At 46.2% G+C, this 1,132,951-nt stretch overlaps 35 protein-coding genes and 8 long non-coding RNA genes across 97 annotated transcripts; 21 read left to right on the plus strand and 22 right to left on the minus strand.

Moving 5' to 3' along the window:
• Nucleotides 1-1,879: 1,879 nt before the first annotated feature.
• Nucleotides 1,880-24,215, plus strand: SEMA7A (semaphorin 7A (JohnMiltonHagen blood group)). 2 transcript variants are annotated; one of them, XM_031616308.2, is made up of 14 exons: nt 1,880-2,109; nt 14,037-14,170; nt 15,060-15,110; nt 15,304-15,399; nt 15,675-15,759; nt 16,274-16,384; nt 17,333-17,472; nt 17,810-17,988; nt 18,193-18,301; nt 18,999-19,197; nt 20,196-20,311; nt 20,892-21,043; nt 21,615-21,682; nt 22,400-24,215. In XM_031616308.2, exons 1-14 carry the CDS (start codon nt 1,998-2,000, stop codon nt 22,753-22,755), a joined length of 1,908 nt encoding a protein of 635 aa, XP_031472168.2. In that variant the 5' UTR covers nt 1,880-1,997; the 3' UTR covers nt 22,756-24,215. The 2 variants fall into 2 exon arrangements, with proteins under 2 accessions (XP_031472168.2, XP_031472167.2); XM_031616307.2 differs by having other exon boundaries at nt 1,881-2,109; nt 22,397-24,215.
• Nucleotides 24,216-24,360: 145 nt separating this feature from the next.
• On the plus strand, nt 24,361-31,354 carry CYP11A1 (cytochrome P450 family 11 subfamily A member 1). Its single transcript, XM_031616309.2, has 9 exons — nt 24,361-27,859; nt 28,093-28,248; nt 28,624-28,823; nt 29,116-29,319; nt 29,930-30,090; nt 30,166-30,332; nt 30,483-30,561; nt 30,708-30,899; nt 31,232-31,354. Exons 1-9 carry the CDS (start codon nt 27,615-27,617, stop codon nt 31,352-31,354), a joined length of 1,527 nt encoding a protein of 508 aa, XP_031472169.2. The 5' UTR covers nt 24,361-27,614.
• CCDC33 (coiled-coil domain containing 33) lies at nt 30,893-53,981 on the minus strand. 2 transcript variants are annotated; one of them, XM_090148652.1, is made up of 12 exons: nt 52,586-53,981; nt 51,872-52,296; nt 51,188-51,346; nt 34,993-35,063; nt 34,881-34,905; nt 32,984-33,179; nt 32,790-32,878; nt 32,525-32,656; nt 32,309-32,372; nt 31,995-32,200; nt 31,797-31,913; nt 30,893-31,116 (listed from the first exon to the last, which is right to left on the minus strand). In XM_090148652.1, exons 1-12 carry the CDS (start codon nt 52,884-52,886, stop codon nt 31,042-31,044), a joined length of 1,860 nt encoding a protein of 619 aa, XP_090004778.1. In that variant the 5' UTR covers nt 52,887-53,981; the 3' UTR covers nt 30,893-31,041. The 2 variants fall into 2 exon arrangements, with proteins under 2 accessions (XP_090004778.1, XP_090004777.1); XM_090148651.1 differs by lacking the exons at nt 30,893-31,116; nt 51,188-51,346; nt 51,872-52,296; nt 52,586-53,981 and adding an exon at nt 31,519-31,648 and having other exon boundaries at nt 31,995-32,197; nt 34,993-35,223.
• Nucleotides 53,982-55,053: 1,072 nt separating this feature from the next.
• Nucleotides 55,054-65,542, plus strand: STRA6 (signaling receptor and transporter of retinol STRA6). 2 transcript variants are annotated; one of them, XM_031616314.2, is made up of 19 exons: nt 55,054-55,116; nt 55,202-55,380; nt 57,966-58,100; nt 58,993-59,071; nt 59,180-59,265; nt 59,375-59,514; nt 59,624-59,790; nt 59,934-60,059; nt 60,493-60,560; nt 60,679-60,755; nt 61,030-61,091; nt 61,319-61,499; nt 62,201-62,276; nt 62,360-62,493; nt 63,268-63,385; nt 63,783-63,884; nt 64,219-64,382; nt 64,592-64,729; nt 64,800-65,542. In XM_031616314.2, exons 3-19 carry the CDS (start codon nt 57,982-57,984, stop codon nt 64,976-64,978), a joined length of 2,016 nt encoding a protein of 671 aa, XP_031472174.2. In that variant the 5' UTR covers nt 55,054-55,116; nt 55,202-55,380; nt 57,966-57,981; the 3' UTR covers nt 64,979-65,542. The 2 variants fall into 2 exon arrangements, with proteins under 2 accessions (XP_031472174.2, XP_090004779.1); XM_090148653.1 differs by having other exon boundaries at nt 57,969-58,100.
• Nucleotides 65,543-66,707: 1,165 nt separating this feature from the next.
• On the minus strand, nt 66,708-70,632 carry ISLR (immunoglobulin superfamily containing leucine rich repeat). Of its 3 annotated transcripts, none has more exons than XM_090148655.1 (2): nt 70,505-70,632; nt 66,708-68,784 (listed from the first exon to the last, which is right to left on the minus strand). In XM_090148655.1, exon 2 carries the CDS (start codon nt 68,774-68,776, stop codon nt 67,508-67,510), a length of 1,269 nt encoding a protein of 422 aa, XP_090004781.1. In that variant the 5' UTR covers nt 68,777-68,784; nt 70,505-70,632; the 3' UTR covers nt 66,708-67,507. The 3 variants fall into 3 exon arrangements, with proteins under 3 accessions (XP_090004781.1, XP_090004780.1, XP_090004782.1); XM_090148654.1 differs by lacking the exon at nt 70,505-70,632 and adding an exon at nt 70,011-70,100; XM_090148656.1 differs by lacking the exon at nt 70,505-70,632 and adding an exon at nt 69,873-69,983.
• A 1,903-nt stretch (nt 70,633-72,535) lies between these two features.
• Nucleotides 72,536-75,992, minus strand: LOC149916236 (immunoglobulin superfamily containing leucine-rich repeat protein 2-like). Its single transcript, XM_090148657.1, has 3 exons — nt 75,848-75,992; nt 75,455-75,652; nt 72,536-75,018 (listed from the first exon to the last, which is right to left on the minus strand). Exon 3 carries the CDS (start codon nt 75,011-75,013, stop codon nt 72,914-72,916), a length of 2,100 nt encoding a protein of 699 aa, XP_090004783.1. The 5' UTR covers nt 75,014-75,018; nt 75,455-75,652; nt 75,848-75,992; the 3' UTR covers nt 72,536-72,913.
• Nucleotides 75,993-80,102: 4,110 nt separating this feature from the next.
• Nucleotides 80,103-84,160, minus strand: LOC116244555 (PML nuclear body scaffold). Of its 3 annotated transcripts, XM_090148660.1 has the most exons (8): nt 84,042-84,160; nt 83,442-83,551; nt 82,393-82,948; nt 81,736-82,316; nt 81,482-81,534; nt 81,276-81,356; nt 80,989-81,199; nt 80,103-80,897 (listed from the first exon to the last, which is right to left on the minus strand). In XM_090148660.1, the coding sequence occupies exons 2-8, from the start codon at nt 83,485-83,487 to the stop codon at nt 80,818-80,820; spliced, it is 1,608 nt and encodes a 535-aa protein (XP_090004786.1). In that variant the 5' UTR covers nt 83,488-83,551; nt 84,042-84,160; the 3' UTR covers nt 80,103-80,817. The 3 variants fall into 3 exon arrangements, with proteins under 3 accessions (XP_090004786.1, XP_031472176.2, XP_090004785.1); XM_031616316.2 differs by lacking the exon at nt 84,042-84,160 and having other exon boundaries at nt 83,442-83,793; XM_090148659.1 differs by lacking the exons at nt 81,276-81,356; nt 84,042-84,160 and having other exon boundaries at nt 83,442-83,794.
• On the plus strand, nt 83,788-87,205 carry STOML1 (stomatin like 1). Of its 3 annotated transcripts, XM_031616318.2 has the most exons (8): nt 83,788-83,960; nt 84,150-84,424; nt 84,562-84,668; nt 84,773-84,922; nt 85,271-85,474; nt 85,609-85,801; nt 86,250-86,435; nt 86,535-87,205. In XM_031616318.2, the coding sequence occupies exons 2-8, from the start codon at nt 84,277-84,279 to the stop codon at nt 86,735-86,737; spliced, it is 1,191 nt and encodes a 396-aa protein (XP_031472178.1). In that variant the 5' UTR covers nt 83,788-83,960; nt 84,150-84,276; the 3' UTR covers nt 86,738-87,205. The 3 variants fall into 3 exon arrangements, with proteins under 3 accessions (XP_031472178.1, XP_031472180.1, XP_031472179.1); XM_031616320.2 differs by lacking the exon at nt 83,788-83,960 and having other exon boundaries at nt 84,062-84,424; nt 85,319-85,474; XM_031616319.2 differs by lacking the exon at nt 83,788-83,960 and having other exon boundaries at nt 84,064-84,424; nt 86,253-86,435.
• A 140-nt stretch (nt 87,206-87,345) lies between these two features.
• On the plus strand, nt 87,346-94,426 carry LOC116244554 (protein PML-like). 3 transcript variants are annotated; one of them, XM_090148658.1, is made up of 9 exons: nt 87,346-87,753; nt 88,139-88,617; nt 89,259-89,839; nt 91,588-91,628; nt 92,008-92,251; nt 92,359-92,427; nt 92,505-92,563; nt 92,835-92,964; nt 93,463-94,426. In XM_090148658.1, the coding sequence occupies exons 1-9, from the start codon at nt 87,583-87,585 to the stop codon at nt 94,224-94,226; spliced, it is 2,538 nt and encodes an 845-aa protein (XP_090004784.1). In that variant the 5' UTR covers nt 87,346-87,582; the 3' UTR covers nt 94,227-94,426. The 3 variants fall into 3 exon arrangements, 2 of the variants coding, with proteins under 2 accessions (XP_090004784.1, XP_031472175.2); XM_031616315.2 differs by lacking the exon at nt 92,359-92,427; XR_016470251.1 differs by lacking the exons at nt 92,359-92,427; nt 92,505-92,563; nt 92,835-92,964; nt 93,463-94,426 and having other exon boundaries at nt 90,270-91,628; nt 92,008-92,113.
• Nucleotides 94,427-95,158: 732 nt separating this feature from the next.
• Nucleotides 95,159-99,281, plus strand: LOC116244557 (zona pellucida sperm-binding protein 3-like). 2 transcript variants are annotated; one of them, XM_031616322.2, is made up of 8 exons: nt 95,159-95,588; nt 96,465-96,583; nt 96,657-96,760; nt 96,905-97,058; nt 97,167-97,287; nt 97,917-98,008; nt 98,089-98,318; nt 98,385-99,281. In XM_031616322.2, the coding sequence occupies exons 1-8, from the start codon at nt 95,196-95,198 to the stop codon at nt 98,489-98,491; spliced, it is 1,320 nt and encodes a 439-aa protein (XP_031472182.2). In that variant the 5' UTR covers nt 95,159-95,195; the 3' UTR covers nt 98,492-99,281. The 2 variants fall into 2 exon arrangements, with proteins under 2 accessions (XP_031472182.2, XP_031472181.2); XM_031616321.2 differs by having other exon boundaries at nt 95,160-95,588; nt 96,905-97,082; nt 98,385-99,278.
• A 999-nt stretch (nt 99,282-100,280) lies between these two features.
• Nucleotides 100,281-102,877, plus strand: LOC116225563 (zona pellucida sperm-binding protein 3). The gene is made up of 9 exons (XM_031588017.2): nt 100,281-100,873; nt 101,069-101,187; nt 101,264-101,367; nt 101,532-101,709; nt 101,785-101,905; nt 101,999-102,090; nt 102,350-102,480; nt 102,552-102,641; nt 102,715-102,877. Exons 1-9 carry the CDS (start codon nt 100,499-100,501, stop codon nt 102,843-102,845), a joined length of 1,341 nt encoding a protein of 446 aa, XP_031443877.2. The 5' UTR covers nt 100,281-100,498; the 3' UTR covers nt 102,846-102,877.
• A 1,090-nt stretch (nt 102,878-103,967) lies between these two features.
• On the plus strand, nt 103,968-105,676 carry COMMD4 (COMM domain containing 4). The gene is made up of 8 exons (XM_031616327.2): nt 103,968-104,061; nt 104,157-104,228; nt 104,324-104,389; nt 104,532-104,571; nt 104,673-104,792; nt 105,018-105,098; nt 105,273-105,449; nt 105,558-105,676. Exons 1-8 carry the CDS (start codon nt 104,059-104,061, stop codon nt 105,596-105,598), a joined length of 600 nt encoding a protein of 199 aa, XP_031472187.1. The 5' UTR covers nt 103,968-104,058; the 3' UTR covers nt 105,599-105,676.
• A 150-nt stretch (nt 105,677-105,826) lies between these two features.
• Nucleotides 105,827-110,083, plus strand: NEIL1 (nei like DNA glycosylase 1). The gene is made up of 9 exons (XM_031616324.2): nt 105,827-106,466; nt 106,564-106,683; nt 106,829-106,892; nt 107,830-107,929; nt 108,037-108,161; nt 108,649-108,676; nt 109,159-109,220; nt 109,379-109,589; nt 109,721-110,083. The coding sequence occupies exons 1-9, from the start codon at nt 106,048-106,050 to the stop codon at nt 109,738-109,740; spliced, it is 1,149 nt and encodes a 382-aa protein (XP_031472184.2). The 5' UTR covers nt 105,827-106,047; the 3' UTR covers nt 109,741-110,083.
• A 226-nt stretch (nt 110,084-110,309) lies between these two features.
• MAN2C1 (mannosidase alpha class 2C member 1) lies at nt 110,310-123,223 on the minus strand. 3 transcript variants are annotated; one of them, XM_090148662.1, is made up of 26 exons: nt 123,083-123,223; nt 122,726-122,851; nt 121,174-121,297; nt 120,417-120,487; nt 120,010-120,187; nt 119,358-119,547; nt 118,772-118,878; nt 118,385-118,495; nt 118,113-118,205; nt 117,641-117,757; nt 117,054-117,149; nt 116,630-116,775; nt 116,037-116,160; nt 115,380-115,501; nt 114,819-114,904; nt 114,153-114,323; nt 113,628-113,710; nt 113,378-113,472; nt 113,150-113,254; nt 112,778-112,934; nt 112,323-112,466; nt 112,131-112,240; nt 111,503-111,582; nt 111,221-111,366; nt 110,873-110,999; nt 110,310-110,796 (listed from the first exon to the last, which is right to left on the minus strand). In XM_090148662.1, exons 1-26 carry the CDS (start codon nt 123,193-123,195, stop codon nt 110,735-110,737), a joined length of 3,084 nt encoding a protein of 1,027 aa, XP_090004788.1. In that variant the 5' UTR covers nt 123,196-123,223; the 3' UTR covers nt 110,310-110,734. The 3 variants fall into 3 exon arrangements, with proteins under 3 accessions (XP_090004788.1, XP_031472183.2, XP_090004789.1); XM_031616323.2 differs by having other exon boundaries at nt 110,311-110,796; nt 110,873-110,976; nt 123,083-123,222; XM_090148663.1 differs by lacking the exons at nt 120,417-120,487; nt 121,174-121,297; nt 122,726-122,851; nt 123,083-123,223 and adding an exon at nt 119,814-119,905 and having other exon boundaries at nt 110,311-110,796; nt 110,873-110,976; nt 120,010-120,110.
• Nucleotides 123,224-125,110: 1,887 nt separating this feature from the next.
• SIN3A (SIN3 transcription regulator family member A) lies at nt 125,111-150,615 on the minus strand. 3 transcript variants are annotated; one of them, XM_090148661.1, is made up of 21 exons: nt 150,564-150,615; nt 146,068-146,288; nt 144,476-144,652; nt 143,301-143,407; nt 142,455-142,737; nt 140,838-141,089; nt 140,337-140,489; nt 139,845-140,003; nt 138,983-139,072; nt 137,956-138,074; nt 136,751-136,961; nt 135,184-135,300; nt 134,247-134,485; nt 133,152-133,335; nt 132,151-132,724; nt 131,492-131,661; nt 129,950-130,123; nt 129,041-129,133; nt 128,612-128,706; nt 127,865-128,072; nt 125,111-126,018 (listed from the first exon to the last, which is right to left on the minus strand). In XM_090148661.1, exons 2-21 carry the CDS (start codon nt 146,254-146,256, stop codon nt 125,788-125,790), a joined length of 3,825 nt encoding a protein of 1,274 aa, XP_090004787.1. In that variant the 5' UTR covers nt 146,257-146,288; nt 150,564-150,615; the 3' UTR covers nt 125,111-125,787. The 3 variants fall into 3 exon arrangements, with proteins under 3 accessions (XP_090004787.1, XP_031472188.1, XP_031472189.1); XM_031616328.2 differs by lacking the exon at nt 150,564-150,615 and adding an exon at nt 149,664-149,831; XM_031616329.2 differs by lacking the exon at nt 150,564-150,615 and adding an exon at nt 147,348-148,048.
• Nucleotides 150,616-150,697: 82 nt separating this feature from the next.
• On the minus strand, nt 150,698-156,295 carry PTPN9 (protein tyrosine phosphatase non-receptor type 9). Of its 4 annotated transcripts, XM_031616334.2 has the most exons (13): nt 155,866-156,292; nt 154,968-155,111; nt 154,791-154,880; nt 154,594-154,718; nt 154,009-154,114; nt 153,415-153,525; nt 152,884-153,212; nt 152,658-152,751; nt 152,436-152,505; nt 152,062-152,140; nt 151,627-151,777; nt 151,338-151,545; nt 150,701-151,260 (listed from the first exon to the last, which is right to left on the minus strand). In XM_031616334.2, the coding sequence occupies exons 1-13, from the start codon at nt 155,896-155,898 to the stop codon at nt 151,052-151,054; spliced, it is 1,749 nt and encodes a 582-aa protein (XP_031472194.1). In that variant the 5' UTR covers nt 155,899-156,292; the 3' UTR covers nt 150,701-151,051. The 4 variants fall into 4 exon arrangements, with proteins under 4 accessions (XP_031472191.1, XP_031472192.1, XP_031472193.1 ...); XM_031616332.2 differs by having other exon boundaries at nt 150,699-151,260; nt 154,791-155,111; nt 155,866-156,294; XM_031616333.2 differs by having other exon boundaries at nt 150,700-151,260; nt 154,594-154,880; nt 155,866-156,293.
• A 1,319-nt stretch (nt 156,296-157,614) lies between these two features.
• SNUPN (snurportin 1) lies at nt 157,615-166,338 on the minus strand. 4 transcript variants are annotated; one of them, XR_016470256.1, is made up of 10 exons: nt 166,162-166,338; nt 165,920-166,082; nt 165,032-165,136; nt 164,674-164,770; nt 163,971-164,068; nt 163,572-163,649; nt 161,781-161,861; nt 159,979-160,501; nt 158,595-158,791; nt 158,397-158,512 (listed from the first exon to the last, which is right to left on the minus strand). XR_016470256.1 is itself a non-coding variant. In XM_090148664.1 (8 exons), the coding sequence occupies exons 1-8, from the start codon at nt 166,314-166,316 to the stop codon at nt 158,183-158,185; spliced, it is 1,107 nt and encodes a 368-aa protein (XP_090004790.1). In that variant the 5' UTR covers nt 166,317-166,338; the 3' UTR covers nt 157,615-158,182. The 4 variants fall into 4 exon arrangements, 2 of the variants coding, with proteins under 2 accessions (XP_090004790.1, XP_090004791.1); XR_016470255.1 differs by lacking the exons at nt 158,595-158,791; nt 159,979-160,501 and adding an exon at nt 157,627-157,749 and having other exon boundaries at nt 158,122-158,512; XM_090148664.1 differs by lacking the exons at nt 158,595-158,791; nt 159,979-160,501 and having other exon boundaries at nt 157,615-158,512.
• A 246-nt stretch (nt 166,339-166,584) lies between these two features.
• SNX33 (sorting nexin 33) lies at nt 166,585-170,292 on the plus strand. Its single transcript, XM_031616337.2, has 2 exons — nt 166,585-168,267; nt 169,559-170,292. The coding sequence occupies exons 1-2, from the start codon at nt 166,857-166,859 to the stop codon at nt 169,810-169,812; spliced, it is 1,665 nt and encodes a 554-aa protein (XP_031472197.1). The 5' UTR covers nt 166,585-166,856; the 3' UTR covers nt 169,813-170,292.
• Nucleotides 170,293-173,307: 3,015 nt separating this feature from the next.
• CSPG4 (chondroitin sulfate proteoglycan 4) lies at nt 173,308-191,593 on the minus strand. The gene is made up of 10 exons (XM_031616338.2): nt 191,441-191,593; nt 184,132-184,295; nt 179,885-183,460; nt 179,243-179,722; nt 178,385-178,561; nt 176,813-177,011; nt 176,576-176,710; nt 176,342-176,496; nt 176,040-176,223; nt 173,308-175,601 (listed from the first exon to the last, which is right to left on the minus strand). The coding sequence occupies exons 1-10, from the start codon at nt 191,529-191,531 to the stop codon at nt 173,731-173,733; spliced, it is 7,032 nt and encodes a 2,343-aa protein (XP_031472198.2). The 5' UTR covers nt 191,532-191,593; the 3' UTR covers nt 173,308-173,730.
• Nucleotides 191,594-192,133: 540 nt separating this feature from the next.
• On the minus strand, nt 192,134-195,545 carry LOC149916237 (uncharacterized). The gene is made up of 3 exons (XR_016470258.1): nt 194,038-195,545; nt 192,674-192,790; nt 192,134-192,565 (listed from the first exon to the last, which is right to left on the minus strand). It is a non-coding gene; the product is annotated as an uncharacterized LOC149916237 (long non-coding RNA).
• Nucleotides 195,546-225,810: 30,265 nt separating this feature from the next.
• On the plus strand, nt 225,811-302,559 carry LINGO1 (leucine rich repeat and Ig domain containing 1). Of its 3 annotated transcripts, none has more exons than XM_090148667.1 (3): nt 225,811-225,951; nt 238,964-239,005; nt 300,573-302,559. In XM_090148667.1, the coding sequence occupies exon 3, from the start codon at nt 300,585-300,587 to the stop codon at nt 302,424-302,426; it is 1,842 nt and encodes a 613-aa protein (XP_090004793.1). In that variant the 5' UTR covers nt 225,811-225,951; nt 238,964-239,005; nt 300,573-300,584; the 3' UTR covers nt 302,427-302,559. The 3 variants fall into 3 exon arrangements, with proteins under 3 accessions (XP_090004793.1, XP_090004792.1, XP_031472200.1); XM_090148666.1 differs by lacking the exon at nt 225,811-225,951 and adding an exon at nt 263,399-263,540 and having other exon boundaries at nt 238,990-239,005; XM_031616340.2 differs by lacking the exons at nt 225,811-225,951; nt 238,964-239,005 and adding an exon at nt 291,583-291,958.
• Nucleotides 302,560-302,674: 115 nt separating this feature from the next.
• Nucleotides 302,675-471,542, minus strand: HMG20A (high mobility group 20A). Of its 7 annotated transcripts, XR_016470259.1 has the most exons (19): nt 471,172-471,274; nt 470,492-470,599; nt 448,804-448,896; nt 446,783-446,930; nt 445,231-445,446; nt 442,034-442,166; nt 441,673-441,704; nt 435,144-435,219; nt 434,060-434,275; nt 433,285-433,428; nt 397,628-397,776; nt 380,922-381,081; nt 368,936-369,127; nt 359,877-360,020; nt 357,864-358,006; nt 356,969-357,075; nt 326,579-326,700; nt 303,505-306,776; nt 302,675-302,757 (listed from the first exon to the last, which is right to left on the minus strand). XR_016470259.1 is itself a non-coding variant. In XM_031616345.2 (11 exons), exons 3-10 carry the CDS (start codon nt 448,890-448,892, stop codon nt 433,292-433,294), a joined length of 1,047 nt encoding a protein of 348 aa, XP_031472205.1. In that variant the 5' UTR covers nt 448,893-448,896; nt 470,492-470,599; nt 471,453-471,542; the 3' UTR covers nt 425,348-430,389; nt 433,285-433,291. The 7 variants fall into 7 exon arrangements, 6 of the variants coding, with proteins under 6 accessions (XP_031472206.1, XP_031472205.1, XP_090004795.1 ...); XM_031616345.2 differs by lacking the exons at nt 302,675-302,757; nt 303,505-306,776; nt 326,579-326,700; ... (5 more) ...; nt 397,628-397,776; nt 471,172-471,274 and adding exons at nt 425,348-430,389; nt 471,453-471,542; XM_090148669.1 differs by lacking the exons at nt 302,675-302,757; nt 303,505-306,776; nt 326,579-326,700; ... (5 more) ...; nt 397,628-397,776; nt 471,172-471,274 and adding exons at nt 425,348-430,389; nt 471,344-471,407.
• On the plus strand, nt 432,166-443,007 carry LOC116244572 (uncharacterized). 3 transcript variants are annotated; one of them, XR_016470261.1, is made up of 4 exons: nt 432,170-432,254; nt 440,327-440,365; nt 441,182-441,274; nt 442,161-443,007. It is a non-coding gene; the product is annotated as an uncharacterized LOC116244572 (long non-coding RNA). The 3 variants fall into 3 exon arrangements; XR_016470262.1 differs by lacking the exon at nt 440,327-440,365 and adding an exon at nt 434,865-434,999 and having other exon boundaries at nt 432,182-432,254; XR_004170219.2 differs by lacking the exon at nt 440,327-440,365 and having other exon boundaries at nt 432,166-432,254.
• A 142-nt stretch (nt 471,543-471,684) lies between the features above and the next one.
• Nucleotides 471,685-566,671, plus strand: PEAK1 (pseudopodium enriched atypical kinase 1). 8 transcript variants are annotated; one of them, XM_090148673.1, is made up of 8 exons: nt 471,685-471,805; nt 483,419-483,573; nt 487,962-488,373; nt 532,627-535,885; nt 543,706-543,822; nt 545,662-545,858; nt 552,746-553,494; nt 561,483-566,671. In XM_090148673.1, the coding sequence occupies exons 4-8, from the start codon at nt 532,737-532,739 to the stop codon at nt 562,632-562,634; spliced, it is 5,364 nt and encodes a 1,787-aa protein (XP_090004799.1). In that variant the 5' UTR covers nt 471,685-471,805; nt 483,419-483,573; nt 487,962-488,373; nt 532,627-532,736; the 3' UTR covers nt 562,635-566,671. The 8 variants fall into 8 exon arrangements, with proteins under 8 accessions (XP_090004799.1, XP_090004798.1, XP_090004796.1 ...); XM_090148672.1 differs by lacking the exon at nt 487,962-488,373 and adding an exon at nt 492,142-492,391; XM_090148671.1 differs by lacking the exon at nt 487,962-488,373 and adding an exon at nt 474,067-474,141 and having other exon boundaries at nt 471,732-471,805.
• A 15-nt stretch (nt 566,672-566,686) lies between these two features.
• On the plus strand, nt 566,687-585,453 carry LOC149916238 (uncharacterized). The gene is made up of 5 exons (XR_016470264.1): nt 566,687-570,878; nt 570,985-571,082; nt 576,973-577,098; nt 580,308-580,415; nt 584,433-585,453. It is a non-coding gene; the product is annotated as an uncharacterized LOC149916238 (long non-coding RNA).
• Nucleotides 572,195-585,537, minus strand: LOC149916239 (uncharacterized). Its single transcript, XR_016470265.1, has 3 exons — nt 585,448-585,537; nt 577,176-577,385; nt 572,195-573,107 (listed from the first exon to the last, which is right to left on the minus strand). It is a non-coding gene; the product is annotated as an uncharacterized LOC149916239 (long non-coding RNA).
• Nucleotides 585,538-586,335: 798 nt separating this feature from the next.
• Nucleotides 586,336-610,250, plus strand: TSPAN3 (tetraspanin 3). The gene is made up of 7 exons (XM_031616349.2): nt 586,336-586,529; nt 598,020-598,211; nt 599,227-599,301; nt 603,546-603,647; nt 603,879-604,031; nt 604,258-604,341; nt 609,288-610,250. The coding sequence occupies exons 1-7, from the start codon at nt 586,467-586,469 to the stop codon at nt 609,378-609,380; spliced, it is 762 nt and encodes a 253-aa protein (XP_031472209.2). The 5' UTR covers nt 586,336-586,466; the 3' UTR covers nt 609,381-610,250.
• A 10,622-nt stretch (nt 610,251-620,872) lies between these two features.
• On the minus strand, nt 620,873-667,372 carry PSTPIP1 (proline-serine-threonine phosphatase interacting protein 1). Of its 2 annotated transcripts, none has more exons than XM_031616348.2 (15): nt 667,044-667,372; nt 654,648-654,748; nt 651,003-651,077; nt 641,036-641,070; nt 639,848-639,954; nt 637,948-638,010; nt 636,821-636,919; nt 634,956-635,001; nt 634,134-634,213; nt 631,410-631,508; nt 630,692-630,788; nt 627,905-627,986; nt 626,209-626,279; nt 624,206-624,303; nt 620,873-622,595 (listed from the first exon to the last, which is right to left on the minus strand). In XM_031616348.2, the coding sequence occupies exons 1-15, from the start codon at nt 667,074-667,076 to the stop codon at nt 622,461-622,463; spliced, it is 1,221 nt and encodes a 406-aa protein (XP_031472208.1). In that variant the 5' UTR covers nt 667,077-667,372; the 3' UTR covers nt 620,873-622,460. The 2 variants fall into 2 exon arrangements, with proteins under 2 accessions (XP_031472208.1, XP_090004803.1); XM_090148677.1 differs by lacking the exon at nt 620,873-622,595 and adding an exon at nt 624,888-625,040 and having other exon boundaries at nt 624,286-624,303.
• A 5,195-nt stretch (nt 667,373-672,567) lies between these two features.
• On the minus strand, nt 672,568-687,443 carry RCN2 (reticulocalbin 2). 2 transcript variants are annotated; one of them, XM_031616357.2, is made up of 7 exons: nt 686,873-687,443; nt 686,695-686,800; nt 684,054-684,250; nt 680,340-680,441; nt 679,183-679,279; nt 677,137-677,279; nt 672,568-673,388 (listed from the first exon to the last, which is right to left on the minus strand). In XM_031616357.2, exons 1-7 carry the CDS (start codon nt 686,984-686,986, stop codon nt 673,236-673,238), a joined length of 912 nt encoding a protein of 303 aa, XP_031472217.1. In that variant the 5' UTR covers nt 686,987-687,443; the 3' UTR covers nt 672,568-673,235. The 2 variants fall into 2 exon arrangements, with proteins under 2 accessions (XP_031472217.1, XP_031472216.1); XM_031616356.2 differs by having other exon boundaries at nt 680,340-680,453.
• Nucleotides 679,858-680,732, plus strand: LOC116244578 (uncharacterized). Its single transcript, XR_004170220.2, has 2 exons — nt 679,858-679,946; nt 680,671-680,732. It is a non-coding gene; the product is annotated as an uncharacterized LOC116244578 (long non-coding RNA).
• A 200-nt stretch (nt 687,444-687,643) lies between the features above and the next one.
• On the plus strand, nt 687,644-831,760 carry SCAPER (S-phase cyclin A associated protein in the ER). 4 transcript variants are annotated; one of them, XM_090148678.1, is made up of 32 exons: nt 687,644-687,740; nt 689,163-689,238; nt 692,552-692,669; nt 699,414-699,484; nt 702,239-702,430; nt 711,631-711,731; nt 712,770-712,886; nt 715,021-715,178; nt 721,623-721,888; nt 722,327-722,551; nt 724,147-724,317; nt 724,797-724,872; nt 725,297-725,414; nt 725,743-725,854; nt 726,873-727,013; nt 728,165-728,320; nt 729,188-729,330; nt 732,722-732,803; nt 733,222-733,374; nt 735,083-735,190; nt 749,031-749,167; nt 754,663-754,728; nt 763,596-763,722; nt 779,462-779,577; nt 787,324-787,447; nt 793,960-794,189; nt 800,233-800,388; nt 809,350-809,587; nt 812,223-812,372; nt 827,010-827,201; nt 829,665-829,716; nt 831,422-831,760. In XM_090148678.1, exons 2-32 carry the CDS (start codon nt 689,176-689,178, stop codon nt 831,514-831,516), a joined length of 4,254 nt encoding a protein of 1,417 aa, XP_090004804.1. In that variant the 5' UTR covers nt 687,644-687,740; nt 689,163-689,175; the 3' UTR covers nt 831,517-831,760. The 4 variants fall into 4 exon arrangements, with proteins under 4 accessions (XP_090004804.1, XP_031472210.2, XP_031472211.2 ...); XM_031616350.2 differs by lacking the exon at nt 687,644-687,740 and adding an exon at nt 687,813-687,915; XM_031616351.2 differs by lacking the exon at nt 687,644-687,740 and adding an exon at nt 688,104-688,304.
• A 47-nt stretch (nt 831,761-831,807) lies between these two features.
• Nucleotides 831,808-835,651, minus strand: ISL2 (ISL LIM homeobox 2). Its single transcript, XM_031616353.2, has 6 exons — nt 835,506-835,651; nt 834,539-834,728; nt 834,183-834,433; nt 833,768-834,051; nt 833,512-833,682; nt 831,808-833,430 (listed from the first exon to the last, which is right to left on the minus strand). The coding sequence occupies exons 1-6, from the start codon at nt 835,561-835,563 to the stop codon at nt 833,314-833,316; spliced, it is 1,071 nt and encodes a 356-aa protein (XP_031472213.1). The 5' UTR covers nt 835,564-835,651; the 3' UTR covers nt 831,808-833,313.
• A 6,349-nt stretch (nt 835,652-842,000) lies between these two features.
• On the plus strand, nt 842,001-871,903 carry ETFA (electron transfer flavoprotein subunit alpha). The gene is made up of 12 exons (XM_031616359.2): nt 842,001-842,126; nt 847,901-848,059; nt 849,923-850,004; nt 850,097-850,179; nt 851,755-851,854; nt 852,896-853,006; nt 854,817-854,918; nt 855,895-855,963; nt 856,685-856,767; nt 867,179-867,244; nt 870,789-870,869; nt 871,694-871,903. Exons 1-12 carry the CDS (start codon nt 842,022-842,024, stop codon nt 871,730-871,732), a joined length of 1,080 nt encoding a protein of 359 aa, XP_031472219.2. The 5' UTR covers nt 842,001-842,021; the 3' UTR covers nt 871,733-871,903.
• Nucleotides 871,904-872,038: 135 nt separating this feature from the next.
• On the minus strand, nt 872,039-951,489 carry TMEM266 (transmembrane protein 266). Of its 3 annotated transcripts, none has more exons than XM_090148679.1 (12): nt 951,353-951,489; nt 928,680-928,780; nt 927,634-927,738; nt 924,440-924,628; nt 911,804-911,958; nt 907,238-907,311; nt 897,679-897,735; nt 896,391-896,529; nt 895,044-895,159; nt 886,212-886,398; nt 875,695-875,745; nt 872,039-873,149 (listed from the first exon to the last, which is right to left on the minus strand). In XM_090148679.1, exons 3-12 carry the CDS (start codon nt 927,645-927,647, stop codon nt 872,563-872,565), a joined length of 1,569 nt encoding a protein of 522 aa, XP_090004805.1. In that variant the 5' UTR covers nt 927,648-927,738; nt 928,680-928,780; nt 951,353-951,489; the 3' UTR covers nt 872,039-872,562. The 3 variants fall into 3 exon arrangements, with proteins under 3 accessions (XP_090004805.1, XP_090004806.1, XP_090004807.1); XM_090148680.1 differs by lacking the exon at nt 951,353-951,489 and adding an exon at nt 950,567-950,725; XM_090148681.1 differs by lacking the exons at nt 911,804-911,958; nt 924,440-924,628; nt 927,634-927,738; nt 928,680-928,780; nt 951,353-951,489 and adding an exon at nt 910,953-911,768.
• On the plus strand, nt 950,840-972,920 carry NRG4 (neuregulin 4). Of its 4 annotated transcripts, none has more exons than XR_004170221.2 (8): nt 950,840-950,990; nt 951,168-951,284; nt 954,257-954,319; nt 957,896-957,989; nt 967,694-967,843; nt 971,326-971,405; nt 971,485-971,562; nt 972,486-972,920. XR_004170221.2 is itself a non-coding variant. In XM_031616362.2 (7 exons), the coding sequence occupies exons 3-7, from the start codon at nt 954,310-954,312 to the stop codon at nt 972,572-972,574; spliced, it is 423 nt and encodes a 140-aa protein (XP_031472222.2). In that variant the 5' UTR covers nt 950,842-950,990; nt 951,168-951,284; nt 954,257-954,309; the 3' UTR covers nt 972,575-972,920. The 4 variants fall into 4 exon arrangements, 2 of the variants coding, with proteins under 2 accessions (XP_031472222.2, XP_031472223.2); XR_016470266.1 differs by lacking the exon at nt 972,486-972,920 and adding an exon at nt 971,918-972,479; XM_031616362.2 differs by lacking the exon at nt 971,485-971,562 and having other exon boundaries at nt 950,842-950,990.
• A 3,736-nt stretch (nt 972,921-976,656) lies between these two features.
• On the minus strand, nt 976,657-983,350 carry FBXO22 (F-box protein 22). Its single transcript, XM_031616360.2, has 7 exons — nt 983,157-983,350; nt 982,935-983,067; nt 982,714-982,801; nt 982,352-982,447; nt 981,586-981,750; nt 980,457-980,622; nt 976,657-979,256 (listed from the first exon to the last, which is right to left on the minus strand). The coding sequence occupies exons 1-7, from the start codon at nt 983,258-983,260 to the stop codon at nt 978,827-978,829; spliced, it is 1,182 nt and encodes a 393-aa protein (XP_031472220.2). The 5' UTR covers nt 983,261-983,350; the 3' UTR covers nt 976,657-978,826.
• A 62-nt stretch (nt 983,351-983,412) lies between these two features.
• On the minus strand, nt 983,413-1,020,161 carry UBE2Q2 (ubiquitin conjugating enzyme E2 Q2). 2 transcript variants are annotated; one of them, XM_090148686.1, is made up of 13 exons: nt 1,020,140-1,020,161; nt 1,007,139-1,007,243; nt 1,004,728-1,004,832; nt 1,003,207-1,003,263; nt 1,002,288-1,002,428; nt 995,439-995,523; nt 990,973-991,033; nt 988,592-988,682; nt 988,196-988,254; nt 986,897-986,945; nt 986,601-986,696; nt 985,905-985,971; nt 983,413-984,578 (listed from the first exon to the last, which is right to left on the minus strand). In XM_090148686.1, the coding sequence occupies exons 3-13, from the start codon at nt 1,004,755-1,004,757 to the stop codon at nt 984,547-984,549; spliced, it is 768 nt and encodes a 255-aa protein (XP_090004812.1). In that variant the 5' UTR covers nt 1,004,758-1,004,832; nt 1,007,139-1,007,243; nt 1,020,140-1,020,161; the 3' UTR covers nt 983,413-984,546. The 2 variants fall into 2 exon arrangements, with proteins under 2 accessions (XP_090004812.1, XP_031472221.1); XM_031616361.2 differs by lacking the exon at nt 1,020,140-1,020,161 and adding an exon at nt 1,019,566-1,020,004.
• Nucleotides 1,020,162-1,023,830: 3,669 nt separating this feature from the next.
• Nucleotides 1,023,831-1,045,275, minus strand: LOC149916240 (uncharacterized). Of its 2 annotated transcripts, XR_016470269.1 has the most exons (4): nt 1,044,908-1,045,275; nt 1,044,314-1,044,364; nt 1,024,882-1,025,103; nt 1,023,831-1,023,917 (listed from the first exon to the last, which is right to left on the minus strand). It is a non-coding gene; the product is annotated as an uncharacterized LOC149916240 (long non-coding RNA). The 2 variants fall into 2 exon arrangements; XR_016470268.1 differs by lacking the exon at nt 1,044,908-1,045,275 and having other exon boundaries at nt 1,044,314-1,044,782.
• Nucleotides 1,045,276-1,055,123: 9,848 nt separating this feature from the next.
• LOC149916241 (uncharacterized) lies at nt 1,055,124-1,089,044 on the minus strand. The gene is made up of 5 exons (XR_016470267.1): nt 1,087,873-1,089,044; nt 1,087,484-1,087,594; nt 1,059,606-1,059,753; nt 1,057,041-1,057,208; nt 1,055,124-1,055,542 (listed from the first exon to the last, which is right to left on the minus strand). It is a non-coding gene; the product is annotated as an uncharacterized LOC149916241 (long non-coding RNA).
• A 47-nt stretch (nt 1,089,045-1,089,091) lies between these two features.
• Nucleotides 1,089,092-1,104,148, plus strand: CHRNB4 (cholinergic receptor nicotinic beta 4 subunit). Its single transcript, XM_031616364.2, has 6 exons — nt 1,089,092-1,090,531; nt 1,094,824-1,094,969; nt 1,096,260-1,096,304; nt 1,096,430-1,096,539; nt 1,099,430-1,100,402; nt 1,102,308-1,104,148. Exons 1-6 carry the CDS (start codon nt 1,090,477-1,090,479, stop codon nt 1,102,446-1,102,448), a joined length of 1,470 nt encoding a protein of 489 aa, XP_031472224.1. The 5' UTR covers nt 1,089,092-1,090,476; the 3' UTR covers nt 1,102,449-1,104,148.
• On the minus strand, nt 1,093,558-1,096,349 carry LOC149916242 (uncharacterized). Its single transcript, XR_016470270.1, has 3 exons — nt 1,095,506-1,096,349; nt 1,094,612-1,094,693; nt 1,093,558-1,094,216 (listed from the first exon to the last, which is right to left on the minus strand). It is a non-coding gene; the product is annotated as an uncharacterized LOC149916242 (long non-coding RNA).
• A 4,239-nt stretch (nt 1,104,149-1,108,387) lies between the features above and the next one.
• CHRNA3 (cholinergic receptor nicotinic alpha 3 subunit) lies at nt 1,108,388-1,115,680 on the plus strand. 4 transcript variants are annotated; one of them, XM_031616366.2, is made up of 6 exons: nt 1,108,388-1,108,754; nt 1,110,004-1,110,143; nt 1,110,214-1,110,258; nt 1,111,198-1,111,307; nt 1,112,709-1,113,720; nt 1,114,336-1,115,680. In XM_031616366.2, exons 1-6 carry the CDS (start codon nt 1,108,700-1,108,702, stop codon nt 1,114,462-1,114,464), a joined length of 1,491 nt encoding a protein of 496 aa, XP_031472226.1. In that variant the 5' UTR covers nt 1,108,388-1,108,699; the 3' UTR covers nt 1,114,465-1,115,680. The 4 variants fall into 4 exon arrangements, with proteins under 4 accessions (XP_031472226.1, XP_090004810.1, XP_090004811.1 ...); XM_090148685.1 differs by lacking the exon at nt 1,108,388-1,108,754 and having other exon boundaries at nt 1,110,059-1,110,143; nt 1,112,714-1,113,720; nt 1,114,336-1,114,477; XM_090148684.1 differs by lacking the exon at nt 1,108,388-1,108,754 and having other exon boundaries at nt 1,110,052-1,110,258; nt 1,112,714-1,113,720; nt 1,114,336-1,114,477.
• Nucleotides 1,115,680-1,128,147, minus strand: CHRNA5 (cholinergic receptor nicotinic alpha 5 subunit). Its single transcript, XM_031616367.2, has 6 exons — nt 1,127,977-1,128,147; nt 1,122,551-1,122,702; nt 1,122,079-1,122,123; nt 1,120,792-1,120,901; nt 1,119,002-1,119,833; nt 1,115,680-1,117,092 (listed from the first exon to the last, which is right to left on the minus strand). The coding sequence occupies exons 1-6, from the start codon at nt 1,128,092-1,128,094 to the stop codon at nt 1,116,931-1,116,933; spliced, it is 1,419 nt and encodes a 472-aa protein (XP_031472227.2). The 5' UTR covers nt 1,128,095-1,128,147; the 3' UTR covers nt 1,115,680-1,116,930.
• Nucleotides 1,128,148-1,132,951: the final 4,804 nt, after the last annotated feature.

The raw sequence follows: 1,132,951 nt of genomic DNA on the forward strand, positions 1-1,132,951 counted from the left end.
GGATTTACCAGCCTTTTCCCATCTCCAGACAGGAAACTCTGGTGGAAGAGGTACAGTACAGGGGTGCTTGGGAAAGTAATGCTCTGCAAGCAGTCTGCTGAGTCTCCAGCATAGCATGGGTGCTGTAGCATCAGTCTGAATCCAGGACTCACAGCATGATCATGTTCACAGGGCAGCCTAGCCAGCAGGCTGGGAAATGGAGTGGGACCCTGAACTGAATGCTTCCAGGCTCCTGAGGGAGTTTAAAGCTGAATGTTACATACAAAAGCATTGTCTTTAGCTGTAGATGGAAAAAAAGATAAGCTAACAGCGCAGAGTAAGCTGTGTTAGGAGCAGGGAAGATGAGAAAAACAAAAGGAATTACAGTTTTAATAAGGCAGAAGCTCTCCTGGTTGATCTCTGATCAGAACCACTTTGTTAAGAGTGGGAACTCAACACCAGTTTCCTAGCCCACCAAGTGTGTGGGATTGTAAAAGACAAAGCAGATAATAACGTATGCAACTTTAATAGGGTGGCCTAAATTTGGGGCGGGTGCACGATGCTGCATCTCTGCTTATTAAGGAGTTAACATGGATAGCTTGGCTTTGGTTGTTGGCTGATGAATGATGCCCTGATGTTTCTTTTTCACTCCTGGCTGTGTGAAAGGGCTTTAATGGACTACACGTTCTTCTCTGACCTATGCTGCCCGAAGGCAAATGATTACAGGGTTACTGAGGTCACTGGGGAAGGTAGAGAAATTATCACCTCTGTGGGGAAGCAGTGGCTGCATTGAGGTGAGCAGTGATGCAGAAAGAGCAGGAATCCCCATGTCCGAAACAGAGAAAGCAGGGATGATCTGTATGTCACCCAGTCATTACCCAAGCACGTATTTGGTAAAAGAGAGAGATGAAACCCCGTGCCTGGGGTTGGTGGGGAATTCCTGCAGCTCCTTTACATTCACAAGCAGTCCACTCATTAATTATTTATTTTTTTTTTTGCTTCCTTCAGAATGCCCCCTCGCAGTGCTGCTGTTCATCTCCTCGGGGCTTCAATGCTAACTTTGAAGAGTGCAGCTGCCTCTCTCGTCCTTGTGAGCTCCCGATGGGGCTCTCCTATTCTGCTCACGTCCGACCTCGCTTTTCCTTGCGTGTGATTCCCTGCTCTTCTCATTAACAAACCTCTCAGCACTTCACAAAGGCTCCAACCCTTCCTGGCTTCCCCTGATGGAGAGCAGGGCTGTGTTGAAGCAAAGTGACTTTGTGAGCATCGTGCCACAGCCCTGCAGGTGGGTTTTGCTTAGCATCCCTGCCTTCCGTGGGATGTGTGTGTGTGTGTGTGTGTGTGTCTCAGGGAAGGGAAATGGGTGCACCATAGTTCTGAGTGGATGTTATAAGCTAGCTCTGCATCCTTACCCATGTGATTAAAAATGATAGTCGGACTGGTCTGGTGAGTAAGACTAAACAATCTTGAGCTGTCAGGAATCTGTGTCAGGAAGGGCACCAGACTTGCAGTGACAAGGTTTGTGTATGATAAAAAGTGGCTGTTTGCTGCAGCCTTGCTGCATCTTCCCAATGGCAGAGCTCTGCAGTGCGCTGCTCTCGCTGTGGTTGGCAGAGTGCAGCTTCCTGGGCTCCGTGCAGCCTGAGAGCAAGACGTGCTGCTGAGAAGTCTTTGCCCTCCTTGGTCTGCTCGTGTTTTTGTACAAGCAGGTTCATTTTCATTTATATCAGGCAAAGCCTTCCTCCTTCAATAGGTTCACTGTGAGTCTTGGGCCAGCTGCGGCTTTTTGTATGAAGATGAACGGAGCTATCAGATGCCTACCTTTCATTTGGAGAAGTTGGAATGGAGGAAAAAGAAGGGGGGGAAAAAAAAAAAAAGAAATCGGAGCTCTGAATTAGTGGGTGTGTCAGTCGAGGAAGAAGACCCCGCCTTCACTTCTCATTGGCTCTGTGTATAAGGCAAGCAATGCGGCTGCCAGCCGCACAGGCTGAGGATCTGGGCTCTCTGCAGCACTGGCAATGGGCAGCAGGTCCCTGCTCGCCCTCCTGGTGGCCCTGGGTGCCTGCCAGCTGTGTGTGCAGGCAGCAGGGCGCTCCAAGGTGAACCCAAGGATCGTCGTCAGTCCCCGAGGTGAGTACGGGCTGCTCCCTGCCTTACCCCTCTTTTATTTCTTCCCTCTCTTCAGGGAGACTTTGTGGCTCTCATTAAATCGAGCCCAAGCTCTGTGATCTCCCAAGAAGCTTCTGGTGACCTTGACAGCTCCTATTGAATTTTTAGAGCCTTCTTCCTTCCAAATTCTTTCTCTTTTTTTTTTTTTTTGCATTCTGAAAGCGTTTCCACCGATCTGGCTGTATTAACCCATAAAGCTGCCTCCTGAAACAGGCACAGTGTGCTGGAACTCACGGGGAGAAATGCAGAAGTGCGTTTGCATAAAGCAGTTAATTTGCTAATGAACCCGATGTACTTAGCTGCACATGGGTTCTCCGCCTCAATATTTATACGGCGTAACTGTTCTCTGAGGGAAATAGATGCTGCAGCAATGGCACAGGGTTTAGCAGATAGAATCTGAGCAGAAACTGAACAAAGGGCTGTTCTGGAGGAGGAGGCTGGCGTGGAGAGCGCAGCCTGACATTCGTGGGTTGGAAAGAGTGGAGTAACGCTTACTGGTTCTATCATGTGCCTTCCCAAGCTTTTTGAGGCATCCCCTCCAGGGCTGCTTTAACAAAAAAAACCCCAGTGGTTAAAGTGTTTGTGTAACCCCGGGGCTCCACCGAGCTGCAGATCCTGCGCTGCTCTGCAGTACAACAGCTCCTCTGTGCCGACAACTTCAGAGGACGTGAATTTCCCTGCTTTATTTCCACACCATCTGTTGTTCTTTGGGCCCGTCGCTGCTTGGAGATGAAGGACAGCAGCAGAGGGAAGGGTGATGGCTGTGTGACCGGCGTAGCATGCTGCCAAGCCAAGGGCTGCCAGGGAGAATGGCTGAGAGTTGCTATTATAAAATTAACGATGCGTTTCTAACTTTATCCCCTGGCAAATGAAACAGCTCAGATATTGGTGCAACAGTGGGAAGGAAGGTGTGGGATGGGGTCATGCTTTTCAGGGTAGAAACTTCCCCTTTCCTATTTAAAGGAAGGGAGAAAGTTGTGCTGCTGGTGCGTGGTGCGATGGCAGCGCATGTCCTGGAATAGACCTGCACTGAGCAGGAGGAGCAGGCTTGAGTTGTTGCATTTCCACCCGTTCCTATGTGCTCAGTGCACACATGCAGTACAGTCATTTGGCCTTTCAGTGCATCTGTGTCAGATGGTGGCTTTTCTTAACATTAAACAGCGAGGATCTGTCACTGAGAAGCACCAAAGCCAATTAGTGCTAGGATGCATCGCTGAGAGGGGGATCAGCTTGTGCTTATCTCTTTCCTGATTTGATTTTTTTTTTTTTGAGAAAAAGCCATAATTGCAGCGAGGGAGTCATGCAGGCAGGCTCATCACGAGGCTGTCCTATGTCCTACTGCACAGGCTGCATTGCCCAGCGTGACCCCTGCCCTTTGAGAAGTGATTCTGCTTGGGCTAAGGCTGAGATCTGAGCAAAAGGGTGAATGGGGGGGTGTAACAGCCAGCACTCAGCCCTCTTCAACTTTCCTGGTGTTCCAGTGGCTGGATGTGGCTCTGGGCAGCCTGATCTGGTAGTTGGTGACCCTGCACATAGCAGGGGGGTTGAAACTAGATGATCATTGTGATCCTTTTCAACCCAGGCTTTTCTATGATTTCAAAACAGCAAAAGGCAAACACAGCTTCTGCAGTGTGAGTAACCTGCGGGTCAGCACACTGAGCAGTGCCTTGTGGTGGTGGGGATGATGTGCTTGCAGGGTTTTGTTTCCAGCTCTGGATGGAGAGGAATGGAGCAATGGTCAGGCTCATGGTGCAGCATACAGCCTCAGCCATGGGCTGTGCAGGAGCTGCTGGCTCTTCACCTCATTAAATTTCTTCCACGCTGCAGCCCATTGCTAGCACTTGGTGTGACAGCTTCAAAGACACCTAGAGATCTTACAGCACTGCAGGAGAATGGAGAAATTCCCTCCAGGAGGGAAGGGTAAGTGTGCAGCATCCCTCCTCAGGCTGCAGCCCTGGAGGAGAGGAGGGAGATAGTGGCAGCAGCTTCTCTCACTGCCACCCTTTCATCTCAGCCCCTGCATTGCTGCCCTTGTCGACACCCCCACCCAATGTGGAGTGAGCCCTGACCACGCTGCGGGTGGCAAAACTGCTTTGCTGTTTCCCCCTATGGCTCTCGGTTGTCCGATTGCTTTAGTGAGAGATAGGTGAGGTGACATTGTGCGCTATCAGCAGAAAAAAGGCTGCTGGCTTCAGTGGCACAATCCAGAGCTCTGATGTGGAGACAAAGAAACAGCCTCGGTGTCGGGAGCTGCCTGGCTTTAAGTGATTTTGCAGTCCTAGGGGCTTGGACTTGCAGCACTGGGCTGTGGCTGGAACAAAGTGTTCTGCAGGTCTGCTTTTTTCCTCTCTCTGAGCACAATGTGTATAAACCCAGTCCTGAGGCCTCAAACAGGGCAACTGCCCTGCTTTTATTGTGCATCCCGGATTCCATAATGCAGTGCAGGACGGGCTGAGGATGGGCACGTTGTTCCCAAACCGCAGCATGTAGCACCAGAGGGATCCCAGGAACTCCCCTCGCACAGCTGGCTGCCTCTTGTGTGATGCTGGGTAAGCAGTTATTTGGAAGCACATTTGACTCTGCAGGCTTTCTTCCCCTTAGAGAAAGGGCAGAGCAAAGGGCTGAGCTCAGCTCTTGACCTCTGGTCACGTCCAGAGTGCTGAAGATCCTTTTCAGTGATGAGGACCTTGCACCTTCTCCTTCCTGCATCAGATGAGCTGGGTTCTCTCTTGGTTATTACAATCCCTGCTGTCCTAAGAAGGACTGTGGCAAAGGATGGGGACTATGGCAAAGGATGAATTCCCAATTTGTTGTAGCTTGTAGGGGGAAGCCTGGGCTGGTGTGGAGACAAGCATATCAACCTTGTACATTGTGTTCTCCTTTATCTCTCCTTTGATTTGTTCTTTTTCTTTTCCTACCCAAACACTGGCCAGCTGGGCTCTGCCTTGTAAAGGTGCCTGCCTTTCCCACACTGAGCTTTGTTTGTCAGCACGGCGCCCACATTGCTGGCATGATCCCTCTGCAGAGAGACAGACTGCTGTGACCTGGGGCTGGGCAGAGCTGTTGGGGTGACAGTCCCTGTGTGGAGCAGGAGGGTGGCATCCCACGTTGTCTGTCTCATGACCGGAAAGTCACTGAGCATTGGGAGACAGCGTGGAGCCTGAGGGCAGGCTTGGATAGCTCTTATCACCATGGCTTTTATGTTGCAGGGGTAGTTTTTAATCGCTGTCACTCATAAGACTCTCTTGTCCCAGTTTATCCATGTGTGTTTGGATCCGAAATGAACTCAAGGCCCTTTTCTGGCTCACCTTGGGTTAGGACAGAGCCTGACAGTTTAATTATTCCCCTGTGATTGACGGGTGGGGCTAACAGGGGATGAGAGCTGGAGGGACCACTTGTGAGTCAGCGTGCATCTCACAGGAGATGAGTGCATTTTGCAGGGAAAGAGAAAGATTATACACTTGACCCTTGGATGCCCTAAATGCGTAAACTGGCTCTGGGGGGCGGGGGTGGAAGAGCAGAAGTGGTGATGCCAGAAAAATTCCCTTTGGGAACCCGTGGGCTTTGATGAGTTCAGCAGCCTCTTCGTGGCCCTGAGAAATGGTGTGGTGCTGGGGAAGCACAGTGAGAAGTGCTGGTGTCTCTCCACAAGTGACAGTGGCACTGATTTCGTGGATGCCACAGTCCCAAGGGTGTGAATGAAGCATCTCGTAGGGCAGTTCTGCATGCAGCCCTCAGAGCATCAGCATTTCCATGGGAAAGCTGCTTGCTTTCCCAGCAGTGCTGTTTCCTTCTGTTTCCTTCCACTTTCGCAGGGTAGGTGCTGCTGGTATCGTAAGATGTTGGTTGAAAATATTTCTTGCTTTGCACAGATTGAAAAAGAAGAAACAAACCGAGCAAGTGAATCACAGCCACCTCCTGTTACAAGAGCGTGACACACAAATAACAGGCATGGGTTGAACTAATAGAAGTTGTGGCTGCTTCAGTGCGGTGCTCGAAGCTGGGAAAGGAGCAGGGACAGAGTGGTGACAGCTTTGTGTCAGTTCTCAGGCAGATTCAGGGCTAGAATTAAGGAAAATTGGGCTGAGAGGACTTTTTGTCGGTGATGTAGTCCTGCACAGTTTCTTATGGCAGGATGAATTCAATCTAAACCTGCATACGTGATGCTTTTTAGAGCAGCTTGTATCCAGAAAAAGGCCTCGGAAGGAGGAAACAGCTCATTGTGTGGCCAGCTCTCTCCTCTGGAGCTGCATCCTATGGTATGCAGCTATTCTTGGTTGCCCTAGAAATAGGACTTTATCCTGTTCAGTGCCTCACATTTTGCTTTTTGCTCTCAGCTCCACCCAGTGTAGTAGGCTGTGTCTGTGTCCGGTGTGTGATGGGACAGAAGTGCTGGTGTACTGCTGAGCATCCCCTGCCATTGCTGAGTTTCAGATCAGCTTAAATCTGCAGCAGGAGGCTTCACAGAGCTCTTATCGTATTTAATATCACTGTTAGCAGAGCTCTGGATCTCTACTGCTACAGATACCTGGTCCCAAATCTGAGCCCTATCATCTTGCAGCTTCCTGTAGCTCTGACTCCACTTAGTCTGTGTATAATTTTTACTTATCTTGTTGACAGCGTGTGTACTGGGAGGGTGAGTGAAGCAGGTGCTTAGGGAGCTGGGGGAGTTTCCTGGTTGAATGCATAAATAGTTCCAAACAGAAGTAACCTTGGCTATGGGCTGTGGATGGAAATGAGAAAAGTGGATATGGGATGCTTTGATGATGGAGGTGAGCAGAATGGGGCTGCTCTGTCAGTCTGCATGGCTGAGAACCAGCTGACGTTCATTGCAGGGATGGGAATCTACAGCAGCAGGTCTGGGGGGCACCAAGGCAGGGCTGGGTCCCTTTGCTGTGTGCTCTTTCTCATCTGCTTTGTGCAAGGAGCTGAGGCTTCATCCTTGCTCCAGAGCCATACATGTGCCATCTCCTCACCTAGGGCAGGAGCTTGGGGTGGCAGAACAAAGCTCTGCAGCCCAAAGGGGATTCTCCATTGCTGCGAACTGCAGTGCTGTTACCATCAGCAGGGAGATGGCTGCCAATTAACGTAAGTGGCTGTTTGCTGGTGCGTGCACACAAAGGTGCTTGTGATGATCTTTATCCTGGAAGGCTTTTTGTGATAACCAACCTCTGGAAGCTGATTTCCCTACAGGGAGGGGCAGCCGGGCTCTCCACATAGAGCTCTCCTGCTAAAAGCATCCTTTTGTTCTGGTTATTCCGGTGACCATATAATGAAATTCCATAATCACAGAGCAAAGTTCCCCAGCTTCCAGCAGGAACACGGCACAGTTTGGGACTGTTATTATAGAGAACAGCTTTGGGGAGGTAACAAAACCTGGCTCTAAATTTAGCACCCGCAATCCGTGGGGTGCAGCCAATTCAGGGCTGTGGGGAGGAAAGCATCCTTGCTTGATGTCAGTCCTTGCCTCTTGTAGCTACCTCCTGGGGAACTGGGGATATCAGATTGGCTCGGAGGTACAGGCTGCAGAATTTGGGGAGGGGGGACTTGCAGAAGGGGCTGGGGCATAGTGATAATTCAATGGCACGCCTCCTTCCCGCTGCCTCAGCATAAAGCTCTGCAGTGCCTGTCATACGCTCATTTTGTGCTTAATTAAGACAAACCTGCCTTGCTTGGCTCAAGGTTTCCGAGGGCTGCGTGTTGCTGACAGGATCCTGACGGAGGCTGGGAGCTTTGAATGCAAGGCTCATTCCTTTTGGCTGCAGGTTAGGGGTCTCTTTCCTTTTGTTGCTTGCGGTGTGGGCGGTTGGCCCGCTGCCTGCTCCGGTTTGGCAACCCCCAGGGATGGAAAGGCGGCTGTGTGGTGTACAGAAAGGCTTTGGAGCAGGTGTGTCCTTGCCAGGCAGCTGCGTTACCAAATGAAAAGCATTTTCTCTTGCTGCCCTTGCTCACCTCCGTGCTGAACAGTGCTGCCGAGGCGCTTACCAGAAAGAGTGGGAATTTGATGTCTTTAGTGCATCAGCCCATCACACTGGGTTGGTTACACTGTGCTCGAGCCTTTCCCCTGGTTAGCACAGCCCTTCGGGGCAGTTACATGGGCTGAGAGCTTCTGCAGGAACAAAGCACTTTGTTTCCTCTATGTTCTCTCTCCTCCGAGTGATGCATTTCACTCTTGATGGCATCAGTACCTCGAGGGCAGGCACCCGAGCATCCCATGATTGCAGGGTCCTGGGGAGGCTGCCAAAGAAAAGGTGAGCAGCGGGGTGTGGTGGCAGCTGGGAATACTCATAGAATCACGTCGTCACATAATAGCTTAGGTTGGATGGCACCTTCAAGATCATTTGGTTCCAACTCCCCTCCCATGGGCTGGTTGCCCCCACAGCTCAGGCTGCCCAGAGCCCATCCGTGGCTTCGGGCACTGCCAGGGATGGGGCACCCACAGCTCTGGGCAGCAGTGCCAGTGCCTCACTGCCTTCTGAAGAAAGAATTTCTTCTTTGCATCTGCCCTCTTTTAGTTTAAAGCCATCTCCCCTTGTCCTGTTGCTGTCTGCTCCTGTAACAAGTCGGTTTCCTCCTGCAGAGGGGAGGGAGGTGTGAAGGTATAAGAACGGGGCTTGCTGCTGTTTGAGGGGTCTGTCGGAAGTGGTTGGGGAAGGCTGTGAGCAGAGCTGAGTGCTGCTCATCTCCAAACTGCCTTGGGGGAGAGGCAGGATGAGAAATACCAAAGAGATGAAATCCACCACTAACTCACACTTAAAATAAGAAAGAGGAGTGAAACACACGACGGGTAGATTTGAGTAACTGTGGGCTTCCCAGCTGCACATCTCCCTCCACGTTTTCGCACCTCTCTTGTGGGTGCAGCAGCTTCCTGCAATCACACCCAGACCCCTTTGCACGTCCCCTTGTTACTTTCCAACACGTTGCACGGTGCCCCTGCTGCTGGGCTCAGGGCTTTGCTTTGCAAAGTGTGATGACCACAGATGGAACACTAAGAAGCAGAGCAGCACGGTCTGAACCCTTGCTGCTTTCTGGAACCAAACCACAACCTGTTTCCTACAGGATGAAAGGCATGGAAAGATGCTGTCAAGGCTTTTACACCCTCATGATGATGAGAAAGCACTTTGCTTCCACTGGGAAACCATTTTTATTACGCTCTCCTTTCCAGGCAGACCAGGCACGTGCCTGTTTTTGAGCTGGCTACGACAATGTGTTGTGGGTGTAGCCCTGTTGGCCCATACCTGGCCAGTGCCTTTCTCCATTGCAGAAAGGCATGAGGTATGCAGGAGATGACCAGCGCCCTCAATGCAATTGGTCTGACCTGTTTTTCTGGCCCCTGCCCTTTCCACAGCACTCCTAGGCTCCAGCTGTCAATACTATAAATGGTTTTGTCATTGTGCTGGGAGGAGGAGGGGCAGGAGAAGTGGGAGTGGGGCTGCAACTGCACTGCGTGATCCCTGAGAGAGCATGGAGGGATTTAAAGAACAGGAAACACATGTGGCTATGTCTGGTCCTGCTTCAGCAGAAGGCATTTTTAGCCCATCAGCTGCCTGGTTTCTGCTGCTGCTTGCCTGTAGCTGTGGAATATTTTGGGGGCTGTGAATGTAGGCATCCTGAAAATGTATCTGGGGAGGGGGAGGCAGCAGCACTGATCCCTTTTGCTGTGCCTTGGAGGGAAGTGAGCTCTGAGGGTCTACGCCTTTCTGTTTTGCTTTCTTTGGGAGATGACTGATGTTGGAGCACAGGTTGAGTTGAAGTGCTGCAGGGCTGAACTGTGCACGGAGCAGCATTCCCAAGGACCCTTCAGCTTTGCCCAGAGCTGAAAAGTGGCTGCACGTAGCTCAGCAGGCTCAAAGAGTGCAGCTACATCCCTCAGCAGCACCAGCTTTTGGGGAGCAGGAGATGGCAGGTGTGAAGGAGGTGCTTCCCCACATTACATTGTTTCTCAGAACCGCCCCCCCCCCCCAAATGAAAGCATATCATTTTCTGCAAAACTGGAAACCTCGAGCCTCGTAGTTCTCTAATTACACCATGGCAGGTCAGAACAAAACCTCATGTGTGGATCCTGGGTCATTTTGAGAAAAGTCAGTTCTATAAACTCAGGGGTTTTGGTAAAAAAAAAAAAAAAAAAGTCCCAGAAAGCTGTCAGGCTGATCCTAAAGGGAGAGCTGCCTATCCAGCCCCTCTGTTTGTGACAACAGAAGCTGGTGTCTTTGTGTCACATCATGTGCAAAATCACAGGGGAAGGAAAACCTTATCACTTAGTGGCTACCACTGCTGTCCGTAGGCATACGAACTCCTTCCAGACATCTCAACTTGGGAATTTTTAGAGCCCCTAAAAATACAGCTTGGCTTCTTGCAGCAGCACCAGGGAGGCAGAGTGGGGATCCAGGCTGGGTTTGGTCTCTGGAACAGAGGAGGTATGGAATTTGGACGGAATCACATTCCTTGCCTTTAAAGGAAAGCTATCAGTGCACCTGTGCAGCTCGTCATGCATCCTGTGTGCAGCTTTGGGACTGATGTCAGTGAGGGGAGCTGGCTGCGATACTTCCCAAAGCAAGGTGTGAGCAGTGCCTGAGCTGTTCCCCGGGGTTGCTCAGCTCTGACTCACAGTCATGCTGTGAAACAGGTATAAGAGCTGGGGCTCCCCGTGCTGCCAGCTGTGAGTCATGCATGGCTTTTCCTTCTGTGTCAGAACCAAACCCGGTCTGTCCGATAGAGACGGTGACGTGTCGTGAGCTCACAGTGTGTTCAGTCGGCTGCAGAAGGAACAGAGGACACCTGACAGGCAGGGGAAGTGAGGTATGGTTGGAAAAGGAAGGAACTGGAGTAGGATCCAGTAAGTGTGTGTGATTCCAGCTGGAATGAGCATTGTCAGACCTACAGGCATGGTGCTTTCCCACCTGGCTGCGTCAGTGCCGTTCCCAAAGGGCAGAAGATCCCTACTGCTTTCTCTTTCCATTTGGTTCAAGCTTTGTTTCGGTTCTTTATTCGAAAATGCCGTCATCAGAGCAGATTTGAACAGTCCCTTCCATTTAAGGACAACTCCAGAGCTCAAGAAGTGTCTGGTCAATGCTCTTGGATGTGGTCTGATTTTTAGGTGGTCCTGCGTGGTCCTTTCCAGCTCAGGATGTTCTGTGATTCTAACACAGCCCTCTGAGCACCGATGAGTCCTAGACCCATAAAGCCTTGCATGCTACCCATGCTCAGAGCCGTGCAAGCCAGCACCCCAGGATTTGTGTTCTGGGTACTGGTGAGTCTGATGGCCTTTCTGCATCACACAGCAGTGTGGTGGGGTGCAGCATAGCTGAGTCAGCCCCCGAGCTGGGAATAAAGCAGCCGTGATGCAATTGCTTATAATGAGCCCACGCACCCACGCTGCTTTCCTAGCTGGAATGCTGCAAGCATCTGCTTGGAGATGAGGGCTGCAGGCTTGCTTCTTCCCATGCCCACAACCACAGCTTGAGCTCTTGGCTCTTGCATCCATAGGTCCTTTGGTTCTTCCTCAAAGCACAGCATGCCCACACTGTGCAGAGGGAGCTCAGCCTGCTTCACCCTGGTCAGCTTGAAGCAGAATTTATTTAGGATGGGTCTCATCTGGAGTATCTCCCTGGTCCTTTCCCTCCTCCTCCTCCATTACCTCACCCTTCATGCATCCCTATGAGATGCACTCCTGCTCCCTCATTTTTTATTACTATTATTCTTCAATCTGCCTTGGCATTCCTCCTCTTGCCGGCAAAGCACAAAGCTGCTCTTTCTCCTATTCATTCCTCCGGCCTCGGGTTAGCATTTCAATTGACAATCCTGCCATTGATTTGTGTGCTGATGGTTGGCTTTACATTAAATGCCAGCCAGAGAGATTTAACAGATTTAGCAGAGCTCTGGAAACTTGCCGGGTGGTTTTTCAAGCTCTGGGTTCATTTTGCATCATCCCCTTCTTTGGGGACGTGCTGTGGGCACCACACTTTGCCCTTAGCCTTTGGATGCCCTCAGTCTCATCATCCTTGCTCTCAGAGCCATTTATACCCCAAACCATGTATGGGACAGCAGGGCTGCTCCCCCCCCATCCCTCACCATGAACCTACTGGTTGCAAAGGAGATCAAACCCCAACAGTGTGAGCCAGAGCTGAGGCTGAATGCACCCCAGCACCTGCTCATGGAAACTCCCTTCCAAAGCTCCCTTTTCCAGCCCAAACCAGTGCTCAAGCATCTGGACCGTGGCTCAGAGAGCTGTTTATTCCCAGCTCGGTGATTCACTGCAGCCCCTGGGAAGCAGGAGGATAAATAATGTGTTGGCGCCGACCAAATTATTGTTTTGAGCTCTTTTGTTTCCGGCTGGTTGAAGAGAAGCAAGTCCTTGCTCGGAAGCAGGTTAGGACAGTGCTTGGGGCTGACCAGAGCTTGTGAAAGAGAAACTGTTGTGGGGAAAAAGAAGAAAAAAAAAAAAAGGCCCTCAAAGCAAAACCAAAAGTATCTTGATTGTGGATGGAGGCGTATGTGTGCAGAGGGCAAAGCGGGGGAGAAGACTGGGGAACAGCAAGCGATCTTGTGGCTTAGCAGCAGTAGAGAAGTGCAAAGTATGCTGAAGTACAACCAGAGCAGCCTCCAGCCTGCTGGGGATGCATGGAGCTGGATGTAGAAGCCTTAATGCTTGTGGGGTCCCGAGTGCTGAAGCCCCTCTGCCACCCCCGTGTGTGTCAGAGAGGTGGGCTGGAGGGCGGTGTAGGCTTCTTTGCTGTGTGCCTGCTGCTGATCTCTGCAGGGCTGCCTTCCAGCCTGTTCTACAGCTGGGAGCTGATCCCGTTCCTCACCCCATGGAGGTGTGTGAGCGGCGCATGGGATCAGAGTGAAAAGCCTCAAATATTTGCCTCTGCAAAATCTTGGCAGGAGCCCCTGCACTGTGTTCTCTGGGCAGAGAAAGCACTGGGCTGCCTGAAGATTGTCCTCTGCCTGTCCTGCCAAGTGGCCTTATAAATAGAGAGGGACACGTGCCACTGATTTATTGCCTGTCTGCGCAGGCTGCCAGCTCCTAAGGCAGACACAGTCTTTGCATGCCAGGAGCAGCAGCTCTTGGTAGGAGAGGCCCTCCTCTTTGGAAAAGAGGAGAGAGAGAGCTGGAAAGGGAGTATCCCATCACAATGTGCGGAGGTCAGTCTTCGTCTGATGTCCTTCCCTGAGTTCACCTTCCTTTTGCATGACTACTGCAGAGTACAAGGGGTGGATTCTAGCAGTTTTGGACTCTGGCACAGCTGCTCCACGCTGCCAGGTGTGGCTGCAGCATCCTGGGATGGAGCTGGGTTGCTGAGAGGGAGCAGAGAGCACTGGGGAGGGTGTGCACACAGCTCTGCTCTCTGCCCTGCGCTGCTGCAGCCTCCCACAGCTGAGCTGGCAGCGCAGAGGGAAGAAGGGGGTGAACTGGAAAGGCGTGAAGGTGAAAGAGGAAGGAAAGAAAGGAAGGACAAGCAGTCCTTCCTCTCAGCTGGGCTCAGGAAGCTTCCCATTTGCTGTAACCTGTTGTGACACCAGGGCCCAGGTCTTGCAGCTCGCTTTTTGGTTACCCTGGGGACATGCAGCCCTGAGCATTGCAGCTTTATGTGCTTCTCCCTCTGACATCTAGGCTTTGGCCTGGGGGCTGCCTTTCCCAGGCTGCTGGCTTCTGGTGGTGGCTCTGAACCCCATCTGTCCCACCTCCTGTCCTTGGGGCCAGGAAAAAGCACAGCTCTGAGCCTGGGAGCTGCCTTTCCTCCCTGCCTGGCACCATCCCATACAACCCTGTGTCCTTCAGTTTCTCATCGCTCATGCCAAGGATGCAGAGGGGAGTCGATCAGCCTGGCTGCAGCTGCTCTGCAGTGGGCTGTGCTTTCCTTAATGAATGTCTTTGCTGTTCCTAGGTGAGAGGGAGTATACATTTCCCAGGAATGAGAAGTACCCGGTGTTCTATCATGAAACAAACAGCTCAAGCATCTACGTCGGGGGAGAGGGAATACTTTACTACTATAACTTTGCAACCTCTGAGACCTACCCGGTAAGGATGCTCTGCTCACCAGTTTGAGTCCACAGCCACATTAGGAAGCATTCAGTGTCTGTCTCACAGCCCAGGTGTTAGATACCTTACTCAGTAACTTTGCCACCAACAAAATCAGGACTGAGAGTCCATTCTATGCCCTGCTGCATCCACCCACAACTTCTGAATGGTCGGTACCTGCAGCAAAGGGAAGAGTTTTACACTAACTACAGGTGGGTTCTTCCCAAGCTGCGATCTTGTTGAGGTCTCTATTGCTCCAGGGCTAGGATTGCTCAGGTGGGGGACGTGTTCTGTAGCATGGAAAGGGCTACTTAGAGTCAGGTTACTGCGGAGGAGCTGTGTTCCCATTCCCTTCCATCATCACTGACCAAGCTGACTTTTTTCAAAAACAGCAAGCTCTGAATCAGGTGAGCACCAAGTTAAAACAACAGGAAAACCCTGGGGTGGTTAGCTTTCACATGACCCACCCTTGTTCTCAAACAAGCCAGTCCCTATGTTTATTCCCAGAAACATCCCTTGTTCTCAAGGAACAGCAGGGTTCGTGTGTCCCAGTCCTTGGACATCCACTGCTGAATGCTTACTCCTTGCAACAGCAGACCCTCTCCCAAAATCCTTTGGAGAACAACCCAGGCTGTGCTCGCTGCTTCAGCCCTGCATCCCCACTTCTGCACATCACCCCCAAGGGCTGAGAGACCCAGTCCTGCCACCTTAGTGTCTCCCAAGGGCTTTCAGGTGGGGAAGAGGGCTGAGCTGCTGTGTTTATGACCTTCCAACTGACATGCTCTCTTGCTAAGAGAGCAACTAAGTAAGTGGCACATGAAACTGGGCCCTTCTTAGCTGTCTTTGAGAGGGCAGTGATTAAAGCCTCTCTCTTTCTCTTTTACACCAGGTAGAGTTCCCTGTGGAAAATGGAGCACAGTGTTTGAAGCCTGGGAGCCCGGTAGGTCCTACTTCTGGAGGAACAGAATATGTGGGTTGGAGGACTTGGGCTGGAGGACTGCTCCTCTGATTTTAACACCTATGGAAAAGCTGGGAAGCCACATAGCAGAGTGCTGATAGTGCTGTAGACTTGGAACTACAGGGCTGTGGTCTGCCACTCACAGCTGCTCATGATCCTCTTCTTTCTCTTGCAGGAGGACAATAAAAACTTCATCACCTTAATAGCAAAGCATGGAAATGAGATGTTAGTGTGTGGGACTGGCGCTTGCAATCCCACCTGCTGGCACTTGGTAAGCTGGAATTCCTCTGCTCTGCTTTTCCTGGTGTCTTTTCCAGTGGACAGCCAGGCACTGTGGGGGATGCAGCATAGATTGGGAGTGGGCCTAAAGCCAAAACAGAGCTCAGGGGTACTTGATGCCCCCATAACAGCTTAAATCACAGATTGAGGGGTGTGAAGGGAGCCTCTGTGCTCACTTGCCCAGGAGTGATGTGGGCACCTGCATCCCCTGACCTCCTTGCCCTGAACTGATTGCATTTCTCAGGGGCCATTTCTCTCCTTTCCCAGACAGAGAAGGAGAAGGACTCTCCTCACGATGGCAGAGGTCTTGCTCCTTTCACTCCTGATACAAATTCCCTCGTCATCGTTGACTGTAAGTCTGGCTGCTCGCATGTATTGGGTTGCAGTGCCATGCAGGAAGGCTGGGTTCACTTCTGGCTGTGCTTTTCTGCTCTGGCTGGTGATCTTGGTTTTGTCTCATGTTGATGCTTGTCCTTCTAGGGCAGAGTATGGCAAGAGGTTGGTTGTTCTTGTCATAGAGAGAGGGTTGAATCTCTGTGCAGGGAAGGGTAGAGTGCTGGGAATGGTGTCATTATGCAGGATCTGCACTGCTGTGGACCTGGTAGAGGGGGAGATGAGGTTACCTTCCAGAGTCAGAACAGAAATTATCCCTGCTACTCTGTAAGAAAAAGGCTTGAGAGTGTTCCCTGGGAGTCATGCGCATCTCAGGCAGGGAGGTCTGGGTTTTTTGACCTGTATCCACCATCTGTGAGTCCCCTTCACCTGACTATATGTCCAGATACTTCTTGGTTCTTGCTTTTATGCTCACAAATCCTTTTGCCCCCTCTTGAAACACCTCATTACAAATGAGCCTTCCTTTCCCACAGATCCTAACATCTACTCTACCATCAAGAAAAGCCAACAGAATGGCAAGATCCCCCGCTTCCGACGAGTGAAAGGGGATGGAGAACTCTACACAAGTGACACAGTGATGCAAAGTGAGTACAGGAGCATGGGACCTGTTGCTTTGCCCCAGCAAGCAGCTTCATCAGGGATTTGTCCCCCGTGATGTGGCAGGGAAGGACTCAGCAGCTCTCTGCAGCTCTCTTGCTGCCGGCTGGGGGGAATTTCACCTCCTTGCTTCTGCACCAAGACAACTGGCATGAGTTCCTCTTGCTCAGGGTGAGGAAGGAGGGGATGGGGAAATGGAGAGAAATGGACAGCAAGTCCCATGTCAGATGCTTGTTGTGTAAAGGTGCCCATCAGCTGCCGAGTAGCAGTGGAAACAGGAAGAACAACTTCCATTCTGGGCAGTGACTCTTTCCAAATCCCCAGCCGGGTCACAACCGTGCAGCAGGAAGCTGTTGGGCTGCTAATGGAGGAAAGAACCCTTCTCAATTTCTGCAACCTTACTGCACTGTCTTCTCTTAAGCCTTTTTGGTCAAAGACAAAAGTCCAAATGACACCAAGGCCAAATAGGATGTGTGTACGCTGTACGCAGACCCAGAGCAGTGGGGTTGATCCCATGATGACACAGAACTCCCTGTCATGGGGCCACCATCTAACGATGCCCGAAGGGACCTTACTGCTGCTGGGGATGCCTTTTGTGACAGCAGTGTATTAATAGGAAAAACATTATTGGGTTTTCCACACTGAACATAAACAGTGAGGCAGCTTGCTCCACGGAGGGAGCTTTTCTGTACAAAGCCAAGGCTTTGCTGGGCTCTGGGGATTTGCCCCGCAAGGAAACAAGTGCATGGAGGAGAGAGAGGAAAGGGAACACATGGGAACATGGTGCATGAAGAATAATCTTTAGGGTGCTGTGACTGGTCAGGTACAGAGAAAAGGCTTGGACCTGTCCTTTGCCCAGATCCACCGGGGGGCTTGTGTTTCTGAAGGGTGCTTATTCAGGCCAAAGTTTTCTGACTGCTTGCTTCCCTTTCCAGACCCTCAGTTTGTCAAAGCCACCACATTAAGGCATGAAGATCCTTACCAGGACAAGATTTACTATTTCTTCCGTGAAGACAATCCAGATAAGAGTCCTGAGGCACCCAGAAACATTTCCCGAGTGGCCCAGCTGTGTAAGGTACCATGGGAACAGTGTATGGTGGGGAGGCAGCAGTGTCACAGAGGTGACAAATGGCCATACCAGCTCATCTGGTATTGTCAGCACACGAGTTGGCCCCTCTGGCTCCCTCTAGCCATGTCTTTTGGCCTTCCTGTCCTTGGGCTCCCATCTTGCTTGTAGGGACAGACAACACTGTCCTGTCTTGCTGGGATGTTAGAGATAAACAAGCATTGCAGTGACTAGCAGCAAATATCTCTCCGGAGCATCCCCCAGTTATCCTGCTAAGATCCTATACAGAGGGGACTTTGTGGTGTTCTCTACCAAGCCCTGACTCCCTGCTTTCTCTCCCCTCCAGGAAGACAAAGGTGGAACCAGTTCACTCTCTGCTTCCAAGTGGACCACCTTCCTGAAGGCCAGCTTGATTTGTGTTGACCCAGCCACCAAGGGCAACTTCAACTGGCTGCAGGATGTCTTCTTTGTCCCTGCAAGTGACTGGAGGGACTCCAAAGTCTATGGACTCTTCACAAACACCTGGTAAGGGTCTTTGCAAAATGGGGGGTGCCTGTCCCGTGGGCCTTGTCCTTTCCTTCAGCCCTTTGTTCTCTCTGGCAGGAACATGGGTGGAAAACAGCCAGAATGGACATGGGCAGCAAAGGTGCGACACGCAGCTGTGCCCCAGCCATGCCCCAGGCAAAGGCCACTGTATCCCTGACCCTCTCTTTGTCTTGTTTCCCACAGGGGAAGCTCTGCTGTTTGTGTCTATTCTTTTGGGGACATTGACAACGTGTTTCGGACATCCAAACTCAAAGGCTATAACGGTCCCAACCCAGAGATCAAGCCTGGGCAGGTGAGTAAATGATAAAAGACACCCACATTAAGCAGAGGGACCTCCTAAGGTCCCTGCTCTGCTGCTGTCAGAGGAGCTGGGGCAGGTGGGGGTCCCAACCAGCCAGCTGAGAGCTGGGTGCTGTTCTCAGGCAGGCTGCGGCCACTGTGGGAAGGATCTGAGCTTTGTTACTGGAAATATGAGGAGGCTGGTCAAGGTCCAACACTTTCATGGAAATTAAAGGGGAGTGAGGCTCTTATGTACTTGGCAAACAGGTCCGAGCTCTTATTTGAAGTTGGAGGACAAAGCCTCGCATTGTGTTTGCTAACACAGAATTTTTGTCTGCACCAGTCTGTGGCCTGACCCTACAGTTCATGGTGCTCAACTGACCTGGCAGCAAACAAATGTGTAGGGAGAGGCTTTTCTGGGCGGGTGGGGGATGGCAGGGTCTGAATTTGCTGAACTGAAACTTTTGCAGTAGGAAAAAAGCTGTTGGGCTGCCAGGTGTTTAGATAAGGTGTTTGCTGTGTGTTTTCCAACCTGCTCTATGATCCTGTGTACCTGCAGAGCAGCCTGCAGGCTCTTTGCCATGGCAGGAGGCCCTGGGCATTCTCCTGTAGGCTCAGCTGTGCCATGTCATTGCTTTTCTGCCCTCAAGTGTCACCCCCAGGGATCTGCCTTCCCCTGACACAGTGCCTTTTGTTCCCTCTCTGTGCAGTGTGTTCCCTTTGGACAGCACACCCCAAGTGAGACCTTCAAGATAGCTGACAGCCACCCAGAGGTAGAGAATCGAGTGGAGCCCCTCGCTCCCACCAGGAGCCCCTTATTTCACAACAAGCACCGTTACCAGAAGATTGGGGTGCATGAGGTCTCTGCAAGTGATGGACACCAATACACCGTGCTTTATCTGGCAACAGGTACCAGGAACTGTAGCCCAGTTCTCTCTTTTTCCTGCCTTGCTGCCCAGGTTCACACCCTAGAGCTGTGCTCGTCCTTTTTTTTTTTTATTTGCATTTGCATTTGCATTTGCATTGTATTGGAGCTTCTTTACTGGCATGAAAAAAATGCAGACAAGTCTTGGTGGCCTGGGTTGGAGCCCATGGATGCTCTTATTGTTCTTATCTTGCTAAAAGCTTTCGCTAAATGCAGCTAATGCCTTCCAAATTCTGCAAGGCAGCTTGCTTCATGCTTCATGCAGGGCTTAGCAGGGCTTCCCACCTGTGCTGTGGTGGGCATGGAGACACCTGGAGTGAGGTGAGGGGTGATCCTGTTCCCTGCCTGACCCCTCTTGGGTGGTCCTGCCTCAAGTCCCCTGGCTGCACTGAGTAAGGGCTACTTGGGAAAGGGAAACTGAGACAATTACATGAGAGTAACTGGTGAGATTCCTGATGCACATTCCATCAGGATGAGAATTGCCACATCTCTGCCAAATTGCTTGTTTTCTTGAATTACCAATTTCTGAAGTCATTTAATGGAGGAGGGAGTCGGTTTGCTTAAAAAGCCAGAAAGGTGAAAGTCCACGTCTCAGCCCCAGGCAGTGGGGATAAGGCACAACAGAACAATGTCCAGTTTGAGAGCTGTTGGTTTTTCTTACAGCTGAACAAAGGGGGGTTTGGCCAGGCCTTCAGGGGAAATCGGTTCCTCATAGCTCTTGGCTGGGAGGGTGACAAAGCTCTGCTCTGGGTAGCACTATTGTTTAAAGGATGATTTCCTAAGAAAATAATTCTGAGAAAGCTTCCAGTCTCCCCTGGGTGGCTGGTTTCAGGGACACAGTCATAGCTGGCTCTGCAGAGTGGGTATTGTGTGCTACAACAAAGGCTGAGCTCACAGAGCTGCTTCTCTGCCTGGTTTCCCCACTCCTGGCTCTAGTCCCTTTGCTTTGCCTTAATCAGTGCTCTCCTGTCTTGTTTTCCAGACAAGGGATCCATCCACAAGGTAGTAGAGCTGCCAGGGGGAGTGCATAACATCATGGAGCTCCAGCTCTTCTCAAAGAAGGACCCAATCCAGTCCATGATCCTGGACCATGAGAGGGTAGGTCCATAGAAAAGAAACCAGTGGTTGGGGCTGTAGTTGTAAAAGCAAGCAGGAGGCAGGGACAGACAGTTTAATACCAACTCCTAGACATGGAAGTAGCCTCTGGGTGGGTTTGTGGGGAGGGTCCTCGCAGCTGGGCTGATGCACCCAGTGCTGGATAACTGTGCAGAGCAGTGGGAAAAGGGATCTCTCCTGGAGACGAGGGAAGAATGAGGCTGTTTGCTGCCTGGGTCAAATCCCAGCACAGAGTTCTGCTTCCCCTGCAGATTCCCTCTCCTTTTTTGGCCTTGCTGGCAGATGAGCTGTCAGACAATGCTGGTGCTCCATCCCGAAGGTGAAAACATTGCTGGCACCAATGGAGCAAATTTATTTATACCTAGGGCTGGTGGGGGAAGATAGAGAGCAAGCGACGTCTGACTGCATTGCCTGGAGAGCTACCAGCCCTGCTGGTGGAATCCAACCCAGCATCACAGTGACTAAAGCTGTAGGAACATTTGTACAGAGAAGCGCGAGACGTTCGCGGGGCAGCACTGGGACGGGTGCTGGGAGGATCAGCCCCTCTGCTTCCTTCCCGCAGGCGATGCTGTACGTGGGCTCGAGCAGGAAAGTGGTGGAGATACCCATGGATATGTGTGGGGTGTACCGCAACAACTGCGAGAGCTGCCTGCTGGCAAGGGACCCCTACTGTGGGTGGGCTGACGGGCGCTGTCAGTCCATTTATCACAACCGGTACGTGGCACGGGCAGCTCACTGCTATCTCCATCAGGTTTGGCTGGATGTGTCAACTTGGGAAATGCCCACATCTTCAGTGTTCCCTTTCCTGGCCGCTTGGTTTTGAGACCATCTTCCCATCAGAGGCAGATCTCGCTGTGTCCAGGCAGTGCTCAGTGCTGTTCTGCTGCCCTGCACCTCTGCAGGGCTGTTTCTCCTGCAGCACCTCTGCTGTGGTGGAGGGAGAAATCAGTGGGTTTCATACATCCTGAGCACCCAGATCCCTTCTCCCTTAGATGTGTGCATAGCTTTATCACAAATACTGATCCGTTATGCTTGCCCTCAATGAAAATTAAGGTCTACTCATTGTGGTGCTGTTTAAAGTGGTTGTTTGTGATGAGCTGCTGCGTCTCGCATTTGTCACCTACCAACCCCTTAAGTGTCTGGGGGGTGTTTTTCCCCACCCTGCTGGTAGTGGGTGTTTAAACTTTCTGATCCACCACAATCCCTATGGGCAATTCCTTTCGTAGCTCCAAAGTGCTGCTTCCATGTTGGTACTGCCTTGCTAATGCTTGTTTCCATCTGCCAGGGAGGTGCGTCAGAGCCTGAGCCTGGAGCCGTGGCAAGGAAAGTGCCAGCAGGGTGAAGTTAAGGAAGGTATGTGAAGGGTTTGAGCCGTGTGAAGCAGGGTGACTGATTCTCGAGTGTTAGCACAGGCTGGGAGAGCTGTTGCTACTCAGTTTTGGTGAACTCATTATGACTGTGCCGTGGCTGAGACACCACACGTATCGGTTCAGAGTCAACTGCTACGCAGTGTGTTTGCTAAGTAAATATAAGGCATGAGCTGAATGTTTGTCAGGCCTCTTGGTATGCAATACTATGATCGATTCTCACGGCACACTGCTGTTTCTCATAGCCACAGATGTCCCTTAGATAGGAATGATCTTAGTGACCCGGCCCAGCCTGTGTTGTGCAAAGCCAACAGACATTAGGAAATATTGCCTTCTACCCCCAGACACGCAGTCTGGCTGCTGTGCAAACCTACTCAACTCACAGATAGGCCTTCATGCCAGGGAGCTGTCAGCACATCTGGAAACCTCTCCAGTGCTGTAAACAGTCTTGCTTGGCCTCGTTTCCCCTCTGTGCTAACCCTAGTACAGTGGTAGTATGAGGTCTTCTGAGCTGGCTGAGGGGGTTCAAACTGTTTGCTGGGAGAAGAGTCCTATGGACATCACCAGGTGTGGTTCTTGCCTTGCCATTATCATGAAGTGGCCATGCAATGTGTCCCCATCAACCCACCTGTGGGTTTGCAGGGCAGTGTGTGCTACCTGGGGACTCCTATCTCATCCCACCCTTCCCAACCTCTTCCAGCAGACAGCTACCAGAACATCACCGTCGTCCCCGTCGTCCCTTTCTCTCGCTACTACCTCAACTGTCCCGTCGAGTCCCACTATGCCACCTACAACTGGTACCACAACGACACCCTCATCAAGACCTGCAATAACACCCACCCGCAGCCGGACTGCTTCTACTTCATCCAGAACGTGAGCCACACTCACTACGGCCACTACATCTGCGTCTCGGAGGAGGATGGCTTCAGGCAGGCTCTGGTGAAGGAGCACCTGGTGAACCAGCTCAGATTCATGTCGCAGAAGGGTCAGGCCACCATGACTTTTGCATCCTGGCTGCAGCTGCTGCTCATGGTGGTGTTGGTGGAGCTCTTCCACTGAGCACGACACGGCCGCCTTTCCAGCTGCTTCCACTCTTCCTGCACTTAACGTGAGGCCAGACCCTTGCTCTCAGTCACTCCTTGGGCACTAACCTTTGACTGTCCCCAGCAGGGTCCCGGCTCTGTGGACAGCAACTCTTCCATCTTCGGAGTCGGTGTGAGGAAGAGGCAGCTACAGGGCCAGATGGAGCAGGGTTTGGGGCCAGGAATGTCCTGTCTCAAGGGGGACATTCACTGTACCCCCAGGACTTCAGCCTGCCCCCAGGCACATGCTGGTAGCTCCATACTGGTGGTCCTGAGCACGCACCAGGTGCAGACTTTGTTCAGGGGACTATGCAGATGTGCATGCACTGATCCTCAGGGCACGACGGCTCCTCTCTTTGGGAACGTGCATGTGATGAAGAGGAGGAGCCAGCCCTTGGCCTTTCGAACTGGTTGGCCTGCGCTTCTCTCCAGGGTGTTAGTGGCTAACAGCAAGCCAAAGTGGTGAGCAGCTGGGATCTCCCAGTGTCACTCGTGGGGTCCCGTTCTGCTCTGGAAGGGTTTTGTTGGTTGTTCAGAGGGCTGTGATGTGGGAGAGCGACCGGGAGCTAACACTGACAAACTGCAGGGAAGGGCAGGCACAAAGTTAGCGTTTTGCATGGATAAGACGTGGAGGATGACTTAGCTATAGATTTGGGGTGTGGGGGAGGACAGACCAAAGGGCCCTAAAATTTCTTAGAGACTGGAAGGAGAGGTGGAAGCCCCAGGAGGCCCTGGGGAGACGTTAAACGCACAAATCCGTGCAGGCAGCTAGGGGCATCGCTCTGCGGACAGCCCTGCTCCCAGTGCCCCTTTCCCCTTGGGGAGGGACTGGGCTTCCTCAGGGAAAGAGGAGCCAGGCTGTGGGTCTCAGGGCTTGGCGGCCGCTTCCACCCCTGGGTGCTGCATGATGAGACAGGGGAGGGCCAGCACCCCCCGCCCTGGGCTCTGAGGCCTCCAAGCAAGATTAAACTGTGAAATACGGGATATTGTCCCTGTGTCCATGCACAGAAGGCAATCCCACACCTTGTCCGAGCCCTCCCCTGCCCTATGGACTGCTGGAACCCCCCCAGCCTGGTGGGCAGAGTGCTGGGCAGGCTGTGCCGCCGGCTGAGTCCCCGGGTCTTTGGGCAAAGCTCGGGGGGGTGTAGGCAGAGCAGAGCTTCCTACAGCACTACGTTCCCACACAACCCCCAGAGCCTAGCATAGAGCTTCTTACATCTCTTCTCAAAGCACTTTAACTTTGTCAACTAACAAATAACCTATTTATTATCAACGAGCAATTGCTGTACTTGTCTAATTTTCTAGCGTGATAGAAAGTGGGCTCAGAGTAGAGAAAGGAGGGAAATAAAACAGCTACCAAAAAAAAACACAAAAAAAACCCTTTCTAAGCTGTGACCAAAGTGAGAACGTGATCATTGAAATAAAGAGTGGATGAGAGCATGTGGGCACCATGCTTCTTACTGGGCAGCAGGGCTGCTGGGGTCCCCATCAAGGCCACACAATGTCCCCATCCCCAGCTCTGTTTAACCTTCCACGTTTCCCATTGATCCTTTATGCTCTGTTCCGGCCTTTCCCATCCCCATCACTCAAAAACGTCACCGTCTCAGACCTTTGTGTTCCAACTTTAACAGCTTTGTATGTCTTGAGCAGTCATGCTTGTATGGGGAAACCAGAGCAGGATGTGGGCTGTGGGTTCTAGGCTCCCCACGTGGGCTGTGCTGGTAAAAATAAAGCTGCCAGGTGCCCGTGGGTGCTGCTGTGGCTGGAATCTGCCTGCCTTGACGTCAGGAGTGGCTTTTCCCAATGGGAATGTCACAGGACCCTTTTGCTGGAACTTCATAAGGTTTGGAATCGTGGCTTCGTCGTAGAGCTTTGTTTTAGGGCTTTTACACCCCTGGGCTCCTTCCTGCAGGTAGGGGTGGGAAATAGTTGGGAATTATCATTGCTCGGGTGGCAGCTCGCTATGGAAGCCCTATTTCTTCATTTTCTCTCACTCTGGGGCTTGGCAGCAGACGTCCCGGCAGCACCATATGTGACGGCAGCACCCTGATGCAGGGAAGGAGAAGCGAGCCTGAGCTAAAAGGAGAAGTGTGAAGGCAGAAAGGAGGCGGGGATGGCCAAGAGAAACGGGGATGCGGAGCTGCAGTGCCGCCCTTGAAATTTCACGAGCCCTTCCCTGTGCTCATGGAGCAAAGGGACAAAAGAGGGGGGAAAAAACCAACACTAAATTTCCTAAAAATGGAAAAAAGCGTTGAGTTTTTTCCTTCCTAGCTGCGCTTCCCCCCCCCAACCACTCTGTGTTCTACGAACAGAAAGCTTGCCAAGAAAGCACGTGGGGAGAGCGGCCCTGGGGGCTGCACAGGGAAAATGTGGTGATGGAAAGAGCAAAACCCAGCGCTCAGCACCTCACCCTGATTACAGCACATTGTTCCCCTGGGTTATTTCGGGGTGGTTTATTTGAATGTGGGTGTGCTTACAGGAGGGCTGGGTGCTGCCTGTCGCTGCTGTTTTCCTGCTGTGCTCTCAAAGGCCGGACGGATGTGAAGAGCAGCGCTGCCTGTGTGGGACAAAAGCTTTGTGGGGTTTTGTTGCAGCTTTTGTAGGGCTGCAGGGTTGCAGGATGGAGCTGGCGCCTGCTGTGGGGACCGTCTGTGCTGTGACCTTGGGTGCAGCCTTGTGGCTGCTCTGCAGGCAGGGTTCGCTGCAGACAATAAACCCAGGAAATCCTGCAAAGGTGAGAAACCCTGCAAAACTGGGCTCTGACTGCACGCCCTGTGTGTGTGAAGTGCACAGAACCTGAGGGATGGTCTGTATGTCTTTGGGTCTCAGGTATGCCACCTGCACCCACAGCATCCCTTTGGGTACCACCTGCACCTACATCATCCTTTTAGGTACCAGGGATGCCACCTGCACCCACAGCATCCCTTTGGGTACCATCCTCACCAACAGCATTCCACTGGGTACCAGGGAAACCACCTGTACCCAGAGCATCCCTTTGGGTTCAGGGTTGCCACCTACACCCTCAGCATCCCTTTGGGTACTACCTGCATCCACAGCATCCCTTTGGGCACCATTCTCACCATGAGCATCCCATTGGGTACCAGGGATACCACCTGCACCTACATCATCCCTTTGGGTACCACCTGCAATTATAGCATCCTTTGGTGTACCAGGGATGCCACCTGCTCCCACAGCATCCCTTTGGGGTACCGTCTTCACCAACAGCATCTGTTTGTGTACCACCTGTACCTACAACATCCTATGGGGAACCAGGGATGTCACCCACACCCTTAGCATCCCCTTGGGTACCACCTGCACCCACAGCATCCCTTTGGGCACCACCTGTACCTACAGCATCCCTTTGGTAACCAGATGGTCTCTGTATCCACAGCATCCCATTTGGTACCAGGGATGCCACCTGCACCCACAGCATCTCTTTGGGTACCAGTTGCTCTCTGTATGCACAACATCCTTTTGAGTACCAGGGATGCCACCTGCAGCCCCAGCATCCCTTTGGATACCACCTGCACCCACCTGCATTCTTTTGGGTACCATCTTCACCAACAGCATCCCTCTGGGTACCAGAGAAACCACTTGTGCCTACAAGAAGCAAAAAGTCCATCAGAAGATGCTGTTCCCATTGACTTCAGGTCAGAGTATGAGTTGCAGTTTTGGTGTAGGGCAGCAGTTTGACCTCTCCTGTGATAAATCACTGCACTCCCAGCACCGGGTGCTCCAGATCCCTGGAAGACAATGGGGATTTTCCACACATCTGGCTTCTGTGGGCTGTGTGGAGGCGAGGCTTTCAACCCCTAGATTGGGTATTTCCCAGCATCTCCCATTGTGTAGAGTGTGATTTTGGGGGGGAAAGTGTGATGGGGTGGTCCTTAGTCATCCTGCTCATAGGGGTGCAGAGTGAAGAAAGCCCTGTGGGTGGAAACTGACAGTGTAATGCCCACGTCGGGATGGAAGCATCCTCCAGAAGTGTCATGGGGAAGAGCCCCTTTGGCATGGGAGTCCCACTCGTCACCATCAATACCACGGGAAAACACGGTCACAGCCCTGCCTCCCCTTAGGGGAAACCCCATTTCCAGCCCCCTCTTTTTCACAAAGACCCCAAACCTCTGCATTTCCCGCACCCAAGTGCAAAACGCAACAGGAACCGATGTTCCAGCCCCCCCAAAGGGCCATTTTTTGGAGGGTCCGTTTGGAGGACCCGACGACACGTGTCTGGGAGGGGACAGGTGGCTGTGTTGGTGGCAGTGGATGGGACAGGCGCGCCCCCCGGTGCCCAGCGCTGGGCTCAGCGGTTTTGCTCCTGAAGTGGAAGGAATAGGGGCTGAATAAAACTAAAATGCTAAAAAAAAATCCGCCGAGTCCCCACTCCGGGAGCTCAGCAAATCCCCGTTGGATGACTGCTCCCAGCCCTCCGTCAACCCAGGAACCTCTCAGGGTCACCTCTGCAGGCTGTGACCTCTGAAGCTGAGCTGTGGGGGGCGAACCAGCAGCACTGCAAGCACTTTTATCATTTATTTTGCAGGGAAAGCAAAACATTTTGAAGGCAGGGAAGCTTTTTTTTTTTTATGTCAGAATGGCTTTTATTGGGGTTGCACGGCCAGCCAACAGCCCAGCATCAACGCGGGGCAGGAGCGAGCTCCCCTAAGCGCTGTCCCCCAAAGCAAGGCCACCCCCTGCCCCGCATCCCAACCCTTTTTGGGGCATTTCGCCAGCACTCAGCCCCGTGACGTGCTGGAGGCGGGCAAGAGCTCCTTGCCTTGAGCCCAGGATTCAGGGATAAGAGCGAGGTCACCCCGGCCGTGTGCTCGCCCCGCTCCCATGCTCTCCAGGGCTGCACCCATAGCGGGCAGCTTTCAGGCATGCCGCTGTGCTGGAGGGATCCCAGCCCTCACGGGGGTCCGATGCCCATTGCCCGGACCTCCAGGAGCTCAGCCCTTCGACCAGGTGCCGGGTGAATGGCGAGCGGGTTGGCTTAACCTGTACCACTTCTGGAAGGAGGGCGGCTTCCACAACGTGCACAACATCATGGCCAGCAAGTTCCAGCGTTTCGGGCCCATCTACAGGTGAGGGTGCTGGGGGAAAAGGGAGCTAAGGGGATGCTGAGCTGCCTTGGTGCCATGGGGATGGGTAGGAGTTGGGTCCCCTCTGAGCTCACCGCGGGGTTGTGACGGGGAGCAAAGTGGGGATTCGGGGAGGAGATTTCCCAAAGTTTGGCATTTTGGGAAAGGTGGGATGTGCGTATTTGCACTGCTTTCGGCTGAAATCCTGTTATCTTTCGAACTCCTAATGGTGGTAGGGAGAAGTTGGGTGTCTACGAGAGCGTGAATATCATCAGCCCCCGCGACGCAGCCACGCTCTTCAAGTCAGAGGGGATGCTGCCCGAGCGCTTCAGCGTGCCCCCATGGGTGGCATACCGTGACTACCGCAACAAGCCCTACGGCGTGCTCCTCAAGTGAGTGGAACCCAAAAATGAGAGCACCACCACCACCCACGTCATCACCCCCACAAGAGGAACCCCAACAACGAGAATCACCACCCACATCGCCCCTCGTGGGAAGCCCAAAAGCAAGACCCTAGGGCTCCACCACTCCAGTGTGAACCCCAAAGATGAGACCCTAGGGCTCCTTCTCCACCCACATCATCCCCAGTGGGAACCTCAAAGATGAGATCTCAGGATTCCAATGGGAACCCCAAAAACAAGACCCCATGGCCCCAAACCCCGTGCTCTGGGGGTGGTGGGAAGCCGCAGGGTGATGTGGGGATGTGAGGATGTAGGATTGGGATGGCACCCTCAGGGACACTTCTGACCCTTGCCTGTGTTCTGCAGGACAGGGGAGGCCTGGCGCTCGGACCGCCTGACCCTGAACAAGGAGGTTCTGTCACCTCAGGTGGTGGACAGCTTCGTGCCCCTGCTGAACCAGGTGAGCGAGGACTTTGTGCAGCGGGCATGGGCGCAGGTCCAGAAGAGCAGCCGGGAGCGTTGGACAGCTGACTTCAGCCACGAGCTCTTCCGCTTTGCCTTGGAGTGTGAGTCTGCCCCTCAGAAACCCCCAAAATGCATCTGGGATGGGTGGTGTGCTGCCTTTCCCCTGGCTGCATCCCTAGGGATGCTTCTCCCCCAAAGATTTGAGGTCTTCAGGGTGTACTCTCCCCAAACAAGTAGGGAACAACTCGATGTCTAATGATAGCACAGCATTTTATGGCCAACCCTACTCAACAATGATGCCAAAATCCTCCAGGAAGCCTAGAGTTGGCCGTAGAGGAGGGCCTGCAGTGGGGACCCCATAGTCTGGGTCCCCTGATGGATGCCATGTTGCAGCTGTGTGCCACGTGCTGTACGGGGAGCGCCTGGGGCTGCTGCAGGACTTTGTGGACCCGGAGGCACAGCAGTTCATCGATGCTGTCACCCTCATGTTCCACACCACCTCACCCATGCTCTATGTGCCACCTGCCCTGCTCCGCCACCTCAACGCCAAGACATGGCGTGACCACGTGCATGCTTGGGATGCCATCTTCACACAGGGTGAGTACTCTTCCTCCATGCTCCTCATGGGCTGTCCAGTGGGAACGGGAGTCCTAAGAGCTCATCTTCATCTCACCAGCACAGAAAACTTCTCCCACATTCAGCTGCCCATCTCGGGGTCAGCGAGGCCGCTGTAGGTCCACTAAAGCTAGGAAGCTTGTAGGGGGGAGTGGTGGGGAACCATGCAGGAGCATGAACCATAGTGAGCATCACACCAAGAGGAGCAGCAGGGTCAGGGAGGTGGAGGCACCTGGGACAACAACCAGCCTCCAGGGGGACAGAGGTGGGGGACAGCTGGTTTTGGAGACACCTGCTTTGCTCACCCAGCTCAGTCTAAAGAATGAGCAACTCTACCGGAAAAGCCACCAATATGTGGCAGCAATGTGCTAAAGTTGCCATTCAATTGTCACCCTCATGGTGGCACTAAGACTTGGCAGATCAGATTAATGATGCGACTTGGTCTTAAAGATCTTTTCCAATCTGTACGAAAAACCCTTTCCAAGACAGATGATTCTATGATTCTGTGACTCCACGGAACCACCCCAGCCACAAAGCCCCACAGTTGTGGGTAGCATGCAGGCACTCAGCCCATGCTCCTGTATTTCCTCAGCTGACAAATGCATCCAAAATGTTTACCGGGACATCCGGCTGCAACGCAAGAGCACCAAGGAGCACACAGGCATCCTCTTCAGCCTCCTTATGCAGGACAAGCTGCCCCTGGATGACATCAAGGCCAGCGTCACCGAGATGATGGCGGGCGGCGTGGACACGGTCAGCACTGGGCAGGGTTTTGGCGGTGGGAATGGGACAGTGCATGATGCTGAGTCCAGCTCTGCCCTGCTGCAGACTTCCATGACTCTGCAATGGGCCATGCTGGAGCTGGCACGGTCCCCAGGCATCCAGGAGCGGCTGCGGGCAGAGGTGCTGGCAGCCAAGCAGGAGGCACAGGGGGACAGGGTGAAGATGCTGAAGAGCATCCGACTGCTCAAAGCCACCATCAAGGAGACGCTCAGGTATCCAGGAGGCAGCGGGGAATAGGAGAGCACCCAGCTCCTTCTTCTCCCCGATTTTCTGTGTCAGCACGGGAAGCCGGTGGGATGGACATCCCATATGACAGATGGGTGCAGATGTCCTACAGCCAGGTGACCCCATCCAACCCACAGGCTGCACCCGGTGGCGGTGACGCTGCAGAGGTACACCACACAGGAGGTCATCCTGCAGGACTACCGCATCCCTCCCAAGGTGAACCCTGGGCTATGGGGTGAGATGGGAAACCGGGTCCTTCCTCATCCTCTTCTGCTTTGTTCTGGGCCAGATGTGGGGCACTAATGGGTGGCAGTGGGGGAGGATGTGGGCGCAAACCCCTAGGGTTGATCCTTCTCCCCCAGACGCTGGTGCAGGTTGGTCTCTACGCCATGGGACGAGATCCTGAGGTCTTCCCCAAGCCGGAGCAGTTCAACCCTGAGCGCTGGCTGGTGATGGGCTCCAAGCACTTCAAAGGGCTGAGCTTTGGATTTGGACCACGGCAGTGTCTGGGTCGCCGCATCGCTGAGCTGGAGATGCAGCTTTTCCTCATGCATGTGAGCACTGGGTTTTGGGGTGGGGTGGGTCGTGGAATCATCTGGGTTAGAAAAGACTTTCCATCTGGGTTGGAGAAGACTTCCAGGATCACCAAGATTCCCCAGGATCACAAACCCAATCTCTAACTTGACTTACCTGTCACTAAATCACGTCCCTAATTGCCACAACCATCTTCCTTAGTGCCGTGCCATGTCTCTTAAGTTCCACATTTGTGTCCTAAATGCCATATCCATGTGTGTTATTGCCACATCCATGCCCTTCGTTCTGGAAGGGACTTGGGGAGGATCCATCCCCACCGTCCCCCACTTGCTCTTCCTTCCTCCCAACCCAGATCCTGGAGAACTTCAAGATCGAAACCAAGCGGGCGGTGGAAGTTGGGACCAAGTTCGACCTCATCCTCGTCCCTGACAAACCCATCTACCTGACACTCCGACCCCTCCATCGCCAGGAGTGACATGGGGTGTCCCCAGTTGGTCCCAGCTTGGGTACACCTCCATCATCTCAGTGCATTCAGCCTTGGCTCCAGCCCTGCTTACGCCACGGGGGAGATGGCTGTCCCCTTCCCGTTTTGCTTTGCCACTGATTTGCTCTGTATTTTCTGCACCAAAAGCAGCGGATCCTTGTTGTGAGCATGAATTTCTGGGTGTCTCTGGGTGTCTCTGGCATCCTGCCCTGGTGAGACCCCCTAGGGCAGCGGGTCCAGGATCCGGGGTCTTCTGGGGGGTAAAGTGGGATCTGGGGGCCATTTCTGATGGGAGATATGAACACTTCTCAGAGGTCTACAGACCCACTCTGGGGTTCTCTTTCCCCATGTCTTCTGGGAAATTTGAGGCAACCCCCCCCAAAATGTGAGCCAGCCCCACTGCAGGGTATTCCCATCCCTCCAGAATGCTCACCAAGGTGGTGGCATGCAGAAGGCGTGAGGCTGAGCCCCCAAAGCCATGGTCCTGCTCCAGCAACCTAGTGCCCAGCTCCTGCTTTTCCCGTGCCCATCTTCTCGCTGCCTCCTCCAGCTGTGAGAAACCAATATTAGGATGCTCTGGGGGGGGGTATCCCTGAGCCTCCCCAGATCTGAGGGTGCTGGTGATGCCCACCTGCCTCTCCATTGCTCGCCCACGGGCTTGTGCCTCCTCTAGCTTGGCCAGCAGGGACAGCTTCTCTGTGTCATCAAAGGTGCCCTGTGGGGGCCGTGGGGTACTGGGGGGTGGTGGGGGGCGTGGAGGCCTTGCCAGCTCCTCCCGCAGCCAGCGGTTCTCAGCCAGCAGCAGGGCGTGCAGCTCCCCAGCTGGGGCTTCACCTGCTGGATGGAAATTTGGAGTTACAGGGGATGTGGTGTCCTCCATGGGACAGGGGGGCACAGGCTCTGGTCCCCATGGGGTGAAAGCACCAGAAGGGACAGATGCCCCACCTGCTGGCTTCTCAGCACTCCTGGATAACTTCTCCTGCAGCATCCGCTCCATCACCCTGATCACCTGCAGGAGGGAACAGGCACACCCTCGTGTCTCCAAGGGGTGGGAACAGCTTGTGGTGGTGGCACTCACAGAAAGGTGGGAAGGGACTGTGGGTCCCATTGGCTCCCAATGCTCAGTGCACCCACCTGCGTCCCCAGCCCACCACGACTCACCTTCTCCTGCTGCCTCACTATCTCCTCCAGGCCCTTTGTCCTGGCCACCTCCTCCTGGCACCGCCGCAGGGCAGCTTGCTGCTGTCTGTGGGCTCGCTGGAGCAGCATCAGCTCCTTCTCCTGATCGTTCTTCTGTAGGAAGGAAAGGGAAAACCCCCAGGGACAGCAAAGCAGGGGGCTAGATAACCTCATGGGGGATTCCCAGAGGATCTGCTGTATGGCCCCAGGCTTCCACCTCATTCCCTCCCAATCCCCATCCCAGTACCCGGATCAGCTCATTCTGCAGCCGCTGCACGCGGTTCCTCAATTGCCGCATCTCTGCTGTGCTGGTCACCAGTTCTCCCTTCAAGGTGGCTGCAGGAGCCCATGCCACATCCTCAGCACGTGGAGGACAGCACAGTCCCCTCCACTGTGCCAAGGAGAGGATTCTCCCACCGTCTGCCCTTCCCCACCACGCACCCAACCGGTCCAGGATCTCTTCCCGGGTCATGACATCCACGTCCCCATCAGCGAGCAGAGCACGGCCCGGCTCCTGACGCCCAGCCAGGCTGTGCCGTAGGTGTCCATTCTCCACCTCCAGGCTGGTGACACGCTGGTGCAGGGACACAAGGTCACCCGCCATGCGTCTCAGCGCCAGGCGGTACCTGCTCACCTCCTGTTGGCACGGAGCACACAGTTGACAGCCTGCCACCAGTGCAGGCTATGAAACATACAGATTTGCCCTCTTGCAACCTCTCTTCCCCATTCACCCATCCTTCTGTGCTCCAACCACTCATCCATCCTTTTTGTCTGTTCTCTGGCCATCCATCCTCTTCTCCATCCACCTGGTCCACTCATCCATCCTTCTCTTCTCCAACTGTCTACCTTTTCCTCCATCCATCTACCCATCCATCTATCCATCCATCCATCCATCCATCCATCCATCCATCCATCCATCTGTTGTTCCATCTTTCTCTTTTCTATCCATCCATCCATTCATCCATCTATCCTCCTGTCTGTTCACCCATCCTTGCCTTTTCCACTCATCCATCCTCCTCTTCTCCATCTGTCCTCCATCTCTTCTTCATCCAACTACTCCTCCATCAACCTACTCCCTTCCCTTCCCTTCCCTTCCCTTCCCTTCCCTTCCCTTCCCTTCCCTTCCCTTCCCTTCCCTTCCCTTCCCTTCCCTTCCCTTCCCTTCCCTTCCCTTCCCTTCCCTTCCCTTCCCTTCCCTTCCCTTCCCTTCCCTTCCCTTCCCTTCCCTTCCCTTCCCTTCCCTTCCCTTCCCTTCCCTTCCCTTCCCTTCCCTTCCCTTCCCTTCCCTTCCCTTCCCTTCCCTTCCCTTCCCTTCCCCATCCACCCACTCACTCTTTCCTTCCCTATCCATCCTTCTCCATCCATTCACCCTTTCCCTCTCCTTCTATCCACCCTTCTCTCCCCACCCTTCACTTCCCCTTCTATTCATCCTGCACCCCCAAGCCTCCTCCCCACCCACCACCTCTCCCTACACCCCTCAATCCCAGCAAGTCCTGCAGCCTCTGCCTCATCTCTCTTTTTCTTGTCACCCTATGAGGGAAAATCAACTCTTCTGCTCTTAAGGGCTGCAGAAATGCTATAGCTGGGCTTAATCTCAAGCTTCCCATTCCCTCTCTGTCAGTCTCTGGGCAGGGGGACATTCCATCATCCATGAGGGAATAACTATCACCGGAGTATATTTTAATGGACAGACAGTGCAACATTTCCCCAAAGAAAGAAAGGTACTGGAGGGACAGATCCAGAGCAGGGATTTTCCCTTTCTGTTCCCCCTGCCTGGCCTCTCCCCGTGGCCACATAGGAGGACGAGGATGAGGATGATGCAGCGGTGGCTGCGGGAGCAAGGGCAGCACATGGCCCTATTTGGGGGGGGGGGGAACCCACCCAAGGTTGGGTTTGTTTGGGCGGACAAACAGCCAGGCACAGCTCTGGAAGGACAGCATGAAGCTGCTGCATTTGCATGAGCATCCCAACCCTCACCCTGCTGAAATAAACCCCCTGAAACAAAGGGATAGCTCTCGGGTAGGGGTGGACACCAAGTTCATTTTTAGGGGGGGAGAACCTCTTTGTCCCATGACACTAGTGGGTACCAAAAGAATAATCAGCAGAGGGACAGCATGTTAGGAGGCAGCTGAGCCTCCTGAATCCCTGCCAAAGCTCAGCCTTGAGGATGTCCTTCCACAGCAGCCGGGGGGGGGTCTGGCAGCACAGAGTGGCCTTGGGGTGCCGACACAGCAGGGCTCCGCTCCTTGCATGGAAGAGGGACACCAGCAGCTCTGTGCTCAGACCTATCCCCCCCTTGGGAAGCAGGATCCTGGGGGTGTCACCACAGCATGCTCACCTGCTCCTGGGGGACATTCTGGGACCTGTGAGCAGAGAGCAGGGGGACTCTCAGAGCTGATTCCCAGCTGGGATGCAGGGGACCCCGCGTAGCATCACTGAGTGCCCCATACCTCTGCTGTATTCCAGGCAGGATGCTGGACACGGCATCAGCTGGTGGCAGGGCCACGGCGTCACGGCGGACCTGCAAGGGGACATCAGTGCCAGCAGTCCGTGTCGGCCCCACATGCAGCAAATGGGGAAGTGCCCAACACCTCACCCGGGGGCTGTCCCCAACTTGGGGACCTGCGGCTGCCACCGGAGCGGAGCCCGGAATTGTGTGCGGTGTTGGTGGCATCCCTGCTGTCACCACAACACAACGCTGCGCCGCTCTTAGCAACCCGGCTGGGCTCCCTCCTGCGGCAGCCCTGCCCCAGTTCAGGGCAAAAACGCTGCAGTTTGTCCCCAAAACCCAGCAGGCAGGGCTCGATGGCTGCAACACCCCCCAGAGCCACCCAGCCCCAGCCCCCCTCTGCCTTATCTCCTGCTCCCAGCACGCAGGCAATCTGGTGGCAGGTCCCAGGCAGCCCTTTGGTGCTGGCACCTCATTTCCATGCCTTGGATCTCCGTGCACTCCATTAACTTCTGAGGGCTGCGGCCCGCTCAGATCCGCAGGCAGCGATGTTGGGGTGGGCTGAAGTGGAGCTGAGATGCTGCTCACATCTCCAGCTGAAATTTGTGGGGTTTTCAAGCAGGGGACAGGTCCATCCTCTGCTCCCCATATCTCCATATGGCAGGGGACATCCAGCAAGGGACATGTGTGTCCCATCTCCACATCCCCCCGGTGCTGGCAAACAAAGGGGCCGCTGTGAGTCGATGGAGACCCTCAGTGCCTCATCCTGGGGTATGAATTTTTCATCACAGAGCCGTAGGAAGCATGCAATTATCCTCTCCATCAATAATGCACGGGGACTGGAGACCCTTCCCCAACCTCTGAGCATCTCCTTCCGCCACCACTCACATCCCCATTTGTTCACCCCAAAGCCCTCCACCTATCCCAGCAGCAGCCAGCAACGGGGATGGGGCATGGGAGGAACAGGGCTGTCCACTCCCATGTCCCACACTGGAACCTCAGGGGAGGGCAGAGTTAAGGGTATTTGCTCTCCTTTTCCCCTGTACATGCTTCCTACCATGCATGCATACATCTCTCCTTCCTGCAGGGGTCTGGGATGAAAGGCTGCGCAGCCACATCTGAAAGCACGCAGGCTTTGAAACTCCTGCTGATTTTTATTTTATTTTTTTTTTCCTCCTTCTTTCCCCCATCATTTACAATCCTCTGAAGCTTTCCCTGCCTGCCATGCCGTCCCACACGCCTTTCATCCACCCCGAAGAGACATAACCCCCCCCTCCCACACACACACACACACCTCCTTCTTCTCCCCCTGTTGGCTTAGGCCAAGTTTTGTGTTCTTTTCCCTCTTTTTGTTTTTTACATATTTACTTAACAAGTCGCTCAGAGATGCTTTGATGCCCCCAGTTTGCTGGCATCGATTCCTCCCTCGGCACTCACTCTCATCCCTATGCTCCCTGTGGGCTGAGGATGCCTCAACTCGTTACACTTATGAGCCCAGAGCTCACAAAGCTGCAGATCCTCCCCCCTCCCCCCAATAAACACATCCCTGGACAAGCACTAATCCCAACTCCGCTGTTGTTCTGACGAGGGGATAAGCACAGATTTGCTTATCGGAGCGAAATTGCTGCGGCGACTTAGGCAGATTAGAGGGAAAATTCCTCTGTTTCACTTCTTTTTGGGAACCAAAGCTCCTGAAACCACCAGGAGGGAATTTCTCCCAGCACTTGGAGCCTGCCTCAGTTTCCCCACTTGGAGGAGCAGCACAGCGTGCAGCTTTAGGTGTGGATGAGGTGGTGAATCTGATTGAACCCAGGTTGAACCCGGGATCTGGGAGGGTGGGGGGGGTTGGGGATGGGGTCCTGGGGGGGGAGGAGGGGGGGAGGTTAGCCCAAGCATCACTATTCAATTTGGGAGTTAATTGGATCGGATCGAAGGCGTTCATCTGAGCTGAGCCCCATTTAGTGGGGATGTCAGCACTGCACTGCTGCCTGCTCCGGGCTGATAAGGCTGCAGGAAGCAATGATCCCACAGCGGGGTCCCCAACCCTCCCAGCCCCCGAATCATTATTGAAATGTACAACCAGGAGGTGCACGCAGAGCAGCGATGGATGGAGCCGCCCCGCGGCACCGCTTTGGGGGGGTGCTGCGGAGCACAGGGGGCAGCCCGGGGTCCCATCTATCTTCCTGTTTGCTGACGTATCGACCCCATGTGCTGACACAGCTCTGCGGGGAGCACCGATCCATCAACGCCCGCAGCTCGGAGCTGTGCTCTGGTGTTTCGTCTTCTCACCCCGGTCGGAGTCGGTTCCGGCGGGCGGTGGGATGAGTGGAGCGGGGCGGGCACTAGGTGGCACTCGGGATGCGGGGCCGAGAGGGCCAGGGCAGCTCCGGCAGCTCCTGCAGCATCCTCACTCCTTGTTACACCTTCATTCCTTGCAGCACCTTCGTCCCTTGCAGCATCCTCACTCCTTGTTACATCCTCACCCTCCCTGCAGCACCTTCACACTCTTTGCAGCATCCTCACCCCTTGCAGCACCTTCACTCCCCTTGCACCATCCTCACCCCTTATTACATCCTCACTCCTAGTTGCATCCTCACCCCCTGCAGCACCCTCATTCCTTGCAGCATCCTTGTTCCTTGCTCCCCCTCGTCCTTTGCTGCATTCTCACCTCTTGTAGCATCCTCACCCCTTGCAGCATCTTCTCCCTTGTTGCATCCTCACCCTTCTGCAGCACTCTCATCCCTTGCAGCACCTTCATCCCTTGCAGCATCCTCACCCCTTGTTACATCTTCACCCCTTGCAGCATCCTCACTCCTTGGTCCATCCTCACACCCCTGCAGCACCTTCACCCCCCTTGCACCATCCTCACCCCTTGCAACACCTGCACCCCCCTGCATCCTCACTCCTTGTTGCATCCTCACCCCTTGCTGCATCCTCACCCCCTGCAGCACCCTCATTCCTTGCAGCACCCTCATTCCTTGCAGCACCCTCGTCCTTTGCTGCATTCTCACCTCTTGTAGCATCCTCACCCCTTGCAGCATCTTCACCCTTGTTGCATCCTCCCCCCTTGCTGCACACTCTCCCCTTGAAGCACCCTCATTCCCCTTCAGCATCCTCACCCCTTATTGTATCCTCACTCTTTACTGCATCCTCACCCCTTGCAGCATCCTCAGCCTTGTTGTATCCTCACATACCTACAGCATCTTCACACCCCTGCAGCACCCTCACCCCTTGCAGCATCCCCACTTCTTTTTGCATCCTCACTCCTTGCAGCACCCTCACCCTTTGTAACACTCTCATCCCTTGCAGCACCTTCATCCCCTGCAGCATCCTCACTCCTTATTGCATCCTCACCCCTTACTGCACCCTCACCCCCTGCACCCCCCTCATCCCTTGCAGCATCCTTACCCATTACACTATCCTCACCCCTTGCTGCACCCTCATTCCCCTGCAGCATCTTCACCCCTTTCTGCATCCCCATCTCTTGATGCATCCTCACTCCTTGCTGAATCCTCACCCCCCTGCAGCACCCCCATCCCTTGCAGCATCCTCACTCCTTGTTGCATTCTCACCCCTTGCAGCACCTTCACCCCCCTGCAGCAGCCTCATGCCTTGCAGCACCCTCACCCCTTGCAACGTCCTCATCCTTTGAAGCACCCTGATCCTCTGCAGCATCTTTATCCCTTTCAGCATCCTCCCTCCTCAGAGCAGCCCCACTCTGCAGCCTCATCACCGCTTGCAGCATCTCCCCCCTCTCAGCACCCCACTGCAGCACCCCCACTCCTTGCAGCATCTTCACCTCTCACTGCACCACCACACCTTCACCTCTCACAGCACCATCACCCTTGCAGCCCCCTCACCCCCTGCAGCATCCCTTCACCTTGCAGCCCCAGCCCCGCACTGTGAACACCAAGCATGCATCTCCAGCACCACGCTCCCTGCCAGGGCCCTGCATCGCCTTGCTTTGCTTTCCCCATGCCCCACCATAATTAAGGCATTCAAGGTGAGCCCCCCCCCCGGCATGTACAAGCAGAAGACTTTAGGTTTGATCTCAGGGCTCAGCAGCGAGGAAGTGACAGCGCTGTGATCAACGCGGCCGCGCCGTCGGGGCTGTCATGTCGCTGCCACTGCACGCATGGCCCATTAGTAGGGTGTCAGCCCCCATCGGCGGGGCTGTCAGCAGATGGCTGTGAGCCCCCAGCACCTTACAGCATCCGATCTGCCCCCCTCCCTCCGTGCAGGGTGGGTGGGTGGAAGCCCCCCGCCCACTGCTCTCCTTTATGGCAGCACCCCGTTAGGTTGGGCACGGGAGGGGAGCCATAAAGCTCAGCGGGTTGGGTGGAAAAATAAATAGCTTTTCTTTCTTTTGATTTTATGATATGTATATATATATTTTTTTCTTTATTGCTCATTCTCTTTCTGCCTTTTCAGCCTGAATTGCAGCCCCCACACCCACTGCAACACCCATCCCTTGCAGCCCCCCCATTCAAAGGAGCACCCCCATCTCTTGCAACAATCCCACCCCTTGAAGCCCTCCCACCCACTGCAACAGCTCCACCCCTTGCAGCCCCTCGTTCTAAGCAGCACCCCCGTCCTTTGCAATACCCCCTACCCTTGCAATCCCCCCAACCATTGCAACACCCCCACCCTTTGCAGCCCCTTAATCCGCTGCAACACCCCCACCCCTTGCAGCTCACCACCCACAACAATAGTCCCATCCTTTGCAGCCCTCCCACCCATTGCCACCCCCATTCCCTTGCAGCCCCCTATTCTATGCAGCACCCCCATCCCTTGCCACACCTCCACACCTCACAGCACCCAAATCCCTTGCATCACCCCAAACCTGTGCAGCATCCCCACTCCTTACAATACCCCCACCCCTGCAGCACCCTCACCCTTTGCAGCACCTCCATCCACTGCACCACCCCCAATCATTGCAGCACTCTTTGCAGCCCCCCAACCCATTGCAACATCCCCACCCCTTGCAGCCCCCCCAACCCGTTGCAGCCCTCATTCCCTTGCAGCCCTCCATTCTATGCAGCATCCCCACCCCCTGCAACACCTCCACACCTTGCAGCACCCCAATCCCTTGTAGCACTCCCACCCTTGCAGCCCCCCACCCATTGCAACACCCCCACCCCTCTCAGTACACAATGATGAGGATCCTTCTGAACCTTCAAGACCCAGAATTCCAGCAGGAAGACCCCAATTTACCCTGACCATCCACCCCAACCCCAGCACCTTTGCAGGCCCTGCTGCCCCCCTGCCTTTCCCCTGCTATTGAAGGAACAGAGCGGAGCTGTAAGGACCTGTTATGGCAAAGGCAGCTGGCTGCGGTATGGGGAAATATTAGCGCCACAAGGGCTGGGTTTGAATTCCCCCCGTAGCTCCATTTATCAATACAAAGGGCTGGGAGGAGGAGAGCAGCTGCTTTTTTTTTCTGCACAGCTGAAAAGTAGGAGATGGAGGTGCCTGGGGTCTAAAACCTAATGCAGCGATAATAGGGGAGAATTCGCTAAATGGATTCGGGATGGAGCGAGGGGATGGAAAGTGGTGCGGGTACACATTGCCACAGGGGTGATGGTATGGAGCTGGGTGAGCTGTGCTTTTGGGGGGAGCCCAGGGCAGCAGTGCCAGACACTGCCGGCGGCCTTAATGTGATTTCTCTGCCCTCATTTCCCTTGCCCTGCTCCCGCCAGGCTGGCTGTTATGGACTCGCCGCTAATCTGGTTATGGGGGAAGTCGCCACTAATGGAGGGAGCGAGGAGCTGTGTGCCTGGCTTTGGGCATAGCGCCGTGCTGCACGGAGTGATGAAGCCCACGAGGTGATGCTGAGCACCCTGGGGACCGTGCTCAACCGATTTGCCCTCCCACCTCCCCTCTGCTCTCCTGGAGGTGAGCAATCATCCTCCGCATGGATGCCGAACGCTCCGTGCTCCCCAAAGCTCAAACAGCATCAAAAGCCCCACAAGGGCCAGAATCATGCAAAATGCAACAGTTTAGGGTCCGCCTGCAATTACTGGGGCTGGCGTCCAGCTGCTGCCCAGCCCTCGCTCGCTGCAGAGCGCGTGCTCTTAATTCAATTAGCGCTGCCCCGAACGCTCCCTTGGGGCTGGTGGGCGGCAGGCGACCAATTCCCCTTAACGAAGACATTGCCTGTTTCTGCACGGCTTTCCCCCATCCCATCACGGACAGGCGTCAATCAAAGCATCCCCACGGCACAAGGCCACATTGGCCGTGCAGCAGCACGACCCCAAAACCCAGAAACCCATTTACATGCAAGGGCTGACGGCCACGCTGGCGCTGCGACAATCGGTACGCCAGGCACCGATCCGCTCCCGCTCCTAAATGGCAGCAATTACATAAATTAAGGCTGGTTAAGCAGCCTGTTGAGTTGGCATTGCCTGGAAAATAACAGCGTTGGATTTTCCTTTTCCTTCGTTCCTCCTTATTTTTGGAGGATTTTGCTTTCTGTTTTTGGTGATGTTTAGACCGCCGTGGGTCAAACACACCACAGCCATGCCGTGTCCAGGGAAGCACAGCGATCACTGATGGAGCCACAATTAACCAGCAAGGGTGACTAATAAATAGGGAGCGATGAATAAAAAGAGGTGTTCAATAACCAGGGCGATTAATCACAAGAGGTGATTAATTAACCCCCCGGGGAGGAGGGCATCTCCATGTGCGCTTTGGGACCGGCGGCTCACATCCTGCACACGTGTGCCCTGCGTGGCCAAACTCCCGTTCACCATGCGAGGTGGCACAGCTGGGGAGGGGAAGGGAGAAGGAAGGGGAACTGTGTGCCTCCATTTGTGCAAAGCCAGCTTAATTTTCCACCACGAGACTTTTTCCCCTTCATTCAACTAACACGCCACGTTCCGGCCCAGCCTTTGATTTCTTTGTCTCAGATCTTTTGTTCCCATTTGTGCTCTGTTAGGGAGCAGGGGGGAGTGGGGACACCCCAGCCAAGCTATCCCCCCATAGGGCTGAGCATCCCACGTAGGGCTGCACATATGCCCAGGGTTTATTTATCTGCACTCCATATAAAAAGCCCAGCCGATCCGGAGCAGCCCACCAGCTCACAGCCGTACTGCACTCCTTTTTGTTCCCTCGCCCAGCTCTTCCTAAGGAGAGGGTGGGGGGGGAAAGGGAGAGAGAATGGGCTCCCAGATCAAAACAATAATCAGCTAAATGAATTCCGCAGCATTTTCCCGCATGACTGCGAGTGATAATTTAGTGCAGCAGCCAGCTGGAAGCAAAAGGATTAATTCTGCACTTAGTGACACCCCTGTGAATAATTCATCAGACGCAGACCCCTTTTTTGCTGACCCCCCCGGGCTGCAGCTCCAAACCCCCCCGGCCGGCAGCAGGGCTCCCTGGGGAGGGGGCAATGAAATCACCAGAAATTAACTTTATGGATATTAGGGTTGGTTGGTTTGGTTGTTGGTTTATTTTTGCAAAGGGGCTCGGGGTCAGTTGCAGCCATCAGATCGATCGCTCGGGGCTGAAGGTGAGTGGGGTTCTCCCCATTCCCCCATTGCTGACACACCTTCCCCTGGGGGGGGGCACAAATGATGAAAGATGGGGAAAATTCTCACCGCCTCAAAGCAACCCACTCTGAATATGGGAAGTTTGGGGGGTTTGCCATGGAGTGGGGCCATCACTGCCCACTGGGTTGCTGTGCCAAGGGGTTCCCCAGCCTGTCCCCATGTTGGTGATACCCAAGACTTGGGGTGTGTGTGGGGTACTTGGGGCAGCACGGGCTCCCTGCAGGGTGTCAGATCTGATGCTTTGATGCGGGCAGACGGCTTGGCACAGAGCCTTGCAGCCTGGAAGGAGGAGGAGGAGGAGGAGGAGGAGGAAGGGGCAGCCTTCTTTCTCCGTGGTGCAGCCCTAAATGTTGGCACGAGTGGAGATGGAGTTAGCCAAGAAGAATGGGCCCAAGCTCAGGCAGCTCACCCGTAGCCAGCTGGGCAAGGAGGGGTTAACCAGATGGGCACACATCCCCCTGCTCTCCCCGACTCCCCTCCCCCCCCCCCCCCAAATAAGCGAGGTGTTGGCTGCTGGAGGTGAGCACATTGTGTGCAGACGCTGATGGGAAGGGACAGGCGTGGTGACACACTGCATGGGGCCACCGAGTGCCATCAGCCCGTGCTGGCACCCGCTCTCTTCCCAGTTCCACATCCCACACACCCTGCATGAGAGCGGGCTGGGGTGAGAAACCAACAATTATTGCAATGAATGAAATGCACCGGCGGGTTTGATGGGAAATCGCAGCCTTGCGGGTGTCTGGGCGTTTGGCCGGCCTCCCCTAAGTCATATTTTATTTATGGCTTCTCCGAACACGTTGGCGCAGCGTTTTGCTCCTCAGATGCAGAAAAATACACGGGATGGGGAGAGCCATGCCCTCCTTGGGTGCACCCAAATTGGTCACTCGAAGCATCCTGTTGCCCTGGCAACAGGGGATTGGGAAGCACGGAGTGAGTTTGTTGGGTCTCAGCTCCGTCTTTGGGATCTCCCTGCCTTTATCCCCTCCTTGCAGCAGGAGTGACATGGGCGCATCCGGTGGGTGCCCCATGGCATGACCCTGTGTGTGCTCCCATGCCTCCCTGCCGTTCTCTCAGCTCTGCCCCCGTGACTCACTCTACAAGTTGACAAGCGCAAAGCGATGCTTTTTATCAGAAAAAAAAAAAAAAAAAGGAAGGAGCTGATGGAAGGCAAAACCGCCCTCTCTTTATGCTGCCATCAAGGCCTTCCCTTCCCCCAACCTGACAAGAGGCACCAGCCTTAACTCCTGCTTGGCCAACCCGGGGTGCATCCCCAAAAGCTGCTTTCTGATGGGAGAACCATTGGTTGGAACATTTTGGGGAGCTCCTTCCCATCAAGCAAGGGGGGATAAGGGGATTTGGGATGCTCAGCCCCCACACGCTGGGCTCTTTGGGATGGGTGAGGGCTGAGCCTGTGCCGTGTACTGAACACCTGATCCCAGTGTGCACAGCCCCTTTTATCCAAAGGGCCATTGCGGGCTCCAGAGGCTAATTATCCGCAGTATTGATGATGAAGGGATGGGGAGGGGGCTGCCGGGAAGAGAGGAGATTGAATGTTAACGACCGCTGTCATTAAAGCCAGCACGTAACAAGGCTGAGCAATAATTACTGCAGCCATAGGGGCTGCATATCCTGATAATGCTTGGTTTGTGCTGCTTTCGCCCTTGTGGCACGTCTTCCACATCAGGGCTGGGTTGGGGTGAATCCCTCTACTTTGGGGCACCTGTCTGCAGGAGCATCCATTGCTCACAGCCTGACTTGGATGGGGACCATGAAGGCTGTGACGTGGTGTTATCAAAAGTGTCACAAATACCCCATTGGTGGGACATGGCAGCGGAAAAGTGGCTGGTGGTGGAGAGACCTCCCTCTGTTCTTGTTAATGGGTTTGGTGGCTTCTCACTGCCTCATTGGAGCATGAATGGGTTTGGTGACCCCTCACTGCTCCATTACAGTGGGAATGGGTTTGGTGACCCCTCACTGCCCCATTGGGGTATGGATAGGTTTGGTGGCCCCTCACTGCCCCAGTGCAGTAGGGATAAGTTCAGTGACCCCTCTCTGCCCCATTGGTGCATGGATGGAGTTGGTGGCCCCTCGCTGCCCCATTGCTGCAAGGAGCATGTTCTCCATGCTTCTCCTACTGTCCCCTTTTGGGGCAGCTGTGGTCAGCAAAGCCCACCTGTGGGATGTGGAGCTGAGCTGGGCAGCCTGGGCAGGTGGGAATTTGCATGGGGCTGCAGGAAAATCAGCTCTCCAGTAATGAGCTCTGTGGGGGATTGCTCCACCAGCAACGTGCTTGGGGTCCGAATGAAGCCAGGCCTGGGAGGAGAAGGAGGAGGAGGAGGGTGAGAACTGCCTGCTCCGGGCCCCCTTCATTATAGACTTGCCTAAGGATGAGAGCATTCAAGAGCTGTGAAGTGGAGGGGAAAAAAACCTTCCCAATGGAAGGGGCAGGGCAGCAGCGGGCTGTGAGTGGGGCTGTCTGTTTCTGGGTAGCTCAGCAGCATTCAGCAGCGACCTTGAGTTTCTTCTCTCCCTGCTGAAGTGCAGAAAGGAAGAAGCACGGGGGTTTTTCACCCTGTATCCCACTCTGATGGCAGCAGGCTTTGTGCCGCTAATTGCACTGCACCTGCCAAGGTCAGCCCTGCAGCACGGCAGCCAGCAGTGGTATATCAGCGTGCATGGAGGTCAGGGTGGGAGCAGAGCATCCCAAACCCATGCAAACAGGGTTGTCCTCATCCCACTCCCATCTTATTGGGGTGATGCACCGGGTGGAACCTAGCTCCCACCAGCTCCTTCCTATGCAGATAAACCCACCTCTGCGCAGAGGCACGCTGCCCTCCTTCATAGCAAGCACCCTGACAAACAATCAGCAATTCCCTTCTGCCTTGCCTCCCTCACTATGGTTACTAAAAGGCCCCTCATGTGTCCTGCATCCCGAATCCTCCCCCCCCCCCACCCCTTCCATCACTCCCCCGTTACCATGGCGATGCTGTGATGGAGCGGCACCAGGATGGAGAGGGAGAGACGTACCAACCTGCACCAACCCTCGCACTGGCGTTTAGGATATTGATGTTTAAATCTCCTGAGATTATCTGGGGGTAATTGGTTTATGGAAATAGAGACAACTCCTGCCTGGGACTTACCAGGGTTGATGGGGGGGGGGTGCAAGAAATGGGGATGGGGTGACGAAGGGGCTGCATGGCTCAGTGTTTCTGTACAACACACAGCAAGCAACAGTTTGTTTGCACAGCAGAGCTCTGTAAAGCTGCTCCTGGCTCTTTGCTTGATCCCAAGCAGACAATCCCAGGTTCCAGCCCCACATCCCGCAGCATCTCTGCACTCACTGGGTGTTGCTGTGGGGAAGATGCCTGGGGAAGAAAAAATAAGCAATTTCCCCCAGCAAAATTTCAGCCCTTGCATTGTGCCCCAGCGCCGGGGCTCTGCCTGCCCAACCCAAAGCACGGCCGCCTAATAGCATCCCCTGGCACATGCATAATGCAGTTCTCCTTGCCCGGGTGTCTTGTTTTATTTATCAAAACACTCTTTTATTTATTATGATATCATCCCAAAAACCAAGCAGCCGAATGCTTTGACATCACTTTTGGCTTTCGATATTATGCACGCTCACTTCCCAATGCCCCACGTGTGGATTTATGTCCTGGCAAGGAGCTCCCAGAGAGGTTCTCCGCTGGAAAAACACACTGTGGCCACATAGAATGTCTTACTCCACTAGACAGGGGGTAAAGTGATGATAGGTGGGTGATGGTAGCAATGGCACCCACATCCTGCAGCCCAAGCACGGTCCCCCAGACCCTAACAGTGCGGGTAAGTCACCCCATTTTGCCCCCACATTGTGTTAACATGGACTTGGCAGATATTGGGATTCCAGCCCAGCCCTTGGAGAAGGGGAGAAGCAAGCACCCCCCCACCTCTCCCCACCCAATTAATTCACACCAGCTGATGCGACGAGGCACGGAGAGGCCGCAAGCTGCTCCTCATTGCAGGGGGACCGTCCCTCTGCCGCTCACACCCCGAGCATGTGAGAGACATCCCCCCTCCCCATCCCCATATCCCCGGTGCTTATAATGCACTGTAACATTTCCCTCCGCCCCGCGGGCTGCTCAGAGCCTCTGCGTGCAGATCCCAGCCGACACGTGGCTTCAGCTCCCCGGTCCCTAACGAGGGGCTGCCTTGTCCTACACCCCCCACATGTCACCACCCCGCTGTGAGCACCGTGCTGGCTTCAGCAGGGTGGAACCAAAGGACTCCCCATGGCAAACAACCCCCTATCTGCTCTTTTCGCTGCACAAAGACACGCAGGGCGGATGGCAGCACCCAAAAGAGATGCTCAGAGAGCACGGAGAGGGACTGACATCTGATTTTTGGACTATTTTCTCATGTTTTCCTATTTTTCCCCAATCTGGATAACACACCATCTATCCCAGCACACATCCCTGCTGCCAACGCCTGTACGTACGTCTCCTGGAAAATCTATTGTATCGTACCTCTAGCAACGGTTGCGGGGTGATAATTAGCAGTGGATTTTAATAGAAAATTCACAAATGGTACAGCTAAGGAAAGCTCAGCACAGCGACAAAACCATTTAAAAATAGCAGGTGTGAGCCATGCTGGGCTCTGCAAACAGCACGCTGCCAGCCCATAGCCCCAGTCTTTCCAGTGCCACAATGAGCCACCCTACAACACCCAGCTGGAAGGGTTCAGCTGTTGGGATGCTCCTTGGTCCTCTGGAGCAAGATTGTGGCTGGTGGAGTTTGCAGCCTGGAGCTTTGGAGCTGGAGCATCACTGAACCCATGAACCCATAGCCCAGAGTGGCTTGGGGAAGGGATGGAGGGGTTGGTGCATACATGGGATGCTGCAAAGTGGGGAGGTGTGCCAATGGTGTGATGCAGAATGGGGTCCTGCATTCAGTGTGACTGGGGCTCCCCTGCAGCATCAGCAGTGATTTATGAGAAGCTATTGGATGGCACAGCTTTATCCGCCCCTGGAGACCCCATAAAACAACAGTGGGAAGATGGACTGGGGCCGGTGTGAGCTCTCCTCCCCGATGGCTCCCCAGGCTCCTTTCAGCACGCTGCGAGGCATAAAGCGTTGGGCTTTAACTGAGTGCTGTGGTTATGGCAATGGAGTTGCAGCATGGTGTAACTGGGGCCAGGCACCGCGTGGGGTTGTGGGGGTCCCAACCCCTCAAAAGGTGATGTTCTGCTGCCTATGTCACCCATCCCCTGCTCCCTGCAGCACGGAGGGACAGGAGGAGCAGATGTGGGGGGGGGGATCATGCAACCTTGACCCCGGTGCCACCCATCCCCAGCCCTTCCCGTTTCCTGCACCGCAGCAGGCAGCTAATCACATTTGGGGCTGCAAAATCTCATTTAGGCTCTATTAATGCCGAGTTGCATGGCACAGGCCCCGGCCTGTCTCTGATGAGTGGAGTGAGGAAGGCAATGCAGCTCCGGAATGAGCTTGGGGAAGCGGCCAAACCCAATTAATCCTAGGGGGGGAGATGGAACAACATCCTCCTCCCACATGCAGAGGGCATCCCTGGCCCCACAGACCCCAGCAGCATCGCTTCCTTCATTATCCACTGCCATTCTGCATCCACAATGTCGCCTTGAGGGGACCCTGAGGGTGCTCATTAGAGATCACAGGGCGGTTTGGTGCCCCCCCTCCCATCACAACCCTTTTCCAGGACAATCCCTGCCCCGGGCGGGGGGGGGATCCCTATGGGCCAACTCTTTGCTGAAGCCATTTGGTTCCATTCCTGCAGCACAACTCCCAATTCACCTGGCACATAATGAGCGTGCTGGCAGCCCAGCCTCCCTCCCGTTCCATTAGGGGAGCTTTACGCTCTCTATATTTGTCAGCGCCACGCGCCTGATTTCCTTCCCCCTTCCTCTTAAAGCAGAGCAATTTTTTTCTCTTTAGCCCCATTTGCTTTTCTCAGAAAGGCAGACGCTTTGACACTTAAAGGGACACGATGACTGAAATTGCAGGAATTAGTGCTGGCAGACACCGCTCGCTCCGCACGTCGATGCGAGGCACTTCCCAAAGGGTTCCTGCTTGGAGATGAGCGAATCACATACCCTTTTTCCCCACTGAGCCCCTGCCTTGAGCTCTTTGCTCCATTTGAGCTGAGAAAACACATATTGCTGCTCTGCTCGTACCAGATTCCTGACCTCATCTCAATCTCTATAAATGCAAACAGGGTATTGGGACCAAGAAATTCCACCCAGCTGCTCCAGCATCCCAATGTATGATTTCCATACCATCTAGGAAACAAAATCTCCCCCCTTCCATGCTTCAAAGGCTCCCCAGGGTGGGAGACCCAGAGCCTTGTGATGCGCAGAACTCAGGGAGACTGCTTATTACTGGGGAAAAATCAATTGTCAGAGGGCAAAGACAGTGCAGGGAGGGTGGCTTGGTGTCGGCATCGTGGTCATCTCAACCTTAAGCTCCTTTCTGGTGCCTCTCAAAGGAGCAGGACGCAGGAGATGGGATGCTCAACAAGGGATGCTGAGCATGGGATGCTGCGTGTGGGATATGGAATGCTGGGTGTGGGATGCTGGACACGTGATGCTAGGTGTGGGACGCAGAGCCTCCAGAGGATGCCTGTGAAGTCCCCGATGAACCCATCATCCTGACAGCCTTTCAAAGGCCGACAAATTGCTCGCCGGAGCGGCGTCATTCATCGCCCTGCTGGCAAAGTTTGTTTTTTCAGCCTCATTGGCTTTCCAGTGAATGGAGCAGCTCGCGGCCCTTCTCTTCAGCCCGGAGGTGGTATGACCCTGGCTGTCACCACGATGAGTGACACGAGGTGGCCAGGGCACAGATGGGAGACACGCGCCATCCATCACCCACTAACAGAGAGCTCAGCCCCGGTGAGGGGAAGACAGAAGCTTTTATCAGGGAGGAAAAAGCTTTCATCCATCGCTCAGCAAGATGGGGCATGTGGCGTGAACATCCACATCCCAGGAACCCAGGTGGGCAAAAATGACCCAACTGCAACCCCTAAAGCAGCTCCCAGTGGCCATATGCATGGGGAGGGAGGGCTGTGATCCCCGTGCCCTGAGAGCAACAGATTGCTGTGGCAGGATGGGTGCCCGGCTGCCAGCTGGCCTGGCAACACACCTTCATGGGCTGGCAACCAGCTCTGTCTGCCAAGGAGAGCTCCAAAAGCTGGCATCTCCCCACGGCTGGGTGAGAGGAGGCATCCCTTGGGGTGATGCTGTGGGATTTGTGCTCGCCCAGCCCGACCGCTCACCCATGGCATTGAGCACATGCCACATGGGTGGCTGGAAATGGCCAGGCTGGGAGCGTGCAGTGAGCTGCAAGGTGCCATGCCCAAACCCTGGGACAATTAGGGACCGTCTGGCTCTGCAATGTGCTCGAGGTGCCTGAGCAGGCAGCAGAGCCTCTCACTTCGTGCCGAGGAATACATTAGCCACAGGTTGAGGGGAGATGAGAAAATTGTTATCGCCGTGCCTTGGCCTTTTGGGAGGAGCTCAGTACCCATACATCAGCTTCTCTGCGTGATGAGGACACCAACAATGCACTCTCCTTTCCACACCCCCCACCCCCCCCGGCTCCCTTCTGCCCAAAACACTCAGCCCTGCCATAAGGATGATCTCAAGGGGAAACCGAGGCACCATGCAAGGCCACTGTCCCTCCTCACCCCACAACAAGCAAAGGGCTCCAGCATCACCTCATCCCCTCCCAGCAGCCAGCTCTCCCCCGCCTCTCAGCTTCTAATTTTTAAATAAAACCCATCTCTGCAAATGCCTGCATGCTGACATCAGCAGCAGGTGATTGATCGTTGCCGAGTGCTGCATTCCCCCCGGGGGCCCCGCAGTGAGGGGGGATTGCATTGGTGTTTCCTCGAGCCCCCATCCTGCTCCCATCCCTATCGATTGCCATCGCCTTTTCTGTCTAGACATGTGCTGAGCAAACTCAATCAAGCCTCACTAATCACGGGTTTTGCCCAGTAAATATTCCACTAATTGGGACGGGAAGGCAAGGTGTTGGGATTTTGGGACAGCAATGGGGACAGCCTTTGGGGCTGCCATTGGGACAGCCATGAGACAGCCTTTGGGCTGCCATTTGGGATAGCCATGGGACAGGGATGGGACTGCCTTTGGGACCACCATGGAAAAAAACAGCCTTTGGGACAGCCTTGGGATGCAAGCGGAGTGCTGGGAGGACCCCAGAGCACAAGACTTGGCCCCATTTGCATCTCAGCTTCCACGAGAGATGTTTTCACAGGTGTGAACTGCTCCCAGCAGAGATGTGCTCCCAGTGGGATGCCCCTTGGGCAGGGCCCATCCGCTTCCCTTTGTTTGCACAGCTTTTAGTGGCACGCCGTACAAGTGCAGCCTGCTGCTTTGCTAATGCTGACAGTTTCCAGAAGTCTCCATCTGAGCTGGGAGATGAAGTGTTCAAGATTTACAAGCCCACATGACAGTGGTCAGTGTTTTATGAGCCACTCGCTGACACCATGCCTGGCTCCTCCAACCACAGAGCTGCGTTTTGGGGCTAAAATCCCAAAATTTGGTGCCCTGTTCTCCCATTTCCATGGCCCCAGCATCCCAACCCAAGGTCTCCTCCATGGCATCTCCTCCATGCCCTGCACTAACCTGTACTGTCCACGGGCTTGGATCCAGGCTGGATTCTGGTGAGGAGAGGTGGAAGCTCAGTGGCCCCGAAGAAGACGAGGAGGAAGAGGAAGGCTGCTCACCCATGGAGTCACCCTGCAGATCCAGGGAGGAGCTGAGCACAGGGTCAGTCTGTGGCACCTACGGGTGAGGAGAGGGCTTGTAGGGGCACCCCCACACAGACAGAGTCACTCTAGAACCCATTCTTTCAGATTTAATCATCCTCCTCTACCCCCATAGCCCTCAAAGACCAAACCTTATAGTAATAATAACAATAATAATAACTATTATGCAATAAATTCCTCCTATTACCAAGCTCTGCCCAGAGCTCCAGCTGCAGCTGATGGGAACCAGGTGATCCCAGCCTGCCAGGGCAGGGCAGGACAGGGAGGGGTGGGGATGGAGGGTTTCTGCTTCCATGGGGTGGTGCTTCAGGGGCTGCCTGGGGGAGTGAGGAGATTTGGGGTGGGCTAAGGGGATCGTCGCCCTGCTGCAGATCCTATGCTTGGGAGGTAAATAGGGTGAAGTGAGCTGAGCTGGGGAATCACAGAACGGCTTGGATTGGAAGGAACCTCAGAGATCATCAAGTTCCAACCCACTGCTGTGGGCTGAGTTCCCACCCCCATAGGACCCGCCCCAACCCCAGTATTCCCCCTTGCTCCCTACCTCAGCGAGCAGTGAGTGGTAGGCTGACTCAGGTGAGTGCAAGGAGGCACTGGGAGGTGGCCCAGTTGGGGATGCATGCAACGGGGCTGTGCTTGCTGTTCGGTGTCCCCTCTCCTGGGCATGGGGTGATGGTGTTGGAGACACCAGGGCAGGTGGCCGGTGCTCATGCAGGGCAGCAATGAAGGCCAGGTGGCCGCAGTGCATGGCTGGCTGCTCACTGCCTGCCCGCAGCAGGGCCAGCACTGCACTGTAGCGGTACCAGTCCTCATCTTGCCCTGCCAGGAGCTTCACCCGTGGCTGGTCAGGACGGGGATAGATGGCAAAGAAGGCTTCACCCACCCTCTTCCTCCTCAGTAGGGTCCCAGGGCAGTGCAAGGCTTCGATGTGGAGCCGCACGTCGTGGTTCTTGTCGTTCTTGCAGTAACCTGATGGGAGTGCTGGGTCAAGCCTTGGTGTCCCTTCCATGTCACCAATGCAGTAACCTGGTCAGGTGCTTTGGAGACCAACTCAGGCTCAACAGTTTGCTGCAGGAGCAAAGCTACGGGCATGCTAAGGGGTAGGTTTCCAAGCCTGGGGTCCGGCTTTGCCACGAGCCCATCCCTGGGGCAGAGGATACTGTGGGACCCCCCTTTGCCACGAGCCCATCCCTGAAGCAGGGGACACTGTAGGGTCTCCTGCTATATAAGCCCATCCCTATGGCATCCAGCATCTCACCTCTGGGCAGGGTGAAAGTGAACTTCTTCCTCTGGAAGGCGCAGATCTCCCCCAGGTGACCCTGCAGCACGGTGTCGGTGGTGCCGGTATTGGTGGGCACGCTGTCCCCATCCCCAGTGCGCAGTCGGACACTGTCCCCACTGTCCCTCAGCAGTGGGTTCTCCACGGAGAGCCGCAGGGCGTAGTGACCGCGCCGGTTGAACTGGGCGCTCAGCACCTCAAACTCAAAATCCAACACCTTGTCCTCAGCTCGGAGCCGCCAGCGCTGCAGGCTGGCAGGAATGCGGGACTCCCCAGCCATGGAGATGGGGATCCTGATGGCAGGGAGCTCCCAGAGCCCTGCAGCGAGCCCTGGGCTTGTGTCAGAGCAGAATAGGCTCTGCTGGCACTCCCACCTCTTTACAGCAGAAAAACGCCTGGGGGTGCCCCTGGGTATGTGTAGGCTTCACATCTCTTGGCAGGCAGCTTTCAAAGGCAATGCGGTGAAAGAAGAATCCTTGCCCTTGGTGCTGTGGGGAGATGCTGAGGGCTTTCCTTTCCCTCTCTGTGCAAGGACGGAGGCTCTGAGCTCTGGTTTGTTTGTAAGGCAACCAAGTAACTGCCAAGCGGTGGCTGCCTTCCAGCAAACAGCCCAGGATATCCAGGGTGATGCTGCCTGTACAGCAGAGCTGGGTGTGCTGGTATGGAGCGCTCCTCCAGCCCTTTGCCCTGCAAACCCTAGGACAGGTGAATGGGAACGCACCAGATCCTGTGAGACAATCCTGCTCCTCCTGATTCCTGGGCCCCACAGCAATGAGACCTGGGTGCCAAACGTGTGGCTGCCTCTTGGCTCATCCCCAGAGTAAGTTTTCAAGTGGGGTTGTGCATGGAAGTGACTGCCCATTGGGTTGTATGATCCAAGGGAAGAGAATGGGGTGAGAACAAGGGATGAGAGGTGCCCAGACTTGCATCTGGACTGCAGTTTAAGGCTGGAAGCTCTCTGCAGTGGGATGGGAGCGTCTGGGGGAGATGCTTTCCTTCTAAGCTGCTCACCTTCTGCTCAGCATCACAAGGGCTGCTCTTCCCATACAGAAGTGCTCAGCCCACTGGGGGTATTTTGGGATCAAGTTCACACAGTAGTGGGAAGGGAGGTGGAACAGCCCCTCTGAGCCCCCAGCCCTGTCACATCACATTCCCCGATCCCTGTTGAAAATAGTGTGTTCCCACAGCCTTCGGGATGCTTCCAGTGAAACATGAGCCGGGGCCATGCTAGCAGATGGCCCTTCTCCTAGACAGCCTGTCCATCCATACAAAAAACTGCATTCCAGCTCTTCAAGCTTGAAACAACACGGTTATCCTTCTGGGGAGCGGGCAGGGGATTCAGCAGTATGTGGGACTCTGGGGCTGGAGGTTTTGCTTATTTGATGGGAAAGCAGGCACCTGTGGGGTGCCAACCCCAAATCGCTGCCTCCATAAACCCCTTTGGAGGTGCCTTTTTATATTATTTACTTCTTTCCTCTTCATTTAGGGGAAAAAAAATAAATGTTGGGGTTTGGGTTTGTCATGCTGAACACAACCCCACTGCATGCGTTGCAGTGCGCATCTTGGGGAAGGGGGGGGAATGGGGCAGGATTTGGGGGTCTCAGGAGCTGGGTTGGGTTTAATGCAGCAACAAGGCATGGAAATGAGACATCTCTGCCTGTTGCCCTAATCAGCCTGCCTAATTTCCTCCCTGCCTTGTGCAAACACATTACCGAGGCACCTCTAATGATGGCAGCACCATCAAAGAGCAATTTTCCCGTAATTTCACCCAAGGCACAGTTTACTCAGGCAGCATTTCCCAGCTGCACCAGAGGCGCACGTGCAGCTTCCATCATCCCACAGCAGCATGGGGGGGGGGGGGGGGGGACAGTGAGCAGGTGCATGGGGCATGGCAAGCCCCCATGGTACTCCTCATAGCAACCCTGAGGGTGTTTACGGGGGGGACTCTCGGCTCTTTGAGCCTGGCCACGAGGCTTTGGCTAAAAATTAAGCAGAATCCTGCACGCTGATTAATTTTCCCTTTGCTCCCTTGTCACATGCCGGGGTTATTGGGGTGCTGTGAGTTGCTGTGGTGTGAGCTTGGTGGCTCCTGGGGAAGGTGGGGAGCGCAGGTTGGATGAGGAGGAAAGAAAGGGATGACCCAAACCCCACTCTTCTCCAAAGTGGGGTGTTCAGGAACCCCTCATTGTTGTTCTGGAATGCAACAAACATTCCGATGGGAGCTCTGGGACTGTCACCTCATGCCGGTGTCACCTGGGGCCATCCATCCCAATCCTTACCCCAATCCCAGACTGCCTCATCCTACCCGTTTCCAGCCCCAACACAAAGCAGGATTGCACAGCGTCCAGCCCTTGGGCAGCCCCCAGGAGGACGCCTGCAGAAAACAGGGATGTCTGCAGCATCTTGGGTGGGCTGGCACGGCGCGGGGGCCCATTGTGCTCTCGTTGCCCCCCCCCCCCAGTCGCCAGCACAGGGGCAGGGGGGACGAAGGAGGCTGGGGGATGAAGGAGGTTGGTTCTGCTGCCTCCCCTCCCCGGGTAATCAAAGGGGAGAGCGCGGCACGGGGTTGGTTGCTTTTCATTTCCTAAACCCCAGGGTGGCCCCGAGCCAAGGCCTCCTCGCCATGGAGGGGATAAAGTTCCCGACGCTGCCGCCGCCTCGCCGGTGCGCTGAACTTTGTCTGCGGGATCGTATGGCTGCCGCCGCGCCGTGCTGATGCTCTGAGCCCTGCACAGCCGTGCCCGTCCTCCAGCCGAGCCACAGGTTGGGAGCAGGTAACTTTGGGGGCTCCTCTTTTGTTGTTTTGGCAAAGTTTGGGTGCTTGAGGTGGGAGGTGAATCTGTTCGAGCTGAGCACTTGTTGTTTGCGTAAGGAGCCCAAACCCTTTTGGTGGCCTTAAAGCCAAGATTTCTCACCCATCAGCAGGGCTTTGGGGGCTTTGCCCTGATTCCCCCCTCCCCCAAAGGTGTTGCTGCAGAGTGCTTTGCTGAAAACCCACAGCTTTTCCTCTCCGCTGCTCCTTGCAGGAGCTGTGCGCAGCAGGTGCTGCTGTGCCTGCAGGGTTTCAAAGCAAAGAAGGGCAGGAGCTTAAAAATAACCCCCAAAAGGACAAACTACTTCTGCGCTAAACTGCCTTTGCTTCTAAAATTTGGGTCGTTGGTGAGCATGCTGGTGATCTCCAAGGTGGGTCAGCCCATGGATAAAAGGGGTGCACGGAGCTGGGGAGTCCCATTGGGGTGGCGGGGGTCAGCAGAGGGGGATTTGGGACCTGTTGGATTTTGGGACCTGTTACATGCGGCTGGCTTTGTGCCGAGTGCTGGGATGGAAAACCATCTCTGCAGACCCCCATCTGTGCCTCACTGCTGGCACAGCACCCTGCCCTCTCCCTGCCCCATGGGGGCTTTCCGGGGAGGATGAGGATGTGGGTCAGGACATCCCCAGTGACCTCAAAGAGGACTGACTCAACCCCATACTTCTCGGACATGGGAGCTGAGTGGGGGCTTCCCACAGGCTCCAGTCTTCATCCATCAAATCCCTCCATGTCCACAAGTTGGGAAACTCATAGAAAACGAACGGTGAGGGAAAGCTGCCCTATTCCAGAAAGAGGATTAAAGTCTTCAAGCAGCTCTGGCAGCTGCTAAATCCCCCCGTAGGACCCAGCATCTTCCTCAGATGTCCCCGTTGGGTGTCCTTGGGGGCCATCTCCCCACGGGGACACGCAGCTCCTCCAGTCGCTCTCACTCAGCAATTGAATTAGAGGAGATCTCGCTTAAACAACTCCCCCCCGGCCCAAGCGCTCCCTGAACAATTGTGAAATGAGATCTTTATCATTTTTATTAAAAGCCGTACACAAGGCATCACCATTATCCCCGATAGGAGGAGGGAAGGGGGTTGGGGGGGGGGGGAAATTCCCTTACGGCTTCACCCCCCCCCCCCACGTTTAATTCATAGCGGTGGGATGCAAAAGCTCCCTGGAGAGTGATGGATGGTGGGAAATGAAGAATATGAAGGAGCTTTATTGAAGCCATCAATCCCTGCGATGCTGCGGCGATCAAAGGCCCAGCCTGTTTGGGCAGGGGTTAGGTGGAGGAGCAAAGGGATCAGGTTTCGGGTAGAGGAGAGCTGGTGGGGTGGGATTTTAGCGTGCTTGGCTTTGCCCATCCCATGGTAGCAGCGCCTCTGAGGCTGCTTCCTCTTGGCACCCTTTTGTCACCGAAAGTGGCTGAGCTGCTGTCACCCCGCTGGTGGGAGGATGAGCTTGGAGGTGGCTCCGTGGGGCAGTGAGAGGGGCACAGGCAGTGCCATTTGGGCCATCTGGGGTGAGATTTTTCAACTGAAGGCTGCAGTGCCTTCACTCTGTAGGAAGGAACCCTCCAGGAGAGGAAAGAGTCTCCTGGGTCTTGTGAGATGTTTGTGCGCTTTATGGGCTCCTTCTACCTCTTTTAGGAGTGCTACATTCCTGGGTGATGAGGTCAGAGCCCTTCCCCATGCAGGCAAAACCAAGGGATGGCAGGGGAGTCGATGCTCTGGGGTGGGCTCTGGGGACCCGAGACCCCGTGGGGAGTGGGACCCTCACCCAGAGTGGAGGAGAAGCACTAAGGGAATATCAACCCACACCTTTGGAGCCACTGAGCAGTGTGTCAGCAGTCCCCATGGAGCAGCTCTCAGCTCATGATCAGTTTAATGACATCTCTGAGCCCTGGGCTGACACATGGGGACAGTGTTGGATACTTCAGTAGGGGTGAAGCCCCTGGGGAAGGGAAGGCTTCCTTCAGATCTGCTGATGCTTTGCAGATGGGGTGTCCTTCATCTCTTTGGGTGCTTTCTCACCCCACTATGGGCTCATTGTCCCTGGGGCACAGGGAAGACTGTATTCATGACGGCCATGAGCTGAGTCACAGAGCTGCAGGACAACGAGAGAAGGGTGTGGGGCTGTTGGGCCAAAGTCATCAGTGCTGTGCAAAAGGGAAAACAGCAGGAGCAAGATCTTGTTGTGTCTGGCACCATTACAAGCCACCCCTTGCTGCTGCGGGATGAGCTCGCTTTGGCCACGGGCAGGTGCTGAGGTTCCAAGCACCTGGTGGCAAAGGGACACAGGGGACACAAGCCACTCACCCATTTCTTTCCTGCTTCACCCACACCCCCTGAACGTGACCCTTGCGCTGGTTCTGCAGCCCTTCACGTAGCCGCTGTGAAGCAACCCAAACAAAGGCTGTGGCTCTATCAGCATCCCAGCAGCGAAGGTGGGGATGGGTGGGAGTGCCCTGACACAATAAAGCCTCTGAGCTGCTTGCTTCCAGCCCTGTATTCTCAAGGGGATTTCCCTCAAGCCCACCTCTCTGCCTCTCCCTTGGGTCAGTAGGAAGAAGGCACTCATGGCAGCCAACATCTCTGGGGCCGCGCACGGCTCGCTGCTGGATGACAGCTTTGGGGATGACCTGGTGTCCGACTGGTACATCTATGAGACAGCAGAGCCAGCTGCACCGCAGGATGAGTAAGTGCTGTGTGTCCCTGGGCGGGTGCCACCTCCTCCTCTTGTCCTCACAGATGGACACAGCTCATTGCATGAAGGGTTCCATCAACCCGGAGATCTGCTCTGTAACAAAGCATTCTCCAAGCAGTTTACCTAAGATTTCCCACCCGGCCTAGGTGCACCCATCAGCATCTCTTGTCCCTCTGTTGGTGGTATCTAATCCCAAGCAGGAGAGCTTGATGGGGACAAGCCTGGCCATTGCCACGGGGTCCTTAATCTTCTGCATTGTGCAACCTCTGAAATCTCCTTGCCCAGCCCTCGTGTGCTCACAACCCTGATAGAAAACTTCAGGGTGTTGGCTCTTTCCTTCTCGGTGTCCCCTGGTGCTGCAGGCATGCAGGCAGCATAGCAGTGTCCCCTGATGATGCCGCATCCCATGCAGACCCCAAAAGCTCAGGATCTGGAGCTGGTGAAACCCAAATGTTTTGGAGCTGGAGCTGCCCTCGGAGCTGCAATATTTGGGGACAGCAGGAACTGTCTGGTCTATCCAAGGACAGCTGTTAGCAGAGGGAGAAAGCAGAAACCACAGAGCTCTAGTGGCAGCAGCCTGTCCTTAAAGCCTTCCTTGGCGGGTGGGGTAACTTGGGACATTTGCTGCCTGAACAAATCCTAAAGGGCAGCACGGGGTCCGGGAGAGCATGGGTGCCTGCAAGGCCACTCCCTGCTCTTATCTCTTGAGCTCAACCATAAAATGCATCTCTCAGGGTGACCTCAGCCCCGCTATCAGGGCCGTGTGGCCACGTTGCTTGAAGGTTCTGCACTGCTGCTGCCATCTGCGCACGCATGGAACATCACCTCGCTATCTTCCTTTCAGGACATGGTATAACCCCAGTTATTTTTCTCCTTTCTCCAGCCTGTTTCCCAGCACCGTCCCAGACTGTGACCCTACCGTTTCCCCCAAGCTGTACCACACCTGTATGGCACCCATCTCCGTAAGTACCCGTGCTGGGATGGTGACCCACCTGCCTTGTTCAGGTCATGCACAACCTGCTCCTAAATTGTTCTGTGTGGATGTCAGCGTGGTTTCCCTCTCCTGGCAGCTGGCCGTGCTGCTGGGCTTGTCCTTGCTGGTGAAACGCAGGCGTCTCCACCGGGATTGCTGGAATGGCATCCCTGGGCTGCTCAGGTACTGTGTCCCAGCATCCCCGTCACCCTGCCCAGCTGGCATGGAACAAGCCAGCTGCAGGCTGCCATATGCCAAGCGATGGGATGCCAGGCTCGTTTCCACCTCACAGCCCAGCTAACTTCCTGGAGGAGGAGGGCAACAGAGGGCTGATGGCCGCGGTGTTTGGCATCCTCTTCTCCTCGCTGTGTGTGCTGGTGCTGGATGCTGACCCTCTTCCACTCATCAGCCACTCCTCCCAGCACAGCCGGGGTAAGGCAGGCTCCATCCCAGCCTCATGGAGCCGTGCATCCCTCTGGCAACCCGTTCAATCCGGTCCCTACTGAGAGCTCCTGTCCCCTCTGCTCCCCTTCCCATGCAGAGTACTGGAAGATCCTGGCTTTGCTCTACTACCCTGCCTTCTACTACCCCTTGGCTGCCTGTGCCACAGTGGGGCACAGGGCCAGCTACCTGCTGGGCTGCCTGCTCTCCTGGTGCCACTGTGTGGTCCATGTCTGGCAGAAGGTGGACTGTCCCCAGTCACCAAAGGTACACATGATAATGTCCCACCATCAGGGCGGGCTGGTGTGGCCTTGTCACCTCCCTGAAGAGGTGCCATTGAGATGTCAGTGCTCAGGTTGAGACTCTAGGCTTGGTGGGGTCCGAACTGTGACAGCTCTGCTTGTCTCCAGATATATAGGTATTACTCCACACTCTCTTATGTCCCCATCATCCTCTGCCTCATGGTCTTAAGTCTGTGGTACCCAGCCCTGCTGATCAGGAGCTTCACAGGAAAGGAGGAGACCTCAAACAAGGAGGTAATGAAGGTCAATGAGGTGGTGGGAACACAGGAAAATTCCACATGGTTTTGGGGCTGCTAGAATTGGGGTGTTCCAGTGTTCCCAGTGTGGTGCCCAGCAGCCTGCTGGCCCTCTGAAGGCACAATTGCATGCATGGGCTGTAGCTCTGTTTATCTTGGTGGATTTGAAGAGGGGAAAATCCATCTTTGGAGTAAACTCCTTAGTACAAGAGGCTTACGGCATCAATGGGTCCCATTCAGGCCGGACTGGGGTCGCCTTGTGTTCCCGGCAGTCAGCAGTAATCCTCAGCCCTTTTGGAAATGCTGGGCTTTGTTGGGTGAAGGAGAGGAGAAAACCTTCAAAAACAGCACTTGGCCCCAGCATGGACCGAAGTGACCCCAGTGTGGGCTGGCTGGGGGGGAGCGGGTGACTTACTGCTGCTTTGCTGAAGGTTACAGGGAGAGGCTATTACAAGAAGTACCTCAAGGCTGTGCTGTCCAGGCGGCTGCAGAAGGGGAGGTAAGGGCAGCCTGGGGATGGAGACAGCATCAATGGGGCAGAAATAGCCCCGTAGCCCCGGTTTTAACAGTTAAATAAAATACAAGCCACTCTTGTCACCATCTCCTTCCTCCTGCAGCACCCCAAAGCTGGAGGAGAGCTTCCTGTCCCGGCTCCGTGCCTATCTGTGCTCCTACATCTACGCTCCAGAGGAAGGTAGGGAGCGCTCCTTGTGCAGCAGAAGCTCAGCAAACAGTCTGCCTTCCCCAGGGATAGCAAATGCCTTCCTTGGCACCAGCCCCAAAGCATCTGTGCCACGGCAGCTGCCTCCTGGCACGTGCACAAACTGTTGCAGTTTGGGTTGGAGGAACTGGGGGCTGGGACCCTCATGGAGCATAGGATGGAGTAGGGCTGCTGCTGTGGGAGCATGAGGATTTAGGGGTTTGCAGGAAGGAAAACCTCAGTTCACACTGGTTTCTCCCATTTGCAGGTTTCCAGCTCCCGCTGAAGCTCGTTCTGTCTATGACCACGTCAGTCATCGCTGTCTACCAGGTGACAGAGGTGGCCCAGTGGCATGCAGAGGCCACGTCCTCAACAGGGCAAGGGAACCACTGCCATGTGCCATTGGGGCAGTTTGGCTTTGGGGATGGTATTAGCGTGCCTCGAGGTATTACCATCCCTTGGCTCAGCCTTGGTCCCCAGCACTTTGCTCACTGGGCTCAGCCAGCCTTAAGTCTTTAAGCCAACGCAGTGGCTCATGTGGCATTGCTCCCTTGCAGGTGGCCCTGCTGCTGCTGGTGGCCTTTGTCCCCACCATCCAAATCGTGCGAGCAGGCATGACGAAGGACGTGGTGGTGCTGCTGGTGCAGTTCGGGCTGGTGCCCTCGGAGAACCCAGGCATGCCGGGGGACATGGAGAAGGAACTCAGCACCGTCAAGCACTACCTGTGGTCGCTGGAAGGTGGGTGGGGAGCATCCCCAAGTTCTGCAAGTCTCAAATCCAGATCCATCCTCCTGGAAAGAGGAGACACACAGCTCGTGCCTGAGCTTGGTGCCATGCCAGGGCTCCCCGAGCAGCTGCTGCCTGCCCAAGCACCGTGCTGCAGATGCCACTCCTTGGACAGGTTTGGAGATGTGCTGGAATCGAGCAGATGGCTCCTCAGCCCCTGCTGCTGAGTGGGCACCTGATAATTGAAAGCCCTGCGTGGGGCTGGCAGGGTGCCCCCTCCCTCCATGGGGCATTTTGGTGACTTTTCCAGAGTTGCCAAGCCTCTCTCATCCTCTTAACCTTTGTTTTCCTGCCATTTCCATCTTTCCAAGCAGAGCCCCTTCTCCTTTCTTGCTTCCCACTGCACAGCATCCCACCAGGCTCTTTATGACTTGCTTGTTGCTCCAGCAGGGAGCTAACCTGCTGATCATACCTCTTCTAATTTGCTTGGGGAATGTTATCCTCCTGCCTTCCTAAGGGATAAAAAAGTTTCCCCTCATATTGCAAAAGGGATGGGGAGGGAAACTGAGGCAAGGTGCACTGCCTGGGGATCCATCCACGCAGCACCAGCACCTATTGCTGTGTGATGCTCTCAGGGAAATGCCTGCAGCCCTTTAGGGACAAAGCCCTGCTCCCTTAGGGACAAAGCCCAGCTCCTTATCTTCTCCCTGCAGTGTGCTACGTGTGCTCGCTGGTGTTGTGCTGTCTGCTGACCCTTGCCATGCTGCTGAGGACACTCGTGATGCACAGGTAGGGCTCCGTGCCCCCTCCATCACCCATGCCATGTCCCTATCCTTGTCCCCCAGTCCAGCATTGGCTTCTCTCCCCTGCAGGAGCAACCTGAAGGTTCTGTACCAAGGGGCTGTGCTGGATGTCTTCTACAAAGCCCACATCCTCCGCCCATCCCGACAAGCCGTTGTCTGCTGGATGAGCTTTGCCAGTTTCCAGACAGCTTTTGCCTGCCTGGGTACGTGTTTCTGGGGGGCTATGAGGTGGGAGGAGGTGGTGAACCCCATTTCCGAGAGGGAACTTCATATTCAAGCAGCTAGAATCCCCTTTTTTGGCCCCATTTTGCAAAGCTCTGGGGCTTTTGTTCATCTATTCCTTCAACGCAATCTGTCCTTCTGCGGGGAGGACCAAATGGTGGGAGAAAAGAGGGGTCTGGAGGAGGGGGAGTGAGAGCCGCCTTGGCTCCAGCCCAGACATTTTGATCCGCGAAGCAGTCACGGCATCTCATGCAAAGGCCTGTCTGTCTCCTTCAGTCCCAGCCGTCGCCTCCCAAAGTCTGTGCCAAGGGGTGTAAGATGGGACAGAAATCCCGCCCAGGCTCAGCGCGGTGCGATGCCTTAAAGCCCTATTTCCCAGCTGCAAAGCAGAGCACTCGAGGTGGAGCGCGGCATCCGATGGCGCGGGGAGCCGCAGCCGCCGCCGCTCTCGGTGTGATTTATGATTAGAAATCACAGCTCGGGCTGATTTTATGATGAGGCATCACAGCCGCAGCCCCCGGAGATGGCTCCTCTCCGTGGGGATAAAGCAGGGCGCGATAAGAGAGGCTGAACTTGTAATTAGATCCCGCACAGAGCATTGTGCGCGGAGCGGGGGAGGCAGGGACGGCTCGTGCTTATTATGGGATTAAAGTGAAAGGCGTGCTCAGAAACAAGCGCAGGGGTGGGAAGGAGAACAAGGACCATTTCTCCTCCCTTCCCTGTGACAGCTACTTTCCCCCTTGCCTCCCTCCCAGGTCTCCTCATCCAGCAAGTGATTTTCTTCATCTGTTTTGCTGCTTTCACCTTTCTTGTCGTCATCCCGCTGCAGTCTGGCACAAGCTCATACCTCTTCAAAATTGTGCAGAACATGTGGTGAGCACTTGGGACAACCCAGCTGGGTGCCACAGCCAAGGCCATAATGATTTATAGGGTGTCTGACCAAGGGGAGGCTGCACCGTGTGCAGTGGGGATGGTCTCCCCTCCCACCTTCCAGCTTTTGGGAGGATGACCTCAAGAGGTGATGGCCTCAAGTTGCACTAGGGGAGGTTCAGGTTGGATATTGGGAAATATTTCTCAGAAAGAGTGCCAATGGATTGGCACAGGCTGCCCGGGGAGGTGGTGGGGTCACCATCCTGGGAGGTGCTCAGGAAAATGGTAGATGTCACATTGAGTGACGAGGTCTAGAACGGTCACAGGCATGGTGGACTGGATGACTTTATGGGTCCTTCCAATCTTAATGATTCTATGAATCATCTTCTCTTCCGGCCAGGCCCTTCTGGCTGACCCTGGTGGTGGCTGTCATCGTGCAGAACGTGGCTGCTCACTACCAGTTCCTGGAGCAGCATCCCCTGCGGAAAGAGCTGACCAACAGGTATGGCCATGTGAGCTCTATGGGGCAGAGCTGCCCCGCAGTGTGGGCTTTTGGGGTGCCATGTGTCCTCTACCCCAAAGCCCCAGACTCATGATCCTTTTAAGAAGAAATGGAGACCCTACTTGTGCTGGAGGCAAATCTTTAAGTCCTGACCACACACCAGAAGGGCGTTCACATCTTTCTGTGGGATGGAGCCATCTCAGTCAGGGATGGTGTCGGTCAGGGAGGGAGGGAAGGGTGGGAGGTTTATTTTGGCAGCTTCCTCGGGTAGGGAAGGGCTGTGTTCCCTGTCCTAGGCTGTTTGTGTTCCTTATTCCTCCTTTCTCATCCACAGACGAGCTCTCTACATCGTCACCTATCTGCTGTTTCCCATCAATGTGCTGGTAGGGGTCCTGGCAGGGGTCTGGAGGATGGTTATCTCTGCCCTCTACAACACCATCCACTTCTGCCAGTTGGACATCAGCCTGCTGAACCACGGTGTGGAGACATTTGACCCAGGTAGGGCAAGGGGCAGCCCTGGCATGGGGACCTCCATCAGCTCTAATGGGGACCCCCAGCAGTACAGGGCCACTTAAGTTCCCAGGGCTTGCATTTAGGGCTCCTCCATCACCTGCTGGGTCCAAGGGTGGGTTCAGGTCCTTGTGCTCATCAATCAGCAGTGGATCACACTGACCCCACTGTGTTTTTTCCTATGGGCTGTCCCCCAGGCTACCACGCATACTGCCACTACTTGAAGACAGAGGTCAGCCAGTCACACCCACTGATGAGAGCCTTCTGCCTGCTGCTCCTCCAGCCCACGAAACCACAGGGGCCACCTGAGCCCCGGATGGGGGACTTGGAAGAAGGTGAGTTCCTACAGTCAGGCCAGGGTCTTCCAGTACACAGAACACGCTTCCCACTGCCATCTCCTTCCAGGCCTCCAGCTGATGCACACCAAGAAGGCACCATCAGGAGGAGACCGGTTGAAACGGAGCCGGGCACGCTGGTGGTTGGCCTACACCCTCCTCAACAACCCCTCACTGATGGCCTGCAGAAAAACTGCCCTCTGCGATCCCACCGCCAACGGAGCCCAGCTCAGCCCTCCCAGGCCCTGACCTCCACCCCCTGCCTTTTCCCTCCTGTCCCATCCTGCCTCCCGTTGACTTTCCTCCCATGACGGAAGGGGGAGGGCACTCCTGTCCCTCTCCAGCAGTGACAGCACTGGTTTGTAGCTCTGGGGCCATGCGGGATGCAGAGGTGATGACACAATCCAGGCACGCCAGTCTAAGCCCAAGCTGGGAGCAGAGCCAAGCTAGACCCTTCAGCCATCCCAAAAGTCCTCTTAGGGTCACTTCTGAGATAAGTCCACTGAGGTCCCCTCTGCCATCACCATCCCCATCATCCTCATGGATTTTTCCCATTTCATGTGCTCTATTTTGTGCTGGGAGGTTGCAGAACGGTTCCTTTGGGGCTCCCATAGCTCTCATCCTCCAGTTTACCCTACTGGGGCTGTTTCCTCCCATGCTGCCATCCCCGTTGTTCTCAAAGTTAGCTGTTCTCCAGGACCAGCCAGCCCCAAGCCCATAGAACAGCATCATGCCTCCTTGGGCCATGCCGAGCTGGGGAAGAACAATAAATCGTATACCTCATTGCTACACTTGGAGTGTGCTTGCTCTCTTTGGTGAGGGTGTGGCACACCTGGGGACACCCAGAGTGGGGACATCAGGATGGTCACAGCGGTGTTCTGGTGGATCTGCTTGACCTTATGGAGACACACGATAAAATCTCTGCTCTAAGCCCCAGAAAGACTTTGGTTTGGTCATACTCAGTGGTTGGGTAACAACAGGGTGTTGGAGTCCACCCTTGAACTGATGATGCTGGGAACTGCTGATGCCTCACCTGTGGGGTCTCAGAGCTGCACCATACAGTTGCCAGGGCTCAGGGAAAGGCAGTGGAAAGCCCTGTAACGTTCTGCAGCTCCGGGCCATGGGTGGAGCTGCTGCTCTGCATCTGTTTACACAGCCTGCGGCTTCCTGGAGATGTCTTGGCTGGGACCAAGTTGAGAGATGACAGGAGATGGCTTCACTCTTTGTTTTCTTTCCCCTCCTTTGGCATAATCAGGGTGCCCTGAGGGTGAACTAAGCCTTTTGCTGCGACTTCTTGCCCCTGCAAGCTCGCTGCTTTGCACGCAGCCCTGGTACGGCTGCAGGCGGGCGTCTGGCTCTGTCCCCACATGTCCCCAGGGCCACCATCCTCTTCCCACCCTCTGTGACACGCCTGAGCCTGCACAAGGTGGGTCAGGAGCTCCTCTGGTTAACAGAAACTTAAAACACAAATGTGGAGAATGGAAATCTGCCTTTGCAAACACATGGATGCACTGCCATGGGCACGGAAGGCAACTGAGCAGGGTGGTGGCCCTCCTCCCAGACCCCACACCGTGTGTAGGACTGAGCTGCCAGCCCCATCCCTGAATGCATGGAAGGGAGAGCATCAACAGGGTGATATGCCTATGGGGAGAGCTGCCTCCAGAATGCAGAAAGAGCCCGAAGGAAGCATTGCATCCCATGAAATGAAAGCGAAACTCTGCACAGGACGTTGTCCTCCCTGCGCTTGTACTGGGGCCGCGGTGTTTTTCCTGCCTGTAATGGGAACAGTATGTGTCTGCTCACTAGCTGTGCAGCTAGGGGGGGTGCTCCCTGCCTCTATGAAAGAAACCAAATAGGGCTGGAAAGCTTACTCAGAGGCCCCGGGCTCCAACAGCTGCTTTACAGCTGTTTGCTTCTCTGCCTTCTCCTCCCTGCTCCGGTCTGTGAGCGAGCTGTGGGGGGCACAGAGGCAGCAGGCTGGTTTACAAAAGGTATTTATTGTGCTTGGTACACAGCTGGTGGCACAGCTTTGGTTACAAGGCTACAGGAGTCTGCATGGCTCCTGCAGGCACACGCTAGCAGAAAACATGAGGGATGCTCGGCGGTCCCACCATGAGCCCACAGCACCAGGGACACAGCGTGGATGTCCTGCAGAGAGATGTAAGGCACTTTGGGATAATTGGTTTCATGTGGTCTCTTTGGTCTCTGTTCCCCCTGCTGAAGCTGTGGGGTTGAGCAGTGCAGCTCGGTGGGACCGGCCCGGCCGAGGGGTTTGGACTGTGGGCTCCGGTGGTGAATGGAGGGGAAAACATCTGCATCACAGATGTGTGAGGCAGTGAGGGTGGCCTGGTCCTGGGACACAGGGAGGGCACGACACCATGGGTAGTCCCTCACCCAACCAGTCCTATGCAGGAAAGGCTTAGCCTGTTCCCCATGGCCTGATCCATGCCTGGTACCGGGTGCTCTGCACCTCTCCTGCCATATCAATCACACAAAGAAGCACTGTGCTGCCTCCATTCCCTAAAGGACCCCACCGTAAGGCTGTCTGGCCCTGCAGCAACAGCACAGTGTGGATCTACGCTACATCACCCAAGCCTTGATGGAGCTCTCAGCTCCAGCCCTGCCCCTGTGTACGCAGGGGTTGGACCAGCCCTGGGCTCAGCTCTCGACCACTTTGGCGCCCGCCTGCAGTTCCAAAAGCTCAGCAAACACGTGGCACTATGTGAAGGTAAATGATACAGAAAGTGGGGGAGCCCTGGCACCAGTCTCTGCTCCCCTTCACCAGCCCAGCGCGATGCCCAAGGCCAGCAGCAGGGTTACCAGCCCAACTCGGGGCACAGCTTCTCCAGCCATGCCCTTCACCTCCCTTGGCACGTGGTAGACAATGACCAGCTTCTCCCCAGCACCAACAGGATCCATCTCATCACCCTTGTAGCAGCTCCGTCCCCCCAGAGGGCTGGCGTGGGGGTCATCCTGTAGCAGGTCTTCAGCTGGATTCTCCGATCCGGCCAAGGCCACGTTGACTGACACTTCTCTTGTGCCCACATCGTTGATGGCAATGCAGGTGTAGGTGCCTTCATCCTCCTTGCTGAACTTGGGGATGGCCATGGTGCCATTCTTGAAGACCAAGAAGCGCTCCTGGCTCTGTTTGATGCGCCCAGATGGGGAGAGGCTCCCATCCCGAGCCACATTGGGCCCATCGATCTCAACACCGTGCCCAGGGGTCTGGATCCTCCAACGGATCTGGGGCAGGGGGCTGCCCGCCACGCTGCAGTGCAGGCTGAGTGTCAGCCCATCAGGCAGCACCGTGTTGTCCAGTTTAGACAGGTAGGTGAGCTGCACTGATGGAGCCACGCACTGATGAGCCGGGATGTCGGTCACCGCCCGGCCCCGCATCCGCCCCGGCGCCGCACACAGCGTGGAACCACCCTTGGTGAGGGACACCGAAGTGCTCTCAGCCCAACGTTTGAGCCAGAAGAGCTTACAGGAGCAATTGAAGGGGTTGTTGAAGAGCTGCAGCTGGGACAGTGAGGGCAACGGATGGAAGGTGCCATCAGCCAGCGTGGTGAGCTGGTTGTCATTGAGCCACAGCGAGCGCAGCTCCGCCAGCGCCTGGAAAGCATCTCGGGGCAGCCCGGCCAGCCGGTTGTTGTTCAGCTTGAGGATCTGCAGCCCGCTCAGGTTGCGCAGGTCCTGCCATGGGAAGGTGACCATCTTGTTGTGGCTCAGGTCCAAGTTCTTCAGCTGTGACAGCATGGCGAAGGTGCCCGGCTCGGCACCACCGATCTGGTTGTAGCCCAGCCACAGCGACTGCACCTCGGGCACCTCGGCGAAGGCGCTGCGCCGCAGCCAGCCAATGCGGTTGGCTGACAGTGTCAGGATGGTGACGTTAGGGGACAGCCCCCGCGGCACCTCGGGCAGCTCCTTGTAGGCACATTCGGCCAGCAGGCGCCCGTTCTTCTTGGTGGAGCAGGAGCAGGGCCCGGGGCAGGCCAGCCCGCGGCACAGCAGCACGGCGATGCCCAGGCAGCACAGCAGCGGCCCCATCCTTCCTCCTGAGGACAGACAGGGGACGTGAGGGTGGCCGTGAGAGTAGCCAGCAGGGGATCTGTGTGTGCTTGCCAAGCTCTAACAGGAATCAGCCCTGCAATTTTCTGCAGTAATGGGGAATATTTGAAATATTCCCCACTCTGAGCAAGGCACAGCTATGCCAATAGCTTCTGGCTACCTCCATGATCTTAAACTATTTCCTTCCCACTCCAGCTCCTTGACAAAATGTCCCCCTACCCCTGTTCTAAGCATCCTGCATCCCTCCTGTTTGGGGATAAAAGCTGTGAGCTCCGCGTTCCGCGCTCTGCATTCAGACCTCACTGCACCTCTCCTAACGCGGATCACCACCACCCTCTCTCCCATCCTCAGCCCTTCTCCCCTCAAAACACCAACTCTGGGCCCCTCAGCCCTCCAACCAGCCGCCGGGGGGGGGGGGGGCTCTGGGAGTCTTTACGTGCCGAGGGCAGAGCTAACTCCTTGCTGGCCTGGCGCGGCGGCGGCAGAGCAGCGCGCAGGCTGTGCTGCGCGGGTCCCACCGCGGAAGCAGTTAACTCAGCGAGGAGCTGGCAGCCAAACCCCTTTGTCTCGGCTTCGTGCTGCTGCGGGGCAGGAGGGGAGAGGGTGATGGGCACCGAAACGCCGCGCAACTATTTTATTATTTTTTTAGCGGGGGAGGGGGGTGAGCCATGCTCCTGCAAAAGGGTGCGCGCAGAGGGCCCCAGCCTGCAGGGAGAAGCCATCACCGGGGCTGCGATCGGGGCCCGGTGGCACTAGGAGGTCCCCTTTGGGGTGCTCCGTGGGGTGCGTGCACGGATCGGCCCCGCGCAGGATGGGTGCGCGCACGGATTCGGCCCCGCGCAGGACGGCCGCGCACCGCGGGTCCCCTCGTGCCCCATCCCGCTCCCCCCATCCCCGCGCTCCGGTTCCCGGCAGCGCTTCCCGGTGAGGGGGGGAGGCCGTTCCCCCTCCCCTCCGGCCGGGCCGCGGCAGCCGGGGGCGGTGCGGCGGGCGCATACCAGAGCAGTGAATAACACCCCCCCCTCCGCCTCCCGGACAGCCCCGGACACCCCTCCTCGGCGCCCCGTCACCGCACCGCTCGTTTCCCGGGGACGGAGCGCCCGTTTCTCCCCACCGCGGCTCCGGGCTGGCGGCTGCGGATCCCTCGGCCCGCACCCGGCTTCTCCTCCCCCCTCCCGCTCCCCCGGGCCCTTTTGTTTTCCATGGCACCGACCCGCTCCAGCTCCTCGCCTCGCCGAGGATCGCAGGGAAAAAAAACACACAGGCGGCCCCTCCTCCCCCCGCGGCCCCACCGCTCCCGGCCCCAAAGATCTGGGGGGGGTGGGGGAGGGCAGCGCAAAGGGCTCCCAAACCCGTCCCTCCGTCCCGGGGGGGGTTGTCCCGCAGCACCGTGCCCAGTTCGGTGTGGATACGCAGGAGGACACAGCATCGGGGCGCAGAGCATCCCTTGCTCTGTGCCCTAAGAGTCCCCAACCGAACAAAGTGGGGCCACCAAACCCCGCAGGACCCTCCGCCCCCCCTCCCCAGCTCCGTCCTGTGCGGAGCTCCAGCTCTCTGCTGCCTGCGCAGACACAACCGAGGCCGTGAGCGGGGTTAAAAATAGTGCGGGGCGATGGGATTAGCGGGATCGGAGCGGGTCACTGGGGGGCTCGCAGCGGGACCTTCCCCTCCACCCTTGTCCCCGCATGATATCTGGGTCAAACTCACAGAGCTGCGGGCGCCCAGCCGAGGTTCGGAGCTGCCGTTCAGCCTTTCCCTCGGGTTTTTGGTCTGGTTGTGACACCACCGTGGGATGAGCATGTGGTCACCGTCACCCACGGGCACGTCCCGCTCCAGCCGGGGCTTGCGGCATGGCTAAGGGTTAATGCCTTCGGAAGGGACAAACCACCACGCTGAGCCCCGTTAACCCTTTCGGGGCGGCACCGGCCTGAAGAAACGTCCATGGGATGCGGGGGGGGGGGATGCGGAGCTCTGTCCTTATGCCTGCGGGTACCTGGTGCTAATGAGCACCCTCCCGAAAAGGAGCAAATCTGGGAGCAATCCAGCACCGGGAGGCAGCTCGTTGCAGCGAGATTCCCAGTAGATGCGTTAGGCGGGGAAATCTATTACCCCCTAATTAAAGGGAGGCAGGAATGATTGTTCTTTTTCTATTCCTCGTATATTCCTAGGCATGAAACTCAATTAAAGTGCATCCGCAGATGGGGATTTGTCTGCGCGGGGTGGGGTGAGGGGGCTCCTTGCTTTACACATGTTTTTAAAAACTGCGGCAAACACCTGGGCTGCCATAGCAGAGCCTCGAACTGAGAGGATTTGGGGGATTCGGGGGGAAAAACCCCTCCGCCTGCCCCCTCGGTGCTTTGTCTGCCTTCTTCCCGTGCCGTAGGAGAAAGATGAAGAGCCAGCAGAGCCGGACTTAAAATAGGATGCTGCGCTCCGGAGCTGGAGAAATGCGTGGCTGAGGGAGGATGGGGGGATGGATGGACGGTGGATGGGTGGGATCGGGGTGCCTGGCTCCCAGTCTGTGGGCACTGGGGGCTGTGGGCTGCTCTTCCTCCCTCCCTCGTGCGTCTCCCCGGTCCCCTTCATATGGGCGAGGTCGGCTGCAAGCGCAGCTCCAGATAAGAAAGGCAATCAAAGGCAGCCTTAAATCTTCACCATGTAATCGTGGGCTTAAATCAGCCGTGGGGCGAGAGCAGAGAGCTCCACGTTCATAAATCCAGTCCGATGGCACCGGGCACCTTCACGGGGTTGGGAGTGGGGACATTTGGGGACTCGGGGTGACAACGTAGTGCCGGGATGCGTCCGTGTAGGGGCACACTTGTAGGGCCCCGTGAAAATACTGTTTGCTTTTTTATATAGTGTATATCTATATAGGGAGTGCCTACAGAGTGTATAATGTATATTTGGTTTGCTGTATTTTCGTACGTGTGATACGTTTAGGTTTATTCATGTGGTGTGTACGGACTGAGTGTACAAATGTGTGTCTACAGCTTGATCGTGTATATATAGGGTGTGTGTATGTCTGTATGCTTTAGATACGTGCCTATAGATAAATATACCCTGTGCTCCTACACGCACTAGGCACAGAAATAGGCACGCGTAGGCAGCTTTGCGTCCCTCCCGGAGCTGCAGGACACAGCCCCACGCCATCTCCCACCTCCACACTGTGCCGAGCCGAGCCGGAGGGGCACCGGGGGGACTTCGGAGGGAGGTGGGAGGGTGGGGGGGCCGGCTGCAATCCCCCACCCCTCTAAACAAGCACGGAGGCGGGTGCACTTTCAATTCCTTTTATTGAATCTTTCACAGACAGAAGGGCGCAGAAAGGCGCCCGCGGCTCTCTCCAGCCCCGGGGCTCCCTGGGGGGGTAGGGAGGTTGGGGCGGGGGGGGGGTTGTTCCCTCTCCTCCCGATGGGGCTGGGGGTGGGCACGGACACCGGACCCCGCCCGCCCGCCAGCAGCACGGGCTCGCCTACGGCACAGACACTTGCTACAACGCTACTCTACCCAACACACATCGACGGGCACCGGGGGGACCGGGGGGGTTCGGGGGGGGGGTCGGGCCGCCCCCGCAGCCCCGGGAGCGGGCGGGGGGCGCGGAGCTGTCCAGCGCCGCCGGGTGCTGAACGGTGCCGCACCGAGGAGGGCTGAGCGCAAGCTCGGCACCCGGGGAACGGTTTTGGGGGGGATATCGGGTATTTGCTTTTCGCCGATTGGCTTTTTTTTTTTTTTTTTTTTTTTTTTAATTATTATTTTGTTCGTCTTTTCGGTTTTTTTTTCGTTCTTTTCCTTCAAGCGGACCGAAAATAAGGGGTGAGCGGTGGAACCGGGAGGGAGGGGGATGCGGAATCGTTGCGCCGCAGCGGCAGCGGAGACCAATTTGAATCTGAACGGAAACGAAATTGGGACATCAGCGTCCCGCTCGCCCCCCGCCCCCTCGGACCCGAACCCCTTCCCCGAGGGCCTGCCGCCTGGAGGAGGAAGAAGAGGAGAAAGAAGGATGCATGGGAGGGATTTTTTCCATCTCTCCTTGCTCCTTCCCCGGAGGAGAAGCGGCAGCTTCCCCGAGGGGCTGGGGGGGCTGGGGGTAGTGGGGAACCGGGGGAGTGGTTGGGGGGTTCAGCGAGGACGCTGCCGGTAGTTCCCGTTGATCTCCTGGGAGATGGTGACAGCCTCGGCACCCAGCGGCAGCTTGTCACTGTACTCGGAGCGCACCTCAAACTCCTCACCGTTGGCTTTAGACTGCGACTCCGCCATGGAGCTGGCTGCTACGCTCTCCTCCCGCTCCAGCTCCGTGGTCTCCTCGGCTTCTCTCCTCCTCCTCCGCCTGCCTCCTTCGTCATCATCTTCCTCATCATCGTCCTCTTCCTCTGCTTCCCCTTCCCCCACCTCGCTGGGGTTGTAATTCTTCTCGGATTCCAGGTAGGAGGCGCGGGGGTCGAAGTCGGCAGCCATGTGCTTCTCCATCTGGTCTGGGTTCTGGGCTTTCATGATCAGCTTGTAGGTTTTGCCCTGGTATTTGGAGAGGAGGTGGCACCACGTGGCACCCATCAGGGGGAGGGTGGCCAGGAGCAGCAGGAAGATGCTCACGACCACAATGATGATGAGAGAGGGGATCTCCTTTTTGGTGGTGAAGACCACTTGGACCTGGCAGTCCTCCCCTAGGTAAGTGAGGCACACCGAGTAGTTGGTGCCAGGCTTCAAGCCCTGGAACCAGTATGAGTTCACTCCTTCCTCGATCTTGGACCACTGCACCAAGGCGTGGCCACGGCTGCTCTCCTGGCACAGGTAGAGCATCCTCAGGTGCACCTTGTCGGGCTGCACGTAGGTGGGCGTCAGCTGCACCCGGGCATCGCGCTCCGACACATCCAAGGCGATTACACCCAAGTCGAAGGTGTGCTGCTTGAAGTCACCACTCTGGTTGAAGGCATGGTTGGAAATGTATCTGCTGGTTGGCATGGAGCCACACTTCTTCTCAAAGGGAGGAAGCTGGAAGGGGATTTTCCCGTCTCCCGTGGGCTCCATCCCAGCCGCTGAGGATGGGTGGCTCTGCCGGGTAGGGCTGAGGGGTTTGCTCCTCTCATCGGGTGTGAGCACGCTGTTCTTCGCTCCCTTGGCTCCAGGCTTCTTGTCACCTGGCTGTGCTTTGCCTCCCGTTGGGTCCCTGCCAGGCTGCAACGGGTACTTCTGGGATCCAGCCACTGCCACATTGACTGAGGTCTGGTTGCTCCCCATTTCATTGGTGGCCAGGCAGGTGTAGGTGCCCTCCTCCCGCTTGCTCAAGTGAGGAATCACCAGCGTGCCATTCTTGAAGACCAAGAAGCGCTCAGGGTCCTGTTTGGGGGGGTCCTTCCCTGCGCTCTCACTTGGGCTGCCACTGAGCTCCAGGGTCTGGCTGGAGGTGCGGATCTTCCAGCTGACTTCGGGTGGTGGAGTGCCTGTCACGGCACAGTGCAGCGTCAAGGTGAAGCCATCAAAGAGCTCCGTGGTGTCCAGGTTGGGGTAGTAGGTAAGCTGCACAGAGGGTGAGGTGCACTGTGCATCTGGGATCTTCCCCACCGGCACCCCACGGAGCTGCTCTGGGAGGCTGCAGGTGATGGATTCCTTCTCCGGGATGGAGATAAGCGTGCTGTCCATCCACTTCTTGAGCCATTGGAGCTTGCAGGAGCACTCAAAGGGGTTGTTGTAGATTTGCAGATGGGACAGGGAGCTGAGCGAGTCGAAGATGCCTTCGGCGAGCGTGGTGAATTTGTTGTTGTTGATGCGCAGAGACCGCAGGTCCTTCAGGGTGTGGAAAGCTCCTTGGGGCACCACAGCCATGTGGTTGTTGTTCATCTTGAGCAGCTGGAGGGCGCTGAGGTTGTAGAGGTCCTGCCAGGGGAAGTCTACGATCTGGTTGTGGCTGATGTCAAGGTTCTTCAGCTGCACCAGGATGGCGAAGGCGCCGGGCTCGATGGCGCGGATCTCATTGTGCGCCAACCAGAGGGATGTCACCTGGGTCACCTCCACGAAGGAGCGCCGCTGCAGAGCCGTGATCTTGTTGGCCGACAGGCTGAGGGTGGTCACGTTGGAGGGCAGCCCAGTGGGCACCACCTGGAGATCCTTGTAGGCGCAGTCGGCGAACTGGTGAGCGTACTTATCCACGCAAGCGCAGGGCTCAGGGCACGCCCGGGCCGAGCCCAGCAGGGCTGCCAGCCACAACCACAGCACCGGGGCCATGTCCCCTGCCAAGGGACACAAGGGCTGGGTGGGTGCCCGCCCCGTTCCCTGCCGCCCGGAGGGAGGCGGCGGGGACGCGCCCCATTGTCTGTGCCCGGCCCCCCGCAGCATCCCCGCCCGCCCCCTCGCTCCTTCTCCTCCCGGCTTTCTTTCTTATTGCTTTTCCTCCCCCAGATCTCGTTTTCTTCCCTCTTTTTATTTCTTTCTTTTTCCTATTTCTGCTTTTTCTGTTCTCTCTTTTTTTTTTTTTTTCATTTCCTCCTTCCACCCTTCTCTCTCCTCTTCACTTTTCTCCCTTTCTTCTCCCTCTACTTTTCCCCTTCGCTATTTCTCCTTTCCCCCCGTCTCTCCCAATTTCCCCCCCCATTTCTCCCCATTCCCCCCATTTCTCCCCGTTCCCCCCTCAGCCCTACCGCACCGGGAGCTGACCCCGCACCTTACCCGCTCCTAAGTGCCGCTGAGCAACACGCAGCTCTTCTCCCCTCCGCTGCCGCTCCTCCGCATCCTCCTCCCCAGCCCCGTTCCCCGCAGCCCGGAGGCGCCCAGAGGCGGCTGTGAGGGGCTCGGCGTGCCGGGGGTACCCCGCACCTCGCCGGGTTCGGAGCTGCGCACCGGAGCGGGGCCGGGCGGGCACTGGGGCTGCGGAGCCGAGAGAGGAGGGAGGAATTAGCATTTCTGCCAGCCTCCCCCTCCGCACGGCCGCCCCCTTCCCATCCCACCACCCACCCACCGCCGCCTCGCCAAGCCCCGCAGCCGTTCGCAGACCCCGAAAATAAAGCTAAGAAACGCCAAGAAGCCCCCTCCCCGCCGAGAAGGGATAAAACCCGCACGCACGCGGCAACAGCTGGGATGCGGTCTCTCCGCCCCACCCTCCTCCTCCCGCTCCCGTCGGGGCAAAGTACGGAGCCGGGACGCATTCGCCCTTTGGGAGCTGCGTGTGTGCTCGGGCTCCGGTGCTGGGGGAGCGGGGAGGATGTGTCCACACCGGCCGTCCCCGAGGGGTGGTTCCCTTCTGCGTAGAGCTGGCTGAGTGAGGGGAGCCTTAAACTTGAAGGTGGGCAGGTTCCCCCCGACGTGGGGGTCTCTTCTCCCGGCTCTGCCCTTCCATGAGAAACACGATGAATAATTGATTTTGTTAGTGGGATCGATTCCTGCCTGTCTCCATCTCTCCCTGTATTCCTCCATCCCTCCCTCCATCCCACCCTGTATCCCTGCCTTTATCCTTCCATCTCTCCCTGTATCCTCCCTCCATCCACTCCTCTGCCACAGGTCCCCTGGCCCCTATGGCTCATCCTGCCCCTCCTGCTGTCCCACAGCTCCACAAGTCTGGGCTGTCCCTCTGTGGGGGTCTCACAAGCAAAGGAACATCCTCATCCCCTCACCCTCCATGCTGCGGGCGCAGCTCCACATCCCTGCCCTGATGCCATGGGGATGGTTGTGCTCCCTTCTGGGGGGCAGAGAGGGAATGAACCTCACCCTTGTAGGGTCTCCAAGCCCCCCAGTCTGTCCCATCATGGCACAGGTCGGAACCAGCCCCACCAACATCCCCATGCTGCTCTGGTGGAAGAGCCACAGCACATACCATGATGCTCCCACCTCAGGATGGACTCCTTTTATTTCCCAGCAACCAACCTCACAATGTGCTTTCAGAAGCAGCAATGCAGCCTGTGCAGAAAGGACAGTGGCCTGTCACTCCTCCTGCTTCCGGGGAGCAGATGGCCTCGGTGTGGCAGCAGCCAACCTTGCATGTGGGGACAGCAGCAGAGCTAAACAGCTGGCCAGGAAAGGGCTGAGCTAAACATGCAGCAGAGAGCACATCTCCAGCATCCTGGGCTGCAGTGGGGCTGAGACGTGACTCACTGCTTTCCCATCTCGCTGGCTGGTAGCCCAAGCATGCCCTCACTCCCAGTGTGACACTCACAAAGACACCAGCAAGCTGCAGCTCAGGGAATTACGGCATCGCAGGCTCAGAGTTGAGTTTTATAGGCATTTTTTCCCATTCTGCTCACTCTGAACGCCCACAGACTGTCAGCGGGGATCTGGGCTGTGGAGGTCAAGACACAGGGATGCAAGGCTAGCAAGATGCTCTCAGGTGCATTAAAGTAGGTTAAAATGCCATAGGGATGTGGCCAGCACCAAGAGGATTCTTGCTTTCTGGTTCAGCTGCTGCACTTTGCTAGCAGTTCCCTAGATGCCTTCATTCATCATGCACGAGGAAGAAACCCAAGTGTCCCAGATCTGGCATCGAGACACGTTTAGGGAGCACTGGAGGCTGCACACTATGCTCAAAATGGGTCACAGGATGAGCTGAGCATGGCGGGATGGATGATGCAATTGTGCCTCAGTTTCCCATGGGGGAGGGCGCCTGGAATAAAAGCAGGGCTTGGAGCTCTCCTCCAAGAGAGGATGGAGGAGGATGGAGATGTGGATGCACGGATGCACGGATGCACGGATGGATGGATGGATAGATGGATGGATGGATGGATGGATGGATGGATGTGTGATGGATGGATTGATGGATGTGTGGATGGAAGTGTGGATGGATGGATGGATGGATGGATGGATGGATGGATGGATGGATGGATGGATGGATGGATGGAAGGATGGATGTGTGGATGTGTGGATGGATGGATGGATGGATGGATGGATGGATGGATGGATGGATGTGTGATGGATGGATTGATGGATGTGTGGATGGAAGTGTGGATGGATGGATGGATGGATGGATGGATGGATGGATGGAAGGATGGATGTGTGGATGTGTGGATGGATGGATGGATGGATGGATGGATGGATGGATGGATGGATGGAAGGATGGATGGGTGGATGGATGAATGGATGGATGGATGGATGTGTGGATGGATGGATGTGTGGATGGATGGATGGATGGATGGATGTGTGGATGGATGGATGGATGGATGGATGGATGTGTGGATGGATGTGTGGATGGATGGATGTGTGGATGGATGGATGGATGGATGGATGGATGGATGGATGGATGTGTGGATGGATGGATGGATGGATGGATGGATGGATGAATGGATGGATGGATGGATGGATGGATGTGTGGATGGATGGATGGATGGATGGATGGATGGATGAATGGATGGATGGATGGATGGATGGATGGGTGGATGGATGGATGTGTGGATGGATGGATGTGTGGATGGATGAATGGATGGATGGATGGATGGATGGATGGATGGATGGATGTGTGGATGTGTGGATGGATGTGTGGATGGATGGATGGATGGATGGATGGATGGATGGATGGATGGATGGATGTGTGGACAGAAGAATAGATGGTTGGGTAGGAGGGTGGGTGGGTGCGTAGATGCATGGGTGGGTACGTATTTGGATGGAAGGATGGATGGATATGTGGATGGATGAATAGATGCATGGATGGGTACATGGGTGAATGGATGGACAGATGGCTAGATGGATGGATGGATGCATGTATGAGTACAGAGATGGATGGAAAGATGTACAGATACTTGGATGGGTGGATGAATAGATGCATGGATGAGTACACGGATGAATAGATGGACAGATGTGCACAATGATGGATGGAAGGATGGACAGACACTTGGATGGACGGATGGATGAATAGATGCATGGATGGGTACATGGATGTCTGGACAGATGGCTCCAGAGATTTCAGCCTGCTCACACCACCTCAGCCCCAGACACCCTGACTTTGCAAGCCCCTAAACATGTGAATAGCTGTGCCGAGGGCCAGATCCTCAGCTGGTGTTGATCAATGCAGTGGCTCCTATGGCGTAGGTGAGAGCAGCCTCCCAGCTGGAGGAATCACTGATTGAATGAGGGCTTGCTGGTTTACAACCTATAATGTCCACCTGCTGCCTGGAAGCATCAAGGGGAGGAATCCTCCTCCCCATGGCATTGGTTATTTAAGGAGAAGAGCAAGCCTCCAGTGTGAGTTCTCCTGGATTCTTTGGCTTTTAGCCACGTTTTATCTCCCTTCAGGTCAGGTGAGGGCATCAATTCTCTGTGCTGGGAGCATGGCTGGAGGTGATATGGTTTCTCTGTTGAATTTGCATCACCTTTCTCCAAACATTTAACAGAATCCTGACTACCCTATCCTTGCTCTTGGTGCCCCCTGGGATCTAAACGTGTTTTGCTGTGAAGGGATAAACATTTAATAAAACCACCTAACCCAGTTAACCTTTCTCAAGCTCGCTGGAGCAAATACTCCCCTGCCTTGGACCTCCCCCCACCCAGGCCATCCAAGCTGAGTGATCTTGCAGGCTATAATCAAATGCAGAGGAACTGGCCCTTTGGCTCTAATTAGTTTTGCATGAGTGTTGGGGGAAGAAATCCATTTTCATAAACAGAAAGGATTTATGCTGCTCCTTCTTGCCTTTTTTTTTTTTTTTTTTTTTAAACCAAGTCCCAAAGCACTTTGCTGAGGGCTAGCAGGGAGTCATTTTATGAATGGTTTAGATTGAGCAATGCATTATTAATAACAGCCAATCAGGCAAGCAGCGTATTATATATCATTTCAGGAGATTCGCTTAATTCAGGGAAGTTATTTATTGCTAGCACAAAAGAAAACTCCTTTCTTCTTCATACCTCAGCCTGAAGGTTGGGTGGATGTGCTTGGGAGTGGGAGCTGATGGCAGCTCGGGGGTCCCCTCACACCGGGGTACCCCAGGCCCTTCAGTGCCTAATGCCAGCAGAGCCCTGTGCCTGCTGGGTGAGTTTTACAGCAGCTCGGGGCTAAAGATGGCAAATCTGGCTCCTGCGGCTCATTGCCCCATCTATTGTTTTACAAGGCTTTGATGAGGTCAAGTGACAGCAGACAGATGGGCCCGGCTCTCCTCCGGCTGTGCCCCTTGTTGCAGGGTAAGGCTGAGCACAACCCTATACGAGACACTGGAGAATCTCCAGGGCGAGCGAGACGCGGATTCCCCCGCTGCTGAGGGAGGGTTGCATGGGGCTCAAGGCCCACCAGTGGGGTTGCACACGCGTGTGCCACGAAGAGCGTGTGCTGAGCGGCTGTGCGAAGGGGACATCTGGTGGCGGCTGTCCGGCACTGCGGGGAAAAGCAAAGGCAAAAGAAGGGGGATTCGATCCGGAAACGCCTTTATTGAATACAAAGAAACTTTTGCATGAGGAGTTGATACAAAAAATGCTGTCGGATGCTCAGCCAACCAGCAGTGATGCTGCTGGTGGGGCCATCCCAGCAGCGATCCCATCTCACAGCCTCTGCCCTCTGCCTGGCTGTTGGGCTGGAGCACTGGAGCGTGCAGATAAGAATTTCATAAGAAAACTGGGGGTTTTTTTTGTGTTTTCTTTTTTTTTTTCTTTTTCTTTTCTTTTTTTTTTTTCAGCTGGGAATAATCTTCCCAGGGAGCTCCGTGATAATCTCTATCAGAATGGGGTGGTGGAGGGACTCGAACATCGATGTCTTACAGAAGGAAGTGCTACAAGAGACAGTTTGAACAGCTCTCCCTGCAGCAGTGTGAGCTTTGTGTTATCTGAGCACAGCCTGAAGCTTAAACAAGAAGAGAAGTTTAAAAAGTGAGTAGCCTCCATATCCACCTCCATATCTCAAAGGAAGTCCTGCTCCTGCTGAAGCACTGCTGGAAGGTGATACTGGGGACAGTTTCAGGCTCCTACATCCTTGAATGTGTGAATGTCTCAGAGAAGAGCCCAAACCTGAACTGTCCCCTATGCCCAGAGCTGTCCCTCTGCCCCCTGGGGATGTTGCCATGTGGGCTCTTCAGGCAAACCTAGGGGGGGGTTGTTGCCTTCCAGAGCAGAGAAGACTGGGTTGCAGCTCAGCAAGTGAAGTCTGATGTCCCGCTCATCACCGTGTCCTCCTCGCTGTCCTCCGAGCTGATGATGATGCTGCCATCCTCTGCAGAGGGAAAGGAATGGGGATGAAGCTCCAGAGGGCAAAGCCTGGGCTCCTGATCGCTCTCATTATAGGGGAGCCCGTAATGACCCACCTGCATCCCGAGTGCGGCTCCTGCTGGCCTTGGAGTTGGGGATGCGGCCGTTGTGTCTCTGAGTGGAGGTGCTGGGCCCCCCTCTGCCATCCCACTGGCTCGAGCTAGGCTCACCACCATCCCGCTCCAGCTTCAGCAGCTTGGGTGAGATCTGGCTGCTCCTCTCCATGTGAGGCTGGCACCGCTTGGACCGCATGGTGGCTTGGGACACCTGCATAGGGGACATCAGGCAACTGGGTGGCCCCTCCGGGTCCCAAAAGCTCCCACCCCAATGGGGCGCTCCTTACCGTGCCCACCCCCATCTCAGCAAGGCTGATGGTGAAGGTGGGCACAACATCCTGGCTGCTGTGCTGTGGAGGCTCGTCATGCTGCACAGAGAGCACAGAGCAATGGTTATGGGAAAGCTGGGAGTTACTCTGTGGGATGGGGAAGACTTGCAGATAGGGGAAGTGAGGAGCCATCCCCGTACTGGGACAGGGCACAGATGTCTCACCAGGTTGTTCTCCAGAGCCATCTCCGTTTCGGGGACTGGCTGGGGGGCATCACCTGCAAGAGAGAGGGCAAGGCTTGGGAAGGGGGACCAGAATGAAACATTTTGTGATAGCCAAGGGGCTTTGGAGCCTTTGGGGAGGCACAGAGATCAAGCAACACAGCTGTCCCATCACAGGGACAGTGATGTGGAGAGTGACTGGGGAGGCAGGGAGATGAGCACCGGGTGCTTGCTGGCCACGTGTGCCCACATCTCACCTTGCGGCCCCTCGATGCGCTCAGCCAGCGCCTGCAGCCTGGCACGGCACTCGGCAAAGTCCTCGTGCAGCACCAGCTCCCCATCCGCCGCCGGGCGCTGCCTCCGCAGCTCCTCCAGCGCATCCTTGACGAAGGGCTGCATGTCCATCACCTCCTGCTCCGTGGCATAGAGGCCCATCTTCTCCACCAGCCTCTCGCCCGCCTCCATCCTCCGCAGCACGGCCTCCACGCGCCGCAGCTCGCTCTCCAGCTCCTTCCGGCCCCTCTTCTGCCTCTCCTCCACCGTGGCCAGCAGCTGCTCCTCCTCCTGCCGGATCAGCCTCACCAGCTGCTCCACGCGCTGCCTCACCAGCTCCTGCACCCCGAGCCCCTCCGCCTCCAGCCGCGCCGCCTCGTCCTGCAGCACCGCACGCGACGCCTCGAAGCCGGCCCGCCGCCGCGCCAGCTCCTGCCCCAGCGCTGCCAGCTCGTCCTGCCTCCGCTGGATCTCGGCGCGGATGTCACAGTAGAAAGGTGAGTGCTGGGCGTCCAGCAGCGCGCAGGAGCAGCACAGCGGCTTCTCGCACTTCCTGCAGAAGATGCTGGCGGGGAAGAGGAGCGCATGGTTGGCACCGTGTCCCCATCCCCAGGGGCAAGACACAGTGCTGCGTTGCTCACCTGGTGACGTGGCCCTGCTCCGTGTGCCCGGGGCTGGAGCAGAAGAGGCTGCACGATTTCTTGGTGCCCTCCAGGAAGCGATGCGCCGACTCGGCTCTCAGCTCCTCCACCTTCCTGGCTTCGTGGCTCCTCTTCTTAAAGAACCACTGGTGGTCCTCAAAGCAGCCCGGGCACAGGAACTCCTCGCACTCTGAGCACCACACGGCCGCTGCCTCCCGCCGGCACCGGCAGCAGCTCAGCCCCCCGCTGCTGATCCGCCGGTAGACGCGCAGGCGGGCCTGCAGGCTGCTGAACAGCACGTTGTCCACGTCGGGGATGCCATCAGGCTGAGGGATGGGCGCCTGGCACACGGGGCACTGCCCTACAGGTTTGTTCTCTCTCAGGCAGCCCAGGCACAGCGTGTGCAGGCAGGTGAGCAGCTTCAGGTTGGGCGATTCCTGCCGGCAGCCCTCGCACAGCACGAACTGGAAGTCGCCCTCCCCCAATAGCCCAGAGGGAGCGGGGCACTGCGAGGGTCCGGGTACGGCCCCAGGCTCCTTGGGGGCAGCAGGGCCATCTGGGTAGGAAGAGGAAGCAGGAGAAGTAGGGAGAAATGAGCTCTGTGCGTTTGGAGTGTTGGATTCAGGGTTATATGGGGAGATTTCAAACGTGCCAATTGATTTTTTCCTTTCACTTTTGCTCCTTCCGGATCTTGCCGTGGGGGACGCAAGAATGGACAAATCGTGTCCCCACCACGTGGTTCCAGCCTCTGGAGTGCTCCTGCCAGCCCTGTCCCCAAAGCCCCCCACAGCCCTCCCCAGCCCATCAGCGAGCCCCACACAAAGCAGGGTGCCTCCCCTTGCCACCTCCCTCCACATTTTCTGTATCCCCCTCAAAGAACAGCTTTGCATCTCAATTGTGCCCCCGTTGCTCCCAACCCACACGTGCAACCCACCCACAGAGCCTACTGGGGGGCTCCCATTCTGCCTATCCCCCACCCCCCCAGCCCGCCTCCCCGCGCAGTAATAAGCGGGGAGCAGGCACACGGGGGCGAGGGGGTCCCTATTTACCTTCTTGGGGTCCGGGGGTTCGGGGGGCTTCGGGGCTGCCGGGCATTTCGGGGCGCTGGGCCGGAGACTCCGCTTTCGTTTCTGCAGTCCGGCGTGGGGAGGAGGAGGAGCTGGGGGAGGGAGGAAGGCGGGGATGATGGGAGAAGGCGGGACGGGACGAGGTCGGGACGGGACAGGGTCCCGCGGGGGTCTCATGTACCACTCGTCCCGTTCCTGCCATCCCACCGCACTGGGAGGGAGAATGCGGCGTGGGGGATGCTGCCAGGGGGGATGCAGGCACCCATAGGGTGATGCTACGGGGGGAATGCCGGTACCCACAGGGTGATGCTGTGGGGGGGATGCAGACACCCACAGGGTACCACCCCCTTTTGTCGGCTGCCGAGATGGAGGAGCGCTTGTTTTGTCGGCGCGAGAAGGCCGCGTGGAGAGGGATTTGCTGGGAAAAATATCTATTTCCCTATTTCCTATGGGGTAGAGGGGACCCCGTAGGGCTGCAGGACCCTCCGGACCCCCCCCGAGGTATGAGTACAGCAGAGGACACGATGCTCCCCGAGGTCGCCGGAGCATTTCCCGAGCATTGCACCCGCCGGAAAAACTCACCCCGCCGTGAGCCCTGCGTCCCTCTGCCGTCACAGCCACATGAGGGGCGGACCAGGAAGCTCCGGCAGCTCCCTCCTTCCCCTCCGCAGCATCCTCATCCTCATCTAGGAACCGCCGGGAGGATGGAAACCCCCAGCCCCAGACCGGACTGAGGCTCCAGCAAGGAAAACCAAGACAGCATTGCGGCAGAGCTGTTGGTTTTTACCCTCTCGGCGTTGCACATTGCAGCAGGGAGATGTTCAGCAGGTCGGGATACCAGGCACTGCCCTTAGGGGATTTTGACCGCTTCCAGCAGTCTAGCATTGGGCTGTATGGTGCACAGAAGGGCTTCTTCTCCTTCGGATCCAAGGCAGACCCGCTGGGATCGGCCAGGAATGCTGCAGGTGAGACCCGATTGCAGAGGGGAGATGCTGCTTTCTTTTCCTCTGAGGCTTTCAGCAGGGTGTTGTTCTGGCTGGGTGCTCTCACTCATCCTGGGTGGGGTTTGCTGGTGGGTGCACATTCCCTGCCCGCCTTTCAGACTCCTCCCAGGGTTGGCTGTCCTGGATCTGCCATGGGATTATCACCTCCTTGGTCTTCCTACTGATGCTCCTCACCTTCCCCATCTCAGGCTGGTTTGCCTTGAAGGTAAGGGAGGAGAGCAGGTGAGGAGCAGGGTGGCAGCCCATGCTCTGTGGCTAGGCAGTGCCTGACGTTTTACTCCTGTCCCTGTCTCTGTGTCCAACCCCCAGATAGTGCCTTCCTATGAACGAATGGTCATCTTCCGCCTGGGCCGCCTCCGTGCACCACAGGGCCCTGGCGTGGTGCTGCTGCTGCCCTTCATTGACCACTGGCAGCGTGTGGATCTGAGAACACGGGCCTTCAATGTGCCCCCCTGCAAGGTGAGCCACCACTGAGGCATCCCAAATACCCAGAGCAGCATTCTGCCTATCCTCATGGAGAGGCAAGGAGCGTCACAGGGCTAGGAGCCATGAGCCCTGGGGCTGGGAGGCACCTGATGACCTTCCGTACCTTGGTCAATGGATGTTCCCAAGTGGAGACATCTCCAAAACATCAGCCCGTATCCAAATGTCTCTCAGCAATGGCTGGAAGTTATCATACTGAGTAGCCCAAACGCCATCATTGGGGTTGGCTTTGCTTCTTTATTAAGGAGATGGGAGAGGGAACCTTGGCTCCCACAAGGTTTGGGCATGGGGTGCAGCAGGGCAGACCCTGACCCCCTCTCCCAGCTGATCTCCCGGGATGGTGCCGTGCTCTCCATGGGTGCTGATGTGCAGTTCCGTGTGTGGGACCCCGCGCTGTCCGTGCTGGTGGTGAAGGACCTCGTGGCAGCCACTCGCATGACAGCACAGAGCGCCATGGCCAAGGCCTTGGGCAAGAAGAGCCTGCGGGAGATCCAGGGGGAGAAGCTACGCATTGGAGAGCAGCTGCTGGTGAGAATGGCCCTGGGTGTTCACTGGGTGTGGGGGTACACCTCATATCTAAACCAGCAGCACGCTGAGCTGTGGGATCTGTTTTCTCCATGGTCTTCTGGCCTCCCACCACCTCTCTTCCCTTCTTCCCTCAGCTGGATATCAATGACATGACCAAGTCCTGGGGACTGGAGGTGGACCGCGTGGAGCTGACGATGGAGGCGGTGCTGCAGCCCCCCCGGGATGCCCTGCTGGGACCTCTGGGTGCCATAGCCCCGGTGCTGGAGGGCTCTCCCCCACAGCTGGCTTCCCACCTCCTTGACAGCACACCCAGCGCCCCAGAGGCAGGTAGGAGCCATAACCTTTGAGCCCAGAGTCTGTAAGAAAGAGGAGCCAAAGTCCTGCAGATACCACTGCCCTGTGAGCACAGCACAGATAGGCTGGGGGCAGCTCAGGTTTGGTGCTGAGAGCTTGGCACGGCTCTCAGAAGGGGTGGGAAGTGACAGCGAGATTTTTTCCTCAGGTGCTTTGAGTCATGGGGATGGGAGGAAGACACACGTGTCAGCTCAGGCCCCTGCTTATTCCTAAGAAGGAAAAAATGCACTCTGTGGTTGCAGTGTGACTATTCTGGATGTGTCATCCCTTCAGCAATTTTGGCTAAGACTGGGGCAAGCAAGGGAACGAAAGCTATGGGGGTCTGGTGGAGGCTGGAGGAGGGAGTGCCATGTGGTGGGGGTCATTGTGGACCAGCAGAGCTCATCCTGAAGGCGTCCCCTGTTCCATCCCTTTGTCCCAGCAGACAGCGTGGTGATGGTGAGCGAGGTGGACCCCCCCAGGAGGAGGCCCAGCGTGACCGAGCTGCTCTCAGCTGTGGAGCCCATCCTCTCCGAGGCTTTGGTGAGCCAGGTGGGAGCATCCTACCAGGTGGACATCATCCTGCCCGGAGGCGCCCGCAGCACCTTCTTCATAGACCTGTCCTCAGGTGGGGTCTTACGGTGGGGTGCATGCCCTATGGGATCTCCTTGTGGTCGGTGTCCCAGCTCACCAAGCTGCTCCCTTTCGCCCCATCCGTGTCCCACAGGCAGCGGGCGGGCTGGCTGCGGTGTGCCCCAGGGCAGCCCTGATGTGGTGCTGGAGGTGGCAGAGGAGGACCTGCAGGAACTGATGCTGGGCGAGCTGAGGCCCCTGGCTGCCTACATGAGCGGGCGGCTGCGGGTGCAGGGTGACTTGCAGCTGGCCCTCCGCCTGGAGGAGCTCTTCAAGGCCGTGAAGCTGCACAGATAGAGCAAGCGTGTCCCTGTGTGTGTGTGTGTCTGTAGGTGGGGGACAGCAGAAGGACATGGTGAGGATGCTGCCTGCCTTCCCTGTGGGATGACAGGAGGCAGGTGAAGGCCTGAGCGGGGAAACTGATGCAATGGAGGTGTTGCTCCTTGGCTGAGCCCCTCCAGCTGCCCTTGTGTTGTCTTTTCTCACCCCTTGCCTACAATGCATCCAGTGGGCACCCCAGCTTTGGGCCGTGTGGTCCTTGCAAGCTGCTGCCTTTTGGGGAGAGAGCAGAGGTGGCATCTGGGGAAGGAGCAGCCGGGAGTTGCCCCTCCCAACACAAGAAGTGACGGCGTTTATTTGTGTTTCTGCATTGTGTGATGTGAGCTCTGTCTGCACTGTGTGCGTGGGGGCTGCGTCCAGCCGTGTATCCGTAGCTCTTTATTTTGTAAGCTTCCTTTCTATCCCAATAAACATATTCTAAGGGTAGCAACAGGATGATGGCTTCTGTAGTTGGTGGCCCTGCATGTAGGTTGGTGGCCCTGCATGTGGCAGGGGGGTTGGAGATTCATGATCCTTGAGGTCCCTTCCAACCCTGGCCATTCTGTGATTCTGTGATCCTGTGGGCTCTCCCCCATGCCCCGCTGCACTGAGCCGTGCCTCAGTTTCCCCATTCCTACCGATAGCCTGTGTGGGGATGCTCAGCACCCAGAGGTGAAAGCATCTCTGCTCTGGGTAACCCCAACAGGTCCATGGTAGGGGTACCCCCTTTGTTGATGTCCCCCCTCAGTCACACTGCTTTTAGGGCTGTCATGGTCTCCACTTGACGGTGGCCCCATAGCCACCAGTGGGGAGTGGATGGAAGGATGGAGAGGAGCAGCCCCTCCCATGAAAATGGCTTCCGGGCAACAGTCGACATAGGGCCCGCCCGAAGGAGGAGTCTGCAGCACCGGGAAACCGAAACTGGGCGACGGGAGAGGCGGGGGGAAGCCCCGGGGCCGTACCACGCCATGGACGGCCTCGAACCCGCGGTCCCGGTGAGCCCCGGCCGGCAGCGGGGGGTGGGGGACGGTGGGGCGGGAGGAGGCGGGGGGCAGCAGCGGGCTGTGCCCCGACGGGGCGATGGGCACGGGGCTGTGCTGGGATCTTTTAAAGGGCTTTCATCCTTTCGTGCGTATGGAGTGGGTGCGGTGGGAGTGTGGGGCTGCAGAGTGGGGCGGCGGCAGGGAGGGGGACGGGGTGGCAGGGCGGGTGGGTGCACCGCATCCCATCCCCACCCCGCCAACGCTGCCAACGCGTCCCCTTGTGCTATGGGGAGGGGAAGTGCTGAGCGAGAACCAGCGCCCCGCAGGTAGGAAGTGGCCGCTCACCTGTGCCAGGATGAGGGTTCTAAAGCTCTGTCCCCTCCCTCGCCTCCCCAAGCCACTGGAGGACAACTTCCAGTTCGTGCTGTGCGAGGGCTGCCAGCAGGAATCTCCCGACCTGAAGCTGCTCACCTGCCTGCACACGCTGTGCCTGGGCTGCCTGAGAGAGAACAAACCTGTAGGGCAGTGCCCCGTGTGCCAGGCGCCCATCCCTCAGCCTGATGGCATCCCCGACGTGGACAACGTGCTGTTCAGCAGCCTGCAGGCCCGCCTGAGCATCTACCGGCGTGTGGTCAGCGGGGCCGAGCTGCTGTGCGACAACTGTGGGAGCAGCAGTGAGTACTGGTGCCCGGAGTGCAAGGAATTCCTGTGCACAAAGTGCTTCGAGACCCACCAGCGCTACGTCAAGCGGGAGAACCACGAGGCCAAGAGGGTGCAGGACATCAGGGTGGGATCGCCGCAGGAGTTCCTCGAGGGCACCAGGAGGACCAGCAGCTTGTCCTGTCCCATCCCGACCCACCAGAAGCAGACTCTAAGGTAGGGAACTTCTTGTCATTCATCTTTGGGCTGAGCGAGGTGGCTCCGTCCTTCTGCTGAGGGCCACCACCAGATGGAAAAGTTGGATGGGAGTTGGTTGCAGTTACCAGTGGGGAGCAGGGAGAAAGCACTGGGGCTGCTGATGGGGCCAGAGGAGGGCATGGGATGAAGATGAGGAGGCTGCTGGAAGCCAGGAAGGCAGCGGGTGGGATGTCTAAGGTTGCCCAGAGGTGCTGTGGGTGCTCCACCCATGGAGATGCCCGAAGCCATGGATGGGGCCCTGGGCAGCCTGAGCTTGTGGGGGGCAGCCAGCTCATGGTGGAGAACTGGAATTGGTTGGGCTTTAAGGTCTCCTCCAACCCAACCATTCTATGATTCTAAGAACAGATGATGATAGAATTAGAGGTTCATAGAATGGCATAGGATGGAGGGGGTCCTAAAGCCCTCCAGCTCCAACCCCGGCCATGGCATCAGACTGCCCACAGCCCCATCCATGGCCTCAGGCACCTCCAGGGATGGGACACCCACACCTCTCTGAGCACCCTGTTCCAGCGCCTCACCGCCCTTTTGAGTAAATAATTCCTTCTGTTCATACATTGCTTCCTTCATCTCGGGCGCTCCGCCTCCTCTCACCTTGACAGCATCTACTGCAAGCAGTGCTGCAGAGCGGTGTGCTGCATCTGCGCTCTGCTGGACGCCGCTCACAGCGGGCAGCACTGCGACGTCAGCACGGAGGCACGGCTGCGGTGGGACGAGCTGGCAGAGCTGGGGCAGGAGCTGGCGCGGCGGCGGGCCGGCTTCGAGGCGTCGCGTGCGGTGCTGCAGGACGAGGCGGCGCGGCTGGAGGCGGAGGGGCTCGGGGTGCGGGAGCTGGTGAGGCAGCGCGTGGAGCAGCTGGTGAGGCTGATCCGGCAGGAGGAGGAGCAGCTGCTGGCCACGGTGGAGGAGAGGCAGAAGAGGGGCCGGAAGGAGCTGGAGAGCGAGCTGCGGCGCGTGGAGGCCGTGCTGCGGAGGATGGAGGCGGGCGAGAGGCTGGTGGAGAAGATGGGCCTCTATGCCACGGAGCAGGAGGTGATGGACATGCAGCCCTTCGTCAAGGATGCGCTGGAGGAGCTGCGGAGGCAGCGCCCGGCGGCGGATGGGGAGCTGGTGCTGCACGAGGACTTTGCCGAGTGCCGTGCCAGGCTGCAGGCGCTGGCTGAGCGCATCGAGGGGCCGCAAGGTGAGATGTGGGCACACTGCTCCACAGAGCTGGGTGGAGGCCGAAAGCCAGGCTGGGTTTCGTACGTTGGGATTCACATCTCCTCCCACTTGGAGGATGGTGATTGCTGCCCTCGCTCCGAGGTTGGGGTGTCACTGTTGCTTTCATTGATGCCAAAGCGATGGTGGTCTCGCTGCGTGCAGCCAGCCCCCACGTGCGATGTAAGGGGAGGGATGATGGTAAGTCATCTGTGCCCGGGGTTGGGGGAGGTGAGTGACATGTGAATGTGGGTGTGCAGAGCGTGCAGGTGGGCAGGAGGGCTGGGGTTGTCCTCTCCAAGATGTGTGGCATGCACACAGGTCACCTCTGTCCCCGGGCCCTGGTGTGCTGCCATCTGCTAAGCGCTCCATCCATGCTGTCCTTGCTAAACTCCCTCTCCTGCTCCCTTCAGCCCCACTCCCCACAGCAGGTCCTGCTGTCCCCCGGCAGGACACGCCATCCGAGGACAGCAGCACCCCGACCCTCGACCTGCAGACTCAGCTCCATAGCCCAGGAGGAGATGCACCCCCCACACCACCCATCCCTGCTGCACAGCGGGATGAAGGAGCAGAGGAGGGCTCAGCATCTCCTCTCAGTGCTGCTGGGGACACCACATCTCACCCCAAGAGCCTCCAGGCCTCCCTGGCTGCCCTGCAGAAAGATTTTGATTGCTGGTCCAGGGCATGCCTGCAGCACACGGATGAGCTGCTGGGGGTCACCACTTGCCTGCTGCAGGCTCAGCACAGACAGAACAAACACCTGGTGTCCCTGTCCCGTGGGGTGCACTCCATGGCCCGCTCCCTCAGTGCCATTGCCTCCTCTATGGGGACAATGCTCCAACCAAGGCCTCAGGACCCCAGATCTGTGCCCACCCCACAGGAGCCCTCGCTGCCCTCCAACCTGCTGGATTTGTTCTGCTCCAGCACCTCGCACCGGAATGAAACAGATCGGGGTCCTGCTGCATCTCCTCCTGCTGCCAAGACCCCTGCCAGGCCCCCATCACCTAAGGCCCCCAGCCCAGTGCTGGAGGAAGAGCATCCCAGCAGGGGCAAACGAGACTGGAAGCACACTGCTGGCCTCAGGAAGCGGAGGAAGAAGTGAGGAGAAACAGTATGCAATGATACTCCAGGAGGATGCAAGAGAGCAGTGAGGATTGGGCTCCATCAGCAAACCAGGATGCTTAAAAAACCCATGGAAAGCAGGGACCAAACTCCCCACCTCACTTGCTGTGCCAATAAAATCCTCCTGGGCTGAACATTTGTCTTTTGCTGGTGTTGCAGCCCAAAAGGGCTCCCCTGAGAGCTTCCCAAATTGCGTCCCACTTCCCTCCATGAAGGGTTTGAACATGTCCACGGCCACAGCCTGAGCATTGCTGGAGAGCACAGGAGTGCTGGGAATATGGGGCTTGTGGGATGGCACGTCCCCAGCTACTGAATCACAGCAATTTCATTGCATGATGCTACTAATGGCCTTTTCAGCTTTCCAGCACACGTGGGCAGCTGGATGAACAACCACTTTACCAGCCCAGCCTCACGGCTTGAGTTTGGCCTCTGCAACGTCTCCCAGTGGGGCTCAGGGCTACCCATGGCTCCAGCATGCCCGTGGCAGCAGAGGAGACACGGCCCCACAGCCACCTGCACATTCTGTAGAGGGTTTCTCAACACCCATCACTCTCAGACACCTCCAGCACTGCTCACCCTCCTCATCCTGCTGTGTTTTTGTTCTTTCAGAAGCTGCCCCTGCTCCAGCCACCACAAAAAACTCCCACCAGGTGAGATTTGCTTTTTACTCACACCACAAGCCATCCCAAATCCCAGGGCTCCCCACGACATCTCCAAGCACCCCTGTATCTCCTATTCACTGCCTCCACTTCTGCCCCTTACCTCAAGTCCTCTGTTTGTCCCTGTGGTGTCCCATCACAGCCCCAGACTGGTGCACTGGGTGGCTGGACCTGGGTTTGCTCACCAAAGCAAGAACCGTGCATCATTTGCCTGCCTCGGTGTCATTATCTTGAGGTTGTTCCCTTGGGTTCAAACAAGTGCCTTGAGGATCCTCAGCCTTTCCCTTGGATTTGTGTGGTTGTACTCTGGTGGCAAAGGACATCCCTGGCCACACAGGGATGCTCACTGAGCTCTGCTTTGCCCTCTTAGGTCCCATTGACCTCCACCCCTGCCAAGAGGAAGAAAGATGAAAGCACCACCACGCTGCAATTTCCTGCAAAAGTGATAAAGGTTGAGAAAGATGACGATGAGTGGACCACATCAGTGGTGCCACAGGAACCAAACTGCTTGCCCCAACCCCAGACCAGCTTTTCTGCACCCACCATGGCTGCCAGCAGGGAAGGCTGCCTGCTGAACATTGTGCCAGACAGCAGTGATGAGATGCATGACTCCGGTAAGCAATGCTCCTGCAGACATCAGGTGAATTCTGGGGGGCAATTAGCAGCATCCCCAGGGAGTTCCCAAGAGGATAGTCACATCTCAGTGCATCTTCTTGTTCAGATGGTTGCTCCCCATCCACCTCTCTGGCTAGCCAGGGCACCTCAGCTCACTTGATGATGCTGACAGGAGGTCAGTTGGCCCTTTGTGCTCACTGCAGGTGAGACAGTCTGGTGTCCAAAGGTGACATGTCTTTCCTCTCTGGGCAGATAGCGACCTTCTCAACTTGGGCAGCGATGAAGAGGACAGCATGGATGAGGAGTTGCTGGTGAGTTAAGATCCTGGCAAAGAACTTCTGAAATCCTTCCTGAGAGCCGAAATACCTTTGTCAAAACCCTTCAACTCTGTGATAGCCCCATCTTTCCTGTCATCTTAGAGCAGAAAGCTACTTGGTGATGTTCCAAGCAGGTCACTCCAAGTCCTGCAGCAGTTAGTTTGAATAGATCCCTTCGGTCACCTTCAGGACACACAAACACCCTGAGCTGCTACCCTGGTTCTTCCTGAGATGTTTATTAAAAGCTAGTCATTTGCTCCTCCAGGACCCCAGTCTGCTAGACGATATGCTCGAGGATGGCACTGGCAGAGACAACCCACACCTTCCCATCTGCCTCCAGAACACACTGGATGTGGGACAAGGAACCGTGATCTTCTTTGACGTTAAGATTTGGAGTAAGATTCTAAGTGGGAATGTCTTCTGTAATGAGTATGCCATGTTGAAGCTGGCTTAGATCCCCACGTATGGCAATATCACTTTTGATTTATTTGGGGTGGGCAGAAGTTGGGAAGTTTGGTGAGGTATTGGCACAGGCTGTCCTCGGAGGTGGTGGAGTCACAGTGGAAGTGTTCAAAAAAATGATAGATGTGGCACTGTGGGACATGGTCTAGAGTGGTTACAGGTACGGGACTGGATGATTTTATTTGTCTTTCCAACTTTAATGATTCTATGATTCTATGAAGTTCCGACATTTCTGCCATAGCCTTGATGTAAGATGTAAGAGGGAGGATAACCTCTTGAGCCCCTAAGAGATGTTGCTTTCATGTTTTGGGACAGATAGGGGGCTGTTAAAGGCTGAGTGACTCAATGTTGTATTTCTGTGCTGAATAAGAGGTTAATTCCTCCTGTTCTTCCTCTCTCCTCCTCTTTTGCTTTTCCCTCATCCTCTCCAGAAAATGAAGTCGTTCAGATGGTGGCGGTTGATAAAGAGAAAACACTCTCAGTCTTCATTCAGCCCATGATGTGTTTGCCCAACTTGGTGGCCAAAACTAATGGCTATGAGATGGGCCTGAGGGATCTACTTAGCTACCTCAGCACCATCCACAGGCCCATCCTGGCTGCCTTTAATCTCTGGTCACTGCCCCTTCCCACCCTCCTGAAAACCCTGACGGCCATTGGCAAGAAAGAGGAGTTCTTCTCCGTGGTCTATGGCTTCCTGGATGTTCTACCCCTAATAAAGGAGAAGGTCCCCGAGAAGGAAAGCTGCAAGCTGAAGAACTTGGCCAGCAACTTGCTTTGGCGGGACCTCAGCAACTGCAGCACCCTGGAGAGCGCCAGCGCCACGAGGGACCTGTGCCATGTCCTGGAGATCGACCTGGAGAACAAATCCAGACAGCTCCTCAGCCCTGCCAACCTGGAGTCCTTCATGTCCCTGCAACCCTTGCTGGACGAGAGGCTGCTCAGCCGGCCCTCGGCCCAGACGTTGGCTTCCCATGGCATCGGCCTCCCCGAGCTGCATGCCTGCTTCATGTGTGACCCCGCCAGGGGTCTCCCCAAGATGTGTGCCTTGGTCAATGCCCACAGGCATCCCTCTGAGAAGAAGGTCCGTCACCTCAGCAAGATCAAGGCCTACTTCCAGCAGCCACTGGCAGGTAGCAGCCTGGCCTCAGTACATGATGGGTTGCTGGAGGCCACAAAGACTAAGCAAGACAGATGAACGGTAGTCCTTACCAAACCCATTCCGTTGCCCTGCATGGGATGCAACCCGGGTTTGCAGTACAAATGCCCTAAGTGAGCACACAGGATGGTGCTTTCCAAACACAATGCCAGCCAGGGCATTGCTTGATGGGGCAATAAGCTTAATTGCCCTTTCTGTGTATGCATGAAGATGAAATAAATTGTTTCTCTACTTTGTCACCTGCTGCAAATACTTTGCTTTACTCTCCATTCCCATGTTTAGCGTGGAGAAGAGGAGGCTCAGGTAGACCTCTGCTCAATACAACTCCCTGACAGGAGGTCGTGGTGAAATGAGAGTCAGTCTCTGCCCCAAGTAACAGTGATAGGATGAGAGGTGATGCACCTCAAGTTGTGCTAGGGGAAATTCAGGTTGGGTATCAGGAAATATTTCTTCTTTCAAAGAGTGATAATGCATTGACACAGGCTGCCCAGGGAGGTGGGGCAGTCACCGTCCCTGGAGGTGCTCAACAGCAGTTGGAGTTGTCACACTGAGTGATGTGGCCGAGGGCAGTCACAGCCTCCCCAGAGCCTTCTCCAAGCTAAAAGCAGACAAGATAACTATCTACACCTGACCTGTAAAAGATATCCCAAGTTAGTAAAGGGATAAGACATTTCCAGACCTGAATCTGCCCTTAAATGCTGGGGGTATACCTTGAAATGCTGCATCAGAGAAAAGGGGAAACTTGTGCCCATCTTTCAAACAGATCTGGCAGGCGTGGTCTGGAGGTGGGACACATCCCCTGGGAGATCTTGCAGGGATGTTTATTACCAGAAAAGATGTTAAAAAGAAACTGCAGTTAGCTGCACAGCACATTTGACAGCAGCTCCTCGTTAGCTAATTAACACCATCCCCACAGGACTGGGTGCTGCCAATTGCCTTTGATGGGAGTGAGGGCTACAAAAGGCCCTGGGCAGCCCCTGCCCCTTATGCTGGGCTCTGGCAGGCAAGATGAGGTTCACAAGCTGCCTGGGCTTTCCTCTTTTCTGCTGCGTCCTGGAGATGGGGGCTGCTTACAGCTCCTGGGGCTTTCTCCGAGGAGAGACAGAGCTGTGGGGGGCTCAGTCCCTGGGGCAGCCCCATGCCTTCTCCCAGCCCTCCCCATGGGCAAGGGTGGATGTGTCCCAGCTCCAGGCTGCATCCCCACTGCACCCCGTGTCTGTGTGGTGCCAGGAGGCTCAGGTGGTGGTCACGGTGCACAGGGACCTCTTTGGCACCGGGCGCCTGGTCCGGGCTGCAGACCTGACCCTGGGTACGGCTGCCTGCCCGGCCACAGCCCAGAATGCTGCTGAGAACGTGGTGACCTTCACAGCTGGGCTGCATGAGTGTGGCAGCACCCTTAGGGTAAGGTTGGGGGCTATGGGTGGGGGCTGGCTCCTTGTTTGCACCTTGGGATGCTATGCATTGAGAGATGCTGAGCCTCTGGGTGTTTAACTGGGGAGTTCTGGCTGGTTTCTTCCCTTTTGTTTAGAAGGGTTGGAAGCAAACCTAAAGAGGAAGCAGCTGCCAGCCCTCTAAGTGCTCATTACTTCACATAGCCAAAGGCAGGCTTGGTGCTACTAAAGCTTCTTAAGGCTGATGGTATTGCTCTCTGATGCAACACTTAATGGAGCATAGTGGTTGGGCTCTGTGCTTGGGGAAACAATTACAAGGTCTGTGTTTTAGCTGGGAGTCTCAGTTCCTCTCTGAAGGCTGCAGAGCCCCAGCAGCTGATAGTGAGTTTAGGGAAGTCTGGGCGCTGCCTGCTGTTTGCTAGAGCATGTGTGTGGTAACTGTTGAGTCACAGCCTGAACCACTGATTGAGCACCTGTGGAAAGAACCTGGTCAGCACTGGGAGCACAGGTGAAGGCAATTCTTCTGTGTGATCAGAAGGGGTGGAGCCTGGCTGCACCTCTCTTAGACCTCATCTAAAAGCTGACTGCCACTGGAGGAGGATCTCTGACTGGAGATCCCTCCCTTGTGGAGTTTTCCCTGCAAGCCTAGATATTCAGGGACAGGTGAGCACTTTCCTTTTTTTGTTGTAACACCTTTCCATTGCGTTAGTCTCTTTGTTATTGCACCTCCTGTATTACCATTCCACCACACTGATCTTTTGCTGCAGAATAGCATGAAGTTGCTTTGAAAAAAGCTCCATCTCCTGGAGAGGCTGTGGGGCTCCACATGCGTGGCTGGAGGAGAAGGGTTCTTGGCGATTACATAATGCAATCTGCCTCTCCCCAGGTCACCCCTGAGGCTCTCATCTACAGCACAAGCTTGAATTACAGCCCAGTCCATGCTGGCAACCCTGTCATCATCCGCACCAGCCCAGCTGTGGTTCCAATTGAGTGCCACTACCCAAGGTGAGTTGATGTGGATGGGCACCAAGCCCTCCTGCAGCAGCAGAGCCTTCTGATCACGAGCATCACTCCCCAGGAGGAACAACGTGAGCAGCTACGCCATCCAGCCCACGTGGGCACCCTTCCACTCCACCCTCTCCTCTGAGCAGAGGCTGCTCTTCTCCTTGCACCTTATGAATGGTAGGTTTGGAGCAGGGGTCTCCCCTGAGTGAGTGGGATGGGTGAGCTCCCCAGGTGTTGGTGCAGGGCTGGCAGCCCCAGGGCCTTGTGTCCCCCCTTGTGTGTGAGCAGCGAGGCACTAGAACCATCTTACTTTTATTCCAGATGACTGGAGCACTGAGAGGGCCTCTACTGTGTTCCAACTGGGGGAGGTCCTCCACATGCAGGCGAGTGTCAGTGTGGGGAACCACACACCTCTGAGGCTCTTTGTGGACAGCTGCGTGGCCACCCCCAGCCCTGACAGGGGCTCCTCTCCCCAGTATGCATTCATTGACTTCAGTGGGTAAGAGCTGCCTGTGCCCTGGTCTTGGGCCACCTCTCAGAGCCTTGGCTCTCAGTCACCTGGCTGATTTTTGTTTGTACCTAGGTGCATGGTGGACGGGCGGCTGGATGATGCCACCTCAACTTTTATATCCCCAAGGCCCCGGTTAGATGTGCTTCAGTTTGCAGTAGATGTGTTCAAATTTGCAGGAGACTCCAGCAGCCTGGTAAGTCCAAGATAGTGAAGTCCCTTGTTTAGATGTTGTCCAAACTCGTGCCTTGGTGTGGGTCAGTGCAGCTTCATTGGGGTTGTGCTGGGGAAGTATTCATAGTCATTTGAGTTGGAAGGGACCTTAAAGTCCATCAGTGCAGCCCCTGCAATGCACAGAGACACCCAGAGCACATCAGATGCTCAGAGCCCTCCAGCCTGACTTTGGTGTCTGCAGGGATGGGGCACTACTGCCTCTCTGGGCAGTCTCTGCCAGTGCCTCACTGCCCTTAATGTAAGAAAACTTCCTTACATCCACTACAAATCTCCTCTAGTTTTAATCCATTTCCCCCTTGTTCTACCCTTCAACAGACTCTGCTAAAGAGTCTGTCCCCTTCTTCCCTCATAGCAGCATGTGGATGGGGTGTTACTGCTGCTGATCGTAGCCCTGTGAGCCCAGGTTCTTCCTTTGGGTAATGCTTCTGGTCAAGACAAGCCCCCCTAGGTTAGACTTTGCACTCAATGTTCTGAAAGAAGCAGTGGTGTTTGGGGTGCCCTAGAGAGACAGTGGTCCCTCACAGGGCTTGGGGAAGCCACGTGTGTGCCTTAAGACGAACGACCACCTCACCCTGCTGCTTGGTCTCTCAGCTTTACATCACCTGCCACCTGAAGGTCTCCCCAGCCAGCCAACCTCCGGACCCTCAGAACAAGGCTTGCTCCTTCCACAAGCCCAGTGGGCTGTGAGTAGCTGGGATGTGCTTCTGGGCTGCTTAATGGGGTCCCTGCTATAGGGCAGGCTGGTGACCAGGCTCTCTTCCAGCTGGGCGCCTGTGGAAGGCACACGGGCTGTGTGCTCGTGCTGTGAGACACAGAGCTGTGGCACAGCACGGCGCTCCCTGCAGCCCTTCAGCTCATCCCATCAGCACAGAAGAGGGCGATCCCGCAGAGAGCTGCCCCTGGGTCCCACACTGGGAGAAGCAGATGTGATGCTTGGCCCTCTGCTCATCCACGGCCAGCAGCAGCACCCAGCAGGCAGGGTGCCCTCGGCAGGTGGGTAATGAAGATGGGATGTGGGCCCATCTTTGCTTCTGACCACCTTTGGCTTCTCCTCTGCAGGTGCTGGAAGCCATGTGGGGCTAGGGCTGGCTGCTGGTTTGGCCATCCTGCTCCTTGCTGCTCTGGGAGCCCTGGTTGCCCGCCGGACACACAGCAATCCTGTCTGAATTGTGTTCTCAACTTTTAGCTTCTAATATTCAATAAAAAGTAAACCTGACCCACAATGGGAGACTTCCTGGGGCCTGAAGGGGGGTTCTGGCTCATGCTGTCCATCCTGTGAGTAAGGGCTGGTGGGATGGGGGGTCCCTGCAAAGGGGGGCTGGAGAGGTGCAGGGAAGGTTTGGTTCTTCCTGGGCTGCAGGGAGGCAGGAATTCCAGTCCCTGCCCCAAGGACTGTTTATGCATTTCATCCAAGGCTCGTTACATATAGATATGTGTAAACAGTCCTTGAGGCAGGGACTGGAATTTCAGCCTCTGCTTTCCCCCCTCTCCCTCCCCACTGCCACCACAGAAATAGGCTTTTCCTCTCAGCACTGTGGAGCTGGGGTTGTTCTGTTCAGTGCAGCAGCTGGCAAGGCAGGGTGCTCCTGCTCTGAACCTGAGAGCAGATGTTCTCTGCCAGGTGCAAACAGAACCCCTGAATTCTATGATGGGAAAGAGGAAGGGTTTCCATGTTTCTTCTGCCAGCCTTGTTCTTAATAGACTTTCTCTACCGTTAGCAAAGCTCTGGCTTGCACCCATGGGTGGCCATTCCCACTAACAGCCCTCATACCCACCTGAGCAGAGTCCCTGGCTTCTTCCCAACATGCAGCTTTGTGTTACAAACAGAAAAGGAGCTGTGCTTTTAAGTCTCTTTTGTATAACATGGGGAAACTTTGTTTGCTTTGGGGCTTGCCCTGGGACTTTTCATCTCTGCCTCCTCCAGCTCTGTGCTTGCCCTCTTTCCTGGCCATGCTGGTTTGTGGCCAAGCCATCTTCTGCTTGGAATAAGGTCAGGACAGAATTTCCCTTTTTCTAAGACAAGCATCTCCCCAGCTCTGTGTCTTGATGGGCTTCTCCCTTCTCATTGAAGAGGGGCCCCCGAGCTGCCCCCTCCTCACCAGCCCCCTCCTGCCCTCGCCCTGTGCTCCCCAGCCGTTGTTTACTGATTCAGCAGCGCCTGCCCCTGTTATCTGCTGTCGATGCGAGTGCCTTTGCCAAATGTCCTCCCAAAGACAGAGGCTCCCTGCTGGAATGCCTGGCATTTCTACGCAAGCACCAATCTCAAGGTATCCTAAACACCAAGGAGAAGTCCTGACCTGCTTTGTGGGGAGGAGAGTCAGCAGAAGGGCAGAAGTTGTGCAATACAGTATGCCTGCATATGCATATGCATCGTGCTTTTGGGGGTGTTGGATCAAATTCAGTGGGGTTTCTGGCTCGCAACTGACCCTAAGCTACCCTAAGCTCCATCTGTTTCCCAGGGGCCAGCTGAGCTCCACTTCAGCTCCCTGACTCAGTCTGCTAAGGGCACCACAAAGATGGGGAAGGATTTGGGGTGCAGAGCAGAACACCCTTTGTGTCACCGTGCACAACAGCATGGTGGAGAAAAGACACGCAGATGCAAAGAAGGGGCTGAGAACATGTGGGGCTGAGTTTCCAGCAGCCATCCGTTTGCTGAGGGATGGCCCTGGGTATTGTGCTGGGCAGGGCTGGCTAATGTGGGCTGCAGGCCCAGCCCTGCAAGAGTGCTGCAGTAGGGTGTGATGGGGCTGGCTGAGCATGGCTGCACTCATGCTGTTGGTGAGAAGTGGGATGCGTAAAGTCCCTACTTGGATTGCTATGGAGGGGCCACAGGGCAGCAGCATCTGGAATGGCTCTGGGCAGGGCTGGGGGTGGTGGAAAGCCCCCACCTCTGACCCCCCCTAGTGCATCACCTCCCCAGGAGCCTTGAAAAGTCCCTTATCGCCAGGCAAAAACCTAAACAAGCCGCTCCGTCCCCGTCTCCCCGTCTCCGGCTTCTGCTGAGTTTTCTAAACAATTCCCCCAAAGAGGCTGACGAGGATGTTTTCTCTCGCCTTGGACAGCCTGGGATGGGGGACACAGCACCCCGGAAATGACTTTGCCTCCCCATCCCCACGTGCAGACAGCACAGGGGGACAAGGGATATAAAGCGCAGCGGAGCTGCCTTAGCTCCCATGCTGGGTGAGCTGGCAGTAGGCAGGATGCAAGGCGGCTGCATGCTGCTGGGGCTCCTGTGCTGCTTGGTGGCCGGGGTGGGCTCCTACACACCCTGGGACCTCTCCTGGACAGCACGAGGGGATCCCTCTGCCTGGACCTGGGGGGCTGAGGCTCACTCACGGGCCGTGGCCGGCTCGCACCCGGTGGACGTGCAGTGCCAAGAGGCACAGCTGGTGGTGACGGTGCACAGGGACCTCTTCGGCACCGGGCGTCTCATCAATGCTGCCGACCTGACTCTTGGCCCAGCTGCCTGCAAGCACTCCTCGCTCAACGCCGCACAAAACACCGTCACCTTCGCCGCTGGCCTCCACGAGTGCGGCAGCGTCGTGCAGGTGAGATCTCATATCCCAGGTGGGTGGTTTCCTCCTAGAAAGGAGCTGCTTTGTGCTTACAGCTGGAGACCCTCTGTGTTTTACCCTTTTTTTTTTTTTTTTTTTTTTGCATTTTCCAATGGAAAGAGACAGCTCTGGGTGGGAGGGGAAGGTCTCGCTGCCTCGTTGCCAACTTTGTGCATTTTCCCTGCCCAGGTGACACCAGATGCCCTCATCTACCGCACGCTCATCAACTATGACCCAAGCCCTGCTAGCAACCCTGTCATCATCCGCACCAACCCTGCTGTCATCCCCATCGAGTGCCACTACCCCAGGTAAGGGCTCTGCAACCTCAGTGTCCCCCCACGCCTCCCCAGTGCCCAGCTGAGTACTGACACTGTTGCTTGCCAGGAGGGAGAACGTGAGCAGCAATGCCATCCGGCCCACCTGGTCCCCCTTCAACTCTGCACTGTCAGCTGAGGAGAGGCTGGTGTTCTCCCTGCGCCTCATGAGCGGTATGTGGGACGGCACCCTGTACACCAGCAGGCTTGTGCCACGTGGCACAGCTCCCAGTTACCCAACTGGGGCACCCAGCTGTCCCAAAGCCGTCACCCACATTGCTCCCTGGCCATCACTTCTACTGTCCCCTCTCTCACCCCCCTGTGTTACTGCCCTGCAGATGACTGGAGCACAGAGAGACCCTTCACTGGCTTCCAGCTGGGTGACATCCTCAACATCCAGGCCGAGGTCAGCACTGAGAGCCACGTGCCCCTGCGGCTCTTTGTGGACAGCTGTGTGGCTGCCCTGAGCCCCGACGGTGACTCCTCGCCCCACTACGCCATCATTGACTTCAACGGGTGAGTCTGGGGGGGGTCACCACACTCGGGGGCTCAGCAGGATGCTGACCCACTCCCCATCTGCCTCTTGTCCAGGTGCTTAGTGGATGGGAGGGTGGATGACACCAGCTCTGCCTTCATCACACCCCGGCCACGGGAGGATGTGCTGCGGTTCAGGATCGATGTCTTCAGGTTTGCGGGGGACACCAGGAACCTGGTAAGGCTGTATGCTGTGTCCATTCACAACACCTACCCTGAGTCAGGCTGTCCCCAGGGAGAGGTCCCAAGCCCTTCCCCTGCCTTCCCACAGATCTACATCACCTGCCACCTGAAGGTGACCCCAGCAGACCAAGGCCCAGACCCTCAGAACAAGGCTTGCTCTTTCAATAAGGCCAGAAACACGTGAGTAGCTGCGGCACAAATCAGGATGTTTTATGAACTCCAACTCAGGGGCCAGCACCCAAGCCTCAGACACAGGACACAGACCCTCTTTGTGGGTCTGGAGGGTGGTGGATGGGGAGCCACATGATGCTGGCACACCACCTCACGCTCCTCCAGCGTGTGTTTGCCAATGTTCTTGGTGTCCTTTGGGCAGAGAGGGGAAAGGGAGGGTTGCCAGGGGTCCCTACTCACCGGTAACAGTCCTGCCCTCCTGCTCCAGCTGGGTGCCAGTGGAAGGTAGCCGGGATGTCTGCAGCTGCTGTGAGACGGGCAACTGTGAGCCGTCTGTGCTTCCCCGGAGGCTCAGCCCCATGGACAGATGGCACGGCCGCCGCTTCCGCCGTGATGACGGTAAGGTCCCCCAGTAGGGCTGAGGAGACCCGGGGTGGGGGGAGCACAGCTCATGGTTCCATCCTTCCTAGGGAAAGAGGTTGCAGCTGATGTGGTCATTGGCCCCGTGCTGCTCTCGGTGGACCTGGGAGCCATGGGACAGCAGCAGGAGGATGGCGATGGTGAGTCCCTGTGGTTGTGCCTTTGTGGTGCGGCTGCAGTGCCCTGCTCTGATGGCCGGGTTTGGGTTTGCAGGTGCAGAGGTGACGGTGTCCAGCGTGGAGATGGGGCTGCTGTGCGTGGCCATGGCTGTAGCGCTGGCTGCCGTTGGGGTGGCTGTGGGTATTGCATGCAAGGGCTGCACCCGAATCTCAGCTGCAGCATGAGTGCAGAGTGAGTCATGAATAAAGCCTGGAAAAGAGAAACTGTGTCGTGTTGTCCCTTTGCGCCGTTGTGGCTCTGGGGTAGCAGAGTCCCCTGCTTGTAGATCGCCTCCACCACTTGGGTTCAGGGTTGGGGTTTGCATTGCAATGGGACTAAGAGCACTGCCAGCAGTGGGATGCCCCAGCAGTACTTCAGCTCCCCCCGGTGAGTTCAGTCCGCGTGGCTGGGTGGCCCTAGAGGTATCCCCAGCATCTGGTCACTACGTGTTAGGGGGGACGACAACTGCACAGAGCATCCGTCTCCATGCCCTGTTCGGGCACAGGGGGTCGCAAACCAGCCTGGTGGGCGCAGGGATCTGCTATACACGATGGAGTCAGGCTGCCCAGAGAGGTTGTGGATGCCCCATCCCTGGAGGTGTTCGAGGCCAGATTAGATGGGGCCCTGGGCAGCCTGGTCTAGCATTAGGTGGGGAGGCTGGTGGCCCTGCATGTGGCAGGGGGGTTGGAGATTCATGATCCTTGAGGTCCCTTCCAACCCTGGCCATTCTGTGATTCTGAGTCCCGGCTGGGACAAGTCCCAAACCCCCGTGTCCCCAGACTGCCGCGAGCGGCGGGAGTTCGAGAGCTCCGCTGCCGCCCACGCCTCTTCAGCTCCGCACGGCCTCGTTCCCCCCTCAAGCCGAGCCGCTGCCCTCGCTATTCACACACTGTGCATCTATGTCAGTTCCCACTGACACAACGATCGAATGAGGGCCCTGGCGCGCAGCTGCTGGAGCAGAGAGCGGCACCGAGCTGAGTGCCGGAGCTGCGGTTGGGAGAAGCTGAACGAGCCGAGCATCCATCGGCTGCAGCTGAAAATAAAGACGGGTAAGCGCAGAGGGGCGTAAGCACGAAATAAAGACAGAGGAACCAAATACAGCTCCGGGAGTTGAAACCGCGGTGTGCCGAAGCCTCGGGGCGGCTCCTGCCGGCGGGCGCGGGAACAATGCGGACCTGGGTGAGGACTGCAGACTAAAGGCCAAACGTGGCGCGGCTTTGTGGGTGGGCGTGGCTTTGTGGGTGGGCGTGGCTTTGTGGGTGGGCGTGGCTTTCTGCGCTGGGCGTGGCTTTTGCTGTGGGCGTGGCTTTACGGCGGGCGGGGCCGGGAGCCCTGCTGGGTCCCGGTATCGGTTCCGGGTCGCGGTGGCGGAACCTGCGGGAATCGAGCGGTAGCGCCATGGTGGGAGCGGGCCCGGCGGCGGAGCGGGGGAGTCCGGGGGGCTCTGGGGGCTGCGCGGGGCTTCGCCGGGCTCTGAGCGCTTCTTTCCTCCGCAGCGGTTCCGGTTCTGCGGGGACCTGGACTGCCCCGACTGGGTGCTGGCCGAGATCAGCGTGTTGGCCCGAATCGTTAAGTGATTTCCCCACCAAATCCCGTCCGTCCCGGCTCCGGGCCCCGCTTTCGGCAGAGCCGGGCGCGGTGCTGAGCCTGCTTCTCCCTGCAGTCCTCGGTGAAGCTGAAGCTAATCTGCGCCCAGGTGCTGCGGGAGCTTCTGGGAGAGGCCATCGATGTGAGTATTCCTGCTGGGAACCGTGCAAGCTCTTAAACCCCTGCTTTGGTTATAGTATTGCAATACTATACAGCGCTGTAGTACTGATGGAAAGAGGTATGTTACTGTATAATTAATTAGTACATGTGCTTCTGTCCTGCAGTATGAGAAAATCCTGAAGCTGACGTCGGACGCCAAGCTTGGTGAGCCCCATTCCCCTCCTGTGCTGGGAGCCCTGCAGGAGGCAGCCACCCCTCAGGGGTTGGTCTGTCTGTTGCTGAGCTGAGCCCCCTCCTCCCCGCAGAGTCGGGTGATGTGAAGGCTGCAATTGCTGTGCTCGACTTCATCCTCTCCAATGCAGCCAAGCACAATGTGGATGGTGAATCCTTGTCCAGCGAGCTGCAGCAGCTGGGACTGCCCAAAGGTGGGGCGTGGGATGGGGGCACATATCTGCAGCAGGTGCTACCTTGTTATGCCCAGTCCTACAGTGAGCAGTGCACAATGCTGGCTGTCCTCTAATGTCCACTCTGTCAGACCCCTGGCTTTCCAAGCCCTGCCCTGTTCCCTCCCTGCTGGGGTTTGGCTGCCCCAGGGTCGGGGCTGGCAGCAGCAGGCACTCACTGTTTCTCCCATCTTTCTTCTCGGGCAGAACATGCCACAGGATTGTGCCGCTCCTACGAGGAGAAGCAGAGCTCTCTGCAGGACAGCCTCAGGGCTGGCAGCCTCCGATGTGAGTGTCCCACTCATACCATGCGACCCTTGGGTGCAAGGCTGGGAGGGGGGGCGGGGGCTGAGTCTCTTCCTTGGTGATGTCCCATCTGGGGGTGACACACTGGCTCTGTGCTGCCCTGGCTGAGCTGAGCCACGGGACCAGGCCAGGCACTGACACAGCCCTGCACTGCAGTGAGCCGCCTGGATGGCGTGTCGTGGCGGGTGGATTATACACTGAGCTCCAGCGAGCTGCAGGATGTGGGCGAACCTCTGGTGCAGCTGCTGCTGCGTGTGCGGCACCGGGAGCACGGGGAGCCTGAGGCCGTGCCCATGGCCGTGTCGGCGGAGAAATTCCGGGTGCTGCTGGCAGGTGAGGATGGGGTGGGGTTGGGGCTGAGGGAGCGAGCCCCGTCCTGTCTCTCAGGGCTCTGCAGGCCCTCAGAACAACGCTCCATGCCGCAGCTTCTCCACCCCGCAGAGCTGAAGCAGGCCCAGGCGCTGATGAAGACCCTTCTGTGAGGACGCGGCCCGGCGGTGGTGTCACGTATATAATACGTATGTTATGTCCCCGTAATAAAGTGCGGGAGCGAAGCCCGAGCTCTGTCAGCCTCTTCTTGCCCGCGGAGCCTTCGGGCCGTGCAAGCCCAGCGCAGCCGTTGCCATGGCGACGTGAAGGCGGCCATTCCCGGCATGCCCCGGGGCGGAGGCGGGGCCAATGGGAATAGGGGCGGGGCGTATCTCCAAGCAATGGGATAACCAATGGCTGGTTGGCGGGGGGCAGTCCCAAGCGACCAATGGGAGGCGAGGGGGTGTGTCCCACGCGATAGAACAAACCAATGGGAAGCGGGTGAGGCGTCGCCAGGCAACGGCGCAGCCAATGGGAGGTGAGCGGGGCGTGTCGCCAGGCAACGGGGCCGGCCGCGGCGCGGAGCGGTGTCGGTGTGTCGGCGGTGCGGAGGTCCGTCGCCATGCCGGAATGCCCGGAGCTGCACCTGGCCGGCCGTTACATCAACGAGGCGTGCGGCGGGTTGGTGTTCGAGGGCGGCGTGCAGCGCTCGGCCGTGGGCCGCGGCCCGGAGGTGCCGTTCAGCAGCGAGGCCTACAAGGTGACGGCCGCCTCCCGCGGCAAGGAGCTGCGGATGACGCTGGAGCCGCTGGGCCCCGGCCCTTCGCAGGCCTTGGTGTTCCGCTTCGGCATGTCGGGCTCGTTCCGGCTGTGCGAGGCCTCCAGCCCGCCCCGCCACGCGCACCTGTGTTTTTTCACCCGTGAGAGCCCCCCCCGCGCCCTCTGCTTCGTGGATCCCCGGCGCTTCGGCACCTGGCGGCTGGGAGAGGAATGGCAGCCCGACCGCGGGCCCTGCGTCCTGCTGGAGTACGCGGCCTTCAGGTGGGTGTCCGGCATCCTGTCGCGGTGATGGAGACGGGAAGGAGGCTGGGCAGCGCGGTGGGACGCGGCCCCGTGCGTGCCTCGTGCTGTGCTACAGGGAGAACGTGCTGACCAACCTGGAGGATAAGGCTTTCGACAAGCCCATCTGCGAGGCGCTGTTAAACCAGAAGTATTTCAATGGGATCGGCAATTACCTCCGTGCTGAGATCCTGTACAGGTGAGCTGCCACGTCCCTGAGGGTGCAGCGCTGCTTGCTGCTGTCCCTGCAGCCCCACCATCTCACTGAGTTCAGCCTCTTCCAAAGCAAAATGTGAGCACCTCAGGCTGCGTCGGGCTTGGTTGTAACAGATGGACTCTCTCAGGGCGAAGATCCCTCCTTTTGAAAAGGCTCGGACTGTGCTGGAAGCCCTGAAGCATCGGGAGCAGGTGAGGAGGAAAAAGTGGAGGATGTGTGGTGCTTTCCAGGCTGCTGTGCTTGGGCCTGGGGGCCCCTGCCCTTCAGTGCCATTATGGATTTGGATTTGAGCTCAGTAGTGGAGTCCCAGGGTTTGGGCTGGTTTCAGTTCACATTTAGTACCTCACTGTGATGGGGCTGCAAACTGCCACAAGGTCCTTGCAGGGTTCACACAGCTCCTTGCCTCTGTTCCCGCTGCTGTCAGGAGGTGTTTACTGCTCTGGACAGGTTTTGAAGTGTAATTGATTGAACCCTTCCTGCTGCTATCATCCAGCAGCCACAGTCAGGTTTCCCAACATAACAGCAGGCATTTTCCCTTTGTAACTTGCTGACTGGGGTCTCTCTCATCAAGCTTGTTGTTGTTCTTGCCACAAACACCCGTGTCAGAGCATGCCTGCTCCTCCAGTGGAGCAGCAAGTGAGCACAGCTGTTCCATAACAGCACACACGTGGCGTGCAATTGCACGTGGCCGTGCCAACAAGCTGTGACAGCTCCTCAGGCATGTGCCTTCAGGTCAAGAGGGTAAAGAGGAAGTGGCAAGGAAAGCAAATATCATGCAAGCTTGAAATCTCTGGGGAAGGCTGCAGCTGAACCTGTGGCTGGCTTGCTGTCCATGTACTCTAATCTTGCAGCCCCAGGGGAAAGTGGGTGGTTGTTTTCAGGAAGTTTAAAAAACAACAAAACACAACCTGAGGCTTCTTTTTAGCAAACTGCTCGTGCTCCTGTGTGCTGCCCTGTTTTCATGTCCCCGTAGCAGTGCTAGTAGTGCACAATTCACAGCCTACAGTGTGGCCTGTGGGTTGGCATGCCCCCCTGGCAAGAGGCTGAGGGGGGATACAGGATTTGGCTGGTTTGGGGATGAAGAGATCCCAATGGGGTAGCTGGCAAGCGACTTCTCTGTCCCTGCAGAATTCTTCCCTGACATTGAGTAAGAAGCTGAAGCTGAAACGAGATAACCCAGATCTCCTGGAGCTGTGCCACACGGTGCCCATGGAGGTTGTGGCATCGGGTGAGGCTACAAAGCAGGGAGCTGAGGAACAAAGACCTGGCAGCCCTGGGCCCAGGCTCTGGAAATGGAGCTTTCTCTCCATTTCCTTTCCCTCTCTTCCTTCCTAGATAAAAATCTCTTTGACCCTTCTGACTCGGATAACTATGCTGCCTTCAAGAACTGGCTGCAGTGTTACTTAGTGCCTGGCATGAGCTCCCTGCGGGACCGCAACAACAGGACCATATGGTTCCAGGTAGGAGTCTGGGGTCTCTGCTTGGGGCTGGGTACCCCTATCGCTCCTCCAAGGGGATAATCTTTCACTTGTGCATTGCTTCCTCGAGCTGTATCACTGGGCATCTCCCTTTCCCAGAGCCTGCTGTGACCATCAGACATGTAGGTGGTAGTGACAGGGACACAGCTGCTGAGGGACAGAGGGCAGCCTGAGCAGAGGGGCTGGGTGTTACCAAATGGTTTGGCAGCACTCTTCCTCCTTCCTGGGTGAGGTGCAGTGATGGAGCCTTGTAGAAGGAGCAGGGAGTCTCAGAGACAGACAGTGCACCAGGTTCCTCTGGGTTTGTGGGGGCATGTGTCTGTTTGCCTATTCCTGTCTTGGCTGTGGGGTGCAGAAGGGTCTCACTGCTCCTGCTGGAAGCTGCTACAGGGTGCTTTTATGGGATGCTTGCTGGCGATCCCTGTAGAATGATGTTATCCCAGTCACTGCTCTGTCACCTTCCTTGCAGGGAGAGCCTGGCCCCATGGCTCCCAAAGGTGAGTGTCCTCCCTCCTCTCCACAAGACCCGCTCTTGTTCCAGGAGGGCTGGAGCATGGGGAGGAACCAGTCTGCTCACAGCCAGAGGAGCACGGTCCTACTTTGAAGGCGGGTGCTGCAGGTCCCTGGTTTGCTGACAGTCCTTTGGCAGCTGGGTGGCACTAGGGGATGAAGCTTACTGTGCCCATGGCTTCCTAGCAGTACACCAGCCTGCTTGTGCACAGCTTCTGCACCTGCAGGGTGGTTTTCCAGGGCAGCTACATCCCCTTCCTTGCCTGCCAGGCTCGGAGCAGGAGGGCACACTCTAGGACTGGGTGTGAACAGAAGCCTGGTATCTCACTGTGGTTTGAGAAAGGAACAAATCTGTTGGGAGGGGAGGGGAACCACCTTGAATCCTTCCAACACCTGAGTTCCCAGTCACTACTCGGGATGGTGTCCCTTGTCCCCCTCACCTCCCTAACCTGAGCATGTCATCTCACAGGTCAGAAGTCCCACAAGAAGCATGCTCACCTGAAGGCAGACCCTGAAGCTCCAACCCCCACGGTACAAAGTTTTCTGGTTGGTGAGACTGCTGCTGGGGCTAGAGGCTGGTTCCTTTGCCCTCTCAGGTTGCTCTCACAGTCACCAAGTGATGCATGAATCTTCATGTTCCCCTCTCATGTGCATGCTTCTGTTGCTAAGCCCTGGCTCTGTCAATCCAGGTCACAACACGTGCCTCAAAACGGCGTTCTGGGGGTGCAGAGAAGCCCCCAAAGCCAGCCGTAAAGGAGGAGGAAGAGAAGGCAGTGCCTGAAGGGTCAACGAAGGGACGTGCCCGTGGGAGGAAGAAAGTGGCTGCTGCTCCAGCCTTATCTGAGCCAGATGTTCCAGTCAGAGCAAAAAGAAACCGGACTTCAGCACGCAGGGGCAAAGGTGAGGCTGGTGGTCCCTGTGACTTTTGGACCGAGGGGGTGGCAAAGGGCAAAAGAGTGATCAGGGTTCTGCAGGGCAGAGCCAGACACCACCTCACCTTCTGCTTTCTTGTTTCCCTCCCCACCTTCCAGGTGCAGGCGCTGTAGTGTGAGTACTGCACACTGCTTTCTGCACACCTCAGCCTCTGGAAACGTGTGACACTGCCTCTGCTGTGAAGACACACTGGCCTGGGCTGCCTGGTGTTGCTTTCAGGCATGCCTGCTTGTAGCATTTGCTCCTTGCAGCACTACTGCTTTTGCAGCCTCAGGGATGGGGGCAGGCGGGTGTTCCTCCCCCTTTCTGTTCTTAAATATTTTTTTACAACCTTGCTTGTCCCTTCGGAGTGGTTTTAGAATCAGTTCCTCAGAGGGACTACTGTGCATCGTGTCAGATTCTGATCCCTTCCTATACCTTAAATCATATTCCTTCTTCCTTTTTTTAATTACTCCCTGAATCACTAAGAAAGCTGTTTTTAGATGATTAATAAAAGTATTTTGTGTAAAAATTGGTGTACCTGCCTTCTTGTACTAAGGCTAATGCCACCATGCCCAGCCTTTTTCCCAGATGGGCTGGAGAAACCCCACCTCCAAAAGTAAAGGTAAGCACTGCCTCCTTAGTTTCAGGGGTAAGGAATATCCCACCGAGGGGGAAGGATACAGAGCAGCAGCAGCTACAACAGAATGTTCTCATGTAATTTTGTCTTATTTGTGCCCCCTTCTGCCAGGGCAGTGCAGGAGACAGGAGAAGGAAGAGAAGAGAGGGGCTGACTGCACTGCTCTCTGATGGCTGGTTGAGGGTGTAGGGTAGACTTTGCTCTTCCCTGGAGCTGCTCAATATTGCACGTTTCTTGGGAAATATTCTCACTGGACTCTGGTCAGCAAAAATGCTTGGTCCTTCTTCCTCTCTGCCTCAGCAAGAGGGCACTGATGGCCAGACTCAGTTCCAAGAGATGACACTGCACTTCCACCAGGTTACCTGGATGTGCCATGGGGGAGCCTTGGGCTGTGATTTGAGCTCCCAGTGTTGGTCCACTTTATTGTAGCACCAGCATCACTGCCTCAAAACCAAGAGGATGGAGAGCACTTGGAATGGTGTGAAGGAAAGCTTCATACCCTGCTGCTCCAGTGGCAGGTGGCCCTTGGCTGTTGGCCGCTCCAGGAGGTCACATCTGGGGGAAGAAAACAGCTGGTGAAGCTGAAGTGACTGACCTGAGCTCCTGCCTGTGCCCTGCTGTGCACACTTACAGCACTGCCTCTTTAACGGGGAGGGAGGTCTGGAGCCAAGTGACAACTGTGCTGCCATGTGCCTCGTATAGCCGGACCACCACAGCTTCAGGTCTGTCCTCAGCCTTTGCAGACACAACATAGAAACCTGAGTTCACACAGAGGAGATGGGAACATCCTAACCTACATCCATATACCTCAGCCAGACCAAAATGATCTCAACTGAGCTGCTCTGACATGCAGAATAGAAGACTGTAGTCGCTCAGCCAATCCTGCCTGTCACCCAGTGCCGGAGAGAAACAGACCACGCTGAACAAGCAGCTTCAAAACTGCCCCCTCCACCTCCCTGCTTCTTCCTGGGGGACTTGCCTGCTTGACAGTCTCCAAAACAACTGCAGGTGAGCTCAGGGAAAAGGCACTCCAGGCTGGAGATGGCGCAGAGCTGGCTGGGACTGCATGGAGGGGAAAATTCAAGTTGTAGGCACACTGGATCACACCAGCATCCTGGAAGGAGCCTGCAAAATGAGAAACTCCAGTCAGTCTCTATGCACTGACAGTCAGAGATGGAGGCACCCTGTGCCTACTTGAAGCTCACTGGAGCATCCTCTACTCTGGGTGTCCTCACAGTGTCCAACTCTGCTTGTTACTCACCCTGGTGAGGCATCACAGCGTAGGTGAACTGGTGGTGGGCAATATCTGCAGAGGCATCAGGGGACTTTGGTGCTCTTAGCCTAAGGAAAGAGGTGGGTAAGATGGGACTCTCCATAGGATCTTCTGTCACCCAACCAGAGCACTGGCAGGACAACTGCCTCCTCCAGCTACTTTGGGTTTGGGTCCTGAGGTGGATTCTGGGACTCTAAACACAGTATCCCAGAAGCTAAAATCAATCTCTGAATTGTGGTGAAACTTTTAGCTGGTAAGAGTCAAAATATCCATTTTCTCTTAGCTTCGTATGCATATGTAACAGTGACATTTCCTTCCCTAAGTCTCCCTTCCTGGGGTGTGTTTGGCCAGCAACAGAAAAATTACTTGGTGCAAATGTGGCTCTGTGCTCAATGGCATTATCTATGAGTGTATGCCATCAGAATTACATTATCTTAGTCAATTTAAATTACATCAGCTAACAAGTTTTAGAAGACAGCCACCCACTTAGGCTAATAACAGACTATTTCCTTATTAACTATGATCATTCAGGACCAGACACTGCCCTGACTTGAAACAGACACCTGAGAAAGCACAATGACTGCTGCAGCTCCACCCTCACCACAACCTCACTCACAATGAGAGGCTGAGGATGTTCCTGTGTGCTGATGCCCCGTATTTACAATCATTCAGCACTGCAACCCCGAAGCCGTGCTCAGAGAGATCCATCCACTTGTGAGCCCACACCTGCAGGAGATACCAAGGGACATATTCATCACACAAAGCCTCTAAGGAAAGCAGTCCATCATGGGACCAGACCTTCTCTCACCTCAAATCGGGCCCAGTCCCATGATGTGTTCCAGTGTGTTGGCCTCTGCAGGTGCCCAAATTGGATTTCGTAGGTTGCATTTGTGCTACGGACTTGCACGGGGAACTCCACCTTCAGAAACTTGTGAGATTCCTTCCAGTCAACCTAAATGCAATAGCAGAAAGGCATCATCATGGGCCGACAGGCAGAAATTGCACACATCCTCCCCTGACGTGCAGCAGCCAGCTACCAGCCAGGCTGGATCAGGTACAATACAACAACCACCAAAGACTGCAAGCAGCAGAACTGACTGATTTCTTCCATCTTGTCACTCAAGAGACCTCCTTCTGGGACTACCTTCACCTTTTGTGGAGGACAACAGGCAGTGGGGGCCCCCAGAGCAGGAGACAAGATGGGGAATAAAACTCAGAGCTGAGCTCCAGCTCACCAGGGAACACAGCAGCCACTAGCCTCACCTGGGTCTTGAAGCAGATGTATGGGCACATGGCATCCAGGATGATCTCCTGGGTTAGGGTGCTGCTTTCCCCGACCCGCAGAGAGAAGCTGGTGCTTCCCCGCAGGCCCCCTGCCAGGGTGATTTCCAGAGGCTTCAGCAGCGTTGTCACTGGCTTCCTAGAGACAGGGGTAAAGGCAGAGCTAGTCCCAGCCCAGCAGATCCAGGTTCCCAAGTCCCAGTCCAGCCTCACACAGCAGATATTCGCTTCTACAGAGTGAATGACCCAAGAAGGGAGAGGTGCTGAGATTTGGTTACAGCTAAAACTGACAGGGAGGTGAGAACTTTTCCAAGCAAAGTCAAAACTTAAGTGCTGCAGGCAGTGCTCCTCTACCTGGTCTCCAAGTGATAATCCATCACGTCCCAGGCATCCCAGTACAGGGGAACATCATCAAAGAGTGCAAACTGGTTGGCACGGCAGCCATCGGCAACTGATTCTCTAGAACAAGGCAGAACAGAGAAAAGCAGCTTAAGAAGAGGCAGTGGTGAAGGGCTCACAGTGAGGAGAAGGCCTGAGAGAGGTTTTAGGTGCCCAGATGCAGGAAGCAGGGGAGAGACTCACCTCTCAGAGTTCACCAGTCGAAGAGAGGTCAGGCGCCCCATGGCATCCAAGCAGACTGCAATCAGCCCATTCTTCATGGTAATGGAGCCATCCTCCTGGGAGAAAAGGACAAGCAGATTTCACAGACTCATGCCTTCAGGAGTTGAGGGGGTGTGAAGTTCACAGCTGTAGAACTGGATCCCCTACGTTTCTCCCCAGTCGGCCTTTGAAGCACGTACTTCAATCTGAGGACAAACACAGTTATGCTTACCTGCTTGATCACTGTCACAGGCTGAGGGGGCAGCAGTGATTCCCTCACTACAGCATAGCCCATGCTGGGAGCTGTCACCAGAGCTGGAAGGGAAAGAGGTTTTGTTTCAGCATCTTCCCCACACCCATCCTTAAGTTACACTGTGTTGCCCTGGTGCTCTCATATTCACACCCTCCTCTTTATTTGTCATTCGGGAACAATGTGAAGTGGGATCAGCCCCAAGAAGCATTTTGACAAATCATAGAATGGCTTGGGTTGGAAGGGACCTCAAGGATCATGAAGCTCCAACCCCCCTGATGGCAGGGCCATCAACCTCCACATTTAATACCAGGCCAGGCTGCCCAGGGCCCCATCCAACCTGGCCTTGAACACCTCCAGGGATGGACGGAGCATCCACAGCCTCTCTGGGCAGCTGCAAATCAGTAAACCCTCTCCAGGACAGGGAGAGGCAGAGTAATTCTTTGCTGGCTGTTTCTGCCACTGTAAGAAAACATGATACATGCGCTACTTCTGAGTTAGACATACCTAAAGCCTCTGTTCCATCTGGCTCAGTCCTGGAGATCACCTCTGTCCGCTCCCAGGGCAAAGTGTTCAGCACAAGAGTGCTCTCAGCACCCCCAGACTTGAGCTGCAGCAGTTCTCCACATAAGGACTGCACGGCCTCCTCCTGCAGGCGAGTGCCAGCCCTGCGGATCTCTGAGCAAAAAGCAGCCCAAATTGGACCCAGACAGGCAGTTTCTCACATCTGAAAACTTCTGGAGCTCTTGTGAAAAGTACATACACTCTAACTGCTTCCAAGCTACAATTACTAATTATTTTTAATATTAATTACCATTATCTATTAAGCAAAGTTTATGATTGTTCTTATTAACTTTCCAACAAGATTACAGTAAGCCATGTCATTTCAATTGGAAAATTACTGAGCTATAATAAAATAAGCAATTGCAATTGCCTGTGGGCAGACAGGAGCAATCCTCAGCTCCCACCTTTGCTAGTGCACAGAAGTCAGTAACATGTTTTGCTCATTCCTGGTTGAATTTGCCCAATTACTGACACATGTCTGACACACTGTGCTGTATAGGTCCTGTCCCACACTGCCAGGCAGTCTGAAATTGAAACCTCTGCAATAGGCAGGCCTCAAGGTGCTCCAATAGGTAAGTAAGTGCCCTCCTAGCCCAACTCCCTGCTCACCTGCATAGTACTTCAGGGCATCCCTGACCACGAGCTGGATACAGCTGCCTGGTAATACGTCATGAAACTGGTTGAGCAGCAATAACCTAGAACAGAAAAGAAACCAAACCAGGAAGCAGGGGAGAGCATTAGATTTGTTCTATCTTACCAAGCCCTGTTTGCAAGATAGACAGACTTAGTAACTGTTCCCCATTAGGAAACAACAGGGAGATTTTTTTGCATAGCACACTTTAAATCCCCTTACGTTAGGACATGCCAACTGTCATCTTTGTAAACCACACCATGGAGATTAAGAGCTGACTCTTTTAATCTCTTGGGACTACCAGATATATTACTGTACGAGTTCAGACCAGTCAAAACTGGCCAAAGATAAGTGTAGGCTGGAGAAGAAATTTCCAGGCAGCACAGCAGTAAAGGTTTGGAGCTTCCAAAGGATTTGAAGCGAACGTTTGAAGATTCCAACACAAGAAGCAAGGCACTGAAACTCTTTCCCATTAAGTTCTCATCAGCTTATGGAAGAATTATTGTTTGCACAGCAGTCATGCTCATGTACTTCCTTACCTCCAGAGCTGCTGCAGCTGGCTAGCAGGATACTGAAACGTGCCACTCTGTGCCACAGCCAAGGTGCTAAGCACTTCCACATCATGGAGTATTCGCTCACACTCCCGATTCCCCTTCTTAATCTAGTGCCAATCAGGAAGAGAAGGAAGATTCTTAGAAAAGCTGTAGCCAGGAATGAATCTCTAACACCAGCAGCAAAAGCACAGATTCAGTGCAGGAAGGTTGGTTACTTGCAGTGTCATGAGCTGCCATTACTAGCTTTCTTTTTTGGCCACAGATCAACCTGGCTTTCAGCTTTATAACCCCCACCACAGGCCACTGCTTAACCCCTAGGCCAGACTCCACTCACTTCTCTTCTAATTCTTCATCCCTCCTCTGCAATGATCAGGGCCCCACTAAAGTACAGGACATGGCAGTTATTGACCAGAGGGGGTCTGCTGTGTATTGGCTCCCTTCTCACCCTGGAAGCAAGTCTGACTAAAGACTAACAGCAGATCTGCCTTTTGGAGTGCTGGCTGCAAGGTGGCTCCCAGAGCTGAGGCACAAAGGGCACTACCCAAGCCCTGGAGCCACCTGAGCAGTAGCAAAGAGAGCTGAAAACAGCCACTTTCCCTGAGGGTGAGGGATCCCATTGCCCCATCCCACACATGCAGTCACCTGGGCCTGGGTGGTGTATGTGCCATTGTGCAGTTCGAGGAAGAGTTCTCCCACCCAGGTGCACAGCTGTGATGACTCCTTCTCCAGGACAGAAAAAAAATGGTCAGGAGTGGAGAACTGAATCCTGTGGGAGAGAGGTACAAATAGCAATGAGCCAGGAGAGAAGTGCATGACACAGCTAATGGGGTATTTCCACCAGAAAGGTGTCAGTTCCAGAAATGAGGCTTCAAAAACCCTAACAGAGAACTAAGAGGGATGTGCAGGGGGACTCTTGGCTGGCCAGAGGTGCAGACCACTTACACTTGAAGAAAGGAGACCACTAACTGGAGAATGGAAACAGCCAGCTCTGAAATCCTCCCATACTACAAACTGCAGGCAACAGACAGAGTGGCATGGTGCAAGCTAGCTGAGGAGCAGCAGTTATTTGATGCCTTGAATTGCTGCCAAATCATTTTTCCCCACGTCAAGCCCAACAGCCCTTTGTCTAATCTGTATGTTATGTACCCAGCTGCTTCAGTAGAAGCAGTGGGAGCCCATAAAGGCTGTGACAAGTGCTCTATGTCTGTGCAAGGAGGCAGGAAAGGATCTTTCACCTTGGCAGCCCATCTGTATCACTCATCCTCTTCATCCTGTCCAGCATGTTTTGCGTGGGGCCACCTCCTCCATCTCCAAAGCCAAAAAGGACAGCACTGTGGTTCACACGTCCTTTGTCCCTGTTGTTCTTCACTGTTTTCAGCATCTAGAAAGAATTTTGGACAGCTGCAGTCTGTTGGTACCCAGCCCCAGCTCTCCTTGCTCCACACAAGAAAGTCAGCCTTGCCCCTCTTCCCCAGCCCAAACCACAAGAATCAGGCGTGGACACATCACAGAGGAAGGCAACTAACTACCAAGTTAACTAAAGGCCTTCATTTGGTAATCCCACTCCCTCCTCCGACAGTGTTCCCTGTTAGAAACCTCAAATCTGGCCCCATGAGGCTGGCATTGCACTTCACATGCAAGTTTGGCAAGCTCACTTACCTCCTCCACTCGCCCATGCATTCCATAGGAGTCACCAGGGGGGAAATGAGTCAGGACTCGGGATCCATCAATGCCTTCCCAAAAAAAGGTGTGATGCTGCAGGCAAGCCAGAGAAAAGTATAGTGTCTCAAAGAGTCACAAAGTGTCCAAATGTTGGAACACAGACCATGATTCCCAGGAGTTCCCAAAAAACTCATGCCAGCACAGGCAAGTGATCAACTCAGCACTTGCTCAGTGTTTCAAAGCTCCCAAACCCAGACCAAAGTGCATGTGGAGAGTGCAGTTCAACCACATCAGCACAGAACTTGTGCACTAGAAGCCCATGTACCCTTGTAAGCCTTGTCAGGCACAAAACCCAGCACCCAAGTATCCAGGGAAGTGCAGAGGGGACAAGCACGTCAAAAACCTGGAGGATCCACACTAAGCCTTCCCTTTCTCTCCATATCACAACTTAGAGTTTTTGGAAGAAAAGTCTCTATCAGCTGAACTAAGAACTGGCTTGAGCTGTGGAACAAATGGGTCCAGCCGTGCAGATAGACTCCAGCAACCCTATGTCCACCCCTGGGAAGAAGGGAAGCACAACTCACTGGGAAGGTGTTGACCAGGTTCCAGCTGAGCTTCTGTGTGAGGAACCGTTTGATCCCACAGCCACACATCAACTGGGGCAGCTGGGCTGAGTATCCAAACGTGTCTGGCAGCCAGAACTAGGAATAGAGGAAGAGAAACACAAGAGTCAAACTGACTTGAGTTTGTCACGTCAGAGTATCCTGGCTCTAAAGCCTTAATGCAGAGGGAAGACAAGACGTGCTAAATAAGGAGCAACTCCAGACACCTGCCAGAGACCAGCAGATAATAAAATCAAGGCCAAGTCCTGTGCTAACTGGCAGGATATATGGGTGATTGGATATTCAGTCATCACAGCTTTAGTTCCAAAAATCAGGCCTACGTGAGGCCCCTGAAAATTATATCTGGAAGGCAAATCGGAGAGAAACCTTGAAGGATAGCAAGAGGTGGAAGTTGACCATGTGCAAGGAAAGCATGCTGCAAAAGAGCAAGTACCTCTGAGCAGATCTGGCCAAACTGCTGCTGGAAGAACCGCTGGCCCTGAAGGAACTGCCTCACCATGGACTCCCCACTGGGCAGGTTTCCATCCTGGGAGCAGAGCACAAGGAGTCAACATCCTCTCTTGCAACACGTGTATCAAGCCAGGCATAGGAGAAGCTTCCAGCCCACTCCCACTGTCACCCAGCCCACTAAGGATCTGAACACAGCTTGGCACTGCAGAGGAGAGACAAAAAGGTGCTGTGAGCCAGGCTCACCGTGCTTCTCACCATTTCCACCCAGGTGCCTCCAACAGGAATGAACTGCCCCTTTGCCACGTAGTCCTGAATCTGGGCATAGAGTCCAGGGTACCAGCTCCGCACCCATTCGAATTGCTGTGCCTGCCAGAACACAGAAGTCAGCCCCAGCTCCCACCACGTTGCTCCACACCAATGTTCCTGCTCTCTGTAACCACACAGGACCATGGTCACCCCCATCTTGTCTGGAGTCACACTGGAGAAGCAGCATGCCACAAGCAGAAGAGCTCCTCAGTGAGCTTGGCATCAATTCTTTGTGCTGCTTGGAGCAAAACATCCCACTTCCAATCCTCAGGGCTGCCTAGGGCTGCAGTGACCCCTGGGGGTTGGAGTGACCAATTCAGGAAAGAAATGGCTCACCTGGGAGCAGGCAAATGTGAGCTCTGGGTTGTGCTCCATCAGACGGATAACCGTGACCCAGCTGCGAGCACATTTCCGGATAGTCTCCTCATATGGCCACAGCCAGGCTGTAGAGACAGACACATGGCCCTAGCATGGTTATTACTTGGCACAAGCACCATCCCTGGCTGCCTGGATAAGGCAGACTCCTTTGGGAATGGGACCATGCTGTCTTTCAAAGATCAACCAGGGAAAATGCAACAGCAAAATGCTATCCTTTGACTGATGTGCCTGACGGCACCAAGGTCTGGGGCCTCTGCTGCCTCTCTGTTTAAACTGAAGTCCTCTCCGGGGACTGGAAATTGAGGGGTGATGTCCAAAAGGCAGAAAAAAGTGGTCTGTAATCCATCTCCCATCAGCAGCCCCACCAGTGCTCCAGACCACACCGCTAGTCAGACACACATCCCTCTGCCTCACTGCCCTATCAGACCAGCTGTGTTAGCACAGAAATCCCTTCTCCTTCCCCTCAGGGCTTGGTGCCTGCAGCCCAAGGGCAGCCAGCACTGCCATCCTTGCCAGTAGAGAGGGAAAGCTGTACTGCTCTTACCGGAGTCAATGTGGCAGTGCCCCATGGCGTGGATGGTGTGCTGGCTCTCGCCGTTCCTCTGACTGAAGATCGCTGCAGCCAGCTCACGGGCAGCAGGGAAGGTGGATGGGTCCTTAACATCACACACGTTGACAATCTGGTTGGCAGCATACAGGGCCTGGAAGCTCCTCTGGTTTTCCTCCCCGAGGAGCTAAGGGTGGGAAGGAGGACAGCTTGACTTTGAGCTCTCTGGCTCTCTGCACCAGTATGGACACATTTGTCTCAGGGAGAACCCGCTACCTCCTTCCAACACCTCACTCTGCCAGTGGTTTCAGGCAGACACCACGTCCCTGCTTCACAGATAAAACCTTGCCTTTGCATGTGTTTCCCTACAGCCAAGTTACACATACACTCAACACCAGAGGGCTCTGGCCTAACAGACTCTGTTTTAGACCAGGAGGTAGATGCAGCAGCCACCTGTGTTGTCTCCTCATTTGGTTTTCTCATACTGCAGACAATGTCAGTCATGCCAAAGCACTGGGAGCAAATACATATTCCTCTGGGGCTTCCTGGTGAGAGGAAACAGGTCTTGGGACATGGAAGAAGGGGATAAAATGTAGAAGTTGTAGGAGGTAGAAATGCTGAGAAAAAGAAAGAGAGTGAGCACGCAGACCTGGGCCATGTCCAGAAGTATTTCCAGATCCACCAGCAGCTCATAGACATCCCTGTTGAAGATAACCAACTCAGCCTTGCTCAAGGTGAACTTCCTGTCAGGGTCCGGGGGGGCTATCATGGAGCCCTTGCCAGCCCCAAAGAGCCCATTGCAGGCCAGCTCCACATACAGCGTCAGACTGCAGAGACCAGAAGGAAAACATCAGGAAGCAGATTACAAGTGACCCCTGGGGTCAGATAGCTCAGCTGGCAAAGCCCACTCCTACCCCACAGCAGGACTAGTCCAACTGAACTTCTGACAGATACACTGAGTACCCTGATGCAGGCTTGAGTATGGCACCCCAGCTTTGGTTATTTCACCACCAAGTTCCCCTAGCAGCACAGAGTTTGGCCAAGCTGACCGCTCACCTGTGGGGCTCTGTCTCCTTCAGGCTGCTTGTCAGTATGTAGCTGGTCTTCTCGCCTTCCTTAGTTAAACCCTAAAGGGAAAGGCAGCACATTTAACCCACATTTACATAAGCCTATGTCAGCAGGCTTTAGAGAGCTGCTGGACAGACAGAACACCACAAAGCCCTGCTGGATGGAGGGCTGTGGTCCCACTGTGTCATAGCACTGTGCTTCCCAAAGGAGTACTAGACTACAAGCAGGCCTGACTGTCAAGACTGAACTTTGGTTACAGCCCACAGACCCTCTGTCTATCACAAAGCAAAGTAAGCAAACCACAAGTGTCAGCCTCTCTCCTGCCCCACACGCCAGCCTCTCTGTGTGGAGCCAGGAGTTGGACTCGATGATCCCCAAGGGTCCCTTCCAATTTTGGATATTCTGTGATTTCATAAGTGCCCCTCTCTACACTGAAGTTTTTCACATATTTAAAGACTTCTCAAGCTGCCTTGGTTTATTCCTTAAGGCTGAACCACAGCTATAAATACACTTCATGTTTTCTTTCATGACCACATTGTCTAGACCGCCAGTTATTCTTGGTTCTCTCCCTTTGGTCCATGTGTTATTTCTTCCCAACAACACAAGCAGACATTACTCCGAGGAACGTATAACTAACAGAAAGGGATTTCTACTGCTCCATTAAAGAGGATTGAGGGAGGCAACTGCTCTGAAGATAGCAGAAGACTTGGCATAGCTGGCACACACCTGGCCCGCCCCTCCTTACCTGGACTGGCTGGGCATCTCGCCACACCATGCCTTCACCATCACTCTCCCAGACAAAGTGCACCTCCTGTCCTGCCCATGCTGGGGGGATGCTCAGCTCCACCCTAAACCAGCAGGTCTCCCACCTGGAAGAGAATGCACAGCACCTCACCCACTGCTGAGACCTTCCTAAAGAGAAGCCTCGTGTCTTCTAAACCTCTGTGGGCAAAAAGCAGCAGGGACACCACACAAGTGCAATGTGCTCAGTGCAACAAAGCTATCTGTCTGCACAGACATGCTTTAAGCAGCTCCCTGTGTGGCTGTCAGTGACCCAGCATCAAGTGATCAAGCATCCTTGATATCGAGTTCAAGGAGGACACAACACCTACACAGGACAATCCTGTCCCATTTAAATGCATTGGGCCTCCCCTTCCAGCAGGCTGTGGACCTGTCTGCTCTTTAACCACACTAAACCTCTGGCTCATGGCAGTGCTGCAGGTTAAAGATGCGATAGCCAGCCAAAAACCCAGCAGAGTGGGGTGAAGAGGTAATCCTCTAAGCAATCCATAACGTAATGAAATCAGAGAGGACATGCTTTGATATGAAACGATGGTGATACAGATCTGGGAGGAGTGGCTGACACACCAGAAGGCCATGCTGTCATTTAGCAAGACCTGGACAGACTGCTGAGTTGGGCAGAGAGGAATGTGATGAGCCTCAACAAGAGCAAGAGTATGGTCCTGTGAGTAGGAACAGCTGCACACACCTATATAAGTTAGGGACTGAATTGATAGAAAGGAGCCCTGAGGAAAAGGACTTAGGGGTTCTGGTGGACAACAGGCTGATCATGAGCAAGCAGTGTGTCCTTGTGGCCAAGAACGCTGATGATATCCTGGAGTGTATCATGAAGAGAGCAGCCAGCAGGTTGAGGGAGGTGATCCTGCCCTCTGCTCTGCCCTGGTGAGACCTCATAGCCAGTCAGGACTACCCAGTTCAAAAAAACACAGGGATCTTCTTTGTGGGCCACAAAGATGACCAGGGCTTAGAGTACTGCCTGTACAAGGAAAGGCTGAGAGACCTGGGACTGTTCAGTCTAGAGAAGAGAAGGCTGAGTGATGATCTCGTAACTGTTTATAAATATCTAATGTGTGGGAGTCAAGTGGACAGAGCCAGGTTCTTTTCAGTGGTGTGCAGCAATCAAACAGGGGTCAACGGGCAAAAACTGGAACATGAGAAGTTCCATACAAACAAGAGGAAGAACTTCTTTGTGGTAAGGGTGACAGAGCACTGGAACAGGCTGCCCGGAGAGGTGGTGGAGTCTCCTATGGGGATATTCAAGATCCATTTGGATGCCGACCTGCAGTAGGGAACCTGCTTTAACAGGGTTTGGACTCAGTCTGCAGAAGCCCCTTCCTGGACGCACAGCCCTCACAACGACTCTCAGCCCCGACGGCAGCAGGCGGGCTGCACAAGCTGCTAGGCGGGCACCTTCCACCAAAGCACACAGCAGGGAGGGGCGCACGGTGTCACGGCCGAGCCCGCCAGCTCTGCGGGTGCTGACAGCCCGTACTCACGTGGGCCCAAAGGTGTCCCCCACTCTGGCCGGCCTGAATTCCTGCACGACGGCCTCGCTGTAGGGGATCCGCCGTGGGGTCTGGAAGCAGGACAGCGAGGTGGGCGGGCAGCTGTCCCCATAGAGCCTGCGGGCAGACGTCATGGGGACGCGGTGAGCTCAGGCAATGGGACGTGGCAAGCGGGGCCTTCCAGCCCACCACCCCCAGCTCCTGATAACACTGAAGGAACTACAGCTGCCCACCCGAGGCCGGGCCTCTACGCACTGAACCGCCTCAGCGCTTCCCCCGTGGGGACACACCGAGGTGAGGCCTCTACCGAGCCGGCACACCCGGAGCAGCGGCCCTCCCGCGGCCCACCTGCCCCGCAGGTTGCAGTCGGTGAAGTAGGTGGCGGACACGAACTTCTCGACGCGCTCCAGCGCCGTACGCCGGTGCTTCAGCATGGCGGCGCCCACCTCGCTACTGCGCATGCGTTTCCGTGCCGCCCGCTGGATGCGTCGCGCATGCGCAGAGCGCGGCACAGCGCTGAGCGGGCCGGGCCGGGCCGGGGTGAGGCCTACAGGCCGGGCCGGAGCCTAAAGCGAGGCCTGCAGGCCGCACTGAAGCCTGACGCGAGGCCTGCAGGCCGCGCTGGAGCCTGAAGTGTGGCCTGCAGGCCGGGCCTGGCTACTCCACGCAGCCACTGCCCTTCAGAGCCCTGTTGGGAGAGCCCTGCTTGGTTGCTGCATGGCGACTTTGCTAGCAGCTCAGTGGGGCTTTCTTTCTTCGTGGTGATCCACTGCTTGCTGCCCCGGTGTCTTAATGGGGAGCCTGGCCCCCCTGCGTCATGCACTGCCCAGCCTTGGGAGCTCACAGTGTGAGGTGGGAAGAAGGATCCGTACACAGCAGTTAGCCCTGATATTTTAATGGAAATACTGCACTACAGTCAAGTTTACAACATTGGTATAGAAATCACATGGATAGTGGGCCGAGGATCACGTTACAGAATACAAAAAGCGAGTTGAAATAAAAAGAGAAGCCTTGTTGCTATGGTACAGCCAGGCAGGGCGGGAGGGCCCTGTGACACGCAGGCGTTGCCCCAAGCCAGGCCTCCGCCGCCCACATGTTCACTGCTGGATCACCTTCAGCATACAGAGGAAAAAGGGGTAGGGAAGAAACCTTACCAATGGAACGATAGGGAACTTATTGCTGGCAAACTCTGGCTATTCCCTGCTGGGCGCTTCCCTCTATTTTCCTTTCTCCATAGGAGGCTCCCGGTCACCGCCACAGCCAGACCTGCCTCCTGCACACGGGCTGCCAATGAGTTGGGACTCTGTCTGTGCCCCTTAGTTCTGCACACCCGGCTCTCTGCTACAGGAAGGAGACAAGCTGCCAGCCCAGAGATCCCTGCCAGATTGTGGTCACAGCAGCAGCAAAGCCACGCTCCCAAACCAGGAAGGAGGGAAGCAGATTGGGGGGCTCATACTGGCAGCACTGGTTTGTGCAAGGAAAGCTGCCTCCTTTGAGGAGGAGAGACAGTGCAGTTGTGTCTGTCGTGGCTTACGAAGTCTATATGTCGACTTCATTTTAAAATCAGAATCTTCCCTGTGTTTAAATATCTGCCAGCGCTAAACTTCTATACTTAAAAAAATATATATCCCATATGTGGATTTCACTAGTGAAATGCACCAAGACCCACCCCGGCCCCTGCCCTTCTCTTGCACGCGCACACCAACACACACACAGAGCAGCTCTATCCAATACTGGTTTGGTACTTAAGATGTTTTCTCCAATACTGAGAGGGAAAAATACACAAGCACAATCAACCTCAGCTAAGTAGCTCAGCAACACCTCCCAAAAGCGAAGGTCCTTGGAGCTGGAAGACTAGGTGGATAAAAACTACCCACCGGAACAAAAACATTAAAAAAATTAAAAACTATATAATATATATTTATATATCTCAACAGACCGCTTATACCTCAGTTGTGTGAAGCACAAAACACGCACGCTGCCTCTGCTTTTTCCTCTCAGATTGTGAAGCCAATCGTAACAAGGTGGGACGCACTCCCTCTCTTCATCCCCCAATGCTGCATGCTGCACGGTGCATCTCAGACCAGGGACAGGGCTGTGGATGAGCGAGTGTCTTCCTCCAGTAAGAACAAAGACATCATTTTTATTTACAAAAAAAGGAGAAAAAAGTTTCCACACAAAAGCACTACAATGATAACTCCCTTTGGTAAAAAGTGTAATAAATGTCCTCATAGGTCTGTCTGTCAGTACTAATTCTCAAGCCACCTGGTACTATGGTACACAAGAAGCTAGTACAGTTATGCTAGCACATCAAGCATACTTCCTTTAATTAAAAAAAAAAAAAAAAAACAACCAAAAAAAAAAAAAACAAAAAAATTGACAATTTGTACATTTATTTACAAAAAAGGAGGGGAACATGTTAAAATTGTGTTGTTCTCTGTTGTGTGTGTGTACGTACATGTGTGTGAAAAGCTGGTGCATGGCACTAGGAGAGACTAGTAAACAAGCAGGTACAAAAAAACAGTTCCACTGGCACTAGAAAGGACAGACCAATCTGCACTGGTTGAGTCCAGCATGGGAGGGAGGGGAAGGAAGGGAGGAACCGAGGGTCTGAGGGCCCGCAGGGGAGCCCAGCACCTCTGGGCTGCGGGACACATCCAAGCAAGGAATCTGAAGACCACCGAGGTGGTCAGGTGGTGGAGAGCCTCCTCCATTTCTCCTCCCTCGCTGCTCAGGCCACCGGGGAATAAAGCCTCAACACTGCTGGTGCGTATGAGCTCGTTGCGTCTCTCCAGGACCGCTCAAGTTCAGGAGGGTCCTTCCCTGTGGGGTGCATGCTGAAGTCCAAGGGCCGGCGGGCAGGGCTCCCAGCAGGTGCTGGAACACCGATGTTCCTACAGAGAATCCCGCTGGTGACAGCTTGTACCAGCCACACACTAGTCAAGTGGCCATGTTACGGAGATACACAGTGAGGGGAGAAAGGCATCTTCCTCATTTCCTTGATGCGCACGCACACACACACATCTCCCGGGATCTTTCCTGGCCCAGGGCATTTATGGTGTCTTGAATATTGTGCCGTATTTGACGCGGTACTTGTTAATGCTCACAAAGTGCAGGGTCTCTGTGTCACAGGTGGTGGTGCAGGGCACCAAGCCCTCCAACCCTTCGCCCATTAGCCACTTGCTTGTCTCGGCTGCCATCTCGCGGGTGACGTGTTCCTTGGTCCATTTGTCCACCCAGGCCTGGAACCTCTGGTGCAGCCGCTTGCTCACTCTTTCATGGGACTACAGAAACAAAAAGGTGTTACAGAGAGGTGGCTCCAGCCCCAAGCTACCATGTAACGCGTGGCAAAGAGGCCAGGCTGCGAGGCAATATGGCCAAAAGATTTGCAGCACAGGTGCTGGCCCTTGCTAGCGACAGAGGGAAAGTCCTGGGAAAGGCCCACAGGCCTCCTTCCAAGAAGCCTACCTCTAAGAGAATTACAGGACAAAAAGAACTCAGAAATACCAAGAGATTGTGCCAAAAACAGGCCATTCTGTCACGGTGCTCTTTTTCTCTTTCTTTTTTTTTTAATTTAAAATGTATTTTCTTGTATCCCACCATGTAGTCCAACAGGTTTGTGGTTAAATGTAGCTTCTGTAGTTCCTTCAGCATACTGAGAAGTTATACTGTGCGCTATAGTGTAAGAGGTTCAGTAATTTGGCTAGGTTAAGATGCTCTGTGATAAGCACCAGCACATGGTATCCTGCTTATAAGGTAACTTTTTCAACCTTGAGCCAATTGAATCGGGTAGATGGAATTCAATCAATCAAAATCTTCAGTATCGACATTTCAAAGACCCAATACTGAAACAGAACACTCTTATCTGATGTGAATATGAGTTTAACAAAATTACAGCTAATTAAATAAAACCATTACTTGTATTTCATCAGCAAGAAACAGATGAGAGCAGTCGTTTTAGAAGTTTAAATAAACGTCCAACAGAGCTGTGAAGGGATGATTTCCTAGGCAGGAAGCAGAGGACACTTCTCCCACTCCCTCATCTCCCAGCCAATTTTCTCAGCGGTCAGTAGTTCACTCAGGAAGACAATAATTGAATAAACAGAAACCCAGTCTCTGCAGCTACAGGAGACACTGCTGCTGACAGAGCCCCCCAGGTACCTCTGCTTCTGGTTGCCTAAGCCAGCAGCTTTCACCAAAGTCTGACACTTTTCACTTTCTTTTGACATTCTAAGCAATGGCACTCTGGTTAACATTTTGTTTTAAGTAGACTGTAATAATATTAAGGTGAAGTACTTGAAACTTCAAACCTAAATAGCCATACTAACTGGAGTTTGCTCTTAAAGTTCCCCAGGCTTTCTCGGCTAGGCAGAAATATTCCCATGGGACACGAAAACAGTGTCAGAACATTCTGTACACCTGACCAGTTTTCTCCACCCAAATTACTCCTTGAGACCAGGATTTCAGATCCCCAGGAAAACACCCACAGTGATATGTGGAGCTGTGAGTTCTCCTGCACTTGTCCTTGACACAAAAGCAGTGGTTGTGGAGCAGCCATTGTATGTGCGTGTGTGGGGCTCGGCCATGCAGGAGCAACCAGAGGACTCCCGCTCTCAGTGACTGGGGACAGGAAGGGTTGAGGGATGGTACCCAGAAGGATTGCCTGGGACAGAGAACGTTTGATGCTCTGCACTCTGCTTTCTCACTGGGGAAGCCCTGGAAGAACAGGCCCCCTCAAAAGGCATTACAATTGCATGCAGAGGACAGGTCTTCCCTAAAACAAGGGGATCACCATGCAGAGAAAATGCCTCCTGGAAAAAAATTGAGGAGCTAACGGTCAAAACCACTGTCCTACCACAATAACACACTCTGGAGAGAAGGGGAGAGGCGAGAGGATGAGCAGAGTAGAAGGCAGGAAGAAAAGATTACACCTTAGGAACATTCAGTAGATTTTTGGTGTCTGGGGAAGACAGAATAGCACACCATCCTCCTGGCAACACAAAGACTGCTAAATGTTACCCTGGGACCCCCCCCAGGGACATTCCATCTGACTCTTCCCCACCTGACTTCGGGAGCAAGAGGTCCCAGGAAAGCCCAGCTGCCCACCCCAGACCTTCCACTCACTCCTACCTGCTGAGCTCGCAGCAGAGCGGTCCTCCTGTACATGTAATCCTCCGATTTGATCACGTACACCATCTTATAGGAGTTCAGTTTGAATTTACACTCCAGCTTGTCCAAGCTCTCCACGTTCTCCATGGACTTCTTACTGTTTCCCTCCTTCCCTTCCTTCTCCTGCTGCTCCCGACCACGCTGACATTTACGGATCCGCCTCAGATTCCTGCAAACCAGAGAATCCCTCTTGGAATTAGTGCCCACCCTCTAGGACTGCTAGGCTGGAGGTAGCTGGTGGATCTGTGCTGGCCCCTCAAGAACCTGACCAACAGCTTGTATTAAATTCATTCAGGTTCAGGCCCCTACAACAAGTCATCCCATGGGATTTATCTATTTCTGAAACCATGGTTATTTGCAATCAGTTCCCTGGTGTGGCACCCAATTGTTTTAGGCAGAGGGTTACTGTAAACCAAGGCAGGAGTGCCAGAAAGCACTCTGGCAAGTCCCCAGCCCTCACCCTCTCTGCCACCTGCAGATCATGCCATCTCTCAGTCACTGGAGAGCAGGAGCCCAGGGTGGACCCACAGGCTTTCTGGACAACCAGCAGCACGGTACCTCTATGCCGCACTGCCAGGGTAATGGCTTCTGTAGTGGCATTAAAACACAGGTGAGACCAAAGGTTCAGAGCTGCAGGAGAGTGCAACCCTCTGCCCTCCAAGGGACAGACCCATCGGGGAGTGTTCACGGCACAGCCTGGTCACTCACCTGGGGAGGAAGACAGGTTTCTGGGCCAAGTGCTCCCGGAGCTCAGGGGAGGTAGAGTCAGAGTTGACGTACCGCTCCACATAGTCTGACCAGCGCTGGAAGTGAGCACACAACAACATCAGACACTGCTTTCCCTCAGAACCACGTGGGGTGGTAAGGAGGATAAGCTGCAAGTCACACAGGAGAGCACCAGAACATCTCTGAAGGCTCCCTGTATTTTGTTCCTATAAAGGCAGGTACAATGCTTCTCTTTGTGGTTTTTTGGCTTCTCTAATATAAAATAAACCAAGAAGGATTTACCTACTCACATCACTGAAAGCTTTACAATGCTTTGTTGACATCTCTATCTTGTGCAAACAACTGACTGGACATCTTCATCCAGTGCACCCTCGACCATCACAGTCTGCTCTCTGGCCAAGAGGCTCTTACCTCTGCTTCTACAGGGTCATCAGAGTTCTCCTCCTCTGTGTCCAGCAGTTCAATGGTTAACTGAACTTGGCCTCTGCTCTGGATGAACATCAGCTGTAAAGCAAAAGGCAGAAGGGATTCAGTGAGATTTCAAACAGAAGAAATATACCCCTCTGCTTCTCTCTGAGGCAAAGGGACAGTAAAGCAGCTTGCATAGTCTTAAGGCAAAAAACTGCTCCCTGCATTACTGCCAGCAAAGGAAAAGCACTGGCAGCATTGCACACTCTTTGAGGAACAGGAAAACGTTCAAGTTTTTGGAAAAATCTTTTTGTGTTGATTTTGGAAAGGCACAGGTCTCTCGTGAGCCCCCAGTGTAAGTTTGAGGGTAAAAGAAGAGAGATTATCCACAGAGACTTTTCTCTAGAGTACTGTGCTAGCTCAGAAAGGGCCTGACCACTTCCTGCATCTTAGCAAAGAAAGCACGGATTTGATTAGCACTGCACACCACCTTTATTCAGCCACGCGTACAGTCAGCAATGATTTAATGCCCAGTTGGTATTAGCAAATCTTTCCACGGCCCACAAAGGTTGAGACACAAGAGAAATGGGAAAGATTGAGCTAACAAATTCAAATGGGAGACAGCAAATCAGTCAGTGTTGAAGCATCAACATCCCTGTGTGCTGTTCCACTTTGCCTATTGGGACTGATGTAGCTTCTGCCACAGACCAGCTGATGATGTGCTGGAAATACCACCAAAGCAATGCTGAAGTTTGGGGGCACAGCACCAAAACTTTCAACTTTCCAGGCTTTCTGTAGCTGTGGAGACCTCAGGGCTCTTGGGTGCCTAACCAGTGCTCCATTTTCAAAGGACTGGCACCTGCTTTACAAAGCAAGCCCTTCTCTGCTCGCTGCTTTCCCACCAAGCTCTACCTTGAAGCAGTTCTCCTCCGACATGAGCTGCTCAGCTTTGCGCTGGTAGGTGGCCTCCAGAAGGTTCCGAGAGGACTGTGAAGCCAGGAGGCCTCCTGTGGCCCCGTTGTTGTTTTCTGACAGGTAGAGGTCTGTGACCTGCACGCAGATCTCATCGCTCACTATGTGCTGGAGCTGCCAAAAGGAAGAGCAAGGGGAGAATGTTGATGAGGGAGCTGTTAAACCCAGGCTGGAAAAAAAAGACCAAACCCTTTTGTGCTCGGTGTAGCCTCTTGCAAAAGGTATTTCTCTTCGCCTGAGGCATCTGGGAGAGCTTGCTGTAACATGCAAACCAGGGTGACCTACCAAAACCCTGAGTGCAAGAACCAGCTGGGAAAGTGAGAAAGGCTCCAAAATACCCTTTGTAATTGGAACCTGGCAGATTCTTGCTTGAAAGAAAAAGCAGCACACAAGGTTACACGTACATCTCTATTTGCCTGCATTGTAGGTTTTAGAAATAAAAGCTACAGTGGATAAGGATGGACTCGCTGGCTGGAGGCTGCTACGTGCCCATCAGCATACAATAGCAAGAAACAAAGATGTAACCAAGTGCTTAAGCCTTAAGGGAAAAAAAAAAAGGATAAAAAGGTTATAAAAGCATGAGTTTAAGGCTACATGTTTAGTAAATTCTTCCAGCAGCAATGTAAAAGAAAAAACAGCACTACCTTCTAAATTAAAAGCTCTCCCGCCCAAAAAAAAAAGCAGGTGGCAAAAAGAGGAAAAAAACTATGTGCAGGAAAGCCTGTGAACAGCAGCAGCAGGGTGGGAAGGGCTGTGCTGTTCTCAGCACGGGGCTGCTACTGTCTCTGAGGACAGTGGGGAGAGATATGATACCTCACTTTGTACAAGTTGAAAATCGGAAATCGCTCAACTGTCTTTTCAATTCAGTTAAGCTCTGGACTGAAACCAAGAGCTTCTGAAAAGCTGCTCCAACAAGGAATGGCCTTTCAAGCAATCCCACTCCCTGGCTCTCACATCTGGTTTTGTTCTTTACGCTACAAAAAGGCACACGAAGAATTTTTTCCTTGGTCACACATTCTTTCTATGTGCCCAATAAGAGGACTAGAACGTAACAACCAGCCTGAGCTTCTCAAGCAGGCAGATAAAAGAGACAAAGCTTTTTAGAAAAGGCACGCACTGCTCTCATAGCACTGAAGAGAATGAAAGAAATTATTTAAATGCTATTTAATTCCTTTTCAAAGTTAAAGCAAGATTAGCTCCACAAATGCTTGAGTGGAAAACTTATATCCCTATAGCTTCAGGAAAACAAAGGGAGAACCCCACACATAAAGGATATTCGTGATAATTTAAATACACTAGAAGTTACTTTTCATCACCTCTCCTTCAAGCAGCCTCAAAGCTGGGTTAAAAAACGCCTGTAATTCAGCTGCTTATCCCCAGAATGTCACATATAGGTAACCGACACGCCAGCACACACTCAGGGACACGAGCAACTTTCCCTCCTCTAGCCTGGCACCCAGCCCCAGCCCAGCCAGCACCCACCTGCCGCACGATGCTCTGGATCAGCTTGTCCATGGTGAAGGCAATGTAGGCGTGAATGGTGAACATCTCACGCAGGGAGTCCTCGTACTGCGACGAGTCCATGTTCCCATCCAGGAGGTTACGCACCATGTCCAGGAATGCTGGGTAGTAATCCTCCACATCGATGTCCACTGCAACACAAGAGCAAGAGGGGTGAGCATGGAACACCAGGAAGGCCCTTTCCACTCCACCTGGGACAGGATGGAGCAGGAGCTCCAGTCTTCAGCCAGCTCTGCTACTGGAATTTGTCATATGTTCATCTTTTAAAGACCTTTAAGCCATGGGTACTCTCACAGTCTCTCTGCCTTTCTAGCCTCCTCCATGAGGTCTCTGGTTCTGAAAGGCTTTTAGAATGTTTGTCATTAGGGGACTCAAGGATGCTTTTGATAAGCAAGCGTGCAATTAAAGTTCTCATGAAACAACCGCTGCATGGTACTGTTCTGCTGCGACTCCCTCCTGCCCCACATCTTCCCATCTCAACTCCCTGCTGCCCAGTGACAGTAAAAAGACAGTAAAAGCACATCATAGTGTCACACTGCAGAACATTTGAGACAGCGTGCCAGCACTATCAGCATACATGCTGCTAACAGAAGCACCTGTGGGCCCCCAGGATCACTCACTTGGCTCCTTCAGCCTCAGCTGGATGGCAGGACTGTCGCTCTTGTCTCGCTTGATGCCCAGTACTTCCCTCTCCCACTCCCTCTCCCGTGTCTCCTCTTCGATCTGCCTCTCAGCCTGGGTGCAGATCCGCAGCAGCCGCAAGCACAGGATCTGATGCAGCCTCATGAAGATGTACCAGTTGCTGTTCACATAGAAGAGGTTGTAGACCTCATCCATGCCCCGCAGCTTCTGGGCCGTCGTGTTGTTGAACATCAGCTTGGTTTTGGGAGGACTGCCCCCCACACCGTTGTGCTTTTTCGCAGCTCCGGTAGCTTCATCCACGTCCATTTCCTCTTCTTCCTCCTCTTCCACGTCTGAGAGTTCACCTCGCTGAGCAAACAGCAGGTCTGGAATGAAGTGGTACATGATCTGCTTGATTTTGTACTTGTCCTCTTTCTGGATTCCCGTCTGCCGCTTCACGTGGTGGATGATGAGGGAAGCAGCATCCTCCAGGATCTGCTTGTCTTCATAGGCTAACGAGAGGTGCGGGCCTGTGGGAACCCCAGCGTTGTCTTCTGAAGCCTGTTCTTGCCTCTACAAGCGAGAAACAGGACACAAATTAGTCCCCCAAGCACCTCCCTCTGCCCACAAGCCCTCAGAAAGCTCTCCCAATGATACAGACTTCCTCTCTCATTACACCCCCTCGCAACAGAGGAAGCATCAGGCCTCCCTCCCACTGCTGCCAGAAGGCTCTCTGCAACAGATGCCAAAAGTTCACAAACATTCCTCCTGTTTACAAACCTTCTCCACCCTGTTTCTGTTCTAGAAACAGAGCCCACCTGCTACCAGCAGGATGACAAGCCTCCTCAGCCACAAGCAGATATCCCAATACAGAGAGCACAGCCCTTCCATGGTGAGAATCCCACTTCCCAACCACACCAGCATCAAGAGGAAAGGAACTGAAACTGCATATGCAGACCATATAAGCTTGAGGGAAGGAAACTGCTGGTGACCATCTTACTTCATCATAGATGCTTTCAATCTCATTGAGGAGACTCTTTGACCTCAGGACCTTGGTATCGTTCTGCTTGAAGTTGATGCCCTGGTGGTCCAAGGACTTCAGGTAATACTTCTCATTCTGCTCTCGCCAGACTTTATTAAATCCTCTCTGGGCTTCTCGCCACTCCTCCTCTTTCATCTTTAACCTAGGATCAAGAAATCAAGGGTGAGATAAGAGACATAAAGGTCTCACTCTGAGCTTGTAAGGAAAGCCTGAGACCTGGGAATGTGCACCAATGAAAGCAGTCCCACTGAAAGGAGTTTTACAGTAGCAGTACTCTGCACACCCTTTGCTGAACAAAGCTCTCTGCACATCTTTGGACACCTGAGCTTCCTGGGAACAGGGTCCAGAACCTCAGCTCAGTATCTCAAGCAAAGCACCTGGTGCAGCACAGCCAGAGCAGCTCACAGAACAGTGTCGTGCAGCAGGGTGGGCACACTGTGACCTTGCAGGTATTGGTGGCAAAGTGGCTTCCCTTCCCAGAGACAAGCTTTGGGGGGAATAGTACCTCCTTGTAAGTGGTGCTTCAGTTATGCTTTTAGAGAACACTTGCTTGTTTACACACCAGGAGGATAAGGACAACACATTACTGTATTAAAAGTGTACACAGCCTCCTCTTTACACATCTCCAAAGAACTGCAGCCCCCACTCCTTTTTTTGTGATTGGTTGCAGGGAGCTGACAACAGAAAACTAATGGGGATCCAGGCGTGGTGCCTGAGCAGTCAGAGCCCACGGCCATGCACAGCCACGGGATTTGGAAAGGGATTGGATTCAGCCCTGAACAATCCACCCGAAACAGACAGCTTCCTCATCTTATATATGCTGCCGTGCATAGGCTAGAGAAGAAACAAGGTTCAAAGGAGAAAATAAAAGCTCTGCATCCCCCCAGCTGAGCGTTTGTGTTTCAAAAGGTGATTGTTATAAAACACAGCAACCGATCAGAACGGAATGCCTTTCTCAAATTGCAGGTTAAACCCTCCAGGGGCAGAAATCAGCTACTTCTACATAAACGTGGAGTAAGACAGAGCCCCCAGGGCACGGTGTCAGTGCGATACCTTTTCAGGACAATGGGAACAGCAACAGATGGGTTCTTCCTGAGCCCATCAATGATGTCAGCTGCTTTGTCTGCATATATCCTCTGCAGGGCCTTGCGGTGGATCACCTCTGAGGTGCCTCCCAGGGTGTTGTCCAGCCGGAACTTGGCCTGCTCCTCAGCAGACAAACGTGAGAGTTTCTTCTGGATGGCCTCAAGGACGCGGATCGTTGCCAGGTTGGTCTCCAAGACAACGTCCAGCTGAAGCGAACGGTGTGTTAGCCAGAGTTGAATAGATAAAACATGATACTTCACAGAGACTAACACTGAAGCGACACGAAACAAGAAGCCGGGCGTGTTTAACAAGGTGGATTCCAGAACTGGTTTCCACGTTTGGCTGCGCTGAAATAATCCAATTATATTTTATCTGCAGCCTAGGTAATGGTGCATCAGAATTTAATGTCTACCAGAACGATGCTGTTAAGAAATTACATTTTCCATATGGGAGCAGAAAACAATTGACAGTTCCTCTACAAAAGGACATGACAGATCTGAGCACATTCGGGTAATTGCCAAGCTAACTCTCATTTTAAGTCAAGAAGTCAATCATTTAACATCCTGAACGTATCGTTTCTCGGATTATTACAGGGAAATACATGTTCTTACAAGCTATGTGGGCAGAAAGGGCAAAAAAGATGCACTGATTATATGCTGTCCATTGAACAATTCCATCTGGAGTGATGTGAGAGAAGAGCTCAGTGCACAGAGCTTGAGCAGGGGTGGTAGCTTGGAAAGAGAAGTGGTTAACCAGATGCTGTCTCTTGCTTTCAGATAATGCAAGCTCTACGCAGAGAACGTGTGATGGACAATAAAAACAGACTGTATGAAGCAGCATTAAGGATAGAATTATATCACGAGCTATTCACAGAACCCCAAGGCTTCCAAAGGAAACAACTTACCTCAAAACGCTCATCCTCACACCTGTAGATGTGCTCTTCATATTGTGTCTTCTTGGAGCTCACAAAAGTAGAGTCTTCAGACCAGGAAGGGAAGGAGACCCAGGTATCATTCAAAACCTTGCAGTACGACAGAGAAAGACAAGCATGACAGTCAGACTTGGAAGGGGAGTGTTACAGAGGTGCTTGGCTGCTGATGGAGGAGCAGCAAAAATTGCTTCTCCCTTCCAGTGCAGAGGATGCCCAGCACCCAAACATCCAGAGATGAAACAACTCAGTGGTCTGGAAAACTCATCCATTGCAAACATAAGAAAACACTTGCAAGGGAAGAGAAAAAGAGAGGTGAAAGGAGCTTTTCCATTCCACTGGAAGAACTGGCTCACTGTGGTTCACTCATCACATGTCTGATTCACACTGATGGCACCGGGTGGTCATCATGCTAACCATGAGCATTAGACACAACATGGTTTCTACCTCCAAATAAAGAATATCAATCCATACCCCAGCAAAACTTTTCCTGACAAAGATGCTGAGAACCTGCAGTTTTTCGCTACCTCCAAAGCAGGAACGGACCATCCAAAGAAACCTCAAAGAGGCCAAAGGCAACAGAACAACAGATTTTGGTAGGCAATCTTGAAAAATCAAGCCTAATTTTCCTCAACCAACACATTAGATTCTTGCAGAAATGAAAGCTGCATCACACAAGGTACTCCTGAGAGACGTGTCAGGACTTAGATTAGAAACTTACAATTCTTTCCTGCCTGAGTTGTTTTCGCTATCGTGCCATCATTTCAATTAACTGCGTATCACTGCTCACTGCTTGACTTGATCACCTGCATTCATCCTCATTTCTCAAGGAAAGGAGGCAAAACTGTGATGCTCCAAAATCTTCTGCTTGTTTGTTCTCCCTGCTGACGGCAGTCACCCAAGGAAGGGGGATTCTAACACCAACGAAGGAGCAGAATCAGCCAGCAGCATTCCTCTCCAACCAAAAGGTGGTTCCATGAAAGGACCCAAGGAGTGCATCCGGTCCTGCCACGCTGCTGACAGCTTTGTCCCTAGGCCAACAATGCTCCCGATGGGGAGCCAACCTCCTGATGCAGTACACCATGTCTCCACAGCTCACCTCAGCCTTGCAGGTGGAAAGAAAGAAGCGTGAGAGGAATATGAAGGAGAAACTCTGTACAGAAGACATGATTTTCTTTTCTTTTGACTAGAGACAACTCTGAAAGCAGACTAAGCAGGAGTTTGGTGAAAAAGGCAGCAATCACCTTGAATTACATACTCCCTTGTAGAAGTATTTAAACGTCACAGCTATTGAGGTTCTTTTTTTCCAGATGCTCCCCAATGCTTTGCACAACTCTTTCAGAATCACCACTGGAGAAAAGCAGAGGGCAGCCACCAAAGCCCCGTGGGCACTGCATCTCCCAGCCAGCTGCTGGCACAGCCTCACCCTGGGAAATAGATCCTGGATCCAGTCCACATGTTTGCAAGAGAGATGAGCATTCTCACGTGCTGTACTGTGAACAGCCCTCCTCTGCCACATGGCTGCTGCCTGGGAGCTGCTTACCTCTTTACACAGTGGCGTCCGCCCCGTGCACTTGGGCTGCTGGTAGCTCTTGGGCAAGGCACGGTAGCTGGAGCCCAGTCTTTTACAGGAGGCATAGTCTATCTCCATGGCAATCCCTTCAGTTGCCCGTTCCTTGGGATACGTCTCCATGTGAACAGACTCCTTATAGCCCAGAAAGTTTTTAAACCAAGTGAATAGTTCGGGGAATTTCCTAGAAATAAAAGGAATGAAGTGAAAAATTAGCTAAATAGAAAGCAGGGTGCCGTGCTGAACTGTGATACTGAGGCTAGAACTGCTTGCAAGAGACAGAAGTTGCCCAAGAAGACTCTCTGATTTGCCAATTTGGTGAGAGGACCTCTCTGCTCAACCCCACTTCCACCAAGTGGGAACCAAGTACCCGTCTGCTGGTCAGGTGGTGAACAGCTGCAGTGATATGAGAAATCAGACCTGTTACTGGAATCGCTGCTCATCTATTGCTTTTCCATTACATGATTGAAGGTAACGTCTGACTTCGGAGTAAGAGAACTGCATGACACCTTTCCTAGTGCAGATATTCACCCTTCCAGTCGGGAGCACAGGTGGTAAATGGAAGAATGCAGATTTTTTTGGTTGAATATTTCACCTTTTCTAGCCAAAACCAGCTTCCTGCTGATGCCTAATTCCAGTGGAGCTGCAGAAAGCATAAGCTCCTTGGGGCACTTTCCTTGCACACAGCAACCAGCATAATGGGGTCCCGAACCCAATTTACATTGCTGCTGCCTTCTGCATAGGAACTAGGAGCTCAAATCACAGAAACAGAGTTGCCCCAAGCTGATGAGAGGATAATTATTACAATGATTTTAGGTGATTAATACAGACTCATTCTATACAGTACTTGAAGTTATAATTTCTATTTAAATGACAGTACTGATTATCGGGTTTGACTTCAGGGCAGAACTCAGTTGCTTTTTGCTTTTTTTGGTAATTTTAATGGGTTTGTATAAGCACTCCTTTTTTTAGGGGACATTTCCTGTGTAATTGGACAGTCGAGCTTTTCTTGAGTGAAATAATCTATAATTCCAGAGCCACAATAGCATGCTGTGGACTAATTCTGTAATACAAACCACGCAGCCACCAAGGTTGGCATTTCTTTTCCTGCTGTGCATCACAAACAGATGCATTGGATTTAGCTTCTCCCCTCACACAAAGAAGCAGACTCCACTTACCCCAGGAACGGGGAAACTAGCTGCACCAGCTCTGCACGGGAGATCACCTCCTGGTTGAAAATAACCAGGCAGCGAAGGAAGTTTTCATATGCTTCTGTGCTTCGCAGAGCTTTGCGAACCTTGGGGAAGAAGAAGGAAAAGGGTTAAGGTGAGAGCAGCTCGTCCATCAGCACCCAGGAGGCCTGTGTTCAACACTGTGCTTCCCCCCACCTATGCAGGACTTTGTTGGAGAGGCTCCAAGGAGCCAGAAAAGAGAAGGAAGCCATCTCCTTGCTGGTATGGCTGCCACTCAAGTGCATTACCTTGCAGAAGAGAGTTGTATGTGAATGAAACTCCCAGCAGCTGGATCACAGACAAGCCCAGTTGTGTCTGCAGCACCACAGACCCACCTGGGTGGGGACCAGGGCTAAGAGACCTGTGTCACAGTGAGCACCCCTCCAGCCCCCACTACGTTACAGCTCAAGTCATCACAGACACAGCAAGCTCTGTAGCCCTCAGCACAAGAAAACAGCAATTCATTCCAGCACCATTACTTTTCCCATGAGAACAGTTAGCATCTACACATGAAACAGATCTATCATTATTAAGAAACTCGTCATTACAGTTACAGTTCTGCAGCAGGGATTTCTACGTTTACTCATGGGAACACCTACGCATCCTCTGAGCGATAGAGTGGTTCCCAGTCACCACCAGCTGGCTCAGTGAGCTGCAAAACATACGTCATCAGGGAGCAAGCATGGCTCTGATGCCAAGCCTTTCTGCCACAGAACATCAGCAGCAGGTGAGAACTAGAGAATAACCCCTCCAGGGAAAAAAGACACAGATGTCCCTGTAAAGAACACCACCAATCTTTTAAAAAACGCAGCAGATCTGACACAGAGGTCAGACAATACAGCTGAGGTCAAGCAGACCAATGTTAGCAGCACATATATCAGAAACTTCACTGTGACAAAAAAATCAGGATGTATGCAGGCTACAAACATCAGTCAGTGACACCAGACTGTGCTCTCTCAGTCTCACCACTCACCTTCTCAAAGAACAGAGATTCTGTCCCCACGCCGTGCTTGCTGGCTTCTGCCAAGGACTGGTCTTTTAAACCAAGGAGCTTTGGTTTCTTCTGTTAAAAAATAATACAAAAAAGGGCTGTTCAACAGAGAAAGTCACTGTATTTTGACCACGTATTACTCAAGGGCTTCAGCCTCCAGACCACACTACTTGCTCTCAGACAGAAGAGTGGCTTTTCCAGAAGGAAACTTGTTTAAAATGTGGCCACCATGTTAATCTATTCATCTTTAATTAGCTGCACAGAACGCCAAGTATTTTTAACACAAGGTCGTATCCTTTCCTCTAACAAGCTGACTGAAACAATCACTGCTTGAAGTATCTCAATTCCTAACTAATGTGCAGAATTACCAAAATATTTTTTAAACCACCATTCATTCAGCTGATTCTTAGACCTCCCTAAAAAGCAGCGAACTTCTACCTCCTGTACTCCACATCAGAAAGGCTTAAAGCTGCCTCCAAACATGTATTAATTCACTGCATTTCGAGGAGAAAAGCTGGAAGGGGAAGGAAGTCATTGGATTTAAACAACACAGCTAGATGTGCCAACACTTTTCTTCCCCCCACAGGACACACCACACAAAGCAGGCACGCTTGTTCTAATGCAGAGGCTCTAAACCACCAGACCATTCTTCTGACAAGGCTAAGCCTTGCTCTCTCAAAACGTGAGTAAGCTGAAGAGGGCAAATTCAGCTACAGGAATCATCATTCATCACTGCATGACAACATTTATCACGTGACAAATGAATAAGCATGATTCTGCTCTAAGTTTTGCTTTAGTTTCCTGGGAAACACACAGCTGCTGAGCTAGCAGCACGTGTCATTACCTTCACTGGAGGGGTTGTCCCTGCTCCTGAGTGCCGCCGGATCTGACAGCCATTCTGGTTGGGTCTTTGCTGCTTGTTGTTGAGCTGTGGCTTCTTCACTGTGCCTCCATGGTCATTTCTCACCGACTCCACTTTCTCTGCAGTTGTCTTGCTTAACAGCTTAGTTACAAACAAAGCCACGAGATCATCAAAGCTGAACTTCCTCATCAGCCAAACCCTAGTATGCCTGCTCCTCCCAGCTCGAGGTGACCAATCTACCTTACTGCGGTTATGGAAGTCTTAGAACAACCCTTCCAAGCAAAGGAATTGTAGTGAAAAGACAAGTTATTGACAGAAAAGACTCTATCATCCTGACCCACCTCCTAAACTTGGTAAAAGACCACTCCAAAAACGCAAGACAACAAGAAAAGCCTGTTGTTCTGAGCCCTGGCTCCCTACAGAAGCTCTTTTCCACTACATACTCCAGCTCCAGCCTGCCTCAAGTAGACTCACCACCGAGCTGTTGGCATCTGGCAGAAACTGCCCAAACTCTGAGAGCAGATCCTCCTGGTTCTTGAAGAGGCGAGCCACCTGTGCATACACCTCCTGCTCCGTCAGTGCTGGTGTGTAGTTGCCCCCTGCCTCCTTGGCATTGCGCTGCTCTTTCTGTCATACAAAGAGAAGGGTCCGATGAAAGGACGTCTGAACTTTTTCAGAGACAAAGGAAAAAAGCCCTCAGTAATACAAAGAATGAAGCAGCAAAGGTCTCAGCATCTAAAGCAAAGGACTGTGCTAAATGCCCAGCTGGCTGTGGGCTAGGGGGACATTGATCAAAGAAGTGATTTCTTCACTTTTAACAGAATTGGAGCTCTGCTTAGCTTGCTGGCCAATGCTAAGCAAAGAATTATTTACATTGGAAAAGATCTATACAAAGAAGTCCAGCAGAAGACCAGAATGCCCATCTCAGGCAGCAAAGAAAGTGCAACGACTCCACCTGGCACTGCCAAAGCTCACCTGATACGTATGGAGGATCTCCAGGAAGGCTTTGTAGATGTCTGGCTGTCCCTGGAAGCGGTTCTTGATCTTGTTGACATAGTTGATGGCGTGATTAAACTCGACGGGCTGATTGTTCTGCAGAGATGGTGTGGTTCCCAGAGAGATTGTCACAGGTGTGTGAGGCTGCACTGGTGGTGAGCGTGGGGACGCATATGGTGGAATTGGGGGGGTCTGCTGGCTGGCAGGTGTGTGCGCCTGCAGCTGTGATGGCTAAGGGGAGAAAGAAGGAGCCACGTCAGGCAAGGGCAGATCCTTTATGCTTTGAACAAAGGCACTCGTATCCCACTTACGTGCCATATCCTGAGGACATGAGATGGTGTATGAGTGCACATGGTGCCAACAGGGATATCTGTGAGCTGAAGCATCACAGGCACAGCAGCTGGACACTTCCCACTACTACACCCAGTCAAGCAATCTCTACCCATATCCCTGGATGACTTCTGACGTGCTTCCTTAAAAGACTGGTTTGTTTGTGTTTGCTTGTTTTTTTCATTAATTGCTACTAAATAATTACTCCCTCCCCAAGCCTAGGGAATTTTAGCACTATCTTCCACAAACTCAATACCTCCTAGTAGTTGTCTAAGCAAAAACTGTTGTCAAGAGCCAAATTTGTGTCGTCCCATTTCCCAATCGGTGTTTTAAAGATTAACAGAAGCACAAACAAAGGCAGACTGAGCAGAAGAGAGCCACTATCCAAAGCAAACAAATAAATAGAAATTGGGTGTGCCAGCCAGGAAGACACAACACCAGCCCCTTCAACTTATTCTGAGCAGCTGTTTCTCCTTGCCACTTGCTTTTGACTGAGATCTGACAAGAGTTACATTCCATCATCAAAATACAGAAGCAAAGCATTTAGGCTCTCTGCAACACTGCAAGTTACTCTGTCTCTAGTTAAGAATGCTGGGAGTAAGGAAACACCAAGAGAAGATGCAGATTTTTCAATATGGAGACCAAGAGTACATAGTTAAGAGATTAATCCTTGAAATTTTGGGGATTCTTTCCCTTCTTTGCACATTTGGAGGTTCAAATACACTGGATTTTATCTCGACTGAGCTCTTAAAAGCCTCTTATATTACCCTATTCTGTTTTCAATCACGTAAAATACATATGGTGGACGCAGCATCTGGATTACATCTAAAGCAGAGACAAAAATCCCTTTGTTATTGAGATCAGTTTCAGGCACACAAACTGATACTTAAGACAACACTGTGGTCATTTTGTTTGAACCCTTGCACTTCAGTTTTGTCAACAATGCCTGCACCCGTCCAGCTGATGGCTGAACCAGACTACCCTTTCTGTTTGTTTTTGTTTTGCAGCAGCTGGCCAGTCTGAAAATAAGATTTTGAGCAATACAGTGTCTACCACATCACTACGCCAAGCATTTAGAAACACACACAAACTTTCACACTGAGGGTAACGTCTCCATCACGGCCTCAGCTTTACGAGGAATTTCTTGGGATTTGGGTTATTCTGAGGCAGCAAATCCCATTTAATTCCCCACCTCCACACCAGCGTCAGCTGGAGGCAGCCAGTCCCCCACGCAGGAGCCAACAAACACCACTCACTCGCTCTCACCTTGCTGATTTTGGCAGGTGGTGGCTGCGGCGCTGGCTGTGCTGGTGTTGGGGTCGATTGCGCTGAAGGTTGTGACTGATGCTGGGGCTGTGGCTGTGGCTGAGGCTGCAGGCCATGAGTGGGGATCTGGTGAACCTGCCCCGGGGTCGTCACGTTCACCATATCATTTGTCTGCACCTCGATCTTGTAGCCAGGAGGCAAGAAGGTGTTGAAACCCATAATCAAGTCTGGGTGGCCCTTGAAGAGCTGTGATACGCGGCTGATCACTCCCGGAGTGTCAATGCTGAGCAAGGAATAAAATCAGAACGTCACCATCTTCAAACTCCCTCCTTGTGGCAACCCAAGCTCTGCATGCGACAATTCTTCTTCAGCATTTCTATTTTACCATCTATACCCTATGCTAAACCTATGAAACATAGGAAAACTCATTCCTATTAATAAGTTACCAACGTTACCAAAGTTAGCAATGACATATGAATTATTTTATTTGTTCAGACTGCTTTATATCGATGAGATCTAGCCACAGGTCTGACCAGGCAGGCGGGCAGGACCACCAGACAGCCAGGTCAAACAGCTAACAAGGCTGAGCTTGGGAAGTGCAGCTCTAGGCAGAAATTCTTTTATTATCAATGAAGAAATGGATATAAGTGAAGAAATCCTGAAACTCTCGGAACAGATTCTCAGACTCTCAGAATAGAAAGCACACAACTGCTTTCACACTACCATGGAGGTATGCTGCTCTGGAATGGAAGGGCAGAGTTGAACTCATGTTCTGCGCTGCCATGCCCACAAACATACATACAGCGATAGCAGCCTGGGTGGAAGCAGCAGAATGAAGCTTCTTACCTCTGAGATTTGAATTCCTTCATAATATCCAAGAAGTCATTGTAGACCTGTGGCTGACTGCCGAACTGCAGCTTCACCTGGTCAAGGTATGACAACGCATCCTCCACCTGGAGACAAAACAGACAGCTTGCGTTGGCACAGAAGGTTTTATGTCACCCCCATTGCTTGGCAAAACACGTATTTGAAAGCACAGCTGGTAGCCCTGAGCCTAGAAGGGGAATTAAGGATTGTGATCTTGGTTGGAGTCATACCAGCACCACTTAAATAAGAAAAGCTCAGAAAACTACACCAAAAAGAAGAAAAATAAATAATGATAAACAAAACAAAAGCAATTCAAATCAACAGAATTAGTCAGAAGGCACATTCTCCAAATTTCCCATGTCACCACCAGTGATGTGACTGCTAGGATAAACAGAACTAGACTGAGCATTTTTCCTGCATTCATATGTGGAAATTATTATGGAGGTCTAAGAATAAGCAGAAAGTGGAAATGACATATTCAGAGGAATAGATGCCTGCCAGGTACACGCTTTCTGAAAGCCAGACATTTCAGTTCGACACATAAGGATTTTGAAAATGGCAACTGTGGGCGGCAAATTGTTTTACGCCTCAAACAGCAAGAAGTTTATGAACCATTCGTGTACCAACAACCAATTTTCAGATATACTGAAAGCACAGCCCAGCCTGACACGTGTGCTCTGTGCAGTTTGTAATCAGATGCACCTGGGCCCTCTCCCTTATTGGGAATTAAAAGACAGCAAGGGAGGAAAGGTGAGCAGGGACAGTCCCAACCTTGCATCTTGGAGGGACAGCCAGCAGTTTTGCTGGGAGAACCACGTGTTACAAAACCATTTTCAGAGGGGAATGGAAATGAAGCAGAAGGGCATCTCGCCCAGCAAAGCACTGGTTTCCAGCTCAACAGGAAGAGACCTGCCCTGCACGTGGGACAAGGTATCAATTCATATGTATGCCTTGTTCCTAGAGCCAAATCTAACGCAACTACTCACAAGGGCTACTTTTGGTGGAGTTTTCTCTCTTTTAAGGATTTCACACCACGTAAGCCAAGAATAGAGCCTTCTGCACTCCCACCTCACTCCTGCACTCCCGCCCTCTGAGGCCATGCATTCAGAGAAGCCCCAAACCTTTGGGCTGTCCCACCCACATCCCTCCGTTACCTTGAGCCTCTGGAACTGCTGCTGGCCCTGCACAGGCACAGCCGGGGGGGCTGGGTGTGCGTGGCTCTGCACCACCTGGCTGCCATGTGGCTGCACCGGGGCGGCGTGGTGGTGGCCGCTGTGCACCGCTGCCAGGGCCGGCCCGTGGCTGCCTGAGCTCTGTGGCACAGCTGACACCTGGAGAGACAGAAAGGACCATGAGTGTTTGTCTCATCACCAGTGCTAACAGAAGGAAGAAATGCACAGGGAGCGTGATTCAGACCGAATCAAGGTTCTCTCTTCTCTCTAAAAAGGTTGGAAGGGATTCTAAAGCCTCCCCAGCACCATCCCCTGTTGCAGGCTGGCTGCCCCCAGCTCAGGCTGCCCAAAGCCCAACCATGGCCTTGAGCACCTCCGTGGATGAGGCACCCACAGCTCTGGGCAGCAGTGCCAAAGCCTCACTATCCTCATGGTAAAGAATTTCCTCCTAAAATCTGATCTAAATCTCCTCTCTTTTAGTTTAAAACCAGCAGCGGAAGCCTCTCAGAACAAAAAGAGGCACCTAATGACCCTGCGGTGACATCTTCTCTAACAGTTCAATTGCTTGAAAGCCTCCAATCTAAATGCCAGCCTGTTAAGCTTAAGATCACCCAAGATATCTGAAGTCTGTGGCAGGGACACTCTTAGAACAAACATTCTCCTTGCTAATGAAACTCGGAGCTAATCTCTGCATGCACTTGTCTCTAGGATTCAGAGACTGTGATCTGAATCATTCAAGAGAGTGCTGTTCAAAAGAAGCCAAGTAACATCACACTGTGTGGTCAGGGCCATCTCAACAACAAAGCTGGCAACCTTAATGTGCTTCACAGAATCACAGAATGGCCAGGGTTGGAAGGGACCTCAAGGATCATGAAGCTCCAACCCCTTTGCCACACGGAGGGCCACCAAACTCCCCATTTAATGCTAGACCAGGCTGCTCAGGGCCCCATCCATCTTGGCCCTGAACACCTCCAGAGACGGGGCATCCACAGCTTCTCTGGGCAGCTGTTCCAGCACCTCACCACTCTCTCTGTAAAGAACTTCCCCCTGACATCCACCTAAATCTTCCCTCCTCCAACTTCAAACCATTTCCCCTTGTCCTGCAGTTATCTACCCTTTCAAAGACTTGATTCCCCTCCTGTTTGTAGGCTCCCTTTAGGTACTGAAAGGCTGCAATGAGGTCACCCCGCAGCCTTCTTTTCTCCAGGCTGAACAAGCCCAGCTCCCTCAGCCTGTCTTCGTAGGGGGGTGCTCCAGTCCTCTCATCATCTTACTGGCCCTCCTCTGGACCCTCTCAAACAGTTCCCTCTCCTTCTTGTACTGGGGGCCCCAGACCTGGATGCAGTACTCCAGATGGGGCCTCATGCGGGCAGAGTAGAGAGGGACAATCACCTCCCTGTCCCTGCAGGCCACCCTTCAAGTGAGATCTATGAGAAGTTCATTGTCCCATCCTAATTTTCTTCCCCCTAGGCAACTGAAACAAAGCCTTGTCCCAAACCCAGACTTCTGCTGTGCAAAACAACACGTTGAAGGGGTTGAATTGCAATTTCCCCCTCAAGATGTGGCAGACCCACCTGGTAGCTGGGAGTTACCGAGTATTGGATCCCTGTAGCAGACTGCATGGTCTCTGAGACTGCCTCATACACCGGCGGTGCCGGGGCGAGCACACGGTGCTGGTGCTGGAAAGCGTCGGTGCTGCTGGTGATACGTCTCTGCTGCGACGTGTACACGGGTGACTCCTGCTCATCCAATCGCCGCTTCATTCTGAACTCATGCTCGGGAAGCACTAAAAAACCTGGTAAAAACAATTAGAGAGGGACATTGATTAATCGCACCCTGCCAGCTTCGGAACACCAGGTTTGCCAGGAGCAGGTAAGACAAGTTTCGTGTCGATTCCTTTATGTCGCTATCTTGAGATAGGGAAATAGAATTAAGATTCAGCATTCTGCATGAAACACGTATACTGCAAACACACAGCTTTCTTGTTAGAAACAAAGCCCTGCTTTCCAGTTAAGGATTTCTCCTGTCACTGAAAGCAAAGCCCATCCTGAACCCCCTTGGGCAGCCCAGGATGGATGGGACTCAGGCACCACAGATGCCTTAGAGCACAGGAGTGCAGAAGCAAAATGCTCTGCCCCATGCTGCCTTTGTACAGCAAGCCCTCTGCAAATCAAACTTTCAGCCAGATGGAGATGCTGACTCTGCCTGGGTAACACACAAAGCTCCCCCAGAGTAAGCGTACAGGGCAGCCTAAACCCTCCTCTAACATAACAGACCAAAGTACTGGGGAAATATACAAAGATACTGCCAAAAATACACCTGGCAGCCAGCTCCTCACCCAGCTCCTTTCACGTGGAAGGAAGGAAGAGCTCTTCATGTCTGCTTAAAGCTGTTCTGCAAGTTGCACCTCCCAGAATACCAGCCCCAAAGCTTCAGAACGTACCCCAAGCATGCTCCAGGAATTTCCTTAGCTCGTTGTACCTGCACCAGGTACTTTCTGCTCAGCTACAGACAAACCAACAGCCCCCGGGGCTCACAGGGAGCTGCTCTCATAGCCTTTAGCTCTGAACAAACTTCCAGATGTATGCTAATGGAGCCTGGACCAAGCAGAGCAGGCTGGCAGTGAATCTGGGCGCTTTGCATGACAATGCCAGGCCGCGGGCACCCAGTCTGGGCAAAGTCTTGGTAGCATCCATTTCTAGAAGGCTCCATCAACCTGGAACTGAAGCCCTGGGCTCTGCCGACAGCCAAGCATTGCATCTGCCCCAGCTCCTGCATCTCATGGGGGAACACGTGCTGGTCAAAGCTCCCAGAGCACATTCCTCCCATCCCTGAGGTCCCAACTGATCTTTACCTGGTGCGTCCCAAGGATTTGCTCCTTTAGGAGGGCAGACTGCAGCGTAGCAAGCTGTACCTCTGTAGAACAGTATTATGAGGGTAACTAAGACCACAAAACCACTCAGAACTTCTGCAGCACACAGCTGACATCACAGGCAGTGCTATGGTTACCATATGGTTCTCTAGGCAGCGGAACACAGCCCTCTGATGGGCACCCACCTCTGTGTTGACTTTGAGTCAAACATTTAGAAAGTCTCAATTCAAATTGCATCATCTGTGATCTTAATTGAGGAGGGAAAAATAAAGACTGAAAAATACAGTATGGTCTGCATGAGACTGAAAGCAAGTCCACAAACTTTAGGTACTGTCCTTCATTAAAAGCATTCAACTGAGGCCCCTGCTCAGCAATGGCTTTACAGACCAAGCTCCACTCTACACAGACCACATGAGGACCTGCATCCCCTCCCTCCCAGCACCACTCCTATCCAAGCTACCTTTTAACTTCAGTCAGAGCATTCCTTTACAGCAATATACCCCTCCACAGGAGGACAAAAGCTGCACTCTGCTTTTTCACTTTCCTTTTCCTGGGCTGTAAGTTATCCCTTTGCAGGAGGGCAATGAATCGTGCAGGTCTGTTGTCTGACACCTGTTGGAGCCACAACACTTCTGGACACAAATGATGCTTTCAAGAACAAGTTGTGAAACCTCACAAGAGAGATTTCAGTCCTTGCAGATGTGAGGCACTCCTGAAAAGGAACAGGGAAACAGCATAGCTGCAGATCAAGCATTTAAAATGTTCAGGGGCTGCTTAAAAGCCCTTAGGAGGCTGCAGCATGCCACAGGCCCTGTGAATCTCTATGAACCTCTAAAAGGGAGAACTCATGCCATTAAGAGCCAGAGATGAGAAAAAATCCTATGCAGCAGGCACACTTTTGCACATCACCTGCTGTCTGAGCATGCTGAAGGACACCCAAACGCATAGATTCTCATACTGACAGCTCTGTTGCTGTCACTTTGAATTTTAAGCATAAACACCTGGATTGAACCGTACTGAAAGACAGGAGAGTTTGCTCTCGAGTTGGAAAGGACCCAAAGCTTGGAAGCAGCACACGTATGGCTCAGGATCACAGAGGTGTGACATCCTGGCTGCTTGCTCATGGCATTCCCTGCCATGTGGGTTCTCCCCGAGCCTTGGCATCCTCACCTATGCTCTCCCTCCCCACATGCAGGCAGGATGAGCGCAGTACCTGCAGCCACTCATTATCTTCACTGTGACAGCAGAGCCAGGGGAGCTGGGAGAAAGCGGCACAGCATTGAGAGTGCACCCATAGCCCTGCAGTGTGGAACAGCAGCCAAGGGACTGTGAATCTGCTTTGGCTTTACCAGCCACGAGGGCTTCCGAGCACAGAGAATGGATCATACATCCTGGGAAGGCGAGTGACTCGCTCCTGTCATGGTTACGCCTTTCCAACAAGCTCACAGCAGAGTCTGCTGGCCACGAGCACAGCGTGAGCCATTTCTTACAGCACCTGTTCACAGCAGTGCTCTTGTGCATACTGAAACACAAAGGGATCACATTCTTATTTATGTATCGCTTCGCTGGGCGTGCTGAAGGTTTCTACGTAGCCTCCCATCCACTATTGATCACTCAGGAGATACAGAACCACACAGAAGTTGGGGTCGGAAGGGACCTGTGCGAGTAGAAGGGGAAATCTGGGTGCCCTCCGGCCCCTCCCCTTGCTGCAGCCCCAGCTTTACTCACGGTGCCCCTCAGCCGGCGGGGTTGGGGGGGGGAGGGAAAGATGCGGGCTGGGAGATTGCAGCCTCCTCTGCACTGTGGGGCTGTTTCCTAACGCCGTGCTTTTATGGGACGGGGATGATCCTACAGGTGCTTTGAATCAGCGTGCGGGCAGCGCGGCGCGGCAACCCTCCGCGTGCTCGCCGGGAACCGTCTGAAGAAACGCGAAAGCAGGAAACGGGAGCTGGAAAGGCACGGGTGGTGGGCAGGGCCCGGAGCTGCGAGGATTGCGCTGAGCGGGGCGGGGCGAGGCGGGGCTGAGGCGGCCCCGCGCAGGGGGCGGAGCGGGGGGCGGGAGGCTCCGTCCCGCAGCGCGCCCAGCGCCGCTCGCCCCGCCCGCCGCTCCCGCCATGCCGGGCTCCCCCCGCGCGCACACACACACACACACGCACACACACGCACAGAGACACGCACGCACACCGGCACCGAGGGCTCGCCACGGCAGCGGGCCCGGCCCCGCCCCGCCGGATGGCCGCCCACCCCCCCACACCACCTCCCAGCCCCGCGTCCCCCCAACGCCGCCGATCCCCTTACCTCGAAGCGGCGGTGCCCGGCGGAGGCACGCTCCCTCCCGGCTGTGGGCTCGGGGTGGGCGCGGCCCCGCGCTCGGCCCGCGGGGAAAGCGAGGGGCGCGGATGGGGTAACCGCCGCTCGGCCGCCGCGGCGGAACGCTGCCCGCTTCTCTGTTCCCCGGGAAATCCCGCCCCTCCCCGCCGCAGGGAGGGGGGAGCCCCGCGCGGCGATTGGTCGAGCGCCGAGTCGCTCAGCGCGGAGCCCAACCGCCGCGCTCGGCCCGCCCACTTCGCCCGCCCCCATTGGCCGCGGCCGCCAGGAAGGGGATGTGGAGAGGAAGGGGAGGGGGGAGCGAGCGCCCGAGAAAAATGTCCGTACAGCCAGCGCGCCCCGCCCCCTCCCGCCCCCGCAGCCTCCCCATTGGGCGGCGCGCTGCGGACGCAGCCAATCGGCGCGCCGGACGGCGCCGCCGTCACGTCGGGGGAGTAAGCCACGCCCCCTCTCCGGGGAGCCCTTTTGTGGAATGTTTACATCGGGGCAGCGCGAGGCGGCCCGGGGCCCGACGGCGCCCATTCGGGCGCCGTCTGGCCCCGGGTCGCCTCACGCTGCCGCCTTTTGTCCCCCGACCCCTCCACTTCCGGGAACCAGCACGTGGGGGGGGGGAACACAGCGCGCAGCCAATGGCCGCGGGGGGCGTGGCCGCGCGGCGGCGGAGCGGGCGCTCCCCACCCCCCCCTCCCCTCACACACACACATCCGCGCCGCCTCGTCCCCTCCCCCCTCCCCCCCCCATCGCGCGCGCGCTCGCGGCGACCGTTGGGCGGGCGGGAAAACGGCGGGCGCGCGCCCCCTTTTCTCCCCCTCAGCGCTTCCCGCGCCTCCCTCTGAGGGGCCCGCCGGGCCGGCAACGGCTGTGACATACCCAGAGCGCGCAGCGAGGCGTCCTGAATGGAAAAGGGAACTCCCCCCGGGGCCCATTGGCCCTACGCGGCCGTTCGTCACCAGCGGACCGCCCTCGGGGGGCTGTGTGGGGCGGGGCGACGAAAAACCAGCCTGGAGATGAGATCGCTCCTCGTCTGCTCGCTTAATGTTAAATACCACAAGAAAACAAAAAAACCAAAAAAAAAACCAACCCCACAACGAAAAGCTCCTCCCCCACGCTCCAGGATTATAAAAAAATAAGAATATACACATTCGAAGAGCTTAATACAGTATAAAGTTCCCGATGCAGCCGTGCTGGGAACGCACGCCCTCAAGGCTCTGCGTACAGGTCTAGATGGTCCCACCGAGAGAAGAAAAAAAAAAAAAATTACAAAATAAAACCACCCCGACACCCTTTTCCCCGAGCCTCCTCCAGCCCCGGGCTCGCTTGCTTGAAGTAAGGCACAGTTCCCAGCTGGCAGGGCTGTGTCAGTGCCCAGCAGAGCCCTTCTGGGCGGCAGGCAGCAGGCCGCGGCGCTGGGCGTGCTCCAGCACTGCGCTGTAACAGAAGAAATACTGCTCCGGGGTCTGGATGCTGAAGGCACGCTGCGTCCTCATGCGCTGCACCGTCTGCTGGATGTCCAGCGTGCCCACGTCCTGCAGCTGCGACAGGCAGATGTCCAGAGCGCACAGGGTACCTGTGGACGAGCGCGAGCATCGCTCAGCCGACACGCTGCCAATGCAACATCACCCCTCTCCGTGCTGCACTCCTTACCCGTCCTGCCGATGCCGGCGCTGCAATGCACCACGAGCGGAGGGCCCCCCGGGTGCCCCTTGAAACGCGGTCCCAACGCACTGACAGCCACGCGCTGCTGCTGCTTCACGGCACCCAGGAAGTCAATGAGCGTGGCTGCCGATGAGGGCACGCCGTAATCCGGCCAGCTCAGGTACTGGAAGTGGGAGAGCAATCGCCGCTCCTTGCCCTGGGGATGAGCAGGGAGGGGGTCAGTGGGATGGGATAGCCCCACGGCACCCGCTGGGCACACACACCTTAGCGCACACACCTCGGCACTGTGGATCTCTAGGATGGTTTTCTTGTAATGGCTGAGGTTTTCCACGCCCAGGTTGGTGATGGTCAGCGCCCCGAAGCGCATCTGGAAATCCTTCTCCAGGGGCCAGTACTGGCCGCACTTCCTTCTGCCCCCCTCCTCCAGCCTGCGGATGGGATGTGGTGACACGGGGACAGTGCCCTCCCTGCCAGCATCACGTGGTGCCCTGCGTCCCCCAAGTGCCCGCAGCATCCCTCTGCAGTGCTCTGTACTGGGGCAGCTCAGGGACACCAGGTATGCGGGCAGCAGAACACAGCTGGCTCTCCCCTGCACTGCACAGAGGTATTTTCAGGGCGTCCCCTTCCTTTGGGATGCAAAGCACTGCTTTCCAGCCATGACAGCAGTTGATCCAATAGCAAAACCACTTGTTTTGCCACCCAGGGCACTCACCGAGTCGTCATCACGATCACCAGGACATTCTGCTCCCACACCATGCGCCAGAAGTCACCATAGGTGTTCTCCAGGGGCCCTGCAGGGACAGCCTGCTGTCACTTGGTGAGGCTGGGCAGGACAGGCAATCAATCCCTGAGCATCCTTGGACACAGGAACCACACAGAGGGTGGTGACACACTGAAACAGGTTGCCCAAGGAGGCTGTGGATGCCCCATCCCTGGAGGCATTCAAGGCCAGGCTGGATGTGGCTCTGGGCAGCCTGGTCTAGAGGTTGGTGACCCTGCACATAGCAGGGGGGTTGAAACTAGATGATTACTGTGGTCCTTTTCAACCCAGGCCATTCTGTGGTTCTATGAACATGCGACCCTTACCCTGTGTCCCGATGTACGCATTCCTCTGCTTGTAGCCATCCATGAAGCTGGCATTGATGTAGTCGGTCAGCTGGGGATAATGACATGGCATGAGTGCACCACGGGGATGGCTTCAGCATGACCCCCTGGGCTAAGCTCCAAGCAAGCAAAATGAGCAAGAACCCAGGTGCTGGGTGTCAAGGATGGGCTGGTGGAACAGTGCAGGATGTGAGGGGGGCTCACCTCTGGGCGGCTGTAGGGCTTGGCCAGCTTCACACGGGTCTGGTCCAGGCAGGGCACGTCTCCATAACGGTTCTTCTCCTGGTTGTAGGGCGCCCTGGGGCAGGGACAGGGCAGGGTAGCGGGGCATCCCAAGGCAATGCCCAGGGCTCTGCTGCCATCGCCTGGCCGCAGCCCGGGAGCGGCATGCACCAGGTCCCCACTTCTCCTCCCGCCCCACTCAACTCACAAGGAGCAGACGAAGGTCCCAGCTGGGCTCCGGCGCCGGATGTCCTCATACTCCTCATAGATGCCGCGCTTCTGCTTGCGGCTGACGTGCTCCAGCAGCTCCTGCGGGGTGAGGGCCTTGGGGCCGGGCACATGGAGCGAGCCGTTGTCGCGGGGGGTCACCAACGGCACCAGGATAAGCTCATCCAGGGGGTCGGGGTGCCCGTTCTGCTGCGGTAAGAAGCGGCAGTTCCAGCTGAGTGGGTCCAGCTTGAGGCACCCGCCGAGGGTCTCGGGCAGGCACTCGCGGGGCAGGTGCTCCTTCAGCTCCGACATCTTCACCATCTGCACCTGCAGAGGATAGGCACGGGCACTCAGCTCAGCAGGCAGGAGGGCCCTCCTCAGCTCCCAGGCTGCACGCAGCTCTGGCAAGCAGCAGGAATCTTTGGGCACACCGTTTCAAGCAGCAACCAAGTTTATCTTCTCCCACGTGGCTCATTTTCTTTCCCTTTAAAGCTCCCAGCCCCCAGGAGCCTGCAGCCCCCACACTCACCCTCTCACGCAGCTTCTCCTTCAGCAGCAGGCTGATGATGGAGTAGGGCACACGGAACCACATGGGTGCTCCCACGATGAACACCTTCTTCAGCCTCGCTGGGAAAGCGCCCTGCAGACAGTGAGGGCTCAGGACGGCTCAGCTCCATGCTGCAGGACTAACCCACACCCAGTGTGTCCTCACGGCAGTGACAATTGCAGAGACCCGGGGCTCCCAGCACAGCCCACACTCCAATCCGCACCGATTTCCATGTGGCCAGCAGAGGGCTGGACTCGGTGAGCCAGTGGTGAGGGCGGGAGCGGGGCTTTGAGCCCCAGCTGCTATTTACTGGGAGCTCTTTTTCCGGAGAAGGGAGGAGGCACGAAATGCCAGCACCATTAAAAAATAATTTGCATCTGTTTTCATGAAAGCACTGCCAGCAGCTGTGTGAGGAATCCAGCGCGTGGGGACAGCTGATCCCCTCCCGGTGCCTGCGCCTCCCCGAGGGGCTGAGGCTGTGGATGGCATCCAACCTCCTGCATCCCCCCATCCCACCCCATCTCATCCCATCCAGCTCCATCCCATCCTATCCCATCCCCTCCCTGCTGCCGCTACCTTCAGCAGGTTGAGGATCTTCTTGCTGAGGTCCAGCTCAAAGTTGGTGTACTGCGAGCCCGCCATGTCGTAGATGAACACCAGCCCGTTCCTCTGCGTCTCGAAACTGTGCAGGGGGAAAGAGCAACACCGCTCCAAGATCATACATGCACCCTGCACCCCTCGGTGACCCCAGGAGAGTCCCCTCTGTGCTCCTAGCGGATGGAGCCCCCAAAGCTGCCTCTCCCTCACACCCACCCTGAGCCCATCCCAGCTGCGCTGCCCATGATGGCTCAGCGCACAAAGCCCAGCCCCAGAAACGGGGTGACTGGGCTCTGTGTTCCAGCAGGGATCCCAGGGCCGGGGCTTTCCAAGGGCCGGAGATCCCCAGCTCAGTGACACCAGGCACACGTGGAAGCCTCAGTGATGCCACTGATTTTTGCCATGCCTGGAAGGCTTCTAAGCAGGCTGTCATCAATCCTTGGCATGCAAACACAGAGCAAGCGACTGCTTATAGGCTACTTGAACAGAGCTAACAGAGCTCGGTCTGCAAGCAGTGACAAAGCAGCAATACAAGGCAGTGCTGGAAAACAGGGCTCAGCTCACCTCTCCACGGCCCTGTCCAGCAGGTAGAAGAGCGCCTGGAGCACCACGTGCTGCACGCTGCGGCTGGGGTGGTGCAGCTTGGCCGTGAACAGGGCGATGGAGGCCCCCGAGGGGTCCCGAACGCTCTGGGGAGAAAGCGAGGTCACGGCGTGCCTGCAGGCAGCACCGCGCTGTGCCGCACCGCACCGTGCACCTACCAGGATGGTGAACTTGCCGCTGAGCAGCTCCGAGCGCAGCGGCTCCTCGTGCGGCTTCAGCTTCACGATGCCCTCCTTGAGCCGCGTCTCCTGCGGCAGGGACACAGCGTGACCCCCAGCGTGACACTCAGGGACACACGGGGATGTGTGACCCCACGAGCCGCACCCCATACGTACCCGGTAGGAGTGGAAGAGCTCAATGGCCCGCAGGACGTCGAACTTGCGGGCCATGAGGAACTTGACAGCCACATTCCAGGAGAGCGGGGACACATTGTACTGGCCCGTCCACTTGTTGATCTCTTCCAGGAACTGCTTGGTGGCCTGCAGGACAGAAGGGCATTCCTATTAGCATCCCCCAGACTCCCCAAAGGCAATTTGATGGGTGGGAGAGATCTGGGTGGTGTAACAAGAGTAATGAGCAAGGCTGGCACTTGGGCTGATGTTCCGAAGTGACGTCAGATGGGCCAGTACCAGATGCACCCCAAAATGCGATTTACCAAGGAAGAATCCCTACCCTCCTGAGATAAACCTCTCCTCCTGAGCAGGAGGAGAGATATTGCGAAAAAAAAGCAAAGTACTGCGTCACAGCCGTGTCCCAGATCCCCAAGCACTGGGACAGCCCCCCTTCCCACCCGCACATCCCAGGGTGATGCTCGGCCACCAGCCCCGCTCCCGAGCCCAGCAACATCCTCCCGTGGTGACGCACGGCCGGGGAGGAAGCCGGGACGTCACGGGAGGCACGGGGCGTGGGAAGAACGTGCACACAGCCCCACACAGCCCCACGGGCACGGGGGGGGCGGCTCCGTAAATAACGGCGGCGGGGCAGAGCCTGGGGGAGACCTGGGGTGGGGATGGAGATGATGAGCAGAGGGACGCGTAACGGCAAGGAATGGGGATGGGCGGGGGGCACGAAGACGGGGGGCATGCAGATGGAAAAGATAAGGGGCAGACGGGGGAGCCAAGGGGCTGCGCTGCGCGTCCGGAGGCTGCGTAGATGCAGAGGGAGAAAAGCCGCCCGCAGCCCGGGTGCCCGCAGCAGGGGCCGGCGGTGCTGCCCGGCTCGGCCGGCACCTACCTGCTCCTCCTCGGCGCTCAGCTCCGCGGCCATGCTGCGGCCGGGCCGGGCGGGCCGTGCTAGGCGGCGGAGCCCATCCCCGGAGCGGCGGCGCTGCGGGCACCCGCCCCTCCCTGGCGGCCGCTCGGCGGCGGCGGCGGCGGCTCCGCCCCGGGGTGTCCGCGGCCGTGAGCGGGGAGGGAAGAGAGGATGGGGAAGGGAGTGGGGAGATGGGATATAGATGGAGCAAAGAATGGAAACGGAATAAGAAAGGAAAGGAGAAAATGAGATTTAAAAAAAAAAATGAAAACGAAATACAAATAAAAATCTGAAAATGAAAATAAAATAAAAACGTTAAAAAAAAAAAAAAATGTGTAAGGATCGCAAAGCGCCGGGAAGTTCCGCTCGCCCCGGGAAGCGCCGCGCCGCTCGGCTGGGGGTTGGGCCGCCGCCGCTCCCCGCCCCGCTCCGCTCCGCCCGGCGCTGCCCCGCGGGGGCGGTGGCAGGAAGCGCCCGCAGCCCCCTCCCCTGCGCCCGGCCCGCCGATGGAGGGAGGGGCGGGCAGGAAGCGCGGCGGGGCGGGGGCTGCAGGCAGCGGTCTCCGCCACCCTGGAAGCGACGACCCGGCCCCGCTCGGGATGGGTGGCACCGAGCCGGGGTGGAGGGGGGCCGTCCCAGGGACGGGGGTCCGCGCGCCTCAGCCGGAGCCGGGCCGGGGACATTTTGTTCGGCCGAGGAGCAGCGCGTTGGCAGCGCGCCCGCAGCCGGAGGGTTTGCACCTAAGTCGCAGAAAATGGAAGAAAGGGCAGAGAGAAGCGGCTCGGCTCCTGCCCCACCGCGGTCGCAGCGGCGCGGGGCTGACCCCCACCCCACGGGCCCTCTCCAAACGCACGCTCTCCTTCGCCCATCCTTTTCTCCGGCCCAAGGGCTGCTTTGAGAAGGGGAACTGCGGCATCCGCGTGCTCTCGGCCATTGAGCGGAGCCCGCAGCCCCTCGCAGCTGCGTTTCTCTCCTGCCCGTCACGTCAGCAGATGGCCGAAGGGCAGCGCGGGGCTGCAAGCCGAGCTGCGGCTCGTCCCGAGGGATGCGCGGCAGCAGCAGAACCAGGCTGGGGACGGGCCGAGAAACAGCCGCGGGGCCGGGCTGCCGCCTCGTCCCCCCGCCTAGCGGAGCCGGGCCGGCCCTGTCTCCCATAGCGCTCCCACCGCAGCGCTGACAGCTCCCGCTGTCCGCAGGTACAGCCCGCAGCGGCTGCGGGATCAGACGGTGGAAGCAGCCCCTGTACGTAGCATAGAATGGTTCGTTTAAGGGAGAAAAAAAACACCAAACTAACAAGTGTGCGAGGGCAGAACACCCATGCTGCCGCTATCTGCACGCACCAGTACTGCTCTGCCTTCCTCCTCCTGGGCACAGCCCTGCTCCGGAGGCACTGGGAGGAGATCCCCAGGGGCACGTTTTTGCCTGGTAATTCATCTCCATGTCTCCAGGGGCTCCGCTTCAGCTTTTTAACCTCCCCGTCAAAAACAGTGCTGGGGCAGTGGGCATAATGGTTTCTTCTTTGCTGAAATTGCCACAGGGGGACAGAGTGGCCCTGCCCGTAAAGCGAGTTCACACAGGGGAGCAAGCAGGTAGGGCTGGAGCTCCTCCATGCGCTGTGGAGAACCAAACCGTTCAGTCAGTGCCACAAACCAGGCTGTTAATCCCTTGTTGGGAGACACAGCATGCATTCTCCCTGAGGTAGCAGGAAGGCAAGGCGCTCAAGGATTTGTATTTCAGAGAAGCCTTTTATTTGGCACTATCAATGGCAACGTTTCGAGAGTGCGATCGTTCCTTCCTCCCCCTGCAGAGAGCAGCCCGGCACACAGGCTGGGGGCTCACGCGGAGCTGGGCTGGAGGCAGGGCTGGCTGCAAGGCAAGGAAATCACATTTCTCAGTAACACGTGGGCATGGAAAGCCCTGCCTGGGGAGCTACCGAAGCCTGCTGCAAACTTTCCTTATTAGAAGCAGACTGACTGCAAAAAACTTCCATTAAGGTCTCAGCCAGGAAGGGCTGAAGCACCCCGAGCACCACTCCCTGCAGGAGTGCGGCCAGGACAGGCAGCAGGGGCTGAGCTGGGAGCCCACAGCTCGAGGCTGATGATTTCACACTGCAGAACCACCTCTGCAGCAAACCAGAGAGCCCTGCTAAGGACCCTGACAAAAAAAAAATCCAGCAGCACGTGGAGCAGCACACTCCATTCTCATGCCCTTTAAACAAAAACATCCTATAATTATTACCTTTGCCCACCTCTTGGGAAGTGTGAATGACAGTGAGAAGCAGAGGACCTTTAGCATCCTCCTAATTCTCCATCTGACTCCCTGCTTCCTCCTGGCCCTGTGCAGCATTAGCTGGCTGAGGGGTGGACAAGTGTTCCAGCTCATAATGTCCATTCCTAGCATCTGCCTCGGTGCTCGGCTGAGCCTTGCCCGCTGCCAGCTTTTTACTCCTCTTACTCTCGATGATCTGCTGGAGCTGGCGCCCAGCATAGGCTGGTTTGGCAGTGAGCGGCGTGGTGGGCACAGCGAGCCCCAGGATGTCAGGCACCATGTATGGGCGCAGCCAGCCCACCAGCGGGGTGCTGCCAGGGGTGTAGTGGGTCTGCTTGTGGTAGAAGAGAAGTCCGTCGACCTGCAGGAAGGAGAGACAGCAGATGAGAAGCTGTTGCAGGTGAATGAGGGAGCGCTGGGTAGCATCACTGCTTCTCAGACACCTCTGCCAGCTGGATCTTCAAGCAGAAGGGAAAGAAGAAACCTGCAGAGCTCTTGTCCTGAATGATCAGCACGAGTCCAGCGACCGCTGGATGGCTTTAAGTCACCCAAGGCAAACAGATTTAGACTGATGTCAGCACGGACCAGCGCTCCTCCTCTGGTTGCTATGATCCCATTCTGCAGAAAAGCCATCCAGCTTCTGAACAAAGCAGCACACAAAAAGACCATTTTACTGGATTAGGGTTATTTTAAATAATACATTTGGAGAGTAATTAGTCAGAGCGTGTGACGCCAAGGAGCTCTGCTTCCTAACACTGCTACAGCTCTTTCAGCTTGCTTATGCAAAAGCAATTCTTAATGTTTCCCAAGAGAGAACTTCTCCAGCAATCAATGACAGTTAAGGGCACTCAGAACTTTGAAGGTTCGGACCCTGATTCTTTGTGCTGCTGTTTCCACACTGGGCAGCACTGCAGCTGGCTGACGTTTTCCACGTTTCCCCACCACGCTCAAGTATTCCAAACCCCCCCCCCGGCCTCTTTTTTCCTGTGCTTCCCTGGGGAGCACTCTGCAAGGTCAGATCCTGCTGCAGATCGACCGGCATTGGAGGCGGTGCTCATTTAGTTCGGCCTCGCGGGCTCTTAAAGGCTATTTACCCATGAATAAGAGTGGCTGAGTGGGCAGAACAGATGAGAAGAGCCCACTTTGGGCTGTTAGACGTGGCCCCAAATGCTCCCGCCCCCCCCCCCGCAACTGCAGCCCCCCAGCAGAGCAGCACCTACATCATATCGAGCCAAGGCATGGCTGAGAACACAGCAGGCATGTACCCATCTCTGCTGCTGGGCATTAGCATCCTGCAGGGCCATGCTGCCTACTGCACTACTGAAGTCCGTGATTTTTGGTCACTGTGAAGAGCTTTCAAAATAATTCCAGAGAAGGGGGATTCCTGTCCTAGGGGAACAGGAAACCAGCCCAATAAACAGCATGAGCTTGTGAAACTGGCTGGATATCTGAAGTGCAAAGCCTTTCCCTCTCCTCATGTCCCAGGAAGACTTGAGGAGAGGAGCCAGGCTCTGTGGCACCACGCCACTGCACTCTCCTGGACCTGCACATCCCAGCAAAAGCACAGCCCCTTCTGAGCAATGGGGATTCTGCAGCTCCCACAGGTATCTTCTAGTGACATCAGCCTGGAAAGACTCCTGCCTTCCACAATGCTCCAAAGAGCTTCCCCAAGCTGACAAAATCAAAGAATTCTGCCTAGCAGAGGGGTAAGTCATGTAATTCCTTCCCCTGATTTCTTCTAAGTTACCGCAGTTCCCATATTCCTGTCATCATCTCAGTTGTTGGCCATGTCCCTATCCCAAGTCATTGCTCTGACACCAGCCTCACCAGGACAAGGGCATCTCCATATGACTGAACCTTTTGATCAACTGGCTTGGCAGGATTTCATGCTTCATGGCCATGCTTTGTCCTATTTCAGCTGCTCCACACCACAGAGCCTCTGACTTTGGCTCTCCCTTGCCTTTCTAGAAACTTGCACGCTGTTTTTCTCAGATCCATTGGCAGCTCAGGAGCTCTTAAATAAGACCCCGTCCAAAAAAACTCTTAAAATTCAGTGCTTGTCGACTGAGCAAACTTGCTTAGCGTGGTCCATCCCAGGATGCTGGGACCAGGCATAACGAGATATCTATTACACTGCACGAGCTGTATTTTGCCTCCTGTGAAGTTTGGTTCTGGCTGCCCCGTTGCTGGAAGCTATTCACGGAGATTTCTCGGGCTCCCTCTTGTGGCACATGGTGAGCTTCATTCCTGGAAACACAGCAGCGTGGTTTCTGTGGGGCTGCCTTTGTGCCAAACTACACCGCGTTTCTGTTCTTGCTGGGGTAGTGCCCGGACACATTGACCAGGGAACCTGGGGACAAACACAGCAGGAGCACAAGGAGCATCTGCCCAGCTCCTGCAGTCCCTCTGCATTCCACAGGGGCCTCTCTCCATAAGTTGGGATGCTCTTCACCTTTTGTCACAGAGTAAAGGCCTCAAGAAGTCATAAAGCTTTCCTCAGGAGAGGCAGAGGCAGGCAGGAGCATTTGTCATTGAGCAAGTCAAAAAGGCATCCCAGGTCTCCTTCAGCTAATACTCCCCTACCTGTGCTAAAAGCAGTGTCTGGCACGGTCAGCCAGCCACAGGCACTTGGACTTCCTCTGGTGACTGCCCTGGCTTTAAGGAGGGGAAGGAGAAAAAAAAAAAGTCAGCCCTCACAGCCAAATAAGTCTCCTCTAAGTTTAAGCTTGCACTTGCACTAATCACTAACAGGGGCCAGGAGAGCACAAGAGGCACACTAAAACAGTGTGGCTTTTGGCTTCCCCATTCTCTTCTGTTTCAGTGCCAGGTAAGCCAGGGTAGCCACCAAAAGCTGCTGAGCCATTTGCATCAGGGCTTCTGACTCACTGCTTGCAGCCACACACAGCAACTGCCTGGCACACTGCTGCCTGTCCTGCCCTTCTTCCTCTTACAGGTCAGAGAGGCTGAGCAGCACTGCTCCTACAGCTGTAAGAGCAAATGCATAGTCCTGCTCAGCTGCTCTTGATGGGGGAATGTTCACCTCTGCCAGCAGGACCCAGATGCAGGAGGCTGCTGGTTCTGGACCAGAAGCAAAAAAACAGAGCTTGCACCATTCCTCCCTTCCCCCCCTTCTTCCAGGAGATCCAGGACAGACCCATCTGAACCCATCCCAGCCACTTCTGCTGCAGCCATTTGCCCTAGCACGTCTCAGCTGCCCATCACTGCTACCTGAACCCTGCAGAGACTGCTATGAGTTTAAACACACTGCTCTGTTTCCTCCTCAGGAGAGGTAGGACAGCTGGATGCCACGCATAGACAGATGGTAGCATCTAGACTAGGGAGACACAGAGCCTGTGGCAGATGTCAGAGAAAGACACCAGCCTGCCTACCTCACAGACCTCCCAAGAAACCCCACCACATCACTGAGCACACTACAGCAGCATGTAATACCAGCTTTGACTCTGAAAAGATCAGTTGTCCATCGTACTTCCACACAAATGTGAGTTTTGCTGCTTCTAGCAGCAATCTAGGCATCTGCATTAGCCATCCCCTCAAGCAGAGAGGACAATTCAAGCACAAGTAACACTGAGGCTTAACTCTCACTGACCAGCTCGACTGCACGTTCTCACCTCGAAGGGGAAGTTTGTTGTCAGCACCTCACACAGGCTCTCCGAGGTGCAGGGGAAGTTCTGCAGGCCCACAAACTTGTACTGAGGGAGCAAAAGAGAAAAAATTACATGGCTTAAAAGTTGAACAATTCATTGAACTGGAGGTGGTTAAGGAGAAAGCCTTCCCTTGGTACAAAATCTAACATGAGCAACAGGATGAATAACAGGCAGACAAAGTAACCAGACAGGAGGTCTCAGGCAGAGAGCAGATCCTTAAATTGTTGGCCTTCCTACTGCAGGTAACCAGGGGTCTGAAGGCATGGATGGGCTTAATGGAGGAACTGGTCAACCCTGATGTCTGCTGGGACAGGCAGACCTCTGCTATGAGTCTAACAGCAACTCCCAAGCAAATCATGGATGGGGAAATCAAAGTGACAGGACCAAGTCATTCCCTGGTGCCAGTCATATCGCACTGAAGTGACAGGAAATACTTGCACGAAAACTTACAGAAGTCAGCTCGACCTTCAGAGAGGACAGGGATAGGAATGGTCTGCTGCTTTACAGATCTCTTTCCAGTAATAAAAGTGACCTTCTTGTGAAAACCTGAGGCTTGTTACAACCATGTCCAGACAGCACAAAAAACAGAGTGCCCAGAACAATCTATTTCAGGTATTCTGCATTAAGGCCACCCTAGTTCCAAATGTCCACCTCTGGCATCTTGTTAGAGATACAGATGGCAGGGACTCTGCACATAGCTCCCATGTGCTCCCGATACCTTTTCCTCAAGCATCTCAGGCTGCAGGAAGGACTTTTCAGGGGAGCTGACCCTGAGATGCTCTTTTAACCGAAATAGAAAGTGATGACCTCTGAGCAGGATGCAAAGCAGACAGATGTCTGCTCCAGGCTGCTGGCTCAGCCAAGCAAACCTTTCCACCTAGGAAATGAAAGCTGAAACGACTCCCCAGCCCCAGCCCCCCCTTCACTAGGTAGCTGTCTTCTGGATATTCTCGTTGGAGTCAGAACAGGATGTACTCCAAACACAGATATCTCCGCTGCTGGCACAGGAGCCTTCATCCCCATTAATGATGAATCTGTTCCATCCTCTGGAGCTGCTCTGCTTGCTGTGCCTGAGCACACGCGGGTGGCCATAGAGCAATCACATCCCGCCTTGCAAGTTGCACTCCATAAGCCAGGCTGACAAATCCCCTTATATGTCCCCAAAAAATCACTTTCTAAGCTGCCGCGGGTGCCAGGCCTGACCTCCACAGAAGACTTCAAAGACTTCAATACTATTATCCTTGCTCAGCAGGGACTTCAGGGGGCAATGCAGCATCCACCCCTACAACTTCAGGGACTGGCTTGAGCAGGAGACAAGGCTAAAACTTCATGGTCTTTTACCCCTGCTTTGTGAGCCCATAAGACTACCAACAAATAATTCCCATTGTAATCAGACTGCCAATCAACACTGGCCCCATAGAAACCACATTGGTTTTCCATTCCAAGTGAAAGCTAAAAACAGTGTGGAAGTTAGCTGATACCCTGCAGCGTGATCTCCCTCAGCACTTTGGCTGGAAAGAAAAAACCCACATTCATTTACAATATTCAGTGGTTCTATTTACATCCTGAACATGTCAGCCCATTTCATCAGAAGTATGCTTTGAAGCCTGATCTGTTAGGGGGGGGAAAAAAAAAAAACAACAAAAAAAAAAAAAAAGAGAAAAGCTTCCGCCTGTGAACAAAAGTGCTGAAGCCTGCTGAACAGGAGAGCTTACCCCCCCACCCTCCTCCTTCTCCCAGTACAAAAGAACTCACTGGATTAATCCTGCTTTTCTCTCCCAGCCCTTCCTCTTCTTGGATCTTCGAGGAGAGCCAGAAGAATCTGAAGTCAGTCTGAGAAAGGAGACAGAGGCTGAATTATTACCCACCATACATCACCCATCAGCACTTGTAGGGCTGCAGCTCAGACCTGTGCCTCCATTTCTCCACACTCACAAAGGAGACTTACAAGCTGCAGAACCAACTGACATGCCAGCCTTTGCTACTTCTCCAAATAACCCCCCCAGATTTCCAGTCTCTAGACTGTAAGCGACAGAGACACTGCTGCAGAGATGAAATATCCAAGCTGCTGCACATCGGGCTGCGACCAGCTCCAGCTGCAAAGCAGCTCCCAGAACAGGAAGCACAGGAGAAGGCAGATGGGAGATTCAGTACCTGGCAGTCGTAAACAGGGTGCCCCCTCCAGCACATCACATCGAGGATGTAGTATGTCTGCTCTGCTTCATTGTAGATGCAGTCCAAGATACAGTACACTGCACACAGAAGCACAAGAAGGTCCAGATGCACTCCTCATGCTGCCCAACCCACTGGGCAAGTGCCAGATCAAATCTCTCCTGCATTAAGCTTTAGCACAGATGTAAGGCCAAGAGGTGCAAAGAGAATCCCTGCTGCTAATAGTGGTTGTGACCACAAAAAGCTTTTAGCTCAAAGAATCCAATAAGGCTCCAAGGATACACCCAGAGCCACATCAAGTAAAGGCATATTTCAGGAAATGCATTCATCCACCAGTAACACCTCCTCAAAGGAAGCAAAGCAACTAGGTATTAACAAAGATCACGCTGTAAGCAGCTCTGCTACAGAGAGAAGATGCTGATGTTTAAGAGCACCAATTACTCAGACAGATAGCTAGAGGAAATGTTATCTAGCATAAAGGTATCTGAGATTGTCTATGTCTGCTTATCCTCAGAAATACACAAACATCCTGAAGCTTACTAACCCTTGCCACCATAAAAGGGCACAACGCTGGGGCCCAGAGGAGCACCACTATGCCTGTGGGTGCATGTGCTTACAGGGAAAAGCCAGTGGTTCTCTTCTACCTATCTATCTACCTATCTCAAAAGCCTCTTCAGAACATTACCTTTCTCACTCGTTGTATTGTGCCGGTTCCCCCCTGGCAGCAGGGATGGAAACCTGTTGACACAGAAGCCACTCTTGGTGTAAGCTGCTGTAGAACCCTGCAAGAAAACAGGAGACAAAGAAACCTCATGAAAAGGCTGTCACAGCAGCGATGACACACAGGGTGCTGGAGTGCAGGCTGCCCCCCAGAGCCTGCCACAGCCCATCTATGGGAGAAATTGGGCTGTTCAGCACAGCTCCCAGCACCCAAACACCTGCGGCTCACAGGGCAGCCTTGTGTTGGTGGGCACAGTAAGAACACAGATCCCAGGCACAGCTCCCTTACTGGGTTCTAAGACATTTCTGCTGTTGTCTCTTACCCTGGAGGCCACTACCAGTGCTCTCTTCCCAACAGGACACACCACCACGATCCATTCCTGTTCCAGATCCACAGGGACATCGACCAGCCACTCAGAGAGCATCAGCTAGGCAGAAATCCAGAAAAAGCAGTCAGTGACAACTCTCCTACAGCTATAAAAAACTGCAGCTCAAGTTGGACCGTTTTGACTCATCTTCTACAGCCACACAATCTGCACTGCTCACCACCCCAGATCACAACACCCCTCTGCCTTTCGCTGAGCTGTGTACCAGACTCTTCCCCTAAATTTCTTCTTCTGCTCCCCAGCTGCTGACTAAGCTTTGGTGTACAGCACAGTGCTCACATTCCTCATCAGGGCACCCCAGCACCTTGGTCCCCACATCAACTCTTGACTTCATTTAAGTGCATGGCAAAGGTCTGGGATTCCCGAATATCTGGAGAGATGAGAACAGAGCAGTGGACATATTCGGACCCCTCCGTGCATGGCTATAGCACCTTAGTGACCTCCTGGAACCAACAAAGCTGAGAAAACCCAACTACTGACGTTTCCTGCTGTCACACATATGGGGAGAAATGGAAACTGTGAACCAACAGCTGCACAGCGGGACACAAGGTCACAGAACTGCTGGAGTTGGAAGGGACCTCTGGAGGCCATCCAGTCCAATCCCTCAGCAATAAACAGGGACACCTACAGCCCGCTCAGGGTACTCACAGCCTTCCTTATACTTCCCTTTAGACCCTGCAGGCCGCTCTCAGCTCTCCCCACAGCCTCCTCCTCCCGGCCCAGCACTCAGCTGCCCTGGCAGCGCTGCGTTCCACCCCTCGGAGCCTTTTTATGGATGCACACCCGGTACTGAGGGCTCCCACCCCCGACCCGGCGCTCCCTCACCTGGTTGGCGTATCGCTTGGGCAGCCTCCTGCCGGCGTCCACCTCCATCTCCTCCTCCTCCTCGTCGTCGCCGCCATCCTTCCCCCCGTCCTCGTCGCTCTCCACGCCGGCCCAGTCGCCCTCCGCCAGCCTGCGGGCATGGTTCACGTAGTCCAGCCGCCTCCTGCGGGAAGAAGCGCAGAGTCCCGCTCACCGCCGAGCCCGGCGACAAACCGACCCCCCGCAGCCCCCCGCCCGCTCACTCTCTCTGCAGACACAGGAGCCGCCGCCGCCTCTCGTCCTGCCCCAGCCGGTCCCCGCGGCCTTTGTACGCGCCGAGCCGCGGGTGCGGCGCCGCGGTGCTGTTGGGAGCCGCCAAGGCCACGCCGCCCGCCAGCGCCGCGCACAGCTCCTCCATGGCAACGCCCGCCGCGCGCCGCGCGCACTTCCGGCCGGCCGGCGGCGAGCGGCGCAGCGCCCCCTGCCGGCACGGAGGAGCTCCCCGCGGGCCGGGGCGGCGCGACACCGGGGGGGACCGGGGGCGGGCGGCGGCGGGAGCCCCGGGGCGGCGGCCGGCAGGGGGCGGCGTGCGGGCGGGCGGCGCGCCGTGCGTCACGGCGGGCGGCGCGGCACCGGCACCGGCGGCGAGCGGCGAGCGGCCGGCCGTCCCGCCGCAGGTCTGCGGGGAGCGGGGGGGAGGCAGGAGGAGGAGGAGGAGGAGGGGGGAGCGGGCGGCAAACTTCCAGAGAGACGTAAATACGTCCATCGGCGGCCCCGCCGGTTAGCCGACGGGAGCCCGGAGCGGCGCGGCGGCATGGGGCCGGCACGGCGCTCGCCCGGGCCCCGCGGTCCCGCTCCGGGGACGCCGCCCGCCTGCGGGGCGCGGGCTCCGCTGCAGTGAGCCGGGCGCGGGGCCGCGACGCAGCGCTGCCGCTCCGCACGGCGGGGAGGCCGTGCCATGGCGCTGCGGGGCAGGGCGCTGTACAACTTCCAGAGCGAAAACAAGGAGGAGATCAGCATCCAGGAGAACGAGGAGCTCGTGGTGTTCAGCGAGCGCTCGCTGGACGGCTGGCTGCAGGGCCGGAACAGCCGCGGCGAGACCGGCCTCTTCCCGGCCTCCTACGTGGAGATCGTGCGCCCTCGCGCCGGCTCCGGGCACGCCGAGAGCTCCGGCAGCCCCGCCGGCTCGCCCGGCCACCTGCACGGCTTCTGCGCGGCGCCCGCCGGCCTCTCGTCCCAAGGCAGCTTCGAGGATGACGACGACGACGATTGGGATGACTGGGACGACTCGTGCACGGTGGTGGAGGAGCCCCGCGGCGCTGCCGGCACCAACGGGCATCCAGCGGCGGGAGCGGAGCCCTACGGAGCGCCCCGTGCCAAGCCGGCGCTGGAGAGGCAGGACAGCGTGGGCTCCTCCAAGAGGGGCAGCGTGGTGGGCAGGAACCTCAACCGCTTCTCCTGCTTCGTGCGCTCGGGCGTGGAGGCCTTCATCCTTGGCGACGTGCCCCTCATGTCCAAGATCGCCGAGGCTTACGGCATCGAGATGGGCGCCAAGGGCCCGCAGTGGCGAGCCAACCCGCACCCCTTCATCTGCTCCGTGGAGGATCCCACCAAGCAGACCAAATTTAAGGGCATCAAGAGCTACATCTCCTACAAGCTGACCCCCAGCAACTTCAACTCGCCCGTGTACCGGCGCTACAAGCACTTTGACTGGCTCTACAACCGCCTGCTGCACAAGTTCACCATCATCTCGGTGCCCCACCTGCCCGAGAAGCAGGCCACCGGGCGCTTCGAGGAGGACTTCATCGAGAAGCGCAAGCGGCGCCTCATCCTGTGGATGGAGCACATGACGAGCCACCCCGTCCTGTCGCAGTACGAGGGCTTCCAGCACTTCCTCCGCTGCCGCGATGAGAAGCAGTGGAAGCTGGGCAAGAGGCGGGCGGAGAAGGACGAGATGGTGGGCGCCAGCTTCCTGCTCACCATCCAGATCCCCACCGAGCACCAGGACCTGCAGGACGTGGAGGACCGCGTGGACGCCTTCAAGGCCTTCAGCAAGAAGATGGACGACAGCGTCCTGCAGCTGACCAACGTGGCCTCCGAGCTGGTGCGCAAACACGTGGGGGGGTTCCGCAAGGAGTTCCAGAAGCTGGGCAATGCCTTCCAAGCCATCAGCTACTCCTTCCAGATGGACCCCCCTTACAGCTTAGATGCTCTCAACAATGCCATCTCCCACACGGGCAAGACGTACGAGGCTGTTGGGGAGATGTTTGCAGAGCAGCCCAAGAATGACCTCTTCCTCATGCTGGACACTCTCTCTTTGTATCAGGGGCTCCTCTCCAACTTCCCAGACATCATCCACCTTCAGAAAGGTAAGGGGACTCCCCTGGAGGGCTGCTTTTCTCTTGGGGATGAGGCCAGACCAGCTCTATGGGTCCTTCATGGCCCTATGTGTGGAGTGGGATGGGGGCGCAGCTCTCTGCTGTGCAGTGATGGGGATGGGGGATGGTGATGGACGTGGGGATGGAGATATGGATGGGGTAGGGCTTGCTTGAGGGTGAGGATGGGGGTGAGGATGGGGTAGGGATGGAGACCATTGCGTGTGGCTGTGTTCCCTGATCACCCCTGCCCTGGAGGTGCTGCTGGGGCTGCCCGGTTTAGGATCAGCTTTTGGACATGCTCAGCACAACCAGGGCCAAATTCTTTGCGAGTACATCCTTGCATATTAGAGAAGAGGTCAGCGGGCTCAGCAGCCTGCTGCCAGGACCAGAGCATCCCATCTGTCCCAGCGTGTTCCGTGACAAGGGAAGGGCCTCTGCTGGGCGCTTTCTCAGGGCTGGTCAGCCTTGTGCTTCTGTCCGGGTGTGACGCACACCCAGGGCTGGGTGTGGGAGCGGGGCCGAAGTCCACACACCCCTCCCAGGCCACACCAGGGAGGGGATGTCCGTGTTGGCTGGCGGCTTTGGGTCTCTGCATTGCCCCACAAGGAGCACGAGGAGAAAGAGCAGCCCTGGCTACTTCCTTGCACTCTCTCCTGACTTTGTTTACCACTACGGGCTGGATCCCGTCCGGAAGCGAGGCCGCGTGGGCAGAGCGGAAGGCAGGATTTGGCCTCCAACCTTTGCTTCCTCAGGGCTCCTCCTCCTCCTCCTCCTCCTCCTCCTCCCGGACCTCGGGTCAGCACTGCCGGCAGGGGCAGGGAGAGGGAATGAATTCCCAGCGACCGCTGGAGGCCGGATCCTGTTTGCAGGCAAACAACCTCTGTGCTGAGGACAGGGAGGAATGCAGGGCCAGAGCCAGGCGGGATTCTTTCGAAACTGAGCTATAAAAATCAGTTGAAGGAGGGGAAAAACTGCTGTCAGAGCATCAGCTGCAACTCAGGCGTTCTCCGGGATGCTGCAGTCAGCAGTGTCCTGTCCCACTCCGTCTCCCACGATGGCTGTTCCATCCCGCTATCAGCCCTGCTGTGTTATGTAGCAAAGTTTCTCCAGTTCCCAGGCAGGAACAGCGGGCTGAGATGTGGGCTGTGCACACTGCCTGCCAGCTGCTGAGCCCACTGAAAGCTTCAGCTCCATCCCCAAAGCCTGGAGCTGTGGTGCTACGGGGTGACGCGCTGCTCCGTAGGGCGCCGGTGTGGCTCTCACCTCTCCCCTGCCTCACCAGGAGCCTTTGCAAAGGTGAAGGAGAGCCAGCGGATGAGCGACGAGGGCCGGATGGACCAGGAGGAGGCGGATGGGATTCGCAAGCGCTGCCGCGTGGTGGGCTTCGCCCTGCAAGCTGAGATGAACCACTTCCACGAGCGGCGCGTGGCCGACTTCAAGAGGATGATGCAGTCCTACCTGAAGCAGCAGATCATCTTCTACCAGCGTGTCAGCCAGCAGCTGGAGAAGACGCTGCGCATGTATGACAACCTCTAACACACCTGCCTGCCGCCCGTCCCGCATCGCACCGCTTCCAGCCACGGCCTCACAGAGCATCTCTGCTTGGGAGGGCTGAGAACGGGTGGGAACTCATGACGCTAGTGACCAAATACCTTTGGGCTTTCCTCCAGCCTGGCTGCAGGACTGTGGTGAGGACACGTGTGCTCCCACAGGACAGATGGACATGTGTGCCCGTGGCACCACCCTGTGGTTTTTAGCTTTCCAAAAACCCGTCCTCGTGGAGCACTGCGGCTCACTGGGAGGAGAAATCCAAGCGGTCGACATTTTGCACAATGAAAGTTTTTCTGATGGGAAAGAAAACACAAAAAGATCTTTATTTGGAAGAGGTTTTTTTTTTTTTTTTTTTCCTCCCCCCAATATTTTCCATTTTTCGCAAATGTTTCTGCAGCGTTTTTACCAGTTTTTAAATAGACGCAGGCCAACGGAAATCTCTTTTCTCAAGCACTGCTGTTGACTGGAAAAAGGGATATAAAAAACAAAAACAAAAAACCAAGCCAGCCCACAGCGTTTTCAATAAAAAACGTCAGTAGAAACCTCCCCCCCCTCACCCCCCGCTCTGTCCCTGGGATGTTGCTGGGAAGCAGAGCTGCTCCAGGAAGGGCTCTGCGGAGGGGGCACGGCGCTGGGCATTCCTCCCAAGCATCCCCGGCGGCGAGCACGCAGGGCTGGCACGAGGGCTGTGTTTGTGAAGGGAAATGGTTGGGATAAATCACAGCAAGGGAAGTCGGGCCGGCCTGGCCAGGCTCCAGGGTTAAAATTAGCCCCAGCGTGCGGGCCGGCGTTGGGATAACCGCGGTGCTGGGAAGGCTGCGCGCTGCGCTCGGCCGTCCCTGACCCCCTCATCCCTCCCCACAGGGACAGCATAACAGCCTCAAGGAGGGATGTGCTTCCTCCTGCATCCCATTCTCATCCCACCCCATCTCCAGGCTGTCCTATCCCCATCCTATCCTATGTCACCCCATCCTCATCCCACCCCATCCGCAGCCTACCCTGGTCCCGTACTTCCCTGTCCCCGTCCTTCCTTGGCTGCATCCTTCTCTGTCCTCATCCTGCCCCACCCTGTCCCCAGCCCAACCTGGTCCTTCCCCACACTGTCCCATCCTACCTTGGCTCCACCCTGCCCCAACCCCATCCCACACCATTCCCATCTCACCCTGCCCACATCCCAGCGTGATCCCATCCTTCTCCGTTCCTGTCCCATCTCATCCCTATTCTACCTTGTCCCCATCCTATCTTGGCTTCATCCCATTCCATTCCTATCAAAATTCATCCCAATCCTACTCTGTTCCTATACTTTCCCATCCACTTCCTATCTTGACTCCCTCCTCCCTCCTCCCCATCCCACCCCATCCCACCCTACCCTATCCCTCTTCTACCTCATGCCCACCATACCGTTGCTCCATCCCACTCCACATACACCCCACCCCATCCCCACCCCTGCCCTCATCCCATGCCATTTCTTTTTGGGATCTCTATCCCAAGCCATTCACCACTGGGGTCCCCATCCCAAGCCATTCACCCCATTGAGATCCAGATGCTGGGGAGTCTGTTGTGGGCTTTGTGGGTTCACAGTGGGGCTGGGTGGGTGCAGAGACAGACCCTGCCATCACCATCACTGGGTTTGTGGATGGGAGATCACAAACTTGACCTTGGGAAGACCCCAAAGAAGCCTTCAAAATAGGGAGGAGAACCCAACAGAGAACGCCCACGGCTCCGGGTCCCTATTCCTGTCTCTCTCTGGCCTGAAGGCTGTTGGAGGAGAACACTGCAGCACTTGCCAAGCCCAAGCAGGACGCACTGGCAGTGCGGGCGGTGAGATGGTGATGTCCCCGTGCCACTGGCAGCACTGCCAGGGCCAAGGAACCCGCCGGGCCGGTTGGCAGGGATGGGTTTGGCAGCACCACACGGTGCCGGGAGCACCCATGTGCAGGGAGCAGCAGCAGGCAGATGCGTGTGGGGCACAGCGTGCCAGCTGGGGCTCAGCAGCACCTCGTCATCCTTGCGTGCCTCACATATTTTGGGAGCATGGCAGGGCATTGAGCCTGCTGGACGTGGTGGAGGTGTGTGGCTGTTTCTGGGTGTGTTGTTGCACAGAGCTCAGGCCCCATTGCTGCCTGCTGGCTGTGAGCTGGGGATGGGGCCGGAGCTGCCTTGCATGTCACTGCGTGCCATACAGCTGTTGGAATGCTTTGTGCAGCCAGCCCTGCCTGGGGAGTGAGGCTTGCGGCGTGCCCGTGTGTGGGGAGAGCTGCTGGAGCCTTCTGAGGAACCTGAGCCCAGCTGGGCGTTGCAGGAAACCTGCTGGCCCGCGTGTTTGTTTGCGTGCAGCAGTGCCTGGAAACCAGCCCTGCACCCAGGCTGCAGCAGAGCCTGCACCCTCTCGGTGCTCCCACATGGGGCAAGAGGAGGGCAGGTCCCTGTCCTGGAATGGGGCTCGTGGCTCCCACCCTCACATCCCCGCATCCACTTGTCCTGCTGCATGCCCTGAGTGCTGCTCGGGACTTTCCACCAGCACGACTTGGCCTCACAGAAGCACACCCAGCTCCTCCAGCTTGCTGCCTGTCCTCTCCTGACCCTGGTGAGCAGATATTGTGCAGGGGATGCAACCACAAGCCTCCAAAATAACTCGCCTTGCTTTCCCTGCTCCTGAATGTAGGCCGAGTTCCTCCCATTGAATCCCTTGGGGTGAGGCAAGTGCCTGCCCTGCAGCACCCACTCCTGTTGCAGAGCTGATCCACAGCCGTGCACAACACGGAGCCACGATGACATGCAGGAGGGAGGGAGAGCTGGCACGCCTCCGCTCTGCACAGAGGGCTGCCCTGGATTTGGGGAGCAGCACCACCCTGCAAGCTGCTGAGCTGCTATCCATCCATCCCTGCACAGGGCTTGGTGGGGGCAGGACCCCCCCGGCACCCAATGGGCTGCTCCAACAGCGGGGCAGGGCAGGCAAACTTGCTCATAAACACAGCCAGGAAAGCTGCAAACAGCACAGCTCACAGCTCCGGGGTGCTGTTTTGGGAGGGTTTGACCCCAGATGTGAGGAGTGCTGAGGGAGCATCTCAGCCCGGCTGCAGCACGCAGAGAGCAGGAGAGCCCTGTGGGAAGGAGCTGCAGCCACTCAGTGTGTTGTTGTTGGGTCCCATCCTGAGCGCAGCGCTCAGTTTTTCCTCGGCTCATTCCTATTTAAGGGCTTAGGGGAAAACTTGAGCAAGAGGCCGGGGCTCGGCACGCCGCCTCCAAACACTGCGCTGCAGCTCACGGCTTGGCAGGGCTCAGGCAAACCGGCTGCACCTCGGGAAAGGCACTTTATTCCATGCACTCCTACCAGACTGGAGCATACAGTGGGAAACCAAGCCGTGCCCGCTCCCCCCTCCAGCTTTGTGCCTCTGGGGGCACCTGGCCTGGTGTGCAGCCCCGGCTGCTCTGGGTGTTTGGAGGCAGCACGATGTGTTTTGCTCATTTCTCTTCTCCGGGTGGGCGGGGGCTCCTTGGATCCCCTTGGCGTTGGCCATGGGGTTTTTCCAAGCCTCTGCTCCATCACTGCAGCCCGCCTAGCCCTGGGGGATTTGGGCAGCTCCATCCTGAGCCTGACGTCGTGCAAAGCTGCTCGTCCTCATCCCTCTCACCCACCTGCACCCCCAGCACCTTGGCCAACCTCAGGTGTCCCCAGTGCGTACCCGATGGCAGCGCTCCCTGATGGCGTTTTGCTTTGCCCACCCCCCCCACCCACTTGCCCCTCTGCCCAAAGCACTATGGAGATGGGGGGGGTCCTGGGTGGCCGTGCTGGCAGCCCCCCACCCCCAGGTCCTGCAGCACCTGCGGGATGCCGGCTCCCCTGAAGGAGGAGGTGACGCTCTGGGGGGCTCCCACCACTCGTGCCCCCGCCCTGCACCCTCACACCCAGTACTGGTTGTTTTTCAGGGCAGGGTTGGATGTCCGGCAGTACTGCAGCAGCTCGGGGTCAGTTGGCACACCGGGACCCTGCGGTGGCGGAGCTGTGCCTTTGCCATCCAGGGCATTGACAGTCGTTAGAGGGATGCCCTGGTTGGGGTCCGTCTTGCGGAAGGTCTCCTGCTCTGGTACAGCCCCGTTCTTGGCCTTGGAGGCAGGTGAGCCCTGCACGTGGTGCTTGCCCGTTTTGTTGCGCTTGTGCAAGTAGAAGAGCAGGGGCAGGATGAGGGCCAGCAGGAGGATGATGAGGCAGATGGGGATGATGATGCTGAACATGTTAGCCTCGATGAAGCCTAGGAAGGTGCCGCCTTCTCCGGGGCTGGGGCTGGTGGGTGGGGGCACAGATCCTGGCTCACTGGCATTGGGGCTGCTCCGTGCCGTGCCCTGCAGCTGTGGCACCAGGGACGATGGTGCTGGTGGGGCAAGGAGCAGGGTGACACTGTAGGACTTAGAGGCATTGTAGGGCTCAGTGATGTACCCCAGAGACACCAGTGCTGGTGGCACGCCAGCAGCCACCAGTTCAAAGGTGAAGCTGTCACTATGTGGATGCTGCTGGTTTGTGTCCTCGTCGTCCAGCACCTCCAGCCCCACCAGCCCTTGCTCCAGCTCCCTCTGGCTGAAGGACTCAATGGGGACAGCGGGCTGTCCTGGTGCACGGGGTCTCCTGATGAGGCGGCTGCTGCGGGGTGGCTGGCGGAGCCTGAAGACTGGGATGCTGTGGGTGCGGTTGGCCAGCTCACTGGCATCCAGCGTGCTGGTATCCAGCAGGGCTGTGGTGCCCCTGGGCCACACGCTGCCCGGCCGCGCTGTCACCAAGGCACGGACGGTGACATTCACCACCCCGGTGCTGTTCATTGTTTGTGACCTGGTGAGGAACTGGAAGCTGTCCTCAGACGAGGTGAGCTTGGTGAAGGTGAAGGTCACTTCTCCACGCTCCAGCTGCGCCTGTGAGAAGCCCAGTGCTGGCTTTCTGTTGACCTGCACTTGGCCAAACCTCGGCTCTGCGGTGATGGTGTAAAGGGCATCGCCCTCCCCGAGCTGCGGAGCCACGTGCCGTGGGGACAGCATGGCCCTATTCAGCTCCTGCGGCACCTCCAGCGGCTCTGCACTGCCCATGGGCAGCACCACAACCTCCAGAGAGACGTGGGCAGGTGGGTGCTGGCCGTCAGACAGGCTCAGCACCAGGGACTCCTGAGCCCCACGGGCTGCAGTGACCAACAGCACGTGGCCTGCATTGATGTCCGCCTGTGTGAAGCGTTTGATGGGTACTTGTGGGCTGCGCACGTGGGCCAGGTATCCGGCCTGGGGGCTGTGCAGCAGGATGTACACCAGCTTCTCTGGGGAGCCCTGCGGCTCTGCCACATCCAGGTGCTGCCTGGACAAGGTGATGGTGGAGTTGGGCAGCACCCGCAGTGCTCCTTGTCGCTTCACAACCTGCAGGGGCTTCTGGCTGCTGCTGCTCACCGTTATGTTGAAAGCTTCGGAGATGAGCAGCCCTTCCTGGGGGGGACGGATGGAGCGTTGTGCCCGAGGCCGGAGCCAAGCCTTGAACTGGAATCTGTCCTCGGTGCCACCATTCTCACGGTGTGCATACACCAGGCGTCCAGCAGCCAGGTCTGACTGCAGGAAGAAGGGCTGTGAGCGCTCCAGCAGCCTATCAGCCACCCAGAGCTGTCCGTGCACCGGCAGCTCCGTCACCAGGAAGATGACATCGTGTGCGTCCTGCTCACGGGCCGGGAGCTGGCTCAGGAGGTTGGATGCATCCAGCAGTGAGGTGCCAATCTCTGCCCGTTGAGCCTCTATGAGATGGAGACCTGGGGAAAAAGGGAAAGCCAAAGCTCAGTCAGAGCAGAAGAGTTGCAAAGCGATGGGGAAGGCGAATGGGATTTGTTAGCTTGGCAAGACGATGAGGGGAACTGCAGAATCACAGAATCATTAAGGTTGAAAAGATCATTGAAAAGAACAGTAAGGTTGTAAGATCATCCGGTCCAACTATCAGCCCATGCCTGTGACCGCTCTGTACCACATCACTCAAAGGAGTTATATGCAGCCAAAGGATGGATGCAATTTGCTAGATATTGGTTGGTGCACTATCTGTGTCCGTGCATGTTGTACAATAGTGCTTTTTTTTCCAACAAACAAGCTCTACTGAAGTTTGCACAACTTCATCCCCGTTCAGGGGGACTGTGCAAACTTCAGGAGAACTCATTTGTCCTTTGCTTGTCCCTTCCTCGTCTCCCATCCTTTTTCACCTGCATTTCTCCATAGCTTAGTTGAGCGTTGGGGACACTTCGCCTCGAATGATATCAGCACCAGTAGGATGAAGGAGTCAGAGATGGTGGTGGGAGCAACCACACGGAAGCGGATGGCATCCTGGGTGAGCCAGAAAGGCTTCTGTGGCATCTCGTGCTGGTAGAAAATCATCCCTGCATCCACCTAGAAGGAAGAAAATCACACTGAATTCAGCTTAGTGTCAAAATAAACTTGGGGGAGGGGGCTGTCAGGGCAGGACCCCGAGCTGTGGGGGTGTTGGAGAGCTGGGCCTGGGCTCAACCTGGGCCTGGGTGAAGTTCCTGACTTCACCCCCATGGGCGGTGCGCAGCTGCCCCAGGCGCGGTGCCTGCTCGATGCTGTAGTACAGGGCAGCAGGGCCAGCAGGGCTGCTGCTCAGTGCCTGCAGGTTCTCGCTGGTGATGGGCTGCAGGGCACCTGGAAAACACATCAGGATGAGCATCAGCCTTTCTCCTCTGGGCTTCCTGAGTGCCGCTGCCCCGAGCCCCACACCCACCTGGGCAGAGGGTGAGGCTCTGCTTCTTGGCCAGGCTGATGTGCTCCTCTCTGTGCGCCCTGACGAGGAAGAAGTGCCCGGGAGACAGGTTCTCACCATCCCACAGGTCAAAGGCGAAGCCTCCATCCAGGGGCCCTGCGGAGAGCACGGAGCTGGGGCACAGGGCAGACCCCACCCTGTTCCAGGATCAGGGCATGGTGCCCACCCCAGTGGCACGGAGCACGGGGACAGCTGTACCTTGGTGCACAAAGAGGACAACGCCGCTGTCAATCTGCGCTTGCGTGAAGCTCCGCAGTGCCGTTTCGGGCGCAGAGCGCAGCACCACCTTGCCATTGGCTGGAGCCTGGATGGAGAAGGTGACCTCGGCCGCCGGGCTGTCCTCATCCTCAGCACGCAGAGTTTGGGGGCCGATGGTGGCAGCGGTGCCTTCCCGCAGCTGGGGGACAGGAAAGGCTGTGACCCTCTGGACACACCAGCAGCGCCGCGTGCCTTGCACAGGGAGGCACATCTCAGCTGTACAAGAGCTCCTTGTGCACTGCTGGGTGATGCGCGCATCCCCTGGCCTCTGCCCAAGCCCTCATCACCCCGCGCCTGTTCCCCAGCACGTTCATGGGGCACAGTGCCCAGGACTGTCTCCACCCCACATCTGCAGCATCACCCCACTGCAACGGGCTTTCGGTGCCCGGGGCTCAGCCCAAAGCATGCAGGGGGTAGAGGCAAGCAGGAGGCATCAATGCACCCCGTTGCTAATCCTCTGCCATACTCCAGCCTCGCAGACTGCGGGATTATTCCTGTCCCAGCATCGGGTTAGCACAGTGCTTTCCAGCTGGCCTCTCCCCACACATTTCTTGAGTGGGTGTGGGTGCCTGCGGTGAAATCAGATCCATCAGATCCCCCATGGGAGCAAGGAGCGAGGCCGGGAAGTGCAGCTTCAGCGATGCAGAACGGGACAATGCAGCTGGACTGAGCAGGGCTGACCCATATAGCTGTGCCCCACATCCTCCCCGGGTTATTACAGCTGGGATCCCTGCACTGCCCACACGGACTCTGCACCCGGCGCTGTGTGCGTGCAGCAGGGAAGCTGTGTGCAATTTCCATGCCGGGCCCATGACCTTTACCCGCTGAAGTCATCTCCCAAGAGCACAAACACATGCCCGGCCCCTCCTTGCGCTCAGCTGGGATGTGCTCCCTGCTCCAAACCCTCCGAGAATGGAGCTGTGCTGCTGAAATTGTTCTGGGGCCTTTTCCTGCCTTTTGGCAGCTCTGCAGTGTGGTAGTGGCTGGAGGGAAAGGGGGTCCCTAAGTGCCAGGCTGGCTGGAAACCAGCGAGGAGGAGGCAAAGTGGCGATTTTATGGGGGATTTTGGCACAGCTGGGGCAGATCAGGGCTTAACGCACAACAAAGGCGATTTGCTGGAGGGGCTGTGCAAGCAGTGTGTGCACAGCCAGAGATGTGTGTCCGGGGGGGGGCTGCCTATGGATGGAGACCTCCAGGTTTGGGTGGGCATTCCATCCCCCTCCCTCTGGGCAGCTCTGCAGCTCGGAGCCTCCTTCCCAAAGCCCCTTGGCTGTGCATGCGGCTGGGGTGGGTGAGGTAGGCCAGGGGTTAGGAGACATGGGGCATGGGGAGAGGAGCGCCGTGCTATTCCCAAGTATTCCCTAAACTGTACGGCAGGCAGCGGCTGGAGCGGGCGATGCTCCCACCTCGTGGACAGCTCCAGCATCGCTAGGGGAGGAGGAGGAGATGGAGGAAGAGGAGGAGGCAGAGGAGGAGCAGCGAAGGAGCCGCCCCCCGCACCGTGCCCATTACCTGGAGCCCGGCGTTGGTGCGCAGCCGGGGCCCCCTGGTGCTGCGGGGCAGGATGGCGATGAAGACGGTCCCGGGTTGGCTCTGCCTCTCGGAGGTCGAGGCGTTGGCCACGAGCGTGAAGCTGTCGGCCTGGGCATGGGGAATGTCCTGCCGGTACTGGATCTGCTGGCTCTGCACCTGCAGGAGGGGGCCGGGTGAAGGAACCGCGTTGGGTGTTAGGATGACTGGTTGGGTATTAGGGGAAATTTCTTCTCCAAAGCAGTGGTGAGGTATTGAAACGGGCTGCCCTGGAGGTGGTGGAGTTACTGTCCCTGGGGGTGTTCAAGAGCTGTGGAGATGTGGCACTGAGGGACATGGTCAGTGAGCATGGTGGGGGTGGGTTGAAGTTGGTGTTCTTAATCATCGTTTCCAACCGTAATGATTCTATGATTCTATGGGAGGATGCAGGAGCTGGGTGTCCATCAGTAGATCTGGGGCATCCCTACTCCAGGGCCATCCAAACCCATCTCAGGTCTTGGGCTGGACCCCTACCATGCCAGACATGGACCTGGCCACTCCAAGCCCCTCCTATGGGCAGATCTGTATGAGAAGAGAAGAAAAGGAAGAGGAAGATGAAGAGGAAAGAAATAGAAAGAGGAAGAGAGAGAGAGAAACAGAAGAGAAGAGGAAGACAAAGAAAAGAGGAAGAGGAAGAGAAAGAGGAGAAAAAGAGGAAGATATGAAGAAGAGGAAGTGAAAGAGGAAGAGAAAGAGAAGGAGAAGAGGAAGAGAAAGGGAAGAGGAAGAGCCCAACCTCCCTCCCCAGCCTCCTGATGGCACCAGGGCAGGAGTTCAGCCCACCCCCTGGGCAATCCATACCTCGCTCCAGGTGAAGCTGTGCAACCCCCCATCCTGGGGCCGCTGGCTGTTCAGGATGGTGCCAAAGCGGGGAGGCTGGAGCACCCTGAACTCCATGTCAAGGGCCGCGAAGTAGGCACTGGGGATATTGAGGACAGCTGTGGAAATGGTGGCAGAGCTTCCTCCTGGCACTGTGATGTTGTGGATGTCCAGGGGGATGGTGGCAGGGAGCACAACCAGGCTGACAGCCACCCCCACCAGTGGGTCTGCTCCCCCAGCCGTCACATCCACGACAAACCGGTCCTGCTCCTCCTCTGGCTTGGAGTGCAGGTAGAGCACTTGGCCGCTGTTGATGTCCTCCTGGGTGAAGGACTGGATGGGGTCCAGGCTGGGTGGCTCATCTGAGTCCTGGCCGTGTTGAACCATCACCAGGAAGCCAGATACCGGGGGGCTGCTCACCAGGTAGACGATATCCTGGGGTGGGATCTCCTCATGGGTCACCTGAGAGCATGGAAACACACAGTGTTAGCAGGGGCCTGAATCCCATCTCTTCCCCTGGGCAAAGCCAGAGATGGACACAAGTCCTTTCTCCATACAGGTGGGTGTTACGTGGGGTCCCTGGTTTGGTGGCCAGGGAGGAATGACTAGAGAAATGATACTAACCAGCAAGTGCTCCTCCTTGATCTCAGCAGCTTCTCCCTGGAAGACATGTATCTCCTTGTTATTGACAATGTGCAGGGGGCTGGGGTGGGTGTCCAAGAAGATGGTGATGGCCAGTGTGTCCTCTACTGCCACCTCGTTTGCTTCTACAGTAAACTGGAACTCATCCCGGGCATTTCTGCTGCCGTTGTGGAGGTAGGAGATCTCTCCTGCCAGCAGGTCTCTCTGTGAGAAGGCCATGACCGGCTGCTCCCCTCGCAGCACAGTCCCCCACCTCGGCGGGGCCGTTACCAGGAACCGTATCTCTTCATCTGACCTGATGTCCATGTTGGTCTCCAAGCTGAGTACAGAGGAATCGATGCTCCCTCGGCTCCCCTGGGGGATGGCTAGGCCAGTGTTGTTGACTACTCTGATGTAGGGCTCTGATGCTTGTACCTCCAGGAGGGCAGTGGTTTGGTGGAGGCCATCAGAGACCTGCAGCTGGATCCAGCCCCGGTCCGCTCCGGAATGGACAAAGAGAATCTTTTTCTTCCTCAGGTCATCCTGGGTGAACCGGTAGAGCTGGTGGCTTCTGTCATCGACGGACACGATGCTGCCAAACAAAATGTCCCTCCTTGCCAGCACCAGCTGCGTGTCGGAGAAGCCAGAGTCCTTGTCAGTGAAGGCAATGTCGTCCGTCGTCAGCAGGTGCTGCCCATTGCGCACCACGTTGAAGACCTTGTTCACCACCTGGACAGGAGTGTGGTCATTGATAGGCTGGATCGAGACCCTGAAAACACCTCTCACCTCCTCTGCCTCAGGCTCAGAGCTGCCCTCGCCCTGCCTGATGGCCACAAAAGGGATATCATCTTCCAGGGTCTCAGAGTCATCATGCTGGTAGAGCAGCCGACGGTGGAGGATGTCATCGTTGGTGAACTCCGTGATTTCCTCGCCAGAGGGCCAGCCAAGGGATGTAGCCCAAGCCAGCCTGCCATGTGCCGGCCCCTCAATCACTTCGTAGATGTAGTCCATGCTGTTCAGGCTCTGCACGAAGAGGTGGTCCTTGGAGATGACAGCCTGCCCGCCCTCAGGCACGGTCAGGAGGACATTGGTCAGGTCGGGTGCGTTGGGGTCCCCACCGATGCCAATGGTGTAGGTGTACACAGGGGAGTGCTCCTTGCCGGCATGGACACGGAACTGGAAACTGTCCTCAGCCTGCTGAGCGTTCCTGATGGTTGCGCTGTAGCTCAAGTGATTTCTTTGTAGATCATCCTGAGTAAACCTAAAGCCTTCAGTCAGCCTGTTGCCGAGGAGCTCCAGGTTCCCCTTCTTGGGAGCCTGGATGATCTCATAGTGGAAGGGGACGGGGGCAGAGTTTAGGTCTTCCAGCATTGCCTCCAGCTCCCTACTGGTGATGTTTTTGTGCCGCTTGTTCTTCATCTGGAGGGGGACCAAGGTCTTCATCTTAATGGTGGCTCTTTTAATACTTATGGTAAAGGTATTGTTTGGCAAGACCTTCTGTCCCACCTGGACACTGAATCTTAGCTTCTCTGTGACATCTTCCTGCCGGTGCTCTGGATCTGTGCTGAAATACTGGATACGCCCTTGCTCCAGGTCTTGCTGGTGGAAGGACTCAACTTTTTTCCATTCCCCTCCTATGCTCCCTTGTTTCTGGATCTCACCGTACCTGAGGGGCTCTATGAGGCTGTACAGGATGGCAACTCGCTGCTTCACAGCATTTGTCTCCACGGACAGGTTGGCCGTGGTGATGCGCGCAGCTCCTCCTTGGGAGATGGTGAGCCCGGTGTTGTTGTGCAAGCGGATGTTGGGCTCTATTGCGAGGATCCTCAGGGTGGCGATGGGGCTCGGCACTGTGCCATCATTCACCTGGAAAGTGAGCTGTAAGTCTGTTCCGCTCTGGTGCACGTAGACCACGTTGCCTGCTTCCAGGTCCCTGCAGGAGAACTCCTCGATGGGCACCCCAGGGTGGAAGTCGTATTCCACATAGCCCTCGTCCTGCTGCCTGCCGTGCAGCTGGAACTCAAGGTCGTCGCAGGATGTGTCGTCATCCAGAGCCTGCAGGATGTCCATGGTCAGGTGCTTCCGTGTGTGCTTCAGGATTGTTATATGGTTCCCGTGGGGAAAGATCACCTGCGGGGCATCGTTGATAGGGTTGACCATGATGGGGAGCAGGTAGGTCTGCCCCTGCCGCAGGCACTCAGGGATCCCTTGCTGGGCAGTCACTGTCACCTCCAGCATCAGCTGGTCCATGGGGCCCTCAGAGCCGTCATGGATGTACCTGACTTTGCGGTTCACGATATCCAACAAGGTGAACTTCTTTCTGCTCCGGGAGCCGGGGATGTCCAGCTCCAGCTCACCATGCCTTGGGTCACTGGTGATGCTGAAGAGGATTTGGGACTGCCGGATGCCTGCAAGGCCCAAGTCCACCGTGGGCTGTGCGTGTTTCCATTCCACAAAGGCCATGCCCCCTTCGGAGACGATGAGGGGGCTGACATGCAGCAGCCGGCTGACATTGGCGAAGGCAGGTGGGAAGCTGCCATCTGGCTGGCACGGTTCTGCCAGGCCCAGAGTTCCGTGCCAGGCATCAGGCGGGGGTGAAGTGGGTGCCTCATCCTGCTCATAAGCTTCCTCATAGTCCCAGTAGTGCTCCTGCCTTCCACAGCCAACTGTGACATCCCTTGTCACTACGGCGTCCTGCAGGCTCCTCCGCTGCTGGTTTATGCGCAGGTCCTCCATGCAGCCAACAAATGAGGTGTTGGTCGAGGTCCACACTGATGTGAAAGCAAGGTGGTGCGCCCTAAGCCTTTGCAAGGCTTTGTCATTCAAGCCTCCAATGAAGAGGTTTCCCTGGAGGTCCAGGCGGCTGTTGATGCCCCGGTTGGATGTGGATGAGGCATAGTAGTCAATCAGGATCTCCAGCTTGTGGGTGTCGGTGTAGACCTTGACGTAATGCTGCTGCTCGTCGCTGATGAAGATGTTGTTGTGCAGGACAATGACACCATTGCCCTTCTCAACAAACCCTCTCAGGCGCCCGTTGGAGATCTCCAGGTAGAAGAAGTCGTTCTCCAGCCCTGCGTGGTAGATGAGGGGTGCCTGGGTGATGCTCGTCGTGATCACAAACTCGATGGTCCCCTCCTCTCTCGCCTCCCATGTGGGGAAGGCAATGTAGGACTGCGGCCCCAGGAATCCAATGGGCTCCTCGGGCTCTGCAGAGAACTGCGCGCTGCAGCCTTCCTGCACCTGGTGGAAGACCTTGGAGCTGCTGTCAGAGGACAGCGGGGAGAGGACATCCAGACCATTGAATGTCACAGTGTGGAGGCAGCCCCTGAAGGGCGGGCTGACCCCAGCGAGGTATGGCAGGTTGAGGCTGCCTGTCCCGCCTGCATAGAGGCCGTGCTGGATGTCCAGCTCCCGCATGGGCCCCGCGATGTCCACGGAGCTGTTGAAGAGGCCATCGATGGTCAGTGTCATCCTGCCATCCTCCAGCAGCAGCTCCACATCATGCAGAGCCAGGTTGTCCAGCTGCAGCTCTGCCGGGGACTGCAGCGTCACCTCTTCTGAGCCCAGCCGCAGCCTGGCCTGTGGGGAAGGAGACAAACAGGGGTCAGGACTCAGCTCAAGCACGGTGTGAGGACACATCACTGAGGGTTAAAGTGTCCCAGTCCCTCCATTCACCTCTGCATACCTCTGCAGTGTCAGAGGCATTCACCCAATTCATGGGTCCATTCCCCATCCCTTTTCTCCCCATGCAGGAGCTCTGCCACGTGCCGACTCCACTTTCCAGCCCCATCTAACCCTTCCACACTGCTTGGGCTGCTTCCAGCCCCCATCAGCCTGGCAGTGGAAATAACAGGTTTATATGCATTCTATATATAATATAGAAATAGCGGGGGTGGGGGTGGGAGGGTACATCCCCACAAGCAGCATCCTGGAGCCTCTCTAATAGAGGGTTGGCCAGGGGGCCCCCGAGACACATGGTCAGCTGCTTGCTCACTCCCTGCCTGGCCTCAGATGTGGTTCGTGGACGCTCCCTGCTCATTTCCTCTGGTGGATGCCAGCACCGTAACCACAAGAGGAAATTGTTCTTCTGTCCTCGTCCCTTCCCACGCCCCGGCTGCACTTGGTCTGCGGTGGGCTGGGAGCGGCCGCTAGTGGAACCTTCCATTTCTCCAGCGCCCTCTGCTCATCCATTCCCCTTCCTACCCTCCCGCACCTCCCCACGCAGCGGGTGCGCGGCCCACGGTGCTGACCTGCAGGGTGCCGGCTCGCAGCTGCAGCAGGAGGTGGTCGGGCTGCCCGGCGGCCAGGAAGAGCAGCCCGCTGCCCTGCCCGGTGTACAGCTGGAGCCGCAGCCGCACCGTCCGTGAGGCGTCCGCCAGCGGCATCTCCACGAAGCTGTCCCCGAAGAACGAGACTGGGAAGGGGAAGGAGAAGGTCAGGCGGGGGAAGGATCCCTGGAGGGACCCTCCCAGCCCTGTGTATGAACGGGAGACCCCTTCCAGCAGCCCTCCCGTCGCTGGGCTGCGCCTTTTTGGGAGCTGCATCCTCTGCCGGCGGCCACACGATGGGGCCCGAAGGCTGCAGCCTCCAGCCTCCGTTCTCATCCCTCTGTCTTCTGTGACCCTGCCACCCCCGCGTCCTCATGGAGTGGTGGCCGTGTCCTGCCCAGGTTCCCCGGTGCCAACCCTCTATGTATTTCGCACCGCGGTGCTAAATTTCCCCTGCTGGATTGCTCAGCACGCTTGTGCCATCCATATGTGGTCGCAGGAGCTGCTGCTGGAAGTGGCTCGGGGCCTGTAGCTGTGAGAATGGTGGGCTCAGCACAATGGCATGCAGCAGTGTGATGTGTCACGGGGGTGTGCAGAAGGCGAGGGGACCACGGTGCAGCTGCACTGCACAGCAGCTAGGTGTGCCTGTGGGCTGAGGGCACGTGTGTGTGCTGTGCCTGCACGCAGAGCATACATTGGTGCATCCCAATGGCTCAGCTCTGGGCCTGCAGCAGGACACGCTAGCCCTAAAAGCTATTTAGACTCTATAGCTGCTCCCTGAGGGGCAGCCCCAGCCTGCGCTCTTTGGAGACATGCGCACCTCCCTGCCCAGACGCCTCCAAACACCACTTCCAACCATTGGCCCCGGTTTGGTTCAGGGTCTGGGAGAGCAGCATTGCCCAGCCGTGCTGTGCAGGGGAGAGGTGGCAGCAGGGGAACACCCAGCACTACTAACAGCGAGCCTCAGGCTCGGGGCTGCCAGCACGTCTTACTCAAGCCTGCTCATTTCCTGGTCCCTGTGCATGCCGTTGGCATGAGCCGCTTTGGCTCCTTCTTCCTCTGGCCCAAGCCAGTGAATCACAGGAGCCCCAGCAGGGCCGTTATGGGCTGTCCTCCTCTGACCCACCGCTGCAGAACCAGCATCACGTTGCATGCAGTGCTTTGCAAAAAGGCTTTTCCCTCTCCCTTTTCACCCCCATCCCTGTGCAGGCACACATGTGGGCATTATGTCTGGGCTCCGGGGACATGGTGCTGCTTCCCGATGTGCTCCCACCTAGCATTTGCTGCATTTCAGTTTTGCAGCTTCCCCCATCCCAACCAATGTGGTTTCCAGCTGGGCACCCAGCTCTGCTGTGCAGCAAGCTGGGAGGCTTACAGCAAAAGGCTGAGGCCTACAAATGAACCACCTCATCCCCAGCGGGGGACCCCACTGGAGCAACCCCTGTTCCCAGCTTGCTCTGTCCTGTAGCAAAAGCGCGTGGAGGCGAGCAGGGCCCCGTCACACTTTCCAAGCAGCCAGCCAGCAGATTATAGGCTGCACTGTCTTTTTCTTTCTTTCGTTCTTTCCTTTTTTTTTTTTTTTTTTTTTTGCATTGAAAATAACAAGGAGGAAAGCCAAAAGCCGTGCTCTGAGCAAACCCCGGGCGCGCGCTGCTCTCGTGGGGCTGGGTGAACAAGCAAAGGCTCTGTGCTCACTGGGCACCCGCCCCAACTGCCGGCCACGCGCTGGCTATGGGATGCTTGGCCAGGTTCCCTGCCCTGTCCCTTTCCCTGGGGCTTTTTGCTGGTGCTCGGGGCAGAGTTTGCAGGGAGCTGCGTCATTCCCGGGGGGCGTGGGGATCCTGTGTCCCAATGGTCCCCTCCGTGGGAAGGATGTTGGGCATGGAAAAAAGGGAGTGCAACTGCCCTTGGCTGCTCAACAAGGCTTCATTGAGGCCGGCCATGTGTGTGCAAGGAGGGGATGGAATGTGTTAAAGCGGCCCTTTTGCTGCACCCCAGCACCTGAAAGGGGCTCTGTGTGCAGCCCTTCCTGCCGGCCCCGCTGGGTTTTAGGGTGGGACACCAGGTGGGGAGTGAGGGCTCCTTGTTGCCCCAAACAAGCAGCCCTGTGTGCACGGTGTCCGGCCCGGTGCATTCCTCCTCTGCAGCGTCAGCCTTGGGGCTGGATGACTTTATAAGGTAGTGTGCTCCCATCCCTCCTGCTCTGCCATGGGTGGCCCCGCTGAGTCGGGTGGCACATGGGGCTGTGGGATGGGGCCGTGGGCAGCCGGCAGGAGGAAGCGGTCCCTGCCCACCCCACAGCCCTCAGGGAGTGAGGAGAAAGGCTCCTTTATGCTGTGCATTCCCTCCGATTTACGGCGCGGTTTTATTTATGGCTGGGGAAGGAAACCAGCAGCCTGCGAGGCAGGCGAAGGCAAACACAGCTCCGCTGGGAGCGTGGGGTGTGGGGCCCCTCCAGGCTCCAATCCTGGTGCCATGGAAATGAGTGGCACGGGGCCAGCCTCGAGCATCTGACCCCAACGGGGATATCTGCAGTGCTGGAGCTTTGGGGTGCCATCCCCATCACTGTGATGGCAGCTGCCTGCTGCAGGATGGCTGCTGCCATGAAGGAGGACTTCTCCTCTTTCTCCCCTCTCCTGGCTCTGTCTTTGGGTTGTGAGCACTGCTCCCTCACCTCACAATAGGGTCACGTGTGCTGCTCCCCACTCTGATGCTTTTCAGGCACAACAGGGATTGCTGGAAAGCACTGATGCAGGGAGGGCTGCGGAGCCAACGCTGATAACGCTGCCGCTCTGGGGGGGCTGCACCACCCCCGATGTTGGCTATGAGATTATCCCTTGGAAGGGCTCTGAGCTCTCCCCTGCACGTCCCGCTCGCCCCCAGCATCCGCCTCTACCTCCGCCCGCCTTCGTTCCTTCCCAGCTGCGTCCCCGCGCTCCTGCCCTGGCTCCCACACAAAAATGCCGTTCTGCAGCCCACAGACTGCAGGGTCAGGCAGAGCCATGGCCCCGCTCCTGCACAGCTGGAGGGGGGCTGCCTGCATCCAACCCCGCAGTGCTTTGCAGTGATACGGGGCCAGAAGCTTGGCCTCTGCTTCCCCAGTGCTGTTCTGCCGTGATCCGTGCAGCCCGAGGGCTGCTGGTGTGGCCAGGATGAACGATGCTGGCATCTGGGCACAGCTGGATGGGACCCCCAAAGGGTCAGGGTGTGCAGCCTCAGCAGTTCATGCATCTGGCAACACACATCCCGTGGGCTTGTGTCACGCCTGCAGGCATGCATCCATGTATCTGCGTGTCCATGTGTCCGTGTGTCCTTGCGTCTGTTTATCTGTTGGTTCCTGTGTCCGTGTGCCTGTTTGTGTGTGTCAGTGTGTCCCTGTATTCCTATGTCCCTGTGGCCATGTGGCCCTATATCTATCTGTCTGTCCATGTGTCTTTGTGTCTGTGCGTCCCTGTGTCTGTATATCCCTGTGTCTTTGTGTCTGTGTGCCCTTGTGTCCATGCATCTGTGCATCCCTTTGTCCTCTTGTCCCTATGTCCTTGTTTCCATGTGTCTGTGTGTCCACATATCCAGGTGTCCCTGTGTCTGTGTGTCCATCTGTCTACGTGTCTGCGTGTCCATGTGCCCAGGTGTCCATATGTCTGTGCGTGCCCATGTCTGTGTGTCCATACATCCATGTCTATGTCCATGTGACCATGTCTTCCTGTGTCCATGTGCTCTTGTGCCCCTATGTCCATGTGTCTGTGTGTCCCTATATCTGTGTGTCCCTATATCCATGTGTCCCTATGTCCATATGTCCATGTGTCCCTGTGTCCTTTGTCCTTGTGTCCCTATCTCCACATGCCCACATGACCATGGATCCTTATGTCCACCTGTCCCTATGTCCATGGGTCCTTATGTCCACGTGTCCATATGCCCATATGTCCCTATACTCACGTGTCCCTAAATCCACGTGTCCCTATGCTCATGTGTCCATTTCTTCCTGTGCTTTCACGTCCCTATGTCCCTATGTGTGTGACCCTGTGTCCCTATATCCCTATGTCCACGTGTCCCTATGTCCCTGTGTCCTTATGTCCATGTGTCCCTATGTCCTTGTATCCCTATGTTCATGTATTCATGTCTTCCTGTGTCCATGTGTCCCTTAGCCCCTGTGTCCATCTGTCCCAACGTTCGCGTGTCCCTGTGTCCATGTATCCCTGTGTCCTTATGTCCATGTGTCCCTATGTCCTTGTGTCCCTATGTCCACGTGTCCCTATATTCATGTATTCATGTCTTCCTGTGTTTGCATGTCCCTGTGTCCCTATGTCTGTGTGTCCATGTGTCCCTATATCCATGTGTCCATATGTCCGTGTGTCTGTGTACCCATGCACAGGACGGGGCCGCTCTCCCCCCGAGGGGTGCAGGCTGGGGGCGGCTCAGGGCACATAATGCCATGTGCTGACGGATCTGAGGGATGCATGGAGTTCAGGGCTGGCTGGAAGCGGAAGGAGGAGGGGGGGGAAGAAAGCAGGAGCGTTTGGGGGAAGCGTCGGTAAATGGGGCTTTGTGATGGCCCTGCAGCGTGACTCAGGCTCGCGGCAGCCCCTCTGCCAGCAGAAGTTGGCCTGGAAATATTGTATCAGCCCCAGAGGACGTGGTTTCCAAACCATCCCAAGGCGGATTTTGTTCTCTCCCCCCTTTTCTCCCCCCACGGCTGCCAGCTCTCCCGGCCCCACCCTGCCCGTGGCACTGCAGCCAGCTCTGTGCTCCCGCTGCCCGCCCGTGGACGTGGGATCCATCGTGCCCCCATCCCTCACAGCCACTCGTGGGGCGTCCCGTGCCCCCCGCCCGGCCGTGTTACCGGAGCGATGCAAACAAACAGCACTGAGCTGGAGGGCTGCCCGGCAGCCGCGTCCCAGTCTGGCGTGGGACGGAGCGCCTTTGAAGCGCCAGAAAGATGGGATGCATCAGCCAGAGGCGGGCTGCGAGAGCTGCACGGCAACAGCGAGCATGGGGGGAGATGCTGGAAGCCCTCCTCGCTCCGTTCCCATGCAGCCAGGGGCCCCCTCCCCTCCCGGCCTGGGGTTTCTCAGCCCCACGCCTTTCCCATCTATGAGAAAGCAGCCGAGGAGTTGTGTTTATAGAGAAAATAACGGCGCGCCTGCCTCTATTTATAGCTGGGTGCCTTGTGGGGCAGCTGGGCTCCCCCCCCTGGGAGGCATCACAGCCACCTCGGCCCCATGGCCCAGAGGAAGCGACCCCGCTCCCAGAGGTCCCTGCATGGGAGGAAAGCAGGCGGATGGGGATATCACCCCATAGGGCACTCCTGGCCGAAGGGAGGGGATGCAGCAAAATGGGTGGAAGTGCCCCAAACAGCCAGCGGTGCCCATGCGGTTTCCCCTGGCTGCCCACAGGAGGTGTGCATGGCAGTGTGAGTAAGAGAGGAAAACAACCCTCAGAAAAATAAGGTTTGGGCAAAAAGCAGCCCGGGATGCTCCCGTCCTGCACTGACTCACGGCCCATAAAGGCTCCTTTAATAGCTGTGAGTCACAACATGGGGCGTGCTGATGGATGAAGGTTGCCTTCATCCCCCTTGGCTCGCAGCACGTGATGGCACTGCTGCCATGCCACCGGGCGGTTCCGCCGTGCCATTCTGTGCTGCCATCCATTTTTAGCAGCACTCTCTTTCCCTGGCATGCTTTCTGTCTGTCTGCCTGTCTGTCCGTCTGCCAGGAGCGACCGTTGGGCACGCCATGAGCTGGGCCAAGAGTGGGACACATGGCTTTGTCACAGGGCTGTGGGTAGAGCTCAAAGAGCAGAGGCACAGCCCAATATCCACCTGCCCAAAAGCAGAGGGGCAGTGAGCGCCCTATCTGAGGCCATTTTCCCCATCTGCTGCGTGCCAACAGAAAGCTTTGTTCCTTTGACAGCCTCCTCAGGTGAAGCACCCATGGCCATGCCCATGGCTGTGCCCAAAGCTGTGCTCACAGCTGTAATCGTGGCTGTGCCCATGGTCATGCCCAGGCTGTGCCCGTGGCCATGCCCATGGCTGCACCCATGGCTGCACCTATGGCTGTGCCCTTAGCCATGTCAATGGCAGTGCCCGTGGCTGTGCCCATAGCTGTGCCCATCCCTATGCCTGGCTGTGCCCATCACCGTGCCCATAGCTGTGCCCAGCTGTACCCATGGCCGTGCCCACAGCCCAGTTTAGGCACACATCCCCACCCAGCACCCAGAGAGCTGCATTCCCGCGCTGCCCGCACCCTAATGTTTGCTCCTCGGGGCTGAGCTTAACCCCAAGTTGTGATTCTCGAGGAATGTGCTTATTATATATCTGCCTGCAGCCCTCTGTTGCTAAATATAAGAGGAGAATTTTCCTCCTCATTCCCACGACACCGGTTTGCATTCCCCCCGTCAGACTTTTTCCTGCTCTTTCCCATCAGCTGGAAACTTTTCCAGCTGCTCCAAGCGCTGACCTCAGAACATGTGGGGCCTTCGGTACAGGAGGTTCAGAACAAGGAGAGCTTGGGTCTCCGAGCAGCGCTGGGGTGCCACTGGTGGGCACAGGATGGGATGTCCCCGTAGTCACGGCAGGGTGACAACGCTGATGGGAACACGGGGCACTTTGCCCTTTGCAATACATGCCTGCTGCACACACGCTGCCCGTTTTGGGCTGGGCACAGTGGGAAATCAGTGCAAAACCTCTTTCCCTCCCAGTCCCGAGGTCTGTGCTGTCCTCCTATCCCACCGCTGCGCCCTGCCCTTGGTTAGCACTCTGGGGGCATTCTGCAGGCTGTGCTGTGCCCATGGAAGCCTCCTCCCGGCCCAAACCTGGCAGCAGCCATTCATAGACTCTGGGATGCAGTGGGGCAACATTTGCACCTTTGGAGGTGCTGGACAGCACAGCACTGATCCCACACATGAGGTGGGAGTGCTGTCTGGGACCCAAAGGTCAGTGCTGGAGGGAAGAAGAGCACTCTGTTCATCGACAAAGGAAAATTTTCCACTTCGCTTGCCAGGCGCTGTGATATTTTGGTGCATGGAGGAAAGAAGGAACAAGCCCGGAGGGAGAGGAGCATGCCCTGGGATGCCACCTGCTCAGCCCTGCACAGCATCCCATGTGTGCCCATCCCACCCGCTGCCCTGTAAAGCCTCCAGCAGGACGCAGGACAGCCGCAAGCACCCTGCCCAAAGCAGGCAGCTCCTTGGGCACCCAAGTGTGCTCATGCCACCCGCACTGGGTGCCCTCCCATGCTAGCCCTGTTGCTTCCAGAGCACAGAGTTCCACAGCGGGTGTTGGGATGGGGCTTACCTGCAGCTGAGGGTCCCGCATGGAAGGCAGGGGGCCGGTGGACCACCAGCAGCAGCAGCAGCAGTGCGTGGGGACCACCTCGGGGTGCCATGGTGCTCCTGGCCGGAGCTCTCCGCCCGCGCCCGCTCCCAGCCGACGGCGGCTCCACTACTATATTTAATAAAGTGCAGCGAGGGAGGGACCGGCGGCTCTCCCGCCTGTCAGAAAGGAGGAATTCGCTCGGATTACAAATTTCCCCTCTTAAAGGGCTAGAGGCCTCCCGCTCCGTGGCCCACCCTGCTCTCAAAGCGCCCTTGTTCCTACCGGGGCGGTGTGAGGGTAGAACAGAAGTGCCCGCCCTGGGGCTGTGGGGCCGAGCGGGCACCTTTGGGTGCTGCCGCCCATGGAAGGGGCTGCCAAGAGCCTGCAGCAGGACAGGGAGTGCCAGGCAGTGCTCGGACACTGAGCACAATGGCTCTGAGCAAAGGCTTTGCTCCCCCATTCTGGAGCCTTGGGGTGCCAAGCCAGTGGTTCTCCTTTGGGTTACAGTGTCCCCATTGAGGCCACGTACAACGCTTGCCCCACTCGCTGGACTCCTCTCTCAATCCTCCTAACTCCAGGCTTCCTGCTGAGACCCCACTAAGCTCACACCTCCCCACTCCCTCCCATTGGTGTCTCAGGTCCCACTCCCCTGGGATGCATCCTGCTGATGGATGATGCTCAGCTCGCTCCCCACTGCATTACTTCCAACCTCATTAGGGCCCGCGGTGCCACTTTGCCAGCATCTGCAACACCTTGCAGCTCCAAGTCATCCGCAGCCGTAATTAATGTGTTGTTTACTCTTGCTTTCAGATCATTAATAAAGACATTAAATAAACCCAGGATGTGCCATTCTCTCACTGACTTTTTATGAATAATCGTCAGGGGCTCGCTAAGTTCATTAGCTAATTCTATTTAGTCTGTGGGTTACATATTATCCAGACTTGCTGATTTGTACAGATTCAATTTTGCCAAGTATTCCCCTTCCTGCTCTTCATCTCCAGGGCTGCAAGGAGCTGTGCCTCGCTTCACGTTCACTCTGTCCTTCTTGTGATCATCCTTTGGGACGGATGGAGAAGAGGACGCGATCCGGGTCATCTCCATTACCTGCTCAGGGAGCTAGAATGGAGTTGGAATGGACACTACAAGGCCACCCCTTGCAACGAACAGGGACACCCACAGCTCCACCAGGCAGACAGAGCCCCCCAGCCTGACCTCGGTATCCGCAGGGTCTGCCTGGAGCGCGCAGCCCTTGGCTGGGCTGTCCCATCCGGTGCTGGCAGCAGCGAGCGCATTCACCGCTGCTGCTGGGGTTTGGCCGCTCGGCAGCTCCTGCACGGGGAGAGAAACGAGCAAACCCTGCTGAGACACGGAGAGGCTGCAGTGCCGTGCCCACCCAGCCGGGACCCGCGGTGCCGGGAGATGGCACCAGCGCTCCGCGGCTGCGGGGACATCGCCCGGCGGGGACGTGGGCATCAAATAGGGACAAGGGCTGAGATGATATGGGGTTGGTCCCTGCGGCTCGGCCCGGGGAGGACAGGAGGCAAACGGTGCAGGGAGAGAGGTTGCAGGGATTTCAGGAGTCGAGGAGGACCTTCCTGGAGCTGCGTTGGTTCATCCCGATGAGGACCCCCAGCGGGAGCGCAGCGCCGGGGTTTGCGGCTCTGGGGGCTGTAATTCTGCCAGGATTGATGGGGCGGAGTAGCGAGGATGTCTCAGGCTGAAATCCGCGGCTTTTAACCAAAAGCTAATATTCTCTTTCCAGCTGTTAATTCCGGGAGCCGGGGTATAAATTAAAGCTCCAGACACGCCGTAATGTTCACGAGAGCGGGACAAACGGCGTTTTCTTTTCCCTGTGGCACCCCCACCTGTGGCACTCCCACCTGCAGCAGTGCTGCATCCCAGGGAGAGGAGCACAGCGAGCCCTCAGCTCTGCCCAGCACAGCCAAAAGCGGCCGTGAGGGGTTTCATGGGGCAAAGAAAGCTCTGGCTGGGGTTTGCAAACTCCCCGTTGGGGTTTGCACCAACAGGCTCCATGAGCTGGGTGCTGGGTGTGCATGGGGCGTGCTGGAGGGAGGGGGCTGCCAGCTGAAGCTGGGCAGTACTCAGCCAGGGGGGGAACGCTGTTCCCAGACAGTGCTGCCAGCAAAATGAGAGCAAAATGCAAATGAAAGCTGATAAAAATGTACTTGGCAGCGTCCCCTTTAAGCACCATAGATTTTTATCTCACTCTGGTTTTATTTGCTGGGAAGGGAGATGTGGAGGCAGAAACATTCAATTAGCCCAGTCCACCAGCCCCCAGATGTGTGGTGTGGGCCAGAACTTGGCTCATGGGATGGGTGCTGGGATGTCCCCTTGCCCGCCCAGTGACATGCCATCATTTGAGGGCTGTGCTGATTGCCATGGTAACAAGATCCATGGTTCTGTCAGTATCTGTGCCACCATCCCACCTCATCCACATTGGGCAAGATCCTCCCTGCTCTGTGGGACAAGTGGGGCTGGTGGGACCATGGACTTCTCCTCCCCAAAACCAGTGCCAGCAGTGCCAACAGTACAGCATCATCAAACCCATTTCTTACCCAGCCAATCACCAGTGCAAACCAGTAACACTGGGAGGAGAGAGCACACCAGAGCTTGGTTGAGGATAGGGAATGGTTTTCAGAGCAGCCCTGTGGGTTTTCATTGGAATCTGTTCCTTCGTCAAAGCAAAAGTGCACACGGGGAAGGTCAGACTTGATAAATCTCCCCATTTTCAAAGCAGATGTTCAGAAACGATCAGGAATGTCCCATTCCACTGATTTGTAACCGTGCAAAATGAGGGAGCGCTGGTGCAAAAGGCGTTTTTGGCTGGGAAATGTGAGTTTGCAATGCAACATTTAAGGACCGAGATGACAGAGGACCCAGCACTCCCTGGTGAGCCATCCCCCAGCCCGGCCCTTCCCTTCCTGTGGCCCTGCTCCAGTTTCTCCAGGTGTTCTGCAGCTGGTGCTGGGGGATCTGCAAGCCCCACGCTACATGGGGAGGTCTGAGCACTCCTTCCTGGGAGAGCACACAGCCTCCATGGTCTTTGCTGGGAGAACCCCACAGCATCGGGATGCCTCCGGGCACAGTGACGCACAATCAGATTTCAGAACCCTTGGTGAAGCAGGCTTCATTCCACAGCCAGATGGGAATGGGATCCTAAATTGAATTTGTGTGTTCACTCGGAATGAGCTCCAGTTGGATCATTGGAGCTTTAGAGCTGATGGATGCGAGATGGTAACTGCACCGCCCCACACCAAGGAGCCACGCACAAGTGGGGGTGCCAAAGCTGCTCCCATGGAGAGCCGGGGAGGGCACGTGGGCTGCCTGCACTCCCCATTCAAGCCGGTTTTCAGACGAAGCGAGGTCTGCAGCTCCCCATAAAGGGGCTCTGGAGCTGCTCTGGGGGCACCTCGGTGGGCCGGGTGCCAGCAGATGGCACTCCAGAACGCACAGACACGCAGCGATGCGCAGATGCCGCCCGAAATGGCTTCCCCTGAGCTCTCCAGCAGCTCGGGGCCGGGGCTGGCTGCATCCCCCAGCACCTCCCGACCCAAACACAGCCCCTGCTTTGTGCTGGGCCGTACGTCCTCACGCCCTGAGGCTTTTCCCAAGTTGGAAACACGAGTAACGCTCCTAAATAGCTCAGAATGGCTGAAAACTCCCCAAAACGGAGAGCACCGCCGTGTTGTAACCAGCAGCTAGGGCAAAGGGAAGGAACTGACCCCATGGAGAGCTCTGGAGGCTCCAGCGGAGGAGTGGGGGCAGATGCAGGCGGCTGCAATGAAAGCAGGTCAGGCACTGCCACGGTGCAGGGCTGCATGCAGTGCTTCAAAGTCGCTTACTGTGAGAGGGAGAACAGCCTTCCCACGTGCGCAAAGGACATTTCCAGAGCTCTGATCCTTTGATTAGAACAGATCCTAGGAGAAGGCGTGCTGCTGCTTGAAGGCAGGGGGAAAAAAAAGAGCAGAACTGCTCCAAACTGATGGAAACTGAGCTGCTAATCATCGGAGAATAATGATCAATTTATTGGATGTGATACATCTAATGATGAAATACCAACTGTCTTCCCTAATTCCTGTGACTAATAGAGAAGGACACAGTGAAAAAGCTGGCATGGAAAGAAATACCAAAGCAGGGCAGCGAGCTCTTACATGGGAGCAATGGGATGAAGAGCAAAGCCTGGAACAGAGGGGAGGGGGCCAGAGTGGGGAGTACAAACCTGTGCTCTGCACCTGGCAATGCACCACACATGGGCACAGCTGTGGGCAGGGAGCAGGGCTGCAGCAAAGTGCCACCCCCCAGCACCAAGGTGTTGGGTTGGTAAGGACAGACAGCTGCAGGACAGCCCCCAGCTGCTGCTGCAGGGCTGGGGCCACCAGCTCTGGAGCACGTCACAGCTCTGTATATATATCTATTTCCAGGTTTGGGAAGTATGCATAAATAAACCCAGCTAGGCTTGACAGCTCTTCCCAGACAATAAACACCTGCAAATTGCTTGCTGTGACGCACTGCTGGAGCCTGGAGAGATGCTGAGGGTCAGATAGTGACCTCCCTGCCCTGGCGCAGGGCTGAGCACTGGGGACATCCCCATCCCCACCACAGCTCCATTCACCCACTGCCACCACCAGCTCCAGTTACTCACCGCCATCAGCACACGGCTGGCTGGCCTTTATAGCACTGTTTGTATAAGGGATGGTATCAGCATGCCAACAGCAATTATTCCTGGGTAAAGAGGAGCACTAATGCTGCCCGCTGCTCACAGGTTGCTGGAGAAGCACTGCTTGGGGATGCAACAGGGTAGGAACAGGCAGCAGAAAAAGATACAAGAGCAACCCCCCCTACACTTACCCCAAGGGATAACTCCTAGGGTTGTTCCTATAAACATATAAATAGGGTCCATCTGGCCTTAATTATTCAAATCAGCTGGCAGGATAATCAATACAAGCAGCTAAAGGCAGCCAGGACTATTTCTAGTGTTGCTGCAGAGCTGGGTGTGAGCTCTGCTTTTTTTTTTTTCTTTTTCTATTTTTTTTTTTTAAACAACAAATATACTTCTAATTGTGCACAGCTTCAAGGCAGCACTAATAAAGTGAGATACAAAAAGCAGGAGAGCAAATCAAGGGCTCAGCAGTGGGGGTGGCATTGGGCAGAGGGGCTACAACATATTGGGGTCATGAATGGGATGGTCATGGGGCCACCTGGTGATGAGAGGTGCCCTGAGAAGCCCTACTTGGGTCGTGTCTCAGTGCTGGGAGCTGAGATGGGGCTCCTTCTGTTTTCTGTTTCTCCTCCTCCCCTCCAGCTCTCATTTTGTCTCGTGTTATGGCAGAGGAATGTTTGACTTTACAGCCACGGTTTATATTGCCAGGAAGTAACTTAACTGCACTCACTGAGCATTGGAGCTGCATTTCTTTTTGATGATTTCCAAGATTGATGAAGTTCTCTCAGGGAGAATGGGAAAAACAACCAGCAAAGCACGATTCAGTGCTGGGCTTGGAGAAGGACCCCATGTGGTTGGCTGCAATTTGGGGTCGGCTGCAATTTGGGGGTTGGTTGTGAGCTGAGGGCTCTCAGAGTGGGATCTGGAGCAAGGCTGCAGCTGGCCCTGGGCACTCACAGGCAGCAGCAAGCAGTTATTTGCGATTAATTAATTGCTGCTCCTATTAATTTGCTCCTGAATATGATGGTTGGGGGATGAGGTCACAGCTGGCAGGGATGTTGCAGCAGGATGCGGGGTTCTGCAGTGTGAATGAGCAGCATTCAGTTTTGTGAGGGTGCAGAAGGAAGGAACCATCCCATGCCCACCCCACAGTGCCACAGCTGGGGAGAGGAGGTCTGCACTCCTACTTTCCCCATACTGGACCCTTTGAGAAATGGCAGCGTTTCCACTGGCCGTGTGTTGGATGTCCCCTCCCATAGCAGCCAGCTGCCCTGGCACCATCCCCTCAACTCTGCCTTGGGACACAGCAGGATGGAGAGGGGATGCTGGGGGTTCCACTGGATGCCCCCCATTAATGGACAGCCCCGTGCCCCCACCGCACAGCCTCAGGGCTTTCCTCTCCCTAAGCGAACGCCGTGCCAAGTTAGCATCAGTGTGTCTGTCAGGAAAAATTAATTTTTTAATTAAAACCAATTTTTTTTTTCTTTGGTGGTGCTTTAATGTCTGGGTCTGGAGTAATTATTAGTAGCTCCGGGGAGACTGCGCTTTAGAAAAACTGTCAGTGCTGCTGTGAAGGAATTTCTCTGATCTGCAGCACCCGTGTGCCCCAAATGTGAGCTCTGGGGGTGGGGTTCTGCCCCATGCAGGATATAGGGCAGCTCTACAGGCTGGGTGCTGCAGGCAAACCCACCTCTGTGCTCAATTAGCAGCCTGCACCTCGGAGAGTGGGAGGTGATATAAATATTTTCCATGTAGTAATAGGATGGGTTTTCTTTTCCCCCTGTCTCACAGTGCTGTCATTACAGCACTGATGTGACATCCAGGTGTCAGGAGCAGCTGGGTGGCAGGAAGAGCAGAGCCAGAGCTGGCAAGCAGCAGGGGCACAGAGCATCATCCCCTTCCCTGTGCTCAACCACTGTGGGGAGGGTTATTAAGAGCTGGGCTCCTTAAAGATGCAATTAATTATTCACCTGTGCTCCAAATCAGTTGAAGCAGCTCCTAAGCTGCAGTGTAAATAAACCCTTCCCCACTTGTCTCTCCTCCCCTCACGCACCCCAGTCCCAACGTTCATAAAACCCAGCATTTCAGCCAAGCCAAACCAGCAGTTATAGTAAATTACTGCAGCTCCAACAGCTTCCCGGGATCTCTGCTGAATTACACCAGCCAGGATTTAACTCATCCTCATGGTGCTGGGAACCAGTGTTGTTTGCTCGCTTGCCATATTTTTAAGGCTATTTTTTGCCTTGTTGCTAAATCCCTCTTGTTCCACCCTGCCTCCCCCTCAGATCCATCTCCTTCACCTGTGCTGTGTGCAATAGATCCTGGCCTAAGCTATGCTGTGACCTGGGGGCTCGTACCAGTTTCTGCAGCACGGTACTTGGCCAGGGATGAATGGTACCCAGCCAAGGTACCCCACTGGGGATGCATGGCACCCAACTGGAAATGAGTGGTGCTCAACGGAGATGAGTGGTGCCCAACAGGGAATGTGCAGGATCCAACTGGAGATGGGTGGTGCCTAACTGGGGATGAGTGGTACACAACAGGAGATGTGTGGTGCCCAAATGGGGATGTGCATTGTCCAACTGAGGATGAGTGGTGCCCAACTGGAGATGTGCAGTACCCAACTGGAAATGAGTGGTGCTCAACTGGAGATGAGTAGTGCCCAATTGGGGAAGTGGGGCTTCCAGTGGGGCATGAATAGTGCCCAAGGGGGTGAGTGGTGCCCAACCAGGGCTGTGTGGTACCCAACTGGACATGAGTGATGCCCAACTGGGGACGTGTGGTTACCCAAAGGGGATGAGTGGTGTCCAATCAGGGAGATCTGCTTCCCAATTGGGGATGTGTGGTACCCAATAGGGGATGAGTGGTGCCCATCTGGGGATGTGTGGTTCCCAAACGGGGATGTGTGGTACCCAACTGGGGATGGGCGGTACCCAACAAGGGATGAGTGATGCCCAACTGGGGATGTGTGATATCCAGCTGGGAATGCACAGTACCTGACTGGGGATGCACAATACCTGGCCAGGGATGTGTGGTACCCAGCTGGGAATGTGTGGTACCTAGCCAGAGATGCTTGGATGCTGCCTGCCAGGTACCTGCAACCCCACATCCCTCCCTCCCAGGAGGCTGCCTGATTGCCTGGCTCCCTCATTAGGATGAGATCTCCTGGAAAATGGGTAAACAGAAGCATGTGAATGAAGCACTGATTGCAATCAGCGGGGGCTGAGAGTGCTGGAGGGCCCACGGCTGCTTCCAGAGAGCTTCCCATGGCAGTGCTGGAGGGGCCGGATCCGCTTCCTGGGGCCTGGGTTTGCTGCAAGGAGCTCTAAGAGCGATGGGGAACTCATCCCAGTGCTGCTCTGGGCAGGCTGCCCAGGGCTGGGCCACCCCGTCTGTATCCTCACTTCATACAGCTGGAGCACAGCACTCACTCCTTCCCTTTGCTTTCTTCTGGAGCCCAACCAGCCCGGAACCCCTCGGGGTACTCTTCTCCAGCACTTCATTTCAGGAACCACTTAAATTCAGGCTGTGAATAATTCACCGGGTGCCCGCAGTGGGTGCACCGCCAACCCCTAGACCTCAATAATTCACGTTTCCACCAGGGGTTGATGTGCTTCCCTTGGCCGCGCGGGCCGGAATCACTTCTGCTCCCCAGGAAAAGGGATTTAAGGCCAAATGCGCCTCTTTAAAGCAGTAACCCTTCTTTCAACCTTTAAAGCAAGGTGGAGGTTTGAAGGCAGCCTACGTGGCTGTGGGAAAGGTAATACCAAAGGGATCTCTCTGCCTGGAACACAGCGAGCTGAATTCAGTGGCTGTGGCAGTGCAATATTGCACGGTGCTCTGGAAAAGCCAGAGAGGGCCTGAAGCAAAATGGGTTTGAGTCAATGGAAGTTAACTTCGTTGGGCATGGGGCCAGGCCCCTCTTTAAAGGCTGTTTGCTGGAAGGGTGGTGGATTGCCTGCAAAAAATACATTTTTGGTCACTTTTCATCCCAGTGCCATCAGGCAACCCACCCACATGAGCCACGTGTGGGCAAGCACGTGCAGGGGGAGGTTGGAGGAGCCCCTAGGGGTGCTACAGGGGCTCTGCAGGGCCACCCCAGCCCTCTGTCCTATCCAGAATTTGGATATTTGACAAGGACACAGAGGAAATTCCCCGCTCCTCCCCACAGCCTGCCCAGCACAGGGCCTCTTCCCAGCCGTCCTGCACAAGGTCTCTCTGCAGCATGCAGAAATATCTACCACGCTCCTATTGCCTGCTGTAAAATATTCTGCCTGCATCCCAGCTCTCAAGCAGCCCCCAAGGAGGGCTCGTCAGCAACTCGCTGTGGAGCTGCCAGGGGGAGGAGGCAGCTCGTTAGTGCTGGCACATCACCCACTGGGGGCATGGTGCGGGGTCTGGCCCCATAGCACAGGACATATCCCCCCCTGGCCCTGCAGACCCCTGGGTGGGTGATTGAGGGGGGGATGCGGGTCTCTGCCCCTCCCTGCACATCATCTTCTCTGCCATCGTTGCTATTCACAGTGAGCCTCCTGCCCTACTTGCATCCAGTTCATTTCCCTGTTCTGAAATAAAATCTGACTCCAGGCCTTATTTGGTAAATAGCACTGGGAGATGCGGGGCTCGCTCTGTTTGCTCCTGACAAGGCTTTCAGGATCGGGGAGGCGAGATGGCAGGAGAGACAGATGAATAGGATGCAAAAGCAGAGCATGAAAATAAACACGAGCTCAAGGGAGGGTGGGAGAGGAGGATGGGTGCCACAATCCCAGAGCAGGGCAGCAGCACCCAAACACACCCCAGCTCCAGGTGCACGGGCTGTAACCTGTGTCTGTCTCCAGCTGTCAGCGCTGTAAATATCTCGGATGCTCTTAATGCTTTCTAACGGTGGAGGTGCTTGAAACGCAGCCCGCCCGGAGCCAAACCGACCTATTGGAGGGCTCGTAAATATCCCCTCTGTATTTCTTCTCTGTCAGACGGCGGCAATAAAAAGGGAGTGAGAGGCACAGCCTCAGCATCTGGACCTCAGCCTCCTCCTGCACGGTGCTGGGATGGCTGAGAAGAGGTGATGCCCAACCGGGACCCCACGGTGCTCCAAGGCACAGCATCTCCCCTACGCTCCCGCACAGCCCCGTGCTGCATCTCCCATCCTTTTCCCATTGCCTCCCTTCAGATCCGCCTCTCGAAGCGCAGCAGCCCTCACAAAAGAGTCGGTGTCCTCGTTCTCCTATTTTTGGCAGCTTCTCATCCAGCTCCACCAAGTCCAAGCAAAGAGCGGAGATGAAAGCGCTGCTTGTCACTGCTGTGCCTTTGGGGTCGGGGATAGCTATTTCAGTTCCTGATGCTGTGCAGGGGGTTGGGGTGATGCTCAGGGCACCCCATCCATCCTATCCTTGCCTTACAGGGCTGGGAAGGCTCTGCAGCCCGGCCCTGGGTTTTTGATGGCTAACAAGCTCCTGCAGCCAGAGAAAAAAAGACAGAGGGGGAAAGTGGGGAAAGCATAAAGAAACAGTTCTCTTCTAACGTTTCTCTTTTCTTTTTCAGTATGAGCCCTTCCGGGAGGAGGTCTTTAAAATTAATAATGTTCTTTCTTTCTCTCTCTCTATTCCCAAGACTCCCGGGTTAAATTAATGAAACGTCAAACACTATTAAGTTCTGATCATGTGTTTGTGATAACGAAGGACCGGCTCCCAGCCAGTGTACAACTCTGAGCTGTCCCCCCCTTCCCCGCTCACTTTTGCTCTGATTAAAACTCCCTTTATTAGATTTGCTCTTTCATCTGCTCCCTCTGATTCCTCTCACAGTGCAGGGCCGGGGGAAGCCGTTTGGTGCAGAGGAGCACTTCGGGCTTCTGAGCAAACTCTTCAGCTCATCTAATGCTGCGTGCTGTGCTGGGAGCAGAGCCCACAGCCCTGACACCCCCCAGGGCTGCACAGCACTGCTCCATGCTCAATCATAGACTCATAGAGTCATAGAATGGCCTGGGTTGAAAAGGACACAATGATCATCCTGTGTGCAGGGCGGCCAACCAGCAGACCAGGCTGCCCAGAGCCACATCCAGCCTGGCCTTGAATGCCTCCATGCACTGGGTGCTGTGGACACCCTGGGGCTGTCCCAGGGCAGTGCCATGCCTGTGACCGGTTCAGCTGCACTGAAAGGCTGCCCATTGCCCACCCATGTCCCCGTGGTGGCACAGCAGGGCTGGCAGCTGTCCTACAGAGTGACCCCAGGCTCACACCCGCCCGTCCATCAGCGTGGCAGCAGTAATTTGCAGCTCCATTAGCACCGGGAGCCGGTGCAGCGGCCTCGCAGTGAGCCCGTTTGATAAGAGGCAAGTTCCACCGAGTAATGAGCAATAATTGGATTTCAGGGTTAACCAGCTTGCAGCAAAAATAGAAAAGAAGGGAGAGCCATTGGATATTTCTGTTCTGGCTCATCAGACACTGGAGGTTTATCTCTGCTGAGAATAGCACAGCAGAGGTAAAGTTATTAGTGGCCATCGGAGCATGGTGATACCATCTCCCGCCTGTGCTTGTGGGCTGAGGCCATACAAAGGCCTTGTGGCCATGGTGGGACATGGCAGGGTGGCAGTGGCACGGGGCATAGGGAGCACGGAGGCTCTGTGTGTCACTGAGAGCACCCAGAGAGATGGATTTGTATGGCAGCAGTGCAGAGCACTCAGCGTGGCTGGGGATGGAGAGCCTGGCTTATGAGAGGAGACTGAGAGCACTCGGCTTGTTGAGCCCAGCAAAGGCAGAGAAAGCAGTGATATGATTGCTCCCCATAAATATACCAAGCAAGAAAACACCAGGTACAGAAAAGAACCATTTAAGCTAAAAGACTGTGCTGGCACAAGAACAAATAGGCTTAAACTGGCTGTTGTAGGCTAGAAATCAGGAGAGAGAATTTTAACCATGAGAGCTGCGGCGCTGTAGAGGAAGAGGAGGAAAAATACCTCAATGCTTTGGAAAAGGCACGGGATGGGGTGTGGAGAGGAGGAACAGACAGAGAAAGGGAGGGCGGTGTGTCTGTCCCAGTGCTTCGGGGTGCATTGATGCAGGGGTAAGCAGCCCCAGGAGGGCTCTGGAGACCCCTGGGTGACACAGGCTGCCCAAGGTGCTCCACAGTACCCCATGCTTACCACCTCAGTGTGATTCCTCTGCCTCCCCCAGTTCTGACAGGCTGCTCCCTGCGTCCCCTCGGCGTGCCTTGGGGTTGAGCAAACACGTGTGCAAAATTACCGTGAGCTCCTTCTGTATTCTGGGGCTGCCTAAAGGGCTGGTGAAGAATCTGCTGATTAGGGCTCTAATCAGCTTCGAGAGCAGGTAATTTCTCAGCTAGAGATCATCTCCAAACAGGAAATCAGATTCAGGAGATAGCTGCTTTATGCATCATGGTGGACCGGAGCGAAGCTTGTTGTGATAACAAGTGGAGCAGGAATAAGAACGTCATTGCTAATGCTATGCATTAATTGCCTTACGATCCTCCTTGCAGGTGCTTTTCCTCACTTATCCCGGTGCCAATGGGGCGGGAATCGTTGCAAACCCAGTCCTGAGCGCTGTGATGCAAAGCACCGAATGCAGCGACTGCTGGACGGAACCCCAAAGGTCACAGCAGCACGGGACTGGCTGGTGCGAAAGGGGCACGGCACAGCCCCCGCGTGTCCCACAACGATGGGTCTCACGGACGAGTGCGCGAAAAAGCAGACGTGGTCTTGCAGAGCCGTAGCCAGGGGTGCGGCTGAGCCCCGACGCCTCGGCGCGCCCACGGATGCGAAGGGAGCAGAGCTCCCATCGTTGCGTTGAGGGATCGGGGCTCCACCGCAGCATCCTCCCGGCACCCGGTGCTCCACAGGCCGGCTCTCTCCCTTTAAAGCCACCCCGACCGCCCCGCCATTTGTCACCGGGGCCGGGCGCGGGAGGCGCGGGGGGGGGGAGGGTTGGGGGCGGGCGGGGGGCGCGGCGGCGGCGGCTGCGGGAGGTGCCCGGCGCGGCGGCGGCGGCTGAGCGGAGCCTGAGCCGCTCTGTGCGGGGCCGGCCGCAGCCGGAGCCGCAGCCCCGGGGCGGGAGCTCGCCCCCGCCGCTGCCGCGGTGCCCGGGGAGCGCGGAGCCGGGCGGAGCCGGAGCGGCGGAGGATGCGCCGGGCCCCGCCGAGCCCAGCCCAGCTGCAGCGCGGCGCCGCTCACCCGACCGCCCAGCGGAGGTAAAACGGAGGTGGGAGATGGGGGTCCGGGCGCGGAGGGAAGCGCCGTGTCCCCGGGGAGCTGCCGGGTATCAGCGGGCGGCGGGGGCTCCGCGCTGCCGACAGCGGTCCTTGCTTTGGGGACCCTCTCCCTTGGATCCCTTGGAGGTGGGGAGGGTGCCCGGAGCATCGCGCCCGGAGCTCCGGGACCGGCGGCTCGGGGACGGTGCCCCCAATGGCTCTTGATCCGCTGCTATTCGGTGTTGCAGCAGCAGGTGACCGCCGTGCTGGGCACGCGTCCCTTTCCCAATGAGGGCGATTCTGAAGCTGCCCCCTCCCCTCGTGCTGCCCGCCTGGCACGGCAGCCCACCACCGCAACAGCGACCCGAGGGCCCCAGGGATCGGCTTTCATCCGCTGCGCTTCTGGCGGAGGAGAGAGAGGGGTTTAATTACCCTCCCGTGTCAGCTCGAGAGAAATCTGCCGGGACACAGCTCTTGGCAGGTGCGAGATAACAGGAGGGTTTTGTGCACGGGAGGCTGAGCCGAGAGCAGCTCGGTGGTTTAATTGGCAGCTTCATAGCAGGGTATGGAAGGTGGTGCGGGCTCCAGTGGCAATCCTATTGGCACAACTGGCAAAGGAAGGATGGTTGCTGAAGGCTGGGGGTTCTCTCAGCGCGTTCCTTCGGTGCTTTGGGGCTGGGTGCAGAGCAGCGCTCTGGGCTGGTGGCACAACATCACATCGGTGCTGGCCTCTGAGGGCTGGTGCTCTTCCAGCACTGCTCTGCTTCTGAAGCAGGCAGCTCCCCGGGGAGCCCTCGCCCTGCCTGTCAGGAGACGATGCGCTGCAAGGGGCACTGGGGAGCTGAGAGTGAGCAAAGCACTTCCAGAACCTGGGCTGTACACAGCATTCTGCGAGATGGAAGGTTGGATGAACTCAGGGTCCATTGAACATCTTCTGTCCTCCTCCTGCCCAAATCCCTGAGGTGCTGAACCAGCTCTTGACATCAGCATCTGAAGGGCTGCAGTCCCGCAGCCATGGGGAAAGCCTCTCCCCTCACCCCACCACGGCTGCAGTATGGGGATGTATGGATCAGCTCCTCCCTGCTCCTCATGCCCCGGGGCCCAGCTGGGAGGCAGGAGCTTTGCAAAACCCCCAGCTGTAAGGGTTCCCCAGCACAACCATGTCACCACCACGAGGACACCTCTCTGAGCCCTGAAGCAGTGCTGGGCTGGGCTGGGACACACCAGCAGGAGGTGGAAGGACATCATATTTGATCTTATCCTTCATCCAGATGTGCTGAGCTATTCTCTATCCTCATTCCTGAGCTTTCCCAGAGGTGCATGGGGCAGATGCTGTGCATGCTGCAATGCCCCCAAGCCCCCACTTGCTCGGAGGTGTGAAGGAGCTGGTGAAACTGGATGAAACCGTGGTGTTTGGTTGTTGTAGTGATGCTCATTGCTTTAGGGGCTGGGAGGTGCAAGTGGTTGTGCAGTGGAGTGATGGAGCCAAGCAGCCGTGGGGCAGGCTGGACCCAGCACGAGCTAAAGCCACACTCACTGCAACAGCAACAAGCTTTTGATGCCACCTGTGACGGGAGCATATTTAGATTTGATATATATCCCCTGCTCTGGCTTTGGGCTTTGGATCAAGGAATAAGAGCTTTTGACGCATGCACACACAATAATGGAGGAAAAAAAAAAAATTAAACCCACAATCCTCAAAATGTCTGCAAATCCAAGAGCTTATCCTCACCCCGGGTAGGCAAAATTAACCAAGTGTAGGATCAGTAAATCAGAGATCAGCCACTTTCATCATTGAACATAAGAAGGCTGTGAGCTCAGCTGGCACGGAGCACTGAGACCTTGCAGGGCTGCGAGGATCCAGCACTGCAACCTGCTCCAGCACCTGCAGGTAGGGCCATGCTGCCACTTATAGGGCTTTTTGGGGGGAGTCAGCGGAGTGGGAGCTTGGGCAGGCAATGAGGCTAGCTGCAGCACACAAGCCAGACGGCCTGCGATGCAGTGTGGTTTATCAGAACAAGGCAGCTTCCACCGTAGCTGAGCATATGCAGGGCACACGTCGGCAGCAGGGAGGGGATGGGCTGGCATCTGTCCTTCAGATCCGTCCTTCTGCTACACTGAGAGTGTGCCCAGCCTGGGCAGGTGGCTTCTCATCACCTGCTTGTGGCTCGGGGCAGTGCCAGCTCCTGGAGCACCCGCGCTGCCGGAGCCTGGGGTCAGGCCAGTCCATCTGGGGATTCATGGCGTTATCTCTTAAATGCCTTTAAGCGAAATGGGATAGCCGGGCTGATTGGATTGCACTCTGTAATTAATTAGCTGGGTGCACCATGAGGGAAGCAGCTTCTGTGGGATGAGCAGTGGACCTACCAGGAGATGCAGAGCTCTGGGCTCCTTTGCTAACAAAGCCAGGCAGGAGTGAGGTGCCACTGCCAGCACCTGGCTCATCTCCAGGCGAGTCATCCTGGGTTCCACAGAGCTGTGGGGTGGGCTGGGAACCCTTCCCATGGGGACCAGGGCCTGCCAGGTGTTGTGGTGCTCGCTGTGCTTCGCTCGGTTCCGTTGCCCGCTTGTAGCAGCAATCCGTATCCTTAAACGGAAAGCATCCCTCTTAGGTTAATTGTTTTTCTTCCCTTTGTGTTTACTGTGGGGATTAATAAGGAGCCACAGCGTAAGGAAAAGCTGAAACGGCTGCTTGTTTATTGTTTAATTTAGGGAAAACGCTGCTGATGGCTGGGTTCAGCCTGCCTGGAACTGAGGGACCGGACTCACAGTGCCCACATCCCACAGGCAGCATCCCTGGGGCTGTCCAGGAGATGAGGCATGCCTGTGCCAGTGCCTGCAGGTGTATGAGAACCTGGGGAAGGGCTGCTTGGGTGCACCCTCCTGCAGTGCAGGGACTCCGTTCTGCTTGTGGGGGATCTGTCTCCAGCCCTGGGACGGTGACAACCAGGGCACCTGCTGGGGCTGCAGCTTCTCCTTTGTCTGCTAGGTGCTCCCGAGGTTGGAGCAGAGCTGGTTCCACCAGTGGGAGCTGGAAGCTCTTTTCTGCCCTGAGCTCCCTGTGCAGGGATTGGGTTTGTTGAATTGCTGCTGTCAGGGTGTGGCTCAGCATCCCTGATGGCACTGAGGGGCTTGGAGAGGACAGGGCTGTTTGCACGCTATCCAAACAGCCCAGGGCACTGCTGAGGTGCCAGAGGAGAGCCCTGTGCAGTGAGGGCTGATACCGCTTGGAAAACAAAGCACAGCATGTGCCAGCTCAGCCTAGCCCACAAAGGAAAACCACGTCATTTGTAAAAGAAAAGCTTTTAAAAATAGATCTCTTCCTTAGCAGAGAACGCCACTCGGGAAGAGTCAATGGGTTCTGTTTTAAGAGTTGGGAAACAAAGCGCCTGGGGAGCTCGGCAAGGGAATCTCTTGGTGTAGAGCTCCCAGTGCCAGCTGGGGCTCTGTGTGCATCCATGCCCGTGGTGCACACAGCCTGGTGTTTGCCTCTCCTGCTTGTATCCATGGGGAAACTTGGCTTTTAGGGATGCTGGCTGTGATGGGGCTGGCCCAGCACGTGGGCTGAGCTGCTTTCTATGAGCACCCAAGCTCTCCTGAGCAGAGCAGTGGGCAGCCCCACTGGCAGCTGCTGCACTGCTGGTGCTGGGGCCGTGCTTTAAGTCTCGTGCGTCCCTTTTTTTTGGGGGGGTGGAGGGGAAGCAGAGCATCCTTGGTGGGCAGTGCTGTGCATCGTGCCCTGCTTCTCCTGTCCTCCCCCAGCAGGAAGGGAGGCAGCGGTGCACCCAGCGGAGCCTGCCTAATTTCCCTTAATTCACTAAGGAGCCCTCTTGTTTGCCTCGGCTCTGATTAACGAGGCGCGTCTCACTTTGACAGCGTGTCACAAGCAATAAATTCAGGCTGAGCTGCCGGGCGGCGGGGACGCCCTCGTGTTCCCATCTCCCTGCTGCTGGCTCTGCCTCGGTTTGCACCCCAGCCCCGCAGCAAGAAGGGACGGCAAGGTCGGGTGTCTAAGAGGCTTCCTGGGGGCTGCCTTAGCCTCCAGAGCCTTGGTGGCTTCTTGTGCTGTTTGCCCAAGTTGGAAATGTAAAATATTCCACCGAGGAACGGATGGAGAGATGTTTAGTGGCTGTGGTCCCTGCTGTGTGTTTGCAGGGTTGGGCCTTTGTGCAATGGTTGTGGTGCAGGTGGGGGTAGCAGGAGAGGGCTGTGCTGATTCCACCATGCTAGGGACAAGGGACAAGGGACAAGGACGTGCCCTCTCTGCTTGCCCTGTCCTCACAGGCCCCGTGAGACACAGCAGGCTGGCGCTGTCACCTCCGCTCATGTGTGCTTGTCACCTCATGCTCGGTGACACCAGCCTGCTCTCTCCCAAAGCCATTAAGGGACTGCACAAGCTTTCTAATCAGTGATGGGAAGCACCACCTATTAGCACTGCTCCTCTTTGTGTTCTTGATGGATTTTTTTGAAAGCCTTGCTTGCAGTGGCTCTCCGCTGTTGGCTTTTGTTTTGTCCTCAATAGCTTGTCTAATAAATGCCATTATCTCAGGCACAAATCTCCTTCATGTCTCAATTCCGAGCCCGCAGCGATGGCGGAGTGGTGGCACTTTGAAAAGGGGCACTGTCAGGGCTGCCATCGGCTCCCACACCTGTCCTGGAGCAGATAAGGACGGAGCACACGTGGGCACACAGCATGGGATTGGTGTGGGAGCAGTGATGGCAGCAGTCCTCGCAGCCCCTGCCGCCCCGCTCATTAGAGACAGCGCACTAACGATTCGAAATCCTCTCCAATTCCAACGGCTTAGAGGGGTGAGGAGTGAAAGGTTGCAGGGTGAAGCCGTGAGAAGTGTTTCCTGCAGCTTGGAGGAGCTCTTTGCAGCCAGCATAGCAGTTGGGTGCCTGCATGGCTGCACGGGGCTGGCACCTGCGCTGCCCCAGCTCCTGTCCTCGCTTTTAGCATCAGCACTTCAACCTCCCAGCACTTAACGCAGCACAGCATTTTGTTTAGTGGAATTTTCTCTCTCGTTTTCTTTTTTTTTTTTTTCCCCCAACTCAGATCTTGCATTTTAAAGCACACACGCCATGCTCGCAGCATCCAGACGTGCTCTCTCGGCTTTCCCCCAAACGTAATTGCTTCCAAACTGCAGATAGTTGGCAAAAGCAATTTTCTCTACATTAGGGAAGGCTCCGGCACATCCCATCCCTCTGCAGTTGCTCTCCCAGCCCTGCCTTCTGTCTGCAGCTGTGTGGTGCTCGGGGCCTCTGTAGTCCTTCCCTTGCCTTGCCTTCCTCTGTGCTGAAACTGGGGTTGATGTGTTGCCCCTTGTTCTCCCTGGATGTCTTTTGTCACCTCCTGACAGAGGACAGCCTTTGGCTGTGCAGTGGTTGTGCTCTGCCCCAGCTGGACTTGGAGGACCTCGTGCCAAGGACCAGACCTTGGATATGGTTGTATAACCAGGATAAGTCGTGTGTAAATGCACCTAAACCAGCTCTGTGCATGCTGCAGCCTCCCTGCTCTGTGCTGAGAACCCTTGGCTGCTGGTCTGCTTGGAGAAGAAGATGGGCACCTCCCAAGGGTGATCTGTTCATTTCCAAGGGACTGGGCTTGGTGCAGAGGGGCAAACACTGGAGCGTGTTTCCACAGTTGCCCATTGCTAGCAGGCTTGGTACATATTATAACCAGAACCATAGAACAATTTGAGTTGGAAGAGGCCCTTGAAGTCCATCAGCGCAACCCCTGCAATGCACAGGGACACCCACAGCACATGAGAGCCCTCATATCTGACCTGTCTGCAGGGATGGGGCACTACCGCTTCTCTGGGCAAGCTGTGCCACTGCCTCACTGCCCTTAGAGTACAAAACTTCTGCCTTACATCCAATCTAAACCTCCCCTCCACTACTCCCCTTGGGGCCTCAGACCCAGAGGGGCTGTTTGGTGCTGGTGGTTTCAGCTGCCCCCAAAGTCTGGTGCACTGTGCCTCGTGTTAGTGGGTCTTCTTGCAGCTGTATCCTTCCAGCTGTGTAGCTACGTGCTGTCTTAATAGTGTCAAGCTCACAATGAGCTCGGGCAATTTGCTTTATAAAGCAATGCAGTAAATGTGTCAACACTCAGCACATGTTTTTAATATAATATTTCAGATTGTTTTGAAAGAAGCCAAGATCCTTCTTTCCCTCTTCATTAGGAACGCTTTATGTGAAAGAGATGAACAATAGAGAGCGTGTGCCAGGGAGGAAGCTTTCCCAAGTATTTGTTGCTGCTGAGAAATCAGCTGCTGCTTACAATAAAAAACTTCAATGCATAGCTGCGGGGGTAATTAAGCAGTGCACGAGCTGCCAAGGGAGGCTGCTGGATCACTAGACAAGAGGTGATGGCCTTAAGTTGCACCAGGGGAGGTTCAGGTTGGGCGTTGGGAAAAACTTTCTCTGAAAGAGAGGTTGGACATCGGAATGGGCTGCACAGGGTGGTGGTTGTGTCACTGTCCCTGGGGGTGCTCGAGAAATGTAGATACGTGGCACTGAGGGGCACGTGGGCAGTATTGCTGGGAGGTGGACGGTTGGAGGAGATGATGTTAGAGGTCTTCTCCAACCTTAATGATCACCATTGCTGGAGGTGGTAAGGCCATGCTTGACCACATCCATTGGGCATGATGAAAGTCCTGCATCGAGGGGAGGGAGATGAGAAGAGCCCCCAGCAGCTCCTGTCTCTCTGTGGGGTAGCAGGAAGATGATGTGATGGCTCTGCCAGGAGCTGTCTTGGGCTGGGTTTGCAAATCGTGCTCTGTTTAAGCCCAGAAATGAAGGCTGTGGTTTTTAACTCACTTCCCAGCAGGATCACGGGTGGGTTCTTCTGCTGCTCTTCTGGCCTCCAGCTGGGAGATTTGATCTGGTTCCATGAGAAGGGTAAGACCTTTCGTGTGGCTGGCTGCACTGCTCCATTCTGACTGGTGCTAGTCAGAAATAATCCAGCTGAACTGCTCTCCTCAGGGAAACTGGGTTCCTGTCTCTTCTTCCGGAGTTCCTTTCATCTTGAGATGGAGGAAACTTTAAGGGAAGCTGAAACTTTGCCTTACAGCTGGAGGCTGTGGCTGAGGGTGGATGGGGCTGTGATGAGCAGCAGCTCTTCAACCAGCACAGCCCCTTAGCTGGGGGCTCCTGTGATGCCCACTGTGCCAAGGAGCTGTGCTGGAACCTGGCTGCCCAAGGATGTGTTGGGATGGAGGTGACCCGGAGCAGAAGGTCAGCATCCTCTTGTGTGCTCAGGACAGAAGGATTTGGCTTTTCTTCACTTCCTGCTAATCCTGCTGCTGAAATATTCCTCCTGCAGATCTGTTGGCTTTTTTTTTTTTTTTTTTTTTTTACAGCTCCTAAATGGAGAGTTTAAGCTCATTCTTTTCTTTTCTGTGAAAGAGGCAGTAAATCCTTTATCCTGGCTGGCTATTTCTGTGTGTGCATTTCCTCATTGTGCTGCAGCTTGTCGGCTGTGTCAAAGCCCAGAAGCCTTGGCCTCTGTTGGATTCCAGGTTGGATTTCTCAGTATTTAACAACACAGCCTCACTCGGACCAACATTTCTTTTCTCTCTTTTTGGTGTCTTTTTGCAAAAATACATGTTTTAAACAAGCACTGACAAAAGGGAGCAAGCAGAGAGGTAATGGCTTGTCAGCTCTGTCCTCAGCATGGCCTGGCTGTGGATTTTGGCATGCAGGGGGATTAGCAGGTTTAGGAGGGTGGCTGCTGTGTGCTGTGCCAGCAGTGGTGGCAGAGCTTGGGCATCTCCCAGCATTGCTGTGGAGCCGTGCTGGTGCCCTTTGAAGGTGATCTGGGCTTACCACTGCGGCCATGCACCCGGCTGCTGTGGCTGCTCGTGGGAGAACAAGAAGATAAACAATAGAAACTGTGATTAATTAGTGTAGCTAATTAGCGGGGTTCTCGGCCAGGCTAGAGCTTGAGGGTAAAGCATGAAGATGAGAGGAGAAGACTGTGTGCAGCTCAGGTAGTGCACCAGTAGTTCTCAAGGTGTTAATTACTGCACCCAAATTCGAGTCAGCAGAGTTGTCTCGGAAGCGATGCTCTTCTTTGCTCTTCATTTGCAAATCTGTGCAAGGACCACGCTCAGCAAATACATTTGCAGCAAGCGCGTGGCGGGCCTGGAGATTTGGAAGAATCCTTGGCAAATATTTGCCTGCCTCCACGGTGAGCCTCGCGGATGTTTCTCCTGACCTGGATGCCGAATGTGATTGGCAGCTTTGGGTAGGATGTCAGACCTTGGGATGGGGCCAGGAGTGGCTGCTGCTGGACGCTGAGGCTAACAGCATTTCCTTCCATCCCTTTCTCCCTCCTGCCCTTTTGCTGTGCAGCACGTGGCTAACTTCAGATGTGATACACTTGACTGCATCCCTTGTAGGAGCACATCATTCCCATTAAAAGGTGGCTGCAGCTAAATACCATTTGCTCAGTGAGGTCTAAAGCGGTGCCCTTTGGAGTGATTGGGAGGCACGGCCACTTTCCTGAGGACAGGAAACTATTTTTCAGGGCGCCTTCTCTTTATTATTAATTTGCTAAGCACCGACTGATCAACACTGAGATGCAGAAAAAAAAAAAAAGGATGTGAGCTCTGCCACGGAGATCTCACAGTGAAATAAATGTATTAAATCACGCCCAGGCTGGAGATGATAGCACTGCATGCAAAGGTGAAGCTAGTCAGAAGAGGGGTGAAGATGCTTTCTTCTCCATCAGGCAAGGGTCTTGCTGCTTGTTCAGGCAAACAGGAGGCATTGTTCCAAGGACATCTCATCACTTACAGGTGCTTGTGGAGGAGAGCTCCCTGGCCATATGGGTCCACTGAGCTTTGTCCATTCCCTCCCATGAACGGGCACTTGGCTTCATTGGCATATAAATGACATTCTGGAGCCCATCCTTTCCAGCAATGCATGCCTGCCTCTAACTTGGGATGATTTTCCTTGCCCCTTTCATTTCCCTGAAACACTTATGTGAGTTGGGTTTCTGCAAACTGTGCAGAGAGGGAAATGCTTCCTGAGCGTTCTATTGCTATGATCATGGTTAATGAAGCTTCTGCCAGATCTGTCCCAAACTGTGCTCGTGTTGCTATGCTCTCAGAGTCCTGATATCCTCCAGCAATTACAGTGCTGTGACTCAGACCGTGCGTTTTGTGCCACAGCTTGGGGGGACCGCAGGCTGTCTCCTCCCAGCCCCAGGTGCCCAACTAAAAAGGTAAGAGACCTTCTTTAAAAAAAAAAAAAGAAATTAAAACATTCCCCGCTGGTGAGGATTGTCTGTGGTCTCTTTGCTGCGCTCAGAAGCGACCATCTGGACTTTTAAATACACGTCAACCCGGGGTCATGAAGATGGCTAAAGTAAACTTAATTTTAATTGATCGATTCAGGTGGAAAATCTAATTTATTTGGGTAAACATAAGGTCTTAATTTCGGGGGGGGGGAGTATATTTCGTTTTGTCTGTCCTGTCAGCTGCATGTGAGAGCTCCCAGGCATGAGATGGTCGCTCATCACTGAGGCTGGGTCCATGCCAGGCTCCAGGAGGAGGTTGCCCAGCAGGGAGGTCTGCTCCAGACCTCGTGATTCAACAGGAGGGTCCTCTGCTACCCTCCTCCCTCTGGTTCCTAGAGGAGCTTCTTGAGCCCCATCGCTGAAGAAACCTGCCCTTGACCCCAACGTCTGGATCAGACAGAGATGTCTGGCTTTAATGGACCCCCTTCCTTCTTCCCTGCCTTGATGTGACTGAAATGCAAACCTGATAATGAGGGGAGATGGCCTCAAGTTGTGCCAGGAGAGGGTCAGGTTGGATGTTAGGAGAAATTGCTTCTCAGAAAGAGTGGTCAGGAACTGAAATGGGCTGCCCAGTGACTCCACCACCCCTGGAGGTGCTCGAGAACCCAAAGACATGGTTCATGGGCATAGGTGGATGGGTTGGGGTTGGACTTGGTGACTTTAGAGGTCTTCTCCAACCCTAATGATTCTATGCTTCTGTGATCGTGGTGGGCCTGAAACACAGGCCAAATGTTTGAATAGCAAATCACTTTCTTGGTACAAAAGTGTCTTGCAAAGAGTCTGAAGATATCTTTAGCATCAAGGGCTAGCAGAAGTCATCTTGAGGAGGTTAATCTGCAGGCTGGCATTCCCTGTAACTTATCCCTGTGTTGTGTGCATCAGTGAAACTGAATACAGATGGCCATCAGAACCTGGCTTTAGGGTGAGGCTCTCTCCAAGGGAGCCAGGCCCAATTTATGTATAAAATTCCTCCTTTAAAACTTGCAAGATTTAAAAAAAATGCAATTGCTATACCCAGGGTGATCCTCTTGAACAATTTCCCTTAATGTGGTTTTGATTCTAACTGCAAAAAACGGTAACAGAGACTCAGTGGGATGCCTTTTAGTTGGTGCATCTAAACAATGCACTGAGTTGCAAAAAACGACTACCAGGAAAAGTCGAATAAAAACAGAAAATGAAAATAAAAATAATGGAAATTAACTGATCAATGAACCAAACCACCTCAGCATTTGTATCTTTATCTGTATTGTGGGTAACCCGTGTTGTTTTTCTCACCCACACCAATGTCTTTCATGTACCCAAGCTGATTCTACAACCAGCCCTGAGTCTGAGCCCTCACATTCCAACAGCAAGGGGTTTGATGTTCCCAGCCTGGAAGTTTAATGAGGGGCTTAGGATAATAATAACCAATGGTAACTTAACCATGGGCCAGCTTTTTAAGTCTGCAGTTCCACAGGAAACTATGTGACATAGCCTATGCCAAACACTGATATTAAATTGCCCGGGGGTTCTATTTTGAATGCTGTTTCCCAAGTATGTCCTAGAAAAACAGATTGGACTCAAGTTTATGCATGCAAACTATTGAAGGATGAAAATTCAGACGAGTACTTGGATGGATTAAGAGAAATGCTTGTAAGCAAGCAAAGCTTACACTTGTTTCAGTCTTTGTTTAAGGCTTGGGTTCTAAAATTTCTGGAAATATTCGTAATATGGTGATGGGCTGGAAAGGAAGAAGTATAGAGGAAATATTAGCTGCTCAATGTCTTCATAGCACATCTGAGAAAGGAAAGGAAGGCAGACAAGCTACAAATTCAGCAATTAGAAAACGCATACGTCCCCATCAGCAAGAGTGGGAGTAGGATATCTGGCTGCCGAGGGCGACCAAGTTCAAACCCTATTCAGCCTATGCATGCTGACCATCAATGCCAAATTTCTAAGCATCCAGGTGCCTGGAAATTCAGATGCCACATTTTTTCTTCAGGTACTCATCGAGTGGACGAGCACGTGTAGCACACAGCACGTGTAGCACAGGCTGGCCTGAGGGACAGTGACGCTGCCCCTACGGTAGTCAAACCCGCGATGGTCACAGGCTGAGGAGGGGACTCGAGGCTGTGCTTTCCCATCCTGACACCCCCTGTGCCTTCTCCTCCACAGCACCCTGCACCCAGGAGCCATGAGCCACCCCCAGCAGCCGCAGAGCCGCCGGAGCAGCCCCCTGTGCCCACCCCCCCGGTGCTGATAGCCCCTCTGCTGCAGCCCACGTGGCCCTCCAGAGGTAAGGACTGCAGCCTTGCTGCTGCGGAATTGGTGTTCATGGCTGAGGGGTAGAAATTGGGTTTAGAAATCAAAATCTTGGTGCTTTGGGCTTGGAGATTTTTAAGCTTCTTTGCTTGCAAGCTTCCCCTCGCAAGCAGCGTTGGGCATGTGTGTTAATGCGTGAGCATTGCAACTTTTCCATCTGTTGAATGCCTTGTGTGGAGCAGCTGGGGTGGGCAGGAAGATGTGGGTGCCCTGAGCACTGTGCAGGGAGGGCACAGATCTCTGCTGCAGGAGCCCTCTGGCCTGACCTGTCCCACCTCAGCCCCCCAAACCCAATCCCAACCCATGTTTTCAGAGTGATGCTCTGCAAGCGGGTCAACTATTAACCAAGGGGAAGCAGGAGCTGGTTAGCACTGATGTCCTCAGCCATAAATATTTTGCCCTCTCCAATCCTCCCCGTAGCTTCAGCGTTCCTGCTTTCCTAAGAGTTATTTGACTCTTTGTGTTGTGCTTCTTAGACAAATGGCTTTTAAATAAAACCCTCTGCTAGCTCGTTAGGCCTCCTGTCCAGGTCACTTCCTGTGCGGGTGATTTATAGGGCTGCTTTTAACATTTTATTAACTTTAAATCGCTTGGGCCAGTCAATCGGAGTCCATCCCATTAGCCGCAGCGAGCAGCAGCCCATTTGAATCAGGCTCCCACAGCTTCCCCTGCTCTGAGAGCCTCTGCAGGGTGAGTGAAGGGGAAGAGCAGGAGGATCCTGATAGGGAGGAACAGATCTGGGAGGGATAAATGAATCGCAGAAAGGTTAAGGTGATAACGGAGCTTTAGATTATATCTGGGGAGCCGGCTTATCTCCTGCTGCTCCTACGTGATTTTTGGCTGTGGCGTGCTGGGCTGTGCAGGAATGGGAGAGGAGAAGCAGAGCTTGGTGAGGAGGAGGTGGCTGTGGGCTGCTCCATGCAGGGCATCTCTGCTGGAACACCCCTGATGATAGCACATGCTCGTGTTCCTGCAGCAGTGCTTGCCTCCTTTCCTGGTGCATGCATGAGCCCATTTAGCCCCTGGCTTTCCTCTAGCTTTCCCCCAGCCTGGCTCCTGGTATCCCACCTGGTCCAGCCTGCTTTGTCCCACCCAAACCTGCCTTGCAGCTCCTGGGAGAGGAGCCGGCTCCAGTGCAGCCCCCAGCTGTGGGGTGAGCAGGGCTGAGCGCAGCCCCAGCACAGGGCAGGCTGCTGGGGGCCGAGCGAGCTTTGCCTGGGAATCCAGGCCTCCCATCAGTGATGTGAGGCTGCAGCAGCAGCTTTGATTATCTCTGGTTTTGTTCCCGCTCTCCCCCCGTGCCCTGTCTTTGTTCCAGCTGTGCTTGGAGATGTTATTCAGTGGAGTTTTCCAGCTCTCGGTAACAGGGGGAAAAAAACGAACTCCTGCACAAGCCGAGCTAATGAGCTCTCTCTGGAAATAAAAGCATCCTGAGGACAGCTTAGCCATACAGAACAGCCTGTGCTCTGCAGCTGCTCTGGCCACCGCCTCCGAGCCACGTCCCAGTGCTGGGCATCCTGTGGGGCTGTGACCTCCCATCCTCTGCAGCCCTCACTCATTTCAGGCAGCAGGAAAACTGAGCCAAGGTTTGTTCCCCCCTGCTGTGGCTGTGCAGGGCCAGGATGCTGGTTTGGGAGCATCCTTGCTGGATGTGCCTGCTCTCCCAAACACTGATGCTCACAGGACAGGGCGATGGGGGAACACACATCCCATGGACAGAAATGGAAAGGGCTCTGGGTGGTGCCCTGGCTCCCATCTCACAGGTATCCTCCCTGCGTGCACACCAGGTGCATGACAGGAGGGAATTTATCTCATGGCAGAGCGGGCACTTGAGAGCTATTGCTTGTGATGGGCCCGTGATTTGCTGACACCTGTGTCTCCTTTGTTGTGCTTCTGCTTGTATCAGCCCCAGGTCCAAGTGCAAAGGGGAGGGGATGCGTTTCACCTGAGCTGTGATTTTGAGGAAGGGGCTGAAGCCTGACCCTCTGCGTGAGCTCCAGGCTCTCTGCATGGTGCACAGGGTTATTTCCCTCTCATCCTTGCAGCTCATCCCAGCTCTCAAGGTCACATCAGTGACCGAAGCGATGCTGCCTGCCTTTGCTGCACTGCTCTGCTGCGCCCAGCAATGGTTTGCAGGCTCCCCCCCCCCCTTCCTCTTCTCATGCTCTACTTTTCCAGGCCTTCCCACTGCCACCGCTCGGGCAAACTGATTGAATTCAGGGAGAGCAGCTCTTTGCTGAAGGCTTAAATGTGATGGTGTTTAACTCCTGGGTGGGAGCAGGGGCAGGAGGATCTCTGCCTTTCCAGGTGAGCACGCAAATCGCTCCCTCTGCCTCCAGCTGCTGCAGTGCCCGGCACACGCCGTGCAGCTGGCAGAGAGGCTGCACCCTGTCCCCACAGGCAGTGCTTGCCACGTGCTCCAAGGGACCCGCAAGCATCTGGGCAACGATGCATGAAATTCTCTGCAGGAACCCAGGGGCTGGATGGCAGGTGCGGCACTGCTGGGAGATGCCTCGAAACCAGCATGTAGCCAAAGGCAAACGGAGGCAGAGCAAACAATAGCTTGCACGGGGAGGCTTTACTAAGGAGAAATAAACGTGAGGCAGCTTGCTGGTGCGGTGTTAGCTTTGGAAAGCTAAGCTCCAGGAAGCTATGAAGCAATGAGATCAGGACTGGTATTGGTCATCAGATTGGCACCAGGACTGGCCCTCTCCGCTTGCACTGACTTTGACTTGAACAGCCTCATTAGTGAGGAAAGCGTCCCTGAGATAAGTTACTGCTGCTGTAACAAGTGCAATTATCTCCTTCTGCTGCTATTCTGGCTGTGGGCATTGAAGTTTGTTGCTATTATACCATTTCATTGCAGAGCTCTTGTGCACAGGAGAGCGCTTCCAGGAGAAAGTCAAATTACAGCAAGCCTGTTTTTGGGAAAGAAGCACTCATTATCAGCTTGATCCCACTTGGTCATCTCATCGTATCAGGATGGCTATGCCTGGGCAGACTCTGCCTGTGCCCTGCTCACTGCCTGAGCTCCGTGCCAGCCATTGGCACCTTGCTCTCCCAAGCCCAGCATTACTCAGTGACACATCTCTGGGAACATGCAGTGGTGGCAGCGTCTCACTGGAGTAGAAAAATGAGGTCTAAGACTGTAGGAAGTATTGGCTTGACGTTTATTCCATCTTCTCATTCAACCTATCAAAGCCCTGAGGTTGAGGCTCTGACACTGCTACCCAGAGCTGTGGGTGCCCCATCCCTGGAGGTGCCCAAGGCCATGAATGGGCCCTGGGCAGCCTGAGCTGGTGGGGGCACCCAGCCTAGGGCAGTGGGGTTGGAACTGGATGGGCTTTAAGGTTCCCTCCAACCAACACCCCATTCTGTGGTTCTCCATGAGAGCTGTGAAAAGCTCGCAGAGCGTGAGCAGGGGAAGCTTGCAGCTGAGTGTCGCAATAAGCGATGAGTGAGTGGTTAGGATAAGTCATCTGTCATAAAATCAACCGGGAAAGATTGCTGCTTTTTAATAAACAAATGGTGAGCAGCGTGCCTTGGTTTGAGGCAGGCTTACTTTCACAGTGATTCATGGATTTTTCCGCAAGGAAAATCACCTTTGCGGGGCTGGCTGGTGCGCGGGCGCCTGCTTGGCTTCATGAGTAATTCCCCCCACAGAAAGCACCAGGGTGTGTGAAAATGATGAACTCCTCCCTGGGCGCCACGTGGGGCTTGGGGAGGAAGGGTGTGCTTGGCTGCAGCGCTGGTAATGTGACCACATCCTGCTGGAGAGCCCCATGGAGTGGGAGCAATGCCCAGAGGAGGTGAATCTGCACAAAGCAGAGTTGAGGTCTTTGAGTGAGGCCATCCTGGAGCTGGAGGTGGCTCATTCGTTTGGAGATGGAACTTACTTTGATTTCTTGCTGAGGTTGTATTTATTTATTTATTTGTTGAGTGTTCTCTACACTGGAATAGTGTAGAGATGCTAATTTGACCCAGACTCCAAGTTTCCATGCATGGGAAAGGAAAGGTGGCATAATGGTGGGTGCGTGTGCAGGTGGAGCAGCAAAGTCCCCTTTTTGGCTTGTACATCTGGACCTGGGGTGGGCTTGGGGGACAGGTAAACACCAAATATCCCTTCTCATGAAGGACTGTGAGTCAGAGCAGCCAAAGGTTCCTACTCTCCAGTTTCCCCAAGAAAGCAGTGTGTAGGACACTGGTTCTGCTTCATAGACTGAGTCCCAAGGAAAGGCCTCCAAAAGCTACCCTGTGGCATTTGGGATCCCATTTCAGCTGTTTCCTTAGGTGCAGGAGGCTTTTACACCTGCAAGAAATGGCACTTTGGATGCAGTGGGCATGCAGGCCTGGCTGTTTGCATCTAGGCTGCTTTGGGCACCCTCACAGAATTCAGCTCTATTGTTCAGTGGACTCAGAAATGTCTTTCTAGGAGAGCAGGCACATAGTGCTGGCTCCTGCTGGGGCAAGCAGCTGAATGCACAGCCTGACCCACTGTATAGGGTGAAGGCCTGGGAGAACCACCCAACAGTGCCATCAGCCAAGGGGCTGGGCTGATGGGAGTCCCCAAGGCACTTTGCTGTTGGCTCTCAGGTCTGGTGCCCTGTGTGAGGAGTGATATGAGGTAGAACTTTTGATATTGAGGTGGTGGATTCACTGTCCCTGGAGGTTTTCAAGAAGCGTGTAGATTGGCACTGAGAGGTGTGCTGGTGATGGGTTGGGGTTGGACTTGGTGATCTTAGAGGTCTTTCCCAGCCTTAATGACTCGATGGCCTTTCTAAATGGTGATGGTGCAGAGTAACCAGGAGCCTTCAGGAGCTGCGTGCCCTCTGATCTCTGTGTGATCCTCTGATCTAAAGAGACATACGAGTGGCAGAGTTGAGAAGTCAGCCTGGAGGTCATTCCAGCTCCAGGCAGCATCCAGCAGGCTGCCATGCTCCCTGCTGCAGTAACATCCAGAGGCATCACAGCTCTGCCCAGTCCCCATCCCAGCGGCTGCTCCTTGAAACCAGCAGGGCTGCCCTTGGCTGGATGTGTTCCTGGATCAGCACACCGCCTCCCTCCCCAACCCTCCCCACCGCAGTGCCCATCACGTATTCATTGCAAGGTCCCTGTACTTCTCTAAGCCCAATATACTTTGAATTACTGCTCATCTATTCCTCTTGACATCCTCATGCTCATAACTAGGGAGCCTGCATTACCCGTTTGCACATCTGTCAAACTGCGTGTTCCTTGGCCATTTCCAGAGATACATAAAATTGCCCGTGTTTATGACATTATTGACAACCCACCCAGTCTCCTTCCCCCTCCCCAGGCCCGAATGGCTGCCTCGCTTTATGAGGATTGATATTTAGGCAGTAAATATTTTAGAGCCTCATCTGATGAGTGTGTCTGTGCGGGTGAATACATTTCTGTCTGAGGACAGATGTTGGAGCTATCTTCATTGGGGATGGGAGGCTCTCTCTCTCCACCCCTTTGCAGCACCTCTGTCTTTCCTTGGCAGCTCCCAGTCCCGTTCCTGGGGAGCAAAAGGAGGGGGAAGAGGCACACCAAGCAGTGGTGGGAGCAACTGGGGTGGCTCGGATAGCAGAGCTCTGCCTTTTGGGTAGCTCTTCACTTTGTGGTCCTGATTTCTGCAGCTGGGTTGCGCTTTTATGGGCAAGGCATTCATCTTTCTTCAACCCATGATGTGCTGGGGGAGTAGGTCCAGCCCTTAGGAAAGCAGGGGAAAAGAAGCACAAGGCTTGCTGTGGTTTCCAAGCTATGTATTTTGACTCTGCTATTCTGGAAAGGCAACTTATCTCCAAAAGTTTGAAACCACACATGGGTATAAACTTCTTTAAAGGGGAAACAATTTGAGAGTGGCGTGGTCTCAATGAGCTAAACAATTTTCTCTTGCTGAGCAAAGCAAAGGAGCCTGATTTCAGCTCCTCCACAATTTTTCTTTTCCTTCCATCAGCAAAAGAAAGCGCTTCAGGGTGCCCTGGCTGCATCCATCGGGGTGCATCCTGTGCAGGATGAAGGCTTGTGAGGGTGATGGGGAGAGGAGGAAGCACTGAGCTGCTGCCTGGGGTTGGTACCTGATGTCCATCAGCCTCCAGGCAGCCCTGCTGCAGGAGCTGAGCGCCGAGGTGAGGAGTTCAGCGGCGATGAGGGATGCCAACCTGGCCCTGGCCGGTCTGCTCTTTTGTGGCAATAGAGTATCTATTTATTTATGATTTCCGTGGGTGGTGTTTTGGATGATCTATTGAGCCGGAGTGAGATATTTTGAGGCACGGCGAGATATTTTAAAAACATCTCATCACTCTGGAAATATCCATGGTGCGATAGCTGCGTATTAGTCATTCCGAAAGGGAGTGATTTCAATGAAAGAAAAAACATTTCATCTTGTCAGAGCATTTTCACTCACTGTCTGCCAGGCAGCTGCTGTCAGTCTTCAGCTTCTGTTGCTGGTTTTACTCTTCTCCGGCTCTGCCCTTTCATTTTTTAACAAGAAATAAAAAAAAAAAAAAAAAAACCCCATAATGGATATCGGTGGATATGAACTCGTCAATTGTCAGCAAGAAAGAGCCTTTCAAAAGATGCTGTAAAACCTCTCTGGATTATTTCCAGTGAGATTAGTCCTCCTGCTGACTGAGCCCATTTGGAAGAGGAGACTCTTCCAGGTGTGTAAGGCGCCCACATAGATGGCACGAGGGATTTTCACTTTGGGGGAACCTGCCATCAATTGCCTAATACTCAGCACTACCATTAGGGAGAACGTTCATCACACTCTGCTGGTCTGTGCTCTGCTTTCCATAGGTCTGTAGATGGAGTCTCCCTCTGCCCTGCTTTCTGCTTTCCATATGTCTGTAGATGGGTTCTCCCTCTGGCAGCCAACACGTGCTGGGAAGAGGGATTTGTCTGGGATGCTCTGATCCCATTTGATCATTCCCCAGCATCAAGCTAGGGGTAATTACAATGTAGTTACACTGTAAGTGCCATGCACTGCTGCCTTGTGCTGTGTAATTGCCATTGCCTTATGTAACTGGAAGACAACTGCTTAAATAACTAGAAATTATCCCTTTGTGGTTAAATGTTCCGTTGGAATCGGAGTGGAAAATCATTGTGTTTACACCTAGAGTCTTCTCATTTCAGTTGCACGGTGGTTCTGTGAGGTGACCACACTGTAAAAGTGCAGCTTCCTCTTCAGCTATTGGAGAGGTGGAAGGTGAAGAAAATGCCTTTTCCCTTGAAAGTACTGCGTGGCGTGGATGTGGAACGCTCCATCCCTGTGGTGCACGCCATAGAATGGCTCAGGTTGGAAAGGACCTTAAAGACCATCCAGTTCCACCCTTCCCGTGGGCTGGGTGTCCCCCAACTCAGGCCCATCCATGGTCTTGGGCACCTCCAGGGATGGGGCACCCACAGCTCTCTGGGCTGTGTCCCCTCTCCAATTCTCAGAACTGCTTTGAATACGGATGCTTATACTGAAGCCTGTTTCTCAGCTGATTCCGAGCCAGGTTGCCTTAGCTACTGGGTGCTGGCAGATATGGGTGAGAAAACATTGAATGGCCTTTCGAGGTGTTTTGGAAAAACCAGCAAAAGTTGATTCAGTGTCTCCCTGCAGTGCCACCTATCCTTCACTCACCTTGCTTGGGCTGGAGCCACGTGTCTGCTGACCTGCTCTGCCCAGTGTGACATCCATCCCAGTGGCTGAGAAGGGCTGGTCCCCATCAAGCCAAGGTTGGTTGTTGGCCAAGGAGGTGGCTGCACCATCTGGACAAGGCATGCGCTGCATCACGCTGCTGGTGGCGAATGCAGCCCCCTCTGTGCCCCCTGCCAGCCTGAGTCAGCACTGTGCTGCTGCTGTCATCGTGCTCTTTCCCTTTTTTAAAGGAAAAAAAAAAGAAAAAAAAATCAGTATTTAAAGTATTTAAGCAGATGGGGAGCCACACAAAATACAGTCGGTGTGCGGATCGTGTTTCATGACTAACAAAATATGCCAGGTAGGCCGTTCCACTTGAGATATTTTCAGGAATATAATCACTTTCACACATCTTCATAAATTTGCCAAAGTGTTAGTTTTCCCCCATATGGATCTAGGAGGATACATACAGCATGTCATGACTGTTGCACAGCATCTTGACTGCCATGTCTTTGTGTTTCCCCCCCTGGGCTGTAACTGCAGTAATTTTGTCTCCCCATTCCCCACATGCTCATTGTAATTAACACAGCAGAGGGGTTGTGTCCTCACTCCTCCGAGCTCCCCACAGTGGTTGGGTTGGGCTGGGAGATCCCAATGGGCAGCCAGAGGTAGGGGGTGTTACAAGGCTGGATATTAGGAAGAATTTATTCTCAGAAAGAGTGGCTGGGCATTGGAATGGGCTGCCCAGGGTGGTGGTGGAGTCACCAACCCTGGAGGCATGCAATAAACATGTCAATGTGGTATTTAGGGACGTGGTCAGTGGGTGATATTGGTGGTAGGTGGATGGTTGGACTAGATGATCTTAGAGGTCTTTTCCAACCTTAATGATTTGTAAGAAGCCCCAAGGGCTGTGTCTTCCCCTGGGGTTGAATTGGATGCTCCAGCACAGCACTAAGGGATAAACAAATGCAAAATATTGTGAATTCATTCACTCTCAGCGTTGGATTGTGTTCTTTCCTTTTTTTTTTTTTTCTTTTGGTATCATGGAAAATTAAATATAAGGACCTGCTTTCTGCATGTTATTGATCTTTCACTCAAAATCTGGGCCCTTTTCCAGGAAAAATGAGCCCTTTTGTGAACAAAGAGACAGGCAACTTCCCAACAAAAGTCAGCTTTCAAATTCAATGTTCTGTGTGTTTGAAATCTCACGTTTCTGATAGGAAAATATGAGTTTCACTCAAATCTGCAGAGAAGTGACGCTGGAGGAGGGGGGAGCCTGCCCTGAGCGAATTGACGAGCGCTTTAATAGCGGATTGCTGAAGGGATTTAAAAGCAAACACAAAGACAGCCTTGTTGCTGGTTCCTAGCAGCTTGTTGTGAGCCTGCAGCGTGAGTCCCTGCTGGCAGTGGCCCTGCTGTCCTTTTCCCCTCGCCGTACAGCTCGCAATGGGGCTCCCCCAGGGCTTTGGTGCTTTGCATTCCCTTCCTTTTAGCATCTCACTGGTTCAGATGCTCCTTACGCTCCCTTCCTTCTCATACCTTGCCAGTTTGGATGCTGAGCTGGTGCAAACCAGCCATTCCTTTCCTCAGTGCACACCTGAGCCTGCTGTGCCACCCCACTGCTCCACACTGTTAGCTGGGCTGAGTCTGACTGGTGCTGTTTCATAGGTTAAGTTACTAAATACCTGCAGCTCGTTTATTTGTTCACACAGCACTTGGGAATTGCTTGGGAGGAGATGCATTACACTGGGCTGCGCTGCTGCACGGATGCTCTGCTTTGGGGCAGGGCTCCCAAGCTAGGCGTGATAAACACGTGTTCACAGCACACCCCCAAAATATTATTTTTTTGATAGCAGAAGGGTGAGGGAATGAGCATGGCCCCTGCAGCACTGTGTCCCCACGGCTGGCTCCAGATTTCCCCAGCTCGCTGACTGCTGCAATGGGTTGCACCAAGCTTGCCCAGTGCTCCCAGCATTGGAGTTTTGCTGGGTTGGGGCCGGGGGCTGGAGATGGATGGCATCGAGCAGCACGCACGCACGGAGCAGACAGCTTGGGCATGTTCCAAAACACTTCCCACGCCCCCGGGCTGAATTGTAAGAAGCCGGGGCATCTGCACGTACAAAATGCTCTGGGAAAAAAAAAAAAAAAAAAGGGAAAGGAAAAAAAAAAAAAAATCCTGAAGGCGGCACAGCACCCACAAACCAGTGTCTGTGTGCACAGGGGCGTTGGTTTCAAAGGCTGAGCAGCTCCGGGGCTCTCTGCAGAGGGGCAGAGCGCAGGGGAGCAGCACGGTGCTGGCCATCGGCTTGCTGCAGGCCCATCCTCTCGTGGCGTGTGGAAATGGGAAGAGGAGCCTGAGCTGCCCAGGACCTGTCTGGGTGAGTGTCTCTTCCTGATGTTCCTTTGGGGCGGTGCAGCTTGGAGCAGGGTGTTGTGGGGCTGCATTATTCCCTGCAGGGTGCAATGGGTTGTGAGGGCTAGTGATGTGATGGGGAGTTGGACCATGTCCTGGTGGTCAGTCCTTGCTGGGGGGTGTATGGTCACAGAGGGAAGCATCCAGGGCCCCTTCAGATCCTGGAGGAGCAGCTTGATGCTGCTTCCCCTGCCTGTGCCTGCTGTCAGTGGTGGGTGTGAATGCAGAGAGCTGAGCTGTGCTTGGAGCATCAGCGTGCTCTGCTGTCCTGCTGCCTGTGAGGAGGATGGGGTGCTGAGTGCTGGCGTGGTGGGTGCCCCAGCTCTGCCAGCCTTCATGGTCAACGCCAAGATGCTGGGGGTGCTCCCCTTGGTGCAAGGGGCACCATGCCTGCCATGCCCTGGGGCTCTCCTTTATCCTGTTCAGCAGTCAGTATGGCATTTTTAGGGAGAAAGGGAGACTGCTTGGAAAGTCTGCCCCAGGGTGAAGAACTTTGCCAGTCCTTTGGCACCAGCACCAGCAGTGCTGTCCAGGACATCCTCATCCTTCTTGGCCATGGATACGTTCCCTCGGCAGGGAAGGGGCATCCTGCACTGCTGCTGCTCAGGAGGAGGAGGAGGAGTGTGCAGTGAGGAAGGCAGAGCGGGATGGGGCGGCCCTTCGTGCCCCCGGGGGCTTGGCTCGTTCCCACTAATTAGCAGTGTAACCAGCCATCCAGCAGCCGGGCTCCTGGCAGATAATTACCTTGCTCCGTGCGAGGAAGGGAAGAGAGAGACTGGCTGTCCGCAGGGACTTGAGAACCCTCCCCATTCTTCAACTCATTTAGGAAAGGCAACTAAAAAATATATAGATAGATAGATATTTTAACAAAGCTATTTCTGCCAGTCAGGCAGGCCAATTTGTTACCCAAGTGACACACTTGATTTTACCTCGAGGAATGGAAGGTTTTTCCCATCTTATTCTTGGTTTTCACTTCCCAATGTTTGGGGTGCAGGGTTCCAGGGCTGTGCTGGAGCTCCATGCCCCCTCTCCCTGTGCCCTGGTCTTTCAGGTGGGCCAGGAGGTCAGAGCCCCCTGCGCAGCCCATGTCCCTTTGGAAATCTCTTGCTGGGGTCTTATGAAGTGTTGTCTTGTGAGCCCTGCTGAGGTAGCTGCATGCCTGGGTGCTGTGCAGCCCATCAGCCCCCAGCACCACGCTCTGAGGGTAGGGATGCTCTCTGTGCCAGCCTCCCTGTTCTCCTCGTGGCCGTGGGATGCTCTGAGCACCTCACCATTGCTTTTTACAATGTGCTCCCTAAATATGGCTGCACTGAGGCCAGGCTGGCTCATGTCCCCTAACTCCCTCTGTGCGTGCAGTGCCTGGGTCGCATTCTGGGGGCCTTGCTTCATGCACCAAGAGGATTCTTCTGCAATGACAACGGCGTCTGTTATTCCATCTGTGTCCGTCGCTCCATCTGCTCTGGGCTGGCTGGGTGATGGAGGGGTTTCTCTGTGCACCACCAGCAGCTCTCTGCTCCACGGTGATCCCTCCTTGCCAGTAGGTGCTTTGTCTCCCAGCAGCCGGTCTGCAGAGAGGGAGCAGGGACAAATTGGCACCCGCCACACTCCTGGCTGTTCTTGTCCTCGCCTGTCAGCCCCACCTCCCTTCTCTTCCTCTTTAGAGATTCAGGTCATGCCTGGAATTAGGGCTTCCTGGACTGCAGAGGAATAGTGGTTAAACTGCTTACCATCGATTAGGCAAAGTAGTTTGGGGTTGTTTTGTCCCCCCCCTCATCCCCTTGCCCACAGGGTACTGTGAACTCCCTCTTTAACTCTCCTGAAATGCAGGTCCTGGTGTGCTCTCCTGCACGCCGGAGGTGTGGGGTGAGGGGGTCTGCCCTTGGTTGGCACCCACAGATTGCCAGCTGCTCCTGCTGCTGAGACCTTGCAGGAAGGCATTGTGCTCAGCCGGCTACGTTCATCACGCTGCTCCAGCTGGGATCAGGCGCAGATAAGGCGATCAATAAATCCTCCTCTCAGCTGCAATGTGCTGAGAATATTTTGGGGAAGGGCACAGAAGGCACCAGCCTCTGGCTTGAGTGCAGGACAGGGCTAAGGGAGGGCAGCCAGCCAGCCAGCTCAGCTTGCTGCTGCTCTGTGGCACAGCTCCGTGCGTGCCAGAGGGGAGAAGAAAGCTGTGCTGCTGTGCCCATCCCAGGCTGTGCTGCAGAAAGTAGGTCAGGCTGCTGTGCAGTGCCAAGCAGGGCCCTCAGTGTGGCCACCCACCCTGGGAGCAGATGGGAAGCACCGGTGCCACAGGGCTTGGGGACAGCAGGACAGCATCCCCTTGTACTGATGCAAGGCTCCGTATGCTTGATGTCAGCAGTTTTTGGAGCCTTGGGGCTCCCCTGGGTGGGGAAGGAGGGGAAGGTTGAGATGAGTAGTCTGGTTGCACAGCTTGGGCTCAGGCCAGGCTCAGGTCAGCCCATCAGCACCTCCAGAAGGCTCCTGAGCTACGTGGAGAGGGGAAAATGAAGAGGTGCTTTCATGGTAGAGGTGTTTTAAGTGCAAATCAGGAGCACTTGGCCAGCAGAGCCAGAGCGAAGCACTTTGCTGTAGCTGCAAGCACCTGTTGTGAGGTGGAAGCAAACTCAGAAATTGCCTTTGCAGCACTGGGTAGGGCAAGGTCTGCCCCAGTGGTGCCAGGGGGTGGCGTGCTGCAGGAACACGGGGCCATCTGTGTGCCAGCCCCATGCTGGCACAAAACGCTTGCCCTGTTTCAGCACCTGGGGACATGTGTAGAACACAGGGTGATCCCAGTGCCCCCCCAGAGCTGGGGCAGCCCTCCCCTCGTTGCGGCTGGGGGATTGGTGGTGAGGATTCTGCAAGCCAGGCGGGGGATAAATTGAGTGCGTGTATCACGGGCAGGTCTGGGCTGTATTGATTTTCAATGAAAGGCTGTGTCATGAATTTTTCTCTCCCGCTGTATTTGCTGCAAAGGTGCATCTTGACTGCAAGCATTAACCGCTAACTAGAGAGCTCATTTTTTCCCCTTTAGGAGGAGGGGAGGGGGAAAGAAAGAAAAAAAAAAAGAAAAAAAGAAAAAAGAAAAAAAAGAGTGGGTTTGCACACGCTCCTTTTAAGCACATGATGGATGCAGTGGCTTTGCTAATCCAACAGCAGAGCAGAAGTGGGTACGAGCGGAGGGAAACACTGCGTCCAGCACTCCCAGTGATGGCTGTGTGGTGGCATGGGGCTGTGGCCCTGCTGTCCCCAGGGGGGCTGGGGGAGCCCCAGTGTTCCTCCTTACCCCCCCCTGAGACCCCTGGGTGAGCCTAGGGGCGTTGCTGCTCCGAGCACCATGGGGTGCTGCAGGAGGAGTGGTGTGGGAAGGGTTAACGCTGCCGCCTGAACGGAGCACAGCCAAGCTGAAGTGGAGCAGTATGCAAATCTACCCACTTTCATAAACTGCTTAATTAGGCGAATGTTAATGAGACGTTAATTACTGTTGTGCCGGCGAATCCCACGGAACGGAGATTATGTTTCTCTTCAAACATCCAGTCTTAATTATAACTTGCACTTAATCCCGCCGCCCTGCCAGGGATGGAGCCGGCTGCTGAGGATGGGCATCAACTAAAGGGTCACCCACAGCCCCATCCCTGTGTCCGGCCCCACAGCCCCCCAGGGACACGTGCCACTCGTTGTCCTTGTGCTGGCGAGGCCTCTGGGAGCTCCATCCCCACCTCCAGCACTGGTGTGGATCCTCAGCGCTCCCCGTGGCTGCTGTGTACGTGTGGGTTTTGTTTAAGCATGCATCCGACCCGAGATTGCTGCTACAAAAAACAGAGAAATGGCCATTTCCAATTGTGACACCTGTCACTTTACAGAAAGCACTCCTTGAAGTACTGCTTATAGAAGAGCAGCAGCCCCGTGCTGCCCACAGCCACCTCCAGTTGCTGGCTGCAATACGAAATAAAGGGCAGGGGAAGGAGAAAGGAGGGTCTGACTCAGCCTCATGGTTAGATTGGCATTCTCATGCAGGGAGCCAGGCACTGGGATAAATCCATTCCTACAGCGCCGTATATCTCCACTGAGTGGGAAGTTGGGGAATAAATGGATGCTCTTCATATGTTATTATGGCCTGACAGCGACGAGGCAGACAGCGGCGATGCAAAGGTGATTAATGAGAAAGTTTGAGCTAACGAAGTGTAGTCGTCCCTCATTACGGGAAAATGAGTTCCATTTACCACCAGCCATTGGGCTTCTAAAGTTGGGAGCGCTCTCCTCTCTTGCTTGTTTGTGTTTTTTAAATGCTGGCTAATTTATTTCCAATTTGCCTCTTGCGAGGGTGGGCAGCAGGGAGTGTTGGGCAGCAGCCTGGCCTGCACCGTATCAACAGGTCATTCAATAAGAGGTGTTCTGGGATGGATTCCCAGTCTTCTCCCTCTGTCTGGTGAACCCCCTAAGTTTGGGTTGTGGGTTGCTGGGGGCTGGTGTTGGGATGTTGCTTGGCTCAGGGATGGCCGTGGATTGGTGCCACACATTGGCTTTAGCCTTGCAGCACTGGAGGATTTTCTCTGCCAGATTTGGGGCAGGCTGGGCAGGATATCCTCAGCCTGGATTTTGAATGGTCTTATCACAGCCATGCCCAGAGGCAAAGGTAAAGGCTGGGTCAGAGTTAGCTCTTCTCCAGCACTTCTCATGCTGGGATTTATGAGTGATTCTCAGAAAAGCTATCTGTGGCAAATCCCATCCTGCCAACAGGGCAGAAGGGGATGGGGAGGTGAGGGCAGAGCTGTGCAGAGGGAGCTCAGGTCCACGTGCATTGCTGCCAGAGCCTGCTGCCTCTGGTCTGAGCACCTGGGCTGGAGTGTGTGTGCACGGGGTGTGAGCAGAAGCTGTGAAAAGACAGCAAGAGGCAGTGGTGGGGCCCCCCTGCAGGGGGTTCAGTCTCAGAAGGGCTGTCACAGCCTCTGGTCCCCTGCGCAGCGCATGGGACACGTGGCAGGGCTGCTTCAGAGCACAATGTCTTCCTCCTACTGCAGAGGGCTGGAAGGGGAACGCCGTGACCCAGATAAGCTGCCTCAGGTATGCAGCTCCAGCAGAGATGAGTAAAGCAGTGATGGTGCTGGGGGAGAAGCTCCCAGCCAGGGCACCTGGCTTCGGCTGGTAGCGCCAAGCTGGGGGAAGGCAGGGTGGGGGGCACAGGGAAGAAGTCCTTGGCATGACGAGGCCTGTGGGAACAGAGCCACTTCCCGTTAGCTCCCATATTGCTCTGCCTTGCCTGCACTTACACCAATGTGCACGATAGCAGAATGTGGCCCGGGCTCTCCAGCAGCCGTGGAGACGCGGGAGGCCAGCAGCAGAGTGCTTAAAGGCTAATGAAGATGCACTAGAAAATGATGAGCTCTGCAAGCACTGTTCCTGTGTGCTGGAAATTGGGGTGCCGTGAAGTGCTCTAAGCCCTTAGAGCTCTCTTGAGGAGGAGCGATCTGCGTGCCGAGCGCTGCTATTCTTGGAAAGGGCGGCTTCGCTGACTATCATCTGGCTTTGCTGAGCTAGCTGTGCAGGTTGGCGCCAGCAGAAAGCATCTCCTGCTCGGCCGTTGCCAAGCCACCTACTTGGAGTGGGTGAGGACTTGTTTGCTCCTCATCCCAGCTGGGAGAAGTGAGTGTCCCTGTGGGAGGGTGGGAAGAGGGAGCGGCGCAGCGGCAGCTCCTGAGGGATGTCGGAGGCACGCTCAGCATCACCCCCAGCTCCAGGATTTGGCTTCAGTGGTCACTCTGTGCTGAGGGGCTTGGCCGAGGCAGTAATGCATGCAGATAGCTCCCCATGCGCTCCTCAGTGCCGGACCTCTGCAGTGCAGGCACAGCCCTGTGTTGGAAGTGGGTCCCAACCCCAGCCTGATACCCCACTGCTTCAGGCTTTTTTGGCTCCCCAGGTTCTTCTATGTGGGAGCGAGGAGCCCGCTGTGCTCCCAAGTAGGGTGGGAAGCACCCTCTGGGCTCAGATGCTCAGATGCAGAGCTGTGCTCCTCAGGGGACGGCCCCCACCGCCGCCAGCCCTCCCGCTGCGCCGCGGATTCCCCTCTGCGCTGCTGCGAGCAGAAATCCCCGGCTCCCCCCCCTCTCCCCCCTCCCGCATCAAGTGGTTGCTTTGAGCTGAATTAGGGCTGCTTATTCATTTGTTGTACAAGCAAGGAGCTGGGAAGTGTCCCTCTAGCGTTTGCTTTCGTTCAGACTCCGCCATAACCTCAAACGCGTCACTCGGCTCCGTCCTGCCCTGCGTTGGATGTCCCCATCCCTGCTGGGTGCTGTCAGCACTCTGCCTGCATGTGCGTCCCCAGCGATGGGGTGAGCACTGCTGTGCGTGCAAATATGGAACCAGGAGCCCTAAGCAAGCAAACAGCAGCAGTGAGGGAATGTCTGCGTTGCTCCTGCTTTCTCTCATTCCTTTCTTTCTCCCCATTCTGAGCTTAATGCCCTTGCCCAAACACAGCCAGGCTATGCCCTCCACTTTGCTCTTGTGGCCTGGGAGTTTGGCTAAGGGGGGGGGGACTCTGCTATCTGTGCCTGGTGAGGGCTCCGTGCAGCCCCTTCCCCTTGCTTGGCTCTGCTGGAGAACGATCAGCTCCGACAGGTTTTTCCCAAACATTTCATTTGTGGCAGTCAGCAGTGCACAGGGAGGAAAGCCATTCAGACAGAAGGTTCCCAGCCAGCTCTCATCACAGGCGGTGCCGGTGGGCATGGGGGGCTGCTCTCTGCCAAGGGGTTGCACCGGGCATGGAGGGGTGTGAGTGCACTGCCCCACTTCTCTGCATTGTGTAACCAGTGACAGGGCACAGAGAGCCTTCCCCAGCCCTCCAAATTAACAGGAAAAGGTTAAAAAGTTCAGCTCCCCCCATCCCCAAGGAGGGAATTTTGGGCAGCACAGGGTGCTCCGGTGGAAGCCGCCAGCCAGACCTGACTTGCTTTTAAAGATGCATATTTTTTACTCTTGCATTTTTCTCTTTTCTTCCCTTCCATTTTTCATCCCCACACATTTCCTTTAATTCCAACCCCCCCCCCCCCCCCCCCGCCTTCCTCCTCCTTTTCATGAGCTATTTTCAAATGCTGGGAAGGGCGAGATCCGGGGAGAGGAGGAGTAGCTGAAAGAAGAAAAAAAAAAAGAGTGGTGAAATTATTTCACACATTTAGGGGGGGGGGGGGGGAGAAAAAGAAAGGTGTGGGTGTGGGGAGAGAGAAGAGCTCCAGATCCCACAGGACACAAAGCAAAGCTTCATTCATTCCCTTGCTGCCGTGCTGTTCTGGCAGCAGGTAGGGATGTTGGTGTGTGCACAGCCCTACGGCTTTATAGGGTGCCTTGCTGGGAACTGGGGGAGCAGATCAGCCCTAAAAGGGTATCCTGAGCCTGCACTGATGCTGAGGGGAGAAGGGAATGGGATCTGCTGGGAAATGGGGCTTCGGTCCAAGCAAAGCACTTGGCCACACGTAGGGTTGGAGGAGCATTGCATATATTGCTGGCTTCACCCGCTTGTTTCTTCTGCTTGGTGCCACAATGACAGTGTGTTTGATGGTTCCTCCTGCTTAATAAATAGGATTAAGACCAGCAGCGGTAGCACTCGCTGAAAATTAGGAGTTTCAGGTACAGATAAACTCTTTATGTGGCAATATCTCCTTACACTCACTTGTTTTTCCATTTAGAAAACTGGAAGTACCCATTTTGGCTTGATGCGAAGCAATCTTTAGATTTGATTACTTGGTTGGCTGGCCACTCTGAGGAATCTCACGCTTGGTTTGCTGGGGGAGCAACACTTGGAAAGGGGGAAAAACGAGGCCAAAGGCAGCTTTCCTGAGATGGGGTTCTGTCAGGGTAGGTGCCATGCCTGTCCCACACCTCCTGCCTGCATGCCTCAAAGCATTGAGCTGGGGGAGTGCTGGGGATGAGCAGAGCTTGAGGAGGAGCTGGAGATGAGCAGAGCTCGAGGAGGAGCTGGAGAACAGCCTTTCAGTCCTTCATGGGAGCTTATAAATAAGATGGAGACCAATGTCCAACATGGTCTGAAAGTGACAGGACAAGGTTGGATGGTTTTACACTAAAAGAGGTGAGATGTCAGAAGGAAATCCTTTACTCAGAGCATGGTGAGATGCTGGCACTGCTGCCCAAAGCTGTGGGTGCCCCATCCCTGGAGGTGACAAGGACAGGGGTGGGCCCTGGGCAGCCTGAGCTGGGGGACATCCAGCCCGTGGCAGAGGTTGGAGCTCGATGATCTTTAGGGTTCCATCCAACCCAACCATTCTCTGCTTCTATAGAAACAGAGCTGAGGAGGAGCCAGGCACAGCCCTGGGCAGCACCCAGCAGCACCCAGCAGCACCCAGCAGCCCCAGCTGCCCCACCGTGCCCCATCCTGGCAGACCCTGCCACCTGGCATTTCACACCTCGGGGAGGGTGACATTTGCTTTGCGGCATTTACACGTTAGAAAGCTGGCATTTCACCCCTAGAGGAGGCTGATATTTATGAACTGGGGCACTGGCATTTCATTCATTGTTACCATCCAGTGATTCAGACAAGGTCGCTTAGCCAGAAAGGTCAGCCAGGGCTCTGCTTTTCTTTGCTGCTTTCCTTTCTTTTTTTTCTCCCTCAAGGGAAGGAGGGAAAAACAAAGCAAAGCCACACACCAGAACTGCTGATTGCCATTTTTCTTGCCTTAAAAGTGAAAGTCTGCTATTCTGAATAAAAGCTAAGGCTTTCCAAAGTCTTTCTTGCAAAGCTATCTCCCATAAGGTCCTTATTTCTTTTATTTTGTTGGGATTCCCTCTCCTACCTCCCAATAACACAGCTTCTTCCTTTTGGACCACCCCTTTGGTCCCACCTCTGCTCTGGTGCAGGACAGTTCTCCCCAGCAGTGCAGCATCATCCTCTGCCTTGGCCTGAGAGCTGAGCTGAGTGATCTTCAACTCTTGGTCCAGGGGCCAAAACACCACCTAGAGCACAGGGCTTCATTCCCACAATTACCATACCAGGCGGTTTGGCAGTGCCCTGCTCAAGGTGGGCACATCCCCACCGAGCCCACAGGGCTCTTGTTGGGCTGGGGCAATCTAGATTCTGCCAGGGCCTGGAAAGCATAAATAAAATCAATAAGAAGCTGCTAAATTGTGCCTGAGCCCTGCAAGGAGCAGCACAGGGAGTGCTGGCTGCAGAGATGTATCTGCTGCCACTCGGCGTGCTGAGGCACATTCATTAAGTATCTTTAAGATGGATACACCCCCCGATTCACCTCCTGCAAAAGCCTGGGAATTTATTTCCTTCTGAACCATGCCATCAATCAGTGCTGACAGCATCGCCTCGTGCAGCGCAGCGTTGGGCTGAGCAGCCACAGCAGCACAGCACAACACAGCGTGGCACAGCGTGGCACAGCATGGCACAGCATGGCTCCCTTTGGGAGGACCTCAGCCCCAGGGTACCCCCAGGATGGGGAACCCCATGGCTCTCGGGCACTGCTTCCTGGGGGCTTCACTGCGCCATAGGTGCCCTTGCACTCCAATTCCAAGGTCTTGGCAGAGACTTGACCATGCACAACTGGATTTGCCTTGCTTTTTTCGGGAGGGGCAGAATGGATCCAGTGACTCTAGCTCACGTCCATGGTGCTTTTGGGGGAAAAACAGCCATTTTTGGTGCTGGCTGGAGACCCTGCTTGCACCCAGCTCTGTGGAGCGCACGTTGCTTGGTGTTATGCAGAGACCTGGGTTTGACTTCCTGCTGTAATTTCTTCTGATGCTTTTAATTTTTTCTCCCGTATCAGCTGGGAACCTCCCGACAATCCCCTAAGAGCAGAATAAAGACTTGTCAACCTTTCCTACACATTCATTAAGATGAAAATAACTCGCCGCAGCCCTTACAATGCTTGATTTTCTGCCGCTTCTGCTATGCCTGAGCCTTATTTGACTGACTAAAGAATCTTGAAGCTCAGGAAAAAAATAGATGAAGTCGTCCAATAGTCAGATCCGCCATGGGAGCGGTCCCTGAGCGGCAATGAGGGTCCCAAGGCAGCGCGGTGCCACCCGGCCCGGCTTTGTTCCGCCCGCTCCTCCCGCGGGTGCGGGGCTGTGCCGAGCGTTTCGGGCGAAGAAAAGCATTGTGTGCCCTGTGATATGGAAATGAGCGGGGAGGTGAGGGCAGGAGCGAGGGTTTCTGATGGTAATGAGGTTTTCTTTCCCCGCACCAGCCCTGCCTTTCAAAGCAGGACGGTTTCAAGGTGTTATAGTCACTCCCCGGGATCATTTGTTCACTTTTTTTTTTTTTTTTTTTTTTTTCTTTTTAACCCCATCTTCCCCTTGGTAGCGCTCGTGGCTGCTTAAAAACGGTGCCTTATTTTCGGCATCGACAAGACCAAGGGCCAGGCCCTGCACTTTGGCCACAACAACCCCAGGCAGCCCTACAGGATTGGGGCAGAGTGGCTGGAAGACTGTGTAGAGGAAATGGACCTGGGTGTATTGGTCCATGCTCGGCTGAACACGAGCCAGCAGTGTGCCCAGGTGGCCAAGGAGGCCAATGGCATCCTGGCTGGTGTCAGCAGTAGTGCAGCCAGCAGGAGCAGGGAGGTGATCATCCCTCTGTGCTCAGCTCTGGTGAGGCTGCACCTGCAGTGCTGTGTTCAGTGCTGGGCCCCTCGCTGCCAGAAAGACACTGGGGCTCTGCAGTGTGCAGAGATGGGCAGCAGAGCTGTGAGGGGTCTGGAGCACAGTGTTATGGGGAGCTGCTGAGGAGCTGGAATGGGTCAGTATGGAGAAGAGGAGGCTCGGGGCAGACCTTACTGCCCTCTCCAACTCCCTGACAGGAGGTTGTGGTGAGGTGGGGGTCGGCCTCTGCTCCAGGTAACAGCAATAGCATGAGAGGTGATGGCCTCAAGCTGTGCCAGGGGACGGTCAGGTTGAATTATCAGGAAGGAACTTCTCTGAAAGAGTTGTGAAACAGTGGCACAGGCTGCCCAGGGAGGTGGTGCAGTGACCATCCCTGGAGGTGTTCAAGAACTGTGGAGATGTGGCACTGAGGGACACGGTAGGATGGATCAACAGTTGGACTAGATAATCTTAGAAGTCTTTTCCACTCATAACGATTCTATGACTCTGGGGCAGCCTCACATGGTTGCAGTACCCCTCCTGCCCTGGACCGCAGCGCATTCCGTCCTGGCTGACTTTGAAACTGCAGATCTGGAATGCAGCCGTGTTGCTGTGGGGCACAGCCCCAGCGTGCTGCCCCCGGGCTGTGAGCAGCACTGCATCCCACTGAGCTTACCCACATCTCCCTCCCTAGCCAAAGCCCTGCAGCCAGCTGGTGGCTGCTCCCACCTGCCCGGCGCTGTTCAGCTGCCTTATTTCATCCTTCCTAATTCTACAAGACGTGGCAGTAAATCCATGGCGTATGCGCGGAACCATGTGGGGCGTTTAAGCGATCATTTGCATCCAGATGTGTTGATGGCTGTGGGGTATCTCCTGACAACGTGGGTTTGTGCTGTATATATTGCTCTGTGCTGAGCAGTGGAGCTAACATTTGGAATCAGGCTTTGAATTGCTGGAGTGAGTTAGCTAGGGCTTGGCCCTGTGGATGCTTGGGGTGGTCCTGTGGGGGCTGCTAGCTCCATACCAATGTATAAATGTGTTTATAGGGGTGTATGTGAGCAGAAGGAGGGTTATTTGGGGGCCTCTTTGGCACAAGGCCTTGGTTTGTAGCCGTGCCCCAGAACCAGGGCAGGTTTCCCCCTCACCATCTCCTCCTGCAGCCCTGGGCTTGCTCTGTGCTCCCCCCAGCAATTCAGGGATGCGGTGTGACCATCACCCACTGGCTTGCCCCAGCTCCATCCAACACCTCTGCGGGAGATTTCTCTGCCAGCATCACCTTGCACAGGCCTGGGTGGATGAAATGGACTTTGCAGTCCAAAATCCCTTAATCTCCAGTATACTTAACTGTATTAGCCAGATTACAGGAGTCAGAGACACAGTAATTGCACTCAGCGGAGGACATGCTCCGCATTTCATGCCGGGAGGAAACGCGCTATCCATTGCCTCTCTCCCACCCATCTCCACTAAAGTACAATGGAGCTGTGATAAGGACGTGTTAAACACGCCAAGAAATGTCACATCCAAAGCACAGCACAGGCTCCCGATGTTAACCTGTCAGCCTGGCAGAGCTGCAGGGATTGGAAGGGGGGGTTCTCTCCTCTTCACCCTCCTGAAGGTTCTTTGCGCCGCCAGGCAGTGTCCCCAAGCAGGGACCGAGCCATGAGCTGTCCCTTGGCAACACAGCCCCCTGCATCCCACGTCTTCCCACATCCTCCTGCCTTGGGGCAGGCTGAGCACAACCTGTTGCTGAGGTGCTGATTTAAAGCCCCCCTGAAGATGGGTGACGTCAGGAACTCGTCTGTCATCTTTACGGCTGGCTGCCGGCGTGCCGCACACCCGCCGCTGCCGGTAACTGATTGCGGAGCGTGCTTTATTGTCTGAGGAATACTTATGCAAACTAACACAATGGCTTAATAGGGAACACCTGGAGAAATCTCCAAAGAAAACGCTGTAAATTCCCCTTCCCTCGTACTTACGGAAAGATTTTTTCACAGAAATTTATAGTTGTTGTGATTCCTTTGCATGGGTTTGCATAGCGTGCTGTGGGAGCTGGGGAGGCACTGAGCACCAGGTGTGCTCACACCAGGGTGGGTGCCAGCACCTCCATATGAGTGAAGGCTTCAATTTCTCCCTCCTTGGCTCATGTATGCACCAGCACATGACCCAGCAGGGTAGTCAAGAGCTAAGCCTATGGCTCAGCATTCCTTGTGTCTGTCTGCTGGCCAGCAGTGCCCTGCCAGCCCTGCATGCTGTCGGGGGGCCAGAAGCAGGACCTCAGCTGTTGGCACAGCCCTGCCAGCCTGCCTGCATTCCCTTTTGCAATGCCCACTACTGGCAGTGGCCAGCCCACTGACACATCTCTCTCTGCTCCCTTCCAGGTCTCACACCTAGCAGCGGGTCCCTGCAGGACTCCAGCTCCGGTAAGTACAATGTGTTTCCTTCTTGCTGCTAGAGCACCCGTGTTGTGCTGGGGGGCAAGATTCAGCCGTGGGGGCTGGGTTGCATTCCCCATTGCCAGGCTCTGCAGAGGGTCCATCCCAGAGCCCTTCAGCACAATGCAAGTGCAGCAGGTGTGCTGGTGCAGTTATCTCCCCGCCGTGTGCAAACTGTGCATTTGTCGCTGCCCTTCTGCAGTCTGCAAAGGGGAACTGTGTGGGCATCTTCAGTCCTCACTGGGTAGACTATGCTGGATGAGAACGTAGAACTTCCACTGAGTTTTTCCATGGTGAAGTGCAGGGGGGGATTTGGAGGAGCTCTGCAAAGATCAGAGGGCAACGCACTGGGTTGGAGTGGAGCAGAGCCTCCCTGGGGATGTGGCAGGGCAGTGGGTTCAGATGTGGCTGGCTCAGAGCACCCAGGATCTGGAAGAACCATGAAGGTCAGGGGTGGCAGTGCTGGCCATGCGACCTTTCCAGCAGTGTGCTCCTTGCAGCCACCCTGCTTGCTTTCTTCTTGTGAAGCACATATCAGGCCTGGCAGGTTCCTTGCTCCAGCGAAGGAACTCAGTAAACAAAGACAAAAACCCCTTTGGTTTTTATATTTCAAGATGAAGCACCTTGAAAAAGCTGATGCCAGGCTTTGAGTGCACAGATGTACCCAAGGCCAGGCTCTGGGGATGCATGACCTTGCATGGTCCTGGCTGGGGCTTGGGCCACACCACAGGGCAGTGGTGCTGTGCATGTTCCCATGACAGCTTTGGTGGGTGCAGCGAGGCCATCACTGCTTCTTTGAGCCAGTCCTTCAGCCTTCTCTTTGTTTGATGTTTTTGCACTCCCAAAGTCACCCTGGGTTTTCTGAATGTAATTTAAACCAGCAGAAAGTGTCCTGCTTCAGTGCAGAGAGAAATTAGCAGGGCTGCCTCCAAAGCAGCAGGGCCATCGCATGTTGTGTTGCTTTCCTATCCGGCCTCTTTTGACACGTTTTCTTTAGAAAGTACACATATCAAAAAGTGCATCTCCTCTGTTTGGCACTACCCGTAGTGCTGATAATTGAGTCCCACTGCATGCACTGGCAGTACTTCATTGCTGCTGTCCCTGGCCCACATGGCCTGGCTGAACTCCTGCTGCATCGCTTGCACAGATTGCAAACAGTTCCATCCATGCCAGGTTCCTTCCTGGCTCCGGGCTCCTCCTGCGCTGTAGGCTGAGACAAGATGGTCAGACTGGAGAGGCATGGCTTTGATTTCCTGAAGGGAGGAAATCATAGCGGGCTTCCCGTGCAACAGGTCGTGATGTATTGTCCAATAGTGGGCACGGATGCTGGAGCAAACCGCAGTGAATTGCTGCCACCTGTGTTAATTGTGCTTTACAGAGGTGCAGAGATGGCCCCTGGGGTTCTGGATGGGGTGCCAACAAGGGGCACCTGCTGCTGGAATGACTGGCTGACTGATATGGAGCACTAGCAGGGACACCACAGCCTGGCATCAGTTGTGCCAGAGTCAGGGCATGTGGCAGACCACTGGTGCACAGTGCCTGCAGCACCCTTTACTTTCCCCACGGATGATCATCTGCAGTTCTTCCTGGCATTCCCATCTCCTTCTTATTCATGCACCCCATCTCCCAGTGGTGTCGTATTGTGGATCCCCAGATTGCTATCCATGTGAGAGCAGTGCAACCCAAGCTGCTGTGCCTGCTGTGCACTCCTGCCTTCCTCTTCTGCTGCTGTGACACATGCTGCTGTGCAAGTGCCTGCAAACCCAGGGGTGTCCATGGGAGGTCCAGACATCCACCCAGTCACACTCAATGCCTCTGTTCTCTGAGGAAAAGGCAAAGCAGGAGCCCCAGAGAGCTCAATGCCCCGCATCAGTGCACTGGTGTCAGGAGAGCCGTGCTATGCAGTGCTGTGTCAACAGCATCGCCGTTTTGGGCACCGCTCCAGCACAGAAACTCTGTCAATGGGTGGTGAGCAGGCTGAGCTTTCCCAGGGCAGGCCTGAGTGACGTCAGGAAGCAGCAGGCAGCGCTGTTATCCCAGGCAGTTCCTCCCAGAGCTGCAGCCCGTGATGGATTGGGAGCTGCCAGCCTCCGCCTGGCTGTTCGCAGTGTGGTGATGGAGGGTACGCAAGCACGTGCCTTTCATAGGATGGTTGTGGGATGGAAAACAGCCCTAAAGGGAGTAGAGGGGTGCGAGGCAGCCGGGTGGCACGGCCTCTCCCAAGCACAGTAAGCATCTTAAGGCTGCTTCTCTCCAAATCTTCTTACTCTCCTCCTGCCGCACGGCGCTCCCCATCTTCGGCCGTGTGTGTGAGCGGCGATAGAAGCTCGCTGCCCACGCAGGGCTCCTCTCCAGCACCGCGCTTAATTGCAGTCGAATGCGGCGAGCTCTCCTCCCGGCGCTGCCCCGAGCGCGGCTCCGTGCTGCTTTCGCCTTCGCCTTCACCCCCCTGCGCTCGCTGCTCACCCCGCCGGCTGCGCGGCCGTCACGTGCCGGTGAGAAATAAGCTTCATCTGCACTGAAAATTAATCACATTGTCATGCTGGCAGGGGATGAGGCAGCTGCACGAAGAGCCCGGCTCTCGGGCTAATTTATCACGGTGGCCGCGTGCAGAACCGCTCCGCAGCTCCGGCCGGGCAGAGCGCCGGTGTCGGTGCGGGCACCCCGGGGGAGATCCGTGCTCGTGGCTCTGCCTCTGCTTTGCAACAAGAGGAGCCTGCTGGGAGGCGGCTGCGGAAAGGCGAAGGGCTGAGACGCAGTGACACACCTGCCCTCCCTGCTGGAGGTGACGCTTTCCCAAAGCAGCACAGCAGAGCTGCCCGCTGTGCCCGCCGTCCACCAGCAGAAGCAACACTTGTAGGGTGAGCACGTGAAGAAATGATCCCGGGGCTTCCATGGCGCTCGTGGCTGGTGGAAGTGGGAGGTGCCTGGCTGAGCTGACGTCTCCCTCTCCCTTAATGACTGCAGCTCTGCTCGTCAGAAGCAAAGCCCGCACGGGCTGTGCGCTGCAGCAGCGTGCGCGCATGTGACGTGCTGCTGCGAGCGTGTGGGAGCAGGGCAGGGCTGCTCGGCTGTGCTCCGTGTCCCTGTGTGCCAGCGCTGGTTATGGGGCGTCAGGGATGGCAGCTCCTGGTGCTGCACGGAGGGATGGACGCGCATCTTTGGGAATCCGGATCATCCCAACCCCTGCGTTGTCACTGCCTGCTGCTCCTCTCCGTGTCAGCACGGGTTTGGGGCTGAACCTGTGCTCTGCCTGCTGCCTAGGCTCCTCCTGCCACCTCCCTGCTGGGAGAGGCTGGGCGCTGTGGCTCCAGGGTCGTGTTCGTCCCCATACCTTCTTTTCTTATGTCCATCCTTAGGACAGACACGGGTTGCTCAGATGTATGCACTGCCACTTGTCTTGTGGCAATTAATTACTGACTGCTGACAGTGCTTTGCTCTGGAGTGCTCGTTAACTAATTGGACACCTTCCAGCGAACCCCCCGTGCTGGGGAAGTCACACATTTGCTGCTGGCTCCTCTGCTGCTCTGTTTGCTCACAGTGCACGGAGCACTTGGAGGAGGCAGTGGGTGCCAGCTTAGGGCTGCTGGATACTGCAGAGCAGAGCAAAGAGTACAGGTGCGTGGTGCAATGATGGTGGAGTCCTCAGTCGTGCTCTTGGCTGCCCAGAGAGAGCCCTACTGAGCAGGACAGACAGACTTTGCCAGGGACAGACCCGCAGGAGGCAGAGCAGCTTTCCCACAGAGCCACTGTGATACCTCTGCCCAAGCAAGGGGCTGAGCTCTGTGCTCTGCCTTCAGCTCACTGTATTTTCTGCTTCCTTGAGCTTTTGCACCCACAGCCAGAGCTGGAGCTGCTGGGCTGCCCGGGACCGTTCCTGGCACACCATGCTGCCAGCTCGAGGGAGCTGCAATAACCTGATAGGGCTCTGCGGAGCCTGATTCCTAGCCCTGTAATTAAACACCCAGCTGTTGAGGTCTTTTATGTGTATTCAAATTGAAACTTGGCAGGCTCCTGACTAGCGGGGAGCCGGATTCGGTGGCCAAGGAGATCTGTTGCGCTCGCACAGTAAACTCCATTCTAGCCTGGCCAGGATGGGCAACAACCCATGCCAGCCAGAAACGCTTGTAGGGTGGAAGGCACTGCTGGTGTGGGGTCCCTTGGCCATATAGATGGGGCTCCTCAGCCAGAAGGCATCCCTGGAGCCCTCCAGTGGGGCACACTTTGGGGATGGGGTGCACATGGATGGAGTCCTGAGGTGCCCTACCCAGGGGACGCTTCTCCTCGGGTTGATCCATCAGCAGCTTTAACGTGTGCGGAAGTAAATGTCACTTACCAAATTTATGGAAGAGATGCCTCACTAGTCTCCTTTTTAAGGTTATAATAAAAATTAAACCACGTTTTCTCTCAAGGGGGAACTGCAGACTGGCGTCGTAAAAAACCCATCGCCGTGTGTCGTGGAGCGGCACGTGAGCGCGTGTGCGGGGTGAGCAGGACCACAGGCAGGGCAGCACAGCAGGCTGCACTCACGTGGCCGCCGATCTGAGGAGAGCTGTTATTTTTTATATGTATATTTTTATATCATAATTTCCTGGCCGCATAAAAAAGCCCAGGCAGTTACATGAGCTGGGAGCAGAGCTTCCAGTATGAAAACCTGGCACATGGCTTATTTATGCAAGCCGAGCTGCAGCGCATAAATGCACCTCCCTCTCCTCCAGCCTCGCAGTGTAATGATGGTGTGGAGAAGCCTTCCTTCAGGCAGGCTTCTTTCTCCAGCGCCATGCAGAGGGGTCTCCTTATGCTTGCCAAGATGGGTCCGTTCTGCCCCATACCCTGGGTCTGATTTATCATTGTGCCTCAGCAAGGAGCTGGGCAGTGCCACCCACTCTTGCTCGGTCGAGCCATCGGAAGCCAGTTGGAACTCATGATTGCAGAGCCACGTGGTGCCAGCACCACCCGCTCAGAGGAGGCATTTCTTTGGGGTTAAGCTTGGCTGGGAGCTCAGCCTGCCACTGTGCCGCCTGGCTGGACCGGGAGCTGGGCCTGGGGATGTTCATCAGCTCTGGCAGCGGAGCTAATGCGATTAAGGGCTTTTCTTGCCCTCCGCTCAGTGCTCGTTAACATTTGCCTTCTAAGGCGTTTATGAGCATCGCCGTTCATCTGGCCGCAGCTTTGGCTTTTGATAAGACGTGCACACAGCTGGCAGCTGGGGAGAGGCTTCCCGAACCCACGGCCGAGTCAGGGCAGCAAGGAAAGGGACGTAGCCAGGGAGCCGCGTTGCGTAACGCTCTGGGAAGGAGGGAGCCCTACTTACAGCTGGGGAAGGCGGGTGCCTGCAGCCCACCAACAGAGACCTACAAACAGCTTCCCGGGGAGTCACAACCCCGGCCTCCGCGCAGGCGGAGAGATGAGCCCGTTTTGGAAACCTCCTTCCCAGCTCCGTCGATCCAGGACCCAGGGAGGTATTTTTACTTAGTCTTGCAAGTAGGTCTCGAGGCGTCTCTAAGTGGGTGCTTCGCAGCCTGCATGCAAATAAAGTTTGCCCGTGTGCCCTGCGAACCCAACCCAGCAAACAATCCCGGGGTTCGCTCCACCTTCTGCTCGTGCTCTCCTTCCCCTTCACTCCTTCCCCAGCAACCAAGGGACCTGGACATTTCCAGATGGAAGCTGCTCACGGGAGGTGCTTCTGTGCTTTCTGTGCTGAAGTGTTTCAGTCTGCACTGAGCCACAGCAGAAAGATATATATTTTTTTTCTGAATATTTTAATTCTTTCACCAAGAGAGAGAGAAAAAAAAAAGAATTTCCCATGGAAATTGCATTTCCTATTTGGAAACAGGCTGTTAGGCACCTGTCAGCACTATAGAAGGCTGCTTTTCCAGGGCTGATACCTCAGGTTGACTGATTTCAATATCCAGAACGATGCGTGCTTTCATCCATCCCATTCCCTGGGTTGGGGCTTTCATGGTTTTCCTTCCCATTGGTGGACTCTGCAAAGCCTGCTGTTGCCTGGCTGGGCTGAACAAGCAGGCCTCTCATCTCTGCCTGCCTGCCCATTTCTGCCAAACCTCCAGGAATTCAATATCTTTGAGATTTCCAGCTGTCATTCACCTTCTATCGAGTTTGACTGCTGCGTTGGAGAGTGATCAGGGGAGACAGGCAACATGCTGAGCACGTGATTGCAGAAACCTCTCTTTCTTAGGGAAACCTTGGTCAGAAAGGGAGAAAACCACTAAAAATCTTCATTCTGGAGGCTTTGCTTTGCTCTAGCTGCAGGTGACTTCTGCCCGTAGCGTGTGGCGGGTGTCAGGTAGGCAGGAAAAACATGGTACGAGCATCTCCATCAGCACTGCACATTTCCAGGGCATACCCACCCAATTGGAGCCGTCCTCTATCAGCCATGGAGGTTTATATTAAAAGCCCTCCTTGTGATCAGTCTATTATACTGCACACTAAGGCGAAATGTTAGCAAAACAGCATAGCTGCTGTTAAAATACCTTTTAAAAACAATGAGCTGGGTTCGTAGGATCATTAAGGTTGGAAAAGACCATCAAGATCATTTAGTCCAACCATCAGTGGTTCAGTGGGAGCCCAGGCAGGGGGAGCAGGATGGCATGGATGGAGCTAGGTTGCTCACACAGGTGATGCCTGCTCCTACAGCCACTCTCCCTTTTTCCCTTCTCCCTTTTCCCTTTCCCTTTTTCCCTTTTCCCTTTTCCCTTTCCCTTTTCCTTTTTCCTTTTTCCTTTTTCCTTTTTCCTTTTTCCTTTTTCCTTTTTCCTTTTTCCTCTTTCCCTTCCCTTCCCTTCCCTTTTTCCCTTCCTCTCCCTTTTTCCCTTCCCTCCCTGCTGGCTGGCAGCCCAGCACCAGGCGTTTAATGCTTTTCCTTTTGGTCTTTTTCAACGAGAACAAGTCTTTTATCTGTTGACTGTGCAACAGTGCTGGAAACAAAGCCTTACAAATCCTGCAGCTTTTCATAGCCACCTCTGCCTCCTGGGCTACCTGTTTGCAGCTCAGGGTGTACCTTGAGCTACAGGAGGGTGCAGAGGACAGAGGAACAGGGACAGGGGGACAGGGATATGGGGACAGGGACGCTGGGACAGAGAGGACCATACAGCCCAATGATGTCTCCACTCAACTCACAAGGGTTTGCAATAGGAAAGGGGAGGCAGGGATGGATCTGCAAGGCAAAGCATCTCGTTTTGCTTAATGATGACTGACTGCGACAGCCCGCATCTTTAGTTTGAAAAGTATCTGTGAGGTGCAGGCTGCTTCTCTCAAACAGGGTAATTATGTTAATTAAAAATGCTTTCTTTATAGCAGTTCTGATTAATAAAAACAGGTCCGATGCTCTCTTTAAAGTCACAGACCTTCTACTGTGCAGGAAAGTGGGCTTTTCCCAGCGACGGATGGCTTTGGGGCAGTGCAGAGCAGGATGGTGTGCCACTCCTGCAGCACTGGGCAAGGACTGCATGCCTGCCCCCAAGCCACACAGGGGAGCATTGGCAGCACGGTGAGGCTCCAGCCAGTAGAAATGCCGCTCGTGTCTCTAATTGCTGTTTATTTCCTCTGCAAAGTAGTGGGGTAATTAACAAGCTCCCAATTAAGAAAAATTGCCTGGAGGGGAAAAACAGGTAGCTGTGCCAAGAGGGCTGGGCTGTTGCCAGGGCTCGGGGCAGGGCGCTGGCCCTTCTGCTGGCTGCTCTGGTGGGATGTGCCCTGGGGACACAAGGGCTCCAAGAGGGCACAGCGGTTCCCCGTGTTCCTTGGGCCAGGTGCTGGAGCCACACGCAGCCAGCTGTGACCCCTGACACGGTGCAGGGCAGCTGGGTCTCTGCATCAGCTCCTATGGGAATAAGGCTCATGGAAACAGCTGGCAAGAAGGAGCAGCTGGGTGTCAACCCTGCAGCATTTGGGGTGCCCACCTGTGCTCCCCGGCTCCCTCGCCCTGTGTGTCTGTACCCCATGGTTGCCCCCCGCCCCCAGGCTGGGCTCTGTGCCTCTCCTCTCTGCCCCGTTTACCTCTGCTATATTTACATGTCTATTTTATGATTTCAATTTTTAATGCTTCTGCTCTTTGAAGATGCTTAATGCTTTGGAGTGGAACATTTTCTTCTGAGTCCTGAGTGCCAATTGAGGACAGACCAATAAATCAGCTAATAACTGGAACCTCATTTTCTGCTCCCTTGGCTGCCAGTTAACCCTCCTGGTGCTGCTCAGCCCTCCCGATGCCTCCCCTCTCCCATCCTTCAGGCCGTGCCATGTCACCCTGGCTGCCCTGCCACCATCTGGGCTGGCTCCTTAGTGCTGAGCTGTCACAATCCAGCGCTTCCACTGTGCCCCCGAGGAACAACATCCACGGAAACTCCTCTCCCACTGCTTGCACAGGTGCTCCTGAGCCTGGCAGTGCTGGAGAAACCCTCTGGGATGGCATCCAGCCCAAGATCAACCTCCGGCCAGGCACTGCGAGCCCAACAGAAGGCAGCAGGGCAAACCTTCTGCCCTCCCAGTGGTTGCCCTGCTCAGCGTGGAGCACCCTGGCCTGGATCTGCTTTTTGCCAAGCCAACATCCCTGGCTGCCCATCCCACTGTCATTGCTCTGTGCATTCTGCTGTGCTCCACTGTGTTTATCCACAATTATAATGCTCTGACATGGCTGCAGTTTCCAAAGCCATATGCAGATGCTTAACAACCCGCAGCAATGCTTTCCTGCATGTTTTGTGCTGCCCTTGTGCTATGGGGACCTGGATCCCCTGCAACCACAGGGCTCTGTGCTCCAGCCCTGGGCAGGGAGAGCATTGTACAGGCTGGAAATGGAGGCAGAGGTACTGGGATACAATTTTCTGTTGGAAAATACATTTTTTATCTGCTTGCATTATCAAAACCGGCGCGCAGCATTCAGATGGGAGAGCCTTGAAGCAAATCATTTTGACTTCCGTCTGTTGACAGTGTCCAGGAAATTCAAATGCATCTCTGTGATGCGACGTGTTTTGACTTTTATGTTTTAATTTAATATCCAGGTTATAGTTAACTTTTTTTATTTTTTTTTTTAAATGGTCTGCTGTTTGAGCAATGAAAGACTTTTTCCCTTACTGCAATGTTTCCCAGCAAGGGGCGGTGCTCTGGTTTTTCCTGGGCCCTGTTCTGCAGATGATTTTGATTCATTTTGCTTGGTGCCAAACAAAACTTTTAATTTAGGAGCATCTCACAGAGCAGTTTCTGACAAATGAGTGGATTTTCCATTCCATGCATTCTGCAGAGGGGCACCTGAGCACGGAGGCATGCATTTGTGCATGTGCATAGGCAGAAAGGCAGCACTCAGGGTTGTTCAGTAAGAACTGCAGTATGCGTGCTGCTGGGCTGTACCACCCAACACAGCGTGTGCTGCACCAGGGCTGGCTGGGAAGGTGCATGGTGAGCTCCCCTGACCTCTGCTTGGGGAGGACACACCATTTCCCTGATAGATGTGTCTCAGTGCCAATTATCCAAGCCCCATTTGCTCTGGGCTTGCAAGAGCATGTCCCATGACATCTATTAACGGCATTTCAAGCTTTGCTTTGCCCTCATTCTCTGCCCAGGCCCAGATTTTGGGGCTGATGGGTGTGCATGGCAGTGCTGGATGCCCACATTGAGGGCTGGGACCCCTGTGCCCATGTCACCACTCCATACCACACACGCCATACGCCTCAAGCACGAGCCGCTCGCCTTCTCCTTGCCAAATACTTATTGTTCCTCCTCTGAACTTCTGCACAGGGAGATTTGCCAAAGCTCCAACATGAATCACTAATTAATTCCTGGAGGGTGGTGATTTTTTTTTTTTTTTTTTTTTTTTTTTTTTTTCTTTGATAATTAAAAACAGGGGGATGGGAGGCACCTGGGGGGAGGGGGGCAGGGGTGCGTTTAGGGGCTGCCTCACCCCAGCAGGATGGTGCTGTGGGCACCCTGCTCACACCGCCTGACACTGTGGGGTCTGTGCTGGCACCGGGGTCCCAGAGTGTGCCCTGCAGAGATCCCTGCTTAATGCAGAAGCCTCCAAGCTGAGCGATGGCAGGGAACTGCTCGGCTTCTTTCAAAACGTTGTTCCCTGGGGTTTTCCTGGCTTTGCTGGTGGAGGCAGAAAGCTCAGTGGGGCACCGACGAGAGCCTTGGAAAGGAAAAGGCAAGGTTTTTCACTTGAGACAGAAAAGCCTCATTAAAAGAGAAAAATGCAATCGCTCAGGATGGCGAGGAGCGGGGAGGGCCTCGCCTGGAGGCTGACAACACGAGGTGGCACACACCGCTTGCTCCGGTCCCCAGCAGCCCCTCTGCAGGCTGACACAGCACCACAGTGCCCACACTCAGCTGGTTCTGCACCCCACAGTGCTGGGGAGAGGGATGGGCCTCAAAGGGAGCAGGAGGAGCAGAGCCTGGGGACCCCAGGAGCAATTGCCATAACGCTCAGCCCCAAGCCTCAGGGAACCCTTGCCATTTCCACTCTCTTGCTGGTTTAATAGCTTGTTCCTTATTGACATTTTTCTTCTCAACACAGGGAAAATGCCAGGGTGGTAATTGCAGTACATGTAAAGCAAGGCACGGTGCTGTCTCCTTCAGATCATCTCCTTCCACTGTTGCCAAGTTGCTGAGGCCCCATTGGGATGAGAAGTGCCCTGGTGGCAGATGGGACAAACCAGACCTATGAGGATGTCCAAGGTGTGGGAATGCCACTGCTGGATGTGGCCCAAGGCTATGGTTAGAGTTTGGGTTAGACATTGCATTGCATTGCATTGCATTGCATTGCATTGCATGCCATGCCATGCCATTCCATGGTATTGCTTTTGGGTTATGGTTAGGGTTAAGCTTGACTTTAGGTTTAGGGTTACACAGGGATCTCCTCTGAGGTGCCCCCAGGACTGGCAGTAGCACCAGGTCTAATTGCCTTGCTGACAGCCAGACCCGTGCCTCCAGGAACGCATACAGCCTTGTGTCTGCAGAGATCTTGTGGTTTCTAATACCATCAGAAATCCCTCTTGCTCTCATGTTTACCAGCATGCAAACGCAGCCCTTGATGTCTGCATAACAGCCTTCCATCTCCCGCTTACCCACTAAGAGTGACAGAGCTATAGCAATCTGGAGAGAGGCAAGCAGAGGCACAAGCCTTCTGGGATGCAGGGGAAAATCAGAGTCCTGCAGGATGGCAATCAAAAATAGAAATGCCCTCCCCTCCCCCAAGAAGGTATTCAACAAACAGATAACACGGGAAATTTATAATTGTGCAAAGCTGCGTTATCCACCTTTTCTCACGCAATAAACCAGAAAATGTTTACTGCACGAGCAGAGCAGGAGCTGTAATGCTGTAAAAATGTGAGTGCTGGGGAGCCATCTGCTTGTTGCCTCGAGTCTGGAGCAGGGGCTTTGTGCTCCAGCACATTGCATGGATATGTGTGCATGTGTGTGTGCAGGGGCACTGCCTGAGCCCAGCCCATGGCGTGGCTCCCTGTACCTTTGCTTGTGCCCTGAGAGCACACTCAGCATTCACATGAGCTGTGATTGCTGACAGGAAGGCCCTGTGGCTCTCTCTCCTCACCCCCATGCTTAGTTTTCCAAGCAGAGTGATGGAGAAGCTAACAAGCAATGTGTTGTCATGCACCCTTTGCCATGCCATGGCCAGGCTGTGCTCAGACCAAGAGGCAAGCTGCGGCAAAAGGAGCCTCATCAGCAGTGCTGCATGCCTTTGTTTGGAGTGCAGCAGTGGTGAAATAGCACCCATGGGACAGAAATGATACCAAAATTATGGTATTGCCCTTTGGAATTATTTCACAGTCAATGTAGCTTTCCCGTCCCCTTGGTGATATTTTACCCAGACGTTGCTGGAAGGATCACTGTCTTCTATTAATCCCTTTCTGTTGATGCACCAAATAAAATCCTCTGTTCCCCCTAGCACTCCTGCTGTCCGTTTTGCTTGTGAGCAGCAAGCTGCCACCGCCCATGGGCTGTGTGCTGCCTGCTGCTGAGTTATGGTCTGAGCACACAGAACAGGATCCGGCCACCGACTCGCTCCTCCGCTGCTGTATTATTGATATCCCAGAGCCGGGTGACTGTTGCATGTATAAATTCACTTTAATTCCTTGTGATTGCAGCTGTGATTACATTACGTGCCAGGCTGTGCTTGCCCTGGCAGCAATCCGCTGCTACAAGCCAGCAGTCTGCACACAGGCCTGGTGTAATGAGGCTGGTAAATGAGACAGGGCTGGTTTATCCACGTGGGACTGCAGGCCAGCAGGAATCTATTTTCTGTACATCCATACAAGTTTAGGGCCAGAGTCACAATGGTGGATGCACACCAGCATTTCCCATTACAAAGGGACACAGAATCGTAGAATCATTAAGGTTGGACAAGACCTCTAAGATCATCTAGTCCAACCATCCACCACCCACCAACGTTGCCCACTGAACCACGTTGCTCAGTACCACATCTATGCATTGCTTGAACACCTCCAGAGATGGAGATTCCACCACCTCCCTGGGCAGCCCGTTCCAATGCATTACTGCTCTTCCTGAGGAGTTTTGCCTGTTACCCAACCTGACCATCCCCTGGCACAGCTTGAGGCCATCACCTCTCATCCTATCGCTGTTTCCTGGAGCAGAGGCTGACCCCCACCTCACCACAACCTCCTGTCGGGGAGTCGGAGACAGTGATTAGGGCCAGGTAGGATTAATTGTGTGAGTAATGCTGTTGACTTAGATTCCCCTGTAAACATTGACAGAATCAGCCCCCTGTTACTCGACAGAACACACTTCCCAGCAGAAAATACAAACAAATTGCTCTTCGTATCATAACATTTTAAAATAAAAATATCAATAAGGAGCGAAGTGAAAACCGCATTTTAGATTCAACAGATTATTCAGCAGAAAAAGCGAAAACAATGAGGCTCCTCTGAGTATGATAATAAGCAAACACAGACATATTGCTTTTTCAGATCACAAAATCTCAGTACTGAAGATCAGTAGAAACCTAAGTAGAAAATGCTTTTTATAGGATTCAAATTCCAATTAAATTAGAGCAGATTATTCAACAAGAAAGCCTACAAAATGAAGTCTCGGTTTATGTATTGGAAAGCAAAATGCAAATATGTTGCTTTCCGGCTCGCAGGTTTCCAACCCAAAAGACAAACTTACTTTAAGTAAAAATGATTTCATTCAAATTCTGGGGAAATCGACTAAAGGAACTGATCCTCAGCTGAATTATTCAGCTTTTTTATCAACAGACTTATTTCTTCCCTCTTTATTCTTAATTTCCCTATTCATAAATCCCACTGCTTTGTCAGTCAGAAGAAATACTTTCCAGTATCTTTGACAAAGCAAAAATTAGCAGGGAAGAGAACTGCCACATAAACTGCAAAATACTTCCTTGCAAGGCAAGCCGTTTTTCTATTCCTGGAGATTTAACTCCCAAGGAAATCAATGGGATCATCTCACCCAGCCTTCCAGCAAGCTCCCTACCCTGCAGCTCCCATCCAGGGCATGGGGACGGTTCCCGTGCTGTCCCCACAGTACCCCTGGGGCAGGGGTGCATGGGCATCTGTGGGGCACAGCTCTGCCTTGGGAAGCTCTGCTCTGGGCTGTGTGATGCCACCAGGCAGAACAGCACGTGGTTGGGCTGCTTCTTCCTTTCTTTTGCTCATGCACAGTGGCGACTCCTTTCCAACGTGCACTTTTTTGGCTTTACTTGCAGCCATCTGAGCTTGTGTGGGTCGTGGGCGTTTCCAGGGGAAACACCAGTGATCATGAATCTTTCCTTTTGATCTACAAACATCAATCTGCGCCGATCTGAAGGAGACCCAGAGGTTGCAGTAAGAATTTGAGTCAGATAGGTAGAACTAAGCAGAAATCTTAGTTCTGTAATTTTATTAGGAATTGGGAAATGTTTTAACAGGGGGATTAAATGTATCTTTAAATACAGAACTTAAAAAGAAGGATGGGATTTGTTCAACCAACACACCAGAGGAACTGTAGAACAATTTGTAGAGCCTCATTAAAAAGGAGATGGTTCTGTGAAGCTCTTCAGCCTTGGCAAGGAGCTCTGAGCCCAATTCTTGCTCCAGCCCTCACTGCTTGCAGGCCTGGGGGGCTGCGAGGATGGGCTGGGACCTTCCTGCCACCCCATAGCATGCTGCTCTCTTGGGACTAGGATTGAGGTACCCTGGGAAGCCTGATCTGGTGGGGGGCAACCAGCCCACAGCTGGGTATGGGGCTTTGAGTTCCCTTCCAACCCAACCGTTCCACGATTTTATGGTTCAATGAACCTACGAACCCATGATCCTATAATCTGTAGTCACTGCGGAAGAAATGTCCATCAGTCTTTCCTGCTCTGAAAAGAAGGACAAAGTGAAGGGACAGCGTTGTCTGTGTGTGGGAGCTGGGGAGGGGGAGAAAAGGATGGGAATGGAGGGAGGTGAAGGGCTGCTGCCTCCATCTCACTTCCCATTAGGGCAGCTGGAATAGGTCCTGGCGTCCCCTCTGTGCAGAGTGTAATGGGCTTTGTGCAGAGCTCCCTGCTCCACCAGGAGGGAATGAGAAAGCAATGTCAAAGATATGTTGGAAATGTCAACAGAAAGGCCCTGCAAGATTGACTGCAATCTCGTGAAATATTTAATTCTTTCACTCCTTATGAAGAGAGACGTTAGTCGGGATGAAAGATTCATGCAGGGGGAGCAGGGCACGAGAAGAGGGGGAGAAATGTGGGAAAGGAGGGGAGCAGCTCTCCCATGGCTGCTGCCCTGCCCGGCTGCTGTTTGATCTGCCTGCCTGCTCCTCTGTGCTGGATGTTGCTTCATTATCTCAGCCTGGTTTATTTCCATCAACGTATTTTCCCCTTTCTACTGCCTTTATCTTCACACAGATGCCGATTGCCAAGTGCTGCTCACCTGTGTGTTAGCCACCACGTCCTGCCCCCATGCCCAAAGCACTGGGGCCACAGGGAGAGGGGTGGCGCCCCCTGGACTCCCCCAGAAAGCAGAGCCTAGCAGAGCCCTCTGGCTCCTGTTGTGATATCTGCAGCCACGATAATCATTGTGAGGTTGTGCAAGCACAACCAGAGCCCACAGAGGAAGGTTCTCCCCAGCTCTACAGTTCTGGAGATGTAACAGGGAGGAGTTCCCACCAGTGACAGCAACAGAGATGTAAAATTCGAAAGTAAAAAAATAAAAAAAAAAATTGTCTTGAAAAAGAAAACCCTTTTGATTCCGCTGAATAGGGTTCTTTAAATAATTTCAAAACATTTTGATAGTTGCTTTTCATTTCTAGTTCTTTCTGCAAAACTATATATTACCTTGGATTTATTAACCTAAAAAAAAAAAAATAAAAAATTGATTTTCTTTCATTTTGAATGTGTCAGAAATGGGACATTCTGACCCCTCCGAGCCTTTCTCCGGAATTTTTTTGCGAAGTGGGTAATTTGTCACAATTGATCCCTTTTTTTGGAAGGCTTTGAATTGCTACAAACTGATATTTACCGATGAGAACACATTCAGGCAGCAAATTCCCCAGCAGGTTCTGTGCAGGCGGTGGCTGTGATTTCAGGGCTGTGGTGCCCGGGTGGGAGCGCCGGGTACCCCTGGATGCCCCCTCTTCCCTTGCAGCTCCACCACGACCATGTGCACCACCATCGTGGGCGGCCATCGGCAGCGTTAAACCTTGATAAATGCCTTTAATATTTAATTGGTCTTTAAAAAACATAAATAGGCAGGCTATTAAATGCAACTCCTCAGGCAGAGTGAGATGAGTGTGGTACACAGCAACCGGCAGCGTCTTGCATGATGCACTTAGTGTGGTTTGGAATTAAGGGCTGAGGATATATTTCCTTCTCTTTGGTATGCTGGTGGGAGGAGGAAGCACCCTGAACAGTATGCTTCCTTCCAGCCCATGCCATGTCCCATTTCGTGGTGATGGAGAGGTGCTGCATTGCATGTCCTTGCTCTCATCCATCCCTCAGGCAGCAAGCTCCACTGCCCCAGTGAGACACAGGCATCTTAGTCTGGAGAAGAGGAAGCACAGGGGAGACCTTATTGCCCTCTACGACTCCCTGAAAGGAGGTTGTGGCAAGGTGGGACCTCTGCTCCCAGGTAATAGTGATAGGATGAGAGGGAATGGCTGTAAGTTGTGCCAGGCGACGTTCAGGTTGGATATTAGGAAAAAATTCTTCTCCAGAAAGAAGAGCAGTGATGCACTGGCACAGGTTGCCCAGGGAGATGGTGGAGTCACCATCCCTGGAGGTGTTCAAGAACTGCAGAGATGTGGCTCTGAGGGATGTGGTCAGTGGGCATGGTGGAGTCGGGTTGGACTAGATGATCATAAAGGTATTTTCCAATATTAAGTGTTCTGTGATTTTGTGATGCTGTAAGCCAGTGCTTGGGGCTGGTTGATGCTATGGGTGGGGAGATAACACAGGGAAGACTGAAGCAAACAAGGAAAAACCCCAATTAAAACATCTTCTGAAGTTTACAGAAGGTTCAGATGATGTGTTGAGGGAAAATCTAGGTTTTTCAGCAGGACAGCCGCTCCCCCACCACTCGCCAGCAATCCTCACAATACAGGTGGGAGTAAGGCAACGAGCATCCTTGCTGCCATCCCCTGCCCACTTGTCCTCTCCTTCAGCACCGCCGCACAAGCGCTGGGTGAGCCTTCCTGCACCTCCAGGCTGATTTCTCAATCAGACGAGCACTTGAGGCTCCCAGAGTTCAGATACTTGTCTCTCCACGCTACACCTGCCTCTTCAGCACAAACAAGTGGGCTGGAGATCCCGAGAGAACGCGCTGTGCGAGGGAGCTGCTGGTGGCAAGGAAACAGCTGCTGCCTGCGCTCAGCTCCCCGGCGCTCGCCCGCAGCAGTGTCTGAACCACCACCAGCTCTGCCTAAATATGGAGACAGGCTGCAGGCCTGCAGCAGTGCATGGAGCTGCCATGAGTGCCCAGGGATAATGAGCCCATCATTCAAGGCAGCATGCAAGGTGCCACCTCGGTCCTGCAGAAGCTGTCAGCTTCCAGCTCTCTGCCTGCTCCTTTCTTCTTCTCCCTCCACTTTTATGCTCCCTCTCCTACAGAACCAAAACATTTTGGAGACTCTGCACTCTTTGCTAGCCTATTATTCACAAAACCTCCTATCTCCCTGCTTCAGGATGCTGCCTGGATCCCACCAATTACCAGCTCCCTTGATGTATAACACCATAAAACCCTTAACCTCATTATAGAAAATTTCTTTTGAATGGCCTTTAAAAACCATCTCATTACACAGGAAGAACTGTAATTACCTTTAACAAGACAGAGATATTGTGCGAGTGAGCGCGTTTGGGCTGTCAGAACAGCGGCGGTGGGAGTTCGTCTCCAGTCGGTGGCACCGCAAGGGCAAACGCTTTGTAGCTCCCTCCCCTCTGCCCGCCTTCTGTGGGCAAACACAGCTCCTTGCTTGGCCTCTGCTTCCCAGGAGAAAACCTGCTGCTTGCAGGTCTGCTGTCCTGAACGCTCTTCATGTCCGCTAAGCTCTCACAGAGCCCATCCCTGCTCCAAGGCACTGTGCAGGTGATGGATCGGTCCTTGCTCTGCGGATGGACTTGGCCAAGCGGTGTGTGAGGTTGGAAGGAAGGATGGTGTCATTCCCAGGGCTTGGCGTGGCACAGCCCATCACCATCGGATGGTAAAACCCATTGGTTTGGGGTAAAACCCATTGGCCCTTGGGATCTGGTGGCCTGAATGCCAGCATGCTTCTGTCCAGCTCTAGGGATGGAAGAAGCAGTTCTTTGTAGGCATTTCCACCTTCCTCTGCTCGTTCCACCTTGGCCACTGCTGACCCAACATGTGTGGGCCTGGCTATGCACCACCAGGACCTGGCTCTGCTGCTGTGCCACAGCTCGTCATGGAGGGGTTAAGTTGTTTTCCTTGCTGCATGCATGTGACTCAAAAGATGATATTTTTTCCAAACAAAATTTTTCCATCCCATCTGTCACTAATGTCAATGCACTTCTTTGCCCAGATCCTTTTTTTTTTTAAATAACTCTAAAATCTAGCATTATTTTAGAAAAATCTGAGTTCTTGTTGCCAGATCTGTGATATTTTCCCATTCTCAGAACGTCGCTGTCGCTGTGCTTGGTGCTCTCCTGCCATCCTTGCAACTGCTGAGCACAGGGAGCAGCCAGCAGCTGGTGCTGTGCCCCAGCAGCTGTAGGGGATGTCCTTGGCTCTCTCCCTGCTGCCAGTAGCATGGGAGCACTGTGGCTCCATGCCATGCCACTTGTGGAGCTGGGTACCCCTGTGCTGCAGCTCCCCATCCCGCTCAGCTGCAGAGCAGCATTGCTCAGCCCCGTGCCCAACCTTTCAGTGCAGTGCAGTGACGTTGGCTGCCAAAGCCACTCCTGGCTCCAACTGCTGCCTAATGAGCCTGTGGGGAGCGAGGGGAAGCGGCAGCCAATGAACATACAGAACGATGAAAAGGTCAGAGCTGTTCAGTGTGACACAATAAGGAACCAAAATTGTGAGGCATTGAGCTTCCGCTCGCCGTCGGTCCCTGGGTGGTGGCCAGGCATGGGGGCTGCTGGGCATCCCAGTGCCGTGCTGCATCTCAGTGCCACAGTGCATCCCACTGCAGTGGTGTGGCTGCCCAAGAGGTGTCTGCTTGCCCTCTGCCTGGCACCACTGGGCAGTGGGGCCCTTCTCACCAGGGTGCACCCGGTGCCCTTGGTGTGACAGAGCCCGGTGTCCTCGCTGCCTGCACTATGGGAACATGCTGTGGGCCCACCAGAACCTGCAGAACAGGATGAGGAAGCAGACAGCTGTGTGCAGCAGGCAAGGAAAAGATCTGTTTAAAGCCCGCTTATTCCATCCCATCAAAGCCATCATGACAGTCTCCATGTCAGCCCCGTGCCGCAGGGACTGGTATTGAAAATATCAAGCAACACTTGGTGCAATTCCCCTTCCCGTGGGCAGGAGTCAGTTGGAAATGACAATCCATAGAGCATGTAGGGTACAAAGGTGTAAGTTCTGGAAGTGAACACCAAGGCACAGGGGAGCACATGGCTCAGGGTAGCTCTCTCTGGTCACCGTGTTCCCCATGATGCTGGCTGCTGTGTTGGCCTTGCTGTGGCTGGGGGTTGGCTGTGTGCTGGCAGAGAGGATGAGGATGCCATCTCCAGGTCACCTGCCAGCTCCCTGTGTGCCAGCTCTCATGCACCCAGACCAACTGAGGGCGCCGTGCATGCCAGCCCAGCCTGGGGCTTTGTCCAGCCCTCAGCTTTGCTGTTCTGAGTGCTCATGTGTGTCCTGGGGATGGTGTTTTGTGTGGCGTGTAGTTCAGCGAGTGCATAATGTGTTGTTTTAGGGCTTTATTGCTGTTGTGCAGCGCTGATGTAATGGCATGCGGGGAGCTTTGGCACTCCTATTAGCAGCTGGAGAGGAGCAGAGGAAGGATGCTCTTCCTCTCCGCGCCCATCATCTTCCCCTCCTGATGCTCTCAGCTGTGATATAGTGGTCTAAAGGAGACAACTTGTCTCTATTAGCACTCAGTGCGGAACAGTCAATTGGATCGTTAGAAGCAACTATGGATTGGCCTTGTTTTCAAAAGGGATCAAAAATATTTGGCCAAAACCCTGTTGGAGCATTTTCAGCTATTGGAAAACCTTCTACTAGACAGCTTGGCTGCCCTGTACACAGAGCCCCTACCAGAGCCGTGCTCTGAGGTTTGTGCTCCTGCAGTGCAGGAGGGGCCAGCAGTGCCCTGCCATGCCTGTGTCCCTGCCTGGCTGCTGTGGGGCAGGAGAAACTGTGGGTCTGAAGGAGGAGTACCTCACCTGGGGCACTGCAGGAGCTGGGGAACGTCAAGGGAAACCCCCAGCAGCTGGTGGGGTGAGCAGGCTGCTGCCTTCGTGCTGCGTTGGGTGGAGTTGGGAACATCATCCTCTTTGGGGTTTCCTGGTTGTGGTTAGGACTTCACTCACGTTCCCAGATGGACCCAAGTTAGCTTCATCCTGGGCAGGACTGTTCCCTGCAGGCACAACCCCAGTGCCTGAGCTCGTGTGCTCCCTGTGCTGTAAGTCACTGTTTCCCTGCACTGGCTCTTGAGCACCTTGCAGGGTCAGGCCTTTTGCACTTAATTGCAATATCTAATTTTAGCGTAATGGCACTCATTCAATCTGCAGTTCCCGGAACGTGTGAGTGACATAGATTAGTATTGCAGAGGAAAAGTCAAGCCTCTGGTGTGGGATCAATAGATCATAACTGGATGGTGTTTGAAAATGCATCTTGTTAGCAGTTCATATTTTGGCGCTTTCCATACATTACTGCTCCCTGCTATCTGGGAGCAGCTGTGCACGTGGTGCTGATGGCATCTGTGAGATCGTGTCGACTGCTTGGGACCACGCTTTGTGGCTCTTATCTGGTGGAAAAGGCAGTCAGCCCAGCCAGGAACGGTGCTGCACAACTGTTCTGCATCAGTGGAGTGTGCTGGAGAAGATGCACTTTCCCCAGGTCCCCAGAGTCATCGGGAGCGATGCTGAGCTGTGCTCAAATGGAAGATGCTTATGCACACTTCCGTAAGCAGTGAAGTGACTCAGGTTGCCCACTCAGTCTGCTCTTCCCCAGCTGGTTCCCACAGTCCCTCCGGATGTGTCGGAAGCATCCTACATCAGACCTGCGTGCACCGTGCTCTGGGCAGGAGGATGTGCTCGGGAAAAATAGGCCACTGCTTTTCTCACGCAGGCAGCACTCAGTGAGGCTGCGCTAGGAGCGTGGGCACACAGCAGGATGGGCAGTGAGGGCGTCCCCTCCTGCACTCCTCAGCAGCGATGGGGATGCTAGAACTGCAAGCTGGATGTGTGGCTCTCCTTTTTGCTCGCCATCCTGTGTAGGGTTTCCAAAGCTGTTCAATTTTACCTCTACACCCGGCGGTAAAACCTCACTGCAAGCAGTGATGTGTTGGTGTCTTCCAGCTGGAGATGCCACCTTTTCGCTAATTCCATGAGTAATATCATCTCTTTAAATTTGTCAGCTGATTCAAATTAAAAAGGGACCTGTAGGATCGGAAAGAACCTCATCCTCCCTTCGGGGGCTACCTTGCTCCTTGTTTGGGTTGGTTCTGCAGCCCGATAATTCCATCAGAAGGTCTCCTGCGACGCTGCAGTAGCCCTTGGATGCTGTTCAAGTGCATCGTGGCCCCCGGCGTGCGCTCATTGCCTCCTAATTGCTCTAAATAAGTTGGGAATGATGAAATTAAAGTGCCATTGATATCAGGCAGCCCTGGCACACCGCAGTGTGAGGGAGGCGGACAGATGGGGAGATGTTTGGGTAATAGGAATTAGATGTGGTTGGTGCCCTGTCCGGGACCCTTCGCTGGGCAGGGCACGTTCTCAGCTGCCCAGCTGTAGTATTATGTGTTATGCAGGGGAGGAGCGTGGTGGCCCAAGTCCTCCACCCATGGAGGAGGCTGTCCCTGGGGCTGCACTCGAGGACATGCTGCTGCCTGTGCTGCAAGCTTACAGGTGTCCCTGGGCTCATCATTGTGCAGTTTGTGGCTTTGCTGCAGCCAACGAGCTGCAGCCACCTCCCTGTTGGCCAGCACAGCCCTTAGCCCCGGCCTCCCTTTACAGCAGGGATCTCTGCTCTGCTGGGTGTTTTGGGGACAGCCTTTTCAGCCCGTAGCACAGCGGGCTGTGGGGTTGGTGGCTGCCACCCCTTCTCGGCACCCAGCCCCTCTGTGCCACATGCCTGGCCGTGCCGAATTATTGATGAAAGCCATGTGTGCTCTGGTCAGCTGCAACCTTGGGCTTCCTTCTGGGTGCACCTCTGCCTTGTGCTGCCTGGAGCTGAGCTAATCCCTTCTGACTGCTCTCACTCATGCACCTGCCCATCCCTGCTCCTTCCTGCTCTCTGCTTCCCCTCCACCACCTCCAAGAGGTGACTGCTGCTGTGCCAGCACTGTCTCCTGTTCCCCTGCATGGCTGATCCCAGGACAAGTCCCCCCTGCACTGCAGTGCCTGTAGGGCAGCAGGAGAAAGGCAGAGCTGATCTCACACCCGTTCCTCACGGTTTGGGTTCACAGAACACTGCACCCAGGGAGGAATGCACTCACCGTGGCTACCCCTAGCAGCTGCTTCTCTGCATTCTGGGCTGTAAACGTCCCCTTAATTTAGTGCCTGCACTGCACTAAAGCAGCAACCTTAGCACAGCCTCTGCATAACAACCACAGAGGCTGGGGATCCTTTAGTGGCACGTGGCAGCTCCACATGACCATTGCAGCCCCGGTGTCTGAAGCCCTTGCCCTGTCCCAGTGGAGGTGACAGCAGGTGACAGGAGGGGCTGGTGCTGCTGCCACACTGTCCCAGTGCTGTGCTGCCCAGGGTTTGCTTTTGGGAAGAAACTCCTGGTCCAGCAGTGATGCTAACTGAGTCCAGGCGGGCAGGCCAGGCCCAGCAGCAATGTGCTTGATTCCCAAACATTTCTTCTGGACAAATGCTGTAGCAAAAGGTGTTTTTTTTTTTGCTACACAGGAGAGAATAACAGCCCTGACCTTGAGGAGAGAAACAATGAGGGCTCTGAGTTCTCTTTCCCTTTTTTTTGTTGCTATTTTCCTCACAAAATATTCAAGTTGAGAGGGATTTCTGCTTAAACAATTTATGCCCAGTGGATGGATTTATTTCATTCAGCTGCCAGCCACAAGAAAGCTGCTCTATTCCCTGTGGCACGGCATTTCTTTCCATACTCATAAATACTCTGTGCTAAGTACAACTCCATTCCAGCAGGCAGGACAGCACAGGGCTGTGGCCCCATGCCCACTCACCATGCCTCCCTGCCTGGCCCAGCTCTGCTCCCTCACCATTTCCTCCTCCTGGGGATGAAAGCTGTGCACAAATCGCTTTTGTCCATGTCCTTGGCACCAGAGCTGCTCTGTGGGCAGCATGTCCCATCCCACCTGGCTGCTGCCTCCCACGCTCAGCCCAGAGCCTGCTGCCTGCTTTGGGCAGGAGATGAGCAGGGTGCTCTTTCAGGTCGGCTGGGAACTCAGCACTGTTCCTGTGAGGGAGGAGGGGAATGCGAAGGCTCACTTTGGGATCGGAGTGATTCATTGGAATGAGTGCATCAGAAATGCAAAGCGAGTTCTAAGGCTTGACGGCAGCGTGTGGAGCTGGGGTTAAAAAAGGAGATTCTCGGATTGAAAGGTGGGCTCAGGGGGAGGGAAAGAGGGAGAAAGAGGGAGACAGTTTCTTTTAAACATGTCAAAGCCAGCCGGTTTTAATGCTGCTGATGAATGACATGATATTCTTTCCTGGAGCACAGCTCTGTGCAGTGGGGCGCGTTTGGCAGGATGGGCATCACTCCATGGTTCGGTCAGCCCCCCCAGTCTGCTCCCCAACCCTTTGTGCCCTCATCTCAGTATCTCCTTCTGGCCTGCACCCCCCAGCTGGGACCTCGTGCCTTGTCCCATCGCTGCTGGGTGGGTTACACCAGCACCCACATGCCGCAGCTCCTGGGCTAGGGAGGTTTAACTAGGCAGCTCAAGGTGCCACATCCCTCCCTGTGGGCAGCACTCCTGCTCTCCAGCTCTTCATTCCCAGCCTGCTCACCTCTCCATGCATTGCTCCAGGAACAGATGGGTTTAATTTCCGCCTGCCGCCCCTGCGCTTTGCGGGAGGCTCGAGCTTGGAGCACGTCTGCTCCTACTCCACGTGACAGTCTCAGGCTCCTGCCCAGCCCTGAGCTTCACACCAGGACCCCACAAAGCCCTCTTCATGCTGGGGGGCTCTGAAGCCAGGCTGCCGCTCGGATAAACCTGTCTCCGTGTCACCTAGGCTGAGCAATGGCTGAGCATCGCGAGGCTGATGCTGCTGAGACGCTTAGGCTAAGCTCCAGCTAATCCTCTTTCCTCCGGCACTTGGGGCAGCAATCCCACTGGAGCAGCTCGGTGGCACAGCACTGTGATGTGCATGCTGGAGGGTGACGCTGCTTTGGGCAGCTGGGTGCTGAGCCTGGGACAGGGAGGAGGGAATGAGCCCTACATGTGTCTGCTGGCCGGCAGCTGAGGTGCCAGTTCTTGGTTCTGCAAGGTTTTATGGCATGCCATTTCCTCTCTTGGCCTCTTGTGGAACATCAGCCAGGCTTTATGGCCATGATGTTGGGTTGGATTGAAGGCTCTGTGTTTTCTGAATTTCATCTCATTGCTTCTTGCTGATGCACTGCTGCTTCTTGCTGATGAGTCTCATGGATCTCCAGGGATTGTTAAGGGTCTCTGTGCTGCTCAGAGGAGAGTGGGGTCTTGTATCAGCATGGGTGAACCGCGAGGGGAGGAAAAACACTGTGCTCACCTTGTTCTGCACAACACCTCCCTGCTATGTCCTTCTGCCAACCTCCCTCTCCTCCTGTCCCACAGGGCTCTGTTCCAGGGCTGGTCCCATGAGCCAGGAAGGCTTGCTCTGCCCTTTGCACCCGGGGCTGTGGCTCCCCATTCTTGCTGAGCTGCACAGAACCCCCCTCCAGTGCCCAACACAAAGCTGCTGCACTCTGCTGCCACGGTAGGTGTCTGTCCTTCACTGCCCTGTACAGCCCTGTACAGCCCTATACTGCCCTATAGTGGGGAGATCTTGATGGTAGGTGGGTGGTTGAACTGGATGATCTTGGAGCTCCTTTCCAACCTTGGTGACTCTGTGAATCTATGATTCTGTGATTCTGTACTGCCCTGTGCTGTCCTGTACTGCCCTACACTGCCCTATACTGCCCTATAGTGGGGAAATATTGGTGGTAGAGGCATGATTGGATTGGATGATATTGGAGCTCTTTTCCAACTTTAGTGACTCTATGAATCTATGATTCTATGATTCTGTGATTCTATACTGCCCTGTACTGCCCTATGTTGCCCTGTACTGCCCTATACTGCCCTGTGCCATAGGGTTCCCTCTCCAGTTTGCTCCACGTGCATCCCCACTGCAGCACGCACAGCGCTGGGGCTCGTGGGAGATCCCACCAAGAGCACAGAGTTTGCACTCCCCATAATTCAGGTTGCAGTCAACAGCAATTGCTCACGAATCCAGGTTGTATTTAGCAAGCGGTTTTGGCTGGGGGAAAAAAAAAAAAAAAAAGTGAAATGCTGAAAAGTTTCATTTTGACATTTTCAAAATGAAACCTTTCAGCCATCTGTTTGGAGATGACATTTCATTTTGAAATTTTTCTGTTTTTTTTTTTTTCTGTTTTTTTTTTTTTTCCCAGCGTGGTGGGGGGGGGAGCCACCTACAAAACAAAACGAGAGCTTCGTTTCAGACCAAACAACACATTCCCTTCAGCTCTGGATCATTGCTGGGGTTTGGAAGCTTGTCCAAAGGAAAAAGAAATGGTTTCCATCACCTGGAATTATTCCTTTCCTCAGCTTTGGCCACCAAAACTGATTGGAGGAGGGAAAAAAGAAAAATGCTCTGTTTTCCCTGAGAAGGCGTTGCTGCTGGGGGAGGTTGGAGGAGGTTTGCAGTGGGGTTCTTGCACTGGGGTGCCATGCAGTGCTTTGGGTCTTCTGAGCAAGAGCTGCGTGCTGCTGCTCCACTGCCTTCCCTGCTCAGCCCCTCTGCTTTGGTGTTTGTTGTTCCCATCTCCCATTCTTTTTCCTCTCTCCTTCTTCTCCCCCCCAACCCCCCACCCCTTCATCTTTATCAGTAGCTAATGAAACAGGCAGGGAGAAACCCAATTCGTACAGTAATTAAATTTACTTAGCGAGTATTCAGCTGGAGTAATGAGAAGTTTAATTCAATGATTAGTTTTTTTTCTTTCATTAATTAAAAATGGAACAGAGGCACGGTTACAGTGGGGCTGCATTGATCCTCCTCGTGGAAAGCTGCCCATGGATAGGGAGGAGGAGGAGGAGGAAGACTTTTCCCACTTCTCCCCATCCTCCCTTCCAAGCCCACCCCCAATGCTCTCCCCACACACAGGTGCATCTCTGTCCCCCAGCTGACCCCCAGGTCGCTCAGGGATGTGCTGGGGGGTCCAGCAGCCTCTCTCCCCTCTCTCATACCCCCCACCCCCCCTTTCAGCTGCAGAGGGGCTGAATGCTGCCTGTGGGTGTGAGCTTGAGGAGCATGTCCCAGCCCACGGGAAGGTTGGGGTGGGAGAGCTGTTTTCCTTCCTAGCGAAACAGATTTTGAGCTATTTAAATACATTAAATTCATAAGCATGTTTTTACTTTTTTTTTTTTTTTTTTTTTTTTTTTAAAGCAAGTCGTGTGTGATAGCAGAGGTGTGTGTGGGGGGAAACGTGGAACATTGGTTGTTTCCCAGTTCTCAGCTCTTCCTGCAGCTCTTCAGGGACATGGGGAGCTCTTGTCCTTTGGGGCGCAGCTGGACAGGTGACATTCCCACTGGTTCTCTCCTGCTTTTGGAGTAAGATCTTCTCTATGAGAGTTCATAAGGAGGTGTAGAGCATAAGGACAGCAAGCAGCGAACCACTGGTTCCTCAACAGACGGATGCAGGATATGCTCCGCTGCTAGGGGGGACATGTGGAGCTCCCAGCTCACCCACTGCCCTCATGGGGACGGTGCCATGGAGAGCACCAAGCAAGGGCTGGGAGCAGTGCGTGCAGGCAGTGGGTTCCCAGGGCACCCAGTGAGGCTGCGGGGTGGGAGGCTGCAGGGTGCGGTGCAACCTCAGGCAGCATGACAACAGGGCTAATAAGAGGGCTTTTGCATGCATGCGTTTCTTGAGAGATGGCTGCAAATGATTCCCCAGTGCTCTGGCCCAAATCTGTCCTGGTAGCTGTCAGCAGATCGATGCGCTGCTAAGCACAGGTCTGCTTCATTTCCACGGGAAAATGGCTTCTCTCGAGCGGTTCATCCTGGCTCTTCTAGCAGCAGGTCCCTAAATTTGGGCAGCCCTGTTTTCCTCTCCCTTGCAGCCTGATTTATAGCTTTTTAAATATCATCTCAGACGAAGATTAAGCTCCGTTTCGGGAGGGAGAGGGGCGAAGTGTTCGCAGCTTTTTAATTTCCCTCCCGCTTGCCTCCTCTAAATGCCAGCTTACAGCCCTAATTGCAGCTCCGTTTCCCCACAGTGCATAAGTGCACACTGAGGAGTGGCCCTGGCAGCCATTCCCCAATACCCTGCCTTCATCTGACCCGGGTAGGTGGCCCATAGATGCTCTGCACTACAGCCTCGGTGTGTTTCCATCGGGACCACAAGGCCTGGCCTCCTCCCAGCTTTCTCACTGTGACGGTCAGGAGGGATGGGAGCAGGTTTCAGCTCGTACAGTACATCCCCATCCTCGGCTGAAATCTGTGAGCTGTCAGCTTGATGCGAGCGCCGCGTGAGACGGCAAACATCAGAGCTGGCTGGGCGCGGGCAATTTCCCAGGATGTCAGTCCTCGGGAGAGAACAAAGAGAGAGCAGTGAAGAGCAGAACTCGGCTTCCTAATGAAACAAACAAGAGAAAATTAGGATGATTCAAGCAGCTTTTATATAGCGGAGCTGGGGAGGGGGTGGTGTTCGCATCAGGTTTTGTCCAAACAACGTGATGGTGGAGTGTGCTCTGCTCTCTGTCCCATAGGGACCCCCAGTAGGGCTGTGCCTGCCTGGGACACAGCGTGGGGTCAGCTGGGGCTGCACCCACGTCAGGTTTGGAGAGAAAGGGATCAAAGAAGCAAGGCAGAGCTGGCTGCCCTACTCAAACACATGCCCACCGGTGTGTGATTTCCCCTCTGCTTCATGTTCTTTGCTCAAAGCAGAAAGCGGGCTGCATAGGATCAACCCGGTGCATGCAAAAAGGATTCCATGTCCTCACCTTGCCTCATGTTCCCATGCAAGAGGGGCCTGCAGATGGCTCTTCCTGGCTCTGCAGAGGGTGATTCCAGATTCTTGTTGCCAAAAGTAGGGTGGGCACAGCCTCACCCAGCCCCATCCCACAGCCAGCACAGGGCTCCCGGTGCTGGGGCTCCCCAATGAGCATCCTGTGGATTGACCATCTGCAGGGCTGGATGGTGCCATGGGGCCAGATGATGCCATGGGACTGGTTGATGCCATGGGATCGGCTGATGCCATGGGGTCGGCTGATGCCATGGGGTTGGCTGATGCCATGGGGCTGGATAATGTCATGGGAGCTGGACAATGCCATGGGGTTGGTTGATGCCATGGGGTTGGATGATGTCATGGGGTTGGTTGATGTCATGGGACTGGATGGTGCCATGGGGCTGGATCATGCATGGGACTTATTGATACCATGGGACTGGTTGATGCCATGGGGCTGGTTGATGCCATAGGGTTGGTTGATGTCATGGGGCTGGATGGTGCTATGGGACTGGATGGTGTCATGGGGCTGGATAATATCATGGGGTTGGATCATGCCATGGACTTTTTGATGCCATGGGACTGGTTGATGCCATGGGGATGGATGATGCTATGGGGCTGGATGATGCCATAGGGTTGGTTGATGTCATGGGGCTGGATGGTGCTATGGGACTGGATGGTGCCATGGGGTGGTTGGTGCCATGGGGCCGGTTGGTGCAGTCACAGGTTTTATTCAGCTCTGAGGCAGGGCTGAGCCTGAGTGGATTTTTAATGCATGAATTTTTAGTGTTTAAATGGAACAAATCTTTGAACCCGTGTGGTTTCAGAGGGATGTTTCTCTTCCTCTCTGAATGTGTGCTGTAAATGCTTCAAAAAACCCTCCCTCTCCTCCTGCTCTGGCGATACAGAAACAAACTTGCAATATCTCAGGTTTTCCATTAAGCCACTGTGTCACAGATTTGCATTTTTAAAGCAAATTTCCAGCATTGAGGTTATGGGAAAAGCCTAGAAGTGTGAACACCTCCTGCCTCCAACCTCCACCAGTCGTCTCTGCCCCTTCACCCAGCAGGGATGAGAAAACCCCCACCTAAATTTCTTTTCCACACCTCCCCACCCTGCTCTCAAATTCAGCCGGATCTCTCTCCAAGCTGCTCTGAGGGCTGGCAAAGCCATTCACATTTTCACTGTTTATTTTCTTTTAATAACGTGTTAGCATCTTGCACCACTAATATTTATTTGTGTAAATAAGCCAGGATGGAGCCCGGCTGTGAGCCCAGGGTCAGTCAGTGTCCTTGCACGTGAAGGGAGGCAGCAGCATGGATTGGGGCTGGGCTGGCTGCTGCATCACGGGGAGGTTATGGCCACGTTCAGGTGTTTAGGGATGAGGGGGTTGGCTCTGTGTTTGGCTTGTTCCATAAGAGTTTGCCATGATGGAATGAATGGGGGCTTGAAGAGGAAGCAGAGGTGGCATTAGTTTTAGTGGCATTATCAGGAGCCAGAAGCACATCCCTTGTGCTCTGCGTGTGCTCCGGGGTGCACCTCCCAATGTCACCACTCCTCCTGCTGCAGGAGGTGCTCCCAGCGTGCTCCAGAATTAGCATCCCATTCACCGCTCCTTGCTGTGTGAGCTCGGCGAGGCTAACGGCGCTTTAAAAAGAGTCTCTCGCCACTGAGATCAGCAGCTCTGACTCAGAGCACGCAGGGGAGCAGACGTGCTGAGTGAGGCAGCCCTGCTGCCGTGGGGTTCGCCTGGATAGGTCTCCCTGATGGCAGCCCCAGTGTGGGGTTACAGCTTCCGTGGCTTCACGCCGTAGCGGTGATGGTGTGGTTAGGGAGGGTGTGAGCATCGCGCTCAGCCAAACCAGCCGTGCTGCACCACTCATCGCCTCCACCCACACCGCACCTTCCCCTCCCTGAGCCCCTCCTCGCCTGGTGCTGGAGTGGGGAGCGGAGGCAGCTCCGGTTTTGTGAATTAATCAAAGACAATGCAAGCTCCGAGAGCAGCTGATTTGGAGAGCCCTTCGCGGGCGGGTGTGCAGCGTGAGTCCTTCGCGCGGCTCCGCCAGGAGCTGCAGCTCCAGCTCCAGCCTCATCCTGGGCCGAACGGCTCCTCATCTGCAGATAAAACTAACGGGAACAAAGGAGGCAATAATATCGACTTTCATCATTGATATTCCCATTTATCTCCGTAATAATTAGTAATTCTATTGCTGTGAGAGTACGGCTCATCATCTCCCTGTTTCAGGGGAGCATGTTCATGGCATCGCTGAGAGCAACCAGGCACGAAGTGCTGGGCAGGGGGGGCTGCTGGGCACAGCCTGGGGACAGGGGATGCCATCGCAGCACCTTCCTGGTGCGTGACGCAGCTCCGAGTGGTGACAGCAGCCCTCTGTCAGCGGATGCCTCGGTGGGAACCAGGGTGTGAATTTGCGTCTGTGCTTGCCCACCCCCACGATGGGTGCCATGCAGACACAGCCCTTCCACTGCCTAAGCAGTCCCGCCCACCCTCCTTTCCCAGCCCTTTCAGGCCGGCTGTGGGTACCTTCGTGCTTTTGGAGCCCTCTCTGCTGCGGGACAAATGCGGGCTGGTGAGACCCTGAGTTCAGGATCTCCCACAGCGCCGTGGCAGCCCCGGCCCTGAGCTGTGATCGCTGCAGGGCTGTTTCCCGCAGCACTCCTGCCCTGAGCAATGCTCTCCGGTGCGCAGCATCCCAAGCGAGCGTTATCCGTTCTGCAGAACCACTGCCACAGCAGCCGCAGGGCCCGGCGAGCGGCGAATGCAAATGCTGGGCAGTGTTTTTATTAGGATTTAAATGAGTTTAGGGCTGGTTAGAATTACAATACGATTGAAGCCAGGAGGGGCTTATAAAACCTGCACGGGTTCATACATCACATGGAAAACACAGCAAACCCGTGGCTCCTACCGGGCACCTTGCACAGCAGAGATGTGGGCACCCCGGGTCCACGGCTGCTGTGATGGGGGGGAGAGTTCCCCCGCTCCAACCCAAGGGGGGTGGGAGCGATGGGGGCTCGGGCTGCTGACGGCTTTGATCTCTGAAGGGTATAGCTGCATATTTGAATGAGAAGTGCACGGCTCTATTGAAAGCCCAGACAAAATGCCTTTTGTGCTTCCCCGCATGTTTATTTGCGTAAGAGGGTGTTTTGCTGGAGAAACACGGGCAGGAGCTCGGGGGAGAGGCGGCAGAGGCGGGGGTGAGCGCGATGGGAACTCGCAGTACAATTTCAGGACACTTAAGAGCCTCTTATCGTCGGTGGCGAGACAGCGACATCAGAGGCAGCTCCGGCAATTGTCTGAGACAAATTGCTTCATTTGATGCGTTGTTGGTAGCGCGCTGGTTAAGCTCCTGGGCTATGCATATACAGAGCACAAGAGACACGCACGCATGTATGTGTGTCTGTGCGTGCTGCCATCCCCACCAGGAGCCGTCTCCCATCGTGACCTTGCAGTGTGCACGGTGTCCTCAGCCCGAGGTCCCCATGGGGCTGGCAGGGGATACCCAGTGGTCTCAGGGGGACAGGATGCGGTGTCATGTTGGTGACAGATGCTGAGCTGTTTGTTTGGGGCCAAAAAATGGAAAGCTGGAACACGTCCGACAGCGTCACTCAGCTGTTTGCATGAGGATGTAACTGCTGTTTTCCTTAAGAAAGAGCAATTTTGGTTGGAAAGTTCCCTGACTGTTACCTTGGAGAAATGGGTGCATCCTCTGCCTCTGATTCAGTGGTATTTAGGAGAAGACATTTTAGTTCAGCTAACTAAAGGACCGCAATGATCATCTAGTTTCAACCCCCTGCTATAAAGATGCTTGGGGCATCCACAACCAGGTTGCCCAAGGAGGCTGTGGATGCCCCATCCCTGGAGGCATTCAAGGCCAGGCTGGATGTGGCTCTGGGCAGCCTGGGCTGCTGGTTGGCGACCTGCACATAGCAGTGGGTTGGAACCATATGAGCATTGTGGTCCTTTTCAACCCAGGCCATTCTATGATTCTATGATTCTAATTCATACCAAATTGTCAAAAATAAGGAAAAAAATAATGGCAATCATAACAATTACACTAACAGGGATGTGTTTTCCCAGCCTGGCTTTCACCATCGCTAATGGCACTCCCTCTGCTCTGCAGCTCTGCTCCCTGCTCCGCGCTTACCCTCATGCTGGGAACAGGGGGTCTTGCTGTGGCATAGCTGGCTGAGCACTGCTGGTGCTGCCAGATGGGGGTTAGCCAGGTGGGTGAGCGTGGCTTTGGGCAGAGCCAGCCTCCAGCCCTCCCATCCCTACCCACTGCCATCCAGGCTCACTCTGGGCGCGGAGGAGCGGAGCTGGGGAGAGATGTCAAGAGCGGTTATGGCGTGTGAGCGGGCTGAGATAAAGGGATCCATTTTCATTCTCCTGCCTGTCTGCTTCAGTCAAAATACTGCTCCGCAGCCAGTGGTGCCGTGTGTCAGCCCGACCACACCGGCTAATGCACGGGCTGCTGCGGTAGGCGCTCCATCTCCCCATACCACAGCTGTCCTCAGCCTCACCGCAGCCGCTGGGGCTGCTTCCCCCTGCCCGGCGCCCGCAGTGCCCCGCTGTGATTCATGGCTCCTGCCCAGCTCTGGGCTGCAAACCACAGCTGCCGGGCCTGAGGGGATGCAATGGGGCTGCAGAACGGCTCCAGCTCCTGTAGGACCCAGCAGCCGCTCCTGACCCATCCCCCCGAATGTCACTGGCTTTTAAGTGCACTGGTGGTTTAAAATAAGAATAACCTGCTCCAGGGCTTCTTAAAGCGTGGAATTAAATATGGTTCTGGTCTCTAGGCAGAGCCTGACTCTTCAATTCTAAATCTGCTCAACCAAGCGAAATATTGCAGGGGGGAAGGAAATCAATATTTCTCAGGCCCAGCACAGGGAGGGAGCCACGCACGCGGCCACAGGCATGGTGCAGGTGCAGATGTGCGGGCATCAGGGCAGGAGCATGCACACACACACTGTGCCAGGAGCTGCGGGAGGAGAGATTTGGGTGCGTGCCCACTGAGCAGAGTGTGTGGCTCCTGACTCGGTACAAAGCCAGGCAGTGACACCCGGCCCAGGGGAGGTGAAGCTGTTTAGCTGGGTCTGACCTCTCCAGGGGATTTCTGCCCCTCCATCACGGCCCTGCAGTCCTGGCACTCCCCTCTTCGTGCCCTCCGTGGCGCTGGGAGGAGGGAGCAGCAGCACGCCCGCCCTGGGAGCACGAACAAAGATCTCCATCTGCAGCGGAGAGGGGAAGGACAAATGTTATTGACCCACTCTGGCACCCGCCCAAGCCGCGGACACTCACTCCTCCCAAAAAGCCTCTCTGATAGCTTAATTTCTTAATTGCTGTCTGCGATCAGGATGGCAGCCCTGGCTCTCCTCCAAGCCGTGTCACTTCCAGCAGCCTGGGGCTCTCCACCGCCTTGCTTGGATGCTGCATTCAGCCCTGCTGCCCGGGGCAGCTCTCACCTCCAGGGCTGTTGCTGCTGCCCAGGGGGGGATCATCACAGTCCCAAGGGTGTTTGGGATGCTGAGCTCCAGGATCTCGCTCCAATGGGACGTTTTTCCTCATCCAAAGGGATGGAGATGGGCCATGTTCCCTGGGCTCCCACACAGCACCTGGAGGAGATGAGCACCTCAGATGCCCAATGCTGGGCATGGATGGAGGTGATACAGGGAAGTGGGGCTGCCCCACAGGCATGGGCTGCTGGCAGCTCCCAGACATTCTGCCCCCCCCCCAAGACAAAGCAGGGCTATGCCCACGAGCAGAGCAGCTTCTGAGCTGCCATGCAGCAAGGCTCTATATCTCAATAAGCAGTGCTCTAAGGCAGACCTGAAAATAAATATTTGAAGAGGAAATAGTACTCTGTCTTCTATTGTCCCTCTTCGTTTCCTCTCTCTATTTCTCCCCCCTTCTCCTGTCTTTCATGTCTGGCTGAACACGAGAGTTCATTGTTAAAGGTGTTTTGTGTTGTTGCGTTTTCCCTTTCTGTGCTCTCCCAACGAGGAGGCTGCAGGAGCAGCTCTATTAACAATTCACACCTGGGCAGCAGCAGGGCTGTCTCCATGCCAGGCCTATCCATGGCCAGGTGTCTGGGTGCTTGTTTTCCTTCCCCGTTGTTTAGTTTGTTTGCCGCGGTAAGACACAACTGGATGGCTCTTTCTCCTGCAGGGAGCAGAGGTATGTTGGGATCAACCTGGCAAAAGAGTGGTTCAGCCAAACGCTGTGTAAGGCAGTGCACAAAGGGGAGGCTGTGCTGGCCAGCCCAACCTCAGCTGGTGTGATGTCCCCTTGTGCACCCGTGGGCTATGGGGTGAGCATTGGCACCAGCCGGAGCTCTTCTCTGCTGCGTATAGAAGGAGAGATGAAGAGTGGTGGTGAGAAGGGAATGGGGAACAGAGGGAAAGGGGGAGGAAATGGGTCTGAAAAACGCAGGTGTGGTGGAGGATGTGGGAGACGTCACACGCAGAGAGGTGGCCCCAAAAGCTCTAGCTTTGGGAGAAGCCTTCCCAGCCCAGCCACGCGTCTGTGAGCTGCCCTGCTATATTTAGCAGCCCTGTGCCCTTCACAGAGCTCTCCTTGCAGATGGTGGGGAGCATCGTGCCGGGAGGGGGATGCCATGCTGCTGAGAAGGGCTGCCCGGCACGCGGGGCTGGGAGCGAGCGCTGCCCTCGCCCTCCCAGCAGCACAAGCAGCCCCTCGCCCTATGGATGGGGCTGCCAGATGGCCAAATATTTGCTTGTAAATTAGCAATGGGAAACGTGAGACATGCAGCCCTAAATGGTAGTAATGCAGGGCTGGGATTGGATTCTTCCTCCTGCAGTCGGTCTCTGCAGAGCAGGGCTGGGCAAACCCATTACCGCAGCGGCACAAGGAGACCTCAAAAGCAATGAGCACGGGCACGGTGCTGCCAGCTCTCCCTGCTCGGTGGCACGGTCACGGGCCATTACTCAAGCGTGCTCGACCGCTGGCTGTGTTTGCATTAAAACAATATGCAGAGAAACACTGCTTTTCTCTCTAGGAAAAAAAAAAAAAAAAAAAAAGCTTCTTGTCCTGTATCTGTGCAGCATCTTGCTGAATGGGATGTGACTGCAATGAGATTTCCAGGCAGTAATGCAATAGAAACTCTCCTAATTTGCGTGTGTGCATGTGTGGGACAGGCAGTGCCCGCAGCAGCACCACACGCAGCCCTGCCCTCCCCAGCACACAGTGGGGATGCGCTCTGCACTCCCTCCCTGTGCCCACCCAACCTCACCAGCACCCTGTGCTGCTTGGGATGGAGGCCTCCACGCCGCCAGTGACATCCTTGCATAGCAGTGCATGCCAGCAGAGCGCTGCCTGCCTTCCCACACCATCCCTGGCCGTATTTATAGATCGCGGCGGCATTACCCGTGTGGATGCAGACTGTGCACGACGGTTTGCTATAAATACGAACGCTCTGTAATTATCGTTAGAACTATTTAGCCTGATTCAAAGGTAGATTAAATAATGAATGTGTGTGTGTGTGTGTTGTGCGTGATACGCCTGTCGACATCAACAAATGGAAAGAGACGTCTCTGGGTGCCGATCTGGAGGCTTCCCCCGTGAGGAAGTTGGGGGAGGAGAGTAGGGAAGGAGCAGGGAGTGCCTCCTATTGAGTGGTTCCAGGCTGCACGGCGTGGCTCAGCACGCTGCAATGCAATGGGGGTTTCGTGCCCTCCTGGTGGGCTCTGAAGCTGGACAACAGGCGCTGCAGGGGACACCTTGCCCAGGGATGGGTGCGTGCAGGAGCCGTTTGATATTCATGGCTGCACATTGTCACACTTCTCCCCACCACTGCTTTTTCTGAGCCTCAGGAGCACTGGGAGGTAATTTCAGGCTAGGTTGCAATCAAAGGCATGTGATAAGGCTCCCCAAAGCCTCCTGGCCACTTGTTTGGCATGGTAATTGATTTTCTCCAAGGCTGGAGGCTGTGCGTGGCCCAGCGCATTGCCATCCCCGCTGGCCACAAGCTGCTCCATGCAGAGCCCTGGGCTGTCCCCTGTGGATGGGTGGAGGGCAGCTCTGTCTGCAGGCCCAAGGACAGTGCCCAGCGGGTCCTTGATGAGGATGGACATGGCTTTACCAGCAGTGAGTGGCACAGGACTGGCATGCTTGGCGGAGTGGTGGCATTGGCATTTCAAGGAGAGAGCACAGTGCATCAATCCCTGAATGCCATGCTTGTGCCAGGAATGGTGCTTGGAAAGCCAGTGGGAGGAAGAGGAAATGTCACCATGGCTCCACTGCAAGAACGTTCATCAAACACACTTCCTTGCCTCTCTCCTCACTCTGCCCTCTCCCACAGCCACCCTGTTGACTTGCATTTGGAGGCTGTGTCCCACCAACAGCTGCTGCCCCACTGCAGGGACACAGCAGCAGGACGGTGAGGGCAGCAGGGCTGGGAGGAAGGGTTCCATCACGGTAACTAATAACTCCGTGCTGACAAATTGAATTATACCTTTTCCAGTTCCCTGCACTATTGATCAGAGAAAAGGTTTGTGTTTCTGTTAGGATTTTTTTTTTTTCCTTTCTCCTTTTAAGTTACAGTTGCAATGTCCTGGGGGCTTATAATGAACTAAATAAGGTCAGGTTAGCAGAAGAATCAAATATGCTCTGGCAGCAGAAGCGTGGGCTTCTCCTGGTGACTCTGAGTGGAGAGGAAAGCAGCAGGAACAGCAGCGGCTTGTGTTGCGTGCTGCCCTACTGCACACCAGCACCCGGACCCAAGCTGCTCCAGCCCAGTCCCTGCCCACCACGCTTTGCTCCTCTCAGCCCCTCGAGTCCCTGCTTGGTGCCCATGGCCATGTAGGAGGGCCCCATCCCTCTCTGTGCCCCCTGCTAAGGTGTGCCCTGCCTGACACCAACCCGATGTCCCGGCTCACATGTGCAGCCTCTCCCCTCCTGCTCTGCCCTGCTTGAGAGTCCGGCTGCATCGGTGCTGGATTAACATTCCCAGCACAGAGCCACTCCATCACCACTTCTATTAAACTCATTTGCTATCTAAAGGAATTCATTTTCCACTTTGTTTGCCCACGATAAAAAAAAGCCCTCTGAGCTGAGGCCGTGACGTGGGCAAGTGGCCGAGTGGGCAGCAGGGCAGCAAGTCCCCTCCCTCCTTGCATGCTGGGGGTGGGAGGGTGTCCCTGCCAGCCCCTCCAATCTTCTGCTCCCACAGTGCTGCCAAACAGGGCAGTGAGATCCTGCCAGCACTTTGTGGCACCGGGCTGGTGCTGCTCTGCAGCCCTCTGCACCACTGTGTTCAAGGGTGGTGGCTGCTGGCAATTGCTCTGCATCTTTGCTGGAAATCCTGGGCCAAGGGAAGCCTTCGTACTGCCTCGCAACAGCAGCATCCTCCTTCCTTCCTTCCTTCCTTCCTTCCTTCCTTCCTTCCTTCCTTCCTTCCTTCCTTCCTTCCTTCCTTCCTTCCTTCCTTCCTTCCCTCCTTCCTTCCTTCCCTCCTTCTGTCCTTCCCTCCTTTCCTCCCTCCCTCCCTCCCTCCTTCCTTCCTTCCCTCCCTCCCTCCTTCCTTCCTTCCTTCCCTCCTTCCTTCCTTCCTTCCTTCCCTCCTTCCTTCCTTCCTTCCTTCCTTCCATCCATCCATCCATCCATCCATCCATCCATCCATCCATCCTTCCATCCATCCATCCATCCATCCATCCATCCATCCATCCTTCCAGCCCCTGGAAGGCTGCTCTCAGCTCTCTCCACAGCCTTCTCCTCTTGGGGTTGCACAGCCTCCACTCTCAGCCTGTCCTCATACAGAGGTGTTCCTCCTCTGGAAAACGCTCTAACAGGTCCATGTCTCTCCAGTGCTGAGGACCTCACATCTGGACACAGTGCTCCAGGTGATGTCTCACAGCTCAGAGCAGAGGGGCAGGATCTCCTCTCACATTTAAAGCTTCATTAACCCCTGGATGCCTGTGCTGATTCCCAGCTTCCTGGGCAGATGGCAGCAGTGGGACTCAGCAAGGCTGGGTGCCAGGCAGCATCCCCAGCACTGAGCCCCCCCAGCACCTTGAGGAAGTCCCCATTCTGGCCCCACTCTGACGTGGGATCCCTGCCTGCAGCATCATGCCCCGCACCATCCCCGCATCTGCCCCGCCGTTGCTATGGTGATATTGCCATTCCCTACCTCGCCGGGGGAAAAAAAAGCCTCCAAACATTTAATTCTGCAGCCCACCTGGGAGCCTTTTAAACTCCCTGTTCAGTGTTTGACATGTAATAATTTTTTCTGCTTTTAAGATTATCCTAAAAACTCTCCTTCTCTTTCTCTCTCTCAAAATCTCAGCAGTGGCACCTCCAAAAGAAATCAGCGTAAAAAAATACCGACGCGTGTTGCAAATAGCAATTTGTCCCCGTGGTGGGGAGTGAGGACAGCAGGAGGGCAGCAGTGCCACCGCCCAATGGAGCCCCAGCAGTGTTGTAGGCATCTATGCAAGCATGAAAATAAGGCAAAACCTCCCTAGAGAGAGTGAATTACAACCCAGCTCAGTGACACGGGGCTGCCCTGGGGTCCATGGGTGGCCTGGTCTTCCCTATAGGAATTCCCTTTGCAGAGGAGCAGAGCCCAGCAGGATGTCCAGGTGCTGGGTTGGGTACCAGCACATGGGTGTCCGCACACCTTGCACTGAGCAGATGGTCTGCTCTGAGCACCGGGATCCAGCAAACCTGTGGAGCAATTTAATCTCCAGAAATAATTTAATATGGCTTCCTCCAGAGTACGGTGGTTTGGGTTTTTTGTTTTTTTTTTTTTTCTGGTCAGCCATAGAATAATTTAATCCTGCCTTCTGTGTGAAGGTCTATTTTGAGCCCGCCACCTGCAAAGCGTTTTAATCCCACATCTCACAAAGTAATTCAATCCTCTCCCTTGGTGAGTAATTTAATCCTCTATTTCCAGGGTAATTTAATCCCCTCCCTGGGGAATAATGGAATATTTTGATCCTCCATTTCCAGAGTAATGTGATCCTCTACCTGAGTGGCTCAATACCTTAAGCCATCACCTGCAGAGCTGCATAGATGCCCGTCTGTAGGCTCTGCCACCACTGAGCTGGCAGCCCATGGCTTGGATAGGTTTGCTCTTTGCTGGCTAAGGGACTGGCAGGATGGCCAGACCCAGAGAGTGGTGGTGAATGGAGTTACATCTGGCTTGCAACCAGTCGTAAGTGGTGATCCCCAGGGATCAGTACTGGGGCTTGTCCTGTTTAATATCTTTATTGGTGATCTGGGTGAGGGGATTGAGTGCACCCTTGGGAAGTTTGACTCCAAGCTGGGAGGGAGTGTCGATCTGCCTTTGGGTAGGAAGGCCCTACAGAAGAATCTGGACAGGCTGATTGCTGGGCTGAGGCCAGTGGGATGAAGTTGAACAAAACCAAGGGCCAGGTCCTGCACTTTGGCCACAACCCCAGGCAGTCCTACAGGCTTGGGGCAGAGTGGCTGAAGACTGTGTAGAGGAAATGGACCTGGGTGTATTGGTCCATGCTCGGCTGAACACGAGCCAGCAGTGTGCCCAGGTGGCCAAGGAGGCCAATGGCATCCTGGCTGGTGTCAGCAGTAGTGCAGCCAGCAGGAGCAGGGAGGTGATCATCCCTCTGTGCTCAGCTCTGGTGAGGCTGCACCTGCAGTGCTGTGTTCAGTGCTGGGCCCCTCGCTGCCAGAAAGACACTGGGGCCCTGCAGTGTGCAGAGATGGGCAGCAGAGCTGTGAGGGGTCTGGAGCACTGCCTTAGTCAGGCTGAGCAGTGCCAGAGGGAGCCCAGAAAATAGTGATTGCCTTTCTTAGGGACAGGGAATTGAGGCAAAAACACTTGCCCAGGCTGATCACAAACCATCACTGCTTCCGCTGCATCTTTCCGCATGCTCCGGTCCCCCCAGGACTGTTAAAATTCTGCTTTTAAAACTCTGCTTTATACAAAAGTCTGTCCTGGATATGTCATCTCACATTCCAACATGATCTATTAGACAAATACTTCTTTGTGTGCAAAGCACTCCCAAGTACCTGCAGGCCAGAGGGGAGAGAGGGGCCCGAGTATCTCTAAAAATCCCCTTTTAAATGTCTCCAAAGCAAAGCTCTGTGGGCTGCCCCTGTGCCCAAGCATCAGTCGCTGCCAGCACAGCCAAGCACCACGTGTGGGACACCTCTGGGTGCTGTGGGCTGGGATGGGGTGGGGGGAACACCTTCCTGCTGCCCCCAGAGCACGAGCTGCCGTGCTGAAACAGCCCTGCTGCGCTCACCTCCTCCCTTCTAATGAGCCGGGTGTTGTTCTCCCATCTCACGTCTGAATGCACATTGTGGGTAATTGATGGACAGGACCCGGCCTCTGAAAGCTATCAGCATAGCAACTGTGAAATCACACGTCCAAATATGTTTATCTTCCTGGCGTTTGGGGCCCGAGCACTCTCTGAACGCAGATTTCCCTACTTCAAGGAGGAGAGCAAATTTCCTTTAAAATGTCAGCATAGAAATGAGAAATAAAAGGGGAGACATGGGGCTGCTTAAACCCTGCACGCGTGGCAAAGCTCGGCCAGGAGGGCAGGACTCATGGCTCACATTGGGCTGGGTGCTTGGGGTGGGTGCTGGTGCTGTGGGGTGCCAATAATGCGTTATGGGGTGTGGGTACCCCTTGGCACTGCCCTTCCATGGCTGCACCTCCTGTGGGCTGTGGCATGCTGGGGCCGAGCCCGGAGACTCAGGCTCACACTGTGCGCCCCGTGCTCTCGGCAGGGCTCTGGAGAGTGCGGTGAGTAACTCTTGAGTGCAGCAATTGCTCTCCACACAAGCACCTCTCCACAGCTCACACAGCGGCAGCGGATGTCAGATGGTGCTCCTCGGCCCTAGCACAGAGGACTGCGGGTGAGCTGAGGTGAGGCAGGGGGAGAACTTCCCCACTTGGCTGTAAGGATGGAGAAGGCTCCTGTCCTCCCATCCGTGGTCAGGCCACCACGGAACGATGTGCCCCCTTCCCTGTGCCAGCAAGGCGCACCACGGCAGGTCTCAGATGGAGATGGAGCCGCGACGGCACGCTCCCTCTACACTGCTGATTGACAGCAAAGACGCACGGCCGCACATCTTGTTTTCAGCCAGCTTGCTATTTGGGTTGGCAGAGCCTGGCTCACGCTCACGACAGGCGCTGCCTCTCACTGTCAGCGCAGCGCAGCCTTCGCACAGCCTCCTCCTCCTCCTCCCCAACCTCTGCTGCCGCTCCGCTCACGTGTCCTCCTGCACCGTGCTCTGCCCTCTCCATGTGGATTTGCTGCTGTTTCAATGCAGCCCTGCTGCTTGCTGGTTGCCCCCCCCTCACACTGCATGGGGCTGGAGTCAGCACTGGGATGCATCCAGCTTCAGTGCAGCATCTTCAAAGTCTGAACCTTTTAGGTTCAGTGGCCCCAAATGCTCCGTTTGGGTGGAGAAATGCGCACCACACCACGGCACTGCCTTCTGGAAGCACTGCTGCAGCAGCAAGGGCGGCCACATCCCATCCTGTCCCCTCCTCCCTAACCCCATTTCTGCCAGAGGAGAAGCTCTGGCACGCGCAGCCTCCCCAGGGCCGCGTGAACCCTCCTCCAGCAAACGCGTTTACCGCAGCGCAGAGCACAAACTTCTCTTCCCCGCGTGTGACTTCAGGCGGTACTGTAGATTAAAAGATCTGTCTTTCTCCTTGATCCAGCAGGTGGGTCTCTGGTGGCTATTTCAATGCTGCTCCTCGCATGGGCTCTGGGACGCCTGCGCTGAGGTTCTCTGTAAACTCAATTACACCGCGGTAATAGCACGGTATTGACTCAGGAGCCTCAGCAGCACAGGGCTCTTGCCGTTTATTAGTTGTTTAATTATATGGCACATCAGGCCAAAATAATGTCATTAGCTAATTAGCCGTGTTGGGGTTGTTTTGTAGTTTTTCTTTAAGGAACGTTACCGTCAGTGAAAGGGGACAGAAGACCGGTGTCCCTGTGTGCCCATCCCACAGATCCCCTGTAGCCTCGGGAGCATCGGGCTGTCCCAGCACCTGTGCCATAGGGCTGGGACCCCTCTGCCCCTCAGTGAGCTCACAGGAGCATGGCCACGCTGGGGTTCTGGCCATGCACAGGGCTGGTTGGATTGATGGAGCAGCACTGTGGCATGGGAAAGCCTCATCTCCCCAGGGCTGTCATGCAGACGTGACCGGGCACTGCTGGAACCCGCACGAGTCAGTGCCCCCGTGTTCAACACCGGTGTGACTGCACACCGCAGGATGAGCAGCGATGTGACAATCAGTGCTGAAATGCCAGCAGTGTGTACTGCATCCATAACCCACCAGAGGGGGTGACAGCAGCACTGCTGCAGGGCTGAGCCCTGCGCTATGTTCAGCTGCTGCTGGCTTTGTCCGATAGCCCACCCAGCTGGGGCATTTCCAGGCTCTGAAACACAGCTGGCCCTGCGGGTGCCCTGTGTCCTTGGAGCTCTGCTGGGATGCTGTGCCTTTTGGAGAGTCTCGAGAGTCCATAGCAAATAACTCCAAAACAAACCCTCCCTCAAGTCCTGGAAGGCATGAGTTCAGATGGATAAAACTAACTGGGCATTAATAGACCACACGGAGTTTTAAATATGACCTTCCAAAAAGGGGGAGGGCTGAAAACTTCTGAAAGTAAGAATCCTTCTCTTTCTCAACCTTATCTCCCCAGCACTTCACCTAATTAATTGGAGGCTCTCTGTGACCATTTCTTTTTTTCCCAGAATAGATAATTTTTGTTATTTTTTTTGTTAAGAAGCACTAAGGAGAAACAAAATTAGGCTTGTAAGGAGAATGAGTTACATCCTTAAGCTGGACACTGCTCGCATGGCTCCACATTGCTGCTGCGAGATAATCACCCATTCTCCCATGCTCTGCCGCTCACCTTAATAACTCTCCCAGGATTTGATGTAATGGTTTACATAACCTTTCTGAAGCATCCTGAATTCTGATGCAGCCAGCACTTAAATGTGACATTGAGTCAACTCTGAAGTGCTTTACAGCTCGCTGCTGCTGCTCGGGGCTATCTGATATAATGAATGAAAGTTTCCCTTACCGAGCCAGAGCGTTGCTGACTCCCAGCACCCGAGCCGTGCGCCCTCACACCACACTTGGCTGTGGCTTTGTGGGAAGCCCAGAGCTGCTGAGGGCTGTGCATGGCACTGATGGACACGGTGCAGCCTGACACCAGCAGGGTGCCCCTGGCCCTGGGTTGCAGCCATAGAGCTCTGTCCTGTGCTGTGAAGGCTCAGGTTCGATCCCACTCTGGCACAGACCCGCCGGCCCGTTGCCAATGAGCTAATGCTGCACACTGTTGGGTATGCACTTTCTGTTTTTATCCAGCCCAAAATTCAGCCTAAGAGAGAAGATTTTGTCCCTGCATCTGGCTGGACCCAGCACCCCATGCTTTCCAGCCCTGAGCCACTGTGTGTGTGCCCGCAGCCCCACGCTGCTGCCTGCTGTGGGTGTGCCTGGCACCAGGGTGAGCCAGCAGGCAGCAGTGGGCTCACTCACCTGGAACAGAGCTGAGACATAGAAGGCCGTGCTGCTGTTCAGTGAGACCTGGGCAAGCTGTAGAATTGGGCAGAGAGGAACCCAATGAGGAGGTTCAACGAGGGCAAGCGTAGGGCTCTGCACCAGGGGAGAAACAAGTGCATACATCAGTACAGGTTAGGGGCTGATCTGCTGGAATTTGGATCTTCAGAGTAGGACCTGGGTGTCCTGGTTGGCCAACAGATTGGCCGTGAGCCAGCAGTGTGCCCTCACGGCCAAGAAGGCCAGTGGTATCCTGGGATGCATTAAAAAGAGCATAGCCAGCAGGTCAAGGGAGGTGATCCTCCCCTTTACTCTGTCCCTGTGAGGCCTTATCTGGAGCACTGTGACCAGTTCTGGGCTCCCCAGCTGAAGTAAGACAGGGAACTGCTGGAGAGGGTCCAACAGAGGGCCGTAAAGCTGACTGGGGACCTGGAGCATCTCCCTGAGAAGTTGTGGGTGCCCCATCCCTGGAGGTGCCCAAGGCCATGGCTGGGCCCTAGGCAGCCTGATCTGGTGGTTGGCAGCCAGCTCATGGCAGAGGGCTGAAACTGGATGAGCTCTGAAGTCCCTTCCAACTCAAGCCATCCTGTGAACCTGTGACTTGATAGGAAGTTCCATCTGAACTTGCTTTAGAGGTTGCTGGGCTGGATGACCCCCAGAGGTGCCTCCCAGCCCCCTCCACCCCATGCCTCTGTGCCGCTGCAACCAGCTGCACGTGTCCCTGCTGTGGGTGCCTGCCCCATGCCTGCTGGCTGGATGACATTTGCAGTCAGCAGGAGGGAAAAGGCACGACCAGGCACAACTCATCTGACCTTTTTCAGGCAGCCACCTTCAGAAGAGATTAATGCTGCCCGAAGCAGCCCTTGCTTCCATTGCCTTGCGGCACACAGCCTGCGTGCAGGCAGATGGCTCCTTTGTCCCCAGGTGCAGGGATGGGCAGCTCACACCTCCCAGCTGGGCTGGGAAAGCAGGCATGGCCATGGGACCAAGCTGGAAAGGCAGGGACGAAGGCAGCCATCTCCTGCTGCCTGTGCTGGTTCTGCTGCCTTCAAGCCCTGCAATAATTTCTGGTGTTGATTATATATGTAAATCTGTATCTATAATTGTCTCCCTCATGTATGTCTGTGTATATATATACGCACACACGCGTCGATGTGTGTGTAGCTGACATATGTGCTCTCAGCCCCCACAACATATGCGGCAGAAAACAGCCGGCGCAGGCGCATTTCCCCACTGGGGCAGTGCTGGGACACACCTGCCTGCAGCATGGCATGGGCACGGGCACAGGCATGGGCACAGGCATGGCACTGCAGGGCTGGTGGGGTCTGCAGGGACTGCAGGAACCCGGATGGACACAGGGGCAGTTCAGCCATATGACTCAAATCTGTAATTTGCACTTGAGGCATATTCAGGAGTGGTCTGGAGGAGCAGGTAAGCTTGCAGGAGCTATGGGGCAGGGAAGAGCACGTGTCTGTGGGGTAAGCTGGTGCCCATAGCAGTTCTCCTGGTGGCTGTGTCCTGCAAAGAGCAAGGAACTGAGCAGAGAGGGAGGGCAGGTGTCAGGAGCACCCGGGTGTGCAGCTGGGGAAGAGCCTTTCCTTAAGAGAGCTGTTGGCATTGACATCGGTAGTGTGGAGAAATTCAATCACTTTCAATGAGGGAAAAATAATTGTCTTTCGAGGTACAGTAGGTTGTTGTCATTTTCCTATGATACACTCCATCAACTTTCAATTTCTAGCACAAAGCCCTTCGTCCTCGCTCGGGCCTCTCTAATCCTTCATGGTGAGCGTTCATGGCAGGAGTGGCCCAGCCTGGCCGAGTGGTCTGTGAGCAAAGGAACCCAACTGTACCAACATGAGCATCACCCAGATCTGCTGGGGATGCCAGAGCAGGGAGTTCAGTTGTGAAACACACCACAATGCCCAGGTTTCATGGTGAGGGGGTCCCCTAGGACAACTGCGCTGTGGCCACTCTTGCCTGGATACTGGCTGGCCCATGTGTGCACAGTGATGGCCTCAGGGACTTGCAGGCTCTGTGTCGTGCAGGCGTCTAGGCTGTATGAGGTGCTGGAGCCAGAAATCTTTTCTGGGGCCACAAAATCCATTTCCAGCATTCCCATTGTCTGGGGAAGAGGCGTCGCTGTGATGTGGCCTTCTACAGTGGTGTAACTGCATCAGTGGGCAAGGGAAGAGCCACTGGTGTCATCTATCCAGACTTCAGTAAGGCCTTTGACACAGTTCCCCACAGCATCCCTGTCTGAATTGGAAAGATGGACTTGATGGGTGGATGGATGGATGGATGAAGAACTGGCTGTGAGATTGTACCCAGAGAGTGGTGGTCAATGGCTCAGTGTCCAGGTGGAGATCAGTGATGAGTGGTGTCCCTCAGGGGTCAGCCCTGGCACCGGTGCTCTTTAATTTCTTCATCAATGACACTGGCAGTGGCACGGGGGGGCACCCTCAGCAGTTTGCAGATGACACCGAGCTGTGTGTGGTGTGGTGACATGCCCAAGGGATGGGATGCCATCCAGAGGGATCCAGAAAGGATGAGCAGTGGGCATGGGAGAATCTCGTGGGGTTCAACACCTCATGAGGCACCTGAGCACTGGCACAGGACACCCAGAGAGGTGATGGTGCCCCGTGGCTGCAGCCACCAAGGTCAGGCTGGGGGGCTCTGAGCACCTGATGTGCTGCGGGTGTCCGTGGGAAAGGACCAGATGGCCTTTAATGATCTCTTCCAACTCAAAGGATTCCGTCATTCCATGATGTGAAGGCCACCATCTCCATGGGGCACACATCCGTGTTGCCCTGCCTGGGCTCCCTGGGAGCACCAGTGCATTTCAGAGCTGACACACTGCTGCCCTTGGGCTCCTCCTGCAGCTGAGAGCATTTCACACGGCTTTGCAGGAGCGTGGTGCGCTCCGTTCGCCTGTCAGATCCAGCCTGATGCTATTTGGGTAGGAGCAGAGGGGTGGGAGTTTAGAGAGACAAAATGGTGCTTTCTTTTTTTTTTTTTTTCATTCATTGGAGACTTCAAGCGACACGCACACAATAACGTATCACCCAGCCTGAGTAAAGCTTGAATGATTTAAAAATACGCCGGTGAACTTTCCACCCCTGCTCACGCACAGGCACCATCCCTTTGGGGTCTGCTCTTTGGCAAGAACAAGCAAGGAGTTAAGCAGCTCGGCAAGGAGAGCTATTTATGGATGTTGCAATCTCCCTGCTCTCCTCCATACCCCGCTCAAATCCCTTAATTATCTGCCGTTGTTTCACGCCGGGTCTCACCGCATGCTCTCGGGGGAACTTACCAGGTTTCTGCCAGACGATAGGCTGCAGGGTGGGGAGGGAAGGATCTGCTGAATGCACCGGTGCAGCCCTGCAGCGTGGGCTGCTGTGGGGCTGGGGGCTGTGGGGAGGGCAGGGTGCGGTGAAGCAGCACTCCCGGCTGGGAAGGGACAGCCACACTGCCAGGTTTGGTCACCTGTGTCCCCAGTTTGGCAGATGGGAGCGGCTGCTGCACCTCCTGTGTGCCCCCCACAGTCTGCCCAGCTGCAGGCATGCTCTGGGAACATGGAACAACCCCTCTGCAGTCCCAGAGCCCCCACAAAAGTGCTGCTGCAGGACCATAAGAATTTTGGTTAATCCACTAATAGTCTTATAAGAACAAGGAGCTGCATGGCTGCTAATGGCAGCGGCTCTTTGAACATCCCCATGCAGCACAGCCTGCACCCACCTCCCTGGGCATCTCACACTGCAGTCCCGCTCTATAGTTATCCAGGTCTCCTTGCTCTCACCCACTGCCTTGCACATTCCTGCTGGCTTGTATGAACAAGAGGGCAATCAATTTTTTATTCGGGTGGATTATGATAGGAAAACGGGGAATGGTTTTAAGCTCAAGGAAGGAAGGTTTAGATTTGATATTGGGGAAGTCCTTCGCAGAGAGAGTGGTGAGGTGCTGGAACAGCTGCCCAGAGAGGCTGTGGGTGCCCCATCCCTGGAGGTGTTCAGGGCCAGGTTGGATGGAGCCCTGAGCAGCCTGGTGCAGTACCAGACCTGGAGGCTGGTGGCCCTGCCTGTGGTGGAGGAACTTGATGATCCTTGGGGTCCCTTCCAATCCAAGCCCTTCTATGATTCTATGACTCTGATTGTATGACTCCATGCTGTCACCAAGCCATAGGGGCCATCTGCCCTGGAGGTACACACACATTGTACCCCTCATCTACCCATCTACAGGCACTGGGGCTCTCCAAACCCTCTGCCTGCTCCCAGCCCACTCCTGCCCACCCCCAGAGCAGGAGGGCTGAGGCCTCAGCAGCTGGAGGCATGGCAGCCTGCAGGGTGCACCTGGGCTCAGGAATCAAGCCTCTGCCTCTGCCCATCCCCTCTGGGGAGCAGCACAGGGGGTGACTGCTGGGAGGACCTCTGCAGATGGACCTAGGTTGGGAATATGGGGCTTGGCTCCCACGAGAGTGTGGAGTCCCCTGGCAGCTGAATCCTGGTGGGTGCTGACAACTGCTGGGCTATGAGTCCCTGTGGCTGTGGAGCAGGGGGTGCTGCCATGAGCCCCAGCTCCTCGCTGCGTGAGTTTGCCGTGTTCTCACCTGATTAGCGGATTTGAAATATGGTCTTTGGCTTTGAGACCCGAAATAGATGTTAGGTTGCCTCTGCTCTGCTGGAGGCTCCTTAGTATGCAAATCCCTCCCGAGCATGGCCAGTGCAGAGCTGTGTCTGCAGAGGGATGGCACCACCGACATCCTGGCTCAGGGTGCTCCCGGCTGCATGCTACCCAGCAGCAAGACCTCCGTGCTCCTTTACCACCCTTCCCCAGCATGCACCTCTAGCCAGGCTGCTGGAGGAGTAGCTCAGGGCACAGAGTGGATCCCCAGGCTCTCACCTGCCAAGGTTTTGTCTCCATGCTGGGCACAGCAGGGTTACTGGGGCTGGCTAAGCATGAGGAGCAGCACCCCGCCAGCACCTCTCCTTTCCCTGTGCCCCAGCAGGTTTCTGAAGAGGCACCAGGGCCGGCAGGCAGCGACATTCGTTTTGTCACTTGCTGCCATCACTGAAAAAGGAAAAAACAGCTGCCTGTAGGGGAGAGCTGGGCCCTGTGACATTCACTTCATCTAACAACAAGCGATGCATCCAGCAGCATCCCGGCACCGTGAGCTCAGAGCTCCGCTCTGCCACCACAGCAGCTGCTGTCAGCCCCCAGCCCCGGCACTGCATCCCCCTGCATTGCTGTCCCTGATGGAGACCCGGCAGCGGGTGCTCGTTATGTGGCACTAATTGCTTGCTACTTTCACCGTGTTTCCTACCCTGTAAAGATTGAGTCAAAACGGAGCGCCCCGAGGAACCGCCTCTATTAAACTGATGTTCATGAGAGCTGACTTTGTGCTACCTCATTAGGCTCCTGTAATTGAAGGAGTTAATTGATTATCAATAGTTTCAGCTCCCTCTTCCCGTGCCTGTGAGGCCCCGCAGCCGTTCTTTGGGATCCCCCATCCATCACACAGCTCCCTGCAGCCAGCAGTCTGGTGCTGTGGGTAGCTCCCCGCATCCCCCCAGTGCCGTGTCTGTTTTCCAATGCACACGTGCTATATTTGGAGAGGTGTGCGTGGGGGCCCAGCTCCGAAGCGCGTCGTTCCCGGAGCCCCCGAGCCAGCTGCTTGCAGCACGGCTCCTGGCCCACGGCATGGGGCTGGGGCAGAGCTGCACGGGGGCTGTGTGGGGGCTGCTGGGTGCTCACTGCCTTCCTGCACCCAGCCTCGTGCTGCCTGACTCAGCGGTGTGCCCGCGGGAAGGTGCTTCATGTCCCCACCCCCTGTGTTTGCAGTGCCATCTGTCTGTCCATCCATCCATCCATCCATCCTTCCATCCATTTGTCCAGGGCAGGGGTGCTGTGATGCCCGTACCCACCTTGCTGTGCCACATCTCTGCCAGCAGCCACAAGGGAGAGATGAGGAGAGTGGAAAGCGTTGCTCCCCACCTTCGTTAGCTGTAACGAATGAGCAGTGTGTAGGAATGACATGACACCTGCTTTCCTCTTTATAAATTCAATAATTTATGGCAGGTATTAAGGGCAGAGCAGCCTCCCGGATAAAGGCTGCCATGCGTGCACACTGGGTATTAGCCAACGGGACAACGAGCCACACTCGGATAACACATGGAGATATTTACCCTCTCCCTCTATAAATTATTAAGGGGCTTTTTGCACATAATTACACAAGCGTTTATGTTTCTCACTCCCTGCCTTTAATCCCTTTTGGGAAGGCGCCAGGCAACGCTGCCCAGGGCTGAGCATCCATGTGCTGCAAGGGTGGTGGCTGGGCTTGGTGTGCTGGCATGTGCACAGCTCGGCACTGCCCGGCATACCGTGGGCACACAGCAGTGCTGGGCTCTGTGCTCACCCGGGGGGAGCAGCAGAGGTGTGAGCCTGAGGGATGGGGCCAAAACTCGTCCCGTGGTGGCCGTGGGAAAGTGCGAAGCAGGCTCTAGTGTTTTAATTGCTCTCCAACTGTGCATGTAAATCAATGATACACAGGTGTAATTGGGCGTGCAAATGTCACTAGGCGGCTGTTTACATGCGCGGTGTACATGAGGGGAGTGCGTGCGTGTGCAAAGAAACACCAAATATTGGTAATGATGACTCCGCCGGGTTGTCAGGAATGCCACCGTGTGCCTGGCACAGCCACAGGGCCCAGCCCCATCCCAGCATGGGCTGAGGGGCTCCTTCCCCCACCTCCCTGACCCCGGCTTTGTCCCTTCCCTTGCACCACTCTCCCCTTGGCTTTCTTTCAGTGCTGGCTCTCGACAGGACTCCACTGTCCTTCCCCCCCCCCCCCCCCCATGCTCACTGTGCTCTCCCGGCCCTCACTACTTTGTGCTGAGAGCTTTAATCATCGCTTTGTCCCATTGTGCCTCTCCTATTCTTGTGCCAAGCTGTTAAAAAGCTGTCACTGTCATAACTTCCTTGTCCCAGAAATTATCTTTCATCTCCTGGATGTGGGCTACAATAGGCGCGGAGATGCTCGATATTATTAATACCTTCTGCATATGTGTCAATGAGCTCCAGAGCTGAATGGAGCCCTTCCACAGCCTGTCGCACAGCAGCGCTGCTGGGCCTCAGGTCGGGCTCCAGCACTGGCTGAAGGTTGGAGGATTTGGGTTGCATGGGACTGGGGCGCCTTCTGCTCCATGTCCGTCAGCAGGCCGTGGAAAGGCACCCGGAGAGAAACCATTATGATAATACTTGATAACCATCCCCGGTTTCGCTCGGGAGCAGGCGTACCATGCAGAATTTGGACTCCCTCCAGCTGGTAATGAGAAGCCACTGGACTGACTCAGCCTGCTGCGAGGAGGCACCAGCACACGGCCAGATGGCCGCGGGAATGGGGGAGAGGAATATCCTCGCCTTGCCCCCCACACACATCCCAAAATGTCACCACCTTCGAGGAAAGGAGCACCTGTGGGCAGGGCACGGTGTGCATGGTGCTGGGCACGGCGGGAGCTGGGGATTGCAGCCCCCACCCCGTGGGAGCGGTGCAGAGAGGCAGGCAGTGGATGCGGTGCTCCCAGAGCCGATGCTGGCAGTGCTTCAAGGCGCGGTGCATCTTATCTCCGCCTGGCATTTGCATGGATTTTCTCAGCTCAGCTCGTTACGGCAAAAAGTGTGAAAATCTGAAAAGAGAAGGAACTATAATAATAACGGGAGGGATGAAAACCCGTCCCCCTCCTGCCAGCTCGGCCCCGGTGCCATGCTGGGGGAACACACCGGGCTCCAGGGCTCTGGGCTGTCCGTGCCCTCACGCCAAGCTCCATCCTCGTCCCTTGCGTGCCACGGGGTGGGGATGGCTGTCGGAAAGGCGGTGTTGGGAGGCCCCCTGCTTCCCGGCAGCGCATAGCACCGCGGCTGTGCGGCACGGCCGAGACAAAGTCCCCCTCTCACGAACCAGACAATGCCAGGAATTATTCTGGAGTGCTGTTCCCGAACGCGCAGTGCCCTGCACTTTAGTGGGGCTTTAACGGTGTGTGTGTGGGGAGGAGGGAGGAAAAGAACTGAAAACAGCATTCAGCGCTCTTAGCCTGTCTTTTGTCCTCTGTTTTTTCTTCCTGGATGCATTCAGCTCGCCGGCTTTGTCTGTGTTGGTGAAGTGCTATTAACATCGATGGCATCGCTGAAATAGCCGTCATAATAGGAGGCATCGATCTGCGCGAGGGAAGGCCTGAGCTGCGCCGAGAGGGGCTGCGCTGCGCTGCGCTCCCCGTGTGCCAGGAGCCGGCAGCCGGCGGGTGGGCAGCGGCACTGCCGGCTGATTCAGCTGCAGCGGGCGAGCTGGCGGTGCCCACCCCTTGTTTGTTCCCGTGCTGCTCGGAGCCGGGAGGATCGCTGCTGCTCTGCAGGCCCCGGGGGAGCAGCAGCACGGGGTCTGCCCCAACGCCGTCCCCAAGGGATGGATGGCTGCCGGGCACGCAGCCCACGGAGGGCGCCTGTCTGCGTGGGAATCCCCACCCCTGCGCTCAGTTAATGGCTCGTGGAGGAAGGCCAAGCCATCCTCTTCCTCAAAAGCTCCCACGGGCTTTAGGGCCGCCCGAGGGAAGGCTCCCGGGGCTCAGCGCGGGATGCCCAGCCCCACGCCGAGGGCCCGGCTCTGGGCTCCTGGAGCGGCCGCCTCGCACCCAGCTTGGTCATGCGGGACCTACCGGGCAGCCCTGCTGAGAGGAGGCGGGAGGGAAAGGAGCACATCGGTCGCAAAGTCGGTGTTCACTATCACCAGGGATATCTTCGATAGAAGAGGGGCCGATGCCGCTCGATAAATCGGCACCCACCGGGGCAGGGTTGAGGCGGCGGGCACAGCGCGGAGTGCCGGGTGCTGCCAGCTGCCCGCAGCGCTGAGGGCTCAGCGTGAGCCCGGCGCCGGCCCGTGGGGATCGGCAGCGCTCAGCCCCAGCCCCGCGCCCGCGCGGCTCCCCCGGCCCATCGCCCCGTCCTCCCGCTCCGGTGCCGGGCTGCGACGAGGAGAGAGGAGCGGAGCGCCGGGCGGCGGCGACGCGCGTCCCCGGCCCCTGGGGGCGCCGCTCCCCGCACGGCGCTCCCGCGGCCCCGAACCCACCGCCCCTCGGCGCGGGGGAGGCGGCGGGAGGAGGGGACTGGCGGCGGCTCCGCACCGACCCGCTCTGCTCCGCGCACCGCCCCGCGCCCGCCGGCGGCTCCTCCCGGAGGGGAGGCGGGGGCCGGCGCGGCGGCGGCGGCGGCGGCTGCTCCGGCTCCGGCTGCAGCCCCAGCCCCAGCCCGGCCGCGCCGAAGCAGAGCCGGAGCCCGGGCCGTGGCAGCCTCCGGCGGGGCCATGCCGCCGCCCCGCAGTACGGCGCCGGGCGCGGAGGGGAGGCCGCCGGCCGCGATACGTCCCTAGGGTGGCCCCGCAGCTCCCCGTGCCGGAGCGGAGCCGGGGGCGGCCGGAGCCGGGCGGACCCACGAGCCGGGAGAGCCGTCGCCTTCCCGTGCGGCCGCTGCGGAGAGGGGGAGCTGCGTTACTGCAGGTGGAGATTTTGGCGGAGGGGGGTGGGGGCCGGGGGAGATGCCATTTCTGACCGAAGGAGATCGCCGGCGAGGATGAGATGCAGGTAAGCGTGGAGGCGATGCCGGGAGGGAGCGGGCGCGGGGCGAGCGGGGAGCGGGGCTGCCGCGCCGGGGGGGACGGAAGGGGGGTGGACGCGAACCCCGGGCCCCGCCGGTGGCCGCCCCCGCCGCCCCTCTCCTGCCGGCAGCCCTCCTCGCTGCTCCCCCGGCCCCCGCCCCGCCCTGCCCGCAGCCGCATCCCGAGGGGCAGCCCTCCCGCTCCCCGGATGGAGGAGCCGAGCCGCCCGGCAGCGGATTACACATGCAGGTGGGGTACGGCCGGGGCAGCGCTCCCAGCCAGGGAGGGCTGCGGAGGCGGAAAGCGGCGGCGGCCCCAGCGTTGCCATCCGGGGCCGGGGAAAATCGCCCCACGGCTGCGCCCGGCCCCGGGCGGAGGCAGGCAGGGACGCGCCGCCCGGCCCCGGGGAGCGGCCCGCGGGCGGGGGCCGGGGGGTATCGCTGAGCCCTCCGTCGCCATCGGGCTCAGGGACGGCCGGTGGGGCCGCGGGGAGAAGCTGGCAGGTGGAAGGGCTGAGGTGGAATCCGGGGCGCTGAAGGGTCCCCGTGCTCGGGCTCCTAATTGGAGGGTGAGCGGCGGGGGGGGGGGGGGGGAATTCTGACAGCGCTTCGCCCTCGGTTTGCGCCCGGCAGGAGGAGAAGGGGTTAATGGGGAAGGGGCTCTCGGGGCAGGAGGGCACGAGGGCTGCCCCGAACCCCCCCCGGCTGCCGCTTGTTGCTCCGCTGCTGTCCGCGGATGATCGGATTTTTCACCTTGCGCCTCGCCGAGCGCGGATAGCCCAGAGTGCGAGGCAGCCGCGCGGCTGGAGGTTCCAGCTCCGGGCTGAGATGGGAGCGCTGATGGGTTTCTGCCGGGAGGGAGGGACGTGCGGCAAACGCCTGCGGGCTCCGTGCGAGCGGCTTTCCTCGCTGTGGGCTCAGCTGCACCCCCTGCGTGCCCCCAGCCCAGCGGTGCCCACGCAGCCCTTCCCCAGCAAACGGCCCTCCCTGCAGCTCCCCCGGCAGCTGCAGATGCCCGTGCAGAGCACCGGGTGCCCCGAGGGGTTCCCGTCCAGGTGAGGTGCCCGGGGCTGTGGCACCGCTCGGGGGCTCTCATGGGGCTCAGGCGGGCGGAGGGCGGTGCTGCAGGAGTTGTGGGAAGGGCTGCGCTGCCCGGGCACTTGGCTGGGGGGATTCATTACAAAGCAGGTGGTTACACCTCCTTAATATAGCACCGTGCTGCTGTTATTCCACACCTGTAACGCAATTACTCCGCGATACCACTAATTACCACTGCTTCATATCACTGGAAGGTGAACGGCACGACGGAATGACTTATTGTTCCTTTGCTTTCCTGCTTAAGACGGTCGCCGTAAGGACGCCAAAGTTTGCGCTGCTCACTGCACGTAACAAGTGTAAAACCCTCTGACGTGAGCTTTCATTTCAGGGCTTGATAAATCACTTTATAATATCGCCACAATCACAGTGTAATTGCAGCGTAATTACAGTCGCTGGATTCTAAAGCAAACGGAGCCCATCGTGGCCCAGCGAGGACTGATGGATGCATGGGGTGCTGCCCCCGGACACTGGCGTTGGGCAGGGTGTGCTGCTGGTTTGTATGGCAGCCCTCCTGGGGCTGCCCTGCACCACAGCGGTGCTGATGGGGTCTGTCCTGGCAGAGCAGGAATGGTTTTGGGTAGGCAGAGGGCTGGCGTGGCTCCAGCGGGGGGAGAGCAGCAAGCTGCGGACACTTAACTGAAATCAAACAACCCAAGAAAAATAAAGGGAGAAGACAACCAAAGGCCGTGGCCTCAATTTTCTCCCAAGCCCATTTTTCCCCTCCCCTTCTCTCTCTCCCCACCTGGGGGAGCAGAAATTGGAACTGTGGAGGGGAACGGCCGCATGCAGAGCATTCCGTGCCACTGCCACGTGCCCCTCTCTGCATGCTGCTGGGGCTGCACCCTCATCCTGCCTTGGAGCCGCCCTGCTTTCTCTGCCCACATTTCCAGCAGCCTGATGGGGTCCAGGTTATGCTGTCCAGTGGGGTCGGTGCCATGCTTTGGGGACAGAAAGGCACTGTTCACCCTACAGTACAGCCCAGCCCCAGCCCTCCCACCACCCCATGCTGCTCTGACTTATCTTGCTAGGACTCACAACTATAATGGATTGGTTTCTTGTTTTCTTTTTCTTTTTATCATTTCCGTTCCGTTTCTTCATCAGAATGCAAAACGTTAAATATCGCTCTTGTAATTACGGTTAATTTCATAACCAGCACCTTAATTGGATTGGTCTCCGATGGGGAATTCTCGCCGGAGAGAGAAGCAGAAATATTTTGGCGCAATCCATTCTTCCAGCTCATTGTTGAGATTGGAGATGTCGAGTGTGAAATGGGAAACAAGCGATGTGGACCCGGAGGCACCCGGGCAGTGAGGGGCAGATCTTGGGCACATGTACAGGTGCTGCTGGGTGCTCCTCCTCCCACATGGGCACGCTGGGTGCAGCAGGAACCCCTCCCTGCCCACGGGCTGTGCCGTGCCACGGCCGTCCCATAGAGCTGGCGCTGGGCCCTGGGCTGGAGCTGCAATTTGCTTCGGGAAGCATGGAATTGTGCTGCCATTAGGTGCTGCCATTAGGCTGATTGGCGCTCACTCTGTTTATCCTTTTCAATGGGAAACGATACAGAAGCCGAACCGAAATGGAAACCCAGCCCTTGCATTTCCGATTTAATTTCCATGCGCTGTGTTTCCACGTGATTACTTTTGTTCTCACATACAGCCCGGAGTGCAGCCTCTGTGTTATTATCACCACCGCTGGGGAGGAGGAGGAAAGGGCGGAAAGCATCGCTTTCAGCTCAGGCGGAACAAAACCAAAGCACCGCGCAGCACCGTGCTGATGGCAGCTCTGTGCCGTGGGGACAGCCCTGCTCCTGCCATGGGGACAGTCTTGCTCCTGCCACGGGGACAACCCTGCTCCTGCCGTGCCGTCCCATCGCACCCTGCAGCCATGGGGTCAGGCTGGGGGTGCACAGACCGGCCCCATCCAACAGTGTAGGATGGGGCTCCGCCGTGGCTCTGTGCTCTTTGTTTGTATCTAATGTGTTTTATTGTTGGATGAAACAATAACAGCAAATAGAGGCCCCAAAGACAAGCCATAAATAATGCAGAAATCAAACAAGCAAGAAAGGGGAAAGAAAAAGGAATTCTACGTGTGAAATCATCACAAAGAAAGCTGGGATGGGAAGAGGAATCTTCTCTGCGTTCACCATCACTCGTGTTTTCCTTTGCTGCCTTTTTTTCTCCATTTCTGGACATTCCCGCAGCGCTGTATTTGTTATTGCGTGAAGGAAGCAATAATTGGGACAGGTGGAGATGTGGCTCACAGGAAGGCTCTGGGCAGGAGGCAGATGGGGGGGCACAGTGATGCTCCCCTGCTCTGCAGTCAGCCCCTCTCAAAGTGCTGTGGGGCCGCTCATTTGGGGCAGCAGCGTGATTATACCAGGGCCGGTCCCAACCAGAGGTACATCAGCAGCTTCCCTGGAGCTGTGGGGCTGTGTCCTCTGAAGTCCTCTTGCTGTTATCCCAAAGGTTTCTGGGGGACGACGCAGTGCTCCGGATCAGCCTTTTTTTAGGGCATTACGCTGGTTGTGGGTGTATTTTAGGATAAGGCGTGGGAACAGAAGCGGTGCTGTGAGTACGGGCTGACCTTAAACGTAACGTAATGGATGTGCCCACGGTCTCCAGCAGCAGCATTGCTCCATAGGGCTGGGATGAGCCTGGTCCTCACCTGCTGGGGCTGCACAGCATCAGTGTCTCCATCCAGGGCTTCACCTCAGAGCAGGACTGGGATGCAGGAGTGGGGACCCAGACTCTGCACAGCAAGTCACACCCCAGGCTGCATGGGAGGGCACGCTGCCCTGACCCCACAGCACTGAGGGGATGGTGGATGGGCTCCGGCAGCTGCCTCTGTCCCATAAGGGCATGGCGAGGTGAGCACTGCCTTCCCAATGTCAGCATGACCCTGGCGCCTCTCCCAGGAGATGCTCCTTTGTCGTTCTGGTGCAAATGTTTCCGCAGTCCGAGGAGGTTTTTTCCATCCCCTTTCCACAGCTAAATGCAGGGAAGCACAAAGCTCTACAGAGCCCTTCAGTTCCGCTCCTGCCCAGTGCTTGGTGCTCACTGAGCTGGGTGCCTCGTGCTGAGCGCCTGCAGCAGCCCGTGTCCCCAGAGGTGGGTCTCTCAGAGGGGAGGCTTGCTGCCATAAATAAAATGGCAAGCCCCATTTGGACAGCTGGTGCATGTCCTTGGACTGGGGAGGTGACTGTCCCTCTTACTGGGCTCTGGTGACGCTGCACGTTGAGTACTGTGTTGGGCCCCTCTCTGCCAGAAAGACATTGAAGCCCTGCAGCATGTCCAGAGATGGGCAGCAGAGCTGTGAGGGGTCTGGAGCACAAGTGTTACGGGGAGCTGCTGAGGGAGCTGGGATGGGTCAGAGTGGAGAAGAGGAGGCTCAGGGCAGACCTTACTGCCCTCTCCAACTCCCTGGCAGGAGGTTGTGGTGAGGTGGGGGTCGGCCTCTGCTCCAGGTAACAGCAATAGGATGAGAGGTGATGGCCTCAAGTTGCACCAGGGGATGGTCAGGTTGAATTATCAGGAGGAACTTCTCTGAAAGAGTTGTGAAACAGTGGCACAGGCTGTCCAGGGAGGTGGTGCAGTCACAATTCCTGGAGGTGTTCCAGGGCCATGGAGATGTGGCACTGAGGGACGTGGGCAGTGTGCATGGTGGGATGTGTTGGGGTTGTACCAGATGATCTTGAAGGCCTTTGCCAACCCTAATGGTTCGGTGATCCTTCACAATCCACCTCTTGCTCTCCTGCTGACCCAGCCTGAAACATCTCCAGGGTTTGCTCCGAGGGCAGACCCTCAGGGGACATCCCTGAGCAGACACAGCCCCCCAGGCACTGCTCAGCTATGGGCAGCCCTTGGCTGCAGCAGTTTGGTGTGCACGGAGTAAGGCTGGCTCTCAGCCTGAGCTCCACGGTGTACTGCACCTTCCCATGCTCATTTATCTCCTGCTAGCTCAGGGCTCTGCACCCGAGGCATCCACAGCTGCCTTTGCAATTACTTATTGATCACTTGTCAGGATGTTTTCTTTGCTGATGGGTCACTGAAGCATGTGCAGCCAAAGAGAGAAAAAAACCTTGAAAAACGAGGGAGCAAAGGTGTGAGGAGGGTGAGCAGCTCTGCACAGCTGCGATCTCAGCAAGAGGGCCTCAGCAGAACCATGGAGCTGACAGGATCTCCTTGTCAGCACCCTGCTGACTTACCGCCCCAGGGCAATGGGACTGCTGCACTTTGGGGGAGGAAGAGCCATAGCCAAGGGAAAGCCCTTTGCACAGCAGTCCCATGGGTCCGGAGCTGTGGGCACCTGGTGCCAGCCAGGCCGTGTCGGTGCCGGAAGGGGATTTACATCTTGGATACTTCTTCGTGCTCTTTTACAGCCCCGGAGCAACTGCCACGGCAGATCAGGTTGCGGCGCACCTATTCCAGGCTCCATCTCGGAGCAGCTGAAAGCAGATCCTGCAGCTCAGAGATCCTTCTGTGCAACCTCCCGGAGCGCTGCACATTCCCAAGCGGGGAGATGGTGCCATCCCACCTGGGGTGGGAGCAGGGAGATGGAGGAAAGAGGCCGTGAATGTGCACTGGGCGCAGAGGGAGTGATGGAGAGAGGCGGAAATGGGCACGAATGTGTTTGGCAAATTAAAGCTTCTCCCTTTGTTCTGCTGCTTTGCAGATAGCTACAGGAACACTTAGCGCAGAGCCCGGGGTCTGGATAAGCAACTCTTCTAGCAGCGGGAAAGGTTGTTAAATATTTATTTGTAAACCTGGAGTCTTTATCTCTAAAATGTAGTCAAGTTCAATAAAACTTGATTTAGCCAGAGCAGCTTCGAGGAGAGCGCTGACTCTGAGAGCTGCATCCCAGAGGCTCCGTGCAAAGGCAGTGGTACGGAGGAGAGCTTGAGCTGGTGGCTGACCCCCTGCCCGCACCTATAGCCACAGCCCCACCCACAGCTGTGCCCTCAGCCGTGCCCCTCAGCCCTGCTTTGGCCCCGCGCACTGTGAGGCCTCAGGGATTTGGCTGCCTCCGTCCTCGATTGCCTCAGAAGCATCTGGTTCAAGGGTGAACGTCTCACGCGCTGTAATTTATGAATGCCAGGTGGGCTTAGCGCTGACGCGGGGGTTTTGCCGCTCGCTTGCTGTCGGCGCAGCAGATTGCATGGTGCAGCTCCAGCCCCAGTGCCGGGCACCCTGCGGGCAGCAAGCACGGCACGGCTGGGGCCGGGAGGCAGCAGCACCCCAGGGTGAGCCCAGGCGCACAGTGGGGCTCCTTGGTGACATCCCAGAGTTGGTTTCTCTGGGGATGTTCCTCCTGTGTCCGTCACAGCAGCGCGCCCCGCTCACGTCAGCAGCCTGGCCCCAGAATAGCATCTTTCCTCCCAGCTCAGCGGGTACTGCTGCATTTAGCACCGTGCCCATGGGCCATCTGTGCCCCTCAGCAGCTCTGCCCCAGGAGGGGGCTGTGCCTCCAAGCTCCCCGTCCCCAGGCAGCGGGTGGTGAGGATGGGTGCTGGATGCCATGTCTCTGGGCACAATTTTTCCTTTGGTTTGCACTGATTTGATATTTGTGTGACGCTAGTGATTCCGGCAGCTGCTCCCTTCTTATCGATTCACTTTCTATGTTGGTGCCAGAGGGCTGCAGTTTTCCCCAGCTGGTACCAGCTCGTGCATCGTAGCCATCAGCCCCGATCCCAGCCGGGCACCTCGGGTGGGAGTCAGGTGCTGCGAGGTCAGGCAGGGTTCAGGGTCTGCCTTGTGGCATGCCTGGAAGGGCTTCACCTACTGCATGGCCCAATGGAGCCATGGAGGATTCCACAGCACACAGCCCAGCCGGATCTCAGCCTGGCATGCCAAGGCCTGCTGGGCTCCAAGATGGTGCTGGTGGATGGTTTTATGCCCGTCCAGGATCGCTCATCCCAAAACCTTAACCTTGCAAAGAAATGCTGAATTTATTTTTCTGCATCAAAAGTTATACTTATGCCATCTAGCTCTATGAAATGATGCATATAAACAGACACAATTAAAGTAACGCACAGAATGTATACCAGGCCCATAAATAGTGCTGCAGTAGGGAAAGTAATGGACAGTGCATGTAATGAGGGATATAAAGCAATGCAGCGATAGCCATAAATAGCGTTGGTAGAAGCGATGCAGAGCCTACACATAACAATAGATATAAACAAAGTCCAGAGTAGCTGCTCATCTCATTTGTAACATTAATATGAGTTGATTCCTCATAGCAGCTTACACAATAAGAGAAGGAACGCCACGGAGGCAGTGAGGGAGAACTCCTTTCTGTCCCAATCCTGGACAGGAGCTGCCCATACAATGCCCTGGGAAGGCCACCAGTGCTCTCAGGACAGGCAGCAGAGGGCCTCACAGAGGGCCTGGAACCAGGAAATGGTGAGCCTGGAGGAGTGCAGCCCTGAAGCTGGCTGACCTCAAGCTGTGTTTTGAGATCATCACTGAGGAATGCTGTACCCGATGAAGCACACATTTCCTATGCAGCCACAGTTCACAGACTCTCAGTGCATAAGGCAAGCTGGCCTCTTACAAGGACCCCCAGTGTCTTAGATGCACTTGCACAATGGCCCCCATGTAGGGATGCTCAAAGTACACCTTTTGTCTTAGAGATATATATGATGGCCCCTATGTAGCTGCATGCAAAATGCACTCAGTGTCTTAGAGACAAGAGCTCGACAGCCCCTATATAGGTTTACACAAAACACACCCAGTGTCTTAGAGGTGTGTGTGTAGGAGCCCTTCTATCAGGCTGCACAAAGCGTGACCAGTGTCTCTGAGGAGTCCCTATCTGGGGGTGTGCAAAGTACACCCAGTGTGTTAAAGGCATGCATCCAGTGTGTTAGAGGCATGCACAGTGACCCCTGTATAGGGCCTCTCAAAGCACACCCAGTGTCTTGGAGGTGCACATGTGACGGCCCTTACATAACTGCACACAAAATGTACCCAGTGTCTTAGAAGCAAGAGCTCTATGGTCTCTAACAGTGGCAGTGAGTGTGCCTGGAGACACACACAGAGCAGTCCCTATATAGGGCATACAAAGCACACCCAGTGTCAGAGGCACGTGTGTAACAGCTGCTATATAAGGGCTTGCAAAGTGCTCCTGATGTCTTAGAGGTGCACACACGATGTGTAGGGGCATGCACCTCTATATAGGAGCATGCAGAGCACACCCTGTGTCTTAGCTGTGTGCTCACAATAGTTCCCTGATATGGTGCCCCATCTCTTGCCCATGTGTGAGAAGCCTTCCTGCTGTCTTAGTGTGTGGTGATCCCTCTCCCTGCAGCGTTCCAGCCTCACACCGGCCACTGACCAGTGTCTCATCTGGTATTTTTTGAGGATTCTGAAATCAAAGTACCAACAGAGTTTTCACCTTGTTAGGTGGTAGATAATGTCACCTCTACCGGGATGGTAAACCTTCTTCCTCGTTTCTGCGCAGTGTTTGCTCACCTCCACCTTTTCTCTTTCTCTGCCCTGTGTTTTGCAGGTGAGAGATAGGATGTTAGCTGGGGAGGCGAGTATGCGCAGCCCAATCCTGGCCTGCTGGCAGCCAATTCTCCTCCTGATGCTGGGATCCATCCTGTCCGGCTCTGCCACGGGCTGCCCTCCGCGCTGCGAGTGCTCTGCCCAGGAGCGTGCTGTGCTGTGCCATCGGAAGCGATTCATGGTCGTCCCAGAGGGGATCCCAACGGAGACCAGGCAGCTGGACTTGGGTAAGAACCGCATCAAGACGCTCAACCAGGATGAATTTGCCAACTACCCTCACCTTGAAGAGCTGGAGCTAAACGAGAACATTATCAGTGCCATTGAACCTGGGGCTTTCAACAACCTCTTCAACCTCAGGACGCTGGGGCTCAGGAGTAACAGACTCAAGCTGATCCCCTTGGGGGTGTTTACTGGACTCAGCAATCTTACCAAGCTAGACATTAGTGAGAACAAAATTGTGATCCTCCTAGACTACATGTTCCAGGACTTGTACAACCTGAAGTCTTTGGAGGTAGGGGACAACGACCTTGTCTACATTTCCCACCGGGCCTTCAGCGGCCTCAACAGCCTGGAGCAGCTGACCCTGGAGAAATGCAACCTGACCTCCATCCCCACGGAGGCCCTGTCTCACCTGCACGGCCTGATTGTGCTGCGGCTGCGCCACCTGAACATCAACGCCATCCGGGATTACTCATTCAAGAGGCTGTACAGGCTTAAGGTCCTCGAGATCTCACACTGGCCCTACTTGGATACCATGACATCCAACTGCCTGTATGGGTTGAACCTGACCTCCTTGTCCATCACCCACTGCAACCTGACGTCCATCCCGTACGTGTCGGTGAGGCACTTGGTTTACCTCCGGTTCCTGAACCTGTCCTACAACCCCATTGTCACCATCGAGGGCTCCATGCTCCATGACCTGCTCAGGCTGCAGGAGATCCAGCTGGTGGGAGGGCAGCTCACCACGGTCGAGCCCTTTGCCTTCCGTGGCCTCAATTACCTGCGCATCCTGAACGTGTCAGGAAACTTGCTGACCACTCTGGAAGAGTCAGCCTTCCACTCGGTGGGCAACCTGGAGACGCTCATCCTCGACAACAACCCCTTAGCCTGCGACTGTCGGCTGCTCTGGGTTTTCCGACGGCGATGGAGGTTGAACTTCAATAAGCAGCAGCCCACCTGCTCTACCCCTGAGTTCGTCCAGGGCAAGGAGTTCAAAGACTTCCCTGACGTCCTCCTGCCCAACTACTTCACCTGCCGCCGAGCTCGGATACGGGACCGCAAACCTCAGCAGATCTTTGTGGACGAAGGCCACACGGTGCATTTTGTCTGTCGGGCAGACGGGGATCCGCCACCCGCCATCATGTGGCTTTCTCCCCGGAAGCACCTCATCTCAACCAAAACCAACGGGCGGCTCACTGTCTTCCCTGACGGCACGCTGGAGGTGCGCTACGCTCAGATCCAGGACAACGGCACCTACCTATGCATTGCCAGCAACGCGGGTGGCAACGACACCATGCTGGCCCACCTGCACGTGCGCAGCTACTCCCCAGACTGGCCCCACCAGCCCAACAAGACCTTCGCGTTCATCTCCAACCAGCCCAACGAGAGCGATGCCAACAGCACACGTGCCACCGTGCCTTTTCCCTTTGACATCAAGACTCTCATCATCGCCACCACCATGGGCTTCATTTCTTTCCTGGGCGTCGTGCTCTTCTGTCTGGTGCTCCTCTTCCTGTGGAGCCGGGGGAAAGGCAACACCAAGCACAACATTGAAATCGAGTACGTGCCACGCAAGTCTGACGCAGGCATCAGCTCTGCCGATGCACCGCGCAAATTCAATATGAAAATGATTTAACCAGGCAACAATTTGCAAATAGTTTTGGTTGGTTTTTTTTTTGTTTTGTTTTGTTTTTTTTAAAAAAGAGAACATATGAACAAATAAAAAAAATAATTTAAAAACATTGGTACAAACATACCGACCTCTCTCCTTCCACCACGCCCTCCGTCCCAGTCCAAACTCTCTGCACCCGCACCGTCACCACCTCTTTCTCCTCCTCTTCTTCTTTATACCAGGAAAACATTCAGCCGATGTCTTCAGGACTCCTGTGTTTGTAAGGACTTTGTCTGATGGACTCTGGTGTCAGATATAATTCTGAGAGGGAAAAACAACAAGGGGGGGAAATAAACTAAAAAAAAAAAAAAGAAAAAAAGAAATAAAATCAATAAAAAGTTACAAACTTTCTTCTGTAACTTTGATTTCAATAATTATGAATTTTTATGAAAACTTGAAATAATAAAAAACCCTATTTCCTATAGATAGTTGGAATGCAAAATCTTGACTTCTGTATCTCTGGCGACTGCTCGGTTTCTCCCCTCTGGAGCTGTGGTCTCGGAGGCACTTTCCAGGAGGCGCTTTCCAGCCATCTTGCTCAGAACAGCCCCAGGCAGTGACTCTCCTGCTGACACCAAGGGCTCTTGCTGCCCAGAAAAGACACTTTCCATGGTGCCCTAGGCTCTGCGCAGCGCACCCAGAGGAATTCAGCTTCTTTGCCAAGGACTGGTTGTATTTTTACAGCCAATTCCCAAATGCCCATCAGAGTGGTGAGCTCAGCCCTCAAAGCCCAGGGGAGCAGGGCCGAGTCTCTGATGTGCGTAAGCAGCACAGAGCAGGGCTGTCTGCCTGCCCTCTGTGTGCAAAGACTGAAAGCCCCAATGCAGATGGCAGTGGGACTGGGGATGCCTGGGGGTCCGTGGGAGAGGATTGTCTGCCCGCCGTTGCCAGCAGTACAGTTGTCTCTCCTCTCCAATGGACATCATTCCCTGCAGGCAGGGATGCTGCAGTGCTGTAGCACAGGCAGGCAGTGCCCTGCTGGAACCCGGCCTTGCAGCACCCAGCAGCACAAGCGGTGATGGGGTCCACTGAGGTTTCCTACCTGCAATGACTCTCATGGAGGACTTGGGCACATGGCAGCTGGCAGTCAGACTTGCAAGCGCCCTCAGGCACGTCCGAGGGAATTTGGCTTCCAGGCTCGTCTGGAAATATGAAATTACACACATATATAAATAAACACAGACACGTTGCCTGAGCCAGGGGGGAACAGGCCCGGGGCTGCAGCAAGGAGGTGGGGGCAGGCTGCCCTGATGCTGCTGTGGGTCGCCTATCACCATGGTGTGTCAGGAAACATTTCTTCTCAGAAAGAGTGGTGATGTACTGAAACAGGCTGAGGTGGTGGGGTCACTTTGGAGGTGCTCCAGAACCGTGGAGATGTGGCACTGGGGGATGTGGTCATTGGGCATGGCGGGGTGGGTTGGAGTTGGACTGGGGGATCTTAGAGATCCTTTCCAACCGTAATGATTCTATGATTCTTCTATAGTGTCGGTGGCACCTCGGGGGATGAGCCCAGATTTGCATGCTTGGCTTGTAAAGCACTTAAGGAGTCTTCGGGGATCAAAGTCACTACAACATGATAAAAAATAAGCAACAGGAACCTGGAGTGCCGACAGAGAAAAGAATGGATTTTCTTTTCTTCCAGCAATGTGCTAATCTAGGAAAAACAACCTGAAACATCTGTGCTCATGGGAAGAGGGATTTTTTTTTGCTGGTTTCAGCTTTCCATTCACCTTGAAACAAAACATTTTGCATTTCTTTCTCCACAGCAGGCTTCGGGAGCTTCATGTTTTAGCTTCTCATCATCTCTAACCCATCCTTCCTTTTCAGTTTTGAAACCAAACTATTTTTAAATCCATTTGCTTTGTGTTTTGCTTTTTAAAAGAGTCAAAGCACAATGGCTTCTTGCAAGCTCTCCCTCCCAGCAGTGCTTAGCCACCATATGCAGTGATCTAGGAGTGAACCCACAGAAACAAACCAGAAGTGCCTGCAGCTCCATGTGCTGCAGCGGCCAATGGACGGACCCAGTGGTGCTCCCTGGAGATCAGCCCTCAGGAGGAGCTGTGCCCAGCACCAGTGTGGACCGTGCTCTGCCCCACACAAGGTGTGCACATACCTCTGCCCAAGCTCTGCCAGGATGATGATGACAATTCAATTGGCAGTTCAACAGCCAACAGAGGGGTGGAGGGATTTCCATGTTCCTGCGTAGCTATTAACGCTGCCGGTCTGAAAGAGCTTTTTAATTGACCCCAGTTATCCTTTTTTAATTTCATAATTAAAAGAGCTAATTCAACATGCAGAGATTTAAAAAATAATAATAATAATAATACTAACAAGCAAGTTCAGCAAGGTATTTGCAGCACACAGCAGTACCCCAGCAATCAAAGGGAAGGAATCAGGTCTTAAAAGGGAGCTTTAGAAAAGAAGAGAGAATATTACTTCTGCTCTGTACAAGGTCCTGCAACCCTCTGCCCCTTCCCAGGCACCCGAACACCCTGAGCACACAGCTGGGGGGGTCCCCAGGAGAGCCACCCCCGTGCTCATTAGCTCCCCATCTGTCAGTGTACCATCCACTTTTTTATCTTTGCTCTGTGAGCTGGATCATTTCTTTTTCTCAGTCACCGGGTGATTAAAGCAGATGGATGGAGCAGGAGAAAAGCATTTTAGAAGGGCCAGCATCTCAGATCAGCAATTTTCATGGCCATAAAGATGGGGAGGAAAAAAAAAGAATAAACTCTTTCTCTCTCTCCTCTGCTGAAATTTACAGTGTGTTTCTATTGCAGTTTAACCAGGTGAGAGCAGGGGCTGACTGCCAGCACTGCTCATCAGGTAACCATGGGCTGTGCAGCACAGATAGATGCTTTTCACTTTTTTTTTTTTTAATAAGGATAAATACAAAGCTTTATAAAATAGCATAAAAAAACAGGAAGAGGTGTGCTTAGGGCATGGAGGGGAGGCTGCTCATGAGGAGCTGCCCAGCTCCTCATGGTCTTCCCATTTCTATCAGGCTTTATTACTACCCCATTTTTTTTGCTCTGTTCCCACTAACTGCCTTCCTCTCTTCTCTCTCCTTCAGTCAATCGTTGACTTTCTCCCCTTTTCCTCCTTATCATTCTGTGCACCTCTCTCCCTGCTGCTGTTCCCCTGTCCATGTTCTCCTTGCTCTCCATGGTCTCCTCTCATCACACACCTCCCCCAGCGCTCCCCTCAGTGGGTCCCATTCTGCACCCTGTGCATGGAGAGGATGCTCCATGTCCTTCTTGTGCTGGGGGCCCCAGGCCTGGACACAGTACTCCAGATGGGGCCTCACAAGGACAGAATAGAGGGGGACAATCCCCTCCCTGCCCACTGCCACTGCTCTGTTGATGCAGCCCAAGATGCCATCAGCCTTCCAGACTGCAGGAGCACACTGCTGGACCATGTTCAGTTTTTGTACACCAGTGCCATCATTCTATCATAGAAGGCCATCAGATGTGTCAGGCACAATCTGCCCTTGGTTAAGCCACACTAGATGCCTCGAATCACCTCCTCATGTGCCTTAACATCTCTTTCAGGAGGATCTTCTCCATGATCCTCCCAGTCTGTAGTTACTCAGGTCTTTCTTAAAAATGGGAATGAAGGTCTCCCCCCATCCTGCCCCATCCCCTGCTCCCACCTCACCACTCCTCACTATCTTCATGCCCCCTAGCCCTGCCCAGCTCTTTGCCAGGCCATGACTCTGCAGGATGGCACAGAAGGGCCCTGCACATGTGGGATAAACACCTTGGAGGAAGTGGGGGCTGCAGCCCTGCTCCATCCTGAAGCCCTGCTCCTCCAGACCCCAGCACCAGGCCTATGGCTTCCCTCTTTTTTCTGGGTCCCTATCTGCTTGCTTATGATAGATTTACTGCAATTCTACTGCTTTATGATTAAAAGCCATAAATTTTACTGGGCCTTTTTCTTATTTTCCATAATCTTCAGGATTCAAGGCAATCAAATTTTAACTGGAAAGCATGGGCTGTGCAGTTAGGTCCCACTGTAATAGGGAACGGTTCATTTCCCAATCCACCTTCATTACTGAGGTACTAAAGAAATATTGCCCTGTGAAGGAAATTTTTCCTCTTTCCCTTTAAAACAATGCACTTAGCTGAGCCAAGGATCAGAGGAGCAGTGTGAACCTCAACAAAGTACAGCATTCCCCCCCACGGCACCTGAGGTTTCCAGGCTATTTCCTCGTGGACTCAGGCAGTGCTGGGGGTCTCTGGATGCCCAGAGCAGGGTGCAGGATGGTGGCTGTGGGTCCCATCAGCAAGCAGCTCTGGAGACTTCATCATGTGCCTGTTACAATCCAGGTAATGAGACATTTCAGTCAAATGAGCTAATTTATTCCAGTGGCACTTTAATAACAAAATCAATAAAACTACACTTCCCAGCAGGGCTTTTTCATATGCTAAAGCTTCAGCATATCGCCTGGATATTCTAAATTCTCTCCCTGAAATAAAGTGCAAAGTTTAGAAGACAGATGACACCATTTGCAGCACTAGCAGGATAATGCCCTAATAAATCCAATGCCACCTGGGCACTTTGGAGCTGTCACACACTGCATGTGGTGGCCACACGTTCCAATGACGTTCAAAAGCAGCAGCTCAGATCAGACAAGACACCTTCCTTCTGCCTACCCTCCCACCTCACCATCCCCCCGATAACCCCTCGCTGCTTTACCACCACTCCCCACACCCAGCCGTGCTGATGTCCCCCAGCAGTTGCCCCTCCTCTCCTTGTCCCTCCGGCTCGTGCTTCCTGAGCCTATCAGTGCTCCCCAGCCCTGAGAACTGCAAAACCAATTAGCTCACTACAAAGGCTGAGAAATAATTAGGGACTCCACCGAAAGCACAAAAGTAGGGCATCTCGCCTTAAATAACTGCCAGGAAGTCTCTCTCTGTGCTGACGATACCCTGCAATTGCCTCAAGCAGCTGATCAGCTCGCTTGCCGTTCCTCAGCTCCCAGCCCAGCCATAATCACTGAAGGTGTCTCGGCCTCCAGCTCATCCCTCCCACAGGTGCATGTGCTCTGCTGCTCCCAGGCACTGAAGCAGGCAGGCAGCCCCATGCAGATGCAGGCACTGCTGGTTGGGGCGCTGCCATTCAGTGGTCCTCCAGCTCTCGTTCTCCCTGGGGGAGCAGCAGGGGAAAGCAAGCACTGAGCACAGTGAATATTTTGCAAGAAAAACAGTTGTTTGCAACATTTCTTATCCACTTGCCTCCAGGATATTACAGAAGTTGTTTCCCTACACAGCACTACTGCACCCATCCCATCTCATCCCATCCCACCCCACCCTACAGCATCCTATAGCATCCCATTGTATCCCATCCCACCACCTTCCATCCCACCCCACTCCACCCCATCTCATCTCATCTCATCCCATGCCACCCCATCTCCTCTTGCAGGAGAGGGAGCACAGAGCAGATGCCTCTGACATTCCCTGGGCCCCGTCTCCCTGCTGCAGCAACAATCCTCTTCCAGCCATTGTCTGCGCCTGAAGTTTTGTCACTTATTAATGGTATTTAATAACAGCCTGACACTCAGCCCTGCATCTCACTCAGCCCTGTGACAGTGCCTGATGTCCCCAGCCATTTGTGGAGGAGTCCTGCAGAAAAGCCTCCCTGGCTCCTGCTCCCTCTGAGCCTGGCCTGGCATGCAGCACATCTCCTGGACTCAGCACTGGTTTTTTGCTGAGCCCAACATGGAAGCAGAGCACCCTCCTGCCCTCAGCCCACCCCTCCTGGCATCACCGTGCTGAGAGCACTGGCAGACAAAGGGTGTAAGGACACACTCAGCATGGAGACAGACAGCAAAGGCCCTCAGGGAGACCAAACATGACACTGTAACCCCTGCCCTCAGAGGCTTTATGGCCTCGTGGGTTTTTTCCTAGTCTGGCACTAACAACTCCACATCCAGGCTCAGCTCCTTCTCACTTGCCAAAAGCGGTGAGAGATCGTGTGCCCAGCACCCACAGGAGGTTCCCTTACCTTATCCAAGGACATAAGCCTGGGGAAGATGAAGAACTCCACCCTTCCTTGGATCGGGGTTTGGGGCTGGGGAAGGTCTGCACCCCAGAAGGGCCACACTGAGTCACCCAGGCATGGCCACAGCAGAGAGAAGGCCAAGGCAAACACTGCATAACTCTAATAGCCCTCCTGCACCACCCTACCAGCCTCAGGCAAACAGAGGTGAGAGAGTTTCTAAGCCACGCTGTCTCTGCAGCATTTTCTGATTAGTCCTTAACAAACCTTTCTTCCTTGAAGTCATTTGATTGCATTTTTTAATCTACTTACGCCCCTGGCCTGCAGCAGCAGCAGTAGCAGTGCGTGCCACCCTCAACGTCTGCACAGTGTTTGCTTTGTATCAGCCACCCAGCCCCATTTCTCAGATCCAGCCCTGCATGGCTGCACCAGGACCCCACGGAAGGCTTTGTGAGCAGCTCAGCCCCACACCCTCTCCAACAGTGGAGCCGTTCCCCTCCTTGGTACTGCATGGAGAGCTGGAGAGCAGGACGTCTCCAGGTCCATGCACCCAGAGCTGTCAGAGAGCCCATGCTGTCAGAACCCCAGCAATGGCCACCAAAGCATCCCCTAAGGAGCAGAAGTGTGGTGAGGAAGAAGAGACACGTGAGGTCACCTCAGATGAACATACTGCTCTGCCTGGTGACCTGCACCTAGGAGGCTCTGGCATTGGTGCCTTCGAAGGGGACAGATGGCTGTTCTGAAAGAACAGAGGGGGTGTAGATCTGTGCACTACCAGGAGATTCCTCCTGGCATGAGGCCCTCACAGATGGATGCTCCAGGAAGCAAGCAGATACAGCTTTATCCTGCAGCACAAGCACGGCTTTCTTTTCTTCAAACACACACCTAATCATTTTGAAGATCTCTGCCTCAGAACTATCTTTTTGATAAAACTAATCACAGGCTTAAATTACAGATAAATACCCGATATTAAGAGAACAGTCTGAGAAGGAGGAAAGGGGTAGTTTAACCATGCTCATTTTCCTTGCTTTTCTATAGCACACATCTTGGGCTATTTAACTGTAGAGCTTAGTAAGCTTCATTTTGACAACTCTCCTTTCTTCACAATGTGGCTTCCACCGATGTTTCCCCCGTTCCTTTACCCGTTGTGCTTCTGTTGGCTGTATTACTGCAGCAGTCGCTGTATCTCCAGCCCAGAGTGGGAAGCAGGCAGGCAAAGAACTGCATCAGCACACACGAAGGAATAAACCCATTGCTGAATAGGCTGAACTCAAAGGCTGGCTGCTCAGCCAGCAGGAGAGCTTCGGCTCTGGGTGCCTTCAGCCCCTGCACGATGCAGGCTCACAAACTCACGCTGCCTTCCTCTGCTCTGTAGGGGAACAATGGCTTTGATCAACAGAAGATTGCTGAGTTAATTGTAATGATATTCTAATAAAGCTGGGGAGATTAATTACGGCTCTTTATCAGAGCTGGCCCTTCGCCAAGGGTTCGCAAAATTGTTTTCCTCTGTTTCTTGTCATTTGAATTTAGGAGAAGAAAGAAGGAAGGTGGGTGCCTTTTTTTCTCCAGCAATCAGGATGGTGGCCTTGTGCCCCAGTCACGCTCACAGCTCAGTGCATTCGAGCAGGGGAACGGGGAGGGGGGAGAGTGCAGCAAGAAAGCAAATGGAGAGCGACAGAGCAAACCAATTAGCCATGATGCAGCACAATTACACTCCCAGTCAATAAGTGGCTTGGTGCAGAGAAGTACAAAGGAAGGCGCTGACAGCACACGGAGCAGACATCACTCCATGTGGGGCACATGACACCTTCCCAGGACTGGGGGGGCAAAACACATTTAGTGCTCCCCCACAAGGGCTCACGGCAGCGGCACCAACACTGAGCAGGATGAAGGAAGCTCTTTCCAGAAAAGCTTTGCAGCCTTGCTTGTCACTCTGCTGCAGAAAGCAGGTGTCCAGAGACAGCCAGAGCCCTGCTAAGTGGCCTTGGGGCGCGTGAGGCTCAGACCTTCCTGTTTTCCTTGACAAATTGCTGTTCCTTTCAGGGAAGATTTAGCAGTGCCCAGGCAGGTGAGAGACAGAGCTGCAGAGGGATGATCCAGGCTGAAGGCAGCAGATAACCAGGCAGAGCTGCCAGCTCACTCTCCAGGGAGAGGAGGAGATGAGGCCCTTCCTGCAGCAGGTGTACATGGGGTGTGCTGAGGAGAGAGACAGTCTGGGCAAGGAAACGTGCTCCTCATCCAGCAGAAAGAAAGCTGAAGATTAAAATAATGCCACTCACTTTCAAGCAGCATTGGAATGCTTCCTATAGATGGTCAGGGCTTGCTGCTGCGAGGAGGACAAATGCCACCATTTCGTCCACAGCTTCCAGCTTGCCAAGGGACACACAGCTGCTCCAGGTGTATTTTCCTGAATGGCTCTGGGAAGATGACACATTGCTACCGCTCAGGAAGCACGAAGGCAGGGTGGGAGTCTAAATTCAACTGCAGGTTATTATTCCTGTCAAACAGAACATCCCCCTACACACACAGACACGGCCCAGAATAGCTGCTTCCAGCTTGCTCTCTATCTCCTGCACTGTTCCCAAGTCTAACCAAAAGGCACAAGGCTGCGTGACTTTGGACCTGGGCAGAACAGCCCTTTGGCATCAGCCTCAGCAGGAAGGGTGCTGTGACACCGTTTGGCGCTAGGGGAAAGCAGCCCTGGTGCCACCCCGTGCAGAGGTTTGTGCATCAGAGACATCCTTGTGCAGGAGCAGCCCTGTGTGGCCCCGCTTTGCTCACAGCAGAGGAGCTGGCACGCAGCACGGTGCTTTCTGCTGACCCCTTCCGCTGCCAAGTACAAGGCATAACATTCATCTCTGGTTGTTGAAACACAGCCTGAGCTGGGTGGCACACAGCCACGCTGCTGTCTACCATGAAAGTGCCGCAGGCCAAAGGGTGTGAATGAAAGGGAGAGGATGCATACAGAGCACCCAGATGCATTCGTATGGGCTCAGCACTTCGTAGAGGCACGGAATACCCTGAGTTAGAAGGGACTCATAAGGGCCATTGAGACCAACCAAAAATTAGACCAAAATTTGCCATGAACATTCAGGGAGCACCAACCTCTGTGCATAGCATGGCCACCCGCAGCCTTTCCAAAGCACCAGAGGTACACTGCTCCTGCTGAAGGACCAGACCAGGACCACAACATACACAGGGTGTGAAAACAGAGAGCAAAACAGGGTAAAAATAGGGCCTGTGTTTGTTCCATCACTCTGGTAACAACGTTCATTAGGGTTTTCAATGACCCATGAAACTATCTAGCATCCTAAATGTTTGCTGCAACTAGGAGGAAAAAATGCTGATCAAAATACTTTTCTCCTGGAGTATGACAGAAACTATTATTCATTCAGGCTTTTGTAAAGACTATCGAGTTTGGCAAAATGTTGTTTCAGGGGTAAAATAACTGGGGAAAAAAAAAATGTTTCCAAACCGTTTGAAAGCCCTGCAGTTTTCAGATAGGCAAACGCTGATTTTCCCATGTCAGAACAAATTCGTATACCTTAAACACAAACAGAACTAAAGAAGGAAGGGAGCATCTACCAAGAACGTCTGCGCTGGGGAGCAAAGTGCTGCATCCACTGCAGGAAGATGAGTCCTTCCAGAAGGATTCTGTTGGCCAAAAGTGAACTCCGGACCTTCAGGTGCTCCTTAGGAAGGAGGGGTGCTTCCAGCTGCCTGTGCCCATGCCTGTTCCGGGTCGCAGGGCTGCCAGCACCCCCAGCACCAGATCCCATAAATAAAAGCCTCGCAGCCGGCTCTTGTGTTCATTTCACAGGCGGCTGCTCTGCTGACAGGTTTCGCACGCCGCTACCGTGTCTTGTCAGCTTTATACGCTCAGGCCAACGCCGGCTCACCAGCTCCGATGTATATACATAAAAATAAATGGCTCAGAAACCCCAATAAAGTGACAGATAACATAATGGGAGCTGGCTTCAGAAAATAAGCTTGTTTATGGAACCTCTGTGCCTCCAAAGCTGATTTATGCTGTGCGGGCTCTCTGTGAGGGTTCGGGAGGAGGGCTTGCTCCTGCTCACTCCCACGGGTGCAGGGACAGCTGCTGGCCGGGAGCTGCCTTAGGGCTGTGCCTTCAGCCTTCCTGCAGCACTGGGCTGATGCTGCCTTCCTCCAGCCACCCCAGCCTCAGGGAAGGCTCTCTCCTCACTCACCAAGCCGTCCTCGCACCCCTCCTTAGGTTTTCTGCCTGCAAGCTGGAGGAAGCATAAAGAGCTGAAGGGCTGGAGCAGCCAGCAGAGCACATAAAGCAAACCAGACAGTGCCTACATGTGGGCTTCAAAGAGGAGAGCTCCTGATGGCATGAGCAGGTTCTTCTCGCAGCCCCTTTGCTCTGGGCTGCAGATGGTCCTTATTCAATCTCTTGCTAGAAGAGCTTCCTTGCAAACAGGGATAATCCTTCATTTGATGTTGGCTCCCTTGGATATTGCTGTTCACAGCAAGCATTGCAATTTGTGTTTATTTTTGCCAAGCCATGTTTATTCTTGAGCCGCTTTGATTGTTACAGCGAAGGCTGGGATGGCTCTTTCAGTCAAAGCGTCTGTTTCCAGGGGGCTAATAATGAGAGACTGTCAATCTGGAGACACAAGGGAAAAAATCGCAGCACCTCCTCTCGTGGCAAACAATCAGCTGCTGCCAGACCCCACGCTTCGTCCGTCTTAATCTCTGATGTGCGGCCGGGAGGTCCTCAGCTCCATCTCGAGCAGACGTGCCAGCAGGATGTCTGCCCCAGCACCCCTTCTGCAGAGCACACAGGCTCTCAGGGGAAATCTGATGCCTGCAGGGTGTGTGTGCTGCGAGATGCTGCTGTTCAGACCTACCCATGCACAGCAGACCCCACGTGGGCCTGCTAGAACAGCCGTGCAGGGGCTGGGCACACCAGCAGCTCTCAGCCCCCATTCCCATCTCCAGGTCTCAGTCCCATGAAGATGTTATCCAACCTTGCATTGTGCTGCCGTGTGTCTGGGGCTCAGCTCTAAGGAGAGCTGTGGGGGAGGTTTTCTCTCAAATTAAATAATTAAAATGTTTTTCCCCTTCTAAATAATTCCAATTTTTTTTCCCCCCAGCAGACCAGTGGCAATAAATATTTAATACATTCCTTGCTTCACTGCATCCAGCTCATTGCCATTTTAGAAATCATTTCATTGTCTGTATTTTCCTTCTTTTAATTACAGTCACCCGGCACCAAACACTTCCATAACACCCGATGATGAGGGCACAGGGCCGGCCGTCACATTGATGGCACAGAGGCACCAGGCTGACACCCAGCCTGCACATACCCTTGTTTCCCTTTGCAATCAGCTCCTTTGGTCGTTGTGGGCCATGAGATGCCTGCAGAAGGGGAGCTGGCTCCCACCAAGGCCCACCCTGCAGCATCCTTAGTGGCAAGGCCAGCAGCAAGAGCCTGAGCTCCATGGCAGGGCAGGGCAAGTGTGTGCTGAGAGCTCTGCAATCTGCGGCTGAAGGACTTCCTGATTCAGGCATCCTATCTGTCGTTTAAAAGCCCTCTATGGATTTTTCTTTTTTTCTCTTCCAGGAATTTCTCTAATTACAAGGATAGCCCCATCGCCTCTTAACTGTTCTATGCCCTGACTTCCAGCATGGCAGTATCAATGCCCTCAGTGCCTGTAAGCAGAGCTGGGAACACAGGGCAGCCAGCGAGTTCCCTGTGCTGCTGGCAGCAGTGGGAAAGCCCCAGCTCCATGCTGCCCAGCAGGTCCTGCAGCTCCCAGCAGGCTAACAGACACCACAGGCTGGCAGAGAGAGGGTTACCATCTCCTGGAGCCGCCACTGCAGCCAGCCTGGTGAATGGTATTAGCAAAAATGAATAGAAATACTGCATGAGGCTAATAAGATCTGAGGGGAGCTCCTTAGACAAGCTGATTTCCAAATTGGAATGACTTTAACCTCACATAAATAAAAATGAATGCTGATAAAATATGGTGGAAAAATCCATAAGGGCAGATGAAGGCACTGATGCGTTTTTATCTCCCTCCTGCACTTGCGGTTGGGTCCAGGGTCCACGTGCTTCCCTAGGGCCCCATGGCCCTGGCCATTCTCCAGCTTAGCCCAGGTGGCACAGCAGGTCTGCAGTGGCAAGAGATGTCCTGGTGTGTCCCTCAGACCTCAGGAAGGCTCAGGGCTGCCCGAGCAGAACAGGCCCAGTTGGGAAGGCTGCCTGCACCCTCGGTTCCAGGTATGATGGAGTGCACATGCAAGGGCAGAGGTGCTCACCGGCACCATGTTGTACAAAGCCTGTGCACAGCTGTGTGAGAAAGATGCTCTCTGGTACCCAGGCACATCCACACACGGACTGCCAAATTCAGCTCCAATTCACACCTGCTCCCATGAAGCAGAACTCTGGGATGGCCATGCATGCCCAGAGCTGGGAGGGTCTCACCAGCATTAGGCAACTGCTGCTAGAAAGCCCTGCCACAACCAGACACAACCAAGGAGGCTGTGGATGCCCCATCCCTGGAGGCATTCAAGGCCAGGCTGGATGTGGCTCTGGGCAGCCTGGTCTGCTGGTTGGCGACCCTGCACATAGCAGGGGGGTTGAAACTAGATGATCATTGTGGTCCTTTTCAACTCAGGCCATTCTATGATTCTACGATTCTATGAAGAACTCCAGGCTCAGCAGAAGCTGGGAAGGAGCAGTAGGAGGAAGCAGGGATGCCTGGCAGACAGGCAGTTCACACAGCTGCGTTTGAGCCATCAGCACCAACCGGACAGGTGCCAGCAGCGAAGGAGGAGGGCAGGGTGTGAACAAGACAGACACTGCTAGCAAGGTGTGGAGGAGGACAGAACTTCTCACAGGGTGTTTCTAGGAGCTCCTCCCCTAGTGTGAAGCCCTGGGGCAGAAGCAGAGCTGCATGCTCCAGTGGGTGACTGACAGCAAGGAACCGCGCGTGGAGGGATGGCGAGGTTAACAGGAGGGGAAGCTGTGAAGGGCCTGAGAGCTGAGACAGGTAACTGCTGTTTGCCAGCAGGAACCAGCAGCAGCGAGGAAAGCACGGGTGACACGGGAGAAATGACAGGCAAGGAAAATGAGCCTCGCAGCAGAGCTCTGAACAAGCAGAAGTGGGAGAAGATTGCATTTGTCAAGGCCAAAGAAAAGGATGTTACAGGAACTGAGCCGTGAGACGATGACACTCCAGAGGAGTCTGAGCAGTCCCTTAGCAACCTGGCACACAGGGACGGCAGCATCCGCATCTGATGGAGCCCAAATGTTTATGGGGCAGCAGATTTATAAGTGAAGGGAAACAGCTGTTTGAGACAGGGATAAATTTGAGCCTGAGGTGAGCAAAGCCTAGGATGAGAGGTAGTGGCCTCAAGCTGTGATGGGAGAGTTTCAGGTGGGATATTAGGAATCTTTTCAGACGGAGAGGTGATGCAGTGGCTCATCTGCCCAGAGAGGTGCTGGAATCACCATCCCTGGAGGTGCTGAAGAACCGTGGAGATGTGGCACTGAGGGACATGGGCAGTGGGCACGGTGGGATGGGTTGCACTAGATGATCTTAGAGGGCTTTTTCAACCTTCAAGATTCTATGTTTCAAAGAGGGATGGGTCCGGGGAGCTGGGTAAGCAGCTGACACTTTGTGCCATGTGCTCCTATCAAGAAACACAGTGCACAGTACTGAATCTGTACAAAGGACAGCTTTTTGACCTAATTCGGGAGTAAAAGGAACCAACAAACCCAGACCTGGGCACCAGATCTCCAGCGCTTTTGCAGCACCGAAATTCAAGCTCAGAGCAAGTTTCTATGAGAGAGGACTTCTCAAACTGTCCCTTCACTTCTCTCACTGCCCACTGATCTCAGCACTGAAATGTTACCTGCCATTTTCAGGAAGTGCTTTGAGCTGCTTTCAGCTCAGAGCAGTGAATGCAGACTGAATGTGGTAAACATGGGGAGCAGAATACTGCAAGCAGGAACCAACTGCACACAACACACACAGCCTAAAGACCCCTTCAGCCTCAAAGAGCTCACAGCCTGAAGTCCAGAACCTTGTGAAGGTCTCGTGAGCTTTACTGGTGGAGCCCTATTCAACTTGACAGCATGTGAAATTGAGCCCACAGGTGAGCCATGCAGGATGAGGGCTCGGTGCAAAGGGCAGCACGAGGACACAGCGTGAACCCACTCACCTCCCCAGAGCTTTGCCCCATTGGAACAGAATCAGCATGATGCAAAACCCCACAGGCAGGATCTCCTCACAAGTACCATCATGGCCACGCCTGAATGAGAGGATGAGGACAAGGTAAGAAGCCTCTGTCTGTCCCTGAACATCAGGCTGTTGCTGTGTGTTTGGGCTGCATGCTACCCACATGCTGCAGGGCTGGGATGTGCAGAAGGGCCCCCAGAGCTTCCCAGCAGCTCCAGCAGAGACAGGCAGCCAGATGTCCAGGGCAGAGCAGGACTAAGGTGAGAGAAATTGCTCATACAAGAGACTTCCAACCCCCCCTCCCCTCCCAGTGCGGGTTTCATATCAAGTCAGAGACACGCAGGTCAAAGTCAGATGAATTTCAGGGGGAGGGGGGGGGGGGAAAGTGAAAATGAGTATTTCTGACCTGTGTTTTTTTTCCCCCTTCTTTTCACTCAGGAAGCGAGCAGGCATGCACAAACAAGAAGCAAAATGAATTGACCCCAACCAAATGAAATAGATTTTCACGGTTTGTTTCTTCCTCAGGGTGTGTGTGAGGGGAAAGGGATCACTGTCAGACTTCCAGAGATATTTTTTAGCTGTTCTACTTCATACATTCCATTGAAAAACTCAATTACACCAAGCCCTAATTGCAACTCTCAGGTACCCCTTCCTTCTCTCATGGGGCCATCCTTGGTTAGAATTGCTGTTTTCCTATTGCTTTCTTGAGGGAAGGGGCTGCCCACACCCAGACACCACGCCATACCGATTCCCTACAGCACAACACCCTGGGGAAAGGGTTGTTACAGCTGTGTGCAACTCCATACATGTGCACAGAAACTGTGCAGGGTGGAAGGAAGAACAAGAAATAATGAATCCCCCTGCACTCACTAAGTCCAAACAAATAGACTGGAGTGGGAGCCTGATTTGCATTAGTTTGATTGAAGATGTAATTTGCTGCTGAATAAATGTGGTTGCATCCAAATCAAACCTTTAGTCCCTCAGACATTATAACTCTTTCCTTCCTTCCCTGAGGGTTCGCCAACCTTTAAGGCTGACCGAGGATGATGTATTACAAGAAGGAACGGCCTTAAGAGAAGGGCAAGTTCGGAATAGATATAAGGAAAGACTTCTTGTAAGGAAGAAGGGGATTTGAAGCGCTCTCCTTGGGAAGGACCCCCAGGACCTGCTATGTCTTTGTCCCTGTGCATGAGCTGTGCCCCAGCACAGCTGCAGCTTCCCACCGCGGAGCAGCCCTGGGAGCGACGTGCTCACAGCCTCAATTTATGGGAGGGAAATCCATCACGAGGCATGAAAGCCTTTCATCCAGGGCAATTTGCTGCAGGACTTATAACCCAAGGTGCTGGGAGCCAAGAGGCTGGAAGGATTGGCGAGGAGGAGAGCTGCCTGCCTGCACGAGAGGGAGGAGAGCTCCTTGACAGAGGTCTGTTGGGCAGAGGAGGCAATGGCCCCTCCTGGTTGTGATGGAGGGAAGGGGCAGAGCAAGCAGGCAGGCATCCCTGGTGCCATTTGTAACCCGGAGCCATCACTCAGAAGTAGGGACCGCAGCGTAGGGAGAGCTGAGGCCAGAGGAAGGGAGAAAGGGAGAGATTGATTATCCCATAAATCAATGGCCAGGCACTGATTACAAAATAAACCACCAGGGCAAAGGTCAAGTGCTGTGTTATATCACCCAACCCGTCAGATTTATTCCCCGTTCAGGCGGTCGGTTCCCCCCCGCCATCTATCACAGGGAGCTCAGGCAAGTTCTGCCAGACACGGCCCAGCCTGCAGGCAGCAGCACGAGGCTGAGATCCAGCAGACACAGCCAGGCAGGGCTGACATCTATCCTGTAGGGCCCACATGTCCCCCACGAACCTCCACTTCAGGTTGGCCATGGGTGCGTCGTTTGGTGCTGGGCTCCAGGCAATGCTGATCCCCCCGAGAGGATTGGCAGCTTCCCAGCAGGACCCCGGGGTTTGCTGCAAGCCACTCCTGCACCAACAGAGCCCTCCGTGCCCGCTTCAGGGCACTGAGCTCTGCAGCCATACAGGGAGAGCTGTGCAGACCATCTCGAGGCATTCCACTGGAATTCAGCCTACAAAACTTCATTTTTTCCTCTCTTCTCATTCTAACTTTAGATTTTAAACAAAGGCAGCAATGAGATGAATTCCTAGCAGCACTGTTCATCTGTTTCCCAGAAGCTGCTTGTCACTGACTGTGAAGAGCTTTTCAGTCTGGGTCCCAAAATATAAAACCCCTAAAATGGGCATTTTTCAGTCCCTCCCATTAATTAACAGAGAAGAACGCTGGAGCCTCAGGATGTGTTCTCTGACATCCTGGGTGTGGGGCTGTGGCTGATGGGTGCCCCATTGGCACAGTCTGCTGTTCCGCACCCCTGCAGGATGGCACTTGTGCCAAAATGGTTGCTGTGCTTGGCACCAGCCTGGGAGTTTGTTTTCCTTTCCAGGAGCACGGAACATTTTGACTCCTATTTTAGCCTGTGTGGCAGCAGGGAGGGGAGGCTGCAGCACACGGCCCAGCCTATCCCACATGAGCCTCAGGGTCACCACCACGCCAAGGGCACCGGCTCCAACAGGACACTACGTCTGGGACAACACTGTGACCCAGCCTGGTCAGAAAAACACAAGGAACCACAGCTATTCCATGGGTCTCTGCTCCCAAAGGGATGCAGCAAACCCTCAGGAAGTGCACACAGAAGCATCTCCACCTGTGGCTCTACAGGTCTCAGGAGTTCCTTTTCCCATTGCACGGAGTGGCTCCTCAGAGCACAGTGCTCATCTCCAAGCTGGCACTGCTCTCCCCATCACTGCCCTGACCTTGGTGGGAAGGGGGTGAAGGCAGCCACCCCCCCACACACCTCTCAACAAACAGGGTGACAACACATTATTCCAGGCACCAACTGACTTGCTCCTGGAGGCTTCTGCGAATCCCTTGGAGTCAGCAGTAAATTATTTTTAGGGTCTGGCATGTCTGCTCACCTCCCTCAGGGCTCTGGCCTGCACGGACATCCATCACTTCTATCGGTTGGCCCCGCTCCACACTCCTGATAGCAGTAATGAGCCGAGGTTGATGAGAGGCAGCTACCTGTCCTGGCCCTCCCCTCACTCCTCCTGCAGAGGAGTGGACATTGACATTTATTCTGGAAGAGTGAAAGTGGAGAGGAGCCTCACCAGCTCCTGCAAATGTCAGGACAGGAATGAGATCTTAGCAAACCGTAATATGCTATGCAAATCCTCAGAGGGTGACCATGTGTTGCCAGGGCTTTTTATTCCCCTCCATGGTAATCAGACAGACAAGGATTAAAGAGTAGAGCAGCCACATAACTGCTGGTCCCTCTGCTTTACCATCACCGCATGGAGACAGTATCTGAACATACGGCCCCAGGGCTCTGTAACAGAGAAACCTTCAGGGTTAGAGGAAGGTTTTGACAGAGCAGAAGAAAAAAGTACAAGCAGAGGAGGATGTTCTCCTAAAGGTGTTAGAGCTTCGCCTGCATCTCCAAAGATGCACCTCCATCCTTGTGCTGGTGTATGTGCCGTGGGGCTGTGGCTGTGCACAAGGCACGTGTGCGTGCTGCCAGCAGTGAACAGCCCTGCATATCTGAAAGCAACAGTGCTGCTTGGAGATGGGATGGGGAGGGACTGTGTGGCATCCAGGCGTGGAGCTCTGTCTCTTTGTCTACAACAATGTGCTTACTTGGCTTTTTCCTTCACCTTTTTCCCCCGCATCAAGAAAGCTCCATCACTTTCCTCCCCTGTAATGATGTTGACCTGATTAAAATTTTTATTGGATTCTACAAAATAATTTCATACATACTGTTCCCTGGAGCCCTGCAGGGTGGAAAGAAGGTTGGGAAGAGAGAAAAGAAGAAGAGAGTATATTAAGAATGAGGTGGAGAAGGAAAATATTTTATTTTACTCTGAAATGATTTTTCCTGGATGAATAATAGATTAGAGAGCTCTCTTCTTTAAACAGCGCTCTTACAAGTGCCCCTGAAACATGCAGGCATGAAAAAGTCACCACTTGAGCATTTGGGGCCTCCTTCAGTAACAGCTGAACGGCCAGCAGGCTGAGATGGGCAGCCACGCACCGCACCGCTGCCGTCCCTGCCCTAGCTGTGAGCAGCAGGATGAGCCCAGCATGCCACAGGATTGCTCACAGACCAGCCTGAGCCTCAGGGATGTTTAAGGCAAATAAAAACATGTGACAAAGGGTGTGGAAGTTGTGATTGCTTTGTGATTTTGGCATTTTTCAGCTGCTTTCCTTGCTCCTCATAGGCAAAGTCCCAATGCCTATGTTGCAAGCATAAAAAGCCTTCTGCTGCTTTGTTCTGCTCCCTAGAAAGGAGACAGGTCTTGGGCAGTTTGAAGAATGGCATGGGCACGATTTAGTTACCCAATTCCATTTTCATGTATTTAAATTAGACGACAACCCTTTGCAACCCTTTGGCCCAGGGGTTAAGGGACTAACTGCTTCCTTTCCCATGAGACACTGCCACTTGTGATGGGCAGCTTTATACCCCAGTCCACAACACAACAACAACAAAAAAACCTCTCAGGGAGCTCAACACTTGCTTTAGATGTCCTTTCCAGAGCACCCACACAGGGCTGGTTTGTTTTGAAATGTAGTTTCCCTGGTGGACGCTTATGAAATACATTTTAGTGCTGTGCAGATGCCTCAGCAGATCACCTCCCCCTTTCACAGGGGCAGTAAGTCTGCAAACCAAACCTGGTGCCAGCTGAATTTCGAGTGGGAGCAGGTGCATTCAGGTGGAACCAAGATGAGGAATAAGGGACATCTCTCAGTGGGCACCACTTATGGCTAGCAGCTGAGATTACCTGTAAGCTTTGTGCTCCAGAGGTCATTCTCAAAGTCACACTACTAGAAGTATTAAGGTTGTCTGGGTAACCTTTAATATATGTTTTGGAATGAGTCTGTGGGGTGAGGGTTGACATCTTTCCAGCACCGTGTTCTCTAACAATTGCTGTTTGACATTTCCTCACAGGTTCTCCTTTTCTTCCTAAGGCAAGCACTCTGATGAGCTCCAGATCAGAGGTGCTGCTCTGGGAGGGGTCTGCAGCCCCCCCACGGGTTCCCCAAATTGTGCATTTCTCCTGCTTGCCCATTGGGACAGCACTGCTGTTTTATGTGGCATTCTCCACATGACTCTTTTTGTTACAGAGTGGATTCAGAAGTGGCAGTGTTGTCCCTCAAAACACAGAACCCCACCATCCCACAGCTGGGGCTTTGGGATGCTCTGGCCCATCCTTGCTTCTTCCACCTCCCTCTGCAGCACTCAGGCATTCTTCCCTGGGATTTCAGGCTTAATCCACCATTCATCGCACCTTCACCTCAACTTTCCATGCTCTGTCCTGTGCAGGCTGCTCCCAAACCAGAGCAGGGATCTGGGGCACACAGTCTTGCAACAGGAAGGGATCTGCAGTGTAGCAAGGAGCTAACGAATGCTATAGCAATAAAAGCCCAAGCTCTTGACAGAAATGACTTACAGCACCAAGTTGTGCCCACAGCCTGAGAAATGAAGGGCACCTGCAGCCAGCTACATTGTCCCACATCCGGAGCAAAATGGGCATTTCTTTGACTTTTATTTCCACACTTAAGACAGCAATAAAGAAGAGAAGAGTGAATACAAGGCCTCCCCAAGAGGCTAAGCACAGCAATTCACTGCGCAGCCAAACTGGAGCTCAACACAACATGGCAGCTGCTGCCACAGCCAGCAATGCCAGCTCTGTGCACAAAGAGGCAGCAGCTCCTGCGGCTGCACAGCTGCCTCCATCTCCATCTCCATCCCACTCAGCATCTCGGGAGGTGGACAAGAAATTAGGCACATTTATTTCTCACTGTGACAGGCAATAAAACAACCTAACAAAGCCTGCATCTTCCTGGAACTCCCAGCCCCACTTCTCACATGTGAGCCTCTCCGCAGAGATGTTAAGAACTGATGACCTGTGCCCAGCCAGGATGCCAGTTCCCACCAGCCCTGCTGCCTTCAGCCATCTCTCACGAGGAGGGTTTTGGCAGCTGGGAGCAGCAGGAGGCTGCGGTTGCACCACATGCCCTCACCACAAGGCACGTGCCAGCATTCACCAAGCAGCATGGCACTAACTGGGACCTCAGCACAAAGGAGGCTGGTGCTGTCACCACCTTGCCCTGGGTAATGAGGGCTTTATCTCCAGTTTGTCAACCCAGCACTTTGCCAGAGCAAGGACTCATGTTTATCAAACCCAGCCTGGCAGCAGGGAGGGGGAACATCTGGCACAGCCTCCCTCTTCCCATCAGACATGCGCTCACCATTTTTCATGGTTTCAACAGCTCTGCAGCTCCAGTCCTTATAATTACAATGAAAAACCTCACACTCAACCGCGGCACCTCGCAGCCAAGATACCAACGTGTTTCCAAATAAAAGCTTCATGGCAAAAATCCTACATTTTTGTGGAGTCCCTGCTTTATTCCCATCCTCCCTAGCACCATTGTATTCACATGGTCTTCAATTATTTACAAGCACACAAAACACTCCAGCCCACTTTCTCCACTGGTATGAATCAGTGAGGTGCCAAACTAAATCAACAGAGCTACAAAGATTTGCTGCGGAGAAGAATCTGGCCTGCTCTCTCTGAAGACTCTCCTTCCCTCCGCAGTACGCATGCAAAAGGAGAGGATAAAAACAGCTTTCTTCATTCCCCGAGTTTGCCAGCCACACGCCAGCATGCTAATGCCCACAGAGACCTGCTCCTCACTGCTGACCTACTTTCCATCCGTGTGCCTGCAACGTACTTCTTGTCTTCCCCAGCAGCCCTGCTGCTCAGAGCAGCCATCCCCACCGTGCCCAAAGCCCCACAGCAGCACCGGGTGCAACCTGCATGGTGCAGGTCCCTGGGTCCTATGGTAACATCCACTGGCTTCAGTAACAGAGGAGGCCCCCTGGTTACTCAGCCAGCCCTTGGAGTTGGTATGGCAGCATCTCCAGTCTGTTCCCTCAAGGCTTTCCTCTGTTGTTTTCATTTGACAGCAGTTGCAGGGAGGCCCAAAGAGGCAGCCCCCCTGGCTGGCAGACAGCACAGCCTCCTCCTGCCACAGCCCATCCTCTGCAGCTTCCCACCGCCTGCCACTTTGATTCACCTTGGCCAACAGAATCCCCACTGCACAGACCACAAATGCACTGCAATGGGTGTGGGGTGCTCCTCTAAAGCTGTAGGACAACCCTCAGTCAACCAGTGCCTTTTTAGGACTGATTAATCCCCACAGACATGCTGGCAATCTGAGCTTTCTACAAGAGCAGTACAAGTAACCTTTCAGAAACTTTCCAGGGCTTCATGATCACACCAAATGCTGAAACTGACTTTTGAAAGTCATTTTGTTATTTGCACCTTCACTTAGAATCCAAAAGTAAAGAAGTTCATGAAAACATAATATGAGTGTAAAGAACAGGTCTGTTCTCTGGAGAGCCTCTTCATACACAGGCTGGAGAACCACGTGTGAAACCCAGGGCTGCCGGGCCTCTCATTAAAAGACAGAGCTTCCACTTATGTCTGTTACCATCAGCAGTTCACAAACTGGGGCCACTCTGCTCAGCACCAGAAGGTTGGGGAAGTGCAAGAGAAAGATGACGAGCTGGGCTTCACTGCACAAAGCCAGCTTACTCATCCTCATGTACCACCCCAGCAAGGAGATGTCACAAGGCCTCCATCATGACTGGAATCACAATATCCATGATTCACATGAAAGACTTTTTTTATACAAAGCACCAAGATAAAAATAAAAGGATGGAGAAAATCTGAAGAAACTTGTTTCATTCCCCACAAGATGGATAAACCGAGATGAATGTAAACAGCTCAACTTGACCCAAATATTTTTTTCGTTGCTGAGTAACCCTGCAAAAATGTTGTTATCTTGGTAGCATCTCTGGAGATTAGGTGGAAGGGAATTTTAAACAAACATTCAACTGTCCGTTGTTTGAGGAATTTCAGCCTGGCCACAGGCTCTCCAGACTGCTGCTTTTCCAACACCCTTGACGCCTTTCAGAAGAGAACAAACAAGTTAAGGGAGCAGGAAGCATCCCTAACATTCCCAGCACATTAACATGCTGCTGACACGAAGGTTTACATGAAACATTTGGTTTTACAGCTTTCCAAATTCTTCTGCACCCTAAGAGAAAGATGGGATGGCTCTGCAGGAAATACACGCTCGGGCCATGGCTGCTGCAGGGGGTGGGAGGAGGGGTAGTCACAGCAGATGGCTCTGAGCCATTTTGGGTGGCAGTAGGCACCGCCGAGGGCTCAGACTTACAGCCCACACCGGCTGCCATATGGTGCAGCAGTGGCTCAGCATCACGCAGGACCCAATTTATAGCATCCTTGAGGGCTGTGAGTACCACGCTACCCTCTTACTGCTCTCCATTAGTACAATCACTTGTTTTCCAAGCATTTTCTAGCACCACACTACCATAATTATCGATTTCTTTCCTTCAGGTTTCTGCAGGTGGAAGGAGATCTGATAGATCAGATGAGAGAGTCAGGTTTTAGTCTCTTCATGCTCTGGAGGTCAGGCCTGTCACTCCTTCCTTCCCTCCCTCCCAGCAGATAGCACTATCTCAACCACACAGATGCCTTCAGAGATCTCCTTGGACCCTGTTAAGCTGTGCAGCACTTCTGCTGTGTGCATGTCCCAGAGCTGGAAACACACAGCAAGCAAGGCATGGCCTGTGACACAAGGAGCAGGTGGGGTGGGATGACCACAGCTCAGAGAACAGCAGCCCTTCCAGCAACCTCAGACCCAGCTGAAATTCTCCTGGAGTAACCAAGAGAAATGAGAGCAAGGAAGAAAGTCCTGGAGGGTGTGGGATGGACATGGCAGCATCACCGTGCGACCATATGCCTGTTACACTGCAGCCACAGCACAATCCCAGTGCTGTGGTGTGATGGCAGGGGATACTGCAGCCATAAGATAGAGCAGCGGGTCCAGTCAAGAGCAGGGCAAAGTGCAGGAAGTTCGGGGTAAGAGATAGGTCTGGCAGAATGATCTTTTGCAGCTCGGGTGCATTCAAAGGTGGATGTGTAGCTCTCAGCTGCTACAGCCATCCTCTCCTCTGCACACAAATCCTGCTTCCTCTGGCTGCTGCACATCTTCCCCTCCATGCTCCTGCCCCACTGTGACCAGTTTGGACAGACAGAAGATCCCAATTCCCTCTGCTCTAGGAGTAGTAGGAACAAAGGTATCGCACAATGAATCCCTCCAAGCTGGGGTGGTTTGTCAGACTGCTCTGCTTCACTGAGACACAGAAAGAAGGGAGCATGTGGGTAAGGGATGCGGTCCGGCAGCAGTGTGACCCAACAGCCACCAGAGATGGGGAAACTGGAAACCTTCTCTTAAGCCAAGCAGGAAGGTCCTTCTGTGCTGGGACAGGGGAGGCTCTCAACTCCAACAGCGCACTTCGTGAAACTCTGCAGCTCAAAACATTGTCTCAGTCACACACAATTTCATGGGCTGGGCCTTTTGCCTTGAAAGAGCAACGCAGCTGCCTGAGGGTAGCTTGCATTCAGCTGCTGGAAGGAGCAGGTTGCCCCAAACCACTGATTTAACTCCCAGCTGGGCCCAGCTACCCAACTAAATGTAAAACGGTTAAGGCCATTTTCTCTTACAGGGTCCTTAAAATATCAGCTCAGTGCCAGCACTACAGCTCCTACCAGGGCTCTGAGTGAGGACAATCATCCACGTCTGTGCTAGGCAACTGCAGTTGCATTTCTTGGCTTTATGGAGAAACTGGAGTATTTTTAACATACTGAAAGAAACGGCCATTCAGCATCAGTTATTCAAACTCAGTACAGAGGCTGTGCTTGCTAACCAGTCCCATTGCACGTACAGCATCCATTAATGTCCTACCTCTCCTTCCACGGCAGCTTCTAGTCCTGGCCTGCTTTGCTTCCCAGCTCACAGCAGTTGTATTTTAATCCTTCAGTGATGCATCTCCTCAACATGCACAACAGCCACAGCCGGGGAGCTTCCTGGAGGAAGTAATTACAGAAATTGAGCTCACCCAAGCAATTGAGAAAGCTGGTATCTCAGAGTTCCAATTTTTCTCTCTGCTACACTCAGGACCTGCATCAGACTGAAATGCACCACTGGCAACAGCCTTTGCTCTTCTCCAGTTGCTGCTTGAATCTTCACCAGTGCTGACAGCTCTACAGAGCTGATCCAGAAGCTCCAGTTCACCAAGGATCAACCAGTTCCATAATGAAGCTGTAATGGTTACACCAGTGTAGTGCTGAGCCTAGGAGCGTTTGACCCCGCAGCAGTATTTCCAGCCCTGGGACACAGAGGCTTCTGTCTGATCGCAGCCTGCTAAAAGGCTTTGCTTCTCTTGCCTTACCTGGCAGCCAACACATCACAGCCAACTCCATAATCCCCCCAAGCAAAGCACGTCTCAGCAGTAACTTAATCTGAACTTGTACTTCAGCTCTCACAGCTAGCTCGAATGAAAATGAAAAGCAACTGATAAAGGAAAATCTACAAAGTGAAGTAGGTGGTGAGGGGACCAGAGGCAGAGCATGCAACTGGAAAGCGCAATGCCACAGCAGATCCAGCAGTGCAAACATTAATTGCTTTTTAATTATTCCGGTGCTTTTCTTCCGCAGTAGTTGGTAATTACAGGATTCCTGCCTGCCCTCCGGTGGCTAAGGAGGAGAGGAAAACCAAGAGTGTGTCAGCAGAGCAGGCCCAAGAACTGAGCCTTGTTTTACCCCTCGGTGGACAGCAGAAGCTTCAGAGTTTCCAGCTGATACAATTGCAGGATTTGTTTCTGGTTAGAGATCTGGGTAGGAAAGAGCACACCCTGTTTAGCCACAATTTTGGTTACATTTCCGAGTCTCTAAAGAACAGAATCACCTTCCTCCTGCCCTGCTGCCCACCACACCCCAGCTTCAGCCACTTCCAGCTCTTGGAAAAGGGCCAGCCTGCTTCTCAGCACATCATCTGCCATCAAAAACCCTTACAACAAAGGTGGTTGTGCACGCCTCTGGGCTGACTGGAAACATGGAGAAGAGCCCAGGTTGGGCAAGCACAGCCTGATGAGCATGGCAGCTCTGATGCTGGGTGTCTGGCTGCACAGCCACCACCAGGTACCACTCACCAGTGCTGACAGTACTCTCATGCCCCCCAGCCTTTCCTTGCAATAGCTTGGAGCCAGCACTAGGCAGCAGGTGAAACACTCAGACCTTCTGCAGATCTCCTACATGGAAATCTCACCTAGAACTGTGTGAGAACTGACAGATGCATGTTGTGAACAGGCAGACAAGTTGTTGAGAAAGACCTGTGCTTAACTTTCTGGTTCAGATATCTTCTCTTCCATCCACTCCAGATTCTACTCAGACACTTTAGAAACAAATATTCAAAGATATTGTGATCAAAGTGAGAAGAGGAAGAGGGCAAGAGCACCAGAGTTCCATTAATGGGAAATCAGAATTCAGCTAAATTCCTTACATAAGGCAAAGTTGAGATAAAAGCTCTGCAAAGAAAACAACATGGGGTCACAACAGTATCAACTTCCTAAACAACTGTAAGGAGAAAACACGTCCATGGTTTCCATAAAAGAAAGGGCACTAATTCAGCAGTTTTCTTCTGATAGGTTGATGGGAATTTGAAGCAGCCTCCCCATAACTCCAGTTATTTCCAGATGTTAAGGGTCCCAGAACAGCTTCTGCTCTTTCCCAGCCCAAATACAAGCACTCAGACACCTGCCTGGGGAGCAGCCTGCTCTCAGTATAGCAGAACACCCTGTAACAGGTAGGGAGTAGGACAAGTAGCCAGCAGACCTGAGCACGGTTTGCTGTACAAGGAGAGGCGGCTTCCATCTGCACAGCAATCCCACTGGGGCAGCTCAATGCTAGCACGGACATGTTAGCAGCCCTAAGATTTCAGACTCAATTACTGAGAATGCAAAAGAGGTCTAACAACTGAGACACCAGAGCCTCCTTAGGTGCTCGTAACCCAAAGACCATAAAGAACATCTTTCCTCATCTCTGTTGCTCAGGAAGCTCTAAAAAAGAAACAGCCACTAAGGAGCTTGTGACAGTCATTGTGTCCACCAGCAAGTCAGAGCAGCTCAGTTCACACACTACAGCATGATGTGCCTTTTTCAGGATGGGGTAACCTCCCTCCTCTCATTTTCCCTAAGGCAGGAGGCAACTGGCCAAAGCATCAAACCGCCCTGGCCTCAAGCCCCTAGCTTGAGGTGTGAGGAGAGTTTCCTCTGCCCCAGCTTTGGAGTCTGCATGCTGCACTACTAGCCAGGTGCTGACCCTAAGGTTCCCCACTGAAGATGCTAAACACTGGTGATCCCAAAGCAGCCACAGGAGCCCAATAAGCAAACAGTCTTAGCCAAGTCTTCTCCAGTTGGGCAGGAACTGGTGCTGATTCCATAAGGCTATTTTTGCTGGCATCGTTGTTACAGTGCCAGAAAGCAGCTCATGTGTTCAGTGGGAGCTCACAGGACAGAGATTATGGAAATTGCATCTCATCTTGTCTTCCCACCCAAGCCCCTTAATGGGAGAAAAAAAGCATCAGCCTTTCTAATATAGGAGAAAATAACTTGCGCTACAGGAGCAGAGAGAAGCTCATCATCCACTTGGTCAACAGCCAACGGCTGCTGAACAGAGGTGGGGAGATTTGTTGGTGCCCACAAGGAGATAGCCAGGCATGTTGTGAGCAAGGGGGGACTGAAACCTAGGCTTCCACATGGACCAAACCTTCCCATGGAAGAGCAAAAGGCAAGTCCCCTGAAGCAGTACTTTATCCATGACCACTGTGCTATCTGGCCACTAGGGTGTGACAAAACCATATCAAGGGTACACAGATAACCACACCATTGCCATTTTGGTGCTAAGAAGCAACGAGCAGTTTGGGAAACCAGGAGTGAGAAAGGCTTCAGTGGCAATGGTCAACACATACCCCGTGTATCTGCAGACAAGAAGCTCATGTTCCTTTGCACGCTGCTCTGATCCCCAAGGACCCAATTCCAAGCCCTCCAAAAAAATCAATGAGATAACAAGGAGGTGAGTTGCAGCCAATATGGATTTGTCAAGAGCAAATCACATCAAGCCAATCTACCTTCCTCCTATATCAGGGTAACAGGCTTTCGGCACAGACAGCACTACCTGTCAAACATCTCAGCTTCAGAAAGGCTTTTGACACTGTCCTGCCTGCTGTTCCCATAAGCTAGGGAAATATGGTCTTAAGAGAAACTGTGACAGGACAGGTATAAAACTGCTCAGATAACCACATGAAGAGGGCAGACATCAGCAGCCTCCTCTGCCACAAAAGAAGGACTTGCTGATTTAAGGATTTTGCAGGGGTCTGTCATATCCCTGCTCTGTTGAAGGCTTTTGCTACTGACCTGGATGATGGAGCAGAAACCAAACTTATTAAATGTGCAAGTGACATGAAGGTGGGAAGAAGATCAGGTACTTTTAGAAGACAGGATTAGACTGATGAGATTTTGGTAGCTTGAGACAGCCTGAACTTCACCTTCTCTTCAGGCAGATACAGGGGCCATGATTTTTTTTTTCTCAGGCAAGAATTATCAGCCTGTCTAAGAACAAGAAAACAAGTTTTCAGGGACTACTGCTTCACTAGTCTTGCATAGCAGAAGCTATTGATGCTGCAAGGGGTCTGGCACCTCTTGTTCTTGACCCCATCACAGCAGTGCCTGAGGTCCACACAAAACCGGCAGCACATTGCATTAGGCTGGCAAGTATGCAGGGCATCCCTTCCCAAGCTGCCTGCAAACAGAATCAATATCAAGCTCAAAGGGCACTGAGAAGGATCAGAAAACATGAATTCCCAAACCAGACTGCTCTTTATCTACTGCATCACTGTCACCTTGCTGTAACTGGCATATTCACCATCCCCTCCGAGAACAGCAGGGAAGGTGTTCCTACACCAGCAGCACATCATGCTAATGATGACAGCTGAGCACATACTAGAGCTGACCGCTGTGCACGCCACACATGTTTCATAATGTTGTCCCAACTGCCTGAAGGCCTTTCCATCACCAGCTGCACCTGATTCTGCTGTCAGGTGCTCTTCCTCTCTCCTGCTTGCCATCTTAACCTACAATCACTGCAAGACCAAGCTTGCCACTGGAAGCAATCAAAGCACAAATCCCTTGAAAAATAATGACCCAGACATGGCACTTTCTGGAAAGCCAAGCCCCTGCAATGTGCTATACTTCTAGCCTTAGGGGAAGAGACACTTGCATCCATTGTAACCTCTGGGCTTTCCTCTCTGACCTCCAAACCTGCATTTGGTTATCTTGGCACAAGCTGCTTAGGAAGAAGACCTTGCAGCCCTGGGAACCCTGACGTTCCAGGTAAGTCCACTGCCTGAGTAAGAAAGCAGAGCTTCCATATAAGTGACATTTATTTTCCCCAAAAGAGTTACTTTTGGCAGCCAATTGCATAGAAGATTGTAAAGTAGCAGTGGATTGATCTGGCTCCTATAGAGGTGACTAATGGGAACATAATCCAACAGCTAAGGCAGAGGAATAGATAGCAGTGCCCCCCACAGCTGCTTTTGTAGAATGGCACTTCCCTCACCTGTAATGAAGGATTCCTTCACCACACTCCTTGTCTATACATCTCCTGGGGGTACAATACTTGTTTGCCACATGCTCCAAGAACCCTGAATGGAAAGCAGTTGCTTGAAAGGAAAGCAGGACAGGCAGGATGTGGAAGGAGTCAGTGTTGCACTTCAGGTTCAGAAGCATCCAGTCAGCAGGCAAAACCCTTTTCACTGCTGTGGACATGAGCAATGGGTATTGACAAGGCAGATTACACAGAACATCACCCAGACCACGGGCTCTTAGTACCCTGTGGAGCATGATTGAATGCTGTCTTATTCCATGATAAAGTCAGGAATAAAGTATTGAAGCAGAAATCAGTGTGAGCTGGGGTCATCCCAGGGCAGCTCTCTTCATTGCGAAGGGCACGACGATCTGCGTATAGGGAACTTGACTAAATTTAAAGAAAGGTCATTGGAAGAGACAAAGGATAAGATGAATTGGCTCATATTTATTAGACACCACAAAGACAGGAGCAAGATCAAGCCATCGAAAGCATTAGCATCTCTGTGGTCAGCATGAAACTATGAGGATCTGCCATGTTACTGGTACATACCACGAGCTGTATGTGCCCATCTGAACACCCCTCGAGGCTAAGCAGAAACACAGCATCTGACACCCTTGTATCAGCCAAGTGAGGCCCTGCAGCCTGCCACTGCATTTCCTCCTTCAGGAGAGCTTGGTTATTACTGCTGCACATTTAACATTACCAGAAAGCCTATGAAGTTTGTAATTGGACTGTCATCACTCCTGTCACTCACATGGATGCCAGTACCACAAGGGCTGCCTAGATCTTTGCCAAGATGAGCCTGCAGCTAGCAGGCCACAATGGAAGCTGAATGTAAGATAGAAAATATGTAAATTCACCACAAAAATGGTATTTTGAGTGCTGAAAGCCAGCGGTTAGTGATGCTATTGGCACAGTCAGTTCAGTTCTTAGCTTACACCTCCTTGCATCTCTTGTTGCCTTTAAGCTACCATGTCAGAGAACCTGTGATCAACGCTTTCTATTAACACCGGGATCTCAGATCACCCCAGCCTGCAAACAGTGCCAGCACCTCAGTTATTCACACCTTCCCTCACCTCTCAGCTAGACTGCAGCAGTGTGACAGGCCTTACCTTGAAGCCCGCAGCGTGCAGGGAGCTCAGCTGCAACACGCTCCGCATTCCTAACTGCCGGCTAATCCTGTTAGCACCACCACAGCAGGCTGGTGTCCTGCCTACAGAGATCTAGGAGAAATCAGACTCACAACCTCGGCCTTCATTTCCCCACGGACCCCCCGGCAGATCTAAGGCTGCCTTCCAGGATGCAGCGCTGGCCACGGTGCGCTTGATCATCACAGAGCATCACTGTGCCTCACACAAGGGCTCTCATCCACACACAGCAGCCAGCCCAGCCCCCCTGGTGAACACAAGTCATCATAAACGTTACCTGCTGCAAACAGCTGGGCATCTTTGGGCTACCTAATCTGACAGAAATACACCATGGCTTGTGGATGTAATGGAAATTCCTTGGAACACAGTGATGTGCTGCAGACACTTAACCCTGAAAGGATGCTGAAGCACCCAGCCCCTGACACATTCACTGTAATGTGCAACTTAAGGGTGTCCAGATATGCACCCTGAGAGCACAGGAAGCTCTGGCTACTGACAGCACCAAGAGCAGAGAGCTGGCATGCTCTTGGTCAGCTCATTCATCCATTTTACATTAGCATGGCAGCTGCTCGGTTCAGCTGGAACAGGACAAATGTTAGACACGTGAAAAGGAGAAGTGGGCTCTCCAATTCTGGCAATGAGTGTCGTGGCATAAAGTAACAGAAAGAGATTCTGTTTGTGCTTCTGCTGAGATCATGCAATTCCCCTGTGGCTTAGTTTCCTCATCTGTAAAGACAAGGATAACTCTGCTCACCTATCAATCTGGTATTTGCATCAGCTGAGAAGAATAAAGATCTGGTCCCACGAGGTTCTGATTCACTCTGCTGAAGGTGTCGTATTCTTTTAAGACAAGTTAATGGGAGTTCTGGTAAAGAGCAATCTACTTTGTTTGGATGTGCTGGAAGACATGACTTACAAAGAAAGGCAGTCTTAATGCCTCATCTTGCAGGTTCCCAAACATCACTGTGGGCCTTTTCCTTGCCTGCCTTGGCCAATTTCCACCATGAGCTGGCCTGCCTTACTAGCTTCTCGTCAAGGCATCTCCACACACTCCAAGCTCATCCCAGACTACATAAGCACCAGTCGGTGAAGGCAGAGGGCCATTAGTACTGCAGCACTATATTGCTGCTGTCTGCGCCGGAATTAATGCACCTCAGACACAGCACAATGAAAATATTGACTTTCTAGCTAATCAAACCAGATTCCATGAAAGCTACAACTTCAAACCTCAAAAAAATATCCATCAAGGATTCATAAATATTTGAAAGTGCCAGACTGATTGCATCTGGATTACTGCAGCGGGAGGGGCTGAGGTCAGGCTGAGAAGGAGATGGACTAGACAGCTTCTTAGACCTTGATGTCATGCATCTCCCTGCACCACCAGGACTGCACAGACCTTGGCCTCAGATGAAACATGACAACTATATCCCAGAACTATGTTATCTACGCTGGTGCATCTCTATTGATCTCAGTGCACCCAGCCTGCAGGTAGGAGCACTACCCCAGCTGCTAGGACTGTGGAGGAGCCTGGAAGCCTAAGAACTTGACTGCTCAGTTTCCAACTCTGGATCAGAATACAAAAGCAACCAGTAGAATCTGGGTGCATTTGATTTCCCTCTCAAGTCTCCAGCCTCATCAGCATGATCTAGTGGGGGCAAGGAGGGAGAAGAAGAAGAAAAAAGACAAAAACCCTCCTTCCTTGTTTTTCAAGGAAAACAAAATCCAGAGAAATGTGCAAGATCCAAGAAGTCAAGATGCATTCAAGATACTTCACCCCACAGAGAAACTCCCACTTTTTAGAATCACAGACTTGGAGTGGTTTGAGTTGGAAGGGACACAAAAGGCCATCCAGTGCAACTCCCCTGCAGTGAACAGGGACGCCTAGAGCTCCATCAGGCTGCTCAGAAAAGAAACACACATAAAAGAAAATTCAATTGCTAATTCTAGCTTAGAGGAGAGAGGGATTTTCTCTCTCTCTTCTTTAAAATTTTTAGTTTTAAAGAAGAAAGCGGGATAAATGACTTCAGCTGAGCTGCAGAAGGCAGTTTGCAAAGCCATTTCAGGCTGCCCTTGTCCTCCAAGTCTCTGGAGCCAAATTCGTATGCAAGAGAACATGGAGAGAACATAACACAAAGTCCTCTCTTGTGAGCTGTATATTCATCTCATGCAGCCAAGAGGAGAAACAAATCTTACCCTGAAACACAACACTCTCCTTCATTAGCAACTGATGTGGGAAGAGAGTCCCAGATGAACTGGAGGAGCCACACTCCTGAAAGGACCATGCAGACAAATCAGATGGGGACTGAGGCAGGTAAGTGGGGAAAGAGAGGTCCAGAGGCAGAAACTAACTCTTATCTGGGGCAGAAGGTGAAGATGCCAGCTCTGGCTGGGCAAAGCAGCTGTGTGCCCATTCAGCACGTGGTGCCTGATGGTCTCCAGGGGAAGACAGGAGGAGATTCACAGAGAGAAGGATGTTCCTAAATTGGTTCACAGTAATGCCGACCTCAACCTCCAAAATTGTTTTAAATTCTTCCCAAATCCCATTTAGATGCATTAAAGATCATCTGCAAGGTTCTGAAGCTAAGAGTTACATTTTCAAGCGCCTTCCTTGGATCAGCCCACAGCACTGGGGATGGGGGTCTCAGAAAGGAGCAGTTCCACACTGATGCACAGTGCTGATCTCCTGACACCATGCTTCATACTTCAGTGACAACAGCTTAACCCCAAGTAATAATGCCAGAAGCGTGAGGCAGGGCTGCAATTGGGCTCTGGGCATCTGCAGTGCCAGAGCATGGGGTTCCCATGCCATCAACACGCAGCAGGCATGCACAGGCTACCCTGCCCTCCTCACCAGGTCAGGTTCTTCTCCACCACACTGCCAACACTACACATCACTTCTTGCCATCATCCACATCCTTGCTCCTAAGGGTGCAATTGTTTCTTCCCATGAAACAGAGACCAAGGCTGAAATTTGCTTTTCAGTTTAAGTAATAGTTGCTTTAAAAAAAAAGAAAAAAGAAAAAAGAAAAAAAAAAGCTGCACTCTGAGTTTGTTCATGTAAATCAATGGCATGCTAGCAGATGTACCATATATCCCCCAAAGTGCATGTGTCAGTGTATTTCTTTCTTCAGAGATCATTAATGGCTCATGACCAAGGTCAGGAGTCAAGTCTAAGACCTTGCTGCGGATATCAAGGAGAGCCTTTGCAGTGACACAGAGCACAACCTGCCTGGCTAATAGACTCGCAGGAACTCCATTCCCAGACCTCATCCATCCCCCAGCTTATAAATAATAAATTGCCATTTTAAAGCTGCTCTCTAGGAAGAACTTCCTGAGCCCTTTCCCACCCTTGGAGACTGTAAACATAGAGAAGGCTGAAACACACAGTGGATTAAAATCACTGCAATTAAAATTACTTCAACTCAAGAATAAAAGCAAAGCACAAACGCCAAAGTCTCCTGGACAAACAGAGGCTGTGACTGAGCCTTGACCAGCCCCCAGCAGGAAGGGCCCCCGATCACCACGGGGACAAGGCTGGCACCATGCTCCATACTGCTTCGCACTGCTCCACACTCCCCATTTCCTCTGAGGCTCTGGAGCAGATGGTGGGCTGCGAGCACAAGGAAGCAGAGACTGGTGAAATGCTGCATGTAAATAAGGCTGCTAAACACTCTTGTTGTGACTCGGCAGCAGTCGGGGAAGGCTATTAAGGGGCTGCTGCAGGCGAACGGTTAGCCAGCAGTAATGAGCAGGCTACGAGTGACTGATTCCATGTCAAGGTTGGGCGGTATCGATCAGAGATGTACGGCTGCAGCCCTGCCACTTCAGAAAAGATGCGAGCTGATGGATCACCTGCAAGGCCCACATCCACACAGAAAGGCACGGGAGCACGGTGTCCTCAGGGAGCAGAGCAGCACCGTGACTTTGGAGCCATCCTAAGGTGCAGACTTCTGTTCCCAGAAGCAAATTAGGATACTCCTTTTGTTGCTGTTCCACGTGCATGTTTTCATCACTAATGTGTTTGGGACTAGAAGCAGAAAAGTGGGATAACAATTCCTCAAAGGGCTTTTTCTTCTTTAGCATGGCTAGAGCAGCATGGCAGTGTTCAAGGAGAGAGAGAAGCAGGAACAACATCCCTTTGGATCACATCACCCAGACTAGAAATGGACAGTTTGGGGCTGCAAAGGGTAGAGCACACAGGAAAATCATCCTTTGGTTAAGAGGGGACGTCCCCACTCCTGGTGCTACCTGGATGGAACACCACATCCCAGCTCGGTTTGTACGGCCTGGGGGAGGAGGTACTGAGATGAAGGATCTGCCCTGGAACAGTTCTGAGAGCAGTCACCAGTGGTTACGGATTTCCCTGGGTGTCCTGTACCTCTCTGCTCTTTCATCCCTGCTTGGCTCACACCCTCATGGCTATAGATCTCCTGCACCACTCTGCTCTTCCATCCTTCCTTAGCTCACACCCTCGTACTGCCTGAAAAGACTAGCAACAGTCACAGCTCAAGCACTATTTAAAGGCTGCCTTGAGGACTAGAAGTTAATTTTAAAACTAACTGACCTAAGCTCTCTGCCATACTACCTCAGGAGGAGACTGGAAGGGTGGGAGCACTGCTAATGCCTGCCTAAAGAGCATGTGTTTTACCTCCCAGCTCTTATTTCTCATTATTAATGTCAAGGTTTTTTAACAAAATTTGTCTTGGTCAATTAACTCAGGCAGGGTTGCTTGTAACATTCCAAATAAAGCCAGCCACATCCTGCGCTCAGAAAGATGAGCGAGCAGCTCAGGAAGCAGGGGAATGACAAGGGCAAGGCATGACTCACAGCAGCACCAGGCCGAGGACGCCCAGGCACCAGCAGCTCCCACTTCCCCACACACTGAGGGTAGGACCTCCCGCTGTCAGGGAAGATGAAAAGCCTGTTTGGAAGAATATTTGCCCAACAGATTTATCACAATAAAAGCATGCTACAATCCACAAAGATGCTTGTGGCAAAATAAAAATAGAAGAGGAGTCTCCTTCTCACAGAAAGACGTTACTTATGCATCAAAATGCCTCCTTTGTATGCGCTGATTTGTACCAAATTCAATCACAACTCGAGTCAGACACGCTGTTGCCATTAGAGCAACCCAGCACCCCTGCATTTAGATAAGAATTGCACTGTGGAAAGGAGTGCTGATGCACGCTTCTCACTAGTTACTCCTGCTCTGCCGTGGGACCCTTCTACTCCTTGACTGGAAGGTCACTGCTGTTTAATTGGAAGGCAGTGACCACCAGCATGTCTGGAACAGGCTGCCCAGAGAGGCTGTGCATGCCCCATCCCTGGGGCTGTTCAAGGCCAGGTTGGATGGGGCACTGGGTTGGCAGCCGAGCACGTGGCAGGGGGGTTGGAGATTGGTGATCCTTGATGTCCCTTCCAACCTGAGCCATTCTATGATGATTCTATGTAACAAATACACAGGCACACCTGGATGAATCCCTCGCTGCTGAATGAGCCCAGTTCCCTTCCACACAGCCTTCTGGTGGGCCCCAACTGCAAAGCACTGCTCCTATATCAGCACATCAAAACATCAGTCTCAAGAACTTCATATGCAAAAGAAAGGATTAGTTCCAGGGAAACGTGGTCAGTCTGAAATGGAGCTTTGACTAGTAGAATTACACCTCAACTGAAACAAACTCTCAAATTCAGCTCAACTTTAGGGTGCTCACAGAAGCTGCATTTTCACAGAAATAGAAGTGATTGCACAAATAGCGAGGAAGCATTTCCAAAAGCCACCGTCTGAACTCCCCACTGTTCCTGAGGAACACACTCACAGTATACTTTTTGCCAGAGGAATTATAGCACATGTCATTTCCAACAAGAACACGCACAGGGCTCACCAGCACCTCAAGTTGGGAACACGGACAGCACAGGCACTCCCCAGCGGTGCCTGGAGCTAGCACTGCCTCCAGCCTCCCTGCAGGCCTTCCTCAGCACATCAGCTGCTAATGAAGAGCTGGTAATGAGCACTCCTGGGGGACGGGCCCACGGCTGCGTGGGCAGGCAGAGCTGGCTGCCCTGTCACCTGTGCTGCCAGATGCAGAGGGACAACTCTTGTGCGTCCACCGAAGTGCTGGGTCTCAGTGTGGCAGCTCTCTGCAGCCTGGCCATCTCTGTGATGCTTACCCCATGCCAAGAGCAAACCCACACACAACCGCATCAGCAAAACACATTGGTAAAAGGGCAGCTCCTATCTGCACCAGAAACACATGAAAGCTGCAGCTGATGATAACGAAATGCCAATCTCTGACCCAGAAGCATGGAAAGATTACGGCTTTGATTTACAATACAAACTAGAAAGTGAAGAAAAGCTAGACTGATTTCTAATCATTCATGGAGTTTTAAATTTGTTTGCCCTTCATTCAAAAACAAGGGAATCATACACAGCTGAGCTGCTGCTGGGCAGACCCGAAAGGTAAGCTGGAATACAGGCAATCTCACACCTGTTTTTAAGAAGGGTAGAGAGGACAATCCAGGCACTACTGACCTGTCAGCCTCTCCTCTGTGCTGGGCAGTATCATGGAGCAGATCCTCCTGGAAGCTATGCTGTGGCACATGAAAGAGGGGGACCTGCTATGAGACAACTATCAAGGGCAGGTCCTCCTTAGCAACACAGCGCCCTTCTATGATGGCATAACAACAGCCTCTGATGTCATCTACCTGGATTTCAGTAAGGCCTTTGACACAGTCTCCCACAGCACCCCTCTCTCAGAACTGGAAAGATGGATTTGATGCGTGGACTGTTCAGTGGACGAGGAACTGGCTGTGAGATTGTACCCAGAGAGTGGTGGTCAATGGCTCAGGGGCCGGGTGGAGATCAGTGATGAGTGGTGTCCCTCAGGGGTCAGCCCTGGCACCGGTGCTCTTTGATTTCTTCATCAATGACACTGGCAGTGGCACGGGGGGCACCCTCAGCAGTTTGCAGATGACACCGAGCTGTGTGGGGTGGTGGCACACCTGAGGGTCAGCCAAAGACAGCAAAGTTTCAGAGTGACCTTTCCATAGCAAATCCAGCTTTTGGCTGCCCCTGGCTAGCCAGCTCGTGGTAGCACGGCCCATCACACTGGCCAACAGCAGCCAGACAGCTCCCTGCACTGTGCCTTGGGGCACAGCAACTCATCTCACAGACCCTAGTCAGAAAGTGAGCACAGCCCTCCCAACCCAGTGGTACAGACAAGAGCAGCCTCCCAGGCTAGCACAGGTTTCTCTGTGATGTCAAGAGCTGCAGATCAGAAACAGGATCGATACCACACTCTCTTGCAAAACCAGCTCTGCATTGAGGTTACTGAATTGACGCTGACTAGAAACAGAAGTAAACCTGACCCCATCGATTTTCATTTTCCAAGCAAAAGCAGAGAGTCGGGAGACTAGTGGTGCCAAGAGTGAAAGACTAATTTGGCAGCAGGGTTAATAATTATTTCATACTTAATATCCATGTTCTCGATCCCGCTGAGATTCAAGATTTCTCTGGGCCCGCATATTTGTGTAAAGTTTTGCATGCATTTAAATGACTGTGGGATCTAAGCCCAAGTTGTTACTAAGTACTAGGTAAGCAAATTTGCTTAATAGGATTTTTAATTTGCCATTATCCTTTTAAAATGTATTTGTTCTCTGCTAAATAGTAATAAATTAGCCTAACAGCAACCATTCGTATTTCTTTACCATCTTGGAAGCATCTCAATACATTTTACCAACCACAGCAGCCCAGTGAGGCCAAATCAACTGACATGAGTAGGTGTCACAGGACCTGGTCAGAAGATGGGCTCTGTAGTGCAGAAAGCCTGAATTGCTCACTAACGTGTCCAGAAATGTATTTTTAATTCCAAACGTGAGGGGAGAGGTGCAGGAGCTGCACGACAAGAGTTTACCCTGATGATAGGAAGAAATCCTTCAGCAGATTTTTCTGCCCTGCCCACCTATCCTCTGCCCACCCTCACACCCCAGGAAACTGAGAAACACAGAACAAACCCAATCATTTTAGAGAAGCCAATGCAGCCTCACACACCTGAGCTTTGGCACATGGGGACTCAACCTGTTGCCTTCACTGTGCTCATAGCACAGCCCAGGCCTGCCGGCATCTGGCACTGGTTTCAACAGCCAAGGATCAACAGTGACTACAAACCTTTTACCCTGGGGTTTACCTGCTTCTCAGAGCTCCGTCCTACCTCCCATTCCTTTCCCAGGCCCAGAAGGGTGTTAGCCTACAGGAGGCTGAAGAGGTGACAGACACCCAGCTCTGAACCCTCTCCATTTTGGCACTCCCTTGTTTCCCACAGCATGTATCACAACCCCATGCAATGCCCAGAGAGGCTGAGGGGCTGGGCCAGGCTGAAGCAGGAAAGCCATGCTACTTCTCCTTCCAACAGCCACATCCCAGCCACATCACTCTTCCTTCTCTCCCCACCAAACCAAGCTGTTCATCAGAGTGTAGCAAAATGGTAATGAAGCACTTGGTGGAAATAGATTTTTTGTTCCGCCTGGTTGTGGACTGCTGGAGACAGGGGTCATTAGCTATGCATTACTAGCAAGCAGCCATTTCCTCATTAGCAGGCCGCTCGTCTTCTCCATCCACCTACATCATTGGTTCAAGGGAGTGTGCCCAGCCATTATAGCCCTCAGTAGAAGCTCAGCATAATTGGCCTAGGAGAAATACAGGTTAAGAGCACGAACAGCTCTGCAGCTAACACGGTTTTGCCAAGTCATGATTTTGTGAGTTCAGGGAATTGCCTGCCCTCAGATCCTGGAGTCTTAGGCACAGCACTTAACCTGCCTGCCTGGATCTGCTGAAGAAGATGGGCTGCTTCTAATCCTCACAGCTACAGGAGGAAAGAGCCGCTCCTCAAAGGGCTGCCAGCCAGATGGATAATGTTACACTTCCTTTTCTTTAATTCTTTGAGACACATCACCTGGGACACCAGCAAGCACATCTTGCAGCCTATTTCTAGTGCTGGAGACCCTGAAAACCCCAAAAGGGAAAGCAGCTCCAGGGGTTGCTCCCAGTGTGTGGCAGCTTGGGGCACTGTGCAATGGGTGCACATCCTCCTGGAGGTGTGGCAGCTCTGCAAAGAGCATCACAGAAAGGAAGAAGGAAAAGCCTTAGCCCTAAGTCAACTTGCAACATTCTGATAAAATTCCCTGCAAACTGCTTGAAGAAATTTAATTATTTACATGGACAAATGACAAGAGAGTTGTGCTTAAGGCCTTTTTGATAGCATCGTTCCTGCAGGCTTCCCTCTGCCCCCTGCAGTAGCAGATGTCTCACTCTCTGAATAGAGGCCAATACATAATACAGACCTTGCCTGTCTTACTAGTACAGAGAAAAAAACTTTCATCAAAGCACTGCTTTCCACCAAGAAAAATCAATTTTCATTTAAATCAAGACATTTCAGAAAATACTAATATCATGTAGACTGTTCAATCGTCATTCAATTTTTTAAAACGAAACAAAGCATTTTAAAATGCCTTGTTAAAAATGACTTTTCCAAACAAAATCATTGTTTTTGTGTTTCAAAATTACTGGCAAGCTGCAAAAGCTGAAATAGAAATGAAATGTTTAATTTTGGAAGAACATATGCTTCATCAGAATTTGTAACGTTCACTTCAAAGCTGAAGGAAGAACTGATGCTGCAGACCTTCTTGACAAGAGAGAAGCTCGCTTCTTTCCCAGCCCTAATGTTTATCGCTTCTGTTCAGCCTTAACAACATGCAGAAATACTTTTTGCTTCCCACGTGAAGGTGGAGTGTGGATTGCTGCTTAATCGCTGCTCTGCTCCACCCCAGAGGCAGCTGTGTCCCAGCCCTCTGCAAACCCTCTATTTCATGTGCGAAGGGCTCTGGCTCTCGAGCTGACAGCAGCACGGTGACAGCAGCCTCCTGCCACGGCTGGCCAGAGCAGCGAGCAATAGATCAACATTCCTGTCGCACTCGCTGTCACTTCCTGGCCGTTAGTGGGCAAAGTGATGGATCCGCCGGGACCGAATTAATTGAATCCCCATTCTACAGGCACTCTCCAGAGACAGAAGTTGGACAGAGCAATCCGTGTCTTTGGCACAGGAGCGTAGCTTTTGCTTTACAGTACCTGTTTCCCAGAATATGTTTAAAAGTGATTAGCAATTGGCACATAGCAAACTGACAGGAGGCTTTGTTACCTGTACCCAAATCTACGTGTAGCACATCTCCTCCGTTCTGTATTCACCAGGACTGGGAGAGACCAAGGAAAGGAGCACCGTGGGCGACCTGCCCTCCCAAACCAGTCCTGGGACAACCTCACAGATCCAGGGCCTGCGTCTGCATGCCGGGTCCTTTGGCTTCTCCCCTAACACTGCTGGAAAAGAACCAAAGGGTGATTAGTGCCTGTCTGCACGAGCAGGACCAAGGCATCCACCAGCCTCATAAGGGCCATGGCCTGGAGAAGGGAAATCTCTGCCAGAGCAGGTAAAAAATCCACACTTGATTCAATGTAAGCCATTCCAACTTGGAGGAAGGAGCAAAGGGTTTGCTGTTCCTGTCCCACCGATCACCAGAGTGAATGGGCTTTTTGCAAAGAAAGAAACGCATGTGGAAAAGGAGCACTTAAAATGGAACGTACAAGAGAAGTGCCCTTCTGCTGGGAGCTCTGTGCTCGGAGCAAGCCTCCCTTCCGAGCAGCACATGTGAAGGCATGGGGACTCACACGGCTCAGCAGCAGCAGCAGAGGTCCCTGGAATGCATGGACGTTAGGCATACTCCCTGGGGACAAACAGCTTCTGAGTCATTTCATAGCCTTTAAACGTGGGTTTGGGCACTAGGTAATGAAGAGATGCAGAAAAAAAGCCTTGAAAATATTGAGTTTTTCATCTTTTACCAAGGTGGTGTGGGAAGGGGTGGGATCATGTGTCTCGGTGGTAGAGCAATTCATAAGGCCCACAAGCTTGCCTGAAAGGAGGCAAGGCAGTCCTAGAGAGATCAATCACAATTTTATCTACCCTTTTCAAGTTCTCATTTCTTTTTATCCCATACCGCCAGATAAAATCTCTGCCTCAAACATGGGTAAGGAGATAGAGCTTCATTATATTATTCCAAAAACATTAGATGCTGTAGGCTTTGCCCTTTTATGAGTTCACTTTGCTGGCACTCCCCTCTCTGCCCCCCCCAGATCTCTTCCCTTTAATATTTTTTTTCTCTCCAAGCCAGAACAACAGGCACAAAACTAATTATGTGATATTTCAGATCCATGTTGTGTTAATGGCACCAGATCGCGTGTGACATTTCCGACTTGTTAGACTATTATTCTCGCTTATTGTTATCTCTGCTGCTCTGAATACAGGCTCAGGGCTTTATATCCCCCCCATGCACCAGGCTCCCACCCCTTTTTCCCTCTCTTGTTCTCATTTATCAGCCCAGGAGGATCTGTGGAATATTAAACTGGGCCATGCTGGATTGCCCTGCTCGTTGTGGGCACAGGTGGAAGGAAAGGTAGAAATGGAGGAGCAGACAATGACAGACAAAAACAAATGTGGACAGGGGTTTGTGGGAAAGAGCCACAATAGCAGAAGCCTGCCTGGGGACAACTGACTTCAGGTGGAGTTGTATCAGGCTGTGAGATAGCGCCCATCTCTCAGGTGTCCTTCCAGTGAGGAACGGCATCCTCACCTGGTTTGTATTCCCCAGGGACAGATGGGATGCCATGAAGGACCCTTCTGATGTAACTTCATCTCCCAGATACCTTGCTTGAAATACAGAATCGTTGCTTCTGCCTACCTGTGGGACTGTGAAGGCAGTGTACCTCTACATCTTGAGCTCCTGGGCTACTAGAGGAGGTGATAACAGGGAAAAACACATTACTGTCTTTAACAGAAGACATGCTGGTGAGTTACATCACATCTATGGCTTCTGTTGCTGATCATAAAGCCAAAGAAATGTCCTTTAACACTAGGTTTAGTAATCTAGGTTTAGTGATGAAGGCTGATGTCAGAAAGCACAACAACCCAGCAAACATCAACTGCTTTGTAGCTGCAACACAGGGCAGAACAAACTGCAGGATTTAAGGAAAGAGCCTCCTGCCACCATATTCCTCTCAGGCAAATATCTGCAATGCTGCCTCGGGGGAGAGAGCTTCCTGCAGGAGTATTGATGCACAGCTGCCGTCCCTTCAGGGCTAGTTCATGGTCCCAGGGGGCAGAGGAACACAACATCACGTTGGGTAGCTTTAGCTGCTACTTCATCTGCCCGAAGAGCACTGATATTCCTAGGACTGCTGAAGGTATTGGCCCAAATGCTGCCATCGTTTTGTTTCACTTCCTGAACGATTGTGCTCCTGGGTCTCTTTAGTCATACAAATATAGCAGCTGATTTGTCTCCACACAGCACTCAGCGAGATGGAGGGTGCCAAGTTCCTCCCGCTGATATAGGCTGTGCAATCATTCCAGCACAGAAGCTATAGAGAAAAAAAAAGACTGAGAGGGTCCTCCTGACTCTGCTCCTGCTTACTGAGGCTTCCCAGCCTGACACAAACCACTCCTCCCTCTCCATCCAGATTCCCTCACTCCCTTCCAACTTCATCCCATTCCTGCTCCCTGTTGCCACAGCCCCACTCTGCTAGTGATCAGCACTCCAGAGGATGCCTGCCTGCCGGGCTCTGAATCTCCTTTTATTCTGAGAGCATCACGGGAGAGATCTATATTGGTAACTAAAACAGGACCAAGGCGCTGGCTTCAGGCACCGTGTCATGGTCATCCAAGACATTTAACTGCCCACATGCTCCCTGGCCCACAGCAGCCACCAGTCTCCCAGACAGCCTTGGACACAGTTCAGGGGATGGCATGAGCCAGGGGCTGTCAGCAGTGAACTGCATGAGAGATGCCAAAGTTTAGTTGTATCAGCACAAACCACACCACACCACTCCCCGTCAGGACCAGAGGATGGATGCTGGCTTGTTATATTTACTAGAACAGATACAACCTCGGTACAAATGAGTGTTGGAGAGGACTCCCTGTCAGGAATATAATCTCCAGTTTTGTTCCTCTAGGGCTCAATCCAGTAAGTGCTTGCAATCAGGCACTGTACCCTCCATGCCAAGGAGCTGGGAGAAAGCTGCAATATCAAAACCCAAACATTCTGGGTAAATCGCCTCGTGCATCTCTGAGCCTCTGTCTTGCTTTATTCCTCATCCAACTCTGATGCCATCAGGAGGGCTGAAAGTCTCACCAGCTACCCACAACAACAGCCCTTATGATGAAAATCTGGAGGCCACAGATGCAGGCAGGGCTTTGTGAGTTCCTAGACAGGACTGGGTTGTCTGTACGAGTCTGTGGGCTGTCGCTTATTTAACAGACGCACAAAGAGACCTGAAATAAACTTCAGCTGGGAATAGGCTGCTTCCAGGAGCATCTGCAGGGATCTGCTGCAGGGAACAGTCTGATGGGATCTGCTCCAGGAAACAGTGCTGTGCCACTGCAGCGTGCCTGTGGACCCCAGGCAAGTGAGGACAGCACATGGGGCCTCTATGCAACAGCTGCTGTCTGGAGACACTTGGGCCACCCTTCAGATCTGTAACGGACTCAAGCAAGTCTCTGAGCAGCTCCAGGTTCAGATCCCATTTCTGTGGGCTCTCAGTCACTTTCTTGAAGAGGGGAAATCAAAAGGAGACATCTTACCAAGGAAAAGGGCAAGTTACCTTGGCTGCACTTGCAGCCCTCTTGCTGTGGGATCTGTCTCTCCTGCTTCAGCCCAACGCACTATGAACCAGGGCTCATAAGCACCCCCTGCCCAAGCACGTGCCTCTGCTCCTTGCCTGCTCCCAGCCCACCCCGTGCCTTCCCCCAGTCCCACATCACCACTCTTCCCTGGATCAGCAGCAGCAGCTGCAGCACAATATGCTCCACAGCTTGCTAAGGGGGATGGGAGGAGGAACAGCAAGATATAAATAAATAAAATAAAATATGTCTGGCTTAATCCTTTTATCACTGTACTTCTTTCAGTCGTTTACAGAGATAATAATCGCCCAGGCTCTGCAGGAAGCACTGACGGAAGCAAGCATAGAAATCCAGTGGCAGCACCCCGCTCTCTCATCTGCTGTCACCGGGGTGTGAGGCCAGACAACAAAGTGGGAGCGAGGCCAGACCAGCAGCTAGCCCAGCATGGCACTGGGAGGGAGCGGGTCGGCAGCAGCAGCACCAGGGAGAAATGGAGAGGGGGCAGAGCAAGAGGAAAGCACTTCTGCAGAAGTACAGAGAGAGGAAGAAACATAAAGTGGCACAACGGTAACGAGGAACAGAGAGAGAGAGGGAAGAAACAATACGGCAAAAAGCAAAGCCAGCACATGCATCAGGAAATTTAAAGCCTGTCAGCAAAATGCTGCTTTCATTGCGGACAAGGAGAAGATAAATGAAAGCCAGAGGTGCCACTGCTGGTCTGTGCCTGAGTCTTTAAGACCTGCTTGGGTCTCCCGGCTGCTCTGCCCTGGCAGCAGGAACAGCTGGAGCAATTTGGACTCCCTGTTGTGCCCCAGTGCTCCCCTAAGTGTGGCCAGGCCTCTCCATGGCCACCAGGGTCTCTGCTACATTTGGCAAGGAAGCAGGAGAGAAAAGCATCCTTCCGGGCAAGGACAAGAGAGTCACAGCAGGCTCCTCCTGGGGAAAAACAGACTGTGAGCTGCTACTGCTGGCCAGGAGCCACCCCCAAAACGACAACAGAAAGCTCAGCATGTGCGCTCCTCTTATCACATGTTGACTCAAATGCTCCCACATAAAACGGCAGCTGTCTCTTCATGCAAACAGATGCCTTCATAGCTTTAAAGGGCAGTGGATCAAGGTCAACTTTTCCCAAGACTTAGCCACCTCCTTTTCCTTTCTGGACCATTAACACGACTCTTCCAGGCAGTGAGGTGCAGCCCCAAACCCAGTCCCTCTTTTCCCATGCTCTCCCCACCACAGAGCCCCTTGCCAGCTCGCCAGGATGCCTACAGCAGAGCCCCCAGCCCTGGGCTCCTGCCTGCCTGACATGCTGAGCCCCTTCCCCCTGCTCAGCCAAGGCACCCTCCTAAACCCTGCACTTCGTGCTTTAAACCTGCAGCTGATTGCTGAGCAAGCCACTTCCACCTGGATGATTTAGCAGGGACTGTTGAGGAAGCTGCAGTTTGTCTGGATTAGAAGAATTCATCAGGCATGGCACAACCCACCTGCCTGTCTCCTCTCATTGCCATCCCTGTAGCTGAGCCCTTCTCACTGCCCCAGCTGTCCTGGCCCTTTTCTTCCCAGACAGCCTTGAGCTTTTAGAAGGGGGAGAAGTCAGGCAGGGACAGAGGTGTGGGGCTGCCTCTGCCCTTTTCTATCCCTGTCATAAAACTCTCAGGGCCAGCTCTGCAGTCAGGGGAATATTATCTCTCTGTGCTGCCGTTAATCTCTTTATGGCATCATTTGACCCTTTCTAACGTCCATTGATTTTTGAACTCTCCTTTGCAGCAACTCTGCAGATCCCTCCGGTCTAAATTACCAAACATCAGCATTGGGGCAAAACACGGGACCAAAGAAAGCCACAGGGAAAAGCCTGTTTAGTAACCACATCTTCACCAGTCACCGGTCACGTTGGTGGTCCCATGGCACACCTGGGAGCTGCCTGCACCATCCCTGCTCTTCCAGCCTTGTGCAGCCCCAGGCACCATCACACCCTTGGCAAAGACACTGCCACCGGCACGACTGACATGGCTGCACTTATTGCATCTGAGGCTACAGCCACAAGAAGCTGCTGGCCAGGCCTTTCCCAGGAAGCCTAATAGGGCAACTCAACAAGAGGTGATGGCTGCTGCTTTTAATTTAGCTGTGAAATGACTCCTCGCTCCAGATTAATATGTTCTAATTTATTTCTGTTTTCCTGAGCTCACCCCTTGTCCAGCAGCGCTGTCTCCTTGCCTCATTCTCGCTACTTGTCCTAATGAAATACTGAGCTGTATTGTCTACTATTATGGTAAAATACACAATATATCACACTGATGCATTCTGTGAGTATGACATAAAAATGACGAATGTGCTCTGGCCAAACATTTAAATGTATTCATCTCGCATTAGTGAAAAATGAATATTAATACGCTGGAAAATGGCTCAGGTGATGAGGGCTTTGTGTCATACTGGAGAGGACACTTCATCCCTTCCTCATTTTTCAGCCGGAGTCAGCCCTGCTCCTGATGTAAGCCTCAGGATGTCTAGCACAGGCCTGCTCAGCACAGCTCCAGCCAGGGCCATAGAGAACAATGTGACACAGTGCTGAGGCCTGTCGCAGCAATAGAAATGGAATCACTGGGTGGCAGCAAGCTGGGCTGTGCCGTGGAACTGATCAGGAAGCACTTCAGCCTCCTCTGGGCACATGGCTGGAGTGGCAGAGCTAAGAGAGCCATTGGAAGAACTAACTCAGCTATCTGCACGGCCCCCTCACTGCCCCTGCCACCCCAGTCCATCATTCCTGATCAGAAGCACAGGATTATAAGTGACTTTGAGCTAAGCTTGCCAGAATGCTCTGTCCCCGGCTTGTTGGCACCCAGGACACCCCAGTTACAAGGGAGCATCCAAGCAGCAGGCCCTGACAGCTTTATTTCATAACATTTCTAGGAGGATTGCACCAAGTGAGCTTGTGCTGCCCAGAATTGGCTCGGATAAACTTGGAAAATTAGATACTGCCAGCTATATTTTACTCTCTGGGCTGGTTGTGAAGCCTTAATGTGTTCAGGAAAAGAAAGAATTTGAGTTTTTATCTGCTCATCAAATTTGTGCTCTGCATTTGTGGATGTTTATGGCCCTGTCCCTTTAAGTTCCACCTTTCTTGCAAAGAGCAAGTAACTCTTCCCAGGATCTCAGCCCCATTGGCAGATCAGATTTAGAGGGCTGGGGTGGTATCTAAGTGGAAATGGTCCTGGCTTTCCCTGCACTGCAAATACCTTGTGACCTGTCTTGTGTTTGTTAACCCCTACTTTCACTTTCTTCAATCACTGACAAAAGCAAAGGTCACCTGGAGGGCTTAATGGGCTGTGGGATCAGTTCATCCAAAAAAAAAAAGCCCTCTCCTTCACTGTGATCTGAAAGACTGCAGGTGGTTCCATCCAAGGCCCATATGCCATCATTACTCCCTGGCGGTGCTCTGGCTCTCATTTGACATTTACATGCACAGAGAAACCCTTGCCTCACATGCACCCCACATAAGCAAGGCAAAGTGGGGAGAGGTGAGGGAAATCTTCAGCCTATCCTAGTGGTGTTTCAGACAACACTTTCAGGAACAGTCACTCAGTTGCCACAGCTTTGCCAGGTTTCCTGCTCATGGTGTCCCTGCAGCAAGGCTCACCCTACATCAGCAGTGGTGCCAAGCTCACCAGGGCTTCACTGCTCTTCCAGGATACAAGCAATTCCAAACCAGGCTTACCACATGCCCTCTCTCCTTCTGGCCACTGTTTCAAGAGAAGACAAAGCAAATACATGCTGTACTATCACAAAATTGAGGACTGCAAACCCAGGGCCAGCCCAACTGCTCCAGAAACACACACCTCCACCAGCACAGGCCCCGGGTTGTGCCCTTCAGCCCATGCATGCCAAGCCTCTCCCACAGCCACGGGCTGCAGAACAGAACGAGCTACACGAGCAGCCCTGAAGGAACGGTGCGTACCCACACTGCTCTGTGCTGCCTTTCATCTCCAGCAAGCCAGCCTTTCTACGGCACCATCAATACAGGATGGAGAAGGAATCGTTAGATCTGGCACTTCCATCAATATCTTTAAAAGGAACAGACAACATGACAAAAGGTGAACCTGAGACCTCTTCAGCCTGGAGACAAAGAAATTACAAGGATCTTTTATTCTAGATGGGTTAGCATTTTGGTTTATATCTATATCTATACCTAATTTATATATCTAGAGATAAAACATCCGTTTTTCCTTTGTAAATGGGAAGGGGAGACTGAAAGCTACAACCTTTGCCTAGAAGACTAAATGGCCTTTGGAATAGGCCAGTAAGTGATAAAAACAACCTGCAAAAGCACGTATCCTTGCATCGTTTAAGATGACCTTTTAGAAGGGAGACACGGGAAAAGGGAAGGAGATGAAGAGGAAAAAAAAAAAAAAAGCAGGGGAAACAAAATTTTAAAACTAAACATCCACTGTTGGCATTTGAAACAGCTGCTGCTAGAACAAGAAAATAAAAATAAAAATAAAAGCAAAAATAAAAAGAGATTCAACATTTTATTTCCCCCTATCAAACAATATATCCCAGCTAATGGCAAGAGAATAAAAAATTACCCGATGCAGCCTGCAAGAGAGGCAAGAGAGGAAGAGGAGAGATCAGGGGAGAGGGAGGAGAAAAAGGTTATTATAAATGTGTCAGGCTTGTTTATGGCCCTTTATCAGCAAGCACAGCGGAAAGAGAGAGGCACCGTTAGCGCATTTAAAAAGTGTTTGGCAGCTTTGTTTGGGAATGTAAATAATCTTTATATTTGAGAGCATTTATGTTCCAAGGAGCATTCAGAAATGTGCCCCCTGCACCGGTAGCATCCTGAAGGACCTCCTGACACTTGTGGGGACCACAATGGTGTTTGATGGCAAAGGCCCCGCTGGGAAGATAAAGGGAATTAGGGGAGGATTGAAACTCATGGAAAAACCTTCAGCCAAGGTCGGATGCTGGGCTGCCTCCCGTCTGCCCTGAAGCCAGGGGGCAGGTCCCACTGTGCTGCTGGGTGCTGGCAGCATTGCTTTGGAGCAGCGAGGCCTAGCCACCCCTCCGTGCTGTACTAGCCCTGCCTTGGGTTCATGCAGCCCAGCAGCAAATCGCTCCCCTTGCTTATGGAGAATATCAGGGGGTGCCCTGGCTCTGGAGAGGGCCAACATCCCATTTTTCACAGATAGGACAGTGAGAGAGAGCCCCGAAGAGCAGTGATGGCAGTGGTGAACCAGAAGAGTTCAGAAGAGAACGCGGAGACAAAGGAGGGCTGGCAGTGCCCCCCCAGCACGGTGTGGGAGATTCATGCTCCTCAGATTAATTCCAAGGCAGCATTTAACGCATCTCCCTCTGGGGATGAAGGATTTGCCCTGTGTTTCAATGAGACGTTCCAAATCGCACTCATCATTCTTGGAAATGGCGCTTCGCTAAATTGTCACCTCGCAGGCGCTGAGGCTGATGTGGGGCCAGGCAGCATGTGGTGGGATGGCTGGCACAGCTCTGGGCAGCACCACGGGCACGGGGCAGGCTGTGCTGCAGCCATGGGGTGCCACCAGGTGCCCTGCCATACAGCGATGGGCCACAGCTGAGCTCTGAGCCATCCGGCCCCAACCCCACATACCGTCACACTGAAACGCACAGAAGTTTGAGAAGCATCAGCTGCTACTGACCAGGAGGCACTGAATGAAAGCACGGAGGTCTTCTTTAGCCTGTTATTGCTACCTTTAAGAAAAGGTGTGGCTGTAATAATAAAGCATGGATTTTCTAAAAGCAAAAAGCCAGTTCTTTAAACTCAGCACTTTCCACGAGGCACTGGCATACTGTCACACCTGTAACACCCGCCTGCTAAGGAGCCTGCAAACCACATTCCCAGTGCAGCCAGCTGCCTGCAAATCCACACTAAAGGAACTCAAATGGTGTATAGTATTTACTGCAAAGCACGACCTGCGTGCAGCAGGGGAAGGAATGCCTGGGCAGGAGGAGTAAATGACTATCGCAGGCAGAAAACCCACCGCAATTCATGCATCACGCAAATGGTTGTGTATATTAAAGCAATGAGGACAAAGGGTATTGATTTAGCACAAGTATCAAGAGTCCCAGGTGCTAAAACCTGAAGAAATACAAACTGTGCTGGGCAGAATAACAACAAAACGAAATGATAAAAGGATATGAGTGTTTGAAAAGACGCGTAGGACGGGCTATAAATTCTAATAATCCATATTTCTCGAAAGCAGCAGCTATTGACTCAAAAACAAAAGAGCAGGCATTGTAATGTAACAAATGTCAGACGGGATAGCAGCAGGAATTCAATTTGCTCTGGCCATATATCAACTTGAAACTTAATGTAATGGCACGTAGTTAAAGCTGCACCCTCACTTAATGGCTATTACCAGTCCTGGGTGGGTTTTCCAGCAAGCATAAAGCAGTGAGTAATTGGCCCTGCTCTGCCTGCATCACTGCTAATGAAAAAACGCCCTGCTATAGCCTGGCAGCAGCAGGAGAAGGGGAAGGCAGGGGACCCAGGCAGAGGCAGGCAGCGGTAGAGCTGCCAAGAGCTTGCCCTGCCAGGATCCTGTGAGAGAGCTTCAGGAAACATCTCTGAGTCTCTGCTGACCGGCATCTCCCTTGTATGAAGGGCTGGGTCTTTAAAGCAGCAGCCCAACACCCCTGTTAGCCTCCTGTGTGAACAGGAACACTGGAAGAAGAAGAGGAGGAACCCTGGATGGTTACACCTCATCCAGCTCCTAAGCATGCACTATTTATTACTACTCGGGCAGCGGCTCTGCAGTCAGCCAATTAAGGCTATTGTAATTACTTCTCTTCAACGACTGCAAACGGCCGAGTTAAACGACAGATTTCCCGTTCAACAGTTACTGCTGCTGCTGAAGTGAAGAAGCAGAAGTGTCTGCATTGCTGAGAATATGCTCTGACCATATGTTAGAAGCAAGAGACGCTCACCGAATGGATGGAAGAGGCGGCAGCGGGGGAGGAGGGAGGAGGCCTGGATGTGGGACAGGAACCTCTGCAGCAATGAAGCATCCAAAGCAATCAAGGGAGGGCAAAGATGTAAAGCAGTCCTCATAACTTTACTGCAGATGGGTAGGGGCATTCCCAATGGGCACACAGTAGTTTCTACCAAGAGCCAAGCTTGCAAAATGGCACTCCACATTTGATACAGTTTTGGAGCAACCAGAATTAAGACCAGCCCCTGTGAGAAGCTTGGGAGAAGGTCATCTGGAGGTGGCACAGCCAGTCTGGATTGTGCCACGCTGCCCCAAGATATCAGCTGGGTCTCCTTGCAGACAGGCTGAGCTGAGCAAATTGTGACTCTGGCTCCCAGGGTTTCCAGCCACGCTCCCCAGGGACAGGAGGTGCTCACATTGCTGAGAGCTTTCCTGCATACATTCACGGGTGAGGACACAGCCTGGCCATGACACCACAGAGAACAAGGTCAGGAGCCCAACCCTCATGCTTAGCATGGTGCTTGGTGTCAGGCTCATGATCAGAAAGCCAACAAAATGTTGGCTCATGGAGCATAGGAAGCTGAGTGTGCCCGTGGGAATCAGACCTTACATGTGAGAAAGCAGAAGGGGGAGTGAGTTTGCACAAACCCACAGCCCAGATTAAATCTTGTCTTTAAACCCTGAGTTCCAGCAACAGTATCTGTTTTAATGCCTACAGGCCTTGCTTCCCTCAGCAATCTCAGCCATCAGTCTCCTGTGACTGACAACTCTAGGAATGAATCTCTTTTGAAGCTGACAAAACTCACTCTGAACTGATTTCCTCTGGAGCTCTGTTTATCTGAGGCTGACACTGAAGAAAGCTGCTCGGAAGCAATCAGAGCTGATAGCAGCAATGTCTGTTTACCCCCCAGACCTGAACTGATGCAGCAACAGCCACCAAGCACGGCCAAGGCCAGCCTTGGCAAGAGCAGCGCATGCCAGGAAGCAGACAGCTTCCTGTTCCCCAGCTCCCTTCCTCTCTGCGGGCCAACACGCTGTGGGCACAGCCTCAAGGGCACCCAGGGCAGGCTGCCTGGCAGAGGGGGACCCAGCTTGACTCACAACACAGTATTTGAAAATATTCCCGGCGTCTGTTTTACAGCGCCATAAAGATTTTATGCACTGCGTTTAGCCTTGTGTCTCTGCATTCATCGCCTTAAATGCCGAGCATTTTACTTTAATGCCATGGTGGCTACAAGCAGGAATACTTAACTTCAATAAATAAGAAGTAATCACATTTTTCCAGTGAATGGATTGAAAATGGCCACTGGGAGAGTTTGCCTTCTAAAGTTCAAGGCCTGGGGCTGTCGCTGGGGGTTTCCAGCAAACTGCAAACACTGTGGAGCATCTCCAGGAAAAAAAAAAAAAAGTATAAATAATAAAGCATATGCATCTTTTAATTGAGGCACTGGTCTGTAGCTGGGGCACAGCACACATGTGCCCAAAAGCCAGCATTAAACATTCGAATTTAGGCAATGGAGGGAAAGAGGGCCAGAAGCAGATGGACTCAAACTCTCTTGCATTTGTGAGTAAAATCTACTGGAAAAGCACATTAGCGTTCCTTGGGAACTGGAGCATTTCATAGAGGAACACACACACAGAAGAGGAGCTTCTCAAGTAAGTCCAGATTACTCCAACAGACTGGCAGGCACAGCTTCTGCAGGTCTCTAGCTTTATCCAGGCTTTAGATGAATTCCTTTCATCCACCTGGAAGTTCCAGGCAACACAATCAGCTGAACACCTCTGGGTGCAATGACTCCTCCCTTGAGGCAGGAGCAGGACCAGCTTACAAAGCCACACTTCAACTTGCAATCTAGATGTTCACTGTTAGGAAGAGCTCAATGTCTCATGAGATAACAGCTTATTGTGGCACACAACCAGTTTTACCAGGGAAGGAATGCAGAGTAGATTAGCAGTGTATTAACCAAGTATATCTGAGATGATCTGATCGAGAAGAAGACTTGATCGAGAAGGTAAAAACCTAACCAAACATCTCCTGACAATGGCAAAACACCTTGACTCTTTGATAGGTTCACATATGGTAACTGTATTATACCTCCTCTCTTCAAACGTGTTTCCCACCTCTCCCCTCCTCTCCCTGCTTCTCATCCAAAAGATAAGAAGTACAGGGTGAGTAGAGATGATGCCTAGGAGAAGGCAACACTGGTCCCTGCTGGAGACATTCTACTTGCAGTTCCCAGATTGCTAGACTCCAAAACCACATGAAGTTTCTTGAAGCTTTAAACTATCAGCATCACTAAATCATTCCTGAATTATTTACTGTGAGACTCTAGAAGAGGAAACTGAGATGCTGGTTGGCTTGCAGCTGTGCTCTGCAGCTCACCCATGGCACCTATTCCCAGCTATAGGAGACAGTAGGAATTAGGATATGGAGACACAAGACACAAAGCTCATTGCTTTCTCCATCTCACTCTTTCATTACAGCAAAATGACAACATCCAGGCACCAGTATTGTCCCATGACTGGTGGTCCACCAGCGAATAAGATAAGACTTTCATTTTCCTGCAGCAATCAGGAGATCTTCCAGCAGATCCCTGCTCAGTTCTCAACTCTACTGTGATGAACCACAAGGTCTCTAACAGCAGCTTGCACAACATCACCCAGAATACCTTGCATGCCTCCCTTTGAAGCTGCAACCTGATTACCATAAGCAAGGCACTGCAGATGTACCTCTGCAAGCCCAGAAGCACCAGGGAAATGAATATATTAGTATTTATCATATTAATGCAGATCAAGCTGGGTATTTGTTCTGACATTTCAATAATAGCTTTTTCTATTTTTTTTTTAGGCAGCAGCTTGTATTTTCTTCTGCCTTAAATAATTCATTGTTACATTAAACTTATTTTAAATTGGGGTCTTTTTTTCATCAAACCAAAACTTTATTTGGATGGCCAAAGGGGAGAAAAAGTATAAATGAAAACTCTCACTTTTCTCTCCTCCTTTCTTTCATTCCCTCTCTTCTTTTCTCTCTTGTTAAAATCTCTTAATCAAAGTGACAATCTGTCTTTCCCAGGAAGGAAGCTGGTGCCTTTGAACAGTGCTGCTCCAATAGCTCTCTGCTTTGATGTGGGATTTAACTTCTGCCTTTAGCAATCTCAAGTGCCTGTGTATGCAAGCGCTGTGTGTATGTGTACCCATGTGTGCCTCTGTACGTGTCACTGCTGCACATACACATCCTAACCCACCCCCAAAAAAGAGAAAGGGAAGGGAAAGACAGAAAATGCCAAGGCTACACATGGCAGTGATGTGATCCCTGCGGAGATGCTGTTGAGCACAGTTCAGAGGGAACCTTGTTCTAAGCCTTTTCCCACAGAATTTTTCAGTGACATCTTCAAGCTCTTCCATCAGCTGTTAACTTCAGCAAACACAGAGCAGCCTGTTACAAGAGACTGACACCCTATGGAAGGGTAGGTGTGCTGGACCCTGTTCTTGCAGGTTGAGGTCCTTCAGGACAATGGTTACAGAATACGTTCACATCCAGCATCCCCCTGTGTGCTGAGACACAGTATGCAACAGCAGTTATTTGACTGCAGGCTGTCCCTATTCTCACTGTACTCTCTCTCCTGCTTTGACAATTGTTTCTGTCTTCCTTTCCTTTAGCATTCCTGACCTCAGTACTGGCTCTGGGGAATAACAAGGTCCTTACCTAGTCACCTCCACTCTGAGGTACAGCACAGCTTTGTCTGGTACCGCACTGGGATAAGCTCTGATCACGGGGAACACAAACTGAGGCTTGAGCCAATGGACTCCCTTAAAAGGTTGAGCTCACCTTGCTTTCCATGGGATCCAGCATCTTCTTTCCACCAGCAAGGCTGCTACTCACTGCAGTCTGGGTGCCCCAGTGCATGGTTTGTTGAAGGAAGGACATCACAGAAGCTGAGAACAAAGCAGAGCTATTGACATCTTCCCATTTCACAGGCAGAAAGTTTCCTCCCTACCACATAAGAGAAGCACTATGTGCTGCTACACTATGATTTTACTGTGGTTATTTGTCAAATAATTCCCCAAGACCTCCACTCCATTTCTAGTGAGTGCCTTCTGGGATTTCACCTTCCCAATCAGCACTGAGACCTTTCTCATCCTTCAGAAAAGTTTGTGGTCTAAGCAAATCAGATCTTTTGGTTTTGTGTACACTGGAGATTTTACAGGTGCTTCTACTTACAGAGAGTCTTCCCCAGTGGTTTCCTCAAGCAGCAGACCAAATGTATAAACACTTTACAAAATAATGAACAACATGAACCTCAGAACTACAAATCTCTAAAGCAACTTTCAGTTAGAGAGAACAAAACCTCAACAAAAACAGAATCCAGTTGTGCCTCAAGTTCCCTCCGCCAGAAGTCATTTTTCAGAATAAAGCTGGTGTCCTCTCAGAGTGGCCTATTATAAAGAGGCTGATTTTTTTCTTTTTGAAAGGCATGCAATGAACTTCAGGTTTCCCTACTGATCTTTTGTTTTAAAACCATATATACAAATGCATATCAATAAACATTTACACAGAAATAGCGGTGTGGTTTTTTTTTTCCTCTGGTTTGTCTTGTGTGGTTTATTTCCTATGTGTGTCCTCCACTTCTTCCAAAGGTTACTGAAAAGTGTTGGGAATCTGACTCACGTTTCTACAAGCTCTGGGGTAACATGCTGGGAAACAAAGCCAATTTTCTCCATACCTTCTCTAGAAACATCTGATGAACCACTGCATGGGACAAACAGGGATGATCCAAGTCTTTCTCCACTGCACCACTGGGGAAACACTCTGCTTGTGCTGACCAAAGTGGGAGATACCACAAGAGATTCGTCCAATTTCCAACGTCTGCACAGCAAGCAGCAGATTGTAATCAGTCAGAAAATAAAGATAGACATAAAACAGGACACAGTACTTCGAACAGCGTGGGACTTCAAGCATCAGACTCTGTCTGAGCAACTGCTGTCCCTCATTCTTTTTTGACTGAGACAATCTCTGGACAACCTGATCCACACTGCACAGACAACTGCTTCATCTCTCCCTATTTTGAGAACCTTTCTGCCCTCCCATGGCATTGTCTCAATAACTAAATGCTGACTCCAGGACCTTCTCCCCACTCCTGCAGGTCCCTTCACTAGGTATGTTTCCATAAATCCTCCAGTAGGCAAAACCATGGTTTATATATGCTTTCTGTGGAGTAGTGAGAGAACATAACAGCTGTCACTTAAAAAAGAAAGCCTTGAGTCCAGTGATAGACTGCCTATGTCCAGGAGCTGGGGGAGAAAGATTGGGGATAAGTTTGAGGTAGAGAGTGGAGCAATCTGGAGAATCTGAAGTCCAGCTCTGTGCTACCTGGTGCACACACACATTTGGAATCTGCACATTGTGGCTTCAGTGAGTATCCTCAAATAAAAGCCAGGAGTATAATCTGGATACAGAATCCCTAGGTCATTTCAAACAATCAAGTGAAGTAAAACGATGGGCTAAGCACAGGGCACTGCGCATAGCCATGTGAGCCCAAAGCTCCCTCCCTCCCTGTCTGTGATGGTGGCATTGCATAAACCTGAGCCTCTTGCTGTCTGCAGTCACTGTGCTGCACTCACCCTTGCTTTGCATTCTGCATCTCCCTCCTGAATTTTCCCACCAGCTTAATAGAGTGTGCACGGGAGAAGGTTCCCCCCGGCCCCTACCCTCATGCATACCCAATCAGGCCTTCTGATTATGCAAATTAAATACAGTAACATCACCCCCTTGCACCTCTACCCCGCCCTATTCCAGCACAAAAAGGAGAAAAAAGTAACAAACCCTCCATTCATAACCAGAAACATTAATTATATGTAATGATGGGCAGTCAACTCCCCGAAGCGTTTGCATAATTACTAATGCTAATGGATTCAGAGTGCCTCTCTCCTCCTCATGGAGGAAATTTAATTGGAAAACGCATAAAAGCAGGAGGAGGGTGCTCTGAGCAGTCTGAAGTGGCACACGCAAAGCAGAGGAGCTCTCTGGAAATGAAGGATGGAACCTGGTCACTCCCTGTCGGCTCACGTGGCCAACCTGCTGCTTCCTCCTCACCTGGTCCAGCACCACCGCTGTTTCTGGAGACAGGCACTGGAGGGATCAGGGGACAGGAGTGAAGAGCGTTCCAGTCAGCTGCTTCAACCCCAAGGGGATTATAAAAATCAGACTTAATGAAATTAGGAAATGCTCAACTAGATGCCTCAAAGACAGCAAGTAATGTATGCTCCTTTCCTTGGCAGTCAGACTCCCTGGGGCCTCTCACCCCACACATTTCCAACAGCTGTCTCTCCATTCCCTGTCTGCAGGTAGCTGCTGAGTTGCCTTTAAGGCAGACTTCCCTTCTTTCCCTCCACCACTGCCAGTTCCATTGCCACCAAGCTCCACTCCCCTTCCCCAGTAGATATGGCCTCAAAGCAAACGGGGATGGTTGCAGCACCACAGCAAGGGATCTCACACATCCTCTGCAGCCTTGGATGAATGTCTTCTCTTCTGTCAACCTAATGATGGCTAAAGGAGGCGGCAGACCTCCATCTGAGCCAGCCCTGGGGCCTACCCAGGCCCCCTCACACTGCCCCAGGTCAGCACTTCTCTTCGGTCAACATTTTCCAAGGGATCAACAAGAGGCTGCCTGTGAGTTTTATCTTCATTTCTTTCACCCATTCCCCCTTTTCACTCCCCATCCCTCTAGAGCTTTTACCCAGTCTGGGCGCGCATCCTGCAGACAGCGCTTGTGAGGTCAGCGATTTCCTTCCACCCCTCTGCCTGAGGCCCAGGTTCCTGAATTGAGATAAGTTTCATCCTGCACCGAGAGCAGCTGGTGAGGCAGCAGATGGCTGGGAATCTGTAAAAAAAAAAAAAAAAACAAAAAACAAAAAAACAAAAAACTGGGCTGTGACAGCAGCACTTTTATTGTTCACTCATTCCCACTGCTGCCAGACTCCGAATGCATATCAAACAGGGTACATGCCCTTGCAAACACCACCAGCCAACAACAGTGCAAAGTGGTGACAAAGCCACCCCAAGCTCCCCAGCCAAGCCCACCTCGGGCCCAGAGAGCACCCTGGCACCACTAAGAGACCTCTGCAGTGTGGTGCAGGGAGAAGTGGCCTCTTCAGCCTGCCCTTCCCCTCCAGCCTGCCCCTCTGCATCTGCCAGCAGCAGCCCAGCATCCAGTGGGACCGGACACGGCTCTTTTTCAAACTGTGCCTATAAAGTACCCTGCACACCTTCGGCAGAGCATAAATAATAAATAACAGCAATAATATGGTCCCCTGAGCAAAGCAGCATTGCATCAGCAAGAAAACTGTCCTCTCTTTCCCTCTTAACATTCCAGTAGGTGCCCACTGCAGCCCCCTGCTCTGGGAGGGGTTTGCACTTCTGCTTTTCATTGCAACCAGGGGAGAATTCAGGGGAGGTCTCAGCTGTGCAACCTCCTTCTGCTGCGAGAAGAGTTTGGTTCACTTTTCATACTTGTGGGTGCGAGGGAGCAGAGCCAGGCACAATATCGCTTTGGCGATGAATCGTGCCCTTCCTGACTCCTGACTTGCAGAAGCAGCAGCTGCTCTGGGCATGGGCCTCCATTTTAAACGCTGCCAACAACACAGAAATCCAACTGACACCTACATGCTTCAGAAACAGTGCCTTAGGCAAGGCCGGGTGGAAAAGGTTTCAAACATCCTTGTCCTCTTCTCTCTGCTCACCAGGGACCTCCTGCTGGAGCAAGAGAACTCAGGGGATGCTGCACATTTGCAGCACCTCCACAACAGACAAGCAAAGCCCACGGGAGTCTGCCTTGTGGCAGCTGAAGTACCAGTATATGCCTGGGCATTTCGTACTCATGTTTGTTGGAGTGAGTGATTCTGCCCCAGAGTATTGTTTGAGCTGTTTGACTTTGTGATAAGCAATTCTGAATTTTACCAGTAGTCCCTGTTTGCTGTGGACTCCAAAAACCAGGGTATAAACCACTTCCTGTGGGAGATTCCTAAAGTTCTTTGCCTACCGTTGGATTTGTTTGGTATTAATGATGGCACATATGGGCATATAGAAGTTTTGCCTGCATTGCAAGCACTTTGAAATCAGCCCTGGTGCATGTTTGATCCATTTTCCAATACAGCAGAAGCACACGCAGTACTAGGCATACTTTCACTCCCTCCAACTAATTCCAAAGCAGCGGGTAGCTCAGCATCCCTGCTTCTTGAAAACAGCCTTTTTTCATCCATTTATAACTACAGTAAAGAAAAGGTTGAATCAAAGTAAATATGGGGAAAAAAAAAGTGGGGGGTTAGTCAAGAGTTCAAACCGAACAAATCCAAACTTGTAACAAAAATTTATCCATGCATGTCTGATGAGAAAGGGAGAAACATTTTCTTGATCTTGTGCTAATCCCACAGCAGCCCACAGGCTGGAAAGGAAAGCAGGGAGGGCAGTTTGGTGTGACTTCACCCCAGAGCTCTGTTCTTGTTTTGTAGCCCCATTGCCCTGCAGCTCTTTGGAGCTCACCTGGGCTGGGACTGGGGGAGAGAGGAGCTGGAAGGTTTCCTTCAGAGAAAGCAAGTGCTCTCTCTCCAGGCCTGCAGTGAGGTGACAGCTTGAGAATGGAGGATATCACTGAGTGAGAGCTGGAGGACTGGAAATGGCTGAGAAAGGCTCTTCAGATACTCACTTCCCTGAGGCAGCCTGCAGTGACTCCAGGCAGCTGCAGAAAGACTGCTTCACCTCCCCAGAATGACTTCTTATTTGAGGTGGAGTGTTGGTAAGTGATTTCAAGCAGCAGCACTTCACACTTCTGTAGCATCTTCAAGAGCAACGGACCCTAATGGCCTTTAGAAATTTTAGATGGAAAGGGTCTCACTGCCACTAGGATCCAAAAGACAAGCGGACAGGCTACAGACACTTGTACAAGAGAAGCTCACCCAGAATACTGGATTTTCTGAGCCTGCTGATCTGTGCAGATGATGCCTCCCTATACTTATCATGGCCTAGTTTCTGTCTGTGCAAGTCCCAGTGTCTGTGGGTTGCAGACCCACTAACCAGGATGAGATCTGAAATCAAACCCAACACCAGCAGCTATTTCCTTGTGTTCTCCTGCTCTGGTAACAACCCCAGTGTCAATGGCAGCTTCTTAGCAATAGCTGGAGGTACAACTGCGGGAGATTCAGTATTTTCCAAGATGACTGGATAAATGATTTTGCATTGAAGGGAGCTATAATTGTAAGCAAACTCACAACAGGGTTTGCAGAAAATGTTTCTCAGTGGGACCTGACAGTCTGCCATGAGCAAGGCAGCATGCAAACAGGCACTAGAGGACTGCTACAGAACGGCTTCGAAGAACAACGTTTCAGAAAACAGTTATTGGATGGAAATGCAGAAAGTAACAAAGTGGCTCCTGTGAAACCACAGCGGCACAGAACAGCACTACTCAGAGCTGTCTGCACAGATCTCTTGAATCAGTGGCAAATTAAATAACGCTGCTTCTACGAGATTAACCCATAGCTAAAACGCTGCATCTTCATAAGGCAAAATCTTTGTTTATTGACAAAAATATATTAACTTCTTTTTCAGTACAGGAAACAAAGACGTTCTGGAGAAGGACAATTTTATTTGCTGTCTCCGATGCTACAAATTTTGGAAATATCAAAATATTCAATAATCATTTTCAGCTACAACGTTGAAAAGGAAGCAGCCCATTGTCTTCTTCATTACTTGGAAAGCAGCACTGAAAATTTCATTCGGAGTATTTTCAAAAGTTAAAGATTTACTGTAATGAAATTATTTAAATATTGGCAAAGTGTCTCCACTTGTAATTGGTAATGTTTATAAGCATTTGTATGGGGAGTTATATTTCCCTAGGCTAATGGAATACAAGAATAACTCATATGGCAAGTATGCTTCTGGATGCACCATCCCTTCATCAAGAAGGCTGCATTCCTGAGTTTTAAATCTTTCGGCCTAATCTTTCCAGCATTCCCACAGGGCATTTCTATAAACTACATTTGAAAAGATTTTTTTAATGTTCCTAGAGTTCTGGTGTGAGTTTGGTGCAGCAAAAGAGGACGGGGTCGTTCTGCAGCAATTTTTAAGCTCTTTCAGCACCAGGAGGCACTTTCAGAACTCCAGGCCACTTATGGGCCTGCCACAGCGTGCTAAAAGCTTTTTAATGGCAGAGCTTTAAAATTAAAACAATGGCAAAAGACATTAATTGAAAGGTAAGTTACAAAGGGGAGCTGAAGACAAATTATTTGGCTATAAATGCAACTTTAAGCTAAGAAAACATTGTGTCCAGAAAAAAAAAAAAAAGAAGAAGAAGAAAAGGAATTGCATTCAGCAGTATGCATTAGCTCTCAAATGTCTCCCTTCACATTGCAATTAACTAAACTGCCTTAATCCAATCCAGCCACTGAAAAAAAACCAACACTGTTGACTTCTCAGGAAACCATGACAATTACTCAAAGGCTACAATTTGTCAAAAAGCTTTGTGGAGCTGGACCCTGACTGCAGCATAAACAGAGAGACTCGATAACGTGGACTTTGAGTGCAGAATTCAGCAGTCCTACAGTCAAAACTGGCCAAAGTTGTTTGAATTCTGAGTCTCAATCCTTCTAACTTGTGGCATACATCACATTCCTTCCTTTCACAGACATAGGAATAATATTTTCCTTGAGAAACAAACTTAGAAAGACTGCAGAAATACTGACTCTGAGTTTCAAGTTAAAGTCAATTTCAATTATACGTGCAAAGTGTTTTATGAAATAATTCTAAAAAACAAAGACACATCGGAATGCATTGAAATGGCTAATAAGTATTATAGTTTAGACATAAATTGACTCTTAGGGAAATGGAATTTTGTACTTGCAAGCAACGGAAAAGCAGACTGGAAACGTTAAGGAAAAGAGCAGTTCTTGAAAATGGCCTCTAAAACAATCAGCTAATAAGGTGGTTGTGCTAATTCTCGAAGATCAGTACCTTGATTCCAGGAAATGGTGATGAAAACTAATGTAAGGCATTCCCACAGCCAAACACGAAGGTAGAGTGCCACTACACAGCACAGGTTGTCCCTGCACAAGAGAAGCCATTTCCTTGCCCTCGGATATAGCAGAGATGCAGCCCATGCAATCTCCCTCACCTTGCAAAAGGGTCTTAGAGGAAGGATTTCCATCTTTCTCAAGGGTCATTCTGACAGAAGGGAGCTCTGTAGGACAGTTACTTCTCCTGGTGGATACCACATCACAATCTTTTTCTTATTATTCTAAATGTGTATTTTGTAACGACACTTTGAAATGTTGGCTTTTGTACAGTTTGAGGTTCTTAGCTTACCTGCTTCTGAGCATCAAGACCCACACAGCTAGGCACAGCCATCATGGGACTGCACTCTTCATCAAGCCAACAGCAGCCCAACCACCATCTCCTGAATGTCCAAGCATTACCCTGCAGTCACCAGCCCTGGAGGTATTCAAGAAAATGTAGATGTGGCACTGAGGGACATGGTTGGTGGGCACGGAGGGGATAGGTCGGGAGTTGGATGATCTAGATGATCTTACTGTAGCACAGTCAAGGAATAGTGAACACTTCCATAAGAACACCAGCAGTTCCTGCCACCTTGTTGAGAGCTCTGTCCTTGAACTGCACTGAGACACGCACCCCAGGTGAGCATGCGCCTCGTGCACGTGTAGCTGCTGCTGCCACCCATGCATTTGCTACAGCACCTGAAGCTCCTCACAGACGTGCTTCGAACAGGAGGGCACATGCAAATCCAGTATGCGGCCCAGAACTGCCCCCAGACCCACGTGTGCACAGGCAGCCTCCTCACAAATGTCCTCCTTAGCCAGGAACCTGGGTTAGATGCTTGAATAAAACATAGAAGATCTGTATTCCAGTCATGATTTCACCACAGACTCTCTGTGTGACCTTCGGCAGGTCATTTAAGCTCTCTGTAAAAATAAGACTGATAACACTTCCACTATCTGCCTTGCCTATTTAGACCTTAAGCTCCTCAGGCAGAGACTGCCTCTTACATGCATCGAGTCTGCAGCAGTTGGGGCCTCTAATAACTACTGTGATGAAGGTAATTATTAATAGAAACAATGCAAGCAGCACTGGCAGGGATAGAGTTGTTCTATCACCAAAAACACTGCAAAAAGAAAATAATACAAAGCAGAAAGTTGTGGTCGAGCAGAACAGGGATATTATCAAACGTAAAAAATATTTCTGAGCTCTGTGATCAAACTGGAAGGCAGGCTTAGGGCCGGAACGAAAGGAATCACATTATGACCTGCTTGCACAGCCTGACAGCACAGCCTCGTGTGGAATGCACCAAGGCTTTTCCTTTCCATTATGCTTAGGTGCTGCGGTGGCAGCTCATTTTTCCTCCTTTTCATAAATGAAAATGTAAATGACCAGCAGTGAGGAAAGTCAAACTCTTGCAGGAGGGCTGCTCCCATGTTTTAGCAGGGCGCTAGGCATTGTGATTTGTCTGTTTGCCTGTTCTCGTTATCTTTTTAATGTTAATGTTAAAGACTTATGGAGACCATATTAAAAGAACCTGGTGTAGAATGACTATTTGAATGGAGCTGAAATGTACCTTTGAGAATAGCACGTTTTGCTTTGCTTCTGCCTATGAGCTGAGAAAGATGTTGTAATGCCAGTGCTGAGGTTTGCTGAAAAAATCTTTCCTGTTCCTAGTTCTCTGTTTCTTCTCCCATCTTTTGGCCTTTTGAACAACAGCACAAAGAGACCTAGGGGCCACAGTCACAGGGTCCCAAGCAGCAGCACTTACCAGCTATAAATGACCATGCAATACAGCTGCTCCAGCTTTCAGGCTGCTTCTCCAGTGAGTTCTGCCTGTGGGCTCACAAGCTGCTTAAAGGGTACAGCCCCAGTACAGCCACTGGGAGCCTGACAGTGATTAGGTATGCTCCGCTTAAAAGGGAGGTGCAGGGAGGAGGGAGAAGCACAGCTGTATTTTTATACCCTTCCTTATTGAGTTCAAAATGGAACCCGAGACCTTTGGGCAGGATTTTGCTTTGCTGATTTCATTTTGGCTCCTGCTTGTTGTTGGTGGTTTTTCTTTGTTTTGTTTCTTCTATTAGAAATTCAGTTCTTGTCTCGCCTGCTTTCTCCTGGAAAATTTTGTGGATGGATGGTGAACTAATAGGTTTAGGATATCAGAGGAGCCAATAGATTGAAAGAGTTCTGCAAATCACAAATAAACCTTTTTATCTAAAAAGAGGCATTTGCTGAAAGGGTACCACAAAGATGAATTCACTAACCTAACAAATGTTCAGGCCAGCCTTTGCATAGCAGGAGGTGCCAAATGCTTAGGAAATTTGCTTCACAGCCCACCTAAAAATGCTGAGGCAAGTGCAAAACCCATACACACACTTACATGCACACACAGAGAATAGTTTTTACAAGAAGCAAGCAGCTTTCCTGTGAATTCCTCTGTTCTTTATACTGGTTTTGGACAGACAGCGCCTGATTCCACCACTGCATCGCTGGCTAAGAGCATCTGATAACCAGCCTCCTAGGTATTGAAGCCAGAAATGATGACTGAAATCACTTATGCCACGTTCACCTCTTTATACACAGACACGCATGTATATATGTTGCTTATGCCACTTTCCGTTGTCACCACGCTGCTACAGCAGTGCTGGCAATGGAACTCCATTACCACTTGTGTCCTTCAGCCCCTAAACCTTCTCATGGTGATGGGAAATAAGTATGAAAGAGTAAATAATTTCTACCTGATTCTGAAGGCTCAGGCAAACCTGCCACCTTTGAGTTTCCTGAGCAGCCATTTCCATGAGCGGAGCATGCAGATGAGGGAAGCTGCTTCCTTTCAAAGCCTAAAACCTGATCAGCTCTAAGGGAAAGTAAAAATACCACCAGCCCAGAAGTGGCCCAGTCGCCAGCTGTGAGTGACAAGATTGATCCGTCTCTTATTTCTTCCTGCTTTCTTCATAAAGATCTATCTGCAGACCAGCTCCTGCCCAGAACCAAGGTGAACACCTGCAGGTTGGAATTCTTTCTGAGCTTCACAGAAGTGACAATGCTCACTGCAGAGCCAAAGCCTTTCCGGGCTCTGTGATTAAGGGATGCTGTACCCCAACGGTACTCAGGCACAAGCATCTGTACAGAAAATTCATTAAGCCAATTGTAAAACTGAAACTCAATATCATGGAAATCTGTGCAGACCTAAAGTTGAGAATGATCCCCAATGCTCTCCTGAATCAGGGCCAGGATAAGCAAAGAGCAGAGGAAAGGGAATTATTTCAGCTTTGTTCCCTTCTGGATGCTCCATATGCTACAGCCAGCTGTTCTGGGTTTGTTCATACTCACCACAGCGGGCACGCGTGACAGAATCTTACCTCCCTTCAGTGTGACTCAATCATATTGGGTCTCAAATGGTTTGCCCAAACCTCTGATGCAGTTTGTGTTCCCCCTCCCTGACTATATTTTCCCTTGTCTAAGTCTAATGGCTTTAACGATGCACATCCTGAGAAGAAGAGAAAGGTTAGGTGGCTGTTCTCTCAGTCCATTCAGAGTATCTTCCCTTCCCTACTGCTCATTTACCATCTTATAACCATCTCAGCAAGCAGAGGGAATATGTCTCACTAAAAAGACATGCAAAACTGTTTTGAGGGCTGATGCCACAGCAGAGTCCCTTAAAGAAAAAAACATTTTCCCTTTAGAAGACTGCAGCAAAGCCCACCAGGCTATGCTGGCTCCACCAGCTCCACTGCTCACATCACATAAACTGCATGTGCAGTGCTGGAGCTGCGGGAAGGCAGCTGCCAGAAACCACAGCAGCTCCATCTCTCCCCATGTCCTGAAAGGGCGTAAGGCAGGATTCCTGCAGCACATCCTTGGGTTCAGAGACTCAGTGATCACAGAGCCTGACAAGCTGTACTGCCACCCAGTCAGCTCTGGCCCCACCACCCACACGAGGTCCCTGTCCCCTTTGAGTCTTCTGGCTGCCAGCTCCCTGCAGGATCCCCTGGGAACAGAGCCCTGAGCATGGTGATAATCCAGCATAAGCTGTTCACAGAGAGCACTGCACAGCATAGGGCCAAATCCCCAACTCTTGATTCAGGAGGATCTTCGGCACACAAGAGACAGCAGCCTGCACATCCCAGAATCAGACCTCATTTATTCTCTGCCCCCCTAAGCTGCTGGGCAAAGTCTTTGGGATTTAGCATTATCATGCTTAACAAAAGTTGCAGCGATGCTTGCCCATAGCAGGTCTGAAATGTTACGACAAGAAGATTTGGCTGTTCTCCTGCTGCTGTCCCTAACCATCACATCTCCCAAAGACCTGCAGCCTTCTCTGAGCTTTTCTTTTCTTATTACTTTCAGCCATTCAAACAGCAGAAATCCTTCCCCGTAATTTTTTTCCAGCAGATTTCTTTTCCACTGGCTCAGAGTGGTTCCTCCCACCGTTCCCTCACATCTTGTCTCTCAGCTTTAATCAAACTCACTTCCATATCTCCTATTTGATTAACAAAGTGCTGTCTGGCCCTCGGCCACCCTCCGAGCTGGCACGAGCAGGTGCAGCTCTGACAAAATGGCATCAATCTGTGTGCACCCTGAATTGGACTCGTCTCTCTGACAGAGGCCGCTTGCTCCCAACTATTTCTGAAAGTACAGTCTCATGGCTTGTGCATGTGACCAACACAGGAGAATTTGAGTCAGTTCTTGCCTCTCTAATGCACTCCTAGAATCACCCGATGCATAAGACACCTCATCCTACGTTTCTCCTACCTCTCTGACACTTAAACGTAGTCCTTTCAGTTTGGATGTCAGCACTGTAGGTCAGAGAAAGCGATGAGCCTGCTGAGTGCTGCTGTGCTATCAGAACCCATATTGACTTTTCTCACTGCTACCAAAGTGCTCTGCTGTTCAGGTGTTCTCTTGACTGTTGTCCCATTGCAAGGCTCTCCCACTCAGAGTTCCCTTCAGCAAAAAAAAAAAAAAAACACCATTAAACATGGTGACACAGCCTGTCAAACATATAACCAATGTCTGTTTCTGCACTGATGCTGCTGTAACACTACACAGGTGGTGAAGGCTACCTACACCTGGCATCTATGATCACACTACTGCATGTAACTTTAGCCCCGTGTGAAGGCGAAAAAGAAACCAGTTCTCTTTCTTAGCCTTACTGTTCCCGGGCTTTTGCAGAAATGCCCATCTGCAGATCCAGCCTCAGCACACTCTCCAAGTCCTAAAGCATGGGCAGATGCAAACTGGAGCCTTTTTAAAAGAAATATTTGTGCCAGGAGTATTGAAAACATTTCTAAGCTACAGGCAATATCGTGCTGACTCACACTTCCATTGAAACCCAGTTTTCTGATGCATCAGTAGAAGCTGCCCAGTGACCCCCAGCTCTTTGATTTACTGGGTTTGCTTTAAAAGTGAAACCTTGTGATTTAGACACCAGCGAGACGAGAGCAGTGGAACTCCTTGCTTCAGGGTGCTGGATGCTATCAATTCTCCTAAGCGAAAGAAGTGACTGCACAAATTCAAGGAAGGAAACTCCAAAGCTATGGAATATAATGAAATTACTCTTGACTAAGGAAGTAAAAAACCTTTGGAGGTGGAGAGCACACACGAAGGAGGTGCCACAACATGCTTGCCTTGCATCTGCCTTCTTCCTTAGGCATCCACCATTTATCACTGAGGGAGAAAGAATACTTGGCCAGATATACACTTATCTCACACAGTACAGCTGCTCTCACACAGCTAACTCAAACAAGGCACAAACTCACCTGCATCTCTAAACTACTCACACTACTGCCTGTTGTATCTTTCAGCCATCGCACCGCACCAAGAACTGCAACCAAGAGCCACGGGGTCACAGTGAACCATTTGACTCTTAGCACATACCAAAAAGGGCTCCTATCTATGGAGTCCTTCATTCACCTCCATTTCCTTAAATACCCAAGAGAGTACAGGAGGACAGCCATCCCAAACTCCTTTATGAACCAGTGAGAGAGGGCCTGGCCAGAAGGTGGTTGGCCATATAAGGGCCCCAGGTCTTGTTCTCCCCCAGTGCAGTCACTGTGTGCTGATCGACTGTGACCCCATCACCAGCACACACAGCTCTGCTCACAGCTTATTTGTATTCCTCAGCATGGACAGGATCGGCCTAAACTTCTGCAATGTACACATGCAGAGAACAATCTGCACCTCATCGTTCAGTACAAGATGAATGCACTTCCAGAGCCTAAGTCTTGCATGGAAAACATATGGAAGAATCAGAGGATGGTGTCTCTGTGAGCGCTATGAGAACATGTGTTCTATCACTTTCCTGTGTCCCCTGTCACTGTGGATACATCCTCTCAGAGCAGCTCCTGCATTCGCCCACAGATGACCGGAGTCTCACTGCAATGGCAGAGAGAAGTGTGCAGGAGGAGGCCTCCTAAGGTCACAGTAGAGAGAACATCCACAGCTGCCCCAGCAGCTGTCAGGCTCTGCCACAAAGCCTTTGCTGAGGAGGTCTCTATGAAAAGAAAGGGAATGACTGAGCATAGGGACTGCATATGGGCAACACGCACTGAACTCCTCTGACCTATGTACTGAGCAGCACATCTGCTCTATCTCTGCATGCAGAACTGCACACTGTCCCCTTCAGACGAAGCTCAGCCTCGTGCTGCAAAAACAAAGAGAGGTGCTCAAGGCCAAAGCTTCTCCTTTATTCCTCAACAGCTCTGATACACCAAACATACCTCAGCATCTGGCTGGGCAGCCTGGCTTGGGCTGTTCCTCGCTTGCCAAGGAGACTGATTGACAGATTAGATCAGACACACCAATGATGGGCTGGGACATCTTGAAGCTCCATTTCAGGCTGCCTGCCATTGCTGTTTGCAGCATTAATCTCCAGTGACAGAGGGCCCCCCAATATGCATAAACCAGCTGTGCTGCACTGCCAGTAGGACAATGTGTCTTATGTGCTAAGGGAACAGGAAGGGCTTATAAGAGGCTTCTGTGTATTCTAGGGCAAAATATCCCAGTAAGAAACCTGCCACTGATGTGGAAAAGGCTGAAATTGCTCGTAGAAAGTTCAAAGTAGAATAGAGAAGCCCTAGGGTGGGGAAGGGAGAACTGAAGCCTCCCTCAAGATGGCCTATATGTAACCATCACAAAGCTTCCTATCAGGTAGGAGATTTATAAAGCATTTTCCCACCACTAGGAGATCTCTAAATTCTGCAGAATGAATGCCAAAAAGCAGTGACAACATTAAGCCTTGATCGGGAAGGGTCACCTCCTGCACTGGCTGCATCGTGTCTGCAGCCATCCATCAGCCCTGCTGTTTGCTTGCTGGCTAAGGGGACAGCCCTGCTTCCACCTCTCCTCCCGCATTCCAGAGTGACCTCTGCCTGATCTCCACTTGAAATGCTCCGTCTGCAGCCACCCTCTCTTCCCTGGTGGCACATATCCCCACTGCTCCTGCCACAAAGCTATGAATCATGATAGAATAATAAGCCCGTTTATGAGCTGCACACAAGCCCAAAGGACCGAAGAGCGGAATAAATCGCTACAAAGCTCTCTAAGCCGATTTATTCATTCAACAGGTTTATGCTTTCACTCCAGCCTCCTCTAACTGGTGTCCAAACAACGTGCAGTGCAACAGGACAAACAGCAACCTTCCTTCAAGAGGTTCGTTACTTTTCTCTTTTCAAGATCAAGAGATGATCTGACTTGTAAAGGCTCTGAGTCCCAGCGTGACAGCTGAACGCATCACTGCTCTCCCCGAGTCTCAGGCTTGCAGTAAGGCCTGCAGCAGTGTGCAGTATGTCAATGAGCTGCTAACAGAGGTGGACGGCACACAGCTCCACCAGGGAGAGATACTGCCTAACCCCCAGGGTCCTCTTGTCCTCAGAATGGTGGACAAGGATTTAGTAATGGGCCTCTCTAGAGGTAGGAAGACTTTCACAGTTGAACACAGCTGTGTACTGACTGGTACAATCAGTATCAATAAATAAAAGGAGCTTTGCCCTTCACAACACTCTGTGCAGTTATCTGTTCTTCCAGATACCGCCGCAGCCATATGGTAGCTCAGAATCACTCCTCTTATCTCACAAAGAGGAAAATGAGGCAAGGCAGGCTGCAAACACTTTCCGAAGTTTGCCCTTCGGGGTAGAAGCATCCCACCATCGCAGTGGCCATCACAGAGGCTTCCTGATGTCCTAGTCAGGGCAACAGAATTGCAGGAGCACAAAGCCAGCTCCCTGTATGCATCACAGCCTCTGCCCCCACCATTAACTTGGACATGAGAGTGGACACCCTAAAGGAGCACATCAGCCCAGCAATGAGCTTTTGATGGCTGATGGTTGTGTATGCCCTTCTTTCCCACCCCCCAGACCTCGAGAAGAAGTGATGTGCCGCCTTCTTGGAGCCTCAAGAAAGGGGGGAGGTTGAGGCTGGGTATTAGGAAAAGGTTCTCCAGTGAGGGGGTGGTTGGGCATGGAGCAGGCTCCCCAGGGAAGGTGTCATGGCACCAAGCCTGTCAGAGTCCGAGAAGTGCTTGGACAATGATCTCAATTTGGAGCTGTTCTATGTGGATCTAGGGGTTGGACTTGATCCCTGCGGGTACCTCCCAGCTCCAGCTGGTCTATGATTCCATGGTATTTTTCCAGGCCTGTTATAAGGTTTACCCATTGCCAGGCTTTTTAAGATGCTAGTAGGAAAGTTTTATTTCTTTAGTTTTTTCAACTTCCTCACATCTCATGTGCAGAGAATTTGGAAAACATTCCGTTATTCAGGATTTCCCATGTGAGCAGTCCCCCCAAGAAATTGTACTCAAGCCTTTACGGCCACTCTAATAGAAAGTGTGACCTAGTCAAACACACATGACCTAGCAACTAGAGATGCTGGATCTGTCACTATCTGAACTATCTGCCTGGTTTGGGTGACAAGATTTGCTCATCTGTAAGAAGTAGGTAGCAATTACCCCTTAAATGTTCATCTGTTACTTGGATTACAGCTATGACACCCATGGGGGTCATATCTGAGGCATGCAGGTAGAGGTGGAATTTTTAGGACAAAAAATAGCCCTCTATACTAATTCAACAACACAACCCACTGGAACACTCATGCTGGGACACAGGAGAGGGACAGGGTCCCATGACAGCATACACTGCTCTCCCAGAGCCCCTCTGTACTGCTAGGTGCTACACAAATGCAAAAGTTTGTCTTATAGATGCTTTGGGTAGGAAATATGAAGGAGAAGGAAACAGCTTAAAGAAAGAGACACAAAAAACATCTATTAGCAAGTATCTTATTTAGTGACTCTGTAAATTGAAGGCACTATGGATGAGACATCAAGAGATCTCTCACAGGCCTTTACTGTTATTGTTTCATAGGGGCATCACAGTGAGAAGGAAGTCTTAAGGATGGTAAGTTGAGTTCTTGATTCATTAGTCCCTATAAAATCCCCAAAGCAGTACAGCGAGACAGAAAGCAGCAAATCAAACTGCAAGCAGCATCCCTCTAATCTGGGTTGGGGTTTACCCTTTGGGAGGCAGTTGACTACTTTCACTGATGTACTCTGCACCAAATCCACGAGATTTTCTGAAATCTTGCTGCAGAACAGTTGGCTTTCCAACTGCGTTGCCCTCATGCTGAGAGTATCCCCAATTTATCTCCGTGGGGATGAAAGGAACTGGGAGGAAGGCATTCAGTTTGTGCTGAAATTAATCCCTCTTTGCTTTCAGAACAGCCCAGGAATCACTCAGCTGCATTTTCGTTCATGGCTAAATGCTGGTGGAGGGTGTAATATGTGGCTTAAAGGAACAGCTTGCTGTGAACACACAAACCGCCAGGCTCACGTTGCCTTTCTTTTGCAACATGACTCAAAGACACTGGGCTTTGAAGGGCTTTTACAAACTCCTTTCCTTTAGATAATTAAAAGCTGATTATTTTCGCAACACAAGATGGAATCACGTTTACTGCCTGATGGAGCTAGAGCAGGGGAGGAGAGGCACACATCACAACTAGAGGATGAACAGCCTGCAAAAACTGTGGAGGAGGAACAGAAATTGCAAAGGAAAGAGATGCTGCAAGTGAATGGAGGAGCTATTCTGTGCCTGCAGGGGTGTAAATTTCTGCAAAGTGCTTGCTTCAAGATCAGGGCTGAGGTCCATTTAGCAGAGCAGTGGGGGAGAATCCAAGAACCAAATTAGTAAGGACAATGAATTCCTCTGTGCCCTCGGTGCAGGCTTGACTCAGCACCCATTGCAGTCATTGGAAATCTTTCAAATGACTGTAATGACCCTTAAAGATTGCCAGCCAGGCTTGGATTGAGAACCATTAGGAGGAGCCATCCAGGACTGAACAAAAGATGAACTTCACAAAAGTATCCCACATGAACTGAAACCTCTTCAGCTCAGTGGGGAACAGGCCAAAGCCTTCTGCTGGAGTGCAGGTGAAGCTGCCAGGCAAGATACAATGCAGTTTGAAAAAAGAAAGCTGACTTCATCAAATACATGACTGGTCATGTGTCTGCAGGAAGAATAACACCATGATACCACCCGTGCCAACACGTGGTCCAATGTGCTCTGCATTTAGTCAAAGGCAGCATAGGCAGAAGCAGGTGCCCTCATGAGCCTTGGGTGAGAACACTCAGTGCAGACCACCACTGGCAGCAGGGCTGCTCCACGGCCAGGCGCAGGACTGCAGGCAGCCCCAGCAGGGCTCCTCCTGCCAACCTGCAAGGGCTGCAGCCAGAGCTCTGGGAGAGCACCCAGTGCTTCATGCCAAGGATGTGAACTCACAGCATGTCAGTGTGATGTATCATGGGCCATGAGCTCACGTCTGCCCCGTGCTGCAACCCAGCCAGGAACGTGTCTGCTCAGCACCATGCTATGTGGACTTGCCAATGCCTGCGCAGCTCAGAAAACAGGCAATTTAAATTTGTCCCTTGTTTGTCTTCAAGAACGGCAGCCTCAGAGTGATCACACTGCATTTACAGAAAGGTTGTTTCTTTTTTTTTTTTTAATGAAATAAAACTGAATAGCTGCTCCAACAGTGATTTCAACAGCAGGCAGGAAGTTTGGTGCATTGAAGAATCCTTTGAAATTAAGAATCAAGAGCCTACATCATCACGAGCACTTTGGGACACTTTTCCTAAGAGTTCACAAAGTGCTTTTGAACAAGGGACTCAGCCTCCTGAAGGCATTTTGCTGCCAGAGAGGTGCCACTGTGGCTTGCACAGCCAGGTGGCTTCAAACTGGTTCCAAATCACAGTAACGCAGAGACTAATCCAACATTTCATCGCATTCAGTATCAACTGTTTTTGTCCTCATTTTCACAGGCAGAATAACCACTTAAATTCAGTTTCACATCAATAAATTGCCAAGATAATAGGACAGATGAAAAGAAGAAGGGCTGACTAAAAGCAAAACGTAATAAAAAGGTGCTTGACTGCGCAAGTCAGTACTGGCCTCAGTGTCAGCAGCACAATTAGTCCTCCCCTTGCAGGCCGCATGGTTTGGTGTTGCATTTGACAGACAAATCAATCCTCCCCTTCTTCTAAGCGCTGTCTAATGAATAAATCAGCAAGGTCACTGGTGCTGCCGCTTCGCCCTTTCCCTGCCTGCCAGCTGGAGCTGGACCTGCTGCCTGGCTCCATCTGCCGTGCTTCCTACTGGATCCAAGTGTCCTGGGGAGAGACACTGTGTGGTTAAAACATAAGACTGGGCAACAAAATTCTTTGGGCTTACACCCGTGTCATCTCAGGCAAGTCATATCAAGCCTTTAGACCAAACTGTGCACTCATAGAATTATTAAGGTTAGAAAATACCTGTAAGACCATCTTGTCCAATCCTGCACCAGTACTGCTCACTGAACCACATCCCTAACATCTATGTGTTTTTTGAGTAGCTCCAGAGGAAGTGAGCCCACTGCCTCCCTGGGCACACAGATGTGGATTGGGAGCTCGCTCACACTGGCCAATCGACCTCAGCCAAAGGTGAAGGAGCATTTGCTGCCATCAGTCCTTTCCCTGACAGTCACCTCCAGCCATACCCCTCCTGCCTGCCCACAGCCTCCTGCACAGCAGGCCTACAGCTTTGCTGGAGAGTCCCAAATTAATGTGCTACTGCACTATCAACCAACTGTTATAATGATCTGGCCTTGCGCATGCAAGGGGGCCCTGAGCTAATTAACGCAACAAAGCAGTAATTTACTCAGCACCAAGAATGTATGAAGTGTTTTCAAAATAGGAAGACAAAACCGCTGTCCTCAAGTACTCAGTCTAAATGGAGAGGAGAGGGAGATGGGAAAACAAGCACAGAGGGGTTGGTTGAGAATGGTGACATGTTTGAGACTGCGACAGGAACCTTGCTGTAAACCTGTTGTCAAACTGCCACCCTGCCCTGCAGGAAGTCTGACCGTGCTTTTCCTCCTCTCCCTAGTCCCCAGGCAATGTAAAGGCTGTCCCTCACTTGTCTCTTGTGACTAGAGCCTTCAGCTTTTGGAGTGATTCTGACTGGACTAACTGGCAAATGCTTTTCTCAAGGCTATTCCTATGGAAGATTTGCTCTAGAACTCCATGTAAGGCCTCACATCCCATCTCCACATTGCTGAGCTCCCCTGAAATCCCAGAGCAGCAAACACTTTTTGTAAGCCCACAGAAAGTACTTCCCTCAGTCCAAGCCAAAGCCCAGCATAAGGAGTAAATGCAAAGAGGAGCCATAGAAGTGACTGGGAGAAGAAATGCCCTCTCAAAGCAAGAGGCCGCCAAGCAGGCAGAGGTGTGTACTGAACTGCTGTGATGACACATTGCTTACAAGGCCTAAAAAAATCCACTGAGAAGAGCCTACCCCCCCGACCACGGCCTCCTGTTAGAATGGCATGGAGCTCCTGAGCCCTAGGCTGCAGTCACACACAGGAGAAACATGACTGCAATGCAATGGGGGCTACTACAGGAGCAGTGGTAGCTCATTCAGCCACAGGAGGAACACTTCCTTGGAGTGCAGCTCACCTAGCACACTGCCACCTGAGCCCAGGAGCTGGAAGGATAGCTGCTGCCCACCGAGTGGCTGTTGGCCACCAGAGCAAGGATGGGCTCAGCCATCGAATCTGCTGAAGAGAATCCCTGTACAATAATGAGAGATGACTAACTGTTAGGCCATTGGTGCAGATATTAATTACAAATACAGCTTTCTGCCATGCAGGCTGTGACAGGCATCCTCGTAATCCTATGAACAACGAGTTCAACTGCCTCCTTCCATCAAATTGATGAGATGAGAAGCAGGCAGTCCTCTGGGCTGGCGTGAATCACTGAAACAGCCACCTCGAGGGGGGGATGCAACTGTGTGGTGACAGCACCTAATCTGTTCAGGCAGGAATGAGGGTGGCTATACCCAGCCTAAAACAGAAGAGAGAAGAGAAACAAGGCAATGAGCACCAAAATTCCTCCCTGCTACTAGTTTCCTAAAATCACAGGGGAGGAATGAGATGCAGATGTCTCATTATTAGCCCAGCAATGGGCCCTGATTCACCGTGACCCTCTCAAGTGAGTCCAATGCCTAAGGCACCTTAGGGACTTACATCCATCATAAAAATATCCCTGCTACTGGCATTTCCACCCTCTTCACTGGAGTCAATGTGTCAGGGATTGAGGCTGTTAGGGACAGAGCAAGGCTCTGTGAAGAGCCGGTTGGACTTTGCACAGCTCCACATGCTGCAACATGTATCCTGTCCTTCCTCCACAGCAGAGGAAACAGAAGTGCTGTGAGAGGAGAGATGCCCTGGCTCTGCTTCCCCTCACCTCACGCCCTCCTCCTCACGCCCAGGACAGAGTTAACCACATGCTGATCTCAGTGTGCCAAGACGTACAAAAGCTGCTGCCTTTTCCTGCTGGTCTGCTGGAACAGGCAACAGTTCTCCCCTCCCTGCTCTCCCTCACTGCCTTTTGTAGCTGTCTGTGTACACAGGTACTCAATAGATGGTTGGGTTGTAAATCTAGTTCTAAGACAGTAAAAATTCAGCTTTCTAAAAAAACATCCATTGTCAGCGAGTCTGTGGTTTTGCAAGCAGCAGGGTTATTAAATGTTGCTGTCAGAACAGCTTTATTTGACTGCATCAGCTTTTGTAGATATAAGTGAAATGGAATTTAGTGCAGCTTGGAATTGCCACCAACACTGTGCAGCTCAGGTATACAGGCAATGGCCACTGCCTTCTGGGCCATTTGCATGCTCACCAGGCCAGCTGCACACCAACACGAAGAAAACAGACCCCAGTCTAAGGGTGAAAGTAAGCTTTAAGTGCCTTTACTCTATATTTAACTTGAGAAACAGACTTCTCCAATCTGAAGCTCTGTAAGGAGAGCTATGGAGCAGCAAGGACCAGCTTTTCCCTAAGGGTAAACACTACTGGAGTCCCAAGCTGAGTAATGACCAAATTGCCAGGTCCTGTCCCCACAGCACTGGGGCCAGGGGCAAGAGCAGGGCCTGGGGAAGCCCTGACAAAGCCACATCACTGCTTACTCGTGAGACTGACAGCCAGGTCCTCCCAAGCTGCAAAGGCCAAGAGGTGATATGAGAGACCAAACTGCAAGAGGACTGCTGGCAGCAGCACAAACCACTGGGCTATACCAGGTGAGAGAATCAGGCTCTGTGTATGGAGGTGCCAAAACTCTTTTGGGTTTCTCAAGAAAGGCAGAGAAGATGAGTCTAAATGTGGTGAGGGCAAGAGAGAAGAAAAAGGACTAAGTAAACAGTAAGCAATGTGGACAGCCCTTCTCTGTAGTTCACACTTCACACAGGCAAGTAGGGGACAGCTTCCCAGCAGGGCAGGGCATATTCAGCAAAATTCCTATCTTTCTGTTTTTATGAGGTTAAGATTTCCAATGCTGCTTGAGGGAATATTCAGTTCCTCTTTAAATTAATATGAATCCAGCACTGAAACCCCTATGGTAACTTGGCAAATCTCTGCTTTAATATAGAGCCTCGATGTAATTAATATCAGATTGTAGAGCTCTGGGATGCACTGCAAAGAGGTCACAGGAGCATCTCTGGCATTTTTGTGAAGGCCTTTAGGCTGAATAATATGGAAATTGCATGGGACAAGCAGAGCAGCACCACGGCTTCAGTAGGACACCGCCTCCCCCAGGACAGCTCACAGAGGAGGGGTTCAGCCCATAGTCCCCATGTCCCTGAGGGCCCAGGCACTAATCCTGACTACTCTCAGCAGCCCATTGTCAGAAGCCTGACACCCTTCCTGTGGGAATCCACACCTCACCTAGGAAACCTCTCAAGGTAGGGAAAACAAAAAGTTGATGATTTTACAGAAAGAGAGCCTCAGTGCATCCTCCTGCTGCATCAGTCCTACAATTAACACAGGCTGTGAGCTCTCTGTCCAAAGCTTTCTGGAGGCACAGTGGACTTACACAGCCACATGGCACTGTAAGCTGCACCTTCAGAAGCTGAACTACAGAACTCAGCTTCATGTTTCTTCCTTGTTGGCTCCAAGTCCCCCCGCCAGGGGGACTGGGACACCCCTGGGGCACAGCCTGTGCTACATGTATCAGTCTGAATGCTGAGTAAGGTGCTTTCATGTGCCTTGTGGAACTGCAGGTTACAATCACCATAGCCAAAGGTTGCCTTAAATGGACAGAAAATAGGACAGAGAGAGGCAGCAAAACAGTGAGAAGCGGATGAGGAGAGCCCAGGAAGTAGATATTTCTAGCTTCTACATAAACCTGACAGGGAATATTAGTCTTAAATAAATGTTGCCACCAAGCCAGTTGGCAATCTGCCTGGCCAATTTTCCTGTCACCTTGCCAGTAGCTGGGGAGACAGCTGAATATGCCAAGAGTACTTTTTAATGGCCAAGAATAGGGCTTGCTGCACATGCCCAGACACTTTGTACATACCCATGTGCACCAACTTATCTCAGGCTCGCTCTTCTTACGCAGCTCTTACAGCAGAACCACACAGACACCAGAATGCTTTCCCAATATAGCTCCCAATATACCTCAGTGGAGTCAAAAGAAAGAAAAAAAACTAATGCATGTATGCAGGATTCTGCCTGACCTGGGAGTTAGCATAAAATGCCCCTATCATCTACGCAGGCAGCTCTCAGCCCAAGTCTGGACGTATTTTTATCGTGGGTGTGAGAAGCCATACCCTGCTTCCTCTCAGCAGTCCAAATTGCTCCCATCCCGATTGCTTCCATCCTGGTAGCCTTCCAAAGCCTTTTTATAGCTTCCCTAAGAGACGCAAAAATTGTCTTACAAGTGGCCACAGAAAGCTCTCACAGCATCTCAGCACAAAGAACTATGCAAAAAGCCCCGAATATACCCAGACAAGAGAGACCAGTGAGAACTCAGCAATGCAGACAGAATTTGGAGGGTGGAAGCTGTCAGCAGTCACTGTGACCCAGCCTAGCTATCTGCCAAGCTAACTGGAGCAGACAAGCACTACTTTGTGTCTCTCCTTGCAGAGCTTCTTATTTATATCAGCCCAATCTTGCTAATCTTGTGTTAAACACTGTGAAAAGCAGGCACTTTTTGTTTTTAGCCAAGTGAATGGGGATACCAGTACTTACAGCTTAACTCTGACAGCTAACCTGGGAGGAAATTGGTTTTAACTGCTCAGAAACAGAGCACAGAGAGATTCTGCTAAGGCACTCCATGCTGGCTTCACTCTGCTGTTATGGAAGTCAAGCCAATAAGCCAACTTCAGGAGGAGCGCATTAAGGCAACCTTAGCATCTCTAAAAATCCAAGCCAGTTTTCCTACCTTTAGCTTTCTTCAACTTGCTCTGTCCTGAACACAATCCCATCTTCCCTGTGTGACAACCACTGTCACCAGGCTTTACTCCCCAAGCATCCACAGCTTGCTGATAAGAAGGGTTAAGAAGAAAACAGCAGTTTCGGCATTTGCATTTTTGGATTCTAGCCTGGAAATAAAGGAATATAGAAAAGCACTTGTAAAAATATAAAGACAATGTGCTCACATCATGCTTCCATTGACTTTGAACAGTGTTATGCCTGGAGTGAAATGGCTCTGTCGGGTTTAAGCTTGTCCTCAGAAATGCATTCTTGTTTCTCAGCAATGCCATGGGAACCACATGGGGATCTCCAAGGAAGAATTTGGCCAACTATATTTAACTATTTAAAATTTCAGGGTTATTAGCAGAATACGGGCCAGAGTCCCATAAAAACAAAACAATCAGAAAAACAATGATATTCCAGAATGACTGCGAAATAGCTAACTGCACCCTCTCCTCTCATCAAGGCACACCAATTTGCAAAGCGATCAGCATGGGTATTGATTGAGACAAGGAAGAGGCAATATTTACCTAAGCACCTGTGCTTATGGTGCTTAGGCCTACCAAACAGCCTGCCATCCTAGCAATCATATACAGTGGGAGAGAATTCTCTGTCATTTCAGCCTTTAAAAGAGCCATGAAGCAGTAGATAGCATCAGCAAAAGGATGCATTTTGGCAGCATGGGAATAAGCCATTTTGTGTTAGAGCCAGAGCCTTCTGTTTTGGGTCACATTGACTCAAATGAGCTGTTAAAAACAAACAAACAAAAAAATTCCCTCACATTCTCATGTGTTCTCTTCCCCCTTGTTGCTTTGCTCTCCCTTGAAAATCTCTGCATCTAGGACCGCAGTGGGAATTTCTCTCCCAACCTTCTCGAAGAAGAATGCACAGAGCTTCATGAGAACCTCACACTCCTCTTCCCACACTGGTGTGATTTTTCTCCCACAGTCCCCAGCTTCTGAAGGCAATACGGGTGTTATGAACAGCAGAGGAATGGTTTGTGCTTAATCTGGAGGATGCCCAGCCCTCCACTCACACTGTCTCTTCAGCCCTTCCTCACCAAACACCTGTACTCCCACATCCTAACCCTAACTCAAGTTATTCGGCAGCTAATTCCAGGCATTTAAGGGTAGCAGACATAAGGAATGCCACTGCAACTATGAACAGAGATCTGCAACATCAGGAACCAGTTTAAAGGCCTGAACCATCTCTCAAAGCAAACAGTGTCGTGTCCAGAGCATGGTTTCCTGGGCTGTATTGAATAGCATTTTCCAGGAAAATGTAGCTATTGTGTGAGCTGTCAGCTCCAGTGCACTGCACCCCATTGCAAATATAGGGAGGTGTATCCAGCTTAAAATATGATTAACTCAGAGCAGGGCACACTTTGGCAACAGAGATCTGTTTGTAGAGAAATGCTCCTGTGCTGAATCTCCTCACTGCTGAGCAAGCAAATCTGAACCCCATTGAGTTTTTATCCCAAGGCAAGCGAGTCCTCAAAAGACGCTCCCTGCCCAATAAGGATCATTAGGACATTTTCCATGTCACAAAGTGACATTTGTAGGTCAGTAACAAAAAAAACACACACAGCCAATCCACTGCTCAGAAATGTGCCCCTGGAAAGGAAGCCCAGAAGAGAAGATACCAAAAACAGCTCTAAAAAGTTCTCCTGTCTTTTCCTTCTGTCAGCTTGTGGAGCTTGTGACTTCAGCTTGAGTGGCAAGCAAGCACCACTTCCTGCTCTTTTCATGCACAACCTCATTATCACCTTTAAAATTAAGTTCTACCTCATTTTAGGAATCATATATAGACCTATGGATGTGTTACAGGACATCCTTACACCCGCCTGCCTCATTTGCCCTCCACTATCACAGAGCTGGCCATGCACATCTCAGTATGTCCAAGCAGAGAGCCAGCTCACAGACAACGCAGCATTTTGAAGCCCCCAGGAAAGGTGTTAGGCTTCAGTCCCTACCTTTTAGGGCATGTCAGCCCTTCAGGGGAAAGGCTCAGTTCTTCTTGGATATCAGCCTTAGCTGCAATGAACAGTGCTGCCGCAGCATGTGGGCCAGCTGGGCCAAAAGTACTGGCACAGCTGGTGTACAGCAATATCAACACCTACCAATTTAGGCACTGCTTGGTGCAGGTATATCTGGAATCACAGTGCTGCTCTGGCAGCAGCTGAGCGCCCACAGATTTCAGGCACGATGTGTAGCAATAATACAGTTCACATGACGATCAACTCAGCGCGTGAGGAGCTGCCAGCACCCTCAGCAGGCATGGCTGGGGCACACTTCTCCTTCCCAGCCCACTGCAATACACTTTTGAAAAACTGCCTCCCAAGCTAATGCTTTGCCAGAGCTAAAGACTGTTTTGAATCATCTCAAAAACAGCACTTCAGCTGCTCATGAGTTACAGATGATGGAAATCATATTTTGGGTAGGGGGGAATAACAATGAAAGAATCCTCTAGCCAGAAAGCATGGCTGGTGCTTGAAACTTGGCACATGGGCTGTCAATGAATAGTCTGTGCTGTCCTAAATTGGAAGAAACTTGGCTTTGATTTAACAAAGTTAAAATCACATACTTAGCAGAAGCCTTCGTGCAGCCTTAACTTTGCATTAGCATATTCTTTTCCATTTAATTAAGTGTTGCAAATTGTTTTTCTGTTAATTATTTCAGTTACGGACATTATTATTTTCCCTTTCGGAAGGCAGAATATTTCAGGGAGGTTAATAATCCTTCAAACTCTCCTTTCTTAAACTCTTCATTGCTGCTGATCAGGTTCCACCTGCCTTTGTTAGGCTGCAGGCCTCCAGCTCGTTTATAATTGGAAACATCCTGTACCACATATCTCCAGAAACACTGATATGAGATCCCAGATGGTAGCACTCTCTTTCTTCCACACATATAATTTCACAAAAAGGCTCCCCGACAGCTATTGTTTAAAGGAGATTTGTGTATGCAGACATGGCAGGTGATCTGATCTGCTTTGTATTAGGGATGGATGAATCAGATGAAAAAGAAACAAAGAAGGCCATATGAGAACCAGGGAGGCTCCACAGCCAGCGCTGCCTCTGAGCTGTTACGGAACCGTTAAACAGCTCCATCCCAGCCTTCCTCATCTGAAATGGGCTGATTATTGACTGTGCCTATCTGGCAAATGCCCAGCGGGTATCAGTTAATATTTGGAAATGCCAAGATCCTCAGAGGGAAGGTACAATATAAATGCAAAGCAGTTGCACTGCTGCTCTATTAACTGCTGACAGCCTGCTCTGATCCCGTGTGAGCAGTCTGCCCATGTACCCGAACCAACCCCAGGCCACTTATCTTTGCAAAGGGTTAGGATGAATAACAGTCCTAACCAAAAAGCCATCCAGAGGGGAGTCCCCATGAATCTTCCAAGAAGTGTATCGCCCTCCTCCTTGCCATCAGCACACAGAAACAAGTTCCATTATGCAATAAAGGACTGTTCAGCAAAGCAGAGTGACTTGAAGGCAATATCCAAACTAAATATGCATGAAGTTCTTTCACTATAACTTATTCAAACATTTCACATCTGCAAAACTGGGCAGGGAATCTCAGACAGAGCATCTCCGCCTCTGTCCCACAGTACTCTTGTATATCTTCCTGCAAAACCTCAGTTTTGACCTTCTGGCTGGTTTCATTCCTGCAACCTGAGACCAGTCAAAACCTCTTCAAGAAATCAAAAACTAATGAGGAGAATATTTCTCAACCTGAAGCTCAGCAGTTGGTCATGAAACATCCCCTTACCTTCCTTCCTTCTGCAACACCATCCACACACCATCCAAAAAAGCAAGCAGTGCACAGGGCAATAAAGCAGTAGCTTCTCAAAAGGCCTAGATTGTCCCTGTGCCGAGAAAGACGCAGGAGTGGACTACAAGACCTAATCTGTTTTCAACTCAAAGCATCACACCTCATTCACCTCATGAGCCCAATCTCTGGGAGGTGCTGTTATTATTCCCATTCTAAAAAAATGAGTCTAAAAGATTAAGCAGTATATTCGCAAATGCATTTTGGCCCCGTAAACATGGAAGGAGAGGAGACAGCAGCTGGACAACCGTGGTACACGGCTGTACCCAAGGCAGCGTTCCTAACTACTCTGAAATCCATTCCAAGTCCCTTAAGATGGCACTGCCTCTCCAGCTTCCCTCGCTCTCTCTTCAGCCAACTGTGTTTATCTTGCTGTTAAGAGTCACGCACATCCCAAAGTAAATTATAAGGCCAGGGCACTAGACAGGGTCAAAGGCTAGCATATGAATTTACTGTACTGCCTCCACTCTCCCAGGAGCCCCTCCTGAGTCCTAATAAAGATCTCTGAAACAAGATGCTAATGCTGGATTATCCAGGTAATCTCCCCGAGTTACTTTCCCGGTTTGCCTGGTTATAAATAATGAATTAGGCCTTTACTTATTATTTCTTCTGCCCTCTGGGGTCGCTGCGAGTCTTGGAAAGGAATACAAATTTAAGAATATTAGATCCACTTATTAATATCAATTTCTGCCAATCCTGCATGAGAGATGTTCCTCGCTCAGTGCATGCTATTGATAAAATGAAGCGGCTGGGATGTTAATGGCATGGATCTAATAGCTACGAACTGGTCCAGCCTTACTCACCATTCCCATAAATTGAATTTTAAAAAGGCAGATGGGTGCTTCATAAGTGGAAACAGAATCATGTGCCAGCTTTCATTTCTTTTCCATTCCTGAGCATGGGTGAAATTAAAGTCTCCCCACTGACTTTGTCCACATAAGCCTACCGCTACGATCAGTCCCAGTTTTAAGGGTCCCCGTTACATCCTACACTGGATATCTAAAGCAGCTCAGCCAAGGCATCTTAACCATTTCACTGCCACCATCCAAACAGCGTGCATTTGGCTAAACATGGACAGCAGCCACATGGGCTTGCAGAGCTCTTCAAGCTGAGAGAACCAGTATGCAAACCTGAACCAAATCTACACACATAATCCCTCCTCTTTCTCCCTCATGCCTTATTCCATCTGTTCTTTGGCATTAGAGCAATTAATTTCAGTAATAAGTATGCACACACTTGCAGCACTGAGCTGGCTGGGAGTCTCCCCTGGAACCACTCTTGAGGGGCTGGAGCTGAGTTTGCCCACCACCTGAGTGCTGGGAGACTCCTCAGACCAGACAGCACACTTCTGCCACCAGGCTCCTGGGCCTGCCTGCAGGTCTTCTGCCCTCGTTCTGCCCAGGGACCTCTTTGCCAGCAATAGTGATAGCCAAGTGTAACAACATACAGATGGGTGCCAGTATCATTACCAAGAACTCAGATGAAATTACTGCTTCTTGGATTCTCTGCTCCTGCCACAAACAGAGATGGGCACGTGAGCACACATGGCAGACTTCACATGGTTCAACCAACTACCTTAATTCCACTCACAAAAGGGAAAAGTTATCACCCAGCTGAAGGGCAGGAACAAGAAGTGAAGCAAGCAGGAGTTTTCAACAACCACTGCTTGATCATGTAGATCATGTAGCCTGCTGAGAGCCGGTCTGTGTGAGGCAGGATGCTATCACCACTGTCCAGAATGCAGCAGATCTCCAAATAGGCAAGACCTCTGTGACCTCAGCAAGTCTTGTATGAGCAAGGCCACAGCAGATAGCAGAACCAACCTCCATTCCCACTCGTTTGGCATTAGGCTCAAACACATGCCTAGGAACCAACACATGCAGTAACCCCTTTGGCCAGGGATCCTAAACTGAGACAGAATTACAGGATTAATCATGGTTCACTTAATTAACAGATTAGATTCAGGGGATGATGCTGATTTGATAGTATCAGGAGCGACAGGTCAGCAAAGACAGAACCTACACCCAAGCACCTCTTCCATTTTGTCAAACTCTCTTACATGTGCGGAAGCCTGATAGAAAAATGATGATAGCCGTTAATTTCCCTACAACTACAAGTACCACCTTGTGCTGTGTGCTTACATAGTGCCCTGCTCAGTGGGACTCTGATCTTCTTCAGCACCTCTCAACACTGTTAATTTGAGAGAGCAGTGTCACCCAGTGATGTTTTTGTGGATAAAGGATGCCTCAAGTGTAATACCAAGACTAAGGGACTATAAAAGAGCAATACAAATCCAGATGTATCCCCACTTTGTTGTTTGAAAAGAATACACTGCTGCTAGCAAGACAGAGCTGAGGAGAAGGGCACTGCTAAGAGCACCTAAGTGTATTGCCTCTTAGAAGAAGGTGAAAGGCATCCTTGAGTTCAGGTGGCTATAATGTTTGTATATAAGAAACTCAAGACAACAACAACCTCAGCCTCACTACAGCGAGTCTGCTCTGCATAACCAAATAGTTCTGCATTTATTACACCATTTTTTAGAGCCAACTCTTGGATTTTAAGCACATGCCCTGTAAAAGCCAGGCCAAGACCAGCCATTGTTCCTACCCTTACAGACACACTTCTGAAGGCATCCTTGTGAACAGACCTCCTCTGTAACCTGCATGCTAAAGGCAACACCAAAACTTGCCTAGTGAAATCAGCAATGCTACTATAGTTGCTGTTGCTCCTACACAGTCCACCATTATCTCCTCACCTCCGGTTTGTGGTCACGCTGCAACAATCTTCACAAATCTCAGCCAGAATGCATGAGGAAAACATATTTCCCTTTGCAAATAGTTTCACTGGGTTTCAAAATACTTCAAGCCTACACAGCATCAAGAAATGTGTTGTTTCCTTCCTTCTTCATTTAGATGTCATTTCATCTACAGCTTTGTGCTGTGGCTCCCCTCTCTGTAAGCATAAGCACAGCTTTTTAAAGCTCTATACATGTTTAAAATGCATCCTTTCAATATCAACCACATATCTGAAATAAAAGGTGCACGAATCACTGACACTACAGATCGTTGGCATAGCTAAAGGGACCAGGACTTGCTCTGATTGATATTGCCCATGCAATGTGAGATCATTACTGGAGATCTTCCCCTGGTTCACATTACAAGCCCCTCAGCATATGCAGATGCATATTTACTTAAGATGCACATTTACTTAAGGAGCCTCTGGATGTCACACTTGGCTTAGCAGCAGCAGATGTTACTAGCCTCCACTCTTGAAAGTGTTCATGCTACCTCACAAGGGCCAGGCTGCCACTGTGCTTAAATTCAGACTTGACACACCTTTTCTCCTCTTTGAAGCATGGACCATTTGTTCTCCTTCTTCTGTCTCAGGTGGCATAACTGAGTCCCTTGGGGAATGCCGGTAATTAAACAGGAAGTGAGACTGTCTGAGGCAGCAATAAAAGTGGATGGTTACAACTGAGAGATGTCAGATGCAGCTTTAAGTTCTGCTGCCAACTAAAAGCCCAACCCATACAGATCAGGGATGTCAGTAATGGACTCAAGGTCCCAGTGTGAAGGTGACAATATTGGTTATTCTCTCCTTCTCCATGTTATTACGAAGACCACTGAGAAACTGTCTGATTGCCACATCTTGAGTCCTATCTGAACACACGCTCATCACCCTACCTAAAGATTTCCTTGTGATGTGGATGGAGATGCAGTTTTATCCCCTTGGGTTTGATGAGAGACAGCTGTGTTGGAAAAAAATCCTGCAGCAAGCTTGGGAAGTAGCAGAGTATGAACTAAGAAGCATGGAGGGGAGAGGGAGCTGTGCTATTCAAACCTCAGAAGAAAGGAAGATCTTCAGATCAGCTCTATATTTCACTGACAGGCAACGCGAGCATTTTAAAGCTGGTGCTGATCTACCAAAGCTGGGGAAGAGTAAAAACAACACAGATGATTGGCGCTGCTTCTGCTGCATTTTGTATGAAAGGGGGTAATCTCAGAGGCCTATGAACAATGTATCAGAACAGCCTATCCCAGAGCTTAGAAATGCATGAGCAAGCAGCTGGCTGCCCATTCACCTGGGAAAACAGGAGCGGGCTGAGCCTTGCCATGTTTGAGGCAATTAAAACAAAAAATAGGCAGACTGAGAGGGAGTGAAGGAATTCCCTGGTATATTAGAAATACTGCACAAAAGGCTCACTTCCTAGTCCACACACCGCAGCATTTAATGTTGCTCTCAGTGCATCACTTGACACGATGCCACCAGGCACAGCATTTGACATTATCCTCTGCAGCTCAGGCACACAGAAGGCTTTAGCCTGTTGCAACACCAGCACTGCCTCCTTTCTCACAGCTTAGAGATAAGTATCTGAAAGATCTTGGCCCAGTTCCAGGTAGGATGGTCATAATGGCAGCTGATATGTCCCTAATACCACCTATCTTTAAACTGCTCTCATAAGCAGAGAAAAACCCTGACCTGGACAATTTCAACAAGCACAGAGATATTTAACTGCATCCTGACCGGTCAAACTTCTGGGTGGGCACCTCCTCTGTCCTTCTGCTGGGCATGCTGTGTATGCCATGCCCCAAAGTGGCTGTGATGCCATTCTCAGGCATGGCTGGTGTTCATAAGCAGCAGCATACTGCTGGTGAAGTGAACCAGGAACCCTTATAATGCAGGATCTCTGCTCATCACTGTAATACAGATTCTCACTCTCCTCTCACAAGCAGAAGCAGTATTTTAAACAAGAACAGAGACAAAGCAAGCTCAGATGCTGAGGACAGGAGTGAGCCAGGAGGGATTTAAGCAGCAAGGAAAGCTGGAAGTGGTAACGTGTCTTCTATCAAACAGACCTGACTTTTGAGCACCTCTCCTGCACTGCTTTGTGCAGCAGCTCCTCCAAGAAATTATTTACCAAGGCAATAAAAAAATCCAGGAAGTTACTCAGATTACAAGTTCGAGCAATTAAAACCTTGATATTTATGGTACTGTAAGACAGAAGCACATTAATAAATAATACTTTGCTCTTCTACAGCACTTTTCCTCTAATGATCTCTAAGCAATTTACAAGTTTTTGCTGGCTGAGCTCCCCAAGCCCTGCAAGGTAAGGAGGAGGTAAGTGGAGCACCTCCCGCTCAACCAGAGGAAGACTCTCTCGACAATGCAGTGCTCGGCAATACCTGAAACACCAACTCAAGCTGAGGTTTCAGCACTCTGTGCACTGCCTGATATGCAGTAATGATATTCCTTGAGCCGAGGACACGAGACGTGTGAAGCATAAAAGAAAGGAGGGTCAGGGCAGGTAGGAGGCTGCATAAAAAATGCCGCCTTGCATACTTCTCCTTGTTGCTGTGCTCTGATCACCACACAGCATACCCTGGCTGTTTTAGGCTGGCACATTACTGTGTGAAGAATACAGTCTGAAGAACACCTGACTTCTCGGGGCCTGGGCTTCCCTCAGGAAAGCACTACGGCAGCATCTTGGCACCCAGGGCCCAGACACAGCAGCGGCACGGGGTAGCAGATGGCAGAGGGCTGGTTGGCAGCCAGCTGGCCACGCTACACAGAGCTGTTTGGGAAGCTAATCAAGGCCTTCGGATCATGGGAATGCTGCCCAGGTGAGGACTGCAGGGCGGAGCACATTCACATCTAGCCAGAGCAGCCTGTAGCTGAGGTGAATATAGGCTTCAGCCCCCCCACCACTGCACTGTCCTCCCTCCCTGCTCCTTTATCCTTTCAGAGCATGAGAGATTATTCTACTTGCTCTGAAAAGGAACAGCAAGTCCTTCCTCCTCCTGGGAGCAGACAAAGCTGCCAGGTTAAGACATGGAGACCCTAAAGGCTACAGTGCCTTCAGGCCACGATCCAGCAGCTGATCCCCGTGGAACTGACACTACCACTATCATCTCCCTCAGCCCCTGGGAGCTGAAGAAGCCTTCTCAGGCCATTCTGCCCTTACAGCTCAAAAGATTCACCTTTGCTTTTCTTCCACAATCTTCTCAAAGCCGGGTCCTGTGTGCACTGACTCACGATAGGAAGGTTTAGCAGAGACAAGGCCATTCCACAGGCAGTTCAAAGCCTGGTGCTCACCCCACATGGGGAGGTTTGCAATAGTAGAGAGACCTCGGTGAACCTGAGCACAAACCTGCAGTGTGAGCACAGCACAGGGGTACTGCACAGCTGCTGGGTGGTCTCACTGCTCACTCTTTGGACTGCTTCCAAAACCAGCTCATCTACCACACTGTCAGGGAGAGAAATTAGATGCCTCGCTTACAGGTTTATATTTATTCTTTAAAAAAAAATAATAGTAATAATAATAATAACTACCTACCTGGCAACTGTTAAAAATATGTGTAAACCAGTTAAACGCACTTTATAAAACCTTGCAACAATATAATATTTTTACTGAAACAATCACAGGAGCAATTTCACCTGTACTTACTGTCCAGTCATCTGAGCACAAACATCCTTGAGATTTACGTGCGAGTGGAAACATAATTTCTTTTATCTCCAATGTGAAACTTGGCAATGGAAAATCCTGTGCCTAGAGTGCAAAATCAATTTCAATAACCAGAATAGTAAGAAGTCAAAGGCAGGACTTGGAAAGGACATGAGTTTCTCAAATAGCCAGCCAGTGTCCTTTATAATGGGGATGCCTCTGGGATAGGATGGGATGGGCAATTGGATATTCTGGCTGGCTTCTCTCTCTCTCAGCATGAACTGCTCCTGTAGCAGCACAAAGCTGGTTCTGGATCCCACCGGTGTCTCTCAGATTTTGTCTTCCTTGACAACACACAAGGGAAGGATATAAAAATCAGAAGAGAAAGCACTAAACTGCAGGTCTTAAGCCTGCTTTTCACTGCATCCAGACCTGAGAGCCTAGAGTCTTGAATGCTATCTCTGAGGCAGGAGTGGGTGCTTCAGAACAAGATGCCCTAAATCCTGCAGGGGGTAATCTGCCCCATCTCAATCTCCACTGTGGCAAAGGAGCCTTTGTGAGTGGCTTCCTGGTTAACAGAGGAGAGGTATAGGTAGAGCTGATCCTGCCTTGGAGAGGGCAGGAGAATTAGGTAGCCTTCCAAGATCTATTTCAGCTGCATTTACAACAAATACAAAATATTGCCTTAAACTCGACACGTGAGATTCTAAATCTCTTCTCACCACTGAAGCCTGAGGTGACAGAGGCAAGTGTTTCCATGACTGTAACAACTTTGGATATTCCCATTTGTCAGCAAAATACCAGCAACTCACTTTGGTGGCAAAACTCAAACTGCTTGCCAAGCCACAATGCCATGGGCAGCTGTATTGAGGGTCTGCCTCCAGCTCAGATGCGGTGACATGAGCTCCATTGGTTTCTAAAGTCATAATGCCATTCCTTGAAATATCAGCTGCAGACAGAGAAAGCAGCTAGCATGGGTTAATAAGTGAGGTTTTCACCTGCTTGTATTTGTGCATTTTCTTCTAGGAGCTTTTTACCAGGGAATACTTTTGAGAAAGCTGGAATTACAGCACTTCTCAGCCATGTACTCAGACCTTCACGTGCATCCTTTGCAGACTGAGCTCCAGCTGCCCCTTCCCTTGCAGCTTTTGCTTTCCAGGGAGTCATGCCAGTTTTAACTATTTCCCTCTCTGAGTGTGAAGATGGGCTGGTTCTAGGACAGCTTTGCCCTGTGAAGGCAAACCCTTCACCTTCCATTGCAAAGGGATTTCTTCCCCTCTTGTGAATTTCTCTGCAGAAAATTCAAGTGTTAATTGGAAAAATAGCTATTTCAAAATTTATCAAAAGAGAAAAGCAAGAGAGAGCATTTATAGACACAGACACTCCTAAAAGAAGTGGCACAAAAAAAAATAATAAATAAATAAAGTGACATCTTCAGTGCAAGAATACTCACAAACCACAGAGAACTGAGCCTCTGTCTGTCCTACACTCAGCAAGGAACGAACTCAAGACCTGATCCACTTTTCTAGCTCCCCTCACTCGTATCTGTGCAATAACCAGCAGCCAGTGTTGTGGAAAAGGAGAGAGACTCCTCAGTGATCCTTCCTAATAGATTCGTCTTTTATCATGTTTTCATGACCTTTGTAAAAGGCAATTTAAATTCTAATTGTCCTGTGAGCACCACAGGAATCAATTAGTGACAAGAGATGTTAATTGTGTAGCCAGGGAGGAGGCATTGCTAGGCTGCTCAGCTCCAACACGGGGTTAAGAGCCCAGGGGAATGCCGGGATGGCTGGGGCTTTAATCAGTCCTCCCTTTTTAATAGTTTGCATGTTGTGCTGCAGTTGTCAAGGTCCATTAGTCGTCCACAGCACTGAATGAAGCAGTGGCATCCCCTTCATTCCTGCACTCTGCCAGCACATACAAAGGATCAGAATGAACTACCGTTGCAAAAGCAAATCCTAAAACCTCCTCTTCTTTTTGTTCTCGCTTCCCTTCCTGCAGACCCTGCATAGAAATCAGGCCTTGGGCACTGGCTAGTGCAGACTAAATGCTTAATATTGGTGGGCTGTAGGGGAAGCAAACGTGCTCCTTGTCACCTCAGGATTCAGCCAGAGCCTTTTGTGAAAAGCAAACACTCCTGTTTTCATACCAGGACACATGGAACATCGCTCATGAAGACCCTGGCACTGTTCAGACTGCCAGTTGAAACGCCAGACGGAGGTCATACTGAATGCCCAGTATCTATACTGCACACAGGCATAAATGGGGAAAATTTATCTGAGCCAGAGCCAGAGCACATAGCCTGAGAGACTTTCCAACCCATCCTGGCATAGGTACATCTTGGAGAAAAAAGGACTTGGCATGAGTAATCGGATGCACCTTGGGATGCACCATTTGTTACCTATTTCCCATCAGGTGAAAACAGTCCTACATTACACCTGTGCCACAGCAGGCAGCTGTGCCCAAGAAAGTTATGCAACGACCCAGAGTCCCCAGCATCTTGGTATACAGCATAACTTCATGCTAGAAAACCTTGCACTCTGCAAGGTCATGCATCCAGGGGAGTTAAATCCCCTGGAAACAAACGCCTCACCACTGCTTTCTATTAAACATTATCACAGACCATTATTATGACCTAAGTCTCTCCACATTACCCACTTAGTCAACTATCAACCTCAGATGCTGCCTTGGGGAGGTGCTCTGCCTGTCCTCGAGGAGTCTGTCTTTTGCTGTTATATGAAATTCACACTTCAAAATCCCACTTTCGAACTCCCCACTGCCAAAAATGAGGCCTTCACAAAGACTGGAGAAAGCCACGCATCCTTCTCTGTAAACTAGTATCTGATCAGAGAGAAACTGCAGCACAAGAGCAAATCGAGGTTAGATTTTTATTTCAAATTCTTATTTGCACTCACTTGCATTCTCACAGTTGCCCATTAGCTCTTGAAATTGAACTGGATCATACCTAAGCACTTCATTTTACCCCAAATCCTATGCACAGAATTACAGGCTCAGTCCAATTACGGTCCTTCTAATCCTCTAGGTCTCTACCTTCAGCTCTCTGCACCTTCTGTTAAAGCTCTGGGCACTTCTAGGCTCAAACCCCACAACCAAGCTCTGGATTTCTGCTCCTGTCCTGGCCATAGAGAAGGTCTCCTTCCCCCCATTCCTCTCCATGGCACTGATCAGCCAGACTGCTGTTCAAACTAGGGCACAGATCCAGCTGGAACATCTATATCCTGACTCTACTACCATCTTCCCAGATGCCTGGTACTTTTTGGACAGTATCCAGCTTTTGTGAGCCGCAACTCCTTTACTCATTCACTGTTGATCATCTAAATAAATCACTGCTTTGAAGACAGCATACTCGAGTTTTCTTCTCTGCAAATCCAGGAGGGGTTAAAATCATCCCATGCTAGTCAGGGGTCATTGCTGCAATGTATCACAACAAACTCCAGTTCACCACTTGGCAATTAAAGTGTTCCAGGTAGCCCAGGCCACTCATCTACGTGACCATCTGCACCTCCAGCCCAGTTCATCATTTCTCCCCACTCAAAGGGGCAATCTAAAAATAATTCTCTCCATACACACTCAAGCAATTTTCAAGCTATGGTATCTTTCTGTCTGTACCACTGTCAAGGAACAGCTATCACTCCTTCATATGCCATCATGACTGATGAAGGTGAAGGAGCTCTGACTCAAAAGGACTTCCAACTTGGTGCTTCAGCCTTCCACAACATGCCTACCAAAGGCCCAGACTCAGCCCACTCATATGTAGGGGCCTACCTGGCAGACAAGCTACAAACTGAGTTCTATTTTAGCAGAAAATGCTTGACACCTTTATAGAAGTGCTTTGGTTAGGCAGGAAGAATCCACTCTACCAGTTCCACTTCTCCCCTGCCTCAAGCCACTAAGACAACAAAACTACCTTCTGTGCCTCAGACTTTCACCACTTGCTCTCTTGGAGCTGTTTATTCTCAGGTTTGAGATTCTTCCTGCCTGATAGATTAACCTCTTTTACGAAGTGTGCCCACTTGTACTGCTTCACTAAGATGTTTAATTACTTCTGACTTTGCCCGAAGCAGAGTAAACGCTCTTTCTCAGCAAATGCTTTTCTTGGGAATGCTCTCCCCATGGACACTGACTTTGTTTCTAATTTATTTTATCTGTGTCACATTCTCTAACAGCCTCTGAAATAGAAAGCAGGGACCATTTTGTAAGCAGTGCCAAGCACTACAGGAATGTCCTGATTGACACCACTGTCACCTAGCCTAGCTAGATTACTGCCACTTTTGCCAACTGAGCTTTAACCAGCCAACCCAGAAGATAGGAAGAGAGAGGACCTGTCTGTGAAAATTTCAGGGCATTTGCTCCCTCATGAGGGCATTAAAATCTCATCAACAAACACGAAGGCAAGCGAAGCTGTGTCTTCTTCCTGCAATTTGAAATGGTCAATGTACCAATGTAGGTGAACACCTCCATTTGCACTTGGGTCTGGTGGTGAAACCGCTAGGCAGCAACTTTTCCTCTAAGGCTCTCAGAGCAAAATATTACTCATGTTTCAACTCATGGTTTCCAGAGATCCTACTAGTTTGTTGCAAACCTCACATTCAAGAAGTTTCCTAAAGGCAGAAAGCCTCAAGCATGCTGTAAGAATGCTAGATGGAGGCCAGAAAAGTTGCTTAGGGGCTGAATGAGCCAGAGAAAACATGCTGTTTGGTCAGGTTTGAAACTGAAGCCAGAGGGCCAGCAAGAAGCCAAGCATTAGCATTTCACTAAAATTGCTGAGACATCTTCCCTCCACAGGGAACTTGGAGCTTCAGAATGGCACAACAGGCTTCTGTGGCACAAATGGGAACACAGATTGGCAGGTGGAAGCGCAGTCCCCATGTGAGGTTCCTACCATCCCTTGCCAGCCAGTCCTTTCCAGCTGCCATATCCATTTGCCTGAGCAGTGGAACAAAGCCAACTTCATTGCCACCAACTTTACAAAATAGAATTAACATTTTCTCTACTCATGCTCTGCCCAGAGCTTCTACAAAGCCTTTTTTGCATTTCCATTAAAAATAATAATGCATTTTGTTCTGCTTCAGAAGGCCCATTGCTCACCTGCCCACATCTCTTTCAGACTCCACTAGTCTTCCTTTCTTTTACCAGCATAATCATTTTATGCCCTCATCTCTTTCTCCCTTTATTTAGAAGATTGTGGACACGTTTTATTGCTGAGACTTACAAAACAACTCAGTCAGCCTTTACACAGCAGACGCGATAAGGCTCCAGAAGAGAGAAGGATGACTGTGTTTCTTGGCCTCCACATCACACACGTGGCTCAGCAGTCACGGCTCAGCAGTCTCAAACCCAACTGGGAGGTTCATCACTTGAGCTTCAAGCTGCAGAGCCACAGCTGAGTTTGTTCTGGTGCACTGCATCAGTTCTTCTGCAATGTTCGACATCCTCATATAAAATTAGCATTAAGTAAGACCAATCTTTTAAAACCAAACAGGAAGCAAATGTTCTAGATGGGATCATGACAGAATCAAGTAAAATTGGTTCACGTGTCAAGAGATTCCCTGGGGCATCGTTCACCATGGCAGTTCACTATGCCTAGGAACCAGCTGAGAAGAGAAACTCCCTCTGGAGGTTGCTAATGCATTCTTCTGCTTTCTGAAAAGGATGACAAAGGAAAACTCACTCATTCTTCCTTTTCCACTTTGTTCATTCACCAGCAGCTGTCTGTGTACTAATACAGTCAGCACTCTCCACGAACATTCAAGGAAAGGCAGGAGGAGCTTCAGTCAAACCTCAGCACCTCTCAGCATTCACAGCTAATCACTCCATGTGACCAGAAAGCCTCATGTGCAAGTTGCAATCATACAGGAGCTGAACTAAGGAGCTGCTCTAAAGAGATGCCAGAAGAAACCTTCTCATAGCACAGCAAATTCTAACACTTCCATAAATCCAAGAAGTTAGCCTGCATATATTGTAGCATCTCATGTACTTCCGTAAGGTGCTCGTGTAATAGATATCATACACACTGGTGTTAGCAGAAAAAAATGAGTCACATCCATATCTATATCATACTATCTAATTATTAGGCATTAGTCCTGACACACCTGATTTTGCCTATGCCATTTGCATTCATCGAGCATGCCTTAGGGATCCTGATTTTTCTAATCTTAAATGTAATCCTTAACCTCCATTTTAACTCTCCAAAATTGTTGCCCTGAATGCCTCCTGTGATGCTGTTACTTATTCATGGTTATAGACAGCATTATTTCATCAGCCCATCTACCATTTACTCTCCTGATTCTCCCTATTCAGCAGCTGCTTTGCTTCTTTCCCTTTTCAGTTCACTTGGAAAAGCCTGTAATGGCTCCCCCATGGATCCTCACTACCCACCTGTCTCAGTCCAAGCATGATGGGTGGAATCAGGTCTCTTGCTGAGAGCAGTGACTGGTGGTTATCATCAGCTGAACTGTGCTTGAGGCAGGTGCTAAAGCTTCACCAGCTTTTGATTTTTATCTCCTCTGCTCCTAACTAGAGAGAACCTGTAAGAAAAAGAAAAAAAACAGAAGCCCAAGCTTGCACAGACTGTGCAGGTACCTTCAATAATATACCAGAACTTACATCTCAGCAACCAAACGTCTCTCTGACTACACACACTAGAAAGAGATAGTGAAAAACAATCACCAGCTATGAGAAAAGGAGAGGGAGGGCAGTAAGACAGGAATTCTGTTTGCCAAGTAGGAACTTAAACTGATTAGCTTCAAGTAGCCTGGAGTGAATGTTGACACCAATTTGACTTAAAAGCTGCTATTATTTTTCAAAGTCATTTTCTACAACAGCCAGAAAATACAGCGACATTCAAAGCTACAAGGAAACCTACCAGCTTTCAAGCAGCTCAGCTGCAGCCAGGTTCCCATGATGGCATCTGTCAATGACTGCTTCAGAACTAGGATGTCAGAGCACGAATCACAACCACTTGCCCTCCCAGCATCAAGTCTTGCACACCCATCCCAATACCAGCCACGTCCATCAGCAGCACAGGCTTTGCTTGCACCCGTCTGGCACTCAGGACGTTACTCACTGAGCACAACCAGCCACCAAACCCAGCAGCAGAAACACATCCTGTATTGGATCTTTGTAGAGTACATGACAACTAGCCATGCCCGTGCTAAGTCCATATAGCCCCAAGGCTGCCATAACTGAGCCTCCTGCTGAAAAACAATGGGAGAATTTGGATATCTGAGCACTAACTTGGGCCATTTCCATCCTGAGCCACGGATTGAACCAGCTACAAAGCACCCAGTGGAACAGGCCCAAGCGAGAAAGCCACGTGTCCAGACTGATCCTACTGGACCAAGCACCAGCTGCTGTAATACTTCCCAGCTCTCACCAACAGCAGACAGAAGGTTACATTAATTTGACCATGACAGATGGCTTAGGATTTGAGGGCTGGTACTGCATTTCTGAAAGGCTCTTTCTGACAGTCACTGTCCAGCCTGCTCAAGCCCATCAGCTTGCATAAGAGAGGAGTTGAGACAAAAGCCATGACCACAGATGCTATTTGCTGACCACATCGTCATGTTTTCCTTCAACAAAGAGTAACTTTGGAGTTTCAGCATACAAGGAAAAAGAAATCAAAGGAAGTGCAACAGCCACCATTTCAACTCTCCATGAGCTACATGAGAGCTCTCCAAAGCAAACATGAGTCTCTGCAGTCTAATACAAATAGTATAGCTCCAGAGCTGAGGGGCACATCCGACTTGCATCCACTCTGGACTGAAAAAGGAGGCAGAGCCCAGACCAGTGTGCTACAAGAAGGCTTCCTGACAGAGGCAGCTCAGTGGCTGTCTCCTCTGCATTAGGCTGTAGCGAAGCAAACAAAACAGCAGCATCTTCTAGCTAAGCTAAGGAAGGGATGTTAATGTCTTTCAGGAAGGAGGAGATGGCTCCATCAAAGCATGCATGGGAGGGGGTCTTAGAACTGTAGAAAGACCTGAGCCTGGCAATGTAGACATTTCTAAAGCAGCCTTTCCAGGTTATGTGGGTTCATCTTTTCTGGAAACACTGGAAACTGAATTGCAAGGACATGACAGCACAGAGAGCTGATTGAAGGGAGGTGACATGAGCTCAAAGAGATGTTGGTCTCTTAAAGCTTCCTTTATTTTTGTCTGTACTAACGTAAGAACAGAGGAGCTTCCTGGGCTGCTGTCCGTTCAGGAAGTGGTACATCTTTTATACTGTTCATAACATTGGCATTCTTTTGTCAGTGTGGCAAGGAGGCCCACATTCTGCTAGCAACTCATGAAGCTTTGCTGTGTGGGAGTGGAGAAGTGATTTGGTACACAAGTCTTAGCTAAACCAAGCAGTCCAGGAGGCATTCAGGTCTCTGTCCCATGGTGGTAAATGCAACAAACGTCTCCATCAGCAAATCTGCAGCCTTCTAACATAACTCTGTCATGGTGGAGAAATGTGTTACAGCAACTAGTTTAATTAAAACATAGTTTGTACGTGTGTGAGGAACAGTGCATTCACAGACTGACAGCACTGAAGAATAAGATGGAGCTTGAAGCTTAGGGAAGGGAACGGTTCACTGAGGAAACAGAAGATTGTTTTAACAGTTACAGCCACTGGGTGGTAGAGTCTGCTACCAAGAGATGTGGTCAAGAAGACACTGCTGCAAAGAGCCAATATGGCTTAAGAAGAGCACTAATGGGGCTTGCACAGGGAAATTCTACAGATCCTGGAGGTCAGTTATACCCTAATGATCCCTCCCAGCCCCACCTTCAAGATATCTACAAAAGCAAAGCAGAAAGTATGGTTAGAAGTAGCAAACAGGGTCAAAGTTAATTAGACTGATGCAAAACAGGTAGCACCCAAAACCATTCTGGGATCAATATTTCCATTCATTTACAAGCAGAACAAGATCAGAGAGGTGAGCAGAGTAAATAATTAACATCTTTACAGATTTAAAAAAAAAAAAAGGAACATAGTTATTTTAATCTTCTGGGTAATTAACTATGCAGTTGACATTAATCACACCTGCAGCAATTATTTGAAGTATGTGACTAATCAGTCCAGAGGAAAAACTGAGCCGGGCCCAACTACCCTTGCTGCATAGCCCTGTTGGTCTCTCAGTCAATACGTCGGTGTTGGCTTTCAGAAATGCAGCACATTTCCTGCTGGCTGTAACACAATGCATTCCCTGGCTGGCTGGATACAGGATATTTGTACTTCAGATGGAGTAGATGCAAACTATGATGTTTCCAAAGTGAAAGGAAAGGCTTGCTGAACTGTGATTTTCATCTCTTGTGGCCCCTAGGCAACTAAATGACAATACAAGCACATGCTTGCACTGATTTGATTGCGCCTGAAAAATATCACTGCATTACAGTGGTCAGAGTGCATGGGCAGAGGGCTAGAACTGCTAACTCCATCATTCCCGTCTATAATTGGAAAAAAACACTTCAATTAAGGAAGAATAATGAATCTAGAAGATGGTCTGAGCATTGATATCAAAAGTTCAGGTTAAAAAAGTGAGGTATATTTATTATTTCTTGGCTATTTCTCCTAGTAACTACATCAGGGTGAAATTTCAGTTGACAACTCCTAACACTGGTAGCAGTGAACTTCAGTTTTGGTCAAAGAAGTTTGTGGATTCTTGGAAAATGATCGAAATAAATTTCAGCACCTTTCTGAGGATGCTCACACCTACCAGCCCGCAGCTCATACCATGCTGTATTAAAGTCATCTCATCAGGTCTTACTCTGGATTAGGCTGCTGCTTTCAAAAATGCAAATGTTAACTCCCAGAACAAACTTGGCTTGATGATGTTAAGCTTATGTGTAAACTGAAATGCAGCAGACTTTCATTACAAGAACTCAAACATTTAAAAGGCGCATTTAATGTGGCACATTTTAGAAAACAAATATTGGAACATCCAACTTGTATTTCATTGTTTTCCCCCCCATCTATCTATCATTTTCACTGCTGCATATAAATGAGACTAACATTTCTCTAACACAAAAACCAAAACCAATGAAATATCTTTGGTCTGCCGTGGTTCTTGTAGGAAGTCAGTCTGTCTCGTGGTCACAGTAGAGCAAAGTTCTGAAGCAGGTCGGTTAGTTTTAGCGCTCCCTCCTAAGCACAACCCATGTGAAAAGTAGGCTTTCCAGCATGCACTAAGACACAAGGCTGCTACACAAGGAAGAATCTCACTCCCAAAACTTTCCTAGAGACCACACTGCTCATGCAAAGGCAGGAACGTTCTACTCAGATGAAGAACACCCTGCAGGAAGAGACAGCATCTAGGATAAGCCAGCAGATGCATGCTTTTGGTAACACCAACCACTCCAAATTTTGAGTCTGCTCTTCAAGCAGCATATTTCTTACATCTGGCATGCAAAATCCTGTGATAGTGAAGAACGTCCCATTTTAATTTAAATGAATGCATTTATTTTCAAATGGGAAACCATAAGTTAAACAAACACATTTCTCTTTGCACATGAAAGCATTGTTTTGTCACAGATGTACAGTATAATACATTTATTTTCTCAATTGTTTTGTATTTGTAAGGCACTGCCAGTTATTTGGATGGGTTTGTAAGGATGAAGCAAATTGCTCTGTGGGGCTCTATTCAGGGAACATAATATTCCCACAAAAGCACCATAATTCTGCATGCAGCAACACAGACTACCACGACATCGCAGCAGCTGGCAGGGTGGATAGAGTTAGCATTATCAAAACCAGCATGACAACTGTACTCCAAAAGCCCCTTACATGCATAAATTAATGATGAATGTACACTGATTAACCCTCACCCAGGCTCTAGATAACCCTGCCTTCCCTGAAATAAAACTTTGAACCTCGCCAGTTGTTTTGGTCAGTTCACAAGGCCTGGGGAGCACTTCAGCTTCTTCTTGAGTCACCACATTGGCCTGGCCCAGGACTCCCTGCTTTCCCACATGTGCTGGGGAAGAGGAAGAAAGATGCTTGAACCTTTAAGCCATGGGGAACAGTCAAGAATGCAGAACAGAATCAGCAGAGTGCCAGGCTGCTGACTTCTTCATCCACTTGCCACTTTGGGAGGTCCACCACACAGAGCTGGGAGGGAGAAGGTCCTGTCAGGGATCACATCTCTGTTTCAGAAGTTAGCTGTAAATTCACCTCTATTCACTTCTTTGATCAAGTAGCTCCTTCTCCAGGCACGGAGCATGGCATCACAAACACTTCACATGATAATGTTTCCACAACTACTCCAACAGTGGGCAGATGCAGTGAAGGCGTTGAGAGCTAACTGCTCAGTTTGTCCTTTTTGTAGGCTCTCCAGCCCATAGTGAATTTAAATCACACCCTCTAGTCATCACAACTTTCCTAAAATCTATTCTCTTGCATAAATTCTTGGTTATCTTAACCACCCTTTGCTGCCTCAATGTCCTCAGGCTTCTTCATCCACTTGCCAGCCTCCCAAACAGCTTCTACTACCCAGTTCCCACATGGCACAGCCTCATGAAAGTTGGCCACAAAGGCCTTCCTATCCATCTTTAAGTCCTTCTGGTTACACAGAAATGTGAAGGAAAAAAACAACTGTAAGGACATGTTCTTTCTATAGGCTGGCTAACCCAAGAAAACTAACTCTGGTTGAAGTAGGAATGAAGGCAAAACAACTTACACATAGCTGCTTGAGTACAAGCCTGTCTTGAAGGCCAAAGTACAGTGTAATACAGTAATTCACGTTTCAAGTCAGCTTGTCTTTTGTAAAATTGAATCTGAATGCTTTGCCTTTAGCATATATAGGTAGTTAGGTTCACACTGAGTGTATAATGCAATAATGAAGATGTGTAGATAGGTTGAATATCTAGAACTGAAAGGATGATAGAAAAGCCTCCTGTTTGACTTCAAGCTCTCTAAAACATTCCTGCAGCTTCCCATAACAGTTGATCTGACTTTTTACTGAGAGAATATCCTAATTTAGTGACTAGCTTCTGTGGGTCACCTAAGCCATGCATCTAAACTGCCTAAGCCAGGCTTCATTCTCTGTACTAATGACTCCTCCATGCATAGGAATATGCTTTAGGGTGCTGCTCCTGTTGTCATATATAAGCTCAGTTTGAGCAACCCCACTGCAGTCTTGTTTATATGAGCAGGTGCACTGAAATTGAACAAGAGAAAAAATCTGTATCAGCAGTAATATCAAGAGAGCAGCAGTGGAGAGGGAAGGAGAATAGAGGGGGGCCTTAAAGAAACAATCACCACTCACGTTACACACATCATCTGCTACAGACACAGACTTTCTATGAAGCACTAAGCAAACCACAGCTGTCAGGGCCCATGCTGGGCATCAGCATAAGGCAGATCTCTAGCGGAGGCCCCTGCAGCAAGGGAGCAAACTGCTCAGTGGGAGACTATTTACTCAGGAAGACTCTTCTGACAGTTGACCAAGAGTTGAAAGCTGTATGAAGAGGTCTAACAGTGATGAAGATGCTAACCTCAAGGTCTGATCTCTACTGGAGTCTTTTCTCCAGCTACAGAGAGGTTTGTTCAGAATCACACGGTTCTTCTAAATCCATCCATCCACCTTTTGGCACGCTGCCTCCTTTGCAGCTTCTCTTAATGCAGCAACAGCTCATGACTGTAGAAAATTTACTACTTACAGCACCAATAGGTAACAAATGTCAGTAACACAATGCAGAAGGGAACTTAGGATGAGAAGAAATCTCAGCTTTCTGGATTTATCTTGTAGGATCATTTTAATTTTGAATTGTCACTTTGAGGAAATTTAAGCAGGTTCCCATGGAATCCAGGAAATGGCTGTTACTGAGTGGTGACAACACACAGCAGCCTAACAATAGCCATAATGCTTTTGTAATATACATTGTGGCTGAACGTCATTGGAAAAGACAGCAAAATAAGGAAGAGCTCTGCAGTGTATTGCTCTGCTCTACACCAGACCAATAGAAATCCTGCTGGAAAAGTCGTAGCAGAGGTTTGGGGATGGCAAAGGCAGCATCGCTGTAACATAGCATAGCTCTTTCAAAACACTTCTCAGCTGAGTTCGCTAAGCTTTTTGCAAAGGTGAGTCAGACTATTATCTTTATTTTACATGCCCCCGTGAGATTTACCAGAAGTGACTTACCCAAAATGAGCTACCCCTCAAGACATGCAGCCCATCTTTTCTGATCCCTGCCTTGCCACTCATCAAGCTACAACAGACCCCCTTGAAGGCAGCAGCCCCTGGCCACTAGGACAGCAAGCAAACCCCACAAAAAGCACTGGAATTGGGATGATGTGCCTAGTGCTGGTTGTTACCTGAGTAATTCTAGAGAAGATATTCTCAGAAAAAGCTCTTGGAAGCCTGTGGATCTCAGCAGTCCTCCTGGGGCAGGAAGGCAGTGCTGCTGAAGAGCCAGTGTGTGCATGTGTGGACTGGGCTCACTCACAGCAAAGAGTAAGGCTAATCAGATGGAAATAACTCCTACAGGAACAAACAATATTTCTCAAATTACCTGTGCATTGGCTAGCAGAGTGAGTGAGAGCATCGCAGAATCTGGTGAGCTAACACATTCACTAAATTCGGGTACAGCAAACACTGGGCTGGTTGGAAGTAAGGGAGAAGAGGTGGTGGTATAGTTGGGTGGAAGCATAATAAAGGATGAATTTTACATAAGGAGCAGAAGTAATAACTTCTCAGAAGGCGGCAGTAATTGTGACTATCCTTGAAATACAGCAATATGAAATGGCAGTCAATAAGGATTGAAAACAAAGCACCTTCCCATTTCAAAATAGGCTGTTAAAAAACTAAAGGAAAAACAACAATGAAACAATGCACTGCAGCTAAAACAACTGAAAACGATTCTTTTTTTTTTTTTTTTAATTATTATTTCTAAAGTTACTACTTAAATTCGGGTCTGAAATGGGCAAGTGGAAAAAAAACAATCATTCACACAGCACTGAGCTCAGCACCCGTGTTTTGCTCCAGGTGACCGCTAAGGGTCTCTGTTGCTCAACACGGGACTCGGTGGGGATTTTTCTTCCTCTGTCAGGATGTTTTGACATCCATTCATCCCTTCCCCCAGCCACACTTCCTAACCAGCCCACACTCCCGCTGAGCACCGAACATCTCCCCTCAGCAGTCTCAAACCAAGCCGTTAGTGACACTTCTTCCAGGGTGTTTATGTGCATACAATTCCCCGTGCAGCCCTCTGTGGACAAGCAGGACAGCAGCACCATTAATGCTGCCCATGGCCTGCCTCCACTGTCACAACATCTGTACATTCTTAGGACACACATATGCATTGGTCTGAATGCATCTCATCTTAGCAGCAAACACATCTGTGCTTATCATAGAATCACAGAATGGCCAGGGTCGGAAGGGACCTCAAGGATCACGAATCTCCAACCCCCTGCCACACGCAGGGCCACCAGCCTCCACATTTAATACCAGACCAGGCAGCCCAGGGCCCCATCCAACCTGGCCTTGAACACCTCCAGGGATGGACGAGGCATCCACAGCCTCTCTGGGCAGCTGTTCCAGCACCTCACCACTCTCTCTGTAAAGAACTTCCCCCGACATCCAACCTAAATCTTCCCTCCCTCAACTTCAAACCATTTCCCCTTGTCCTGCTGTTATCTACCCTTTCAAAGAGTTGACTCCCCTTCTGTCTGTAGGCTACCTTTAGGTACTGAAGGCTTCAATGAGGTCACCCCACAGCCTTCTTCTTTCCATGCTGAACAAGCTCAGCTCCCTCAGCCTGTCTTCATAGGGGAGGTGCTCGTGCTCCAGCCCCCTGATCATCTTCGTGGCTCTCCTCTTATCAGACATCAATGTGATACCTGAGCTCCAGGTATGGATTCCAGCCTCATGTGGTGGGGTGTGTAGGCAACACATGATAATGCCACTGGTTAAAAAGCATGAGTTACAACCAACTAGTAGATAATTATGGAAGAACATGTCTATGTGGCTCAACTCCAACATCAACAAAAGGAAGAGCTCTGCCTTTTGAGTCACCAACAGCATTTCCTTCCAGCCCTTGGGTTTTCCCATCAGACCTCCCTTGTGTGTTCTGCCCAGACCCACAATGACTGAGCTCAGAAAAGCTGCTGAGCTTTCAACCCCAGGGAATGGGGCTTTAGTCCCCCATAGCCAATAGAAATTTCCAGGCCACGACTGTGCTCCAAGGACACAGTTCCTCATCAGCTTCTTTGTTACAGCAATTGAACTGTATCATCAACTGAATTGAACTGTATCATCACTGTGCTCCCAGCCATCTCATAGAAGCTTTGGAAACACCATGCTGTAACCAAGTTTCCCAGAGTTGTCAAAGGATGCTGAAGTCACACAAGAGCTTTTTAACACCCCATTACTTCAGTTATCCCCCAAGACCAGAACTGTCCATTGCCTGAGTGCCTCCCCAAAGGAATTAAGTCAGCTCCTCCGGTGCAGGACAAGAATTTGGCTAATTAGAGAGTGGTAAATAATAGGAAGACATTTCTTAAGTAGGGACCAGACACCATCTAAAAGCCACAGACATATGCCATAACACATGATGACAGAGTGGAAAAAAAAATACACAGCTGGTCATTTTCTATTGAGTCTCTCCAGGGTGGGGCTATCTGAATTCTTCCATATTTATTTCATTTATGCTATTTGCTGTGAGACAGGTAACTTTCATTCACTTGCCTGTTTGTCCTATTTCTTTCTTTTTTTCCCCTTTTTCTCCCTCTATTCCTTTTCCAGTCTTACACTCTACGTCTCTGCTACTGTCCCCATGCCTTCCAGCAGAGCTAAATTGTAAATAACAGTGAGCACATGCTGGTCTATCTATTCCACATAATTCCGTGCTATAATTTTCTCTCAACAAATTTGTTAGTCCCATAAAATACTCAGGTTTCCAATGACAAGGAGGACGTGGCCCTCACTGCACTTTTATCAGGTGTGCGATCACATAAACAAGTTAAAACAATTAGAGAACGGAGAGTATTTGCCAGTGCTCTGCAATGAAGTATCTGTTCAGCTGGCTGGGGGCCCTTCTGTATTTCAGCAGCACCTTTTCTTCCCATTCAGAGCTACAGCACCAGCAGAAGTGTTTCTGAAGTCCAAATAGGAGGAAGTCAAAAAGTTCAGCTTCCAAGTGGAACGCATCTAGAAAACAAAATGCTCTGAGTGATCAGCATTTCTCAACAATGAAACAAATGAGTATTTCCATTCCTGGGGGAAGTGGGGAGCAAGCAAACTCCACTCCTTTATTTCACAGCATACGGGAAGTTTGAGTGATTGACAGCAGCAGAGTAGGGAAATGCATATTCAGCTTCTATTTCCAATGTAAATGACTTGCCACCTCACCCCTCCACTTCCTGATCCTGGCTCTTATCTGCAGTACATATGCATCAGGGAGAAAAAAAGGACAACCCTTGCTAGACTGCTCCCCCTCCCAGATTTAAACGAGCAAAGGCAGCACGAGCAAAAAAAAAAAGTCAAATATCTGTTGGGCCTTGAGCTCTTTTTGCCCACAGGCCCAGCGTGATATGATGGACACTGGGATGGGCTGAGGAGCCCTGCAGTTCTGCTCTCCAGCCCTGCTGGAAGACAGCCGTGTGCCAGGTGCAGGAGGGGAGCTTCTGCTCTTACAGAATTTCTCCTTGTATTACAAAGGTCAGAGCGGTAAGCAAGGAGGCTTTTTAAAATGCTGTGCACTGTTAGAGGGATCTGCGTGGTTCACAGGGATGCCGAGATGCAGCAATTGCCAAGGCAAGAGAACAAACCCAGAGGAACGCCGCGAACATCCGCTCGCAGGAGGCGTGCCCCGCTCCTTTCCCAGGCAGCTCAGTAAGAGGTGCTTATTTTTACAAAGCAGGCTTGGAGATCTTAAAGAACCGATGCTGTCGTCGTGCCATAAACCACTGAGTATGTGACCCACTCATTCCCACTGCGTCCCTTGACCTTTTCCCATAGCATACTCCAAAAGCATCACATGAAAAATAGCCCTTCTCAGCTCTCCAGAGGCCTTGGAGACAGCATCAAAGCTCTGTGATTATAAACAATTCCAGCGAGGCCAAAATGCCATTCCAGCATCAGGGTCCCAGGATCCCTAAGCCTGTCACAAGGACCCAGAGGGAGGCTGGGGGAGAAGGCAGGCAGCAGACATTGTTGTGGGGAGGGAGAAGTGAGGGGCTGAGGTGCGAGCTGAGCCCCATGGAAACCCAGCAAGCTGAGCTAAACCTTGCTGTGCATCACAGAGGCTATGCAGGATCTGGTTTTGCCTCTTCTTTTATTACAGGGAGCTTGTGAGCTCCCTGAGCGTGGAAGTCATTTACTGCACTGATCCTTCAGCATAATCCTCCCTTTCTTTCTCTCCTTCTCTCACTGCACATCCACTGACTAACACTCTTGCGTGCATCTTGGAGCTCAATTCAGAGCCCAGGTGGGGACAGGGGGCTCAGCAGAGGGACAGCACTCAAGCTCCAGGGCTAGATATTTGATAGATAGATAGATATTATCAAATCTTTGGGATCTGAAGTCAAAATAGCAGCCGGGCAACAAATGCCTGCAGGAATCACTGTCAATTCCCTCTGGTGTCACACACAACCCCCAGCACACTCCTGCCTTTTGCAAAAGGGCTGAGTAATCTTAACTGTTCCTAACTTTCATGTTTTGCCATTTCTCCGGACTGAGTTCCCTTGACAGAGGCTGCAGATGCTCCTTGAACACCTTTTAAGAAGCAAATGCTGCAGAACACTCTCCGTAACAAAGACTCATTATTCATTTTTCTCAGATTTGCCTCTTCTAACTCCTGGCTGAATTCTCTCTCCCCAGGCTACGGGCAAGGCCTCCAGTTGTTGCACCAGTTACAGCTCTGGAACATTTTTCCCTAGCTCCAGTTACCATTAAAAGAGAAACAGATGAACAAAAGACACCGAGCTTCTCATAACCAGCTCCTAGAAAACTCTCAGCATGCCAGCACCTTCCCTGGCTCTGCACAGAGCTTCACTACCACTCTGATCATGCAGACCACGATCTGACCAGCACCCAGGTGCATGGGCCTCCCAAGCCCTTCACAGCTCCCAGCCCCCAAAAGCACGCTGTCCTTGTCAGCACACTGCCCCAGCTGTTGGCACTGCTCACATCCCTTCACTGTGCTCCTTCTCCCTTTCCCACTGCTCTGTCAAAGTCACAGATCACCTCTGTTGCAGTTCCACACTGGGCTGGGCTCAGGTATGCCATAGCTCAGCCCAACAGGCAAGGAAAATCGTTTCTGTATCTCAATACATGGAGAGGTGCCAGCTGCAGCCAGGCAGGTTGGTGTTTGGCTAGCTCATATGTGCTAATAGGGACGTTGCACACTTGCAGGGCAATCATTTCAGTCCCAACAAGGAAACTGGGTAATTACAGAGAAAAGCAGCAGGTGCTTCAATCATGCCTACTCTGTGTCAGGTCTTTTAAAATACCATTGAAAAGAAATGAAGGGATAATGAAGGCCTAACTCATTTTCAAAGCAGCTAAGTACAAGGCAGGCCAGCCAAAGGAAGGAACAAGGCTGGAAGTGCTACATCATCCTTCCTGCTTCGTGGGGGCTGACGCCTGGGGGTGTGAGGTCTGGGGCAGGATGGCACGAGCACGGGATGGAATAAAATAGGAATGCTGTCATCTCAATTCTCTGCTGTAAATGTGTTCGATTTAAGTACAAACCTCGACTTTACCTTGGTTGATCTTATTCATTTTGTATTTTATTTGTGGCTCTTTTTCACCATTTTCCCTTTTATATAGCATCAGAAAAGCATTAACTCACAACTTTGCTCCATTCCACTGCCATAACTGCCTAAATATCCTTCCTGATGTTTTGACATAGATCATTTGGGCAGACAAAAATTTAAACCATGGAAGCCAGAGGATGTTTTAGGAAATTAGAAAATATATGGACAACCGTTCTGTTATTTTAACAATATGAAGACTCAACACTCCTGCAACTCTGCCAGCAAGTGCAAGAAAATATGTGCTTACACTGCACAAGTATAGCACTCAGCATGCTGATTTTTAGAGATAAAATACACTTTTACTACGGCACCTGAGTGCACATGTTATAACCACACCATCATGAACATACATTACAGCACAGGTAATTTTCAGTGCAATGTACCTCATTTCTATAGGCAACAAAAGCATGTGCACTGTGCGAGTACACACATGCTAGGTATGCAAAAATGCCCATCCATGCAGTGCAACAAAGGCTGGTGTTTTCCCCTATCAAGAATTGCACCAATATATTGATTCAGAATAAATCTGACATTAGCAAATTCACATTTGCTGTGTGAGGAAATAAAACACCTGATGCAGTCATAAAATGACCCCAATTGTTCAATCTGGAAAAACAGGAAAATAGAACAATCAAATGAAAAGACACCCATGCACTGTGCACGTACAGTATGGCTGCTGGCAGAAGCACAATGCCATACACACAAACACTGTGCTCAGTGCACGTGACCAGATCCTGTAAGCATATGTTCATTCACACAAATAAGCTTCAGAAGAACAATGCGCCCACTGCACACAATGAGCCTGAAATGAATGTTTTGGAAAAGGGAAACATGCTACACAAACCCACAGATCACGCATAAAAGGTTCGTACACACTCCAAAGGAAATTCATACGCCTCAAATGAAGGTTTCATTTAATAGGCCTAAGCACTGGGTTTTGTTTTCTCTATAGGCTTGCATCAGGGGCAAATGACTGCAGCCCTCACTTGGGCACCTGCACCAGCACCCTCCCCTCCTGCCTTTGTGACTGCAGTGGAAGATATCAGCCCCAAGTTCACAGTAGCTGAAGTCACAATCCAAGCAATGAAACGATTGGAGGGGATAAAGGGAGTCAAGATCTGTGATAATTTACACGCAGCTGATGTAACAAACAAATGCATCTAGTCAAATGCACCAGTGGGCAATGCCAGAGGAAGCTGGAGAAATCACATTTGGTGCTGCTCCCTCAGCTCTGCTCTCCCAAAGGTCACAGCCTCTTTTAGACTGGCTCTAGCAGCTGTACAAATGCCATCACTTGCATTGTACCTCGTGCAGAAAAGGATCTCTTCCTGCTCCCACAGCCCAGCCTAATGGTAGAGGTTCTGCCTCATCCCCTCCGCAGTCTCTCTGAGCAAGCCAGGGTTGTGGAAATTCAGAAAAATGGGGAGCACCTTCCTCCCCCAGGTTCCCCAGCTAAGCAAAAGAAAAACAAAGCAAATCAGGAGAGACTAATGAACAAAAATAACAGACTCTCTGCTTTTCTTCTTGTAATTTCCCCACCCCAGACAGCTGTAACGTGGAAAGTATTGAAATTTAAATCACACCTCAGCCTAACCTCAGCTGACAGGCTGCCGATGCAATAATCTCAGCCTGGCTATCTTCTCTCAGGGAGAACGACAAACCAGCTAAAGTGATAAATTTTCAATTTTATTTTAAAATATACCAGATGGGAGATTTTATTGGAGTCATAAATATGTCAAAAGCAATGTTGGAGTATGATTGGAGATTGCCCCCACCAAGGGAGCAGCTCTCCCTGTTTAGAAATGCCATCAGATTCTTAATAAGAGGCTCCAGTTAGGCTGCAACAAAATAGTCTGTATATTAAACCAATTGAATTCCTATTTGCAGACATCTTTTTCTCGTCTCTGTACCTCCTCTCTCGTTCCAAAATGCAGGAGAAATGAGGGTGCTGAGGTCAGGCATAAATGGCATCAGTTTGGGTTCTCTTTTCGTTGTTGGAACACAGCCCAAGTGCATTGGATTTCTCACCAGTATTTGAAAACTGAACTTTACTTCAGTCAACAAAGCTTCAGTGAGCTTACTGGGGCTGGATTTCCTAGAAACCCAACCAGTAGATGCAAACTAAGTTCAGCCTCCGACTTAAAACTAAATCAAATTCAAGCCCCTAATCCGAGCCATGGGTCAACCCCAAACGCTGGGAATAGCACCTGGCCTCAGTCCCAAAATGTAATGCTTGCTAAACCAGATCCAAATCCCACCAACTGTTTCTAGAAATAATATCTGCTATTTGCAGCCATTGCACCTCTCCTCCTTCTAGCACTGATGCCACGGCAGATGACAGCAGCCCGGCAGGAAGCAGCCTGATATTTATGCCTTTTTATCATTTCAAAGATTTTACAGACTCGTCCTACCAGCTTTGTCTTGGAGCAAGTTTCCAGCCTCCCAGTTTACTCCGTAAATCCTCATATTCTCATACCATTAATTGCAAATCAAATCAACCAACTCTAACGCCATTGATTCCCATCAGCACAGAATCTGGCTCAGTGAGCCTTTGACATTGAGAACTGAATGCAGGGCATGTGAAAAATAGCACTGATTGGTTACTTTATAGTTTTACACAGAAACGCTCTGCAGATTTAATCATACAGCTACAAAACTGTATAAAAGAGTTACAGAATTAATTAGAGATCTAATACATATTACAGAGTGATATTTCACAGTTACAGACAATCTAACAGTCACAGCACAGTGGAGGGAAGGACAGCTAAGAGGCATCAGGAGAGAGTAACTTTGTGCATGTTAGAGGTCTGTGGTCTGTACAGACACTGCTTGGCCCTTGGCCAGAAGCACTAGACGCTATTTCTGCAGTCTCTGTAACAAACCAATCATTTGCTGTAGCATGTTTTTAATTATTTTTCCTGAAAATAAAACACCGTCAGATACATTTATCACAAATATCACCCTCCTACCCGCAGCCTCCAGTCCTAGTCATGCCATTCATTGGTCATGAAGCAGCAGATGCATCAAGACAAATAGAAGTTTTTAATAGCTTTTTAATCTGAAGGAGCAGACTGAAATAGAGAAGTCATCCCCATCAGTCTTGGGCTTAAAATATTTTGTCTCAATGTACTACACAGCAAGGCTGGCATTCCTCCGGCTTCTGCAGTGTTTTCAGCAGGGACTCGTACAATTCATCACTGACTGACACAAGGTCAAGGGAATCTGGCAAAGTACAAAAAGCTGGGAAATAATTCAGCTTGCAATAAAATACATTTGATAAAACAGAAACTGATGCTGTGGATATGAAAGAGGATGGTCTGGCTGTAATGTTCCACCCTCAGGAGGGCTTATGGAAAAAGCAGATGTGGCCATTTGAAGTACACTTGAAAGTACAGGTTCCTAAATGCTGCTAACAAAACTCAGCACTGCTAACACTCAAAGACCACGGATGGACAAATGCGGATTCAGGAACACTGCTGTCTCCACAAGCTAAAGGCTCTGTGAGGCCTTTTCCACTGTAGAAACCATAGAACTATTTTGGGCAGCCCATTTTTTCTCTTTTTGGGAAGTATCAGTGGGTGTAAGTGGGAAAGTTCTTGTAGTTACCAAGAACTCTTTCACAATATAGTTTTATGCCACGCACACTTCATAAAACCAAGGATCAAGGCAGGGACCCAATCTTCTGCTCTTTCCCTACACCACACACCTTAAGCTATAAGGCCTTATTTGAGCAGTGATCTTAGAAGAATCCAAGTGCAAATGTCACTAAAACAGGAAGGCAAAGACAGACAAGACAAGAGAAACTCTGACAGGGATCAGACAGAATTTATGGTAGAGGAGAGGGCAATGCTGAGAGGAGAGTAAACTGGAAGACGGGCAGCAGGGGACTTACCAGACACCGAGACCAACAAGGTTGGTACAGCTGGAAACTGATGCTTCCTGCTACTTCCTGGTGCTACAGGACTTGCTCTTATCCTACACGCAGATGGAAGCTGACTGAGCACTACAGAGGAAGGAAACAGAGCCCTGTGATAAGAATACAGCAGCAGCCAGGTGCTCTGTACCAGTGGCACCACCATAGCTTCCCTTCTGGGCACACTGAGTCATCTGCTCCTTTGCCATCACAGCTTCTCAGCCCCATAGCAACATTAGGAAAAATAACTAACTGAAACCTACAGGGTGCCATAATGGGGTGTTGCATACCAGTAGAGGTGTAATCTCTCTAGAGCAGAGATTGCAGCTTACTGAACAGCTATACAATACCTAGCACAATGGAGCTTCAATTCTAACAGCAGCCTCTAAGTGTTACTGCACTGCAATAGTAACAATGGGTGGTGATAACTCAGATAATGAAAATAATGTATGCATCAGGAATATCTGTAGCACAATTACACAGCTTATTAAATGACTTAATCAAATTGTTCAGCAATTTAACATCAACACAGACATAAGGACAGGTACTCCTAGACGACGGAGCAAATTATGATTAGCACAGGCATAATTGCCTTGAAAACTCCCCACATTTCAGTCAGGCTGAAGTAGTAATACGTTCAGGCATGCATATAGTTTTCCTTATAAAAGATAAGCCCCTAACAGACTGAAAATGCAGGAATTGTGAGCACTGTGTCCTTTGATCCCAGGAGAAACTGACCTCGGGCAGCTTGGTAAGACTCAGGCTTATTCTGAGACTACACTGTTAATTGTTTGAACAAACCTTACTATCAAATAAATCACTTAAAGAAGTGAACTCATTTAAGCATTGACTACTTAAACTACCTGACAAACACCTAATATCCACAGTATCCTGCTTCTCCAGGATCCTCAGCACCTCCTGGTCCCGACCCCTCCAGCACTGCGCAAGCCTGCTGCCATCCACATTCCAGCAGCTGCATCCTACTCAGGACAGGATGATCTCCTGTGCAGCACATCACTGAACACCCTCCAGTGCTGTCATGCGTGCTCATTTACATTCTTGCTATGTGTTTGTCTGATTTCAGGAAATTCCACGCATCAGTTCAGATGCAGAACTAGAGGCCTGGGAACACACACCCACTCATGAATTAGCAGCACCAGCCAGAATGGGTGGGGTTAGGAGATCAGTAGAAAGTGGCCTGCAACCAGCTCTGTTCCTACAATCCTGCTGCCACCCCTCCCTTTTGTTTCCTAGATCCTCTCTTCCTTCCCTAGGATCAAGCCAGGACACATGAACAAACACAGGCTTCCCTCTGATGTAGCAACTACCTTATAAATTATAAAGTAAATTAAAACTAATTTATCACAGTGATAACACCATCATGTGCAGTGTTTACGGGTTAATAAATTGCGTCCATGAATGAATGTGCTGACTCATTAGCTAAGCTACAAGTCAGAACTGTTCATCTCTTCTGCAATAGCATGAACACCAGTGTCCTTCCTCTGCCAAAGAATTCATTTCCATTTCCATGCTTCAGAGAGGGGAGCACGAGGGAGGGAGGGGAGGAGAGGGGAATTATTTCCTCTTGCTCGCTTCCTGCATTAGTGAAGCCCTGGAGGTTATTTAAATGGCAACTTCAAAGGAGGTGGTATGATCACTCTGTTTACTGCTGTAGGAGTCTTATTTTACACTCAGATTTAAAAGCTTCTCTGCCAGAGAGGCAAACAGCATCACTTACAGGTTTTGGAGCCTCACAGATACAGCCAACTTAGGTGCAAGGGACTGAGAGGACCGGGGAAACAGGGAAAGCCTGAGTATTGGCTGTTTTTTTTAATCTAAACCAGGGAATGTTAGAAAGGAAGGATTTTCAGAGATATAACTTCTCATGCTCTGTAGGGAACGATAAGAAATAATGCCCCATGAAGAGAACCCAAATGCTCCAAATGAGGAGTAACAGGCTGATTGATATTTAGGACATTAAGGGCAAGGAATTATGGAGGACTGTTTTGGGGCAGTGATAGAGGGAAGAAAATCAGAGATTCTCAGGCACTGAACCCTGCTGGGTAAATACCCATCTTATCTTTCCATCGAGTCTTGAGGCTAGTAGGTATTAACTGCAAATCATTCATTCCATCTCCCCCTCCTGCTGAGGATGGTTCAGGCAATGAGTTAGCTAGGTTAGCTTTTTAGGCAGATTCTCTCTAACACAGAAGAAAATATTTTAAGGAAATGCTCCTGACACCTGGAACAGAGAGGTGCATTTGCAACATCTCTTTGTTTTCTTAAGCATTGCCTTCTCAGTCTGATGCGATGACGCAGATTTGGATGGGAGATGAGCTTTAGAGACAAGGTGATTCCCTCCCCATCACATTAGACTCACGGTAAAACAAGCAGTCCATGTCACATCAGGGCAGTGCAGCTCCTTAATTACCACCTAGCCCCCTTCCCATCATCTTCACAGCTGCATCTGACTTTGGTCATTGAAAAACTACCATACATGTAAAATTTTACTATTTAGTTTTAATAACAATTTTTATAGTGGATTTTTGTTTGTTTTGCCCTCCCCATCCCTGAAGCACAGCTGTACTAGGACAAGCTCCTCTCCTCCACCTTTGCTTAAGTAACTAAGCACATGGAAGACACAAGGAAGATCAAAGAAACATTCTCCCTAGAGAACCTGAGGGCAGGATTTGTAAATGCAAGTGCTTCTGCCATTGGGCATATGGTCTTGCCCTAAAAACTTAAGCCAGTCAAAACCCAGCACCGTGAATTTTCAACTAAATCTATGCATTTTCCCATGGGCACGATGAAAATGGAATCTTCTGACAGGAAGCCATTTTGACAAATTTTCTGAAACATTCTCCCTAATACTGCCTAGGGCAGGGAGCAGCAAGATTACATGGTAGAAATATCACCTTGCAGGAAAAATAAGCTCCAGGTAGTGCCAGTGCACACATATGGTTGAATATAACTGCTCCGAGCGTATTTCAGCTTCTGTCTCCAACAAGCTGGCGAATTATTGCATATATATTCATCTGATACAAAGAAACTGGGCTCTTGGAAGGACCTTTTTTTTTTCAGTCCTCTGGAAAAAAAAAAAGTTGCTTTAATTAGAATCTACTGGCTAAAAGCCTTTTTTGGAGCAATTGCATCAATCTGTACCATTGGCCATCATATGAAACCATATTAGGAAATAACTTGATACATAACTCGAAAGAAAGTAAATGAAAACAGAATAACACAACTCAACAAATCCTCTGTCTAGAAGCAATCAACATTCCAGGGGTTTGGGAAAAGGGCAGTTGTAAAGAATGCATACCCTTATTTATATCTTTCATTCTTTTGAAAATGATTTCAGTGTATATGGAGGCAGGGGACCAACTGCAATTGCTAACGCTCTCAACAAGATCATGGAGCATGACATCTGCAGTTGAAATGTTGACACAGAGAAGGGCGTGCCCACATAAGCTCCAGTGATAACACTCCATTCTGAAGGATGAACCTCCCTGCAGTTCCAGACCATCCACTCCAGACACCTGACAAGCATACATTAAACGCATTTGCTCTCTCCCAGCTCTATCAAGAACTCATTGTATAGAGAACAGCTACCCAAATAACCTCAGGCTCCCAAGGTCAAATTGCATTATCAGTTACATTTTCATCTCCATCATTGTAAACACATTCAAGGATGAACAGAAGATCAGAATTCCACTCAAGTCCTAGATTATTAAAGCTTGCATGTGACAAAGGCTGGACCTGCAAAGTGTTCCAAAAGAAACCAACCAAAGACTGTGGACACACAAAACAACAAGGTATTGTTTTCACAAAATGTTTTCCATCAGAGTTTATTCAGACAGATGGGAAGGATGTCCTCTGTGTAAGGATCTGTTCTGGAAGCTCAGAGATGAAAAACAAAATGTAAATTCAACAAGTGAATATTCATAAGATGAAAACTTCACAAGGCTGTTTTATATTTAGAAGCCTTTGCTTGAGAACATACCTCCCCAAACCAGACATTCAAACTAGTGAACCACCCAGACTGACACCAGCTCGGAACCTCCTCATCACAGAAGCTCAGCATACAATGTCTCCTGAGAGATCTGGAGCTGATGGGAATCTTTCCTTCACAGGTAGCAACTAAACCAACTCTATGACTACCAGTGGCCTGAATCTCATCTGTTTTATCCTGTTCTCTCCTCTTCTCCCAACTTCATACTCAGTTGAAACAAGCTTTCTTACCTGTGATTTCCCCCACGTACAGAAGTATAAGATGGGAAAATGCCATCTTCATTGACTCGGGTTTTTTTTACACAGCTCAATCCTCCCCAGTGATGACCAGCTGCTAACTCTAACACAAGTTTCCTAGCAGTAGCACTGCGTCCAAAACTGAAGCAGCACTGAGCAACCATGTCCCCTTCGTTAAATCTCCTTGAGAATGAATGATGTGATGCTACATCTCCAAAAAAGCAGTAGAAATCCACTTTACACTGACCCAAATAAGGAGCAGCAAGACTGAAATTCAGAAGAGACTACACAGTCCAATGAATAGAAGATATAGATTGTCAAAAATGGTGAATTTAAGAACCAGGTTAACATTCTTTTCTGTGTGGCATTTACTATGGAGCCTCTATAGACAACAAACCAAGATAGTGCCCATTAGTATGCTAAAAATAATTTTTTAAACTAAAAAACTGCATGCACACTGACACTTACAGTCTATGGTTTTCCATTAGTGCACCCACAAAGAAATCAAGTGTTCTGATATAAATATATATACAGGCACACTACCTTTATGCTTCAAAATGATTAAAAACTACATTTTCATTATATTGATAATTTCTGGGTAGGTGAAGAAGTCCAGTCAGAAGGTTATTCCTGGCTCCTGCATTCACTCATGTCATTCATTTTTTCTTTCTTTTCTGTGAATACACTTTATCTTCCTGATCTATTTTGACTACTCTTCCATGCAAATAAAAAATGACTGTTTTCAGAAGACCTCACAAGACTTCTGCCACCTCCTTGTACGGGTGTCATTTCTGCTTACATTCTTAAAGGCCAGACCTTGAGAAAGAATAATGAAAATAAGATTCAATTGCAATATTTAACAATATAAGGTAGCACGCTTCAAGCAGAAAAAAAAATACCACAAGTCTATCTTAAACAAAAAATAATAAAAAGGCCAACAAGAAACGACTATTGCCAATGCCTAACCCTCTTAAACACATGCAAAACTCATTGGAGGCAGGTGATTAAACAGAGGATTGCTTACAGATCCTTACTTGGATTACAGTGATATTTCCTAAATACTGCTGGCACTTGGGCTAAGACAGTCTTTTTTTCAGACAGCTCCCAGTCTAAATCTATGATGTTAACTCTCTTCATTTGCATGATGAAGAACTAAAGAAGAAAAAAGCAAGTGTCTTGATGAAGTAAGAATTCTTGCCTGTTCTGCATCACTCTGTATCATCCTCAATCACTGAAATATCCGAGTACCTTCCACAAACACACTGAACAGGCCAGGTGACAGCATTAGTATCTGTCATATACAGAAAGTCTCAGAGCTTGGCAACTGCACCTTTGTTACCTAGAACCAGGCTCAGTCCCACCTCACCCTGTGGATGGTTCCTTCCTCTCAGCAGACTTCCTGTAATGAGTTCAAGGAATTCACTACTAGAGAACTTCAGAGTTGAACTGAAATTCTTCCATCATTAAAAAAAAGTAGCAGCAGCAAAAGGACAATAACAAGAAAGATTTTTGTTTAAGTGATAGGACAGACTTTTCTGTGATTTGAAGCTCCCTCAGGATTGTAAAGAGACAATGCTCATATTTTACCATCAAATTGGAACCCAGCTAGTAAGTATCAGTGATATGAAAAAACTCAGATACAGTGATTCCATTAAATAGGAATGAGCACTGCTGTTTTAGCTGAACAAACATATGATTTTTCAATCTGGTATTGCATTGCAGGAATTGCTCTTAAATTTTTCATAGCAGAAATTCCTCTGTGAAGCTATATTACAGGACTGGGAATGCTGGAAGAATCTAGAAAGAGCTGCAGTGCTAACTGCAACTTTCCTACAGGCTGATCATCAACAACCACGCACAAAGGTCAAAGACTCCAAATGAAATCCCAGCTCCCACAGATTCAGAGTCTAAATTACCATTAATTTCAAGAGAGCCAGAACTTTTCTCTGAAGCTTTGGATCTATAAAACGGTCGATCTAGTTGTGAAGTGTCTACTAGTGGATCAAGAATGGCAAAACTACATGACAGCATAAACAAATAGATCTCACCCTTCATATTAGTTCAGGACATAAGTAAGTCCCAGAAGAGCTCTTGGTGAAGACAGTACTGTGTGTATTCTGTAATCTGAATTAAAAAAAAAAAATTAATTTGGGCAAGTTCAACAGAAATCACGCTGCTCATCAAATCCACATTAAACACATGCTGGCTAGTAAGCTATGAAACTACTGTCTGAGTTTTTAACCACAAGGAAGTTGTAAGACCACCTGTGCAAGAAGACAATACTTTTGATGTTGATCTATACTTTTTTCCCCTCATACAGTTTCTCCATCTAAGCACAGTCTGTCACACTGCACACATGGTCAATTTTAAGTTAAATTTTGTTCTTTGTATTCTCTTTCCCCTCCATTCCACTGTTGTTTTAGCATTTCTTTAATGCTGTCATTGTCTAGAGCTGTGATTCACGTTTTCATAGCATTGTTAGAGCTGAGTTCTGCTACAAGTCTGTTGAACTCGGCTACCAAAGAGACCTACTAGTAAAACAGATTTCAGAAATCACCTTTGTTCTTATTCTTGTCTGTACTACCAGAAGCATTTAACACTTTTTTTTTAATAGGACTGAATTTTTACACACACACACTACTACAGGAACATCATGACCTTACCTTGATCATAAGCTAACAGAATATGGTGAGGCATGGCTGATGGTACAAACCAAGAACTGTCTGTGGTAAGCTGGTGAACTGTAGTCTATACCACAGTTTAACTGATAATCAAACACGCAGGTATCAATTGTTCAAGAACTGCAGTGTGATACTTTCAGTTAGTGCCACTGGTGGGTACTGAACCAAAGCTGCCTATTTAACAGTTACTTCCTAAGAAGGACCTCAGAATTTCTTCTGCAGCCATTTATGAGTTGTATGAAAACAGGAAGTTTACATAATGTCAAAGTGATTCAGAGAGACAAAGAAAGCACCAAATTAATGACACCATGTGCGTAAAAGAGCAAATTCCAGCAGCAAAGAGACACAGGGAGTCCAGGACAGAGGGCTGAGAATGGACAAAGATTAAATGAGACTTGGAAAGTGTAGAGACCAAATCCTGCCTCTGGTACCCACAGGAATGAAAGGGTTGTAGTCCAGGATGGGATACTGGATTGGAAACAGGCCAGACCAAGTAGACGCAGAACTGCTTCCTAAAAAAGGAAGATTTCTTCAAACACAAAGGAAGACTATCTGAAAACAAGATGGAGGAGCTGTGATGAGAATATAAGAACACAAGAACGAGGCAAGCATGGCCAGGCATCATTGCAAAACTCAGCAAGTATGTTATAGAGTACACATATACTTCACCCAGCTTCAGACTGTTCCTTTGCAGGCAATACAATTACTGCACAAATCTCAAAGAATAAACTGAGTTAACACATGATTAAATACAACAGACTTGCAATTCAGGATAGGGATGTACCCACATTAAGCTACCCCTATACAAACTAGCCAATGAATAACATACACCAGTTCTACTGAGGCAAGGGAAGAAGCAAAAACTGAATTGCATGGGACTGAATTCCATTCCAAAATTTCTAGAAGGTAAGAAAGTCCACATTCTTTGAATTATGCTTAATCAGAACAACATTCTGCTATAAACATTCTTCCTACATTTGAACACACAGAAAGAACCCCAATGGAGAAAGCCAGGAATTTGTTATTTCCTCTTATCAGTAACATGATCTTGCTTCCAAACCCATCCACCCATGCCCCAAAGCAATTTTGATTTCATACCTTCTGTTCATTTTGTCAGTATCTCAGCTCGGCTTCAAAACTAGCACCAGAGAGTACAGCACTGTTGTTGGGTTGGTTGCTTCATTTCACAGAAAACAAGATAACTTAAAATGTTTATTTCCATAGTCTTGCCTTTTCTAAACGTTTTCTTGACTACAGTAGTTGTGGGTCCCTTCCAAATTCAGTAGTTCTCTAGAGATGTTCATGAAAAAAGCTTAGTCAGTTTTAACTTGTTCTAAGTGGGAACAATTTAACACAAAGAAAGGAGAAGAAAACATACAGATAAGAGCACCAGCACGGAAATCAGGAGTTGGATTGACTTACATAGTCATACACTTAATGACAACTTCGGATTTTAAAAAGGAGATGGTTCTCTACAGTTGGTGCTCCTGCATTATTTCATTGTACAGTTTCATGAAACTGTACGAAGTGAAAGCAAGATACCACCCAGGAGTTACTGAATCCCTCTTCTTTCTTCTCTGATCTTGCATGAACTCCAGTGCTTGTCGGACCCCTAAATGAGCTCATCTAATTCATGAAAGATCAGAAAACGTTCAGTAAGAAAAAGTTTGGGTAGTTTTCTACTACTCTGATGAGCCAGCGAAGCTCACAAATGCACAGGTGTTCTTAGCTGCAGTAAGATCTTCACGAAGCAGCTATCACCATGTTGTATATGCTCTAGCTCCTGAGTTCTGGCAGTATTCTTCAAGTATGAGGCTACTGCAGGCTCCCCCAACAAAAGCCAGCTCTACAGAGACAAAACTATGTAAATATCAGCAGTTGCAAAGCTTCCAGTACATGGATTTACGTATTCACAGCTCCTGCCGGTTAGGGAGCAAGAGGACCCAAGTGTGCATATTTAACATATCAGCCAACACACAGCATCAGCTTTAGCCAACTGGAAACCTTTATCACAATCCTTCCTTGCTGTAAGAATGACAATTTCAAAGACCTGTAATGTTTTATTTGCCATACCAGAATTTCCTTGTCACACATGAATGCACTCTGTCCTGCTTCTACCCTGACCAGCTCTCAAAGCATAGTAGGAAAAGGACTATGCAACCCCATACAACAAACAAACAAACAGTTAAAGAAACTACCATTCATCCAGAACAAAACCAGGGAATTGACATACAGAAGCTCTCTGGCTTTGGATTCCGTAAGCTGTTTTTTTCACTTATTTTAAGATACCGAGAATTATCATTAGAGGGCACTGCTTCCCCCAGTAGAAAATGGGTTCTTCTCCTTATGTGGATAGCTCTTTTAGGCGTGGTAAACGTGCATTTCCAGATAACTGAAATTCTGAAACTAGGCTGCAGCTAGAGTTCTGTTTTCACATTTCCTACTTTTTTCTTTCAAAACCACTTCAAGAATGCGTGGAATCTGCATGTCCAAATCCAAACTTACCAAGCTTAAGACTGAACCATTTCTGCACTGCAGTAGGTAAATGACCTCAAGAATGAACGCAAATTATATAATTTTATTCTCTTATGCCCACTTATCCTACAAAGACCCCTTTAACAGCAACAGATTGTTAAGAGGGCAAGGTGGAAGAGAATTCCTAGTCACTCTTTGTCAAGACATATGATACCCTTTCCTTCTGCTTGTTAAGTTCATAGCACGTGTTTGAAACCTGTGTGCGTGTGTACAGCCACATTTCACCTATGTGAGCAGATGCTCTTCAGTAGAACATTTCCATAGAAGAGTTGTAAAATAACTGAAATCTTTTGACATTCCAACACTTCCCATTATTGATACTATTGATACTACTATTGATACTATTGATTATTGATCAGCAGATGTACTGCTGTTTCAGAGCACATGCAGCACTGATGATAAAAAAAAGCCCCAGTTCTTTCTGGGAAAGGCATTAGATGAATTTTCTGGAGTCCCTTCCCCAGGACTCAGCCATCCTGCTGGGTCTGTGCTTTCTGATACTTCCTGCATCTCTTGCCCCAGTCCAAACTATGTTTGCCTCTCATTCTCCAGTACTGAAGAAACAAAAACAACCGAGGCAGGAATTTGAAGTGCCATACCAGAAAAAAGAAACTTCCTCCGAGAAGACTTACAACACTAATACAGTTGTTAACATTCATTTTGAAAGGTGAGGGGTTGAAATGGTATGTTTATAGACCTAGAATTTCAGCTTGGGATTTCTCTGCAAGCGTCCTGGGCTTAAGCAATATTATTTCAAGTAAATTAGATGAGGGAATTCTTTCTAGTGACTAACACTAGAGCAGATTTAATAAAACTATAACTGCCCATATGAGATAGAGGAATCCCATGGTACTTTTACTCCAGACTGAAAACTATACCTCTTACCAATTCCCAGACAGCCAGCTATTCAGCTTACGCATGTATAATTCTTCTACTCAGCTCAAGGAAGTCAAACCAATATGTAGCAAACAAGAATTCTGGCAGGCAGAACTCCTTGTTTGTAAGTATTTAAAATAAATTAAAAAATCAGTAACAATTCTTTTACCAGACCTAACCAAATATGCACATTGGGAAGGAATTCTAACAAACCATCAAAATATTTGCTCTTATGACATTCAAATTAAACATACGCACGTTAGTAAGCCTGGAAGAGCACCATGCTTATGTCTTTTATGATTGCTTTTACTTCTTTTCCTACAGTTTATATTGTAGTGCTTGTGATCAGCTGGAATCTTTTCCATGTATCAGCAGGAGAATCGAGGTTCCCTGTTTATTATAACCACAGAACTTCTCAACTCTTTAATCAAAGCTTTCTGCATGGTTAAGAAAATGCAATGGCAGATTCTTCTGTTGGGCAGCAACCTGCCATGCAAATTGGAGAAAACATACAGTAAATTGGAGAAAACACTTCTCAGAGAACCTTGTATTTTCATTATCTCTAAAACAACTGCTGTTGCAAAAATAACTTGTCCCATGTCACCACTGGAATGGCTGTCAGCTCCAGCAGGTCTATTCATAAACCTCTGTACTATTTGTGTTCTGTTCCCCAAGAATACACAAGCTAGGGCAGAAGTTTTGCTATGTGGAACAGTTTCTGATAGCAGTGAATTATTTACATACACTTGTATGCCTGATGACAAACCAGGATATAAAGACACAGCATGAAGGAAATGAAGGTGCCCCATCCCTGCAGGCATTCAAGGCCAGGCTGGATGTGGCTCTGGGCAGCCTGGTCTGCTGGTTGGCGACCCTGCACATAGCAGGGGGTTGGAACCGGATGATCATCATGGTCTTTTTCAACCCAGGCCATTCTAGGATTCTATGAAGGAAGATTCTAAATACAACAACACACCTGGTTAGCAATGTACAACAACTTCAAATTCTATTACTGAATTAACACTATTTTCAGTATTTTTTTAGACTTTTTCTCATTGAATAAGTCTTTACAGAAATTTTGAGAGGCTTTCAATTTTCTTTCTGTTCCAGTCTATAACTATGACATACCAAGCAATTTGGAGAGTCATTGTTTTCAGGAGGGTAAGCCCAGCCAACTCAGTGGAACCGTGCACAAGAAGAAAGTTGACCTCATGCCTAAGCACTTCAGGATCAGGACCTAAAGCCATACTCAACTAGAAAAAACAGTCCCTTCTACAGTGTTCCTCTACTTCTCCATGAATATTACTTCAAATATTTTCAAATATTATTTCACCACTTCATTAAGTAATTAACAGAAATTACTACATTTCAGCATTAAGTTTAACTCTGTATGATACATATGCAAATGAAGTTTACATAGCCTAAACTGAACACTGATTTTTACAACTAGAGTTGCCTGATGCTGTCCTGTAGCTACAAATAGACTCAAACATGATAAACCCATATTGCATTTGTCTTTATACCGGGGCAAAACATAAGTCCAAGCTGAAAAATGACAGAATAGACTATTCAGCCCGTATCCCTCCCAGCACAGTTTGAAACAAAGACTGCAAACTAGCCATAGTTCAGTGACAGAAGCCATCAGAATCACACTTTTTTTCACTCAGTTGCAGGTTAGAGTTTGAAGCTACATGGTTTTATATATCTAGTCTGATTTGTACAGTCACCTTTCCTTCCTGCTTCCATCCAAAAATGTGTTTGAAAACATACTAGCTGCATTAGCTTGTCATTACTTTGGTGCAGTTGTTCAAAAACCTGGCAAACATTCAAAAACTTGCGCTGTACTGGTCTCCATATATCAGTTCACAGCAGTAAGAGCCCAGCTGCTCAGCTAGCCATAAGCTTCAAGCCTTCACTTGTCTAAATCTCCCAAACGCCAGTTTCTTATCTTCAGACACACAAACCATCAGCACCTACCCATCAAATGATAAGAATCAAAAGCCCACAGCCTAAGAATGGTAGGTTTATTATTATAACCCATACGTCGGATTTAGAAACATTGGTCCTTGCATTGCACAATGGATGTGGATAGATTTTCACATACAATGGTATGTGTGGTACAATACAGAGTCCACTGATTTTGCAATTAGGATGACAGATCTTGCATATAACCAAGACATTCTAAACACTAGAAAAACGTCAATCATAGAAGCAGTGAGTAAGAACAAGCAAAAACTATTTCTTGTTAATGAGCAGAATTCCCTATGGGAGAAGTGAAGGATGGGTCTGAAGGATGCAACTAAACTGGAGCAACTGAAAAACAAAAACAAACAAAAAACCCATCCCAAAACACCCAACCAACCAAAACAAGCAACCAACTCATTTCAACCTCAAAATCCATCATTAGCTGGAATATGCCTGAGGAAAAGGGAGTTATTTTTTCCTCTTAAAAGAACTCAAAGCTCTCAAATCCACATCACTTCCCTTACATGATTATTAGCTACGAGTCACTTGAAAGACAACAGAGTAAAGAGGAATTACAAACAGAAGAAAAACAGTAGGAATGTTGTCTTGTCTTAAATTAAGACTATATGAGGACCATCTTGTCATAAATTGAACATGATTGGCTACCATCTGCTCCCAATGCCACATACAGCAGCAAAGCTTAGAAAGGAACTAGATCTTTTTTCAAGTTTTGCTATGTTTATAATTTCAGAATTTGTGTTTTACAATGTCTCCAAAAAAGGTAAACCTAAATATGCTGTTTGTCAGTTCTAACAAAGCAGAAGTTTCACTCAAATCAAGCATGCTGGCATGCAGACATACCAGGCATTCATTGGTCAGTAGAAATAACATGATGTGACCACAGAAGCAGCACAAAGACACGGTTGCTTACACTACTGCAACCTCAGAAGGTGCAGCAGTGCAGGCAGAAATCATCTGAACTCCTCCCACAAGGATGTGTGCTCAGGGCTGTTCTCACAATTGTCTGCACAAGGCTACAGTTTGGCTCTGTGACAAAATCTAGCAGGGGAAAAGAAAATCAGCTGGGAGGCGACTTGTATGGTGCAGAAGGTTCTTAAAGGAAGAGAAAACAAATCCAGTGGTGAAAAATTAGGGAGGTCAAAGGAGGACAAGGATGTCAAAAAAGGGATGACAGTTTTTAAGTTGCTCAAGTTGGGGGCCAAAGCTGACAGGAAGTACCCTGATGTTTATTTGTACACAATCACCAAAGTTCCCATCACTACAAACAACCAGCTCCTGTCCTTGTTTCAGAGGGGGATACATTTGGGAAGAAAAGAGGGAAGGAACATCCCTAACATTACTTCCTCTCAAAGAGTAACACAGAGTTGACAGTTTTGCATACAAAAAAAAGCAATCCTAATAGTTCTTTCACAGAAAAGCAGTTAAAATTGAATCAGAATGGATTTTAATGAGGCAACTGTCAAACAAGCACATCAACTTCTTAAAAATAACAGGACTCCAAAAGTTTAATTGCAAAAGCATTTTACAGAAAAAATTGGCATCTCAACAATTCCAAACACGTTAATCCAAGTAATTTAATTGTTTTCACATATTTCTCTTAATATTTCTTCAAGCGATGAAAACATTTTATCCTGCTCCTGTCCTTGACACCAACACTTTCATTTGTTTTCCACATCAGCAAACACTGAAAAATGTAAACTGAAGTGACACTCAGAAACACTGGAAAGACAAAATCCATTTTTACAAGGTTGATCGGGGTAAATAAGAAGCATCTTAATGAGACAAAACATTAATTGGTGTATCAGTGGTAAGCAAGAAATTACTTTTTCCACAGATGGGTATAACACTGCCCCTCCTTCCTTGTGGGAAAATCAGTTTGTCAACTTCCAGTAAAAATATCTAATTTTTAATCTCCTATCCTGGATTGCTTACATGCTACTCAACAGAATGATGTATTAGCAGTATGCCACAAACTGATGGTTGTATTGAACTTATGTAAGCAGGGCAGCCTGCAGCCACCCATACCTTATTTATGGAATGTGACATCATAGGCTGGAAGTGCATCCTTCTATCACACTACAGAACAATTTCAGGAATCTTTATGGGATATATCAGGTCAGATGCCACAGACAACTTTAGAATTTCATGAATCGACTTTTTGCTATGCAGTCCATTTTGGCCACAATTAAATCCAAGCAGAACATCACTAATGCTACAAATCCGGACATGCAAAGGAGAGGAAGGTATGAGTGTCTTCTGAAGACATCAATCCATAGGATTTCTTCCCCATGCAACATTTGTCATAGAGTCCACTAAAAATTTCATGTCAATATCAGTTGGTCTCATCCATTACAGAAAATAATGGAGGTCAATTCAGCAAATCAAGGTTCTTTTTCATGAAGTCTTGATAGTGAGCTTGAAGACAAGAGAAAGGAGTTTCCTCCATAAGGGAAGACTTGAAATACATACGAGAATCTTTGCTGCTTGGCTACAGCAGGAAGTCCATGAGAAAGCGGAGACCTGACATACAAGATGATGACCTGGAGATGGCTTCAGGCAAGCATGAAGTCTGTGTACGTCACGTGGGAAAAAAGAAACTGCTGTTTAATCTTCAAATACTTGCCTTATACATACACGAAAGCAATCCCAACTGCAATGCACTCAAGTAACAAAAGCAATCTCTAATTCATAACACAGAAAACCTGAAAGATTTCTGAAGGAGGAGCAAGATTGTCACGTGGAAGAAAGCACATTTCCATCATTACCATTAAGTTCACATATGTCCAACAGGTGCTTAACCACAGTCTGAATTCAAAATATGACAGGAATCAAAGGACAGCAAACGAATTGCATAAGTTAGTGCAGACAGTAGGTGCCATCTTGGACAAGAGGTGCAGCTGTAGCTCAGAAAAATTAGTCTCTAGTGTGCCAAGTTCTACCTTATGCAAATAAAAGGTCGCTTAGGTCACACAGGAACATAATATATGCTGAATGATATAGGCTTCACAGACTGCACAGACTTACTTTACAAAAGTCAAAAAGCACTTATGTGCTGTAACGTAGAATACCAGCTGCCAATAACCTTCTCTGCAATAATAATTCATGCAAAAATACATGTGCTGCTTCCAGGCACACTGCTTTCCAGCACCAATTTCAGAAGGGCAGAAGAAAACACAATTCCCCTGCCCATTTATCTTTATATAGAATACTACCCTCACTGTGGGATCATTCTCTTCGAAAGTAAGCAGACAACTAAATTAGAGCGAGCAACGTAGCAGAGGAAAGGCAAACTGTGTTTTATGGCAGCCTAAAATGGAGATTTCTATTTTCCCAGCCAATTGTGAAAAGCTAACATTTCACTTTCTACCTTGACTATCTCTGATCTGTGTTGCAGTAAAGCATTCCTCCCAAATGTTTTCAAGAGATTACAGCAGGTCTGCGCAGAAGGGCAGGTTGCTGTGTGCAAGGCAGGTGCTGCAGGGAAAGGAAGAAGTCTCTCTCCTGGTAGAATCAAGTCACAAAATACCAATCGCAGCCAGTCTCAAGCAAACTCATACTGTTGAAGTTGCAGGCTAACACAGAAAACAGAGTTCTGCTGAAGATTAGCTTATGCAAACATGACAGGCAGGAGAGGACAAGCCAGTGCACCAAGGAAGACTGCCCACTGTAGTGAAGAACACAAGCGCTGCTATCCAGTACTGAAAGGATCAGATAAAAAGATGAAAAGAAAACTAAAATGGAGGAAGGTAATTTCGCAAGATAAACATGAAAACAAACTGAAAGACACTAGAAGACATGAAGCAGTATAACACAAGTTATTACTACAACACACAAGCTGACTTCATTTCACAGAGGTTTCATCTCCATAGTCAGCAATTCCACAGAACATATGCACCCTCACATCTAGCAGAATTAATACGAAACTGAAGATTGCACAGAAGTTGCATGCATTTAAGGGTTTACATAGAGGACAGTTCCAAAATGTTTAGTGGGTGATATCCGTGGCTTCTTAAGACCTTTTAATGCATCTGTTTGTCCCACTGACAAACCACAAAGGCAGGGACCAGGACAAACCTGCAGTTCTGCCTCCCACCCCTAGTCTTTCCCTCATGGCTTCATATTCCACACTGGCCAAAGAAATTTTGTCAAGTATCCCCGGATCACGAGACCTGCAGATGAAACAGAAAAATAAGTGTTACAAGACTACAAGCTGGATTGAACAGGACACGGTGGCATTATTTTTGGATGATACATCTGAAAGCACAATATTAAGAAGTACTGCACAGAAGCCAACAGAGAGAACAATATCAGAATTCCTCCTGTTTTTGTAACTGTGAATTCCGGCTTCCACTAAAGAACAGTGCTGAATAAGAAAAGCTTCCTCTTCCCCTCCCATATACTGCTTGCACAGAAAATGCATCTTCATCATGCAGTACAGAAAAGCAACAATAGTCACACGCATAGTCAGAAAGTCACTAAGAAAAGCACCTGAGCCACCAAAAAAAGCCATCTCCTTCTGTAAAGCATAGTTTTTCAAAGACTATCATCATGAAGGTATTTTTTTCCATGAAATTGATTTGTAATGTGTCTCAACCTCCATCAGAGCATTTGGTTGATAGAGATGACATTTAGAAGAATTAACATAATTTATATGCGAAGGGATAATGACGACAGTCTGCTGTTACAATCTATCAGATGGCAGCTGAATCTTTCACAGCTTCTCCTCTCTTGTGTAGAAGCCCTACTTTTCTTCTGGGTTTGCATCCCTAATGGCCAACCCTCTTCTCTTCTAAGATTTTGTCACAAAATAACTGCCAAGTGAGCATCAGTGTGATAGCCCATGAATTAGTAGACCACCTTAATGAGTTACATGCATAGATTTGTATAATGAAACTAGGTGATTATTAATCACAGTTTTAATTGCCTCAGTGTTTCGCTGCTGAAAGTAAGGAAAGTATCGGGGAGGGGGAAAGAGGAATGCAGTTTTACTTTTTAATTATAAAGTCAGAAGAAGGATTCCGAAGCAATAATTTTTTTTTTCCACAAACCAATTAAAGCTAAATCCAGCTTAACCAAGAGGAAAATATTTGCATTTTTAGGAAACCAGAAAACATCCATTATTTAGGCAATAAGAATCCCCATGACATGCAAACCTAAGTCTAGATTCTGTAGCTTTGAAATATACTTCTTCTGGGAAGGTGCTTAAAGGACAAACATTGATTCAGGGTCTGGCACACCCTTCTAATAACTCACTAATGAGAAACTACTTTCCCTTTTATACACTCTGTAAAGCTTCCCCCTATTCTCCACATCTCTTTCTGAGCTTAGAATGCAGTCAGAAAACTATACAAAAATGAGGAGGTTGATGCGGTACCAGAAAATCCCAGACATGGATCAACAAGCTGTTCCCCTTCACAAACAGCAGCAGTAAAACCACTTCTTTATTCTAATGGGAGCTCGATCATCCCTCAGAACTACAGTCCTTTCCATCTGGCTACCCTCTGGAAGGACAAGATCTTTTAGCTTAAGGCATGCTATAATGGGGAATGTGTAATTAGCTGTTCTACACAGTATCACAAAAGGTCAGAAGCAGAATGGATGAAAAATTCTGTCTGTATTTGCAGATGGTCTACACTCATTTTATTTGCATTTCTGAACATGCAGTTGAACTGACAAAGAATCCAGGTATGTACGCACGTAAAATAGAAATAAGCAAATTCCTAATGGCTGTCTGGTGCTGTGCATTACAGGGTGTTGTAGTTTTAGCTGGGATGGAATTGTTTTCTTCAGAGTGACTGGTGTGATGCTATGTTTTAGTTCTAAGAGAACACAACAGTGTTGATAGTTGCTGCTAAGCAACTAATAGAGCCAAGGCCATTCACAGTGAAGGGCCCAAGGAGCTGGGAGGAAACAGAATTAGGACAGCTGACTCAAACCAGCCACAGGGATATTCTGTACCACCTGACATCATGCAGAAGGAGTTCTGAAGGGCTGGGAGTTTGTCTCACTCTTCCACTGCTTGGAGGCTACCTTGGTATTGGTCAGGGGTAGTGAGCAACTGCTTGTGCATCAATTGTTTTATACATTCATACATAGATACAGTCATAGCTATTATCCTTTTCCTTTTCTTTATCTTGGTAATAGTTTTATCTCAACACATGAATCTACTTTTTTTTTTTTTTTTTCCTGATTCTCTTCCCAATCCCACTGGGAAAGTGTGGGGAGAGTGAGCAAACAACTGCGTGGTTTAACCCGGCAGGCAGCTAATGACCGCAACATGGGGGTGGAGGGAAGCAAGTGTGGGAAACGCAAGGAAGCATGGCAATTCAGAAAGGCTGATTTTTCTTTGTTGATTTATTTTTTCTACTCTGTTCCTTATTACAATTTCCTAAGCTGCTGAACAGAAGCAAAAGTGAAAAATCATGAGCTCAGGAATAACCTATGCATAAACCGTACGGTTATTAATCTCAGCAAATGCTACATCAAGCCTGAGCACCATCAGCGCTTCATTTAGATACAAACCTTCCCAACCACAAGAGTTTGACTACAGGCGCTACCAACTTGGTAGTTGTAGTGCATTTTCAGTTTACAATGGATATTAGTTCACCTGTACCCTCTGAAGCAGATAGGATTCCTATGTGATCAGCAGATCAGATGATATAACGAATGAAGAATTCTTCAAATTTACCTTATTCAAAAAGCTCATTTTCTAAATTTAAAAACCCTACCACTAAAATTTAAATAATAATTTTCCCATTTTTTTTACAGCATTCTGTCAAAGTCCTTATTCACCTTACAGAGATACGATGAATAGCAGGACAAAAAAGCTAATTATGCCATTATAGAAAGCCCTTGGAGAATTGAATTTAAGAGCCCTTTAGTGCTGTTGAATAGTTTCAGCTCCATTTGACTTTCATTAAGTTAACCTGCTCCTACGGCACCGAGTAAAAAAAAAATATGATCGTACAATACAGTAATCAGCACAAGAATCAGTGTCAGAACAAATGCCAGAGGTACAGAGGAGAAGCCAAGCAAAAGCAGCCTAGGAGTAAGCAAGCACTTACCTGGTCACTAGCGTTCAAGTCTGTTTACCACATCCCGGACTGTGGCTATGAGGTTCTCGTTCTCCTGTGGGTTAGCCATAATAATGCCGTGCAGTCTATTCATGTAGGAGTCAATAGTTTCCATCGTGGGTGTTTCCCCACTGCCTATTGTTAACATAGCAAAATGAGCCACTGAATACTTGGATGACTGAAGCAATTCCAAAAGTTAGAACTGTGAACGGCAACGTGTCAACTGCTATAGGGCTGCTTTTGCCATGCACCACTTCTAGTGACAGACTCAGTCAAGTAGTATGTCCTAACTCCAAAGCGAGTAGTTCCAAGGATATCAGGACTAACAAAGCTGGGCTTTCTTTGGTTTGGATCTCAGAGCTAATTACAACACTCTTTCAGTTGGCATTCAGAGCATCTAAGCAGATTCCCTGGTATCTGACAGGACAGGTACAGCCCCTCTTTTAAATCAAGTAATTTGTAGGTCCTATCTTGTCTATCTAGTAACTTTTTCCACAAATAAGTGAAAGAGAGCAAAGACTGAATGTATGACTTTATTAGGAATAAAAGAATAAGAGTAGTAAGAAAAAAAACACTGAAATTAAGGTAATAAACCTTCCGCAGTATGCATTTGATGATTCCAGAATCTAATAGAAGACAAACTCTGGAATAGCCAGTACCACAGAATTACAACAGCTGGCCACTTGCTGTAAATTCTGTAAATATGTAAACATTAGAAATTACATTTTAACTTGAGCAGAGAGTCCTAAGAAAAACTAAGTGTTACCTGGTAGTGGGACTCCAGCAAAGCTGGTTGTGAGTGCTTGCCGTAAGGTCTCCAAATGCTGCTGCAGCACCGTGTTGCGACTACGCTCTTGTATTACATCCACCTCCAGTTTCTCCACTGCTGTACGCATGCTCTCAACGTGTTTCTGCAGAGCAGCATTCCTCTCCTCGAACTCCATGTTGGATTTACGCAGCTGTCGCAGCTCGGCTTCACGTGCTGTCAATATCAAACCATTGTCAAGAGAACAACTGTGACTGGTAGGCAATGAAGTAGGATATTCTGAAGTGTTCAACTGATGATTAAAGACTGCACAGTTTTAGTTTACAGACAAAAAAGAAAAATACCAAGGAGTGCAAAGAAGTGCCAAAATAACACCCAAGTATTAAAATAGCACCGATTTTATCTGTCACTAAAAATTAAAAGACATGCAAAGCATAGGAGTACACGTGAATAGAGCAACTGATTAGAAAGGAAGACTGCAAGAATGATTTCAAATGCATTCAGTGCGATGTATCTTAGCAGCAGCACTAAGGCCTACAGACAAGATAACAAGTTACAAGAATACAATTCTATTGATCATCAGCAATAGTGTCTCAATCTGAAGTCTGTTCAGTTAAGATAAAGCCTCCAGGAACTCTGGCAAAAACATCTTCAACTCTCACTACATGCAACTGCCAAAACCAAATACAGTAACAGAAAATGAGCCAGTGGAGTCTTCCACGTGTCGAGGAAAACAAATTATAATACTGCTAACTGGCCTGAATTATCATCATGCTATGTCTTGGGTGTTTCTTTATCCTAACAGAACAGCAGCTCCAGCTTGGAATAGTTGGAATAACGACAAACAGAATTCAAACATCAGCACCATTCTCCAGAAAGGGCAGTTTCAAAATACAAAGCCAAGAACAACTTCTGTTGCAGCCACTGTGTTTATACAGAGGTAAAGTAATATCAGAAATATTAACCAACTACACCCAAGTCATTATTTAGCTGAGGTAGGACAGCACAAGGGCTCTTCAAGTGGACAGCACACAGCAAGAACTCTGGAAAACATGAAGAGGGATCTTGCAAAAGCTTATCTTACCTTTACTATGATTCAGAAATTCTTCTGTGAATATTGGGATATCAAAAACAGATCTTTCTTTTGTGTCTGCTTCTTTCTACAGAGAAGAGAGTAATACTGCTCATGTTCAGGAACTAATGAAACAGTTTTAATCAAGAAAACAGAAAGAGAAGGGAGACCAAAACCAGAGGCAGATAAACAATTAGGGAAATTATGTCCACTAAGTAACATTGACAGCTTTGAAACTTGGAGAAAACACTTGTGAGACATCCATTTGAGATTATTTATCTCTATTATTGCTACCCATATGCAAAGATGTACTGTCTTGGCTCAGCACTGGCTCCTGGAGGATAGAAGGAAGAAGAGAGGGTGCTGTGAAAAAGACAGGGTGCCTGCAGGATAAGCTAAGGGTTCCTTGGAATAGTTGGATATATAAATAAATAGATAAAATAAATAGATAAAACTCCTCAGCTTCTGAAAGGCAACAATAATTTCTACTGAACAAAAGAGCAAGAATGAAAGTCATCAGTGCTTTTCCATTAAAGAATTTATTACCCAACATGAAGATCCTCTTGAGAGCTAAGAAACACTTAAGCCTCTCTGAGGTTCACTCAAGATTAAAATCAAAGTTCTGATTACCTCATACTAAAATACAGAACCTGTTTAGGCTGCATATCATTTTGCCACCCCCCAAATTAAAAAGAGAATCAAAACCGTTTCAATCTTTTCTCTTAAATAAGAATATCAACTAGAGATACCATTTTCACCTAGTTATTAAAACTGAGGTTGATTTTCAACAAAGCAAAGATTTTAGAGAAATGGTGAAGTATGGTAAAGAGAAAGCTGAGATTTGAGGAGGTTTAAACTCATCCTCATACAGTCAGGTGCAAAGTAAGGTACAGATATGGAAATACTACATAATAAATGTTCTCATCAGAGTAAAGTTTTCTGCTTTGTGCTCATACTGTAACAGCCATCTGCCTATCACAGAATCACAGAATCACAGAATGACCTGGGTTGGAGGGGACCTCAAGGATCATGTAGTTCCAACCCCCCTGCCTAGCAGGGCCACCAAACATACACCTTTACTAGATCAGGTTGCCCAGAGCCTCGTCCAACCTGGTCTTGAACACCTCCAAGGACGGGGCATCCACAACATCCCTGGGCAGCCTGTTCCAGGACCTAACCACCCTCCTAGTAAAAAACTTCCCCCTAACATCCAACCTAAATCTTCCCTCTTTTAACTTAAAACCATTTCCCCGTGTCCTGCTATTATCAGCCCTTATGAAGAGTTTATTCCCCTCCTGGGAGTAAGTTCCCTTCAGATATTGAAAGGCTGCAATGAGGTCGCCCCGCAACCTTCTCTTCTCCAGGCTGAACAAACCCAACTCCCTCAGCCTGTCCTCATAGGGGAGGTGCTCCAGCCCCCTGATCATCTTCGTGGCCCTCCTCTGGACCCTTTCCAAAATCTCCATGTCTTTTTTGTACTGAGGGCTCCACACCTGAACACAGTACTCCAGATGGGGCCTCACAAGAGCAGAGTAGAGAGGGACAATCACCTCCCTATCCCTGCTGACCACCCCTCTCCTGATGGAGCCCAGGATCCCATTTGCTTTCCGGGCTGCCAGAGCGCACTGCTGGCTCATGTTAAGTTTCTCATCTATCAGGACCCCTAGGTCTTTCTCTGCCGAGCTGCTCTCAAGGACAAATCCCCCCAGCCTGTACAGGTGCCTGGGGTTCTTCCGGCCCAAGTGCAAAACCTTGCACTTTGCCTTATTGAACCTCATTAGGTTCACCCGAGCCCAGCTTTCCAGCCTGTCAAGGTCCCTCTGAATGGCCTCCATTCCCTCCACCGTATCGACTGCACCACTCAGCTTGGTGTCATCAGCAAACTTGCTGAGGGTGCACTCCATTCCCTCATCGATGTCATTAATAAAGATGTTAAAGAGCACCGGTCCCAAGACAGACCCTTGAGGGACACCGCTCGTTACCAGCCTCCACCTGGACATAGAGCCATTGACCACCACCCTCTGTCTGCGGCCTTTCAACCAATTGCTTATCCATCTAGTTGTCCACCCGTCAAATCCACTTCCCTCCAGTTTGGAGATGAGGATGTGATGGGGGACCATGTCAAAGGCCTTGCTCAGGTCCAGGTAAATGACATCAGTTGCCTTCCCTTCGTCCACCAATGCCGTCACTCCATCATAGAAGGCCACAAGATTAGTTAAGCATGACCTTCCCCTGGTGAAGCCATGCTGGCTATCTAGGATCACGTGCTCGTTCTTTATGTGATCAAGCATATTGTCCAGGAGGATCTGTTCCATAATCTTCCCAGGCACGGAGGTGAGACTCACCGGCCTGTAGTTACCCGGGTCCTCCCTGCTCCCCTTCTTGTAAATGGGAGTGACGTGACCCTTCCTCCAATCGTCCGGGACCTCACCTGACAGCCACGACTTCTCAAATATGATGGAGAGCGGCTCAGCAACCACCTCAGCCAGCTCCTTCAGGACCCTGGGATGCACGCCATCTGGCCCCATAGACTTATACTCATTCAGTCTAAGGAGGCACTCTCGGACTTGCTCAACCCTTACAGTGGGGAGGGATTTACCTCCTTGGTCCCCACATAGAGGTATGGGGGTGCAAGACTTAGGGACATGAAAAAGACTAGAATCCTGGCCACCAGTGAAGACCGAGGTGAAGAACTCATTCAGCACCTCAGCTTTCTCTTCATCTGTTGAAGCCATTTCTCCTTTTAAATTTACCAAAGTAGGTACGCCCGTTTTGGCCTGTCTCTTCTGGCCAATGTACCTGTAGAAGGTTTTCTTATTGTTTTTCACGTCCCTGGCCAAGTTCAGTTCTGCCTGCGCCTTGGCTTTCCTGATCCCACGTCTGCAAGTCCGGACGGCATCCCTGTATTCTTCCCAGGTGACACAGCCTTGTTTCCAGAGCTTGTACACCCCTTTCTTCACCCTCAGTTCTCTTAGCAGGTCCTTGCTGAGCCATGCCGGTTTTCTACCTCTCCTGCCCACTTTCTTAATCAGGGGAATGGAGACCTCTTGTGCTGCCAGGAGGGCATCCTTGAAGAGCAGCCAGCTCTCCTCAACGTCCTTATCTTTGAGGGCAGCGCGCCAGGGGATCTTGGCCAGCATTCCATTGAGTAGCTTGAAGTCTGCTCTTCTAAAGTTCAGCGTCCTGGTCCTGCTCTTTACCAGGCCCACATCGCTTGAGATCACAAACTCAACCAGGGCATGATCGCTGGAGCCTAGGCATCCTCCAACCTTGACGCCTTTGATGATCTCCTCAGCGTTGGTGAGCAGCAGGTCCAGCAACGCTTGACCTCTGGTCGGTCTGTCCAATACCTGAACCAGAAAGCTATCATCAATGGATTCCAAGAGCCTTCTGGAGCTCTTGCAGCTCGCCGTGTGGTTTTTCCAACAAATGTCCGGATGGTTGAAGTCCCCCACCAGGACAAGAGCCCGTGAGGCAGACGCCTCACGCATCTGGAGCAAGAAAGCCTCATCAGCAGCCTCCCCTTGGTCAGGTGGCCTGTAGTATACCCCTAATACCAGCTGACCTTTATTAGTCCCATCTCTAATCCTAACCCACAGGCTCTCAACCTGTTCTTGACTGTTTCTCATGGGGAGCTCCTCACAGTTTATCCAATCTCTGACATAGAGAGCAACTCCCCCACCCTTCCTACCTCTCCTATCTCTCCTAAAGAGTCTATAGCCGTCGATGGCAGTATCCCAATTGTGGGAGTCATCCCACCATGTTTCTGTGATAGCAACAATGTCATAACTTTCAGAATGCATCACAGTTTCCAGTTCCTCCTTCTTGTTACTCAGGCTTCGTGCATTAGTATAAAGGCACTTCAGCCGGGCTGTCCGTCTCACCACCTTCATAAGCGATCCAGGATCCGCTAGAACAGCAGCATCCCCAGCATCCCCCTGCCCTACTCCCTCCTTTTGCACCCTGCCATCATTGCCCACATAGTTCGGTACAATCCCTCGAATGAACCGTTCAACCCCAGTAGCCTTTATTTTGCCCCCTTCCCCCTTCATTCCTAGTTTAAAGACCTGTCAATGAGTCCCGCTAATTCTTCAGCTAATACCCTCTTACCCCTCAGGGACAGGCTGCTTGCATCAGCAGCCATCATGCCAGGTGCAGTGTAGATTGCCCCATGGTCAAAAAAGCCGAAATTCTTGTGTCTGCACCAGCTCTTAAGCCATCTATTTAAGAGTTGGGTTTTTCGGATCCACCCTGTACCTTTTCCCGACACCACGGGCGTAGAAGAAAAGATCACCTGCACCCCAGCTCCTTCTAGTATTCGCCCCATTCCCCTGAAGTCTTTCTTGATGGACCTCAGGCTTTCCTTGCCAACTTCCTCGCTGCCAGCCTGAATTATTAAAAGTGGGTAGTAGTCTGAAGGCTGAATCAACCTAGAAATTTTCTTTGAAATGTCCCTGACCCGTGCCCCAGGAAGGCAGCACACTTCTCTGCGGGTGGGGTCGGGCCGGCATATAGGGCCTTCTGTTCCTTGCAGAAGGGAGTCACCTACAACAATCACCCTTCTGTCCTTACGTGTAGAAGCAGTCTTGAGGCTTTGGGGTGACCGCTTCATCTGAGGCAACCTCGTGGGTGAATCTGTCTCCACAATCTCGCTAGTCTCCCCCTCAAGTTCCAGGGCCTCAAACCGGTTTCGCAGAGGCACCTGTGGAGCCGGGGATGGTCGGGATGGGGGATGCCCCTTCCGCCGAGCAGGCACCCGTTTCCACTCCTCCTCCCTTCTCAAATTGCTGCTGGGGGGAAGAGAGGACAGGGGGCTCGCTGCAGTGCTGCCAGCTGTCTGGTTCCCCTTTACCACCTGTTTGTGAGGTGACAGGGGCTGACATGCTCCATTAGGAGCCTCGGCTGTGTGCTGAGAACTTCTGTAGATTCAAACTGGTCTAATGGACATGAAGTGAGAAGAAATCTTTGAGATCTTGCTAGTAAGACATGTCTGATTGCATGAAGACCTACACAACCCAAGGCAAACAGCCTGAGAAAAGCAGCAATAGCATAACAATGGAGAACAATCACAATGGTTCTGTCACTGCTGATCTTAATTAATAGTTGTTTTATTGTCATGGTTTTGGTGGAATTAACTAAATCAGTTTATGCCCGTGACATTTATATATTGCTGTATGTCATGTTTATGAATCTAGGATTTGAAGGAAGACAAACGTTCTATCCCAAACCAACAGGTGAGCATTCTGAGAAGGTTTCTCCATGCTTTTCATGGTTCCGCCTGCATTTTAGAAGTTGATTCTTACCTTCCTAAGCCTTATTCTCTCATTGCTCTTATTGTAGTTAATATTACTTATTTGAATCGTTCACTGCAACTCTTTTTGGAGGCCACCTCCATCTATAATATTTACAATGAGTTCAATAGATTTCCAGAATCTGATCATCTGAGTGGAGTAAGGGGAAAAAGAAAGGTTTCCACGATCTTAAGGTTGCTATATAGTCTCAAGATATAATTTCATCAGATCCTAGCTATTAATCAGAAAGATAATACTAAAAGCTGATAAAGTACCAAGACATGAAGCTTTAGTCTTGCTTCCAGTAATGATTTGAGTGAACATATACTTCTAAAAGCAGTCTAAATTTTTTTTTTTTTACTCATTCTTTGCACATGGAAGTTTGTACTATTTAATTACCTGCATAAAAAATGCGTATCAGAAAAGCAGGGGTTGTGCACTTCTAGATATTAATGCAAGTACTGCCTTTAAGAGTTAATAAAAAACAGCAAAAACATACTACCAAAGCATTTTTCTGGAAATGAAACTTATTTTCCTTAAAGAAGATGAGACCAGTAGTTGCCTCTCAGCAGTGCACATCCTTGTCACTATTGTAATGAACGTAGTAAAAAGCAACTTGATTGCTTTCCCAAGGCAAAAAAAAAAAAACCTCAAAGGAAAACAGATCTTTCAGTACAGCCAACTGCTTAGAAATGAAATGAAGAGGCTGTGCATAAACAGGATTTTTTGTTGTTTTTGTTTGCATTTACTGAAAACCAGGAAAGAAGTTCTGTTGCCCTAGAAATAAAACTGGAGAGAGAAAGCTCAAGTACTGCAAGAGGAGAGAGACAACAGTCAGCCAAGACCCAGCAGGTCTGTGATAGTTCTCACCATCTCTAGGCACCCTATCTCCAGACATCCATTACTCTCTTCCAGTATTTACATATGCAAAGAGTGTGTGGGAGGGGTGGGGGGCAGGAGTTTTGCGAGAGATCTCCCAATGATTTGGCTACATTATTTTCCTCTCAAGGAAGCCACAGCATTCATGTTGCTGCAGAAAAATCAGTACCTCAAAACAACAGCCCACAGGAGTAATGCTGGAAGGTTTATCTAGGTCACAAGCTCTGTGTCTATTTTACTTCAGAGTTCTCAATTTAAGAAAATATGGGGGAAGTTACAGCTTTTTCTGTTGTGAAAAATTCCATAGTAACAATTTTGCACATTCAGCCTGTAACACAGCAGATACTAATTTACAGAATGAAGAGGTTTACCTCATGATCATGGACTGGTTGCCTTGCTCCATCTGAAAAAGAAAAAAGTAATCCTTCAGAATACCTAAGATTTGAGAAAATTACCAAAAGTTAAAGCAGTTGCACAACAGGTAGAGAGGAAATTTGTGCAACTTTCCTAACAAGTCACACAGAACTTGTGTCTAAATTTGGATGCTTTTAATGAACATCCTCACACAAAATCAGTTAATTCTACATGAATCTAATCACTTCAGACACAGTAGAGACCAATGCCACAGAAAGAACACTTTATCAGTGACAAGCTTTAAGCAAATGTCTGGCTACATGTCTAACTGGGAATCTTTTCTTCTAGCTAGGAATACATTTTTGTCTTGATCAATACCTTGTCGGTGTGATTTGCCTTTTTGTCTGTCCTGTGCTTTCCTGCTAAAGACTTTGTAGGCTTCAGTCTTCTGATACTGCTCCAGTTCTCGCATGTAACGCTCCTTATCTCTATCTGCTTCATCAAGGTATCGCTGAAACAGAAAAGTCCAAGAGGTTCAGGGAGTTTCCTCCCCTTCTGGAGGAAGGGAAGAAAAACAACTTGTCAGAGGAAGTGCTGATCCATCTCACTGACTCAAACAGGAAAGGAGTGAAGAAACAATGAGAATGCGTAAGATGCAAAGGGTTAAAGTTCCTGGATAAAATTACTGTACTCTGCCATCCCCTTTTTTGTATTGTTTTGTTGAGATGACCTGCTGCTAGGCCACTCAGTTCAACAGAATTACACACCTACACATTATAAAATAAAAGCTTAAGAACTGCCTGTCTGTGGTCAGGATTAAATGCAATCAAATAAGACTGCATTATTAATAGATCATGATTTAAGGTTCAGAAGTGTAACACTGAGGTTCCAGTACACCTGTTTTCATGCTCTCAATAGACAAAAGCAGTACCATTCTACAACCTCACACCTCACCCCTCATCTGAGAAGTGAATAAAGCACCGTGGTTATCAGCAAAGCACAAGCCTGCAAGGATTTATCAATTTAAGCCACCTGTATTTAGGCTAAGAAAATTAATTCTTTTGTGGCCTGCAGATGTTTCACATATCTGCGCAATGGAAGGAGCTTAACTAGAGAATTGTTTAGGGGAAGAAATGAACAGAATACCATTTAAGGAGTAGTCACAATTCTTATTTAGTGAGATCTTTTCAAGAAATAGCTGCTTCCCAATTCCTCCCCCCTTCAGGAGTTTAAAATTCAACGGAAGCACTGAATCAGAGTCAAACTCAGTCACATGCTATGACTTGCATTTTCATGAAATCATCAAAGCAATTCACTTAACGATTATATATTCCATGCATTTGGAATATTGATTCTGCTGAGGCAACAGTTAATGACCTGGATTAGGGTGCTGATGCTGGGCTTGCATTGCTTTTTGCCATTGAATTCTTCCATATGACATTAATCCCTTTTTTCCATCTCCAGCAATGTGACTGCTGAAAGAGCTCAGTAACTGAGTTAAATTTCTCCTCCTGCATTTTAGAACAGCATGTTCTGCTATACTATCTGTTAGAAAGACAGTTTTCTAGTACAGGTTCATACACCTCATAACATATTTCCCCATGTAAGAGAATAAAAATAAGGTTGCTCAGTTTCAACAAGAGTTCAGGGTTTCTCAAGCAGCAATGGCCTTTGCTGTCTTAATTTTAAAAAAAAGGAAAAAAAAAAAGGCAGGAAAAATGGAAAGAAAGTAAGTGCTCAGCAGCCCTTCCTTAACCCATCATTAGTTAGGGATTTAAAAAGCAGCACACAGAATTGGCCTCCACCTTATTTTTCCTAGGTTAAAAAACAGTCTCTTATGCTGGAAGAATACCACAAAGGTGAGCAGTAGAAGGGCACAATGTCTATTATCTTCCTTCCCCTCCCCCAGCAGTCAGCAACAAAGTTGTCACACAGGCCTGTTAACCAAATCAAATGGTTTACCTTGACACACACTTTCCATTATAGCTAAAACAGTACATCAATGAACAACATCTATGTATGATTTCTACTGCTCAAACTTAGTAAAAAGAGACAAGTGCTGTTGTTTTTGCACTATCCTATTTTGTCCAGTCATCACAAATTCTATAAGTTTTATTTTCTCCTAACAGTATTCTTGAAGGCTTAAATGTCCTGGTAAATTCATATGCTCATTCCCAGTACAACTTGATGCTGCTGTAATTTCCAAATGGAAACCATGTGCAGATGGTAAAACATCCATTAGCAAAAACAGGGCCCACTCCAGAATGAAGTACAGCCCCCGCACTGACTTGGTCTTCATTCACATATGAGACAGTGCAGAAGACCACCTGACTGAAGGGTGGAAAACACACTTTTTCTAAGGTAATACATACAGAAACTAGAATATATAGCTTCTAATATCCCATCCAGCATACTGACTTCATTTTCTTTCAGGGTAAACAACACTAAAATACTGTGCAAAACTTTACTCACTTTAACTATTTCCTTTAACTAACCTACCCTTTCAGGTCTATTGGTCTTAATCCAAGACACCAGGTGTTTGTATATAAGGGCTGCTCCAAAAGTAACACCTGCTTTATTGTGTTGGCCCACGACATCAGAGGCAGATGTGGTGGTAACATAGCAGAGGTTGAACATTCCTACCAATATTCTGTTCCATTTTGTTGCAATGCAACAGATGGCAGCAGAGAAGCAGTCTGACAAAATGGCCTCTGACATGAAAGTGCAGATGAAGCAAAGGTATGGAATTGAATTCCTCCATGTGGAAAAAGTGGCACCAACTGACAACTCATCAGTGCTTGTTGAACACAGATGAAGACCAAACAGTGGAGAGGAGAGTGATGCAGCGGGTGGTGTGTTTTATTTTCAGTAGCAACAGTGTCACAGCAGCTTTGAAATAGTGCCTCACCTCCACAGAGAAGCAGAGTTGTAAAAGCGCAACATGCAGGCTCTTGTTCATCACTGATGAAAACACACAGCCAGTGGTTGTGATGATTTTGAAAAAGACTTTTGTAGCTGAGAATTTGCTCTATCAAAAAGTGTCATTGTGTTCTTTGTGTCTGTTGTAGTTACCAAATAAACACACAGGAGGCATTACTTTCAGAGCGACCCATGTACATTGATAAGTTTTTAAGATTTAAAAAAAATAAATCCTTCCAGCAGTTCTGAAATCCTATCAAATTCTCCTCTGTCACAGGGAATAAATGTCAGCCCCATCTTTCTGATGGCTTTGGAAGCTGGCAGCCCTCAGGTGTATCTGAGTTAGGTGCAACACAAGTTTATTTAGATGAATTGCATCAGCAATGGAATGTCTCAGTAGAGCACTTGCCACTGTTTTGAATATATTCTTCCATTATCTAGAGGACTGAGTTCTCCTCAAGCCACACTTGGATGAGATATCATGGCCTTACCAGGGTTTGTTATGTAAACTCTGGAGGATCTGCGGCCCATATTTTGAAGAACATTCCTAAACTCAAGCTTAATCAAAAGGCAGTGTTAACCTCCTCACTGAAAACAACAATATTTTCATTTAACAACAATCACATTCCAACAAGGAAAAGGGAGTTGAATGGTACCCGTTTCTCCTCAGGAGGAAGTTTGCTCCACTCGTTGCCCAGCATCCTGGTGATCTCTGGGAAAGGGACTTCGGGCCTCTTCGCTCGGAGCTGCTCCCTGCGCTCATTCATGAATCGCACGTACCCTGTGAGGGGGGACTTGGGGGCATTGCTGTCCCTAAGAGGTTTCTTCCTCTTTCTCCCTTTGGCCCAGCCTCCTCTTTTAGTTCTTTGCTGCTGCAAAATGGAAATGAAAGGAAATTCAGATTGCAAGAAAAAAAAATTACCATGACAGAAAGGAATAAATATTCATTTCTCAAACACTTTTATTGGGAGTATATTGCTGCAATACATCCTTGCCGTGGATGTTCTTCAGTAACTTTCAAGTCTTACCTTAGAGCAATTCTGACTTTCCTCTAAGCAAAGCCAGACAAGACGTCTGACTATGAGAAGTTGTGCATCACCCCTGGTTCAGTGGGACAACACTGATAATAACTGCATCAATTTTTACTACAAAACTAAAAGGAGCAATAACTCGTGAAACTATCACTCTCTGATGCAACTGCAAGTATTTTATCTTAATTTTTTTGTTCTAGCTCACAATTCCCCCCCCCAGGCTGTCCCAAAGCACTTGCCTCTGTATCACGTTAGAAGAATCTGCATTAGCTGATAACTGTAAACCACGTAGCTGCCTTGCACCTTCCCTTGCACCTTGGCCTTTGTGCACTGTGTGCCCAAAATGTGGGTGACACAACAGTATGTAGTTTTTGTATTCCAGCCTACTCTCGAGGCTTTCTTTTTCAGTAACCGTCTCCAATAAAGAGATGAACAAACTCAAAGGAAGGAACACTACAATTTTCCTGTGGTGCACAGTTCAAAAGAATCACATAATTATCACTCATTCTCCTGGCTTCATATCACCAGTATAGTAATCTCTGGACAGCACTATTTTTTTATACTATGTACAAAAAACTATTTCAATCCTTCTAATCTCTCCCCAAATCAACATGCTCCTGCTGTCATGTCAGTTTTAGTTCCTTTTCTGGAATGTTAGTACTTCCTTAAACAAGAGGACTTCATAGCTGAAGACAGACTACAAGGAGAAATATCAAATGCATCTATCAAAATACCAAAACCACTTTCATGTCAAGTTTCAGTTCCTTCATGATTTACTCATCAAGTCTCAGTGTGGGGCAATACACACAAGGCAGCCTCAAGAAGCAAACATAATGCTTTCCAAGACTCCCAGATGAGTGCAGCAGTCTCAATTTTCTGCCCCGCAACAGAGGAAATAAATGGTGGCAGTGGAACATACAGTCTTCACAAACAGCAGAGGCAGAACCAGTTCTGGGGCCCACACTAGCTATGACAGACACTTGAAATGCCCTCTGTGCAGTACGACTGTCAGCTGTCATCGGCTGCATGCCATTATGCAACAGCAGAGAAATAACTAGGGAGAACCACAAGATGAAAATGGCATACGGATGACAATTTGCGATCTTATCAAAAAAATAATCTGATTACGTGAGACAAACTAATGACAGAACTCCAAGTCACTATTATTTCACCTCACCTCCTCCTCAGGCTTCTGCTCAGTGTTTTCAGCAGTGTTAGTAGACTCATTTTGCAGCTGCTGAACCTGTGACAAATCCTCCACCAAATCCGGGTTATTCACAGGCTGCGAAGTTCCACCAGTGAACGAAGTCTCAGAATGAGCTAATCTGAAAAAGCACATAATAGCAAAAGAAAAAATAATCATCGTATTGCTAAATCACTTCCTTCCTAATCTTTTAAAACATGCGAAAACATTGCAAATATATTCTGTTCTGATGCTATCACGAAAAAGATTTCAAAAAAGTCACTTTTGAAGAACTGGCTGTTCCATCCGAACAACTGCTACAGTTACCACAGTTACTATGAAAGCCAGCTTGATTTCTGAAGTGTTATTTTGTCTCATTTTTTCTGAGGCTTTTGATTACACAAGCTGTCAAGCAAATCAATGTTTGAATCAAAAAGCATGAATCTACACAAAAAACAGTAAGAAATTTGAAATAAAAAGTCTAATCTTCTCTAATATGCACCTTCCTGGTTACATTTAATGTATTTCTCTACAACTACACTTAAAGGATTGTGGTTGTGTATGATTTTGGATTAAATTTCATTCAGCATAATCTCCTGTTGATGCACGTGAGCACTTAAAGCACAAACAAACCTAGGTCCCAAGAGACTCCTGAATGGGAACTATTTCATCTTACAGCAAGAGCTGTATCTACCAACCATTTTTAAGAAAGGGCAAGCTGTACGGAAGCCAACACAAAAGCAAAAAATAGGTTCTGGAGGTGAGCATGTAAGGATAAGTACATATTTTGGGGGCAACACTGAGATGTTCTCCCTGTGCTCAGTGGGCAAATGAATGCACAATTTTGGGACCCCTCTCAGATTCTAATTCCTTATTTAGCCAGGCTACATGTTACTTTGCCTTGTGCTGTTGCATTCACAAAAAATTACTACAACAATAGTGTATGCTACAAGTCTACTTTGGCCATTTACCCAGCTCTACAGCTAATTACATACACATCAAACATGTTAAATATTAAAAAGTGGGCTCCAGCTAATGCAGAATACAGCTCTTAGAAACCAAGATATTTGAACAGAGTTGTTAACTGAATGCCTATGGGAAAATTTGCCTTTAAATAGCATATTTTCATTACTCACTCTTATCAGCAATCAAAGCATAATTACCAGTGAAGAAACAAGGGCTAGAGATCCATGCCTGACTTTCAGATATCAGACTGAGTTCATATTACTAACAATTAGAGAGGCAAGAAGGGAAAAATCATCCGTGCTCCCATAACGTCCTGTACGTATCAAAAAGAAAATGGAACAATACAGTTTCTCAGAATCGCTCACGTGGCTTAAAAAACATCTCACATTTTCTATCTGTTACTCCTTACCAGGGAAGCTTTCTAAACCATATTCATAAGACAAAATGGGATGTAGCCACTGGAGTGAAAGTTGATGAAAGCTCATTCACAACACTAACACCTCCTAAGTACAAACCTACTTGGAACACGTGCCTCCCTTTGGGACCAGTAAGTCTGAAGTCCCAGACAAGTAAATCCTAATTTGAAGCAGATGTCTCCATATCTATTTTTACAGGGCTTAATCTGTCTACAAAGTCTGAATATTATTGCTTGGTGCCTTACAGTCACTGCACCTGGTAGATGTGGCACTGAGGGACATGGTGTAGTGTGGATGTGTTGACAGTTAGACGAGATGATCTTAGAGGTCTCTTCCAACCTTAATGATTCTATGATTCTACAGTCCTAAAAGACCATTAATTTTGTCATTGTTTCAATCTGTAAAAGCAGTGTTAGTCTGACAAAAATGAAAAACATCAGTTTCTCAGTGACTGACAGAAATCAGTGATGAATTATTTATCATAACCAGAAATCATTTCTTCAGCAGGCACCACTACAGTCATTTGATACAGCCCATCTCCAACATGCTGTATAATTCTCTCTAAAACCAAAATCTCTGTAAAAAAAAAAACTTTTCAAGAAAGACAGGATGGTTAAGAAAGCAGTCACTTACCCAGTTGCAGCAACATCACTACCTTCCTTAGATCCATCTTCATCTGCAAAAAGCGGAGGGAGGGTGGAGCTGGCCACCAAGTTCTCCATACCTCTGGGGGGAAAGAAAAAAAAAAAAAAGCAAAGAAACAAAGTTAATTATCTTATTGTTTCCCTTCAGCAGCATTTCTGTTTAAATGTGACCGTGTAGCACAGATTGGCTTGTACCCATACACCAAACGGCCACTCATAGTCAGTTGGCTTCAGGACAGACTCTACAAGCAGCCATGTTCAAAGACAGAAAAAAGTTCCTAAGCGATGCTTCAGTGTTTACCATTAACTGAGCCCTGTATCAATGTCACACTGTCACTGGAAATCATACTCAGCACACAGATCCCACTCTTCCAATCCACATTCCTGTTCAATCTATACTATGCGTCAGAAACTGATCCTCCTGTGCTGATTCCAAAAGTAAGCTGTATTACTGTGCCTCTCTTGAACACTCAGATCAAGATGACACTTACTAATTACTTGTCCACATACTCACAATATACCTATGCCTGTAGTTGAGTGCTACTGCTAAGTAAAAGTACACAGAAAAAAGGGCAGCCACATTACTTGAAGCTGCAGCTCCCAAGACAGTTGCAGAAACAAGAGGTTTCAGGCACAGCGTACATCCAAATCAATGCAAATTGTTTCAAAAAATTGAGTCATCCCCTTTCTTACTAAACCACAGCAGTCTTGTAGAAACAAATCCTATACCAAAAAGCCTTAAACACAAACGCTCCCTATGACCAATTATCAGTAGCAGTTCTGCCCCAAATGATAGGGCCATTCTAGTAAACCTGCTCTTTCAGTTTAGAAGTCACCTTTGATGAGAAAGCAGACACTCAACCTGAGTACTGCTGTCACTTCCAGCTGGTACACTCGTGCTTTAAAGTGTGAAGAGACAAAGGTGAATTACATTCAGCTGTTTTCTCCTGGATTGGTATGATTCCAATGCTGAGTGGAAAGCAAAGTGACCCAAAATCAAGTCTTACTCTTCGTAACAGAAGTACTACAGCTGACTAAGAGCAAAATCTGTGCTGACAAACAGTGAATGCAGCAGGCCACCCAAACAGACGAGCACTGCACTCCTACCCAAAGGACTTCAGATATGAAACATTTATTCTTCTGCTCGATTTGGTTAAAATTGGTCAAGAACTCCAAAGGCTGCTCTCAGGAGCTAATCATTAGACCTGTCTCTGAAGGGCAAAGAACAGCTCAGCTTTGTGGAACGCTAAGGAACGCCCAGGATTAGTTCTGTGATTACAGCAACATGGATATAACATTACTTTGTGAATGCTGGGGACCCAGCCAAGCCTAGTTGGTAACTAGCCAAGATGAAGCTGGTATCAGAGCCGACCATCTCCTTGCATGGCTGACAGTGCAAGCCCACCCCCTGCCCAACTAAGTACCTTTAACTCCTACTGAACCTCAGCTGGAGCCCTGCCATCCTCCTTCCTGCAAGAGATACTGTGCTTGCCTAAATTAGTTCTAGGATCAAGACATACTTTTTAAGCTCATTTCATCCCATGTGACAGCTTGGAAATAATAAAGATATCTCAAAATGTGGTATGATACACTATCAGAGAAGTGGGGCGTAATATTGGCCTTGAGTACCAACAAAACAGCCAATTTCAAGAAAAATCAGACTGTTTGAATTGCTGAGAAGGCAATTTCCTTCACCAATAATAAATCTGACATTCTGTTTTACGAATGTGAGCTCTGCTCTGTTCATTTCATGCCTCAATGAAAACATAGGAATATCTACTTCCTTTAGCAACAGCTCTACACCATCATAGCTACTACAGATGTTAGCTGATAAATGAACCTCTGGTATGCCTCCAATTTGTTCGCTTAAGCAAAAGCTCAGTTAATGTTTACAGCAGGAGATCATCAACAGTCTCTGTAAAATATGCGTTATGCCAATGTAGCTTTTCCAGAAAGCACACATAACCTTCCAAACAAAACTATCCCTACCATACAAGAAGAAGGAAAGTGCAAGAAAGAAGAGGGACCTCCAATCAAAAGAGATGTGCTGAAGCTGGACACTATCTGGCAAAGGGCCAGCAAGATGAAGGGGAAGGGCCTACAGCACCTGGCCTGACAGGGCATGCTACAGAAAACGGGGGTTGCACAGTGTAGACAGAGGAGACATGGGGCAGATCTAATAGCTGCCTACAGCTGCTAGAAGTACCCGAGGTGACAAAAAGAAATGGTACAGGCAGTAAGTTGAACTTGCAGGCCAGTCTGCAAGTTCAGACTGGACACTAGGAAAAAAAACCCTCTATACTAGCAGAGAGATGGTGGTAGAGTGTATCGTTGCAGAGCTGAAATGCCCAGTTACACAAAGCTGACCTGAACTACTGTTGGCAATAGTCCTGCTTTGAGTGGGAGGCTGAACTAAAATAACCCCCAGATGTCCTCACTAAGATACATCTGCAGTTCCCTAAACTGGAACTCCACATGACACTCGCTTTCAACTACTAGCAGCTCAGCCATAAAAAAGCTCTCAAATACAGTGCTTCCAGGAAAGGGGGAGAGATTAGCTCTCTGAAGATGTTGGAGTGAAAGTAATCAAGTTTTGCTTTAGGTTACACAATCTCCTCTAGTTTTCACAGTCCCTAATTAACCTCTTAAAAAAAAAAAAAAAAGGAAGTTAAGTAATTAGACTCAAACCTCGTTATTTATGGACAGTATTATGCGCATCTGCAGATAATAAAATAGCTTTCTTAGTTGTCTGGGTGCCTCCAGCAGAATTTCAGCAGGCAAGGGCCTCTTCTCATCCTCACACCAATCTGGTATCATTCCATGCTCCCACACTTTTCAAACAGAACCCAGCAGCTCTGTACCTGAACCACTCGTTACCATGAGCTCAGTCCCTGCTGCCCACTGCAGCCTTCTCACCAGGTCCCTGTGTGTGTGCTCACACCTGGAGCTAAGCAGCAGCAGCAGCAGCAAAGCCCCTTGTGAGGCCCCATCTGGAATACTGCATCCAAGTGTAGAGGCCCCAGTACAAGAAAGACAGGGAGCTGTTGGAGAGGGTCCAGAGGAGGGCCACAAAGATGATCAGGGGACTGGAGCACCTCCCCTATGAGGACAGGCTGAGGGAATTGGGCTTGTTCAGCCTGGAGAAAAGAAGGCTGCGGGGTGAGCTCATTGCAGCCTTTCAGTACCTAAAGAGCCTACAAACAGGAAGGGAATCAACTCTTTGAAAGGGTAGATAACTGCAGGACGAGGGGAAATGGTTTGAAGTTGAGGGAGGGGAGATTTAGGTTGGATGTCAGGGGGAAGTTCTTTACAGAGAGAGTGGTGAGGTGCTGGAATAGCTGCCCAGAGAGGCTGTGGATGCCCCGTCCATCCCTGGAGGTGTTCAAGGCCAGGTTGGATGGGGCCCTGGGCAGCCTGGTCTAGCATTAAATGAGGAGGTTGGTGGCCCTGCATGTGGCAGGGGGGCTGGAGATTCATGATCCTTGAGGTCCCTTCCAACCCTGGCCATTCTGTGATTCTGTGAAAGTTAGGCTCGCTTACCAACCAGACAACAACCTTGACTGCATGTGAAAACAGAACATAAACACAGGAAACTGGGAGAACACACGCTTCATTCTTTGTTTTTTTTTTTTTTTTAACCCATACGGTTTAGACAAATTAACAGCAGTGACTTTACAATGAATTCTAATCTATTCCAGTAAGCAAGAGAACAAGGCAGCTTCCCAGAAGCTGACTGAGAACCGATGGGAACCAACACAAGTCTCTCAACTATTTCTCGAACTGAAGAGCATTCCATGCCTTTGCCCCAAAGCCACCATCAGGTCGTTACAACCCCAGTGTAAAGCTGCACATTCATTTCAGGGAAGTAACAGAATCACAGAATCACAGAATTGTAGGGGTTGGAAGGGACCTCCAGAGATCATTGAGTCCAACCGCCCTGCCAAAGCAGGTTCTGTACACCACGTTGCACAAGTAGGTGTCCAGGTGGGTCTTGAATATCTCCAGAGAAGGAGACTCCACCACCTCCCTGGGCAGCCTGCTCCAGTGCTCCGTCACCCTCACCGTAAAGAAGTTCTTGTGCACATTTGTGTGGAACTTCCTATGCCGCAGTTGCTGGCCATTTCCCCTTGTCCTGTCTCCACACACTGCAGAAAAGAGTCTGGCCTCGCTACTCTGTCCCCCACACCTTAGATATTTATAGACCTGGATCAGGTCCCCTTTTAGTCTTCTTTTCTCAAGGCTAAACAGACCCAGCTCACTTAGCCTTTCTTCACAGGGGAGATGCTCCAGGCCCTTTACCAGCTTTGTGGCCTTCCACTGGACTCTTTCCAAGAGATCCCTGTCTTTTTTGTACTGGAGAACAGTACACCAGATGAGGCCTTACCAGGGCAGAGTAGAGGGGGAGGATCACCTCCCTCAACCTGCTGGCCACACTCTTTTTAATGCACCCCAGAATGCCATTGGCCTTTTTGGCCACAAGGGCACACTGCTGGCTCATGGCCAACCTGTCATCCACCAGAACACCCAGGTCCCTCTCTGCAGAGCTCCTCTCCAGCAGGTCATCCCCCAACCTGTACCAGTGCATGCAATTATTCCTCCCTAGATGCAAGACTCAACACTTGCTTTTATTAAACCTCATCTGGTTTCTTTCTGCCCAGCTCTCCAGCCTGTCCAGGTCTCGCTGAATGGCAGCACAGCCTTCAGGCGTGTCAGCCAATCCTCCCAACTTCATATCATCAGCGAACTTGTTGAGAGTGGCCACTATCTCCTCATCAACGTCATTGATGAAGATGCTGAACAAGACCTGACCCAGTGCCGACCCCTGAGGAACACCGCTGGTTACAGGCCTCCAACCGGACTCTGCACCACCAATGACAACCCTCTGCGCTCTGCCAGTCAGCCAGTTCTCAACCCACCTCACTGTCCACTCATCTATCCACACTTCCTCAGCTTTGTTATAAGGATGTCGTGGGAGACAGTATCAAATGCCTTGCTGAAATCAAGGTAGACTACATCCACTGCTCTCCCCCCATCCACCCAGCCAGAGACAACATCGTAGAAGGCTACCAGGTTGGTCAAGCATGACCACCCCTTGGAGAACCCATGCTGACTACTCCTGATAACTTTCTTTTCTTTCAGTTGTCTGGAGAATGGGGAAGGCAGAAACGCGAGGAAAAGAGCAGCACTGGGGGAAGAAAGGCACTGCTGCTCTTCAAACCTGGGCCTCTACAGAGTTCACAGGACTTGAGAAGGATGGATGAAAAGTCCCAGCTAGGTTTGTTCAGAACGTTTGTATAGCTTTATTGTTAAAGCTGCATAGCACTTAACGAGACACATTTGACTCAATTCAAGGCACAAGAAACAATACACGTTCTCTTAATGGATAACAAATGTAGTTTTAAAATGAAAATAGTATTCATCTACCCAAAAGCAGAAATAAAAGTGTGAAACTGATGGCAAGCTCCAAAATCTCTACGAGCACTCCAACACAGGTAAGCAGCATCCCTAAGGAAAATGAATGCCCTCAAACTAGAGCAGCTCTGGGCTCACTGCACTGCACCACCATCCATCAAGTCGGCCCCAGTAAAGTCCAGCACGTATTCAATTATAAGTGTATCTTTTTTCATTCCTTCCTTCAATTTCCAGGAAAAACAAAGACTTCATGCTGCAGAAACTCCATAACAGTATTCTAACTTGCAATTTAAATTTTCTAGGTGAACTCATCACTTCCTACTCAACTCTACTCAGTGTATGAACATGATTTGAGCATCACCGGGGAAAGGAAAAAACTTACACAGCATGAAAACTGAAGTGCTACCACACACAGCAGGGAATCAAATACCTTAAAAAACAAGTTTGTTCTTAATCTCTTCCCATGCTCATTTTTGTAGGCTATGCCATATAACTGCAGTGTTCTTCCAGCACAAAAATACTAAGTAACAGGCTGAGCTGCAGTTTGAGTGGAACTGAAAGCTCCCATGTGATCTAATCTCTAGTCACATCTGTAGAGTAGAAAGGAAAAATTAAAAGTAGTAGTATCGCCATTAAGAACAACCTATGGCTGGGGCAAGAGACAAACTCATCTGGCGCGTCGTTCCTATGGTTGCATGGTTAACAATGCTATTAGAGGGCAGCAGACCTAAACACATGGGTGACCTCAAACCTAAAGCCAACCTTTTCTTTAAATGCCTTCTACACACACAGTAAGTAGTGACATCTGCCACAGTCAAATTTCCCTTCTGAGAATCAAGTCATTTCATGGCATGAGCTCCAACGACCTCACTGCCAGCTATGGTTGTGAGAGCACTACTTGTGAGAGTGGAGGCTTCTCCTCTCTTACTTCCTTTTCCTCAGCTGTCTCATCCTCTGTCAGAACAAGCAGCTCCACAGTTTTCCTTTCATAGGACAGCAGGTAAAAAATTGCGTCTGTAGTATCACAGAACCACCACAGCACTCCTTAACCAAGCATCACAACCCAAGCATTTTGCAACACAGTTCATTTAAACTCAGATGCTTTATTGAGAGGCCTTGCTTGACAAACTTGATTTCATTGTATGACAAACTGATCCGCTTAGTGGATGAAGGTAGGGCTGTCAACATGGTCTACCTGGACTTCTAAAGCCTCTGACACTGCCCCCCACAGCATCCACATAGAGAAGCTGGCTGCTCACAGTTTGGATGGGTGTATCTCTGCTGGGTGAAACACTGGCTGGATGGCCGGGCCCAAAGAGTTGTGGTAAGTGGAGTTAAATCCAGTTGGCTGCCAGTCACAAGTGACACCCTCCAGAGCTCAGTACTGGGGCCACTTTTATTTAACATCTTTATTAACCATCCTGATGAGGAGTTTGAGTGCACCCTCAGTAAGTTTGCAGACGACACCAAGTTGGGAGGGAGCGTTGATCTGCTGGAGGGGAGAAAGGCACTACAGAGGGACAGGCCTCGACGGGCTGAAGTAAACTGTGTATGAGTTTTAATAGGGCCAAGTGTCAGGTCCTGCATTTTGGTCACAAAAACTCCAAGCAACCCTACAGGCTCGTGGAGGAGTGGCTGGAAAGCTGCCTAATGGAGAGGGATCTTGATGTGCTGATGGATGGTCAGCTGAACATGAGCCAGCAGTGTGCCCAGGTGGCCAAGAAGGCCAAGGGCATCACAGCTTGTATCAGGAATGGTGTGGTGAGCAGGACTAGGGAAGTCATCCTGCCCTGTACTCAGCACTAATGAAGCCTCACCTTGAGTACTGTGTTCAGTTTTAGGCACCTCAGTAAAGAAAGGACATGGAGGTGCTGGAGCAGGTCCAAAGAAGGGCAACAAGCTTGTGAAGGGCTTGGAGAATGTGCCCTATAATGAGAGAGTGAAGGAACTGAGGCTGTTTGGTCTCACCTCAGCCTCTCTTGCCCAGGCCTTATTGCTCTCTTCAAATACCACAGTAAAAATGGACAAGAAACACAGGCAACCAAAACAGAGATTTACAGGAAAAAAAATCCAAAGTTCCATTGCATTTCCAAGCAGTTTAAGAAATGAAGGGCAAGATGCAAGGATTAGTTTTACACTTAGCTTATTTGGATCTTTGTGGCAAGCACTAAGAGTTATTAATACTAAAAGCTTGGTGTCAGCTGCTAAACACCTGCAAGAATATATTTTTATAAAGCAGAAGTGTTTGGTTCTGTGTTCTCTCCTTCTTTACAAAAATGCACGAAGACAGGGCACATGTAAGGAATCTTACTACATAACATCCCATTTTCTGGAAGGTAGGCCCCCATTCATAGCTGACAAGTCCACTGAGCGACTCCACACACAAAAGCAAAGAAATGCAGAGCAATGCTTGGTTTTCTCCCTTCAAACATGTAAATTTTGCCTCAACAATACCCAGGTTTTGCAGTTCCATCTATGAGCGTCCACTGAGTCTCCACCACTTCTTAGTCCTGCTCTCCCTTTCTCTGAACGTTTTTCCGATGTTCAGAGTCTGATGACATTATATTCCACTTGATGTGATGTCTGCCAATACCTATTTTTATATTAACAAGGCAGAACAGATAACCCATTAAAAAGAACAGCAACATAACAGACACATAAAACATGTCTTAAGCACTGACACTTCTCTGAATCCACACTGACCATCCATCATGCACAGCTTGGTTGCTTTCCCATGCTAGTTTTTCCCATTCAGCGAGGAAATAGTTACTTCTCTTGAAAATTTACATTCAATTCCTCTGATCATTTATGTCAGCAAGACTTAATCACTTTGCTATGTGGAATGTGAAAAGTGCCAAGAGCAAAGCAGTTTATTAAAAAATGTAAATGAAAAGACTCTGAAGTTTTTCATGATGTTTACTCAGCTCTTAACATTTACCAGCATCACACAAGTGAAGCAAGAAACTTAGTGCTTGAATACGGCCATGGCAATTTAAAATATCAAATGAGTGCTGTGAAATGAGAAATAACTCTGAACGCCAGAGAGCAGTGGTTGTGACTGACCAGCAAAGGTGTAAGTTACACAATTGAAAACAAAAGAATTCAGGAGTGGATATACCTGCTGAGATCGAGAAGTTGTTTAAAAGCAATTTTACCACTTTGGCCCTCTCAAAGCACTTCTCACTGTGAAAGCTGGCAGGAAATTACAGCAAATACTCCTTGCTCACTTACGCTCCAAGTGGAAACTCGCTGCTGCCACAGAGGAACGCAGATTGGAATGTCTCACAACAAGTCATTATTGCCCATTTTACAGAACAGGGGGTTGAATACTTCAGATGTGAGAATATACCAAATAAGAGATGGGGTATATACTTAAAAGAGTGACTCACCACAGGCTCCGTGACCCAACACAAAAGCATCTGCTCTGACCCCAAGAGCAACAGCGACGGCATGGAACTGGATGTTTTACATGCACTGATATGGCACAGGGACAAAGGTTAGAGGAAATGAAGTGTGGGAAGAATAAATGATTCTCACACAGAACAGACAACCAATTCTGCTCCTTTCGAGACAGGACTCATCTTTAGAGAAAAATGACTCCATTTCCACATGCTTCTGTTCTCATTTTTCTTGTGTGTGCTATTGCCTTGAACTATTTTAACATAAAACAAAAAGTTTTAAAATATGATTTAAAGTAAATCATTTTTCTTAGCCAGCCTTTGCTATGCAGAACAGAAAGATACCCACACACTGATCTGCTTCTTCTTTCCCTTTAAAAAGCCAAGAGAACTGATAACATTTTTTTTTTCTAATAGCAAGAGCAGGGCAGATTGGGAATAGATTGCTTGGGGAGCTTTGATTCTCATCTCTTCTTAAAGTTCTCTAGAAACAGACAAACATGCATCAAAAATGAAAGTTTGGGTGTATAATGTATGAAGTGCACCAAAGCCCTTTTCAGCCACAGCTGTTCTAAAGAGTTCATAATTTGGGCTGGTTACCACACAGCACACCATTGGCATCACAGGATACAAATGGTATGAACATTAGGACAGAAAAAGGAAAACATGCACAAAAGAACAGATACAAGGTTACAAGGTTCAAGCAACTATGAAGAAGTCAGAGGACAGCACTTCGAGAGCCTTGCCTGGATTCATGAAAAGGAACAGAAATAGAAAGGACAGTACCATCCTTAGAAAGCATCTCCACAAAGCATCCTCTCAGCTGGAAGTGCAGCTTGTTCCTGTGACTGTCCCTAACAAGATTTCCTAACAAGATGAAATGTGTAAAGAACTTATACAGGGAAAGATTACAGCCAGAACACCAACAAAAGACTTTAGGGAAACTCAAAGACTACTAACTGCATTCTCCCACTGAGCACACACCGGGGTTCCCCTCTCACCAAGGGAGAAAGCACTCAGATTTTCACATCACGTGAGAACTCCTTGGCCCTATAAAGTGATCAACAAGAGAATGCAGATTAGTTAGAGAAAGCTTTACTTATCCTCTTCGTCATCCTCTAAAGGCAAGAAGAAATGATGTCATGTTGCATCATGACTGCAAAACAAGGGAGATATCCACCCATGGCACAGACCTACTGCTGACCACTTCCCAGTTCTAAGCAATAAAGGAGGCATAAGGGACTTCTGGGAGGTAGAGAGGCAGGCACAGAACATGTTTCCGCTGCATCTGCAGCATACAAACCAAAAATACTTTGTCCTGCTGCTGAAGCAGGATTAAAAAGAAATAAGCCATGTCAGCAACACACCTGAACAGCCTAGGCCGAGTGCTTAAAACAGCATGTAAATATTTGCAATGCTTCCTTTGACTCCCAGGCCATCTCCAGTAGACTGGATGAATTGCTTTGAAGACAGTTGCTCACTTCTCCCCACTGCCTTCCTTACTGATGCCACAATCTGTTCTTTGTGCCTATCTTTTTTTTTTTCTTTTATCACATGCAAGAAGCCAAAACGAGGCAAGGGAAAATAATGATTAAGAACAGAGCAGAGCTCAGAGCCAAAGAGCAAACAGGAATCCAGGACAAATATGATTAAGACCTGTAAGTTTAAATGCTTCCAACTTGCCTCTTCCATTGCTGCTCCTCAGTTGCTATAAACAAGGAATTGCAGAGGCAGGAAACATACACAAGCCCTGAAAGGTAGAGTTGATCTGTGTACACAATACATCTAGTCCTAAAAGAGAATGTAAATCTTTTCTAATCAGCTGAAGACTGAACAGACAGGAGGGTGCAGCTCTCGTGTGTCACAGCCAAAGTTTCAAACACATTTAAATGGCTCCCAATTCATGTTTACTTTTCAATGTTCTGAAAGGTATTTTGCACTCAGGTTTGAGTATTTACCATATTTAACAAGTAGCAAAGATCTATACTGCTTTTACATTTCCTTTTGATGAGTTTGTTTCTATATATATTTAAGTAAATATGGCTTCTCCGAGACAAAACAAATATTATCCCCAACATCTCCATATATGGCTAAAGAAGCACAGCTGTTTTAAAGGTGGTCATATACAAGATCTGTAAGAGCTAAGAATACAACCGAACTTCATAAACAGTTTTGAAAATGCTACTAACCTTAACCCTTTTATTGTGGACACCACAAAAACCACTTGGTGCACTATTCCTTCTCTTGAAGGAGTTACCCCTCACTGCCCGACATTACCCCATTTCAGACCCACAGAGGTAGCTTTGACAACCTGACTGCAACATACGATATGAAGCTCTTACTGCAAGGGGAAGTGAGAGCTGAACCCCAAGATCCATGACAGAAGGTCAACACCACACTGGTTTATTCGGCATTAAAGTGAGAAAGAAGAAAAATACATGTATTTCAGAAGGGCTACAATATATGATCTCACCTCCATACAACATTAATTAGGAATTCATTGCCTTGAACAGAAACAGAGACAAGGGAAGCTGGTAGAAAACACAAGATTAGGAAATACTTTTGTATTTTTGGATTTGTGGAACTGAAACATTTTCCAACGTAAATGCAGGCACAGTACTGCTAACTCAGGAAACTTCCTCCCCTTGGTTGTCTTTTGCAGCCTGGTAGAAGTGAGCTCAGCAATCACCTGAAGATCTGTCACCACATTTAATCCTACACCTTAGCTCAGGGGCTTTGCAGTTCAGTTAGACAACTGTCCCTCCAGCCACCAGCACTCGCATCTCATTTAGAAAGGGCTACTCCCAAAAAGCACTCTCAGCTGTACTTGTACTCCTCCCTGCACATCCCAGAAAAAGCATGACACTGCATTTTCAACATTACAATTGTAAAAGTAAAAAACATTACACTTTTACGAATGCTTTAACAACCACATCTGAGCTCACAGACTTCCTGAAATTAAACATTTGTTGCTGTAATGGAAATTTGGCTTCCCTGGTCTTTAGCAGTTGTCCAGAAAGGCTAATTCCCACCCTGGAACTGCTTCCTGACCTCTAGAAAGGGTCATCTATGTATAACCATAGAAAAAACACGCACATGGCATTCTGACATTCCATGGTAATCCCTGCCAAGAAAAAATCTGCAGGTTCAGTCTGCAACTAAAGTGAGCCTGGGTAACAAAAACACTAAATCTGCACACTGGTCCTCCCCCAACAAGCACACAGCTCTCCCAGCAGGCTGGCCACCTCTGCCACAGCTCCAATAAATGCAGCAGGGGGCAAACCTTCAGAACCAACCTGCAGTGTGCAGAGTGCTCTGTTGTCTCCCAGGACCCAATGCCGCTCATCTCCCATCCACAGCATAACATACTTAGGTCTTGTGCTTCAGAATGTAAATGATACCTAAAGGAAAAGCTTATTGCTTCAAACTATACCAAGAAACCAAGCTTTTCCAAACTTTAGCCTGTGAAAATGGGATTTTTGGACAGTAGGAGCGTTACAGTTACTAAGCAAGAAGCAGACACTTCCACTTCCCACTGAAACTGTACTCTGCCCAAGTACCCATGCCTCGCTCACCATCACCTTGTTCACACTCCTGTTTAAAATGCTTCTGGCAGCACTTCCCAGTTCCATCTCATAATCCCACTTTGTATACATAAATGTACACCTCTCAGCCACAGAAGAAAATTTGGCAGATTCAAAGTCATTTTGCTAAGACCCACCCAGCAAACATTAATGAGCAAGGCCATGTGTCACTCACCACACTTCTTCATTGGCCAGCCCCACCCAGTTCCATAGGAACAAAAAGGGAGCAACATGAGAAAAGCCCAAACTCAAAGTACCTCCAGAATAAGTAATATGTCCTTACATTTCCTGGTTTTGCTTTTAAGATCTCAAATATCACTTCTTTTCAAACTTACTATTACTCAGAGTTAAGACCTCATGTGGATAATATTCCGATCCTTAGAACAAAGAATATGCTCTACAAGAAGAGCACTGAGTCTGCAGATCACCAGGGCAGACTGTTCAGCTCAAAGTTTCTTGGTCAACACAGGAGCAAACCAGCAAATTTGCCACCCTCATTGATGGCTTTCATGCCACTGTAGAAATAAACACTGCTTGTTCTTATGAGAAACACTGTGATGAGTAGAAAACAGCACGTAGAAGCAGCTGAAAACATTCCTTCCAATGGCCACAAGGATAGAGAAGAGTATTAGGCAATATATGGAGCCAGGAGATAGACTCAATGATCCTTATGGGTCCCTTCCAACTTGGGACATCTATGATGGAACACCTCTTCCAGCCTTGGCTGAACAGTTCTTCCAGTAGTGTACCACAGATAGAAAGCACACAACTACAGCAAGTGCTCACTTGATTCTATTGACAAGAACAATCTGGAAAGCATCTCAGTGAGGAAAGCAGGACCTTGTCTCCAGTAAGGGGAGCTAGTTGGACTATCACACCACCCCACACAAAGGCTGCCTCCCTCCCCCATCACATCCAGCTCAGACTTGCTCTCCATTCTGAGTAAAAGAAGTATTTACCCCAATTTAAACCATTTCAATGCACTGTAGGAAAAAAAATGGCAAGCTGCCACTTCAGACAGGACTTATATGTTAAGCTCACTATACAGAATCCAAACTTCAGAGATTTTAAGTAGGCTTAATTCAGCAGCAGTTTTAAGTAATTTTCTTCTGACAAATGAAAAGATTAGCTCAGGGTTGCTGTGCTTGCTACTCTGCTAATTAGCCCACTTGTTCAGCACTCACCGTCCTTCAAGTGGAGGACAAGGCATAGCAAACTGCATATAATTCTACAAGATTATAGAGATGACAACTGAGGGACCAAGAACAAGACACATCAAGTTCTTCACTGCATGTAAGTCTTCATTTCTAGCCTTACAAGAGGGTTATGTGTATGACAATAGGAACTTAAATCTGAAAAGAGAGGCAAACGGGTGAGGCCAGGCTCTTCTCAGTGTGCAGTGATAGAACAAGGAGCAACAGCGCAGGAAGTTCTGAACTAGCATGCAGAACTTCTTTATAGTAAGGGTGACGGAGCACTGGAACAGGCTGCCCAGAGGTGGTGGTGGAATCTCCTTCTATGGAGATATTCAAGACCCACCTGGATGCCGATCTGTGTGATCTATGGCAGGGAGCTGCTTTAGCAGGGGGTTGGACTCAATGATCTCTTGAGGGCCCTTCCAACCCCTGCGATTCTCTCTCTGCTAGATCAAGAATTAAAGAGACATTCTGGGCCAAAGCAGAATGAAGCTCACAAACTAAAGCTCATGCCACCAGTAGCATGCAACCACCTTCACAGCAAGGTGCAGGGCCTATGTGAATAACTGCTATTTCCTCTGAACAAATACAGCGTGCAGACCAAGAGCAACTGCTGACACGAGAGAGATGGGCTCACGTGCTTGAGGTATGCCTATCTGCACCAAGGAAACACTGCAGAGACCAGAGACAGAGGGTAGTGAGAACTCTCTGGAAGAAAGAACCCATGGAATCTTCATCTTTCTCAGTTCTTTCAGGAATGACCAGACTGACCGCACTGTAACCTCAAAGAGGTAATTTAATAATGAAATGCTTCAGCTGGTGACTGAGAGACAGCAACAATTGGATAAACTCATTTTTGCAACAACAACCATGATCTGATGCCTTAATTTCTCCCTATGGCTTTAAAAAAAAAAAATAAAAAAAATCAGACCCTGTTAGCCTTTCTGCTTCCTCTCTTCTATACAACTTTTCAGCTCTATCACCTCTGTTCCACGTGGCATCACCACCTTGTGGCTTCCACAAACCTCCTATCATCTCTGAATTCCTGTCCAAAACTAGTTACAAATCATGGTTTGTCGCTGCATTGAACACAAAACAGTGGCAACACCTCCTCTACACTCACCATCCAAAAAGCAACTGATCTGTCAACTGTTTCACTGATCTGTCATTCCTTCTTTGTTCTCTCAGAGATCAATTGTCTAATTCCTTGTCAGCTTTTGCTGATGTACTGTCTGGCTGATTTGGGATGATTACTTGGTGCTTCATTTATCTTCTGAACACCATTTAGCAGTAAAAACACAAGTAAGTGCCAGAAAACTCGTTACTCTGATTTGCAAAAGCCTTTAATTCCTCAAATTTCTATATTTTCAATTATAATGTTATACCAATGCAGCTGAACTACCGAGATGCTACTGAGCAAGTTCAGAAGCAGACACTTACATTCCAAGTCTCAAAACCATAGGTATGACTGATACATTTCCTACTGTAAATCTCAGCTTGCTAAGTAGAATCTATCTGCCTGCAATAAGCAGTGTACCTTTCCCACAGCAGCCTTCAGATAACGCACTGCTGCAAGGCTGTGCTACCAGCCCTGCTGCTCAGCACTGTGCTGTCCTCTCTCAGCAGTCACACGAGCTGGGAGGAAAGAACAATGCGACACGGCTATGGAGTGCTGCATGGCTACATTTTAAAAGGCATTAATTAAATGTCTCTATAAGAACTCAACTATAGACATTTATCTGACTAACGTCACTGACTTCAGAGTTGAGAAGAACCGCTTTCACATCAGTGAAGAGAAAAGGGAGCATTCAGAGTTCTCAGAAGTCTATAATAAGACGCTGTGATAAAAGCTGAAATTTTGTCTTTTGGAATGCATAGAAAATGCAAGAAATTTCCAATCTCTTCTGTCTTCCCACTCATCAATACGAAGATGTAACCTCTTTCTGTGCACTATTTGCATATCAATGCACACAATACTCATCCAAATAACAGCAGCATAGGAACAACCTTAAGGAGAACAACGGAAAGTTTCTTGTAAGCAGCTGTTTCCTACACACTTCTGATACATGTCTTTTCAGTAATCTTCCTGAGGAATGGCTTTGGGACAGAAAGCAAGTTGTTTTTAAGTGGGAATGAGATCACCAAGTAACTTACCTTAAAAGAGATGTTACATAATGGTTATTGAGACCTGCTGTAAGGACTGTAAAACAGCAACCTTGCACAGCTTCCCATTGCAGCAGCCAGCTAGGTTTTGTTCTGCTTTTGTATGCTACAACCCATGTGCTAAGAGTGCTTATCAATAAATTCTGATCAGGCTGTCATGTGATAAACTTATCCTTTTGAGAAGTTAAACAAATGCAGCTCCTGCAATCACCTTCAGACCGAACACAGACCTTCAACTGGTTCTCAGAGAACAGTGACAGCAAGTCAAAGTAATCAACAAGCTTCAAAATTGATACCATTTTGTTCAAAAACATTGCATTTCAGAAAGCAGAATAAATCAGGCTCTATGTGGGACTCCAAACTGGCATTTAAAAATTCAGGAATCACAAACAAATGATTCAGAAGCTTTTCTTTTCTCTTCCATTTTTCCTAAATTCTGAGCTTAAAATATATGATTTTTCTCCCACATTTAGTTTCAGCAGAACACAAAAATTTCAGGCCTCATTCTGAACCTTCATGTGTTTGGATACAAACAAGATCTAAGGTCAGCCTACAAGACTACTGAACTGCAGAGGTTTGCTCCTTTCTCACTTGTCTGTGGCCATGCCTGGGCTTTTCATTGAGTTTTTCTAACCCTGCAACTCTTCCCTTTGGGAGAAGAGCAGGAAAGAATAGAAGCTGGATATCTTCCACAATCTCAGCTACGTACTTAAAAAGACACAGAGCTCAAACACCAGAGCTTATAAAAATAAAAAGAATGCATATGGAATTTCCCACTTCCACCAATGGTGAACACTCATACAAACTTACACAAGCCAGCCTTAGACACCAACAGTTCTTGCTAGCTGGACTCCTTCTGCTAGCAGCCTGTCATTGAGAGCTTTGAGATCATCTGCCCAAGTGAAGAGAAACCAAGCCTAGAAGGAAGAAACAACAGTCCTCCATTGCCACAGGTGAGATTAGCCTAAACCTATTTAACTACCAGCTATTTCAATCACAGCATCTTCAGACCTGCACAGCTCTGCTCACGAGACAATGTCTGTGTATGAGCATGCTAAAGAAACAATGGTTTTGCATTGATGTGTGTTTTTAGTAGACACCAGGCGAAATGGTTCAGCAAAGCATGAAGTAAGCACAGCAGCTGGCATGGGAAAGAAGGATGTAAGTAGCACAGCCAATACTGACCTACATTTCTGTAGCTCCATGGCCTGAGATTCAGCTTCTATCCCCCTACAACTCAAGTGATGTCAAAAATGAAGAACACTGGAAAAGATTCCAGTAACTGAGGGCCCTAAAATAGTCATAAGTGGGAGGAAATATGAATACTAGAAAAAAAATTAGGATTATCTCATAAGCTGACTTGACATCTCAGGTTTTTTTCCATCCAATGTAAAGCTAAACATTTATTCTGTTAATGAAAGATGAGATTCTTTCCCATGACTCTGGAAACAGAGAACTCTAAATCCCACAGATTCTGATTATTTTTCTAACAAGGGATATTTATGACATTGCTTCTTCATATCTTATATGAATTGCAGAATATTTATCTCTCTACCTTAATTAAACTGAGCAGAAGAACAGTTAAAGACAAATTCATTCCCATGTAGTGAAACAGTGAGGATTAAAGCAAACACTGGTTGTCTCAGCTCCATTTCAGCCGTAGCAGAAGGCACACAATTCCAGCTAGAGCACACTGCAGTAACACAGCCTGAGCCAGCACCAGAAGCCTTTCATATGGTTACCTGCCACAGAAAGAAACTGGATGCCAGGGCTGACAAGAACCCACTATGTCACACTTTCAGATAACTGCATTGCTAGCCAGGCACAGATGAACATCTTCATTTCTACAGCTATTATTTGATCTTGCCCTGGCAAAGTTTAAACCCCAACAGAAAGCGTGAGCACATGGTACCATGTTGTGCTCCACCACCTCCACTAAGTCTGCCAACTTATTCCTGGGTTAACTGTCTGGAATCGCAGACTTTCAGATCCTGTTTAAGAGCCTTCCTTTGCTGCAGTGATGACAAACACTGAGATCCACGAAGCAAGCCCCAGTGCAGAACTCGCTCATTACAATACACACCCTAAAGGAGAACTGAAGAGCATTTAAAAATGCCTTAGCTCAATACTTAGCTCAAGACTCCAAAGATATGTTCATCCACTCTAGAAATCCTATATAATTTGACTTATGAGATACTCTGGCAAGACACTTGTGTATTCAATGCAGTGGTAGCTTTACATGGAATATCTTCCTACATTAGCTCCAGAATTCTGAATTTTCATCCTTTAGGTAGAAGATGTCTTTGTCAACGCCCTTGATACGTGCAAACAAATACAAGGCAGGTGTGTGTTCTTAAAGAAAAGTAAGCTGTGGAGAAGTAGAAAAGGACCATTGTATCAAGGAAAACAGTTTGCAGTATTATTAAAAAATACCACTAAAACATACTTAATACACAGAGTTCCTCCTACCCTGGTGCACCATTTATCCCATACTGGGAACACTTCCCCCACCCGCCTTCACAGCAGAAATGCAATGTTAGCAAACTCCAGAGTTAAAAGTGTGAAAGAAGATTCACAGTTTACTGTTTCCAATACTTGGCTTGATGCTGATCTGTTTTTCTGTTGTATATTCTCATGCTATTACCAGAGCATGTTTTGTCACAGCTCTCTCCTCTGCTGTTCCAGCTATGGAGACTGACACTTGACTTTCCCAATCATGATGCCAGACACCACGTCTTCTGAGCACCAGTGTGGGATGCTCTTGATTTCAGAAATTCAGCTTTGGATCAACAAATAACGATGGCCCCAGAGTCATAACCACGAGATGGTTACTTCACCTGTTCTTACACAAATGGAACAACCAGTTTGTTCTTCCAGAACATCCACTGACATGCCTTGTTTTCAGCAAACACTACACCAGGGCTAAAAACCATCACGCCACCTTATCCCCACAGCTTTGAAACAGTAACCAAGGAAATTCCAAGCTAAATACTAACATTTCTTTTCTGAGCAACAAACAAAAATCTACAAAAACACTAGGTAATTCCACATGACTTATCTGAAAAGGACAGGACAGAGCTAATTCAACTCTACTGACCACCATTTATTTCACCCTGAGAACCTATCCAATTAAAGCAAATTCCTCTAATTTTCATGCAATAGCCATTTGTGAACTACAGGGTAAGAGTGTCAGCTGTCCACCTCACTGCTCACCACAGCCTTCATAACGGAACATAACTACACTGCAACTTTGCACACATATTTAGATCTCACCATAAAAATAAAAAATACTCTCTGGTCATCTTTAACCTTGTGTATATACATACATATCCCTTGTATCCTGCACGTGCTGGGACAGCTACCACGTGCAGGGGACAAGCTGTGTAACTGTCTCACTGAGTAGCCAATTATCCCCATGCAGTTCAACTCCACATCACAGCTAGCAGCACCGAGGGGGACTGTCCTGTATCTCTCAAATCAGAAGTGGTGCACAGATGTGCAGCGTGCTGCTTTAGCAGGCCAAAGAGACAGCGACACAATGCCATTAAGTGGATGAATTCTTTCCTGACAGTGAAATCCCCTCATCTGCTGCACAGTCAGATAAACATCAAGATAACTCAGCTGGACTTTTAGCACCTGTTTATCATATCAGTATTGACCTAAGGTCCAGTATCTCCCATCCAGTGCCTTGAGCAGCTTTATGTTAGTTAAACCACGGGCCTTACCAACCCCTGCCTTACTACTACTCCTCATCACACCCAGCCACACTCAGCTCTGTGTTCATGCAAATGTTTGGTTTCCAGCTTGAACAAATCCCTTAGCTAGTTCAGCACCTACATAAAATCACTTTCATCTCTTCAGCTGTTTGAAATAGCTTGTCAAAGCCTGCAGGGGCACTGGCACTAAAGAATACCAGCAGCTAAGACTCACTGGCTCCGGCTCCTACAGAACATCACACAGCCCAAACCAGACACACCAACACCTATTTCAAGTCCTAGCAAATATTGTAGATCACTTATTTTGAAAGGTGATTAATCATACTTTGTCACACGTCTCTTTTGGCCACAAACAATCCCTCAGATACCACAGAATAATTAAAGACATGAACTTTTCAGAGTTAAACACACCAATAGAACGAGAGCAGGCCTCTACCCAGGAACGCACTAAACTGCCAAGAACTCTTCTGTATTCAACACCAGAGGAATAAAAAACAGAACAAGTCAGACAAAAATTCCATCAGTCCAAAATCACTTGAATCCAGTTAATAACTGACACTTTCACTATCCTCATTCTCTTGAGGATGAACTTCACACATTGTTGCCGATGGTAACATAACTTCACGTCACTCAGCCTTTTCACTGGAGCAATTCCTCTAATTTTCATGCAATAGCAATTTGTGAACTACAGGGCAAGGGTGTCAGCTGTCCACCTCACTGCTCACCACAGCCTTCATAACGGAACATCCCCAAGTCTCAGCTTCCCATGTACTGAAAAACAACCCAACCCACAAGAATCTCAGAAACAGTGAAGTATAACAACATTTCTTTTTGTTTTTTATTCTAAGCCACGCAGACTGCTGGGCTGAAAATCCTGAAATTGCTCAGCCAAAGTCAGCTACTGCCATAGCCTCCTGCAAAGGAGAGCAGAATCATCTGTTTCTGTGATTAAAATCTTTAATAAGCCTTTTTGAAGACAACGCTGCTTCCATTTAACATTTTTCCTGATTAAGTTTCTTTAATAGGAATGTTCTTACCATCATTTGTGAAAGACAAGCTCTGTTTAAAGTGCATCAGCGTTCAGGGAAGTAAGGTCAAGGAGTAATGAAGATTTCCTAATAACATCCAGAACTCAGCATTCAGTTATTCAACTCCATTTGCCTTCTCCTAACCCCCAACTGCTCCCATCTCATAGTCTGAGTGAAGGCTTCGCACAAAGCCACACCACTCCAGCTGCAACCGCAGTTACCCAGAAGTTGTTGGTATCAAATATTTCATTTCTCCTTCAGAAACAGAACACCCAACCTCAGGGTTGTCCCTATAAGTTGGGTATTAACACTGCAAGCCACTCTTTTCAGATATGCATATTAATCCTTAAAAAAGACCATTAACAGACAGGCACACCCCAACAATCACATCATCACAGGAGGGATTGGTACAGGGCAGGTCTGCTTGCAGTTTCTCACCACCAAACCTATCTCACAGGTAGCAACACTGACTATACATGACAACATATAAATAAGTTCCAGTTGCTTTGCCCTCAAAAACCAGTACAGAGTTACCAGACAGCCTTCACTGCTTTCACAACTCCACTGGCTTTAAAAATTAAAGAAAAAAGACATTTTTGAAAACAAATTGTTCTTAGAAAATTCATACCAAGCAAGCACCTAGAGCCACAGTGTTTTTATCAACCACTAGTCAACTCTTAAAAAGCATAATGGTTTCCAGCAACACAGGAAATAAAACCCTTCTGCTTCTAGAGGAAATCATGGAAGTAAAACAAAAAAAGCTTAAAGGAACTAGTTCTGGAAGATCTCCAAAGCCAATCCAACTGGAAATTGAAAGGGCATTTTATTAGGGTACAAGCACTAACCCAAAGGAAAAAGCTTAATTCACCTACTCAAACACACACACTGGTGTTCACTTGTGTTACCCTTCCTTTCAGAGGTGATGATCACAGGAGTGTCTCCATGGCTGTAAGCACAGCTTCTTCCACCCGTGCTGTTTTAGTGTACCCTACAATATACATCTGAATGCTACAAAAACCAGCACGGTTCCACGCATGCTTCAGGTGGGGGGAGTAAAGACCCTCCAGCCACAGCCTGGGGAGGAACAGGATGGGCAGAGAGAGTTCAGCAACTTGCATCAGCTTACAAGACAAGAAGGAATAACTCCGCCAGGTGGGTACGGAGCAACAGCTCAGCTCACCCTCACTGCTTCCACTCAGTCCTTGAGCACGGGGCAGCTCAGCACACCTCAGCAATCTGGGCAGCCCTTGCCATCAGACTCAGCCCGCGCCTGCTGAGGGAACGTGTCCTGCAGGAACAGAAGATGAAAGACGTTTAGAAACTGCAAAGCACCGCGGTTTGTGTTTAGTCACCTTCTGACAGTGACACACAGAGCTGAACCCCTCTCTGTGGCTAAAGCATCGCTCTGGGAACGGGGCTCGCTCTGTTCTCACAGAACGGACGGACACCTGTCGGGTTGCTCCCTACGCACCTCACCGCAAGCAGGAAGAATGAAAAGATTAAATTCACACGGGGAACAGCGGGGCTCAGTCACACGCCGCAGTTTCTCTATTTTGAGCGAGCTGAAAGGCAGGAGGGCTCCTTGAGGTACTACTGAGGGGACGTAACAAAGTAACGGCAACGGAGAGCGGAGGAGCCGCGGGGAACCGCCGCCTTTTATCGCCGACAGGACGAAGGCGACGAGGACGAAGCAGACACGCGCCGAGCGCTCAGCCCCACGCTCCACAGCGCTCCGCAGGCCCGAAGCCGCGGGCAGGCCGGGCGGGCCGGTCCCAGCACGCCGCCCCCAGCTCGGCGCCGCGCTCCGGGCCGCCCCGGGCGGTGAGAGAGCCGAGCAGCCCCACGGCCCGCCGCACTGACCTGCGGGGCTCGGCCCGGCACTGCGCGTCCCCTCCGCCCCGCGCCGCCGCCGCCGCGTCCCTCACAGAGCCGCATCACCGCGCCTCCACCCGCGCGGATCTCTCCGCCCCTCACCGCGGCGCTGCCCGGAGAAACCCCAAGGAGAGCCCGGGCTGGAAGCACGCGGGCCGACCTCAGCAGCGCTTTCTCGCCCTTTCCTTCCCCTTTCCGCCGCCTCGGAGCGGGAGGCCGAACTACACACCGGGACTACTTTTTTCGCGCGAGCGGAAGAACACCGTTACCTTTCGCGCGGCGTCGTTCGGCTGTGAAGCCGGGACCACGCGCGGTGCATGCCGGGACGTGTAGTCTTCCCCCGCGGCGGGACCGGAGCGCTCCCGCGGCCGCGCCCCGCCCCCTCGCCCCTCCCTAGCCAATGGGCTGCCGCGGCGGGCGGGGACGCACCGCCCTCCGTGCGCGAGGGGGCGGGGCCGTGCCGCGGCCGGCGGCGGCCGGAGTTGGTGGTGCGCGCGGGCGCGGCGCTCGCAGCCCGTCCCGGGACTCGGCGCAGCGCGGCCCGGCGGCCGGCCGCCCTCAGCGAGCCTCCGCGCAGCCGCCGCACCCGGGAGCGCGCCGCGGGGCCGGGAGTCCCCGTCAGGTGAGGCGCGGGGGCCGACCCTCGGGCGGGGGGCGCCGCCGGGGTCGGGTTTCCTCAGCGGGGCCCCGAACGCGGCCGCGCGGGGGGAGGCGGGAGGTGCGGGCGAGCGGCGGCGGCGGCTGAGGCGCTCCGTCCGCGGGTGGAGAGCGGCGCGGGGCGGGAGGCGGCAGCCGGCGGTGCGCCCCGCGCTCGGAGCGAAGTTGCGTCCGGGCGGTGCCTTTGTTCGGCTGCGGCGCCCTGCGTGCGGACGGCGCCCGGCTGCGCTCCTCTGCCCCGCGCCGGAACCACGAACCGGCGGGCGCCGCTCGGCGTCTGCGGCCGTCCGGGGCAGCCCGGGTGCGAAAAGACGTGTGGTGGACGAACGAGTTGGAGCATGCCTCCCCTGCCTTGTGCCTGGGTTAACGCTCCCGGCTCTCTCCTTTCCTTTTCCTTTTTCCTGTTGAGCGTCCCTTTTCCCTGCGGTCAGAGCGGAACGACGGTTTTCCTCCTCGTGGTCGTTGCTTTCTTGCTCCTCCGGCTTCACCCCGGCAGTCGTTTCCCTTTTACAGCGTGTGCCTGTCAGACCTGCCTCTCCCCAGGCCTGGGATCGACAGCCCGGGGCTGCTGGGATGGCCCAGAGGTTTCCTCTGGCTGTTGCCACCTGCCCTCCCATCCCTGCATCCCGGCACTGCAGCCGGGGTCACAGCCCCACGTGCGGTGTGGAGGTGTGAGCTGCCGTGCTGCCATGGACGTCACGAAGATGTGCGGTGTGGAAAGAGGTGGCAAAGAGAATGCTTGACCGGGGAAACTGGAAACAAGGCTGTTATCACGCTGCCGTCGGTGTGATAGATCCAGGTGTTTTTAACCTACTTATAATACAACAGCGGTAAACAGTAAGCCAAGGGCTGCTTTATTAGTTAAAATGAAGTTTGAAGAAATAATGTTGAGTTGACTGCAAGCCACGTGTGGCATCTCATGGCTGACAGCAGCAGCCAGGAACTGTCAGTGCGGCCACATTCACCCCACAGCCCCATCAGGTAACATGGCAGGGGGAGATGCATGTCCCCACGGGGCTGGCACAGCACTGGAATTTACATTCTGCTGTTTCATATGGTAGCAGCACAACAACGTGGGGTTGCTGTTACCATCATTTGAAGTTTAGAGTGGAAAAATACAGGCTGTGAAGCGGAACCAGGCTTTGCTCGTTGTCTGTTACAGTGGAGAAGGAGGCGAGAGCTTTGCTGTTTGTGAAGTGTCAGTGACAAGGACAGAGTGCTTGGTTTTACGTGCTAGCAGTGCCAATCAGTTGTCCCACACCTCAACCAATAAATTGTGGTTTAGCATGGTAGCCTGCGTGTTTCCTTTTGGTTTCTCCAAGTCATAAGCAGAGATTATGGGCCGTGTGAGAAAAATGTCACTGTGCCTTTTGCTGAAGATTAGTGGCTGAGTCACTGAAGCAATCTCTTTCCCCATATCTCTGCAAGTGGACTGAGCAGATTTGAGATTGCCCGATGGCTGAGAGGTGTGGATAGAGGTGACTGCTGTGGGTGTTTAAACTGGAAGAGGGTAGATTCAGAGTAGATATTAGGAAGAAATTCTTTGCTGTGAGGGCAGTGGGACACTGGAACAGGTTGCCCAGTGAGGCTGTGGATGTCACTCCCTGGATGAGCTCAAGGCCAGGCTGGATGGGGCTGTGAGCAGCCTGGGCTAGAGAGATGTCCCTGCCTACAGCAGGGGATGGAACTGGGTGATCTTAAAGGTCCCTTCCAACCCAAACCATTCTGTGAGCAGTGGTACTGGGATGGCAGATCGTGGTGCCAGGCATGCAGATACGTAGAAATGCACAGTGCCCATCTTGTGTGGGCCTTAGCAGGAGTGCTTTTGCATCAGTTACAGTAGCAGTAACAGTGTAAGAAAAGCCATCCTGCTGCCGTCACTGTTGATTTCAGGAGGTGCACGTAGTGAGGCTCTTGGAATCACAGCAAACAAACAGATAAAAGTGATGCCAGGCCTCACACTGTGGGCTTCTGCAGTGCTTGTTTTGGTAACACCTTGTCTGAGGCAGCAGGTCAGCATGGTGCTAAAGGGTGACATCCTTCCTTTAAAAAGCTGCTGCTATTATAGGAAATACAGTGACAAGCATTTGGCAGATAAAGGCTAACTCCTCAGTGCTCGGGCAGATCTGGGTTGCTGCAGTACTTGACAGAGGCTGTATAGGAGCAGCGCACTCAGTGAGAGATTCATGGTTATACTTTAAACGTTTCCATAAATCCTTTTAACAGGTGTGGTTCTGAGCCTTAGCTGAATGGATGCCTGTATTTATCAGGCCACCGTACCGAGCTCATCCCAGGAGCCAGGTGGGATATGGCATGGAATGCTGTGTGTGCATATGGAGGTGCAGTCATCCAGCTCCAAGGCTCTTCCTGTCAAAAAAAACCTTCATACTCATTTAGAAGGCACTGGTTTGCTATGAGTGTGATCAAATTCAGACGTCCTTCTGTGTTGACTTCAGAGCTGTTGGCTCCTGAGAGAAGTTTCTGCACGCGTCGCTGATGCTCTTGCTGTCTCCTCGGCTGCCAAACAGGCTGTCAGGCAGTTGTTACTTTGCTTCTTGGTCCATCAGTGCCCTGTCTGGTGGTTTTCATGGCTGTGGTTTTCAACACAGCAAGAAGAAGAGCAGCTTAAAAAGGGGAAATATATAATCCTCCCCATTACCGGCCAGTAAATTCCAAAACAGGCCCTTCTGAAATAATGGAAACACTTGAACATCTTACAGCTCTGGAGCTGGAAGCGTCCTGGTGTGGTTATTGGTTTTCTGGCTGTTTTTTTTCCCTGGGCAGATTTGTCCTTTCTCTCTTCCTCCTGTTGGCTGCAGAGAAACCTTTGGGCTGGTGGGGATGCCCAGCAAATCACTGCTCCTTTCTGTGAAGGCTCTTCCTTTAAGAAACTTCAAAGTTTAATGCGAATCTCAGAGAGAATAAATATTAGCGCAGAAGTTTTCTGCAGAGGAATAATTCATGTGTAATTGGTTTTCCGTTTGCTCTGTGCTTCCCTACGCTGAACTGGGTATTTTTACTTAAAAACAGATTGCACAATGCTCTCCGGTGTCAGTCGGTCTGTAACTATATGGTTAAGGAGCGTGACTCGTGCTGTTTGGAATGATGCTTGGAGGAGGTAGTTTATTTCCATGACTTTTGTACTGTAAACTGTAGATGTTCCATCTTCAGAGGCATGGAGAGAGCTGATGGGAGGCAAAGATGCACAGCATGTAAGGGACACAGACACTGTCCATGCAGCTGGCTGGTGATGCCTGCTGGCCTGGCACATCAGCAGGGGCAGCTCGCTGTGCTGAGCACTAAGTGCACATCCAAGGCGTGAAGGTTGGCCGTCTTAGAGCTTCTCATCTGTAACACTGTGTTTTTATATTGTGGCTGTTTGTGATTGTTGTTGTGATTTGTTTCAGGTTATTTGCAAGAAAGCCTCGGATTTGCTGGGCTCCTCAAGGTGCTCTCGGTGACACGTCTTTCGATTGCAGTAATTGTACAGATGGTAGGGCAGGCCTTCTTGGAATGAGCAAATGGGTGTTTCAAGGTCGTCACCTCTGGCTTGGGAAGGTTGCTTGGGCAGCTTGGAAAGCAGAGGCGTGTTAGGACAAGGCTTGCCATGACCTGAAGTGCTCTTATGCCCATGGATTCACCCAGTTGGAGTTTTTCATACCACTAAGACGGGCAGAGCTGCGGTATGCAGCTGTATCCACCATGGGGCTGCTCACCCTGCCCTCTGAGCCACCCCATGGTGCTGCTCTGCTGCAGCACTTCCATGGGTGGGAGCAGAGCTCTTCCCAGGCGGCCTCCTACAGTGCTGTGCATCAGGAATGCTGGGGATAGGAGGCACCCACCTGCAGCAGGAGCCATACACTGGTAGTAATTGCCATGAGAAGCATTCAGCAGCAGCTCAGCAGGTACCAGGTGAGGCAGTGGGGTGCTGAGAGATCCCACAGCAGTGCTGGAGCCTCAGTCACAGTGTGTTCTCCTGTGTCTGGGCTGTTAGCACCGTGTTTCTGCGTGCTGGAATGGGAGAGGTGTTGGATTGCTTCGCCTGTCTGTGCAGTTGTTTTCAGAGAGCAGCTGCAGGTTCCTCTCTGGTACTGGCGTTCAGCAAATGTGCTCTTGCACTCAGTATTGCAAGTCATTGTAAATTGCACCGTATAAATAGCAAGAAGTGCTGCATTTAAAAAGCAAACAAACAAACAAAAAGCCTGCCGCTCACCCTCTGTGCTTTACAGGCTTGCTGTTTCTCTCTGTAGCACAGAACGGCGTTAACACTGCAGGCTTTTCTTGTCCTTTGCAGATGGACTTCATTGCTCATGGCTGTGCGTTATCTTCGTTTATCAATGTAAATCAACAGCGCTATTCCTGAGCAATGCAGATAGCAGTGACATTCCTTCTGAAGCTACACTCAGCCTGAGAAACTGCATTGTACAGAAACATGTTGGGAAAGATAACCCGCGTGGGTTATCGGGGAGGGCTCTGCTCAGCCCCTGTGGATGAGATGATGGAAAAGGGCTGTGTTATTGCTTTCTAAAAGGTTCCAGAGCAACTGCCAGGGCTCTCAGTGGAAGGGACTGAGATTTCTTAAGCTTTCAAATATTACTTAAGTTGCTGCTGTTTTCTAGCGATGACTGTCAATCCTCCATGTGTTACATCTGTCTGTCATCCAAAACCCAGCCCGTATCACCTCCATGCAAAGCTGACTTGAAAGCCTTCGTGTGGGCATCATCAGCATCCAAACAAAATGCAGCACGTGGAATGGAGAAGGAAATGTGAATCCATGTAATGAATAATGTTCTCTTCAGTGGCGGCTGCTGCTTCCTGGGCTGTGCTTATTATGTCAGCCAGTAGTCCTTCATGTTGTATTATATGGGTTGTATGCTGCATGTTTGTAGGTGGTGCTGGCCTTGAGAGCTGTTCTTTTCCATGTTTTTAGTGTATATATTAGAGAGGAACATTCATCAGCACAGCCTCTTACCAAAGTAGTTCTCTCTGCATAATAATGCAACTTCTTGGGTTTGTCCCCATTGGTTTCATGAGGGAGGTGTTTATCCATCTCAATGAAATGGGAGCAATTTTGCTATCATCTAACAGCTCATTTTTTTTTACCTTGTGGTGCACGTGAGGGGATAGCTGTAATTTACTGTAACACTTACTTGGTTCTCTCCTGCAAATGTATCTGTAACTTAGGTACCTGACAACTGCAGCTTGGATGATTTTGCTCAGTGCTTCATGCTTTCTTTTCTGTCCCTCTTTTTCCATGAGCTCTCCCAGCAATGTCAGTGTTCTGCCAGGAAGATGGAAGATGTTCTTGTGACATTTCTGTTGGTTGGATGATGCACAGTGAGGCAGCTGCCCTTTGTACCTGCCATCACAAGCCCAGCAGCTCCCATATCCTGCTGGGGCCAACCAGTGCAGGGCTGGTCTGAGAGATGTGTGTGCACTCATCAGCCTGCCAAGCTTTTATCTCAGAACTCTGACAGTTCTTGGAGGTGCTGGTCTGTTCTTGGCAGTAGTTTTCTGAGCAAGTTAAGAAGGGAGAGCCGTCACACCACAAAAAGGAAACTGTGCTGGTGGGTTTGCGGGATGAACCAAACCCCCATTTGTATTCTTAAAGAAGCACGAGGAGAACAGGCAGTCCTATTTCACAAGGTGCCTCTCTCAGGCTGATGAGGAGCATACGTTAGCTTTGGTGCCCTTGGGTGCCATTCCAGAACAGGGGATACGATTACTGATATTTCAGGTAACGCTCCATATTAAAGCCCAGCTTTTGTTGTTTAGATTGAGATATGTCTGTGTGGGAGGCAGAGGTGAGGGTTTGGTGTTACCCAGCCCTGCTGCTTGCTGCAGCCCCAGCAGGAGCTCTGTGACTGACTGCAGCTGCTGGGACCTGCAGGCCATGGGTGGCTCCTCTGGGAAAGCTGTACTCAGCAGCAACAGAGGCGGCTTTTTTTTCTCTTCTGCCTCTTTAAGATGTTGGAATTAATCACTTTTATGTAGTTGTTTTGCATATTTTTCAGATGAGCAGCTTTCTTGAGCTTTGTGCTCTTTATTACCTAATCTTTGTTTCTAAAGTTCGGAGCATGACCTCAGTTTTTATTTGGGTTTTAGTGGAGTATTTGCTGCCTGTAGCCCTGTCAGACCCCGCGCTTCTCCCATCTCCAGCTCTGCAGGCCTGCAGTCCCCGCAGCTTGGATGGAGTCTGAGCAGCAAACTGTCTTCTGTAGTACTTCCAGGTTTCTAAATCTTTGGAATTTTCTCTGTGTAAAGTTACGACTTCCTGAAAAAATATTGGCACCGATGGCGGAGGCTGTTAGTTTTTGGAGCTTCTCTTCAAGTTACCCTCTGCTTTGTTTTTTCCTCCTCTTCAAAGGAGGAGAGGCTGGTGGACGGGGCGAGCGCGGGGTGAAGGACTCACCGGCTTTGGAAGGGGAAATGGTTTGAAGTTGAGGGAGGGAAGATTTCGGTTGGTTATCAGAGGGAAGTTCTTCACAGAGAGAGTGGTGAGGTGCTGGAACAGCTGCCCAGAGAGGCTGTGGATGCCCCTGGAGGTGTTCAAGGCCAGGTTGGCTGTAGGCCAGGCCCTGGGCAACCTGGTCTGGTTTTATATGTGGAGCCCTGCCTACAGCATTGGGGTTGGAGCTTCATTATGATTCATGTGATTCTGTGAAAGGAGAAGAGAATGTGGCCGTGAGATGGCTTTGCTCACCCCACAAGCATCGCAGCCGTCCATGCACTGCAAGCAGATGGACAACTGGAGGAAATGGCTTTAGAAGTCAGCTGAAGACATCTCCAATCAAACAACTACTCCATCAGTTGCCGAATTAACGAAGAAGAGAATGAAAAGCTCTACTAGAGTCAGGTATTCAGAGTTTAAAATTAGACCCAAAACACTGCCATGGTCTCGTTCACTTTGCTGCCCGGCAGCGAGCTGCAGTGTTGTTTTAGTTGCCATAATACAGAGTGGGAAATGTATTTCGATCCCAGCAACTGGGCTGCTGCTGCTTCTGTTGTGAGAGGTTTAAGTCTTTAGTTCCAATAGTGAAGCTTTATGCTCTTATCATTTAAAGTATTTCTAGAGACTTATCCTGGCCTGCTAGGCTTGGCCGTTTGTGGCTGTGGCATCATCATCTTTTTTGTTTTACTTGCTGTTAAAACACGTGCTGGTCACATGGTGGGCTCTGCTCTGAGCAACAATGGGTTTTGCTGGTTACATATTTCTGCCTTGGCTGGAAGAGCTGCGCTGCAGTCAGGAGCTTGCAGCCAGACTTGCTGATTAGTATTTACTTTGCTCATGTCTGAATGCTTCAAGTTAGCATGTGAGTTGGGAGTCATGTTTGGAATTAGATTCTGTATTGTTCAGCTACGGGGAAGTCTTGGAAGCAGGGGCAGTGCTTAGTTTGGTGCCTATTTTTCAGATTTGATCAGCAGTTTCCATTTTAAGATAGGAGGAGAATGCCTGGAGTAAATGTGGCTTTTTTCTTTGCCTTGTTTCCAAGTCATAGTTTTTGGGTAAGGAAGCCTCACCATGCAAAGTTTCATCACTGTCCTCAAGATCACGTTTTCATTGTTTTGATAGGGGACGAGGCAGACTGCAGAGATGCCCTCAGGTCTTCTGGTGTTCACAGCTACAGAGAAGATGAGAACCAGTGACAGAAAGCAGTCCTCCTGAAAACATAGGCTTTTTGAAGTCTTCTGAAAAATGTACTGAACGTATAAAGTAGGGCATGATGTTCTCATACCAAACAGAATGCTGACTGTAACAAATGCTTGGACAATGCACGCATTCTCGCTTGTGGAGCTGAATGAGATGCGAATAACAGCAAAAAAAGGCAAAGTGGTGTCAGCAGCAGTGATCTGCGTTAAAAGAGCTCGGTGCTATCAGTGGATGCTTTTGTAACTTCAGTGCAGCAGTTCCCATCCAGGCCCCACAAGCTGTCAGCTTATCCTGCAGCGGGGAAGCGGATTTTGCAGTCCTGGCTGTCTTGTAGCAGCCTGATTTAGGTCTCGTTGGGTTGAAAAGCATACAGAGAAGTAGCGCTGCGATTCGCTCACAGACTTTTGGCCTGTCCATGCTGTTTGTATGGTGGTGTTGTACTGAGCACCACACGCTTTGAGGAGGGCAGATGGGAACAACGTGCCGGATTGCTGCGTGGGCCAATGTGACTCACTGAGGGCTTTAAAGGTCTTTCAGGAAAAGCTGACAGGCCTCAGCTCCCTGCTCGTAGCCTCGTGGGGCTTTTCCCTGAGTAGGAGCCCCCAGCAGTTCTCCTGATTTGGGCCGAGTGGCTTGTGGGCACTGTGGGTCTGTGAGATGGGCCTCCTGGTGCTGACGGCCAGGGCTGCCCTATAGAAACTCTGGAGCTTAATGCAGAGGGGAGGAGGGAGGAGGTGTGTGCTACAAGTGCTTGGGAAGTCCCTCTGCTCTCTGAACAAGGGGAATATTTCCATCCCTGCTTTCACGTGGTGAGTGTTTCGGGTGGTTTAATTTGTGCACGGTGCTCCCTAGTGAGAAGTTGGGGCTGTCAGAGATGCAGCGATCCCACTCCTCTCACCTGAGGCAAAAGCACTTGTTAAAAGCTTGAGCTTCCTTCTGCACAGCACTGTGTTCTCTCTGTAAATATCTGTAAAATACGGAATCGTGGAGTGGGTTGGGTTGGAAAAGGCTTTAAAGCTCACTGAGTTCCACCCCCTGCTGCAGGCTGGGTGCCCCCAGCAGCTCAGGCTGCCCATCCATGGCCTTGTCACCTCCAGGGATGGGGCACCCACAGCTCTGGGCAGCAGTGCCAGCACCTCATCACCTTGTGGGTAAACAGCTTCCTTCTCACATCTTACCTCAGTCTCCTCTCGTGTAGTTAGAAGCCATTTCCCCCTTGTCCTATCACTATTAGACCACATAAAAAGTCAGTTCCCCCCCCTGCTTTTAAGCCCCCCGACTACTAGAAGGCCACATGAGGTCTCCTTGGAGCATTCCCCAGGGCTGGGAGGCATGCAGGGTGCTGCCTTCAGGCCCTGCAGCCGTGAGGGTGAGAGCAGTGCCCTCATCTGCCATGCTGTGTGCAGGCTGGCACGCCCGGGGCCCTTTGTCTGCTGCAAGAGGTCCGAGGGCTTTTCTGCCCGAGATTAGAATGGGCGAAAGGAAGTGGAAAAGAGGAGAAGCAGACTTACTGAGCGCCTCAGCAGCTGCTGCCAAATCACATTTTGGGATTCGGTTCTATTTTCAATACGGCTCTGGCTGCCAAGGCTGGCAAACTGCGATCCTGCTGGAAGGAGGAGGGCAGGGAGACGTCGGAGCTGCTCTGCAGAGGGGGGACAGCACTCGGTTCTGCATGGTTCCTTCTGTGGGGAACAAAGAGGTTCAGGGGGTGGGGAGGTGTTTTCCAGTGTTTTTTTTCAGAAATGGGGCAAAACAATGGGTCTGATTTGCACTTCACATGTGGTTTTCTGTCTCCTCTCACATCATTTGCGTACGTTTAGGAACAGTTTGGTTTAACTTTCTTTTATAGGTGTGGGTCCTTTCCTCAGCTAGAACCCATCAGGGTATGGTTTCCCTCACGATTTCCGAGTGGATGTAGCAAGGAGTGAACAAACCCAGGTTGGCAAAACTGTTTGGAATTGACAAAAAAAAACAACAGGCTACGTGGAGCTGTTGAAGTGAATTGCTGTGAGAGCGAAGCCTGCAGTGTAGGAAGGGAAGATGGCTGAACAGCAAAAGGAACAAAGTTGGGAGCCAAAAAATGCCTGGGTTTTCTTCCTGCCTTTGTCGTGCCTCACTTGTAACCTTGGAAACAGAGAGACAGAGGGGTTGGGAAAGTTGCTAATTGTGAAAAGGGAGATAAGACGCAATACGCGGCTCTCTTTTCAGTTCCACTTACTGTGCGGTGTCAGCACAGCCTGCATCTTGGTGGTGGAGGCTGCGAGACTGGCGAGGCGGTGAATGGCCGAGGACAGTGCACAGCTGTGGGCACTATTTATACCTCCACGGGCAGGAGAGTCGGCGTGATGAAATAGGCACGGCTCTGCTCAGCAGGATTTCTTTGGGAACAGTTCCCGAAAATGTAAAGGGAGATTCTAGCAATTAAAATATGGCCAAGAACAGACAGCTGGTGAAGAGAACAGCAAGTCACACAAGTGAGGACTTGCAGGTGGAGGGTCTGAAGCCTCAGCTGGGCATCCCTCCCTCCCAGCTCAGTGCCCAAGCCCTTGACTTCCACAAGAGCCAGCTGAGGCAACTTCCAACTTTCCAAAGCATGTTAGAAAAATGATTATCTAATAATTTTATCTCAGCAGAAGGACCTGGAAAGGGAGCGATTTGGTTTGCTCTCTGTAGATGTGTTAATGATGGGAATCTTTCAAAAGTCGGCTTGCAAGGACAGAAGGACAAATGCAATTCTAGGATGTGTAAAATGGAAATTAGGCACCGGGACAGAAACTGGATTGCTTCAAAGATGAGAAGCTGGGGTAAATTAAGAAGTACCAGATACCATCTCGGAAATACTGGAATCTAATATCTGACAATTACTTTGAGAAAAGTTTGCTGAGGGAAACCACAGGGTACTGCCAGCACCGCATAGCTCTGTGCTCTATGCGTTTTGTACAGATTGCAGATAATTTCACATTGACCCCTGTTTTATATCTGAAAAAAATCTATCAAGTTACTGTGTTATTTAAAATACCCCTGAATGTTTCTGTGTCCCCCGGGGATGTGGTTGCAGTGCTGTCTTTACTTCCCGTTTCTCCCTTAGTGCTCCAAAATCCACAAGCTGCTGCTGTCCCAGACTGCTGTCTCTTCGGGGAAGCAGAGGATGGGTTAGTGGGTGAATTACAAAGTAATTTGATCGAGGGCTCTGAAGATACGATCTCTCCTCAGTTTTCTTCCCTTGTAATGTCAACACTGTGGTTTTTAGAGAATAATACTTTGCACGTACGCTCTGAAGTTCCAGCTTTGGCTCTGACTTGTCCTAAAAACCACTTTGTTGGGTTTGATCTGATATGGGTTACCATCTGACAGCTCTTGTCCCTCTAAGAAACTCGTTTCCAAATTCTCTATTACAAAAGCTTGATCAAAAGATAAAACTTGAACTAATAAGATGAATAATTTACCAAGATGAAAGAAAAATGGAACGGGGCAAAGCTAAGAGCCCGAGGCACTGATGCGTTCCCAAAAGTCTGTCTTGTCTGTGCTGACTCTTGCTGACCGTAGTGTCTCTCTTGTTACTGCTACTATTACTGAAAATGAGGCCGTTTCTACCTGAAAATAAGATTTGTCAAGGCTTATAGAGCCATTAAGGTTGGAAAAACCTTCAAGATCATCTAGATCATCAACCCACCCTCACTGTGTGCACTGACCACATCCCTCAGTGCCACATCCCTGTGGTTCCTCAGCACCTCCTGGGATGGTGACCCCAGCACTGCTCTGGGCAGCCCATGCCAGCGCATCACTGCTGTTTCAGAGAAGTCTTTCCTGATGTCCAACCTGAACACAGCAGCTCAGTAAAATGCTCAACCTGACGTGAGCAAGCGTTCACTTCTTGCACAGTGCTTCCCGCCAGCTCCTGAATGCTGTGTGCTTTCCATTCTTCAGGTGGCTGTGATGTGAGACAACACGCATCGTGGGTGCGCTGGGAGAATCTATGAACCCGCTTCTTGAAGGCAGGAGCTGCTGCACTGAGCAAAGGGCAGCCGGCTGTGCCACCACCGCTCGGCGCCGTGCCCGTCCTGCACGCACCCAGCTACCAGGTACATTGCTGCCTCTTGCTTTGTGCTGTCCCAGGCACTGAAGGCCTTGCTTCTGTGCTGCCAGCCTCAGTGTCAGTGTTGACAAGAGCGGTGCCACGCAAATGGGAGCGTAACTGGGATATATAAAGTACATCAGAACCTATGGAGTGGTTGTCTGGATTTGTTTATATGGAGACTGCAACAGTTGGATGTCTGGGCTGAGCTAGATCATAGAATCATGGAATGGTCTGGGTTGAAAAGGACCTCAGTGATCATCCAGTTCCAACCCACTGCTATGTGCAGGTCGCCAACCAGCAGACCAGGCTGCACAGAGCCACATCCAGCCTGGCCTTGAATGCCTGCAGGGATGGGGCATCCACAGCCTCCTTGGGCAACCTGTTCCAGTGTCACCACTCTGTGTGTGAAAAATGTTGGATAGACTCTTGTGGTGGTACCCACAGTGTATACCCGGCCACCTCTAGGGTGCAAAGCTAAGTATGAAAGGCATGGCTAACCGGCTCTACAGTTTGTGTTCCTAGCACTTCAACCACAGAGTTATAAATTGCTCTGAATAACCATCTTCAGTACAGCTACGCTCAAGGAGACTGCATTTACGGCTGTTCTCTGGTAGCAGTAGGGAGCCAGCAGTTTAACAGCATGTTTGGCCTCCTGTTTGGCACTTGGCTGTGGGATCGTGGGCACACCTGCAATCCAGGCTGTGCTCAGCAGGGTGGGAGCTGCCAGAGCTCAGCACAGGCTGCCTAGCAAAGTGTCTGAGGGCACACGGTGTCCATGAGATGCTTTGGGGGGTTTGGGAAGGGGAGGGAGGGATGTCACAGCTGTTCCTTTGAGAAGGTGAAGTCTCAGGAGTGAGAGGATGAGAAGAACACAGACCGCAAACAGGAAGTTTTTATGAGCCGTGAGGGAGAAATTCTTGGCTGTGAAGATGGTTGGATGTTGGAACAGGGGCCCTGGAGGTGGTGGCACCTCTATCTCAAATATGCTGAAGGCAGTTAAAGCACTATTGGTAGCAAAATCAAGTACATAAACGTGGAATTAATTTCAGATGTATTTTCTCTCCAGTGGAATGCTCATGCATTATGAGATTCAGTGGACATGTTCTTGATCTACGTATGTTTTAACTTATTGTTTTTAGCCACTTTTTCCATAGGAGTTCTGCTTTTCTATTTCTTTAACATTTGTGATTATAAGATAATACTGGTTTGGAATGATTTGTCCAGTGAGCTTCAAAGACTTGAACTTCAGTATTTTCTTGTGAAGCAGCAGATTGGATTAACAAGCATGCACTGCATAAGGATTAAACTTGTTCTGGTCGAAGGGATCTTTCAAAAATACTTAAAAAACAGGAAAATGTGCTTGGAGACGTGGAGATGTGTTGGAGTGAGGTAGGCCATTTCTTAATTGTAAGAAAATGTGAAGCTGACTCCTAATGAAATACAAGAGGTGGCAGGGAAACCTGCAGCATTTGCCAAGTGGGGTCACTTGAGTTGGATGTGTGTCTCATTCGTGCTTCTCAGCTGGTAAACAGATCCTCTTCTGGCTGTAGAAGTTGGCAAATGCCTTGCTGAATTCAGCCCCGCGGAGGGAGGCAGGTGGGATGCACCGTGATAGGTATCTGGAGTTGTTTGTTCTGAGCATTACTCAAGGTAAGGGGACGTCATTTGAATGAGGCTTCTTCAGGGGCGTTTCTCAGAGACATACGGATGAGTTGCTTTGTGTTTGTGATTCGTTGGCTATTTAACTTCTGCAGTTCGTGCTCCATATGTGCGCTCAGGAGATGACAGGAGATGGCTCACTGGCCCGGCAGCCTGATGGAGCCCTGCTGTGGAAATCCCATGTCCTCTCACTTCTTTCTGAATTGCACGGTGTTGAGTGATTTGTGATTGCAGTGTGAGAAGCCCTACCGTTACCCCGGATTGCTTGCAAGCAAAGCAAACTTAACACTCTTCTTATTGCTGCCATGTTAAAGAGCTGCTGTGTGAGATGTGCCACAGGTTCAGCGTGTGACTTCAGGGCAGCTATTTAAGCCTCACTGTCCTTCAGATGCTTCACAAAGGCAACTGTATCACATCTCAGCACAGCAAGCAGTTTGCTTCTGCTTCCAGGGGTGGTGGGTGGGATCAGATGTATAAAGGACAGAGAGCACACCAGTTAAATGCTCTCTAAGCATCTTTTTCTTGAACAAATTGTTAGCTTTAGCCTGGCGACTGTGTACAAATACCACTGGATAACCCAGCTGTAGTTGCAGCGTGTTCTGTTATCACAGAGCAGTCTGAGCAGCTCTGGCATGCAGAAACTTTCAGTGATGAGCTTTGCAGTGTTGCTTGATTTATTTGCTCTGAAGCAATAAGTTTGAATATTTTTGTTTCAGGTTGCTAGGCTTTTAAAGCAGCTTTGGTTCTGTATCAGGCATGTAGAGAGCTGCTCAGTTTCTGAGAACACTGTAGGACAGTGTGCAGCAGCTCACAGCCTGCTGTCAGCGATGACAGCATTTAATGCAACCTGTTAGCAAAGGAAGGGATATTTCCTTGTATTCTACTACTTTTCTGGCTAATGAAATTGTGTGTGCTGACTACGGTGTTTTAAAAGCAACATCAGTCTGGTGAGATGTTATTTATCCCTTTCTGCAAGGTGCCTGTGGCATCATCATATGGAGCTCACCTGCGTTCTTTGCAGTCCTAATACAAGATAGAAGGCATCACAGCGATTACAGAATCACAAAATGACCCAGCCTGGAAGGGATCTCAAGGATCTCCAACCCTCTGCCACACGCAGGGCCACCAACCTCCACATTTAATACCAGCCCAGGCTGCCCAGGGCCCCATCCAACCTGGCCTTGAACACCTCCAGGGACGGGGCATCCACAGCCTCTCTGGGCAGCTGTTCCAGCACCTCACCACTCTCTCTGTAAAGAACTTCCCCCTGACATCCAACCTCAATCTCCCCTCCCTCAACTTCAAACCATTTCCCCTCGTCCTGCAGTTATCTACCCTTTCAAAGAGTTGATTCCCCTCCTGTTTGTAGGCTCCCTTTAGGTACTGAAAGGCTGCAATGAGGTCACCCCGCAGCCTTCTTTTCTCCAGGCTGAACAAGCCCAGCTCCCTCAGCCTGTCCTCATAGGGGAGGTGCTCCAGTCCCCTGATCATCTTTGTGGCCCTCCTCTGGACCCTCTCCAACAGCTCCCTGTCTTTCTTGTACTGGGGGCTCCACACTTCAACACAGTATTCCAGATGGGGCCTCACAAGAGCAGAGTAGAGGGGAACAATCACCTCCCTGTCCCTGCTGGCCACCCCAATTAAGTTGAAAAACGTATTTTTTTCTAGGATTGTATAGGAGTCCTATAAAATCTAAACTAGATGACTTTCTTAGAGGAAGATGTTAAAGCTGAATATCTGAAGGAGTTGGGTCTGTACTTTATGATGGTGTTTGGCTCTAAGCAGCCAGACTGGCTGCATGTGGATCTGCAACCAAGTCCTTTGCAGGTCATGGTAACCGTAATGCACTGATACTGTGTGGTATGGCTGTGACTTTAAGCCAGGAATGAAAACAGCTGATGTTAAAGTCAGACCAACATTTTACCAGCGTTAAAAAGGAATAAAATCTATTAGGAGTTATAAACAGATTAAGAAAAGCTTGAGTATTATAGCCCAAATAATCCTGTAGTTGTCATAAAAATTGATGTTGCAAGATTGCAGTGAAGCTTCCTTTGTGCCTTGGTGCTGAGCTCCAGCAGGCAGGTATGAAATCAATGCGGAGGAGGATTTTTAATTCATGACACATTGCTGCACGTGGGATTCATGGTTGCCATCAGCAAGGTAATTTTCCTTGATGGCTGTGGTGAGCTACAGATTGTGAGATACAAAAGTGTTGCATTGAATTAGCATACTGTCAACATGCCTTTGTGTCTCACAACTTCTATCCCCTAAATAGCTGTTTAGCTATCCTAAATGTCAGAAGCAAGAAAACTGGACCTTTCAAGGTTATAGCTCTTCCTGCTCGGCTGATGCAATTCAGAAGAGCCTAAACACAACAAATCAAAATCTGTGAAGCGATGTGTGGCTTCGTGCTTCTGCAGTTTTGAAAGAGTACATATAGATTTCCATTGTTCCATTCCAAAGAGCCCTTGAAGTATGTCAGGTATTTATAGCATTGGATGTCTCACTTGTACATGCTGGAGTTAATGACTCACACCTTTTCCAAACAATTGAAGTGCTTCCTGAATAGCAGAGAAAACATTCCTTCCTCTGCTCAAGCACTGATTCACGTTCTGATTCACATTTGTTTGTTGTCGTGTGGCAAACACCATTTGGCATGTTTACTCCTAGGTCTTAATTACCCTGCAGCAGTACTTTTCTCTTCACAGATCTTATTTCCTTTCCTCTTCTCAGCTGTGTCATGAGACAGCACCTAAATTAATCCCAAAATAGAAGCCTCCTTCTTCCTTCCATCTCCCCTCCTCTCCCCAGCTGTGTGCTTCTGCTGCTTCCCTTCTCACCAGCACCTGTGGGCCCTCCTCCAAACTCAGTGTGCTTGAGCAGCAAGAAGTAAACCCAGAGAAGGACAAAGGTTTTAGCAGGAAGCGTGCAGTCCTGACTGGCTTGGTGAGGAGTCCTACTCACAAACATCCATACCAGCACAAAGGAGGGACACAGCACCATACAGCTGTCAAGAAATGGACCTCAGGAAAACTGGGGATGTGTTGGGTGATGCTTTGTTAGCTGAGTGACTGCTTACCCTGGCGAACTTAACCACCCAGAAGACTGTCAGCAGCACCAATCTGGCCAAGAGGTGGTGAGAAAGGTAAGCAATGTGTTGTCTTTGTCTCCTGAGCCATCAGCCCCCTCGTTTGTGCAGAAATGAATTCACAGGGCTGCAGCGGAGAGCAGACACTGAATGTTGTGTGCTTGGTGCTTGGGGCAGGAGGGACCTTGGTGGGGCTGTAACAGCCCATTTCACTGCTCATCGTGTCATCAGACCCCAGGGAGCAAACCTGCAGAGCATTTGGAGAGTTGGGTGGAGAGACAACAGTGGTCTAGTTAAGTTTGTCACGAGAAAAAGCATTATTTACCTGTATGGTTGGGCAGTGCTGGTACGTCTCTGCTTTTATGCAGGTTAAGAAAAAGTTGGAGACATTGTCAGTAATTTGTTGTTTAAAAGTACGACTAAACATTTGTAGGCTTAATGTGGCTTTTGTGACAAAACGGTAGGATGTGGTTAAAGCGCAGTTATTTCCAGCATCGATGCTCAGTGAAACGGCGTGCCTTGAATGTGAAGCTGTGTGCTGCTGTTGTCTGCCCTGTGCTGAAGAATTCGTAGCATGCAAGATCAGATCTCCCTGAGATGGCCCGCTTTGCCTCGGCGCTGTTACCCAATCACTCTTCATTCTGTTCATTCCTCTGCCCCTTATTTATACCTCTTCCTGTTTTTCCCCCTCATTCCCAATGTGCTTGAATGCCGTCTATTTGCCTCTCTTCCATTGAAATATTCCAGTGACACTCGTTTGTTTTTCCTCCCACCTCCAAATGACTCGGATTTGTTTCCCCTTTAGGTGATTTTTACTGTTGACTAATTACAGTCACAACTTATTTCTGCTCCGTGAACTCCACAAGCTAAATCTTTTCAAATCTTAGCAGGCAATCAATCCTATAGGCAGTTTTGCAAAACAATCTAGCAAAAACACCGCTAGGAAGCTAGCAATCTTCCCTTGCCCAAAATAAACCAATATACAACCCCAAGTTTCCCCACCACATCCCGCACGAATGCCCATCTTCACACGCAAATACAAATATTTGAAATACAACGAGATTCCTGTGGGCTCTTTAAAAGAAATGACCTTCTTTTGCTATCCTGGCTTGTAAAGAAAAAATCATTTCGAACCCAACAGGCTTCCCTGCACTCGCCTAGCAGACCACACAGACTGCAGCTGAGCGTTGGAAGGACAGCAGAGGGCTGTGCTGTGAGGAGTCTGGAGAGAAGCCATGTATAGAAGAGGCAGATGAGGAGCATGACAACTGAAAGCTGGTTCATTCTTGTCTTTCTCTGCAGCATTTTGGGAAAGAAATCTTCTCCTTTTACCTCGAAGCTGTGCCTTTAGGGAGGCGTTACGTTCACTCCTTTCTTTGCACAGAGGTTTGATCGTTTCATATCCACGCGGTGTTAATGTGAGGGAAAACATCTGCTTTTTAACTCTGGAAAACACAGGCAGAGTTTGTTATCTGTGTGTATTCTGTTATCTGTATTGCAGGTGGTGCCCCAGCTTTGGGAAACTCATTTTTATGTGGGTTTTGGAGGTTTGAAACAATGGTCTTTGCTGCTCAGAATGTTGGGAACTTTGCACAGCAGGAGTAGGGCAAAGTGTTGGGAAAACACTTGGTGCTGTACCTTTTTGCTCGTATCTATTCATCCACTGTATAAAAGAAACACAAATCTTGTCAAATAAACTGGTTGTCATCTGTCTGCAAAAGCTGCCTCTCTCCTAGCTGCCCCGTCTTCCAGATTTTAATCACCTTTGTGGGGTTCCTTTTCCACAAGGGAAGTTGTGACTTGTAGCAGTGGCTGGATCATCTCTCAGGTTTCACATTAGCAAGGAAAATCAGAATAAAAGCCTGTCTGCTTACCCTCAGGTTCTCACAGGTTTCGTCTGTGAAACATCTAAACAACCTTGCCAAGCTGCTTTATTTTGATTTGCCCAATATCATGTTAACCAAGCAAATCAGGCTCGGATGACAAATATGTCTTGATGCAATGCACTGCAACAACAGTGTGTTGGTAACTTTGCGTTTTTCTCGTTTCCTTCCTGGGTCGTTATATATGTGTGCAATAAAAATGGGTTGTCCAGTTTACATCCAGTTGCTTTCCACTTGCACACCAGTCCAGCTGAGCAGAGATGGACTTGGTGAATTTGTTTTCCTCTTGACTCATTGCGAACTCACACTCCAGTAGTTAAACAGATTAGGGGTAGCAGGGAAAGAAAGAAAAGGAGAACTTCTTAATGTGTATACAAGGAACAACCTGCTGTCAGGTATGTGGTCTGTGAATGGAACAAATGTTCTTCAGATGGATTACGTGGTAAACAAGCTGGGATGATTCAAAAGATACCCAGCTTCTCCCAGAAGCTTAGAGCAGTGCTCGCAGAAATGCGTGCATAGACCAACAGCATAACAGATTGATTGTGTGTGGGTATCAAACACCAAATGTAAATAGCCTTATCTAAAATCAGACCGGTTATCCAATAGATGTCACAGAAATGGATCTGATATCTACTGAAATGAAGCTTTTAGGATGTAGATTTTTGTTTATGGACTTGCGGGGAAATGGAGGTGCTTAGGCCACTGGGAAATGTTAAATGTTGGATTGGAAAGATAAGAATTGGGTGGGGATACAAGTCTGTCTGTTCGTGTTTGGAAAAGGTGGACAGAAGCTTTTGCAGTGGTAAATGTTGGTTCTGTGACCAAAATGATTCACAAGGACGCATTCATTTCCTGAGCTACTTTTTCCCCACAAGAGGTGAAAAATCAGAGGGATGCTCCCTTCAACCAAAAGGACTGGTTTCAAGCTTCTTGCGTAGGTGGCAAATCTACATCTTAAAGAAACATTCTCACCTTGCTTTGCTTTCTGTCCCTCATTCCTTATGGAAGTGCTGCTTTGGCTGAATTGGCACAGAGTGCTTTTGGCTCTTCTGTCTCCACTAATTGGCATTTCATCTTGCCATGGGCTACTGAGGTCCCAGCATTCTTTTGCTGCACTGAATAATTCAGACTATTAGTGCACTGAGCACTTGCTCCAGTGACTAAGCAGGATGTTTTGGGGACAGACTAATATGCATTTTGCTGTGTGCTCATAAAAAGTTGCTACTGAGACAGATAGGAACATTAAAGATTGTATCCTTTTGTTCCTTGTTCAAGTCCTTACTTACTGTTCCTTGCAGAATTAACCTTTTAATTCAAAAAGTGTGTGTTCAAAACCATTGTGGATGCCCCATCCCTGGAGGCATTCAAGGCCAGGCTGGATGTGGCTCTGGGCACATGGGCGACCCTGCACATAGCAAGGGTTTGGAACTAGATGATCACTGTGGTCTTTTCAATCCAGGCCATTCTACGATTCTGTGATTCTATGATGATTCTATGAAAAACACATTCTTGTTCTCCTGATGAGATCTCTCTCATTGGGTGTTTTTCACTGGGGCTAGCATGAAGACCTCAGTTTTATAAGGATGCCTTGCTGAAGGGAAGAAAGTATTAGTCAGCCTCAAGGTTCATTTGTAGAGGTCTGAATTCAGGAAATGGCATTGTTACACAAGGCTTGGAGCAGCTGGAAGAAAGGAGATGGGTATGCTATGGCCGGCAAGGGATGCTGGGCTGGGAGGTTTGTTATCACTGCTCATTGTACTTTGCTGAGCAACTTGCTGTGAAAGTTTTTCATTTCTTCCTTGGGAACAGAACAGGGATTCGGGATCAGAAGGAAAGTGTTGGTGTATATAGACTGAAGATGCTTTTATTCTTTGTGCAGAAGTTTTTTTCGCTCGTTCAGGAGATCTGGGCATGCTTGACTCCTGACGTTTCTTTCCAGGGACTCATTACAATGAATGCACAAGTACTATCAGATCATTCTTATTCAGCTACATGATTAACAAAATGGAAAGACGGAGTGATTAAGCAATGAAACTGTAGCTGTCCCTCGGGAGCACCTCAGCAGTTCCTACCCTATTCCAGCACTGCCTTCAGAGGAGGGAGCAGCACCGAGTGTGTCTGTACCGATGGAAAGGCTCTGACATCTGCAGTTCACATTATGTTTTGAGTTTAAAACACAGAACTTAAAGGTAATACATATTTAATGACTTCTAGTGCTGTGTACGGTAACTGCGCATCAGAAAAAGTAGAAAACATCAAGGTTTTGTATGCTTGGTGCCACAAACTGCATCGCGAAATACCACGTAAAGTCTCAGTGTAAAAGATCCATGTGAGGGTTGTTGGTGACTGAATAAAGGAGATAGCTAATGAAATGTAGCTTAAATGTAGTTTAAACTACCTGAAAGCCAGTTGTATGGCAGAATGCTCCAAGCCGTTTTGCAGACATCCATTCTGATCAATGCAAGCCAGGAAGGTGACACATGGGGTGCCCTGGTGTGTGCATGGGTGCTCCTCCATGTAAGTGGTGTGTTTACTCACTGCTTACATACAGCACAAAAGAGTTAGCATATGCAGCTCCTTGCTTTGTGCTAGGAAGTGCCCAATAGGTCCACACTGTAAGATTTTACATGGGAAGTTTTGTCAAGGCATGTGCAAAAACAAACCAGTGGGCATGTGTACTTTGGGGTCAATAAAACTGTAGGAAATATTGCTCTGGGAAATTCAGAATAATATTCATGATGTAATTTTCACGCACTCAAGTATGAGTCTTTGAAGTGTTACTGTGGATCATCTGTAACTTGCTGGAATCTACATAACAGATATTTGAAGATAAAAACCTGTGGGAATAAAACCAACCAGGTAAATGTTGTTTGGAAAGGAAGCTAAACTAATAAGGGCATTTGAGAACTGGCACTCCAAGAAGAGCAAGAATATTTTTCGCCCACTTGAGCTTCGTTGCTGCTAAATAATACTTCTCCATTTTTTACTGTTCCCATTTAGAAGTGTGTGTATGTTTCCTTTGGCAGGTGGGGTCAGTAGAAACTCGGGATGGTTTGGTTGCTTTGCAGGAGCTGGAGCTGCAAGGGAAGATGGGGATTTCTGTCACAATGCTCTCATTGGAGATGGAACAGTTTTCAAAAATCGTATTACTTCTGAAAGCTGGACAAAGTGTTTCTGTGTGGAAAAAACATTTGTTGAGGCACAAGTGTGCTGTGAGCTGAGTGCTTGTCCAGATAAATGATGTGATAGAGGGCTGGGTTTGACCCTAGCAAATCTTGCCTCTTGGTTGCTTGCTGTTAGTTGGCCTCATATAGGTAGGTTAAAGTGGATACTGTCTGGTTAAAAAAGAAGATGTGAGAAAATGCAGCCTATTCCTGATTCCTCCTGTCCTGTTGGAAAACTGCATGCAGTGCAAAAATGCAGTTACACCTGGTTGGTTCCAGGAGGGCTCCATGCACGACTCGTATAATGTGAAGGTGCTGCAGTTGTACTTTGAGTTTCTTGGGCTAGCTTTACTGAATTTTTGATACAGTGCATACAAGAATTAAAATATTTCTGTGCATACACACTGTGATGTACTTTGGCACTAAGGCATCTGATTTTTTGCTGTGTTAAGGAGCGACGTGTGTTCTGGAGCTCCTATTTCTTGGCTGTGCTGCTGTATTCAAGCAGGGGCTTTACAAAGCTGTGTAGCCATTCCAGGTGAGATCCTTTTCTTCTAGGAGTTCAAAACAAGAATGACTGGAGATAAGTTACCAAACTGCACTGTTTCTATATAGTAATTATCTTGCTTTAAGCTCACGCCTTTCCATAAAACCATGCTATGCAAGCTCTTCTTCCTCGCTGATGCTACGTGCTGCCTGCAGCAGAGAACAGAAAGCTGCCTGGGTCCCCAGGGCTTTATTCTGTCGTTTTGCTGACCAACATTTCAATTAGTGGAGGCTTTAAAAAGTTGTTTTAGCGGTGGAACGGTGACAAAAATAATCAAAAAAAAGGCTGAACAAAAACAAACAAAACACACCGAAACCCCTCTATGATCACCATTCCTTTGGTGGTCTGGAAGAGTAAGCATGAACTGTGGTAAGGGATTTCTAATTATCCCTTCCTTGTTTTATTATATGCCTTTTCTGTTTTATGATCTTTAAATCCCACCCCCCCTCCCCCCACACACACACACTTGCAGCCCCCAAATGGTTTCGGATAACCATAGCAGTCAGATTCTGCTTGTGCTGTTTGTAAGGCACCTGTAGAAGGCAAATATTAGAATGGTAAGAGGACAGAACAAATGTCAGCTCCATTTGTCTCCAGAAAGGCAGCACTGTTCTACGTTTCACTGATTGTAGGGATTTGTTTAAAGGGGGTCCTTCGTAAAAAGGGAATTGTAGTTCAGGAAATTGTATGTTCTTTAGTTGCTGTTGTTTCAGAGCAATCGACACCAAAATGGTGTTTTTTGTAGCAGTGGAGCAGGCATGGGTTCTGAAGCACATCTGTGTTCCAAGTATTTTTATCCTTTGTGTTAAAGCAATGAGAGATGGGTAGCTAATGAAGGACAGTGCTGGTAGCATCCAAAGGAAGGCTATGTGGATGGCCAGTGGTCTGGAGGAGAGGTTGTATGAGCAGTGACTGAGGGCCCTTGGTTTTCTGGGCCCCAGTTCTGGCCATACCTGGGGTAGGTGGGGGATTATACCCATCTGTGGCTCAATAACTTGCCCAAATACTCTCACTAATTGCTGGTTGTGGTTGGCTCAGGGATCACCCCCGTGGCCAGGCACAGAATTGGAGGCAATCTCTTTTGTCTGGTGCGTGTTTAGTCCCAGTGCAAGCCTGTGTGCTGTTATTTCCTATCACCCACTTCTCTGTATTGTAGTCAGAGCATTCTGTGCTCAGTGTGAATTTTGTCTTAACATGTGTAGGATGTTTATATTTCATACTGCGTGCAACCAGGACAGACCTACGCATTGTCCGTGTAGTGTGTCAAGTTGCAAAGATCTTCAGCATCTGCAGTATTGAACAGTTTTCAAATCTTTTGTTATAACCTTCAAAAGAACAAGTTTCCTGAGGTCCCTGATGTTTAGTCTCTAATAAGATGGTCTTTTAAAGGTGGATAACCCGTTCCCCAAAAGAACATGTTGAGAATATTTTATTGACTGATAAATCCTAATGTCTTCTGTAATGCCGTACCTCCGTTTGGTCTGGAAATCTGAGTAGGCATCAAATTGTTTGCTTATCTTTTGGGATAAAATTGAGTCTTCTGAATTATTGAGTATGCTCTCGTGTTCCAGACCAGACCTGAGTGGGCTCTTTGTGCTAAAAGCTACTCATTAGTAGGTAAACTGATAGCTGAATGCATTTATTATTGATGCCTTAGTGGGAATTTCCCTGTCTGAGGAAGGATGATAGGCCGATGGAAATAGTTTGCATGGAGACGTGATGTTAGAACGTTGTGCATTCTGTGCATTTATTTCTGGGGGTGTTTGTTACCCTGTGTGCCATTACTGATGGAAGCAGCTTGAGTCTTACCTCGCTGCCTTCATACGGTCCTTACAGGCAGGTCCTGTCCCTCCAGCTCCCTGCATCAGCCCCTTCCAGCCTCACCAGCTCCCCAGCTGCCCCTCTGGGCTCATACCAGCACCTGGGCACACCCTCAGCCAAGGCCCAGGAGCTCAGGAGCAGTGATGAAGGCAGGGCCGTGGCAGCCCAAATGGAGGAAGACCAGTTGAAGATGTTGCAGAGGCACACCCGTGAAGCATTACTCATCTGCAGTATATGATTGTTAAGTTTCCGCTGCGACTGGAAGCTTCTGGTTGAAATGGATTTTAAATTAAGCCAAGTATTTGCAAAACAATAGGAGAGAGGAAAAACTGTAGCATGAGTCATAAGCGTGGAACCTTCCACCGCTGTATCCGTCTGACTGCTGAAATCCTGGGGATTAGGTAAAAGCAAAACTGTAGTTCCCAGCGTGTCAGTGCCTCCTGTGTGCACTGCAGTTTGTTTATTGGCTAAAAGAAACAGCGTGGTCATCGAATCCTACTGGTAGGACAAAAATTGGTAGTTTATAACCAGTGTTTCTAACCACGCAGCTTAGATGTTTTGCTACATAAACAAATGCGTGAGGCATTAAAAAAATGCAAAAAAATAAAAATAAAAAATAGCCCTACATATTATTCTGGAAGTTAGCAGTGTAATGGACAGTGAAGGAAAGGGGGGAGGAGGGTGTGACGTAGACACATACGGGCATTTTTAATGAACACCAAGTGGAACAGTGGGATGGTTGTACTAGGGCATGGGCTGGGACACAAGACCTGCAGTCTGCCTGCACTGCTGGGGACTGCTGGGGACAAATACCAACGTGTGTAAATGGTTCTGTTGGAGGCCACCAAGTTATGGAAGCCTCCCCAGCCCCGTACTGTGATCGCTCATCGTGTTCCATGGCAGTTAGCCCCATATGGACCATCTCACGAGAAGGGTTCTATGGAAATTTCAGCCTTCCAAGCCAACTGAATGCTCAGAACTTGTTTTCAGGGATCAAAAAGGGTTTTCTTAGCTTGGCTTCCTCCACCTAACTGTCTCTGCTGGGCCTGGTGGACTGCTGGAAACTTGGAAAACCCTTCCATTCATAGAACTTGACACCCACTGGCATCAAGTGACAAATTCAGCAGTTCCTGCGGCAGCTGCCAGAATGTTGCTTAGTTCTTCTGTAACTCATCAAGCAGGCACTTGGGCATCTTTGAAAACATAATTAGAAACCGAAGCAGGAGCGAAATGCTGAACTGCATCCATCTCCCTCTTCCAAAAACACTGGTAGTTTTACACTGAGGCGTTTTCTTAAACTCTTGCATTTAACTTTGTTGCTATTTCTTTAGAGGTTGGGCAGTGGCATTGCTCACAAAAAGGACTTTGCTCTTTGCAGGATTGAGAGGGTAACGCTGTAGACCTGGAGTTTAACAGCCTGTCTGGGAAAGCTGCTCTATGAGCAGCAGTAAGTGGTTTGGGTGACTTCATGTGGCCCCATTCTGTAGGTTTTGATTTCATTTAGGCAATGCAAATATGCTATTTGATATGCGTTTAAATTTCCTCCAGAACTTAGGACTCGTGTGATTTAAGGGGTGCATAAAAGCAATCGCTTTGATATTTAGTTGGTTAAATACTTCCACGCTCAGTCTGCTCCCTACCTCCCTCATTTTTAATTCGTCCTCGCTTTCCCATCTCTTAATGTTTCTTTAGGTCAGCTGTGTAAGAGCAAAGCAGCCAGGACTGTAAGGATGGTGGCAGTGCAGCTGGGTACGGCTCACCTTCCTGTCCCTGCTGGTCACTCATTTCCACTTCTGTGCCGACCCGTGTGTTTGTGCAGCCTCGTGGTGAACCGAGTCGGGAAGTGATTCAGCAGCAGGAGGACAACCCTGCCAAAAATGACCAGCTGCCTGCTGCTGGCTTGGCTAGGCTGGCATAGGAGCAAAGGGCTGGCGGAAAAGGGGTAGGAGTGCTTAAGTTTATTCTTCTGCTGAACAAGTAATAATGGAGCCAAAGTCTAGAAATTAAGGCTTTGCCTGAAAGCGAGAGAGATGGGAAATTGAAGAAAGAGGTACACGAGCAAGTTGAATTGAAAGTATTTGCTACTTCCTAGTTCATTTTCTTGAGTTTATTTGAAATCCATGTGTTGATTTAGCCCAGGTCAGTTCCTTACTTAGTTAAATTAAAGCAATAAAGTATTGAGTAAACAAAGCATACTCATGGCAGGGATGCTGATGAGGTGTAGGCAGCCTTCTTGCTTGCTCAAGCTTCCCTCAATGAAACAAGGTTTTCAGATGCGGTTCCTGAAAGCCAGTAGATGTGCAGGTCACAGACTTTTTCAGGAGCGCTGTGGAGCACTTGAAATATTTACCATCAGCTTTTCCAGTTCTATTGGATTTTTCTCTAATGCTAGAGACAAACTGCAACCCCACAGTGAGGTGGTGTGTGCCTTGCAGATAATAGCGATAGGGTTAAGATTGATGTGACAACCTGAGAATTACTCTCAATGTGAAGTTATCTATGAGGGTGTAATCCAACCTAGCAACTTGCTGTTGCTGAGGAAGTTCTGCATGCTCTGCCCATCCCTTCCCTTCCCTTCCCTTCCTTCCCCAGCTGGGTTGGTGCTAGCACCTCTGAGCTTTGTCAGCTGATTTAACTCACTAACTAGGCAGAAAATGAACCTGGCAGAAGTGAAGAGCTGCCTGCTGTGCTAGTGGGATGCTGAGCACAGAAGAGGAAGCAGAACCACAAGGCTGACAGCAAAGGCAAGAAAGTGAGTGAATCTTCTTTGATCCATCTTTCATCTGTAACTGTGTTGAGCAACTTCACTTTCAATAAAGGCAGCATGGGTAAGATTGCTTATACCATTAACACTGTGTATGTGTAAGGTATCTAGCTATAGACCTTCTGTTGCAAAGGCTGTCTTCTCATTGTGTCACCTGTAACACCCAATCAAAGCTAAGTCTCCATTAGTGGCCTTAAAATTACTGTAATTAGGTGATTTTTGTATTATAACTAATGGTAAGAATTAGGGAAAATGTATGTTATGCTAAAGAAGAACACCATCAGTGTTGCAGTCAGTGAAGCAAGAAGACAGGCTGAGATACATACTTCTGTGTCAGAGAACTCCCCAGGCTTCACATACCCAGCAAGTCCAAAAATGAGGATGCTCCAATTGAATTCCTGTTCAATAACAGGGTAGAAGAAGCAGCAGTGATTTTTACAGAACATTTCTTTTGCCATCCTTCTGCGTGCCAGGTAATGCAACCTACTGTTTAACAAGCTGCTTTAGCTTGAGAGAGGAAGAAATCTTCTCCTGGGAACTGTCCTGTGCTGTGAGAGGAGAGCAGGATGCTGCAGAGCTGGAGGGATGCCCCTGGCAGGCAGCAGCTGGGTGCTGTGCCCTTTTCCTCAGGTCGGGGGGCTGCTTGGGGCTCAGGGCTCTGGTGGCTGAGAGCTTCCAGATGCTAGAACTGCTTTGGGCTTTAAATCCCCATTCAAACAAAGCAAAACACTGAATATTCATGACACATCTTTCTCCGTTGTATTTGCATCCTGGACTGTTATGTGCTGCAGTGGTCTCCAGGCATTAGCAGTATACAAAGCAATAGCTCAGGGACTTTTTGCTGAAAGGGGGAAGGACTAGTGCACATCCTTGATGCTTTTGGCAGTTTTGACCATGAAGCAGAAGCCATTAGTTGAGACTTACCTTCTCAAAGTCAGAATTTGCAATGGGCAATGAAGACGAGGAAAACAGGGGCAGGAGGCTTCATCACTGCTCGTGGGAGCTGCACTTTTATGGGGGACTGCTGTGGTAGCAACAGCTGTCATGATTTCTGCCTTTCTTGGACAGAGATCCAAGCTATATTAAACTTCATTACTTGCAAGCCCTGTTACGGCCAACAAATTTCCTGTTGGTTTTTAGTCTGTTGGTTTGCTACAAGGGAGTTCTCCAGCAGTAATCAGTGAAAATGGCATTAAGCTGCCTTGGAAACATCAAGTTTCAAAGAAAGTGGTCTGACACTGTTTTCAAAACAAAAAGTTGAGGAAACTCTCCTATTCAGGTCAAGTTCCCTCTCAGCCCTCTGGCATGGAAGAAGATGCTGACAAGTGTGCTGCTTTGATTCACAGTGCTATCTGGTACATAGAGAGATAAAAGAACTTCAGTCTGATCTGCATAGACAGATTTCTAACTGCCTTCCTCAAAGGTGGGTGAATAATCACTTTGCTTTCTTGGCATAAGGGAAATCACATCCAAATTTGTTCAATTACACGCGGAGAGAGGATTTATGGTTACCTTAGTAAACAAGCAAAAACGTTTACAAACCTAAAGTAGTTATTTTCACAATGGTATGCACTTTCCTGCCTGTATAAATTCTGTGTAATGCTCCAAATTCTACGTGGAAACGAGCCTGAGCATAAAAGAAAATAATGGGCATTATTCTTTCAGCCACACTTCTCAGCACTGAGCAAACTAATGCATTTATCTCAAGGAGAGGGAGCGAAGGAAGTCGGCATGAAACCAATCCGAGCTGTTAAGCTGCAGCAACATGAAAACATTAGTATTTAAATAAATGGTTCGAGTAAATTCCTGTCAGTTGGTGCTGGGCTGTTCGAATTTCCCCTAGATTTAAAAGGAGAAAAGCAGGAAGGATTTCAAGCAGCTCAGTTCATACAGAAATGACCTGCAAATGGGATTTGAGAGAATAATAGCCATCAGATTACAGGAAAATCGTGCCAGAGCAGCAGCTCCGCTTTGGATGCATTTATGCAGAGTGGGCAGCAGAGAGAGATGAAGAATTCCCCACTGCAAACTTAGCAGAGCCCCGGTGTAATGCACTCATTTTATTCCCACTGACTGCTAATGCACCACGCCTGCTTATGGCAGTGTTACATGAGGAAGTCTCCCATTGAAAACTTTTATGTCTGCCTATGAGAAGTGTGTTACACAGTGTGTAAATATGAGTGTTTTCTCCCATTTATGTGCCTATTTTCAAGTGCAGCCATATGTGGTACGTGCAGTATTTCCTCCTGGCCTTGTTCTGCTCTGTTGGAGGTCTGCTACCTCTGCCCAGTTCCAGGAGTCCTGAAATGTGATGGATAAATACTGCGTTTTATCAATGCCTTGTACAGTCTTATAAGGTTGTGGAAATAGAGATTTATTTATTTTTTTTCAAGAACATCATAATTTTACCTACTTGCAGGGATTTTATCAGCGCAGCAAAAAACTTGCAGCCACCAAAATTCAATTATAACTGAATTGCTATGCCAGGGAGCTCGGCTGTGACACGGCACCACTGGGATTTGTATTGATGTATTTATTTGAACCTCCCCTGTCTTACTCTTGGGAACACGTGAGGTATGTTTGCTGCAGTTTACTGGGAGGGTGGACCTAAGGCTGAATAGCTGCATCTGGGCAGCAGTGCAAGTGAGTGAATATAGGAGCTTGTAACACGTGTAGGGCAGGCTACAGGAATCTAAATATTCTAATGAATGGCACTTGCAGTAGTTAATACTAAATAATGCAAGCTATCATTTTAAATTCAACACAGGGAATTTATAATCACATTTTTGATCTGAAGAAATATAAGCTATGCTATCACATAGAATACCTTGCGTGCATGTGTGTCCTGTGTCTTGTTCCCTCATTTTCTAAAAGATTCTTTGGTGTTTGAGATACTGGAGGCTAGAAGAGAGTCGTTTCTCTAAAAGCTTAACAAGATTCGTTTTGTAGCAGCAAATGAGCATTAGCAGTCTCTGGGAACACCGCAGCTCTTGCACTCAGACTTGACCTTGCACAGCAGCTTACAAAAGAGGAAGGTTCCAAATGCGTGTGTGCAGTGCCCACTGTAGGTCTGTTTTGAAGCATTTTTTGACATCAAATGTTTACTCGAAAGGGGTTGCACTTGTTGTGACCTCCCCTCACCTTCGCTGCAGTTCACAGTCAGTACTTGTGCTCTTTATCTCCAAGGTCACGCAGTCATTCTTCATCCCCCTGTGCCACCTCCCGCTGCCCATCTATTTGCTGTTTGTTTTACTGCTGTGATTTCTTTCTTCTTGAATCTAAATACAATTATAACATGAAATCTCTCATTAGTGTTCTGCCTGCAGCACGGTTCTGTGTCTGTGTGGATAGAGCAGAAGGGTGCAAAGCACGGTTAAATGCAATTGCATGGACAGAGGGAACCCCCCCAGATCATTTGGGCTCTGTAAAACTGGACAGAGGCAGAGTAGAATCATTTGATTTCAACTGCAAATCTGAAGGAGTTTTAAATTTTTAAGTCTTTTTTTGAGAGTCTGGCCGTCGTGAAGATGGACTGTGCAATAGAAATCAGAATCAGAATGGCTTAGGGAACAGTGAATGGAGGTGATGTGCAAGAGTTAGCTTCTCATCTGTTTTCTTTCCTTCTGCACCAGCGCCTGGCAGCTCAGACACACAGCAAGGTACTTCAGCTACGGAATGTCCTTCCCCAGGATGTTGTGGATACTAAATTTTACATGAGTTCAAAAGGTAACTGGGTAAATGGATGAAGGAAAATTCCATACAAGGCTGTCGAGTACAAAGCCGCCGTTGCCTTTTCAGGAAGTCTCTGAGCTGCACGGTGCTGGGCTTGAGGGTCTGGAGAAAGTGCTGGATGTGCCCTCAGTGTCTGGGATGCTGCCAGAAGCACGTGGGATTTCTGGTCTGCTCTGCTGGGCTGCTGTTGTGTTTTACACCATTTCTGTCCTCTCTGAGGCTTTCCTAGTATTTATAATCCTTCTGATCTTTTTTGCACCGTCTTTGATAGCTGGCAGTTTTGCTCGATTGGCAGCTGTTGGCTCTGTTTCTTTTGAATCTCATCAGCTGAACCGCATCATCCCTTCTTAGATGAAGTCTGTTATATTTAGTTAATACTTGACGTTAATGCTTTATTCTGCACAGATGAATCACTTTTCCATGGCAATCACCTACTCTGTCCCTGACTTTGTGGTTTGGAGTTGCGTTCTGACCCAACATCTCGTAAAACCATTTTCTAGAGGAGTATTTAAATGACATAAAAATTCAGAAAGCATTCCACAGCTTTTTCCCCAGAATTATCTGACACTGACCTGCCCTGTCTTCTCATGTCTTTGCAGCATAGTGCTGCAGTGGCTAAAAGCACGCACTTGGCCAGTACTCCACAGCGTGTGAATTGAACACGAGAGGAAGGTCTGTAACCTGCCTCACCTCCGTCTCTCAAAAATAAAAATGCAGAAAGAAAAAATGATCTCTTCAAGCTCTCTCTCGCTAAACGCAGGTTGGAGTTTAAGTGTTTTTGGCAGCCACACAACTGGAGCTGTGCAAACCAGCTGCAAGCTGGAAACAAAGCGTACCGTGCAGTACGGAAGCAGCCAAGGGCAGCAGACAATGTGCAGCCAGCAGGGCTCTCCTCCAGCTTGCCATTAGCTAAGAGTGATACTGAAGCTCAGCATCACGCTTAATTCTGAGAGTTGCACATCTGTGTTAATACAGCGGCTGGTGTGCAGGGAGAAGGAGCACAGCCCTCCATGATGCCTGCAGACCGCTGCTGGAAGGCCACGCTTCCATTCAAGGGCTCTCTTCTCTAAAGGCATCACTCCAGCAATAGCACTTGTGCTGCAGCACTCAGCGTGGTTTCCCAGTCACAGAGCAATGCAAGCCTTGACCCATCTTTCTGCCTTGCTGTTATGGGGATTGAGCCTGGTTAGTCGTGCTCCTGATGCTGCTTCTGGGCTGGCAGAGCTGCCTGATGCAGTGCTAGCAGTGTTGTGTTGCATTTCTTTGCATTCTGGCTCTTCTGAGCACTGTAGGTTGGTTTCTATTGCACTTTCTTGCTTGAGATATGCCCATTATTTTGTTCTTGCCTTTCTCACTCAAGGTTGAGTGGTGCTACACTGAGATGACAAAAGGTGAGGGTTGGCAGTTGGCAGAGCTTAAGCATCAGTTATTTTCTTGGAATTACTCCACTTTTTGATCACTTCCATTTATCTTACTATCTGCTCTTATGTAAAATGATGACATATAACAGCAATATATAGAAGATGCTTTAGGATTTATTTTGGAAATAATTTTTTAAAGATCAGTGTGAATTCTGGAACAGATCAGAGTAAAAATAATATCATGAAATGTCATAGCTGGTAAGGCTATTTAAAAGAAAGGCAGTTTTGACTAACGGCCCATATGTGGCTTAACATCTGAGTAAAGACTGAGATTCTGGTTATGGTGGGAAGGCGGAGCGAAGCTGTTTTCCTGCTGCTTCCTTCTGGGATGTGGTGCTTTTGTGGTAGCTGTGGGCAGAGCAGGGGGCAGAGTTGCCCAACGTAGTTCCCACTGCCAGCAGAACTCCATCAGCTCTGCACTGTGTATGTCCTCCACCAGCCCTGCACTGTGTATGCCCTCCAGCCTGCTGTAGGTGCTTCTGGGGCAGTCACTGGGACCTTCTACTCGAGCACCAGAAGTCCCTTCTGCCAGAGCTATCAAGGCCATTCCTAAAAATATATCACTTCTAGGGTAGTTCCTTTTTTCTCCTCCCCACTTTCTCAGTCTACCACAAATCGCACATTACTTGCAGTCCAATATCTAAAAGAGCTTTTTCTTTGCTTTTCTTTGTTTGTTTTTTTTTTTCTACCACCACACAAATTGTCACTCGTTCTTGTGCTGCCATCTGCCAGAGTTTTTGTAAGGCAATTATAATTAATAAGCGAATGTTCTGCTTACGCCTGTTCAGGGTAAGGGTCAGTCAAAATATGCCACAGCTGATGCTCCTGCTTGCCTGTGCTTGAGTCTGAGGCCCATATGGGATCACCAGAGATGGGATGTCATCCCATCTCTCCATGGATGATCCGCATGGGATGTCAGCAGTAAGCACAAGCCAGTGTCGCTGGAGGCTGACCCCATCATTTTGTAAAGCCTGTGCAAAGAAAAGATCTCTACTTTGTCTGCTGCCTTCTGGTGACATTCAAGGGAGAAAATAAGACATCTCGTTGCAACTTTGAAATGCCACCTAATGCACTTATTTCAAAATTTAAAAAACTATGTTATGACAGAAAAGGAAGATTGGAGGTAAAATGGCAAATCCCTGTGTATGAAGCTGTAGAAGTACTAAACATGAGTGCTTGGGCAACTTTAAATGATGTTCATTTAAATGAGGAATTAAAAATTTGATCAGAGAAGGCAAATAGAGTTTTAAGATTACTCGGAGGAGGAGCACCCAGTGCTAAGAGCAGCGTGCTGAGGCCAGTGGGATGAAGTTGAACAAGACCAAGGGCCAGGTCCTGCACTTTGGCCACAACAACCCCAGGCAGCCCTACAGGCTTGGGGCAGAGTGGCTGAAGACTGTGTAGAGGAAATGGACCTGGGTGTATTGGTCCATGCTCGGCTGAACACGAGCCAGCAGTGTGCCCAGGTGGCCAAGGAGGCCAATGGCATCCTGGCTGGTGTCAGCAGTAGTGCAGCCAGCAGGAGCAGGGAGGTGATCATCCCTCTGTGCTCAGCTCTGGTGAGGCTGCACCTGCAGTGCTGTGTTCAGTGCTGGGCCCCTCGCTGCCAGAAAGACACTGGGGCCCTGCAGTGTGCAGAGATGGGCAGCAGAGCTGTGAGGGGTCTGGAGCACAGTGTTATGGGGAGCTGCTGAGGAGCTGGGATGGGTCAGAGTGGAGAAGAGGAGGCTCAGGGCAGACCTTACTGCCCTCTCCAACTCCCTGGCAGGAGGTTGTGGTGAGGTGGGGGTCGGCCTCTGCTCCAGGTAACAGCAATAGCATGAGAGGTGATGGCCTCAAGTTGCACCAGGGGACGGTCAGGTTGGACATCAGGAAAAATTTCTTCTCCAGAAGAGCGGTCAGGCAGTGGCACAGGCTGCCCAGGGAGGTGGTGCAGTCACCATTCCCTGGAGGTGTTCAAGAAACATTGAGATGTTTAATGAGGTTTAGTGGGAAAATAGTGGCGGTAGGTGGACGCTTGGACTGGATGGTCTTGGAGGTCTTTTCCAACGTTGGTGGTTCTATGATTCTCTCTTTCTGTTCTTCCTGATGGAAGTCACTTGCCTGAGGTGTGTGGTAGGTGTGCTAACAGCACCTCTGCACTCAGCCACTGTGAAGAGCTGTGGGGGGAGGCAGCTCTCTGTGAGCAGTGTATGTGTACATGTGCACAAGCTGATTAAGTCATCTGAGACTTGTGGCTAGACGAGGACAGGAAATTGTGATGACAACTACTTTCAGACATTCTTTAAATAAAAGATGAAGAAAGTCCATGACTTCTGTGCTCAAAAGTCTGCAATAATTTTATCTCATATAACAACAAGCACTTGAACTCTGCTCCTGGACTCCATAGATGTTAGTGCCTCTTCCCCACACTGCTCCCCTGGCCTTCGCGTTGCCAACCAGCGATGCTGTCAGGAAACACTCCTTTGCATTTCTTTTCCTTCTGCTAACCTGTTATCTTGGAACCCTCCTGCAGCAGCAACATGCAGTACTTCAGTAAGTCCTATTTATTGTCAGATACACGGCTTTGGTTTAAAAAAAAAAAAACCCTCTTGATCCCTAAAACCTTCAATTATTTTCCCATTAGAAATAAATATTCTCCAACTCCAGTCCTTCCTCTTTAATCTGTAAAGCACAGCACACACTGTGGTTTCCTTGTTGATTTTAGAGATAACTCTTAGCCTGCAAAAGGCCTTCTGCCTCAAGAACTTTGAAAAGAGGTTTTTAAAGGGATGATGGAGTGCAGCTGCCAGAAGAACAGACGTGGGGAAGGGGAGGATTACACAGATGGTTCCAATGCAGTGAAGGAGCGTGGTGGTGGGTGGGGAGCGGATTGGAAATCAGACCATAATCCCAGAGCAAGTTCTGCATTCAGGCTGTGGCAGAGTTGCACAAACAGCCATCTGAGGTTTTGTGTTGGGTGGGTTTTTGCATTGTTGCTTTTGATTTTTTTTTCTCTGCTGCTGCAGTACTGCTGATTCCTCTCTCTGTCTCCACATCCATATTTATTGCCACCTGGGGCTTCCCTTGCTTTGCCAAGAGGCTTCCTCTCTCAGGCTATGTTTGGGTACAGGAAGCTTTTGTCAGTGTGGAATAGTACCAAAAGCATACATTTTCAGTAGCTGTTGACGTAAGAAGAGATTGTCTGTTGTAGAAAACAACAGTAAAAAAGATGTAGTGACTTCTGTGGGCGTACTGACAGGTGCTGCTCCTTCCTCTGCCCTCCTCCCAGAGCTGCACACTGCTGTGGGCATGGTAAGCTCTGCGTGCCCAAGTCTGAAACTGGCAAAGTTGTCACTTCCACGTGTAATTGTGACAGGTCAGGGTTTTGTAACCTTTCAGGATGGCTCCCACAGCTGTTAGATGGGGCGCGTTGTGCTGCTGGGGAGGTCAGCACAGTGGGCAGGCACGTGTTTGGGGCTTGGTTTCTATCATCTGGCTGTATGGCCGGCTCGCTTCTGCTCTGGGCAGACTTATTTTGACCTCGTTATTAGTACCTGAGCAATTAATGCAGAAACACACTGCCCTTGCTGATCTTTCTCCTCTTCAAGTGAAGGAGTGGTGTTCTGAGAGCACATGGAATTTCAGCCTACGCAGCAGCCCTTGGGATGTCTTCATCTTGCAGTGGCAGAAGCTTTTCAAAACAGTAGCTCAGGAGGAGCAAGTCCTTAAATGCACGAATAACAGATACTTGCTTTTGAGAGCCCTTAAGTGTGAGCCAGCCACTGACTGCTGCCTTTCTCTGCGTGTGTCTGTTCTATTTTAAACAGTGCATTCATTCCGAACTTTGTATTTTTAAAAGCAAACAGAAAAAACGTTGTGACTTATAAACTCTCGCTCTCCAAATCTCTTCTCCAGCACATCTGTGAATGTATATTAACAACATAAATATGTGCAGGAAAGAAGGCACGCTCCCAGCGCAGGTTCATTCCTTTCCTTTCAACCAGTGTGTGCTCTGCCCACAGCACAAGGAGCCCATTCTGAAGCAAAATCATTACAGCCCTCTGAAAGCAGACTGCATCTCTTTCCTTTGCCACCTGATCGGCAGTGGGGTAATGCCCCTTCAAAATGCCATTGTTTCTGAGTGTAGGAGACAGGTAATTTTCAGGAGAGCCTGTGGGTGCCAACCATGTCCTAGCCCTGGGGTCTGCACAGCTCCTGCAGCCCCTTGGTCAGGGCTGGCACAGGCACGAATCTGTGGGCTGGGAAGTGCTAGTGGGGGGTCTACTGAGCTGTGCTGCTGTGCTGCTGTGCTGTGCTCCTGGGATGGGCAGTTTGGAAATGCTGCTTTCCCCCGTCTTTACACTGTGATGCAGAAGTGATAACGTGCATGCTTAGGGTGATGTGTTTTCACAGGTTTTTGTACCCAAGATACCCACCTGCTGATATGTGGATTAGCACTGCTGGTGTTGGATTCTCACTGTCTGACAGTCATTTGAAATCAAGGAGCAGCTCTCAGAGCACAAACAGCAGTGATGTGCAGAAGGATATGGTCTCAGCAGCCATGCACAGCCCTTGGAGGGTGTACTTGTAGCCAGCAGTAGAAGGAAAAACATCCCCCAGATCACAGCTTTGGTTTTTGTGTGGGTTGCTTCAGGTTGCCCTCTTTGCAGTTGCCTGTCATAATTGTTATGGTAGCATTGAGGAAGATGGCCTGACTGTTACTGTGCCCTTCCACCCAGGCTGGGGCTCGGGCAGATGGCACAGGGGGCCCCGAGCTGCTTGCGCCTTCTGGCCTGTGGCAAGCACCGTGTCCCAGACAAATGGGCTTAAGTAGGGGCATGCATCTGGTTCCTGTGGCCTTTGATGATCCAGACACTAGAAAACCTATCAACAAGTAGGTGCAGCTTTTGGTGCTGCCCTGACCTGCGGCCATGGGGAAAAGGGCTGAAGCAGCGGGTGCTGAGATGTGCAGCGGGTGCTGAGATGTGCAGCGAACTCATTGCCTGCTGGAGGCCTTACAGCACGGGCGGTGGGTACCAGGATGTGTTAAGTGCCTCCAACTTGAGTGGTAATAAGATTTCTTATTTCCTTAATACAGCTTTGTAAGATCATTTGTATGGATTATAGAGGATACTGTTTCTTACTGCTAGATGTCAAACTGAGTAATCTTGCAAGTCTAGCATTAGGTGAGCCTTGAATGTTGTGAGTTTCATTTATTAGTGAGAAATTGGAATATTTTGTCTGACGGATAGCTTGGTAATTTAGAGGAATCTGTTCCTAAGGGTTCATCTCATCTCCATCGCTGAAAAGCAACAGCAGGTTTGGTTTTTGCTGTGTCACTGACTCTCCCTTCCCCAGGTCCAGCAAAACCACCTTTCAGGAGGCATTGTGGAACCATCTCTGTAATGACTGCAATTCATCTGGCAGCTGATTCCTGCAGACTCCAAAGTATACACATTGACACAGTGCACTGTGTAGGTTGGTTTCTGCTAATGATGAACAACATTTCCATAACAGTCTTTCCCCTTTTTCTTTTCTGCTGTTTTTATTTGCTTTTCCTGTTCTCTGCCCTCCATCTACTCATAATTCGGTAAAAGAAACATTCAAAATATATTAACTTGTATTGCAGGGCTGTGTGTCCTCCCCACATCTGTGTGCCAGCAAGGATGTGGAATATAGAAATGCCGTGCTTTTCTAAAGGGGGAGCAGGAATACTCCATCTTCTCTAAGTTATTAGTTACAGTACAAAAAATTAGAACTTTTAATATTCAAAACCTCCTTTTACTGTCGGATAAAGCTGTAGGCTTTATCTGATATCTGTACGTGTTGCATTCTTGTTAGCTAGAGTTTCAAACGTGTATCATGATTCCTCCTTTCACACCCTCTTTGTTCTCGAGAAGGCAAAAGAACAGGTCTGTCATTGTCTAATATGTAATTTTTGGTAGAAAAACATGTACTACACTTCTCAACCCTGCAAGGTTTGCTGTTTCCCTCACCCAGCCTGCCCATGTACATTGTGCTGAGTGAGCATTTGGGTGCGAGACCTGTTAGTGCCCTGGGATGGCAGAACTTCTCTCAAGGTCAAAGGCAGCTCTGAAAGCCACATTCAGGTACCTGAAGTTTGCTGTGCAAGTACAGGCTGGTACTTAGCAGCCTCCCAGCCCTAAGCAGATGGATTTGGCCCATCCGTGGGTCAGTCGGCTGGTGGGAGTTCTCCCCAACTGGTTTCCCATCTTGGAGTTCCCTGACAGCTGCTTGAGTGTTGTATTTATTTCTCCTAGCTTGTGTATGGGACAAGAGTAGGGCTTGCAGATTCCATCCGTCTGCAGCGCTGACAAATGAAACTCAGGGGAATGATAAGAGATGTTTTTGTTTTTCCAGGTTTATACATTTACTGCGTTCTTACAGCATTCCTTCTCTGTTCCTCTCCCTCCCCCTGTGGCCCTCCCTCTGTGAACATGTGTACGTGTGCTCACAGGTCTCTGCTTTGTCGGATGCCTGATGAGAACGAGATGGCAAGACAGTGTCCAAAGCTGTGGAACTGGGGCACTGGAGATCTTGGATTTCTAGAAGACACTTAAGTCTAGAAATATTGAGAGGACAAAGTGAGAAGCAATCCAAACTCTCATTCGTTCTTGCTAGGGAGGGAGCTTGTTCCACCTTGGTATGTCTTATTCAGTAGCTGCAGGTTGCTTACAACCACCTTCTTTTCAGGGGGAAGTTTCTTAGAGAACTGGAAGGACATGTTTTGTTTGTTCCTTTATACACTGCTGCCTAGCAGAGCACCGAAATACCGAAATAGCACCAGCTGTAAATCTGTCAGGCTCAGGGCTCCAGCCCATGGCAGTTTCCCATCGTCAGTGCAGAATTCAGCCCTGAGGGTGCTGCACCGACGGATTCCTTCTGTCTCCCAGAGCAGCTGGAGGGCGTTGCATGGGAGGAGCTGTTGGCTCAGGGAATTCAGCTGGGAGGGTTCTCTCTCTCGGCTCCGGAACGCATTTTTTCCACTTGACTCACTGAGTGAAATCTCAATAAGCGATAAAATTTCTAAAATTATTGTTGAATCGGTTAGAATAATAAAAAGCACATTTATCATCAGGAAGGGAAGAGCAAACTAAGGGGGAAGATGCAGATGCAGAGGAAATCACCGCCCTGCCCATGGCAGGGAGAGGCTGCAGGCAGCTGAGCGCATCGCTGTCCCACAGCCACCACGCTGCCTTCTGCCTTCCAAGGGAGAGCCTGCTGAGCCCTGTGCTGCCTTTGCTCTGGTCTGCAGACAGCTGCCCCTAGGCTACTCCTTCACATAGGTTGTGTGCATGAAAGGGAACGGCCCGCTCCTTCCTACAGAACGCACTTCTTCCTAGAAACAGCACCAGCTTTTGTTCCTTCTCTTTGATTTGGCACGTAGAGCAAGGAAGGAGGATAAGGTTCTGGCACCGAGGCAGCCTGGCATGCTGGTGTATGCTATAGATATAACTAAGTACCTGCATAAGAGGAGGGTGAGTTATTGGCTTAAATGTGCTTTTAAGATGATAACCATGAAAAGACTCCTTTAATGCTTTTACATTTGCATAGCGTGTTTCCTTTGTGCATTGCTGAGCCGTTTGCCTAACTTCACCTGCTGTATCAATTGCCCTGTACTTACGATTGGAAAAGCATTCTGGGCAGAGCCGTGTTTCCGGCTGGCCGCCTTCCTGCTGGCATGAGGAGCCACGGGGTTACATTGCTACGCTGCAGGCATTAAGCTTTGCTCAGGTATAAATCATAAAATCACAGAATAGCTTGAGTTGGAAGGGACCTCAGCATTCATCTATTTCCAGCCCCCGTGGAAAGGGCTGCCAAACAATCAAGGCAAGGTTCACAATGAAGACTTGGGGCTCAGGTAGAGATAGGAAACCCAAGATGTGCTTGGCTTGGAGGGTTAAGAATAGACTGTCCTTCCCTGAGACCTGGCATGCTACTTTTTAGGCCCAACCATACTTCTTCAGCTGACGTTGAAATGACTGAACGTGATGATTCAGGATGGAAACATCAACACAGGAAGCAATGGCAACATAAAAGTATTTCTTTAATGTCCCTGTACGCAATTCTTTCCAAAGGGCAGTTGTGATTTTTTTCACCAGCTTGCTTTAGTCGTCATGTTCAATGACACTCACCTGTGAGATCAGTCCCATCGCAGCTCTGTGCAGACGATCGTCCTTGATGGTTTGTCTGACAAAAGGAGACTGCTGGCTGTGTGCTTGCATTGCTGGTGCTGCGGCGGCTGTCCCTTGGAAACGTAACTGAGCAGGTCAGGCAAAATGGAAAAATCATCTCATAGACTTTGTGAAGCTCCAAACCGATACAGCTCGTCATTTTCGACAGGCTGCTGTGTTTCGCATGAATCCACTCAGCTGCCGGCTTTTAGCTCTTCGGGCGATGGGATCGCAGGCTGTGGGAGCTGTGCATTTCCAGAGGCAGGCAGATAAGGAGCCTTTTCTTTACAGCGAGGCCTCCCATCTTCATTTCCTCAATATTTGTAACCAATTCAGCCTCCGTTAGTTTCCATCATGTGAAACTAGCGTTCTGTATTTTGTGATTTTGATTCATGAGCTGTTGAGTTGGTGATTATTAGATTGTGTTTTTTCATACTGGGTCCTTTTATTCTTATCTAGTTTCATATTGTATGACATAGCATTGGCAAGAGATGCATTCCCATTCTTCTTACAGGGAAAAAAAAAGCACTGAACGCATTTCAGATTCTGCTAATTAACAGAACGATCAGCTTCAGATAATCTCCACACGTAAATCTCCTCCTGTGAGCAATCACGTTATGTGATTAAGAATAGATTTCTTAGGTTGTTGCCAATAGAAAAATAATTTTTTAGTGTGCTGTTCAGATGTTGAAGAGTTACAGCCTATGGTATCGGTGCTATTTTTTGCAACTGTAAATCAAAGCAGTTCCATTAGCTCTATATTCTCCCGATTAGGAAATGGCATATAGGCAGTTATGTAAATACTTCTGGTTTGTCTGAGAGCGGGGTGAGGGGACGAGAGCAGAAAGCAGCGTGTCTGAAATGCACCTGAGAGGCAGCAAGAGGCACCCAGAGACACACAGCCCTTCCTCCTTTCTTCTTCACTGTCCTACGGAGGGGCTGTGCTCACACACAGCTGGAGTGCTGTGTTTGTTCAGAACTTGATAAGAAGATGTGAGGAAAAACAAAATACAGAACGAAAGGGTCCCTCTCTGCAATTCTTCACATTCTTACCTCCCCACCCGGATTTTTTAAAACACTCCAAGTATGCTGCTGGGATGGATGCACAAGGTGGTTGTTCTTTGTAAACCCATGTGGGGTCTAACGATGGCTGACTGCTTGTGTTTCTTATTGCACTGCGTCTTTATCAGTGTTTTCTGTGGTGTCTTTCTGTTCTAAGTCTTGCACCATTCTTGTTTCACCAAGTTACACTATTGCAGATTTTTTATTTCTTGCATTAGTGACTAGAAGTAAAAGCTTTGGCAGGTACTGCTCCATAACAAAAAGCAACAGAAATGTTTTCTCCTGCTCATAATTGGCTACAGAACAAAAACTTGAAGCCAGAGGAACTGAACTTGTCTTAAAATTGGTGTTATTAGAGAGACGTTAAATTAATCAACATGTTTGAATTTGCCTTTTAAATGGAAAAGGCATTTTTTCTGCATCTAAAGAAAGAGAGCACCTAACCAAAAAGAAATAAGACTTCCCCAGCTGCGTGTCCCTGAGCAATTCTAAAGACTTTGGTACCCAGAGAGGTTGGTTTCAGGGATGGATACCAGTGCTTACCTTGGCTGCCTGAACAGCAGCGGCGTCCTCAAGTCTGGCATCAGTCAGTGTTGGGTTAATTACCTTAGTATCGCTGCACAGAAATCAGTCTCCAGCTGGCTGTAATTAGGGCTGGGTTGTTCCATGACTTGAAGAGGATTTTTATATTCATGGGATCCACAGCTTTCTGCTGCCCTCATTTCCTGCAGCGTAGCAGTACTTGTATCTCAAGGAATTGAAGGGGGGCAAGGAGTGGGTGACACTGTACGCCTAATTCTTACCAGCATCCTTAGGTATCTACCCGGGCAATAAGCAATTCAAGTCTCGAAGAAAAGAAGGACTTGTAGCTAAAAAACGTTATTTCAGCTGATTGGAAGACCATGTGGATCTTTAGAAAGCATGGTGGGTTCTCTAATATCTGAGGCCAGTGCTCTGTAAAGCTTGGTGTTAGAGACCACCACCTGCGTATGGCAAAACTTGGATAGCAAACCAGCAGTTCACGTCTCCTGGAGCAGTCAGTGCAGGCAGGTAACTCCATGACAGCGGGGCCAAGGGTGATCTGTTACACATGCTTAGGTGAAAGAAACCTCCCTGTGTTTTTGCTGCTGAATTACTGCATCTGCAGTACGGGCACTTGCTTTTATGGATGCCCTGCTTTCAGGAGGCACTGCTTAGCTTGCTTTCCCTTCAGGACTCAGGTCATCATGACCTGTGCTCTGTGCAGCCCCTGGTGTTTTCAGCCTTTATTGCAACTCATGATCAAGAAGAGCAGGTTTTCGAATTATTACTCCCTTTGGGGAAGAAATAGCTCTTTGTTTAATTTTCTTGTAAAATTAAAAGTAATTAATATGATAAAGTAATTACCATCTGTAAATAGGTGATGCCAGCCCATAGCCTGTTCCTTGAGAATAGGTAGAACAGTGTTGTTGGAGATGTACCTGAGCTACTCAGGGTGTGAGCAGTGTTTGGCCCTGCGGAGTCTGCTGGTCCCTGGCTGCAGAGCTTAGGACAGACCGTCCCAGTCATTGTGAATGACTGAGGGCTTCTCTATAAGAGATGCTTGAGCAGGACTGAAAGTTTTTATGCAACTTGAGTAAGTCCTTGTGAGGCCTAGAGCTTCAGAATGGGCTCTGTCCTACCATAATCCCTGGAGGCATTCAAGGCCAGGCTGGATGTGGCTCTGGGCAGCCTGGTCTGGTGGTTGGCAACCTTTTGTCTATGGCAAGTTGTTTGAAACTAGATGATCACTGTGGTCCTTTTCAACCCATGCCATTCTATGATTCTATGATAATGCCTGCATAAAACTTGCTGCTGAAAGTTCTCTCCTGGCCACTGCTTGCTTCTCGGGTGCAGAGGACAGCAGAGCTGTAACAGCTTCACTGCTGTGCTGAGCCATGCATGTCATCTGTCTGTGGCTGAATGGTTATTTCTTATCTTCACAAGCCTGTTCAACTTGCTAGTCTGGGAGAAAACTGCTGTTCCTCCCCATCCACGGGTTACTGTGCTGATGTTCCAAAGATGAGTCGGTTTGGAGATGTCAGGAGAAGAGCAGAGCCAGTATGAGTAGAGTGATAAGGGTAGAAGGAGGTGAGCATCTCCATCTAATTGTAGCTCACCAATGTCTGATAAACATAAGGGCTTCAAGGAACTTACTGCTAGACAAACTCAAGAATTGATAAAGAGGTACAAGTTGGATTCCTTCTTCTTTGCTTATTACGTGCAAAATATTTTCATAGTTGCACATCTTCTTCTGATTACCCTATGCATTACCTGTTCAGATTTAATTCAGACAGGCATTTCCAGCAGTGGCTGTGCAGGTACCTCTGAGCTCCATTTAGGAAATGTTCTTGCAGTGTGGTCTCTTAACTGTTATCTCTCAGCTTTCTGCATGGAGTCATTCCTTGGTGCTGCGGCACTATTCGTTAGACAAACATAGCTAATTAGTGCATAAGTGCACTTCCAGTGTTGCAAGTCAGAGTTGCAGAATGTACACACGAGAAGGTAAATTTTATTTTGTGCTTGGCAATTAACTTTTTCAATTTCCTTTTGTGTACTTGATTACCTTTCTAATAGGGCATCAATGTATGTTTTGCTATTTAGACAGGAATGTTTTATTTACTGAGCTGCTGTGAAAGTTTATATTTTCTAAGCACAGAATTTATAATCACAGATTCTATTTATTGACTGAAAATAAGTCTGTTAATCCTCGGGGTATCCAGACAGTTTCTTTGAAATTGTACTGTGATGACTTTGGAAAAAGAGCTGACAGGTTTCTGGAGCTGATTTGCAGCTCTGTACGTGCCATAGCTGCTTCAGCTCTAGCCAGACACTGGTAAATCACACTGCAGAATCGCCTACACGTGGTTTGGTGCTGGTTGAGTCAGCCTGGTAACTGGCTGTAATCAAAGGGAGATGATAACTGCTCTCCTCCCCTCTTTCCATAGGCCAGCCTTTCTGCTTCCCTGCAGCTGTGCCTCTGCCCAGCCCAGGGAAAAGGTGGGGTGCAGGGAGGTGATGCAGTTCCTTCCCTCCTCTCAGCAATCCCCTTTCCTCCCTTTTGGTTCCCTGCAGGGGAGGTAGGTGTGGACTCCCATTTGCACCAGCCCTGGAGGTGCAGCTGAGCAGTGGTTTGTAACATCGAACACAAAAGCTGTGGAATTTCAACAGCTTTTGCTGTGCTTATAGACCACGTATTTGCAGGCTCCATTCTGCATGTTTACATTGGTGCTCTCAGCAACCCCAAGATGATATGTTTTCCAAGAGCACTAAAAGAGAACTCAGCTATCGTGGCAGAATGTTAAAGGTACAACTTTCTACCAAATCCAGAAACTCTTAAAAACTCCCTTGGCGTTACCTCGTGGTCCACAAGGAAATGAATCCCACAGTCATCTCACATTGCTGCCTGCCTCCCATTGCTGAGAAGCTGCACCGTGCATCCTGCTGCTCTTGGCACAGAAAGCCCTGGCACCTCAGCATGAGCACTAACATTTCAGACTCATTCAAAGCTCCGTGCTGGCTGCAGTACCTGCTGGCCTTCCTGCCGTGCCGTGCCACAGGAGGAATGGCTCTTGTGCTGACATGTGATGGGAGCATGCTAATGTTTAATGCATCGTCCTATGCTATCTCAGTGTGCTGTTATCTCAGGCTCTGCTGCAGTTGTTGTTTCTTATTTGAATGTCCTATCTCGCTTGAGATTTAATGCAATTAGAACCAGGCTGTGGAAAAGGTTTTGTTTTCACGTCTTAGCTATTGTTCCAGTCAAGATGGTAAAGCAAATCAAGCAAGATACAATGAAAATGACAAAAACCATTCACAAGAGACAGTTTTCCTGAGGAATGTAGAAGACATCAATGTACTTTGTTTTCTTTGCTGTTTCTAAGCTGGTGTACGTCCAGAATATCTCCCTTGAGATATTCCTTTGTTGAATACATCTGAGAGCAGGCTCTGGCACATACAGCATCGATCCAACAGAACTGACACACAAGGGAACCCAAATTCCGCAGCCGTAAGCCTCACTTTCTCCTCTTACAGCATTATTGCTTACATTCTGTTCGGCCAACACTAGGCATGCTTGTTGTACTGTGTGCAAAGCAGGTCACTGTATGGCATCTTGTCCTGCAGCATCAAATGGGGAGGTATGTCCAGAGTGCAGTATCTGAAAAGATGCATAGCCAGAACTGCAGTGTAACTGCGTGTATTTCTTAAACAAAAAAATGATGATTCTGGTACACAGCAGTGGATAAAAGAATGCAAAAAGCAAAGTGTTGTCTTGGTGTGGCTTAATGGCAAAATCACAGCAAGGCTGGTAGCCCAAGCTCTTTTCTAGCTGCTGTCTCCATTGCTTTTGTGATTTCTGACAAATTCACATTACTTCTTTAAATCTTCAACCTTTATATTAGGTTTATAACTTCATTTTTAAGCTCCTTTGCTTTTTTGTCCCTTTTCTCTAAGTTTCTGGTTTGAGTACTGTTTAATTTTGAGAACATTTGTGCACAAGTGCGTATTTTTGGTTGCCTTGAACTCCTTGGGTTGGAACAGAGGGAAGCAGTAATTTCTTCCTCTCTCTTCCCCCATTTCTTTCTTTTTTAAAGCGATGATTAAATGCTTAGAGTACAAATGCTGCACATGAATATTTATGAGAACTTTGATAACATTCAGCGGGGCAATGCTTCGTGGCAGGTTTTTTCTGAATGCACATCATAAAGTACCCATCATTTCTCTGAAGCTACGCTTGCTCCTTTCAAATCTGAAGGCAGATTGATTGGAACTGTAGGCGCTTCGGGGCGGATGGGCTGCAGTAGTTGGTGATGACAAAATGCAAAGATCATTGCCACGTTTCCTACTTCTCAGTTAACATTTGTGTTCAACATTTAGCAAGAATAAATTTTTCATGTGACATTTACATTTAAGAAGCAGAAAATTACTGGGTGGAAACCTACTATCTGCGCTGGATAAATAGTTGATTTGCTGTGTTTGTACTTGCATCGTGGAAGAAACAGTTAAAATGTCTTCTGCCTGAAGCATTAACACTGTAGAACACTGCCAACTAATCGAGGGATCTTCCTGTTAATGCAAAGGAAGTTTTAGTCTCAGTTCTTTGCCTGCATCCTGTGAATACCTCGTAGTGCCTATTGGGCCTCAAAGTGTAATGGGCCCTCAGACTGTGTTAACTGAGGATTTCCAATGTTTATTTTAAAGCTGGATTGCATTTTCTGCACTTGGATGTTACTTTTTGAAACGTGGGGCACTGTAGGTGAGTGCATGTGTTCTGGTAAATGCTATGCATGAAAGAAGCCCTTCGGCTGCCCTTAGTGGCCAGAGTGCTGCAGCAGACAGTCGTCAGTGCTTACATTCACCACATGCTAAAACTCTGCTTGGAACAGTTTGAGTGGTGCAGTGGTGAAATGTTCCCAATGGTAACACTGGTACAGCACACCCACTGCTAAGGCAACGCTGAGAAGCATCCCTAAAACTGTGACTGTTGGCAAAGCCATGTAATCTCAGTAGGTATCTGGAAAATCTGGCTAGGTTTTAGTGTACCGTTGCTAGCCGTATTGTTTCTGTGACTTGTTTCTATCAAGATAAGTTTTAAATCATAGAATGGCTCAGGTTGGAGGTGACCTTTAAAGATCATCCAGCTCTAACACCTGCTGCAGGTTGGCTGCCCCCTGGCTCAGGCTGCCCAGAGCCCATCCATGGCCTTGGGCAGCTCCAGGGATGGGGCACCCACAGCTCTGGGCAGCAGTGCCAGCACCTCACCGCCCTCTGAGTAAAGAATCTCCGTCCCACATCTCACCTAAATCTCCCCTTGTTTAATTTGAAGCCATTCCTCTTTGTCCTATCATTGTAAGATAAAGTCAGTCTCTCTCCTGCTTGTAAGCTCCCTTCAAGTACTGGTATCTCTGGAGCCTCCTCTTCTCCAAGCTAAGCCCAGCCCTCTCAACCTTTCCTCACAGGAGAGGTGCTTCAGCCCTCTGATCATCTTTGTAGCCCTCCTCTGGAACTATTCCAACAGCTCCATATCCTTCTTGATCTGGGGGCCCCAGGCCTGGACACACAACTCCAGATGAGGCCTTAAAAGGGCAGAGCAGAGGGGGACAATCACCTCCCTCTCCCTGCTGCCACCCCTGTGTTGGTGCATCCCAGGGGACTGTTGGCTTTCCATGCTAGAGGAGCACACTGCTGGCTCGTGTCCATCAGGACCCCCAAGTCCTTCTCAATGAAGGACAGGGTTGCTCTCAATGAGTTCTTCTCCCAGTCTCTACTCATACCTGGCATTGCCTTGACCCAACCTTGCACTTGGCCTTGTTGAACCTCATTAGGTTCATGTGTGGCCACTTCTTGAGAGCATCCAGGTCTTTCTGGGTGGCATCCCTTCCTCCTGTTGTGTCAGCTGCATCAGCAAAGTTGCTGAGGATGCGCTCAATCCCACAGTCTGTGTTGTTGACAAAGGTCCCCCATGGGGCACCACTCACCGCCATCCTCCACCCGGACATTAATTATACTAACGTAGGGTCTGTTTGAGTATAGGTAAAGTCATAGTGATGTACCTGTGAGAAAACAGGATTTGTCCACATTATTGTGGAATAACACATCGAATTTATCAAAACAGCTTTTATAAAAATGCATTGAGTAGACTGAGTGTTTGAGTCGCATTTTTCATAAGTTTGAAATTCGATTTTCAAAAAATGTTTGACATTTCTTACTAATTTCTCTTTATATGCTTCATTTTTTAAGTGTGAAAATGAAGTGTGCACCAGGAAATGAATAGCTTTATCAAGCAGTGGGATTCTGGGAAACGTCTGAGAATTTCATTTGTCTTGTCTATGGATCAGGGCTTACTAAGGGCTCACGGAGTTTGGAGGCAGGATTTATCTTGTTACTTAGATTTGATGCAATTCTTCCATGGCTCCCTGTAAAATGCAAACTCTCACTCAAGTTGTCATGTTGCTGCGGCTTCGGGTACTAAAATAAGTTAATACAGAGCTCCATTTCTCGAAGGTAATGCATTGTGCAGGACAAGTAATCTGCTTTTTTCCCTCTTTAGCTCAACACTGCGGGCCTTAGCAGTGATGTTCCCTAATTTCAGCAAGCAGTGCTCTCACTATCTTGGTGAAGTCTCTCTCCTGCTCTTTTCCTTTCCAGTTCTTAGGTCTTCAAGTTTTAGCGTGCAATTAGAAATGTACATCAGCAAAAACTGGATTTCCAACTGCTGTTGCTTGTAAAATGTAATGCATTGCCATCTCCTCCCAAGGCAGTGAGTGAAAATCTCGTTTAATTTGTCGCACTTGAGATTCAAGCAAAATCATCTGCCGAGCATTTCAGTCTATCTGTGTGCATTACGATTCATCTGGGCTGCTCTAAAAGGCGGATTGTGAAAAGAAGATATGCTTGATGTACCAGTCTTTTAATGTCTAGAGAACAAATTTAACATGGGGCGTTAGAGATACAGGCCCACAGTCTATCTTCTGACTACACGATGCTAATTAGCGTTATGAAACTGTCCTTTTGTTAATCACGTTGAATTATATCAGGCTTGGAGGAATTCTCTGCTGGAACAAAAGCACATATTGTGATTTCTGTCAAAATGCAGGCATTGGAAGTGCTGTGAACATACAGGCTTCTTAGAGCCTTCTTGAGTGGTGGTGATGTGAGTCATGATTTGAAGACGGGGTAATTAACACAGCCAAGGAAAGTGATGGTTGGAAGGGTTAACTCTCCGGGTATGTAAAGAATAAATAAAACAAAAAATGATAAAATCTTCCCACAGATCTATGTAGAAACATCAGAAATTCAACCCTGAATCTTTATTCAAATTGCTGGGTTTTTTTTCTGCTGAATAACTGCCTGATATTGTTGTAAAAGAGCTGCCAAGTTACCAACCAAAAGTTTGTTTCTTTTAAAACAGTTTCGAAAGTCAAAGCCTGGTTCCTTGGCTTGGCAAAACCGAGCATCTTTCTTCCTCTGTATGTCTTCTTCCCTGACACTGAGTATGATTAGTGAGCTATGAATGGATGTATTCTGTTAGCAAGTATGCAGAAGGCAAAACTTACATTCCCAGTGTGTTGTTCATAAGGAAGTGAAATGATAGAAGTATGTTGTGTGAGCGAGGCCTGGCCAGCTGGTAGGGCTGAAGCACGAGACTGCGTTCAGCTTGGTAAGCAACGGTGTGTTCCTGATCCTCCTCCTAAAACTGGGCAGGGTTTTTTAGCACTTTCAGGAGTCCGGGTTTAAAAGGGCAGCTCCTTGACTTGGCATGCAGAGGAATCTATTTGCAGGGCTGGAAGGGCTCCATTCCACTCTGCTCACCACCGGTGCGAAGCTCCAGGAACGCCTCGTCCTCTTCTGGTGAGCTGCAGTCTAGGAGTGTTAATAACAAAGCACAGAGTCCTTAGGGATTAAAGGCTGGAACAGCATGTTTTACTGAGAGGGCTCAAGTTCTCTATTTGCTTTTTTTTGTGTTTTTTTTTTAATGTAAAAAAGTAGAAACCAATAGCACTTTTTAAGTACAGGAGCAAAAGAAACAAGTAACGCTGTCTGCATAGTTGTGGCAATTACCATCGCAATTCACCTAACAGTTGGGATCCCGTGTACTGTTTATGTCATTAATTTCCCACTGCCAACGTGTGTTATTAAGGCAAATTGGTGCTCACAACCTTAAAGACTGCAGTAGAGAGCTGAGGATACCAGAGAGCGTGTCGTCTGTTGCGTGCGTTGCATTTTGGAGCTGGCACACATCACCCTCTTGTGTGTAATGGCTCTGAAGTGCTAACAGGGCAGTGTGACTTGGATTTCTCTGATCTGATGGAGTCCTGATGTTGTCTCGTGTGCTGCTGCACAGCCCGAGCCCAGCATCTCTGCAGAGAGCAGCACTGTGACTTTGTGCCTCTTTCCTGCACGCAGACATGGGTGTCAATCTCTGTATCTCCCAGTCCACGTTCGACTAATCCTTACTGTTAACAGGTGAGTTCAAATAGCATAGTGCTGCAGGAATAGGAGCTCCCTCTGAGAGCCTCAGGGAGGGCTGGGAGTAGCAGCCTTCCACTGGGTTGGTAGTGATGATGGAAGGTAATGCCCAGGGCTCAGTATTTGTTGGGACAGCCAGCCCTGCACTGCAGTGGATCGCAGCAGTCTTGCATGGGAATGAAGAATGCTGTCAGGAAGCCTTGTTTGAAAGGTAAAGAATGCAGGTGAATGTCATTCAGCTTTTATCTTCAGGCCCCTGTAGGTTAGCATTGAGTCATCTTAGTAGTACAAGGCTGGAAAATCCACACTGTGGTTTTTCTGGACAGAAAAAGCTTTGAATTCTAAAAACTCTGTCAAGCACAAATAGCAGAATGTACATTTGGCTAACAGCTCCTTTAGGAAACGTTTGTATGTTTAAAAAAGAACTAAAGAGAAAATTCCAAAGTCATTGCTGTTGATTTTCTTTCTTTTTTCCTTTGATAAAGCTTGTTTGCAGTGCTTTGGTTCTGTTGTTTCAGACGTGGCTCAACCCAAGGAGTGAACACTGGCTCGGCTTCAAGCCTGTGGTTTTCAAGCACGGTCAGCAGCCCCTTAATTAGGATCAGAGAGCTCTGCCAGCAGTCCTGCCCATCCATGGAAGGACAGTGCAGGGGTAGCAGAGCCTGGGAGGAGCTGTGGCAGGGACAGAGGGGAGCAACCGTGCTGATCTCAGGGTGCACTTATCTCTGTGGCCATCAGCTCTGGTCTGACAGTGTTACAATTCCCTCACTCTAAAGGGATACAGCTGCATGGCAGAGCCCCTCCTGCAATGCCTGGAACACTTATGCAGCATGGACTTCAGATTTTCCAGGGGCTGGTGATACCATTGTGACTGCAGTTAGGGAGTAGCATCTCTTCTCACCTCTGCTTGGACTGGAAGCTGGCACAGGGTAACGCACAGAGAAACTGCAGCAAACTGAATGCTGGTATTGCTGCCCTGGAAGGAGTGCTGGGAAGGACAAGAAGGACTGTAATACATTCGGACACAACATTTAATCAGATATTAAAAAACTGGTTCTTGTTTATTATGGATGCTAAAGAGCACACCATTCTGCCAATTCCTTTTCTGAACAAAATTTCACCTGTGATGGTGCTTTGATCCCTAGTAACATTCTCATCAACAGTTGCTTCCTGTTCTAGAGGGATGGATTCTAGGCAAAGGATAAGAATATCTATGGATACAAAGGAAAATCCGTCTTAGAGTGCCACTGTTGTTCTTTTTAACACCAACATTAGCAAACAATCATGTTTAATCTTCTCACTTAGAGCTCGTCACTCATCTCACTGCTGTGGCTTTTGGCTGCAGATGACAATTTACTGCATTCTTCATGTCTGGTAAAATAGTTTATTGGGATGAATAAATGACACACTGATTAGAGCAGTAATCTAAGTGAGAATGAGCTGCTTGAACTATCTTTGATGACCAGAAAATTACCTGTAGCTAGGTTCTCAAGATTATCAAAGAAATACTCAAATTAGAGTGCTTCTCTTTGATCATAGATGCAAAGAACAAAACAAAATGACTGCAGCAAGTAGAAGGCGATGGGAGGAGGCGGTTACTCTGGAATGGAAAACTGAAGGAATTTTTATGAAGATTCAAGGCCTTTGTAGCCACTGCTGCACCAAGCAGTGAATGAGATATATTAGTACGTGCTTTATATTTATCTGCATTTTCAAGTAATGCTTTTTTTTTATTTTTCTCAAAAATTAAATTGCTTAGGTTAGTTGTGGAGCGAAATCCCTTTCATATTATTTCTGTCCTGCAGTATGGCAGCATTCATAGAGCGCTGGTCTTTTTTAAGACTTTCATCTGTCTTCCTTACCCTTGTAATTACTACTGCTATGGATCTGCAAAACGTATGCTAGAATAGCATAAAGTTACCTGACCCAAGTAGTATTGACTGAGGGGCCTCTGTTTTCCATTATCAAACATGAGAATGTTGTCATAAAAAAATGAAAACGAACAAAAAAATGTTTCTAGGGCTGAGATATAAGCCTGAATGATGAGTTACAAAACAAGGAGGGGGAAATTATGAAATCATTCATGCTGGAAAAGGCCTCTAGGATCCCTAAGTCCAACCCCAACCCGTCCCACCATGCCCACCAGCCACGTCCCTCAGTGCCACGTCCGCCCTTTCCTTGGGCACCTCCAGGGATGGTGACTGCACCCCTCCCTGGGCAGCCTGTGCCAATGTCCCACTGCTCTTCCTGAGAAGAAAGCTTTCGTAGGTAAAGTCCTAAACGAAAGGAGCATGCCATACAAAGATGGAAACATATGTAGAACAGACTGGATGAGCAGCACAGGAATTTTTCATATGACGTCGGGTATCCTGTGGTTCTTCTGTGCATCAGATCTGCTGCAAAGAAGTGGGAGAACTGGATATGTGAGTGTGACTGACAGTTGCTGTGAGATTTCATGGGGCAGGCAACTTGTACACAGCACAGAAACTTAATTTCCCACCCAATATAGTGTCCGTATCTCAGTGTCTTTATGAACATCTCATATATAAGCATAGAATGGTTGGTCTGGATGGTCTTGGAGGTCTTTTCCAACCTTGGTGATTCTATGATGTAATCTTTTCTGAGTCCAGCTGACCTCTATGATCTCAGTGCCATCTTGTTTCAGGAAGCATTTTGTATAGAGTAGTTGTCTTTGTGCAGATGCCATGCACAGCCTCCTGGGCTTGTTGCTCTTGTTCCCTGGAAGACTAAATGGGAACACCCAGTCTGCCTTCCTTACGTGATGATCACTGATAAACTGTTATTTTTTTGTCTCGACTCTGAACTATCCCAATCTTGTTGTTTCACTTAATAAGAAGAGCCTCTCTTCTCTGAAAAACATCTTCGTGTGTTTATTTCAGTGCTGTATTTCTACCTGAGATGTGATAAATAGAATTGAGCGAAGTATTCAGAGAATCACGTCATTGATTTTCTTGCACTGAAAGCATGTAATCTGCTGCTTTCTGTGCATTCTGTGCCACCATTGGTCCTGCAGTCAAGCGATTTTTAAGAAATCAGGTAGGAAGCAGAGCAAGTTTTCATCATGGAAGTCTTAAATTAGGAAGTCCTCTCATACTGGTGTTGCCCATTGGCCCCACTCATACTGGGTTTGCCCATTGCTGTACTGATGCATAGCTCTGGTAAGGGGCCACGTAGCCCTTTTGTAGCTCAGCCCCTGGGTTCTCCAGTTGTTGGCTTCACACGGTCCTGCCCCACTGAGCTGTTGCCCTTAATTTATCAAGTCCTTTCAATATCTCTATTGTTTGTTTTTTGTTGTGTTTTTTGGGTTTTTTACTTTAATACTCGATAGGGTTTAATAATACTCAGTAGGGTTTTATTTCTAAACAATTCTCTCAAGTATTTATTAAATCAAAAGCCTCTTGGGTAGGAGGTTGTGACTGATGGCAAGGAACCATGTGGCTTTTCTGCAGTGCATTTTATCTTCTTTATTCTAGCCAACCTCTTACAGTATGGCTGCGGTCCACCAATAACAATAAGTTATTTATCTGCTTCTGGTATTACAGTGTTTTGTCTTCAGCTCCTTCTTTGTGAGACCCTGAATATTGTTTTCAGTCCTGTTTTGTGTTTTGCTGCCCTGCAGTTATTCTGATGCATGCTTGGCATCAGTATGTTTTGCTGCATCAGGGCTTTTGAGGGGAATTTTGGAGCCATAAGTTGCAGTAGTACATGAAAGAGATTTTCAGGTAAATTGGAGTTGCAGAATGGATGGATTCAATAACACAGGAATAACGCAGACAGGTTTGTTTTCAAGCAGTGCTCAGCGGAAGGTTAACCACAACCATTACCTGCTTTTGTAGCTACAGGAGCAGTGCAGTGTTTTTTGGGTAGTTCATTGCTGTTTATTGGGAATACAAGAAGTTTAACAGTTTTGTAAAGTTTACTGTTGCAGATGTTTTCATGTGCAGCTGGAGAAATAGGCGATGGGCAGGATTTCAAGCAAGCCTGGGAAGAGGACGTGGATCAGTAAGTAGAAATAGTAGCACAGTAGTAGAGTATTAAGTAAGTTGGTGGAGGTACAGTCATACAGTGCACTCTCCGAATACTACATTTAATCCTCACAGCTTTTCTTGAACGGGTCTGAGACAAACTTAAATGCCTTAAACTTGAGGATGCGTTTTTCAAGTATTGTTATGCTAGTTCATCTCAGCAAATGTGCTTCTGTGCCTGTCCTTCGTTTGCTGCTAGCTCTTGGAATGTTGTGCACAGCCACCTTTCGGCATCCCAGTAAACAGTGTTTATAGGATGGGGAGGAAGGAAAAGGAAAACTAATTTCCTGTGCAGGTGGAAAGTGTCCCAAAAGAATATGCTCAGCAGTGCTGTCTGAATGATAGCTGGGCATTAGAAACTTACAGTATGTTAATGAAAAAAGATGATTTTTTCCGAAAGGAAAAATATTTTATTAACAGTTTTTACAAGGTAAAAATCTGTTCCTGTCAGAACTTAGAAGTTTGTATTCAGATACATGCCTTGGCTGGTCTCCTGGGCCTGAAAACTGACTGTGAGAGCTTGTCCTTACTGTTTTTTTCTGTTGTAAATGTGATGATGCAGAATCTAATCACATTACCTGCGCAGATCCTGAGGATATTTCTTGCCTCTTCGCTGCTCTGTGGCATTATCTCTTTGGGTTAGGTAAATTGTGAAGAAATGCCTGTTCTCTTCTGAAGCATTGCAGATTGTGTAGCCAAGGGCAGGTTTCTGCTGCAGTTCGTTGGTTATTTCTATCATGTTTCTTTTCTTACAGGTTTTAGGTGGAAAAAACATTCAAGGGTTTCCTTCACTCACTTGCTTTTGTGAAATATTAATGTCATTTAAGCTCTTCTTAACTGAGAGATAGCACAGAACGGGAGGTTAGAAAAGAAAAGCTCCCAGTGGTTTTCCTGATTGTTTCATGCTATTCTCACAGCAATTTTGCAACTGTTCTTTCACAGAACTTTGTTCAGCATTGACTCTGTTGTACTCTCCCTCCATGGCATGCCTTCCATGCTGCTACTGATCTGAAGTAAGTTGGCAGTTTTATACATAGGCTGCTCCAAAAGTAACGCCGCCTGTTTTGTTTCCATGGAATACAAATAGCACTACTTGATAGAACAAATTCTCAGCTGGAACACGCAATTTTTCAGCATAGTAACCACCATTAGCTGTGCATGTCAACCTCTACTGCCACACCAGCACCATCCACCTCTGACATTGCGGGATGAAATAATAAAAACAGGAGGCGTTACTTTCGGAGCACCCCTCGTGGTTTATGTTGACCTAAAGTTAAGGTCATTACCTCTTAAATATCCAGCAGAGATTCATTGTTTTCTGCAGATCTGTCATTTTACGGCCTTGAACAGATACCAGTGCACTCAGTTCTGACCAAAAGAAAATATTATCTGAAACAAACTTTCTTACCAGAAATGATGACCATGCATTGCGTTCCTTGCAATCTCCATCCTGTAGAGTCTGCCAGAGCTCACTTCTGGCTTCTTACAACAGTAATATTCACTGAATATTAGCCCACTGTGGGGATAAAACTGTGGCAGTCCATGGTTGCTGCTTCATTCACGTGCTTTCCTGGCGTCCCTGCTGCAAACTGTGTGCTGTGGCTGAACGTGGTGTCACACATCAGAGTCACAAAATTTGGATCTTTTTTTTTTATATTCCTCCAGGTGACGACTTTGAGTAAGACTTTGAGTCACTGTTCCTGGCTACAAAGTCTACGTTGTTCAATTCTCATTCATTTTTGTCAGGTCCTGTGCGCTCTTTGAATGTTGATACGCTAGCCTTTATATCCAAACTCCTCTGTGATGCTGTACAGCATCTTATTATATAGTTTTTGCTTAATCTGAATTTCATTAATAAGTGCTGCAAGGTCATTCAGAGCACAGTGCTCCTGGGCACTGCCTGTAAGCTGGGGACCCTGATTTCAGTCTGCCAGGCTCTCCGTGCTGCAATCCCTGAACAGAACAGATGTTGCCGTTAGCTTCGCTTGGAATCTGTTTTCCTTTGAAGTTGAACAAAGGATGTAAAATTAGAGAAAGTTCTTTGGTTTGGGGTTGATTTTTTTTTTAGTGTGCTTTGTTTTGCCAGCGTGGGGAAAGCAGCCTCGTTAGCAGATGGCTGCAGTGCCAGTTATCTGTGCTGGCTGCCCAAGCCTGCAGCCACCAGGCCGGAGACGGGGCACGAAGTTGGAACATCTGGGGCTTTTTCCTAAAGTTCCTTAAAATGTTTTTTATTCCTTTTGGTATATAGATACATATATCAGAGTCTGAGAAGAACAACAACGATTTCAGTCTTGTGTTTAACATACAGTGCTGTGATGATCAGTGGCTGTCCAGATCCCTGCAAGCACTTCAGGTACAACCACAAAGCCGTGGTGGTTTCGTGGTGCACTCATGCAGAGGAAGCCCAGGCAGGATTCCCCTCACTTATTTTTCAGATTGAGGACGTGCCTGTCAGTGGTGAGAGCTTGGTGGGTCGTTTGCCAGCAGTACAGCGGGCTGCTGCTTCTTACAGAGGTTCGTCAGTGTGATTCATTGTGTGGCAAAAAAAAAACCCTGGGCCCGTTCTCATGAGTGACCCGAAGTTAAAGAAACAGCAAAAAAGGAAAGCTATATCAAATATCCACTGATTTGAGACCAAATGATGGAATGCACGTGGTACGTGTCGCTCAGTAATGTAGTAGGCATTCATTTAAGGGGAGGTTTTGCAGCGTACAGCATTGAAAACACATGTCTAATAGGTGCCTTCATTTTAATACGCTCATTCATGGAGCAGGCCTGATTAATTAGTGCATGTCACCATCTGGTACTTACTGAGACTATTCATTTTTAAAATGTTGAAATTGTAGGGAATGTTGCACACCAATTAAGTTCCTTTTAATTGGATTATGTTAGTCTAAAGTATTACTGGAGAAGGCCTTCATCGTGATTCAGCCGGCATGCATCTAAGGGAGAGCTGCCAGCCTGAAATTACTTAGAACAAAAGGGAAAATGCTGGAAATGCATGTTTATTGCTAGCTATGTGCACTCAGCAAAGGTGATGTCAACAGATGAAAGCCACAGAAATACCACTGCATTTGTGTGCAAGGTTCCATTCCTGATAGGAGGGTACCTGAGCTGGGCCTGCTCCATTTCTGCACTGCAGCTCCAAACCTGAACCAGACCTGAAAGTGAAACACATTTTGGCATTGCTCTTTGTTTTATAGCAACTTAACAGGGCCAGGCTGAGCTCTCCTGTGTGCAGCCGCTGAAACAAGTGCTGTTGTTTCTCATTCATACGCAGAGTGATTTAGCCTTTAAGCCTCTCAGTGCTGACCCAAGCACCTGGTGAAGGAAGCACCGTGATCTGTGCTGGCTGTGGTGCTACAGCTGAACTGTCTGTCTGTCTGTCTGTGCTCGTTCCTGGCACCGTGGCTCAGTGAATGTTTGCTGCTGAACGTCATCGTGCTGCTGTTTCTGGGTAAAAGTTATAAGTACCTGTGTTTATCAGCTTACATAAAAAGCTTCGAATGCAGGATGACACGTGCAGCAGTACTACATATGTACTGTTAACACTTTAGAAGCCTCGTGCTGTTTCGTACTGAACATCTGAGGGCTTTTTTTGCTTTCACTTTCCTAAGACAGTGTCTCCCTGTGAGTCCCATCCCTCAGACAACACGTTTCAGAGCAGCCTGCAGCTCTGCAGTGTCCCTCAGCCATGGGAAGGGCTGTCATTGCAACAGCACAGACATCAGGAGCACCGTGGAGCTCCAGAGGTCTCACGTGGGACTGGATCTCCTCGTGGCCTTCTTAGTTCTGAGGAGTAGGGCAGAGATGAGCCGTGTCGGGTTGTCATGCAGAGCAGTGTTTCTCATGCATTGGTGTGCGTTCTCATTACCTTCAGCAGGCTCTGCTGCCCCCTGTCCAGCTGCAGCTGTTAGCAGCCATGGGATCCGTATCCAGAACGTGTGAAGAATATTACAGGTTTTATTTGTGCTGAAAGAAGATCTCATTCATTGCACTCATCATCACTCGCATCGTCACTATCGCTCATAGTAGTGATTCTGTAGTTGGAATAGAAATGTATTGGTTGTCTTTAAAGGGAAAGGCAGGCACCAGAAAAAGATGTCTGCAGTTGTACATCAGGGAAGAAGCTGCCTGAATTTTTTTTAGAGTGCAATACCACTTTACACCTATAAAGGTCAATGTGAACTTCATCTGTAATAGCGTAGGAGCACTTCTGGTCTCAAAGTATGGAAAGAGCTCAGTGTTGGAATCCTTTTGTTTGTTGGCGATTTGGTTGGGGTTTTTTTGCTTAGCAGACATTTCCTCTTGTCTGAAGGCACACTTTTCCTCTTTGCTACAGTGCAGGCAGTGGCAGAGCAGCTCACAGGAACCGCTCATCCTGGAACCCCTTGTGGAGCCGGCAGCAGCTCCTGCCTGTGTCAGGAGTCCCATTGGAGCATGTGGCTGTGTTCCATTCAAATTTGGTGCCGAAGGGCAAGAGATCTGAAAGTTCTAACGTGGCTTATGTAACTCCTGTGTGCTCGTGACGTGTCTGCATTGACACACGTGTGTGGTTCACATGCACACCTTCTACGTAGCACATGACAGGAAAGCTGACCCATATCACTGCATCTGAGCAAATGGGAGTGAGTGTGGCCTGCAGGAAAACATGAGACAAATGTCCTTGAGGGTGTGCAATACTACAACGCTTTCTCATTTTACCCAGTGTTATTAGCAGGAAAAGCATTGCCTAGCAGGCCATAAAGCTGCCTGTGTTGTGATAGGATTGCAGAGCGAGTGCAATTCGTGCCATTTCTGAGAAATAATATTACCCAGTTAAATGGTAAAAAACCATCCTCACCCGCACTAATCTTTTTGTGTAAATGGTCTGCTTGGAGATTTCCTGTAATGGAGAAATATATTTTCCGAGAAAATGTTCCAATTACTGCAACTTTTCTCCTTATATTTGTTAAATACACAAAAAGAAGGAGTTAACTAGGGTATAAAATTCCGGTATTCTCTCTCATATTTTAGCAGAATTACTTCTCAGTGCAGTTTTTCTGCAGGTTGCAGGATGCAGGCTTGCAAGGTGTTGAACCAACAAGCAGAGCAGTACGGAGGCATTTCCCTCAGCACATAGATAAAACAGGGGCTGAAAGCTGGGCAGAGCTCAGTCTGGAGGGCTTTCTGTGTTAGATCATGCAGAGGAAGCTTTTGGCACTGACTTTCTGTCCAAAAGCTGTGTCTGGAAACGTATTCAGTCGACGTATGAAATAGGATGGCTGTGGTAGCATGTGTCTGAGGGCACTGCGCCGCAATACAGTTAGACTGCAGCCCCACCTGCCGTTGGAACTGCACTGCTCCTTCAGCTCCGCAGGGCAGCCCTGTGCCAAATCACAGTGTGACGTGAGGAGACTGGCAAAGTCATGCCGGTGTCGGTGTGACACATGGCTCTCATTGTTTGCTGCGCTGCTGGAAACCAGTTGTGGCCGTGGAGAGTGCAGCACGGCTGTCCTGCTGCCTGCTGAAAAGCCACCGGCTGTGAGAGAGCTGCATTCTCTCACCTCGGTAAAACAAAATGTCTCTGATCGTGTTTGAGTTGTGCTACAATGAGGGGGGGACCAGACTTGTGGCTTTGGCTTTCAGGGCTTCGAGTCTTCAGGCATTAATTCATAAACTCTCGCAGCCAGGATGCTCCAATGGCTGTAAAATAGAACAGTTGTGTTCAGTTTTCCCTCAAGGCCGAGTGTCAGGAAATGATGTTAGGAAATCAGAGAAAGAGGAGAACTCACTTGGAAATGAATGTATAACAGTGTTTCAGTTGTTACTTCGGGGAGGGCAGGGATGGGTGTTAGGTGGAAAAACTACGTGCTAAACAAATCGGAGACTAAAAATCCATAGCTTAGTTTGCAGGATGTAGGAATATCTTATTGCCAGCGTTGCGAGCTGAAGGAGAATAAGCAGTGACTTTCCAGAAAGATTGCCCTAGCGTTTTTATATCTGATTTTCCAGCCCAGCACTCCAGCCTGTCTTGTCAAACAAAGCGTCTGTCCAGTTATAATTCAACTCTGCTGAAAAAAAGTGCTAAAATGGCTGAGTTTGGAATTGCTCAGACATATTTTGCCACTTAAGTTGAGCTCATTCACATTTGAAGCTAAAACAATCTAAATTGCATTTGAGTGTAAAGCATACTATTACTTTCTTGTGCCATATTTAAACGGTTATGTTGGAGGCAATTTGCACTAATCCTTGATTTTATATCCTCTTCCCAGCATTTGATTTATTGTGTAAAAAATAAAGGTCAATGGTCCTGAACTTGTCAAGAGAATTACTCTGTGTTCTCAGTCATTGCCATTTCTCTCTTTCTTTGCTCTGTGTAATGCAGGTCTTAGCTGCCAAAGTTTTAATTCTTCATGTCTGAGAAGAATGATAATTGCAACTAGTTGGTTTTTTTTTTTTTGCATTTCATTTGAGCGGGTTTGTACATTTAAGTAAAAAGAGCTAAGACCAGCAAAATGGTCTCTGGATGAGGAGCTACGAGATACAGTTTAGTGCTTGTGGTAGCACAGGTGATGGGAGGACAGTTGGACTAGATGATCTCGTAGGTCCTTTCCAACCTTGTGATTCTGTGATTCTATGAAAAGGCCAGTGGGTTATTTTGAGTTGTTGTTCACCGACCTGTTTTACCCATTCTTGTCCCCGTTCTCTTTGGTGTTTCAGAATGATCGCTGCTCACAACAGTAGCCATACCAGGTGAAGAGAGGAAGCACACAGCCGAGGTTCTTACCATGCACTGAACAGCACGGCATCACGCGCAGAGTGCTGGGAAAATGTCTGCTTGCAACACCTTCACTGAGCACGTCTGGAAACCTGGTGAATGTAAGAACTGCTTTAAGCCAAAAAGCTTGCATCAGTTACCCCCGGTGTCTGAAAAAAAAACCCTCTCACATGACAATCTGAAAACCAATGCAAACCAAAGTAACGGCCAGCGTGGCAGAAACACGGGGAGTTTCCGACCGCCTGTGGCAAAGAAACCCACGATAGCTGTGAAGCCCACCATGATGGTGGCAGATGGGCAGGGCGTGTGCGGCGAAATCGGCGCTCCGGATCATTGTGAGAACAAATCGGTGCCCGCGGGTTGGAACCGAAACAAAGCTGTCTTGCACAAAAAACCACTGAACAATAATAATGAAGATGAAATCGAGGGCTACAGCCACGTTCCTAGGCCTTACGGCAACAGTGATGGGGTAGGGAAGATACCAAATAATAATAATAATGGACTGACAGAAGTTTTGAAGGAGATCGCAGGTTTGGATACCGCACCTCAGCTGGCTGGAAGTGAAATGAACTCGAGAGAAACCTTCTTGGGAAGAATAAATAACTGTTATAAGAGATCGTTAGAAAGAAAGATTCCTCCAAGCTGCATGATGGGTGGGATGAAGGATTCTCACGGTAAGCACGTTATTCTGAGTGGGAGCACTGAGGTCATAAGTAATGAAGGCGGACGTTTCTGTTACCCAGAATTCTCTAGCGGAGACGAGAGTGAGGATGACGCGTTTTTTGGCAGCATGCAGGAAGAGCATGAGAGCTGGGACGAAAGTGATGAAGAATTGCTAGCAATGGAAATTCGGATGAGGGGCCAACCTCGCTTTGCTAATTTTAGAGCTAACACTCTATCTCCCGTTCAGTTCTGCGTTGACAAAAAATGGAATACCGTGCCTCTTAGAAACAAGTCTCTGCAGCGGATCTGTGCTGTAGATTACGACGACAGCTACGATGAAATTTTAAACGGTTATGGGGAAGAGACTGTGATTCTGTATGGGCAAGAGAGCATGCAGAGCATGGTATCTTCTGATTCCACATCTCCCGATTCTTCTTTGACAGAAGAGTCTCGTTCTGGGACAGCCAGCAGCTCTTCACAGAAGCTCTGTAATGGAGGATTATCTCCCAGTACTCCCCAGGACATCAAATTGATTGAACCAGAATATGAAAGTCTCTGTGATAGTCAGCAAGCGAAGGATGTGTCAAAAGCTTCCAGGAATGTTCCAAAGAGTCTAGAAACCCACAAGGCCGTCCTTGCTCTTCGACTGGAAGAGAAGGATGGCAAAATCGCTGTGCAGACTGATAAACAAGAGAATAAAAGTCCTTCGGATGTTAGCGGTCAGGCAGTAACTATAAATTTGGTGCCTGTGGAAGAGCAAGCTAAACCTTACAGAGTGGTGAATATGGAACAGCCAGTTTGCAAGCCATATACCGTAGTGGATGTATCAGCAGCCATGACTAATGAATGTAAGGAGAGTCAGACTGAAGCCTCAGAAGCCAAAAATACATCATCTAACCCAAGTTCGCCGGTAACGCCAGGCACACCTATTAAATCCTCTGCAGCATCACCTGCACGAGTCAACGCCAATCTGAAAAAATCCAGTGCAATCAGGTATCAAGAAGTGTGGACTTCTAGCACTAGTCCAAGACAGAAGATACCGAAGGTGGAGTTAGTTGCTAACAGCTCTGGACCTTCTGTTCCTCCCAGGAAGACAAGCCACAAGTCAGCTCCTACTTCGCCTACAGCTACAAACCTGTCTTCTAAAACGATCCCAGTTAAGTCTCCCAATTTATCTGAGATAAAATTCAACAGCTATAATAATGCCGGCATGCCACCTTTTCCCATTATCATTCATGACGAGCCCACTTATGCTAAGAGTTCCAAAAATGCCATTAAAGTTCCGATTGTAATCAATCCAAATGCATATGATAACCTGGCTATCTACAAAAGTTTTCTAGGGACCAGCGGAGAGCTGTCTATCAAAGATAAAACTACCAGTGTAATTAGTCACACTTACGAAGAAATAGAGACAGAAAGCAAAATGACTGAAGCCACAGGAGGCAAACCCACTGAAGCAAAGGGGGTGACGAATAGCACTGAGTGTAGACTCGGTTCTGTGGCTCAGAAGGTGCAAGAGTTTAACAGCTGCCTCGGTAAAAGTCAGATATCACCACAGAGAAGTCACAGCTCTGACCACAGCTCCCCATCGAGAATTCAGAAGGCAGCACAAGAACCTGCAGATGTGACCCCGGAGGCTTCTGCTCCCACTGGCAGCAGCAGCAGAGAGAATGCAAGCACGGTGCTTTCACAGATCGTGGCTTCCATCCAGCCTCCGCAGTCTCCTCCAGAAACTCCGCAGGCTGGGCCCAAGTCTTGCAGTGCAGAAGAGCTGTATTCCTTACCTCCTGACGCAGATGCTGCTAAAAACACCCTTGTACGCCCTAAATCCCTGTTTACATCACAGTCTGAAGTAGAGTCATCCAAGACCGCGGAAAGCACTGCCATTAAAATGCAGAAAGACACAGCTGCACAGCCAGTTGCCACCAATTCCCCAAAGCCAGTGAGAGGCAGCCCGAATACCACGAGTCCCAAAGCAGAACAGGCACCACCATTCCCTCCTCCGCGGTCCACGTCTTCACCCTACCACGCGAGTAATCTGCTGCAAAGGCATTTTAGCAACTGGGCCAAACCCAACAGTCCCACCAGGTCGACAGAGGCGGAGTCCATCCTGCACTCCGAGGTTCGGCGAGCTGCTGATGCTAAACCCAAACGCTGGATATCGTTTAAGAGCTTCTTCCGCCGCAGAAAAACCGATGACGAGGAAGACAGGGAGAAAGAAAGAGAGAAAGGGAAACTGGTGGGTCTGGATGGAACTGTGATACACATGCTCCCCCCTCCTCCGGTCCAACGGCATCACTGGTTCAGCGAGGCAAAATCAGACTCCAGTGAGAAGCCATCGATTGTTTTCATGTATAGATGTGAACCGACGCAAGCCGAACCGAAGGTTGACCATCAATACAAGAATGGAGTGGAGTCTGCTATCGCGGATGTACTTGGAAAAGACAAAGGGGAAACACAGGAGAAGTCTCCAGAGAGCTCTGAGCAGAAAATAACGAGCCATCCATCACCACCTCAGATCCTGAAGAAAATCCCCAGGTAACCATCCTTTCTTTTTTGCAGTGTAAACTGCACTGTGTATGCTAGCGAAAAGGGAAGAAATGAGGGGGTTTATTACATTGTGTACGTTTCTCAAAACTTATTTGTTTCAGGGATCTTAAAGCATATTCTGAAAATCTTCGCATGATGTCAGTTATCAGTAAGAAAAAAATTACCAGGGACAGTACCTGTTTGTGTTTGCAGGTCTGTTAATACGGTGTGATTGCCATGTTACATTGGATCTGATACATTTTCCTGAATTTCTAGTTGAAGAAATAGTTCTTACGTTGTAGAAAAGCTAAAGAATTCCTCTGCAGGAATAGATGACAGCTATTGAAAATTAGAGATAAAAGCTCTGTGAGACATAAAAGGTGGTGTGCTAACTTTATCTCACATAGGCGCGATAACAAGAGATGCTAATTAACTTGATACGACATTGCAGCATCTCTGCCATGCTCCAGAAATAAGCCATGTGAAAAGTAATCATAGAAGGAAATTATCTATGAAATAAGCACTCTGCCTTCGACAAGGCCTTTAGCAGGTAATACGCTTTGCCCCCCAACTGTGTTGCATTCAGCAGAGCCCACTGCTTCTTCTTCGCCCAGCAATTCTGTTGATTCATCTCTTCTTGAATTTTTTTTAATCATTATTTACTGACATCATGTTTTGTTTTGTTTGAGAATATTTGGCCAGGTTATTTATTTTACTCCTATAAATTCCTGGTACTTGAATGGCTCAGGTTGTGGTTTATTCCCCTATCAAGGACACACGTGCTGCTTTGGCTGTGTCAGAACACGACACAGATCAGAACATTTCCAGATACTCATTGTTTTCAGCACATCACACATTTCTTTGCCATGCTTGACGTGTTTGTTGCAGTCCATCGTGTGGGTGTAGTTTGCATTTCACTGAGTGCAGAACGCAGCCATGGATGTATTAGGCCAGGTCTTCCAAAGTTAGTGATGATACAGATCAGTTCCAAAATAACTTCACGTTTGCATTATTCATCGAAGCAATAATCTAATGGCAGGAAAGGGATCGTTCTGTAAACTTTGTGATTTACATGTGTGAACCTCACAGAATAACTGTGTAATGGCGGTACCTTTTTGTGGTTTTTCCTCCTTTACTGCCTTATCTGTTAAAGAAAATTACAGTGATTTTAGATTTAAAATGGTTTGTAAATTGACTTAAGCTAACGGAAGTCCCTGTGTGAGTGTAGTTTACTTCAGCTTGCTGTAAGCTGTTTGTTGTTTGCCTTGAAGTGAAATAAGTCTTAACTGACCAGGAGTGACCATTGCATCAAGCAGAGTTAAATCTTTTTAGATCACAATTGGGAAGAGCTATATGTCCTCATGGAGGGCAGCGCTGCTTTTCAGATTGCTTGCCTTTGGTCAGACCTGGAAAGCTTTGGGGTTTGTAATGTAAGGTGGTGATAAAGTTTAGCATAGGATGGATTTGGTAGATTTGAATTTGAAGCAGTTAACCCAAATGCAGTGCATGCTGTAGCTTAAGGCAGAAGACAATGGGGAACAGACCCAGGCTGGAATAACACTTCACAGGAGTCGAATCTACTTTCAATTAAATGGGGAGAAATGAGAACCAGTTTAGAGAAGCAGTTGCATCGGAGAGGTTTGTGCCCTCAGTGTTCCCTTTAGGGGAAGCCATATTTTCCATTCTCTTCTGGAGGAGGTGGCTGTGTGTCGGTATCATGTCAGCAGCATTGCCAAATACACTGCCATCAGGAGGTTCACTCCCTTCCCTGTGCCACCAAAATAGTTTGCGTGCTCAGTTCTGGTGAGCAGACTGGGGAGATGATCCAAGGAGAATATGCTTATCTCAGGGGTAACCTGCAGTAGAAGTCTACAGGCTGCACGCACTGCTGGCACTTGTTCTTAGACTACCCTAGAGATGGTGCTGTTCTCCTGTTCTGTGCTTTTGCGCTCACTGGAGTCCCTTGGACCCATGCTATTGAAGGCAGGTGGTCATTCCGTCCTGTCTTATTCCAAAAGTATTATTGCTTCTCATTTTTCTGCAAGCCATGATGATACAGGCAAAAAGCAATTGGCCCTGGTGGCCGTCAGAATTTTCCAAGCGTTAGAATTGAAATGTCTCCTTTCTAATGACACTGTTCTGTGGTTTCAAAAAGGAAGCACACTGAAGTGCTGCAATGGTTAGAACAGAGGATGTCTTTGTTTTCAGTTTTTGTTTTTTTTTTTTTGTTAGCTTGATGAATTTTTAATACTGTTACAGACAGAGAAACCTAATACTGCCAAAAAAATAAGGAATTCCATTTTAAGAGTTTTGACTTTTTTTTTTAATATTCTAGTAGGTAAGGATCAGGGTTGTCAACTTCCATTTTCACACAAACAGGAGTCTTTAAGATGATGCTGTACTTGTTTTGTGTTAATTCACCAGATGTTTATGAAAGGTTAGTGCTAATTCAGGCCAAGATGTGTGCTTGGAAAAGGGATTTAAGATTTTTGGTTAAGCTTGCAGAAGCTTAGAAGGAAATGGAAGATAGGAAGATAGCATTCAACAAACGTGACATGTTTCTGAGAATGCCAACAACAGTGAAGTCACTAAAGAAACAAACAGATGACCTGGAAAATAAGATAAGCTTTTAAAATGTCAAATTACTGGGGGGTCTTGAAAGCAAATTAAATAAATGCACAATATTTCCTTACTTTTCAATGGATTACAAAGCTGGTAGAGATTGATAAGATAACCACAAAGCAGGGCTGTCTAGAGGTATTTAAAGTTATCACCAAGAAAAGTCATTTCATCCTTTGAACAGCATTGACAAAATACATGGTTGTTTGGGAAAATTATATGAAAGAACTTGGTATGATTTTATCCTTGTGGTGGTTTTTCTGTTTCAAGCCAGGCTGCATATAGGGTGGTTCCAAAGGAGAAGGCAAATGCTAATGTAATCCTTACGCCAAAAAACTGTAGGTGGATGAGATTTTGCTGAAAATCAGCAATCACATCAGCCACATTGTAATGGAATGGAAACCAGGTGTTCCCAGACCTCTTGTGGGGCCTTGGTGTGTGTGTGTGCAGCAGATGTTCTCAGGCAAAAGCTAACGCTGGCCTCAAAAAGGATAACAGGACAACATCTGTGGCCTAAGCCATTGTAAGCAATGGAGGTGGAATCCACACTGAAGTTTAAAAAACAAAACAAAGCCATCTTTCTGCTTCTTCAAAGGCTTGGTTATCTAACGGATCAGCACCTTGCTGTGGGGGTTTCCCAAGATAAAGTTTCTTCTCTCATTGAGGGATCATTGCTCATGCCCAGTAGCAGCTTTTTAGATTGAGCCATTTCCTGGAAGAAAACTGCACCTCTGCCTTCTGATTCTTCCTTTCCCATCTTCATAAACCACATCAGAACTGAACTAAAATCGTTCAGCCCTGTTTGTAGATTGCAGCATCTTGTAAATCAAGGTACAGGTGAATTGTGTGCAGCCATTTCCATTCCAGTTCTGTATTAAGCTGAGCAGTTTCCTTTCACAGCCACAAGTCACTCCTGACTTTCCTTTATAGGCTGTATGGGCCAGAGTTGGATAAACTAAAGATAAAACTGTATGTTTACTGGAATATTGCAAGCAGTCAGGTCTGTGTATCCTTTCCACTCTGGTTTAGGTAGGAAAGCATTTCTTCATAGCTAAAGCTGGGATTACTAACCTCACTCCTAAGACGATGGTCAAAAGGATTTGGAACTAGGTTAACCATCAACAGACATGAATTTTCTTGGCTCATAGCTACAGAAGAGCCCTGCCGTTGTTACACCTTTTGAAATGAGTGAAATGCCCATAGTGTCCACGGTTGTGTATGTTTTGAAGATTTGTTTTGAACGTTTTCCTTAAAAAGCATATTTCTACGTCGACAATTTGGGTTTCTTTAAGGCTATATTCGTCAAAAAATAGCCTGTGGGAATTTTACGGGGCATTTTAATGAGTTCTGTGGGTATCAGAGGACAATGACTGGTCCTTAGATGCTTTTTGATGTGTTGATTGTCTTGAGGTTGCTGAATACTGTTCAAACTGTTTGCTGTAAATTACAGTAAGCCAGTGTTACACCAACAACCTGAATTAGGAATCAAATTTCCACATTTAGGTAGCTGAGAAAGACAACTCTAATGAGGTAATTTGGATCACCAGGACTTAAAGGGCCCTGTGTGGGTTTGCTCTACCATAGATTTTTAGCTGCTTTTGTTACATCGCTGTTAAGTAAGGAAAAAAATAAAAGTAACTGGGGTGGTAGGCTGTGCCATAGCACGCATCATCCGTGCCCTGGACTTTGTGAAGCTGAACAGCATAGGAATAGAGCTTACACACAGACTTGCTTGACTTAGTGGGTCAGGAGCCAGGAAATGTAACAGATTACACAGTAAAAGCACAATTGGAGTTGCTGGTCTTCAAAAATGTAGGTCCAGAGATAGGCAGGATTAATCACCATTATCACATCCCATTTTCTCATTGTCATTGATCCCGTCCTGCAGATTCCACAGGTGGTTCTGAAACCACCCTACTAGAAAACACAATTTTAAAACCACAGTAGGTCTGTAATTAAAACTTGAGAGGATTTCTTCCCCATTTTACAGGACTGCTTGCACTGGTGTTAAGGAAAGGCTGTCACATGAATCCAAAACCTTTTGCTGATGGCACCAAGCTGTGCGGTGCAGCTGACACAACGGGAGGATGGGATGTCATCCGGAGGGGCCTGGATAGGCTTGAAAAGTGGGTCCATGTGAGGTTTAACAAGGCCAAGTGTAAGGTGTTGTGCTTGGGTCGAGACAATCCCAAATATGAGTACAGACTGGGAGAAAAACTCATTGAGAGAAGCACTGCTGAGAAGGACTTGGGGGTCCTGATGGATGTGAGCCAGCAGTGTGCTCTCACAACCTTGAAGGCCAGCAGAAGAGTGGGCAGCAGTGCAAGGCAGGGAATTGTTTTCCTATACTCTACCCCTTGTGAGGCCCCAATGGAGTGCTGTGTGCAGACCTGGGACCCCCAGCACAAGTGGGATGTGGAGCTGTTGGAGTGGGTCCAGAGGAAGGCCACAAAGATGATCAGAGGGCTGGAGCACCTCCCCTATGAAGAAGAGTTGAGTGACCTGTTTGCTTAGCTTGGAAAAGAGAAGGCTCCAGGAGACCTCATTGAGGCCTTCCAGTACTTGAAGGGAGCTCACAAGCAGCAAGGAGACCAACTTTTTACATGGTCTGATGGTGATAGGATAAGAGGGGATTACTTTGAGCTAAAAGAGGATAGATTTAGGTTAGATGTTAGGAAGAAATTTTTTTTATTCAGAGGATGGTGAGGCACTGGATCAGGTTGCCAAGAGAGCTGTGGGTGCCCCATCTCTGGAGCCATTCAGAGCCAGGTTGGGTGGGATCCTGGGCAGCCTGGTCTAGTGGTTGGCAACCCTGCCCATGGCAAGGGGTTTGCTGCTGGGTGATCTTTAAGCTCCCTTAAGCCATTCTATGATTATCATTCATTATTTTACAAATTTTGATTAATAAATGGAAAATTCTTAACTCCTCTAATGCAATCTGTAAAATGGGAAGACTGAAGATGTAAAAATGGCCAAAGAAAAGTGATTTTCGTTATGCACAGTTAATCTGTGGAACTCATTGCCATTAAGTTTCACTGACACTGAAGAGCTTAGCAGGACGTCTCTGCTGGATTAGGAAATGCATTCCCATTATCCATGCAAACATTGCATTACAAAGACTTTTAAAAGCAATAATAAATGAGTACCAATTGTCATGCTTCAGGAATAAGCTAACTTGTAAATAATAAGAACTGGGAATAAACTCTGTGGCTCGGCTGTCGCGGATTGCCAGCTGTAAAGCTTCCTTCGCCTCCCTCTGAAGTGACTGTGGCTGCCACATGGCAGTGATGGAAACTGAAGTGCACGAGGCACTGGAAGGGATTTTCTGTACCCACAGAGAACTGTGATTTGCAGAGATAAAGCGGTATGTGCTTGGGATGGAGGTTTCGGTGTAAGTTGGCCTTTGACCACCTCCAAACCATTAACCTCTGTGCATTTTTCCTCAAGCATTAATCAGTGCGTTTAGGATTTGGTTTGGCTTAGTTAGCTGAAAACTGCTAAGGTCTGACGGGGTCTCCCAAGGATCTCCTTGAAACTAAATGTATCTACAAGTTCTCAGGTTTTTTGTGTAAAATTAAGTAATCTTTTTCGTCAGGCTCTCTCATCTCAAACTGTGTGAGCGCAGTGGATTATTGCTTTGCTGATATCCACTGGGGAGGAGTGGACACCAAAATAATTGGAGTCTGAGCTGAGCACAGGGCCACGTCAACTCTTTGCTGTGCTTCTGTCACTAATTTCTGCCGCTCGGACACAAGGCCTGCATTATGCAGGACTGCTGTCCCTCAGTTTGACCTTTAGATCTGACCCAGGCCCATGAGTACACTTCCAGAATCACTCACTTCTTTTTCTGCCTCGTGTCCATTGCTGTTTATTAATCACTGATGGAGAAGGCATGCATCGAGCAGAGCAAAATCTGGGTCACACAGTAGCTGTGGTGCCACTGTCCTTATAAAAAATAACACATTTCCTGTTCTCAGGAGACAGAGGCAGGTTAGGCCACATCATCTTACAGAAACTATAGAGCAGGATAAGCTGAGGGAAGAAGTGGAGGCATTTGACCCCGCAGGAAGCTGCTTTTAAAACACTTTTGAGCTTGTACACGTGCAAATCTCAAGTATATGCTTTCAGTAGTGTGTTATCTGAAGGACAGTCATTGCTATGTCAAGCTTTTTTGCCATGCATAATTTCAGCTTGTTGAGAAAACACGTGCTGGCTGTGTATGGAGGGCTCCTCCCTCCGTGAACAGAATCGTGTGGTTTCTGCCCTGTGTGCCTGAGGAGCAGGGCTCCCTAAGGGAAGTCATTCATTTCCTGTGAAGTTTGTTTCTGAAATAAAGCAGGGAACAGTAAAAGGCTCGGACAGGGGAGACTGCACCCTCTATGGCAGAAGCTAAATGTGTGCTCTTACGCAAGGCATCAAAGAATCCACCCTGGCAAAATATCTATAAATATCCCAAATAAGGGGATAGCTTTCAGTATCACTGGCAGTCAACAAGAATACATGAATTTATAAAAAAATCAGGCTTTAATGGTTCTGATCTCAAAGAACAGTTTGTTTATCAGACACTCTGCTCTACTTTTCTTGGACATTAATGTATTTTTAACTGTTTAGACAACTGCACGAAGCAAAAGCAGTCGTGCCTTTGGTTCTTGTAGTGTAATGAGCGAGGAGGTTTTCCCCTTTTGTTCCCCCTGTGTGAGGACAGAGATGATTACAGGCTGGCTTTTTGCTCATTGAGTCAGCATACGTATGCTTCATCTCTCAGGATCTCTCTCTCACTTCTGTTGAGTTGCAGGGAAACATTTCCTCACAGATTTCATGGCTGACATCTCCTTGCTGCAATTCAGCATGTATTTGGTTCGGACACTGAAATGGGTTGGAATACCAGCTCAGGATGTTCACTTACTTTTAACAGTGGGCTCGCCTCAGTTCTTCAGACCCCGGCTGAAATCCGAACCTGCTTTTCCTTAACTAATTAACATGACTAAGACCATAGCTGTCATACCAAAACCCTGATGCAGTAGCTTGTGACCTGCTTTCCATGCACGGAAGCAGTGGAAGAGTTAAGAAGGCAGGGCTGTAACTCAGTGCTCTCCTGGGGCGCTCTGGCAAGTCCCTGGGCCAACCCCCGAAGGTAAACATGAAGGTGCAGTAGGTGTATCACTCTGTGCAGAGTTCAGCCTGTTGCTCACAGCTTGCACAACTTGTAGCGCATCAGAACACTGTGGAATCAATGGCTCGCCAGAGTTTCAAGACATGATTAAAAGACTCAAGAAGGCCCTGAAAGAATTTCCTTTAATGGGGAATTGTGTGAGTGAGTACAGTGGGTGAGTTGGTTTTTTTTTTTCTTTCTTCCTTGGCGCTGTTGGTTTACGTTGTTTGGCAGAATGCTTTTGAGCTTAGGTTTAGCGTATGTGCTTGCATGTGTCTGGTATGGAGAATGAGTCTGCTCTGTACCACACCAGTGGATACTAAGCCGTGACTTGGAGCCGTGCTAGCACTGCTGGGCGGCCATGGCAGAGCTCTTAGAAACTCTTCCTTCTGAAAGAAAACTTCCTTACTGAGCAACGCGGGTATGTATGCAATTCGCAGCAACTACCTGAGTAGGTCTTTAGTTTAATTCTCATCATCTTAAGAGCCTTTTCACTGCTTTAATTTCACATGCGCTCTGCTCCGGTATTACCGTAGGTTAACTCTTTCGTGTGGATCTGTTCAGGGCACGTGGAATGTCCTTCACACCATTGCTATGCACGGTACTAAAAATGAACAAAATTTTCAACGCTGGTTCAAGGCTGCAGCTGTTTGAAGTGGTGCCATTTCCTTCTTTACTAACAAGTTCTAATGAGTTTTGTTTGCAACCGCCTGCAGTTACAGCTCGTGAGGCTGGGGGCAGAACAGCATGCGCCATCCGTGGGGCCTTGTGTTGTGCAAACTGCTGGCATGTTTTAATCTTTGCAGTCGGGTTGGGATTGCTAGAAGGTTGTGTATCATGATTTTCAGTATTTTGGCTTGGGATTAGAATGGGAAGACCTGTGCTTATCTCTTAACTTAACTCTTCGAGGGTTCAGCCTGCCTTCCCACTGTATGGGTTTGTACCATGGAGACTCAGCTGCTCTGCCTGTTTCAAAAAGCAGATTTTTTGTTGCTGCTCATCAGAAGTTGCGTTTGGCATAAAAATTAAACACCTTTTTACATGCTGTGGTGCATCTTTTGGAGGAGGTGCTCAGCCTTATGGAAGGCACGAGTACTTAAAATTTTTCCTGTTCAATTTCGTCAGGGTGGAATAACGAGAACTGGTGGGTAGGACAGAGGCTCTGAAGATTTGGTATCATCAGTATTTGTTTCAGTGAGTGAGAGAGCATAAAAATACAGAAATATTTTGGTCCATCTCCAACGTGTTTTTATCTGGCACGTTATTGATACCTGCTGCCACATTTTCAACAGCACTGCTTGTTTGTTTAATAAACCCGAACACAGTGCTTTTTTTGATATATTATGTATAATCTTTAAATCCTATTGCTGTAAATAGGTCCATGAAAGCTGATTGAACCCATCACATTTGTAGTTCTGTGCTACATGTAATCATAATTCGATTAGAAGTTCATAGCTAAGAGCAGGCACAGAGGAATGTTTTCCTGGCCTTTGTGACTGTCCTGATACACGAGAAGATGGATGTTAATCCTGGGGAATGTTAGATGGGAAATTGACAGCGAGGTTTCCCAAAGCCTGTTCCCCAAATCCTATCGGTATATGAAAACGCATTATTAAAGTTGTGTGCATTTATTAATACTTACAGCCCCCTCACTGTACCCCAGTATCTTTGGTTTAGGTAAAATTATTCTAACTGGTAAAAGGCACTGTTGTATGAGTCCCACACCCTTTATGCAGAGTCATTCCTGCATACATGTGCTGATTGTAGTCAGCTGTAAAACATTTCATTATCTGTTTTGTATGAAAGGTGGGAATTATGTTTACTATTTGAGTCAAAAGTTGTTTCACCTTAGTAAGAAAAAAATAAGCATTTTAGAAAGTTATTCTTAAAAGAAGAGTTGGGCAAAAGGAGCTTATTTCTTAATTTCCTTCCCTTTATATGTAATGCACGTTCTGATGTTTTGCCATTAGGGTCTGGCCCTGGTCTCCAAATGATTTTGTTCTGTTTCTTTCAGTCAAGTGCCCGATGATACCACGCTGGAGGACTTGTCCCCCCGTGTCCCAAGAGCCGTGTTTGTGAAGCAGGACAATGGTGGCAGTGCTTCGGTCATACCAGTGTCAGCTGTCCATGCCCCGCAGGGGGAGGAAGACAAAGAAGAAGCTCCACATCCTTCTGACTTGAATCCTTGCAGTGCTACGTACAGCAATTTAGGTAAGTGCATACTTACAGAGGAAAATAAGAGTTAGATCCAAGTGCGTGTGTGAAGAACTTTGTCTTTCAAGTTACTTAATACGCTTTCATGAAGCTGGTTCCTAAGGATACACTTGTAATTTATATTTAAAGAAGTTTAAATTATCTTGCCTCTTTCTGTGGGATACAGCCAGGAAAGTAAAGACTGAACAAACACAAAGGCTTTCTCTCCTATGATTCTACTAGGTCTCAGAGAGGCTCTAAGAATGTCTTAGAGATGCTTTTCAAAGACACGTTGTTTTGGCTTGGAGAAGAGAAGGCTCCTGGGAGACCTCACTGTGGCCTTCCAGTGTTTGAAGGGAGTGTATAAACAGGAGGGGGAATGGCTGCTTATGAGGGTGGATAGTGATAGGACAAGGGGGAACAGTCAAACTGAGACAGAGGAGGTTTAGGTTGGATATCAGGAGGAAGTTTTTCAGCCAGAGGGTGGTGAGGCACTGGAACAGGTTGCCCAAGGAGGCTGTGGATGCCCCATCCCTGCAGGCATTCAAGGCCAGGCTGGATGTGGCTCTGGGCAGCCTGGTCTGCTGGTTGGTGACCTGCACATAGCAGGGGGTTGGAACCAAATGATCACTGTGGTCCTTTTCAACCCAGGCCATTCTATGATCTATTTGGAGGAATTTTATCAAAGAGCCTTAATATACAGATTAAATTATCAATGTTTTGAAAACATTAATTAATTTCAGTGTTTTTCCAAACTTTAGCAGAAAAGAGGACCCTTTATTTTACAGCATCACTAACTGCTGAAACATCTGCAGTCATCTTTTGTTGACTAGAGCCTTTCTTATCCCAGTTTGAGAGTTTATCTCTGTTCTTTTGTATAAATGTGAAGTAGGAATATCCTGAAAATACTGCACCATTGGCTCAGCTACCACTGAGTTCCTGAGTTATATTAAAAACTGCAAGTACACAGGGCTTCTATGGAAGGCAAATAAGCATCCTCCAAAGCACAGTAACAATATGATGCACCTTGCTTTCTAAAGCGTTTTGGTTTGGAGTACTGTGAATTTAGGAGTACCTGCAGCCAGCTTTCTAGAAGAGCAAAAATCCCTCATTTGTTTATTTTTAGGAGTATGTAAATACAAGAATAAACTGACTGCACTGAGATGGCTCAGGCATACAAGACTTTGGCATGTCCATACATGTTTGAGGGATTGGGGACCAAAGTTTTAAACCATCAGGTGCATACAGTTCTTCAATATTTAGCAATATTGTTGCATATTTTTGCTGAAATGCGAATTTGGGGCTGAGATTGCCTGTTCTTAAAATAAACCATAATTAAATTTAAATTTACTGTTTATGAAGCAGAAAAAGGAAAATACCCTGCCAAAGAATGATAGCAACATCTACCAAGAACCTGTAATTCAAGAGCAACTAAAATTTAGATTTTTATGGTGGAATTATCCAAAGACCTAATTAATTACTTTCCATTCATTGATATAGTATATATAGTATATTGGTATAGGTCAGCATCAATATGTTTTCCATATTTAGGACATAAATACATTACAGATATGGTCTAGACAGTAAATCTACCTACATAAAACTGCTGATGGCAGGTTAGCCCATAATCCTAACCAGACCAACATATAAAAGGATGAAGCCTACTGTAACATTTAATGCATGAAATAGCACTGCTCACGAGGAGGTCGCTGTTTTGTAGCCATAGTGCTCCTACAGCGAAGAGGAGCATTTCATATCCAAAGTAGTGTCATTGTGATTCTTTTATTTAAATCTTTACTCAATTGAGTTCACTTCTGCAAGCTGTTAGACCTGATGGCAGTTAGAAGTGCTTTTGTTTGTAGGCCTCTTTTCTTCCCACAGTGTCTCACAAAGTGAGAGCAGTAAACTCGTGTGAAATGCGATTATAAAACATCATGAAACTCTGAAACAGGTTGCCCAGAGAAACTGTGGAACATTCATCTGTGGACATGCACAAAACCCACCAGGTTCAGGGGGTCTCTGAGAAGGAAGGAGATGAGCATTTCATTCCAAATCTTATCCTCAGGTCACATCCAGCTTCACCAGAGTAAATTTTAGATATGAAAGAGTTAAAGTAACTTGTAGGCTTGACTTAGCCTGGCTTGGCAAGCTTGCTGCTAGTTGTTAAAAGCAATGCTACCCTAAATGGCACTGTGTTCTCTGGCTGCAGTTCAAGCTTTTTCCTGGTTTATTCGAGCGGCTTCACCAGAATTCAGATAGCCATCACAGGATGAGTAGGTAAGGGCACAGAGCAACTCCTGCTTGTTTGCACTCTTCCACCACCCCAGCAGCAAAATGGTATATTTTGTGGAGTTAACAAATACCAACGTGTGTAAATGAGAGATAGGATAATAAGGAAATATGTAAGATAATTGAGTTAAATTATGCTTGCTTTTGTTTCAGCTGCAATTGTATCTACAGTTACCTTTTTATGGTTACGAACTGCAGTCTGTGTCGGAGTTTGGAAAACATACAGCAATTTGCTACAGCAATGAACATAGCAATTTGCAACATAATGCACAAGTTTGCCTTTTTAAATACTATTGTAATACACGCTCTTTCTTTTTTATGGAAAAGCAAACAATATCACATCCTTACTTTGATAAGTGTCTCGTCTTCTCTTGTGACATGTTACATGAAATTTTAGGAACTGAAATAACAGCAGGATTGGTAAATTTTCATCTGCAGTGAGGTCATAGTTGACAGCAATACTGTCCTCAAATACATTTGGTTCTGGCCCTCCACTTCTCTCACAGCAGTTGTCCCATCAGCAGTTTGCAGTCCTGCCTGCGAGCAATTATCTGTCAGGTACTGAACTGCAGATGCAAAGCTTGACAAAGCTCATTTATAAAATACAAGCCAGAGCTATACAAGGCATAGAAGTAAAATAAAATGCAAGTTGTAGCTGTTACTTCATCTAACGTGTAAATTAAAGGAATTAAAACAACGCAGGAAAGCCTTGCAAGATAGGGGATTGTCTTCTGGGAATTGGATACAACATAACAGACTTGGGATTTTTTAGGAAATAAAAGATCCCACCACAGTGATGGTGTAGAAGAGCTCAGGGTGTTGCTGGGTGTATCAATAGGTGGAAACTTCAATCAGAGTAGAGAGGTTATGTGTATCTCATTTTTAACCCTCAGCTGCCATGACAGCAGCCAAGCCATCACTACAGAGTTGTTGTGTGCAGTCTCAAACTATTGATGAGATGTTACGATGCAGCCATGCGGTCTGCCCAGCCCTGTCTCAGGTTCCCTGCAGGCACATAAGGAGCCACTCAAAAATTCCTCTCCCTCTCTGGTCTCTAGAGTACAGGATCCATGGATTTCGCTTTAGTTCTGCTGGGATTTTGATAGATTTTGTCTTGGAAGGTTGGTTCCCCATGTTGTATGTGTGTGATTATTCATGCTTGCTTTTCTTGGCCATGCAAAATGTGAAAATTCTGTAAGAATGATAAATCAGTTACCCAGAAAAATAAAGTAAAATCTGTTTTAGGGCTGATTTAGAATTTCATACCTCTGCATGGTGTCCAGAGACTATTAATTAATATTTAATTTGTAATTTTTTAATTTGCGTTAACTTTTAAATTGTGTAGTAAGATTCTGCAGGGGAAGATTTTGTACTGTAGAACTACTTAAAGCTCTCCATAAAGCTGCTGTCTATAAAGAGTTAATTTTTTTTCAGCCTCTGAACAGTCTAGAAGCCACTTGAGAGATCTTTAAGTGGTAGCTTGATATTGTGCCTGTTCCTCCTTTCATCTTGCAGGGTCGTAAGGTTGGAGAGTCTGTGCAGTAGTTGAGGAAGCTGAGTGAAGCATTCAAGGGGAGAACGAAGTGGTAGGCAAGAAAAAAAGCAAATGCTTTGCCAGTACTTGTGTGCAAAAGAATGTTCTTGTGCCTTCAAGCAGGAACAAAACTGAAGACAAAGTTTTTCTTCCCAGGCAATGATGTAAAGAATGTGCGTGCTGTATCCATGCCATGCTTGGGAAAGGCTGAGCTGGAAGGCCTGGCCATCTGGGCATGAAAGTAATGCCCTGCGTTAAGAAGTCAGCATAAAAGCAGGCCAGGTAGTGTTTGTCAGGCACTTAACCTGCATGGATAGCTTTCAGTATGGAAAACTGGTTCTTGTAGTGAGGAGCTACACTGAAACATGGCATGCTTCACAAGCTCATTTTCCTGAGTTGGGAATACTTGAAAAAGAAACTACATAATGACTTGTTCTTGCAGTTCTCTGGATCCTGCTACCCTACCAGACATCTGAAAGGTTGATTTCTGGTTATAAAAGCTCCTCTGGTTATGTTTTTATGTGAGCTCCAAAAGCTGTACAGAAGCTGCTAGCAGTGAAAGTCAGTGGTTGCAGTGGCAGCACTCCTCTGTATGAATGGCTTTTGTAGGACAGGGCCATTAAAGCAGGCAGGAAATACAGAGTCAGGAAGAAACACTTATAAATCTTACCTTTCTTGGAGAGGGTTTCAGCTGCTGCCACTCTGATTTGTTTTCTCACTGGTGCAAGCTTAGGAGTCACACGGACAAGGCAAATTAGGAAATTGCCTCCTGGAATAATAGCCTTTGTCCAAACCCACCAAATAATCTATTTTAGCATATGGGGTAGAGGTCAACAGTCATAAAACAGAAGTGATCTGTGATACAGAATGTCAGTGGGAGGACAGAGGGCACGGATTTGGTAAGAGCAAAGAACTGCTGCATAAGACGACGTGTTTGAATCAGCAAGAAAAATGGACCCCAAGTAGAAGTGAACTTGTCTCAGTGTTGTGCATTTGGATGTGTGATTCCGGCACGCAGATATCAGCTCTGCTTCCAACTGTGAATCGTGGCACTCCTCACAAAAACTGCATTTCTGATGCAGTTTCTTTCCTGCTCAGCTGGCAGCAGTGTTAGGGGCTGAGGAGGGCGAGGGGAGCAGGCTGTGTAGGGCACACACACTGCAGTACAAAGGTCAGAAAGGAGCAGCAGAGGATCCCGAGTGTTAATTTTTTTTTAAGTGACCTTCACGATGGTGTGAGAGAGATACACAGGGATTCTCCAGTCTTTCCAGCCTTTGAACATTTTATTATATGTGAGCTAAAAAGCGGGAGCTGTTCCCACGGGAGCAGTCCTATGCAATTTTTCCTGACAGTCAGGCTGAAAAGATCCACAACCAATGCAAATACCAAGTTAACAGAATTTCCTGCTCAAGATGCAGTTTGTAAACATTGGAATATCCAGGCTTATCACAAAATCCATCTGGCTTCTCTGGGGGTTTCTTGAGCTTAAACAAAAGATAGAGATATGACTGTCGCTTCTGATGTCTCCTTGGAATGACTGAAAAGAGAATGAATGTTAGAAATTGAAGGCTCAAGACTGTTCTGTTTGTGGATATGGTTCTCTCTTTAAGGATTCAGCACGTACCATATCTTACCAGGGCAGTCAAACATATTTCTATGGGCTGTTCCCTTCTTGGTAAAGATGCTCAGCCGAAATTCTGCAGTGCACAGTCATGTTTCATGGCTGCTGTGCTACAGCTGTAGATATCAGCTCCCCACCTCACTGTGATTGTCAGTGATCCTCATAGCAGCAGGAGAAAACGTATGGAATAATTCTTCTGAAAACAACAGTTGATTATTAAGAGGGGAAAAGTCTCATTTTGATCTGTGTGACAACTGTTCAATTGTCCCAAGCAGCAGCAAGTTGATCATTCATTGGTCTGTTGAGCTGTTGGTTGGTTTGTTGGTTTTGATTTACTTCTCTTGTATCGGTGTCAGTTATTCTTTATTTCCAAGAACTCTGGCAGTTATTAAACATAATTATCCACTCCAAAATCCATCCAAAACACAGCAGCAGCAGCTTATCTTCTCTGGAAGCACGCACCTTCAAACTGGTCTCTCTGTGGAAATCCCATGCGTTGGTACATGAAACTGCTGTGTGGAATCTCTGGACTGAATCTCTGTCAGGGTGTCTGTGAACTCAGTATTGCCAGCAAGGGGGCCTGTGGCCAGTCAGGAAAGGAAGCCTATTTGAGAACAGTCTGGGTGGGGATGGGTGGCTTTTCTAAATTGGTGGGTAAAAGATATTTATGGTTTTGTAATATCAAACTATGATCCTGCTCTCTCTGAAACCAGTAGCAACATGCTTGTCAACCTCTGTGAAAGGAGGTGCAACTTCCTTGTTTTCAACTAACGCGTCTGCTAGAGCAATCTTACCTCTCTGACACATCTGCTGAAGCTGTTACATTACAGTGTTTGTCTGGGAATTGTTCTGTTCCACCTTGTGAAACAATGCTTTCAGCCCCTTTAGCACATTTCACATCAAAGCGATCGAGTTCCTTAGAAACTGTTATGAGGATATATAAAAAAGATCACCTCGCTTTCTAGAGAAATGTACCTTCACAGAAATAGTACACAGAGCCACTCAGCAGCACCCACCCCTCGCTTCAGTCCATCGGAATAGGAAGTAAAGGATCCCATTACAGATGTTTGGCTGCAGACGGAACTGAGGGAGCCTGAGCGTAACGACTGAAGCTGAAATTGGCCAGAGTGCCAAAACTCATTTTTGGGTTTTGCTTGCACATTTTGTAATTGGTGCTACGTGATATAAAATGCAAGCAGTGTCAGCACTGGAACTGATTTTAATACACATGCCAAGGTCAAAGAAAGACTGGCTGTATGTGATAATAGATGCACGGTGCTGACTTAGTCCTTTTGCTTTCTCATTAGTTCAGGTATGTATGCAGCTATTGTCCAAATGGGAGGAGGGGGTTCTAGTCAGCTTCTTTCTTTTCCCTTCTTAAACTTGTTCGCATAGTGCAAATATGAGCAGCAGATGCAAAGCACTTTAATCTTGAGTTACTGTTATTTTCTTATCTCACAGGACAGTCCAGGGCAGCCATGATACCTCCAAAACAGCCGAGGCAGCCGAAGGGAGCTTTGGACGATGCCATTGCCTTTGGAGGAATAGTAGAGCAGGAGACACTGAACAACTTACAACCAACACCACCTCCACTGCCGAAAAAGACGATTTTGAGAGCTAACACAGAGCCCAGTCCCAGAGATCTCCAGAAGCAAGCTCTTGAGAACAATCTGTGCATTGTGGCCAATCCCACCTATGACATTGACACCAACTGGGAGGCGAGCAGCGCCTGCTCCTCGGTCAGCTTGGAGCTCAAGGCGCTGGACAACGAGTCGGGAGATTCCTTGGACAGACCTACAGAAAAGTTAAGGACAACCACCTCAGCAACTAACAGTGTTTCCAGCCTAACCACTATCAGTATTAAGGACCGCTGTTCCAATAGCATGGAGTCTCTGACGGGGAGACGTATCTCGCAGTCTAAGCAGAGCAGAGGTGTCCAGAAGCCACAGAGGCAAGCACTTTATCGAGGAATTGAAAATCGAGAAGAAGTGGTAGGTAAAATCCGAAACCTTCACACCGATTCGCTGAAGAAGCTGGCACTTAAATGTGAAGATTTGTTCATGGCCGGACAAAAAGACCAGCTGCGATTTGGAGTAGACAGCTGGTCGGATTTCAGGCTCACCAGCGACAAGCCATGCTGTGAGGCAGGTGATGCAGTTTACTACCCGGCTTCTTATGCAAAAGATCCTCTCAACAACTACGCGGTCAAGGTAAGAGGGGTTTTGAATAGTGGTGACCCTAGACATCAGTGACAAATTGTAACAACGATAACCATGATTGCAATGCCCCCAGGTGTGGTTGGTCCTACAGCATTACTTGTAACGTTGCATGAAAAATAAGAATCCCAAGACAAAGGGACAAAGGTTTTTCCTTCTGTCAGGAGCCACGTCTGGCATTGGTACCTGCTGTTGAAATTTCATCTCTTTTTATTGCAACTCCAAAATTATTAAAAGAAGATCAGTGCAACTCGGTCTTTAGCAGGATCATTGTTCAGCGAAATATTGAAGAGAAAGCTGTATTATTTTAAGGCTGGTGAGCACTTTTCTGGGAATTTGTTGTACTAAATATTCACCTGCACGCAGATTAACCTGTGTTCAAATACTAAATCTGACAATAATAAATCAGCACTCTTAATTATGGAAGACTTAAATTTTTTCCACTTCTAGAGCCGTGTAGTTTTAAATGCAAACTCCAGAGCTGTATGTCTTTCTGTTGCCATACTGATTCTTAAATTGTCACGACCAGCCTTTCAAAATCTGTCTGGCCATCATTGCTACCTTATGAACTATAGCATGAAAATGATAAAAAAGCTGAACTTGTCCATTTTGGCTTTGTTGCCTTTTGCTAAAGAAACAATTGATTTGTGATTAGGTGGTTGTTCAGCAAGTCCATAAAAGAAGTGAGATTTACTGGACTTACAGCTCTACATTAATGGACAGTTGGCAGCTATCTCGCTAGGTGTTGATACTTCATAGGTTTTATATTGGTTATTTTTTCTGAGCTCTGCCTCTCTCCAGTTCTCAGTGTTTATGGGGTAGGAGGACAGTGAGAAAGACAGCTGAGAGTCATGGGTCCATCAGACTTCCTGTATGTCCTTGAGCAAATCACTGACCTCCTGCCTCCTCCTCGTTGAAACTGAGATAAAGCAGTTATTACCCAGCACAGGTGTGAGACATAAGTCATTATTCCTCATAGAGCACGTTGACATTCTCAGAAAGGTGCTGTTTTAAGGGAACAAAACATTGCTGTCACTCCTGCATGACTGCTTACAGGAAAGATAAGTGAATAACAGAAAGGTAAGGTTGTTGCAACTGACACCTTCATCTGAAAGGGCATTTTTTCAAGGCAGATTTGTGGGCACAGTCATTTGCATTTCTGTGGTAACCAAGGCCCTCCTCTGGGAAAGATTTGAAGTTAGATACGGATGCTGTGTGGATGCCATGCCCAGTGGTACAAAGCAGCTGAGAAAAGATCATGAATAAGATGGTGAATTTATCTGCCAATCTGGTCTGGTTGCAGAATCGAGTTTGGTGTTACTCAGCTTCAATACAGTGATACAAACAACACTGCTTCTGGGACTCAAAGTTGTAATTTTCTACATGGGCAGATTTGGGTTATCACCACTGTGGTTCCTCTTCACACAGTGTGTGTGTGTGCCTTGAAAGTACTGCCTGACAGGCAGGACCCGTGCTTTTACTTAAAGCATTTAGGCAGAGGATAGACCCCTTGCACAAAGCCAGTAAGAGCAGAGCATGGCAACGCCATACGCTCAAATATTTTGCTATATTTTTTCCATACGTTGTTATGAAAAATAGTTCTCAGGCTACAAAAATGTATCATAGCAGAATAGATGTGACAGTCCCATGAGTGACGTGTCCATAACGGTATCATTGAGCTGGAGGTCACAGTGAGCTGTTGTGCTGTCATGTGAAGATGAGAAGTTATTCTGGGAAATGCCCTCCCCTGCAGTTGATGTGATATTGGAAGATAGTCTCACTACAGATAACCTTCTGATTTCTTTGTGAGCCAAGCAAGGCCCACGTACAGGATTACTGTTGTATTTTCATTTTCTCTTTCAGATTGGGCTCTCTTTAGTTCTACACTTCTATCTAACAAGAGTATCTAAGCAGTGCTTCTGTTACTTCTGTAGTGTTTCTGAAGTTACCCTCATAGGGCATCAACACAGAATCACAGAATGGCCAGCGTTGGAAGGGACCTCAAGGATCATGAATCTCCAACCCCCTGCCACATGCAGGGCCACCAACCTCCTCATTTAATGCCAGACCAGGCTGCCCAGGGCCCCATCCAACCTGGCCTTGAACACCTCCAGGGATGGACGGGGCATCCACAGCCTCTCTGGGCAGCTGTTCCAGCACCTCACCACTCTCTCTGTCAAGAACTTCCCCCTGACATCCAACCTAAATCTTCCCTCCCTCAACTTCAAACCATTTCCCCTCATCCTGCAGTTATCTACCCTTTCAAAGAGTTGATTCCCCTCCTGTCTGTAGGCTACCTTTAGGTACTGAAGGCTGCAATGAGGTCACCCCGCAGCCTTCTTTTCTCCAGGCTGAACAAGCCCAGCTCCCTCAGCCTGTCCTCATAGTGGAGGTGCTCCAGTCCCCTGATCATCTTCGTGGCCCTCCTCTGGACCCTCTCCAACAGCTCCCTGTCTTTTTTGTACTGGGGGCTCTACACTTGGATGCAGTACTGCAGATGGGGCCTCACAAGAGCAGAGTAGAGGGGAACAATCACCTCCCTGTCCCTGCTGGCCACTTCTTTGGTACTTGTTTTTATTATTGCATTCTCTATGCTAATACACTGAATTACACTGCCAACTTTAAACTACATTTAGGGGATCTCTCCCCTTATGATGAATTTCAGTACATTTCAACATTGTTTTAATGTCTGTTGCTGAGTTTGGCTTTGATTTACAAAAGGTTTTTTTACAAAATCTTCTAATGGGTTGCTCTTATATCACAGGGATTGTTGGAATTTAGTTTCAGATTTAGTACCAGATTTACTATCATGAGTACTTTTTGTATGAGCCAAATGATGTCATCATCTCCTCAAATAAATGCACGTTTCTGTCATTTTAACCCTCTTGCCCCAAAACAGAAATAAAGGCAGGATTGAGAACCAGTTTCCTCTACAAAGTGTACTGGACAAGTCCAGTTCTTACAATCCCTAAACAGACTTAATATGGCAGCAATATCCCAGGGATCTTAAAAAAACAGTAATAATGCAATTACACAGAATAAATAATGGTTAGACAGCGTTAATTAATGTGTCAGTGAAGTGGAAGGAAACAACTTCTACTTTCGGTATCAAACCCTCAAGGAAATGATAGTGCAATATAATAGGCACGCACAGTAATCATGGTTCAGAGTCCATGCAAATGTAAGGAAATCAAAGAGCTGAGGTTATGGCCTCCACCACACGTGGTCTGGCCATAGGGTCAGGTAGGATAACAGGACTTGCAGAGGTACAAACAGCTCCAAACGAGCAATTAAAAATACATTGTTTTGATTGCTTCAGGGTGGCAGAATTTCTTCGTGCAGTGAAACATTTCTGCTAAGGTTCCCGTTCCGTGTATAAAGTAGAGCAGTGCAGAAATAACTGGTGTTGGCTGACAGTTTCCTAGTTGCAGCTGGCAATTATATTCCAGTTATATTTGGTTTGTCACTTGGTGTGCTGTGTTTGGTGGTTTCCTAGTGGAGCCTGCAGAACTTTTCTCAAATGTCACCCCAGAACGTCATGCTGCAGATCAAAATAAAGCCACCCACATTAAACTTCAGCCCCTTCCAAGATCAGTTCTAATAGAGCAGAATTCTGCGTTCTGGCACATCATTAAAAAGTCAAAGCTCTGTTTCGAGGCCAGATCAAGAAAATGAGGTCAATCAGAGATCAAACTGGCCTCCTCGGAAAGAAAACATTGTGCCAAGAACAAGCTATCAATTTGGGATTAGCAAGCTTTCATTCTACACAGAATTTCATTTGCAGTTGTCCCTGTGTGTAATACAACAGAGCAGCACAGATGGTGCAGCCTTTGTGATCTTCTGTGTTTCTCATTTTCAGCACTTGTAAATTCATTTCCCACAATATTCATCTTACTTTAAATTCACCGATGCCCTGTAAAATGCATAGGACAGAGTGGAAATGAGATTCCCTGCTGGTGAAATGGAAGCCAGCCTATGGCGCAGTAGGCTACATAGTGGATCCATAATGGAAAAATAAAAGTTAATGCAGAACAAGTTTTAAGAACTCTGAAACATTAAAATCTTGCTTCTTTGTGAAGGAGAAAAAGAAAAAAAAAATTATATATATATATATATATTGAACTGGCAGTATATAAAGAATTTTGTCCTGTCCAAATAAACACGACCAAAGTTTGGTTCCTGTGGATGTACTGAAGAGAAGACCAGTACATACCAAGTCTGAGATCACCCCGTGAGACAAGTCTGTGGGGCCAGACCACATGCATCCCTGGGTCCTAAGGGAGCTGGCTGATGTGGTTACTGAGCTGCTTTCCATCGTATTTGAAAAGCTGAGGCTGTCAGGTGAAATCCCCCATGACTGAAAAAGGGGAAACATCACTGCCATTTATAAGAAAGGGAGGGATGAGGGGCTGGGGAACTACAGGCTGGTGAGCCTCACATCTGTACTTGGGAAGATCGTGGAACAGCTTCACCTGGAAGACATATCCAGGCACATGAGGGATGAGCAGGTGATCTGAGACAGCCAGCACGGCTTCAGCAAGGGCAGATCATGCCTGACCAATCTGATGGCCTTCTGTGAAGGAGAGACGCCATCAGTGGACATAGGGAAAGCAACCAATGTCATCTGTGTGGACTTCTGCAAGGCCTTTTTCATGCTTTTCCACCACATCCTTATCTCTGACTTGGAGAGAGGTGGATTTGAAGGGTAGATTGTTCAGTGGATAAGAAATTGGTTGGAAGGTCACAGCCAGAGGGTTGTGGTCAATGGCTCTGTGTCCAGTTGGGAAGATTTAGATTGGATGTCAGTCACTGAGAGAGTGGTGAGGTGCTGGAACAGGCTGCCCAGAGGGGCTGTGCCTGACCCATCCCTGCAGGTGTTCAAGGTTGGATGGGGCTCTCTGGGCAATCTGATCGATCTAATGCTTGATCTAGCTGTTGGTACCCAGGCTGCAGCAGGGGGGATCAGAACTTGGAGATCCTTGAGGTCCCTTCCAACCCAAGCCATTCTGTGGTACCAGCGAAAAGGGAGGTGGAAAATTCCCATTCCTTCATACTCGTATCTCTCTTCTTTCATCTCACTGCTTTCTTGCATCATAAGGAAGGGCTTTCTACTAACGTTGCTTCACCTTTTGAACAGCCAGCCCATTATCAGCATTAGAAAGAAGGCTTGCCAAATTCAGGTCAGCCTCTTTCTTCATAGCTTAGAAAAAGCAACAGGATTTCTGCATACGTTTTTTTAACAATAGGTGACTGGAACAGACAAATCACACACAGAAAACTGGGTTGGATATTAACTCACGGTTTTGAGATAGCATTAACCATCCCCAACAGAAAAGCTCTGTATCAGCTTCTTTTGCAATTCATCACTGTCTAAAATACTTGTTAATGAGTCTATCAGATTTCACAACCTGGCCCCTAAATGTTTTCAAAGGTAAATATAGACTTTGCTTGCCTAACTTACTTTGCTTCATTTACTTTGCAAATTATGAATCTCAGTCATTCAGATTATAGTTGTAGATGATGGTGGGGTTGTTCCAATACAAAATGCAAAGGCTTGTGTTATTAAACATTAATGGTATTAAAGGCCAGCATTCACTGCTCTGTTTCAAATTTGGAAGATAAAAGTTCAGACTATAAAGTGCAACATAGAAAATAATAAAACAGCACAAAAAGTTTCTTAGCCCTTATTATTTCTGACTCCATTTGATCTAGTGAAAGTTAGTAAATGAAATTTCATTCTCTCAGCTGACTTAGAACCAATCAGTAGGAAAATATTGTGTGTCTCCACTGCTTGCAGCACATTTTCCCCATTCTGGTGAAGTATTGATACAGTGAGAATCTGAATTCTGCAGTCTGAAAGCCCAGTACTTACCTGGACTCATGCATCTGTATTTCAGCAGGAGAATGAAGAGTAATCAGACACTTAAAAGCACATCACATTACTGCTGGTCTTTCTTTTATTCACTGCTTTATGAATTCAGACAGGTGTCTGATTCATACTGCAGTCTGTAGCTGCTGTTTCCAGACGGTTTAGCTTTCCATTCCTGTTTGTCAATTACAGAACATTTAGTGTACAAATTTCAGTGTTTGTGGAGTCACCAATTTAATCAGCCTTAAATAAAGCAGCTGCCTTTTCCACTTCTCACATCGTGTTGTTTGTAAACAAAAAGCAAGAGGCAGGAAATACATCTCTAATCAGATTTCAGCTTTCGTGTTTCAGTAGATAACAGTATGCTTGTTCATGTGCCCATATACTTGCATGTATTGAACAAGAGAAATGAGAGGAGTGTCCAAAAGCTGTCGTTGCTGGGCATTTGTGGGATTACAGTTTGGTTTTATTGTCTTCTTTAACAACAGAATAAGGATGGAAAAGCTGTTTTCATGAAAGCAGTCGCTTTGGTATTGATTTTAATCAAAATACCATTTGGTCTTCTAATTGCTGTTCCGTTGATACAAAGATAACCTCTAAAAGTCCCTGCAGTAGGCATGGAATTAGCATCTCCATTTTCGATGGAGTCTGAAACAAAATCTCTTATTTAAGAGCTGGTGCTGGGGGACATTTGGCTGTGCTGTGGATTCTGACTCTATCACTGACAGTGATGGGAAGGTTTTTTTGCACAACAGTAACAGTGGAATCAGTAACTTTTTCACCCTTGGAGGGATAACGGTGATTATTATATGTAAGGTTCTGTTCTCCTTGGTGCTGGAGAGGTCTTAAATGGAAGAAAACCCAGAAAAGAGCAGCAAGAAGCACAGGGTTAGGAATAACGCTAAGAGTAATGAGGGCTGGCTGTTTTCCAAATGCAGAACAGTTACATTTTCCTGAGTGTAAAAGTGCAGTGTTAAACGATGGAAATCAATCATTTTTAGTATCAGTTAGGATAGGACAATCAGATTGATTGAAAGTAAAACAGAATTGAAAAGCAGGGAAAAAAAATGAGGGGAGATAGAGGACGCCTCCCTTCCAGGGTGCTGTAAGTAGGCTGGGAAGGCATTTCATAGGGATCATCCAGCTGGCAACGTACAGCTCTAACCTTGTAAAGGTTAAAACATGCACTTACAGGCTCTGCACAGTCTCGGTGAAGTTAGCAGAACTGTGGTTAACAGGCAGCAGTCAACACAGATGAGTCTCTGTGGGACTGCAGTTTTGATGAGTAAATGCCTTAGAACAGAGCCCCCAACAGAGGTGGTCCAGTGGCTGTCATGAGGAGATTGGAGCTTCCAGTTGTTATGACAGTGCACGCAATTAATAAGGATAATTATGGTGATCGTGTACATATCAAGATCTTTCTGGGCAGCAATGAGATATGGCTTAACAGAGCAAAATGTTAAGTGTGTGCTTAGGATGCTGACAAATGATTGAAAGCAGTTAAGGTACCATTTTCTAATGAGTTTGCTGAGCCAGAGCAAATCTCTCCATCCCCCCCACACACACCTGACTGAAGAGATGATTTTTTAGTGTGTAGGATATCAGTTTCCAATTACAGTGGGCAAGGAGCATGCATCCAGTTATTTAGCTCAGCTGATAGGTGGTAACTTGTTATGCCACTCTGAGTCATGCAATCGTCTGATGTTCAGATCTTCTATGCATATTTATTTATAAATATTAGTGCTGTTATTTTGTTGTTGTTGCTCAAGCTTCATACAAAGCTGAGGGAAGAACAGGAAATAAAATTATATGGATAAACAACTGACTGTATTGTAGGTTTCACTGCAAAGTTACCGTATATCAGCTGCTCTTCTGACTGGAAGCACAACATGCCTGAATTGTATTTTCCAGGCAGTATTACATGCACAGGGTGAGCTGCTTGCACATATTGATCTGCAGCTACAGACCCAATCCAATGCAACACATTCATGTGCCAAGGTCAGTTCAACACAAAGTCCTTGTATTACAGTGCTAGACTGTAGACACATTACAAAAAGGATGTAGAATTTACAAATGAATTGTTATATCTGTTGTGTTTATTTTCTTCCCCCAGATTTGTAAGAGCAAAGCGAAGGAGTCCCAGCAGTATTATCACAGCCTGTCTATCCGGCAGAGTCTGGCTATCAACTTTAACATCCAGCAGGATTGTGGCCATTTCCTTGCTGAAGTGCCAGTTCGCCTCCTTCCGTGGGAAGATACCGATGCACCAGAGGTGGAAGAAGAGCAAGAAGAAGAGCAAGAACCTGAGCAAAAGAACGGAGGCTCTCCTTCCAATCCAGAGGCTTCGCAGAAGGACAGCTCAAGTAACCAGGGGACCATCAGCAAGCCACGCAGCCGTGTTGTAGTCATCACACGAGAGGTGCCGTACTTAACAGTGGCAGATTTTGTGCGAGAGTCTGCTCCTCGCCATGCCAAAAGCCCAGATTTATATGAGAGGCAGGTCTGTCTTCTCCTCTTACAGCTGTGTTTGGGCCTGGAGCACCTGAAACCCTATCACATCACACACTGTGATCTGCGCCTAGAGAACCTGCTGCTGGTTCATTCTAGACCAGGAGGCAGCCCTCTGAGCTCTGAGTCTGTGGAGCCCAGTCCCAACACTGCTTGCCCAGCCAGGTTGATAGTGAGCAATTTCTCACAGGCCAAGCAGAAGAGTCATATGGTAGATCCTGAGGTCCTACGGGATCAGTCCCGCCTGGCTCCAGAAATCATCACTGCGACGCAGTACAAAAAGTGCGATGAATTTCAGACTGGCATCCTTATCTACGAAATGCTGCACTTACCCAATCCCTTCGATGAGAATCCAGAGCTGAAGGAGAAGGAATACACTCATGCTGATCTCCCCAAGATCCCTTGCCGCTCCCTCTACTCTCAAGGGCTTCAACAACTTGCCAGCTGCTTGCTGAATCCCAACCCCTCTGAGAGGATCCTGATATCAGAAGCCAAGGGAATCCTTCAGTGTTTGCTTTGGGGTCCACGCGAGGACTTGTTCCACGCTCTAAGAACATCTTCCAACCCAGCCCGGAAAGATGCTGTACTTCAGAACTGGCTGGACATCAAAAGGACGCTGCTGATGATAAAGTTTGCAGAGAAGTCCTTTGACAGGGACTGTGGAGTGATTCTGGAAGACTGGCTGTGTTGTCAATATCTGGCTTTTGCGACCGTAGACTCGCTTCATCGCATTGTGAGAATCATGCAGCGGCACTAGTTTATAGGACCTGTTGCTTTTTGCGAAGCACCTCCAGCCCAGCCCTCACTCCAGCCTGCCCTAGGGCTCACACTTTGAACAAGTGTTTAAAAAAAGGCCTAGATGTCAAAGCCAGCAACTCTGAGCAAATAGGTTCTAATTGGAGAGATTGCCTCCTGTACCCAGTATGACAGAACTTTTGCTTTTTTGCCAAGCCTCTTAGGGATTCGTTTTATACATACGACTGCATTTGGATCAGACACTTTGTAGCTAGATAAATATCTGGATGAAAAGGAGAGCAAACTTCGATACCACTATTTCTATAACTACAGTAAACAAATTGCCCTCCTCTTCTGGGTAGCTTCTGCCATTTCTGTATGTAGCATTGGTAGTGAATAGCAGTGACCTTTAGCAGAGATGAATTAGTTGTAAATGGGAGATGGATGACCCACATTGCCCCACTGCTTTCGTTCCACATCCCATGCAAAATTTCTTTTCACCTGGTCCCCCACAGCTGGGCTGGACTCTTCTTTCCTTTGGGCTCAACCAAACGGATTCTCCTCTCTCTCTTACATTTTATGCCTTCTTTTTTCCTTGCAGGTGTGGTTGTCCTGCTGATTGCACCCATGTCAGCAGGCAGTAAGCATCCTTGCTTTGTTCTCTTCCCTCCCCTCTGCCTGACACACTGCCTACCCGCATCCTTTCTAATCTCATCCTTGATTTCAGCAACGTTGCCTTAATTGGACTGTTATCCTTGGCTTAAGAGCTCTGCATTAAAAAGCAGAATATGCACACTTAGTCTATCCTGTTTCCCCTACTTGACGCTCACCAGTCTGGACAGCTGATGTACTGTAGCTATAACCACATTTATACCATAAAAATACAACACATGGTGGGCAATTGAAATTCCCCTTCCATCGCATAAGGCACTAAAGCCTGACTTGAAACGGACAGGCCATGTATAATCTTCTCTGACAATCACTGCTATGAATTGGGGTTGAAAATAACAGCCACCTCTTCTGTTTTATTTTGGTTTGCTCTTGTCACTTGTGCCATATTGCAAAGTGGGACTGAAATTGGCTCTGCTGGCATGTTGGCAGGAGATAGGAGTGTTTAGAGCTCGTCTGCGTGTAGCTAACAGGCCACATGGAGACACTTTTACTGCAGACACAGTTCTCTGATGGGTACAAACAAGGGGCAAAACCAGTGTTGTTTAATTATCGAGGGAGCTGTTAAGTTTGGCAGCCACAACTAACAGCGCCGTGATCCGCTTTTCCCACAGCGGTGTTTGGCTGCACTTCTCTTGTCTGCTGTAACCAGTGTATGCTCACGTTGCTATAGACAACACCCTGAAAATGGCACGCTGTCAGAATAGCTCGAAGATCATTGCAGGCAGGGTTTGGGACGAGAGCAGGAATTACTGAGAATGAGAAGCAAAATTTGAAAAAATTCAACCTGAAGGAGCTTTGCATTTTTAGAGACATCTGCTGACTTCCTTCCCTGACCCAATGGCTGTTTCCTCCAGAACCTCTGCAGTTGAACAGACGGTGTGTTTGCTCAGTATTGCTAGGCTCTGAATCGCTCTCTGAATCGCTCTGAAGAACTCATTTGGATGTAGAGGAACAAGTGATGCTGAATATTCTAACCCAGGTGATGGAAAGCAGACAGCCCTAGTTATGAGCCTGTGCTTCTCTTCTATGGATCTATGTGCAATTCTTGTATGTATTTTTTAAAGCTGTATGTTACAGTGTTCACTTTACACACCAGCCTTTACCGGATGCTAGATCTGCAGCCCCTTCCTTTACTTTCCTGGCACATAAATGCAGCTATCCATGTGTTCCTTTTATGGATGGATGTTTCATTTTAACTGTTAAAACTGTGAGGAATCAATTCACTTCAGCCTTGAAACAAATAGCCACTTTATACAGCGTATGCATGCTTGGACCAGATGCATGGAAACGGAACAAACAGTCCTGCAGGCTTAAGGTCAGCAAAACTAGCTCTGGATCCACACCATTCGTTTGGAGGGGTTGAAATTTCTGTGTTATTCTTCTCTGGCATCTCTCAGAGCTAAGCTGAGTACTGTGTAAGCCTACATCGATTGTGCTGTAGTATGTAGACAGTCTCTGTGACCTTTCTCAAGACTTCTTGAAACTTCTGATTATTATTCTTGTGTTTGATTCACCTGTATCAGTGAAGGATCAGGCAAGGATAAAGGGTAATATATTTTCATGTGATAGATATTTTTTCTTTCTTTTCTTGGCAAGAAGGTAAGGATGGCGGCATTGATGGGGGGAAAAAAAAGACTGTGCTTTAAAAGCCCAAGTGCAATGTATGTAGTTGAGATGCTTCGCTACATCAGGAAAGAAAGTTTCTATACTACTGCCGAGCAGCTTGTAGAAGAACCTTCACAAAGAATCACACACACGTTGGGTGCAGCCCTGCTTTACCTGGAGACAGGAGGGCAGTGCCCTCAGGGCTTACACACGCCGAGCACGACAAGCCGTGCATCCTGTCTGCTGGCTGTTAGTCGCAGTGCTGAGCTGAGAGCAGGGCTTCGTGTTCTCTGTGGTCTGGTTTGTGTTTGTTTCATAGTGCCTGCGCGCACATAACTTCTCACCCAACTCCTGTAGGCTGTTGGAGCAGTTCTTGGACCACTTGTCATTGCATGGGGCTCGTTCCTTGAAGCCAGTAGGTTTCTGTGTTTTGGGATTCACTTTCATGTCAACACGCACATGCAAAGTTGAATTTTGAATGTTTTACAACCATACGTATTTAAAGCAGCTGGTCCAAAGCCTTTGTATCTCTAGCTATCTACTTTCTGTTTGTATTTTTTGTGATGAACCAATACTCATTTTAACTCTGCAGTATAAGCAAGCATGGATAGATGTTCACTACCCATCCCTTCTTGTGCAGCACTGGGTAAACTTCAGCAATTTGTAATGTTGTGTGTTTTTCTTTAGAGAAGTCAAACACAACCTGGCCTGAGGTATTCCTTCGGGGAGCTTGAGGCTGACTTTGCAGGTGTGCCCATAACTCTGATGCTGGTATGGTAATGTTTGTGGTGGTCCTTCATCCTGGCAACAGATATTGCCACGTAAATATCCAAGAATGTATGCATTAAACTGATTGTAAACAGATCCTAAGAATGCTACAGCATAATTGCGGAGCAAAAGGAAAAAAACCCTTCTGTTTGCAGTTGAGATCCTGTGTATGGCAGGAGCAAAACCCCTGGCTGTGCATGTTTTAACTCACGTGGATACGTGCACAGATCTTGAATTTTTTAGCAGTCGCACTTTCAGTTGAGCTCAAGAAATAGGAAGAGCTGCAAATCTAAGATAACAGTATTGATTGTAAATATATATTTTTCTATTAATAAAAGCTGTCAGTCAGATATTTTTATCATGAACTCTAAAGAATTTTCCAGTGGAACTAACTTCTGGAAAATCACGTGCTTGCTTGAAGAACTATCATGAGTGGTTTCTGATCTCATTAGAGCCATTAAAACCCTCTCTAATGTAGCAGAGAGGGCACAGTGATTGGATTCACAACATGTAGTGCCTTGTCCAGAAACTCAAACGAAGCCGGTCAGTTGGTAGAAATCTTATTCTTCTTGTAATAGCCCTATAAATAATACTGCCCACGTTAAGATGCAGAAGAAATAAATAGATTAATAAATTAAATGCTGTACTTTGTACAATACTGAGTTGACCTATCCAATAAGATCTGTTTCTGAAGTTGCAGGCGGGTGAACAGGTTCTTCCCAGTCGCTTGTAGTACAGCATCAACCTGATTAACAACCAAAACTGTGGGCTTTCAGGTCTGGAACTGCATCTGCACAGGGAGAACAGGACGAGTCAATTGGTTAGACTGACGGCCGCATCAAAACAAGCCTAATGCTTTGACAATCTCAGCTCTAGGAGACGAGGAGCTGCATTAGTTTGGAAGGAGCAGTGAAGGTAAGGTGTGCTGATCCCGAGGGCAGTAGTGGATGTGCTGCACACCGTGCTCTGTGGATGAAATGAACACCTCTGGTAAAAGAGGGGTTCTGGAAAACCTACTCCAGAGGAGGATGGGTTTGTTCTGTCTTTCTTACATTGGAATTCCTTATTCCTCAGATCTGATACGGTCAATGTGCGTAACCAGGTGAATATGAAGAGAATCTATCAGCAAAACCTTACCTAGAAATTTTCAGGAATGAGAGAATCCAGAATCTTATTTTGGAGCCTCAGCGATGTCCAGTTCAGAGGCCTGATCTCTCTTCAGCATTCAGACATGATGAAACCAACAACACAAGCTGGGATGCTTTGCTGCTGGCCTGCAGACAGGAACGCACAGCATTTACTCAAACACTCCAGCTTAAATCTTGTGTGCTCCACGCATCCCAGCAGCCCCCACAAGGTATGAATGGATCATTTTGACATTTCAACACAGAGGAGCTCCAACACATTAGGAAAAGATATTATTTAAATAAATCAGATGTGTGTTAGTGATCGACCACCTAGAGAATTGATTCAGCAGCTTTGCACCGTAGGGCCGTAACTTTAGCATATAAAAATAGTATTTGCTGCTGAATTAAGATGTATCTGTTTTTCTCTGCTCTTGTGAGAGCTGAGAAGCCCCACTTAAGTTAATATATGTTGTTTGTAGTAACAAATTCATGTGGAAATATAAATTAAATAGTTCTGGTTTTATTTAAATCAGTTGCAACTTTTCTAAGGGATACGATGGTGACTGAATCAAACCATTTAATGCAATCTCCTTTCCTCTTTACTCCAAACAAGAGCTAAAGCATGTGCATCTCTGTGCAAGCAGTGCATGACCATTTCTCAGCGTGTGAGCGGGCTGTGTGCTCAACTGTGGCTTTGCTAAGATGCTCTTGGTTCTGCTACAGCTCCTGTAAAACCTACAGCACAAAGAGCCCTTCAGTGCACGGCACAGAGGTGAGGTGGTGATGTGGTTATGCAGTAACATAACATCAAAGAAGGGCAGAGTTAAGAGTTTTTAATGCCTGTAATAATAGGCCTGTGGAGATATTCTGTAGACTGTCATCTGGATTCCAAACACATTAAGGAATACAAAGAAAATGCTTTTCAGAAGAAATTCTGGTAGACATTCCTATGGATTTGACTATTCACCTGGATGCAGTATTAGAAGGATGGTGGTTTTGAACAGACGTAGAATGTAATTTAAATAACTCCCTATAAGCCTCCTTATTGGTGCTCCACTCAGCATTTAGTTGGAAACCACAGAATGCTTTCAGATCAAGCAGAGTCGCCAGTCAGAAATGAAACACTCAGCATACCTGTACATAAGCATATTCCCACTCTATAGAATGTGAGGATTTGGATTGTACTTCAGATTATGAAGATTTCCATAAACCCAAGGGGAAAATTTCAGGGATTTATGAGACGCTGGAATTTATTTTTTTTTATGTGGAAGAAATATATGTTCACATATATACATAAATATATATGAGTGTGTGCAGGCACATTTATATGTATGTATGTATGTGTATGAATTTTTGTATCCCAAAAGTATTCTTTGCCCCCTTTAATCTGAAAATATATATATTATATATCGTATATATAATATATATTTAAGGTTGTGTAAGTTTGAATACAGTCATTTCAGAAGTAACACCTCTTCAAAAATGACCCAGCCTCTATTTCTTTATCATTTGGCTTGTTGGGATTGGAAAGTTTTGCAGTTGAAATCCTTGGGTTTTTTTCTTTTAAAACTTAATTATGCTGAGCATCATCTAACAATATGTTCTTGTCTTTAATAGAAGGGGAGAAATTATTTTTAAATTAGGGGTTACAAAATGGATGATCTTTTATAAGCGAGATTTCTTTAAAATCCCTTGAATGAGGGATTTGTTTTTCTTGAATTTGAACTCCATTCTTGTGGGTAATTTGTATTTGGAATTCCTGGTTGCATTGCTTTATCTGGTGCTTCATATCAACATGTACACGTTTTTATATAAGTATATAAACTTCAAGCCTTCCTTTGTGATCAGGGGCAGTTACACTCTGGTTTGCTGTGGTACTTTGCTGTGTACTCTGTGGCATTCATGTTACTGTGTAAATAAACTAGTTTTATTACACTCCAGCAAACATCACCTTCTCTCATTTTTCTTCTAGGCAGTTAGCTTAGAATTCGTGTTTCTGAGCAAAATGCACGTGGCAAGTTGAGGAAAAGATTGTGCTCCAAGCAAAGCTGGCTGGTGGGCAGCAGCAGATAGGAGTGAGTGCTGGTCATGCAGCTTCAACTGATGAGCAACACCCGGAGCCTTGGGCTGTGCTGCAGTGGGGCTGGGGTCCCTGCTCCCAGCACAGCCACCCTGCTGCTTGCTGCCTGTGCTGCTCTGTGCCCCAGGAGCCTGGCCGCAGCTCCATCCAGACAAGTGGCAGCAGCAGCTCACAAAGAAACCCTGCCAGCAGCTGCTGCTGATCAAACCACTGTCTTGGAAGGCCCTGCTGGAGGGAGGTGACTTGACACGTTAGTAACAGTGGACACTGAGCCAAAGTTAGCAATTTCCCTGGTGTGGACAGAGCTCGGCTGATCTGATGAGAAGGAGTGAAATGGCTCTCCAGGAAATTTTTGTATGCTGTGACGGTGTGGGATGCCTTCAAGGCACTTGTCTGCAGTGGAATTCATTTTGTGTCTGATCTGTTACCTTGAAGCATACAGCCTGATGGAGGGTCTGAGAAAAAAAGATGGGATCATATGCACCTTCCGTGCTCATGCAGACACACTTCAGCAGCAGTGAGATGAAACAGCTCAATTTGGTACCCGGACCTGATAGCAGCAATGGTAGCTGCAGATGCTAATTTATTAGCATAGCACAGATGACACCATATACATTGGAGCAGTGCTGTGGTTCTGCATGACAATTGCACTGCTCATAATTATTCAAAAAAAACCAACATCCTGAGGGCTCAATTCTTGCCAGAGCTCTGGTGGCTTTGTACAGGTAATGTCATCAATTTCAGTGGGATCAGAATCAGTCTTCTGTAACTGCTACATGCCTTTCACATCCATTCCTCAGACACTGTTTCAAAGCCTTTCCAAACCAGCAGAAGCTGGAGTCCTTATGCTTTTTAAAAATACAAAGCTGACAGATTCAAGAGATGTGAGTAAATACGCAACATGTTTAACAGCCCGACCTATTCTGGCTTTGCCAGAGTAATCCCTATTCACCTGAACCAAGAGCCATGGACTCAGCTAAACAGTCAGATTATGCCAGTTGTCAGTGGAGATCACACTCTGGAGGGAAAAGATACTTAAAAAGTTACTTGTCAAGATCCGTTTGAACTTAATTCAGTACAAGCTCTGGTGGATCCATAGGTGGTCACAGACTGGCATTTTTATTTCAGTTGTGCCAGGCACGCACAGAAGGGAAGCTAACAGACACCTGGTTTAGGTTGATGCAAGAATATTTCTTTCTGTTTTTTCACCAGCTCAGAAATTCACCTTAATGGTACACTAAGTCACCAAGGACTTAGTTTCCGTGTATGGCAAACTTATCTTTGTGTTCCAGAAAAACTTCATGCTCTGCAGGGTTCCTTTTTTGCCCAGCCTAGTAAGCATCTGTGCTGCCATGTATGAATCATGCCAACCTCCTCGATACCAGCAGTTTTAACTGGAGTTCCATAGACATAGCCAGCTCACGAGGCACACTATAGTGCAAAGTTAAATATTCGTTACAATGCATACTGCAGAGAAAGGTTGTGGTTTCGGTTCAATTGTGAGCTAAGACTTACAGTTCTGTGGATGAAGATGCACATTAAAACACTGCGTTGGGCCCTCAAATCTACTGAGCCTCACTTGGCATCTCAGAAGGCAATGCCACAGCCTGCTGCTTGGAGCCAGGTTTGCTTGGAGGTGGGTTTCTTGCTAAGTTCATCTTTTTCAGATGAGAACACAAGGCAAGTGGTGTTTGTTGTCTTGACAAGACATTGGTGAGCCTCTGGGAGAGCAGCTGGAGGACTGTGGAGCAGATTTAGGATATTAAATCAGGGAACAAAATCACGGCCATTGAACGTTATCTGTCAGCATCTTAACTGTTGCATCACACGCGCTTACAAGACCTGTTTGTTTTACTGTCATCAAGGTGTTGCTTTGTCACATTGCAGCTGGCAGAATCAGGACATACAGTTACTGGAAGGAAATGACAGTTATTTAAGGTTAAGCCACACAACCCTCTACTACATTTTATACTCCAAAAAGGTGATGAATGGGAACGAGGAGCTCATTGCAAAGGTACGTACCACTGTCTCGTTTTTTTCTGTACCAGCCAGACTTAACCATAGTCCCTGTTCAACAAACGTGAAGCTGCTGTCTCAAGCAGTTGCATGGTGTTTTATAGATGCTGGAATGTGCCCTGCCACTGGCATCACCTGAGGCAGAGGGATCCAGATAGATCTGAGCACTGCGCAATCATCAGCGCCATGAAGTTCAACAAAGGTAAATGCCAGGTTCTGCACCTGGGATGGAGCAATGCCAGGTGCAGGTACAGACTGGGAGATGAGAGACTGCAGAGCAGCTCAGCAAAGAGGAATCTGGGGCTGTTCAACAGCAGGCTCAGTATGAGCCAGCAGTGTGCCCTGGCAGCCGAGAAGGCAAACCACATTGGGGTTCATCAAACACAGCACAGATAGCCAGTCAAAAAAGGTGATTTCCCACATTGGTGTGGCCTCACCTTCACTATTATGGGCAGATCTGGGCTCCACAACACAAAGAGATCCAAAAAGTGTCCAGAGGGAGGCAACAAAGGTGGTAGCAGGGATGGAAGGCGTGTTCTATGAGGAGAGGCTGAGGATAACTGGATTGCCTTAGTGCAGAGAAAAGGAGGCCAAGAGGTGACAGCTTTGTTCTCTACAGCTTCCTGAGGAGGGGAAGTGGAGAGGGCAGTGCTGGTCTGTTCTTCTTGGTAACCGAGGGGAGGGCTTGTGGGAATGGAGCAGAGCTGGGCCAGGGGAGCTTCAGTTGGTGTTAGAATAAAATGTACCATAAAGGTGGTCAAACACTGGAATTGGCTTCCTAGCAAAGCAGTTGATTCTCCATGCTGGGTAGCGTTCAAAAAGCATTTGGATAATGCCCTTAGTAATATGCTTTAACTTTTGGTTTGCCTTGAATTGGTCAATCAGTTGGACTGGGTGATCTCTGAAGGTCCCTTACAGCTGAACTGTTATTCTGTTCTACTGTACTCTGATCTGTTCTGCTGTGTTCTGAGGCACCTGACTTGGCACCTTGGCGCTGGGGAGAGCCCATATTCCTCTGCTTAGCAGCATGCTGCCATTTAAAGACAAACGCCCCAGGGGCAGCTAGTTATAGGTATTAATGTCAGATCCTGTTGTGTTTTTTTTTTTTCCTGCTTTCATTGGACTCTTAATGATCTAGATCAACTGCAATGAACAGCAGAAGATTAACTTTAAAAAAACTAAAGTTTTTTTTTTTTTTCCCAGTAGTTTATCTATAAGAAGCAAACCATTCGCTTTGCAAAATGTAAACCAAAATGCAAAAGGACGTTAGAGTTCTTCTAAAGAAAATGGAGGATTACATCAAGATAATAAAACCATCTGAGTTCCTACACAGGCACTAAATTTGTATCAAGTCATTGCTGGAGATGGGCCAGTAGTCTGCCCACATACAGCCACTACCTCAACCATCTGAAGAAGAACGCCCTGTAACCTGTGGAGCCAGTTATGCAGCTTCTGCTGTCCAGGAGAGCAAGTTGCCTTCCAAGCTTTCTCCATTTTATTGCTGAGGTTTATGCTCTGCATGACTCAAGGTCATGCATTTGTGTTTGTGCAGATGCTATTGCTGACGCTGCTATCACAAAGGTTTGCTTAGGCTTGAGACAAGGAACAACAAGATATCAGATGGTGTTCTGGGATACCACATGACAATTTTTTTTTATTGCACTAGTTATAAATGTTATAATACCACCCACTGGTCCATAAAACCCAGAGCTTCACCATTCCTGCCATTTTTGCAGTGATGAATCATTCAAATCATTTCCCCGTGGCATGAAGCACTTCCCTCCATGCATATCACTTTGAAGACTTCTCTCATCTCTCTCCACAAAGACCTCAGCATACAGTCCTTCTCTCCTCACAGCTGTGAGGTGGTTTTGGTCTGTGTGTTTTTCGGCTGATGGGGCACAAAATGAGGGAACAGGAGTAAGGATGTGGGCATTCTGTACGAATGTCAGAACATGTCTTACCTCGAGTACATCAGCACTCTATTTGCTTGCCCTGGGTAGACATTTCTAAGCCTACAGCCTTGGCTTTTGAAAATTCTAGATGTTCACATTAGACTGTGTAATTTATTTTTTTAGGGATTAGTCTGTGTTTATTCAACTCAACATTTCCTTTGCTGTTTTTGTCCACTTTTCCAAATAATTCAAGTCCATCTGGAGTCTTTTACAATCTCCTGCTATTTATGCTCATCTTGAAAATATCTCACTTTGTGATTAATCACTTCTTCCTGCAAAACAGAATTGGAAACATTTTACTTAGACTAGTTTTTGGACACAGTTGTCTGTCTTCTCTAAAGGATTTGTACTTGCTACAGAATTTTTGTTCTCTGTGATTAAAAAGGTTTTATTTTTTTCCCACTCACTAGGAGTAAAGTAAGAATACAGTATGAGTTTTGTGCTGAAGGGGAAAAGGATACAAGAATACTGAAGCATTTACTGTATCTACTTACATGCTACACACCACTGATTCATAACTGTCCCCTATGGCCTGGGAGCCTCCATCAATTTCCATCTATCTCTAATTATTTTTATAGAACTATAAATCAACTTCATCAATTTTAATAATAGCTGCTTGAACAAGATGATAACAAGATTACAAAGCCCCTTAAAAAGAAAGGAATTCAAAGCTATAGCACTGGAGTAGCAGAGCAAGCTGCTCTGACATCCATTTCAGCCTAAATAGGCATCCAGGTTTGGACTAGAGCTTTGTGTACTCTGCCACTTCACTGTCTTTTCTCCCAGTGCAGTGTCAGTGCCTGTGTACTGCAGGAGCCTTGGAGCATTCCTCCTGCTTGGACCAGCCCTGTTCCCCAGCATTACTGAACAGCCTGACTTACAAGGAGGCAATGGGAAATGGGCCTCCTTAACAGCAGTAGGAGTCCTTTGGCACACCATCAGAAATGTGTGCATCAGTCTACAGGCTTCCTAAGCCCCTAATTATTAACATTATTACCTTGATGACTTTAAGCAGTCTACTGCAAGCTTCAAAGTTCTTGTGTGATTAGCACATGCCATTCCTGTTACTCCCAAGAGGAACACAGTCCCTTCTGTGATGGTGAATGGTATCTTTCATTACCAAATCGGTGCAAAACAGAGCCCAGTAAGAGCTCTGGGAACACAGGCAGAGAATGAGAGCATACTGGAACACAGCAAAACAACACCTTGTAAATCATTTATTTCCTACTGAGTAACTTGCAAAGTAGCAAATTGTCAAGGCTTTTTCTTCTGGTTTAGTCAAAGGGCAGACTCTAACAGCTTGGGTTCCTTCCTACTGCGCTGGGTACCGTTCCAGCACTGATGCACTGGAAACGTGCCATGTGCTGAGCAGCAGCCCATGGGCTCCATTCAGCCTGATTGCTCAGGAGCAGACACAGGGGTGGTGGGTGGAAAATAACCAGTCCTAGTCTCCTCTGGAGCTGTTGGCTGACAAGAAGGGCTGTCATTCCAATGGTATTGCAAATTTACACAGAAAAGACAAGACAGTGGACAATAAGCTACCTACTTTAGATATGTTTTCAAGGTGATATTTGAAGAAATAAGAAAGATGCATCACAGTCCCCTTAAAGTATATGTGTGTCAGCTTCTGTCAAACACCGTCAGGTCTGGCAGCCCTACATCTGGCAGCTCTCAGACTCCAGAGAACTGGGGGCCTTATGAGATAAGTCAGCACAGGAGATCAGAGAACTGGCCAGTAAACATGACTGCTGACTCCCCTGTGAGCTGGTATGAAGTGGCTGCAGAGCTGCTCCATATTACTCAGTGTGCCCTGTGCCAGGACTGTGTCAGAAATCCATCAGCTCGTCCTAACAGAACCTGCTGTGCCAAGGCAGTCTGCCTGGGCATGTCCCCCAAGAGAGGAGAACTTTTACAAAGCTGAATCACAGATGCAGCAGTTACATGGAACATCCCATGAACGATGGCAAGTGCTTTGTTTCTCCTACCAGCTAAACAAAGAAGTTGGCTTCACACACAGAGCGAACATCTTTTAGCTCACAAGCTCCAGAACACACTGGACAAGAAGAGTTACTTTCCCATAGATGGGCTACCAGGCATTTGCAGAAAGAGCAGGCTGGAAACGATGCAGCCAGAGTTTGGTGGAGTTACACCAGCTTACACTGCTAAGCATCTAACCTATAAATCTTATTAGTAAGTTTAAATAAGTCTAAGAGGAAATGATGTTAAATTTACCATAGACCTCATTCTTCTTGGAGTTCTGTCAATACTCTCCCTGCTGGGCTGAACCTGTCACCCATGACTGTGCATCTTTGAGGCTCGTGCCAATAGCAATCACTGGCAGAACTAACTTTCTGTAATACTTGCTTTAACACTGCGTGTCTTTGTAAGGCTTTCTTTTCCTTTTTCTCTTTTCCTTTTCTCCTTTGATCCTTTTCCAATTTTTTCTGATCAGTCATTAACTAAGTGCTAGCTTATTGTCGTTTTGTAATCAGATTATCTGGAAATACCTGCCTACAGCAGTCAATGCTGACTAAAAGGAAGGGTGGCCATTGTGTTGCTTTTTATATGAACGATTTAGGTCTTGAGGCTGACACTAAATTATAGGAGAGCTCAACTTAACAAGGGATTGAATTAAATTAGGAACACCTGATGGCAACATTCTCTGCATCTTCAAACTGCCAAAAGAAGACATTGGCTTGGTTGTGAATTTATTCTATCCCTTGAAAAGGAAGGAACAACAACTTGTTTGAACTGCTTCTGGAAAGTGGGCCTTATCCCCAGTCTACTTAGATAAGTGCTAAAAAATCCATAGCAATTCTGAAGGGGGATATAATATAATAGAAAAGATCCTATCTGAGTAACAGCTGCAAGGTCACTGCTAATTGCTTATTTTATACAGCTAGGCTGGATTTCTGATGCTCTATTTGTTAGCCCACACCCAACTGCATACACAATTGCTATGACAGAGAATAGGAGACATGGGTGCACAGAGCTTCTGAAAGCAAAGCCACGCTGTGGTTGCAGGCAAATGTAATATGGTCTTCCAGTTATTAAGATGGATTTTTAATAATTGTATTCTTCCACGCTTCCCAACATGTTTTAATGGAGGGTGTGATATGATAACACTTGACTAGTTTGTAACTTAGATGCATTTACCAGTTCTAAATAGCACAGATTAATATTTCAAGCTTGCTCTATAAAGTAAGCAGTCGCTTGGCTCAGAGCGTTGTCTAGACTGAACTGATCTCCACAGTTTTAAAAGTGGCCTCTGTGATCCTACTTATCCTTCTAATCATCAACAATCCCATTGCTGTTCCTGCCCTGAGTCCGACTCATCACAGAAGTCCTTGTGTTGCACTGCATTTCAGTCACTTCAGTGAGATGCTGAACTGCACTTGAGAAATGCTTCAGCTGACTTCAATTGATTGTTTATTATCTCCTGACAGTAAGTGCTAATTACACAGCTGAGAAAATTGGTTTGTCCTTTTAGCTGTTCTTTCTCCCAGAAATGTAGAAAATGGAATTTTTGATGACTTAAATTTCTTTTGTACTCTGGTTTAATGTGTGCAGAGAAAAGATTATTCCTTGCAGTATGGCTAAATGTGAGAGCCTGCCTTACAAAAGCAATAAGCAAATCAAGAGGAAAATCTTGGCATCCTGAAGTTGTGACCTAATTCTATCCTTCACTGTTTCCCCCTCTCTCCAAAACATCCTAAGTTCAAAATAGCTGCCCTTATTCAGAACAGTTCTCCTTTCTGCTCAAATAGGTCACTTAGAGAATGCAGGCAGTAGCTGCACACAGCCCTCTGAAACACACAGCTGCCACGCTGCCCACCCGAGCAGTGCTCTGACAGCCTCTGGAATGCTTTACATCTCTGGAAAAGGCCTTTCTTCTGCTAAACGCAGCTGCATTTTATATCAAACAGAATGATGTTTCCCTGTTGATTTGAAAAATCGATTAGAATTACAGTCAGGAAAAAATACCCAAGTTCAGCATGCAACTCATTGGCCTCCAGCTGCAGAGAAATCCCCATCGTGCACATAGCAGATCTCTGGCTTGGCAGTTCAGATGCAAAATATGGCTGCACTTCAGGTGGAGAAGTGCATTTTACAAAGAGCATCTTTTTTTTTCTTTAGGGGTCTGAACGTAGATGAGGAGTTCCACAGAAGGCCACAAAGCTATGCCAATTCCAAATGCCTCACAGCCCCGTTTGTGGAATGCGGACGAAGAATATGAAAGGAGCAGATGTAACATATTCTTAGGTATGTGGTGAATGTCTCAGATGGTAAAACAAGATGGTAACGAGCCTAGGAACCCCTAGGGTGTTAAATTACTTAACTGTAATGCCTCAGCAGTCAGAAGCTTGCAATAAAAGGCTGCAGATCCCTGGCAAAGCTGTCCAAGCAGAGATCAGCAAAGGGCTCCCTCACACCAAAGGTTCTGCTATCCCTGGATGCAGGTTAAAGGGAACATTTGTTTTCCTTGAGGAAAGAGCATTGAGATTCCTGTTCTTTTGCACCACTCAGGTTACTGGGAGGACTGTATTCCACTGCCAAGAGAAAAGAGAAGAAAGATTTACTGAACACATCCAGCATAGTCTGACTTTCCGTGCAAGTATATTTCAAAGGAGGCAGTGTTACTATAGTTAGGAATTTCAAATCCAGTCTTTTGCCTCTGTTTTGACTGGATTTTATTGTTCCCTTTTTTAAATTTATTTTTCTAACCCAAACCAATAATAGCAGTAGTATAGCATATTATTCCTATTGCTACCATATATTTACAAAGCCTACACTAATATATGCCACGTGTTTCACTACAGAGAAGTTCCCACAGGGATTAAAACGAGATATGAAGTTGAAAATACGGCTTTTCAAGTGATGAAATACAGTTTTCCTCAGTGGTCTACAGAGCCACTGTGCAAAATCTCAGTACAAAGCTATGCTTAAGCATTCATCACATTTTCTACTTCTCCAAAATATCCTCACAGCCTCCTTAAAGACTTCACAGACACACAAGTTGACATACATGCCACACCACACTGTTCCATCAGAAAGCAAAGGGATGTGGACACTGGAAGGGAGGTTTTTCTATACAAGACAGTATCAATGGGAATGTGTGATCACAGAATCACAGAATGGCCAGGGTTGGAAGGGACCTCAAGGATCATGAATCTCCAACCCCCTGCCACATGCAGGGCCACCAACCTCCTCATTTAATGCCAGCCCAGGCTGCCCAGGGCCCCATCCAACCTGGCCTTGAACACCTCCAGGGATGGACGGGGCATCCACAGCCTCTCTGGGCAGCTGTTCCAGCACCTCACCACTCTCTCTGTAAAGAACTTCCCCCTGACGTCCAACCCAAACCTCCCCTCCCTCAACTCAAAACCATTTCCCCTCGTCCTGCAGTTATCTACCCTTTCAAAGAGTTGATTCCCCTCCCCTCTGTAGACTCCCTAATGTGATGTCTGACCTCATCCCTCGTGTTCTGCTAAAATACACCTGTCTGCTTCTGCAGAACAGGTAAACTGCTGGCACTGTACTACTTCTCACCTGCAGTATTGACTGATTTTGTGACTAGCTCATCCCACTGTGCCAAATTATAAGAAACCATTCTCTAATGACTTAAGAAAGCTGGTACATTAAAAAAAAAGAGAGAGAAACAGTATTTAATTCCAATAGCCTTTGTGTGACTGCTGCTTGTGGAAGAACCTCATAGGCTGTACCTAGAGACAGACATACAGTGCTGTTTCTAAGTCCATAGGCTATTCTACAGCAAAAAAGCACTTTCTGTCTGAATCAAAGGAGATATATTTTATTTTATGCTATGGAAACTTCTGTAAGTAGTACAGAGATCCACAGCAGCTGAGGTGATTGCCTGAGGATATCTGATATAGAGGAGTTCTGTGTTAAAAACATGAAATATCAGTCAATTACTTGGGTTTAAGATGAAAGAGAACTTTACTGGAATCAACAGTGCTATAGTGTAACACGCTGGAGAGCTAAGTTCCAGATCTTTTTAGTTGCTCTTTGCTTACTGGAAAACTGAAACCTCTTGAAGTCCAGATAAACTGCTCAAAATCTGTATGTCCACTGTTAAGGCACCAAGGCATGATGGTTACAAATGGATCACCCAGTTCACCTGTTTTGTGGATACCAAAAGGAAAGCATGTTCAGATAGTAAGACGAGAAAAAGAGGCCATAACCATAAGCAAATTCTCCTGTTCATCTTCACAAATAACACTGCAAAGGCCAAAGCTTGGAGTGAGGATGAAGGTGTGTTTCTGCGTTGGTGAGGAAGTTGTACATGGCAAGGAAAGCATATCTCTGCTGGGGGATATTGGCTGACACCACTACAGTGCAGCAAGGTCCATAAATCCTTGCTTTGGGATCCTGTCAGTTTAGAAGTCACCAAATGATGCTGCACATACAGATTTTAAAGTCCTTAGTCTTAACATACGTTGTCTCTGAGGAAATATTTCTTCTTTTTTTTTGTTTTTGTGAGGCCTTCCCTTTAATAAAAGAGTTAATAAAAGACTTCTGTGTACTAAAAGAAATCTTCAAAAGATATGGTGAGGATTAAATAATGCTAGCAAGGTACTTAAGTTTTTCAGATTAAATTAACTAAAGAATAGCAAAATATTCTTATCTACTGTTAGTATAACACTGACTATCTGTCCCTTTAGCATCTTTCCTCTGAAGTCAATGACCATCCTGCTCCTACTAATCCAGCATCTTCAGACAATCAGCATAAATATTCAGCCTATAGATTCCTCTTTCTCGTCGTCCTCTAAAACAGGGGTTCTCATTACGATAGATATTAGAAGTCACTTGCACTAGAGCTTTGAACATCAGAAGGGGAATGGAAATTCAAGCACTGGTCCTTGAATTTGTCAGAAACGTCCAGTAGATGGCAGCAAATGGCACTCGAGGGAGCGAGATACCCTGCAGGTGAAAGCCTGCGAGCTGCTAGCACACGTGTTAGCAATTACACGGCTTTCTTCTTCCACCCATTATGAACTGAACTCATTTATTTTGCTCTTTGCGATAAGAACAAAGCCATGGGAGATTTTCACAGTGTTGGACTCAACTGATGCGTAACATGGTAAAAATTTAGCAGCACCTTCACGTAACTTGTCATTTTCTTATACTTTATAATTACTCGAATCATTTATTTGCCCCAAATTAAAGCTATTGCTGTAGATCCCCTTGCATAAATCATGATGGCCATTAAAAATAGTTTCTGGAGGAGAGCAATTTCTTATGGAATGAAGGTCAATCTTATTAGATCACTGTAGCAGGTATCCTAATAACATCCTGGTAGAAACAAGGTATCTCATTACAGAACTTGTATTTTGTTTGAAATATTAGGCCACCATTAAGTGAGCACTAAAACACACATAACATTGGGTGACATAAGTTATTTCCCTGAAAGATTGTACCACACCAAGCTTAACATTTTCTATTTCTTCTAGCTGGATTCACCTACTTGACACCAGTTTGTTTTGTTGCTCCTTCTGGGTACTGAGCCTCAGCTGACTTATTTACAGAGTGCTGATTTTACACTATAACTCGGCAAACTGGTAAGGAAGATGTTTAATTTACCTTAATTTAATGTAAATAGTTGAGGAAGACTAAGCATCTGTCAACTGGGAAGGAAAAAAAAAAAAAAAAAAAGGAAAAAGAGACATTTACAGAGTACAGAATGCTGGTTTGTAACCAGTGCTTACAAGTTACTGTCCCTTTAATTATCCTAGCCATTTGGAAAGCACCAAATGGATTTGGTTTCCAGATTTTTCACTCTACTGGAAAACCACACACTTCTTTAGAGCTACACCACAGCACTTAGCACCTGGCAGGATCGTGCTGGGCATCTGCTCCCAGCCAGCCAACAGTAACCATAAAGACAACACCCTGACCACTCAGAACAGGATATGCAGGATATCCACAGGAGCCCTGCCTTCCAGGAACTCCAGGCTTCCTAGATATCATCTGAACATTCACAATACGCTCGTGAAATAAACCAACAACCTCTGAAAATTGACAAAAATTCAGAAAGGAAAGTTAAAGAAATTTTCTAGTACCATAAAATTAATCCAGGCAGGATTCTTTACCCACAGAGTATGGTTTTAAATCCAGTGCCCTCTTTCCTCTCGTTATAATAAGGTTACCCATTAGTAAACTCTAAATATATTTGTTAAAAGGTGTGTGTAGAAACACAGATGCTAAATCTTGGAGCAGCTCCTTTCAACCACAGATGGAACTGAGAAAACAGTTTGAGAAGGGTGTGTTGCAAAAGCAAAGGCAGCCCAGTTAACTGGTAGCTTGTTTTTTAGGGACAGCGTTGTTTTTTATTTCAAAATTAACAGATTTTCCAAACACCAGTTAAAAAGATAAAATATTTTAATGATACTTGCTGCAAGACAACTTCAGCTGGAGATTGTATGACAAAACCTGACAGTGGTACTTAGTGTCCCACGCAGGGAGGCCACACAACACCTTATGGAGACATTGGAGGGCTGTCTGCTGGGTATTCCCCAAGTCCCTGCGTCCCTTAAGCCATGCCCCCAAAGCATGCCACCATATATCCAAATGATAAATACCTATCATGTAACGGGGACATAGGGACATGCATGTGCCCAGGCAGTGCTTACACAGGCCAAAGTGTGAAGGAAGCCTATTTATTTGATTTGTCTTTCTGCCTGTCCCTGACTTACTGCTTTATCTTAACATCAACTTTAAAATCTCCTGTTTTCTATGTGAAATACAGTCTTAGAAGGTAAAACGTGCACTTAAATAGCTAGGGTGACTTGTGAATTACTGGCATGAACTAGATGCTGTAGAAGGGAAAAGACAATACAGATATACAGAGTATGTGCAAGAAACAGGGAGAGCACAGTACCAAGAGAACAAGAACCTAAAGCATTCCATCTTAACAGATGAATAATAAAATAATAGAATCATAGAGTGGCTTAGATTGGAGGATACCTTAAAGATCATCCAGTTCCAACCCCCCTGCCACTGGCTGGTGCCACCCACAATATCAGGCTGCCCAGAGCCCTATCCATGGCCTTGAGTGCCTCTAGAGATGGGGGATCACAACCACTCTGGGCAACCCATTCCTGCATCTCACCACCCCTTGAGTAAAAATGTTTTACCTGATATCTAACCTAAATTTCCCCTCTTTTAGTTTAAAGCCATTCTTCCTTGTCTTATTACCATCAGACCATGTAAAAATTGGTCCTCCTCCTGCTTATAAGCTCTCTTCAAGTTCTGGAAGACCACTGGAAGATCTCCCTGGAGCCTTCTCTTCTCCGAGCTAAACAAGCCCAACTCCCTCAATCTTTCCTCATAGGAGAGGTGCTTCAGCCCTGTGATCAACTTCGTGGCCCTGAAATTTGAATGGGAAAAAAAAAACAGTAAGCGATGATGGTTTCTATTACATTATTAAACATGCTGTTTGCAGCATGTTTAATTTGTAATGCTGGAACTGGGTTGAAAGACAAAGTCTTTCATCATTCTTGGGAGACACATGGTTTTAGTAAATAGCAATAACTGCGCTTGGAACAATAAGATATCATGCACAACTTTGGCTAAGAGCTGCAGGGAACAGTAACAATTTAAAGATTTAAGAGAGTTCATCTGGCCAAGCAGCTAAGCTGCTTCTCTATGACTAATGCATGGGAAGAGGTCCCTCTGGCATGTGATCCATTTCATCTTCTGTGCTTTCTTCAGGATGGAATGTACCATCCTTTCACTTCCTATTGGTTCCAGAAGCAACCTGGGAAGGTAGGTTACATTTCCAATCAAGATGAGACAAGCTGTAGAATATTGGGTAAGGTGAAACACATTCCAGGAATCTCAGGCACTTGAAGAGTGAAGTTGAGGAGCACCATTGCTGAAAGCAATCACACAACCCACACCTGCTCTCTGATCATTTCTGCTTGTGCATGGCTCTCACAGGTGGGCTGATGCACACAGTCTTGGGAGACCAGCCACTGAAAAGACTGGGGAAAAGTCTCCAGGTTAAAAATACAACTTTTCTTTCTCTATTATTTCTTTTTCCACCATTATCTGCTCCCACCTCTTGGTTGCCATGGTTACACAAATACTTATGCTGTCACCTTGATTACTGCCATGTGAGGATGAGTTAGGGAGAAGCAAGAAGCCTCCTGAAGAGGCAGCAGCAGCAGCAGCCATGACTTGCCCCCACTCTGCAGGAGGCAGCCCCAGCATCAGTGCTAAGCCAGCACCCTACTGCTGGCCAGACCATGGCAAACGTTTACCTCTCAGCTTGCTTTGATAGGAAAAGGAAAAGCCTATGTTATTGACAAAGCAGTTGGGGTTGCTGCTCCCACCCGTGCTGGTTTTTCCCTCTTCTGGTCCTATGGGAGGCCATAGAGTCCTAAGTTTATTTCCAAGATCAGAAACCAGCCAGCCATGACAGTGCTAATAAAACAAGCACAACAAGCAGAAGATGGAACTCATGTTATTCTAAAAATAATCCAATCATCAGGACTAGGCTAATTTCCTCATACCGCCAAGCTCCACGCCACAAATAATCGCCTTTATTTTGATTTTAGCCAACTGAACTGTGATTTCAGCCTCTCTTCAGACTTCAGGTTAGTTTGAAGTTAGAAACTCTTTTATCTTGACTTCTTTTAGATGGGAACAGCTCAGATCAGAGCTAATATCTGGGTATTAGATTTTGAAGTCCTATTCAAGGCAAATCCAAAAAGTCTTCCCATATGAATTAATGCCAACTAACCCAGTGCTTATCCTTCTGCACTCAAACACACTGTAAGTTTCAGGTGCCATTTTTCTCTACAAAGAGATTTTTTTATAATTTCACAGTTTTTTCTACCTATTTTCTCGACACTTTCACGTGATGCCTTGAGATCTCTGTGAACTGATTTATGTCCCTTTTTTCTGAAAATGTACTCCTACTTATGGCTAACAAGTAACACTTGCTCACTTTTTGAGCATCTCCTCGTAGATTTTTTTCTTAAAGTAAACAGGGCTCCATCACTAAATTAATTAGTAGAACAGGTAGGAACAGGAGCTTATTTCAAAGTTGATGTACCAGTTATTTGCACCAGACATGCTGTGGGAACTTAAATGAGCACTTAAGACATTACACATACCAGGAAACAAACGGAACTGGACATCGTGGCTTCCTAGTTTTGTAGGTGTAAATGAATAGCTGGAGATTAAGCAATAGAATGCAAAAGGCCTTTAAAATTCTAATCAAGGGCACATGACAATAAATCCAGAATCACTATCCAGTCTGAATATTAGTGGCCCCTTCTCCCACAGTAAGTCAAGTTCTCTTATAATAAAAATTTGACAAATAGCCATAGATTTGGGGAAGTTCCATACGGCAAAGTCATCTAAGAGTAATAAGGCAGTAAAATTAAATACAGGGAGTATCTGTGGCTGTCGTGGGAATTAAAATTAAGATAAGTAAAGTCAAGGCTGCCCAGAGTTTATACTGAGTAGGAGACTCCTTTGTTAAGTTTCAAGACACTGAGGACCACACATCTCAGATGTTCAAAGCAAGAAAATAAATAAGCAATGTTTTTGTTGTTTTTTTTTTACAGGAAACTCTTAAAGAATTGCTGGGTGCAAGATGCTGTTTCGTGAAGAACTGAAGGTCAGATTAATTTGGGAAGAAACAAAGTGTTTATAGTGAGGGACACATCAGACTCCAACGCTCATCAATTTTAAAATATAAGAAACTCTCACACAGACCTTCGCATGGAATTAAGCAAGTGTGTAGAGAAGCAGAAAAAGCATAGCACAGTTTCCAAATGTGATACAATAGCTCTTGAAATTGCAGACTGAGAGATCAGGTAAATACATTAGTATATCCTACGTATGTTTTTATAAGTACTACATGACACAGAATTATAATATATAAACAGCACAACAAAAAGCAAAAATTACAAAGCGGGATCATATCATAAAAGTCAGAAATTCATTGCAAAGCCATAGTGATATTGCAAGAAAATTTGAGCATATCTTGTGTATATAAAATTCATTTTTAGAGACAGAAAATGCTCTGATAAGACTTGCAAGATTGGGAAGTTCATCCATGAACATGTAAGGACTGGCAAAGAAAGCTGAAAAAAAGACTTACTATCTCCATGGTATCAGGGAACTGGTTCTGATATAACTTCTCATAATTGTAGGAGGAAAAAAACTAACTTTGCTACCATGGAAACAGAATGGTGCAACATAACTGGTTATTACCTGTCTCCCTTAACGAGACTGATCCCTAACATGTTAAGGCCCTCAATAACATAGGTGACTTCTTTTCCACCTGGGAAATAAATGTGTTACAAAAGGAACATTCAATGAGCTCACCAAGCATGGAGAGAACAGCTCAGGAATGACAGGTATTTCTGGGAGAAGTGGGGGACTGCAGAGTGGAGGAAGGGAATAAAAGAAAGATCAAGAAGGAAGATACCACAATACCAAAAGAAATCAGGGAAAGGGAGTTTGGGTTGATTAGTGAGATAGCAAACAAGGCCTTGACATTGAGTGGCTGGATCCTGCTCCTGCTAATCAGAACCTTTTAAATAAACAGAGCAGCAAATATGAGATGGATGGTACCTTGCCCTAGCACGGGTGCAGTCTCACAGAAAGTGTATCTTATGTAATTTCTATTTTCTCATCATTTCTGAAGTTATTTTTCCTTTGTTCTTCACCGGAAAATTTCACTCCTTGGTTGCATAAAGTAACTAACAGCGTTTGCACCTTCCTCACTGTTCAGTTCTGCAACAAAAGTCATTTTCCTTTCCCTTATTGGAAGTTTTATTCTTTCTGCCAGTCAAATGTCCTGTTAGCAAAATTCATTAACATATATAGCTCGATATCCTCTTGATATTTTCTCTAGACCCATCGTATAACATACACAACACAGAGCCAGCAAGATCCTCATGGCTGTCACTGGAGAGGTGTCTCTCAGGATGCTCCACTCAAGCTTTTACATCCTGGCCCTGCAGCCATTGTTCTGAGAGGCTGTGCAGCACTCAGGGTACACCTGTAATCCCTGCAGGTTTCTGCACAGTCCCTGAAAGGACCCTTCAGTCCCTGAAAGGACCCTTCAGCCTCCTGAGGGCACACAGCCTCGTCACCATACTGCTGCTGACATAATCATGGAGTGCTGTGTTTTTTTCCCCTCGTGGTTGGGGATGGCCTCTCCTCTCAGGTAATAGATAGGATGAGAGATAACAGCCTTAAGTCGCACCAAGGGGGGTTCAGGTTGGATATCAGAAAAAACTCAGAAAGAGCGGTGAGGCACTGGCGCAGGCTGCCTAGGGAGGCCCAGCTCGGGTGGGGAGCATCCCTGTTCCTTAGAGCTGCGGTCTGGCTGGCTGCCCGGCCCTGGTCGCCATGGTAACTGCGCACACCTCATGCCAGCCTCGCGCAGCGGCCCCTTTAAGGAGGAGCGGTTCGCCATTTTAGGTTCCCCCGCCCCCTCCTGCCACGTGACGCTGGCGGCCGCCATCTTAGGCTCTCCGCGCCGGCGCCTCGCGTTGCCCGGGTCACGTGGGATTGAGGCCGGCGGAGCTGAGGGGAGGGGAGCGGAGCCGCGCGGCCGGAGGCTGAGGGGCGGTGGCAGCGACACGATGGGGCAGTGCGGGATCACCTCCTCCAAAACCGTCCTGGTCTTCCTCAACCTCATCTTCTGGGTGAGTCCGGAGGGGTCGGGGAAGATGGGCGCATCTCTGCGGTGCGGCGTGCGGAGGGCTGGGGCCGAGCGCGGTGCGGGGCCCGGCGCTGAGGGCGGTGCGGGCCGCGCTGCCTCGCCGCTGTCCCGGCCTCACGGCCGCCTGGGAGCGCCGCGCTGTCCCGTGTCTTTTTCACCGTGTCTCTTTAAACTCGTTAAAAGCTTTGCGTTTCCTCGGGAAGCCGCGGTGTGTGCAGCCCCTTCATTTCCAAGCCGCCCTCCTCCGGAGTTGGGAGGTGGATGAAGCTGCATCTGTTGTCTCAGCGCCGGGCAGTGAAGGTTTAATGAGCATCAGAGATCCTGCGGTAGGGGCTCTTGTGTAACGTGGTACAGCTGGAGCTGCGGTATTGAGGTTTGCAGATCCTTGCCGCTGTAGTTTCTGTAGAGCTGCTCCAGCCGCCTAGTTTTCGGCCTTTAAAGTCTGCCCCGAGCGCTTAGTGGTAAGTATGTGACACTGATTTCTTCCACGCGTTTAACGCAGAACTATGCCGTACGTAGAACTTAATGGTGTGACAGCGAGTCCTGTGAGTCACTTTTTCTAGTCAGTGCAGTTTCATAGCAGTATTTATGCCTTGCTCGAACCTGCCGCAGCTGTGCTTACCCAGCCTGGGGAGCAGCAGGCTGCTGGAAAACTCCTTGCTGAAGGTGGGTGTTCAGTTGTCGTTGCCCATTGTCAGGTGTAGAGCAGTGCACACGGAGATTACACAAAGTCATCTGTGAATTTAAGAATCCCTTTTTTTTTTTGTGGTGGGGGAGGGTTAGTTGCTCTGTTTCTCATTTTCTAATCCTGGCTCCAGTTCTTTGTACTGCTGTTCAAAGCGTTGAGGAGGGAATAGTGGGTGAGGAGATACTGGGAGATAAAAATGTAACTATATTTAGCTGAATAATGACTGGTACCATATGAAATGTAACAACTGTTAGAGGGTAAATGTGTTTCTCTAAATTTTTACTAAGGAACGTGTCTCTTGGGTGCTTAAACATGAGTTATGGTCAGGCAAAATGCGTGTCTGTGCAGTCTCACTGGCATTTGTATGTACAGCTGTTCAGAGAGAAAGAAGTTGGTGTGAGGCATGTTTAAAAGATCTGGAGTAGTCTCCATTGCTTATCTTTGAAGTATCGTTACAGAATGGGTTGGAAGGGACCTCAAGGATCATGAAGCTCCAACCCCATGCCTCATGCAGGGGCCACCAACCTCCACATTTGATACTTAGACCGGGTTGCTTAGGGCCCCATCCAACCTGGCCTTGAGCACCTCCAGGGAGACAGATGGAATCTCCTTTGTAGGGAGTGGTTTTCTGTTACATGCATAGTTGCAAGTGATACTGAAAGAGCATTGTGAGAGCTGCCAAGTAGTGCTTAGTTTTTCACTGGACGTGAAGTTGTTGCGAGTTGCATTTTGAAGGAGAGCTTTATGATCCTTAGTCGTTGATATAAATTAGGTTGTGTTTTTAATGGATGCAAGTTCTCTGTGAGTTTTCTCTTCCAACCCCAAGGTTCAGTGATAGTTTTCATGTTTTATATATTTGGAAGGTGGTGTTTGCTACTTGCTGCATTTAGTAATTTAATTGCAAGTGTGTTTACTCAAAAAAAAAAAAATAAATCCAGCGTTAAGCACAGGAGCTTCTTGGTGTAACACTTAGCATAGTGTTTTAGGGTTTTTAATGGCTGTTCTATTCTTAAGACAAATTTGACTTGATAATGTGTAGACAGATTGTGTTTAGGTACAAAGTACTCTGTGTCAAATCAGAATGTCACCAGTGTATTCTGTAAACTATCTCCAGTCAATGAAGTCAACTTTTGCTGGCACCTTTTTGACAGGGAGGCAGCTGCAGCAGCCATACTGCTGATAAGTTGTGCACAGAATGATAAATGCAGGTTTCTCCAAAACTGAAAGCCTCAAAATCTGTGTCTTGGCTCTTTAGAGTGTTACTTCTTACGTAATTTCAGCAAAAGTTGTGCATCTCAATTTTAAATGGCAAAAGAGAAGGAAGCATTTGAGTTCTTGATTTAGCATGTTTCATTTGGTGACTGAGCTGAACATGTATAACATTTAGTGCCTATCTAGTTGGCAGTATAATTGCTTTTGTGCTGTTACAGAAGTGTTCTGATTGTCATTCATATGTCATTCCAGTATTGATAATCAGATCATCTAGATTTACACTGAGGCTTTTGACAGCCAACTGCCTATAATTTGTCAAGTAGCTGTGAAACCTCCTTGAATTGCTTTTTTAAACTTAGTATGTCATTTCAGAGTATCATATATAAATTTTGTGATCAACAGGATTGTCATAATCTTTATGGTATGCATTTATATTGCGGAATTAACTTGAATTCTGTATTTAAACTTGAGATTAGTTTGCTACAGCCATTGAAAGCTCTGACAATTAGTCAAGTGAATTGTATTTGAAGAAGTGTTTAGACAGTGCTCTCAGAAATATGGTTGGATTTTTGGGTGATCTTGCATGAAGCCAGGGATTGGACTCAGCGGTGCTACTGGGTCTCTTCCAATGCAGGACTTTCTATTATTATAACTTTCTTTTCTCCCTAACCACAGTTCTGATATTTGTGGGAGGGTGTGAATGTTCAGAACACTTTTTTATAGTTCAGTCTTTTGAATGTGAGATGTTCAGAAAATTGTTACTGCTACTGCCTGGAGGAAAAAGAGCAGCTTTATTATACTCTCTAATTCTGAATGTAATTTGTTAAAAATAATTGATATTTTGAATTCCTGTCTACTAAACATCTTGGTTCTTTTTCCTTCTGTACTATTTTCTATCAGTTGCTTGGTTTGTTGGGAAAATGTTTAGTATCTGTCAGCTGTTCTTTTGGTACTGTGAACCTGATGATGTCTTGATCAGAAAAGTTTAAGCCTTTAAGTATTGAGTCACTCCAAAAGTAATGCCTTGTATTTCTTTCCATGGAAACTAGAACAGATAGAAAGAACACCTTAACACTATTGGATAGAGTGAATTCTCCGTTGCAAGTAATGGTACAATAAAAAGACAAGAAAGAAGAGAAGGCTGGGGAAGAGGACAGCACTATGGGGCTGCACCTCTAACCAACACGTAGGTCTCTGAGATCAACATGACAGTGGTGTCAAAAAACACCCCCATTTTGATTAAGTACTTAATAACAGAAGAGGAACTAAGGTTTTGATGCTTCCTAATAAGTAAAGAGTACTGTCTGGTTTGTTCTGCTGAAGTGGGCAGTTTCACTGATGGCACTTCTAATCATGTGAAGCCACCATACTATTCCTGTTCAGAATGACACTGTTGCAGTGCTCTGAGATGTTTATCTCAGGCCTCTGTATATGTTGCAAGAGTTCACATGTTGTGTTTCTGCTATTTCTTTTAATTCACAAAGGTGCTCATATATGAATGTTTGGTTATTACTAAGCTCTAGGGGGAAAAAAGACCAGCAAGAAAAAGGTTTTATTATTTTCTTAATGTCGATGTGATTTAATATTGCTAACAGATCCTTCAGCTGACGAGACTGCTTAAGTAAAATTAATACAGAGTGTGCATGTTGGCAATAGCAAGTTCCTTTTGCTGCTGCAAATTGTATAAAGAAGCAAGGTAGTGTAAATGGTATTGCCATAGGCTTTTTGCCAAGAGAAGCAGTCCCTGCTTGTGGCAGCAGACATTAAGAGCAGTGTCTTTGCTTATGCTCACACAGGCTTTCTTAATTCATCAGGAGTAAGATCCTCTTATTTTTCTGTATTGGACTCAAGTAGGTTGTCATCTCTAATAGTTATGTGGTAGCTCCATATTTGTCTTTGCCTTATGAAAAAGGAAGGTCAGGCATGCTATCTGATCATAGCAGTCATTTATGACTGCTGATGTAGCCCAAGCTCCACCCAGTTTGCAGTTTGTGATTCTAAAAATTCATCTCCTTCAGGAAAGTCTGATGTTACGTTTTATTTCACTTCATTACACCCAAGAAATAAAACAATGATGCTTCTACTAAGTGCATTTTTCCAGAATACTTCTGAAGTAGCTCCCCTCAGTGGGATAGGGACAAGGATCAAAGAACAAAGTAGAGCTTGTGGGTTGAGATTAAACCATTTACAAAGATACAGAAAAGGAATCACAGGCAGTTGCTCACCACCCTGACTGATACCCAGCTGGCCTCCTGAGCAGTGGAAGAAAGTGAGATGAACTCCTCCACCCTTCAGACTCCTTCCACATGATGTCACATGGTACGGAACATCCCTGTGGCCAGTTTGAGTCAGCTGTCCTAATTCTGCTCCCTCTCAGCTCCTTGGGCCCTTTGCTGCAAATGGCCTTGGCTCTGCACAGCACCACTTAGCAGCAGCTATCAACACCGCTGCGTTATCAACATTGTTTTTCTCCTAGAACCAAAACCTAACATCGTAACAGACGCTCTGAAGAAAACAATTCCACCCCAGCTAAAATTAAGGCACTGAGTTAAAGCTTCATCAGGTGACTCGTACAGCTTAGTTGAAAGCCATTTGAAGAAGTTAAATAAATGTAAAAATGGCAGAGAAATGCTTTCAGGCTTGTTCTTTAGGAGGTGGTATAGATGGCTAAAGTTCAAGGATGCCTGTAGTTTACTTAAGGAGTCTATGTTCATAAAGAATATATGTGCTTTGACAGCCTGTAGTGCTAAAACAGTACCTAATACCCTGTGCTTGCTTTGAGGTTTTTTCTTTACATTTACCAGGTAAATCTGCTCCTTGAGAAAGGGAATAAAGTTTGCTTTTGCTCCTGTGATGCTTTCTACTTGGTATTCACAAACTAACTCTTTTAACTGCTCTTTAAATTACTTAACTAGCTTGAAACCATTAATTTTACTATTTGACTAAACTAGTATAGCATAACCCTAGTAGTGGTTGTTGCATCTCCAGGCTTCATTTCAGTATAGCAAGAAGGCTTTTTACAGTCCTGTGCTTACTCTGTAACATACACATACTCACCACAGTATTAGACATTACATAGTATTACATTAGAGAAACTAGCTTTGCTGTCCTTAACAGGAATTGTAGCCATCCAAAGTGTAGTGTGTTCAGGAATTGCTGAAGGAGGAAGAAAGTGCAGCAAGGGCAGAATTTGGTGAAATCTAGCAACAGGAAGAAATGTAAAAAGTTAAAAGCAGACAGGAGCAAGCTTTAGGAATCAACCAGGTAACCTTCCCATTTCACTGGAAGCTTGAGTGTCTTCTGATCTGGACTTTAAAAGCCAAGGCAGTGAAGAAACTTCCCGGGTGTGTTTTGATGATCAAAGAGTAGATTGACAGATAATCCCAAAGGCTACCTCTGAGGAGATTACTTGACAGAAGCCTTTTTCTTTGAAGGACTGACTTCTGGATGTGAAAGTAGCCTACTCTGTGCCTCTGCTGTTCTGGCATTAAAACGAGCGTATTTTCAGGAATGTTGAACAGTTTGGAATCCAGTGCATTGTGGAGAACTTAATCAGGAATTAGGGCATAAAGCTCCTGAAGCATCACAGCCTCTGAATGATTTTCTTAAAGCACTTGGGCACAAATTCTCAGGTAACAAACAGATCAGGTCTTGATTTTTTTTTTTTTTTTTTTTTGCAAGGCTTTGATTTGCTTGTAAGTATAAATCTCATCGTGTTTCTTTAAAGGATGATGTTCAAGACTTTGGTTCGTGAGATTTCTTTAGGATTGTTCAGATATGGATTTGTGCTTTAAAAGTTTATACCTGAGAGAAGCAAAAACAGCTTGCAAAGTGAAATGCCATGTATTTGAATAGTATTTAGAATTTAAAGTATTGCTTCCCTCAGCAAGACAGCTTCATAGCATGGCACAGTCATTGTTCTTGTGCAGGGCAAGGAGTCTGGAAACTGTGGAGCATCAGGTCAAGTTGTAATTAACACTAAATAGATGCAAAAGAAGGGTGATATTGGGAACATTTCAGTTACAGTAAAAATCCTTATTCCTCTGTTCTGTATCTCACAATTAGTGATATTTAAAATATGTAATGCCAAATGCAGAAGAGATTTAGCTCAGCATTTTGCTTTAGTTATGAAAGCAATTGAATTTGAGGTTTTTCTTAATGCATGGTGCTACAGAATTGAATTTGGCTAGTACTGAGAAAGCCACATGGCTTGATTTTTACTTTGTTTTGTAAACCTTTAAGATACCTCAACCAAGTTATGAAGTTGGATAGAATTGATTAGTTTACTTCTCTTAAAGGGTTTTGAGAGACAGTAACAGCATGTAAATAATTAGTGATGAGAGAGGAAAAGAGGAGTGCTCAGGCAGCCATTCAGTCCTGTGGTGGATGGACATCAATTTAAGATTAGAGAAAAGGGTTGCATGTGTGCTTGTGTTTGTTTTGGAGGGGGGTGGAGATGGGAGACAGGGAGCTGAGAAGAGTGAAGAGGGGCCTCATCCTATGTGTGAGGCCTCTGAGCTTAAAACTGAAGAACTAGATTTTGAAGTAGAGGAAGCCAGAAAAAACTGATGGAGGAAATCTTTCTGTATCAGACATAAGTCAGGTCATGAATATCCTAGTGTTAGAAAGATATAGAACAAGTCAAATACAGAAGAATTTGGGGGCGAAGGGGTTGGGGAGGGGAAGCACTTTTTAAGGTACTGGTTTAAGACTGAAAACTGGATAGTAAACCAGTGTTCTGTGTACAGGTAGAAAATGTCAATATGTTGATATGCGAATAGAGGAAAAACTGGTAATGAAGCTGATGCAGCCTCAGATCCCCCCCAAATCTTTTGAGCAAATATGGCAGTTAAAAGAAAAAAACACATTCCCATCAGACTAGAAAAGCAATGTGAACTAAGATTCACTGAAGCTTTAACACAAGGAGGGAAATAGACATGGTGAGTGTCTAACGTAACAGTGGAATGACCAATATTTGGGCTGAGCAGTGACCTATATTACTGCCAGAACTTACTCATGGGTGATGATTGGGAGTAGTAGACTTTTGTTGTTGTCATTCAGGATTCATTATCAAAAAGAGTGAAATACTGTTCTTAAGTAGTCAGATACCAGGTGCAAATGTTTTCTCATACATACATATGTATATATATACACATATATATGTAGTTCTTAGCTGCTATTTTGTTTGCTTTTTCAGAGATTGACTTTTTCTTGACATAGAGAACAGAATGGAGACTCCATGGGAACAAATGTCCTTGTTTGGCTCAGTTAAATGGAAGAGTTAAAAAGAAAAAAAAAAACTGTGGAAATTGACTGAAATAGCAGAAGCAACATGAAGGCCAATGCTTTGTGCAGAGAATCTTGGGATGAGTTTCATTTAGATCTGTTAGGAAGGGAAGTTAGGGTAGTGTAAGAAAGCCGTAGGATGTAAATAGAGCTGCCTTGTTCCATTGTTGATAAATAAATGATCAGCAGAGCAAGTGCTGTTGATCTCTTACTTTCCGGCCATGCTGCTCCTTGGCAGTAAAAATCTTAGCTTTCAAACCTGCTGTGTATAAGTTATTGAAAGTATGAAGTTCTTAGTGCTTGTTGCTGCCTACTTAATGTTACAGGGTGTGTCAACAAAATAAGTAGGCTTGTCTACCTCAGTGCATGTGGAAGGTGAAAGTTGACCTCAGTGAAAGCAGGCATTGGCTTAGGAGTCTGCATAACACCAGTCCAAAGATGGAGAGAACCCCAAATTTTAAAGGCTTTCCTGTAACATTTTGAGTGATGCTTTTTATCATTGTATGCCCTGCACAGTAGATCTTCTGGCTTTCCTTCCAGTTACTTATGTTCTTGTTCTGTATTCAACAAGTCTTTGGAGCCTGGTGCCAAAGCAATCATATCAAGCTTTTCTGAACTATATGGGGCTTATATAGCCTTAATTTTTTTGCTCTGTTGAATGGGGTGTCTGAGTGTTAAAGACTTACTCAACAAACTATTCTCATCAACTGTATTTGTCTTGGCAGCCTTTTTAAAGGTTGACTTATGCTAAAGCAAGAGTATGCCACATCAAGTTCAGTACTCTTAAGTTAAATGCAAACAGCTCCAAAGGGATGTGTGAATGCTGAATAACCAGTCATCTCCATAGAGCATGCATGTGACCTGGCACAGATTCAGGGGCTGCTGCCATCTCTATTCAGAGCCTTGAGCAGATTGTCAGAGAATTCTCCTTTCAGTCCTGCTTATAAAGGACTTACTTGAAATTTGTGCAGGTCATGTATCTGATTTATATTTAATGATATGAGAAACACATTTATCAATATGATGGCTTTTTATTTAAATGTTTTTGTGCTTAAGTTGAGCGAACTCAGTATTCTGTGGGTTTACTTTCTACTCTTTGGAATAATAAGCATTGAGAATTGGATTATTATACTTCTTAGTTCCTCCTTGTGACATAACTTGTGATACAGATCTTAGTGTTTCTGCATTATTTCCTTCTTTTGGAAAAGAAATTATAGAAGCTCCTGAAACCAAGCTCTAGTGAAAATGCTGATGTGGAGACTTGGCATTACCTCCCTTGCTGTTTAGAGCATGCTGAAGGAAGCACTAAGCATCACTTGACTGGTGTGGAGGAAAGGAAGGCATTTGAATTTCTTTTTCTGTAAACTAAGAGAGCAGCATTGCTGTTTTCATGGTGCTGCAATGGACTGGGCAATTGGTTCAGAAAGTGCTAAGATATAATATGTGGGGGGACAGAAATACTGTCTTTTTAGCTTTTAAAACTGATCTGAATATGGAAGTTCCAGAAGGCACCGTTGTTTTCAGTTTTTATTTCCACAGAAGATTAGTTGTGCAGATGATTCTGTGGAAGAGGCAGCAATAATTCCAAAGGGCATGGACGCTTCATTGGCTAGGTGCTCACTTCTCAAGTAGAGAGACCACATCTTCAGTTTCTGCTTCTTGATTTTAGTGCAGTTTGCAGAAGGAGGGATCCACCCTGACGTTCCCAAACTTCCATAGCTTTTTTTCCACAGAAACACCCATTCTACAACCTTTGGAAACAAAACCTAAGGACCAGTGTTGTCATGGCTGGTATCTATCTGTAGTACCACATGTGAGAAGGTTTAAGTGAGGACTTCAGACGAGGCTGCTTTCATCTGAGAAGCCTGATGAAAAATGTGACCTTCCAGTTACCAAGCAATGTTTTGGGTTTTTGGTTTTTTTGGAAAAACACACTGTGCTCATTAATTTCTTAGTCTGTATGTACTAGACGTGTCCTGCATAGTACTGAAAGGCAGGGTTTCTCCTAATGTGAATGCTGCTCAAAGGAGGGAGGGGAAGCTAACATCTGTAGTTTTGTAATGCTTGATTTCTGTCTCTGTTCAAAGATATTTAAATGCATATGCTCATGCAGTTAGCAGGAGTCTCAAGTCTGCCTGTATGAACCATATATTTTCTTAGAAAAGATGGAAGCTGCTTAAATTTTCACCATAGGGGTGGACAAAGAGGCTCACAAATGGTTCTGCTTTCACTTTTGTTGAATATTTTCTGTGTCTGATGCCAGCTGCAGCTGTTTTTCTCTGCCACCTCACATAATGCCATATTTCTAACAAGCATTTTAGTTCTTAGAGGTGGGAGACGACATCGCTGGCCTGTCATTCACATGCTTCATTGCTAGGCAACAGTTAATGTAATTCCATTGTTCAGTGACACTACTTTGAATCTTTGCTTTGTCTATAGAAATTGTATATCTTCATTTTGCCATGCTGCACCTAAGATGGCAGGATTTCTGCAGTCAGATTAGCACTTGGTGTTTTGTGTGAAGTTGCCCCCTTGTTCACCTCAGCTTTTGTTGTCTGGAGGTGATACCTCACTGCTGGTCTTTGACTGTTAATTTTCACTTTCATGGCTGTTGTATCTACAGTCGTACTTTTTACTGGATGAATGTGAGCTTCTGGATGCTTTAAATTCCTGTGGAGTACACACTTACCTTTACTGCAGAAATAAAGGCAGAGAAGTGGAATACGTAGTTCAGATCCACACAGAACAGGGGCTGTTTGAGCTGGCTCTTAATATCTCTTTTTTTTTTTTTAAGCTAGTGTTTCTATAACCAAGTGCTGCAGAGGGTATTTGGAATGTGAGACCTCATCCTAGCAGTGCTTATCCAGTGTTGTTCCATGGAAAATAGTTGCAGTAATATTGCAGAACTAAGTGTAGATAGTAGCAAAGTGTGCTGAAATAATGGGCACCAGTTTTCTCAAATCTTGTTCTGTGTGCTATAGTGAACATAGGCTGCCTAAGGAGGCTGTTAAATCTCCACCCTTAGAGAGTTTCAAGACTGGACAAACTGTTGAGCAGCCTGGTCTGAATTCCTTGTTGATCCAACCTTCAACAGAAAATTGGACTAAATGATCACCTGAGGTCCCTCCTGGTCTGAAGTATTCATTGGCAGTACTATTGCCTGATCCAGTCTCACAGTGCTTCAGTTGTTGGCACTAGCTGCCCTCTTGTTTCACAGGTCAGGAGTAGGGGTGGTAACACAGCCTCTGAATGGGAAAGGAGGGCAGGAGGGAATGCTGCAGCCTGCCCTTCTTGGGTCCTGTTGAGTGAACTTCTGTGCCCGAGATGTGGATTGTGAAAGCCCTTACAAACCTTTACTGCAAAATGAAATTCCCCAAATCATGCCTTTGTCTTTGCACCTTCTGAATGGATTGTTTTAGTGTAGCCTAGCAAAGCAATGTAGTTCATATGCACTGTGACACCAGGGAAGTATCATGAAACATTCAAATGATGTTGAATGTCATTGCAAATCAATTGAGTATAATTGCTTCATTTTAAGTTTGAATGCAATGGCTTCATTCTGTAGTGAGTGTGGTGCTATTTGATTCAGGCCATATATTGTTAGATGGCGGTAACTTGAAGTGATTTGTTTTTTACCCCCACATTTTAGAAAAGGACCGCTTTAAAACAGTAACCCTTAGGAAAATGGCTCTTTTCCTGTATCTTTCAACAGTTGGTGCTTTAGGCTTCAAAAAAGCTGCTGTCTCTAGAAGTTAGTTCACAAGGTGTGTATGCATTCCGTTCTGACCTTAAATCATGGGTAGTCAGACAGCAAAATGAAGAAAGTAGTTAATTGATGGTAGTTAAAAACCACATACATATTCTGAATGGCTGTTCAATTGCTAATAAACTGGCTCTAAAAGTGGTCTGAAATCCATTTATCACAAGTATACAGTTCATGGATGTAGAAAGCTGAGCAGCACAGGAGGGAATGTGTCTGAGAAGGAAGCAAGTTCTTCGTGTTCATGGTATGGTTACCCTCATTTCTTAACTACATTTGTTAGGAGACTAATAAAGCATAGTCAAAAGTAGAACCATGTAGATGAAATGTAATTGGGAAGCTAGCCTCTGTGTGAGATATTCGAGACAAACATACAGTGTGATCTAGCAAAGATGAGTAAAATAATAAAAATATGTATTTCTGAAGAGCACTACTTTGTAGTACTTGATAAAAAATTGTTACACAGTAGCCTCACAGATGGGAGAGTTTGGTGTTCAAAGCAGCTTAAATGTTACTGTCTATTGTAGGCAGCAGCAGGCATACTGTGCTACGTGGGAGCCTATGTGTTCATCACATATGATGACTATGATCACTTCTTTGAAGATGTCTACACGCTCATTCCAGCAGTTATTATCATAGCTGTGGGAACACTTCTTTTTATTATTGGACTTATTGGATGCTGTGCCACAATTCGTGAAAGTCGCTGTGGACTCGCTACGGTAAGTTGCAGTGCTGCTGTGTGATGGTGTTCCCTTGTTGTGTATCTGGCCTTTGTCCTTTTAATAGATTTTCAAAATGCATGTTTTTTTGTAATATTTCCTCTTATCGTGCTTTATCACCTGAAATTTTGTTAGTTTTGTTCCTAACATCCTATTTTGGTTTTCTGTTCTAAGTAATGGTGTTAGTTTGCCTGTTCAGGCAGCAGAAGAGTCTTTGTGTTTCACATTTTATTGCTGTGATCTTTCTTTTTTTTAAATCATCTCCTTATAATTAAGTCAGAACAATGTTAAATCTGTTTTTTTCTGATTGAAAAAGCTGGAATGGGAAAGGGAGAAAGGTGAGATAGGAGCCTTCTCGTGTTAAGCATGTGGCATTGAGGCTGACTGGGAATGATTGTGATGCTTAAATGTTCTTTGTATGGCTTAATTTGGACGCTTAGTTTCCAGGAATTTGTTTTCAAGTGTTTTAAATATAACTCTAGTTTAAGAATTAGGTAGGATCTAAGTTAGGCCAGTATTTAAATCATCCCCACTTTGCTGCTGCTGGATGCTGTCTAGACTAATTGAATGCTTAAAAGTCCTCTCAAGTATACTAATACAAATACATAGCTTGTTACTGCTTTTGTTTCAAGACTTGATCTGAAAAAACATTCCCTTAGTCTCTCTACCAGTTTTAGGAATGGCCTGGGTAGCTTCTTTGTAGTGTGGCTGTAATATTTACCTAATAAAAGGGTGAAAAAAGTACTTCATTGAAGCACTTTAGTATGGCTTTTCAATCCAAATGATCAGCATTTACCTGACTGGGTGGTTCTAATTCTTATTACCTGGTAAAACTATAAGGTCTAAAACTTCAGTCACCTCAGGACTTGCTTGATCAACTTACTTGCCTGCTTTACGTAATTTGCTAAGTTGAAACCTGAGAAATAACTTCATAATAAGTCAAAGCCTGTTCTATGACTTTCAGATAGTCAGTTGTGAAAATGTTTGTGCAAATTTTCTGAACTGTGTTTTACAGTTTGTGATCATCCTGCTCCTGGTTTTCATTACTGAAGTTGTGGTGGTGGTTCTTGGATACATCTACAGAGCAAAGGTAACCTTTAAATTTCAGTAAATATTTTACTGTGAACTGTCATCAAAATGCTGAGATGCAGTCTTTGCTGTAATTGGTTCTGTAAAACTTCTAGTGGATATTCATTCAGTGTGCTAATTTGAGATTGATATCTTAAAATTTAGAACAGCAGTGTCTCAAACTTATTGATAATAGTTTAACATTATCAGTTACCTCAGTATACATTCTATTTCTGGTATCTTTGGCAGTGCACTGAAAAGATGAGTTGATCAAGTGGGACTGTAGCTTGTAGTACAAGTGGTCCCTAGAAGCAATTGAGGAAAGCTGCATACTTCCTGAGAATGGGAAACATATTGGATTCATATATGATAACTTCAACAGTTGCTTTTTGCTCAAATTTATGCACAAACATAGCATATAATGTTGTGGTTTTTCGGAAATGACCACGCATCTGATCTGAGCTAAGCTGCAGTCATTCTGAATTGCAGTGTGAGAGTGGTTTACTGCTCTCTGGTTAACAGCATTCAGGACAGATAAAAGATGCATACATCTGTCTTCTGTAGCCTGTCTGAAATTACACACTTGAATTGATAATTGGATTGGTCCCAACTTGTATCTTCCTTTGTCTTGCTGCTACACAACTTCACAAGCAGTAATGAAGGGTCAGAGCTTGGGAGAAAGAAGGGAATGGAGCATCTTTTTAGTGACAGCATGGCCTTATGTTAACCTAGCTGACTTGCAGGAGTCAGTATTTGAAAACTAAATTTTGAATCTTTTCAAAGGGCAGACAAAGTTAGTGTTAGTAAGAAATCGCTGTTATCTACTACCCTTTGGTACTTACTGTTTTAAACTGTTGTTCTCAAGGGCGACAGGAGTGTCATACCTATTGTAAGTGAGATTGGGAGGTGAGAACTGCATAGATTTTTGATTATTTTTGATTACTTTTTTCCTGATTAATTGCTGTTTGGACATGCAGAGGTGGGATCAGGAAAATCAAGGCCTAGATGGAACTGAACTTGGCAAGGGATGCAAAAAATGACAAGAAGGGTGTCTTTAGATACATGAGTCAGAAGAGACAGACAAAGCAGAAGGTACACCATCTGGTAAATGAGAAGGGAGAACTGGCTTCATCAGACATGTAGAAGGCTGAGGCACTCAGTGTATCCTTTGCCTCAGTCTTCACTGGTAGTCAGACTTCCCTTGCGTCTCATGTCCCGGAAACCTGTAGGTAGGGATCAGGGGACTGAAATCCATCCCAGTGTAAGAGCAGAGCAAGTCTGAGAGGGTTTCATGAGGCTGAATGAGCACAAGTCTGTGGTGCCAGATGACATGCATTTCAGGGTTCTAAGGAACTGGCTGATTTGGTTACCAGGCCATTCTCTATCAGGTTAGAAAAGCTGTGGATGCAGGTGAAGTCCCTGATGACTGGAACAAGGGGAGACATAACTCCCATTTTTAAGAAAGGAAGATGTTAAGACACATGATAAGGATAGCCAGCATGGCTTCACTGAGATTGTGCCCAACCAGTCTAGTGGCCCTCCATGGAGGAATGACAGCATCAGTGACAAAGGAAGGGCAACTGATGTTGTCTGTTTAGACTTGTGCAAAGTATTTGACATGTTCCTGCATCACCTCCTTATCTCTAGATTGGAGAAATACGGATTTGAAGGCTGGACTGTTTGATGGATAAAGAGTTAATTGAATGGTCGCAGCCAGAGGGTTGTGGTCAGTGGCTCTGTGTCCATGTGGAGGCTAGTGACAAGTGATATCCCCTAGGAGACTGTCTTAGTACCAGTGCTCTTCAACATCTTCATCAATGACATAGTGGGATCAAATGCACGCTTAGGAAGTTTGCTGATGACGCTGAGCTGAGCAGGGCATTTGACACAACAGAAGGAGGGGACACCATCCAGTGGGTCCATGTGAATGTGTTCAGCAGTGCCTAGTGCAAGGTGTTGCACTTGAGTCATTCCAGTCGTGGATATGAGTACAGACTGGGAGAAGAACAACTTGGGAGCAGATCTGCTGAGAAGGATTTGAGGGTTCTGGTAGGTGTAAAGCATGAGCCAGCAGTGTGCTCCTGTAGCCCAGAAGGCCAGCAGTACCTTGGGCTGCATCACAAAATGAGTGGCCAGCAGGACAAGGGAGAGGTTTGTTTTCCTGTACTCTACCCTCATCTGGAGGCTCCATCTGGAGTGGTGTGTGCAGGCCTGGGGCCCCTGGCACAAATGTGATGTGGAGCCGTTGGAGTGGGTCCAGAAGAGAGCCACAAAGGTAATCAGAAGGCTTGGGAACCTCTCCTATGAAGAAAGGCTGAGGGAGCCAGGGGTGTTCGGCCTGGAGAAGAGAAGGCTCTGGGGAGATCTCATTGTATCCTTCTAATATTTGAAGGGAGTTTGTAACCAGGAGGGGGACCAATTTTTTACACTCTTAGTGATAAGAGGGAATGGCTTTAAACTAAAAGAAAGGACATTTATGTTGGATGTTAGGGAGAAATTTTTTATTCAGAGGTTGGTGAGGCACTGAAACAGGTTGCCCAGAGATATTCAGGGCCAGGTTGGATGGGGCTCTGGGCAACCTGGTTTCATGGTTGGTAACCCTGTCCATGGCAGGGGGATTGGAACTTGATGATCTGTAAGGCTGTTTTTTTATAGCTTTGTGCTTTGTTTTTCACACATACTGCCCTAACTGAAAAGTCAAACAACATATGAGTATGTATTGAAAATTGTTTTAGTCTATCTAACAAAATGAGGATATGTTTAATTTAACTAATGCAATTTAGAACACTGATTCATACAGGAAAACAACTGATTTCAAACTAGTCTGAAACAAGTTAGGTTAAACTGTATTTAGTTTGTATCTGTCTTAACACAGACCTACTTGTGAAAATAACCAGTATTCTTGGAAGAGGACAATAAGCTTGTGCAATTGCTGCAGGAAATCCTTCACTTAAAGCAGTTGAACAACCTGAATCTTTCTGCTGTGATGTGTTCACAAGATATTCCTACTATAATTTGCAATTCTACAGAGTATGCTTGCTTCATGTTCAGTCCTGAAATTAAAATTCCTTGCACATAATTTCTTCTGGTTATTCTGAACTGATTTCTTTTTTTAAACTTACTTCAGTACCAAAGTTCAGAAAGACCAAACTTTCTGTGCATTTACGTAACAATTTACAGAATTGTACTACTCAGAAATTCTAGCAAGACTTCCTACAGAGTGAATATTGGACATCTTTTGCAGGACAAGTAATGATTCTTGAGTGGCATCCATTTTTAACACAAGTACTGAACAGCATCTTTAGCAGCTTGACTCATCTGCAGTAGCTTAAGCTATTCCAGTAGCTGTTGCTATGTACCACGTACAGCCATCAACATTTCTCAGAAAGCATGGGGGAGGTGGATTTTATAGAAAGTTTGATCACTGTAGGGTAGAATAGTCAATCAAAATAATTCATCTTTGATACTTTACCCACTCTTTGGTCAGAATGGGTGTAAATCAATAAGTGTACAGAGGTGTAAAATCAATTGGCGTATAGAGGTTAGGCTAAGTAGGATTATCATGGTGGAAAGATAATAAATGAAAAATGCTCATTGATGTTGTAGGCTTGCAGTAAACTTAATGAGGAGTGATCTCCAGGAAAGGATCCTTCCTCAGTGGCAGTCAGCACTTAAATGGGATCTAGGAGAGGTGCAGCCAGGCTCCACCCCTTCCGGTAGCACAGGTGAATTACCTTCATCTGTGCTCCTGTGTCTGACTCATTGCTTGCCTCAGGTGGTCAATCAGAGGTTCAGGCTGTGATTCAGCAGTTCCCATGGCTTAGTTATATCCTGGTGGTCCCAAACAAAATGAGTTAGTCTGGGTGGTTCTACTGATTTTGCTTTGGAACTTTGAAGGTGAGTAGAAAGTGAAGATGTGCATACTTGCTCTTAAGGAGAGTTCTTAATTTCATGGTATGTCTGATATTGTGAATTGTGATAGTGTTACAGTAAAGGCAGTTTCTTTTCTGAGATAGACCACTAAGCTGCTTCGTCTAAAATCTTACTGAAGGTAGCTTCTTGTTTTTCTTGGCCATTAGCTTTAAGTTAGTAATGTATTTGCCAAAGTCAAGTCAGAATTTTAATAAGCTGTACCATCGAAGTACACTTATGTTGTTAGGGAATTATCTTGGTCTTCTCAGTTTTATACTTACAAGTGAAATTATTTTAACTAGACCTGTACTTCCTTTGGTGTGCTAATGCTGATGCTTTGCTTATGCTTCACAGGTGGAAGATGAAGTTGATCATAGCATTCAAAAGGTATACAATGGATACAATGGGACAAATCCTGATGCAGCCAGTCGTGCTATTGACTATGTACAGAGGCAGGTGAGATGACCAGATGTGTGAAATATTAAATGATTTTGGGCTGTATGTCACTTAACTATCCATTCGGTCTATGATTTGCTTAAATAACACTGTCGTATAATTTGTATTATTTAAGTAACAAAACAACCTAATCTTATCACGTTTGTGCTTTTGGTATTACAGCTAAAACTTCTGTCTTGTTCAGTTTAATGACTGTTTAACATAGTAGCTCTTTACCTGTGTGTTTTTCAGCTGCGCTGTTGTGGGATCCATAACTACACAGACTGGGAGAATACTGTCTGGTTTAAACAAACTAAGAACAACAGCGTACCACTTAGCTGTTGCAAAGCAACTCTTAGCAATTGTACTGGCAGTTTGACCCATCCAATGGACCTTTATTCTGAGGTAAGACAGCTCAAGCATGAGCCTAGGTAAGAGCTTTTGCTGACAATCATTCAATTTTCTTTTTGGTATAAATATCAAATCAGGCATGAAAGTTATTAATAGGAAGTAAACATGACTTCTAAAGAGAAACTTTTCTTGTTTTTTCTTTCTGCCTTATTTGATGCTATTGGAGATTTTTTTGGTGTGTGGTTGCCAGAGAGATATCTAACAAGCCTTTTTGTTTCAGGGCTGTGAGGCTCTGGTTGTAAAGAAGCTTCAAGAGATAATGATGTATGTCATCTGGGCAGCACTAGCATTTGCTGCTATTCAGGTAAGAGAATGTTCTTTGTAAACTCAAGTAACATTCTAAACTGCTGTTCAGGCTATTAGAGTATATGCAGGATGCTGACAACTTTCGTTTCTACTTGGATTGAGAGAGAAATGAACCTCAGTCAAAATGATGTAAATACCTCAATCTGCTGTAAACAGGAATGTATGTTCTGTTAGATTTCAGGATAGCTGAAAAGTCTGTTATGTGCAATAATTAACTAGAATGTAAACGATAAATTACATCTTGAAACTAATTATCTTAAGCATCAGGTATCTATCTCTATGAATGTGCTCTGAAGGCATTTGAGACTGGAAATAAAAATTTGCATATTTAATTTACAGCTTTGAAACAGATGGCTCATACTTCATGCCATTTTAGAGGTACATCAGTGTATGCTTCATGGCGTGCATATGATGTTGAGACCGCCCACAAAATGCAGCAAGGTTTTTGATAGCATTATCTGCTCTTGTTTGGTAGAATTCTGCATTTTCTTGAAAGTGTCTTGATTGCTGGACTTGAACCAAAAAAGGGGTTCTAATGCAGAGACCCTGCTTGCGTAAGGTTGAGTGCAGGCTGTCTTCCACAGGAATTCTAATTGGTATAGTTTCCCTGGTCATTGAAAGTAACCGGGGAAACAGTATCTCAGTATTTACTAAGATTAAAAAACCACAGGAAAGCCACGAAACTATGTTTGTCTTTTAAACATTCCTGTAAATTTTGAGCCTTCATCAATCAGGCAGGCTTAGTACATCAATCACATTTTCAGTTTGTGGCAATTTCATGGTCTCTGAGAAATGTACTACGTATGCTGAATCCCAAGAGATTTGAAAACTACTTTTCAATTACTTTTGTATTCTTAATAGCATTTGAATACAGAAAACATTATTTCTGTTGAATTGGGAAGCTTAAGCACCTTCATTTTCAAAACCAGCCTTTAGCTGGATTGTGTGTTTTGAAGGCCAGCAAATCATCTTTTGAAAATAGTTTTGAGAGAATAATTCTATTTCTGTTCTACTAGGCTGTACTCATAGGTAACAGTGTATTTAGTACAGCTCTTGAACTGTCCAGAAGTTCAGATATGAAACTTAAAATTTGTCTTTAGTGCTCAGTGTGCTGAAGAAAGATATTTTTAATTGCTGTTCTTAATTTTTATCTCCTAAAGCAATATTTAGTCAGCTCAAATACTGAAATGCACTTGAAATGTAGGTATTTCCACAACAATAGTTAATCTGTCAGATTTTTATGTTGTAGAAAACGTGTTATAAGACTGAGCTGAATAGAGAGGAGGCATTATTCAGAATATTGGAGTTTGCAGGTTGATTAACAGGTCCACTTCAATATGCTGTTATAACTAATATAATTCCTCTCCGTTGGGATTGGACCAGAATTCCTACCACACACTTGAAATGCAAATGTGACTACTTGCATCCTTCTGTTCTTCCTGGCTAATCAATTCTCTGCAAGCATGTTGGTTGTATTCCTTTTGTAGTGGATGCTTTCATTTGTCTCCATGTCAGTAACGAAGCAATTGGCAGAAAGTACATATCTAAACAGCTTGAAAGAAAATAACATCTGACAAATTTCTTTGCTGGTGCTGTAGTAATGCTGTGTGTCACAATCTGTGACACCTGTTGAGAAAAGTTAATAAAAACTTTATGTAGGTTGTGCTGAAAGTAATGTCTCCTGTGTTTCCATTGAAACTACAGCAGATACACAGAGCACGGTAACAGTTTGATAGAGCAAATTCTCAGCTACAGAACACTTCTTCAACGTTGTCGCTACTGTTTGCTATGCATTTTTGCTGTGATGAACAGTAAGTAGCCTCCATGCCATGCTTGTGAAAACATGCACCAGTGGATGTGGCCCAATGTTGCTAATGACAACAAAATGGAACAGAAAATTGGTGGGCATGTTCACCCTCTACTGCCTTTCCACCATCATCTACCTCTGGGCCAGCATAGTAAAATAGGACACATTACTTTCTGGACAGCCTGAATGCAGGCTGTTGGGAATACCTTTGAAGTCTAATAATATTCACTGTGTGGTTATCACACTTAAATCTGTCAGAGGTCAGATTTTTATATTCTACAGTTCAAATTTTTACAAGTTGGCATGTTTTCGAAAGATTTAAGTTTCAATCAAGTTAGTACTAAAGCACATTAAAACTATTTGAATTACTTCTCAAAACATAAGATGTGAGTTGTGACATTGTCCTATTTGAAATACAGAATTGAAGTATGCATTTAGCCTGGTTCTCAGCAAAATAGTCTGCAGGGCAATTGAAATGCAGATAAGAATGAGAACTTCAGTGGATGGCCTGTAACCTATGCCATGTTCTGTAGAAGAATAGTAACCTGTTTGTTTGGTTTTTTTAACCTTTTGGCCAATTCTCTTTTCATTCCTAGAAGCACTGTTCTCTCTGAACAGATTCCTATTTTGTGATGCAGTAAGGCTGTTCAAAGCTTACCTCGTAGCTGTAAGTCAGCAAATTTAGCCTTCACTGCCTTCTTTAAAATGGAAAGACTGAGAGGAAAAAAGAACTTTCTTAAGGATTTTGGTTTGTGGGAAGACTTAGTCTTTTCTGCATAGAATTAACTTGTAATGTGTTCATATTCCGGTTACCATGGGGATCTGGAAGGGTGTGATAATTCCTTGGTATCAACTACAGTGACAGCACTGAACTATTAATAAATCAGAGGCAAAATGAAGGGAGCAGAGGCATTGCAGTGGGTTAAGTGCTGCTTGATTAGCTGTGAGAGTTCATTCTTACATATCTTCTTTAGTAAATGATCATCTGAGATACTAAACGTGGCGTATCTGTACAGACAGTTAGGTTTATAGCAGGACCAAAAATAGGCTAATTGGTTTGATGAAAGGAGATTGGGCATAGTTAATACTAGCAGGCAAATTAAAGAAGGGGAAAAAAAATAAAATCTGACTGTGGGAGATGTTGAAATATTTCTGAATGCTGTTCAAGCTTTATAAGATGTATTGTTCTTCAGTAGACTTCTGTTCACAGTATTGATTAGCAATGGAGAGAAACAGAATTAAATGCCTTAAAACTTCAGAACACTTCAGAGATGCTAGCTTATTTTTCAAAAATTACATGCTAAATTGTTTCTGTCAAGAAATGTGAAGTGTGAAAGTTAATTCTGTGCTTACAGTAAATTTCAGGAACTTGCTTGCTATTCACCCCCTAAAGCGTTTGCCTGGTTTAAATATTGACTCAAATTTATTATTTATTACATAACTCGATTTTTGATTTTTCAGGTTTTATGCAACTATATAGATTGAATAATTTGAGTCAGTCAACCAGGATTCTCTGTGTGAATAGCTGCAGAAGTGATGGAACTACTTGTATTTGAAACACATAGCTAGTATGATTTATGGACCAAAAAAAAGCCCACAATGAAAGGAATGTTTCTGTCTAGCACACTTCATCTTATCTTTGTTTTCAACAGAGGAAAGAATGAAGGTTTTGTGCTTGCTGCCTGCAAGCCTTCTTCAGAGTTCTGTAGCCACTGGCGTTTACCACAAAGCTCCATCTCATAAGTCTAACTTGAGCTCGCCTTCTTTTTTTAACTGTGAATGTGGAAGGGTGCTTTCCCATGAAGAGCCATTCTGTCATATAACTCAGTTTTTCCCCTTACTCTGACACGAGATAATGTCCTGCTAGGAGTTGGCTTTGGACTGGAACTACCTGAGTACTGATAGAAAGTGAAGGAAGTGTGAAGTACACCAAGAGACAGACTGAGGTGCTTACTGTCCATATGCTTTTTCTGGTCCAAAGCTGAATTTGGCTATGGCTCCAAAGCAGAGAATAAACTACAGACAAAGAATATTTTAAATCTTTATATCTTGTTCCTTCCCAGGAAATACAAAACTTGCACTAAAATTTCATCATGCATGCTTCTTTTTAATCACTGCTTATTTAGACTAACATTTTTAAACCTCTTTTCTCTTTGATCTTTCATCAAACTTAACTAGGTTGCATGTACCAGTTAAGCTTTGGCTTCTAAAACTTTTTTATGCATTTGACATTTTCATCAGACTGACTTCAGAAAATCTCCTTCCATTGTACTGATTTCTCACAAAAGATCAAGCTTTATGGTTGTTGGCTTGTTGACCATCTGAATTCTTTTTTACTTTAAAGTCTCTTTTTAAGTAACCTCCTGGGGTGATGCTTTATAATCCAGAGTGATGAGAGGATCACCTTGAATATTTACATCTGTGAATAAAATTTTTCCCCATATGCATGTGAACAAATCAAGACAATCTTACTTCACTGGCAGCTCTTTTTGAGTACTGAAGACCATACAATGCATCATTAAACATAAAAAGACTATACCTGCTAAAAAAAAAAAATAATCTAGCTCTGTAAAATATTCCTGACCATGTTTATTTAAGTCTTTTAAATGTATACAAAGCAATCATACCCTTAATTCCTGATGAACTTTTGCCAGCGTAGTCACAGCACTACAGTAAAATTGAATGACAGGAAGCTGTCTAAAAGTGAGTAATTCATGTTGGCCTTGAGCTTTCTAGCATGAAATGTTAATAGAGCATCTGAAATAAGGTGGTTTATAAAACTCCTGGTTTTGTTCTTTCATCACAGCAATTGGTGATGCTAATGCATTTGAATTGTGGTCTTTCATAATGCATGCACCATCTAAACCTGTATCTTTTAGGAAAAAATGAGTAATTTCTTCCATCAGAATTCTTGTGGCAGCATAAATGTGGCTGACCAAAACAACTTCTGTTAAAGATGTGTATGTTCTTGAAAGCAAACAGAAAGGACTGTTTGGCCTTTGCTTTTTGCAGCAGAAAGAGAAGCTTGTTGCTGTCTTTGTTATGGGCAGCTACAACCTCGCAGAGCGTGTTGGCAGTTTCTGTGAAGAAGTTGCCTTTTCTTCGTATTCAGCTTGTTTTCTCTTTTTCCTCCATAGCTTCTGGGCATGCTGTGTGCCTGTATAGTATTATGTAGAAGGAGTCGGGATCCTGCTTACGAACTTCTCATCACTGGTGGAACCTATGCCTAGAAGACAATGTGAACAACGTGGTTCAATCTTATCTCACTTGTGTGGAAGGTGAATGGGCCAGGTCTACTGCAATAGTTTTCTTGTCCTAAGCTTAGTCAGAGCACACCTTTCACAGATAAGAAGAGCTGTACTGTACACTGGTGACGGGCAAAGCAACTCAGCTTTACACACACCCATATATACCTGTGACTTTCACTGTTCTAGCCAGCAAGTCATGTATCTAAATGTTTTAGTATACTAGTAAACTTTCTGATTTCAAAACTATTTGCAAGTTAAGTGTAAATTGGCTGATGTGGAAGTCAAAGGATGTGTGCCTACTTTGGTAGATTACCTCTAAGCATTAACTGACTGATTCTTGCATAGAGAGATAATTTGTTAAACCTTCACTACATGGAACTTTTTTGGCCAAAGTTGTACAAAGGAAGCCAGCTGTATTTAATTTGAGAAGTATTTTAGTCTTGCCCCTCACCAGTGTCACTTTTTAAAAAACACTTAAGTGAAGTCCAGTACTCTTTATATATAAATAGTAAAACAAAAACTAACCAAAATCTTAGGATCATGCGACTGCAGTTTCGACCTTCAGAGATCAAACCTTTCAAGCATTAGTGTTTTAAAATACAAGCTGGCTTTTCAGGAGTATAATGTATGCACTACTGTTCTATAATGAAATATTTCATTTTTCTATGAGGAGCGGTTTTATGTGTTGAGTGAACTGTTAGAGTGTAGCTCTTAAACTGGTTTGGAAATAATGTAGCCATGTAGAGTAGCAACGTAGTATGTGAAAGTGATCTCAACTGTAAATAGTAAACCTGATTAAATAAATCTCTGTATATCCGCCCTATAATTGTCTGGTTTTTCTATTTAAGATTCCAGTGTATTGGTTCAAGTGGAGTCAGCAAGTGCTGTAAGCTTTAATGTATGAAAGCACCTGTTTTAAATAGAGATTTAAGTGAATTCACTTAAGGTTTGGTGGGAGCTTGTGTTCATATCAGATGTGTTCTTTTTATTTGCTGCGGTACTGAAGAAACACAGCAAAACAAACTTAGTTAAACTTAGTGGAAAGTTAACATGATTAGGGAAGAATCTGTAATTTCTCAGCAGTTGGAGATAAATACTGTTGTGTTTTAATTACATGTTAATCTGTCCTGTTCAGATACTTTGTCTCTGCTCTATTTTCAAAGGCTTCAGTTACCTCTGCAGAAGACAGGAATGTTCAGAACGTCTCCTGCTTTTTCTCATGCTCTTTATTATGCAAAATAGTTTTGTTCAGCCACATTGATTGCAACATAGTGTTCTCAGATACCCAAAGAAATGTCAGTCAAGAAAGGGCAATTCTAATGTGTGGTCTGCTAAGACCAACGACTTTCTTCCTGTTGTTTCACTATTGTAAAAGTACACTTGTGGACTTCTGTGTTAATTTCTAAACATGGGCTGCAGATGATGTGCTCTTGGGGCCTACATTTTCTTTTTTAGTATTATATGTGGGTTAATAACCTGAAAGGCCTCTTGGGACTCTGGTATTAAATGTCATGGATGTGGGAAGTAAGCCTGCTAACGGAATCCACTGTTAGAAGAGAGGATGAATTTGAGGATTATCTGCATCATGTTGTGTTACATACATTATATATGCTTGGCAGAATCTCAGATTAATGAAACTTAACCTTAACACTTAAGAACTAGACAAGGACAGATTTTAAAACAGGTTTCTATTGCACAAAACAAAGGTAAGAATACCTCAGAAACAGGTCAGCTTTTACTAGCTATGAGGCACATATAAGCTCTGCAGCCAGCAGCCTACATGTACTTCTTTGAAGTCAGTGTAATTATGGAAAGATTTCTGCTACAGTGCATGTACTTGTTAATCTTGCTGGAAGACATGGATTTGTACTACAGGTGACTTGACTGCATAGCACCAAATACCTGCTTGTAGATCAGGGAGACCTCTGCATGTTTCATAAAATAAACTCATGCTGAAATGTAGTAACTTTTTTTTAATCAATAAATGCTTTATACCTTATTTGCATGAAGGTCTAAACCAACCCAATACAACTTATAACTGCTGTAAATTTGTTGTTGGAAACTAGTGGCCTTCTTGCATGATTTGTCAGCATTCTGTACACAATGTCTTGTATGACTGCCTCAAACTGGGAATAAGTGCTATCTCCATAGTAGTCAGATATGAAAAGAGATGTAGTAGGAGCTGAATGGTTTTACTACTGATTGTTTTTGAGAGATCATGTATTGTAGATTTAGGTTGCTGTGTGCTTGTTAATACAAACAACAGGATCGCACTCAAGTAAGAAGGAATATTACAAGTTCTAATTTAGGGGTTGAGATAGCACTGTTTTATCACCATACCTTCTGCCATCACTTCTACTGGTGTAGACTTCCTGAAGGTAATTAGAAGCCAGTGAGGTCAAATATTTGTGTTTGTAACTAGTATATTTCAGCTTAATTAATGTTAAATATAACCATACTGTAAAAGTTTTGGATTGGCAATAAATCCATTTTGCTTACAACTCCAGGACTGCAAACTGATCTGGCAGGCTTCTGAAACTCAGACTTTGGTCCATGTAAAACCCTGAAGAAAAACTACTTAATCCTGAGTCCTGTAGAAAAGGAGTCACTTCAGTATTAAAGACAGAAGGCAAAGGTGAGGTTTATCCAGCTTTAGTTCCTGCATAGGTGTCCCATTAAAAGCTGTCAACAATAGAAGTACTTGTTCTACTTGCCAAGGAGTTGCTGTTACTGTGCATTTTAGACAAAAAGCTCAGGTGTGGGTTGCAATTATTCATGGAAGTACTATTCTATGTACCTATTGCAATAGTAATTGCAGCTTATTTGGCACTTTGTGGCAGAAAAACATTGTGTTTGGGTGTGCATATATACAGAGAAACTGCTCTTTTGTGAACATGTTAAACTGATATTAAAATGTCTCTTGATACACTGGGCTAGTTGCTGCCAGTGTCAGGAATGTAGCTGAGAAAAGTTTCTTGAATTGCTTGTCTTCTGGCTGAGTTCTTACATATGTTGAATCCATGGTGTCTGCTACTCTTATGAAAACTCTGATCTTAGCAAACTATTCACGTGCTGCAAAAAAATGATAATCTATATTTCTGTCCTGTGGGAAAAGGAGTGCTATTACAGAGTTTCTCTTTCAGCAAGTTGGTGAAGTGGTATGCCTTTTCTACTTCACTTGTTGTTCAACAGCCTACGTGAGGTTTGCATCCCAGTGTTTTCTTCACCTGACTGAAGATCCACACTGCAATGAGATATTCAGTATTTTTTTCATTGTTGAGAAAAACTACCTTACTGTTAAGGAACAGTAGGAAGGTCTCAATAACGTGAGCTGGTCTGACAAGTAGTACTCTGATAAATAGTTTTTCCCACAATACAGGCTTTTCTTGTATTGTGACTCTTCAAATGAAGTTACAACATAATGAAACTCAGGCTACTGTCAGTGTTCAAGGCAGTATTGTTTTTATTGTCCTAATGAACAGCACAAAAGGCGAAACAGCTCCTTGGCCATCCAAGCAAAAAGTAAAAACCTGTGTGAGCAGTGGGGAATAGCAGTTTTTCCTTCTAGAATATTCAGTTGCTAATTTTTCTAGTTGTTTCTGTTGAATCCTGTTTAGCTTAGGACAGAAGTCTGCAGTGTTAACTACACTAGCTAGTTTAAAACAAGTACCAAAGGCTACTGAGCTATGATAGTATACCAGTTCAGTAGGGGCTACTTAATATTACTGAGAAAAATACCATACACTAGTCTTAGATGATCTTTGAAATCCTTTTCAACCTAGGCCATTCTATGATTCTGTACTTAATTAACACCAAGGATGCGGAACTGTTTCCAATTCCAACTAGTTTGGTTTCCTCAATAGTGTTGTAGTTTGTGGTGCAGGTTCTGTTGGAGATAAGCCACATCTTCATTTGAGTGGCCCAGTATCTCTGGTCTGCTCTGTGATTCTTTGTTGTTTTCACTTATCATTTTCCTGCATGCCTTAGCTAGCTTACATACTTGAAACTGAAGTATGAGCACCATTCTCGTTAATATTTTAAACGTGAATTTTTAGTTCCTCCTTCAATTTTACTATCACTGATCAACTTTCTTTTTCCTTTCATCTTCCAGACGCAGCATCAACATGTTTTAGTATTTTTGAAGTTCAGCATTCTAGCAATCCCTCTGGATTATCTGGTAGCTGTACATGTCACACTTCTTAACTTTTAAATGTAGTTGTATTGACTGCTCTCAAGATGTTTCTTCTGTGTACTTAATTTTGGAGCAACCTATATAAAGTAATGCCTTCCATTTATTTCCATGGAGATGACAACAGCTACACAGAGCACAATAACATTATTTGATAGAGCAAATTCTCAGCTGCAACACTATTTTTCAACATCATTGCTATTCTTGGTTGTGTGTTTTTGAATGTGATGAACAGTAGCCTGCATGCTGTGCTAGTAAAAATCTGCCATCAGCAGAGGTGACACACTTAGCACTGCTGAAATGCACCACCCACTGCCTTACTGCATTCACATCCACTGTTTGGTCTTCATAAATGTTCAGCAAGCACCAGTTAATGTCAGTGGGTGCCATCTTCTCCCCACGGAGGAATTCATTTCACCCCTTTGCTCCATCCACACTTCAGTCAGATGCCATTTTGTCAATGCCCCTCTGCTGCTGTCTGTCCCACAACAACCAAAGGTAATGGAATTCTGGGGGAAGGTTCAACCCCTACTGCTGTACTGCTAACATTCACTGTTACTGTTACTCCACTGTTTGGAGCAGCAGGCCTTGTGTTTTTGAGTACAGAATGTGTAGGATGTTCCTATCCCTTTATCTGCCATGACTTATCTGTGTCTAACTGAAATCAAATCTGTAACAGTGAGATATTACAGCATAGGAAATCCAGAACCGATAAATGACTTTCGGTACCCTGTTGATAGACTTGATGGAAGCTCTGTAGGACTGAGACTGATTACACTGTAGTGCATGAATTACATTTTCATGTTTCATTGCACTGTCAAATACTGGTAATATTATTTATGAAGTCTAGCCACTTTTCAGCATCTACTATTCTTAATGCTACTTCAGCCAGTGAAGCTACTAATACTAGTCATATTGATTCAGAGAGCAAAAGGTTTGTCTTGTTGTTAAGGGGGTGGGTATATCTGTATTGCTTGATGGAACTTCAATTTTTGATTCCAAATAGCAATATGTTTTCTTCACCCTAGCTGCACAGCTGAAATGGCCACTCATCCAAACCAACTGGATCAGGTGCTTTCTGCTGAAGAGGCAATGAGGTCTCTGTGCAGGCTGCACAAGAAATTATTTGAGGAATGACTGAATACATATGTGCTATGTGGAGCACACAAGCATGCAGATTGCCCACAGTGGTGAACCTCACCTGATCCAGGGCTTTTTAACACATGGTTAAAAAAGGATATTTTCTCTTGCTGCTGTTTGAGTGACTGTGACATGAACTGTAATGCAAGTCCCATGTTTTACTTACTAATTACTAATATAAGGCTCACAAGAACAAGCTGCATTCAAACTATAGTCTGGTATGGTGTGGTCAGGTATGGATTTGTTTTATTAAGCAGGGAAATAGTCTGGGTGCAGTTCAGTAAAGCTAGTAAAATGTCTGTCTCGGGAGAAGGAAGATGACAGCTTTTGATTTTTAATTTTTTGTACTTGGTATTTTAGATGATACTTGAGACAGTACATGTGATAACAGTTGTAGTGATAGCTTCTGCAGTACAGAAATAGTGGACCTTGTAACTGGCTGAATCTTAGGTCTGAGATAAATCCCACTGAGATGCAGTAGAGGTCTCTAAGTGTGGTGGGTCTTAGATTTCCCCATGCACTGTATCCTGTAGCATATATGCATACTTGTATGAATGCTGTGTTTAGCAGTCTGCTACTTGAACCTCCAAATTCTCTTTTTCACATTTGCTCTTTGCTGCCACTCTGAGTGGAGCAAGTGCCCCTTATACATATAATAAGCTGACTTGGGATTCCAAATCCCCTTTCAAAAATTCATCTTGCTAATCTTTTCCTTGCTGATCCAGTTCGCTCTGGTGCTGGCTTGAATCAGCAAGTACAAACGTTGCCCTTCTCTCCTACTTCCTGGTGAAAGGTCTATGTGCAAGGAAAAAAAAAAGCCAAAGTAATCCTGCAACGTGTCCTTCTATGCAGCGTGTCACTTACTGCTCCAAAGTAGGGCTTAATCCTGGGCAACTTGTCACTAGAATGAGCCACAGCAGCGTGAGGTCCCAGATCTATGCCCCTCAAACTTTGGAGACAGCTTTGCTTTCATGTTGGTTGTGTAGTGCTTTGGGCAGCAGCCCAAATGGGCCTTTGCCTCTTTGCCTCATTCCATAGATGAACTTTAGCTTTTTCCAGGATGATCTGCTGTCAGACCTTTGCTAGCATCAGGCTGTGACTGAAGAACCAGGATTAATTTCCTCGATATAAATCAAGTGCTTAAGATGTTAGAGGTGCTTAGGAGCTTCTGTGATTCCTTGCGTGCAAAAGCAGGAATCATCTGAAAAACTAGTTTCAAGCAAGACTGAAATGTTTCTCACACCTAAACAAAACTTCAGTAATTATCTATTGAATGGGGCTGCTAGTGAATTGAGTGCAGAGGGATAGTTGTCAAATGCTGTCAGTTGCAAGAGAAAGGTAGCCATTTTTAGTACCAGGCCTCCACCAAACAGTATATAGGCATGACTGCTTCCTAGCAGGTTCTATGGAATAATTGGGCAGTGCTGTTCCCAGCGAGTGCTTCCAGGGTTTGGAAAATTCTCCATTCCTGAGAGTAATGCTTGTTGCTAAGAGTCCAGCACTACACTATGCTCTTACACTTGCAATAAAACATCTGCTTTAAAAGTGTGAAAGTTACTGTTTTAACCTGGTAATGTTGGTACACATGGGTGGTGAAGAAAGGTGTTGGCATCATGTGATAGTGCACTGAGGATACAGAATGCAGAGCCAAGATAAATTTAGGTCCTATGCTGTTAAATGATTTGTATTTTGTATTCTGCTTTTTTGTTTTGTTTTTAACAAAAAATTGGTACAGGATCCTGCAGAGCAGGGAGGATGTGTTTCTCAAGTTCCCTTCTATCTCAAGAATATGGCATCTCTGGTTTTGAATCCCTGAATTGAGCAGTGACCGTAGTAAAACCTTTAGATGCCACTTAGTGGAACAAAGTCACTGTCACTCATGTCTCCCTTCCTCACAATGGTTCAGACACAGGGAGGGCTGTGCAGCCCTTCTCTAAAGACAAAGCGTTTCTCATGTCTATCAGTGCATTGAAAGCTTTCCCTTTCACACTTACGTTAACGTTTTTATCCCAGGAAGGTTAAAGTTCATCACTTTCCCAAGAAGTTCCTACACAGACTGTTTACGGCTTAAAATTGCGAACAATTCTTTCTCAGATGCAGCTGTTGAGCATTTCTGCCCTTGCAAAGTGGAAAGGGATGTACTAAGATTCCCCCAACTCCCCCGTGCTCTTTAGATTGTGATTATTATCTCACGTCTGCAAACAGCAAAGCTGGGACTTAGATGTTTTATACAACTACTGTTTTATGTTTTTAAATCTGAACAGTACAGGCTCTTCCAGATCTGATATGTAAAATTCCTTCTGATATATAAATATATATATATATTTGTTCTCTCACCCCCCACCTCACTCCTGTTATGCTTGTACACTCTTCATCATCAAGAAGCTATGTGGAAATTTCTAATTCTCAGCTGATTGTTACATTCTAAGCCCGGTTCTGTTTGCCTGCTGATTTTGGAGGATTTTGTCTTTTCCTTTGTAAATTTCAGCTATAACAAGTCAAATTTCTCCTGATTTTGCTAAAGGATAGCTGGAAGCCCTGACTGATTTCTATTAGAGTTTTATCTCTAAAGCAAGGATATACTCCAGTCTTTAGTTTATGCCTTTGGGTCAAAATACAGTAAATCTGGCTTTTGAACCGTGTGCCAGACAGAATTGCTGCTATGTGACACGCAGCAGTGACAGGCTGTAAATTTGCTCTTAACTTTGCACCGAGCAGCTCTGTGCCAGGTCAGGTGTCATCTGTCCTCCAACGGCTGGTGGAAGGACAGGAAGAGCACTACCATGAGTGCTGGCTAATTTGACAGAAATATGATTACCTGTCCATCCTAGAAACAGATCCAACTGGCAGTGTGTATCATCCAGCACTATAAAACTGAGGGTAACTGTGACCTTGAGCTTCTCTCTGCCAAAACATGAGTAGGCCCTTGAAAGTAGGTAATTGCTAACAAACACTTTGAAGAAGAGCACTTTTCCCTTTCCAGCGTTAGTTTTTTCTTAGTCAGTGGGCTATTATTATTTTGTTAGAACACACTGACCTGCAGGACGGCAATTCTCACTCCCCATCCAAAACCTATTCTATGAGAGTCATCTTTCCCCTAAAAAAATAAAAAATCAACCCACTCATCAATCCCTGTAAGCTGCTAGCAATCATTTACTTTCCAGAAACTTGACGTGGCCTAGCATACCAATTTTATCTCCTTCCTTAAAAAACAAAACAGAACAAAAAAAACAAACACTGAAGCAACAAGTAGGTGAGAAAAATATTTGAGAGAGAGATCTGAAGGGAAATGGTACAACTCCCAACCATTCTCTTCTCTTTAGCCCTACTACAGTGAGCATGCCTGAATCCACAGCTGTGCTATTAAAAACACCTGTGATGGGTATTCCAATTAATTTAGGAAACTGGTGAATGGTAGTGACTGATCCTAATCATGTTCTTTGTTTTGTTGTGTAGCAGCTAACTCTGATTTACTTCTTTGGCTTGGCAGCTCACTCCTGCCTCTAAGCCCACAATAATAAAGAGATGTGGCTCTGAGGGGTGAAGGCCGAGCTAAGAGCACCTTCTTGTTTTCCTTGCTCATTAGTGCTGAGTGATATTTGTGCTTTAGGGTGCGTGAATTATTAGCAGCTGTGTGGTTGGAGAGCAATAAAGCAAGGGAAGAGAAGGTAGTTTTGAGCAGCAGAAACTGATTTTTGAGGATTGGCTATTTGTTCTGTACTGCTCAGAATTATTGCCAGCCTACACTGAAGGTTAACAATATTTCAGTGCAGTAGACTCAGTTTATGTACTACTGATAGAGAGTCTCATGGGTTCTCAAAGTCTGCAAAGGTAAGCCAGCCAGCACTGATATAGCCAAGAGGTTACATACTGCTATAGAAGCCAGCATATTAGTTACCCACCAGTGCTTATATTAGGTATTTCTTAACACCCAGCCAGGTTCCTGTCAGGCACCACCTGATGCCTGGCTTGTAACGAATCAACTCTTGGCATCTGTGTGTTTCCACTTAAATTGCATATAGTAGTGAATGAGAGCTGCAATCAAGTATCTTCATCCATAAAATTACCTCTGGAAAGGAGCCCTGGACTTCAAAGGCACCCCTTCAAGGAGCAAAACAAGAAGGAATACAAGGTAAGAGTTGATGCTGTTAATATCTTATATACATGATCTGTCAGTGCTGTGGCTCAAGCATGCTGGAATTACTCTTAATATGAAGTCCAAGCAAGAGTCTTCAAGGAGGTGATACTCAAAACCTCCAGTAGCCACTGTGTTCCTGATGTTGGTGACTGCTCTATCTATTGTAGAAGCAATTGATTTTTTTTTTCTTTCTTTCAGTTGAGTACTTGCAAACAGTGCTAGAAGCTACCTGTGTGTAGTAATGGACATGTAAAACTTGGCAGAAGGTCCTTTCTTTGCAACTAAGTCCTAACTGTGTTTGTTGGCTGAGTCTCCAGGATCCTTGTTACCAGTCTAATACTGCTTTGTCTGACCAAGGTTCTTCAATGGGCTTGTGGGCTGTTAATGGTATACACAGCAGCTGAAATCTGTTTTGTGCCTTAATAGGCCTCGCTGCACTAACAGGTGTTTTATAATTGCATATTCAACCAGGTTTTCCTATTCTTCTCCTTAATTAATAGCATGGTAAAAGGGCAGTAATGTACGTAACTGAGCCTGGTTTAAAAGTACTGTTGGTCTGAGTTGCATGCTTCCAGCTATTGAAAATTTGCTTCTGCTAAAGGAATAGTAGAATCTCTGCACTTCTTACTAGCAGTCTCATGACTGCACTGCTCAAATCCAGACTCCATCTAGGAGAGCAGCAGGTGTGGACCTCAATTTGTTTGTATTCTGTTGTGATCTATGTGGGAAATGACTTCAGTCTTTCTTACCCGTCTTGTTTAATGGATAGAAGATGCCTGCTGGCTTCTTATGATCTAGTAAGAATTTCTAGAGATAACAGTTATAAGTCTGAAATTGTTCAGCATGAAATATTTGATGTCAGTTGCGCAAAATGAAGTCTACCCTGCAGTGCTTATTCAAAAACAGCTCAGTAACATTATTGCAAATCTGCTTTAATTAGTTTGACTCTATTTACATATTAGCCATAGGTTGTAAGTGGGTAATTAGGCTCCCCCCTTTGCAGAGCAGCTGGCAAAAGCGTGTTCCTCACTGTCTGCTAACAGCTGCTTGTATGTGATCCCATCCAGAGCACCAGAGTGCTATAGAGGCAATCTGCTGTTGTGGACGTGCTGTGAAATCAGTTTACTTGACAAAGCTGTGTGTGCCACTGCTGCTATGGCCCTACTTGTTGCTTGACACCTCCTCACCAAAAAATGGTAGTCAGGGTGGAGGTAGAGCCTTATCAGAAGTGTCTATCAGAAAAGCATCTCAGCCAAATACACTGGAGTTTAGTTTAAGTATGCCTGCCACTGGAAAGGATCTGTTTTAGTTTCACCTGAAAATCTAATGATTTCTTGAATGCTTTGGTTTTGTTACCAAATAGTTACCAAGCTGGAGAGGCAATATTATTATTAAGGCAGTGCCCTAAATTTGACCTTCCTGCTTTCTGTACTGCCTGGAATGGATGACACTGAAAAGGGTGTTTTAAGGGAGTGTGTGCGTATTTCTTGATATCTTTGTTTTATTTCTGACAAGTGCTGACACACTGATAGAGCAAGCTGCATAGATATGGCTTATTAACTACTTATCAGCAAGATTCTTCAGCATAAAGCAGAGAAACTGAATTATGAGAAAACATTGCTGTTGCTTTTTCATTTCCTTATCAGCCTCCAGTTAGCATGTGGGAACCAAATGCTACAAGAATGGGTAGATTTTGAAATATCTATAGCCTTTTGCAGTTGTAACAAACAGAAGAAAACTTGACTTGGAAAAAAAAAAAAAAAAAAAGATAGGAAAGGAACCAGTTTCCTGAATTTAACAGCAAAAATATGAAATACTTTGATGGGGGAGATACAGTAGTCACCATCTGTCTGTCAGCTGATGTGGACCATATGGTTCATGTAGGCAAAGACAATCTGTAAAAGGATTTCAAGGTAGCCAGGAATGGGTATTGCAGTGTCTTGTGTGAGGCTGCCTGTGAGGAGTCTTAGCAGAATCCCTATGTCATATACTGTTAGAAGAGTTGCATCTTAGAGACTTATTTTAATTAAGATCACTTGTAAAAAATATTTCAATATCTGCTGGTTGATTACAGTTCTCTTTGTGAGAGACCCAGTATTCAAGCAAATACATTAAATCTTTCATACTTAAGGTTTCCTCTTATGCAGTATGTAAGGATCTATTGTAGTTGTCTGACAGTTGCATTTACAGTGCAGTTAACTAATTGGAGGTCATTGTGGACTCTTGGCACTGTCAGTTCAGACTTGGTCACAGGAAGCTGTCGTTGACATCCTCAGCCTGTGTGAGTACTGCTGTTTGTACAATCTAGTGCATGAAATGACATTCAAAGTCCTGCAGTTCTTCTGAGCCTCTGCTGATGGGAGCTGCTAAGAGCCCTAATGCAGATGTGCAACGTGGTAACTTGGGCAAGCGTGGGAAAGACAAGTGTGCTGTGTGTGCAGGAGGACAGAGAGGGCCTGCAGCAACTTTTATTCTCATTTCTTGATTCCAGAATGGAATAACATAACACAAGTGCCTTCGACTCTCACTGTGCTTAATTTCCGAATAGCGAGAGGTGGCACAAAGTACTTAATGATCTCTTGCAAAGTACAGTGCTGGTTGGAAACATTCCTAAATGCTGGACTGGCAAGACTGCTGGAGCTGCAACCTGTGAGGTGCAATGAACCTGCTCAGCACAGCTTCTCTGCAGAGGCTTTGTTGTAGGAGAAGCACATTACAAGTCACTGGGAAGGAACCCAGCCAAATCTGTGCCAGCTATCCCAGAGCTGCAGAGGCTGCAGATAGTCAGAGACTGAAAAGCCTGTGGGCAGGAAAGGATCAGCTGGGTGAACAGAGAAGTTAAAAGGAGAATGCACTGAAGGCGTGTCTGCGCAGACTGCATGTGGAGGCAACTAGCACTTCTCTCCCAGCATCAGGGCAGCACTGCTAGAAGGCTATTTTTAAACATGAAAAATCCCAGCAAGGTGTCAGAGAAACCATCCAATTGAGGTAAAAGCAGGCCTTGGGCTCTTCATCTGCCCTTATTTGGCTGTCCCAGAATCCAGTGCAAAACAGAGCCATGGATGACCTTGTGATGTAGAAGCTTTCTGCGTATGTGTGCTTCCTGCTCTTAGCTCAGCTCTCAGAAACACTTGCATGATGTGTGCAGTGAGAAGAGGGAATCCGTGGTGAAGGTCATGGCTGCGATGGTGGTAAGGGTTGCTCACAGACTGACTGGAGGTGGTCCTCCATCCTGGACAAGCAGAATTAGCTTCTTTTTCCTTTAGTATAGTTAAGTTCTCAGCAGGGTTTTTCTCCCAGATTCACCAAGATTTGAGATTCTGATGGCAACAGTGCTGAGAGTGGAAAGCACCTTTGTGAGAAACCGAAGTCCTCATCTTGCTGAGATGAAGACAGCTTTTTTCAGACAATGTGAGCCAGAAGTTGTTGAGGGGGAGAGAAGATCGGTGGGAAGGAAGATGAAAGCAGTTCTTTCCTGACTGGTAAATGTAGAGGGCAGTATAATGGGTTGTTCTTGGTCAGCTGGAGCAGACCTTGTATGATGTTCGTTTTCAGTAGTAGAATATTTTCAAAGTCTAAGGAGTGAGGCTACGCTTCAACAAATCTTTTCAAGATAAGACCCTGGCACAAAGCCTCGCTGCCCATTCCTTTCAGCTGTCCACCAGCCATTGTCATTTTCTTCAATGACAGCTACGATGTCTCCTTCATTGATGTCCAGTTCATCCATGTTCTGCAGGGGGACAGGGAAAGGAAATGTGGTTAACCTGAGCATACAGGAGGGATCCACATATCTTGTGGGTTGGTTTTTTTTTTTTGTTTTTTGTTTTAACCCTGTCTCTCATCAAGAGTCTGTTAGTGTCCTCCTGATTGGGAATGAGCCTGAAATACCAAACAGTGGAGGATTAAGCACCTACTGAGCTGCCTATTTCCTTAAGAGCCTCAGAACGTTCCCCAGCCTCCCTGTTTTCTCCTCCTGAACAACCTGTTTTATCATAGGGGAAGGATGGAAAGGGGTAAATGTGATTGTCCCAAACCAGCCAGCCATGAACCTTCCTTACTCTACAGCTGTTGCTCAATTGAACAGTGCAAGGCTTAATTCCTGGCAGAGATAAAAACAGTATCTCTACAAATCCAGGCCATAAATAGGACTCTTGGTTCTCTTAATAACAAACAGTGGTGACCAGTGGAGGAACTTTTAAGCCCACAAATTAAACTGTGACAGTCCTTTTAGGGGAGGCTCAGTGTAGTCGATGTGAAGAAGAAAATATTTTTAACCTGTCTTGAGGAAAAATATAGTGGAAAGAATCTAAAGGTTCATTTTATGGTTGAACAACTATTGCTGGATTTGGATGAAATTATCACAATCATGAGGTGGAAAGCGAGGGCAGATGTCCTACGTGCTGTATGTTTTATTTACACCACTCTTTGAAACCTGTGGGTGCTGTGAAATTAAATATTCATTAGATGCATCAAGGGCCTGAGCCACCGTGTCTTGGTCCTTTTCTTTCTCTTTTTGGTGTTTTAGAAGGTAATCTGTATGATAGGAATAATGATCTCTCTCTTTCAAACATGCTGAAATCTACATGTGAGGAGTCTGTGCTTTTAATACTTAGCACAGTGGTTTGCCCATTGATCTTACTAATGGTATTATGCTGAGAGAGGTCTGAAGCCAGTGAGAGTTTAATATCCAGGTTAAGGATGCAGGTCATGGTTTATAACACTCTTTTGGTACACAGGCCAAGTCAGCTGTGATTCTGCGATTTGCAGCACTGAAGTACAGGGATGCACTGTCATTTGCGGGGATTCAGTCCTCCTCAGCATGGCAGAGACCTCAGTTAAAACCAGTGTGTTAACCTGGAGCAGGACTCTCCAGGTGATGTGCGAGATCACGTGGAGAAGAGTTCTTAGTCAAGCACCCATCACGTAGTCTGACATCTGCTATAAAGCTGCAGTGGAGTTTATAAGAGAGATCTCTACCTATTTTTTTTTTTTTCCAGGGAGGACATTTAAAAAATATATATAAGTTCAGAATGCTCAGTATTGCACATTTGGCCATCATCGCCAAAATAAAGTTTTCTATGTGTCCTTAGGAGGTTGCAACAGCTCAGCACCAATTTAGGCGAGCGTAATTACTTGCAAAGAATGTAATTGTTTCATCCTGGGCAGAGCACGGTCCAGTGATCTGTGCCAACAACTGGCTAGTAAGTCTCTAGGTGTCCTCCTCTGGAAAAGGAAGGGAAGCTAACAGCTCCTTCACACAATTAATGCTTTCGAGATGTTTAGATCAACAGTTTTAAATCTGACACCGTATGCAATATTTAGTTTGAAGCCTTTGTTTACCTGGGCTGTGTAGTCATAAAGTACTCTGTAGTCCTGTGATGATGTAGTTCTTTCATGTTCATTTACAAAAATGGCTGCATAGACCCCATCTGTTTTCTCTGCTTGTGGAGAGGGGGGGAAGGAAAAACAGAAACAAAGGGTTCAGTTGCTTATAAATGCATGGAATCATATGCAAGAGTTCACAAATACAAGGGTCTCTGTTCTCTCTCTGTCTGGAGGTGTACGTGTATAGAAAAGCTGCTGTGAACTGTAGGTAAATTCTTGCACAAAAACTATGTGCCATTGATTGGGTGACAGTGCAGCCATTGAACCTTCTGGGAGGTCAGAAGCATTAGCTTCATCCAGGTTGGGAAAAATGTTTACCCTGCTAAAGCACGATCACAGTAGTGCAAAGAAGGAAGTACTGTGAGTAAATTGGTTTAAAATGTTTGCTACTGGAGATGTGAAATTCTGGCAGTTCAGTAAATCACACAGGGCTTTTCTTTTTCCTTTGAGAAAAGTGGAAAATACCGTGCTGGTGTGATGGGTCATCAGACATTTTCCATTAGTTCATGTAGTTTCCATTTAGCTATTTGTCACAGACAGGACTATTCCGAAAGAGATTTTAAACTAACTTGTCATAATTAAGGAAAACTCCTGTTATTCAGGAAGAGGCAGAGCTAGCCTTATTGAAAAGAACCACCTGGGTCTCTTCTGCTGTTTTAGAGCTCATGATGTAACCACAGTGGTAAAATGGAAGAACCAAAGCCTCGCTGCTGTGGATGCTGTTGTGATGACACAGTAGTCCAGGGCTGCTCTTGTGTACTTCCCAAGCACACCTTTGCTTTCAGAAGGGCTGTGTGGGGAAGAGAAGGGCAGTCATGGTGTGAGCAGTCTAAACCTTCAGGGCTGGCTAAAGATGAAGGGGAGGGCAGGCTCTAATTGCATGCTCGTAACCTGGTAGGTCAGCCCAGGTGAAAACACTGCCTTAGGAGGTTTCCAAAATGTGATGACTATGGTGTGCTAAATGAGCAGCAAGGTCTACTTGGGCTCCACACAATGTCTGAATGAGAGATGGGCAGCCAGCAGAGCTTTTTCTGCAGTTAGAGGGAGATTATCATACCAGGCTTGAGCATAAGGTGCCACCACAGATGCTGTTTACTTGGATAAAGTCGAGATCTGCTGTTAAATCCAGCATTTGATGTAAGATTGTTGTTTATTTCGGGTAAATTTTTCCATATGTAGTTGTTATACAGCTCTGCAAGAGACTAAATGCCTTCAGGCTGTGTATGTACGTGGATGCTGCTGCACGCTGAGTTGGACGGCTGGGGCCTGGCAGGTCCAGCTGGTGCCTGATAGCTCCAGAGAGGCTCTGAGCACCAAATGCAGCAAGTGGGGTAGTTGCAGCCTCATTACTGGATGCCCAACCAGGCAAGGCAGGCCCCACAAAGGAAATTGGCTTGAGTATGTTTAAAAGCTGTTTTAAAGGAACTTTTTGATTCCTGTAGGCAGCAATCTCGGTTCAGATGTTTCTGGTTTAAATCAATAAAAAAGCTGTAAGCTGCTGCTTTCTGCATGGTCAAAATACTGTTTTAAACGTCCTACTGATAAATGCCTGACTGCAAAGGTTGTGATAAGGCAGTCCAAGTGTGAAATGAGATGAATATTTGTATTCATAAGGCATGAGGCAGATGTGTTAAAGACTTTAGGGATTCCCTTATGCTTTTTAAAGGTAGCATATCCAAAGTTAGGAGAATACTATTATCTGTAGCAAAACTGCATAGGTCTGAAAGCACAGTATACCTTTGCTCAGATAGAGGTCTTGAAGTTCTTATGACCCTAAGGTTATATGGATTATTTAGTACTTCAAACTGGGAAATTTGAGCTGAATTTGTTTTCAGTCTGCTCGTACTCTTGCCTGACATCATGTGAACATGTGCTGTAGAAGTTCTGCTCTGTGTTAAAGCTAGATTTAGCAACTGATGTTATACACATCTGGTAAATTTACTTCTGGTGAGGCATACCGAGAGGAGGGGCTGAAGGAATGACTCTTTCAGCATTGTTTTTGCTGCTTCCATGCAACAGTCCAGAGAATCTGCAGAACCAAGAGAAGTCAATGACAAAATGAGTGAACAGGACACTTCTTACAAGTCTCAGCTGTCAGATTCAACAATCCGCCCCCCCCGTGTGCTGCAGTGCTGCATGGATATCATCTCTTCCTGTGGCCATCTACTTTCCTTTGTCTATAGATATTTTTATCTTCAGTTAAAATAAATTCTAAACAAAACCTCAGAAAATTACTGAACCAGATGAACTGTCAGCCATCACTGAATTGTGCACTAAATGCATCATATAGTATTTTGTTGTGGATCCAAAGACTCATGAAACAAAATTCCAATTATCTCATATTATCAATATGATGAGAATTGTCAGTTGTTTACAAGAGAACACCATTCCTTTAAGGAAAACTAATGCAATTCAAAATACAAAGCTTTTATAACATACCTTACTAGAAATTGTGAATTTAAGTGAAAATCTTTTGTTTCCTTTAATTTTTTTTTTTAAATCTCACCCAGTTGTTTTCAGTATCACAGCTGGATACTGGCTGGGAACTGGTGACCAGGCCAAGTGAGAATATGGTTTAGGATATAGGTATAGGTAGCAATAGTACGGAGTGCTTAAACATATCTAGAGGGTTTGATTTTTTTCAGCTGGTGAATGGCCAGTGTTTCAGGAAAACGGATATCTAAGCTCAACAATTTCTGAAAAACTGAGGCTGAGCCTCTCAAGGCTGTTTGCTCCTGCAGAGCACAGTTGTATTCTAAATGGCCATACAATTGTCTTCTGTAATTGCAGAGGCTGCAATGTTACAATTCATTATTATATAAAATCTTGTTTCCAACCAAAAACCAAATATTGTGTGAGCCTTATCAGCTCGCTGACAACCCTGGGCCACATTTTAAATGAAAGATCCCATCCCACTCTTTGTCTTTGCCATATAATAAGGCTTGTCGAAATATGAAGCTCTCCTGCTTTTAAATATGATGCCGTTCCTGCCATGAATTAGCCATTTTGGTATAAAATATTTAAACCAATAGCTCTACCATGCTATTCCACTGATATAACTGCATTTGTGTTACTATATTTACCACCTTAAATGGATTAGAAAAACACCTCCCTTATCATCACAGCTATTCCACTAAGCATTTTTTCCTTTGCTCTGGATAGAGACAGCAGCTCTTTGTTCTGCTCAGCTGGGCGTTGCAATGCACTAAGCCAGAGGTATTGCTGAAAAGGACAGCTTTCCCCAGCCTTGGCTCCCAGCAAGGCTCACCTTTGCCCTCCCTTGCACAGAGTGGTTTTGATGCTGTGCGCCATGACTCGCTAGGAAAGAGGAAACAAGTGTGAATGCTCTCCATTGCCAGCTGACTAATTGTTTTATGAACTTGTCCTCTTGTCTCTCTTCCCACTAGGCCAAGGCAAAATGGCTCTGACTCCAGCTTTAACAGGTTTACTTCTTCTCTCGCGTTATTTTTATTTATATGCAGCTGTCTCTTGCTACAGTGAAGAACTTTCCAGGTCCCATTTACTGTCACGGAAGGATAGAATCACAGAATGGCTTAGGTTGGAAGGAACCTTAAAGATAATCTAGTTCCAGCCCCCATGCCATCGTCATACACTGAGAAATACTACTTCTGGGAACGAACATTTAGCACTCACCTCTTCATCATCCCACAAGTCTGGGTCGGGCTGTTGCTTCTGTTTGGTTCTCTGTCATAGTAGTTCTCATATCCTATTGCACCTGCAAGATGGCAAGAAAAGAAAAAAATATTCAATCAGACAAAACCTATTTCTCTCAACCAGAGCACAGCCAACAGTATAGCAGTTCAGGAGCTGCTGGAGGAAGCAGCAAGGTAACATCCATTTGCACTTGCCAGTTACATGTTTGGAGCAGCTCAGGGGGATGTAGGTGCTTGACAAAAGCCATTCAAGTGATTGCATGCAGATGCATTCCTGGTAGAAAGGCATTCTTGACCTGGCACAAGCACAGTCAAGGTCCTGAGGAACCATAGCAACAACAGTGAGTAACTCTAATTCAGAATGCAGTCTAGCACATGTTTTCTTGAAGCCCAGACTTTAAGGGGAGCAGAGCATGGTCACTGTGAGCCCATGACCATGTTCCTGATGCAGTTGGCAGCAGTGTTTTTTGGGGTTTTTTTTCCATAACACATTGAGTTGAGAATTTCTGTCGGAGCTGGGGAAATTTCTGAATGTCTCTGGGAGCAGCAATAGCAGGAAATTTCCTGGCCTGTGCTTGTGCATGGCTTCGTATCTTTTGTATCTTCACCTCCACCTCCTGAGAGCTGATTTGCTTTTTACTGCTGCTTACTACAGCAATAGATAGTTTTTCTTCTCTTGAACACAGTTATGTTACAGTCCCTTCATTCTCCCCTCTGGTGTGGTTGAGGGTGAAATTGAGCTTATTTACAAATCTAGCTTTACAGATGAAATAGTTACAGAGGGATTTATTTTTCATCTTGTAGCTGCCAGTGCAGTTGCTCAGAGCTGGTGGTCAGGTACCCTTTCTGACTTCTCAGTGTGAAAACCAAACAAATATGAGCCAAATCTGATTTGGAGGCCCTGATAGCCTATTATCTCAGTTCTGATACCAGGTAATTAAGACTAAAGATTGTGTTGAGGTTTTCACACTGGATTAGCCAAGACCATAAACAGAGCAGGCACGCACAATAGTGAGTACAAAGAACTCCTACAACAGAAACTCACAGCTTTAAAGGATTTTTATTTTCTACCATTTTAAGAGTCTGCGTTTCTTACCCTTCCAGATTTTCTCCTGCTGTAGTTTCTAGCCTGTAATTCATGTCATGACTAGGTAGAAGAGAAGAGAGCAACAGCATCAAGAAACCGAAAGGTTAGGTCAGGATGAAGATCTACCTCTACACAATGCAAAACCACACGTGGATTTTTCCCCCTGCACTTTGCAAATAATAAATGAGATGAACAGCTCACTGTGTGCTACTGTGCAAACTCATTAGCAAGAGCTGGAGAGGTAGTAGGGTGTTACTTCCAGAACATGTCACCTTCTAGAAGGTGGCAAAAAAAAAAAAAACCCAACAACAACAAAAAGAAGCCAAAAGAAGAGTCAGTTGTTTCTTTGTGTTTCATAAAGCTCTCAAGAGTTTCTCCCACCTATTTCTTATTAGAAATGAGTCCTGACATAGCCAAGAACTGTTTGCAGAAAATGACCTAGGTGACTGCAGAATGAGAAATCTCCTGTGAAGAGGGGAGAGACGGAGTGAGCCTAGCTGAGAATTACAGTTCTCATATACAGAAGTTTCACACCATTGCAAGGTGCATTTTCACTGACAGAAAGGAGAACTGTAGCTTTTCCTAGGTCAGTGCTCTTGTACCACTCAAATTTCAATCCCCTATGAGAAGAGGAATAAACTGTAGCAGCAAAATGGCATCCAAGCACAAGCATCAATGTATTAGTTTAAAAAAAATAATAATAATTCTCTAAGTCCTGATCCTTAATTGTCATGGGTGTAATGAGAGAAGGCTAAGCAGTAAACAACCTTAGGCAGCTCAGTGCTGGATTACTAACAGCATCCTACCAGGTTGCTACTGCTGCAAGATCTGGGCTCTAAGCTGCTCCTGTCAAAATTACCCCATGGGACAGGACTTGTACTACTGATGTTTGCACCTGTAAGATCCCTAGCACAGAAGGCTTTTGTCAGTGTGCAATTTTCTTATATTGGTGTAGCTGAATGGAAGTAAGCTCTCTTGTGACTCCTGAGTCAACAGAGGGGGTTCCTCTTTGGCATCTCAGTATAGCATTACAGCAGGTTGCGTAAGTAAGTCTGTGTACACAGATCAGAAAAATAAAGAAATGGAGGAAGAGATCTTTTCAGAATAGAGATCTCTCGTCAGCTGATGATGAGATGAAACGGGGAATTTTCTGTCCTTCTACAAAGGCTATGAATCTTTGTTTGCTGCAGGCAATGCAGGCATTCATTCAGTCTGTAAATATCCGATACTGCTTGTTGAAGTAAGAAGGTGTGGTTTGTATTTGGTCATACAGAATGTTAAGTGACCTAATTTCTGATGATGTGTTTGGAGAACTCCTATCCTGGAGCAGCAGGTTTTCAATCTACTACTGCTGTCAGTGCTTCCTGTCCTATTCTCCATTTCAGCTCAGAGATTTTGATGATAAAGTTGAAGAGGCTTTTTTTGGGTTGAGTGGACAGTCTGTGACCCTTACATCCCTACTGCATACTAGGACAAACCCGATTTCATTCAATATTTTCCCCAGTTGGGATTGTGCCCTTATACAAACAACTTGCTAAGAGGAGAAAGTGTTGTTCCCACAGTGGGTGGGAATGGGTACTGGGAGCAGAGAATCCTTCCTTTGGCTTTCCCCAGTGCAGTGGGTTGCCCAACCACAGGCTAATGGCTGACTCATCAGCTGAGACCAAAAGGAATAATTACCTGGAGGTTGTGTTCCTGTCATTTTACTCTTAATGAAGTAGTCTATGTCTGACTCTACGACGCAGTTCTCCAAGCTTACCCGAACCTCTTCATACAGCTGCAAAACAGAATTCAAGAATTTAATGTTTAAGGTTTCATGTTGAATTAGCTTTTAATGGTCTTCTAATGCTTTTTCTCTTTAAAAACACTGCAATTGGTACATGTCTGACCTAGTTCTTTGGTCTGTCCCCCATGCAGACATTCTTGTAAACACATCTGTTTTTTGTGTTCTGGGTATCTTTTCATGAGGGGAGAAAGGATACAGTCCAGGGCTTTTCCATGCAACTAATTTATATAGCAAGAACCAGCCAGTGAAAGTTAAAACTCAGACATACTTGAATGAGAAATGCGACCCACGTTTTTTTTTTGTTTTGTTTTGTTTTGTTTTTAGGATGTGATCCACAAACCTTCAAATAGGTGGAAAATTTGAAGGAAAAAGCAAAATGCCATCATGGGGTGGTGTATGTTTTATGTCTTCCTGCTCTGAGACCATAACTGCCTGCCTTTCTGAAGGGCGTGCCTAAGCACTCATACTCAGCTGAGCAACCTGCTATTTGGTTTTGGTATTTGTTGGTATATCCAACAAAAGAAGGCAGAGAAGGCCAGGCTCGTGCTGTGCTTCCAAAGGACTCCTGCAGTTTGTCCTTTGCACGTGAAGCTCCCTGATTTTGGCCCCTACCTCGTCATCCTTCACACACTGCATAGAGAGCTGGTTGCAGTGAACCCACAGCGAGTTCCGGAGGATGGTGATGCGGTCACACTCCTGGAGCTGGAAAACCTGAAGCCAAAGAGAAGTGAAGTAGTGTTATGTTAGTTGTATTGCAGGCAGTGACAGTTCTTAAATTGCAAGCCATCCTGAACGAGCCTATACAGGGGACAGCTCTTCAGCTACTGGAGAAACTCTACCTACTTGCTTGTGCCCAAGAGTTTTTTAAAGTTTTTGCTAAGAATTAATTATGTTTTGGAGATGGGAGGAAGGCAGAGAAAAGGAATCAGTATCTGGGTTTGAATGCTGCCTGCTGCCAATGAGTTCAGAGTGAAGGTCCTGCCTGCCCATTGCACTGAAATCTTCAAGTACAGCAGATTGCTGTCATGAGGGGTTGTATTTGTGCTAAAAGTAAAGCCAGAAATATCCATCTCTGCCTTCTAAAATGTCTTTCTGGACTTCCTCTTTGGAACTATTTGAGGTTCTCTGAGGTTGCATTTGCTCATTTCTAAGGTTATTTTCAGGGTAAAATAAGGTGGTTTTTGTTTTTTTTTTTCTCTCTACTCTATCCCTCATCTGTCTAATTTATTAATGTCGTACAGCTCACTGGATTTGTGGAGAGTGAAAGGGATAAATATGCACTGAGATGGGGGAAGAAGCAGATAAACTTTCTCTGCAAGCTTTAGAAATTGGGTTTTGTTGTTTTAAGTTCCAGTGTTAGAAGCAGAACATCAGTTTTTGGTTTTCTATGAGGTGTGAAAAGCTCAGATGCTTCCAGCCATCTGTTTCCATCTCCATTTGCTAGTAATTATGTCCAGAACACCACAAATGTATACAGTATTCAGCAGAATACTTGGTTGTGCTGCCTGCCATTGAATATCTTACTTAAAGATAAAAAGAGTCAATTGAGGGAGAGCCAGCTGGTGTTGGGACCAGTTTCTGAGAGAAACAGCTTATTAAGAGAACCTGTAGGGTAGGGAAATTAGTAGTTTGCTGCCCATGCAGAATAAAAAACCTACAGACAGAGCCTACCCCCAGGGGCTGTTCAACTGGAAATCTACCAGGTAAATGATGCCCTTGCAGGAAATGCAGCTCATCAAAGAAAGAAACAGAGTGACTTGGGGTTTGTCGAACCCTTTGCTTATTGCAGCTGTGTGCTGTGTTAGGTACGTCCCTCCTGCCATCAGCTTGTGCAACAGGCCTGCTTGTGAACCTGGGCTGCTGGTGCCAAGGAGCACGGCCCAGCCTCACAAAGAAGCTTGTCCCAGTGCTTGCACTTGCTAGCCAGGATTTTCAGGCTGTGGATGTCCCATGTTTAGCCACAGACCTTAGCGCTTCTAGCTTTTGTGCTCGTGCAGCCAGAAGTTTGGCATCTTAAGCCGATATTTTTTTTCTATTTAAAAGGTCTCATTCTACCTACAAGCACTTCTTAAAGGAGTTAGAAGTGCTTCGTGAGTGAAGTCCTTCCTGAGCGGCTGCTGGAGCTACGCAGCGTGCAGGCCGCGGCGCTGTGGGCTGTAATGAATTGAGCCACGTGGGAGAAAGTCTTCCAGGTTGTGGAAAGTTTTGCTTGTTTACTGGCTTTATAAGAAGGGGAAATTGTGCATCTTGGGAAAATTAAGGCTTGGCAAAGTTTCCATAGGAAGTTTGCAGTGGAGGCCATGGGACTTTCCCCAGTGTTTCCAGATAGGGAATATTTAAGAGGAAACGGAGAACCAGAAAGCTATTTTATGTAGGAGTAAAACCAGAAAGAAGTAAACATAGCAAAACTTTACTTCGGCAGCTGGACAATGTATCTGAAGGATCATTATAACCAAGTGTCTGATCTGGATGTCAACCAGTTCCTGTGAGCTGGCGTGCAAACCTTAGAAACCAAGTGCAAATCTCCTTGTCCATAACAGAAACAAAGCTCCCCCAGCCACTGTCCTTCAGTGGAAGAGATTAGTCCTTGGCAGAGAGCAAACGTTCTTGCAGGTGAATGTACCATGCTATGTGAAATGTACAGGCTACCCAGATCCTTGTTTGCTCTACAGTGATGCTACAATACAGTACAATATGTACTTTTTTGCTCTGTGTGAAAATCTTATTTTTAATCTTCTTTGAACTTGTGGTATTTAACAAACAAAGATCGAACAAGCAAAAGCTGTCCTGCATCAGAGCAAGAAACCATTCTAAAAACTTCTTGCAAGACATAATTTGGAGGGAATGTTTGTTTTGAATGGACTGATTAGGTCGTCTTGTTTCCATTCTGAAATTCATCTTTTAAAAGTGAATTTTCATATGTTCCTGTTAATCTTCTACTGAAACTACATTCTGACAAAAAGCAGTTGAGAAACAATCTTGGCTACGATAGAGGATCGCCGTTAGAGTTAGCATTTTAAGTTGCATCGTAGGTGAAAACTGGCAAGAAGTGCAACTAGATTGTACCAGTTCATATATTGCTCCATGTCTCACTCCTCTGCACTTATTCCCTTCCTGTATATTTACTTACACATGCTGAACAAACAAGAAACGTGGAAGTGAGGCAGCTAGTAACTATGTCTGAATCTGCTCTAGATTCTGTAGTGTTCTTGCAAAGACTCAGTGTAAAGCAAACAGCAAAACCCTTGCGATAATATTTGAGGACCTAGATGGATATCTGTAAGTAGGATAAAACAAAGAGCACACAAATATATTGCTGTAAAAGTCAATGTTTACCTCACAGGTTTTAATATGTTCCTGTTCCCACTCTGTCCTGGCCTTATCCAGCTGTTCAATGTTCTGTTTGTACACATTCTCTGTAAATACAGACACACACACAATAGAAACCCAACAGTTAGGCAAGAAAAATGATAGTCTTCCTCTTTCTCCTCCCATTAGGATTTTCCCACTCTGTCAAACCCCAGGCCTAAAATAAGTCATGAGAATGTGTGAGCTTGAAACTGATAGTCAGCAAGTGTGTGTGTGTGTGTGTATACATATATGTGGGGATTATGTAAATAAGAGATCACAAGTGCAGGCCATGCCCATCCTTTGACTCAGCCAGTCAGGTAAGCCATGCAGTGTAGTAAACTTCAGTATGAGCAGTGAGTGCCAAGCCTGAGCTCATGAACCAGCCCAGAGTTTTGCCAGCATTGTCCCTTTGGACAAAACACATATGGTATGTTTCTGGCTGAAGGATGTAGTGATGCTGCTGTGCTCGTGCACAGGGAACCCAGGGACTGTGTGTCTGGGTTGGGTTGGAACAATGAGTGTCACTGTGCTTTCAAACTTGCTTCGAGAAGAGCTTTTTTTTCCTGAGTGAAGTCCTTAAAGATGGTCTGCTGTAAAATCTTTAGTGACAGCACGAGACTTGCATGTCTACAAGTGAAAATAATGATGGACAGCCTTGCTTTTCTCTTCACTATAGTGTCTGTAGGTAGATGACTTCAGGAAACCCGACTTCAAATAGGGCTAACCCTCTTGATTTGATTGATGCTATCAAAATTAGCATGCTGGTAGACCTTTGCTGAGAAAAAACTCAGTTCTGTTGCAAATCACCTGCTTCATGCGCTGCATCTCTGCATTGCTTGGCTTTGTTCTGACTCTGAAACAGGAAAAGAAAGAAACACTTCAAATTAATTTCTACCCGTATGTTTTACTCCTGGCTCATTGTTCTGCTGCCTTCCTCCCTTTCCCCTTATAGGGTTAAGGCTCCAAACACAAACATTTCTTGGCTGTTCCACCTTTATAATCATAGAATCATTCATGTTGGAAAAGGCCTTTAAGATCATCGAGTCCAACCATCTGCTCTGTTGAGCATGTGCTATGGGGAAGGAAGGAGCAGAATTTCACAGGTGTAGACATAAGTCCACTGACTGCAGGGGAAATCTGGCAGCTTATATCATCCTACCCGGGGATTCTTGCTGTAGGAGCACAGTGTTAACGTGCTCCAGCCTGAACCTTGTGTCTGCTGTCCAGGTTATTTTCTAGAGGGTCCAAAGTGCTTTTGCAATAAATATCTATAAGCAGAAATGTCAGTTAAAAATATTCATCTTCCAAGCTCCTCATGCAATGCATATATGACAGCCTTTATAATACTTTGCAAATGCCAGACTACTTCCCATAACAACTCAGAAGACTAAAAGCTAAATTCACTCTAAGCAGGGTTTTTTTTGTTTTTTTTTTTTAATCTGCAGCCTCTAAGAAATGAAAATAAGCACGTTATTGACAGCTCTGTACTCCCAGGTCTTTCTGCACAGATGGTGATGGCAGTACATTAATGCACAGCTCTAGAAATCAGTATCACACATTCTTCCCGTCTGCCCTTCAAAGCAATGCTCAGGTAGGGGTTCTCGTGACCATATTCCTCCTCACAGCTGGCTGGAAAATATGTAGTAAACTGGAAACATCAGCTTCATTCTTATTTTCTTCCTGGCCCAAATTGTTTGCAAGTGCTGAGCAGAATTAAACAGCTGGCATTTCTTGTGAGATGCCTCTGTGCATTTCAATTGTGCTGGCGTGTGTGGAAATAATGGCAAGAAAGTGCCCTGGGATTCCTCAGTGTGAAAGGAGCTGGGTCGGATTTTGATGCCACTGAAGTTACTAAGAGTTCTGGTGTGATTTCAGTAGGGCCAGGATTTCAACCCCCCCCCTTTTTGGCAAAGCTGGAAGGATTTAATTCATCAAAGATTAGGGAGCGAGAGAAATAAAATGTAAACTTCTGATGCAGTTTTTAGAGTCTCCTTCCCCCTGCTCCTCGAGATGATTTTTGATCCTTTTTGCTTACACTGCACTTATTTTATCGAGCCAAAGGGAGTTCGTTTATTTTGTTTTCTCCATCTGTTCCACTGTAAAATGTTCCCATTAAAAGTTAGCGAATTGTCAGCTGCAAGTATCAGAAGATGCAATGAAGGACAGCAGTGCCTTAATTTCCAATGATTTATTTTTGAGTTTGTAAATTTAGATGAAATTAAACTAAGCATAAGGAGAAAAAATGTAGAGAAAAAGATGCATTTTAATGTAAGATACTATGCCTACTAAATGTAAGCAACCAAAAGGCGAAGCTAGCTGCGTGACATACATCTGACTTGCTTCTTTCTTATGAATGATTTTGGAGAAAAATCTCATTCAGATTGCTCTCAGGATTTATAAAGCAGTTAGGTCACAGCCTGGGATAAAGGAAACTAATGGGATAACTCAGTCCCTCCCTTGGCCCACCACAGGACAAGATCAGGGATGGCAAGTCCAACTGAGTGGTGAAGGAAGGCCTCCTTGGGAAGGTACTTCTTCCCGTTTTGATTCTAATGGGTTAATTAAAAGGGAAAGCAACCCCTGGCATCTTGTGGAATGTTGAACCTGGGAAAAGGAAGAACAGCTTTCTCTCTTTTAAGCATCTGCTGAATAGGTCTGTCTGTCTAAGGTACCTTTTCTGTTTGCTTCTGGTTGCCTGAAGCGCTCATCCGTTCGAAGGACTGCTCAGCCTCATCCGCCTCCTTGCACTTCTGTTCATAGCTCTTCTTTGACTGTATGCAATTGAAATGAAATCACATGTGAGGCTTTGGGTTAGGGAAGAAGGCTGGGCTGTCTCAAAGCTCCTAGAAGCTGGAATTACTCATCTGCAGTCTGGGGGAACAAATCAGCACTCAAGTTTTGGCCAAGGAGAGAATTCCCCGTGACACCAAGAAGAGATGCTTATTAAAAATAGCACTGAAATTTGTAGCAGAGAGGTGAGCAGTGTGAATCAGACCCCTTTCTTATAGCCCTGAATGTCTTTGCTCTGTGTAAGTGCTGCCAGCTCCCTGCCCATGTGGTCACTGCCAAGGGTGTACAGCACAGATGCAGCACAGGCACTGTTGGTGCATCCAGTGCAGAGATACCAAGTTACAGCTAATGTGCCAGTGAGGACGGGTTGTCATTTCCATAGCCTGCCTTGAATTGCCAGGTGGCTGACCCAGCACTCCAAGCTGTGAGACAGAACCAAGCCCACATAGGCAGCAGTCTCAGTAGAGTTTTCAGAAGCAAAAGGTATCTTTATTTGCACCAGAAGAACTCCCTTCTTAGAGTTTCACTTAGAACGATGCTGCATGTAAACTCAAATAGTACAATTCCAGCAGTAGCACTGGCAGATCTGCAACTGCTCTTCTTTAGAGGCAGTTGCCCATTGGAAACCAAACCCAGCTGTTGCAGTTCCTGTACCTGCAAACCTCCCTGCTGGAAAGGTTTCCTTCTGCTTACAAGGCTCAATTATTTAAAGTTATTTTTGTAGGCAGGAAAATAATGTTTTCTCCTATAATTATCCTTGTCTAGAAAGAATCAAATCCTATCTGAACTGTTTGGGTTGATGCTAATTCCACATTTAGCTTTCTGAGTGATCTGGGAGACTTCAGTGGGTGATGCAGGGAAGATTAGCACCCTCCTGCCAGGAATCCCATCCTCACACTCCTGTGCCATTAGAACACACATATACACATTCCTGACCTTTCTTCATGTGGTACAGTCTCAAGCTGGAGTGAGTTTGCATTGAAGAATCTGCAGAAAACCTCCTTCTTACCTCCATTGCTTTCTTATACTGGGACAACTTGTTCTTTTGCATGCGCTCCATTGCAGACTCGTACTGTAAGAAACACATGGGAGTGTGAGCATTTCTCTGGACTTTTCCCCTTTGCCTGCTGGTAGGATCAGGAAAGGCATTGGCAGTGTCTCTCTACAAGCCACGTGCCTGTGCAAAAAATGACTTCACTCTGCTTTTGCAACTGACAGGCTTCTCAGTGACACAGAGCATCAGTGTATCAGGTTAAAAAAAAAAAATAATCCAAGATAATTCTGCTTCAATGCTTTCCACTAATAGCAGAGAGGATGTAGGTCTTCATTTGCTCCCTCCCTCACCCTTCCTTTTTTTTTTTTTTTTAACCTTAAGGAGATTAAATAGGAACACCTATCAGTGCCCATCAGCTCTGCTAGCAGAGCTCATTGCTGCTCCAAGAGCTCCATCTCCCATCTTTGCAGACCAAACCACAGCCTCACCCTTGTGACCAGGAGTAATTGTCCATTTTGAACTCAAACGGTTCCTGTGTAATTTATATATCGTTGCTTCTGGCAAATTTATGCTCTATGCAATTTGATTTCCACAACATAATCTGGTCAGCATTGGAAAGACGGTGCTGGATTTTCTTTTATAGCTTTAATTCTGTTATGCCCAGCCTTGTGTGACCGTGAGATATGCTCCTATTTGGCAGGGCATGGGTTTCTTCAGTGGGACTTCTGGTCCTTTGATCTTTACATTCTGCTCAAGCAAAACTCCCTCTGGGGTCACCCAGAAGCGTGACTGACATCAGGCTCATAGCACAGTCCTGATGGCAGCTGCAGCAGATCCAGCACAAGCACAGAACAGCGTTATGTGAGATCTCCAAAAATGCTGACACCTTCCAATATGTCTGAGGTTGACTTCCTCACAGCCACGTGCTGAAGGAGGAAACATCTTACAATGGGTCTCAAGACTCCAAACGAGTTTTGACCATTTTTTTTCCAAGCCCTTATAACAGTTTCCATTTGAGTTCCAAGCTTATTGTTTTCAGCAGGAAAAAGCCTCTCTCTTTGCAGATCCTGGTGATGAGGTGGGGGCAAGGGAGACAAACGCTGATGGCTGGGTGCACGCTGTCTTTGCTGTGCGCATCAAATCTCAGTAGCAGCACTGGTTTTACCCCCTCATATTCAGAGTGTGTGTCTGGGTTGTAGACATGAGAATGTTGCTGCATTGGACATTGCTCGTACACATTTACCTTTGCTTGAAATTGTCCAAGCTCAGGGTATTTGATTATACTGTTCCCTCAATCACTGTTTTCAGTGATGTCAGCTCTTTGTCTCCAAGCCCATGGATCCAGAGGTGTAAGAGTGACCACTTGTCTCCATTGAGAGCTTTTTTTTTTTTCCTCTGGGGATTTGGAGCCAAATGAGACCACAGAGCATGACATAGCTTTGAATGTTCTCTGAATTTTACTGCACAGCATCAACTTGGTGCTGTTCTAAGTATCCGGCGTATGTGCTGCATTCTGCTTAACAATCATTTTTCTTCTGTGATTTCAGATGCTTATGTTATCTCTTTATTTTAGTGCATGTTAGAGATCATGCAGGATCATGCCAAAGCAATGCAATTAGCAAGGATATAAAAAAGAGTAAAGGATGGATTAAGTTCTTACATGAATAAGAATAGCATCAGCAGTTACAGCAGAGGTAGTAAAAGTGACTAAAGCCTCTGTCTCCGGAGTTCAGAGCATTACTTAATTTCTAGCTGGGATTAGAAAGAGGCTTTCTTCCACAGTCTAGTGTGTGGAGAGAGAAGGGCACACTGGGCACATTTCATTATCTTTTGCAGTATTCAGCCTACAGCTGAAGATAGGCCAACAGAATGGGCCGCTGATCCAATCTGTATCAAAGATTGGCTGGTTCCTCACCTTTTTCCTTTGCTCCTTCTGCCTTTCTCGGAACTCCTCTATTCCTTTCAGTTCATCCTTCAGCATTCCTGCCAGCTGGATATGAGAGTTTCCAACACTTTCAATTTCTAAAGCAGATCAGAATTCATGTGCTGTCAGTGGAAAGGACTTTAGAGGTAAAATCACATTTTTCAGGAGATATTTCTAAGATCTGGCTGCTGCGTACAGCTTGCTCCAAACAGAGCAGCCTTCAGCAAAGAAGTACATGTAGAAACATGAGGGGTTTGACATTGAAGAGGGTGCTCACAGCCTGAATAGGGCCTACTGAAGGTCCTTTCATTGCTCGCATGTGATGTGGGTGAGACCCCTTGCTGCAGAATTGGAGCACCTGCTCAGAGCAGCTTTAGCAAGTGTAGGATCTTCCTGCGTTTCTTCCTAGCCCCATTTACTCCAGCCACAGGTGTTGTGGTGCTGGGGGAGGACCTCCATTGTCCCTCTGGACTCCTGCCCTCCCCTACATTCTCTGTGCTTATGGGAGCTGCTTGCCACTTGCCTCCAGCCTTGCACAAATGTCAGCAGGGGAGCTTGCAAGCTGAGAATTTCCAAGGGTCAGCTAAGCTGGATTGCATTTCAGACCATCTGACTGATGCTGTTTGAAGTGGCTGGCAGCTTCTCTGCATTTGTCAGCTTTGGTGGCTCTGAAATGGAGCCCTGCACTTTCCAAAACCGTTGAGCTTCCCCCTTCCAGGCTCTAAAAGTACCTTAATTCACCAGCTGCTTCTGAAAGAGTGCTTTTGTTATCTGAACAGCAGGCACCAATACCCAGATAACACTGTCCTATTGGCTATGACAGTGTGAAAGGTTTTAACTCTGCCCTGGGCGCCTTTAGGAAGCATCCTATGGATGCATGTGGATGTCAGTGTCTTGTGGAGGAAGGAGCAGAGCTGGTATTTTGCAGCTTGATTTGGGCAAAAATAACTTGAGGAGAAAGCTGTTTTCTGTGCCTCTGGGGGCTGGGTTCAGTGCCCAGACTTGGAGGAGGATGTGAGTGAGTGAATGTGCTTTCCCCCCACCCTCCACGCTCGATAGAGGAACAGACTGAGATGGAAAGGTTAACAATATAAGAGGGAGAGGATGGAAGAGCCCAGAGGGTGCCAACACAGTGTGTCTGCCTGAACCTGGGTCACAAAGCAAGATACAAATACTTACGTTGCTTGAGCTTCTCGAATGCTGCCTTCAGTGTGCTGGGAGATAAAAACAAGAGCGCTTCATTAGCAGAGGTTCTAAGGATGGGAATCTAGAGGCAAAACTTTCCCTCCCAGCCAAAAGATCCACAAAGACATAAAGCTCTTAACAGCCTTGCAATAAAAATTGACCATGCTAAGAGACGAAAAAACATCAACCTGTTACCATATGAAATGCAATAAAATGCTCCATGAAGCAAGGAATTGCAGAACTCCTTACGCTCGCCCTATGTTTTTAATCTGTATTTGTAACTGCAAACGTTCTGTTCACCCACCTTCCCAAGGATGCAAGTCAAGTGAGTGAAATAAAGGCAGTCAAGGGAAATTGGGCTTCGGAGCACTAAACTGCAGAGAAAGCAACCCCACCCTTCGTGGTAAGTGCAGCACGGTGAACGCTTCCTCCTTGCTCACCCTTGCAGCTGGAGCAGCAGCCTCCCTGCTGTGCCTTCCTAGCACCCCCGCGTGGTGCAGCTCGCTCGCCTTTAGGAAATGCAGCGCAGAGAGCCGAGGGAGCTGATGTTCCCAGCATGAATGTGCCGTGCTGTAAAATCAGCCCTTGGCACTGGGCTGTGATGTACAGTCCGGAGAGGAGCGAACACTGATGTGATGCTGCTCACCCGGATGGAGGTGCACAGCTGAGGCAGCGTAGTGTTGCAGGAGGATGTGAAGGGGTGATTATAGTTCTCTTGTTGTCCTGGCTTTTTGCAATCCAAAGTCATTTTTAAGGAGGCAGTGTGAAGATCAGCAGAGGGGCAATGGGAAAGGAAAGAGCACCGTTTGTGAGAGTCACTTTCAATGTAATGATCAGCTCCTGGCTGGAAGGGTGTCTGCATGCACAGAAGCCAATATTACGCTGTGATTTGGAGGTTTTTCAGACTCAGAAATCAATTCTTCTAGGCCCCAGGCTCTATGGTTCCCTGAGGGAAAATGTTCTGCAGAGAGTTCTTGACTTCCTCAGATGGGCAAAAACTCTCCAAGATCTCCTTGGCTGAACCACAGCTATTAGGGGAGCCCAGAAGAGGACGCATGTGTCTTCTCAGCCATGTGCAGATGGACAGGGAAATCCTGCATCTCTTGGCCTGTTCCAGGAGACTTAGGAGACACATGGAGGATACGAATGGGTTAATTTAAGATGGACATCTTTTACCTAACCATAACCTGCAATACCACATGGTCAGGCATAAGTAAAGTGCTCAGGTGATGGGAAAGAGTGGATCTGTCCTCAGCAGTAACTGCCCTGCGATCCATTTCCAAATCTTTGCTTTCAACAAGTAAACATGAGTATTCATGTTGGGTCCCTGCAGCATCTTCTCAAGGACGTATGTATGGTAAAATCAATCTAGTTTGTGTCACTAGTTATCCCAATAATATTTAATCATTTTGAAGCTTCGCTCACTTTTCCTTCTGTACCCTGCTTTGCATAAAATGATTCTAGCGTGGAACTTGAAACAATTTTCTCAACAGAAAGGGGAAAAAAAAGGATTCATTCCAAATCCTTTTAATTAAAAGGTCTAGATCAAGTAACAAGTTGGATATCCGCAGCTGAATTAGCTTTTTTTCCCTACTTAAAACCTCCAATGGATTATTTTGAAAAATTAAACATACACATGAAATAAAATTAGCTTTAAGTGTGGACTTTCCAGTGGGAGGTGGAGAATGTGCTAGCAGCATCATCCCAGAAATGAGTAAATACTGAAATTGTAAGAACAGAGGGCACTTGCACACCACACATACTAATTTATGTGCTGTGTTCATCTGTTTTTCCCAGAGATCTTTTCATCAGCGTCGGTGATTCAGGTTGTACCAAGACTGACAGAGTTGCTGTAATGCATACTGAAAAACAACTCATCCTCAGTACATATCAAGGACAAAAGCAGTTTGTTGCTTTTCTGTCGTTGTTTCCAGGCATTACAGCTACCAGAGCAGTCAGTGATCTTAAGCTACACATGAAGCTTTTCTTATTTTTGCTGGCTCTCTGTAAGCATTAATCTGTCTTCTGGGACAATAATGCATCTGGCTATGAGCTGGAGAGATACCTGCCTCATGCACAGTATTTAATTGCTAATTCAGAAAGCTCTTGTCTCTCACTCATGGCCTGAGATGCAGCCAGTTCCCCAGCTGCTACTTAGGTTAAGGCCACAATCTGCAGGTAGATTGGAATAGATTAAGCCATTTCCTTCCTTATTTTTATAATTCTTTTTCTGAAATCAGTCAATCAGATCCCTTATCCTTATGGGGCCTGAAGGGGTAGCAGATATGTCCCTGTGCCTAGTTAGGTGTGCAGGAAGGTAAGTAAATCACATCTTGACCCACAGAACCAGCAGGTACTCCTTTATGACTCCATTATGGGCTGCAGGGCTGTGCTGGCTGCAGCAGCAATTCCATAGGTGAGCTTTTGCTGCTAGGTGCTCTGATTGTATCAGTGAAATACATCATTTCAGTGCTTTGAAGGGTTTAGTGGCAGCACTTCATGTAGCAGAAACACACGAGAATTTTAATTTAGATGGCCCTCCTGTGTGTATAGTATCTATACACAGGGTATATATACTACTTATTACCCATCCCATCTGCGTTGGTGTGACTATTGTATAAGATCAAGAAGGGCTTTATTCCAAAGCATTGAAAATGAAGGTGTGTCACTCTTAGGGATACTTGTACACAGTGTCTTCTCCTTTCAGGATGTGATGCTGCTTAGCACTGTGGCAGTCTGTTGTAGCATCTCTCTGACCAAACTGGAAAACCTAGGGGTTGAAAATAATTCGAGAAAAGCTGCAGTTTGCCTCTTCTCCTCTTTCTTTAATTTCTCACTTCTGGTGTTTCTTTGGCAATTCCAAGCACTTCAGCTTGACACAGACAACACAGCCTTTGCTTTGGGCATCCCTGCATGTAGGCTCCTGCAGGTGTCACAGTGAATTTACACGAATTCACCGTGCATGTTTGTTAAACATCCAAGGGGAAGCCTTAAAGATTGCATTTGTTAAACCGAGTTTCAGATACAGACAGGATTTCCCCTGAATCTGCTATGATAGGTAAAGACAGAGCCAGAGCAGCAGCCAGTCTGTAGCAACTCCTGGTGATTTTTGCCATCTAGCGGCTGAAACGTTCTTATTTTGCTGCAGGATCTCCTTACTCGACCGCAGAGGAATGGAGATGCTGTTGCGAAAGAGGCGCTTTTCGGTGCTTGTTTTTTCAAGTGGAAAGGGAGGAGGAGGCTGGCAGGGCTTTCAGAGGAGCCGGGGAGCCAAGGCAGGGTACAGAGAGTAGAAACTCATACAAGAACCTCTTTGTTTTACTATTCTTGCTCCGTAGATTTCAAAACACTTTCCAAAGTGGACTTCCCAAATGTACCTGGCAATCCGTGCTCTCTTGGACACTGCCCACAAGCATCTGTGGAATAGGATGCTGGGGCTGCAGGTAGTGTGCTGCAGATGGGGCTCTGCTGCCTTCTTCACAGCCATGGGAGGCTGAATCGATGGCACGAGAGACGCAGGTAGCTGAGCTGTGGTGACACTGCTCTGCACGCAGATATGTTCACTGCTTTTTTGTGCCACTGCAGGCTCGGTGGTTTGGGTGGGTTTTTTCTGTATTTTGCCTCCTCCCTCAAATGGAGACTGTTCTGAGTAATTCATAGAGTCCCTTTACGTTTTGACACAGGAAGGCTCTTCTAACCGGAAAACCACAGCTCTTTTTAAATTTCCTTTCTTTTTTTTTTCTTTTTCTTTTTTAATCTCTGCTTGGTGAATAGAAATGGAAAATAACTCCGCCTTCCTTTAAAACAAGATCATTTTCTTTTCTGTAAGGTTTCATTTCTGTGCTGTTCTTAGGGTAACATTTTTAACATTCCTTCTGAAGCTGGGAGAAGCCTCTGCCAGATGAACTTCACAGAGCAGTTTCCAGCAGTCCTGTTCCAGCTCTGCCCCTGGTAGCTTAGCTTAGTTTCTGACAAAGTGTTTCTGAAGCCAACGTGCTGCCAGTCCCCACTGAGGCCACAGTTAACATCTCTACTTCCTCCCACCGCGTAGGGTAGACCCAATGTGACATTATTGACACATCTTTTTGTGGTAGCAAGGTGTGGAGAAACAAATGCAGAAGCATCTGCTCTCCATTGCTTTGTACTCAGACTCTCTGCACTGGGTGTATATGCAGAGGGTGGCAGTTTGTTTTTAGGCAGGAAGACAAGTCCCTCCTGAGTCCTAGGTAGGCACGTAGCAGAGTACTGCACGCAGGAACCCTATCTGACATCAGTTAGTGAGATGTGGTGCAAGCAAGGAACTCATTTTTGCCTAGGTGTTTACTTGTTCTCTGAGGAGTTACAAGCAGAAATGCAAAGCCACTCAGTGCAACTGGAAAGACTTGTGTGCAGGTCAGCTGGGTGTGATGGCTAAGCCACCTGTGGAGGGGGAAAGGTACAGGCAGCACTTTGCTCTGTCCCCTGCAGCCCAGGAGTCAGTCTGTCTGAGTTAGTTACAGCAAGGCACTGCTGTGAGTCCTGCCAGCCAGGACTGAGCTCTGTGTTGGCTTGGATGGAGCTTATCTTTTGTGAAAACAACACCAAACACTCTAGTGCTGCGGTGTCTGTGTGCATGTTTTGCATCTGCTACTTAATTGAGTACTTTCACATGTGTGTCAGAAATAGAAGCAGCCCCAAGCTGACTGGAAATGGGGTTGCATCATTCTCAGGGCTGGTTTCTGCACTAATCACACCAGGCTTTGCTGGGACAAGGGAGCAAACCAGAACACTTATGTCTCCAGGATTATCTATGGCATTCAAACCATTGGATTAAAAACATCAAAACAACTTAGGTACTTTAACACAGAACTAAATTTCCTCATCTCCTGGGAATAGAGCAGCATAGCTCAAAACCACTTGCCCTCGACACTGGTGAACTTATCTAGCCTGGGTTTAATAAGAACTGAGCAGAGATTTAGGTCTTTCATGCAGATGCTTGGATTTGTTTTTGCAGCATCCTGAAAGTTCAAAACACACGTGAGTGTATAAACCCCGTGCAGCTTCAAAACATTCAATTGGAAAGTATCTAACAATAGAAGAGTGTGACCTTCCAAAATGATTTTTAGCTTCGGTTCAGAAATGCTTGCTTTGTGAGAACAGTACAGATGTTTCTGTGTATTACATGACAAACACCCTATATTTATACACAGGAAGCAGCAGCCTGGCATTTTGTTACAGATGCCCTCACCTTGTGTTCTCTGAAATTGCAGAGAAGGGCAGAGCAGGAACAAGCTTGAAGGAACTGCCCTTTCCCGGGGTCTGAAAGAGATGTTAGTGGAAAAGAAGGAAAGAAAAGCAGAGGAAATCATATACATAAGAAGAGACAAGCAGGGCAAATGACAAATATAGCTGTTGTCAGACTGGGCAGAATTTAACCAGCTCCTGCGTGTTTACATCAGTTGCTTTACAGAGGAGACGAGTTCCCAGAGGCTCTGTTTCAGCTGAAGCAGAGGACGTGCCTGAAAACTGGGCTCTGTAGTATATTTTTTTTTCTCATATTTTTCTGCTGAAGAGTTGCCCAAAGCTGTTGCACAGAAATTCCCAGTCACCTTGCAGGATGTTTCCTCTCAAAGGCGTGAGCTCTGCTGAGAGTTATCTATTGAGTGTCAAAACACTGCAGATTTGGTCCCTGTTTATAATTTAGCTGAAAATCCCACTTTCTGTGCATCCTGTCCCATGTGTGCAGCACAGGATATGGAGACTACAGAAATATATGGCAGTTTAAGCACTGTAATGTGTAGGTCCCCCTCCCTCATTGGCTATGGGTGTAACCTGGCCTTTGCTGAGAAAGTAGGGCTGTAGCTTTGTAATCATCCTTTTCATAATTTTAATTTAATAATTAGAGACTATGAAATATTGATTCATATACATGTGTGTGTGTCTCTGTATACAAGCTAAAAAAAAAGTGGGTTACCAGGGCTTTAAACTTAACAACAAGTAGAAATGAAGACGTTTGAATGCCTGCTGTGAGGGTTGGACTCAATGACCTCTAGAGGTCCCTTCCAGCCCCTACAGTTCTGTGATTCTGTTGTTCTCTCCTTTAGCCCTGAGCTCCAACAGATGAGGCCTATTTCAGGGCAGCATCCATCACTCTGCTGTGGTCCCCACACCTTGCTCACTCCTCAGGGACTGCCCTGTCCCCTCCCAGGTCTGACCCACTCCAGTGTTACATCTGCACGGAGATCCCATGGCAATGCCTCCAGGTACTTGCTCTCCTCCAGGCCTTTCACTCCCAAGTCACCCATATTCTCTGCATACAGCATGCATCTGCAGCTGTGCTGGGACACCCAGTGATTACCTGAAAGAAGCAGCCAGTTTTTTCCTTCCTTTGATGATGTTACGCTGCTCAGTGTGTTTGTAAGGCCCAAAAGGAGTGGGACTGCAGCATACCAGTACAGACATGCCTCAAGAAACCCCACTGACAAGATGCTAAACTGCCTCTGTTAGGAATGTCTCATCTAGCATGACAAATGCGGTAGGGCAGGTTAGAAAGGAACACTAAAAGAGGCCCTTAATGGGAAAAAGTGCATTGCTTTGCTATAAGACTCAGCAGCTGCTAACATGTTTTAGGGTTTTAAGAACAAGATACAAGAAAGCTCCACTGGGGGCTATTTCATGCAAAGCTGCTGCTGGTTTGGCAGCCTCTGACCCCCCAGGCATTAAGATTATTTAGGAGAAATATTTTGTGGATTTAGTGTCGAAGACAAGATACTTGGCTGAACAGATTTTGATCTAAGCTTGTGAGACCCTCCTTGCAGTATTACATGTAGATTTAAACGTGTGCATCCTTCTGTATATTGAGGTGAACTTGCTAGGACTTTCTTTAAATGCTAAGTTAGATCCATTCTGCGTGTCAAAAGAGGATTTCTCCCTTTCCTATAGGAAGTAGCTTCTACCAGCTGCAGTGCTCGAGGCAACAGCAAGCAGGCAGAATGCCGACAATTGCTTGAATTAGGCTGTGCTACTGAGTGATGGTGTGCCTTGGCTGTTAGGCAGCCTTTCAGGGAACTTTCATTTCTTCTGCTGGAAGCTGCAGTGTTTGTTTGCCATGCCCATGGTAACCGGCATCAACTCATTTTAGAAGCACTTTATTTAAAAGAAAGGAGAGAAAAAATGGTTGTGGTGGCACATCTCCCACTCTGACTTTGTTTTGATAGCAACCTCTCTGTAGCTGCAGGCTAATCTTTGCTATTTCCTATACTGATGTTAAAAGAGCAGCGAGGACCTGACAGAAAGAGAACTGCACCTCTGGCGAGCAGCTCTGTAAGCCTGTCCCCTGCTGGCTCCCAGCTCAGAGCAATGTCCCCATATTTTTGTCCCCATTTCGTGGCCATAACGTGGGTTTGCTGCAGAGGCTTTGCTCCACACAGGGACAGCTGCTCACCTCGGCTCTGTGCCACTTCTCTCCTGCCCTGCTTTCCCTGACCGTGCTGGAATGATGGGAGGGTTCTGGAGCCGATTCATTGGGTTGTTTATAATGTGCTAAACAGAATTAATTGGCCTTGCAGTTGTTTCTCTTAGGTCTTCTGTGTGTTTTCTGACACAGGAAGTTTATGGGTGGTTGCTGGGGATGGATGATCTTCCTTTTCTTTATCAGCCTTTTAGAAGGGTACCAGCACCTTCCTGATATTAAGAGCTACTGGAGTGTGAAATGATTTCCCAGGAGAAGTGACAGAATGCCTTAGCAACAGAGATATTTAAGAGATGACTGAATTTCAGACCAGAGGATAATTTTGCATTAGCAAGGAAATGAGTAAGTGATCTAAAATGAGTAATTCTTGCTCCTCTGCGATACGTTGCATGGCACAGGGAGTTCTGCAAAACGTTCTGCAAAAAAAAAAAAAAAATGGAAGCTACATTTTTCCTGGTGATTGCCAAACACAAGTTTTAGGGGCTAATGCCTGCACAACACCTTAGTTAGACTTCATTTGAGAAATACTGCTACCCAAGGATACATACAGAGATGTGAAAGTCCTTGTTCAGCCTGCCAGGTAGCTATAAAACTACTGGCATTCAGTGTGCTACCCAGTAGTGGGAGCCGTATAAGGGGGAAGCACTGGGGTAATATGTGGGGCCAGCTGTAGGACAGGCCTTCCAAGCCTTTCTTTTTATTGTATTTCTTTTTCTAAAGGTAGTACATATGTTCCCTCCCTCTGGTCTCTCTGAAGGACCAGCCTTGGGGCAGTACTGGTTTCAGTGACACATGTCATCTAAATAAATAGAAACTACACACCAGGTCAAAAATTTCAAGGCATCAAACCAAATAGTTCACTTCCATGAATAGTTCCAGTCCCAAATAGATCCTTTTTTTTTTTTTTCCTGATTGTAAAGCACTGATTCTGGACGAATGTCATTCAGTGTGCAACTCCAGAGGGATGCTGAATGACAGAAAGCCAGGCGTGCTCCCTTTGCTTCAGAAATAAGCACAGTGAGACACTTGCTGTGAGAGCAAAAGAATAATCTGCTCAGTGATGGCCACTACCCAGACCAGGCATGGCATTATGGAGACATAGCAGATCAGCTCTGCAATGTGCTTTGCTGGTATATTCAGCCTTCTATCTATGCCAAGCTATAAAGCTTGGATCAGACCGGATCTGGGCTTGGTTCCAAACTTCCTCCAACTTCAGGGGAGCATGGATTAATATCCAGCCCTGGGGCCTGGTTCTGCCTATGAATCAATCTATGTAACTCTTTAGGAAAAGTCCAACCTGTGAATTATCCACTAAGTCACAGAAGAGAAGTCAAAGCTCTGTGTCTGAGCATGTTTCCTTTGCCTGCACTGAACAGCCAGTAAATAAATCCAGGTGGAGCCTTTTGGTAATCCTGGATTGCTAATCTGAGCTTTTGCTTTGGACAGAAACCACCCAATCTTAACCTGCTCTTTTAATTTCCTTTCCTCTGATTAAGTCTCTGAAGTGAGATAGCAGAAAGGTGCAAGCTTTCCCCAGCAGCCTTTGGTAGGGTTCTTCTTGTACCCTAAAGCACAGTTCAAAGCAAGGCAGAGATGGAGCAGCAAGAGACTTGCCTGCACTCTGGACTTGAGCCTCAGCATTCCCCATTACCAGGCCTTTGGATTAACGTGACAGCTTCCCTGCCACTCTAGATGTGCCACCAGATTGATAGTAAGTGCTACAGGGGATTGCCTACAGCTTGCACGTCCTGATGGTGAAAAGGTTTGAGGTCAAGTTTTCCAATAAGATACGAGCAGGAAACCGTGCTGACACCAACAGAGTGATAAATAGGTGTAAAAAGGAGATGGCAATTAAGAAATGAGATACAGGGCAGATGAGGGATCAATAAAGCTGTTTTGTTTAGATTGAGGTCTCTTTCAGGCCTGTCTTCTGTGACCCCAAATATTCATCCTTTTCCACCTTATCACTGTATTATTACTTGTTACGTTAATGACAAATACGTCTCATTATTGCTGCTACCATCAGTAATAGCAGCAGTTTATCAGCAGTGTTTATTAAGTCAAATTCTGTGCCAACATAAATCTTTCCCTCCCAACACAATTTAAATGTCATCTAAACTGGTAGTGCTGGAGACAGTTAGCTCTGCTGCAGCTTGTCAGGGTTTGCTACGCGTCCCAGACCTGCCAACCCACCATCCTAAGCCTTTACTAACAGCTTCCTTTTCCTTTTTCCCTGCTACTCTGCTTGCTTTCGGAAGCTGAAATGAATTTCTTTTTTCCAGCAAAGACCTATTGGCAGTTCCCAATGGAGATATTGGCAGTTCCCAATGGAGATATTCCAAGTCCTGCTCTGAAGAACCGTGCTGGTCCCCCATTCTTCCTGTGAAGCACTGGGCAACTCACTGACGTGAGCAGCTCGTGACCCTGTCCATAGGCAGAATGCAGCTGTTTGATATTTGATATTGCTTCCAACACAAATGCGTTAGTACCAAAACTAGCAGAATTCCTTACTTGATTTCTGTTTGTCCTCCTGCTTTTCTGGCAATTTGAACCAGCTCCTTCCCGTACCTCTCTTCTGCTTGAGCTCTGTTAAAAGAAAAACTTTCTCAATTTCTCCTAGTGGTAGCAGCATCGTGTTTACAAAGCTATTCTTGTAATTGCATCTGAGGTAGGAAATGTGAGAAATAGCATTTCTTTATTTCCTCTATTTTCATTTTCTCTGCCTCTTCTATTCCAGTGCTAGCAGTTACCTCTAGAATATTTCGGTTGAGCTATTTCTGGAAGAAATGAGAGAAAACAAATGCTCATCTTCATGGCTTTGATCAGACTATGGATTCAGCTAGAAGATGATGCATAAAGAGAAATGTAATGAAGATGCTCAGGAACCTCTTTTGCAGAAGAAAGCTAAAATGTGATGGCTGACTTGGTGGCCAAAGTGAAAGCTGGGAGGGAAGGAAGAGTGGGTACCAAAGGATCTCTTTAAAAAGAGGTTGTAAGTGGGAGGTGAGAGTAGTAGGAAAGCACTGGGAACATAAGATGCCTTCTTGAGTAGCTGCAGTGGAGGCAGAGGGGGAAGTAGCTGTGCTGGTTATAAGGTGAGGCCCTTCAGTTTGGGATGGGGGTGGGACAGCAATGTGGTGCAATGCCTCACCTAACTCATGACTCAGGAAAGTGGTTCTGTTTTCACAGAATTTCACAGAATGGCCAGGGTTGGAAGAGACCTCAAGGACCATGAATCTCCAACCCTCTGCCACATGCAGGGCCACCAACCTCCTCATTTAATACTAGTCCATTTAATACTAGACTGTTTCTATGGTTTATAAAGGAACATAATGATTTCTTGGCTGCTTTCCCCTCCCCCAGCTCTGAAAGAAGTTTCTCATCTCTTTGAAAAAAGATATTTTTTTTTTTCATAAAATGTTTTAAAACCTGTGTGGAAGGCCAAGGCAGAAATGGGTTTTCAGCCTTTTCATAGCTGCTGAATACTGTCGAATGGTCAACAACAGATAACAGCACGGTTAGGATGATTGTTATTTTAAGTTTTGCTTAAGATAAGTCCAGTTCTCAGGAGGGATTTCGAAGCATTCTGTAGGCTTTTGAGCCTGAGACTGGGCACCTTGAAGAAATATATCATTTGTGCAAAAACGGAATTGTGATGCAGGCATCACAAGTGAAAGCTGTGCAGTCCCACTGCTTTGTTCTCATATCTGCCTTCCTGCTCAGCCCCTGAGCTTGATAACTGCTGTAGGCTGAGCTCAAGCAGTTTGCTTGGGGTGGGACTTATGGTATTGCAACAGGGAAGCTGTTTAGGTGCATCTCTGTTTGAGAACATCTGACTGCACCTTTGGATGTCCGTCCGTGTGCATGACCCCTAGCTTGCAGCCAGCTGGACGTGTGGGCTGGTGGTTGTGGTGAAATCTCACATGCAGGTTTGCAGCTTTATATGCAGCATATTGAGGCAAATGAGCACGGCCAGCTCTTAAGCCAGTCCCAGCTCTTGCAAAACCATTGTGCCAAATATTTCTCAGACCTCACCCCGGACTATGGTAGCCTAGAATCAGACAGGTCTGACAGGTCACTGACAACATCTTTGCACAACTTGGTGCTGTCTTTCCCACTTTCTGGTGCTCTTGCATGCAGCTTTTGGGTTTCCCTGCAGCAACCAACAGCTGGAACGTTTTCTGTTTTAAATCTAAGGCTTTGTTATGAAATGTGACTTCTTTGTCAGCACCCAAGCTCTTCAACTCTCCGCTGGATCAGGCAGGGGTATTTGTGAACAAAGGTAACTGATCAGGGTGGGAAGCTGAAGTGTTGATACAGCCAGGGCAGAGGTGCCAGCACTCAGGGCAGCTGCTGCAGGGACCCTTGTTGAAATTCTGGCACCAAACCCATGAGACAGACAGCAGGCCTGTGTACACTCACTGCAGTGGTTTGCGGGTGTACAAACACTCATGGAAACACTTGGTCTTGCAGCGTTCAGATGTGCAAAATGACTCTAAATGTATTTTTTCTCCTTTGTGGAAAGTCTTTTGTTGCCTCTACCACAGAGCAGGAAGAACCTCATCCTGCAACTGGCGGAAAAGCCTCTAATATGTTTTGAACCACAGGCAAGCGTAGCATCAGATGTGTGCTGCAGTGCAGAGCCTGCCTGAAGCCTGCAATGCAATTCTGATTTCTGTAAGTTATGAGTCACAAAGGAGCTATTTTAAGCAGATAAAGTGAAGCTACCGGCAGGCTGATGTGACTTCGGGACTCTGTGACATGTGGCAATAAAATATGCTTCCACTGGTGATCAAGAAAAGCAATTCAAATAGCTTTGGATTTTGATGGGAGACTCTTCACACTTCGAAATAATGAATTTTCAGTTTGACAGCTCACATCCCCGTGAAAGTTCCAGTGCTTGAAAAGTAGCCTTTAGAAAAGCAACCTAAAGCCAGAAAACTGGATGGGGGCAGCGTGGGAGGAAAAAGGAGGCTGTGGCTGGGGAAGGCAGAGTGATATTCATACAGAGACAGGAGCACCTGCTGAATATATAATTCATAGCGTGAGGGCTTCCTAACAGGTCACACACGAGTTATGTGCCTCACACTGCACATCGCTACTGTTGAAACTCAGCCACTTGAAAACAGAACCAAATCTAAAACTTTTTTGTAAGTCAGAATTACAAAACTGAACGGCGAAGTTGGAGCAGCTGTGTAATATTTATTTTCTCACCCAGAGAAGTGCTTGCTGTGCATAGCTGTTGCTGAGGGGCTCCGAGGAGTGTGTAAGGATGGAGATAAAGCACACTACTGTTACTCAAAATGTGGTGAGGTGGGCAAATGATGCAGGATGTTCTGAGGACCTGGGAAGGGTTTTTGGTAGCGTCTTGCAGAGCTTTGTGTGTACTTGAAAAATGGCCCTTTTTTATAGTTACAGGAAGCTGAAACTGCATGCGGCCACAGCACATTTCAGGAGAAAGAAAAATGTACGAATTATCAGTTTCCTGTTGAATGTGGAAACTTGGTAGTGCTTCTTGCTGTGGATTTGTGTTCTACTCCAGTGTTATGGTCCAATAACTACCTGAGCCTTAATGAAGCTCTGGATTTTTGATCCTTTCACCCCTCTCTTCTCTCCTTAAACTTTCGAGATTTCTTTGGATTATCTACCTTTACAAATCATGTCAATATGCTTGAAAATTACCCATGGGAGAACAGCTATGTTAATATTCTAAGGCCTGCCTGCAGCAGGGGGGTTGGAGCTCGGTGGTCCTTGAGGTCCCTTCCAACCCAGGGAAGCAGCTGGGTGGATTTTTTTCTGGCCAGGTGACTTTATAATCCCTCTCACTGCCCATCTCCAACACTCGCCTTGTCTCTTCTCTCACAAGATATAACTGGTGTAAAATTCTCATTTATTTTGTTTCATTTTCAGAACTTTATACTTGGTTCTGTATAAACAGCCCTGAGGAGTATAGGGCCCAGAAATGGATCATTGGTTCATTTGACCACATTTGATCACTCAGCAGCTGTGACCACTTTAGGATTCACCTCAGTTGGGCTTTTCTAGACAAAGCAGTACCATTGTGGAATACGGCAACAGCCTTACTATGTCTTTCCAGATGCACAGTGAGAGACAAAATTGTGTCTGTTCAAAGTTTTTGCACTCAGACTTTCTCACCTTTGCTTGAGCAAATCCTCTACATCTTTGCACATCTTCCTCCCGTCCAGCAGTCGCTGTACAAGCACCTCAAAGCCAGTGTGTAAGGTGAACTCCTTGCACTGAGGACAGAAAGATAAAGAGATTAGATAGTTTGTGCACAAAGCTTGCAGGTCTAGGAGATGCTTACTGTCAGTCATCTGAAACAAGTCCTATTCCTAGACATTCCAAATGTGCAGCAGCCAGAGCAGAGCTAAGGGCACTGTAAAAATCTTTGTTTAAATCCAGATCATTTTATAATAATGAAGAAGTGAAGTGAGTCCCACATTTTGCCGTGCCAAAAAGCTGTCATTTTGAGGAAGTCGTGCTTAGCATTGGGTGTGGGATTTTTGTGCAGTGGCTGCTCCTCTTCCTATGCGTCAGTCACCTCACCACTGTACCTCCTTAGCTGGTACAGAGGTGTTGGTTCTTTCCCTTCACAGTGTCTGATGTGTTGCTATGGTATGGCTTTGAGAGAAAAACAATGCTGATGACACACCAGTGTTTGAGCTGTTGCTGAACAGTTCTGCCAGGCAAGGGACTGGCTGGGCATCAGTCAGTGAGTGGTGAGCAATTGCTTGTGCATCACTTGTTCTGTGTGTATTATTATCATTTTGTGTGTACTACTGTCATCACTATTATCCTTTTTTCCTCTTCCTTTTCTGTCTTATTAAATAGTTATTATCTCAACCCATGAGTTCTACTTCAGGCTTTTTTGATTCTCTTCCCTATACTCCAGGGAGCAGAGGGTGAATGAGTGGCCATACAGTGCTGAGCTGCTTGCAGGGTGAACCAGCACCAGCACGGGGCTCTCAGTAGGAGTGATGTGCTCTCTTAGATGCAAGTGGCAAGGTGACAACCTTGGCATACACACTGGGGAGAAAGGAAAGAAAGTAGGATGATGGTTCACGTGGCTCTACCAGCACAGGGTCTGCTCTACAGAGCCAGGCAGAACAATAATGTAGATTACAGGTGATGGAGAGTGTGCAGTGGAGCCACTCTTATCACTGTTGTAACAGTACTCAACTGATGATGGGATTACATGTGCTCATCTGACACATATAATCATCCTTTATGAAACAGGATCTCAAAACCAAAACATCAGTTTCCCTCCTGTTTCAAAGGGCTGGTTACAGACAGGCACTGAGAAGCAATCTTGCTATGGAATACACGAAAGGAGGAAAGCAGAAAGGTTGTTGCTAATACCCAGGCAATTTTATTTTTATTTTTTGAGAACTTCTCAAGGGCAGATGGCGTTGCTGCTGGAAAGCCTCTCATTAATCACTCACTCTGCCTGGCAGAAACCACTCAGATGTGCCACAACAAGCTCGCAGCACAAAAATTTTGATTGCATATTTCCAGATGCAATAAGCTATATCCCGTGGCTGTGTACACAGCTCCCTTGTCACAGAAATGCTGCCCATGGGTTATTATACGGGTCTGCATCACCTCAGCAGGCAGGCATACTGCTACAAGCAACCAACAGAAAGTGAAAAGTGCTCTATCATGTTACTTTGCTGCTTCTGTACAACATATCTCTGTACAACAAATGCTAAAATCCACTGTCTACTTCTTTGAAACTGGGGCAGATGGTGTAATGAAAGAGTAGCAAATGCTGCACATCAGTGAGCTACCAACAAATTCGCTAACTGAAGAATGCAATACCTATTCATTATTAGGCCCAAGCTCAGTCTCTCTTCCTCCCCCAGTCACCCACAGATGCAGCAGGGTGCTGCTGGTCGTTCTAAGGACCTGAGAAAACTACTAATGGACTCAATTCAGCCATTTGGACATCTTGTTCCAACCATAAAAATGCAAGGGGAAGAAGTCATGCCATTTTAAAAACTGCACCAGGGTCCGCTCTGCCTTGGTGACTGAGTGAATGAATTTTGCAACACGTCTAAGCAGAGAACCTCACTTCTGCATTAATAGATCCTTTCAAAGCTGTGCTGCTGTGTTTGGCACAGCCATGCTTTCTTGTTGGAGCTCTGCACATGGGCCTGCCTCCAGGACACGAGCTGCTGGGTTTGTTCTGGCATTAAAGGGACAATTTTGTGCTGCTCACTACTGCTCATGACTGATTCTGTCTTCCATCATTTTGCCTTCCAGCCTCATTACTTCAAAGACCTCAGAAATGCAAAAGACAGTCTTTGCCCATTATAAATACAGGAATGTTTTAGCCCTTTAAAAGAGAGATCTTTCTGTATGCATTAACACAAAATCTGCCATAGCACTTGCATGTTCCCAGATCACAGGGTTCCTGCCAGGCAGGACACAGGAGCAGTGTGCTCAGGGTTTGTTCTGCACATCCAATGCATGCATTTACATGAAGCACAAAGCAGCTGATACCTTACCCAACAGCTCTGCTTCCAGTTTGCTGCCTGCAAGTATGATTTGAATATCTTGAAAACGTATCCACTTTCCCTTACCCCAGGCTCAAATGCTATCAGATACCTCCAGCACAGCATTTCATTCTACAACAAAAGCTGCTCCCAGACCATCCTTAATGTTTGGTGCTGGTATCTGCAGCGGATAGATTGAATGAAATGAATCCTGAGATCGGCTCTCAGAAGCCTTCCTGCAGCTCTGGCCTTCCCATTTCAGTGCAGCCACCAGCCTCTTCTTCACCCTCTTCACACTCCTTCTGTGTCTGTGCAAAGTCCTGCTTTGTTTTTCCTCTCTGGTTTCTTAAGGATCTCCTACCAATACAACTGACCTCACGTTTTCTTTGTCGAGACAGCAAGACTGTATCATGTTAAAACAACTCTTGAGCCTTGATGAGCTGATTGGCCTTTATTCTATTTTCCTTTTACTGTTTTGTGTTATAATTAGCATTTGTGTCAATTGATTTTTGCAGAGGCAGTTGAAATTGCACTGCTCAGCTGGTGCTTGGGCTGGGACAGTGTGATGGTTGTAAGAAATGATGAATAGTAAGAGGATATTTGGGTGGGTTTTAATATAAATTAGATATGCCTTTTTAGATAAGGATATGATTAGATAAGGATATTCCTTATTAGATAAGGAATAGATTCATTCAACCTGTAAAACTAAGAGTTTCACTCAGAGAGTGAACTGGAACAGGTTGCCCAAGGAGGCTGTGGATGCCCCATCCCTGCAGGCATTCAAGGCCAGGCTGGATGTGGCTCTGGGCAGCCTGGTCTGCTGGTTGGTGACCTGCACACAGCAGGGGGTTGGAACTGGATGAGTTTTGTGGTCCTTTGCAACCCAGGCCATTCTATGATTCTATGAAAACATCAATTGTTTTGTTGCTTAGAAGAGAGCACTTCAAATTGCCACCAGTAATTTGTTAACATTGCCAAGTAAATAATTTACTCAAGGAAAGCACGTGCAACTGTGAAAGAGGATTTACTCATTGTCACTGTAATAAAAAGGATTAGTTAATCCATGCTGTCCGACAGACCTGTAATAACAAGTAAGAAGAGTATTTGACAAAGGGCTATCACTGTTGCAGGCAGATTTCTACTGCTCTGAGATTTTTCCATTAATACTTCATTAATGTGGCATGTGTACTTGGGTCTCTGCCCTGGAGCTCGAGGTTTTGCTTCTCATCAGGAGAATCACAGCTAATGCAGAGGCAGCATTTCATTGCTGTGCCTATTCACAGAAGTTGCCTCCTGCCAGTAGGAGAAGTGATGCTTTTCCCTCAGAAATAGAGCAACACGGCTGAAAGCACCAACTTTATACTGCTGTTTAACCAGAATAGCTTTTCCTAGCATACTTGAGAGGAGGCAGGAAAGGCTGCAAACAGATGCTGCCAGTAAGTGCACTGGGATATACCTTCTTTTTATTTTTCCTGTGGCATAAAGATGCTGCTCCCTCATGTTAATGGTGTTACCAAAACAACTACGTGCATTGGGACTGCAGTTTTCTGCAGAAGTTTTCCCACAGGCAATCACACAGGTAACCATTAGGAGTTAATTGTGGCAGAGAGTGGCTGGCTCTGAGCTATTTCTGCAGCCATTAGGGCTCTGGGGACTTTGGTAGTGAAGGCTGCAAGTGGGAGGCCTGATGGTGTCAACTCCCTAGGGCGAAGATGGCTGAGCATCACCATGGCTTTGTCCTTTCTTCCTGCTGAATAAAGGTGAATCACCTTGTGCCAACTCTCAGGGCTCTAATTGGCTTTGTAGTGCCTCTCTTCTGAGCCTGGTGCTCAGAAGGTGTCTGCAAGGCTTTCTGATGAAAGTCGTGAGGTTGCTATTGCAATAATACCAAGTAGGAAAGACAAAATGTTTTACTAAAGCGTGAGCTTGGTAAATAGCTGTTGGAGGTCACTGGACTGAAGCAAAATTGTCCACGCCTTCATGCAAAATGCTAGCTCCATTGTGCAACCTTATTTATCCACCTGCTGTTATTCAGAAGGAGATGTGGATTATGTCATTGTGGTTTTGCAAAACAAGGGAGAATAGGCAGGCTGAGGTTGGCAATCAAACTTTTCTTTCATTTCTTGTAAACCCACCCTTTGCACTGTAGAAACATGAACGTTTGCTGAGGGTTATCGAGTGCTGCCTTGGGACCTTTTGTTATCATTTCAGGAGTTGACATGGGTATCTTTTAAACGAGGCTTAGTTTGCAATTACACTGCTGTCTTTGTTACCTAAGTCTGCAATGCAGTATTTTCCTGGGGAGCAAACACTATTTATTGCCAGACAGCATAGATGCGTATCTTGAATGATGTCTTCAAAAATCAGAGGGGAAAAAAAACATTGCTTTTGTAGCATTCCAATATACCGAGTTGCTAGATTGCTATCTCGCACTTCTCTGTCTAGCAAGGTAGGCTGGAGAACTTAAAATGAAGGCAGAGATTCTCATCAAATTTCAATTCTGCAGGAGCTACAGTGTAAAACAATAAATTGAAATTGATATTTCACAAACTCTGCAGCAGCATTGCACAAGTGGTGGCATTGAGCAACTAGTTGCTTCTCAGTTGTGTTTTGCTCCCTATGACACTGTAGATTTTTGCAGAGAAGGAAATGGCTGTTCTGCTGACAAGAGGAATTCGCTCCTCAGCTTCCTGTGCCCTTGCCCTTCTCACTTGTGCCCTGGGTAAGGTGTTCCTGCAGTCATGCTGTGCCATTATTTGCATGCCCACAAAGCGATTGCTGCACAAAAGCCTTCTTAACTTTTGCAGGTGGTCTGACTGGCAGACTGATGCTGCACATTGAGGGCTTCCTGTCCATTGAGAGGACTCTGCTTGTGCTGTTACCTCCATTCTAGCCTTCCTCTTTAACTCTTTAATGATGTTCTGAGAGTGCACAGTTTCCTGGGGAAGAAATCATGTAGCTGAAGTGAGAAATGGGACAGGAGATAACAAAATCCCTCCTGGTTTGAAACCAGAGCTGGATGTGGCCTGGTCTGGTGGTTGGCGACCCTGCCTGTGGCAGGTGGATTGAAACTAGATGGTCTTTAAGGTCCTTTTCAACCCAGGCCATTGAATGATTCCATTCTATGTGACACAGGCTAGACACAGTGACCTTCCTTTCCTTTTCACGTGGTGACTTTAGACATTGGCTGCCATGGGAGCCAAGAGGGAGGCCTGCAGCAGGCATTGCAGGTTGCTGTCACAGGCAGGTTTGGAGGCACAGCCCTGCTGGCCAAGGTGCCCCCTGCAGCCAGGCAGATAAGCATTTCAATGCTGAAATCAGACGTTGGTTCAGTGCCTTAACTAATGATTGGTACACAAGAGAAACTGGAAGTAAAATAAGGAGAAATAGAATATTAAAATAGAGAGCACTTCTGTTTTATACAGAACAGTGATCGGAGTTTATTTTTGTTTCTATTCCGCTTTAGTTCTGCTTCCAGGTCTCTTTTATGATGGGAGCTCCTTTCCTTCTGCAAACACGGTGTAGGAGAGGATGATGTGGAACAGCCCTGCCTTGCTCGGGTGCAGCACAGCTGTTCAGGAGCTCGCACACAGCCCCTGGTACAGGCCTGCTTAGTTTGGAACTTAGGTTAAAAACTCCTTCTCTTCCTCGTCTTTGATTTGTTTCCTGGTAGTTCTGGAAAAGGCATTAAGGACAATATGCTGTCGTACCGATGCTCTCAGCAGCCCTTATAAGAGGAGCTGGGCATTTTGCTGGGGGGTTTTCACAGCATAGAGCGGGGCAGAGCTTCAGGAAATCTACCTGCAGTGTTGCTGTACCAATTCATTTCCTACTGAGCGCCATTGCAATATCCACAGATTGTCATTTCCACTTACGAGAGATCTTTACCACTTAAATAGTCATTTTCAACATATCCTGTTACTCAATATGATGTCGCACATTCTCACAAAGACTTGGGGAATTTCGCGATATGACAGATGCAAACCAACTCTGGGCTCACAGAAACACCTAAAAGAGGGCTTCCTTTAACTAAATTCTACCGTGTTTGTGGGTCAGCTCAGCCAGAGACATGCCACAGCCTGTGCCAGCACACTATCCACACTGCCTACAGAGGGATTAGGAATTCCATCTCAGTCCCTCCTTCCTCTAGCTACTAGATTGAAGCACCTCAGAGCTGCCACAGCAGCTGCTGGCACTGATGGAGGAGGTGCGGAGTGAGGGGAGGATGTGACTTCACAACTTGGCTTCCCATTTTGTCTCTTTCCCCAGTACCTTCATCTACCTTTTTTTTTTTTTTCCCCCTTTTCCCCCCTCATCTCCACCTTTTTTTTTTTTTTTTCCTCCTTCCTTTTTAGGAATTACTTAGGGCAAATTGAGAGCAGCACCAAAATATCTTTATCCTTTGTAAATTTGCTACTTTAAATTTAAAAAAAAAAGTTTGAGTTAATTATTTATTTGTTGTTGTCACTGAATAGAGGAACATTTGGAGACCTCACTGTGACCTTCCAGGAGAGTGTATAAGCAGGAGGGGGAACGGCTGTTTGTAAGAGTGGGTAGTGATAGGACAAGGGGGAATGGTTTTAAACTGAGACAGGGGAGGTTTAGGTTGGATATCAGGAGGAAGTTTTTCACACAGAGGGTGGTGAGGCACTGGAACAGGTTGCACAAGGAGGCTGTGGATGCCCCATCCCTGCAGGCATTCAAGGCCAGGCTGGATGTGGCTCTGGGCAGCCTGGGCTGCTGGTTGGTGACCCTGCACATAGCAGGGGGTTGGAACCAAATGAACACTGTGGGCCTTTTCAACCCAGGCCATTCTATGATTCTATGCAACAGAAGCTCTAACCTGCCTGAACAGATCCCCTTGCTGCTTGGCTTCTACCTAATGCTGAAGACTTACATTGCTGTTTCCATCTCAACTGCTGGTTTCCATCTCAAGCAAAATGAACTTGCACCAAAAGAGCCAGGAGACTCTTCAATTCCTTAGTCATGTGCAGGGACATTTCCTCACCCTGTTGAAGAGGTACTGAACTCCATTTTTAATAAAGGAGCAATTCTTTAGGGAACTGAGATGCTGTTGGGATCTGGATGCACATTTTCAGTATCTTTTTTTTTCCTCTTTTCTTGTCCTTGATGCCCTCAGCACAGAGCTATGACCTGAGCTGTCACCTCAAACCCCCACATTCCTACTGAACAACATGGGGAACTTTGTAAGTTACTGAACTGTGGTTGCTGAGAAATGTTTTATTATAAAACCTAGATTAAACAGGAGATTAAACAAGTGCTTAATGTGCCATCTGCCAGCCAGAATCTACCTTGCTGCAGTATGGCATGAAAGCAAAATATGGAGCTCTTTTTGAGCTCAGAGGAGCTGACGAATATCAAAAAACAATCTCTTTATGAAGCAGCCTAATTTGCCTTCCATACAAGTATGCAATAATCAGAAGTGGATTGAAATTCATGCCTGCAAAGGAAGACAGGATCAGTGTCCCTGGTCAGGGAGTGTAAATTTTGGAGACACGTGGTGCAGCTGCTCAGTGCATAGTGGGCAGTGCATGTCTCAAGGGAGGGATGGGATGGGTAATGAACCACCCAGTCCTGGCAGAGAGGAGGATTTGGACATGCTGTTCACCTCTGCTGCCTACTTTGGCAAACCTGAGGGCTCCTGCTTTGATCTCTGCTTGAAGTGCTGCTCCAATCTGCAGCCTCTGTTTCAAGGCATGTGCGACAAATACTTTTAGATCTCTGTTGTGTTCATCAGACATATCTAAGTAAATGAGAGTGAAAAGAGTCTGAGTCACCTTTTCTGTATCTATAACACATAGCAGTGCCACAATTAAAGTCAGCATAAATAAGAACCCCCCATTTCCCTGTGTCCAAACCAAACCACTTTTGCAGAGCAGGAGAGATCAAATCGAAGTGGACATACCTCTGTAAGAATATGAACTAAATTATCATTGTGACTTCATCCATCAGCCATTTTAAACCATCCAACCTTCTAGATGCTGCATTCAGTTGCAGCACGATCATCAGAAAAAAATAATAAAGTGTAACCATTAAAGGTCTAATTGTTTTTAATTAGAAATTACTGAACTTACTTGATCTAAAATGAGCCTTCCACCAACCCATTCATCATACCTACTCTAGAAACTCTTCCAAGGCCTTAGTGCTGCACTTAGCTCTTGCCCAGGTACCCTTTGTCCTTGCAGAAAGATGCTCAAGCCTGGTGTACCACGTTCGGGCCATAGCTGACAGAGCACACAAGCAAAATCTGCAGAAATAATCCCACAGTCCTTCATCTCCAGCTCATCGCCAAGGAAATGAACCGCCCTGAATGTGCTGTCAGTGGCTCCTCGTGCAGCCCCTAGGTAGTGTACCAGGAATGTGGGAGGTGGAAGAAGCTGTGAATGTGTTTGCGTCGCCATCAGTATCAGTTCATATGAGTTTCATTTTAATTGTTGTGCTCTGCTTCAAAGCGTTTCCTGGAACATCAATATTTCCACAGCCGCGAGTAAGCAAGTATTCTTCTTGTGATTTCTTGTGGTTTCAGTGACTGTTCTGAGACTGCAACCCCCCCTCCCCAGGGTGCTTCTTGTCGCCTCAGTGAGTAAAGCATCTTGGCCACAGTGGAAACTATGGAGGAATACAGGGAGAAATAACACATAGAAGGGGAATAGAGCAGCACCTTCCATGGAGATGAAGCTGACCTCACAACAAACACAGGCATTCAGCTGGCCAGTCAGTCTGACTTCTCCAGGCTGGTTCTCGTTTTGTTCCCCATTTCTGCTCACATCCACCAATATGGACTTGTGCTGGCTGTAAGCAGGGCTGCTGTCAGCACAGGGATGTGACCATAAGTCTGCCTCTAGTCACTTTTGTAATGCAGAAAGTTGCAGGATGTACTGACGGTGGAGCTTGCCTGCTTTACAGTGTGCAGTGAGATTAATTATTTTGGTGTGCCTCGTGTCTGTAAAGACAGCTACAACCAGTACAATCCACTCCCATCCAAATGGAAGCTGGGGGAGCCCACTTGTGGAGCTGAGATGCCAGCACAGAACGTTTGGTGGCTCTGTCCCTCCTCCAAACCTATTTCAGAAAGCAGCTCCACAGGGTGTAACAGCCTCTGCAGGAAAGGTAGCACCTGGTCTAAAAAAGGCATCCTAAGGGGAAATAGTGATAGGGAAATAGTGATATAGCATTTCTTGGGTATGTTGTCGAGTAAGTCCAGAAAATAGTCCTGCTGTGACACATAATGTATCTTTTATAGTCATTTCATAGGGTAAGTGCTCACAAGAAGTAAAATTATTTATGAAACTGATTACTTCTGTTTGGGCATATAATGTTATGTGAGAAATCTGTGGCAGCAGGTGAGAGCCTCACGTATGAGGTAGATTTTTGCTTTAAACCCAGCACAGACTACAGTCTAAAGCCAAACAAGAAAGATTTTAAAAGATCTTTGCCTATATCAGGCTTGTTTTAAGCACCTACGTGGCTCCCAGTGCTGCAGCATCTGATCATAGCCTTGAGTGTTTTGTAGGTAGAGAATTCTGCAGGCAGAGTGATGCTGTGATGCTGCTGAGTGCCCGTTCCTCATGGCCAGGAATGGCCATGTCTCACCAGGCTGCTGCGGAGCAGCGTGGCAGAGAAAATCTAAATTGAAGGAAAAGGCAAGAGTGGGAATTCTGGTGGAGCATCAAATGAGTACAAGAACATAGAAGGAGATCAAGAAAGAAAAGGGGAAAGATTTTCCCTTCGGGTAAATGGGTTGTTATAACAAAAATTGAATGTTGCTCAGATCTCTCCTATTGATATAATCCTGTTAATGTGAAATTCAGGTGGAAGCAGAGGCGTGCTCCCCATTAGCAGGGAATTTACCTGCCCACCTGATGTGATTAGACAGGTAACATCTCTTGCATTCGTACAATGGGACAGAAAGAATATTAATGCCTTGAGCAATTGCCTACTATCAAAACTGATTTGTCTTTTCTTCTTATTAATATTTTCCGAAAAGTATTGTCTGAGGATAGGAAATTATTACAAAGGACTGCATCTTAGTGGGGGCTTTAAGCAACTCTCTTTTAAACCATTAAACCAGCGTGTGTGGAAGGTGTCAAACCAAACAGAGTAACCAAAAGCAGAGTGGTTTTAGCCCAGGCTGTGGTACACAGACAATTAAAAAAAACAGCAGAAGTAGGAAACTTTTAGCATAGCCCTGGCACTGCCACATTTAATAGGCAAAAAGCAAGGATAAAAATGAGATGAGCTATGAGGAAGAGTTTGCATATTCCTGAAGCACAGCACAGCCTAGGAAGGTGGAGGGACTTTGCAGCAGAATGGATGGTGTTCTTCCTGTTCTGGTTGAGGAAGATGTGTTGTTGCAGGGGATTGTGTAAGTATTTCACAGTGCAGTAGCTACTGAAGGAACTCCTGCCTGGCCAAAAGCTTCTGATGGAAAGAGCAGAGATGTTAAATTCCAGGGGAAGGGTGCAGCGATGCCTTTAGACAGGTCTTGGAGATCAGGACTGGTATGGCTGCAATGTAACAGTTCTTGGGTTTAAACCATGAGGGCTGTCTCAGTTCATAGCAATAGTGAACAAAGCAGATAGTTGCTCGCTGAGGCAAACTGAGAGAATATATTTCCGTTCCTTTAACGGGCACAGCAGAACGTTATGAATGCAAAAAATAATTGCTGATCTTGTGATTTTGGGGGCAAGCTGTGCTCTTTTGCTACATTGTGCAATATCCTCTAAGTTTTCTTTTTAAAAGACTTATTATTGCACAGCTAAAACTACATGATATCCAGATGTAGTTCAGTCCGATTAATCAAGCTTGGCGGTATTATGTTCAAGCCAAACAATATTAAAAACAAAGATACTTTCCTTTAAAGCAGATGGTAGCTTCAAAGCCAAGCCAGGATGACATTCATGCTAGCATGACTAAGGCCAGGAGAGAAGCTTGGGGAAGAGGAGCCACAAAGAACTGGCCTGGCCAGATTGGTGAGTGGCATTAATCACCTGCTGAGCCCATGGGACGTGCCTGATTTATTCCAGCTAAAGACCAAGATCCTAGAAAGTAAATACACCAAATGTATTGGTTCTAAAAGTCAGATTGCACTTTGTGGAAGGACGTCGAGAAATGCAAAAGCTGAATTTCCTGCAGTTGCACGGGGCTGTGGTTGTGCCATACTTTGTGCATCTGAGCACGCAGTTAGTTAACTGCATAAAGAAGAGTAAGGGAGAGCCCTGTGTGGGTGTGCCCTGGCACAGTTTGGGTTAACATCAAAAGGAACATTTGTATTTCCTCATTACAATTTTTTTTTTTAACTGGTTAAATCTGATCGAGTTGGGGCTGGGGGTGCCTGGAGGAAAGCAGTGCCCACAGCCATCTGCCCCGCTACTGCAGACCAGGAGGGGTTTTACCCTGCAGGAAAGGGGGATAGAAAGAAAGCACGGAAAGCAAACACACGGCGAAGGGCCAGTTCTACTTAGCTTGACAGGAGAATGGCAGGAGGATTTCATCTGCCTTCGTGTCTTAAGTCAATACCAGGTGCTGGAAAAACGTTTGCCTGGACAGGAGGAACTACTGAACGTGCTCTTCACCCAACCTGGCAATGTTTTGGGTTTATGTCTTTGGGGTTCTTTTTTTCTGGTTTTCTCCTTAACTCCAGAAGCAGCTGTGAGCACTGAGGCTTAGTTCTCAAGCTCCACTGCTGGTCCTTTGCCCCGTGCTGCTGGAGTTCTGTGCATGCCTATGGCACATAGCAGCAGCCGTGGGCTCCCCAGGAGGGTGAGCAGCAGCACTTTGCACCTTGCTGGCTTAGCTGATGCTGTGCAAGTGATTCCACTGGCCTACTACCCCACACTTGAATGCTTTTGCTTGGAGACAAATTTCCTTTTTTTTTTTTTTAATAAATTGAATTTAAAACACAGAATTAGGATAAAGTCAGCTTGAAACTGTAGTCAGAGCCAAGCTGTATTAACAAAATGTTTTAAATACGCACGTATTTAGTAGAGGAAACGTGGCAGAAACGCTCACTTACCCAAAATGCATCTTTAAACTGCATCTGTGTCATTATTATCGGCCTGGGGAGGGCAAAGGTCCTTCAGCAGGTTGGCTCTCAGATGGCAGCAGCAGCAGCGGGCTTTGCAGTTGTTCTTATGCCCCAGCCAAGGCAGAAAGGGGAGCACATCCACACAGCTGTCTCTTCTAAAGTCACGCTGGTGAAAAATAGCATCAGGCAGTTTCAGGCAGCTCGGTGTAATGACCTATAGCTGTGAAGGGACAGCGAGGGGAAAAAAAAGCTCTTGCTCACACACAGAGGCACGCGTGAACGTAGCAACCCCGCGCCAAACCAGTTTCTCTTCTGGTAAACAGTTAATATTGAAATGAGGAAGCACGGAGATGTCAAGTGATGTCAGTCTGCTCCGTGCCATGTGTGCATGTGAGCGGCTGGCAGAAAGAAAAAAAGAAGAAAGCAGAATTCAGCGATGTGATTTTGATCAGCCGCGGGAGGAGAGAGAGCAATTAAAACGCAAAGAAAGCCAGCACCATGCAGAGAGAGAAACTGGGGAGGAAACCAGAGTCACACCGTCGTGTAACGATATGGGCTCGCACGGGATAACAAAGCAAAAGAAATGAAAGAAATGGATGTGCGTGCCACGTTTCTCTCACACCTCCTGGGGCTGGCAGAGACCCATATATTTGTGCATGGGAACTGGAGCTGCAAAACTCTGTTTTGCAAATGAGAATGCTTTTCAAGACTGGTTGAAGTGAGGATGTTGCAGTTGTGCAGGTGTCTGAGCACATGTGTAGAGATACCTACGTGTGCATATGGAGAAGGGCTCTGATTTCACAGGATCACAGAATGGCCAGGGTTGGAAGGGACCTCAAGGATCATGAATCTCCAACCCCCTGCCACACGCAGGGCCACCAACCTTCCCACTTAATGCTAGGCCAGGCTGCCCAGGGCCCCATCCAACCTGGCCTTGAACACCTCCAGGGATGGACGGGGCATCCACAGCCTCTCTGGGCAGCTGTTCCAGCACCTCACCACTCTCTCTGTAAAGAATTTCCCCCTGACGTCCAACCTAAATCTCCCTTCCCTCAGCTTAAAACCATTTCCCCTTGTCCTGCAGTCACTCACCCTTTCAAAGAGATTTGCCTCCCTTATGTAAATGCTGCTATGAATAAGCAGGATATGTGAAATGTAGAAGTAAAATCCAAACTCTAGAAACACTTGTGGTAAAAGACGTAAGAGTTTATTAGCAGAAGGACCTGAAGTGAAGCAGAACAAGTGCATCTGTGAACCACCAGCATGCCCACACCCAGCACTGCACTGAGACAGAGACCTGCAAGCAGCCACATCAGGGAAAGGCTTTATTGCACTGCAGCTGCAGGTAATTAACACTCATGTCTGATGCTTACGTGAAACCCTCAGCAAAATACCTTTCCTACAAGTCCAGTTGTCCCTGTCCACCTCCCTGGGATGTGTTAGGAATTCTGTATCTTAAAACACTCGCTGATATTTTTAAGGAGTAGGTAAAAGGAAAAAGCTCCCACTCTAGTTACCTATGCAAAAATGTGTCCTTCCAACACCAAGAGCATACCTGGGCTAACAGCTGTAACTAATTAGGTGATGCCCAGCTCTGCCAGCTCTCCTACTGCTCCCCAGCAGCAGTCCTAGGGCAGGAAGTCTCAGCTCTGTTGAGCTCCAGTGGGGCACTGAGATGTGCACAAGGACCTGCAGCAGTGTGTGGCTGGAGTTTTCTGTGGTCACCTGGCTAGTGACTTGTCCTGACGGGCTGCTAGAAGGTAGAACTGGCACTTCTACTTCCTGAGGGCCTGAAGGTAAGCAATGCAGGGTGCAGGGATCACACACACACAGAAAGGGAAATCGAAATGCATGCAGGCAGGAGAGGGCAGAACAGAGAGTGTGCAGGGCCGGAGCTGGGAACCTCTTTGATTGTTGTGAATGGCAGGAAAATTTCTTCATAACTCAGGGAGATGGAGAAATGCAAGGATTCCCTGCAGGGGCACTGAGGAGGAATGAGCAGAGGTTTCTTTCACAAGTGATAATTGCCTGAAAAAAACTCGTTTTGAGGGCAGCGCACTTGATGTGTTAGAAAAAAGTCTTTTAAAGAATGTTTTATCTCAGTCTATCGAAGATGGAATCTCATCTTTCTTATTTCCAAATTACAGCTTTTGAAGTTGATAGCTTTGCTGCTGTTGGAGTTCATGAAATATGCATCCAGTGAAGGGGAAAAAAAGAAAAAAAAAAAAAAAAGCATTTTGGCCATCCAAGACGTTAGCTGCTTGCTAGTTGTGTTTAGTTCAGCTTGACCCAAAGGGCCTGAGCTGCATGGAAGTGCTGGGTGCCTCGGAGCCCAAGTCCTGTGGCAGCCAGTGAGATCCTCTGTGCTGTGGTGGATGGAGGTTTGAGCCTTTCTTACTCATCTTTTCATTTAGAGAGCGATAGGAGTGGTAATGGAGAAACGAGAAGCTACATAGGCTTCAGAAAACAAAGATCCTCTTAAAAAAATGAAAAGCCTGCTAGAATGGATCTTTCAGCACAACGATGATACGTCTGCAGTTAAGACAAATCAGAGCCTGTCTGGCTGAAAAGCCCTTCATCACACAGCACTTATTCCAGCACAACGTGGGTATACACAGATCACTCTCAGGGAGATGCTGGAGTGCTGCCTCTGAGAAGGGCTGTGACTCCTTGTGCTTTGGTCCTGTCAGTATGTTTTCCTGGGGGAATCCCTAACATTTAGGAAGCTGGAGTGATCTGATCATCCTTTTTAGGGACACGGAGATTGGATGAGCACTATTTGTGGAGAAGAAAGCCTCCAGTATATGCTTACTGGTTGGAATTTTATACCTGATGCTCCTTTTTCATTGTGTTGAACGCAGAACAAAGCACTTGTTGTGCTCTGTAACCACGGCATCTGCTGGAGATGCTTGGTGCTAAGTGCCTTGTAAACAGAAAGTGTTAGGGGCTCTAAATAATACGTAATACACTGAGTTGTTTAGTATAATGAGAAGCACTAGGTAAGGCTCCTTTGGCACGTCTAGCAAATCTTCTGTATATTTTCTCACTTAGAAATGTGCCAGAAATCCTGATCAGGTGGATCACAGGTCAGCTCTGTCAGTGGTTATGCCTAATACTTAGCACTGCTCCCTCTTGTTTTTCTGCTGTTGTTAAAATTTAAAAGATCATGACGAGCTTTCTCCAAACAATTATTTGCAATGCCTTCCTTGTGGATTGTTTTCTCAGTATCTTCATTTTTGCTTTCATAGATCAGATAGGCCAGTAAAATAATACTCTTTGTGAGCAAGCCTTTCCTTATGCCTGCACGCCAGCAGCATTCAGAGGGGTTGCAGCACACATCCATGCAAGTAGCTTTTATGCAGCATAAGAGATTCTGCTTTGTGGACTGAATTCTTGTGGTTTTGTGTGTGTTTTTCTTTTGGTCCATTGTTTGGAGCTATCCCATCTGACCACAGCCTGAACCAGACCCCTAGAAGTTGTGCTGGCAGAAGTCGTGCAGCAGTTCGATCAGATCTGCTCTGAGTCTTTAGAAGGGGATCCTGGAGTGAAACACAGCTGACTGCTCTCAGCTTCCACAATAGCTCAGTTTTGTCTGGTGAGGTTTGTGATTGGAGAGAAAAAGAGAAAAGCGGGCAAGACAGGCAGAAACACAGAGTGCTGATATTGTGGCCCTAAGAAAGCAGACAAGAGTCATCCCCCCCCCCCCTTTTTTTTTTCTGTCTTTCTCCATGCATTGCTGGAGTAGGCACAGAGATGTGTAAGGAGGAGGGGATAGTTCAGTGTGCCTTTTGGAGGTCTGCTCACCTGCAGGATGCCCCACGTGGAGGCTTCTCCAAAACAAAGCATCAGCTGCACCTGCCGGAGCAATGGCACAAGAGAAACACACTTTTGTCTCCATGATTGAGCTCACGTGATCACTTCTAAAGCTAAAACGCTGTGTAGAACCTTCTGTAAGACCTGGCAGGGGGATGTGCTGGGTGAGGGACAAGCTTCTCCCCAGGCACAGTGGAGCTGCTTTCCCATTGCTTCTGCTTTGGCTGGGTGAACAGAAGCGGTGCATGTTCGCTTTGGCCAAGCTAGGTGCTAGATTAAATTATCAAAAGCCACAAATCTCTTTCGGTTTGTGAAGCACTATTAGGCTTTCTTTCTTAAAGAAGTCCAATTTTGAAGCCATTATCAGAAATCAAAAGAAGTCTGCATTAATTTATTCTAGGAATTACTGAAACGTTCGGTGTTAAAGGGCTGAGCTTAGCGCTTCTCCGAATCCACATCACAGTTTATTAACAATTACATTGTCTCCTTTTGAAGGACTGGTTTTGTATGTCCATAAAATTAGATTAAGAGCTACAAATTTGGGAAGGCTGCAGCTCTCTTCCCAGCACACAGTGAGCTAAGCTCTAATAATACCTAACATGACTTGCTTTCAGAAAGACTGAAATGAGCACTAAATTGGGTGTTTGGCACAGATTCTGAGATGTGAGCTCTATGAATTGTGTGGTCTTTGGTGTTTTACTGGTATCTTGCTACAACTTCCTCCTATTCCCAATTTTGCAAGTGATTGCAACCCAACAAATGACTCCGAGCTGTGACCAGGAGCCAACCATAGAGGCACCCTTTATCTCCCCCCTTTGGGAGCTGAGTTTTCAAGCTGGTTATTGAGTGTGAAGTTGAATTGGTTTAGACTTGTCTCAAAATTCCAGTCTATTCTGCTAGGCTCTGTTCAGAGCACTCAGCTAATTCCAGTGACTTCCTAGGGGATGAGAAGTGAACATATGTGCTTTCCTAAACCGAATCTGTCATGCTATAAAACTTCTGGCTTATTTCAAGTAATCACATAACAGAACGGTACTCACTTTTATGAATGACAAGGGTGGGGATTTCAGCTGAAGTTGATTTTTTTGAGATTATTACTACAACTGTTGTGCAGTGTCTCAGTGGTTTAGATGTCCCTCTATCCCAAATTTAAAGGGAAAAAAAAAAAACCAAACCACCGCCACGCTACTTTTGCAAACATGTTCAGAAAATGCTAACTACAAACTTAGGGGTTTTTTTGGCATCTAGATCTGATAATATTCCTTTAGTATAAAAACCTATGAACGCTGCCAGGGAATGCACAATGCTGCCTTCACATGGTGTAGTGGAGTTGCCCTCAGTATTCCAAGCAGCGTTCAGGCATCATTCCCAAATCAATTAGGAGGAGCTGATCATTCCCTAATCAAGTTTAAGAGGAAGTTTTTCACCCAGAGGGTGGTGAGGCACTGGAACAGGTTGCCCAAGGAGGTTGTGGATGCCCCATCCCTGCAGGCATTCGAGGCCAGGCTGGATGTGGCTCTGGGCAGCCTGGGCTGCTGGTTGGAGACCTGCACACAGCAGGGGGTTGGAACTGGATGAGCACTGTGGTCCTTTGCAACCCAGGCCACTCCATGATTCAGTACACTGCACATTGCTCACACTTCAAGGAGCTGCTGCAGGTGACCCACAGTATGTAATAAATGCACAAAACACAGAAAGGTGGAATTTTTTTTGTTTTAATCCAACAAATGAAGAAGTTCTTGACAATGTAAAATACCATCGTATTGCCAGTGTTGTAGAACTGTACGTAAAAACAATTATTGTCTGTAGATGTAAAAATAGCAGGTTTTTCTTCTTGTAATACAGTAAAACACATTATAGGAACCATTTAACGTTAAGTAGAAACCTCTTAAACAATTGAGGCATTTAACCTAAGTGTTTCTCCAAACGTATTAAATAAAACACAGTTAATACTCACTCTAAACTTCTTCCCTCTATCTTCTCTGCTCTCCTCCCTAATTAAACTGATTAGAAAAAATAGTAGTCTCATCTTCTGTTTTGAATTTCTTCACAACCATTTAGATTACCCATTTATTTGAAGTGTAGTCACACAGCCCTGCACAGTACTATTTACTGTACTACCTTAACTAATTTCTTTCCCATTGCTATGTAATTTTGGAATAAGTATTTAAGATTAATTTTGAAGGTGGGAAGAGGCCTAGGGAAGCCTGCAGGAAGGCAATTTAATTTTGTACGCCAAGTATTTACACAAATGTTATTCTATTGTAATTACAGCGTAAAACTTCCAACAAAGCTGAAAAGTGAGTGCATTTAACAAAGGCTCCCAATGAAAGGAAGGGAAGAAAAACAGATTACAAAATAAATAATCTAAAGTTCTTCGTGGTAGAAGCGTTCATCGTGAAGCTGCCTGCCATAATCGGTGGCTTCGCTGTTAAGAAACAAATCCTGGTTCTTAAGGATTTCTGCCTCAGAAAGCTTTTTATCGTCGTTCAGATCCATCTCTTCAATCAGGTGAAGAGCCTTAAAATAAACAGAACACTGAGTTAACAGATATGAGCATTTATGAATACATTTTTGGAATGGCTTTGTCAAAGCCTTGCCACTACCTACTCATTTCTTACAAGCTGGACACGATCTAACATTCAGAAAAGAACCTGTCTTTCCTCAGTTTGTCTCCCTTTGCTCTTTTTATTCAGTGGCAAAGTCTGAAATCTCTAACCTGGCTGTCAATTCACTGAGCCCAGAAGTTCAGCTAGAGAACAGCTGTCACACAGCTCCTGGGCATTCAACCACAGGTAGGCAGCTGCAGGAGGAAGTGCTGGGTGTGCAGGACCCCAGCTAGGATCTGCTGAGCATCCTCTTTCACAGGTGTGTGCCAGTTCTGTCTCAGTCACACTTTTGCCCCGTGTCTGACAAGATACACCTCTTTTTCAGCTCTCAGTTTCAGCTCTAGGCACTGTTGCTTTCAGCTCTGGTGCTGTCTGCTGTGCTCACCGTTTTTTATATCCTGATCCTAAGGAGACTTGCTTCTCCACCATCTGTACATACATATTTAAAATAAAAAGAGTAGGGTAGAGGTTTTCATCTAGATCTCCTGTACCTATGACTTGCAAGAACAGCTCTGTAACTGTAATTTATGGTTAATATTTAGCTGGAAAGTCTTTGATGTCTACTATGAAAGAGGTTTAATACCTTCAACAACGGATGAGATATGCCATCCATATGTAGAAACATCAACTTTGGATAGCAAGAAGCTTTCCCTCACTTCCTGAAAGCAAAAAGCTTGCTTTTTGGGAGAAAAAAAAATCCAACAAAACTTGAAATCACAATAATGTCAAACCAAACTGCGCATTAAAACAGTTTTCAATTTTTTGCTTGCTTTTGTATTATAGAAGGAGGGAAATTCAGCAGTAAAACAAGAAATGCAGAGTATTTTAGTTATATCATATTCACAGGAATTTCATAGCTCAAAGCTAACAAGCTAGTCCAGCAGATCTAAGGCACCTGTTAGTTCTGAGCAGTGGAGGAATTCCTAGTCTGAAATGGGTTTTGGTTTTATTTGCTAAATATCTACAAAGACAGTCATTTAGAGAATCTTTCCATTTCTATTTTTTCTGATTAGTTTGGCTCCATATAGAATCACAGAATCACCAAGGTTGGAAAAAACCTCCCAGATCACCCAGTCCAACCGTCCACCTCTAAACCACGTCCCTCAGTACAACATCTGAACACTTCTTGAACACAGCCAGGGTCCTTCCAGCTGTGGTTGCTCCATCCCTGCAGGTGCCCAAGGCCTTGGATGGGCCCTGGCAGCCTGAGCTGGGGGGCAGGCAGCCTGCAGCAGAAGGGGCTGGGGAGCCATGGAGGTCCCTTCCCACCTAACTATTCTGCAATTCTATGAAATAGAGTATATAGGTTTGTATTTTTCCTGTTATTTAGCCAGAAAACTGGCTGATTTCTCAAGCCAGTTTGAAATGCCAAAACTAAACGGTAATGGAGAAGGACCTGGGGGTCTTGATAGATGAAAAACTTAACATGAGCCAGCAGTGTGCCCTTGTGGCTTGGAAGGCAAATGGGATCCTGGGCTCCATCAAAAGAGGGGTGGCCAGCAGGGACAGGGAGGTGATTGTTCCCCTCTACTCTGCTCTTGTGAGGCCCCATCTGCAGCACTGCGTCCAGGTCTGGAGCCCCCAGTACAAGAAAGACAGGGAGCTGTTGGAGAGGGTCCAGAGGAGGGCCACAAAGATGATCAGGGGACTGGAGCACCTCCCCTATGAGGACAGGCTGAGGGAGCTGGGCTTGTTCAGCCTGGAGAAAAGAAGGCTGTAGAGTGACCTCATTGCAGCCTTTCAGTACCTAAAGGGAGCCTACAAACAGGAGGGGAATCAACTCTTTGAAAGGGTGAGTGACAGCAGGACAAGGGGAAATGGTTTTAAGCTGAGGGAAGGGAGATTTAGGTTGGACGTCAGGGGGAAGTTCTTTACAGAGAGAGTGGTGAGGTGTTGGAACAGCTGCCCAGAGAGGCTGTGGATGCCCCGTCCCTGGAAATGTTCAAGGCCAGATTGGATGGGGCCCTGGGCAGCCTGGTCTAGCATTAGGTGGGAAGGTTGGTGGCCCTACATGTGGCAGGGGTTGGAGATTCGTGATCCTTGAGGTCCCTTCCAACCCTGGCCATTCTGTGATTCTGTGATAACCAGCAGTTTATGGCTAAAGACAACACTTCCTTCTGTTTAGGATAGGTGACTTTGTTAGCCCTTACATTAACTGAAGAAAAAAAACAGCACATTAGAGAAACAATCAAACAAGGCAGGAGAGACCTTACTGCTCTCCATAACTACCTGAAGGGAGGTTGTAGTGAGCTGGGGGTCAGCTTCTTCTCTCGTGTCACTGGTGATAGAACTAGAGGGAATGGCTTCAAGCTGCACCAGGGGAGATTTAGGCTGGATGTTAGGAGATACTACTTCTCTGAAAGAGTGGTCAGGCACTGCAATGGGCTGCACAGGGAGGTGGTGGAGTCACCAACCCTGGAGGTGTTCAAGGAACGACTGGATTTTGCATTGAGGGACATGGTGTAGTGAGAGCTATTGGTGATGGGTGGATGGTTGGACTGGATGATCTTGAAGGTCTTTTCCAACCTTGGTGATTCTGTGAGATACTCATATGTGACAGCCTTCCTTGCAGTCCCCCTCAAGAGTCAGATGCCGAAACAAGTCAGCACAAAAGCTTACAGATCCACACTGACAAAAATAGTGCTTGTGCAGTTTCATAGTGTAGCTTCCTGCAAAGCGAGGTACGTGAGCAGCCAGCGCTGCCTGCTAAGTTGGTTTTCTGTCATCAGCAGAACTAAAATAGAAGGAGGTGGGACATCAGTAAATGAACATGTCCCAACCCAGAAGGTGAGCCATGCTGTTCAATACAAAGCACCTCCTGACTCTAAGAGTGATTTTGGAGGTACAGGAGGACCTGATTGTTGTTTCTGCCATTTAGAACACCAAAATCTTTCCGTGCAAAGGAAACGGACCAGCACAAATTAAGATACAAAGTTTGTAGCAGAAGGGCAGACACCCCCTCTACTGCAGTCAGTAACTATGAAGTCTATTCACTAAAAGAGGCTGCCTGGGAACACTCAGTGCTTCTACTGCCTGCTACAAGCAAAACAGATGATTAAAATGAGAATCCACTTAAACCTATTATGGTGTTCTACTGCTGATTAAACTCTTTAAATTATCATTATGAAAGTTTGCATTTCAGCCTCTTGAAACATACAATACTTCTATTTTCTTATATAAATACAAGCTTTTATACAACTTTTGTACTAATTATGGCAATTTAACAAGTTAGAAGAATGATCAATTTTTGTTTTCAAAATTATGCTGCATGTAACAGCTTCTTTTCTTTGTGTACTTCATTAGTTTTACCTCTGCTAACTTCAAAACGACTGTTTTAAATGCTGAGTTCTTAAGTCAAACCAGGTAAACTATTTAAACACGTAGAATTTGTAAATTTGTTAATTTACAAACATCATACAATCGATAGGAACTTCACATTTGCCTTATCCAGTTCAGGGACCAACACTCTTTGCCAAACTGGAAAATCAGGTTAAAAGAATCTATGCAAAGATCTACCAAGCATTCTTTCTCAACTACTAAGGTACTGTAAATTTGAATTTATCCATCACTTTGATGTACCATCACCTCGTGATACCTTCAGAATACTATGCACTAAATAACTTCCAAGCAGCAATTATTAAACCAGTCCAAATGCATACCTCCTCTTGTGCAATACCCTGGTTATTGGGTACTATCCAGGATAACAGCTCTTGAGGGTTGAGTTTCCCATCGTTATCCTTGTCATAGTCATTCACAAATCGATCCTTCTCAACAAGTATCCATTCTGGATCTTCCTTGGCAGCTAGTGAGAGACATTTGTTAAGTTTAAATCCACTATTTTCCTCAAAATCAGCGTGTTCACCTCTTCTACTAGGCAGATCAAGTGAATTTAGTCTCATAAAACATAACATAGATGTGACTTCACTAAACAAAGACAAGCCTTACAGACCAGTCCCAGTATATTTAATAAATATGTAAGAAATGCATCTGCCTACACATAATCTCTCCCCAACAGATTCATCATTTAAAGCTAAAGTAACATTAAGACAATAAAACTACAGCTGAACCAGCCTATATCAGGGACATTAAAGTCATAGTTACATCAGCTGAGCTGTCTAGCATCTCCATAGTCACCCAAATTGAGAGCAGAGAAAGCATACTACATAGAGAGCCTGCTGCTAAATTGATTGTCTCCTACTTAGTGGGAAATCCAACAAGTCAATAGGAAAAAGTGAAAGTGGATGATGGAGAAACATTATTTACATGATTTACTTTGATTGGGTTAAGATTACTCTCTTATTGCAGAGCAATCACAAATGCCATGTGAATAGCATCACACGACAACACTATGGGCAGCACATTGGTCATCTCAGCACTCAACAGATGGAGGAAAGTAGGGAAAAGCTTTAAATCAACAAGTGTCCCCAAAACAGGTAGAGAACTGGTGTTGTGCAGTGTATATGATTACAAAACTTGTATGGCTATACCAAGTTTTTGATAACATTCTGGTCCCCTGCTTTTACATCTGCTTTTTCATCTGTGACAGCCAGCAAAGAGGCAAAGCTCTTAATTAGTGCAGGCTCAATAGACCTGGGACAACAGTGCAGGCTTTCAAAATAGTTCACTTTTTGTTTTTTGTTTTTTTTCCTAAAATACTTGGAATGTATTCAAAACAGTTTGAATTACTGCTTTTCTTTATTTGTATTTATTTATTTGTATTCCTGTTTCATATTTACCCCATGAGCTTACACTGCATCCTGAAACCTAGCCAATTGTTTTAAACTTGTCTCAAACTCTTCCAAGAAATTAAGAAGCCGTTCATCAAACTGAGCATTCATCACTGATGAACACTGTGGACAAATACTCCTAAACACCACAAAATCAAAGTTAGCTGATAGGACAGGCAGGCAAGGAGCACTGCCTGCAGAAGAGGTGCTCACCTGGAGGAAAGCTGAACGAGTTGCTACAGCTTCAGCTGGGTCTGAAGCCTTGATTTAAAAATAATAATGGCAATGTGATCGTATCTTCTCTGTAACTGCAAGGACCCAAGCATTGATTTCACTCCTATCTAACAATTTTAGACAGACAGGCTTGGAAAAGTTTTTTTCAAGTCAGAGCATGAAAAAGATTAAAAAGACAACCAACCAACCCAAATAAACAAACAAAAATAACACAGGAAAACCATCAGTTCAGAATTAGGACTCTGAAGGTCCATGCATCTTTCCCCATCTAATTGCTCATCTTTTTGAAACCAGAGGAGGTTTTTGACATATCTTGTCTGAAGTCAAAGACAGAATATAAATATTTATCTATTAACAGTACACCTAGAGAAAAGCAGTGATAAACTCCAGACCAGAAACAGCTAACCTTACATTCATGCCAGCTGGCTCCCCAGATGCATTCAGTTAGCAGAACTGCAGTTTATTTTAGTTACCTACCTAGTGATAAGGATTTTATGCTTAAGTCTTTGAGAAAAGAAGTAACCTACGAGGAAACAATGGGCTGCAAACAAACTTCTGCCAAATACTCACAAAATAGACTAAAATAATTCCTGACTATGCACAGTACAGGAAATTGAGTTACTCTGAAAGAGGGGGTAATGTAACTCAGAGCCTGTAGGTGGAGGTACTAACAGCTGGAAACAAAGATGCATACAATTCATCCCATGCCAAAAGCTTTTGTTCAACCCCACCCCTTTTCCTTACTTGGGTCTCTTCTGTAATCACCAAGGAATTCTTCCAGGCTCACAAATCCATCACCATCTTTATCATGTTCTTCTAAAGCCTCCTCAGTGACAAAGTCCTTTTGCGTACATACAGACAAAAAGCAAAGCACCAATTGATCAGTCTTGCAATCAAGAGAAAAAGCAATCAATCATTTTAGAGCTATAATGATGCCTTTAAACTAAAGAGGCAGTCATTTTGAATCTGCTTCTCTGTTCTACACAGACCAGTGCAAGTAATTGGTCCTGTGCAACAAAACAGGTCCGTTCTTAGTTAGGATGTTAAGCGTGCAGGATGTACATTGAATTGGAATCCTTCAACACAATTCAAAACAATTCCAGAAACTAAAACCATTAATTTGCACAAATCTGTATTATCTCATTTCTCTTTTCTTTTTTTCCTTCAATTTGGTTTTTTGCAGTACTGAAATGTTTGAAGATGTTGGAAAAAATGTTTATTCTCTTAGTGCTTTGTATCCCAGTGAGGTCAGCATGCCTGCTCTTGTAGTTGCTTTTGTTTGCTCACAATCAAGGGTTGTGCCAACACAAACTGAAGCTGTGTTTGCACGGAGCTCCTCCTGGCCTGAAGCTGTGCAGCATGGGACAGGCAGAACTGAAGGAGCAGCAAAGCATCAACGTGCTTCTAACTGGGGTCAGCTGTGGGTATGGGCTGGAATGACACCAGCAGTCGCAACAGTGATGAAATGTGCGATCAGTGCCCAAGTGCACTGTTTCCCTCTAAGCAAGGTATGAATGTCCAGCACCTGCACTTTTCCTGCACCAAAAAAAGGTTTATTTTAAGCTCCTCTAACTTTACTTTTTAACTCTGACCTGGGCCTGAAACTTCTTCAAGCTGAAATCTTACTGATCTATTTCTAACCTAGCAGTTTTAGAGATGGCCACGTCAGACTGACTCCAAAAGTTTGGGCCAGTTGTGCAGCACCAGTTCTTGAAATAGATTTTCAGGAGAAATGCTGAACTGCTGCTGCTGAACTCCAGCACTGAATCCACCTGATTTTTCATTTGGTCTGGCAAAACAATATGCACAGCTGCTGAAAAGCAGCTTCCTGTAGTACTGGGGCATCAGAAAGGCATTGCCTCTAAACATGCAGGGAATAAAGATTTCCTTCTACATCTTACCATCATATACTCCACTTCTTCAGGATGCTCAAAAGCGATAAATTCATCCACATTTAGATCAGGATCATCGTCCCTATTAGCTTTTTCAAAACGCTTTTTCTCCTTTAAATGAAGCTTAGAAAAGAGATTTAGTTAGAGTGCTTAATGAAAAGGAAAAACATTATCGTAGCTGTCTGTAAACTCATCAGAATATTAATTGTTTCACATTACCTACTTTGTATTACAATGATGTTAAATTTCACTAAAAAGAGCGTATCCAAAGCAGTGAGAACTGCACTTTTAATTGAGGGGGTTCTGTTTTAAGAATTTAGTAAGATCTTTTTCTTTGCAGTTTGAGACATTTGAAACGCGCTCAGCCAAGGCTCCCAGAACATTAAAGAGAGATAATGAGAAGACCTTGCCTTTATATGTTTCCTCTTCTTCAAGTCACCACTTCCCAAACTAACCTAGTGGAGTACAATGATGTTACAGCAACCATCACAAATTCTAACACTTGCATTTAAGGACATTTAACTTTCTGAATTTATATCTCATTTATATCAAGGCAGTTCGTGGTTCTTGAAACAGCATATATATAAACTGAATTTTCTGAAGCCATTTTAAGTGCAGAAGGATGAGAGAGACTGCTTTAACACAAGACTGTTGTCCATGTCATCAACTTACTACAAAGCAAAGATACTTCTCAAAACTACAGTTAGTAACTATAAATATTAGCACACCCTCTAAAAAGAAACACTACCCACCATAAACAGGCAAATTACTATTTCTGAATGCCTCACACCTCCTTTTTCTGTACTCTAAATGTGCAAAGACTTCCTTCTTTTTGCTTGTTCCGTTCCATACACTCTCTTCAGACAAAATAAAGACCCAAATCAGTGATAATAAATCCCTGGTCAAAATGTGTGTGTTGCGAGCTGTGAAAATGTTGGAATCTCTTGAGCAAGTGTACTGTGCTCCCAGTGTCACTTTCTGGATAAGGGATAAGGCAGTGGTCACCAAGCTGCAGATCACAAGTACTTTCAAAGTAACCATTTTAAGTCACACTTTTTAGTTTCCATCCTATTTATTGACTTTTTTTTTTTTGTTCCTCACAGTGAGGCTAATGTGATTCATAAAGAGCAGATTTAACAAAGTGGAAGAGCATACCTAGTCTGCATAATAATTAACTGAATTTTTAAAGAAAAGCTGACATTAGCCGAGAGTTAATATATAGAATAGAATCACAGAATTGTAAGGGTTGGAAGGGACCTCTGGAGATTGTCCAGGCCAATCCCTGCTAAAGCAGGTTCCCTACAATGGGTTCCAAAGGAAAGCATCCGTGTGGGTTTTGAATTTCTCCAGAGAAGGGGAGTCCACCACCTCTGGGCAGCCTGTGCCAGTGCTCTGTCACTCTGAAAGTACAGAATATCTTTCTTACAATTGTATGGAACTCCCTGTGTTCCAATTCGTGCCTTTGTCCCTTCTCCTGTTGCTGGGCACCACTAAAAAGAGCCTCACCCCATCTGCTTGACTCCTGCCCATGGAGCACTGATAAAACGCCCCCTAGCTCTTTCTTTGTTGGGCTGAACTCCTCAGCCTTTCCTCCCAAGGGAGATGTTCCAAGCCCCCAGCCATCCTTGTGGCTCTCCATTGGACATCCTCCAGCACTTCTCTGCCTGCCTTCAACTGGGAAGCCCAGAACTGGACATGGGGCTCCAGACGTGGCCTCACTTGGGCAGAAAAGAGGGGAGGATCACCTCCCTCGACCTGCTGGCCACGCTCTTTTTAAAGGACCCTATGATCCCATTGGCCTTCTCGGCCACAATGGCACACTGCTGGCTCACAGGCAACCTGCTGGCCTCCAGAACACCCACATCCTATAAACAGAAAAGTGGGTTAATATTCTTCATAGCTGAGAGTTGTGATGACTGTGGCTATTTGAAACAGGCATCCAAAAAAACCATATATAGTTGGGTAATTATCGAAGGCCATTACCACAGCTAAGACCATCAAAATCAAAATCCACCAGACACCTGACTAATGGTCAAAGAAATCATGTGATGAAGAGAAGGGCCAAACATAAACAAGGGCATACTGACAAAAATCAGAGACAAAGTGACTTTCAAACATGAATTTCAAAGGAATACAATGGTCAGTCGTTCCACTCCATCACTGACAATGACAGTAGGAAGGCACCATTTCAACTTGGGAACTTTATGTCTCCCCAGATGACCACTTAATAGGCTTGCTTTAGTAAACGTACCTTGACTAGTGCTTTTCCTAAAGGTTTAAACCCTTTGCAGGGCACTGAGGGCATGGAGTTATGTCAAGAAATTGTTGTTTTGAGCCAGGCTGTAGGCTAAGAAAGAGCATGGGGCTTCCTGGTATGGTGAATTGGGCTAGAGCCAGCTTTAAGAGTTTCCCTGGGAGATGATGTTAAGCTTGCACTTTAAAAGCTTCAAAATCAACTTGAACTACTGATGGAAAAAGTCTGTTTCCAGGGCTTTTTTGAGAAGTGACAAACAAGTCTGCCACCTTCTGGTGAATTCATATGTTTATTTTACCTGATGTCAGCTCTAAATCAGGAATTGTCTAATTTTCCATTGTAACTGCAGCAGAATCTCTAATTTTCAAAAGTACAGGCAAAGACAGCTGATACACAATGCAGGTGCAATGCTGATGATTTTGCTTTTGCCACTATCAGTAGAAGAAGTCAGCAAGCAGGAAAACCTTGCCAGCAATCGCCACGAAATACAGCATAAGTAAGTAACCAGGACTTCTATCTCAGCATAGTATGATGGCAACATTTCAAACACAGGGTCAATATTTTGATGGGAAGTTCCATTCAAAATCTTGTTTTATTTTAAAGCTATGTGATTAAGCGACCTCCAAAGCTTTACAGTTTGCTTTCACTGTATAAAATCTGTTGCTTCCTGTCTATTTCAACTTCACTTCTGTCAACAGTATATGCATGACTACTGCTTTAGTAAAAGTAGTCCCAAAAACTCAGGCCAGGCTAGCCTACAGACTCACTCATTCTCTTTGGGGAAACATACAGACGTACTTACAAAAGCAACTTAAACAAGTTTTGCTACAGAAGACTCTTAGTGAATCTTCCCTCTTTTGCGACTTTCCTGTTCATTCTTAAGTATTAATTTGCATATATGAGTTTAATCTGTAACTTCTATTGCTTATTCACCAGTTTTATCTACCAGGGTTGCATTTTGATTGATCAGAAGGCCCAAATTGCTATTGCTTTCTCTCTGGCTCTCTAGCAGACAGAAAAGCTGAAAAGCATATGCAGTATAAATACCCCAGAGTACGCGCTTTGGAAATGAATGACAGTGGATAATAGAGTGCAGTGAGGGGGTGAGGGAGTACAAGGCTCCCTTTGACTCTAACAAGCTATAGGGGACACTGGTTAGGCTACAGACCTCATTTAACAGGTTGCCATCCTGTTTTAAGCAGTTTGCTGGTGCCTCTGCTCTGTGTAGGCTGATACTCCGCTCAGCTGGCAGAATATATTCATGAGCCATGATTTCGTTCTGTGTTCTGTTGGTAGCAGGTTTAATACTCCATTACTTTCCTTTAATTACTCCCCTACCTCAGATAAATGAAAGTGTTAAAACATGTGCCAGCTGCTACGGTTCCTCTACCCATCTTGTTCCATCACAATAAACAAATATTGTTTCCTTTTGCCAGCAGCTTTCAGAAACTGATGTTGAAACATTTTACCTGTCGAAATGATTCTTCTTCTTGATCCTCCAGGACAGTATTCTCATCAAAATCAATTACACGATCATACATTTGTAAGTTGTACTCCTTCCAAGACACCAATCCATCACCATTTTTGTCATAGTCGTGGAAGTGTTGCTTAGCTTCTTGTGTAACGTAGTGTTTAAATGACTGCTGTATCCAGGAGCTCAGCTCATCTGTCAAAAATCATTAGAATGAACAAAAAATCAGAATAACTTATCTTACAAAACCTGCAAAGATAACACAGGTCTATCTGCTCTGGAATACAGTTCAGATGCAAGGCAAGAGGCTGGCGAAAGCAAAACAACCTGATTCCTCTGGGCTGTGGCTTTTTTTTGAGTTCACTGAGTGAGAGAACAGGTGACAGCTACCCCTTTCAGCTTCTTCTGACTGCAGGACTGTTTCCCTACTGATACCCACAGAGGACAGTGACATGGTTACTTCACACTGGATCACGCTGGTGCTGCCAGAGGAAGTTTGATGCACCCATCTGACACACATGGGAAGTGGCAGCAAGAAATGATTGTGAGTGCACAGCCAACTACATCACTAAAACTTATCCTATAAGGAAGGTTCTTTGTTTTCAACCGAGTCAGTGCCCTGACTTCAGGCTCACTGGGCCTGAACAACACAATCCTGACCCTTTTGGTGGCTGCTGGAGTTAGGTCAGCTTGACCCAAAAATATTAACAAGGATTTTTCTTTTACTAGGAGCTGGAATCAAACCTTACATATCTTGGGAATGCTTTGAAGCTACTTGATTTAATAGAAACGTGGCTAAAACAAAGTAAGCTTAGCAGATAGTTTCACACAAATACATTAAAGTTCTTGATTGTATGAAGATTGGAAGAAAGTATTTTCTTGGTCTCAAGCAGCTATTTTCAGGTGCCCAGAAGGGGATGGCTGGAATGTATTACTGTATCCTCCTCAGTTGGAATGCCAATACATCTTTATTTAGGTTTATTTAAGCATCTTCGAACAGCAACAAGAGATTCTGCAACTATATTCTACATCCTAAATGCGTGGTACCAAAGGAAACAACTTTGTCAAAGATTGTCTGAATTGATTAAACACGGGGAGGAATGGATGCCAAGTGCACAAAACCACCGCTGCCTACAATGGAGAAACTGCAAAGCAATTTATCACAGACGGTGGCATTACTTATAGGGTAGGTGGTTATTTCCCAGCTTTGAGCACTGAGTCCAGTGCCGTTCATCAGACATACTGCTGCCTACAGAATCATGGAATACCCTGCGTTGGAAGGGACCCATAAGGATCATCAGGTCCAGCTCCTGGGCTCACACCTCTGTCTGCCTGCAAATGAAGTGCGGTGATAAGCAGAAAGATCTCAAGTTGTACGCTAAGAAAGAACAGCTGGGAAAGCTCCATCCCCTTATGCTTCTCGGTGTAAAAAGGCATTCCACTGGGACTTCGGGAAGGGAAAGCAAGTTTTCATCAGACTCACAGAATCACAGAATGGCCAGGGTTGGAAGGGACCTCAAGGATCACGAATCTTCAACCCCCCTGCCACACGCAGGGCCACCAACCATTCCACCTAATGCTGGACCAGGCTGCCCAGGGCCCCATCCAATCTGGCCTCGAACACCTCCAGGGACGGGGCATCCACAACCTCCCTGGGCAGCTGTTCCAGCACCTCACCGCTCTCTCCGTAAAGAATTTCCCCCTGATGTCCAACCTAAATCTCCCTTCCCTCAGCTTAAAACCATTTCCCCTCGTCCTGCTGTCACTCACCCTTTCAAAGAGTTGATTCCCCTCCTCTTTGTAGGCTCCCTTTAGGTACTGAAGGCTGCAATGAGGTCACCCCGCAGCCTTTTTTTCTCCAGGCTGAACAAGCCCAGCTCCCTCAGCCTGTCCTCATAGGGGAGGTGCTCCAGTCCCCTGATCATCTTCGTGGCCCTCCTCTGGACCCTCTCCAACAGCTCCCTGTCTTTCTTGTACTGGGGGCTCCACACTTGGATGCAGTACTGCAGATGGGGCCTCACAAGAGCAGAGTAGAGGGGAACAAAATCATCTCTCTGTCCCTGCTGGCCATCCCTCTTTTGATGGAGCCCAGGATCCCATTGCCTTCCGAGACACAAGGGCACACTGCTGGCTCATGTTCAGTTTTTCGTCTACCAAGACCCCCAGGTCCTTCTCCACAGGGCTGCTCTCAAGGACCTCTCCTTCCAGTCTCAGCACCTTCCAGACTCAGCACCAGATGCGATGCGTTTTATCAGGGCAGCGCACCGATGGCACTGATACACTGCACAGTATCAAAGCCCTTCCTGCTGTGCGTGCCCGGAGACCAGCAGCTGCAGGTCACCTTTCGGAAGGCATCTGCGCGATGCTGCCCTCGTCTCACGCCACAGCTTCTCCCCCCAGCAAGGCGGTTTGCCGCCCCGTGTCACCGCGGTGTCACAGCGCGGCTCTGGGCTCGGATCCGACTCTCGGTGCGGAGTCGTGCCGTGCACAAAAGCCACACGTTCTGCCATTTGCGGCACGTTCCGGCACGCCGTTTCTCTCGGGATGTTCTTTTTAGCGGAAGGTCCCCGGAGGAGCCGCCGCTCGCAGGCCCCGGGATGCGCACAAAGCCCGGACCCGCCCGCTCGCCCCGCCGTTACCCTTGCTGAGCAGGCCGTCGTTATCCGCGTCGATCCTCCGCACGATGGCCTTCAGCCGCCGCTGCTGCTCTTCCGGGCTGAGCCGCGCGTACTCCTCCGCCTCCTCCTGCGGGAGAGGAACCGAGCATCAAAACCGCCTCCCGAATCGCTCGGTTCGACCCCCGGCCCCGCCGCTCACCTGCCCTCCGAGCAACGCCTCCCGGTCGTAATCGGCTCGGTGCTGCCCGGACGCCGCGCGCAGCGTCGCCAGGACCGCGGCCAGGCCCAGCGCCAGCAGCGGCCGCCGCCGCATCGCGCCGCCGAGGAGGGGAGCGCGCCGAGGGGCGGGGAAAGGGAAAGGGAAAGGAAAAGGGAATGGGAAAGGGGCGCGGCGGGGGTCCGCAACGCCGCCTGCGCGCGGCTCGGGCCGGGAGGACCGCGTGCTCCCCCTCGTGTCCGGCGCTCCCGTCGTGCCGTGCCGGCAGTCCGGGGGATTCCAGCCGTCCGTGGCTGGAATGGAGCGTCTCGCTGCAGCAGAGCTGTGCCGTGCGGGACGGGGCTCCCGAACAGCGCTGCCGAGCGGTGCTGTGTGAGCGGGCGGTACGGCTGAACGGAGCACGTGGGGGGAACACGGGCTGCAAAACGAGCGGGGCTTCGTCTGCCGCTCGGGAGAGCTGAAAACGTGCCCGGCAGTGCGCCCGCGCAGGTCCGATTAATCACCGATAGCGGTTAATTGCCTGGGGCTGCCGACGGGTTTGACGCTTCTCCCCGGGAGAAGAGTGTGTTTCTGTCACAAGCCCCGGCACAGATCGCCCTGCGGCATTCCGGGCTCTGCAGACGCGGCAGACCTATTTTTCTACCCCTGGCGCCCAGCTGTCGGTGCCCGAAGGACGAGGAACGCTCCCCGCTCCCGTTCCGAGGCGGCACGGAGCCGCCCGGTCTTTCCCCGCGAGGAACGGGGCGCCGCGCCACGCAACGCGCCTCAGGGCTCGGCAGCGCCCCCCGGCGGCAGGCGGAGCGGCAGGTGCTGCACGGGCGGCGGCCGCAGCGCGCCGCGGGTGGGCAAGGTGAGGGCAATGCCTTCACCGGTGCGAGCGGCGCATGCGCGGCTGCCGGCTGCGAAAGGGGGGGGGGGGGAGGGCGCGGCGCGCGGCGGCGGGCGGACGGGCGCAGGCGGCGGGATGCGATGACATCACCGCGGCGGGACGCGCGCGGGCGGGACGGAGCGGCGCGACGGAGAGCGTGAGTGCCCCCTCGGCGCGGGGGGAGGGGCGCGGCGGAGGCGGCGGGCGGCGCGGGGCGCGGCGGCGGGGCAAGATGGCGGCGGGCCAGCCCTCCCCTCACGCCCCGCGGCGCCGGGCCCCGGGCGCTGCTCCTGGCCGCCCAGCGGGGCCCGCGGCCTGGCCCGGCGGCCGTGTGCCGAGCGGGGCCGGGAGCTTGGTTGCCAGTGGCAACCGTGAAGCCGGGTGTCAGTCAGCCCGTGCCGCGTTCCGGCCGAGCTGCGAGGCTCCGCGCCGCCGCCCCCTCCCCAGCGCTGTGCGCCCGGCTGTGTGTGAGGCGGCTCTGAGCGCTGCCGGCCCTGAAAGCACGCGTTTCGTTTTACTCCTGCGTGGCTGCAGTAATGCTGAAAGGTTTCGGTGAACCTATAAATATTTAACACCCGCTTTTGGCTGCCGGTCCCCAGTCCAGCACTTGATTAAAAACATGTATTTTATCATAGCTGTCTCCTGCACAACCCCCCTTTTTTTTTTTTTAATGACCTAACTAATTATCCCGCGGAGATTTTCAGCACCTCTGATTCGTTTTGACAGATTTGCCCGGTACAGACACAAGAAACGTTGCTCTTGGTGCCTTCCCCTGTTCTGGAGCAGTATGCTTCGTACTGCTTTCATATGTGTCAAAATGTGCTCCTTTGGGTGAACTCTGCTCGTTGTACACTCATCACTGGAGCACCTCCCTGTGAGAGGGGGAGGTTGAGAGCTGGGCTGTGCAGCACCCAGGGGAGAAGGCTGTGAGGAGAGCTGAGAGCAGCCTTCAGTGCCTAAAGGGGCTGGGCTGTAAGAAGGAAGGATACGGACACCAGCAGGGTGTGTTGTGACAGCACAAGGGGAAATGGTTTCAAATTAGAAGAGGGGTGATTCAGATTGGATGTAAGGAAGAAGTTTTGTACACCAAGGGCTGCCTGGAGAGGCGGCGGTGCCCAGTCCTTGCAGACATCAAGGTCAGGCTGGGGGCTCTGATGTGCTGTGTGTGTCCCCCTGTGCATTGCAGGGGTTGCACTGATGGACTTTAAGGGTCTCTTCTACTTCGAGGTTGTTTTTTTTTTTTCTAAAGGGTCAGCCTCTTGATTTTCTTCTTGAGCTGCTTTTAATATGGAGCCACATAAGCACTTTACAAATATAACTCTGAAAACGTTACCACGTTCATCAGATGTCCTTGACATAAATGTTGCTAGGAAGCTAAAACTAACTGTGTCTGTTTTGACACAGGCATGAAAGCTCAATGGGGTCGTCCAAAAATGCAATAAATGAGCCTGCCGATGCAGAAGAAGGCTATAACGTGATGGTAAGTTGTTCAGATACTGTAACACTGTACTGAAGATTTTCCTGCTGCAAGAAAAATACTTTTTTGCGTTGGGATTCGTTAATGAGTATTCATTTGTACCTTCTCTGAAGTTACTGATTCTAGAAACTGATTCTGTCAACACCGTTATGTGAATTCTTGAAAATGCTGAAATATCCTCTGCTTTCCCCTTGCTACTTCTTTACACATCCCGTGAGAGTTCTACACTGTACATGGAATAAAGAAATGAATCCTGTTAAAAAATACTCTCGAGTCCTCTGGCACCCCTGGAGTGTTCCAAAATTAGGACTTCCTGCTGATTTTCATGCATACCATCCTCCCTCTCACACTTGCCCCATACATGTGAGCTTGTTAGTCATGGACTGTGATGTGAGCAGTGGGGCAGAAAACCTTGAAACAGAAGAGATGCAAAAACCTTTGTACTGTGAAATCATGGGTTTTGATACCTGCCTTAAAGGACTGCTGTACAATGAAGAGGAGTATTGCAATCATGAATGTTTTCTTTTCATTAGAACTTTTAAGGGAAAACTGCTGTTCAGACCAAATTCCGTTTCAGTGAAAACAAAACTGCAAGTTCCAAAGTTCCTAACTTTTGTTTGGAAATTGTCCCAGTGTATGTTAGTGCAGGATTGTTTTGGTCTGGTCTGCAGAAATAAGTGTAAAGAACAGCCGTGGTATTACGGAGGGTCCTGGGTGCAACACAAGAAATTCTGGGTATGTCTGCTTTTGGGTGCAGACATTTGTGGATTGGATTAGGCCTGTGGAAGTCTGCTGTTCTCTGCCTATGGAAAGAGTGGTGATTTCTGTGTGATGTTATGACATATTTGTTATGATTCTATCCCAAATAGTGAAAAGATAGCATATTGCAAGGAAGTAAAACCCATTTGTCATTTTGAGATGTTTAAATGGGATTAGCATCATCTGTAAGATACAAATAATATTAATTAGCATGTAAAATGACTTCTTTGAAGTGTTTGTATCTGCTCTTGGGCACTGTATCTCAAAGAAAGATAGGAACCAGTTGAAGACAATCTTGAAGAGAAACCCCTCAACGCTCAGATTCAGTGAATATGTAATCTGCGGTGTGGAAAATCTGAGAAAGAAGACTGAAGGGTGGTCAGCTTGGAAAATGAGAGGGCCAATGGAGGATGAAATGAAGTGGAATGCCAGCATAAAAAAAAAAAAAATGGGAAAAAGAATTCAAATGGGTTTTCAAAGTCCTCTGTGTATGGCAGGAATGAGCAGGCTCACGTTGTAGGAAAGCTGTGGTTCAGTGTTGCATGGATTGTGCAGAGTGAATGTTATCTGGATTGAGAATCCATTAAAGATTTGTCTACTTATCCCTTTTTGACAGCAAGTTGTGAAAGATGAGATCTGCTTCTAGATAAGGTTGCTACGGTTTGAGGATACATGAATACAAAATGTAGCCACATTTCAGAGACAGTTCAGATAAATCAAAACCATTTAACTCACTTGTGAAGGTTCCATAAGCATTTGCATCACTGGTTTATGCAGCAGTTTAAGTTGATTTTAAAACAATTAATTATGTGAGATTTGTGAGTCTTTAACTCTTAGGTCCAGGACGTGTTTCATTGTTAAGCAACAAGGAGAGAAAAAACAAACTTTATTCAACAGCAATGGACAATCAGTAAAATTTTCTAAAGAGAATGAGCTATTATATTGAATAAGAATAGACTACAACCAGTTTAGTATAGATCCTGTTGATTTCTCTGTATCAAACTGCATTACTTGGGTGTTTTGATTTTGTTTTTAAATAATCATGTTTTTAGACAGCTCTCTCCCATAGTTCTGCTGTGGTTTTGGTTGTTTGCTCTCAGTGTATCGCATGGTGTGGTCTCCAGGTGGTCAGTGGAGCACTAGATGGCACACTGTGGCTTTGAAACAAGCATTCAAGGACACCCAAATGAGAGAAACTTTGGTTCATAGTTATGATACAAGCAGTCAAGTAATTGCAGCTTGTTGTTTCTACTGCATTTCCTACCACCCTGAGGAATTACAGCCACTCCTCTGCTGTTCTCATTTTCACTGTATTTTCTTTCTGAAGATGTGCTAGTAGCACAACACAAAGGTTGCAGGCTTGATGGTGAGGGTGAAAAGAGGAAAAACGTGTCTTCTGACTGTTGCTACAGAAAATCAGCGTATCGGTGCTAAAGGCATGTTTACATCTACATAACTTATTTGAGGTTATGTTTGTCAGTGTTGAAGTGTTTTTGCACCACCATTGTATATAGAGTTTGCATTACTGTGTGTAACTTGGCTTTCTGAGGAATAACTTCAGTCAGTTTAGAAGAGGAACGACTGCATCTCGTTGATGTCTGTCAGCTGATACATCTATTTCTTAATATGTTTGGTTTCTAAGATCTGGTGATGTTATCTTTTGTCAGTGCAAGAGGTGTTCAAGGCCAGATTGGATGGGGCCCTGGGCAGCCTGGTCTAGCATTAGGTGGGATGATTGGTAGCCCTGGCTGTGGCAGGGGGGTTGGAGATTCATGATCCTTGAGGTCCCTTCCAACCCTGGCAATTCTGTGATTCTGTAATTCTGTATTTCCTAGGTGAAAAAAGTTCATCCTCAGTGCTTCTCATGTTGTCTGTGAACAGCTGCAGCTTTCTAGTAAGAACTGGCTGTAGTTGCCAGGATGTGCTTTCTAGCTTCTTGCCTTCTCAATGAAACAGAAGTGTTTGTTTTTTAAATATATGTAGGTGAAAGTAATGCCTCCTATTTATTTTCATGGAACTACAACATATACAAAGAGCACAATAATGCTATTTTGATAAGGGAAATTCTCACTGTTTTTCAGCATAGTCACCACCGTATGCCACTCTCATGAAAAACATCTGTACCAGTGGAGGTGACCGTTCTTCAGGTTCTTCTCAGCTACTCAGCACGTGCATTTTAGTCTCACATAGCTTTTGTCCTTAGTTCTAATTAACTGAAAGACTGTCAAACGTTTTAAAGTCTAATGTGATGCTCTTGCTGGACAGACCTCAATTAAATGAAAGTTAAAATAAGTGTGGTGTAGGCATACCTGTTCTGAGGACTGGGTAGAAACTCCTGTGTCATACTGGCCCATCACTTTGCCTGCCATGTAGATAAATGGTTGTGAAAATGTATATGTGTTCTGAATAGCTGGTAGAAATATATTAACTGTGAACCCACTTGGGTTTAACTATATGTTGGATAAAATGCCCATGTGTCAAAACTATATATATATATATACACATATATGTACACACATATATACGTATTTTCCATTCCTGCATTTCTTGTTTTCAGGCTTCTTTCCAGCGCTCCAACAGCCATGACAAAGTGAGGAAGATAGTTGCAGAAGAGGGACGTACAGCAAGGAACCTGATTGCATGGAGCGTCCCTCTGGAAAACAAGGATGATGATGGTATGTTTTTAGCTGTCTTCTCCAAACTTGTTTTGCACTTGGCCCTTTCAGCAGTTTACTGGAACTACTTCCATGGAATCATGTTCTTGTCATGGGATTTCTCTGTTTATAGAAAAGATAATATTTAGTGTCCATGGTATCATTTTTAAATCTGTTTTTTTTCAAAATGCACAACCTTCCATTGGCTGATCATTGCATAAAACAGAGCAGTGACAGATAAAACGAAATTATTTTTTGTTCTGAAAAGAGGCATGTAAGTTTATCCTGTCTTGCTGATATCACCAAGATAGCAGTGTAATACAATAATCTTAAGATATTGAGCTTTGAGAATGTTGTTAAAAACAAGTCTTACATAACTTGGGGTTTAAGATTGGAAGGGATGTCTGTCTTAGTGCCACCCCACAAAGTACTTCCATGTACTCTAAAACAAGCACGTTTGGCAGTTTCTTGTAGTATCACCTCAGTCTGTATTAAACATCTGCAAAGAATCTTAAAGCTGGTCCCAATGTATCCCCTTTCTTAACGTGAATCCTTAGAACTGTTTTGTTACTGTTGTGATACTCTCTTTTGGACTTCAGAAGCCAGGAATGGACTTTCAGTTTTCATACTGCTCAAGCTGTTCCAGATGTCAGACTGCTGTCTTTGTGAGGACCTCATCTCACATGCTTTTGTAGCTCACTTGTCCTTGTGGAGCTGCTGCTGCTTTTAAGATTTGGGCAGGAGTGTCTAAAAGTTTTTGGTTTGTTCTGGTTTTTTGAATGTGAGGGTGGTTGAGCACCAGGATGGGTTCCCCAGTGAAGCTGTGGAGATGCTCAGAACCTCACTGCGTGTAGTCCTGGGCAGCCTTCTGTCATTGATTCTGCTTTGAGCAGAAAGGTTGGACCACATCTCCAGAGGCTCATTCCAACCCCAGCTGTTCTGTGGCTTTGCCAGTGGAGATGGTGTTTCTACGAACAGTTATGGCTATTTTAGAAGATCACCTCTTCCTAAAGTAAGCTGCAGCAAAGCTTGAACTGCCTTCTTGGGTTGCACTATGCACTGAGGTGTATCTGTGAATTTTCTTTCATTTTAAAATGGAAATGTCTGAAGTCACAGAAGAGAATGAGGTACGTGAAAAGCGACGTAGCTGTTTGTGCATGTATAGGTTTCATCAAGGAAAACTCATTCTGTTCAGAGCATGTACCTGTTCTTCTGTTAACAATGACAAGTGGAATGGTAGAAAGATTATATTGAATAACTAAGTATTCAGAAGCTTTGGATTCACGTTCTGACTCCAAAGTAATCATCAGCATTGTCCCAGCTGTCTTAATTTGTTAGATTGCTTTTCCAAAACAGAAGTTTTGTGTAGTGGTATTTTTAAGCTCTGAGTGGTCAGCAGTGAAAGATGTGCTGTGAATCTTTGATAGGTACGTGTAAGAAGGAAAAATGAAACAGCAGCCAGTTGTCAAAGAATCACCATGGTTGGAAAAGACCTCCAAGATCATCCAGTCCAACTGTCCACCCAGCACCAGTATTTCCCATTGAGCCACATCTCTGTGTTTCTTGAGCACCTCCAGGGTCAGTGTAGCAGAAATGCAAGTCATAGCTTGAAACAGTGATTGAGCACCTGGTGGGAAGGCAGGGCCAACCTAGGGGAGCTCAAGTGTATGCAATACAACTGAGTGACTGGAAGGGCTAGAGCCAAGATCCACCCCCTCCCAGACCTCATTTAGGGGTTGGCAGTGGAGGCAAGGAGATTCCTATGTACCTGAGACCTTCCAAGGATAAGCAGATTTTTTTTCCTTTGTTTCTGTGTCCATAGCTGCTGCATTTGAATGTATCTTTGCTTGCTGCAGCCTAGGACTTTGCTACCCCACTGTTACTGCTGTGCTTTCTGTTGTGTTACAGCACCAGCACCTCCATGGGCAGCCTGTTCCAGAACCTGACTCTTTTCTCTTGGAGAAGTATTTCCTGACATCCAACCTGAATCCTCTGGTACAACTTGAGACCATTTCCTCTCTTCTTATTGCTAGTTACATGGGAGAAGAGGCTAGGCTGACCCTCACCTCACCACAACCTCCTTTCAGGCAGTTGTAGAGAGCAGTAAGGTCTGCCCCAAGCCTCCTCTTCTTCAGACTGACCCATCCCACTTCCCTCAGCTGCTCCTCAGAACTCCTGTGCTCAGACTCCTCACAGCTCCCTTGCCCTTCTCTGAACACCCTTAAAGCCTTGATGCCCTTCTTGTGAGGAGCCCGAAGCAGTCGAGCAGTATGTGACTGGTTTCTTATCTTTGATTGAGGGGATCAAAGGGCAAATAAGGTACTGTGCTTTTGTTTTAATAGAAAGGTAGAATGTGAGAAGAAAAAGGTAATAGTTTAAGACACAACCATAACCTGCTCAAGTGAAGCACACACAATAGAACAGTTTGGGATAACATACAGCAGCTAGTCTGCTTATTATCATGAGTACATGGATTTTTAAGAGGGCCAGTTTTGCATTTTTTTGGCAGCTTCATTTGTATCTGTCTCCAGAGGGTGCATTTATCTATTTACTAGTCTTGCAGTTGCCTGTATGTTCTTGAGTATGTTGGTAGATCCACTGGTATTATTGCACTTAGTACATGACATGTAAGCAGAAAAGATTGAGAATTGTATTTTTGGGCAATGAAGGGGTGTGTATGGGACAGGAACATAGAGTGTATTTGAGCTACTGGTGAGTCGGTTCAATTTTTATTTCAAGTCTGTTCCTTTTTAGCTCTGTTTTGCTTGTAATGTTATTTTACAAAGCTTTGTGTGTGACATTTTCCTGGAAAATGAGTGAATTAGAGTTGTCATTGAGTATTCTTCCAAAGCATGAAAAATGAATGTAGAAATGAATCATTGTCTTTTGTTTGATCGTTGCCTTTAAGTAGTTGTTACGTGTGATACTGAAACCCAGGTGGCTGTGGTCACTTCCTTTTTTGGGGCCTAAAAGGCCCTGCTGTAATTGTAACACTTTTTGCCAGTGAAGTGTTCTTCTTTCCAAAACCTCTCAGTAAATGGTGAGCTGGTTGGTCTTTTTTTTTTCTTTTTTTTCACAAAGGATCTGGTGCTAACAGCTCAGTGGAAACATGCCCTGTAGAAAGGAACTTCTGGCTGATGGGAGTCTGGCAGAGCCACATCCTTTATCTCTTGACCCTTGTCTTGGCTCAGAGGGTTTGTATGTCAGTGAGCTGTGATTCATTTTTTGCTGATCTTTCAATATGTATTTCGTCCCTGAGGAACAATACAGCAATATTATGAATTAGGACAGTTTGTACTTGTTCAGGGGCTGTGTAAATCAGGCCAAAGGTTCAGGTTGCCTGAGCCAATCTTGCATCCCATTTGTACAAGCAGTGTTCTGTCTTCGTGCACTTTTTTCCTGCTCATAACATGCAGAGGTTTTGCACTGGCAGCAGTAGTGTGTGATTTAACACTTTATATTAGGAACTGTTACTCGTCATGAGAATATTTTTCTGCAGAAACAGTGAGCATGTGGACATTCCGTAGTATTAGTGGTATAGAGAGCTGTTAAATTTAAAATATTGGATTCATTTTTTTCAATCTATGCATCTTTGCTTTTCCTTTTTTCTTTTTTTCCTTACCATTTAACTTTTCCACTGGAAGACTCATGTATTTTATGCAGAAGCCATAAGAAAGCAATCATGATATGAATTGCAGTCCAAACTTTCTAATTCCTTAAGGGAAATACCTGTTTCCTGTCAATAAGAAATACTACCATAAAAAGGAGAGCAGTTTCTGGAATGGTAGGTAGCAGTTCTGATACAGGCTTTGGTGTGGTATGTGCCCTTGTTATGTCAGATCTGAGATTCTGCTTGTGAGTGCAGAACAACAACATGAGAAAATCTACCTGGAGCAAAACACAGTGGCAACTATTTAGAAGAGGCATTGATTGATGATACATTTAATTTGTTGCAAATATGGTATCCCTCCACAGAATTCATTAACATGCAGCAGGTTCTGTGTTTTGGGATAGGCTAACAGTACAGTTGACTGCGTGCTAGGAAGAGAGAGGGTGTTTTAATTGTGAGTTAATGCAGCAGTCTGATATTCTGTCTTCAGAATTAAACTGCTTTATAACTTTGAGGTATGTCAAAAATTGGAAGATCTTGTTTGTAACCGTTCCCTTTGTATTTCTTGTTTGTTTAAAGTCATTTGGTTTCTAGCCACATAAAATTCACTCAATAGATTGAGAATCTCAGCATAAGGAAACACAATTTATTGGTTGAAAGGTCGCTGGCATACTTGAGCAAGCCTGCAGAGTATTCTGTTCCTTTAGCAAGAGCTTGGTGAATAAATGGGTTTTGCAGTATGTGTGAAGGAGATGGAACTTGGCTCTCTGTGGCAAGTGAGGAGGTGTAAGAGTCATGACTGAAAACACCATGAGTAAGCTTGAGCAGCACAGACCTGAGTGTAGCTGGCACAATATGGTACAAAGGGAAAGCTATTCTTGAAGACTTGTAAGTTACAATACTTGTATTTCATTGACCTGCGTGGCAGTCCAGTCTAGTGCTTCCTCTGAGCAAACATCTTTGCCTTTCTTGATGTAAACTCCCCATCTGTGCAGGAATGTTGCTTAAGACAGGCAGATGCAGCACTGGAGCTAGTAAAATAGGCTCTGCAGCAGAGACAGCCTTCTGTAGGTTTGTGAGAGAGTGGAGGTGACAAAGCCTGCTTCTCATGGTGTCTGTAAGAGCTGGGGGGAATCAAAGAACCATGATGGTGTCCTCAGATTCCTTCAGAGAGGTGAAAACAAATTCAATTGAACCTTATCATTTCAGCTGAAGATCAGGCGATAATCGGAGCCCAGGATACATAACCAAGGTTGGGACCTGCCTTAGTGGGAAGAGAAGTGACTGCTGCTCTTTGGCAGCAGATACAATATGTTGGTAGTGGCATTTCTCTCATCAGTAGAACTACCTGAGGAGAGAGCTGTGTGGGATGTTGGCTGAGAGTTTTTCAGATAGTTAGTGTAAAAGAAAGCTGCTGAAAATAGTTTATCAGTAGCTTTTTTTTCTTGGAGATCTGAATGCTTCAGCATTTTGAGACAGGAAGTCTTCACAAATCACAAATCCAGCGTGTTTCATATCTCATTACCAGACACGGAGGAAATGGACTTCAAGAATAAAATATGACTGGCTCCCTGAATGCTTCAAAACTTTGCTGCTTTCTATATTTCATATTGACAACTTAATAGCTAACAGGATGGTCATCTTTTGTCGCTGTTGTTTCCATAAAACTCAGTAAATGCCACCAGGTAGTGCCCTTCGTGTGCCATTGCTGTGCCCCAATGCAGTGTCAGTGTTGTGGTGCTACACGTGCATCACCATGGAGCAGTGGTTTGTCAGTGCTCGTCAGCACAGCACAGAAGCAGGAAGGAAGCAGGAAGAAAATGAGAAAAGCTTGAAAATGGGACTGCTGAGGAAAGGCAAAACTTTTTGGCCCAATCACTAAAGGCATTGTTGATTAAAAAATGGTCATTACCATCCAGTATTTACTTTTCTGCAACACACAGTGCTTATGTGAGTTTTCTTGTCTCTGTGTCTGTCTCACGTAGGAGCATCTGAAAGCTGCTCTTATCCTTGCAGGTGACTTGCTCAGAAAGTTCCCAGTTCTGAGGTGTGGATTGGTATTTTGTGTTTTGGAGAATCTAGAGATAGCAACCTTCTTTCACCCATCATCTACCCTTTTTCTGTTCCAGTGTGCTGGTTTGTATCTCTTTTCCCTGGGCAAGTTCTGTGTACTACTGCACTTGAAATCTTCTTTTTTCAGAATGTAAAATCTTAGGTTGTAGACCTTGGTGACCGAAATATTGCCATGACTGTGACAAAACTGATGCACAGTTAAAGCTTTTTGGTAGATAGGAAGTTTTAATACATCTGGTAGCTGAATCAGCTTTTCTCTGGAACGCTGCTAAATTGATTCCAATATATTAATTTGTACCTGTTGTTTTGGCTAATGTAACATTTTAAAAATGAATTATCTAGCAAATACTTTTAAATTTGCCTTAAAATTAAAGGTCTTGTTCCCTCCAACAGGCAGTGATGCAAACCAGCTGTACAACTGCTTGATTAAGGCAGGCTTACAGCTGCTCTACATAACCAGAGCAATGTAGAACAGCTGGGCTGCGTTAGCAAATTTGGCCTAAGTACTACTAAAGACTGAACTGAGCAGTTCTGAAATTTAAGAGCCATCTCCCTGCTCTGTGAGGGAGCTGTATGCAATTAATACATTTATTTGCATGGCTTCATCAAGATAAATATGTTGAAACTTTTTACTTGGGTATGTATCTGTGCTAGGCAGTACTCTTGCCGTAGTTACAAGTGGTCATACCTGAATATTCTGAGAAACATGTTCCTCCTTTTAATTCTGTAATGATACATGATACTGTGGAACAGTTATTGAAGATATTTTAAAGCTGACATAGAAAAATAGTGTCATATTTGACATCTCAGTTGTAACAGTCTGATTTTCAGAGGCACTGCCCGTTTGCAGGTACTTCTTCTGTGCTGAAGGAAGCCTGTAGTTTTCAACTTTCTTTGTAATTTCTTTTTCTGTGTGTCTTCTGGCATCATCCTTATACCAAACTGTTGAATGTAAAATTTTATTAACCTCTTAACTCATTAATTGTGCCCATATCAGTGCATAGCGAGATTGGATATGTGATTTTTAAAGTGCTGAATCTAATCAGAAGCATTATGCTTTTATTAAAATGCTTCTCCCGCAGGGAAATCCAAATGGCAAGCTGGTGGAAAAGCAAAGACGGTGTCTCAAGGGAAACACAAGGCTGCAAAACAGGTATCTACTCATTTTTGTCTTAAAATTTGCCACATAAAGATGTTTTGCAGTGCTATTGATGCATTATATGCTGAAGAATATTTGTATAACAGTATACCTGTGTTGTATTTGTAAAGGATACAGGCTTCAAAATGGAGTTTAAGAATGCCACAATTTAGTCTGTATTCCTCAGCTTCTCTTTTTGTCATTTCTTAATCTCTGGATTCATGACTTCTTGGCATTAAGGTTATTTTAAGGGCAGTGCAGCTCAACAATGAAGTCATATAGGAGATTTTTCCTATAAGCTTGCTGCTTATGCAGAGGCTACCTTTGCCAAATTTCTGATTTAAGAAAATGCTGTATTTACTGACCTCACTTGCTAATGGCTGAGAAATTTCAGTTTAAAACTTCAGTACATCTTATTTTGGAAAAAAAAATAAAAATAAAAAGTCATTCCAGATCAATAATATTGCAGAGAGTCACAACCAGAAAACAAATCTCATTGTCAAGCATCTAGGAGATACTCCACTTAGTCATGTTTTTCCTATGTGAGTGATAGAATTGTTTTGCTTTTAATATAGCAATACTGCAGTATTTATTAATGTTTAATATTTTTAACCATTGCTTTGCATTGATTAGTGGCCTTGACTGTATGTCTTTAGCCATCTAACATTTACAGACAGCCTGTCAGATTTTGACAGTGTAGCACGTGGAACGTGTTTTTTTCTATGAACAAGATGTTCTGCTCCTATAGGAATGTGCTTACATCTTTAAAATACAGGCATGTTAATTTCACAATGTGGTTCAGCCTCTCTTATCCTGCTATTCTCTCCTTGCTCCCTAGGATGTTCCAAACACTGTGCTCTAGTTTACTTGTTCTGGGAAAGATTTTATTGAAACAGTTGGGGTGCCCTGTAAGCTGGTTTAGCCTCACAGAACATTTTGGATGGGAGTAATGTGCTCCATAGTTGGGGTTCTGTCTGTTCTTGTCATTTGGAATTGTGTAAATACTGTGTTTTCAGAAGAAGAATACTTTATTGTTATTTGGTGACTACTCTGTGTGGGACTGCTGTGCTGAGACTACATTGCAGAAACAGAGCATTCCTACTGAATCATCAAACAATTCAATGATTCTAGTTGGAAAGGACACTTAAAGGCCATGTAGTCCAACTCCCTGCAATGAACAGGGATAAATCCAAGTGCTCAGAGGCTGGTCCTGCCTGACTTGGCATCTCCAGGGACAGGGCATCCAACACCAATCTGGGCAAATTGAACACATTATTCAGAGCAGTAAAGCTGGCCTCGTGATTGTCACATCAGGTTCTTTCCACACACTCATGAAGGTTTGAAATGGACTGCTGAATGCCTGTGTGCCTTGGCACTTTGACATTCAACTTTTTTTTTCCTACTGCAATTTAAGCATAATTTTCCTCTGCCTATAAATGGGATGCAAATCTCAAGGAAATAGACTGATGAAAACTCACTCGTGTGGTCCTATCCTCATCTTCCTCTCCTTATGCTCATCTTTCTGAGCATAAATACACACCTCATACTTTTCACAACTCCAGGGCATGTTACTGAATCTGTTTTGGAAAACAAATTGTTTTAACTGCTTTAACATCACTTCAGTCATTCACACCAATTTCTTCATATACCCTAAACAAAACTGGTGGTTAATAAGATAGTTGCAGAAATCTAACTACAAGGAGAGTGAAGAGGAGATATTCCTCAATCCTCAGACAGAAGAGTGCATTTATAGGTAGGTGACAGTTCATATCTGTCCAGTAACTGTCCCCACATGACTGATCTGAACACACAGGGTTGACAAATACACGATGTACCTCCAAGAAGGTGTTTGTGGTTCCTCTCTGTGCCAGCATTCATGCAGGCAGTTGAATGTTTCCCTCTGTTTTCATCACATTTAGCATGTTGGCAGCCCTCTGTATCTGTGCAGCAAAGTAGCACTAAAGCAATTAGTGAGCATATTAGCACTGAGAATCAGACAGCAGATTTGTTGCAGTTGAAAGCTGTTCATTACAAGCTAGAACAGCACGAGAACACTTTCAGACTTGGCATCAGCTTGATTCAGCAGCTCAGCACTTAGGCTGGGTTGAACTGAGCTTGCAGTGTTAACCAAATGGTGAGTGGAAATCTTCCTGCAAATGGTCTTCTCAAGTAGGAGAGATTCTTTTGTAACTCACCCAGCACTTGCATCTTCTCTGAAGTGTGATCATAATGCATGGATCTGGGAACTAGCTTCATAGCATCACAACAGTGTTTTGCTGACCTTAATGCTCACAGATCAGTAGGAGAGTTTAGAAACAAAGTTGTATGTGTTGTCCTGGTATTAAGAGTTGAACTGTGTTGAAACACTAGTGGTATGATTACTAGTAAAATTTTATTTTCATCTTTGGGTGCACGTACTTATCAGAGTGGGATGCATAGTCAGAAAATGGAATGCTGTAATGTGTGTAAGAGACAGAATATCATGCACTGTGCAAAGTAAATGTTGAGTTACAATTGTCAAAGAATCAGAAATTGGTTCTGTATATTGGTTGCATTTGTTTAAGGCAAGAAAGCACGTTTTAAAAAGTGTTTTTTAAAAAAGCAGTCAGTGGAATTGCATAGTCTTCAGGGAGAAACTCCTTGCTTACAAAAGTTTAAATGCATTGGGGAAAAAACGCTTAAATGCATTGGGGAAAAAACGTGTTGCACAGAAGCACAACCCCTTACTGTACTTCTCTTTGTTGTTTTCCTTTGTCTTGTTTTCTTTAGAACACTTCCCTAGACTGTAAGTTAACAGCAGCAGGAGACAAAACTTTTGACAAAAGCCCAACAAAAGCACGGCAGCCTCGAAAAGTTGATCTGAGAGCTCGGTACTGGGCGTTCCTTTTTGACAACCTGAGACGGGCAGTTGATGAAATCTACGTTACGTGTGAATCGGATCAGAGCGTGGTAGAATGCAAGGTAAGAGCTCAGCATTTTTTCTTCCTGCTGCCATGTGATTCTTATTGCTTTTTTTTTTTTTTTTTGATCTGTGCAGCAAATAAGGAATTAGAGCCTCAGAAGTGTGTTTGTGCTTTCATGCCTTTGTGTTTAGTGGAGGCTAGTGAATAGAAACATAGTGGCGTGTTCATTCAGATTTAACAAGATAAAAACGTTTTAGGTTGTGACTAATTTTGAAGTAAGTGATTTTTATAATGTCGTTAGGTCTTTTCTATTAAGCTCTAATTTAATTAATTGTCAAATAGAACATTGATTTTTTTTTTTTTCCCTATCATGTACCTTACTGTAGGTGGCACTGTTGTGATTCAGCCCTTTTCCCATTCTTTGGCTATTGTTAAATGCCAAAATTACACATTGTTCACTTTTTTGGTAATTACTTATCACTCTTCTGATACTCTGTGGTGATAAGAGAGTGATGGATAGTCAAGCATAAACAATGTATGGTTGGGATTGTTTTCCCTAATATCCTTTCCAACTCTGGCCATTCTGTGATTCAGGTAAGCTGTATTTGTAATAAGATGTAAAACTATGCTGCCCAAGCTACGATGGTTTTTTTTTTTGTAGATCCACAGAAAACCCATTGTCATTTGACAGAGTAATTTGCTCTTTAGAAATGGAGTTAATTTCAAGCACTAAGAGAAGCCAGAAGAATGCATTTTCAAAGAAAAGTGAAAGATGCATTTTTTTCAGTATTCCTGTTAAATATAGCCGAAAACTCAATGTGTTCTGGAACTGATTATCCAATCACTGTATAAAAATCATAGGTATCAATTTAAGTAAACAATTTTCTTATCATATGTATCTAGTTCTCTGTTGTAATCAGACACTGCCAAATTGACTTTAAGATTAGTGTACAAATACATTTCATTGAAAGCAGATTGGAAAGCTGAACAGTAGCTGGGGACTTCCAAATGGTGGGTTGCTCTAACACAATTTACCATGTTGATACTGAGCTGTCTTCCTGCTCAGGAAACTCTGAAGAATTTCTTGGTCTAAGAAAATCAGCCAGCCTTGCATGGTAATTAGATTACCATTTTAAACTTCTGTGCCCTAAAGAACAGTAGCATATTTGTATCATTATCACATATTTTAGGGGTTAGATATCATTCAGCATTTTAATCACGCTACTTGATCTGCTCTCAGATGGAAATACTCTACGGCCCAAGTGGAAAGTCTTCATTTTCATAGATGCTTGACAGTGATGTATGTATCCACAGGCATCAGATTACTTGTTTGCAGAACATGGGTGGAAAAAGCAAAGACTGAGTAAACAAGGATGTTCAGCATCGTGTGTCATTAAAACTTATGTCACATTCATGTTGCTTTTACTTTTAAAATGCTTTCTTTTCAGCTTTAAAAAAGTTCCTTACTTTAGCAGGTGGAACGTGCATTTGTGCTTCAGTCTTGTGTTTGTGAAATTTTCTTATAAAGGTTACTATTAAATGTGAGTCATCACTCTTTTTTTTTTTTCCTCTTTGAACAACAGGAGGTAAACTCATTCTTACCTTTTTCCACAGAAGTATTCAGTATTAGAATATTTTAAGGAAATTTCACTCTGTATTTTTCTAAGGCTGCTAGAATAGGAATGGGGTAGCTTTTCTTTTAGTTCTACTTTTGCTGACTTTTTATACTATGTAGGAAAGTGTGTGTTACTTAAAATGATATGCAAGATACTGACAGACAAACCAGCTCAATATTTGTTTTAGTTTTACTACATGAGATATATAGAGAACAACATTAAATAAGGGTCCAAGATGGTAAAATTGTTTTATCTGTTGGGTTTTTTAAAGGAATTTGAAAAATCATTTGTACTGAGATAAATGTCTATTATGGATAACTTAATTCACAAGTCAGCATTTTAAACGATACCTCAAACCTGTGCATTGGTCAAAGGGGGGATGCTGTTCTACTTAAACATTCTAGCTGTGCAAAGATTACTTTAAAAGAGGCCCTTTTGTAAAAATGAAAATTCAGGCACCCAAAACTTTTGTCTTACCTCAGGTGTTTAGTTTTGATTTTGCACCTTTTGCTCTCCTGTAGACTTACAAGTTGGTATCGTTTTATTGATTATGTTGTCACTGAAGATAATGTTTGATGCTCCCAAATGGGAAAGGGCTCTTGTGGCTGCTTGTGGTTGAAACTGCAGACGAAGGTTTGTGGTGAGGGTACAAACAGTGGAGATGTGTGTAAGAAGATCGGTCGTGTATATTTTCTCTCAACTTTGGGCACTGCTGTAGGTGGTATTTTGCTATTGATTTGACACAGAACTCTCAAACCATGTAGGTAGATATGGCTCTGCTCCACATGAAGATACAATGAAGATGCTCGAAATATACATAAAAGAAAGAATGGATTCTCAAATTTATGGATCATCTTAATGTATGTGAATCACTTTGCCTGGTGGTGCTGCTTAGAGATTAGATGTAACAGCTCTGTAACCTTGAACCTTGAAATACGGCTGTTTTTATATATTAGCTAGGCGTGTATCTTATATTTATGTGAATTTTGTACTGCCCAGTATTTTTTGGGTTTGAGTGTTGAGCCTAGGCCCATAAAAGTTGTCATGCCAAGGATCCTTTGCATTGCTTTCTGTATCCTAAAGGGAGTTGAGTCTGAAATTTTTTGTGGATGGAAGAAGGCAGGTTTCAGGGCCAGATAGCCAGGTGAGTCTTGGTTAATGCAGGAGAGAAATTTCTGCTGCAGTTGTTTTATGGTTTTTAGTATCTCAGGAGCTGGGTTAGAGGAGATAAAAATATTTAACAACAAAAAAACCCCCACTTCTTATTGATGGAGTTTGAGTAACTGGATCCACCAACTGGACCCAGAAGATTCTCAGACGACCTGAACTTTAATGGGTGTATTTTTACTGCTCCTTGGGATGAGTTCATGACTTCAGCTGCTTTTGTTTTGGAAAGGTTGGATTTTATGATGCAAAAAAAAAAAAAAAAAAAAAAAAGCTCATTTATTTTTAGGTTTCTGTTTGGCTTTGCTTAATACTTGCACAAGCTTTTATCTTTTTACCTAACACTTATTAATTGATATATTCTCACCAGATTTTGACAAGGACAATTTCCACCTTTGTAATGCTTGCAGATAGCCACCTTGAGAACAGCTTAGTGCAAACAGCTTCATTCTCCTTGTTTATTCCCTCTAAAAAGAAAAAAGGAAAACATGAGATGCTGTGAAGAGGTGGGTAAAGCCTCTCTCTTAAGAGATTTGACCTATTGTATGGTGGTGTTCTGCAAAAGAACCAGCTGAAACGGCTTCATTCCAGGACTTCCAAGCAGAGAGATCTCTGGGAGTGATTTACAATCGTTTCAGTTGATTGAAGGCCTCCCTGAAGGGGAGAGGAACTTGCTTCATTAGGGTTTCTTGCTGGGAATGCCTTGTGGGGGCTGTTTTTAGTTCAGGATATGCTAATTGTTACAATTCCCGTCTCTGCGTGCAGGCTGAGACCCGCAGACATCCATGCTGATTACTGGCTTATGAGGCAGCCAAGGAAATAAAACTGTTTCTAGATACGTTGAAGCCAAAGGTAGGAAAAACTGAAGGCTTTCCTAACTTTGAAAAGGAAACCTCCAGTGATTCAGTACAATGGTCACGTTGATCCAAACAGGATCCTGAGTGCATTTTCACTGATGATGTGAGAGCCTGTTCTATTCTCTCTATTTCACTTTCTGGGAGATACGAAGTTTGGTTTTGTTATTAATACACTTCAGTTTTATAGCTGCATGTATCTGATTCCAGGGAGGGGAAAAAAAGTACAGAATCTGAGCTAGATACTTCTGACTTTCAGAGGGAAACAATTTGTTATATGTGAGTTTCAGTTCTTTTTCCTTGTGGTGATGCAAATCCTGAAAGCATCCCAGGAGGGCTTCTGAAATAACTTATTTCCTCAACAAAGGCCTCAGAGTATTCTGTTTGGATGCATTATTCTTGTTCTAGTGTCCTGGTTTCCTCTGACTTTACAAAGAAATTAAAAAACAACTAAAGCTGTGCAAAATCTAAGTGATTTTTTTAATTGAGATTTCTTTAGTGTCTCTTGCTTGTCTAAGAATTCACCTGAATTCTTATCATTGATTGTTATTTGTCTATCAGAGTCATCTGTTCAGTGTATTTCTGTCAATTCCATAACTGTTTTGGGCATTGATGTACTTCTTTGTACAGATGTCTTCTATCTTGGAACCCCCTAGAAGAACATTTCCAGTTAGGAAAACTTCAGCATGAACTGAATTGTATTCTGTATGATGGCATGTCTTCTTAACTCAATAAAACCAAGGTGATTCTGGCTATCCCTAAAAACCCAAGACAACAATTTAAAGATTAGAACGTTTATAATTCTTTTGCTGTCTTTCTCACAAGGCAGAATTTTCCAGCTCAGTGAAGTTTAATAGAATACACGTTTTGAAACGTTCTCAAATTGTTAGACAAGGGCTAACTCTGCAGCTGGGATATGTGAGGAGAATGACAGGCTGCTGCTTCTCACTTTATTAAAAAAAAAAAAAAGTGTTCTGTTTCTGAGAGTGAAGTTATTTAGGAGGAGTTATGTGTATGTCTCTTTTTAAATAAACACATGTGACTGTATTGCAGCAGTCAATGCCAAGAGAGCATCTCATCTGTGAGCATTCCTGCCTCTTTTGGGATGTGTACGTTTTTACTGTTGTCATCTTCTGCAGCTGAATCAAAATCACCAGAACTAGCAGTAGAGAGAATGGAGCAGTGAGTGTCCATCCAGCCTCACTGCTGGAAATAGCTGACATCTTTCAGAATGACAATTTCTCTTTTACAGTAGGTTCAGGATGGATAGCCAACTATTGAAAAACCAGCGTATTTTCTGATTGGCCATCTGACTGATCCCATTCCTGGCCCTTTGTGTTTGACAGCATGTGTACCATTTTGGGGGATAAATAAGTTGTGTGTGTGGAAGTCCTTATGTGCGTCCCCCAACTTCTGTGCTAACTTACTAAAGTATATGATTAAACTTAAAAGCTGAAGGTAGGAGGAACGTGGGCTGCTTTTCAAAGTGTGCTGCAGTGCATGAAAATAACTTGCTCAAAAAAACCGTAGTCTAACCTATTAACTAGAGATAATTAAACAAAACAAAGCGTGCATAATTTGTAAAATGTTATAATACATTTCTAGCCTTAAGAATAAATGACAATACAGATGTAGTGATGTAGTTCATTTCTCCACCACATTCTGCAGTTTTGAATTGTAGTGACCTTAAGATCATGCAATCTCCTGTGCTTCCCTCTTTTTTTTTTTTTCCTCTCTGCATTTCTTTTTTTCTTCTCCTTACTTGAGCATGGGAGAATAAATGGAGAAGATGATGTTTCAAACAGTGACATGACTTCCAAACAGTGAGCCTCTGTTTGCAGAGATTATAATCAACCTGTCTAGGGCCCGAGTCAAGACAGTTCTGATTCAGGAATATAGGATTATCCTGATACAGCTGTTCTATTTATAGAGATCCTTCTTGTTTGGAAAGTAGTTAACGTGGTCACCCAAGTGAGGAGGACAGAAGCACAACTTAAATACGTGCATAAAGAGGGTACCAGTTGCTGAGAGCTAGAGAATCATAGAATGGCCTGGGTTGAAAAGGACCACAATGCTCATGTAGTTCCAACCCCCTGCTATGTGCAGGGTCTCCAACCAGCAGACCAGGCTGCCCAGAGCCACATCCAGCCTGGCCTTGAATGCCTCCAGGAAATTCAGAAAAGAAGGAAAAGCCCAGAAAGTTCCTTGTAACGTGCAGGACTGTGCATCCGAATGATGGAGGAGAGGGAGAAACAGGAGCTGCATTGTGAGTGTTTTTAGTTTTATGCCAGTGGTTTTCCTCTAGTCTATTTTTTTTAACAGCATTGCTTTCTTTTTCAGTTTGAACTGGCTCTTTAAAAACCACGCGGGATGGTTATGACCTTGAAAAATAATGGGATTTAAAATTGTTTTGACTCTAGCGCAGCCACAGTCTACCCCATCAAGGTTCTTTTTTTGTCAGCACCTTCTCAAGTGCTACGAGTTTCCACTGCTTCAGCACCGCAGGGTATATCTGCTCTCCTCAGTGCCGTAGGTAAGGCACAGGGCTGTATTGATGTCCGGGACCCTGGAGCCCTGCACTGGGATTGTGTGTCAGCAGGACAAAGGGATGGCGCCGACCGGCCTGCCGTGTGCGCCGCTAACTCGAATTAATTACAAACCAATCGAATCCGTTGCAGCCAATTGGTAAACTAATTGGTAATTTTAGCTGTACATCTATATGTAGTTATCTGGAAGCCTGTAACGGCGCTTTCAGAGCCACTTTTGTTCTGCTTCATCCTGCTTGACAAAATGGCCCTCATAGCTTTAGGGAGAAAGATGTGCATCAGTGAATGCGGGGCAGCTCCAGCTGCTTGTCTTGTTTGTATTCCCTTGTTCGTAGAACATGGCTCGGATTACAGCTGCATGGCTCTGCTCTGATCATTTCTGATAATGTGTAGCTAAACATTCCTTAAAATAGGTTAAGCCATTTATTGTCTCTTTTTCATGTGCCAACTAAATTCAGAAATGTAACTTATGTTCAGATGGATTCTTTTTTTTTTTTTTTGAGGAATCTCTCAGTGACAGACTTGAAAAGTAAGTGATTCAGAATTAAATTTTGCTTTCTATGCCCTCATTGTTAATAACAGTCAGCACAACTTAGCATAGGCTAGCTGAAATGGATGTGAATTGAATTAGAAAGCTGAAATTTTATTAGTGAAACTGGAAAAAAGAGCTGCTTCAAACACTCGCCTCGTTCATGCCTTGGAGCAGACCTTACTTATGAATTATTCTCGTGTTGTAAACTAACTGCCTTGTAAGAAAGATTTTTGTTTGCTTTCTTATGGAGGATTTCAAAACAAAGAGCAACTTGTAGGTCAGCAATGGTATTGTTTGACTTTGTGTCACTTTTTTGATATAACAGATGGCACATGCTCTGTCATCCCTACTAGTGAATACTTAAGTGCAAGCTGAAGCTGACTTTCAAACTTGCATTTATTAAACAAAAGGAATAATCATCGTTAAATGTTACACAGAAGACTGTGTGTTAAGATCCTTCTTGTGTTACAGGTAAAGCTGGGTAGGATGTGATGCTACAAAAGCAGGCATTAGCCAGCTTTGCTGGGGCACTGTAGCTACACTGGGCAGTACTGAAATGTTTATTGTTTTGCCCTTAGGAACTTACACATTTGAGATCACTCCCCAAATATTTCCCTCTAATAACTTTGAAAAGAACATTTCTCTTAATGGAACAATGAAGACTTCGATATAGAAAAGAATCTGCAAATCAGGAGAGTGTCATATTTTTTCCTTTTATTGTAATCACAGAATCCAAGCTTCACTTATGGATCGTTATTTCCAACGTGTTTTCAGAGAGCAGTGCTGCGTGCAATTCTTCTGGTTTGTGAAAACTTTTGTTTCTGATGGATGTGATCTTGAAGCAGCTGCTTTGGAAATGCATTAATACGCTGTGGGTGATCGTCAGGTCTGTGGGCTGATGGTGTGTGTGCTTTTTGTCATGTTCAGGAAATGACACTTTGACTATGTACGTGGAATGTGAGTGATTTCTTGCCTGCATGCCTTGTAAAAATGGCTCCCTTCTTGGCCATGTTGGAGCTGAGAGCCACAGGTTGCTCAGGGAACATTGCTTTGCTGTGGGAAGATGTCAGTGCTGAGTAAGGGCTGCAGCATCCCATCTTACTTTTAATTTTTGATTGTTTCAGTACGGAATCTGATCTTTCAGTATTTACTGCAGTGACACATTTGTCCAAACTGGAAAGATGGAAGTTAAACATGAGGATATTTGTGTTGGAAACGAGTCATTCAGTTCTGTACTGCTCAGCTGTTGACATTTTATTACTGAATTTCTTCCTGATGTAACGTGGAGTTAATTTTGTCTTTTCACAACAGTTCATTTTATGTGTTGGAGAGCAACGCATCATTTGCAGCCTTCCTCTAACTTCTTAACCAAGATTTTACAGCGTTCAAATGAAACTGCAGCATGTCCATGTGATTTCTGGCAGTGTGTTTAAATCTACCTGGACTTATGGGATGGATTAGTTTGCTCTTAAGATCTCTTCCAGTTGTGCTATTTTATGACAATATGTAAATCTTTCATGCTGTAAGATGTGTTCACAAATGCAGCTTTCAGTGATCAGGTAACATAAAAATGCACAAATTCTTCAGCAACTCCTTGTAGTTTAAAAGCGACTTTTAAAATAGGAAATAAACTGGTTTCTAGTGGTTAAAAAGTATAATCTGATCACTGAAGTTGTAAGGTCTGGACAGGTAATCACTCTTTGCTGGCAAATTCACAGTTGGTGACTTCTTCCTCACTTGTTAAAGTGTACTAATCAAAGGGGAGAATATAAGCTTTGTATTTTGCAGGTCATGTTTGTTTCTTGGTAAGTTTATGTCAAAGGCAATCTTTCCATAAATGAAATTTAATGCTTTCTCATGTTGCTTCTCCAAGTATCACCATAAGATTCCTTTAAAAGATCCTCATCAGTGTGATTGTGCTGATAATTTGTGACAGTAGGGTATCTGTCACGAACCTAGATGGGTACAAGCAGTCATTCATCCTTGCATCCTTTGGAAGCCCTCAGGAACAAGATATGGGCAGAGCAGCAGGCTCAAGCTCTGTTAAGTACTATACTGCAGCCATCTGGGATTCTCCAAAAGGAACTCCCTCTGTCTGATAAGTTACCTTGGTGTAACTGTCTCTGCAAACAGATCAATCATTTGCAATGAGTTTTTACTTTTCTGCTACAAGGATTTATATCTTTTCTGCATGTTTCATGAAGTATGCCTAGTATATTTCTGGGGATGATGACTGACAAAGCAAAACCAAAACAGAGCAGTGATACCTATGTTTGCTAGGTATAAGTTTCTAGACAAATTTTGCTCTGTTGTCCTTAAACATTAGATCTTGCAGAAGTCTTAAAAAATATGCCTTTTTTTATAGAGTACATGTTTTAATGTAGGTTCACATCGAAATTTGAGATTTCTTGCTTTCAGGGTTTTTCTTGTTTTTATTTTTGTCAGGAAAGATGCAGAGCAGTAGATTTCCTTTCTAGCAAGTCACTTTTGGGAGCTGAGAGGATTGTTTTTTAAATACAGAGATTGATGTAATGGTTGCTTTTCAGGAAGTCCTGATGATGCTCGATAACTATGTGAGGGACTTCAAAGCACTGATTGACTGGATACAGCTTCAGGAGAAGCTAGAGAAGGCTGATGCTCAAAGCAGGTAATCAGCTGCTGGGTTTTTTTCCTTTCACTTATATCCCCATGCTGACTCTTGATAAAATTTTGTCTGTAGCAAACATTGAACAAATTGGGAAAATTGTAATAACTGTTGTGGGGAACCAGGAGAAAAACTTTTCTTTTGGACAGGCTTGGTGTGAGGACTTAGTGGGAGTTCTTTCCTCCCTCATTGTGTTACTGGGGGTTAGTTGTGCTGAAAATGGAAGAGAATTTGGAAATAAAGTATTTGAAAAGTAAAACTGTTTTAAGTAGGCACTGTAGTTTGCAAGACTGAATAACTTTTTTTTAATCTGATTCTGTGTAATATGGTTTGGGACAGGGAGGTGATTGTTCCCCTCTACTCTGCTCTTGTGAGGCCCCATCTGCAGTACTGCATCCAGGTCTGGAGCCCCCAGTACAAGAATGACAGGGAGCTGTTGGAGAGGGTCCAGAGGAGGGCCACAAAGATGATCAGGGGACTGGAGCACCTCCCCTATGAGGACAGGCTGAGGGAGCTGGGCTTGTTCAGCATGGAGAAAAGAAGGCTGCGGGGTGACCTCATTGCAGCCTTTCAGTACCTAAAGGGAGCCTACAAAGAGGAGGGGAATCAACTCTTTGAAAGGGTAGATAACTGCAGGATGAGGGGAAATGGTTTGAAGTTGAGGGAGGGAAGATTGAGGTTGGATGTCAGGGGGAAGTTCTTTACAGAGAGAGTGGTGAGGTGCTGGAACAGCTGCCCAGAGAGGCTGTGGATGCCCCGTCCCTGGAGGTGTTCAAGGCCAGGTTGGATGGGGCCCTGGGCAGCCTGGTCTAGCATTAAATGAGGAGGTTGGTGGCCCTGCATGTGGCAGGGGGTTGGAGATTCGTGATCCTCGAGGTCCCTTCCAACCCTGGCCATTCTGTGATTCTGTGATAGAAACAATTGCAAAGGTGTCTGATTGCATTCAGCAATACTCCATAATGCTGCATAGCATTTACAGATGCAGATAGAGGACAACTTGTGGACTCCTCATTTTTAACCTCTTCTTTCCTCCATTTGCAGGCCTACTTCATTAGCCTGGGAAGTAAAGAAAATGTCTCCAGGACGCCACGTGATCCCAAGTCCCTCATCAGATAGAATCAGTGTGACATCAAACGCTCGGAGAAGTTTGAATTTTGGGTATGAGAACAGATTTTTCTATTAAAGCTAACGTAAGGATTCATTTGAAACAGATAAAATGAGTATGCTATTCTTCCATAATAATGACTTTTATGTTATTAAATTGTATATACACATTTGCATATGCTTTTCATGCACAAATGCTCTATAAAAGAAAAACCTGTCAAGTACTTAATTTTTGCCTATTTCATTATGTATTTGATTATTGGTTGATACAAAGACCTGAGCTTAAAATACAATTATATTCATATTTTGTGTTTTCTGTTTAATACTCTTTTCCTGCTACAAAACTAAGGTCAAAATGTGTGCATTTTAAAATTGTGTGCTGTGCAAGTGTCCATCTGAGTATGTTGAAGTAAACATTGATCAAAAAGACTGAATGTAGTGAGATGATAATGAGCAGCAAAATTGATACAGGTTTAAATGTAAAACAATATATGATAGAATAATGCATCTTTCACTTTAAGTGACTATGTGAAACAAAATTAGAGAGCAAAATTGTCTGCTTAAATGCATGATGATTGGAGGAAAACATGCACAAGCAATCGCATGAAGAAACTGAATATGGAGGAAATAAAAGTTCTTCCTTTTTATTTTAAAAATCCTGAAATTAATATCGTAAGGATTCAATTATATCTGTGGTTATGAAACACAAAAATGTGCTTAATAAGTTTTTCACTGTAAATTGCTGTAATGTGGGAGTAAGGTGAAGGAGGTGTCACTCAGTGCTTGCTGTTCTGATTTTCTCTTTGCTGAGCTGTATGGAACTACGTGAGATAGAGTGCAGGAACTGAGGGGGGACCTCATCTTGGAGTGCTTGTGGAAATGAGTCTGGTCTGACACTTTTGTTGTTCCTTTGTATATGCCTTGCTTTGTAAATATCTGCCGTGGTTTGTAGCTGTGTTCATATCCTAGTGCATTCTGAGGGCTTTGGTCAGCCTTTCTTTCTGGATTCTCACATCCTATTGCATCCCCTTAGAACAGATGAGGACTGTAAACACTAGTCAGGTATTTATGACATTGCTCTTTTTTGGTGGCTGCCTTGATAAACCTCTTGTTGTCCCACTGGCCTTAAGATATTGAACAGTCCTGTTATGTAGGGCTTTTCTATGTATTTGTTTGAAACTTGTGAGATCTCTATTTCTTTGTCCCTACTTTGCTTTAGCTAGTGGGGCAGCTGGATTTCTTGGACCAGTTTACTCAGTGTTGTAAGCTTGGAAGAGAAATCACTTGTGTGATTGCAGATATAATGATTCTTGCTACTGAAGAATTGGACAGAGTGGATGTTACCATTTTCAAATATTTTAAAAAAGAAAAAACTGTTGGTTGCATTCATATAAATAAAACCTGGCAGTTTGTATTGAAAATGGTCACTTTTTACAGCAGGCAAACCAAAATATTTGGTAGAGCACTACAGTCCCAGAAGTGCCACGTTGAGGCAGTCAGTGCATCTTTCCACAAGTTGGGAAGATGGCCTTTTGGATTTCTTTCTGTGGAACAGGTAGTGGAAAACGGATGTATTAGTTTGTTTACTCAACTGTCCAGCAAAACACAGCATGTTATGGATTTGTGTGGTCTACGTTTACAGCTAAACTTGCACTTTAATGGACTTCCTGTACATACAGGACTCCTCGTACACGTGGTGTCTGCAGCCGGATCTCTGCAGTTCATTGGTGCAGTTGGGCAGGAGCCAGGAAGATGCAAGAGAAGGGCTGTTCTATTTGGCTGCAAATACTCACCATGTGTTTATTGTTATCATTTAAAAAAAAAACTTGCTATTAGAGAGTGTTTCTTGTGGGAACTGTTTATGCATTGCTACAATGTTGAATCTTTCTTTCACCATTAGGCATTTTTTTAAATTTCAACCTGGGAATTGAGCTTCCTGTTCGTTTGCTTCACTGACTTCTATGTACAAGGAATCTTACACGGAGATTTTTCTCCAGCCTGTAGCACTGCTTGGTGTGTTCTTCTGTCCTCTCTGTGCCTGGACAGATGCAAAAGGCTGTTAGGGTAGTACCTGACAACTCAACTTGCTGTGTTTCCACGTGCTTTGTTAGTGAGTTGAATTTGAGTTTTCTAATGATCCGTTCTGTTCTTTGATTAGATGCTAATAAGAGCTATGATTTTCGTTTAGGAACCCATCTGTGGCAATTTCTGCGACACGCCTGGCTCCTTCTGGTGTAAGTTGGGCTGATAAGGTAAAAGCCAACCATGGAAAAGCGGCCGGTCCTGAGTTAGCAACTACACAAAGCTGTCTGCCAGCCCCAATACAGAAGTCATCCCGAAAAAATGGCAAGTCTTTTTAAATGGCTGAAGTTATTTTTGCAAAATGCGCTGTTGGTTCAAAGTGTGACCTGTCTTCAAATGAAAATGTCTCGTTTTGCCTTGTATGATGTTAAAATCTAAATCACAGACGGAGGGGAAAGATTACTATAGCTTCACTTTATCACTGTAATGGGTAAGTTTTAGACAGTGGTGTGTTTTCAAGGGCAGGTAATGTTCCACTGTATTTCCAGTAGCTATAAATTGATCAGTGAAAATTTCATTACACATCACCCCAGGAAAGATCTTTTGGCTGCAAGCTGATAAGCAAACTGAGAGCAAGGTGAGGGTAAGGTTTAACACAATTTCTTTCGAGGAAAAGTCTGTCTGTATGGTTTCTGTATGCCGTCATTCGCGTCCAGAATCACAGTAGGGGAAAAAAGGGTTGTGACTTTCAGGCCAAATAAATTGAATTTTAAAAAGGGGTTTCAAATAATCTCCAAAGAACAATATGTGCCTAGGATTCTCTAAAATAAAATTCTAAAAAAGGGTTTCAAATAATCTCCAAAGAGCAATATGTGCCTAGGATTCTCTAAAATAGCTGAAGTGCTGATATCATCAGAACTGTACTGAAGTTGAAAACAGTGCTCTTTTCTTTACTTGAATACCAAGGTTACCTTAGTAATGAGTTTTTCTCTGAAGATGTTTTGTGGAGAATGCTTGATGCTGGGGTCTTTTGTTCTAGAACAGATGTGCTTAGATGGAGACATGAAAATCTTTGCCTCTTGGTGTATAAAGTTAGGTTTTTTTGCACACGCTGGCATTCACAGAATTTAGAGATTCTTTTTTTTTTTTTTTTGGTTGGGTTTTTGAAATGCGTACTCAATTGACATTGCAAAAACAGCGGGCTAGGATCAATGTTCTAATAAAATTTGGAAGTATTGTTTAAAAATCACTGCAGCAGATCGTATTAATTTAGTGTAGTTGTACTTTTATGCCAGTGGTAATAGAAATCCTTTATGGTGGTTCAGAAACACGATGTATCAGAGATCTAAAATAACATGTCCAAGTGTCTTGCAGTTTAATATAACTGAATTCAGTAGCATGCAGATCTTTATGCCTGGAAAAGAAGAATCAAAACCATACTCCTGAAGTAGTTGTTTGCATGAGGATTGATGGATGCTGTTTGTGTAATGGAACTCCTCAGTTTATAAGTTTGAGTACAGTAGCAGCTGGCTGAGTTATCAGCACTGTAAGTGAAAGAGTAATTCCACCTTTAATTTTTGTGAGTAGGTAAAACTCTTCATAGAGAAACTTTCTTCTGTTGATTCTCTCGCACGTTACCATGACAGACTTCAAGCTGTTTTATCTTTATTAGGGATTCATGGTAAGGGCGACTTTATCAACTTCACAGAAAATAAAACTGATCTGCACTTTCATATAGGTAACGTCTGTCTGGGATGCTAGAAGGAAAAAGGCCCTATTCTTATGTTAGCTTTACAGTCTTTAAGGTCTGAAGAATTGGTGTGTTCTTGCCCATTACCTGATACTGATGAGCTCCAAAAAGAGCCATTCCATTTAGGTCATGTAGAACTGACCTATTACATTTTCAGTAACTTTTAGTGTCAGACATACTGTAAGATTCAGACTTCAGACATTTCATGTTTAGAATTAAGTCATTCCTTGCAGAGACTTTGTTTATTCTCTTTAACGTCCAGTATAGGACAACTTCAGTGATTTCTCTCATGACTGAATTCCAATTTTTAAATTAAAAAAAAATTGAATACTTTTCTTGGAGCACATTATCTCTCATGAGGAGTAGTATCACTTTTGTAAAATCAAATTGATTTTGCCGATTGGAGTACAAGAGGATTTGTGAAGTTTATGCAAAGGGAATTACAGAGGCTCTTCACATGCATTATTGAAGCAGATGTGAGTCTTGTGTATCATCTGCTCTGCCTGTTCACAGCTAATGCACTCTGCACAACTGTTAGATGCACTCAGGCTTGGGGGAAGATTCTTCCTACCATCCTATAATGTTATCTTGCCTGCTCTGAAGCCCAGCTGGGGTTACAGTGGCAAGGTCTCCTGAAAACACTTTTTCTCCAGTGGTTTCAGACAGCGTTAAGCCTCACCATGTTCTTATGCAGTGGTGTGATGCATTGATAGAACTTACAAATTTAACTGGAGTGAGAAAACGCTTGGTTTTTCCAGGTATTTCTGTAAATGATTTTTTCTGGATACACAATTAAATGATGTTAAATTGTTACCTGATTTCCCTCTTTAAGCTCACTGCTACCCTCATTATTTTTGTAATTAAAAAAGAATAATTTCAGTCTTGAGTGCTTTTTGCAATACAGAACCTAATCTGGCCTTATTTCTGAGCAGCGTCCTTCTCAGGTCAGGTGATGGCAAGAGAGAGGCTTGGTTTGGTCACAGCAATGTGCAGAGACAATAGCCTAGCATGGAAATAATTCCCAGGTGTCGTTTGTAAGAGGTGAGATGGATAATACAGGTGTAATCGTTTTTTCTATTTTAATTGCTCTTGTACACAGTTGCAAAGTAATACTCTTTGTAATGTAGCTTAGACTTCTGATCAGTAGGCTGTGCAGTGCTCTGAACAGTCCTGATCTGGGCTTAGGAAGCACTCTAACTTCTGCACGTGGAGAACAAATTGCACAGATGTCATCACAGACAGCAAGGGGCAGCTTGTTCCTGACTGGGTGCTCAAATTCTTAAGCACAATTTCTATTGAAAATTTCCATCCTCTCTCTCTCCTAACTCCACCTCCAGCCCTCCAACCCCCCCAGGAGTTTTAATATGAGTGAGCAGGGTCAGAAAGGCTCTGGTAGTACGTTGCTTGCCAGTAAGTTTTTAAGAAGGGACACGTATCTCCTGAGGTAGAACTCCTGAGGATGTTGCACTTTATTGGCTATATTTATTTTATGGATGGTGCCAATAAGGCTGCTCGGCCAGTTCTTCCAGATGGAGCAAGATGGAAAGAACAAGGCCCTGGTGGCTGTGAGGGCCTCAAGGTAACAGATGGCTTGTCATATCCATGTAATACAAGAGCAAGCAGGGACAGAGAGGTTCTAGTGAAACTGGAGAGTGATCAAGGTAGTCAGATGAATTATTCATTAACAAAACTCATCAAGTAATCAAACCCAGTATGTGATACTTAGCATGTGGAGAAGGCTACTGGGCTGTATGAAAAGTTCCAGGTTTATGTGAAGAATGGAAGAATAATGCCCTAATGAGTATTGCCCTTGCTTCGGATTAGTTGTGTGATCTAATGTCAATAAATGAATTAGCTTTTCAGTTCGTTGTTAAAAACAGTCCTGGAAGTGAGCAAGAGCAAAACTGCTGAGAGAATGGAAATGAAAGAGTAACTTTCACAGCTGGTTGTCAGATGGCATAGAACTGAAACTGATACTGACTGTTCTTGCACTCTGAATGCATGTTTGCATTAAAAAGTGTTTTGTATTTAAAGAATTCACCAAATAATATTATTTACAATGGAAAAGATGTATCTATGCACTGCTGAATATTTAGCTGGAAGTCCTGAGTAAAAGATCTGGCAGGAAAGAAGTGCAAATTAAAAACTGTGCATGTATGGCTTCTAATAAAAGATTAATTCATGTGGTAATTATGAGTATGATGTTGCATGTAATGATGTGAGCTGGAAGGGACCTTAAAGCCCACCCAACCCCACCCCCTCCCAAGGGTGGCTGCCCCCCAGCTCAGGCTACCCAGAGCCCATCCATGGCCTTGGGCACTTCCAGGAATGGGGCACCCACAGCTTTGGGCAGCAGTGCCAGCACCTCACCACCCTCTGAGTAAAATTTTCCCATTGCCATGCTTTTAGTAATTTGTACTTCACTGTTTGAGGGTACTAAAAAATACATTACGAAGCAAGGAATCAACTAGGTAAGGCAGGCATGAATTTACTTTTTGGTAGAATTAACTTCAGTAGATTTTAGGGAAAGATACTAACAGGTATTGGTGCAATTATGATTAAGATAAACAGAGAATACCCTTATCCATATTAGTAAAATTATCAGTAGATACTGGAATTGTCTGGGGATATCTCCTGAGCTTGTTTAGTGTAGAGAAGATGGCACATCTAGTAACTGAAGACATCTCTTAGAACAAGTAGAAGTGAAATCTTGCAACAATCTCATTTTGGAAAGGACCTGCTGCAAGAAAACAGCAGGGGTTGGGTGGATTTCAGCAGTCTTCTGAAAAGTCTCTTCATTGTTTGTTTTGCTTGCCATGCAGGGGAAGTTCTTCTGCCACTATCTATCATGAGCAACATCTTTGTGGTCATACTAAGTGTAGGGGTCAGTGAAGAAAGTGCAGATGTAGTACAGGGCTGTGCTTCGTGCACTCTGTGCCTGGAGCTTTCTGTTGTAAATCTGCTTGTGGTTCCTGCACGTAGCAAGGGGTTGAAACTAGACTATCATTGTGGTTCTTTTCAACCCAGGCCATTCTATGATTCTTGCATATTTAAAACCCTGTTTGCCCGTTCCAACTGTTACACGTTGAAGTGCACATAAGAAGAATGAAAGAAAGACCTTGGGGAGACATGTCTGGTTACCATGGGTAATCTGAAGAGATCACTGCATTGGCAGGGCTCTGAGCTGCCTGGTCTGGTGGGGGTGTCCCTCCCTGTGGTGGGGGTTGGGGCTGGATGATCTTGGAGGCCCCTTCCAACCTAAACTATTCTGTGATTCATGCACAGTTTTGGAATGTTTTATTATGTGAACGAACGTTAAGACTGGTCTTTATGTATTGTGAATTGCATTAAAGTAAAAAGACGTGCTATGGAAGCAAGTAAAGAATTTTGGTCTCTGATCTTCCCCGAGGTGTGTTGGCCTGTGTGACGTTGTTAGTGGCAGTCTGCAAAGTTGGCACTTATTCTGTGGTACTTACATAGACATCTAAAAGAGTGTGGTAATCTTAGAGAGCATCACACTTTTTTTTATGTTTTAAATTAGACGATGTTTTCAATAGAAATGCAGCAAGGCATTCTTTAGGTTAGTAATGTGAAATTCATCATAATACATCAATCATTTCTGTTTTCCAGCCACCCTCAGGTGTTTCAAGTTACAGTTTTTGACAACTAAATAGACTCATTCATATTTATGTTTATGTTAAATTTTAATGTTAGGGCTCTGATCATTATGCTTGAGCTGCAGGACCATCTTAGTTTCTAAAAGCTTTAGGAATACCCTAAGAATCAATTTGTTTTAATGTAAAGTTCTATAATGGCATAGCATTTTCTTTTCCTCAGAAGAAAACCGTTTACTGTTGGGTATTTGGATTCCATATCATGCTTTACATAGAAGATAGAGCTTCATGTTGTAAAAATGAGAGTTCTTTACAGAGCATTTCTCTTCATGATTTATTTTGCCATACTGTTTCATCAAGTGCTAAATTTTAAGGTATGTTATGAATGTATGCTCTTGATGGAAGGGAGTATTGGGGGGGTTACGAAAAAAATTGTATTTCTTGAAACTGAGCCTGAATCAAATGCCTTAAATGAGGCTTCATTTTGTGGTATAGCTCATTTAAGCTCTTCTGCACATAGATACTTGTGAGCTTGCCTTTTGCATCATCAACTCAGAAGAATCAGCTATTTAAGGATGTATGGGAAATGACACAGTGGTATTAATGGGAGGCCATGAGAGAATGTTATCTATAGAGAAGAGATTTACCTTAATTTGCTAGAAACCCTAGAATGTAAGACCTGCTCATTCAGGCAAACAAATGAAATTTTGGTGGTTTTTCAAGTGTGTGTTGAGAGTGGATATCAGAAATGTTGGTCGGCGTGTTGTACCTTACAGCTTTTAACCATCAAAGTAAATGGGAGAAAGCTGCCTCTCCAAGTGCTCCTTCAAACTGCAATCCAGCTGTAGCAGTATTTGGCTGTTTCTAGGAATGTAGGAAAAACAAATTTTCTCAAAGCTGACACCAGTTACTGTTTTTGTTTGTTTTTTAAATATCAGAATGAAAAAGAGAGGGGAAGGAAGTAAACACTTCTGAAAGAATTGTAGACCATATTTTGGGTGGTCCTTAGACCTCCTTTCGGACCTCACTTAGATCTGTAGTTACAGCTGTGCTTGCTGAGGTCTGTGCTTTCACAAAGGCCTCTAATGCTGCTGTTATCGCATGTACCATCTGGTGAAATAGAAACAGATATGAGATGCCTAGGTACAAGGTGCATTTTTGCCTGGTTCTGCATATGGGTAATTCAGCTTGGTGAATCCCATCCAGGAAGAGACTTGTTTAGTGTTTATGAAACTGGCAGCTCTCCTTGAAGTCACAAGCTTTGCCAAATAATATTCCATTGAGGTTTTGGTTCTAATTTTTTAAGGGAATGTTTTTGCTGTACAACTTGTGCAATGCTGTAATAAAACAGTTGTTTATGATACCTCTATTTATTATTCTCCTTTTCTTTTTTTCTCAATGTAGATCGAAAGGATGCAGAGGGCTGGGAAACAGTTCAGCGTGGGAGGCCTGTTCGATCTCGATCCACTATTGCATTGGCAACAAAAGCTCCTGTAGTTGCAGAATCACTCAAGTCCAGAGGTGACAGTGACAAAGAAAACGTCGTTTCACCACCATCGGAGAATAAGCCTGAGAATTCGCTCACGAGTGATGGTGCACCCAAAAGCACAGAGCTTGTACAGAAAGATCCTGTACATCAGTCTGAACATCCTCTTATCGAGAGGACTCAGGTCAGTAAAATTTTGGGCCATTTTTCTAACCTTAAGAAGTCTTGCAGCTTTCTCTTTGGAGAATTTTCTTGAGGAAGTGCAGGAGCTTGTATTCACTGAACAGATTGTGGGAGAGTGTTTAAATTTATATTTGTGGGAGTGCATTAAGGTGTTGGCAAAGTAAAAATCATAATATGAACCATGTGTATCATAATATGAACCATGATATGAACCATATTATTCACAGGCTTGCAGTGTTCTCCAAAAACTGATCTTTAGGTACAGCTCCTATATAGGAACGGTCAGATAAAGATCCTGCTTTTGCAAAGTTACAACCAACTGGAAATATGTGTAATTGGAGTTATTTATATCATTCACCTGATATTTTCTTAAAACACTTTGGAGACTTTAAAAGTCAGCATGTTACCTTAAGTTAATTTTGCAAATGTCTCTTATTAGTTCACAGCACACGCATCAGAAGGCTGTGTGAGCACTAGAGCACCACTGCAAGAAGATTCCTTACAAACAATTTCTGAGGTGCCTCCGGTTCTCACAAATACTGACTGCCCTCCAGCAGCTGTGCAGGTGAATGAAGCTTCCTCTGCAATCGCTGACAGTGTGGACCAGCATCCAACTGAAAAAGCTAAGACTGAAACTGAAATGGATCCCTCAGATATTTCAAATGTGAGTGCTGCCAGATTGGTAAGAAATACTAAAAGATTTTGGAGTAAATAATAAGTGTATGCCTTAGTGTTTTCATTCTATATTGCAAAGTGTTTAGTGTTAGCTTGCTGTTTAAGCTGTACGAAAGTCTATAGAAGACTTCTTGTAGGAAAAGATCCAGAACAGAATCAGTGCTGAACAGGTACTTAGCAGGAAAAGAGTGCAATTCTACTGAAATTCAAAGTTGAAACTAGAAATATCTAAAAGTATTATTTGGAATAATAAAAAGAATGCTCTAATTGCTTTATTTTCTTTAACATAAATGATTATTATCATTTTATTTCCTTCTATTACTATTCATTTAAATTAAGATTCTTATTAAATTCTTACTCCAGTTTTGTTAAATATCCAAACTGGAAACTCATAGAATATCATAATTCTCATGCAAATAAATGTAGACTTCTCAACTTTTTAAAACTAACTGAACTGCTCTCTTGGGTCTTCTGATACAACTCGAAATGTTGACAGATGCCATTCTCAAATAACAAATGTCAAGTCAACGTTCTCCTTTTACACACTTCCTATGAAGAATATCCTTTTTTGTCTGTTGAATTCTACAGATTTCAAGGTGTCTGTTAGTTTTCTGAGAGTAGAGAATTGCAGTAGTGCAGCATAAAATCCAGTTTGTTTGTTTTTTGTCCTCCCCAGAAACTAGATTAATATTCCAACTTACAGAAATTTCCCTGTATATCACCTTTCCTTTAGCATCGTTATCAAACTGGACTGGGAAGTTTCCAAGTCATGTATATGGTTGTTTTTAGAAAGAGCTTATTTGTAGCATCCTTATGCTACAATTCTGTGCAATGCAATGCTGTGACATTGTTTCACATTCTCAATTATTAACAGTTCAGAAGACTGACAGTTTAGTGGGATCCGTGTCTCTTGGAAGCATTTCCCTGCTCCTGATTAGACTGCATTGAGCTCAGATTTGTGTGTTTTGGCACGAGGCTTCATTGCTGGAGTGGAAATGAACCAGTTAATACTGGTCATTTGAGAAGACAACAACAATTAGCATGTTCAGGCTTATGTTCTTGCCCAGCTATCTTGCCATTCTTGTTGAAAAATAGGTATAGCCAGAGATTAAGTAGTACTAATCACGGTCAAGTTTCCAGGTACAGTTCATCTACTGATCCTTTGTCATATTCTAAATACTGCTTTGGAGCATGATTCCTTTTCTGAAGATAGAGCAAGGCATGTTATTAATGTTTCAGACAATGCATTGCTTAGTTCCTAAAGTCAGGTATTGAAAAGACAGTCATTAGAGAAGAACTATCTTAGTTGTTTTAATGACAACATTTGTATAAAACGTATAGAATGTATAAGAAGGGATTATGTGAATGATAATTTTGAAGTGACTTTACACGATCTTTGAACTAGTTGATAATTGAGCAACTTTAGATTTTTGTTTGCTGCATTCAGAAAACATAGGAAGGATGTAAAAGCAATTAGAAGTTGAACAAAATACAATTTTGTTTGTAATACCATTCATATTAACTACACAGAAACTACTTTTTTTGTGTCCAGATCTGACACTTGGTTTCATATTTCCTATGCAGTCTATGGCAGAAGTCCTTGCTAAGAAGGAAGAGTTGGCAGATCGCCTGGAGAAGGCAAATGAAGAAGCTATTGCTAGTGCTATTGCAGAAGAGGAGCAATTAACTAGAGAGATAGAAGCAGAGGAAAACAATGACATTAATATAGAAACTGACAATGATAGCGATTTCTCTGTGAGTGTTGGATTTATTTTAAAATAGTTAACTTTATACTGCCTTGTATTAATGCTTTGCTGACATCCAGAATTTTAGTGTTCCTTTTTACATTAATGCAACTTTTATGTGCAAATGAGGTAAATAATGTCATGGAGTAATGATAGGGTACTATCTTAAGGAGTATTTAGTCTTAGTAAATTCAACAGTGTTGTGCTGCTGCGTCTGTTGTTGCAGTCATTGTGTCCTTCTGTTTGCTTCTGTGTGATAAACTGGGAAAACTGGGCTCTTTTATTTTTGCTGCTACTAGACAGGAGCTGCTACAGCTGAGGCAGTAATCTCCATTGCCTTCTCTCAAAATCAGCAGGAACAGCATCAATTTTAGGGATGGCTAGTTGAATTTGGGAACACTGTTGGAAATCACTGAGTTAGCACCTGTTTAATGCATGTGTCTATCCATGTTAAATTTTGTTTTGACTGTGGATCACGTTAAATTTCAGGCATGTATGGGCAATGGAAGCATATCTTTTTGCGGTATATCTATGGACTGGAACGATGTCTTGGCAGATTACGAAGGTAAAACTTTTGTATATTACTGTGCTTAACTTGCAATGGCAGCAGAAGTTAGAAAAATGCCCGTTTTATGTATGCCTGCATAAGAATTTGAGAGATCTTCCTAACATCTAACTATTATTCCAGGTTTTGTTAAATTTGATGTTACTTTCTTAGGGAAGATGGACTTGTGTATTCAAACTATCTCTATTGTGTATTATGTCTCTACCACCACGTCTTTATTAGGATTTTAATATTTGTTTTCCAGTTTTATCTTAACATTTAATTAGAAGTCCAATTAAATAATTAGGCATTGAAAATGCACAGAGAATAGAGATGCTTCGGTCAGAGCTGGCACCTTACTTAGGTTGTAGAGGACCCATTTGAGGGAGAACTTCTCCTAGAACACAGTGTTTCAATTATAAAAGTATGTTTTCTTAATGTACAGCCCGTGAATCGTGGCGCCAGAGTAATTCTTGGGGAGACAGAGTGGAAGAAGAGCCTGCACGCCCGCCTGGCCACGGAATACACATGCATGAGAAACTGTCATCGCCCTCACGCAAAAGGTGTCAGAGTTGTTTCATGTCTTGATCGCGCAGTGGAAACAAGCAACCAAGCTCATGGCTCTATGAAACTGCTCATAAACTTACATTCTCTAGGTCTGTGGGTGGAAAGTTTTAAAGAAATGAGTGTGTTATTTTCATGATGAGTGAGGTTCGTGCTGCATTGACCATTAAGTAAATATTTGAAGACTTGAAGAACAATATTTACATTTAAGGGAAATAATTGCAGTGGCCTGTTTGTGTTTTCTTGCTGAAAATGTCATAGAAATGTTTGCAGTGCTGTCACGTGATGATGTTTCACTGACTTTTGCTCTGCTTTCTTTATTAAAAGAACAATAGCAGAATCCAAGAAGAAACATGAAGAAAAACAAATGAAAGCTCAACAGCTGAGAGAAAAGTTACGTGAAGAAAAGGCACTGAAACTTCAGAAACTAATGGAGAGGGTAAGCTTCCTATGGTACAAAGTAGCCAGTTTGCTGCTTTCCAGAAAACCTTTTTTCTCTTCCTCCATGTTGTCTCAGAATGCTGGAGGTTAAAACTTGCAGTAAAACAAAATTTCCTGAGTGTCAATTCACGTGGTTTTCATGGGTGACTCGTGCATCACAAAAAGAGCTTCTGATCTACAGTAAGGATATTGCTAATAACAAAATGAGAAGACTTCAGTGACAGTTAATTCTCCTGTTGTGACATGAGATGTATATATGTCTTGGAAGATATGAATGATTTGCCAAAGGTTGCAGTCGAAAATGATTAGAAATAGTGAAGAAATGTGTTCCAAGTAGAATAATGAAAGGTGTATACTGTATTTTTTTTTTCCTCACTTATCCACCCAGTTGTGTGGAAGGATAGATTAGAACTTGGTGGCAGCCTTCCAAAGCTTTGCAGGTGATTATTAATGGACTGGAACTAGGCTCTTCACAGTGCTTTATGGCAGTAGGCTGAGAGATGATGGACATAATTATTTTGTTTTTAAATAAGAGGTCCCAGCCAGGTACGTGGAGAAAGTTTCTCACTGTGAGGACAACCAAGTACTGGAACAGACTACTTAGAGGTTGTAGCTGCTTCATATTTGGAGGTTTTCAAGAACCAACTGGTTAACATCCTCACTGGTCCTCAGCAACCAGCCAACGTGATCTTATAGCTGAACTTGTTTAGAGCAAGGCGTTGGACTAGGTGACTTGATTATCTTGTGATCCAAACTTACAATTATTTACCTACTTTACTTCTGGAGGATGAGAGTTTATTGAAATGGATTTTGCAGAGGATAGTGAAACAGTTAGCAAATCAGTGTACTTGCAGTTAAACATGATTTAACAGCATGGTTAAACATGCAGGATTTGTGCAAGGCTTCACAATATTTTATTCCTGTAATTAAAGCTTCAGGACAAAGAAAATTCTGAGGAAAATTCTGGTCCTACTTTCAGCTACTTTGTTAGTAATGAATTCTCTAATTCTATACAGGAGAAAGATGTACGGAAATGGAAAGAAGAACTATTAGATCAAAGGCGCAGGATGATGGAGGAAAAATTGCTCCATGCAGAGTTCAAACGTGAAGTGCAGCTACAAGCAATTGTGAAAAAAGCACAAGAGGAGGAAGCTAAGGTAAGCTGTTTTGTTTTAAAGGGCAAATATTCAACTGCCATGTTTGTGTATGTTCTGTACCACAGAGCATTCTGGCATGTGTTGTGAAGGATAATGTAAGTTAGACGGGAAAGGACACGTATCACCTGTGAAGCAGATAAATGCCAATCTCTAAAACTGCATTTTTTTCCCCTCTAAATTGAATTTTGAATTAGTCTGTTATTAGACGTTATGGTGGGCTGAACTAGAAGAGAAGATAGATTCAAATAAGAACTCTCATTCTTCGGAGAGAACGTAGCAGCATTTTGGGGGACAGTGCTCCTGGAAGGAAAGGAGATCTCATAAATTCTCTGTACTCCAGCAGAACGCAAAGAAGGGAGAGAACATTGCACTTCATTGAACAGCCATGCTGGATTCAATGTCCTTACACATTGTGTTCTTCTATACATATATTTCTGTTGCTGTGGCTTGTACTACTAATATTGTTAAAAAGCTGGACCTGTTGATAACACGACAGTTACTGAAACCCAAGCATTCTGCAGGTACACTTCGGACTTGAATACCTAGATTCAGAAAATGAGCACTGGCTGCTTTTTGTTTTGTTGGTTGACTTAATTCATATTCTTTGAACATATCTTTCCCAAGATACATACATCTCCTTAGGGCCAAATTATTTAATGAGCATTATTTAATGAGAAACAGTAGTTGATAAGTAAAGCTGAAAGGATGTGATAGCTGTTGCAGCCCATTTTCTTATCTGAATTCCTAATGATTACTTGCTTATTGTGTTATGAAATCTATTCTGTAAATAAGCACTGATTAGTAAACCAGACAAGTACCAACTTCTATGTGATGGATGTGTTACTGTTTGTCCATTTTCCTCACCACTGATTTATTTTGTGGATTCAAACAGAGCATAAACTCTGAGTATAGAAGAATAATTTCTATTTCAACCGTAGGTTTTTAGTATGGCTTAGTGCTGATAAATATTCATGATTTTCTTCAGTAACATTGGAAACGGACCAATTTTGTCAAGCATTGGTTTCCAACAGATTCTGTAGAAATATCTCACCAAATTAATTATCAAATGGATAATCAATAAGTGGATGGAATTCACTAAAAATAAAGCTTCAGCTTCGCTGATCTTTTCTCGCACTTTGTGATCTTTGCAGGTAAATGAAATTGCTTTTATAAACACCTTAGAAGCTCAGAACAAACGTCACGATGTGCTGAATAAATTAAAAGAATATGAACAGCGCTTAAATGAATTACAAGAGGAGCGTCAACGAAGGCAAGAGGAAAAGCAAGCACGCGATGAAGCTGTTCAGGTACAAGATACCGGTAATTGCAGGATGGCAATGAAATATATGTTTTTGACTGCGCAGTTTTTTGTTGCTTTCCATCTTAATAGTTCAGCTTCAAGAGAGTGTAGCCTAATGCGTTTCCCCTGCCATGTTTCAGCACCAAGAGAGGAATCTGAATATGACTGAGGTCATATAGAATCATAGAATGGTTTGGGTTGGAAGGGGACCTTCAAGATCATGTAGCTCCAACCCCCCTGCTGTAGGCAAGGACACCTCCCTCTAGACCAGAATATAGATGATGGGTAGATGATTGTTGCCTGTCTTAAGCTTTTTATGTTTATCTTCTAATGGAGTATCAATATTTTAATAACGCATGAAACTTAAAGAAGAAACAAAAAATTGTTCCTTATGTTCATATACTCTCATTATCATACATTTTTCGAGATCATTGAAAACCATAACAGAAATGTGTTTACGGTCCTGAAATCCTTGACAGTCTTTTTTTGACTGTAGAATTTCAATACAAAGTTCTCCAACCTCACACATCCACTTTTTGACACTGTTCTCTATGCTAGAATACAAGCAAGCTTTTTCATGTGAACTCCCTCCTTCCAGTATACATGTGCCTCAGATCATCAAAGCTATAGTTTGTCTGAGAGTCCTTCTGAGCTTAGAATCAGCTGGTAACGGTGGTACTATCTCCTTGTTGAAAAATGTGATGTGATACTGACCTCAATTGGTGCTTTCAATTTATGTTCTTTTGAATATACGCATCAGTTCTTCATCTAACAGAAGTGCATGATGGAGTAACATCATGAAAGTAAGGAAGAATTATATGAAGGGATTTTATTTTTCTAAAAGAGGAGTTAGAATTTATTTTTCTTTAACTAGGAGCGGAAGAGAGCTCTGGAAGCAGAACGCCAGGCTCGGGTTGAAGAGCTGCTGTTGAAAAGGAAAGAACAAGAAGCACGGATTGAACAGCAGAGGCAAGAGAAAGAGAAAGCACGGGAAGATGCAGCACGAGAAAGGGCCAGGTAACTTTGCCATCTTTTTCTTGTTTCCTCTATTACATCATTATCCTTTCAGGCAGACTGCGTCTTCTGTGTACTAATAAGTGTCTTCAGGCTTAGTATTTTTAAATTAGCATTAATAAATGTTCTTGATGGATGGTTTGAAAGAAGAAAATTCATAAGTTCTATAATAGATTTTTGTATTCCTTAGGTACATGCGTGCTGCAACGTGCAATGCTGTATTTTATTATATATTGTTAACATTACTTCATCTTACTTTTATTGCTAACGAGACCTTTTAATAATTTGCCTTTTTTATATTTTAGCTTAGTTTTCAAAGGAAGCAAGATTAATGTCTCTGTGTTCGCTATTTCCTTTGCTCTCCAGTAACTTTTGGACTTACTGGCATCAATTTGACTTCACCTTTTCTGTAGACACCAGAGACTTCATTTGTGAAGCACAAAGCCGGGAAACCAGGCTTAATTAATTCCACTGCCTGTGAAGTACTTGTTTTATGTTTTTACCCATGATCAGAAGTTCATAAAGGGGTTTTCAGGTGGGCTTTTCTCTCTCCTTCATTTGCGACAAAGTGTAGTGCAAAGAGAATAAAGTATTGAAAGTACACCCTTGGGTGTAGGGTGTGACAGTGTGGTGTGTAAGGAAGGTTTACTTACAAGTCTGATTCAGAAAAAGCTTCTTTCTCTTTGTTGTTTTATTTGCCTAGTTCTATTTGGATTTTATTCACTTTTTCCTTATAGTTCCACTACCACAAACGTTTCATAAGAAGAATACAACTTCTGTTTAGGTTTTATGGCATGAAGCATTCAATGGTGGTTGTTTAAACATTCTGATTGTCTGAGCTTGTTTTATATGAAATCATCCTGAATTGTTTTTCTTCTCCAAATAAAATATTCTGAAATGGAAAAAAGTGATTAATGTTCAAAAATCATGGGCAATTATAGCTTGATATCATGAAGAGTTCATTTTCAGTGGGATGTTTACATGTAATGGTGAATTGGATCCGTGGCCTTGCTCAGGACTTCATGGACTTCTCCTGAATGTTTTGGCTTGCAGTCACAGTGAGAGTGAGAGGGAAGGCCTCTTTCAGTATCTGACTCTCTTGAGGTAGGTGAGGGCTGGCAGAGAGGAAACTTCTGGTTATGCTGTTTCAAGATGACAGTGTGTGCATGTGTGAAACTTCCACATCTTTCTGAAATTGTATGCCCTCTTCTACCTTCTGTCAGGCATCTGTCTGTGTAGCTGTTGAGGTAATGGAATACCTGTGAGCTTATCTGGAAAAAACAAGGTGGTTTTCTTGAAAGCTGGAAAATTGAGGAACAAAACTTTAATATTTTACACAGACAAAAGGCTGTGACGTGGTTTTAGTTTATTTAAGATGATGAACAACAAGCCTTCTGTGGTACTCTACAATTAGAACTTGTCTAAAGGCTTAAGGTATACAATCCTGTACTCTTCTTATTGAATCAGTTTTATAACTGCTTCTTGCCTTTATTGCCCCCTACTTCTTTCATTGTGATGAGAAGAGTTGCAGTTTCTATTTGCCCTCTGTTAGCACTATTTCAGCAAATTTCCTCTTATTTGATTCTGTAACACTCAGTTTTCAGTTGCTTTGTATTTGATACTTGCAGTTCTTTTTCTTTGACAAGTGCTGGTTAAATGAAATAGATTGAGTTTCCCCTCCTTTTCTCTCTTTATTCTTCTGTTTCTCAGAGAGTAGGAAAGGATGTGCATTTGGTGCCTTACAATCTGGTATTGTTATCTCTGGCCTCAATCTTGTCTCTTAATAAAGAGTTCTGATATTTCTCTAACATAGCAGAGCAGGATTCAAAGCATTGTGGTTCAAAAGCTGAGAGATGAGTGTGACAGCAAACTGTCTGCACTGCTCCTCCTGTCTTTGCCTTCAACTTGATCAGATTCTGCTAGGATTTGACTCACCCCAAAGGCAGGATGCTTCCTTCAATGAGTCATTTTTGGAATACCTTCTTAAAGCTGCTTCAGTGTAAGCTTTATGTGTATGTGCTTCTGGTGGTGATTAAAGCACATGTATGAAAGGGTTAGTGTGTTTAGAACTGACTTTAAAACCCTTCTGCCCTTATGATAATGTTCCAGTAAAGTTTTAGATGTCATTTCTGTGGATTTTATATTCCTGAGGATTATAATCCCTTATGTGGAAAATTTTGTTCTTATCAATAGAAATCATAAAACAACTGTAAAATGTGACCTAATAATGTAAAAAGTATGCATTTCAGGAGGGCCCAGAGAGGGATAACATTGATGCTTTATAAGTGGGAACTTGAGAGTTTTGTTTCAAACACTGTTAATCCAAGTATGCAACCATATTGATTTGTCCTAGTCTGTAGGATTAAACAAATATTTTAAAATGTGGACTGAAAGAAGTAACTACACTTTGGATTTGGATTGTGTTAGTTATGATTTGTTTCAGCTCATGGTGTAAGTCAGAAGTTGTTTTTCTTTTTTAAAGCAAAATCAAAGACTAGTTCAGTCTTTCTGTATATTCCATGGGAAACAGTTTGAAGTTTGTAATGCTTCCAATCCATCATTTCTTTCTCACTCTCCTGTCTATGTCCATGGTATTTGGAAGAGTTTGCTTATTTCTGAATGACCAAGTATTCTTAGTGTTTATTGTTAAACTTGTTTCCTGTCCTGTTGTCTCTCCTGTCTGCTTTTATACTTTCTGTGACTTTTCGTTTCAAAAAGTGACATTATCTGAGCCTTCTATTTTTACTGTGGTTACTTTGGTGGGTTTTTTTGCTTTCTTCAGTAGGGTGGTGCTCAGGGGATTCCCTTTGCATCTTCCATTAATCTTGGGTTTTATTTATGACTTCAACTTAAATCTCATTTTCCTGTATGTATATCAGATGTCCACTAACAATAGATGTGATACTTTTGGAATCTTTCCTTAAAAGCTGCCAGTAGCAAAGACTGGGAAGGAGCTTTGACTGATCTTTAAGGCATGATTCCATTATTGGAAGAGGGTTGTAGACACAGGAAACAAAAATAGTTCCTGGCTCTGCAGTTTTGTGCAGGAAATAATATTAAAGTAAATGCTTAATTGTTTTGCTGCCCTTTGGCAACTTGAAAATTTAGAATTGTGACTTTTTAGAGCATCGGTTTAACACTTGTCATTTGTAACTGGTTTTGTTTGTTGTTGGTCAAAGTTTTATCTGTGTCTTTAAATATTCATTATGAAATGTATTTCCCTTTTTGCTTCATGGTTTTTCTTTGATTTGCCATTGTATGCCTTCCCTGTGGTTCAGTGAAAATGGTCGTTGACTGCAGAATGTTAATAGAGGCAAACTATGACGTTATCATTATTTTTCAGCCTCACTATATTACTAAAAGTTTCCCTCTGCATTCATCATCTTTTTGTTAGAGATCGAGAAGAGAGATTGGCAGCTCTTACTGCAGCTCAACAAGAAGCCATGGAAGAGCTGCAGAAAAAGATACAGCTGAAGGTAAAAATAAAAAGTAAAAATAAAAACTTTAGTTGAAAAAACACATTAGCAATACAGAAATTCTCTAGAACAAGTTCTGTATCTTTAGTAAAGATTTCACAGTATGTTAAAATGTGTCCTGAGATACCTTTTTTTTTAACCTCGGTCTCTGATTTTAAATAAGAGTTTGTTCCATTTCCATGCAAGTTAGGTGTGAAACCCCTAGAAAGAATCCAGAGAGCTGTACCTGCTACTGCAGATACAGCAGGTGTTAAAGTCTCTGTGTTGTGTGGTGACTTCTAATGCCTTACAGGGAAAAAAAAGTTTCAGTTTAACATACATTCATCCTAGCTGTACAAACTTCTCAATAGTTCTCAGTATTTCTATACCATTTATTTCATACCCTTTTTTTCCTTTGCTTCTGTTACTTTGCATTCAGCATGATGAAAGTATTAGAAGGCACATGGAACAAATTGAACAAAGAAAAGAGAAGGCAGCTGAATTGAGTAGTGGAAGACATGCTAATACTGATTACGCACCGAAACTCACACCGTATGAGCGCAAAAAACAGTGCTCATTATGCAATGTAATGGTAAGTCAGAGGGCTGCTGTCAGAGTTGCAAGGCCAGCCTGAGTCTTGCAGCTACAAATGGTGTTTCATTCCCAGATAAGAGCACTGTACGTGTGCTGTGTCCTTATGCATTTGTCAAGTGCCCCTTACTTCAGCTTTTTCTGTCTATAAACAGGGTGGTTTACAGCAGATCTGAAGTACATGTAGAAACAGAGGTGTAATGGTCTGGACTGTACTCAGTTGTTAGCTCTGTCTTATAAAAAATGAGGGATCATCAAATGAAGCTAGATAAAAAAATCTAGATACAAAGAATGAGATTCATTACATAGCTGTTTGCTGAGCTGTGAAAGCCTTCTTACAAGATCCTGCAGAGACTTGATTTTAATATGTGTTCAGGGGATGACTGAACAAGTTTCATTGGACTGAAATTCCCTGAAGGACAAAACACAGTGAGCCCAGGAAGTTCTCAAGCTGAGTTTAATTGGAGGCTTTTAGTGTTGAAGAGAACAATTGATGTTCTTTTACTTTCCATTGAATATCTACTTCATGGTCATATCAGAAGCCAGGTTCTGGCTTGGCAGACCTTCACTCTCGACAGGCTATCTCTTCTTATGTGTACCATTCTACGTGCCAGAGGAATGGTAGAGAAGAGGGAGCCATACAATCACTGAGTAGGAAACAGGGAGGTCAGTTCTTGTTGATAACTGCTTTCATTGACTTGCAAAGCCTTCTGTCCCACATGATATTAAATGTGGAGGGTGGCAGCGGGATTGGAGCTTTGATGATCCTTGAGCCCAAGCCATTCTATGATTCTGTCATTCTATGATTACTCTTCATTCATTGATTTAAGAGTGCATACGACCACTTCAGGTAGTGCTGGAACAGAAACCCTTGGTTCAGCAGGCTGGACTCCTACACATTCATTCATGTCTTTCAGAATGTAACTGTTATTAATTGGTGAAATTAGAGTAAAATCAGAATGAGATGAGAAGGCAACGTATTTTAACATTCCTCTGCTGGCTAGGAAATCATTGTGTCATTTGCTCTAAAGATCTGCACAAAAGATGTTCACGTCAGCTAGGTTGAGGGATTCAGTTCTGTGCTCGAGATGTGAAAATGAAAAACCACTGCATATATATTCTTTGAAATCTGCTCTGTGTGCTGCATTATCAGCATTCAGGATGCAGCATTTGTATCACAGAAGCGATCCTTGTGGTCACATAGGCAGCTGTGCCAGCCTTTGAGTAGGAATGAGTTAGCATGAAGAACATGGGGTGGTTTGGGGTTGGGATCAGTAACACAGCTGTGGAAATAGTCTGCTGAAACAATAACCTAAAATATTCTTTAAAAATGAGGGGGGGAAAAGCCACCTTTTTTTTTTTCATGATCAATATGCATTTGTTTTCTGTTGATGACAGAATATTGCTCTCTTGTCAGGTAAGTGTTTTCAGGTAATCTTCAGTTGCAGTTAACAGTACGTTCCTCTGTAGATATCCTTGTGATGTTGAAATGTCTGTGTGAAATTGTGTGTGACAAAAGCACAAATGCTCTTTTTAGTAAAAATAAACACAATGTTAATGCTGTTTACAGTAACTGATGTTACTTTATTAGGTGACAGATTCTGAACTTCTGAGAAACTGGCATATGTTATATTAAAAATAGTGTTATTTCTATGTTCAGTATTGATTATTAAGGGTAAAAAATAACTGATAACTCACTGTCATTGCAGATTTCATCAGAAGTGTACCTTTTTAGCCACATTAAAGGGAAAAAACACCAACAAGCTGTGAGAGAGAACAGTAGCATACAAGGACGAGAGCTTTCAGATGAAGAAGTGGTATGTTTTTTTTCAATAACCTTTTTCTATTTTAATTTCCTTTTCTTATCCTGAGAAAGTCATGAAGATTCCTAGAAATGAAAGGAACCAAAGATATTTGTGTTAGCATGGGAATATCAGTGCCTTTTTGAGTACAGAATACTTATGGAAAGGAATGAAAGAAACCAGGGCTTCAGATACATAAGGCAATTTAAGGTTGTATATAGAAATGTGACTAATTGCTCTCCTGCTAATCCAAAGGTGTTCTTCCTATCATCATATTTCATGTCCTGTGAGTTTTAATTTTCTCTCCTTTCCTTTCCAAATAATAAGCATTCTTCACTGCATTTATTAAAGGCTTCTTCTGTATATCTGTTAAATAGCTTCCCCACAAGGATGATCCTTCAAGATATTTAGAATGGACAAATAAAATTCCCCTTTTAAACTCAAATGCTATTTTAAATTATCTTACTTTGACTTACTAGCAGCTTTGGCAATCCCTTAGTTGTTCCTTTATCTCTTGCTTCTTCCAAGTAGCTTTTGATGAAGAGCTGAAGAATCTTGCAGCATCTTTTTGCAGCAGCTTTCCAGCCAAAGCTATTCAGATGTTAGTGCTTAGTAATCCTGATGTTTCTTTCCTGCGTGGTTCTTGTTACTGTGGTTACTGGTTGAACTGTTCTTTTTACAGCTCATCATTGCCACAGATACTGTCTTTCCCTTTGTAAAAAGCTTTGGTGAGTTAAGTCATTGAGGTGCTCCAGTCTCCAGAAGTGTCTGCCACTGGAAGATGCAACGTTTTCTGCTGAGTTGCAGTTTGCCCTTTCCAAACTGCAACAAAAGTATGCAGTTTCTTGTCTCTTTCTTTCCTGCTCTCTTACAGTGGCTTGTGAGAGTTGTTTTGAATTAGATTTTAAATAGCGGGTTTCTGTAGTTCCATATAAGGGAGAAGCCTTCTTACTGCATCCAGATGCTTAGAAATACATGTGAGCTGTGAGACTTCCCAGAATTCCATCATATCACTACATGCACCAAAGAGTGGGCAGCCTGTAGCACTGAATTTCCCTTTACTTTTTAGCCTTTCCTTCCTTTTTAGCCTTCATTTGCTTCTAGCTAGCCACAGCTGATTGGTTCTTGCTGTGCCACTGCCTCAGAGCAATATGGAGCAAAAAGTGAATTAGATGTTGTTTGGTCTGAGAGTAGTTACACACTGTGCACAACATTTGGTTGGTAGCTTAACACTTGTGTCCTCCAGAAAGGGGGATCGCATTGTCAGCTGTTTTTGTGCCCCAGCTGGTGAAAAAGAAATTCCACTAGAGGGCACAGATATCTTGATTTTATTGTGTCCAGCATCGTGTGCTTAAATCCCCTGCTTTTCATCAAAACATTGGATTGGAGTAAATACATGGGATTTCTTGAGTTAGTCCAGAAGGAAAAGGAGTATGTACTATAACTGGTTACAAAAGCAGATTTAAGTATTCTTAATTGAGGTGATGCATTATATTTGATCTATTGGCAATTTAACAATACGTTATACTACATTATTTTTATCTGTATTTTAAATAGCCTGAGTATAAAATTCTAAGCTGTGCTATTGTAATCTGAAGTTTGCTTGGCCTGAGGCCCCACTCCAGTTTTGTCTTTTTAGAGAGCAGCAATAGATACATGTGCTAGATGCCTGGTTACTGTAAAGTAGAAATATCACTTTATGTATGAAAGCAGTCTACTTTGTGTACCTTTCTATTCAGTGTGGGCAGTTAATGCCAAACCTTGCCTTACCCCACAAGAAATGCAGTAACTTCAGGTAAGTTCTGGAGTATCTGAGAGCAGACATGCAGAATGTCATGTAGAAGTAAAGCTGTAGTCCAGAGAAGCACTGCAATATCTTTAGTTATTCATCACTGTTTTCAATTTTTTAATCAGTGAAGATATCTGCAATGAGAACACACTTGTACTACTTAAAGTTATTACTTGTCATCTGTGATGCCTTTAGATTATATACATCTCATCTGCGACCCTTCTTCTTTGACATAAAAGATTTTATTTATATCACCTCTGACCTAATAAAATTTCACCTTTAACCTTATGCACTTGACACCTCAGATAAGTTACTCTTGATCTTTGACTCATTTTGTTTTAAGCTTGTTAAGTGTAATAGGTAGCTGTCTAGAAAGAAATCTTTTTTCTTTTTTTTATAATTGCAATCTGGCCATAGAATTTTTTTGTTATTAATTGAGAAATCACAGAAGGAATTTAAATGTATTTGTTTTGTCCGTATTAGCATTACAGAAGGTAAGACTTAAAGAGGTCCTTCAGACTTTGGAAGTTAAGTGTGTGTTGTATAATATGTTTTCACACAGTGAGGATTTTTTTTTAGTTGATTTGACTGTAAGTAAAAAGCTAGAAGCTGCATCACAGAAGCACTGGCACTGATTCCTGTGGGCTGGGTGCATGCATGCTGGTTGATCTCACCAGATATAAAAAAGAAATAATTACTTCAGATTTTGCTCTAATATCTGTGGGTTCTTTAACATCTTCAGAGGAGAGTATACTTTGAACTGTAGCATTTTTCCATTGTTCTGGAATTAAACATCTATTGTGCAGTTTCTGACAGTAGTATTGGACTTTTAATTAAGAAGATGAATTCACTTGTAAATGTGATTATGTGGTGAAACTTGGAAAGGAAAGTTTTGTTATGAAGAAAGGTACTAAAAACATGAAGTTATTTCTGAGATAATATGACAGCTTTGTTTCATCTCCAACTTTTGGACTTTCCTTTTAGGGGGATTCATCATCATCATGTCTGAAACTGAAAAGAGTGTAGATTCCTCTTAGAGAAAATTCTATTGCTTTTGAAAATCTGGTTATCATGTGAAAGCAAATTAAGCTCTGTTCACTTTTTTTTGCTTCTTTTTAATTCCTTTTTTGTTCAGACTCATATGAATACGTTTATTAGCATAGCTGGCAAAGCTCTTCCAACAGGGTGGATTTTGTCTTTCTTCTGTCACGTTTCAGAAATGTGCAATGGTATCTTTGTCCCATGCCATCTCACTGGGATCTTCAGTGCATTACAGTGTCCTGCCTGTGTTCCCTCCCTATGGAGATTGTGCCTGCTGATGAAGTGCAGTTTTTCTTCCATCAAGCTTACAGCTTTACCTTCTTTCTATGTTGCTATTTTCTGTGCTATTGATTTCCTGTCCCCTGCCTTAACATTCATATTGCTTTCAGTTCAGCAAAACAGGTAAACGAAGCATGCATTTGGTTTCAGTGTCACTGGAACTGATTAGTCAGGTTGAAGTTATGACTTCTTTTGCTGAATCAGAGCGGATGTGCTACAAAGGACTTCTCATATAGAGGCCACTGACATGACCAAAACAGTGCCCATGTAAACGCCCTAAGGCAGCATACTGTGATCTCGTTAGGCTGAGATCTCTACAGGGACTTTCTATGCTTTTCCTTCCACCTGTAGCTCTGGGGGTGTTTGGTTTTGTTCCTCTGCTTTCTATTTTTTTCTTGTCTTGTCTGTCCTCATTTGCTTTGAGAATTATTACGTTATAATTCTAGCTTCCTTCTTTCAACTTGTTGTCCTATCTCCTATGGCACTTCAAATAGTGTTGAATAAAGGGATGTGTGGAATATAAGCCATGTAATTCCATGCCATCTATGAATGCTTCTACTCCATGAAAGGTACTCCTGAAAAAACATATGAAATGAATAGCTTGGCAGGAGAGGAAGTTGGTTAATATATATATAAAGTATGTACTCATGTATTCAAAAGAAAAAAAAGATGGAGGAATATTAACAGCCCTTTATTTGCAAATGTGAAGAATGTTTTTTTAATCAGAGAAGGAAACAGACTTTTCGGTCATAATCTAAATGAAATAACTTCTTAGGGATATATTTAGTTCAAATGAGAACACAATCTGGTGATGGAGAGAAGCAGTTCCTGTTGTCTGAAGATTGACAGTGTTAAAATGTGAGGATTTATAGGAAGACATGGTTGATTAAGCCCACCCACATTCCCTTTAAGAAAAAATCAGACGGACAAGCAATAGCTCGATCTGTCATGTGGGTTGTCAAGTTGGCTGGGGTTGCAGTGCAAGCAGTTCTGGTGCAAGGCTAGATTGTAGAGGGGTCTGATTTACAACGTGCATAGCTGTGCTGGCAAGTTCCCCTGGTACAGATGCTATTACCCTGGCAAGATTGCTCTTTTGCCAGGATGTGGTGAGAGGCTGCCTGGAAAAGCAGAGCTGTGCTGCTCCAAATTCTGTTCTAGCCTTGTAAGGTTTATGGCCTGTACAGCACACAGGAGAAGCTGATGTTCTTAGGAACTGTAAGAAGTGTATGAGTGGTGGATGCTTTCCTTTAAAAAGTCAAACCGCTTTCTCAAAATTCCATGCTGTTTCCATTATTTTTACTGAGGAAGTTAATAAGGGAAAGAATTATGGCAATGTTTTCGTACCTGACATGTTCTCTTTTTTCTTATTTACAAGTTTTCTTGTTCAGAGAGTTGATGATGCCTGTGTTGTACTGTTTATCAGTTGTGACCATTGCTATGCAAGGAAGCAGTCCAGACTCAGACCTCATGTTCTGTAACACTTAAATCATTTCTGGTAGATAGTTTGGTCAATATTCCTGTTTCTTTTACCCCGACAGAATATAGACTCCATTGTAAATTCACTTTCTTGGCATCTGATCATAGTTATCCAACTACCATTTACTATTTAACTTTCTCTTTTGTTTTATTTGAAAGGGCAAAATTAGGCATAGCTGCATGTTAAACGTAAGGCTACATACACCAAACTGTTGGGGAACAGTGCTCTGCAAGATGTATTTGTACTCACACATAGTAGAGAATAGCAGCAGGTGTGAGCTTTGAACAGCCCCATGCATGGGGTGCTGTTGCATTTAGCCTTAGCCCAGACAAGATATTTGCAAAGCTGCATTGACAGTAGCCTATCTTTTTTTCTCCTCAGTTTTTCTCTGTTGCTCAGTTTTGTTTCCTCTCTCAAGGAAGGAACAGTTCTTTAGAGGGCTTTGTGTAGCACAGGAACAGAATTAGGCCAAGCATCTGTAGCCCATTTTTGTGGATGTTTCATACCTGTTGCCTACCTGGAATCATTTCAGCACAGGCTTTGTCATTCTGCTGTGAATGCACTGCTTGCAAGAAGTGGCCAAAAACCATCCTGCAGTTGTGAAGTTTAATCCAAGATGCTGCCTTCAGAATATCTCTCAGTGTGGATCAATTATATTTTTTTTTGTAGTTTGTGCAGCAACAGCTTCTTCCATTTAATAGATTATAAAGCTGGGCTTTTCTTGGCCAAAATGTGATTAATTGTTTATTGGGTGTGTCTTTAACTGTCATAGATCATGGCCAACATCTGCACCCTTCCTCCTTTTGGCTTTGATATCTCAAACACTCACAGCCAGCAAGAGAAGCTGCTGCTGGCAGGGCTGGCTGTACTCGTGTTTCCCCCTTTCTCATTCTTGCCCTTGCAGCCCTATAACAACGTCAGTGCCTTCCAGCTTTTCTCCCCAGTCTGCAGCAGAAGAAACAGCTTTCCTTTGCCTTCTGCTCCTGCAGTTTGCAGTGATGAGTAGAAAAGGAAATGATATTAAAAATCACAAGGAATATCTGAACCTACTATTCGGAATATTGTTTGCCATATATCTTTGTGGCACGCCTGTCGTATCATTGAATTTATGGGCAAGCAAGGTGGCTGAAAGCACAGTCAGTATTTGCAGTGAAAACACTGTTTAGTTTGTACGTGCTTAAAAAAAACAGTCCCTCATTGAGAGAATGAAAAAACCACTTCAAGAAGTGAATGAAAGAATACTTTGCATGAGAGGTCAGCCTTTGGTTTTGAATGTAGAATTAAAGGTTTTTAGTGCTCTGTACTCACTTTCTGAAGTATATTCTTACGTAAAAATTGACTGGATATTTAAAATTGTGATTTTGAGAAAATATTTCATTATCTGTTACTTCGTTTAATGTGTTTCGTCACATACAAAGTACTTGTTATAATTCTTATTAATGATAATAGGTAATTAACTTCATTATCTTGAATCTTCCCTGTTTTTTGAGGTGTGTCATGGCTCGTGGTTTTATAACAACATTGGATCTCTAATTTAGGATTGAGAATTAATGGCCATTTGTGTTTCAGGCTGTCATTGGCTGTAACATTGAAGACTGAATTCTACATTTGATACAGTCTACTTGGGCATCTGTTTTCTATATTAAATACTGTCCTAAGCTGTGAGGAAAAAAATCAGAATACTGAGGAGTTTTGTTGAAGCATGTAATAAAATCATGAACGAATATTCCTGCGGTAATATGATTTAGAATCAAACCTTAAAAATCTTTTCACAGTTTGGCAAATACATCCTTTAGGTGGTAATATGCAAGCGAGAAACTGTAATTCCTGACCTTGGTAATAAATATCAAAGGCCTTTTTTTTTTAATTATATCCTACCATTACAGAATATTGCTTATTTTGAAACAAGTAAAGATCCTCTACGTGTATATCCAAAAGCCCACATACCTGGGCTTCAACAGATTTGCCTTATTACCTTATATTTATACAAAATACTTGGTTTACTATTGACTTCTTAAATAAAAGAAGTGGCAGATTAGTAACATCTTTTGCAATACGATCTAAGTCTCTGCAAGTATTTATGATCTTCCTCATTTCTATTATTTTAATCTTGATAGGAAAGTAAAAACAAGCGCTGGGAGATGCTGAAGATTGAGTTTCAATAAATAGCCGGTGTCAGATATTTTTCAAGTTGCCTTGGCCTGCAGAACTGGGTTGGGAAACTTAGAAGAATGCCTTTTCTTTCCAAACTTGGAGATTCAAGGTTGGAAGGAATACAACAATAATAAGAATAACCAGTCTTGGGGTATTCTGTCACTTCTGTTTCCATCAGAAACGCAGAAAGGAACGGGTATGAAGAATAATAGAGAAAGAAGCTCAGGTTTCAGGATGGTCATTTTGGCTCAATGTTTTGGGTGAAAGTCCAATAGCTGAAAGAGTTTCCTGCTTCCATGAATTGCGTAGCTTCCACAAAATTGCAGCACAGCTAGTGAAGTGCTGTATCGTGTGCTTTATGAGATAGACTGTGTATGAAAGGTCAGGCCTTCACGCACCCATTGCTGTACAGCAGGATGGAACTCAGTGCTGGTTTGTGGCAGCTCAGGTTCCTTCAGAGCTTACAGAAACCAGCAGAAAGAGGTTGATATACAGCCTGATGATCCTGGCAGCTCCTGCCTGTGACTGACTGGCTTCCGAGGGAAGGATTTCCAGGGCCTTTTTTCCCTGGCTGCTCCTGCTATGTATTAGGAGGAATAAAGTGCTTCATGAAAGCTACTGTGGAGTGATATGCACTTGAAAACACAGGATCTTAACTTATGACTGCCCCACGGCAACAAATGCCAGGTTGTTGCTTTTTTCTCAGCTTGAGCGAATACAGATGCTTTTCTGCAATGTTGTTCTTCCTATGCAATCTTGCCCCAGGCAGAATTCATAACAAGACAACTCTTTAAAGAGAAAGGAAATGGAAATAAGTATTGGTGTTGCATTCAGTCCTAATTTTAGAACGAGGAAACTTTGTTAGGAATCATTTCTTTTGGCAAATCTTCCATCACAACTTAATAGTGCTATTATAAAGATTTCTGAAGTTCGTATTTTGGTTTTGCTGCTGTTCTTCAAGTTTTACCACTAATTGAAATATTCCAACTTAAGATGGGGTTGTTAGAAAGTGTTCTTTGCATTCATCTGTTTGATATCTCTTAATGAAAACTACTGTGTCCTCACCTCAGTGGTGTTTCTGTGTTAATCTTGTCCTTGAGCTGAGAGCAGTTGTGTTGTTTTTTTTTTCTTGTAATGAATTATATTGTAATCTATTGATGCTGAAATATTTCTCAAGTATAGAGCTTACAAACTGTACTCAACTGTGTCACCTCAGCATTTCATAGATTCAGTACAGAATCACAGAACGGCCAGGGTTGGAAGGGACCTCAAGGATCACGAATCTCCAACCCCCTGCCACACGCAGGGCCACCAACCTCCTCATTTAATGCCAGACCAGGCTGCCCAGGGCCCCATCCAACCTGGCCTTGAACACCTCCAGGGACGGGGCATCCACAGCCTCTCTGGGCAGCTGTTCCAGCACCTCACCACTCTCTCTGTAAAGAACTTCCCCCTGACATCCAACCTAAATCTCCCCTCCCTAAACTTAAAGCCATTTCCCCTTGTCCTGCAGTTATCTACCCTTTCAAAGAGTTGATTCCCCTCCTGTTTGTAGGCTCCCTTTAGGTACTGAAAGGCTGCAATGAGGTCACCCCGCAGCCTTCTTTTCTCCAGGCTGAACAAGCCCAGCTCCCTCAGCCTGTCCTCATAGGGGAGGTGCTCCAGTCCCCTGATCATCTTCGTGGCCCTCCTCTGGACCCTCTCCAACAGCTCCCTGTCTTTCTTGTACTGGGGGCTCCAATGCATAGTTAACAGAAAATGTTGCAGTTACCTTTATTTTAGAATCTGAAAAATGTAGTTATTTCAGACAATGTTGATGTAATCTTTGTGATACAGAAATATCATACAAGATCAAGAGACTTAATTTGGCATATAGAGGAAAACTTGATTATAAGAAGTGCTTTGTCAAATGAAACGATAAACTTTAAGGTAACAAGAGATCTAGGTAGTTTTCCCTGTTTCAGACAGTTGAATGGGACAGAGCAATAACCAGCAAGAATGTGACTTCATGGGCGTCCTTATGAGTTTTAGCTATACTGGTTTTGGCAACTCAGTTTCTCATAGAGTTGGTATTTGAGGTCCATCTGTTGCATTTTGGAAAGTTTCAGGATTCTCAGTGAGCAGAAATCAAAATGGCTGAGACACGAGAAAAAGAGAGGAAAAGCAAAGACTCCTGTTAATAATCTTATCATCTGCTGTGTTGAGGCTGCAGTTGTACATGCACATTTAATGTCATTTTATATCACCTTCTTTGTAAATGAAGTAGTGATGTTTGTACAGGAGATTCTTTTGATTGTTTTTAAATGGTCTTCAACGTTACATTAAAAATACTAGAGGTCTGTGAAACTCAAGTTTAAAATGACATTCTTAAATGATGTCATCTATATACAGAATGCCATTAAATATCAAGTTGTTTCTATTAACCATCTTATGTTTCATATGCTTTCTCAGCTATAGACACTCTCCCCCTGAGAAAAAGGTGCTGTATACCCAGGGATTTTTTTAAATAAGCTTTTATTGAGATGATTGCATGTAAATAACATTGGAGGGAGTATTTCTACTCTACTGCATTATTGAGCCATTGCCATGCATGAATGCATAGAGGAATGTGTACAGATGATCGTGAAGACATATATCTACATTCAGTTCCTGTTCTCCTATTTTGCAGCTGTACATTGAGCTCACCTGTTCTTTGTGGCATAGGTTCTGCCACTGTCATGGAAGTTAATACCTTGCTCTTCCATAGAAATGATGTTAATTGTGCACATTAGAGCATGAGTTATCAAGAATGAGAAATGATGGCAGAAATCTGATGCTTAATGACCATCACAGCTGGCTTTATTATAATCCTGGGATTAAAAAAAAAAAAGTTAATATTTTTGCTGGTTTAGTCCTATATTCTACATCACTTCTAAAAACGAAGCTCTTGAGAATCTGCACAACTAGAATTGAGGTTGCTGGTGTAGAAACTGGGAAACTACAATGAAAGCAACATTTCTGGTAGGTAAGAATACAGATCTTAATAGCAAGCTTTCACTAGAGAATTGCCTTCACTTAATGCTTTGCATTTACAATGGCCTGAGTCTCCAGGTTTGCTAGTATGAGATTTGCTAGTATCTGAGGGTGTGGAGTAATTCTCTATGTAAGATGTTCAGTATAGTGCAGAATCAGGTCAGTAACGTGTCTTCACTGTCATGAAACAAACCCCAGGTTGCATCTATGGAGAAGGTAAATTAGTCTTAATGTGTTTAGCGTTGACTTGTATAGTAATAATTGTAAAAAATTTAAAAAGGCTTTCAGGTAGAAGTGAATGGATTACCCAGTTACTCTGCATTGCCTTTATTGGAAATGAGGGGAAAAAAACTGAAATTCACTGATGAAATTGTTGCTTAAAGCATTCAAGAGATGAAATAAGTTTGCAGTTCAGGCTGCGTGTTGGCTAGACTCACTTCAATACACTTAGAGCAATTACTTTTTTTGGTATGTTAACCTCTCTAACCAATGGTTGTGTGAGTAAAATGACTTAAGAACTTTATTATTTGAAGGATCAGACAGAGTTCTTCAGCATGGCTCAGTGGATTAAAAGATTTTGGGTTGGGTGGTTGTTGTTTTTTTTTTTTCAGATAACTGTTAGGAGCTTAATAATCCATAGGATTAAACTTTTCTGCACTGCTCTGAAGCACATTCTTGGCAGCAGCCATCTTCCCAGACTTAAACAGCCACTGCATCCTGAGCTTTTCGTTATTGTTTCACACCTGAGCGGTGATCTGCCCGCAGTGATGTCCTGCTCTTTGATCTGTGCGCTCAGAAAGTGATGGGTTTTGTGACACGAGATGCTAATACTCTAGTCTGACTTGAATGAGCTTTAACTATGAAGTCTGATATTAATCCTAACTGCCACACTTGAAAGCTGAGAACTCTGAGAAATATCCTCATGTAAGTGCTTGAGTTCACGTGAACGAAACTGTTTGTAGCCATCCTTCATGCCACTGACAGCCAGACCTGTGCTGGCCCCCACAGGCTGACAAATGAATGTGCTTGTTGAACCCTGCAGTTCCCCTAAATCTTCTGTTAAGCCCCAGAGCAGATTGGGGAAAAAATGAGTGTCTGCAGAGGGGACATCGTTCTTTGTCTCTCTTGGTGCTACCTGTCCAAAGCTGGATGGTGGCTTTGCTGTTGCCCTCATGTAGAACGCTGGGTTGACTGCACCTGAATGAAGACGATGTGCCCCGTTTCTAATATGGTGTCCATTTCAAAGGGCACTTTCTTCCTTTTGCTCTTACAGTCACTTTGAAGGATATAGCAGATAGTTTGGAAGTATAACGGAAGGAAAAAAAAATATAAAGTTTCAGTGTTGAATAAGGATGTAGAACATTTATTCAAATAATAGTCCTTAATTTATTTATTTATTTTTTTTTTTAGTCCCTGATACTTTTTCTCAGTTCTTTGTATTGCTCATAGGATGTGATGTATGTAAACTAATGGGAAACAGCAATGCAAAGGGATGCTAGTTTAGGGGTGTATGTATCAATCCAATCAGACAATCCTTATTAAAATAAGGGAGCACCCTCTAGATGCCTACAGCTAAGTACCCTGACGATTGATACCTTGTTCTGAGAAGAGAGTCCTTTATTTTCTTAGCACTGAAAATCTTGAAGCCATTGATTCCCTCTGGAGTTTGAGCCTTACGACAAAAGAAAGTTAAGAGAAAAGCCAGTGACTGCTATTTGAGTAGATGCTGAGGGATGATCTCTGTGAGGAGACAAAAGTGAGCTGGAATTTCATAGCCAGCCCAGTGCTGGTTCATGTTGTATGCTACTCTGAACTGGTTACAAACTGACCTGTTGGATGCTGGTGTGTTTTACTCTTGTTCTACTGAATTATGCACTAAGGGAACTGACAGCCTTCTGAAGTACCTTGAGCTTTTTTCCTTAAGGATTTCCTGCTAAAATTTAATTCATATAATTAGTGGGGAGGCAATATTTGATCTGAGTACTGGGAAGCATGCTTGTAGAAGCTGTTCAGATTGCTGTCACATATAACTAAAACAGTTTCAGTTCACTAGAACAATATTTTGAGGAAGAATGCTCACGTATGCTGGGAGCCACACAGAGAAGGCAGTGTAGCCAAGTTAAAGGCACTGGCATTTTCAGAAATTGCTTAGATTTTTGTGTTTGATTTCTTATGTGTGATATTAATTCAGCATTCACTTTACATTGGTATGATTTAAGATAGAAATTTCTATTACTGTTTTGACCAAGTATGTATTGCTAGGTTATATCATGTTCTAATGCTTTACAAACACCAAATGATCTTCTTGCAGGGAGTTTCACCAAGATTTATTTTGTTTTCAAGAGGCATAATATCTTCCTGAATCCCTGAAAGAATGAGCGAGAGAAAATACAGGTTTTCTGCAAAATATTGTTTTTAGATTTGTTACACTTCACCTTTTCCATAGAATTTAAAGAATATATAATAAATAAAGAGGAATAACAGCTTCTCATTGTGACACTAATCATTTTAACAGATAAATCATCCTAGTAAGCAGTGAATTATACTTCATAATGCGTTCAGTTTTCTATTAGAAAACAAACATAAGCCTTCCTATATTAAAAATGTAGCAAATATATTCTAATAACTGGCATTAAACTATTTGCTTACTGTTATTTGTAAAAATGAACCTGATATAAATTGTGGCTTGAGAGAACTGAGCAAAGTACTGTGTGCAGCAGGCATCCCATGTTCCTTCTTGGAACATGCATGTCTGTGCAAATTATGGACAGCTTTGAGGGAATGACCTTTTAAGTTATTCACCTCTAAATGATATTTATCTTAAATGCATATTTTGAACTGCATTGTGGTTGATCTAATACGGGAGGAAACTATTTTTTTTTAATAACATCTTTAAAAGCTCAAAACAGAATGTGTACTTAAAATCACTTGCTGTGATGACATAGACTTTTCTCTTGAATGGCATTAAGTAAAACCTGGACTGTAATTAAAACTTATCTTCTATGGACAACTGAGTTTTTACCTGTTCTTTAAGTGTACATCCATTAATGAGAGGAAAAGTAATGGTATTTCACTTAATGCACTGAATTACACTGATAGATCTGGGCACTGGTTTCATGTAGCTGTAAAAGGCAACTTGGAGAAGGCTGGGCATGTTGACTGGGAGTTCATATGTTAAATAACAGTTTCTTGAGCATGAGGGACAACATTTATTCTCCTATCCTACTTCTAATAATTCTTCAGTTTCTCTTTATAATAGCCATGATCTCTGGTGTGAGATAATCTATTTCCTGGTGGTTGAATCCTTTGTGTTTTCTGAACAGTGTGTTATAGGAATGGAGCAAAAGAAGTAGAATAGAAAAAAGAATGAGTTCCAGGACTGAGGCACACAAGCTGCTGGAGGGAAAAAATAATAACAAAAAAATGATACTCCATTCTAACCCACACAATGAGTGTTCTTGGAAACCTTTTAAATATCTAACGACTTCATCTGGTCTCAAGTTGTCTAATTTTGTGTCAGAATGCACATTAGTTGTGTAATTAGCATCTTGTCTCTTACTGTTTGCAGGATAAATTGTTTTAGCCGTCTAAAACCTTTAGTGATCTCTTAAGCATGTGGGACTTTTCCTAGCAATAGAGATTTTTCCTTTGACCAATAGCTTCACGTTTACTTTGCCTGTTACTTTCTCTTTTCAGTAGGTGAAGGGCACTTTCATTTAACTGATAGTTACAACTTCAATCGTGATGTAAAATACATAGGTTGCTTCAATAGTAATGACTCCCATGTATTTAGATGGAAACTTCAACAGAGCACAATAACAGTATTTGATAAAGCAAATTCTCAGCTACAAAATACTGATTTTCAACATAGGCACCACCATGTTTTTGTGGTTAGCTACTAATTTTCTCAAGTGCATTTACTCATGTTATTTTTCTACAGTATAAATAGAGGGAATGCAGCTAATATTTAAACTAACATTTATTCTAAAATTTTTATTCGTTTTCGTAGCATTTTTAATGTTTTCCACTGTGGTTTTCTGGGAAGATAATCTGCAGGCCGCTTGATCCGCAGTAAGATGAAATATTATTTCAATTTTCTGCAGGAGCACCTGTCATTAAAAAAGTACATTGTGGATATTGTGGTTGAGACTTCTGTTCCTGTGGAGCCATTAAAAGACGGAGAGGAGAAGCAAAAAACTAAAAAGAAAGCCAAAAAGTTAAAAGCACGGATGAACTCCAGGTAGTAAAGCTTTGTTTGGGGTTGTTTTTTGTTTGTTTGCTTGTTTTAAATTTTGTTCTGAACTGTACTTTTTGTCCTTTACTATGAATGCCACAGAAGGCTGAAACCAAATTTAAATTATTTGCTTTGAGTGTGTCTTGAAAATAATACTGATGAGCCTAATTTATGGCCACTTTCTCTGATTGAGAAAGAAAACTGAATATCGATCTGGAGCCCTTGGTTTCACCTGTTAAGAGCTTTTCTCATAATTGGATGCCAGTGCCCTGCCAAAACTGTAGCCTCTTCTAGCATACAATAGCATGTTTAAATTTGTGTAAACCTTGCCTATTTTTCTTTCGGGCTATTGATTTTTAAATGAAGTATCAAAGAAAATCAATAGTAATCAACAAATAGAAGTCAGCCTGCCGTGGTGTCAAATCTCCTGACTAAATTTAATCTTTTTTTTTTTTTGTTGCCTGTCACAACAAGAAGAAAGATTAAAATATCTCAGAATGGAAAGTGAGTTGTTAAACTTGCAATTTGTTATTAGCTGAAAAAGTGACATCTCCAAATCGGTGACATATGCAAGGTGGCATTATATCATGAACTGCAGCGTCAGTCTTGATAGCTGAATAGATCCTGGCTGAAGCTACTACTTAACGTTATAATGTATTTTTACATTTATCTCTTAAAAATACTTCTCAGATGCTGAAATAAACTGGTTTTTTTTTGTCATATTTTTTAATTAAAGAAGGGCTGCAGATTAGAGGAAAAACAGCTGGCTACATTTTTACATCCACAGTGAAAGTGAGATTTTGTATTAGCTTGTTAATAATATTAACTGTTAATAATAATGGCACATTAGTCTTCAAAAAGACAATTTTACAATTTTAATCATTTCTTCTTGTTCCACGGATGAGCAAATCCACTGTCTGAACATTGCATAGGAGGACACTGAAATTGGGAAACTCCCAAGCTTCTGATTGGTCAGGATGGATTTTTATTCATGTTACCTGTTGAATTAATGCAGTTACTGGGTCTGATTTTAATCCTGTCTCAAGAGCTCCTTCTGCTGAATTTAGTCTGAGGTTTGTTAGAGCTAAGGGTATTATATAAAATAATAACTTGTCGCTGGCACTTAATTGATGAAAAGGTTTTTCAGAACGTTTTGAATTCTGGTGTTTCAGACTGCTGGGTGAGTCAGCAAAGCCGTCATCAAGAATTCTAATTAAAGCAGAGTAACGGGAGCATCATTTGCTTGGAAGGCAAATGGTATCCTGGGCTCCATCAAAAGAGGGGTGGCCAGCAGGGACAGGGAGGTGATTGTTCCCCTCTACTCTGCTCTTGTGAGGCCCCATCTGCAGTACTGCATCCAGGTCTGGAGCCCCCAGTACAAGAAAGACAGAGAGCTGCTGGAGAGGGTCCAGAGGAGGGCCACGAAGATGATCAGGGGACTGGAGCACCTCCCCTATGAGGACAGGCTGAGGGAGCTGGGCTTGTTCAGCCTGGAGAAAAGAAGGCTGTGGGGTGACCTCATTGCAGCCTTTCAGTACCTAAAGGGAGCCTACAAACAGGAGGGGAATCAACTCTTTGAAAGGGTAGATAACTGCAGGACGAGGGGAAATGGTTTGAAGTTGAAAGAAAGGAGATTTAGGTTGGACGTCAGGGGGAAATTCTTTACAGAGAGAGTGGTGAGGTGCTGGAACAGCTGCCCAGAGAGGCTGTGGATGCCCCGTCCCCATCCCTGGAGGTGTTCAAGGCCAGGTTGGATGGGGCCCTGGGCAGCCTGGGCTGGCATTAGGTGGGAAGGTTGGTGGCCCTGCGTGTGGCAGGGGGTTGGAGATTCATGGTCCTTGAGGTCCCTTCCAACCCTGGCCATTCCGTGATTCTGTGATTTTACAGAAGTGATATACTAATGAAAAATGGTGGAAGTTTCAAAATCTAGGAGGAGTTGAATTGGAAACACATGAAATGCACACTTAAGATTGTTTTTAGTTGAGTTACAAAATAATTAAATAAAAAAAGGGGCGACAAAACATTTTGTTGAGATTGCTGTCCAAGAAGGTAATGGAAGCTAAATTCACAATTTCACTTGAAACTTCTGGTGTTAACCCAAGAGGCTTGCTAATAAGGATGTGCAATGCTAGAAAGAAACAAAGGTTGTTCTGGGGAATTTCAAACAAAAAGCTGATGAGGGGAAAAAATTCCATTTAGGAGGTGAGTTTTAGCTATGCATAACTTGGCTGCCTTCTACAGTTGAGTGATAGGTGTGGTAAGGGCAGCTACTGCCTGGACAACCCGAATTGTAGCTTTATTAATGGTGGGGTGGATGGTTTTCCATAAAAAGAGAATGATGGGAGGTTATGATAAGTTGGTGTGGCCTCACTCCAAGCACAGCGTGCAGTTTTGGACACCACAGTGTGAGGATGTGAAACTAATAGTGGGTTTCCAAAGGAGGGCAATGGAGATGGTGAAGGATATAGGGGAAGATGTGAGGAGTAGAGATCCCAGTTTGCTCAGCCCAGAGCAGAATGAGGGAATGGCATGGAGCTGTGCCAGGGCAGGGCCAGGTGAGGGTTAGGGAAAGGCTTTGCCCCACAGGATGGAGGGCATGGAATGGGCTGCCCTGAGCTGCCAGGTTTTTAGATGTACAGCTGGAATTTTGGATGATCCTGTGTTGGAGATGGGAGTTGGACTCAATGGTCTCTGTGGGCGCATGCTATCTTGGAATTTTCTGTGATTGTTAAAGTGATTAAAGTAATAATCTCAGAATTATGATATGAAATGCTGAGTGAAATACTTAAGCTCTGTCTGCTATGTTTCTTCTCAACAATCTGAACAGTGATGCCACCACATAGTTGGGAGTTACAGCACAGATTCAGCTCAAAACTGGAAGTCTCTAGTAATTAATTTATTGGGAGCAGTTATCCATAAAGCTGTGTTTTAGCACGTATTTGCAACTGTCCCTCTTCTCTGAAATACAAGAAATAGTGGTACTAAACTCTGCTCTATCTGAAGACTTAAAATTACACATTCATGCATTCATTTCAGTTTCTAGGAAGCTGTGATATTTGAAAGGGAAAGAAATAAGTAACTGCATTAAAATAGGTTCCTGCTGCTCCCCTGAGCTCCTGGCTCCTAAATCAGTGTAACAATATGAAAGCTACGAGGGGCAAAGGTGAATGAGGGGACGGATTGTGATCAGTGGGTTATTAGATATGTTGAGAAGTTTTGTTAGTCTTATTAATAATATTTATAACCTTTCGCTGTTAAACTGGTGCTGTAGTAACCCGTGATATATGGCTAAATAAATTATCTCCGTTGAACACGCTGCTGTGTGTGCTGCTGTGAGAATGCTTCACGTGGCAAACAGGCCTGATGAAAGCTAACCTCCAGCAACAGAGCTGTGGTTACCAAGGAGGAAGGTACACACGGTTGAGATGTGCTTTGCAATGGATTGAAGGCGCTCCAGTCATGTTCATTTAGTAACAGATATTGCAGGTGATTATTCACGTTTGACTGACTCATCTGTAGGAAACTCAAAGCTAAAATATGTTGTTTCTGGCTAAGAGACAGGGAAGAAGGCAAAAGGTTAATAAGGGAATCTCACCTTCATGTTTAATACTAAATTCAGTTGTGATTAATGGCTTTATTAATGATCCACAAATCAGAACAAGTACTGATGTAACGATATTTGTATGTGGCACAACTTGTTTTGGTTAAGCAAGCTGAGGGAAAATCTTAGAGCTTTGAGAAACGTGATCCACTTGGGTGAAGAAAAAGCAGAGAAATGTGGAGTAGATGCATTTGAGGGAAATACTGAAACTTTCAGGCTTTACACAAGATATCTAAACTCTAGAAAGAAAAGGAGTGTTATTTACAGGCTAGTAAAGACCTTTAACAGTTGTGTTTACAATCACAATTACAATTTCACTTTGTTACCTTGATTTTATTTTTAATAACTTAGAACATTGTAGCTCAAAGGACCTTGGGTTGAACACAGGAAAAGATTACAAGAGTAAAAACTACAAAAAGCTGTCATGAAGAGAAGTTTAAAAGAATGGGGCTGTTTAGGAAGATGTGAGATATTATTATAGATATTTACTATTAAGATAGTAAATGAAGTAATAAGATAGTAATTAAGGCTTTGGAATTGGTGGAAATTAAAGCTTTACTGAATTGTTTTTGCAGCGCAGCAGTAGAACACATTTCCCATTGGAATCCATGATCAAAACGTTACATTTGAGGAATGAACAGTAGGACATTTGTAAAAACAGAAATACCAAATAACAGCAGCCAGTATGCAGGAGCTTTGGAAATCAGCACGAAACACTGTGGGTAAAAGTTGCCCCGAGACAAATGTTTTCTACTTCTGTCTTGAGGGACTTTTGGCACCTTCCTTTGGGGCTTCCTATAGGCACTACTGATAGAGACAAATCATGTATTTAATCAGGGGTTCATCCAGCATGCTTGAAGTTCAGCACTTGTGAATAGCTTTCTAGCCATGAGTGGGGTGGTACTTGTTCATCACCAGAACCTCAAGGGAATGGAACAGTGCATCTCCATGAAGTCCCTCTCAGTCTGTGTTGCGTCTTTGAGGCCTTCCTTTAGGAAGTGAGAGAGCAACTTTAACAGGCCGTGTATATTTAAAAGCCAGGTGATTTTGCTGTCTGCTGAATATTTCTTCACAGGGCTCTGTCTCTGAGGATTTAATTTTTCTGTTGCACTGGAGTGCGTGGTTTGGCTTTCCTTTGGGTATAGCCAAATGTTAGAAAACCTGACAGGACTACCAGTCAAATCCAGTACTGGTTGATGAGCTAGAGATAACTTTCACCTGCTAAATTAAACTGGTTGCAATCAGAACAAGTGGTGAAAAAGCAGTCTTGTCTCTGTCTTCCTGCTCCTTGGTGTATGGCCAGTATAAATACTTTCAAGCATCTAAATAGGCAACGTGTTTAGAAGGTCCTATTTTTGTTTCCAACAGCTGTTAGTGGAAGTACTTACGTTCTGTGCTGTAAGCTTAGCAGGACTCACAATGTCACAAAACAGTTATTAGTTTCATTAAAAATACTCCTGTATTTGTAGATGAACAAAATACTCCATACACATTATGTCTTGTACTCTTATGATATGCACCACCTGTCTAAATTACTAATGTTTTCATCAAATAAGGTAATTTTACAGTGAGATATGCTTGTACAGTTCTTTTTCTGTTACAGTTCTTACAGTTTTTACAGTTCTTTATCATATACATTGCTTGTAACATTTCTCACTGTTTTGAAAGTCAGTTAAATTCACTGTTTGTGTACTGATGTTACACTAAAATAATAATAATAATGAGGTAATAGTGGCCAGTAGCTAAACATCTGAATGGATTACGACAAAGCAGAGTTGTCAAAAATGGCATAACCTACTATGAAACAGAAAAAAATGCAAAGGTTAGAATTATCTTGCTGGTATTGCATAATGTATGCTTAAGACAACAACTGATAAGTGATTACTATTTTTTCCTCCAGGGCAAAGGAATACGAGAGTTTGATGGAAGCAAAAAATACCATCTCCGATTCCCCGTTTAAAGCCAAGTAAGCATTTAATATTTTTTTTTTAGTTTTTTAGAATTTTTTCTTTCTGTAGCAGAAATGCTTCTGAAATTTCCAGTGGAGCAGGTGTGGTAAGGCTGCTCAGTGCAGGGCATACTGTCATCTTGAATTACAGATCAGTTCCTAATACAAAAGGTCAGACCTTACAAATGCCTTTTTTTTCTGAAACCGTTGCATCTCTTAAACCATGTAAGATGCAATAAAAAGAGAATGTAAGCTTATCTATTTCTTTGCCTGGGAGCAAGAAGGTTCCAGCTTTGTATTTCAAGATCGATTGTGAAAATTCTGGAATTAAAGGACTGAAAAGTGTATGTGTTGCTTCCCTTTGATCAGAAATAAAGATTCATAGAGGGAAGCCACATATATTTTAACGCACAAATGTCTTAATCTGGCATTGAGTTTTGTGAAGAGTGCCCTTCTATTGCCTAGGTCAAGGCACAGGTGAAAGCGGTGGATGGTAAGATTAAAACAAGCAATTATCATTGGTAAATTTTTCCTACTTTGTTTGAAACTGAAAATTAATCAGCTTTTTGTCTGCTCCCATTGAAACTGCTTGTTGTATGATGTAGAATGTTTCAATTCTAAAATGTTTTTGACAAGATCTCTCACCAGAGGTTTTAAAGAAATCCATATAGCTGTAGCATAAGTGGCAATGAGTTTAAAAAACAAAAAGTGCAGTATGTGGCTGGTCCTTACCAAATGGGATGCTACCAGTAGAGTACCACAGTTCTATGATGTTCAGCATAATCACTTGTGATTTGCAGCAGAGGACAAGCAGTGAGGTGGCAAAGTTTTGACAGCTATACGAAGATATTCAGAGCAGGAGGGACAAGAGCTGATCCACTGAATGATAATTTTTAAGAGAGACAGTGACAAAGCAGTAAAGTAGCAGATAAGATTCAGTGTACACTAAGTGCTTCACAGATGTCAAGAGGAGGTATAAAGCAATGTTATCTTCACGCATGAACTAATGGGCTTTGAACTTACATAAGTGATAGATAGTTCCAAGAAAATAGCAGCTCAGGTGTAAGAGCACTAAGAGCAGCTAAAGCAAATCCTTTGTTAGAACTGTTTAGAAACAAACAAAAGCAGAACAAAGAATGGCATATTATGTACTGGTGTCTGGGTCATCTCTGTCTTTTGAATGCTACATGCATTTCCAGTTCTTCATCCAAAAAAGGATGCTAGAATTGTTAAAGGTTCACAGAGGGCAATAAAGGAAACTGCATACTAACTTCTGGTATAACTTCTTATTAAGGACTGAGTAAGCTGATACTTCTCATTCTGGAGAAAAATGTGTTGGTGGAAGGAAGTTACACGGCAACTTTGTCACAGAGATGTACAAGGTCATAAATAGTGTGGAAAAGATGGAGGGTGATTGATCATGTGCTGTCCTCCCTAGAGCCAGAACGAGGGAGCATAGAATGAAGATCAGTGCTGCTTAGTGCTGTATGTAATGAGTTGGATGAAATCACTGACAGAACTGTGCTAGAAGGTTATCTTGCATGCACAGTAGTTCAAGGAAATGAAATCCATCTCACTAGATTCCTAAGATGAAAACAGGGGCAAGAAGAGGATTAGTAGAGAGGATTTACATGCTTTCCCCATTCTTAGTTTTCCTCAGGAGTCCATTTACAGTTCTTTGTTAGGGTAGAGGGAGGGTGGTATAGCACTCCTGCAGGTGATCTCCAGAAGTCTGTTGCAGGTCAGTCAAGAGACTGTTAACGTCTCAACAGTCAGATGCAAATTCCTTCATCCTAAAATTACATCTCACTTTCCCAGTTGGAGATATTTATTTTCAGCTATAACTTGTACCAGATACTGTATGTTTTGTGGTTGCTTCCATCGATCATAAATTGATGATACACTTGAAGGTAACTTTCTTTATGAAGTTGGTATTGTTTGAGATGTTCAGATCCTTGCTGTTGGGCTTCCCTGGTTGTTTGCATAACTGATCTGTAGGCAGTATCTTTCACATAGTCTTTTCAGGAGTTTGAAAACCTGCCACTGAATCTTGGTATGTATTTTAAAATAATAATAATCCATCACTGAGGTTTGACATAAGAAAATGAAACATCTCCACCAGACGGCACACCTGCATAAACACACTGGGGAAAAAGGTTCTGTTGGCTTCGTTTTTCAATTATCAGCACTTCAATTTTCAAGATTAATGTTATGGCAGATTAGGACTTCTAGATTTGTAGCTTCTGTGTTTTGCTTTTCTCTGCTACCAGAAAATAAAAAATTAGGGTCTAGCGGTCAGCAGAAATGTGGAGTGTTTAAGCAACTGAAAGTAGTGATGGGGTTTTCTGTGTTAGTTCCTTTCTGATTATCATCAGTGATGCACTTTGGTCAGTTGTCTCAATTGCAGTGCAACAGAAACTCAAGCAGATGTGATTTTTTTTTTTTAATGTTTTTGTTACCTCTGTTGTCTGACCCTGAATTTTTCAGTTTTAATTTCTCTTACTGATATGCTAATGCTCTCTCGGGCAGAATCTTGTTTCATCAACTTTCTTATTTCCTTCCTCTATTGTCTCTGCTCTTGGAACATAAACCAGCACCCTCATCTGCTTTCCTGGATGATCTCAGATTGATGTTCTAACGCGGGGTGGTTTTGAATACATCGATGGATCCTTGCTTTTGCTGCCTCTTAATTTTTCTTATTATATCAGTCAGCAGATTGATCTGTCTATTTTGAAACCAGTGTCAGAATTATTCTGACCTAACCTAAAGAATCAGAACGATGGGATCTGAAATTTAGTGACAACTAAAGACTTAATCTGCATGTTGCACTCTGAGCACGCATTCCCATGCAGTGATTTCTTGCAGCATTCTGCAACCATAACGTATGTCGTGGTCATTTCTGTAGATCTTCATTTCTTTTTAAACTGGAGTTTGAATATTACATGGCTAGATATATCCTGCCTCTGAATGGTAGCAAGGTAAAGGTAAGCAGGCACCATCTTACAGATTCCTAGCATGTTTATAGTTCTGGCCTTGTTCTGAGTGTGTGGGCCCTCTGAGACTGGAGTTTCAAGCTCTTTCCAAGTAATGATCCCAGGGAAGGTACAGCAGAATCACCAGCAGTTCCAGATGGTCAAAGCATTGGCTGCTTGTAGCACTGTGTGCCTGGTGCTGCACCAGCATCTGGGAGGGTAGCGCCCTGTGTGAAGTGAACTCAAGTGGCAGCTGTGTAGCTCACTTTCATCACAAAGCTGGGAGATCTTTTGTAGGTTTTGTGTGCAAATCTACTTATCTAGCAGATATTGCCATCTACATTTTTTTTTGTTGCTTTTGAAATTACTCACTTCTGCTGACCACCATGGCTCAGATGTTTGCAATCTTCATTCAAGTCAAGCGGGTAGCAGTGGGAACTCGGGTCTGAACTAACTTTGTAAGAAGAAATGAAGAACTGTCTATAAGTTGACCAGAAGCACAGTTTATCACTACTGAAATCAGTTTACTTTATGCGATACATAATATAAAGTGGAATTAGGATAGTTTTATCTCTTTCTATAAAGGTTAGGATGAAAGGGCAAGAAATTTTATGAGGCTTGAATTTCAGCCCAGACTGTATCTGTTTACATGGAGAAACAAATTTATATAGGAAAAAATAATGGGGTTTTTCTTTTTAACAGAGCAGTAGCATAAAGATTTAGCTGGAACAAACAGTAGCAGATCTCCACTAAAACGTGATTGCATTGAGAAGCCAAAAAATAGTTAGACAGTTGTCTTTTCAGCTAGAATACAATGTATTCCTATGAGCCAATATTAACTGCTGCTGTACCTGGCTGAAAGAACACAAGTCCCTGCCAATGCCAGGATTTATAACAGATATTCAGCACGTGCTCTTAGAACTGTGAAGTCAATAGGAGAAATCATGCCACAGAATGAAGGGCATAAAAACTGAGGATGCAAAATGTGTTGCATCAAAACAAATGCTGGTGCATCTTGCTTATTTAGAAGGAAGGTTTGAGGCAGAAATATACTAATGAGCAGAGCATGCTTTTTAACAGTGCACTGTGGAATTTGGAAAAAAACAAAAAAACAAAAAAAAAAGCATTTTTAAACATTAAATTTAAAACATGACACAACTGGTAGATTTTGTTTATTCACTTAATAGAAGCAAATTTTACATTGAAATAATAAGACAACTTACATGCTTCCTTGCCTATGTCACATTTCTTTAACCCCCCTGCCTCCAGCTGTGTCTTCATAAACACTAAAACCATTTATGGAATGCAATTTCTTATCTGATTTCAGTTGTTAGTCATGTTGGCAGTTGTTAAAGAAGAAAGACAGAACCCAGAATTAGACTTTGGCAGGTAAAAAGCCTTTTTAGATCACCTTTCATTTTAAGCCACCTTAATATTATGAGAGCGCTGATTTTCCACTGCAGCTCACAGATGTTTCAGTAATTCTTGTTAGCTTATGATTTGCAGGTTTGTAAAAACTCACTCAGGAAGCACTGATTCACGTGCTTTGTAAACCTTGGTAATACAAATATCAAAAGGAGGATGGTGTTTATCTGGCTTTGGTAGACATAGGATGTGCACCTTTTCCAGTTAGAGTGGGACTATCAGGGTGTCTTGGTGCTGTCCTATTCTAGAAACAGTTTTAAAAAATTGAAACAGATTGGTTGAAACAGATGTTTGTTTATTGTTTTGGGTTTAGAATCTATCTAAAACAATGCTTCTTAATGTAGGGGGGGGGGGGGAAAGAAACAAATCCAGACAACGTGTTACTTGCTGGCTGTTCTGCTCTCTGAACAGTTCCTGCAGAAAGTTCTTTCAGCAAAGCAATGTGTTCATTCTCAATTGGGAACAGCCAGTCTGCTGCTTCCTGGCCTTTCTCATCTGTTATTAACCAGTTGGTCATCAGTGGCACTCGAGTCATTCTATAAAAACCACAGGACTTCTGTATCTGTAGTATTGATTTGGGTTCTCTGGGAGCTGATCTGAATGTGATTATTTAGTGTCTAGCCTGTGAAGTCACCTCTCAAAATGTGAGTTGGCGATGGCTCTTTCTGTTTGGTGTCCATCACAGCAGGTTTTTTAAAGGGAAGGAAAAAGCTTTTGCAAAGTCAGAGTGCTGCTTGTGTTTGTTTAGTAAGCCAAAAGCTGGGTGGATCACTGTTAAATCAGTCTGAGGGTGGGAAAGTGTCATTGTTGTCCTTTAATACATGCAGTAAAGTAAAACAGTGAAAGATTGCCATATGCCTCAAGGGAGTTATCAGAATTGCAAGAAAACTTTAAAATAAGTAAATAAATAAAAATGATACACCTGGTTTAATAGTTTAGCCACTCTCCTCTCATGCATGAAATTGATTTTTTTTCACTTTTTTTCCAGTTCTTTCTCAAACTGTAAAGTTGCAACTTCAGATAGTACTGAAACGAGAGCGGCTGTCCTGAGAAAGGACTGCAAGACAAAAAGCTGAGAGTCGGGAAGTGGAAAGTTTTTGTCCTTTGTGTCAGCAGTGGAAGGATGGGAATGTCAGGTGAAGTTTGTTTTTGGAGAGGCTCAAAGCTAAATGTCTTTAATGATACAGTTCTTCATTTGTGTGCTGTATCAGCATGTTCACAAGACAGAGGTACCACGTAGGTTTTCTTGGAGTAGTAGGCTGGTTTCCAGGTAGGCCAATTCTGAAATGCTATACCAAGATAGTGATTACCAGGGAAAACAATCAAGTAATATCTGAAACTGGAAGTATTTGTGCAAAATTCAGACAGCTGTGTAGACTATAGGAGAGCTGAAGTGTAAATAACACAAAATTCAGTTAAATTCATAAATACCAACTTTATGATTGTATGTCCAGTTGGTTTTCTTCTCAGAGAATTGCTGCATCAGCCTGATTGCAAACCAGTTAACTTAGAAAATAATCCTCATAGCAGTTTTTTAGCAGTTTTCAGATAGCTTCCATTTCCAAAACCAAAGATGTATGAAGCTGCTGCTTTAGGTATTTAGTATCTAGCTGTGTTGATTTGTAGCATGGTGTTTTCCACTACATCCTCAAGCAATTGGAATGTGCCAGGTGCGACGTGGAGTATATTAATTTTACTGCAGCAGTGATACAGAATAGTGCAGGGCTGTATGCTGCTCTGAGAGGATACAGCATAACTCTCTGTTTGGGGCAGGAACTTCCACAGACTTTCTCAGTTCTCTCCAGACATGGGCTGCATGGGCAAGAATTGATGCTGTGTGTCCGGCTGGCATCTGACTGCCCTCAGCAGGAGTGCCCAGAAGAAATAACTGCTCTTCCTGTGCAGGAGCTGCCCAGAATCTGCTGCTCTGCCTCGCACAAAATCCTTCTGTACATACATTGAGAATGCAGCCAAGAAATCGTGGGTTTAAATGTGGAAGTGCTGAAATATATTGATGTTACTATTTCAGGGATTTTTGTATGCAGATGAAATACAGCCTATAAACACTGGCAGCTGTTTATTCTTTAGTCTGCAAAATATATTAAATTGCTAGAAATATTTAGACCGCACTAAAACCAAACCAACCTTTAATTTGTGCAATACATTTTTTTTCAATTTTATTTATACATTTGCTATATAAACCTTTAATTTGTCTATCCCTCATTCTCCGATTTGTGGTGCAAAAAAGACCAGATAATGTATTTGTATTTGCTGAACACACCATTTATTGGAGTTTACATTATGGTATCATTCCAATCAGTGCCTTATGTTCTTTTTGGTATTTCTTCTGCATTCTGAGTTATCTCTTTGTGAGCAATACTAAAATTTTAATTAGTGAGATGTAAATAACTTCAGATAAAAAGACATTTATGTCTTTTATTTAACCCAGTAAACTTTCAGTTATTTATTGTCCCCTGTATGACATAGTAAGCCTTGGAGGAATGCAAATTCTGGGATGGAATGAAGATTAAATCATTATTTTGAAATGTTTGGATTTCGACTCAGCAATATTTCCACACAGTTGCTGTGTCAGTGCCACGCCATATACATCTACTATACGTACAAAGGGTTCTCTTTTTTAGGGTTGCTGTAGGAATGATGAATTCTGTATCCAAGCAAAAAACATCTTGCATAGATTTCTACTTCTCAAACACAGTTCTAAATAAAATTATTTCTCTCTGATGCTGCCAGGAAGACAGTATAAGGAATATTAGATTGAGTTCTCCAAGGCTCACTCAGTGAAAGGTTTTTTTTTTAATTGCTCTTATCTTTCTTCCTCATATGGTCACATAGCATACTTGACTTTTCTTAGTAGAAGACCAACATACAGCATGGTAAGAGGATGTAAGAGGTAACTCTGACGTTATCAAACTGAAAATCTTATTCTTCATGTTTCTTACTGTGTGATGCTGAAAATGCACTTCAGAAGTTTATCCTTTGGTAAAAACTTTTCAGCCAAGGAATCAAGAGCGTACTCAATTTTACTTCACTGATGAGATGGGCTTTCAAAATGTATGTATTGAATCATTTAAGAAATTTAGATTTTTTGCTCTTATACTGTAAGCAAATCTTGGTGTCAGGGTCAGAGAAAATTGAATGTAGCACCTGGAAGGAAGGGATGTTCTACTAATAATGTAGTTTGCAATTAGTGCTCAAGTGTGCCAATTCTGCAAAAGAAGATCATTCTAGAAGAAAAAACTGATTTAACATATCTTAATTTGGAGAAAAGTGAAATGCTTGAGAAATCAACAGAATTCTTTTGCAAAAGAGCAGATACGTTCTCACTTTTCTAACATGAACTTGGATGTGATGCATCATTAAGTACTGAATCTCACAAGGATACATGAGCATCCATGACAAAATACCAAGCATTTTGATATGTACGAAGGGTCTTTTCTGACTGAAGGGGAAGGAAACATCTCAATAGAAGTGGAAATGTAATGTTTTTTTTTTCTTTTCATTTGAGTTCTTTTGAGTGGTGCCTTCGTCAGCCTTACATGTTTTGTATGCGGATGCCTGATAGGTGAAATAACTTTTGTCTCATCAGAAGAGATTTCAAATTCACAAATTCATGGAAGTACTGAATGATGCTTCCTCAGTGCTTCTTGCAGCCCTGTGGTAGGGGACCCTGCTTAGCATTTTTATCACCAGGCTCTAATGCATCTACAGAAGTGGAAATCTACATGTGAGCAGGTCACTGATTTTTGCACTCAGGACAGAGGATACCCTGCGAGTGAGCTTCTACTGCTTCATTTCAGACTTTAGGATCAGATGCGTGGTGCCTTGAAACTGCATTTTCTCCAGTCTCTACGTAGCAAGAGAGCATAGGTGAATAGCCCAGAGGTAGATGTGTAAAATTGAAATGAGTCCTAACCCGTGTGTATCTACATCTCTCCTTCCTCTGCATTTTGGCTTCATTACTGACCCTCATTAATGGAATGCCCTTTCTGAGGTAGCCTGCAAAGTCACTACTTTTCAGGGTTATTTGAATAAGGGAAGAGCAATTTCTTTTATGATGCCTATAAGAATTTAGCCAAGTAGTCTGCTATTCTGTTTCCCTTACTCATCTCAAGAGTGAACTGCTCAGCTGAGTGAGTGGAAAGAACTGAGAGATGGAAGAGGGGGACAAAAGCATCTTGAAAATGAACATGACAAAGCTAGCAGGACAAACTGCAGGGGAATAATAGGGCTATACTGATCACACTACTTTGGTGCTGTTCCTCTGAATAAGCAGGTATTGGAAGATCTTAGAGACTCTATGTTGTATTGTGCATTTTAGTTGCATTTCAGTATAGATGATAACATTTTGACACCAATTTTCATTGTTTTGTTGAAATTCAGTTAGAAGAATATAATTACAAAGATGAAAGTTTACACAGTTTGGAGATGTTTTGCTTTAACTGCCCTGTCTTCTGTTTCACATTGAAGGTTACAGAGATTAGCAAAAGACCTTTCAAAGCACCTCCAAATGCACGATGGCTGTTCACTGGGCAACAACAAGGTTTCTGCTCTGGACAGGACTTTAGGAGAGATCTCTCGCATTCTGGAAAAAGAGGTATTGTGACTATTTACTGTGTAACTTACAATTAATCTATAAACAGATACCCATCTGGTTTTGGGGAAGTTTTAGATGTGTATTGAATACTGTAGTAGAAGCTTTCAGGTTTCAGAGCGTATCTGAAAGGAGCTCTCTTGAAGAGAGTTAAACTGCCTAAAAGAACAGGCTGTGACACAGTGCTGCAAATAGAGTGCTCTCTTGTACATTGATGCTTTCTGTGTTAATAACAGCTAATGATTCACAATCCAATATTTTTGTTTAAACATTTAAAATAATGACAAGGAGACTCTGGAATGAAAACCGGTACATCTTTTTTCTTTTTTTCCCCCTCAAAGTCATGTGTTTTTAGTAGATAGATGTGTTCTTCTCAATACTAGGAGGTGAATATTGGCTTTTAACTTCAAATAGCAGTAGGACTGTGTGGGCTTTCTGGCCTGGTTAAACAAAATCTCTAGTCTGGCTATTTCGGATCAGTTGGTAACTTTAGATTGGTCCATGCTTTTGCCACAAGTAAACAACATTAAACAAATGGATTTGACATGGACTGTTTTCCACTTGTATTCTCTAATGTTTTAGAAGAATGTCGTATTTACATAGAATTTCAGCTACTAATTTTTCTGAGAGCAGGTAAGTGATTTGGTATTTGTGAAAGTAGGAAAGCTGATCAAAGCTTGACGATTTCTGTGATGGCTACAATGAAATATAACCTTGTATTAAACTGTGAGAAATAACCCTTTATTTTACGTACACTGGAGATTAGAGGCCACAATGGAAACATGCACGTGATGCAAAAGTCATGCCTTCAAAATGAAGCATGTGGTGTTTATTTCACAGTTTGGCTGTCACACATGCTGACCTACGTTAATAACTGGAGTTGCACTTAAGAATAAAGTAAAGCTGATAAACTGAGGATAAGCACTTGTTTATCCTGTGCTGTTTTCCCTTGGTGCAACCAAAGGAGACAGCAGAAAACTTCCAGCCTTCTAATTCTGAGGCTGACCCTGTTCTTCTTACACTGATTAGAACAGCTTTTGCTGTGGTTTATTAAAGGTATTTTGAATCTTGCTGCAACCCATGCTGGTTAGTTGCCTTTTTCTGTGCTCATCTCACTTCCTGCAGCTTAAATGCCTTGTGCCATTTAGGGAGCAATGGTAGTTGAGAGTACATGGGACACCTCTGTGCTTGTTCACAGGTTAACAGTGACACAGAAGTTGCCATTTGTTATCAGTTTGATTTAACTGAAAGAACAGATCTGACCAAACTCCTTTTTTTAAATGAAGATATCATTAAATTCATTGAATTCTGCAGTGTTCATTTTACTTATGGAAAAACTCAATTATTATTTATTCCAACCTATTGAAATGGTGTTGTGTGAGGAATATAGAAAGACTTATTTATGGTGTTATATATTGTTGGAAAGTGGTGTTGTACACAGCCTTTCATCAGTAGTTTCCCAGGACTCTTAAATGAGGCATGAATTGCAGCTCAATGTTAATTGTCAATTGTTCATAACATTACTGCTTGTTGAGCCTGCGGTCAGGAAACAGAAGATAAATTTGATGACAGGCATGCATTATTTTGTTGTTGATTTGGATTGTTACCCCCCCAAATCGTTACTCTAACGCTGGAGAATTCTTATTATATCTGAGTGTCCTAATCAATAAGGTCAAAGAAAGATTGATTGCAAAGCTGTCGCTGTGTTTACGGCGCAGATCGTACGTAGTCATTTGTGGAAGTGGATAGTAATTCTCCTGTTAACTCGTGAGTCGAGAAATCAGCAGACACATCTTACATGTCAGTGGGTGGTGAACGGAGCCTTGATGGTGTCAGTCATTGACGGAGAGGAGGAGACTGACACTGTTAATTGAATTTCCCTGGAGAGCACAAAAATATAGCATAATGTAGGGGGAGGAATGAGGGACTAGGAACCACACAAGCTGTCAGTGTGTGTGAGCTGATAACATTGATTTACCCTTGCTAATGGCCTGGGTTGAATAAAGAATTGCCCTAAGGGAGGACAGAGTTCACTACAATAGATCCTTGCCACTTACTAGAAATTCTTCAGATGCAGACAAACTTATGCAGAAGTACTGTAAAATAAAATTGATTTAAAAAAAACAGCAGTTTCCAGTCATACTCTGAAACACTGAAGTTTTCTTTTGTCATTAGTGCACATTGACTGAGAAAAAATGTATTCATACAGTCTCACCAGGGAAATAAAGACTTGTTTTACAATTAGCGAAATAAAATGCTGAGCTGCTGTTGATAACGGTAAAGAAAATGAAATACCATGAAATTTGTTGAGAAGAAAAGAATTACTTCTTTAGAAATTGCTTGGCTGTGCTAAAGCATGCACTGAATGGTAAGGATTAGTTTGTTTATTCTTTATGCAAACTCCAATCTCAGAGCCACGAGTGAAAGATTGCTGGCCCTGTCCTAGGCAATACTGCTAGGGGTGCATTTGAGGCTGACTAACAATTCCTTTTTGAAATTAGTCTTCATCTGTTGTATTCCATAAGAATGAATCATGCTTTTTCTCATTTCCCATAATATGAGGGCATTCAGCATGATTACCACGGTGATACTTTTGTTCCACGTCCCTTCCTGGGCAGGAGCAGCTGATGCACTTGGGGCCAAATGATCTCAGCAGAAGAGCTGGTGCTTAGTGTCAACTGAAGGGTTTTTGCATTGACGTATCTTCCAGATACTCCTCTGTGTTTCAGGTGTGCTGGGAAACCAGCATCAACTGCTCAAGTTGGGCACTCGTACTAAAATGTCCTGTGATAGATTTCAGAAACCAGTAGGTTGAAATCTGTGTATCCTATAATTGTGACCACACGGACGGTGTTAAGTTACTAATGCTTCTGTCATTCTTTTCTTCATTGTGAAGAGGTGGGCTTTACCAGTGATTGTAATTATTAAAAAATAATTTCAAAAGGATGTATATTTATGTCTGGGATTGTGGACCTGACCTGGGTCAGAGGTGGCTGCCATTCAGATGGTCTTTGTACATCTGCTGATGTAACACCACAGCACAGTTTATTCCTTTAACTAAGAGATTTGACCAAGACCCTACAGATGTGCTTCTGAGGGAAGAGCTGCAGGAGAAGTTCAGAGGTTCTATTAATGTCTCAACTGAAGCAGATGTTAAAGCTGAAGCTCACGCATTCGTTGCTTGGCACAAAGCTCTAACAAAGAAAACTGTCCTGGTTTTGATTTTATAAAATCAGTGATTTTGTGCTGTTTTGAGCATAGGTATTCCTGATTTCATTCAGGCTCCCTACGTGCTGTAGAAATCCCAGTAAGTAATGCTGAAATTAGGTCATCAAAGCATAGAACTGAAACTGAGCTACGGAACTGGAATGAATAGAAGAGGTGGCTTATAACAAATGGGGCCACAGTCATGGTGCTTGTATTTATTTATCATCTGTCTTCACATGTATCTGAACGTAGCTGCTTTTCAGTAGGCTACATTTCAAGATATTTAGTCTTACTTATTGAAAAGAGAAAAAAATATTTTTCTTAGGAAAGCTATTATTTTTTAAGTGAAAGATATGTGAATCCATGTTGATAATAATAATAATAAAAAAGCCCTCATACAACATCTGAAAGAAGTGCTCTCGTGGTGACCATTCATGGTTTGCTTAGTGCCAGGCAACATTTACTTTTTGCAAATTTCAGATAGATTTTTCAGCCTCCTCCTTCAGCAGTCATGATGTCAGTTATTTACATTTCAGCAAAATGTTTGTCATAAGTTTCAAATACAAGGGGACTGTAGGCAGACGGTGTTTATGCCCTTGTAAAGGCTGTCAGAAATGGCTGGCTTTAGCAATGCAGGCTGCCTGTTTATGTTTGGTTCTCTAAACTGTCAGGACCACTGGGGATGGTGACCATCACCAGCGTGAAGATTCACAGACCAGTTTCTGGAAGGTACATTGAACTGCCCATCTAGCTAGTCCTCTTGTGGTGTTTTTTTCTCCCTCCCAATAAACTCTGAATCACCAGAAACTGAAACAGTAAAATGAAAAGCTGCTGTGGAGAATAGATGTGAGGAGCAAAAGCAATGTGAGGTGGAACACGTGCAAGCTTTTTTACGATTTCAGATAAATTACTTGAAATGTCTCTGTGTGTGTATAGATGAAACAGACTTTAGAAAAAAAATACTCCAAAATGTTTCATGTGTGGGGTAGAGCACAACACCACAGTGGGAACTGGGATTCCCAGTCTCTTGCACCTCTGATTCTGGCGATGCTACAGTGAAGTGCTCCAGCACCAAGACTGCTGCCTGTTTCTAGTCTAGGAGAGTAGTGTAGCCATCAAAGAGAGAATTAGAAGACACTGAATTTAATGGGTGAATTTTATTTTTCAGAAGTATAAAAGTCTGGACGGGTGGAAAAGATGCATGTTGAAGCTTTTCTTAACTATTGATTATATCCAAACTACGTGGGGTAATCATACCATATTCAATCACTGAATGAGCATTAGACAAGGTACTGTAATTTGATGGCAGGTTCTTGAAAAACAGTGAAATTCCTGGTTTGAGCAGGGGTAACATCATGAGTGTATGTATTCTGTGCAAGATGATGTGGTTGGAAAATCAGCCTAGCTTTAGAGCACATGGGCTGTAGTGTGGTGTTTGTCACTTCTGTGCCATCATTGAGGAAAACTGTCAAGTGTGATTTGGAAGTAGCAAATCGTAAATTCAATATTTTACTTGAAATGAAATGATTGGGATTTAGCTTAGTTCTGTTAGACTGCATAGAGGCAAGGATGAATTATATCTTTGAAAAAAAGCAGTGTTAGAAGAGGAAGCAATGATTCATTAATCTCTACAGAATTAATAATTCTTGTCTTTGAAGCATCGGAGGGTCAAGCAGGATTAAAATGGTGGGAATAAAATCAGTGGTCCTAAAATAAATTGTGATTATTTTTTTTTTCTGCATGAAAATGTTTTGGTTAGTGAAAAAGAAAGATGAAGAAGGACGATAATGATGAGTTTTGGAGTTGGGTAAGTAGAATAGGATTACAGATGGCTCATTTCAAGGCATGGCGTTTCTATAGACAGGCCACAGTCACCCATTATGTATCAAGGTTAAGGTAAGAGCACCTGCACCTCTGGGAGAGCAGAGTCTCTGGTTTCAGAGAAATCACGGGAGCTGGCAGCTTGTCAGTCACCTTCTTAATAAATCAGAAAAAGCCTTATAAGACATTGCATATGGAAAAGGGTGAAGGCTGCTCTCCTGGGGAAGTCACAGATTTCCCCAGCTTGTAGTCCCAAATCCCTGTCACTGTTTGGTGGTCTCAAACCCATGTACACCACAGGCAGGGGCTCAGTGCCACCCATGCACAAGCACTTGCTCAGCCAGCTGCTGTCTGCCTCGTAATTGCTTTGTCTCTCAGTCTAAATGAAGGCTGCAGAAGTTACTCAAACTTCCATGTTTGAACATTACTGCAGTAACATAAAGCTTGGTCAAAGTGTTGAAATTTTATAGGTGCTTCTGTGATTGAGGTATTTGTGTTTTCCTTGAGGGGGCAATCTGTTTGATGCAGAGCACTGTTTTCCAGCTTACTTAATATTTCCCATTTCTCCACTAGAGGACAGTACTGGCAGAAAGAACAACGTGTCCTTTCAATCCCTGCAAGTAATGCAGCACTGTTTAGAAACTGCATTCTGGTTTGGAATTAAAAATACATACCTGAGATTTTAATTCTGTTAATACTGATGATACCTCTGGGACCAAAGGTGTATGAAACCTGCTGAGCTGAATTGTCTGTTAATTTTGGAAGCGCTTTGTCTTTCCCTATGGCTATCTTCAAAACAGGAGATCCAGCACCGTGCCATCAGTGTCAGACAGCTGGGTCCCCTCACAGCAGCAAACCCCAACTGCACTGCAGCAGCCCCCACTGCTTCTGCTGCATGTTGTGCACAGGTGGGCTCAGAATTCCACAGCTCCCCCCCTCCTGCTGTTTGTAGTACCAGGTCTCCTGGGTTTGATGTGTAGGGTGTTTATATAGGTAAGCAGTATCTAGCCTGTGAAGATGTAAACGTGCCATCAACTCTATCGAGTGTTCATACAAAAAAATGATTACTGATGTGTGCAGTGTATGCATATTATAAATGTAATGCACGAACGTGGACATGCCCACAGTTAAACATATATTTAGAGCTGCTGTTGGCTGAGTTAGCAATATGGTAAGCTGAACTCATGCAGCACAGGGCTGCAGCAGGCTGACCTCTGGCTGGCCAGGCTTGTGCCCAGGCTGGGAGCCTCTGCTGCCCTCAGCCCCACTCCTGGGCCTCTTCTCTTCCAACTGCACAGCACTGCAGTATGGCTGTTGTGTCCTAACCTTACAGCTGTAATGGGTGTCTGCTGGCTGTGAGCATTATGAAGATTTTAATATTTGGTTCTTTGTTTTCAGATAAAAGCCTTCTGTTATACTGAGCAGTGAGCGTTTAGTGGCCACCATGTTTAAAAAATAAATGCTACCTTAATTTTTTCTTTGCTTTCTTTCAAGTTACGGAGCTTTGCTCTTACTGGAGGTAGTAGCTATCCTTGCTTTTATAGATAATCAGGAGTTAAAACATTAAGCTTCATTTTGGCTAAACGTATGATGTGTTCTGCAGAGAGAATGGATTAAGTTTTTTCTTTTTTTTTTAATAAAAACTAACAGCACAGATCAAATATCTGTAACAGCTTTTTTTGTCCAATTGATAATTGTATTATTTGTAGCATCCAGATATTCTCTTTGGGTAGTGTTTTTGGGAGCTGAACTTACTGGAATGTTATGTTTGTGAGAAGTAGCAAACTGCAGCAATCGAAGCAAGGATGAGCTTAGAAACCCAGAGCATCACATTATTTTGTGGTGTCATCGGATAGAAAAGCAGTTGGCTCTTCTCCCTCTGCCTCTTTCTGTCTTTTTATGATGGACACCAAAGTTGTTGGTGCTCTGATCGAGGTCACACTAAATTAATGTTAACTCTTAATGGCTCTGAAAGAGACGTGTTTCTTGATTCTGATTTGTCTGAACAGTGCTTTTTATGTCACTCTCTGTAAGTAGGATCTTCCTTTCTGTCCCACAGGCATTCACCAAAACCACAGCGATAGCAATTGCTCAACATAAGGGGAAGTTCATTAGGTTTTGGATTTGTATTGGTGAGGAGGAAGGAAGTACTGAGAGTTGCCTTTAATTTTATTGTTACAAAATTCCCAAGCAGACATGGCTCTATTTGCTGATCCTGAAATGTCAGTTCTTGAAACCTGTGAGTGTTTGCTTGACTGCAGGTATTTAACAAAGAGAATATTTAGCTCTGTTTGTCTCTTCAAAACACAAAATAGGTTCCTAGCATGGTGCTGGGCTGGTTAAGGGAGCACTGAGCAGCAGTGTGCCCCATACTTTGCATGGTGTGCGTGTCTGTGGCCGTGGGTTGTAAAGCCTTCATATTAACTTTGGACACTACTGCAGTAGCCAGTTCCAGCGTGCTGGGATGTCAGGGGAAGGGGAAGCCATTAATCATATTTAAAGCTGAACTGCAAGAGTTTAAAAATTATTTAAAGTCAAAATCTGAAGTTTATGAAGTTTATAAAATTTTAAAGTTTAAACACAGGTCTTTTTTAGTGGCTCAAATTAGGATTTAGGTCTTTGGCTCTCTGTATTGTACCACCAAAAAATCTAATAATAGTGTGAATACAGAACACAAGGAATTCTGTATGTATGCTTCCTTTGCTAGGAGTGTTAATCAAGATTATAACTGTCCTTATAAAGTACAGAACCTGAGCTGGAAGCACGAACTCAGGAACTGATCAAACATATGGAAAACCTGAGGTGTAACAACCCTGCTCAAAACTAATCAGGTGCTGTAGACCCTTTAATTGGGAAATTAGGGTTTTTTTTAATGTATGCATCTTTGGTCCTGAGTGCCGGTGATGCACACTGCTGTGAAACATGGCATGGAAAGAGTGGAAGGTGTTCAGAGACTGGTGCATGGCATGCTGTCCCTCACTGACTGTCTTCATTCCACCTGGCACAAACCACTGCTGCAGTTAGGAAGGTCCCCTTCTCCAGCTGGGGGTGGGCAGGGGAGCAATGCCACAGTGGCTGTCGGTTCAAGAGCAAGCTGTGTGCAAACACAGGAGGTGCTCTTTGGACACCCAGGCTGTTTCTACCCAAACAGGCATTCCCTGTCACTGCCAGGAGAAAGTCAATAGGTCAGATGTGTGCTGCCTTGTGCAAGTTGGACCAGGCAGCTTTATATCATCAATAATTTGTTTGCCCGGAGTTTCTGTAATCTGTGGATTAACCTTTTTCTCAAGATGAGCATATGAATAGGAACTTGTTACTAGAGGTCAGCCACAGACTATTTTTTAACATGTTGGCTGGAAATGGTATTACAAGGCAAGTTCAGTTCACAGATAAGCTCTGCAGTGTTCTTATTCCAAGATCATTGGGAGGGAAATTTACTGTGCACAGCGTGCCTCTAAAACTGCTATGTTGATTTCTGGTTCTGTGGGATGCAGTTGAAGTTGTTAGGTGCCAGCACACTTAGCTGCACTAGTTGTGGCCTTTTGCTGTCCAGTCTGGATTTTTTTTTCCTTGCACATCAGTTTCTATTAGAGCAAATACAATGGATATATATACGTTCCAAGCTATGCAAAGCCAGTTCTTCATTAAGCACTTACAGGACAAGAGAGATATTTTTGATACTACAAAAGCAGAGTAAATAATCACAGTTCATGTGGTTCTTCATGTTGTATTTTTCTTTATGTTGGCACCCAGTCCAGTTGCAAAGTGCAGGCATTGCAGTAAGCAAATGGTAGTAAGAAAATGCCCAATGCAGGCACATTTCTGCTAATGAGCAGGTGCCAATTTAGGTGAAGGTCATAGTAAAATAATAATTTTTTTTCTTGTTATAGGTTTTGAAGGTTTTGTTTTATTTAATTGGCTGGTGTATGTTCACATTTGTCAATATTTTTAAAATTCCACTTCTGACATGAAACCATATCTCTTAGAGGTGTCCTTTGTTGTATGCTCACGCTTGAAATACTTTTCAAAGCCACATCTACACAGCAGTCTTTTATTACTGTCTTGTGGACGGGGTAATGAGCAAATAGTCCAAGAGGTTACAAGAGAGTACCCAAGGCAATCATTGTGAAAGCTGTGTTTAGAATTCAAGTGTTCTTGACTGCCCTGCAGGTCTTCCAACGAACTGCCATAGCTCCCTCTCTATATATCATCTCCCCTGTAATTTTAATATCTTTAGTTCTGCTGGATTGTGCCAGTTTTCACAGTTTTAAGTTCAGCTGAAATCAGTGCTGCTATCTTGTGGCTAAAAGCTTTCAATAGTGAAACATCAGCCAGGATTTAACAATGAATCCATGATTCAAGGGATCTGCAGCCTTTCTGTTCCCTTCACTGCTTCTTTTCCAAAAAGCTGCTGGCAGAGAACAGGACAAAATCGTGTAGTGGTACTTTTAGTATATTTGTTTAGGAACTTCAGTTTGTGAAGTTATTCTGAAAAAGTCAAAATAGTCTCAGCTGATGAAGATATGATCCAGGATTGTCACTGGCTTTACAGAATTAAACCCTTATCCTTGTGGGTTTTTTTAAATTGATGCACATATGAGGTGTCTGGTTATTTATAACTTTTTTTTTAGTAAGGACAAGTGGTGTAATGCTTAGTACTGTCTTAATATTTACAAGGACATGTCTTATTTTCACAAACAACATCGTCTTCCTGTTAAGACTACTTGAAATGAGCAAAAGCAGCTAAGCAGATGATGTGGAGCTGCCTGCTTTGCATTTACCTGCCTGCTTTAAGGCTTTCACTGAGCTCTGAAAGTTCACAAACAGGACTGTGAGGGTCCTGCCCTTAATGTCAACTGTTATTAATAGAGTGCCTCACCGAGATGTTACTATTAAGCTGAAAAGGCATTGCAGCACACGGAGAATTGTTTGGTAAGATTCATGCTATGGTTTACCTTACAGTGTGGGGGGATGTTTGGAAACACAAGTGTGAATTAAAGAATGTCCATAGGCACAAGTCAAATGGCATGTCATGTGCACATATGTCCTGTGGAGAAGGACTTGGGGGTCCTGATGGACACGAGCCAGCAGTGTGCTCCTGCAGCCTGGATATCCTGGCTGCACCAACACAGGGGTGGCAGCAGGAAGAAGGAGGTGATTGTCCCCCTCTGCTCTGCCCTTTTAAGGCCCCATCTGGAGTTGTGTGTCCAGGCCTGGGGCCCCCAGCTCAAGAACAATGTGGAGCTGTTGGAGTGGGTCCAGAGGAGGGCTACAAAGATGCTCAGAGGACTGGAACACCTCTCCTATGTGGAAAGGCTGAGGGAGCTGGGCCTGTTTAGCTTGGAGAAGAGAAGGCTCCAGGGAGGCCTCATTGTGGCCTTCCAGTACTTGAAGGGAGCTTACAAGCAGCAGAGAGACTGACTTTTTACACTGCTTGACAGTGATAGGACAAAGGAGAATGGCTTCAAAGTGATTTATATTAGGAAGAAATATTTTACTCGGAGGTTGAAAGGCTCTGGCACAGGCTGCCCAGAGAGGTTGTGAATGTCCCATCCTTGGAGGCCAGGTTGGATGGGATCCTGGGCAGCCTGATCTGGTAGCTGGCAGCCCTGTCCATAATGGGGGTTGGAACCAGATGATCTTTAAAGGTCCCCTCCCCCAACCTAAGCCATTCTATTATTCTAAATGTATGCAGAGTTGTTGCAGATAATATAACTTATCAATGGAAAGAAAAAAAAAGGCTTAGAGAGTGGAGGGTAAATTCTACAGGGGAAGCGTGCAAGTGCTGAGCATCTTGCAGGGAGTGAAACCCCTTCTGCAAAGTACCACCCATTTATCTACCTATCATCTCAGGCAGATGGTAGCTGAGCATCCTTACCCAGATGAAGCCACTGTGATCGGTTTGTATGGAATGTAAACACAGAAACCAGAGGAGCTGCCTCATCTGTAAGGCTTCAGAATCAGCTTAGCTTTGTGGGATAAGGTATGAAGGAGCATTACTCAAGCCATCCTTACTGTGGCCTTGCTTGGTGCTACCTGAAGAGCTTGAATCCCTTAACGTGTGGGCAATTCATGAGAGAGGAGTTGGTACAAATGCACAACAGATATGTCCTTAACGTGATTGAATGCTGCTCCCCAATGGTTTGCAAATGACACTAAGCCACTCATGTTGAATCCTGCATCTGGTTTGTTTTATAGCATTTTCCCACTGACATGCAGTGTTTGATACTCTGTTGTAGGTTGAGTCACTTGTTTGAAAAACAGGTTTTCAGGAGGAATGAGGTATTATTATAGTATTAACGTCACTAGAGAGAAGAATTATGAGGAACAGAACTGTTTACCTCCAATGATTGTGCATCATTTTTTGTGTCTGGAGGGCAAATATGAGAGAGTATACTTTTTATATTCATATCATCATGTCAGTGATTTGTATGTGGGTGCATTGTTAGGCATTTATATAAAGGGAAGGGGAAAAAAAGAGGGGATATCCCACCCAAGCTTCAGTTGTCAAGTTTATTTTTTGAAGGCAGCTTTGAACTGCATTTCTTAGCCTCTGGCATTTTAGATAGAATCTTCGAACACTAGATAAAAGCAAAGAGCATTCTGAAGATGGATTTGAATTATATTTTACTAATTAGTTATTACTTCTCCCTTGAGTGAACGGTTCAACAAGTGCAGAGTAATCACGCAAGTTCAATGTGTTCTTTCAGAGAAAGTATCAAAGGGTTTGGGTTTGATTCAGAAATACTTCCTACCTAACAATTTTAGCTCGTGATCTCTCTCTTCAAAAAGGCTTTTCCATTTTCTCCATTCAGCTTTGCGTTCAAACCTAGCTGGTGGGGCTGGCAGAACACATTCTCATAGCTGGGGAAGGAAAATATTAATCTGTGTCAGAATGTTGATTGTGGAGGTTTGTCTAAGAGGAGTTGGTTTACACAGCAGTGTTTTTGTAGTTAGTTCAGGACAGTTTGCCATGCGAGTGCTGCTGTTCACACTGCAAAGTGCTGCAGTTACATAGAACGGAGATGTTAAAGCTGACGTGAAATCATTAAAGCTCTTCACCATTTCTGATTCTCCACTATGTATTAAATAGTAGGAGTGCTTTAACAGGAGAAATGTATGGAAGTGAGTACTTTGGTGCAGGACATTGGATTTCACCCAATAACTCTTGCACCAAATTAATAAATTATGCTCTAACTAGGATCGTATTTTTCTAGGAGATAATCAAGTTTGATTTAAAAACTTCAAATGATTGAGTGTCGACTATATCCTTAGTATATTATGGTAGTCATTAATTACTCTCGGCATTACAAAAATCACCTTCTTACCTGAATTCATGCCTTCTCAGCTTCTGCGTGTCATGAGAAACCGTCTTTCCCTTCAGGTGCTTCCATCCTGAGATCCAGTTGTGTTTTTGCTTTCCCTGCCGTGCACCGACTTGTGCTTCTGCACAAGTGCCTCGCACTGAGGCAGGTTGCTCTGACCTCCAGGCTTCTTTGACGAACTTTCCAGTTTGCCCAGCAGCCCAGGTAAAGCAGGAGTGGGGCAGCTCTGACCCTGCTTCTGTATGTAGGCATCAACAAGTGTTGGTGGATGATGCTCCCTGTATGTCAGTCGGCAGCCTGCCTGTTTTTGTAAGTAACTCAGAGATTTCTCCCATTTTGATTTTATTTCAGAGCCGTGCAGTTTATATTATCTAGCTTCTTTGATGTATGAGGCCAAACTCAAAGTACCAGCATGGGTTGCTTGGCCCTGTTGTGTATTTCTATATTGCCTGTATCTGAGCAGGGTGGTTGGGTGTGATGAGGAGTATATATATATGTCAACAACTTGGTTTAGCTGTGTTTATTTTTCTTTACCAAACATCAGATAGCAAGATGAAGTTATTATTTTGAACTTTGTATTTAGCCTGCTCATTTTCAAATTTGCCAAACCTGCCAGTATCATTGGGTAAGTGGTGCTTCCAAAGGAGCCACGGATGCCAGACCCTGATAAAATCTGCCCCGTCTTGCTAATGAACACAGTTAGTTGTTCCCCATCTGCTGCCTCTGTCTGAAAGGTTAGGAAACCCTTCCTTCGTGATCACAAAGGACATAATTATTGTCTGTAGAGGAGTCAAGTACAAAGACGGTTCATCCAGCCTGACCGCTGCTACACTGCAGGCCACCAAAGATTAACAGCTGCTTCTCCTTTGATTAGGTTAGGTAATAACAGTTACTTTAGTTAATAATTGGATGGATTCCCAGGCCATGTAATTCAGGTTTAGGCTGTCATTTTTTGCTGGCATGTTGCTGAGCTGTATTATTGGAACGGAGCCTGTAATCCTATTAGTCAGTTGTCACTCAAGCCATGGGAGAGGAGAAGAGGAATTCAAATCCATTAAGGTGTTGTAACAGGTAGGAAAATAAGCCATGCTTGCTTGGTATGCAGGGAGCTTTCCTGATTGTCTGACAACATTAAAAAACAAAGATGAATTTTAGAAGTTTGCTGGAATGCTTAGTTATTAGTTAATCCCAAAGATTGTTACATGATGTGTTCGTGGTTATTTCTGTTCAGTTTGCCACCTGTGCTGTAGTGTGCATGTGTTCTGCTGAAGAGATGCATGATGAGTATGCTGTCGTGTCGAAGTTGGTTGCCACGTGCTTTAAATGTCAAGTGCATGATGATCCAAAAAATTACAGATTCATACTTCCCATCGCTTCAGCTGTGTCAGCTTTCTTCCTGTACAAACCAGGCTGCTGTATTTCACGCTGATAGAGACTTCTGAAGTACAAGGAAAACAAGATTTCTTTTTCTTACGGTAGTTTTGAGTGCTACATCATTGGTTCTGAAGGCCTCATCTCTGTTGTTATTTCTGTAATGTGTCAAACAAATGTAGGTGGCATCTTTTGTACCTCTTCCTCTCTCTGTTAAGAAATGCCTGAATGACAGCAATAATAATTTTTCCGTGTGGTTTTTCTGCCTCATCTCCTGCATGTTATTGGGCAACGTGAGAGCTTTGACACCCGTCTGTACCTATGATTGAGATGTCTGAAAGTGGTTTTAGAAAGAGTTATATTTCTGAAAATATGCAAGGCGAAAAAGTTCCACTGTTAAAAAATCAACAAACGTGTGGGGTTTTCTTCTGTTCAACAAACACGAACCCCATTGCATTGATTTGCTTTGCTAAATAAACCTCCCACAGAAGTATGCAGGCATTCTCAAAGAGCTGTTTCTTTAGTGAAATTGAGACAGTTTTCCTGAGCGTCTAGCTAAGTAATTCCAGAGATGAAGTTAGTAGTCTGCAGCATTCTTTCAGGCAGCAGAGGTGTGCCATACTGGTTTGTGCTTTTCCCAAATAGGGACTTCATGTTATCTCCCAACAGGGTCTGTCATTTTTCATACTGAGATGGTGCTTGATCTGCTCTGTGCCTTTGGTGCTACAAAAGTGAAAGCTGTAATGATCCCAGTAGGTCTTGCATGCAAACACAAACACAGTGTTGTATTTAATCATACAGTGGTAATACAAGGTAAGACAGCAATAGATGAGCATCAGTTACTAACACTTACAGACTGTAAGAATGATGGCAGAATGGCATTTTGGTGTAAAATCCCATTAAGTGGAAGCACAAAGGGGACCCCTAGAATAAGAACCTAATCTGTAATGCCAAGGCTACATAGAGAATTAGTTTACAAGGAATCTGTTTAAAAGCAACACCATAGCATGATGAATGCAGAACAAACCAAAAGCAAATGTGATACTTCAAATCCAAGAGCACTGATTAATTCAGGTGCCTTTTCGATAAGGTGCAAGCAGTGGATGTGACAAAAGATCTGGAAGGGTAATAATTTTGAGTTGCTGTCACTTGCCAAGCACCTGACTGGAAAGAAAGAACCTGCACCAATCTTTTAAGTGACATTTTCAATCTTAGGTAGTTTCCCATAACTGAAACATTACCAATATGATGTCCTTTTTTTTTTTTTTAAAAAAAAAAGCCTGATTCCCAAACTCCAAGCAATTAATTTGAGAAGGCAGAAGAGCTAAGCAGCTCGTATCCTCAACAGCATCTGTCAGAGAGCATTTCTAGTAACTGGCACTCTGCCTGGTGATGCTGCCAGGCTTTCTTCCAGACAAGGGACTGAATTTGCGGGGTTCCCATGCTTTGAAATACCTAACTGGATTTCATCAACATAACGATGGCACTCGTGTTTTAAAGTGATCTGCATAAGCAATTTTATGTATACATAAGCCGCATCGGGGAACGAGCCTGGAGGTAGTTTCCTTTTGGAAAAGTATGTAAGAAAGAGGAAATACCCATCTAGAGAACGTCCACGTTTACTTAATCATATGAAAAAGCATTGCAGTATAACTACAAAGATAACAGCAATAGGTGAAGATTGACTTCTATGAATTCCCTACAACAATATATTTTATGGAAAATATTTACGGTATTAGTCTATAGGTGTTACCTAAAATATAGTATGTGGTGCATATGTATTGCCTTTGAGACCATAATATGAGAATTTCTGTTCCTGTGCCTTCTGGAAAATGTTCTTCCCTGTGTACTGGCATTTCACTGCTCTTTTTCAGAGGTGTTCATCCTGATAAATGCATGTATTAAAGATTTCCTGTGTTGACACACAATCTGAGGGCAACTGTCTTCTAGGCATCTGGCTTATGCATGAATTTTCTAAACGTTTCTGTTGGTTCTCTTCTGTGATTGTGTTTCTGCAGAACACAGCAGACCAAATAGCATTTCGGGCTGCAGGAGGACTGACTGCCCTGGAGCACGTTCTTCAAGCAATGACTGCTCCCACCAATCTGAACACAGCTTCACGGATTCCTTTTAAGTAAGTATGATTGGTCCTTCCATTGTCACTTAGTATCACTGGAATATTCATTTAACATCTGCTTCACTGCTTCTGCTTCCTTCTTACAGTGTTCAAAGAAAAAAAAGTCACGCTCTATTTTGTGCTGCCATGAAAGGTGGAAGATGCTTCCACTCAACCTCTGGTTTTCAGTCTAGGGCTTCTCATTCACTGTACCATGAGACTTTTAAAGTGAAGCAGTTGTTCTGAGATAGTGCTAGCTAAAAGGGCTTCTACAAACAAGTAAATCCAAATTCTTGTGGATTAGAGGAATTACTCTTCATAGCGCATAAGAGTAGAAGGGTTGAAATGTCTAATCCCTAAAAATTCCATTTGTGCTATAGGAGAGTTAAGGATGCTTTTTGTACAAGAGCAACCAAGAATGTTCTGTTGTGTACCATTGTTGTAGTTCCTTTGTAGATTTATGTTGATATTCTCATAATTTGAATGTAAGCGCTGCGTTGTGTGGTTTTGGATCTTTAATGACCATTAATATATTATGGGCCAGATATGAAGTGCTAGGAAAGAGCACCTAGGAAAAAAAATGTGCTTTTAATATCCTAACTTTACTCTTCAGAAAGAATAAAATTCCTACATTCCCTGTAATTCATGCAGAATTCACCTCCTGCAAGTCCACCCAGTTCCTCTGATCCTGAATTGGTGTTACAGTGCTCAGCAGCAGCTGGGAGAATGAAAAATCATACTCAATCTGTAAGGAAGCATTTAAAAAACAATGTAATTGTACTGACCTCTTGACCAAAGTGTTTGTGACCTGGAGGGCTACCAAATGACGATCTTGTGCCAGTGCTCAGAGCTCAAATTAAGATCACTGTTTACTCATTGTGGGACATACTGTATTTTCAATTAACAATGTATTCTGTTAAGCTCTGTGTGAAATTTAATACAAACAGAAATAAAATTGTTTTAAGCAGAACTGCTTGCATTTGGGGAATGCAGTTGATATGGTTTCATTCATTCATTCCTGCTAGAAGAGCAGTTCCTTACAGATATTATATAGGAACAAGTACAACATGAGCTTAAATTGACTTCTGTTTCCTAAAGAAGGAAAGTAGTAGAGCTAATGCTGTTATATTCCATTTCCTGCTTTCTTAGGGCTATGGAGCACCTTTGCTTTGCTCCATTCATGACTCAGATACAAAGCCTGCCTTTTTATGAACTATTGGAAAACGTTCTCGAAGTTCCACTCGCTGCTGGGAGTGAGTTAAATGTTCAGACAGCATCCTTCCAGTTTAATACCTTGTTTGTTAGTGTGAATGACTAAAGCACTTGAAAAATTTTACCTTTTCCTTAAGCACAACAAGTCTGCTGTTTTTCAAGGTTCCAAGAATATGTAACAAATTTTCTTTAAAAAAAAAAAACAAAACAAAACACAAATTGCAGAGACCTCTCTGGCCTCCTAAAACTTGTGCTATCTCTTATGTCACAAGGAGCCAGCTTCCATTTCTAGATCATCTTCATATGTTGTGTTGGTGCTCAGAGAGCTTCCAGCTCTCGGAGTTGTAGCTGCAAAGCCCATTAGCAACCTTGTGCCCTTCTCCAGCCATGTTGTAAGTCAGTGCCACTGCTGCTGAGGCCAGGAGCACAAAGCCCACTCACCAGCTGGGTCATTCAGCCCACAGGCTTGGTTGTGAATGAGCATTGCTAGTTATTATTAGTTTTTGCTTTTATAGTTGGGAAGTTTGTGTTTCTCTGTTGGCAGAGTTGTAGATGAAGTAGCTAGACGTGTGGCAGATTTTGTTCAGACTGTTAAATAAATGGCACTTGCTTCTTGGGCCTTTGACACATGTAAATAAAAGGAGCAGACTTCTAACTTTTCCAAATACAGTTCTCATAAAACACTAAGCCACGGTGTCAAACTTCAGTTGTTTCTATGCTAACAAACATATGGGAGAGGTATATATAGGTACAGCTAGCCTACTGTTAGGGCTTCTATATGCAGTGCAGCACACTTTCAGCTGTAATCATGATTTTTCAGTGAGTCACATTTCTTCTAAGAAACAATTGCTGAAGTCAGAGTCAATCCAGTTCCCCATGTGAGGGATTTTAATGTTGTACCTAATGTGCATTGTAGAGCTTACTATTAAATGCAAAGATATATTGCTGTTCATCTCCTTGTGCTGCTCTAACGATAGGGTGAAGATGTTTAAATGACAAGGAAATCAAAGTTTTCAAACTTACTAGTAGGATTTCAGGTCATCTTAATTCTTCAACAAAACCTGTTCTCAGTGTCATGCAGTGTGTGATTCATGCTTTTGTGGGTCTAATTACTGCTAGTAAACTTTCCCACTCATGTGATTGCTGCTCATATTTGCTAGACTTCTACTGCATTCTATCATTAGCGCTTCTCAAGATGGCATGATGCAAAATAGCAGTAAAATACTCCATGTTGTTTCTAAGGATAAACTGTTTTAGCAAAAAATGTTATTTTTTTACATCCATTAAAAACTGAGATGGAAAGCATAACATATGCTGGGGGCATCACAGTGAACTTGGTGTTGCTGCACATAGTGCAGACCCTCTGTGGTTGATTTCAGTGATGTTCTTTCTCATATAGAAGAACATATTTTGAATCTAATGGAGCAGCAGTTATCTCTGCGTAGAGGTGAAACAGCCTTGTGGAGGCAACTTAAATTAAGACCTTTCATTAATTGCCTTCCTGTCTTCCTTTGGCCAGCTATGCTCTGCTGAAGGACGCTGCTGGCCTTATGATTGTTTGCATGCTCGTGTACATTTAACCATTGGTACTCAAACTGGGGATGTGTCTGTTTTTTTGTGCTGAGGTTAAGCTATTTACAAGTAGGTGAGGAGATTACATGGGCTATTATCTACATCTCTCTTTCTCCAAAATCCTGGCAGTATGGTGCAGCTCAGAACTTTAATCCCATGTCTACAGGATAAAGCTTTATTATCAAAGATTTAACAATATGCCTGTTGTTTTGTACCGCTGTCCAGATTGGTAGTTAGACTTACAGGGCAGCAAATGCTGTGAAAAGATGTGACATTTATGAGACAGATAATACATGTGGTGTCCCAACAGTATTCCTACCTTCAAATAAAGCACCGAAGAAAGAAAAGGGAAAGCAATGGATTACAGTTGATTTTATTACTGATGTTAACATACAAATTAGTGTTCAGCTGCCTTATTTCTTAAAGTAGCATTTTGTAATCTTCCTGAGTTTGCTCACGTTCAGCACGCTCAGCAGAATTTCAAGTGGTTTCAGAGTTTTATGGTATTTTCCTTATGCTTGTATGGAAAAGCAAGTAGGAACTCCATAAAGCAATTTCATGACTTAAGATCAAAACCAGAACACGATTCACATCCCTGCGTTGCCTTTCATGTATACTGTGGGCAACTCATCCCCTTTGTGCTGTGCCTCCTTACTGCCCTTGACAATTGGAACAAATCTGCCACCAAACAAGGTTTGTAGGATTTGTTTCATTCATGCTTGCAAAGTATTTTGAGTTCCTTGGGTAGCCAGCACTTTGCATACAAATTAGTAGCTGTCCTAATGAACAAAGGGGGACTGTTTACTATTTAAGGCATGGTGGAAACTGTCTTTATTATGTTCTCTATGCATACAGATTCTCTTAATACTTGTTTAAAGTGGATGCTGTCGTGGTAGAAGGTGTAACTGTGTAGTAGGTAAGAAACAGTACCTGCATAGTACTGTAGATGGCATTGACACAAGCAGTTGTGATTCTGTTGGGATTTTTCAAGAAAAAATGATACAGAGCTGAGAACTGTTTCTAGTTTGTTCTTTGTAATTTTTACTTTTATGAATACTCACTATTCCTGCTTTTCTATAGAATTGTTCACAAATCTTTCAATCCAAACAGGAAAACACACTTCTGTATCTTCCTGCTGTTATTCCCTCTAAACAATCACTGAACTAAAAGTATAGGGGCATGTAGAAGAGGGACCTCTCTGCAAGATCAGCATCTGAAAGCTGCAGCATCTGGCTCTTTCTGCTGTATCTTGTTGCTGTCTGTCTCAGGGCTGGACGTCTCACTCGCAGCACTCAAAACCAAGACATTACTGCCCTACCACACAATACAGAAACAAGCTTTATTGCCAAAAGTAGCGAACTGTTAGGTAGGTTTTGGCTTGAGATCCAAATCTTGTAATGAAGTAACTGATAAACCAGGACAGGAGAATTTTTGTGAAGGTCTTTCAGATTCTGTCACACTTCTAAACACTCGGGGAGAGGAATGGCTTGACTATTCCTTGTTGTGTGATAACTAAGTTGTAGTTGCTTGGGGTGTTGGTTTTGTTTTTCATAAATAGAGTACCATTTCAGGACAAATCTAATGAGTTTTTGGAAGTGTCTTAAAGGAGAACTGTTGTTGAGCTTTGCCTTCTCTGCTAATTGTGATGAGACATTGCAGCTGAAGCCTTGAATAATGTAAAATACGGACAAAACAGTTATTGATCATGAACCTCCAAAGCCTTTGAGGGTTCCTATTGATATCATAGGCCCCAAGAGTAAAGTACCAACCTAAAGTTGGGCTTTTTGTCTTCAATTTTTACTTATTTTTGTTTCAATCCAAATTCTTACCGTGGTGCATCATGGAGTCATTCTGCTCACTGTTTTTTTCAGCAGCAGCTCTCCTCCCACTGCTCTCAGCTGATGGCTTTGTAAAGAAAAGAGTCAGAGTGCTGATATTTCTCTCAAGCAGAAGTTGTGACTCCTTGCCCTTATCTAGTGGTGCAGGAGGGTGGCTCAGTGCTGTGTGGCTGGGTACTATTGCTGCCTCAGGGTTTGGAATGAAAGGTAGCCTTTGTCAGCTTGTTTATAATGGGGTGCATTTGGGAAAGTGAAGGTGCACTGGCAGAGAGGAAATTCACATAGGTACACACAAACTGTTGGGATCTAGCTTGAAGATATTGGGTAAAATGAGTCCTCTTTGTATTCATGTGAAATGGATATAGTACACGGATGCATGTTTTTTTTTTTGTCTAGTTTTAAGACAGATTTCTCTATTGGATCAAAGTTTGTGTACCAGAAGGAGGGGTGTTTCTATAATTGGATTTACTCAGGAGGAAAGCCCTACATCAGAGGGTAGACTTATTATGCAGTTGGAGTGTGCGTGCTGTCTGACACGGCTGTAAAGCTGATTTGTGGGTGAGGTACAAAGTTTAGTGCAACATCAGTGATCGACAAACAGCTGCGTTGTGCGTGAGGCTCACACTCTTCCATGTCAGTGCAATGCCCATCACTTGAGATACGAGATTTGTACTGAGGAGCAGTCAGAGCTTCAGACAGGAAAAGGAGAAAAAAGCAAAAACAGCCGAGCTGCTTTTAGTTGTCCATCCCAGAGAACTGAGCTGGTGGTTAAATAAAGTTCTTGCTTGACATTCGCAGCACTCAGTGCTCGTCTCGGAGGCCTTGTGCAGAAATGGTGACAGTTGACAGCTGTTGTGCCCTTAATAAGATTAAAGTAAAGAAATTAGTTGTGCTGTCTGTAATCTGCCATTTAACACTGCAAACCACCTGGGGACAGCTTCTGTGCTGACACTTCCAATTTTGAATTTGGAGAAAACAGTGGAACTGAGTCACAGTTCAGAACGTGCCATGAGCAGAATGCATTTAAACGAAACGCAGTTAGCAAGCTTATGTTACCAATTAAAAGAACCTTCTTTATTGTTGTGAAAAATTAATTTGACATCCATTTGCTTAAAGCACCTTTTCAAAACCATTATTTAAGCCTCTGAAATTTCAAATACTTTTTCTGACATAGGATTCATTTGGGAAATACAAAAGCACGATGCATTATCGCAGTTGATTTTGTTCAGTAAGTGGGAAGTTTCTGTGTTCAAATGGAAAATAAGTGCTCGTCTGTACAGTTCTGAAAATCCCATATAACAAACGTTGTTGTGAATTAACTGCATCATGTCACAAACCCTGCAGCGCTGCCAAAACGAGGAGTTAACCTACCAAGGCCCCACCTGATCCTTTAATGTGTATATTTAAATTGAATTAATCATTTTTTAAATCAGAATAGCTGATGAAAAGAAAATCACCTTTCATTTTAACTGGAAAAAAAAAACCAAACAACTGATATACTGATATGGTTTCATCTCTCTCTGCCCCATGCAAACAGCCACCCACCCAGGGAATAATCATCCATAAAAAGTCTATGAGTCGATTCATGTTTTTTCACTATCGTTGAGGAAGGTGAAATAAATATCTTTATGTAATTAGGATAAGATAGAAGTTAAAAAAAAAAAAAAAGTGTATAAAGCATGCTAATTGAATTTTTGAATGTTATCATTACAAGGTGAAAATCAGGTGAAATGGGCAAAAATTAACCACTCTTATAAATAAATAATGGTTTAACGTTGTGTTCATATCGTGTGAACTGCAGATTGTAACTGATTTAATTAGGCAGAACAGGAAAATTAATTACCCCTACAGTAAAACATACAGAGTTGGTAATGTGGTGATAATTGGCATACTGACATAGGAAAGGTGTTGGTGTTCTTGAACTTTCCCAGCTGAAACCAAAGGGAGGTAATGCGTTTGTAAGTCCAGAATTGTTTCTCAAGCTGAAGAAAAGATGATGCCAGAATACTGATGATACTTTTCAGTTTCCTTTAGACAAACAACTTGAGTTGCTCACCATCTTTATTTATTATTGTATATATTTATGATGCTTTTGTGTGGTGTGTCCGTGTGCGTATTTGTATAAGAACAGTGATTGCTTCTGTGGTAAGCAGACTTCCACAGATTGATTCTGTGTTTATTCTGGAACAGTGTTATCCTTGGTCACATTCCTCTTCTCTCTGAGTGTATTTTGTAGGACTGGTCCCAGCTTCCCTACACGTCCTGTTCTGGGAACGCTGGGTCTGTGTAGATGTAAATAGCACACGTGGTGGGGAGGGAGAGTAGCAGGACTTGTCTGCTGTACTCGGAGCTTGCAGTGGCTTGTTGTGTTTCACACTTGGTTCTTTCTATGGCAAACCTGTTACCTCCTCCTGCAGCCAGAGGTGTAGATCAAATGGTGCTGTTGTAGTTGCACACTGATGCTTAAAGCTTGTGCAGTTCACAGTATGTCAGTAGAAGCTTTGGACGGGCATTTCACCTGCTGAGTTTTGCTTGCTTGGTTCAAGCAACTCAGTGCTCCCTGTTCCTTGCATTTCTTCTTAGGTGCTGCAGAAACGCTTCTCTGTAAAGCTGGTCCCAGGATACCATGAATTGCTCCAGATGGGCCTTTTCTCCTGAAGGTTGTGTTAAGAGAGGGGCCTTGTACCCCAATTCCCAATAAGCCAGAAGAAAAGAATATTGCCTATCCCAATTACACAGCATATCAGCTAATTTCTTTACCTTCGCTATGGCTTTGCAGGATGGCCATAATTTGTGTTAGATTTGTACTATGAATGCACGTGTGCATTTGCTGAGAATGCATGTGCATAACTATTCTTAATAAAAAGAAGTTAACAGATATCACGAGGCAGTTCAAGCTTTTCAAACTGTATGTTCCATGGCACGTTATTAAGATGTAAACCATGAATACAGAAGAGTCCAGTAGTCACACACTGTGGGAGTTCTGCCAAATATGGCTTCATAACATTTAAGGTGTTATTTTTTTCCCCTAATTTCATTTAAATATTTAGTTCCAAGTTCAGAAGAACAATTGTGAATTACTGAAATACTGTTTTGTCATGTTCTTCTGTTTATTTTTCCTTCTCTCCTCCTGATCTTTTAGGTCTCTCTGCAGTACAGTAAATGCTTATGGACTCACCTGCAATAACTGCACAGAAAACTGCACCTATATTCTTTTTACTAACAAGATCACCTTTTTAATGGACTTGTTGATGCACCAGTTTACGGTATGTAAAACACATTTAATGTAGAAATTTGTCACAAACTTATTAGAGTATTTGCAGTGTAAGAGCTCCAAGAGATCATAAAATCATAGAATGGCCTGGGTTGAAAAGGACCATAATGATCATAAAGCTCCAATTAGAAGAGTAAGGTTCTTCTGTAGTATGTATCTGGTAAACTACATGTACTATACTTCTATACAAATGGATACACTCCCTGCTGCTAATAAATTCTGCAGAAGCATACACACTAGGAACTCTGGTGAGTGGACAGTGTGTCAATCTTAACCCATTCTGGGGCCTCCTTCTTTAATGCAGCCTGTGGCAATAGTTAAAGTATAGAATGCTATGAGTTGTTCATGTGTGCTGTGTTCTTATGTGTTTCAATATGAAAAACACAGTGCAGTTCAGTATGTTGCTGTTAACTGCATTTGCAGAGGTGTTTCAGTAGCAGGACTCTCTGACAGTGAAGGTTTTAATTTTCCAATGTTTCATTTAATTTGAAATGTCATTAAATATTTTATTTGAAAACTCATTTTTAATTCATAGTGACCTGCTCATCATAAGATATTTAGTCCTGGTTTTCTACTTATAAATCGTGTGTATGTATTTTCATGAGCCAAGCAGTTTGTTAATTGAAAAGTTATGTACGTACTTTAAATAATTCAAATGACGCTGTTAGACTCAACAAGCCATAGGACTGCTGATGAACACTTAAAAAAAGATGGTCCAAAGGCCTTTGGTACAAACAAAGAAAACAGGAATGCAACCTGTATGTTGTCCTCTAAGTAGCTGCCAGCTCATTGTTCTCCACCAAATCTTTCCAAGAGGATTCCAGGTATTAGATTTCAAATATACTTAGTGAAAGGTGCATGTATTGTGCTGGGCCAGTCACAACACTGCTCCCTGTCTGCAGAGCGAGCCAGAACACAGGCTCCCTGCTTAATTACAAAGAGATGAAATCCTTCAGCACTTTGCAAGTGACAAGATTCATTCTGATGCCAGACACCTTCCCTTTTATCAGCACAGCTCTGTGCAAATGGCCTGAACCTCTTCTGAATAAATACGGAGGGTATTTCTTAGACTGTCGGCCACCTAGAGATCAGAAATACTGCATAAAAGAAATTTACAATGCACAGATGTATTCCCAGCCTGCCTCCAAATACTGCTATTGGATTGCAACAAAACTGGAACTGAAGCACAAAATTCCCCTTGACCTACAGTGGACTTTTCTTTCCTGTGCACAAAGTCTTCTATGTTCTCTTCAGGCAAAATTGGCCCTGGAACTGAGAAATCTTCTTCATTCCATGCAATATGTATTTAAGTAAAAGTAAATAAGTACAGCACTGCCTCCCTAACCCTGATTCTTGTCTCTCAAAAATACACCAAGTCAGGTCAAATTTCAGTTTTCCTTTTTTAAGAAAAAAAGGCCACATGGAGAGCACTTCTTTTAATTGGATCAGGTTCTGAATGCCAGGATATAAAGGCCAGCCCTCCAAAGAATTTAAGTGCTTTGGTGAGCTGTGTGATGGTTGTGCTTCCTGTCACGTGTATATTCCCATAAAAAACCCCAAGTAATACTCCATTAAAAAAAAAAAAGCATATTACTGCAAGATTTTAACAAATTATTGAATACGTGCTAATATCTGCTGTGTACAGAAAGGTTTGAGTTTTGAAAAAGCTTTAAAAATATTCTTAAATGCAGCAAATATCAACCTTGCTGTGATGTAATATAATTAGATTTTAGTTTTGTTTTTAAACCTCAAAATGTAATGCAATGTCAGCTTCGTTTTACCTAAAACTCAAAGCTATCCATTTCAGATATTCAAATTTAAGATGGTCACTTCCTTTATGGAAGTGTAATATATATTTATCCTCTGGAGAAGTTGTGGAGTTTTGGTTTTGTTTCATTTTTGTTTGGTTGTTTTTGTTTTTCCTCCCAATGTGAGCTGAGCAACCAAAAGGAAACTGATAGGAAATCAACTGTAGAGATTTGTGGGTTTAGGGTGGGTTTTGTTTTTAGGGTTTTTTTTTTTGTGACCTTCAGCCTGCTCAAGCTAGTTATTAAAAGCTATTAGACCTTTCTTCCTGCAATTTACCTCATTCCTAAACCTCCTATAGACATGACTTATCATTTTGCCTTTCTGAGCCTTCTTATCAGCACAGGTAATGTGTAAGTCAGTGCCAGCTGAGGTCAGTAGCAGCCAGACTCCAACTCTGAAAGGCTACTGCATCAAACCTTCCTGTCTATGTTCTTGGGAGGCTGATGGTCAAGAATAACTTCACTTCTCTGCAGACTTGCTATCTCTGCTCTTCCTTGTCTCCCGAACATAGATGATAGCTGCAAAATAATGAAAACCTTTTCTAATTGTGTATTTTGGAAGACTGTACTCTGTTAGAGACAAATAGTTACGTGGAACTGTAGATGTGTACAGTTACCTTCTTATTTTGGTTGGGTTTTTTACTAGGCAAGTTCTTTTCCACACAGCTATCTGGAAAAGCCATCTGTGTAACCACATGTTTCTGTACATACATCTGTAAATGATGGTTTAGTAAGCACTTTGGGGTTTTGTCTATTTCAGATACCTGTACTTTCATGGTTTTCTGATGATCCATGAAAGGTGTGACAGTTTGTTAGCTGTGCTCTCAGGTAGATCAAAGGGAAATGTCCAGAAGCTTTTGAGAGCATCTTAGCCAGTAAAAATGCTTAGAAGTTATTGCTGGTTCGCTCAGATCTTTTCCATCCTAGCATATCTGTTGTTAAGCTGTAATATGAATCTAAACTAATGAGGAAATGGAGTTGTTTTTAATTGTTATTATTGTGTTGTTATATATATATGTTTTAATGTTCTATTTCTTCATTTGCACATTTCCCTCTTGTATTCTGCAGCAAATAAGTTCTGACTGTGACCAGAATTGTGAACTCCCAGGCACTGAGATGTGCTGCTCAACCCTTCCGGTCCATTCTCAAATTCCATTCTGTTTCCATAGCACTTGGGCACAGTGGTACTGACAGTTCCCTTTGTCTGCGTGGAGGGTTTCTAGCTGCCAGATCACCAAGAGGTTGAAAAACCCTCTTGTCCCTCTGTTGGAGATCCAAGGACCAGCACCTAGCAGTATCGAGATTGTCAGAGAAGTGCCTCAGCTGGATGTCAGCTCTGCATGTTGGGCTGTTTCTAAAGCAATCCAGACAATGCTGGCAGTGTAAAAAAGAACAAAAACTCTCTGTCCTTTTAATAATGTAACTTCGAAAAGACCAAAAATTTGGTTTCTGTTCATTTGCTTCAGTTGGGAAGCTAGTACATGAGTCCCATAGCATATGTTGAAAATAGGGCTAGGATAAAAGAAATAATTACATTAAATATATACATATATATATATTAAAAATTATATATTTTTTCTCTTGGGCAGGTTCCATTTCTTTAGTTCAATAATTGTTACATTGAAAATCCAATATTCTATACTGTTTTGAAAGTATACATTTTCCAGAGTGTTTTTAGAAGCAAGCCCAGTGATGACTAGAAATGGAGTGTTTTACAAGGCTGGGAGATCTTTCCATTTAGGTTTAACAGCTCGATATTTGAAGCAGCTCATGGCTGTGAAGGATTATACTTTTTACGAGAAAAATAAAAACACAAATGAGTTTTCAGTGGTAGCTCCTTGTTGCTAACTGGAAACTGTATATTTTTGTTAGCACAAAGAAATGCACATTGATATACAGGGGTACTTGCAGTGGCATGAGTCAGAACCGAATAGCACTTTCAGCTCTATTGACTGTGTGCCTAAGTGCTTTACTGGATTGGGGCCATGTTGTTCAGCATCTTGCAGGATTAAATCCTAGATGCTGGGCACAGCTGAAGAGCTTATAGCAGCTCTACACAAGCAAGGGATTCCCTTACACAAGGGGAATTCTCTACTGGATTGCTTTTATGGAGACTGCCAGAGCTGGAAATCTGGTCGTTAGACCATCTTGGTTCAAGAACTGCTTTAAAGCAAGTAAGAGTTTTGATGACGACTGGCATCAACAGTCATCGTGAACATTAAAATAGTAATGAGGTGTTGGATCTGTCAGATAACTGAAGGCATTTTTCCTGCTCTTCCTTTCTAATTGAAACATGTATGATACCAATCACTTGACAGGTCGCTTTAGGTAGGTGATATTACTTGTAGATTTTGGGCAGTTAAACTATTAGGCCTCTTAGACCTCACAAATAAAAATAGGAAGTTCTGTAATACTTGCTTATCCAAAGCCTATGCTCAACAAACAATGGTTTCTATGAACATCTTAATTTCTGTTGTAATCAAACACAGAAGGCAGAGCTTGAAAGGTTTCACAATTATACTATTAAATCTTAAGATTTCCTACCCCCTTATGTGATATAATGATCAACATGCAGCAGTACCTCGTTTTTGCAAGCATCCCAGTTAATGTTGTACATAAATCTAAACATGCTTTCACACTATTCTGTCAATTACTTCTACAATAAAAGAGTTGATCTTTTCTCACTCACTGAGTTCATACCAAAGGAAAATAAGGTAGGAAGAAGGTTCGAATTTACCCGTTTTCTTTAAAGCAGTGTTTCCTTTTATCCCCTCTATGTCATAGACTGGGTAAGAACCACATTTGTTCTCACTTTGTGTTAATCCACCTATACATTTTTCCCAACAAATGAAAAGTAAAAAATCAGCTCTGTGAGAAATGCTAGATTGTGTTAAGAGTGTCAGATGTATTTATTCTTCAAATTAGTAAGAATGGTTTTATAGTGAGGCATGAATTGTATAACTAAGGACTCCATACTTATATATACGAGAACGGTATGTTCTATGTAAATATATTTAACTAGAAGAGAAAAATAGACATCTGTTTATATAATACTATTCATCACAGCAGCTGGAAGGCTTTGCTACAATATATTGTTAAATCTTTTAAGAGAGATTATACATCTTTTTTCTTTTTTTTCATCCTAGGTGAAAAAGCACTGAGTAGCATTTGTTAGCCATGTTTTAAAACCTGATGTTCCTCGTACAAAGTTGACACATTTGAATTAATTTATACATTACAAAGCTTAATCCATCTATTCAGCAGGCAATTAGAATCATTAGGCCTGAATTGTTTTAGTCAGCAGAAGTTACTGAAGCAACATAATATTATTTTTCCTATTGAACTTGAATAAGCTGCTAAAGGCTTCTCACTTGCTCTCTTGGCTCACCACCAGAAGCAGACTATTGCACTGAGTTTTAAGTACCGGCACAAGGCTCGGAGCTCATGAATAATGAAAAAATGTGCATGTTGTTCTTTGTCACCAAGTGTTACCAAATCCCTCCTGATACCTATACAGGGGGAAGCAATTTACTGTGACCTCACTTGCTTATACTGGCTGTCAATGATTTTAACCTGGAATGAGAAGAAAATTTCCTGCAGCCCGTTGTGTGTTTTAGAACTGTGTTAGTCCACGTTGGCCATTCTGATGTTCCTGCTGTGTTGGGTTATGCCTGGAATTTGTGCAACTCCTTCCGTCTTCCCAGGATACTTCCTTAGTTTTCTTTTTACTTTTTCAGTTTTTTCAGGGAGGTGGTCTTGCCTTTGAGGAGTACTTCAGTCTTTGAAATACTTGCCTACTTGGGGTGTTAACTGCAGTAGCAAACTGCTAGAAGTTTTGATACTTGCTAGAAGAGAATTTGTCAGGACTTGTGTTCAGTTGTGATGTGGATCCCCTGTAATTCATCTGCTTGGATGCAGTTAAGGTTGCCCTCTTTTACCGGCTTCAGGCAGCTATGTGTTACCCTCTTAGTTTGCCTGCACAGTTACTGCAATTTGTTCTTGAATTCAGCCATGGAAAAGCTACCTCCCTGCAGACTGGGAAAAAAAAGCCTGCATTCCTCACTGTACCTTGTTATCACTACCCAGTGATACCTCCTGTGGCCTTCCCATGGGTACTCTGTACCTACAGTCAGGTATTTCAGTGTACTGTTTCCTGAGGACAGCCTAGTCCTGTTTTAGATGCACATACATTGCATTTGTCCAAAGTCAAGTAGAGGATTACTGTGCAACACTAAAGGCTATTCCTTCCACAGAAACGAGCTGTTGTTGCACTTTGTTACTCAGTGCTTGGTGTATCCTAGGTATGTACTCTGTCTTTGTGATGAAAGGGTTGAAAAATCAAAATCCAAATTAGTTTATTCACAGTTTTTTTTAAAGAAAAGTTCATTTTTTTGCTAGTGGCTCATCAAAAAATCAGTGTGTGTGTTACACAAGAACCATATTGATGACATACCCTGCTGCTGTAGAGCTTCCTTCAGTTCTTAAACACTAAATTCAGTTTTGACTTGATTTATTCAGTTTTAAATGAAGATATCTGTATAGGAGTATATAGATCCTTTCTTATATCTGAAATACTTAAATGTCTCTCAGCACTGCTAGGCTTCACTGTTGTATTTTGCTGTGCTCATATGTGTTTCTCTACAATTCTTACTGAATTATAGATGTTATTCTTTTTTTTTTTCCCCCCTTTACTTAGGTTAATGTTCCAGATGACCATAATGCTACTTCAGGAAGAAGTGCAAATAAGCAGGTGTTTGAAGGTCTGACAACGGGGCTCCTGAGGATAACAGCTGTGATTTTCAGGTGCCTAATCTCCAGCTTCCCAGATGGAAACAACCACTCTACAACACTGAAGATAATACAGGAAGTGAAAAGCAAATCCTCACAAGTGGAAGCCTTCAACAGCAGAATCCAAGACTTGATCAGGTTAAAAAAAAAAATTAAATCTTGAAATGTCTCTAATCCTCCTTTATTACAGAGAAAGAAAATTACTGTGACTTAAAGAGACAAACTTCTCTAACTCTTTATGTAGTAAAAGTAGTATATATGTCTAGTTAGAAGACTACTGAAGTGCTATACTCTCAAGCAGGAAGATTCTTTAAGAGAAATGCAGACACAAATGCAGAAAACCAAATGTCTTTTAATTGTGCACTCTCTTGCACTCATTCAGAGGTTGAAATGTGTTTCTGTATTTATCTGTCTCTGGGTTAGTGTATATCTGTGGCAGGTAAATTGCTTTGGCTTTTTTGTTATCTTTTATAGATTAAGTTTTATTTACGGTGGCTTTGTGCATCCATCTATATGGTTTGTCCATGTGATGTTTTCAGTTAATCCCTATAGCAAATATTGCCTTAATCACATACTTTCATCTAAACCACTGGACAGTTACAATGAGCCCTAATGTTAGTCTTCCATATTGTCTGCACTCCTCATTGATCCCCATAGACTTTTTTAATCCTAACATCTTTAATTGCTGTATGCCTTGTGTAGCATCTTCATAATCTAGGTTTCTCCACCTTTTTTTGTTACCTTCCTATCAGTTTCTTCCCCTGATTTCTTTGAAGTCAGCTTTCTTCCTTCTACGTTTTCTCTCCATTCTCTATGCCAGCTGCATATGCCCTTTGCACTTGTGGTCCTGAATACCATGCATGCATTCACAGAATTTTTCTATACAATAAATACTTTCTCTTGTAAAGATCACCCAGTAACTTCTATAATTTGACTTTAACTCTTATAACATAGCTGTATTTTAGTAGCAGCTTTCCTTTCTATATACTTGATATATATATGTAGATATGCTTTGAGTGAAATTTTGATCAAAATAACTCCATAAGTTCTATTAGCAGGATAAGGGGAAACACATTACTTCAGTCATTTTTGCTTGAAACATTCTAGGTCTTCAGTAAAATGACTTGAATGTAAGTTGTGGCTAAGCGTCCCTGTGGTTACTGTCTAATTTGATGTGTTAAAATTTGCAAGTGAAACGTTCATAAAACGTAACGGCTTACTTTGCAGAGAATTCTGATGTGTTTCAATGATGATCTGCCTGATTTGAAAAGGAATTTCCCCCCAGGCTTTGTAGGTAGAGAAAGTATCTCTTATTAGATTAACAGTGAGACAAGATTTTAGGTGCTGCTTCCAGATAGTTCTCAGAACACAGCTTTTCCTTCTGTTTTTGTTCTGTGCTCTTGAGGAGGAGAAAACTTATATGTAATTAAGGAGTCAGATTTAAGAACCACTGCATTTTTTGTTGCAAACATAGGAAGGTACCTAGCAGATAGGGTGACAGCGGTAGAAAGGAAGAGTGTAGACTTCTGTTTGACCATCAGAAGGCTGAGTTTAACAACAGGATTGTGGTCCTTGCTGTGACACAGCATTCCTAGGCAGTGCTACACAGCATCGCTTGGACTTCTTATTTGCAGTCATTAATTTGAGTCCTTGCTTGGAAGCTGGGTTTGATTTACAATGGTGCTGAGCACATTGAGCAGCGAGTCAGTGGGAGCTTTACTTTGGAGTATATAATGTGCTATGTAATGCCAAATACCGTTAAAACAAGATCATAGGTCTCTCAGATCAAGTACACAAAATAAGATGTAAGTGAATTTATGTGTCCATGCTTCTGTTTCTGTCAAGGAAAATGCAGCTCATACCAGCTCCTCAGAATACAGGGATGTTACAAAAATGAACTCCTTCATGTCTGGGAAGGTTTCAGGTGTTGTAGTCTTGAAGTGCTGGATGAACAAACCCCTATTCCTTTCTCACCAGTTGCACAGAGGTTTTGCACACTCCTCTGGATGCTTATTCTCCTGAATTCTATCTCTCTCCAGTTGCTAAGCCTTAAGACATTCTGTCAGCTTTTGTGTGATTCCATAATGTATGTAATTTTTATTTCCTCCTTCATATCTCTCTTTAATCATACAGCTTTGGGGTATCTAAGTCATGCTTACAATCAGCATCTTAAGGTAGTATATTAGACTGCATAAATGAAATGTGCCAATCTATTCTGTTTAATGAGGAATCTCATTTGTTTCATAAGCATTTTGAGTAAATGCATTTAGAGGAAAATGAAAAAATCTGGGACATAGCTGATGCTTTTCACAAGTCTGACCGCCATGAGAGTTTTTTGTTCTGATACTTAAACTTGATGATCTTAAACCAATGAATTACATTTCATTTATGTAGCCTAATATATACTACCTTAAGATGTTGATTGTAAGCATGACTTAGATACCCCAAAGCTGTATGATTAGCCAACTGATTTATTTTTAACCTCACCTGCATTGCTGAACTGAATGACTTCATGTGGCATCAGATTCCACCAACTGACAGTACCCTTCTGTAACCTTTGGTAGATTCCTTCATATAGTTTTGTTTTGTTTTTTTGAGGAAAAAGATATTTTGATGAAATACTTTTTTACAGACTTGGACATTTTTGTTGTGGCATTTCATGTATCCTGAATTTCCTTAAATTCTCAGTGCCAATAGCTATTCTGATAACTCTTAAAATATCCTGTACTTGCTAGCAGATACTCAGAATGCATTTCTAAGGCTGCCTGTATTCTCTCTACTGATAATCCATGGAGCACAGCTTTAAAGTCCTGTGGTTACATCCAGCCTTATGAAAGCTTAACTGCTCACAGCAGCTTCAGATGAAGTTCCCATTCATTGCATGTGCAGTGTGTGCGTGTGCTGCCATTAACCCAACAGATCATTCTTTTTCTCTTTCAGTCTAATTTGTGGTTGTATGTTTTAGGCTTTGTTTTTATTTTATTAAGCAGTATAGGTGCTGTAAAGCTAAAGAAGAATCCTTCTGCTTGCCATTAATGTCTTTTAATTGAAATAAGAAACAGATTATCCTAAACTGTATTGTTCACTAAAGGTGTGTAGTTTCACTAGTAAATTATGTCATCAGTACATCACTGTGAGGAATGAAATGCTAATGGTATGCTGCTGAAACTGGCACAGTGAGCATCTGCACATCTTCCCACTTCTCCAAGTCTGATAGGATGCTGATGGACACAAAGCCAGATAGCTGGAGGAGAAAAGCAAAACAAATAGTTGCCATAGGTACCGGTGACCTCTAAAAGTTAATTGTTCTCATGTAACCCACCTTCTCCCCAAACAGGTTTTGAAAGAGTGTGAAATTTCAGGATGTTGTATTCTTCTCGTTTAGGAATGGGAGGGTGGGAGGTCTGCTTATTGATATTTGTGCTGAGCAGACATCTGACACTGGCTGGGCTGAGCACAGATATACCCTTAAGCTAAGAAGACACATGAGAATCCAGCTAGGTCCTTCACCTGAGGCACTTTAAGGGATCTGGTTATAAATGGAGAAAGAAAGGCACGATGACAAGGTAATGCAGCAATTAGGAAAAAAGAGAGTGGGCATTTCAAACTAGTCAAAACCAGACAAATTATATTATTAATGAGAACCTTTCACCTCCAGGTCATTCTATCGTATGTCCTCGTGGAGTTGACTAAATGAGTTTTAGGGAGATTTGGAAAGAAGGAATAACTTTTTTTACTTTTTTTTTTCCTGTTTGGGAAAAATAGACCTGATGCATAAGCAGCAGGTGTTTGCACGCTGTCAGAAGGGTAACTGAGTTACTGGAGCTGTACTTCCATGGGTGAAAAGAGTGAGAGATGGAGACGTTAGATTAGAGCTTTGACATTCCACTTGTCTGTAGGCTCAGCTTCAAGGGAGGGAGTGCTTCATTTGTCCTTTCATTGTCTCCAGATGACCTTAAAGAATAGTTCCAGTAGACTGAAAACTCATCTATTTCTTCTCTGCTGAAACAAGCAGCTGCTGACACCCTTTGGTATCCAGGTGTGGGTGTAAAGGAAGGTGACAACACATCTTGTAGGTGTCAGTCAGACATTCCTCCTAGGGAAAAAAAACAAAAAGACCATTGCCCAGAGTACTTCTGTCTTTTAGTGAGTAATCATCTATCAGTATTAGCAGTGTTTTATTTTCTCCTTCTTCCTCTTCCTTCCTATATCATGGTGAGATTTCCAGCACTCAGCATTTCTCTGCGACTGTGATGTATCTAACACCCAGCTCTGTTCCTGGAATTACTCTGCTAATACTGGAGAGCTTGTTTATCACTTGTGTGATCAAGTGGGTTGCTTAGATCAAAATCTGCAGGAAAACATGCTGGTAGCCTCTCATGTTGCTAACAGAGCAGACAAATCAAACTGACCTGAGCAATTAGTTTGCAACTAATAACCTTTATGCATCCTTAGGTGTTTTTTGCTGCTGTATTTCAGCACATCACAGTCTTTCATTATTGCAGTCTGACATCTTGCTTTATACACAATGTATTTTTATTCTTAATTACTTTCATTGTTTCTAAAAGCTTTGTGTCAGCAGGTTAAGCTTTGGCAGAAACTCTAGTTTCTGGCCCTGAGGAGAAGTTAGTCTTTGGGCAGGAAGGCTGTTTGGAAAATGAAGACTTTCTTCCCCAGTCTTAATAGTCCCTAATTTTTCAAAATCAGACTGCAAGATAGGGGAGGAAATTATTTTTAATAGATGTTTATACAGCTCCTGAGGCAGTCATTATCTAATCAATATTAATTATTTACTAGGTTGTTGTTTTTTTTTACTACAGCCATCATTATTTAGTAATGTTCCACACTTCAGTCAAGTCAAGATGCACTTGGTGTTGTAGAAACATACATAGTGCTGATCCCATCTTGAGCCTCACTCTAAAGTGTGATCTCTAACAAGTGGGCTTGACAAGCAGGTAGGCAGAACAGCTGGTGGGATGGAATAATGGTAAAAATAATGGCTTAGGGCAGACAGTCAAGTGTAAAAACAGTGAATGGGGTGATGATGTTTGAAAGCAATTTCATTTCCTAAGTCAGGTTGTATCACAGAACGTAATAACAATTCTTCTGATTTTGACAAGAGGTTTCTTCCAGTTGATGTGAGTAGAGCAGGGGAAAGTACCAAGAAAACTGAGGAAAAAGACCAAGGAGTTGATTGAAGCTGGAAGTTTATCTCCACAAACAAAGCTGACCTGACATAGGAGAATGAACCAAAGAGATGAAGTCTGAGAAACTGCGTGTTTGTGGTAAAAAGGAGAAGTGCATAAAGTTAGGTGATAGCAGTAAAATGACATGGGGGAAAAAAAGACCTGTCTGCACAGTTCAGTTGGAATTGGTAATGATTGAAGTGTGAGAGAAACTGGTGCAGACAGAGGGAGGTTGGTGTCAGCGTGCAGGAGCAAACAGAAGGCTTTTGGTGGGAGTTTCCAAGCTCTTAGAAATTCTAAGAATCCTCAGCAATAGGGAGGATGGTGATGTGATCTACTCATGTTTGATAAAAACAACAAAAAAAGAGTAGCCTTTTGGCTTAAAAATCAAATCATTAGTATCGGTTTCTCTGCATTGAGTCCTGGTTGAGTTCCTGATGAGGCTTCCTGATAGCAGGAGGTTGTGACCTGCATGTTCTTGTAGTCTCTTAATTGTTGCACATAAGTTTTGTTTTTTTTTAAAAAAAAAAAAAAAAGCTGTGCAGTGGTTGTTATGATATACGTATTGCAATAAAAGGTTATCTGGGTAACATCATTGTCATCTTGAACTTGTGTGTTCTACGAAGTTTGTCTCTTCATGCTAAAGAGAAATTGTGCTGCTGCAGAGCTATCAAGACTGTTATAAATCATTTAACTATGGCAAAATTCCATTGTCCTCTAGCAGTATGGTAAAATAAACACTTAATTCATCTTTCTTTGTACAGTATAATACAAATTATCGTGCAACAGACAGTTATCTTAACAAGAACTACTGATAGTTACAGAGCTGCAGACCTGAAGTTGTTGTAATTTGAACTGCTTTATTGAACCCTTTAAGAAGCCACAAACTCTATTTTATATGGTTTGATAGCAGAGAAGCAGAAATTCCGTTCTTTGTAAAGTCATCAAAACTGTCACAGGACTATTTTTTAATACAGTTTTTCATCTGTTTCCAGTTACGTGGTGAACATAGGATTGATAGACAAGTTGTGTTGCTGTTTCCTGTCCGTTCAAGGCCCTGTTGATGAGAATCCCAAAATAGCAACTTTTCTACAAAATGCCACGGCACTGTTGCATGGAATATGTCAGCTCTGCTTTGCTGTCAGTGGAAGGTAGGTGCACTTGGTCTGTCATCTCTGTTATGTTCACCAGGCAGCAGCCAGCGGAACTTGTAGCCAACACTGCATCTGTGGTTGTAAGCGAGCACTGAGGTAAGGTTATTAAGTGGCACCCAGTTCTTAGTGACACAGTGAAAGCTGGTAGAGAAGCTCTGCTCACCCCTTCACCACTGAATTATAATTAGTTGCCTGCACTGAGTCTCAATTCTTGTAGGTCATTGATCAGAACTGCAAGCTGGATCTCTTTCACTCATCATTACAGAGAGGGTTTTATCAGTACTGAACTTAAGTGTACAGTACTAAGGACTTGAAGAAGTATTTTACTATCAGCTGAAATCAACTCTTAATTGATTTTGTCTTTTAGATAGCTGAATTCAGTTCTTTGTTCTTTAAGATACTGTTATCAGTAAGGGAATACTTTATATAAATATAAAGTATTACTGGATTTGTCAGGGGATTTTTCTAATGCAAAAACCTCATTTCTGCAACCTAACCAGGGCTGAGGGGGATGAGCATGTGGCATATCTCTGTTGGCAAATCTAGACTGCTCTGTCTATAGCCTCAAATGGCCGAAGTGTCAAAGTCAAAATTTCAGAGTTTCAGGGGCCACGTGCTAAAACCTACTGCCATTAGACTGCTGCGTGTTTCAGAGTAAGACAGTGCTGCCAGAACTTGACAGGGAATGCCTGAAGGGATGCTAATGTTGAAGAGCAAGAGTTAAGAAAACATAAATTAAACAAGGCTGCAGGTAAGAGCTGTTGCTGGTAACTCCAGGACACGGGCACATGGAAAAAGAACTGCAAGAAATATGAGCCCAAAGAGACCATCCCAACTTACTGAAATTTCCCTGTATGAAAGCTGCCAACTTGGCATTTTACATTCCAGGACCGCTCTGCCAAAAGTTAAATGTGTACTGAAAAAATTCACCTTTCTCTTAGTAGAATAATAATTCTAGCTACAAGTCTGAGTAATATAATATGTGCCATTTCTGAAGCGGGCATACATCTCACCCAAAACACTGAAGATATTTGCTCCCCAAAGTAATGCAGTATTGTGCTATGCAGGTACTTCTCTCAAGAACATCTGTGTTCTGTAGCAAAATATGAATTTTGGAGAGTTGAGCATTTTTCTTCACAGTCACACCAAGAAGTATCTGATCTTATAAACAGCAGTGCTGGTGAGTTTATCCAAAGGTGCTGATTGCTCTGTGTTCATGGTAGATTGTTCCTTTGAGCATGAAAGGAAATGAGAGAAATGAACTTGCGGATTCTGAAACTGTTGTCTCTCACTTTTAGATAGGAGTTATACTGTAACTGATTAGACAGGCAGTTTAAATGCCTTTAATCACCTCAGCATGCTTGTTGAAGAACTGAATGCAGTGTGATTCTGCCATGTTACATAACGTACACAAGGAGTTCCTTAGTATTCAAGGTGATTTAAATGGAAAAAGCTGCTGCCAAACACACATCGAGATGGCAGAAACAGAGTTAAAATTTATTGAATTCTTAAATATGCCACAATGCTGTAATACATTTTGTGTGATACGTGATCGGCAGCACTAAAGGCAGCCTCTCTTTGTGAGAAATACAGATGGCTCTTTCATTTGTGCTACCTAGCAGCAGGAAGCAGGGCACCCTGTTCTGTCAGAATCCAGTATTTCTGATTCTCCATGCCTAAGCACCAAACTAACCACCCTGTTCTTAATGCATTTGGAGTTCTTATCCAGAGGAAAAAAAAAATCTAGTATCACTTCTGTGTCACTGTAGCACAAAAAGCTTTGAAAAATAGGTATTAGTGTTCCAGGCTTTCCCCATTGTTGTAAGAGCAATTTGAGATTCATCTCCTAAAGTGATTTCTCAAGGTAAGGAACTTATTGGAGCCCTTTGATGATGGTGGAAGTATGTCGTTTATTTTGTTTTTCTGATAGAAACAACAGCCTGTGTTGGTTCTTATATAAAATGTTGTGATTCTGTGCTAAATGCATGAGGCTGTATGTGCTCTTTGTGCTGCATGTGGTTTTTAGAGGGCGCGTTGTGCCCCTGAGTGGGCATGGTGGGAAGCTGACAGGACTTGGTCAGAAGGAAGGTGCTCGAACCAGGACCACCAAACTGTCAAATCTTTCACAGTGCCTGCAGCAGCAATAATCCTTCATGAGCTGGAACTCATGAGCTGCCCAATTGCTGGGTAGCCCTCCTTGCTGGGTTCAGACAGCACCAGGCTGCTGGAAGGGTCTGTTCTGCAGCTCTAATCAGGGCTATTCCCAGAAGGCTACGAGTTGAACACTGTGACACACGTTCTAAACAATTAACAGAGCCTGTCCTCAGGACAAGAAGTACACATTTCTGGAGCTCAGATGTAGGAAGTGCTGTTGATGCAGACTTTACTGTCTTCTCTACAGGACTGACTTCAAAACCATTCCACGGTTGAGCAAAATGTTTCTAAACCAAACTCTAAATTGAGACCTGGTGTTTGCTTGGATGCTGGCTTTGTGGCAAGCTGTTCTGTCAGTGCCCACCTGCAGGTCTTGATCAGGACCTTTGTGACAGACAGTCCTCCTCCTTGTTTTAAAGGAATTAGGACCTTCACTGTTCTGTTTGTTTCCATTAATTCGTGGAGATCTCCAGGCTGGATTGGTTTTAGGAAACATCACATCAATAATGATAGTTATAGAATATCTTCAAATCGCATCAGACGTGTATGTGAGCATGAAATGTTAAATGTTAAATAAAGTAGAAGATAGAATTTTGAGACATAAACCACAATACGTTTTTATTCCCCTGGTAGACTTTAAAAAAAATAAATTCAAAATCATGGTGTAAGATACAGTAAAGGAAAATCTTAGTAATGTAGAAACATAAAGCGGAGGGTTCTCAAATTTAGCATCATAAAAAGTTATTGAAATGAGGGAATCCATTCTGAACATATGTTATAATAAGAGGAGGATTTTCTTTTCATTTGTGGTCAAGGTCTTTAAAAAGGTTTAACTTTCATACTTGAAAAGATCAATATAAATTTTTGGTACTGACTAATAAATGCTAGAGTGATTGTTTCAACTGAAGTTTTGCAGTGAGTTTGATAGTGTTTTAAGTGACACTTAAAAATTGTGGCCATGATAATGCTTAGCTCTTTTCTGCTTACCATTAAGAATAAAGAAAGATGTTTTTATTAAAATGAAGCTGAGCAAAACATTAAGTTGACTGAATGCATATAAGAGTGGTATGTGCAGACTTACAAATCTGCCTTGCAGTCTGTGTTCAACTGCAGATGAACAGCAGCAGTGGTCAGGATGATTGCCTGGTGTTCTAGAGGAGTTCATCATTGTACCCCTGCACTACTAGGCTTATCTGTGGGCCCTGAGTCCTGCATACACACGTGGTAGCATGCTTGACTTGTTGATACAAGGCAGAGAACAGTGAGCAAGCAGAGAACATGGGGAGCATGAACAAATATATTGCCATGCTGGCCTGGCTGACCATTCCCAAAAATTGGAGTGAAAACTGAGCAACAGAGTATGTTGTAGATCTTTCCCCTCGTAGCAAGGATCTTGTTTATGTTCCTGTCCCTTCTGTACTCCCAGTCTTCATCAGATTTTACCCCTCCTTCCCCTGCAAATGACTGGAAGTAAGACTTGTGTCCTAGCTGTTCAGTTTTTACTCTGAGGAGGGCTGTTGCCAATGTCTCCTTTCACCTGTGACCATACGTGCTGACACCTCCACCCAGGGGCATTGTGTTGCTGTGGTACGTGATGCTCCACACTGGTAAAGCAGAGATCACAAAGCAAGTCAAGAATTCGTGGAACTCCCAGTAAACAAATTGATTTGTTGTGTGAGAGCTCTTAACAGAACACTAAGCTACAGATTTAATGCAAACAACAGTAGAAAAATAGCAGCAGTGGCTCAGCATAAGGGTCAATCCATAATAATCACAGAATCGTAGGGGTTGGAAGGGACCTCCAGAGATCAGCAAGTCCAACCCCCCTGCCAAAGCAGCTTCCCTACACCGGGTAATAATAATAACCACTGAGAGGGAATGTTCTCCCTAAGAGCAGCACAGCAGTAACAGACACCATGAGGGCAGCGAGTTGTGCATGGAGAGATCCTCAAATCAAGAAGCTTCCTGGGATAGCAACTTGGACAAAGTTTTGCTGCTTTCATGACGCAGCCGACATGTGCAAGCTCCCTGAGTAGTGCAGGCAAATGGTACGTCTTAGCAATGCAGTAGCAAAGTTGTTACCGTTGTATGTTATCCCAGGGCAGTGCTGAGGTGCATCTGAATCCAAGGCAGCAGCTGATGGATCTGCTTTACGAGCTGCAGCAACAGAAAGCTGCAGATATATAGGAACGTAGAGACTGTCACGTCACAGACATGCAAGGAAGTGGGATAGTTTCTTTTCAGTTTTATTACAGTAATTAAGATAATGCTTGTTTTGGCTGCTGGATAGCAAATCATATGCAAGTCTGTTTGAATTCTGGGTGTGCTTCCCACTGCTTCCAGCAGACAGCAAATGCAGCAAGGACTGCAGGCTAATTGAAATTTCTTCTGGAAATTACTGCAGACTTTCAGACCACCTATTGCACAATACAATGATTTGTAGCTTGATAATGGGATTTATAATAAGGTTTGGCAGGTGCTAAGTCCTCCTTATAGCTATTTTATTATTGTTTTGCCTCTTTTTTGGACATTTCTTTCTCAGTAATAGAATGTAGAAGGAAAAAGTACAGATGATGGTTTTTAAATCCGAATATTAAAAAAAAACAAACATATTCTAAGCCTCTTAAAAACTCATGTTTCCATTTGGCTCCCTGTTTTTAATCAGGAGTATATATTTCAAATATACAAACATTATAATGTATAGCCTTAGAGGGTCTTGTCTGCTTGTTAGCTCAGTCCGTTTTTAAAACAATATATTTTCAGATATAAACAGTTTGCTCATATTGAAGTTTGGAGAAGTTGTAGTTTTATACTTGTTCTGCAGAGTCTGCTGTTTCTCATCAAGCTGCATTAAATTCCTGTTTTTAATAAATAGTGGTGTACTTTAAGCAATGCAGTCCTACTGTTTAATATCTTTTTGCTGGGATGCATATATCCATGCTTTTTAATTCTGAAACCTTTTTCGTAAATCATGAACCCTCTGCCAATGGGGGAGGAGCCTCTTATGGCAGAATCTGATAATCATAATGGCAGCCCATCATGAAACATCCTGCACTTAATTTCTGTTGTATTTTTTTTACTTTATTTTACTCCCACAGGTTGTTTAACCCTAATATAAATATTTGCTTGTTTTTCTGTGCTAAATATAAAGACTTGGTAAAGTTTGGAAGCCTTTCCTTTCCCTTTCCCCAGCCTAGAATAGCCAGTGTAAGAGCAATTGGGGGGGGTTGTCCATTCTGCTTTGCTTTGGCAGCTCTTAGCAACATGGTTAATGTGTAGGCTTCTTGAAATTACAAGGAGATGCCTCCATGGGACTCAAAGCTTTACTTACATACAGACTTCAGTTTCGTGTGTGTGACAGAGTCGCCTCTTACTGCCGTGGGTTTTGTTTGTTTCCCTTCCCCTCAGCCTGTATAAGCTGCCAGTTATCAGAGCTTTCCTTGGGCTTACATTTGAGGTGGGCTAAAAGGGTTTTTAAAATCTGCTAAACGTATGGAATCCGCTGTTTTACGGGCTTGACCAGAGCAGCTCAAAGCAGCACACACAAAGCTTCGCCTTCCATTTTCCCACTTCTCACATGTGTTTTTTTTTTCCTGCTTTAAAGCCCACAACCAGTATGAATAACGTCTTTTACCTTTTTATTGTAAACATTTAGGCTTAAAGTGATTATAACTGACAGTTAAAACCAACAGGAGCCGGTAGCCTGTTCATACACAAATTAACTGTAATACAGGCAAAATCAAAAATAAACATTTTCAACAGTTCCTTCAGCCCACCAAACCTCACAGACAAAATGACTTTTTAACAGCTTTGTCCTGCGGTGGGACTGTAAAATTCTTGGTCTCTTCTGGGGGGGTTGGGGGTAAGAAAAAAAGAGAGCGTGCATTTAGAGTCATTTTTACAATTGACTTTTTTATGTATATTTTGATTCATTCACTGCTCCGGAGCAGCTCAAAATGGCAAAAGGATTTCATCCAGCTCTATAAGCTTTCTCATATGGAGTTGTTTAAATGTAATGATGGAGTGAGAGCTGAAAGCAAGCTAACTTTAACCTTGAGTAAAATCAGACAACCTTCTCATTGCGCAGAGTCACAAAAAGCTGCAGGAGGTGTCATGTCCAGTAATGAATTTGGGGCTGTCGTTTGAACACGGCCGTTTTTCAGCTGATAGTTTTTCTGTTTGCTGCGGTGGTTGAAGCTAAGATGGAAATAAAATACCGGTTGCAAAGGGAGCCGTGCTCATGTGATACTGTGGAAACAAACAGCCTGCCTGTTGCAGCGGTTGGCACGCTCTGAGTGCATAGTTGGGCAGCCAGCAGTGCCTCTTGGTGGGCAGCACCGAGCAGCTCAGACACAGCACACGTCCTGGGAGTGCGTGGAGGTGGCCCTGAGCTGCTGACTGCCTTCCTGGTGCAGCAGGCCTGCTGCCTGTTCCCAGCTCTGCAGTCTGACACGCTCACCTGAGGACCCTGCAGCTTCCAGGCGTGGAAAAAGGAGCTTCACATTGCAAATCGCTGTGCTGCGTGGCTCCGCTCAAAGCAAACTTAGAGCTCCAGGACTCTTCCTTTTTTCTTTTTGTCATTCTTCGCAGCATAGATGCTAGGAGTGTTGAGTGTTACAAACCACAAGCTATTTGTGCTGCTGTTGCAGGAGGTAAGTGACGTTAAATCATTATTTTAATCATTTGACTGTACTTTACGCTGTGTTTTGAATGTTACTGAGTGTATTCTGAGCAAATCCTGTGCCGGGGCCTTCTGAAGCACTGCTGTGGCTGGGTTTGTGGCAGAGCCCCTTTAGGGGATCCTTGTGAGTCTGAGTTGGTTATTAAAGGCAGCCAGCATTAAGTAGTCATACCAGGTTTTGGAAACTGGCATGAACTTAGCTGCACAGAGCTCTAGCTGAGGTCTGCAGTGGTCAGGGTGCTTGGCTGATGCTGACTGGCAAAGATGGAGCACCCACATAGCACCCAGATGCTGCTGGGAGGGCAGATGTGGTACCTCCTTGTGTTCTTTCTTTATCTTACCTGAAGATCTGGTTGTTTCTTTCAGACATTGCTTTGATGGGATGTTTGTACAGCATAGGTATCACTGAAGTAGGACTGGGACATGAATGAAATCGTGGCACATCAGCAGAGGATGCTGCACGTGGAGCTTTTCAGTAACATCAGCCACGCACAGACTGTAAATAGAAAGTGATTTAGAAGAAATGGCACCCCTACATGCTTTTTTCTGATAAAATTCCCTATGCAGGTGACCTAACTGATACAAAGTGATAGCATTCATCTGCTTTCTAAATGTGGAGCTGTAAGACAGCAGTGATGAAAGCAGATGTGTGCCAACAGAATGAGCTGTGTGCAGCTCAAACACTGCCAGACCATTCACCCAGGTTGGTGTCCAGACAGATACGAGCTGCTTCTGAGACAAGTACTGAAAGGGCTGCATTGAGCTCTTCTGGTCAAGGAAAGCTTGCTGATCCTGGTCATCAGGAGTGCTCTCAGTCCTCTCAGGTCCAGTCCTTTCTGTAGTAACCCAAGGTCTTCAGAGTTGCAGATGGTGTTAGGTGGATCTTGTTTCCAGTTTGTCTCTTATTCTCTGTTCTCCCTTTTCTTTCAGTTTTTATAAGTGGGAAAGATACCCTCACCCAGTTTGCCCTTTTATCTTGTATCGTATTGCCTGTGGTATTTTCCCTTAATAACAGAAAAAAAAAAATAGTTGGTTCTGATATTGACATTTCTTTATTTCTTTTCTCTTTCTCTCTTTTTCTTATTTAAGATGCAAACACAGTATATGAGGTAAAGATGGAAGGTTGATGCACCATATATTCAATGTCACTGCTTGTTGTGTCCCAGTATTTCCTGTGAATATTTACACAGGCCTATTGTGCTTCCACGGTGAAGTTCAGCTGGTTTACATGGTAGTTCAGATTAGGACTTGAAATACATATCTCCTTCTCCAAGAGATATTCAAGACCTGTCTGGATACCTACCTGTGTGACCTGCTGCAGGGAACCTGCATTAGTAGGGCGCTGGACTTGATGATGTGTAGAGGTCCCTTCCAACCCCTGCAGTTCTGTGATTCTATGACACCTTGTGAAACCTTGTTGGATTATTTTGTGTGCTTTTTGTATTTGCATTTAACATCTAAAGAAACAATAGTCGTAGATTTCACTACTTGTGACTTTCTTGCATCAAGCACTTCAGACTTCTCTCTTGCTCCCGTACAGTCTTCCATAATAGCATCTGATGGAAATAAGTGGCAGCGTTTTGCTAACTGCTCAACCACTTCATTCTCAGATTCCTGCAGAACGATTTGATTAAGATTGTCTGGTCCGGGTAACTGCTTTTGCTTCATCAGCAGCACGTCTGCTGCCATCCCCACTGCCCATCCCTAAGGCAGGAGAGGCACAGGCTGTGCTCCCACCTCTCTGTGGGGAGAGGAAGGATGGCTGTGGGCTGCTGGCCTGCGTGGATCCCCCAGAAGTGCCCCCAGCTCTCTGACCTGAGAGCTGGCCGACTTCTGCATGGTCTCTCATTGGCATCATCAACCCAGTTTGGAAACAAAGACACCAGGATGTGGAGAAAGATATTTAAAGAGTATAGCAGCGCTGTAATTAAGGAGAGCAAGAGACCGTGCCCAGATTATTGAAATAATTTTGTGGAAATATTGTGGATTCTTGACATGTTAGACATCGGGCTGTTTTCCTTTTTAGCAGTTTGCTTGTGCTCTAACATTTCCCTTATAACTGCTTCACCCTGAGCAAGTGTGTGCAGCTCCTCTTTTCAGATGGTTTAATGTTTCTTTGACAGATCTTGGAACATATTTGACAGCACACGTCAGGATCCCACAGGACTAACGGCGGTTCTTCAGGCTACAGATCTGGTTGGAGTCTTGCATATGCTGTACTGTGTTCTTTTCCACGGCACAATTTCAGATCCAAACACAGCCAGCCCTAAAGACAGCTATGCAGAGAACACAATCCAGGTTGCCATTCAGAGTTTACGTTTCTTCAATAGCTTTGCGGTTCTCGACCTGCCTGCTTTCCAGGTAACAGATGTTTTACAGCTTTTGCTTTGTGTGAAAATATTAATGATTGTGCTTTTGGGCTGACTTCCTTCTCCAGGGTCTTTGTGAATTGTCTGTTTTCTTGTGCACAAAATTATTTCTACCCTATGGTTAATGGGCATAACCAAAGTGTGAAAGTTTGCAGTACATGAAATGCTGAATCCAATCCGTTACTGCTTGTATTCATAAAAAGGAAAGCCTATTTTGCAGCATAATATTTTGCTTTTGGGGGCTTTCTTAGAAATTATTTATTTATTTATTTATTTATTAAAATTTCGTTCAGGAACAAGAAGTGAATTCTTCTGATGAGAAAGGGCTTGTATTATAACTATAATTCTCATTTCTGAGTGTTTTCAGTGGCTGCTTGCACTGTATATCTCAAGCTGAAAATCACTTAGTATCTAAACTTTTTCTCAAAGCAAAGTTTTACTGACAAAAAATGGAAAAAAGAATTCATAATTTATTATTCATTGAAATTGAAGGAGTCTTGTCTTACCTATTACAGGTAAAGAAATCATTTAGCCGTACTAAGAATCTGTAAAACACTTCTCAGATGAATCGGCAGAGCTTTTATTTTGTTAATGCAAAGCACCTGGCAGAAAGCATTGCTTTGCTAAACACAATAACATCATTTTCATACCATTCATCAGACAGGTTTCTGTTTCATTTGTTGTGTAATCTGTGCATAGACTGCACCACAGCCTTCATCTGAAATGCGGTAAAACCAGCAAGAGCTTTGCAGGAGTGGAGAATTTCGTGTCTCCTTAAGTTTGTATTTCTAATTTTTAGTCCATTTAGCTGCAGGCTTGCATCTAACTGCATACATCTGTATAGATGCAGCTGGGGGATCCATGTAGTCAGTACTTTTTCTTTTATGGGACACAAACTGTTTATTGGAGTTCCACGTGAAACAACTCTTACATGCACCATTAACTCCCATTTCTTTCTGTAAATCAAAGCAGTTCATTTGTACAGCAGGCCCCGTAGCTCTTGGTTTGGGATGGAAGGTTTGTTTGTTGCTGCATAACAACGTCGTAGGGAACAAACCAGTGTGAGTGATTTCCTTCAGTGCGCTGATGCAGACGTGCACCCGGGGAAGTTCATGCTTAGCTGCCTTATGGCACGGTGGGCACAGTGTAGTGTCAGCAGCCATCCATTCCTCTGTAGTAACAGGGTTTGTTTCTGTAGCATTAAAACTCAGTGTACACCTGAGGCCAATTAGTGCCTGTCCTGACCCTGTGGGCAGGAGCAGGCAGCGGAGGGAAGGAGCGTAGCTTATGCAGTCAGATTGTTATCGTGAAGGAATAGTTTTATCGTGTAATAGTAGGGCTGTGGAGTGGGGTTTTCTGATGAATAGAAGAGCTCTGGTATTCTTGAGTTTGTATTAGCACAGATGGCTCGTGGGTATATATTTAATTTAATTTGACAGTCTAAACAATTGAAAGATGGTAGTGAGAAACAACACAGGGTCCTGAGCTGATATTAATTCTAGCTAAAAAGGAAGCGTAGTTTCCTTGAAAAATTAGTTTAACTTCTATACACAAACTCAGGTGCCCTTTGACCTGTTGTTATCGGGGAGGGTTTAGCCCAGAGTGCCAGGTCACAGCATGCATGGACTGCCTTAACTGAAGAAGGGTGGCATATGAACGTGGCATTTACGTGGTGGTGGTAAACAGTTGTGTGGTAGGATTTGAAAATACGCTGAGCTAGGGAGATGCTTGAGCTTCAAGATGGAGAAACAGCTGAGTCTGGTTTAATTCTCAAGGATTCTGCTTTTCCTGGGTAGACATTTTCAGTATGCCGAAACTAAACTATACTGCAGACTGGGATTTATGGAGATGTAGTTAATGCAGACTGCGAGATATGAAAAGAAGAAAACTCCCAAATGAAAGAAATTTTCTCACAGGCCTGCATTGCTATTTCATTAGAGTTAGTAGACTGTCATGCTCATTCTTTGTGCTTTAGTTTTCCCCTTTGACCTTGTGTCGTTCTGTCTGTTTGACATGTTTATTAAATAGAGGCTGTAGGCTGTGCAGATAAAATCTAATTCAGAATCTCCACATTACAGCAATTTGACTACTTTTTAAAAGCACCCCCAAAAAGCTGTACAGCTGAATGTTCTCTCCTTTTGGATGTTTCTAACGTTTTTCATGTTTGCAAAGCAATTACTTATTAATCTTTGTATTCCATTCAGAGCAGGAGTTATTAATGCAAAATGCATTTTGCTCTTCTGCAAAAATGATGTGCTTTTTTTCTTTGCTGCTTACTAGGAAATATCATTAGCATTAAGTTTTCCTGGAACGTATAATGTAAGTCAAATGGAACAGTCAACTTAATGCTACACTGCATGTCAACTAAGCAGAATCCAGTTTTCCTGTGTCCCTTCAGAGTTTGAATTTACTCTCATTTGTCTGGCTTTTAATGTTACAGTTCAGTTGTAAGTGCAAGCTACTGAATGAAACAAGAGATCTGATTCTGTCGTCCAAGAAATCTCATTGCAGCCAAGAATGTAGTCAGTACTTCCCCCCCAAATTTGTGTCACTGATGCATTGTGATGCATGTAATTTCTATAACATACTGCTGGGCTGTAACTGCTGTTTCTTTACCTTTTTTTCAGTCCATCGTTGGAGCTGAAGGACTGTCCCTTGCCTTCCGCCATATTATCAGCTCGTTGCTGTGGTACTGTTCCCAGCATACCTGTGAGGGATTGCTACATGAAGTCATTATTTGTGTGGGCTATTTTACTGTAAACAACACAGATAACCAGGTAAGGCAAGTGGAAAATGGGATCAAAAGTTATCAAGTGTATGTTTAGTCACGGATCCCTCAAAAATAACAAACCCCCTCAACACTGTTTTGAAGAGTTGGGATTCCTGTGAACACGAATGTGTGCATTTACAAAATATTAGCTGAGGTTACATCTTAGGAAAAATACTGCAGTTTTATATGGCCATGAGCAAGTTCTGTATTCTTACACAGACAACAATGGTGACCTCGTGTTGATCATAATTAAACTCACTCTCTGCCAAGATATACTCAGCAAATAATATTTTTAATTCCAAGTTAACTTCTTGTCAGCTTGATTGGGCAGCCGTGGTGCCCAAGTACAACCTTGTAAAGACAGCAAAGCTAGTCTGCTGTGAAGGCATGTCCTCAAAAGCCAATGCAGTCGTGTGCCTGGGTACCCAGAGAGCTCTTTTAAATTTAAGCTTTTTTGTATCTTTCCAGAAGTAAAGCAAATACTGTCGAACAGACAGTGGAAATCCCCGTCTAGCTTCCTTCATTATTGTTCACTTCTGTTAATGGACTCTGAGACTTCTCATACTAATGAAAATAGCTTATACAATAACCCAGGTGCAAATCTTCAAAATGATTTTGAATGTTTTGGTTTTAAAAGACTCCCAGTTTCCTCGGATCACACACAACGTCTCAGGGGTACTGGCACAGTGGATGTAGGCACTTGCTCTTTACTTATGTGACCCTGACTCTGGATATGTGGAAGGTGTGATATGGTGCCTACATCTTTGGTATGATTCAATATTGTGAAGTTATTTGTGGTTTTTTTTTTTTCTCTCTCACCACACGTGTAATAGTTGGTTCCCATTTTTGTTCAGCCTTTGGGCGGGGGTGCAGGATGAGCAGCTTAGTTCCACCAGTTAAATGGGACAGCAGAAGAAAGAAGTGGCTCAACTTGTCTACAGAGGTTAGAGAAAAGCTGTCTGCAGTTTTTGACCGTAATTGGAACATTCAAATATCCTAAAGTTGAAAATGCTGTCAAAAATATTCTGTAATCACATAATATATAGTAACATTTCTGTGGTTTTGGCCACAGAACCTGAGGGAGGATCCTGCAGCCTTCCTTCCTGGTGGAGCCAAATCCCACTTCAGGGTACAGAGGCACTGCTACCAGCACACAGACTGTCAGGGCCCAAAGCTCAAAGTACAGCCTGGAGTCTCTCAGGAACAGGGGTTGCCTGTAGGCAGTACTCCTCAGTCTGGTCATTTTGAAAATCCACGTGACACCACTGCAGTTTTCTCATCCTCAGTGCTGCACCAGCAGTCATGCTGGCATCCGGGGGTGCCAGCATACAGTGTTGGTTTTTCTCCACAGTTTCAAAATCTCTTTTCTGGCACATAAGTATAAACAGCAGTGATTTATTGCCAAGAGGACATGCAGCTATAAATGTGCCAGGAGTAGCACAGCAGAGGGATTTCCTACCAGCAGTGCCTGTGGAGCACACTGCAGTGTCTGTCACTGCTCTGCGCTCTGACCTGGGGCAGAGGTCCAGCAGCAGGAGCCCGGCACAGTGCCATGGCAGCAGCTGCCCATGTGGCTGCAGTCAAGAGACAGAGTGTGTGCATCGTGTGTCGTTCTGCAGGCCTCCTTCCCACTGGTAATCTCAGACTCTCCGTATTTCTCCCCTTATTCCTATTGGAGTGATTGTGCTGTTCCCGACAGCATTGCTAACGTTCCAAAAAGGCAGAATCTTACTCAATCAGGTACTCATAAAATCTAGGGAAGATTATACAACAGTATTTTTACTTTTACTGCTGAGCACGCCATCATTTGCTACTAAGCAGGTCATCATTCTCAGGTGCTGTTAGTGTTGTGACTTCCAATAAAGATAGGATGCCCTGACTGAAATGGGAAGTGCTTCCTATTAATTCCCTCATGGTTTAATTTTTTACTACGTTTTCAGCTTCCCGTTTTTTTTTTCTTTCATTGTGGATCATTCACAGAGTGCTACTAAAAATAAAAAATGGGTCTCACAGTGAAAGCTTTCACGTAGCAGACTTGAAATCCTGGAAAGAACTGCATCGTAAAAATAGATCTGCGGGACTTGAGCGATGAAGCCAAACTTTCGTAGTGCCTGGTAGCTCCTTTTATTTACTACTGGAACAGACTTTTAAAAAGTCGATAACTAATGTATTTCACAGCAAACTTGCATTATTCTTGAAGCCAAATGCGTTTGTTTGAATTGTTTGCTGTTTAAATAGGTCTTTTCCTCTCTAAATTTCTATCCCTTATTACACAGCTGTGTAAGTTTTCATTCCTTTGAATTCATTAAAAAAACCTGTTATTTACAGCTTCTGCTGTCCAACCACATGAACAGGTAAAGTACTCCAAAAGGAAAACTGAGATAAAGAAAAAAAGAGCATTCATTATTCAGAAGCGTGCAATTTAGAAAATAGATTTCTTTGAAAAAAGAAAACTTTAAGAGATTTTACAGTCTGCAAACCTGAACATAGATTTTCTGAAGTAGTGCTGTGATTTTAAGTTAATTCTTACTACTATGGAGTCAAACAAAAGGACAATTTCCAAAATATTTCACGCTCATAGAGTAAAATCGTCCAAGAGCATCATATATTCAGTGAGCAGTACAGGGTCTGTGCTGCTCTTTACAGTTAGTTGAGAGGTAAATGCACAAGTCAGATTCTTTTCTCAGCACTCTGTGCAGCTGGCAGGAGCCCCGCAGTGGCTCCTGCAGATGTGTGCCAGTCTGTGGCTGGGCTCCCACGTCCTACCATCAGCCCAAGCCCAAATGGTTCTGTCGACGAGGAGCAGTGAGGATTGCAAAGGAATGCATTCCATAGCGTTTCGATAGTGCTTGCTCTGTTTATTTTAGCAAGACTTCGATTTTGCTGACTGCCCACATACAACATATCGGCGATACTCCTTCCCTTTTTTTTTTTTTTTTGTATTTTGTTTTAACATCCAAAGGCAGCTGCCGTCGCTGGAGAAATAAATCAGTTATGAAACTGAAAATTTCAGAAAGCAAAGTGTTCCTTTAATATTTTTAAATGCTTCGGCCTCATTAGTCATGCCTAAACGGCGCTGTCTGTTTTGTCTCGGCACGTGAACTTCTGTTTACGATAGCGATAGACAGCCCTTGTTTTGCAGGACGGGGAGCTGGGCTGTGGTAGGCGCCTGCTCTGCTGGCTGCCCCTTCATCTATTAGCATCCGAAACGGGTCCCATGGTGCCAGGGGTAGGGCTGGACAGCCCAACCATCATAAGAATAACAGCCGTCGCGCTATGCCACGCTGTAGGACTACAGATGCTAATTAAAATGTTCTTGTTAATTAAAAATATCCTATCCCATTACATTTTTATTCCCTTTCTTCGATTTAATTATGGCAATGACTATAATTAGCATGTGCTGTCAACTCGTTTCATTTACATATTATATTGGATAATTGAATGTGGTCCCGTAATTAAATTAACATGAATGACAGACGATTTGGCTGCTTTTACATTGCTGTACTGGGAATAGAGATCTTTCCATATTCATTGCACTTAGCAAATATTTTTCATTTGAAAAGTCATCACAAATCAGATCCTCCGACTCGGGACCTCGTCTGGCAGGCTCTGAAGGAAGTTGCATTGTTTGCAGTGCTCGATTGTGCAACTTATTTAAATAAAAAGAGCTTTTTTCTTTTTTTTTTTTTCTTTTTTTTTTTTTCTTTTTTTTTTTTTTCTTTTTTTTTTTTTCTTTTCCTGTTTGACAGACGATGTATTTATAGAGTGCAGAATCTCACCAGCTTCTGGGATTTGTGTGGAACGGGACATTATGCTTCTGAATTGTTGAACTAAAAATAAGTATTTTTAGTGCATCGCAGAAAGTAACGCTTCTGTCAAAGAGCTCAGGAGAGGTGTATGCAGCTTTACATTTCTCATTTTATTCTTTTTTTTTTTTTTAACCAAAGTAGGAATTGCAGATACAGTTAAGAATTTTTGCTGAGGTAATAAATGCAATTGGAAAAAAAGAGATATGCAAACCATATGGCTTTGAGGAAGGGGTTTTTATCCCAGAATGTTTGTCTTGCAATTGCATTAGTTTAACTAACTTATTTGTCTGTCCTTCCAAACCTTTTATTTCCAGACAGCTGTGCCCATAGGAACAGTACACGATTCTTATTGTGAATTTGGGAATAATTGGAATGTTAATATTGACTTGATCTTTGAAAACAGAAGTGCACGCAGTTGAATTCAATAGTTGTTCACTCATGGAGGATTTATCTGTGTTGTACAGCCATAGAGAGCGTGTTGTAGAGCCTATTTCAGGCATGCCATCTTGCTTCACTTAAAGGCATAAGGAACAGTGAGATTATGGGGTACTTGGGGAAGGCAATTTCTCCTGTCTTAAAAATATGTAATGTCACAAAGTAGCGTCACAGGTATAAATATAACGTTCAAAGAAATGGAGTTGCATGGAAGGCACAATTTGGAAACGTTCACGGAGTTTATTACTGATTTGCATCACAAAGAAAACCCAATAGAAGATCCCAAGAAGTGCTTCTTACAGAGTGTCTTCCCTCTTTTTTAATTTAAATGACTGATTTATCGTTACGTTTTCTGACTTCTTAGCATTTCTTTTCTGTTACAAATATTATTTCTATCACAAAACAGGAGAACATTTTATTCCTCATTAAGTAGGGTGTGTATGAACCCGAAGTTGATTAACACATCACATGTATGTGTGTATGAGATGTGCTGTAAGTGTGGTTACAAGAACTGCCCGGCTGTAAGGGACACCTACAGAATGACTTCAGATTACAAACTGCCACCTTTAGGGAAATTACTCTGCGCAGTTGACAGTGTTTGCTTTCACTGACTTCAGTGTGTGGCCAGTTTGGCTGAGTGTTAGCATGAAGAAGGAAAAGTAGTTTTAAAACGTAGAGATCGCAAACTTGGAAATTGGAGAAACAGGGAAACTTAGAAGAATAGTTCATAAAAAACACTATTCAGAGATTCCATGGGAGTTGTTTGCTGGCTACCACCATTAAACTGCCATTATTTGTGTTCTTTGGGGGCTGCGCCGGGACTGGAATGATTTTAATCTGGCAAATGGGGTTTCTGAAAGTAGAACAGGAGTAAAGGTGCAGGAGTTGGTAGTTACTGTGTAGTAAATGGCCATACGTGAAAGTAAACAGTAAGAAAGTATCTTTAAGGGTATGGAATTGATGTTGAAGTTAAGTCTTTCCAAAAAAGCCCTTGAAAACTTTGAGTTTGAATTAAAAATAAGAATAATACTTGTGGAATAGCTGATTTCAGTGAACAGTTCATGTGAAGTTGTAGCCTGGACTGCCATTTAGGAGCACTGCAGCTTGTGAGCAATAAAAACCCTGAGGATTAAACTCAGCATCTTAAAATGCAGTAAATTAAACAACTCAGTAACGTGTGCTTTTTTTCCTATCAATCTAGCACAGTCAGCCCACATCAATTCACTTAAGTGAAGGGATGTTTTCAGAAAAGCTGGCATTCCTCACAAGACAGAGAAAAGTGGAAATGCCTCTTGGGTGATTTGCCAGACACCTCCGCTGTTATTTGAGCTTCCTGATAAGCACCAATCTTTTCAGAGCAATCAGTGACAATGCAAATAAAATACAAGGTGAACACAAGGGACTGCATATTTCACACTTTGTGTTTAATTGTATTTCTATTGCTCTGAAACACATCTCATACCTCTTTTTGGTTTGGTGTTCTGAGAGGCTGTAGGGAAGGAAATGTAATGTGAGCAAAGACTGGCAATGAAATTGGTCGTATTTGGTTTCAGTTTGTAATGGCTGATTCCTGTAGGAGCAGGAGGGAGTTTACAGGAGTTGGTAGGAGAAATGAAAGCAGTTGGATTTATCTTATTGTCTTGTTTTAAACTGCAAAAAAAAAACAAAGAATAAGCTTGGCTCCCAATGTCATCGAAAGCAGTACTTCCACAGCCTTCAAGCACAGTCCCTAAGTAAAGCTTCAAGATGGAGAGGCCTGGAGAGAGTGACTGTCCCACGTCACAGCCTGTGACAACCTCCATGCTAATCTTGGGTCAGAAAGAGAGAGAGCTTGGTGGTCTCAGCTTAATCCCCAGCAGATCTTTGTCCACGTCAGAAACACACCGCAGAGTTTGGCACAGTCCTGTGTAATAAGCAGTTTCTTTCAGCAGAGGCCTAGGCCTGGCGTATTTTGGCTTTGGCCAGTGGAGATGCATTGGCAGCGATGGCTGCACAGGCTTGCACAATGCTTGTCCTCTGCCTCTTTCTAACCGAGCGTGCCAGTCTCTCCTTTCCATGGAAATTAAATTTCACACCAAAACTTAACACGAAGTCTGAATCTGCAAATCTTTAATCAGGCCTTGTGAGCTATTGTCTGTCTTGCCCCATGTGTGAAGGAACTCCCTGTTCTTCTCCCATACACTAGTTCTCTAAGTCTCTGCGGACCCCCAGTGACTGTGCCCCACACAGAGAGGACATCAGCCTGCTCTCTGTTCACAGCTTTGGGCTCCAGCAGCTGACAATTGCTGCTCTAAGGGAGGGAGCCTGCAAGAGACCCAGAGAAGTCTCAGAAACCTACATCACCATATTTAGTTCAAAAAATGAGTATCACTTGGTTGAAGTGATGCTGAAATATAAAGAAAATAAAATGCATTAAGTCTTGCATAAGTGAATGCTATGGAAAATCTGGCCTGTCTTCCTCTGCTCTTAGTTATGGGTAAATGGAAGAGAACATTTTCTTGCCCTTTGAAGCTTTTTCTCAGCTAGCTCAGCATGTCAAATGGCACGGCGTGTTTCACAGTCTTTATTGTCAGTTGGGTATTTTTACAAAGACTCTGCATTTATTGTGAAAGCCAAAGAGCAAGATGTACTGGTAATTAAAAAATCTAAGACTGCGTTTGCAAGTAGGTTGTTGGAGTGTGACAGAAGAAGCTTGTTGCATTTGAAGAGGGAGAATGTTCAGAGGCAGCATTTTAGACTGTAATTTTTAATTACTCACACCTTCTGGGGATTCTTACCCAGCTAGTTCTGCTTTCAGGGATGATGGCAAAAAGCTCTTTGAATAGTCATCTTGAACTTCTTACAGCTAAAGCCCAGTTCTCTGTAGGCTTTAATTCAAGAATTCTTCATTCACATCAGCATAGTTTCACCTCTAACATTGGACTGGACTCTGAGCACCTGATGGAGCTGTGGGTGTCTCTGCTCATTGCAGGGGAGTTGGACCAGATGGTCTTTTAAAGTCCCTTCCACCTCAAACACTTGTATGATTCTAAATGAGTAAGTAAAGCAGGACTGCAAGGCCCAGTTCTGATCATTTTCATGTTCAGAATCACGTTTCAGGATCTGAGACATAGAATCATAGAATGGCCTGGGTTGAAAAGACCACAATGATCATCTAGGTTCAACCCCCTGCTATGTGCAGGTCGCCGACCAGCAGACCAGGCTGCACAGAGCCACATCCAGCCTGGCCTTGAATGCCTCCAGAGATGGGGCATCCACAGCCTCCTTGGGCAACCTGTTCCAGTGCCTCACCACCCTCTGAGTGAAAAACTTCCTCCTAATATCCAACCTAAACCAGGTATGATAGATTTAAGCTTACAGAATGAATGTATTGCTCAATAGATTTGATGCGTAATAACAAGGTCTTCTAATAAAAAATGATTAGTCCAACACTTAAATGTATAAATCTACTGTTAGGGTATTTTGGAAACTATTTGGAAACTATTTTCTAGAAACTAATGATACCCTGGAATTTAACAAGGTACTTAATATATGTTTAACATTAAGCGTGATTGCACCCTCACAGGTAAGTGTTTGCTTTTATATCAGTATGTTAAATGCTAGAATGCTATTATTTTTAGAGTTAAGCTTTTCCTTACTCCTCTTTCTGGTTCAGGTGTTTGGTTACTAGTTCATCCTGCAGCCTGCTAAATGCCCAAGCAGCCTCAATGCATATTAGAATTGTTTCCATTCTTCTCTCATCACATTGTAATGGAGCTGATCTTCTACAAGAACATTTTAAAATTATTTGCTTTTTGCTGAATTTAATCTTTGTTATCTTTTATCTAAGGTGCCTTGTTGTTATTTCGAGTGGCATTTTTTCAGGAATTTTACACTTTTTCCAGGCTTTCCCCAAGCAACACCATTGATAAATTTTATAACATTTTAAAATCCATCATTGTTCTTGCATTTGCCATTTTCCTAGCTGAAATGCTCAGATGTTTTTGGGTGATTACATGAAAATAGCTCAGGTGATTATTTTTTTTCTCATGTACACACAGAGCATCTCCATTCTTAACCCATAGAGCTAGCTCTAGGAGGACACTGCTCATAGTATGGTTTGTAGGGAGAAAAACATTAATTCTGACCTCTGTTATCTGCATCGCTTCTCTCTGGAAGCTTACGTGTGATGCTAAGAAAATAAACATTGACATTGTTCAAACAGGCCAAATTCTTATTTTAAAATTTGAATGTAACATTTTGGCGTGTTATTTTTGCATAGAAATGGTGCTCTGGCTCCTGATAAGATGTTAGAAGGAATTTAGAACATTCTTTGCTCAGAGCCTTGCCAATAGTGGAGTTTGCAAAATGGAAAGAGAAGAGCTTGACCTTAAAACAGAAGAAGAGTCTAAGTGGTGACATATTCCACTGATTGAATGCTAGCAGTATGGGATCTGTTTATATAGAAGCAAAGAAATAATGCAGATCTAACTTTGAAGAGAAACTCTGGACTACTAATATAAAGATTTATTTCTTTTACCAAGTTATAAATAACCTTACATCAAACAAAAGCCTTTAACTGCTTGATGTATTCTGTGTAGTTACAAAGAATAGATGCACGGCGTTTCAGTTCCAGTTCAATAACGTTTAGTTGTTTGTACAAATTAGAATTGACTTTGATATAAATGATAAATAGAGAAGAAACATTAATAGTTCCCATACCAACAGTGCAGTTTTAAGATCCAAATGTTTACAGTGGCCGCGTCCAAGTTTGGAACAGAGGGTCACACTGGATTGTGGAAACACCAGCAGTGCCCCTCAGAGAGCTGTTAGCTCCTCGTCCACGTTGCTCTCAGAAAATTGCATCTGAACATGGAATTGGCTGCAGCAGAATGCCACAGTCAAGTGCAAGCACACGTGTTAGTGCTTTGCTTCATAAACCCCCGACATTTTATTGAGAAGGATCTATTTCTAGAAATGTAATTCAGCTTTCAGTTACAACGGCTGTATTTGTTACTCGGCAGCTACGGAATACACCTTTTCATGAGTAGTTTTTCTTTCCAAGAGCTGAGAAAGGTTTCAGTTCAGGAAGTTTTAAACTTCACGCAGTTGAGATTCAAGCACATTTTCCTGTTTGCAGTTCACACGTTGGTGTGATAATTCTGTCTCACTTTTAATTTGATGTAAGAACTACAACCTCTAGTACTTGGGCCAATTACTAAACAATGTCAGCAACCTCAGAGGAAATAATTGGATAGATGGGAAATGCTCCTGCAGATTTTAGGCGTGCTTTCTAGGTCAGCTGATGATGCCTTGCGGCTTTCCAAAGGTACTCAGTAAATAAAACCTGAAACCATCAGTAGAACTCAACAAAATTCCGCTCCAAAAATCACGCTTCCGCTCTCCAGTAATCCTGGGCTGACCTTGGATAGCACACAAGAGTGAAAAGATGATGTAAGGCTAAACCTTTTTTTTTTTTTTTTGGTTGGTTACTTGTAGTTAAATATCTGACAATATTTAGCATATTTGCCTGGAAGCATTAAAAACCATCCTAGGATCTTAATCTTTCAATCTCTGGAGAGCTGCTGGTGAATTTTTAATTCAGTTTCTCTTTTTTTCAAACACTTGACATCTGAAAAGTATGCTGTTACAAGCTGGAAACAGAAATTTGGATTGTCACCAAAAATACTTCTTCACGGGTTAAAAAAATGTAAATCTTCACAGGGCAATTTGATTGAACTGCTAGCTCTTGAAAAATGAGTTGTGTGTGTCTCAACTTACATCTCTAGGCTATTAGAGGTCTGAGGAGTATGTGGATCAGCAGTTTACCCTGATTTGGGTGATATTTGTTCAGTATTTTTACACGCAATCATTCTTTCAACTTTCTGAGTGACGTTTGAGATTTCTCAGTGAAAATTCTGATTGTTACCTGTAGGATGCTTATAAAATCAACTACCCTACCCAGGTGTGGTTCAAAGACTAGATGATTCTTTAATGTTCTTGTAAAATTAGCCATTGACTTGGTAAGGTTTGACTAATTTGACATGTACCTGCTGGTGCCTATCAATCAGCCAAGCAGAATCCTGTTAGCTAGGGAGATTTACAGCACAGCTTTGAACAGTGTTCGTACACACACAGGTAAGTGGCTGTGTCTTTTGCTCACAGTAAAAGGAATATAGGGAAAGATTGATTCAAATGCACGTTTTACGTGCTGTATGTGGTACACAGGATTGTGAGATGTTTGCTAAAACATCTTTCTGTTGGTAGCTGTCGTGCAAGTGTTGCCACAGTGTGTGTGAGCAGCTGTCTGCCTGTCCTTGTGAGCAAGGAAGGGAGCAGCAGAATTCAGATTCTCATTCTCTGGGATCTACAGAAAGTTCATTTGGGGTCTCTGGAGCTTCCGAGAAAAGGAAAGAGCTGCATATTCCTTCCACTACATGGAGAGAGTCAAATCTAAGTTATTTAGGCCCTCATGGTTTATTCGTTTGTCAGTCCTGTGAAGATCTGCTTTGCAAGGTGCCAGGAAGCAAGGGAAGGCTCGGAAGGCAAATGGTATCCTGGGCTCCATCAGAAGAGGGGTGGCCAGCAGGGACAGGGAGGTGATTGTTCCCCTCTACTCTGCTCTTGTGAGGCCCCATCTGCAGTACTGCGTCTTACATCAAATTAAAAGTGAGACAGAATTATCACAGTGTGGAGCCCCCAGTACAAGAAAGACTGGGAGCTGTTGGAGAGGGTCCAGAGGAGGGCCACGAAGATGATCAGGGGACTGGAGCACCTCCCCTATGAGGACAGGCTGAGGGAGCTGGGCTTGTTCAGCCTGGAGAAAAGAAGGCTGCGGGGTGACCTCATTGCAGCCTTTCAGTACCTAAAGGGAGCCTACAAAGAGGAGGGGAATCAACTCTTTGAAAGGGTAGATAACTGCAGGACAAGGGGAAATGGTTTGAAGTTGAGGGAGGGGAGATTTAGGTTGGATGTCAGGGGGAAGTTCTTTACAGAGAGAGTGGTGAGGTGCTGGAACAGCTGCCCAGAGAGGCTGTGGATGCCCCGTCCATCCCTGGAGGTGTTCAAGGCCAGGTTGGATGGGGCCCTGGGCAGCCTGGGCTGGCATTAAATGAGGTTGGTGGCCCTGCGTGTGGCAGGGGGTTGGAGATTCGTGATCCTTGAGGTCCCTTCCAACCCTGGCCATTCTGTGATTCTGTGGAAGACTGCTGGACCTGTTGTGGTGTGACACAGGGAAGGACAGTGGGATGCAGGATGGAATACCCTTGCAGCAGTCACCTCGGATGCATAGCCAGAAGCCTTATTTCAGTGGCAGGATAAACCTGATTTCCCAGCAGAATGATGAGTTCTCTTCACAACTTTATTGCGTCCCCAGTGCTACAAGGAGCTTTTAATTTTTTGATTGATTGTTCTTTTTTTATTGCTCAAGTGCTGTGTGGCATATTGCTGGCTTTTGTCACTGTAGCCTGTTTTGAAAGACTGACTTTTATTCTGCTTCAGACTTTCACAGCTAGAAGAATTGCAGCTAATGGGTAAGCAACATACTGCATAGTCAATATTGGTCCAAATAAACTTGAGAAAAAAGGTGGATTTCATTTAGAGACATTAGGAATCATTCTTTCCATGGATCAGGGCAGTCATTGTGCTTGAGGGGCAAATGGGAGCAGGGGCTGCCTGCTAGGGAAGGGGTGAGCACCTGCTAACACAGTTGGATGTTAGAGTGGTATACATTGTGCAGCCTTCCTGACAGTTTATGTAGTGGAGAAGCTGCTTGAGTACAGCCCAGTAGAGCATCTGAGATGTTCCAGCTCCTTTTCAGCAAGCTTCTACATGGAGAGCAAAGTGTGCTATTTAAGCAAAGCTCAGACAAAAACAGTAAGGTGGTATGAATACCTTAATTTCAGCAGGAGGCAACATTTGAAATAAAATACAGAAAACAACAACATGGAATTGCCTGCTCTGAGGATCAATTAAAAATACATAGCTTTTAGTAATTTGATAGACAGGTCTCAATTCAGGAAAAGAAAACAGCAAGCAAATATTAATGGGACCTCGGCACCTATCTGAAGTTAGGCAGGTGCTGAAATGCTTGGCTGTACAGAAATGCAGAGATTTAATTAGGATCTTGTTACGTCTGACAGGCACATCTGACTTTCAGGCTGGAGAGGGAGCATCAAGAAAAGCTAATTCTAGGATTCCAGCACGTGGCGTGAGCTCCTGTGCTGCCTTTCAGTAAGCAGTTTGTATCTCATATTGGAGCATTTTATGAGATGAGTATTGCAGGCCTGCAAAACTCCCTGGGATCATTCAGCAAGGAGACAGAAATCACTGTTTAAAATAAAAATAAAAATAAAAATAGAGAAGAGTCCTTTTCAACTGAAAAGAAGTTATAGGTGAGGCGTTCATTTGTTTTCTTTGTTGCTCATCTGCTAAGTCGAGTTCTGGACTTTCTGCTCTGTTGGAGGTTTGTATGTCTGCAGGTTTTTTTCCAGATAGGAGTTGTTTGATGACTTTTTTTTTTTCAGGGTACGTACTGTAGTGTATCAGGTTTAGTAGCTGCATTAGTACAGTGAGCTGAACTCATTAAATTGATTCCACATGTGATAAATACCAGATTAAAACAATGAACAGCTCTCAAATCGAACTTTCCTATCTTTAATGTCAATAACGTTGTAGTTAAAAAGTTGGGGGGGGGAAGGGGAACCAAAATGGTAATGTTGTGTGCATATTGCTTATTTGAGAAGAGAACTCTAATTACCTGTGATGCTTTTGGAGCGGGTAAGGGGGTGAAGTGTGAAATGAAAAAGAGCTCAGAACTGCTTGCCCTGTGCCTGCTCAGCAAGTCCAGGGGACAGCAACAAAGAAATGGGTTTCCATCCCATCACAAATACCAGTTGTAGCTGTTGGAGTAAAATTGTAAATGATTAAAAGTGCTTTTCTGATTGGAAGACTTACCGTAGAAAAACCTACAGCGAAATTATTATTATTAATAATATTTATTATAACAATAAATAAAGAACCCCAGCAGTAATCACCAAGAATGGTAGCCAGCAGTGAAGTGTAGCATCACCCAGATGCTTCGGTGGTGGGCTGCTAGATACTTTCCTCAAAAGAGCAGTGCTTAATTGTCACATATTTGTCTGCCTCTTAAAAATTCCTCCCGGCTTTAAGGTCATTAAGACGTTTCTACCAGTGTTTTGAAAGGTTTTCAGTGTATTTTAGGCTGGTGAACTGCAAAAACGCAAACGATTACTTTGTTGATCTTGTTTTTAAACTGAGCTGCATTATCGACTCAGTGTGTTCTTAAGGTATTGTTAAAAGTGCTTTGAAAACTTGTAAATCCCTGTAATTTATGTTCCTGTGGTCTCGACTGCTTCTTTCTGTCCTTCTGGTTTTAATTTGAACGCAGTCTTGTCTGGGTGTGTACCTGTAAAATTGTGTTTTTCCAAGTACAATTTACAGTCGTGACCCTAAGTTTTACAGTGCTCAGCCCTATAGGAGCTTCCTCCTATGCCGAAAAGCCAACTGTGGGTCAGACAGCTCTTTCATATTATAATTGTCTAATCGAGGTTCCTTGGAACAGATCCGACTCTGCCGTTTTGTAGTGTATCACAAAGGCTGTATAAGAATATCAAGCAAATGGGAAAGGTTCCTTTGCGAGAGACCAGTATAGCATTGCCTGATTTCTTCAGATGTACACAGTTGTAAACTTAGCCTGCTTCATGACAACAGTCCCATTTATCTAAACAATTCTCCTTTTAGAGTCAATGGCACTGATAGAAACTGAGATAAGAAATACAGATGGGAGGGTCTTTCAGCCTCTCCACTGAAACTCGTAGCTGTGCAGCTTACAATCACCTTTTCTTTTCAGTGCCTGAGAACGCATAGCAGACATCCACGATGAAACAGAGTCCTCTCTGGCTGCCAGAGAGCACTTGGGTAAAGGATGAGCGAGCTGCATGTGGGTTTTTACAGTCCTAGTGATCTCAGATCTTGCTCTTGACTTTTTTTCCTTTTTCTTTTTTTAATAAAGACGTGCTCACTGTGTTTAAATGGCTGCAGTTGGGAGAGTTGTTCTGCAGTTCTAACTCACAGCAGTCCCTTTGCTTTCGTTCTTTGTCTTAAGTGAAAGTATCGTAATCTTCAGATTAATCTGTTTCTTGTTTTTTTTTTAATTGTCTTTTTTGGTATTAGAAGCAAAAGCAGTTTTCAGCCTTGGTGTTCCTCTGCAGTAAATACAATCCTTGCACACTAAAACAGGAGTTATTTGGACTAAATGTTCTAAGACGTATTTTTAGTATTTACTAAGATGTTTTCTTCTCATCCGCGCTCATATTTTCAGCATGACTTCAGCACTCTGGTTGATCCACAGGAAGACCAGATAGAGCACGTGTCCTCATTCTCTTACGTTTGCCTTTCAGATCATCGTGCAGTCTGGCCGTCACCCCACCGTGCTGCAGAAGCTGTGCCAGTTGCCTTTCCAGTATTTCAGTGATCCTCGGTTGATCAAAGTGCTCTTCCCTTCGCTGATAGCTGCTTGTTACAACAACCCTCAGAACAAGCTCATTCTGGAGCAGGAGATGAGCTGTGTGCTCCTCGCCACGTTCATTCAGGTAGCAGCGCCGTGCGGCAGCGCTCGCAGGATGACTGCGGCCCTTTTTCTCGCCTTTGCTGTGTGCATGGAAATTATTTGCCTTACGTAAAGCAAGTAAACAGCACTGAAGTACTTGAAGATTCTCTGCAGCTCTTTTCAAACCACAGATTATGCCTGTACTTGAGATATCTTATAGCACTGAAAGGTTACCCGAGCAGTTCAGGTTCTCACTGTCGCGTGCAGAATCCTGCTTTCACTGAAGTTGTTGATGTGCCAGAAAGATGCAGTGTGGGTCATACTATTACAAGGCGATCCTTAAAATCCTTAACTTTTTTTTTAAGCTACTGCTTACGCAGCGTATCTGAAATCTGTATATTGATGTGTTTACATCTAAATGTATGGCTGTATACTGCACACAACAGATTTACAGAGAACAGAACGGCAGTGTATATATTTGATGCAGAAGGCACACAACATATGTTACTGGTCTAATCGTGCAGTCTTTACTTGTGACAGTAAGCCACTGAGGTCGTTACAAATACTGCTCTGAATAAGGTTTTACAGCAGCTTTGTTCCCTTTGTGCCAATCTATACGCTGTGCTGTGCTTACCAAGCGTGTTTCATGTTTTCTATATATTTTACTGCCTGTTTTTAAATAAGCAAATGCTGTTTTCATCAGCACTATCACAAAATAACATGCCTTGATCACATAGAAGTTCCTGTTGTTGGTACAGAAACGGTCCTGCAGCTCTTCCCTATTGCTTTACAGCCAGTCCTGAGGCAGGCTGCACCAATTGAGGGGAAAGGACGCGAGAACTAAATATTTACTGCAAGTTTCAGCGTAACTCCTGAGTTACTGAGCTTCTGAGCACGACTGCTTTTCATTCTTTGAACGCTCAAATAGTAGCAGCTTAAGGAAGAAAGAAAACTTTTGAGCTTAGCAGAATTTGCCGTGGAGCTTCTGTTGAAATACGAAGCTATAATTCATGCTGCACCTTGACTTTTTTCATATGGACACATTTTAATATGGGAGCTACAGATACCACTGTAGAAGCTGCGGTGGCAAAAAGTACCTTCATCAGTATGAGAAAACACAGCAGGCTGGATTTGTGTTCCAGTTTAAAAATATAGAGAATGGTAGGGAAGAGTCCCCCATCAAATAATTAGCTTTATTTACCTTGATTCCTTTTCTCTAATATAAACTGTGGCATTTAAATCTACGCTAGCTGCAGCAAAACATATTTGCAAGGGTCGGTGTTGTTAGTTTCACTTCCAATTAGAGCTGTATTTCTGTCTCAGATGCCAAGTCCTCATATTGTTCTTTCAGGCTTTTAGAAGAAGTGTTGCATTAATATATAGATCTGTGTGTGTGTGTGTGATCTTACTGCCGTGTCACTGCTCACCTCCCCACTACTTCACTCTTACACCCCTTTGAAAATCAAACCCCAAATGTTGAACACGCGTAGAGAGCGAATCCACAGAGGAGCACTCAGATAGCTGTGCACACAGCAGAGCCCTGCCCCTCTGCTTCGGTTTCAACCCGCTGCTTTTTTGTCAGGCAAATCCCTCACTCCCTTCCGTGGAAGTTTTGGTAAAGTCTGCAAAATATTTCCCTGGGACCAGAAAATGAGATTCTTCCTGTGCCAGGGAATGCAAAAAGAAGCCCTGTTTATGTAAGAGTTTGGTGGTGTGTACAAATATAACACTTAAATATAGTGTGTTAAATGTGTGCAGCATCAATCAAAGGAAAATGATTGCTGGATTTTACAACTATCAGCGTTGCACCTCCCTGCCAGCAGATCTGTTGCCATCCTCTGAAGGTTGCATCATCCTTTCTCTTACTTCTTGTCTCTGGATGCGCTGGAACAATTGTAAAAAAAAAAAATATTCAGAAATAGCCACTATCTGTTAAATTGTGTCTCATGTCAAACAACCCCAGCCCTGCTTAGGGAGTGCAGGAACAAAAGGCGGTGCTCAGAGCGCTCGGTACTGGAGCAGCCTGAGGGAGCAGGGCTTGCTGTGCTCTCTGGAGCTGATCACGGCCTTGGGAGAACTTTGCCTGCTCTCAGGGAATGGAGATTTCGAGCTGCAGGGTGGAATTGGGTCGGTCAGCAACGGAGTGAGAGCATATTTGGAATTCACAGCCTAAATCCAAAACGCGTTGGAAAGAAATACGGCCGTAGTCACTGTCTCAAATTGAAAATAGTGAGAATAATTATTTCTGAGGAAGGTAATAAAACTGCTATTTCTCTGTTGTAAATTAAAAATATATGTATTTTTAAATTGTGTAAAATCCGCTCTGAGCTGTAGAATTGAAGTGCTGGCAGCGTTCTGTTACAACGCGCAGCAAACAAAGCGCTTTGTTAACATGCAGATTTCATAAAGCAGTCGTTTTCTTGGCCGACTTTAAAGACTTTACAAAATGGTTTTAATTCCTCAAATGCGAGATCTGAAAATCTGATGCTCTTTTTCTTTCCCATAGGATTTTGCACAGAGCTCAGGCCAAATGGATAATCTGTTATCTCAGCAGAGGGGTATGTCTCCATTGAATGTAACGGAGTACAACTGGGTAACAAAATGTGTACATACTGTGTTTTGCTGCGATTTGGATATTTTTTGAATCTGCATCACCATAAAAAGGAATACAGTAAACTGCAAAATGATTTTCCACTCTTGGGAGAGGCTCTCTAGCTTAAAATCTGACCCGAAAATATGTGACTTCCAGTCTTTGCTCACGGTATCAGGAATCTGGGCTGTTAATCTTTATTAAACGCTACGTGGTCTTCTGTCTTAAAACGTGATACTGTATGTGCACGTATTTAATTAGCTGTCACAAAGGCTGCTTTCAAAAGTCTTAGGTTACAGCGGCCGTGCAGCCATCCCAACCCACCCGAGGAGCCAGAAATCAGTAAAATACTGCCCTGTAATTATTCCACAAAGTTTTTCAGTCTGCAGAAGAGTTGCATTATTTTCTCACTTGTAAATATTGCATAAAACACAGCTAACCCACCTATGCTGGCCGGTTGGGAGGCGCTCAGCTAAGGCAGCTCTTTGCTCGTTAAACAGATGGGAAATTGCAGTATGCTGGTGGGAAAATCATCTGGAGTCACCCACGTTTTGCATGAAGTGCATCTCCTGTTTTTCCCTTATAGTGGGCAGAGTTTCACCACTGCACTGCTGGGGTGGTGTTGGCAGGGGAGGAATGGTTGTAGCTCTAAGTCATAAGCTTTTTTAAAAATACATCGCAAAATAAAGGTAGGTATGGTGTGATTTTTATTGTCAGCATTCTCCCTTCCAGTCTGAGGCAGCCTCGTGCAATGTCTGCAAAACAAACTTTCCAGAATTAATGTGTTTGCATGAGAATCTGCTTGAGAAACAGCTAAAGTCCAAGCAGGGAACTGCTTTTTATTTTCATTATTCAAATGGAATGAGCTTTTAAACAAAGATGACTACGTGGTGACATGAGAGTGTGATTTCTTAAACATTCCCCAGATGCAAAAAGCAGAGATAATAATAGCAGCATAGGCAGGATTATTTTTATCTATTTTGTCATGCCAGTGTGAAGGGCAGCATCCCCCCAAAATGCAAAGGGGAGCAAAAACACTGCTTATAAACAGGAGGGGAACGGCTGTTTGTGAGGGTGGATAGTGATAGGACGAGGGGGAATGGTTTTAAACTGAGACAGGGGAGGTTCAGGTTGGATATTAGGAGGAAGTTCTTCACCCAGAGGGTGGTGAGGCAGTGGAACAGGTTGCCCAAGGAGGCTGTGGATGCCCCATCCCTGCAGGCATTCAAGGCCAGGCTGGATGTGGCTCTGGGCAGCCTGGTCTGCTGGTTGGCAACCTGCACATAGCAGGGGGTTGGAACCAGATGAACATTGGGATCTTTTTCAACCCAGGCCATTCCATGATTAAAAGAGAACTTGGGAGTTCTCCACTGCTCGGTGCGGGGTTGGGCCTCGCAAACCTTGGCACGTGTGTGCAGCCTGCTGTCCTCATGGGAAAGCTGTGGGTCTGGGGGCTGAGGAGCAGCTGCTGAGGAGGATGCAGGGCAGGATGGGCGCACGCACCGAACGCCGTGGGCTCAGAGCCCTGCGCTCACCTCCCTGCGTGGCGTGAGGACCGGGGAGGGGTGAGGACGTGACTTGGCCGGAGTTGGCCGCCTGTTCATTATTCTTGTTTTATTGCCATCATTCTGAAGAGGGAATAACCGGGTAATTTTACCTTCTGTCTCCCACAGAGAAGCGGTTCTGCGCTCAGGACTCCCTCGAGCTGCCCAACCGCTTCCCCCGGCAGTGCTGGGAGGAGGCCCGGCAGTTCTTCCTGCGGCGCTGACGGCCGCGCCGACACACCGCCACCGCTGCTGTACATACGTGGAATTTGCACTATTTATATCCCCAGCAATGTAGATACTTTCAAGTCCTGTTTTGTAATTTTGATAATTGGAGTTGATTTCAGTCGTGTGTCCCAACGTCCCGGATCCTTCCTACGGTGCGGTGTGCAGGCATTGGAGCTGCGGAGAGGAGACTGCAAGCAGAAATGCCTTCTGTACATCTGTAATAAAGTAACTTATTCTGGCTGTGGTGTGCTGGGCTCTGAATTGCTGTGAGCAAAGGCTCTGGGGGGGGGGGGGGGGGGGAACCGGGGTCAGAACGGGCCGTGGGGAACCTTCGGTTGTAGTTGAGTGGCGACTCGTGGCGGCGTAACGCGGATTTTGTAAACCACGCACATTTTCAACGTTTCGATAAGACTTTAATAACGCTCCTTTCAACCTTGTGCTGTTCTCTTAACGGGGTAAAATCTCCACGAACCGCAATTAAAGCCTGTGAAGCAGCCGCCGTCTCCTCGAGCTTTCTTCCACGCGCTGCCCGCCCCGAGCCGCCCTGGTGCCCGCTGTGCGCTCAGCGGCCCGGCCCGGGGCTGACGGCGTTCGGCCGCCCCGATTTTCCGTCCGGTCTGCGGGCAGCCGAAGCTCCCCGCTGGTCACTCCGAGCCCCGCTGTTAAGCGAGGATCCCTCCCACCCGCCCCGGGCCGGCGGCCCTACCGCAGCCCCCCTCTTCCCCTCGCAACCCGGGCCGCCCCGTGAGCCCGACGGCCCCGCAGCGGCCGTCCCCGCGCGGCCGGAGCTCCGCACCGCACCGCCCCACCGCACCGCGGCGGCTCCGGGAACGCGAAAGGTCGGGGCCGCGGAGGGCCGGCCGGGCTGAGAGAGGGGAGGGAGAGGCGGGGAGCCGGAGCGTGCGGGAGGAGGAAGGACGGCGAGGAGCCGCTACCGGCGAGAACGGAACGTAGTGTGCGAAGGGGAGCCCCGCGGCAAAGCCCCGCATCGCGGCAGGTGCGGGCCGGCCCCGGGCGCTGCCCGAAAGGGAAAGCCGCGCTCCGCCTCCCGGCTATAAATAAACGGGCTGCGGTCGGAGCCGATTAGCGGTGCGGGTGGCGATGCCGCAGAGCCGCGCTGCGGGCTGAGCCCGCCCCGCCCGGAGCTCCGTTCCGTTGCAATATCTTTCCTTCCTTTTCGTTTTCCTCTTTTTTTGTTTTGTTTTGTTCGTTTGTTTTTATTAAGTCCAAAATATTTAATCCCACTATTCAACCGCTGACTCTGACAATAAATAGCAATAACTTACTTTTGTTCGTTTAAAGGCTCAAACAATCCGTCCTCCGTCCGTCGCTAACGCCGGCAGCTCTGTCCCGCCGCACCGCCCCGTCTCCGCTCCGCGGCGCTGCGGGAGGCACCGGCGTGAGGCGGCCCCGACGGCCGCGGGGTTCCGTCCTCCGTTCGCTTCGATTCGAGTTTTCGTTTCTGTTCCAGGCCAGGAAGAAGCGCCGGCGCCGCGCCGGGCAATCCGCTTTCATCGGGAAAAAGAAACATCGAAATCCGCAGCGCCGAACCTCCGCGCAACGAAATAAGCGGGGCGGGGGCTCTCCTCTCTCTTTCTCTCTCCGTTTCGGTGAAGGCAGCGAGAATCCCGGCTCTTTTCGGCCGTCGGCAAGGTACGTTCGGTTTGGTTTTAAATAGGGATAATTAAAAGACAAAGGCGCTCGTCCGGCGCGCTGGGCGCGGCGCGGGGCCGGGTGTCTCATGCAGGGAGCGCGGCATGCGGAGGTCCCGCGGCGGCGGGGGCCGGGCGGCCTCACGTCTCGGCCGGGCTGGGCACCATGCTGTTCGGGGTGTCGGGGAGCTGGGAGGACAGCGAGGTCACGTCGCTGCCGGAGGACGTGCCCAAAGAGCCGGACTCGGAGAACGAGACCTGGGGGAGCAGCGGCGATGAGCCCCGCGGCGGCCCGCCCGTCCCCGCCCCGCACCGCTCCCCGCCGCGCCCGGGGCTCACCAGCTGCTGGAAGGCGGCGGGCGGCTCCAGGTCGCTCTGCAGCGCGAAGTCGCTGAGCGCCTTCCAGGGCGGCTGGTAGGTCTGCACCTCCACCGCGCTGCCCTGCACGGCGCTCTCGTGCCGGACGGGGCTGCCGGCCACCAGCGGCGTCCCGGTGAGGCCCTGCAGGCTCTGCGGGCACGCGGCGCTTCAGCGCGGCGCCCCGACTCCCCCCCTCCCCCTCGGTCCCCTCCCGACCCCCCGCTCGGCCGCTCACCGTCTTGTCGTTGTGCTGCTGCTGCTGGAGCTGCTTCATGAGGATGGACTTCTTCTTGTCCTTGCAGCGCTTGTTCTGGAACCAGACGCGGATGACGCGCGGGCTGAGCCCCGTCATCTCCACCAGCTGCTCCTTCATCAGGGCGTCGGGTCTCGGGTTGGCGGCGTAGCAGGTCCGCAGCGTGTGCAGCTGCTTCTCGTTCAGCACCGTCCGCACGCGGGTGGTCTTCTCGGCCGCTTTGTGCGACTGCGGCCGCGGGCCGGGCGGCCGTCCGGGCACCGGCTCTGCGCGGCGGAGAGAGGGAAGGAGGGAGGGAAGGAGGGCGCGCATCGTCAGCGCCGCCGCCGACGGCCGCCCGCGGCTCTCAGCCCGTCCGCCAGCCCCGAGGAGCGGCAGCGGAGCTGCGTGCCGGTACCTGCGAGGTGCGCGGGCGGCGGCGCGGGGCTGCGGGGCCCGCGGGCGGCGGTGCCGTCGGGGGGCGGCCCGTGGTCGGCGCGGCAGAGCAGGTCGCGCTCCCGGAGGCAGAACTGATCCCCGGGCAGCAGCTGGCGGCCGCAGGCGGCGCAGCGGAAGCACTCCAGGTGATAGACGTGGTCGCGGGCGCGCATCACCAGGTCGCTGCTGCTGAACGCCGCCCGGCACTGCGCGCACTTGATGCCGAAGAGCCTGCGGGGCGGCGGCGCGCCGTCAGCGCCCGGGGAGCGCGGGGCCGCGAGGGGCTCCGAGCTCGGTTCGGGTTCGTTTCGTTTCGTTTTAGAACGAGCGGGTCACCTGCCGTAGTCCCGCTTGCAGTAGGCCTTGCCGTCCCGCAGGAAGCACGTGCAGGTCTCGTCCAGCGGCTGCCCGCACTCGGCGCACTTGAGGCAGGCGACGTGCCACTCCAGGTCCGGAGACACCCGCAGCAGAAACGGGTCCTGGATGCGGCCCCCGCAGCCCGCGCACAGCGCCAGCCCCGGCCGTCCTGCGGGACCCGCGGCGTCAGCGGGCGGCGGGGGGAGGCTGCGGGGCTTTGTTCTTTTGGAGGTTTGGGGTTTGGGTTGTGTGGGTTTTTTGGGTGTTTTTTTTTTTTTAAACAAAAATTGAAAGAAAGAGAGAAATACGGACGGGAACGGGGAAAGAAAGAAAAGAACCACGACGGGAGAGAAAATAGCGGTGGGAATTCCGAGGAGAAAGTTGACTGGGGGAAATCGTAGGAAATCAACCCAGAAAAAGATAGAAAAGTGGAATCTCGGAAGTGGAAATAAACGCAGAAACGCAAAAAGACCAATACAGAACGAGAGGGAGGCGGAAAGAAAGAACGAATAGAAAAGAACTAACGACGGAACGACAGAAAGAGAAAGAAGCGCAAAGGGAAAAAAAAAAAAACGGAAAGAGAGAACGAAGGCAGGAAAGCGGACAAACGAAAACGGAAAGGGACATCGGGCAGACAGAGAGAAAGAACCCCAAACAAAAACGGAAGAACAGAAAGAGAAAGAAAGAAAGGAAAACGGAAAGAGAAACAAAAAAAGAAAACCGAAACGCGGAAAGAGAAAGAGGGAACGAAAGAACGACGCGAGAAGGAAGGACGGAGCGGGCGCGGGGAGCGCGGCGGCGGCGCGGCCGGAGGGGCAGCGGGGAGACGCCGCAAAGCCGTGGCGCCCAGCCCGCAGCCGCCCGCGGGGCCCTTCCCGGCGCTGTCAGCGAGACGCCCGCCCGACGGCACCGCGGCGCCCCGCGGCCCTCCCGCCCCGGCACTTACTCTTAGCGGGCTCCCCCATGGCGCTCGGGAGCGGCCGCGGCAGGAGGATGTCCACCATGCGGGCGGCCCCGTGCGCACCGGCGGCGATGCGCGATGCGGGACGCGGCGCCGCCGCTCCACCACTACCCGCGCCGCGCGGGGCGGGGGCCGCGCCCGCCCCCCCGGGCCCGCCCCGCCGGGCAGCGCCGTGATGTCAGCGCGCACCGGCCGCGGGGGAGGTGGAATGGAGGGGGGGGTGGGGGCGGCGCTGACCTCACCGCGCGGCCCCCGGAGGCGATTGGCGGCCGCGGGGAGGGCGGGCGCGGATTGGCCGCGCCGAACAATGGGCGCGCGGCGGGGCGCGGAGCGGCGCGGATCTCCCCGGAGCTCCGCCGGGCACCGGCATCGCGAACCCGTCACGGAGCGCGGAGGGCGCGGCGGCGGCGGCCCCGGGGGACGGGCGGTGGCGTCGCGTTCCCCGCGTGCCCCGTTTCCCTCTTTCCCGCACTATTCCCCGTCCTCGCTGTCGCCGTGAATTTAATTCTCTCTTCTTCGCGCTCCACTTCGCCGCCCGCCTCCCGTCCCCGTTTTCGTTGCCGCCGCTCCAGGTTTCGCTGCGGGGCGATGCTGTCGGGAGCCGGACACCGGCGGCCGCCCCGACGTTCGCGTTCGCGGCCGTCGGCCCCGTCGGGGCGGCCGTTCCCGACAGCGGCCGCCCGGGATCAGCGGGAACAGCCGCGCGTTGCGGCGGCTCCGTGCACCTGATCCCGCCGTGCTCCGGCAGAGAAACCTCCCGCGTTTCTTTTTTTTTTTTCCTCCGTTCTACTCATCCCCCCTCCCCCAGTCTCCACGGGCTCTCTGTGCATTAGCGGAGCAATAAGCAGAGCACTCCAGCGGCCTCTGACTCGGTTTTAAATTCCCGCAGACTTTACGGCACGGCGGCAGGAGCGGCTCCTTGAGAACCCCGGCACGGCGGAATCGCTGCCGCCCCGGGGGCTCCGCGCCCGCCCGCCCCGCCGTGCCGTCGTCTCCCCATCGCTCCGTGCGTTGCGGGCCGTGTGACGGGCGCGGGTCCACCTGCGCGGGTGCGGAAGGATGCGGCTCGGAGAGGCCAGGCTGCGGAGCGAGCAGATGGGTTCTCCGACCTGAGAGCGACTCTGTGGGTCCGGCACCCCTCGGCTGTGGCACCGCAGAGGAGCGGGAGAGGAGGACTCGGCTAACCGAGGCCGTCTGTTTGACCCGCACCCCCCGCTTCGAGATGCTGAAAGCGGCCGCGTCGTGCGTTTGTGCGGGAGTTGCGGGGGGAAGAGCAGCGGTGTTTGAGGTCATCCTCCAGCCGGGGGATTTGGGCATCCCTGCCCGCCTCCAGCAGCGATCCGCCGGTGCTCGCGCATCCCCCGGCCGCATGGCAGCGGCACCGTGGGGTTCGCAGCTGATTGCTGCCCGTCACCGGGGTGCTGAGCAGAGCCGGGTGGTGCGGAGGGCTCTGACGGCGAGCTGCCGGCTTTTCACTGCGGCATTCCCCGAGGGGCAGGTGTCGGGGGCCGGAGTGAGTCAGTATCTGCGTGTTATTGGCAAAATGCAGACATGAAATGTCGGGGTTATAGGAGAACGAGGCGCATGTAAGGATACGGCGGCTCTGCAGGCACGGTGCGTGTTGCATCGCTCCTTTCCCCACTCGAGGGCAAGGTTCTCTATGCTCACCCAAACCTCCCACCGTCTGGAGAGCAGGAGAGGTTACAGCAGGGCCAGCCCAGCGCCCCTGCCCTGCCAGGCTCACCTGTGCCAGCGTGCACCAGGCAGAGCCCAGGAGGGGCTGTGGTCAGGCAGGCGGGGTTTGGGCAGGGAGCAGGTAGGGGCAGCGCGCTGGAAAACCCCGAGAATTCAATTGCCGCGGAAACACCAAAACACCAAAAGCCCCGGACCTCCTGCAGAGGTGTGCAGCGAGTGCAGGTAACGCCAAGAGGCACAAAAGCAGCACCTCACGGCCCCGAACAGGGGCTGATGGCTTGGAAAACAGGTTGGCTGGCATTGCTGGGGAGCCGTGAGTGGAAGCCCGATGCCCTCCCTCGGGATGACGCTCCCTGCTGCCCCCGGTTCCCCTCTGCAGCTCTGGGGGCAGCTGGGGCCGGCCGTCGTGCGGGGGGTTGGCATCACAGCTGCTCTCTGTATAACAGCTCTCCGGGTTGTGCTGCCACATACAAACACGAGTTGCCTCTAGAAAGGGGAAACGGTGACAATTTTGTTGTTTGCAGCAGATTGCAAAGGCAGTGAATGGCGATTCTTTCCGAGCCAGCCGTGGATTAAGTCCATTATAAAATTAAAACAGATGGAACGCAATTTCACTTACATTACAAAAAAGGACAGGAACCATCTGCAGTAAGATTTAGCATTGCAGAGCTATTGTTATCATGTTACCATTAAAACCTTTGAAGAAGGGTTTTCTTTTCTTTCGGAAACTTGTCCGCATGAAACAAATGTTTTCTTTATCCATCTCCCTAGGATTATGATATTTTATTTAAAAACACGACGTCTCTCAGCCCTGGCTTTGGCTCTGGCAGGATACGCTGAAGCAAAGGTGCTAAAACTTCAGCATTGAACTCTTTGGGTCTTCGGTGGGGAGGACGTGCCAAAATATTCCCTGGGCTTTCTTCCTTTAAAAACATTTCCTCGGGTTTGGGGACAATGTCTGATACTGAAAATAGATAATTAATGAGATAATGGGATACTGCATGTCACCTCCTGTCCGATGGGATTATCTGATGGCTAATTATGGACAGATTGTGATTAATGTGATTATGGATTGGTTATTAATCTGATTCTGGATTGATCTAGTTATGTTTTAGTCTGCTCCAAATGGTTAATTGGATCTGAGATAATAGAAATGCAGCTTGCACCAGATTTTGCCACATCAGTTGATGAAGTATCTTTTGATCTGGGTGGGTTGCGAACAATAAATTATTTACAGCTGTTGAGAAAATGACTCTTCCTTAGAATGTAGCCATTCATTTTATTTTCGAGGGCCTTTGAAAACAAAATCAATATCCTTTTCAAAAGGAGATGTTGACAAAAGAAAGGCACGTACATAACTCACAAACAAATGTGACGAAATTAAACAGCGGTTAACCCGGTGGCCCAATGTCTGGTGATGCATTTGAATTGCTATGTGGAGCTTTGGGCTCAATTCTTCTGAGACCAGCAGGGGTTGGGAGCATTGCAGGGGAAGAGGGCCCAGCTCTGCAGAAAGTGGTATTGCACAAGAGCCGCTGCCAGCCCTGCTATTGATTAAGAATCAGCCGTGGTAGAATGGCAAAGGGAGTCCTTGCCACCCCGTCCCCTCTGGCTAAGAGGGATGCAGAAAAAGCTCGTGGGCTCATCCCACCACCTCGTCTGACTCCCTTTGCACCAGGCCCTGCACTCGGCCTGGTGTTATTCTTCCTCCCCTCACACTGAGCCCATTGATTTCTGGGCGACCTCAGAGATGCGTCTGGTCTGGATGCAGCCTGCCAGCATGGGAGAGGCTGCCCAGATCCCTGCGAGGCCGTCCTGCTGCCTCCCTACTTTCACTGAAGTGCAAATTGAGTTCACATTTTTGGGATCTTGTGCCATTTTCCGCCGGGTGAAGGGCGGTGGCTGTGATGTGGGAGTTGAGAAATGGGGCTGAGAGGAGCGTTGGCACCAGGTGGGATGGGCAGCAGGTCGCTCACAGAGGTGCCCGCAGTCAAGCAGGTCTCAAAGCTCTGAGAGCAGGTTTATTGAGGCTGGATTGAAGGAAAAGAAAGGAAAAGCAACTTTCCTTTTTCTATGCTGCCATTCCCCCAGGTGCTGCTGCAGGAGTGCTGTGCTGCTGCCAGCACCCCGTCCAGGTTCCTCCCCAGCAGCACGACGGGCAGAGAAAGCAGCTCCTGCTTAAAAAATAATGCCATACAGCCCAACGGTGCATTTTACACACATCTGCCATTAGCAAGGAGGTGAGGCAGGAGGAGGGATGCAGGGCATCACAGTGGGCACTGTGCAGGGTGGAGAGGAGTGCTATGCAGGGGACCCCTCCCTCCCTCCCTCCATCTATCCATCCATCCATGCAGGATGGTGCAGCAGGAGCTGCCTGCTCTGAGAGCCCACCCTATGTTCTGTAGGTGCCTGTATACATCCCTCCTTGCCTGTCCTTGGCAGGAGGGCTGTCTCTTGCTCACTCACTGACTCGCACTTGGGGAGCACTGCCAGCTTGCAGGCTTATCACCGCGCCCTTGTTACCTGCTCAGCACCTGGAAATGGTTAGTGAGAGGTGGCAGAGAAGGGGAAACACCTGTCAGCAGTGGCTTTGCAGGGATGGATGGTTGCTGGGGTGTTGCTGATGGAATGCTCCTCCCTGCACCCTGTGTTGGAGGTAAGGCTGGTGGTGCTGTGCTCACCTGAGGGCTCACGGAGGGACTTGTAAGACAAAGTGCTGGTGGCAGATGTGGGTGGGTGGCTGTAAGGTGATCTGGGCAGAGCACTAAGCTACACCTGTGCTGAGGTTTTACCCCAAAGGAACCCAAGAATGTCAGGCTTGTGTCTGTGGCAGGTGGGTGGGGAGCAGTGCCATCCCATGCCAATGGCCCCACCTTTATGGGGAAGGGCTTTGCAGCACTCAGGCACAGAGTATTTCAGCAGCAGAGCTCTCCCAACACAGGTTGTCACCCTGTCTCCCACCCCCCACAGGCACCTGCCTGGCCTTGGGCTGCAGATCCTGCACTCTGAGCCCTAAGCAGGTTGCAGTTGCTTTAACCTTATTGGATTTTGACAGATTAGGAGGCGAATCCTTTCGTGTGGTGGAGAAGCCTCCCAAATGAAGCTCTTCTAATTTACCTGAGTCAGCTCTGCCTGGTGGTGGTGGGAGGAGTAAGCTGAGGATGACCCCTGCCAGAGGGGACCATCATAGCAGTAATAAAAATAAGAATAATAATAAATTCCTCCCCTTCACTAAATCCCATAGCTGTGAGGCTGTATTAGCTGGATCCCATATGTTTTAATTAGGAATTATGTATTTGAAGGGAACCAAAATCCGATTCTGATGGAGATGTGGCAACACTTTTGTGATGGCTCTTGTTCCACGTTCCTTCTGTCAGAGGCCCCAGGGCAGGGACACCTTTGCAAGCCTTTTGTTCTAAGTTAGAACAACTGCATTATTATAGAACAACTACTATACTAACTCCCACCCCGAGAGTGTGAAAAAATGTAATTCCCTTTCAAATACAGAAATTGGGTCAGCAGATACTAATGAAATAATCCTGGATAACAATGCACTATAAATGGATCTGCTTCCACTAATTAAGGGCTCATTTTTCTTTCCAAATAGAGTCATATCCTCTGCCCAGTGGCAGGATGATGAGTCTGGTGCTGGCAGCACCTACCTGTTGCAGTTTTAGTATTTTTATTGTTGTCGTGCTGGAGGTGGGAAGGCCAAATTAATAATAATAATAAAAAAAAGAGCTTTTTTTTTTTTTTTTTTTGCCACCGTTCAGCTAATATGGATCGTGCTGATATAATCCCCAGCTGATTACAGTTATAAGCTCCTCCAACAGTGGCCATACGTGATAAAGACTTCCTTTGTGCTTCAGGGAATAATCCGCATCAAGCCAGGTTCAATAAAGATTACACACATCTGAAGCGTTGCTGAGGGCTTTAAATTAAAATTATAGACAGAAAATACAACCAGGAGCCTGATGTGCCTCCAGGCTGCTGACACTACGCCCAGAAACCTGGGCTGGGGGCTGCCTGCACCACTGTGCCCATCCACTGCAGAGCAATCAGTTCATTCTGGGCTCTGATGCAAGCGGGTCAGTTTGGATGGAGATGCTCCTGGTTGTTTGCTCTAGAAAACCTCACAGCACCAAGGCAACAAGCACGAGCTCAGAGGAGATCATAGAGTCACAGAACCATAGAATGACCTGGGTTGAAAAGGACCACGATGCTCATCTGATTTCCAACCCCCTGCTGTGTGCAGGTCACCAACCAGCAGACCGGGCTGCACAGAGCCACATCCAGCCTGGCCTTGAATGCCTGCAGGGATGGGGCATCCACAGCCTCCTTGTGCAACCTGTTCCAGTGCGTGGTGCTGCGCTGGGCTCAGGTGCAGGCGGCTGCTCTCCTCTCCCCCAACACGCGCTGTCCCTTTCCTTCTATAAGCTGGAAGCTCATTTTTGGAGCTGAACACACCGTGCAATGAATGAAACGCGTTAACACGGCTTTAATGAATGAGACACGTTGAAAAAGAAGAGCAGGGCAGGCGGTGCTGCTCGGGATGCTCCTCGCATCCTCGTTTTGCTGCAGTTCCTTTTCTTTTAGGCCACGCAGGGCGCAGTAGGAGGGATCTGGACGAACTTCACGTGTAAAGGCTTCCGCTGTGCGTTGTTCCGTTGGCTCGGGATAAGGTGCAGCGCGGAGCTCGGGCTCGGGACGCTCAGCTCCCCGCCTCCCCGTGCCGCCGCTTCGACCCGTCCCGCCGCCGGGGGGGGGCGCTCTCTTCCGCCGCCCATTGGCCTCGCGCCGCGACCAATGAGGAAGCGGTGCGGCGCGGCGGCTCTCGCGAGAACGGCGGCCGAGCGGGGCGGCGGAGCCATGTTGCGGGCGGCGGCGGCGGCGCGCGGCGTGAGGAGGGCGGTGAGTGAGGGCGGGGGTCGGCGCGGCGCGGCCGGCTGCTGAGCTGAGGGCAGAACCCGGAGGGCGGGGTGCGTGCGGGGGTCCTCGCGGCCGCTCGGTGCCTGCCGTGCGGCTGGGGGAGGCTGTGGCGCCGGGAGCCCCGCGAGCCGCAGTTAATCGCCCTGCCGCCCTTCGCCGCGCCGTCACACCGCTCGCGTTACCGAACGGAACGGCGAGGTGAGCGCAGGGGCGGCTTTGCGGTCCGCCGTGAAGCAGCGTTACTCGCTTTGAAGCACAGCGGGTGTTAAAGCAAGGGCGAAAAGCGCCGGCGGTGCGCGGCGCTGAGGGCGCAGCTGTTGGTCATGGAGTTCGGCCCCGCGCCCGCTGGAGCAAAGGTCGTCGTGAGGAGCAGCTGCGCTCCGTTAGGGAGCTGCTGGCGCTGCCGCCCGCGGGTGGTGCGCAGGGCTGTGGATCCTGGAGGCGTGAGCTCGGCTGGGTGCACCTGGAGTCGTGTGCTTGTGTACTTATATACGTATATAATGGGGGTGTTTAGCTTGGGAAAGGCAAGGCTCTGGGAGGCATCGCTGCGGCCTTCCAGCGCTTGAAGGGAGCGTGTGAACAGGAGGGGAAGGGCTGCTTGTGAGGGTTGTAGTGATAGGATGAGGGGGATGGTTTTAAACTGAGACAGGGGAGGTGTAGGTTGGATATTAGGAGGAAGTTTTTCACACAGAGACACGCTGGAACAGGTTGCCCAAGGAGGCTGTGGGTGCCCCCCATCCCTGCAGGCATTCAGGGCCAGGCTGGATGTGGCTCTGGGCTGCTGGTTGGCGACCTGCACACAGCAGGGGGTTGGAACTACACAATCATTGAGGTCTGTAAGGTGTAGGCAGTAAGAAGAGGTCAGAGCTGCACATCCTTAATGAAAGGAGGACTGAGAGGTACAGGTCCACAAGTACAGGAATAGTTGGTGCAGATGTGGGAGAAAGCCATTTCAGTGGTACGTGCAAATAAAGTTATATTAGTGGGCTTAAATTACAAGGCAGATAGTTGGGAAGAGCAAAGATAGACATTAAGAAATCATTTCTAGTAGAAAGCATAGTCATTTTTTGGAATGTTTTGCCCAAAAGTCATTGGAATGTGCTGTTGGCAAACTAGATGTGTGTTGGAACTACCATAGATACAAGTGCTTGTTATCTGATGGCAAATAGCATTGTATGGGATACTGAAATGTCAGCTTGTCATGATATTAAACTGCGGTGATCAGAATTGTCTTGAGGTCACATCTTTAGGTTCCCACCTCTATAAAATAGCAGATTATGTATTCACTTAAAATTATTCTTTATTTTTTTTTTTACCACTGTAAACACATATGTGTCCCTCCAGTCTTTTTTCCTCTTCCTCACATGACATCACACAGCAGTTTGAGGCCATCACCTTCTAAATCTGTGCCTGGTTGTCACTCAGCCTGTGCAGGTAGGCCATCCAAGGGCAAGCAAGCAGTGTTAGTCTTGGCTGCTTCAAGACTGAAGTGAATCAATCACCCTCGATTCCATGCTCCTCAAAAAAGAAAAAAAAGTGACAGTGAAGGGCGCTGTGGCTCTCCATTTAAGAATACCATTTTACAGTATTTTAGGGGACGCTGACCCAGTTTTCACTGCTGCTGAGTCTTTTGGTTTCTCTTCATTCATTCAGAGCTCGCAACTCCCTGATTTTTCTGAAGACAGTGCGTTTTATTTCATACGTATGTGTGTGTGTGCTTATATTGTGATGAACAGATGGGTTTTTATTTTTGTTTTTGGCCTGAGGGAATTCAGGTAAATGGAATTTAATAGCCTGGAACGCTCCAACAAATGATGACCTTGCAGGAGAAGTGCTGGGTTGCGTTTGTAGGTTGTAGAACAGTTTGTATCTGTCCTTCAGTTGTCACTTGTGGCTCAGAGAGGTGGCTGCCTTTTTTAGCGAGGTCATTTATCTTGAGTTTACTTTCAGTAGCTTTGTCTGTATTTGCAGATAGCTTTGCTTTGATTTTTATTAACAGTTTGTGTGGGGTGCATCTGGGAAAACTTCTTTACTTTGGCTTTCTTTTGCTGCTTCAATTCCTTTGCAGTCACGTCTTGATTATGATTCCTAAATAAATCTTTAAGTATTTTCTTAATTTCTTTTGCTGTTCTCTCTTGCAGTTACAGCTCCTTTTCAGCTCAGGTGACTTCAGTGTTATTTTTCCAGCTAGTGTTCCTTGGAGTTCAGTAGCTGTGTCTCAGACCTCTTCTGTTGCCAGATGGTTACAGAAGCTCTACAAGTATCGACTTTATTGCCAGGTCTCCATCATTGTATTGAGCTTGCCAACTATGTATATATGTATTTATTTAAGCTTTTCAGCTGTGGGAGTGTCTTTTAATTGAATTAGGCATTATTTTGTTATACGGGAATGCAGCCACCCCAAACCTTTGCCTCTTGAGTCTGTTTTTAGGATTCTTTTCTTTCCAGTGCTAATGGGTCTGTATGAGATACCCGATTCCTATTAAGCAATTTTAAAGTGTTATTCTCTGGCTAGTTTGCTCTTACAGCTGAGAAGATGTTATCTGTAGACTGAATGTGGGCAGTTCAGTGTTGACTGTGGAGGCAGTTGAGTCACCAATCCTACCAAGCAGTAAGGAAAGATTTATGACACTCTTGTTTATGATTTCTTTTTGTGGTTAGTACATGTAGTGCTTGTATACTATAAAATACATTTGTATTTAAGAAGTGCTGGACCTCTGTGTGCTGCATGGGTGATCTAAAAGTCCAACATGTGTTTGATTTTATTAGCATTGCTGTGAGCAGGCTGCAGAGCTTTTGACATGGTTCTGCACCACATCCTTATCTCTAAATTGGAGAAACATGGATTTGAAGGCTGGACTGTTTGGTGGATAAAGAGTTGGTTGAGTGGTTCCAGCCAGAGGGTTGGCAGTGGCTCCCAGGTGGAGGCTGGTGATGAGGGCTGACCCCCAGTGCTCTGTCTTAGGATGGGAGCTCTTCAACATCTTCATAAATGGCATAGACAGTGGGATTGAGCACACACACAGTGAGTTTGCTGATGGCACTGAGCTGAGTGGTGCAGTTGATATGACAGAAGGAATGGAAGCCATCCAGAGGGACCTGGAAAGGTTTGAAAAGTGGAACCTAATGAAGTACAACAAGGTCAACTGCAAGGTGTTGCACTTGGGTCGGGACAGTCCCAGGTAGGAGTACAGGCTGGGAGAAGAATTCATTGAGAGCAACAGTGTCCTAAATTGAGTCCTGGACACAAGCCAGCAGTGTGCTCCTGCAGCCTGTAGGCCAACAGTATCCTGGGCTGCACCAACAGAGGGGTGGCAGCAGGGAGAGGGAAGGGATTCTCTTCCTCTGCTCTGCCCTTCTGAGGCTCCATCTGGAGTTGTGTGTCCAGCCCTGGGGTCCCAGTGCAGGAGGGATGTGGAGCTGTTGGAGCGGGTCCAGAGCAGGGCACTGAGATGATCAGAGGGCTGGAGCACCTCTCCTATGAGGAAAGGTTGAGGGAGCTGGGCTTGTTTAGCTTGAAGAAGAGAAAGCTCCAGGGAGACCTCATCGTGGCCTTCCAGTACTTGAAGGGAGCTTACAAGCAGGGGGAGCACTGACTATTTACACGGTCTGATGGTAACAGGACAAGGGGGAATGGCTTTGAAGTAAAGAAGGGTAGATCTAAGTTAGATATTAGGAAGACATTTGTTACTCAGAGGGCGATGAGGCAGTGGAACAGCCTTCCAGAGAGCTGTGGGTGCCCCATCTCTGGAGGTGCCAAGAACAGGTTGGGTTGGATCCTGGGCAGCCTGATGTAGTGGGTGGCAGCTGCTCACAGCTGGGGGTTGGAACTGGTTGATCTTTAAGATTCCTTCCAAGCTCAGCTGTTCTGTATTCTATGAACACCTGTGCAAATTGGATGAGCACTGTGGGTGTGTGGCTTGTAGGCCTTAGGCATGGGTTTGTGCAGGTGTGCTCTGGATCTCTAACGTTTGGCTGGGACAGGAGCAGTGAGTAGTCCTGGTTATTTGCACAAAGTCTGCAATTCCTGTGATTATATTTAAGGTTTTTGTATTCTGCTTGGAAATCATTGCTGCGTTTCTCAAGTGGGGGGGGGCAGAAAGATGCCTTGGGGTGATTTGAGAAGATGATGGATTCACTGAATCCTTTGGTACCCTGCACCAAGGTTTGGGTTAATCTCACCATCTTTCAAACATCTGGAAGCCAGAGGCCAGGTTTGCTCTACAGTAAATGGAGGAGGGAAGGAGCTGAGAACTCCAGATGTTTTTCCTTCGTAGGTGTTTATTTTACTGCAGACTGAATTGCTGTCTGGAGTTGCCCACAGAAAGGAAACGTGGATGTTTTCACTGTAGAGGGAGCATGGGTGCCTGGTGTCCATCCGTGTCCAAATAAATTCCTGGTCCTACTCTCATGTGGTTACTGTCCTGTTCTTCATGGTAAGCTGGTGTGCTTGTGAGAAGGCACTCGATTGCCCAGGTTTAATTGTAATTAGTTGTGACGTGACTGTAAGTTGTTGAAAAAGTGAGCTGTTTGCCACAGAAGCATGGATTTATTCTTCAAATGGTGACCAAACCTCATCTCTTTTATTGCAAATGATGTACAAAATCTAATCAAAAATATGCTGTCTGATCTGTATTGGCAATAAATACTTTGTTACTGGCAATTGGCTTCAAGTGTTCTTAGAATCTTTAATCATAACAAGTAGCCTTAAGCGTAGGAGATGAAATGCAGAGTACTTCTACAAGAATCCTTATTGGTTTAAAAAAAAAAAGACAAATTATGGTCTTTATTCTGTGGAAATGTACCTTTTTATTTATATCTTTATCCTAAGAGTCCTAAGGAAGTCCTTGGGTTTGCTTTCTCTTTGTGAGGTCTGTTGTGCCGATGATACACGCCTTGCATGGCTGAAGTCCATGTCCACATTTCAGCTCTCAGGTTTTCTGAAGCTTTATTTTCTGCTTTAAATGTTTGGTGTGCACGTATTTGTTGTGAGTGGAAATGCCCTTAGAAAATAGGTTTGAAGTAGTGCTGTCCAGTCTTCAGTTTTTGTTAGTATTTATCTCCCTGCTTTATCCCTACCTTAGTGTTAGTCTGGACAGTGAGTTGGTGAAAAGGATTGTTTAAGCACCCGTGTTTTGTGGTGGTAGCTGAGTGGTCAGTAGCATCTTATGTTGTGAAGGAAAACAGATTATCTACATCTGAACCTGGTGCTGTTCAGCAGGATTATTAGCATGTTTGTTTTTAGACTGGGAGCCCTTGATGCTTATTGCTATCCTGCTACATACTACCTCCTGTTTTGTTGTTGCAGATAACTGATTACAACAGGGAGTTTGCCTAAAACATATGGGGAAATAAATCAGTAAGACAAGTAACTACTGCTTACTCCTGATTTCCTGGGATCTTATGCTCACCTGTCTAATCCTCATGTGGGTATCAGTCTACAGCCATGAAATATCTGAATGTTACGCTCACATTGAATTCTGTTCACTCTTTTCCTGTGAAGGTTTTAGTTGAAAAGCTGCATGCTATAGCTGTGCTGAAATCAACCAAGCCTGTACATTCCTTATAACTATTAAATAGTACTGAAATATTCTGCCTACTTAATAGAAATGATCTAGATGTACTCTGTTTTATTTGACAGCAGCAGCTGACGATCTGTATAGCTGATAGCTTTCTGAAAGCATTGAATGCTCCTAGGAACGTTTTATTTATTTAAATGCAAAGTATTCAACTCCTCTCTCTTTCTCTCTTTGAAGGCATCGCTGCTGCACCAGTTTCAGAGGTTTCAGAGCACGTTGGTCATAGCAGAACACAACAATGAGACTCTTACACCCGTTACACTCAATGCGGTCACTGCAGCAAAACGTCTCGGAGGTGAAGTTTCCTGTTTGGTTGCTGGGACCAGTTGTGACAAGGTGGGAAATTCTGTTTCCATTTGACTGAATTAATGAATGCAGTGGAATTCTATGTGGTAGCATCTTGGCTAGCTTGAATAATAATCTGGTGAAAAGGAGCTGTGCCATGAATTGCTAATCTACAGGAAATGTGCTGCGCTTGAGCTGCTTCTCTTCTGAAGTGGAAATGTGGGTATTGTTTTCATTTCACAAGGGAGAATATCAGAATAAGCTGTTACAAGTTAAGCAAGCACGTTTTTATAAGACTGTAGGACAATTAACTCTTAAAACAATATTCTCCTGTAAAGTTTGAAAGGTAAATAATGCAGCGCTGGGAACCTGGGAGAAAAAACCTTGCACTGTGCAAGGAGAGATCAGCAGAAATGAAAGGGCACAATGTCAGGAGAGGCTTCTGAGCCTTTTAATGGTCACTGCTGGTAGTGTAACAAGAGTGTCTGCAATCCAAAAATCTGAAATCAGTGTTTCTTGACTTTATCATATAGCTCAAGTCTAAAGTAAGAGTTAGTCGTGTATTAGCTGTTGTGTTGTTAGTCTGATTTTTGTGAAGGGCAAAATCTGGAGACAGTGTACCATTAGTTTGTAAGAGGCACTCTTAGCCCAGCATGATCTAGTCTGACATGAACAAGAAAAGTAAGTATAACTAAGCCTAATTTTTTAATATCAGGCTATTGCTTAGGAACTGTGATTCTGAAAGGGCCACAGACCATCTTGTGCACGAGGCACAGTCATAGCAGTTAATTCACAAGTAACTGAACAAACCTTACTCACTGTTGCAGGCTGATTCTAAACTGAGACTCAGATGCTCAAGGTTGAGGCTGGAGACATATTTATCTAGATTAAGAAAGTTAAAAACAACAGCAACAACAAAAATAAGCTTGATTTCTCTGTCTGTGGATTTCCTTATTTGATTTTTTTGGTACTTAGGTAGTAGAACAATGACTGGGAATGTTTCATTTGTTTGGGGTTCAATACCAAAGTATGTGGTGTCTGTTTGGCAATATATGTCATGCTGGGGAAAAAGTTCTTCACAGAAAATGAAATTGATTATTTTTTTAAGCTTTATAAGAGTCTGTGTTAGTAGGACAAAAGAGCCAGTTACTCAGATAGTCTGTAGCAACTGCTACAGACTATTTGTTTGTTTCCTCTGGTTAAATTTTAAGGCTAAAGCTGATTCTCAGCAAACTTAGTAAAACTGCATTAGTTTGGTGGTGATGCATGTGGCCTCCAGACATTGCTGTCAGTCTTTTCTCTGATCTGTAACAGCCCTTTCATCATTTAAACTTCACTTCTGCAAATACAAAGGACAAAATTGGATAAAGATAGCATTGAAAATAGACATCACATCAATGGGCAGTCAGCTGCAAAGGATTGTTGCTGAAATTTGGGCAAAGATTATAACACTGCTGTACGTTCTTATTTGCATGGTGTGCCTCTGTAAGTAGATACTGACTGTAAAAAGAATATAGGATTGTTGTCTTTGATTATGTTAGAATGCTTAGTAATTATCTTGGAGTGAGATAATTATTGGCTGTGTAGCCTCTTGTATGGGGCAATCTTTGCTAGGTTTGTGTTGCTTTGTGGTTCTCTTATTGCCAGGATTGGTTTGCACTGCCCTGTAAGGCGCTGTGCTGTGAGTCAGAAGATCTGCAGCTCTTTCTGTAAGGTTTGTTCTAACTCTGAAACGATGTGCTTTTGTGTTCCAGTTTGAACTAATCTATAGACAGCGAGCAGTTTGCATTAGGGACTAATTAGGAACTATCTCCTGCTGTCTGTCTGTGACACTTGCCACCGTGGAGCTCTGAGTCTGGCTGAAGCCTCCATGTGCTCTTGTATCATCTAATAATGATTGGTTTGTAATCACAGGTAGCACAAGAACTCAGCAAGGTGCAGGGTGTTGCAAAAGTCCTTGTGGCTCAGCACGACGTATACAAGGGATTTCTAGCAGGTGAGACTCGTTCTTATCTGTTGACCAAAGAAGCAGCATTGGGATTTGTGGCTGATGATAAAATAGTTGTAAACTTGTATTTTTATTCTCAGAGGAGCTGACTCCCTTGGTTTTGGAAACTCAGAAACAGTTTAAATACACTCACATTTGTGCTGGAGCGTCTGCCTTTGGGAAGGTGAGTAAATCAAAACGCATCAAACAATTCTTGCAAACAGAGATAGAGGCATTTTTGCATGTGTGCCTGAGAGGGGGTCTGTAGATCAGCCCTGGACAATTCAGAGTTTCCTAAAAACGTGTCAGCAGTGCACTGAAGAAGCCAGTAGCTGCTTCTGAGTTCTCTTATGAGATGAACTGAGGGGCAGTGGAGAGGCTCGTTAGCAGTAGCCAGCTAATTGTATGTGCGTAGGGCAAAGCGTATGAAATGTGTAAGAACACAAAGTACTTAAAGGTGTCTGAAAGCAGTATGAAAATGCAGTAATTGGGGATGAAAACCTGGTAAACTGTTTTCGGTGACTTTTGTTTCACTTCTAATATTGTTAGGATTGTTATGTAGTTTTCATGTTGAAATGAAAGCGTGCAGACCTATTGGCAGCAAATTCTTCTTGGAGAGGAATTGCACCAGTGATGTAGGTCGTGTAGATTAAAATGTCTGTAAATATATATAAATAATACAGATCCAAGATCTAGCCAAGATGTTTTGTGAAGAAAATAGGATTTTTCAGAACTTTTTGTCAAGTACGTACTTAAAAATGTGCTTAAATATATGGAGAGCCTCAGTTACTGACATCAGGTAATGTTGTGGTGCAGCTGAATTAGAGAAAAAAGGACATTTTAGAAACCTTGCCAGCGTGGAATGAATAATGACATCAGCCCTCCTTCTATTTTTACTTCCAATCAATATCAATCCACATAATTGTAATTTTGCTAAGAGAAATCCTTACATGCCCTAAATCGTAGTCGTTTCATTTTTCATTTATTTGTGATCTGCAGTGTCTTAGTAAAGGTTAATATCTTGCTTTAAAGCTTATGCTCCCATCATCAAGTAGTGCTTTACTAGAGGAGTGAAGCAGTGGCTGTTGTAAAGATGACTGAGCAGGGCTCAGGTTAGGAGAGGGAGAGAGACCAAGTTAAGCTCTTGCTGTCCTTAATTTCTCAATGCCTTCTGTTGCTCTTTTTATCCTTTTCCCCATGCCCAAAGGTTCTAAATAATTCTCTAAGCTAATTTCAGAATAAAGGGATATATATTCTAATAGTAATTTTTAAATAGTAAATTTTTGGCTTTTTTGGGTAGGAGAGTAGAGTTTTCCTCCTGCTGTTGTCTCTGATAAATGGCTTGCAAGATACTTTTTGTTTTTCTCTTGAAGTGCTGTTAGAAGAACTCAGCCATCCATAATTGTCAATTTTCCGAGTAAATTGCATCTATATTCAGTTCTAAATTATTGAAGCAAACAAGCCTCCTCATTTAAGATATTCAATTAGGGGGTTACTTACTGTAAGGATCATAACATTCCTAATGTTATTACAGCACTGGGTTCTTATTTGGCTGCTAAAGCTGTGTGAGTAGCAGTCATGTTACAGTTGTATGTGCCTTCTTAATCACAGACAGCAATCTGTGAGCTTAAAATCAGGTCAGCAAAGGTTCCTTTATTTAAATATTCTGTGCATTTCACCTTATTTCCTTTGCATTTTCTCATGTGCAGTGTGCAGATACCAGCATTTACGTTGCTGACTTTTAATCTTTGACTTGCAGAATCTTATTCCCAGAGTGGCTGCTAAGCTGGATGTTGCTCCTGTTTCTGACATCGTTGAGATTAAATCACCCAACACTTTTGTGAGAACTATCTATGCAGGTAAGCAGTAACAACTGCTCTGTGGTGCTCATGCAGTAAAGTACCTAATACTGGTAACTTTTTATAGTCCAGTTGTTAGAACACTGGAATATTTTAGGAATTTTCACCTTACAATCCAAATTGCTTAAAAATCCAACATCATGCTCTCTTTGTGAGAATCCAAGCACTGGTAACTTTGGTAGGATTTTAGATGGAAGCCAGTTCTTTCACTTTAATTAGTAGAATTCAATATCCTTTATACATACTCAATTTTTTTGTTTAATGTATTTTTGATTTGATTTTGTAAAACATAAAACATTAAGTTAATTGCCTGGCATTATTTAATATGACTTCCATTAGCTCTGATTTGAGCTGCCACAGGGTTATTTTCTCTAATTATGAAGACATTGCACTGATTATTTATAATATTTAATTGATGTAATTTGTAATTCTTTTATCAGCCTTTTTTTTTTTGTAACTCTGTTCTGCCCCTTGGTTTTAATTCAGAGATGGACTCCTTAGCTTGTGTTTCTTAATGCTACTGTACAAGGCTGTACCAAAGTAGTATTTTGAGTTATATTATCAGCTGGTGGTTTCGTGTTGTTTTTTAGCTACTTCTCAGTAATTGACAGTTTCAAGATGATTTTGTTTATTAATACCTGATATTTTAGCACTTCTTGAGTTTAGTTTTCTCTGCAGCCTGTGAAAATAACCACCTTATGCAGTCTGACAGAAAACACAAAGTCATGCAACAGTATTATATATTATTATTATTACAGATCTTTCTTATGCTTAAGAACAGTGCTTTCAAAGGTGTGTTTTTCCTTATGAAATGTGAAACCATTTGCAGAGGGTGATTTAAATGTGCTGTATGCTTTAAAAATGAAGTAACTTTTGTCATACTGCAGAAACATGGGGTTAAAAGTAAACCAAAACACTGGAAATGAACGCTTATGGAGCGCTTGGGTTCCCAGTTCTCATCATCTAAAAGTTTTATTTTTGGCAGGAACTTTATATCATGTTTGTGATGTCTTCTGTAAAAACATGATCGTTCTTCACTAGGAAATGTTCTTTGCACTGTCCAGTGTGATGAAGCAGTTAAAGTGTTTTCTGTACGGGGAACATCTTTTGAGGCTGCACCAACGAGCGGCGGCAGCGCAAGCGTGGAGAAAGGTGAGCATTTGTTCTTGTGTTTTGTTACTTAGAGTTTGGTTCTCTTCTGAGGGCTGATGTTCCACACAAGTATTTGTCAGAGCAAATTGATAGTAATTTAATAATCTTAGCCTTTTGCTTTTAAATATTGGTACTTGGTTGTTGTTATCTGGTAGGGGAAGATAAGAGTTGTCGTTTCACTTTCTCTTCGTCCTGAAGCAGTCAGATTCTGCACAGATTATTTGTGCCTGTTTCAATCACTGCCTAAATCTCATCCATGGCAATCTCGAAGCTATTCCTTATGAAGTTAGTGCTGTTTGAATAGCTGGGTTGGTTTTTCACAGCAGAATTGGGCACAAGTTGCAGTTGCTGGCAGCCCACAGCTTTGGTTTGTTTGGTCGTATTGCAGTTGAGATAGTTCGTTATAGCATTGAGCTAAATTAGTGGTAGTTGAAATTGGATTGAGAACACTCCATTGTTGTTTTATATCAGTTTAAATGGTTATTTTAATGAAATCTCTGTAGTTTGGATCGTAGAGAAATCCACAATCTCAGGGTCATGAAATTGTTTAGGTTGGAAAGGACCTCTGGAGACCCCTCTGCTCAGGCAGCGACATTGGAGCAAGTTCACCAGGGCTGCATCCAACTGGGTTTTGAATACTTCCACAGGTGGAAACTGGCAGCAGCTGCTCTGGGCTTCCTGTCCCAGGGTTTGATCACCTCTGCTGTTTTTCAGTGTGGGCCCTTTTATGACAGTGCTGTAAGTCCAGCAGAAGCAATCATTAGTAACGTGCTGTGTGTCCCATACGTCACCTTCGCAGTCCTCACCTTTGTCTGGGAGCCATGAGTACGTGCCCCAGAACCATCGTGTGTTTCCTGACTTGCATAGAAGTTAGTAGACATGCTGCTTGAGATCTGACATTGGCATACTGTGCTGTCTTTGCATTGTTTGCAAGGGTTGCTCCAAAAGTAATGCCTCCTGTTTGATAATGTTGGTCTGCAAATCAGAGGTGGATTTTGGTGGTATGGCAGCAGAGGTTGTACCTTCCCACCAGTATTCCATTATGTTTTGTTGCCACATGACAGATGGCAGCAGAGGGGCACCCTGACAGAACGACTCCTGATGTGGAAGTGCATGGGAAGCAAAGGAGTGGAACTGAATTCCTCCATGTGAAAAAAAAAAAAAAAAAGGCACCCATTGATGCTTCTTGCTGAATGTTTTTGGAGACCAGACAGTGGATGTGAGCACAGTGAGGAGTGGGTGGTGTGTTCCAGCAGTGGCAACAGTGACAATGGGTTGCCTCTGCTGGTGCAGGTTTTCACGAGTGCAGCATAAAGGCTCTTGTTCATTGCTGGTAAAAGGACACAACTAATGTTGCTGAGAGAAAGACTTTTGTAGCTGACAATTTGCTCTATCAAATGATGTTATTGTGCTCTTTGTAGCTACTGTAGTTTCGAAGGAAATAAACAGGAGGCATTACTTTCGGAGCAACCTACGTGGTTGGCTTGATTGCCTGTCTTTTAAAAGAGCCATGGTTATTATTTTGGGTTGATATCAGTATGTTGCTTATACAGCAGACCTTCATTTAGCACGATCCGATGTACATAAAACTTCATAAAATAGTCTTGTACTGCAGGATAAATAACCACAAATAATAAGGCAGGCTTGAAACTCAGAATCGTAGAGCAATTATCCATGGCAATTAAAATCTTGTGGTAGATCTGGCTCCACAGTGAACTTGTGCATGAAGTTTAAACTGAAGTTCGGAAGGTTTGAAAGCACGTGCTTTATCCTTTTTCTTGTGGATCCTTTTTTAACTTGCTTAAAACAGTGACCCCTCCAGCACCTGTTGGTCTGTCGGAATGGATTGAGCAGAAGCTGTCAAAAAGTGACCGGCCTGAGCTTACGAGTGCAAGAGTGGTTGTATCAGGTGGTAAGTAGTGTGCATTTCTGTGATGGTACAGCTCAACTAAATAATAGGACAAGGGGGAATGGTTTTAAACTGAGACAGAGGAGGTTTAGGTTAGATATTAGGAGGAAGTTTTCCACTCAGAGGGTGGTGAGGCAGTGGAACAGGTTGCCCAAGGAGGCTGTGGATGCCCCATCCCTGCAGGCATTCAAGGCCAGGCTGGATGTGGCTCTGGGCAGCCTGGTCTGCTGGTTGGTGACCTGCACATAGCAGGGGGTTGGAACCAGATGAGCATTGTGGGCCTTTTCAACCCAGGCCATTTTATAGGGAAACACTGACTTGGTGCATTTTTGAAATAGGACCTAGAAGACAGTGGGAAGACACCCAACATCTATATATCATAAAGTGGCAAAACAGGAAAGTTTGTTATATGCTAATAGGCATTTTGAGATCATTGTCATAATTGGGGAGCCTCTCTAAAATTACAGAGTGAAGTGTTTTTAGATGAAAGTTTATTTGGTTTAAAATTACTCCTAATGATTGCAGGCAGCCCAAACATGATATAATGATTTTAATAATTTTAAAAGCTGTTATTTTTGTAGTCTGCTCTTTAGGCTTATATCTTTTGTTGGTTTGTTCTTACTTAGTGCATGCAGAAAGATAATAAAAGCCCTTAGTTACCCTACTGCAGAGCTTTATGCCTAAAGCCAGCAGGGGGAGCACAAAAATCCTGTCTGCCTAATTTCAAAGGAGGAGCTTGATGATGCTAATAAACAGTGAGAGTAGTGTTGGTTTGTATATGAAATATTTATCACAAAGAAAAGAGCTAAATCTCACAGTGTCAGACACTACTTAATTTTGTATCCAAGGATAACCAATGCAAACATATCTTTGTGCCTTTGCAAGTGTAGATGATAAAACAATGTTTATGTGTGTAACAAAAAATCCTAGAGCATATTATACTCTTTCTTCATCATCTTTTTGTTTTTTAACTTTTAAGGAAGAGGCTTAAAGAGTGGTGAAAATTTTAAGTTGCTCTATGATCTTGCGGACCAATTGAACGCTGCAGGTAAACTCATCCCCCTTTTTAGATTTTTAGAACTGTACAGAATCACAGTTCTTATGGTTTGAGTGGTTCTTTTTGCCACGATTTTCCTTTAGTTGGAGAAAACCAACTGCATGCAATGTTTCAGCAAAATGTGCTACTTAAAGGTTGGGGGAGGAGGAGGAGCTGCTTGTGCTAACTGCATTAGATTTTACATTTAGAAATCAGTAGAATTTTTACATGAGTGGCTTTGTTTTCTAATTGTTGGCTTCACCAACTAAATATCCACGTGGTGTTTTTGAGTTTAGTTTGATATTTTGCTTTACTGTGTCTGACTTCTGAACTTGATGTAAGTGATAAGATATAAGATGGAATAACGTGTTCTATTAAAACTTGCTGGAATGTTATGGGAAGGCATATATGGGAAAATCCTCTTCTGACATAGCAACAAGAAAAAATAATGGAAATATGCCAGACTGAAATCCTCAGTTTTAAATATATGGCCTTTTGGTGCTGGGAGTAAGGATTTCCTGTTGCTTATGAAGTGCATTAGCATTTAGTATTTGGAAATTTCTGCCACTGTTATGGAGAGGGATTACTTTAAGAGCTCTTTAGAGGGAACTTTCTAAATATGTGCCCTTAATGTGTGGGACTCTTCAGTAAAGTACATATGCTTTTATGGTGGTATGAATTTGAGTTGCTAATATTTTAAAAGAAAACACTGGAAATATTTTCTTTCAACTAGTTGGAGCTTCCCGTGCAGCTGTAGATGCTGGCTTTGTTCCTAATGACATGCAAGTTGGACAGACGGGTAAAATAGTAGCACCAGTAAGTATGGAAATATAGTTCATAAGAGAAGTGTGGTGTTTTCTAGTATACATGTTCCTTCAAAGCGATGAACTAAGTCTCTACTGAACCTAACAGGAAAACCTTTGTGTGTCTGGCATGATACTGTCATATAAACATGCATTTGCAAGAACTACAGCAGCAAGCTGTGATGTAAGTCTCCACTGTAGTCCAAGTTTTCTGCAGACAGTTTTGATAGAGGTTTTGCAAGCGAGATTTTTTTTTATAGTGGCCTATGCTAATCTCTTTTTAGTTTTCTGACAGCCATCATAAATGAGCCAAAAGGTGTCATTGCCAGCATAAACTTTCAATTATATTGGTGTGTGGTGTGGTCTCTGGAAAACCTTCTTACAGGTTGTTTAGAAGATGGCTTCATTTTTAAGTTTTGATAGCTATAACTTTGTTGTTGCATTACATTCTAAGCAAAATTTTTGTACAAGATAAAAATGCAAGGCACCTGTGGCAGAAGTAATCTGCAAGTTGGCTGCTGTGAGGTGGGATCAGGAGAAGCATACTCTAGTAAGTATCTTAAGTTTGGAGAACTACCTGCAGTAATTCTTTCCTGCTGTGCATCCAGATATCATGGAGGAGTGGTTTCTGTCCCCATGTGTCTTTTTGGGTCAGTGGAGGGAAGGGGTGGCTTGCTCTCTTATAGAAGTCTGAGACACTTTCTTTGTTCCTTATGAACCAGTGAAATGTGGAGAATACAGATAAAAACACAATTGAGCATTTGTAAAACAGGAAAGTGCAAGTGGAGCTCATCTCAGTGTGTGATAGAATGAATGCTAGCATGTCCTGAAATGAGGAGATGCTGAGTGGCCAACAGCGTGGGCCCATGTGAATATCAGATGCATGTGCTGATAACCTAGTAAGCAAAAAGTCCTTCAGTAAGCAGTTGTCTCATGGGTGTTTATGGCAGCAGAAGGTTCCAGTGAGCAACTTCTTACTTGTTAATGGTTTAGTAAGACCGTGTCAAACCAAACTGTGACTATTATTTTTCCAGTAATACATCAGACAAGATAGAGCTGTACTTGGAAATCTCAAAGACAGGAATTTGGGCTTCCTGCAGTCTGTTGTCACTTCTTCCCGCTGGGTTTTCTTGATCAGGGTACTTTGTGCCTCTCAGCTCTTCTGTCTTGAAATGTGAACAGTGATTCTTGTTGATTTTTTTAGTTAAGTCCTCATCAAGATGGAGGCCTTCCAATGATAGTTCTGCCGAAGGGCTTAATGGAGACATTTCTAGGCAGAGAAGTGATTAAGCTGTGAATCTGTATGATAACCAACTTTAAAAACAAAACAAGGTAAACAGGATCTGAAGAACAGATGTAAAACATGAGAGTTAAGGAAAACATAAAAGTTTGCAGTTTGTTTGCATGTTGTGTTCTTCCAAAATCTTGGTAGCTGTGATATCAACGTCTGTGAAGCTGTATCAGTTTCATATACAACCCTAACTCTTCTTTCTGATGTTTTTCTTTGGGTATCGAATGTAGAATCCATAGCATCATAGAATCACCAAGGCTGGAAAAGAGCCACAGGATCACCCAGTCCAACCATCCACCTATCACCTATAGTTCTTACTGAACGTGTCCCTCAACACAACATCCATTCCTTGAACACCTCCAGGGTCAGTGACTCCATCACCTCCCTGAGCAGCCCATTCCACTGCCTGACCATAGCACAATCTATCTCTAATCCCCAGCATAATACTTTCTCTTTGCTAAAAGAATTTTGTATTTAAATGTGATCTTCTTTCTTAGATCACACGCTGGGCATTGGGTTGAGTATACAACTGCACCTTGGTCTCAGCAAACTGAGTTTATCCAGTTAATCATATCAACACTAGCACAGAAAATATAACAGCAACGTATACGGAATTGTAGATTCCACAAAAGGCAGTGAGCTGTCACATACCAAAACTTTTGAAGACCAAGGCAGTATGCTGTGTGTCATTTAACTGCATATTTTGAAAGGGCTTGAAACTGAATGTCCTTAGTTTTTTCACTACCTAAATTTCCACTGATAAAGGGGGAAATGCTAATCTGAACGTAGCTCAGCTGTGAGTTGTGTCAAGGCTTATAGGTGAATGTTTTTTCTAGAGCTGAAGGCACATAAACAGTTATGCTGAAATTTAAAGAAAGGCTAATTTTTGATGAAGAAATAATGCTAAAGCTTACCACAGATAGATCATAGCAATGTGTGAAAGTCAGAAGAATACACAGCCACATCACAGGACCACATCAGTGTTGTCAGAAACCTCCCAGACTAATGAATGTGTATTTCACTGTTGTGTCAGTAAGTAATCCTAACTGTTACTATTACAAGGTGCTCTGCCTTTCTGTCAGCAGTTTGATGCATTACTCTCTCATCTTCCCATATCCTTAATAACTATTAAGCAGTGAGTTATCTGAAGTGCTGAAAATGACGTGCTCCTTGTTTCCAATTGTTGGGTATTACCTGTAGCTAGAAATACCTGCAGGGACAGCTCACAGTGACTTGGACATGTGATAATGCAACGTGGGAATGGAATGGCAGGTTGAATTGATACTAAGCCCTCAGAGTTGTTGAGTAGATTATGATTTTTTTTCAGTGTGAAGAATCAGTATCATAATCGTGAGAAGATTTAAAGCTGCAAATTGTTGACTTCACATTCCCAGTGTTCCTTCACAGTCCTTTTGGTTCTTTAGCTAGAATAAAAGTCTGTGCAGTGGAAGAGAGTTCACTTGAAGTAGAACGGAACTTTCTTGGTCAGCTGAAGGTTATCTGGGCTGCTCTACCAATCCTCTAGAAAATGACTGCTTCCTCCTCCTAGAAGAGTTCTGAGAGAACTTGTGACGTTTTGTCTGGAAAACAACAAAGCAGCTTTGCGTGTTGATCAGCTGTATTAACAGAGTCCTGAGTTTTTGTGGTTAGTTTTGATTTCTGATTTACACGTCTGGGCACGTGAGTTTTAAGCAGGGAAAGAATCTTGGATATGAGGAGCAGTTGGAGTTAGAGATGTGTTTGCTCTCCCCTGCAGCTGTTGGTTTCTGTTGGGAAAGTATGGCAGTGTATGCTCTTCTATTAATAGCCTCTGGCCCAGGCTCAATGGAGGACTGGAATGCATTGTTTTTATAGGACTGGAAATGGGTTGTTTTTGAGCCCAGGAGCAAAAAGAGTTGGTTAGGAATTCAGGAGGAGGGGAGGTGCTTTGCTGCTGCCTTTTGCTGGGAGAGTGTGCGGAGCATTGCTGGTCTGATCTCTGCTTAAGAAGGTAATCATCTACAAGATGTGCTTGCTTCCCTTCTGCTTTTGTTGGGACTTTGGTGAAGGAAGAATAATTTTGGTTGTTGGTCCTTCAGTAATTCCCTAACAGACTTTGGTTTTGAAGAGCACAGTTTTGGTAATGTATCACAGGACATGAAAACCTTGCAGCAGCTGTCCTCAAATTCTCACTTTATAACACATGAACAAACTGCCAGGAGGGAAATGCCTCAGGTTGTTCTGCTTAAAATAATGATAGAACGCAGTTGATTAAGGAGGGAAGTTTCACTGTCTTTCTGTTTGAGAGTTAGTCCTATTACAGTACGTGTCCACTTCCAGAACAGCCACAAGTCTCTGTAAGCTTCTCGTTTATGTTGGGATTTATGCTTTTTGTTGTTGGTTTAGCCTGGATTTTTGGTAATATTTCTTTTGTATAATTTTATTCCAGCTCCTAAAGCAGTGAGTGTATTACATTTGTTTCTGTTAATAGCTTTTTCTTGGTTTGACCTGCTAATTTTTAGATGATTGCAGCTCTCTGAGCATTTTGTCTTATGAAAAGGGAAGGCTGTGCATTACTTGGTGAGATGGAAATAAGGACATTTCAGCATAAGTGAGTATACTAATTTGTAAAGTGTTACTTTATTAAAAAATAGTATATTCAGTGACTTTAATCAGTGACAAGCATTTCAAGAGTGTGCTTTTAAAAGATGAGAAACCATTTGTTTTCTGCTATTTTCTATATGCAGTTGTGCATAAAAAAGAAAATTCAGTTCTCAGATTCAGTGCTGTATGCAGTTTCTATCAAAGTAAAAAGGAGCTTGTAAGGATGTGCAGCTTAGCTGGTTTGGGATGAAGATTTCCTTCTTGTGAACGCCTTACTACGAAGTGCTAGTATGTGGAATTATAGTCTCTCTTCAGCTTTCAAAGGTGGGATCATAATGGGATCCTCTCTCTTGGTTTTTTTGTTTCTGTAAAGTGTTGTCATTTCAGGCTGTTATCCTCTGGACTTCAGAAGGATCTCCTCTCTGGAAGTGCATCCTTCTAGTTGAATCTCTTCAGTGTTCCAAGTCAGAGTCCTTTCAGGGTTCAGCTCTCTAACTGCTTCAGCTTTCCTTACACGTGTGCTAGCTGGCAGTGAGGAAGACGTGGCCACACCATTCTTTCACAATTATAAGTGTAAAGGTGTCCATCCAGGGTTAGCCATTGTGGGCCACAGCTGGAAGGCCTGACTTCACTGTCCCAGGTTTTTGGCAAGGAGGGTGCAGTGCAGTGCAGAGGAGCCACCCAGCCAGCCAGAGATCCATTCAGTTAGGTGTTCACTTGCAGTTGTTACTTTCAAAGCTGAGCACAGCATACTGTTCCAGCAAGGGGTAACAAGAAACTGAGATGGAAAAGTTGGGAAGGCAGGAGTGAGGAAATGTATGCTGTAGTAATAATTGACAGCAGATGAGATGGTTGTGCTAGAAGCATGGTGTGATTGCACAGAAGGCAGCTGCTCTTGGACATTGCATGTGCTGAGAAATCTCAGGTGAGGGAGGCACGTGGGAGTTCAGTGTCAGTGCAGTTCTGGTATGATCACTGGGAGGAAGCTTGCTGACCTCCTCAGCTTCAGTGCTTATGCTTCAGCTTCATACCAGAGGCTCTCCTTAGGCATTATAAATTGCAGGAGCATTGAAAGGGTGGTAGGTTTACAACTTAGTGTGTTATGTTAGGTAGAAAATGATGGAGTGGGATGGATGGAAAAGAAAAGCAGAATAACAAGGGAGCACTTCCTGGCAGTGAGGTACATGAAGCCTCAGAGTGGTCGGTGGAAATCCTCATGTTCCACTTCTCTTACAAAGCAATGGGATGCTTTCTGAGCTCATGTATACTCCAGTATCTTAGAAGGCTCTAAAGCAAGTACAGCAAGTGGCTTTTTAGCAGTTGATAGTCATCTTCTTGCTTTGGGAGTAGTTGGAAAGGGGAAGGCAGCATCACATTATTGCATTATTGACATTATTATTGTATTTCTTACTTCTTGGTTGCTTTGCCACAAAAGACAAAGTAGTTCACCTAGCCAGGCTCTATGGCTTTTTTATTGCTTAGTATGATTTTATTGCTTAGTAGGTAGCTACAGACTTCTTGCAGTGTGGGGTAACTGAAGCAAGGTGTGTTTTATTCCATTATTTAACTTCATTTTTGGTCTCTGACTCTTACATAAAGTCTCTAACAAAGCAGTGAGCAAATTCATTCTTTCAGGTCCATGAAAAGCATAGCCCCTGTCATCTTGCTGGTACTGACTTCTTGCTTTAATGATAAGATGTTCATTACTTCCTAATTTGTTGCACACACACGTTTCAGATGTGTGATACGTTATTTAGTTTCTCACACCTTCAGCTGGCTTCTTTGTGGGAACGTGGTGTTTGTGCATTAAATTTGTGTGTCATGAATGGTCCAGCAGGTGCACATTTGGTTGTATAATGGCTGGGCTGTCGGTAGTGAGCAGGTGGAAAGAACATTGGGAAAACTGACAGGGCTTGGGAAGTTGTAGGAATATCTCATAATTCGCTAGTGTTGAAAAGTAGCTTTATAGTGGCAAACTTTGTATGCAGCTGGGACTGAATTTACAGACTACCTTTCTCTGACTTGCTAAAAAGCCAAGGATTGACAACCCCTTTCATCCTGCATTATCCAGTGTAGCTTTTAACTCCAAGGAAACTATGTTCACAAATTGATGCACTGCTCCTTGGGGGTTGGTGCAGAAACATTAAATTGTACTAAAATATTCATATGTGAGTGCATTTAGCTGAAAGCAATTGATGTGCTTTTCCCTCGAGAGCAAAAAGAAATTGCTGTATGGCCCTGCACTCCAGCAGACACCCTAACCACGCTTAAGAGTAATTACACAGCTTGTCTCATCAGAGGCACTCGCAGTGAAGAAGAGCCTGTAGCTGGAGTGCAGTTTAGTAACGTGCCCTTCTTGAACGGGGCATATTGGACAGCATTGCTGCTGAGTGCAGGATGTTGTTTGATGTACAGTGTGATATCAGAACTTGTGTCAAGCTAGCTCACGTTTTATTCCAGTTACGTTTGGATTTACAAAAAATAACTGTGTGTAATCACATAAAATTACGTTTTATTTGGTTAATAGCTTGCAATTGGAAGGAATCTCGTGTATGAAGCAGTTCTTACAGCAGCTTCTCATTCCTTTGTCCTTTCACTCTTGCAAAGGAAATAAAATGAGCTGCCTTTAAAAAGAGGACGTGTGCCTAAGGAGTTTATCAGAGCAGCTTGTTTAAATGCGTGCCACTGATAGGGTGATCAGCTGATGTACACTGAAGGTTTTCAGTGTAATTCAAAGGTTGACACACAAATCTATAGCAGCTGACAGCCTTCTTGCTGCGTAACCACCTCTTCTTGTGCTGCACCTGTGAAAGATGCACTGTTGTACCCTACAGCATTCAAAATCACTGTAAGTTGCAGCTAAAAGCTGTACTTGTCATTCTCCTACACAAATGTAGCCCCAGCTGCCTCGAGGCAGCCTAAGGTGTCTTAAAATATTCTCATCAGTAAAAGTGAAGTAATGTTATATGCCACCAGAAATGGGAATTAGGATGGCTAAATGGTTAACATACACTGCCTCTCCCTACAAGATATACTGGGGTCATGTTTGTGAGAGTTTGTGGAAGGAAAAAACCCACAAAACTGTGCTAGATTAATAATTAATATGGCAAATGAGAGAAGTTGGGTTCTTGATTTGGAATCTTGCCTTTGATATGGGCAAGACCATTCAGGCCCTGCCTCCCAGTAGTGCCCTGTGGGATGCAGTGTGGCAAGACACAGTCAAGCACTGCTGCTGTGTGCAGGTTTGCTGGCAGAATCAGCTTTGTCTGTAGTCCTTGTGAGAAGCTTAAGGGGATGTTGTGTGCTGGTGCTCCTGCCTTCACGCTGTCTTGGTACTGACACAAGAAGCCTTTTCTGCAGCAGCATGTATTTAGTGTAGGTAGTTCCTGATTGTGCCTCCTCACCTTCTGCTCCATATGTTTCTGAGCTGTTTGGTCTGTTCAACTTCCTGGCTGCTTGCTTTCTACTTCATGCACAGTGGCATAAAAAGATTCGTGGTGTGACACTGACATATTTGTAATAAATATTTTCTATGTGAAATTAAGTTACTGTGAGGGAAGGCAGTTCTCTCTGGCACGTCCCTGTACAACCAAAACTATGCTTTCTCCCTTTTTTCCACTTAAATTACTAATGAAGCTTCATCTCAGACAGGGCAGGGAGCCCTTTGGTGCCGTGTCTGTTTCCTGTGTTGTTTTCCTTGTGCAGCACAGTGCTGGCAGCAGTGTGAGCCTGCCCATGTGCAAGCACCAGGGAGTGCAGAAATGCCTCTCCACACACTGGACTTTGGCATAAGTGCCTCTAATTGCTGGCTGCAGATCAATCACCTGACAGCAGTAATTAGAGCAGCTTCCAGGGCTCTGAAAAGCAGGAATGTGAAGCTGCTGTAAAGCCATCTTTGTTGGCACCTGAGAGATGTGATGCACAGCGTACCGTGCTGCTTTGTTCCCTGGCCTGTGTTCCCATAGATGAGCCCTGAAGAGCTGAGATCTTCTTCCAGACCCCATGTGCTCTCTGCTTCGATGATCACGTGCTGGTAATTGGAGTCCCACTGCCCTGTGGCTGCTCTGTGGCACTGCTCTGCTCTCCAGCTTCCTCCCTCTTCTTCTTTATGGTGCCTGGGACTGTGAGCACTACCACAGCACAAGTGCTAGGACTCAGCTAAAGCCAGGATAGAGGTCAGTGATTTCAGGGGAAACATCAAAACTAGGGGATTACCCTGAGAGGGACTGAAAGAGATCAGAATTTTGGAGGCCTTCTTGACCTCTCCAGATGTGTAATTGAGTTTTTTCCTCGGAGGGACCTGAGCAGTCTCAAATCCTTATCATTCAGGTCTCGTTTTTCCCTTTTAAAAGACAGTAGAATAAATATAAATCAAGATTTAAGCCATCATGTCTGTGGTACAGCTTTGGACTATTGTTAGGCAGCATACTGTCACATGTTACCTGTGTGAAAACGTTACTGAGGTGTTCCACCATTGGTGCTGGAAGGCAGTGAGCATCCAGTTGTTTTTGCTGGAGAGCCAAGAGCACGTAACCTGGAAGGGCACGGCTTAAAGGCATAACGAAGGCTTTTGAGATGAGCCTGGTAATTTATAAATGTCTTTTTTAATGAAGCATCTTTGTCTTTTCCAGATATTTTAGTCAAATATATACATAGGCATCTGGCTCCTGGTTAGCTGGATTCCTTCCAAGGACTGAACCTTATGATGTTAAACAGAGTGATAAGAGTGTCTGGTAGTCTGGATGACTGGCATTTAATGAATTGCTCTAAAAAAAATCATATTACAGTAATGTGCTTTTGAAAAGAGCTTATATTAAGGACTATATGATGTTACAGCGATTTCTTCTGTAACATCTGTTCTTTTATTTGGTATAATTAAAATATTGCATTCTTACTATGAGGTCTTATATGTACATATTGTATTACAGCGCAGCTGTGGTTAAAGTGAGTTGACCTCCAGTACCAAACTATGCACTGAGAAGCAGTGGAGACTCAAATTGTTGAGTCTCTTCAACAGCTGTGATGCTTTAGTGCAGACCAGATCCTGTGCTTTAGTTTCAAAGCAGACCGTTCTAATAGGAGATATTTTGATTCCTGCTGTCTGCCTCCCACTTAGTTGTTACAGGAGATCTCCCATGCTTTTCTGCACAAGCTATTCTTCATTTACCTGTCCCTGTTTAAAAGCGAATGCAGTAGGTAGAGTCTGTAGCTGTAGACGTGTCAGAAAGCAGTCATCTCTGTACTGCAGTTGATATGACAGCTATCAGCCTGTATGGAAAATGCAGGCTGCCTTCTCTCTGCATTGGAACATCTTCGTTTCCAGCCACTTCTGGAGTTGGTGACTGTCTTACAGCTGTGCTTTGGTCTGTTAAAAGCTGCTTAACTGTAGTGCACATCCTAAGTTGTGGAGGAACAGGATCTCTTTTCTCCCACTTGCTCCATCTGACTCCAAAGATCTCTTCTTGGTTTAGGTCTGTATGTTCTTAAATGCCAGCTAACTGTGGTGGTGATGAAAAACAAATTCTGTTAAATATTTAAGTTTGTGTCTTCATAAGGACATACAAATACAACGTTTGAATTGGTTTGACAGAGGATCCCCAGCTGGTTTCGTGTGCTCCAGTTGCCTCTTCTGTGACTGAGAGCACGAGAAGTAATTCCTTTGTTTTTCTTCTGTAATATCAGGTAGCTGAGTGCTGTGGGTCTGAGTGCTGCTTGGACTTTGGCTGGTGGAAGACCTGTCACTGAGCTGAACATATGTATGGTTTTGGGTGGGCTAATTTTCAGCCCAAGCTGAAAGCTGCTTTCCTGCTATGAATTCATGTCAATGCAGAGCGATTTGCTTATAAATCTTCACCTGTTTTAAGTTTCTTTGGAGATGCCAGGTTGGCAGTGGCAGAGTCTAACAATTTCCTGCGTGGTGTGGTGCCTACCTGAGCACTTCTTCGCTCGTCCACCACAGAAGCTGGTAGTGAATGGGGAGGGAGAAAAGCTTTAAGGCATGTATATGTTGAGGTTTGGACTGAGTAATAGAAACTGTCACTGCAAGTGGAAATTGTGGTAGCCCACTTCTGTGCCTGAAATGCTTTATCCTGCCATACAGGAAACTTTTTGAAGGTGTAAGCACCTGAATTCCAGCTTTGTGTGTTCTGTCTTACCCTGGGAGGGTCGTGGAGGCCTCCGACCAAAAAATCTTGTATTTCTCTTTAGGACCTGCATTATCCATTTGTAGGTTATCTTGCTCAGTATTTGTTTTGGCCATCCCTAGGGTCATGAGTAGCACTGATTGCCCTCTCCTCTGTCTGAACAGTGCCCTTCCATTTGATGCAGATCTCTGTTTTTTCTAATCTGTCTTTGCTGGATGCTCCTTTGGGATTCTCCTTTTACAACTGCATCCCGAAGTGGGAAAGGGAACCAATCGTGAGCCGCATTTAATATAGACAACCGCTGTCATATAAAATCTGCTGTATGTAATTGATCCTGAGCAAGGCTTGTGAGAGCTGACCAAAACTGTCGTGAATACTGACAGCGTGTCCTTTTTGTTTTCTTTTAGGAACTCTATATTGCTGTGGGAATATCTGGAGCAATCCAACACTTGGCCGGGATGAAGGACAGCAAGGTGTGTCAGAGCTGGGTGTGCTGGAAGAGATGTTTGAGGAAGGAGGAGAGTTTACTTCTTTCCACTTTTTCCAATGTTACAATTGTCACTTTGTCTGCTGCCTTAAAACGTGCCTCACTAAGCCTTGCTGAGTGAGGTTGTGGTGGAACACCTAATGCAGTAGAACTGCTGCACTAAGCCTGAAGTATTAAGCAAGAGCTAATTCAGTTATTTATTTAAAGAACAGCAACAAAAGACAACGCACACGTGCCTGAATTCTATACAATAGATGCATTTGCATTTATTTCAGAGTATGACATATTAATTCATGCATAACAATGTGTAATTTGAATTATGAACTTACTATTCCATAAAGTAAAAGATGTCTCTGACATTCCTGCATTTAGCTATTCAAATGGAAACCTATTATAAAATGGCAGTAAAACTTTAAAAGGTTTAACTCATTAGTTGCTGAAGCAAATAATCTGCAACTGGAATTGCCAGTTTGGTCCACAGTGCAATGTTTAGAAAGAACAGCAGAATTACTTGCTGCGTCCCACTGTCAGGTGCCAAACACTTAAAACCAAACCAAAATAAAATAAAAGCTGTCCTGCCTCCTGCTGAGGAGCTGCTGTAGAGAAAAAGGATTGATTTAGTTTTCTACTTCCAGGGAACTTTTCAGAAGCTTTGCTGGGTTGGGTTTTGCTTTCTGGCAGCCAGGAATTGGAGTAGCTTGTGAAACCATCGCAAACAGAGGAAAAAATGGGCAGAACTTTGCAGACAGATCCCTAAAATCATCTTTTGTGTCTGTGCAGTGATAGACTGCAGTGAGCTCACGTGACTGTATGTAGCCAATCTACGTAATAGGGTGATCCGTGCTGCTTTTTTGTTCTTTTTGCACATAATATTTAAATCAAATGTTTTTTGGGGGGAAATGTGGGTGCAGCAGCCTTTTTTGGGTCTTCCCCTTCTAAAATGGACGCAAGCTATTCTCACTCATCTCCTCAGTTGAGGAGGAAACAGCCAAAATTAAGGATTGTTGATGGGCAGAGCTGAAGGTCACTGCTGAGAAGAGATAGAGGTGTGGATAATGGCATCTGCAGCAGTGTGTTCTCAGTGGCCTTAGTGGAAATAGGGTCAGTGCAGCCTCCCCTCCGTGCTGTGCAGCAACAGGGGAGACATCAGGAGCAGAGAGTCAGCCTGGAGCATGGGCAGGAGCAGTGCTGGTGCAGTGCTGTCACAGCAAAACCTCTGCTGTTTTTGCCTTTCCAGTGCCATGTTTGATATTTTGAGCTGTTTTCGTATCAAATAAGATAAAGTTGGTCAATAGGAGAAGCGTACTTAGGTTTATTTTCACCCAGAGATAACACTTTTTCTGTAGTAAACAAATAGCTGCATTCTGAAATTCAGTTTTACTTCCACGTGTTCGAAGTGGATCCTGCTTTCCTTTTAGCCTGAGTGCAGGTGTTGGAGTTACTGAAAAGTTCCCATTTATACAAACAGGAGTTTTGCAGCTGTGGAAACTGCCCCTGGATTGTCCCCCATCCTCCTCTTGGCACTGTGCACTGTCTGGCACTGTGAACTCACACACTTCAGGATATGCTTTCCCAAGTGTTCTGGTGCTTTATACAGAGTGAAGCGAATAATTTTTGTCCTCTTACAGCAAGGTAGAAAATGCAGCTTTGGAGGAGGCCTGGCAAGTCCTTGCTGCTTTCTTTACATATTTTAATTCCCTCCTGAGGTAGTTACAGTATCTTTTCTTTCTAAGAGATGGAACTTAAAAAAGTTTGTTGCAGTTGTCGCAAGCGAAGTGATGCGTTTTCTTCTTAGCGTGGGAAGTCTGACTGCGGAGATGAGGTAGAGAACCAGATCTTAAAAAAGTCCCTTCAGCAAGAGGAGGCAGAGGAGGGCCTGGGCTGCCAACTGCAGCTGAAGGCAGATGCTTTTCAAGCAACTGTTGCTACTTTGTTTTCGTCAGTGTGACACAGCCTTTCCTATTGAGCCTTCCAGGGCTGTGGGCCTGAAGAGAGAAGGGCAGAGAGCTGAGTCTGCAGGCTTTGTGGCTGGAGGTGTGCTGCGTGGTGAAGTGACAAGCTCTGAGAGTTGCAGTTCCTGCACACCTCTCCCTTGTGCCTGGTGAGGCAGGTGCTTGGGCCAGCTGCCTGCCCACAGCAGTGCTAGCTGGGGATGCACAGCCAGCTGTGTTCTCTGCCACCTCAGCCAGACTGTCCTGCCCACTGCAGGCAGGGTATGAGTTCTTGTATCCCCAGGAGCAGCTCTGGGAACGCATGGTGGGGCCTCAGAGCACAGCTGAAGTCTTTTGAATTAATATCCTTGGCTATCACAACCTGGATTTTGCTTCCTGCGCTGTAGAGCTGTTAGCAAAGGCTGCATTTGGAAAAGGAGTAACAGAAATAGAAAATGAAAAGCTTTGAGAGGAACGTGTCGGGGGCAGGTAGTACAGCTCTGCGCTCGTGAGCTGGCGAGAAGGCAGCAGCAGGGCTCTGCTGTAGGTACTGCCTTGTTGTGTAAACCATGTGGTTCTCCTTTACAGCAAGTCATGGGATACAAATGAGCTGTGAAAGAAGGTGGTTTCTGTAGGCTTAAAAACACGGGATTTGTGAACTTTTATCTCTGAGTTATTGCCACTGATGTATGCTACTGAGCCATTAATTTTGTCAGGCAAGTACGGTGGAGGGAGCAAAGCATATGAGAACCATGAACTGTGGCTACCTGGGAATGGCAGGTAGGTGTGCAGAGGAAATGTTGGTTAGAGCTGTCCTGGGGAATCTGTTGCCTCGAATCTGAGTGGTAGCACTGAGGTGGAGAGGCAATGGCAGATTGCTGTGGTTTAGGCCAACGGGTGTTAGGATCGTTTTACGAGCTGTTGCTTAGTTTGAATTAATTTTTTTCCTCCTTCATGGAGTCTCCCCATCCTGTTGGAGATTCAGCTTTGGACACCCATACTTATTTTGCTGGAAACTGTCACAGACATTTACGATGGGATTTACCTTTTATGAAAGAGTTCAAATTGGGGAAGGCATTTTCTGGACTGCTGTGTTGGGATTTAGATCACGTGCATTTTTCTGCTGTGTGACACAATAAATTACACGGCCTGCTGTAAGTATGGGGGCCTTTGGCATGGCTGTGTTACATTTATTTTAGTAAGTGCTACCTCTGATTTATTTCTGTAATGTTATGGCTTAAATATTGCAGGTAATCTGTTGTAGTTTTTTTTTTCCAGACTTAATTTCACCAAGGGAGAAAAGCCCCTGCATAATGTGAGCGAGGAAGGGATTTTGCAGGAATATACTTTGCTGTTGCTTTTAGGACTTGCTTGGCTCAGTGTTGGAGACTCCTGTGATGGTGGGCTTTTAGAGGTGGTGGGGGTTGGGTTTGGTTTTAAAAGCAGAATGGGAAGATGTCTGTTAAATGCTGCAATCTATTACCTGCTGCCTCTAGAGCTAGGAGCAATGTCAGCCCGTTTCCTCAGGACAGGCCTGTCTCTGCCATCTGCCCTACACGGTGATCACAGTGTTCACGTGGTGCTTTCCTCTTGTTGCAGACCATTGTTGCTATTAACAAGGATCCAGAAGCTCCAATTTTCCAAGTGGCAGACTATGGATTGGTGGCAGACTTATTTCAGGTGAGGCTCAGCCTTGGGCACGGGAGAGAGAAAGCTGGCAGATCCAATGACAGTTTAGATAGGTAATAGAATCTAATGGAGTGTTTGCTTTGGACTGTTTTGCACAAGAGTTGGCTTTACAACTTCATTATTTTCAGTCTCAAAACTCAGTCCCCACAAACATTAAGTTGAGAAGGGTGGGTTTTGCATCAGCCTGCCTGTGTTCACATTTCCTGAATGTGAGCCGTTCTGAGAAAAAAAAACTGCACATAGGTACTGAAAGGAGATTTTGAGCTTCATAAAGTATGAACGTACAGAGTTGACATTGTCTTCAGACTGCAGCAGTTCTCCTTCTGAGTGGGCTTGCTGCTTTACTGACACTGAGGGGCAGCTGGCAGTTTTCTGGAGAACTCACACGTGGGCTGCCCACACGGCCATACATGGCAGCGGTGTGAGCTCACAGCAGCTGCATGCAGTCATGGGCAGAAACTGTGCCAGCACTTAATGCCATTCCTGAACTAATGCCCGTTGGCTCAGCGGTGAGCACGGGCCTTTGCGTTAGGCAGAGACAAAGTCACATTCTGAAGAAACACCATGTAGACAATTTCCTTAATAAATTTTGTACGAATGCATTATTTCCACCTAATGGAAATGTAGCGCTCTTAAATAATTAAGAGGCTTTATTCAGCAGGAGGGAAGTGGGGAGTGCTGTGAGCTGGGGTGACCCACAACCCCTGGAGTTGTGAGCAGGGGGCTGGGGGGTGATGGGGGGTTGGGACCACACATAAAAAAACTTTGTGGGGGTGGAGGAGGAGAGGGTGCTACCCTGGCACTGCTGTTTGCAGGCAGTGCCTGAGATGACGGAGCTCCTGAAGAAGAAGTGAGCAACTGCAATGGCTGCAGTTGGGCTGGGCAGTTATGACAGCACAACCCCAAGATTACTGGAGAGCACTGGTGTCAGTGTATGTTCGTGCTGGGCAGTGTTTGTTATGGGTGGAGGTGGGGACAGAGGTGGTATGAAGGAATAACAGTAATAAAGGATTGTAGTGGAAAGAGAGGTAACAGTGGGTGTGTTGTTTTTTTTTTAAAGTTTCTTTTTGTGGGTGGCAAGGGGCTGGGACATCAAGTGGTGGTTGTAGAGGGGAAGGTGAAGAAAAGCTATCAGGAAAAGGAATAAAGGCAGGAAAGGTAAGGGAAGGGAGAGGTGGAGGGAAGGAAGGAAGAGGGATGGAAGACAGGAACAAGGGAGGCAGCAGTGGTTGTCAGTGTTTATTCCCAACCTCACTCCCCTCCCAGCTGTGCTCAGCCCCTGGGCAGAGGACATGGGGAGCTGGGAGGCCAGGCTGGGAGCAGGCTGGCCAGCAGCTCTGTCTGTCCCTGGACACTGTAGCTTGGTGCTGGTGGAAGGTCTGTGCACCTTGGGGCTAACCCCAGGCTGGTGGCAGGACACGGCCACAAGTCTTTTTTCCCTGCCACTGGGCGCTGTGTGTCCAATCCTGTTGGCTGAAGGTCTCCTGTGCCTCAGAGGACACCATAGGTAGCGGCTGGCCCAGAGCTGGTGGCAGGGCAGGCCTGCTGGGGGCCAGGTGGGTGGTGCTGGTCCAGCTCTGCGCTGGTGGCCATTGCAGGAGGTGCCGTAGGTGGCCTCCGCTGCTGCTGCCTTGCCCGGGGCAGCCTGGTGACCCAGCACAGTGGGTGTGCACCACAGCCGTCCTTACGCCTCAGGTACCTTGCTCAGCCGTGGCTCGGGGGGTCCCAGGGCCCCATATTTGTCATCAATCACCGAGGGGCCCTGTGGAGAGTCAATGAGCGGCTTGAGCTGGAAGACCTCAAGGTTCTCCTGATTCCTGCGGTTGTAGACGCTGAGGCGGTGGCCGAGGTCAGGGCTGGCCCTCACTGAGCTCGCTGGGCTGGGCAGCTTCAGGTTAACAGGGTCCAGCCCCTTCTGCACCAGGCGTGCCTCTTCAGACAGGGAAGAGAGCAGCTCCTGGACCATGGCTTGTGCCACCCGCTGCTGGCTGGACACGAGGTCTGCCTGGGGGCTGGCGCCGGCCGCATCCTCGCAGGCTGCGCTGCAGTCTGGGGAGGAGCCCAGCGTCTGGCTGCTCTCACTGCACGCCTGTGTGCCAGAGCTGACGGTGGAGCGGGAGGCGCTGCCCGAAGTGATGCTGGCGGACGTCCCGGTGCTGCTCAGCCGCAGCGGCACCTCCACTGTGAACAGCTCAGAGGAGATGTTGGGGCGATGGACGTCGATGGCGGCCGTGGTGACCACGCAGATGGCAGCCTCAGGAACACCGCTGTCTGCAGGCAAGAACAGCAGAGAGTGAGAGCACAGCACAGGGAGGAGCTGGTTAGTTAAAACAAAGTAGCAGAGCTCAAAGACCACGGCAGCTCTCTGAGGGATGGGTGGGCAGACAGACAGCTGCACACTACAGCCTGATATCTGTAAAAATGATAGGATCCCTCTCCTTTCCCCTGTTACTCATTTCATACTTAGGTAAATTAAATAGTCACAAGTGAATGCATACATGAATTTATATCTGTATAGATACAGAAATGGGGAAGTAAAACATGGCAGAATACCGTAAGTACAGCTAAACATATGTCTGCATAGACACGTTTTACACCACGTATAGACATGTTATGAAATGTACCAAACACTCCCTCCTGCTCTTCCCCCCAACTAATGTTTATGTAGCCACCCTTTAATTAAAAAAGGTATAGATGGTGTTTCTCAAATACCTGTGTTGTATTTCTAAATATGTAACAAACACACTCCTATATCTAAAAGTAAAAGAGCTCCCCAAGTCTGTGATTTCTACGTCCTCATGTGTGTTCTGTTCATCTCTACATAGGGACTGATGTGCAGGCAAGGAAATAAACCTATATGTTCTTGCACACACCATTATCTATCTATAATTATGTATGGATATATAGATATATCTCTTACATATGTACAGTCACACCTATATATGTGTGTATGTATATACACACACACACATATATGTATATACATGTATATATATAGGGGTGTGTGTCTTCATCTACAAATAATGGGAATGTGCACCTTCTTAGTACACCTTGGTACTTATATATGTATATCAAATACTTAAATATAGTCTTGCACACACCCCAAACTACAGATGTATTTATATACATATCTATGTAAATGTACATATTTGCATAAGTACGTATATACATGCACATATCTATACATACATGTATATATGTACACGTGTGCATACATATTTATATAAACATGCATATGGTGTATTATCAATCTATACATTCCTATTTTATACATATATATAAAATGTTATATATACACACAAAAATTATTTCCTTTTATAAGCAAATAAGCATGGATATAACAAACACATTGCATTTAATAACTACATACAGTCACACCTATGTTTTTAATGCATACATTTTTAATAGATATGTAGGCATCTGTGTGGGTTGGTAGATGTACATATGACTGTACATATATGCACACATATATATTTGTATTACTATATATTTTCAGTCCTGTACATTTTATATACACACGTATGCATAGACCTGAGCTCCATTATACACATTATATAGATAAATACATATACACACATATATAAAACATAAAGATTGTGTGTGTGCACAGTTATATGATGTATAAATGTTTGGCTGTACATATATAATAGCTATCTACATTACATACCTTTGTACAAACACACATAAATATGATGGCTGATCCAAAAGTAATGCCTCCTACCTTACTCTGTTGGCTCACAACATGAGTGGCAGATGGTGGTGGTACAGCTACAGAGCTTGAACCTTCCCACCAATGCTCCATTACGTTTTGTTGCCTGGTGACAGCTGGCATCAGGGAGGCTCTCTATTAAAATAGCATTTGTCATGTAAGTGAAGGTGAAGCATGAGGGTAGAACTGAATTGCTGATGAAAATGAACATCTAACAGTGTTGACTGTGTTGAAAGCTAGTGTTTTGCAGCTGAGGATTTGCTCTATCTCATGGTGTTACTGTGGTCTTTGTAGTTTCCATGCAAATAAATAGGAGGCATTACTTTCAGAGCAACCTACTTGCATGTATGCCCATCCATACATAACACACACACATAGGAGTAGCAGTGTAACCCTGGGCTTGTGGGGGTGGGGCTGTAGGTGGTGGAATGTATAGATGGGAATATAAATCTATAATGCATTATACATAATCATCTCTATCCACACATGCATATTTTATATTTAATGTACAATGCATGTGAATAATTTATACATTATCTGACACATACCTTGACAAGAACATCAATGTGTATTTGTACATACATAATTTATGTTTTATATGTGGATATCCACATCTGTGCCTCCCTGGAAATATATGTACACCCACCTACCTTTTTTTATTATGTGCGTATGATAAAAAGCTATGCAGTTATGTTTAGTTCTGTGTGGTTGTGTCTGTGTGTGTGTCTGCATTGGCTATGTGTACCCATCTATATTTCCCCAGCTGTATGGATACACACCCCCATACCTATATGAATGTAAATACGGTGCTGCACTGAGCTCACTGCCCTGTTCCATTCCCATTCCTTGCTCCTGCTTTTCACCTCCCTGCAGACCCAGCAGGGCATTAACCTCTGCAGGGCACTCAGTCCTCCAGCCTCCGTGTGCACATGGTGCCCCTCACCCTTGGAGAGCTGCTGCTTTGGCTCTTATGGAGACCACCACCAGCTGTGGGTGTTGGGTTCCATTCCCAGAGCAGACTCTGCCATTGCTCAGCCTCACTGGGGTTACAGCACACAATGCAGTGCAAACATCTGCTTCACACTCACTTTTTCAAGCAAAACTTACCACTGCTGGGCTCATTGTAGTACCGGCTGATGTAATTGTTCATGTCATCCTCTGAAACAACAAGAAGGCAGCGTGTGAGTAAGTGGCTGACATGGCACAGCCTGCTCACAGCCCCGTGGCTTCCTCTGCCCTTCCAGGGCCAGGTGTGATGCTCAGACCCCAACCCCACACTGCACACCTGGTAGCTGTGGCACCCACAGGCTGGTAGGAGCAGGATTCTTCATCAGAGCTCCATGGGATCAGAGCTGCCCAGCAGTGCTGCGTGCTGTGCTCTAAAAGCATTCTCTCCTTTTAAGTGCTCTTTTTGATACCGTGTTTCAGAGAAGCGTGCTCATCCCTGTGGGGCAGATTCCCTTCGCCCCCCGGGTCCCTGCGGCCGCTGCGCTGCCTTTCACAGCACTCTGCGGTTTGCAGGTGAAAGAAACAGATGTTTTCTGGGGAGCACTTTGCCCACACAACAAGACCCAAACCACCGAGCACTCTGTACCTGAAATAGCTGCACTCGTAAGAAGGCAATCGAACCTGACACTGAAAGGGAATGTGGTTGTTTTCCTGGTTTCGTTGGCTCCTAAAAGCTTTCTTGGCCCCTGTTGATCTTTAAATGCCTGCAGTCAGAGGTGTGCTTTGTGCTAATGTCCAAGTTTAAAAAAGAGGCCTCCGAGTAGCTCAAGGCAGTGCTGCAGGATGAAGGTACATTGCAAAGCTCTTCAGCTATCCGCTACTCTAACACACTTCATTTCAATCATACATAATTCACACTATGAATGCTAGCAGACCCACCAGCCTGTGCAGATATGGGTTCTTGGACAGGCAGGGAACCTTCGGATACATGCAGACCTCCATCCCCTTCAGCTCTCATGGAAATCTGTCCCAAACACAACAATGCTTTGTGTTGAAGCAAGCAAGAAGCTTGGAAATGGGGTTTACCTGCTTTCTGTGTCATGACCCCAATTAAACCTTCTGTATGATCCCATGCATTGCCTGCCACCCACCTCAGTGTGCGTCCTGCTCTGCTACCGTGACATCCAGTGCCTTCCAACCAAGTCACAGAGCTTCAACAGAGCTTCCAACAGAATTACAGACAATTCATTACTTCAAATCAATGCCAAGCAGCTGCAAAGGAACTGCAGCAGTGCAAGCACTCACTCCTTCAGCACAGCACAGCCACTGCTCTGCCTCACTGCCTGCACAACTGCCTGCTGCCATGTCAGCATGCAATGGCCTCCTTATCCTCATTGGGATCTTCTTTTTTTTTTTTAATAGATGTGTGCATCTCTCTGTGGAAATAATATAAACATGCACGTGCATGTATAAAATATGAAATACTACTTTTTCTAACCTGGAGGAGTTTCTTATGAATAAAAAACAATACAGAGTATTGGAATAACAACAGCAGGATAAATATTTCAGCAACAGATTAGGTTTCTGAACAATTACATTAAGGCAAACTGACAACTAACAAACTCGTCTTGGCCACAGGGAGTCACAGCTGTTTGGGGCCATAAGAGGCTATAAACAATACCACTTAACTCTGATGATACCCCAACTCTGCTGAAAGCTGGGAGCCTAAGAATGCCACCGAGACAAAACTGAAAGCAACCACTTGTGCATACGCACCAAGTACAGTACTGCATCTTTACTGGGGAACTGCTTCAGAACTTCGTGGTGATTTACCATGAAGTCCCTGCTGTGAGCAGCCAGAAGGATCAGGAGCACAGTGGCAGGAGGAGGTGGGTGTGAGTGAGGGAGAACAGCCCCTGCAAGAGGACGAGACTGCTCCTAGCATGGAGTGTTCTCTGTTCTCGGGATACTTGAGCTCCAGCTACATTTCATTTTCTGTTTTTAAAATTTCTGGCAGCTCAGGATTTTGGGAGCCCCACCATCAATGCATCCCTTCAGTGCCACATCTGCCTGCTGCCTCCAGCAGGGCCAGGAGCCCCACTGGACAGAAGGGAGCATGGCCAGGAGGGCCGTGCAGACTCCTGCCTACCTTACAGATCCAGAACAGCTCTCCCTGGTGCTGCAGCCAAGCACCTCTGTGAGGCTGTAAAAGTGCAGCAAAGCCCAATCAAGAAGGGCAGTAAGCCCTCTCTTTTTGCTTGCCAACCAAATCTCTGTTACTGAAACAACGTGCAGCCCTTGGTTGGGATCTGCCTGAAAGCTACAGGATTTTATCTTCTTTCCCTGCGAGATTCAGATTACATCTCCTCCACCACAAATGGTTTAGGGAGCAATAAACCATTTGGAGTACAGTCCCAAATAATCTCATCTGACCCGAGAGAAAACACTGTAATCTCTCTTGGCCCTGTAAAAACCTCATAAATTTGGTGAAGCACATAAATGACATCCTGACCAAGGCAGATCTCTTTTTTAGTTCTGTAATCTCCCAACAGCGACCTTCAGTTGTTTCATCAATGACTGCAAAACCTCCGTACACAATAAATACCATTTGCACATCTAGATGATTAGAGGCCTTAAAAAAATAATGTTTTAAAAACCAGAATTAGTTATTGTAACAATCAGAGAGATTAATACAGGAGGTGTAGTGACAATGGGACTGTAGCGATGGAAAGGTGTTACAAAGGAAAAGGGAAAGTGCTCACCCTTCTCTGAAGATCCAAGCTTGCAGGGAAAACCCCACAAGGGAGGGATCTCCAACCAGAGATGCTTCCCCAGTGGCAATCAACCCTTAAATGAGGTCCAGGAGAGGTGCAGCCAGGCTCCACCCCTTCCCATCACACAGCTGAACTGCCTTCTTCACCTGTGCTCCCAGGGCTGACCAGGTCCTTTCCACTGGTGCTCCATCAGTGGTTCAGGGCAGGACTCTACATTTCCCATACAATCATTAAAATATTTTACTTCATATTTGTATTGCCATTGGTTTTACTGCCTTCCATCCCAAAGTTGCACGTTCTGAACCACAGGGTTCCTTCTGCTAAGCAATCTCTCACTGAGCAGAGCAATCCCTGGCTGCACCTTCCTCCAGAAGGCAGTGATCTGCACAGAGAGGCTTCTAAAGGAGCTCTTCCACCTCCTTGCTGCCTACCTGACACTGGATTCTTTTCCTCCAAGTACCACCATCTAGAAGCAGTTAGGAGGGAAGCATAGGATAAAATACACTTCCCAATAAAAGCCACTAAGACACTGAGCAGGAAAGTTTTTTCAAAGCAGAAGTTACTTGCAGAAACAGGAGCAGTGATGACAGCTACACTGCTCCGACAGCCCATAGCACTGCTCACTTGTACCTTCATTTAGTAGGGCATCCAAACACTCTGAGCTGTGCCTCCTTCACCTTCCTGGTCTCGAGTAAGATGACCCAAGAAGAATGTTTTCCCCTCTTTTTTGCTGGCCTCAAAAGGTGTCTCTACATTTCCCTCCAGCAACATGGAAAGTTTGTGCCAACAGGAAATACCAGCAGCCAGCTCATCCCTTCCAGGAGACGTTCACACAAAGGCAGATTGCCATGCAGTGCGAGCTGCTGTGCTCACATGGCTTCCATCCACATACGTGTCCAGCCAGCACAGGTTGGATGGCTGCCTGAGCACGTGGGATAATCCACCATGAGAGGAACTGTTGCAGTTACCTTGCACGGAAAGCAGAGCCGCAGATTCAGCCCGCTTCTAACCTGAGATGAAACGTCATTGTGGAGAAGGGGAAACTGAAGACATGGAAGATCAGTGCAGCAGGTCATGCTGCAACAGCACGCTGTGCTAAGCTGAAGGGCTGAGATGCAGAACACCTGTGTGTGGGCACAGCCAATGGCTGTAGGTGTGGGATGGCCTGGGGGACCTCTGTGTGCTCTTTTTCCAGCCTTGTTCTCTGTGAGTAGGGAGCAGCAGATCTGTATCTGAGCTGGCTTGTGACAGTCAGTGTGGATCAAACACAGAGGAGGTTGGGCCTATCTCTGCAAAACAGCTGTTTGCTGCATCTAGAAAAACAAACGTTGAGGAAAAAATATGGATATCAACAAAATAACCATCAGGGTCATCAGCAGGGACAGAGAAGGATAATTTAAGTAGGAGGAGTCAAGAACAAACTTATGAACTGGCTATGAATGAGGGCAGAGTAGGGGTTAGGGAAAGCTTCTAATGCTTGAGGAGGGCGAGGTGCAGGAACAGTGTTGTAATGCCATCACAGGGCACCGTATCTCCCTGCTTTCACACTGGAGAACAACCCATTTGTGAAAAGGATTATTACAGAAGGGATTACCTGCTTGGGCAGTGGAAGCGTCCCAGCTGTGCTCCTTTAACTGCCAGTAAAATCTTCACATCCCCGTGTATTAATGAGGTTGAAGTTGTCTGCCATCATGTGCACGATTGCACCGTCACCACTTCTGGAAGTGGAAAGTTTCTACCCTGCCCATTTGGTGAACATGAAATCCAAGAGCCTCACTTCACCAACTACAAATACCCTTAAGTAAGTGTTACTTGATGTCTAATTCCTATGATTCCTGCTTGGACAATCAGTGCAGAGAAACAAAAAAGCCTAAAATGGGTACCTATAGAGAAGCTAAATCCTCAGTCTTACCAAGATACATAGAATTTGACCAGGAAGTGGAGTGCTCTGAAGATATAACCATTAATAGCAGTAGGCTTCAAAGCAGATACATCCCAACATTAGAAAAAAACCCTATTTATTATCCTCTGTCCTGCAGTGACAGGGCTCTCCTCACACCACTAACAGAGGATCACCTCAGGAACTGGCTTAAGTGTGCAACAATCCCAAGTGTTTAACCAGCTCACACTGCCTTGCAAGCAACAACTGACAGAATCCTTTGCAGTGCCCACTTTGCTATCTGAGAAGGCGAATGAATAATCTTAAGGGAAGCCTTCTGGAGCTGCAGAATTGGTCATTTTCCTCTCCCAAAAATCCCACTTTCTTCACTTGCAGAACACGTTAGTGCCTACGGGGAGAGCAAGCTTTCTGTTCTCTAAGAACAACCATAAATTGCAGCAGTCCCCCAAAGAAATACTCTGCTAATCCCCCAGAAACAGAAATTCCACTCTGAATAGCTAAAATCACTGTTCTGCCATGGGAAGTAACAGAATATGGGATCCAGTTCTTGCTCAGATAAGTACAAGGGTGCCATACTGCTTTTAAACTATGGCAGTGCTGTAGAATTTCCCAAACTGCAATGACACATGCAGGAAAATGAGGAATTTCCTCTAGGGGCTGTAATTCATATATTATGAGGGAGATTAAAGAATAATAAATTTTGGAAGGAAGTATTAATGGCTGGATGGGGTACTGTGAACCCAGCATTCCCTGGAGCTGGAGGTTTGTAAACTGAACAGTAAAAATGATTTGTGCAGGAGCAGAAAGTGTTGGATTTTATTCTGACCATAACTGGTTCCACGTTGTATGCTGCAGGAATTCAGGAAGAAAAAAAAACCCTTCTTCATCATTTAGAGATAAGCAGATAGGATACATCCAAAAGTAATGCCTCCTATTTGTTTCCATAGAAATTATAACAGCTACAAAGAGCACAGTAACATCGTTTGATAGAGCAAATTCCCAGCTATACCAAATGCAATGGAGCATTGGCAGGAATGATCAACCTCTACTGCCATACCACCAACATCTGCCTCTGACATCGTGAGCCAACATAATAAAATAGGAGGCACATATAGTCCCCTATGAGGACAGGCTGAGGGAGCTGGGCTTGTTCAGCCTGGAGAAAAGAAGGCTGCGGGGTGACCTCATTGCAGCCTTTCAGTACCTAAAGGGAGCCTACAGACAGGAGGGGAATCAACTCTTTGAAAGGGTAGATAACTGCAGGACGAGGGGAAATGGTTTGAAGTTGAGGGAGGGAAGATTGAGGTTGGACGTCAGGGGGAAATTCTTTACAGAGAGAGTGGTGAGGTGCTGGAACAGCTGCCCAGAGAGGCTGTGGATGCCCCGTCCCTGGAGGTGTTCAAGGCCAGGTTGGATGGGGCCCTGGGCAGCCTGGTCTAGCATTAAATGAGGAGGTTGGTGGCCCTGCATGTGGCAGGGGGTTGGAGATTCATGATTGAGGTCCCTTCCAACCCTGGCCATTCTGTGATTCTGTAGTACCCACATGCAATGGCATTCATCCTCAGCTCTTTACAAACCCCACAGTGCTATTTTGAAACCTGTGAGTACCATCATCATTCAGGTCACGCTATAGAAACTGAGGCAGTGAAGCCAAATAAGATGCTTACAGAGCAGCAAACGTCACAGTGATGCACCAGGCTTGTGGCTTCCAGAGTCCTCCCTTCTCTCAAGGCCATCACCTTCCCTGGCAGTGACAACGACAGCCTTTGACCTGCATGCTGACACCTGTGTGTCAGCCTACTCTGGAGTGCAGTTTGTTGGCTGGACAAATAAAACCTCCATTCAAAGAAAATAAAGTTGAAACATTTCCTGCCTCTTAGCCAAATTAAGTAGTAATTAGCATATATCCATGCTTTTTCCACAGTTATTCCTACTGTCTTAGGATTCTTCTTCAGTGTCTGAAGAAGCAGTATATCAAGAACAGTATCAGTGAGGGAGTTATGGGACACTTTCAGAGCCTGCTGACCATCTGACTAGAATCATAGGATAACCCGAGTTGGAAGGGATTGAGTCCAACCCCAGGCTCCATAAAGGACCACCCCAAATCCAAACCCTGAGAGTTTGACCATGCCCACCCTCCTGGGCAAGGACATGTGTAGGAAGCTACAGAGCAGCACACGCAGTACGCTCCTGGTGCTGGCCATGCTGTGTGTGTCTGCACAAATTCCCAGAGGTGCTCTGTGTACCACGTGATGCTGGGGTTATTCGACTTACCTTATTGAATGCTGTAGTAAATTGTTGCACAAAATCCAGTGTAAATACCAGAGTACAAGCTACAGCTGCCCCCAAGGAGCTTTAACTTATGCACTATGCCATAAAACTCCCAGGTATGGAAATGAATAAAAAGACTGAATGCTTTCTTATTCCGTAACCCCTCCGTGATGAAGTATTCTGCACTGAATGTTTCCATTGTTCAGTGTAGACGGGGGAAATAAGATTAGCTTGAGATGGAATATCCCATTTTTGCGTGCAGTATGTTCTCCAGCCAACTAAAGCTTGCTGGTTTGGCAGAATCCAGAGCTCTCCAAAGATGGCAATTCTTTTTGAAGGCTGACAAAGTTAAGTTTGGCACAAACATATACATTCTATGCCATACCCTACCCTCAGGTGTTGTATGTAAGGCTCATGTTCTGCCAGAGCAGAAAAGAAGAGCCTCTCTTGAGCCTGTTTTGCCCGACAGCTGAATTCTGACTTTGAATTGCAGCTTTTCTTTTAGCAGTGTTAGCAAACCGGTCCCTTACTTCTCCTCAAACTGCAGTAGGCAATTGCAGATGTTTCTCAAAGCTCACAAATGCCACGTGGCCCACAGAATGATTAACTGCAGTAGTCACTTTGGAGTATTAAAGAAAGAAAAAAACCACAGTTAAAGTGGATGCTAAAGTGGAATTCCTACTGTGGTCTGATAAGAGAGGGTAACTTGCAATACATAACCCTTGACCTAAAAAGTAGAGGTGAAAACACTGGTGGCTTACAGCTCCAGGTAGAAGTGGTGGGAAAGCCCTCAACGTAGGAGATCCTACATCATCCACATACCCATTCCATGCTGTGCAAATGAAGGACTCTTGAGCTGACGACATGCTCTTCCTCTATGTGGTGCATCACATCCAGGTTATCCAATGCGTGTGTCGGTGAGAATTGGCCATGGTTGTAAATACTTATAGGATGCCAAAGTGGTACCAGTGAAAGCTACTGCAACAACAGCCAGCATGTTACTGGAGAGCAAAGACCCCATTGAGGTGAGGAGGTAAAAGAAGCAGGCAGGGCTGGACTTTCTTTTCTGGGGTAACTGCCTTATCAAGCTGTTAGCTAAGGTTTAGAAGTCCTGTAGCTTACACAGAAGCAATTTCTCAGTCAGCACTGCTACAATAGTATTCAAAGCCTTGTGTAATGGATGCGTTACATTATTATTTCTTTTCTCTGCAAAATAATGTAGACAACTACATGCAAAATCCTCTGCCTCAGTTGACTGTTCTCTGGATTATGGATTAAAACACTCAATATTATTGCTGGGAGTGTGGTTTCTCATGCAGTTTGATCTTGGTCCCCCTTGTCAGTACTCCACCATAATGGCAGATCACAGGTGGCTGTCCCTTGCTGTAAGGTAGCATAGGACACTCTTTCTGTTCAATTGTAAAACATGGAGTCACCTAAATTTAGCTTGTTAAACTTAGCTCATGAGAATTCATCTGCAAAAGCTTTGTATATAATACATGGTATGATACACACAAAAAATATTTCCTTATGTTTTGAGTTGACTTCTGGGAACCAAAAATTAATTCTATATTCTCGGTTCGACTGTTTAAACATAAGATAACTGCACCTTACCTCATATGTGAAGTAGTGCATGCTTTCTTATTTGCTGGATGCATTTTTTTTTTCCAGTGAAAAGCATGACTTGCTCTAATTAATCATGTAACCTAACAATATAGAAACAAGATTATGTGTCTACTCTGTTGCACGTGGAGCCAGCATTTTACAGTGAGAAACTCACCATGAGTACTTGCGTTAATCTGGAACAAATACTTTGGACAGAAAAAAAAAAATCAGATAAAGCTCCACAGCACTGTAATTTCAGCAAGTCTCCTCCTAATTGTGCACAACACTCTCCAGTTCCAAATGTAACCCTCAAGGAACGCATGCATAAATTATAATATATCCACTGGGGAAACCTCTGAAATCCTACAAAAAAGGGGGAAATGCATTTTAGGGGACAGTCTGCTCAACTGCCTGCTTTTAAATACAATTTCAAATCAGGAATAATTAATGGCTGAATTGTGGCTAGTGCTCAGACATTACTACAGAGGACAAAACAGAAGCAATTTCTACACACTTTCATTACTGTGTAGAGAATGAAAAAAAATAGTTTGAAAGAATCTGATAAGCTTTTTCTCCTACTGCTTTTGATTAAAATAAGTATTTTGATTAAAATATTTCTATGCCTTAAACCAAATAAAGGTCCCAACTAAACATCTAATTCAGGTGTATTCACACACTGCTCCATCCACTGAAACAAGAAAATTGGGATTCCATGGAAGGCTTGGGTATCATCATGATAAAAAAAATTACTACATGAAATATTACATTAATCATCAGTGAGATAGTGGCACGTTCTCTCCCCCACCATGAGCATTGGGAAACACAGGTAGAGAAGCTACATCCTGTCCAATAAAGCCTTCTGGTCTAGCACTTCAGTGATAATGAAAAAAAGGGTGTAGGTAAATCTAGCTGTTAGTATTCCCCTGAACTACACATCTCACCTAAAAGACAACCCACAGGACTGTTCCTCAGCACAGGCACAGGAGCTGCCTACAGTGTGCAAATCTCCTTTCCTTGCACTGCAGCCCCCCAGTCTAAACACAGCTGAGCTGTCCAGCATTGGCAGTTTTAAACCACTTAGTGAGAATGTAAGCCTCCAACCAAGGCAAACTGCACAGCTGGTACGTGGGCAGCCACCTGGAAGGCAGGCTGGGACGTGGTGCAGTCAGCAGGATGGCTGGAACTAGTAGAAGAGAGATAGTCTTGTTTCCAGCAATTCACAAAATATTACACAGAACACAGAATAAAATACAATACGCTGGTTTCTGTGGATTTGCACATCTGCAGTTATCCATTGATGCTTATATTTCTAATCCATACACATAACACTTAGAGTCATAGAATCACCAATGTTGGAAAAGACCCCCAAGATCATCCAGCCCAACTACCACTACCATTTCCCCACTAAACCACGTCCCTTAGTACAACATTTAAACATTTACTGAACACAAGAACTTGAGTATCTCCCAGCAGACACCAGACTTTTGGGTGATGATGGCCAAAAAAAAAGATAAAAAACAGTCCAAATTAACTCCTAATGTAGACAATCTGTCCTGTCAATAGATTTACAGGCAAGCGTAATCCGGCCTAATACATTTAACCCGATACTTTTAAAACCAGCATGAAAAAAGACAACACTATGAATACCAGTAGCTGACTTATGCATCAGGCTTCTGAGCAGACAAAGTAAAAGCTGAGAGACATGACATCAATTTAGAACAGCCCTAAGTCCTCCCTTAACCACAGAATTGCAAGCAACCAAAGTCTGAAATTGTTTTTCAGTTCTTCTCAATTTCCCTACTTTTAACTCTGAGTGATTACTGCTTTGCCAATTCTGATTTGGCTGCTGCTGCTTTAGTGTTTGAGGGTTACAATCACGAGGACATTGGGAAGGTATATTGCTGTCATTTTCATCCAGAGTTGTTTCATTGGCTCTGGTAAAAAATCTGCTCGAAAATGCAACAGCTTCTGCCACGTTGGAGCAGATACAGCTTCTTTACAAAAATGGGCAAATGCAGTCTCCAGGGAAATGAATAAATTCACTAGCAGAGGGAATGTAGTAGGTTCAGTCACTCCATGAAAGGGAACAACAGTGCCGTGGATAGCAGCACACAGGCAGCACTCACCTCGTGGAGACTGCAACTCAGTGATGGTCTCAGTGGCTTCATCATCTGAGTCTTCAGTGGCAACCACCTTGTACCTGTTGCTGCTCTGCTTGTTCAGCACGTGTGGGACCTGCAGCGCAGCCTCTCTCTCTGCAGCCAGGTCCAAATCCTGCTGAGCAAGGTGGGCCCTCAGCTGCCTGATCTCAAACTAGAAGAAAAAACAACAGGATGTCACATGATTGTGGCTAGAAGCCCATATTTTACAGTTTGGTACCAATTATTCAGTTTACCACCCAACTACTACAGACTGCTAACAGCAAACACAACGTGACTATGCTAGCATTTGAGTCCAAGTTACTGATGCTATCCTGCAGCTCAGGTGAGTTGGATTATTGTCCACATAACCTAAAAAATAATCACCATGTCGTGTGGTCTTCCATTTTGTATACATCTCCCTCCTGGAGATATGCTTTTGGACAACTTCTTACAGATGTAAGTGTCAAACTGAAAGAAATCTTTACAGAAGAGCATCCTTTGTAAGCATTTCGGTATTTACATTCCTGACAAACATCTCTAATCTGCTAGACTCTAACAGGGACCATGTGAATTGGTCCTCCCACACTAACTTTAGGCAAGGGGACACCGCGGTCTCCTTCCAGCCTGAAGTCTTCTGGGGCAGGTTGCTACTTTTCTGTCCACTCCTCTCAAATACAGGAGCTACAGCACTTATTGACATTCTGCAGTCAGGATAGGATTTGTCCAAAAAGCAAATACAGTTAAGATGACACAAGTTACCCGGTGCAGTTTGACAGACACAGCATATTTCTGATAGCCACAGGTCTTCCATAATGCAAGAAGGAAAATCATTTTTCCAAAGTGCAGACAATTCAATCTTTCATATAAGCACCACAAAATCACACCATCCCTCCCCTTATTCAGCGCAGCCACATTACAACAGATTTCTCCTTTCCAAACTCTTTTTAAGATCATTAATACGGCAGTGCAAAGTCATGCATAACTATGGAGAATCTATAGAGAATCTATAAAGCAAATGAGACAAGTAACAGGCTAAGGCATTTAAAGCATAGCATTGCTGGACTCCCTTAGTTCAAGGCCTGAGAAGCCATCAGAGTGTGACGCTTGCTCCAGCAAGCCACAGTGCACCTGTCACTCCGTGTTTACAACAGAGATGGAATTAGCACCTCCATGCTTGAAAACCAGTGTGTAACAGCATGTAGGCTAAATGAATCTGGGTCTGGCTCTTGCTTCTCAGATGCTGATTCTAGTCTGCCGTGCCATCAGATTTTGGGACTGTCAGCAGACCTAGTTTACTTGACTGCTGTCCACATGAGACAGAGCGTGCATGCCAGGCACACTGCAGAGCACCAGCAGCTCCTCTGACCTGGGCAAGCAGCTTGAGGGGAAACAAGACAAAGTTTCCCCAGACTTAAAAAAGAAGGGAGGAAAAAGAAAAAGGAATTCAAATTGCCGTATCTGGAAACTATCTGCTTTCCAAAGCATAAAGAAAGGAGCTTACAGGAATGAGAAGGCCCAGTGAGAGACTCAAATCCAGAGAGCAAAAGGGCAGTTTAAGCTCTCTGGATCACATTCAAACTACCTGCTGCAGAGATCAAACAAAAAAAAGCAGATCTTTCTCTCCTTAAATCAGCAGGAAGAGGTCTGGCAGATGCAGACAGTGTGAAATGTTCACTGCTCTTAATCAAAGGTCAACTGGCAGTAGCAGTCAGGTAGCATCAACAAATGTCAAAAAGCTGTTCTGCTACTCAGTCCCTGCAAGGAAATCTCTGCAGCAGCTCCCATCCGTGGTCTCTGTCTATCAGCTGGGAAGTAGTAAGCGGGGAAATACTCCTTTCCCAGGTAATTTCAGGTTCTGTTCTTGAGTCTTAGAAAGAAATAGAAACCATAAATACTTTGTATTTCACCTTCAAAGGGAGAAAGACACCCTTTCAGATTCTCCCTCATAAATCTGGACATTTTTACTTGGGCTTTGTCAACAAGCTATGAACCACTCAGCCTGGCACACAGACCAAGAAGCACTTGGTAAGCATTGCCTGTGATGGCCCCACTAGGCAATTCCACTTTGTACAAGCAATTCATTTTCCCTATAGAAATAGTAAGTAAAGAAACTGGAATCCACAGGGAGAACGATCACCGCTATCCAGGTGAACAGGCACTCTGGCAGCATCAACAACAGAAGGGGCTTTGCTGCCATCTTATGTTTAAAGGACAGAAATACATGCCTGTGACTCCCGCAGCAGAGGATGCACCTGCTCATGATGTTATGTTCCAGAAGCTGAAACCCGGGATGGGTACCTTGGCTGACACAGTGCTTCCCTCATCCACAGGAGATTGGTAAGCACAGACACGAGGATGAAATCCACAGGCACAGTAAAGCAGCACACTGCTCTGGACTTCATCATCGTGTGAATAACAAACAGCTATTCAGTCAGATAACAGCAGAAACCAGCGTTGCCTACCAAATTGCACAGCTTCAGCTGCTTAACAAGGGCTCTCTCTTCCTCTTTTGCTGTATTTCAGACAGACAGCTTCCAGGGCTCAGGTCTGCCCTGATGTCTGTGCAGCCATTAAAACAGTGAGAAGGCAGAATTAAATACTATCATGCATGTAGATGTATTTTTATTTGTTAGAAAAGGGTATTCATTGTAATAACAGTGCCTGCTGCACTCCCACATTTACTGTGACTGCTGCCAAGTGATCTATACACAGACATACATATATACACACACACATATATTCCACAGAGATGCAGAGCCAAAACTCTGTTAGCAGATTATGGAGCATAAGACAATGCCAAAACCCATTTCAGTACACTGCTCACGAATCCAAACCAAAACTCTCACTTTAAAGGTAGCACGTTCAAAAAATCACCACTTGCCATCCAGATTGATTCAAGTAAGTGTTAAAATACCTAAGAAAAATCACACAGAAAAGCTTTTAGCTCATGGAAGCTGTGCACATACTCAGGAAATCATTTCAATGCTGATTGTTCACAACTATTAAAAATTATCCCAAGTTATGCTGAAGCTGGTATGCAGATTTGACCACTAAAAGCAACCCAACAAAACAAAGGTTAAGTCTGAAAGAAGCGTGTGTTCCTTATGGGTGTGATTCAATGAAACACTGCATGAGCAAATTACCTGGTAGGTGCTTATATCTACTGAACATTATATTGAACACTGACCTGGGGCAGCTCTAATGTATAAAAGAGCTAATGAGATTGCTCTGAGTCCATACCACGCAGGCCAGGGCAGGTTAAATAAATCAGCAGAGGGTGTAAAATATAATTATCTTTTTAACTGAAAATTCTGGGCCAAAGCTAAACACATGAAATTTCTATTTGCAGCAGGAGCTGATGCAGCTATCTGAAATGTAGACCTGGGCAACATGAACACAGCTGCAAGAAAGCTGCACTGAGGAAGTTATTTTTTGGATTTTGAGGCAACCTATACAGGCTTAACTGTTTGAAAGATATATAAGGGAAAAGGCAAAAGCATAGGCACTTATTCATATGGTTTGATTTGTTTCAGTTAAGACTTGCTCATAGGTATCAGCTGGGTGCTCAGAACTTTGTAAACCACACTGAGCACCTGGGCAAACAGCTTTGTTGTGTGGAAGATAACCTGCTGGGGTCAAGGAGGCTCAGGTAAACTATCTTCCAAATTAAGATAATAAAAAACTGAGCATTAGTCCATTTAAGGCTGCTACTGATGTTATTTACCAGCACACCTATAATATTCATCATCTTTAATTACACATACTTGGTAGCTTTTCATGGGTTCCTTCATCAATAAGCTCCTTAACATACTTTACAATGGAAAAAACATATCTGAAAACTTCACAGATCACAGCATAATTCAGGCTGAGATGAGAATCAACTAGTCCAAAATCTTGCTCAAAGCAAGGCCATTTAGCTCAGACTGCTACAAGCTTGTGCTGTCAAGCTTTAATTATCTCTATGGACGTGTATTCCTCTCAACCTTCCTCTCAATTTGCTCCAGTACCTGGCCATCCTCCTAGTGCAAATACTTGTTCTTATATTTACTAGGAATTTTCCACATTCCAGCTTGTCTCTGTGAACCTCCAAGCAAACCTGGCTGCACCACCCATGAGGGAGCCAAAGGCAGCAGTAAGGCCCTGCTTCATCTTCTCTTCCTAAGGCTGAAGGAAGTGAAGGAAGCTCCTGCAGCCTATTCTCCTACACTGTGTGCTTCAGCCCTGAGCATCACTGCTGTCACTGTGTTCAAGTATTTTTCTTATATTGCAGAGCCCACACAGGTCACAGCACTCCTGGTGTGATCTCACACCTGGGCTACATTTCTTAAATCCAGACTTGGGAGGATGCAGAAATAAAGTCACAATTTCTTCAGAGCAGGCAAAATAAGACTATGCTAAAACTATGGATTTTGTGTGTGTGTGTATGTTAATGATCAGTCTTTTATGTGTACTGCTGCTGGAGTAGACTTTTATAATTATATGGAATGAGATGTGCAATACAAAGGTGTGATACACACAGCTTACGTGAAAATATATTTACTATTAAGATGAAGGGAAATAAAGATCATTTCATGTAAGAATAAGTAACTACATTGTCAGGCTGGATGAGAAAGCTAATTGACTGCAAATTTAAACTGACTTGCTGTTGTCAAAATTAGCAATCTTTTGACAGGAAACAAACCAGAAAGAACTATGGGGCATGGTTGCGTGCCTCCTCACTTCACAAACACATTAGGTAATTATTTATAAGCAGGTAAAATGACAGAGACCTACTTAGAGCTCTATGTAACAACTCACTTTATATGGCTGGTTGTATAAAAAGTTCCACTCCTCCCATCTGATGTTTTACACATGCACAAGACTCAAAAAGGGACAGACTTAGCAGTGAGTCTCATAGCACTTCCCTTTAATGGTTTCGCAACAGAGGATGACTGACAATTTCAGAGAAATCAATGAGCATTTTAGTCAAAAGCTTACTTGTGTCTAATGCAGGCATAATAATTTTGTTCCATTCTATGAGTGCTGTCTGTATAGAATGCCCTGCCCTGAAACTTATCTGCCATTGGGATGCAATCCAATGTTTACTTCCATTAGTTTAGTCATTGTTGGTAACAATAAAAATCAGGAGACGTTTGCAAACAAATGATTTATGGGCAAAATGAAACATGGGATGACCTTGGCTGCCTTCCACTTACCAAGAAAATGACTGGTAGTTAGACATGAATTAGAATTATTGCAAAAAGATAACATAAGTTATTTCTCCAATAGGTAATTTTACCAGCTAAATAGCCCTGTCATTAAACTAGCAGCTGAAGTACAAATTATATTCCAAGATAAAGAAGAAATTACAGCTTCCATAGTTCTTACAGTTTTGAGAATGATGAAAATCCCTATACTACAAGAGCTGACAGAAAAGGAGCTTTTGTAGTACACAGTCTGGGCTGGACTGTACTCAGCTGAATGACATGAAAATTTAACAGAAAAGATCAGGTAAACAGATTTATCATCAGAAATGGAAGTTCCTTTACAGATGATTTTAAAATAAATTTGAACTGGAATTTGCATTGCTAATGACATTTTGTGTATATATGTATTTCTTTCATAATTTAATTTATTAAATTAATAAAACTTAGTAATGAAACTGATAAAAAAATGACACCATCAGGAAAATACTCTTTCTATATTTTTGATAGTGATTGCAGTGAGACTTTCTAATCTCTCACCCATTTTTAGAAATCCTTGTTACTGTGATGGGCAAAGTTTCTCAAATCCTTTAGTATTTTCTCTCTTAACCACCCTCATGCTCCACTCCTTTTTGATGTCTTTCTTGGCCAGAGAATAAATAAGACAGCAAACTATTGAAACAGTTTCAGCAGGACTCTGCAGAGACCAAAGTTGTAGCCCATGCATCTATAATTTATAAAATATATTCTGTTTTTCAGAAGTATGGCTAGCCAAAAATCAACATCTGGAAGGAGTTTTCATATTTGCAGAATATGTCTCCAACTCAGGAATGGAATAATACTTTGCAGTTGTGATACCCTATCACTGGCCAAAAAATATATACAGCTAACACATAAAACTAGACAGATTAAAAACAACAACAATAAACAATACAAACATGCACACAAAAGCCACTACTAGTACAAACTAGTATAAACTGAGAAACAGGTTTTGCCTTCCTTTCACTCCTATGCACTCATCTTCCCTTCCTTATTTTCTACCTTTGATCAACAGAACCAATTCTGCAATGTGGTGTGAACTAGGCTCTAGATACAATTCCTACAAAACCCATCAAATCTGTTACATTAATTACAACCCAATCATTCTCCAGATCTGTTTCCCCACGTGCATTTGTTCAAATAAACAAAAAAAGGCAGGTTGGCAGAAAGAGGACAAGGGAAATGCCCCTAACACAGTCAGCCATACTAACTCAAGCCAATTTAAATTGACCACGTTGTTAAGATGCACGGTTGGCTATGTTTAAGTCAATTACAAGACACAGTCCACTCAACAAACCTACATGGAGAGAAATGTCAGATGGAGGCTGCTTTCGTGACTTAAATTCCTCCCCTTTGTGTACGTGCTCAACAAGAACTTAAATCACACAGCTCAGCACAAGGAAAATAACACAGCTCACAAATACAAGTTAAAAACCTCATTTGTGACAGGAAGGCTACTTGCCTGTCAAGTGTTAAGTACCAGCTTCAAAACACAGAAGCATGGGGCCCTGCATGTGTTAGAGGCACCAGGTCAGCCCCCTACAGGCTCTAGGCAGCTCCCTGCTATCCCATTTGCCTGTGATAGACACAGTAGGTACCTTACAGACAAGGCAGCCTGCAATCCCTACCTGCTGGACCTCCAGATTTAAGAGCAGCCAGACTGCTGTAGGCAACCCCTGGATGCAAAAGCATAGACTTGCTCACTCAAATCCCAAGCAATCCTTCAAGAGGCTGGGACAGGTAATCAAATGAAAAAGCAAAAACCTGGCAGAATTTTAGACATCAAATATCATTAGGAGACTCTTTTTTTCCCCACCAGACACTGTGTACAATGCCAATGTGAATATTATAATGCTGACAACTTGTTCTTGACTGAATTATGCATCTATTAATTTACGGAGAATGCAGTACTTGTGTCAATGTCTTCTGTTGCTAACTGCAGCAAATTAGTACATTTACCTCATATTATACAGCTGAAACATTTGTTTGGCAGGAACTCAGGACAGTAAAACATGAGAGATTAGTATACTGTCATTTTTCTACAGTCCATATTTTTCCATAGCTGATGACACTTGAAAGCGAGGAGAGAACCTACTCTGTTTTCACAGATTTACTCATCTACCAAAGCAGTAATTCTTTGTACATGACATACAGCTATGCTGTAACCATCAGAACTCAGGTTAGACATCTTGCAAGTCAGGCATGCAGAATGGAGGGTGGCAAAAGTGCTCCCAAACCCTGCTTGCTATAATGACCCTACCTTCACTTAGACTATGAAAGAACAACATCAAAAACTGCTTAGGGAGTAGGATTACTTAGCTCCATAACGAAGTTCCTAAAAATGTTTTCAAATTTATGACTGTCAAGAACTTTAACCTAACAGAATGGGCTGACAGACAAAATACTGCTGTGGGACTCAAGAAACTGCTGATTTGCCTACTGCATTTGGTCTAAAGAGATTCTCTCCTCTATAAAACCGGGTATATGCCATTTCTTGTTCATTTCATGATTGTAACAGAAGCATGAATCTACCAATATCACTGCACAAAGTTGTCGTGAATAGGATTGTCGATGGGTTCTAGATTCCTAATAGAGAGATGGGCACATAAATCCCTGATTCAGATTAAGTACCTGTTCCACAGCTGTCCTGTACTGGGATGAGTTGCCTCTCCTCCTGTCTATTCAAGCCCTTCAGCTTTTTTGACTGATTGACCCACTCCAACTTAACCCTCATTTTGTATTTGAAAAACACCAGCCAGGAGTAGGGAATGGGAACTGATGCTGGAAACTTCCTGCCTTTATTTGGACATCTCCTAGTTATCCTAGCAATTAAAATGAGAATTAGGTCAGTTGGAGGATCATTCTGTTGTGGTTTGGTAGTCATCTGAATGCTCCACTTTGCCAAAGCAGACTTACAAACTCATTTAAATAAGACTGTGTAATTCAAAATGCCTGGCTTATCGTCACAATGGCTGTTTTACACTTTTTTCCCCACATCTGTCCACTTTAAATTTCACCTTCCCTTATCTCAAAAGACCAAGCCACTGAATATTTGCAGTCTTGGGAAGAGTCTAAAAAAAAAAAAAAAAATGCTGCACCAGAAGCTTCTAGTTTCTGGTGCAACTTCTTGAGTCTGCCAAGACTCTCAGACTGACTTAAAGGAAGCAGCGTCCTGCATTTAAAGCAGGGAGATTCATTAGCTTTCATGCAAATGCATGTACTTTTCCAAGGAATAAGGCTTTAATACAGCTGCAGTGTCCAATAATGGCAATGAATTTTGCATGCTCTGAACATTATGTCAAACTGCACTTATTCAATAAATCAAATACTGGAAGCACTCCTTTTCTATTCCTCACATTTGTTTTCCTCACCTTAAGAACACACGCATAGCAGCAGATAGAGGCAATTGCTATTTGACAAATACCATGCATAAAAATATCCTGGCTGCAGCCAGTATTTCTTTAATGTTGAAATCTGTCACTTCGCAACAGAAAGCCTAATGATACTTTACAAGCCTTCAATTATAGCAAAGTACATACACTGTATGATTTTCTATGACAAGCTGTGTGTAAATAAAGACACAATTGAACTTTACCCCTTGTTCTTGGCAGATCTGGGTTAGTCTTTCCAGCTGTTCATCCTGAATAACCTTTGCTTTCTCATACTGCTGAATCATCATCTCCATCTCCACTTTCACTGGAAGGACATATGCTGGAAAACACAAGCACTTCAAATTAACCCAACTGTGATTCTTTTTTTAATTAAGTCAGAGGGAAATCCTTTACATAGCTTCATAACAACGACAACAAAAAAATCACCACTTTCACTTACAGCAAATGAATTGAAGTATTTCTTCTGAGGAAGGATTTCTAACACATGAAAGGTCATAAGCAGGGTCTAGATTTTGCTTGGTCAGATCTCCAGTTGCCTGGCTGAGCTGAAATGCATCCTCCATTCTCTTCCTAGCTTTTTGCTAATACAGACATTTCCTAGTGTTTAGAGCAGATTTCCTGAATTGCTAGGTAAGATTTTCTGCTTGGAGCTGGTGCCTTCCCCTCTAAACCTGAACAGCATGGCTTCTTTTGGAAAAGAACAACCTCAGAGCCCACAGCATTAAATTCCTAGACTTGGAGGTACGACAGAAGTCCTTGATGGCAACAGCAGACAAAGGAGATTTTTGACATTTTGTCTATCTCCACCAGATCCTGAACTTTTCTTGGACACTTCAGTCACAGGGCTAAGACCTTTCCTCAATTCTGTATGCAGAGAAATAACAGTTTGACTCCTTGCTTCCAGGCACAGCCACTGGTTCTGCTCTCCACAGCTTTGTCTTGCTATGGAGTTCTCATCTCTCATGGTGTTTCCTGACAGAGTTCTTAGGTACATTACCAGTAGATGCCTTGGTTATTGTGCCATGCAGCACAGTAGTGCCTCAGAGCACCTTCAGCTCAGAACTACCATAACAAAATGCTCCCAGAATCTGACATAAAAGTTGCACCAAAAACAGAATGGAAAAGAAAGGAACAAGACAGATACAGCTGCACAAACATACGGATGGTGTGGCAAATATTGGAAAAGCATACTGGAAGCAATTATTTCATAGAATCAGGAATGGTGCTTGATGGTGAGAGACAGGAAGCACGTCAGGTCAGATGTATTTACTTGAAATGTGTGGAGATGTGAAAGCGTCTCACAAAAAACTAAACCAATCAATTATAAAGGCTCAAATGGAACAGAAGAAACAGCCATGAAATTGAGCCATACTCTCCTCCACAGGAGCAATAACTCTCTCCTCTTTGGTACTTCTAACATGTCAGAGGAAGGGGAATGAAAGGAAAAGCAGTGGAAAGCAATCGTCTCGTGTATTTAATACCTTTTTTGTTTGTTTGTTTTTCCAGCCTGTCAGGTAATTCTAGGAGTCAGAAACTGAATCACCACTCACCATCAATGATCCTCTTCACTCTCCATATTCGTAGTGTGATAATAAGGCTGATAGCATCCCACGGGCTATTGGGGCCATTAGCCACTGTTGAGGCCACCATTGGTGCCAAGGACAAGATTATAACAGCACCATCAAACACCTAGAGAAAAAAAAGACTGTTTTCAAACCCATCCTGAGGATCACAAGCCATGCCTTTTCTGTTTGAGGACACGAAGGGCTCCCATTTCCCCTAAAAGAAGTGAAATTAGGATATGCATCTGAAAGGGATATGAGAGTGGCCAAGCCCCACAAAGACTGCATCCTTTTAAGGCAGCATGACAGAATTCTTTACTGCTTCACCCACATTTTATGAGGTGAGGAGAGAAACTGGTGGGAGGGCAGGAAGAGAGAAAGGTATTTGGACCTACTGGCCAGAATCTCCATGTAGAAATGATAGACTAAATGCTATTACAACCGAAGACCTTCATTATCATTGATATTTATCACTTATTTTTTGGCATGATTATTTGCCTCCCCCCCCCCGCCCTCAAAATCAAGTCCCTGCCCATACATCTTATTGCCTGAAGGAAAAGATCAAGAATGTAAGTAGAAAAAGATGGTGCAAAGTGAGTTAATGGCTCTTGGCCATGTCCTGACTACATAACGTGTGGGAACGTCTGTGCATCCAGACAGAAAGATTCTCTGCTCTCACTGTTATTGGGCAGCAAAATTTTCAAGGATTTGGACAATGTGGACTGTTCAGAACTTGTATGATGCTACTTTCATTGTGGGTTAGATCAGAAAAGGCAACTGTATTCATCAAAAGTCAGATTTAAGAAAGAAAATAGCTTTATGTTAGAACTGGGGTTTTTGCCAAATGAGTACTTTCTATCAGAAAGCCATACACCAATTTTCAATCAGTTCTAACATTCCTGTAACGAAGTTGAGGTATGTACACAAGTCACATTAAATTTTTTACTCCTATTGCTCATTATCTCAGGGTAGCAATAACAACTGTTGGACTAGCACAGCTCTACCAATAAAATCCATAGGCACACACAGCAAAAACTCCACAATCCTCTCCTCCTCCTGTAATAAAATCCAAATATCACACTCCTTGAGAGGCGTACAGAAAAGGAAACTGCATTATACAGCTTTGCATTCATGTAAACAATGAGAGGAATATGCATACTTGTCTGAATTAAAAGGTATCTGCATCAGATCTGTAACAAAGCAGTTCTTAATATTGTTAAGAATATTAAGACACATGGTCTGCCTGGAAATCAGAGCAAAGAGTAAGACTGCTTACCTCTATTTTGTTTTCAATGTAATCCCATATGCCAAGGACCACAATCCTCAAAACAGTCTAGCAAATTAAATTAGGGAAAAAAAAGATTAATATTACTATAATTTTATATAAACATTAGTCTTTTACCTATTTAAGGGCGTGTTTTTGTCTTATCTAAGCATTTTGTTTCCCTTTTAAATAATAAGGAGCTAGAAATAGCTATACCTTCGGATAGTAGAATAAAGTACTGTATTCCAACCACTATATTAACTCAGTGAAACTTCATAAACAAGTTCCAAATTCAAATGTTCCATCTTTCCAACCTTCTCAAGTTTCTTTTAGACACGTGAGATTCAAATCACCACAGAAAAAGCCCCCAAAAAATAAATAAACCAAACAAACACACAAGAAACAAGCCCAAACAAACCCGAACCTTCTAAAGATCCACTCTTGGGCTCCCTCTGTTGTGTTGGAATGTAAGAAGATTCTGATTTCTTGCCATCTTTGATATGTTAGTGCTTACTATCTCCTAATGAAAATAAAGAGCCACTGTCTCTCTTTATGCCCAAAACTGATGGTATTTCATCAATTTGAAGAGCCCTTATTTTCCCCTTGCCTGTCCTGATTGCAGAGTCCTTGCCTTACTGTGAAATCCCAGAAAGTCATAGGATAAGAGAGAAAAAGATATTTATGATTCTCCCCACTAATCAAACAGCTGTAAGTAACATCAGTAACTAGAAAACAGAAATAAAGAAGGAACACAGAATGAACCAATGGTGAATTCCAATTAAAAATCTAATGGTGTTATTCCCCCCCCCCTTTTTTTTTTTTAACTGGCCTATAGGAGACAATTAAATGAAAATAAATCTGGTGATTGAAATTGAATTCACATAAAAGGAAAGCAGACACGACAGGCGTGAAGATTCTAACTGCAGCTCTATGACTTATGAAGAAGAATCAATTTCTTCTCCATTAAAGACCAGTACAGTGACAGAGAGCTCAGCAGGCCTACGTGTGAATGGTCACCGTGCCAAGAACTGTGCTGAAGAATCTAAATGACTGTATGATGAATATATATACACCTACATGAATATACGTATCACCTCTTCATTAAAAATGCAAACATCTTCAAATCCCAACCAACTCTGAATTTACACCACACACAGCAGCGTTACCTAACTGTGTATCAATACTAGATTTTTCTGAACATTACTGCTTTGCCAAACCCCATGAGCCCAATTGCCTCACTTGGTCCAGGATGACCACGCTGAGCTCTACCTTGGCACTCCAAACCTTAACTTGTTTTGCAGAGGAAGACACTGCTGTGAGACATACGTTGCTTTCAAATCTTGTCTCGTATCACAGATAATGAAAAAAGTCAGCCAGCCAGAATTCACTCAGGAATGCTGTATGTGAAGCACTGTCCAGGTCTAGCTGAGAAAGGGAGTTGCTAGCCAGCAGAGCAAATGTAGCACTCTCTTCCCTCTACAAAAAATGATGAGACTCTATGCAGACACCAAGAACTGCTAATGCTGCTGGTCTCTGCTCCAAAAAGAACATTTTAATTCCAAAGTATTTCACAAATAAAGTACAGGAACAGTTTCATTATGAATCTGTATGCACAGGGGCTTTAGATAGGGAAGAAGAAACAGACAGTGGCAGCTCTGTGAAACCCCTCACCACTCCAAATTTGCTGTTGTGGTGTGATGTGAGCACAGTGTGTAAGTACACATGCTGCTGTATGACCAAGATTCTCCTGCAGCCTCAGTACCCTAGCTCCTCTGAAAGGAACTCCCTCACTTCCCACTGAAAAGCTGCACAAAATACAAGTTACTCAAGAGCACACAGTTAACCTGGGGTCCACAGCCCAAAGCCACTGGGAAATGAATGAGGAAAAGCAGTGCCTTCCCAAAAGCATGTGGTGCTGCCTTTACAACAACCCTGTTGACAGCATAGAAACATCCAGGCCATTTTCTTCTGTGCTTAGACATCATTTATGAAGCACTCTATCAATGAGCAACTAAAGGATGGTTGAACACTGCAGATGTTTACAGTGATTGATGGTGAAAACCTTTCTTCTTTTGGATAGGAGCACACAAAGATCTTTTCTTTACAGTGATAGGGCAGAAGCACTCAAAGAAAACTGAAGCACTGTTGCACAACTCTTAAGTGAGATTTAACACGGAACTGCTGAGGGAACATAAATTGGGATTTTTCTTTTCTTCCTTTTTAATTCCTGACTGCGGTGTTTAAGGCACTGCTGTCACATTTGCAGGCTTGAGAAGTTCTAAGGGCTGGTTGCTAGCACAAACATTTTCATTTCCAGCCTGCTGGTGTGAATCAGCACAAGCCAGCAATGATGGGAAGTCTGTCTTGCAGACAGCAATATTTCCTGGTGCCACATCTAGAAGACAGGCTTCCTCACAACAAATGTCTCAATGACAAACATCTCTGCTTAAAACTAGAGCAAGCAAATTAAAGGAAGGGAGAGCACAAGTGCAGAACAAACCCTGCTCCCCACCTGACAGACATCATCTTTAGAACAAACAATTGAGGGCACAGGATAAGCTTGAAAAACATTTTGTTTTGCATGCAAGGTCTTGAAGCTATCCACTGGCATGATCCACCAGCGTGTTGTTTTTAACAAAACAAAGTGCGTCGCCACAGAAGTTTCAAAAGCCACGTAGGGCAGCTCTGCCTTTGGTGCCCTGAAGGAAATGGGTGCTCCAAAAAAGCACCTTAGATGCACGAGTCTCACAGCACTTGCACCCAGTGGTACAGCTGTGGTATGCCATGTTTTCCTGGTGACTCTTTACCACTGGCAGCTCCAACCTCTTTTGCTTTCTCTGCCCTCTCTGCACAAACCATGTGATCAGTGATGCTGTTGTAACGCTTACCCACAGGAGTCTGAACCAAATAAAGTGGGACTTCTCTAGGCATGTTTTCCTGTTCAGCACAATAAATACTTTGACTGAAATGAAAGCGCTGGTGTTACTTACATTTCAGTTCTAAACAGCCACAAGCATCCTCCAAATGAATGCATACTGCACTTGACTGTGTACTTTCTCTATACTGAACTTAAAAATAAGAATCTGGAGCAGAACCTAAAAAAGTCAGAGACAAAATTCGAGCAAAGTTTTTAGGCACCATGCATGGATCAAAGGTATTAGAAGAGTACAGCAACTAAAACATTAAGATGAAACAGAAACAATAGTTGTGACTCTTCTCTTATGTAGGGCTAACAAGAAAATACAAAAAAAATAAGGAAAAAAATAGAGAAGCACCACTGTTTTCTTCTGATTCATGGGCATTTTCCAGCATTGCAGCAAACGCATACACACAGTTCTGCATTTTGGGGTGCATAGGTTTGAATGCAAACATTTGACATCACTGAGTATTTATTTTTTTGTTAAAGGCCACTGCCAGTGTTTTCTTTTTTTTTAAGCTGAAAAAAAAATGCTTTGACATTTCTTGACCAGATAGCTTTTAATTAGAAAGTCCTTATGTATGTTGATATGTACATGTGCGTATATTGATAAGACAGATATTGATATATCAAATACTTTTTGCTTTCTGAGGAAAGCTAAATTATTACATAGAAGTCTGCCCAGTATACTAATAAAAATAAAAGACTAGACACTTCTTTGGACTTATTTTAGATGGAGTAAGGACAGATTAAAGAAAAATAAACCATAATTTTCAAAAAGAAAGGCACTTTTGAAGTTGACATTGTTCACTGCTGACACAGTTGCTTGCACGACACTGTAGTGTAGCTTGTAAAGAACTGTGATGCTGCAGGTTCTCCCCCCAATTTGGCAGGGAAACCTGGCCAAGTCCTTTGCTGAGCCAGCTGTGTGCATTCCCTCAGTCTGCGTGAGCTGGCCACATTTGTTAGCTGACTGCACAGCACATTCAGTATTTTTAAAGTACTTCACTGCTTGCGTTGGTAACACACCATTTAGTACCCAGTGATTTGCTGTGCCGTTATCATCCACAGCACAAAGAAACCCAAAGGAGGCAGCACAGAGGCGATGCTGGCCCACCAGCTTAGCTAACAGCAAAGCAGGACAACTTTGCATTTCAAAATGAGGCAGGGATTTGCACAAGAGCTGAACAGTGGAGGGAGGAGGGTGAAAAGGGTCTTTAGCAGAGTGCTTCCCTCCTTCCACTGCCACAAAAGTTTGGCAGAAACCGTAAGATCAAGCTTCTGTCTCCTGGATGCATCTTGTAACATCAAATATTAATTGACACATTTCCCAGAAAGAATACCTTGTACCCACTCCTTATAATCTCTGGCTTGGGTCACGTTGCAGAGGCCTGAGCTCATTCACTACTTAAAAGAATCTCTTTGTGTCACCTCTTGGTGTGCCTGTCCTGAGATAATGCATTACTTGTTCTGGTATATGCTCTGCCCCAGCCTGCAGAATATGAAGAAACACATTGGCATCTTTAAATGACACGTCCTCCTGCTTGCAGGGCATAGGCATCCTCCTCACAGGGTTTTTCTTTAACCAAAGCTCTGAAATGAAGAGGATAACTACTGACCTCACCTCACAGAGCACAAAACACCCCTGACTTACTGTGCTCTGTAACACCGTGGATCTATTAGCACAGCTAGTCACATAGAAATAAATAACTGCAAAAGCTTGGCAACACTTAGGAAACATGAATGCAGTGCATTTTTCTCACTGCCTACCACTAATACTCCATCAGGGTATCACTGAGTGCTCAGATGCATCTTTGCATGAGTACTGCACTGCAGTTCACTTGTTGTTCTGCAATAGTCATTCTTAGAATGTGGAGAAAAATAATTAATTTTATAATGAAAACCCTGGAATGATTTGAAAGGGTTTTACAGGAATAGAAATGGTTTACTAGAGATGCAGCACATTACCATAAGGTAAATGCAGACTGAACAGAAAATTTGTCATCAGCAACCTTGCTTCAGAAGTTCCCTCTTGGCATGATCACACTAGCATTAATTCTTATCTTCATAGTGCATAGTGTAGAAGGTGTTGGCCTTGTGGCTATCAAAGATGAAAGCACAGATGAAGCACTGATAGAGCACACCATGCAAATTATATGTCCTTGGAAAAGAAATGGGCAAGCTTCACATTTCAGGAGTGTCTCAAGCTAAATCACTTAGGCCTCTACAAAAAACTATTTTTTTGTGAAGTAAGAAAAGTGCCTAGAAAAGGAATGTCACAGTATACTAAAAACTCTAAAAAAAGACCAAACATAGTAGCTTACATTTATCTTTACAATTGTAATAATATATACAAATCTTTATCTTCGTAACTAGATCTCCCCTTGTCAATCACCTTAAACAAAAGCCAAACTGTAAACAGTCAGCAATGCGGACCACTTGTGCACCATGAAAAAAGCCATGTGCATATGGAATGAAAGTAACCACTCAGAAAATAAGTCCCAGCTTGTGGAAGAATTTCAGAACTAATAGTAGATTATCTTTCTGCTTGGCTGTTAGAAGCACGACCAAAAAAATCTAACAAAAGAAACAGCCAATTTCTGTAATGAAAAATTCTTCAGGAACTGTAATGAATAATCTGTATGGGACAGACGTGATTTGCTTAGATTCGTCATTTGGGATTTGTTTCTTTCTAGAAGTTTTCTATAGAACATTAATAGGAACGCCATTCTCGGGAGGTTTTATTATTTCCAAGAACTGCTAGATGTAAAACATCACAGTGAGTACTAAGATCTTCCTTCTAACACACAAGATAGCATTTTTTTTCCTCCTACAATGAAAACACATTTGTGAGCCAGGATTAATTAAACAAACCCTTTATCAACCAGTACCCCAGATGTACTCTACCCGATTCAAGAACTTGTTTCTTGGACATAGGAAAAAAGTTGCAGTGCGATGACTGCCTAACTTCAAGCACGTCAGAAAACTTGGTTTCTCCCTGGGAAACACCCAAGTGCTGAAAGCTAGCAGAATGCCTGAATGCTTGGCTGACTAAGGCATACACAGAGCAATGCAAACAGCCAACATCAAAGAATCTGATTCTTGCACGCAAGTGGTCTCAGTAGAAAAAACAGAACTGAACAACAGCTCAGAATCAGATACTTGTGGCAATGCAATAAGGCTGTTAAATACAGACTCCAATCCATTTACCAAAATACTCTGACTTTCCCCATCTTTCTTTTCTCAGCCAACTCTTACCACGGCTGAACATGCCCTCTTGTTATGGTGCAACCCCAGCCTTGCTTTGCTGTTGGCACTGGTGTTCCCCCCTCAAAAGTCTTCTCTTCTGTCTTAACATCGGGGTAACATTCAGTGCACAAATTATAGTGATGTATGTAAACAGAGACAAACATACACAATCATCACCACTAATAAATTCTATTCAAAGTACTTGGGAGAAAGCAAGAAGAGTTGATGTGCTCTTCATTTGAATTTACGTTGGAAAAGTCACAGACAGTGACAGAAAATATAAAATAGTCAGAAAGCAATAAATTCCTTTAAGATTCACAGCGATAACACAAGCGTATAGAGAGCTGGAAAATGCTCCAAGCCCAGCTACTTAATTTTGTTGGCAAATGTTCTGCTGGCAGTTTCTAGCTGCTGGCATGTTTGCCCCCTTCGCTTTAACCAAGCAGAAAGCCAGTGCCTGTTTAACTCCACCATGATGAGACTGTAAGTCCTTGCAATGTCTTTACAGCACTTGCTTTTTACCAGTCATGCTTTTCCAAAACAGTCAGATTTTCTGCTGGAAGTTTCCTATTCTTCAACAAGGTGTTGTTGTTTTTGAGAAGTTTCTATTACTTGTTCTTTACATCTAATTTGAAGTCTCTCTGACATATCTACCTTTATAACAAATGGGAACCAAACCACAGAAAAAAGTAATAAACACCCAACATGGGACATGATACTTGCAAAGGAGAAAACCTTTTTTTGTACACCAGAAACTCTCAGTCTTTGGTTTGGGGAAAGAAACGCCATCTGAAGCATCAGTTGCCTGCTACATCCTAGCAAATCAATTAAGCCTGCTCAAATCTGGAAACCATTCCTTGGCATCAACACTCACAGAATGCACTCATTGTAACTCACAACCTTCTCAAGAAATAACAAAGCCCGCTGACTCATGGTATTGGGAATTGAGGAGGAAAAACACCTCTGAAGGAGCATAAAACAAAGATGGATGAAAAATATATTTCTTTGATATGCAGTTTTTACAACATTTCATAATCTCTTGAAATTCAAAGCTTTTGATTTAGGTGAGAAAAAAAAATAGACTTTCTGTTTTTCTTCTGAGGAAACACATCTCAATACAAACAGATGTGCTGTCGTTCATTAAATGAGCCTTGCACAAGACCAACTCCAGCAAACCCAATGGCAAAGTTACACCTTCATTCTCTTTCAGATCTGAGGTCTTTGAGGATATCCAGATACTTAGTGGAGTCCACCTCTGTTGCTTTAACCAAGTCAAGGATTCTGAGCAGCTACAAATGCATTTGATGAACCAACATCCAAAAAATCCTACCCTCCTTCGTGCTCATTACATGGCTGTTTTGTGATCACATTTTTCACTGGTGTAAATCCAACCCACAGTCAAGTAGGCAAAGGAAGATGTTTTGAAAGACAGAAACAGAAAAGAAAAAAAAAGTAGTAAGTAGTAAGAGGTGTAAGAGGCAGTACAAGTAGTAAGGGGTGTACAAAAAGCTAGGACAGAAAGCAAAGAAAAGTAATGTCAAATATGCAATGCAGAAAGAAAGGAAGTATCCAAAACACAAATTCAAAATGAGAATGGTGAGTAAGGCAATCAGCTCTAACTGTGAAGTATTTCTGTTACTGTTTTACTACAAAGCATTTCCAAACCAGTCCAGCCATTTGTGCAGTACTGTTTCAGCAGGACTAAAGCTTTCTTTCTGCCTTGACATAGCTGAGAACTGGTCTGGTGGATGTGTCTGTGCTGCCACGAGCAACCTACCAAAAACTGCCTGCATGTGAACTGAACTACAGAGGGGATACAGGAACAAGACACTGCATCAAGCTTCGGGGAAAGGGGTAAAAATGAATTAACACAGAACTTTAGACTACATCCAGCAGAAGAAAATCAAGGAACACAGGAAAACTTGCTGTGAGACAAGCTCAAGACAGCAACAAAGATGAGGTGAGCATGTTAGTGCAGTCATGAGGTACCTCCAGGGTGCTGATTCCCACAGGAGAAAAGAAAGATTCTCAAGGAGAGGGGAAAGTATTTATTTACAGGGAAAGGACTTTATCTAGCAAACCTGAGCCTTTGGGAATTAGGATATGCAATGCACAAAGAAAGGATTCTGTAAAACTTCTCAATGGTTTCCAGGTTCTTTTTCAGGCAGATTACATGTAATCTACAATCCACAGTCACTATCAAATGATGGGAAATGCACAAAAGAATTATATGCATTTGTGTAGCTGCAGCACCAGAGAAGACTGAGATGCAAAGCCATGCTGAGAACCCTGCCTGGAAACAGGGAATCCCTTCTGAAAGTGCCCTAAAGCAGTCTGAACACACTAGCTAGAAAACCCCCATAATGAGCAGAAATAGAAAGCAGAAATACAAAATGACACATGTAAATAAATTTCATTAAATAGAACCACAGAAAGAAGCAATGGTATAATATGTTAAGTATGAGTCCAACATAAGTAATCTACCAATCATTTACAGATATCACAGCTCCCTGTTTTGTTTTTTTTTTTATTATTATTATCTTTGTAATCTTCATCAAAACGTACCACAGAGTGAAGAACTTTTCTTTTTGGATAAAAATGTTTTCTCCTACAAAACTAGGTGTATTTTTAAATACATAAGCTCAGGTTCTCTTCCATCATACTAGTTGGCATCAAGTGACAAAAAAAACCCCACTTTTTTTTGGTGACAACTAATACATCATAGTATACCTGGAAAAACAGCCTTGATAACATGGGAATTTTCAGGTGTAGTCTAAATGTCTCCACATCAATGACTTCTCTTTAGAATGAAGTTGGAAACTCTAATAGATTATCCCAATTTGGTCATTTGTTATATCGCAACTAAAGCATTCTCCTCCAGTTTCCAAAAATATATTCATTAAAATATTTGCAAAGAAATTCACCATTTGTTTCATTCTCTTACTTTTACATGCAGCAACCCAGAATGTCTAAACTACCCACATAAACTACGAGAGAAGATTGTTCCACTCTTAAAACAGGTCTTTTTATAAGATCAGATCTGTAATCTTGAATTAATTCCTTATTCCCAGTGACACCAGTAAGATTTCTGTGAGACAAAAATGCATGAAATAGGTCTCTTCCATGTCTGTGGTGATCCAGAGATGATTATCTCTTTTTGTCACTGTTCAACTGTAACTTGCCTTTCTTGCCAATTCTAGGCAACTGACAACAGCACTAGTACAAACAAGATCTTTTAGTTTGCTAAGAGCAGCAATTGTTAGACTTTTTTTAATTCTCTTTCCTTAAGTGCACTCTGTTACATTTATTCACAATCAAACCAGTGTTAAATTCTTGTTAATTCAAGTGAGATCATAAAAATACCTTGCAGTTCTGTGCGTGGTGAAAGTCTTTGATCATACATACCTCTGAAAAGAAAACAGACAGGATGACTAGGCTGATCCAGTGAATTACTCCTGCAAACTGTGAAGCACTTGAAACTGCAATTAACACAATACAATGAAGCATCATTTTAGTAGCAGAATGCAACTTGAGCTTAATATCATTAGTACTGCTACAACTTACATGTGGATTAAGCTTTCTTCTCTAAATTTCATAATGGAAAAACCAGAAAAGAAGCAGGATGTAATGGGACATGTAATTCCAGACCTGTCAGCTGTTCACTCTAATCCAAATCAGCACGTTAGCAGCTGCAGCAGCTTTGCATTGGATCATTCACACAGACTGCTGGTAAGCAGGACATACATGTTTTAGGTCTGTTACTGCTGCACACTCTCACTCCATGCATTGTGTTAGTATAAAATGTGTGACTAAATCCTGCCTACCTGCAAGTTCAATTAGAATGTTTAAGGAAACAATGCTGCATTATTCCCACATTACTCCTTGTATTCATTCTTTGGTAATTAAGCTCAGAAGACCCGTAACCGTCTGGACCAGGTCATTAAAAACTAGATCTTTAAAGCCTATTTCTAATCATATAACTAAGGCTCTCTTTACAGCAGAGATTGTCTTTATGGGGTTAAGTCAACGTCTTGAAACATGGAGAATTTCAAGGAAGTTTACTGAAATTCTACATTCAAAGTGCCCTTCATTGCTGAAAGCCCAGAGAGTCCAATATCTGAAGCACTGACAGCTCTTACTCTGGAGGTCACATACTCTGAATTAAAACAACAAAGAAAAATAACCTTCTTTCTTTTGGGCATTAGTGAGTCTACCTTTCGTACAGCAGATAGGTTACAATGCTCTGTGCAGCCCTGCTGTTTCAGAGAGTCATGTAACAGCAAAGCTAAAGGTAATTAGTGACTTTGTGTGCATAGAAATGCAAGATTATTGCAGAATTAACTAACTCCCAAGAACATGTATGGCATGCACTAAACCAGGCATCTTATTTCAAAAAGTTAAAACTAATTAAAATGGAAAGAAGAGGAAAGGAGTGTAGAAAGAAATGAAATACGAAGAAAAACACTGATGGGCTGCTGCTGGAACTTACACAGCTGAAGCTCATGGGGACTTGATGCAAGAGGGTTTTCTGCAGTGCAGCAGAGGAACTACTTAGAGATGAAACAACAGGAAAATGTAGTATATATACCTAACCCAAGGCACTGTCTTTATAGGTTGGCATAAAGAACAAGAAATAGAAACCACCTGTAAGCTATTTTTCAGAGCTGCCAATTGACATATAAGGCTCCAGCTGCCCCTTAGTGGACAAAAAATATATAGCAGGAAGAATTTTGTAAGAAAATCAATTTCTGCTGGAGGAGAGTGCTGGATCCATGGCCAGACAGCGTGCAATCAAATTGCCAGTAAAACAGTACATCTGTAAAAGTCTTCCAAGCCAGAAGCTTTTGTTAAAGAGCTGAATCACTAAGCCATACTCTGGCTTTGTATATTTGCTTCTTCCAAAAGATTCCCCTTTGTGAAAGGCCTACAAAAAGAGAGAAGGCTCTTCTCCAAGAGGTGCTCATCTTCCACTCTTTGGCAGCTTGGATACATCCCTGGGATTTGGTTTGAGGCAAAGCATCTAAAAGCTGTTCAGTTGCTACCTTAATCAAAACAGCATCCCACATTTATTTTACCTGTTACCTATTAAAATTAAACAAACAAACAAACAACCAGCTAAAAGCCAAATAGTTTTGCTTTATTTCACATTTTGCTTGTCTGGTGCTATGAGGACAACGTGAATACAAACCCAGCTGTTTAGTCAGGAAGACTACCATTCAGTATAAAAGTTAAGTATAGCTAGCTTCAGTCCAACTCCTCCTCCTTTCATTTATACTCAAAATGCATATCTGGAGGACAGGAATGAAGAATGCATCCTGACAAATGGTGAGTGGCCATTATAGAAGCTTGTACTACCAGCCCTTGCTTGTGATTGATGTTGTCGTTGATGATGGTTTCTTGGTAGATACAAACAAGTTTCTGCCAGGAGTAGACAGCAGCTGCTCCCTGCATGGTTTGGGCAAGCCCTCAACCCATTCATGCAGAGACATCACTGCATCTCAGTGCTCATTTTCCTTGGACAGCTACACACACAGTCAGACAGGACCCTGATCCAGCAACCAGGTAGAATTATGTGCAGCCTTTCAGCTCCACGGTTTTCAGGAAGACCAGATGCCTTCTACAGAAACATCTGCTGCAGTTGACTGCAGGAGGACTAAGATGACTGCCTGACTTGCTCTCCCCCAAAAATACCAAAGACAGAGAAGGGACAGCATGGTCTGTTTTCCTGAGTACAGGAGTAGGGGTTGAAACTTGACAAGTTCAAAATACTTGCATCATGTGATAAGACATTATTTTATTAATGCATGTCCTACACATTTGCAGACCTGGTCTCCATCACCGATACTGACAGTTTTGTGTGTGGGAAAAGTGCAACCAAGGACTGCAAAAAAAAAAAAAAAGAGAGAGAAAGGTACTTTCAAAATCACACAGCCAGAAAACTGGACTTTTCCTGGAATAGTTTTTCACAAAAAAAACTCAAAGCGCATTAAAATCTCATTCGAAAGAGAAAAAAGACTTGCTAAATAGTTATAAACTACAATGTGGGTTAGCATTTGTTATTACAAACAAAACTGCCATAATGTATCCTAATGCACTGCTCAACTTCATATAGAATAAGGAATCATTATAAATTCAAATTATATATATTTTTAAAAAGCACAATTATGCCCTAAATGCTCTTTACCACTTCAAGGTAAGCAATGTACATTCCTTGTACAACACAACAGCAATACCAAGCATCATCAAGATAACCTTCATCTGATTTTAATCAAAATAGAAAGAGTTCAGCTTAACAAAGGCAAGAAATGTGATGAGTTGCAATGCAAAGTAGCAACACAGAGCTACATCCTCTCAGGTGCTGAGAGAATCCACACAGACAGGGCAGGGACAGCAGCCTAACAGTAAAATCACCTGGCCTGACCAAGCACCTGTAGGTCACATACAAGGTGCAACTGTGGAGTTTTTAAGGGTATGACATGCACCAGATACAAAGAGGAGAAGTGGGCCCTGAAAAATAGTTGCCTTTTTGGAAAAATGAATGGTAAGAAAGCAGGTGCTTCCAGAAGAAAGTCTCCAGAACTGTATTAGAAGTCTAAAACAAATCAACAGAAACAGCTTTTAAACTCTTGGGCTCCACACAAAGAGACAAATCTATACATAAACATGAAGATACATCTCAGTATCTACTGGGTACCTCAGTAAATGCAGTTCCTCATTCAATTTTTAAGGACTTATACCCATAATTAGCATTCCTGACTCATCTGAAAGCTACAGGTTTGTCCAAATTACGGGTTTCCCCATTCAAAATGGTAAGTTCCAAGAGATTTTTGCTGAAAACAACAAATGTAATGAAATGGTCATGCTGGTAACTGTGTGTGCAGCCTGGACAGACAGGGCTGTAAAGAGGGGTGGGGGTAAACCTGGGCAACGTTGTGGAAAGATGGCTCAATTACCGATTCCTCTAGAAGGGTTTACAAAATCATTGCAATTATCAACCAAGTCCTCTAAAGTAATCTTATTACAATGCAGTTCAGTCTTACACTGAAAGCTAACTTCACTAATATCAACAGAAAAATCATGAAAATAGCAGAATGACAGAATGAAAACTATGCTTGCCTACTTTGAAGTTGCCATAGAGGATACCAGACTGTGCTTCTTTCATGCTGTGCATTCTTGCATTCATGGAACTGCCTGAACCTCATTACTGACATTTCAACATATTTGCAGGGAGGTGCTAAAGGCTGCTCTACAACAATTAGAGGGAAAGATGTAGCTGGCATTTGTGTTCACAACAGGTATGTATTGCAAAAGCAAAAAAAAAAAAAAAAAAAAAAGAATGGAAGAAAACAGCAGTAGGAAAAAAATCAACATGAAAAATTGCACTGTGGAACCTGTGTAGAGTGAATTCAGATAAAGCAAAACTCCACTTAGGAAGTTATTGGAATCACTGTATATTAGAGTAGAATAATAATCTGTAACACTTCAGCATGCCACAAGATAGAAAACCATAATTTCAATTCCTACCTACCTCAATAGAAGTAAATAAGTAAGGAAATGCCATGAAATAACCTAGCATGTTCGTCATATCTGTCCATCCATATGCATACAACAAGTATCAAGGAGATTAACAATACATATGACTTTTCTCCTTTGTTATGGAGTATTTCTGACCTAAAGGACAGACCTTTTTGGGTACCAACATGCAGATACCTGCATGTACACTCTGCTCATATCCTCTGAAAATGTGTCCTATATCAATTTGGTCAGCAAGATGGAGAAGGGACTGACTTCACTATACCAGGGTTCCACAAACACACAGTTCTTGCCTAGCCTACTAACCATTTACACAGTAGGGAAAAAGAAATCCTCACCAATCTCCACTCCAACCCACCCCTTCAAAAGCCTCCCAGCACGTTAAGCCCTTATTTCATTAAAATAAAAAAATAAAAAAAAATAAATCCTCCTACTCACACTGGAGAAGCTTTATATCTATTAGGAGTTCCAGAGTCAGAAGAATCACCACCAACACTACACAGGCTACCAGGAAACTGTTGAGACTTGCACTGAGCAAAAATACCTGCCACACAGCTGCTCGTCTCCCACAGCACGGTTTTAGCCAGTTAGATCTAAGAAAAGAAAATTAAGAGGGGAAAAAAAAAGAAAAGAAAAGAAGTGAAAAAGGAAGAGAGCTACAGAGCAGTGGACTCAAAACAATAAGTTCTGCTATTATGGATACTCATCAATACTGTACGTAGACTGTTAGACTCACTCACTGGTTTCTTTACTAAGGTTGGGCCATTTTCCAAATGATTACAGTGTTAAATCCTGTTTGCATTTGTCAATTGCACGATCCACTTTAGTAAGCATGGCTAATTGCAAGTGTTACACAGGCAAAACTTCACCCTGGGGATCAGTTGTGTCTCAGCTTTAATGAGTTTCCCCAACCCTCTTGAGTACACTGGTACTCAAGTGTCTTCCAATGGACTGAGTAATGCAACACTGATTATCATATAATGCTTTTCCACTTTCTTCCTGTCTCACTATTTTTCATGCACCTTGATTTTGATATACATGCTGCAGTCACTTATCTGTGGTAACCAAGACACAAAAGGGCTCAGCTGTTCAGTTAGAAGGTAATGATGTTTTATAACAGATTATCTGGTATTCAATGTTATGGTCTTGCACCTTATCCCTTCTCAGGAATGAGACAAATCAGACAAGAGCAGCAATCAGTTGCACATTATGGAAAAGAAAAACAGGATTTTGGAAAGCACCAAAGAGTAGTTCAGATACTCCGTATCTCAGCCTATACTAGCAAACAGTAGACGGCCAAAGTGTCAAGCAACTGGCTGGTGCTGGCTAGCTCACCTATTTTGTCTAAGCCAGCAATCTGTTTGTGCACCAGGCTAAACAGAGGTCACCTTGTTTTGGAGGAAAAAGAAGGATCAGGCGAAGTGAAGGGAGCTGCGCTATGCCACTGGTTTTAAGGGTCAGAGAGCCCTCGATGGCTTACTTAGTAGTACAGATACAGACTATGAGTTCTAAGGTTCAAATGAACCATGAGAAGAAATTAAAAAAAAAGAAAAAACACAAACACATAGCTATTACTTCAACAACAAGTAATACTACTTGCTGAAATTACAGTCCACAACAACTCCCTACTACCCAATGTGTGTTTTCAGGAGTGATGAAATTCAAGACATCACTTGGATCGGTACCAAATCTGCTATAATTGGTTTCAGCATCAGCTAATAACCACCACCCAGCTAAGAGCGCAGCTCATTCACTGCAACACCCAAGTTCCAGTTGCTAGAGCAGCTTTAAATCTTCACAGAAAACTATTACTATCCTGGTTCCCACTTCCATAAGTAGCTGGCAGTCACCATCCTGTGCAGGGTTGTCAGAACTTTCGGCTCCAACCAAAACCAGTAGCTGGATTTCAAAAGAAAACTTGTTTTTCTCCCTGCAATAAACTGGAAGAATTCCTGCTGAGTACATCTGTGAGGATGAGAGCTCTGGAAGGAAGCTGATGAATCAATAAATGTTTTACCAGCACTTTCCTAATACAGATACACATTTTAAAATGGCTTGTTGACACTTCCTGCTTTTTCTCTTGAAAATACTTCTATCAGGAATCACAGTAGCATGCTGTTCAGAAATAAAAAAAAAAACCATCCTGATAATTTTTTTCCTTCTAAAATTCTCCCATAGTTTAATACTGATACAGTATTTATTGTATCATTTTCTCCTCATAGCATTTTGTAATGTTCCTACATTGGCCCACCTCTGAAAGTTCTAATGCTTGCCTGACACTGCATTTTCAAAGCACTGTAATTACACATTAGTTAATAAAGACCTGATGTGACTTACTAGCTCAGCTTTAGGAAGCTGAAAGCACACGAGGTGTGGTGCAGGAATTGCACTGAAGGAGCTATGACGTCAATGTATAGAAATTAATGGTGTACAATAAGAAAAGATAGCAAATAATTTCAAATAAATAGCTCTAGACACAGTAATTCATGTTACAATCAAACACTAAAAACAAAACATTTCCTGATACACCTATTTTTGAGTTTAGAGGAGAAAGAGATGCTAAGCAGTGCTCAGAGACTCAGCACTTTCAAGCAGCTTTTCCAAACATAGCATATATAATCTGATATACTCAGAATATGTATCAGCTCGTACTCAGAGCTGCCTGATTACCTGGCCACAAAAGACATTCTCAGTTGGATCTCAAAAGCTCAAAGATTTGACAAGTATCACTACTTGGGATTTGCCCTTGGGTCTAACCCAAAGTACTACAGAATACAAGTATTCCAGCCTGAAGCAGCAATCCAAACCAGTTTTTTCTCAATCACTGCCTGAAAAGAAATACATAAAATAATCATAATGCACTAAAAAATACAGAAGGCACTGGATTTTAAATACATTTTTTTTAATCTAAGGAAAAAAGAGCATTCCAATAAGGCCTTTCGGCAAACTTGTCATTTTTTTTAATGGATTTTGTTTGCCTCCATCTCAAAACAGGATAACCTGTTCTTACCACAGCTGCTATTTTTGTTTGTTTGTTTTCCAAGATCTTCCCAAAATAACACTAGAGACTGGTTTTGTCTATTTAGTACAGGTTTTAGTTCTATTCTCATCTTATCTTTATCTTCCCGTTTCCAAAAAGACCAGCTTTGCCAGCATTTTAGCATTGCAGGGTTGCTTTTCTTATTTCCTATTCTCAGAATGATCAGTAGAGGGCCTAAATACACTCTTTTAAAAATTCTACCCAGTTAAGATTTTCAAATACTTCAAGTGTATCACTAAATAATCTGTGATACTCAGCATGCATTACCTACAGACGTGATAATCTTTATTCAAGTTAATCATTACTTAAAGAAACGTTAAGGAATGCAGACTTATTCTTCTATCTATCCAGTATCAATATTCTCCCAAACCCAAAATGCTTCGGAAAGAAATTACCAGCTTATGTCTGGAAGAACAATAACATTAAGGGTGAAGTGCAGATCATCTGCATGTTTGCTCCTATATATCACTCATATAAATTGATTTCAAGTATGTAAAGTGTTTGAAAATTAAGCCCTGGAAGCCTATCTTCAGTTTCCTATCTTAATTAACTAAACCAAGGTGCATTTGTTTAACACGTGTCCTATGAGCAGACAGTGATTAGCACCTTCACCTGGTAGACAAGCTCTTCGCAGATCTTCAAGTCCTCTGAATCCACTGACACCAATACTTATACTGAGCTCTAAAAAATGGTGCACTGGACAGTTTTTTTCTTGGAAGCTGAAAATTTAGTTCACTTACCATGTTAATTTGACACAACTGTATTACAGAGTCCTGATTTTCCCTTGGTCTTTTTTTTTTTTTCCTTTTTCCTACATATCTTCTGTAAAGAAGGGACATAAATAAGAAAATGAACTACAACTAGAAATATGTTTTATGCAGATAAATCTATTGACACACTAACCACACCAGATCCTAATAAACAATCTCTTCATCTCCTTCAATGCTCTAAACTGTCTTAGTAGATTAACTCTTTCTCATGATATATAAGGGCTCATCCATTCAGTAGATGAGAAGTCTAGAATTTGAAAAAAACAAATCCATACCAGAACTAGAGTGGGTTTAAATCTACCTTCCAAATCCTGGCCGCTGCTCCTCTATTCAGTAGAATTAACATCTACCTACCTTACAGTGCCTAGATGAAATAAATAAATGCACTACAACAGGAATATATTGGCTGATAGTCATGCAGGGTTATGAGAAATTTAAGTACACTGTGGAATTTTACTGGGGTAAGTCTTTTTAAAGATACTTTCACACATGGCTGTGTGGAAAACCAATCTGTTATCATCACTGCTAGTTTTATTAATAAACAGCTTGGAAAAAAAAGAGCATAAGGCAAAACTGGGAAAGGTTTAACATATTTCTTTGGTAAGGAACAACTACAAACAATTTGTTCAAGCTGTTAACAGCTGTCACTGTTTCTATTTTCTGATCTAGCAAACAAATATCCCAAATCTGTATTATACTTTACCCTGCCTTTTTTTTTTTTTCCTCTTGGCTTAGCAGCAAGTGTTTGCATCTCACAAGATGGATATGATTAGCAACCAGAAGGATGGACGAGATCCAAATCACTAACTGAAGAGAAAAAAAAGCCATTGTCAGGAAGTAACTGAAAGACAGAAAGTTTCAATAATACAAAATCTGTCTGAGACTAAACAGACAGGAGCCCCACAGGAGGCTACAGCTAGCAGCAGGAGGCCTTCAGCAATTGTAATGAACAAATAGAGCTCTGCATCCCTCTCCCAGGCTTTTCCTATAAGAATAGTTTAACTACTGAGGGCAGCCTCATATTTTTTCCACTAGAAGCCTTACAGTTTCTAAGCCAGCTACAGTTCTTAAAGGACTGCTGCAAAACTTTGTTGTTCTAATGACAAGAAAGTCCTCCTGACTTCATCCTAAACCCAAACCCAATACAGCCAGTACTTGTGTCAGTCCTGTTCTTTGGCTGATTAGCTCTTTTCCCTTGCTGGCATTTTGTCCATGACGCATTCATACACAGCAGTGACATTTCCTTATTTATTTTAGTCAAAGAAGTGCAGTCGGGAGGAATTGTCAATCTGTTTTGGGGGTAGGAAGGCCCTACACAGGGCTGGATCACTGGGCTGAGGACAACAGGATGAAGTTGAACAAAACCAAGTACCAGGTCCTGCACTTTGGTCACAACAACCCCAGGCAACACTATAGGCTTGGGGCAGAGTGGCCGTAAGATTGTGTAGAGGAAAAGGAGCTGGAGGTATTGGTCAATGGTCAGCTGAACACGAGCCAGCAGTGCACCCAGGTGGCCAAGGAGGCCAATGGCATCCTGGCTTGTGTCAGAAATGCAAATCTAGCAGGAGCAGGAAGCGATCATCCCTCTATACTCAGCACTGGTGAGGCTCAAATAGTGTTCAGTTTTGGGCTCCTCGCTACAAGAAGGACATTGAAGCCCTGGAACATGTGCAGAAAAGGGCAACAAAGCTGGTAAGGAGTCCAGAACACAAGACTTATGAGGAGAACACCTGATGGAGCTGGGACTGGTTAGTCTGGGGAAGAGGAGGCTCTCAGGGGAGATTTTATCACTCTCTACAACTCCTGAAGGAAGGCAGTGGCAAGGTGAGGGTCAGCCTCTTCCCTCACGTAATGAATGACAGAGGGGAGATTGAAGTTAGATGTTCTTCTGCAGAAGAGTGGTCAGGCAGTGGAACGGGCTGCACAGGGAGGTGGTGGAGTCACCAACCCTAGAGGTGCTCAGAAAATGTTTAGATGTACTGAAGGACATGTTTTAGAGGGAAACACATGTGGACTGTTGGACTGGAGGATTTTGGAGGTCTTTTCCAATTTTGGTGATTCTATGAACACAGACAATATGAACCGTACATAGTATTTTGGAATAGGTTTAATTACATCAGTGCTTTTCAGCTCTATCTGAAGTACCTTAGCTGATGCTTTCTAAGCTCATTTTTGCCTTCCTCACAGGTATATCTATCAGACTATACGACATAATGTGATTATCTTGTACATGATTCCTCTCATTAGGTATTTTTTTTTTTTTAATTAGGCTTCTACATTTTATGCTAAAGTTAACATTAAACCTAAAAATCAACCTTTAAGAAACATATGTAGAGCCATACTGGACTGGAACAATGGCTTGATATCCTGCTTCCAATAGCATCTAGGAGGAGATGTTTCAGGATGCACAAGAACACGGTAAATACTTCCCATTAAAACTCTCCCAGCACTGAAACATTTTCAGCTAGAGTACTTTCTGAGCCAGATGTGGGTTCAAGGATTCTACTTAGTAACCTTCAAGGCTTTAAAAAGAAAAAAAAAAGGCAAAAAAAACCCAAACAACACTTTTCCACAGACTTGTCCAATTTCCTGTTAGGTCACAAAAGCTATTAGAAGCCACTCATTCTTTAACAGGTAGCTTCACACATTTACTGCCCTTGGGGTGAAGTAGCACTCTTTGCTTGTTTTCAATTGGCCTTTATTAACACACCTGGAACTTGGATTCAGGAGGGAGGTGTCAAACCTCATTTTAAAAACTCTTTGTCACCAGTTTTGTAATCTCAAATCTCATATTAACCTTCTTTCCAGATTGAACAATCCTAACGTATGTAGTTCTACATCTTAGATCACTGTTCTCGAGTGTCTTCTGGTTCTTTTTTGTCTACCATAGCCTTTCTGACAGGGGCCAGTACTACATGCTCACACTCAAGATGTGGGCAAAGCTTGGATTTACAGAGAGGCACAATATGAACTGTGTTTTATTCGTTATTCCTTTCCTAAAAAATCCTAATATTTCATTAGCTTTTAGACTGCCACTCAAAGTTTAGCTGACCTTTTAATGGACTCTTCTTTGAGCTAAGTATTTCTCTTTTCCATATTTCTCCTTTATCCTACTGGTTATGTATCTTTCAGTTGTTGCAGCAAGCCACATCACCTCCAATTTAGACAGTTATTCCAATGTTAAGCCAGGTAAGTCAGATCTGCATTATTTCCTCTCTACAAAAAAAGTCCTCTGCAAACAGAGTGTGGGACACTCCATTTCTAGCCACAAAAGATACCTAGGAAAAGTTCTATTGTAAAAAAAAAAAAAAAACCCAAGGGGGGTGAAAAAAAAGATCTATGAATCAAAAAAGCTTGAACACCACTGATTTACACGTGTGTGTGGATTTTTTTTTCCACTTATTGTTGGTGCTCCCTCTATCAATTGGTGTTTCAGATAGAAGATACAAGATGGACACAGTGGAGGAATTTAGGTTCTAGGATAAACGCAATAACAAGCTACTCTAGAAAACAACATTTGCAAAGAGAAAAGCTCAAAAGGATATTAGAAAAAGAAGTTTTTAAATCATTGAACTTCCTTGTAACGTAGTCTGACATTTCACGTGTTCTTTAGCAAAGAGCTGGTCACCTCTCAGATTCTGAAGCACTGAACACTCATTTGGTGCTGCTCTGCAGGTCTTAGTTTTGGACTGGACAAGCTATGTGCAGCAGTAGTGATATAGTACCATACAAAGAACAAATCAGCACTACAGCCTCGCTTCCTGTATTTACTGATAGGATTTTGCATCATCTCTCTGGATTCAGACCATGACTAGCATGTAAAGGAAGTTAAACAAATCACTTTTACAAATACAAAGAATTAGCAAAGTGTAGGAAATAGCCCTGACATCCAGAACCTTACCTCTAACCTTGACCTGATCATTCATCACATACGCTTCAGGATTTGCATGACCTGCACAGAACCTTTCACAAAAGGCCCTATATTTTAAGTATGCTGCCAAATGAAAAACAAACAAAAAAGGGTAGAAAACAAAAGAAAAATGGGAATTTAGTCCATTTGGTTAGAAAACAAACAAACCTTCAAGCCTTGCAGAAGCTGTAAGTAAAAAAAAAAAAAACCAAAGATGAAAATAAAAACTGGAACGTGAATATGAAAGACAGAAATAACAGCGTTCACTGAACACAATTACAGAAGACAGACACAAGGAACAGACATCCGTTGGGTGAATACATCAGACATCAGGATGGGTGAATACCCTCAATCAGGAAAGACTTTCAACCAATCTCAAATGATAGGGAAAAGAATCCTGTGAGCTTATGTTAACTTCTGAGTCTCTGTATCTGTATTCTTCGTTCATATTTGGCTTTCCTTCTATTTCCCTGTCTATCACTTCACATCTCACTCTTTTCTCAGATATGCTGACTGCTTCCTTTCCAGCTGGCCTGGGACCAAATAAATCTTAGACTATGCAAAAATGCATAGCTAATGGTGGATAGTTATGTTGAAAAATAGTACTTTGTAGCTGACAACTTGCTCTATTGAAAAGTGTTATCATGCTCTTTGTAGTTGTTGTAATTTCCATGGAACTAAATAGGAGGCATTACTTCCAGAGCAACCTTCATAATTTCAAGTTGGCGTATCTCTGCTTGCTTCCCAGCCACCACCAAGCACAGATCTTTACTGAGACAGGTTCACTGACTGCATATTACTTCTCCAAAATACAGTCTATTATGCAACTGGCTGTAACATCTGTTACAGTTTATTATGAGTGATACCTCCTAATTGGAGATTAAAGAAAATATGGGAAGGAGAGACGGTCCCAATCCCTGCTTGTTCATAGCACACACCATTTTCTGCTTGTAGACAGTTTCTGAACTGTTCTCCATCATTTTTATTGATCACTAATGTAGAAATAGAAGGCTTTTTTTTTTTTTTTTTTTTTTAGAAAACAGAACACTCAATTGGACAAAAAAAATTAAAGTTAATGTTAACATTTTAAAAGCTCCTGAGCTTCTGTGTGATTAATCTCCTCAGAGAAACATTATTTTCATGCAAACCGAGTTCTATGCAGACATAGATTCTCCTATAAATTCACAGACATGAAGAAAATCATCAGCTTTGCAGCTGCTTTTGGTACACAAGCATCACCTTATCTGTTAGAAATGTGCATTATGTGCTCTGGAATTATGGAACCCACGGCACATTTTTTGCATGAACTCATTTCTTATCTACATGTCTCCAGTCAATCATTTCTGCAATGTCTATTGCAGAATAGAATGCAGCACGGAGTAAAGATATCCTAAAATTAACTGCAGGGCAGACAAGCAGCACTAGGAAGTAATGAACTCACTGGCTCTGAGAACCAAGCTACTGTTTACTCACAGTGCTCCACTGGGTGGAGAACGTGCTACTTTTTAAATACCTATTTCTACAGTCACATAAAAATCAAAGTGCTTCAGTTGCAGATCGTTGGCATTTACCAGAAATTTTCGTTTTCTGAAAAAACAGATCCATAGTTTCATTAACACCAGGCACATCAGCCTCATTGCAGCTAGGAAGCAAGCCTGATTCAGCAATCCCTCCTATCCCACACATTGATGTGCAGAGACCGCAAGCACCTTGCTGTTTTTAAATGCAAAGAAGGCAATGCCAGCCCATCCACATGATTTATAATTAATATCTTCAAAGCATATTTCATCCATCTTAATCTTCTACCATCATGTAAATCTTTGGACTTTCCCCGTTTGAGAATTCTACAGAAAGAAAATAAGTAATTCTTGCCTAACACGCATTAGAAGAAGCCACAGTTTGTGGTTTGTCTAGGGGTTTCTGAAGGAGCAGAAAAAGGTATCTTACTGCCTAATTACACTTCTACTACTTACAGGTGTACTTCAGGGACTAGCATAGCATGCCAGCAAATCTGCACTCCTTTCTTTGGTGTTTAATGCAGGAACTAGTATTGTAAACAATTTCTGACAAAAATAACTCAAACTTTCAACATAATTCCTTCAATAACATTAAGAGACAGGAACTGACTGCTCTGAGAATTTGGTATAATAGAGCCGAGCCCCATCAATCTCCACAAAATAAACTTTTTACTCCTGCATCTTTAAAGCCACATAGATGTCAGGTTACGTATCATCTTTCTAGCAAAAAATAGATCATAACTTCCCTTTCTTTCTGTTTTTCCTTCCCCCCCCCCCCCATTTCTGGTGAGAAGAGTAGTTAGGCTGATGCTGAGTCTGTGGGCTGAGCTATTACCCACCTGTTCCTGGTAGCCTATTAATATCAGGTGTACTGAGAGAAACAACAAAAATGTCCCCTAGTTAGCACCACACTATCCTTCACCGACCAGGTTATATTTGCTTGGACTAGTGCAATCTGGCCTTAAATAAAGAAAGCTAAAGGAAAGCCTTGGGGACCACATAACCAAATAATTACATCAGAAGATTACTTTACTGCCCACTCACTCATCTCTAGCCTGATGTCTCTCTTGTTGCTCTGTGCATGGAGCCAGACACTTACTAGTGACAAAGAGTTCCTAGCTCCTAAAATGGGTTGGCACAATACTGTGGACAGCAAGGTGTTGCAAACCCCAGTAAGGTCCCAGACAGATGCAGCTTATGTCAATAATTCACTACTTTCCAAATCCCTTGCCATATTCCTATTATAACCTTCCAAGAAGTGGGCACAGCTCCCTGCTGCAGTGCCTTGCAATTACAGCAAGCATTGTTTGTCTAGACCATTAGATTCCTACAGAACATATAGATGACCATACAGGTCATATAGATTGGCAAGTTCCCTGAAATTTTCAGGGAAAAAAAGAGTAGAAGTGAACATCTGGAGGTTTGCAATCAAGGCAGACTGCCACAGAGTGGAAAAACAAGGCCTCCATCCCCATTTAGTACTCTGTGGCATTTGCACTATCTTTCAGTATCACCACTTGCAACCTGTGCAGAAGCAGTGGGGATGTAGAGCTTCACAGTTATGAATACGGATGCTGGCAGAAAATACAGGGACTCAGACATTTTCTATTGCTTCCTGTGCTGACCTTTCCACATCATCCTCCTCATCTATGAGGGAGAAGTAGCTGGTAGTTTCTGTACCGATGTGATCTGATCCTCCACAGATCCTTCTTACTCAGGTGGAGAAGTGAGTCAGACAACTAAAAAGGCCATGAGAGAGGAAGCAGAGCATGCCCATAAAACCAGACACATTCCCAAACAAGCCACAAGGTGGAATGGGGGTAGATTTTCACTTGGGCTGTCAGCCTCCTTGATCTCAGCTCAGCTTTTAAATTTCACAGGACAGCAACTGCAAACAGTGCTTCTGAAAGGAAGGAGCCATTCTCACGAGGAAGATGCAGCCTTGGGACGTAGCTGAACATATTCAGCCAAAATGCACTAAGACATACAAGCTAAAGGTCTGAACTTTCTTCACAGAATCCCCTCTGCAGCTGGGAAGTCTGGATGGCACCTACTTATTTCCATTCAGAATGACAAAGCAACTGAAGTCATCTGTGTGAAGCAAGGGATCTGTGCTGAGGAAAAGAACAAGTCTATTTCTACACTTAGACTGCAAAACTGTTCAAACAGTCACAATCAGAGACGTGTGCACTTTGGCACAGTGAAGAATGGAGTTTCAGATCATAAAAATCTATTAAAATCCGTATTTGAACAAAACTGGTATCGACTCAGCACCAAAATAGCCTGAGGGTTACACCTGCATACTCAAATTAATTTTCAAGTGCCTCTTCTGCTATGCAGAGTATTTTGTGTTACAGTTATACCACACTTACATAACCTACTTGAAACGTATTTCCCCTTGTTTGGAGCAACAGCTTTCTGCAGACGTCACAAAGTCTGATTTGGAAAGAAATTAAAGGCAAGAGTCTTTCCTCAGTACTCCTTCCTGAGTAGCACGCAGAATACCTGCTGAGCAGAGATCAAGCAGGTCTCTGCTGATTTCTGAGCACAGGTTAAAACACACTCAGTTGTTAATATTTTTGAGGCTTATATATTAAGCCTTTTAATGGCTTCATCTTGAGAGTTCTGTATAACCTACTGTTAAGTGTTTTTAGACAGATCTTACTGGCATGGAGTATATATACATGTTCAGTGCAACATACAGAGGAATAGCAACCACAGAGTCAGAGGGGTTAAGCACGTGTCTCACCTCATCTCCGTCCCAGGGAATATTAAGCTGTACTGTCATCATTTCAGATAACTGCGTCTTCTTAAAGGCATCTAATGACTGCAGTTCTACTCCCCACTTCCTCCCACGCACCAGTAGTCTATCCAAGCACTTTGCTGTCCTCACTCTTTACTGTTATTCAAGTCTCTTTACTTTCTGTCCTAAATACCATGGAGATGGAACAGACCATTCTCTTCCTCACTGTGAAATCCCTTGTAATTTCCCCAAAGTCTCTTCATGTGAAATGGAAAGTTATTTCCATCAGTAGCAGGCTATTTCCTCCAATGGCAGGTTTTCTGCACTTCTCATCATTCTCACTGCCTCCCTCTTTACGCTTTCAAGTTGACACAAAACTTTCATGAAAACCATAGCACAAGAGTCCACTTACAGCCACTTGAGGCCTGAATCAGGCATAAGGATAACTTATGTTCTGTAGAACAACTCTATATAAACTGACACTGGGTTATGTTTCAGCAAGTGTTATAAATTGATCAAGATCTTTTATTCCAATAGAAGTGGAGCAGTAGTTCTAAAACAGCAATACCATGCATGTATCAAAGTCAATATTTTCACATAAACAAACTACACAATACAAACTATGCTAGGAAAACCAATGATCTGTTCAGGAATCAACAGTACTGTCATCACCTTTCAGTGAGGGGATCTACAACCATGAAAAAGAATCTCAGTAGCTAACCCTCTGTTATCCTGAAATACCACCAATGAAGAGCATTCATCAGGCTACTCTGCACACGTGACAGGCTAGAGACTTGGTCTAGCTTTCCCCATCTGACAGATATCTTCCAGACTGGGTCAAATAGTAGGTATGAATTACTCAATTCATTACTCAAATCTCAAAGAGCCCCAAACCAGCCCTGATTAGTTATATTAGGAAAAGTCATTTCCATCCTGTGACAGTGATTTTGAAATGAGTTTGAGATCAATGGGCTGCTCTTTTCCAACTCAGGGTGGATTTTTTTTAATTATTTTTTATTTTTATTTTTTAATTACAGGCAGAGGAATTCCTGTAACATAAAATTAGAAAATAAAATTCTGTCCTTTGTACTTACCCTTCTCTTTGGTACTCCTCATCCAAATTTGACAACAGCTGGGACCCAGCCACAGACAGATCAAGTGCAGCTAAGGGCAGATCTCGATAAGCAAAATTAACAAGCTGTACAGGGGCAATGCTTTTGGTCTCTTCTTCAACTTGCTGCGAAATTATCTCAACTTCAGAAACACCGCCTTCTATTGCAGGCCTGAAAACATAATTAGCAAAATAAAATCCTCTCTCTATAGAGGCACACACACATATATACATCTAACCTATATGAACAAATATAAAAAAAAACCCTAGCAAATAAAAATAAGTTGGAGACAAGAACTTTGCAGAACCCTAAGAAGATGACAAATTATAAGGCCAGGTCATTCAGAGAGGTATCCACAGTAAGGGGGGCCACATCAAATGTCTCCAAACTTGTCTTCAGTAGATGTCACAGAGAGCAACAGAAATCTCACAGATAAAAGAGAACAGCATGTTACACTCCGCTTCAAAAGCACTAAATATAAACAAACGTGTTATGAACAAACAAATGTGGAAACAGTGTATGAAACCAAAAGCAAAATATTTGTGCAAAACAGTCGAGAACAACAGAAAGAAGGCATGCAACTACACCATCTAAAAACTCACTGCTTTGTAACTTGGACAAGTGAACAACGAATAGTTAAGCTATTAATTATTACACAAATCAGTATTTAATGGATGCATTTTGACCCCCTTACTGTGGATCACTACTATCAAAGAGCCTTTGAGAGATGGTGACTTGATTTCATTCAACCACAGAAGATTACTTGGTTACATGTTACTTCAAAACAATTCTGAAAGGAGAACAAAGACTCAGAAGAATTATGAACTCCTCTATAAAGCTTATCTTAAGCAGACATTTGTACAGCTTTTAAGTCTGGACGCACTTTTCTACCACTCCAGCAACATTAATGAGAACTGCATGCAAGCAAAAACAGCATCTGACTATATCCGTGTCCTCCACGTTTAAAGTACTACTTACCTGGAACTCAAACTTTGTCAGCTAGCATACCTTCCTGCACATGAAGGATGAATTCATTGTACGAGAAAGCTTGTATGAGAAGTCCCAGTAGGGACTGATCCTTTGCACTTCCCAGTGAGAGCTCCTTGCCTCACATGATTCAGAGTAGAGTGTAAACAATCTGCTCTGGCATTTATCCTTGGGATTTTATTAACTTCTCAGAAATCTCATGCTAGTTTTCAGAAGCTTTAAACGGCAGGTATGAAGGTCTTTTTCCTTTGAGATACAGTTAAAAAGCATATTGCACCCACCTCATCTCTTATTGATTGCAAAAGTTGCATGGGTGACTTTGCTTTAAAGAAGTTTATTAAAATATTCCAGCTATTCAGGCAAACTAATATGCAGGGTTTTGTTTTGTTTTTTTTTTTTTTTCAGACAAAAATGAATTATTTAGCAGAGTTCTTAACTCGTGTATCTTGTAAATCTGAAGATGTGAGTGAAGAAGCTAGAATTCTAGATGAAAGGGAAAGAAAAACCTATTGCTCAGAGCCAGAACATCAGACTAACCCTTTTGGATGGAAAACATTCATCCAGATTTAAAGGAGCTAATCGCTACCAGCATTACACAAAAAAGTCATTTGAAAAACCTGAAAAAGCTTTTATAACTCAAGCATTTGTCAAAGAAAGGCTGTGCCTGTATCACAGAATCAGAATATCCCGAGTTGGAAAGGACCCCCAAGGATTATCAAGTCCAATGCCCAGCTCCACACAGAACCACCCAAACCCTACCAAACAGCAGCACCCAAACCTGCTCACAGCGCTTGAAATGAAGCTGCACAGCACAGAGCAGAGTAGGACAATCCCCTCCCTCACTCAGCTGACAGTACCAGGTCTGATACACCCCAGAGCCTGACCCATCAGCCACTTTTTCACCTACCACATTTTTTTCCCCCCCTCCTTTCTCGCTATATATGTGCTGGACATTTTGTCCAGAATAACACTCTGCGTAACAATATCAAAAGCTTTACTAAAATTACATCAGCTGGCTTCCCTTAGTCATGCAGGTGGGTAACTTTGTCATAAATGGAGATTAAGTTCATAAACAGAACTTTCCCCCTTGTAAGCCCACGTCGGTTGCAACCAGTGACTGCATTATCTTTCAGGTGTTTTCCTACAACTCCCAAAATAATTTTATCAGGTACTGAAGTAAGACTGACAGTGAGTCATACCATCACACCATGCAGAAAGTAAAGGGAGACACTGCTATATGTACAACCCAAAAGCTCATTTTATTTTACTCTTTGCCTAACCAATGATTGAAAGTATTGAGATTCATGTCATTTCCAACAGAACTGTATTTACCTGTCAAGTGAAATCAGAGGCACAAGCTAATTTTAGCTTTAGTGACAATCTGTGAACCTTTACCCTTACAAGTCTAAGATAAACTGATTCAGTTTTGCATGAAGACCATGCAGAGATCCCATTTCTAGTATTATAAGGGAAACAAGGAAAATGGATGCGTGCAGCCTTCCTCCTCACAACAGAATTTATCTTTTGTGTTTCTTAGACAGAAGAAACATTATAGGCAGGGTCTGATGTGAAAGGGTAGATAACTGCAGAAGAAGGGGAAATGGTTTTAAGTTGAGGGAGGGAAGATTTAGGTTGGATATCAGAGGGAAGTTCTTTACTGTGAGAGTGTTGAGGTGCTGGAACAGCTGCCCAGAGAGGCTGTGGATGCCCCATCCCTAGAAGTGTTCAAGTCCAGGTTGGATGGGGCTCTGGGCAACCTGGTCTAGTATTAAATGTGGAGGTTGATGGCCCTGCACAGGGCAGGGGGATTGGAGATTCGTGATCCTTGAGGTCCCTTCCAACCCCAACCCAGACCATTCTGTGATGTGACTGAAAAGAAAACCAAACCAACCAATAGACTGGTGTTGGTAAGCAGCCAACAGACAGTTTTGGTGAAAGGGAAGGGAAAAGGCAAATGGATATGAAAATGAGACACAGTAATTTTTAGCCACTGGCTGTCAGTATACATCCAAAACTTAAAGCATTCTTGCTTTTTCTGTTAATTCACACTTTAGACAACTGACAAAATCCCACTATTCCTTCTCAAAATAGCAACTTTTCCTTCTAACATCACAACAATATTCTCCTACAAGCAGGAATTGTTCTTGGGTAATAAAAAAAAGTTATAATTATCCTTATATGGTACTTACTGAGGACTGGTCATGTTGGAGGATGCAACTCAATCAGCAGTGCTTATTGTATTCAACTAATTCCAGCTGCTTGCACAGATGTTCTAGACACCCAAAATGAGGCTTCTGCAAGAGGCAAAACAAAGTTATCTAAAACAGTTAAAAGAACTCCAAAGGGCCGCACTGACAATTTTTGTTATGTTATCAGTTCACTTAATTATCTTATTTCCCTTTATGATTCTTTTTCTAGGCATTTTGTTCTGGATTGATTCCTCCATTTTATGGGAGGTGTAAAGCTGTAGATAGGTACTGCTCATTATATACTTCCATAACAACACATCTTGCTTTAAATTTCTGGTTCACTTAGAGAAATAATAAGGCAGGGAGGATTTTCAAAGAAAGCTTGGAGTCTCAGGAACACAAATGCTATTGAAAGCCAATTAATGTTTTCTTTTTTAAAAAAATACAATTTAATATTTAATTTAATATTGAGACGAGTGCTAGTTTTGTCTACAAAGTCTGGGGGTTTGTTGTCAAACATTCTGGACAGGTTGCTACCAAGACAATATTCTGATCAACAGTCCACTAACATTTGGAAAAGGTGACACACATTTGCCTATGGCAAAATCTTAACTTGTGGTGTACCTGAACCAATGCATGGGAACCAGAATGGAAAACAGCAATCAGATGAGAAGAAAACTTATCAGTATATAGGTTTTAATAGCTGGAAAATATAACCTGGAAAATACCACATAAGAAATACAAATTCATAGACAATTACATTGTAAGAAATCCTGTAAAGCTACTGTCAGGATTATAACTCACTAATTGAAACCAGTAACTAAAATACAAAACCACGCTCTTTGTTTAAGCAGAAATACACTGGTTGGTAAACTAGCATATTACCAACATCAAGCAATTTTCACAGTGATGAAAAATAATTCTTATACTAAACCAGAGTCATTAACAGGCTGCACTGTTAGTATCAGTCAAGCATTTACGACAGAGATATACAACAACTGCATTATCTATGGTAGTCACTTGATGCCACATAAAACTGAACTTACATCAATTGTAGAGCCATTTCCAAGGCTTTATTTAACATACTGTAAACTTGTAATAATGTAAAATGTAGTCAATCCATTCTCAGATTTTTCAGATAATACACCTGCATATACAAAAAGAAAGGATCTGGATTATGATCAGCTTCCTCAGACAGACAAGCTAGCCAAAAAGAATTATTCATAATATATTCATATTATATTCATAATCATATTATATTCATAATACAAGAAGAAATACAATTGACTTTAAAACAGAAAACATACATCTTTCAGAAAAAACTATACTCCATTTTTTCTGTAAGCTTTAAATACTTATAACATCAGAGTAACAAACCAACTATTTTTTAGATATACTTTCTCAGATATAGCACAATCTTGATCCAATATTCGTTTGATATCAATGCAAATCTCTTCCCTTCTATTCTTGGTCTTTTATTGATTATATTCCCCAGACAGTAAGATACTAAAGCAAATGCCTAAAATTAAAAGTCTGTTTAAATCACATACTGAAAGGATGCAGTAAGAATATCTTATGCCTAAGATAGTTTTATAATAGCAACCATTCCACTTAGCAGCAGAATAAAACTGAAATGTCACTAGAAGTCTTGCCTTGCAGTGTCAGCTCCCTAACATCCCATTTGGGGTTTAGATTTTACTATGCTTTTCACAAAAACACATATGTTTTCACTCAAGTATTTTAGCTAAACTTCTTGTTGTAAGCATACGGGCTGGGAAAATGGTAAAGGCACAAGGTGCTCTGCACCTACCCTTATAGACTGAGATGGAAATTGAAAATCCTTCTGTAATCATGTCTGCAAGCCTGGAGAATAAGAGGTAAATGGCGATAATGAATGCAGCTGAGAGAAACTGGCCTCTGAGAGATGTAGGAAGGGAAATTTCTTCATGTAGTTGAAAAGCCACTGTTTGTTTGGGAGACAGCTCAGTGCTAATACTCCACCCAACAAGAACACTACAAATGTACAGCCAGATTTTTAAAAGTATTATCTAAAGATTTTAAGGGAACTGAAGCCCCAAAAGGGAGACCAACAATACTGCAAACACTTGAACAAGGAACGTTTGCTGCTCCAAGACTTATACTTTTCTTTTTTTAAGCTAGAAGCACGTTCATATTCACCCAGAACTTTGATTCTCTGTTCAGCCATAGCAGTGGCAACAGCAATAAGCCAGATCTGCTGCCTCTTACTGGAGCAGGCAGCTCTACGGGGAAACATTCACTCACTACCAAGAGTGAAAGAGCAATTCATGGCTGGGCAGCAAGCTCTTCTGATAGCTCTGAGGGCTCTGCTGGGAGCAGAGTCCAACCTGCCCTCACTGAACAGATTGCTACCGTGGCATAATGCACTCACAGAGGTGAGATGAGTAATGTGGAAAGAAACCTGGGAGGGTTTCAAGTCTCAAAGGGAGAGAGTCAAGTCTCCAAAGGAATCAATGGAGCTTTCCTCAGAAGGAAAGCATAAGTCATTGGCACCCAGAATTACTAATTTAGTACTTGATTTAATGGATCAAAAAGTGGTTTCTGAGCACACCTGGAGGACAGCACAACTGAAGCCTTCAAAAGAGACTCAACATGTTGTATATGTAATGTAAACAGACTACAAGGACTCCTGCTTCTTTCTAGGCCACACTCAAGCATCTAACAGCTCCATCCCATCTATTTGCTACCTTCCTTAAAGCTGGTTTATAGGAACATACAGCACCTCCAAGTTCCACAGGAAATTTCTGTGCAACTGAGTAGTGTTTAAAGGCAACAATGAACAGAGAGGAGAAATCATTTCCCTATATTTAATCTCTTGCATTCCTACAGGACACAGTACAGGCAAAGGGCAATGATGTGAGCATTATGCAGGCACCCTATGGGTATCCCATCCGCCATCCAAGAGTGGAAATTTTTCCAAGCTGCCCTTTCTGTACCTAGCCCACTCAAGGCTTGGTAGATAAAAACACCTTGATCTCATGGGAGGAGATTAGTTGGCACTTTCAGGGTAGGTTTTGTGCTCTTTCTTTGTTTTTTGCTCATTTATATTTTTCGTTTTTATTTTAACTTCTTGGAACTGAGGCCAAGGCAGCACATGGTTCATGCTGAGTTCCCACATAGCTATGAGCATTGCCCATTTTGTGAGAATTCAGCAGTTCCATTTGTTCCGTGGCATAAGTATTTTCAAGGTGAGATGACCGTGGAAAGAGCAAAGTTCCTCAAACTAAACAGAATTCATTTTAAGAGGAGACAGAGCAGAAATGAACGAATTGCCCCCAGAAGGTTTCTTGTGCAAGTTTTGAAGTGCTGTAAAACCCAGAAATAGTCACTGAGCTGAACGACCAGGATAGCAGTCAGGTGAGCCAAGAGGGCAATGCAACCTGATGGGAAGCATATTTCTGTAACTGGTTTTCTGCGTAGAGTTGAGTTTGTAGATTCATTGCCTAACTAAAAATGTGTGGATACACAGTTCAGAACTCAGCAAAGCTGACTCAGCTCTTCACACCCCTGCAGTAAGTGAAGCCGCGCACAATTCGCTGAGTTCTTTTTGAGGCAAGACCTTTGAAATGCTTAAAAATGCTTTGCTTGCCTCCCCAGCCCTTCTGCCTTCCTGTTCTTTGCACAGATATTACACACACCAGTGATCTCAACACTTCTGTGACACACCTTTTGCTTAATTATTTCTTTTTCCCTCTCATTTGTGGTGCACAGGCATGCAGCTGTTCCCACTCTTCATGCATTACTGTCAGAAGCACGCAGGTTGAAAAGCAGCGTTATGCTCTATAGCACTTGAGCAAAGGTTGATGATGCTGCCTGCACCCAATGCACAACCTCTCATGGTTAATGTGTTAATGTTTAGATCAACCTTTCACTGCTAGTCACTGTAGCGTAGCTTGTTAATACACAGAGTTCAGCTGAAACAATGCAAAGTAGAAAGCAATTTGAGTTTACATAAAATCAGAGCAAATGCACAGTGGCATATGCTCTGTGCATGTATCACAGAAAAAGAGAATGGCCTGGGTTGGAAAGGAGCACAATATTCATCTGGTTTCAAACCCCCTGCTGTGTGCAGATCGCCAACCAGCAGCCCAGGCTGCCCAGAGCCACATCCAGCCTGGCCTTGAATGCCTGCAGGGATGGGGCATCCACAGCCTCCTTGGGCAACCTGTTCCAGTGCCTCACCACCCTCTGAGTGAAAAACTTCCTCCTAATATCCAACCTAAACCTCCCCGGTTTCAGTTTAAAACCATTCCCCCTCGTCCTATCACTATCCACCCTCACAAACAGCCGTTCCCCCTCCTGCTTATACGCTCCCTTCAAGCACTGGAAGGCCACAATGAGTTCTCTCCAGAGCCTTCTCCTCTGCAAGCTAAACAAATCCCAGTTCCCTCAACCTTTCCTCACAGCAGAGGTGCTCCAGCCCTCTGATCATCTTAGTGGCCCTCCTCTGGACCTGGTCCAAGAGATCAACATCCTTCCTGTACTGGGAGCCCCAGGCCTGGATGCAATACTGCAGATGGGGCCTTAGAGAATATATATATATTTTCCAAACCTTTAAGAAAAGCAACAAGAACACCACCCAAGGGGAACTTCAAAAGAAATCTGGACTCTACATCTGCATAAAAATTATGATTTCTAGCACTGGTTTCAACAGTCCCCCACAATTTGTGTCACAGTGTGGCAATAAATAAGTTAATTTAAAAGCCTGAAACAAACAAAAAAACATTGACCAGAAAGAAGAAAGAAAACATCTAATTTAAGCTTTTTGCACCAAAGTCCCTTCTAACTTGTACTGGACCCTTTTCAATTAAGTTAAAGTCAAGACCATGGTGTTCACTTACTTGTTGCATTTGCTCATGTTCTCCATGGAATATTATCATGATGCTGTAAGCTCCCCTAGTCACACACTAAATGAACCATTTACACACATTACTATGTAAGTTTACAATCAGTAAGATTGTAAGGCATGTAATAACAATAGATTTCCCTTTAAAAAAAAAAAAAAGTGCTTCTCCAATGCAGGGAAAAGCACAGCTCCAAAAACAGTTGTGTCAGCACCAGGGGGTTAGGGCAGCACACATGGCCACAGCCGTGGGAACAAATGGCATGGTAGAGAAATACTGAAGTCAGCTTATATCAGAAAGACTTACACCTAAAATAATGTGCCAAGCCCTCGTCATTGGTGATATTAAACTGGAGCAAGCACCCAACCTGAAAATGCTTCACAGATTTAGGGAGAGGGAAAGAAGAAAGATGATGGCTGGTCATACAATGTCCAAATTGTTTCCTTCAGAAATCCAGCAACTCGCTCTTCTTTCTGAAGGGGAAATGCAAATTCAGGAAAGGTAGCAACACCCCCTTGCTTCACTTCAGGTTGAACAAAATTGAAGAGGTTCACTGAGATAGAAGATACAAGAGATTGATTAAACAGACCCTCCCCCAAATCCTCTTTCAGCCAGCCAGCATTTTCAGAAAGTATTTGTTTACATGGCTTTAATAGGTAGATCCATAATACTTCCTTTATTTTCCAAAAATAACTGAATGAGATTTATCAGAAGATTACAAATGCAGAATGTTACAAAACAACGTAAATTAACTTCCTCTATAAATCGAGTACATTAGATACATGTTTTAACATCGCAGGTTCCCAATGCCAGTCATAGCTTTAACATTCCTATACAGCACCCAGAAGAGACAAGTACAAAAGGCAGAACTTTTCATTCCACAGGAAAAAGGGACACTGAATTTTGAATCTTCGTCGATGATCTACAGTCAAACTTTTATATACATCATTAAAAAAAATGAAGGAAAAAAACCCTCCATCACAGTAAAGGTATTTAGAGTTGGAAAAAAAATCAGACATTCAGAAATCAGGAAATGGCAGATTTGAACTTGCTCATGCAGCCATAATTCTACCCCCTTATGGGATCACCCTGTATGCTGAAATTAAGCAGAATGCTGGGGGTGGAGTAGGAAGCATGTAATCCTGTAACTAAAAATCGCCTCGCTATTTGTAAGCGTAGTTCATATTTCCTAGAAAAGTTTAGACAGGCCATAAAAAAAAAAAGAGAAAAAAGATCTTTTGCATAACCATAGTCTTCCCCACAAAACATTATGAGAGCTGATTGAATCTTGAGCTTTCAGTACTGCAAACTTGGACTTCAGAACTCATTAAAATCCTGTAGAGAAGACTGAACAAATACAAACTGCCAGGATAGACCAGCCCAGCCCCTTCCAAGGCACTCATAGATGCACAGCACATGCTACTTCCAGACAAACAGGAGGTGGTGCTCTGTTTGGGATGGCAAAGCACATGCACTCCTTTCCTCTACCACTTCTTCTCCAAGGAACTGGAGAGAGCAGGAGGAAACCACATAGAGGTCTGTGACATGTCAGCATTCCAGCCCCAACATTCTTTCCACACATGTCCATGCTGCCCTGACAGCTCCTACAGGTCCTCATTCTCATCTGCATAGCTATGGGCTACACGTGGTACTGCTGAAGTGGTTCTGTTCAGTGGTTCAGATAAATTACCAGTGCCTCTCAGAAAAAGCACAAAGCCCGGCAACTGCTTGAGCAAGCCACAGTGTACCTAAATCTGAAGACACCAGGATGGAAAGGCTCTGCTCCAGACAAGCAGCCATCTGCTAGTTCAGTTTTAACAGCTCACAGCAAATAACAATTAATGAAGCATCTCAAAGTCCTGGAATAACCGTGTAACTACTAGGGCTACTCACACAGAAAGCTGCTCCCTAACATCAGGCACACATTCATTTAGTAAAGAGAGTACTCATTTGGCCTCTTACTCTGCATTAACTCTCCAGGATTGCTCTTTCTCCAAGCTACACACTGTCCCCATCTAGCTGTAATAAATTCTTTTCTGTTGTTCCTTATAGCTTCCCTGGGTGGCTTAAGCAGAAAGAAAAAAAAACCAAAACCATACCAACATACCATAGGGCTCTCAAGCCCAGACATGGAAGAAGAGACCACTCACATATAAATTCATCTAGCATTTGAAGGTTTGGGCCTGCTTAATAAGAAGGAAAACCACACAAAAAAGCTTGGTATCTCAGACATGAGCATTAGGCACGAGGCTGCCAGTTTACACTATTTCACTGCACACCTCAACACCTCCTGCTCTATTTACGTGTCCCACTGCTGGAGATACTTCCATCTGAGAAATGGGTGAGGACACAGCCACGCATACAAAGCTACACCACTCAGACCAGGGTTCTAGTGAGATGGTCTCCTTACAGTCCAGCACAATGTAAGCAGCTCAGGCCCAATGCAGTGTTGACACTGCTTCTGGGCTCATGGTTAGCAAGAGCTAATACTGAGCTTTACACGTGCCACTGCACATGTTGATGGGAATGAGCCTAGAATCAACAGCTCCACTGGACTGAAAACACCTGTTTGTTTTCCAGCCTGAGGAACTAAACAGCTCTGGGCTCAGTCAGCACATGGGTAGAAGCTAACTTGGACAAACTCCACGACAAAGGCACTCTGGCACACCTCTGCATCTCCTTCCTCACCCACTCATCCCCAATACTCGAAGTATTTTGTGCCACAAATCATGGTTCCCAAAAGGAAAAAAATAAAAGTTATATCTCCCTTAAATATTAAAATATTAAGAATCACAAACCCAGGAAACAGTCAGGCTTATATTCGTGTGCCACAACCCCATTTCAGAATTTCACATGCTTGGGTTTGGCACTAACCTAGCCAAGGCCCAGAAAGACAGATATATTACCAGTAGAAGCAAACCGAGCACCCATTCAGCCTCAAAGATGTTTGAGCAGATGCCTGTACAGATACAAGCAAACCAAACTCTTGGCTTTCATTTCCACTTCTTTTTTTTCTGACTCCCCACAACTACAGAGAAGAGTCACTATCCAGAGACATGGATAGCCCCAGTGAAGTAGACAGCAGATGAGTACTACAAGGAGGCTGTGGATGCCCCATCCCTGGAGGGGTTCAAGGCCAGGCTGGATGTGGCTCAGGGCAGCCTGGGCTGCTGGTTGGCAACCCTGCACATAGCAGGGGGTTGGAACTCGATGAGCATCGTGGTCCTTTTCAACCCAGGCCATTCTATGATTCTAAACGTGGTCATGCTATCAGACAAACTATAATCAGCATCTAGAATCAACTATACTACAAATATGTCTGAGGAATATCTAGACTCTGCCATTTCTGGTGTTATAAGCATCCTTCCAGACAAAACATTATAAATATATGACAATATGGCTTCACTGTGTATCTTAAAAGCAACCATATAACAGCCAGTCCACTTGTGTGAAATCCTTTGCTCTTCTCCCACACACAAAGCTAGGCTTTGTAATTTGGCTTCAGGCAACAAATAGCTGTAGCATTTCATTGCAATGATGCCTTGAGGATGAAGTTCACTGTGTTGGATCAGACTGCTGATTGCAGTCTTAATTTCATGTCCTGCCTGGTACTTCAAAAGAAAGCACTTTCACACAGTGCACATGGTCACACCAGTCGTCCTGCTCGTGGTCAGGAAAAAGCTTTGCTGACCACACTGAACCCAAACAAAGGACCACCTTATAAAGTATACCATAAGGAACAATTATTTTAATATACAGTTAATGCATTCAACTGTATAACCCTGGGTCCCTCAGCAGGTAATGGCATGCACTTACTACATACAGTAAGCCAGGTTCCTGCCACAAACAGATGGAGAGGGATTCAGCCTGAGCTGCAAGGACACTCAACCCTGCCAGACTATGATCTGGAGTAAACAGCCCTCACAATGCACATATTCATTGGCCAGCAATTCCAGGTTTAGCAGCCAAACCTGCAACTTTCCCCCTGACTTTTAACTGAGCTCAGGATGCTAACATCACATGCAGAAAAGCATGTAAAGACTGCACATGTTTTCAACTGTAAATCATATATGCTAATTCCTAGGCCACTCTAAATATCTTTAAGTCACTCCCAATGAATAAAAAAAAGTTCTGGAAACGTGCTGACTGAGAAAAGTTATTCTCATTTATTGCCACTCACTCTGAACCAAAGCATAGTTATAGCTGCTTTTTCCTGTGTATTCAGCAGTAGTAACAAACACTTACTTGAGGTGATATAATAAATTTGGGTGAACACTTACCTCACACATGGCAATCTGCTGGAGACAATGTGGTATAACTGGCAAGTCTGTGCAACAGATTGCTACCCTGGCACTCAGTTCAGGGAATAAGCAAAGCAGATGTACTTGAAAAGGCTCATTTGCTCACTATTTTCATTAAAACTGAATACAAGAAAACAGGCCACAACCCAACCATACTGATCCACGGGAAAATTCTCTTCCCCCTTCATCACTCTAGGCTGTGGTTCCCAAACATCCACTAGAGCAAGTCAAGGGCAGCCTGCTTCTTGCAGCACTGCACAGCCAGAAGAGCTTTGGCCACAACTCTGTGACTCAACGTGGCAGCCCTCCTGCCACCCTCTATGGCTCTATTTTAGCACCATCTGATTTAGTACTTCAAGTCTCATGACCCATATCCAATAAAGAGGTTCTGTGTAATACACTGATCAGATAAAAGGATGCTTTCAAGCAGTGGTTATGCAAGGGATGCACACTGCAACACAAACTCTCAAACACTGAACGAATGTTAAGTGAAATAAAACCTATCCTTGCTCTTAAATCTAAGACATTAGCCTTCTGCTTGGGAATGAACAATGTCTGTTACAGCTGCTAACAGACTTTTGTTAAGATTCATCAACTAAGCTTTATTATAATTAAAAGAAAAAATTAGAAAAACAACTTCACCAGGAGAGAATCATCAACACTTCTAGGAGGTATTCTTCAAAACTATTTTAACATCAGTACTTCATAACCTCTCAGGCAATCACTACTTGCTAAATAAGTTGCCAGTCTCCAGACACAGGCACAACAGCAATTTGCACACAATCCAAGGAATCTGTAATGAAAGCATACTCCCCAACTCAGTTCCACACCCAACAGCACATAGCAAATTGGTGCCAAAGAGATTAGAATTCATTGTTCTGACTTTTGCTCTGGTACTTAATCGGTGGAAGATGCCACTTCCCAATAGACAGCAAAGCCCCCAGTATTAGTAGTGGGGGTTGTTTAGTACTTTGATTTTTGGAGATTTTATGTATGTAATTTTGTTTTCAATTCTTATGTGAATTAGCAGTATGAAGTACTGCAAAAATCAATACAGCTTCAACAAAACAAGCGTATCTGCAAGGAATTAAGATTACACTGGCCTCAGGTCACAGATTTACTGCACTTGACCCTGTACAACAAGCACTAGAAATGAAACTGCTTGCTGCGAAGACCAGCCAGGAGCTTAAAGACGCAGCATCTTGTGCTTGTTTTACTCTTCATGCCTCTAATAACAACATTGTAAAATGAATAAAACTAACTTCCTTGCATTATGGCTCTCACTCAATACACTATTGTTAACAGCTGACAGTTCACGACCTGTTCAGGGTTTACAACATTAGGAAAAAAAAAAAAACAAACAACACAGGACAGTTTTCAGATGATACCAAGCATCTGCCATCAGTGAGAGCTGCCTGAGGCACCCGCTGCAGGATGAGGGAGGCAGACATACCAAAGATGAGGATCAGAACTTCCACTTTAGTATCCTAGAAGTGAACAGTCTGCCAGGGCAAGAAAAATTAGCCCATATTTTTATTATTCCTATGCTACTTAGAAACATGTTAGGTACTTCACAAGGTGTTTTTTTTTCCCCCCCAAGTGACATAAGCCCTACTCCAAAGGATTTTAATCTAATTGGAGACAATGCTTGCAGTAATAAGATCAGTTTTGAAGACATACATACTCAAGGGCTTACAAACACAGCTTGGGTTACAGGGCCTGAGATGGTTGGTGATGCTGAAGATGGGAGCTTTTAGAAAAGCTGAAGAACCGACAACATGAGAAATATTGTATGCTTCAGGAGGGGAAGATTTGTCTCAAGTCAAAAATGGTAAACGCTCTTTTGAAAAATATTCTGTTAACAAGTCATTTTTTTTAATGCACACTACCCACCTTTAACAGCTGTGGTAATACAGGAATTCCAATCAAGCACAGAACAGACAGGTGGCCAACCCTAAATATAAAGAGCTTCAGAGAGAGGTGATAGGCAGCACCCAAAGGGCTGGAAGACACATCTGCCAGTACAAACAGCCAGAAACACCGTGCACCCTCATCTGGGAGCAGAGCACTTCTGACTCCTATAGGACTAAGATGAGGAGCTTACACCTGCTGAGGCAGCTGCACTCTTGGGAAGCACTTTTACCACTAACTCACATATAGCTGCAGATGGCAGACAGCACGCGTAGAGCAAAACTATTCCTCCGTCCAAAAAGGATGTGCACATTCCAAAAGCCCAAAGAAGTACCTCTACTATAGTGATATCCAACTGTAGTACGCATCAAGCTTTTACCCAGATAAGGAGCCAGCCTATTCACTTTACATTAAATTACCATGCATCCCTTTGTTCTTGTAAAATGGAACGATAAAGCCTAAGCCATTAAGAATGGGAACAAAATGCCTTATGTGCTTCTCCCCGCCCCCTCTGCTTTTAGAGATGGTTTTACTGAAGGAAAAGAACCATCTTACTGTGTCCAGGCCAACAGTTTTCCTCTCAGGATTAGAGAGAAACTAGAGCAGGTCACGCTGAGCTGGCACTGCCACAGCCGGACTTTGATACCCGTCACCAGCTGGCGAGTTGAAGGCTAACTCAGGTATTGCTGCACAATGGCAGCCTGCAGCACTGCAGCAAAGTAACCACGTAAACCAGGATCCCTCCCCGCCCCCCAGTAATTTCCCTACAGAAAAACAGCAGCTGACTAGAACTACAGACTTGGCATTCTTTAGCAGGCGATAAGATTTGCTGTAAGTATCTAAAAATACACCTGATGGCTGGCAGCCCAAGGAACCAATCAATGGAAGTTCACGAGGTGTGCTTTGCAGCCCAGATGTTCTCAAACTGCTCTCTGTGGAAAACTGATGGAGTAGACCAGTCGCAGTATGCTGACTTCTGTTCCTTCTGCTATTGCAGCGCGCGCTCAAAAGGTGAGAAGCATGCTTGCAATTGAAAATATTCCCCCTTAAATATTTCCTTTTGTTACAGTTAGCATAAAATTGTCGCAACTAATTGGTGAGATGAAGTTGTTTCAAAGACAACTTGATATCAAGCACAAATCAACCCGCACCGCTGCAGCGAAATGACCTTAACAAAAGCTCCAAATACACAACCACAGCACCAGGACTCTAGATAGCAACAACAACTTCAGATAGCAAATGATGTCCCTAACCTGGCTTATGCATTTTTTTTTTTTTTTCAGTAGATAGCATTAAAACTTGTGTAAAACTGAAGAAGAGCAAGAGGTCTTACTTGCTTATATAAAGAAAACACCCTGCAGGATTTTCTAGGCAAATGGACTGCAAAGGCAAACTGTTACTAGACCTTAATTTATTATATATTCACGTCTGAAAGCTTTCTTCCAACACTTCAGTTATAAATGATGACAAACATGCAAAACCATACCTTGGGGAAAATACAAGAACTGGTTTAAACGTGTATTTCTCCGTGCACTAAAATAAACACACAGCACTAGCACCAAACTTGGAATCAAGGCTGTCATCTCCCTTATGCAGGGGGCACACACGCTAGTTATGGACAGTTAGGGGTGAGAGAATGGCTGCTGCACAAGTAATACCTCCTGTTCTAGTCAATGTCAGAGGATGCTGGTGCTGTGGCAGTAGAGATTGAACCTTCCCAACAACATCATTACATTTTGCTGCCATGAGACAGACGGCAGCAGAGGGGCACTCTGTCAGAACGGCGTCTGCCATGGAAGTACAGATGGAGCAAAGGCGTGGAACTGAATTCCTCCATCAGGGAAAAACGGCACCCGCTGACATTCAGCAACACTTGGGAGCATTTCTGGAAACCAAACAGAGGACGTGAGCCCAGTGAGGTGGTGGGTGGTGCATTTCAGGAGTGGTAACTGCGGGTAACCTCAATTGGTGCGCTTGTTTACAAGCGCTGTGTGCAGGCTCTTGTCCAGTGCTGCCAAAAATGCACAGCTCGTGGTGGTGACCGTGTTGAAAAATGTTTTGTAGTTGAGAATTTGCACTATAAAACAGTGTTATTATGCAGTTTGTAGCTGTTGTAGTTTCCATGGAAATAAATAGTAGGTTGCTCTAAAAGTAATGCTTCCATATATCACTTATTTTGATCTCGACAAGAAAGTTCTTTCCTTCTCCCTTTTTACCAAAGATGTGCACTTACCATATGAGCACAAATCCATAAGCACCCCCAGGGAAGACTCAGAGGCCCTTTTGCAGCATTTCTCAGAAAGCAGTGAATTTTTGTCAACTCAGAAGAATCACTGATCTGTCATCACCTCTACAAGTTACGAAGCACAGAGAGCTAAAGCCAAGTTCAAATTTCCAGTGTTTTCCTTCGCTCTGCTACTTCAGTCTGCTCCATTTCTTTCCCCTGAGAAGGACAACATTTGCCCTTGGCTGAGGACAGAATGTAGCATGTGCTCATCTTCAGTTCTAAATAATCCAGACCAACTCTGCTCTTACTAACACCAGTATGCTTCAGGATTTTCCCTTAACACCAACAATTCGAACTCTTGTCCATTCCATAATGTTTTCAAACAACCATTTTTAATGCAAGCAACAGCATTTTACCTTAGTATTTGGAGAGAACGTGAAGCTGTTTCAACAAAGAGGTTCAGGTTTTCACAGTACAGGTCAAGAGCTTCACATGCAGACCACTAGATCTGCATTTCAGACAAGATTTTGCAAGTGGATTCATTTGGAGACATGCTGCCAAATCTGTTCAACTCCTCTATTGCTGTTGTTGAGGATGGGGTGCAGGTATGAATTCAGGAAGATTTCCTTGGTTTACCACCAGGGTTGCTGGCTGAAGGGTCATCGAGTGTGGACGCTGCCTCCTTTGTCCCCATTTTTCACATAAGTTCTGGCAGCTACACACAGAAAGACAGATTCCTTTATGTATGACAAATGCTACAATCACTGCCATCTCCTTAGGGAAGGCAAGAAGTGCTGAGCACAGCTCAAACAGAGAAATCGTTCATACTGAAAATACAACTTCTCTACTGCAAGGCGGACTGATCTTTTGCTGGCTGCACAGTGAGACTGAGAACATGCAGCTGATTAACTGAGTACACTGGACCTCATACCATAAAAATCACACCACTTTGACCAGGCTTGATCACTTCTGTTATCTTTTTAGGCAATAATTATGTCACTTTGTTGCTTTTCCTTTAAGCAACAGCTTGGGGAGGTGGGGTAGAGATGCTCGACTTTTCGGCAGGATAAAATTCAGAAAAAAGGTCTGTCCACCACCACTTGTTTCCCAGCCCTTCTGGGAAAGGCCACTGAAGCATATGGGGATGTTGTTGAGCAGATAAGCACACTCAGTCAGGAACCCACAGATGAACTCACAATCTTACTTTAGATCACAACATGACACAATGCAAAAACTATCAGCTATTGGCATTGCAGTAAACTTCCTAGTTAGCTTTAAAATCAAAGAATTAAAAAAAAAAATAAATTATTTGTAAGGTAGAAATCTAACTCTTCTACAGGTAAGGAAAATAAGGTAATGTGTGACAGAAAGACCATTTGTCCCCCAAACTCCCATTCACGTGCCTTAATCAGAAGCTTGCTTTCCTTCACTGTTTTCCTCCCTTTCTCCCCTCAAGCAGCTTGGTAAGCTTCTAAGCAGTTTTAATCTTCAGGGTGGGCGGTGGTTGTTACTTTAATACAGTATGTTTAAAAAGGCTCTATGGTCCTAAGCACTGCTGCAAGCAAACACATACAAAATTAAATTTAATAAACCAAGAAATGCTTTCAGTACTGCTAGTACCATTCAGAGAGAAGAAAGTGTGACAGACATAGTAAAACAGTCCATATTTTGCATTGTATAAGCTTCTACTCAACTCTGATCTATTCAGTTGTTCCATCAACTAGATATCAGATGATACTAAATATGCTGTTTATTTCAAAAAAGGCTCTGAATGCAAACATTGCCAGTGTCTGCTTAACAAAGACCAATTATTCAACGCATATCCAAGTTACTACGAAATGTTTATAATACATTATTGATAATATAACATCTTTTGACCTAGACAGAGCTGACTACAACATGTAATTAAAGGTTTCTGATGCATCACATTATTCTCCTCCAAATGCGTGCTGCTGGAGCTGCTTTACAGACCCAGTGAAGCAGCCTATCTCAGCTTGCTAAGCACTCTATCAAACCATTTAAACAAAGCCGGTGTCCTTGGGAAGGAAAATACCACCCCACTACCTGTTTTTCTCCAGAACCAAGTTCTCCATTATGTAATTCAACATTTTGAACTCTGGTTCTATCATAAAGCAATCTGTATTGCATTACAACAGCATCATAATCAAGATAAGGATTTCATTACACCAGACATTACCTGGAGGGAAAGCTCCTGGAGCACACAGCTAACACGTAACAAGCAAACACACTGCAAGGTGGTTTTTAAAGCCTGCAAAAACTTAGAGGCACTAGAGCACAAAGTCCTCCCACTCTCAACAGAATGAGTGTTACAAGCCTATACTTCGCAGTCCATTTGTCCAACACGCCTTTATCCTCATTGCAAGGTGCAATTCAGAACAAAGCTCATTTCACACCTTCACTCTGGGAAACCTCTTCATAAAGGCCATCTATCAAACAGCTCCTCAGCAATCTTTTTCAGATGATGACGTGGATCATTTCTCAGCAGATGAGTAAAAACGATCCAGGAAATATCAACCAGACACCAGCTGATGCTGCTCACCTCCTCAGTGAGAACAGTCCCCATTCCCAAGCCTGCAAAGCAGCTGACTAACCCCTTAGCTTTGTTTGCCCCTTCGTTGCATCCAGCTCTTTCATATTCACAGATTGGCAGGTTACCAGCAACTTTGAATGCAATCATTTTAGACAGCTTGAAGCTCCTTCAAAACAACACACAGGTAAGCTTACAGCAGACACCTCGATCCTATTCAGCACACAGCCTCCAAAGGATGGAGGAGGGAAATTCCTTCCACAGCTCCCAAACTTCAGAAGAGTACAAGTTGCTGAAGAATATTTAACCACAGTGGAAATCACACGTGCACAAGAATTAAAACTTGAGAGTGCATCTCCCCCACTGCCTCCTGCCTCCTTACAGCCTCTTAATATCCAAGGGACTGTAAGAGTCCTTGAGTTCCTATCCCTCCTGCTTTAGGGTGCTTTAGGGGCAGCCCTCAGCCCAGCACTCCAGGCCTCCCCAGAATTTCCAATGCTTTCACTCACACATCAAGATTCCTCTGCTTTCTGGCAATACCTGAATCTGGGCACGAGACTAAAAGCAGCAGTTTGGAATAAATTCACCTTTGAAACCAGCAGCAGGGAGCCAAGTTTGTTGGAAATGTTCACAAACGTGAGCACGTCACCATTACATCCATCATGGATTTAACCTGAATATTGAAGCAATACAATGGAGAAGACTTCACTTTACAGCCTGAAGCATTTAAACAGCCCAACCACTATCACAAACTACCTGGCCTCTGAAGTTCTGTTTTGGACATCAGAAGCAAATCACTGGGTTACGTCCTTTTCTTTATTTCTTCCCATTTTTGAAGTGAAAGAACGACACAGAGCAGAGATCTTCAGCATCTCACAGTATGGGGCAGAAGCTTTTTCAAAGAACAACCTCCAGCTTTAAAAGCTGACACTTGCAGGGAAAAAAAAAAAACACAAAACAAAAGCCAAAATCACCAATGCCGTATTAAAAGCTTGTCTGAACTTCTGTTCAAGGCAGAATAAAAACCTTAAAGAATGCAAGAATGTTGTGAACTTGAACTCTAGTAACAATCCCCCACCGAAACCCAAACTATTCTTAGCAGCCTGCAAGCAGTTTCACATCACAGCAGGGTCACTGCAGTGCCGTCCTACATAATAAATACGCATGGAACTACCAGAAATGAGGATCCCTGATCTAAACAGCAAGCGAGGTTGTTTCAGGTAAATTACAGCATCTGACCCTCCCACCTACTTTCTGCTTTTATAATCACCTCTTCCAGTTAGCAAACAAGCAGGGTTTTCCATGTGATGGTGTGGAAAAAAAAAAAATCACTACAGAGCAAAGACACAGACAATGAAAGGTGAACTATTGTGTTTATAAAATAAATGGCATTCAATAATCACTTATGGTATGAATACAGCCTAGCTGATTTCTCAGCAGCATTCCTTTAGATAAGAAGAAAGTTTGGTTATTATGGCTTTGGTGTCAGTTATTGGACTTGGGTGGTAAAAGAAAGGTACATAGGCACACACTGACAGAGGTGAGACAGCTTCTCCTTACCTTACAGCATCACTCCTTAACATAGGCCACAAATGGGACAGACTGAATGTACCCAAACTCCCAAATCAACATAGATTCTTACCAGCGTTGCACCTGATCATTTAAAAAGAAAAGTAACTACTGAAGAATTCAGTTATGTGTTTTGAAAGACTGCTACAAGCTCGTGCTACATTGGAGAAGCATCAGCAGAATTCTTAGTGGCACGTGTATAGCATTACCTACATAACAAAGTGGGGTTTCTGTGGGTTTTTTTCCAAACGTATCTATCATCATTCACACGGCCCTCATGAAAATTTATTTTGCTTGTAAATCCCTTGGGAAAGAACTTGTCTTATCTGTACTTGAACAGCCCAGGGCACAACAAAGTTCCACTCTCCTTTGCTTTAAATACAAGAGTAGCACGAGTATTGAAGACACAAGACTGAACGTGTTCACAGAATGCCCTTTGTATCCACTTCTCACTCAGTTCCCTCTTGCAGTTCAGAATAAACACTTCAGCTGTCACTCTATTAGCAGCTTTACCTCCCTATGAAATGAAGATGGGGCCAAGTTTGCCTGCATCGTGAGTTCACAGTAAGCAGCAACCAGATGGACAGCACATCACCATATGCTCCCCCTTGCCAAAAGGTCAAGAAGAAGCAAATACGAGACAGAAAAAAAAAAAAAAGAAAGGAGAGTGTGGAAACAAATACCTCTATAGCATACCCATTAATTCACGCACACACTTTTTCCTCCCGAAAGCACATTCTTCTATTATTTGCATCGTGGGATCAGAACTGCAAGAAGTGAGGACAATGAGTGGGGCAGCTGCAGACAGCATCAGCTCCAGCACAGCCCTTGCTAAGCAGGTAATGTGCCTGCACTGTATGCAGCAGTGCTGTGTTCCTACCAAGAGCCCTCACACAAGCACGGGGAAAAGAACCTGCCTCACATGGCCCTAAGCGATAGGGAAGGGAACAAAGCCAGCACTGTATGTAGGGTCAACCCCAGAGAAGCAGAGGCTTTTCCCAATGCACTGCCAAGAGGTTCAGCTGTGCCCACTCCACAGCCTCCTCCACATTTCTTTTTGCCCAGAGATAATGTGTCAAAAGCTTTTAAGCAAACCTTGGATGCTACTTAAGTGCTGCATTGCTCCTCAGTCAAAGGAAACCAGCCAGCCACATCGTGTCTCCGAGGAGTACCTGCCCTTTGAACTGGTCCCAAAAATAACAGCCTCCAAAGCTAACAACGTCTATTGAATTACATTACTGCTCCCTGCTCAGGATTGACTTCTTAAAAATCAAAGAAAACAGAGCGCTCATATTGCTAGAAGTGGCGGCTGGTAAGAGAAAAATAAAGTAATAAATACATGCAAGGAAAATCTTCCAAGTTGCCTTTAAGACCTTTGTATGAGTTAGCAAACAAACTGTGCCCCATATCTCACTTTCCTCTTCAAACGCTGGTTTCAAAGCTAATTTTATCATTCCTGATAAAAAGTGACAATTTATTAGACACGAGCTGTAAAACCCAGGCAGCTCTTACACACCAGAAGCCACGGGCTGTGCACTGCTGAGACATCACACACCTCACGCTCACATCCAGGCTGTTTGGTAACACTCATTTACACACACAGGAGCCCTGCAGTTCACAATCAGGCAGCCTGTTTGAAATTCATATCACCACCTCCACGGTGATGCATTTTCTATGAGAAATCTGATAGGGGTGTACAGAAGTACTAAAACAAGTCAGCAGCGCAAGTCACACTCACTTTAATAAAATCTGAGTTTTGCTATTTTGCTATATAAATTCTCATCATCTTAGTGGCAAAAGGTGGTAGGTACACTTTACTAACAGTCACATAACACTGTTAAGTCACTGTAAGCACGAGAGCCGCAGCTTTTTGACAAGCTCTGACACTTCCCTGGTTTGCAGGCAGCCTTTGAAGTTCCCTGAACAGCACAGACGCTGTCTCATGGCAATCCATTCAAGCAAAACTGAACTGTTTTCCTATGGCTGCTTGCTTTTCTTAATTATTTGGCAGCCCCTCAAAGTACCCACTGGACATGGAACCCATGGAAACCCCATGCTTTGGGCAGAGCAGGAGCAAAAGGGGCCATGAAACATTGCAGGGCTGCTGAAGCAGACACACAAAGCAGCAGAGGGATGGGGAAACAGGTTGGACAGAGCACCAACCTCACCCACAAAATAGCACCGCCTTACCCAAGGAGGCAACTGCATGAGTTACAGTCAATGCTGAGGACTTGAATCCCACTTGTGGTTCACCTTAACATCTGTACAATATCCTTTTAAGAACACAAACAATACGAAGAGGTTCCATGTCAGAAACTAATTTGCAAAGCAGTTATTTTGGTTTAGAGTTCAACTCTGGAAAATTAGGAAGCATCATATTTAGAACAGCATATGACTTAAAAAGATGATTAATGCAAATGGAGGTTAACAGTTACGTTTGCATACTAATTTTCCTGCAAATCATTGGCTCATTCAGTGCACAGAATGGCTCACACAGGCAGAACTAAGCTTCTGCAACCCTCAGCCAGACATTTGCTGACAGACAGGCCTTAGGTTTAGCAATCCAAGTACCTGAATGTTTTGAAGTGTAGTTTTAATTCATGCTTAAAATACAGTTTTGAATAAAAAACTAAGCTAATGCATGTTATCCTGCTTAGATAAGTACCATTCAAACTCCCTTCTTGCTTTGGGTTCACAAGAGCCTGCCTTCCATCACTCACACAGCACCAGTGACTCGGACAGAATCACCCATATGTAATTAAACCCTAACACACAGGGCTTGCCTTGCCAAATCCCACCTGCAGGCAATAGGTGGACTAAAGGAAACCTCCCACTGTCCCACTCTGCCTTAGCCCCCACTGAAGACTTTGCTGGGGGAAAAAAAGGCTTTAAGCTCACCACTGGGAGCCTCTGGAGCCAAACAAAGTCACAGGACAAGTTATTCCATATGGTGATGAACTGAGGTTTATTGTACTCCACTTGAAGCTGGAAGTTCACCAAGCATGATGATGTCCACCCCACTACACAACAATGAAACCCGCTCTGTTTTCCAACCCTACAGAGCACAGGCTCACTCCTCACGTTATTACACCTACCAGGATTACTGTCACCAATCTAAGTGTGCAAAATCCAGATAGGACCTGCAGGGACAGAAGGGAGGGAGGCCACAACTTCGTTCTCCATGCATGAGCCAGCAACAAAGGCTCTGCAAATAGCACTGCGTTGCCACTTTGACAGTAATACGAGGCAAAAAGGACTCCAGCTCACTCTCTTACAGCAACAGTGGTTCTGCAGTGTTCATAAGGATGAAGTATTGTCCGTTAAGGAACACAGTGTCCAGCAGATGAGTTGAGTACTATACAGACAGAACACATCATTTGTTGCATGTATAGAGAGTGCACGCAGATTGGTGTTATACTAGGTAACATGATTTAGTTCATTACTGTTCTATTGACAGGTAACACAATAATCTAAATGAATACTGATAATAAATTAGAGGTAAACTTCAGTCTTACCAGGGTCTCATAGGGCAATCCATTTTCTCCCAGTCTGGAGGAAATCACATTAATTACAGTGAAACCACATTCCTGACCATGCTTGAAATCTCACTTCCAGCACAGAGCAATAGAAGCAGCAACCTGTGATGCAATACTGCTGCAGAGTCAGCAGCTGCAGCGTGCAGCCTGCCGGAGATGGAGCTGTCAGCAGGCTGCTGGCCAGCCCGGCTGTGGAGCCCCTGCTGGACCCAACCTAGGGCAGTGCACAGCAGCACCTGGAGCAACCAGAGACAAGGCAAAAAGCTGCTCGTGCCTGCCACAGAGAACCTTCAGAACTCACACCCGACTGACCTTTGAGAACACAGCGATGGGGACAACAGTTACACTGTGCGCTGTGTTCTGCATTTGCAGTCAGCCATGGTCTGGAAGCACTTCAGCTGAGCAGCAGCTTTTGTTGGCACTTGCACTGCAAGCTTACATAGCTCATGTCTTGATTTCTTACTGACCTTCTCATGGCACAGTTGGAATCAAGGTCTTCCTCTCACCCACTGTCCCCAGTCTGCACTCAGAACTGACAGTGCTCTCCCCTGTGAGCCATTCTCATTGCCTGCTCTTGTGCACAGCGTGCTCACAGCACGCTGACAGCACCCAACTTTTCCCTTAACTCAAACCTCTTCCCAGCCTTCCAAGAAAGAACACACCTTACGCACAACAGGGGACAGCGACTTCACACCCAGATCAGGACAGGGCTGCAGGAACCCTGCTTTGTTCCAAAGCACACAGGAACTAGCGTGCACACACATTGCTTCAGGAACACGGGCTCCCCGCTTGCAGTGCCTCTTTGCTGACAGCATTCCCTGAGCAGCGCTTGGGAAGCACAGCACGTTGGGAGCAGCACGCATATGCTTCTCATCCAGCACCCTCCACGAGTGAGAGGCACTCCTTGCTTTCTCTCCTCACAGCACAGACCTCATTCACAGGATCAAGTCACAGTCGTTTCCCCCACGAGGCAACAGCTGCACAGCGTTAACCACAAAGCCTCGTTGCACAGCCACGTGCAGCCCAACACCTGTGGTGCTCCTGACCACCACCAGCCCGCTTACAAACATCCCGCCTGCAGGAGCCACCAGAGAACCGCTGGCCATCAGCACCCCACAGGAGCCCGGCTGAGGCAGTAAGGCTTTATAACACACCAAAGATGCGCGGGTCACTCACCTCGCTCTGGGCAGATCCCAGCCTGCGGGCACCACACCACCAGGCAGCGGCTGCTGAGCAGAGCCCGCAGCACAGCAGGTTCCCACACCGGGGCCGCGAGGCTGCCCGCAGCTCTGCTGATTACCTGTAGTGCAGGCAGCTGTGCGCGCGCCGAGCTGCTGCCCCTGCCGCTCCTTCTGTAAGCGATCGCTTACGGCTGTTACGGTGGTTTCAGACACAACTCGTCGGTCAGCCTGCTGCAAGCACCAACCGAGAAACCCCACAGGGGACCCCTAACGAGCCCTCGTCCTGAACCCGGCGCACGGCAAACTCGAAGCCCACGCACTCGCCGTTCGCACACAACCTTTCCGTGCCGCGCTGTAGCAGGGCTCCCCGCAACTCTCACAGCAGAAGCGGCCTACGGAGCCGAGAACGTGTCACAGCGCAGCGCGGAGCTCGCCCTGCCCCGCACGACGGCGCCGCTGCGCGAACAGCGGAGCGCCTTCAGCCGTCCGGGGCCCCGCGCGGCCCGAGCGGCACAACGGAACGCGGCGGCCCGGCCGCCCGCCCCGGGACGGCGCCGCTCATCCCGCCGCGGGAAGTTGGCGTGGGGCGGCGCCGCCTCCAAACTTTCCCCGCCGCGGAGATGCTCCTGGCGCGCCGTCCGCCCGCGCGGCCCCTCCGCACAGAGCCGGCCCGCCCCTCAGGACCCACGGCGGCGGCGGCGGCCCCGCTGCGCCCAGCGTCGCGCACGGCCGCGTCGGAGCACGGCACGGCACGGCACGGCACAGCACGGCACGTACCTGCTGCTGCTGCTGCTGCTGCTGCCCCCCGCACCGCGTAGCTCCGCTCCGGCGGGGGCTCGGCGCGCGCCTCGCGCGTGAGCGGCACCGCGAGGGGAGAGCGGAGGGGAACGCCGCGCGCGCGCTCAGCCGCCCTTCCTCCCGGGTCGCCTTGGAAACGGCGCGCGGCGCGAAGAGGGGGAGGAGGAGGAGGCGGTTTAAAGGGGGCGCGCGCGCGTGTGCTCGCCCCGCGTCACGTGGGCGCCGCCGAACCAATGGGCGACGGCGGACGGCGGGCGCCGTAGTACTACGGCCCGGGGAAGGCGAGGCGCGAGAGCGCGGGGCGGGGCGGCGGCGGCGTCCTCCCCTCAGGGGCGGCGGCCCCGCCCCCTCCGCTGGGTCCCCGCAGGGCGGGAGGCGCCGCGCGGTCGCTGTCCGCGGGCAGGTGAGGCCGGCGGGGCGGCGGGCTGCGTCTGCGGGCCCGGGCTGAGGGGCCGCCGGGCTGCGGCGGCGGGGTTGGGCCGGGCCGGGCCGGGCTCTGTCAGGGCGGCCGCCGCGCCGGGGCTTGGAATAGTTCGCTGCTAACGTTCCGCCTGCGGTTTGTTTTGTTCTGTTTTCACAGACAGCGGCATTACATAACCGCGTACGGAGAGCGGCCGCGGTTACGCGATGCAGATGAGCGGCGGCGTCGATTCGGCAGATCGCCCTGCGCGCGTGTGAGGGGCAGCGCGGCCGTGCGGTAAGCGGGGCTGCGCACAGCGAGCTGCGGGCCACAACCGCGGGATGCGTCCCAGAGCGCTGCCTTACCTCCGCCTCACGTTCCTACGGCTCCTCCGTGTCCTCGCGAGGAGGTTTTGGACCGTGAGCTTGGCTGCAAACGTGCCGTCACGTATCTCGAGGCGTTCCTTACCGAGATCCTCGTTTGCTGCTGGGTTTTCTTCTGGTGCCTCACCGCTGTGCTGACATCAGTTGCAGCCCTCGTGTAATAAGGGTAATTAGGGGTTGCCACCTAATTAAGAAGATAAAGTCGTTTTAGCGAGACTTTGAGGCAGCGTTTGGAGGAAATAAGGGCTGCGGGTCACTCGCTGCCTCGGGAGACACCGAGACACATCTCAGAATGTAAGCCAGGAGCCCACGAGCAGATTGACACAATTCCCAGCACTTCCCCCTTCTTTCTTTCCAGTACTCAAATATTTCAGCTTGAACTGAGTGATATTTTACTTTTTTTTTTTTTTTTTTCCCCTTAGAATGAATACATAATGCAGTAAAATCCTATTCAGATACACCTTAATATAAATGAAGGGACAGTGTATGTGTGAAATGGTCATTTGACTGAAATGATCTTAATTTTAGGGGGAGAGCTTCACTAGAAATTAATTTTAAGAATGCTTGGATAACAAAGGACCATAAAGCACAATCCAGATCCTTGTTCAGTGTGGGGTTTTTTTTATATCTCTCAGTGCTCCTTAAGATTTCCAGCTACCACCTGCTGGGAATACCACAACCCATGAATACTTAGAATAGTTAACCATTAAAAGTACACAAAAGTAAGTGATAATTACAGCTCACTGTTCTCAGTGTAATGGGAGCAAAGCGCACGGGTTCATTTAAAGACAAATCCAATGACTTCCAAAGGCTTTTCCCAGCCTCCAGTACAGCCATGTATTAGCACATAGTTTTGCCAGCCCTGAACCCATTACAGTTTTGTGTCTGAGTCCTCAGTCTGCCCAGAAATCCAGTAGCAGTTCCCAACAAGAAAAAAATCTGTAGTCCTTTCCCCCAGTGTTTCATTGCCCAAGAAACACAGAAGTGCATCTTTTTTTTTTTTTTTTCCCACGTGCTTCACTTTAATCTGTGATTTCTCTGCTTTAAAATAGTAACCTGGTATTTCTGTCACTTCTGCAGCATTCAGCAGGGATTACATGTTTGCTGAGTTACTGATTCAGAGCACAGTTCAGCAAAGGACGTACGCATGCTTTAACTTAGTGATTTACAGAGGACCAGGATGTTGTTAACTCTAAACACAATTTAAATCCTTTCCTAAACTGTAGCCCTTAGTAACAGCATCAGACTATAAACAGAACTTTGAGGTAATTGAAGAGGCTAAAACAGTATCCATATTTATCTCTGTGGGCATTGGTGAGCTAACTTTAATGTATAAACAGTAATCTTTCAAGCAATACAGTGTTACTATCATTGTTAATACCAGTTTAGATGACAAAGATGTAGGAAAAAAGGTAGAACTGACCTGAATTATTTTCAATGAATTAAACTGGTGAAAAGCAGAACAGACTATATTTGAAACTTCAGCTTAAAATACTCTAATTTGGTACACAAAGTAATCTTTCAAAAAGCTCCCAAGGTGCATGCAAGATAAACTTTTAAACCTGCACAGACTTACATTCCTGGTTTCTGTGTGCATAAGATATAGTTGTGTCTCAAAAGAAGACTTTGAGTTTGGAAGCTGTAGAGTAGATGAACAAATGATCCCTTATGTTGCACATACTAGCTCGTGCCACAGATGTAAACAAGTTAGAATCAGGCTTAGCAACAATTTCAGCTATAACAATTTGTTTACCTGTATAGCAATAGATCAGTGTATTTTTCTAACGAGGTGGAGAGCCTGGTTTGCTCTGATTAGGACTCTGATACTTCAACTCTGGTAAGACTGAAACAAGCAATGAAGAGGAACACATTTACCTATAAATGCATGACTACCTAATGATTTACTTTAAAGTCTTAAACAAACAACAAAGCACCACACCACAACTATGAATGCTGTCAGCAGCATCTCTCTTAAAAGTGATCTTTAACCTGAAGCTGCAATACTTTATTAAAGCTTAAACACAAAATAGAAATGTATGTCCACACGTATATCACCTTGGATTGTTCAGGTGATGCACAGACTTGTTGTAAATACAGAAAACATATGTTTTGAGATGGGCTTCTACAGAAAGTCTCCTTTGTAGCACTAGGAACTGAAGCTATTTCTGGTAAAGTTGGGATTTTATTGCACTTCATCATGTAGTGGGAATAAAACATTTAATTGAGAGAGAACTTTCAGGTTCAAGGAGAACAAATACTACATCTTTAAATGTGAAAGAGAAATAAGGATTATTTTACTGCTAGGTGCCTCTCAGCATTTCTTCCAATACGAGACAATTTGTCTGATTATTTTATTCTCACTTTAACATATAGTTAGGAGAAAAAAAAAAAAAGAAAAAGAGAAAGAAAAAAAAAGAAAACATTGAAAAATAAGAACTTCCACACGAGGCTTGTTTAGTAACTTACTTGGTTGGTAAACCTTGAGTATGCCTGCAAAGAAAACAATATAACAACAGTAGATGCTTGTAGTTGGCAGAATAAGTTGCTTTTCAGCAATGTGAAGATTGGCTTCAGTGCAGACAGACAGCTTCTATTCCATATTTTATGAATGATTGTCCACACTTTAAAATCCAATACTTTAAGGTATTTAAGCATGCTTTGGTGTGAATTTGTTTTCACTCTGTAGCCTTGCCCTTAGAAATTAACGGTGTGCTTAAATGCTTGCCATTAAGGTTGAGTTAGTGGAATTTACATGTAACGTTGCTGCCAAAGTACAACAAATGTCGTAGCAGCAACACTGCAAGATGCATTCCAGTAGCTGCTTCCTCAGGGGAAAAGGTCACTAGGATGAATAATGACATGCTACATTTACACGTTTCTCTTTAGGTGCCGTTTTAGAAGAATAGCTTCTGCCCAAGAATTAGAATTGTTGGAATAATATGCGAACAGGTAATTTCTTCCAGCTCCTTACTTGCATATATATATAATTAGAGTTCATTAAATTTGCATTGATTTTGACAGCTGCCTGTGGGATCATCATAACTGCTGCATGGGAATGTCTTCACTTACAACACGTCAATGGAACACATGCTCAAAGTTTGCTTTGTTCAGTCCTAGAATGTAATGGTTTGTGATCACTTATAAGTGGTTTTCCTCACTTATAAGTGAGGAAAATTGCTATAACTCCTTTGTTCTTGGTCAACATTTCCCACCATTGCCCCTTTTGTTTTGTCAGACTTCAGGCCTGGGCGGTCCGTAGACTTTTATCCTCCGGACCAGGCACTACACTTGAGTCAGCATGTGGATTAGCAAGGCTAATTTGGTTCTCTGAGGGTTAAGGTGGTGTTGAGCCTTCATTTGCTTTTCTTTTTAATAGATAGGATGGTCAAGTTAATTTAAAAAAATAAATTAAATGGGAATAGGCAAGATAGTTGAGTGTCAAGTGTTCATGAACGTCCTTGAAAAGAGAAATTGTGCGTCAGTGTATTTGGAGGCTGCTGTAACCTCTGCCAGTTTTAAATAATCAGTCTAGCTTTGTAAGGAACAATCTTGCTTCATTCTTTTCTATCTCCCCTTTCAGCAAAACCAGACATTTTTTAAAAAATAACTTTTGTATCTTACTTTTCTTTAATCTCTCATGTAGAAGGATATATCAGAATGCAGATAAACATTGTGTAGAACGTAGCATTTCTTTTTGATAGCATTTCTGCAATCATATTAATTGGGCAATTAAAAATGCAAAAAATTTAACTTCTCATCACCACTTGACTTGTTAAACTTCTCTATCTTGATAATACTAGTCTGAATGTAGCATCTATTTGACTTTCAAAACGTACAATTAGCATTTTCACATGACAAATTGTAACATATTCCCCAATGTTATTGTAATTGAGTTTTCCTTGCAGCGAACCTCCTCTGATTCTCTGTTATATTCTTCTGCATCATTGACTATAAATTCAAAGGGTTAAAGTGTTACTTTTATACACTCCTGCCTACAAATACAGAGCTATAGCTATCAAATTAGATCCAAACGACAGTATTTTGGTGCAGTGGGTACTGAATACAATCATACGCATTTTTGAATAGTAAAAAATCCTCTACTAGTAGAAACCAATTTTTATTTATTTATTTACTGTTAGAGTATCCTGAATTTTCTTTTCTTCTCCTTCATAATTGTGTGGTCTACTTAATACTGTTTTACTTGAGTACTTAAGTAGTAGCAAAGGATGTAATTTGGTATTAATGAAAAGCACACTTACTTGGAAACCGGGGCACCTGACCTACATGGATGTAGATGTTTGTTCATGCATCCCATTATTGCTAGAATTAAGGTTACAATTTTCCCCTTAGCATTAAAATGAAGCATAGCTCTAGAAAGAAACAGCCTGTAGAGAAATTGTCTGTAATTGCAGTCGAAAAGGTTTTGAGGGCCTCCTAGGCACTTCTTGTTCTCTCTCCCTCGCTTTTTATAAAACAGAGTACCTGAGGTGTTTTTCCAGAACAAAAATGTCCAATTGGATCCTCAATACATGGATCACACTGTAATAGTGAGACGATCTTTTTCCTAAATACTCTGAGTTCTGAATGACTGAGGCATCTAGTTTGTTTCAGTGCTCCACTGCTACACCAGTATGAGACAGTCAGACAGGCCTATCTCTGCAAAAAGAAAAAGCATACAGCTGTAAAGCAGGATTATAAGGCAGTTAATATATTCCCATTAATTCTCACAAGAATTTTTTTGAAGGCTTTTCTTGAGCTATCTGAAATCCTTTTTCTGCAGGGCCTACCCTGTCTCACATTTCCAACTGGTAGAATCTCAACACTTTACTCCCTCAGACACTAAATGGAGCTGAGACCAGGTCTAGGCTGAGAGTTTTGCTTTTTCTCACTTGGTGCTTATATCTTGATACAGTACTAATGTATTCAGTATTCTCTCTTTTCATTTTAGGAAGAGTTTGGCCTTCAATTCAATTACACTGCCACAGAAGTTTCACTCTTATGTTTGAGTAGACTGAAATGAAACAATTTGTAGTTCATGTTTTCTGTTGCCATTTTGCAGTCAGACAGTTACCCATGCAAAATAACTCTTTTTCCTAAATATTCTGAGTTCTGAATGACTGAGGCATCTAGTTTATTTCCATGGTGAACTTGCAGCAAATTGTTTGCCAATAGATGAGCACAGAAAGCGTCAGAGTTAAAATAAATTTCCATTTCCCTCCTAATGACATGAGGTGGAGCACATGTTTCTGTTATATCACATCCTGAACCAGTGCAATAAGGTCAAACACAAACAATCTTTCCAGGCTTACGTCTCCCCTCCAGGTCCCTAATTTATCTGCACACGTGCCAAAAGGTTCAGTTACCATTTGGATGGTAGCACTTGGATAGCATGAACATGAAACTTCAACCCTGTTGATCTCTGTGCTATAACTGCCTTGGTCTTAAAATGATATATGGACTTCATTTACACTCCATGACCAGATGACATTGCTAAAATGGAAAAAATATAAGAAAAGATGAGGAGAGTGGAATTACTGAAGATGGTCCAGTGCATGCCAGGTGTGGTTGCTGCACAGCATAAGGAGTGGCTAACGTTTTCCAGTATTCTTAGAAAAGCCAGATTTATTCCATACACAAAGTTTTATATACAGAAGCTCCTTCTCAGGCAGAATGCCTTTGACCACACTTTCTCACTTTTTCCTGCAGGAACAAAGGAGAACCACAACTCTATTAGTTTCCTGAAAAACAAATGAAAGTTTTGATTCCTTCTAAACAATGCCATATTGTGTACAGAGCATGTCTTCTATACATAAATAGTGAGACAGCAAATTTTGATTTTCACAACTTCTGGGAGAAACAGCAGCAAAAACAACACCTAAAGCGTGAAGTAACACACGATTCTCAGGCTTCCAATGTCAGAAGACTGTTCTATTTTTCTTTTGATCAAGATATTGTAGTTTTATTTTTATTTGTTAAAACTGGTGGTGTCCAGCTGCTATAATTCAGTACCTAATACAGCTGAACCACAGCTGGAAATATTCTGGGATTATCTGTACTGACTCTCTTTCTCTCACAGAAGCTAGTTAAGTTCAAAATGGTTTATGCCACTAGAGCAGGACAAACTGGACTTCATGTCATGTGTACCCCTTCACTGTATGGCTGGTGGTCAGGAAAGGCAATGGAGAATCAAAAGCTTCTCTCCATGCACAAGAAAGTTCCTGCATTCATTCATAATGATGACAGATTTGCAACTTTTTTGCATATAGTCACAGTTACCTAAAACAATTCTGCAAGATAAATGGTGCCTACACTGCTGGCCTGAGAAGCAAGACTGAGTCTGTATTTGTTCTTAGTGTGTTTTTTTTTGTCCTGGTTTGTTTTTCTTAAAATGAAGCTGCACCACAACTCATCCCTGAAACACACATGTTTTATATATATATATATATATATATATATTAAGTGTAATTATTGATGAAAATACAGAAATCTCAATTTTTCACTCTTTATTTTGGTCTTATTTTTAAGATCATGAAGAACTCTGTGGCACCAGTTATGGATCTTTTTGTCTAAATGGAGGCATTTGCTATATGATTCCTACTGTACCCAGTCCATTCTGCAGGTCAGTGAAACTAAAATTTGTGTTTAAATGTAAAATTGTGTTTAAATACTGGATGGTAGCTGTCTCAAAACAGTTTCTCCATTTTGCTGCTTTAAGAATGCACTGTTAAACCACTGAGTGAAAGAAAATAACTGTTACTTATAGCTGTCTGAAACTCAGTAGTTCACACTCACATAACTTACCAAGCCCACAGAGATGACAGTGAGGAAAACCAAATGAGTATACCTGGGGTATACTTGTTTGATGGATGCAACAGCACTCAGTTATGTATGCATTCAGGATGGCTTCTATATTTAGAGCCATGTTTCCTCCCCTCATTACAATACAACAAATACCCTTTGCTGAATGGAGAATAAAGTGTAAGTCAAAGTATATGGAGTGGCAAAGTACCTTCCTAGTTTTTCTTCCAGGTGATTTATACTGCAAAAATTCTGATCATGCAAAAATGGCCTGACATAAAGAAAAATGGAAGGCACAAAAAAGAATATTATTTTTTAAGGCAAAAAAAAACCCCATGAATATAAGCCAAGACTTACCATGTTCTCTGAATCACAAGGAGATGCTCAAAGGGCAGATTTGCAGTGACAGCCAAAGACCACTTGGTGAAGAAGCATCTAGGAAATGTAAAATAAAGTCAGGTAAATATAGATATTTGTTAGGCCACTAGTTTATTGGGCCATTCTTCCCTTCAGAGTCCATCTCCTGCTTTTGCATTTGTTGACTGCAGTCCTGCTTTTGGATTCCCTGTGTAAATACAGACCTATCCTTTTATTTTCTTTTTCACCAATACATCAAATGATGCCATATTAAATTTTAATTTTCATGGCTCTGCATTTACTAATTCTGAATTATTGTTCATCGAGATAAATTATGGTTAATTTTATAGTTTACATACCATAATAATAGACATTCGGACACCTACTGCCTATAGTTGTGGATGCCACCTCTTTCCTTCTGCTTCTGCTCCCTCTTCAGTCTTGAGTTATAAGTAACAGCAATCGGGTGAAACAGAAGAAAGAAACAGAATGTTTTCTAACATGCCTAATTCAAGAATTTCTTCTGTTTTGTGGGGGACAGTTCAATCTAAAGAAACAAGCTCAGGCATGCAAGCTCACCTAGTAGATGAGGAGAGAAAAGGAAATTTTGCAGTAAATGCTAACTAAAAAACAAGCACAACATATCACTGCCATGTGTATTGTCCAGTGTCATACAATGAATCCAATCCAGAAACAAGGATAAAGCTCAAGAGTGATGTAATTATAGCTGATAAACCTCACAAACTCCTGTGATGTAAAACACATACGACACGCACACACAAAGTAAAACATGCATTTCATGTACCTTCACTGATGCGTGTTTTTTTCTAGAAGGAATCCCTTGTTATTAATATTTAAATGCTTATGTGGAAAAAAGTAGGCTGAACATAGTTATATGGTTTCAAAGCACTCAGTCTCGACTGTTGGTGGACTGCATTATAAGGAAGGCATATTTGATGAAGTAACTGTAGATAAGTAACAAATATTCAGAAGTCATTCTTCAGGAGCACAAGCTAGTCAGCATAGATAAGTTCCACTTCAAAAAAGCTCCAAATGAAGTCATTTGTAATTCACGTGCTAGAAGATTTTATAATCTGCTGAAGCAGAAAAGTACCATCTTAAGAACATTTCTGTTACACTCAGGCAATCTTATTGCATTTAAATTATCAAGTATTTTTCCTCTGTACCTAATGGTTGATTATGGAGTTATAAGGGTTTAAATAGAAGCATTCTATTTAAGCATGTCCTCATTCTAAGCATGTCCCTTAATCAGTCAGAGAAAGCTAATTATAGATGAGAAAGGTTTTGTTTACACACAGATATCTTAGTAATCAGCAGTGATGTGAATAGAAACGACAGAAAAAAACGCATCGCTATTCAGCAGAATTCAGAAAAATATTCTGCACCCTGGAATTTCAGGACTGTCAGCATCACAGAATCACAGCATCACACAGTTGCTCTGAGTTTCTTTAATACAGATTTCTTGCAGACCCCACCGACAGCTTCCAGGTGCTCTCAGATGATCTCTCCCACCAACACAAAAACTGAAGCAGATTTTTAGACTCAAAAGCTGCTTCATTGTTAGCACAGTGTTGATTAAAAGAGCCAAATGGAATAAGAATGGACCAGCAAACTGTCAAAATACCTTAAAACACATTTGCCATGGCAAAGTTATTCATCTGGACACATGCGTTGAGCTAAACATAGTCCAGCTTACCTGATGTGATGTCACTGGAAGTAATTTCACAACATAAATGGGAAAACTGCATCATTCTTTAGAAAGACATTTCCTTGCATCCTAGCAAATTAAGAGACACTGTTTATTTCTGGATATTTCAGCATAAAGAACTGAAATATCCATTCAGAATTGGATATATATACATTGTAGAGATGTCATATAAATAAAACAATAGTTGACCTTCTTTTCCTCCCACAGCACAACAGAGCAGATTTTAAATACAGCTGATTATGTTAAAACATGAGGTTGCTCAGCTGCCATCTTCCTTTGTTCCTTTTCTAACACTGAGTTAATGACCTCAGCATCAAAAGGCACATCTGTCACCATATGCAAAATGAGCTTCAAACCTGGGAATGCTCAGCTGTACTAAATAAACAAACACACAGCAGAACAGAGAAGGCTGTGAAAGCAGCTGCCTCAGGTGTATCACAAAATGCTGGGCTGAAAGATGTTTGCCTCAGCAGCTGATGTGCAGCTGTCCCATCATCATTAATTAAAGCAGTGCAGAATTAAGTTAAGATTTCATTGTGAGGTGAAGTTCTGCTGTTTCTGTGTTGTCTTACACAGGACATCCCTGAGAACCTTCTTTCTCATTTCAGAGAAGATACAGGCTGTTGTTTGCTGGTTTGTTTGTTTGTTTGTTTCCCCCCCTTTCCACTCAACATTTTCAGAGCAGAACACACAGTTAATGCATGCTTTAGGATGTATGACTTTACAAGCCATCGGGATATTTCTGTACACCTTATCCTTGTCTGGTTCTTTCTTAAGTGGGACCTTCATTCACTGTCGAATGTCCCCACATGTGATACACTTGCTGCTTCAGAATTTACATCTTGCTGAAGACTACTGAGCTTTGCTACTTTCCTTGCCTTCAAAACCATGCTTCTGCATACCCTAATCTCGTTTGAAAACAACTGTTTTGAAAAAAGTATCCAGTCAGTATTTTCCAATTCTGCTTTTTGCTTGAAAGCTACAAACAGAGGTTAGAATACACACCGAATGTATAACCAAAAAGTTAATTATTACACTTCATTTTTAATGGGACATAAAATAGAAATTACTACGTTATCTCATGAGCTTGAGACATATTAGTGATAAGACTCACCAGATATTATGGCAAAGCACATCACATATGGCATGCTAAGGGAAAATAATCCATTCTTTCCACTTATTTCCAGTAGTAGCATGTGATTTATTTTACTCTCTATGGACACGAATGCAGCTTCAGAGTAGCAGTTTGGAAAATCCTGTGGATACAGAATTTTTTTTAAAGCCATTTAAAAACTTCCAGGTAACTTTGCCATTGCTCATTGACTTAGGCTTTGAAGTCTTTTTCATATTTACTAGATGCCCTTATAGTGTATGAATTAGTTAAAGACTTCTACAGACCAAAGATTACAGTGATTTTGAAGCTGTCAATCTTCAAAATCTCGATTACATTGGCACACAGCTTATTTTTCAGATGTCTTTTACTACTTAGAGCTTTTTGTACGTGCAAGTAATTTTTCTACCAGGTAACATGCAGTTTTTTCCTCACTAAAAGAAGACTAAAGGAAAACTAAAATCAACACTCGTTGTATAATAATAAGCAATGGGACATCTGTGTGTGCATCTGAATCAAATCTTACTTCCAATGATTAATCTGTCAGATATTGCTTGTGCTGCCCACCTTAGAGTCTGGAAGAGAAGGAAACCCTGCCTTCTCAATTAAATCAGACAGGCAGTGTGTCTGCAAATGAGACTGCAGTAATGCTTTGTGTTACTGAAAAGCTGCTGTGTTTATTTTTTTATTGATGCTTTCTGATCCGATCTCTAACTGTAATTCTAGACCTGCTAGTCATGTCCTGTCATCTAATTCAATGCAATCTATTTCCTTCCACCCTTTTATTGATGCTGCCGTGGGTAGTTCTGATTAAAGTATTATGTCAGTGTTTCATCTCCAGCACGGGTGCTATATTAAGTTCATATATAAGAGCTGCTCATCTGATCTGACAAGAGGTGCAGGTGTGTACGTGGGTGTGTGTTGGCATCAAGGAAAGCAGAAGCCTGGATGCTCTGTGAAAGAGGAGTGTCTAGTCTCAACTGTTCTCAAACATCTGAAGGCAGCCGTCTTTCAAATCTGATTGCATTAGAAATTATCATTTCTTAGAGAAGAAATTTTTTTTTTCCCCATTTAAAAAAAATCAACTTTGGAATGCTACACAGGACCATTTTGAGCCAACAGACAAATGTCGTTGTGCAACAGCAACACCCAGCCAGGTGACCACAAGTAATTGTTATAACCCCCTCATATTGTATGTAGCCCAGAAGCAGGCTTTTATGTCCTTTGTACTCATGCATTCAAGCACCTGCCATATTAACAACTCTAAATATGTCACGCTTAACTTTTTCCATGTTCTGCTTTAAGGTATCCATTATAAACAAGATCAACCTAGAGCTGTCACTGACTTTTAAAGTTGTGTCTATTAAACCTGACTGCTTCTAAAAGACACTATAGATACCCACGAGTCTGGATTCTGTTCCTAAACCACATGCTTGTTAGAGGTTGCTTTTCTGTCTTGCTTGCAGCCACTGAGTGTGCAACTCCACTGCAATTTTTAGCACTCTACTGATGCAACAGTGTAAGATCATCTTTTGAGTAAGTTTTGCTGCTCACTTGATGTCCACTTACTTTCTTTCCCACCAATTTTAGGAAAAGACTTGACACAGAAACCCTTACCTTTCTTGGTTATCTTAAAGCATCAGTTGCTTGTGTATTTAACATAGCCCTTCACTGGTTTGCATGTCAGCACCAGTGCCTTCTTAAAAACTCATGCAAGCCAGTATTTGAACATGTTCAGTTAAGGCATTTTTGAAAATGCACAACAGAATAGCCTACTGGTAGGATCACATTAGCTATGTTTGTTTATGTAAATGCAACCAAGAGATACCCAACATTATTTTTTCTGTTTCTACAAAAGCTTCCATCATTTTGGGGTTTTAAGACAATGTTTTTTTATGCAGGAAGGAATCTCTTTTGGTGAAGGTGTCAACAAGTCAGCCCAGAGAAAGCACAGATAGGAAGCTTTGTGATCCTCGATCCATTGCACACTGCCAAGCAGATACTATCAAATTGCCAAGACAAGTGAAACATTTCTAAAATTTGCATCCAGGAAGAATTAATACATTTAGCATTCAGGATGTTTAAGTTTTGCACGTGCTTTTCTTTAGTGCAGATATTTTTCCCTTTGCTATAATGTTATATTCACATATTGAATAAATATGAATAAATTTACTCCTTAGAGTCCTAGGCCTCGTGGCTCCTTTTCCTCTTGAAGGACTGCCTTAAAGATCTGGTTCTGTCTTCTATTTAGGAGAAAGTTGCTAAGTCTCAATGACCTGTTTGCAACTCCACCATTGCATTCCTTTTGTTTGTTAGTTTTTTCTCCCCATGTTTATCTTTAAGCAGAGCATGAATATGGCTTCCATGGATGATTTATGTCAGCTCAGTCTACTATATCTCAACAGATCTCTAACCCTGTGATTTTAACCTAATCCTATCTATCTATGCAACTTCCTTTAGCTAGAAGGATCAACTTTATTTCCTCCTGCTTCATTTTTCCTTTGGACCACTGACTTAGCTCCCTTTACACACATTCTCTAGAACTTTTCCATTAGCCTCAGTTTACACCAAAGCCTATTTATTTGTTCTTCATATATCACATTAGCCTAGCATTATCTGACAGTTTTCATTGCTATTCAAGAATGCTTCTATGAATATTATATTCCCTTCTCTATTCCTGTTACTTTATTCAGTTCTACAAAGCATTTCTCTCTCACTTGCTAGGGAACAATGCCCTACTCAAGCTGCATTTCTATTCTTAAGTTATGCCACAGGTTCTCAGGAATAGGCTCCTGAAATGCCACTATACTTACAATAAATATCTGGAGCATTATCTCAAGCAATCAGAGCAGTCTGCCTATCTTTCCTTCTCCCAGCAGCTGAGTGCAGTAATTCTGAGAAGTCTCACATTGTCCTTAAGTAAATGGTGACTGTTTGATCAGTGGCAGAGCTTTAATAAGTGATGATACCTGTGGGATTATTTTTTCTACCCTCCAGTCATCTGTACAAGACTTCAATTTTATTTTTGAATACAAAGAATTCAAAGAAATGCTGGTAGTTCTTCATGTCATAGTTTAGACCTGTACTGAAGACCTTTAGTACTGAACTAGTAGTCCATAAGTCACAGAAAATTGGTGCTGGGAGCCATACCAAGTGAGCGTGGTGATATGCTGACAGCAATCTATTTGTTGGATTTAGATATGCTTGACATTTTTCCTTCTTGGCTGTTCCTTCCCCCTTAACCCCTTGTTAATCTCTTATCTGAAATCATACCTTGCAGCTGCCAGAGGCAATTCAGATCACTAAATACGTTATGGAGCTCAGCCCGTTTTCCTCAGATAGAGCCTGAAGTTGCCCATGTCACAGATTATTATGACTTCAGTGCCAGAAATAGCAAGAAGCGAGACCTTCAGTAATAGAAACAGAGAGGAGCACAAACACACAAAGATACGTACAGAATGTAGTCACTAAGTAAAGTGCTTTCCACTTTCTGTGATGCAGTAAATTCCTTAAGAAAATTTTGCAGAATAAAAGCTAAAAACAAGAAAAATGAAGCATAGTTTAACTTCAGCCTACATAATTTTGATCAATATGAATTACTAAGCCACTTAGCAAGTTTGTTTTAATAACAAAATAGCATTTTATAATTAGTTTGGTTCTAGATTTTGTGAGTACAGCATACAAAGCCTTTCAAAATAAGGTAGGCCTTAAGGTCAGCAACCAGTTGGCACCCAACCAGACAAGTTTAAGTGCTACACTGTGACGTACCAAGGAAGCTGCATGCTCTTTAATCCCTCAGCTTTACAGTAAATCCAGGCTGGAGTGGAAACAGACTATAAATTAAATATGTCATGAGGAGTGCAAATCAAATTTCACTTCCATGTTTTCAGAATGTTTATTGACATTACTTGAATTAGGTCGCATGGTATTAAATGGTAACAGCTTTTAGGTTACCTGCTTTATTTAATGGGTTACTGCAGTTTTAGTCTTGAGACATCTCAGAGTTTTAGATGCCTTCCTCCCCCCACATACCACATTTTTTTTAAAACCAAACACAATAAGAAGAAATCAAAGTGGAGAATACTGAAGAGCCATAGCAATCTCTTAAACAACACAGCTCTATCAGTTACTTCCTTTGCTGTTTTCTTTGACATACCCCAGTGCTTTTCCTTGTAATAACTGAGCCATTGCTGCTGCCACCACAACCCTTGGGTTTACAGCATACCTGGCCTGGCAGAGGGCTCAGCTGTCATCCAGGTGTAAGCTCAGAGGTAGGTCGGAATCTCCCTTGGGTGACAAGTTATTGCTCATTCTCAGAGAGATACAAACATGTTGGAAGCCTCATTAAATAATAATCAGCACTGTGGGGCACCATCTATACATACCTCCAGTGTTTCCTTTGTAGTCTTCCTTGGTAGATATGCTTACTTTTTGTGCACAAAACCCATTTTGGTCAACTTAGCCTACATGCCCAACATGCAACAAGAACTTGCTTGGTATGGTAATTCTTCCCCTCATAGCTAATGACAAGCAGTAAGGCATCTTCCATGTCTCTGTTTCAGTTCCTGACCTACACTTAGCATCACTATATGATGTAAATGCCTTTACAGAAGCTGCTGTCTTGTCCTCAGAGCTCTCTTTCAACCTACACACCTGGAAACATTCACAGCAGTCTAGCTGCTTTAGTTTATTCCCAGTCATCATCTCTAACAGTAGCTCTGGCAATGGCTAGCCCAGCTTGTATAAGCAGTGCAATAAAAAATAACAGTGTTATTAATAATATTATTAATCATATTAACGCTACAAATAGTATTAATAACAATGTTATTACTACTACTACTACTAAAATAGACCATAAGAAACCCCACATAGTTCCCCCATGCAACCCATCACATTTAGCTCTGGACCATAGTCACATTTTGGTTTGTGTCTCTGGTTATGTTTCTGTTTCTGCTGCTTATAGACATCAGGCTACTGGAGGCACTGATTCTAATTGCTCTGTCAGGAGGTTGTTCTGGGAGCTCTAAGGGTTTTGCTGTTGTGCTTCTTGCAGACATCTTCCAAAAGTAGCAGGCCAAGCTTCAGCCTTATTTAAGTCAGTCTTCTCTATCTTCATTTTACATATAGACACCACTACCCTCCCAAGCTGCCATTTAATGCCTGCTCATTTCTATACACAATGAAAGATAAATAGAAAATCCATATTTTAAGGCTATACTTCATTTCTTCATCCCTGCAAACTACCTAAGAACAATTAGATGCAACAGGATTGTCTTCAACATTGTTGTCACAAAGGAGGCTATCTTATGGATGGAATTTCTTTTTTCTAAGATGTATTACTTACCAGCAAGGAAGGAAGTTCTGTTTGAATCTTCCCATTAAACACCAGATTTTCAGACTGTGTGGGGTTATTTTTCAAATGGAGGAGGTTTGATGTGTTCCTTTCTTTCCTAATAATGTCTCAATAACGAGGCAGAAGGAAGTCCCAGAGCACTTGTTCAGGCTGTAGTCATTTCATAAGACAAGCCTAATTTCTGCATAACAAATAGTTTAAGCTGGCTCACTGCAGCTCTTCAGAAGCCTTGTTCCCTAGGGTGCCTAAGCTAACTGCCTAGATGTGCAAACAAGTTTTGTCTGGAAGAAACGTAAGAGTTCAAGATGTTTTTCTGCACTGTGCAAAACTTTCTGCTTCTTTTGTAGCTTCTGATGTATTGGGAATCCTCTCTTTGGAAGAAGTTTTCAGAAGCTCACTATGTGAAATAAGCATAGGAGGGAAACCTTCAATTAAGTCTCTCAGAGTCATTCACTGAGCACGAATTATTTTTTGGAACAAATTATTTCACTGAAATAAACTACCTTTGCAATTTAAGTGTCTTAGCTATTCAGGTGTCTTAGATGAATTCACAAGGAGCTCTTCAACAAAGAATAGGAACAAGTTACACAGTAGGAAGAAAAGAAAGTACGACTACAATGTGCAAGATAAGATCCTGTGGGATAACCCGGTTAACACTAAAAAGCTGGATTTAATTTAATCTACCTATAAAAGAGGCAGATTTAACTGTGTGATATATTGTTAATCCAATAAACATATTGAGAAATACACAATTTAACAATTTTAGGGAACAACTGTATGAATCAGAATATAAATGCAATGCCCAACATGCCTAATTCCCATTATTCCAGAAATATGAGGCAAGTGGAAATGCCCTAAGAAAGTGCTATGAAAGAAATGTAAACTTCTCCCCACGCTCACCCCACTTAAGACAAAAAGACTTTTTATGTTAGATGACATCTAATGCTCTCATTCATATACAACTTGGCTTTCCAGGTGTATTGAGAATTACACAGGAGCACGCTGTGAAGAAGTTTTGCTGCCCAGCATCAAGTCTCAAACAAAAGGTGACCTGTTTGCAGTTCTCTTGGCTTCACTTCTCCTTCTCGGAGTTCTTTTAATTGGAACATTCTACTTCCTTTGCAGGTAAAAGCACTTCTGAGTGCTGAAGCTATTTAATCAAGTAGAAATTGCTTCTGGTAATCATGTACTAATTATTTGAATATAAAAGTATGTAATGCATTATCCATAAGGTTTGTGTGGTTATTTAGCATAATTAATGTGGATGTCTCAACTTGTTGCTTATAATGTTTTACTTCCTTCTAAATGTCTTTTCTAAAATACTACTTCTAGTTGCTTTCCAAAAGGCCAGTTTTGGAGAAATTGCACATTACACCTGGAGTTACCATTAATATTTTAAAATATTAGTAAACTCTTACATTGTCCAAAGTTTAAGAAGCAGTGGTAATTACCAAAGTGCAGCTTCACTGCAGTTGGCAGCCAAAGTAACTGGTGCCTTTACACAGTTCCTATTTGTGCAAACAAGTCAATCTCTTATGTCCTCCCTTGTTTTTGAGGTACTATATATATTTATGCCTTTATAGGACAACTTAGTAGGCCCTGTAATTATTAGCCATCGCACACATGAAGCCTCTCAGTGCTTCTATGCTGCATTTCTCTCTGGCTATGATGTCCTTCTTGCAGTTCTGTTCCTCACTTTTCCATAATCAGATTGCCAAATCAACCCCTCTGATCAGCACCTTTCAATAAGCAACTTCTGAAGAGCCAGTCTAGTTTCACCCCAGCTGCCGTAATAGAAACCAAGTGCCATTTTCCTATAGCTGAGTACACTGAGAAGAGATTCAGAGTAGTTGATAAAACAGTATTAAAAAAAGTAGAGGATATCCCTCCCTTCCCTTAGACATTTAAATTAAATTATTCCTATTTTATCAGCAGTGCAGCCCTATATTGGTAGTTAGCAAAAAAAAAGTATTTACAAATTATTATAAAGTTATTAGAATAGAACAGAGCTTTAAATAACTTCAAAAATTCATACAAGTCATAGAATCATTTGAGTTGGAAGAAACCCCCAAAGGTCAGCTAGTCCAACTCTCCTGCACAGAACAGGTACACCTACAGCTCAATCAGGTGCTCAGAGCATGTCTCCAAGGGGGATCCACCACCCTCTCTGGGCAGCCTGTGCCAGTGCCTCACCAAATTTGTTTGGGCAAACAAGCTCATCCTTATCTTCTTTGCTGATACCTGGTCTTTGATGAAGGCAGTTGTTTTCATCCATGAGCTAGGTTTTGGTTTTTTTCTCTTCTCAAGAAAGCCAGAAAGGGAGAACTTGGAGCACTTGGTACTCCTTGAACACTGCTTTTCTCACTGTCTCAACAACTTTCTGAGTTAGGTGGGTATTTCAACCTAGAAAAGCACTCCAGTGTTCCAGAAGCCAAAGATGCTGTCAAATTTCTCTTCTTTGGCAGAAGGTTCATTGTGTCCATCACGTGCCATCAGCAATACAATAAGAGGCAAGAGGAGCCCAGTAGAGAATGTAGAACAGGGTTCCCTGGGCACTCCCAAAGCACCCACAGCTGTTCCCAGCTCACCCTGGCAAGCAGAAGCCTTAACCTCACCTCACGCCCATGATGGTGCATTGAAAAATGAACTGAAAAGCAAAGCTGACTGCAGCCACGTGTGCATGTGTTTGGACCACCACCCAAACCAGTGCTCATCAAACACAGTGCTATTCAAATACCATCACCCATCTGTGTACAGAAGCCCGCAGACTTCTTGCTGGTGTTATCATTCTGGATCCAACTGAGAGCAATTTGCAGTGGGGCACTAATTGCTCCCTGTGTTGGTAGCTGTGGCAGAAAAGGCAGAAGCCCAGCTCTCCTGTAGAGATGCATGGAGACTCTGTGTGATCTCTGCTAATGTAGCAGTGTTGCTCTGGAGACAGAAAACGTTTGCTGAAAATCTCTGGGAGATGAAAAGTATCTCCATTGAGAAATACCCCCAGATATGTTGTGAAGCTCTAACTTTCCCTTATGAAGCCAATACGACATCTCTTCTTTGGTGTGATCTTGGAAGCATGGCTTTACGTAACATAAATAACACAATGTCTCATATAACTGTTTCTACAGAGGCAAAAAAAGAGGAAAAAAAAAGACTAATCCATTATAGAAGCTTTTTCCTCTTGCATACAGTAAAATTAGGGAAGGCTGGAGCCAATTTACTAAGTTTTATGGTCAAAGACCCTTACATACCGACGTACAGAAACTTAGCATAACAGCAATTACAGGTCTGCACAGCTCCTATTTTACATAGTTGGAAGGTTAACCTCAAAAACTGCATTTCTTTATAGAAATCAGTTTACTTAGGCAGAACAAGCAGTAGAGCCTCTCAGAGAAACAAGGACAGCAACTCAGTCTGATGACTTAGCTGCCCATGGATCTAGCTTTCATACCAGCCTATCTTGGGAAATCTCAAAATCATGATTAACTTCTCTACAGAAGGCTGGTTCAGGACAAGTCTGCAGTTGTGTTCTGAGAAAAACAGGAAAGCATTCAAAATCCCTGCTATTACATTGTTCCTCAGGTAACAAATGGCATGTTTTGCTACAAGCAGTTCACAGGTCAGCAGAGGTCCATCTGGCCCTTCCTTCTCCAGAAACATATTGTACAAGGGAGACAATTAAGAAAGAATCACAGAATTGTAGGGGCTGGAAGGGACCTCTAGAGATCATCTAGTCCAACCTCCTGGCAAAGCAGGCTCCCTAGACCAGGTTGCACAGGTAGGTGTCCAGGTGGATCTGATTATGTAGCTGATTAGCATATATTCCACTAACACAGATTTATAACAAGAAAAAATATGCAAAGGACGGAGTGCCACACTTAGAGGGGTAGAGAAAACCCCATGGAATACTAGAATAACAGCAATTTATTTATATACTATATTATAAGACCATATTAAAATGCCAAATTACCTATATGATAAGCTTATATTGATGAATGGGAACTCTGCCAGCCAAAACCACAGGTCTAGGAATAAAGCCATCGGAGCTATCCAAGACAGCAGATTTTGTGGAGGAGTTGTACCTCCACAGGACACAAACTGGACAGAAAGGAGAACAGCTCATGACTCTTCTGAAGAGAGCAGATGTCTAATTACTATTAAAAGAAAGAAGAGAAAGCAAGAGAAAGCAAGAGAAAGCAAGAGAAAGATCTGTCTAAAGGATCTGTTTCTCCTCAAATGTGGAAAACACCACACTATTGAAATTTCCCTTCTAAATGCTAAGAGAGGTAAAGATAAATTGAACAATTTTGTGTTATCCACTCACTGTTTAATAAAATCCTGACAAATCAGACTGGAACAAGAACATTAGCTTCAAGAGAGAAGCCTTGTAGGTCCAAGTGCTTTGTCCTGCCTCTGATCTCTGTTGCTCTCCCTCAAATACATCTTCTCAGAAATGTTGAGTTTTAATTACGAAGTAACTGCAGAAGAGCTATGTTGCTCTCTTTTTTTTTTTTTTTCTAGTGGAAGTATCACACAATTAATGTTTATTTTCTCTGGTAACTTTTCATTCTGTGTTGTTTTTTCTCCATTTTTTTTTCTCCTATGGTCAGGAAAGCCACCATTGCAAGGACAGGTTCGTCAGAGTGTGGTGCCCACCTGGTTGAGACTACAAGCAGCAATGGCTGCAACAGTGAGTGCATTTAAAATGAAGTGATGAAAGCAGGGAAAGATTTATTTAGTGAAAAGCATCTGCCTTGTTTGTTTTTCAGAAATAATAATGGAGTAAAGCATTAGAGTGGAAGAATGGGATGTGCAGAGCAACCCTAACAGTTGTAGAGGTTGATATGGTAAGGGGGTTAAGAAAAGAAAGCACACTAATAGGAGGCCTGCTTTTATCTTAGAGAAGACTGCAATTAATAAATGAAGAAAATCTGCTGCATTTAGTAGAGTTTCTATGTGTTTTTACAAGTGCATCAGATTATTCAGAAATCAATATAACCTACGTTTGAATTTTGTGAGATTTTCCATGACAAGCTACTGTTTTTAGTAATGCACAGATAAGGCATTAGATAGATAGATAGATAGATAGATAGATACATACATACATACATACATACATACATACATATATTTCTGTATGAGAAGTATAAAATAATTATCCTTCTCTACAAGAGAATATGAGGCAACCATTGGATTTTTCAGCATGAGGCTACACCGTGAACTTTTGTCCTGGAGAATTTGAGGACTGCCTCGATTCAGAAGCTTCAAAACTTGTACTCATGTCACATGTCCAGGATTTGGCCTGCTTCAGAATACACTTACAAACGTGAGGAAAATAATTACTTTTCTCAAGGCAATAGTTAGGCTTTTATTAACAGAGGGTGAGGTACCACTACTGGTGTATAGGTCAGCTTCCTGGTGCAAGATTTTAATTCAAAGAAAATACTGAGAGAACAGATTGGTAATGGTTAAAAGGAGTTTAGTTTGGACTATTTACCCTTTGTTTGGTATACGTTTCTATTGCTAAGCAAGGAACCTTCCTTGATATTTTTGTCTTGCCTTCTGAAAATCTCACTAACGAGGAATCCCAGCTTCTATTTTATGGAGGATAGATGTCAGGAATTTTATTCATTGTGTCCATCCCAGAAACAAAGCAATTTGCAGCCAGAGGTCTTGGTTAGACAAGTGCTGCCCTCTGTAACGATACGTTTGTTTTATCCCCATCACCACTTGCACACCAATATCTGTATCACTCTCTGGTTCCTTACAGGGTTATGTTACTCGAGCAAAGAGAAGTCAAGTGACATGGTCTGTCTCTCTTTCTCCCCTGATGACACAAAGAGAATGGCTGGGTACTGAGAGGCATAGAAAACATGAATTGAACAGTCCTACTTTCATCTCGTTTCTACCACTGGAGGTTGTGACTAGGAAAAACAATATGTATTTATACAGCAGCACATCACCTAGCAGCTCACTACGTGGGATCTATCATGTTGTACTGAAGAAAAAGCTTGAGAAAATTTCAGGAAGTGAAAGAGAAGAAAATGCAGAACGCAGATTTCTCATCTCTGAAATAAGGGAAAAAAAGATGTGTAAAAGCGAAGGTGGAAAGGAAAATGTGAATAAGAGCCAGTTCCTGGGGCGTGTACTACATGCTCTGGCATCAGAAAAGATAGTGTGTATTTTACACACATGTCGATGCAAATACAGCAAGACAAAGAAGAAAAGGCAAAGTGTTACAGTGCACACAGTAAGAAGTCAAGGAGAAAATCTAACAGCTATTAGAAAACAACAGAGAAAAATGTATTACTTTCTGAGGACTCATGTCAAAGAAGCTGGAGTTCGAGTGAAAGCTCAGCATCTGCAGGAAAACAGCCAATCAACCAGAGATCCTGAACCAGAAATGTTCCAGTTAGATAAAGCATAGCTTCCTCCTCAAATTAACCAGCTTACATGCTGGTTTTGGGACCCCAAACTTTTCTCAGTTACTCAGGAGGACATTGTTAATAGGAAATAGGAAAGAACAAAGTGATTCTTCATCGCACACTGACATGTCACTGTTAGATTCAGAGTTCTTGAGATGTGCAACAATACTGACAGCTACATCAGAATCAGAGGTAGCTGAAATATTCTGCACAGCCTCCGTGGAATTTAGTCAGAGACGACTGCTGTCAGGTAACCTCTGTGCATTACTGATCATGAGACATTCAGACTGACTAACACTAACATTCAGCACACTGTTTTCACTGAAGAAGAAAAGGCTTATGGTCATCTGAAATGGAAACTGAGGGAGGAAATCTTACTACAGGATGTGGAAAACGAATGGACTGACGTTGTATTCTGTAAACTGTTAAAACCCTCCCAGCTTTCTAGACAGACATGGAGTAATTCTTCAGTATTACCACTCACATTTGCATTATTTGGGAAACAATTTGTACAAAAAGTGAGAATGAATAAATCAAATGGGTGTTTAAATGCAAACAAGTCCATCTATGAAACAATGTTATTCTGAATGAAATCTTATTAGTGGTCCACATTGCTTCACATCCATTGCAACTGAGAATGTTTCAGCTTCTAAAATTAATCATTTCCATTCATAAGCTTACTGAATTTGCCTCTCAGGTCACAAGGAGATTAGGCTATAAATTCATTTTAAGCTGGCCAAACACCAAAGGAAGCACAGGGTAGCCCACATTACCCCTGATTTAATAAACTTGTACAATGCTGTCAAGCAGTGCTTGTTTAAAAATTAAGTAGTCCTGCGAGCAAGAAAGCTACAGAAAACACTGGTTCCAATCAGATGCTGTTCTTGGAGCCAGGGGCCTGCAGAAAAATGCTGTGTGTCTGCATAGGGATGGGCAAAGAGGTCTCTTCTCTGCTTCACTGCTGTTTTCAAGAAATATAACATCTCCTATCTTTGAAACTGCTCCTCCATCAGATTAAATGGGATCACACAACTTACATAAATACTAAAAGGACTGTGGATTAGTTTGGGTAGGACTTTTCCCCTGTAGTATGGCCATCTTCAAACACAGCAATATTAAATGTATCTGCTGAGTTTGGAAAAAGCCTTAGAACTGAACTGTGTGATGATTCTCTGGCAAGGTTATTTAGATAGCTGGGATGCACACATTCACTGTCTGATTATATGGAATAATCAGAAGAATCCCCAACATAAACCATCTGCTTTTTTCTTCTCTCTAAGAAGGGCAATGCAGTTTTTCCGTTACTGTATGTAACATAACCCATTTGTGCTTATCCAGAGTCTGGTTGGCTGCTTTGTTTTTAACCTGTTCAACGTAATCTGTGCTCTGATACCAGAGAGCAGTTTAGCAAAGTACTAAATGCACGTTCTCTGAAGTACTTACAGGCTGCAGCTCCGTTCTGTGTTTGGTACTCCAGAAAGGCTTTCACCAATAATTATTCCTATAGCTAGCTAAGGCTGTGTGAGAGATACAGAACCTGCAATAATATCAAGACAGTGCTGTTTCCATTCCCCAAACAAACACTAAAACCAGTTTCTATCACTTCTAAATTCACCTCTATTTCATATATGTGTTTTGAGTGTAATTAGAAGAGAATGCTTTTAACTTACCTATTTCTGTACAGGCTTCCTCTGGGCTATAAAGATGTAGCTGACCATCCACTGGCATTTTATTAGCAGGGCTCTGTAATATGAGCTTACGTTGTAGCTCCTATTCTTTTCTCCATCACTGCATTCCCTGTGGTCTCAAACTACTTAGAGTCATTTCTGCCAGCTCTGGAGTTCCTGTTTTGAGGGAATTTGTGTTCACTCTCACTTGTCACACTGACAACAAAGATGAACTTAATTTAAAAAAGCTGTTGCTAACTCCTGGAGCTGTGAAAAGTTACCCTGAAAAGGTGACATTAATCACTCTGAAACATCTATGTGCTACCTGCTAATCTCAGTGATGCTCTAGCTGTGAAATGTAACAGTGAAGATTTATACATTGTTTTTTTAAGCATAAATCCTATAGATTTGGGAATAAATCTATTTGGAAATAGAATTTTTGCTCTTAAACTATCAAAGGACTTCAAAACTTTTTCCAAGTAGCTATTTCTGTTAATAATTCTAACGTAATTATCCAGGTCATATAATTTCCAAATAATCCAAACCCATCTTATACCTTTCTTTTGAAAAGTTTCCAATTTTCTGATGTCACTATGTGTTACCTGTGTAGAAAAACACCCTACCTTGTTATGAACTGCTGCTAGGTGTGCCAGCATCACTGTCAGCCACCTGCAATGTCTGAACCTCCATTTTTTTTTAATCTCCTCCATAATATAATCTTGAAAAATAATCAGCTGTCAGGGAGAAATAATTATTTTCTTAATGTTATCACCATGCTCAGGTAGACTTTGAATTAAATCAGAATCACATGTAACCACTTGACTTTATTAAAACTGAGTTTGAGGTTTAATGCTCTAACCAGCCTTCTCAATCGTGCTAAAAGTCAAAGTTTGGCTGTATCGTTTACATCTCTGTGTTTACTGTTGGCTGCCAAGGGGGCATGATTCAGGATGAGTCATTCCTCTGTTAAAATAAGGCTCGTTCCAATATTAACCTGGGCCCAAACAAACCTTCTGAAACTGCCAGTAACAAGAAACAAATTCACCCTCTTTGCAGTTTTCTGCAGTTTTTAAGCGAAACTGCTTTCCAACAGCACAGTTGTGACAATTTAGCATAATTTGGCTTCTCTCTATCAAGCTATTCTTGCTTCCTTGCAACTGTACACTACAGAAAAATCCATACTAAGAGAATTTTTGCAGCAGTAATTTTAAAATAAAAGTTCTAGTTAATAGTTTGATGCTTTTTTTGTATTGCTGTTTTGGTGGTGCAAATAAGAGGTTATATATCATGCCACTTGCCTTGTGTCATATTTTTTTACACCCTCAGTTCACTTACTTAATTGAAATAAGCATTAAGTGGAAATGAATAATGCTTCATAGCACATATTCAAAACATGGGGAAAAATAATGCCTTTTACCTTCTGTCAGCAAAAATCCCCACTCCTCTCTGCAGACCTCATTTGAAAGGCTCTCTTTTCTTCACCAAAACAAAATCCTGTTGTAGTCCCTTACGATTTACATACTCTTGCAGGAAACTACCACCACCGCTGTAACCATGCAGGTAATGATCATCAGAGAAGTCCTTCTGTGTTGTCATATGCTGTGTGAGAGGCACTGCCATCCACATCTGACCCAATTACCAAATATTCATGTAACTTTGTCCACTTTTGGGGTGACAGAGGTTTGAATGACTGCACTGCAGCTCTTTGTAGCAGCTCAGAATGTGCCCTGTCTTGGGGACTGATGAGCCACACAGGTGGCACATGATACCTGCTAAGCAAATACAATTGGTCTGACTCAGGAGTTTTGTCACAGTTTAAGAGTAAATGACAATTTGGAGGCAAAAGGAATCTGGATACCAAAACACTTTAATCAAATATGTAGCAATATTATGTACCACACCACTGCCCTGGCACACGGGAGAGACGATGCAGTCCAGAGGAGGCAGTGCAGCAATGCCAGCAGGGCAGCGTATGCTTCTGGTGTCCTCTGGGCTCTTTCCCCTTCCCCAGTGGTGATGATCCTGGATGCCCACCAGAGCCTTCTTCATGCTGTGGTTACTTCCAGCACTCACAAGCACCTTTAGCTGAAGGACCGAGCTGAGGACACCTCCCCAGAAATGAGCTCCTTCAAACTGCGTTCTCATTTTCTGCTTTGTCGTGCCTTGGCTGAAGCTCATGAGCTGCTTCTTTGGGCACTTAAGGATGTGCCTGCACTCTTGATCCAGATGTGTGGTTGATTATACTTCCTTTATTTCCACTGCAGCAAAAAGTCGGTTGAAGTTGACAGGCTTACGCTAGCAGCTGTGCTGCTGACTAGACCAAACTCACGGAACTCGTGGTAACTACTACAGAAGTCCTGTCTGCATTACAGAAACAAAACATATTCTTTGCCTACTGTTAGGTATATGATGCTACATGGTGAGAAAGGGCCAAGCGTGACATTATGCTGAAAAGAGAAAACACGCATCTCCCTGTCCTCCACTTCAATTCAAGCACACTGATTTGCCAACTTTTTTTCCAAATGTAGCAACTAAGGCTGTTCCAAGTCACACCCACAGTTACTGACCTCCTGTCCCTGGCAAGAAGGCCACATGGGTTTCACATCCTCTGTCACTGAGATAAGAAACCTCACCGACAACAGAGCCGTGGGAAAGAACGGCCTGTGCTCTGCACCCAATGACAGCAGTTCTGCTCTCAGGACAGGCACACCTCTCCCCACTCATGAGGCCTCTCCCAGCGCCAAGCTGGGAGACATTGACTGGAAGTGGCCAAATGAAGTCTTAGCTCTCACCTGGGCAGCAAAAGAGATAGTGTTGTACAATATACAGCGAAGCATTTTCCTCTTACTAAACTGAGAACAGGGCAGATGCCCAGTGAGGGATTTCAAAACATGATAAAATGGTCCAAAACAAATCTTACTTTCTTGTCATTCTGTTGCCAAGTGAAAGCAAAAGCAAAGAAGGAATTTATGAGTGAGCAGATATATTATGAGCTACGCTGAGAATATGATGAAAGTACCTACGTGAACCCTGTAACACTACCTTCAGTTGCAGCACCCAAAGTAGATGACTGATGTAAAAGCTTCAGTTCACAAAACACGCAAAAGCCCAAGTCGTTGGGCTTAAGACAAAATGAACATCATCAGATCTTGTGCAGCCCAGAATTTCATATTAAAAAGCAAAAAACTTCTTAAAGATACCAGGGAGAATCTTTTTTTTTGTACTGTGGATTTAAAAGTTTGTAACAGGGAAGATCGTGCTACAAGAGAATCTAAAAGGAAGGCTAAGCAGTCCACTCTAAGATTGTGTAAACTTTTGTACACAGAGGCTAAGAGTGCTGGTAGACACAACGTATCAGGTATTGTTCTAAATCAAATTTAAGATGACTGAAATGTAGTTCAAGATAATGAATTGAGTTGAGCTTCAAAGCTGAGAGCACCTCACCAGATCGGAGCTTTTTTCTCTAAGAACAGAAGGCCAGGTGCAATGACATAATGTTGTCTTTATTTAATGAGCACTTTCTTGGTTTTTTTTTCCTAAAGATTCCTTTGAGTTCTACCCAGTAAAAGACTCAGTCTGTAAATAGGACCCAAGTTTGGGCAGGCTGTGCACCACTCTTAAACCCACAAAGTGGTGGATTTCCTGCACCAATATTTCAGCACACGCAGGTAGTTCTTCTGGACTGTTCTGCATACATAAATAGAGCACATCAAAGTATTGTCTCTACACGGTGATTGCTTGGCCTCTGACTGCCACTTGTGCAAACTGTTCTCATTTTAGAGAAAAAAAAAAGGCTTTCTTCGATTGCAGAACTCCATTCAGTATCATTTCCCTGCAATTTCAGCATGTGCAGGAGGTTACGTGAAAGGCAAGGCTTCCTCACAGCTATTACATTCAACTGTTCCAACTACAGGATTTGATAATGTTAGGAAAATGGTGTTTATGCTTTGGGAAGTGCTCTGACTGCAGGATGTTGGCTCTTCAGGACGAAGCAGCTCACTGATGCACTGCAAACACATTCACACCTGGTTTGCTTTAGTTGAACCAAGATGAATGAGAGTCATAACAGTAGTGTAACCATGAAGCAGGTCATCCTTTACATCATTACATTCTCTCAATACGAAATTCCCAGTAACTATCCGATCACATCCTATTTCCCCGTGTCCAAAAAAGCCAAATAGGGGAACATTTGGAAAAAACTTCCTAAAGGCATCCGCCTCCATGTTCTGTTTGGTTTTGTAATGCCGATATCCTCGGCCAACACACGCAAACATGAAGCCAATGGTGTTACACTCAGGGATGTTTGCTGCTTTGAGACGCTGCATGGCGGCTTCTGCTGTCCTCTCATCAGCGACGTCCTGGTCTAACAGCACTGTGGCACTCTGGATCTGGGGACCGCTGAAAGCCAGCCCGACCACCCCACAGGCATCACTGGGCTGGGCGTTATTACTGAAAGGCAACAGGCCTCAGTTAGAGAGCAGCCCAGCGCGACCATTTCAGACCTGAACACGCTCTGCTGCAGCAGAAGTGGGCTGCACAAACAGACCAACATCCTGGGGATTTTGAAAGCCACCACAGTTAATAACTAAACAAACTCTTCCAGCTTTCCTTTTTACCCTCTTTTTCCAGCAACCTTTCCTGATGAAAACCTTTCACATCCGTTACCCAGGATTAATCATAAGCCTGTCTTTCAAACACTTGCCAAATTCAGCAGTTGGTGCATATCACAGCTCTGTAATTCCAGCTGAACTGTAAGTTAAACTTAACCAAAGATAAGCAGCATTTATGTATGAAACCAGGGCAGTAGTCTAGAAGCTGTTCCAGACTTCAGATTCCTGTTGCTATGGGTCTGTGCACGTTGGTTGGCCAGATTCACGTTGGTTTTAGTGGTTACCTATTCATGTTCTCTTGGTAATAGTTTAATAGAGACAGCTCTCTGATCTGGAATAATGGTGCAGATGGCATAAATTAGATGGGAAAAAATAAACCAAAAAAAAAAAACCAACTCCTATCACTATGGAGTCCAGACCAACACTGCATGAGAGGAGCCCGCAGGCACGTCTGCAGAATGCTCCCCAGCACAGGATGCTTCAGGATGCAACAGCAGATCAGCAGAGCACTTGGAGCAAAGCAGCCCAAATCTTCCCTGCAGGGCTCTTAGTGGAAGGATTGGGGTTAAGTGGGTCAGATCCAGCCCAGCCCTTGGAGTGCAACATCCTTGTGGAGCTAGTCGTGCTCACGGAGCACAGCTCTGGTTGCACATTCAACTCTCTAATGTGCCCCAAAACAAGACTGACATAAAACCAGAACAGTCACATAAATAGTCTCTGTTACAGTGAGTGACAATTTACCTGAAAGCCAGAGAGCAAGCACGTACTACAATGAACAAATGTAGGGTTTCTGAAGCTGAAAGCATTCTCTAGTTGTTCTCCTAGCTGGGTTTCCAGAACCCAATGTGTAACACTCACACAAAAGCTTCCAGCTTCTCCTGCTGGATCACAGTGCAGCAGCTGGATTTTGTTCCCTTCAACAACATGTAACACTTTACAACTCTTGATTGGCATATGGCATAGCTAAAATGTTACAGCTTCTGCAATGTTTTTCCCATTTTAAATCTTTTTCACAATTTACCTTGAAAAATATACCTACTTCTCAGAGATCAGCGATGTAAAACTCTCCACTTGTCCCCCAGCTAGGATGATACTTTTTTCATTCAAAGGATTGACTATTTGATGAAGAAAACGAGTAGCTCCAGACTTCCAGGAGTTGTAGCCGAACAAAAGAACCACGCGAAGATCTGGATTATTCTTCAGGCCTACAAAAACAAGAACTTCAGTCCCTTTATTTTGACTTCCCCTGAAGCCTAAGAGTTCTACATACACTCTTCACTCCCTCCTTAAATAACACCTAATGCCTCCAGCAAGGACTTTCTGTTTCTGCATCTGAAAAACTAGACACAAGGCAGCTGAGCTGCATTCTCTACACGCATGAGAATTTCAGAAACGATCTGAGTGATGAAAAGTATATTGTATCTGCTTCCTCCTGCTTTCAGCTTCTCTCCCAGAGCATTTGAGTGGCACAGTTCTTTGGCCTACTTCACAGTCTCTCAATTGTCTTTTTACAGATTTGAACTGAGCATATATGTTATCCAACAAGAACCACAATGGAGTAAATAGCTTTACTTAAGAAATTAAGAAATATTAAAACATGTGCATCAACCTGTTGCTCATCCTAAGAAAGAAACTTCCAAGTTCCAGGAAGACTCACAGAAAGACTCACAGAGCTCTCATATGACTCTTCATAAATACAACGTGAGGAATGTAAACTGTATTAAAATACATTGTTTTTCTTTATACCTTTCCTTACTACAACACCTGACTTAGCATCTAAAAACAAAGTTACTTTATAGAAGAAAAGCAGCAGTTCCTTCCCACTCCTTTCTAAACAGAGGTGATCAGAATAATTCCCAATGGCACAAAACTCATTTACTGTTACTTTTAATCAATTACTGGCTTACTTCAAACCTAAGAGCTCCCTCTTAGCAGCTCTGCCTGCAACACGAATGAAGAAGTTTGAGACAAACTCAGGACAACAACCTCAGTACTCCTGAGAATGAGTGGAAAGAGATGGGTGGTTACCAGAGCAGCCATGCAGAGCCTCAGTGCTCTGTGAACACAGCACAGGAGCTGCTGGTCCCACATGCAGTTTCACACTGGAGCCTCAAAGAGCAGCAAAAAACTTGAGAAAAGCCCAGATCAAAGGGAGAACAAGGACGTACCTGCTTCGGCAAATTTGTTTTCGTCAATGACTCTATTCTTTACTTCTTTAGGAAAATGGAAGGTTTGGATTTTAACCCCATCAATTTTGGGAAACAAAAGAGCAAACCCAGCTTCACCATCTTCAATTTCTTGAGGCTGATTGCTGCTTGAACCCATAGGGGTAACTACAATAACACACACACAAAAAAAGATTAGTGACTCTGACACCTTTGTCTGCAACTCAGGCTAAAAGAAGCAGAGCAGTGTATGCAGTATAGAACATGGCAGCTCATTCCCATCACAACACATCTGATTGGTAACTGGTGTGAATTTTTTTTTGCTGTTGATGTGAAAGATGAAATGCGTAAGAGTTTCACTGCCCAAAAAAGATACTAAAGTCACTTTGCATGAGGAAACACAGATAAATACAGAAATTTTCCTTACTCTAAACACAAGTACTCAAACAGCCTTTTGTAGGCACAGAATCAATGTTTATGGCTCTTAGTGCCTTCACAAAGTAGTTTATGCAGCTCTCTACTCCTTCATGCTATAGACCTGCTCTTGTTGGTCATGGCTGCGGTGACAGAGACTGGAAGCAAACGCTCAGCAAATGCCTGGAAAATGTTTTAACATCTAAAAGCTTGCTGCTGAGATGCACGGCACGAGTTATGCCCTGAAATCACAGAAACGAGCAGAAAGGTTTCCCCTTTGTGTAGTGTGGGATGAGAACTGAAGGTGAGAGGGAAGGCACAAGTAGGAAGCACAGCACTTAAAGGAGGCTCCTACCTACGATCCCCGGGGTGAGCAATCCAAGGACCTGACATCGCTTTGGCAACAGTTTCTCAATGGCAACGGCTGTTTCTTTACTGTTTCTTTTTCTGGCTATTGAAAAGGAGACAAAAACGGTGCAGAGAAGGGGAAGCGAACTGTCGCAAACCTGACCGACCGAAGCCCGCAGCCTTCTCACCCCACTGCCGTTACCGACGCAAGAGCCCCGCGCCACCAACAGCACGGGGTAAAGCGCTTCGCTCCCACACGGCGCAGCCGCCATCCGGAGCCGCGTTTCCTTTTACGTTCAGACTCGGAGCGCTCCGCCCAGCGGTCCCTCCCCCGGCCGCAGCCCGGGCGGCTCCGCGCCCCGCGGGTACCTTTCTTGTGCTCGTGACACTCCTCGTGCCCGCTGAACGTCTCCGCGTCGGCGATGTAGAGCACGGTCTGGGGCAGGACGTGCACCCTCTACAAGAAGACGCGAGGCGCGGGCGCGCTGGTAACGCCGGCCCGGTACCGGCACCGCCCTGTAGCGCGAGGCGCGAACCGGGACCGTGGGGGCGAGAGGGGGGAAGCGGCCCCGCAGCGCACGCGGACCCACCTCGAGCTCTCGTGCCAAGGCCTGCACCAGCGCGTGTCCACCGGGCGGGCCGGGCTCCAGCGCCGACACCCAAGCGAGGCGCTGCCGCGTGCGCAGGATCCGCCGCGCGCACTCCCTCCACAGCCGGCACACGCTGCAACACAGCCGGCCCGCCCCGCCCACGTTACCTCAGAAACGGCGTCGACCTCCGCCCGCCGCCCCCCCGCTCCCCCCGGCGCTTACCAGGCGGCGCGCAGCAGCGCTTTGGTGGGCAGGAAGCCGAGCACGCGCTCCACCACCTCGGCCAGGTTGCCGAGGACGAGGCCGCCCTTCCCCGGCGCCTCCATGGCCGCGGAGCCGCGCCCTTCCCCGCCGCCGGACGCGACGCCGACACCGCCCGGTGCCTACACGCTTCCGGTTCCGGCGGCGGCACTTCCGCCCTCGGCACTTCCGCCCGCATCCCTTCCGGCCCCGCCCCGGAAGCGGCACGGCACAGCGGTTCTCAAAACGGCCTTTATTCAACTTGATGCAAGTTTACAAATCGCGGCGCGCCCGCCGGGCGAGAAGGGGGGGAAGCGGCGGCGGCGGCCTCGGGGCGGCGGCTGCAGGCACAGCCGGAAGGGCTCAGCGAGGCGGGACGCGCCCTCGGCCCCGAGCCGGGATTGCCGCGGGAGGCGCCGTCCGTCCTCCGCTGCGGCGCTGCTCCGCGTCGGGCCGCCCACGGAGCTTCTGCGGAAAAGAATTCATTCCCGGATTCCGCCTCGCCTCGTGCCCATCGCTCGCTATATCAGTTCGTTAGTTTACAAATGATTGCAACAACCCGTTAATAAAATGGAACGCCTAAAAAGGTTTTTTGTTTTTTGTTTAGTAATTTAAATAACTTCGAGCTTCAGCCCGCGGCCGCGCAGCCTCAGCACAGGGAGCCGCCCGCAGCAGCGGAGCACGGCGGAGCTGACGGGCTGCAGCGGCACCGCCTGCACTGCTGAGAGGAGAGGAGGAGGAGGGCAAAACCATCTGACCGTGAGCATCTCTTCCAAAAAATAGTTCGTATTCTCATCCAGCCATGAAAATGTTTAATGACTTAACATACATGTGCTTTTCCTATATCATTAATTTGGAAATACTACAAACGCTGTCATTTTAGACCAGAAAAACTACCGTGATTTGCAAGGTCTGACATTTCCTATAACAGTATTAAACAACATATTAAACCTCCTGACTTTAAATGAAACGACACAACTCAACTCTCGGCGCTCTGCATCCTGCAAAAGGTAAGAAGTGTGACCAACTCCTGCTGAACGCTCCTGGGGAACGCAGCAGCCCACTGCAGCATTACACTTCCAAATTAAAAAAGGGAGAAAGGAGGGAGTGGCCCAAATATGCTTAATCCATGAAGAACAAATACAGCAAAGGCCCAGACTGCTCAGTCCAAGATGCCTAAGAAGAGCGGAATGGTAAGGCTGCAACTTATACTCGACGTGTCAGTTGACAGATTATCCACTAACTTATCTAATAGCTAAAGTCTTCAGTACGGCTGTTATAGGGGCACTCATAGCTCGAGTCTCTGTGTTGGAAAACGTTAAAAAGAGCTCTTTTTGTTGGCATTGGTCCAGGTATACAACAGTCCTCAGTATTAACCGTCTTCTTTTGGAGGAGTGTACCAGCCTATGGAGAACAGAGAAATGCATTAGGCACTGCCCTGGCTCTGCTCAGAGGAGCTTACCAGCTGCCTTCTGAATGGGTGGCAGAAATGTCAGGTGAGTAACTCTGGCTCCTGATAGCATCTGGCATGTTGAATCATATCACATCAAGCGTACATGGCCTTTTCTGACCGCCTCCAGATCTCCAATCTCAAGTCTCCCAGCCACTATGGTAAAAATTCCTCTTGGTTTTAGTACAGTGAGTAGAGGCCCTACTTATATTGTCCCAGAGAACTGGTAGCAGCAGTAAGCTAACAAAGATGCCTTTTGCAGCAGCAGTAAAATGCTGTGAATGTTGTGTGTACAGCTCCTGTTGTAGCAGCAAACACTGCAGTCATGGCCAGCATGCAGCTACAAGTCAACAGCCATGCTGGCTTTTGTTGCAAACTAAAAAAGCAAGGGACTCAGTTAATGGCAAGATCAACATGTCATGAAATTGGAAAGCATCTTAAAATCTTCTGTGGTGTTCTTCCTAGCAGTCCAGAAGACATTATGTTTGTTTTAGAAGTGGGAAAACCAAGGTGCTCATCACACCAAAATACGCTCACGTCACGTTCACAGCAACATGAGTTCCCAAAGGACACTGTGTATCTCTGAAGTCAGAGGTGGGACTAATTCCCTCATCAGGAGAGCAGGGCACCAACTCTGCTGACTGCTTTTGTACAGCACATAACTCACTCAAACCATCTAAATGGTCGTTTCCAGCCTTCTCGTCCTGCCACAAGAAATGCGATTATACCTCAAGCATGTTAATATTTGCTTTAAGCAGCCACGAGAACATTAACTGGCTTTAAGCAGAAGAAAAAAAATCCATCTCCCATTCCCCAGGCAGCGCACCTCACTTGGGCTTTTTCTATTCTTTTGAAGTGGAAAGACAAGCCAGCAACCATCATCTTTAATGGTTACTATTTCTCAGCGCTTGCACGTGGAAACAAAGAGGCAGACAACCTTCCATCCAGCACTTCACTAACACACAGACACTCCAACAGCTACAGTAACAACAAAGCCACTAGGTCAACTAGTTGAAAAGGAAGCTCAACTCCTTTTGGAAAAGCAATAGGAACATACAGAGCACTGTTACTTCCATGTAAGCTGGAGAAGTTGCAAAGATGATCAGTCAAGTTACTTTAATTAGAAAGACTACAAGCCCTTAAAGATGAGAAGCAGAAACACCATCCCCAGCCTTCCCAACCCAACCTAAGGCATTCCAGCACTTCAAGTTTGATTGCTGCCAAATATCAAAATCCTAGGATGCTCTGCATACAAGAACAAAAGTGCAAGGCATACATACCATTTTTCTCATGTATTTGTACTAGTGACTTATAGGACTGCTGTGCTCTTGCTAGGTTATATTGATTCTGAAAGGAAAAAAATCCAAACAACTCTTGAATCAGCACTTAAAACACCAGCAAGCGAGTCACAATTTCACTGACATATTTACACCTCTTCTGAAAACAGCATTTAGAACTTCAGAACAAGTTGCAGTCTGTTAGCAACATGCACATTGGAACTGAATTATGATTTAGATCAGTTCCGAAGGGCTCAAGTTCAGGAGTATTTGCATGGCAGTATTTTTCATCCTCTCTGGAAAACTGGCAAATACTTTATCCAACACGGGAGAACTTCCTAACATCAGCATATGCAAGCCTGGCAGCAAGGCTATCTGTAGTCCTTCTCACAGCCAGGACTCCCAAATCTTTCTGATTTCCAATTGTGAATCTACCCTTCTCTTCCCCAGGCACACATCTACTTAAATACCCTGGCCATCCAATGCTTGCCCTCCTCAAATGTTTATCTTTCTTTAAAATCATACTTAACAGCCAAGAAAGTAATCACACATGCACCAGACATGTGTGACTGAGACGAATCAAAATGCAGATATACTTGCAATGACAAGTCTGTCATGAAGCATCTCCTACACAAGTCAGCAAAGCAATGGAAGAAGCCTAACAACGATCTGTGTAATTGATACATGCAGTGCATTTACCTTATTGGCTCCAAACTGAACTCTGGCTTTTCCTTTGACTAAAGTGGCATTGATCTGCATGATGACTGATTCTATTGAATAGGCACTGCTCCAGCCCTGCAGGAGGAAGAAAATAAATGACACATACTCGCTTCTTGTGCTCATTTTGCAAATCTGCTTTGGAACACATGTTTTGTATGGAAATTATTCCACACAGAGAATCAAAGCTACTACCGTCAAGTGCCCTTCTACTGAAAAGTGCACCCTTCACTGTTATTTGTGGCACTTCTGTAGTGAGAGGAAGAGTTGGCATTCACCTGTTTAGTAAGAAGTTCCATGCATAACGCACCTCCACCTAGGACATATCTAGAAATAAATTTGAGAAGAAAATTATATTTGATATCAATCGGTAAGATATGAAACCATTCACAGCACAAGTTCTTTCAGGCCAATTTGATTTTTCCACATACAACTGAGATGCCCTTCAGCAGTAATATACTATGGCATCTAGTTAGCCATAGCATAGGGAAGATCAATTAGTGCAACGAGACAAAAGAAACTGCTTTCCTTGGCCACATACACAGTTAAAATCAGCAATGCAGCTATTCTGCACAATTGCTTACATAGGAGCCAGACCATGAAAGAGGAATGCTGCATTTTGTCACCACACTATGGATGTGCTGATGCAGTTCAAAAAAATCCAAACCACTTCTGTTAGGGATACTGACACAATTTCAAACAATGTAAGTGCAACTATTAACCAAGATTTAGCTGCAAACAAGTTAAGGCTAATCTTCACTTGCTCTTTTTCCTCTAAAACATATTTCAATAACACTTAATGTTCTGTGGTTATAGAATTCAGCAGTCAGCATAGCATGCCTGTGTAGGCTGTAACAAAACCTGACTTAGGAGGCTGAATTTACCACTCCTAAGGTGGTCTCTGCTATGATCAATGCATTTAAGCAACATTCATTTATATGTAATTTATAAGGAAATAAAAAGAAGAGCAATTAAAGCCAAATCAAAACCAGCACCAGCTGTCAGAGGAGAGGCTGCACTGCAGGAGACACCGCACACAGTTTCAACCAAGGTTTAGATAACTTGAAGCACAGTGCCAATTAAATTCAATACTTTCAGATTAGCATTTGAAGTTTTTAGACATAAGTTTACAGCAGCATTACCAATACAGACAAGAAAGACCCCTTCAAAACAACAACTCAAAGCACACTGCTATGTGGAACAACAGGAGAAGTAAGACTGTGTTAGAAGTTTCAGAGATCAGCTATCAAATATTATGGCTGATGGAGACTTTCAAAGCTGGACCCATCTTAAGCGATTCTAAGCTTACAATTCAAATTAAGGAACTGCATCAAGCTGAAAAAAGCACTCAGCTGTTTGCCCACTGTTAGTTTCTGCTACTTGAGAAGCACATCTCCTTATCATCCTGAGCCTTTCACCAAACTCAAGGAGTACAGCAGCTCATGACTGCTATTTTGGGAAAATATCTCCAAGTCCACCTGCTGGTCTCAAAACGTTCCCTGCAAACCCAGACAACCAATCTCAAGTTATAACGTTTTACCACAAAGTAAGACTTCTATAAAGCAACTCCAACTTACCCTCCTGTGAGCACAGGAGATACTACTCGCACAAAGGGAGGATCAAAAGGGAAGTTATCCTGAAATACATAAACAAAGAACAGGTTAAGAACCATGCTGTGACACTGTTTTTTTTCCTAACCAGGAGCTATTTCTGTAGCCTTATTTGGCAAATTAGATTTAAAGCAGTAACATTTTTCAGTTCTGTAAAAACCACCTTTCCACAGCGCTGGCTCACAAGAAGCCTATGGGAAGTTTTAGTGCCACACTGATAGCTACATATTTTTTTTTTTCCTCCTTAAAATGTTACACTTTACTTTACTCTATCTTTACCCAGGTAACAGCTAAGGGTACCTTAGTCAGTTTCTATAGTTGGCTACAAATTTAACCCCTGCATTTCTTCCCATAGACACATACCTTAAAAGAGAAGTTGAGTAAAATGTATTCCACGCCTTCTTTTTCTTTCAAGACCTGAAGATCACTATGCAGAGGGCTGTCAGGATCAACCCTATAAAAGAAGGGGTGGTGAATCCCAGATTAAGTTAATATTTTCACTACCTGTAAACAGTAATCACTCTTAGCTCCTTCATGCATTTATAGATTACAAATGGTAATTTGAAGTTAAACACAAGAAAATGTTTGCTCTCTTGAGCAAGAGAACACTTTGCCATGAGATCTCCATGAAAGCTTGTTGCAGTGCACTACACTCCCACCACTACCAGATGTTAATTGAACATGGATAGCAAATAAATAAGCTTTTATTTGAAAATCAGTCATTTTAACTCTCTTCAGCTCACTGAAGATTTATGTCCCAAGAGAAGAAAATACAGTAAGAGAAAGGCTGTAGTGATCTGCTGTCAGCACAGTTAGTGAACCCTTCATGAGTACATGACTGCAGCTCTGTATCAGATGTTAAACGTGATCTGCATCTGCGAAAGCACTGAAGTCAGCAGTGTCTGCTCTCAGCAGAATTTCATCACTTGTTGCAAAATACTGGTGGCAAGCACTCTGGGTGTTAATTCAGACACTGCTGGATTAATCCAACCCAAGCACTGCCACCCCAGAATTTTTTAAAGAGACTAGTCAAAAAAAGGCTGTAAACAAGACAGCAGATGTTGTTAAAGGGACTACAAGAGTCCAATCCTCTAATTCATATGAAGCCACAAACTTGAGAACCCATTTCAAAGTTACCTGAGCCCTACATCTCTATCTCACAATTAAAAAGCTATTTCAGAGAAAAAAATATACATTTTTCAGTGCTGAGCAACCTACCAGTTCCAGCCATAACCAGCACCAGACCAGTTCAGAATTACTTGTTCTAGTAACAACATTCTGTCTGCAAAAGAGTTCATCTCTGTGACATTTACACCCTCAAGTGGTCTGCACACACAGGTGATTTGTTTACAGACACTTTTTGCTGGAGTGAATAAATACAATTCTTGATGTCTTCACAGAATGGTTTGCCTTGGAAGAGAGAGCCCTTAAAGTCCATCCAGTTCCACCCCCAGCTATGGGCAGGAACATCTTCCACCACTATCAGGTTAAGCAAAGCCCCATCCAGCCTGGCCTTCAGCACCTCCAGGGATGGAAAACACAAAGCTTTCCTGCACAGCCTGTGTCAGGGCCTCATCTCCCTCTGAGTAAAGAATCCCTTCTCCATGTCTAATCTGCATCTCCTCTTTCAGTTTAAAGCCATTACCCCTTGCCCTGGATCTCTTTTCCCAGTCATTCTGGAGGTCATCTCTTACATGCATTCCACTGCTTCTCCTTCCTCAGAAAACCAAACCTGTTCACTGTACTTGAGAAGAAATTTCACGTGCTGCACAATTATTTGGCTGTCTAAGCACTTGATCAAGAAGTCCTTCTGTAACAAGGGAATGATTTCTTTTCCTGCTAGTTTCAGCTTCAAAACATTCACATGCTTCTGATGGCACTAAGATGGAAATAAAACTCAGCAGCTGGTGACAAAGTCATAGAGATTTTAACACCAGGACAAGACAACAATTCCTAAAGTCAGCTATTGTGCTGATAAAACTTAAGTCTCTATATCTATGCACCACAATGTAGCTGAATAGAAGGAATTTTTCTCATCTCTTCATCTTTTGCAGCCACCCAACCTAGTTTTCATAGGCTTTTTCTTCCTACAGGTTACCTCATAGGATGATGGCAGATAATCCTGTTACTGGGACTAAATTCAGTATAATGCCTTTAGAATTAAAGTATTACACTTTGGACATAGCAATATGAGCTGTCACTTTCTTCTAAATTGGTTTGGAAATCATCCATATCCAGAACAAACAAGTGAAAAGCAGTATATTAGGAAAAAAAAGTCATGTAATAAGTCATCATAATGTTATGCCTCAAGATTTCAGTCCTACGTGCCTGCTAAACTAATCCCACTAAAACAGTTCCTTCTTATGTCTTAAAGGAAACTAGAATTTGTATTTTCTTGAAATTAAAAACAAACAAGTCCACCCAGACTTCTGGTCAACTGATTTCATCATTTGATGTTTCATATTTTGGAGTAGCTTTGGAAGAAAGCTTAAATAGAAATAAAAGTTGAGGTAATACACAGAGAGTTGGCTGTGCAAGGAGTGTCTGAAGGTTTGGGTTTTTTTTTGCATTTTTTGTTACCTGCTTAATTACTACAGTTCAATATCTGTATGCATTTCCATCTAGCCAAGTTGTAGCCACACACCATTTTATAGGTTCTGACTATAGGTTCTCATTCCAAACCAGATTTTCTGCAGCAATTTTAGTAGATTCTTCACAAAAATGAAAGAAGTTTAAGAACTTACTTTAGAAGCTTAACATGCCATTCATACAAGCTGTCATTTACCAGTTCCACTGAATATATCCCTGTGGAAATATTAGATAGAATTAGCTATGCACTACAATTCTTAAAAGGCAAAATGTAGTATAAGCTCATTCTTTAAGTACAAATACTGTCAGTAGATGTAAGCAATGAGTAAGATACTGAGTCACATCTTTTCCTCAATAGTAAAAGCACTACTGAGCAGCCACAAGGGAACAGTTCTTTCATTTCTATATGGAAAAGGAAAAAAAAGCCTGCTCAAGTAAATATAGTTCTCTGGTTCCAAAACCATTTCCCCCCAGTCCAGTTTCCTTTCAAACTTTACATAGCTGTAGAACTTCAGCTTGCTTAGAACCCAGTATATTTTAAACCTAGTACACAACCAACACGCTTTTTAAAAACACTTAACACACAGTTCAAGCATGCAGCATTATATTTCACAGATCCTCTTAACAGCATTGGCAAACAGGGACAGCACCCAAGCCAGTGTATGGAGTGGAAACCCAAGAAGATGACATTGCACTGGATGAAGCACACTCCCAACAGCTGAACAGAGCAGTCAGAAAACTTGAAAGATGCACTGGAAGAATAGCTGCCCTACTGCCACCCAGAACTCATGCACTGGTCCTTCAACTGGTTACCATGGACTGTAACCACCCTGAAGGAGTAACTTCTGCTGGTCATAAAGAGCTGTACTGTACCAAAGTCAGCAGTTGTAAAATGGTGCTTTAAAGACAGCTCAGGACAGATGTGAAGATGGTACTAAGAGAAAAATAAGCTACTTGGTCAACCTTTTAATCATCCAGCTTTGGAGCTGAGTAGTATTTGTGTGTGCTCATGAACAGCAACAGTGACACAGTTGCTCGCTGCTTTGATATAGGAGATTTTAAACAGTTGAGTTTTGTTGTCCTTATTTTGTTTTTAAATGGTCAAGATGTGTTATTTGCAACCAGCTCAGATACTTTTCCTTATTTGAGGCAGTAAGAGGGAAAAAAAATTACTCAAGATCAATAAATCTAACCTGATTAACTTCTACATACTGGTTTCTGATAGTTCTTCAAGAAGGAGAAGGAATCAAGATAGATTCCCCTCACTTAAACATGAGGTTTTTTTGTTTATTCCACTAAGAGGCTATCCATAACCATAGAGGCAATCAAGTAAAAAAACAAGCACAAGGACCCATGAAACAAGCCAGAAATGAGGAGACAAAAAGATAAGAAAAACAGCCCCTTTGAAAGGAGACCATTTCTTGCTTACAGCAACTTGACTAACTACAAATAAATCCCAGGCAATCTCTGGATAAAAGCAATTATATGAACAACAAAACCACGAAAGACAAACAGAAATGATTTCACTTAAGTATAAACAAAGTGTGTTTCCTTTTCCCTCCCCATCCTCTAAAAATATTTGACACCTTTAAGAATTTTTTTCTCTGTGAACTGATCAAATCCCCAATTTTGTATTTAGAAACAAGAGAATTCTTAGTTTGGAGGACTTATGACTCCTGTTATCCAAAAGATGAATGACACTGCCTGAAGTACAGCTGAGTGTTTTAATTTGCTGCATTTATTTATTTATTTTGCTAATGTTAGCTTATGAAAGAAAGGTTTTCTATTTGTCTTCAAGAATAGTTTTCAACTAGACTTTCCAGGCAGGTCAGCAACTCTCTTGTTGACAGCAAATCTGTAGTTCTATTTAGCTTTTGCTTGAACTCCAACAGCAGTATTTCGACCACTAAAGGAACTTCAGTTTTAAAATGGACATCACCTTGAATAGATACTCTTAGCAAAAAAAAAAAAAGCACAGTCAAATTTTCAATTACCTTTTTTTTTTTCCTCTCTCTACTGTCAATCCTGAAAGTACATAATGTCAGAGCCACTGAAGTGAACTCCATGCAACTTAAAAGCAACCTTTGATTTTCTGGCTTATGTTGCAAAGAAAGAAAGAAAGAAAGAAAATGGTGTAATGTTTCCTCACAACAGTCCCCTGAACCTGTAAGTTTCACAGTGATCCCCCTTATATGCACATAGCAAGGAAGTTTAAATTATGGGGAAAATGACCACAGAAACAAGTACTCAGAACCAAGATCACGTTATCTAATCATGTCCCTGCTAAGATGGTGACAACTATCTCACAACAGAGCACAGAACAAGGCTACAGAGACAGGAGTTATGCACAAAAGAAGAAACTGACACTTAAATTCACAGGAGCCCCACAACTAAGTGAAGCCATAGGGAAGGAATCCAGGTGTGTTTTATAACAAATAGCATCATTTACTGAAAAAATTAATAAATGGATTAAGTAGGATAGTGATCATGCTTTGAAACACCCTCAGTTTTATACTATCAACCTCCACTTCAGTTAGATATTTCCAGTTTGCTCAGGGAAACAAATATTCTTATCAGGCACTTATTTATACAGGAAGATTTGAAGAGCAGGAGGAGTTGCACAACTTCAGGCAAACAAGACAGTTCCTTGACTGGGACATAGTGCAGTTACAAGATATTCTTACTTGGTTCTGTTCAGACTGCTAGAGAAGTGGTATGGAATTATACTGTTAGAGAAAAAAGTATGTCATTTAGCTCCTTATAAATGCACAGATTTTTACCAGAGAGGGCAATAATGCCTCTTGCCATAAATAACATCACAACCTGTAAGAAATATTAGAATTAAATAAATAGTTGAAATAGTGATTCAAAAACGCCATACAAGGTGTTTGAAGGATTCATTACACTGATTATTTGTCAGTCTAGACAGCTTTGTTAATTTCTTGGACTTGGGAATTCTCCCACTTGACTTCTACAACTTTTAGAGATTCACACAAAGTGTTCAGTTGCAATCTTTTTAGACATTCCTAAGTCATAAACTAATAAGCAACTGTACTCATCATTCAGTACATCAACTTTCTTTTCTTGCACTCATTCAAGGCCAGGCTAGACAGGGCCCTGAGCAACTTGGTATGTTGGGAGGCAACCCCGTCTACAGCACAGGGGTTGGAACTAGATGATCTTTAAAGGCCCTGTCCAAACTAAGCCATTCTGTACTACAGGGCTCCTGGCTGCCTCTCCAGCAGTATCTGTGCTATTAAGGGCCATACAGTTTTTTTTACAGTCAAACAGACTTCTTATACACCATCCTTGTTCTGCCCCTAAAAGCAACCTCTGAAGACCACATACAGGCAGCAAAGTATCCCCCATGATTTAGTGAAGAACCATTTCTAGGCTCTTCCTTAATCCTTTTAATCCACTCTCTACTGGATAGACAGTGATTAGGGTTTACTGGCAAGGAGTAGTGATGAAACCTGACAGTATTAGGCTACAACAGATCAACAGGAGGTTACAGCTGTGTTTAGAGCTCGAACATTTTACCACCATCTACAGTACCTTAGCACCTAGAACTGTTTATGTAAGAAGTGAACATCACTGATCAAAACAGAGGCCTACTACTTCTTCAAATCTGTCCTTACATATACACATAAAAACTACATACACATTTGGTGGCATTTTAGTGGCCACCGAATGAGACTTAAGCCAACTAGAAACAAACTTGGGAAGCAAATCAGACAGGTAGAAGATAGAGGATTAAAGTTTAGGCTGACTTTCTAACCCTAGCACTCCTCCTGTTCACATCCTGGCCTGCACCAGATGCCTCTCATTCTTGGCTGCTATGATGGAGCAGGCTATTGAACTGACCTAGAGGAACACAACTTAATTGAAACACATGTAAGTTCTCCTTACTGTACAATAATATGCAGATAATTCAATAAGCAGTTTCTTTTGCTGAGCTAATTTAGACAAAGCCCTTATATGGAGCAAAGAGTACAGCCAACCACCTACCTAAAAGCTAATCAATGCTTCTTATCCAAACAAACTTAAAAGACAAAATTTTCTCTTCATTTGTATCCCTATTTCAAAGAACATATGGAGCTCAGGATCAGATAAGCACTATCACAAAATAATAAAACAGGAGTGTAATTGAAATTAAATCTTGTGTAATAACAAAGCCTTTTGATACTGAAAACAAATTCCTGCTCCTCAAAGTATAGTGTGAGTGTCACCTGTTGAGACATGCTCACAGCTTTTGCCCTATACTCCAGGAGAGCTGAATTTCAGTTAGTTCTGAGAACTCAACAACTCCCACAGTAGACATCTTAAGACAAGTTCCTTGTAGCCATCTCACCCTAAGAGTACTCCCATAGTTACAATCCTGTTGTTAATTGTGTTATAAAGGTTTGCATAACAAAAAAGAACATATTAGAGGATATACATCCTGACTTCCTTTTACTTCATAAACACATTGTTTTATATAATAAGTACACAATGTATGTATTTTTTTTTTTTAATTATCTATAGATACACAGATACAAATACAGAACAGAAAAAGATTAATAGGAAGTAGATGCTCGGATAAATCTTTCAAAGAACACTTTAAGAATCTGAAGTATTTTACCTGTTTTATAACTCTGTGATCTATATATATCCCTGAGTTCCTTCATAAGTCGATCTGAAGCCTGAACTGACCCAGAGACTGCACCCTGAAACAAACAAGAGACTCATATAAGCAAAAAATAATATTGACAAACAGCTTTACTTGGATAAGACATTGCATTACTTCGATGTTAGTAACAACACATTAATTTCTTTACTAGTATTTCGTTTTTAGAAGCTGAGTACTCCAGTGAGCAAAGAAACAAGACACTCCCCTAAGAGTAGCATTTTAACAGTTCATGGTAGAGGTGGTATAGTAAAAACTTTTCATCAAGGTAAAATGACAGGTATATTTTTCCATAAAGAATTTAACCTCTTTGGCATTTTCATTTCCAAGACAGATCCACAATACACACAGAATTTACTTCTGGCTTCATCTCTTACACACTGAAGGAAGGCTAAGGTTAATCTTAATTAAAGCTTCTGCACGTAAGGTTTTACTGTTTTCTCAGAGTTTTATTTTCATTTGGTAAGAGAACAAGGTACAGGAGGTGGGAATTATCTACTACAGAACACCAGCTTTTGTAAGAAGTAAGATCAACCTGAATATTTCAGAAAACGTAAAATATTATTATTTGCAGTAAAGAGAAAAGAAATCAACAGCAGTGCAGAGGAAAAGGAAAGCAAATTTTAAAATACCAAATATTTTGTCATGATATGTCACAGTGAGGTTTATGCAAACAGAGCACAAATGCTCTCTGCTCTTTTAGAGCTCAGTTTAGAATTACTTCACATCCCATTGAGAATTAAGCACATATCTTCTCTCCTCAGTCTGCAACAGAAGATATACCACTAAAGTGAAACAACCTTTAAGTGACCTGCATACAAAACACAACAGGCACTAAAATATGCCAGCAATTCACAAATTAACAAACACATCAGCTATCAGGTAACTCGTGTCCTCTCATATCTACAACTGCTGGATCGCATACATTTTGCATGCATGCTGAACACTGACATTTGTGACCTTAGTATCAGCCATTCTGTCTCAATGCCATGAGCTCTAAAGGGAGATTGTACTTTTTCCTCTTAAGAAATTCATGTGTTTCTTTAGAAGAACACAATGATCAAAGATACCTACTCTTTCTGATTCAATTCTAAAGCTAATGGGAAAGCTTTTGACACTAAATCTTACATGCTACATAATTACTCTGCTTCTACATTTCTCCTGTATGACCACTTCACATTCAAGACTTCTGACATAAATGCCAAGGCAAAAAAATAGCATCACAGGATTTAAAACATGGAAAAAACCTCCAAACAAGGTGAAAAAAAATATCAAACCCAACCCTATTAAGTTTTGAAGTTGTTTGCTTTTCCTGGCTTTCACTAATAGTCAGTTTTCCAAAGGAACATTATTCCATGAGATCCATGCAATTCTCTGCTCTGCTTGGACTTCAGGCACTTCCTCTGGAAGACAGACTAACACATATGGCTCATCAGTGTTGTTTCATGTTTAAGAAAAAAAAAAACAGAATAAAGTTCAGCCTCTATATGAAGTCCTGAGTGACTGGTCTGTTTTCCTACTCCAAGTAGGAAAAGAAGTAATTAGTTCCCAGCATTTCCTTTCAGATACAGTGAACATCCACAAACAAATTATTTTTAGACAGAAGTTAGAATTATTTGTGGAAGAATCTGATCCTGCTAGAACCATTGGCCTTACCTCTGAAATGTCATCCCTGTTTGCCTGGAATCAACAGCTATATGTATACCTTACTTGTAGGATCAAATTAGTTCTTAGTAAGGATTAATCATCAATTACTCTTAATAGTAAAGCCAGTTAATTGGTTCTAAAGCCTCCATGTACTCCTTTGTTTTTGCTGTTCAGTAACATCATATAGTATGGTCAGGTTCATACTGTAATCTATAGACTGTCCTTTCAGGCTATACATTTTCATATTACACTATTTAATTACATAGACTGCCTAAATCCCACTAGTTTTTCTTAAAGGGTAAGCAGGAAGAATGTGTTTCATAATTAAATATGCAAATAAAGCCAACTCCTCAACTGACTTCACAAAATCTACGTAAAGACAGGGCTCAAGAGAAGCTCAGTTTGCTGAAGGCCCTGCATACACTGTAGAATCAGCCTGAAAAGGAAGGAATTACTCCTTCCTTTAACTGGAAGTGAATACAGTTCTATGATAAAACAGTGGATGTTTACATACAGGTTATTCTTTGCAACAGCAGCCTTAGTGTATATGGTTACAGCCTGCACATATGTATTAGTGAGCCTCTCCTATAAAGCAAATTAACACTGTTTATGCACATTATTTGCTGAAAAAGGAAGAATTACACTTAAAGAGGAAAAACAATGCAGCATTAACTACCACTCTACATAAAATTTCTGTGCTCTTTCAAACCTGTGTTATGGTTATGGTACTGTCATGAACATGTCGAGTTCAAAGGAGTGCAACTTCACACAGAACTGTCAGGATTTGGGCTTTTTTCACTGCAGAGCTGAGCAGTTCCTTTGCCTCATCTGCTATATTACTTTCTGAAAAAGGGAATTTGCTTTAGCTCTTCACAGAATAACAGCCCTTAAATATAAATAATGTAAAAGCAACTTAGCTTGTCAAACACAACCTCCGGAATACTAGTTTCTTCCCAGCATTTTTATTTCCACCAAATTAAGCTACTGAATTTCTGGATATAATGTTGGCAGCTCATGTAACCACATGAAATGTAAGCATCTTCTGTGCTGTAGTGATTTACAAAGCAAAACATAGCACACCTACACACTTCTGGACTTCCACTCTAACTGCTGCTAAACAGAATCGGTATTTAATAAGTTAAGTAGTCTCAGTACACTGTCTATAACCATTGTGACCCTTTTTCCTTGGAGTGGCTTCCCACTGTGCTGCCCATTGCTTATAGAGCAATATTAAAGTTAGTCTCGATCCTCTCAAGAATCCATAGACCACAAATCAGTAATATGTGACCAAGAGAAGGGAGCCTAACAAGCTTAACTGAAGAAATTTAGTGTAAGAGCTTAATTTACATCCTCTGAACTGCTCTTGGAGGACACTGAAGAGGAAGCATTGAAGAGGAAGCATAGGAAGATTCAATGTTACACCTGATGGTAGCCTTAATACTAAATGCCACTGCTTTGAAACAAAGCCTTCATTACCAGCAATGGAAAACTTCAGCCCAAGCCAATATAGGTATTACATTTTACAGAAGCACTTCTAACCTTCATTGATATTTCAGTGACAGTATATGCACTTATGAATAAAAATCATTCTGAAACAGATAAACAACTTCAGGAAAGCTGCAAATTCAGAACTGAGCACTTGGAAGTCAGCAGAGCTCACAGCAAACACCACTGCTTTAGCTGCCTGCTGCACTACGTCTCTAATGATCACTCATGCAGCCTCAGCTTTCCTCCTTTGCACGCTCTATTATGGCCTTCCCACTCCCCCATAACACAACTATAGGCTGTTGCTTGAGTTATCCAAGGCAGCAGACACAGTTCACTGCAGTTTTAAAACACAAATACCAGACTGCCTGTCGTCCCTCTGATCAGAGGGACATCGTCACACCTCACTACAGTGCAGTAAATTGCCCCACCAACACATTTCCAATAACTCGGCTGCAATACCAAAAATTATTTGGTAAAACAGCAACAAAAGAAGGAAATTCACACAAAGTAATGAAATTAAGTCTAAAGTGACTCCAAAAGCACTACAGAAGACAAGTTTCCTCTGTCATCATTTGGTGCTCTCAGTACTTGTGGAGAAGTGTACATTGCATGGAGAGAGACCTCTGCAAAGCAAGCACCAGCAAGTCATTACAGATTTCAGTTAATGACTCTAGTTCAGGGACTTCTTTTAATTCCCAGTAAGCAAGTAGTTTGTTCTTAGAGCTACCACAATACTCAGGAGGGTTAATTCTTGCTTCACCTTATATATATTTAGGGCTATTTCCTGATACAAACAAGAACAGGATTATAGATACTACCAAGGAAAAAAGCTAATTTACAAAATAGGCAGATAAGTATTTTGAACTTATATAAAAATCACAAACCCTAAAAGCTCCTAAAAATGAGCTGTGAGCCACAGAATTCTGTTTTTAACCTGCTAGGAGCTGCTACTGGAACTGCATGTGTTACTTTCCTATGGGAATCTTTAGTACAATCACTATCTGCAACCTTCACATCAACCAAGGAGAGAGGAAAACCCATGGACTTGGGCCAAAAAATATATAAAGAAATTTACAAGTCTTCTGGTTGCATTTGGCATAAGTCAGAGCTGTCCAATAAGCTTTAAACATTCCCTCTTCCAAAAAAAGCACATAAATGGCATGGGTTTTGGTTCACTTCCCTCTACTGAGGAAATGAAGTATATTAAAAGAGCTGTAGTCAGCGTGGAAAACAGACAATGCTTTGGCATTATTTCTGTTGCTGAAAGTCATGCTAAGAAAACTCTTTAAGAAAACCCATGGAAGAACTATGCAGACATAACTGCTTTACCTTAGGATGCTAAGCAGGATGCTGCTGTCTTACAGATTGGGTTCCATTAGAAGTTCCACGTTTCTGCAGTGCAAAAGCACATTTTAATGCTACTGGATTAGTTCTTTCCTGGGTCAGCAGTGCAACCACAGTTGCCAGCTCTTAAGCACTAAGAGTAAAGCTTCACAAGTCCATTGAGAAATAATTTAACCAGAGCAGCTATTTCTGGTGACCCACAAAAATATCACAGCTCCCCAGCAGCAGTTTAATACACTGTTCCCTGTTCTCAGCTGACCTTATTTATGCACCACCATCAGCAAGAGTGTGTTGGCATGAGAATCAGCTATTATGTAAGTTGAATCTGCTGTTGTCAAACAAAAGAAACCAGTGGTGTTCATTTCAGTTCCATTAGATGAGGAAAAAAAAAAATCAAAAGGAAATGCAATGGTTGCTAGATGGAAAAGAGAAGACAGCAAAAGGAAATCTGCAGCTTTAGGGGGCTTTCCACACCAAGGAAGAAAGCTGATACTATAAAAATCTTTCTCAGTTTCACTGAAATTTAGGAAACATAAGCAGCCAATGCCATTCAGGCTGCAAGAGTTCTCATTTCTTGATTAAGGAGTCTTTACAAATACATCCAAGTAATAAATACAGAAAAACAGACAATTTCAAAAGGCATTTGCTCAAAGTCTGAATAAACCTAATACGTTTGAACAGAAACAGTATGTGACCATATTGCTTATGGTTAGTTGTGTCTTAAAATCATTCTGTATGGCAAGATCAGTTTGGTGTCATGCATACCAGCTCTTAAATACTGAATGTTGTGCAGAACATAGAGTTATGTGCTGTTTGGGTTTTGTTTTTTTTTTAGGTTAGCAGTGGGACAGGAACAGAAGATCAGTATTTGACTAACTCCAAAAGGAATATTGCTGTTTTATTTTCGCTGCAAAGCTGCAAACTGAATCTCTTCCCCAAGTTAAAGCATCAGTAAGAGAGGAAGAAGTCTTTCCTATACTATGTGAAGTTATTTAGTGCCAGTAGTTCATGACAAAAAACAGACAAGATTCTGCTAACTCAGAGAGATCTAGTAGACTGGCTCAGCTGCCACTGAACACTTAGAATGTACATAGTTTCTGCTACAGATGAAAAGAACTTTACAACAGTAGTTTCCTCAAGTCTAATTTTTAAGAACAGTTTTAGATAAGAATTACTGGAAAAATAACAAAGTTTTGGAAGCAGAACTAACAAAGCTAATTATTCAGGGGAAAAAAAAATTAATCAGGTGTTCCCTAGATACCAATCCTAAATCCTATTCCTTTCCTGAACACGGACAGGACCACAGCTTACACCTGACTGCTACCCACATTCTCAACTATTACCTTGAAGAGAAACAGCACATCTAGTGTCTGGACAGGATCTACACATCTCCTAACTTGCCTAATAGCAATAAAAAAGATATATATGGAAGAGCTCAAACAGTGGGGGTCACTACTTCAAGCATATTCTTTCTGAAGGTGACAAAAAAAAAAACAAACAACTATAGAACTCTTACCTTTAGTTGAAGTTGGTCATGAGCAGAAGTATTGAGTTTCATGTCTTTTATACATAATAAGCCTCTGTGAAACAGAAGTTTTCCGTTTCTGGAAGCCAGCCTAAGTAACAAATGTTGTATGACATTCTTTCTTATGTGCATCTTTGAGATCTAAAAGCTTCCCTTGAACTCAACATTAATGACATGGTGTTTCTAAGCCTATCGACAGTAACTTCAAATCCACACAAGTCACTGTTTACAGTTTCATGTCTGCAGGATCACTGCAATGATAAAGCTTGCTTTATTTATGGTAAAAGAACTTTCAGCACTTTCCCAGCGGAAACTTTCAAGATCTCATCTGCAAGGAGAATTACTGTTCGTAACAACAAGCATCAAGCAAGAAACATAAGGGCAGCCAAACAGATGCCTCTGGAAACTGGATGTGCAGTTAAATACCATTAACAAGAGTGAAATATGGATTCGCATATAATGGTTGACACTCATGAAAAGACAGAAGATGCTTCTTTCTCCAAAAGGCCAATGCCACCCTAATCCAGTTTGACATCTGAAGTTACACTAGCATTTTCACAGATTGGACAAAAGAGTGCTTTGAAACAGTTTTTCTACCTTTGTGGAATGCTAATTATTACCTAACTTCATACGCCAAAGATTTTGATAAAAGATGAGTCCAGATTTTTGTCCTATATGTGCTAGAAGTTGTCTATATGTTAATTTATCTTTAGGCGTGTAGCACAGGCTTTATTTGCTGAAAATCATTTCTGTTCTAAGGCCAGGAATACTGCAAAGGAAAAAATACTCCATTAACTCACATTTAAGTGATCTTGCCTTTGATTTTTTCTGATTTTTTCTAAGATTGCAAGGTTCTCTTTTTCAATGCCTTCATCCTCGGATTTCTTCCCGTCAACTGGTTCCTCCTCCTTCATATCATAGTGATCCAGATCTTCAATGTCCTACAGGACAAAGATTCACTGTTAACAACTACGCTCTTCACTCAAGAAAACTCTTTAAGGGCATTTATGAGTTCAGTCAGTACGCTGCACAGCACTAAGTATTAGTGATTGCAGTGATTGCTGGATGCCATTTCTGTTTTGCTCTGACCTAATTCATTCAGCCAACAGCATTCAAGGGAAGCATAAGGAACCCTTACAATACAAATGAGAGCCAGATTCACAACCTGTTTCTGGTCATAGAAACAAGCACTATTAAACCTGCATGAGAAATGAAGATTGTAGTAAATTAGCCTATTAAAGTGGGAGGTAGATAGAAAACTGGAAGCTAAGGAATTCTTAAGCCCATTCCAAAAGTATACAAACTTAGGGTACCTTCAAAATGCTTATAAAAAACAGACTTGTTTTTCATTTTAGAATCCTAGCTATTTTATACTTCTGGCAAAGAGTGATGAACACACCTGGCAGGGCTACAGCAACCCTCCAAGAAAGTTAAATAGCAGAAAACAACTTGAGTTTTATTCAAGGTGAACATTCTGGCTGATGATTAGATGGAGCAGCTTGGGAAATACAAGACAAGACAATTTCATACCTCCAAGTATCCCGAGCATACGACCCAATGTTTCAGTTCTGAAACAGTCCTAAAATTTTTAATAATCTTTTCTGTTGAAGTTTAGGGAGATAATATTTCACAGTTTTGGTTTAATAATTAGCCAGTCACCACAGAGCATAATGCCAGTATTCTACTAGATTAGGATAACAATCTCATATGCATACATACTTCACCCATATCTTCCTCCTCCTCCTCCTCTGACGTAACTTCTTCTGTCGTTCCATTCTGCAATGTAACAGTGAGGTCACTGCACTGAATGCACACGTTCCTTTCTTTCAAAAATCAGGAAATCTTCTAGCAAACAGTAAATATGAAAGTTACATTTATCAAGGTCTACACAAGGTTGAAGTTTAAATGGAAGGATAAACAAAGATGCTTTCCTGGAACATGACAACGAAGAAATATTTGAATGAAACAAAGAATAAATAGAATGTACAAATTCACATTAAGTTCTAAATGGAAACTTAAAATCCAGGTAAAGACATCCTATTTTTGAGACAACAGTGACAAACACAATAAAGAAGTGGATTATAACTCATGATATCTTAAACCATGAAAATCAGCTCATGTCTCTGACTAGAAAGCATATACATGCTAAAGCTCTATAAATTAATGGTTCTTGGTCACACTACCTGGAAAACTACTGCCACAACAACTAACATTATATAGCCACTGTTATTACATTATCTGATGACACAGTGAAACAGTACAATGGGTTGGTTTTTCAGAGCTTTCCATTTCAGGATACCACTTCAAACTCAGGAAGTTTGAGCTGCAGAAATAGTTGGAAGCATTATACCCTTGTCCTCTATTTACCTTTTTTTTTGACAAGTAAGAAATGCCCCTACTGTACACAATGCAAGGTACTGGATGGATCTTCTGTCTGACTTATCAAAGCCTCTTATTTAACTTGAAAATTATCCAAAATTTCCAGCTGTGAAATTCTTTCATGAGTTAATTTTAGAGTTTCAGAGCATAAACAAGACTCTTCAATGAAGCTACTTCCTAATGTTACAGACCTTGGAGTTGCACTGCTATGTGGGTGGCCAAGGCAGAAGAACTATAGTATTACTGTTTGGCAGAACACCAAAAATCAAGCAAGTTATTTGTCATTATTATAGTACGGTCACCACAGGAAAACCATCTGTTACACTAGAAGAGTCTTTAGAAATTGTCATCTTAACATGTACAAGCAAAAGCAGATAAAAATCCTATTAAAAATACAAAAAGAACATGCTCACTGTCAGCTACCAGTTCTGTTTTCAGCACAAAGCATTTTAGTTAACCAGAACATTTAGCAGCCCTACACAACTCTTAATTTGTCAAGTGCACGAGAAGTAAACAAGACACCTCAAGCAGATACTTTCTGCCCAAAGCAGGTCCTGATATCCTATATCTCTGCAAGGGGCTGAAAAGGAAGGAAAGCATCAGTAGTAAATTAATTCCAGTGCACGTTGTAAAATGTATACTCTTCATAAAGCAGCATACAGTGTTTTGTTGTATGAGGCATTCAAGGCAAGGCTGGATGTGGCACTGGGCAGCCTGGTCTAGTGGTTGGCAACCCTGCCTGCATTGCATCTCATCTAAGTTCTGGCTCACACAAAAGTTATAAGCATTCCACTGTCATCTTTCTTAGAGTTGAAAAAATAACTCCTTGATTTCCATAAGGTGTCCTCAGTTTTAACTTGCCTGTCCAGCTGGTAATGGCTGATCTAACATTTCAACATCTGGATGCTGAGGAAGATTATACAATCTGCAGAGGTCACATATTAATCGCTTCAGCTGCTGGAGAAGCTATAAAAAAAGAAAACATGAAAGCATCTATTTAAACCAAGCCACAGAAGAACACATTTTAAAGTACCTTTGTAAGTTGGTATTAACTTTCAGTCAGCCTACAGCATTTAAGTCTGCAGGTACTAGAACAAAAACACCTCTTTTTTCTGCAGTTCTCATAATAAAAGCCACCACAATGGGATACCAAAGACACAGCAAGTTAAAGATGGCTTCTCTCTTTCTTCTCGCATCAAGCTGAAAAAAAAGCAGTGAGCAAAAGCATTATCTGCTCTGGCAGTATAGTTCATTGCAGGCACAGATCTCAGAGCCACAAATCACTTGGGAATAATCAAAGGGCTGTATTTCTCAGGACATGCTGGTGCAATCCACTTTCCTAGTTTAAAGAGCAATGTTTTAAAAACAAAATCCATCAAAACCCACACACCACATCCTGGATCCCTCTTCAGGGCACAGCAAGGCAGCTCCACAAGCAAACCTAGAAACACTGGCACACAGTAATCACACAGCAATGCAGCAAGCTTCCAGATAGACCAATTCCTAATGCACTGCAGCACAAAAGAACAAATTTCATCATAAACAGGGAGGCAGGAACGTGCAGCTGAGAGGAGGGATCCCCTTCCTTGGCAGAGATCTGCAGTGCAGGGTTAGCTCAATGCAACTGAAAAATTGCAGTTTAATTTCTAAAGCAAAATACTTGATACCAGTCTTCCTCCCTGTTACATTTTTCCCCCTCAAAGGAATTCATTTCACACCCTTGCTCCTTCGGCCATGGATCACCTGAATTGTTATCCTTTATGCTTTGTTCTTATGTATGAAAGAATTATAGGACAATTTGGGCCAGAAAGCACATCTGGGAGTCAACCCCACGCTCTAAGCAGTGCCTAGCATGATTTTGTATGTGTCAGTGGTAAACAAAGAGACATATCAAAAGGGGTAGCAGATTTCTGTCTTGTATTAATAATTTAAATGCATTTCCTGGCTAACTTAACATGCTTGGCTAACATGCAAGTATCGTAGGAGAATTTTTACCACATCAAAATCTACTATGTCAAGTGAAAAGCTTCAACATACACAGCCTGTCTAATGCCTGTCTGAAGAGCATGCTTTTCAGTTTCCCAAACAGCTGATAATCATCAGAAGTTGTAAAGCAAGCAGAAAGGGCAGAATAATACCAAAGGATTTCAGAGATCTGGTGAAATGCATCTAGCACATTTGCTCTGCTGAGCTCCTGCAGAGCTTAATGCCATTTCTCATTCAGCATTTTAGCAGTAACCTTTATTATGAGTTTGAAGCAACATGAAACAATGGATTTTTAGCTGACGTTAAGTGAAAACTGGTTTACAGCTTTAAAAAAAAATCCAAAACACTAAGTTGATATAAATTAGTTTTGGCATTCATTTCTGCAGGCAGTTTCTTATCCTTTCTACCCTACCACAGGAAGGGTGTGTGCAAGCTGCTCAAACTTCCTTGATGAGGGTGTAAAGGGTAAAGTTGGAAGGGAGAAAAAACACGTCAGTACTCACAAAACTCAAGCCTTTTGACTCCGAAGTCTGATTTTGTAGAGTAATCGTCTCTATTTTGTCTTCATTTTGGCATTACATGATGTGGGGTTGATTCCTGAGAAGCCAATGGGCCACCCACAGGTGCTACATCAACCCACCAGTTTTTAAACGGGCAAGAACACCTCTGATATCAGAAGCTGTTTTGTTACAACAAACATCAATGGCCTATGTCTGCATCCAACTCAGTGCAGCAAGTCCCACATACTTGAGATAAACGTTTTCCACAAGCAATCTTGTATACAGGTAAGCTTTAATTTGAAGCTAACAGTCACATCAGCTTCACGCTGATCCCTTTCTGTAGAAAGGAACCTCTGAAGAAAGCTGATTTGGCTGAGCATTCCACTATTAAACTGCCCTACATCTCCATAGGCAGAGGTCACAGACTAAAAACCTTTAACATTTCCTTAGCTGTCCTCTTGCCTCTGTAGCTGATGTAGTTTCCAGGCAAAGAAAACACTAAAAGTGCTATTTTTCCTCATTGAGTTCTGATGCATTTCACTAATTATTCCCAGAAAGCCTTAGACTTTTTGGGGCTGAAACATGACTACAGTGAAAAAACAAGCATTTTTAAGTCATCTTCCTCTTTTTGTTTCAAATCTCTTGGATTGCTTTTTGTTTGTACTTTTTTCGAAGAGGAAACTCATGCTTGCAAAGATCCCCAAATACGACTCTAAATTGAACCCATTGCTTATTAATGTGAAAAAAAATTGAACCAAAAAAACATCTAAAGCAACCAGAACTCACCAGAGTATTGCTCTTCTTAATATCTTCTAGGCGCTCCAAGACTGAAGTCAGGTTTGGGTCATCTGATTCTACAAACCATATTGGTGATGAAGAGGGGTAAGATTCCTGTTTTTAAAAAATAACAACGAATGAACAAAAAAGTTCAACGCTTTCAAAGCTCATTCACATCCAAACTTTGACAGTGCAGTATCATCTCCTCATCCTACCCTAAGCTGGGTAACATGGAAGAAAAGTAACACAGTAACTTGAGGCAACTCAAGAGAAGTCAAAAGAATTCCAGATAACTGGTTCTTCTAGTATTACACTGTTTTCATCTGGATCAAACAGTGGACTTTCTTATGAAAGTACTGAAAAGTTTAAAGTCCAGAGGGCAAGTAGAGCAGAAAGAAGAAATATAGAAATTCAGTAGAGGCGATGATTATATAAAAAATTATAGAATTACAACTAGCACATATCAGAGAATAAAACTATATCCATGCTATTTTTTCCACAAGAATACAGATTCCTCCAAACAGTACCTATGAAAGCAACAACACATGGAGGCTAAAGATCTCCTCTGGATTACTCAAACCGTTCAGCTCAAACAGCGTCGACTCTCAGATCAGAGCAACACAGTTCAAATTTCCTGCCTTTAAGGCAGGCAAATGACAAAGCCAAAAATGCATTTTTTTCTTTGCACCATCAAGCAGCAAAGGACCATACCTTGCTATTGTTGAAGGACATCTCAAACCAATGTATGTACTGCACACATCAATAGGTACTACACACATCAACAGGTCCCTGCAGTTGTTTGGCAAGCACCAAAGTGCATCCTACTGACAGTGAGCACAAGTGGGTTCATAGGACTAGAAATGCATCTCATTTTACACAGGCAGCCATGGTCAGAGCACATACAACACAGAACAGATGTGGTCCACAACCATCTGCAATCCATGACAAGCAGCTTTTCTGTCACTAAACAGGCACAACAGACAGCTAGCAAGACCCTCATTGCTCCTTTCTCCACCAGCAGGAGACCAGGGGCAAACCTAGGATCAGTTGTTTGTTGTCTGCAGACCTTATCTGTTCGTTGTCTGGAGGGCCCATCGAATAATCTTCAAAAACACTTACAGCAAATCTTTCCTCAGATGAGGACAAGACTTGCAGCTCAGGTCTGACGAGCAAGAAATCCCACTGTGTTTTATCACACCACAGAGGCTACTTGAACACGCTGATGCCTCCTCAATGAATGACAATCCTCCTCATTCCATTTCATCCCAAGTCCAGCCACATGCGAGGAAACATAGCAGGATTTGATGCTGTCTGCCTTATGAATGTATGGCATATATAAATTACTGTAAGTCCCCCAAACAAATTAAACATTCATTTTCAGCCTGTTTTAGCTTTTGAAACACAAACAGAAGCCATGAATTGATCTGAAAGGCTTCTCTTAAGCACATCCATATGTATCAGAAAAGTCATAAGTCTAACTTCCAGCTCACTGCAACACTTTTTAACTCTGCAGATTTGCCATTACGTTCTTTTACCTTAACATAAATGGCACCAAGTTTTTCCTTCTTTAAGTAACACATATCTGTGGAAAAGCTGAGCCTCACTCAGCTATGAGTCACTGTATTTTGAAATCGAGAATTCACACACAAACTTCAAACAAACATCCTGACTCTGAGATACAAACAGGCTGATGAGTTTGTAATCCCAGCGTGCAACAAAAAGCGGAGCTTGTGGTTTGGGAGGTCAAAGAACTGAACTGCACTACAGCCAGTTTTGTTGAGAGTTAACTCAGCTCTTTCCTGTGTCTGCGTCCTACAGAAAGGAGAGATGGATTTAATATTTATCATGTAAGAAACACAAGTTTCCCCAAACATGAAGATATAATTCAAGAGAACTAACCTAGAAGAACAATTCTTTTTTTGTACTAGATACCTGCTGTTCTAAATACTAATTATTATTTCTCAGTGACTAAAAACAAGATTATTTTGGTCCTATGACTGCACAGCTGACCTCCGCTGTGTGTCAAGCTTAGCTGCACAAGTATCAACCACATTATTATCCATACTAAGTTGTTAAGCTCTTCTAGGCCACTGCTATAACATGGCATTTTCCTGTTCTCTACAATTAAACGCAAAAATTCATCATAACAGAGAAAGGCAAAATGTTCAGATTTGGGCAGCTTTCTCAAGCTAATGCACGCTGTACAGCTTGCAAAGCTAATGCAATTGCTCAGTAAGCCATGACATGCTGGGATGACATCACACCTAGCATACACTGAGGCCTGAGGACAAAGGCTGGATGTTTACACCCAAGCCAGATAGAATTACAATTCATGGGCTCATCACTTCTACAGAGTCTTTGTATCCACAGCAGGACAGACTGGGAGCTTTGTCAACACCAACACTTCTGGTGCTTCTGTTGCAGAACACAGCAAAAGGATTGAGTTTAATAATAAATATACCACAAAATAAAAACAAAGAAAGAAAAGCTCCACATTCCTGCCACTGGAACAAGTGGCATTACCATTAACTACCCAAAAAGGCTGTTTTACTTGCAATGCTCAATAATCTTCATCTAGTTTTACAAACCTCCAGCAATACTGTCCTGATATCAGTATGAGACTTAGGCTGTTTCTCTGTTTCTACAACACTGTTTCAAGTGTGAAGTTACTAAATTAAAAAGCAAACCCCAAACCCACAACCTTCCCCTGGCCAACCCAACACCACAACACCTTGCTCACATCCCTGGTCTACCACAACCTGTACACAACAGCTGCCACATGTAACCCAGGAACACAACATGCCCACACATTTTATTATGACAAATAGTCAGAAAATCCACTTAAACCTACATCTTGAGCATCATGGCTTAAAATAACTGTTACTCACCGCCTCTTCTTAATTTTCTTTGATTTTCAGATAACCTTTGAGTGCTATTTTTTTTTCTGCTTTGAAATCTCCTTAGTAAACTGGTTAAATAAAAGTCAGCCAACTGGATTCCATTTCCTAAGCTTTGGCAAAATCTCTATCATTGACAGAAATCAGTACCATTCTTTTTACATCATTTTAGAACTTAATTACAAATTTTCCTGTGTTTTAATTAAGGATTTTCTGGGAATCTCTTTTCTTATTAAGACATTCAGAAATCACCATTTAAGATGCAGCCCAAAGGACACTGAACACATTACGGTATTCTGACACTCCATTTTCACATTTAGGGAAAAAATTGCACTCCTACATATGAAAGAATTCTAATTTCCTCAATAAACTACCAGAGCAGCAATGCTGTTTTACATAAAATAAGTATGTGCAGTGGGAGGTTTAAAAGTCAAATTTAATGAGGGTGTGGATGGGCACGGTGAAGAGAGCAAAGCCCCTTACCCACCTGCCTTTGATCAGCAGAAGACCTGCACTTTCATTTCTTTGTGGACTTGAAAACACTGCATAGGACATGCTATTACTTGCTGAATGGCTAAGTGCATATAAACAGCAGGACACACTTTATTCACTGGAGTTCAGCTAAGCAGAGATCCTTACCTATCCCAGAGCCACAGAAAGCATTCTGTTAGCTTTAATTCTTACAGTCTTCCTGAAGCCACAGACCAACACGTGTACCAAACCATGCACTTTGAAAAGAACCTACATCAACTGACTAAAAAGCATACATCTTTTAAACACAGAAAATCATTCAATACCACCTTGCAGCTCACTGACTGCCTTGGCAGCAGCAGCCTATGCTAAAACCAGACAATCCCAGACAATACTGAGTGCTCTGCTCAGAGCTCCAGACACTGGGAAAGCTCAAACATCTTCACAGGAGGTAAGTGACAATGCCACAGCCTGTATCCTATGCAGGTTCTGCTCATACATTCATCACTACATCACTGAATACCTTCAGAAGTACATCATTACACAGCTAACACACTCATAGCTTTCCTCTCCAAAACATTCTCCAGGGAAGGATGCAAATGTAACAGAGTGTGCTGCTTCAGAATTGTTTATGTTATTAAATACAGCCACACCAGAGGAGTCAGTCAGCATCAAAGGCACGTGCCTGGCAGAGGGAAAGGCCACCACAAACTGCATCTCCATGGAGGTACCTGGAACAATCACAAAGTGTTCCTAGCAAAAGTAAGTACAGTTTGCTACACAAACAAGTCCTGTAAATTGCAGAAGGCTACCAAAGAAGAACAGGAGTAGGGAGAAGACAGTGAAGATCCCCAGGAAAGGCTTCACCAAATGCTGCTTTCCATCCAGCACATACAACAATCAAAAAGCCTGTGACACGACCCAAGCTATGTCTGTGTTACACCCATGGCTCTATTTAGGCACACACACAGCTCACAAATACATCATTGCCTTACAAGAAGCCATAACAACACAAGCAAAGCAGCAAAGACAAAACTTTACTTTAAATGGTTATAAATATGAATGCAGATGTGGCATCACAGCTCATACGCTTCTTAGGAACAAGTCTTCACACCTAGTCAATTCTTCAAGCTATTTTGTCTACAAGATGTCCCACCAGCTGATTCTCACGTGTGGAACTGCACAATACCTTTGGGAAATGAGCCTTAGTGGACTGCTTTACCAGCTGCTCACCCCATGAAGGCAGCAGGCTGTATGCTGTCCACATCCACACACTATTAAAATATCAACTGAAAGCATAAATGCAAAACGGTCACTTCTCTGATAAAAGCACAGTTACTTATCTTTATTTTGAGTAAATGCTCTGTTTTCAGGTCACACCATAATACAATATGCCGTCGATTCACCCACACAAATTCACAGGAAATGCTGTTAACACTTCTGCATGCACCCAAAGTAAAACGCAGCAGGTCTCTGCTCAGCCCTGAAGCTAACACTACACGTGGTTTTGTTGAGTGCACTGCACATGACAGCTGTGGAGGAGCAGTGTGAGGTCTCCACAGATGGAAGCTGCTGTTCAGGACCAGCCCAGAGAGTGAGCTAACTAACACTCTTTTGTCAGTATCATTGACAGACATATCCCTGTGTGCCTGTCTTCTCACCTAACAGCTGTCAGGGAATGGGTGTTTGAGAGCTCACAGTCCCAGTGTATTACACAAGCATTCAAACTGGCAGTGGTTAACCCAATAAGTAGCTGGACACATGCACTGATGAGAAGGATGCTCTGACAATCTGATTCTGCAATACTCTTCTTCCACCGCTAGCAGAGTACCTTACGTACAGAATTTCTGAAGGAATTCCAGTTAGTGGAAACTGTCAACTTAAAATCAAGAGTTGTTAATCAGCTGTTCCTGCAATGATACCTCTTCAGAATGTATATATAGGCACTATCAAGGCAAGCTTCTAATGAGGTTAGAAGCAGCAGTTACAGCTAAGTTCCAACATGCCATGCTCTCCCCCTGCCTGACTCTTCCCAGCAGCTGTGCTCTTGCCTTTAGCACTGTGGACATGCAAAGCCCGATGACACTTCTACTGCCACCCAAAAACCCTGGCCTACCCTTCCTTCTCTCCAGTCTCTTTATCTTCAGAAGCGTAGGTCTTTCAAGCATTCAGTCAACCCACTCCGTACCACTGAAGGCAGGGTGCCCTTTTCCCCTCACAATTCAAGAGCCTTCCTCTTTCCTGCAGCCCCACACCAGGCTCCAAGCTCTCACAGCTGCTGTGACTGCTGCTGAGCCACCCACCTTCAGGTTACTGTCATTTACAGTCACTTGTTCTCTCCTTTGAATGCACATTTCCAGTATTGTGGAGTTCCACCAACATTAACCATTAAGAAGCTAAACAATTCACTCTTACCTAGCTCAAAATTCAAGGAAACCCTTGGCACCTTGAATACCACTGCAAAGGAACACCTCAATTTTCTTCCAATGTCACTATGCAAGTTCCAACAGTACCTTCCTCCCTTTCTGAATACTCGGAAGCTATCAGAAAATCTGCAGTTGTGAAACACTCTCTCTCAGAGGGGTTAAAACTCAGAGCTCTGGGGTGAAGAAAAATACTAAACTTGAAGAAATCCTGCGCTTGTTTCTCTGCAGTAACTTCAAACACCACTCAGAATGTCTTGTGTGCATGAGATAATGAGAAAGGTAAAGCATGTAGAATCATGACTTTAATACCATGCTCAAAGATTACAGCTGGAAACAGGAAGCTGGCACCACATAGGCTAACGAGTTTGCTCATTTTCTGCAAGGATCAGCTGAGAGCTGCTCTGTTCCCAGCAGTTCCAACCACACTGAATGCTGGCTGACGTGACATCTGAACGTTACACAGCATCTCCTTACTGTAAGCAGCCATTTAGTTTTCCAGCTGTCTTCTGGGAGCAGGTGACAGTCATTTTCACTTCTGCAGAGCTTACAGCTAGAGAAATACAGAACATTTCTTAAATCGTAAACTATCAAGTGCATTAAAAATGCTCTATTACCATTCATAATCCAAAATAAATAAATGAACTCGAGCCAGGAATTCAGGGTTTCATAACCTTTTAATGCTATATAGAGACAAACAACCTGACACTGCCCAACAGCAGTTCACGCTGAGGCAAACCTGAAATAGCAGCTATTTCTGTTTATCAGCCTCTACAAACATCTGTTCCTATTCAGAAGTTTTGTTGCTGCTTTTCAAATGATTCAAATCCTATCCAGAGAATTTCTCCACGTTTCTATCTTCCATCCTCCTGATAGGAACTGATTTTACAGATGAGCTTTCACTCCAGTTAGACTGCTGGAGTCTGCTTCTCTCAGTTTAGTTGTTGCTGTAGCAGATCAGACACTGGCATAAGCCCACTGGATCAATGCTGGCTCAGGAATTCCACACACAAGCACCCCTGAGCACCAATGAAAGCCCAGACAGTGCTTGGCAAGCAGCTCCCCATCAGCAGTGCTGGCTTCAGCAGTCCTCCCCAGCATTCACTCGTTCCTTTGCCCTCTGTTATGCTGGTACAGCTGTCTGTGCAGCCACACAGTGAACCAGACTGGGAAATTATCCAGATCAACAATGACCCAGTAAAGAATTTCCATGTGCCAGCCAGGTCCTTCACCCAGCAAAGTCAGTTCTGGCCACCTCACAATTTACATAGCCTTTGCTGTCTGCTGGCAACAGGATTACCAAGCGCACAGGACACAATCATACTTCATTCTTCCTATCAGCTCTGATTTTTAATACATGTTGAGGGTACCAACCTATCAGTGAGCAGTATCCATGGTAGAATATAGACCAAATGCCCACAGATTTATTTTCATCCATGTCTCACAGGAAGAAGTTCCTGAATGTGAGCACAAACGATCGGCTCCATTGATAACTCCTGATTTCACAGCGTTCCACTGCAGATAGATTGCCATAAAGGATCTGGAACTGCAACTTTATTTTGAGAATAGGACACACTTTTCACATTACTCCCTTATTCACACTGCAGTGACAGAAAGCTTTGACAGAAAAGGCAGAATTTTATCCCTTCAATAAAAAAACTAGTGAGAAAAAAACTAAAAAAAATCAATTGTAACAGCGCATACTCTTCATTCTTGTGGCATAAGAAGATTAACAGGTAATGCCAATTACTAACACTTCAATTTTGACACTATCCAATAACAAAAATCATAAAGCCGTGACAGATGCCAACTAAAAATTGGTGGCAACACAAATCAAATCAACACAAACCGTGAGATGACTCTTAAGAAGTGAATGAGCAACCCCAGTCAAAGCTGCAGCTTCTTTAAAGTTAGAGAAAAATCAGAAAAAATCATGAAAATTACCAGGTATTTTTCTGTCTTGGACAAAAGCCTTTCAAACAGTTAACAAAGAAGCGTGCTGAGTAAAGAGAATGTAATTCTTTCCCATAAAACTTCTTCCAATTATCGAAAGGCAGAGAGAGCTCCTGTGAGGACAACAAATGGTCCCAGTTTTGAAACAATTACATAAGTAATTCATATAAGTAGCCTATTTGGAGTAAGAGCTATTTCTAAAAGCTTCAACATATGCTAGCATTGATATGTGAAGCCCACCACTGTGGCATTCTAGGATATTTTAGGCACACTTCACACCTTATACAGGGAAGAGTGCAACCGGCCTGCAAAGCCTGCAGTGCTGGCTACAGCTTTTCACACATAGAACAGCTAAGCTGTAGCATCAGAGAGTTAAGTCCTACGTCTTCTAGAGACAAACCATTCCTCCTCCTCCTCACAGTATTTCTTTTCCAATTACAGCCTTGGTATAGAAAGAGAAGAACACCCAGTCTTTGCATTTTGTTTTGATAAGTAAAACAAGACTGGACAATTTCTATTGTACAAGCATTATCTTTCCTAAGTTACTTGAGTGCCTTCCTTAGAATTCAAAGTACGTCTAATTAATCCTAGTTAGAGGAATATGTGTTATCCAGGTAGAGTTGTGTGTGCTTTTATTTAATCCTTGCATCCACACGCTGCAAGACAAAGGCTTCAGCCTTGCTATGGAGTGCCTAGTCACATTTAAAAACATATCTGTGGTTTGAATTGGAAACCTCATTCATTATGTGGTTAGTTCTGCATACAAATAAATAACCTCCTTAAACGTCTGTCAGCTGCCCAGGCATTAGCTAGGAGTGTTTAATATTAAAACCTTGTGCCTTTTAAGAATTATACGATGTTCTAATCTACTCACTTTCAGTATATAACTTGCCAAAAGCTTCAAAGGTGACATCTTCTCATCCATTCTTGATTAGAAGGGGAAAAAAAAGTTTTCTCCCCTCAATTGCAGTAATCTATAGACAGGAATGTTTCTAACTATCTTCTAACTGATTTAACAGCAGGGTATTTTTTCAGTAAAGCAGGAGATTTTTCTCTCCAGCGGGGAAGCAAGTATATAGCAGAGTCAGCCTGCTCACATGGACTGAATTTGCTGATGTGTGAAGGATATGATTACATGTCACAGCCCTGTATCTGTTTGGGTGCAAAATCTGCTCCCACAGAGAGCTGGCACAAACCCTATGCCTACCTACAAGAGGTACTCAGAATTCCAGTGGAAGTTGTGTGTGCAACTGGAGTGATACTATTGTTGAGGTTCTCCGCAGCATATATTTAAAAACCAATATTCTTTTTCTGGGGGAAAGAAAACCAAAAACGTAGTCCTTTGTTTTTTAGAGTCCAAAGCAGTCTTGCTATTGAGCAGGGGGGAGAAGTAGTTAAAGATTGAGCTGTACCACATCTTGGAATACTGCGACTTAAGTTTCATAAGGTACCAAACTGAGACTGCAAATTGTAAAAAAACTTACCTAAATGATCAGTAAGTAACACACTACTGTGAATAACACCACTGATTTGATACTACCTCAAAAAATACAATATATACACTTGGCAAGGACACTTCCTTACCAAATTCAAATGGAATACTATTGCTATGTGAAAAGAGCCTGAAAAGAAAAAAAAAGAAAAAAGAAAAAAGAAAAAAAACAACCAGAAATCAGACTCCAGAACAGAGACACCACTGCTGGCACAACAGAAAGGGAATGTGAAGGTGCACAGCCTGAACAAGTTCAATAATTAGACAGTTCTGAGCCATAAGAAGCAATGTTTCTGACAGATGACTCCACCCTACAGTGTCTCTTAAAATAATCAAATTAACCATTTACATTCCAACACGGGCAGCTAACAGAAAGGACAGGCAGATTTAGAAAATGTTAGTTTGTCACTTTATTAAGTAGAAGAGCTATCAAGCAAAACACATCTCCCTGTACAGTCAAGCACTGCTCAGTAGCACAGGTAGAGCACTCCCAGGGCGCTGCAGCAAATGCTTAACCGTGGCAGTTCCACAAACTCATACTGCAGACAGTCAGAATATCATCTTAGAAATCCCAGAGCCGACTTCTAGTCGAGCTGTGGAATTCAGTCTAGGGCACTGATGGAAGAGACCTATGCAGTTCCTAAACAGATTCTCCCTCACCTCTCTAGGAGACTGTTTGCTCTTTCCTCTGCCTTCTCTCTCTAGATCCAAGAAAATAAAAGGATCCATTGTGAGAACTGGAGCAGCTGAGTAACCAGGTCTCTTTTCAGCCATGGTGTAGAAGCTGCTGGAAGCTCCCTTCCCTACCAGATTATTCTCTATCCACCAACTTCAGCGCCTGTACACACTGCTAGACAGCTTTCACTTCAGCTGAAATACTGAGGTGCCTGAATAAAACCAACAACAAAAAAAGGAATTATTGAGTCTTGTGCATCTTTCCCCCTTAACAGCATCCCTAAGTGTCCGGATGTTCCAACCCATGTAAGCTCTTGGTGAGTACAAGAAATAGCCTCGAGAATTTCATCATTATTGTAGAGGTTAAACTTTTAGGAAGCAACAAATAACTGAAGTTACCTATGTGCACTGCAAATGTAAACCGTTAAGATAGCAGCTTCTGCTGCAGAGGGTGAGTCTCCTCCCCAAAGAAAACATTTACCAGTATCTTTATAGCCTTACCAGCTTTTTTTAGCACCATAATTTCAAGTTATAGCTCCCATGGTAACTTGATTCAGCTCTCCAGAAGCTCTGCAGATCAGCTGAAGCACAGCAAACTAGAGTTACACCTTTGCAGTTTACAGTACCTACAGAAATAAACCGGAGGCAAGCAGGAGCCTGGGCCAACAGATTCAGTGGCAGGGGGAGGAGAGGGAAGGGAAAACTTCATAGTGAGCTCTAACACCTTAGTCCAAGGCCCAGGACACAAGTCCGGCGCTTATCTTTCTTTTTGACTCCCTCAGGAGCTTCTCACTTGCCTCTTGAGAGCCACCCTTGCATCGGAAGCTGCCCTCTCCCACTTATTTTTAGCAGATAGGTAAGTAGCCACCTACCTCAAAGAGCCAAAAATTAGTCAACACTGGAAGAACCAAGCTGCTTACAGGCAACTGTGAAACACGAGTTCCAAGAAGTTCAGGCACAACTTCTTTTTAAAGCAGAAGTCTTCTCTCTATAGTTTGAAACAAATCTTTTCCTGCTCTTTTTGGAAGCAGATGTCACAGTTGTGACAGCACACAGAAAGTCTCCTGATTTCTAGGGCAAAAGACTACACAGCCAACTGCAGGTGCAGTTTCCTCAATAAGACACAAGGCCAGGAGTGACCTCAGCCTGTATCTCACTGGCTGGGGCACACCTCAAACCAAGGCTATAAGCAAGAGGGCAGAGTTCTATGCAGAGCAAGAGAATTACTACTGAAAATACTTTGGGTCAGAAGCAGAAAAGCACCACAGCACAAATCCAAGGCACCAAGCCCTTCAGGCCTCCCTCCTAGGCTTTCCTGTCAGCTGTCACCTGACAAGGAATAACGCACTGAACTCAGCTGCCAGCTGAGGACACAGTTATCAGACCTTCCCTTTACTTCTTAAGGAAGAGAGTTAGAAAAAAGATCACGCTGTGGGGAGAAAACAGACAGGCTGCTCCCTAACGAAACACTTTCTATTACATAAATAATACTTGAGGAAAGTTGCACAACCACTTGTCTGATGCAGCGTACCTAAACACAAGAACATGGATGTATCTTGCTGATTTTACTATTAAATGACATCTCAGGCTTCGCAAGCGTGCACCAGTATGGGGTAAAGCAAGCAGATCACAGAACTCACTTCCAGGCTGTCAGCTGTGAAACCCTATAACTCTCTTAATGCGTCTCTTTCTATTTAATAAAGTAACTTTAAGACAAGCGAACATCCTGCCAAGACGGCCAGCCCCGCCTGATCTGCACACACATTTCTATCTTTTGAGCACTCAGATGTTTGGACTCGCACACAAGTTTCCACCCCACACTGCTTGGAAATCGCATACTTTTATAGGCAAAGGACAGAAGAGCTGTGGAGCTCACCTCCCTCAAACGCACAGCCCGACTGCATGCCCACCCAGCCAGAACTTTTCAGTGCTCTGCCCCTAAGCTGAACGGTGATAGGGCATTTAGGTCCGCTTACCGCTGCGACACGGAGACCTTCAGCACTTGTGTGCGAGTCAGACACCGATCCACGCAAACCACAGGGCAGACTCAGGCCCTAACCGTGAACGTTTAAAGACTTAGAACACGGAACGTTTTATCTCGCATCCCTCCTACTCGTTAAGAACAAACAACGAAGAAAAAGCAGAGAACGACAGATTCCCTCACGTCTGACAGCGCCGCCGGCACAACTTTAAACGCCGCCACCGCAGCGAGGAGCCCCGGCTGGGGACGGCCGCCGCGCCGCCCGCCTCCAACGCGCGGAACGAAGACCCGCGGGACGCCGCCCGGCCCGGCAGCGCTCGGCGCACCCGGCCCGGCCGGAGGGCTCTCCCCGCGCCCTTTGTTCCGGCCCGAGGCGGACCGCCCGCTCCCGAACTTTTGTTCGCGGGCTCGGCAGAAGGAAGCGCGGCGCGGCCCCGGGCAGCGCGCAGCCCGAGCGGCCCCGAGGCGGCGCAGGCCGGAACCCCCCCCCCGACCCCCGGTCGCCCCGCGCCCCCCGGGACGGCGCCGAGCCCCCGGCCCGCACCGTGATGTTGCAGTGGATGGTGAGCGGCGGCGGCGGCGGAGGGCCGGAGCCCGGCGGCGGCGGCAGGAGCACGAACTGGCAGTGCAGCTCGTCCAGCTTCCAGGAGACGATGCGGAAGCGCTCGTGGTCCTTGTCGAAGATGGACTCGAGGAACTTCAGCTCGGCCTTCAGCCCTGACACCGACATCCTGGCCTCATCTCCGGGCCCGGGCCTGCGCCGCCTCGCCTCGGCCCGGCCCCGGCCGCGCCTGCGGGGCGGAAGATGGCGGAGGGCGGGGGCCCGGGGCAGCCCCGGCGGCGGGGGACGGCGAGCGGCGGCCCTTCGCGCGGCCTCCCGCACCCCGCGCTCTCTCCGAAGGGCGACGGCGCGGCTCGCTCCCCTGCCCGTTCCCCCTTCCCTTTCCTCCCGGCGGGCTGGGCCAGGCCGGGCCCGCCCCGCCCTCCCCGCGCAAGGCCGGCCCCGCGGCCCGGGACGCACGCAGCAGGGCTGGCCGGGCCCGTCCCCGCTCCGCCCCGCCGCCGCCCCCGGGCTGTGCCCCGCCCCGCCCCGCCTCCCGCTGCCCGCCATCACGTACCTGCGCTCCGCACCACGCGCGGTCCCGTCGTCCGCAGCCGCTCCGAGAAGTCGGCGCCCGTCCCGAAGGATTCGTACGAACGGAACTCCGCGTCCGGCTCCAAGAAGATATAGAGGCCAATTTAAAAAAAAAAAAACACGCCTACTAGTTCCTCTGCAACAGTTCGTGTATTTCTATCCTCTCCCCTCCCCCAAAGTCTGAGAGCAGAGGAAAGTGAATGCTCACAACACTGAGGGACGGAGGCTGCCCTTAGCTCTGCCTCTTCAGGTCAAGTCCCCCCTGTATCCTCCCTCCTCCTCCAACGCTTTCCATCACTGCTTTATCCACTGACAGCCGTGTGTTTGGGATGAGGACTGTCTCTCAAATGGCACAAAGGGGTGGCTGCAATAAAGTCACATCACTGCAGAGTATTCTTGTTTTCCAATCAGCTTTTAGTTAATGTACTACACACACGCATGCACACACCTGTTGTTTTTTTCTTTTGCCTTTTTAAAATTAATATTCTGTATAAAACTCCAGAGGAACTGGCAGCACTTCTCAAACCACAACCTGAATCTTTTCAAGTGGTGACAACTCCAATCTCAATCCAGAAAAACAGTCGGGCACAGCCCAGCTCCAAGCACCTGCACCTGCGGGCTTGACAGCGCCTGTCCTTCCCCATGGAAACCATGCTTTGCTACCACAGAGGCCAGGAAGGAGTGACAGTAGCTAAAAGCTCTGCATGAAAGAAGCCAGGAAAAATAAGGAGAGTAGAAAGATACGGTTTTATTATTTTTTCTCCCCCAAGTATCATTTGAAAGATGCCTTTTGTAAAGTAAGTGCGACTCAGCTTTCCTAGAAGGGCTGAACTGCTTTGGCTCTGACTGTGGAACCTGCAAAGTGGGAGCGGAGCAAATATGACAGTTGTCCGTCGAGGTATCATCACAAAGAAGATTTAAGTGTAAGGGCAAATAAGCCATAAACAAACAGAGAAAATTCCAAGTCTACCTATCAGAAAGGGAGGACCTGGAAGAGCCTTTCTGTGGGAACACTGGAGACAAAACCAAACCAACCAGACCTTGTTATGCGTTACACGATGCGATGCATGAAACAGCAGAGGAATGAATCTGGTGACTCAGCCCTATTTCACTCACGCAATGGGATTTTGGCCTAGAATGCCTCACTGCAGCAGAGAGGTAGGTAGGCTCAGCAAGTTCAAGCGACTGTTCTGTCACACCCTTTCCAGAACTGTCTGTATTCCTACCTCTGGTCTCCCATTCTCCCCGTCCTCCTGCAGGGTTCCCACCCGCCTGCTCTCCCTGCTGCCTCTCGCTGCCTGTGACACCCAGGTTTTGGGCAGCTGCAGGGTGAGGACATGCCGGCTGGCTGGGAGGTGCCATGCCTGTGCTGGCTGCCCAGCTGGTGGAAGGCACCCAGCCATGCAAGCAGCATGGCGTCTCCCGGCCATCTGGCAGGCCAAACAAACTGCTACATTGGCCAAGCACAGCCTGCAAGCCATATGCTGTTTAAGTCTGGCAAAACATTCCCCTGTTCCTTCAGTCTGCCTTTTCGTTGCAGGCTTCAAGAAGCAACATGCAGCTGCACAGCCACCACTCCCCTACATTCTGTTGCACTCCTCCATATTTAGTAGGCATTGTGCAATGCTGTGACACTGCATCTCTGCCTGGGAATTCATTTGTGTTAAAGTCCTTGAGAACACACACTGGGGATGCCTTGTTCTCTGCAACACAGAAACTGCTTCAGAGGTGTAGAGAGCTGTTCATCATGTCTGACTCAGTCCTTCCTTTGGGGACTTGCCCAGGGCTTTGACATGAATGCTATGCTGGTCACAGGATGACTTAGGAAATCCTGACTTTCCCCGAGACCAAAATGAATGCACATGGGAAAAGACCTGACATTTCTAGGTAATAAAGGAAATAAATCTTGATAAAGAGCCCCGGGAGCACTGCATTAAATTCCAGTGATTACAGACACTCTCAAGTTCCCCTGATCGATACTGCCTGTAAGCACCATCATCTTCTGCCTTTCTTCCTATCTGTACATCTTTGACATCATGGGCACCTCCCTCTATTTATTACAGAACTAGATTTCCCCTTCCATCGGTCTGCACTTCGACCAAATCTCTCTGTTAGGAAGAGGACATGCCTTCATAGTCCTCTGTTTCTTTTATTTCTTTATCTAGAACAAGTCCTAAGAGCCCTCGACTGAAACTTTCAGAAAAAGGAAGATTCCTCATTGCTTTCTTAAACAGAACTGGCAAGAAAAAAAAAAACAAAACAGTTTGGACCAAAATTATTTTTTCCATTAGCATTTACTGCTAGTCCTGTCTCCAACATATCAGCTAGTCACATCCCTGGTGGGACAGAGAGCCAAGCAGCAATGGATGAAGAGAAGTGAGGATGAGTCCAGGATGAGCCAGTAAGGAGGAAACGAATGATGATGTAGGATGGATGAGCTTTGATGGAAGCGCCAGAAGCTGTCTAGGACTCATAGAAAGGACCTTAAAAGAGCACAGATGGATCTCAGTGTATTTTAGTCCTATTGTTCTTGTGAATGCCTCTTTCAGGTGCGCTGTGTTTCCAGCTTGACCCCTGACTGAAGCATTTGCACACTCAGGTGAGTGTCTGTGCCTATCAGAGGACTGATTAAACCCTCTGAGAATAGTTTATGGTTCTGTGTTTGCGGGTTGGTTTTTTGTTTGTTTCATTTCTGTCACTTACAGCTTAGCCCTTAGAAAAGGCCTTTGTTTAATTCTAATCTCACTTATCTGAAATAAATAGCAAGCACCAAAGAAGGAAGTGGCATTTTAGAAGTAAGATCCCAATCTTTTGTAACCCCAAACCTTAGCAGAAGAAGAAGAAGAAAAAAACAAAGATAATGAGATGGGAGAGAAGTCTAAGTTGTTTTTAGTGAAGGACAATCATAGAATGGCCTGGATTGAAAAGGATCACAATGATCATCTAGCTTCAACCCCCCTGCTATGTGCAGGGTCACCAACCAGCAGACCAGGCTGCCCAGAGCCACATCCAGCCTGGGCATACAGTACAATTATATTAGGCAATTTGATAATAGTTGATCTTGGTGTTGAATAAACAATTTTTTCACAGGCAGCAACAGAATGCAGACCCAGAAAAGGTAAATAATAGTGGATGTCCTCATATGGAGAAAAATGAAGCAGGAAAGCTCAGCTGGAACCTCAGACAAGGCAGAAACAGTGAGTCAACAAGATCTGGCTTTTCCAAGATACAGTCCAAGCTGCCTCAGTCACTAAAACCACACCTTCATGTCAACTCCTGAGTTCTGAGCAACCAAGTCATAGCTTCAATAATGAAGTTGCTTTCAAAGTATTTTAGGAAAACAGTATGTCAGTGCATGAAAGTTAAAAACACTGCTGTACAATACGGCTTCAAGAAACACAGTAAGCAATGGAACCAAGATTGCTTAGTTCCTCAAATACCTCCTTGAATTTTAAAGGCTGCAACAGCTAAAGAATATCCTTTTGACATCAACCCACCCTAAAGCAGCTTTAGACAAATAGAGCCCAGATTTTGACAGGGGTAGGTGGCAAGCGCATGTCAACAAGCACTTATTTTACAGCCACAAGCTTTAATATTAAACAGACCCTAGCAACGTAACACAGCTTTACCCAGAACGGTCTCAGACTGCTGAAGTAGATTCCAGTCCCAATTCTGAGTCCATCCCCGTGGTTGCTGACAACTGAATCCAATAGGTTCCTCCCCGGAGTGTGTTGTTTAGCCAGTAAAAAGCATTTGCAAACCTGTATAGAAAACAGCAATGATCTTTCTGCAGACTTCTTTACTGTTTGTAGATTTGTCATTCCAGCTGCATTTATACATATATATAGCTAAGCAGTATATATTTCAGAACATTCAAAAGCTAAATAATGTCTGCAAAGCAAGTGAGTATGATTTTGTCCCATGTAAAAGTGGCAGGAATTGATTTATTGGTAAAAAGTATCTGAAGAAAGCAAAGCCATGTTAATCACAGTCTTGCAGTGCTGCAGATGGGGATTAGAATCCGCTGTACAAGCATATCCAAAACCAAACTTTTGGCATGCAAGTATTTCAAAATGCACTGTGAGGGACTGCAACTTGTGTTCTTTATTGCTCATGTAGCCTCTTAAAAGCAGATTAAAAACACATCTCTGAAAGCAGTAAGGAATCATGCAGCTGTATCTGAAGCTTGCCATTTAATAACAAAGCAGAATGAGCCATGAAAAAAAAAGGAAAACTTGTTATCATAATTCCAAAACCCCATCTGGTTGAGAGGAGAGGTGGCTGCATGCAGCATTATTCAGAGCATAAGAACAGAACAACTTCCCTGGACTCCCTGGGACTCACAACCCTTCTTTGCAATCCACACAGAAACGTAAGCCTTAAGGGGCTCAGCAAGCTTATCTTCCCTTGTCAGCACAGCAGCTTAAAAGGGATGGACAGAAGCAGAGGTCAGATGCCAGTCTCAGTCCTGCTGAATGCCTCTTTAGGAGGAGGGGGAGGCAGGTAAATGAGCAGATCGTCAGATAGAGGACTAAAATTGCTAAGATGCAACCTTAAGAGCAGTTAAACATGCAACAACATTTCCCTTTCTTTTTCCTTATTTTGATAAGCAGGGTAATAGTTAAATCTATCAGTACTCAAAATATCAGTACAAGGCATCTGAGTTGGCAAGATACCCCAAGTCCCCAAGTCTGGAGCTTACACTACAGCAGCTTTGTTACAAACCTGGAGCAGTCCCATCTGCACTGTCTCTGGCCATATTCCAACCCTTGCACCCTCCTTGCTGAAGGGGAGCATAGAAAGCACCATTGGAGCTGTCAGTGTCCACACTTGGAATGTTGTCCACCCCTGAGTGCTGGGAATGGTTACAGGGAACATGGAGCAGAGAGGCTTGAAGGGGGCTCTAGGCCTGGGGCCCCTGGAGAAGCACATCCAATTGAGCTCATTCTGAAGGTTTTTTATAGAAAAGAGTTAATGTGAGTTCATAAGTTGCTCCCTAGTGCACTGCATAAGCATTTTTTCTCACTATAATCACAACAGGGCAGGCCATGCTTTACCCAAGTTCATACACTATCCATTGGAATTAAAACACTGGTGAGCTAGGCTAGTGATTTTCAATCAGTCTCTGATTTGGAAGTCACAGGGGTCCGTAAACAACAATTCAAGATGTGCAAAGTGCTGGTATAGGATCTTTTACATACCCTGCATCCAGTAACCCTTAAATATCCAATACACAAAAAAATCGAGCTTGGTAGAGAGCACTAAAAAAAAGTAGTGAAGTACATTTTTAAAAACTAACCCTCTTAACTTCAAGGGAAAAAGGACAGACGAGAGTTTTCTCTGTCATAAAGATGACTTGCTATAAGAAAAGTTATACAATTACTGAGAAAAAGTGACAGAAAACATCTCATAAAGCAGCAGTCTCAGAATAAATCACAAGATGACACACAGAGAAGAACAAACCTAGCAATTACAACTCTGTAAATCTGACTTTTCCTCCAGGTACAATATCTGAGCTAAAAAAAAACATTAAAGCAGAAGGACAGTGGACACATAAGTAGTCATATTTGCCCCAGAGTTTATAAAGAAAGGAAGTTCCTGTAGGATAAAAGTGTGCAAATCAGAATCATTCAATAAAAGTGACCTAACGAAACAATATATTTGGCTTTAAATAAAAGACTAAATCATAACAGTCTGTGAAAATATACTAATTTACATTACTTTTGATATCACAGTAACCACATAGCTTGACAACTGGCTTAATTGTGCAGAAGGAATAAAAACAGCAAGTTACTGAGCAGAGAAAGGTATTTTGCATGTTTAAAACAGATGACAGTGCTGCTGTGTCAGAGCTGTTCTTGAGACTTTCGTAGTGATCTAGCAGAGACAGACGAGTGACATTATCAGAGAGGCATTTTGAATAATACAAGGGAATACAAGGAAATAATTCCAAGAGGTATGGAAAATTGTAAAAATCGGAAGTAAAAAAATAATCCCTTGATCTTTAGCCACAAGCCTATTAAATGCTGGTTTCCTATTGATTTATGATTGTGTATCACCATTACACCGCATCTTGCTTGGTGTCACGCTGTAAATCCCCTCACCCTTTCCCAGTCGGGTGTGGAGGAAACTGATGAGGTTTAACAAGGGCAAGTGTAGAGTCTTGCACCTGGGGGGGAATAACTGCACGCATAAGTACAGATTAGGGGAGGAACCTGCTGGAGAAGAGCTCTGTGGAGAAGGACCTGGGGGTCCTGGTGGACAACAGGTTGGCCGTGAGCCAGCAGTGCGCCCTGGTGGCCAAGAAGGCCAGTGGTATCCTGAGGTGCATCAAAAAGAGCACGGCCAGCAGTTTAAGGGAGGTGATCCTCCCCTTTACTCTGCCCTGGTGAGGCCACGTTTAGAATACTGTGCTCAGATCTGGCGCTTCCCAGTTCCAAAAAGACAGGGATCTCCCAGAAGGAGTCCAATGGAGGGCCACAAAGATGATACAGGACCTGGAGCATCTTCCATGTGAGGAAAGGATGAGTAACCTGGGTCTGTCCAGGCTGGGGAAGACTGGTTAATGGTAATAAATGCCTAAAGAGAGATGGGGGGCAAAGGGATGAGGCCATGCTCTTCTCAGTGGTGTGTAGTGATAGAACAAGGAGTAATGGCCTAAAATTTGAACACAGAAGTTCCACACAAACTTGCAGAAGAACTTCTTTATGGTAAGGGTGACGGAGCAGTGGAACAGGCTGCCCAGAGAGGTGGTGGGTGGTGAAGTCTCCTTCTATGGAGATATTCAAGACCCACCTGGATGCCAATCTGTAGGGAACTGCTTTAGCAGGGAGGTTGGACTCAATGACCTCTTGAATTCCCTTCCAAACCCTGCGATTCCGTGACAGTTTATTCAGCACTCATATCTAGAAAGCTGAACATTTAAATGAGAAAAACAAAGAAAACACGAGCTAAATGTCTCACTCAGCCTCACAACACCGGCAACCCCGTGTCAGCTCGTGGCCCAGCTGTGGCAACCCTACCCTACCAGCCCTGGCATGGCCGTGCCCGGGCGACCCGTCCGCTCCTGTTGGTAACGCGGCGCAATGCAGCGAGCGCGCACTGCCACCCGGCGCCGAGCGGCTGTGCTGCACGCAGGGATGGAAGCAGGCGTTCCCCGAAGGCGGTCTCACAGCGCCAGACATTCGCCCTTACCTTCAGGAGGAGGCTACTTAGTGATTTATCTTTGTACGGTCATAGGATGATGGACAGCTTCCCCTGCAAGCACGGAGATTAGCTGGTAGTGTTTTCAAGTCTTTTTCCCATTCACACGCATTCAGGCTTTTTGTAGGCGGAGGTTTTAGGACCAGTGATCTACAGCTGGTGGATCTTAGCAAGCAGAAAGACCTGCCTACAAGCTACAAGAACTGAATTGAAAGCGACTTGTGATCCAGCTGGCTTTTTCCCATAGAAGCTTTAGGATCTTGTTTCTGTGCTGTCAGAAAGTGTCGAAGTGCGCTGCATTAATTGTGAAGTTATTACCACCACTTCTGCCTACCCAACATTGGTAGAACAACACCTCACCTTTGCACCAATTTGTTTGCTTTCCTGGAGGCAGGGGAATGTGTTCTCAGCAGGTTAGAGTGCTAAAAAATACCTTAAAAATGAGAACAGCCATTCTTAAACACTTAACCCAGAAACCAAGTTTGAAAAGAAAAATGTAAGATACCATGTCCAAATAGTTACTTAACTTGACAGTACGGTGCTCGTGTTAGACTGAAATGATGACCAAACTTCTACATTTTCTGGATTCTTTTAAAAACTCTTTTCTCCATATGATCAAGAAAACTAATATTTCCATCTTAAGTGTTGGAGGTAGTTATGAAAATAACACAGCTTGTTCTAATGCTTTTTCAGGTCGCAGAAGCAGAGACGGTGATGAGATCTAATCAAATATTCAATTTCCAACATATTCACTTAAGAAATGCCATGTTTGTACTATCTCTGGATCTGCCCTGTATTGGTAATTTTGATGACTGTAACACACGCACACTGATTTGGCTTAACTAAAGCAACCAGAACGTTTTACTGTGTCACATCACTCTCATCTAGGGGAAAAAAAAAAAAATCAAGTGCAGGCTTTTTTTTTGCTTTTTTTTTTTTCCCCTAGACAGACAAGCAATGCCATAAAAATAACTGGGATTTAAGCACATTCTTTATATTAAAAGCAAATGCTCCACCGTTCTGCTGGATCAGAGCTGTAAATCTCAGTGATGTCACAGTTTCTATGACAACCAAGTGTGATACTACATGAAGGATTATGATTTAAAGGAACGCTATTACATCTGGCCTTTCCAGCTGACACAGTCATAGCTTATCCTCCTGTACCAATCTGCTTATCTTTTTAGAGTCACTGAGCCCAGGGTCCAAAAGGGGAGGCCACAGTAGCACAGGCTGAAAGCAAGCAAAGAGTGAGAAAAGGGAGCACTGCTCCTCTTTCTGTTCCTGCATGATTCAAGGCTGAATTATCGTTTCCCAAACAGCTGCAGCCCTTGAGCTAGCTAACAGTTGATGCTGCAGCTGCAAGGAAGGAAGCCCAGAGCCAGGTAGAGCAGCAGTGCAGATGCTGTGCATCCACGCACCCTTCCTGCAGAGCCCTCATGGCCCTGATGCCATTTCATGGATGCATGCATCCTACAAGGTTGGCTCCACGTCTGGCTGAAGATCTGTGTCGCATCAAACCCACACCTGAGGCTTTGAATGACTGGAATTACTAACAAGCAGGTCTGGTTTCCTAGATCTGGCTCACTAGCCACCTCTGCTTTCTGATTAACTCATTTTCCATTTGTCTCTGCTGCTGATAGGTTTCAGAGTGGCCTGGCCCTTGGGCTGCTGTGCATTCAGGACAGGCTGAATCACCGGGTGCTTTTACAAGCAAATGAGAGGCAGCACTGCAAATTTGTTCAATGGCCCTTTTAAGCATGGAGCTGGCTTTGCAGCAAACAGCTCCCTTTAGATTAAGATAAATGCTTTACCAGGGAGATTGGTGCCACTGCGCTTGTGAAGTCATGATACTCCTCACAAATAAAATCAGTGACTAAAAATAGCCAGCACATTTTCCTTTCTATGAGATTATGAGTTTCTTCCTTGCAAAACAGATGAGCTCATTGAAAGATAATTTTGTGATGGCCAGATAGCTTCATCATTAGATCAAAAACCATCATCGGTAGTCCAATTAAAGCTCCTTTCTATACCAGGAAAATAACTGATGTGCCGATAAACTGCCTCCACTCATTGTTACTGCAACATCCACAGCTGCTGCAAACACATCCACGTCACTGATATCTCTCACTAAAAGGTTTTTAAATGAGTTAACTCTTCCAGGAACTGGCAGATTTCTGAGGGAGTGTTTGCTTATAAGATCTCACGCTCTTTGTTCCATTTCTTTTACTTACAGAGGCATTCCAATCAAGAACTGATCACACACACTTCAACAGAGTATAATATGAATGTCACCTGCTATTATTCTAATAGAAGTTCAGAAAGGGCCAAAAGAGGGAACCTGGCCTTGAAGCTCCTTATCCCCTGTTAAGAAGAAACAAAAAAACATCACCACCACCTAACCTGCATCATTTTGACAGAACTAGGTTAGGGAGTGCCTACACGTGTGGTTATTTTGGCAGAGCACAACTTACCAAGAGAGATGGAAGAAAAGCAGTGAAATACAGTAATCTCTTAATCCAGAGCAGCACTGCCATGACCAGTGTCAGTCACGTTGATCTGATGGCTATCATTCAATGTGCCCTGGGTCTCTTATATCCCTCCTTGTTCAGTGGCATTGCCCACTGCTTCAGGTGTCAACAGATGTGCAGTTCCTAGCACAGCTGAGCTGCATTCTTCTTCAAGGGGAGCAGCCATAGCTCCAGTCATCAGGTTCCTGTTGTTTTTGAGATTGATTAGTCACACAAAATATCTCTAAACACCTGACTTTACTGCACATCCAGAAGAACCAAATCTGAAGTCAGCCCTTCACTGCCCTGCTTAAGGGGAAGAATGGCATGGGAGGAAAGCTCACACATGTTTATTTCTCAGGGGCTGGAGCTTCTGTTGTTGGCTAGAAGCAAAAACTCAAAAACTACAAAGCTTTTTAAAAGCTTTGTTAATCTTCTATGAGGCCAAAGGCTTAAACTTCAGACTGATTCACGTATCTCCTTTCTGAAACCAACCCTTTGATTTCATGTATTTGGCACATTCTGGAAATACAGCTTATCCAACAGCTACAGATGAGCATTCTAAATGGCCTGGTGCCCATAGAATTGCATGAGAACTTCACAGCCCAAACTGCAACTCCTCAGTCTCCTCTGGGTGTCAGCTGCAGAGGGCCACATACCAAGCAATAGAGCAATACAGGAGCTACCAAGAGCTACCAGTTGTTCCTGTTGCTTTTTTTTTTTTCCCCCACACACCACACAAGATAAAAACAAAAATAAAGAAAGCATGATTATAACCCACATAAAACAGCCTGAAGGGTGGGGAAATGTGTATTACCAAGAACTCCTCCAGCTTCTTTAAATTTGAAATATAATCATTATTTTCACTCTTCCTTCTTAGCTACAGAAGACAGACTCTTTCTGGAGCAGAAGAGTTCAAGTTCATAGAATCTCAGAATCCTTGGAGTTGGGAGGAGCCTTTAAAGGTCATTTAGTCCAACTCCCCTGCAATGGACAGGGACATCCATAGCCAGAGCAGGTTGCTCAGGGCCTGATCCAACCTCGCCTTGAAATTCTCCAGGGACAGAACATCCACCACGTCTCTGGGCAACCTGTTCCAGTGCCTCACCACCCCCTCTGTAAAAGACTTTTTCCTTATATCCAGACTTCTCAGACAATCACTTCTGTGGAATTCCAAAGTCTGTTGAAGAAACAATTTCTTCTCTATTCATAAATGATGAATGGGTGCATTGATTAGATCACTGACTCCTTGTGCTCATCAAGGTGACTTCTGGTTATGCAGAACTGCTAATGTATCTAAATGAGGATGGAGCTCATGGTGTGACATGTATAGCTGTCAGCAGACCATGCTTAATACAGGCAACTTTCTGCAACACATCTATTCACAAGCAAGTGCCATCAGCAACATGTCTGCTGTTCATCACACACCAGAGGAAAGCAACAGGAACAACATGGAAAGAGTATGGTAATATTCTCAACAAACAAGGACATCTTCCTGCGGGGAACCGACCAGAGAAGGGTTAGGAGAAGGATCTTTCAGATCTAAGCACAGTTAACCTCGAAGAGCTGACCAGGAGATGGCGTGAGAGGAACAGATTTCAAAGAAAATCATCACCTGGGGCCTGCTGACCGCAGCTCAGTCTGCCACAGTGGGATGCTGCCTCTCAGTCGTGCTCAGTGACTCTCAGAGGGTTGAAACTGGCCTTGAAAGCAGAGGTGATGCAGAGGAGTGGCAGACAGGGGCTCGTGTTGGATTTAGCTAGCTGATTTAAGAGGTTATTTTTACTCCTCAGATCAGATTTGCTTTGGAAGTCTATAAAATATGAATCCACAAAAAAAAAAAAAACAAAAAACAAAAAAAAAAAAAAAACCCACAACAAAACAACTGAAAACCTATTTGGAGAGGAGTGGAAAGAATAACCTTTAAAAACATTAAAATATTAAGACATCAGTGTTGGTTTTCAGAAGATCATGAAGCAGCATGTTTCTTGGAAGGTATCTCAGCACAAGTCAGAGACAAGGAGGTAAACATGGAGCATTCTCATCATGTAATCACAGCTATCAAGGCTCTGTACTCCTCCAGAAGAAAGCCTGGATCTTCAAAGACAATTCCTTACAAAGGATGCAAAGGTTGTTTTCTCCTACCAAGCAGATGTGTTAATTCTGGTACTACACTTCAAATTACACTGTAAAGTTCAAGCAAAGAGTACTATTTCTAGACAACAACTATTAATTTTAATCACATCTATTTTGTTGTTCAAAGTGTTACAAAATAAATATTTATTCTTTCTGTTGTCCATACAGCTTTCACTTGCTTTCCAGTATTTGCTTTGGCTCCATCTTTTGTGGGCTAAGGAATTAATTTTTTACAACTGCTATGCTGAGCTGCGCCACGGAACCTCTTTGGGTTGGAAGGGACTCAAAGATTATCTAGTTTCAACACCCCACTGCCACAGAAAAGGTTGCCAACCACTAAGTCAGGCACTAGATGAGGTTGCCCAGGGCCCCATTCAACCTGGCCTTCAACACCTCCAGGAATGGGGCATCTGCAGCTTTTCTGGGCGGATTGTTCCAGCACCTCAACACCCTCCCAGTGAATATTTTTCCCTTGATATCTAAGCTAAATCTCCTCTCTTTTTTGGTTAAAACTGATCCTCCTTAATCTATCATCTGTGTGAAAACTTGATTTCCTTCCTGTTTACAAGCTCCCTTCAAGTACTGGAAAGCCCCAGTGAAGTCTCCCTGGAGCCTTTTCTTCTCCAGACTGAAGAAGCCTAGCTCCCTCAGCCTGTCTTTATAGGAGGGGTGCTCCAGCCCTCTGACCATCTTCATGACCCTCCTCCGGACCTATTCCAAAAGCTTTCCATCTTTCTTGAGCTGGGGACCCCAGATCTAGATGCAGTACTTCAGATGGCGTCTTAAAAGGGCACCGTAGAGGGAGACAATCATCTCTCTTGTCCTGCTGGACACTCCTCTGTTGATGCAACCCAGGTTACTTTCAGGCTTTAAGAGCACACTTGTTAAGTTTTTGATCTCCCAGAACTGCCAAGTCCTTCTCCCCAGGGCTGCTCTCAGTGAGTTCTTCTCTCAGACTGTATGTGTATCTGGAATTACCCTGACCAAATAGCAACACTTTGCACTTGGCCTTGTTGAACCTCATGAAGTTCACATGGACTCACTTTTCAAGCATGTCCAGATTCCTCAGGATGAAATCCCTTCCTTCTGTTGTATCAACTGTGCTACTTGGCTTGGTGTCATCAGCAAAACTGCCTTTACCTGGACATAGAGCCATAGGGTCCTATGGTCCAGCCCTATATGGACACCATAAAAACTGAATTTCTCCACTTTACAGGTAAGGATGTGGTGTGGGACCATATCAAAGACCTTGCACAAGATCAGGTAGACAACATCAGTTCCTTTGTCCACCACTCCATCACAGAAGAGCACCAGATTGGTGAAACACAATCTGCCCTTGGTTAAGCCACACTAACCTTAACATCTTTTCCAGGAGGATCTGTTCTATAGTCTTCCCAGGTACAAAGGTAAGGCTCACCAATCTGTAGTTCTCCAGCAGTCTGTAGTTCCCCAGGTCTTCCTTTCTCACTTTCTTAATAATGGGAGTAATATTTCCCTTTTTACAGTCAATGAGGATTCTATCTGCCAAGAATTTCATCATGTGAATGCAGCATATGGCAGTCTGACACACAGCTTCCATTGCAGAGCCACTGGCAATGGTTACAATTTAGCACAGTAAGAGGAAAATATGTTCATATTTATGTTCTAAATCTATTTCATTTGATTAAACTACTACATTTTCACATTGGAAAAATGCAGTTTTGAGGAGCAGTCATTAATTTTCCATTACTTCTTCCCCTTTTTAATATTCAATTTATTTCACTTTTTCCCAGCTATTTTCAACAAGGACTCCTGGAAACCATTCAGATTTGTCTTGATCAAACCTATGTCCCTAGTTCATTTGCTAATATGATAAATATTCAAAACAAAGAATTTTATAATAATTCTGTTTAACATTACTGTTAAATCGTGACCTTCCGAGGCACTCCTTCCAGTTACTCACTCAAGCTCCAATGGCACTGCTTTTCCTTCCAGGCTTTTTAGCCATCCATCATGCCTTCAGCCCAGACCTCATACTCAGTATCACATGGCTATGTACACAACACCAGAGGCCACACAGGTGAGAAGGTACTCAGCTCTAAGGAGAAACTAGTCCAGCACTCCCTGCAATCTCCCTCCTTTGTACTGTCTGCACTGGATTGTTCTCAACCTGTTGGTCACTTTGGAATGATGCTTCCTGATTGAGAATATTGAAGAGTATTGCTCCAAGTAACAGAAGGAGACTGTATGTCAAGTGCAGGCAGCATTACAATGTTTTCCTCTGCACATCAGAAGCTGGCTTTGGTGCCTGGGATTCTTCTGTTACAGGTGTAATCAAGCCAACTGCTGGTAGATTGCTGTAACATTCTCCATATTTATTCCATCCTGACTTTTTACATTGCTTACTGACAGCTGTCAGCTGACTACTGTTTCTTTTGCAAACATGATAAGAAATGTTTGAAAAAGACCCTGCCAGCAACCTAATTACACACAGCCTCAAAAGTTTTTACATAATGTCTACAAATATCCTCGTCTTCCTCCACAAGAAAACTTGCAGCACATATTTATAGCACAGGGGCCCCTAAAAGGCAGAAGTGAGATGGGAGATTCATGCTAAATACTTTTCAGTCTCAGAATAGCAGAAGGACCCTGTCTCTCAGAGTTTCATGGTTTTCAAGGCTCACTAAAGCATGCAGCATGCCTCAGGGAGACAGCTGGCTGCCTCCACTCACTTCTGCCCTGTGACGGCTCCCCTCCTGCAATCATACAGAGAAACAGCTGTCCAGGATGCAGCTATGTACATTTAACAAGAGAAGCAAATGCCAAACAGCATGTGCCCTTTTGTTCAGAGAAACAGGAGTAGAAAAGCACCTCGCATCAGAACAAACCAAAGCTTCAGCAACTGGAAACTAGTACAATATATTGATGCTGACATGAAAGTCTTCTGGTAGAGCTGATCTCTCTTCTGTTTGAGTGCAAAAGCATTTATTGTCCTAGCAAACAATGTTATTTCAACTCCATCTATTCCCTGTATGGCACCTCCTAGCCACAAGAGTGCACCCTTGCAGTTTGCACTAAGCACTTCCTCCCTTATCGCAGTCTCTAAGTGGATAACACCTTAAACTTAGTGCTAAGTAATCCTGTCCCACTTGCTTTTATTGCAGCCACTGATATGTACTTCTTTGCAAACACTTACTTTGATGTTAAATCTGGTTTACAGCACATCAAAACAATGGAAAGGTAACAAAACACTTTTTACTAGATTTAGGATAGGTGCTGTTTTATGCACTAACAAACCCTGCTGAATGATATCAGGAAAAACCTTTCCAAAGGAATAATGCGGTTCTTTCCAGTCAACCTACTCTGGTTTCCTTCCTACAGTACCTTTCCCCCTATCAGGCTATCAAATACTTAGCACCCAGTTCCTTACCAGATGCTGGCTATGTCTTGGTCGATATTGTGAGAAAAAAAGTTTTTGTAAATTAAGCTTCTCACATCTCAGAGTAGAAAACCAACCTTTTGCCCAATTTATAAACAAGGCTCCTTTTTCTTAGAGCAAGGTTTCCAATGGATTTTGCCTTCTCCAGCTGTGCTTGTTCGGTCCTGCTCTAGCCTTACAGAGGTGGGCACCTAAAGAGGATGAGGATCCATGTGTTTCCTACTTGAGCCATCCTTGCTGAGACCCTGTGAAGTAAAAGGAACAGTGTGTTCCAGAGACAGGTTATTTCATTGCCACAAGCACCCTTCCTAGAACTTCAATGCTGCCTTCCCTGAAAGCATTGCCTCTGGGTATAATCTTGTACTTTGCAGAATTAGATGCATCACTGCTGATAAGTCTGCTATTTCTCAGCCTTTACTGCCCTTGACAAAAGATAACAAAAGTTAAGTGAACCCATTTTAAAGGCTCCACAGATTATACATTTATTCCTGATAATTTTTCATGGGCTAACAAATGTTTGTACCACTGTGATTTGCAGCCACACTGCACTGTTAGATTACTTGTGAGGTTGAGCTGATCCTTCCAGGAGCTGCCTGGTCTATATGTGCCAAGGAGACAGGAGCTGAGATTGAGAGCTTCAGTTGAGAAAATATCAAACTGACCTTTCACTCCTCAGCTGCCAGATTCTCCATCAATAAAGCACTCAAAACAGCCCGTGGAAGATGATGAGGGGCATTAACATGAGAGTAGTCCAATTACCAAAAGGAAGGTTTAGACTACCTCAGCAATTAAGACACAGCAGCAAAAGCTGTTGCTTCCAGTTGCTGGCTCTGAATTTTTAGGAAATTTCTTTCACCTGGGAAGGTTTCTGTGCTAGAAGAACATCCAAATCTGCTGTGACCTCAGTCTCTCTTGTCACAAGTCCATTAAATGCAGCTCTAGGAACATGTTCAAGCACAATCCCTCTAACAAGAGATGTGCTGTCTGGCATCTTTTTCATCTTTTTCCCCTGAGTATTTTTTCTTGCTTGAGCTTATTCAGTCCTTATCCTTCTTCCTCCTCTATTCCTCCTGCCTCTTTTCTCCTGCTTCTGCCCCACTGTTCCCTTCTACAGTATTTACGGTATTACTACAAAGAGAAGATCTGTGTGATATGAATGTTAATCAATTTATGTCAATGACTCAGAAGTCATTAACGTAACTAAGCCTAACCTCATTAGCCAGAGCAGTACACTACCTGCCAAATAGCCACATAATCCTAAATACTGCTTTTCTATTATGCAGTAAAAGAACAGGCTAACTTCTGAATTTTGGTGCTCTTTCCTCTTTACCGTTTATTGCAGAATAAAATCCAGGAGTTATTTATTTGCACAGAAACGTCAAAGAGCTAAAAATGCAAAGGCACCAATAGAATAAATGAAGTCATGCAGCCCTTGGGCTTCTGTTGAACTGCTTTGGCTGTTTTCAGTTTAGTCTCTCAATACTGTGACCTTACAAATATTGGACTAACTTCTCCCATTTCACATCGCTAACATGACTTACCCATCTGAAATAAAAAACACAGCAATGGACCTACATTTGCTCACCATGCCCATTTGGGAGCAAAGCTAGCCAGCCAGAAACAGGCAAAGAAAGAAGAGAAAATGGTGCATGAGTAATGAGATGCTGTACATCTGTTCCTTGGTCTTGGTATCTTGCAGCACCTTTCCCTTGCTACCACAGCTGTTTTACTCACATTGTTCAAAAGCTTTAAGCTGCCCCTAACACCATTCAGTGCAACTGGCACAGATTTGGCAGTAGCATTACCATTGGAAACATCAGGCAGAAGTGACTCCTGGTTTTCTAAATGTTATGCTGGAGGAGAAAAATGGACAATTTCCTTTTCTATTTGTTTTGGGCCTGATCAAATGTGTAGAACAAAGGGATAAAGCATCGCATCAGATTTTTTGCCTTGACAATACTGATGTGCACACCACTGATCCAAATACCCAGCTGCTTGGAAGGGCTTTCCCTAGCTCTTTCCCAGACTTCTGTATAGGGAGAGATCCTTGGAATTTGTTCCCCTGGTTTCTAGCAGAGCCAAGGAAGACAAACAACCTCTGTGTCCAGGTTCTCTACTACCCAACACAACTGTGTCCTGCCTGCATAGACCACACCTCTGCCAGTAGCTGCTGTTGCTGTCTTCCATACCCAGGCAGATACGGAATAACCAGGCAGCAGTGAGAGCTTGAAACCCAGCTGTTTTTTCTTGCAATCCATGTTAGAGACAATGCCCAGTCCTCCTCTGGCCCCTAACAACAGACAGCAAGCCGTGAGTCATACCACTAACAGCAGAATTGTATTCATTATTTACCAGTCTCCAGGGTCTCTGTGCTGCTTGGAGATAGCCTGCATCTCCTATCAATCATTTAACATGTTCCAGTTGAGTGCAGTTACATACAGCTCAGAGCACAGATCTTGTCCAGAAAAACCTCTCACTTAGTGCTCTTTCTGTGCAGCTTCCTCCTGTGTCTCATGCATCTCTTCCAGCCTCGTAACTTCTTGGCAATGGTGCACTTGAAAATTTAATTTGGTGTTCACAAAAGGTGCCAGGCAACCAGAACACAGAACTGCAGCCAGACGCTCACCCACAGAGCAGGGACTGTCTGAACAACAGGCACTTAAGTCGCAGGACACTGACCTGATGATGTGCCTAGGCCCTTTTTGCAAGGGGCAGTCTCTAGTGACCAGGTAACTATGTTTACAAACCAATTTCTGATTTCTTCTAGCTGAGAACACACTATGTTCAGCCATACAGGCTTGGACTAAGTATTCCTCTGGCCTTTGTCAGCCTTGTCCTCTGGCCTGCCTGTCACAGTGACCAAACTAGATGCAGAGGGAAGAACATGAAAGAGATGCAGTGGTCCTGAACACCCTCCCACAGACTGCAGCTTAGAGACTTCCTCATTTCTAAGTATTTAGTATTGCCTACATAATATGAATACCTCCTTCACAAAAATTAATGGAAATGTTTAGCATCTGCAATCCTAAAGAAGTTCTACAGCTTAACTGCATGTTGCAATAGCCATTATACTCTTTTCCCTGTTCTGAAAATTCCATGTGTTGCTGGCACCAATCAATCACAAGATACAGGACAAAACACAGCATCTCTACAGCTTGGCTTTACCTGGTATAGAAGGGGAGTAAGAATGAGCAGACTTCTTAGAAACACCCAGACAAGTCTGGATGAAGAGCTCCAACGTTGCTGCTACAAGGAGGATGATGTTGCACCCTAGCAGATAGGCAGCTGTTAAATCACTAAACAACAAATTCTGTAGCTCATAGCTAGTCTGGAACAAATACAAACAAACTTAGAAACAAGCCTCCAACTCTATTCTAATCCTCCATAGAAATCCAACTGCTAATGCCACAGTGCTACTGCACCATGATCTCTCTTTCAGAGAAATAGCTGAGGGAGGATGGACACTATACTTCTGCACTAACGATTTAGTAATCAAGGTGGAAAGGATGTTCCTAGAATATTCAACTTAAAGACTTGGAGAAAAAAAATCGACAAAACATACACAAATACAAAACTTCCTGTGAGATGTTTCGAGTTTTCATTACAAATCACAATTTTTAAAGAAAAATTATTAACAGTGGAGTTCTGAATATTTCCCTTCACTATCTTTGATAGAAATCTGACAGCAAAATGGAAAGCAATTTTTTATTAAAGAACTAAACCAATCTTTGGCAAAACCAAATCTTTGCTAAAATAATACAAGCAAACCTTCTGAAAATCCTCTAAGAAATCAAAATGCCAACTGATGACAGGAGAGAAAAGGTAAGGAAACCCTTGGCAGTAAGATGACTTAAAAAGATAGAAAATCAGATATGGCAGAGAGGAAGAAACAGGAAGATTTTAAGGACAAATTCCTGTAGAAGCAGCATCACATCTGCCACCAGGCTCCATGGGAGGTGGTACAGGACCTTGGCACTGATGTAGATATACAAGCTAAGACAAGCTAAGCAGCTGTTGCTCTTTTTCTGATGCAATTCCAAACTGCTTAAATTCGCTGAAGATTATATGGTTGGGTTTTATCGAACCAGAACAGAGGAAGCCAATCACAAACATAACATACTTCAGGACTCTGGACAAAACTGAAGTGCTTTGCTCTGTAAGAAAACCCAGCAGTACATATTCGGTAGACTCTGTCTTCAGAAGAGTTGTCTTAATAGACAAACACGGAATACTCTGAAGCAAAGTATTTAATGACCACAGCAAGCCCAAATATCTATTTCCTCAATTATTTTCTACAAGAAAACACGATAACTTTCAGTGAACAACATATACTGGTATATATCTGCCCTTTAGGCTTAAGCACTAGTGTTACTACTTGTGTCAACTTTCTGCCTATTTTGAAGAATTATTGAGATTCTTGCCCATAGTTTCTGAAGTACATAATGCAAAATATCATCTTTCTGATGGCTCTGGCATACTTCTCCCCCCTATCAGTCGTGGCAGGGACTTCCAGCTGTCTCCCAGACTTTTCAACAACTTATTTATGCACAGCTATTCTTAAGTCAGTGCATTCCTCATGATTACACAGGAGACAGACTGGCAAATATACTACATGAAGTAATCAGATTCAGTAACTGTGCTCTTAATGTAAGATGACAGCCCTTCACTCAGATTTTGCAGTAGAAGCCCTGCTATTCAGAACTGTTATTTTTAGTTTGAGGTCACACAGTAAGATATTAAAACTGAATTGTCCTCAGGCCAGGCAAAAGGAGGAAAGTCTGTGTGTAATTGTACAGCTCTACGTGGCTCTGCTTTCCCCTATGTGACTGAGGGATGATACCTGCCTAGCCAATGGAATTCAGCTTAGATAAAATCCAATCTCATCATTTAACCCAGCTTTAAGTTATAAATATACGGAGCACTCCAACAACATCCTTGATACAGCATTCTTGAGATACTAATCAAGGAACATAAAATAGAATAGATTCATAATTAAGCTGGCTACCAGACTGTCTGCTTGCGGTACAGAAATTAGTGAGAAGTAATTTGCTACGCACATACTTTCTAGGAACATCTAAATCATGTTTCAGCTGTAAAAAGAGGCACGTTGCACCTCAAAGATTAAACTTCCTACCATGGATCAGATCAGATTAGCCTAGATTCTGACTTTCCAGTCAGGAGGCAATAAAGCCTCATTTCCACTCTTTCCCTTCCCCAGTGAAATGCTCCTGTTCTAGGAGCAGGAGTCAACATACCACATGTTCTTCATTGCTGTTAGCTGGGCTCATCAGTTACACACATTAACTGCTTTTGAATATCTTAGCATGAAGACAACATATGAACATAATTTTAAGTATCCCATGGAGCTTCCAGTTTAGGTTGTCTAAATATGAATAGAGGCTCAGGATTATATACAGGACAAAGATAAAGAAGGGAGCATCAAACCAATGCTACTGATGAAAAACTGAGATACAAAAATGATCAAGATTTCCCAAAACCACACACAGTGACAGCAACAAAGTCAAGGACAACCTCAAGTTCCCTGGTTTTCAATCTGGTAACTTAATAAGGTGGTCTATTTTGTTGTTGTTTTGTTTGTTTTAATTAAAAAAGGATAAAGAGCTTTGCTGACTTGTATCCAAAAGTAAGCCATCATGCTGCAGAATATATTGATTAAAACTTGTATTCTTTTATTGTGTAGAAGGTTATTAATATGTAGATATATTTTGCACAAGGGCTCCATTTGGCAAAATTTACTAAGTGGTGGTGTTTCATCATTCTGTCCAGCCTTGTTCTACCAGAAAACAAGCTTCAGTTTGTCCCCTTATCTAGGGACTGCTTTTGGAACTCAGTTTTCTTTTGAAGTCAAACAAAAAGACAAAGAAATTGGAGGAGAAAAGAATAAAAAGAACAAATGAGCAAGATCACCAAAATAACTGAAAAAGAAGAATTAATCCTACTGCACAGAAGAATACCTGCAATAAGATTTGAATGCTAAAGAAAACACTCTGCCACATAAAACTCAAAGCGAGTTGCTCCTGCAGTTGTGTGAGTGACCTTTTACCTCCAGGACAATTAGCCTTGCCCTCGCATTCCACATCATTTCTCCAGGACAAGAGCAAAATGACAAAACCCATTAGCGTCATTATGCTTATTCCCAGCTCTTTACATACACCTGCCAGGTTTCACAAGACCGCCCTGAATCAGCACTGTTCATTTTTAGACAGAAATATACAGCCATTTCTGACCTGGCACAACCACGTCCCACGCTGCTGAGTGTGTGTGTGTTCCATGGGGTACCCCCACCCTGCAGTACAGTTTTCCCATCTAGATACAGAGGACCTAGCTCTGTGCCCAAGGCAGTATGGAGCCCTGCTTAAGCTGCAAACAACCTAAGGATCTCTGAGATGCCAGTTTTGAGTCCTACCACAAACCAAAGGAATATGCTGAAAGCCAAACTTGGGATAGGCCTATAGAGAGATGTTTTGGGGCCCAGACCACACAATTTCCAAACTGGCAGAGAATGGAACTGGATCATGAAGCTTTGGTTGTATCCCCAGGTTGATGTTTGGGATTAGGTTGAACAGGATTCTGAGCAATCTAATCTAGATATAGATGTCCCTGTTCATTGCAGTGGGTTTGGATCATATGATCCTTTAAAAGGTCCCTTCCAACTCACACAATTCTGATTCCCAGTGGTTTTTGCTGCCCCTTTGGTTCCTTTGAATCTATTCCCAAAAGCTGCCTCGCTGAGTGCTGGCTGCTCACTTCTTGTTATCTACTTAGGCACGGTTTGATGTTCCCTTAAGGAGAGATCCACCTCTTTCCATATCTTGCTCAAGTGTCTGTGCTCTTCGGCAGACCTAACAGGGTACAGAGCAGCCTGCAGCATAAGCACAACCATTTCCACAATTGCAAGTCATATAATGCACAAATACTTACACCCAATTTCTCTCGTGCTGTGCAGGTAGTGAACTCAAACTTGTATTATTTGCTTATTTTCTTTCTGAAATATTTCAGTTTTATGAACAAGTTTATCATTACACCAGGGTGAGAGCATTTGCTTGACTGATAGCTCAGCTGAAACTCATGCATCTCCATTTTCAGGCTGCAGAAATATTAAGAAAACCCTGAGTGCTAATACACCACATATAATCAGAGTGCTTGTACTGACTCACTTTTATGACTCATCTGTGACACCATTCAAGTATTTTAAAGAGTGGGAAAATAGTATTATGTTGAGCAATGCACAGATGGCCTACTTCATATGGGAAAGAAATAAGTGCTTTTATACCTCATGACAGTAGTTTGAAATTCACTGAAACATGTCAGCAGTTCTAACTTATCTATTACAATTGCAAGCAGTTAGTTAAATGGTTTGGTACCTAGTGCTGCAGGCATTAACTCAGACTGACAAAACAGTTGGTTTAGCTTATTGGAAATGCAGGACACACTGGAATGATGATTTTCAGGTTCAGACCTTTGTTGAAAGGCCAAGCAATAAGCACAAGCATACTACAGACCCCATGCATTGTCACTGCAATCTGGCCACAGCAGTGATCATGTCTTCACAATATCACATCTTAATTAGAGGAAGGAAAGAGCACAGGGCAGTACACCAGTCTTAACTTCACCAAACACGCTGTATTTGTTCATTGATAAGCCAGGATGAAAGAATGCAATGTGGCCATGTAAGTGCACAAATGATGGATGTTTTCATTTTGTCTTGTTTTTAAAAGAAAAACCTGCTTCAAAGATTAAATGCAAGTATTGCCTAAGCTTTTGCTGATCTAGGGCATACAGGAAAAGGTCTTTTTTGCTGTACTTGGGAAGACACCTCACTCTTATCCAAAGCAGAAAATTCTTCTCCCAGCCATCAAGAACATAGGTTTCCCCATCTTTCTAAACTCTAACATCAAGCATTTGAACAAGCATTCTAAGAAATTGTACATGCAAGTAATACTACACAGAGATAAAGATACACTTACAATGGATTCTACTGATTCTGTTGGAAAATTCCAGCAGAAAAGGCAAAGTGAGACCTGGGAAATTCACATGCACCTCTGCATCCTGGAGGAAAGCACACATCAGCAACAACAGATTTTTCTGCTTCTCTTGCTGTTTAGTCCCAACTCTTTCTGCTCTGTATTTTCTCTCTGTCTGCATAAACCTCATTTTTTTTCCTCAATTCATCATTTAATTCTCTGTTCTCTACTCTTCATCCTAATTCTCTGCACAAGCCAAATTCTTTTCTAGTTCTCAGCCTCAGCCAGTCTGTCCTTACTGCCAGTCAGTCAAATCTTCCTCCTCAGTTTCCTCTCCTTAGTTTCTTATGGGAAGAATTTCAAACCTCTCCTTCCTTTTCCCCTACCTCACAGAGTAGGTGTTGGATCTGACACCCAGTACTGACATCTGATTCCTGCTGTTTTTCCCTTTGCTCCTTCTCCTTTTGTACCCTCTGCATTTGAGCTTTGTTGCTTCCTTCACTTGAAGTATTCTATGCAAACTGCTTTTCCAAAATCATCACTTGGTTGATTATGGATTGCGTATGAAAGAAATGGATTTGACATCCACTTGATTTCTTAAATTTTCTAACTCCCACTCTCAACAGAAAGCAGTAGCAGACCTCAAAAAAGCTGACGTGACTCCATTTCTGGAAAGGGATTGAGTGCTGCTGATAGTCTTGTCAGACCTGCTCACTTTTCTGATAAATTTCAAGGACAAAAATGAGATCCCCCCTGGTCTTGCAGGGGGACACTCAGTATATAAGCGAGGCTGAATAAGCAAGGAAAACAAAATGTTGGAGTGGATTATAAAGTCTGGACTGCTAACACTGCTTTTATCTGACTTGGAAATAAGAGCTCATTAAAGCATATATAATTTTATCTGTTACCTGGTTTTGGGTTTCTTTCCGGGAAAGTGCTGTGATGACACAGGCATCCCACTAAGATGGAAAGAAGAGGCAGACATTAGGACTATAGGAACATAAACTGCAAGGCAGGAAACCCAGGGAGAAAGAAAGCAAATAACCAAAGCAGTTATCAAGAAAGTTTGTGGGGGCCTTCTCAAGTGGCAAGGAGTGATACTAATGTAATAACTCACTGGATAATGTCCAAGCTCAGAAATCCTTGCTATGTAAAAATCTGAAGTTTGGCCACGTAACTCTGAACACAGCAGCATTTGGAATCAGGGGGAGTTTGCTACTAAATGCAAAGGTGAATCTCTGTGCAACAGGATAGAAAGTAGATAATGAAGCATTAAGAACAGTCCATGATTTCCTGCCAAAAATAAAAAGGGAATTTGTAGCTCTATCAGTTGAAGATTTGACAGCCTGAGAGAGCTGCATTTATTCACTTGCCAGACTTAGCACATCTCAGAGCCTTGGACCAACACTGCTGGAATCAGAAGGAAGTATTAGAAACTCCCATGTGGGCTGTAAACCCACAATAAATAAAAAGATGCCATCCAAGAGAGAACTTGCACTCACCTCTTTAGTCTGTGGTCTAAGAAGACGAAATGGAAGAAAAAATCCCTCTGGAAGTCCTCGTAACTGTGGGAAAGTCATATGACATGACAGGAACTAAAAGCACAACTTTGTTTTTTCCACCTGAATACACTTCTAGAAACAAAGAAATGGCAGTTGCTCTTCTCAGCCACTGGGAATTGAAGTTGATGAGGTATAAGCAGAAGAGAAAAGAAAACACGAACTCTAAAGCAGCAAGCACTGAACTTCCAAGAAAATCAAATATACAGCTTTTACACAGAAATGGCTATAGGAAATTTCCACTGAAATTTTAAAGATGATTATCAGTTAATGGCTGTGAGAGTTCCTTACAGAAATGGCTAATTTGAGAAAGCATAAATTAGAGATTTAATCTACCTTACAGGTATAACAGAGCACATAGGCCCTGTACATGCCAGAGAAACATCTTTACCTATACATACAATATGTATATTCAGCATTCTAAAGCCTGGGTGCTACCATGCCCTAGGCACTCTGAGTACTTCATAATATTATTTTTCTAACAGGTCTTCTGGCTGTACTTACCTTCTACCTGTAACTCTTGTATTTAGCCTAACACAAAACAGGATAGCATCAATTCTCCATTACTGATCACTAGCAAGCTTGTATATTCCCTGACAGAAAATATTCCATTGAATTTTAAAGCCTGCTTGCAACTCTTTGTAGCTTCAACCACAAAGAATAGAAGATTAAATAAAACCAGTCTCCATTATTAAATGCATCATCTTGAAAGCTCACAAGCATGCATAATTCCATGGATTTGGTGGTGTTTGTTTGTTTTGTTCCAAAATGGCACTGAGTCCAATTTCCTAATATTGTCTCAGTGATCTCATGATGTTAATGCAACACACAGATGACATTACCAGAGCACAACAACTGGGGAAAAAACTTTTTGCAACTCCCTTAATGATTCTATTATGTTGCTCCTTCTAAGGAAAACCATTATAAAATTAAAAACTGGTCAATTTGCATCATGAATGTCTATTAGAGAAGTCATTAAGATCCCATTGTTATAAAAGGAAAACAACTTCAGAACAATGCAGCAGAGACCCACTGATGACCCTCTCAGTGTGAAATAGCAACAGAAAATAAATGTGGCAGCCTCCCTCCTCTGAAGATGAAGTGAGATTTCTTGAACAGTCATACTGCATTTGCAAAGCTGTGGGTTTGTTTGTTGTTGCTGTTTTGTTTTTGTTTTTTTTTAACTTTCCCAGTAAAGTCCAGGGAAGCTGAGTATTATCACCACGGGTGGTTTGACAAGAACATCAGACAAGTGAACAGGAATTCATTTATCACATCTTCAGCAAAACTAGATGTCATGGAAAATGACTTCTGCTAGAGTCTGTAATTCAGGTAAGAAACATCTGCAGCCTAACTGCACAAGTGATGCTCACACTGCAGTTTGACTAATTTCTGTCATCTTGCAGAATCGAATGTCTGTACACTGATTAAAACTGTCTGCTCAAAAACCATGGTGAAACTCAAGCATTTTAATTTAAACCATTACAAGCCTCAGAATAACTAATTAAACTTTCCAATCCTGTAATATTTCCATAGCCCTCCATTAAAATATTGAGTTAGAAGCAGTAAACATTTTAATGCAGTTATAGCAGCTATATTTCCATCAGCATTGTTTATATCTGGACTGTGATGTTTCAGCAGACTGAGTTAACATAGGAGCTTAATGACAATTTAGTCTGGTGACGCATCTGTTCTGCTTAAAATTCATTAAAAAAAATGTTGACATAACACAAGATCAACCCTGGTTCCACTGAAATCAAAAGCAATGCTCTTGAGATGGACATTGTCTTGTTGAACTAAAGCATTTTGTGAATAATCCAGTCTCTTCTGAGAATCACTTAACAGGTTCTGCTTCTGTAATACGATGCACAGCCTAACACAACGCAAAAGAAAGATTCCTGTTCTTTGTGTTGTTCTGCACAGCCACTGTCGAGGTACATCCAGGTTCTTGGTCCCATTAGAGCTAGTTTTCACTTTCCTTCCTGTTACTCCTTTCCACCTTTTTGAAAAACAAATTCTCTTATGCTCAGCTCTCTCTATTTAAGTTATCCTACTGCAAAGGAGACTAGAACTTCTTGCTTTGAGGACCTTATTCCAAGAACTTGCACGTTCTTCTGCAATCCTTCACCATCCTACAGCATGTTGTGACCTTGACAAGATAGATTGAAAACATTATAAAGCCAGATGATTTCAGTATTGCACTGACCAACAGACAGGCTCTACAGGATACTCATACCTAATGAGGCTTACCTTACTCCTATGCCTTCATTACTTTCCCATGCACTTCTACCATCTCCCAGTGACTCCAGAAGATTTGGATGATGGAGAGAATCAATTTTTCCCAAACTCTTCTTTCCAGGAGCGTCACAGGAAAAAATTACATCAACTTGAGAAAGCCAAATAACATTGGTGTCGTGTAACCAAGAAAAGATTGTTATGTTTTTCTTATCATTTCTGAGATAACCCAGTCAGTATTGCTTCTACTTCCTCTCTATTTCACTACCAAAGGGTGACTGCTTTTCTGATATTCATCATAGATTTCCTTTTGCCAAGCCTTCACCTCTTGACTAATCTTTGAACAAATACACTCTCCTCTTCAGTTTAGTAAACTCTGGAGTGATCTTAAGATAAACCTCAGCCTGTGTCTATTCTATATGTGTCTTGAATTTCACCTTTTTGAAAAACAAAGCCCACACTACTGGATACTGCCATTGCAGAGGGCAGGATTGGACACACAGAGTTCAAGACAAGCCTAATTGTTCTCTCTCTATTTGATCTTACTCCATATTCCAATTATTGCAATAGGAACTTCCACTTAAGTGGCCTTAAATATAGCAGAAGTGGTCTAGCTCCATCTGTTATTTGAAATGCTATGAAGAGGCAGAGGTAGTGAACACAAAGCTGTAGGAGCTACATTCATTGCACTGATTACACGCTTAATTTGTGTGGAAAAACAAATGCTCAGATAAGCCTAAAAAACAACTTGTGCCCAGATGTAGCATCATCAGTAAAGATAAGGAATATCAGTAAAAGTCTGAAAGAGCTTCACTGTGAACACTGCTAAGAAAATGCACTGTATTTTCAGATGAACATATACAGCAGATATGTGGATAGAAAATATAACTGAAGCTTGAATCATTGTTCCAGAACTACAGGTTTTTTTCTTCCAAACAACTCCTGGAAATAATATTGCTATATGCATATAGTAGATGCTTAAAACATAATCCAACAAGATACATAAGGGTGAGTTCAGCTATCCAAAGAGATGCTTCAGGTATATCACCAACTTAAATAGCTTGCTTCATTAGTGCTAGTCCAGAAATTCTTTAAAATTAATTGTAAGAAAAATAGGTGTTTAAATAGAAAGGGCAGCATACAATCACTGATAGAGCTAACAGAAAATCAAGTTACTGATGTCTAGATCAGATCTGTAACTTTCCATCCCATACCACACAAAGAAACTTGTGCCTTCACACAATGCACCAATGGTATGGTGTGCTGCTGTGGATTACTGCAGCCATGATGGAGGCCAGAATTATATTTTGAGCTTTAAAGATTACCTGCCCAACAAATCCCAAGCCATGTGCATGACTGTACAGTTTGCAAGGACTGCTAAATAAGGCACTTTCTGGATGTCAAGGTTACTCAAGTGTAGTTTTTACCATGAATCCCATGAGTCACCACATTCAGTGCTATCTTCCCAGATAGCTTTGCACACGAGTCCCGAGCAGCCCAAACAGTTGCCACTTCATCTCAACAAGCAAGGAATATTCCAATGGAAATGGAAAGGTTATAATGGGAAATCGTGTCACGGCTGACTTCTTCACTGAGAGGATCAGCTGGAATGATCAAACCCAGTCCCAATTCACAGCCATCACCCAAGTGCCAACACTTTCAGCTGGTACCTCACATCTTGATCAGAATGCATACAAAAATGTGTGGCATGGTAAATGCTGACAGTGCAGTATTGCCAAATAAAATGGCTATCAGTATCACAGCCTAGCAAGCTACAATGGGAGTAGTATTTCTTTGGTAATCCTCATCCTCAATAGCAGATACTGGTTAGTAGAATCCAGGGCAGAAAGAGGCTAGGAAAAATCTCTCAATACAGAAATACTGACAGCACAGAGGAACAAGGAGCATCACAGATGTTTCATGCTTTTCTACAAAGCACCCTGCAGACTGTGCTGCAGTTGCTGTAGCCTTAAGCTCTGCTCATGGTTTAGGGTTCAAATTCTACATGATTTACTTCCCAGCTCACTCTTCTCTCTGCAAACAGACCAGATACGTTCAGAAGACCTGTTTGCATCTGAACCCCAATGTATGCATCAATCTGTAGGAGCGAGAGACACTCAAAATATACAGTGCTACTGGTAACCCATTTTTCTAAACCTGATTCTGGTGCAAAGCTACAGAAAAACAGAACACATTTAAATAATGCTTTCAGGGTCTTGCATCTGTCACAGTGCATAACAAAAAGTCAGGCTGGGAATCCATGGAGATTTAGAGACATATGGCTTGGCAGCCCCAATGCAAATTCCTGTTACCACATTAAACTAATTGGCTCTAAAGAAGGAAAAATAATTAGGGGAAAGAATTCACATGGTAGAAAAACATAGCATTAATGAGCAGAGCTATTTATTGCTAATACTCCTGACTGTCTATTTTTGATACACAAAATGCTCTACTGCAGTGTTTGGAACTGCTCAATTAAAAAAAAAACTAAGAAGTTGAAGAATAGTGTTTTTCAATCAGAGTGTTCAGAACAGAAGTAGGGAAGATGTCAGCAAAAGAAATCAGGAAAGAATACATGGCAGCAGGATATGGAAAAGAGCAAAATGGGAACAAGATCATTTCTCCAATCAGTCAAGGACACCCAGGTTATAGTAGCTACCTCTGACAAAAAGGGCTATTTCAGAGAAGCAAACCTTACTCGGAAATGAGTCTGAATACTAGAAAGATGAGCAATGACTCTGCCTGCCAATGCTGCAGTTACAGAAAGCAGCAGGTTAAGTGTCATTACATGATAGAAGAGTTCTGGTCATGTTGTTCTGTCCCCAGTCTCAGAAAGAAGTCCATTGACATGGCTGAAGTATTTCTGGCCCCACTGAGCTCCATCCTCACAAGTGACGAGGGCCAAGAACAGCTTTAGTGAAGTCAATAGAGATGTAGAGGAATACGTTCTGAGCAGACTGAGCTTATATTCAAGAGAGGAAACTTGGGAAGTATTACAGAAACATGGCATGACAAAACAAACCAACAAAAAAGCAACACATTCACAATCATGGTCTAGTCTCTGTGCTACACTAGTAATAAAAGGGTTGCAAATACCAAGACTACAGATATATACCCTTTTACTTCTTGCTTTTCTCTGAACGTTTCTCAAAAATTTCTCGCACAGGAGTCCTACAGTTCTCACCAGCAAAAGAACAATCTGCCATTTAATTTGATAGCAGAGTCCTAGTATTGAGGACCCCCCATAAAACACTACAGCTAATAGTATTCCCTTCCCTCAGCATGGTGCAGGCTGATGGCACTAAGATCTTTGCTGACCCAATGCACTGAAGGTCTCCCAGAAAACTCCCACCTCCCACGCTGAGCTTGGCTGCTCTTGGACTAATGGGCCTTAAATACACCTGACCCATTTCTTAATACACAGGAGGAACTCTGTAAGTGCTTTGAAGCTTCTTGTTTGGATGTGAGAAAGGGAGGGACGAGAGTAGAAGTGTTCAGGAGTCACTGGAGCCACAGAGAAGCATATCAGGACACAATCACCTGACATGGCCACAGACTACCCATATGGAGATGCTGATAGTGGTACTCGGCTGTAAAAATCAGGCAAAAAAGAGACTGATCCAATGAAACACCAGTCTGAAAAATTTGTGAAAGGTGAGAAGCTATTACTACCCTGTGCTCTCAAGCAAGGCCAACAGTTGTATTTTTATTGCCTTTGCTAGAAGTGAAATCATCAGTACTGCTGCAATTCACACAAAGAAAGAGTGAGAGGGTCAGGTGGGAGAGAATGCATGCACTAAAAACTTCTGCTTGAGCACAAGAGTCAGCCAAGAGTCTCCTGTCCCCTTTTTAATCCACCAGAGACATTATCAAGTAAGATAGCAAAGAGTACATTAGATGCAACTGAAACGCTATAATGTAATACATAGGGAAATATCATTGTTAATGTTAGTAATTGCTAACACAGGGAGCAAAGACTGAATCTGGCATTTTCTTTAAGTAAATGAGTCAGACTTTTGAAGTAAACTGAAGTCTCACTCCAGATATGCAAAAAACATCATCTTTCACCTGTGTGATGTCTACAGTGAAAACAGCAAATCAAAATTATTTCTGCAATAAAAAGCCCCCTGAAGGAAGTCAAACTGAGCTGCTGCAGGGAAAGGAAGCAAATGTTGTTTTCTCACATAAAAGTACTGGACATGAAAACAAAGGCAATTAAAGGAATGAATAAAATGAAATGACATTCTTTCCCGTCCTCCCCAAACGAGGCGAGGAGCAGACATGGCATCTCCCAAGAGACTCGGCTGGCTAGTTATTAGTTTAAAGTGGTTTAAAAGCACTGTTTCCTTTGACAATTTATTTTGAGCATCTACATTTGCTTTGCTTCTCTTGTCCCTCTTTCATTAGCAACTGGCTGCTAGTTATCTGCTGGTAGATTCTGCCCGAGGCTACAAGAAAACACAGGCAGTGTCTCATTCTCAAAGTCATGTAGCACAGCTCTCATGTATTTACAGCCAGGACTTGAACAGTGTGAACCAGAATAAGAAACGTGACCCAGGAAAGCACTGCTGAGGCAAAAGTTGCAACACTCAGAGCAGCAGTAATGGGAGTGAGGCTGCCATTGCAAACACACCAGCTGCTGGGAAGTTCACAGGCAGGACTGTGGTCTGAAGGCAGTTACTATACCTTAGGTTTTAATGCTGCAAGAAAAGGAAGAGTTGTCAATCAGTGATGCTGACTGAAGCCTCATCTTCTCTCCTCCCATCTATGCCAAGTTCTTCTGGATTTAAAATAGTAGTGTGGAGAGCATAATTGGCCTGAAGGCTACTATTTCCATTAGAAGAGCCAGCAGGAACCATTCCAGCAACTCCAAGTCCAGCCAAGGCACTTGGTGTTATTTGGCTTGCGTTAGTTTCTTTTCCATATGGGCTACAGAAGTTTCTTAAGACCTATCACCTACCAAGCCAAGCTCTTCCAGAACACCTTCAGGCTGGACACTTAATTCAGATGGTTCATAGAAGTCATGCACCTGAGTATCATTCTTCTCAATGGATGTTTTTATAAAGCTGACTCAGGACCTCATGAGAAATTGCTCAAAAAATAAAACACACAAGTGACCATTAGCATATGTCACAATTGCAAACTTCCCCTTATTATGCTGTTCTTTTACGTTGAGGTTCTTCACAGTAGCTCTGGTTTCCAGAGAGAGGAGAGTTTGGATGACATTAGAAATTTCCAAGATCTGACAGAGAAAGCAGTTGTTCAGGACGTTTTCTCCAAATAAAAAATAACAGTTAAAAAAAAAAGAAAAACAAAACCAGGAAAAAACACAAATTCAATTCTCAATATAACAGTCCTTCAATTTCAGAAAAGCTCCAAGAGAGTTATGCAAATAAAATCAGAAAAACAAAACAAACATACAGCCACATAGCAACAAAGTTCAATTCACCTTCAGAAATCAGGCACTGAGACATCATTCTGACAGCTCGAAGAGCCATTAAGCCTTAACTTGGTAGAGGCTACGTTCATTTGCAAGGCAAACCGTTTTCCTATAGCCCTTAGAGATGTTTTATAAGTAGTATGTAAAGATGCTTTTAAAATCTCCTTGAACTGTTAGCATATGTTGTAAAACACCATCAAGACAAACAGAAAACCATAAAAATGCCATTAGATTGGAATGTTACCAGAAGCTCTGCAGATAGCAAATTCACAAGCCTCGTCTATCCAGACATAATTCAACTGGCTTTCCAACATAGTCAAAAGTACTATACCTGGATCTCCAGCTGCTCTGACACCCGTACAGAAACAGAAGGTAAACAGTGGGCTACCGTTTCCTTTCTTCTATTTATTGGGTGTGGGGGGTGTAGAAATGACTAATTGTTTTTGGACCATAAGGGCATGAGCAAGCAAAAATTCAAAACAAACAAAACCCAGCTATCTTTCGGATGCAAATGGTTCAGAAATCAAGATGTGAACCCTTTCAGACCAGGCACAGAGGTTAGGCACACTGGCCAAGCACATGCCTTTCTATTAACGTTTTCCTCTAAATGCCTTTGATCCTGGCCATTGTAAAAAGGTTCCTCAGACAATCTCTTTTGGCAGTGAAATTAGGTTTTTACAAGACAACATAAGTGTAGTACTAAATATATAATAGTGGAAAGCAATGATGGTCAAACAAGAATCAGGTCTGCAGCGCACAGTTTTTCAGTGCTTATCCAGAGCATCTATACAGCAGTTATATTGCTGCTTGTTCCTGAGTGGAAACACATTGCAACAGTTGTGTCAAACTGCTTGTACTACCAGCACTACCTACCAGCTTATTTGACACGACTCTGCTGCACTGCAAATTCTGCTGGAACTGCAGGAGATATGTATGCTACATGATGGTGTATTTACTCTCACCACTGAGTTCTCTAGGTCTGGTACAGACACAAGTTCCAGATCTCCAAATCTTACAAGCAGCTTAACTTAGATCTGTATGCATCATTCTGAGGTATGTAACTTGAGTCTTGGAAGGACCATTCAATTTCTTTCATAAGAAGTTAGGTTTGTCCATGTGAATTCTCCTCCTGTTCAAATACAGCCGTGAAAAATCAAGTGGAATGCATCACTCCAAGCCACCAGCAGTTTTAAATACCTGAAGAGCTGTGGTAGCTCTTTACTGCCTGACTACTATCTTTAACACCTGTTCAGCTTAATGCATGTATGTACCCACAGACAGCAAATGCAAACTGCCTGCCTCTGTAAAGATTTGGCTTCTCCTCTCACTTTAGCTGTTCTCTTAGTAAGACTAGAGGCTTTCTTTCCCTCTCTCTCCTTTTTCTGCGGAAAACCATTTCAGTCTTGTTTTGCACTAAAACTATGTGAACTTTCACATGCAATCTCATTCTCCCAATAAAATATTAATGGCATTTCAGCACTTTAACTCTCACTTAGTCTTTGAGATTATTTTTCTAAATCCTGCATTCTCTAATCATTCAGAAGTAAGGATCCTGTTAGAGCTACACATTGTAAAAATGTGACTCTTTTCTGACTGCTACTCCATCACAGCTCTGGGGCTTTCACTTACAAACCCAAGAGGCAAAAGATGCAGCAGGGATCCAAGCAAGAACTTCCTGATTAGCAACAGTGCTACTAAAGAGAGGAGAAGAAAGCATTCAAAATGGAGCCCTAGCCTCACACAAGCATAGGATTTTGTTATCCTGGCAATGTTAGGATAAACTGCTGTCCCCATGTCTCGGGGCATATGTGTACTAACTCAGATTTACTGCTGCACATAAAAGGTAACTGATTCTATTTCAGTGGTGACTTATGAATTGCATGGCTATGTAAGACTGAAATACATTTTCACAAATATAAACTTTTTCCACTGATACACTGCTTTTCTACTACTGGCACAAAAACCTACGAATGCAGCCAAGGTCTGGAAGCATCTTTGAGAGAAAGGATTTATTCAACAGTTCCAAGGCTGGTGGTGGTAGGAGATAATTTAGGAATCTGTACACACATTTTAGGATTGCACTTGTCATCCTCATGTACGTTTTTCTTGTTCTATATGAGGGTACACAATTACAGCCACTCTGGGATGGGCACGTAGTGTTACATGAAAAAAGACCAATTCAGAACTGGTTCTGTCCTTAAGGCTAAGGGAAATCCCACAAGCACTGCTGCCTTCTGAGTTACAGCATAACTGTTTTCACAAAATCAGCAAAAGGAAAGCATTACAGCTGCCCTGCTGATTAGGAGCTGATGGTAACAAGACTCAAGGTGCAAAAAGAAAACTAATGCTGAGAGAACATTTCACTTGATAGTCAAGTGTAAGAAAATATTTTCTCATCTTCATAAGAAAGATAAAAAGGAAAGCAAAATTGAATCTATTGAGTGTTTCTGTGAGGAAAACAGGAACATCATGAAATTCCCAGAGGCTGCTTCCCTTGCCCAAAAAGCTCACTTAGTGCCTCCTAACACAGACAGAGCCCCTCTGGGTGGCAGCAATCCTCTCTGCTTTTGTCTTTGGCCTCAGTGCTGATGTTACCAAAAGGACAAGACCACCACATATTCGCCATGTTTGGGTATTCTGAATACCTGAAGTGTTAGGAACAAACTTGTTGAAGCCCAAGTGACATGAAAAACAATCATTTACCTCAAAAATCTCAGAATATTTGTTTTGCAGTTTCATACATTTCCTCCTTGGAGAGGCTTTTCCCACTTGTCACCTTCTCTACATTCAAACAGAAGGTCATTGCCTCCGTCTGCTCGTATGGTTCCTGGATCTCTTGGTCTTGTGCACCCAGTGCCACATGAACACCTGCTACACCATTCTACAAACATGGAAATACTCTCCTGCCAGGAGTGTGAAAATAATTTTAAGTTTTATTCAAATTCAAGGAATCAGATTTCTGCAAAACAGTTCTATAGCTTTTCCTGTGTGATTTTTCAGTCTCTAGCCATATCCAAATTTACTAACAACATGACCCTTTCCTTCTTTACTCAGGCTAATTTTGCTTGTGCTCTCTCAGCGCTAGGGGCAGCAGACATGACACATCTGCCCTGTTCAGCACTGCAGGCAGGTTGGCATTTTAGTTCACAGTGCCTCCCAGCATGGCCCTGAGTCCATCTCAGATGGACGTGTGCAGGGAGCATGCAGTCTCTGATGGGGCCGGACTGGAGCACAGCCTTTGGCCCACACTCACTGTGCAGTCAGGATGTACCCTGACGACAGCCCTGAGCCAGCCTGCCCTGTCACTGCACCTTCATAAAATTTACAGCAGCTCCGCTATGCTCTGCTGTAGGGCTGTCAATCAAAATGACAATTGGTCTGTTAAGGGGCAACCAGCCAAATATGATTTTAGGTAACTCAGAGGTGAACTCATTGTGCAAGTCCTGACAAACTGGATATCAGTTTGGGCTTTTTTTTTTTTCGTATTTTTAACTCAGCTTTTTATTTATTTATTTTAAGTCAGCATGTGAGAAGTTTCTTGCCTTTCTGCTAATCCCGTTAAGTGACGCAGCACAGGAAGATCAGTCAATCAACCAGTCTGTAAGAATTAATGGCCAGTGGAATGGCTGCTTGTGATAAATAGAGCCTTCACGCAAAGAAAATTGGAAATGCAACTGAGAGTCAATGGAGTGAGCCGTGGCAGCCTGCAGCTCTGCTAACAGTCATCTGAAAAATATCTGCAGAACACACTGCAATCAACCTCACCCTCAGATCACAGGCAGTACAGGCTGCTCAGCACAAAAAGTAAAGTTTTAACACATCTTCCAGCATCCATCAACCTCTGATGGAAATGGGAACTCAGTGGGATGAAGTAGGTGGGAAAAAGATCCAAAGCCCCAACACTTTGGGTGAGCTTTGTAGAAGGCCATGGAAAAGGGCCCTTCACCATAACTCTGCTCATCTCATGTCAGCTAATACGAGTTGATAGGAGCTTTCCAAGCAGAACACACCAGAGATAAATGCATATTGCTTCCTTTCTTGTGGTAGTAGATCACTGTTTAATAATCTAAGACTTAAGATGTGGCCTCAATCCAACCTAAGCACTCAAGACAGTTTGATTGCAACTCTTTGCTCCCCTGCAGCACATATTTTAAGTGGGGGGGGGGGGGAAGTCTAATGATATCTGCTTGCATTTACCTTCTGTAAGAGGTTTTCCCATAGAAAAGCAAAAGACTCCAAGTTGGTTAGGTGGTTGAGGAAGATAATTCAGCTTCCAACAGGAGTAAGGGAGCAACCATAAGCAGACATACAAACCCATAAAGGAGTAATTGAGAGCCCAGACTGGGCTGTCTGCAACAAGGGTTGATATCATAGGGTCGTAAGTAGGAAGACCATAGTTACCTAAAAGCTTTTACTGGCACACAAAAGCAAGTAGGAATGCAATTGGCTTCATTCAGGATCCTCAAAACTTACTTCCTCTCTCACAGTTTAGTGTGTATCAAAGCAACTTGTGTGGCACCAAGAGCAAGGGAAGCACTCATTTGCTCACTGATTTTCTTGGTCCTGTAACTAAGAAAAGCAGACAAAGATGGCTTTTGATGCTCTTAAGTCCTATACATTATATCATCTGCACCATCCAGCAAGTTATGCACAAACTGCCCACTTAGAACACAGCTGGAAAAGATTTATCATAGACTTTTGGAAGAAGTGACTTCTGGCTAGCACTTCATTTAATTCATTCTATCAGTGCATGCTTTAATGCTCTGTATGGGAAACTGACTTAGTCCAAAACTGGTCCTCTCTGCTCTATAAATTGAATCCACTGATGCATAATTGAGCCCTTGACAGTATCACACACCTGCTTCACCAGATTCTCTTTTTGCTTACTTGTTATATTTACTTGGTGAAAAATGTTTGGTTTTTTCCTCCCCCCCATAATAAGTTATGGAATGAAAAACTGAGTGGCCTTAAACTATGAGGCACTGTGCACCTCTGGACCCCTGCTGAAGTTGATAACATTTGATGCATGTCAAGCAGCACCTTTGATAAATACTTTTCCTACTTCTCCATTTCTCTCTGTATGTCTTAAACAAGATTTGCTGGAAGAAAAAAATAAGTATGCATGTTGAAACAGTAATTGCTTCTGGTTTTGGAAGGAAAAAAACCAGGCTCACCTCATATCATCCTACAATTCTGTTTATCGGGATACTTACTGGCCTGCTCTCAGGGAAGCAACCTAGTAGGGGCTGGAGCTTTTTAGGCAAGTCCATCCAGCATTCTGATCTGTCAATGGATTGTACACCATCCAGAATACTCACTGTGTCACACACTCACTACAGATATATAATCTGCAAATTGAGATCTCATCTTTAATTGATGAATAAATGCCTCACAGGGAGGTTGATTTCCTTTTTTCCTCTATATTAACAGCATATCATTTTATTACTTTTTTTAATCATTAAAAGAGAAACACAAAACCTCTGCACTGAAAATAAGAAGTCATGAAAGACAAAATTCAGTAAGTAGGAAAAGTTTAATGCACAATAATTCACAGCTAAACTTCTGGAAGAACTATGCCTATATCGAGCTCTACATTTCACATACCAAAGTTTGCCAGTGGGAAGTCTTCCCTAACAAGTTTTAAATCATAAATGAATAATCCATGCTTTTGTATTGTTTTTTTTTTTGTTGTTGTTGTTAAAAACACTGATGTCAATAGATCATATAAAGTATCTCGTGATTCTCATTCAGTAACAAAATGGGGACAGGTTGGTACAAGTTTTATTTTATTTGAACCCCCCTTGGGTCTTCCTACAGCAGTTACATAGATTGATTTTGACATGTGGGTTGCAACTGCAGAAGCCAGTCACGGAGCAGCAAATAAGCTAAAAGCAGCTGTTATCATCCCTCTAGCTGTAGAGGTCACTGCACAACAAGGATTCTCCTCAGCATTCAATTAAGAGCTTCCGTCTTACTCACAGCTGAATGGACCCTCCAGTATTGTAGTATGGGTCCTCAATCCTTAAGTTTTTCAAGTTCTCCCCATATTGTATAATTAATACCATCTACTTCAACCATCTTGGTTTACACTATTCATCAAATAAACCATACTAAAACACAATTCAAATGAAGGATTTAGAAAAGCATGCATAAAGCGATCTCCCTAGAATAACTAGGAGTCTGCATTTACTGAAGCTGCGCACTTGGACCTGGCTTCCAAGTACAGGCATCATAAAGGAGCTAAATTATTTGCTAACATAAGTTTTAAAGTTTGGCTGAACTTCACTGCAGAAAACCTCTCACCAAGCTCTTAGGAGTCCATGAAAGGTTCTTACAGCCCTGGGAACTAGTCCATCCTTCCTTTATTCTGTTTTCACCTTACAGAACTACAAAGAAATCAACACTTCTCAGTCACAGATGAAATCAGATTAGACCTTTCCTAAAAAGGTTGAAACACAAGAAACTTCATTCCTCATATTCAAAAATACTGAGAAAAAAGATATCCTGCTTTAGTGATTAGGTACTCATAGAAAAACAAATATCCACATGGGTCTCTGAAGGACTTGAGAGGATACGAACAGAGAGAGAGAGAAATAAAAGCTTAGAACTTCCTCCAATAACTTTCTGATTTATCTTCTGTGATTAAGACAGACAGTCCTGATGCATTATTTATAGTGTTGCTGGGAATGCCCCAAAGCCAAAAGGAAGAATGCTGCACAAGAGCTGCCACTGCAGAGATAGTCTTTTGGAAAAACAGTGAGAAAAGAGGCAGGAGGGTTAACTGTGGCTTCCATGATACCATAGTAAATGCAGACTGAGGCCAAAATGAGGCTTTAAGGTGATAACAGAATTGTTCTTCCTGAAAGGAACTAGATACTTGTGAGGGAAGCTATATATTTCAAAGGCGCCAAGAAACAACCACCCAGCTCCCTCCATTAACAACTAATTTTCCATATTTTGCCTTACCTTGTGATCTTGCCTATAGGTCCTGCAGTACCTACTACAACCAGTCCTCATCCTTCAGCTTTCTTCCAAAGTTGTCACCTTATCATTCACTTCCTTTCTCCCTCCATGCACCAGATCTCACCCATTTCTTTACTCTCTTCCCTCTGATCTATTAAGAGAAAATGCTTTCAGATCAACCCCAAAGTAAAAAGTGATTTAATACCATGTCCATAAATTAACTTTTCCCTCAGTTTTCCAGGACATTAACATGCAGTTACTAATCTAGGATCAGTTTCTGAAATGGTATTTGCTGTTAAATAAACTTCAAAATAAACCAACAGAATGCACCAGCTGGTCAGTAAGGAGCTATGCAGCTCTCATTCAGGTGGCACTTGGATTTTAAACTCAAGAGAGCCAGAAAAACACTTTCTCTCTGGCACAGTATCAATAAATCTGTTACTTTGAATATCAAATGCAATAACAACAGTAGCAGTTTCTATCAATTGGGCTCTGCTTGGGCTTTTGTGATTCTCTGTTGTGCCTGAGAAACTGGTGGGAGTAAACAGAGGCAGCACCACAAGAACTCTGGAAGTGGAAGACAGAATGTTCTAAGGATAAGACTAAAGAAGCAGTTGCACATTTTACACAGGCACACACAGGTTTAGCTGATCCTTGGCCAGGGCATCTAAATGCTGCTGCATTTCAAACAGTGCAGTGAAGAGCAATCCATGTCCTCAACTGCTCTCAGCCACAGGCTATCAAAAGAAAGACTCCTTCCTGCCTCTGTGCTCTTCTGATATTACTTATTTTCATGTGGCTGCTTTAAGACATGCATTTATAAACATGAGTACAAAATACTTCATTAAGACACTGCAACAAATGAACAATGGAACAGTAACTCGAGGGAAATGCTTTTAGAAAAGCTACCATGAATAGTAGCAACATAATTCTCATACTTAAGCTGCTACTGCATGACCCTACACTGAAAGTCATAGTTAATTATGGACAGATAGTTAGTATCCATCCTGGAAACATTTGCTACTCAATTACTTGCCATCTCTTCTGTGTATGTCTGTGAGAAGCTGATGGGCAGCTACCTTCTATTTTCAAATCAGAAATTTTATTAAGCCTATATATATTTGAAGTCATTGTATACGAAGGTTAACTCTTGGTGTAAGTCAAATATATTACTGAATTATTTGACAGCAAGGGAAAAATGATTGCTGTCTTTCTAATATAGTCCCCATCATTAAAACTACCTGCTATATTGTTACACCATACTACAGCAAAACTGCTTTCCACCTCTCTGAAGCTGGCCATGTTAATAAAAAGTTTTCTATTTGCACCTGATGTATGAGATCATATGTCACCAAAGGGCACAAGGTAAGGGCAAGAGAGATTTATGTTCCTTCTTCAGAGAGAAGGCCAAGAGGACCAGAGCATGAAGACGGTTGTGAATAAAGCTGGAAGATGGTATCTTGAAAGTCTGAAGGACAGATACGTCTGCAAAACAGACATAGGCCACATCTCAAGTACTGTGTTCAGTTTTGGGTCCCTCAACACAAGAAAGGCATTGAGGTCTTGGAACATGTTCAGAGAAGGGCAGTGAAGCTGTGAGGGGTCTGGAACACAAGTCTTATGAGAAGTGGCTGAGGGAACTGGGATTGATTAGTCTGAAGAAGAGGAATTTCAGAGGTGACGCTCTCTATCTGAAAGGAGGTTTTGGCGAGGTGGAGGTTGGCCTCTTCTCCCAGGTCTCCAGGGGAGATTCAGATTGGACATTAGGAAATACTTCTCTGAAAGAGTGGTCAGATGCTGGAATGGGCTGCCCAGGGAGGTGGTGGAGTCACCGACTCTGGAGGTGCTCAGTAGATGGTCAGATGTTGCACTGAGAGGCATGGCTTAGTGGGAAATATTGGTGATGGTTGGATGGTTGGACTGGATGATCTTGGAGGTCTTTTCCAACCTTGGTGATTCTGTGATTTGGTTTCTGAGAGTTGTGTACAAAACAAGAGGGTTTTTCAATTGGTATTAAGAGATCAATGAAATATTTGAGGCTAATTTTTAATGCTTTTTTTTTTTTTTTTAAACAAACAATACATCCTCTTCTTAGAGACTAAAGGGCCAGAAGATGAGTTACAAAGAGTCCTGGAGTATCATCTAGACCTCATTTTGATCATCAGTTTAAGAAGAGGGTAAGTATAGCAAACTCTCTCATTATCCTGGAACTCTAGGAGGAAAGAGATTGAAAATAGTGTGTCTTACTTGTGTATTGCTGTGTTTGTGTATGTCTTGGAGACAAAGACAATCTCTCTGAGAACTTTCTGAACTACATTTACCTTCCCTGAGTAACAGAGCTCCACTGACAGTCAGCTGGGGCACAGGCTCAGGGGCTGTGACTTCTGAGGAGACATCCCCTCCACAATACCTGCTGTAGACACCGTGTTGCTCACCTTCTTACTTGGGCTGAATTGCCACTGCTTGGGATCTTAGGTGATTGTAGTAGGAATAAGAAAGGGGAAGTTTAATTGAGTTCAACATGCAAAGCATACAAGCCACGCATACTAATCATCATAGGGCTAACAAAAAGTTCATTTACACAGTATCCATGCAAATTATGAGAACCTAATTCAAGGTGTGGTGTTATGAACGAGCAAAGGAAAAGGAAAAATGGATCATTAGTCAGATGCAAAAACTATTTCTATATTTGTTGCAAGAAAACCTGCCACAGTGTTATGAGATACACAATACAGAACAAAGACAGAAAACTAACTTCCAGTGTATCGGTCTGCTTGGGGAACAGAATGATTTTGAACAACCATTCTGTACAATTAAGAGAGGCACAGAGGTGCCCACCAAAGCAGCTCATTATGCTTGACAACTCAAAGGCAGAAATTAGATGTCTAGCAACCCCCTTCATGAGCCACACTCCAGCCATTGCTAAACTCTCTAAAGTTTCTTACAGTTTATTAACAAAGCTAATCCATGCAGTGAACGATATCTGAGAATTAAATGTCTTCACAGGTGCACGTTCACTTTATAAATAGAAAAATAACTAGAAAACTGAAGTGAGCAACCAACAAGTTTCTGTATACACAATTCTGCTCTGAGGCAAAACTGACCCAGTATTTGACTTAAAAATAAACTTTTTTTTTTCTCCAAAGCCCTTCCTAATGGAAAAGTATCATAGAAACACTGACACCTGAAAGCACTTGCATGTTGTACAACCCTCCCCATTTTATATTTGGTAAACCTAGAGAGGCTACACCATGTTTCCAGTTTTCACAATAAGGCAAAAACTGAGATTTATACAAAAGCAGCAGGACTTGCTATTACAAGTTTATTTAAAGTTACATATATTTAAAGAAGCCAACCAAAATAGACACGAAGAGAAACATTAGATGCTAGCTGTATTGCTATTTCTGCACACTGATTAGCAGGCAAGAGCTCTAAGCACGGAAATGCTCTCTGAAACATCCACAGCATAATTTACACATACTTACTGCAAAACTTAATCGAGACTGCAGTGCTTGAGACTAAATTGAAGGCAAGTCGTAAGCTTGTCCAAAGAGAGAACATTCAATATTCTGCACAGGAGCTGGGCAAGCATTAGCACAAAGAAAAGCATACAGTTCAGCATGGGTACTCATATCCACAGAACTAACACAAGTCTATATTCAGAAAATCATAGTGCGCTGGAATTTATCTGCTCCTGTGACAGGAAAATGCTGCCTAACAAGGATGAACCTCATTGTAATACAGAATAGTGCACCTTATGTTTGCTTTTCCTTCCACTGTTCATTAGTAAGTCCTTTTCCTCTCTTTGGCCCCAGACTAAACCCAGTACAGCAATGTTCAAAAGATACTTGTCTTTTTCTTTTCTTTTCTTTTTGAAGCCATCCCTTTAGTATTTGATTGGGAGCAGTAACTGAAATCCTTGGGAAGGACACAAAACCCCACATAGTTACTGCCTGACTTAGACTGGGGGAACTCCTCAATTGCAAGGTCAGAGTCACAGCCCCTGACAAGCACAGAGGGGTTATTTCATACCAGCATTATGATGACATGGCCAAGAGAAGTACTCAGTGCTCTTGGCTGGAAAACCTGAAGATAAGTTACACCAGCAACACTAATGTACCATGAGAATGAGGCAACAGAGCAAAGCAAATTAAAATTCCTGACTGCATTGAAAATTCAGCTCCAATTAAAAATCATTGGCACCAGTGGGGAAGGACCTGCTTATCTTCAATGGCTCCTAAATTAGGAGGAGTCTCAGTTAGGCCCCTCATTCCAACAGATTTAATGAAAGTTTATTTTAATAGTAAAGATCATGATTGCATTGCACAAACACTTCAAAGAGAATCTGACTTCCAGTGCACCAGCATCCTAACCTGATGAGATTTCCTCACGATCTGAAGGGAAATGAAAGCTGATGGGCTGAGGTGCTCCCCAAAAAAAAGAAGAAAGAACCAAACACACTGCAGACCAGGGCAAGGTCTACAATCAGCACCCTGACTTACAGCCTGAGTCTTGGTTCAAGCAGACCTGAAAGGGTATTACTCACTGCATAATCCTCTTCTGCTGGTCATGTGTGTGTGGATTAAACTAAAGACCTTATAAGCCATTTCTGAAATAAAAGCAGTCTCTCATCATAAAACTAACTTCTTCCAAATATACCTGAAAGTTTTGTATTATAAATACAATCATGAGTAAGACAGCTTGTTCATATCTATTGGCAGTATTCTGAACAGTACAACACTTGTTTGTAACTCCTACTATAGAGCAACTACTCTACAAAACAGAGCTCTAGGGTGAGCACCCACGCCACAACTTTTGCAATAAATTAGATGAATTGAGCATTTTTGCACTGCAGTCAGCTGAAAACCCTTAACATTTTTTCGTAGGCAGGTAGAAACACTTCTTTATCCTCAGATAAAGAAAATGCAGGTCTGTATGTAAGAATTTTTTCCTATTGAAGCTCCATGGCCTGCAGTATGAAATGACAGCAACCAGCAGTGGATTAAGCTGTCATTCAATATATATTTCCTCCCAGCTGCCTGCTCAGCCCAAGGGGACTGCTGCTCCCCACAGGGACCAGCACATGAACTCCCAAACCACTGCCTTCTTCAGCCTGATAAACAGCATTGAGCTTTGGCTCATTCTCACATTGCAGACGTTACAGCCCCTCAGGTGCTGATTTATGGCCCATCCAGCTCTCTGGCACAGGGAGGAACAGGGCACAGGGTCATAAGGACTTTGTCCCTCGTAACTTAATGCAGTGTCAAATGCAAGCCAGTCCTGTGAGCTTGCTAACATGAAACAGACTGCAACTGAGCCATGAAAATAAACTGTGACAAGTGACACATCACAGCAATAATTTCATTGTCCTTATTTATACTGGCTACTAAACTAAGCCTAGCTGCCAGCAGCACTGCACACACCACAACAGAGCACAGGCCAGGTGAGGTCCTTGGGCATAATACTACTGAGGTCTGCCCACCTCACTGTTACTATCTGCCTTCACTGCCAAAGGCACCAGCTACAAAGCAGCTCGAGAAACACAGATTTGCTCTGTATGTGACTTGAAAGGCCTTGAGCAAGGCAGTGACTCTGGTCTGCTTCAGTGCTAGGAAAGAAAAACAAACCTCTGCTTCATAAAGTAAATCATTCAAAGGGTAAAACAACTGAAATGAGCCAGTATTTTCCTCTCTTCTTTCAAGTGCTTTTATGCGGGCTGACCAGAAAGCAGAGCAGGTCATGAGCACTATAAAGCACAGAATTAAGTCACTCCACATTATTTCTGTGTATGATATTAATACCCACAAATGTAACTGTTAGCTAATGGTGAATTAGTGCTGCCAAGAATCCTTCCCTCTGTGTCCCTCAAATTATTTTCCCCAGAGACACACTGAAAAAGATACTGAAAATTCCTATTTCATAGCCATCGACTTCCAAATTAGGTAATTGAAAAGGATAAAGCAGAGACGGTTAATGAGCTAGCATTATAACCTAGGAAATTATTTGTTCTCACAACAAGCAGGCACTTGGTGGTCTCATGCAACCCCTCCCAGGCTCAGACCATAACCTCATGCTTTCTGCCATTGAGCTGCTCAGCACTGAGGCACAGTAGTTCCATGTTGAGGGAACTTCCAGTACAGTGCACATGCTCATCAGTATTGCCACATACTTGCCTGCATCCTTAAATGGAGGTAGAAAAGGACCACATTTATAGACAACTTCATTAAAAATAAGTGATTTAAAAAAATAGATCAGGTTAGCTAGCTCCATATTTGAAGAGTTTCCAAATATCCTAGAATGATTTAGAAGTGTCCTTGGTAAAGCTGTACTCGTAATGAATACATGTGCAAAAGAGTTAAACCACTGCTTAAAATATGTATAGTTGCAGCTCATTACAAATAGCTATGAGCAGACTCATAGTAGGCTTACATCCCTCAAATACAGCCTTCTCTGGGTAAGAACAAAACAACAAAGGAGGGTTTAGACAGTGGGATTGAGTGTACTCTCAGTGAGTTTGCCAATGACAACAAGCTGAGTGGTACATTTTATACAGTAGAAGGAAGGAACACCATCCAGAGGGATCTGGACATGCTCAAAAAGTGGACACAATAATCTAATGAGGTTTAACACGGCCAGCTGGAAGGTATTGCATTCAGATCAAGGCAATCACAGATCTGAGAACAGACTGGGAGAAGAACTCATTGAGAGCAATACTGGGGAGAAGGACTTGGGGGTTCTGGAAGATGAAAAACTTAACATGAGCCAGCAGTGTGCTCTTGCAGCCCAGAAGGCCAGTGGTGTAGAGTGAGGTGGACAACAGGCTGAGGAGGGGGATTGTCCTCTATTCTGCCCTTATGAGGCTCCATCTGGACTACTGTGTGCAGGCCTGGGGCCCCCAATACAGAAGGGATGGGGAGCTGTTGGAACAGTCAGAGAGATTCACAAAGATGAGAACGGATTTGGAGCACTTCTCCTATGAAGAAAGGCTGAGGGAGTTGGGCTTGTTTAGCTTGGAGAAAAGACTCCAGGGAGGTACCTCATTATGGCCTTCCAGTACTTGAAGGGAGCTTATGAGCAGGAGAGGGGCTGACTTTCTATATGATCTGATATGAATAGGACAGGGGGAATGGCTTTAAACTAACTAAGGGGAGATTTAGGTTAGATGTTAAGAATAAATTATTTACTCACAGGATGGTGAGGTGCTGGATCAGGTTGTTCAGAGGGCTTGGTGGATATCTCATCTCCAGAGGCACTCAAGGCCAGGCTGGGTGCGATCCTGGGCAGCCTGATGTGGCGGCTGGCAACAATGCCCATGGCAGGGGGGTTGGAATGAGATGATCTTTAAGGTGACCTACAATCTAAGCCACTCTATGACTCCATAATTTATCAAAATGACTTATGAAATATTAAATAGACTTCATTCATGGCAAAGCATTAAGTGCTATGTATCAAATAAACGTGGGAGTTTGGGTTAAGAGGTGTGATATCTTCAGGGACTTTTAACATGAAAAGACAGGCTTGATGGATAGTTGCTGCCATGATAAATTGCACTTAAGTTGGCTAGGGGCCACAGAAGTCACCTTTCCTTCCAAATGGCTTTCTTTTAAATCTGTTTTCTACTGTAAAAACATTGAGTTCCCTTTAAAGAAATTCATACTCTAAAGAATTCATCTCTTTCACCCAGATCTTGTACTTAATAACATCATTTCTACCACCTCCATAAGCAAATTGGTATCACTAGTGTTTTGCTCTTATTTTACTGCATCTTCACAGAGAGAAGAATGCTTGCTTTTGAAAGCCACAGATACAATCAAGCCTTCTTTGTTCTTTGAAATTCATGCAGGATTGAGAACTCCTTACAGATACCAGGCTTGCCCCTAGGAAGTTAGTTTTTGGTTGCCCTCTCAGTAGTTTTGGATCAATTTTAGCAGTACAAACAATTACAGAGCAACTATATTATCTACTACTATCTACTACATAGTATTAAGATTACACTTCATACTGAACTGCAGCCACCTGAATGTAAAAAGCAAGGTTACACTTTCTCATCATCATAAGTAAGCTTTCAGTATTTCCTCCTACTTTCCACAATAAAATATGCAGTCTTCTATAAATGCACAGAAAAGCATTAACTAACAAGAATAGAAATAGGGAGTTTAAGTAGATTGTACTGTCCCTGTGCACATACATGAAATCTGCTAATAAGCACAGGAGGTTCTCATCTGCTATTCACAGATGTAATCAAGTTTTATTTTTAAAATCCTGGACCTTAGCCTCAATCATTATTTGGGCACTGAAATCCAGAGAAAATTCAACAAAGCCATACTATCACTAGCAGGATAGTATCAGCACAAGTATCTGTGACTATGTGCAAAGTATGTATGCAATCAAGGTGTCTCAAAGCTAGATAGCCTTGCAGTTACAGTGACTTAAACAAGACACCTGCTCAATTGCTTTGGTAAAGTTAATTGGTAATAATTAACCCTCAGTTTGACTGCAAGGATTTTCAGAAGGATGCTGAATACAAGGCATTCAATTTGAATATTCTTAAAACATAGTACTGCACTCAAGGCTAAAACAATGCTGACTACATGAATGTGTGCTTACCAATAGACTGAACTGCTCTCCCTGAAGACAATACTATGGGAGCTGTCATTAATGAACCCATGAAAATTTTAGTTTGATACCCATAAAAGCCCATAAAAAAGGCAGATATGCTTGGAATTTTTAAGAATAAAATTAAATAAAACAGAAGACAGGAGTTCTTCCCTTACAAAGATATCTGATATACATGTATTTTGGGTATTACATTTCTTACATTCTTCCCTAACCATCTTGTGTATTACCAAACACCACTAGAGATTCGATATCTGAGTAAAGACCTTTGGTTGCTCAAGCACAATTCTTCCAACCCCACATTAACTACTAATATCCTTTTCCTGCCTGTATTTTTTTTTTTTGGGGGGGGGGTTATGGTTAATGAAGATGAAACAATGTGCCATTATTTTTAAATCCCTAAATCCAGCTGGTAGGTCACAGCAGAAACTTCTGAGCAGTCATTGCTGTTTCTTACAATGCCCATTGGGCTTGACAGTCATGAGGAACCAACACCCAGCTCTGCACAAATGCCTCGCAGCACCACTGACCACTTACACCCTGCCACCTGCTCCTCAGCCACCGCGCTCAGACTGCTCTGCTTGCAGAGTTTCTCCAAAGGATAAAGAAGCATTAAAGTGGGACTAATGCTGGTTCAGAGAGAACACCTTCAAGACTTTGAGAACAGAAAGAGCTGTCAGATCAATTTATAGCTAAAGAAATGCAACCTTTTTGCTTTACATCTGGAACACCGGCATTTTTGCTTCAATTTTCAGATTAAGGACAATTTTTACAAGGCTTGCTGATTCAGGAAGAATAATCAATTACTGTCTAGAGAAAAATGCATTTGATTCAGAATGAGCCAAGCTAACTGCCTTGCCTGAGTACAGCAGCAGAGTAGGCGACATTTGCTAAGCATTCCCTCCCACCACTGCACACTCACAGTACAGCAACTGGGTGACTGCATGGACGTGGCAGGACTGAGCTGGCACGAAGGAACAGCAGTTGCAGCATTCCCAATAGAATGAATATGTGGGTAAGGAGAGCCCAGATCAGTACCTTTGCTCCTGGCTACCTACCCCCAAGAGAAAACATCACAAAAGAGACAGAATGCAGCGCTTAGGTCCTACTGGTATACTAAGAAACCCCTCTCCATGCATGGCAGAAAATACCTGAAGACAAACAAAGGCTTACTAGTGATTTCTGTAGTCTCTGGACAAGGGTTAAGCATATGCCCTTCAGTCACTGCCCTCAGAAGTGCTGTAACCATCCCCAGCTTTCACTTACAAAGTGATTCATCTGCTTCCACTGCAGCTTCCCTGCTCTGCCAGGAGAGCTTACGAATTCTTCCAGTTCCTTGACCACTTCTATGCACTTTCATCTCATGCCATGCAGAACTATGGTTCCTACTCCTAAAGGCCACTTACTGGCCCTTCATCTGTAAACTACTGGAATTTGCATGTTACAGAGAGATTAGGGCAAATCACTGGCATTTCTTCATTGATTTTGAGTTTAAGAAGCAAGCATAGTAAGATTTACACTGCATGGAGCATCCACTTCATTGTAGGAAAGTATCTGCTGCATATCACTACAAGCAAAAAGTAATTTTAATTCACAAGTAGACTTGAACTGTTTAATGCTGTTTGTTTTAAGTGGGCTGCAGTGATTTACCTACAGCCTGGAACACAGACCTAAACATATCAGTCACATGAGCAAATTTCACTATTTCCATTACTCACTGACTTGTCATCCAACAGCCTTTAAGTCCTAAGCATCCTGAAAGCAGATATGACTACTTAAAGAATTCCATTATCAGAACAAGTAAGGAGCACAAAAGCCATGGGAATATACTTTCAAAATCCTTTTGCTTTGACTCTGCATTTGCTACACAGAAATAAACTTCCCAACGCAGATGGCAGGGAACTCTGTTTAAAGTGAACATCTAGAGATGGCATTATCCAATATTCACTATCTTTGTTCATGTCAGTTCTTTCACATCATAACTCTTTACAAGGACAATCTGACAGTTCTACCAGCAACGCTGAGATCGGATGGAGTAAAAGAATATATATATTTTTTTTAAAGAATGAGGTCAGCATAACACTCAGTGCATGCCCATTTTCTTAAAGGCTTCTGGGATAACAGCAGATATAATTGCATGCCTTTCAGGAAAGCGGAACAGAAAAGGCATATATATTTTAAATATTAATCCTTTTTTACTGCTACAAAGCATTAGAAATATCTTGCTGCACACTAGAGAGCTGACTGTAGCACCAAATGTATAACCCACCATTATCCTTCCAGTGTCAGCAACATATTGATTTTTGTTCCTTTTATTTGTGCACCAAGGCTCCCACAATCCGTGCATGTGCAGAGCTATATATAGCAGCCAGCACGCTGGCAAGCAGAGCTGTGACAAAGTGCTGTGCTGACTGCTGAGAGCCATCCTGAAAGGATCAGCACTTTTTTTTGGATGCTACTTCAAATCTTTGTAATTGGAATAGATTGAAAAGATCAAACATGCCAAATGCTCTGATTCCAGTTGAGAGCAAAATAGCAAGTACACAAAAACTGAGGCAGTGGAAAGAAAATACCATCTAGAAATAGTCTCTCTTCCTCTCACTCATCTGATCTGTAAGGGTTTAGTCCAGTATTTAACATACACACTGTTTAGGAAAAAAGCAATCCAGCAACATGTATTTTCCATAGCACCTGCTTCACAAATCCAGCGTCCTAGAATAGTCCTAAATTAACCACAGCATTCTTGAGTGAGGTCATGGACAATGGCAAGGGAAAGAAATTAATATAGGCAAGATGAACAGAAAATACATTTCCAGAAATCCAGGCTCATCTTTTCATTGACCTCAGTGATAATTTTATCCAAAGCAAAGCATGCTGATGACTTGAAGTCTGTGCAGTTAGCAGTAGAAACAGAAGAGCCTAGCAGAAGTAGGGCTGGAAGCATGAACAAGCCCAGAAAGGCCTCCCTGGCTTTGTCCTTCTAGAGCATGGGAAGCCCAGAAATTAATCCAAACAAAATTCTAGGGGAGGGATATCTTGATTTTGTTTTCAGTTACAAGTCATGTTTAAGCAGCAAAAAAGTTGTGCACAGACAAATAGGACTTGCCCAGTTGCATCACCTCACTATGTATACAACACTATGACATGCTTTTCTTTACTCCCCACCAAGAATTACCTTACTGGCTGCTAAACATGCCAAAATATTTATCTTAATGTACACATCTGTCAGTCTACCCAAGCAAACACAGTATGAGATGACAAATCCAGCAAGACAGGCTTCAAAACTTGATGTATAGTCATCTAGATAAACTAAGTGACAGATTTCTTAGGCAGGTTTTCATCCAAAGGGGCCAGGGATTTAAAGCACTAAATGCTGCTGCTGCAGACTTTGAAAAAGATCAGAGCAGTACCACAATGCCTACACCCAGCTATGCAAGACTTGAAAGCACAGCTCAAAAGAGCAGAGTCTGGAACTTCCTAAACCTGAAACCAATAGCATCTAGGCCTTATTTAGAGATCATGATATTGAGTGCGTGCTCTACTGCTGTGCTCAGAATCCCAAGAAGAGAAGTAACCATCCTCTCCTGAAACATTATAAGCAGTACTGACAAAAAGCATTTTCCACTCAATTTGGTTTCTTTTTTTTCCCCCCTGCAGAGCAGCAGGAGGCTTTAAGGGAATACCAACAGTGCAGTACACAATTTCTCCTTCCTTATCACAGCAGGAATAGACAACTGTACACAAAACAGAGAACTTGCTTGTATGCTCCCTCTGTGAGGAGAGAAAGCAGAATGACATGACTTTAATTGCAGCCAGGGGCAGAGCACTGCTAGCTCAGTCACTCACCACCTTTGCTTCTGTGTCTCCAGGAAGACAGTGAGCATTACAATGATCACAAATCCTTTATCAGGTTATGCTGGTAATAAAGTGATAGAGGTCAGAAAAAAAAGAAACAAAACGTGTCTAACATCTCCTTATCCTTTAATCTTAGATCTGGATCTGCATCAAGTTAAAAGCTTTGAACTTTTACTGAGAAACGGACAAAGTAACCACCATCTCCACAACTCACTCCTAAGCAGATAAAAATCAGTTCAGTTACCTTATCCTGCCTTTTTGTCTGAGGTAGGAAGGCTACCCATGAGCTCCAGCATTAGTTGCCACTGCAATATAGCAGGCTTCCTCCACTGCCTGACTGTGAGACTGTGACAGTTACAGACTTCTACTGATGTGTGCTTACTGAAGTGCATTTGTCTGATCCCTGTAAACAAAGAGCAGAACCTATCCTGGCTGCCTATCTTCCTGTTCTTTAGATGACTTAAACTATCAGCAGTAAACAATTGCCAGGTCATCATACCTTATGGTGGTAGATGAATTTGGTTTCTTTTTCTTTTTCTTTTTTTAACTGCTTCAGCATCAAAGAATCTTCAAATTACACTGTTCAACTCTGAGCCAAATGGAAGCAGTGCATGACATGACCTCCCCAGAAATACATACTCCAAGGAGTCAATTGCAACGCAAGCATCAGAAAGCAATTCCATGCTGTGTCCCCTGTAAACTATATAGGGGCAGCAATCTTTCTAGCAGAACACACAGCTGGTTTTGAAGCCATACCTTAGGAGCCAGACTATTTGTCTTTTACTTAGAAGACGTAATCAGCTTTTCCCAAGGAAACAAGTCTTCTACACAACACATTTCTGTGCATCGAGACCCCCAAAAACTTTTGAAACTCAAGGACAGGGCAGGGACAGCCCTTCAAATGTTCTTGAAAGCACTGCATTGTCTCCAGCAGTTACCAAACATTAATTGAGATCAGCAACATGTCAGAATATTTCCACTATTTGTATGGCACTTGCTAGGTTTTGCTATCTTTTGTGATAAATGAAACAGAGAGAAGTTCCAGGTATGACCTTTCCAAACAGAAGTCTTTCTCCTCAGTACCACCTGCTTGGAGATTCTCTTATTGCAGTTGCTTGAAAACAGCATCAGTAAAACACTGACCTGCTTTAATTGAAAACTCAATTGAAATATTTTGCAAGTGCCCTTAACGTAATAAAGAGTATTATAAAGATAATTTGAAAGAGTAACAAGACCCACAGGAACCTGCATGTGAAGAACACAGCTGCACACCGAAGTTCAAGGCAGGTGGAATGGCTTAGAAGGAAGAGTTGGTGGGATCAGCAGCTCCCTGCTGGCTCACAGTCTTGCTGCCCCATACCCAGACATTACACAAGGGCCAGGACAAACAGGATGGACTGACATCTTTCAAATGTGCTTCAGATAATATAACTTCAGTATAATCAGCACTGCTCTCACTTTAACTGGAAACAGCTTTTCATTCTAACTGGGGCACATGCTCACATCAGTTCTACTTCTGCAGCATTGAAGCATCCCCAGCAAAGCAGTTCATACAGGTGTGAGACTGGTAGTGAGAAGTAGGATAGCAGCACCCTTGAGTACAAGAGCTAAGCACAAAATTTGGGAAAGCTATGAATGTGGTATTTCTCTCCACTCATCACACAGCAACTGACCTCAGATAAGGTCATATGCGTAAGGAAGGAGATAGAAAAGTCAAAATAAGCTGCTACATATCTTAATATCCTGGGCTCACCTGTTACCACTTTCTTCCAAACCTACCTGTTTCACCAAGAAAAGCACTTCATCACAGGAAGGTTGGAGTAACTCCTCTGTAAGCAGGGACCAGTTCCACAGCATACAAGCTTTCTGGAAGCCCCTCTTTAGAGCCACCACACACTAAGAAACAGCATCTCCCTTGGTCTTCCATGGCTCCAGCAGACAAAGATCTACAGTTATGCTTTCAGAACAGAGAGGGAGTTCTGTTGACTTGAAAACCTAACTTCACTCCCAACCTCAGGTATTCATAATCTTTAAGCTCCGCTTCTCCTACACCAGTCCCTTTACAGCCTCCCTGTGTCAGTAGCTCAACAACAGAAATATCTATTAGTTTCATGCAAATAAAAGACTGATTATAACTTTCATGTATAAAGAGTGAGAATTAGTGTGGATTTCTTTTTTTCTTTTCCCCCTCTCAAGAACTCAGCAAAACCTCAGTGATGCGTTTCAAATAAGTTTTTCAATTCAGAAAAACATTCCTGATCAAGTCTCACTTCCCTGGATGTTGCTGCAGGCATTATGAAAGCCTTTAGCATCTTTGCTCTTCTCACATCTTAAATTAGCAGGTAATGATGAATCTCTAACAAAGCCTCCACCTCTTCTCTCCAAAATACAGGAAAAATGCAAACAAGTTCAAGAAATCCATGCTAGTTTTAAATGACCAGAAAGAGAACCCCATACCATCTTGCTTCTGATTCCTTCATTTCACATTTACTCTTTCTTCTTCAGTTTTATAACACACAAGAGAATCAAATTTAATCTAGAAACAAGAGGAAGTCCCCCAGCTTCAAAAATCTAGGCATTTTGTTCCTTATACTTTTCTACCCACCTTTACATGAAGCAGAAGCAAATCCAGCTCCACATGTCCTTAAGCTAGACACATACACAGAAAGAACAGATCGCTGGGTTCTACTCATGTCAGTATAGTTATTTTTACTAACTGATAAACAGCAATCACTTTTCTGACAGAACATAACCCCTTCATCAAAATGGGAAGTTTAACAGAAGATGCTGTATTGATCAACACGCTTATGTCTTAACTGAGGAAAAAAAAAAAAAAACACAACAACCCCAAGTTGTCACCAGTATCAAAACTCAGCTTTAAAGGAGGAATAAAAAGAATATTTTTCTAACCACCATCACACTCTTCAGTCCATCTCACAGTAAGTCCCACCCTTACTGACCAAGCAGAGCCTCCCAGCACAGCCTCTGGGAGTTGTATTTCTCTGCTACTCTGGGCCACTTGAAGGTGATCATGCGATGCAGCTGTGCACAACAGAACAGCTTCTCTCCATTCCTCTCATGTAAATGGAAGCTGCAAAAGCTGCTGCCTGCTCATTACATCCATCAGTAAGTGTGCTGAAATTCACTGCAACTGATCACTAATTAAGGAATATTTGTTTTCTCCCATCTCCAGAACTATAAAAAAGAAAATAGCTAGCATTAAATCACCAATACAGTACTATTGTTTTCTGTGGTGTGTATTTGCTGACATAAAAGCATTCTTTAGGGGATACTTAAAAATCCTGTACATGAAATGGTTGAGAACATTCAGATTGAACTGTCTTTTGCTCCGTTTTCCTTTTAAACATTAATGTTGAAGCCATTTTCTATTTTTCCTCCTGACGTATCTAGGCTTTATAAAGAACCACACATTGTAAATTCTCTGGGAAGTTTCTCCTCCTCCCTCTGCCAATGTAACTGATCCTTGGAGAAACTGTTTCTTGACACCTTAATTTCCAAACTCTTCTATCTCCCATTCTAAGCTATGTATTTCAATGACAGCAGCCCAAGCACATCATTTGCTGGAACTGTAAGGAGTGAAGGCACTTAGATCACCAGGAGAGTTCAGAAGATGCATGTGGTCCTTTGGACAAACCACAAAGCTCTAATTGCAAAAGATTCACCTTTCTCTCAGATGTTCACATTCAGTGGCTGTCTTCAGATAAAAAATAACCTCTCCTTGACAGCTGCCAATTCTTGCAGCTCTAACCGATTGTACTTAGAAGTAACTGAAAGCTTAACCAAGGGTTCTTTTGGCAGAAAAAAAAAAAACAGTCTTGTAAATCCTTACAAAGCAGGGCATGTTTTTATGACACAAGTTATGGACAAGCAGAAACATCTAAGCTAGCTCTCAATTTCAAATGACTGCACATGCCTTAAACCAGGCAGTTTTCCTGCTCCTCCTGTTGGAAAGTGATCATTCAAAGTAGAGGAATTAGAAATAGGATATGAATATTTAAATAGCTTTGGGAAAGCAAAGCAGTGGCGATGAGAGGCTGGAAGCACTGCACTTCAGAATATCTCCAGTTCAGTGACTACAATGTTCACATCCTATGCAAAATCAAAATATTTTATTTTGAATGATGAAAAAACAAACAAACCAAAGATCTGTCTATTTTTGTGCCAATCCCTCTAACCCAACTACTCCTATTGCCTCAAATTAGACATCACCAAAGAAGTCAGATATAGTTCTACCCAAGTGAAAATGGGACTCATTTTGCTCTCTTGCGTGCTGGCATGCTTCTTACTTCAACAAATAAGTAGCAGATGGAAATGTAGACTGCACTGAAAACAGATTTTTAGCTACTCAAGACATAGTAGTCTCCAGAGACTCTCAATTACATATAAGAAGTTGTAATGTTCCTGTTGAATTCTGTAAATGCACTATCTTTACTGAAAAGCAAACACATCATATGTTTATATTTAACTCACATTCACATTCTGAAGGATTGCTGCTGTATTATATGTGACAATAAACAATAGATAGCACTGGGATAGACATATTACAAAAGCAATTTGACAGAGATTATAAGGACAGCTACAGATAAATCTCACACACACAAGTCAGTTACTCGGGAGAATCGTATCACGTACTAAGTATGCTATTAACCAACTAAGACAGTTTGCTAGTACCTTATATGCATGACTCATCAGCCCAGTTAGTCTGGTCTACTGCATGCAGAATCAGATCTATCTTGTCCACAAAGTTATTTCCTAAACCAGAGGCAATATATGTGTCATACAGCATCATGATCTACACTTGACCAACACTACCTGAGGACAACTTCCCAGGACACAGAGACTGGGAGCCAATAACTACAGGAACAAAGATGATCCTTTATAAACAAGGGAAAATCAAACAACATTGGAAGCAATACACTGAATGTGTAGTGAGATCATCACATGACACTAAAGACACAATAACTGTGAGCACTTTGACAAGTTACAAAAAGAACTTCAAGAATGAAATGGACTCTGCTTTATTAAAAAGACACCAAAAGGGGACTAAGAGTCTAAAATATACCTAATAGGGGAGATTTCAGAGTACATGTGGATCTTTGACAAGGACAGAATGTTATACTGTAGCTGAAACCTAGAAATAAGTTGAAAACTTCTAACAATTAAACTAATTAACCATCACAACCCTGCCATTTAAAGCAGTGATTTTTCTTCATTATCTGAAGTCTAATTCAAGAAGCAGAAGTTTAACAACTACATTCCAGATTAGCTCAAAGTTAGATGTGAGAGGTAAGAATCCTGTGGTCTGTAGCAGGGAGGACACTAGCTAATGTGTTCTGGTTTTAGAATCTACATATCTCAGTTGTCACATAAATATGTAATTCTTAAATTCTTACATAGCGAATTTTCCTGGGCCTACATTAACTCGTGCAGAACTAATAGCATCGATCGTTCCATCTACTGTGCATGAAGATACTGAAGCTTACAGCAAGCAGCATGCAAAGGGTAGTAAACCTTTCATTTATTTATTGGCAGGCTCTTCTGAAACTAGATGCAGCCCCCTGCTAGGACTGAGGAAAAAATCAAAGAAGTTTCTCTCTAAAAAACTGGGAAGGTTTGCATTTGATACAAACCCATCCCGTTCTCTAAGGAAGCAGCACAGATACATAACAATTTTTGAGAACTGAGAGCTACGTTCTAATCCTAACCTTATAATTGATTTCCTACATGATTTGCCTAAATTTCACTCTCTCATTTTACATTATCTCCTAATCTGGGACTAGCTGTACTTGAGCTGCCTAGCAAATGTGTGCCCCAGATGTGCTGTGTTCGTATTCAATAGGAAGCTCTGGTGTCCACAAGTAAAGCCTTTACAGGGAAAGCTCTTGTTGACTACTACAGCCAAGGCACACGAGTACCACTAGCTATAAACTACATGATGAAAGAAGGATATGAGATTTTTGACACAAAATCCACAGAAACAGCCACCCTGGGCTTAAAAGGCTCTGCTTTTCAGGACTGAAAAGCCTAATCAAAACACATCATTGTTATTTATTCAGCCTGCACAAGGCACTGGCAGTGGGGAAGAAGAGGTCTGTCCCCAAGCATATATGGCTATTGTGCAATCCAGCCTAGAGACAGCATCCATCCTTCTCTAGCACTTTGAAAAGCTGTTACTATATGTAGCACTGCAAAGCCAGTAAACAGACATGCTTGTGAAATGCGCTAAACATAAGGAACAGATATACAAATTAAAACTAAAAAGCACATCTGTAACCATGTCCCACAGATTACTACCTGAATAATATCCCAGAGTGGAGGGATACTGCACAAAAAGCTGCCTTTCTGGTAATTGCCCAGGAATGACAATCATGGGAGGAGAGCACAGCTGCAGGATGAAACTCTCAGCAGTCCTCCAAAGAGACAGGATACTATGCTGTGGCTTTGGAGCATCAAAATTGCTCATCCAAACCTCCTGTGTTTTCTTGGTACCACCTTAGGTGGTTTGCACCAAAACTCAGCTCTGGCATGCTTCCTTGGTACATACAAGCATCTGCACAGGCATACTGTACCACATATAAGCATGCTGTAGGACAGAGCTCCCCAGGCAGCTCTGTGTGCATCTTAGGGACGTTGCACAGGCCTGAAAAGGAAGAGTGAGTGTTCCATGGCCAAGGCAGAATTCTGTAGCAGTGCAGTGCTGTGCTGAAGGCAGGGCCATGAGTACTGGCTTGACAGGCCAAGGGACTGAGAATAACTGCCAGGAGTCCACTGATTCAATAAGGTCACCCTGGCTTGCTGTCATAGTGGTGGACCTGCCTGTTGTTCATCAGAACTATCCCAAACCAGCACCACCCCTTAAACATCAAGAATTTCTACTGGGTCTTTCACTTGGAAAAACAAATGATTTCTGAGTTCTCAAAAGCACAACTGCCACAAGGGATAATAAGCCTTAGAAACGGTTACAAAACTGAGGTCCCCATAATGATTTCCTTTCAGTCGTAACTTATTACATCCACATAACAGAATCCCAAGACATAGCTAATGATAGTAGAAACTGTCAGTATGCAAGATGCTACGAGACTCTGTGAATTAAACCCCATTATTGTCCTAAATTATAGATACATTTCTCCCTTTACTTGGTGGTACGCAGTATATTTTTCCTTCAGGGCAATTATATGATGTCAGCACAGATTACTCTTTTCTGCACAGCATAGATGACAGGACCAGAGGCACTAAGGAGCTTACAGAAACCAAATCTGAATAGACAGAAGGAACTGCTTCCTTTGACTTGGAAATAACAAATTTTGCTGTGGCATGCTGGGTAAGACAAAGGAAAAAAAAACATGATTTGGGATACTGGTAGAGCTTTCAAAGCCTTACATACTTCAAAATCAAAAATCAACTTTGTGTTCCTATTCTAAATAACAACAACATCAACAAAAGCAATAGAAATGCTTCCAAAAGTATCTACTGATGTGCAACACTGAGATAAGAGGTTATTGGTTAGGAAGTTCTGGAGCTCTGTTTTTGACTTGGAAAAAAAAAAGAATTTTTTTTTTCACTTTGATCACTCACTTTGAATGTTCTTCTAGATGGCTTCCTAGTCTTGTAGATTTTCCTGACAGACTGAAGTTGAAGGAGGTCAGAGGAAATCCCAGAGGTTACGTATTTAGGAAATGTTCACAAAGCCTATGCACAGCAAGGTTTGCAGGAGGTGGTAGCCTTTGTCACTACAGCAAGCGATAGAACCAGAAAAAAATTAAAAACAGTCTTACAGCCACATGGCTTTACAAAACTGGTGGTTTGTTTGTTTGTTTTTGCAAATCCAAGAACAAGGCATTACTTTATTCTCCTGCATAATTTTCCCTTATGAGCATTTTATTATTGCAGTTTGCACCAGAAGTCAAGCTCTTTGTTGCCATCTGCTGTTTCTTTGCTCACATTTCACCGCTTTGATTAGTGAGGCCAGACCACAACAAGGAGTCCTGAAGAATTGTTAGGAAGAGGCAGAAATGCTGCTTTCACTGACCACATGCCAACAAATTCGGCAATCAAAAAAATTCTGAGCAGTTTTCTTAATGAAATGCTGCCCACCTGTTCACACAGAGAATCTGTGGTGCCCTCACCCTCCCAAAACAATCCCAAACACCTTTTAAGTAACCTTGGAAGAAGTCACTCATTGAAGCTTTTAAGCTTATTGCACTCTCATATTCACAGAACCACGTGCCCTGTAGATCTTTACCAGCAATATTCCTTCACTTTTAGCATGTTTAATTTTTAAAGAGATGAGAGATATCAAAAACATCCCTGTCATATGTTCAATACTTGCCAAGCAATAACCTGCTTTGTCAGCGCTTCTAAGAAGGTCCAGCATTAAAATCACAGTAAGCATTCAGCTGTGATCCATCATACAATTCTAGACTAAAGGTGATGAGGCATTGGCACAGGTTGCCCAGAGAAATGGTGGGTGCCCAATCCTTGGACACATTCAAAGTCAGGCTGGACTGGGCTCTGAGCAACCCATGTAGCTGCAGCTGTCCCTGCTCATTGCAGGGGATTTGGACTAAATGAGCTTTAAGGATCCCTTCCAACTCAAATGATTCTATGAGCCTATGAAACAGGACAAAAGAGCTTCTTACTTTGAGTTTCTATGGCCTTGTAGACAACTATGCAGGAGTTATTTCCTCCCTCCTCCAAGATCCTTCCCACTGCCTGCACCTTCGATCCCAGATCTCCCCAGAGGCAGAAACAGCAGACGTTTCAACACTCTTACACAAACTTTATTCTCCCTACTCTGCACAATCCAAGGAGCACAACACAGGAGGTCTCATGGCAGAGACACAAGACAGGCCTTTCTGCTAGGTTTCAGCTGACGTCAAACAAGGATCCAGCACTCACTGACAGCAGCCATGAGAAGTCTCACTTCCAGCAAAACTTTGTTAAACTTTAAACTGGAGTTTATTTTCAAGTATGTCCCTCTGAAGCGATTAAAATAAAAAGGAATCTCACTAATCACCTCCCATACTGCACTGCAAGTCTGAGTGTCTGGGTGCTTTAAAACTGCAAAAGCCTGAGATGTTGAAGTGGAAGTCCAACCAGTCTCCAGCTTTTTCATGGGCTTCTACCACTGCTTTCATCTAATCTCAACAACCCTCATTTTGAGGCAGTGAAGATGCAAGTTACTGCTCAAGATGTATTCATCGCTATAGCTACATTCAGGTTTCAGCCTTTGAGAAAGAGAACGAAGAAAGAAAAGGATTACAAAGCTAAAAGGACTTGAATGACTATTACCCCCCATTGAAGCAGTATTGCCAGGTTAGCTTCACAATAGACAAACCCAATATCAATTCCAGAACTTGAATTCCCTTCAAGATCTTCAAACCAACGTGGAAACAAATGCAGAAAGCTCTCTGTAGCTTACAATGGAGATGAATGATGAAAGACTTCTTGGTGGTCCCTACTCAAGTGCCCTTCGGTAAGGAGCAGGGAACATCTAGCATTCTGCCCCTCCAGAGCAGACAACAGCGATTTCACAGAGCCATGTGAGCTGCTGGAAGAACATCTGTGAGAGCCCTCTGGAATGCTGACTGACCAACACACCTCTGACCTTCAGAGCTGCCGTGGGGTGAGCAGGCATCTATGAGAGTGAGGCAAGATCTTCTGAAAGCTCGTCCTTCAGTGGTTCTGTGCAGATGTTCAAAAAGAAGCAAAATCCTCTGATATTAGAATTTAAGTGTAAAAGCCACAGTGATACTGAGCTTTCTTATGTTCTCACGATTCCTTTTCATTCTTTGCTATCCACGCCATTTACAAACATTAGTTAATTCTTTGGAAGTCCTCATCTTTGCTTTACAACTGGGGAAACTCTACCACTAAACAGGATTGGTATTTATCTAGAATCTTGAGATTCATGATAAAGTTGAGAACAAAGTCCAACTCTTTTGGCTCTCAGACTTGTGTTCCAGAGCCCATTTTCTGCACTTCTCACCTTCACTCTTCTTGAAAAGCAGTAGCTCCAAATAAAGAGGTGAATCTCAAACAGTACAATTACCTTTCATTGTTCTATTTTTCTGCTAGAATTTGCAGACAGGGAATGTTCCCATTCCCTCCACCATGGATGTGAGACAGAAACCTTTGGACTTCACTACAGATAGCTGTATTTTTTCCGGGCAGACACCTTACATGAATGACAGAGGAATAACCCATATGTGTCAATGTGTTATCCTAAAAGCCTCAGCGCACAAACCAGCCATTACTGTACTGGCACAGGATCAGCACAGTGAAAGCAAGGAAGGATGGAGCAACGTGCAGTTCTGCCTCAGTGAAGAAGCATGACTTAAAGAAATTAAGGGAAATTCTTCACACATTAAGCAATGTGCTCTACACCATAGCACTTCTGAGTTTTCCAAATGGCCACATATGCACCAGAAAGTTATCTATTGCTCTTAGCATCCTGCAGAATATAGAGGCATCCTGAAAAGATAAACAATTTTACTGCCAAGTAAACAGTGATCTTTTTAACACAATTCTGTCCTGTGTAAAATTCACCAACTTCAGAGAGAAACCTCATACTGCACTATCCTGAGCACGATCTGCAGGTCTGGCATTGCACCATTAAATTCCACAAACTGCTTGAAAATATTGTATGTGATTTATTCATAATATCTACTTCTACCATTCAGTAGAGCTTGTCTCAATAGCTCACCAATTAGTGCAGAGCACACAGTAGTAGTAAGCCACCTTACAATTTCTATCTGTGTCACTGAATGTGTGTTTGCCTTTGCTCAGCCTGCTTACTCTTTACTGTCTGTACCCTTGGGACCCCTATGTTTTATTGCACTGCAACGTTGCACACTTTGTAATTTTTGGCAGTCATAGTAAACAGTTGTTTGCTGTAGGATTTCACTACAGGCTGCTGCAGATGTTTCAGTGGAAAGGTATAAATACTGAAAAAGCTGGTTTGATAAAGCAGAATACATAAATTTGAATTAAAAGGGGCAATTCTACTGTTCTAATTCTAGAAAGCATGTTATAAATACAAAAAACTTTTCACAGAAGCTCTGTCAAAGGATGTAACACTGCTTTTATAGGAACACTGGAAACTAGCAAGAATTAAAGAGGCTTGGCAGGCAAGGAAACATAGCTTCTTAGCCCAAATAATGTAGCAAGGTAGACAATCATGAAGCTTCCTACTCTTGGAATTTACTTTTAAACTTTTTACTTCAAAAAGTGAGAGCACACAAAAATGCTTACATCGCACATAGGAACACCCTCATATTAGCTATGTCCTTAAACATGCACATACTTAGCTCTTTTTTTGTTAATTCCACACAAAGTGCAGGCATTACAGGAATGTCTTGGGCTTCATTTACAATGTTTTAAAAGAACGTATAACTGCCACCAAGCTGATACTCCTATCTGTGTTAGGAAGGAGCTTCTGAGATAATGTGTCTTTCTGAAGCAAGCATCAAATTCTTTCTGAATCACAGTCTAGGAACGGAAAGAAAGAGAGTTATTTCATCAGGAAACAGAAAAGAATAACTGACCAAACCTCATGGATGAGATCCTGGTGAGAACTAAAATAAGCATATTTCAAACTCAGGCAGGAGCTGTAGGAAATATCAACAAAAACTTGTGATCAGCAAGAACAAAGGCTGTAAGTGATCTGTGGACTAAAATGAGCATAGATGTAGTCTTAGAAGAAAACAATGCAATTATCTTAGATATTTCTATAGCACCTGATGTTTTGGAAGTGAAGTTAAACACTGAGACCTACTTTCTCTTCTCTCTATGAATCAAAAGCTTTGAAGAGAGGAAGCTGGAGGGAAGATAATGGCTGAGTTCACAGTGGGTGGGAATTAACTTCCCAAGATACTTCAGCTGTTATCATATAAGACAAGGAAAAATGGTTACCTAACCTAAATCCATCACAAATCTTAAAGAACGTGATGAGCACCACGAAGTGGACTGAGAAATGTCCAGTAAATCACTGCAAAACATGGCATTTTCCTGCATTCTGACATGGTGAGACTATCTTGCTTGAAATATTCCCCAGCATTGCATTTTCCATTGACAGGTACTTTATCTACTGAAACTTTAAAAGCACTTTCCCCTAGTTAGAATTTTAGTTCCTCTCCCTCTTTTATATATGTACATTCTCAAAGACATCAATAGGATCTCCAGTGCTTTACATGAGCTGGCTACATAAATCTATTTTATTTTATTAGGCCATGTTGTTCTGCAGTGGCCATTTCATAGGTCTATTTCCCATCTCCTCATCATGTTATACAATCTCACTTGAAAGATTTTTGTATTTTTCATCCCAAGAGAATTCACCTCAGTAAACTTCAAGGAAGAATCTAGAGATCTGGAGAACATCTTTTCTACCAGAGACATAAGAGTGACATGCACTCTAGAGGAATCAATCTATTTTCATTCAGTCATTATTTTCTAAAATTAAGAAGAGAATTTACACTCAGTTTACAAATTCCTCATCCTGTTCTTATTTTCTTATCAGTTGGAATTTTGCGTAACACAAACTGAGCTAAAATTCAACCATATCTCTGAGTTTCTTTCAGATTTTATTTGTGATTTTTCACAAAGGAAAACCTCTCATTAACTCAGTGATAGAATTCAACTGCACTTCCCTTTTTTAGCCTCCATTAAATCATCAGCTTGATAATTAGGAAATATTATTAGACTTAAATCCCCATAAGGTATCTGTCTTCACTTTCCAACCATCAAAGTCTATACAGAGGATGGTTCCTATAGCTATTTTTACCTTCTAACATTTATCCAACACTCCTGAGCCATCACAGTCATACAACATGAAGTTCTGCCTGCAAATACATTATAAATTTTGGGTTTTGTTTTTCAGTATGTGATCTCAGCTTCAGAATAGAGATCATTTCAAACAGTGTCTTGGCATGAACTCAGTAACACTGTTTAGGGGTTTGGTAGAGAGTGTTTCAATGAGGCTATCCCTTAATGATGTAATTCATGAGCTGGGCTTAACCCTGCCATGGTACGGTTTATATGAGATTTATATGTCAGTTTATATGATTTAATGGAGGTGAATAGTTACAGCATCACAAAGTTTAGATTAAAAGACTCATAATCATTGATTAACCTAGGTTATAAGAGTGAATAATGAACATGGGCTTCTTATTTCTACCACATTGATAGATCACCATAGTGAGAAAAAAAATATAGCTCTGACTTTACCAAATAACTGATATTAGACTCTACCATGTTGTCCCAAAACAGGAAAGCTAGCAGGCTAAATATTCAGGCTATCCTCAAACATTACATCAAACCTTTTCCAGCTCCTGAACCTACTCAGGCATGTCCAAGCTGATGTACTCAGCAGAATGTTCCTTTTCAATAAAGCACTAGTTCTTTCCAGCCTCAAATCTCCTGAATACCAACAAATGCACATCTCAGATGTATCTCAAAATGCAATACTTGAATAAATGTTTACTTGAATAATTAGGCTTTCAGTGGATACATTTAGACATCATTAAAATGGCTTATTACTATACTGATGCTGGTCAGCACAGAACTGAAATGTTGGACTGTATGTGTGAGTAACAGGCTAGGCTGCAATGAATCTCAAAGTATATAAGAGGATGCAAAAAAGATTGATAAAAATAAAAGCATCATCTACAAAACAGCATAACACACCCTCAGCTGCTGCTTCTGCAGAGCTTCTGCAGTGCTTTAGAAAACAGTCTGGAACTGTTAACATTTGTGCAGTTTTTAAGGTCAATGATGCTGACAATATTAAGTGTCAAATGCTTTACTATTACTGCCTTAAAGAAAGTACAAATAAAACTCACCTGCTAGTTCACAAAACGTACAGAATAATAGCTAGAAAAAATCAACCAGGAAAGGAAACCATTTTTTTCCATGAGTGGTTTTATCTACCATCAGACATATTACAAGGTCAAAAGGTGGCTTTTTCATTGATCCCGAATCATTTGTATTTTGACAGTGAGAGCCAGAACCATATCTGTTCTATGGAATCATTTATATGCATCATTTGTGTTATTATCATAGTCACAGCGTTATTACTGGTAATTCTCTGGAATCACAGAATCAGAGAATTGCAGGGGTTGGAAGGGAACTCAAGAGGTCATTGAGTCCAACCCCCCTGCTAAAGCAGCTCCCTATAGCAGCCTCACAGGTTGGCGTCCAGATGGGTCTTGAATATCTCCATAGAAGGAGATTCCACCACCTCTCTGGGCAGCCTGTTCCAGTGCTCTGTCATCCTTACCAAAAAGTTCTTCTGCACGTTTGTATGGAACTTCCTATGTTCAAGATTTAGACATGGCTCCTTGTCCTATCACTATGCACCACTAAGAAGAGCCTGGCCTTATCCATTTGCCTCTCACCTCCCTTTAGATATTAAAATTAATCAGATCCTCCATTATGCACCACTGATGACAACTCTCTGGGCTCTGACAGTCAGCCAGTTCTCAATCCACCTCAACATCCACTCATCTGTGCCACACTTTCAAAGTTTCACAACAAGGATATTGTGGAACATCCAGGGGAACTCTTCAGTGACCCAGAGAGGGCTTGGGGCAGATAATAACATGATGACATATCAGGCATCTATATACAGTATCACCATTGTCCAAAACCTTAAAGGAATGTTATTTGATAATTTGGTAGCAACCACAGCCCTGTCTTGTACCATCATTTGCAGAAGTGGGATGGAATTGTACTCTTTCTGAAGACAGCTTATTACAAATACTCATCCATGTTGGTCAGATTCCATTTGGAAGGCAAATATTAACACACTGATGCAGTAGGAAGTGGACTTCATGAATTCATTTCACACATAGGCCACCAATGTATGGTTTATCTCTGGATGAAAACTCATTATCCCATACAATGCATCTGCTAACCTCTTACAAAAAAAAAAAAAAAAAAAACACCTCAGTAAATTCCAAAAATAAATACAAAATAGATGACAACATACCAAACATGTTACATCCATCCATCCATCCATGCCCTTCCCCCTTCATCCTAACAATAACTGTCTAACTGTCTGGTATGAGGACACAGCTATTGTCATCCAACTGTAGTGCCAGTTTTGTTTTGCTTTGTAGACTTAGCAATGCTGTAGTATGACTTGATTTAATGAGGCTACAGCAGTACAACTTTTCCCCCCCAAATCAGCACTAGAATGGCTGAAGTACCAATTTGGTGTAATCTCATCTCTAGCAGAACTGTATGTGTGCTAATAGGGGAAAAAATATTTTAAAAATGCAGAATGTTAGTCCCAGTACATCTGTTCTGGTGAACTCATTTAGAAAACATTGATTGGGCAAAACCATGATTTCACCTGCAAGTGGAACACAGTGGATATTTACAGAACTTACTTGTAAAAAGTTCAGTCTTTCAGCTGATCAGAATGCCAAGTCTGCCTTGATGCTGATGAGATGAGCCAGGACCTTGGCAGTTATCACTGAAGTTCATTCAGATATAAGATGCTAGAAATACAGAATTTGCCATTAGTTTACATTTTCTGCAGTAACTTTCAAGCAGAAAGTGACAGCTATTCTGCAAGCACAAATCTAAGTCAATCTTATTTGTTCCGTAATGCCAGTGTTTTACAAGATGATCTGAAGTCCCTTATTCATCCAGTTCAGACACGGGTTAAGCCTTGAAATTCATTTACATGTCATAACTGCTAGAAACTAACTGTGGCCTTCCACCTTGAAGTTTTTTTGTGCTGTTGTTCTTCCCATTGATATCCCTATATCTGTACCTGTCTCACTACGGTGAAAAACTGCAAACCATGCTGCTTTTGCTTTGGAAGCTCCAGTATTTCCTCTCTGAATGAATATATCCTAGTCAGTTTTGTTCTATCTTGAGCTGCTATTCAATTCTTAAGCATCAAGCAGTGTAGATGGTGCAAGCTCAATGGCTTCAGGGTCCATACATCTGTTACTCCTGTGACTGCTGCTGAAGCATAGAGTCCGGGTTGGCAGATGGAAGATTTGCCTTTGAGGAGAAATAGGTCATATATCAGAAAGTAAAAATAGAGATACAGATGCAGTCTTTCTTCCCCAGTAGACTGGTAATTTACTCAACAATACTCTTAATAACTGAAGGAGCAGCTACTTGGGAGCAATTCTCCAAACATTATGGAAGATAGCATTGCCTAGCAAACACAGGAGGTCTGATGACACAGGTCTCAGACAAGGTACAAGCCAAGTACTGGTGGTGAGGAGCAATAAGCAGGGGATTCAGTGTAAATGTTTTGCTTGGGACATACTAGAGTTTTGACTGTTAAAAGAGAGTCATTTTCTTCAGGAAAGCTCAATTTCTGCATGTGCTTTATTACTCCTCTGATTTATTTCAGCTTATATTTTTACCACAGTTAGTCCATTTACATGCAGTTACTGGGATTCCACTGACTTTTTTCATCCAAGCACTGTCCCTACAGTGACTGCTCTGTTTGTTCTCATCCCCAGTCAGATCCCACGCTACTCTGAAAGAATTCTAACCTCACATGTAAATCAACTCCAGCTAACACAAAGTGAATAAGAGAGAAAAGGCAGGAATAGAAGCACAAAAAAAGACCTGCAATAACATGCAGGGGCTAGCACAGGGGACCTCTGATACCAGGCTGAACCTAATCTTTAAGGTGAGCAACAACGACACATTTATGTTCATATGCTTAGTGAAGAGGCAACAGCAAGCCGTAGTTAGAAGAAATCAAAGGCCTTCATTTTTGTAAATAACAGTTAAAACGACACTGTAAAGTTTGAGAAATTATAACTGAGGGTGCTACATTAAAGGAGAGTGGTGAAGGTGAGAAGGAACAAATCATACATCTCATGACAGAAGGTTGCAAGTTTTTTGAAGGACTACTGAGAAGCCTCAGTGGAGGACGTGGTATGGTTAATATAACTTGAGTTTTCAAAGGGAAGGCAATAGTTCAAGATACTTCATCAAAGCTGACTCAAACCAGCTTGTTTTAAAGAAATAAAAATCCATGCAGAGAGTGCTTTTCTACTCTTCGCACTGAACTCATCTTCTCCACCTACAGAAATGAGCCCAAAACAACTGATGAACTGCTCAGGGATGTAACATAGTTGTAGACAGCACAGTTACAATAACAACAACAAAGAACTGAGTAAGGTTCATAGTAGCTCCCTTAAAGACAGCAAAAGAACATACTGGTCTATTTAGTGGAAAAAAGGTGGCTAAAGTGCCGAGGGGGAAGATAAATAATTGCTCAAAGCAACATAGAGTTTGTCTTAAAACAGCAGCAGCTGACCTTCTCCAAAAAGCTGCAGTTACGCAGCAACTGTGCTATATGCAGAAGTAAAAAAAAAGTGCCTAGTGCATACAAAGGTTATGCTGGTAAATCAGGGATGTCTCCACTGGGAGTCTGACTGCTGGGAGGTGGGACGAGAGCAGAACTGCATCCTGCGATCACCTTAAGCAGAGAGGAATCTCAGTATGGGCATAAAATAGTAATTACAGGATTAACATCTTTTTTCTGTGAAGAAGCTTCAGTCTGTCCTACGGTGCTTGCAAAGGACAGGTAAGTTCTTTTTTTTTTCCTTCCTTCCATGTATATTTCCATGGCAAGTTTCAAAACACACAATACTGTACACTTTGCTGAACTCCTCAGATGTAAATGACAACTTCCACAGAATTTCCCTATCATTGCTTTGGAGAATCTTCATGGCTACAGCCTTTTATCAGCAGGCTGCATTTATTTCCTTATGAAATCCAGCCAAATGCTACTGACAACAAATTCCCCCTTTCTCTTCTGCAGCTCCCAAAAAGCCTTTTGGAGTTCTGGTTCACAGGACATACGTGTGGGTCTTAGAGTGTTGTAATCAGACAATCAACCTTTTCTCTTGACGTAGAAGATGACCTCTGCTAGGTCTATAATTTATTCACGTGACTTTTACTAACAGGTCCTACAGCACAAAGTTATATCCAGCTCTTCTCACGCTGCTGTTCCCAGCTCCTGCATTTATTAACCAGAAAGCCTTCCAAATGTTATCTGGTAGCACAAATTAAGCAGTTTTGTTCTGCGGATCGTGTTCCTTAGCTCGCTCTTTCATTTCCTCTCATTCAACATTATCACATTATGTTCCCTCTTCTTATGTGCTTTTCCTCTACACAAAGCTCTTTAAACAGCTGCAAAGGGGGAGGGACCACAATGCTTATGAAAACTCCACTTTGCAGAATGCTTCTGCCAGGTCCTACAGTCTGTCTCTTTCCAGGGATTTAATACCTCCAAGATTCAGGATTGCTTTTACATCTCTTGCTTGTGCAACCCTGACAACAGAGCCTACTGCCAGCTGTCTTAATTGAAGAGCAGTAACCACCTCTTCCTGTTACTGCCATGAGGAATACGTACACTCTCTTTCTCTTTGTAGTGGGCTCCTTCTATTTCAACGGTAAGTGATCTTTTCTTTCAGATACAGTTTGCAGAGCAGTGATAGCTTTTGTGGCTAGGAGGTAGGACAGTGATATAAGCTCTCAAACTGTTTCTACCACTTCAGTAGCTTGCAGAATTTAAGAAGATGCATGAAATATATTGTTTTAGTATTGTTTATGGCTCATGAGATAGCAGCAAATCCACTATTATGGATATGTACCGACAGTAAGTTGGAGATAAAATGACAGAGCAGTAGGAGATTACAGTGATAATCACTAAAGAATGCTCCTTTCGATTCTTCCACGATCATCTGTGACAGGAAAAGCAAGTAGTGACAGTGAAAAAATAAAAATGGAACTAAGACATAAACCATGAGACAGATCTTCTCTACAATTATTGACCCAAGTTCATTTATTTTGCCAAGTTCTTACTTCCTAATTGTTTGACTTGTATGTAACTAGTGATTAAATCAAGTTGTAATATATAAATACATGTTAAAAAATGTAAGTGTCTATTAAGACCAGTTTTTTTAGCCCATCAGCATTTCTTGCATTTGTTTAAGCCAACACGCACAGCTCAGTAGCAGCACAGAACACTTACCATGGGAGCATCTTCCACAGGGCGACTCCACTGAAATGTCTGGAGCAAAACTGAAACTGAATTAGGACAAAATCACATTTTTCTCATATTTACCTATTCAGCCCATGTTTTTCCTTCTTCAGTTACTGAAAGGCAACTTTTGAAAACATCTGCTTTGGGAGCAGAGTGAGGGCCTACCTTAGATTACATATTTTTAAACTCATTAGAATTTCCTTTTTATTCCCATTAATCGCAGTAGGAAAATTAAATTAGTCTTTACAATAAAATAAATTCACTGCTACTACTATTGGAACAATAAGCATTCCAAATTAGTGTACATTACTGTAAGATATTGTATTAACCTTTTTACTTGAGTCCACTGAAAAGTAACAACATCATTAAGTGATTTCAGAGAAGATAAATGTCATCTTGTTGCTGCATCCCACTTGCTATTTCCTAATTACAGATGGGAATTTGGTATGTCACCACTGTTGACATAAATCATATGTGATAGAGGAAAGAACAAAAAAGAAATATGTTGTACAAGGTATTATTTCTAAGCAAATATTACTTCAACAGTTATTAAAATGTCTGGTCAGGGATATGGGGAAGCATGCCTTATGTTAAATGTTACCATTTAGACAGTGATAACTGTGCACATGCCTGTGTCTATCAGCATTGCTCCATATTCTGTTCCATTCACGCCTAACATATTTGTAATGCCACTATGAAAATAAGCAATGGAGCACAGCCTGAAGAGATATTTCATTTTTTATATATATAAATTAGACCATGTAAATGGGAAAAATTACAATGGGTAATGAATGAGATCTGTTTTTGTTTCTTCTGTTGTGAAACTGGAAGCATCCTGGAGCAATTTTTTTAATGGTCATAACTCCCACAGAGAACACAAACTTACTGCAGAATCTGCACTGCAAGCTATAGGCAATTGGCTCTCCTTGACATGGAACAGATGTGCAGCATGTTCAGTGAGGCTACAATTTCTTTAGCTTAGGATCCACTCCAGTACTTTTTCCCAATTACTGTTTCCAGTACACAAATACAGTCTACCCCCAGATGAAGGCTGCTTCATCATTCTTGTTAAGATCATCTGTCCAAAAGCATCATTTCACTCCCTGTAACATTTCTGGTGATGACTGCTACTTTGAAAAAAAAAAAAAAAAAAAAGAATTAGTGAGCAGAAAAAAGTGCACTTGCATTTTTTCCAACTCTGAGGGGAAAAACATAAGTATTCCAGTGCAGTCATGAACATCATGAAAAGGACAAACTTGAATGACTGGTAATTTTGTTTTCATTAGGTGACATCTGGTTACAATAATATTGGTAACGGAAAATAGATGATAAAAATGATTCTAGAACCATTTGTTTTTATACTTTATTTACAGGAGATTGGACCTAGCAACCTTTAAAGCAGTGCATTGCTGACATCTAGTGGTATTGGATATAGGCATCTAATTGAAATATGAGAGTAGCCCTTTTGATATTTATTCTTGATGATTAAGTTACTGAAAGGCTGGGATGAGGTGGCAGTTTTGAAAGGAATAATCCTTCACTGTGGGAGTCCCTTCCCTAAGAACAGAGAGGAGTATCTCAAAGGGATTCCTTATTTAACAAACCATTTCTATAATATGTCGTGGCAATTATTCATCTGCACAGTTTATTGACAGTGAAAACAATTCAAACAAGAATTCACTCTTTGCTAGCAGCACTCAGTGAGCACTGTATGAAACAAACCAAACAACAATCTATTTATATTTGAACCTCAGCAGTCTGTTATATCATTTACATATGCAGCAGCATGATTTTTGTTGAAAAAAGACCACAAACAATAAAAATAACTAACCAAGATTCTCTCTGTAGCTACCACAAGGCTTTTCAGCTATCCTCCTAAACATAAAATGATCCATTCCTGGGGTGCAGCCCCACTTTCTACACAGTATCAAATTTAGCTCCATCTTAATTGCAAAACACAAGCAAAAAAAAACCAACAGAATCTGGAGCTTAGCAAGGATCAGCATAGCTCTAGCTTGATAAGCCTTTGATTAGGGAGGCTTACACTGAGAATGAACATAATATTAAAATATTACATGGTACAAGGGCTTTTATAATGACTTAGAAAGAAGTGCAAAGCAAGTGAGAATCAGACAACAAACCAACACAACACTGGTATTCTCCCAGATGGCTTGGGATGTACTTGAGAAGCCTACTCTGAAGGACATTGTTATGGTTAAGCATGTGTGGCACAAATGTGCCATAGCACATACTGGTTTTAACAGAATTAAAACGAGCCTGGTGATTATCTCTTCCTTTCCCCAGAGCTTGAGTGAAAAAGCTGCTCTTAGAAAAATGAAAGATCTGTTTGACAAAGCTCTCTTCCACATCCCTCTACCTGCTTACTGAATCATAAACAAGAAGTTCTTATAGTATTTATTAATCTGAGTGGAATTCAGAAGTACCAAATTTCAAGAGAGATCCATCTCCCTCCAGTAGCCTGGAGCCCAGTTCACGTGGAAACTAAACACTAAAATGCACGTAGACCTTGGCTGCTTGTATACAGCATTCTGGTCTTCTGACATCTGCCTTTCTCGGGATCTCATGGATATGCTACAGCATAAAAAGCACAATAAATTTAAAACACTCCTATGTGGTGTTTTACTGCATGGAACCACTCTGGAGAACAATTAAGCAAATATGCTGCAGAGACACTATTCTCATTTCTGCACTTTTTGGGGTAGCTCGGTACCCTTTCCTACTGAAGAATCAAACCTTCACTGGACTAGAATCTGTTTTTAAAAATACCTGTGTCTATCCCCATCAAGTGTATCACACAACACAGAATTACTCTACATAGACAGAACTGCTCCCCTGCAAGGGGTCAATACAGTCAGCAGGATGTCACCAGGACCTTAGGCATCACTATTATTGTGTGGCCAACAGAGGTTTGAAGAGTATCATCAAAAAGCACAAGTAAGAACATGGAACAGATGCATTTAGCTCTGGAGTTGTGCCATAAGTCATTCTGCTCTATGCAAAATGTTCAGGCTTGTTTGATAGCAGCTTGCTGATCCTGTATTTTGCAGTTACCGAACTCCAGCCTTGGCCATCTAAGATTGAAACATCTCTGCTAGTCCAAATCAGGTTTTTTTTCCCCCCACATGAAATAAGGCTTAGATTAGCACTTCTAATTTTCATAGAAAATCATTCTGAAACAGAAACATTGCAGGCTACCAAAGAGCATGCTATCACTATGATTTTTGCAGCTCACCCACATTGATAGCTCTTTCAGTTTCTAAGACTGACTGCAATCATTTTTCTGCCTCCTATGACAATGAAGAGAGAAGTCACACCCAGACTCCCTTCACTGGGATCTTTGAAACACTCTTTCTCTTCTGATAAGAGCGTGGGTTTGCTTCCACTTTGCAACTGAGTTCCCAGAAATACTTGTCAATCTGAGCTTTACCTCATACTGTAGAAAGAAACCCACGGCACCCTGATTTACCTGCTTTAATCTGTGCTCTGTGACAGACAGCCCAGCTCAGCAGGATGTTGGTGTAAGCACCATTCCTTCTGTTCATGCAAGCCTACAACAATCATTAGAAAATCAAAGGCCCTCATTATTTCATGAAAATGATGTGATGCACAGGAATTCTGTGATCCCCACGGCGTGGCCCTTGGTGTCTCTTCTATAACCCCATATCTGATGTCTTACAGGAAGCACTGCAGCAGATGCTGAGGAAAAGCTAATGAACCACCTACTGAGTCCTGACAGGTACAACAAGTTAATTCGCCCAGCTGTCAACTCATCCCAGTTGGTATCTATAGAACTGCAGGTTTCCCTGGCACAGCTCATCAGTGTGGTAAGCTCAAATTAAGCTGTTCCTTTTTAATTCATTACTATCTGCACAGCACACTAAGTAAAAGTCAGACTGTTGTTACCTGTCCCTATTATTTTATAATCTACATAATATTTAGTAGGCAGGGCCCACACATGCTATTTACTGGTTTTACTTCAGAATTCATCTACAACAGCAAGATCAGTCTATGCCTAAGCAATAAGGAGAGCAGCCAGATCTTCACCCAATAAAATCCCACTCATCAAAAATCAAAATCATTCAATCATCTCGGTGCAGCTGACATAAGTTACACTAGGTCAGGATCTATTCTGTACTGTGTATGTAATACTAAGCCTTCTTTTGTGTTACAAAATGCAAAATGTGGTTTACTGGCATGAAAACAAGCCAGGAAGATAGCTTAAGATCCCACAGTATATCAGCAAAGCACAGTGAAATGCTACCAAGAGAAAGACATGCTAGTTCTGTCTGGAATAGCTTAAATCAATCATTAAACATCAATCATAAACATTAAATCAATCCTCATGTAAGCAACTCCTCACCTTCAAAAAGATTGACTTCAAAGGGTCTGAAAGACATTTTTACTCCAAGTTAGCATATGTTTAACAGTCCTTCCAAGGACTACTGATGCCAAGACAGGTTTAGCCATTAACAGCAGGGTGAATAAAATCTAGCACATAAGTGGGAATGATTTCATGAATTGGGGCTTTCAGCTCTGTTGCTCTTTCCCTGGGTGAAAAAGGACACAGACAGCTGGTTCTCTGCATGGGCAGGGATCAAGAATGATGCAGTTCAGTCCCTGTCTCCCTGTGCCTTCACTCTTCGGGCAGAAGGCAAAATAAATTATCTTATGGGCTCTAAGAATATCAAGCATCTTCAGCAGTGAAGCATTTTCTTTTTCTGCAGAAATCTTCCCAATTCTCTGATCTCCTATCTTGTTCATTCAGTAGAACCCCAGATGCACAGATCTGCTGCAGAGAAACTTCTACCAGTTCCATGAAGCAGAGCCTGCCAGCCAAGAGCTTTCATGACAAACCTTACATAAACTTTACACAAATTACTGGGCTTCTGGTGGCCAAAGTGTGCCTTCTGTTTTGAATCAAATCCTCAGGGGAAAAAAAAAATAAAAAAAGTCAGCTTGTGGGAAGAAATTGTTCCCAAGTAGCAACATTCACACCAGTCACAGCTGTTTTTGTCAAAAGCCACTTGCAGCCATATACATGGAGAGTTACTATATATTGACAGTATACTGCTGCAATAATATTGAACAACTTTCTTCTCTGTCTTTCCCTGCAGAATGAACGAGAGCAGATCATGACTACAAATGTCTGGTTAAATCAGGTAATAAAATCCACAGAAGCATGTTCTTGCAATCCACAAACACAACTGCTTTCACTCCATCATAGTGATTGTTTTGTTTGTCTGGTCTGGATACTCCCATCACAACTGTACAATTCCTCTCTTAGGAGTGGATTGATTATCGTTTGGCTTGGAAGCCTTCTGACTACGAAGGAATAAATATGCTGAGAATACCTGCAAAACATATCTGGCTGCCAGACATTGTGCTTTACAATAAGTAAGTAAAACATCCGTAGTTCATGCAGACAGCAAACAAAATCATAATCATGTATCAAGAAAAAAAGCATCAGAACCAATGAAATAGGTCTTATAAAATTCCAAAGCTAAATTTGGTAACTTATAGCTAGTATCAAGTACATCTGACTGAGGTTATTGGCCTTAAAGATTTCAGCAAAACAAAGTCTTAGAGATTCCAGCAGACCTGGGCCATGTCTGCAGCATGAGAAGGCTTACAGCTGAGACACAAGTCTTTATCAGATTAGATTATATGGTAAACATGAACTGTAGGTACAAGCACAGCTGCACACTGATCACATTTCCAAAAAGACATTTCTATCCCATACCTTAGGCACTCAGCTACATTTTTGCCTCCCACTTCTTCTGTCCTTTCAACACAGACTCCAGGACACAAACCTGTTACAAAGTCACAGGCACCAGAATTCCAACAGTTAACATTCATTTTCAAAACCAGATTATGTTCTATTTTCATCAAGCATTCAAAAATCAATTCAAAAATCAATTATAAGAACATATCATGAATCTGTCAACATTTGACCCTGTTGCTTCACAGCACTAAGAAAAAGAAAAGCTTGGTAGTAGAAGAATCCGATACTGCTTTTCCACAAACAAATATGTGCCAATTTTTGTGTCTGTTTATTTTAAGTCTCTAGCAGATCCCTGAAGTAAATGATATCAAGTCTTTAACAAAAACAAACAACAAGCAAAAACACAGTAATTAAAATGTATAATGCAATTTCATGATACTTTGAAAACCAATGAATTCAAGAATACGTAATGGTTTACTAACATGTACAGATGGGAAACGTAGGAAGTTTATATATATCTGAATTAAGTCCCTGGAATCCTACTGCTGGAGATGAGATTAGAGAAATATTTAAATACTAAAAACTACTGCGTTAGTCACAAAATAATTCAGCCAGTGGATTAGGATGTATTCTGTCTGGTCAAATCTTGTTCTGCTAAATTGTGACACTGCCCTCTGGCTTCTTTCTTCCTTATTCCCCAAATGGTAACGCTTAATGGACTGTAGGGGCAAGGAACACTTTTTGAAAGCTTCTTAAATGCACAGAAACAAGCTAAAGCCTCCCCATATCAAAACTTTTACAGCAGTACAAAAGTTCAAATTAAACCCATAGATAAAGGATCATCTCCTTCCTACAACTTCCTCCTGCAGAAGCAATGTTTCATAGGCATCAGACTCAGAGCCAAGGGCAGCCAGCAAAAGCTCACACATACTGTCAGCCCAGAAGTCTACCCACTGTGTCATATGGCTTAACTATAAATCTAACTCAGGGAGACAGAGTATGCCAGAGAGATATCATTTATTTACTAAAAACAAACAAACAACACCAAAACAAACAAACAAAAACCCACAGAATGGCAGAAAACTAAAGACTCCTAGCACTGCTGCCACTTGCTTCTGCATCTGGTTGTTCCACTGCCTACTGAGCCAGCTACAAGGGTCTCACCAGCAGCAGGAAGCCTTTGCACAGCTAAACGTAACTGATCTGGAGAGCAGCAACACAGGTGCCAAGCCTTGGATGCTTGTAGTAATTCCTTGCTTAGGAAAATCAGCCTTAGCACCAAAACAGCTCTATTTTAATGACATTGTTTTATTAACTTCTAAGAAGCAAATGTCCCACTGGAGTAATAGGGTACTAGTTAATCACAGTCAGTTGATATTCACTGGTTTATGCTTTGATTTTTCTCTTTTATTTTTTACACTCAACATGTTGTCTCTACATTATATACATTTATTTACATATTGTCTCTAGGTTATACACATTTCTTTACAACTGTATTTGTTTATCAAAAAGAGATGGGATGTATCTAGCCTAGACTCCTTTTTGCAGTCTAACAGTGCTAACCCAGTGTCAATAAAAGCAGTTGCATTTCCTCAGTTGTCAAGAAAGAATCACTGACAGCTGCTCCTCCCTGCTGTAATAATTTCCTTTGGTAGTAAGACTGGCTGAGTTTGAAAGGTGATGCATAGCACACCTGGAAGAAAGCACTGAACATGCTAAGAAACATTAGATTTCAAGAATATTTCTCAGCAACTGACCACTTTGAATTACTGCCTCGGGACACTTTGTAGGTTAAAAAACCCCATGTTGCTTGCCCAGAAATACTGGACAGGAAACCACTCTGAATGCTGACTGACAATGATTTTCTCCCTGAACTAAAAGACCCATCATAACACAGGAGACTCTCCTGGGGAAGTGCAGCATTTGGAGGAGATACAAAGCCAAGATCATTTGTGGGCATTAAGAACTCCGGGGCTTGTCTGTCCTGGTTTTGTAACACGCAAACATTAACTGGAATTATGTGATAAATTATAAACCACATAATTACATTTTCTCTGCCTGCACTCTCCCTGCATTTCCAGCTAACACTGCTCATCCCTATTTCCTTGTCTAAGTCATTTGGGAGCGTTGCTGTGTGCTCCTGGCTGTGGCTGTGTTCCTAATCAAAGGTATCTCCATTTTCATGCTGAATGATCCCATTTTTACCCAGCTTTCAAAGATGCTATAAGCCTTAATTACTTTAAGAAATATTTAAAAATACTTTGAGTTCTTTGGATAAAATGTGCACATTTTTTTTTATTTAATGATCATTTTATAAAAATAGTTTACTGTAACTACTGGACAAAATATCAGTTCTCTGCCTGGGAGAAATGCATACATTAATCTCCCTGTCAAACGATATAGCTGCCTACAATATAGAATTCAATACTGAAATCTTACTAAGCTTGAACTCTAGCAGCTGAGGCCCACAAGACAAAGAATGATGAAGTTTTTCTGTCTTGAACTTTTCCTCTTAATGTTTGCTGGTCTTCTCTCCTATTTCTGCCCTGTTTCTTTCATTAGTGCGGATGGTACGTATGAAGTTTCACTATACACAAATGCAATTGTACAGAATAATGGAAGCATTCGCTGGTTGCCTCCAGCAATTTACAAGAGTGCCTGCAAGATTGAGGTTAAGCATTTCCCATTTGATCAACAAAACTGCACCTTAAAGTTCCGGTCTTGGACGTATGATCATACAGAAATTGATATGGTACTTAAAACTTCCATGGCAAGCATGGATGACTTTACACCAAGTGGAGAATGGGATATTGTAGCACTCCCAGGAAGAAGAACTGTAAATCCTTTGGATCCCAATTATGTTGATGTGACATATGACTTCATTATTAAAAGGAAACCTCTTTTTTATACCATCAATCTTATAATTCCTTGTGTGCTAATTACATCCTTAGCCATCCTGGTGTTCTACTTGCCTTCAGACTGCGGTGAAAAAATGACCTTATGCATATCTGTGTTGCTTGCTTTGACCGTGTTCTTACTGCTGATCTCCAAAATTGTTCCTCCAACATCTCTAGACGTGCCACTGATTGGGAAGTATCTCATGTTTACAATGGTACTGGTGACCTTCTCGATAGTTACTAGCGTCTGCGTACTCAATGTCCACCATAGATCTCCAAGTACTCACACCATGCCTCCATGGGTAAAGTTGGTTTTCCTTGAAAGACTCCCAGCCTACCTGTTCATGAAGCGACCAGAAAATAATTCTCCACGGCAAAAGCCCTGCAACTGCAAAAAGACAAGAGCAGAGAATCTTTGCATGGACCCAGCCAACTTCTACAAGAACTCTACTTACTTTGTGAACACAGCCTCTGCCAAAAAGTATGACATGAAAATCACTGATACTCTTGACAATGTCAGCAGCCATCGAGATTTTAGGTTAAGAACAGGCACAAAATTTTCTCCTGAAGTCCAAGAAGCAATTGATGGAGTCAGTTTTATAGCAGAGCACATGAAAAGTGATGACAACGACCAGAGTGTAAGTAAATCTCCAAACTTCTTCCCTTGTCCTCCTCTGTAGCATGTTTTCATGCAGGAAGGAGATTTGCACTCTCTAGTTACCTTGAAGGTTTTGAAGATATTCTAGCTAAAGGATAAAAAAAAAAAACCTTAATGAATATTAATTTGGTAAATTACTATGACCACACAAAAAGAGAACGCTGATCAGTAAGTCAGGAAGCACCCCTGAAAAAGCTGTCTTGTCACCTTCAAGTAGTGTTTGGCAGGGAAAACAGTAATGCTGACTGCCAGGTCAGACAGAACTCTATTTGAAAATATTTTTCCCCATCATATTTAGACAGACTTTAACACATCAGCTCATGTTAACCAATGTACCTGCAGCTCAACCTTTGTGAACACCTGAAGATCTCTAATTCAGCAAGATGAGCTGCTATTTAAGTTGCTCTGTTACAGCAAACACAATGGGTAGAATCAAAATTCAAATGCCAGCAGAACTGATACTTCTTCCATTTGAGTTAAATCACACTTGCTATTGGCTATGAGAAGGACAGGATTCGGGGCACCTGTAAGTAGTGCTGCTGCTGTCCTGTTCACATTCCCATACCTGAGCTACTAGCCAGCACATTACAGCTGGTGCAAACACACCACAGATAATGCTCAGAAATACTCAGATGGTTCAGTTTTGTGTAGATCACAGTTAAGGAAAATTGCCAAGCATCCCCTCTTCATCCTGCTCAGTCCCAGATCCCAGTAGGACTGTAAGTTCTTCATTCCTGCCAAGCAGACTAAATGAAACCTGGCTTCTGATACTGCAGAAGTCCCTTGAGGAACATGCTGCTGAGTAGTTCATGTTTTCTATTAACTGAAATTACTGTCAATATAAATAAAGATCAGATGCTAACATTCAACACGACCTACACGCATTGAAACTGACTGAAAAGAAGCACACTTCACAAAGCAGGCAAAAAGTTTTCCAATAGCTCAGCAATCCTTGCAAGAATATGTTGCATTTTAAAAGATCCAATTGAGACTAGGAGCAACTTTCAAGGGTATTTCATACATTAAAAATGAATAGGATGCTTTTCACACAGGGTCCTCTGATACCACATATTACTGTTTTATGGATTCGTAACCTTAATTTCTGCTACCTTCCTTCATGATCACGGTCTGATAACTGTTAGTGTGCATTTACTACAGCCTCATTTCAGAAGTGCAAAATTTCCATTAGCAGCAGTGGGAATTAGAAGTGTGTGCTGAAGGAAAAAATTGTCTTGTTCTAATTGAAGAGACAAGACAAATGACAAGCATGCTGAAGTCACTGAGGTGACAATGTCCCACGTTTAACGAGAATCAATGACAGAGGAAAAATAATCATTCTTGAGATGCAAACAAAGATTGATATATTCATCCTTTGCAATGAAAGCCAGGAAGTCACTTCAGTTTGAAGATAGAATCCAAGACTAGCCTTATTTTGTCTGTTTCACACACAACACATGTAAGGCCGAGGGGATTTTAAAAAAGCAACAGTATTAATATTCATTAAATCCCTTGATTAAGAAGACTGCTGGTAAGAAAAGTCAGAGGCTAACCTTGTTTAGCAGCAATAATTACTCTCTCTCTTTGTCCAAAGAGATTAATAGCAGCTGCAAATTAAAATTAATGAAAAAAAAATCCTTAATTGGATTACACCGTAGGTCCTTCCGGAACACCAGGCAGCCATGCCCTGTACCTCACACATCAAAGACAGCTAAGAAATATTTACAGTATTTTTCTCCACTGCTGGGAATGATAGCAGGAGAAAAAATCCTTCTGGACCTTGAGGTTTATTTCCTTTTATTTTCATAAACAAAGACTGCATCAGCAAGAGGAAGAGCAAAATAACATGACAAATTGCTAATATCTTTAACTGGCTTTTTTTTTCCAGGTCATTGAAGACTGGAAGTATGTTGCCATGGTAGTGGACAGGCTGTTTCTCTGGATATTTGTCCTTGTTTGTGTTCTGGGGACTGTTGGATTATTTCTGCAGCCACTCTTTCAAAACCACATTGCTGCCACGAACCCTTAGCTCTTATCTAAAATTGTCAATGCCTACACAGATGCTGGGTCTCATCCTGCTCTCAGTTTCCCTCTGCTAAATCCAGAGAGATGTCAGACGAGTTGCTCTCCCATCGGATGTACGGTAGGGATGTGGAAAGCAGCAACATTATTTTGATAGGAAAAAATATATTTAAAAAAAAATCATTTTTCCCAATGAGTTCAGTACTTCTGGTGATCTCATGGCTCTTTTTTCAACTCTCTGAAGCCTGAATATTAGAGAAAGACATTTCCTGTATAATGTGCCAGCTTGGCTCACAAGGATTATTTATTAAAAGGGTATTTTATATACATTGCCTCAGGAAAGCCATTTTCTTTCCTTAGAATACTGCAGTTACCATACTACAAAGGAGGCATTTATTTCCTCAAATGCATCAAAATGATTTGTGTCTGATTTATACAGAGCGTGGCAGGTGGAATCATTGTTTAACTGTGTTGACTGTGATATTTAAGACTGAACTGAGAAACAGAGCCATACTCCTGGTTTCTCATTGTGCTGTCCCTGCTAGTAGGTTAATCAACAGAGGCCAAATTAATATGTAATATTAACATTTATATGCTCTGTTCAGTGACAAAATGTAAATAAAATGCAAAAATTCTCCCTTATATATAGTCCTGAAACATTCCTACAATTTTTAACAGCTCATATAAGTGGCATTCACATTCACCTTCATGAATCTAAGGCTAAAAGTAGAAGAAAGCATCCTGGGAACAAACCAGCTGTGAAAAGTGGCTAAGACACCTGAGAACAAACCTGCATGTTTTGCTGAGGAGATGTTAAAGCAGGTTTAAATACCATCCTAAACAATCATATAAGTGCTATAAAAGTACATAACACAGGTAGTGTCTTGGCAAAGGATGGATGAGGGCCTGAGCATCCCACCAAACACGGTTTCAGCCTACCTCTTAACCTCCACAAAGAGAAGTGCAGTCCTGATATTCTTCAAGCTAAACCAACCTCAGCTTCTCCTAGAGGTGTTATCAGGACACATACCAATGTTACAAGCACTGACAGGTACAAATGACTGGTGAACAAATTTAAAATTCACTACTTGAGCAGGGGATCTGGCTTACCTGTCCTGGGAGAGGATTAGCAGACACTTAAAGCTGTCTTCTTCAGCAGGCTCTGACCTGATTTGCTTTCATTAGAACTTTAGTTTAGTTCACCTTAGTGATGTCCCTATCTAGATCACTGCTACAGATAATAACACAGATATACATGTGCCACAGAAACCTTCCCAATCGTTCACAGAAATTCCAAGACCTTTGCTGACCCATGTGTTCTCTCCCCACCTCCCCCTAGGGGTGGCAATGCTTTTGTCCTCTCCCAGACATTAACTGCTCTGGACATACCCCACGGGGCCTGGATGAAGGTGGAGTTCAAAAGGGGTTAAATCTGCTTCTCTCGCCTCAAATATCTAATCTTAAACCTAAATAGCACAGCTGTTTTACTGCAGCAACAGAAACAGTGGCTGTGAGATGAGAGACAACCCAAGGGAATGGAGGAGCACTTTGTCCATCCCAGGAGACTCCTCTGTGTTAGGTTATCTGCCAGCAGCTGCCATGGCATAGAATATCATAAGCACATGTGCACACAATGCCCCAGCTGCTAGGTAGTTCTTTCTGCTTACAGAGAAGCCAGAGGGAAGCCAGAGCAGCTGCCGGTGCTGCGCAGACAGTGTAAAGGTGGAGCTTCTTTAAATCCCACAACAACCCTCCACATCCAACAAGGATGTGGAGCTCTTGGAGCGGGTCCAGAGGAGGGCCTCTAAAATGATCAGAGGGCTGGAGCTGGAGCTCCTATGAGGAAAGGTTGAGGGAACTGGGCTTGTTTAGCTTGGAGAAGACAAGGCTCCAGGGAGCCTTCCAGTACTTGAAGGGAGCATATAAACAGGAGGGGGAATGGCTGTTTATGAGAGTGGATAGTGATAGGACAAGGGGGTATGGTCTTAAATTGAGACACGGGAGGTTTAGGTTGGATATTAGGAGGAAGTTTTTCACTCAGAGGGTGGTGAGGCAGTGGAACAGGTTGCCCAAGGAGGCTGTGGATGCCCCATCCCTGGAGGCATTCAAGGCCAGGCTGGATGTGGCTCTGGGCAGCCTGGTCTGCTGGTTGGCAACCCTGCACATAGCAGGGGGTTGGACCTAGATGACTTGTGATCTTTTTCAACCCAGGCCATTCCATGATTCCATGAACCTTGAACAGCAAATCTGAGCAAGGCAGCACAGACCTCAGTGCAGACTTCAGCGCTGTCAGAAACCACTGCACATTCTCAAGGGGAGAGGGGCATCCAGAGACACAGTGAGTCAGCCTCAAACCCTGCAGTCTACCCTGCAAACTGCTGCTGGATCTGCGTGAAGCACAGACCCTTTTCTGTGCTCCTCTCCCCACAGCAGCACTTCTGTCTCTGTTGCACCCTCAGCCATCAGTCTCCTACCAATCATTACCCCTCTCCCCAGTCCCATCTTCTCCACTTCTCCATTTGATGCTGCCTGAATGGAATTGAACCAAGGCCCCAGAACTTCTCCCTCACAGTCAGTCTTACTCTTCACAAGCAGCCACAGCTGACAACATTTGGCTCCATAACTGCTCCTTCAGACAAATCTCTTGCAAAGACAAAAGTTTCAGAAATGATTTGCATCTCAGCAGGCAGCCACCAGAGCTCAAGGAAATGGAGGCCTCTGACCTGACAAACACAGAAAGGGCTCTCAAGAGGCACACCCCTACCCCCAGGAGCATCCCTTAGGAGCTAGGGCTCCTCATTCAGGATATGGTGAGCTCTGGTGCTTTCCATATATTAGAGCCACCTGACACCTTTTTAATCATGAGTAAGGCAATAAACTTTTCCCTAGTTGTGCTTTGGAAAAATGATTGTATTTTTGTAAATTTTTCAGAAGTAGTTTGATCCACAGCAAACTTTAGAATGGAAAATTTCACCCAAGTTGTAAAAGTTTTGAAGAACTTTATCTTCATAAAATTGCAGTTTGGAACTCAGAAATGCTATATTTGCCTCTCAGCAGCTCCACCTATGTAAAAATAAAGTCATCCCAGCTTAACTTGTCAGACACTCACAGGGTTTTCCATTTTGTTTTCTTGACAAAATTTCAAAAATAGAAATTTTCTGGAGAAACGGAAGCACTAAAAATGTCAGACTACAAACCAATACAAATATAAGGTTTGAGTTCGTCAAACAAATCAAGGTTTTTACAGCAATGTTTTCCATTAAAAAAAAAACATGGTCATTTCACTAAACTCTTTCCGTGAAAGCACACAACCAACCTTTGCCTCCCTTCTAGTGAGGAAAAGGCTCTGGTGACACTATCTCCATTCCCTACCATTACAAAAGCCTTGAGTACAACATCCTGCATGCCCTCGGAATGTGCAGCACTGTCAGCACCACCACATGTGTGCCATTTGCCTCAAGGTGAGTGTATCTGAGATTGTCTCTGCACTCTCACAGCGAAAGCAAATGAAGACCATCACGGACAGCTTTTAATTGCAGAAGCACCAATACTGCAGAATAGAATAGGAGAATAATCTTTTCCTCATCACATGAGTTGGTCATGATTTGATCTTAACAAATCTTAACAGAGAAACACACGGAGTAGGGGCATGACATGACACGTGGTTTTTAAAAAGCACTGGCAATGCAGTTTGCTGTTGCAGATATTCTTAGGTGGATGAAGTTTCCCTTGCCTGTAAGAATCCTTCTTCTATGTAGTTCTGCAATGCAGTCATGGTGACGTGTTCTTATCATATCACTCTCCCCAGACATAGAAAATAATCCTGCTACAAACCTGAGCTGATTTCACGAGGAGCTCCATCATATGATGTTAGCGACAAAATATCTGTGCATTCAAACACAGCTGGACATTTCAGCAATTTGGCAAATAAACAAAATACCTGTATTTCTGGATACAATGGCTCTTCACTGCCTCTAGAGATCAGCCATTTCTAAACTCTTCTGGTTTAGACACTGAATTTTTGGGAACATAGGCTGTGATCTGGCCTTTGATGCTTTAGCTCATTTCTAGCTGGAACTAAAAAGAAATGAACAAAAATCCCAGTTATAATGTTGCTCATTCATGGAGAGCATGAAGGCAAAATGAGGAGGAAGGACAAGGAAACATATCCATAAAGGGTTAAGCTACAAGACCAAGTGCCTCTGTTCTCTTGAAAAAAAAAAAAAAAGAAATAAAATCAAATGGACAGTAAAGCCTATTTCCTCAAAGCTAATAGAATTACAGAAATTATCCTAAGAGCATGTGTCTGGGGACGCAGTGAATGATGCTCTGAGAGATAGAGCAAACAGGATAAACAAGCTCTGTGCCAACAGCAGCTGAATCCAGTCTGATGCTCATTCTCCTGGCGCTACCTAGCACAGCACCAAAGAGGGTTGTCATTTATTCTTCCCTAGCAGCAGGGAGAGAAGCACCTGGTGGACACAGTCCCATGTGCCACACAGCTTCCCTCTCACCACTACCCAAAAGAAGGGTGCAGTCCCACTGTGCTCTCTCCCCTCCTCCTCCCTCCACACCAGCTGCTGCTGGATGTGTGCAGCAGAGCCCTGCGCCACCTGGCTGTTCCAGGGGAGGCAAAAAGCAATACACAATTTAACACAGAAGCTGATGGGCACCTGGGGAATGAGCCACACTGCAAACCTCAATTTTGACTGAAAGGAAGACAAATCAAATGCTGGGGCTCTGAAAGGTTGATAGAGGATGACCCTTACCCAAAGAGCTTTGGTTGTTTTTTTGTTGTTTTGTTTGGGGGAATCTTTTCTTTTTTAACTTCAGAGTTATGAGAGTTTCAGATTATTTTATGAGAGTAAGAAAAGATTAAAACCATTATTTCTGCAGTGAGAACCTACAAGTCTTAAGAAGCTCTACAAGGACAATGCACAGAGAGTAACCTTCACCAGAACTCCAAATAGAATGTCCCATTGTCTCTCATCTTCTTTCCCCCAAAGGGTTCGACAACAGATACTTTTGGGATCAGGCTGGGATCCTACACCATTCCTAAATTCCACCTTCCCAACTCACGAAAAAAAGAACTGTCCAAAGACAGTTACTTTGAAACACTTTGCCCATGCTAGGCCTCCAGCTCCAACCTCTGCTCTTACTGATCCCATCACTCTGCACTTAGATCCTGGCAAGTTATGTATGTCAAACTGAATCACAGAATCATAGAATGGCCTGGGTTGAAAAGGAGCACAATGTTCATCTAGTTCCAACCCCCTGCTACGTGCAGGGTCACCAACCAGCAGCCCAGGCTGCCCAGAGCCACATCCAGCCTGGCCTTGAATGCCTCCAGAGATGGGGCATCCACAGCCTCCTTGGGCAACCTGTTCCACTGCCTCACCACCCTCTGGGTGAAAAACTTCCTCCTAATATCTAACCTAAACATCCCCTGTCTCAGTTTAAAACCATTCCCCCTTGTCCTATCACTATCCACTCTCGTAAACAGCCATTCCCCCTCCTGTTTATATGCTCCCTTCAAGTACTGGAAGGCCACAATGAGGTCTCCCTGGAGCCTTGTCTTCTCCAAGCTAAACAAGCCCAGTTCCCTCAACCTTTCTTCACAGCAGAGGTGCTCCAGGCTGAATTACTTCTTGGAACAGCACCATCCTTTTCTCACAGTGAAGAAGCAGGCTACAGTCAGGCACCTACCACTTGTGTTTGCATGGATGAGATGCAGCCAAGAAAAAACTTTCAATGTTCACAGCATAATTGGAAATTTGCATCTCACGATCTCAGTTCACTGCTAAATCAAGCATCCCTAATACCAATATTCATTTTGGCACAATTCAATTATAAGATTTTTAATAACTAGACTTCTCCTACTAACTTGGCACGAGCTTCTTACAAAGAAGGATTTTGTACAGCAGCTGATTGAAAAAATCTTCAGCACTGTCAAGTTACCGTGTTCACCTACATACCGTTTCACAGACTTTTACCCACGCTGGGACGCTGCTCATTGTCCACAGTATTTATCTGCAATTCATTCTGTTTTCCCTGCTCTGGCAGCCTGGGAAGCAGGGTCGGAGGCAGCCCAGCCCAGCTGACAGGAGCGCACTGCGCAGCGCCGTGCCGGGTGCTGCTGCTCACAGGCATTGCACGCATCACAGGAGCGGAGCTGCCTGCGCTGGCTGTGCTCAGACAATCCTAGCAGCTCAGCTCATCTCTAGCAGCCTCTGTCACCAGGCTGTCATTCGTAACACCATGCAGAGCATACACACCCTCCTCTTAACTGCTGCTGTTTGCATCCTCTTTCAAGGTGAGTGATCCTTCATTTGTTTATCTGTTGTTGGTAGAGGAGGAACTGGGCAGGTGAGCAGGAGATGGCTCGGGTGCCAATTTATTTTAAGAAGTGTGGAAGCTTATGCCAAACTAAGGGATGAAACGTGCAGAATCCTACCACAGTTTGTTACATTGTTCGGCTTTTTTGTCTTGTCTTGCTTCTAACTCTTCCTTGTGAGGTAATTAAGTCATCTGGATTCAATATGCCAAACGACACACAAAGCCATATTAATGTTGAGAAGAGAAAGCACCTTACACGTAAAGGCTTGGTTTTATGTATTGTGGAGCAATTAAGGATTAGAAGAGAGACAATCTTAAAAAGTTTTAAATGCGTGCTGTGAACAGTGCCTTACCTCTGCAAATAAAGCAGCAAAACGTTTAAATTAAAAAAAAAAAAAAAAAAAAAAAAAACCAACATTAATACGTTTATTCTGGAGACAAAGTGGGCAACAGATTTAATCCAACTGCTGCAGGCACACTTAAAGGCTGGCAGTTTGGGACTGGCCATCATAAAGAGTCGCTATAACTTAGCTTAAACAAGACTTATCTAAGAGATTGAGTATGAATTCCAGGAAGCCTTGATTTGGGAGATGAAATACAAATAAATAAAAAAACAAAACAACACACCCAGCAGGGCAATGCTAGCAGTTCAGAAGTATCAAAGAAATATGCTCATTTTTCAATGAGCAACTCTGCTTGAGTGATTTCGCTAATCTGAGAAATGAAATCACCTTCCAGGTGTGATCTGAACACAGCTACATGAGGGGAACTTCCTTGTCTCAGGGAGATAAGAGCTCTTACAAAGACCAGAAAGTAACACCTGCTGTTAAACACCTCAGCTCCATCACCTGCAGATACCTCTGCTTCATTCACGAAAGATACTAGCCAGGAGGGTGAAAAAAATCATAAACGTCCTTGCAAATATCTGTTGATTGATGGTCCAAAGGGGCTGCAGGGTTCATTCAGCAGCTGTTAGCTCTGTGCCTTCGACAAGTTTGCTGTAACACCCAGACAGAAGCACAAATCAGGTCCTTCAGTTTGGAAGCACTGGGAGACCTTAAGGAAGAGCCTCCTAAAAGCAAAGCGGTGCTCAGAGCAAAGGGCTGCCGGACAGCTTAGCACACAGCTCAGCACACAGCTGTCCCACAGCAGCAGGCTGCCGCACACGAGTGCGGCTCGGGGTATCGCAGCGCTGATACACCAGAGCCCTGCGCCTCGCCCCGCAGGCTGCGGCGGCTCCGAGCCCGAGCACCGGCTGTACGCGGCTCTCTTCAAGAACTACAACCAGTTCGTCCGCCCGGTAAAGAACATCTCGGACCCCGTCATCATCCAGTTCGAGGTGTCCATGTCCCAGCTGGTCAAAGTGGTGAGTATCCGACCCCGCCTGGCGCCCGCGGGAGGGCCGGCCCCGCGCCCGACACGCCTTTGTTTTACAGGACGAAGTCAACCAGATCATGGAGACCAACCTGTGGCTGAAGCACGTGAGTAGCGCTCCCCGAACCCGGCGGGACGAGCCCGGGATGAGGCGGCCGCCCGGCGGGGCGTCGCGGGGTTCACACGCGGAGCCTCCGCGCCGTTCCCCTCAGCGCCGCTTTCCCGCCCGCAGCGCCTCGCTGCCCGGCGCTCTGCTGCCCCCCAGCGGCGCTCGGTAGCAGCACCTCAGCACGCGGCGCGCTCCTTCCCGCCACGGGCTCTGTGAGAGCCCCGCTAGGGCGAGCGCGCCTCAACCGACAACCGCCACCAGCCCCTCACACCAGCACAGCGTTTAAATACGTCGAGGTGCAGCTGTTAAACTGAGGGCGAACAGCTGCAGCAGTAACCCTCCTACGCTCAGTGTAGTCCCTGAGAGCCACGTTTTGCCCTAGGCTGTTGTCACGGCGGCACGGGGCTCTCGGGTCACACAGCCGCTCCCACAGCGAGCACAACAATGCTGCCTGCGCTTAAAAGGAACTTCATAGGTTACAAAGGCAATTACTTACTGTGCTGGTCAGCATAACCAACTTAATAGGCAGCTTCATCTTAATCATCGATTTGGCTGAGCTGGGTTTTAATGAGCACTAATGAACAGTTGCTTGACTGAATAACGCCACATGGGTCTGTCCTTCAGTGCTTTCACACAGCGACAGAGCCACCTATCAATCCATTTCCACTGTTTAACAGTGCTTTTTGAGACCTAAGTTATTACTCCCGTCCTACACTCCCTTTTTCACCTTGTTTCATCCACTGGTACAGGGACTGAGTCACCTCCAGACCCACACAAACGCCTGACGCGGATGTGTGATTAAGAAACAGCTGATCTTGGTGGTATCCAAAATAAAACAACCCTAAAAGCCATCCCACAGCACTTGTTTTGACTCTAGTCCACAGGATTTTGATTTCTTTGCAAACTTAATGCATTGACTCATTTCTTCTGTAATTAGATCTGGAATGATTACAAGCTTCGGTGGAATCCAGTGGATTATGGAGGTGCTGAATTCATCCGAGTGCCCTCTGGCCAGATCTGGAAGCCAGATATTGTATTATATAACAAGTAAGACTCCCACATACCCGTTTTCTTAATTGAGTCATAACAGTTCTAAACTCAAAGAAAGAAGATCTATGTGAGATGGAAGCAAGAATTCTTTGCTGTGGTGGTGGTGAGGTGCTGGAGGAGGTTTCCCAGAGAGAGTGTGTGTGCCCCATCCTTGGAAGTGCTCCAGGCCAGGCTGAACGGGGCTGTGAGCAACCTGACCCAGTGAAAGCTATCTGAGCCCCACGGCAAGGGCTTGGAACTAGATCACAGAATCATAGAATCATGGAATCACAAGGTTGGAAACGACCTATAAGATCATCTAGTCCAAACGTCTTCACACATGGTCTTTAAGATGGTCTTTAAGGTCCATTCCAACCCAAACCATTCTGTGATTCTACAGGAGGAACTGCTGCTGATTTTTTAAAAACTAATAAATACCAACAAATTCAGTGAACTGGCTGAAAAAGCCTACTTTGCAATGTCCCATCTCTCTGCTACTTACATGCCATCTACATCAGCATCACTGGCCACGAGCCAGGTCCTAACCTGAAGGTGCAAGCACTGGGGGTGGGCAGGCCAAAGCAAGGTTTACTTTTTCCCTTCACAAGACCCCAACTTTACTACTGTTTTTAACACTGCTGATAAGAGAAATGACAGTAAGTTCCCTTGGACTGCACTTTTCTTGTCTGAGTCAGACTGAAACACACAAACAAGCTAGTTCTTTCTATCCGCTAAACTCATAATTTGACACCTTCCCTACAGCATATAAAAGTAACAGCTAAAACCATAACCAGGTGTCAAATTATGAAGAGCAAAACCATAATTAAATGGATCCCTCTGCTCTCAGTTTGATGTGTTTAACTACATAGATCCAAAGCCTAAGTCTGTGGAAGAGCAGTGACACTGGTACTTCTCTAACTGCAGCCATAAAAATGAAAATTACATTTTCATTTTTTGTATAAACAAATGTAATTATCACATGGATCTTATTATGATCGATGGGACCAGGAGAGCAATACAAAACTTTATGAAAACCTCACTGAATACACAATTCAGGCAAAGATGCACCCCAACACTACTTACTGCCTTCATGGTCCACAGAAGAGGTGGAGATATCAGTACTGCAGATATCCCTTGATATTGGCCCCATGGGTTCTAACTTTTGCTGTTTTGTATATTGGCTGCACTATCTTATTACTGTAAAAGAGAATCTTTTTTTTTTTTTTTCAAATTCTCCAAGTCATCAAAATTTATGAAGCTGTTTATTTTAACTGTGATAATTTATGACAACCACTGACAGTCCTGCATGCTGACATGGAGCTGAATTGCATATGTAATTGCTGGCTTCCACAAATGAAATGACAACCTAAAACTACCTGCATCAGTTGCATCCTGATGTTATTTTCATTTGCTTTGCAGTGCAGTTGGGGATTTCCAGGTTGATGACAAGACAAAGGCTCTACTGAAGTACACGGGTGATGTGACCTGGATACCCCCAGCTATATTTAAAAGCTCATGTAAAATAGATGTAACCTACTTCCCATTTGACTATCAGAACTGCACCATGAAGTTTGGTTCCTGGTCTTATGATAAAGCCAAAATTGACTTGGTTTTAATCGGCTCTACGATGAACCTGAAAGATTACTGGGAGAGTGGAGAATGGGCCATTATTAAAGCTCCTGGGTATAAACATGACATTAAATATAACTGCTGTGAAGAGATCTATACAGACATCACATACTCTCTTTACATTAGACGCTTACCTTTATTTTACACTATCAACATGATTATTCCATGTCTGCTAATTTCTTTTCTGACTGTATTAGTTTTCTATTTGCCCTCAGACTGTGGTGAAAAGGTGACACTCTGTATATCAGTCCTCCTGTCTTTAACGGTGTTTCTTCTTGTTATCACTGAAACCATACCTTCTACTTCCCTGGTGATCCCTCTTATTGGGGAATACCTCCTTTTCACTATGATATTTGTAACTCTGTCTATTGTCATTACGGTATTCGTTCTAAACGTGCACTACAGAACACCCAAGACACACACCATGCCTGTGTGGGTGAGAACTATCTTCTTGAACTTACTTCCCAGGATCATGTTTATGACAAGGCCGACGAGCGATGAAGAGAATAATCAGAAACCAAAGCCATTTTACACTTCTGAGTTTTCAAACTTAAATTGCTTCAACAGCTCTGAAATCAAATGCTGCAAAGATGGCTTTGTATGTCAAGACGTGACATGCAGCTGTTGCCAGTATCAACGAATGAAGTTTTCCGATTTCAGTGGCAATCTCACAAGAAGTTCCAGCTCTGAATCTGTAGATCCTCTGTTTTCATTTTCAGTTCTGTCACCAGAAATGAGAGATGCTATTGAAAGTGTTAAATACATTGCAGAAAATATGAAAATGCAGAATGAAGCAAAAGAGGTAAGAATATATTTTACTATTACTCAAACTGCATTTATGATCAATTTGCTTTGAAGAAAAAACAAACAAACAACACAGACCACTGTTTGGTATAAGTAAATTACATAAGCTGTATTACAAACACATGCAGCTTTGAATGTAGATAATTTTGGAGAGCAGCTCCCCTTGCACAACGTTCTCTTTATTGACAACACATCTTGCATGAGAACGTAATAAAATTTCAGCATTGCCTACAAAATGTATACCAAACGTAAAGGTAACTGTGTACCAATTCATCAGCAACATACTGTTTAAAGACCAGTAGTGTATTTCAGTAAGCTTTTTTGGCTAGTCTTGATCACTTAAGGACATAAAGCTTTTTACTTTCAGTGTTGGCATACAGAAGTAGTATCCCAAAAAGTTTGATGAATTGGTGAACAACTTTTTGTATCTGAAGCAGCTTTTGGTTTAGCACAAATAGCATATTCAAATAAAGCTGCTTCAAGACGATTTCATCAATGAAAACATAGGAAAGCTGAAAAAAATTATTTGCACACGATGTGAAATATTCCTAATTGCTAATGCTAATTATTAATTTAATAAACATGCCAACTTAATATTTTATTTATTTTTCAGATTCAGGATGACTGGAAATATGTTGCCATGGTAATTGATCGTATTTTTCTATGGGTTTTCATCCTGGTATGCATTCTGGGAACAGCAGGATTATTTTTACAACCTTTGATGACTGGAGATGACGCGTAAAACCTTAAAACATCACGTTGTGAAATCAGATAGGACTTGTGCCAACCAAACTCTGCACTCTTTACCCCAGCACCTGATAGCTCTTCTGTGTTTCAGTAGTAGAATAAGGATCTCTCTTGGCTTCAACTTTGCTTGACATAGAAGGCTTTATTAAAAAATGTGATAACATGAAAAAAAAAATGTTTAAAACTTTCTCTCCAAGTATTATGTGCTGTGCTTGCCAGTTCCTTTTCACAATAGCTGAAAAAGATGTGGGTTGTATATTAAACTTCACAGAAACTCTTTAAGAAGCTGCTGATAAACTGAAAGTTATACAGATGTTCAGAGAATCAAGACAAGTTGAGTACTTCAGGCTACCAGAGTTGAATGGAAGATACTTAACACCAGACATGATAGGACCTTTGGAAATAAGTTCATATTAATTTAATGTATGCCTTGATAAGGACAAAATGGGAAGCATACATACCAAACGCTACAGAACACTGCCACCCAGTGTATAAATCCATTCAAACTGTGGGAAGAAAGGTCCGTGGGCAGGTTTGTTAGGAAAGGAATAATAAGTGAGTAATAGGTGATGGTTTTATACAAGGGAAAGCAAGTAGATACTTCTGTAAAGTATGCTAAAATTATGTCTTAGGTATATGTCTTCTTTTTCTAAACCAATAACTGAAAATGATTTGAGAGCTTGGATAAACAATACAACAAAAATACTGTAATGAGATGTTTTGTAAAGATATAAACTGTTCTCTCTGTACCAAACTGGAAACTTTTTAGAAACAGTGGTATCAAATGAGGTAACATTCGTGAAAATAAAGAGAATCAAGCTGTTGAAAATTGTGATTTTCTTTCATTTATTTTGACCAAGAGACAAAAGCTATATTAGTTACATCTCAACACATTCAGAAAGAAGTAAAGGCCCATGCTTCTGAGTCTATTAAAAATAATTTCATTTCACACACACCTGAGGATGAGCTGAAAACCCCAATGATTCCAGCATATCTTTTTCATCCACAGATATCGTGATCTGATTATAGAAATGACTGAAAGAACTTCATGCATTTGCAAAAACTGTTAGTTACTAGCATAAAGGCTGGAACTCCGTTGGCCACGCTGCCAATTACCCCATGATATAATTAAGAGTCTTCAGACATTACTGAACAAGGTACAGGAGGGTAGCTAAAAAGATACATGGCTAATATCCTTGCTTTGTTTTCTTTTCTGATAAGGGTAAACTGTAGTAAGTAATTTAAAGCTAAGGAGGACTATAAAAAGAAACTTTGCATTTGGAACAGAAATAAGATGTCCAAAGCACTTCTGTAGTTTTCAAACATAGTTTCTGATGCATTAATATTAGTAATACTGAGAAAGTTATAAAACTAATGGATTAAATCAGATTGCAAATTCACTTTTAAAATAAGTTATGATGGGAATGCAGAAAATACTGATATCTAACGCCAGATGGAATTGTGTAACTGAAGAGGAAGAGTCATTTCTTTTTCAACCAGAATTATTTATAACTTGGTAAAAAATAATAGCATGTTTTTACAGATTAGTTGGCAGCATTTCCCTGTGCAGGGGACTTCAAAAGCTGTACGATAGCCCTGCAGGATACAGCTCTGTTATGAAGGAACAAAGAAACTGACAAAACCTAAAGTGTAGGAAAAACATTCTCTTCTAGAGTCTCTGCCAGAAATAAAACTTTTAAGAATAGCAGCACTGGAATCAATTTAAAAAATTAACATCCATTATTTAATTAATATAGTTTAGAGATAGAATAAATAATTTTATAATTATTATTAATTTTAAATATACATATATGAGATATAGCTGACAAAGAGATGTCAATACTCACGTACCCTGTAAGCATTTTAAGGCTCAATATATCACAAGGTCACATTAGTATGGTATAATTAACAAGATTTTAAGTTTAGCAGCAAATTCCACTGACAATTTATAAAGGCTTAACTCAGTCAGAATGCTCTGTTTATTGGTCTGCTGAAAAGGAAGTTCAATTGATGTTTTTATTATAATTTTTCATTTACTATGTAGATACAAGTTCTCATTCACATAATAAGTTGAAATACAACTCTATTGTGCAAGCACCTGCAAAAATTTAATAATAAATATAACATTTTCCATAGTAACTTAATAATGGGGCTACAGTGATCTTCATTAAAAAAATCTCAATCCTTCTCAGTAGGTGTCAGTATATACTGCTTCTAACATACACATGCAAATATTTGCAAAGGTCTTTGACTTTGACCTGATGTACAAGTATCTTAGTAGACTGGCACTAAGCAAATTGATTTCTGTGAGTCCTACGTCATGCTTTAACATCATAATTTTTAGGTTTAGGATTTTTTTTTTTTTCCTATCAGAAACATGCCTACAAAGAACATGCATGGAAATTTAACACTCCAAAAACTTTTTAGAATGATGTTAGCAGGAGACAGATCCAAAAATATCTTATGTATTTGTACTGCCTATATGCACAGGTACTATTATACTTGCCCATTTATGAATAACAGGAATAAATAACACAAGTGATCCAATTATTGAAACCAGAAGAAAGGCCCATAAGAACATTCGATCAAGCACCTGAGCAATAAATTTCCAGTCTTCAACAACCTAAAAAACAAAGAACATAAGAGCTGTCCAGTATGTGCAAGAGCGGGTGAAAATATAGCATCAGACTCCGTAATAATCAATCACTTCACATTTTTCTCCCCCTCCTAGTCAGATCAATTTGATAACCCCCTCCTTTTTAATATATACATGTATTAATAAATCACACTGTGACCCACAGCAGGAAAACACTTCTCTCTACGTAGACCAGTAAGATATGCGGCTCAAATGCTAAATTTTAGTGGAGCAGTTGACCCTGATGAGCATTGAACATCTTCAGTTATACAGAGAGAAAATCAGTATGCAATTTAATAACATGCTGGAGGATTTAGGATTCATGCCACAGCCTCACCATAGAGTAGGACTCCCAGGTAGAAGCTAGAGTTGCAAACAATTAACAGCCGACAGCAGCTCTAGCATTACACACAACATCTGACAACTGTGCAGTTACTGGTGCATGGAATTACACTCCAGGTAGAACACTCACAGTGCTTTCAAGACTGTTTCCCTTTTTGATAGGATTATTTATAACTACACACAGTTCTGCAAGTACAGCTGATATAATCGTGCAAGCAAATTAAATCTGCCAAAAAAGCAACTTTCATTTCAATTGGAGCTATCTGCATTTCCCAGGCCTACTGCATCCTGCAAGGCAAGGCTACAACACCAGCTGTGTAAACTTTACTTTCAACAACCAGGGCTAAAATCTTTCTGCAATCAAAGCCTGCATTCCCCAGAGGCCAAATAACAAAATGTAAGTGAACCCCCAGTCAGCTGTATGTTCAGTTCTGATGTTTAGAGTTGCAGCAACCAAAAAAAAAAAAACCTATCAACTTTCTTGCCACAAACAATTGAATAAAGTAATTTGATAAAGAGAATCAACTCACAATTTACTCAAAACTATACATTTAAGCAAACTATTCTATTTGTGCTGTATATATGTGGACATACTCTGCATTGTATATACAAGAATCCTATTTTGACAGTACAGTAGGTGTTCAAAATCCAGACTGGATCCCTTGTGATAATATCAGGGTACAGTCCCAAGAAGCTGCATTAGAAGAATTAATTTGCTCCAAGGCTAACATAAGAGTACATACCTCTCAGCAACTGTCTACAAGAGGTGCCAGCTTAAAGCAAGGAAGGAAAACTAATTTGTAATGATCTTACCTGCATAGCATAAACACCCACACTGAAGATAGCTCAGTGTGCAAACGCACAGGCTGAAAAATCCTTTAAATTATATCAAAAGGGAAATGATAATAGGGCTAGAAGAGATCACTCAGCAGGTCATCCAGTCAATGTCTGATCTCAGCACAAAATGACTGATCCATGGTGACAACCTGTATTTAAACTAATATAAATTACGGAATTTAAAATTGTCTATATTTGGAAATGAAAGGTGCAAGAAAAGGGCTTAGCAGGAATTATTCTGGAATTGTAAATCAAATGTATTTTTCATGTAGCCTGCAGGTACTACACTAAAATGAAAAATACCTACTTCTTTCATTATGAAAACAACATGCAGCAGCACTGCAGGTAGCAGTTACTGGACATGCTCTTGTAACAGCCATGTGTCTCTGAAAATATTTGATTAACAACCAAATGGGCTTCTATAGGAAAGCAGAAATATGTCAAGAGTTCATGTATGGCATTATACCAACCTGGTACCTCAGTACTGGAGCAGTACTGGAGTACATACCCGTACTTCTTTCCAGCAGAAACAAGTATATGACTTCCAGTGAAGTATAAAAACTAGAAAACCTAGCACATATTGAATGCGATCACATAGTGAACCATTCCTCCTTGTTGCTGTGCTTCGTTTCAGTTGGCTTGACCTTTTTTTTTTTTTTTTTTTTTTTTTAAATTTCCACTTTTAACAAAATGAGTTTAACACGACTAAAACACCCACCTCACGAACTTCATTTTCCTTCATAACATGCCTTGTGATATATCGGATAGAGTCTAGAGCTGCTTCCAAGGTGTTTCTAGATGATTCTGATCCGCTCATATTTCCTTTTTCCTCCTTCTGAGCAAAGTATCTATCTACATGACTTCTCATGCAAAGCAGCTTGGGAAGTTTGTGAAGAAATATCTTGCGAACCCAAGGTGCCATAGCATTGTGCGTAGATGAAGAACGGTGATGAATATTGATAGCAAAGACAGTTATCACAATGGACAATGTCACAAATATCATAGTAAACACCAAGTATTCTCCTATAAGTGGAATAACTTTAGAAGACGATGGAATAATCTCTTCAATGACGAGAAGAAAAACAGTCAGAGATACCAGGACTGAAGTGCAAAGGGAAATTTTTTCACCTTCATTTGAAGGAAGATAGAAGACGAGGACAGTTAGAAAAGAAAGTCCAATACAAGGAATGATGAGAAACAATGTGTAAAATAGCGGTAAACGTCTAATTATAAATGAATATGTAACAAAGGGATACCAGCAGCATCCATCAGTTCTATTTCCTTTGCTCCCTGTTGCAGTCACTATTTCCCATTCTCCATTATCAAAAAAGTCTCTTTTGTCAACATCATAATCTTCTAAAATTATATCAACCTGGGAGCCATCGTAAGTCCAGGAACCAAATTTCATAGAGCAGTTTTGGAGGTCAAAGGGAAAGAAGGTTACATCAATAGTACAAGAACTTTTATAATTTGCTGGTGGAGTCCAAGCAATGGTGCCATCATATTTTACCACAGTTTTAGTAGACGTCCCCTCAAAACGTCCATCTGCACTGAAAGAAAAAGAGATATACGGAGGAAGAGATGTTTTGTTACTGTTGTTTCAGCTGTTTGCTCCTTCTTTCTCCCCTTTCACTGCCAAAATTTTGTGTTCACAGTTTACTTCTTGTGGTTGGTTGGTTTTTTGGGGGGTTTGTTGGTTTATGGGTTTGGGGTTTTTTTGGGGGGGGGGTGGGGTTTGTTTTGGTTTTGTTTTTTAACCTGAATCTCACACAGTTAACTACCTTCACAAAAGTGAAGAACATTGCCAAGTCACTACAAGATCTGTACAACTTACAGCAGCCCTGATAACTCAAGCAAGGGATTGTAGAAATCCTGACCTTTAGCGGCCTGACCAAACCCTGATGTTTCTATTGGTAATACAGCACAAATACTTCTAAATCTGGAGAAATCACAATAATTGGGGAAAAAAAACAACCACACCACTTGTGCTCCACTTCCAAGCTTGAAATTATAATCAGCCTCTCTTGACTCACCAAGCCAGAAAATGTTAGAAGTGTTGCATATGCACCTGAATTGATCAGAAAGGTTCATTCGAAACTTATTTCCTCTGGGTTCCATCAATTCTTGAAAAAAACAAACTTTCTGTTAAGTGCATTTCTTTTTAAATCCATGCTAAATATGAGTTACAACATTATGAATTTGTTACTCTCCTCCTGCTGCATACTGCCTCTACATTATTAGCTTGCACCCAATGCTGTGAGAGACATCGTCTTCTAGACAACGGTTTACAAGAAGAAATGAAAATAAACGTTTTGAAGAGACTAAAAAAGACACAGTAGCAAAATAAAACTTGCATTTAATGTAGCAACAAAATCAATGTGCATTTGGAGGCAAATTCTGAATGTACTAAACGTACATGCATCCATTCAAGAAGCCTCCTGCAAGCAGATTGGAGAGTAATGTTAGAAAGAGGAAAAGGTATTCTATATAAAAAGATTAAAATCTTACTTGTCATATAACACAATGTCTGGGATCCAAATGGAATCCGATGGGACACGAATAGATGTTATTCCAGCATACTCTTCAGGGTTCCATCTTAATTTTACATCTATCCATTCCTGTAGATGCAAGAAGTGTAGATATCATAATAACGGTGGAGTTTATTTAAGCAGGACATGATCAGATAAAAACAGACATACCGGCAATTTAAAATAAATAAACAAATGCATCACACTTCTGTAAGTTTTCTGAAATTCACATACAACACTGAATTTGCTGAACAGATAACTAACAACATTGTCCAGGATTTGTGTTTTATTATAAGAGCCGTTTGACAGTATTTTGATACAGACCTCATAATATTAAAATCTTTTTTCAGAGCATGTTTACACATGTAAAAGCATTATAAATAGAGATAGCATTTTATATTTGAACTAAAAGCTCTGGAGGGGGAAATGCTCAGAAACTTGCATTTTTCATCAGAGAGAATTGTAAATACATTCAGGTCAGTTGTTATTTCATTTGAGCTGACTTAACTGCAGTAAGTTCTGCTTGCTAAGTAATAATAAAGTTTTCCTGAAAACAAATGCCTAAACTTACAGTTATTGGAGAGAAGAGAATGGAAAGAACCAGAAAAAAAAAATAGCCAAAATAAAAATAATTTAGTAAGCCAGTAAATACAATTAGAGCCTGCAACCACTTCTCTAAGTTAAATTAAAAATGATTTGTGAGAAGCATTTCCCAGGCTAATAGTGGCCACTAAGTTTAGCATGGGACTTGGCTTATTATCAAGCCTGTAGCTTCCTCTTGCCCATAAACAAATGCTGTGATGAGGAAAATCAGCTTTTTATAACAAGTACATACAACTTTGAAATTGAAAATTTCAGTGGCAGTTATTCACTAAACACCTGACAAGAAAAATATCTTAAAACAAATATATAAAAAAACACACAAACCCTTCATACTTCTCTTAACACAGATCTTGAAAGAAAACTTGTTTTATGGAGGCAGTAATTTTCATCATGGTGATAACACACTCCTTGGTCTATTCAGCAGCCATACAATGCAGTCTCAAAATTCTTTTTAGGAGGTACATTTTAAAAACATATTTCTTTTTTTTTTTTTATCTGAATTTTTTAACAATTCATCCTTTCAAGCATTACCAGTGATGTAATGTAAACATACTATGCAAAGTAAGAACTACTGCATCTGAGCAAACAAATATTTAGGAAAGTTGCATCCAAGTTTTGATTTGCAGTTATGAAACCTCAGAATTCATTGCTGTTTTACACATACCTGTTTCAGCCAGACATTTGTGGTCATCAGCTGATTCTTCTCATCCTGAAAATGTATAAAAATGTATTTTATTAAAACAATAAAATTGCATTGCACATAGTAACTCACTGCTACAGTTGATGCAAGTTTGTGATGTACAAAACAGAAAGCACCCCTAACCCATTCCAGTCTTTGCTAATACATTTTTAGGAGATCTTCTAAAACTTAATGGTTATGTCCTTATATTATTGAAATGCTTAAAAAGCAGTATTTTCCCCCTCCTGTGATTCTCTTTCTTCTCTTCCTTTTTTTCATCTGACTGTACTTCATGCACTCTTACTGTTTTTCTATGGAAACAAGATGGAACAAGAAACCTGTGGAGGAAAAACTCGAAGTGGAAAAACCAACTGATTCAATTTGAGAAGAATTTGAAGAAAATAAGTTTTGGGAAAAAAAGTAAAATGAAATACACAAACTTATTTACTGTACATACCACATCTACTAGCTGAGAGATTGCAAGACCAAACTTGATTTTTATTGTATCATTCAAATGTTCCACTGGACGAACCCATCTTTGATAGTCTTCAAATAAATGTTTAAACAAACGATCTTCACTCTTGGCAATAAAAGAAGGTTCAGATACGCCTGCACAATAAAAGCAACTTATTAACAGTGATTAAAACAAATAGGGTACATCTGTGTGCATATGCTCAGGTAGTAGTAAGTTTCCCATCCCTTCCATCTAGAAGCATGGCCAAGGCTGTGTCAGAACGTTATAAAATGACCTGGCTATATTAGCACCTCAGTACTGCTGAAGAAATGAAGATGCTTTTACTACTAATAATAACAAAGGCAAAATGCACTCATGTCATTTAACTTGTGGCACTTGCCAGGTGCCATGCAACCATGGAAATCTCTAAAACTCAAAACTTATCTATGAGGAGTTGAAGTTCTATTGTTCTAAACCACAGTGGTACTTTTAAAAACCAGCATATAGGCCTTCAGTACAGTGAAGAGCTTCTGCTCTTGTTTGAAATGTAGCAATCTTCACCTTGCTTCTTCTAATGTTTGTGCATATGTGACACATAAGCTTTGTAGTACTTGTAAAGTACTTTTCCCCACATCTTTTTTATATACATGTGCTAATCTGTTTACCAGTAAATCCTCTATTTTTCTATAGACAGGAAGGCACCTCTCTTTTTAAGTAATAGCATGCAGTCAGTCACTTCATTTTCAGAGTGCTCAGGGATCCATTTCAGTGCCTGGAGACTGACTGATGACCTACAACAGCCAAAGTCTTTGTACAGTTAACAAAAGAACAGCAAATTAAATGTCTCCTCCCATCTCCCTGGAGAATGGAGTGTTTGGAAGAGCTTTGGAAAATAACAAACGATGACCCAGGAGGTCACACAGACCACCAGAACTCATGAAAACCTGCTTCAAAAAAGGGGCTTGCTGCTCACTGATGGGATTTCAACTGACTGAAACTACTCAAAAGAAAGATTTCATAATTATTATAGTCAGTCTAAGGGGCAAAGTAATCCAAAGATGTTCACAAACATCTCTTTTTAATGCACCATTACATAAAGCTATGGCACGACCTCTCTAGAAATGATGTGCTCACTAACAGTATCCATCTAAAAAAAGATGCAGCGAAAATAGGAAAGCACCACAGAATGGCATAAACAGATTAAAACCAGAGGCAGACATGCACGCGAGGAGAGATTTAAAAGATTAATATTATTTTGCTTGGCAAGGAGGTGAATTCTGTGCACGCCACAGAAGATGACGAAGTAGTGAACGATGCTTGCAGAAAAATGACTCTGTTTAACCATTCTCGTGAAAGAAGACAAAGGAAACAGAAGGATCAATTACAAGCAATATAAGAGATCTCTATTTAAAGTTTATTATCACAAATATTCAGCGAATCACGATGATCAGACACAGCAGAGGACTAAAATTCCAGAATTGCCTAAGATTGCAGGGCTGTGGTTAGCGCAGGTAGCACAATGTTTGCCTGTCACTTGTTTTAACACAAAACGAGTTGTCTGGATCGACAATTTGAGGTCTTGCATTTGTGGCAGACTTGGCTAGACTGAAGACACCAACTGAAATGCACCAAAGCTCCCTGCCTGCAGCTGCACCCAGCCCAGACCAGCGCAGCACCGCAGCTTTTGGTTTCCTCCCACCCATCACAGCGCTCTGCGGGCAGTGGCAGCTTCTGCTGTGCTGTGAGGGTCCGACCACGAGGGAATTTCTCCACCTCGGTCAGCGCTGCTGGTCAGAACAGTGCAGCAGAACCACTATGACAAATTCTTACTGATATTTAAGTTCAAAGCAAACTCTTTAGCCAAGGGCTTTTTCCCGTTTGTAACTGCACATGGATTTACAAAGCCCTGCTTATTACAGACATCTGAGAGAACACTTCCTGAAGACACAACTTAATTTCTCTGTTTCTATATCCCTATTTCCTCAATTATGAATAGTTTTGTGTACATTCCAGCCTTATGTTTCATAAATACATGATTTTTGTATGAGCATTAATTGCATTTTCCTTTTACAGTTCCAACGCTACCGAATTTTGTGAACAATCTGTGAGCGTTAATTGACCTTGAAGCAATGCAGAGGCAGAGTTGCACTGTCACAGTCTCTGTGCTCCTGTAAGATGACCTCCTGTGCACCAACACAGCACCCTTCAGGTACACACCATTTGCAGACGCAGCTTCTCTTATGCTGAGCTAAATGGGGATGTGTGCCCTTACCACTTTTCCACGCTTAATAGCAAGGTTTTCAAACACCTCACACTCAGACCTACAGTATACTCGCTGATTTAATGAGATTACCATATTTACTAACAGCATAATTCAACTAATTATCTCTATTTTCCACTCTGTCGTGGAAATATCCACACTTCATGCTTCTAGCTCGCTTTTCTGCTTACTAATAAGCTGTAAGAGGAGGTTATATCCAGAAGGAGGTTGGAGGCAGTAACAAGGTCTGAAGAATTGGCAAAAATAAAACAAGCCTCTCATCTTTCTGTATGTTATTTAATAGGACCACACAGCTCATCCATTGCATGGACTGCATGTGTTCAATTACTCTTCTTTGTGTATTTGCGTGCTTTAAAAATTATCATGTGTGTAACCATTGTTTACTGGTGTCAGCACTAATTTAAAAAAATCTGAAGAACTGGTGGTTAGCAGAAAAAAAGTACAGAAGAGAGCAAAAGAGGGGAAATACAGCTAGCAAAAGGCAGCAGGCACTCGGAGGAGGCTACACCACTGGAAAAGAGCAGGAAGAGGCTAAACCTATGGAAAGGATTAGCAAAGTGGAGAACAAGCCTCACGCTGAAGCGGATTTTCAGCTCCTGAAGGGCCACTTTAAGCATGCCTGTACCAGTGTGGCTTCAGCCAGGTGGAGATCAGTAAATTCTGCAGCCTAAACCACAGGTAGCTGCACTCTACAGTGGTAAATCCCAGAGGCAACACTTCTGTTTGCACCCAAAGCTCTCTCCACTCAGACTTCCTCGGTGTGACTTTGGGTACAGGACAAAATAAAAAAAATCAAATCAGAGAGCGGCCAAAATTTGCATTCTGCAATCACAGACAAACAAGAGCACTCATTTTTTGTATCATTACCTTAAGAACACGGATGCAGTGCGAATATACTTTTGACAGGGTTACAATGGGTTAAAAATTAAGTAGGAAATGCAATTAGTAACAGAAACAACTGGATCACTACTTGGTGAGAAGTAGTGCTTTAGAAGTAGAAGCTTTTTGAGAAGAGATCCATGGTGCAGGGGGCTTCTTAGAAGTCTAACATTATAATTTAGAATCTCTAGCACAGATTTCTTATTTAATACCATTACAATGAGAAAGAACACTATGAAGGATAATCATCACGGCCATATATCCATATTTTATAATTAAAACTTGCTTCTTTAATGGTATTCTAGTGTAGTGTACAGCCTGCTATCCATAAATGCCTGCTACAAACTGCAGCACACCCAACAGCTTGCCTGCATACCTGGGAATTGTATTAACACAGCACACCTGCTTGGGTACACTTGCACTTTTATTAAGACAATACTCTCATTTTCAGTGTCTATCACACAATTTATAACAAAGGGAGCACTTTGAAGGCTAAAAGTGCAGTGGAAAGATTTAACATCTTATTCTACAACCGTCCCATGGTCATTTCAAAGGAAATCTATTTAAAATGTCCATCTTTCCTATAAACTCTAAATTTTCCACACCGAGCATTGGTGATTATCCTCTGAATTCCCTGAGCAGATCTGGTCACATCAGACTACATTGGAAGCTGGTGACAGTTTTAAGTGCAAGCCACAGTACTATTGCAGCAGACAGGAAAAAGTGGAGCCAGACTATTTTCAGTATGAACTATACAGAACTGAAAAATATGAAGAAAAAAATATAAAGAAAGCTCAACACAGAGAGAGAACCCCCTGCCACTGCTTCATTAATCAGAAGACATATGTAACATAACAACAAATCCCTCTACTCCTTAAAATGATCACAAGTTACAGTTTCTGCACGGTCTTTGGTTTCATCAGAGGATATCTAGATACTTCCAAGGTTAAGAGTACAACCAAGACAGACATGTGTTGCGGGAACTTGTACATATTTCCACTTATTCCAGGCTGTTCAAGTCATTTGGAGCATTTCTGTTTGCTCTCCCCCAGCACAGCAGTATCGTGCCAGCCAGCAGCAGAACAAAGTGACGTATTGCAGACATGAAACTGTCAGAGATTTCTAACTGCAACGCTGCTTAGTCCTAACCAGTACGAACAAAGGCTCAAGATCTACATGTAGAAAGCAGGGAAAACAGTTCTTACACTCACTTGAATTTAAAAGATCAAAGTTTCCAGCTTGATAATTGGAAAGTATAACTAGACCGCCACCTAAGAGCTTAGCATCAAGGGATAATTACTGCTCATACTAATGAGTGCATGTACAAATTTTATACGACAGCAGCATGCTATACTGTCACGCAGCCTGCAGCTCATCAGGAAATAGATACAATCACCTTCAGGCTGCCTGTTTTTGCTCCAAACATCTGCACTGTGGATTGTATCACAAAAGCACGGGGATGGCAGGCAGCCCTCTGCGATCTGCAAGAAGTGCAAGGATGAGCAAGTACACAGAACCTTCACAGCCAAACTGCTCGTACAGACCTAATCTAGAGGCTATGCATCGCAGAAGTAAGCGTTCTAAGAATCACCAAAGAAAACAAAAAGAGGAAAAGAAGGGTGGAAATAAACAAATAAATGCCAAGATGCCCTTTGGGAGGGGAAGGCGCGTGGCTTCCTGCTGTCAGGAAGAAGCACGGGTCCCATCAGAGATCTTCACCATCTCCTGCGAGGATGGAAAACGCTGCATTTCCAAACACTGTGTTACAGAATAATCTTTTCGGTCACATTTAGCAATTGTGATTGCTGAATTAAAAACAAGAGGGCAATGCAATCGAGTTCCTTTACACCCTACCTAGGGCTCTTTCCTAAACTTTGAGCTTTCAGAAAAGCCAACTTTATTTTCCATTAATTTCCCTCCTGCTCGTATGCTGTGACTCCCGGATTATCATTCTTTTTGGCAGAAGCCTTAGCGACGCGCCCATAAAGCACTCAGAAATAATTCCCGATCGATAATTCCTTGAAGGAACATCGATTTTGCTCCTTCAAGCTTCGTTTCCCGCCCTCACGCCCTGCCTCGCACCCCTCAGCCCGCGCTGCGCCCGCAGCGGGCCGTGAGGCGGCCGCTCCTCAACTCCGAGAGACAACGCGCTGCCCCGCGCCCCTCCGCACCGCGGAGCGACCGCAGCGCTCCCCCCTCAGCCCACAGCCGGGCTGCGGCCCCAGAGCCGAGCGGTACCCCCCGCCCGGCTCCCCGCCGAGCGCCTTACCCGCCTGAGAGACGCGGACGGCGGGGCCGGCTCCGGGCTTCCCGATGACGGGCGCGAAGAGGCAGGCGAGGAGGAGCAGGGGGCGGCCGCAGCGCAGCCCGGCGCTCAGCTCGGCCATGGCCCCGCCGCCGCCTCCGAGCCCCGCGGCGGGCACGGGGCGCCGCTGCCGGCGGGAGGCTCTGACCACGCCCCGCGCGGAGCGGCCGAGGGGCGGAAGCCGCTGTGGCTGCCCGCCCTCGCTCCCTCACCGCCTCCCTCAGGGCAGCGGCCCGGGCCAGTCGCTCCGCAGCCCCGCTGTGGTTCGGAGGGTCGGCTCTCGGCTGCTGCTGAGGGAGAGCTCCGAGCCGGCGCTGTCTGAGCGCTCTTCCACACAGAATTACAGTTTCTAAGTCAGAACGGTTTGGAACTTTCAATCGCAAAACAAATTAATTGATGCGAGCTAAAAAAAAGACTTGGGATAATTCCACCTGCCACGGGTAGCTAACGTCTATAACGAAAGCTCCTTACAGGACCTATTTGCAATACCCGGTAACCAAAAAGCTGTGAGAAGGGATAACTTTAAATGCACCAACTGTGAAATATTAGTGACTTTTTTTCCTAAAGCACCACAATGTTAATACACAGAGTGCGCACAGCATCAGCAGCACTGGAGGCAGCCGGCACGAAGCGAGACGAGCTCACATGGAAAACACCGTTAAGATTTGTACATTTAGAGAGGAAAGCTGCGGGAAATGGGCTGAGCAGCCCTGCACAGCACTGCCCACAACGAGGGACCTCCTCCAGTCCAAAACAATGACCAGCATTTGTAGGTTCTGGAACGAGAATTACTCAGAGTGGTAACGTATAACCACAACAAAATTCTCTCCTTCAAGCATTCACATGCTGTAGAAAAACAGTGTGGCTATTTATGTTCAACGACCAACACGGGTACCTCAGCAGCAGCCCCGCTCTGAGTTGCTGAACTCTTGTATTTCTTATTGCCTGTCCTGCAGCCACACCTGGGCTGTGTGTGCCATTGGGCTGTGTGTGCCATTGGGCTGTGTGTGCCACTGGGCTGTGTGTGCCAGACGTACTGCAGTCACTGTGGAAGGAGGGCTGCTTACACAGGAGGTTCCTCCCAGCACACAGCATTGATCGCAATGCTCTGCAGTAAGCACGCTCATTCCTCATATTGAGAATCTGTCTGTGTGCTGCACGCTGTCCACCATCAAAACATCCAGTGTGTGGCTCTTATTGTGAAGTGCTCGGTGCACAGGCAGTGCTCAGCACAAGATTGGAGAGTAAACAAAAGCCCAAAGTGTGGCACGGAAATCAAACAAGCAACATTCCCAACAAACAAACCCACCGATGTTGTTTTCTTTTGTGGTGCAGTGGAGTTTGGATGTTTTCTGTGTGCTCCAAACTGGGCATTGCTTCAACTGGAATTACAAATCTATTGTTTGTGATGAGTGCTCCCCCACTGCACTGCACCTGCTGCTCCTGACCTAAGGTTACCACATCAAGTCTGTGTTTCTATTATCAGCATATGAGCATGGTGGTAAACGCATTTCACAGCCACATTCAGTTAGCAGAGCTAAACATAGCTGCCAGTCCAATGTGCAGGACGTAGCTAACTGGATTTATTACATAACCGTGAATTTGTTTGCAGCTGCGTCCCAGCCTGACCAAACAGATGCTGGAAGATATAAAAGGATTGAATTGCCTACATTGCATGCCCAAAATTTGGCTAAATATTTTATGTAGATCATCTGGCAATTTTGCTGTATTATTACTGGTACAGAAAAGACTAATAAACAAGGAACCTTTTTTTTTTTCTTCTGATTTGGGCTTGGAGCAGAATGTTAATACTGACAGTAGCATGCTAAGCTTAATATTTATCGCTAAGTGAGACTGAAACAATTACAAGAGAACTGCCTGGGCACTTCTCAGCAGGAGCTGACAGCTGAAGGTCTCCACTGAAGTATGTGAATCCCCAGCAAATTGGCTTTCACTGGAAAATCAAATGCCAAATTAATCACAGATAAAAACAGCAAACTGCTCAGTTCTCTTTGAAAAAATATTTTGGAAAATGTCTGAGAAGCTGAATTTTCTCCTGCTGAAAGCAGAGAGCTATAGAGCCACTGAAGGGTACACTCTGTTCTCTCAGATGAAATATTCTAGCAGTTTTTCTCATTGTAATAGAAATGACTACAGTTAGAACATGAAAACAAGGACAACTTTTACTGCATAAAAGCTGTATAGGAAGCCTTCCTTGAAGAACATGGAAGACATTTAAAGAAGTCCCACAACCTCAGCGTTCTGAAGGTACATTTCTCTTTTGTGTGACGTACCTGAGTGCATTAACACCACAGACTTGGATGTCTTGCATATACTTAGATGTGTTATCAATGCACGACATACAGCTCTGTGCCCTCCAAAACCTTTATGTTTAAACACATGCAATCCTTAGCATATTCACTCGTACAACACAGTAGAGAACTATTATCCCCAGTTTTAAGAATCTGAACTGAAAGAATAAATAAGTGACTTGAGAACATCACAAAACAGAAGCAGCAGCCAAATATAACACATCCTTTATCACCTTGTGTGCTTTCTTATGTAAAAAAAACAAAAAAAAACAAAACGAGATGAGTAGGGACTTGCTTGCATCTGAAGTAACCTTCTGTGTTTCAGTGCACAGTGTGGTAAATCACACAGGTAACAGTCCTAGAAGACAACTTTCTTCATTTGAACAGAATTGTCATTAGAAAATGATTTTATATTTTTTTTTAACTTTCATTATCTCCTAAGCTACCTAGAATAACAAAACATACGACCATTTATTAGGACAACCTATTTGTGAGTACTTGTCCTAGCAAGTTCTATTGTGCATCCAAGTGAGATACAAACTCTCCAGTCTTTAAGTTTACTAACATCATATTGGGCAAACGATTGCAAGTAAATACTTTTACCTAATCTGAAAGATCTGTCACCTTCAATGTGACCACATGAAGCTCTGGTGTCAAAATAACATCTAATCCATGGTAATAGCTAAATATTTAAAATACTACTGTAATACCTGGTAAACTCCATGCTAGCACCAAGCACACCCAAAATAATACATAAATAAAAGAAATAAAAGAGGAAAATCATTCTGATTAGAAAAGATAACTCAAACGCACCACCAGAGTTAATTTTCTGGTCTTATGAGTTACGTGTAGCTACACCACTTAGCACAACACTTCCATACGTAACGGAGTAGAGATCAGAAAATATAAAACATCCCAGCTTTTGATTATTGCAGAATCTGAGAAGTTCCCCTTTCATTGGGGAATGAAGCAGTTAGGCAAAGAAATAGCATTGTTTATTCTTTAAATAAAGATCCATATGTACTTTTTACCTCTTTCTTAGAAACAGCAATATTTAAGAAACAATATCTTCATAAATCTATAAACAAGTAATACTCCTACTACTACTGTGATTTACACACATTGATGAACCCTGACTTAAATGCTGTAATGGATTTCTAGAAGACAGAAAGCACTGCTGGAGTCTGTTGTAGTTTAAGTGATCTTTGACAAGTGGAAAAGTACCTCTGTGTCAGCACTGCTACTCTTCAGGTGTATTCCAAGCATTATGACTCAACCATCACCAGGGATATCAGTGATTCAGAAATTTGCAAAAGATGCTGGTATTCTCTGATACTTAAATGAAATACAAGAAGACTGCATGCTAAATTCTCCACATAGAAATGGAGCTTGAGGTATTTATACAATCCTTTGTTATGGAGATTAAATCTTACTCAATGCCTGTTGGCTGCAACTATTCAGGACTTTTTTCACTATTGTTCCTAGGGTATGACCTAAAAGAAAAGGTCTAGTATTGCAGGAGGTGCAGAAAAACTCTAGCCTTATTAGCTACAAAACTTGAATACTGACAAAGTACTAATTAAGACTAAAGCAATTGAAACAACTGCTCTGCACTGAGACTTAGAGAATTTATAAGCAGGTCCTGGCTGCATAGAACCACATCACCCTCACCTTGCTATACAAACAGCAATGGCCAACATGAATGCAGTACAACCACACAAGCTGTAGCACAGACACCTGAATCCAGACTCCTTCCTCTATTCTCAACTTGAATCTTAGAGCAGTGAGATTTAAAAAAAATGGATTTTATTGAGACTGATGGTGGCAATGTATATTTTACCAGCCAAAAATGTTTGGAGTTAGTTAAAAATAGGATACACAGTATAGATGCACTCTGGTTCCTTAAAGTCTTATTAAATCCTGCAAACATCTGATATCTTTCACAGTGAAAGGCAAAAAGCTTGTGCACATTCCCACAAAATCCAGCCAGTAGTGAGGCTGAATCATCATCCCCACAGTTTGAATTTCAGCATATAGAGCCTCCCAATTAAGAATGTTAATCAAGAGGGCTTCTCATCCTGTTGTTTATTTTTTTTTTAATACAAGAGCATAAAAGAATTATCAGTTACTTGTTTACACTTCCTCTGCAAACTTTATGTTGCTTTTTTCAGATCTTCATTATTTTGCATTCAGCATAGGGACAAACCAAACAGAAATTATTCTGATTTCTAATTCATGTACATGTACAATGATTTCTCATGTGGTTCACTACTTTGCTTTCTACACTGTTGTTTGACAGACAAGGGAACTGAATTCTTTGGGGAAGTGTAAGCAACACTAAGCTACAGAATATAAAACATGCCTAGAGCCTTTCAGGATAAAATGTAGAATAATCAGTGTAGCTTTAGAACTGCATACTATTTTCTTTAACTGTTTGCATTCAGACAAGATAGTGCATCATTTTAATGTGGCCTTTGTAAAACGTCTTCCTAAATTTGTGTGCACATAGCACAATCAAGCATTGTATGATTGATTTCTTAGAAAGCAGGCACTCATTCAAGGTTATGCTAAACGGAACACATTTGCTACAGGGCATGATTAACACATTACTGCTTGCATGACCATGG

The sequence above is a fragment of the Phasianus colchicus genome, chromosome 12 (assembly GCF_987193195.1).
Source record: "Phasianus colchicus chromosome 12, bPhaCol1.hap1.1, whole genome shotgun sequence".
In the NCBI taxonomy this organism is placed as follows: domain Eukaryota; kingdom Metazoa; phylum Chordata; class Aves; order Galliformes; family Phasianidae; genus Phasianus; species Phasianus colchicus.

Coding starts and splice junctions, on each gene's coding strand:
- SEMA7A (XM_031616307.2), top strand. CDS start 1,998: ATGGGCAGCAGGTCCCTGCTCGCCCTCCTGGTGGCCCTGGGTGCCTGC. Junction 15,111..15,303: donor GTTTGAAGCCTGGGAGCCCG/GTAGGTCCTACT, acceptor TTTCTCTTGCAG/GAGGACAATAAAAACTTCAT. Junction 15,400..15,674: donor ATCCCACCTGCTGGCACTTG/GTAAGCTGGAAT, acceptor CTCCTTTCCCAG/ACAGAGAAGGAGAAGGACTC.
- CYP11A1 (XM_031616309.2), top strand. CDS start 27,615: ATGCTCTCCAGGGCTGCACCCATAGCGGGCAGCTTTCAGGCATGCCGC. Junction 28,824..29,115: donor CTTCCGCTTTGCCTTGGAGT/GTGAGTCTGCCC, acceptor GCCATGTTGCAG/CTGTGTGCCACGTGCTGTAC. Junction 30,562..30,707: donor ACTACCGCATCCCTCCCAAG/GTGAACCCTGGG, acceptor CTTCTCCCCCAG/ACGCTGGTGCAGGTTGGTCT.
- CCDC33 (XM_090148652.1), bottom strand. CDS start 52,886: ATGGCTGGGGAGTCCCGCATTCCTGCCAGCCTGCAGCGCTGGCGGCTC. Junction 52,297..52,585: donor CACTTTCACCCTGCCCAGAG/GTGAGATGCTGG, acceptor CACTCCCATCAG/GTTACTGCAAGAACGACAAG. Junction 32,657..32,789: donor TGCAGAATGAGCTGATCCGG/GTACTGGGATGG, acceptor TCCTTCCTACAG/AAGAACGATCAGGAGAAGGA.
- STRA6 (XM_031616314.2), top strand. CDS start 57,982: ATGGCAGCCAACATCTCTGGGGCCGCGCACGGCTCGCTGCTGGATGAC. Junction 60,756..61,029: donor CATCTACGCTCCAGAGGAAG/GTAGGGAGCGCT, acceptor TCCCATTTGCAG/GTTTCCAGCTCCCGCTGAAG. Junction 64,730..64,799: donor GATGGGGGACTTGGAAGAAG/GTGAGTTCCTAC, acceptor ATCTCCTTCCAG/GCCTCCAGCTGATGCACACC.
- ISLR (XM_090148655.1), bottom strand. CDS start 68,776: ATGGGGCCGCTGCTGTGCTGCCTGGGCATCGCCGTGCTGCTGTGCCGC.
- LOC149916236 (XM_090148657.1), bottom strand. CDS start 75,013: ATGGCCCCGGTGCTGTGGTTGTGGCTGGCAGCCCTGCTGGGCTCGGCC.
- LOC116244555 (XM_031616316.2), bottom strand. CDS start 83,661: ATGGCAGGAACGGGACGAGTGGTACATGAGACCCCCGCGGGACCCTGT. Junction 81,535..81,735: donor GCGCATCGAGGGGCCGCAAG/GTGAGATGTGGG, acceptor TCTCTCTTGCAG/GTGATGCCCCCCAGCCAGTC. Junction 81,357..81,481: donor TGGCTCTGGAGAACAACCTG/GTGAGACATCTG, acceptor CTCTCTGTGCAG/CATGACGAGCCTCCACAGCA.
- STOML1 (XM_031616318.2), top strand. CDS start 84,277: ATGTTCAGCAGGTCGGGATACCAGGCACTGCCCTTAGGGGATTTTGAC. Junction 84,425..84,561: donor ATCGGCCAGGAATGCTGCAG/GTGAGACCCGAT, acceptor CCCGCCTTTCAG/ACTCCTCCCAGGGTTGGCTG. Junction 85,475..85,608: donor GCATTGGAGAGCAGCTGCTG/GTGAGAATGGCC, acceptor TTCTTCCCTCAG/CTGGATATCAATGACATGAC.
- LOC116244554 (XM_090148658.1), top strand. CDS start 87,583: ATGGAGAGGAGCAGCCCCTCCCATGAAAATGGCTTCCGGGCAACAGTC. Junction 89,840..91,587: donor GCGCATCGAGGGGCCGCAAG/GTGAGATGTGGG, acceptor TTGTTCTTTCAG/AAGCTGCCCCTGCTCCAGCC. Junction 92,965..93,462: donor CTTTGACGTTAAGATTTGGA/GTAAGATTCTAA, acceptor CATCCTCTCCAG/AAAATGAAGTCGTTCAGATG.
- LOC116244557 (XM_031616321.2), top strand. CDS start 95,196: ATGAGGTTCACAAGCTGCCTGGGCTTTCCTCTTTTCTGCTGCGTCCTG. Junction 96,761..96,904: donor CTCCTTGCACCTTATGAATG/GTAGGTTTGGAG, acceptor CTTTTATTCCAG/ATGACTGGAGCACTGAGAGG. Junction 97,288..97,916: donor CAGGAGACTCCAGCAGCCTG/GTAAGTCCAAGA, acceptor TTGGTCTCTCAG/CTTTACATCACCTGCCACCT.
- LOC116225563 (XM_031588017.2), top strand. CDS start 100,499: ATGCTGGGTGAGCTGGCAGTAGGCAGGATGCAAGGCGGCTGCATGCTG. Junction 101,906..101,998: donor CGGGGGACACCAGGAACCTG/GTAAGGCTGTAT, acceptor GCCTTCCCACAG/ATCTACATCACCTGCCACCT. Junction 102,642..102,714: donor GCAGCAGGAGGATGGCGATG/GTGAGTCCCTGT, acceptor TTGGGTTTGCAG/GTGCAGAGGTGACGGTGTCC.
- COMMD4 (XM_031616327.2), top strand. Junction 104,572..104,672: donor GACGTCGGACGCCAAGCTTG/GTGAGCCCCATT, acceptor TCCTCCCCGCAG/AGTCGGGTGATGTGAAGGCT. Junction 104,793..105,017: donor GCAGCTGGGACTGCCCAAAG/GTGGGGCGTGGG, acceptor CTTCTCGGGCAG/AACATGCCACAGGATTGTGC.
- NEIL1 (XM_031616324.2), top strand. CDS start 106,048: ATGCCGGAATGCCCGGAGCTGCACCTGGCCGGCCGTTACATCAACGAG. Junction 107,930..108,036: donor CATGGAGGTTGTGGCATCGG/GTGAGGCTACAA, acceptor CTTCCTTCCTAG/ATAAAAATCTCTTTGACCCT. Junction 109,221..109,378: donor CTGAAGCTCCAACCCCCACG/GTACAAAGTTTT, acceptor CTGTCAATCCAG/GTCACAACACGTGCCTCAAA.
- MAN2C1 (XM_031616323.2), bottom strand. CDS start 123,195: ATGCGCAGTAGCGAGGTGGGCGCCGCCATGCTGAAGCACCGGCGTACG. Junction 113,711..114,152: donor AGATGGAACAGAGGCTTTAG/GTATGTCTAACT, acceptor TTTCCCTTCCAG/CTCTGGTGACAGCTCCCAGC. Junction 110,977..111,220: donor TTTTGGAGACTGTCAAGCAG/GCAAGTCCCCCA, acceptor GTGTCTGCAAAG/GCTGAGGACAGACCTGAAGC.
- SIN3A (XM_090148661.1), bottom strand. CDS start 146,256: ATGAAGCGGCGATTGGATGAGCAGGAGTCACCCGTGTACACGTCGCAG. Junction 138,075..138,982: donor AATCTCTGTTCTTTGAGAAG/GTGAGTGGTGAG, acceptor TTCTTCCCCAAG/GTTCGCAAAGCTCTGCGAAG. Junction 131,662..132,150: donor GCTGAGGCTGAAGGAGCCAA/GTGAGTGATCCT, acceptor CTTGTGTTGCAG/TGGACATCGATGTGGAGGAT.
- PTPN9 (XM_031616331.2), bottom strand. CDS start 155,898: ATGGCCGCGGAGCTGAGCGCCGAGGAGGAGCAG. Junction 155,112..155,865: donor TGAGCGCCGAGGAGGAGCAG/GTAGGTGCCGGC, acceptor TCTGTCCTGCAG/GCCACCAAGCAGTTCCTGGA. Junction 154,115..154,593: donor CTGGACAGGGCCGTGGAGAG/GTGAGCTGAGCC, acceptor CCCCCTGCACAG/TTTCGAGACGCAGAGGAACG.
- SNUPN (XM_090148664.1), bottom strand. CDS start 166,316: ATGGAGGAGCTGTGCGCGGCGCTGGCGGGCGGCGTGGCCTTGGCGGCT. Junction 166,083..166,161: donor CTCCTGTGTCTGCAGAGAGA/GTGAGCGGGCGG, acceptor TTCTTCCCGCAG/GAGGCGGCTGGACTACGTGA. Junction 164,069..164,673: donor CAATACAACGAGTGAGAAAG/GTAATGTTCTGA, acceptor TTCTGTGTGCAG/TGTACTGTATCTTGGACTGC.
- SNX33 (XM_031616337.2), top strand. CDS start 166,857: ATGGCGCTGCGGGGCAGGGCGCTGTACAACTTCCAGAGCGAAAACAAG. Junction 168,268..169,558: donor CATCATCCACCTTCAGAAAG/GTAAGGGGACTC, acceptor CTGCCTCACCAG/GAGCCTTTGCAAAGGTGAAG.
- CSPG4 (XM_031616338.2), bottom strand. CDS start 191,531: ATGGCACCCCGAGGTGGTCCCCACGCACTGCTGCTGCTGCTGCTGGTG. Junction 183,461..184,131: donor TGCGAGCCGGCACCCTGCAG/GTCAGCACCGTG, acceptor CCTTCCCCACAG/GCCAGGCTGCGGCTGGGCTC. Junction 178,562..179,242: donor ACAGCTTCACCTGGAGCGAG/GTATGGATTGCC, acceptor CCCCTCCTGCAG/GTGCAGAGCCAGCAGATCCA.
- HMG20A (XM_031616346.2), bottom strand. CDS start 448,892: ATGGAGAACTTGGTGGCCAGCTCCACCCTCCCTCCGCTTTTTGCAGAT. Junction 446,931..448,803: donor AGTGATGTTGCTGCAACTGG/GTAAGTGACTGC, acceptor GTGCTTTTTCAG/ATTAGCTCATTCTGAGACTT. Junction 441,705..442,033: donor AGGCAAATCACACCGACAAG/GTATTGATCAAG, acceptor TTTCTTTTTCAG/ATGGAGCAAGGCAACCAGTC.
- PEAK1 (XM_090148673.1), top strand. CDS start 532,737: ATGTCTGCTTGCAACACCTTCACTGAGCACGTCTGGAAACCTGGTGAA. Junction 543,823..545,661: donor TGTGTGAGTGAGTACAGTGG/GTGAGTTGGTTT, acceptor TGTTTCTTTCAG/TCAAGTGCCCGATGATACCA. Junction 553,495..561,482: donor TCAACAACTACGCGGTCAAG/GTAAGAGGGGTT, acceptor TTCTTCCCCCAG/ATTTGTAAGAGCAAAGCGAA.
- TSPAN3 (XM_031616349.2), top strand. CDS start 586,467: ATGGGGCAGTGCGGGATCACCTCCTCCAAAACCGTCCTGGTCTTCCTC. Junction 599,302..603,545: donor GATACATCTACAGAGCAAAG/GTAACCTTTAAA, acceptor TATGCTTCACAG/GTGGAAGATGAAGTTGATCA. Junction 604,032..604,257: donor CAATGGACCTTTATTCTGAG/GTAAGACAGCTC, acceptor TTTTTGTTTCAG/GGCTGTGAGGCTCTGGTTGT.
- PSTPIP1 (XM_031616348.2), bottom strand. CDS start 667,076: ATGACACAGATGCAGTTTAAAGATGCATTTTGG. Junction 651,078..654,647: donor GAGGATTTGCTCAAGCAAAG/GTGAGAAAGTCT, acceptor TTCTTTTAACAG/AGCTCAAGCAGAAGAGAGGT. Junction 631,509..634,133: donor AACATATTAAAACCTGTGAG/GTAAACATTGAC, acceptor CTTTGGCTTCAG/GTTTTCCAGCTCCAGGAGTG.
- RCN2 (XM_031616356.2), bottom strand. CDS start 686,986: ATGCGGCGGCGGCCGCTGCTGGCGCTGGGCCTGGCCGCGGTCCTGGCG. Junction 680,454..684,053: donor AAGAAGAATCATTTCGACAG/GTAAAATGTTTC, acceptor CTCTTTTCTAAG/CTTCATTTAAAGGAGAAAAA. Junction 673,389..677,136: donor AGGGTATTGCACAAGAGGAG/GTATGCATTTGG, acceptor GTTTATTTTAAG/GCTCTTCACCTGATTGAAGA.
- SCAPER (XM_031616350.2), top strand. CDS start 687,860: ATGACATCACCGCGGCGGGACGCGCGCGGGCGGGACGGAGCGGCGCGA. Junction 712,887..715,020: donor CGGAGAAGTTTGAATTTTGG/GTATGAGAACAG, acceptor ATTTTCGTTTAG/GAACCCATCTGTGGCAATTT. Junction 733,375..735,082: donor GCTCATTATGCAATGTAATG/GTAAGTCAGAGG, acceptor CTGTCATTGCAG/ATTTCATCAGAAGTGTACCT.
- ISL2 (XM_031616353.2), bottom strand. CDS start 835,563: ATGGTGGACATCCTCCTGCCGCGGCCGCTCCCGAGCGCCATGGGGGAG. Junction 833,683..833,767: donor AGCAGCACAACGACAAGACG/GTGAGCGGCCGA, acceptor GCGTGCCCGCAG/AGCCTGCAGGGCCTCACCGG. Junction 833,431..833,511: donor CCGCCGCCTTCCAGCAGCTG/GTGAGCCCCGGG, acceptor CTGCTCCCCCAG/GTCTCGTTCTCCGAGTCCGG.
- ETFA (XM_031616359.2), top strand. CDS start 842,022: ATGAGGAAGCGGTGCGGCGCGGCGGCTCTCGCGAGAACGGCGGCCGAG. Junction 850,180..851,754: donor GAGCGTCTGCCTTTGGGAAG/GTGAGTAAATCA, acceptor TTTGACTTGCAG/AATCTTATTCCCAGAGTGGC. Junction 870,870..871,693: donor TGGTGGCAGACTTATTTCAG/GTGAGGCTCAGC, acceptor TGCTGTTTGCAG/GCAGTGCCTGAGATGACGGA.
- TMEM266 (XM_090148679.1), bottom strand. Junction 911,959..924,439: donor GAGGAGTACCAAAGAGAAGG/GTAAGTACAAAG, acceptor TTCTTTTCTTAG/ATCTAACTGGCTAAAACCGT. Junction 907,312..911,803: donor AGATATAAAGCTTCTCCAGT/GTGAGTAGGAGG, acceptor TGTTAATTGCAG/TTTCAAGTGCTTCACAGTTT.
- NRG4 (XM_031616362.2), top strand. Junction 957,990..967,693: donor GTACCCAGTCCATTCTGCAG/GTCAGTGAAACT, acceptor TTGGCTTTCCAG/GTGTATTGAGAATTACACAG. Junction 967,844..971,325: donor ACATTCTACTTCCTTTGCAG/GTAAAAGCACTT, acceptor TCCTATGGTCAG/GAAAGCCACCATTGCAAGGA.
- FBXO22 (XM_031616360.2), bottom strand. CDS start 983,260: ATGGAGGCGCCGGGGAAGGGCGGCCTCGTCCTCGGCAACCTGGCCGAG. Junction 983,068..983,156: donor GCGCTGCTGCGCGCCGCCTG/GTAAGCGCCGGG, acceptor GCTGTGTTGCAG/CGTGTGCCGGCTGTGGAGGG. Junction 981,751..982,351: donor GCTCACCCCGGGGATCGTAG/GTAGGAGCCTCC, acceptor GTGTTATTGTAG/TTACCCCTATGGGTTCAAGC.
- UBE2Q2 (XM_031616361.2), bottom strand. CDS start 1,019,751: ATGTCGGTGTCAGGGCTGAAGGCCGAGCTGAAGTTCCTCGAGTCCATC. Junction 991,034..995,438: donor ATCACAGAGTTATAAAACAG/GTAAAATACTTC, acceptor ATATTTCCACAG/GGATATATTCAGTGGAACTG. Junction 984,579..985,904: donor ACAAATACATGAGAAAAATG/GTATGTATGCCT, acceptor TGTTCTCCATAG/GCTGGTACACTCCTCCAAAA.
- CHRNB4 (XM_031616364.2), top strand. CDS start 1,090,477: ATGAGGAATACGTACACTCTCTTTCTCTTTGTAGTGGGCTCCTTCTAT. Junction 1,094,970..1,096,259: donor TGGCACAGCTCATCAGTGTG/GTAAGCTCAAAT, acceptor CTTTCCCTGCAG/AATGAACGAGAGCAGATCAT. Junction 1,096,305..1,096,429: donor CAAATGTCTGGTTAAATCAG/GTAATAAAATCC, acceptor TTCCTCTCTTAG/GAGTGGATTGATTATCGTTT.
- CHRNA3 (XM_031616366.2), top strand. CDS start 1,108,700: ATGCAGAGCATACACACCCTCCTCTTAACTGCTGCTGTTTGCATCCTC. Junction 1,111,308..1,112,708: donor GATATTGTATTATATAACAA/GTAAGACTCCCA, acceptor TTTGCTTTGCAG/TGCAGTTGGGGATTTCCAGG. Junction 1,113,721..1,114,335: donor TGCAGAATGAAGCAAAAGAG/GTAAGAATATAT, acceptor TTTATTTTTCAG/ATTCAGGATGACTGGAAATA.
- CHRNA5 (XM_031616367.2), bottom strand. CDS start 1,128,094: ATGGCCGAGCTGAGCGCCGGGCTGCGCTGCGGCCGCCCCCTGCTCCTC. Junction 1,120,902..1,122,078: donor CAAATGTCTGGCTGAAACAG/GTATGTGTAAAA, acceptor TTGCATCTACAG/GAATGGATAGATGTAAAATT. Junction 1,119,834..1,120,791: donor GACATTGTGTTATATGACAA/GTAAGATTTTAA, acceptor TTTTTCTTTCAG/TGCAGATGGACGTTTTGAGG.